Source organism: Anser brachyrhynchus, assembly GCF_964034855.1.
Source record: "Anser brachyrhynchus genome assembly, chromosome: W".
Taxonomy (NCBI): domain Eukaryota; kingdom Metazoa; phylum Chordata; class Aves; order Anseriformes; family Anatidae; genus Anser; species Anser brachyrhynchus.
In genome coordinates this window covers 22,968,309-23,893,636 of record NC_137704.1, presented here as the reverse complement: position 1 = coordinate 23,893,636, position 925,328 = coordinate 22,968,309, and the positions used below count along the sequence as shown (strand labels likewise).

The 925,328-nt window shown below is 46.9% G+C and overlaps 8 protein-coding genes, 11 long non-coding RNA genes and 3 pseudogenes across 80 annotated transcripts; 9 read left to right on the top strand and 13 right to left on the bottom strand.

The window, feature by feature from the left end:
* Positions 1 to 9,424: 9,424 nt before the first annotated feature.
* Positions 9,425 to 264,398, bottom strand: LOC308184756 (uncharacterized protein). The gene is made up of 2 exons (XM_080572231.1): positions 261,884 to 264,398; positions 9,425 to 10,080 (listed from the first exon to the last, which is right to left on the bottom strand). The coding sequence occupies exon 1, from the start codon at positions 264,197 to 264,199 to the stop codon at positions 262,775 to 262,777; it is 1,425 nt and encodes a 474-aa protein (XP_080428357.1). The 5' UTR covers positions 264,200 to 264,398; the 3' UTR covers positions 9,425 to 10,080; positions 261,884 to 262,774.
* Positions 17,484 to 28,388, bottom strand: LOC308184992 (interleukin-11 receptor subunit alpha-like; annotated as a pseudogene). Its single transcript, XR_013956142.1, has 12 exons — positions 28,316 to 28,388; positions 24,859 to 24,919; positions 24,511 to 24,677; positions 24,261 to 24,372; positions 22,745 to 22,777; positions 22,236 to 22,399; positions 21,972 to 22,135; positions 21,733 to 21,874; positions 18,930 to 19,025; positions 18,699 to 18,798; positions 18,415 to 18,497; positions 17,484 to 18,332 (listed from the first exon to the last, which is right to left on the bottom strand). The product of XR_013956142.1 is annotated as an interleukin-11 receptor subunit alpha-like (transcript).
* On the top strand, positions 39,355 to 51,478 carry LOC308184881. Of its 2 annotated transcripts, XR_013942991.1 has the most exons (3): positions 39,355 to 47,869; positions 49,853 to 50,174; positions 50,259 to 51,478. It is a non-coding gene; the product is annotated as an uncharacterized lncRNA (long non-coding RNA). The 2 variants fall into 2 exon arrangements; XR_013942992.1 differs by lacking the exon at positions 39,355 to 47,869 and having other exon boundaries at positions 47,945 to 50,174.
* Positions 95,851 to 122,471, bottom strand: LOC308184839 (ciliary neurotrophic factor receptor subunit alpha-like; annotated as a pseudogene). Its single transcript, XR_013956141.1, has 5 exons — positions 122,362 to 122,471; positions 121,391 to 121,557; positions 116,132 to 116,295; positions 97,055 to 97,235; positions 95,851 to 95,986 (listed from the first exon to the last, which is right to left on the bottom strand). The product of XR_013956141.1 is annotated as a ciliary neurotrophic factor receptor subunit alpha-like (transcript).
* Positions 264,399 to 268,261: 3,863 nt separating the features above from the next.
* On the top strand, positions 268,262 to 272,813 carry LOC308184914. Its single transcript, XR_013943033.1, has 2 exons — positions 268,262 to 269,083; positions 269,129 to 272,813. It is a non-coding gene; the product is annotated as an uncharacterized lncRNA (long non-coding RNA).
* Positions 270,161 to 276,014, bottom strand: LOC308184919. Its single transcript, XR_013943038.1, has 2 exons — positions 274,960 to 276,014; positions 270,161 to 271,537 (listed from the first exon to the last, which is right to left on the bottom strand). It is a non-coding gene; the product is annotated as an uncharacterized lncRNA (long non-coding RNA).
* A 765-nt stretch (positions 276,015 to 276,779) lies between these two features.
* LOC308184890 lies at positions 276,780 to 295,277 on the bottom strand. The gene is made up of 3 exons (XR_013943008.1): positions 293,899 to 295,277; positions 277,273 to 278,238; positions 276,780 to 277,180 (listed from the first exon to the last, which is right to left on the bottom strand). It is a non-coding gene; the product is annotated as an uncharacterized lncRNA (long non-coding RNA).
* A 4,473-nt stretch (positions 295,278 to 299,750) lies between these two features.
* Positions 299,751 to 454,260, top strand: LOC308184758 (protein FAM219A-like). 5 transcript variants are annotated; one of them, XM_080572243.1, is made up of 6 exons: positions 299,784 to 300,606; positions 394,825 to 394,924; positions 438,105 to 438,207; positions 442,619 to 442,699; positions 443,063 to 443,117; positions 444,149 to 454,260. In XM_080572243.1, the coding sequence occupies exons 1-6, from the start codon at positions 300,580 to 300,582 to the stop codon at positions 444,302 to 444,304; spliced, it is 522 nt and encodes a 173-aa protein (XP_080428369.1). In that variant the 5' UTR covers positions 299,784 to 300,579; the 3' UTR covers positions 444,305 to 454,260. The 5 variants fall into 5 exon arrangements, with proteins under 5 accessions (XP_080428365.1, XP_080428369.1, XP_080428368.1 ...); XM_080572242.1 differs by having other exon boundaries at positions 299,786 to 300,606; positions 444,146 to 454,260; XM_080572241.1 differs by having other exon boundaries at positions 299,804 to 300,639.
* LOC308184908 lies at positions 300,648 to 322,640 on the top strand. Its single transcript, XR_013943027.1, has 2 exons — positions 300,648 to 307,373; positions 321,805 to 322,640. It is a non-coding gene; the product is annotated as an uncharacterized lncRNA (long non-coding RNA).
* On the bottom strand, positions 363,704 to 386,308 carry LOC308184843. Of its 2 annotated transcripts, none has more exons than XR_013942942.1 (3): positions 373,673 to 386,308; positions 368,021 to 369,200; positions 363,704 to 364,624 (listed from the first exon to the last, which is right to left on the bottom strand). It is a non-coding gene; the product is annotated as an uncharacterized lncRNA (long non-coding RNA). The 2 variants fall into 2 exon arrangements; XR_013942943.1 differs by lacking the exon at positions 373,673 to 386,308 and having other exon boundaries at positions 363,705 to 364,624; positions 368,021 to 368,721; positions 368,954 to 371,761.
* LOC308184840 lies at positions 423,614 to 468,106 on the bottom strand. Of its 4 annotated transcripts, none has more exons than XR_013942936.1 (2): positions 467,412 to 468,106; positions 423,614 to 429,640 (listed from the first exon to the last, which is right to left on the bottom strand). It is a non-coding gene; the product is annotated as an uncharacterized lncRNA (long non-coding RNA). The 4 variants fall into 4 exon arrangements; XR_013942937.1 differs by having other exon boundaries at positions 423,614 to 429,637; XR_013942938.1 differs by lacking the exon at positions 467,412 to 468,106 and adding an exon at positions 433,056 to 434,649.
* A 3,279-nt stretch (positions 468,107 to 471,385) lies between these two features.
* LOC308184922 lies at positions 471,386 to 483,357 on the top strand. Its single transcript, XR_013943041.1, has 2 exons — positions 471,386 to 475,048; positions 480,160 to 483,357. It is a non-coding gene; the product is annotated as an uncharacterized lncRNA (long non-coding RNA).
* Positions 482,477 to 601,442, bottom strand: LOC308184831 (bis(5'-nucleosyl)-tetraphosphatase [asymmetrical]-like). 5 transcript variants are annotated; one of them, XM_080572411.1, is made up of 4 exons: positions 601,315 to 601,442; positions 506,847 to 507,304; positions 495,619 to 495,762; positions 482,477 to 484,297 (listed from the first exon to the last, which is right to left on the bottom strand). In XM_080572411.1, exons 3-4 carry the CDS (start codon positions 495,749 to 495,751, stop codon positions 483,987 to 483,989), a joined length of 444 nt encoding a protein of 147 aa, XP_080428537.1. In that variant the 5' UTR covers positions 495,752 to 495,762; positions 506,847 to 507,304; positions 601,315 to 601,442; the 3' UTR covers positions 482,477 to 483,986. The 5 variants fall into 5 exon arrangements, with proteins under 5 accessions (XP_080428537.1, XP_080428538.1, XP_080428539.1 ...); XM_080572412.1 differs by lacking the exons at positions 506,847 to 507,304; positions 601,315 to 601,442 and adding an exon at positions 496,220 to 496,517; XM_080572413.1 differs by lacking the exons at positions 506,847 to 507,304; positions 601,315 to 601,442 and adding an exon at positions 496,230 to 496,257.
* Positions 509,137 to 589,436, top strand: LOC308184754 (vasculin-like). Of its 25 annotated transcripts, XM_080572198.1 has the most exons (18): positions 509,478 to 509,504; positions 510,335 to 510,639; positions 511,299 to 511,365; positions 512,091 to 512,158; positions 522,082 to 522,315; positions 522,487 to 526,801; positions 530,114 to 530,186; positions 535,070 to 535,195; positions 541,399 to 541,522; positions 542,001 to 542,224; positions 543,426 to 543,492; positions 552,270 to 552,329; positions 562,027 to 562,211; positions 563,792 to 563,932; positions 564,418 to 564,576; positions 574,989 to 575,170; positions 585,832 to 585,934; positions 587,796 to 588,274. In XM_080572198.1, the coding sequence occupies exons 8-18, from the start codon at positions 535,133 to 535,135 to the stop codon at positions 587,952 to 587,954; spliced, it is 1,467 nt and encodes a 488-aa protein (XP_080428324.1). In that variant the 5' UTR covers positions 509,478 to 509,504; positions 510,335 to 510,639; positions 511,299 to 511,365; positions 512,091 to 512,158; positions 522,082 to 522,315; positions 522,487 to 526,801; positions 530,114 to 530,186; positions 535,070 to 535,132; the 3' UTR covers positions 587,955 to 588,274. The 25 variants fall into 25 exon arrangements, with proteins under 25 accessions (XP_080428331.1, XP_080428333.1, XP_080428335.1 ...); XM_080572209.1 differs by lacking the exons at positions 522,082 to 522,315; positions 522,487 to 526,801; positions 530,114 to 530,186 and having other exon boundaries at positions 509,362 to 509,497; XM_080572208.1 differs by lacking the exons at positions 522,082 to 522,315; positions 522,487 to 526,801; positions 530,114 to 530,186; positions 542,001 to 542,224 and having other exon boundaries at positions 509,362 to 509,497; positions 587,796 to 589,436.
* On the bottom strand, positions 522,082 to 525,785 carry LOC308184741 (cyclin-G-associated kinase-like; annotated as a pseudogene). The gene has a single exon. The product of its transcript is annotated as a cyclin-G-associated kinase-like (transcript).
* A 19,040-nt stretch (positions 601,443 to 620,482) lies between the features above and the next one.
* LOC308184885 lies at positions 620,483 to 630,589 on the top strand. Its single transcript, XR_013943000.1, has 2 exons — positions 620,483 to 624,199; positions 627,902 to 630,589. It is a non-coding gene; the product is annotated as an uncharacterized lncRNA (long non-coding RNA).
* Positions 630,590 to 638,786: 8,197 nt separating this feature from the next.
* LOC308184771 (ubiquitin-associated protein 1-like) lies at positions 638,787 to 712,772 on the bottom strand. Of its 4 annotated transcripts, XM_080572303.1 has the most exons (5): positions 712,660 to 712,772; positions 646,100 to 646,140; positions 643,340 to 643,464; positions 640,529 to 641,458; positions 638,787 to 639,155 (listed from the first exon to the last, which is right to left on the bottom strand). In XM_080572303.1, exons 2-5 carry the CDS (start codon positions 646,131 to 646,133, stop codon positions 639,093 to 639,095), a joined length of 1,152 nt encoding a protein of 383 aa, XP_080428429.1. In that variant the 5' UTR covers positions 646,134 to 646,140; positions 712,660 to 712,772; the 3' UTR covers positions 638,787 to 639,092. The 4 variants fall into 4 exon arrangements, with proteins under 4 accessions (XP_080428429.1, XP_080428426.1, XP_080428428.1 ...); XM_080572300.1 differs by having other exon boundaries at positions 638,787 to 641,458; XM_080572302.1 differs by lacking the exon at positions 712,660 to 712,772 and adding an exon at positions 693,609 to 693,630 and having other exon boundaries at positions 638,787 to 641,458.
* On the bottom strand, positions 667,319 to 760,070 carry LOC308184746 (ubiquitin-associated protein 1-like). 15 transcript variants are annotated; one of them, XR_013942896.1, is made up of 10 exons: positions 759,925 to 760,063; positions 718,231 to 718,271; positions 715,471 to 715,595; positions 712,660 to 713,589; positions 695,749 to 695,784; positions 695,079 to 695,276; positions 693,541 to 693,710; positions 682,823 to 683,568; positions 678,109 to 678,177; positions 675,067 to 675,438 (listed from the first exon to the last, which is right to left on the bottom strand). XR_013942896.1 is itself a non-coding variant. In XM_080572177.1 (9 exons), exons 2-8 carry the CDS (start codon positions 718,262 to 718,264, stop codon positions 678,151 to 678,153), a joined length of 1,452 nt encoding a protein of 483 aa, XP_080428303.1. In that variant the 5' UTR covers positions 718,265 to 718,271; positions 759,925 to 760,063; the 3' UTR covers positions 675,067 to 675,438; positions 678,109 to 678,150. The 15 variants fall into 15 exon arrangements, 7 of the variants coding, with proteins under 7 accessions (XP_080428301.1, XP_080428303.1, XP_080428305.1 ...); XR_013942897.1 differs by having other exon boundaries at positions 678,109 to 678,174; XR_013942900.1 differs by having other exon boundaries at positions 693,609 to 693,710.
* On the top strand, positions 740,095 to 742,339 carry LOC308184867. The gene is made up of 2 exons (XR_013942973.1): positions 740,095 to 742,061; positions 742,117 to 742,339. It is a non-coding gene; the product is annotated as an uncharacterized lncRNA (long non-coding RNA).
* Positions 760,071 to 779,913: 19,843 nt separating the features above from the next.
* LOC308184980 (uncharacterized protein) lies at positions 779,914 to 791,027 on the bottom strand (the record flags this gene model as incomplete). Its single annotated transcript, XM_080572524.1, has 2 exons — positions 789,976 to 791,027; positions 779,914 to 782,625 (listed from the first exon to the last, which is right to left on the bottom strand). The coding sequence occupies exon 2, from the start codon at positions 781,924 to 781,926 to the stop codon at positions 779,914 to 779,916; it is 2,013 nt and encodes a 670-aa protein (XP_080428650.1). The 5' UTR covers positions 781,927 to 782,625; positions 789,976 to 791,027.
* Positions 791,028 to 811,693: 20,666 nt separating this feature from the next.
* LOC308184864 lies at positions 811,694 to 818,022 on the bottom strand. The gene is made up of 3 exons (XR_013942969.1): positions 817,912 to 818,022; positions 817,133 to 817,287; positions 811,694 to 816,608 (listed from the first exon to the last, which is right to left on the bottom strand). It is a non-coding gene; the product is annotated as an uncharacterized lncRNA (long non-coding RNA).
* Positions 817,494 to 918,641, top strand: LOC308184786 (ubiquitin-associated protein 2-like; the record flags this gene model as incomplete). Of its 5 annotated transcripts, none has more annotated exons than XM_080572341.1 (8): positions 817,494 to 817,667; positions 852,601 to 852,740; positions 859,108 to 859,185; positions 860,792 to 860,902; positions 878,420 to 878,573; positions 880,313 to 880,390; positions 917,347 to 917,401; positions 918,503 to 918,641. In XM_080572341.1, the coding sequence occupies exons 2-8, from the start codon at positions 852,642 to 852,644 to the stop codon at positions 918,639 to 918,641; spliced, it is 714 nt and encodes a 237-aa protein (XP_080428467.1). In that variant the 5' UTR covers positions 817,494 to 817,667; positions 852,601 to 852,641. The 5 variants fall into 5 exon arrangements, with proteins under 5 accessions (XP_080428467.1, XP_080428469.1, XP_080428468.1 ...); XM_080572342.1 differs by lacking the exon at positions 817,494 to 817,667 and adding an exon at positions 817,718 to 817,838; XM_080572339.1 differs by lacking the exon at positions 817,494 to 817,667 and adding an exon at positions 848,129 to 848,165.
* Between the last annotated feature and the right edge of the window lie 6,687 nt (positions 918,642 to 925,328).

The following is a 925,328-nucleotide window of genomic DNA, read 5'->3' as shown; positions in this document are numbered from 1 at the left end:
TTCCTGTTTCCATGACAACTCTCTCGGACCCATCATGATCCCTCTGCCCCAGAGGGCTCACACCCGTGATTTTGAGATCTCAGCCTCGGGTTGAGACGGAACTATTAGCATTCCTACATCCTCTTTCCCTGCTCATTCAACTTCAAACAGCTCTGTCAAATACTGCATGCCACACCTTTAACACCTTCAACAACCCTTTTAACACTTCCTTTATCTTTCTCCAGCCTGTACTTTTCTAATGCCAACACCAAAGGCTCAGTCAGGGGCCAACTTAATTCCATACCTTTTCCTTCTAAAATGCTGAAACAACATATCAGTATACAACATTTCTTCCTATTTTCCTTCTCTCCTCAAAAGCAACATTAATTGCAAGACACTGTTATAGTCGATTGATCCATAAAGTGGCCATTTAGTTTATATAGTGGCCACCATTGATTGCAATACTTAGTGGAAGTCCTCTTGCTTTCTGTGCCCCCATGTCTAACAATACCCTTCCAATGTGCCAATATGCACCCAAGGAAGCTTTCTTTTGGACGTCTTTGTTTTGGATATTACCCATTTCCTTGATTTCCCATTCCCTTTTATTTATTTATTACTATTCCTTATTAGTTACAGTCCCTTGTTTCGATTTCCATGCAACCCTTTTTATTGCAGGTTTTTACTACCTTTTCCTAAATCTTCTTCCCAAACGTCCCAATTCTCTGGGATTAAACTCTTCTTTCCACATACAAACTTTACTATTTCAGATTATTAATGAGCCCCGTTCCAATCATAAATCCACAGGGCTTTGGGAAAACACCTGAAGCACTCAGCCCTCCGTCTTCCAGACAAACAATACCACCTTTTTCACAAAATTTACATTTCAGCAGGACCGAATTTCAAGCCGAATGCTAATTTTTCTCATGCACTTTGTTAGTAAGCCCACACAAAACAAGGAATCACTGCTATGCATCCATCAATATGGGGATTTAAAAAAGTATTCAGGCCTAAATAAATTCGCTCTCCCCCATCTTATCAAATTCCCAGGACTCAAGCCCGAACCACCAAAGAAGTGACTCTCCGTTCTACCCCTTTGATAATCAGTCAGCCCCCCCCCCCCCCCCCCCGATACTTGGGAAACTGACCAAACACCACCGCGAATATACCCAAACTTCTAAACTGTTACTTAGATAATGCTCCCACCTTCCTCCTTGTCACACTCAAAACATTTAAGTACAAAAAATAGGATTGCAAGATGCACTGCCGGGTCCGTATATTGGGCACCACCAATCAACACTTGGATAAAACAGCACTTCCTTTCGGTCTGTCATGCGCTTCGTTTGTCTCTGGCCATTCCCCTCGCGGAGAATATGGAACTGCAGAACGGAACTCCACACTCGCTTTGCAGCGATGCTGCGTCTCACTCACACAGCACAATCACGCAATCACACAGAGAGGCCCCTTGCAATTCTTGCTCATACCACAAGAATATATCACTTAAAACAATAACCAAACTTGTTTGTATCATCTCTGGACGTGTTCCTGGTGGAGTAATTCATTTCACAACAATACTTTGTCTCAAACACATACACTTACACAAATGCTTTCATCATGAGATACCCAGACATCTACAAATAAGACATACAATTATTAACACTCCAATTAATATCCCTCCAGCATCTGCAAATATTACCCAGGTAACCTCATCACAATTGTGAGAGGCCCGCTTACCCTTCTCCTGCGTCTTATACAGTCATTAGCAGGTCCGTCCTGGCTCCCAAAACTGGGATGCAGCGGTAACCTCGGATTTGCTCGATCTGCTACCAAGATTGCTAGTGGCTGTTCCATCGGTCAGCAAATCCCCCTTGACCACTCTATCGGTCAGCCTGTAGGGCACCCTCCTCCCTTACGGGGACTATGCTGCATGCCAGACGTCTCTGCTCGATTTACCAGCTGCCCCAACCACGCATACGACTTACAGGCCCTTCCTGTACTGTTACACATACCGTTTGTCCATGGTCCAGCAGGTCTTTGTCTGCCCCCTCAGTGAGCAACCAAGGAGTGGAGTTCCTCCAGGGAATTGTGCCCAGTGCGCGCTAGGACATCTGTGGCGCGGCCACTCCTGTGGGCAGGCAGAGAGCCTCCTGGCTGGCTCGCCAGAATGATTCGTGGGAGAACTCTATAACTCAAAGAAAATGAGTTATAAGTAGGTATGTGGTTTTTTTCGGCGCCGGGCGCATGGGTGATATAGCTCCCAAAGGCACGCGCACCTTAACGCGGCAACTTGCTTTGGTTATATACAGTAAAAAGTTACATATGCATGAAGTTTCCCAATATGCCTTTACATATTCATAACCTATCCCCGCTTTGTATTAAAATACACGCTGGACAAGCCACAGGGGTTGAAACAACCACCTGGCCCGTCACAGGAGCTGAGATGACCGCTGGGCCCATCACAGGAGCTGGAACAACCACAGGGCCCATCACAGGAGCTGGAGAGGCCGCAGGAGCTGGAGAGGCCACAGGAGCTGGAGAAGCCGCGGGGTCCATCGTAGGGGTTGGAGTGGCTGCAGGGGTTCGAGTGGCCGTTGGGCCTGTCACAGGACTTGGAGTGGTCGCAGGGTCTGTCACTAGGTTGATAGTAGCATCAATTGCAGCTTGATAGGCATAGGCCAGACCCCAGCACGCTGCAGTGATTTGTGTCACTTTGGAACTGCCAGAGTCATGACACCACTTTTTCAAGCATTCTACCTGTTTTTTAGGATTTTTCTGTTGTTCAGGGGTGAATTTCCAAAACACTGGAGGTGCCCACTGCTCTAGAAACCTGCCCATATCCTCCCACACTCCCTGCCACTCACAACTATCCCGCCTCAGGCCAGATATCTGGATGACACTCTTAAGTATTTGTTCAAACTTAGACAAAACCTGAAGCGCATTCGGGAGACATAACAATAATAACATGCTGGTCTGAACATCCCAAGGATATTCAACATCTTGAAGAACTATTGTAACTAGGCCAGAGGAGAAGAGGAGGGTGCAGGAGAAAGGGAGAGTGAACAGGTAGGAAAAAATATCTCCCCCTGTCCCCTCCCTAATGAAAAAAGGCAATAGGTGTAATTGCTAATAGTTTCTGAGATATGGTTTCCAAAGTATAGAGTCGGTGACAGTGCTGAGTACAAATACCAGGTTAGAGTCCTGACCAGATATTTCATCATTTCATAAGCCATTGTTACACCGCACAGTACCATAACAATCTTAAACCAGGGCCCGGAAAGGATAAACAGTGCAATAGGGAGCACATACAGTAAGTAGTGTGCTATAAAACTCAATTTGGAAAACAGGCACAGCAGACTTGAGATTAAAGCAATCAACATTGTGACTAGCAACTACTAAGCAGGTCCAATACTTATACCAATTTTAGTTTAACACACTCTGGTCAGATCTGTCATTATCTCAACCCTTCTTTGCCCCACGTTGGGCACCAGAAAAGACTGTTGTGGTTTAACCCGGCCGGAAGCTAAACACCACACAGCCGTTCGCTCACCCTCCCCCCTCCCTCTCTGGGATGGGGGAGAGAATTAGAAAGAAATGAAAGCCTGTGGGTTGAGATAAAGACTGTTTATTATGACAGGAAAAAAAGGAAAATAGTAATAATAATGATAATGGTACTACTAATAATAATGTGTACAAACAAGCGATGCACAATGCAATTGCTCACCACCCGCTGACCGATGCCCAGCCTATCCACGAGCAGCCGGCCCCCCACCCCGGCCAGCCACCCCTATATATTGTTTAGCATGACGTCAGATGGTATGGAATACCCCTTTGGCCAGTTTGGGTCAGCTGTCCTGGGTCTGTCCCCTCCCAGCTCCTGTTACACCCCTAGCCTGCCCGCTGGCAGGACAGAGCGAGAAGCTGAAAAGTCCTTGGCTTGGTGTAAGCACTGCTCTGCAACAATTAAAACATCACGGTGTTATCAACATTCTTCTCATCCTAATCCCAAACACAGCACCCTACCAGCTACTAGGAGGAAAATTATCTCTATCCTAGCCGAAACCAGGACAGCAGTGTGGGTTGCTCATGCCTTGGGAAAAGGCAAACCCACTCGTGGGATTGTCTTCACCCAAGGACCAGGGTACACCTTGTGGGTCATGCAAAAGGATGGGGATATGAGGTGTGCGCCTCAAGGAGATTTAACCTTGGGAGAAAAGTAATCTGAAATCTAAGTTATGTGTTGTAGGAAGACATTTCAGAACCAACGACAGTTCAACTTCGCAAGGAACTGGGCAAGTGCAGCAGTGACATGAGCTAAAGTGGTGCTGGCATCCAGAAAACCAACTCCGCCTGCCCTGAGTGACCACTTTGGCAGATGATGCTGAAACCATCAACAGTTCTTATGAATATTTTGGGGGGAGGCCTATGGAATGAAAAGAAGGACAGACCTATAAATATTTTAATGGACAGGGAACAATGGTGATGAGAACATCTATATACTAAAGTATGTGGGACCTGAGTGTGACACAAATGTCACATAGAATAAGGGGTGGAAGTTGTGCTGGGTCTGTGTGGGATGGAGTTAACTTTCCCTGCAGCAGCCCACACAGTGCTGTGCTCTGCACTCGTAGCTGGAACAGCACTGGTATCACTCCAGTGTTGTGTCTATTGCTGCACAATACTGGCACCACATCAGGACTCCCTCCAAGCCCCCAAGAGCCAGCAGGCTGGGGGTGGGCAAGTGATGGGGAGGGGACATCGCCAGGGCAGCTGACCTAAACCGACCAAAGGGATATTCCATGCTGTGTGGTGTCACACTCAGCAATAAAAGGTGGGAAAGGGGAAGGAGAGGGGGGGCTCTCGCTGTGGAAGCATCTGTCCTCCCGAACAACCGCTACGCATTTTGAGGCCCTGCTTCCCAGGATGTGGCCGAACATCGCTCGTTGATGGGAAGTAGACAGTAACTGCTTTTCTCTCTCTGTGCTTCCATGCGGCCTTTGCTTTATTTAATTTTTTCTTTCCTTTTTTTTCCCCTTCTCCCTTTTCCCTTTAATTAAATCATCCTTATCTGAAACCTTGAGCTTTTTGTGTCGTATTTTCTTCCTGTTCCTCTTTGAGGAGGGTGAGTGAGAGAGCGGTCATGGTGGAACTCGGTTGCCCACCTGAGTAAAACCACCACAGGTGCCCACTTGGGAGAGCTGTAGAGGAGAGCAGTGTTCAGAGGTTTGGATGCCCTGGCCTCCAAGTACTGGCTGAAGGAATGTGGGTTTACAGGAACAGATGAGATGGCCTCCAAATGTACAGGAGGCTGCTGCTTCAGGGAGAAAGTGAAGAAACTGTTCTCTGGATTCACTTCTGATAGGACAAGAAGTCACAGGAGACCTTGGGGTCAGATGTTGAGGGGAAATTCCACTTATCAAGAAGTGTCAGCTGAGGAAATGCTGCCTCTCCACTGCTGCAGATTTTATGGTTAGACCATGGACTGTTGGAAAGCTTTGAGTTGCACTGGCCCTGGCTTGGCACAGGAGGGACTGGATGACCTGTGGCAGTCCTTCCAAATCTTTTGTTTTCCATTAGTCTGGTCTATCAGTGCCCCAGTAGGTGAAGTGGGTTTTCTTTGCTGTATGCTGTTTTTCTGAGGGCTGCATGAAGTTGTGGGAACTGTGATTTGGTGTTCGTGCAAGATCTGAAGCATCTGAAGCAAGGGAAATTTAACCAAAATGGGCCCCAATGTGTTTGTGCTCAATGCTGTTACAGAATGAGGAAGGTCTCAAGCAGAAAACATCTGGAATCGGACCAAGAGCCACACACGCTCCTAAACAAAGGAGATACATGGACTTGGAAGAGAAAACAGACGTAAATGGAGATGGAGGGGGCCAACAGCAGGTTGGGTTTCTCTGGATCTCATTTGTCTTCCTTGTGCTTCAGCTGTCTCAAGTGAGTGCTGTGAGGCTGCGGTGTGCCAGGACATGCCGGGCCATCCATCACGGGCTGTGCTGGCTGCTGGAGCAAGCCTGTGCCGCGCAGAAGCTCCCAGCTGTCCAGAGGGGCTCTGCCTCATTTTATTAATCAGTTCAGAGGCTGCAGCCTTTCCCATACTACATGCAGGCAAATGCAAGCACAGAACAACTTCTTCCAGCAGGGCATTGATCCCTACAAATGTGACCCCACCGGGCTTTTCTACAAGAGCTCTGGCTGGGTTTCAGGAGGGTCATTGCTCTCCTGCTACTAGAACCTCTTCATCTCGGCCTGGGAAGGATTTCTCCTGCTCTGGATCTTGTCCCTTGTAAGGTATGGCTGGTGGCACTCACACAAGGTTTCTGGGTTTCAGCCTGCTCATTCTGCTTTCTGGGCCAGTGCTTGAATGGTCTCAGTCTGCTCAGTATTGCTTGTTCTCTTCCAACAGAGCTGCTCTCCAGTGCCAGACTGAGTGGGAAGATGAAGTAATTCTTCATCTTCACCAGTCTTGGCAATTCTGCAATGCTTTGATATGGCTCTGCTACAAAGGGCTTTCTCTGAAAGTCAGGAGTGTGAGGGTGGGTACCAGAGCTGGTCTGAAGAGTCTGCAGCTCTGTGTCCCTAATACACAGGTCATCAGGGACAGCACAGAGTCCAACACAAAAATTCCCAAGTGAGCATTTTTCTCAGCTGCCTGCAAAGGAGGAAGCCATGGAGGCTGGAGCTGTGGGGCTTCCCATGGGGCAAAAGGTTCTGCATCTTCCTTCCCAGCCTTCCTAAGGGATACTTGTGTCCAAGGATTTCCAGGCAGAAGGTGACAGGGCCAGCAAAATGTCATCAGAGAGAGCAAAGCTGAAAGGCAGAGTGCCAAGAGTGCAAAGGGCGCAGAGGACAAGGGAGCTGGGGAAGTCTCCAAAGACAATCCAATGTACCAGGCTGGTAGTCCTACTTGGGCACAGCAGCAAAGAGTGGAAAGTCCCTGGCTGGCTCTTTTGTGTCTGATAAGGCAGACTGGCCCCATGCCCTGCTGAGGAGAGACATGCTTGCGGATCCCTTCCTTACAGGAAAAGGAGGGGAGAGGACTCAGGGCATCAGAGTGATGGAAAACAAAGGCAGCCAGGTCCTTCCTTCAGGCAGCCCCGAGCCCAGCTGCTGCGTGAGTGGGGAGCTGCTGGGAGGGCTGGGCAGCAGGTCCAGGGCTGCTCCTCACCTGCAGGCTGAAAGTATAACATTGGAGCCTGCTGGGCACCTGAGCTGCCCTCCTCTGTCCTTACAATGCCACAGTCCCCTTAGAAATGCTCTGGACCCCTGGAAACCATGAAGGTCTTTTAAAGCCTCCTTCACTGCTGTTAGAAACCTTCTCCCTGTGTGCTGCTACAGTGCTCCCGGGGCCAACCCAGCAGCTCCAGAGTGCCTGTTGTCCCCAGGTCTGACATGAGCTATGTCCATCCTTGCAGTGACCACGTGGCAAGTTTAAAGCAAGTGGAAGTGCCTTGTCTGGGCAGAAAGCACACAGCTGAGGACGGGGAGCTGCTGCATTTAGGTGCAGATGGATGCATTGCAAGAAGATAAGGCTCGGATGAGGGGTACCAGCAACAGAGGCTCTTCCCTGCCTTTCATTCCTGGGAGGCTGTCACCTACCAAGCCTTTGTCACGTCCTGAGGAAGTGGTTGCAGATGGGGACATACACACTGTCCAGGAGAGAGCGTGCCATGCTGATCCTTTGACCTTGTGTCCTGCGGGGCAAGAACTCTCCTGGCTCCTTGCCCTGCCCTAACAATGCTTAACTCAAGGTCCCTGCCTCTCTGAAAAATCCTGGCCAGCAGAAAAATCTGGCCACCCACTGGGAAGGAACAGGAAGGCACTGACCCTTCTCTTGCCTTTGTTTGTGCAGAGTCCAAGGCCAGCTGGCACTCAGCACTGTCCCTGGCCACGTGTGTGCCAGCACATCCCAGAGACATGGGGGGACATGCAGCAGAGGAGGACAAGCTGGGGAGGGCTTTGTGTGAGGGTTTTTGGGGTGCGTGGGGGTGGACACAGCAAGCCTCAGAGATGTGCACAGAGCAATGGGCTGCTCTGGGAGACGCCTGCCCTCTACCTAAGTCTCTTGGTCACATAAAGCTTGTCTTTGCAGGAGACTATCTCAAGCACTCTGTGAAGTGCTGGAATGGGTTCACAAGCCTTACTCCCTGCAGCTCCAGAGCCCTTCTTTTCCCTTTTCATACGCAGAGCAAGACAAAAACACCTCCCAAACCTCCATCAGCACAAGAAGAGCACAGGAGACCTCTGTATGTGCACTGGTGCTCACAGTAAAAGAGCTTGCACTGCACACAAAGAGCATGAGGGAAAGCATAAATCAACATCTGGTGGGGCTCTGCTGCTCCTTTCTAACCTCCCAAGCTGGTACAATCCTGACAGCCCCAAGCCTTGCTCTGCACAGATCCCTTGCTCTGCATGGATTCCTTCCCCTGCCGCTCGATGCCTCACCCCACACAGTGCTGCAGCACTGTGGTAGCAAGGACCAGGACAGCGGGTGGCATCATGCCAGTGCTCCAGCCACATTCCTCAGTGCCATTCCCTGGGTTTGTCTTTGATGACACCCTGAAAACACACCTCACCCTGCAAGCGTCCATGCGGACTGTGCAAGGCCTGTTGTGCCCCTGCGAGGACAGGAAAGCCACCAGGTTTGCAGCTGCATGGGACAAGGCTGTCCAGCCCAGCCCGCCACCTGTGCATGCACTGAATACTGCCCAAGGATGTTTTTCAGTGAGCTCCAAGCCACACACAGCAAACTTCTCATACCAGTGCTGTTTACCTCCGTGGCAAAATAAGCTGCTGATTGTGCAGCAGTAGATTAAAGGGCTCTTAATATCTTTACTGGGTACAAGATACACAAACTCAGCCTAGTAACTGTTCTCAAGAGGGAAAAAATGTGAAAGCAAAACTAAATGATCGAGAGCGAACTCAGCACTTTATCAGCCTTTTTACAATGTGATCAGGCTTGCAGATTACAGAGACTTGCATGCATTAGTGCAAATATTAACAGTGGTACAATATCCTTAAAGGGACACTTGCAGCCCTCCCTCCTCCCACCCCATATTGCCCCCTCTCTTCTTGCATTGCACCATCCAGACTGTAGCTCTGTGCCTGCATTTTGCAAGAAGATGGCTTCCTCCTCTCTTTTGGAGGACCCTGAAATGTCACCAAGGCTTTTGCTGTCCTATGGGGAATGTCACCGGAGCTGGAGCTGGCAGCGTGAAGGTCGGGGTGAGGCGAACCTCACCCACTGCGGAGGCTGATGATAATTTATCCTTTGACGCTGATGGATTAGAAGCACTTTATCACTCTGCATCCTGCCTCCAGCATCAGGGGCAGTGGGTGCTGGTCTTGATGCTCTTGGGGGAGCAGAGGAGTACAGGGGAGGTGAGTGTGGTGGTTTTACACGGGTGGGCAACCGAGCTCCACCACAACCGCTCTCTCACTCCCCCTCCTCAAAGAGGAACGGGGAGAAAATACGATGCAAAGGGCTTGAGGGTTGAGATAAGGACAGGGAGATCACTCAACAATTATTCTGATGGGCAAAACAGACTCAGAGTAGGGAGACAGTAAGATTTATTGCCTATTACTAACAAGCTAGAGAAGTGAGAAACAAAGGAGAGAAACCAAAAACACCTTCCCCCCATCCGCCCTCTTCCATCTCCTCCCCCCGAGCAGCGCAGGGGAACGGGGGAATGGGGGTTATGGTCAGTCTATAGCGCTTCTTCTCCGCTGCTCCTTCTCGGTCACTCTCGTCCCCTGCTCCAATGTGGGGTCCCTCCCATGGGATGCAGTCCTTGCCGAACTGATCCGGCGTGGGCTTCCCACAGGCAGCAGCTCTTCAAGAACTGCTCCAGATATGGGTCTGTACCACAGGGTCCATCCCTCAGGAGCACACTGCTGCAACCTGGCTCCCCCACGGGCAGCAGCTCCTGCCAGGTCACCTGCTCCTGCGTTGGCTCCTCTCCACGGGCTACAGGTCTGGCCCAGAATCTGTTCTGGCAGGGGTCTTCCACAGGCCGCAGCCTCCATCGGTGCAGGTCCACCTGCTCCACCGTGGTCTCCTCCACGGGCTGCAGCGTGGAACCCTGCTCCACCGTGGTACTCCATGGGCTGCAGGGGCACAGCCTGCTGTGGGAATAAAAATGTTGTTTTTGCAGAGTTACATTGTTTAGAGGGAAGGAATGTGGTATTGAGATATGCTTGCAGTGATAAGAAAGCTTACCAGGCGACCTTGTAAAATGCAGACAACCAGACTCCTTAGAACAATTAGGTGAAAATCACAGTGTCAAGTCAAGTCAAATCAGATAAGTGAGGAAACATTACCACTTCAAACAGTAAAAAAGTCAAAAGAAATTTGAAATTTAACAGGCCGGCAACTGAAGGCCATGTATTGTCTGTGAAGCATCGGATAGGTTGTGAACCTGGATTACCCACTCAGTGGGGAAACAGGGGAGGGTCCCAGTCGTCGAGAAAGAAAGTATATAAACCGTACTATGTGACTAGTAGGTGTGCTCCTGCTTGTGGGACACCCGCCATTGCAATCGCGAATAAATTACTACTTCACTGAGATCCTTGCCTGAGCCTATGGTATTGGCTACGGAGTGTTTCTCACACTGCTTCACCATGGTCCTCACCACAGGCCGCAGGGGACTTCTGCTCTGGCGCCTGGAGCACCTCTCCCCCTCCTTCTTCACTGACTTTGGCACCTGCAAGGCTGTTTCTCATTCCTCTCACTCTCCCAGCTGCTGTGTAGCAGTGGTTTTTTTTTTTTTTCTTTTTTTTTTTTTTTTCCCTGTCTTAAATGTGCTCTCACAGAGGCATAAACAACAAACATTGCTTATTGGCTCGGCTCTGGTCAGCAGCAGGGCCCTTACCTAACATGGGGCAGCTTCTAGATTCTTCTCACAGAAGCCACCCCTACGGCCCCCTGCTACCAAAACCTTGCCACGTAAACCCACTACAGTGAGTGATACTGAAAGCCCAGATCCTAAAGACACTGAAGCCAAATTTTTGGCTGGGCAGCATCCCCTCTGTGTACTGCTTTGAGTTTCTGTTGCCTCCCTTCACCACAATACCCATCCTCCCTGTGTGTAGCTGTCTTTTTGGCTTTTTCCTTACTTGCTGGCTTTCAGCTGGGTTTTGAGGAAGAGTACAGGGGTTATTGCACTGGGGAATCACAGCCGCAGTTGTGGTGGGCTGTGCTGGAGCCTCTGCTGGGAACTTTTGCTTCCCTTCACAGACGTTACCCTGGTGAAGGCAGCAGATCCTTTCAGGCTTTTTTGTTTGTTTGTTTGTTTTGTTTTATTTATTTATTTTCTTCAAATTTCCTGTCTTCAGGAGGAAATGAAAGCACTGCCCTTCTGGCACTGGTAGCTTTTCCTTTGGTCTCCAGACCTCGGTCAGCTCTTAGGTCTCTTATAGGCTTCCAGGCAGCCCCACAGAGGAGGAAGCACTGCAGGGGTGAAGCAGGTCTGGAGGTCACCCATCAAGTCTTTACCACAGCTTAAGAACTTCTGCATTTGTAGGATCATAATGAAAAAGTGCAGACAAAAAGGGTATCTGCTGCAGAGCTTCATCCTGGAGCAGCAGACACAAATCCCACACTCCCCACTTAGCTGAAGTCGTTTGGTGCAGCCCTGCTGGTGTTTCTGAAGCTGCTTCGTGCTGGAGGATGCTGGACCAGATGTCCCGAGAGGTCCCTTCCAACCTAAACCATTCCCTGATTGTACGTTCTTGCCTGGCAGCAGCAGGTGAGGGACGCGGATGGTGTCACTCCTGTTCCTTAGCCCCTGGCCTGCTGGTTGGCTTGGGGCCACTCAGCACCACAGCCAAATCAGGATCCAGCCTCCAGGGACCCAAGATGTGGGGAAGAGCAAGGACAGCGCCTGCTGCCCATGGCAGCCCGTCACCTCTCACAGGTGCCATGCAGAGGCAGGAAGCATTCTCTTGATGAAAACCACCGAGGAAGAAAATCCCAGAACCTTTAGCCTACAGACAGAGCCGCTCCAGGACCTGGGCTGGAAGCTGAGCTCAGGAAAACATCATGGCAATGGGGTGACATTCTGAGGCAAGGGGAATTGCTGGTCTCTCGATGTCCTCAGCTCAGAGGTAGAGTCAATAGCCAGGGGTGATGGGGACGGGTTAGCAGAGCAGGGTAATAGTTAGCCTGGAGATATGGGGGAGGGGGAGTTGTCTCTGATGCTGTGGCTGTGCAGGCACACAGGCTGCACAGCCAAATATTTCCCCCCTGGGTCAAACCCTCCTGGATCTGTAAATCTCACCATCCAGAGCAATGCAGCCACATCTGTGTCAAATTGCTGTTCTGCAGCCTTCGGGGCCAGTGACACACAGGGCAAAGGGATGGGGAAGCCTCTGGCCATGGGGACGCACCAGAGCCCAACGCCATCCATTTTGTCTTCGCCTCTGCCCCGATCCCAAAGCCCCAGGCACGTCCCTGGCTGTCAGCACATGCCAACACAAGCACTGTCCGGGAGCCCAGCCATGCTGCAGCGAGCCAGAAGGGCTTCTCGCCTGCCCTGCTTGTGGTCCAGTGGTCGTGGCAGCAGGTCAGTGGGTTTGGCCGAGGCGTGCCGCCCTGAGCCGCATGCTGCTCACCAGCTCCCGACAGCTCCCTCGGTTTCTGTTCCCCAGCCACCCTTCTTTCATTTTCTATGCGTTCTTTTTTAAAAACTATAAATAGCCCCAAGAGGGATTTTCCATCCTCAAGGAGGAAGAGGCAATTATTCCTTCCCAAAGGAAGTGTCCAGGAAGCCTGAAGGACCCTTCTCACCCAAGAACAAACCATGCCCAACAACAGCCCCGGACAGGAAACATCGGAGGCAGCAAACGGAGCTGATGCTGCCAGGAGCAAGGCTTCCGAGCACTTTGCTTTTAGTTCATTAACATTCCTAGCAGCTCCTTGCACAGCCCCGCTCCTCCACTCTGGCTGTTTGCGGACCCTTGCACACGTGTCCGAGTGTGGCGGGGCTCTGGAGGTCTGGGTTTGCCCCGAGAGCAAAGTGGCAGGCTGCTGACAGGCTGCAGAGGTGCCAGAGCCAGTAGAAAACTCAGAAAACTTCTGCACAAGATTAGTATAGAGACCATGAAGTACTCTAGGGCTGAATTCAAACAAGCACACACAAGCCTGGAAAGACATCTGAGCTGGCAGAAGATCTTAGCCGAGCACACACATCCACCTGCACAGCCTCCATCCCTTCCTCCTTTATTTACACCCAGCACAAGGGCTTGCACATGGAGCTGGGGGCTTGCCCTCCTGCTAGCAGGCACGAGGACACATCTGGCTCACAAACCACAGTGCTGTTATAAATGACTGAGTCCCAAATAGGATTACAATCAAAGTTTACAATTTATTAAATGAATAGAGGCAAGCAAACAGCGCTGGGTGCGCCGGGAGTCTCTGCTCCACCAGGACGCACACCTGTTACGTAAGGCGGCTGGTTTTTATGCTCCTAGGCTAATACATATTCATTACTACTTCTAGAAGAGGCAGGGTTATTATAATTGGTTTCCCGAATCCAAAGTCCTCCCAGGTGCGCCTGCTTATCAGTCTCTGTTAGTCTCTCGGGGGCCGCTCGGACAGGGAGGCTCATATTCTTCCTCCTTATCTGGTGGTCTCTTGGCCGGCTGTCAGAAGTTACTGCACGTCTGTGCAGAGTCAGCAGTTTTTCTCTGAAGAAATCCCTCTGTTCTCTTATTACCTAAACCCAGGACTCAATGTTAACCCTTCAAGTCCCTTAGTGGCACGAATTGCTGGACCATTCCTTACAGTGTGGTTAATCCCTAGCAAAGCTTCTGGGTTTAGCTTTGTGGCCGCCCACAGTTCAAGGTGTTATGTGGGGTTATCCAGATGCCTCTCTTGCATTTATGGGGTGAGGGATGGATCTCCTAGGACTGGGGCAAAACCAGACGTGTGGGAAAGAAGGGCAATTCAAAAAATGGCAAAAAATCAAGATGTCCCTGGCATGGAGGACCACCGTAGGTTGCTTGCTGGGCAGGTTTGGCCAAGCTCCCACCCCCCAGCCCCGCAGCAGGCAGCCCCAGGTCCCCAGCCCCCAGGCTTTGCTCTGAGGAAGGATTTTCTTTTCTTAGTCTCCTCTGCCGGAGGAAGGCATGTAACTCCTCGGAAGGCTGTTTTAAAGGCAGTGTTTGCCATCTAGTGGGAAAATAGGGTCTGGGCATCCTTCTTGACTGATCTGAGCCTGGGGAAGGATGGGGCTTGGGGCCTTGGCCCCTGCAGAAGCTCTGGGGAGAAGGAAATGAGGAGAGGTGCTGCTGCCTCAGCTTCCTGCACAGCTTTGCCCAGGCAGCTCACCTGGCCCTTTGCAGCCAGCCATAGATGCACAAGTGCAGACCAACAGCCCAAGCCCTTGGGGTTGCTCCTGGCTGTGCTGGTGCCCTGTATATGTGGGGAGCTAAAGAAAGTGCTCTGGAGTAGGAAGAAAGCACCATGACCTGGTGACTTCCATCCCAGCATCATCCTGGAGCACAAGATGCAGCTGGCAGGAGGTGAGCAGGTTGGGATGCTCCCTGGCCCTCCCCAGAGGATGCTCCCAAAGTGTTTCCTACTCTCCTTCAGTCTCCGTAGCTCTAGAGGCAGCTGGAGGAGAGGTGTGAACTCTTGCTTGGACACTGGGCCTGCTTTCAGTGAAAAAAAAAAAAAAGCTGGCAGGGAAACTCAGTGCTTGGTGAGCTCATCCAAAGTGCTGCTGCTGGGCTGAGGAGGGAACAGCCATTTGCAGAGACCATCACAAGCAGCACTGCTTCGGTACAGCTAAGCTGCTGGTTTAGCCTCCCAGCACCTCTGTGTCCCTGTGTTTGGCGTTTCTAGGCCATGAAAGACAAAAAGTGTCCTGGAGGCAGAGAGGGTGGCAACCACAGCAAACAGGGAAAGAAACAACCCTTTTGTGCAGGGAGAAGCCTATAATAGGGCAGCAAGAAAAGGTGTCTCAGGCCTCTCCTCTCCCCACATTTGGGTGCCAGCACATCTGGCCTGCCAGGTGATGCCCAGCTTTCTCTTTCAGGAAAGAGAGCTGATGCTGGGCACAGAGTTTGCAGCTAGAAAGGGAGGCAGATGAAGAAAAGGTAGCATGGGTGAACTCTGGGGTCTCTAGTGTGCTAGGGGCTTAGACCCTCTAGCAAGACCCCAGGCAGAGATATCCCACTCGCAGATGAGTTGAAATCTAGAGCCAAGGTAAATACCCAGCACTGGGTTTTTAAAGCATTTGTGTCTGGATTCACTGTGCCCCTGGGGCAGGATCCCTGCCCTGCTCCCCCTGCCCGGACAGTGTGAGACCAGGAGGGTGGAGATGCCCCTCTCTGCCCAGTGCAGGGGCTGAGTTTCTATTGACTCAGGCTCTGTCTCCTCATGCCAGCTGTGTTACCACTTCCTTGGGGACTGGGTGTGTGGGTCACACGCAGGACCTGTCCCCAAACACCATCCTCGCTCTGCCAACGGGCCTCCCATTGCCAGCTTTACGCACTTGGCCTCCCAGCCATCCTCACAAATCAGTCCCTGCACAATGAGCATCTTTGACACTCAGGATAGTATTTGGGTGTCCAAACAGTTCATCTGTCTATTCATTCATCTATCCATCTGTCCCTCCCTCCCTCTGCCCAGTCCTTGTATTCCCCTATACATCTGCGTGGTTCCTTCCCCCAAGCCATGCATCCTTCCCTCCCCACTGATTCAGTCTGTGTATGTGTTCCTTCCTTTCTCCCTTGCCCCAGGACATATACATGATTCATTCCCTCGTATTCCCTAGGAACTACCAGGGTTGCTTCTTTCTCTTTCCTGGAGGAAACAAGAAGAGAGCAGCAGGAGAGTGACGTGAGGGCTCTTTTGCAGACAACCTGCCTCCTCCTGTGCAAAGCACAGCCTGCCCTGGAAGTGATGGGGGAGAGGAGTCGGGGCTCGAGGGCCAGCCCAGACATTTGGCAGGACCTGCACCACCCAAGAGACCTGGACACCGCTGCACAGCCCGTGACCCATCACGGTGACTGCAGCAAGGCAGGACTGGCAGCACCACTGCCTGCCCTGGGTGTATCCCAGCAGGGCTCCTGAAGGGATGAAAGACATGGACTCCTGATGGCTCTTGAACAGGAGACCTTTATTGCCCTTTTTCACTACTACATATACTTTCCCTGTAGCCCCATGCACTGTCCACGCGCCTGAACCTGTCATACAATTGGTTAGAGACCCTCAGACATGCGCCTCAAGCCAGACAGCAATTGGCCACTGCCCAAAGCTCATCTTTAACACTGTAGCTAAGTTAATTTATCTCGACCTTGCTCAAGTTTTTGTTTCTACTGCTTATTTCCTCATTATCTCTAAATTCAGGGACGTGAAACAACGCAAAGCCACCTGTGAATTCCTTTCCCATAGGCTCCGGCCTCCTACAAGCTCAGCTGCAAGCCAGAGCCACCAAAGAGCCCGAGCCCTGAAGGAAGTGCCCTGGCCCGGTGGTGGGACAGGGAGGTGCCAGCACTGGGACTGCTCTCATGGTCACTTCCTGTTTTTCTCCTCTGCAGCTTGGAGGCAAAGTTGACTTTGGCATCTGGAGGCCTCTCCTTTATCCCAGATTGCTGTTCACCCCAGCCTCATGTCTCACTGCTCCCGTGTCCGGTGCTAGCTCAAGCTCTCTGGGCACGCAGCCCCCAGCAGTATACCTATGCACTGTACCTTCAGACCCCCAAACATTGCTCTCGCTGCTTCTCTGGGCTTCCAGGCTGCACTTGTGTCACAGTTATGGGCTGCTGGGGGACATGGGCATGGCTCTTGGCACCAGCTCAGATGCACAAGGTTCCTGTGGTCCCTGCCAGCTCCCCTGCTGCCCTGGCCATCAGCAATTCCCTTTTATTTGGAGCAAGACTGGACTCTCTGAGGAGCTTTTAAGCAGGGGAGGATGTGGGGGCCAGAGCTGTTGGCTCCCACTCTCCCATTTTCCGGCCATTGCACTCCTGAGGCACAAGCAGGCATCCATCTTTAAACCAGCACCAGGTGCTGGCCACACGCTCAGCTCACTTTGCAAACGCTGGAGCCACAGCTGTAGGATGGGTGTTGTACATGTTCAACAGCATCCTATGGACAACCGCAGCCCTGATTCCCTTCACAGCACTGTTCAAGTGGGATCTGGTGGTGGCAAGAACTGTTTTCAAGGCAGGAAGGGCTTTCCATGGTGTGCAGGGGACCAAGGGGAGATGAGGGTGGCTGTGGCACATCAGGAAGAGGGGCACAGCTGGGTTGGGTGCTGCAGGCTTGGCTCCCATCCCAGTATGGCACCATCCCAGCAGCATGTCAGAGATGGAGGGCTGGTGGGAGGTGGGCATGTGCCTGGTGGTGCCACCAGCCTTTGCAAAGGGCACAGAGCTGCCCCCCTCCCTGGCAGAGACCAGCTTTCATCCCCATTTCCAAGATGCTGGGGTAGGATCCGACCAGAGCCACCTCCCAGCCCTGCCTCACATGGGGACCACATTGGGATGGATCCTGCCTCAGGCAGCCCTGGGTAACACAGAGCCTCCAGACCCACCTCATGCTGCTGCTGCTTGCATTTCCCCATCTGGATCTGGTTGGGCACAGAGCTGCTGGCACCAAGCACCAGGGCTGGTGCCAACACATTGAAGCGATTACAGGGGCTGGGTCAAGGTGTGAGGAGGGACCTGAGCAGCACACGTCAAGCAGGGAGCTTTGCAGAAGGTTGTGTCCCTACTGCAGGACAGGCGAGATGCCCCAGCCATCAGCCTGCATCCTCTGCTGGCATTCAGCAAGGGCTGAGCAGGGCGAGGGTCTCTGGCAGCCCCCTGGCATCCTGGGGAGAGGCTGCTGGGGACCAGCCCTGCACCTCCTGCAAGGACAGTCCCCGTGCTGGCATTGCTCCCCTCCTGCCCGGCACCCGGTGCGACGGGGCCTTGCCTGGGCAGTGCCAATGCTACCCCATTTATTGGGATCACCGGGGGGGGGGTGTCCCTTCTGCCTTCAGACGGCTAGTGGAGGGGGCTCAGCGATGCCCAGCACCCTTGGGAGCCTGTGCGCATGGTCCCCCTCGAGTTAGCACGGCACAGCGGTGTGGGGCTGGCTCGGTGCCCCATCCCCATGTGTTCAGCATGGCTCGTCACCCTGAGTCTGAGGTGTCTCCAGACGGCTCCTGGCAGGCACGGGCAGCCCAAAGCACCTGGAAGCACAGCCTCTGTCCTTAGGGTCCATCCCGCACCTCGAGGGTGCTGGGGGCAATGTCCTAGGCTGTGCAGTGTGGGGCCCTTGGGGCCAACAGTGGTGTCATGGCCCATACGTGGTGAGCGGGTGCACGGAGTGAGGTCGGCTGGGGCTCATGGCAGGATTTGGGTCCCTGCAGAGAAAGAGAGAAGGGGGTCAGTGGCACTGCCCTGCCTGAGCAGGCCCCTTCCCTGTGCCCCCGCCCTGACACTCACTCAGCAGAGTCTTCAAGTGGGTGGCAGCAACCAAGAAGTTGTGGGGTTTGGTCTCGTCTTTGCTGTGTTTCCTCACTCGGAGCCTGGGGACAAAGCAATGGCAGCTGAGGACCCCAGGCAGCCCTCCCTGGGCGCAGGGACTGCTCTGCACCCCTATCCAGCTGTGTCCAGCTGTGCTGGGACCCCAGCACAGGGCTGGGGGACACGGGGTGCCCATGCTGGGGGATCGGGGACAGATCAGAGTGGGATGGGGACAGCATTCATGAAGCCAGAACCCCACCTACCAGATGAGGATGGTGATGATGAGAACAGCAGCCAGGACGAAGAAGGCGAAGATCCCAAGGAAGACCAGGATGGCCATCTTCTCCAGGGGATCGCTGCGGTCTGGGACAGGAAACTGTCACGGCCAAGGAATGCCACAGACCGCGTCACTCGTCGAGGACCTTGCGGCCAGGCTTTGGGACCTGCTCCCACCCCAGTCCCCAGCCTCGTGTGCAACCCCCAGCTCTACTCACTGATAGGCTCAGGGTTGGGAGCCTGCGAGGGCTCCTCAGCCAGGCTCTCCAGGCTGGTGTCTGTAGTGGTTCCTTCACTTGCCGTGGTGGCAGGGTCTGGGAGGGCAGCAGGGTTGGGAATCAATCACCCAAAATCATGGGTAGCATTGCAGGGTGGAGTAAAGAAGGGTGCCTTTGGGGTGTTGCTGTGCTGTGGGGGCTTGGGAGCCCAAGGGTGCTCCTGGCAGCTCTGCTATGCCCTGAGGGCCATGGGGGACAATTCCCAAACCACACCCTACCATGGGACAGCAGGAGGTGGGAGCTGCTTTGCCCCCTTGCAGCTCTACCTCCCACTATGGGGCCAGTTTCTGGGTGGTGCATGGTACCAGCTGTCCTGGGGCAACTTGAAGAGACCCCAGGAGCTGGGGCTTGCCCTGGTGACACCCGAGGGAGGGGGATGACATGGGGAAAGGGCTGCAGAGGGGCAGCCCGGGGTGCTGGAGGGGCTGTGGGAAGGATGGTGCAAGCTGGGAGGACCTCTGCCCTACACCTCACAGTATCACACACAGTATCACAGATTTCTAGGTTGGAAGAGACCTCAAGATCATCGAGTCCAACCTCCGACCTAACACTAAGTGCTCCACTAAACCATATCGCTAAGCTCTACATCTAAACGTCTTTTAAAGACCTCCAGGGATGGTGACTCCACCACCTCCCTGGGCAGCCCATTCCAATGCTTAATAACCCTTTCGGTAAAGAAGTACTTCCTAACATCCAACCTAAAACTCCCCTGTCGCAACTTTCGCCCATTCCCCCTCGTCCTGTCACCAGGCACGTAGGAGAACAGACCAACCCCCACCTCTCTACAGCCTCCTTTAAGGTAACTGTAGAGAGCGATAAGGTCGCCCCTGAGCCTCCTCTTCTCCAGGCTGAACAAGCCCAGCTCCCTCAGCCGCTCCTCGTAAGCCTTGTTCTCCAGACCCCTCACCAGCTTCGTTGCCCTTCTCTGGACTCTCTCGAGCATGTCCATGTCCTTCCTGTAGCGAGGGGCCCAAAACTGAACACAGTACTCGAGGTGCGGCCTCACCAGAGCCGAGTACAGGGGCACAATCACTTCCCTAGACCTGCTGGCCACGCTGCTTCTTATACAGGCCAGGATGCTGTTGGCCTTCTTGGCCACCTGGGCACACTGCTGGCTCATATTCAGCCGACTATCAACCAATACTCCCAGGTCCCTCTCGGCCAGGCAGCTTTCCAGCCACTCATCTCCCAGCCTGTAGCTCTGCTTGGGGTTGTTGCGCCCCAGGTGCAGGACCCGGCACTTGGCCTTGTTGAACTTCATACAGTTGACCTCAGCCCATCGCTCCAGCCTATCCAGATCCTCCTGCAGAGCCTTCCTGCCCTCGAGCAGATCGACACACGCACTTAGCTTGGTGTCATCTGCAAACTTACTGAGGGTGCACTGGACGCCCTCATCCAGATCATCGATAAAGATATTAAAGAGGACCGGCCCCAGTACCGAGCCCTGGGGGACACCACTAGTGACCGGCCTCCAACCAGATTTGACTCCATTCACCACAACTCTCTGGGCCCGGCTATCCAGCCAGTTTCTAACCCAGCGAAGCGTACGCCAGTCCAAGCCCCGAGCAGCCAGTTTCTTGAGGAGAATGTTGTGGGGAACGGTGTCAAAAGCCTTACTGAGGTCAAGGTAAACCACATCCACAGCCTTTCCCTCATCCACCAAGCGCGTCACTTGGTCATAGAAGGAGATCAGGTTCGTCAAGCAGGACCTGCCTTTCATAAACCCATGCTGACTGGGCCTGATCGCCTGCTTGCCCTGCAAGTGCCGCGTGATGACATTCAAGACAATCTGCTCTATGAGCTTTCCTGGCACTGAGGTCAAACTGACAGGCCTATAGTTCCCCGGGTCTGCCCTGCGGCCCTTCTTATAGATGGGCGTCACATTGGCTAGCCGCCAGTCAACTGGGACCTCCCCCGATAGCCAGGACTGCCGATAAATGATGGAAAGCGGCTCGGCCAGCTCCTCCGCCAGTTCGCTCAGTATCCTCGGGTGCATCCCATCCGGCCCCATCGACTTGCGCACATCCAAGCTCCGTAGCAGGTCGCCAACCATTTCCTCATGGATAGCGAAGGCCACGTCCTGTTCCCCATCCCCTTCCACCAGCTCAAGGCACTGGGTATCCAGAGAACAACCGGTGTTGCCGCTAAAGACTGAGGCAAAGGCGGCATTAAGCACCTCAGCCTTTTCCTCATCCTTAGTAACTAGGTTTCCTCTCGCATCCAGTAAAGGATGGAGATTCTCCTTAGTCCTCCGTTTCGCGTTGATATATTTGTAAAAGGATTTTTTGTTGTCTTTAACGGCAGTAGCCAGGTTGAGCTCCAGATGAGCTTTGGCCTTTCTAATTTTCTCCCTGCACAGCTTCACTACATCCTTGTAGTCCTCCTCAGTGGCCCGCCCTTTTTTCCAAAGATTATAAACCCTCTTTTTTCTGCTAAGCACAAGCCGCAACTCTCTGTTGAGCCAGGCCGGTCTTCTTCCACGCCGGCTCGTCTTTGGGCACGTGGGGACGGACCGCTCCTGTGCCATCACGATTTCCTTCTTGAGGAGCGCCCAGCCTTCCTGGACTCCTCTGCCCTTCAGAACCGCCTCCCAAGGGACTCGGCCAACCAGCGTCCTGAGCAGCTCAAAGTCAGCCCTCCGGAAGTCCAATACAGCAGTTTTACTGGTCCCCTTCCTGGCCTCGCCAAGAATAGAGAACTCTACCATTTCGTGGTCACTCTGCCCAAGACAGTTTCCGACCACCTCTGACCAGTGTGGCCTGTGCCTCCGTGCTCCACTCGCTCCAGTTCTCCACGTCCAGGAAATCCTTTGCGCTCACTTGCACCACGTGCTCCAGCCCCGTGAAGGCATCCGTGATCACCTCAGACGGGTTCACCGTCTCCACCTGCTCAGTGGGAGACGTCGGGCACGTGGGCACCCCAACCCAGGGCCACCATCCCACCTTAGTACCACTCACTGTGCCCACGCGGCTGACCGCTTACCACAGACCAGGAGCAGTGGATGACGGGGCGGTACTGGAGCCGAAACCAGAGCTGGAAGTGGGGCTCCTTGGGCCAGGACGCTGGGTACTTCCAGCTTACCTAGAGCCGCCGCAGGGCTAGGGGGACAGGCTCCACCACCAAGCCCTCTGGAGGATCTGGCTTAACTGGGTGGTAGGGGACAGGGACACCATGTCAGGCCATGTCCCCACACCCTGTGCTGCACCATGGATGGACGAACAGACGGACAGAGGGATGGGCACTCACTGATGGCCCGCATGGTGATGTCCAGGAGGCGGAAGCTGGAGCCCAGCGGGTTCACCTCAGTGATGTTCAGCCGGTAGGAGCTCCAGAACTCCGACCAGTGAACAGTGCAGGTACCAGCGCGGGCCGGATCCTGCAGGCACGGCCCCACATGCCCACTCTTGTTCCTGCCGGATGGGGAGGTGGGGTGGTGACATGTCCCCCCCGCCCTGGTTGTACACAGTTTCCTGGTGCTGCTAAGGGGGTGACACACGGGGAGAACACTGCACCAGGAGCCCGATGGAGGAGGCAACCCCTGTTACAGCTCTGGCAGGGTCCGGGCATCTCCTGTCACCCCCAGATCCCCAACATGGCCGAAGGGACCCCCCCATCCCAGCTCCATGGCTTGAAGAGCCTGTTCCTCCATGTGGTCCCCAGCTCTCGCCTCAGGGACCCCAGTGAGGACAGGGGCAGAGCCTTTTGGATGGGGACTGGTTCCCAGGGCACGGGACCGGGGTAGGAGTGAACCCTACCTCCGCTTCTCTTCTCCTGTCAGTGATTTCTTCCTGCCAAGGAAAGACAGAAAAGCTGAGGACTGGGGGACAGGGGGCAGCATGAAGCCAACCCCACCATGACCCAGAACTGGGACATGGGTCTCTGCACAGGCCCTGGGGGGCTGCTCTGCCGCACTCCACTCCCACCTTGCAGCCCATGGGCACCACAGCACAGGGGCTGGAGCTAACGCTGTGAGAAACAAAGCTGTGTTTTTGCAATAGAACTTGTTTTTGCAGTGGAAAATTCCACTAACCTTGCATATTCAAAAGTGATTGTGCAGCATAGCAGTGGGGAGTATGTTAAGCAGATAAGGGGAAGGTCCCACTGTCCCAAAATAAGGAGGATAGCTAAGAAAAACAGGATGAACAGTATAAAATCAGTAAAAACAAAAATCACGGGCCCTCTAGTCACGAGAGAAGAAGGAAAAAAAATGGAAAAGGAGAAATTAATGGTTGGTCAAATCAAACTGTACATATATGGTATAGAAGTGCATTGAGTAGGTTGTGAACCTGTAGTACTCAGCCAATGAGGAAACAGGGGAGAAATCAGGTGTCGGGTAATAGGGAATATAAGGTTATGATAAACTTTTACTGTGTGTTCCTGCTTGCAGGATGCCTGCCATTGCAATCACGAATAAAATAGCTTCACAGAAGGTCCTGTCTGAAGAAACTTATTGAGATTTTTCTCACAACACTGTGCCCAGCCTTGCCAGCGAGGAGTAGGGGGCTGGGGGTCCCAGGCTAACCGGGATGCGCAGGAGGGTCCCCAGAGCTGGAGGATACCTCCTGCCCGCTGCTCTTCAGTGCGCAGTGGCAGCGAGCATGCAGGCATGCTAATAAAAGTGGCCCTGGAGGGACGTGGTGTTATTTTCCACTCCCCAGCAGCTGGCTTGCTCTTGCCCTGCGCTCAAGCTCCAAGACCTGCTGCTTTCTGCTGCCAGCTCCGCATGGCTCTAGTTCTGACCACCCTCTCCCCACCGTGCATATGCACTCAGGGGTGCCTGGGGGGGGGAATCAAGGAGAGCCCTGCTCCCCTCCTGCGCCTGCATGGCTGGCAGCAGGGACCTGCTGCAGGTTTTATAGGATATGGCTGACTTCAAAGCAGCCCCGCAATTTGGCCTGCCGTGATAATTAGAAGCAACGGCAGCGCTGTTTCACCAACTCCTTTCATCCTGAAGCAAGCTGAAGCGCTTGGCAGCTTGCAGATGACCCACTTCTCTTGTCCACCCCCTCCGGCACCGGCAGGGCGGGAGGGAGCCTGTGCCGGACCCTAACACTGCTCGGGAACCCCTCTTTGAACAACCGAGTGCTCAGTACCATGCGCACCCTGAAGCACGTCCTGCTCCAGGAAACAGCCTGGCCCTTGGCCACAATGCTCTGGGGCAGGCAGCAAACCCAGGGTGCAGGTTAGGAGGTTGGGGTGCAGGCAGGATTTGGGGGTTATGCTTGGGAGGGATCCCAGGGCTCACCCTCAAAGCCCATGCCCTGCTCTCACCTATAGGTGGTGATCTATCTGGTGGGGAGGAAGGTCTCCAGGCTGGAGGTCCAGGAGCAGAAGTTCTCATAGTCGGACGCTCTGCAGGACACAAAAGGGACCCCCGGAAGGTCTGGAGCCTGCGGGGAGGCAATGAGCAGCGAGGGGTCCCCTGTCCTGCAGCACAGCCAGCACGCGGGGACCTGCATGCATCCCCTCTTGGCACCCCCTTGCCACTGCTGACCACCCAGCCCACGGAGACACTACTCATGCCCCAGCCGCAGGGACACGGCGTGCAGGAGGCTGCTGTCCTTGCTGTGGCAGCTGTAGGTCCCCGTGGTGGCCAGGCTGGCATGTGGCAGCACCAGGGCTCCCTGACGGATGGCCAAGCCCTCTGGCAGTGCCATGGCCCCCTCTTGTCTCCATTACACCAGCGAGCTGGGGAGGAGAGAGATGGGGTGTTAGGGGATGGGAACAGCGGGGACACCCCACAAAATTTGGGGGAGAGCTGATGGGGAGACAGGCACAGCTGGGGATGGAGACATTGACTCTGCTCCCAAACTGTTTTTTTGGAGCCCACCCATTAAACCATCCCATGGTCTGAACACAAAACACATACCCGGCATGGGCACCGGTGCACAACAGGGTCACATTCGTCCCCACCTGGCTGTACTGCACACCTGGAGGGACACACAGAGGGGTGTCAGCCCCACATGCCACCCTTGGGGTCCTGCTGCACGTGGGGAACTGGGAAGGACTGGTTCCAACTGGGGCTGGGGAATGGGCAGCTGCAGGGGAGCTGATGCCACTCTCCCTGTGCTCAGCAAAGCTGCAGGTGTCCATGGTCCACACACCAAACCATGAGGAATCGGGGTTGCAAGAAATGAGAGAAATGGGGTGATGTCACCACCCTCTTGAGCTCAGAGGGTGGTGATCGGCGGCGCAGAGTCTGGCTGGAGACCCGTGACACGGGGCCTGGAGCATCTTCCCTATGAAGAAAGGCTGCGAGACCTGGGTCTGTTCAGCCTGGAGAAGAGAAGACTGAGAGGGGATCTCATCAATGCGTATAAATACCTGAGGTGTGGGAGACAGAGGGATTTGGCCAACCTCTTCTCAGTGGTTTGTGGGGACAGGACAAGGGGCAATGGCCATAAGACGGAGCACAGGAAGTTCCGTACCAACATGTGAAAGAACTTCTTCACGGTGAGGGTGACGGAGCACTGGAACAGGCTGCCCAGGGAGGTTGTGGAGTCTCCTTCTCTGGAGATATTCAAGGCCCATCTGGATGCCTACCTGGGCAACCTGTTCTAGGGAACTTGCTTTGGCAGTGAGGTTGGACCCAATGATCTCTTGAGGTCCCTTCCAACCCCTACAATTCACTGATTCTGTGAATCTGTATGTGCTAAAAACCCAGAGAGGTGGGGAGCTTGGCTCTGGCTTCCCCTGTGCAAGGGGGGAAAGGAACATGTTGCTCCTCTATCACACCATGATGCTCCTGCATCACACCACAGTGCTCCAGATACCTTGTGGGAGCTGCTCTCCGCCCTCCTGCACACACCAGCCAGCCTCATATGCAAGTCCCACACATTAATTTCATGAGACTGTCATAAGCTTTTCCTACTAAACCACACGGAGAAATGTTCCAAAGAAACATCAGTGAAAAGAGTGAAAAGAGCCAAAACTATGCTGGTAACTGATACTAACTGGGAATACTAGGCCTGAAAGTAAAATATTTCAGTGATGGAAAAAAAGACTTAAAATACACTTTAAAAGCAGACACCAAAAATAACTCCAAGCACCACATTGGCCAAAATTAAGGGATGGTGCTCGGGGGGATCAGGGAGAGGGGAGAGTGTGCTAGTGTGGACTGGACATAGTTTGAAAATAAAATAATTTCTTCTCCTGTCTGTCCTGCTTTATGCAGCACGTGCTGTGCAAATGCTGCAGAGGTGAAGGCAGAGCTGCCTTGCTGCAGTCCCAGCCCAGCCCCAACTTTTTGCCCCCCGGACCCTCTCATTTTTTCCCTACAGCCCAGGAGGGAGGGGGTGCTCCCAGTGACCTGCCCGACCACTGCCAAAGCCCAGCCACAGCCAAACATCACAGGACAGGACATGGGGCAATCCCTTCTGTGCCCGCCCGATGGCCACAAACAAAAGCCCACAGGAGGGGTGGCAGCCACAGCATCATCCCACCGGGCAGGAACCACAGACCCGGGGACTTTGTGCTCCACCAGTGCTGCGGTGTGGCTGGCGGCCAGCCACTTGGGGCCAGGCAGCCGCTCAACGCAGGAAGGATGCCCTGGCTTTCTGCGACCTAACTTCCTCACAGAGGGTAAAATAACTGTGCAAATGAATGCCCACACACGTGTATGGTTGGGATGTCTTCCTTAGCTGCGCTGCTATCTCCCAAACCCCACACAGGTGGAGTCTGGCCCCTCTATGTCTGCACCAGTGGTGACGCACCCAGGGACAGGGAGTCCTGGCACAGTGGCCCAGAGCCAAGCCGGGGCAGAGGGAACAATTGGAGCCTTTCTTCCTCCCCGCGTGTTGGTCCCAGGCCGAGAAGGCTGCTCCCTGACTGGATGGGGTGACCTCCCTGACCATGGCTGGGTCAGTGGGGACAGCCCAGGGTGGGTCAGCCCTGGGATGGTGGTAATGTTGGGCACCCCTGCCCTGGTGCAGGATGGTCTCATTGCACCCAGGCACCAGCTGAAAATGCAAGGTGCTGTCTTCCACCCCGCACCACCTGGCCGTCCCTCTGTCCTGCTGGGCATCAGTCCTAGTATGGGATGGTGGGTACATGGCCAGCAGCTGCTGCTTTCCCCCCAGGGCTCCACAGCACCAGTTCCCACAGCCACGTTGGGAAAGGGCAAGGGCTGGGGTGGCACGGCTGCGAGCAGCATGCTTCATGACTTTTTAGCCCATCTGAAGATTTTCTGATTGAGGCTTTTGGGGAGCTGTGGGACAAGTCCTGCTGCGAGCCCCATCCTGCAGAAACCAACTGCAGCATCATTTTAAACCTAAATGCTACAAATCAAAATGTCCTGCCCCACCCCCCCAAATCACAGCTATGTGCACCAACACTGATGCACATGTGGGATGTGACAGTCCCCTCGGCATGGCCGTGCTGTGCCATGCCCTGCAGTGGCCTGGCAGAGCTCGGCACAGATTCCTGTGGGAGGCCAACTTTCCATTGCACTCGCTGCTTTGAAAGACAGTGGTTTTGGTGGATTTTTTTTTTTTTTGCTTTGCTTCATTTGAAGTCACTCTTCAAAGAGGAAGAGACACACACAGAGCCAGGGGTGGGGCAGGGGGGGACACATGCAGACGATGCCGCATTGGCGGGGGGGAACAGGGCTGGGGGCGCACACGGGTTGCTCCCCACTGAGTGCACAAACCTGCGGTGCCTCCTAACCCCTCCGCAGGGTGGTCTGGGGCAGCATCACTGAAATGGAGACATGGCGGGGGGAAACACCATGAGCACTTGGCAGCTCTGCCCACCATGTGCTGGGTGCTTCTGGAGTCACCCACCTGCAAAATGCCACCCTGCAGTGGGCAAGGTGTGACACTGGCCAGCTCCAGCACCCTGGCCATGCCATCGTGCTGCACTCCTGTTGCTCGAGCATCCCTGGCCCCGCTGCCCAGCCCCAGCTCTCTGCCAGTGCCTGCTATGGGAAACTGCTCCCGTGGCCAAGGGCGGTGGTGTTTTGAAGCAGCAGGAACGTCTCTCTTCAGCTTGTTTTCGTTCGGGGTCGGGCAGGGACCGCCCTGCTAAACCCCCCTCCTCCTGGCCGCCCTGCAGAAGTTCTGTCCCGCTCTGAGGAGCCACAGCGTGGCCTGAACCCGTGCCCACGCTGCTGCCCTGCCCAGAAAGCCGGTGGCGTCCCAGCCCCACAGCATGGCCAGGGCAGGCGGGGGGGGAGTGGTGACCCCCAGCCCTGCACACCCTGACACTGTCTCCTCTACAGATGTGAGCGAAAGGCTCGAGGTTTTTGTACCCAACAGCACAGCTCGATGTGGAGGGGGCACAAACCTGCTGCACCCGCATGACCCCCGCTGCCTCTTGTGTTGCCTTACCAAGCTGGAAGGGGCCATATCCTGCACTCCACGCTTCAGCTCCAGGGCTTGCCGTTTGGGAAGCAGCTGCCATGCCCTCATTTTCAATGCTTTTTATTTGCATTCGTCCTTTGCATGCTTTTCACCAAATCTGAGGACAAGGGGAGGCAGAGGCGAGGAGGAACCCGGAGCTCCTGGGGAGTGTGCCTCTGGCACCCACCAAGCCACAGCATGCCTTGTAAAAGCCAAACAATGTATGCCAATGAGGAGCGAGGGAGGCATGACCCCCCCCCCCCCCCCCATTTTTGGAGCCACCAGGGCCATACGCAGCCCCCAGGACTGCTGGCAGTGCCCACAGCACCTCCTCACCCACAGCTCTCTGAGGCCAAGGGGTAACCACTGCTCATTGCCCCCAGCCTGTGCAGTGCCTTGGGGACCCCAAAAAGGGCTGCTTCCCTTTGCACCTCTTCGTGCATACATGCAGCACAGTACCCACTGCGGGAATAACCCCAAACAAACCAGCAAAACCAGATGCAGACTCTCCCTGGGAGGCTGGTGCAGTCCAGTAACCCCCTCTTCAGACCCAATTACGGGGTTAGAGCCAGCACAACCCAGATGTGGGTTATGCAGCCCAAATGTGGGGCTAAACTCAGCACAGCCCAAACACAGGGTTAAACCCATCACAGCCCAGGGAAGGGTTCTGCTCCACACCTGCCCCAAACGCCCATCCCCATCCAACACATCTCCATCACCCCACACCTGGCTGTGCCCCGCTGACCACAGCCCCACCACTATCCAAACCCAAGCCCCTCGCACCCAGGGGCCACCCCTCGCACCTTGCGCCTCTGTGGGGCCAGCGGCTGCTAACGGGACCTGGTGCTGGGGGACCGGGGGACCACCCCGTGCCTCAGCATCGAGGCAGCTTCATTGCAGGTTGGCTTCAGGAAACTCCCACCCCAGCACCTTGATTTCCGCCTGGCCCCTTGCCCACTCCCTCCCCTGCCCCAGCCTGCAGAAGGAGAAGTCTCTGGTTCCCGGCTGTAACCTGAAGCATCGGCAGGGGCCAAACAGCAAGGGCTCTGTTAGCAGCCAGCAGCCCCCAAGCCCTGTCAGCTGGCAGCCTTTTATTCGGAGGGGGGGCGGTGCTAGAGGAGCCCCCAGCACCAGGCTCCCTGCCTTGCCCTAAGTCGCACGCTGGAAAAATTCCTAAAAATAATCTTTTGGCCCTAAAGACAGCTGGCTGGCGGAGGGCAAGGGATGGAGGGGGGTCCCATGGGAGGTGGCCAGGGGGCTCCATTCCTGTTGTGCTCAGCACCATGCCTGGCAAAGCCCGTGCCAAACCCAAGGACAGGGGTGGGACCTGCTGGACTTTTGCTTGCAGGGACCTTGGTGAGCCTGGGATAAGAGCAGGGCAGGAAAGGCTTCTCCTGTCCCAGGAGAGTTTCAGATTTGGGGTGTTTTCTTGATTCTGAATTAAGTCGGGTGCTGGAGCCTGCATACACGCTTGGTTTTGCCAAATCTGCTGTTCTTTTGGATGCTGAAGTGTTTCACCATGCGGTCCAGCCCTCGTGCTGCCTGGCTTTCCTGGGCTGCCATCGAGGGAGGCGGGGCAGTGCAGGGAAGCCACCATGGACCCAGAGGCAAGTGGTGCCTGGCCCTAATTAAAAATTCCCAGAGAGCGTGCTGCAGGGGCAGAAGCTGGAGTTGCGATTAAAAGCATGTGCATCCACATATGAACATCTACATGCACATATATGTGAGCGTCCCATGCAAGCCCAATGCCTTGGTGCTGGGAAGCTAGTCTGGCTGCTCCTGATGAATTTGAGCCTGGAGCCAGGGGTGAGAGGGGCCCCGCAGCGAGTCCCTGCCCCGTGCAGCAAGCAGCATGGCCCCATCCCGCCCCGTGCTTGGGGGCTTGCTGGTGTCTGGGAGCAATCGGGCACAGCTCCATTTCCAAGGCACGAAGGCGCTTGGGTCAGCCAAAATAATGCAGGGTGGCAGGCCCAAAATAAACATTTTGCCGTGTTGTGGTTTAACCCGGCTGGCAGCTAAACACCACACAGCCGTTCGCTCACCCTCCCCCCTCCCTCTCTGGGATGGGGGAGAGAAACGGGAAAGTGAAGCCGGTGAGTTGAGATAAAGACAGTTTATTAAGACAGGAATATAATAAAAACAATAATAATAATAATAGTGATAATGATAATAGTATTAATAATAATAATGTGTAAGAAAACAAGTGATGCACAATGCAATTGCTCACCACCCGCTGACCGATGCCCAGCCTATCCCCGAGCAGCCGGCCCCCCACCCCGGCCAGCCACCCCTATATATTGTTTAGCATGACGTCAGATGGTATGGAATACCCCTTTGGCCAGTTTGGGTCAGCTGTCCTGGGTCTGTCCCCTCCCAGCTCCTGCTGCACCCCCAGCCTGCTCGCTGGCAGGACAGAGCGAGAAGCCGAAAAGTCCTTGGCCTGGTGTAAACACTGCTCTGCAACAATTAAAACATCAGCATGTTGTCAGCGCTCTTCTCATCCTAATCCAAAACATAGCACCCTACCAGCTACTATGAGGGAAAATTAACTCTGTCCTAACTGGAACCAGGACAGATATCCACCCCTTATTCCATACCATTTATGTCATGCTCAGGTTACACTCTTTCCAATACATTCTAATTAATCACCATTTTCATCTATGATATATAGCAATCATGGTAGTGATGACATACATTATTATATAATAATTAACATACTACAATTCAACTCATGGGCTATTCTCACCCAGTATCAAATCCCCTTGAGGTACACACCGGACTTCCCCATTCTTTTGCATTACCCACCAAGTGCATCCAGGTCCCTGAGCAAAAGCAATCCCACGAATGGGTTTGCCTTTTCCTGAGGCAGGAGTAGCCCAGACTGTTTTACCCAGCATGTTTCTTACGTGCACTACAGGAACTTTATCCCCTTCTACAGTGCGTAACAGGTTTGATTGGGCAGGTCCAGCTCGGTTGGCAGATCCCCTGGTATTGACTAACCAGGTGGCCTTTGCCAAATGTGTATCCCAATTTTTGAATGTCCCAGCACCCATTGCTTTCAGTGTAGTCTTTAACAGTCCATTGTATCGTTCAACTTTTCCAGAGGCTGGTGCATGATAGGGGATGTGATACACCCACTCAATACCATGTTCTTTGGCCCAAGTGTCTATAAGGTTGTTTCGGAAATGAGTCCCGTTGTCTGACTCAATTCTCTCTGGGGTGCCATGTCGCCATAGGACTTGCTTTTCAAGGCCCAGGATAGTGTTCCGGGCGGTGGCATGGGGCACAGGATATGTTTCCAGCCATCCGGTGGTTGCTTCCACCATTGTAAGTACGTGGCGCTTGCCGTTGCGGGTTTGAGGGAGTGTGATGTAATCAATCTGCCAGGCCTCTCCATATTTATATTTCAGCCATCGTCCTCCATACCAAAGAGGTTTTGACCGTTTGGCTTGCTTGATTTCAGCACATGTTTCACAGTCATGAATAACCTGTGCTATAGTGTCCATGGTCAGGTCCACCCCTCGATCACGAGCCCATCTGTAGGTTGCATCTCTACCTTGATGGCCTGAGGTGTCATGGGCCCATCGGGCTATAAATAATTCACCTTTATGTTGCCAGTCCAGGTCCACCTGAGCCACTTCAATCTTAGCAGCCTGATCCACCTGCTGGTTGTTTTGATGTTCTTCAGTAGCCCGATTCTTGGGCACATGAGCATCTACATGGCGTACCTTTACAACCAGGTTCTCTACCCGGGCAGCAATATCTTGCCACAATGCCGCAGCCCAGATGGGCTTGCCCCTACGCTGCCAGTTGTTCTGCTTCCATTGCTGTAACCACCCCCACAGGGCATTTGCTACCATCCATGAATCAGTATAGAGATAGAGAACTGGCCACTTTTCTCGTTCAGCAATGTCTAAAGCCAGCTGAATGGCTTTTACTTCTGCAAACTGACTCGATTCACCTTCTCCCTCAGCAGCTTCTGCAACTCGTCGTGTAGGACTCCATACAGCAGCTTTCCATCTCCGATGCTTTCCCACAATACGACAGGACCCGTCAGTGAACAAGGCATATTTCTTCTCATTTTCCGGTAGCTTGTTGTACAGTGGGGCTTCTTCAGCACGAACCACCTCCTCCTCTGATGATATCCCAAAGTATTTGCCTTCTGGCCAGTCCATAATCACCTCCAAGATTCCTGGGCGACTGGGGTTTCCTATTCGAGCCCGCTGAGTAACCAGTGCAACCCACTTGCTCCATGTAGTATCAGTTGCATGATGTGTAGAGGGGACCCTTCCTTTGAACATCCAGCCTAGTACCGGCAGTCGGGGTGCCAGGAGGAGCTGCGCTTCAGTAGCGACCACTTCCGAAGCAGATCGAACTCCTTCATATGCTGCCAATATCTCCTTTTCAGTTGGAGTATAGCGGGCTTCAGATCCTCTGTATCCCCGACTCCAAAACCCCAGGGGTCGACCTCGAGTTTCCCCAGGTTCTTTCTGCCAGAGGCTCCAGGTGGGACCATTCTCCCCGGCTGCGGTGTAGAGCACATTCTTTACATCTGGTCCTGTTCGGACTGGCCCGAGGGCTACTGCATGAACTATTTCCTGCTTAATTTGTTCAAAGGCTTGTCGTTGCTCAGGGCCCCATTCAAAAGCATTCTTCTTACGGGTTACTTGGTAGAGCGGGTTTACAATCAGACTGTAATTTGGAATATGCATTCTCCAAAACCCCACGACACCTAGGAAAGTTTGTGTTTCTTTTTTGCTAGTTGGTGGAGACATAGCTGTTATTTTGTTGATCACATCCATTGGGATTTGACGACGTCCATCTTGCCATTTTATTCCTAAAAACTGGATCTCTCGTGCAGGTCCTTTAACTTTATTCTGTTTTATGGCAAAACCGGCCTTCAGAAGGATTTGGACTATTTTCTTCCCTTTCTCGAAAACTTCTTCTGCAGTGTCACCCCACACAATGATGTCATCGATGTACTGCAGGTGTTCAGGAGCTTCCCCCTGCTCCAGCGCAGACTGGACCAGTCCATGGCAAATGGTAGGGCTGTGTTTCCACCCCTGGGGCAGCCGATTCCAAGTATATTGGACTCCCCTCCAAATGAAAGCAAACTGTGGCCTGCACTGTGCTGCTAGAGGGATGGAGAAAAATGCATTAGCGATATCAATTGTGGCATACCACTTGGCTGCCTTTGATTCCAGTTCATACTGGAGTTCTAGCATGTCCGGCACTGCAGCACTCAGTGGTGGCGTGACTTCGTTCAGGCCACGATAGTCCACTGTTAGTCTCCACTCACCATTAGACTTTCGCACTGGCCATATGGGACTATTAAAAGGTGAATGAGTCTTGCTGATCACTCCTTGGCTCTCCAGTTGACGAATTAGCTTATGGATGGGACTCAGGGAGTCTCGGTTGGTGCGATATTGCCGCCGGTGCACAGTTGTGGTAGCGATCGGCACTTGCTGTTCTTCAACCCTCAGCAACCCCACAACAGAAGGGTCCTCTGAGAGACCAGGCAAGGTAGACAACTGTTTAATGTCCTCTGTCTCCAAGGCAGCTATGCCAAAAGCCCAGCGGAACCCTTTTGGGTCCTTGAAATATCCTCTTCTAAGATAGTCTATGCCAAGGATGCACGGAGCATCTGGGCCAGTCACAATACGGTGCTTTTGCCACTCATTACCGGTTAGACTCGCTTCAGCCTCCAATACAGTTAACTGCTGGGATCCCCCCGTCACACCATAAATACAGATGGGCTCTGGCCCTTTATAGCTTGATGGCATTAGAGTACATTGTGCACCGGTGTCTACCAAAGCCTTATACTTCTGTGCGTCTGACGTGCCAGGCCATCGAATCCACACAGTCCAATAAACTCGATTGTCCCTTTCCTCCCCCTGGCTGGAGGCAGGGCCCCTCTAGTCCTGGTCAGAATCTTCATTTGTGTGTTTAAAGGACTGCCTGCTGGAAGTTGGAGCAGCAAACTTTTCAGAGAACTCCTTTTTCCCAATTGTTTTCCTTTGCAATTCACGTACCCGTGCCTCTAGGGTCGCAGTAGATTTTCCATCCCATTTTCTCATGTCCTCTCCATGGTCACGTAGGTAAAACCACAGGGTGGCGCGGGGTGTGTGCCCACCATATTGTCTTCCTTGCATAGATGAACGTTTACCCCTAATAGCTGAGACACTGGTTTGTACAGGTGGGGAGGAAAATAATCTCTCTTCAAGTTGGTGGATCTTTTCAGAAAGTTTCTCCAAAGCATTCTCTTTTAGCTGGTGGACACTGGTTCGTTCAGGTGAAGGGGAAGATAATCTTTCTTCAAGTTGGTGGATCTTTTCAGAGAGTTTCTCCAAAGCATTCTCTTTTAGCTGGTGGACACTGGTTCGTTCAGGTGGAGGGGAAGATAAATTCTCTTTAAGTTGGTGGACCTCTTCAGAGAGTTTCTCCACAGCTGAGACACAGGCCTTTAGGGAAGAGGAGAGATTTCCTTCGTACTGCCGGAGTATTTTAGTTACTTCATTCACTGTGGGATTCTCCTCCGCTTTCCAGGCTAGTATTGCCAATGAGCTGGCATATGATGATGGTGCACTCCGTACAAACTTCCGCCACATGGGTAGTGTACACCGGACTGCATCTGGATCTGCGGATGTTTGTGCGTCGTCTAGGTCCTTATAAATTACTTCCCGTACGGCCAATTCCCTCAGGTACTGAATTCCCTTCTCCATGGTGGTCCATTTGCTTGGTAGACATACAAGTTCTTCCTTGAAGGGATACCTTTCCTTCACAGCTGACAGGAGACGCCTCCAGAGGCTGCGAGATCGTGCTCCATCTCCAATTGCTTTGTCAATGCATGCGTCCCTAGCAAGGGATCCCAGCCGCCTGGCTTCCTTGCCCTCTAATTCCACATAATTGGCTCCCGTGTCCCAGCACCGGAGCAGCCAGGTGACAAGCTGCTCGCCTATACAGCGACCAAAATCTTTTCGCACATCTCGTAGCTCACGCTGGTATAGAGTCCGGGTAGTTACTGTTGATTTTTCGACACCCTCATCCTCATTTTCAGTCTCCTGCACCTTTGATGGCTGGTGTAGAGTCCGGGTAGTTACTGTTGATTTTTCGACATCCTCATCCTCATCTTCAGTCTCCTGCACCTTTGATGGCCCAGCCTCGTCTTCACTATGCCCAGACTTAGCAGAAGACTGTCTGCGTTCTAAACGACCTGAGCCTCTATACCATTTCTTCACCTTGTCTACAGGGGCAACTTGCACTGCTACAGCTCGTTTCTCTAACCCAGACACAGGGTCTGCCACAGGGGTTGGAATACCCTCTGCGGGGTCAACTTGCACTGCTACAGCTCGTTTCTCTGACCCAGACACAGGGTCTGCCACAGGGGTTGGAATACCCTCTGTGGGGTCAACTTGCACTGCTACAGCTCGTTTCTCTGACCCAGCCACAGGAGTGGGAGCAGCTGCAGGAGCTGGAGTGGCTGCAGGAGCTGGAGCTGGAGCAGCTGCAGGGGCTGGAGCAGCTGCAGGAGCTGGAGCTGGAGCGGCTGCAGGGGCTTGAGCGGCTGCAGGAGCTGGAGCTGGAGTGGCTGCAGGAGCTGGAGCGGCTGCAGGAGCTGGGACTGGAGCGGCTGCAGGAGCTGCAGCTGGAGCGGCTGCAGGAGCTGGAGCGGCTGCAGGAGCTGGGACTGGAGCGGCTGCAGGAGCTGCAGCTGGAGTGGCTGCAGGAGCCGGAACGGCTGCAGGAGCTGGAACGGCTGCAGGAGCTGGAGCGGTTGAAGGAGCTGGAACTGGAGTGGCTGCAGGAGCGGGAGCTGAAGTGGCTGCAGGAGCTGGAGCGGCTGCAGGAGCTGGAGCTAGGTTGCTAGTAGCATCAACTGCAGCTCGATAGGCACAAGCCAGACCCCAGCACGCTACAGTGATTTGTGTCTCTTTGGAACTGCCAGAGTCATGACACCTTTTTTTCAAGCATTCTGCCAGCTTTTTAGGATTTTGCAGTTGTTCAGGGGTGAATGTCCAAAACACTGGAGGTGACCACTGCTCTAGAAACCTGCCCATATCCTCCCACACTCCCTGCCACTCGCAACTATCCCGCCTCAAGACAGATCTCCGGATGAGATTCCTAAGTAGTTGTTTAACCCTCAACAAAACCTGAAGTGCATTCAGGAGACATAACAACAAGAGCAGGCTGGTCTGAGTATCCCAAGGATATTCAACATCTCGGAGAACCACCGTAACTAGCTCGGGGGATAAGAGGGTGGTGGTGAAGGAGAAAGGGAGAGTGAACAGGTAGGGAAACATGTCTTCCCCTGTCCCCTTCACAGATTGGCTCCCTAACGAAAACAGGCAATAGGTGTAATTGCTAATAGTTTCCGAGATATGGGTTCCAAAGTATAGAGTCGACGTCAGTGCTGAGTACAAATACCAGGTTAGAGTCGTGACCAGATATTTCATCATTTCATAAGCCATTGTTACACCGCACAGTACCATAACAATCTTAAACCAGGGCCCGGAAAGGATAAACAGTGCAACAGGGAGCACATACAGAAAGTAACGCACCATAAAACTCAATTTGGAATACAGGTACAGCAGACTGGAGATTAAGGCAATCAACATCGTGACTAGCAACTATTAAGCAGGTCCAATACTTATACCAATTTTAGTTTAACACACTCTGGTCAAATTTGTCGACATCTCAACCCTTCGGGCCCCACGTTGGGCGCCAAAAGGACTGTTGTGGTTTAACCCGGCCGGCATCTAAACACCACACAGCCGTTCGCTCACCCTCCCCCCTCCCTCTCTGGGATGGGGGAGAGAAACGGGAAAGTGAAGCCGGTGAGTTGAGATAAAGACAGTTTATTAAGACAGGAAAATAATAATAACAATAATAATAATAATAGTGATAATGGTAATAGTATTAACAATAATAATGTGTAAGAAAACAAGTGATGCACAATGCAATTGCTCACCACCCGCTGACCGATGCCCAGCCTATTCCCGAGCAGCCGGCCCCCCCACCCCGGCCAGCCACCCCTATATATTGTTTAGCATGACGTCAGATGGTATGGAATACCCCTTTGGCCAGTTTGGGTCAGCTGTCCTGGGTCTGTCCCCTCCCAGCTCCTGCTGCACCCCCAGCCTGCTCGCTGGCAGGACAGAGCGAGAAGCCGAAAAGTCCTTGGCCTGGTGTAAACACTGCTCTGCAACAATTAAAACATCAGCATGTTATCAGCGCTCTTCTCATCCTAATCCAAAACATAGCACCCTACCAGCTACTATGAGGGAAAATTAACTCTGTCCTAACTGGAACCAGGACATGCCGTTACTGCCTGCTTTCAGGAGCTGGTAACGTTTCATTTCAATGGCACAAATACTCCCACAGCTAGTGATTTGCTGTTATTCTTCTGCAAAACAAAATCCCTTTTGGGCTGGAGGAGGATTTCAGGTGTCATTAGGAGCCACCCAAGCAGCCAAATAAAGCCACCACCAAAGGACCATGAACTCTGTGTGCTGTGGCACCTGCATGGGGGGGGCCAGCAGCTGCAGACCCTCGTGCCCACAAGCTGTACCCCTTTGCTCATGCTGCCACTGCAAAGCTTCCCTGCAGCCACACCGATTCATTGTCACCTCCACCTGGCGAAGGCAGCCACAGCACAGGGCTTACACCAGGAGGTGTAAGAAGAGGAGGCCACCACCATGTTCGGGGGACGGGGGCAGTGAGTTGAGAAGGCTGGAAAAACACCAGCTGGATCATTTTGTGCCGGGGGGGAAAAAAAAAGAAAGAAAGAAAGAAAGAAAGAAAGTGCTCCTGAAAGATTAAGTGTGAGCATATCCGAGCAGGGGGGAAAGCAGGGCAAAGTTGTGAGCGTGCTGACACATCTCCTTCCACAATGCTGGAGGGATGCCCCAGCCCTGCTCGGGGACAGCTCTGTTTACAAGCTCCCATTGTCTCCATTTTTTCCTTTTCTCCCCCCCTACCCCACCCCTCCAATGTTATAGTTCAGAGTAAACAAAAGCAATCAGCCTCTCTCCAAACATTTCAACCGTCCCAAACTTTCTCCGGAGGGGGGCTGCCCATGGAATTTTCCTCATCCAAAAGAATTTTAAAATGTTCCCGTTTCAGCCTGCTTTGAATCAAGGCCAGGATGGCTCTGAAATCCTTCGCGAAATACTCGAGCTGCCCTTTGCGCAGTCCTGGCTCTGGACGTGGGACCGAGGTCCCTTCAGTACCTTCAAAACCCCCATTTGGAGGGGGAACGCCGGCATGTCCCAGCCTGTGCAAACTCCTCCAGCCCAGCCCATCACCTGCAGGGAGCCAGCAAGCTCCTGGTGGGGACAGATACAGCTTTTTATAGTTTAATGATGGAGCACCTCAATTCCCCCAGCAGTTTGCAGCTTGCTCTGTGCCTGTTTGGGCAGAGTGAGCAGGAGGGGATGCCATGCTGTGACCAGGGCCAGCGTGCTTCCCCATGGATGGAGCGGGGACACAGCCTCATCCCCTGAACATCCCTGAGAGATGGCACCTGGAGAGGACAAGGAAAGCTTCTCCAGGATGAGCCGTGGCGGGTGCCACCCAGTGCAGTCAGGGTGGGCACCCCAGGTGCTCAGCACCGAGTTTTAAGCCCAAGAAGAAGAGGTGGGAGCTCAGGGTGGGCAAGTGGAGACCCCCACAAGCTGCCCTCGGCTCTGGCTAGCACAGACGTGCTGTGGGACCTGGCTGTGCTGCTCAGCCCCTCAGCAATGGGGGCACCGGGGTGGCCCCTGCAACAACTGCAGCGAGGAAAGCTGAGCTGAAAAGCCCACCCAAGAAAGGCAACGAAGTAGGGAATCGGAGCACTAAACAAACACCCAACCTTCAGCCGGGTTGGGATTTGGCTGTCAGTGCAAGCCATTGTAGTGGCCTGGCATGTTAATGTCCCCTGCTCATTTTCCTGAACGGTCCCTGGATGGGTGTCACTGGGTAGATGGCCCCACAGCCTGACACACACCAGGGCACATTGGGGAGCCCCTACACCCTCACCCCACTGCCATAACTCCCCCCAGTGGGACACACAGGGGGCTGGGGGGGGGGGCTGTAACCCTTCAAAGCACCCACATGGTTGCCCTGGGAGGGCCGGTATCTGCTCTGTCCTTCCCCCCCCCCATGGGCACAGACCCCAGGCAGGGAGGTATCTCGGCTCCAGGTGGGGTGGGGGTCATGCTGAGAAAGGGGGGGGGTCCCCTGCTGCCGCCTGCTGCCCCGCCGGCTCTGCACCATCTCCTGGGCAGCCTCGCCAGTGCAATGCCATGCTGCCTTCTCCTCCTGCACGGGGGTCCCCCTTCCATGGTCCCCCTTCAACCCTGCCCAGCAGCCCCCTCCCTTATAAAGGGGCCAGGCAGCGGCTATGTGGGAGCAGAGCCTCTGGCACAGCAGTTGGGGCTGCAAGGCAAGACTCCCTCAGGTGTGTTTGCCTTGGCCAGGGCTCAAGCCCGTCCAATTAGAGCTACAGAAAACATATATTAAAAAGGAGGGGGGAAAAAATAATACTCTCTCCCACGCTGGGGCCCTGGGCTTGGCTGGAGTTTCTCGGTCAGCCAAGCACAGGTGATGTAGGCTCTGCTGGCAGCCGCCCGGAGAGGGAGGGATGTTTGTGGATATTAAAATGCAGTCGTAAAGAAGAATAAAAGGGCAGCCTTGTTTCGGAACAAGTCTACAAGGCTTTCCCCTCTCCCAGCATGCTTGGCACCTGTCTGGCTCTGCAGCGCTGCTCGCGAGTGGCTCCAGGGCAGCCAGCGCGCGGTCACAGCCCCAGCATGTCCTGGGGAGGGCAGGGACAGCAGCCTGCCCTGAGCATCCACCTGGGCCACCCCCATGCCCACCATCAGCTGCCCCACAGACCGGTGGCACCTTGGCACAAGCCCATTTGCTGATGCTCAAGGAGCGCAGCCAGCCCAGCACCTTTGGGCAGACAGATTTCGAAGCACCCCTGCAGCCTCCTGTGTGGGGTTAAAACTGCAGCTTGCCCTTGTCGTTAAACCACCCCTGCACATCCCATCCCAGTGCTCACTGCCTGCCCTTTCTCCTGCCCAAAAGTCCTGCTCTGCCCATGGGAAACCTCTTGGTATCAGGTCTCCAGGGGTGAAGGAGAGGACAGTCAGAGTTTCTGCTTGCACTGCCTGGCATTGGGCCTGGCTCCAGCATTTACCAGCAGGCAGGTCGGGAAGGAGGAGAGATATGGATGGGGGGTGGCAAGGTTTTACTTCCCCCACTCGACTCCCTTGGTGCAGATCTGGGAGAGCAGCTGCAGCCGTCAGAGTATGGCAAGGGGCAGCTTCGACCCCACATCCATCCCCAATGGTGGATGCAGCTTCCCTGCAGTATCTCCTCCTCTATGTGCTGGCCTCCTTGCTACTGTGCCCCGCTGCAAAAAGCAGCAGCCAGGCAGTGCGGGAGCAGCCCCAGCCAGGAAGGTGCCCCCATCCCATCCCCTCCCTATCTGCTCGCCCAGTGCACACCTGGCTTCTTGGCGCAGCAGCTGCCCTCTGCCCCCTCCCTGAGCAGCTCCCAGCCACGTGGCAGAAAGGAGGGGGATGATGGGCTGCAAGCCCAGTAGCCTCCCCCATCCCTCCCTCCTTCCCTCCGCCTTTTCCCTGGCATCTCCCCAGAACCACAGGCTCACCAGGCCTCCTGTCCCCTCACCGTGCTGCGAGGACCCCGTGCACACCCCGTCCCCTTGCCATGGTGCAGCCCCAATAACTAACACCCTGGGTGCTGTCGGGACAAGCAGGGCCCGTCCTTTGGCCGTGCTCCCTCCCCGCAGCAGTGAAATCACATCTGGAGAAAGCACGCGCAGTGCCGGTGGGTCCCCCCCGCCTCCCTTCCGCTGCTCCCAGTGAGGCCGCTCGCTCCCTGCCCACTGGCTGGCTGCCCCAGCTCTGCAAAACCCTGCTCCCTGTGGGACCCCGCTGGCCCCACACTCAACCCGGCATTGCAGATGGACAGAGGGACGCTCCAGACGTGTGGCCTGCGAGGGAGCTGGTGGCAGCCCCGGCGGCCTCCTCTGTAGGTGCGTGGGAGGGCGGCGGGGCCAGCAGGCTTCCTGAGCTCATAAAAGTGCTCCCAGGGAGCGAGCAGCAACCTCTGGCCTCCCTCTAATCTTCCTAACAGCAGCACAGCCCCTCCAGAGCCGGGGGGGTGGTGGTGATGAGGGACAAGCCACTGCCACTAGCCACCAGACCCCAGCTGGCACGTGGCACGCGGGTGATTAATTCAGCTCTTTAAACGCCTCTGCAGCACGGGACCGTGGCTCCGGGATAGGGCTTAATTATATTCCTCTGCTGCCCGTGCACTCTTCTTGCTGTAACACTGCAGGGACCACGGGAATAGTATCCCTGCCACTGGCGTGGCTGGCACTGAGTGAGCCTTGGTGCCGGGGACCTGGTCGGGAGCGCGCTGAGGCTGCAGCTCAGGGCTATAAAAAGCACTGCTGTAGTATGCAGCATGCTGTTTCGGGAGGGGAGGGAAAAAATAAAAATAAAATCAGGTGCCAGATGAGTCAGGGAGGGACAGCACACACTTCTGGGTCAGGTTTGGCCCCGGCGCAGCGTGCATTCTTCCCTTCCTCACTGCTTCCCAGCCAGGAGCCCGGAGATGTCCTAGCACAGCCGGGGAGTGCAGAGCTGAGATTTGGCAAGGCCCCGAGGGTGGAGGACGGCAGCGAGGCTGGGACAGCAGAGGAAGTCCGGGGGACGATTGGCACCTCCTGCCAGTGCCACAGCCTCCCCTCGCCTGGCCCAAAGATGCGGGATCTGGGCACCCAGCCTCCTGGCAGCTCTCCCCTGGCAGCTGGCTTTGGGCAGCGCTCAATGTTTGTCCAGAGGATTAACCGTGCCCTGCTTTACAGCCAGAGGTTCCCATCCCCATGTGATGGCAGGGCTGGTGCAGCCATGGCAAGAGCGGGTACCTTGCTGTGACCCCAGCACCTGTGGGCACCCCAAGGGGGACCTCACCTGGAGACAGCAAAAGCCAGGGGAAAAGACATCCAAAGGGAGCTCCCCGCCCTGGGACGTGAGATGTTTGCACAAGCCTGAGTGGGGGAAGGTCAGGTTAATTTTAAACCTGAATAAACAAGGGGAGAAGGCAATGCCAGAGCTCACCCTTCCCTGTGGCTCCCTGCATCCCTGCCAGCGGGGATGCATCCAAGCACAGCTGCATCCAGCCCGGGGCTCAGCCCCGGGACTCTGCCCGGCCCCAGGGACCGTGGGGACAACCCCATGGCGTCCCAAATACTCCCCTGCCGCGGGGCCTCCCTGACTTCGAGGAGCTCCCAGCTGAGTCAGTGCTGGCAACGGGATGGGTGACAGCGCAGCAGCTCCCACTCTCCATCCCCAAACCCCTCCAGCCACAGCACCAGGTGCCCAACCTGGCTCCCGCGGGGAAGCCCCCATGCTGTGCCACCCCATCCTTCTGGGGACAGCTGTCCCCCCCCCAAGTGCCCCAGCTCTGCCTCTTGGGAAATAACCAAGAGAGGAAAAAAAAATAAAATACTGTTTGTGGGTCAAGAGGAGAATGGAAAAAAAAAAGTTTACATTTTTTGTGCCAAAAGGAAAATGAAAACCAAAACATTTTGTTCTAAATAATAGGCCTTGTTTAGTTTTCAGTGGTTTTACTTTTTAAAAATGGTTCAAATTAAATTGAGCTAAATTTGACTTCCAAACATTACCTTGGGGTGGGGTATCAAACCAAATCAAAATCAAAACGTCTCATTTGGAAAATGTCAGAACGAAACACCACAGCTTTTCCAGCCCAGCAAGAGCCAAAGCCAGGCGCTGAACCCAGCCTCAATTCACAACTTGTGCTGGCTTCCCAAAAACTGTCTTTACTGTCTTTAGTTGTTTTTTTTTATTCCAGCAAATGAAGCAGCTGCCCACCATAACCCCCTGCCGGCTGTGCCAGTGGGCAGCTACCAGTGCCGGCACTGCCGGTGTGTGACTCCCAGCGGGGACGACCCCGCGCCCTGCTGATGCACTGACGAAGCCTGCTGCAGCTTTGCACCCGAGTCTGACCCAAGCTGCTCTTTAAAACTTCTGTTTAAATGTCTTTTCTATTAGGTCAGCATTCTTCCTTCGTGCAGAGAAGCCAACATAGGCTCCTCAGTGCCGGCTGCTGGAGCTCTGTCAGCGAGCAGCCTGCCCACACTATTAAATTACCAAGAAAAATTGATCGTTTCTCCAAGCATTGGGTGTGTTAATGTCTCTTGCAGTGGCAAGGCCCGCTACAGGCGAGCTGTTAATTGGAAATTCATAGAGCTGGCTGCAAAAGTTTCCTTCGGCTCCACTCCACCCTGCCCTTGTTGAGGCGAGGGATGGTGGGGAGGCGTTTGCTGCCCTCCCTGAAACACCGGGGAAAATAAGTGAGGAAAAACCCTCAGGGACCTTTCCGGGTACTGGAGGAAGCAAATGCACAGCTGGCGCGGTCCGGCTCCAGACCTGCTCACTGCTAACCCCAGGTTCAGCGTGTGCCACCCCACTGTTGGGGACACTGCCCCACCACCTCTTTTAGCTACATCCCAAGGAACAAAATTAGATGTTATCTGCCCCACAGACCTTGCTTACATCCTTCGCCCATCCCAGGCGAAGCGTGAACACTGCTAGTTATTTAAAAAGCTCCAGCCCAGCTCAACCTCCATCTCAGCATTCTCCTCCCGGGCTGCTTAGAGGCCAAACCTCTGCACCTCGCTGGCTGAGCGGAGTCCTTGGAGGCATTTTCAGAGCAAAGAGCCCCGCGGTCGGAGTTGCAGGGATCCCAGTGCTTATCTGCAGCCTCTGGGGAGGGAGCAAGGCGGGGTTTGCAGCAGCCCAAGAGCTTTGTCAACAGGATGCTCCAGGAGCCTGTCCCCTCCAGAGTTCATGCCCGGCTCCGTTGCGAGGGGCCGCATCCTGCTCCCTGCATGCACCCGACGCTGCGGGGAGCAACGCAGCAGCCAGGGAGCCCCACGCAGCCACGCTGCTTTTGGGTGCTGCAGGCACAAGGACAACGAGCACAGCTCCATATGGAGATGGGGAAGAGAGCAGGGCACAGAGTTTGGGATGGCTGAGGAAAAAGGGACGCTTCCCCGGTGCCGTCACGCTCCATCCATAACGCTGTAAAACTCAAAGCCAGGATGGGGCTGAGCAGCCTCAGTGGAGCTGCAAAACAGCCTCCTGGAAGCCTCTCAGGAGCAAAAAGTCAAAAGCAGACGAAGGGCAGCCAAATTCCCAAAGTTGCATGTTGGCCCTTGCGAGCCGAGGATGGAGCAACAGCTGGTCCAGCCCACTAGCTCCTCCTAAAACTTAGCGTCAGGTAAAACTCATGGAAAGTGAAGGAAAGACTCCCGTGGACTTCCCCAGGGATTCAGGGCCAGTCCCAGCTCTGCACGAAAGTCTGGGGAGATGCCAGCTAGCCTGGGCACCATGCGTGACAGTGGCTTTCGCAAAGCGAAGCAGGGACACCGCAGCTGAGCCAGCCCCGGGGGACCTTAGCGGGGCTGTTTCAGCACAGCTGTCGGGATCTGCAGCCCCTCTGTTGCAACCCTGGCACAGCACTGGGCGATGCTCTGGCACAGCTGCCTGCCGCCACCCTGTGCAGCAGGGGGTCTCACTCAATGTCACTGAGGCCCTTTTGTGTTTTTTTTTTTTGTTTGTTTTTTTCAGCTACTTTTGCAGGAAGGCACGGTCTGAATCACGCCTTTCATGACATTACTGAATTCAGGAGGCATTGATGCCTGCACCGACTTTCATCAAAGAGGGGCTGGCGAGATCCCAGCTCCAGCTATCGGTCTGGCCAGGATGAAGCACTTGGGGTTTCGGTCCCAAAGGATAAGGCTGGTGAAAGCACAGGAAGGCAAAGGAAACAGCTGAACCGGCATCACCATGCCAGCCTGCTGGGCACAGGGACTTGCTCTGCACGGAGCCACCACCTCTCACATGCTCTGTGAGCAAATCCAAACCCACATGCCAAAATCAGGCGCTCACCCTTAGGGCTGCCCACAGAATGCTACGTGGCATCCCCTACATGGGATGAGACCCAGGGGCAATCCCTTTCTCTTGGTCCCCAGGAAGACCCCCATGGTGGCTGCAGAGCTGATGCCACCCGGACATGCTCCCAAAAATGGTGCCAAGCCAGCACTGGGCCCCTCTGTGCCCTGGCGTGGCAGAAAGCTCTGCTGGCTCATGGGTTCTGTCACTTGGTGTGGCTCCAGCATCATTGTTTTAACCAAGCTCACTATCCCTTGTTTTCACTTTAGGAGCTTGGGTAAAATAGAAAATGCCCAAATGACCTTCTTTCCACCATCAGGATTTCATTAGATGAAGGAGCCCTAAACTTTTCCACCCCTCCCTATAAGGAAATCTCTGCAGGGCCGTAACCATTTCTATTATGCTGTTTCTATTTCTGCCCTCTCCGTATTGAGAGGAGGGGACCAGAGCCCAGAAGTTGCTGGGGAGCCCTGGAGTGATTTCCAAAACCCCACTAAATGCTTTCAGCATCAGCCCTTCTCCCCACGGCCAAGCATTTTGTTCGCATTCTTGCACAGCGCAGCAAACGTTTCCACCAAGTTGTCCACAGCGAGGTCTTCATGGTCTTCCTGAGTAGCTACAGACCAATGAAAACCCGAGGACTTGCACGATTTTTCTAATCCTTGCTTACAGCAGGTGTTTTCTCACACTGCTCGATAAATGAGCTTACCTGCAGTTCCCCCAGCTGTCGCCACCCGCATGGTTCAGCCCCATGTCCGACTGCACCAGCTCTCACCCAAGGTCCATCCAGCCTGGCTGCCATCTCCAAAAGCATCTTCAGAAAAAGTATGTGAGCAGATGTGGCCTTCCCCCAGCCAGACCCTCCATCAAACCCTTCTGAAATCCCTTGTAAGCTTTTTCAGCAATGACTGATCCCTTCTGGCCCGAGTCCAGGCTCCGCTGGTCAGATGTGACTAAAGCACAAATCCTGCTAAGACAGAGGTGAATCAAGTCCTACAGTGCAGTTCGCCTTCTCGCTCCTCTTCTCCCAGACCCCAAACACCAGATGCAGCTGAGAGGAGGAGACATTTGCTTTTTTTTCCCCCCACGTCTGAGACTTGTGCCCTGGAGAGGAGGTAGGATCGCACCCCTTGACCCTGCTCACTCGTCCATCCTTCCTCCTGCCAGTTCCTGTGAGCAGTACAGCCCGCAGCAGAGCCTGACGCACGCTTTACAGGCTGTGGGTGCTGGGACAGCACAGCAGAGTCCAAAGCTCACCCTGTTCCATGGCCGTGCCAGGGCTGCCCAAGTGACAGGGTGACAGAGAATTGGGAAGCAGCCAGGCTCGAGAGAGAATTCCTATTAACACTCTGAGATGACAAACCTGCTTCTAACTTCTAGAGGAATTTTTCTTTTTTTTCCATGGAGACGGTCCATGGGAATATGACCGTTACAGAAGACAAGCAAGCCATGACTATAAGACATCACCTCCCTTTCCCACCTTCACAGCCTGGAAGGGAGGATGCACAGGAGAACAACATCACCAGGAGGTGTGGAGATTTGCTGCAAAGAACTTGGGCCACGGGGTCACTAAATCCCCGTCCGGAAAGACTTGGTGATTTTCACACGTGAGATGCTTTCGTAACCACAGGAACACTTAGAAAAACCAAAAACTCTCTAAACATCCCAACAAGTCACCCCAGATATCCCAGGGCTAATTCCTGATGCTGGGTTTGCATCAGCATCCCGAATGCTAGCGAGGCCCCATTGCACTGCCCAGGGGGAAGAGCTCCCAGCTGAGCCAAGCTCTGTCCTCGGCTGTGGCTTCGGCATGGGCAGAGCCACCCTATTCCATGAATGAACAAGAAGAGAGGAAACAAAAGGGGAGAAGTGCCCAAATTTTGCTAAGGATGCTGTGCGGGAGGAAAGCAGAGCCATGAGCTGGCTGGCACCTGCCCCTCCTCCAGGAAGCATCTTGCAAGGGGTTTTCCTTCACAGCAAAATCTGCAAGGAAAGAGCAGCCTTGTGTGCCCGCATGAAAGCGCTGTACATGCACAGGCACATTGCCAGACTGGGTTCGATGCATGCTCTGCCCAAACCCCCAGCACACATCTCCAGCGAGATGTTTACAGCCTGCCAGTCACCCTCCCAAATCCTGAGGCTCTGCCGTGATGCCAGATGAAAAAAATAAGCACCTTGCATTACCAGCCTCACCAAGGGACTGTGGCTGTCCCCCGGCCGAGGACGGATGGAGTGAGCTGGAGATGGAGAGAGAGGAAGATCAAGGCAGCTCAGAGCTGATCCGACACAAGGAGACAAGAATCTCTTGGCTTGCTCAACCTAACAAAATAATGAAGATGCAGGGATACAGCGGGGTAAACACTGGAGAGGGAGTAGACGTCTTGAACTAAAAGCACAATGTTGGCACAAAGCCACATAGGAATCCAGGAATATACTTGGGCAGGAAATCAGAAGGAGGTTTAGCCCTGCATGAACAGGAAGAGCCTGGAGGCGCCTTTGAACACAACCGGAGCAGAAAGAAAGGGCTTGAACCGAGAGCTTGTGACAGGTGAGGATGCCACACTCCGTCCCCGGCTGTCCGTGTTTCCCCTCTGATGCTTAGGATGGTCCAGGTGAGGTGGGGGAGAGGACGAGAGGGCAGGGCTGGGTGGCACTTGGGTACCTGCAGACGGGGGGGACGCAGCAGCTTCTGATAAACCCGGCAGCCACAAAAGGGAACTGGCACTGCTTCCAAGCTGAAGATGGCAGGGAGACTCGCAGTGCTGTGAGTCATTCATTCATCCTTCATAAACAGGGCCTGCACCTGGCCAAGCATCCTTTTCCCCCTGCTGCCGTGACAGCCAGCCTGGAGACTTCTCCAGGACAGGGAAAAAATGGCTTATCAGATATGATGAAGTTTTTCCTTCCCCGTGAGGCTCCCAAAAGACTGAAGCAGCTCACAGAGCAGGAGGCAGGGTGAACCCTGAGCTGCTCTTCCCTACGGAGCAGAGGGCACATGAGTGCTATGGGGTGGGGGACACGGTAGCCACATCCCACCCCATTCCCATCCCGAGGAGGAGCCCTGCTGACCCGGCTTCCACCAGCAGGTAGCCAGTGGGGCTCGTGTGCCCCACACCAGGCTGGGATGTCACGGGCTCCGTGCAGCCCCGAGCGTAACAACCACACCATGACCTGCCCTCGCATAAATGCTGGCAGAGCGCAAACACCCCACCTCCTCCGGCAAACACCGCCGCCAGACGTGGCCGCAGCCATGCAGGAGCAGGCACCTCCTGACCTCCTGGCACCCCCTCGGCCACCGACACCGCAGGTTTCTCGCCGTGGAGATCGGATTAAAGAAAAGGCTGAGGAGCAGTGACTAAGACAGCGGCCAAGGGCAAGGAGGGACAAGGCAGGCAGAGTCCTTGTGGTGCCTGTGCATGGGAAAGCAGGAAAGCGCCTCTTTCCGTGTCTCTCCTAATTGAGAACAGCTTTTCCCTCCCCCGACCTCCCAGGAGAAGACAGGGCCCTGCCAGGCGGCTTGCCTGGTATTGTTCAAGCCTTCCTCCAGAAAACTCTCCCCAGAGCCAAGGAGAGTGTGTGTGTGGGGGGGAATCTGCAGATGATGGGGAAGGGGCTCCCCGACCTCTTTCCACCCCTTGAGCATCTCAAGGCAGCAGCAAGGCTGCTGAGGCATGCTGAGCCAGGAAAGGCAGCAGCACCGGGTACCCCCATAGGCAGGCTGGAGGGGGTCCGGAGGGGTGTGCTACTTTTCACCGTGCCTCTGGGGCAAGTGGCAAACCACCGGGATAAACTGGCACCGGGAGCCTGCCCACAACCGGGCGCCCCTCACCACGGCATCGGGGCGTTGGCGAGGAGTCGTGTTATAAGGGGAGGGGAAAAAAGTCGGGATGTGTGGGGAGGGGGTGTGCCAAGGAGGGTGTCTTACCTTCCTGTGCTCCTCCGTGGCTATGTGTCCATGGTGCTCGGCTGACGTGCGGAAAGCAAACTCCACAGTCAGTAAGAATGTAAAGTAGGTATGTTTATTCAGCGCTGGGCGGCACGGGGGGGTAGTCCCACCAAAGTCGTGCGCACCCCAACACGGCACTTGCCTTGGTTATATGTGGTGAAGAGTTACATATGCATGAAGTTTCTCGAGACGCCTATACATATGCATGACCTATCCCCGCTTTGTATTAAAATTAGTTCCAGGGAGTCATTTTCATTGCTTCCTCCTATCCACGCTTGCGCAGTGTTTTCTGGTAGTGGTCGCTGGGGGTCGTGGGGATGAAGATTAGTGAGTCTTCCTCGTCACTGATGGTTGACCTCTCATCTCAGTGCAGACTCATAAGCTTCTCAGCTTCTGCTTAAACTGCAGATGCGGTTTCAGTTGGTTCTTGAAATGTATTTCCTGTTTCTATCAGGAACTGTTTTTCGTGCACAATAGGTAGCGGAAGATATAGTACATATCCCTTAGCCTGTCTTATTTACTAAAATTCCTTTGGCTTCCTTTCACACGTTCATTAGCCTATCTTATCTACTGAAATTCTTTCAGCCTCCTCTCACGGTGGACCGGGACCGGGACGAGTGGTACCGGCGGCGGGGAGCCCGCTGCGGGCTACTCGGGGCGGCAGCGGGTGGTCCGGTCCAGCCGCCACCGCCACACAATTGGAGCAGGGCGCTTCCAATCCTCCTCCGCCTCTCTGAGACTCTTCCTGTGCCTGCGATCCGCACCTGGCTCCCGCATCGGCTCCGGCAGCTCCGCACCCCCCCGGGCACCTCGGGGCCCCCCCGGGCACCTCGGGGGGCAGTGCCCTCCGGCATCCCGGCGGGGGTCGGGGCTGAAGAAAAGGGTTTTTACGTCTTCGCGGCTTTCAGTAAGTGCATTCCCCTTTTCCACGAAGCCTTACGTGTTTTTCCTTTGGATTTATTTTTATTTTTATCTTTTGATTTCATCGGAGTGAGAGTTTTCGGGAGGAAGGAACACGTTGAAACTCTGCAACGGGAAAGCAGCTAGTGAAGACCCACTGGGGACTTCCCCTCCCCTGGCTCCTGGGGCCAAGCGTGGTCTGGGGTCCCCGGGTAAGGACATCGGGGCCGCAGGTTTCCCTCTGCCTGGGCATGGTGCCCGTGCTGAGAGCTACCTGCTCATGCTCTGCACCCCACAATAGCAAGCCCGAGTCATCTCACCTCCTGCCTAACCCTGCAGTAACAAGCTGGTGTTTTCCATCGCCCCAGCCCTCCCGTGCAACCCTGCAGTAACACAGCGCCCCAGAGCTGGTGCACGCTGCCATCGCCGCAGCAGCGCTGGCACAGGCGGCGTTCCCGGGGAAGTGGTGTAACCAGCAGGGAAACCCCTCCCTGTCTGGAGTCTCCTCTGCCTCCTGCCCTGGTGTGTTAAGGAATTTGATGAGCAGGATATAGGATGTTAAGGAATTCGATGAGCGGGATCTGATGGGCAAACCGACCTGTCCCTTGGGGTGGCAGGGCTGGGGGATGACGGATCCCTACTCCTCAGTAGTGCCTGTGCTGCCATACGGGTTGGAGAAGTGGGGGCTTTGCTGCTGTTTGCAATCACAGTGAAGCCAGGGATAAAAGAGCGGGGGCTTGCTTAATCGTATTAATGATTTCTGAATAAAACAATCATAATTATTAAAGCCAGGAATGAAAGAATGGGGGCTTGCTTAATCGCGTTAAAATAGATATTGCTGAGTCTCTTTGCTTACTACTGTGCAAATTAACCGAAACAAGGAGTCTCGGGGCCCCTCACAGAAGATGTTTCCTGACAAAAATGGGGAACTTGTCTCAAAAACCAGCTGAGACGGACCTTGTGGTTTGGACAAGAGCCAAGGAGCAGCTGAGTCTGTACAAAGGCAGGGGGTCAACTAGTGGTGATGAAGAGGAGTTATCGGACTTCATCCCCACGACTCCCCGATGACCACCACCAGAAGGCACTGCGCAAGCGCAGACAGGAGGAGTTTATGGAAATGACTTCTTGGAGCTAATTTTAATACAAAGCAGGGATAAGTTATGAATATGTATAGGTATATTGGGAAACTTCATGAATATGTAACTTTTTACTGCATATAACCAAAGCAAGTTGCCGCATTAAGGTGCACATGCCTTTGGGAGCTATCCCGCATGCGCCTGGCGCCGAAATAAACCACATACCTACTGTATAACTCATTTGCTTTGAGTTGTAGAGTTCTTCCACAAATCAACAGTGGTTCCCCCTGTCCAAAATGGGGACGGCTGCTGTGCTCCTGGGGCTTTGGGAGAGGTTGGGCGAGATACGCAGCCGCACTGCGTGTACACACTAGTCTGTGGTTGAAGCTTGGTGCCCACATTGCGCTAGGAATGGCCTAGCTCGGCACATCTGCTCGTGGCCTGGGCTGCTGCTTCGCCAGCCACATGTGGCTGGATCCGTCCTGCCTGTGCTACAGGAACTGGGGCCCTGCCAGGGTTGGGGAGGTCCCTCCCTGAGTTGGCCCCATGGCCTCTCAGGTGCTTTGCAGGAACGCCTGGCCCCACCAGCCCACTCATGTCTGCCCTGAGCCAGCGGCTTATGTGGTTTTGGGGAGCCTGTGGATGTAGGGGGGCTGCTTCTGGGCAGGGAGAAGTCCCCTCCATACAGTTCCTTGCTTCCCCTTCCCACTCCCAAACTGCTTCACTCCCCGATACCCTGCAATCTGCACGGTGGACGGATGCCGAGCATCCTGCTGGATCAGACCCTTAGGAAAGGCCAGAGCTGAGTGGGTGGCAGCGAGCATTTGGCTGTGGGTCTCCCACCCCAGGAACAGAGTTTGGGCTTTCTCCCACACTTCATGGTGCTCGCCTGGCGCCGGGAGCCGGGCTGCTCAGCACCGGCAGGCGGCCATGTGCTGCTTTCCCTGCCGCCGCAGGACTGGAGAGCTGAGCTGCGCTGCAGATGCAGGGAATCTCCCAGCTCCGCTGGGCTTGAGGCTGGGAAGGCAAGAGGAGAGGTTGATTTGGAGAGGTCTTGGGTGCCGATAGACACCCCACAAGGGCACTGGGATGAGGGACATAGGGCCACGGGGTTTGCTGGGGCTAAGCAGAGCCAGCCGGGGCGAGCAGAGCCTGAAGTGTTGAGCGAGGAAGGGGCGGTTTTGGCAGGAGTGGTTTGTGATCTGCCAGTACAGCGGGGTGCTGGGCAGGGCTGGGGATGCGAGTTCAGGCACCTTGGGGCCCCTGGGCAGGGTTCCTGGCACACAGCGAGTTGGGCACAGTCTGCAGCTCTGACTAGGCAGATTCTTCCCTGCTACATCCTCACGCTCAGGAGAAGACTTCAACTTCCATGAGCTCCTGCATCCTTCTCTGGCTCACTAAAAGGGCATCTAACAGGCTGCCTGTTTTCAACAGCTGCTCCCCCACTCGGCACCCCAGGAGGGCTGAAGGTGGGTCTGCAGGCTTTCTCTTCCCTCTTCCTCTCCTCTGAGCGGACACCAGGCCAGAGAGGAGCTGCCAGCTCTTGTCCAGGCAGGTCAAGGCTTGGCCACATGAGCAGATGGCTGGGGCTTACATTTGTTGTAGTTTAACCCAGCTGGCAGCTCAGCACCACACAGCTGTTTGCTCACCCTCCCCCCTCCCTCTCTGGGATGGGGGAGAGAAACAGGAAAATGAAGCCTGTGGGTTGAGATAGAGACAGTTTATTAGGACAGAAATAATAATAATAATAGTACTACTAATAATAATGTTTACAAACAAGTGATGCACAATGCAATTGCTCACCACCTGCTGACCGACGCCCAGACTATCCCCGAGCATCCAGTCCCCCCACCCCGGCTAGCCACCCCTATATATTGTTTAGCATGACGTCAGATGGTATGGAATACCCCTTTGGCCAGTTTGGGTCAGCTGTCCTGGGTCTGTCCCCTCCCAGCTCCTGCTGCACCCCCAGCCTGCCCCCTGGCAGGACAGAATGAGAAGCTGAAAAGTCCTTGGCTTGGTGTAAGCACTGCTCTGCAACAATTAAAACATCATGGTGTTTTCAACATTATTCTCATCCTAAATCCCAAACACAGCACCATGCCAGCTACTTGGAGGAAAATTAACTCTATCCTAGCTGAAACCAGGACAGATATCCACCCCTTATTCCATACCATTTATGTCATGCTCAGGTTACACCCTTTCCAATACATTCCAATTAATCACCATTTTCATCTATGGTATATAGAATGTCCACTGAGTTTGCATAGTCCATGACTGACTTCAGGCTCCATCTGTCACAGCAGTCTTTCAGGGCAGAAGCGATGGTGTGTGATGTTGGATCGTCACACGTTGAAGCCCATGTTGTTCCATCACATGTCCATTTCTATCAAAATTCATTCATTATTATCTGCGTGGCTGTTACTGTGATACCATTAATAGGACACTGACATATAGCAATCATGGTAGTGATGACATACAGTATTATATAATAATTAACATAATACAATTCAACTCATGGGCTATTCTCACTCAGTATTAAATCCCCCTGAGGTACACACCGGACCTCCCCATTCTTTTGCATTACCCACCAAGTGCATCCAGGTCCCTGAGCAAAAGCAATCCCACGAATGGGTTTGCCTTTTCCTGAGGCAGGAGTAGCCCAGACTGTTTTACCCAGCATGTTTCTTACGTGCACTACAGGAACTTTATCCCCTTCTACAGTGCGTAACAGGTTTGATTGGGCAGGTCCAGCTTGGTTGGCAGATCCCCTAGTACTGACTAACCAGGTGGCCTTTGCCAAATGCGTATCCCAATTTTTGAATGTCCCAGCACCCACTGCTTTCAGTGTAGTCTTTAACAGTCCATTGTATCGTTCAACTTTCCTGGAGGCTGGTGCATGATAGGGGATGTGATACACCCACTCAATACCATGTTCCTTGGCCCAAGTGTCTATACGGTTGTTATACCCCCAGCTACTGGGAGGAAAATTAACTCTGAAACCAGGACAACATTACACTAATCACAAATCCATGCAGCACCTGCTGAACTCCTGGGCTGCATGTGGCTCTGCCTCCCGGCCCACAGCTTCAGACCAACTCAAAGGAAGATGCATGATGCTGGTGTGCAGGTGCTGCGTCTCGATGATGTGCCAAGGAACGGGGACGCTGGTCCTCAGCCGCGCCGGATGTGTTTGCAATAGCTGGGTCACTGCCTGGAGGGAGCAGATGGACAGATGCAGATGAGAGCAGCTGGAGGCTGCAGTGTCCTCCCATGGTTTCTGGATGGAGCACACTGCAACCCTTGCCGCCAAGCCCAGCCCCGGTGGCCGTCCCTAATGTCCCAGAGGCGGTGGTGGCTGTCCCAGAGGTGTGGGTGCCCGCTGTGCTGGGCAAGTCAAGGCTCAGAAGCTCTGCTCACGCTCATAGGGCACGTGGCTGGACTCTGGCCGACGTGCACAAGGCATGTTGCTGCTCAAAGTGCAGGCTTGCTGTTTGTTTACCCTGGCTGGCCTGAGGTGTACAGGAAACCGGAGAGCTCTGCTCCCTGGCTGTCGCTTTATTTATCATGGTCACAGCTTGGGCTGCTTGCACTGTTGAAAGGAGGTAGCAAAAACCCCAAGTGCTGCAGCACGAGTCCCTCCCCGCCAGCCCAGTGTTGCTCCATTCATCTTGCTGTCCTGTGGCTGAGAGCAGTCCTGCAAGCTGGAGCAGGACAGCAGGATGCTCCATGCCACGCGATGCTTGTCCTGTCTGTAAGCAGCATGGCTTGTTCCAGATGTGGCCAGCCACACCATGCTGGGAGAAATTGCTGACATGATGCCTGATGCCATACTGCAGACCTTACCTGCGCTGGCACATGGGTGTCTCAGCCTGACTGAATAGTCCCCAGCTCTTCACTCATTATGCAAAATTGCAATGAGCATTGCCCTTGGTCTACAGAGCTGTACCTTTGCTCTGGAGCTTTCTCTTCATCCGTCCCCATCATCCCAGGGCAGGAGGCACAAGGGACACAGCCCAGCTGTGATGTGGAGAGCCCAGTACTCACCTAGTCTTCGGGCTCACAGGACCCCAGCAACTCACTGCCCAAGGCCAGCAGCTCCACACAGCCACTGCCAGCCCTGTTGTCATGGCAGGTCTGTGTCCTGGAGTGGACACCAAGGTTGCTTTAAGGATGGGGATAGATTTAAACCTGGCTCTTTCCTCTGGCAGCCCGAGCAGGTCCCACTGCCGTGAGCGGCAGCATGCCAAAGACTGCATGCTGCAAGCCAGGGGCGAGCTCACAGCTGAGGAGGGGAGGCAGAGAGAGGAGACATTATGCTCCCCGCTATTTATAGGGGCTGCCATTTGCCAGGGCTTGACTGGCAGCAGCAAAAGCTGGGCTGGCGCCGAGGGAGTCAGAAACAGCAGCCAGAAACCTGGGGACATGAGAGCAAACCTGCCAGCCCTCGGAGGGCTCCTTATCCCAGCTCGCAAGCGGAGCCACATGGCTCACCAAGATGCCTGGCTATTAAAGGGAGAAAATGCCAGTGAGACGATAAACAGGGGGAAGCGAGCCAGCACCCAAAATCCATGGGGAGTTGGCAGCTCTTCCCTTGCACAGCCACCAGCCCCTTTCCCTCTGCTCTTCCTTCATCTCCCCGTGTTTCGCTGAAGGCTGTGCATATGCCCCTGTGCCGGGGGGCAGAGGAGAGGTGTTGGGAAGGGGATGCTTGGCATCCCCCCAAGTCCTTTGCACCTCTGTGAGTGTTGTGAGCAGCCTGGTGACACATTCAGGCCCCAATGGTGTTTAGGCACTTGGTCTGAAATCATCGACGGGTTGGTTTGGGCTGCTGAGAGTTAAATCTGTGGAGAGCACAAAGAGCCACTTGGAAAGAGAGTTTTTAGAGCTCCATACTAGTTTTGGCCTCTCTAGTATCTGTGTTTTCCACCAAAAGAAGTCCAGGGAGGGATTCACTGAAGGACCATGACAACATTTGATTCTGACTTTCTGAAGACATGACATTTATAGCGTGAGATAGCAAGCAACAACCAAAGAGAAGTGGAACACGAGAAATTATTTCCAAAGGAAAACTTGAATGTTTCCTTCCAGAAAGGCTGGCTGTAATGCCTGGATGCTGCTGGACTCCACCTCGCCTCCCTCCTTTTGCTCAGGGTGGATTTCTCTGGCTCTGGGCAACATCTCCCCTGTGCTGGACCTAAGTAGCTGGATGCTGCCCAGAGCTGCCCCAAGACACCCTGGCCCAAGGAAGAGACTTGGCTGCTTCCCAAAGCCACCAGCGATTACAAGTTGTCTTTTGGTCTTTCAGACACAGGGGTATATCACTCATGTACCTGCTCCTCAGTTGTTCAGCAGAATAACTCCATCTTCCCAGCAAATCTCAGCAGAACTAAAAGGATGCTGCTGTTCCCGAACTGCCTTCTCTGGCTGGGGATGCTTCTGCCCTGCCTCCCACACCAGCCCCACCAATGTCCTGGCCCTGCTCTGGCTGTCTGGCTCTCCTGGAGAGACCCCCTTAATCCTCCCAGGTTGGTGTAAAATCAGATTAGGGCCATCCCTGGGATCTGCTGCTGGCTGCAGATAAGGGGTTCCTTCCCATGCCTGTACTCCCAGAGGCTGCTCCTGGTCATAGCTGGGAGAGAGAGAGTAGAACTAGGATAGGATAGGATAGGACAGGACAGGATAAGATAGGATAGGATAGTTCAGTTGTCAGGGACCTACCAAGATGGTTGAGTGCAAGTGCCTGAGCACTTGAGGACTGAGCAGACATTGAAGCCTGGAGATGAAGGCATTATCCAAATGCCTCTGTGCTGGGTCTGTCTGGAATGGAGTTAACTTTCCCTGAAGCAGCCCACACAGTGCTGTGCTCTGTACTCATAGCTGGAACAGCACTGGTATCACTCCAGTGTTGTGTCTATTGCTGCATAGTACTGGCACAGCATCAGGACCCCCTCCAAGCCCCCAAGAGCCAGCAGGCTGGGGGTGGGCAAGTGATGGGGAGGGGACATCACCAGGGCAGCTGACCTAAACCGACCAAAGGGATATTCCATAACACCTGATGTCACACTCAGCAATAAAAAGGGGGGCTCTTGTGGGGGAGGGGGCTGTCCTCCTGAACAACCGTTATGCCTTTTGAGGCCCTGCTTCCCAGGACATGGCTGAACATCGCTCGTTGATGGGAAGTAGAGAATAACCTTTTTTCCTTTCCGTGGGAAAGGAAAGCGGCCGTGGTGGAACTCAGCTGCCCACCCGAGTAAAACCACCACAGCCTCTTGCCCAGTGAGACGCACGGGGCAACAGCCAGCTCTCTGTGGAGCCCCTTGCAGTGGTTGAGCACCCTCACAGGAAGGACATTTTTCCTGATGTCCCATGTGAATGTCCCCTGGCGCAGCTCTGTGGCCTTCCTGCACGTCCTCTTGTGCGTTAGCCTATGCCTGATAATTGCTTTGTTCTTTAACTGCTTTCAATATCCCTGAGGATAATCTTCTCTATAACTTTTTCAGGGACTGAGGATAAACTAAAAGGTCTGTAAATGCTGTGATTTTTTAGGGGGCTCGCCACTACCTATTGCACCAGGGCATTGCTCATCCAGCCCTGAACTTCTCTTGACATCTTACTTGCTTTTGCAAAGACAGGACTGAAAAGGAATGAGATAAAGCAGACAAAATGAAGAGAGGGAGAAGACCAGGAGGGTTCCCCTGTGCAGGAAGCACTGTTTTATTGGCTAGCTCCAAGTGCCATAAGGGGCTTTTCATAGAAGCAAAGAATGGTTCAGGTTGGAAATGGTCTTAAAGCTCACCCAGTCTCCCCCCCACCCCCCAACCCCGCCATGGGCAGGACACCTCCCTCAAGCCCAGGTTGCCCAAAGCCCCATCCAGACTGGCCTTGAGCACTGCCAGGGATGAGGCATCCACAGCTTCTCTGGGCAGCCTGGGCCAGTGCCTCACCACCCTCAGAATAAAGAATTTCTTCCTTTTATCTAATCTAAACCTAACCACTTTTAGTTTAAAGCCATAACTCCTTTACCTATCACTATACTCCCTGACAAAGAGTCCCTTCCCAACTTTCTTTGGGAAAAACAAAACAAAACAAAACCAAAACAAAACAAAAAACACTTGTTGAGGCGATGGGCTCCGGGGCAGACGCGTTCTGCTGCGGAGCGGGGGATCGAGACAGGCAGGGCTTTTTTTTCGGCATCGAGGCCAGTCGAAGCAGCCGAGGGAGCAACCAGGACCCGGCAGCCCTCGCGAGGGAGGCTGATGAGGCGTAGGCGGAGCCAGCAGCGCCCCTCTACCCTGATGTTCAAAAGCAGCCCCTAGGGAGCGTGGCGACCAGGGCGCGTAAGGACAGGGCACGACAGTTTGCACGGCAGTTCGAGCAGGGAGGGCCCCTCGCCACTCTTCTGCAGCAGTCTTTCCCTTCAGTACTTGTAACCTGCCTGCGAGGAACCTGGCCATGGTATCAACCAGGCAGAAAACCATGGCCTCCGCATCTCTTGCGGCCTCTCCAGCCGCAGTCACCGACGTGGCTACTCAGACAGAGGGCTCGGGGAAACACGCAGCCATGCAGGTCTTGGGCTGCAGGGTGTGCCCGAGTCTACTGTTGGTGTCCGACAGCAGCAGCGAGGGGTATGCCTGTGGGAGGTGTGCCCAGATTGAAGAGCTGCTCAGCCAGGTAGCGGAGCTTCGGGAGGAGGTGAGCAGGCTCAGGAGCATCAGGGAGTCAGAGAGGGAAACTGACTGGTGGAGGTGTACTCTACCCTCTCTGAGACAGACTCACGAGCCTGCCACAGCACAAATGTCTCCTGCTACGCAGAAGACAAAAGTTCCCTCATCCCGCCAGGCAGTAGGAGGAGACCTAGGCCAAGGGGGGGAATGGAGGCAGGTTCCTGTTCGGGGTGGTAGGCAAGTCCTGTCCCTGCCCACCTCACCTTCCCATCTACCCTTATATAACAGGTATGAGGGTCTAGAACACGACAGTCAGAACAACGAAGTAGACGAAAGCCCGTCCCAGTTGGAGAGGGTGCCTAAGGCAAGGCAACCTACCCCCGCATTGCTACATCAACTGTCAAAAAAGAAAGAAGGGTTATTGTCATGGGGGACTCCCTTTTGAAAGGGACAGAGGGCCCAATATGCCGACCGGACCCTACCCACAGGGAAGTCTGTTGCCTCCCTGGGGGGCTCGGGTGAGAGACTTCGCTAAGAAAGTCAAGCACCTGGTACAGCCCACTGACTACTACCCGCTACTGGTCTTTCAGGCTGGTAATGACGAGGTAGCAACGAGAAGTCCGAGAGCGATCAAAAGGGACTTTAGGGCTTTGGGGCGACTACTTAAAGGATCAGGGGCACAGGTTGTGTTTGCCTCTGTCATTCCGATAGGGGGGATTGATGCTGACAAGCAGACTCATCACATTAACACGTGGCTTCGGGACTGGTGCAACCAGCAGAATTTTGGGTTTTTCGATCACGGGAAGGTCTACGCGACACCGGGCCTGCTGGCACCAGATGGGATGCGCCTCTCTCAGAGAGGGGTGAGGATTTTTGCTCAGGAGTTGGCAGGGCTGATAGATAGGGCTTTAAACTAGAGTCGAAGGGGGAAGGGGATAAAACCAGGCACGCCGGTGATGAGCTAAGGGATGGTGCGCTAGAATCAGAGGGGCTGTGTTCTAGTGAGGCCCTTTGGTTGGCTACACAAGGTGCTGCGTGTAGGGAGGTGCATTTGAAGTGCTTCTACACAAATGCACGCAGTATGAGGAATAAAATGGATGAGCTAGAAGTCTTGGCCCAGTCCCACAGCTACGACATCATCGGCATAAGCGAAACCTGGTGGGATGAGTCCTGTGGCTGGCGTGTTGCAATAGATGGTTACAGGCTCTTCAGGAGGGACAGGCAGGGTAGGCGAGGTGGCGGGGTGGCAGTATATGTGAAGCATGGGCTGGACTGTGTGGAACTTCAAGTTGGCGATGGCAAAGTTGAGAGCCTCTGGGTAAGGATTAAGGGACGAACAAATAAAGGGAATGTCGTTGTGGGATTCTATTACAGACCACCCGGCCAGGACGACAATGCCGATGAATTATTCTTTGCAGAACTAAGAGATGCCTCGAGATCAACTCCCCTTGTCCTTATGGGGGACTTCAACTTGCCAGATGTCAACTGGGATTACCGCACAGCCAACACGAGCAAGTCCAGGAGGTTCATAAAGCACCTAGATGATAACTTCCTGGTGCAGGTGCTAAGGGAGCCAACTAGGAGAGGTGCCCTCCTAGATCTGTTGCTGGAGAACAGAGAGGGTCTTGTGGGAGATGTGGCAATTGGCGGCCGTCTCGGTCATAGTGACCATGAAGTGGTTGAGTTTAGAATTTATGGTGACAGAAGGAAAACTGCCACCAAAACTTCAGGCCTGGATATGGGGAAAGCAGACTTCAGGCTGCTCAGGGAACTAGTCAGCAAGGTCCCCTGGGAAACTGGTTTTGAAGGCATTGGCATCCATCACTGCTGGTCAGTCTTTAAGCACTGCCTCCTAAAAGCACAAGATCAGGCGATTCCAAAATATCGGAAGTCAGGCAAGCGGGGCAGAAGGCCGGCCTGGCTGACCAGGGATCTTCTACTGGAGCTTAAGTGAAAAAAGAAAGTGTACGGCTACTGGAAGGAGGGTCAGGCGACGAGGAAGGAATACAGGGATGCTGTTCGTGTTTGTAGGGAGAAAATTTGCAGGGCCAAAGCCCAACTAGAGTTGAAGCTGGCCATGTCTGTGGGAGACAATAAAAAAGGTTTTTTTAGATATGTGAACAGAAAAAGGAGAACCAAAGAAAACATAGGTCCGCTACTAGATGGGGAGGGTCTCCTCACAGACAGTGACATAGGCAAAGCAGAGACGTTTAATGCCTTCTTCGCCTCTGTCTTCAACGCTGATGATGGGCTTCGGGACCCAGGGTGCCCTGAGCTGGAGGACCATGACAGTGGGAATGACAAACTCCCAACCGACCCTGAATGTGTGCAGGATTTGCTGCTCCACCTAGATCCATACAAGTCCATGGGTCTGGATGGGATTCATCCCAGGGTGCTTAAAGAGCTGGCTGATGTCATCGCGGAACCTCTCTCAATTATTTTTCAACGATCTTGGGAATCTGGAGAGGTCCCATTGGACTGGAAGCTGGCAAATGTTGTGCCAATTTTCAAGAAGGGTAAGAAAAAAGACCCTAGCAATTACAGGCCTGTCAGTCTCACATCAGTGCCTGGTAAAATTATGGAGAGGATGATCCTTGAAGTTATTGAAGCGCACCTGGGGGACAATGCAGTCATTGGTCCCAGCCAACATGGGTTCACGAGGGGTAGGTCCTGCCTAACAAATCTGATTTCCTTTTATGATAAGATCACCCATCTAGTCAATCAAGGGAAACCAGCTGATGTGATCTTTTTGGACTTCAGTAAAGCTTTTGACACGGTTTCCCATAGGATCCTACTGGACAAAATGTCCAGCATACAGCTAAACAAAAACATCATAGGATGGGTGAGCAATTGGCTGACAGGCAGGGCTCAAAGGGTTGTGGTAAATGGGGCCACATCAGGCTGGTGGACGGTCACTAGTGGGGTCCCCCAAGGCTCCATTTTAGGGCCAGTCCTCTTCAATGTTTTTATAAACGATTTGGATGTAGGACTAGAAGGTGTTTTGAGCAAATTTACCGACAACACCAAACTTGGAGGAGTTGTGGACTCGGATGAGGGTGGAAAGGCCTTGCAGAGAGATCTGGACAGATTGGAGAGCTGGGCGATCACCAACCGCATGAAGTTTAACAAAAGCAAGTGCCGGGTCCTGCACCTGGGACGGGGCAACCCTGGCTATACGTACAGACTGGGCGATGAGATGCTGGGGAGCAGCCCCGCAGAGAGGGATCTGGGGGTTGTGGTTGACAGCAAGTTGAATATGAGCCAGCAGTGTGCCCTGGCAGCCAGGAGGGCCAACCGTATCCTGGGGTGCATCAAGCACGGCATTGCTAGTTGGTCGAGGGAAGTGATTGTCCCGCTCTACTGTGCGCTGGTGCGGCCTCACCTCGAGTACTGTGTGCAGTTCTGGGCACCACAGTACAAAAAGGACATTAAACTGTTGGAGAGTGTCCAGAGGAGGGTGATGAAGATGGTGAAGGGCCTAGAGGGGAAGACATATGAGGAGCGGCTTAGGTCACTGGGCCTGTTCAGCCTGGAGAAGAGGAGGCTGAGGGGGGAACCTCATCGCAGTCGACAACTTCCTCGCGAGGGGGAATGGAGGGGCAGGTGACCTATTCTCCGTAATCACCAGTGACAGGACCCACGGGAACGGTGTTAAGCTGAGGCAGGGGAAGTTTAGGCTAGACATCAGGAAGAGGTTCTTCACCAAGAGGGTGGTCGCACACTGGAACAGGCTCCCCAGTGAAGTAGTCACTGCACCAAGCCTGTCTGAATTTAAGAAGAGATTGAACTGTGCACTTAGTCACATGGTCTAAACTTTTGGGCAGACCTGTGCGGTGCCAGGAGTTGGACTTGATGATCCTTATGGGTCCCTTCCAACTCGGGATATTCTATGATTCTATGAAAACAAAACAAACAAACAAACAAAAAAACCACTTATTTTGGTGCAGCCCAGGACACAGCTGGCTTTCTGGACTACAAGCACGTGTTGCTGGCTCATATTGAGCTTCTCATCAGCCAACCCCCCTAGGTCCTTCTCACCCCTTGCACAGCCTCTCTGCATGCCGTGCTGATGTGAACCCTTCATCCTGATGGACCCCTTGCTCCACTAGGCAGCGGCATTGCTGGAGGAGGGGGCTTGACCCGGGGATGGGCAGGTAGCAGCCCCCAAATTGGACCCGAGGGGGGGTACTCAGAGAGGCTTTGAGGACCCCAGAGAGGGGACCAGGGGCATCACCCCGGGATGCCCAAGCAACCAGCGGCTTTTTTGCTCGGGCTGCAGCTGCCCTCTGCCGGCAGCTGCCGGGGGCTGAGCTCGGCCCCGCCATTTCCTGAGCCCTTTGCCCCCTCCGCAGGGGCAGCAGGGCCCAGAAGCTCCGGGGATGGCTGCTTGTGGTTTTGTCTCTGAGCAAACAATACTCTGAAAAGCCAAGGTGGCAAAATATACTAGAAAAACAAAAAACAAACAAACAAACAAACAAACAAAAAAACACCAGTAATTATGCTTGAAGCAGAGAAAATACAAAAAAAAAAAAAAGAGAAATAATGACGGTTTATTCCCACCTGCACATGTGGTCCATGCAGGCAGGTCTGCTTTCCTGGTGAAACACCTGTCTGTGATACAGCAAACTCCAGGATGCTGGGGGAGCCCCTCTCTCAGCCCCTGCCTGCTGCTCCCTGCCTCTGCAAGTAGCCATGGGGCGAGCAAGGATGGCAGGATGGCAGCTCCTCAGCACAGCACAGCTCTCTGCACCCTATGGGACCCATGCCCCAAAGCTGTGTCCCTGAAGGTGCAGAAAACCCCCTTTGAGCAGCTGAAGCTGCTGGTTCCTCACCCCAGTGCTATTAGCAAGTGGATGCAGAGCCAGAGGACCAAGAGAAAGTGCCACTCAGCGCCCTACAAGGCCTCTTTGAGCTCCCTTTGAGCCTCTGCCATGCGAGGATCCTGGGACCATGACAGAGACTGATGTCTTCAGCGCTGGCAGGCTGACACCTGTCCTTCCTGCCACCCCATGATGAGCCTGCCAGCGTCTCCCAAGGGTTGTGGCTGAGGCCAGGAGTGGGGCTGGATGCTGCCCCAAGCTGGTGTAAGGAATAGTCCAGCAATTCGTGCCACTAAGGGGTGTGAAGGGTTAACATTGAGGCCTGGGTTTAGGCGAGAAGAGAACAAAGGGATTTCTTCAGAGAAAAACTGCTGACTTTGCACGGACGTGCAGTAACTTCTGACAGCCGGCCAAGAGACCACTAGATAAGGAGGAAGAATATGAGCCTCCCTGTCCGAGCGGCCCCCGAGAAACTAACAGAGACTGATAAGCAGGCGCACCTGGGAGGACTTTGGATTCGGGAAACCAATTATAATAACCCTGCCTCTTCTAGAAGTAGTAATGAATATGTATTAGCCTAGGAGCATAAAAACCAGCCGCCTTACGTAACAGGTGTGCGTCCTGGTGGAGCAGAGACTCCCGGCGCACCCAGCGCTGTTTGCTTGCCTCTATTCATTTAATAAATTGTAAACTTTGATTGTAATCCTATTTGGGACCCAGTCATTTATAACAATTGGGGGCTCGTCCGGGATGGTCTTGGTTCCTGAATTCTGACTTGATCTAGGAGGGGCGCCCCCACCATTTGGTGGCTCCTGTTCGAGTCAGGTCGGGGCTAATGCCATCTTGAACCTGAATAAGGGCAAGCAAAGATTTAGATTTTTTTATGAGCTCCCTTTGCCGGCTGCAGCACTATATTTTGCCCGTAATTCTGCGCGCGAAGATCCGAACGAAGACGACGGAGTCGTAAGTATTTAAGGCGTATACCGTTCGGTTGGGTGAGTTTCGGTTGCCTGTGTGTGTGAGAGTGTGACTGAGACGGAACGTAGTTCCGAAGCGATTGTGGAGGTCTTCTAACCGCGGTTCCAATCTCCCGCGAGGGACTTGGCCGGTGAAGGACCGAAGCGATTCCTATAGGATTCGTGGGTGGGTGATAGGTCCTAAACCCCCTGCAAGACACTCTCACTAAGGCAACCAAGGGCTGTAGGAATTGCCACAGTAAAATTCCTAGATGGGTCAGACAAAATTGAAGACCCGGGACCAGAGAAAAGGGAGCAAATTACCAGACATACCACCAGAAAGTCCATTAGGGATAATGATTAGAAATTGGAACGATAGGGGCCCCAGAAAAGGAAAAAAGTAAATTAAAAATGGTTCAGTATTGTATGACAGAATGGCCAAAGGAGCCTTTAAGACCACATGTCTTTTGGCCCGTTTTCGGATCCTTTGAAGACTGGGTTTGCCAGGCCTTAAATATACATGTTAATTCAAAGGAACCTTTTAGCCAGGAGGAAAGTGATTATGCAGGATTATGGATCAGGATCTCACGTCCTTTTCCAGCCTCAATATTTACACTAAAAGCAGACGAGAAGTTTGACGAAGAAGAGAACAAAAAAATAAAAAATAAAAAAAAAGGAAAAAGAAAAAGATGATGAATGGGAGTCATTGGATAACCTACCACCTCTATATCCTAACAATCCACCCCCGGTGGTGCATCTTGTAATCCTGTTTTGTTCTTAAGTGTTTTGACTGTGTCAAGGAGGAAGGTGGGAGCATTATCTAAGTAACAGTTTAGAAGTTTGGGTATATTCGCGGTGGTGTTCGGTCAGTTTCCCAAGTATCGGGGGAGAGGGGCTGACTGATTATCAAAGTGGTAGAACGGAGAGTCACTTCTTTGGTGGTTCGGGCCTGAGCCCTGGGAATTTGGTAAGAAGCGGGAGAGCGAATTTATTTAGGCCTCAATACCTTTTAAACCCCCATCTTGACGGATACACAGGAGTGATTCCTTGTTTTGTGTAGGCTTACTAACAAAGTGCATGAGAAAAATTAGCATTCGGCTTGAAATTCGGTCTTGTTGAAATGTAAATTTTGTGGAAAAGGTGTTATTGTTTGTCTAGAAGACAGAAGGCTGAGTGCTTCAGGTGTTTTTCCGAAGTCCTGCGGATTTATGATTGGAATGGGGCTCATTAATAATCTGAAATAGTAAAGTTTGTATGTGGAAAGAAGAGTTTAATCCCAGAGAATTGGGACATTTGGGAAGAAGATTAGGAAAAGATAGTAAAAACCTGCAATAAAAAGGTTTGTGTGGAAATTGAAACAAGGGACAGTAACTAATATAAATAAATAAAAGGGAATGGGAAATCAAGGAAAAGGGGAAAATCCAAAAAAAAAAAAAAAGACGTCCTAAAAAAAAAAAAAAAAAAAAAGCCTCCTTGGGTGCATATTGGCACATTGGAAGGATATTGTTAGAAATGGGGGCACAGAAAGCAAGAGGACTTTCACTAAGTATTGCAATCAATGGTGGCCACTATATAAACTAAATGGCCACTTTATGGATCAATCGACTATAACAGTGTCTTGCAATTAATGTTTTTGAGGAGAGAAGGAAAATAGGATGAAATGTTGTATAGTGATATGTTGTTTCAGCATGTTGGAGGGAAAAGGTTTGGAATTAAGTTGGCCCCTGACTGAGCCTTTGGTGTTGGCATTAGAAAAGTACGGGCTGGAGAAAGATAAAGGAAGTGTTAAAAGGATTGTTGAAGGTGTTAAAGGTTGTGTGGCATGTAGTATTTAACAGAGCTGTTTGATGCTGAATGAGCAGGGAAAGAGGATGTAGGAATGCTAATAGTTCCGCCTCAACCCGAGGCTGAGATCTCTAAATGACGGGTGTGAGCCCTCTGGGGCAGGGGGACCGTGATGGGTCCGAGAGAGTTGTCGTGGAAACAGAAAAGCAGCTAACTCTTGAAACAACCTGAGTTCCTGTGTGAGCTCAGATTGCCAATGGGACCGCTCAGGGAACTTTCAACGATTGCATTCCCCTGACCGACCCCCTCACTGAGACCCTAATCACCCCGGAAATTATGTAAATACCAAAATCTGGTTAAATTGGCTATTGGGAATTGAGAATCTGTTCCAACAAGGTCCAAAAGAAACCCCTATGGAATTTATGGAATTTTTGAATTTCTGGACCAACTTTGAAATGCAATGAAAAAAAAAAAAATGGACCTGGCTTAAAAAAAAAAAAAAAAAAAAAAAGAGAGAGAGAGAGAGGCAACTGGCTAGCCTCTTTCCAGGGCAATCAGCCCCTGATATCAGAAAGAAATTGTCTTAGGCTGCAGGACAAACTTACAACAGTCAGGAATGATGGGGACCTGGGGCATCTACCCTAGCAGGTCCACTAGTTGAAATAAAGCTAGGAAACGAAGACAGAGGCTTGAATTTTTTGTTGGTTATGGGAGCTTCTTTCTCTGTGTTAATTAGGCTGTAAATGTAATAGGAGCAACATATTCAATGTTAAATAGTTTAAAAGGACGATTAGGAACTAAGACAACTACAATAATTGGAGCCACAGGGAAAGAGGAGGAATGGTCATTCTTACAACCCCTTGATTTGGCTATCCGGAAACTGGTCGGGAATATGCTATGTGGGGTACATAAGACCCTTGTTCTTTTTATTGTCACAAACACAAGGAAATCATTTAGGAATAAGATTATATGATGACCTGAACAGAGTAAAACGATCTTCCTTATCTGGGGATAGTGCCCAAAAATGGGGAAAGGATGAATGGCCTCCTGAAAGAATCATACAGCATTATGGGCCAGCTACCTGGAACCCGAATGAGTTGGTATCAGGAGCCCGAGAACCTATTTATAATTTGAACCGAATAATTAGGTCGCAAGCTATCCTCGAAGTTGTAACCAATCAAACAGCGACAACCTTGGATCTTCTGGCTGATCAATCCACTCAGATGAGGAATGCTATCTTTCAACGTAGAATGGTCTTAGACTATTTACTAGCAGAAGAAGGGGGAGTGTGTGGAAAACTGAACGATTCTAATTGTTGTTTACAAATTGATGATAATGGAAAAGTGGTTAAGCAGATAACAAAAGAAATTAAAAAGCTAGCCCACGTCCCAGTACAAACTTGGAAGGGTATGGATGGGGATTTCTTTTCATGGTTGCCCGGTGGACCATGGGTTAAAAGAATGCTATTTTTATTTTTATGTGGTGTAATGACATTATTGTTTATACCTTGTATGATACCTTGCTTTACGTTGTTGATACGGCGAGTAATAAATAGCACCCAATTTGTGATGACTTTGGGAGAGAAAAGGTGATGTGTCGATAATGATGCTTAAGAAATGGACACCCCGAGAACTGACTGATGAAATCCAACTGCTACTAACAAAAGTTGAAGAAGTTGATTGTAATCCTATTTGGGACCCAGTCATTTATAACACTGGCATCACAGAGGATGCCTGCCAGACAGAGATTTCCCAAGAGGGGACAGGCTGTATTCCATCACCATTCATACTCCTTCTGGGTTTTGAATTTTGCAGGCACAGCCAAAGGGTGTGCCACTGGGCAACAGCTTTTTGATCTGGAAAAGGGCAAAAGTGTCCAGTTGGAGCAGTGTTTTTGAGCAGCCCAGAGCAATGCTCCAGGCAGATCCTGGCACCTAGGGGAGGAGTAGTGTGATCCAGGGGTGTCTGTCCATCACAAAAAGATGGACCTTGAGCTGAGAGGCAGCAGAGGAAAAGAGGATATGGTAATTAATGGCAAGCACCCCTTGAGCAGGGTCACGTATGGATGGAGACCAGCTCACCTGTATATAAAGGGAGGGAGTGACAGCCACCCCCTGCACCAGGAAGAGATGTCGTGGTTGAAGCACAGCTAGGGAGATTTAGGTGAGACATCAAGAAAAGCTGATATCTACACCCAAACTGATCACCTGGAGCGAGGTGTGGGTTTGTAGGACAAGCTCAGGATGTTTTAGTGCCCTGCTGTTGGAGGTGGGATTTTCTAAGGGCCATGAGCAAGTTGTGGTTCAGAGACAGCCATAATATTTTCTGCTTAGGATCACTGGGAAAGCACAGACTGGGGGCACCCCACCCGTTGGGTCTGGAGCACCTGTATCAACAGGAGACCAAACCGTGCACTGAGATCAGTTTTCCTGAGCACAACTGTTTGTTTTTTTAACCCATCCATGAGAAAAAACACCTGTGGAGGAGCAGGTGCCATTCTCAGGGGCACAAGCAGCACGGCAAGTGTGTGCAGGGGGAGGAGGGAAGATGGGGACGTCTGTGAGCAGAAACAAGGGATTTGTGCATGGTGACATAAAACCATTATCTCCAGTAAGCCCCTGGGATTTGCTGTCTGATTGAGTTATAGCTGGTTGCTGGAAACTGATCTGAGGCTCTTTATTGGGGTCAGGGTGAGAGGTTGGTGTGGGAGAAGAGGAAATATCCTCCCTTAAGGTATGTCTCTGTCCTTGTCTGTGGGACTGTGCGAGCTGCTCCCATGCAGGGTCCCAGGCAGTGTCCCCAAGGTGGGGGTCCCCACGGGACACATCACCAGTGGAATAGCACATGTCAGTAAATCCGTGGGTGTTTGAGGATGTCCTGCAGCCTTTGCAATAGACCTCCAGCACGGACCAGATGTATGAAGGTATATCATCCATGAGGAGTTTCCTTCTGCTGATGAAGCTGGCAAAAACGCTGCTGGGGAGATGTATTTCAAGACAGGACCTTCTTATGTCTGTGCAGGTGCTGCCAGCTGAGCTGGGAGCTGCAGACCCCATCCCCACGGCCACCCCAGGATCGTGCAGCCCAGAAGCACCCAGCCTGCAGCACAGCACAGGCGTGCGGTGGCAGCACAGACCACTGCCCGTGCTGCAGCCAGAGCTGGAGCAGAGCAGGGCTTGCACATCGCATCCAGGGCTGGCTCCTGCAAACAGCTGCATGTCAGGCAAAGGCAGTCCAGAGGGAGTGACCTCCTGAGAAGGATGAAAAGGATGGACTGGGGCATGGAGCAGGCAGAGGATCAGATGAGGTGAAATTCTGCAGCCAGAGCTGCTGCCTTATCCCTGTCTCAGTGCCCCAGCAGGCAACACTCCTGGCAGGCACCCTGCCTTCGGGATGCTCACACTGCAGCGGTCCTGCTGCCTCCCCCCAGCCTGCAGAGCCTCGCTGCCACAGCCCTTTGGGGGTCCCTGTCTGGTATCTCCATGCCACCACCTCGCTGGGGCAGGGAGTGGGGTCAGCCCAGCCCGCTGCCTGCACAGAGCCCCACAGGGGCTAGAGGCTCTCTGGTGGGATGGGAGACTGGTGCTGCTCCTGGAAGGGCTGGGGATTGAGGCTGGGCCTGGGAGAGGTGGCAGCACAGGGCATATTTGGGCTGTGAGCTGCCAAAGGGACCAGTAGGCTTTTGGGAGCAGCTGGCACTCAGTGGGGTGAGGAGACGGGGTGGTTCAGGCAGGACTCTGCTGCTAATCTTGCTAGCATTCCTCATTATGGACATTTGTTAGAGACAGAAAGGCACGGGGGGGGGGGGGGGGGGGGAGGGGGTGTGTTCCAACATTTCCCCAGGCACATGATGCCCAGCCCAGCGCAACCAGCTTCCAACGGACTGTTATGGGACAGACTCTGCTTTCTGCACCTGCATTTGCCAAAGGGCACCAAAAAAGTGCAAAGATGGTAAATTCAGGCATCAGTCAAATTTGTCCTTGACCAAATAACTTGGAAACATTTGAGAAAGACCCATCCTCTCCCCCTGTTACAGCACACAGTGACACCAGGAAGATGTCACACCCCAAGGATTCCCCTACACCAAGAAGAGAGAAGGTTGCTCCATCCTTGGAGCACAGGGAGAGCATCTACCCGTGAGCTGCAGACAACCTTGGTACCTGTTATAAAGTTATATTAAATATCAGCACCTCCTGGATTTCATCTTCCTTCCTTTATGGTTCCTACAAACATCCACTCTCTTCAGAAAAGCTGCTCTTGGGAATGCAAAGTGCTGGGGGATGCCGGGCTGTGTGGATTTAAGCACCGTGGCAAACCCAGCATCACCCTGTTGCAACGCAGTGCACAGATGGCGAATCACTGGCCTCCCCGCTGGGATGTGCCGCAGCAATCACACAGCGGCTCCCACCCCAGCTGTTGGACCGAAGGCAAGCACCTCTGCTCGCTCACGGCTGTGGCAGCTTCAGAAAGCATCAGGGGACCAAGAAAGGCAGGTCTGATGCCGCAGACAAGCCTCGGGTGGGTGAGCTGGGGGCACAGCTGTAGGACCATGTTTCGGGATCTGGAGGGGGTTGCTGGTGGTTCCCATGTCCTGATCCTGCTATTGCCCTCACCCCTAAGCCCCAGCCCTGTCCATGCTAAAAGCTTCAGGGCAATGTGCATGCAGGCTTCCCTGCAGGACTGAGCAGCCAGTCATCCCAATAATCCCAGCAAAGCTGGTGTAGTGGTGTGAGCCATCCCCCTCCAGCTCAGGCATCTCACCGCCTGGCACAGCCCATAGCGCGGGTCATCCCCAAGTCCTGCCATGCACCAGGGCATGGACATGGGGCAGGCAGGTCCTGCTGAGCTGGGACTCTCCTAAGTCTGTCCCCAACATCTCTGCAGCTGGGGAAGCCGCGGACTCCCCTGGTGTCTCCTTCCAGGTGATTTGCAGATTGTGATGATAGCAAGGACAATTTATTCTCAGCCATCTGATGCTTTCTCACCCGAGCATACTCCCACACCAAGGGAGTGCTCAGCAAAACACACTTTTGGAGGAGAGTCCCCCAAGACTGCAAGAGTCCATGGGCTTCATCTCTGCAACTTATAAAAATTTTACTACAAATCTTCTGGCCCAACTGAGCCAAGAGTTTGCTCCATAAATTACAACCAAGCCAGGGCTTAGGAGTACTAAAACAGACGTACTTCACAGCTAAAAATAAGGCATGGCACAGGCTTGAAGATTTGTTCTGCCTAGAAGTTTTATTACACCCAAACTGTATGAGATAATGTGCAACAAAGAAATGCTTAGTGGATCCATCTGCTTTTGGACACATTTGCCTGTGCAATCGCTTTGGAACGAGGCAATGAAACCACAAAAGAAAGTGGAGTTAGACGGTGTCACGGAGTGCAGTGAAACTTTCTCCAGACAAAGGAAAAGGCGACCCCGTCCCCTCGCAGCACTGTGCTTACCCTAATCCTGCAGCCCTGGAGAAACTGCATCCCCTGTGCTCCTGGGGCCTGGAAATGCCTCTTGTTTGCCCTGACTTTGCAGCTGGAGAGCATCCAGGGAGCCTGGATGGGGACCCTGCAGGGACCCTTTGGGTGAGTGAGGCCATATCCTGTCCCTTCCAGGAGTTTGGGCATGTGGAGCTGTTTGGAAAGGAGTGAACCCTGCCAGCACTGATTCTGGGTGTTGTTCCTGAAGGTGGCTGGGGTCCTAATGGCCCCGAGGAGGCTGCACACCTTGCTGTGCTGGTGGTGATCAGCATGGACCTAGCTCTGGTTGCGTGCCCAGCATGGAAGTGAGTCCAGCCCTGCGTGCTGGCAGCAGGTCCCTTCCCTGGATAGGGACGGGTGCAGGAGCTGTCATCTGCTCCCTCAGTCTGTCCATGAGGGCAGTCGAGATCCAACCAGGCAACCAAAATTGTTCTCTGTATATTTGGGTCAAATGCTGGAACAAGGGTGTCACAGCAGCACTCCTCATTCACTTCATTTCCATTCTACAGACACTTGTGTATGTGTGTGTGGATGCTCCTTGCAGTGCCTCAGCTCAGCCACGTCTGAGGTTTTCTCCATACAACCCCTGTTTTTCCCCACACTCCAGCTACACAGAGACAACACTACCCTGTGCATTTTGTCCACTGCTCCCTTCTGCTGAAGCAATGGGAATGATCATTCCCAGACCATGATTTCTATGTGCTCCCTATGTGCTCTCCTGATGCTTGGCTGAGCGTGCTTCCAGGTGCACCTCCAGCACCATGCTGGTAACCCCCAAATGGGGTCCTGGCTGGGAATGGGATGCCTCAGATCACCTCCTCCCTGCTCTGGTGCTGACATGGGCTGGCAGAGGTGATGATAGTTTGGGGCTGTGTATCTTAGGGACAAAGCATGGGCCAACACACACTGGAAACTTCACTTACTGGGAGGATTTTGAGCACTAGCAGGGAGCAATGTCTCCTGTTCTCTCCAGGGTAACATCTCTCTGGAGTCCCACCACCCTGAACTGCTGGGCATGGCAATATTGCACACACAGGCCAGCATTTAGGATGGGGGATCTGCAGAAAGAGCTGGCTGGCGGGATGCACAAGAAGGAGAAAAGCACCATTTGACCTTTGGGACATGGCAGCATTCTGCTGCTCTCCAGACCTTTGCAGGGAACTGATGCGCCTTGGGGACACCAAGCTGTGGGGTGAGATTTGCTCTAATAAACACTATGTCCCTGCTCTGCTCCTGGCACTCCCCAGCAGTGGCCCAGCAGGCTCACACTGCTGATACTGGGAGCAAAGCAGAGGGACCACACGCAGCACCATTGCAGCACGAGATGCAGGGTCACACTGCGGTGGCACTCATCACAGCTACGTGTGCTGGGATATGGCATGTGTCCCTGCTCCAGTGCCAGGATTTGCTCGGGTGTTTGCAGAGTGAAGCCTTTTCCTGTGCAGCCTGGTGTGTGAGGTTTGTGTAGAGCACGGTGAGCACTTCTGGGGGCTGCTGGCTGCTCTGACAGCAGGAGCCAGGGGATAAATCCCCCTTCACAGAGGGGCAGTGGGTGGAGAGATTCTGGAGCCAGGAAAGCAGGACATGAAGCCTTGGAGGCAAAGCGTGGAGGAGGAGGTTTTTGATGCCTCGAGACCTTCAGCACTGCAAGCCAAGGAAGTGCAAAAGGAGCTGGGAGCAGCCAGGCTGGCTTAGCCAGCAGGACCAGCCGTATAACAGGAGCAGAGCAGGGTGCGTTCCTCATGCACAGGCAGAGGACACCCAGCCAGGAGCAGGACAGAGTAGCACAGTGCAGCCACCGTGCAGCACAGTAAGTCTGGTGGGACAGTGTGAGCATTGGCATCACGTGCAAGGTGTGGGTTGGCACAAGCCTGGCCTCCCTCAGAGATGGAGCCACGCTGGCTGGCTGTATATTAGAGAGCTGCATTTCTGTCAGCGAGTCCTCGGGTGACATAGAGAGCTCTGGGAGTGAAGTGCCTGTCATTTATCAGCCTCCCTGGAGTCCTTGTGGCAGGAGCAGACTCCACGGCACGTGCTTTGGGCCACAGAGGTGCTGCTTCCGGGGCTTTGCAGAGCAGTGCTGGCTGGCAGCGAGGGTGGCCATGACTGAAAGAGCCTTTATGGTCCACAAGGGCAGCAGTTTTGGTGTGCAGGTCCCAAGCCAGCAGTGGGGCATGGGGAGGAATGTGACCTTGCAGCTAGATGCTGGCTGGATGCTTTTCTAACCCAGCACCGCAGGGCTGCATGCTGCACTGTGAGGGTCATCCCAGGCTGGTTAATCTTTGTGCTGTGGACAGGATCACAGCACTGAGGAGTCTGAAATGTGTCCTGCAGCAGTTGGAGTTATCCCTGTCAGGATGAGTTTTTTCTGGGGTTTGACCCAGCAGCTGCAGGGGAGCAGAGAACTGGGAAAAGCAGCACCAGGTCGGTCAGCATCAGCACTGTGAGCACAGCCAGGAGATGCACAGCCTAACAAAGCCAGGAATCACAGCTACCCTGTGACCCTGCAGCTGTCACCCTGTCCCCTGTCTGGGGCAGAAATAGCTCAGCCTTCCCCTTTCTCCCAAGCCACCGCAGCACCAGCTCCACAGCAGCACCCACTGCAGCTCAGCACCAGCTGGAGAATTTGCTGGGGACCTGCAGCCTCAGGTGTGCTCAGGTGGTCATTAGGGCCACCAGAAGAGAGCCAGCCCTGGGAACATACAGACAAAGTTGCATTTTCGCAATAGAAGGTGTTTTTGCAGTGGAAAATTCCACTAACCTTGCATATTCAAAAGTGATTGTGCAGCATAGCAGTGGGGAGTATGTTAAGCAGATAAGGGGAAGGTCCCACTGTCCCAAAATAAGGAGGATAGCTAAGAAAAACAGGATGAGCAGTACGAAATCAGTAAAAACAAGAAGGGAAAAAAAAGGAAAAGGAGAAATTAATGGTTGGTCAAATCAAATTGTACATATATGGTATAGAAGTGCGTTGAGTAGGTTGTGAACCTGTAGTACTCAGCCAATGAGGAAACAGGGGAGAAATCAGGTGTCGGGTAATAGGGAATATAAGGTTATGATAAACTTTTACTGTGTGCTCCTGCTTGCAGGACGCCTGCCATTGCAATGGCAAATAAAATAGCTTCACAGAAGGTCCTGTCTGAAGAAAATTATTGAGATTTTTCTCACAGCGCTGAGACCAAGCTGTGGTGCGTGGTGAAGCCATCTGTTTCCATCCTGCAGCTGCTGTCCTTCCCATTGCAATTTACTCTGACTCCTATAATTTATTCATCCCAGGATGCAGCTTGTACATCTGCAGTATCATTATTCGAGACGTCATTAGCTTGAAAATTTTATAAACCTCTGTGCAGGGGATAAGTTGAAAAGTTAAAGAGGGTTATTGTGGCAGGAAAAAAGGGGTATTTGCTCAGTGTTCATCTCACACCAGAGAGCTGGGCTCTGGGGGGCTGTGGAGGGAGATCAGCAGGTTGGTGTGAATGAGTAAACTGTTGCCAGCTCCCAGCCAGCTCAGCCAGCTGCAAATCCCTCCCTTCAGGGTCCACGTGCTGGCCAAGGGGCCTACAGGCATTTCCACATCTTTCTCCTCTCTTGCCTCCTCAGCTGCGCTGTTTCCTCAGGCTAATGACAAGAGGGGCTGAAAATCCAGATGTGTGCGTCTGAACTTGTTGCCCCTGTTTCTACCAGTGTCCGTGATGGGGCAGCCCCAACATCGCTGCACACCCGGGTCAGTCTGTCTGCTGACTTGCTGCCTGGTGAGGGTTAGCATGATCCTGGATCATCTGCCTGCTGCCTGTTGGCTCGGATGCTGCAGGGCTGGATAATCCACCTTCCACCTCCCCTCTCTGTGCACCTAATCAGTCCCTCTCACACCTTGTCTCTCTGTCTCCTGCGGGTCACCATCCTGCAGTGCGGGTACATCACGCACTGGTTAACTCCGTTATCGAAGCCCTGAGCTTTGCCATCAGTCAGTAGCAGTCCAAGCTCAAGCTTCAGCCATCATTTCCCAGTCTGCACAGCCCTCTCCACCCTACTGGCATCTTGTGTCTCTAGAGCCACCTTTGCCTAGGTTGCTCCAGGACCAGCCTGGAAGGATACAGCTGGAGGGAATTCACAAACCCCAAGCAACAGGAGGGGAATGAAGCATGGGGAGATCTGCAAGACATGTCAGCCCAGCTAGGACTGAGCAGTTCCCAGCCTGTCCAGCTCTTCCAACATGGCCAGATTGTCTTGACTCTTTTCCTTCCTTCAGGGACACCTACACATTAAGGTTACTGTTCCCCATCCCTCTTTCTTCACCATGATTTTCTGTGTATTGTTTATTGTGGGAGATGGAAGTGAGAAGCCTGAAATGCTCCTTGGCAGGAGGACAGTCTCATTCTGCTGCCTGGCACAGGTAGGCCTTGCCTGCTGGGGTGACTTTGCTCCAAGGTAGTTCCCCTGTGCTTTTTGGGGTGACAAGTCATGGGCTGTGAGAATCACCTCTCCCACATTCATAGACCCAATTCTGGCGATACCAGAATGGGCCAGGCTTCCCATCCCATCTGACTTCGGTGCATTGCTCACACCAGAGACTGTCCCCATACTCCTCCCCACAAATTCCTGGCTCCTTGGGAGCAGAATGGCCTCCTAGCAAGGCCTGGTTATCTTCTGCAAACCACAGTGTCCCTGGGGACTTCATGACCCTCAGCAAGCCTTGAAGATCCTGGATTGACCCATGCGTCATGGTGAGCTGGGACAGAAAAGACATCCCTAGACTGCTGCTGTTGCTGCTCGTCACTGGATTGTGGTGACCTGCACTGCAGTGAGGTGTGTTTGGTGGGTGTTGGCTGCTTGTCCAGATGCCATGCACAGAGGGACACTTTGGAGACAGGTCACCACCTGCCAGGATGGGATGGAGCCAGACAACTGAGAAGAGGTGGCTGGAGGAGCTACACTGAGACTTTGACCATGATGATTACTTCTGGAGTGCAGAGACCAAGCAAGACTGAGCTCGATAGCCAATGCTGGCAGCCAAAACGAGCTCCTCCTTGCTCTGCTGCTGCATTGGCTTTCTTCTCCCCATGCTGCACCACTTCCAGCCGCTGATATGCAAGGAAAGTCTTTTTCTAATTGTTCCTGACTTCAGACTGCTGCCAGGTAAACAGCATGGAAATTACTGGAGACAAGTAAATAATTTGTAAATAATCATTTATTTATTACTTTCCCCTCCTTTCCCTGTGCAAGCAGATTGCAAGATGCCTCAGAAGTGTTCGCAATTTGGAGTTAGTTCTCTTGTGAGGCATTTCCCACTCCCTATAAATAACTGATATAAATGAACAGATCAGAGTGAATATTAAAGGCCTGAAAATCTAGAGACTTGCGCTGCTGAGCTGATTAAGTACCGCTCCAGCTCCTCAAATAGATGAGCTATCCAACGAAACAGCATGAGGAGGTTTCATGGTGCTGTAATTAAAGTGTACGCACATTTGTTAGTCAATGGCTTGCCCGTGGGCTAGGGTAGGTAGTGTGCAGAAGAGGATTGGTGCACCCTGAGGAAGAATGCTGTCTTGCTGCTGAGGGTCCATGAATGTCATCTGGACATTAATAAAAACATTTGCTTTTGGGGCTGGTTCATGCTATACTGTGTTCCTGCAGAGCTCTTCATGGGAAGCAAACACGACTCAGCCAGCTGGACTGGGCTGACACCGGAGGATCACAGAGGAGCTTTCTGGATAGCCTTGCACATCTGTAAATTACCTGAGCAGTGGTATGCACGGAGGTTTTGCGCCCCAAACCCGCTGACAGCATGAGGATATGCTGACTTCAAAGAGTCCAAGGCCGGGCTCACACTTGTCTTCAGCCAGGCGCTCTGTTCTGGGCATTTATCCACCTTCAAGCTCAGCCACCTGGTTTGTGTTATTTTTAAAAAAAGAAAGGCTCTCCACCCCCTACTTGGCTCCTGAGGCAAGGATTCAAGTCAGCACTACATGAAACAGGGGAGATTGGAGGCAGGCTGACATCTCTGATGCTCTTGCAAAGCCCCCTGCCAGCCCTGTGCTCGATGCTCTCCAGCCTGGCCAGACCCGCTGCCCAAGGTGATGTTGGCAGGATCATGGCTGCATCTGATCCTGGGTGTTTTTCCCAGTGTAGATCTTAATCATCTCTTGGTGTTTGAAGGATGGGCAGGGGCTCCCGCACTCAGGGACATGACCTGAGGCAGGCGGCAGAGGTTCTTTCGTGTCCCCTGGGTGATGCGAAGGCTTTGGGATGGCAGCAGGGAAGAGGGACTGGATGATCTTTCTGGATCCTGTTTGTTTCTTTCATCCCTGGGCTAGGAGGTCTTGGTGGGACTTCAACCAGTGCCACACATCTATGGTCCAGGCACCCACATGATTATGGTACCCAGGGGATGCCAGTAGTCACCCGCTGTCCCCCCAAAGGGCATGAGCCCTCTCTGGGCATCCTGCAACACATCTACAAGTATGGTGCAGGCCTTTTGGCTCCCCTGGGCATCTCCTCAGCAGCCTGTGTGTGGGCAACCCTGCCGAGAGCACCCACAGAGCATTGCAGCAGGCCCTGGAGCAGGTCCCTGCTCTGGAGCAGACATCCCTGGAGACATCTTTTGGTACCAGATGGCTCCAGTCCAGCCTGGAAAAGCAGGATCACCTCCACTGGCCATGATGGATTCCCATGGAAGTGCTGTGTCTTACCCATCTCTCACCTGTCCCAGTGTCCCCCTCCCCGCTCTCGCTGCCTTTGCTGAGCCCAGCTCCACTCTCCAGATTGAGGGGACCATTCCCACCATAGGGATGGGCCCAAAGCTGCGCACAGCTCCCCCTTGCCAGATCCCCCACACATCTGCAGTCCCTTCCCCTCTCCATCAGCCCCATGCATCTGCACTCCAAGGTGGAGTGGGATTTATCCTGCCCCAGGTGCTCGGTGCGAGGGGTCAGCCCTCATAAACCTCGCTGGCACCTCAGCCCAAGCCAGCTGCCTCGCTCATGCCCATGGGGACAGCGTCTGTGTCCCAGGCACATCAGGATGGTGCCTGGGACCATCCTTTGGACCAGCACCCATCCTGGTGGGTCCAGGGCATGTCGTGGTGGCAGTGGACAGGCTGAGCACTCCCCTCCCTGCTTCAAGCCCTCCAGGTAACCCCAGCCTGTGGGAGGCAGTGTGAAGTCATTCTGGTCCTCCAGCAAGCCCCTCCAGCTGCCTGGAGACAGCGCAGATTGTGGGATGTGTTATAAATTACTCTTTTAGCCAGAAAGAATTAGTTTATTGAGTAAGCGATCAGCAAGCAAAACAGCGCTGGGCGGCTGGGGAGTCCATGCTCCTCCAAACGGCGCGCACCCCCCCCCCCTTTCGCAGTCCCCTTTTATCACCGAGGTCTTCCGGGGTTACGTAGCCCCCTTCCTAGTACTGCAGCTGCGTCGGCTGTTGCGAGGGGGTCGTCTCCGGTCCCTCTGGTGGTCGCACGGATGAAGGCAGCAGTCTTCCTCTGCTTGGTATGTGGTGTTTTCCCCTCCTTAATTGGTCATGTCGGTTTGTCTTAAGATAGGGCAGTGGGTTATTGGTTTTGCAATTATATTGTTTACACAAAGTTCTCTCAATCTTCTGTCCGAGACAGCAACAGGCAGGGTGCCTCAAGGTTCTCGCCGCCGCCTGGGTGACTCCCTTTGTTCCTTAATATAGCCATGGGAAATAATGAACAAACATGCTTTATACATCACAATCCCTCCTTTTTCTTTTAGTTAGTTATTTTGTTCATTATTTATTATTTATTCATTTAGTTAGTTATTTTGTTCATTAATTCCTGGTATGCCTGACTACTGAGCATTAAAGTTTCAGCATCCTCATCCATGGTTATGGGTTCATATTTAGCACGGATATGCGCTGCCTCTAAAATCAAATGCGCTGCCTCTAAACGGCTTTTTACAATCGCGATTACTCGGTTAAAAATACATGGTCCAAAGGTTAGCCCTAACACTAATAACAACAAAGGTTCTGCAAAAGGTTGACAGCAAAGTTGTAAGCCAAGGTGAATAATTAAACCAAGATTCGTACCAATTCTGCCTAGCTTCATTCTCTCGCTTTCTCTTTTCCAATCCTTCTCTGAGCTTCATCATTGTATCCCTCACTACTCCAGTGTGGTCTGCATATACACAGCATTCTTCTTTCAAGGTGGCACATAATCCACCCTGCTGCAAAAATCTTAAATCTAGTCCCCTACGATTTTGCAAAACAACTTCCGATAGTGACTTTAGCGATTTTTCCAGGGCAGTAATAGACTGTTCAACTCGAGTTAAGTCTTCATCTACAGCCACACGTAGGGAGGTGAACTCCTGGCTTTGTCTGACCAGAGAGGCAACTCTCTCAGTGCCCACCCCCGTACCTCCCAGAATTATCAATGTAGCCAATGTTACAGCCGTGATTGGTTCTCTTTTTGTTAGATCATACTCTGCTACCGTGTGCCGTGTATATACGTACTCTTCAGAATGGTATAGAATTCTTGGTACAATTATTACCTGTATACAGAAATCTTGAGACACATTAAAGAGTTTGAGTGATAAACAAGGGGTAACACCCGTCGATGAGCAGACCCATCTAGCGTTATTTGTGGGTATTAACCATTTTTCTTTACCTCCTGGTGTAACCTTCTTTGTAATACTGCATAGATGGAGCTTCTCACTAGGGACCGTACCTACACACCTGCCATTCCCAGTTACTTCCGTCAATGTTATTCCTACATCCCTTCCCCAATTGCATTGTGGAGGGTTGGGGTTACTTGAATGGGTGGCCTCTCCCAGATCCCCAATAGCGTCGTAATATGGAGGCCTTATATCAAGACATAACCAGCAAGATCTAGGTACGTTTGGATTTGTTTGATTCAATAAGTAATAACTAGCATTCATGATTCTCCACATGTTATTCTCAGTCATCCCTTCACTTTTCACTTCATATTTTTGACCCACTGATTTATTAATAACCTTTAGTGGTTTTGGGCTATTAGAAGTTTGTATTCCAAAAGCTTGTGTAGGTTGAATTCTTAAAACACTCCCTGACAGTTCTTGGTTTGGTCCCACCCGTTGGGGGTTCTTAGCCTCTTCTTTCTTCATATATATTATACCTCCCCTATCAGCTCCAGATTCATAAAACCTGATTCCCCAACATTGTCCTAGGGTCCATCTTTGATCATCCAGTTGCGTTACATTGATGTATGTGAATTTGCAATTCATGTGATCTGACCTGTAGTGCCGTAGACTTCCACCATAGAGGGTGGTTAGTCCGCCCTTATTCTTCCAGTTACATCCTGGTGGCCCGTGCCCCGCCTTCAAATATTTATCTGCTCCAGCCCCGGGATTACAGTCTGTGGCAATAGTCTCACAATTCCAATAAGCACAATAGTATTCATTTGGATAATTACAATACGGCCTTCCCGGGTTAGAACTTGGGCACATATCACAGTATCACAGATTTCTAGGTTGGAAGAGACCTCAAGATCATCGAGTCCAACCTCCGACCTAACACTAAGTACTCCACTAAACCATATCGCTAAGCTCTACATCTAAAAGTCTTTTAAAGACCTCCAGGGATGGTGACTCCACCACCTCCCTGGGCAGCCCGTTCCAATGCTTAATAACCCTTTCGGTAAAGAAGTACTTCCTAACATCCAACCTAAAACTCCCCTGGTGCAGCTTTAGCCCATTCCCCCTCGTCCTGTCACCAGGCACGTGGGAGAACAGACCAACCCCCACCTCTCTACAGCCTCCTTTAAGGTAACTGTAGAGAGCGATAAGGTCGCCCCTGAGCCTCCTCTTCTCCAGGCTGAACAAGCCCAGCTCCCTCAGCCGCTCCTCGTAAGACTTGTTCTCCAGACCCCTCACCAGCTTGGTCGCCCTTCTCTGGACTCGCTCGAGCACGTCCATGTCCTTCCTGTAGCGAGGGGCCCAAAACTGAACACAGTACTCAAGGTGCGGCCTCACCAGAGCCGAGTACAGGGGCACAATCACTTCCCTAGACCTGCTGGCCACACTGCTTCTTATACAAGACAGGATGCTGTTGGCCTTCTTGGCCACCTGGGCACACTGCTGGCTCATATTCAGCCGACTATCAACCAGTACTCCCAGGTCCTTCTCTGCCAGGCAGCTTTCCAGCCACTCATCTCCCAGCCTGTAGCTCTGCTTGGGGTTGTTGCGCCCCAGGTGCAGGACCCGGCACTTGGCCTTGTTGAACTTCATACAGTTGACCTCAGCCCATCGGTCCAGCCTATCCAGATCCTCCTGCAGAGCCTTCCTGCCCTCGAGCAGATCGACACACGCACTTAGCTTGGTGTCATCTCCAAACTTACTGAGGGTGCACTGGACGCCCTCATCCAGACCATCGATAAAGATATTAAAGAGGACCGGCCCCAGTACCGAGCCCTGGGGGACACCACTAGTGACCAGCCTCCAACCAGATTTGACTCCATTCACCACAACTCTCTGGGCCCGGCTATCCAGCCAGTTTCTAACCCAGCGAAGCGTACGCCAGTCCAAGCCCCGAGCAGCCAGTTTCTTGAGGAGAATGTTGTGGGGAACGGTGTCAAAAGCCTTACTGAGGTCAAGGTAGACCACATCCACAGCCTTTCCCTCATCCACCAAGCGCGTCACTTTGTCATAGAAGATCAGGTTCGTCAAGCAGGACCTGCCTTTCATAAACCCATGCTGACTGGGCCTGACCGCCTGCTTGCCCTGCAAGTGCCGCGTGATGACCCTCAAGATAATCTGCTCCATGAGCTTCCCTGGCACTGAGGTCAAACTGACAGGCCTATAGTTCCCCGGGTCTGCCCTGCGGCCCTTCTTATAGATGGGCGTCACATTGGCTAGCCGCCAGTCAACTGGGACCTCCCCCGATAGCCAGGACTGCCGATAAATGATGGAAAGCGGCTCGGCCAGCTCCTCCGCCAGTTCGCTCAGTACCCTCGGGTGCATCCCATCCGGCCCCATCGACTTGCGCACATCCAAGCTCCGTAGCAGGTCGCCAACCATTTCCTCATGGCTAGCGAAGGTCACGTCCTGCTCCCCATCCCCTTCCACCAGCTCAGGGCACTGGGTATCCAGAGAACAACCGGTATTGCCGCTAAAGACTGAGGCAAAGGCGGCATTAAGCACCTCAGCCTTTTCCTCATCGTTAGTAACTAAGTTTCCCCTCGCATCCAGTAAAGGATGGAGATTCTCCTTAGTCCTCCGTTTCGCGTTGATATATTTGTAAAAAGGATTTTTTGTTGTCTTTAACGGCAGTAGCCAGGTTGAGCTCCAGATGAGCTTTGGCCTTTCTAATTTTCTCCCTGCACAGCCTCGCTACATCCTTGTAGTCCTCCTCAGTGGCCCGCCCTTTTTTCCAAAGATTATAAACCCTCTTTTTTCTGCTAAGCACAAGCCACAACTCTCTGTTGAGCCAGGCCGGTCTTCTTCCACGCCGGCTCGTCTTTGGACACGTGGGGACGGACCGCTCCTGAGCCATCACGATTTCCTTCTTGAGGAGCGCCCAGCCTTCCTGGACTCCTCTGCCCTTCAGAACCGCCTCCCAAGGGACTCGGCCAACCAGCGTCCTGAGCAGCTCAAAGTCAGCCCTCCGGAAGTCCAAGACAACAGTTTTACTGGTCCCCTTCCTGGCCTCGCCAAGAATAGAGAACTCTACCATTTCGTGGTCACTCTGCCCAAGACAGCTTCCGACCACCACATCTCCCACCAGTCCTTCTCTGTTTGTGAAGAGAAGGTCTAGCGGGGTACCACCCCTGGTAGGTTCACTGACCAGCTGCGTCAGGAAGCTATCTCCCACGCTCTCCAGAAACCTCCTAGACTGCTTTCTCTGTGCCGTGTTGTGTTTCCAGGATATGTCCGGGAAGTTGAAGTCCCCCATGAGGACAAGCGCCGACGATTTTGCAACTTCTGTCAGTTGCCTATAAAACTCCTCATCCGTCTCCTCATCCTGGTTTGGCGGTCTATAACAGACCCCAACCAGGATGCTAGCCTTGCCGGCCTTCCCGTGGATCCTAACCCACAGGGATTCAACCTTATCATTCCCAGCCTAGAGTTCCACAACATCAAAAGATTCTCTAATGTAGAGAGCCACGCCACCACCCCCTCTGTGCTGCCTGTCCCTCCCGAAGAGCCGATAGCCAGGCATTGCAGCACTCCAGTCGTGGGAGCGGTCCCACCACGTCTCCGTGATGGCAACCAAGTCATAGCCTGCCTGCTGCACGATGGCTTCCAGCTCCTCCTGTTTGTTACCCATGCTGCGTGCATTAGTGTAGATGCACTTCAGCTGGGCCATCACCTTCTTCCCCGGCCTAGCCATTGTTTCCCCCTGGCACAGCTCCAACAAGCCTTGTTTGAGCCCCGTCCCCCTTCTTACCTAGTTTAAAGCGCTCTCTATGAGCCCCGCCAGCTCCTGGCCTAGGATCCGTTTTCCCCTTGGAGATAGGGACCCGTCTGGGGCCATCAGGCCGGGTGCCGAGTAAAGCTCCCCATGGTGAAAAAACCCAAAATTTCTGTGCTGGCACCAGCCTCTGAGCCACCTATTAACCACGTGAGCTTTCCGTGTCCTCTCCGTGCCTCTCCCTTCCCCCGTAGGGATAGACGAAAACACCACCTGCACTCCCACTCCCTCCACCAATCGTCCCAGCCCCCTATAGTCCTGTTTGATAGCCTTGAGGCTTCTCTTTTCAGCATCATCACTGCCAGCCTGGACTATCAAAAGCGGGTAATAGTCAGAGGGGCGAACCAGGTTTGGAAGCTTCCTGGTAATGTCTCTGACCCTGGCCCCAGGGAGGCAGCAGACTTCCCTATGTGTGGGGTCAGGCCGACAAATAGGGCCCTCCGTTCCCCTGAGGAGGGAGTCGCCCACAACAATCACCCTTCTTTCTTTCTTGGTGGAGGCAGTCCTGAGGCGTGGAGTCAACTTCCTCACCTCAGGCATCCTCCTGGGTAGGCTTCCTACCTCATCCTCACCCACCAGTCTCTCAAGCTCCAGGGCCTCAAACCTATTGTTCAAGGGCACCTGGGAAGGCGGCGCCGGAAGGGGAGGGCATCTCCTGTGAGGTCGAGCAGGGACCTGTCTCCATTCCTCCTCAACTCGCAGGTCCCCTCCCTCTGCCCGATGGTGACAAGGCAGGGGGTCCATCCCCCTTTGGGGCGTCTCACCCTGGTCCCTCTCCCTCCGGTCCTGCAGGGAGTTGCTCCACCAGTCTATCTCCCGCTCGCACTCCCTGATATCCCTCAACCTCTGCACCTCCTCCTTGAGTTCCGCCACCATGCGGACCAGGTCGTCCACCTGCTCGCACCTCACGCAAGCAGTCTCTCTGCCTCCCACCGATGGCAGCAAGAGGCTCAGACACTCCCCACATCCGGAGACCTGAACTGCCGCATGTTTGGACGGGCAGTCTGTCTGGGTGTGTACTGACTTCCTAGAGAAAGCACCGTGCCTGGTGGAGACCATTGCAGCCCAGCTGATGGGAGAGTGCCGTTAGAGGAGTTGTCCCTATGGGCGTGTGTGAGCGCTCCGCCCTTCCTGCCCGCCCTGCCCGCGCTAACTGCCTCGCTAACTGCCGCGTCACTCCCCCCGCGTCACTCCCTGTTTGCCGGCCCTGGTCGCTCGCGCTCCCTAAGGGCTGCCTTTGAACGGCCGGGGGGAGGAGCTGTCGCTGACGCTGCTGGCTCCGCCTACGCCTCGTCAGCCTCCCTCACGAGGGCTGCCGGTGCCTGGCGGCTCCCTCACGTAGGCTCGATGCCCGAAAAATAGCCCTGCCTGTCCCGATCCCGCGCTCCGCTGCAGCACGCGTCTGCCCCGGAGCTGGTCGCCTCGGCAAGTGGCTCTGAAATGGCGGTGGTGCCCGATTTAAAAGGCCCGCCGCTGATGCTGTCGCTGACGCTGCTGGCTCCGCCTACGCCTCATCAGCCTCCCTCACGAGGGCTGCCGGTGCCTGGCGGCTCCCTCACGTAGGCTCGATGCCCGAAAAATAGCCCTGCCTGTCCCGATCCCGCGCTCTGCTGCAGCACGCGTCTGCCCCGGAGCCGGTCGCCTCGGCAAGTCATATAGAAGCTTAGTTGATTAGAACACGTTTGCTATATTTCAACCCCAGGTTACAAGGTCACACAGTAAGACCTTAAAGCTCGGGCCCCCAGCAGTAGTTATCTGCTGCACAACATGGTGATCTTCCCATCTAATTAGACTCCATATAACAGGTTTATGAGGGTGCGCAGACCCAGGAACAATGAAAACAATCACACCTATTACTATGTATCGCAAAAAGTGGCTAGGGCTCATTTTCCGGAGTTCTTTACCTGGCCACGCAGTTCCCCACTGTTTCACTCTCTGCCTAGCTTGTCAGTTCGGTTGCGGCGAACTACAAGGTGCAGGTTCTTCTCGGCAGCAGTAGTGTTCTTCAGGGGAGTTTCTCGGGTAGCCGCGACCTCTCGACCTGTCACCGATCACATAGGGTCCCCCTCCTCCCCCTTTTTACGATACATAGACAGTGACAGTATATATTATACTTATCGAGTTCATTTCAACGTGAGCTTTAAGTCATCAGGGCCTGCGACCGCTTCCCATTCGCTTGTCTGGATTGGTCCTCTCATGCGACTGGCATGTGTCCACCCCTTCTCAGCCATCCGGATAGCTGTCTCTGTGATAAGTAAAACAACATAGGGGCCTTCCCACTGTGGTGTTAAAGATGTTTCCTTCCATGTCTTAATTAGAACCCTATCTCCAGGTTGTATCCTATGGATTGCTATATCTAACGGGGGACGCTGTGCCACCAAGCCTTTTGCTTGTAACTCCCTCCGTCGGTTTATAAGCTGTATTAAATAAGGTGTTAATTGGATATCCTGTACCTGGGGGTGATCAGATGGCATCTCTAAATCATAAGGCATACCATACAGCATTTCAAAAGGTGAAATTCCAACATCGGCTCGGGGCTGTGTTCGGATATTCAATAGTGCAAGCGGTAAACATTTCACCCAGGAGGTCTTTGTCTCCATCATAAGCTTTGTTGGTCGTTTTTTAATTTCACCATTCATTTGTTCCACCTTTCCAGAGCTTTGAGGGTGCCACGGAGTATGATATTCCCAATTTGTCCCCAAAGCTTTCATAGTCTCTCGGGACACTTTCGACACAAAGTGCGGACCTTGGTCAGAATCAATTGTTTCTATAATCCCGTATCTCGGGATAATGTTTTCTAATAGTACTTTCACCACGGCATGGGCCGTTGTCCTCGTCGTTGGGAAAGCTTCGACAAAATGCGTGAGATGATCTACAATCACTAATAAGTATTTGTACCTTCCTACTTTTGGAAGCTCTGTGAAATCCAGCTGGATTTTAGCAAAAGGCCGGTGCGCCAGTTCCCGACCTCCTAACACTCTTTTTCTCATTTGTCGGGTGTTCACTCTCCTACAGACAAGGCAATCATTCACAACTCGTTTTGCTACATTGTATATTCCAATACACGTATACCTCGTAGCAAATTGATCCACTAGTGCTTGAGCTCCCCAATGAGTGTTTTCATGAAACCTCCATAGCAGTCTTAAAGCTGCAGACTTAGGGAGCATTTCCCGTCCATTGGGCAATACCCATTTACCCTCATCTGTCTCTTTTATACCCATTTGAGCCATTTTATCCTTTTCTGGCTGCGTAAAGCAGAGCAATGTATATATGGGCCCGTGTAAGTAGCAATGCGAATTTTTCCCTTCCTCCTCTTCCCGGAACGAGCAACTACATTGTATGGCATCAAAGCCGAAATCCTTCCAACAGGCATAACATGGAAATTCCTTTAAGTCTTTTCCACAGTCTGGGCATTCTTTCCTCGTTCTTATAATTCTTATACTCATTAATGCTGCCCTCTTTGCCTCCTGATCCGCCAGGTTATTACCCCTAACCTGAGGGGTGAGGCCCTTTTGATGCCTTTTTATATGCACTACAGCAATTTCTTTAGGTTCCCTAATAGCTTGTAAAACCTGGGCAATCAATTCCTGATGTATTATACCCTTTCCTTGTGAATTGATGAGCCCCCTTTCTTCCCATATTTTACCAAATGTATGTATTACCCCATAAGCATATTTTGAATCTGTATATATTGTACCACTTTTATTCTTCAACAGTTTTAGGGCCCGCAATATGGCATATAGCTCGCAAGCTTGGGCCGACCAGCTAGGGCTCAGAGGTCCAGATTCTACTATCGCAAATGTTTTCCCATTTACCAGCGCATATCCTGATTTTCGTTTTCCTTCAACTATTCTTGAGGAACCATCCACGTATATTTGTTCACCGACGGGTAATTCCACCTCCTCTAGATCAGGTCTCAACTTTGTTTGCTCTTCTATGTTTCGGAGGCAATTATGTCCTAAGGACTCATTTGGTTCCCCATAAAGAAATTGAGCAGGGTTCTGTAGGGAGGTTGTTTCTAATGTTAATTTTGGAGAGGAAATCAAAATTCCTTCGTATTTTAATAATCTGGCATCGGTAATCCATTTCTCTGCCTTTTGTTGCAATACCCCGCGTATATTGTGTGGAGATATTACTTTGATTTCCCCCCCAAAAGTGATCTTTTGTGCTTCTTCCACTAACAAGGCAGCAGCTACCACTACCTGCAAGCAATTTGGCCAACCCCGGCTAACCGGATCCAATAATTTAGACAAATAGGCCACAGGTTTTTTACTCCCTGCCCATTCTTGGGCCAGCACTCCGTATGCCGTGCCTTCTGCGCTGTTCACAAACAGAAAAAAAACGGCCTCCTCGGATCTGGCAAGCTTAACACTGGGGGGCGTGCTAGTTTCTCTTTTAACTTGTTCAGCCGTTCCTCATCTTCCCTAGTCCATTTCAGCAACCCGTCCCTAGTGAGTTTTTCATAGAGAAATTTTACCTTTCCACTATAATCCTCTATCCATTGTCTGCAATAGCCTATTAATCCCAGCAATTGCCGTAACTGCCTTTTAGTTCGCGGGGACGTTAAAGCCAATATTCCACTGATTCTGTCTGGATCTAACTTCTTAGTTCCCTTACTTAACTGGTGCCCCAGGTATTTTACCTCTTGCTCCACAAATTGTAATTTTGATTTTGTAACTTTTAATCCCTGTAGGCTGAGAAAATTTAACAGCCGTATACTTGCTTGTCTAACAGCAGTTTCATCCTTTCCTGCTAGTAATAAATCATCTACGTATTGTACTAAGGTTACTCCTGGTACCCTGTCATAACCCTGCAGAATTCGTTCTAATGCTTGTCCAAATAAATTGGGGGATTCGGTGAACCCCTGGGGAAGCACTGTCCACCGCAATTGTTGTTTTCGGTGGGTATCCGGATCTTCCCATTCGAAAGCGAAATAATCCCTGCTCTTTTCTTCCAGGGGACATGCCCAGAATGCATCCTTCAAATCTATCACGCTATACCATCAATCTTCCGGGTGTAAATGACTTAGCAGGGTATGGGGGTTAGCTACCACTGGAAATCTAGTTACTGTTCTTTTATTAATTTCCCTTAAATCGCGAACCAACCGATATTTACCATCTTTTTTCTTTACTGGCAAAATTGGAGTGTTAAAGGGGGACATACAGGGTTCTAATAACCCTTGTTGTAGCAATCGTTCGATCTCAGGCTTTAACCCTCGTCTGCCTTCCTCAGACAGGGGGTATTGTTTAATTCGTATTGGCACACTTGCGTTGGTTATAGTCACCTTAAAAGGTGCAATATCCAATTTTCCCACACTGTCAGGAGTATACCAAACTTCTGGATTTATATCTTGCTCATCCTCTACTCTCAGAGGACACAATTTAACTTTCAATTCCTTATCTACTACTTCCAGACTTATACCTAATTCTATTATTAAGTCCCTACCCAATAAATTATAATGTGCCTCAGGTACCAAAAGTAAAGACCCTAATCCCCAGTTTTGAATTAGATTCAATCAGCACTTCTTTTATAACGGGGACCCCAAACGGTTCCCCTTTGGCCCCAATCACCTGTACCTTCTCCGTTGATATTTTGCACCCCCGAGGCAGAACTTGGACTGTAGATCTCTCAGCGCCTGTATCTATGAGAAACTCCACCACCTCTCACTGGGGACCTAATTTTAATTTTATCAATGGCTCAGTCTTATTCCGGGTCCCCAGCAAATAGAGCCCCTGACACCCCTAATCTTCCTTAAACATCCTCTCATCTTTCATCCTCCATCAGCATTCCCTTTTCATGTGACCCTTTTTATTACAATAAAAACAAGTCACATCCCTCGGCCTGCGGTCAACTGGTCTGTCGTCTCCCACCGGCCTCCAATAACCCACTCCAGACCCCTTTTTACACTCAATTCTCCTCTGTCCTTCCCTGACTGCCGCCACCATCATTTGCACCTGTTTTTTCTCCTTCTCATTCTCTCTCCTGACAAACACTTTCTGTGCTTCTCTTAACAACTCGTCCAAACCCTGATCCTGCCAATCTTCTATCTTCTCTAATTTCTTCCTAATATCCAGCCAGGATTTTGCTACGAATTGAGTTTTCACAGGGCCTCTCCCACAGGAGTCCCCGGGTCCACCCCTGAATATAGCTGCAGGCTCTTACGCAGCCTCTCTAGCCATTCCGTCGGGGTTTCATCCTTTTTTTGTTGTTCACTAAAGGCCTTATTGATGTTGTGACCTCTCGGGACTGATTCCCTAATTCTTTGTATAATACTGGTTCTTAAATCTTGCATATGACCACGATGTACAGGGTCCTGATTATTCCAATTAGGTCTCTGCAGTGGCCATTTAACATCTGCAGCTGGACCTTGCTGATGCTGCTGATCCCAGATTTGCATCCCCGCTCTCCTAATCATTCCCCTCTCTTCTGAGGTAAATAAAATCCCCAATATAGATTGCACCTCCTCCCAAGTATACACGTTGGGTCCTAGGAATTGATCCACTCGTCCTGCTACTCCGAGGGGGTCTTCCAACAAACTTCCCATCTCTTTCTTAAAATCGCGGACATCCCCAGAATTAATGGGGACCGCCACATACCCCATTTCAGGTTGCGGACCTCCCATAGATATTTCTCGCAACGGATAAAGCCCCCCCACACTCTCAGATTTCTGAGATTCCTGCCCTCGCCTTCTAGTTCGGCTTCTAGTTACTGGTCCCTGGATAACTGGATCGACATCACTGTCCGACTCCCCTGAGGACTGTGAGTTAGAGGGCCCTGAAGGGGCTGTGGGCAGGATATAGGGAGGGGGTGATGTCGGGACCTCCAATTCCCGGTTCTTTTTCTTACGCTTCTCCTCCCCTCCTTTTTCTTTTAAAGGATACAAATTAACTCGATTCCCCGAGCCAATCCAGAAGCTCGCATATTCGCTCTCTTCTAAACAAAAAGGTTCCTTTGCATTCACATAAACATTTAAGGCTTGGCACACACAGTCGTCAAACGATCCAAATACGGGCCAATAAAGACGGTCGCCTTGAATTTGCTGACCTCCCCAAACCTCAACACAGTAATGAACCATTTTTACTTTATCCTTTCCCCGCCTAGAAGGGGAATCACTCCAATTCTTAATCATTAACCCCAGGGGGCTATCTGGGGGAATAGGGGGCAACCTAGCACTAGGCATTACCCCTCCCATGGGACCAGAAGGCTTACTCTTCTTCTGTCCCATCTTCCGGAGCGCCTTCACACACACACACAGCCGCTTCCCCCTTGTCGTGGTCCAGTCCCTCGCGGGATGTGGGAACCACACTACTGAGGGGTCCGCACTCGCTTCGCCCGCAATTGGACGTCTCACACAGACGCACTCTGGGATCACCAACCCCAACCGAACGGATCACCGGCCTATACTCACCCACCCCGCGGGTCTTCGTTCGGCCTTCGTGCACAAAGATTACCTAGGGGTTTTGCCGGCTTTATTTGCTTGCTGCCCAAAATTTAGGGTTCGTCGGTAGAGGGCCTGAACAGGAATAGTCCCGGCGAAGGCCGCCGAAATCGGCGGGGCGCCCCCTTCGATAGGCTTCCCGATCGACGTACCTCTATCCGAGTCACAGCACCAAATTTGTTATAAATTACTCTTTTAGCCAGAAAGAATTAGTTTATTGAGTAAGTGATCAGCAAGCAAAACAGCGCTGGGCGGCCGGGGAGTCCATGCTCCTCCAAATGGTGCGCACCCCCCCCCCCTTTCGCAGTCCCCTTTTATCACCGAGGTCTTCCGGGGTTACGTAGCCCCCTTCCTGGTACTGCAGCTGCGTCGGCTGTTGCGAGGGGGTCGTCTCCGGTCCCTCTGGTGGTCGCACGGATGAAGGCAGCAGTCTTCCTCTGCTTGGTATGTGGTGTTTTCCCCTCCTTAACTGGTCATGTCGGTTTGTCTTAAGATAGGGCAGTGGGTTATTGGTTTTGCAATTATATTGTTTACACAAAGTTCTCTCAATCTTCTGTCCGAGACAGCAACAGGCAGGGTGCCTCAAGGTTCTCGCCGCCGCCTGGGTGACTCCCTTTGTTCCTTAATATAGCCATGGGAAATAATGAACAAACATGCTTTATACATCACAGGATGTGTCTGGTGACTGATGGGGCCTGAAATCCATATTTATGTGAGATGATATCGAGAGCTTTAATTTTTTTATGAGTGAAGGGTTGGGGGGGAGGATTCCCAGGGCAGCTCGGAGGGGAAGTGGGGTTGGGGGCGGTGTGTGTGTGTGTGTGAGATGTTTTGTCCCACTGACCCCCAGATGCAGGAGTTCTCCACAGATAAAAACAACATCTCGTCACATCCGAGCAGCGGGAGCAGGTGGGGAGGAGGTGGGACAACGGCTGCCAGCAGCCAGCCTGGAGCAGGGATTCGGAGCTGGGCTTGGAGCTGGCCCTCCGGACCAAATCTTCTGCTCAGCCCCTCCTGCACACTGCTAAGGTCCAGGCAATGGCCCTTGGTCTGTGCCTGTGGGGTTGCTCCAGGCTCAGCCTCTTCCCCAGCAAATGAGTCATGGAAAGCACTACTGAGCTGGTCACATCCTCCCCCTGAAGGACAGCCCACTCACCAGAGTGACAGGCATGACTTTTCCAGTGTTCAGAGCCTGATGAGATGCTGTGGACACTATCAAATCCTGCCAGTCTTCCTGAAGAAGCTGCCCTACTGCTCTGCAGCCCCACAGGCATCACTGTGCATGCTGGTGGTTTCCACATGGGTACCCATCTGTACATTGCTCAGTCCTGGTTTAATCCCTGCGAACTGTTGTTCCTAGCCCTACATAACATCTTACCGTTGTGAGAAACTAAGTTGTGGTTTTGCAGTAGAGAATTACTTTTCTGCATTCCAAGGTAGTTGTGTAGTCCTAATAAGGAGAAATGCTAAGTAGATAAGTGGGCAGTAGAAGGCCTCACTGTTCCAAAATAAGGTAGAAGCTTGAGAAAAACAGGATGAACAGTGTGGGAACAATAAAACAAAGATCCCAGGTTCTCAAAACATAAGAAAGGAGAAATTAAAGGGTTGAAAAGAAGAAAAATTGTACATATATGGTATAGAGGAGCGTCGAGTAGCTTGTGAACCTGTAGTACTCAGCCAATGAGGAAACAGGGGGGGTGATCAGGCCTCGGGTAATAGGGAATAAAAGGTTATGATTAGTTTACTAAAATGAGCTCCTGATTGACAGAATTCCCGCCATTGCAATCGCGAATAAAATAGCTTCACAGAAGAGCCTGTCTGAAGAAAATTATTCGAGATCTTTCTCACACCATGCCACTGAGGAGCAGGTCAGATCCACCACTGCTTTTTTCTGCCCAGAAAATGGCTTTGTCCAACATTAAATACCAGAAAGACAGAAACTAAGACAAGATGGAGTCTAGATGCCAGTTCCTGGGTGCCCTGTGCTGGGTGGGATCCTGCTGGGAAATGACCTGGAGCTGCCGTTTGGCCAAGAAATCTTGGAATAAGAGGGCAACTAACTACCTGTTGCACTCCTAGGGCTGGTGGCTGAGTTTGTCCCCAGGGCCACGTTGTCATCAGGTGACTTTTCCAAAGGAAGAAGATGCCCATGGGGAGCTAAGAGCCATGTGCCATCAGCATCCCATGGTCTAGGCTGTGAGGTGGCCACCGACATCACACGGTGCCATTCCCAATGGCAGGATGGGGACTTCCAGGAGGTACCCAGCTCAGCCAGCAGGAAGATCCCAAGGATGGTGGGGATGGAGCAACCTCTCCCCAGACTGGCCGGAGTGCCTGCACACAACGACTCCCACACGGAAAGAAGGAGGGGGGGCAAGGCCTCTTTGTAACAGAATCTCGTCTGCATGGGCTCCTTTGTTGTTATTACATTTATTTATTGATCCCCCTTGGGAAAACCTTAGCGGTGCTGGACTTGCTGGGGCTTTATTAATGGGGGTGGGGGGTGAGGGAAGGGGAGGGGGCCAAGCAGAGCACTCGGACCATCTGTTCCCACCAAAGGAATGGAGCAACAATAGCCATGTTTATAAAACTCCTCTGCAACAAATTGTGTTTGTGAAAGGAAAGATTCCACATCAAAGGCTCCTTCCACTCCCTCTGCTCAGGGGCCCCTCCATCATGGCCTCTTCTAACATCCTGCATGGATTGCCCCCTCTTGGTCCCCCCAGCCACGGGGCAAGATGACCCCAAAGGGAGTGTGCATCAGTCCGCTCGTGTATGATGGCCTGGGGGATTTTCCAAGGGGGATTCACTCAGAAGCGATAAATCTCTACCAAAAGGTATTGGGTAAAGTCTACCAGGTGCCAGTGCTGGGAACGCCAGTGTGCTAACCATGAGTGAACAGGAGACTTATTCCTGGTCTGGTTTCATTCGGTCTGCTCAAACAGCTTTGGTTTTGCTCAAATTTCAGATGTGAAAAGAAAGGAAGAAAAACAAAAAACAAGGAAGGGAATGGAGCTTGGTCACGTCAAAACCAGCTTATGGGATCCTTCTTCATGAAAGAACTTCTGGCGGTGTGGTCCTGGCGGTGTGGTGGCGTGGCGGTGGCACGTCTTTGGTGTGGCAGGTTAGCTGTATGAGCGATGGAGGGGCTGACCCCCAGGGTCCGGGGCTGAGGCACGGTGCCCAGGCTTGCTGTGCCTTGCTGGGAGAGGGGACAGGGCGGGTGGTAGGAGGACAAGTGCGTGTCCTCTCTCTGGGCTTGGCGAGGTTTTCAGGGCAGGTCCCCGGGGGCGGAGGCGGCTCTGTCCTCCTCCACAGCGATGGCGAGAAGCGTGATACGTCCTCAACGTGCGTAAAATTGAAGAGATAAGAGACTCAAACCGGGAGGGGGGCGGAGGGAGGGTGGTGGGGGTGGTGGCAGTGGTGGTGGGAGGTTGTCTCCTCTGGGCTGTGATGGACAGGGATCTGTGATGGGGAGGAGAGGGGTCACCGGTCTCACTCTGGGCTCGGCTGTGTGAAGCCACCGACGTGGCTCTGGGAACACGCCAAGCTGGCTCTGACCTTTTCCCAAGAGGAAATTCACCCCTCCCTAGAACCTGTGCATCCAAAGCCCCCATGTCCTCCTCCCAGGGCCAGACCCCACCTTTCCACCCCTGGCTGTGTGCCACCGTCTCTCCCATTGCCACCACTAATGTCATGCATGGGGGGACACAGCCAGAGGGGAGCAAAAAACCCTGTGCCCATGGGAGTTGCAGTGGGATGGCTCCTCCATGGGTAAGTGACAGGCTGTGGCACCTGGTGTGTGGCACACGCTCGCCCACAGGGCAATGGTGGCACATCCTTTATGCCCCATCGCTGCTGAGCGCGAGGCATCTAAACCCAACCCCTTTGCAGGCTTTGCGGAAAATGTTTGAAAAGCCATTTTGAGATATTCCCGCCAGAACGCCTGATTTGGAAAAGCAGTCAAATTCCCAACCATGTCAGAGCCCCTGGGCCCTCCATGACCCCCCCCCCCCCAGCACCCAACCCCATCTCTCATGCTCCCAATTTGGGGCATACTCACTAAATAAAGAGGACACCATAAGCAGCCAAGACCAGTCCAGCTGTCCAACACACTGCCACGGCCTCACTGCCCACCAGTCACAGATTTTAGTGGTGGGGGGTGGCACGAAATAGGAGGTGCTGGCGCTGGTCGTCTCTGTGGGGAGGGAGAACAGGTGGAGAGGGGAGCCGGGGCACCCCAAGATGCATCCCACGGGGACAGGGCACCTTCCTGTCCCCAAATTACCCCTCGCTTGCTGAACTGGGTGGCTGGGACGATGAGACGGGATAGTGTGGTCCATGGGACTTTCACTGCTCTCACACAGGACACAGAAGGTCCCAGTGTGTGCCATGCCCATGCTGGTCCTCCCCTGGCCCCGCACAGGACCTGCAGCCACCCCTGCCAGCATTGTCCCCAGCCCTGTCTCAATGCCATCCAGCAGGGTCTGGACATGGCACACCCCTGGGTCCCCAGTCCTGTGTGTCCTCTTCCGAGCTGCCTTGTGCCCTGCAGCCACCTGCTGTCAATCCAATCCAAACCTTGCTGGGACCCAGCCCCATACTTGGACCAGGGACCCCCACCCTGTGCTCTTGGTGCCATCAGAGGTAGCATTTGCATTTTGCCCACACTCCCCCTCCCCGTGTGCACATCTGGCCAGCTGTGCCTGCACTCCTGGCTGGAAAAGCACCCTGTGTGTGCTCACACACACACACACATGTCCCTGGCACCGAGCGGCTCCCGGCACTTCCCTGCCTGCCCCCAGTGCTTCCCAGCCAGCCTGCAGCTGGTGCCAGCTGGGGGAACCGGCGCAGGGCCTGCTCCCATCCTTTTGGGAAGCTGAGCGCTGATAACATGCATTTGGACACGGTCCCAGCCCTTTCCTAGAAACAGAGGGTTGTTCGTGGCTTTTATTTCTAATTGGCATCGCTCTGAGCCATTGTGCGGGGTCGGAGGTGTGGAGGGGAGGTAGGACTGGAGAAGGAGGGGGGCAGCACTCCAGCGAATAATAATAAATCCCAAGCTTCCCCATTGCGCTTGGAGCATCCCAGTGAGTAGGATGCCAGAGGCAGACAAGCTGAGTCAGCACTTCGTGGGCCACTGTCTGACCTGCTGCTGGGGCCACAGTGGGGGTGAAGGTATGGGCTGAAGGGCTGTGGCACCCCCAGGGCTGGGGGACCCCAAGATGCCCAGGTGCAGGGTGTTTGTGTCAGAGGGGGGTCTTACCTGTGACCTGGGCCTCCGTGGTGAGGTGCTTGGGCTCTTCCATCCAAGGGGTGGCATGGACAGCCACGCTCCAGTCACTCCATGTGCCGATGTCATTGTCTTTGGTGGTCGCCTGGATGATGTACTCCTTGCCCGCATAGGCGTCCGTGATGGTGTGAGACGTCCCATCCAACAGTTCGACCTGTGGGCAGTAGGGTGCGGGGTCAGCTCAGTGCGGGGGGAGCAGCCCAGAGGGGTGGGGGGCAGCCAGAGGAGCCCCCCAGCACTGGGAGGTGTAAGGCAATCAGGGGGTTTAGCCCAGCTAGAGGGTGATAAAGAGATCTCATGGCACTTATGTGAGTGAGACTATCAGGCTCTTCCAGCAAAAAGGCAAAACAAGGGTGTTAAGGGCTGGGCTTGAAGCTGGCTGTGCACAAAAGGCAACAGGTGGGGAGTCAGCCCTTTCACCCGCATGCCCCTTGACATCCTCTGAACCAGCCTGGAGGCTTTTCTGGGGTGGTTTTGGCCAGAGGCATGAGCACTGAGCCCAGCACAGGGGTGCAGGGGGAGATGCTCCAGCTGCAGCTAAGCCAAGAGTGCAGCGAGGCTCCGTCCTGCTCCCAGATTTGCAGAGCCAGAGTGGAGCTACGTCCTCTAGAGGTCACCAGAAACTAGTAAATGTGTGGGCAGGCTCTGCTCAGACATGTTGGAACTCTGGGAACCACGCACCCGTGGCAGTGGGACCCACACAGAATTGACAGCAGAGGAAAGCTCAGCACCCACAAGACCTGCTGGGGACGGAGACGGGCTGCTCGGGGCTTCTGGGGTCACTGAAGGGACCACTGTAGGATCACATTGCAGAGGTTGTGCTGTGTACCGCTGTGAACCCTTAAGTGAACACTTTAATACCCTACTGGCTTAGTTTCCCATCCACCCTGCCTGTGTGTGGGGTACGGGGGCATCCAACCCCTGTGTGGCTGTGGGCGCCCCTCTGAGCAGCCTCTTCCTTCCCCCGTGCCTGGCTTATGCAAACTGTCTTCTCTGCCGACACGTGCTGATAATAAACATGTCTGGGGGGATGAGGGGTCTGATGCAGCCCATCTTCTGGGGGGAGGGAGGGCATGGTGCTTGGCCTCCCAACCTGCTGATGGCTTCAAGCCCAAGCATGGTGTCGAGGTCCCAGTGGCTTTGTCCAGCTCCAGGGACAGGGACATGAAGCAGGGCAGGTGCCACAGCATCTTTCGTGCCCAGTGAGCCCCAGCACCCAGCCAGGGCTTGCAGTTGGAGTGCAGTTGGAGGAGCAGATGGGGTGGTTCAGGGCAAGAGTGCCCAGGAGACAGCAGCAAGGTGGGTGATGCTGCCAGGAGCAGACTGCGGCGCAGCATCCCACTGCCCCAGGGATCACCGACAGCTGAGTTTTATTAAGAGCTTGGTTCAACAACATGAGCAAGATGGAGCTGAAAATTTCTGCCTGGTCTTTGATCGCATCCCATACACTAAAGAGAAACAAGCCAGGAGGGCTGCACTGCTGGGGTACCCGGGGCACAGCACAGCCAACCTCCCCATGGGACAAGGATGCCCTGGCACAGTGACTGTGCACACACAGGGAGGTGTGTGACATGGCAGCACCCCGCCAGGGAGGTGTGTGACACACCAACACTGCCTGGCTAGCAACTGGCATGCTCAGTGCCATCACCCTGCTCCTCGCAGGGGTACCACAAAGGCAGGAACCCCCTTTGAGAAATAAGCAGTCCTTTTCCCATCTCGCCTACACAGCATGCTCAACACCCCAGCGCAGATTTAATCCTTCTGGTATACAAACCTCACCCCCCAGCTTTTACAGCCACTTTGGAGATCCCCACCAGGGAGGGGGACACTTTTGCATTTCTCTCTGTGGGTGAAAGCCTTTCTGCCCTCATTCCCTCCTCGAGTGCCACATCCAGCCTGCTGCACACCAGGCTCTGCGCTCCCGGCTGCTCGCACAGCCCAGCCTGGCCAGCTCAGAGCCCCACATCTGCAGCACATCTGCCGGCACGGAGCAAAAGGCCTCCCACTGACCGCAGGGTGCAAAGCTGCTACCAAACCCACAGGGGAGCAGGAAGAAAGGTGTGCATCTGTCCCACTGATGCATTTTTGGGGTTGTATGGGGGGGACGCTGAGCTCTGCCTCTCCTTGCACCCAGGGCTTGGTGCTGGTGCAGTGCAAAGAGGTGGTGCTGGCAGTTATTTGGCGTCCCAGGCAAAGAGCTTGCAGGTTTTAGGGTCCTTCTGCAGGCTTCAGCGCTGGAAGCAGCCACAGCGTTTCGCATTATTCAGCCAGGCTCTGGGGGTTGAGCCACCATGGGTGCCTTTAACACTCCAATCATGATCCTGAGGCCTAAAACAGCCCTAAAACTGCTCCAGCACAGCTGTTGCTACTCCTAGGCTAGGCTCAGAGGTCAGAGCATGCCATGGTGCCTGCTCCCTGTCCCCCCCGTGCCCTGTCCCCCGTCACCCCGCCGCTTGATGTCAGGAAGAGCGGTTGGAGCCATGCCATGGCAGTGCCGGGTGTCACCGCTCATTTGGGATGATGGCGAGATGAAAGGGGCCATGGCTGCAGGCTGCTGAGGGCCACCCCAGTGTGACACTGATCCCAGGGATGGGCGGGAGGCAGCCCACAACGACCCAAGGGGCAGGGTGTGGCCGCAGCCACCTGCACAGGGAAATGCCTGCATGGAGGGTGCTTTGCATGGGGCAGGGGCAGGCAAGCCCCCAGACCCCGATATGGCTCCATGCTGGGTTTTCCCGTGTTTCCAGCATGCTGAAGAGGCAGAGAGCCAGCTCTGGGATCACATGTGCTGCCTCTCATCTCAGAAACAGGGTCAGGCTTGTAGCAGTCCTGTTTAGTGGCTCATGGGTCCCTGGCACTGTCTATTCCCAGCATTGGATGCTCGCTTCCCGGAGTGGGCAGAGCCATCCTGTCCCGTAGGAAAAGGGTTTTAGCCCATTTTACTTACAGGATAAGTGAAAAGGGAAATTCTAGGAGGTCTGGGCATAAGGGAGGATGGGGAAAAGAAAAGGAGGATGCCAGTCCCTCCTGCAAGATGTGGCTGAGCATGCCTCCAAGCTGCACTGGGTGTTGGCCGAGCCCCATATTAACCCCACCCAGCTCCAGCCCTCCTCTGCCCCAAACCCAAGCTGGATCAGGGTGCTCAGCAGGGTCAGGCTCTGGGCACTCACCACTGTGCCCAGCAGACCAGAGGGGACAACCTCTGCAGCTGCTTCTCATGGGGACACACCTTCATGACCCAGGCACCCAGAGATGTAGAGCAGCACAGGAACCAACCTGTGGGTTGTGAATCACCTCCCCTGTCCTTCAGGTTAAATCCATGTGTCACGCATGTCCTGGAGCATGGCCAGGTCATCATGCTAGTGGGGACAGCAGGAGCCTGAAGCTGCACGGTTCAAGCCTGGCTGGGGAAAGCAAGAACCAGGCAGGAGCAGATCATCCCACCGGGCTAGGAAGCAGGGAATGAGCAGGGGGCTTGGGAGGACGTACTGGGGTTATCCAGCTGCCTTGTGGGTTCTCTGGGGCTTTTGTCACCCTCTGAGCTGTCTTGCCTGCTCTCCGACCAGGGTCAGAGCAACCCTGCTGAGGTCCTGCTGGCTGCTGCTCCATTTTCTCCAGCCCGAAGAGCCTCCCAGCTCCCTTCCACTTGGGAGCAATTCCTGCCACCCCCAGGGTGCAGCCAGTCTGTAGCTGAGTGCTTGCAGTTGAACATTGGAGGCATGATGGGGTCAAGGCTGTGCCTTGCCTGTGAGGATGTTCCCTAGGACTCAGGCTGGAGCATCTTGCTCGTGGAATTAGGATGCTGCCCTAAGCTCTTTAGACAGCAGATAAAAAGGGCAGGCATAGACTATGGCATCCATCTCTCCCCATATATAGGATGTCCTGAGCTGTAGCTCAGGGTTTGCAAGTGGCATTTCTGAGCTGGGCAGATGGGGGATGCATCCAAGAGGGGGCAGCTTTGCTGTGGTGGCTGAGAAGTCCCTGGGTGGTTGAGCACAGAAATGCAGCAGCAGCAGATGGGAAAGCACACGGGGAGCAGGTCCAACTGGACACAGACAGGGAGAGGTGGGGGGGGGAACAGACTGAGGAGGTTGTGGAGGGATGGACGGACACACAGCATCAAAGGGAGAGGGAGAAATTCCTTAATCCGCATCCCTGCCACACAGAGACAAAAGTTGGAGGAAGGCCGTGCATGGTAATTTTTTTTGGACAGGGGGTCTGCATTTTGCAGCCTGCCTTTGTGCACCTGCGAAACGTCACTCCGGCTGGCTGTGAAGCGCTGCCCAGATTAATGAGGGATCAGTAGCCAGTGCAATGCAGAGCTATTAGCATTTGGAAAAAAAAAAAAAAAGAGAGAGAGAGAGAGAGAGAAAGAAATGAAAAAAAAAAAAAAAGCCCTTGAACACAGTAATTAAGCCGACAGCTTGCTTAGGACAGCATGGGCTGGTGTCCCATCCTGTCCCATGGCCACAGACCCCATGAGCCCATTTGGGAAGATAAAGGCCGGTGCCAAGGACTGGCCAGTGCCACCCACAGCCTGGGCAGCGTGGGTGCTGCAGGACAAGCCCGTGGCCACCATCACATGGATGGGATGGGCCAGGCAGCCAGGGCAGGTGGAGGGGAGGATTCCCTGCACTCCTGGCCAAGCTGGTCTTCCAATCCACATGTGGTGGGGAGGCAGGGGGCTTGGGGACCTCCACAGCATCCCGGAGGACATCCATGTGTGCCATGTCCCAGTCCCCCAGTCCCAGTTGTGCTCATCGGTGACAAAGATGTAGGAGAGATGCTGCAGGTCCCCATCCCTGGGACAGCAGCTCCTGGGCTCCCTCAGCCCAGATGGCCTTTGAAAGGAGGCAGGGAGGGAGAACCTCAACCCTCCCTGCCCTGGCAGCTGTGCTGGGGGCTGGGGTGTGTTGGAAAGCAGTGGAGGGGGTGATGGGGGGGGGGATCTGATGCCTCTCTCTGCATCCCACATGAAAATGTGTTTGCAGCTCTGCTTTCCATTCCTTAACACCTCCGGCTCCCCAGTGCTGTTCCCAGCACAGGAAGGGGGCAACCCACTGCAGGAAGGGTGGCCCTGCCACCCCCCTGGGTGACGAGGATGCTGGCAGCCCTTGGTCCCACAGTGGGATTCAGCACTGACCTGTGAGGCTGGGACTGAGCAAACCCAAAAACAGACTTTGAGCTCCTGCTGGATGATCCCCCAGGTGCCCTCCCAGCAGCATCACCTGCCCCAAGGCTAAGGGGATGTGAAAACTGTCCCCAGAATGGATATACAGCCTAAATATTTCCCTTCCTCCTTGGAAAAAGAAATCCATTGCTCCACATCAAAGGACAATCCCCTTTGCTGCCATCTTCACCCCCGTCCTTTCAGATATGGAGAGGCAGTCTCTGTGCACACCTGCGAGGCTGGCAACCTGAGGTTGTCCCCTTCTGTCATCTGCTGATGCACCACTAATATTCCCAGATTTAGCTGGGATGGGTGGGCTTCAAGTCAGAGGGAAAATCAGAGTTTTGGAGAGGAGAAAATGTGGATACAGTGAGCACCAAACCCTCCGTGTATGCTAGTGCAGAGACCACACACCTACCCCAGGTGTTATATTGATCCTGGGCAAGCCTGGCTTCCCCAGAATAAAAGAAGCCCACTGTCTCTTGTAGGGCTGAAGCTCATCTGCTCACCCAGCCTCCTCCACCACCTGCAAGCAGGGGAATGCAGAAGGAGAAGCCACGATTGACCAGCCAGAGCACAGCTTGGGTCTGCCAAGCATCGTGCCTCCTCGGGGGTCTCCCCAGGTTATCCTGGATAATGGGGGAGCCAGGACCAGGAGGATGAGGCCAGGTGCTGCCATCAAGCTGCGATGAGCTTTGTGGGATTCACTCACGTTATATGGGTAGCTGCTGGTTTAGGTGCCTTCATTCTCTGCAGCCCCGGGGGGACTGGCTCCTGGTGGGCTTTGTCCTGCCCCAAACCAGGGTTAACCCCCTGTTGTGGTTTAACCTGGCTGGCAGCTAAACACCACACAGCCGTTCGCTCACACTCCCCCCTCCCTCTCTGGGATGGGGGAGAGAAACGGGAAAGTGAAGCCTGTGAGTTGAGATAAAGACAGTTTATTAAGACAGGAATATAATAATAACAATAATAATAATAGTGATAATGATAATAGTATTAATAATAATAATGTGTAAGAAAACAAGTGATGCACAATGCAATTGCTCACCACCCGCTGACTGATGCCCAGCCTATCCCCGAGAAGCCGGCCCCCCACCCCGGCCAGCCACCCCTATATATTGTCTAGCATGACGTCAGATGGTATGGAATACCCCTTTGGCCAGTTTGGGTCAGCTGTCCTGGGTCTGTCCCCTCCCAGCTCCTGCTGCACCCCTAGCCTGCTCGCTGGCAAGACAGAGCGAGAAACTGAAAAGTCCTTGGCTTGGTGTAAACACTGCTCTGCAACAATTAAAACATCAGCATGTTATCAGCGCTCTTCTCATCCTAATCCAAAACATAGCACCCTACCAGCTACTAGGAGGAAAATTAAACCTGTCCTAACTGGAACCAGGACACCCCCAGAGCTGCTACGGTGCTTTTGCCACTCATTACCGGTTAGACTCACTTCAGCCTCCAATACAGTTAACTGCTGGGATCCCCCCGTCACACCATAAATACAGATGGGCTCTGGCCCTTTATAGCTTGATGGCATTAGAGTACATTGTGCACCGGTGTCTACCAAAGCCTTATACTTCTGCGCGTCTGACGTGCCAGGCCATCGAATCCACACAGTCCAATAAACTCGATTGTCCCTTTCCTCCCCCTGGCTGGAGGCAGGGCCCCTCTAGTCCTGGTCAGAATCTTTGTTTCTGTGTTTAAAGGACTGCCTGCTGGAAGTTGGAGCAGCAAACGTTTCAGAGAACCCCTTTTTCCCAATTGTTTTCTTTTGCAATTCACGTACCCGTGCCTCTAGGGTCGCAGTAGATTTTCCATCCCATTTTCTCATGTCCTCTCCATGGTCACGTAGGTAAAACCACAGGGTGGCGTGGTGTGTGTACCCACCATATTGTCTTCCTTGCATAGATGAACGTTTACCCCTAATAGCTGAGACACTGGTTTGTACAGGTGGGGAGGAAAATAATCTTTCTTCAAGTTGGTGGATCTTTTCAGAAAGTTTCTCCAAAGTATTCTCTTTTAGTTGGTGGACACTGGTTCGTTCAGGTGGAGGGGAAGATAAATTCTCTTTAAGTTGGTGGACCTCTTCAGAAAGTTTCTCCAAAGTATTCTCTTTTAGCTGGTGGAACTCTTCAGAGAGTTTCTCCACAGCCGAGACACAGGCCTGCAGGGAAGAGGAGAGGTTTCCTTCGTACTGCCGGAGTGTTTTAGCCACTTCATCCACTGTGGGTTCCTCATCCTCTTTCCAGGCCATTATTGCCAATGAGCTGGAATATGATGATGGTGCACTCCGTACAAACTTCCGCCACGTGGGTCGTGTACAATGGACTTCATCTGGATCTGCGGATATTTGTGCATCGTCTAGGTCCCTATAAATCACCTCCCGTACGGCTAATTCCCTCAGGTACTGAATTCCCTTCTCCATAGTGGTCCACTTGCCTGGTAGACATACAAGTTCTTCCTTGAAGGGATACCTTTCCTTCACAGCTGACAGGAGACGCCTCCAGAGGCTGCGAGATCGTGCTCCATCTCCAATTGCTTTGTCAGTACATGCATCCCTAGCAAGGGATCCCAGCCGCCTGGCTTCCTTGCCCTCTAATTCCACACAATTGGCTCCGGTGTCCCAGCACCGGAGCAGCCAAGTGACAAGCTGCTCACCGATACAGCGACCAAAATCTTTTCGCACATCTCGTAGCTCACGCTGGTATAGGGTTCGGGTAGTTACTGTTGATTTTTCGACATCCTCATCCTCATCTTCATCCTCCTGCACCTTTGATGGCCCAGCCTCGTCTTCTCTATACCTAGACCTAGCAGAAGACTGTCTGCGTTCTAAACGACCTGAGTCTCTATACCATTTTTTCACCTTGTCTACAGGGGCAACTTGCACTGCTACAGCTCGTTTCTCTGACCCAGACACAGGAGTGGGAGCAGCTGCAGGAGCTGCAGCTGCCGCAGGGGCTGGAGTGGCTGCAGGAGCTGGAGCGGCTGCAGGAGCTGGAGCTGGAGCGGCTGCAGGAACTGGAGCGGCTGCAGGAGCTGGAACGGCTGCAGGAACTGGAGCGGCTGCAGGAGCTGGAACGGCTGCAGGAGCTGGAGCTGGAGTGGCTGCAGGAGCTGGAGCGGCTGCAGGAGCTGGGGCGGCTGCAGGAGCTGGAACTGGAGCAGCTGCGGGAGCTGGAGCTGGAGCGGCTGCAGGAGCTGGAGCTAGGTTGCTAGTAGCATCAATTGCAGCTCGATAGGCACAAGCCCGACCCCAGCACGCTACAGTGATTTGTGTCACTTTGGAACTGCCAGAGTCATGACACCTTTTTTTCAAGCATTCTGCCAGCTTTTTAGGATTTTGCAGTTGGTCAGGGGTGAATGTCCAAAACACTGGAGGTGACCACTGCTCTAGAAACCTGCCCATATCCTCCCACACTCCCTGCCACTCGCAACTATCCCGCCTCAAGACAGATCTCCGGATGAGATTCCTAAGTAGTTGTTTAACCCTCAACAAAACCTGAAGCGCATTCAGGAGACATAACAACAAGAGCAGGCTGGTCTGAGTATCCCAAGGATATTCAACATCTCGGAGAACCACCGTAACTAGCTCGGGGGATAAGAGGGTGGTGGTGAAGGAGAAAGGGAGAGTGAACAGGTAGGGAAACATGTCTTCCCCTGTCCCCTTCACAGATTGGCTCCCTGACGAAAACAGGCAATAGGTGTAATTGCTAATAGTTTCCGAGATATGGTTTCCAAAGTATAGAGTCGACGTCAGTGCTGAGTACAAATACCAGGTTAGAGTCGTGACCAGATATTTCATCATTTCATAAGCCATTGTTACACTGCACAGTACCATAACAATCTTAAACCAGGGCCCGGAAAGGATAAACAGTGCAACAGGGAGCACATACAGAAAGTAACGCACCATAAAACTCAATTTGGAATACAGGTACAGCAGACCGGAGATTAAGGCAATCAACATCGTGACTAGCAACTCTTAAGCAGGTCCAATACTTATACCAATTTTAGTTTAACACACTCAGGTCAAGTCTGTAGATATCTCAACCCTTCGAGCCCCACGTTGGGCGCCAAAAGGACTGTTGTGGTTTAACCCGGCCGGCAGCTAAACACCACACAGCCGTTCGCTCACCCTCCCCCCTCCCTCTCTGGGATGGGGGAGAGAAACGGGAAAGTGAAGCCTGTGAGTTGAGATAAAGACAGTTTATTAAGACAGGAATATAATAATAACAATAATAATAATAATAGTGATAATGATAATAGTATTAATAATAATAATGTGTAAGAAAACAAGTGATGCACAATGCAATTGCTCACCACCCGCTGACTGATGCCCAGCCTATCCCCGAGCAGCCGGCCCCCCCACCCCGGCCAGCCACCCCTATATATTGTCTAGCATGACGTCAGATGGTATGGAATACCCCTTTGGCCAGTTTGGGTCAGCTGTCCTGGGTCTGTCCCCTCCCAGCTCCTGCTGCACCCCTAGCCTGCTCGCTGGCAGGACAGAGCGAGAAGCTGAAAAGTCCTTGGCCTGGTGTAAACACTGCTCTGCAACAATTAAAACATCAGCATGTTATCAGCGCTCTTCTCATCCTAATCCAAAACATAGCACCCTACCAGCTACTAGGAGGAAAATTAACTCTGTCCTAACTGGAACCAGTACACCCCCAGAGCTGGGTCACAGCAAACAGCCACTGGTACCTGTGAAACAATGTAGCCAGTGGCAAAAAGAGGTTTTGCTTTTCCCCTTTCACAGCCATGTCTGGAGATCAAATAAGTGTGACATTAATTACTCATAAAAGAACCTCTAAATGCCTTCTTTTTCTGCAGCACTGCGGGAATCAGTTTGGCTAACTCCAGACAAAACTTTCTCCTCGGTCTCTGGAATAACTGTAAGGCTGGGAAAAGTGAAGGACCCTCCTTCCCCTCTGCTTCCCCTCTGCCAGCCGGGTAGCTGAAGAGCCCAGCGGGGTCTGAGCCATTGTCCCTGCTGTCACCCCACCGAAAAGGCTGCTGCACCACTGCTTTGTGCCGCTCAGTCCCAGCCATCAGCCTGGGAGGACAAGATATTGCAGGGCTCCTCCGCGGCCTGGCTTGTCTCACACCAGATGAGGCTGAATGGCTCCCTTCTGGCTTAAAATAAAGAGCATCTTTGAAAGCACAGCTGTAATCTCGTTAATAACGGGACTCTTTCTCCAGTTGTGCCTTCCCCTCCTGCCAAGTGACAACTGTCTGAGCTCGCTTTGCTTGCTGCCGCAGGAGGATGGGGTCTGGGATGCTTGGGGCACTTGGCACCACTCTCCAGGCAGTGCAAGATGCATTTACCATGCAAAAGCCTCCTCCTGCTGCTGGGGCTGATGCAGTGGACTGGGGGAATACAGCAGACATGTCTCCTACCCTCATCCTCCTCTGGAGCCTCCTCTAGCCCTACCTATCCCATACTGAGCTGCAAGTGACACGATTTCAGCCTCAACATTTCACTCCTTCCTATTAATCCCCCCTCCTTTTTTTTTTTTTTTTTCCTTTTCCTTTTTTAATCACTGACTTTTCAGCTGGGAGGGGAAGGGAGAGAAGTGCTACAGTAAAAGCTACCAGGTGTGAAGCTGTAACAGCGCTGGGTCAGGGTGACCCCCCCTGCCAAGGTTGCCTGGAGAGGAATGGAAGTGCAGGCAAAGCTGCACGGTGGATGCAAATGGGCGCAAAGAAGTGTGCCCAATGCAAAGTGACATTGTTGCCACCCTGGTGGGGACGTGGCTGCAGGTCACACTGATTGCCTTCCCTCCTCTTGCTTGACATGGAATGCATTAGGACATACTTGTGGGTTATGATGCAGGTATGTGTTAGGACATACTTATGGGTTATGTCAGCCTGTGATTCACACATTTGACCAAATATGTTGCTTTGCCTGGGGAGATGTCCCTAAACCTGCCATAGCTGTCACCCTGCAGCAGTCCCTGCACAGACCCCTGCTCGTGGTCCCAGCTCCTGATATCCCAGCATGGTGTGAGGGCCTATGTTTGCTCTTCTATATTTCCAGCCTTTGCAATTGCTCACGTATGTGGCTCTAATGCTTCCAAAACAGAAGAGGAAGGAGAGAACCCAACCGCATTATTAGCTTTCAATATCTCATGACCTTTTACTGCAAATCTCAAGATCTGAGGTGCAGCCCACCTCACGGTTCATTAACATTTCATGTTATCAGCACGACCAATGGGTTCAATTAGACTTCACGAGGGCATCTGCAAATTGCTGGCAACTCACCAGAGGAAATCCTCCCTTGGCCTGGCCGCCGGCTCAAGAAGTACCTCTGAGCACCACCAGGTTCCCAGCCCGTGCACTGAGCCCATCAGTGCTCAGCGCATGCCGTCTCTGTAAGAAACGGGAATGAGGAGGTCCTGACCCAGCTCCCAGTGGGAGCAATCTGGTGCACGAGACATCCTGGGCTCCCCAAAGTCCCCTGGAACATCCCTGGACATGCAGCCACCTGCGGGGACGTGCGCACGGCCGGGGAGCTGCCTGCCCTCCTGCAGCCATGCTTGCGGGGAGCCAGCCTGTGAGTGCGGAGATGGCTGCTGTAGTGAGTTAACCGAAGGAGCCTGTAAAACCAGAAATAGGCTATTAGCAACCCATTAGGAAAGGGTATCCAGTTCCAGCCTAGGGAATCCATTAGAGGAACATCTGAGAGCATTAGGAGAGCTTGCCTGGGGCCAGGATGGGGCTATAAAACAAAAGAAACCACGCTAATCTGGCTTGAATTACAAATTTAAAAGCAGGAGAAAAATAAAGGATACCCTAAACATTTAACGTTTTATATTTAGGAGACAGAACGTGAGATTCTGCCACAAGGAGAGAATAAAAAAAAAAATCAGCTGTTTAGGCTACAAATATCCCATCTCTCTTCTGGCAGGAAAGAAACTGCCAGCCCCTCTTCCAGAAAGGGAAGAGTGTGTTGTCGAAATTGCTCAGCTTTCTGGGCAAGCTCTGTGCCAGTGGTGCAGAGGGGAGTCAGCATCCACCTGATGTGACACCAAGTCTGGTTATGCCACATTTGTGTCCTGAACAGCCAAGAAATGCTGGTGGCTGTAATGGGTAAGATGTATTTGTTCATTGTATAAAGAAATAAAAAAAAGAAAAGGGATAAGATGGTTATAAAACAGATAGTATTTTACACGAGGTTGGGACAGAGCTTCCTGATCATAATAGAACCTTGATATATGATGACAAAGTTGGGGAGGGGGGGGATTTGCTAACTATCTGTAAGGAATTTGGGAATCTGCGAGGGAGATAAGGTTGCACAATGTTGCCTCAATGAAGGGGAGGCTTATTAGGCAGATAACAAGAAGGGGGGGTGTTGGGTAAACATCCTTGAACAGGCACAAAGACTCTGTGAAATACCCCATCGCAAGACATCCTGTCTGCTACTTCACTCCCCCCCACCCAAACATTAGCACAACACGTGAGCACCAAAGAGAGGAAGCAGCCCCCCCCCCCCCCCTTTGGACTGCATAGCCGTAGCTGGTTCAACAAGCCCGGACAAGCTGGAACTCGGATACTATAAAACAGCACCCCCAGAGAAGGAAAATTGTGCGCCGCTGCGGAGTCGGAACTCCCCGGCCGCCCAGCGCTGCTTTGCTTCTGCTTGCTTACTTAATTAATTAATAAATTCTGTGATTAATAACATTTATTAACAGACCGACTTCGTATGCGAGTCTGTTCATAACAGTGGCCAGGTTTGGCGGAGCTGCTGCGAGGTAGCACAATGGTTCTGGTGTGAGGATTATCCCACACAAATGGACGCTCATCATCTCTCTGTGCTAATAAATCCCAGAGCGCACGCTAATAACTCCCAGAACAAACTCCAACACGAGAGCTGCTAAGCGATCTGAGCGGAAATGCGCTGCTGAGTCAGGGAAAGGGAGGGCCAACAGGACGCTGAGGTTCAAATGCATCTTTGCAAGCACTCTGCCATGCCAGAGAGGGGACAAGGGTCCCTACCACGTCCCTTGCTCTGCACATCCTGGGTTGGACGCCCAAGCATCACCGGGCTGCCCCTGGGGGGGTCTGTGGGTGTGTGCTGATGGCTAGCTTGCCCAGCAGCGCTCTCAATAAGATCCACCGCTCCCACCACGGATGGCTTCATCTTCTGGTGCCAAGGCCTGTGTCCTGGTTTCAGTTAGAACAGAGTTAATTTTTCTCCTAGTAGCTGGTAGGGTGCTATGTTTTGGATTAGGATGAGAAGAGCGCTGATAACATGCTGATGTTTTAATTGTGGCAGAGCAGTGTTTACACCAAGCCAAGGACTTTTCAGCTTCTCGCTCTGCTGGGGATCCCAGCAGTTAACTGTATTGGAGGCTGAAGTGAGTCTAACCGGTAATGAGTGGCAAAAGCACCGTATTGTGACCGGCCCGGATGCTCCGTGCATCCTTGGCATAGATCTTAGAAGAGGATATTTCAAGGACCCAAAAGGGTTCCGCTGGGCTTTTGGCATAGCTGCCTTAGAGACAGAGGACATTAAACAGTTGTCTACCTTGCCCGGTCTCTCAGAGGACCCTTCTGTTGTGGGGTTGCTGAGGGTTGAAGAACAGCAAGTGCCGATCGCTACCACAACTGTGCACCGGCGGCAATATCACACCAACCGAGACTCCCTGATTCCCATCCATAAGCTAATTCGTCAACTGGAGAGCCAAGGAGTGATCAGCAAGACTCATTCACCTTTTAATAGTCCCATATGGCCAGTGCGAAAGTCTAATGGTGAGTGGAGACTAACAGTGGACTATCGTGGCCTGTACGAAGTCACGCCACCGCTGAGTGCTGCAGTGCCGGACATGCTAGAACTCCAGTATGAACTGGAATCAAAGGCAGCCAAGTGGTATGCCACAATTGATATCGCTAATGCATTTTTCTCCATCCCTCTAGCAGCACAGTGCAGGCCACAGTTTGCTTTCACTTGGAGGGGTATATTTCAATATACTTGGAATCGGCTGCCCCAGGGGTGGAAACACAGCCCTACCATTTGCCATGGACTGATCCAGTCTGCGCTGGAGCAGGGGGAAGCTCCTGAACACCTGCAGTACATCGATGACATCATTGTGTGGGGTGACACAGCAGAGGAAGTTTTTGAGAAAGGGAAGAAAATAGTCCAAATCCTTCTGAAGGCCGGTTTTCCCATAAAACAAAGTCAAAGGACCTGCACGAGAGATCCAGTTTTTAGGAATAAAATGGCAAGATGGACGTCGTCAAATCCCAATGGATGTGATCAACAAAATAACAGCTATGTCTCCACCAACTAGCAAAAAAGAAACACAAACTTTCCTAGGTGTCGTGGGGTTTTGGAGAATGCATATTCCAAATTACAGTCTGATTGTAAACCCGCTCTACCAAGCAACCCGTAAGAAGAATGCTTTTGAATGGGGCCCTGAGCAACGACAAGCCTTTGAACAAATTAAGCAGGAAATAGTTCATGCAGTAGCCCTCGGGCCAGTCCGAACAGGACCAGATGTAAAGAATGTGCTCTACACTGCAGCCGGGGAGAACGGCCCCACCTGGAGCCTCTGGCAGAAAGAACCTGGGGAAACTCGAGGTCGACCCCTGGGGTTTTGGAGTCGGGGATACAGAGGATCTGAAGCCCGCTATACTCCAACCGAAAAGGAGATATTGGCAGCATATAAAGGAGTTCAATCTGCTTTCGGAAGTGGTCGGTACTGAAGCGCAGCTCCTCCTGGCACCCCGACTGCCGGTACTAGGCTGGATGTTCAAAGGAAGGGTCCCCTCTACACATCATGCAACTGATGCTACATGGAGTAAGTGGGTTGCACTGATTACTCAGCGGGCTCGAATAGGAAACCCCAGTCGCCCAGGAATCTTGGAAGTGATTATGGACTGGCCTGAAGGCAAATATTTTGGGATATCATCAGAGGAGGAGGTGGTCCGTGCTGAAGAAGCCCCACTGTACAACAAGCTACCGGAAAATGAGAAGAAATATGCCTTGTTCACTGACGGGTCCTGTCGTATTGTGGGAAAGCATCGGAGATGGAAAGCTGCTGTATGGAGTCCTACACGACGAGTTGCAGAAGCTGCTGAGGGAGAAGGTGAATCGAGTCAGTTTGCAGAAGTGAAAGCCATTCAGCTGGCTTTAGATATTGCTGAACGAGAAAAGTGGCCAGTTCTCTATCTCTATACTGATTCATGGATGGTAGCAAATGCCCTGTGGGGGTGGTTACAGCAATGGAAGCAGAACAACTGGCAGCGCAGGGGCAAGCCCATCTGGGCTGCGGCATTGTGGCAAGATATTGCTGCCCGGGTAGAGAACCTGGTTGTAAAGGTACGCCATGTAGATGCTCATGTGCCCAAGAATCGGGCTACTGAAGAACATCAAAACAACCAGCAGGTGGATCAGGCTGCTAAGATTGAAGTGGCTCAGGTGGACCTGGACTGGCAACATAAAGGTGAATTATTTATAGCCCGATGGGCCCATGACACCTCAGGCCATCAAGGTAGAGATGCAACATACAGATGGGCTCGTGATCGAGGGGTGGACCTGACCATGGACACTATAGCACAGGTTATTCATGATTGTGAAACGTGCTGCAATCAAGCAAGCCAACCGGTCAAGGCCTCTTTGGTATGGAGGACGATGGCTGAAATATAAAGATGGAGAGGCCTGGCAGATTGATTACATCACACTCCCTCAAACCCGCAACGGCAAGCACCACGTACTTACAATGGTGGAAGCAACCACCGGAAGGCTGGAAACATATCCTGTGCCCCATGCCACCGCCCGGAACACTATCCTGGGCCTTGAAAAGCAAGTCCTATGGCGACATGGCACCCCAGAGAGAATTGAGTCAGACAACGGGACTCATTTCCGAAACAACCTTATAGACACTTGGGCCAAAGAACATGGTATTGAGTGGGTGTATCACATCCCCTATCATGCACCAGCCTCTGGAAAAGTTGAACGATACAATGGACTGTTAAAGACTACGCTGAAAGCAGTGGGTGCTGGGACATTCAAAAATTGGGATATGCATTTGGCAAAGGCCACCTGGTTAGTCAATACCAGGGGATCTGCCAACCGAGCTGGACCTGCCCAATCAAACCTGTTACGCACTGTAGAAGGGGATAAAGTTCCTGTAGCGCACGTAAGAAACATGCTGGGTAAAACAGCCTGGGCTACTCCTGCCTCAGGAAAAGGCAAACCCATTCGTGGGATTGCTTTTGCTCAGGGACCTGGATGCACTTGGTGGGTAATGCAAAAGAATGGGGAGGTCCGGTGTGTACCTCAAGGGGATTTAATACTGGGTGAGAATAGCCCATGAGTTGACTTGTATTATGTTAATTATTATATAATACTGTATGTCATCACTACCATGGTTGCTATATACCATAGATGAAAATGGTGATTAATTAGAATGTATTGGACAGAGTGTAACCTGAGCATGACATAAATGGTATGGAATAAGGGGTGGATATCTGTCCTGGTTTCAGTTAGGACAGAGTTAATTTTTCCTCCTAGTAGCTGGTAGGGTGCTATGTTTTGGATTAGGATGAGAAGAGTGCTGATAACATGCTGATGTTTTAATTGCTGCAGAGCAGTGTTTACACCAAGCCAAGGACTTTTCGGCTTCTCGGTCTGTCTTGCCAGCAAGCAGGCTGGGGGTGCAGCAGGAGCTAGGAGGGGACAGACCCAGGACAGCTGACCCAAACTGGCCAAAGGGGTATTCCATACCATCTGACGTCATGCTAAACAATATATAGGGGTGGCTGGCCGGGGTGGGGGGCCGGCTGCTCGGGGATAGGCTGGGCATCGGTCAGCGGGTGGTGAGCAATTGCATTGTGCATCACTTGTTTCATACACATTATTATTATTAATACTATTATTATTATTATTATTATTGTTATTATTATTTTCCTGTCTTAATAAACTGCCTTTATCTCAACTCACAGGCTTCACTTTCTCGTTTCTCTCCCCCATCCCAGAGAGGGAGGGGGGATGGTGAGCCAACGGCTGTGTGGTGTTTAGCTGCCAGCCGGGTTAAACCACAACAGCCTGGCATTATTAAAATCCTAAAAGGAAGAGCCTGGGAGAAAGCAGACGCTGATTGCATCAGGCCCTACAGTATTCGACAGCTCAACATCCATCTGATCCTATTAGTGCTCATTCGGTCCTCTCTGCCGAGGTGCTGTGCATAAATCAGTCCCTGCACAGATAATGGGAGATGGAGGGGAGGAAGGAGAGTTGCTGCTTCTGCCAAGAAACACCACGTGTGAGCATGGATGCCTGTGGCTCTGGCCAGTCCCTGGTGCTCCTTGTAGCTGTTCTCCCACAGGGATGTGGGACATCCCCATGTGGCACCCAGCCTGCCAGGAGAATTAAAACTGTGCCGTGCAAACATGGGTCCTGCTGCATCCTATCTCAAGGCACCCGTCCCTCCAAGGAGAGACCCACCACCATCTCAGGACACGCTGGGTGGCTGAGCCAGGCTTGATCCCACCAAGCCATGCCCTTCCCTCTCCTGGGCTGGATTTTGGGGAACAGAGGTACCCTCAAGGTGCCAGTGAGCAATAGGTTTAGAAAAGCGGAGCTCAGCACGGCTTGACTGTGCTCACAGCATGCCAGCGCCATGGGGGTCACTTCTGGGGGCAAATCCCTGCATTTGCAGAGTGCCTATGTGGGCTAAGCAGGGCTGTGGCTGCTCGCATCAAGGGGGCCCAGGGCTCTGGCTGCTGCAGCGCTGCCATCCACGGTGTGGATTTCCCCCCAGTGGAAATACTATCCCAAGCAAGTGAATATCCAAACTCCCCCATCGCTGCCTTACCCCAGCGGAGTGCTTGGCGGCTGCTCTCTCCCTCTCCATGAGAAGAGAAAGGCAAGGAGAGACAAGTGGGAGAAACCTCTCCCAGCCCCTGTCTGGTTTTGAAAGCTGTCAGCAAAACGCTTCAATCTGAAACAAGACCCGTGTCACTGCCTTATCAAAGAAAAACAACAGAAAGAGAAAAAGCCGCTGGGATGACAGTGTCTTACAGAGACACAAGCATGGCACAAAGCCTCTCATCCCCTTTTCAAGCTATTTTTCTCCCTAAGAAGAGCTGCCTGGCAGAAAATCCCACTTGGCTCCACAGCACAGGTGAGCTCCCCAGGGACCAGGTGTTGACTCCTATTTGTCTTTTTGGGGGGGCAAAATGGCTCATCAAGCAAAACACCACTACGCTTGCCTAATTGGCTTTCCTCTGGCCCAACTCAGCAAAGAGAAAGAGGGGATGTCGGATGAGACATGCCAGTGCGGCAGCACCTCTCATCCAGCGGCAGATTGCTTTCCTTCACAAGTGGAGCATGCAAGCAGCGCACAGGGAAAAAAAAAAAAAAAGCCTGTTCGTTATCTTCCTGCAGCTAACAAATGAAATCCGTCCTCTGGGCTGCCAAGGATTTCACTGACTTTTTTTTTTTTTTTAAAGAAACAAGAAATAAAAGTAAGAGGGATGATAATATCACAGCAACCGCTCCGTTACCAACTGTGCTCTGAGTTACAGTGAGCGGTATTTTATCTTCAGTTCAAAATCTAAATGTGGCAGAGGCACATTTAAATGCAGTGACATTTATACTTTGAATGCCTTTTACATCTCATTGGCAAGTTTTATATAGAACATATGTATGGAAAATAAATACAGGCCACGGATTAAAATAAGGAGAGGGGAGAGCCTGCAGAGCACATTTGTAGTCAGAATGTGACTTGAAAGAAAGAGGAAGAGAGAAGGGAGGAGGGAAAAAGGGAATAAAAGGGGTTGTGTTGCTTGAGCAGTAAATAGACGTGTTTCAGTCCCTGACCACTCATTGCCAGCACATCCCCACGTTGCCACCGCGCTGCCTCCTGTTCATCATCACTTACGTGCTGCCACTGGTCCAGGATGAGGGGCCGATACCACAGGAAGAACTTGAGTGAGAAGGACTCGGGGTCGGGCCAGGATGAGGGGTTTTGCCATGCCACCTCCAGCCGCTGGGGGTTATTGGGCACGAGCTAGGCCACCACGCTTTCTGGAGGGTCTGGCTTTACTGGAAGAGAAGAGTCCGGCTGTTAAAGCCCAGGTGAAACAGAAAAACACCTTTTTGTGTCCACAGGTCAGGTCAGAGCCATGTCTGGGGCTGCCTCCCCACGTGTCTTCCCCCGTCCGTGGGACTCCTGCCCAGGCTTGTGTGAGGCACAGCAGTGCCAGCCCCTCCAGGAGCACAAAGCTGGAGCCGCTCCTGCCACATCCCTCCAGCACGGTGGAGATGTGGGAGCTGGAACACAGGGCCCCGCATCACCTCTTGCACCTCGTCCAGTGCTTGACCTTGAAGGAGTCCTTCATCCTCCGCAGCATCCCAGGTCCCTGCTCCACACACAGGGACAAGCACTCCACTTTCCCCCGGCTTTTGTCTGCCCAGTCCATTTAGAGAGCAAATTGCGAGGCAGGGGCTGTCTGGCTGTACGTCAGCGAGCATAATAGAGCCCTGTCTTCAGTGTGGGCCTGCAGGCAGTAATGCAATATAAGCAATAATAGTAATAATAATAATGGATGATGGGCATTAGGCTGAGCATTGGTTAAGCGGCCACAAAAGTAGATGTAACATTATCCCACAGAGCTGACGGAGCATCTCCAAACATTCCTGAGAAGGAGACACGGGATTTGGCCAGGACACAGCTCACAGCTTGTCCTGCTTCACTTTCAGGATGAGAAAGGGCCCAGTGGTTATCTCTGGTTTTTGCTGTCAGGTCAAGCTTTTCCTAAAGGCTCTGCAGGCTCACACAGGACCACAAGTGTTTATTGAAGGAGGTGCTACCTGAGCCTGACCCCTCACCCACCACGCACCCGTCCTTCCACCCAGCACTGAAATGGATCCCCTGCGGCCGTTAAATATCCCCTGGCATTTTCTCCGAGAAGAACGATATTAAACTCCATGTCTTAGCCAAATGTCAGTCTAGGTAATTTAATTCTGCCTCCCTAAGTAGTATGAATTGAACTGACCTTCTGCCTAGGCAACTGTATACCTGTGTTCAGGGACTGAATTCCTCACAGAGATGGGCACATTCGTCCTCACGCAGCCCCTCTGCAATGCTCTGTCTTAATCGCCCCAGAGTGACAGCGGGGATGATCGAGCAACTTTCCCAAGGTGACACAAGGGACAGGGATAGCATATGTGGCAAGGCACCCATGCCTGCATGGCCACCTTCCTCCTGTCCCGAGCACTGTCCCCTTTTTCTAAACAGACGCGTCCCAGCAGGCTGGCATGGGGTAAGGCAGGAAACTCCATTATTAACCCTTTGGCTCATTTACAAAGACTCCCAGCTCCTCTGGGGTGCAATTCCCCCTCGCTGGGGTTAGCACCCAGCAAGCCCTTGTGCCCTCCCTTGCTCAGCTCTCAGGGCAGCTGCAGCCTTGCCTGCTCTCACCATCTCACCAGCCCAGAATGATCAATGCTACCAGTATGCTACATTTTTAATGATGTGCATCTTCTCTTGCTAATTTGCCCCAGGCTCCCATTAGAAGGCAGGTGCTGTTACGGAGGCGGGATGCTGGCCTTGTGGTGATTGTCCCTGCTTTGCTGTGGGATGCTCATGCCAGCTGTGTGGAAGGGGGGGGGATACATCCTTGAGGGCCATTAATGTTCCCATACTGCCCCAGCCACGCTGCCTGACACCTTCTTCTGCCTCCAAGCCTGCTCCTCTCCTGCTCCTCCAGCCCCTCTCCCACCTCCTCCTGTCTTAGGACCGGAGCCCTGATGCCTGCAGGGCTTTGCACAGCCTTGCCCTCCCCACACTCACCTTTATTAATATTGATACCTTTGCAGAAAACATAATTATGAAAAAAATTTCCAGCAGTGAGCCAGGGAAGAAGGCAGCCCGGATGTCCTAGAGATGAAAGATGGGGGCCAGAGGGCTGGAAACCCTCTTCCAGCCATCACTGGAAATGGAAACACAGAGCAGCCCCTCGCAGCTGGCTGCTAATAACAGGCACCACGCGACCACCAGCAAGGCATCGGCTCGGAATATCAGAAGAAAGCACCAGTCATTTTCCACTCAATTAGAGTCATCTTCCAAGCAGCTGGGAAAGGGATTTTCTGCTGGGGACTCGGGGGGGGGGGGGGGGGGGGGGGAGAGAAGCAAAACCAAAGGAGGTCACTTCTTCCCAAGGCTCTTTTTGTGACTGGTCAGTGGGTGGTCCCAGCAGGGAGCGGCCATGGCTCTGCGCTCACCCTGGCTCCAAGCTGGGCACAAGAGCAGGATTTGTGCCTGGCCTCGAATGCCTGTGTCCTTTGGCATCAGTGAGCCAGTGCAACGGTTTTGTCCTGAGACATTTTTTTTTTCTGCTCCTCCATGTAGCAGAGCAAAGCCCAGCATAACTTTAAAGATGAGAGCTCAGCCTGGGTGATGCCGGTGGCATCTGCTGGGTGCCACCAGCTGTGCTGGGACACATGCTCACCCCTGCAGTGCCGCATTTGCAGCTATAGAGAGGAGATCCCAACGAGGTGCAGACATGCTTGTGCAAGGAGAGCAGGCAGGCTGAGGCTCTCCTCCCACCCAAAGTCACCCAAGCAGAATTGCCTGGCAAAATGTACTAATGCAGAGCACTTGTTTTTAATTGGAAACAACACCAGGAAGGCACAAGGAGAAGCTCGGTGATGGGTATGTGGCTGTTGCTTTGTGGTGGCTGAGTTCATCCTGAAACGACTCTGCTAAGCCTGTCAGCTGCCTGCTTAAATGCTCAGTCACCATTGCCTCTGTGCTTCTTATGTACAGCAGCCATAAAATAACCCAAGGAGGAGAATTTCATAGCTGTGCAGAATGTGGAGATTTTAAGGCATTAAGACAGTGAAGCTCTGCGCTGTCCCGTCACCCCTTCCCTAAGTGCCTTTGAGCATCTGCCATGGGGTGCTGGGGGTCTCACCCCCCTGCAACCGCTGGGACACATCTGGCTCCCCTGCATCCCTCCGGGCTCTCTGGGAAGAGGCAGTGATATCGCGCCCATGCTAGCAGCCGGCCTCGCTCACTGCTCCTCTGACCAGGCTGGGTTCAAGCTCCTGGGCTGAATCCGGCTTGTGCCGGTGCTAGGACAGGTGGGCTCGCAGCCGGGCGTGCTTCCCAGGGGGGACTGCCCTTGTGTGCTGGAGTGGAGATGGGCAGATTCCTCCTCCTGAGGTGGTGCTGGCTGTTTTGTTCAGGAGTGGCACCAGATGTTCGCAAAGCCAGGCAGGACATGGGTGGGATGCAGATGTTACAGGAGGATGCCCTGAACTCCTGCAGGAGGGAATGCAAGGAACTTGGAAAATGCAGCTTAATTGCTGCCCTGGGCCTGCAGGCTGGAGGTTACCTTTGTTTAAGGAGTTTATCTTCCACGAAGACAACAATTTCCATTTAAGGACACCCAAATGGCTGGAACTCCACTGCTTCCCTGCTAAGCTCCTTGTCTTGTTATAAATATTCGCAGTGCATCAAAGAATCAACTTTGGTCATGGACCACAGCTGTGGGGACACAAAAGGACAGTCCCTGCTCCAAAATAATTTCCCCACTCTGTTCAGAGCTGGCACCTTGATTTTTGTTTGATGTTTTCCAGGATTTGGGGTAGAAAGGAAAAATCTGTGACATTGGCGGAGTTCCTCTTACTGCACTCTAGCACTTCCAGCTGCTCAGGACTGGCACATGCAGTACATCCAAGGCATTGACTGCAGCAGGCTGCACTTCAGGGATTCATTTCTTTGTTTCTTTGGTCCAGTAGTTGCCACGTGTAACCAGCAAATTGTTTTTCAACTTCTTCCTGAACTCCTCTCTCCCATTTTTCCTATTCTTTGAGAATGGACAATCTTGTCACCGTACTGGCTGTGATCTGCCTTTGGATGGTGGCAAAATCCCTGTGCCCAGCTCCCTGCTTTGCTGCTTTTCTCAATGAATTGCTTGCTTCACGACCATCGCTCCACGACCATTCGCACTGAATTGCTTGCTCAGCAGCCACGAGAGACCTGGACCACAGGGGATAGGACCAGGCTGAACACCAGGCCACCAATGGGACCATGTGCATCCTGCCCTGCTCCCCCAGCATGCTTAGGTGCCAGCAATCCCACATGCTGGGGATCCTACACAAAGCATCCTCCAGTACCCTTTGGCAGGAGCCAGGTCCATCCGGCTCCGAAAGAGACCCACCTCTGGCCAGAGCTGAGCCATGAAAGATGCCTCTGGGAGAGCAGATTTAAGAAAAGGAAAAAACGTGCATGACAGCAGCTGGGAGAGAGGAGTGAGAGCCAGCCCTGCAGTCCCCCAGGTCAGTGCAGCAGGAGGGCAGGATGTGCTCCAGGCATGCAGCAGCAGTTCCCCTGCGGCCTGTGGAGAGGTCCCTGGTGGAGCAGGCTGTCCCCCTGCAGCCCATGGGTCCCCCATGGAGCAGATCTCCACGCTGCAGCCCATGGAGGAGCCCCCGGTGGAGCAGGTGGATGTGGCCTGGAGAAGGCTGTGGCCCATGGAAAGCCCCCGCAGGAGCAGGCCCCGGGCCGGAGCTGCAGCCCGTGGAGAGGAGCCCACACAGCAGCTCAGTTCGGGAAGGACTGCATCCCATGGGAGGGACCCCACGTGGAGCAGGGGCAGAGAGTGACCGTGAAGGAGCGGTGGAGATGAAGCGTCAGGGACTGACCACAACCCCCATTCCCTGTTCCCCTGCACCACTTGGGGAGAGGACATAGAAGAGGGCGGATATGGGGGGAAGGCTTTTTTAGTTTGTTTTTAGTTTCTCACTGCTCTAGCTTGTTAGCAATAGGCAATAAATTACATTAATCTCCCTATGCTGAGTCTGTTTTGCCCATCACGATAATTGTTGAGCGATCTCCCTGTCCTTATCTCAACCCTTGAGCCCTTTTCATCTTATTTTTTCCCCCTCCTCCTTTGAGGGGAAGTGAGAGAGTGGTTGTGACAGAGTTTGGCTGCTCAACAGGGTGAAACCACCACGGGGGGGGGCACCAGGAGGATGCCAGCATGGCTCCATCTCACGCACAGGCAGGCAGAGGCTTCACCTGGAAAGTCTGGCCCTTCCCTGGCCCATCTCTCCGGCAGGAGATGCTGTGCACAGAGCAAGCCAACCCCAACACTGGCTCGGAGAGGCCAAGTTCTGCCGCGGAAGTTACCTATGGCAAACTTGTCAAAGGTGAGAGTGGTGGAGTTTTTGCCCAGAGCATTCGTGACTGTCAGAGTCACCTTGTACTTCACCGTCAAGAAGAGCTGGAGGTATCTGATGTGACACCTGTTTTTGGGAAAGATGTCCTTCTCGCAGACCATCTCTCTCGTGCCGTGTCTAGAAAGCAGGGATGAGAAGAGCTGTTACCTACAGACCAATGCTTGGGATGGGGATGCACAAACACAGCTGGAGAGGAGGAGGCAGGAGCAGCAGAGCAGTGTCCCCGCTCTGTCCGAGGTCCCCATGTGCCATCTGCCCCACAGCCAAAGGGCTGCCTTCCTCCTGGAAGATATGTTATCCTGGCTGAAAGTCTGCAGAGACCAGGATGAATGTCCTCATGCTGGCCCCAAGCAGTGCCTGCTGCTGCTCTTCCCCCACCCCACTGCAAGGATGAGACCCCGCAGGGGCTGGTTCTGCCTCTCCTGTGGGAGGATCAGGCTCTCCTTTCTGCTGGAGAAACAAGCCCCAAAAGCTAAGGCATGGCATTATAAGGGTTGTTCCAGGTTGGGGGATGATGCCATGCCATGGCCAAAACTGGCTGAGGGGCACCGCTGCTGCCTGGCCACTGCTGGCACACTGCAGAAGGGAGCGTGGCTGTGCCAAACTTGCCAAAAAACACCAGGCACAACTTACAGCATGAACAAGTGGTGGAGATAAGATGGACTTTGGGGCACAGAAAGGGGATATGGGAGCTGGTGGCTTTGGCAACCTCCTCTGGGTGAATAGGAATTTCTTGAGGCAAAGCCCCAGTGCCAAGCAGTGAATTTGGATGTCCCTGCAACATCCTTCCCCAGGACCATTTTTTGGACACCGATCCCATATGTTCAGCACAGGTGAGACCCATGGCACCATTTGGGACCTGCTCCAGACTGCGGGGGACAAGTGCTTCCCCTGCTGCACCCTTCCCTCCCGGGCACTTACATGACGGAGATGTTGAAGGAGTTGGGGATGTAGGTGGGGCTGGGCAGGTGCCAGCTGCAGTAGAAACCCTTCGGGTAGTTGTTGGACCGGCACATCAGCACTGGCTCTTTTGGTGGAGCTGCAGAGGAAAGAGAAAGAAGAATTATTCATCAAGGTGGGCTTATCACCAGATCCTAAATAAGGGGATGTCCCTTCTCTCCCAGCTGGAGGGGGGACGTGCTTTTCAAGGAGAGCCCTGGCTGTGTTCATCAGCTTGAAGCATGTCCCATGTGTGCTGCTGAGGTCCACCATGAGACTTTGCCTTGGATTGTGCAGAGCTGCTCACCTCCTCCCCCAGCAGGTCACCTGCTCTGATAAGGGGTGGCAGAGGAGGTTGGCAGGTACAGGGAGAAATTATCTTCAAGACTGATACAGAGACATTTCTGATGGGGAGGAGGTGCTGCTCTCTTGACCCCATTAAGCTGCAGTGCTCATGGCTCTCTCTGCCAGGTCCCTGGGGAGCAATAAACTTCTTGTTGAGGGATGATTCTCACAAAGATCTGAGGTCCATAAAAGGATGGAGAAGGACCACATATGGCAAGACGCAGTGGAACAGTCTGAAGCCAGCGGGAAAAATCTGTCTCTGCAGGAGGACTGGCTGTGTTAAAGCTCAGCAGCAGCAGAGTATCCCATGCCCATCACAGGGATGGAGGCTGGGTCCTGCATCCCAGGAGTGACGGAGGCAGCCAGAAACGGGACGAGCATGCAGCAGGGAGCAGATACCTCTGGCCTCGTCAGATGGTCCTAGACGTTAGAGGCAGAAGGTTTTAAACCCAACCAAGTGCTCACGCTGCACTCGGCTTTCCCAGACATACAAACACGCTGTGATCTTCACAGGAGCATAGCCAGAGCTGCAGGAAGTCTCTGAAATGCTGAGGGCTGGTGCCCGCAGGAGGAAACCTTTTAGCTGATAAATTTGGCCCTTGCAGGTTGGTAAAATCATCTGAACTGACACCAGTTGACTCCTCTCAGTACCTGGACCCTTGTGCTGCTGAGAGCAGAGGTGGGCTCTCGCTGTGGCACCTTGGCACAGCACCACGCCAGAAAGTACCCAGGGCTGTATGAGAAACTAAATTGTGTTTTTGCAGTAGAGAATTACTTTTCTGTATTCCAAGGTAGTTGTGTAGTCATAATAAGGAGAAATGCCTAGTAGATAAGTGGACAGTAGAAGGCCTCACTGTTCCAAAATAAGGTGGAAGACTGAGAAAAACAGGATGAGCGGTGTGAGAACAGTAAAACAAAGATCCCAGGTTCTCAAAACATAAGAAAGGGAAAAAAAAAGGGAAAAAGGAGAAATTAAAGAGTTGAAAAAAAAAAGAAAAATCGTACATATATGGTATAGAGGAGCGTCGAGTAGCTTGTGAACCTGTAGTACTCAGCCAATGAGGAAACAGGGGAGGTGATCAGGCCTCGGGTAATAGGGAATAAAAGGTTATGATTAGTTTACTAAAATGAGCTCCTGATTGACAGGATGCCCGCCATTGCAATCGCGAGTAAAATAGCTTCACAGAAGAGCCTGTCTGAAGAAAATTATTTGAGATTTTTCTCACAATTTGGGGGCTTGTCCGGGGTCTTGTCGCCTGCCGAAGATTTCTTGCCACCACAGACAGGAAGGTGCACCCCACTGATTTCAGCGGTCCCGTCGGGGGTGGCGGGTTGTCTCGGTACGGCCGGCAAAGGACCGAGACTGTTAATCTGAAGACAGGCTCTGCGAAGCTCTGGGGAGAAGGGAGGCCAGCACTGAAACACACAGACACAGCCCAGACATAGTTCAGCCCGGATCGGGAACAGGCACGGGGATTACTGCTGATAACCTGGACCGGGAAGCTGTGCACAGACCGAGGTAAGGGAAACTTTCCCATATCTTGCCTCGGATTGGGTTCGGGGAGACTCTTGTGTGGAGTGTGAATGAGACGCACTTTCAGTGCGAAGCGAGTGTGGAGTCCCAATCCACGAGGTTCTGTAGTTCCGCGAGGGGACGAACGAGGTCCCCTTGGCTGGAGAGGGACGAAGAGAAAGAGAGACGAGCGAAAGAGAGTCTCGGGGGTTTGGGCCCTTAGGTGTACGGTACCCCGAGCACGGTGAAGTGAGGTGCTCGGCAGTACACCCCACCTCTGTCCTAATCCTAGGTGAAGGCGTGTGGTACCCTGTGGGTGGTAAAGTCCACAGCAGCATGTCCGGAAGAGATGGGGATTAAGGGTTCCAAGAGTCAGCAGGGTGGGGGTGGAGACCCCGGGATTGTGCCTAAAGATAGCCCTTTGGAGAGAATGATAAGGATTTGGAAAAACAACGCAAAAACTAGGGAAAAAGATTAAAAAATATATAATTAAAAAATGGTTTGATATTGTGTAATTGTCTGGCCTAAAAAGCCAATAAAAGGAACTTCAGTATTTTGGCCAAAATACGGGTCTGATGAAAATTCAGGCTTGAAATTTATATGTAAACAATAAGGTTCCGTTTTCGGAGGAGGAATCAAGTTATGCTCCCTATAATCCTAATATTGCACCGGAGGCAGTGGCAGGTGCTCCAGGAGGGGGACAGGGACTGCAATTGATGCTGTCCCTGGAGAAGTCACGCCGGGGAGCGCGGAGTGGCAGGAGCGGAGGTGGGGGAAAGGTCCCGATGGGACCTTGGGGCCGTGCAGGGCCGACGCGGGGCCGGTGCCACTTCCCCCTTACCAACAGAGAGGTTAGGAGTTTTAAGAAGGAAATGAAGTCTTTAATTGAGGGCCTAGCAGAGCAGTCAAATCCGTTTCTAAGGCCTAATTTGTATTCCTGGGGGGGAAACGTCAATCTTGAGTATGTTATTCCCTGGAGAAGAATGTTTAGGAGGGGAATGATTTGCCAGGCAGCTATGCAAGAATGGGAAAGAACTAACACCCCTCCCCGGACCGAGAGTAATTCCGATGGAGCAGAAATATCTGCTTATCTAACTGCTATAATAACAACCCACAACATAGAAATCATATGAGAGACTCGGGGCCAGAATGAGAAAATGCTCGGGGATGAATCCTGAGGACCCGGTAGCCCAAGGGCTCTTGAAAGTTCATTTTGTGATTAAAGCCAGGCCCGATATGCAGAAAAAGCTCCAGAAGGTGGGAGGATGGAGTGAACAGTGTGGGTAGTATGAAGGTGTATGCCAGGAGGGGAGATGAGAAGGAAAAGCAGAGAGCAAAACAAATGGTATTCACAGTGTACTGGGTAGTGAGGCAGAGGAGGAGATAGAGGGCCCAGGATGGAAAGGAGAGGAAGAGAGACAAAGGAATGGCAGGCAAGGAAAGCTACCTGTGTTGCAGCCTAAATCCTAGCAGGGACAGGCTTTGAGAAGATGTTTTAAGTGTGGCCAGGCCGGCCACTTCAAATAGGAGTATCTGGAGTGGAAGAAGGAGGAGAGATTGTTGTTATAAATTCAGAATAGGGGAGTCGGGGCTTCTCAGAAAGCTAGTTCCCTGATAAATGAAAAAGTGTACCTCAAGGGATCCTCAAGTGTACCTCAATGGGGATCACACTGCAATTATCGTTGCAGGTAAAACAGACTTAGCATAGCAATATTAATAAAATTTATTACCTATCGCTGACGGGCTGGAGTAGTGAGAAACAAAGAAACAAGCTGGGGACACCTTCCCCCATCCACTCTCTTCCACCTCTTCCCTGCCCTGAGTGGCGTGGGGGGGGCTGGGAGTGGGGGCTGCTGTCAGTCTGTGGTGCTTCATTTCCCTGGCTCCTTCACGGTCACTCTCCCCTCTATTCTGGTGTGGGGTCCCTCTCGTGGGGTGCTGACCTTCCTGGTCTGTTCCTGAATGGGCTGCAGCGTGGAGATCTGCTCCTCTGCGGTACACCATGGGCTGCGGGGGGGTCTGCCTTCCCCACCAGGGGCCTCTCTGTGGGCCGCGGGGGGACTTCGGCTCCGGCACCTGGAGCACCTCTGCACTGCATTCCCCCTCCTCTGCACTGACCTTGGTGTCTGCAGGGAGGTTTCTCACTCCTCACTCTCCCAGCTGCTGTTGTGCAGCAGTTTTTTTTCCCTTTTCTTGGATGTGCTCTCATAGAGATTTAAACTGCATTGCTCATGGCTTGGCTCTGGGCAGCGGTGGGCCCCTTTGGAGCTGGCTGAAACTGGCCCTTATTTAACTAACATGGGGCAGCTGCTGGATTCTTCTCACAGGGGCTACCACTGCAGCCCCCCTGCTACCAGAACCTTGCCATGTGAACCCAATACACTGAGGCAGCTAGGTCATTACTGGTCTGTAAAGTATCAAGGCTTAAATTAACTAATGAAACCCTAAATGTGATGGGGGTAGAAGGCGCTGGGATAACAGTGCCACCTTTGGGGGGGATACCAAGCTAAGACTAGGGGATAGAATGATCTCTGGGCAATTATTGTATGCACCCGAGGCAGGGACTAACTTGTTGTGAAAGGATTTGATGATGAAATTGGGCATTCAAATAGTAAATTGTTAGGCTGGAATAACGATGTTATTAATGGGGTGCTCTCAGACCCTGAGAGCAAAGATATATTTGCCTTTGAGTGGAAAGACTCTGAAATGGGGCGGAAGCAGCAATACAGATGGACAATTTTACCTCAGGGGTTCACAGGGCCACCAATTTATTTGGGCAAGTTCTAGAACAAATTTTGGAGCAATTCCAACCTCCAAAGGAGGTGTTACTGTTACAATATGTGGAGGATCTTTTATTGTCAGGACAGGAGAAAACAGTTGTGAAGGAAGCCACTAACAAGCTATTCTACTTTCTGGGAAAACAGGGCTTGAAAATAATTTGGGAAAATAAATTACAATATGTAGAAAGAGAAGTCGAGTATTTAGGGCATCTAGTGTCTGAGGGGGAATGAAGAATAAATCCAGAGAGGATTCAGGGAATTGTTGAGCTACCCCTACCCAAAACTAAAAAGAACTAAAAAGTTTTAAGAGAGAGAGTCTTTTAAGGAATGAGGAGTCACGAAGTCCGAAGGAAAACAGATACTCCCTGATGGGAGAGAAATGCTGAATAAAGTACTAATGAGGCAAATATTAACTGTTTTACATCAAGAGGGTCATTGGGGAATTCAAGCAACGTGTGACGCTGTGCTATGGAAATATGTATGTGTAGGAATAGATATACTCTGGCTGAACAAGTACGCAGGAGTCGTGTAGTATGTCAAAAGGTAAATAGGAAAATTATCCGCGGTCAGCCCAAAGGGGGGCGAGAACCAGGAATTCAACGCTTCCAAAATGCACGGGTAGATTTTACAGAACTCCTTAGAGTAGGTAGATTTAAATACTTATTAGTCTTGGTCGATCATTTGTCAGGGTGGGTGGAAGCTTTCCCTTCAGTATCTGCTACTGCGAACATAGTAACTAAAGTAATTCTAGAACAAATAACTCCCAGGTATGGAATTGTTGAAAATATTGACTCTGATCAAGGAAATCACTTTATGTCAGAAATATTGCAAGGGCTAATGTGGACTCGAGGAATTAAGTGGAAATTTCACACTCCTTGGCATCCTTCCTCCTCTGGAAGGGTGGAGAGGATCAGACAGTAAGGAAGCAATTGACTAAGTTCTGGAAACTCAGCTTCCCCAAACGAAGTGCTTACCTTTGGCACTTCTCCGAATTCAAACTGCACCAAGAAAAGATGTGGGAGTTTCACCATATGAAATATTATTTGGATTACTGTACATGGACAAAGGGAATGGATTACCTCAATTTGAGACAAAAGACGCTTTTCTTAAGAACCATATACTCGGGCTGTCGTCCTCTTTGTCATCTCTCAGGAGCCGTGGACTCTTAGCTCAAACCCCATCCTTGGAAGCCCTGATCCATCCATTCCGAGCAGGAGACTGGGATCTGATGCGAACATGGAGAGAACTGAAACTGCAACCTGAGTGGGACGGACTGTTCCAAGTGCTCCCGACTACTGAGACGACAGGAAGAACGGCTGAGAAAGGGTGGACTCATACCTGGGTAAAAGCATCAGTTAACCCTGATACCTGAGAGACTGCATTAACAAAGACTTTTAAAGTTAAAACTGTTAAAACTATCTATTTTAAACCTTTAACTTCTCCTTAGAAGAATTCTTAATGAATTAATGAGTAAAAGGGATTGAATTACACAGAACTGGAGTGTTTCCAGGGAACACTCTCTGGAAGTGGGAGAAAGGAGGGTATTTAATCCCCACCAGAAGAATCCTTATCAGTTTGTGATTTTTATTGCTTTTCTTCATTATTATTTCTTAATTATTGTAGGGGTGTATATACACATAGAAATGGTGTATTTTAAGTTTCTCTTAGTAATACCTATTCTCAATGGATTAGTGATAGGATGGAGGGAAAAATCAGCATTTCCAATTAATCCAGAACATCTCTGGAGTTCTATCTCGAAATAATTGTTGGATTTGCACCCAGATGCCTAGAAAGACTGAAAAGGCCTTGTCCCTGATTGCTATTTCCTGCAGCATCTGTGTCTGGATTCTCTAGATTTCTAAAAAGGACAGATCATACTCAGTCCCGGGAAGGAATAGATTTTGAAGTTGAGCTCCCTACACATAGTCCTGGCTACAATATACTGTGTTATCAAAGGTGCCTTTTAAACAACATTGATAGAAAGCTCAGGGGGCAAGGGTACTGACCCTGGGTGTGGAAATATCCATGAAGTAGGGAATAATCCATACTGTACTGAATATGGTAGCTACGGGAATGCTAATATAAATAATGCACACCAGATACAACATGAGAATCCTGTAACCAGTTGGCCTGTCCTGAATGGCAAGGGGTGGTACTGGCTATGTGGCAATAAAGCCAGGAAGGTGTTGCCCCTAGGATGGAAGGGAGCTTGCACCCTAGAGGCAGTAATTCCAAATGTAACTATTATTGAAGACCCACAAAGCCGAAGCCCCTTGAGACCACACGCAGCATTAAGCGGACACCAGATAATCCTCTAGTAAAATTCTCTAGCATTTCACAGTTTTGCAAGGTGGTTTTTACCTTGGTTAAGGGTGAGTGAATTAGAAAAAGCTATTGTAAATATCTCAAAATACAAAAATATTGTAAATATATTGAAGATCTAGAAAATAATTTAGATAAGTTTGCAAAAATAGTACTCTAGAATCGAATAGTATTAGATTTATTAATAACCTCATAAGGAGGAGCATGCACTGTAATTAATACTACTTGCTGTATATGTGTAAATCACATGGGATGAATTTGACTGATCTCAAAAATATTTGGAAAAAAAATAAAAAACACAACAAGATCCTACATAGAGTAGCTCAAGATGACACTTCCTGGGGATTTAGAAACATTTGGGAGAAACTAATTTCCTAATTACCTGAATAGAATTGGCTCAAACAACTATTCGTTGGTATCGTAAAAATAATGGCATTGTATATCTATCATCCCCCGTGACATCCGAAGAAGAATATTGCACCTTAATGTTGGAAAAACTCAAGAGTGCGGTATGTGAAGAGGTGCAAAAACAACAATAGGAGTAAGAAAAGAAGAGGGGGGAATTGTGAGAAACTAAGTTGATGTTTTGCAGTAGAGAACTAATTTTCTGTATTCCAAGGTAGTTGTGTAGTCATAAGGAGAAATGCTAAGTAGATAAGTGGACAGTAGAAGGCCTCACTGTTCCAAAATAAGGTAGAAGCTTGAGAAAAACAGGATGAGCGGTGTGAGAACAGTAAAACAAAGATCACAAGTTCTCAAAACATAAGAAAGGAGAAATTAAAGGGTTGAAAAAAAGAAAAATTGTACATATATGGTATAGAGGAGCGTCGAGTAGCTTGTGAACCTGTAGTACTCAGCCAATGAGGAAACAGGGGAGGTGATCAGGCCTCGGGTAATAGGGAATAAAAGGTTATGATTTGTTTACTAAAATGCGCTCCTGATTGACAGGACGCCCGCCATTGCAATCGCGAATAAAATAGCTTCACAGAAGATCCTGTCTGAAGAAAATTATTTGAGATTTTTCTCACAACAGCATGGAATTGCCTTTCAAGATCCCAATCGGGGCCTCTAAATTGGGGCCAAACTCAGGTTTTGGAGGAATTCAGCATGTCCAAAGTAGGTCTGCAACTGAAGAACCTGGCTCAGGGCACGAGCCCTGCAGGCAGTGGGCATATCTGTGAGCTGGACTGCCCCCAAAACAGGGGATAGCCCTGACCACAGCACAGGGAGACTCACGTAGGGTACAAACAGCAGCACAGAGCAGGGATGAGCCTTGGGGCACAGGACTTGCAGCAGCAGTCCTGAGATCCCCCCAGGTCACCCAGGACTCAGGGTCCCACAGTCAGGACACATCACCAAGGTGACACCTACTGGATAGGGGCTGGCAGGGCTGTCCCCCAGCCTGTCCCTGCAACTCACACCCTTGTTTTGGCCATTGCTGTAGCAACAAGCTGTGTTAGGAGGATACAATGCAAAAGCACTGATTGTTTAACCAGGTCCCTCCTGCAAAACCCTGAAGGAAGGCCAGCACCCCTTGCACATCCCTAGCTGCTTCTTTGAGGAGAAAAATGAGAAAAAAAAGCATTTTTCCAAAAAAATCTCTCCCTACCCTCCCCATCACCAGCATAAATCAGGGCCATATGGATCAGGGATCTACGAGTTATTTGCACCACCAGGAGGACCCCCCAGTTTTCCAGCCTTGAAACATTCCATACAACAGGTAGAGTGCAGGCTTTGTACTTCCACTTGCTCAGAGCAGAGCAGATCTTGCCGGGGAGCGGAGTTGCGAGCTGTGCCTCCGCACACATGCTATATATAATGCACCCACTCGCAGCTTGTGCAGCTTGGCGCATGGAAGGTGGATTTTCATGGCATCAGCAACAAACAGATCCCCCACACCTGGCCGCAAGCGTTCCCGACAATGATCTGGCCCAGTCTCATGGCACAAAGGTACTAGAGTTTCTTCAGTACAATAATTTTCTTTTCTTTTTTTTTTTTAAGCTACGGATAAAGTAATGCCTTTTTTCTCCCCCAAAGCACATTCTGAGAGCAGCTTAAAACCTTTTTTGCTAAGTTTTTCCAAAAAAAAAATCATCCGGAGGCAGAGACATGCAAAATTTCAGTCCAAATGGTTAAAGGCTGGCGTAGTTTCAAGCAACTGAAGACAGAGGCTTATAATCAGAAGTGTCAGACAACCTTAGTTATATTATTTCCTGAAGGAAATAGTTTTCCCTGCCGAAGTCCAGAAGTTATTAAAAAAGGTTGACCTCACTGGAGCCAATCAAGATGGAGACAAGAAGCCTGTGATGGATTTTTAAGGCAGGCAAGTTCACGCATCTGTTTTTGGAGGCTGGGGGAGTCTAGGTTCTTAGGACAGGTGTTCCCAAACAAGTCCGTCCCTGTGAGATGCCCATGGCCAGAATCCAGGATGCAGGCTCCAGGCAGGGCCACATGGGTGCCCCCCCTGCATCTGAGGGTGCTCACCTGTGCCTGATTGATAGCTTTGCCAAGACAAGCAAAGAAAAACAGCCGATCGCTTTGTAGGTGTCAGGATCACGCAGGCTTTTTGTCCATCTCTTCCCCCATGCCCATAAATAAAAGTGACAGCAACTTTATTTAGGACTTCTTGCCCTCTCCTCTTAACTGGAAGAAGAGAAGAGTGAAACAGCTGAAAGGTGGCGGGGGGGGGGGGAGGGATGCTGGAGGTACAGCTGGGGCTGGGTTTTTCTGTGGCAGCCCTTGTGCTCCTGAGACCTGCAGCTCCTCATCCCCCTCAGCATGCCCTTCTCTGCCCCTCCAGGTGCAGAAACCCCATCCCCAAACCTGCTGCCCCCATCACCTTCCAAGAACTGGCAGGGAGGCTCAAACATCTGGAGGCAGTCAGAGGCGGAATAACTGCTTTCCTGCCGAAACTGGGATGCACCCTCCAAATAATTCAGAGGAGAAAGTCACCTATTTCCCCCAACACACAATGTTCAGATGCATAGCATTGGCCCCAAAAAACAGCTCAGCCCCACATAGCTCCCTATGATGGCCGAGTGGTGGATGCAGCATCTCCACCAGCATGCACCTGGTGCTGGCTGCTTTAGCTATGGCCTACAAAGGCTCTTGCAACTCATGAAAAAGCTCCTTCTTTTAAAACCACAGAAAGTCTCAATAAGAGAAGGGAAGGCTGAGCTGGCCCCAGGCAGTGCCCCAGCCCAGGGGAGCACAGCCAGGGCTGGCTTTGGCAGGCCCCCCAGTTCCCTGCAGCATCTCCCAGCAGCACAGCACCTCGTGTATCACAGTGGTACTGCAACGGGCTGAAAGCACAAGCTTTTTTCAACCTGTATCCTGCTTGCACTGCTGCTGAACTGGAGCTGAGCCCCACGCAGGAATCCAGTCCCCAACAGGGGCTGCAGAGCTGATGCCGTCTGCATCACGGGGCCAATTCCCAGGTTCTCAGGAGCTGGGCTGCAGCTGTGCCATGCACCTAAACCCATACACAGGCACACACAGGGCTCATAGGAAGAGCCCTGCCCACCTGGAGAGGCTTGGGGTGGAGGCTGTGTGCAGCTCCCTGGAGAGAGAGGCTGCGAGTGACCTCACGGGTTTCTTCCACCGCTGCCGTGAGTCACAGAGCAATGACAGGCCATTTGTCAGCACCAGTGGCATCATTGCCAATCGCATTTCTGAGCTAACATCTGACCTTGCTCGCATCCCCGAGACCCACGTTACCACACAGCTCATGCAGCCTCCTGACAGCTCCCAGGGGATGCAAAGCAAGGCCACTGAGGCCATAGGGGGCCAGGCTGTGACAGCCTGATCCGGACTCAGGATGCACAAAGATGAAGCCTTCAGCTGTGGGATGAGTACAGGAGGTTGCAGGCTTGTCCCACTGTGCTACATTTCTCCCATCCGGCACCCAAGCAGAATCTCCCATCCTAAGCATGGAACTCAGTTATAAAGAAGGAAGATGTGTTGCCAGAAGGGGTAGCCCAGGCTTTGTCTTAATCTCAAGAAAGGAAAAAAAGACCCTTTTTCCTACAGCATCCTGTGTTTCACCTCCATCTGTTGAAAAACCTGAGCTGTTGGGTGCAATCTGTTGTATGAAGTGCTGCACCCAGACCTCCTTCACAGTCAGCCACGACCCAGGCTGAATTTAAACCCAGATCTGCTCAACAAGATGAGACAAAATCCAAACACAGTTCTACCCTGCGTTTCTGAGAAGAGCTAGTATCTGTATCCTGCAGAATAGATGAGCCATGCCCTGGGGGACAGCCCCAAGCCAGAAGATGCTGCCGTGCTGCCACACAACTGCCACTCAGACACCACAGGCAGCCTGGAAAGGATGCTGGGTTTGCATGGGGAAATGCACACGGGCAGCCTGCCACTTGAAAGATGGCCATGGGAGAGACAGGACACCCGAGCCAGTCTCATGCTCTTATTTCTCATAAGAGCAATGAATTAAAATGACGTGGGACTAGGAAAAGACATACTTGGTTAAGATGAAGAAATCATTGTCATTAAACATCATTAGAATAACATACCCAGAAAGCTTCATAAAAGGAGATATCATATGACTGAATGCTCTCCAGACCCTCATTTTACACAGACCCAAAACACCAACCAAGAGTCTCGTGTAAAATCCAACTCTCACAACTTTCTGAAGGCTTTTTGTGGATTTTGTTTGGCTGTGGTTTTTTGTTTGTTTGTTTGTTTGTTTGTTGCTGTTGTTTTTTTAATCCTGAGGAGCTTTTTGGGTTTGCAATTGAAACTACAATTCCTTTAGTTCCTGGGAAAAAAAATAAAAATCATTTAACTGAAGCAAATGGCATTTTTGCTTGTCAAAAATATTTGACACAGCTCTGACAGACTCGACCACTGTCAGTCCCATGCTACGACACGCTCTCCCCTACAGACCATGCTGCCTAGGTGCTGCCCGCTCCATCCCAGTGCTGATGACAGGAGGTTGAGCAAACAGGGAGCAGCCCCACCAGTTCCCTCCTGCAAGTCAAACCCCACCAGCCCATATTATTCTGCTCATCAAGCAAACAGCCAGCTGTGGTAGCAGGGAATGGTGATCCCCTCCCTCTCCTTCCACCACCTGTATCTGATAACAGCATCGACCGGGATGCTCCATTTCCTCAGCCACCCCGGTACCTGAGTGCATCAGCATCCGTCCACCTCCTGCATCAGCCGTGCCAGCATCGTGGCCACACATGCCATGACAAAATGCAGAATGGTGTCAAAACCACTTTCAGAATCCTTCTATCCTATTCAAGCCAGCGAGGCTTATCTGCATGGATTTATACTGTTTGCCCCAATATTTAGCTACTGAGCTGACTAACCTGTGTGTAAGAAAAAACGCTGGTGGCTCAGAGGCTGAGTAATCTACATCATTCATCATTTAGACTAGCTATTGTCTTAATCCTCTTTAAACTACTGTATAATACATAAAAGGAATGGATGTCCTATCTGCTTGGGATATGTACAAAAAAACAGCCCAGGCTGAAGCTCAGAAACTTGGGCAGAAGCTAATGTGACAGATCTTACTCCACCACAGAAGAGAAAGGAAGCACCTCCTGAGAGCTGGCTTGCCTTCTCCTTGCTTTCTCCACCCCAGTGGCCTTTAATTATTTCACAGCCAGCCTTCTACAGCAACACACCACATCCCTGCCCTCTCCCTTCATCACAGCCTCTTTATGCCCTGGGGACCCCAAGCCTGCCTGCCTGATGTGGATTTGCTAAAGCCACAGCTCCTGCGAGCCGGGATGCCCCCTGCAGGCATCAGGGTTCTGCTTTTTGGAAAAGTGGCTCAGTGCAGCCAGCACCACACTTTGCATACTCAGGTCAAGGATAAAACTGTTCCGCTCTCCGGGATCACTGACCCCCCTGACCCAGCTGGTCCCCAAAGCATCCCTCCTCCTAGGCAAGCTGTGCCAAAACACTGTGCGCTGTCCAACCACTTCTGGAGCAGATTCAGGTGAAAGTTAGAAACCCTCCAGCATTTTTCCCCCAAATTTAAAAGCATTTCATACAATGTACTGGGTCGTGCTGGGATGTTAACTTTCCCTGCAGCAGCCCATACAGTGCTGTGCTCTGCACTCATAGCTAAAACAGCAATGGTATCACGCCAGTGTTGTGTCTGCTGCTGAGCAGTGCTGGCACAGCATCAGGCCTCTCTCTAACCCCCCTAGGGGTGAGCAAAGATGTGAGAAAAACATCACCAGGGCAGCTGACCTAAACCAACCAAAGGGATATTCCATACCATATGATGTCACACTCAGCAATAAAAGGTGGAAAAAGGAGGAAGAGGGGAGGGGTGGGCTCTCGCTGTGAAAATGTCTGTCTCCAGAACACCGGCTACGTGCGTTGAGGCCCTGCTTCAAGGACGTGGTCAAGCATCGCTCATTTGTGGGAAGTAGAGAGTAATTTCTTTCCTCTGCACTTCCACATAGCCTTTACTTGTTTTGTTTAGTTTTCCCTTTCCCCCTCCGTTTCCCCTTTCCTTTTTTCCCCTTCATTAAATTGTAAATTTAATTTTAGTTAAATTGTTTAGTTAAATTGTTTAATTAATAATAATCTTTCCTTAATCATAGAATCATAGAATATCCTGAGTTGGAAGGGACCTTTAAGGATCATCAAGTCCAACTCTTGATACCGCACAGGTCTACCCAAAAGTTCAGACCATGTGACTAAGTGCACAGTCCAATCTCTTCTTAAATTCAGACAGGCTCGGTGCAGTGACCACTTCCCTGGGGAGCCTGTTCCAGTGTGCAACCACCCTCTCTGTGAAGAACCCCCTCCTGATGTCAAGCCTAAATTTCCCCTGCCTCAGCTTAACCCCGTTCCCGCGGGTCCTGTCACTGGTGTTAATGGAGAAAAGGTCTCCTGCCTCTCCACACCCCCTTACGAGGAAGTTGTAGACTGTGATGAGGTCTCCCCTCAGCCTCCTCTTCTCCAGGCTGAACAGGCCCAGTGACCTCAGCCGTTCCTCGTACGTCTTCCCCTCCAGGCCTTTCACCATCTTCGTAGCCCTCTTCTGTACACTCTCCAACAGTTTCATGTCCTTTTTATACTGTGGTGCCCAGAACTGCACACAGTACTCGAGGTGAGGCCGCACCAGCGCAGAGTAGAGCGGACAATCACCTCCCTTGACCTACTAGCGATGCCGTGCTTGATGCACCCCAGGACACGGTTGGCCCTCCTGGCCGCCAGGGCACACTGCTGGCTCACATTCAACTTGCTGTCTACCACGACCCCGAGATCCCTCTCTTCTAGACTGCTCTCCAGTGTCTCATCGCCCAGTCTGTACGTGCAGCCAGGGTTTCCCCGTCCCAGGTGCAGGACCCGGCACTTGCTCTTATGTATTATGCTCTAAATAATATATAATATAATATATACATATAATATATATATATAATATATATATATAATATAATATAATATAATATAATATAATATAATATAATATAATATAATATATATATTATGCTCTTAATAATTATTTCTTTTTTTTCCCTTTAATTAAATCATCTCAACCCGTGAGTTGTTCTTTCCTATACTTCTTCCCCTCCTCATCTAAGGAGGGGGAGAGAGAGAGTGGTTGTGGTGTTCAGCTACCTAGCACGGTAAAACCACCACAGTGCTCCCATATCTTCCATGACTTCATTAATTTTTCTCAGATCGTGTAACAGTCTCCATTTTCCATTCCTTTTCTTGATTGATTCATGGGCTTGTCGAACCCCATGGCCACACTCCCACATCTCCCTCTTCTTTAGTAACATAAAAAAGCACGATTAACACAAATTAAGAAAGCACGATTAACACTAATGAAAACACAGAGAAAAACTACCAGGCATACCAATTCTATCTTTAACAAACTTTGTAACCACATCCCTGGGAGAGGCAGTCACTGAGTGCTGCCCAGCTGCGGGGGGGCTTTGGCTGCCCCTCCAACTCCTGGAGTCCTTGTTTGTGGGTCCTGCATATGCCAGCGGGACCCTCCCATACGGTGTTTTTGGTTTGAGCTGGAGTCCAAACTGCGGAGGAGAGTGCTGTGATCATGTGAAGGCAGATGATGAGACGGCCAGACGGACCCATCGTGCTGACACCCATCTAGGACCGGCTCCTGTTAAAACACAAGCACAACCTCGGCCCCAATTTATTAGAGTGTAGTGCCCTTGCCAATGATTGGTGCTTTAATCTTTTACCATGACTTGTGCTCTTTCTTCAACTGAGTTTCTCCCAGATCTGTCTCCCAGATCTGTCTGTCTCCCAGATATGTCTGTCGCCTTTTCTCCTGCATGGACAGATGCAAGGACCTTCCTCTGTCCATCGGTTTAAAAAATTAAGAACATAGCATGCTTTAGCTATCTTTTCCTGGGGGTCACACCCCTATTCCCCCTTTTTTTTTTTGTTTTAGAAGCATAGCTTTTAGGGTATCGTAGGCCTGTTCAATAATTACTTGACCCGTGGGGAGAACCCGTCAGATGTTGAATACCCCACTGTTGAAAAGAAAAAAAAAAGGGGGTTGCATGAGTCCCATATCCCCGCCCATTATCTGTTTTAATCATTTTTGGAACTCCTAATTTCGCAAAAGCTGACAGCAGATGTTGACACACATCCTTTGCCTTTTCTCCTGCAAGAACAGATGCAAAAATTCAATCCGAAAAGGTATCAGTTGAAACATAAACATAGCAAAGTTTTCCGAATTCTGGCAAGTGTTTAACAAACAATCCTTTAAGTCTATTACCGTTAATGTCCATGACTGGGGGAGCATAGATGGAGTTGGTAATCCCGGCTGAAGTGCTCCCATATCTTCCATGACTTCATTACTTTTTCTCAGATCGTGTAACAGTCTCCATTTTCCATTCTTTTTCTTGAGTACAAACACCGGAGACTTCCAGGGCTAGCCGCGGGAACAATATGTCTCACTTTAAATTGTTAAGCAACTCGGCCTTCGGGCCCTACGTATCCCATTCCTCCCGGATCGAAGGGAAGCAGATCTGGCTCCTTTTCAGGGCCCGTAGGGCCTGGATCAAAAGGAACGTTCAGGTCACCAGGGGGCATAACAGCAAAGGCCTGCGTTGGCTGTAGCAGCGGAGGGGCCGATGGCGTAGCAGGTGGATCAGTAAACGAGCCCGCAGCTCCCTCACTGTCTGGCAAAGCACACGTTTCTGACTGTGGTCCCACATGGCTCTTTAAGGCCTCAGAGATTGCTCGCCAGGTGCCGAGCAATCCCGCCACAACCTTGTCATTTTTAGTAGCAGAGTCCCACACCTTGACCTCAATTTGGTCCCATGTTTCAGGATCATAAACTGTCTGATTCGAAATAAAGGGAATAAGCTGTAAGGTTACCAGGACATTTTTTTGTTTCTAAGAACATATGATTCCCCAAAGCGTGCAACTGCTTACCTTCGGCCAGTGAGGGGCAGTTGTGTGCGCGGGTCTGCATCTCTCAGCTTGAGCTTCCAGCTCCGGTGCGCCTATTTCCAGTGACTTTCAATACGAGACTCTTTCCAGCTCCGGTGCGCCTATTTCCAGCGACTTTCAATTCGAGCCTCTTTCCAGCTCCGGTGCGCCTATTTCCAGCGACTTTCAGTACGAGCTTCTTTCCAGCTTGGGTGCGCTTCCTTTCAGCGACATTCAATACGAGCTTCTCTGAGCGGTTTGCTGAGTTCGGCCGAACCTATCTTCACGAGGCAATCAATGTCCCTGTTCCTGTCCTGGTCCCTGTTCTGCTAGCCTGTCCCTATTCATTCCTTTTTTGGTTTTGTCCCTGTTCTGTTAGCCTGTCCCTGTTCCTGTTCTTCATGTCCCTGTTCGGGCACCATTTGTTGCGTAACGACCACACGGACACCAGGGTTCTTTTAGGATCAGTAACTGCTACTTCTTTATTGATGACATAACTTCATTATCTTTTACTGAGGGCCTAACTTCATCTCTCGTAATGAGGACATAACTTCATTATTCTTGCTGCCTCTCCATATTGAGGACAGGCTTCCTTCTTCTACTATTCGCCCCACAGCAGTACTTTTCCACTAACTATTCATTGGTCAACAACTTTGCCTGGCAACAGCAAACACCCAGCAACTTCCATGCCTTAATGGCTGGAGAACAGGCAACCCGAGACAGCAAGGCGTCTCCTGAATCACCCTTCTTTGTTCCCTCTAAACTCTTTACATTCCTGATGGTCTCATCGATAAGAGTCCATCTGATGTTATCACCAACCATGGGGCTTGTCGACCCCCATGGCCACACTCCCACATCTCCCCCTTCTTTAGTAACATAAAAAAGCACGATTAACACAAATTAAGAAAGCACGATTAACACTAATGAAAACACAGAGAAAAACTACCAGGCATACCAATTCTATCTTTAACAAACTTTGTAACCACATCCCTGGGAGAGGCAGTCACTGAGTGCTGCCCAGCTGCGGGGGGGCTTTGGCTGCCCCTCCAACTCCTGGAGTCCTTGTTTGTGGGTCCTGCATATGCCAGCGGGACCCTCCCATACGGTGTTTTTGGTTTGAGCTGGAGTCCAAACTGCGGAGGAGAGTGCTGTGATCATGTGAAGGCAGATGATGAGACGGCCGGACGGACCCATCGTGCTGACACCCATCTAGGACCGGCTCCTGTTAAAACACAAGCACAACCTCAGCCCCAATTTATTAGAGTGTAGTGCCCTTGCCAATGATTGGTGCTTTAATCTTTTACCATGACTTGTGCTCTTTCTTCAACTGAGTTTCTCCCAGATCTGTCTCCCAGATCTGTCTGTCTCCCAGATATGTCTGTCGCCTTTTCTCCTGCATGGACAGATGCAAGGACCTTCCTCTGTCCATCGGTTTAAAAAATTAAGAACATAGCATGCTTTAGCTATCTTTTCCTGGGGGTCACACCCCTATTCCCCCTTTTTTTTTTTTGTTTTAGAAGCATAGCTTTTAGGGTATCGTAGGCCTGTTCAATAATTACTTGACCCGTGGGGAGAACCCGTCAGATGTTGAATACCCCACTGTTGAAAAGAAAAAAAAAAGGGGGTTGCATGAGTCCCATATCCTGGCCCATTATCTGTTTTAATCATTTTTGGAACTCCTAATTTCGCAAAAGCTGACAGCAGATGTTGACACACATCCTTTGCCTTTTCTCCTGCAAGAACAGATGCAAAAATTCAATCCGAAAAGGTATCAGTTGAAACATAAACATAGCAAAGTTTTCCGAATTCTGGCAAGTGTTTAACAAACAATCTTTAAGTCTATTACCGTTAAAGTCCATGACTGGGGGAGCATAGATGGAGTTGGTAATCCCGGCTGAAGTGCTCCCATATCTTCCATGACTTCATTACTTTTTCTCAGATCGTGTAACAGTCTCCATTTTCCATTCTTTTTCTTGAGTACAAACACCGGAGACTTCCAGGGCTAGCCGCGGGAACAATATGTCTCGCTTAAAATTGTTAAGCAACTCGGCCTTCGGGCCCTACGTATCCCATTCCTCCCGGATCGAAGGGAAGCAGATCCGGCTCCTTTTCAGGGCCCATAGGGCCTGGATCAAAAGGAACGTTCAGGTCACCAGGGGGCATAACAGCAAAGGCCTGCGTTGGCTGTAGCAGCGGAGGGGCCGATGGCGTAGCAGGTGGATCAGTAAACGAGCCCGCAGCTCCCTCACTGTCTGGCAAAGCACACGTTTCTGACTGTGGTCCCACATGGCTCTTTAAGGCCTCAGAGATTGCTCACCAGGTGCCGAGCAATCCCGCCACAACCTTGTCATTTTTAGTAGCAGAGTCCCACACCTTGACCTCAATTTGGTCCCATGTTTCAGGATCATAAGCTGTCTGATTCGAAATAAAGGGAATAAGCTGTAAGGTTACCAGGACATTTTTTTGTTTCTAAGAACATATGATTCCCCAAAGCGTGCAACTGCTTACCTTCGGCCAGTGAGGGGCAGTTGTGTGCGCGGGTCTGCATCTCTCAGCTTGAGCTTCCAGCTCCGGCGCGCCTATTTCTAGCAACTTTCAATACGAGACTCTTTCCAGCTCCGGTGCGCCTATTTCCAGCGACTTTCAATACGAGCCTCTTTCCAGCTCCGGTGCGCCTATTTCCAGCGACTTTCAATACGAGCCTCTTTCCAGCTCCGGTGCGCCTATTTCCAGCGACTTTCAGTACGAGCTTCTTTCCAGCTTGGGTGCGCTTCCTTTCAGCGACATTCAATACGAGCTTCTCTGAGCGGTTTGCTGAGTTCGGCCGAACCTATCTTCACGAGGCAATCAATGTCCCTGTTCCTGTCCTGGTCCCTGTTCTGCTAGCCTGTCCCTATTCATTCCTTTTTTGGTTTTGTCCCTGTTCTGTTAGCCTGTCCCTGTTCCTGTTCTTCATGTCCCTGTTCGGGCACCATTTGTTGCGTAACGACCACACGGACACCAGGGTTCTTTTAGGATCAGTAACTGCTACTTCTTTATTGATGCCATAACTTCATTATCTTTTACTGAGGGCCTAACTTCATCTCTCATATCGAGGACATAACTTCATTATTCTTGCTGCCTCTCCATATTGAGGACAGGCTTCCTTCTTCTACTATTCGCCCCACAGCAGTACTTTTCCACTAACTATTCATTGGTCAACAACTTTGCCTGGCAACAGCAAACACCCAGCAACTTCCATGCCTTAATGGCTGGAGAAGAGGCAACCCGAGACAGCAAGGCGTCTCCTGAATCACCCTTCTTTGTTCCCTCTACACTCTTTACATTCCTGATGGTCTCATCGATAAGAGTCCAGCTGATGTTATCACCAACCATGGGGCTTGTCGACCCCCATGGCCACACTCCCACATCTCCCCCTTCTTTAGTAACATAAAAAAGCACGATTAACACAAATTAAGAAAGCACGATTAACACTAATGAAAACACAGAGAAAAACTACCAGGCATACCAATTCTATCTTTAACAAACTTTGTAACCACATCCCTGGGAGAGGCAGGCACTGAGTGCTGCCCAGCCGCGGGGGGGGGGAGGTTTGGCTGCCCCTCCAACTCCTGGAGTCCTTGTTTGTGGGTCCTGCATATGCCAGCGGGACCCTCCCATACGGTGTTTTTGGTTTGAGCTGGAGTCCAAACTGCGGAGGAGAGTGCTGTGATCATGTGAAGGCAGATGATGAGACGGCCGGACGGACCCATCGTGCTGACACCCATCTAGGACCGGCTCCTGTTAAAACACAAGCACAACCTCAGCCCCAATTTATTAGAGTGTAGTGCCCTTCCAATGATTGGTGCTTTAATCTTTTACCATGACTTGTGCTCTTTCTTCAACTGAGTTTCTCCCAGATCTGTCTCCCAGATCTGTCTGTCTCCCAGATATGTCTGTCGCCTTTTCTCCTGCATGGACAGATGCAAGGACCTTCCTCTGTCCATCGGTTTAAAAAATTAAGAACATAGCATGCTTTAGCTATCTTTTCCTGGGGGTCACACCCCTATTCCCCCTTTTTTTTTTTTTTGTTTTAGAAGCATAGCTTTTAGGGTATCGTAGGCCTGTTCAATAATTACTTGACCCGTGGGGAGAACCCGTCAGATGTTGAATACCCCACTGTTGAAAAGAAAAAAAAAAGTGGGTTGCATGAGTCCCATATCCCCGCCCATTATCTGTTTTAATCATTTTTGGAACTCCTAATTTCGCAAAAGCTGACAGCAGATGTTGACACACATCCTTTGCCTTTTCTCCTGCAAGAACAGATGCAAAAATTCAATCAGAAAAGGTATCAGTTGAAACATAAACATAGCAAAGTTTTCCGAATTCTGGCAAGTGTTTAACAAACAATCCTTTAAGTCTATTACTATTAATGTCCATGACTGGGGGAGCATAGTTGGAGTTGGTAATCCCGGCTGAAGTGCTCCCATATTTTCCACGACTTCATTACTTTTTCTCTGATCGTGTAACAGTCTCCATTTTCCATTCTTTTTCTTGAGTACAAACACCGGAGACTTCCAGGGCTAGCCGCGGGAACAATATGTCTCGCTTTAAATTGTTAAGCAACTCGGCCTTCGGGCCCTACGTATCCCATTCCTCCCGGATCGAAGGGAAGCAGATCCGGCTCCTTTTCAGGGCCCATAGGGCCTGGATCAAAAGGAACGTTCAGGTCACCAGGGGGCATAACAGCAAAGGCCTGCGTTGGCTGTAGCAGCGGAGGGGCCGATGGCGTAGCAGGTGGATCAGTAAACGAGCCCGCAGCTCCCTCACTGTCTGGCAAAGCACACGTTTCTGACTGTGGTCCCACATGGCTCTTTAAGGCCTCAGAGATTGCTCGCCAGGTGCCGAGCAATCCCGCCACAACCTTGTCATTTTCAGTAGCAGAGTCCCACACCTTGACCTCAATTTGGTCCCATGTTTCAGGATCATAAGCTGTCTGATTCGAAAGAAAGGGAATAAGCTGTAAGGTTACCAGGACATTTTTTTGTTTCTAAGAACATATGATTCCCCAAAGCGTGCAACTGCTTACCTTCAGCCAGTGAGGGGCAGTTGTGTGCGCGGGTCTGCATCTCTCAGCTTGAGCTTCCAGCTCCGGCGCGCCTATTTCTAGCAACTTTCAATACGAGACTCTTTCCAGCTCCGGTGCGCCTATTTCCAGCGACTTTCAATACGAGCCTCTTTCCAGCTCTGGTGCGCCTATTTCCAGCGACTTTCAATTCGAGCCTCTTTCCAGCTCCGGTGCGCCTATTTCCAGTGACTTTCAGTACGAGCTTCTTTCCAGCTTGGGTGCGCTTCCTTTCAGCGACATTCAATACGAGCTTCTCTGAGCGGTTTGCTGAGTTCGGCCGAACCTATCTTCACGAGGCAATCAATGTCCCTGTTCCTGTCCTGGTCCCTGTTCTGCTAGCCTGTCCCTATTCATTCCTTTTTTGGTTTTGTCCCTGTTCTGTTAGCCTGTCCCTGTTCCTGTTCTTCATGTCCCTGTTCGGGCACCATTTGTTGCGTAACGACCACACGGACACCAGGGTTCTTTTAGGATCAGTAACTGCTACTTCTTTATTGATGACATAACTTCATTATCTTTTACTGAGGGCCTAACTTCATCTCTCATAATGAGGACATAACTTCATTATTCTTGCTGCCTCTCCATATTGAGGACAGGCTTCCTTCTTCTACTATTCGCCCCACAGCAGTACTTTTCCACTAACTATTCATTGGTCAACAACTTTGCCTGGCAACAGCAAACACCCAGCAACTTCCATGCCTTAATGGCTGGAGAACAGGCAACCCGAGACAGCAAGGCGTCTCCTGAATCACCCTTCTTTGTTCCCTCTACACTCTTTACATTCCTGATGGTCTCATCGATAAGAGTCCATCTGATGTTATCACCAACCATGGGGCTTGTCGACCCCCATGGCCACACTCCCACATCTCCCCCTTCTTTAGTAACATAAAAAAGCACGATTAACACAAATTAAGAAAGCACGATTAACACTAATGAAAACACAGAGAAAAACTACCAGGCATACCAATTCTATCTTTAACAAACTTTGTAACCACATCCCTGGGAGAGGCAGTCACTGAGTGCTGCCCAGCTGCGGGGGGGCTTTGGCTGCCCCTCCAACTCCTGGAGTCCTTGTTTGTGGGTCCTGCATATGCCAGCGGGACCCTCCCATACGGTGTTTTTGGTTTGAGCTGGAGTCCAAACTGCGGAGGAGAGTGCTGTGATCATGTGAAGGCAGATGATGAGACGGCCGGACGGACCCATCGTGCTGACACCCATCTAGGACCGGCTCCTGTTAAAACACAAGCACAACCTCAGCCCCAATTTATTAGAGTGTAGTGCCCTTGCCAATGATTGGTGCTTTAATCTTTTACCATGACTTGTGCTCTTTCTTCAACTGAGTTTCTCCCAGATCTGTCTCCCAGATCTGTCTGTCTCCCAGATATGTCTGTCGCCTTTTCTCCTGCATGGACAGATGCAAGGACCTTCCTCTGTCCATCGGTTTAAAAAATTAAGAACATAGCATGCTTTAGCTATCTTTTCCTGGGGGTCACACCCCTATTCCCCCTTTTTTTTTTTTTTTTTAGAAGCATAGCTTTTAGGGTATCGTAGGCCTGTTCAATAATTACTTGACCCGTGGGGAGAACCCGTCAGATGTTGAATACCCCACTGTTGAAAAGAAAAAAAAAAGTGGGTTGCATGAGTCCCATATCCCCGCCCATTATCTGTTTTAATCATTTTTGGAACTCCTAATTTCGCAAAAGCTGACAGCAGATGTTGACACACATCCTTTGCCTTTTCTCCTGCAAGAACAGATGCAAAAATACAATCCGAAAAGGTATCAGTTGAAACATAAACATAGCAAAGTTTTCCGAATTCTGGCAAGTGTTCAACAAACAATCCTTTAAGTCTATTACCGTTAATGTCCATGACTGGGGGAGCATAGTTGGAGTTGGTAATCCCGGCTGAAGTGCTCCCATATCTTCCATGACTTCATTACTTTTTCTCAGATCGTGTAACAGTCTCCATTTTCCATTCTTTTTCTTGAGTACAAACACCGGAGACTTCCAGGGCTAGCCGCGGGAACAATATGTCTCACTTTAAATTGTTAAGCAACTCGGACTTCGGGCCCTACGTATCCCATTCCTCCCGGATCGAAGGGAAGCAGATCCGGCTCCTTTTCAGGGCCCATAGGGCCTGGATCAAAAGGAACGTTCAGGTCACCAGGGGGCATAACAGCAAAGGCCTGCGTTGGCTGTAGCAGCGGAGGGGCCGATGGCGTAGCAGGTGGATCAGTAAACGAGCCCGCAGCTCCCTCACTGTCTGGCAAAGCACACGTTTCTGACTGTGGTCCCACATGGCTCTTTAAGGCCTCAGAGATTGCTCGCCAGGTGCCGAGCAATCCCGCCACAACCTTGTCATTTTTAGTAGCAGAGTCCCACACCTTGACCTCAATTTGGTCCCATGTTTCAGGATCATAAACTGTCTGATTCGAAATAAAGGGAATAAGCTGTAAGGTTACCAGGACATTTTTTTGTTTCTAAGAACATATGATTCCCCAAAGCGTGCAACTGCTTACCTTCGGCCAGTGAGGGGCAGTTGTGTGCGTGGGTCTGCATCTCTCAGCTTGAGCTTCCAGCTCCGGCACGCCTATTTCCAGTGACTTTCAATACGAGACTCTTTCCAGCTCCGGTGCGCCTATTTCCAGCGACTTTCAATACGAGCCTCTTTCCAGCTCCGGTGCGCCTATTTCCAGCGACTTTCAATTCGAGCCTCTTTCCAGCTCCGGTGCGCCTATTTCCAGCGACTTTCAGTACGAGCTTCTTTCCAGCTTGGGTGCGCTTCCTTTCAGCGACATTCAATACGAGCTTCTCTGAGCGGTTTGCTGAGTTCGGCCGAACCTATCTTCACGAGGCAATCAATGTCCCTGTTCCTGTCCTGGTCCCTGTTCTGCTAGCCTGTCCCTATTCATTCCTTTTTTGGTTTTGTCCCTGTTCTGTTAGCCTGTCCCTGTTCCTGTTCTTCATGTCCCTGTTCGGGCACCATTTGTTGCGTAACGACCACACGGACACCAGGGTTCTTTTAGGATCAGTAACTGCTACTTCTTTATTGATGCCATAACTTCATTATCTTTTACTGAGGGCCTAACTTCATCTCTCATAATGAGGACATAACTTCATTATTCTTGCTGCCTCTCCATATTGAGGACAGGCTTCCTTCTTCTACTATTCGCCCCACAGCAGTACTTTTCCACTAACTATTCATTGGTCAACAACTTTGCCTGGCAACAGCAAACACCCAGCAACTTCCATGCCTTAATGGCTGGAGAACAGGCAACCCGAGACAGCAAGGCGTCTCCTGAATCACCCTTCTTTGTTCCCTCTACACTCTTTACATTCCTGATGGTCTCAACGATAAGAGTCCATCTGATGTTATCACCAACCATGGGGCTTGTCGACCCCCATGGCCACACTCCCACATCTCCCCCTTCTTTAGTAACATAAAAAAGCACGATTAACACAAATTAAGAAAGCACGATTAACACAAATGAAAACACAGAGAAAAACTACCAGGCATACCAATTCTATCTTTAACAAACTTTGTAACCACATCCCTGGGAGAGGCAGTCACTGAGTGCTGCCCAGCTGCGGAAGGGGCTTTGGCTGCCCCTCCAACTCCTGGAGTCCTTGTTTGTGGGTCCTGCATATGCCAGCGGGACCCTCCCATACGGTGTTTTTGGTTTGAGCTGGAGTCCAAACTGCGGAGGAGAGTGCTGTGATCATGTGAAGGCAGATGATGAGACGGCCGGACGGACCCATCGTGCTGACACCCATCTAGGACCGGCTCCTGTTAAAACACAAGCACAACCTCGGCCCCAATTTATTAGAGTGTAGTGCCCTTGCCAATGATTGGTGCTTTAATCTTTTACCATGACTTGTGCTCTTTCTTCAACTGAGTTTCTCCCAGATCTGTCTCCCAGATCTGTCTGTCTCCCAGATATGTCTGTCGCCTTTTCTCCTGCATGGACAGATGCAAGGACCTTCCTCTGTCCATCGGTTTAAAAAATTAAGAACATAGCATGCTTTAGCTATCTTTTCCTGGGGGTCACACCCCTATTCCCCCTTTTTTTTTTTTTTTTTAGAAGCATAGCTTTTAGGGTATCGTAGGCCTGTTCAATAATTACTTGACCCGTGGGGAGAACCCGTCAGATGTTGAATACCCCACTGTTGAAAAGAAAAAAAAAAGTGGGTTGCATGAGTCCCATATCCCCGCCCATTATCTGTTTTAATCATTTTTGGAACTCCTAATTTCGCAAAAGCTGAAAGCAGATGTTGACACACATCCTTTGCCTTTTCTCCTGCAAGAACAGATGCAAAAATACAATCCGAAAAGGTATCAGTTGAAACATAAACATAGCAAAGTTTTCCGAATTCTGGCAAGTGTTCAACAAACAATCCTTTAAGTCTATTACCGTTAATGTCCATGACTGGGGGAGCATAGTTGGTGTTGGTAATCCCGGCTGAAGTGCTCCCATATCTTCCATGACTTCATTACTTTTTCTCAGATCGTGTAACAGTCTCCATTTTCCATTCTTTTTCTTGAGTACAAACACCGGAGACTTCCAGGGCTAGCCGCGGGAACAATATGTCTCACTTTAAATTGTTAAGCAACTCGGCCTTCGGGCCCTACGTATCCCATTCCTCCCGGATCGAAGGGAAGCAGATCCGGCTCCTTTTCAGGGCCCATAGGGCCTGGATCAAAAGGAACGTTCAGGTCACCAGGGGGCATAACAGCAAAGGCCTGCGTTGGCTGTAGCAGCGGAGGGGCCGATGGCGTAGCAGGTGGATCAGTAAACAAGCCCGCAGCTCCCTCACTGTCTGGCAAAGCACACGTTTCTGACTGTGGTCCCACATGGCTCTTTAAGGCCTCAGAGATTGCTCGCCACGTGCCGAGCAATCCCGCCACAACCTTGTCATTTTTAGTAGCAGAGTCCCACACCTTGACCTCAATTTGGTCCCATGTTTCAGGATCATAAACTGTCTGATTCGAAATAAAGGGAATAAGCTGTAAGGTTACCAGGACATTTTTTTGTTTCTAAGAACATATGATTCCCCAAAGCGTGCAACTGCTTACCTTCGGCCAGTGAGGGGCAGTTGTGTGCGTGGGTCTGCATCTCTCAGCTTGAGCTTCCAGCTCCGGCACGCCTATTTCTAGCAACTTTCAATACGAGACTCTTTCCAGCTCCGGTGCGCCTATTTCCAGCGACTTTCAATACGAGCCTCTTTCCAGCTCCGGTGCGCCTATTTCCAGCGACTTTCAATTCGAGCCTCTTTCCAGCTCCGGTGCGCCTATTTCCAGCGACTTTCAGTACGAGCTTCTTTCCAGCTTGGGTGCGCTTCCTTTCAGCGACATTCAATACGAGCTTCTCTGAGCGGTTTGCTGAGTTCGGCCGAACCTATCTTCACGAGGCAATCAATGTCCCTGTTCCTGTCCTGGTCCCTGTTCTGCTAGCCTCTCCTTATTCATTCCTTTTTTGGTTTTGTCCCTGTTCTGTTAGCCTGTCCCTGTTCCTGTTCTTCATGTCCCTGTTCGGGCACCATTTGTTGCGTAACGACCACACGGACACCAGGGTTCTTTTAGGATCAGTAACTGCTGCTTCTTTATTGATGACATAACTTCATTATCTTTTACTGAGGGCCTAACTTCACCTCTCATATTGAGGACATAACTTCATTATTCTTGCTGCCTCTCCATATTGAGGACAGGCTTCCTTCTTCTACTATTCGCCCCACAGCAGTACTTTTCCACTAACTATTCATTGGTCAACAACTTTGCCTGGCAACAGCAAACACCCAGCAACTTCCATGCCTTAATGGCTGGAGAAGAGGCAACCCGAGACAGCAAGGCGTCTCCTGAATCACCCTTCTTTGTTCCCTCTACACTCTTTACATTCCTGATGGTCTCATTGATAAGAGTCCATCTGATATTATCACCAACCATGGGGCTTGTCGACCCCCATGGCCACACTCCCACATCTCCCCCTTCTTTAGTAACATAAAAAAGCACGATTAACACAAATTAAGAAAGCACGATTAACACTAATGAAAACACAGAGAAAAACTACCAGGCATACCAATTCTATCTTTAACAAACTTTGTAACCACATCCCTGGGAGAGGCAGTCACTGAGTGCTGCCCAGCTGCGGGGGGGCTTTGGCGGTCCCTCCAACTCCTGGAGTCCTTGTTTGTGGGTCCTGCATATGCCAGCGGGACCCTCCCATACGGTGTTTTTGGTTTGAGCTGGAGTCCAAACTGCGGAGGAGAGTGCTGTGATCATGTGAAGGCAGATGATGAGACGGCCGGACGGACCCATCGTGCTGACACCCATCTAGGACCGGCTTCTGTTAAAACACAAGCACAACCTCAGCCCCAATTTATTAGAGTGTAGTGCCCTTGCCAATGATTGGTGCTTTAATCTTTTACCATGACTTGTGCTCTTTCTTCAACTGAGTTTCTCCCAGATCTGTCTCCCAGATCTGTCTGTCTCCCAGATATGTCTGTCGCCTTTTCTCCTGCATGGACAGATGCAAGGACCTTCCTCTGTCCATCGGTTTAAAAAATTAAGAACATAGCATGCTTTAGCTATCTTTTCCTGGGGGTCACACCCCTATTCCCCCTTTTTTTTTTTTTTGTTTTAGAAGCATAGCTTTTAGGGTATCGTAGGCCTGTTCAATAATTACTTGACCCGTGGGGAGAACCCGTCAGATGTTGAATACCCCACTGTTGAAAAGAAAAAAAAAAGTGGGTTGCATGAGTCCCATATCCTGGCCCATTATCTGTTTTAATCATTTTTGGAACTCCTAATTTCGCAAAAGCTGACAGCAGATGTTGACACACATCCTTTGCCTTTTCTCCTGCAAGAACAGATGCAAAAATTCAATCCGAAAAGGTATCAGTTGAAACATAAACATAGCAAAGTTTTCCGAATTCTGGCAAGTGTTCAACAAACAATCCTTTAAGTCTATTACCGTTAAAGTCCATGACTGGGGGAGCATAGTTGGAGTTGGTAATCCCGGCTGAAGTGCTCCCATGACTTCATTACTTTTTCTCAGATCGTGTAACAGTCTCCATTTTCCATTCTTTTTCTTGTCCTGGTTCCAGTTAGGACAGAATTAAGTAGCTCATAGTGGCTGGTAGGGTGCTATGTTTTGGATTAGGATGAGAAGAGCGCTGATAACATGCTGATGTTTTAATTGTTGCAGAGCAGTGTTTACACCAGGCCAAGGACTTTTCGGCTTCTCGCTCTGTCCTGCCAGCGAGCAGGCTGGGGGTGCAGCAGGAGCTGGGAGGGGACAGACCCAGGACAGCTGACCCAAACTGGCCAAAGGGGTATTCCATACCATCTGACGTCATGCTAAACAATATATAGGGGTGGCTGGCTGGGGTGGGGGGGCCGGCTGCTCGGGAATAGGCTGGGCATCGGTCAGTGGGTGGTGAGCAATTGCATTGTGCATCACTTGTTTTCTTACACATTATTATTATTAATACTATTATCATTATCACTATTATTATTATTATTGTTATTATTATATTCCTTATATTCCTTATATTATTATATTCCTGTCTTAATAAACTGTCTTTATCTCAACTCACCGGCTTCACTTTCCCGTTTGTCTCCCCCATCCCAGAGAGGGAGGGGGGAGGGTGAGCGAACGGCTGTGTGGTGTTTAGCTGCCAGCCGGGTTAAACCACAACAGTCCTTTTGGCGCCCAACGTGGGGCCCGAAGGGTTGAGATGTCGACAAATCTGACCAGAGTATGTTAAACTAAAATTGGTATAAGTATTGGACCTGCTTAATAGTTGCTAGTCACGATGTTGATTGCCTTAATCTCCAGTCTGCTGTACCTGTATTCCAAATTGAGTTTTATGGTGCGTTACTTTCTGTATGTGCTCCCTGTTGCACTGTTTATCCTTTCCGGGCCCTCGTTTAAGATTGTTATGGTACTGTGCGGTGTAACAATGGCTTATGAAATGATGAAATATCTGGTCACGACTTTAACCTGGTATTTGTACTCAGCACTGACGTCGACTCTATACTTTGGAACCCATATCTCGGAAACTATTAGCAATTGCACCTATTGCCTGTTTTCGTTAGGGAGCCAATCTGTGAAGGGGACAGGGGAAGACATGTTTCCCTACCTGTTCACTCTCCCTTTCTCTTTCACCACCACCCTCTTATCCCCCGAGCTAGTTACGGTGGTTCTCCGAGATGTTGAATATCCTTGGGATACTCAGACCAGCCTGCTCTTGTTATGTCTCCTGAATGCGCTTCAGGTTTTGTTGAGGGTTAAACAACTACTTAGGAATCTCATCCGGAGATCTGTCTTGAGGCGGGATAGTTGCGAGTGGCAGGGAGTGTGGGAGGATATGGGCAGGTTTCTAGAGCAGTGGTCACCTCCAGTGTTTTGGACATTCACCCCTGAACAACTGCAAAATCCTAAAAAGCTGGCAGAATGCTTGAAAAAAAGGTGTCATGACTCTGGCAGTTCCAAAGAGACACAAATCACTGTAGCGTGCTGGGGTCTGGCTTGTGCCTATCGAGCTGCAATTGATGCTACTAGCAACCTAGCTCCAGCTCCTGCAGCCGCTCCTGCTCCTGCAGCCAGTCCAGTTCCAGCTCCTGCAGCCGCTCCAGCTCCAGCTCCTGCAGCCACTCCAGCTCCTGCAGCCGTTCCAGCTCCAGCTCCTGCAGCCGCTCCAGCTGCAGCTCCTGCAGCCGCTCCAGCTCCAGCTCCTGCAGCTACTCCAGCTCCTGCAGCCGTTCCAGTTCCAGCTCCTGCAGCCGCTCCAGCTCCTGCAGCCACTCCAGCTCCAGCTCCTGCAGCCGCTCCAGCTCCTGCAGCCGCTCCAGCTCCAGCTCCTGCAGCCGCTCCAGCTCCTGCAGCCGTTCCAGCTGCAGCTCCTGCAGCCGCTCCAGCTCCTGCAGCCGTTCCAGCTGCAGCTCCTGCAGCCGCTCCAGTTCCAGCTCCCGCAGCCGCTCCAGCCCCTGCAGCCGCTCCAGCTCCTGCAGCTGCTCCCACTCCTGTGGCTGGGTCAGAGAAACGAGCTGTAGCAGTGCAAGTTGACCCCGCAGAGGGTATTCCAACCCCTGTGGCAGACCCTGTGTCCGGATTAGAGAAACGAGCTGTAGCAGTGCAAGTTGCCCCTGTAGACAAGGTGAAGAAATGGTATAGAGGCTCAGGTTGTTTACAACGCAAACAGTCTTCTGCTAAGTCTGGGCATAGTGAAGACGAGGCTGGGCCATCAAAGGTGCAGGAGACTGAAGATGAGGATGAGGATGTCGAAAAATCAACAGTAACTACCCGGACTCTACACCAGCCATCAAAGGTGCAGGAGACTGAAAATGAGGATGAGGGTGTCGAAAAATCAACAGTAACTACCCGGACTCTATACCAGCGTGAGCTACGAGATGTGCAAAAAGATTTTGGTCGCTGTATAGGCGAGCAGCTTGTCACCTGGCTGCTCCGGTGCTGGGACGCTGGAGCCAATTATGTGGAATTAGAGGGCAAGGAAGCCAGGCGGCTGGGATCCCTTGCTAGGGACGCATGCATTGACAAAGCAATTGGAGATGGAGCACGATCTCGCAGTCTCTGGAGGCGTCTCCTGTCAGCTGTGCAGGAAAGGTATCCCTTCAAGGAAGAACTTGTATGTCTACCAGGCAAATGGACCACCATGGAGAAGGGAATTCAGTACCTGAGGGAATTGGCCGTACGGGAAGTAATTTATAAGGACCTAGACGACGCACAAACATCCGCAGATCCAGATGCAGTCCAGTGTACACCACCTATGTGGCGGAAGTTTGTACGGAGTGCACCATCATCATATGCCAGCTCATTGGCAATACTAACCTGGAAAGCGGAGGAGAATCCCCCAGTGAATGAAGTGGCTAAATTACTCCGGCAGTACGAAGGAAATCTCTCCTCTTCCCTACAGGCCTGTGTCTCGGCTGTGGAGAAACTCTCTGAAGAGGTCCACCAACTTAAAGAGAATTTATCTTCCCCTCCACCTGAACGAACCAGTGTCCACCAGCTAAAAGAGAATGCTTTGGAGAAACTTTCTGAAAAGATCCACCGACTTGAAGAAAGATTATCTTCCCCTCCACCTGAACGAACCCGTGTCCACCAGCTAAAAGAGAATGCTTTGGAGAAACTTTCTGAAAAGATCCACCAACTTGAAGAGAGATTATTTTCCTCCCCACCTGTACAAACCAGTGTCTCAGCTATTAGGGGTAAACGTTCATCTATGCAAGGAAGACAATATGGTGGGCACACACACCGCGCCACCCTGTGGTTTTACCTACGTGACCATGGAGAGGACATGAGAAAATGGGATGGAAAATCTACTGCGACCCTAGAGGCACGGGTACGTGAATTGCAAAGGAAAACAATCGGGAAAAAGGAATTCTCTGAAAAGTTTGCTGCTCCAACTTCCAGCAAGCAGTCCTTTAGACACAGAAACGAAGATTCTGACCAGGACTAGAGGGGCCCTGCCTCCAGCCAGGGGGAGGAAAGGGACAATCGAGTTTATTGGACTGTGTGGATTCGATGGCCTGGCACGTCAGACGCACAGAAGTATAAGGCTTTGGTAGACACCGGTGCACAATGTACTCTAATGCCATCAAGCTATAAAGGGCCAGAGCCCATCTGTATTTATGGTGTGACGGGGGGATCCCAGCAGTTAACTGTATTGGAGGCTGAAGTGAGTCTAACCGGTAATGAGTGGCAAAAGCACCGTATTGTGACTGGCCCAGATGCTCCGTGCATCCTTGGCATAGACTATCTTAGAAGAGGATATTTCAAGGACCCAAAAGGGTTCCGCTGGGCTTTTGGCATAGCTGCTTTGGAGACAGAGGACATTAAACAGTTGTCTACCTTGCCTGGTCTCTCAGAGGACCCTTCTGTTGTGGGGTTGCTGAGGGTTGAAGAACAGCAAGTGCCGATCGCTACCACAACTGTGCATCGGCGGCAATATCGCACCAACCGAGACTCCCTGAGTCCCATCCATAAGCTAATTCGTCAACTGGAGAGCCAAGGAGTGATCAGCAAGACTCATTCACCTTTTAATAGTCCCATATGGCCAGTGCGAAAGTCTAATGGTGAGTGGAGACTAACAGTGGACTATCGTGGCCTGAACGAAGTCACGCCACCGCTGAGTGCTGCAGTGCCGGACATGCTAGAACTCCAGTATGAACTGGAATCAAAGGCAGCCAAGTGGTATGCCACAATTGATATCGCTAATGCATTTTTCTCCATCCCTCTAGCAGCACAGTGCAGGCCACAGTTTGCTTTCACTTGGAGGGGAGTCCAATATACTTGGAATCGGCTGCCCCAGGGGTGGAAACACAGCCCTACCATTTGCCATGGACTGATCCAGTCTGCGCTGGAGCAGGGGGAAACTCCTGAACACCTGCAGTACATCGATGACATCATTGTGTGGGGTGACACTGCAGAAGAAGTTTTCGAGAAAGGGAAGAAAATAGTCCAAATCCTTCTGAAGGCCGGTTTTGCCATAAAACAGAATAAAGTTAAAGGACCTGCACGAGAGATCCAGTTTTTAGGAATAAAATGGCAAGATGGACGTCGTCAAATCCCAATGGATGTGATCAACAAAATAACAGCTATGTCTCCACCAACTAGCAAAAAAGAAACACAAACTTTCCTAGGTGTCGTGGGGTTTTGGAGAATGCATATTCCAAATTACAGTCTGATTGTAAACCCGCTCTACCAAGTAACCCATAAGAAGAATGCTTTTGAATGGGGCCCTGAGCAACGACAAGCCTTTGAACAAATTAAGCAGGAAATAGTTCATGCAGTAGCCCTCGGGCCAGTCCGAACAGGACCAGATGTAAAGAATGTGCTCTACACCGCAGCCGGGGAGAATGGTCCCACCTGGAGCCTCTGGCAGAAAGAACCTGGGGAAACTCGAGGTCGACCCCTGGGGTTTTGGAGTCGGGGATACAGAGGATCTGAAGCCCGCTATACTCCAACTGAAAAGGAGATATTGGCAGCATATGAAGGAGTTCGATCTGCTTCGGAAGTGGTCGGTACTGAAGCGCAGCTCCTCCTGGCACCCCGACTGCTGGTACTAGGCTGGATGTTCAAAGGAAGGGTCCCCTCTACACATCATGCAACTCATGCTACATGGAGCAAGTGGGTTGCACTGATTACTCAGCGAGCTCGAATAGGAAACCCCAGTCGCCCAGGAATCTTGGAGGTGATTATGGACTGGCCAGAAGGCAAATACTTTGGGATATCATCAGAGGAGGAGGTGGTTCGTGCTGAAGAAGCCCCACTGTACAACAAGCTACCGGAAAATGAGAAGAAATATGCCTTGTTCACTGACGGGTCCTGTCGTATTGTGGGAAAGCATTGGAGGTGGAAAGCTGCTGTATGGAGTCCTACACGACGAGTTGCAGAAGCTGCTGAGGGAGAAGGTGAATCGAGTCAGTTTGCAGAAGTGAAAGCCATTCAGCTGGCTTTAGATATTGCTGAACGAGAAAAGTGGCCAGTTCTCTATCTCTATACTGATTCATGGATGGTAGCAAATGCCCTGTGGGGGTGGTTACAGCAATGGAAGCAGAACAACTGGCAGCACAGGGGCAAGCCCATCTGGGCTGCGGCATTGTGGCAAGATATTGCTGCCCGGGTAGAGAACCTGGTTGTAAAGGTACGCCATGTAGATGCTCATGTGCCCAAGAATCGGGCTACTGAAGAACATCAAAACAACCAGCAGGTGGATCAGGCTGCTAAGATTGAAGTGGCTCAGGTGGACCTGGACTGGCAACATAAAGGTGAATTATTTATAGCCCGATGGGCCCATGACACCTCAGGCCATCAAGGTAGAGATGCAACCTACAGATGGGCTTGTGATCGAGGGGTGGACCTGACCATGGACACTATAGCACAGGTTATTCATGACTGTGAAACATGTGCTGAAATCAAGCAAGCCAAACGGTCAAAGCCTCTTTGGTATGGAGGACGATGGCTGAAATATAAATATGGAGAGGCCTGGCAGATTGATTACATCACACTCCCTCAAACCCGCAACGGCAAGCGCCACGTACTTACAATGGTGGAAGCAACCACCGGATGGCTGTAAACATATCCTGTGCCCCATGCCACCGCCCGGAACACTATCCTGGGCCTTGAAAAGCAAGTCTTATGGCGACATGGCACCCCAGAGAGAATTGAGTCAGACAACGGGACTCATTTCCGAAACAACCTTATAGACACTTGGGCCAAAGAACATGGTATTGAGTGGGTGTATCACATCCCCTATCATGCACCAGCCTCTGGAAAAGTTGAACGATACAATGGACTGTTGAAGACTACACTGAAAGCAATGGGTGCTGGGACATTCAAAAATTGGGATACACATTTGGCAAAGGCCACCTGGTTAGTCAATACCAGGGGATCTGCCAACCGAGCTGGACCTGCCCAATCAAACCTGTTACGCACTGTAGAAGGGGATAAAGTTCCTGTAGTGCACGTAAGAAACATGCTGGGTAAAACAGTCTGGGCTACTCCTGCCTCAGGAAAAGGCAAACCCATTCGTGGAATTGCTTTTGCTCAGGGACCTGGGTGCACTTGGTGGGTAATGCAAAAGAATGGGGAGGTCCGGTGTGTACCTCAAGGGGATTTAATACTGGGTGAGAATAGCCCATGAGTTGAATTGTAGTATGTTAATTATTATATAATAATGTATATCATCACTACCATGATTGTTATATATCATAGATGAAAATGGTGATTAATTAGAATGTATTGGACAGAGTGTAACCTGAGCATGACATAAATGGTATGGAATAAGGGGTGGATATCTGTCCTGGTTCCAGTTAGGACAGAGTTAAGTAGCTCATAGTAGCTGGTAGGGTGCTATGTTTTGGATTAGGATGAGAAGAGCGCTGACAACATGCTGATGTTTTAATTGTTGCAGAGCAGTGTTTACACCAGGCCAAGGACTTTTCGGCTTCTCGCTCTGTCCTGCCAGCGAGCAGGCTGGGGGTGCAGCAGGAGCTGGGAGGGGACAGACCCAGGACAGCTGACCCAAACTGGCCAAAGGGGTATTCCATACCATCTGACGTCATGCTAAACAATATATAGGGGTGGCTGGCTGGGGTGGGGGGGCCGGCTGCTCGGGAATAGGCTGGGCATCGGTCAGCGGGTGGTGAGCAATTGCATTGTGCATCACTTGTTTTCTTACACATTATTATTATTAATACTATTATCATTATCACTATTATTATTATTATTGTTATTATTATATTCCTTATATTCCTTATATTATTATATTCCTGTCTTAATAAACTGTCTTTATCTCAACTCACCGGCTTCACTTTCCCGTTTCTCTCCCCCATCCCAGAGAGGGAGGGGGGAGGGTGAGCGAACGGCTGTGTGGTGTTTAGCTGCCAGCCGGGTTAAACCACAACAAGTACAAACACCGGAGACTTCCAGGGCTAGCCGCGGGAACAATATGTCTCAATATGTCGGCAACAGCAAACACCCAGCAACTTCCATGCCTTAATGGCTGGAGAACAGGCAACCCGAGACAGCAAGGCGTCTCCTGAATCACCCTTCTTTGTTCCCTCTACACTCTTTACATTCCTGATGGTCTCATCGATAAGAGTCCATCTGATGTTATCACCAACCATGGGGCTTGTCGACCCCCATGGCCACACTCCCACATCTCCCCCTTCTTTAGTAACATAAAAAAGCACGATTAACACAAATTAAGAAAGCACGATTAACACAAATGAAAACACAGAGAAAAACTACCAGGCATACCAATTCTATCTTTAACAAACTTTGTAACCACATCCCTGGGAGAGGCAGGCACTGAGTGCTGCCCAGCTGCGGGGGGGCTTTGGATGCCCCTCCAACTCCTGGAGTCCTTGTCTGTGGGTCCTGCATATGCCAGCGGGACCCTCCCATACGGTGTTTTTGGTTTGAGCTGGAGTCCAAACTGCGGAGGAGAGTGCTGTGATCATGTGAAGGCAGATGATGAGACGGCCGGACGGACCCATCGTGCTGACACCCATCTAGGACCGGCTCCTGTTAAAACACAAGCACAACCTCGGCCCCAATTTATTAGAGTGTAGTGCCCTTCCAATGATTGGTGCTTTAATCTTTTACCGTGACTTGTGCTCTTTCTTCAACTGAGTTTCTCCCAGATCTGTCTCCCAGATCTGTCTGTCTCCCAGATATGTCTGTCACCTTTTCTCCTGCATGGACAGATGCAAGGACCTTCCTCTGTCCATCGGTTTAAAAAATTAAGAACATAGCATGCTTTAGCTATCTTTTCCTGGGGGTCACACCCCTATTCCCCCTTTTTTTTTTTTGTTTTAGAAGCATAGCTTTTAGGGTATCGTAGGCCTGTTCAATAATTACTTGACCCGTGGGGAGAACCCGTCAGATGTTGAATACCCCACTGTTGAAAAGAAAAAAAAAAGGGGGTTGCATGAGTCCCATATCCCCGCCCATTATCTGTTTTAATCATTTTTGGAACTCCTAATTTCGCAAAAGCTGACAGCAGATGTTGACACACATCCTTTGCCTTTTCTCCTGCAAGAACAGATGCAAAAATACAATCCGAAAAGGTATCAGTTGAAACATAAATTAGCAAAGTTTTCCGAATTCTGGCAAGTGTTTAACAAACAATCCTTTAAGTCTATTACCGTTAAAGTCCATGACTGGGGGAGCATAGTTGGAGTTGGTAATCCCGGCTGAAGTGCTCCCATATCTTCCATGACTTCATTACTTTTTCTCAGATCGTGTAACAGTCTCCATTTTCCATTCTTTTTCTTGAGTACAAACACCGGAGACTTCCAGGGCTAGCCGCGGGAACAATATGTCTCGCTTTAAATTGTTAAGCAACTCGGCCTTCGGGCCCTACGTATCCCATTCCTCCCGGATCGAAGGGAAGCAGATCCGGCTCCTTTTCAGGGCCCATAGGGCCTGGATCAAAAGGAACGTTCAGGTCACCAGGGGGCATAACAGCAAAGGCCTGCGTTGGCTGTAGCAGCGGAGGGGCCGATGGCGTAGCAGGTGGATCAGTAAACGAGCCCGCAGCTCCCTCACTGTCTGGCAAAGCACACGTTTCTGACTGTGGTCCCACATGGCTCTTTAAGGCCTCAGAGATTGCTCGCCAGGTGCCGAGCAATCCCGCCACAACCTTGTCATTTTTAGTAGCACAGTCCCACACCTTGACCTCAATTTGATCCCATGTTTCAGGATCATAAACTGTCTGATTCGAAATAAAGGGAATAAGCTGTAAGGTTACCAGGACATTTTTTTGTTTCTAAGAACATATGATTCCCCAAAGCGTGCAACTGCTTACCTTCGGCCAGTGAGGGGCAGTTGTGTGCGCGGGTCTGCATCTCTCAGCTTGAGCTTCCAGCTCCGGCGCGCCTATTTCTAGCAACTTTCAATACGAGACTCTTTCCAGCTCCGGTGCGCCTATTTCCAGCGACTTTCAATACGAGCCTCTTTCCAGCTCCGGTGCGCCTATTTCCAGCGACTTTCAATATGAGCCTCTTTCCAGCTCCGGTGCGCCTATTTCCAGCGACTTTCAGTACGAGCTTCTTTCCAGATTGGGTGTGCTTCCTTTCAGCGACATTCAATACGAGCTTCTCTGAGCGGTTTGCTGAGTTCGGCCGAACCTATCTTCACGAGGCAATCAATGTCCCTGTTCCTGTCCTGGTCCCTGTTCTGCTAGCCTGTCCCTATTCATTCCTTTTTTGGTTTTGTCCCTGTTCTGTTAGCCTGTCCCTGTTCCTGTTCTTCACGTCCCTGTTCGGGTACCATTTGTTGCGTAACGACCACACGGACACCAGGGTTCTTTTAGGATCAGTAACTGCTACTTCTTTATTGATGACATAACTTCATTATCTTTTCCTGAGGGCCTAACTTCATCTCTCATATTGAGGCCATAACTTCATTATTCTTGCTGCCTCTCCATATTGAGGACAGGCTTCCTTCTTCTACTATTCGCCCCACAGCAGTACTTTTCCACTAACTATTCATTGGTCAACAACTTTGCCTGGCAACAGCAAACACCCAGCAACTTCCATGCCTTAATGGCTGGAGAAGAGGCAACCCGAGACAGCAAGGCGTCTCCTGAATCACCCTTCTTTGTTCCCTCTAAACTCTTTACATTCCTGATGGTCTCATCGATAAGAGTCCATCTGATGTTATCACCAACCATGGGGCTTGTTGACCCCCATGGCCACACTCCCACATCTCCCCCTTCTTTAGTAACATAAAAAAGCACGATTAACACAAATTAAGAAAGCACGATTAACACAAATGAAAACACAGAGAAAAACTACCAGGCATACCAATTCTATCTTTAACAAACTTTGTAACCACATCCCTGGGAGAGGCAGGCACTGAGTGCTGCCCAGCTGCGGGGGGAGGTTTGGCTGCCCCTCCAAATCCTGGAGTCCTTGTCTGTGGGTCCTGCATATGCCAGCGGGACCCTCCCATACGGTGTTTTTGGTTTGAGCTGGAGTCCAAACTGCGGAGGAGAGTGCTGTGATCATGTGAAGGCAGATGATGAGACGGCCGGACGGACCCATCGTGCTGACACCCATCTAGGACCGGCTCCTGTTAAAACACAAGCACAACCTCAGCCCCAATTTATTAGAGTGTAGTGCCCTTCCAATGATTGGTGCTTTAATCTTTTACCATGACTTGTGCTCTTTCTTCAACTGAGTTTCTCCCAGATCTGTCTCCCAGATCTGTCTGTCTCCCAGATATGTCTGTCGCCTTTTCTCCTGCATGGACAGATGCAAGGACCTTCCTCTGTCCATCGGTTTAAAAAATTAAGAACATAGCATGCTTTAGCTATCTTTTCCTGGGGGTCACACCCGTATTCCCCCTTTTTTTTTTTTTGTTTTAGAAGCATAGCTTTTAGGGTATCGTAGGCCTGTTCAATAATTACTTGACCCGTGGGGAGAACCCGTCAGATGTTGAATACCCCACTGTTGAAAAGAAAAAAAAAAGTGGGTTGCATGAGTCCCATATCCCCGCCCATTATCTGTTTTAATCATTTTTGGAACTCCTAATTTCGCAAAAGCTGACAGCAGATGTTGACACACATCCTTTGCCTTTTCTCCTGCAAGAACAGATGCAAAAATTCAATCCGAAAAGGTATCAGTTGAAACATAAACATAGCAAAGTTTTCCGAATTCTGGCAAGTGTTTAACAAACAATCCTTTAAGTCTATTACCGTTAAAGTCCATGACTGGGGGAGCATAGTTGGAGTTGGTAATCCCGGCTGAAGTGCTCCCATATCTTCCATGACTTCATTACTTTTTCTCAGATCGTGTAACAGTCTCCATTTTCCATTCTTTTTCTTGAGTACAAACACCGGAGACTTCCAGGGCTAGCCGCGGGAACAATATGTCTCGCTTTAAATTGTTAAGCAACTCGGCCTTCGGGCCCTACGTATCCCATTCCTCCCGGATCGAAGGGAAGCAGATCCGGCTCCTTTTCAGGGCCCATAGGGCCTGGATCAAAAGGAACGTTCAGGTCACCAGGGGGCATAACAGCAAAGGCCTGCGTTGGCTGTAGCAGCGGAGGGGCCGATGGCGTAGCAGGTGGATCAGTAAACGAGCCCGCAGCTCCCTCACTGTCTGGCAAAGCACACGTTTCTGACTGTGGTCCCACATGGCTCTTTAAGGCCTCAGAGATTGCTCGCCAGGTGCCGAGCAATCCCGCCACAACCTTGTCATTTTTAGTAGCACAGTCCCACACCTTGACCTCAATTTGATCCCATGTTTCAGGATCATAAACTGTCTGATTCGAAATAAAGGGAATAAGCTGTAAGGTTACCAGGACATTTTTTTGTTTCTAAGAACATATGATTCCCCAAAGCGTGCAACTGCTTACCTTCGGCCAGTGAGGGGCAGTTGTGTGCGCGGGTCTGCATCTCTCAGCTTGAGCTTCCAGCTCCGGCGCGCCTATTTCTAGCAACTTTCAATACGAGACTCTTTCCAGCTCCGGTGCGCCTATTTCCAGCGACTTTCAATACGAGCCTCTTTCCAGCTCCGGTGCGCCTATTTCCAGCGACTTTCAATATGAGCCTCTTTCCAGCTCCGGTGCGCCTATTTCCAGCGACTTTCAGTACGAGCTTCTTTCCAGATTGGGTGTGCTTCCTTTCAGCGACATTCAATACGAGCTTCTCTGAGCGGTTTGCTGAGTTCGGCCGAACCTATCTTCACGAGGCAATCAATGTCCCTGTTCCTGTCCTGGTCCCTGTTCTGCTAGCCTGTCCCTATTCATTCCTTTTTTGGTTTTGTCCCTGTTCTGTTAGCCTGTCCCTGTTCCTGTTCTTCACGTCCCTGTTCGGGTACCATTTGTTGCGTAACGACCACACGGACACCAGGGTTCTTTTAGGATCAGTAACTGCTACTTCTTTATTGATGACATAACTTCATTATCTTTTCCTGAGGGCCTAACTTCATCTCTCATATTGAGGCCATAACTTCATTATTCTTGCTGCCTCTCCATATTGAGGACAGGCTTCCTTCTTCTACTATTCGCCCCACAGCAGTACTTTTCCACTAACTATTCATTGGTCAACAACTTTGCCTGGCAACAGCAAACACCCAGCAACTTCCATGCCTTAATGGCTGGAGAAGAGGCAACCCGAGACAGCAAGGCGTCTCCTGAATCACCCTTCTTTGTTCCCTCTAAACTCTTTACATTCCTGATGGTCTCATCGATAAGAGTCCATCTGATGTTATCACCAACCATGGGGCTTGTTGACCCCCATGGCCACACTCCCACATCTCCCCCTTCTTTAGTAACATAAAAAAGCACGATTAACACAAATTAAGAAAGCACGATTAACACAAATGAAAACACAGAGAAAAACTACCAGGCATACCAATTCTATCTTTAACAAACTTTGTAACCACATCCCTGGGAGAGGCAGGCACTGAGTGCTGCCCAGCTGCGGGGGGAGGTTTGGCTGCCCCTCCAAATCCTGGAGTCCTTGTCTGTGGGTCCTGCATATGCCAGCGGGACCCTCCCATACGGTGTTTTTGGTTTGAGCTGGAGTCCAAACTGCGGAGGAGAGTGCTGTGATCATGTGAAGGCAGATGATGAGACGGCCGGACGGACCCATCGTGCTGACACCCATCTAGGACCGGCTCCTGTTAAAACACAAGCACAACCTCAGCCCCAATTTATTAGAGTGTAGTGCCCTTCCAATGATTGGTGCTTTAATCTTTTACCATGACTTGTGCTCTTTCTTCAACTGAGTTTCTCCCAGATCTGTCTCCCAGATCTGTCTGTCTCCCAGATATGTCTGTCGCCTTTTCTCCTGCATGGACAGATGCAAGGACCTTCCTCTGTCCATCGGTTTAAAAAATTAAGAACATAGCATGCTTTAGCTATCTTTTCCTGGGGGTCACACCCGTATTCCCCCTTTTTTTTTTTTTGTTTTAGAAGCATAGCTTTTAGGGTATCGTAGGCCTGTTCAATAATTACTTGACCCGTGGGGAGAACCCGTCAGATGTTGAATACCCCACTGTTGAAAAGAAAAAAAAAAGTGGGTTGCATGAGTCCCATATCCCCGCCCATTATCTGTTTTAATCATTTTTGGAACTCCTAATTTCGCAAAAGCTGACAGCAGATGTTGACACACATCCTTTGCCTTTTCTCCTGCAAGAACAGATGCAAAAATTCAATCCGAAAAGGTATCAGTTGAAACATAAACATAGCAAAGTTTTCCGAATTCTGGCAAGTGTTCAACAAACAATCCTTTAAGTCTATTACCGTTAATGTCCATGACTGGGGGAGCATAGTTGGAGTTGGTAATCCCGGCTGAAGTGCTCCCATATCTTCCATGACTTCATTACTTTTTCTCAGATCGAGTAACAGTCTCCATTTTCCATTCTTTTTCTTGAGTACAAACACCGGAGACTTCCAGGGCTAGCCGCGGGAACAATATGTCTCGCTTTAAATTGTTAAGCAACTCGGCCTTCGGGCCCTACGTGTCCCATTCCTCCCGGATCGAAGGGCAGCAGATCCGGCTCCTTTTCAGGGCCCATAGGGCCTGGATCAAAAGGAACGTTCAGGTCACCAGGGGGCATAACAGCAAAGGCCTGCGTTGGCTGTAGCAGCGGAGGGGCCGATGGCGTAGCAGGTGGATCAGTAAATGAGCCCGCAGCTCCCTCACTGTCTGGCAAAGCACACGTTTCTGACTGTGGTCCCACATGGCTCTTTAAGGCCTCAGAGATTGCTCGCCAGGTGCCGAGCAATCCCGCCACAACCTTGTCATTTTTAGTAGCAGAGTCCCACACCTTGACCTCAATTTGGTCCCATGTTTCAGGATCATAAGCTGTCTGATTCGAAATAAAGGGAATAAGCTGTAAGGTTACCAGGACATTTTTTTGTTTCTAAGAACATATGATTCCCCAAAGCGTGCAACTGCTTACCTTCGGCCAGTGAGGGGCAGTTGTGTGTGCGGGTCTGCATCTCTCAGCTTGAGCTTCCAGCTCCGGCGCGCCTATTTCTAGCAACTTTCAATACGAGACTCTTTCCAGCTCCGGTGCGCCTATTTCCAGCGACTTTCAATACGAGCCTCTTTCCAGCTCCGGTGCGCCTATTTCCAGCGACTTTCAATTCGAGCCTCTTTCCAGCTCCGGTGCGCCTATTTCCAGCGACTTTCAGTACGAGCTTCTTTCCAGCTTGGGTGCGCTTCCTTTCAGCGACATTCAATACGAGCTTCTCTGAGCGGTTTGCTGAGTTCGGCCGAACCTATCTTCACGAGGCAATCAATGTCCCTGTTCCTGTCCTGGTCCCTGTTCTGCTAGCCTCTCCTTATTCATTCCTTTTTTGGTTTTGTCCCTGTTCTGTTAGCCTGTCCCTGTTCCTGTTCTTCATGTCCCTGTTCGGGCACCATTTGTTGCGTAACGACCACACGGACACCAGGGTTCTTTTAGGATCAGTAACTGCTGCTTCTTTATTGATGACATAACTTCATTATCTTTTACTGAGGGCCTAACTTCACCTCTCATATTGAGGACATAACTTCATTATTCTTGCTGCCTCTCCATATTGAGGACAGGCTTCCTTCTTCTACTATTCGCCCCACAGCAGTACTTTTCCACTAACTATTCATTGGTCAACAACTTTGCCTGGCAACAGCAAACACCCAGCAACTTCCATGCCTTAATGGCTGGAGAAGAGGCAACCCGAGACAGCAAGGCGTCTCCTGAATCACCCTTCTTTGTTCCCTCTACACTCTTTACATTCCTGATGGTCTCATCGATAAGAGTCCAGCTGATGTTATCACCAACCATGGGGCTTGTCGACCCCCATGGCCACACTCCCACATCTCCCCCTTCTTTAGTAACATAAAAAAGCACGATTAACACAAATTAAGAAAGCACGATTAACACAAATGAAAACACAGAGAAAAACTACCAGGCATACCAATTCTATCTTTAACAAACTTTGTAACCACATCCCTGGGAGAGGCAGGCACTGAGTGCTGCCCAGCCGCGGGGGGGGGGGAGGTTTGGCTGCCCCTCCAACTCCTGGAGTCCTTGTTTGTGGGTCCTGCATATGCCAGCGGGACCCTCCCATACGGTGTTTTTGGTTTGAGCTGGAGTCCAAACTGCGGAGGAGAGTGCTGTGATCATGTGAAGGCAGATGATGAGATGGCTGGACGGACCCATCGTGCTGACACCCATCTAGGACCGGCTCCTGTTAAAACACAAGCACAACCTCGGCCCCAATTTATTAGAGTGTAGTGCCCTTCCAATGATTGGTGCTTTAATCTTTTACCATGACTTGTGCTCTTTCTTCAACTGAGTTTCTCCCAGATCTGTCTCCCAGATCTGTCTGTCTCCCAGATATGTCTGTCGCCTTTTCTCCTGCATGGACAGATGCAAGGACCTTCCTCTGTCCATCGGTTTAAAAAATTAAGAACATAGCATGCTTTAGCTATCTTTTCCTGGGGGTCACACCCCTATTCCCCCTTTTTTTTTTTTGTTTTAGAAGCATAGCTTTTAGGGTATCGTAGGCCTGTTCAATAATTACTTGACCCGTGGGGAGAACCCGTCAGATGTTGAATACCCCACTGTTGAAAAGAAAAAAAAAGTGGGTTGCATGAGTCCCATATCCTGGCCCATTATCTGTTTTAATCATTTTTGGAACTCCTAATTTCGCAAAAGCTGACAGCAGATGTTGACACACATCCTTTGCCTTTTCTCCTGCAAGAACAGATGCAAAAATTCAATCCGAAAAGGTATCAGTTGAAACATAAACATAGCAAAGTTTTCCGAATTCTGGCAAGTGTTTAACAAACAATCCTTTAAGTCTATTACCGTTAATGTCCATGACTGGGGGAGCATAGTTGGAGTTGGTAATCCCGGCTGAAGTGCTCCCATATCTTCCACGACTTCATTACTTTTTCTCAGATCGTGTAACAGTCTCCATTTTCCATTCTTTTTCTTGAGTACAAACACCGGAGACTTCCAGGGCTAGCCGCGGGAACAATATGTCTCGCTTTAAATTGTTAAGCAACTCGGCCTTCGGGCCCTACGTATCCCATTCCTTCTCGGATCGAAGGAGAGCAGATCCGGCTCCTTTTCAGGGCCCATAGGGCCTGGATCAAAAGGAACGTTCAGGTCACCAGGGGGCATAACAGCAAAGGCCTGCGTTGGCTGTAGCAGCGGAGGGGCCGATGGCGTAGCAGGTGGATCAGTAAACGAGCCCGCAGCTCCCTCACTGTCTGGCAAAGCACACGTTTCTGACTGTGGTCCCACATGGCTCTTTAAGGCCTCAGAGATTGCTCACCAGGTGCCGAGCAATCCCGCCACAACCTTGTCATTTTTAGTAGCAGAGTCCCACACCTTGACCTCAATTTGGTCCCATGTTTCAGGATCATAAGCTGTCCGATTCGAAATAAAGGGAATAAGCTGTAAGGTTACCAGGACATTTTTTTGTTTCTAAGAACATATGATTCCCCAAAGCGTGCAACTGCTTACCTTCGGCCAGTGAGGGGCAGTTGTGTGCGCGGGTCTGCATCTCTCAGCTTGAGCTTCCAGCTCCGGCGCGCCTATTTCTAGCAACTTTCAATACGAGACTCTTTCCAGCTCCGGTGCGCCTATTTCCAGCGACTTTCAATACGAGCCTCTTTCCAGCTCTGGTGCGCCTATTTCCAGCGACTTTCAATTCGAGCCTCTTTCCAGCTCCGGTGCGCCTATTTCCAGCGACTTTCAGTACGAGCTTCTTTCCAGCTTGGGTGCGCTTCCTTTCAGCGACATTCAATACGAGCTTCTCTGAGCGGTTTGCTGAGTTCGGCCGAACCTATCTTCACGAGGCAATCAATGTCCCTGTTCCTGTCCTGGTCCCTGTTCTGCTAGCCTGTCCCTATTCATTCCTTTTTTAGTTTTGTCCCTGTTCTGTTAGCCTGTCCCTGTTCCTGTTCTTCATGTCCCTGTTCGGGCACCATTTGTTGCGTAACGACCTCACGGACACCAGGGTTCTTTTAGGATCAGTAACTGCTACTTCTTTATTGATGACATAACTTCATTATCTTTTACTGAGGGCCTAACTTCATCTCTCATATTGAGGACATAACTTCATTATTCTTGCTGCCTCTCCATATTGAGGACAGGCTTCCTGCTTCTACTATTCGCCCCACAGCAGTACTTTTCCACTAACTATTCATTGGTCAACAACTTTGCCTGGCAACAGCAAACACCCAGCAACTTCCATGCCTTAATGGCTGGAGAAGAGGCAACCCGAGACAGCAAGGCGTCTCCTGAATCACCCTTCTTTGTTCCCTCTAAACTCTTTACATTCCTGATGGTCTCATCGATAAGAGTCCATCTGGTGTTATCACCAACCATGGGGCTTGTTGACCCCCATGGCCACACTCCCACATCTCCCCCTTCTTTAGTAACATAAAAAAGCACGATTAACACAAATTAAGAAAGCACGATTAACACAAATGAAAACACAGAGAAAAACTACCAGGCATACCAATTCTATCTTTAAAAAACTTTGTAACCACATCCCTGGGAGAGGCAGGCACTGAGTGCTGCCCAGCCGCGGGGGGGGGGAGGTTTGGCTGCCCCTCCAACTCCTGGAGTCCTTGTTTGTGGGTCCTGCATATGCCAGCGGGACCCTCCCATACGGTGTTTTTGGTTTGAGCTGGAGTCCAAACTGCAGAGGAGAGTGCTGTGATCATGTGAAGGCAGATGATGAGACGGCCGGACGGACCCATCGTGCTGACACCCATCTAGGACCGGCTCCTGTTAAAACACAAGCACAACCTCGGCCCCAATTTATTAGAGTGTAGTGCCCTTCCAATGATTGGTGCTTTAATCTTTTACCATGACTTGTGCTCTTTCTTCAACTGAGTTTCTCCCAGATCTGTCTCCCAGATCTGTCTGTCTCCCAGATATGTCTGTCGCCTTTTCTCCTGCATGGACAGATGCAAGGACCTTCCTCTGTCCATCGGTTTAAAAATTAAGAACATAGCATGCTTTAGCTATCTTTTCCTGGGGGTCACACCCCTATTCCCCCTTTTTTTTTTTTGTTTTAGAAGCATAGCTTTTAGGGTATCGTAGGCCTGTTCAATAATTACTTGACCCGTGGGGAGAACCCGTCAGATGTTGAATACCCCACTGTTGAAAAGAAAAAAAAAGTGGGTTGCATGAGTCCCATATCCCCGCCCATTATCTGTTTTAATCATTTTTGGAACTCCTAATTTCGCAAAAGCTGACAGCAGATGTTGACACACATCCTTTGCCTTTTCTCCTGCAAGAACAGATGCAAAAATACAATCCGAAAAGGTATCAGTTGAAACATAAACATAGCAAAGTTTTCCGAATTCTGGCAAGTGTTTAACAAACAATCCTTTAAGTCTATTACCGTTAATGTCCATGACTGGGGGAGCATAGTTGGAGTTGGTAATCCCGGCTGAAGTGCTCCCATATCTTCCACGACTTCATTACTTTTTCTCAGATCGTGTAACAGTCTCCATTTTCCATTCTTTTTCTTGAGTACAAACACCGGAGACTTCCAGGGCTAGCCGCGGGAACAATATGTCTCGCTTTAAATTGTTAAGCAACTCGGCCTTCGGGCCCTACGTATCCCATTCCTTCTCGGATCGAAGGAGAGCAGATCCGGCTCCTTTTCAGGGCCCATAGGGCCTGGATCAAAAGGAACGTTCAGGTCACCAGGGGGCATAACAGCAAAGGCCTGCGTTGGCTGTAGCAGCGGAGGGGCCGATGGCGTAGCAGGTGGATCAGTAAACGAGCCCGCAGCTCCCTCACTGTCTGGCAAAGCACACGTTTCTGACTGTGGTCCCACATGGCTCTTTAAGGCCTCAGAGATTGCTCACCAGGTGCCGAGCAATCCCGCCACAACCTTGTCATTTTTAGTAGCAGAGTCCCACACCTTGACCTCAATTTGGTCCCATGTTTCAGGATCATAAGCTGTCCGATTCGAAATAAAGGGAATAAGCTGTAAGGTTACCAGGACATTTTTTTGTTTCTAAGAACATATGATTCCCCAAAGCGTGCAACTGCTTACCTTCGGCCAGTGAGGGGCAGTTGTGTGCGCGGGTCTGCATCTCTCAGCTTGAGCTTCCAGCTCCGGCGCGCCTATTTCTAGCAACTTTCAATACGAGACTCTTTCCAGCTCCGGTGCGCCTATTTCCAGCGACTTTCAATACGAGCCTCTTTCCAGCTCTGGTGCGCCTATTTCCAGCGACTTTCAATTCGAGCCTCTTTCCAGCTCCGGTGCGCCTATTTCCAGCGACTTTCAGTACGAGCTTCTTTCCAGCTTGGGTGCGCTTCCTTTCAGCGACATTCAATACGAGCTTCTCTGAGCGGTTTGCTGAGTTCGGCCGAACCTATCTTCACGAGGCAATCAATGTCCCTGTTCCTGTCCTGGTCCCTGTTCTGCTAGCCTGTCCCTATTCATTCCTTTTTTAGTTTTGTCCCTGTTCTGTTAGCCTGTCCCTGTTCCTGTTCTTCATGTCCCTGTTCGGGCACCATTTGTTGCGTAACGACCTCACGGACACCAGGGTTCTTTTAGGATCAGTAACTGCTACTTCTTTATTGATGACATAACTTCATTATCTTTTACTGAGGGCCTAACTTCATCTCTCATATTGAGGACATAACTTCATTATTCTTGCTGCCTCTCCATATTGAGGACAGGCTTCCTGCTTCTACTATTCGCCCCACAGCAGTACTTTTCCACTAACTATTCATTGGTCAACAACTTTGCCTGGCAACAGCAAACACCCAGCAACTTCCATGCCTTAATGGCTGGAGAAGAGGCAACCCGAGACAGCAAGGCGTCTCCTGAATCACCCTTCTTTGTTCCCTCTAAACTCTTTACATTCCTGATGGTCTCATCGATAAGAGTCCATCTGGTGTTATCACCAACCATGGGGCTTGTCGACCCCCATGGCCACACTCCCACATCTCCCCCTTCTTTAGTAACATAAAAAAGCACGATTAACACAAATTAAGAAAGCACGATTAACACAAATGAAAACACAGAGAAAAACTACCAGGCATACCAATTCTATCTTTAAAAAACTTTGTAACCACATCCCTGGGAGAGGCAGGCACTGAGTGCTGCCCAGCCGCGGGGGGGGGGAGGTTTGGCTGCCCCTCCAACTCCTGGAGTCCTTGTTTGTGGGTCCTGCATATGCCAGCGGGACCCTCCCATACGGTGTTTTTGGTTTGAGCTGGAGTCCAAACTGCAGAGGAGAGTGCTGTGATCATGTGAAGGCAGATGATGAGACGGCCGGACGGACCCATCGTGCTGACACCCATCTAGGACCGGCTCCTGTTAAAACACAAGCACAACCTCGGCCCCAATTTATTAGAGTGTAGTGCCCTTCCAATGATTGGTGCTTTAATCTTTTACCATGACTTGTGCTCTTTCTTCAACTGAGTTTCTCCCAGATCTGTCTCCCAGATCTGTCTGTCTCCCAGATATGTCTGTCGCCTTTTCTCCTGCATGGACAGATGCAAGGACCTTCCTCTGTCCATCGGTTTAAAAATTAAGAACATAGCATGCTTTAGCTATCTTTTCCTGGGGGTCACACCCCTATTCCCCCTTTTTTTTTTTTGTTTTAGAAGCATAGCTTTTAGGGTATCGTAGGCCTGTTCAATAATTACTTGACCCGTGGGGAGAACCCGTCAGATGTTGAATACCCCACTGTTGAAAAGAAAAAAAAAGTGGGTTGCATGAGTCCCATATCCCCGCCCATTATCTGTTTTAATCATTTTTGGAACTCCTAATTTCGCAAAAGCTGACAGCAGATGTTGACACACATCCTTTGCCTTTTCTCCTGCAAGAACAGATGCAAAAATACAATCCGAAAAGGTATCAGTTGAAACATAAACATAGCAAAGTTTTCCGAATTCTGGCAAGTGTTTAACAAACAATCCTTTAAGTCTATTACCGTTAATGTCCATGACTGGGGGAGCATAGATGGAGTTGGTAATCCCGGCTGAAGTGCTCCCATATCTTCCATGACTTCATTACTTTTTCTCAGATCGTGTAACAGTCTCCATTTTCCATTCTTTTTCTTGAGTACAAACACCGGAGACTTCCAGGGCTAGCCGCGGGAACAATATGTCTCGCTTTAAATTGTTAAGCAACTCGGCCTTCGGGCCCTACGTATCCCATTCCTCCCGGATCGAAGGGAAGCAGATCCGGCTCCTTTTCAGGGCCCATAGGGCCTGGATCAAAAGGAACGTTCAGGTCACCAGGGGGCATAACAGCAAAGGCCTGCATTGGCTGTAGCAGCGGAGGGGCCGATGGCGTAGCAGGTGGATCAGTAAACGAGCCCGCAGCTCCCTCACTGTCTGGCAAAGCACACGTTTCTGACTGTGGTCCCACATGGCTCTTTAAGGCCTCAGAGATTGCTCACCAGGTGCCGAGCAATCCCGCCACAACCTTGTCATTTTTAGTAGCAGAGTCCCACACCTTGACCTCAATTTGGTCCCATGTTTCAGGATCATAAGCTGTCCAATTCGAAATAAAGGGAATAAGCTGTAAGGTTACCAGGACATTTTTTTGTTTCTAAGAACATATGATTCCCCAAAGCGTGCAACTGCTTACCTTCGGCCAGTGAGGGGCAGTTGTGTGCGCGGGTCTGCATCTCTCAGCTTGAGCTTCCAGCTCCGGCGCGCCTATTTCTAGCAACTTTCAATACGAGACTCTTTCCAGCTCCGGTGCGCCTATTTCCAGCGACTTTCAATACGAGCCTCTTTCCAGCTCTGGTGCGCCTATTTCCAGCGACTTTCAATTCGAGCCTCTTTCCAGCTCCGGTGCGCCTATTTCCAGCGACTTTCAGTACGAGCTTCTTTCCAGCTTGGGTGCGCTTCCTTTCAGCGACATTCAATACGAGCTTCTCTGAGCGGTTTGCTGAGTTCGGCCGAACCTATCTTCACGAGGCAATCAATGTCCCTGTTCCTGTCCTGGTCCCTGTTCTGCTAGCCTGTCCCTATTCATTCCTTTTTTAGTTTTGTCCCTGTTCTGTTAGCCTGTCCCTGTTCCTGTTCTTCATGTCCCTGTTCGGGCACCATTTGTTGCGTAACGACCTCACGGACACCAGGGTTCTTTTAGGATCAGTAACTGCTACTTCTTTATTGATGACATAACTTCATTATCTTTTACTGAGGGCCTAACTTCATCTCTCATATTGAGGACATAACTTCATTATTCTTGCTGCCTCTCCATATTGAGGACAGGCTTCCTGCTTCTACTATTCGCCCCACAGCAGTACTTTTCCACTAACTATTCATTGGTCAACAACTTTGCCTGGCAACAGCAAACACCCAGCAACTTCCATGCCTTAATGGCTGGAGAAGAGGCAACCCGAGACAGCAAGGCGTCTCCTGAATCACCCTTCTTTGTTCCCTCTAAACTCTTTACATTCCTGATGGTCTCATCGATAAGAGTCCATCTGGTGTTATCACCAACCATGGGGCTTGTTGACCCCCATGGCCACACTCCCACATCTCCCCCTTCTTTAGTAACATAAAAAAGCACGATTAACACAAATTAAGAAAGCACGATTAACACAAATGAAAACACAGAGAAAAACTACCAGGCATACCAATTCTATCTTTAAAAAACTTTGTAACCACATCCCTGGGAGAGGCAGGCACTGAGTGCTGCCCAGCCGCGGGGGGGGGGAGGTTTGGCTGCCCCTCCAACTCCTGGAGTCCTTGTTTGTGGGTCCTGCATATGCCAGCGGGACCCTCCCATACGGTGTTTTTGGTTTGAGCTGGAGTCCAAACTGCAGAGGAGAGTGCTGTGATCATGTGAAGGCAGATGATGAGACGGCCGGACGGACCCATCGTGCTGACACCCATCTAGGACCGGCTCCTGTTAAAACACAAGCACAACCTCGGCCCCAATTTATTAGAGTGTAGTGCCCTTGCCAATGATTGGTGCTTTAATCTTTTACCATGACTTGTGCTCTTTCTTCAACTGAGTTTCTCCCAGATCTGTCTCCCAGATCTGTCTGTCTCCCAGATATGTCTGTCGCCTTTTCTCCTGCATGGACAGATGCAAGGACCTTCCTCTGTCCATCGGTTTAAAAATTAAGAACATAGCATGCTTTAGCTATCTTTTCCTGGGGGTCACACCCCTATTCCCCCTTTTTTTTTTTTTGTTTTAGAAGCATAGCTTTTAGGGTATCGTAGGCCTGTTCAATAATTACTTGACCCGTGGGGAGAACCCGTCAGATGTTGAATACCCCACTGTTGAAAAGAAAAAAAAAGTGGGTTGCATGAGTCCCATATCCCCGCCCATTATCTGTTTTAATCATTTTTGGAACTCCTAATTTCGCAAAAGCTGACAGCAGATGTTGACACACATCCTTTGCCTTTTCTCCTGCAAGAACAGATGCAAAAATACAATCCGAAAAGGTATCAGTTGAAACATAAACATAGCAAAGTTTTCCGAATTCTGGCAAGTGTTTAACAAACAATCCTTTAAGTCTATTACCGTTAATGTCCATGACTGGGGGAGCATAGTTGGAGTTGGTAATCCCGGCTGAAGTGCTCCCATATCTTCCACGACTTCATTACTTTTTCTCAGATCGTGTAACAGTCTCCATTTTCCATTCTTTTTCTTGAGTACAAACACCGGAGACTTCCAGGGCTAGCCGCGGGAACAATATGTCTCGCTTTAAATTGTTAAGCAACTCGGCCTTCGGGCCCTACGTATCCCATTCCTCCCGGATCGAAGGGCAGCAGATCCAGCTCCTTTTCAGGGCCCATAGGGCCTGGATCAAAAGGAACGTTCAGGTCACCAGGGGGCATAACAGCAAAGGCCTGCGTTGGCTGTAGCAGCGGAGGGGCCGATGGCGTAGCAGGTGGATCAGTAAACGAGCCCGCAGCTCCCTCACTGTCTGGCAAAGCACACGTTTCTGACTGTGGTCCCACATGGCTCTTTAAGGCCTCAGAGATTGCTCACCAGGTGCCGAGCAATCCCGCCACAACCTTGTCATTTTTAGTAGCAGAGTCCCACACCTTGACCTCAATTTGGTCCCATGTTTCAGGATCATAAGCTGTCCGATTCGAAATAAAGGGAATAAGCTGTAAGGTTACCAGGACATTTTTTTGTTTCTAAGAACATATGATTCCCCAAAGCGTGCAACTGCTTACCTTCGGCCAGTGAGGGGCAGTTGTGTGCGCGGGTCTGCATCTCTCAGCTTGAGCTTCCAGCTCCGGCGCGCCTATTTCTAGCAACTTTCAATACGAGACTCTTTCCAGCTCCGGTGCGCCTATTTCCAGCGACTTTCAATACGAGCCTCTTTCCAGCTCTGGTGCGCCTATTTCCAGCGACTTTCAATTCGAGCCTCTTTCCAGCTCCGGTGCGCCTATTTCCAGCGACTTTCAGTACGAGCTTCTTTATAGCTTGGGTGCGCTTCCTTTCAGCGACATTCAATACGAGCTTCTCTGAGCGGTTTGCTGAGTTCGGCCGAACCTATCTTCACGAGGCAATCAATGTCCCTGTTCCTGTCCTGGTCCCTGTTCTGCTAGCCTGTCCCTATTCATTCCTTTTTTAGTTTTGTCCCTGTTCTGTTAGCCTGTCCCTGTTCCTGTTCTTCATGTCCCTGTTCGGGCACCATTTGTTGCGTAACGACCTCACGGACACCAGGGTTCTTTTAGGATCAGTAACTGCTACTTCTTTATTGATGACATAACTTCATTATCTTTTACTGAGGGCCTAACTTCATCTCTCATATTGAGGACATAACTTCATTATTCTTGCTGCCTCTCCATATTGAGGACAGGCTTCCTGCTTCTACTATTCGCCCCACAGCAGTACTTTTCCACTAACTATTCATTGGTCAACAACTTTGCCTGGCAACAGCAAACACCCAGCAACTTCCATGCCTTAATGGCTGGAGAAGAGGCAACCCGAGACAGCAAGGCGTCTCCTGAATCACCCTTCTTTGTTCCCTCTACACTCTTTACATTCCTGATGGTCTCAACGATAAGAGTCCATCTGATGTTATCACCAACCATGGGGCTTGTCGACCCCCATGGCCACACTCCCACATCTCCCCCTTCTTTAGTAACATAAAAAAGCACGATTAACACAAATTAAGAAAGCACGATTAACACTAATGAAAACACAGAGAAAAACTACCAGGCATGCCAATTCTATCTTTAAAAAACTTTGTAACCACATCCCTGGGAGAGGCAGGCACTGAGTGCTGCCCAGCCGCGGGGGGGGGGAGGTTTGGCTGCCCCTCCAACTCCTGGAGTCCTTGTTTGTGGGTCCTGCATATGCCAGCGGGACCCTCCCATACGGTGTTTTTGGTTTGAGCTGGAGTCCAAACTGCAGAGGAGAGTGCTGTCATCATGTGAAGGCAGATGATGAGACGGCCGGACGGACCCATCGTGCTGACACCCATCTAGGACCGGCTCCTGTTAAAACACAAGCACAACCTCGGCCCCAATTTATTAGAGTGTAGTGCCCTTCCAATGATTGGTGCTTTAATCTTTTACCATGACTTCTGCTCTATCTTCAACTGAGTTTCTCCCAGATCTGTCTCCCAGATCTGTCTGTCTCCCAGATATGTCTGTCGCCTTTTCTCCTGCATGGACAGATGCAAGGACCTTCCTCTGTCCATCGGTTTAAAAAATTAAGAACATAGCATGCTTTAGCTATCTTTTCCTGGGGGTCGCACCCCTATTCCCCCTTTTTTTTTTTTTTGTTTTAGAAGCATAGCTTTTAGGGTATCGTAGGCCTGTTCAATAATTACTTGACCCGTGGGGAGAACCCGTCAGATGTTGAATACCCCACTGTTGAAAAGAAAAAAAAAAGTGGGTTGCATGAGTCCCATATCCTGGCCCATTATCTGTTTTAATCATTTTTGGAACTCCTAATTTCGCAAAAGCTGACAGCAGATGTTGACACACATCCTTTGCCTTTTCTCCTGCAAGAACAGATGCAAAAATACAATCCGAAAAGGTATCAGTTGAAACATAAACATAGCAAAGTTTTCCGAATTCTGGCAAGTGTTTAACAAACAATCCTTTAAGTCTATTACCGTTAATGTCCATGACTGGGGGAGCATAGTTGGAGTTGGTAATCCCGGCTGAAGTGCTCCCATATCTTCCATGACTTCATTACTTTTTCTCAGATCGTGTAACAGTCTCCATTTTCCATTCTTTTTCTTGTCCTGGTTCCAGTTAGGACAGAATTAAGTAGCTCATAGTAGCTGGTAGGGTGCTATGTTTTGGATTAGGATGAGAAGAGCGCTGATAACATGCTGATGTTTTAATTGTTGCAGAGCAGTGTTTACACCAGGCCAAGGACTTTTCGGCTTCTCGCTCTGTCCTGCCAGCGAGCAGGCTGGGGGTGCAGCAGGAGCTGGGAGGGGACAGACCCAGGACAGCTGACCCAAACTGGCCAAAGGGGTATTCCATACCATCTGACGTCATGCTAAACAATATATAGGGGTGGCTGGCTGGGGTGGGGGGGCCGGCTGCTCGGGAATAGGCTGGGCATCGGTCAGCGGGTGGTGAGCAATTGCATTGTGCATCACTTGTTTTCTTACACATTATTATTATTAATACTATTATCATTATCACTATTATTATTATTATTGTTATTATTATATTCCTTATATTCCTTATATTATTATATTCCTGTCTTAATAAACTGTCTTTATCTCAACTCACCGGCTTCACTTTCCCGTTTCTCTCCCCCATCCCAGAGAGGGAGGGGGGAGGGTGAGCGAACTGCTGTGTGGTGTTTAGCTGCCAGCCGGGTTAAACCACAACAGTCCTTTTGACGCCCAACATGGGGCCCGAAGGGTTGAGATGTCGACAGATTTGACCAGAGTATGTTAAACTAAAATTGGTATAAGTATTGGACCTGCTTAATAGTTGCTAGTCACGATGTTGATTGCCTTAATCTCCAGTCTGCTGTACCTGTATTCCAAATTGAGTTTTATGGTGCGTTACTTTCTGTATGTGCTCCCTGTTGCACTGTTTATCCTTTCCGGGCCCTCGTTTAAGATTGTTATGGTACTGTGCGGTGTAACAATGGCTTATGAAATGATGAAATATCTGGTCACGACTTTAACCTGGTATTTGTACTCAGCACTGACGTCGACTCTATACTTTGGAACCCATATCTCGGAAACTATTAGCAATTGCACCTATTGCCTGTTTTCGTTAGGGAGCCAATCTGTGAAGGGGACAGGGGAAGACATGTTTCCCTACCTGTTCACTCTCCCTTTCTCCTTCACCACCACCCTCTTATCCCCCGAGCTAGTTACGGTGGTTCTCCGAGATGTTGAATATCCTTGGGATACTCAGACCAGCCTGCTCTTGTTGTTATGTCTCCTGAATGCGCTTCAGGTTTTGTTGAGGGTTAAACAACTACTTAGGAATCTCATCCGGAGATCTGTCTTGAGGCGGGATAGTTGCGAGTGGCAGGGAGTGTGGGAGGATATGGGCAGGTTTCTAGAGCAGTGGTCACCTCCAGTGTTTTGGACATTCACCCCTGAACAACTGCAAAATCCTAAAAAGCTGGCAGAATGCTTGAAAAAAAGGTGTCATGACTCTGGCAGTTCCAAAGAGACACAAATCACTGTAGCGTGCTGGGGTCTGGCTTGTGCCTATCGAGCTGCAATTGATGCTACTAGCAACCTAGCTCCAGCTCCTGCAGCCGCTCCTGCTCCTGCAGCCAGTCCAGTTCCAGCTCCTGCAGCCGCTCCAGCTCCAGCTCCTGCAGCCACTCCAGCTCCTGCAGCCGTTCCAGCTCCAGCTCCTGCAGCCGCTCCAGCTGCAGCTCCTGCAGCCGCTCCAGCTCCAGCTCCTGCAGCCACTCCAGCTCCTGCAGCCGTTCCAGTTCCAGCTCCTGCAGCCGCTCCAGCTCCTGCAGCCGTTCCAGCTCCAGCTCCTGCAGCCGCTCCAGCTGCAGCTCCTGCAGCCGCTCCAGCTCCAGCTCCTGCAGCCACTCCAGCTCCTGCAGCCGTTCCAGCTCCAGCTCCTGCAGCCGCTCCAGCTGCAGCTCCTGCAGCCGCTCCAGCTCCAGCTCCTGCAGCCACTCCAGCTCCTGCAGCCGTTCCATCTTCAGCTCCTGCAGCCGCTCCAGCTGCAGCTCCTGCAGCCGCTCCAGCTCCAGCTCCTGCAGCCACTCCAGCTCCTGCAGCCGTTCCAGTTCCAGCTCCTGCAGCCGCTCCAGCTCCTGCAGCCACTCCAGCTCCAGCTCCTGCAGCCGCTCCAGCTCCTGCAGCCGCTCCAGCTCCAGCTCCTGCAGCCGCTCCAGCTCCTGCAGCCGTTCCAGCTCCAGCTCCTGCAGCCGCTCCAGCTCCTGCAGCCGTTCCAGCTGCAGCTCCTGCAGCCGCTCCAGTTCCAGCTCCCGCAGCCGCTCCAGCCCCTGCAGCCGCTCCAGCTCCTGCAGCTGCTCCCACTCCTGTGGCTGGGTCAGAGAAACGAGCTGTAGCAGTGCAAGTTGACCCCGCAGAGGGTATTCCAACCCCTGTGGCAGACCCTGTGTCCGGATTAGAGAAACGAGCTGTAGCAGTGCAAGTTGCCCCTGTAGACAAGGTGAAGAAATGGTATAGAGGCTCAGGTCGTTTACAACGCAAACAGTCTTCTGCTAAGTCTGGGCATAGTGAAGACGAGGCTGGGCCATCAAAGGTGCAGGAGACTGAAGATGAGGATGAGGGTGTCGAAAAATCAACAGTAACTACCCGGACTCTATACCAGCGTGAGCTACGAGATGTGCGAAAAGATTTTGGTCGCTGTATAGGCGAGCAGCTTGTCACCTGGCTGCTCCGGTGCTGGGACGCTGGAGCCAATTATGTGGAATTAGAGGGCAAGGAAGCCAGGCGGCTGGGATCCCTTGCTAGGGACGCATGCATTGACAAAGCAATTGGAGATGGAGCACGATCTCGCAGTCTCTGGAGGTGTCTCCTGTCAGCTGTGCAGGAAAGGTATCCCTTCAAGGAAGAACTTGTATGTCTACCAGGCAAATGGACCACCATGGAGAAGGGAATTCAGTACCTGAGGGAATTGGCCGTACGGGAAGTAATTTATAAGGACCTAGATGACGCACAAACATCCGCAGATCCAGATGCAGTCCAGTGTACACCACCTATGTGGCGGAAGTTTGTACGGAGTGCACCATCATCATATGCCAGCTCATTGGCAATACTAACCTGGAAAGCGGAGGAGAATCCCCCAGTGAATGAAGTGGCTAAATTACTCCGGCAGTACGAAGGAAATCTCTCCTCTTCCCTACAGGCCTGTGTCTCGGCTGTGGAGAAACTCTCTGAAGAGGTCCACCAACTTAAAGAGAATTTATCTTCCCCTCCACCTGAACGAACCAGTGTCCACCAGCTAAAAGAGAATGCTTTGGAGAAACTTTCTGAAAAGATCCACCAACTTGAAGAGAGATTATTTTCCCCTCCACCTGAACGAACCCGTGTCCACCAGCTAAAAGAGAATGCTTTGGAGAAACTTTCTGAAAAGATCCACCAACTTGAAGAGAGATTATTTTCCTCCCCACCTGTACAAACCAGTGTCTCAGCTATTAGGGGTAAACGTTCATCTATGCAAGGAAGACAATATGGTGGGCACACACACCGCGCCACCCTGTGGTTTTACCTACGTGACCATGGAGAGGACATGAGAAAATGGGATGGAAAATCTACTGCGACCCTAGAGGCACGGGTACGTGAATTGCAAAGGAAAACAATCGGGAAAAAGGAATTCTCTGAAAAGTTTGCTGCTCCAACTTCCAGCAAGCAGTCCTTTAGACACAGAAACGAAGATTCTGACCAGGACTAGAGGGGCCCTGCCTCCAGCCAGGGGGAGGAAAGGGACAATCGAGTTTATTGGACTGTGTGGATTCGATGGCCTGGCACGTCAGACGCACAGAAGTATAAGGCTTTGGTAGACACCGGTGCACAATGTACTCTAATGCCATCAAGCTATAAAGGGCCAGAGCCCATCTGTATTTATGGTGTGACGGGGGGATCCCAGCAGTTAACTGTATTGGAGGCTGAAGTGAGTCTAACCGGTAATGAGTGGCAAAAGCACCGTATTGTGACTGGCCCAGATGCTCCGTGCATCCTTGGCATAGACTATCTTAGAAGAGGATATTTCAAGGACCCAAAAGGGTTCCGCTGGGCTTTTGGCATAGCTGCTTTGGAGACAGAGGACATTAAACAGTTGTCTACCTTGCCTGGTCTCTCAGAGGACCCTTCTGTTGTGGGGTTGCTGAGGGTTGAAGAACAGCAAGTGCCGATCTCTACCACAACTGTGCATCGGCGGCAATATCGCACCAACCGAGACTCCCTGAGTCCCATCCATAAGCTAATTCGTCAACTGGAGAGCCAAGGAGTGATCAGCAAGACTCATTCACCTTTTAATAGTCCCATATGGCCAGTGCGAAAGTCTAATGGTGAGTGGAGACTAACAGTGGACTATCGTGGCCTGAACGAAGTCACGCCACCGCTGAGTGCTGCAGTGCCGGACATGCTAGAACTCCAGTATGAACTGGAATCAAAGGCAGCCAAGTGGTATGCCACAATTGATATCGCTAATGCATTTTTCTCCATCCCTCTAGCAGCACAGTGCAGGCCACAGTTTGCTTTCACTTGGAGGGGAGTCCAATATACTTGGAATCGGCTGCCCCAGGGGTGGAAACACAGCCCTACCATTTGCCATGGACTGATCCAGTCTGCGCTGGAGCAGGGGGAAACTCCTGAACACCTGCAGTACATCGATGACATCATTGTGTGGGGTGACACTGCAGAAGAAGTTTTCGAGAAAGGGAAGAAAATAGTCCAAATCCTTCTGAAGGCCGGTTTTGCCATAAAACAGAATAAAGTTAAAGGACCTGCACGAGAGATCCAGTTTTTAGGAATAAAATGGCAAGATGGACATCGTCAAATCCCAATGGATGTGATCAACAAAATAACAGCTATGTCTCCACCAACTAGCAAAAAAGAAACACAAACTTTCCTAGGTGTCGTGGGGTTTTGGAGAATGCATATTCCAAATTACAGTCTGATTGTAAACCCGCTCTACCAAGTAACCCGTAAGAAGAATGCTTTTGAATGGGGCCCTGAGCAACGACAAGCCTTTGAACAAATTAAGCAGGAAATAGTTCATGCAGTAGCCCTCGGGCCAGACCGAACAGGACCAGATGTAAAGAATGTGCTCTACACCGCAGCCGGGGAGAATGGTCCCACCTGGAGCCTCTGGCAGAAAGAACCTGGGGAAACTCGAGGTCGACCCCTGGGGTTTTGGAGTCGGGGATACAGAGGATCTGAAGCCCGCTATACTCCAACTGAAAAGGAGATATTGGCAGCATATGAAGGAGTTCGATCTGCTTCGGAAGTGGTCGGTACTGAAGCGCAGCTCCTCCTGGCACCCCGACTGCTGGTACTAGGCTGGATGTTCAAAGGAAGGGTCCCCTCTACACATCATGCAACTCATGCTACATGGAGCAAGTGGGTTGCACTGATTACTCAGCGAGCTCGAATAGGAAACCCCAGTCGCCCAGGAATCTTGGAGGTGATTATGGACTGGCCAGAAGGCAAATACTTTGGGATATCATCAGAGGAGGAGGTGGTTCGTGCTGAAGAAGCCCCACTGTACAACAAGCTACCGGAAAATGAGAAGAAATATGCCTTGTTCACTGACGGGTCCTGTCGTATTGTGGGAAAGCATTGGAGGTGGAAAGCTGCTGTATGGAGTCCTACACGACGAGTTGCAGAAGCTGCTGAGGGAGAAGGTGAATCGAGTCAGTTTGCAGAAGTGAAAGCCATTCAGCTGGCTTTAGATATTGCTGAACGAGAAAAGTGGCCAGTTCTCTATCTCTATACTGATTCATGGATGGTAGCAAATGCCCTGTGGGGGTGGTTACAGCAATGGAAGCAGAACAACTGGCAGCACAGGGGCAAGCCCATCTGGGCTGCGGCATTGTGGCAAGATATTGCTGCCCGGGTAGAGAACCTGGTTGTAAAGGTACGCCATGTAGATGCTCATGTGCCCAAGAATCGGGCTACTGAAGAACATCAAAACAACCAGCAGGTGGATCAGGCTGCTAAGATTGAAGTGGCTCAGGTGGACCTGGACTGGCAACATAAAGGTGAATTATTTATAGCCCGATGGGCCCATGACACCTCAGGCCATCAAGGTAGAGATGCAACCTACAGATGGGCTTGTGATCGAGGGGTGGACCTGACCATGGACACTATAGCACAGGTTATTCATGACTGTGAAACATGTGCTGAAATCAAGCAAGCCAAACGGTCAAAGCCTCTTTGGTATGGAGGACGATGGCTGAAATATAAATATGGAGAGGCCTGGCAGATTGCTTACATCACACTCCCTCAAACCCGCAACGGCAAGCGCCACGTACTTACAATGGTGGAAGCAACCACCGGATGGCTGTAAACATATCCTGTGCCCCATGCCACCGCCCGGAACACTATCCTGGGCCTTGAAAAGCAAGTCTTATGGCGACATGGCACCCCAGAGAGAATTGAGTCAGACAACGGGACTCATTTCCGAAACAACCTTATAGACACTTGGGCCAAAGAACATGGTATTGAGTGGGTGTATCACATCCCCTATCATGCACCAGCCTCTGGAAAAGTTGAACGATACAATGGACTGTTGAAGACTACACTGAAAGCAATGGGTGCTGGGACATTCAAAAATTGGGATACACATTTGGCAAAGGCCACCTGGTTAGTCAATACCAGGGGATCTGCCAACCGAGCTGGACCTGCCCAATCAAACCTGTTACGCACTGTAGAAGGGGATAAAGTTCCTGTAGTGCACGTAAGAAACATGCTGGGTAAAACAGTCTGGGCTACTCCTGCCTCAGGAAAAGGCAAACCCATTCGTGGAATTGCTTTTGCTCAGGGACCTGGGTGCACTTGGTGGGTAATGCAAAAGAATGGGGAGGTCCGGTGTGTACCTCAAGGGGATTTAATACTGGGTGAGAATAGCCCATGAGTTGAATTGTAGTATGTTAATTATTATATAATAATGTATATCATCACTACCATGATTGTTATATATCATAGATGAAAATGGTGATTAATTAGAATGTATTGGACAGAGTGTAACCTGAGCATGACATAAATGGTATGGAATAAGGGGTGGATATCTGTCCTGGTTCCAGTTAGGACAGAGTTAAGTAGCTCATAGTAGCTGGTAGGGTGCTATGTTTTGGATTAGGATGAGAAGAGCGCTGACAACATGCTGATGTTTTAATTGTTGCAGAGCAGTGTTTACACCAGGCCAAGGACTTTTCGGCTTCTCGCTCTGTCCTGCCAGCGAGCAGGCTGGGGGTGCAGCAGGAGCTGGGAGGGGACAGACCCAGGACAGCTGACCCAAACTGGCCAAAGGGGTATTCCATACCATCTGACGTCATGCTAAACAATATATAGGGGTGGCTGGCTGGGGTGGGGGGGCCGGCTGCTCGGGAATAGGCTGGGCATCGGTCAGCGGGTGGTGAGCAATTGCATTGTGCATCACTTGTTTTCTTACACATTATTATTATTAATACTATTATCATTATCACTATTATTATTATTATTGTTATTATTATATTCCTTATATTCCTTATATTATTATATTCCTGTCTTAATAAACTGTCTTTATCTCAACTCACCGGCTTCACTTTCCCGTTTCTCTCCCCCATCCCAGAGAGGGAGGGGGGAGGGTGAGCGAACGGCTGTGTGGTGTTTAGCTGCCAGCCGGGTTAAACCACAACAAGTACAAACACCGGAGACTTCCAGGGCTAGCCGCGGGAACAATATGTCTCGCTTTAAATTGTTAAGCAACTCGGCCTTCGGGCCCTACGTATCCCATTCCTCCCGGATCGAAGGGAAGCAGATCCGGCTCCTTTTCAGGGCCCATAGGGCCTGGATCAAAAGGAACGTTCAGGTCACCAGGGGGCATAACAGCAAAGGCCTGCGTTGGCTGTAGCAGCGGAGGGGCCGATGGCGTAGCAGGTGGATCAGTAAACGAGCCCGCAGCTCCCTCACTGTCTGGCAAAGCACACGTTTCTGACTGTGGTCCCACATGGCTCTTTAAGGCCTCAGAGATTGCTCACCAGGTGCCGAGCAATCCCGCCACAACCTTGTCATTTTTAGTAGCAGAGTCCCACACCTTGACCTCAATTTGGTCCCATGTTTCAGGATCATAAACTGTCTGATTCGAAATAAAGGGAATAAGCTGTAAGGTTACCAGGACATTTTTTTGTTTCTAAAAACATATGATTCCCCAAAGCGTGCAACTGCTTACCTTCGGCCAGTGAGGGACAGTTGTGTGCGTGGGTCTGCATCTCTCAGCTTGAGCTTCCAGCTCCGGCACGCCTATTTCTAGCAACTTTCAATACGAGACTCTTTCCAGCTCCGGTGCGCCTATTTCCAGCGACTTTCAATACGAGCCTCTTTCCAGCTCCGGTGCGCCTATTTCCAGCGACTTTCAATTCGAGCCTCTTTCCAGCTCCGGTGCGCCTATTTCCAGCGACTTTCAATACGAGCTTCTTTCCAGCTTGGGTGCACTTCCTTTCAGCAACATTCAATACGAGCTTCTCTGAGCGGTTTGCTGAGTTCGGCCGAACCTATCTTCACGAGGCAATCAATGTCCCTGTTCCTGTCCTGGTCCCTGTTCTGCTAGCCTGTCCCTATTCATTCCTTTTTTGGTTTTGTCCCTGTTCTGTTAGCCTGTCCCTGTTCCTGTTCTTCATGTCCCTGTTCGGGCACCTTTTTTTGCGTAACGACCACACGGACACCAGGGTTCTTTTAGGATCAGTAACTGCTACTTCTTTATTGATGCCATAACTTCATTATCTTTTACTGAGGGCCTAACTTCATCTCTCATATTGAGGACATAACTTCATTATTCTTGCTGCCTCTCCATATTGAGGACAGGCTTCCTTCTTCTACTATTCGCCCCACAGCAGTACTTTTTCCACTAACTATTCATTGGTCAACAACTTTGCCTGGCAACAGCAAACACCCAGCAACTTCCATGCCTTAATGGCTGGAGAACAGGCAACCCGAGACAGCAAGGCGTCTCCTGAATCACCCTTCTTTGTTCCCTCTACACTCTTTACATTCCTGATGGTCTCATCGATAAGAGTCCAGCTGATGTTATCACCAACCATGGGGCTTGTCGACCCCCATGGCCACACTCCCACATCTCCCCCTTCTTTAGTAACATAAAAAAGCACGATTAACACAAATTAAGAAAGCACGATTAACACTAATGAAAACACAGAGAAAAACTACCAGGCATACCAATTCTATCTTTAACAAACTTTGTAACCACATCCCTGGGAGAGGCAGTCACTGAGTGCTGCCCAGCTGCGGGGGGGGCTTTGGCTGCCCCTCCAACTCCTGGAGTCCTTGTTTGTGGGTCCTGCATATGCCAGCGGGACCCTCCCATACGGTGTTTTTGGTTTGAGCTGGAGTCCAAACTGCGGAGGAGAGTGCTGTGATCATGTGAAGGCAGATGATGAGACGGCCGGACGGACCCATCGTGCTGACACCCATCTAGGACCGGCTCCTGTTAAAACACAAGCACAACCTCAGCCCCAATTTATTAGAGTGTAGTGCCCTTGCCAATGATTGGTGCTTTAATCTTTTACCATGACTTGTGCTCTTTCTTCAACTGAGTTTCTCCCAGATCTGTCTCCCAGATCTGTCTGTCTCCCAGATATGTCTGTCGCCTTTTCTCCTGCATGGACAGATGCAAGGACCTTCCTCTGTCCATCGGTTTAAAAAATTAAGAACATAGCATGCTTTAGCTATCTTTTCCTGGGGGTCACACCCCTATTCCCCCTTTTTTTTTTTTGTTTTAGAAGCATAGCTTTTAGGGTATCGTAGGCCTGTTCAATAATTACTTGACCCGTGGGGAGAACCCGTCAGATGTTGAATACCCCACTGTTGAAAAGAAAAAAAAAGTGGGTTGCATGAGTCCCATATCCTGGCCCATTATCTGTTTTAATCATTTTTGGAACTCCTAATTTCGCAAAAGCTGACAGCAGATGTTGACACACATCCTTTGCCTTTTCTCCTGCAAGAACAGATGCAAAAATTCAATCCGAAAAGGTATCAGTTGAAACATAAACATAGCAAAGTTTTCCGAATTCTGGCAAGTGTTTAACAAACAATCCTTTAAGTCTATTACCGTTAATGTCCATGACTGGGGGAGCATAGTTGGAGTTGGTAATCCCGGCTGAAGTGCTCCCATATCTTCCACGACTTCATTACTTTTTCTCAGATCGTGTAACAGTCTCCATTTTCCATTCTTTTTCTTGAGTACAAACACCGGAGACTTCCAGGGCTAGCCGCGGGAACAATATGTCTCGCTTTAAATTGTTAAGCAACTCGGCCTTCGGGCCCTACGTATCCCATTCCTTCTCGGATCGAAGGAGAGCAGATCCGGCTCCTTTTCAGGGCCCATAGGGCCTGGATCAAAAGGAACGTTCAGGTCACCAGGGGGCATAACAGCAAAGGCCTGCGTTGGCTGTAGCAGCGGAGGGGCCGATGGCGTAGCAGGTGGATCAGTAAACGAGCCCGCAGCTCCCTCACTGTCTGGCAAAGCACACGTTTCTGACTGTGGTCCCACATGGCTCTTTAAGGCCTCAGAGATTGCTCACCAGGTGCCGAGCAATCCCGCCACAACCTTGTCATTTTTAGTAGCAGAGTCCCACACCTTGACCTCAATTTGGTCCCATGTTTCAGGATCATAAGCTGTCCGATTCGAAATAAAGGGAATAAGCTGTAAGGTTACCAGGACATTTTTTTGTTTCTAAGAACATATGATTCCCCAAAGCGTGCAACTGCTTACCTTCGGCCAGTGAGGGGCAGTTGTGTGCGCGGGTCTGCATCTCTCAGCTTGAGCTTCCAGCTCCGGCGCGCCTATTTCTAGCAACTTTCAATACGAGACTCTTTCCAGCTCCGGTGCGCCTATTTCCAGCGACTTTCAATACGAGCCTCTTTCCAGCTCTGGTGCGCCTATTTCCAGCGACTTTCAATTCGAGCCTCTTTCCAGCTCCGGTGCGCCTATTTCCAGCGACTTTCAGTACGAGCTTCTTTCCAGCTTGGGTGCGCTTCCTTTCAGCGACATTCAATACGAGCTTCTCTGAGCGGTTTGCTGAGTTCGGCCGAACCTATCTTCACGAGGCAATCAATGTCCCTGTTCCTGTCCTGGTCCCTGTTCTGCTAGCCTGTCCCTATTCATTCCTTTTTTAGTTTTGTCCCTGTTCTGTTAGCCTGTCCCTGTTCCTGTTCTTCATGTCCCTGTTCGGGCACCATTTGTTGCGTAACGACCTCACGGACACCAGGGTTCTTTTAGGATCAGTAACTGCTACTTCTTTATTGATGACATAACTTCATTATCTTTTACTGAGGGCCTAACTTCATCTCTCATATTGAGGACATAACTTCATTATTCTTGCTGCCTCTCCATATTGAGGACAGGCTTCCTGCTTCTACTATTCGCCCCACAGCAGTACTTTTCCACTAACTATTCATTGGTCAACAACTTTGCCTGGCAACAGCAAACACCCAGCAACTTCCATGCCTTAATGGCTGGAGAAGAGGCAACCCGAGACAGCAAGGCGTCTCCTGAATCACCCTTCTTTGTTCCCTCTAAACTCTTTACATTCCTGATGGTCTCATCGATAAGAGTCCATCTGGTGTTATCACCAACCATGGGGCTTGTTGACCCCCATGGCCACACTCCCACATCTCCCCCTTCTTTAGTAACATAAAAAAGCACGATTAACACAAATTAAGAAAGCACGATTAACACAAATGAAAACACAGAGAAAAACTACCAGGCATACCAATTCTATCTTTAAAAAACTTTGTAACCACATCCCTGGGAGAGGCAGGCACTGAGTGCTGCCCAGCCGCGGGGGGGGGGAGGTTTGGCTGCCCCTCCAACTCCTGGAGTCCTTGTTTGTGGGTCCTGCATATGCCAGCGGGACCCTCCCATACGGTGTTTTTGGTTTGAGCTGGAGTCCAAACTGCAGAGGAGAGTGCTGTGATCATGTGAAGGCAGATGATGAGACGGCCGGACGGACCCATCGTGCTGACACCCATCTAGGACCGGCTCCTGTTAAAACACAAGCACAACCTCGGCCCCAATTTATTAGAGTGTAGTGCCCTTCCAATGATTGGTGCTTTAATCTTTTACCATGACTTGTGCTCTTTCTTCAACTGAGTTTCTCCCAGATCTGTCTCCCAGATCTGTCTGTCTCCCAGATATGTCTGTCGCCTTTTCTCCTGCATGGACAGATGCAAGGACCTTCCTCTGTCCATCGGTTTAAAAATTAAGAACATAGCATGCTTTAGCTATCTTTTCCTGGGGGTCACACCCCTATTCCCCCTTTTTTTTTTTTGTTTTAGAAGCATAGCTTTTAGGGTATCGTAGGCCTGTTCAATAATTACTTGACCCGTGGGGAGAACCCGTCAGATGTTGAATACCCCACTGTTGAAAAGAAAAAAAAAGTGGGTTGCATGAGTCCCATATCCCCGCCCATTATCTGTTTTAATCATTTTTGGAACTCCTAATTTCGCAAAAGCTGACAGCAGATGTTGACACACATCCTTTGCCTTTTCTCCTGCAAGAACAGATGCAAAAATACAATCCGAAAAGGTATCAGTTGAAACATAAACATAGCAAAGTTTTCCGAATTCTGGCAAGTGTTTAACAAACAATCCTTTAAGTCTATTACCGTTAATGTCCATGACTGGGGGAGCATAGTTGGAGTTGGTAATCCCGGCTGAAGTGCTCCCATATCTTCCACGACTTCATTACTTTTTCTCAGATCGTGTAACAGTCTCCATTTTCCATTCTTTTTCTTGAGTACAAACACCGGAGACTTCCAGGGCTAGCCGCGGGAACAATATGTCTCGCTTTAAATTGTTAAGCAACTCGGCCTTCGGGCCCTACGTATCCCATTCCTTCTCGGATCGAAGGAGAGCAGATCCGGCTCCTTTTCAGGGCCCATAGGGCCTGGATCAAAAGGAACGTTCAGGTCACCAGGGGGCATAACAGCAAAGGCCTGCGTTGGCTGTAGCAGCGGAGGGGCCGATGGCGTAGCAGGTGGATCAGTAAACGAGCCCGCAGCTCCCTCACTGTCTGGCAAAGCACACGTTTCTGACTGTGGTCCCACATGGCTCTTTAAGGCCTCAGAGATTGCTCACCAGGTGCCGAGCAATCCCGCCACAACCTTGTCATTTTTAGTAGCAGAGTCCCACACCTTGACCTCAATTTGGTCCCATGTTTCAGGATCATAAGCTGTCCGATTCGAAATAAAGGGAATAAGCTGTAAGGTTACCAGGACATTTTTTTGTTTCTAAGAACATATGATTCCCCAAAGCGTGCAACTGCTTACCTTCGGCCAGTGAGGGGCAGTTGTGTGCGCGGGTCTGCATCTCTCAGCTTGAGCTTCCAGCTCCGGCGCGCCTATTTCTAGCAACTTTCAATACGAGACTCTTTCCAGCTCCGGTGCGCCTATTTCCAGCGACTTTCAATACGAGCCTCTTTCCAGCTCTGGTGCGCCTATTTCCAGCGACTTTCAATTCGAGCCTCTTTCCAGCTCCGGTGCGCCTATTTCCAGCGACTTTCAGTACGAGCTTCTTTCCAGCTTGGGTGCGCTTCCTTTCAGCGACATTCAATACGAGCTTCTCTGAGCGGTTTGCTGAGTTCGGCCGAACCTATCTTCACGAGGCAATCAATGTCCCTGTTCCTGTCCTGGTCCCTGTTCTGCTAGCCTGTCCCTATTCATTCCTTTTTTAGTTTTGTCCCTGTTCTGTTAGCCTGTCCCTGTTCCTGTTCTTCATGTCCCTGTTCGGGCACCATTTGTTGCGTAACGACCTCACGGACACCAGGGTTCTTTTAGGATCAGTAACTGCTACTTCTTTATTGATGACATAACTTCATTATCTTTTACTGAGGGCCTAACTTCATCTCTCATATTGAGGACATAACTTCATTATTCTTGCTGCCTCTCCATATTGAGGACAGGCTTCCTGCTTCTACTATTCGCCCCACAGCAGTACTTTTCCACTAACTATTCATTGGTCAACAACTTTGCCTGGCAACAGCAAACACCCAGCAACTTCCATGCCTTAATGGCTGGAGAAGAGGCAACCCGAGACAGCAAGGCGTCTCCTGAATCACCCTTCTTTGTTCCCTCTAAACTCTTTACATTCCTGATGGTCTCATCGATAAGAGTCCATCTGGTGTTATCACCAACCATGGGGCTTGTTGACCCCCATGGCCACACTCCCACATCTCCCCCTTCTTTAGTAACATAAAAAAGCACGATTAACACAAATTAAGAAAGCACGATTAACACAAATGAAAACACAGAGAAAAACTACCAGGCATACCAATTCTATCTTTAAAAAACTTTGTAACCACATCCCTGGGAGAGGCAGGCACTGAGTGCTGCCCAGCCGCGGGGGGGGGGAGGTTTGGCTGCCCCTCCAACTCCTGGAGTCCTTGTTTGTGGGTCCTGCATATGCCAGCGGGACCCTCCCATACGGTGTTTTTGGTTTGAGCTGGAGTCCAAACTGCAGAGGAGAGTGCTGTGATCATGTGAAGGCAGATGATGAGACGGCCGGACGGACCCATCGTGCTGACACCCATCTAGGACCGGCTCCTGTTAAAACACAAGCACAACCTCGGCCCCAATTTATTAGAGTGTAGTGCCCTTCCAATGATTGGTGCTTTAATCTTTTACCATGACTTGTGCTCTTTCTTCAACTGAGTTTCTCCCAGATCTGTCTCCCAGATCTGTCTGTCTCCCAGATATGTCTGTCGCCTTTTCTCCTGCATGGACAGATGCAAGGACCTTCCTCTGTCCATCGGTTTAAAAATTAAGAACATAGCATGCTTTAGCTATCTTTTCCTGGGGGTCACACCCCTATTCCCCCTTTTTTTTTTTTGTTTTAGAAGCATAGCTTTTAGGGTATCGTAGGCCTGTTCAATAATTACTTGACCCGTGGGGAGAACCCGTCAGATGTTGAATACCCCACTGTTGAAAAGAAAAAAAAAGTGGGTTGCATGAGTCCCATATCCCCGCCCATTATCTGTTTTAATCATTTTTGGAACTCCTAATTTCGCAAAAGCTGACAGCAGATGTTGACACACATCCTTTGCCTTTTCTCCTGCAAGAACAGATGCAAAAATACAATCCGAAAAGGTATCAGTTGAAACATAAACATAGCAAAGTTTTCCGAATTCTGGCAAGTGTTTAACAAACAATCCTTTAAGTCTATTACCGTTAATGTCCATGACTGGGGGAGCATAGATGGAGTTGGTAATCCCGGCTGAAGTGCTCCCATATCTTCCATGACTTCATTACTTTTTCTCAGATCGTGTAACAGTCTCCATTTTCCATTCTTTTTCTTGAGTACAAACACCGGAGACTTCCAGGGCTAGCCGCGGGAACAATATGTCTCGCTTTAAATTGTTAAGCAACTCGGCCTTCGGGCCCTACGTATCCCATTCCTCCCGGATCGAAGGGAAGCAGATCCGGCTCCTTTTCAGGGCCCATAGGGCCTGGATCAAAAGGAACGTTCAGGTCACCAGGGGGCATAACAGCAAAGGCCTGCATTGGCTGTAGCAGCGGAGGGGCCGATGGCGTAGCAGGTGGATCAGTAAACGAGCCCGCAGCTCCCTCACTGTCTGGCAAAGCACACGTTTCTGACTGTGGTCCCACATGGCTCTTTAAGGCCTCAGAGATTGCTCACCAGGTGCCGAGCAATCCCGCCACAACCTTGTCATTTTTAGTAGCAGAGTCCCACACCTTGACCTCAATTTGGTCCCATGTTTCAGGATCATAAGCTGTCCGATTCGAAATAAAGGGAATAAGCTGTAAGGTTACCAGGACATTTTTTTGTTTCTAAGAACATATGATTCCCCAAAGCGTGCAACTGCTTACCTTCGGCCAGTGAGGGGCAGTTGTGTGCGCGGGTCTGCATCTCTCAGCTTGAGCTTCCAGCTCCGGCGCGCCTATTTCTAGCAACTTTCAATACGAGACTCTTTCCAGCTCCGGTGCGCCTATTTCCAGCGACTTTCAATACGAGCCTCTTTCCAGCTCTGGTGCGCCTATTTCCAGCGACTTTCAATTCGAGCCTCTTTCCAGCTCCGGTGCGCCTATTTCCAGCGACTTTCAGTACGAGCTTCTTTCCAGCTTGGGTGCGCTTCCTTTCAGCGACATTCAATACGAGCTTCTCTGAGCGGTTTGCTGAGTTCGGCCGAACCTATCTTCACGAGGCAATCAATGTCCCTGTTCCTGTCCTGGTCCCTGTTCTGCTAGCCTGTCCCTATTCATTCCTTTTTTAGTTTTGTCCCTGTTCTGTTAGCCTGTCCCTGTTCCTGTTCTTCATGTCCCTGTTCGGGCACCATTTGTTGCGTAACGACCTCACGGACACCAGGGTTCTTTTAGGATCAGTAACTGCTACTTCTTTATTGATGACATAACTTCATTATCTTTTACTGAGGGCCTAACTTCATCTCTCATATTGAGGACATAACTTCATTATTCTTGCTGCCTCTCCATATTGAGGACAGGCTTCCTGCTTCTACTATTCGCCCCACAGCAGTACTTTTCCACTAACTATTCATTGGTCAACAACTTTGCCTGGCAACAGCAAACACCCAGCAACTTCCATGCCTTAATGGCTGGAGAAGAGGCAACCCGAGACAGCAAGGCGTCTCCTGAATCACCCTTCTTTGTTCCCTCTAAACTCTTTACATTCCTGATGGTCTCATCGATAAGAGTCCATCTGGTGTTATCACCAACCATGGGGCTTGTTGACCCCCATGGCCACACTCCCACATCTCCCCCTTCTTTAGTAACATAAAAAAGCACGATTAACACAAATTAAGAAAGCACGATTAACACAAATGAAAACACAGAGAAAAACTACCAGGCATACCAATTCTATCTTTAAAAAACTTTGTAACCACATCCCTGGGAGAGGCAGGCACTGAGTGCTGCCCAGCCGCGGGGGGGGGGAGGTTTGGCTGCCCCTCCAACTCCTGGAGTCCTTGTTTGTGGGTCCTGCATATGCCAGCGGGACCCTCCCATACGGTGTTTTTGGTTTGAGCTGGAGTCCAAACTGCAGAGGAGAGTGCTGTGATCATGTGAAGGCAGATGATGAGACGGCCGGACGGACCCATCGTGCTGACACCCATCTAGGACCGGCTCCTGTTAAAACACAAGCACAACCTCGGCCCCAATTTATTAGAGTGTAGTGCCCTTGCCAATGATTGGTGCTTTAATCTTTTACCATGACTTGTGCTCTTTCTTCAACTGAGTTTCTCCCAGATCTGTCTCCCAGATCTGTCTGTCTCCCAGATATGTCTGTCGCCTTTTCTCCTGCATGGACAGATGCAAGGACCTTCCTCTGTCCATCGGTTTAAAAATTAAGAACATAGCATGCTTTAGCTATCTTTTCCTGGGGGTCACACCCCTATTCCCCCTTTTTTTTTTTTTGTTTTAGAAGCATAGCTTTTAGGGTATCGTAGGCCTGTTCAATAATTACTTGACCCGTGGGGAGAACCCGTCAGATGTTGAATACCCCACTGTTGAAAAGAAAAAAAAAGTGGGTTGCATGAGTCCCATATCCCCGCCCATTATCTGTTTTAATCATTTTTGGAACTCCTAATTTCGCAAAAGCTGACAGCAGATGTTGACACACATCCTTTGCCTTTTCTCCTGCAAGAACAGATGCAAAAATACAATCCGAAAAGGTATCAGTTGAAACATAAACATAGCAAAGTTTTCCGAATTCTGGCAAGTGTTTAACAAACAATCCTTTAAGTCTATTACCGTTAATGTCCATGACTGGGGGAGCATAGTTGGAGTTGGTAATCCCGGCTGAAGTGCTCCCATATCTTCCACGACTTCATTACTTTTTCTCAGATCGTGTAACAGTCTCCATTTTCCATTCTTTTTCTTGAGTACAAACACCGGAGACTTCCAGGGCTAGCCGCGGGAACAATATGTCTCGCTTTAAATTGTTAAGCAACTCGGCCTTCGGGCCCTACGTATCCCATTCCTCCCGGATCGAAGGGCAGCAGATCCAGCTCCTTTTCAGGGCCCATAGGGCCTGGATCAAAAGGAACGTTCAGGTCACCAGGGGGCATAACAGCAAAGGCCTGCGTTGGCTGTAGCAGCGGAGGGGCCGATGGCGTAGCAGGTGGATCAGTAAACGAGCCCGCAGCTCCCTCACTGTCTGGCAAAGCACACGTTTCTGACTGTGGTCCCACATGGCTCTTTAAGGCCTCAGAGATTGCTCACCAGGTGCCGAGCAATCCCGCCACAACCTTGTCATTTTTAGTAGCAGAGTCCCACACCTTGACCTCAATTTGGTCCCATGTTTCAGGATCATAAGCTGTCCGATTCGAAATAAAGGGAATAAGCTGTAAGGTTACCAGGACATTTTTTTGTTTCTAAGAACATATGATTCCCCAAAGCGTGCAACTGCTTACCTTCGGCCAGTGAGGGGCAGTTGTGTGCGCGGGTCTGCATCTCTCAGCTTGAGCTTCCAGCTCCGGCGCGCCTATTTCTAGCAACTTTCAATACGAGACTCTTTCCAGCTCCGGTGCGCCTATTTCCAGCGACTTTCAATACGAGCCTCTTTCCAGCTCTGGTGCGCCTATTTCCAGCGACTTTCAATTCGAGCCTCTTTCCAGCTCCGGTGCGCCTATTTCCAGCGACTTTCAGTACGAGCTTCTTTATAGCTTGGGTGCGCTTCCTTTCAGCGACATTCAATACGAGCTTCTCTGAGCGGTTTGCTGAGTTCGGCCGAACCTATCTTCACGAGGCAATCAATGTCCCTGTTCCTGTCCTGGTCCCTGTTCTGCTAGCCTGTCCCTATTCATTCCTTTTTTAGTTTTGTCCCTGTTCTGTTAGCCTGTCCCTGTTCCTGTTCTTCATGTCCCTGTTCGGGCACCATTTGTTGCGTAACGACCTCACGGACACCAGGGTTCTTTTAGGATCAGTAACTGCTACTTCTTTATTGATGACATAACTTCATTATCTTTTACTGAGGGCCTAACTTCATCTCTCATATTGAGGACATAACTTCATTATTCTTGCTGCCTCTCCATATTGAGGACAGGCTTCCTGCTTCTACTATTCGCCCCACAGCAGTACTTTTCCACTAACTATTCATTGGTCAACAACTTTGCCTGGCAACAGCAAACACCCAGCAACTTCCATGCCTTAATGGCTGGAGAAGAGGCAACCCGAGACAGCAAGGCGTCTCCTGAATCACCCTTCTTTGTTCCCTCTACACTCTTTACATTCCTGATGGTCTCAACGATAAGAGTCCATCTGATGTTATCACCAACCATGGGGCTTGTCGACCCCCATGGCCACACTCCCACATCTCCCCCTTCTTTAGTAACATAAAAAAGCACGATTAACACAAATTAAGAAAGCACGATTAACACTAATGAAAACACAGAGAAAAACTACCAGGCATGCCAATTCTATCTTTAAAAAACTTTGTAACCACATCCCTGGGAGAGGCAGGCACTGAGTGCTGCCCAGCCGCGGGGGGGGGGAGGTTTGGCTGCCCCTCCAACTCCTGGAGTCCTTGTTTGTGGGTCCTGCATATGCCAGCGGGACCCTCCCATACGGTGTTTTTGGTTTGAGCTGGAGTCCAAACTGCAGAGGAGAGTGCTGTCATCATGTGAAGGCAGATGATGAGACGGCCGGACGGACCCATCGTGCTGACACCCATCTAGGACCGGCTCCTGTTAAAACACAAGCACAACCTCGGCCCCAATTTATTAGAGTGTAGTGCCCTTCCAATGATTGGTGCTTTAATCTTTTACCATGACTTCTGCTCTATCTTCAACTGAGTTTCTCCCAGATCTGTCTCCCAGATCTGTCTGTCTCCCAGATATGTCTGTCGCCTTTTCTCCTGCATGGACAGATGCAAGGACCTTCCTCTGTCCATCGGTTTAAAAAATTAAGAACATAGCATGCTTTAGCTATCTTTTCCTGGGGGTCGCACCCCTATTCCCCCTTTTTTTTTTTTTTGTTTTAGAAGCATAGCTTTTAGGGTATCGTAGGCCTGTTCAATAATTACTTGACCCGTGGGGAGAACCCGTCAGATGTTGAATACCCCACTGTTGAAAAGAAAAAAAAAAGTGGGTTGCATGAGTCCCATATCCTGGCCCATTATCTGTTTTAATCATTTTTGGAACTCCTAATTTCGCAAAAGCTGACAGCAGATGTTGACACACATCCTTTGCCTTTTCTCCTGCAAGAACAGATGCAAAAATACAATCCGAAAAGGTATCAGTTGAAACATAAACATAGCAAAGTTTTCCGAATTCTGGCAAGTGTTTAACAAACAATCCTTTAAGTCTATTACCGTTAATGTCCATGACTGGGGGAGCATAGTTGGAGTTGGTAATCCCGGCTGAAGTGCTCCCATATCTTCCATGACTTCATTACTTTTTCTCAGATCGTGTAACAGTCTCCATTTTCCATTCTTTTTCTTGTCCTGGTTCCAGTTAGGACAGAATTAAGTAGCTCATAGTAGCTGGTAGGGTGCTATGTTTTGGATTAGGATGAGAAGAGCGCTGATAACATGCTGATGTTTTAATTGTTGCAGAGCAGTGTTTACACCAGGCCAAGGACTTTTCGGCTTCTCGCTCTGTCCTGCCAGCGAGCAGGCTGGGGGTGCAGCAGGAGCTGGGAGGGGACAGACCCAGGACAGCTGACCCAAACTGGCCAAAGGGGTATTCCATACCATCTGACGTCATGCTAAACAATATATAGGGGTGGCTGGCTGGGGTGGGGGGGCCGGCTGCTCGGGAATAGGCTGGGCATCGGTCAGCGGGTGGTGAGCAATTGCATTGTGCATCACTTGTTTTCTTACACATTATTATTATTAATACTATTATCATTATCACTATTATTATTATTATTGTTATTATTATATTCCTTATATTCCTTATATTATTATATTCCTGTCTTAATAAACTGTCTTTATCTCAACTCACCGGCTTCACTTTCCCGTTTCTCTCCCCCATCCCAGAGAGGGAGGGGGGAGGGTGAGCGAACTGCTGTGTGGTGTTTAGCTGCCAGCCGGGTTAAACCACAACAGTCCTTTTGACGCCCAACATGGGGCCCGAAGGGTTGAGATGTCGACAGATTTGACCAGAGTATGTTAAACTAAAATTGGTATAAGTATTGGACCTGCTTAATAGTTGCTAGTCACGATGTTGATTGCCTTAATCTCCAGTCTGCTGTACCTGTATTCCAAATTGAGTTTTATGGTGCGTTACTTTCTGTATGTGCTCCCTGTTGCACTGTTTATCCTTTCCGGGCCCTCGTTTAAGATTGTTATGGTACTGTGCGGTGTAACAATGGCTTATGAAATGATGAAATATCTGGTCACGACTTTAACCTGGTATTTGTACTCAGCACTGACGTCGACTCTATACTTTGGAACCCATATCTCGGAAACTATTAGCAATTGCACCTATTGCCTGTTTTCGTTAGGGAGCCAATCTGTGAAGGGGACAGGGGAAGACATGTTTCCCTACCTGTTCACTCTCCCTTTCTCCTTCACCACCACCCTCTTATCCCCCGAGCTAGTTACGGTGGTTCTCCGAGATGTTGAATATCCTTGGGATACTCAGACCAGCCTGCTCTTGTTGTTATGTCTCCTGAATGCGCTTCAGGTTTTGTTGAGGGTTAAACAACTACTTAGGAATCTCATCCGGAGATCTGTCTTGAGGCGGGATAGTTGCGAGTGGCAGGGAGTGTGGGAGGATATGGGCAGGTTTCTAGAGCAGTGGTCACCTCCAGTGTTTTGGACATTCACCCCTGAACAACTGCAAAATCCTAAAAAGCTGGCAGAATGCTTGAAAAAAAGGTGTCATGACTCTGGCAGTTCCAAAGAGACACAAATCACTGTAGCGTGCTGGGGTCTGGCTTGTGCCTATCGAGCTGCAATTGATGCTACTAGCAACCTAGCTCCAGCTCCTGCAGCCGCTCCTGCTCCTGCAGCCAGTCCAGTTCCAGCTCCTGCAGCCGCTCCAGCTCCAGCTCCTGCAGCCACTCCAGCTCCTGCAGCCGTTCCAGCTCCAGCTCCTGCAGCCGCTCCAGCTGCAGCTCCTGCAGCCGCTCCAGCTCCAGCTCCTGCAGCCACTCCAGCTCCTGCAGCCGTTCCAGTTCCAGCTCCTGCAGCCGCTCCAGCTCCTGCAGCCGTTCCAGCTCCAGCTCCTGCAGCCGCTCCAGCTGCAGCTCCTGCAGCCGCTCCAGCTCCAGCTCCTGCAGCCACTCCAGCTCCTGCAGCCGTTCCAGCTCCAGCTCCTGCAGCCGCTCCAGCTGCAGCTCCTGCAGCCGCTCCAGCTCCAGCTCCTGCAGCCACTCCAGCTCCTGCAGCCGTTCCATCTTCAGCTCCTGCAGCCGCTCCAGCTGCAGCTCCTGCAGCCGCTCCAGCTCCAGCTCCTGCAGCCACTCCAGCTCCTGCAGCCGTTCCAGTTCCAGCTCCTGCAGCCGCTCCAGCTCCTGCAGCCACTCCAGCTCCAGCTCCTGCAGCCGCTCCAGCTCCTGCAGCCGCTCCAGCTCCAGCTCCTGCAGCCGCTCCAGCTCCTGCAGCCGTTCCAGCTCCAGCTCCTGCAGCCGCTCCAGCTCCTGCAGCCGTTCCAGCTGCAGCTCCTGCAGCCGCTCCAGTTCCAGCTCCCGCAGCCGCTCCAGCCCCTGCAGCCGCTCCAGCTCCTGCAGCTGCTCCCACTCCTGTGGCTGGGTCAGAGAAACGAGCTGTAGCAGTGCAAGTTGACCCCGCAGAGGGTATTCCAACCCCTGTGGCAGACCCTGTGTCCGGATTAGAGAAACGAGCTGTAGCAGTGCAAGTTGCCCCTGTAGACAAGGTGAAGAAATGGTATAGAGGCTCAGGTCGTTTACAACGCAAACAGTCTTCTGCTAAGTCTGGGCATAGTGAAGACGAGGCTGGGCCATCAAAGGTGCAGGAGACTGAAGATGAGGATGAGGGTGTCGAAAAATCAACAGTAACTACCCGGACTCTATACCAGCGTGAGCTACGAGATGTGCGAAAAGATTTTGGTCGCTGTATAGGCGAGCAGCTTGTCACCTGGCTGCTCCGGTGCTGGGACGCTGGAGCCAATTATGTGGAATTAGAGGGCAAGGAAGCCAGGCGGCTGGGATCCCTTGCTAGGGACGCATGCATTGACAAAGCAATTGGAGATGGAGCACGATCTCGCAGTCTCTGGAGGTGTCTCCTGTCAGCTGTGCAGGAAAGGTATCCCTTCAAGGAAGAACTTGTATGTCTACCAGGCAAATGGACCACCATGGAGAAGGGAATTCAGTACCTGAGGGAATTGGCCGTACGGGAAGTAATTTATAAGGACCTAGATGACGCACAAACATCCGCAGATCCAGATGCAGTCCAGTGTACACCACCTATGTGGCGGAAGTTTGTACGGAGTGCACCATCATCATATGCCAGCTCATTGGCAATACTAACCTGGAAAGCGGAGGAGAATCCCCCAGTGAATGAAGTGGCTAAATTACTCCGGCAGTACGAAGGAAATCTCTCCTCTTCCCTACAGGCCTGTGTCTCGGCTGTGGAGAAACTCTCTGAAGAGGTCCACCAACTTAAAGAGAATTTATCTTCCCCTCCACCTGAACGAACCAGTGTCCACCAGCTAAAAGAGAATGCTTTGGAGAAACTTTCTGAAAAGATCCACCAACTTGAAGAGAGATTATTTTCCCCTCCACCTGAACGAACCCGTGTCCACCAGCTAAAAGAGAATGCTTTGGAGAAACTTTCTGAAAAGATCCACCAACTTGAAGAGAGATTATTTTCCTCCCCACCTGTACAAACCAGTGTCTCAGCTATTAGGGGTAAACGTTCATCTATGCAAGGAAGACAATATGGTGGGCACACACACCGCGCCACCCTGTGGTTTTACCTACGTGACCATGGAGAGGACATGAGAAAATGGGATGGAAAATCTACTGCGACCCTAGAGGCACGGGTACGTGAATTGCAAAGGAAAACAATCGGGAAAAAGGAATTCTCTGAAAAGTTTGCTGCTCCAACTTCCAGCAAGCAGTCCTTTAGACACAGAAACGAAGATTCTGACCAGGACTAGAGGGGCCCTGCCTCCAGCCAGGGGGAGGAAAGGGACAATCGAGTTTATTGGACTGTGTGGATTCGATGGCCTGGCACGTCAGACGCACAGAAGTATAAGGCTTTGGTAGACACCGGTGCACAATGTACTCTAATGCCATCAAGCTATAAAGGGCCAGAGCCCATCTGTATTTATGGTGTGACGGGGGGATCCCAGCAGTTAACTGTATTGGAGGCTGAAGTGAGTCTAACCGGTAATGAGTGGCAAAAGCACCGTATTGTGACTGGCCCAGATGCTCCGTGCATCCTTGGCATAGACTATCTTAGAAGAGGATATTTCAAGGACCCAAAAGGGTTCCGCTGGGCTTTTGGCATAGCTGCTTTGGAGACAGAGGACATTAAACAGTTGTCTACCTTGCCTGGTCTCTCAGAGGACCCTTCTGTTGTGGGGTTGCTGAGGGTTGAAGAACAGCAAGTGCCGATCTCTACCACAACTGTGCATCGGCGGCAATATCGCACCAACCGAGACTCCCTGAGTCCCATCCATAAGCTAATTCGTCAACTGGAGAGCCAAGGAGTGATCAGCAAGACTCATTCACCTTTTAATAGTCCCATATGGCCAGTGCGAAAGTCTAATGGTGAGTGGAGACTAACAGTGGACTATCGTGGCCTGAACGAAGTCACGCCACCGCTGAGTGCTGCAGTGCCGGACATGCTAGAACTCCAGTATGAACTGGAATCAAAGGCAGCCAAGTGGTATGCCACAATTGATATCGCTAATGCATTTTTCTCCATCCCTCTAGCAGCACAGTGCAGGCCACAGTTTGCTTTCACTTGGAGGGGAGTCCAATATACTTGGAATCGGCTGCCCCAGGGGTGGAAACACAGCCCTACCATTTGCCATGGACTGATCCAGTCTGCGCTGGAGCAGGGGGAAACTCCTGAACACCTGCAGTACATCGATGACATCATTGTGTGGGGTGACACTGCAGAAGAAGTTTTCGAGAAAGGGAAGAAAATAGTCCAAATCCTTCTGAAGGCCGGTTTTGCCATAAAACAGAATAAAGTTAAAGGACCTGCACGAGAGATCCAGTTTTTAGGAATAAAATGGCAAGATGGACATCGTCAAATCCCAATGGATGTGATCAACAAAATAACAGCTATGTCTCCACCAACTAGCAAAAAAGAAACACAAACTTTCCTAGGTGTCGTGGGGTTTTGGAGAATGCATATTCCAAATTACAGTCTGATTGTAAACCCGCTCTACCAAGTAACCCGTAAGAAGAATGCTTTTGAATGGGGCCCTGAGCAACGACAAGCCTTTGAACAAATTAAGCAGGAAATAGTTCATGCAGTAGCCCTCGGGCCAGACCGAACAGGACCAGATGTAAAGAATGTGCTCTACACCGCAGCCGGGGAGAATGGTCCCACCTGGAGCCTCTGGCAGAAAGAACCTGGGGAAACTCGAGGTCGACCCCTGGGGTTTTGGAGTCGGGGATACAGAGGATCTGAAGCCCGCTATACTCCAACTGAAAAGGAGATATTGGCAGCATATGAAGGAGTTCGATCTGCTTCGGAAGTGGTCGGTACTGAAGCGCAGCTCCTCCTGGCACCCCGACTGCTGGTACTAGGCTGGATGTTCAAAGGAAGGGTCCCCTCTACACATCATGCAACTCATGCTACATGGAGCAAGTGGGTTGCACTGATTACTCAGCGAGCTCGAATAGGAAACCCCAGTCGCCCAGGAATCTTGGAGGTGATTATGGACTGGCCAGAAGGCAAATACTTTGGGATATCATCAGAGGAGGAGGTGGTTCGTGCTGAAGAAGCCCCACTGTACAACAAGCTACCGGAAAATGAGAAGAAATATGCCTTGTTCACTGACGGGTCCTGTCGTATTGTGGGAAAGCATTGGAGGTGGAAAGCTGCTGTATGGAGTCCTACACGACGAGTTGCAGAAGCTGCTGAGGGAGAAGGTGAATCGAGTCAGTTTGCAGAAGTGAAAGCCATTCAGCTGGCTTTAGATATTGCTGAACGAGAAAAGTGGCCAGTTCTCTATCTCTATACTGATTCATGGATGGTAGCAAATGCCCTGTGGGGGTGGTTACAGCAATGGAAGCAGAACAACTGGCAGCACAGGGGCAAGCCCATCTGGGCTGCGGCATTGTGGCAAGATATTGCTGCCCGGGTAGAGAACCTGGTTGTAAAGGTACGCCATGTAGATGCTCATGTGCCCAAGAATCGGGCTACTGAAGAACATCAAAACAACCAGCAGGTGGATCAGGCTGCTAAGATTGAAGTGGCTCAGGTGGACCTGGACTGGCAACATAAAGGTGAATTATTTATAGCCCGATGGGCCCATGACACCTCAGGCCATCAAGGTAGAGATGCAACCTACAGATGGGCTTGTGATCGAGGGGTGGACCTGACCATGGACACTATAGCACAGGTTATTCATGACTGTGAAACATGTGCTGAAATCAAGCAAGCCAAACGGTCAAAGCCTCTTTGGTATGGAGGACGATGGCTGAAATATAAATATGGAGAGGCCTGGCAGATTGATTACATCACACTCCCTCAAACCCGCAACGGCAAGCGCCACGTACTTACAATGGTGGAAGCAACCACTGGATGGCTGTAAACATATCCTGTGCCCCATGCCACCGCCCGGAACACTATCCTGGGCCTTGAAAAGCAAGTCTTATGGCGACATGGCACCCCAGAGAGAATTGAGTCAGACAACGGGACTCATTTCCGAAACAACCTTATAGACACTTGGGCCAAAGAACATGGTATTGAGTGGGTGTATCACATCCCCTATCATGCACCAGCCTCTGGAAAAGTTGAACGATACAATGGACTGTTGAAGACTACACTGAAAGCAATGGGTGCTGGGACATTCAAAAATTGGGATACACATTTGGCAAAGGCCACCTGGTTAGTCAATACCAGGGGATCTGCCAACCGAGCTGGACCTGCCCAATCAAACCTGTTACGCACTGTAGAAGGGGATAAAGTTCCTGTAGTGCACGTAAGAAACATGCTGGGTAAAACAGTCTGGGCTACTCCTGCCTCAGGAAAAGGCAAACCCATTCGTGGAATTGCTTTTGCTCAGGGACCTGGGTGCACTTGGTGGGTAATGCAAAAGAATGGGGAGGTCCGGTGTGTACCTCAAGGGGATTTAATACTGGGTGAGAATAGCCCATGAGTTGAATTGTAGTATGTTAATTATTATATAATAATGTATATCATCACTACCATGATTGTTATATATCATAGATGAAAATGGTGATTAATTAGAATGTATTGGACAGAGTGTAACCTGAGCATGACATAAATGGTATGGAATAAGGGGTGGATATCTGTCCTGGTTCCAGTTAGGACAGAGTTAAGTAGCTCATAGTAGCTGGTAGGGTGCTATGTTTTGGATTAGGATGAGAAGAGCGCTGACAACATGCTGATGTTTTAATTGTTGCAGAGCAGTGTTTACACCAGGCCAAGGACTTTTCGGCTTCTCGCTCTGTCCTGCCAGCGAGCAGGCTGGGGGTGCAGCAGGAGCTGGGAGGGGACAGACCCAGGACAGCTGACCCAAACTGGCCAAAGGGGTATTCCATACCATCTGACGTCATGCTAAACAATATATAGGGGTGGCTGGCTGGGGTGGGGGGGCCGGCTGCTCGGGAATAGGCTGGGCATCGGTCAGCGGGTGGTGAGCAATTGCATTGTGCATCACTTGTTTTCTTACACATTATTATTATTAATACTATTATCATTATCACTATTATTATTATTATTGTTATTATTATATTCCTTATATTCCTTATATTATTATATTCCTGTCTTAATAAACTGTCTTTATCTCAACTCACCGGCTTCACTTTCCCGTTTCTCTCCCCCATCCCAGAGAGGGAGGGGGGAGGGTGAGCGAACGGCTGTGTGGTGTTTAGCTGCCAGCCGGGTTAAACCACAACAAGTACAAACACCGGAGACTTCCAGGGCTAGCCGCGGGAACAATATGTCTCGCTTTAAATTGTTAAGCAACTCGGCCTTCGGGCCCTACGTATCCCATTCCTCCCGGATCGAAGGGAAGCAGATCCGGCTCCTTTTCAGGGCCCATAGGGCCTGGATCAAAAGGAACGTTCAGGTCACCAGGGGGCATAACAGCAAAGGCCTGCGTTGGCTGTAGCAGCGGAGGGGCCGATGGCGTAGCAGGTGGATCAGTAAACGAGCCCGCAGCTCCCTCACTGTCTGGCAAAGCACACGTTTCTGACTGTGGTCCCACATGGCTCTTTAAGGCCTCAGAGATTGCTCACCAGGTGCCGAGCAATCCCGCCACAACCTTGTCATTTTTAGTAGCAGAGTCCCACACCTTGACCTCAATTTGGTCCCATGTTTCAGGATCATAAACTGTCTGATTCGAAATAAAGGGAATAAGCTGTAAGGTTACCAGGACATTTTTTTGTTTCTAAAAACATATGATTCCCCAAAGCGTGCAACTGCTTACCTTCGGCCAGTGAGGGGCAGTTGTGTGCGTGGGTCTGCATCTCTCAGCTTGAGCTTCCAGCTCCGGCACGCCTATTTCTAGCAACTTTCAATACGAGACTCTTTCCAGCTCCGGTGCGCCTATTTCCAGCGACTTTCAATACGAGCCTCTTTCCAGCTCCGGTGCGCCTATTTCCAGCGACTTTCAATTCGAGCCTCTTTCCAGCTCCGGTGCGCCTATTTCCAGCGACTTTCAATACGAGCTTCTTTCCAGCTTGGGTGCACTTCCTTTCAGCAACATTCAATACGAGCTTCTCTGAGCGGTTTGCTGAGTTCGGCCGAACCTATCTTCACGAGGCAATCAATGTCCCTGTTCCTGTCCTGGTCCCTGTTCTGCTAGCCTGTCCCTATTCATTCCTTTTTTGGTTTTGTCCCTGTTCTGTTAGCCTGTCCCTGTTCCTGTTCTTCATGTCCCTGTTCGGGCACCTTTTTTTGCGTAACGACCACACGGACACCAGGGTTCTTTTAGGATCAGTAACTGCTACTTCTTTATTGATGCCATAACTTCATTATCTTTTACTGAGGGCCTAACTTCATCTCTCATATTGAGGCCATAACTTCATTATTCTTGCTGCCTCTCCATATTGAGGACAGGCTTCCTTCTTCTACTATTCGCCCCACAGCAGTACTTTTTCCACTAACTATTCATTGGTCAACAACTTTGCCTGGCAACAGCAAACACCCAGCAACTTCCATGCCTTAATGGCTGGAGAACAGGCAACCCGAGACAGCAAGGCGTCTCCTGAATCACCCTTCTTTGTTCCCTCTACACTCTTTACATTCCTGATGGTCTCATCGATAAGAGTCCAGCTGATGTTATCACCAACCATGGGGCTTGTCGACCCCCATGGCCACACTCCCACATCTCCCCCTTCTTTAGTAACATAAAAAAGCACGATTAACACAAATTAAGAAAGCACGATTAACACTAATGAAAACACAGAGAAAAACTACCAGGCATACCAATTCTATCTTTAACAAACTTTGTAACCACATCCCTGGGAGAGGCAGTCACTGAGTGCTGCCCAGCTGCGGGGGGGGCTTTGGCTGCCCCTCCAACTCCTGGAGTCCTTGTTTGTGGGTCCTGCATATGCCAGCGGGACCCTCCCATACGGTGTTTTTGGTTTGAGCTGGAGTCCAAACTGCGGAGGAGAGTGCTGTGACCATGTGAAGGCAGATGATGAGACGGCCGGACGGACCCATCGTGCTGACACCCATCTAGGACCGGCTCCTGTTAAAACACAAGCACAACCTCAGCCCCAATTTATTAGAGTGTAGTGCCCTTGCCAATGATTGGTGCTTTAATCTTTTACCATGACTTGTGCTCTTTCTTCAACTGAGTTTCTCCCAGATCTGTCTCCCAGATCTGTCTGTCTCCCAGATATGTCTGTCGCCTTTTCTCCTGCATGGACAGATGCAAGGACCTTCCTCTGTCCATCGGTTTAAAAAATTAAGAACATAGCATGCTTTAGCTATCTTTTCCTGGGGGTCACACCCCTATTCCCCCTTTTTTTTTTTTGTTTTAGAAGCATAGCTTTTAGGGTATCGTAGGCCTGTTCAATAATTACTTGACCCGTGGGGAGAACCCGTCAGATGTTGAATACCCCACTGTTGAAAAGAAAAAAAAAAGTGGGTTGCATGAGTCCCATATCCTGGCCCATTATCTGTTTTAATCATTTTTGGAACTCCTAATTTCGCAAAAGCTGACAGCAGATGTTGACACACATCCTTTGCCTTTTCTCCTGCAAGAACAGATGCAAAAATTCAATCAGAAAAGGTATCAGTTGAAACATAAACATAGCAAAGTTTTCCGAATTCTGGCAAGTGTTTAACAAACAATCTTTAAGTCTATTACCGTTAAAGTCCATGACTGGGGGAGCATAGATGGAGTTGGTAATCCCGGCTGAAGTGCTCCCATATCTTCCATGACTTCATTACTTTTTCTCAGATCGTGTAACAGTCTCCATTTTCCATTCTTTTTCTTGAGTACAAACACCGGAGACTTCCAGGGCTAGCCGCGGGAACAATATGTCTCGCTTTAAATTGTTAAGCAACTCGGCCTTCGGGCCCTACGTATCCCATTCCTCCCGGATCGAAGGGAAGCAGATCCGGCTCCTTTTCAGGGCCCATAGGGCCTGGATCAAAAGGAACGTTCAGGTCACCAGGGGGCATAACAGCAAAGGCCTGCGTTGGCTGTAGCAGCGGAGGGGCCGATGGCGTAGCAGGTGGATCAGTAAACGAGCCCGCAGCTCCCTCACTGTCTGGCAAAGCACACGTTTCTGACTGTGGTCCCACATGGCTCTTTAAGGCCTCAGAGATTGCTCACCAGGTGCCGAGCAATCCCGCCACAACCTTGTCATTTTTAGTAGCAGAGTCCCACACCTTGACCTCAATTTGGTCCCATGTTTCAGGATCATAAACTGTCTGATTCGAAATAAAGGGAATAAGCTGTAAGGTTACCAGGACATTTTTTTGTTTCTAAAAACATATGATTCCCCAAAGCGTGCAACTGCTTACCTTCGGCCAGTGAGGGGCAGTTGTGTGCGTGGGTCTGCATCTCTCAGCTTGAGCTTCCAGCTCCGGCACGCCTATTTCTAGCAACTTTCAATACGAGACTCTTTCCAGCTCCGGTGCGCCTATTTCCAGCGACTTTCAATACGAGCCTCTTTCCAGCTCCGGTGCGCCTATTTCCAGCGACTTTCAATTCGAGCCTCTTTCCAGCTCCGGTGCGCCTATTTCCAGCGACTTTCAATACGAGCTTCTTTCCAGCTTGGGTGCACTTCCTTTCAGCAACATTCAATACAAGCTTCTCTGAGCGGTTTGCTGAGTTCGGCCGAACCTATCTTCACGAGGCAATCAATGTCCCTGTTCCTGTCCTGGTCCCTGTTCTGCTAGCCTGTCCCTATTCATTCCTTTTTTGGTTTTGTCCCTGTTCTGTTAGCCTGTCCCTGTTCCTGTTCTTCATGTCCCTGTTCGGGCACCTTTTTTTGCGTAACGACCACACGGACACCAGGGTTCTTTTAGGATCAGTAACTGCTACTTCTTTATTGATGCCATAACTTCATTATCTTTTACTGAGGGCCTAACTTCATCTCTCATATTGAGGACATAACTTCATTATTCTTGCTGCCTCTCCATATTGAGGACAGGCTTCCTTCTTCTACTATTCGCCCCACAGCAGTACTTTTTCCACTAACTATTCATTGGTCAACAACTTTGCCTGGCAACAGCAAACACCCAGCAACTTCCATGCCTTAATGGCTGGAGAACAGGCAACCCGAGACAGCAAGGCGTCTCCTGAATCACCCTTCTTTGTTCCCTCTACACTCTTTACATTCCTGATGGTCTCATCGATAAGAGTCCATCTGATGTTATCACCAACCATGGGGCTTGTCGACCCCCATGGCCACACTCCCACATCTCCCCCTTCTTTAGTAACATAAAAAAGCACGATTAACACAAATTAAGAAAGCACGATTAACACAAATGAAAACACAGAGAAAAACTACCAGGCATACCAATTCTATCTTTAACAAACTTTGTAACCACATCCCTGGGAGAGGCAGTCACTGAGTGCTGCCCAGCTGCGGGGGGGGCTTTGGCTGCCCCTCCAACTCCTGGAGTCCTTGTTTGTGGGTCCTGCATATGCCAGCGGGACCCTCCCATACGGTGTTTTTGGTTTGAGCTGGAGTCCAAACTGCGGAGGAGAGTGCTGTGATCATGTGAAGGCAGATGATGAGACGGCCGGACGGACCCATCGTGCTGACACCCATCTAGGACCGGCTCCTGTTAAAACACAAGCACAACCTCAGCCCCAATTTATTAGAGTGTAGTGCCCTTGCCAATGATTGGTGCTTTAATCTTTTACCATGACTTGTGCTCTTTCTTCAACTGAGTTTCTCCCAGATCTGTCTCCCAGATCTGTCTGTCTCCCAGATATGTCTGTCGCCTTTTCTCCTGCATGGACAGATGCAAGGACCTTCCTCTGTCCATCGGTTTAAAAAATTAAGAACATAGCATGCTTTAGCTATCTTTTCCTGGGGGTCACACCCCTATTCCCCCTTTTTTTTTTTTGTTTTAGAAGCATAGCTTTTAGGGTATCGTAGGCCTGTTCAATAATTACTTGACCCGTGGGGAGAACCCGTCAGATGTTGAATACCCCACTGTTGAAAAGAAAAAAAAAAGTGGGTTGCATGAGTCCCATATCCTGGCCCATTATCTGTTTTAATCATTTTTGGAACTCCTAATTTCGCAAAAGCTGACAGCAGATGTTGACACACATCCTTTGCCTTTTCTCCTGCAAGAACAGATGCAAAAATTCAATCAGAAAAGGTATCAGTTGAAACATAAACATAGCAAAGTTTTCCGAATTCTGGCAAGTGTTTAACAAACAATCTTTAAGTCTATTACCGTTAAAGTCCATGACTGGGGGAGCATAGATGGAGTTGGTAATCCCGGCTGAAGTGCTCCCATATCTTCCATGACTTCATTACTTTTTCTCAGATCGTGTAACAGTCTCCATTTTCCATTCTTTTTCTTGAGTACAAACACCGGAGACTTCCAGGGCTAGCCGCGGGAACAATATGTCTCGCTTTAAATTGTTAAGCAACTCGGCCTTCGGGCCCTACGTATCCCATTCCTCCCGGATCGAAGGGAAGCAGATCCGGCTCCTTTTCAGGGCCCATAGGGCCTGGATCAAAAGGAACGTTCAGGTCACCAGGGGGCATAACAGCAAAGGCCTGCGTTGGCTGTAGCAGCGGAGGGGCCGATGGCGTAGCAGGTGGATCAGTAAACGAGCCCGCAGCTCCCTCACTGTCTGGCAAAGCACACGTTTCTGACTGTGGTCCCACATGGCTCTTTAAGGCCTCAGAGATTGCTCGCCAGGTGCCGAGCAATCCCGCCACAACCTTGTCATTTTTAGTAGCAGAGTCCCACACCTTGACCTCAATTTGGTCCCATGTTTCAGGATCATAAGCTGTCTGATTCGAAATAAAGGGAATAAGCTGTAAGGTTACCAGGACATTTTTTTGTTTCTAAGAACATATGATTCCCCAAAGCGTGCAACTGCTTACCTTCGGCCAGTGAGGGGCAGTTGTGTGCGCGGGTCTGCATCTCTCAGCTTGAGCTTCCAGCTCCGGCGCGCCTATTTCTAGCAACTTTCAATACGAGACTCTTTCCAGCTCCGGTGCGCCTATTTCCAGCGACTTTCAATACGAGCCTCTTTCCAGCTCCGGTGCGCCTATTTCCAGCGACTTTCAATATGAGCCTCTTTCCAGCTCCGGTGCGCCTATTTCCAGCGACTTTCAGTACGAGCTTCTTTCCAGCTTGGGTGCGCTTCCTTTCAGCGACATTCAATACGAGCTTCTCTGAGCGGTTTGCTGAGTTCGGCCGAACCTATCTTCACGAGGCAATCAATGTCCCTGTTCCTGTCCTGGTCCCTGTTCTGCTAGCCTGTCCCTATTCATTCCTTTTTTGGTTTTGTCCCTGTTCTGTTAGCCTGTCCCTGTTCCTGTTCTTCACGTCCCTGTTCGGGTACCATTTGTTGCGTAACGACCACACGGACACCAGGGTTCTTTTAGGATCAGTAACTGCTACTTCTTTATTGATGACATAACTTCATTATCTTTTACTGAGGGCCTAACTTCATCTCTCATATTGAGGCCATAACTTCATTATTCTTGCTGCCTCTCCATATTGAGGACAGGCTTCCTTCTTCTACTATTCGCCCCACAGCAGTACTTTTCCACTAACTATTCATTGGTCAACAACTTTGCCTGGCAACAGCAAACACCCAGCAACTTCCATGCCTTAATGGCTGGAGAACAGGCAACCCGAGACAGCAAGGCGTCTCCTGAATCACCCTTCTTTGTTCCCTCTACACTCTTTACATTCCTGATGGTCTCATCGATAAGAGTCCATCTGATGTTATCACCAACCATGGGGCTTGTCGACCCCCATGGCCACACTCCCACATCTCCCCCTTCTTTAGTAACATAAAAAAGCACGATTAACACAAATTAAGAAAGCACGATTAACACAAATGAAAACACAGAGAAAAACTACCAGGCATACCAATTCTATCTTTAACAAACTTTGTAACCACATCCCTGGGAGAGGCAGGCACTGAGTGCTGCCCAGCTGCGGGGGGGCTTTGGATGCCCCTCCAACTCCTGGAGTCCTTGTCTGTGGGTCCTGCATATGCCAGCGGGACCCTCCCATACGGTGTTTTTGGTTTGAGCTGGAGTCCAAACTGCGGAGGAGAGTGCTGTGATCATGTGAAGGCAGATGATGAGACGGCCGGACGGACCCATCGTGCTGACACCCATCTAGGACCGGCTCCTGTTAAAACACAAGCACAACCTCGGCCCCAATTTATTAGAGTGTAGTGCCCTTCCAATGATTGGTGCTTTAATCTTTTACCATGACTTGTGCTCTTTCTTCAACTGAGTTTCTCCCAGATCTGTCTCCCAGATCTGTCTGTCTTCCAGATATGTCTGTCACCTTTTCTCCTGCATGGACAGATGCAAGGACCTTCCTCTGTCCATCGGTTTAAAAAATTAAGAACATAGCATGCTTTAGCTATCTTTTCCTGGGGGTCACACCCCTATTCCCCCTTTTTTTTTTTTGTTTTAGAAGCATAGCTTTTAGGGTATCGTAGGCCTGTTCAATAATTACTTGACCCGTGGGGAGAACCCGTCAGATGTTGAATACCCCACTGTTGAAAAGAAAAAAAAAAGTGGGTTGCATGAGTCCCATATCCCCGCCCATTATCTGTTTTAATCATTTTTGGAACTCCTAATTTCGCAAAAGCTGACAGCAGATGTTGACACACATCCTTTGCCTTTTCTCCTGCAAGAACAGATGCAAAAATACAATCCGAAAAGGTATCAGTTGAAACATAAATTAGCAAAGTTTTCCGAATTCTGGCAAGTGTTTAACAAACAATCCTTTAAGTCTATTACCGTTAAAGTCCATGACTGGGGGAGCATAGTTGGAGTTGGTAATCCCGGCTGAAGTGCTCCCATATCTTCCATGACTTCATTACTTTTTCTCAGATCGTGTAACAGTCTCCATTTTCCATTCTTTTTCTTGAGTACAAACACCGGAGACTTCCAGGGCTAGCCGCGGGAACAATATGTCTCGCTTTAAATTGTTAAGCAACTCGGCCTTCGGGCCCTACGTATCCCATTCCTCCCGGATCGAAGGGAAGCAGATCCGGCTCCTTTTCAGGGCCCATAGGGCCTGGATCAAAAGGAACGTTCAGGTCACCAGGGGGCATAACAGCAAAGGCCTGCGTTGGCTGTAGCAGCGGAGGGGCCGATGGCGTAGCAGGTGGATCAGTAAACGAGCCCGCAGCTCCCTCACTGTCTGGCAAAGCACACGTTTCTGACTGTGGTCCCACATGGCTCTTTAAGGCCTCAGAGATTGCTCGCCAGGTGCCGAGCAATCCCGCCACAACCTTGTCATTTTTAGTAGCACAGTCCCACACCTTGACCTCAATTTGATCCCATGTTTCAGGATCATAAACTGTCTGATTCGAAATAAAGGGAATAAGCTGTAAGGTTACCAGGACATTTTTTTGTTTCTAAGAACATATGATTCCCCAAAGCGTGCAACTGCTTACCTTCGGCCAGTGAGGGGCAGTTGTGTGCGCGGGTCTGCATCTCTCAGCTTGAGCTTCCAGCTCCGGCGCGCCTATTTCTAGCAACTTTCAATACGAGACTCTTTCCAGCTCCGGTGCGCCTATTTCCAGCGACTTTCAATACGAGCCTCTTTCCAGCTCCGGTGCGCCTATTTCCAGCGACTTTCAATATGAGCCTCTTTCCAGCTCCGGTGCGCCTATTTCCAGCGACTTTCAGTACGAGCTTCTTTCCAGCTTGGGTGTGCTTCCTTTCAGCGACATTCAATACGAGCTTCTCTGAGCGGTTTGCTGAGTTCGGCCGAACCTATCTTCACGAGGCAATCAATGTCCCTGTTCCTGTCCTGGTCCCTGTTCTGCTAGCCTGTCCCTATTCATTCCTTTTTTGGTTTTGTCCCTGTTCTGTTAGCCTGTCCCTGTTCCTGTTCTTCACGTCCCTGTTCGGGTACCATTTGTTGCGTAACGACCACACGGACACCAGGGTTCTTTTAGGATCAGTAACTGCTACTTCTTTATTGATGACATAACTTCATTATCTTTTCCTGAGGGCCTAACTTCATCTCTCATATTGAGGCCATAACTTCATTATTCTTGCTGCCTCTCCATATTGAGGACAGGCTTCCTTCTTCTACTATTCGCCCCACAGCAGTACTTTTCCACTAACTATTCATTGGTCAACAACTTTGCCTGGCAACAGCAAACACCCAGCAACTTCCATGCCTTAATGGCTGGAGAAGAGGCAACCCGAGACAGCAAGGCGTCTCCTGAATCACCCTTCTTTGTTCCCTCTAAACTCTTTACATTCCTGATGGTCTCATCGATAAGAGTCCATCTGATGTTATCACCAACCATGGGGCTTGTTGACCCCCATGGCCACACTCCCACATCTCCCCCTTCTTTAGTAACATAAAAAAGCACGATTAACACAAATTAAGAAAGCACGATTAACACAAATGAAAACACAGAGAAAAACTACCAGGCATACCAATTCTATCTTTAACAAACTTTGTAACCACATCCCTGGGAGAGGCAGGCACTGAGTGCTGCCCAGCTGCGGGGGGAGGTTTGGCTGCCCCTCCAAATCCTGGAGTCCTTGTCTGTGGGTCCTGCATATGCCAGCGGGACCCTCCCATACGGTGTTTTTGGTTTGAGCTGGAGTCCAAACTGCGGAGGAGAGTGCTGTGATCATGTGAAGGCAGATGATGAGATGGCTGGACGGACCCATCGTGCTGACACCCATCTAGGACCGGCTCCTGTTAAAACACAAGCACAACCTCGGCCCCAATTTATTAGAGTGTAGTGCCCTTCCAATGATTGGTGCTTTAATCTTTTACCATGACTTGTGCTCTTTCTTCAACTGAGTTTCTCCCAGATCTGTCTCCCAGATCTGTCTGTCTCCCAGATATGTCTGTCGCCTTTTCTCCTGCATGGACAGATGCAAGGACCTTCCTCTGTCCATTGGTTTAAAAAATTAAGAACATAGCATGCTTTAGCTATCTTTTCCTGGGGGTCACACCCCTATTCCCCCTTTTTTTTTTTTGTTTTAGAAGCATAGCTTTTAGGGTATCGTAGGCCTGTTCAATAATTACTTGACCCGTGGGGAGAACCCGTCAGATGTTGAATACCCCACTGTTGAAAAGAAAAAAAAAGTGGGTTGCATGAGTCCCATATCCTGGCCCATTATCTGTTTTAATCATTTTTGGAACTCCTAATTTCGCAAAAGCTGACAGCAGATGTTGACACACATCCTTTGCCTTTTCTCCTGCAAGAACAGATGCAAAAATTCAATCCGAAAAGGTATCAGTTGAAACATAAACATAGCAAAGTTTTCCGAATTCTGGCAAGTGTTTAACAAACAATCCTTTAAGTCTATTACCGTTAATGTCCATGACTGGGGGAGCATAGTTGGAGTTGGTAATCCCGGCTGAAGTGCTCCCATATCTTCCACGACTTCATTACTTTTTCTCAGATCGTGTAACAGTCTCCATTTTCCATTCTTTTTCTTGAGTACAAACACCGGAGACTTCCAGGGCTAGCCGCGGGAACAATATGTCTCGCTTTAAATTGTTAAGCAACTCGGCCTTCGGGCCCTACGTATCCCATTCCTTCTCGGATCGAAGGAGAGCAGATCCGGCTCCTTTTCAGGGCCCATAGGGCCTGGATCAAAAGGAACGTTCAGGTCACCAGGGGGCATAACAGCAAAGGCCTGCGTTGGCTGTAGCAGCGGAGGGGCCGATGGCGTAGCAGGTGGATCAGTAAACGAGCCCGCAGCTCCCTCACTGTCTGGCAAAGCACACGTTTCTGACTGTGGTCCCACATGGCTCTTTAAGGCCTCAGAGATTGCTCACCAGGTGCCGAGCAATCCCGCCACAACCTTGTCATTTTTAGTAGCAGAGTCCCACACCTTGACCTCAATTTGGTCCCATGTTTCAGGATCATAAGCTGTCCGATTCGAAATAAAGGGAATAAGCTGTAAGGTTACCAGGACATTTTTTTGTTTCTAAGAACATATGATTCCCCAAAGCGTGCAACTGCTTACCTTCGGCCAGTGAGGGGCAGTTGTGTGTGCGGGTCTGCATCTCTCAGCTTGAGCTTCCAGCTCCGGCGCGCCTATTTCTAGCAACTTTCAATACGAGACTCTTTCCAGCTCCGGTGCGCCTATTTCCAGCGACTTTCAATACGAGCCTCTTTCCAGCTCTGGTGCGCCTATTTCCAGCGACTTTCAATTCGAGCCTCTTTCCAGCTCCGGTGCGCCTATTTCCAGCGACTTTCAGTACGAGCTTCTTTATAGCTTGGGTGCGCTTCCTTTCAGCGACATTCAATACGAGCTTCTCTGAGCGGTTTGCTGAGTTCGGCCGAACCTATCTTCACGAGGCAATCAATGTCCCTGTTCCTGTCCTGGTCCCTGTTCTGCTAGCCTGTCCCTATTCATTCCTTTTTTAGTTTTGTCCCTGTTCTGTTAGCCTGTCCCTGTTCCTGTTCTTCATGTCCCTGTTCGGGCACCATTTGTTGCGTAACGACCTCACGGACACCAGGGTTCTTTTAGGATCAGTAACTGCTACTTCTTTATTGATGACATAACTTCATTATCTTTTACTGAGGGCCTAACTTCATCTCTCATATTGAGGACATAACTTCATTATTCTTGCTGCCTCTCCATATTGAGGACAGGCTTCCTTCTTCTACTATTCGCCCCACAGCAGTACTTTTCCACTAACTATTCATTGGTCAACAACTTTGCCTGGCAACAGCAAACACCCAGCAACTTCCATGCCTTAATGGCTGGAGAAGAGGCAACCCGAGACAGCAAGGCGTCTCCTGAATCACCCTTCTTTGTTCCCTCTAAACTCTTTACATTCCTGATGGTCTCATCGATAAGAGTCCATCTGGTGTTATCACCAACCATGGGGCTTGTTGACCCCCATGGCCACACTCCCACATCTCCCCCTTCTTTAGTAACATAAAAAAGCACGATTAACACAAATTAAGAAAGCACGATTAACACAAATGAAAACACAGAGAAAAACTACCAGGCATACCAATTCTATCTTTAAAAAACTTTGTAACCACATCCCTGGGAGAGGCAGGCACTGAGTGCTGCCCAGCCGCGGGGGGGGGGAGGTTTGGCTGCCCCTCCAACTCCTGGAGTCCTTGTTTGTGGGTCCTGCATATGCCAGCGGGACCCTCCCATACGGTGTTTTTGGTTTGAGCTGGAGTCCAAACTGCAGAGGAGAGTGCTGTGATCATGTGAAGGCAGATGATGAGACGGCCGGACGGACCCATCGTGCTGACACCCATCTAGGACCGGCTCCTGTTAAAACACAAGCACAACCTCGGCCCCAATTTATTAGAGTGTAGTGCCCTTCCAATGATTGGTGCTTTAATCTTTTACCATGACTTCTGCTCTTTCTTCAACTGAGTTTCTCCCAGATCTGTCTCCCAGATCTGTCTGTCTCCCAGATATGTCTGTCGCCTTTTCTCCTGCATGGACAGATGCAAGGACCTTCCTCTGTCCATCGGTTTAAAAATTAAGAACATAGCATGCTTTAGCTATCTTTTCCTGGGGGTCACACCCCTATTCCCCCTTTTTTTTTTTTGTTTTAGAAGCATAGCTTTTAGGGTATCGTAGGCCTGTTCAATAATTACTTGACCCGTGGGGAGAACCCGTCAGATGTTGAATACCCCACTGTTGAAAAGAAAAAAAAAGTGGGTTGCATGAGTCCCATATCCCCGCCCATTATCTGTTTTAATCATTTTTGGAACTCCTAATTTCGCAAAAGCTGACAGCAGATGTTGACACACATCCTTTGCCTTTTCTCCTGCAAGAACAGATGCAAAAATACAATCCGAAAAGGTATCAGTTGAAACATAAACATAGCAAAGTTTTCCAAATTCTGGCAAGTGTTTAACAAACAATCCTTTAAGTCTATTACCGTTAATGTCCATGACTGGGGGAGCATAGTTGGAGTTGGTAATCCCGGCTGAAGTGCTCCCATATCTTCCACGACTTCATTACTTTTTCTCAGATCGTGTAACAGTCTCCATTTTCCATTCTTTTTCTTGAGTACAAACACCGGAGACTTCCAGGGCTAGCCGCGGGAACAATATGTCTCGCTTTAAATTGTTAAGCAACTCGGCCTTCGGGCCCTACGTATCCCATTCCTTCTCGGACCGAAGGAGAGCAGATCCGGCTCCTTTTCAGGGCCCATAGGGCCTGGATCAAAAGGAACGTTCAGGTCACCAGGGGGCATAACAGCAAAGGCCTGCGTTGGCTGTAGCAGCGGAGGGGCCGATGGCGTAGCAGGTGGATCAGTAAACGAGCCCGCAGCTCCCTCACTGTCTGGCAAAGCACACGTTTCTGACTGTGGTCCCACATGGCTCTTTAAGGCCTCAGAGATTGCTCACCAGGTGCCGAGCAATCCCGCCACAACCTTGTCATTTTTAGTAGCAGAGTCCCACACCTTGACCTCAATTTGGTCCCATGTTTCAGGATCATAAGCTGTCCGATTCGAAATAAAGGGAATAAGCTGTAAGGTTACCAGGACATTTTTTTGTTTCTAAGAACATATGATTCCCCAAAGCGTGCAACTGCTTACCTTCGGCCAGTGAGGGGCAGTTGTGTGCGCGGGTCTGCATCTCTCAGCTTGAGCTTCCAGCTCCGGCGCGCCTATTTCTAGCAACTTTCAATACGAGACTCTTTCCAGCTCCGGTGCGCCTATTTCCAGCGACTTTCAATACGAGCCTCTTTCCAGCTCTGGTGCGCCTATTTCCAGCGACTTTCAATTCGAGCCTCTTTCCAGCTCCGGTGCGCCTATTTCCAGCGACTTTCAGTACGAGCTTCTTTCCAGCTTGGGTGCGCTTCCTTTCAGCGACATTCAATACGAGCTTCTCTGAGCGGTTTGCTGAGTTCGGCCGAACCTATCTTCACGAGGCAATCAATGTCCCTGTTCCTGTCCTGGTCCCTGTTCTGCTAGCCTGTCCCTATTCATTCCTTTTTTAGTTTTGTCCCTGTTCTGTTAGCCTGTCCCTGTTCCTGTTCTTCATGTCCCTGTTCGGGCACCATTTGTTGCGTAACGACCTCACGGACACCAGGGTTCTTTTAGGATCAGTAACTGCTACTTCTTTATTGATGACATAACTTCATTATCTTTTACTGAGGGCCTAACTTCATCTCTCATATTGAGGACATAACTTCATTATTCTTGCTGCCTCTCCATATTGAGGACAGGCTTCCTGCTTCTACTATTCGCCCCACAGCAGTACTTTTCCACTAACTATTCATTGGTCAACAACTTTGCCTGGCAACAGCAAACACCCAGCAACTTCCATGCCTTAATGGCTGGAGAAGAGGCAACCCGAGACAGCAAGGCGTCTCCTGAATCACCCTTCTTTGTTCCCTCTAAACTCTTTACATTCCTGATGGTCTCATCGATAAGAGTCCATCTGGTGTTATCACCAACCATGGGGCTTGTTGACCCCCATGGCCACACTCCCACATCTCCCCCTTCTTTAGTAACATAAAAAAGCACGATTAACACAAATTAAGAAAGCACGATTAACACAAATGAAAACACAGAGAAAAACTACCAGGCATACCAATTCTATCTTTAAAAAACTTTGTAACCACATCCCTGGGAGAGGCAGGCACTGAGTGCTGCCCAGCCGCGGGGGGGGGGAGGTTTGGCTGCCCCTCCAACTCCTGGAGTCCTTGTTTGTGGGTCCTGCATATGCCAGCGGGACCCTCCCATACGGTGTTTTTGGTTTGAGCTGGAGTCCAAACCGCGGAGGAGAGTGCTGTGATCATGTGAAGGCAGATGATGAGACGGCCGGACGGACCCATCGTGCTGACACCCATCTAGGACCGGCTCCTGTTAAAACACAAGCACAACCTCGGCCCCAATTTATTAGAGTGTAGTGCCCTTCCAATGATTGGTGCTTTAATCTTTTACCATGACTTGTGCTCTTTCTTCAACTGAGTTTCTCCCAGATCTGTCTCCCAGATCTGTCTGTCTCCCAGATATGTCTGTCGCCTTTTCTCCTGCATGGACAGATGCAAGGACCTTCCTCTGTCCATCGGTTTAAAAATTAAGAACATAGCATGCTTTAGCTATCTTTTCCTGGGGGTCACACCCCTATTCCCCCTTTTTTTTTTTTGTTTTAGAAGCATAGCTTTTAGGGTATCGTAGGCCTGTTCAATAATTACTTGACCCGTGGGGAGAACCCGTCAGATGTTGAATACCCCACTGTTGAAAAGAAAAAAAAAGTGGGTTGCATGAGTCCCATATCCCCGCCCATTATCTGTTTTAATCATTTTTGGAACTCCTAATTTCGCAAAAGCTGACAGCAGATGTTGACACACATCCTTTGCCTTTTCTCCTGCAAGAACAGATGCAAAAATACAATCCGAAAAGGTATCAGTTGAAACATAAACATAGCAAAGTTTTCCGAATTCTGGCAAGTGTTTAACAAACAATCCTTTAAGTCTATTACCGTTAATGTCCATGACTGGGGGAGCATAGATGGAGTTGGTAATCCCGGCTGAAGTGCTCCCATATCTTCCATGACTTCATTACTTTTTCTCAGATCGTGTAACAGTCTCCATTTTCCATTCTTTTTCTTGAGTACAAACACCGGAGACTTCCAGGGCTAGCCGCGGGAACAATATGTCTCGCTTTAAATTGTTAAGCAACTCGGCCTTCGGGCCCTACGTATCCCATTCCTCCCGGATCGAAGGGAAGCAGATCCGGCTCCTTTTCAGGGCCCATAGGGCCTGGATCAAAAGGAACGTTCAGGTCACCAGGGGGCATAACAGCAAAGGCCTGCATTGGCTGTAGCAGCGGAGGGGCCGATGGCGTAGCAGGTGGATCAGTAAACGAGCCCGCAGCTCCCTCACTGTCTGGCAAAGCACACGTTTCTGACTGTGGTCCCACATGGCTCTTTAAGGCCTCAGAGATTGCTCACCAGGTGCCGAGCAATCCCGCCACAACCTTGTCATTTTTAGTAGCAGAGTCCCACACCTTGACCTCAATTTGGTCCCATGTTTCAGGATCATAAGCTGTCCGATTCGAAATAAAGGGAATAAGCTGTAAGGTTACCAGGACATTTTTTTGTTTCTAAGAACATATGATTCCCCAAAGCGTGCAACTGCTTACCTTCGGCCAGTGAGGGGCAGTTGTGTGCGCGGGTCTGCATCTCTCAGCTTGAGCTTCCAGCTCCGGCGCGCCTATTTCTAGCAACTTTCAATACGAGACTCTTTCCAGCTCCGGTGCGCCTATTTCCAGCGACTTTCAATACGAGCCTCTTTCCAGCTCTGGTGCGCCTATTTCCAGCGACTTTCAATTCGAGCCTCTTTCCAGCTCCGGTGCGCCTATTTCCAGCGACTTTCAGTACGAGCTTCTTTCCAGCTTGGGTGCGCTTCCTTTCAGCGACATTCAATACGAGCTTCTCTGAGCGGTTTGCTGAGTTCGGCCGAACCTATCTTCACGAGGCAATCAATGTCCCTGTTCCTGTCCTGGTCCCTGTTCTGCTAGCCTGTCCCTATTCATTCCTTTTTTAGTTTTGTCCCTGTTCTGTTAGCCTGTCCCTGTTCCTGTTCTTCATGTCCCTGTTCGGGCACCATTTGTTGCGTAACGACCTCACGGACACCAGGGTTCTTTTAGGATCAGTAACTGCTACTTCTTTATTGATGACATAACTTCATTATCTTTTACTGAGGGCCTAACTTCATCTCTCATATTGAGGACATAACTTCATTATTCTTGCTGCCTCTCCATATTGAGGACAGGCTTCCTGCTTCTACTATTCGCCCCACAGCAGTACTTTTCCACTAACTATTCATTGGTCAACAACTTTGCCTGGCAACAGCAAACACCCAGCAACTTCCATGCCTTAATGGCTGGAGAAGAGGCAACCCGAGACAGCAAGGCGTCTCCTGAATCACCCTTCTTTGTTCCCTCTAAACTCTTTACATTCCTGATGGTCTCATCGATAAGAGTCCATCTGGTGTTATCACCAACCATGGGGCTTGTTGACCCCCATGGCCACACTCCCACATCTCCCCCTTCTTTAGTAACATAAAAAAGCACGATTAACACAAATTAAGAAAGCACGATTAACACAAATGAAAACACAGAGAAAAACTACCAGGCATACCAATTCTATCTTTAAAAAACTTTGTAACCACATCCCTGGGAGAGGCAGGCACTGAGTGCTGCCCAGCCGCGGGGGGGGGGAGGTTTGGCTGCCCCTCCAACTCCTGGAGTCCTTGTTTGTGGGTCCTGCATATGCCAGCGGGACCCTCCCATACGGTGTTTTTGGTTTGAGCTGGAGTCCAAACTGCAGAGGAGAGTGCTGTGATCATGTGAAGGCAGATGATGAGACGGCCGGACGGACCCATCGTGCTGACACCCATCTAGGACCGGCTCCTGTTAAAACACAAGCACAACCTCGGCCCCAATTTATTAGAGTGTAGTGCCCTTCCAATGATTGGTGCTTTAATCTTTTACCATGACTTGTGCTCTTTCTTCAACTGAGTTTCTCCCAGATCTGTCTCCCAGATCTGTCTGTCTCCCAGATATGTCTGTCGCCTTTTCTCCTGCATGGACAGATGCAAGGACCTTCCTCTGTCCATCGGTTTAAAAATTAAGAACATAGCATGCTTTAGCTATCTTTTCCTGGGGGTCACACCCCTATTCCCCCTTTTTTTTTTTTTTTTTTAGAAGCATAGCTTTTAGGGTATCGTAGGCCTGTTCAATAATTACTTGACCCGTGGGGAGAACCCGTCAGATGTTGAATACCCCACTGTTGAAAAGAAAAAAAAAGTGGGTTGCATGAGTCCCATATCCCCGCCCATTATCTGTTTTAATCATTTTTGGAACTCCTAATTTCGCAAAAGCTGACAGCAGATGTTGACACACATCCTTTGCCTTTTCTCCTGCAAGAACAGATGCAAAAATACAATCCGAAAAGGTATCAGTTGAAACATAAACATAGCAAAGTTTTCCGAATTCTGGCAAGTGTTTAACAAACAATCCTTTAAGTCTATTACCGTTAATGTCCATGACTGGGGGAGCATAGTTGGAGTTGGTAATCCCGGCTGAAGTGCTCCCATATCTTCCATGACTTCATTACTTTTTCTCAGATCGTGTAACAGTCTCCATTTTCCATTCTTTTTCTTGAGTACAAACACCGGAGACTTCCAGGGCTAGCCGCGGGAACAATATGTCTCGCTTTAAATTGTTAAGCAACTCGGCCTTCGGGCCCTACGTATCCCATTCCTCCCGGATCGAAGGGCAGCAGATCCAGCTCCTTTTCAGGGCCCATAGGGCCTGGATCAAAAGGAACGTTCAGGTCACCAGGGGGCATAACAGCAAAGGCCTGCGTTGGCTGTAGCAGCGGAGGGGCCGATGGCGTAGCAGGTGGATCAGTAAACGAGCCCGCAGCTCCCTCACTGTCTGGCAAAGCACACGTTTCTGACTGTGGTCCCACATGGCTCTTTAAGGCCTCAGAGATTGCTCACCAGGTGCCGAGCAATCCCGCCACAACCTTGTCATTTTTAGTAGCAGAGTCCCACACCTTGACCTCAATTTGGTCCCATGTTTCAGGATCATAAGCTGTCCGATTCGAAATAAAGGGAATAAGCTGTAAGGTTACCAGGACATTTTTTTGTTTCTAAGAACATATGATTCCCCAAAGCGTGCAACTGCTTACCTTCGGCCAGTGAGGGGCAGTTGTGTGCGCGGGTCTGCATCTCTCAGCTTGAGCTTCCAGCTCCGGCGCGCCTATTTCTAGCAACTTTCAATACGAGACTCTTTCCAGCTCCGGTGCGCCTATTTCCAGCGACTTTCAATACGAGCCTCTTTCCAGCTCTGGTGCGCCTATTTCCAGCGACTTTCAATTCGAGCCTCTTTCCAGCTCCGGTGCGCCTATTTCCAGCGACTTTCAGTACGAGCTTCTTTCCAGCTTGGGTGCGCTTCCTTTCAGCGACATTCAATACGAGCTTCTCTGAGCGGTTTGCTGAGTTCGGCCGAACCTATCTTCACGAGGCAATCAATGTCCCTGTTCCTGTCCTGGTCCCTGTTCTGCTAGCCTGTCCCTATTCATTCCTTTTTTAGTTTTGTCCCTGTTCTGTTAGCCTGTCCCTGTTCCTGTTCTTCATGTCCCTGTTCGGGCACCATTTGTTGCGTAACGACCTCACGGACACCAGGGTTCTTTTAGGATCAGTAACTGCTACTTCTTTATTGATGACATAACTTCATTATCTTTTACTGAGGGCCTAACTTCATCTCTCATATTGAGGACATAACTTCATTATTCTTGCTGCCTCTCCATATTGAGGACAGGCTTCCTGCTTCTACTATTCGCCCCACAGCAGTACTTTTCCACTAACTATTCATTGGTCAACAACTTTGCCTGGCAACAGCAAACACCCAGCAACTTCCATGCCTTAATGGCTGGAGAAGAGGCAACCCGAGACAGCAAGGCGTCTCCTGAATCACCCTTCTTTGTTCCCTCTAAACTCTTTACATTCCTGATGGTCTCATCGATAAGAGTCCATCTGGTGTTATCACCAACCATGGGGCTTGTTGACCCCCATGGCCACACTCCCACATCTCCCCCTTCTTTAGTAACATAAAAAAGCACGATTAACACAAATTAAGAAAGCACGATTAACACAAATGAAAACACAGAGAAAAACTACCAGGCATACCAATTCTATCTTTAAAAAACTTTGTAACCACATCCCTGGGAGAGGCAGGCACTGAGTGCTGCCCAGCCGCGGGGGGGGGGAGGTTTGGCTGCCCCTCCAACTCCTGGAGTCCTTGTTTGTGGGTCCTGCATATGCCAGCGGGACCCTCCCATACGGTGTTTTTGGTTTGAGCTGGAGTCCAAACTGCAGAGGAGAGTGCTGTGATCATGTGAAGGCAGATGATGAGACGGCCGGACGGACCCATCGTGCTGACACCCATCTAGGACCGGCTCCTGTTAAAACACAAGCACAACCTCGGCCCCAATTTATTAGAGTGTAGTGCCCTTCCAATGATTGGTGCTTTAATCTTTTACCATGACTTGTGCTCTTTCTTCAACTGAGTTTCTCCCAGATCTGTCTCCCAGATCTGTCTGTCTCCCAGATATGTCTGTCGCCTTTTCTCCTGCATGGACAGATGCAAGGACCTTCCTCTGTCCATCGGTTTAAAAATTAAGAACATAGCATGCTTTAGCTATCTTTTCCTGGGGGTCACACCCCTATTCCCCCTTTTTTTTTTTTTTTTTTAGAAGCATAGCTTTTAGGGTATCGTAGGCCTGTTCAATAATTACTTGACCCGTGGGGAGAACCCGTCAGATGTTGAATACCCCACTGTTGAAAAGAAAAAAAAAGTGGGTTGCATGAGTCCCATATCCCCGCCCATTATCTGTTTTAATCATTTTTGGAACTCCTAATTTCGCAAAAGCTGACAGCAGATGTTGACACACATCCTTTGCCTTTTCTCCTGCAAGAACAGATGCAAAAATACAATCCGAAAAGGTATCAGTTGAAACATAAACATAGCAAAGTTTTCCGAATTCTGGCAAGTGTTTAACAAACAATCCTTTAAGTCTATTACCGTTAATGTCCATGACTGGGGGAGCATAGTTGGAGTTGGTAATCCCGGCTGAAGTGCTCCCATATCTTCCATGACTTCATTACTTTTTCTCAGATCGTGTAACAGTCTCCATTTTCCATTCTTTTTCTTGAGTACAAACACCGGAGACTTCCAGGGCTAGCCGCGGGAACAATATGTCTCGCTTTAAATTGTTAAGCAACTCGGCCTTCGGGCCCTACGTATCCCATTCCTCCCGGATCGAAGGGCAGCAGATCCAGCTCCTTTTCAGGGCCCATAGGGCCTGGATCAAAAGGAACGTTCAGGTCACCAGGGGGCATAACAGCAAAGGCCTGCGTTGGCTGTAGCAGCGGAGGGGCCGATGGCGTAGCAGGTGGATCAGTAAACGAGCCCGCAGCTCCCTCACTGTCTGGCAAAGCACACGTTTCTGACTGTGGTCCCACATGGCTCTTTAAGGCCTCAGAGATTGCTCACCAGGTGCCGAGCAATCCCGCCACAACCTTGTCATTTTTAGTAGCAGAGTCCCACACCTTGACCTCAATTTGGTCCCATGTTTCAGGATCATAAGCTGTCCGATTCGAAATAAAGGGAATAAGCTGTAAGGTTACCAGGACATTTTTTTGTTTCTAAGAACATATGATTCCCCAAAGCGTGCAACTGCTTACCTTCGGCCAGTGAGGGGCAGTTGTGTGCGCGGGTCTGCATCTCTCAGCTTGAGCTTCCAGCTCCGGCGCGCCTATTTCTAGCAACTTTCAATACGAGACTCTTTCCAGCTCCGGTGCGCCTATTTCCAGCGACTTTCAATACGAGCCTCTTTCCAGCTCTGGTGCGCCTATTTCCAGCGACTTTCAATTCGAGCCTCTTTCCAGCTCCGGTGCGCCTATTTCCAGCGACTTTCAGTACGAGCTTCTTTATAGCTTGGGTGCGCTTCCTTTCAGCGACATTCAATACGAGCTTCTCTGAGCGGTTTGCTGAGTTCGGCCGAACCTATCTTCACGAGGCAATCAATGTCCCTGTTCCTGTCCTGGTCCCTGTTCTGCTAGCCTGTCCCTATTCATTCCTTTTTTAGTTTTGTCCCTGTTCTGTTAGCCTGTCCCTGTTCCTGTTCTTCATGTCCCTGTTCGGGCACCATTTGTTGCGTAACGACCTCACGGACACCAGGGTTCTTTTAGGATCAGTAACTGCTACTTCTTTATTGATGACATAACTTCATTATCTTTTACTGAGGGCCTAACTTCATCTCTCATATTGAGGACATAACTTCATTATTCTTGCTGCCTCTCCATATTGAGGACAGGCTTCCTGCTTCTACTATTCGCCCCACAGCAGTACTTTTCCACTAACTATTCATTGGTCAACAACTTTGCCTGGCAACAGCAAACACCCAGCAACTTCCATGCCTTAATGGCTGGAGAACAGGCAACCCGAGACAGCAAGGCGTCTCCTGAATCACCCTTCTTTGTTCCCTCTACACTCTTTACATTCCTGATGGTCTCAACGATAAGAGTCCATCTGATGTTATCACCAACCATGGGGCTTGTCGACCCCCATGGCCACACTCCCACATCTCCCCCTTCTTTAGTAACATAAAAAAGCACGATTAACACAAATTAAGAAAGCACGATTAACACTAATGAAAACACAGAGAAAAACTACCAGGCATGCCAATTCTATCTTTAAAAAACTTTGTAACCACATCCCTGGGAGAGGCAGGCACTGAGTGCTGCCCAGCCGCGGGGGGGGGGAGGTTTGGCTGCCCCTCCAACTCCTGGAGTCCTTGTTTGTGGGTCCTGCATATGCCAGCGGGACCCTCCCATACGGTGTTTTTGGTTTGAGCTGGAGTCCAAACTGCAGAGGAGAGTGCTGTCATCATGTGAAGGCAGATGATGAGACGGCCGGACGGACCCATCGTGCTGACACCCATCTAGGACCGGCTCCTGTTAAAACACAAGCACAACCTCGGCCCCAATTTATTAGAGTGTAGTGCCCTTCCAATGATTGGTGCTTTAATCTTTTACCATGACTTCTGCTCTATCTTCAACTGAGTTTCTCCCAGATCTGTCTCCCAGATCTGTCTGTCTCCCAGATATGTCTGTCGCCTTTTCTCCTGCATGGACAGATGCAAGGACCTTCCTCTGTCCATCGGTTTAAAAAATTAAGAACATAGCATGCTTTAGCTATCTTTTCCTGGGGGTCGCACCCCTATTCCCCCTTTTTTTTTTTTTTGTTTTAGAAGCATAGCTTTTAGGGTATCGTAGGCCTGTTCAATAATTACTTGACCCGTGGGGAGAACCCGTCAGATGTTGAATACCCCACTGTTGAAAAGAAAAAAAAAAGTGGGTTGCATGAGTCCCATATCCTGGCCCATTATCTGTTTTAATCATTTTTGGAACTCCTAATTTCGCAAAAGCTGACAGCAGATGTTGACACACATCCTTTGCCTTTTCTCCTGCAAGAACAGATGCAAAAATACAATCCGAAAAGGTATCAGTTGAAACATAAACTTAGCAAAGTTTTCCGAATTCTGGCAAGTGTTCAACAAACAATCCTTTAAGTCTATTACCGTTAATGTCCATGACTGGGGGAGCATAGTTGGAGTTGGTAATCCCGGCTGAAGTGCTCCCATATCTTCCATGACTTCATTACTTTTTCTCAGATCGTGTAACAGTCTCCATTTTCCATTCTTTTTCTTGAGTACAAACACCGGAGACTTCCAGGGCTAGCCGCGGGAACAATATGTCTCGCTTTAAATTGTTAAGCAACTCGGCCTTCGGGCCCTACGTATCCCATTCCTCCCGGATCGAAGGGAAGCAGATCCGGCTCCCTTTCAGGGCCCATAGGGCCTGGATCAAAAGGAACGTTCAGGTCACCAGGGGGCATAACAGCAAAGGCCTGCGTTGGCTGTAGCAGCGGAGGGGCCGATGGCGTAGCAGGTGGATCAGTAAACGAGCCCGCAGCTCCCTCACTGTCTGGCAAAGCACACGTTTCTGACTGTGGTCCCACATGGCTCTTTAAGGCCTCAGAGATTGATCGCCAGGTGCCGAGCAATCCCGCCACAACCTTGTCATTTTTAGTAGCAGAGTCCCACACCTTGACCTCAATTTGGTCCCATGTTTCAGGATCATAAGCTGTCTGATTCGAAATAAAGGGAATAAGCTGTAAGGTTACCAGGACATTTTTTTGTTTCTAAGAACATATGATTCCCCAAAGCGTGCAACTGCTTACCTTCGGCCAGTGAGGGGCAGTTGTGTGCGCGGGTCTGCATCTCTCAGCTTGAGCTTCCAGCTCCGGCGCGCCTATTTCTAGCAACTTTCAATACGAGACTCTTTCCAGCTCCGGTGCGCCTATTTCCAGCGACTTTCAATACGAGCCTCTTTCCAGCTCCGGTGCGCCTATTTCCAGCGACTTTCAATATGAGCCTCTTTCCAGCTCCGGTGCACCTATTTCCAGCGACTTTCAGTACGAGCTTCTTTCCAGCTTGGGTGCGCTTCCTTTCAGCGACATTCAATACGAGCTTCTCTGAGCGGTTTGCTGAGTTCGGCCGAACCTATCTTCACGAGGCAATCAATGTCCCTGTTCCTGTCCTGGTCCCTGTTCTGCTAGCCTGTCCCTATTCATTCCTTTTTTTGGTTTTGTCCCTGTTCTGTTAGCCTGTCCCTGTTCCTGTTCTTCATGTCCCTGTTCGGGCACCATTTGTTGCGTAACGACCACACGGACACCAGGGTTCTTTTAGGATCAGTAACTGCTACTTCTTTATTGATGACATAACTTCATTATCTTTTACTGAGGGCCTAACTTCATCTCTCATATTGAGGACATAACTTCATTATTCTTGCTGCCTCTCCATATTGAGGACAGGCTTCCTTCTTCTACTATTCGCCCCACAGCAGTACTTTTCCACTAACTATTCATTGGTCAACAACTTTGCCTGGCAACAGCAAACACCCAGCAACTTCCATGCCTTAATGGCTGGAGAACAGGCAACCCGAGACAGCAAGGCGTCTCCTGAATCACCCTTCTTTGTTCCCTCTACACTCTTTACATTCCTGATGGTCTCATCGATAAGAGTCCAGCTGATGTTATCACCAACCATGGGGCTTGTCGACCCCCATGGCCACACTCCCACATCTCCCCCTTCTTTACTAACATAAAAAAGCACGATTAACACAAATTAAGAAAGCACGATTAACACTAATGAAAACACAGAGAAAAACTACCAGGCATACCAATTCTATCTTTAAAAAACTTTGTAACCACATCCCTGGGAGAGGCAGGCACTGAGTGCTGCCCAGCCGCGGGGGGGGGGAGGTTTGGCTGCCCCTCCAACTCCTGGAGTCCTTGTTTGTGGGTCCTGCATATGCCAGCGGGACCCTCCCATACGGTGTTTTTGGTTTGAGCTGGAGTCCAAACTGCGGAGGAGAGTGCTGTGATCATGTGAAGGCAGATGATGAGACGGCCGGACGGACCCATCGTGCTGACACCCATCTAGGACCGGCTCCTGTTAAAACACAAGCACAACCTCGGCCCCAATTTATTAGAGTGTAGTGCCCTTCCAATGATTGGTGCTTTAATCTTTTACCATGACTTGTGCTCTTTCTTCAACTGAGTTTCTCCCAGATCTGTCTCCCAGATCTGTCTGTCTCCCAGATATGTCTGTCGCCTTTTCTCCTGCATGGACAGATGCAAGGACCTTCCTCTGTCCATCGGTTTAAAAAATTAAGAACATAGCATGCTTTAGCTATCTTTTCCTGGGGGTCACACCCCTATTCCCCCTTTTTTTTTTTTGTTTTAGAAGCATAGCTTTTAGGGTATCGTAGGCCTGTTCAATAATTACTTGACCCGTGGGGAGAACCCGTCAGATGTTGAATACCCCACTGTTGAAAAGAAAAAAAAAGTGGGTTGCATGAGTCCCATATCCTGGCCCATTATCTGTTTTAATCATTTTTGGAACTCCTAATTTCGCAAAAGCTGACAGCAGATGTTGACACACATCCTTTGCCTTTTCTCCTGCAAGAACAGATGCAAAAATTCAATCAGAAAAGGTATCAGTTGAAACATAAACATAGCAAAGTTTTCCGAATTCTGGCAAGTGTTTAACAAACAATCCTTTAAGTCTATTACCGTTAATGTCCATGACTGGGGGAGCATAGTTGGAGTTGGTAATCCCGGCTGAAGTGCTCCCATATCTTCCATGACTTCATTACTTTTTCTCAGATCGTGTAACAGTCTCCATTTTCCATTCTTTTTCTTGTCCTGGTTCCAGTTAGGACAGAATTAAGTAGCTCATAGTAGCTGGTAGGGTGCTATGTTTTGGATTAGGATGAGAAGAGCGCTGATAACATGCTGATGTTTTAATTGTTGCAGAGCAGTGTTTACACCAGGCCAAGGACTTTTCGGCTTCTCGCTCTGTCCTGCCAGCGAGCAGGCTGGGGGTGCAGCAGGAGCTGGGAGGGGACAGACCCAGGACAGCTGACCCAAACTGGCCAAAGGGGTATTCCATACCATCTGACGTCATGCTAAAAAATATATAGGGGTGGCTGGCTGGGGTGGGGGGGCCGGCTGCTCGGGAATAGGCTGGGCATCGGTCAGCGGGTGGTGAGCAATTGCATTGTGCATCACTTGTTTTCTTACACATTATTATTATTAATACTATTATCATTATCACTATTATTATTATTATTGTTATTATTATATTCCTTATATTCCTTATATTATTATATTCCTGTCTTAATAAACTGTCTTTATCTCAACTCACCGGCTTCACTTTCCCGTTTCTCTCCCCCATCCCAGAGAGGGAGGGGGGAGGGTGAGCGAACTGCTGTGTGGTGTTTAGCTGCCAGCCGGGTTAAACCACAACAGTCCTTTTGACGCCCAACATGGGGCCCGAAGGGTTGAGATGTCGACAGATTTGACCAGAGTATGTTAAACTAAAATTGGTATAAGTATTGGACCTGCTTAATAGTTGCTAGTCACGATGTTGATTGCCTTAATCTCCAGTCTGCTGTACCTGTATTCCAAATTGAGTTTTATGGTGCGTTACTTTCTGTATGTGCTCCCTGTTGCACTGTTTATCCTTTCCGGGCCCTCGTTTAAGATTGTTATGGTACTGTGCGGTGTAACAATGGCTTATGAAATGATGAAATATCTGGTCACGACTTTAACCTGGTATTTGTACTCAGCACTGACGTCGACTCTATACTTTGGAACCCATATCTCGGAAACTATTAGCAATTGCACCTATTGCCTGTTTTCGTTAGGGAGCCAATCTGTGAAGGGGACAGGGGAAGACATGTTTCCCTACCTGTTCACTCTCCCTTTCTCCTTCACCACCACCCTCTTATCCCCCGAGCTAGTTACGGTGGTTCTCCGAGATGTTGAATATCCTTGGGATACTCAGACCAGCCTGCTCTTGTTGTTATGTCTCCTGAATGCGCTTCAGGTTTTGTTGAGGGTTAAACAACTACTTAGGAATCTCATCCGGAGATCTGTCTTGAGGCGGGATAGTTGCGAGTGGCAGGGAGTGTGGGAGGATATGGGCAGGTTTCTAGAGCAGTGGTCACCTCCAGTGTTTTGGACATTCACCCCTGAACAACTGCAAAATCCTAAAAAGCTGGCAGAATGCTTGAAAAAAAGGTGTCATGACTCTGGCAGTTCCAAAGAGACACAAATCACTGTAGCGTGCTGGGGTCTGGCTTGTGCCTATCGAGCTGCAATTGATGCTACTAGCAACCTAGCTCCAGCTCCTGCAGCCGCTCCTGCTCCTGCAGCCAGTCCAGTTCCAGCTCCTGCAGCCGCTCCAGCTCCAGCTCCTGCAGCCACTCCAGCTCCTGCAGCCGTTCCAGCTCCAGCTCCTGCAGCCGCTCCAGCTGCAGCTCCTGCAGCCGCTCCAGCTCCAGCTCCTGCAGCCACTCCAGCTCCTGCAGCCGTTCCAGTTCCAGCTCCTGCAGCCGCTCCAGCTCCTGCAGCCGTTCCAGCTCCAGCTCCTGCAGCCGCTCCAGCTGCAGCTCCTGCAGCCGCTCCAGCTCCAGCTCCTGCAGCCACTCCAGCTCCTGCAGCCGTTCCAGCTCCAGCTCCTGCAGCCGCTCCAGCTGCAGCTCCTGCAGCCGCTCCAGCTCCAGCTCCTGCAGCCACTCCAGCTCCTGCAGCCGTTCCATCTTCAGCTCCTGCAGCCGCTCCAGCTGCAGCTCCTGCAGCCGCTCCAGCTCCAGCTCCTGCAGCCACTCCAGCTCCTGCAGCCGTTCCAGTTCCAGCTCCTGCAGCCGCTCCAGCTCCTGCAGCCACTCCAGCTCCAGCTCCTGCAGCCGCTCCAGCTCCTGCAGCCGCTCCAGCTCCAGCTCCTGCAGCCGCTCCAGCTCCTGCAGCCGTTCCAGCTCCAGCTCCTGCAGCCGCTCCAGCTCCTGCAGCCGTTCCAGCTGCAGCTCCTGCAGCCGCTCCAGTTCCAGCTCCCGCAGCCGCTCCAGCCCCTGCAGCCGCTCCAGCTCCTGCAGCTGCTCCCACTCCTGTGGCTGGGTCAGAGAAACGAGCTGTAGCAGTGCAAGTTGACCCCGCAGAGGGTATTCCAACCCCTGTGGCAGACCCTGTGTCCGGATTAGAGAAACGAGCTGTAGCAGTGCAAGTTGCCCCTGTAGACAAGGTGAAGAAATGGTATAGAGGCTCAGGTCGTTTACAACGCAAACAGTCTTCTGCTAAGTCTGGGCATAGTGAAGACGAGGCTGGGCCATCAAAGGTGCAGGAGACTGAAGATGAGGATGAGGGTGTCGAAAAATCAACAGTAACTACCCGGACTCTATACCAGCGTGAGCTACGAGATGTGCGAAAAGATTTTGGTCGCTGTATAGGCGAGCAGCTTGTCACCTGGCTGCTCCGGTGCTGGGACGCTGGAGCCAATTATGTGGAATTAGAGGGCAAGGAAGCCAGGCGGCTGGGATCCCTTGCTAGGGACGCATGCATTGACAAAGCAATTGGAGATGGAGCACGATCTCGCAGTCTCTGGAGGTGTCTCCTGTCAGCTGTGCAGGAAAGGTATCCCTTCAAGGAAGAACTTGTATGTCTACCAGGCAAATGGACCACCATGGAGAAGGGAATTCAGTACCTGAGGGAATTGGCCGTACGGGAAGTAATTTATAAGGACCTAGATGACGCACAAACATCCGCAGATCCAGATGCAGTCCAGTGTACACCACCTATGTGGCGGAAGTTTGTACGGAGTGCACCATCATCATATGCCAGCTCATTGGCAATACTAACCTGGAAAGCGGAGGAGAATCCCCCAGTGAATGAAGTGGCTAAATTACTCCGGCAGTACGAAGGAAATCTCTCCTCTTCCCTACAGGCCTGTGTCTCGGCTGTGGAGAAACTCTCTGAAGAGGTCCACCAACTTAAAGAGAATTTATCTTCCCCTCCACCTGAACGAACCAGTGTCCACCAGCTAAAAGAGAATGCTTTGGAGAAACTTTCTGAAAAGATCCACCAACTTGAAGAGAGATTATTTTCCCCTCCACCTGAACGAACCCGTGTCCACCAGCTAAAAGAGAATGCTTTGGAGAAACTTTCTGAAAAGATCCACCAACTTGAAGAGAGATTATTTTCCTCCCCACCTGTACAAACCAGTGTCTCAGCTATTAGGGGTAAACGTTCATCTATGCAAGGAAGACAATATGGTGGGCACACACACCGCGCCACCCTGTGGTTTTACCTACGTGACCATGGAGAGGACATGAGAAAATGGGATGGAAAATCTACTGCGACCCTAGAGGCACGGGTACGTGAATTGCAAAGGAAAACAATCGGGAAAAAGGAATTCTCTGAAAAGTTTGCTGCTCCAACTTCCAGCAAGCAGTCCTTTAGACACAGAAACGAAGATTCTGACCAGGACTAGAGGGGCCCTGCCTCCAGCCAGGGGGAGGAAAGGGACAATCGAGTTTATTGGACTGTGTGGATTCGATGGCCTGGCACGTCAGACGCACAGAAGTATAAGGCTTTGGTAGACACCGGTGCACAATGTACTCTAATGCCATCAAGCTATAAAGGGCCAGAGCCCATCTGTATTTATGGTGTGACGGGGGGATCCCAGCAGTTAACTGTATTGGAGGCTGAAGTGAGTCTAACCGGTAATGAGTGGCAAAAGCACCGTATTGTGACTGGCCCAGATGCTCCGTGCATCCTTGGCATAGACTATCTTAGAAGAGGATATTTCAAGGACCCAAAAGGGTTCCGCTGGGCTTTTGGCATAGCTGCTTTGGAGACAGAGGACATTAAACAGTTGTCTACCTTGCCTGGTCTCTCAGAGGACCCTTCTGTTGTGGGGTTGCTGAGGGTTGAAGAACAGCAAGTGCCGATCTCTACCACAACTGTGCATCGGCGGCAATATCGCACCAACCGAGACTCCCTGAGTCCCATCCATAAGCTAATTCGTCAACTGGAGAGCCAAGGAGTGATCAGCAAGACTCATTCACCTTTTAATAGTCCCATATGGCCAGTGCGAAAGTCTAATGGTGAGTGGAGACTAACAGTGGACTATCGTGGCCTGAACGAAGTCACGCCACCGCTGAGTGCTGCAGTGCCGGACATGCTAGAACTCCAGTATGAACTGGAATCAAAGGCAGCCAAGTGGTATGCCACAATTGATATCGCTAATGCATTTTTCTCCATCCCTCTAGCAGCACAGTGCAGGCCACAGTTTGCTTTCACTTGGAGGGGAGTCCAATATACTTGGAATCGGCTGCCCCAGGGGTGGAAACACAGCCCTACCATTTGCCATGGACTGATCCAGTCTGCGCTGGAGCAGGGGGAAACTCCTGAACACCTGCAGTACATCGATGACATCATTGTGTGGGGTGACACTGCAGAAGAAGTTTTCGAGAAAGGGAAGAAAATAGTCCAAATCCTTCTGAAGGCCGGTTTTGCCATAAAACAGAATAAAGTTAAAGGACCTGCACGAGAGATCCAGTTTTTAGGAATAAAATGGCAAGATGGACATCGTCAAATCCCAATGGATGTGATCAACAAAATAACAGCTATGTCTCCACCAACTAGCAAAAAAGAAACACAAACTTTCCTAGGTGTCGTGGGGTTTTGGAGAATGCATATTCCAAATTACAGTCTGATTGTAAACCCGCTCTACCAAGTAACCCGTAAGAAGAATGCTTTTGAATGGGGCCCTGAGCAACGACAAGCCTTTGAACAAATTAAGCAGGAAATAGTTCATGCAGTAGCCCTCGGGCCAGACCGAACAGGACCAGATGTAAAGAATGTGCTCTACACCGCAGCCGGGGAGAATGGTCCCACCTGGAGCCTCTGGCAGAAAGAACCTGGGGAAACTCGAGGTCGACCCCTGGGGTTTTGGAGTCGGGGATACAGAGGATCTGAAGCCCGCTATACTCCAACTGAAAAGGAGATATTGGCAGCATATGAAGGAGTTCGATCTGCTTCGGAAGTGGTCGGTACTGAAGCGCAGCTCCTCCTGGCACCCCGACTGCTGGTACTAGGCTGGATGTTCAAAGGAAGGGTCCCCTCTACACATCATGCAACTCATGCTACATGGAGCAAGTGGGTTGCACTGATTACTCAGCGAGCTCGAATAGGAAACCCCAGTCGCCCAGGAATCTTGGAGGTGATTATGGACTGGCCAGAAGGCAAATACTTTGGGATATCATCAGAGGAGGAGGTGGTTCGTGCTGAAGAAGCCCCACTGTACAACAAGCTACCGGAAAATGAGAAGAAATATGCCTTGTTCACTGACGTGTCCTGTCGTATTGTGGGAAAGCATTGGAGGTGGAAAGCTGCTGTATGGAGTCCTACACGACGAGTTGCAGAAGCTGCTGAGGGAGAAGGTGAATGGAGTCAGTTTGCAGAAGTGAAAGCCATTCAGCTGGCTTTAGATATTGCTGAACGAGAAAAGTGGCCAGTTCTCTATCTCTATACTGATTCATGGATGGTAGCAAATGCCCTGTGGGGGTGGTTACAGCAGTGGAAGCAGAACAACTGGCAGCACAGGGGCAAGCCCATCTGGGCTGCGGCATTGTGGCAAGATATTGCTGCCCGGGTAGAGAACCTGGTTGTAAAGGTACGCCATGTAGATGCTCATGTGCCCAAGAATCGGGCTACTGAAGAACATCAAAACAACCAGCAGGTGGATCAGGCTGCTAAGATTGAAGTGGCTCAGGTGGACCTGGACTGGCAACATAAAGGTGAATTATTTATAGCCCGATGGGCCCATGACACCTCAGGCCATCAAGGTAGAGATGCAACCTACAGATGGGCTTGTGATCGAGGGGTGGACCTGACCATGGACACTATAGCACAGGTTATTCATGACTGTGAAACGTGCTGAAATCAAGCAAGCCAAACGGTCAAAACCTCTTTGGTATGGAGGACGATGGCTGAAATATAAATATGGAGAGGCCTGGCAGATTGATTACATCACACTCCCTCAAACCCGCAACGGCAAGCGCCACGTACTTACAATGGTGGAAGCAACCACCGGAAGGCTGTAAACATATCCTGTGCCCCATGCCACCGCCCGGAACACTATCCTGGGCCTTGAAAAGCAAGTCTTATGGCGACATGGCACCCCAGAGAGAATTGAGTCAGACAACGGGACTCATTTCCGAAACAACCTTATAGACACTTGGGCCAAAGAACATGGTATTGAGTGGGTGTATCACATCCCCTATCATGCACCAGCCTCTGGAAAAGTTGAACGATACAATGGACTGTTGAAGACTACACTGAAAGCAATGGGTGCTGGGACATTCAAAAATTGGGATACACATTTGGCAAAGGCCACCTGGTTAGTCAATACCAGGGGATCTGCCAACCGAGCTGGACCTGCCCAATCAAACCTGTTACGCACTGTAGAAGGGGATAAAGTTCCTGTAGTGCACGTAAGAAACATGCTGGGTAAAACAGTCTGGGCTACTCCTGCCTCAGGAAAAGGCAAACCCATTCGTGGAATTGCTTTTGCTCAGGGACCCGGGTGCACTTGGTGGGTAATGCAAAAGAATGGGGAGGTCCGGTGTGTACCTCAAGGGGATTTAATACTGGGTGAGAATAGCCCATGAGTTGAATTGTAGTATGTTAATTATTATATAATAATGTATATCATCACTACCATGATTGTTATATATCATAGATGAAAATGGTGATTAATTAGAATGTATTGGACAGAGTGTAACCTGAGCATGACATAAATGGTATGGAATAAGGGGTGGATATCTGTCCTGGTTCCAGTTAGGACAGAGTTAAGTAGCTCATAGTAGCTGGTAGGGTGCTATGTTTTGGATTAGGATGAGAAGAGCGCTGATAACATGCTGATGTTTTAATTGTTGCAGAGCAGTGTTTACACCAGGCCAAGGACTTTTCGGCTTCTCGCTCTGTCCTGCCAGCGAGCAGGCTGGGGGTGCAGCAGGAGCTGGGAGGGGACAGACCCAGGACAGCTGACCCAAACTGGCCAAAGGGGTATTCCATACCATCTGACGTCATGCTAAACAATATATAGGGGTGGCTGGCTGGGGTGGGGGGGCCGGCTGCTCGGGAATAGGCTGGGCATCGGCCAGTGGGTGGTGAGCAATTGCATTGTGCATCACTTGTTTTCTTACACATTATTATTATTAATACTATTATCATTACCATTATTATTATTATTATTATTATTATATTCCTTATATTCCTTATATTATTATATTCCTGTCTTAATAAACTGTCTTTATCTCAACTCTCAACATCCCTGGGAGAGGCAGGCACTGAGTGCTGCCCAGCCGCGGGGGGGGGGAGGTTTGGCTGCCCCTCCAACTCCTGGAGTCCTTGTTTGTGGGTCCTGCATATGCCAGCGGGACCCTCCCATACGGTGTTTTTGGTTTGAGCTGGAGTCCAAACTGCGGAGGAGAGTGCTGTGATCATGTGAAGGCAGATGATGAGACGGCCGGACGGACCCATCGTGCTGACACCCATCTAGGACCGGCTCCTGTTAAAACACAAGCACAACCTCGGCCCCAATTTATTAGAGTGTAGTGCCCTTCCAATGATTGGTGCTTTAATCTTTTACCATGACTTGTGCTCTTTCTTCAACTGAGTTTCTCCCAGATCTGTCTCCCAGATCTGTCTGTCTCCCAGATATGTCTGTCGCCTTTTCTCCTGCATGGACAGATGCAAGGACCTTCCTCTGTCCATCGGTTTAAAAAATTAAGAACATAGCATGCTTTAGCTATCTTTTCCTGGGGGTCGCACCCCTATTCCCCTTTTTTTTTTTTTTTTGTTTTAGAAGCATAGCTTTTAGGGTATCGTAGGCCTGTTCAATAATTACTTGACCCGTGGGGAGAACCCGTCAGATGTTGAATACCCCACTGTTGAAAAGAAAAAAAAAAGTGGGTTGCATGAGTCCCATATCCTGGCCCATTATCTGTTTTAATCCTTTTTGGAACTCCTAATTTCGCAAAAGCTGACAGCAGATGTTGACACACATCCTTTGCCTTTTCTCCTGCAAGAACAGATGCAAAAATTCAATCCGAAAAGGTATCAGTTGAAACATAAACATAGCAAAGTTTTCCGAATTCTGGCAAGTGTTCAACAAACAATCCTTTAAGTCTATTACCGTTAATGTCCATGACTGGGGGAGCATAGTTGGAGTTGGTAATCCCGGCTGAAGTGCTCCCATATCTTCCATGACTTCATTACTTTTTCTCAGATCGTGTAACAGTCTCCATTTTCCATTCTTTTTCTTGAGTACAAACACCGGAGACTTCCAGGGCTAGCCGCGGGAACAATATGTCTCGCTTTAAATTGTTAAGCAACTCGGCCTTCGGGCCCTACGTATCCCATTCCTCCCGGATCGAAGGGAAGCAGATCCGGCTCCTTTTCAGGGCCCATAGGGCCTGGATCAAAAGGAACGTTCAGGTCACCAGGGGGCATAACAGCAAAGGCCTGCGTTGGCTGTAGCAGCGGAGGGGCCGATGGCGTAGCAGGTGGATCAGTAAACGAGCCCGCAGCTCCCTCACTGTCTGGCAAAGCACACGTTTCTGACTGTGGTCCCACATGGCTCTTTAAGGCCTCAGAGATTGCTCGCCAGGTGCCGAGCAATCCCGCCACAACCTTGTCATTTTTAGTAGCAGAGTCCCACACCTTGACCTCAGTTTGGTCCCATGTTTCAGGATCATAAGCTGTCTGATTCGAAATAAAGGGAATAAGCTGTAAGGTTACCAGGACATTTTTTTGTTTCTAAGAACATATGATTCCCCAAAGCGTGCAACTGCTTACCTTCGGCCAGTGAGGGGCAGTTGTGTGTGCGGGTCTGCATCTCTCAGCTTGAGCTTCCAGCTCCGGCGCGCCTATTTCTAGCAACTTTCAATACGAGACTCTTTCCAGCTCCGGTGCGCCTATTTCCAGCGACTTTCAATACGAGCCTCTTTCCAGCTCCGGTGCGCCTATTTCCAGCGACTTTCAGTACGAGCTTCTTTCCAGCTTGGGTGTGCTTCCTTTCAGCGACATTCAATACGAGCTTCTCTGAGCGGTTTGCTGAGTTCGGCCGAACCTATCTTCACGAGGCAATCAATGTCCCTGTTCCTGTCCTGGTCCCTGTTCTGCTAGCCTGTCCCTATTCATTCCTTTTTTGGTTTTGTCCCTGTTCTGTTAGCCTGTCCCTGTTCCTGTTCTTCACGTCCCTGTTCGGGTACCATTTGTTGCGTAACGACCACACGGACACCAGGGTTCTTTTAGGATCAGTAACTGCTACTTCTTTATTGATGACATAACTTCATTATCTTTTACTGAGGGCCTAACTTCATCTCTCATATTGAGGCCATAACTTCATTATTCTTGCTGCCTCTCCATATTGAGGACAGGCTTCCTTCTTCTACTATTCGCCCCACAGCAGTACTTTTCCACTAACTATTCATTGGTCAACAACTTTGCCTGGCAACAGCAAACACCCAGCAACTTCCATGCCTTAATGGCTGGAGAAGAGGCAACCCGAGACAGCAAGGCGTCTCCTGAATCACCCACCCTTCTTTGTTCCCTCTACACTCTTTACATTCCTGATGGTCTCATCGATAAGAGTCCAGCTGATGTTATCACCAACCATGGGGCTTGTCGACCCCCATGGCCACACTCCCACATCTCCCCCTTCTTTAGTAACATATAAAAGCACGATTAACACAAATTAAGAAAGCACGATTAACACAAATGAAAACACAGAGAAAAACTACCAGGCATACCAATTCTATCTTTAACAAACTTTGTAACCACATCCCTGGGAGAGGCAGGCACTGAGTGCTGCCCAGCCGCGGGGGGGCTTTGGCTGCCCCTCCAACTCCTGGAGTCCTTGTTTGTGGGTGCTGCATATGACAGCGGGACCCTCCCATACGGTGTTTTTGGTTTGAGCTGGAGTCCAAACCGCGGAGGAGAGTGCTGCGATCATGTGAAGGCAGATGATGAGACGGCCGGACGGACCCATCGTGCTGACACCCATCTAGGACCGGCTCCTGTTAAAACACAAGCACAACCTCGGCCCCAATTTATTAGAGTGTAGTGCCCTTGCCAATGATTGGTGCTTTAATCTTTTACCATGACTTGTGCCCTTTCTTCAACTGAGTTTCTCCCAGATCTGTCTCCCAGATCTGTCTGTCTCCCAGATATGTCTGTCGCCTTTTCTCCTGCATGGACAGATGCAAGGACCTTCCTCTGTCCATCGGTTTAAAAAATTAAGAACATAGCATGCTTTAGCTATCTTTTCCTGGGGGTCACACCCCTATTCCCCCTTTTTTTTTTTTTGTTATAGAAGCATAGCTTTTAGGGTATCATAGGCCTGTTCAATAATTACTTGACCCGTGGGGAGAACCCGTCAGATACTGAATACCCCACCGTTGAAAAGAAAAAAAAAGTGGGTTGCATGAGTCCCATATCCCCGCCCATTATCTGTTTTAATCATTTTTGGAACTCCTAATTTCGCAAAAGCTGACAGCAGATGTTGACACACATCCTTTGCCTTTTCTCCTGCAAGAACAGATGCAAAAATACAATCCGAAAAGGTATCAGTTGAAACATAAACATAGCAAAGTTTTCCGAATTCTGGCAAGTGTTTAACAAACAATCCTTTAAGTCTATTACTATTAATGTCCATGACTGGGGGAGCATAGTTGGAGTTGGTAATCCCGGCTGAAGTGCTCCCATATCTTCCATGACTTCATTGCTTTTTCTCAGATCGTGTAACAGTCTCCATTTTCCATTCTTTTTCTTGAGTACAAACACCGGAGACTTCCAGGGCTAGCCGTGGGAACAATATGTCTCGCTTTAAATTGTTAAGCAACTCGGCCTTCGGGCCCTACGTATCCTATTCCTCCCGGATCGAAGGGAAGCAGATCCGGCTCCTTTTCGGGGCCCATAGGGCCTGGATCAAAAGGAACGTTCAGGTCACCAGGGAGCATAACAGCAAAGGCCTGCGTTGGCTGTAGCAGCGGAGGGGCCGATGGCGTAGCAGGTGGATCCGTAAACGAGCCCGCAGCTCCCTCACTGTCTGGCAAAGCACACGTTTCTGACTGTGGTCCCACATGGCTCTTTAAGGCCTCAGAGATTGCTCGCCAGGTGCCGAGCAATCCCGCCACAACCTTGTCATTTTTAGTAGCAGAGTCCCACACCTTGACCTCAATTTGGTCCCATGTTTCAGGATCATAAACTGTCTGATTCGAAATAAAGGGAATAAGCTGTAAGGTTACCAGGACATTTTTTTGTTTCTAAGAACATATGATTCCCCAAAGCGTGCAACTGCTTACCTTCGGCCAGTGAGGGGCAGTTGTGTGCGCGGGTCTGCATCTCTCAGCTTGAGCTTCCAGCTCCGGCGCGCCTATTTCTAGCAACTTTCAATACGAGACTCTTTCCAGCTCCGGTGCGCCTATTTCCAGCGACTTTCAATACGAGCCTCTTTCCAGCTCTGGTGCGCCTATTTCCAGCGACTTTCAATTCGAGCCTCTTTCCAGCTCCGGTGCGCCTATTTCCAGCGACTTTCAGTACGAGCTTCTTTATAGCTTGGGTGCGCTTCCTTTCAGCGACATTCAATACGAGCTTCTCTGAGCGGTTTGCTGAGTTCGGCCGAACCTATCTTCACGAGGCAATCAATGTCCCTGTTCCTGTCCTGGTCCCTGTTCTGCTAGCCTGTCCCTATTCATTCCTTTTTTAGTTTTGTCCCTGTTCTGTTAGCCTGTCCCTGTTCCTGTTCTTCATGTCCCTGTTCGGGCACCATTTGTTGCGTAACGACCTCACGGACACCAGGGTTCTTTTAGGATCAGTAACTGCTGCTTCTTTATTGATGACTGTTGTGGTTTAACCCGGCTGGCAGCTAAACACCACACAGCCGTTCGCTCACCCTCCCCCCTCCCTCTCTGGGATGGGGGAGAGAAACGGGAAAGTGAAGCCTGTGAGTTGAGATAAAGACAGTTTATTAAGACAGGAAAATAATAATAACAATAATAATAATAATAGTGATAATGGTAATAGTATTAACAATAATAATGTGTAAGAAAACAAGTGATGCACAATGCAATTGCTCACCACCCGCTGACCGATGCCCAGCCTATTCCCGAGCAGCCGGCCCCCCACCCCGGCCAGCCACCCCTATATATTGTTTAGCATGACGTCAGATGGTATGGAATACCCCTTTGGCCAGTTTGGGTCAGCTGTCCTGGGTCTGTCCCCTCCCAGCTCCTGCTGCACCCCCAGCCTGCTCGCTGGCAGGACAGAGCAAGAAGCCGAAAAGTCCTTGGCCTGGTGTAAACACTGCTCTGCAACAATTAAAACATCAGCATGTTATCAGCGCTCTTCTCATCCTAATTCAAAACATAGCACCCTACCAGCTACTATGAGCTACTTAACTCTGTCCTAACTGGAACCAGGACAGATATCCACCCCTTATTCCATACCATTTATGTCATGCTCAGGTTACACTCTGTCCAATACATTCTAATTAATCACCATTTTCATCTATGATATATAGCAATCATGGTAGTGATGACATACATTATTATATAATAATTAACATACTACAATTCAACTCATGGGCTATTCTCACCCAGTATCAAATCCCCTTGAGGTACACACCGGACCTCCCCATTCTTTTGCATTACCCACCAAGTGCATCCAGGTCCCTGAGCAAAAGCAATTCCACGAATGGGTTTGCCTTTTCCTGAGGCAGGAGTAGCCCAGACTGTTTTACCCAGCATGTTTCTTACGTGCACTACAGGAACTTTATCCCCTTCTACAGTGCGTAACAGGTTTGATTGGGCAGGTCCAGCTCGGTTGGCAGATCCCCTGGTATTGACTAACCAGGTGGCCTTTGCCAAATGTGTATCCCAATTTTTGAATGTCCCAGCACCCATTGCTTTCAGTGTAGTCTTCAACAGTCCATTGTATCGTTCAACTTTTCCAGAGGCTGGTGCATGATAGGGGATGTGATACACCCACTCAATACCATGTTCTTTGGCCCAAGTGTCTATAAGGTTGTTTCGGAAATGAGTCCCGTTGTCTGACTCAATTCTCTCTGGGGTGCCATGTCGCCATAAGACTTGCTTTTCAAGGCCCAGGATAGTGTTCCGGGCGGTGGCATGGGGCACAGGATATGTTTACAGCCATCCGGTGGTTGCTTCCACCATTGTAAGTACGTGGCGCTTGCCGTTGCGGGTTTGAGGGAGTGTGATGTAATCAATCTGCCAGGCCTCTCCATATTTATATTTCAGCCATCGTCCTCCATACCAAAGAGGTTTTGACCGTTTGGCTTGCTTGATTGCAGCACATGTTTCACAGTCATGAATAACCTGTGCTATAGTGTCCATGGTCAGGTCCACCCCTCGATCACAAGCCCATCTGTAGGTTGCATCTCTACCTTGATGGCCTGAGGTGTCATGGGCCCATCGGGCTATAAATAATTCACCTTTATGTTGCCAGTCCAGGTCCACCTGGGCCACTTCAATCTTAGCAGCCTGATCCACCTGCTGGTTGTTTTGGTGTTCTTCAGTAGCCCGATTCTTGGGCACATGAGCATCTACATGGCGTACCTTTACAACCAGGTTCTCTACCCGGGCAGCAATATCTTACCACAATGCCGCAGCCCAGATGGGCTTGCCCCTGCGCTGCCAGTTGTTCTGCTTCCATTGCTGTAACCACCCCCACAGGGCATTTGCTACCATCCATGAATCAGTATAGAGATAGAGAACTGGCCACTTTTCTCGTTCAGCAATATCTAAAGCCAGCTGAATGGCTTTTACTTCTGCAAACTGACTCGATTCACCTTCTCCCTCAGCAGCTTCTGCAACTCGTCGTGTAGGACTCCATACAGCAGCTTTCCATCTCCGATGCTTTCCCACAATACGACAGGACCCGTCAGTGAACAAGGCATATTTCTTCTCATTTTCTGGTAGCTTGTTGTACAGGGGGGCTTCTTCAGCACGAACCACCTCCTCCTCTGGTGATATCCCAAAGTATTTGCCTTCTGGCCAGTCCATAATCACCTCCAAGATTCCTGGGCGACTGGGGTTTCCTATTCGAGCCCGCTGAGTAATCAGTGCAACCCACTTGCTCCATGTAGCATCAGTTGCATGATGCGTAGAGGGGACCCTTCCTTTGAACATCCAGCCTAGTACCGGCAGTCGGGGTGCCAGGAGGAGCTGCGCTTCAGTACCGACCACTTCCGAAGCAGATCGAACTCCTTCATATGCTGCCAATATCTCCTTTTCAGTTGGAGTATAGCGGGCTTCAGATCCTCTGTATCCCCGACTCCAAAACCCCAGGGGTCGACCTCGAGTTTCCCCAGGTTCTTTCTGCCAGAGGCTCCAGGTGGGACCATTCTCTCCGGCTGCGGTGTAGAGCACATTCTTTACATCTGGTCCTGTTCGGACTGGCCCGAGGGCTACTGCATGAACTATTTCCTGCTTAATTTGTTCAAAGGCTTGTCGTTGCTCAGGGCCCCATTCAAAAGCATTCTTCTTACGGGTTACTTGGTAGAGCGGGTTTACAATCAGACTGTAATTTGGAATATGCATTCTCCAAAACCCCACGACACCTAGGAAAGTTTGTGTTTCTTTTTTGCTAGTTGGTGGAGACATAGCTGTTATTTTGTTGATCACATCCATTGGGATTTGACGGCGTCCATCTTGCCATTTTATTCCTAAAAACTGGATCTCTCGTGCAGGTCCTTTAACTTTATTCTGTTTTATGGCAAAACCGGCCTTCAGAAGGATTTGGACTATTTTCTTCCCTTTCTCGAAAACTTCTTCTGCAGTGTCACCCCACACAATGATGTCATCGATGTACTGCAGGTGTTCAGGAGCTTCCCCCTGCTCCAGCGCAGACTGGATCAGTCCATGGCAAATGGTAGGGCTGTGTTTCCACCCCTGGGGCAGCCGATTCCAAGTATATTGGACTCCCCTCCAAGTGAAAGCAAACTGTGGCCTGCACTGTGCTGCTAGAGGGATGGAGAAAAATGCATTAGCGATATCAATTGTGGCATACCACTTGGCTGCCTTTGATTCCAGTTCATACTGGAGTTCTAGCATGTCCGGCACTGCAGCACTCAGTGGTGGCGTGACTTCGTTCAGGCCACGATAGTCCACTGTTAGTCTCCACTCACCATTAGACTTTCGCACTGGCCATATGGGACTATTAAAAGGTGAATGAGTCTTGCTGATCACTCCTTGGCTCTCCAGTTGACGAATTAGCTTATGGATGGGACTCAGGGAGTCTCGGTTGGTGCGATATTGCCGCCGGTGCACAGTTGTGGTAGCGATCGGCACTTGCTGTTCTTCAACCCTCAGCAACCCCACAACAGAAGGGTCCTCTGAGAGACCAGGCAAGGTAGACAACTGTTTAATGTCCTCTGTCTCCAAAGCAGCTATGCCAAAAGCCCAGCGGAACCCTTTTGGGTCCTTGAAATATCCTCTTCTAAGATAGTCTATGCCAAGGATGCACGGAGCATCTGGGCCAGTCACAATACGGTGCTTTTGCCACTCATTACCGGTTAGACTCACTTCAGCCTCCAATACAGTTAACTGCTGGGATCCCCCCGTCACACCATAAATACAGATGGGCTCTGGCCCTTTATAGCTTGATGGCATTAGAGTACATTGTGCACCGGTGTCTACCAAAGCCTTATACTTCTGTGCGTCTGACGTGCCAGGCCATCGAATCCACACAGTCCAATAAACTCGATTGTCCCTTTCCTCCCCCTGGCTGGAGGCAGGGCCCCTCTAGTCCTGGTCAGAATCTTCATTTCTGTGTTTAAAGGACTGCCTGCTGGAAGTTGGAGCAGCAAACCTTTCAGAGAACTCCTTTTTCCCAATTGTTTTCCTTTGCAATTCACGTACCCGTGCCTCTAGGGTCGCAGTAGATTTTCCATCCCATTTTCTCATGTCCTCTCCATGGTCACGTAGGTAAAACCACAGGGTGGCGCAGTGTGTGTGCCCACCATATTGTCTTCCTTGCATAGATGAACGTTTACCCCTAATAGCTGAGACACTGGTTTGTACAGGTGGGGAGGAAAATAAACTCTCTTTAAGTTGGTGGATCTCTTCAGAAAGTTTCTCCAAGGTATTCTCTTTTAGCTGGTGGACACTAGTTCGTTCAGGTGAAGGGGAAGATAATCTTTCTTCAAGTTGGTGGATCTTTTCAGAAAGTTTCTCCAAAGCATTCTCTTTTAGCTGGTGGACACTGGTTCGTTCAGGTGAAGGGGAAGATAATCTTTCTTCAAGTTGGTGGATCTTTTCAGAAAGTTTCTCTAAAGCATTCTCTTTTAGCTGGTGGACACTGGTTCGTTCAGGTGGAGGGGAAGATAAATTCTCTTTAAGTTGGTGGACCTCTTCAGAGAGTTTCTCCACAGCTGAGACACAGGCCTTTAGGGAAGAGGAGAGATTTCCTTCGTACTGCCGGAGTATTTTAGTCACTTCATTCACTGTGGGATTCTCCTCCGTTTTCCAGGCTAGCATTGCCAATGAGCTGGCATATGATGATGGGGCACTCTGTACAAACTTCCGCCACATGGGTAGTGTACACCGGACTGCATCTGGATCTGCGGATGTTTGTGCGTCGTCTAGGTCCTTATAAATTACTTCCCGTACGGCCAATTCCCTCAGGTACTGAATTCCCTTCTCCATGGTGGTCCATTTGCTTGGTAAACATACAAGTTCTTCCTTGAAGAGATACCTTTCCTTCACAGCTGACAGGAGACGCCTCCAGAGGCTGCGAGATTGTGCTCCATCTCCAATTGCTTTGTCAATGCATGCGTCCCTAGCAAGGGATCCCAGCCGCCTGGCTTCCTTGCCCTCCAATTCCACATAATTGGCTCCCGTGTCCCAGCACCGGAGCAGCCAGGTGACAAGCTGCTCGCCTATACAGCGACCAAAATCTTTTCGCACATCTCGTAGCTCACGCTGGTATAGAGTCCGGGTAATTACTGTTGATTTTTCGACATCCTCATCCTCATCTTCAGTCTTCTGCACCTTTGATGGCTGGTGTAGAGTCCGGGTAGTTACTGTTGATTTTCCGACATCCTCATCCTCATCTTCAGTCTCCTGCACCTTTGATGGCTGGTATGGAGTCCGGGTAGTTACTGTTGATTTTTCGCCATCCTCATCCTCATCTTCAGTCTCCTGCACCTTTGATGGCCCAGCCTCGTCTTCACTACGCCCAGACTTAGCAGAAGACTGTCTGCGTTTTAAACGACCTGAGCCTCTATACCATTTTTTCACCTTGTCTACAGGGGCAACTTGCACTGCTACAGCTCGTTTCTCTGACCCAGCCACAGGGTCTGCCACAGGGGTTGGAATACCCTCTGCGGGGTCAACTTGCACTGCTACAGCTCGTTTCTCTGACCCAGACACAGGGTCTGCCACAGGGGTTGGAGTACCCTCTGCGGGGTCAACTTGCACTGCTACAGCTCGTTTCTCTGACCCAGCCACAGGAGTGGGAGCAGCTGCACGAGCTGGGGCAGCTGCAGGAGCTGGAGCGGCTGCAGGGGCTGGAGCTGGAGCGGCTGCAGGGGCTGGAGCTGGAGCGGCTGCAGGAGCCGGAACGGCTGCAGGAGCTGGAGCGGCTGCAGGAGCTGGAACTGGAACGGCTGCAGGAGCTGGAGCGGCTGCAGGGGCTGGAGCTGGAGTGGCTGCAGGAGCTGGAGCGGCTGCAGGAGCTGGAGCTGGAGTAGCTGCAGGAGCTGGAACTGGAGCGGCTGCAGGAGCTGGAGCGGCTGCAGGAGCTGGAACTGGAACGGCTGCAGGAGCTGGAGCTGGAGTAGCTGCAGGAGCTGGAACTGGAGTGGCTGCAGGAGCTGGAGCGGCTGCAGGAGCTGGAGCTGGAGCGGCTGCAGGAGCTGGAGCTGGAGCGGCTGCAGGAGCTGGAGCTGGAGCGGCTGCAGGAGCTGCAGCTGGAGTGGCTGCAGGAGCTGCAGCTGGAACGGCTACAGGAGCTGGAGCTAGGTTGCTAGTAGCATCAATTGCAGCTCGATAGGCACAAGCCAGACCCCAGCACGCTACAGTGATTTGTGTCACTTTGGAACTGCCAGAGTCATGACACCTTTTTTTCAAGCATTCTGCCAGCTTTTTAGGATTTTGCAGTTGTTCAGGGGTGAATGTCCAAAACACTGGAGGTGACCACTGCTCTAGAAACCTGCCCATATCCTCCCACACTCCCTGCCACTCGCAACTATCCCGCCTCAAGACAGATCTCCGGATGAGATTCCTAAGTAGTTGTTTAACCCTCCACAAAATCTGAAGCGCATTCAGGAGACATAACAACAAGAGCAGGCTGGTCTGAGTATCCCAAGGATATTCAACATCTCGGAGAACCACCGTAACTAACTCGGGGGATAAGAGGGTGGTGGTGAAGGAGAAAGGGAGAGTGAACAGGTAGGGAAACATGTCTTCCCCTGTCCCCTTCACAGATTGGCTCCCTAACGAAAACAGGCAATAGGTGTAATTGCTAATAGTTTCCGAGATATGGGTTCCAAAGTATAGAGTCGATGTCAGTGCTGAGTACAAATACCAGGTTAAAGTCATGACCAGATATTTCATCATTTCATAAGCCATTGCTACACCGCACAGTACCATAACAATCTTAAACCAGGGCCCGGAAAGGATAAACAGTGCAACAGGGAGCACATACAGAAAGTAGCGCACCATAAAACTCAATTTGGAATACAGGTACAGCAGACTGGAGATTAAGGCAATCAACATCGTGACTAGCAACTATTAAGCAGGTCCAATACTTATACCAATTTTAGTTTAACACACTCTGGTCAGATTTGTCGATATCTCAACCCTTCGGGCCCCACGTTGGGCGCCAAAAAGACTGTTGTGGTTTAACCCGGCTGGCAGCTAAACACCACACAGCCGTTCGCTCACCCTCCCCCCTCCCTCTCTGGGATGGGGGAGAGAAACGGGAAAGTGAAGCCTGTGAGTTGAGATAAAGACAGTTTATTAAGACAGGAAAATAATAATAACAATAATAATAATAATAGTGATAATGGTAATAGTATTAACAATAATAATGTGTAAGAAAACAAGTGATGCACAATGCAATTGCTCACCACCCGCTGACCGATGCCCAGCCTATTCCCGAGCAGCCGGCCCCCCACCCCGGCCAGCCACCCCTATATATTGTTTAGCATGACGTCAGATGGTATGGAATACCCCTTTGGCCAGTTTGGGTCAGCTGTCCTGGGTCTGTCCCCTCCCAGCTCCTGCTGCACCCCCAGCCTGCTCGCTGGCAGGACAGAGCAAGAAGCCGAAAAGTCCTTGGCCTGGTGTAAACACTGCTCTGCAACAATTAAAACATCAGCATGTTATCAGCGCTCTTCTCATCCTAATTCAAAACATAGCACCCTACCAGCTACTATGAGCTACTTAACTCTGTCCTAACTGGAACCAGGACAATGACATAACTTCATTATCTTTTACTGAGGGCCTAACTTCATCTCTCATATTGAGGACAGAACTTCATTATTCTTGTTGCCTCCCCATATTGAGGACAGGCTTCCTTCTTCTATTATTCGCCCCACAGCAGTACTTTTCCACTAACTATTCATTGGTCAACAACTTTGCCTGGCAACAGCAAACACCCAGCAACTTCCATGCCTTAATGGCTGGAGAACAGGCAACCCGAGACAGCAAGGCGTCTCCTGAATCACCCTTCTTTGTTCCCTCTAAACTCTTTACATTCCTGATGGTCTCATCGATAAGAGTCCATCTGGTGTTATCACCAACCATGGGGCTTGTCGACCCCCATGGCCACACTCCCACATCTCCCCCTTCTTTAGTAACATAAAAAAGCACGATTAACACAAATTAAGAAAGCACGATTAACACTAATGAAAACACAGAGAAAAACTACCAGGCATACCAATTCTATCTTTAACAAACTTTGTAACCACATCCCTGGGAGAGGCAGGCACTGAGTGCTGCCCAGCCGGGGGTGGGGGTGGCTTTGGCTGCCCCTCCAACTCCTGGAGTCCTTGTTTGTGGGTCCTGCATATGACAGCGGGACCCTCCCATACGGTGTTTTTGGTTTGAGCTGGAGTCCAAACTGCGGAGGAGAGTGCTGTGATCATGTGAAGGCAGATGATGAGACGGCCGGACGGACCCATTGTGCTGACACCCATCTAGGACCGGCTCCTGTTAAAACACAAGCACAACCTCGGCCCCAATTTATTAGAGTGTAGTGCCCTTGCCAATGATTGGTGCTTTAATCTTTTACCATGACTTGTGCCCTTTCTTCAACTGAGTTTCTCCCAGATCTGTCTCCCAGATCTGTCTGTCTCCCAGATATGTCTGTCGCCTTTTCTCCTGCATGGACAGATGCAAGGACCTTCCTCTGTCCATCGGTTTAAAAAATTAAGAACATAGCATGCTTTAGCTATCTTTTCCTGGGGGTCACACCCCTATTCCCCCTTTTTTTTTTTTTGTTATAGAAGCATAGCTTTTAGGGTATCATAGGCCTGTTCAATAATTACTTGACCCGTGGGGAGAACCCGTCAGATACTGAATACCCCACCGCTGAAAAAAAAAAAAAGTGGGTTGCATGAGTCCCATATCCTGGCCCATCATCTGTTTTAATCATTTTTGGAACTCCTAATTTCGCAAAAGCTGACAGCAGATGTTGACACACATCCTTTGCCTTTTCTCCTGCAAGAACAGATGCAAAAATACAATCCGAAAAGGTATCAGCTGAAACATAAACATAGCAAAGTTTTCCGAATTCTGGCAAGTGTTTAACAAACAATCCTTTAAGTCTATTACTATTAATGTCCATGACTGGGGGAGCATAGTTGGAGTTGGTAATCCCGGCTGAAGTGCTCCCATATCTTCCATGACTTCATTACTTTTTCTCAGATCGTGTAACAGTCTCCATTTTCCATTCTTTTTCTTGAGTACAAACACCAGAGACTTCCAGGGCTAGCCGTGGGAGCAATATGTCTCGCTTTAAATTGTTAAGCAACTCGGCCTTCGGGCCCTACGTATCCTATTCCTCCCGGATCGAAGGAGAGCAGATCCGGCTCCTTTTCGGGGCCCATAGGGCCTGGATCAAAAGGAACGTTCAGGTCACCAGGGAGCATAACAGCAAAGGCCTGCGTTGGCTGTAGCAGCGGAGGGGCCGATGGCGTAGCAGGTGGATCCGTAAACGAGCCCGCAGCTCCCTCACTGTCTGGCAAAGCACACGTTTCTGACTGTGGTCCCACATGGCTCTTTAAGGCCTCAGAGATTGCTCGCCAGGTGCCGAGCAATCCCGCCACAACCTTGTCATTTTTAGTAGCAGAGTCCCACACCTTGACCTCAATTTGGTCCCATGTTTCAGGATCATAAGCTGTCTGATTCGAAATAAAGGGAATAAGCTGTAAGGTTACCAGGACATTTTTTCTTTCTAAGGACATATGATTCCCCAAAGCGTGCAACTGCTTACCTTCGGACAGTGAGGGGCAGTTGTGTGCGCGGGTCTGCTTCTCTCAGCTTGAGCTTCCAGCTCACGTGTGCTTATTTCCAGCGACTTTCAATAGGAGCTTCTTTCCAGCTCCGGTGCGCCTATTTCCAGCGACTTTCAGTATGAGCCTCTTTCCAGCTCCGGTGCGCCTATTTCCAGCGACTTTCAGTACGAGCTTCCTTCCAGCTTGGGTGCCTTCCTTTCAGCGACTTTCAATACGAGCTTCTCTGAGCGGTTTGCTGAGTTCGGCCGAACCTATCTTCACGAGGCAATCAATGTCCCTGTTCCTGTCCTGGTCCCTCATCTGCTAGCCTGTCCCTATTCATTCCTTTTTTGGTTTTGTCCCTGTTCTGTTAGCCTGTCCCTGTTCCTGTTCTTCATGTCCCTGTTCGGGCACCATTTGTTGCGTAACGACCACACGGACACCAGGGTTCTTTTAGGATCAGTAACTGCTGCTTCTTTATTGATGACATAACTTCATTATCTTTTACTGAGGGCCTAACTTCATCTCTCATATTGAGGACAGAACTTCATTATTCTTGTTGCCTCCCCATATTGAGGACAGGCTTCCTTCTTCTACTATTCGCCCCACAGCAGTACTTTTCCACTAACTATTCATTGGTCAACAACTTTGCCTGGCAACAGCAAACACCCAGCAACTTCCATGCCTTAATGGCTGGAGAAGAGGCAACCCGAGACAGCAAGGCGTCTCCTGAATCACCCTTCTTTGTTCCCTCTAAACTCTTTACATTCCTGATGGTCTCATCGATAAGAGTCCATCTGATGTTATCACCAACCATGGGGCTTGTTGACCCCCATGGCCACACTCCCACATCTCCCCCTTCTTTACTAACATAAAAAAGCACGATTAACACAAATTAAGAAAGCACGATTAACACTAATGAAAACACAGAGAAAAACTACCAGGCATACCAATTCTATCTTTAACAAACTTTGTAACCACATCCCTGGGAGAGGCAGGCACTGAGTGCTGCCCAGCCGCGGGGGGGCTTTGGCTGCCCCTCCAACTCCTGGAGTCCTTGTTTGTGGGTGCTGCATATGACAGCGGGACCCTCCCATACGGTGTTTTTGGTTTGAGCTGGAGTCCAAACCGCGGAGGAGAGTGCTGCGATCATGTGAAGGCAGATGATGAGACGGCCGGACGGACCCATCGTGCTGACACCCATCTAGGACCGGCTCCTGTTAAAACACAAGCACAACCTCGGCCCCAATTTATTAGAGTGTAGTGCCCTTGCCAATGATTGCTGCTTTAATCTTTTACCATGACTTGTGCCCTTTCTTCAACTGAGTTTCTCCCAGATCTGTCTCCCAGATCTGTCTGTCTCCCAGATATGTCTGTCGCCTTTTCTCCTGCATGGACAGATGCAAGGACCTTCCTCTGTCCATCGGTTTAAAAAATTAAGAACATAGCATGCTTTAGCTATCTTTTCCTGGGGGTCACACCCCTATTCCCCCTTTTTTTTTTTGTTTTAGAAACATAGCTTTTAGGGTATCGTAGGCCTGTTCAATAATTACTTGACCCGTGGGGAGAACCCGTCAGATGTTGAATACCCCACTGTTGAAAAGAAAAAAAAAAGTGGGTTGCATGAGTCCCATATCCCGGCCCATTATCTGTTTTAATCATTTTTGGAACTCCTAATTTCGCAAAAGCTGACAGCAGATGTTGACACACATCCTTTGCCTTTTCTCCTGCAAGAACAGATGCAAAAATACAATCCGAAAAGGTATCAGTTGAAACATAAACATAGCAAAGTTTTCCGAATTCTGGCAAGTGTTTAACAAACAATCCTTTAAGTCTATTACCGTTAATGTCCATGACTGGGGGAGCATAGTTGGAGTTGGTAATCCCGGCTGAAGTGCTCCCATATCTTCCATGACTTCATTACTTTTTCTCAGATCGTGTAACAGTCTCCATTTTCCATTCTTTTTCTTGAGTACAAACACCGGAAACTTCCAAGGGCTAGCCGTGGGAACAATATGTCTCGCTTTAAATTGTTAAGCAACTCGGCCTTCGGGCCCTACGTATCCTATTCCTCCCGGATCGAAGGGAAGCAGATCCGGCTCCTTTTCAGGGCCCATAGGGCCTGGATCAAAAGGAACGTTCAGGTCACCAGGGGGCATAACAGCAAAGGCCTGCGTTGGCTGTAGCAGCGGAGGGGCCGATGGCGTAGCAGGTGGATCAGTAAACGAGCCCGCAGCTCCCTCACTGTCTGGCAAAGCACACGTTTCTGACTGTGGTCCCACATGGCTCTTTAAGGCCTCAGAGATTGCTCGCCAGGTGCCGAGCAATCCCGCCACAACCTTGTCATTTTTAGTAGCAGAGTCCCACACCTTGACCTCAATTTGGTCCCATGTTTCAGGATCATAAACTGTCTGATTCGAAATAAAGGGAATAAGCTGTAAGGTTACCAGGACATTTTTTCTTTCTAAGGACATATGATTCCCCAAAGCGTGCAACTGCTTACCTTCGGACAGTGAGGGGCAGTTGTGTGCGCGGGTCTGCTTCTCTCAGCTTGAGCTTCCAGCTCACGTGTGCTTATTTCCAGCGACTTTCAATATGAGCCTCTTTCCAGCTCCGGTGCGCCTATTTCCAGCGACTTTCAATACGAGCTTCTTTCCAGTTGCGGTGCGCCTACTTCCAACGACTTTCAGTACGAGCTTCTTTCCCTCTTGGGTGCGCTTCCTTTCAGCGACTTTCAGTACGAGCTTCTTTCCAGCTTGGGTGCTCTTCCTTTCAGCGACTTTCAATACGAGCTTCTCTGAGCGGTTTGCTGAGTTCGGCCGAACCGATCTTCACGAGGCAATCAGTTTCCCTGTTCTGCTAGCCTGTCCCTATTCATTCCTTTTTTGGTTTTGTCCCTGTTCTGTTAGCCTGTCCCTGTTCCTGTTCTTCATGTCCCTGTTCGGGCACCATTTGTTGCGTAACGACCACACGGACACCAGGGTTCTTTTAGGATCGGTAACTGCTACTTCTTTATTGATGACATAACTTCATTATCTTTTACTGAGGGCCTAACTTCATCTCTCATATTGAGGACAGAACTTCATTATTCTTGTTGCCTCCCCATATTGAGGACAGGCTTCCTTCTTCTACTATTCGCCCCATAGCAGTACTTTTCCACTAACTATTCATTGGTCAACAACTTTGCCTGGCAACAGCAAACACCCAGCAACTTCCATGCCTTAATGGCTGGAGAACAGGCAACCCGAGACAGCAAGGCGTCTCCTGAATCACCCTTCTTTGTTCCCTCTACACTCTTTACATTCCTGATGGTCTCATCGATAAGAGTCCAGCTGATGTTATCACCAACCATGGGGCTTGTCCACCCCCATGGCCACACTCCCACATCTCCCCCTTCTTTACTAACATAAAAAAGCACGATTAACACAAATTAAGAAAGCACGATTAACACAAATTAAAACACAGAGAAAAACTACCAGGCATACCAATTCTATCTTTAACAAACTTTGTAACCACATCCCTGGGAGAGGCAGGCACTGAGTGCTGTCCAGCCGCGGGGGGGCTTTGGCTGCCCCTCCAACTCCTGGAGTCCTTGTTTGTGGGTCCTGCATATGCCAGCGGGACCCTCCCATACGGTGTTTTTGGTTTGAGCTGGAGTCCAAACCGCGGAGGAGAGTGCTGCGATCATGTGAAGGCAGATGATGAGACGGCCGGACGGACCCATCGTGCTGACACCCATCTAGGACCGGCTCCTGTTAAAACACAAGCACAACCTCGGCCCCAATTTATTAGAGTGTAGTGCCCTTGTCAATGATTGGTGCTTTAATCTTTTACCATGACTTGTGCCCTTTCTTCAACTGAGTTTCTCCCAGATCTGTCTGTCTCCCAGATATGTCTGTCGCCTTTTCTCCTGCATGTACAGATGCAAGACCTTCCTCTGTCCATCGGTTTAAAAAATTAAGAACATAGCATGCTTTAGCTATCTTTTCCTGGGGGTCACACCCCTATTCCCCCTTTTTTTTGTTTTAGAAACATAGCTTTTAGGGTATTGTAGGCCTGTTCAATAATGTCTTGACCCGTGGGGAGAACCCGTCAGATGTTGAATACCCCACTGTTGAAAAGAAAAAAAAATTGGGTTGCATGAGTCCCATATCCCGGCCCATTATCTGTTTTAATCATTTTTGGAACTCCTAATTTCGCAAAAGCTGACAGCAGATGTTGACACACATCCTTTGCCTTTTCTCCTGCAAGAACAGATGCAAAAATACAATCCGAAAAGGTATCAGCTGAAACATAAACATAGCAAAGTTTTCCGAATTCTGGCAAGTGTTTAACAAACAATCCTTTAAGTCTATTACTATTAATGTCCATGACTGGGGGAGCATAGTTGGAGTTGGTAATCCCGGCTGAAGTGCTCCCATATCTTCCATGACTTCATTACTTTTTCTCAGATCGTGTAACAGTCTCCATTTTCCATTCTTTTTCTTGAGTACAAACACCGGAAACTTCCAAGGGCTAGCCGTGGGAACAATATGTCTCACTTTAAATTGTTAAGCAACTCGGCCTTCGGGCCCTACGTATCCTATTCCTCCCGGATCGAAGGAGAGCAGATCCGGCTCCTTTTCAGGGCCCATAGGGCCTGGATCAAAAGGAACGTTCAGGTCACCAGGGGGCATAACAGCAAAGGCCTGCGTTGGCTGTAGCAGCGGAGGGGCCGATGGCGTAGCAGGTGGATCAGTAAACGAGCCCGCAGCTCCCTCACTGTCTGGCAAAGCACACGGAATACCCCTTTGGCCCGTTTGGTTCAGTTGTCCTGGGTCTGTCCCCTCCCAGCTCCTGCTGCACCCCTAGCCTGCTCGCTGGCAGGACAGAGCGAGAAGCCAAAAAGTCCTTGGCCTGGTGTAAACACTGCTCTGCAACAATTAAAACATCAGCATGTTATCAGCGCTCTTCTCATCCTAATCCAAAACATAGCACCCTACCAGCTACTATGAGGAAAAATTAACTCTGTCCTAACTGGAACCAGGACAACTACCTACACTGTTCACTCCATCCTCCCACCTTCTGGAGCTTTTTCTGTGTATCTGGCCAGGCTTTAATCACAAAATGAACTTTCAAGAGCCCTTGGGCTTCCGGGTCCTCAGGATTCATCCCCGAGTACTTTCTCATTCTGACCCCGAGTCTCTCATATGATTTCTATGTTGTGGGTTGTTATTATCCCAGTTGGATAAGCGTATATTTCTGGTCTATCGGAATTACTCTCGGTCGGGGGGGATGTTAGTTCTTTCCCATTCTTGCATAGCTGCCTGCCGAATCATTCCCCTCCTTAATATTCTTCTCCAGTGAATAAAGTACTCAAGATTGACATTTCCCCCCCAGGAATACAAATTAAGCCTTAGAAACGGATTTGACTGTTCTGCTAGGCCCTCAATTAAAGACTTCATTTTCTTCTTAAATCTCCTAACCTCTCTGCTGGTAAGGGGGGAGTGGCACTGGCTCTGCAGCACCGCACGACCCCGAGGCCCCACCGGGACCCCGTTCCCCCTCCGCTCCTGCTGCTCCACGCTCTCTGGCGCCACTTCTCCAGGGACAGCGTCAATTGCAGCCCCTGCCTCCCCTCCTGGAACAGCTGCCGCTGCCTCTGGTACAATATTAGGATTATAGGGAGCATAACTTGATTCCTCCTCCGAAAAAGGAGTCTTATTGTTTACATATAAATTCAAAGCCTGAATTTTCATCAGACCCGTATTTTGGCCAAAATACTGTAGTTCCTTTTATTGGTTTTTTAGGCCAGACAATTACACGATCTCTAACCTTTTTTCTTTTTTTTTTTAATCTTTTCCCCTAGTTTTTGGGTTGTTTGTCCAAATCCTTATCATTCTCCCCAAAGGACTATCTTTAGGAACAATCCCGGGATCTCCAACCCCACCCTGCTGACTTGCTCTTGGAACCCTTAATCCCCAGCTCTTCCTGATGTGCTGCTGTGGACTTTACCACCCAGTGGGTACCACACGCCTTCACCTAGAATTAGGACAGAGGTGGGGTGTACTGCCGAGCACCTCACTTCACCGTGCTCGGGGTACCGTACACCTAAGGGCCCAAACCCCCGAGACTCTCTTTCGCTCATTTATCTTTTGCTTCGTCCATCTCCAGCCGAGGGGACTTCGTTCGTCCCCTCAAGGGACTTCAGAACCTCGCAGATCAGGACTCCACACTCGCTTTGCACTAAAAGTGCGCCTCATTCACACTCCACACATGAAGGGATGCAAGACACGGACTCCTCATGACTCTTGAACAGGAGACCTTTATTGCCATTTTTCACCACTACATGTACTTTCCCCATAGCCCCACACGCTGTCCACGCGCCTGAATCTGTCTTACAATTGGTTAGAGACCCTCAGACACGCGCCTTGAGCCAGCCAGCAATTGGCCACTGCCCAAAGCTCATCTTTAACACTGCAGACAATTTACTCTATCTCGACATTGCTCAAGTTTTTGGTTCTACTGCTGTTTTCCTCATTATCTCTAACTCAGGGACATGTTAAACAGCACAAAGCTCCCTGCGAATTCCTTTCCCACAATTTTCCCTTTTTTATTTTCAATCAACCAAACGCTTTCTATGGATTTTTCGATCAATCACCGCAGACACTGCAATAAGCAAGGTACAATAAGCAACAGGGTGAAAATCACAAGCAGAATTACGATTGTAAAGTAGCGTGCCTACTAGAATCTACAAGCCACTAAGCCACTAAGCGCTAGGGATGTTGCTTCGCAGGGATACTGCTTCTCACTCGCACAGCACAATCACACAATCACGCAAGGAGGCCTCTTGCACTTCTCATTCATACCACACGAAAATATCACTTAAAATAATTTGTCCGCGGCTTCAGGAGGTCCTTGTGTACTCCCGCGGTGAGAGACTGAGAGTGGAGACCCCTCCTAGGAAAATGTTCGGGGTGCACCTAGGGGCGTCTGTTCCACAGTCGATCCCACAGCCGAGCAGAGTGGCTCCTGGCGCAAAGAAGGATGCTATTATAATTTGTATAATGACAGCAAAGAGATGCATTGCAAAAAGGAGCAAGTGTGGTGTTGACCATTTGTTTCATGATTTGTTTTTTTGCCTGAGCAATTAAACCTTACACATGCTGTTGCTGTTTCACATCCCAGGATATCTAATTCCTGTGGCTCTAGGGGCACTTGCGGTAAGTAGACAGTCCAGTCTTTGTTATCTGCTGGGTTCCCCACCAGACATGTTGTAAACGGGTCGTTAGCACTAGCCAGGGGCAGGCAGGTGCCCTTGTCCTTCTTGGACCTTCTTGTCCTGTCATGTTGGCAAGGGTGACCCAGATGTTGCGGCGTGGTTGGATGGTGACCCAGGGCTGGCAATAACCAATGACAGCAGCGACTGTGAGGAGGAGGCCAACCATGGCGTTACCCCCCTTGCTGGTACCCATCTTGGTCCATGACCTGTGGAGACACAAGCATACCCTCGACCCCAAGTTATTAGAGGCTGGGGTCCCTCCCAAAGACCTGTATTTAAATTTTTTACTATTACTAAGGCCTGCTCTGACTGTGGCACCCGTGACAGCGCGGAATTCATATTTTTGTAATGTTTTACTATGGGCGGTACCTCTTTGTGAGGAAAGGGTAATGACAGGTGATTCATTACATAAAGTGCCTTTCCCAACCTGTTCTGTAGTGCTTCCTGGGTGTCTCCCCCTTTTTGTTTATTTGGCAGTGTTTTCAAGGTGCAATGTGTGCGCTCAACAATGGCTTGACCCGTGGGGCAATGAGGAATGCCTGTGATGTGTCGGATACCCTAAGTTTGAAAAAAGGTTTGAAGGGAGTGACTACCATAGGCGGGGCCATTGTTGGTTTTTATTTCTTTTGGGATGCCTAGCGCCACGAAAGCAACACGGAAGTGAGCCTGGACATGGCGACTAGTTTCACCCACCGCAACTGTCACCCAAATAGCATGAGAGAAAGTATCTACCGATACGTGAACATTTTTCAAGTGACCAAATTCCAGAATATGTATTACATCAGTCCGCCATAACTGTAAGGACCGTAGACCTCTATGGTTTACCATTAAAGACGGGGTCGAAACATGTTGTTGACAGTCAGGACATGTTTGGACAATCAATTTGGCGTCAGTGATCGATATAGTGAATTGTTTCGCCAAGACTTTGGCGGATTGATGGAAAAAGGCATGGGATAACCCTGCTTGCTCCAGCACCTTAGGCACCGGGGCAGTCAGGGTCATATTAGTTAGCTGGTCAGCGTATGTGTTACCCTCTGCAAAAATACCAGGTAACATGGTGTGGCTCTGCATGTGAATAATACAATACAGGTGCACTCTCTGCTCTACCAAAAATAACAGCTCTTTAAATTTTAGAAACAAGTTTTCCTTTGGGATATGTCTCAAACGTGCCCTCTCAATGCGCTGAGCAACACCTACAGCATATTGCAAGTCCGATACAATATTCAAAGGTACAGTTTTTTTTTTTCTTGTTTCCTTTTTTTTCTCTCTTTTTTTTTTCTGGCTGCAATGTCCTCGATCACTGCATTGATTCATCGCAAATCATGCAGTAATCTCCATTTCCCACTCTTCTTCTTGATAACAAACACTGGTGAATTCCATAGGCTGTTTGTCAGAACAATGTCCTTGTTGGAGTTGTTCTTGAACCAAGTCCTGCAGACTACTGCTCGGAAAAGAATCAATTGAGCAATTCTAGTTCCCTTTGGTATTGACAATGGTGGAGACGGTATCCAAGCCATAGTTTGGATTTGTCCATTATAATCGGCATCAATTATCCCCGGCAAAACAAACAATCCGGTCAAAGTTGTACTTGATCGTCCTAGCAGCAATACACTACAGTCATTCCCAATTGGTCCTTTGATGTTCAATGGAATTTTATGAACGTGAGTACACCACAACGTGGCGTCTGTTACTGTGGGGCCATCCACTCCGGCACTCCCTCTGGTTCTTGCTGAAAGGGTGTCCACGGTGGTAACTGTGGCAGCAGGGCTGCAGCATGGAACCCTGCTCCACCGTGGTACTCCATGGGCTGCAGGGGGACAGCCTGCTTCACCATGGTCCTCACCACAGGCCGCAGGGGACTTCTGCTCTGGCGCCTGGAGCACCTCTCCCCCTCCTCCTTCACTGACCTTGGCGCCTGCAAGGCTGTTCCTCACTCCTCTCACTCTCCCAGCTGCTGTGTGGCACAGCGTTTTTTTTCCTTTTTTTTTTTTCTTTTCTCTTTCTTACTTCTGCTCTCACAGAGGCTCAAACAACATCGCTTATTGGCTCGGCTCTGGTCAGCAGTGGGGCCCTTACCTAACATGGGGCAGCTTCTAGATTCTTTTCACAGAAGCCACCCCTATGGCCCCCTGCTACCAATACCTTGCCACATAAACCCACTACATTCCAATATACTCTTAATTTACAATTATCACAATCTTCACAAACTTCACTTACATCAAAAAAAAAGAATTCCCCACACCAGAATAAACATAACATCATCACAACACCGATGAGGTGGACAGTTTACACACACACCACCCCTCGTCCCTTCACCACACTAATATGAAACATATTCCTCACAATTGCTGCTTTCTTAAATTCTTCACAACTAATACATTCATAAAAAAAAATCCAGTCCATGTTTTGCCTGTTACTTCTCTCAGCTATCATCCCTATCTCAAATTCCTTGAGCCCCATGTTGGGTGAGTAAAAACCATAAGAAGTTATCACGGATTTGGGGTAGGAGGTTTAAAGAAACCAATCTTCCAGCAGTATCAGACAATAAATGGCACAGAAACTATATAATGCTGATTCGTACCGGAGCAAACAATTTGTGAATAGCATATGCCAACACAAACGTGCCTGTACCAGCAGCCCTTTTAGATTGCAGCGATGATTCACTGAAACCAAGTTTGAGGAGAACTGCAGTCATATCCACACCACTTGACACAGCCAGGTAGAAGATTCCTAGAGATACTAATGAAATTCCAACATGGAATGAAACCCCTACAGCACCACATTCTTTGAAAACTTTTTCAGCTGCTGGGATTTATTGAATTTGTGTTCACTGCTGAGATCTGTGGCTGCCTTTTCAGGGGATCCACCCACATCCTTGGCCGAGCTGCCGGCGGCGGCCCGCAGCGCCAGCAGAGGGGTCGGCGGGCTGAGGGGGGGGGCAGCAGCGGCGGCGACGGCGGTCGGCGACGAGCGGGGGGGCGGTGGCGGCGCTTGCGGCCGTGCGGGCTGTCGCGGAGCGGGGGCGGTGCGCGGCTCTGCCCGGCCTCGCAGGACGGACAGAGCGGGGGCCCGCGGGGCGGCGGGCCTGGGCGCAGCAGCAGGCGGAACACGGCAGCGCCCGGTGCGTGCGGGCGGGCGCCCAAACCGGAGAAACGCAGCAGCCGGCGGCGGGGCGGGCGGGCGGGTGCCCGGAGCTGACAGCGGGGCGGGCGGCGGCGCTGGCGGCAATCGTACGGCACCAGCAAGTGACCAGTCATAACACTTTCTAACAGTGACTGAGTAAATGGTGCGTGTAATCCATATGTAGTCACAGTCTTTCTCAACTCTTTAATTAGGTCCCAGTGGAAGGCATTATATTCATTTTGACCGTTGGGTCGCACCTGCACCGGGAAAGCCATTCCTACCGGGTCCCCGTCTTTTAGAGCTTCCCGGCGCACCAGCTCCCATCGTTCCCGCGGGTCGAAAGCTCGGGCCCCCAGGGAGGCATTATCGGGGGCAGGCAAGGCGGGAGTCGAGGGGGTCAGCGGGGAGGGGCTCTGCGGCGGCGGTCCACGGCCCTCTTCCTTGTCATCCCCCGGGTCTATCAAACTGCACTGCTCTGGTGACCTTGCAGGCTCTGATCTCAGTTTGGCTGCTGTTATTGCCTGGGCAGTGGCGTTCTGTACTTTCTTTTCTGCCTGCCATGCTCTTAAAGTCTCTGTCACCAGCCGCCACGTAGTCATCACCTCAGCAGCATTAGTATCCCCACGGGACGCTGCTTCCCAGATTTTTTTCCCTGCTTGGTCCCAAGTTTTTACATCAAATACTGTGGAAGCCATTGAGGGGAACCCTTGTTTTCGCAAAAATTTCAATAATAGCTTTATCTTAAACGGATCATTTTTTACTCCCCTGTCTATTAGGAGTTGTGTTAGTAGTTTCACTATAGCCTCTTCCTCTGCCGAAAGGCTAGCTCCCATGATTAATGCCCAGCCGCTCACCTGTCCTCCAGGTGCTGTCCCCGGGGTTGAAGCTGCAGCCCAGCTGCGAGCTTGACTCTTTCGGCTGGGTTCCCTTCGGACGCTCGTGCAATGCTGCTCCTCCCCTATCACATCGGGGTCACCATTTGAAGGGATGCAAGACACGGACTCCTCATGACTCTTGAACAGGAGACCTTTATTGCCATTTTTCACCACTACATATACTTTCCCCGTAGCCCCACGTGCTGTCCATGTGCCCGAATCCATCTTACAATTGGTTAGAGACCCTCAGACACGCGCCTTGAGACAGCCAGCAATTGGCCACTGCGCAAAGCTCATCTTTAACACTGCAGCCAATTTACTCTATCTCGACATTGCTCAAGTTTTTGGTTCTACTGCTGTTTTCCTCATTATCTCTAACTCAGGGACGTGTGAAACAGCACAAAGCTCCCTGCAAATTCCTTTCCCACACACACAAGAGTCTCCCCGAACCCAACCCGAGGCAAGATACGGTAAAGTTTCTCTTACCTCGGTCTGTGTACAGCTTCCCGGTCCGGGTTATCAGCAGTAATCCCTGTGCCTGTACCCTGTCTGGGCTGTGTCTGTGGTGTGTCAGTGCTGGCCTCCCTTCTTCCCAGAGCTTCGCAGAGCCTGTCTTCAGATTAACAGTCTCGGTCCTTTGTCGGCCATACCAAGATGACCCACCACCCCCGACGGGACCGCTGAAATCAGTGTGGTGCACCTTCCTGTCTGTGGTGGCAAGAACTCTTCAGTAGGCGACAAGCTCCCGGACGAGCCCCCAAATTGTGAGAAAAATCTCAAATAATTTTCTTCAGACAGGATCTTCTGTGAAGCTATTTTATTCGCGATTGCAATGGTGGGCATCCTGCCAATTAGGAGCACATTAAATATATAACCTTTTATTCCCTATTACCCGACACCTGGTCACCTCCCCTGTTTCCTCATTGGCTGAATACTACAGGTTCACAAGCTACTTGACGCCCCTCTATACCATATATGTACAATTTTTTTCAACCCTTTAATTTCTCCTTTTTCCCTTCTTTTTTCTCCTTTCTTATGTTTTGAGAACTTGTGATCTTTGTTTTACTGTTCTCACACTGCTCATCCTGAGTTTCTCAAGCTTCCACCTTATTTTGCAACAGTGAGGCCTTCTACTGTCCACTTATCTACTTAGCATTTCTCCTTGTTATGACTACACAACTACTTTTGAATACAGAAAATTAGTTCTCTACTGCAAAAACACAGCTTAGTTTCTCACAACAAGAATATATCTGTGTATTCCCTCAGCATTCAGTTAATTACATCATAACATTTCATTTTAAAACTTATCTATGATATGGAATGAGCAGAGCATATACTAGATGGATTAAAAACTGGTTCACTGTTGAGGCCTAAAGTAGAGCTGTAAGCAGAAATAAATAGAGATGTTTTCTAGTGCAGATTTACAGGCATCATTTCTTGGTCCTGCACTGCTAATGTTTTTATTTTAATGTGAATACTTTTATAAACCATTTGCTGGGAGAGCCTGAAGATGACACAACAGTGGGTGACACAGAAATGATGAAAAAGGCAGCTATTCTTACAGTATGCTCTTAGTTACAGTATCCTATTAGTTAAATGGGCACCACTGCATGTGCCCTTTCCATACACCCATGGTACATTTGGGAATGAAAGTTACACCAAGGATGGGAAGCTACAATTTGGAAAGCAAAAACTCCAAGACCCATGCCAGTTGTTTTGGATAACCATTACCATGAGCTGTGACTACACAGTGGCTAGGTCTAAAACTGAGAGGACCACCCAAGGAGACAAAGCTGTGTATCTATGAAACATGCATAACAGATAAACTGGGTGAGTATGTCTGGTTATGGTGCTTGCACTCAAGAATAATGTGGATGTTTTCATGAAAGGTTAGAGAAAGTCCACTAATATTATGTGCCTTATAGAAAACAAGTCTTGAGTAGAGCATGACGAGTTGTCTAAAAAGAGAAAAATGAGAGAATGCTTCATCAATGCATATGGGCATTTACCCATGGAGAAGGGAGTTGCTGTAAAGGCTTTTTGAGCTTGCAGACAATACATTAATGAGTTTCAATGGTTAAAAATTTAAGTTAAATAAATTTAACCTTGAAATGAGACACCATTTACCAGGAGGCAGACCAAATCAAAGTTGGAACAGTATGAGAGGGAAGGGGGATGTTAAGGACTCACCATCAGATGGAATTTTGACGTGAAAATTGAGCATCATTCTAAAACTCATGCTTTGACCCAGCTTTTAAGATAAATCCTCCAGCCAGCATGTGAAGGTAGGATGGGATCCAGCCCCGCTGCCCATTACTTTTTTTTCCTTGACTCCAAGAAGAATGTCACACCTTGCTCAGAACAGCTGTAGGCTTGCCTTAGGAGAGTTATGATCAGAGCTTAGGCTTCAGTTCTCTGATTGGTCTTCTGTCAGGATCAGGAAAGAACGTCTTCCTGCTATCTAACCTGACTCCTGAACTTCTATTTTCTGCAAGTTAGTCTTAGTCAACAAACAGTCCATAACTGAAGAGAAAGTGCTTGTCAGGGCATGGCACAACTCTGCAGTGGTACCATGAGTACTTCCTGATGCCTGGTGAAAGCATCTTGTTTATATGCTCAGGATCCTATACTCTGTCAGAGAATATCTGCCCTACCTCTTCCAAGACTTGAAGGTTTCAACGTCTAAGGTTTTCAACAGCATCTTGAGGTAAGAATCACACTCTGAAACCACGAGGGTATAGGGTGCCTAAAGAACTTCCTTCCCTTGGAAGAACTTGGAAACAGGCCACTTTGGCCTCCACTACTCCTGATTTGTGTCTCTCGAATTAATGTTTAGAAGATGCTAGAAAACAAAGTATTTGGCCTAGCAGAAGCCTTTGGGACTTGGAGCAGGCTCTGCATGAACCTAATTGTTGTGTAATATGAAGCTGATTTTAATTTTCATGAAATCTTTGAAGTGAACAGTGCATTGGGAATCCTCTACTAATTATTTTTTCCACTGTTTGCTTTCTAGAGGGAACCCAGGCTTCTTGCACAAAATGAGAGAAAGAAAACGGAATACTTCCAAAGATACTCTCTTAGTCCCTGCAGGATGACTTTTACCCACCAGAAGCAAGCAAGTTTTGTTACCAGTCATTTTCTTTATTCTAAGCTCATATTTTCAAGTCCTGATTCTGCAAATCACCAGTTATGGTGTGTAGTAATGGATTCTCCATTCAGTTGTCTGTGTAAGATCAGACCCTTGCAGAGAAGCTGTCTGCAAGGCAAAAGAAGCATGTTCCTTGACCATGCCAATCTTACTTTACATTCATCCTGCTAACTTGTCTTCACTACCTTTCCTGAAGAGAAAGTTTCTCAGTGTTACTGTGGAGCTAACTCCTTGAAGAACTTCACTTCTTCCTTAAGTGCTAAGTGCTCGTGGAGCACTGAGGAAGAATAGATTCAATTGACTTGGAAGAGTGGAAGATCTGCTGCGAGATGAAACCTCCAGGTGTGCAAGCAATGCCTACAAAGCACAGGAGTGAAACTGCAGTCCCTTACTGTTAAAGCCACCTGGATCATTTTCTTCTCTCCCTGTTCTCTCTGAAGCACTCTGAGCATGTCCCATTGGGGAATATGCTTATCGCAATGTCTATCCATCAGTGTCAGTCAGTAGCAGGCAGTAAATGAAAGACTATCCATGTTCTGAGTGCGAGTCTGTACTCTTCACTCATCCTTGTGACTGAAAAGTTACATCTGTGGAGTGCAAAGAAATATCAGGAGAAACTACATTGGCCCAGCAGATATTGCTTTTCTCTAGTCACCTCATGTACTGACAGACGGAGCTGCACATAAAAAGCCATCTCTGAATGTTGTCAGAGGCACTCTTGCTTGTGAAACATGAATTGAGGTGATTACTAAGGCCTGGGCTTGTGGTGCTCCCATGAGCAAGGCAAAACACAAGCCCAACACCCATCACAGCCCTCTGAACCCCGTACCGCAGGCTGTCAATCTAGCCAGAAATCCAGCGATCTCATTTATGCAAAAACAAAAGCAGAAAGACAGCTTCTCCCGATGGGAATAAAAATTACTTCTAGTCAGGCAGCAAAGATTCTGAATTGCAAATTATCATGACAATATTTCTTTGTTCAGAGGGGACTGTCTCATGCCAAAGAAATGCCATTAGCATCAGAAACTGTGACTTCATGACCCACACGGACAACAGGGTTCTTTAAGGATCAGTAACTGCTAGTACTTTATTGATGACGTATCTTCAACTCCTCCTCATTGAGGGCATAACTTTGTTATAAATGACTGAGTCCCAAATAGGACTGCAATCAAAGTTTACAATTTATTAAACGAATAGAGGCAAGCAAACAGCTCTGGGTGCGCCGGGAGTCTCTGCTCCACCAGGACGCACACCCGTTACATAAGACGGCTGATTTTTATGCTCCTAGGCTAATACATATTCATTACTACTTCTAGAAGAGGCAGGGTTATTATAATTGGTTTCCCGAATCCAAAGTCCTCCCAGGGGCGCCTGCTTATCAGTCTCTGTTAGTCTCTCGGGGGCCGCTCGGACGGGGATGCTCATATTCTTCCTCCTTATCTGGTGGTCTCTTGGCCGGGTGTCAGAAGTTACTGCACGTCCGTGCAGAGTCAGCTGTTTTTCTCTAAAAAATCCCTTTGTTCTCTTCTCACCTAACCCCAGGCCTCAATGTTAACCCTTCAAATCCCTTAGTGGCACGAATTGCTGGACCATTCCTTACAATTCCTCACCTTCTTTTTAATATCATCAATTCGTGTCTCTTCTTCAACCTTTGTCAGTAACAATTGGATTTCATCAGTCAGTTCTCGGGGTGTCCATTTCTTAAGCATCATTATCGACACATCAACTTTTCTCTCCCAAAGTCATCACAAATTGGGTGCTATTTATTATTCGCCGTACCAACAACGTAAAGCAAGGTATCATACAAGGTATAAACAATAATGTCATTACACCACATAAAAATAAAAATAGCATCCTTTTAACCCATGGTCCACCGGGCAACCACGAAAAGAAATCCCAATCCATACCCTTCCAAGTTTGTACTGGGACGTGGGCTAACTTCCTAATTTCCTTTGTTATCTGTTTAACCACTTTTCCATTATCATCAATTTGTAAACAACAATTAGAATCGTTCAGTTTTCCACACACTCCCCCTTCTTCTGCTAGTAAATAGTCTAAGACCATTCTATGTTGAAAGATAGCATTCCTCATCTGAGTGGATTGATCAGCCAGAAGATCCAAGGTCGTCGCTGTTTGATTGGTTACAACTTCGAGGATAGCTTGCAACCTAATTATTGGGTTCAAATTATAAATAGGTGCTCGGGCTCCTGATACCAACTCATTCGGGTTCCAGGTAGCTGGCCCATAATGCTGTATGATTCTTTCAGGAGGCCATTCATCCTTTCCCCTTTTTTGGGCACTACCCCCGGCTAAGGAAGTATCAATAGATCGTTTCACTCTGTTCAGGTCATCATATAATCTTATTCCTAAATGATTTCCTTGTGTTTGTGACAATAAAAAGAACAAGGGTCTTATGTACCCCACATAGCATATTCCCGACCAGTTTCCAGGTAGCCTCTTGTAAGCATGTTTGCCACACACCAAATAATGTCCCTTTAGGGCCCACGTCCCATTTGGAAAAGGACCATCCCATCCCTCTTTACCCTTTGGGGCGTGATAATACAGAGTGTCCTTGTTACCGAGTGGTCCTGTTACAATGTCTGCCCCGTTTGTACTCGTATATGCACACTTCCAAGCTCCCACGTTGGGTTTCCGCTTACAGTCACAATTCAGTTCTCTTTGGCGGCCTGTCATATTATAAGCTGACCAGAAATGTTTAAAGAACACTCGCCTCCCATTCTCATCCTGCGATCTCCAGCAATAGACCCGCACCACATGCTGTTCCTTAGTGGTGTTATCACGCTGACAGCTCAAGATTTGACCATCGAATTGTCCCCCCTCTTGTGCTCTTGCCACAGTTTCACATCCGGATCCAAAAAAAATCCCTATATGAGCATTTCAGCCAAGTCCCATTTCTCAGCTGAACATGTGTGGCGTTCCATTTCCCACTACGTGCTGTACAGTTTATAGGACTACATCCAGGATCGGTACAATCATATCCGGGGGACAGAGTCCAATTGCAAACGCTTTTTCCCACCGCCACTGTTCCTGTTCTGTTCAAGCAGTATACACCCCGAGCTGACGAGTGCAACTGCCATGGACCTCCTTCCTCTTTCCAAAATTGCGTCCCATTATGAACTTCGCTCAAATTCCTGACCCACCACTTGGGTTCAACCGGGCCTGCTACCCAGGGCCAACTTTCAGTTCCCCCCTGGTCCTCCACAAATCCAGCAGTTACTAAGGTTAAAGGCCTTGGCCACTTCCTCCCCCAAAGTGAAAAAGTTATTCCTCCATTCCTGCCCATGGCCCAATTGCCCCTGTAAAAACAATACCAGGAAGTATAGCATTTCTTATCCTTTTTCGCCGTCCAATCTTGAGAGTGTGGGAAGCTCCTTCAATCATGGGGTTGGGCCCGCTTTCAGAGCTTGTGTTACCATTCAGCCCTTCGGGGTGATCCAGCTCCTGGAAAAACTAATCACAATTTTATTATGGGTTCAAAAGGTTCTCATGTTATTTTTCTCAGGACAACCTGATCTTAGCGCGGGAGAAGTCCGGTCGAGGCCCTCTCACTCGGCGGTCAATACCCATAGGGGTTGCCTCCCTCAGTAGACCATACACACTGCAGTGGAGGGTCCTACCCCGGTCTTGCCTCCTCCCTTTCCTCCCTGCAGCCTTGTCCTCTTTATCCAGTGCCCTTAATTCATGCAGAACCTCATTGCTGGGATATCAGTTCCTCTTTAGTCTCAGTTTCAGTTCCCCAGGAGTGGACTCAACCCTCCAGGCTTCGGTAGTTATTGGTCCTTTTATTCTGGATGCGTGGGTCCAACCCGTTTCTGCTGTTCTCACAGCTGTTTCAGTAGTAAGTAAAACAAGGTACGGTCCCTCCCATCGGGGGTTCAATGATTCCTCTCTCCAGGTTTTTATTAAGACCTTGTCTCCTGGTTGTATCTTATGAATAGCAAATCCTAAAGGTGGTGTCTGAGTCATCATCCCAATTTCTCTTAGCTCCTGTAATCTCCTTCCAATGGTAATTATGTATTTCTGGATACTATGATCCTCAACTACATTGTTCCCTAGGGGCATCCCTTGAGAATAAGGCATACCATATAACATTTCATATGGTGATAATCCAGTCTCACTGTGTGGTTTAGTTCTTATGTTTAAAAGTGCCAATGGTAAGCATTTCGTCCAGGGCAGCTGTGTCTCCATCATTAACTTAGCCAATTGTTGTTTTATTGTTTGATTCATCCTTTCTACTTTCCCTGAGCTTTGTGGGTGCCACGGAGTGTGGTATTCCCACTGAATACCTTTCAAGGGGTACATCCTTCGAATATTCGCGGCTGGCGTATGTTCGATTATTTCCACACAATTGTGTTCCAATGGCCCTTCTTCTGGAACAGTTCCTAGAAATACTGCTGGATATAACAGGCTAGTCGTTTTCAAGGTTATGTCATCTTGTTCAGTTAGTATTGCCTGATATTTCATCATCCGGCTGGGTGATAACCAGTGCCCCCCCCACTTTGTTCCAAAACGGTTGTTACCATATGTGGTCCAAAAACTTCAATATGTTTTCCCATTCGAAGGCAAATAATTTTCTACTATCTTTATCAAGAGGTATGCAAAAGAAGGCATCCTTTAAATCTATCACGGTAAACCATTTATATTTCCCTTTCACAGATGTTAACAATGTGTAAGGATTAGCTACTACCGGGTGAATGTCCTTTGTTATTTCATTTATTCCTCTAAGATCTTGTACTAATCTATACTCGCCATTCGGCTTCTTTACTGGAAAAATTGGAGTATTGTATTCCGATTTACATTCTTCCAGAATCTGATATTTGAGAAATTTGTCAATAATTTTCACTATCCCCTGCCTAGCTTCTATCTTAAGTGGATATTTTTTGATTCAAACAGGTTTGGCTCCTTTCTTTAATTCCACCTTTACCGGTTGTGCCAGTTTCGACTTCCCTGGTACATCTGTTTCCCATACTGCTGGTATAACTGCATTTTCTACTTCTCTTGGAATATTAACAAAGGGTTTATCTTTGTCCTACTTTGAGTAGAATTTGTCCTACTTTGGACTCAGGTACCTTCATTATTAATTCTCCATCCTCAAAGGTTATTGTTGCATCTAATTTGGCTAATAGATCCCGTCCCAAGAGTGGCATCGGGCATTCTGGTACATACTAAAATTCATGGGTTAGTTCCTTACCCCCAAAACACAAATCAAGGGGTCGTAAGAATGGCCGTTCCTCCTCCTTCCCTGTGGCTCCAATTATTGTAGTTGTCTTAGTTCCTAATCGTCCTTTTAAACTATTTAACACTGAATATGTTGCTCCTATTACATTTACTGACTAACACAGAGAAAGAAGCTCCCATAACCAACAAAAAATTCAAGCCTCTGTCTTCGTTTCCTAGCTTTATTTCAACTAGTGGACCTGCTAGGGTAGATGCCCCAGGTCCCCATCATTCCTGACTGTTGTAAGTTTGTCCTGCAGCCTAAGACAATTTCTTTCTGATATCAGGGGCCGATTGCCCTGGAAAGAGGCTAGCCAGTTGCCTCTGTTTGTTTGTTTGTTTGTTTGTTTGTTTTTAAGCCAGGTCCATTTTTTTTTCTCATTGCATTTCAAAGTTGGTCCAAAAATTCAAAAATTCCATAGGGGTTTCTTTTGGACCTTGTTGGAACAGATTCTCATTTCCCATTTTAACCAGATTTTGGTATTTACATAATTTCCGGGGTGATTAGGGTCTCAGTGAGGGGGTCGGTCAGGGGAATGCAATCGTTGACAGTTCCCTGAGCGGTCCCATTGGCAATCTGAGCTCACACAGGAACTCAGGTTGTTTCAAGAGTTAGCTGCTTTTCTGTTTCCAGGACAACTCTCTCGGACCCATCACGGTCCCCCTGCCCCAGAGGGCTCACACCCGCGATTTAGAGATCTCAGCCTCGGGTTGAGGCGGAACTATTAGCATTCCTACATCCTCTTTCCCTGCTCATTCAACTTCAAACAGCTCTGTTAAATACTACATACCACACAACCTTTAACACCTTCAACAACCCTTTTAACACTTCCTTTATCTTTCTCCAGCCTGTACTTTTCTAATGCCAACACCAAAGGCTCAGTCAGGGGCCAACTTAATTCCAAACTTTTTCCCTCCAAGATGCTGAAACAACATATCACTATACAACATTTCTTCCTATTTTCCTTCTCTCCTCAAAAACAACATTAATTGCAAGACACTGTTATAGTCGATTGATCCATAAAGTGGCCATTTAGTTTATATAGTGGCCACCATTGATTGCAATACTTAGTGAAAGTCCTCTTGCTTTCTGTGCCCCCATTTCTAACAATATCCTTCCAATGTGCCAATATGCACCCAAAGTATGCACCCAAGGAGGCTTTTTTTTTTTTTTTTTTAGGACTTCTTTGTTTTGGATTTTACTCATTTCCTTGATTTCCCATTCCCTTTTATTTATTTATATTAGTTACTGTCCCTTGTTTCAATTTCCACGCAAACCTTTTTATTGCAGGTTTTTACTATCTTTTCCTAATCTTCTTCCCAAATGTCCCAATTCTCTGGGATTAAACTCTTCTTTCCACATACAAACTTCACTATTTCAGATTATTAATGAGCCCCGTTCCAATCATAAATCCACAGGACTTCGGAAAAACACCAGAAGCACTCAGCCTTCTGTCTTCTAGACAAACAATATCACCTTTTCCCCAAATTTACATTTCAACAAGACCGAATTTCAAGCCGAATGCCTATTTTTCTCATGCACTTTGTTAGTAAGCCCACACAAAACAAGGAATCACTCCTGTGTATCTGTCAAGATGGGGGTTTAAAAGGTATTGAGGCCTAAATAAATTCGCTCTCCCCCTTCTTACCAAATTCCCAGGGCTCAGGCCCGAACCACCAAAGAAGTGACTCTCCGTTCTACCGCTTTGATAATCAGCCACCCCCTCCCCCTCCCCCGATACTTGGGAAACTGACCAAACACCACCGCGAATATACCCAAACTTCTAAACTGTTACTTAGATAAGGCTCCCACCTTCCTCCTTGACACAGTCAAAACATTTAAGAACAAAATAGGATTGCAAGATGCACCACCGGGGGTGGATTGTTAGGATATAGAGGTGGTAGGTTATCCAATGACTCCCATTCATCATCTTTTTCTTTTTCCTTTTTTTTTTTTCTTCTTCTTCAAACTTCTTGTCTGCTTTTAGTGTAAATATTGAGGCTGGAAAAGGACGTGAAGTCCTGATCCATAATCCTGCATAATCACTTTCCTCCTAGCTAAAAAGGTTCCTTTGAATTAACATGTATATTTAAGGCCTGGCAAACCCAGTCTTTGAAGGATCCGAAAACGGGCCAAAAGACATGTGGTCTTAAAGGATCCTTCGGCCATTCTATTATACAATACTGGACCATTTTTAATTTACTTTTTTCCTTTTCTGGGGCCCCTATCGTTCCAATTTCTAATCATTATCCCTAATGGACTTTCTGGTGGTATGTCTGGTAATTTGCTCCCTTTTCTCTGGTCCCGGGTCTTCAATTTTGTCTGACCCATCTAGGAATTTTACTGTGGCAATTCCTACAGCCCTTGGTTGCCTTAGTGAGAGTGTCTTGCAGGGGGTTTAGGACCTATCACCCACCCACGAATCCTATAGGAATCGCTTCGGTCCTTCACCGGCCAAGTCCCTCGCGGGAGATTGGAACCGCGGTTAGAAGACCTCCACAATCGCTTCGGAACTACGTTCCGTCTCAGTCACACTCTCACACACACACAGGCAACCGAATCCCACCCAACCGAACGGTATACGCCTTAAATACTTACGACTCCGTCGTCTTCGTTCGGATCTTTGCGCGCAGAATTACGGGCAAAATATAGTGCTGCAGCTGGCAAAGGGAGCTCATAAAAAAATCTAAATCTTTGCTTGCCCTTATTCAGGTTCAAGATGGTGTTAGTCCCGACCCGACTCGAACAGGAGCCACCAAATGGTGGGGGCACCCCTCCTAGATCAAGTCAGAATTCAGGAACCAAGACCATCCCGGACGAGCCCCCAATTGTTATAAATGACTGAGTCCCAAATAGGATTACAATCAAAGTTTACAATTTATTAAATGAATAGAGGCAAGCAAACAGCGCTGGGTGCGCCGGGAGTCTCTGCTCCACCGGGACGCACACCCGTTACATAAGACGGCTGAATTTATGCTCCTAGGCTAAAACATATTCATTACTACTTCTAGAAGAGTCAGGGTTATTACAATTGGTTTCCCGAATCCAAAGTCCTCCCAGGGGCGCCTGCTTATCAGTCTCTGTTAGTCTCTCGGGGGCCGCTCGGACGGGGAGGATCATATTCTTCCTCATTATCTGGTTGTCTCTTAGCCGGGTGTCAGAAGTTACTGCAGGTCCGTGCAGAGTCAGCAGTTTTTCTCTGAAGAAATCCCTTTGTTCTCTTCTCACCTAACCCCAGGCCTCAATGTTAACCCTTCAAATCCCTTAGTGGCACGAATTGCTGGACCATTCCTTACATTTATTAACATAAAAAAGCGCGATTAACACAAATTAAGAAAGCACAGTTAACACAAACTAAAACACAGGGAAAAACTACCAGGCATACCAATTCTATCTTCAACAAACTTTGTAACCACATCCCTGGGAGAGGTAGGCACTGAGTGCTGCCCAGCCACCGGGGGGCTCTGGCTGCCTCTCCAACTCCTGGAGTCCTTGCTTGTGGGTCCTGCATATGCCAGAGGGACCCTCCCATACGGTGTTTTTGGTTTGAGCTGGAGTCCAAACCACGGAGGAGAGTGCTGCGATCATGTTAAGGCAGATGATGAGACGGCTGGACGGACCCATCTAGGGTCGGCTCCTGTTGAAACACAAGCACAACCTCGGCCCCAATTTATTAGAGTGTAGTGCCCTTGCCAATGATTGGTGCTTTAATGTTTTACCATGACTTGTGCCCTTTCTTCAACTGAGTTTCTCCCAGATCTGTCTCCCAGATCTGTCTGTCTCCCAGATATGTCTGTCGCCTTTTCTCCTGCATGGACAGATGCAAGGACCTTCCTCTGTCCATCGGTTTAAAAAATTAAGAACATAGCATGCTTTAGCTATCTTTTCCTGGGGGTCACACCCCTATTCCCCCTTTTTTGTTTTAGCTTTTAGGGTATCGTAGGCCTGTTCAATAATTGCTTAACCCGTGGGAAGAATGAGGTATACCTGTCAGATGTTGAACACCCCACTGTTGAAAAAAAAGTGGGTTGCATGGGCCACATATCCTATCCCTTTATCTGTTTTAATCATTTTTGGAACTCCTAATTTCACAAAAGCTGACAGCAGATGTTGACACACATCCTTTGCCTTTTCTCCTGCATGGACAGATGCAAAAATACAATCCGAAAAGGTATCAGCTGAAACATAAACATAGCAAAGTTTTCCGAATTCTGGCAAGTGTTTAACAAACAATCCTTTAAGTCTATTACTATCAATGTCTATGACTGGGGGAGCATAGTTGGAGATGGCAATCCTGGTTGAAGTGCTCCCATATCTTCCATGACTTCATTAATTTTTCTCAGATCGTGTAACAGTCTCCATTTTCCATTCCTTTTCTTGATTACAAACACCGGAGACTTCCAGGGCTAGCCGTGGGAACAATATGTCTCGCTTTAAATTGTTAAGCAACTCGGCCTTCGGGCCCTACGTATCCTATTCCTCCCGGATCGAAGGGAAGCAGATCCGGCTCCTTTTCGGGGCCCATAGGGCCTGGATCAAAAGGAACGTTCAGGTCACCAGGGGGCATAACAGCAAAGGCCTGCGTTGGCTGTAGCAGCGGAGGGGCCGATGGCGTAGCAGGTGGATCGGTAAACGAGCCCGCAGCTCCCTCACTGTCTGGCAAAGCACACGTTTCTGACTGTGGTCCCACATGGCTCTTTAAGGCCTCAGAGATTGCTCGCCAGGTGCCGAGCAATCCCGCCACAACCTTGTCGTTTTTAGTAGCAGATTCCCACACCTTGACCTCAATTTGGTCCCATGTTTCAGGATCATAAACTGTCTGATTCGTAATAAAGGGAATAAGCTGTAAGGTTACCAGGACATTTTTTGTTTCTAAGGACATATGATTTCCCATAGCGCGCAACTGCTTACCTTCGGCCAGCGAGGGGCAGTTGTGTGCGCTGGGCCGCTTCTTTCAGCTCCAGCTTCTTTCCAGCTCCGGTGCGCCAATTTCCAGCGACTTTCAGTACGAGCTTCTTTGAGCGGTTTGCTGAGTTTAGCCGAATCTATCTTCATGAGGCGATCAATGTCCCTGTTCCTGTCCTGGTACCTGTCCTTCAAGTTGTCCCTGTCCTTCAGGTTGTCCCTGTCTGGGCGCCATTTGTGGCATAATGACCACACGGACACCAGGGTTCTTTCAGGATCAGTAACTGCTGCTACTTTATTGATGACATAACTTCATTATCCATGTTGCCTCTCATCATGAGGACAGCCTCCCTTTTTCTACTATTCGCCCCACAGCAGTACTTTTCCATTAACTGTTCATTGGTCAACAACTTTGCCCGGCAACTGCAAACACCCAGCAACTTCCATGCCTTAATGGCTGGAGAACAGGCAACCCGAGACAGCAAGGCGTCTCCTGAATCACCCTTCTTTGTTCCCTCTAAACTCTTTACATTCCTGATGGTCTCATCGTTAAGAGTCCGATGTTATCACCAACCATGGGGCTTGTCGACCCCCATGGCCACATTCCCACATAAAGTGGGAAAACAAACAAACAAAACAACAACAAAACAAAACAACCAACCAAACAAAAAACAACCCAATGGTAAACTGAGCGGGGAGATGTAAGGCACACAGCAAAACAGCACAAAAATGGTGAGAAAACATCAACTTGTTAGAATTCTTTTCCATTTCCTGAATGTGAGAGCAGTAATACTGGATAGAAATTGCAATGGATTAACACAGGAAACTCTGAACCAGAGATGTCCATAGCTGCTCATAATTATCACATATCTAATTCCAGACACTACAGCAGGGGAGGTGCCTTTTCACAGCATGCAGGCTTGATGTGCCCTAGTGGAGAGCTTATCTTCTGAGACATTCCTAGATGTCCCCCTACAAGAGAACAAGGAGTTTACATTTAGAGAAGCATCTCACCATTAGCTTCTGGCAAAACGTCTGGTCTTTCAGGGATCAGAAGACTGGGAACAGGGAAATGCCAACCATAACCCATCAGGTAAAATAAGAAGAATTAAGTGGTGCTTCTAGAGGCAAGTCCTTGACCAAAGGGAGAGTCAGCACTATCGTAAACCAGAAGCCCTGGCTAATACTGCCTATGCCTATTTATTTGTGGATGCTCACATCACAGAACATAGGTGTAATCCCTATCTTGAGTTAAATCTCAATTTAGAGCTATGAAATCAGGTGAGTCTTTTCTACGAGAAGCAATCTGTGCAGTATAATATAATTTAATCTCAATGCACCACTTTAATATTTTATATCCCTCAGTGATATTTTTGCATTTGTTACTTACAAGAGCTGTACCCCACTGCAAATAGGTCCTTGTACTTTGGATTCCTGTATTGAGAAATTTCATATAAGATTTCATTTATTATTAACCATATTCTTCCACAGAAATGCACAGTGTTTCGCACATTAACATCAGAGCCCATTCCCACAGGATTGCACACAGTCTAAAGGCTTGAACCTTTGAATATATGCAGTAGTAAAGTTCACGTGAAGCCAGGGATAGAAGAATGGGGGCTTGCTTAATCGCTTTAAAATAGATATTGCTAAGTCTCTTTGCTTACTACTGTGCAAATTAACTGAAAAAAGGAGTCTCGGGGCCCCTCACAGAAGATGTTTCCTGACAAAAATGGAGAACCTGTCTCAAAAACCAGCTGAGACTGACCTTGTGGTTTGGACAAGAGCCGAGGAGCAGCTGAGTCTGTACAAAGGCAGGGGGTCAACTAGTGGTGATGAAGAGGAGTTATCGGACTTCATCCCCACGACCCCCGGACGACCACCACCAGAAGGCATTGCGCAGGCACAGATGGGAGGAGTTTATGGAAATGACTTATTGGAGCTAATTTTAATACAAAGCGGGGATAGGTTATGCATATGTATAGGCGTATTGGGAAACTTCATGCATATTGTGGGAATAGAAATGTTGTTTTTGCAGTGTTACATTGTATAGAAGGAAGGAATGTGGTATTGAGATATGCTTACAGTGATAAGAAAGCTCAGCAGGTGACCTCCTAAAATGCAGACAACCAGACTCCTTAGAGCAATCAGGTGAAAATCACTATGTTTAGTCAAGCCAGATAAGGGGAGAAAACATTACCATCTCAAAAACAGGCCGGCAACTGAAGGCCAGGCATTGTCTGTGAAGCATCAGATAGATTGTGAACCTGGATTACCCACTCCAGTGGGGAAACAGGGGAGGGTCCTGTCATCAAAAAGTATATAAACTGTGTTTTTGGAACTAGTAGGTGCGCTCTCCTGCTTGTGGGGCGCCCGCCATTGCAATCGCGAATAAATTACTACTTCACTGAGATCCTCGCCTGAGCCTGAGTTATTGGCTACGGAGTGTTTCTCACAATATGTAACTTTTTACTGCATATAACCAAAGCAAGTTGCCGCGTTAAGGTGCGCGTGCCTTTGGGAGCTATATCACCCATGCGCCCGGCGCCGAAAAAAACCACATACCTACTTTATAACTTATTTGCTTTTAGTTATAGAGCTCTTCCACGAATCATTTTGGCGAGCCAGCCAGGAGGCTCTCTGCCTGCCCACAGGAGTGGCCGCACCGCGGACGTCCTAGCGTACACCGGGCACAATTCCCTGGAGGAAATCCGCTCCTCGGCCGCTCACTGAGGGGGCAGACAATGACTTGCTGGACCGTGGACAAACAGTATGTGTAACAGTACAGGAAGGGCCTATAAGTCGTATGTGTGGTTGGGGCAGCTGGTAAATTGCGCAGAGATGTCTGGCATGCAGCATAGTCCCCGTAAGGGAGGAGGGTACCCTACAGGCTGACTGATTGAGTGGTCAAGGGGGATTTGCTGACCGATGGAACAGCCACTAGCGATCTTGGTAGCAGATCGAGCAAATCCGAGGTTACCGCTGCATCCCAGTTTTGGGAGCCAGGACGGACCTGCTAATGACTGTATAAGAAGCAGGAGAAGGGTAAGCGGGCCTCTCACAATTGTGACAAGGTTACCTGGGTAATATTTGCAATTGATGGAGGGATATTAATTGGAGTGTTAACAATTGTATGTCTTATTTGTAGATGTCTGGGTATCTCATGTTGAAAGCATTTGTGTAAGTGTATGTTTTTGATACAAAGTATTGTTGTGAAGTGAGTTACTCCACGAGGAACACGGCCAGAGATGATACAAACAAGTTTGATTATTGTTTTAAGTGATATATTCTTGTGGTATGAACGAGAAGTGCAAGGGGCCTCTTTGTGTGATTGCGTGATTGTGCTGTGTGAGTGAGACGAAGCATCACTGCTGTGGGAATAAAAATGTTATTTTTGCAGAGTTACATTGTTTAAAGGTAAGGAATGGGGTATTAAGATATGCTTGCAGTGATAAGAAAACTTAGCAGGCGACCTTGTAAAATGCAGACAACCAGACTCCTTAGAACAATTAGGTGAAAATCACGGTGTTAAGTCAGATAAGTGAAGAAACATTGCCACTTGTAACTGTAAAAAAGTCTAAAGAAATTTGAAATTTAACAGGCCGGCAACTGAAGGCCAGGCATTGTCTGTGAAGCATCAGATAGATTGTGAACCTGGATTACCCAGTCAATGGGGAAACAGGGGAGGGTCCTGTCATCAAAAAGTATATAAACTGTGTTTTGGAACCAGTAGGTGCGCTCCTGCTTGTGGGACGCCCGCCATTGCAATCGCGAATAAATTACTACTTCACTGAGATCCTCGCCTGAGCCTAAGTTATTGGCTACGGAGCGTTTCTCACAATTTGGGGGCTCGTCCGGGAGCCAGTCACCTACCGGGGAGCCCCACCGCCGCAGCAGCAGGAAGGCATGCCCCGCTGATTTCAGGGTCCTGTGCATCGGCGGTGGCAGTTCTGCGGAGAGCTGACAGAGGGCCCGAGACTGATTAAAGAGGCAGGATCCATGAAGTACCATGAAGTACTGGGGAAGGGAAGAAGGTAGGCACTCTGGGTTTAAGAATTGATCCGGTAACTCTGTGCACAGACCAAGGTAAGAAATATGAAGTATTGCCTTGGGGGTCGGGTGAGACTCTGTGTGATGTGTGATTGAGACGTACTTTTGTACGAAGCGAGTGTGGAGTCCTGATCCGCGGTTCCGTAGCTCCGCGAGGGGCGTGGCCGGAGACGGACGAAGCGTGAGATAAGGGAGAGAAAGGAAGAGTCTCGGGAAATTTGGTGTATGGTAAGCCCTTGCACAGGGAAGTGCTTGGCAATACACCAGGGAAATTTGGTGTGCGGTAGTCCTTGCACGGGGAAGTGCTTGGCAGTACACCAGGGAAATTTGGTTTGCGGTAGTCCTTGCACAGGGAAGTGCTTGGCAGTACACCAGGGAAATTTGGTGTACAGTAATCCTTGCATGGGGAAGTGCTCGGAAGTACACCAGGGAATCTGGTAAACTCATAGGTGTGCGGTACCCCTTGCACGGGGAAGTGCTTGGCAGTACAGCCCCATTTTCCAGAATCGGAACGTTAGTGTGTGGTACCCTGCAGGAGGGAAATTTCTGTAGCAGCACACTGACAAGGGCTAGGAAAAATGGGAAATATGGGTTCCAGGGGACAGGGAGATATCCCTGGGGGAGTGCCTACCGACAGTTCTTCCTGAAGAATGATAAGAAATTGGAAAAATAATCCCAAAATTAGAGGAAGTGATAAAAGAAGAAAATGGTTAAATATTGTGTATCGGTCTGTACAAAAGAACCAATTAAGGAAACAGCAGTATTTTGGCCAAAATATGGGTCTGATGAAAATTCAAGCTTTAAATTTATATGTAAACAATAAGATTCCTTTTTTGGAGAAGGAGCCAAGTTATGCTCTCTATAATCCTAATATTGCACCAGAGGCAGCAGCAGCCGCTCCAGGAAAGGAGACAGGGACTGCAATTAACACTGTCCCTAGAGAAGGAGCGTACTCTAGGCTCTGGTAAGAATTAGAACAAGGTAGAAGAGATATTGAGAGTTTTGCCTTCCCTGATACTAGCACTACTAACACTAACTGTGTGTCGTCTTAGGTGAACTCCTCCCCTCCTTACCAGCAGAGAGGTTAGGAGTTTTAAGGAGATGAAGTCTTTAATTGAGGACCCCATCGGGCTAGCTGAACTATTAGACCAGTTCCTAGGGCCTAACTTATACTCTCGGGGGGGGGAAATTATGTCTGTACTAAGTATGTTGTTTATAGGGGAAGAAAGGGGAATGATCAGGAGGAGAGCTGCTATACAAGAATGGGAAAGAGCTCATCCTCCAGGACCAGGGGTAATACAAGCAGAGCAGAAATACCCACTTGCCGATCCTGGCTGGAATAATAATAATAATGCGCAACACAGAAATCATATGAGAGACTTGGGGTCAGAATGAGAAAGTACTTGGGGATGACTCCTCAGGACCCGGTATCCCAAGGGCTCTTGAAAGTTCATTTTGTGATTAAAGCCTGGCCAGATACACAGAAAAAGCTCCAGAAGGTGGGAGGATGTAGTGACCAGTCACTGGGGGGCCCTCCTGTGGGAGGCCCTGAAGGTGTGTGTCAGGAGGGGAGATGAGAAGGAAAAGCAGAGAGTGAAACTAATGGTATTGACAGTGTAGCAGGTAGTGAGGCAGAGGGTTGGAGAAAGAGGAAGAAAATCTTCAGGGGGAGTCAGGGCCAGGATGGAAAGGAGAGGAAGAGAGATGAAGGAATGGCAGGCAAGGAAAGCTACCTGTGTTGCAGCCTGAATCCTAGCAGGGACAGGCTTTGATGGGATGTTTTGAGTGTGGCCAGGTTGGCCACTTCAGGTAGGAATATCCAGAGTGGAAGAAGGAGGAGAGAAGGAAAACGGGATGAAATGTTATATACTGATATGTTGTTTCAGCATCCTGGAGGGAAAAAGGTATGGAATTAAGTTGGCCCCTGACTGAGCCTTTGGTGAAAGTACAGGCTGGAGAAAGATAAAGGAAGTGTTAAAAGGGTTGTTGAAGGTGTTAAAGGTGTGGTATGTAGTGTTTGACAGAGCTATATGAAATTGAATGAGCAGGGAAAGAGGATGTAGGCATTATCTAAGTAACAGTCTAGAAGTTTTGGTATATTTGCTGTGGTGTTTGGTCAGTTTCCCAAGGATGGGTGGGGGACACGAGGACGATGACGACGACACAATACAGCCTCCACCAAGGGCCTCTCTATGGGCCGCGGGGGGGGGGGGGGCTTCGTCTCCAGCACCTGGAGCGCCTCCTCCCCCTCCTTCCGCACTGACCTTGGTGTCTGCAAGTGAGAGAGAGAGTTAGGAGAATATAATAATTTACTAACTTTTAGAGAATTTACTAACTTTTTAGAAAAGGGGGGACTGAGAGAGGGAGTTAGGGGAATCTTATCAAGTAGAGATAGAGTGCTGACGGCATGGAACTAGGATCCTACTTAGTGTCTTTACTAACTATGGTGCTTGTGCAAATTAATTAAAGCAAGAAGCCTTGGGCCCCTTTACCAAGGTCAGTCTCTTAATAAGAGTGTGAGCCTATCTTTAGAAACTGGTCCTGTGGATGGACAAGACCCAAGAAGCAACTGAGTCTGCGCAGAGACAAGAGGTCAACTAGCGGTGATGAGGAAGAGTCGTCAATCTTCATCCCCACGACCCCCGACGACCACCACCAGAATACACTGCGCAAGTGCAGATAGGAGGAGTTTATGGAAATGACTCCTCGGAACTAATTTTAATATGAAGCGGGGACAGGTTATGAATATGTATAGGTGTATTGTGAAACTTCATGCATATGTAACTCTTTGCTGCATATAACCATGGCAAGTTGCCGCATCAGGCGCGCATGACTTTGGCGGGACTACCCCCCGTGCTGCCCAGCGCTGAATAAACATACCTACTTTACAATCTTACTGATTGTGGAGTCCGTTTTCTGCAAGTCACAAGGAGGTTTCTCACTCCTCACTCTCCCAGCTGCTGTTGAGCAGCAGTTTGTTTGTTTGTTTTCGTTTTCTTGGATGTGCTCTCACAGAGGCACAAACTGTGTTGCTAATGGCTTGGCTCTGGGCAGTGGTGGGCCCCTTTGGGGCCGGCTGAAACTGGCCCTTATCTAACATGGGGCAGCTGCTGGATTCTTCTCACAGGGGTTACCACTGCAGCCCCCCCCCCCCCCCCCCCCCCAAACCTTGCCATCAAACCCAATACACTGGGGCAGCTAGGTCATTACTGGCCTGTAAAGTATCAGGGATTAAATTAACTAATGAAACCCTAAAAGTGATGGGGGTAGAAGGGGCTGGGATAACAGTGCCACCTTTGGGGGATACCAAGCTGAGACTAGGGGATAAAATGATCTCTGGGCAATTATTGTATGTACCCAAGGCAGGGACTAACTTGTTGGGAAGGGATTTGATGATGAAATTGGGCATTCAAATAGTAAATTGTTAGACTGGAATAACAGTGTTATTTTCAGGCCCTGAGAGCAAAGATATATTCACCTCTGACTGGAAAGACCCTGAAATGGGGGCAGAAGCAGCAATACAGATGGACAGTTTTACCTCAGGGGTTTACAGGGCCACCAATTTATTTGGGCAAGTTCTAGAACAGATTTTGGAGCAATTCCAACCTCCCGAGGAGGTGTTACTGTTACAATATGTGGGTGATCTTTTATTGTCAGGACAGGAGAAAACAGTTGTGAAGGAAGCCACTAACAAGCTATTCAACTTTCTGGGAAAAGTCTCTCGGGGGGGGGGAAATTATGTCTGTACTAAGTATGTTGTTTATAGGGGAAGAAAGGGGAATGATCAGGAGGAGAGCTGCTATACAAGAATGGGAAAGAGCTCATCCTCCAGGACCAGGGGTAATACAAGCAGAGCAGAAATACCCACTTGCCGATCCTGGCTGGAATAATAATAATAATGCGCAACACAGAAATCATATGAGAGACTTGGGGTCAGAATGAGAAAGTACTTGGGGATGACTCCTCAGGACCCGGTATCCCAAGGGCTCTTGAAAGTTCATTTTGTGATTAAAGCCTGGCCAGATACACAGAAAAAGCTCCAGAAGGTGGGAGGATGTAGTGAACAGTCACTGGGGGGCCCTCCTGCGGGAGGCCCTGAAGGTGTGTGTCAGGAGGGGAGATGAGAAGGAAAAGCAGAGAGTGAAACTAATGGTATTGACAGTGTAGCAGGTAGTGAGGCAGAGGGTTGGAGAAAGAGGAAGAAAATCTTCAGGGGGAGTCAGGGCCAGGATGGAAAGGAGAGGAAGAGAGATGAAGAAATGGCAGGCAAGGAAAGCTACCCGTGTTGCGGCCTGAATCCTAGCAGGGACAGGCTTTGATGGGATGTTTTAAGTGTGGGCAGGCTGGCCACTTCAGGTGGGAATATCCAGAGTGGAAGAAGGAGGAGAGAAGGAAAATGGGATGAAATATGTTATACTGATATGTTGTTTCAGCATCCTGGAGGGAGAAAGGTATGGAATTAAGTTGGCCAATGACTGAGCCTTTGGTGATAGGACAGGCTGGAGAAAGATAAGAAGAAGTGTTAAAAAGGGTTATTGAAGGTGTTAAAGGTGTGGTATGTAATGTTTGACAGCTGTTTTTTGAATGAGTTGGGAAAGTTGAATAAGCAGGGAAAGAGGATGTAGGCATTATCTAAGTAACAGTCTAGAAGTTTTGGTATATTTGCTGTGGTGTTTGGTCAGTTTCCCAAGTATCGAGAAGGGGGGGGGGGGGGGGGGGCAGGGGGGGCAGCCTGCTCCACCAGGGGCCTCTCCACAGGCCGCAGGGGACTTCGGATCCGGCGCCTGGAGCGCCTCCACCCCCTCCTTCTGAGCTGACTTTGGTGTCTGCGGGGAGGTTTCTCACTCCTCGCTCTCCCAGCTGCTGTTGAGCAGCAGGTTTTTGTTTGTTCGTTTTCGTGGATGTGCTCTCACAGAGGCACGGACTGTGTCCCTCATGGCTTGGCTCTGGGCAGCGGTGGACCCCTTTGGAGCTGGATGAAATTGTCCCTTATCTGCCACGGGGAGGTTTTTGGATTCTCCTCGTGGGGGCTGCCACTGCAGCCCCCCCCGAACCTTGCCATCAAACACAATACACAGGGGCAGCTAGGTCATTACTGGCCTGTAAAGTATCAGGGATTAAATTAACTAATGAAGCCCTAAAAAGTGATGGGGGTAGAAGGGGCTGGGATAACAGTGCCACCTTTGAGGGATACCAAGCTGAGACTAGGGGATAAAATGATCTCTGGGCAATTATTGTATGTACCCAAGGCAGGGACTAACTTGTTGGGAAGGGATTTGATGATGAAATTGGGCATTCAAATAGTAAATTGTTAGACTGGAATAACAGTGTTATTAATGGAGGGCTCTCAGGCCCTGAGAGCAAAGATATATTCCCCTCTGACTGGAAAGACCTTGAAATAGGGGCGGAAGCAACAATACATATGGACAGTTTTACCTCAGGGGTTTACAGGGCCACCGATTTATTTGGGCAAAGTTCTAGAACAGATTTTGGAGCAATTACAACATCCTGAGGAGGAATTACTGTTAGAAAATATGGATGATCGTTTATTGTCAGGACAGGAGAAAACAGTTGTGAAGGAAGCTACTAACAAGCTATTCAACTTTCTGGGAAAGCAGGGCTTGGGAGTATTGAAAAATAAATTTCAATACGTAGAAAGAGAAGTCAGGTATTTAAGGCATCTAATGTCTGAGGGAAAACGGAGAATAAATCCAGAGAGGATTCAGGGAATTGTTGAAAACTAAGAAAGAACTAAAAAGTTTTAAGAGAAAGATTTTTTTAAGGAATCAGGAGCCACGAAGTCTGAGGGAAAATGGATACTCCCTGATGGGAGAGAAATGTTGAATAAAGCACCAATGAGGCAAATATTAATCGTTTTACATCAAGAGAGTCATTGGGAGGTGCAAGCAATGTGTGATGTTGTGCTAAGACAGTATGTCTGTGTAGGAATATACACTTCAGTGAAGCAAATATGCAGAGGATGTACCATATGTCAAAAGGCAAATAAAAAGGTCATTCGTAACTCACTTAGAGGGGGACGGGAGCCAGGGATTCGGCCTTTCTGAAGTATACAGGTAGACTTTACTGAGTTACCTAAAGCAGGGAGATTTAAGTACTTGTTTGTCCTAGTTGACCACGTGACTGGATGGGTGTAAGCTTTCCCCTCCGTATCTGCCACTGCGAACACGGTGGCTAAGGTATCACTGGAGCAAACAGTCCCTAGATATGGGATAGCTGAAAACATTGATTCAGATCAAGGAAGTCATTTCCCTTCACAAGTACTGCAAGGGTTAATGCAGGCCTTAGAGATTGAGTGGGATTTTCACACCCTCAGCACCCCTCCTCTTCTGGGAAGGTGGAGCAAAATGGTAAAATGTTTACCCTTAGCACTCTTCCAGGTTCAAACAGCACCAAGAAAGGATATAGGAATTTCACCATATGAGATGCTGTTTGGATTACCCTATCTGGGCAGGAGGGGTGAGATACTGCAATTCGAAACAAGAGAGTTTTCTTAAGAACTGTATTCTGGGGTTGTCCTCTTCTTTGTCATCTCTCAGGACCCGTGGGTTGCTGGCTCAAACCCCACCTTTGGAATTCCCCATTCACCACCATCAACCAGGAAATTGGGTCCTGATTTGGACCTGGAAAGAATCAAGGCTGCAGCCTGAATGGGAAGTGTTATAAGCGAGACCACGCAATTTTCTGGTCTATCGAAGATAATTTATTAATTAAGTAAGCAGGTACAAGCAAAACAGCACTGGGCGGCTGGAAGTTGTGCTCGTGTTCAAGGGTAGTAAAGCAGCAAACAGTATTTCACAGTCTTTGTTTTACCAAGGATGTTTATCCAGCACCCCCTCCCCACTATCTGCTTGCTTAGTCTTCCCCTTAACAAGGTCATAAATTGCAAAACCTTATCTTCTCAGCAGATTCTCTGAATTCCTTTTAAAGACAATGAACAAACACCCACTAATTTATCACAATCCCTCCTTTTTCTTTTTCTAACATATTTTGTTCATTGATGAATTTTTGAAGCACTTGTTTGCTCAATATTAAAGTTTCTGCGTCATCCTCCTCCTGTTCAAGAGATTCATATTTCGCACGCACAAGCATAAGGTGAGCTGCCTCTAATCGTTTTTTTCACAATTGTGATTATTTGATTGAATATACATGGTCCAAATGTTAGTGTAAATATGAGCAGCAACAAAGGTCCTGCTATAGCTGATAGCAGTGTAGTGAGCCAAGGTGAGTAATTAAACCAGGATTCATACCAATTCTGGTGGGCTTCATTTTCCCTTTTTCGTTTTTCTAGCCCTTCTCTCAATTTAGTCATTGTGTCCCTTACTACTCCAGTATGATCAGCATATACACAACACTCCTCTCTTAGGGCTGCACACAGTCCTCCTTGTTGTAGAAAAATCAGATCTAATCCCCTACGATTTTGTAGTACTACTTCAGATAAGGATCGCACAGATTTCTCGAAAGCTGATATAGATTGCTCGATATGGGCCAAATCCTCATCTACAGCAATGCGTAGAGAGGTAAATTCTTGGCTTTGTTTTACCAGAGAGGTAATTCCAGTTCCGGCTCCTGCAGCCCCCAGAATCATCAGAGTGGCTAAAGTAACAGCCGTAATAGGCTCTCTCTTCCTTAAGTGGTTTTTTGCCATAGCATGTTGGATGTACATATACTCCTCAGAATGGTAAAGAATCCTAGGTATAATTACTACCTGTACACAGAAATCATGAGACGAGTTGAACAATTTCAAAGATAAGCATGGAGTTACCCCCAGAGACGAACATACCCATCTGGTGTTATCTGCTGGTATTAACCATTTTTCTTTGTCTAATTGTGTAACATTTTCTGTAATATTGCATAGATGGAACTTCTCACCAGGGACCGTGCCTACGCACCTGCCATTCCCAGTTACTTCCGTTAACGTTATTCCTACATCCCTTCCCCAATGGCATTGTGGGGGATCGGTTTCGTTTGAACGGGTGGTTTCTCCCAGATCCCCAATGGCGTCGTAATATGAGGGCCTTATATCAAGACATAACCAGCAAGGTCTAGGCACGTCTGGATTTGTTTGATTCAACAACTGATAACTAGCATTCATGATTCTCCATATGTTATTCCCGGTCACCCCTTCATTTCTAATCCCGTACTCCGGGTTTACTGATTTATTAGCAACCTCCAGTGGTTTAGGGCTATTAGGAGTGTCCTGGTTCCAGTTAGGACAGAGTTAATTTTCCTCCTAGTAGCTGGTAGGGTGCTATGTTTTGGATTAGGTTGAGAAGAGCGCTGATAACATGCTGATGTTTTAATTGTTGCAGAGCAGTGTTTACACCAGGCCAAGGGCTTTTCAGCTTCTCGCTCTGTCCTGCCAGCGAGCAGGCTGGGGGTGCAGCAGGAGCTGGGAGGGGACAGACCCAGGACAGCTGACCCAAACTGGCCAAAGGGGTATTCCATACCATCTGACGTCATGCTAAACAATATATAGGGGTGGCTGGCCGGGGTGGGGGGCCGGCTGCTCGGGGATAGGCTGGGCATCGGTCAGCGGGTGGTGAGCAATTGCATTGTGCATCACTTGTTTCATACACATTATTATTAATACTATTATCATTATCATTATCACTATTATTATTATTATTGTTATTATTATATTCCTGTCTTAATAAACTGTCTTTATCTCAACTCACCGGCTTCACTTTCCCGTTTCTCTCCCCCATCCCAGAGAGGGAGGGGGGAGGGTGAGCGAACGGCTGTGTGGTGTTTAGCTGCCAGCCGGGTTAAACCACAACAAGGAGTTAGCATTCTAAAAGCTTGTGTAGGCTGAATCCTCAAAACACTCCCCGACAGTTTCTGATTTGGTCCCATCCGTTGGGGACTCTTTGTCTCTTCCTTCTTTATATAGATGATGCCTCCCCTATCAGTCCCCCAGCAGTAGTTATCTGCTGAACAACATGGTGATCTTCCCATCTAATCAGGCTCCATTTAAAAGGTTTGTGAGGGTGCACAGACCCAGGAACAGTGAAAACAATCGTACCCATTACTATGTATCGCAAAAAAAAAAAATAAAAAAATGGCTAGGGCCCATTTTCCAGAGTTCTTTACCTGGCCACGTAATTCCCCACCGTTTCACTCTCTGCCTCGCTTGTCGGTTCGGTTGCAGCGAACTACAAGGTGCAGGTTCTTCTCGGCAGCAGCAGTGTTCTTCAGGGGAGTTTCTCAGGTAACCGCGACCTTTTTCTGATCAAACAGGGTCCCCTCTCCTCCTCTTTTTTTTTTTTTTTTTTTTACGATACATAGACAGTTAGACCATACTTCTCGAGTTCGTTTCAACGTGAGCTTTAAGTCATCAGGGCCTGCGACCGCTTCCCATTTGCTTTTCTGGATCGGTCCTTTCACGCGACTGGCATGCGTTCACCCCTTCTCAGCCGTCCGGATAGCCGTCTCTGTGATAAGTAAAACAACATAGGGGCCTCCCCACCGCGGTGTTAAAGACGTTTCTTTCCATGTCTTAATTAGAACCCTATCTCCAGGTTGTATCCTATGGATTGCTATATCTAGCCACCAAGCCTTTCGCTTGCAACTCCCTCCGTCGGTTCATAAGCTGTATTAAATAAGGTTTTAATTGGATATCCTGTACCTGGGGGTGATCAGATGGCATCTCTAAATCATAAGGCATACCATACAGCCTTTCAAAAGGTGAGATTCCGACATCGGCTCGGGGCTGTGTCCGGATATTCAATAGTGCAAGCGGTAAACATTTCACCCAGGAGGTTTTTGTCTCTATCATAAGCTTTGTTAGTTGCTTTTTAATTTCACCATTCATTCGTTCTACCTTTCCCGAACTCTGAGGATGCCAGGGAGTGTGATATTCCCATTTAATTCCCAGAGCCTTCATCGTGTCTCGGGATACCTTTGACACAAAGTGTGGGCCTTGATCAGAGTCAGTTGCTTCTATTACCCCGTATCTGGGTATGATGCTTTCTAATAATATCTTTACCACGGTTTGAGCTGTGGCCCTTGCCGTAGGGAATGCTTCAACAAAGTTTGTGAGGTGGTCTACAACAACTAACCAGTTAGTTGAGAAGATAAGAAGATAAGGTTGCTGAGAAGATAAGGTTGGAAGTTCAGTAAAATCTAATTGAATCTTTGCAAAAGGTCGATATGTCAATTCTCGTCCTCCCGGGACCCTTTTTCTCATATGTTGAGCATTTACCCTCCGACAAGTTATACAATTATTTATGATCCTCTTTGCTATATTATAAATCCCTATACACATATAATTTGTGGCAAATTGATCCACCAATGCCTGGGTTCTCCAGTGCATCTGTTCATGAAATCTCCGTAGCACCCTCATAGCTACTGATTTTGGTAACACTTCCCGTCCATCAGGCAGTACCCATTTCCCTTTATCATTTTTTTTTTTTCGAACCCCCATTTGTGTCATCTTGTCTTCTTCTGTAATAGTGAAACAGAGTAAGGGGAGGGGAATGGGTCCATTCGACCACAGGGAGTTAGCCGGCCCGCACTTGTAGCAGTTTTTATAAGGCAGGCTTTCTTCCTCAGAACAACTGCATTCAATCCCATCAACTCCCCATTCACTCCAGCAATCATAACATCGAAATTCCTTTAAGTCTTTCCCACAGTATTAAGTATTATATTAAGCATTATTATATATTATTTATATATTATTATATTATTAATTATTATATTAATTATTATATATTAAGCATTAAGTATAAGTATTAAGTATTTCCCACAGTCTGGGCAATCTTCCCTCGTTCTTATAATTCTTATACTCATTAATGCTGCCCTTTTTGCCTCCTGATCTGCTAGATTATTACCCCTAACCTGAGGGGTGAGGCCTTTTTGATGCCCTTTTATATGTACTACGGCAATTTCTTTGGGCTCTCTGATAGCTTGTAAAACCTGGGTAATCAATTCCTGATGTATTAAACCCTTTCCTTGTGAATTGATGAGCCCCCTTTCTTCCCATATTTTACCAAATGTATGTACTACCCCATAAGCATATTTTGAATCTGTATATATTGTACCGCTTTTATTTTTCAACAATTTTAGGGCCCGCAATATGGCATATAGCTCGCAAGCTTGGGCGGACCAGCTAGGGCTCAAAGGTCCAGATTCCACTATCTCAAATGTTTTCCCGTTTACTAACGCGTATCCTGATTTTTGCTTTCCCTCGACTACTCTCGAGGAACCATCCACATATATCTGTTCACCGATGGGTAATTCCACCTCCTCTAGATCAGGTCTCAATTTCGTTTGCTCTTCTATATTTCGGAGGCAATCATGTCCTAAGGACTCATTTGGTTCCCCATAAAGAAATTGAGCAGGGTTCTGTAGGGAGGTTGTTTCTAATGTTAATTTTGGAGAGGAAATCAAAATTCCTTCATATTTTAATAATGTGGCGTCAGTGATCCATTTCTCTGCCTTCTGTTGCAGTACCCCGCATATATTGTGTAGAGATATTACCTTGATTTCCCCCCCAAAAGTGATCTTTTGTGCTTCTTCCACTAACAAGGCAGCAGCTACCACTACCTGCAAACAGTTTGGCCAACCCCGGCTAACCGGATCCAATAATTTAGACAAATAGGCCACAGGTTTTTTACTCCCTGCCCATTCTTGGGCCAGCACTCCATATGCCGTGCCTTCTGCGCTGTTCACAAAAAAAAAAAAAAAAAAACAGCCTCCTTAAATCTGGTAAGCTTAACACTGGGGGGCGTACTAGTTCCTCCTTTAACTTGTTCAGTCGTTCCTCATCTTCTTTTGTCCATTTGAGTAATCCATCCTTATTCAGCTTGTTATATAAAAATTTAACCTTTCCACTGTAATCTTCTACCCATTGTCTACAGTATCCGGTCAACCCTAACAGTTGCCGTACCTGCCTTTTAGTTCGCGGGGACGCTAAAACCAATATTCCACTGATTCTGCCCGGGTCTAACAATTTAGTCCCCTTACTTAACTGGTGACCCAGGTACTTTATCTCTTGCTCCACAATTTGTAATTTTGCCCCTCCTTTTTCTTTTAAAGGGTACAGAGGGTACAGATTAACTCGATTCTCTGAGCCAATCCAAAGGCTCACATATTTGCTCTCCTCTAAACAAAAAGGTTCCTTTGCATTTACATAAACATTTAAGGCTTGACAAACCCAGTCTTCAAACGACCTAGATATGGGCCAATAATTTGCCTACCTTCCCAAACTTCAACACAATAATGAATCATTTTTACTTTATCCTTTCCCCGCCTAAAAGGGGAATCACTCCAATTCTTAATCATTAACCCCAGTGGACTATCTGGGGGAATAGGGGGCAACCTAGCACTAGGCATTACCCCACCCATGGGACCAGAAGGCTTACTCTTCTTCTGTCCCATCTTCCGGAGTGCCTTCACACACACACAGAGCCGCTTCCCCCTGGTCGTGGCCCAGTCCCTCGCGGGATGTGGGAACCGCACTACTGAGGGGTCCGCACTCACTTCGTCCGCAATTGGACGTCTCACACAGACGCACTCCGGGATCACCAACCCCAACCGAACGGATCACCGGCCTATACTTACCCACCCCGTGGGTCTTCGTTCGGTCTTCGTGCACAAAGATTGCTTGGGGTTACCGGTTTTATTTGCTTCTGCCTAATTTTAGGGTTCGTCGGTGAAGGGCTCGAGTGAGGCTTTCCGTTCCAGGGGCCGCCGAAATCGGCGGGGCGCCTCCCCCGAAAGGGTCCTCAGTCAATTTGCCTTTATCCGAGTCACGGCACCAAATTTGTTATAAGCGAGACCACGCAGTTTTCTGGTCTATCGAAGATAATTTATTAATTAAGTAAGCAGGTACAAGCAAAACAGCGCTGGGCGGCTGGGGAGTCTCCGCTCCATCACAGCACGCAACTTTCCCATTTCAGTGTCGCCGTTTTATAGCATCCAAGTTCGGCTTGTCAGCATCCAAGTTTCGGCTTGTCAGGACTTGTTGAATCTTCTGAAGCTGAGCAGTTCGTTTTGTTTCTTTCAATGATCATGCCTTGTGCTCGTGTTCAAGGGTAGTAAAGCAGCAAACAGTATTTCACAGAGTCTTTGTTTACCAAGGACGTTTATCCAGCACCCCCTCCCCACTATCTATTTGCTTAGTCTTCCCCTTAACAAGGTCGTAAATTGCAAAACCTTATCTTCTCAGCAGATTCTCTGAATTCCTTTTAAAGACAATGAACAAACACCCGCTAATTTATCACAGGAAGGATCATTCCAGATACTCCTCACCACTGAAACAGCCGTAAGAACTGCAGAAAAGGGGTGGACTCACTTCACACGGGTAAAAGCATCCTCCAGCCCTGATACTTGGGAGACAGTTTCAACAGATGCCCCTCTGAAAGTTAGCATCAGAAGAAAAGATACATGAATATGACAGATGAGACTGGTGATTGGGCAAATGGACTGTCCTATACTGAATTAGTGTGTCCTAATGACGGAATATTGGTCTTTTTAATAATCTGCTTACTTGCTTTTGGTATGATCCTGTATAAACCAAGGTGCACGGAGTTCTGGTAATAATTCTGTAAGCAAACCTGTTATTCTGAAATGCTAAAAAGGACTGAGTATCCAACAGAAGGACCAGTCCAAATAACTGAATGTCCAAATTGTGGGACGCAGTGTTGGGTCAATTTGGAAGTAGGGGGTGAATTAAATTGTCCAAAATACAGGCTTTTGGAGGGAAATTGGAAAATTGATTCTGTAAATAAGAGGAGTCAAATCTCTGTGGAGGTGGGTAGTTTTTGGCTGGAAAAAGATATTGAGGACTTGGGATACTAACCGCTGAAACAGCCATAAGAACTGCGGAAAAAGATTGGACTCACTATACTCAAGTGAAAGCACCCATTGACCCTGGTACCTGGGATGTTCTTTCTACAGAAGACTTGTTGAAAGTTACAATCAAAAATAAAAATCTCATAATAGACTCTGAGCTGGATAAAAGCTTACAATTGTAAACTAACCTTTTATTTTCACAGGTAACTAATGAGTGTGACTTGCGATTGAGAGAAAGGACTGGCCTATAGCGAATTGAAGTGCTCCCAAGGGGTTTTTGTTCTAGTAGTAGTGTACATCTTATTCTTTGTATTGATAATAATTTGGAAGCCTAAGGTTTAAAAATAATGACAGGGAAAAATCGACTATTAATTTTGTTTCTAGTGATTGTAGGCCTCAGAGAAGGCCTTGGTCAATTGGCAACTTGGAGAATGCATGACCAGATAATAGCAAAGGCGGGATACCCCGTCAAAATATGGGTGACTGTGACAGAGGGTTATGTACCACAATCCATCATGTTTGATGCTTGTGAGGTGTTAGCTTGTGGAGATTTAAATGCCCAATGACAACTGAGCAGAGAGAACAAATATCTCTGTCCTGAACCTAAGACTAGCAGGATGTTTGAAGGACCCCCTTGCCCATCATGGACTGATGTATGGTGGATGACCAATCATAAAGGGTGGTCGCATATGCCCACCTCAACTGTTGACTTCATAAGGTTAAAGAAACAAATTAACATATTTAAAGGAACTGTTCAGCCCAATTTTCGGCATCTACAATGTAATCCAATAACTATAACAATTAGTCAGGCTGATTACATTACTAACCATACTTCAGGTCTCGGAGAAGTTGTAACTGGGAGAGAGACCCAACAGCCAGATTGAGAATAGCTGTATGGGAACCATCCTCTATTGCCACCAAAGAGAGGGAGAAACTCGAGGAGAAAACAGGAGGCCCTCTTCGAAATGCGGCAGTTGTCACAGTTAAAGAAATAAAAGATCTTAGTCAAACATTTGAGATTGAGACAGGGTATGGGGATGTGAATGCCTGGATAGAATGGGTCAAATATACTGTCCAGAGTCTCAACCATAGAAATTGCTATGCCTGTGCCTCCGGACGACCGATTGCCCAGATAGTGCCCTGCCCATTGGGGTGGACCAAGGATTCCCAGGGGATGCGATGTATGATTGCACTCTACCAAGAAAAGACTGCCTGGGGAAATGAGGCCTGTAAGTCTCTCTCTTTGCTATTCCCTTCCTTGCGTAGTAGCAATATCTGCATTCTCTACAGCTATAGGTAACCATACAGCTTGCCTCTCACGGCAGGGTGTGAGTGCTACCCGGCATCTGGGAGAATTTGTCTTGTGCACGAGGACCTTGAATGCTACCGAGGACTTGATGGGAAACTGCTCAAGACTTGAGATCCCCAGGGCAGATCTCTGGTGGTACTGTGGAGGGAAGATCTTACGGTCCACCCTACCATCTAACTGGGGAGGCACTTGTGCACTTGTTCAATTAGCTATACCCTTCACCCTGGCATTTGAAAGAGAAACATCACAAATACCCAGAAGAAGTAAAAGAAGCTTAGGAGTATCATTTGATGATAGAGTATACATAGATTCTATTGGGGTGCCTAGAGGAGTTCCCGATGAACAGAAAGCCAGGAATCAAACTGCTGCAGGGTTTGAGTCACTGTTCTGGTGGGTAACAATCAAGAATGTGGATTGGATTAATTATATTTATTATAATCAGCAGAGATTCATAAATTATACAAGGGATGCGATAAGAGGAATCGCTGAACAACTACATGCCACCAGCAAAATGGCTTGGGAAAACAGAATAGTATATTATTCCATATGCTTATTCCATACCATTTATGTCATGCTCAGGTTACACTCTTTTCAATACATTCTAATTAATCACCATTTTCATCTATGGTATATAGCAATCATGGCAGTGATGACATACAGTATTAGATAATAATTAACATAATACAATTCAACTCATGGGCTATTCTCACCCAGTATTAAATCCCCTTGAGGTACACACCGGACCTCCCCATTCTATTGCATTACCCACCAAGTGCATCCAGGTCCCTGAGCAAAAGCAATCCCACGAATGGGTTTGCCTTTTCCTGAGGCAGGAGTAGCCATTGTCTGACTCAATTCTTTCTGGGGTGCCATGTCGCCATAGGACTTGCTTTTCTAGGCCCAGGATAGTGTTCCGGGCGGTGGCATGGGGCACAGGATATGTTTCCAGCCATCCGGTGGTTGCTTCCACCATTGTAAGTACGTGGCGCTTGCCGTTGCGGGTTTGAGGGAGTGTCATGTAAGCAATCTGCCAGGCCTCTCCATATTTATATTTCAGCCATCGTCCTCCATACCAAAGAGGTTTTGACAGTTTGGCTTGCTTGATTGCAGCACATGTTTCACAGTCATGAATAACCTGTGCTATAGTGTCCATGGTCAGGTCCACCCCTCGATCACGAGCCCATCTGTATGTTGCATCTCTACCTTGATGGCCTGAGGTGTCATGGGCCCATCGGGCTATAAATAATTCACTTTTATGTTGCCAGTCCAGGTCCACCTGAGCCACTTCAATCTTAGCAGCCTAATCCACCTGCTGGTTGTTTTGATGTTCTTCAGTAGCCCGATTCTTGGGCACATGAGCATCTACATGGGATACCTTTACAACCAGGTTCTCTACCCGGGCAGCAATATCTTGCCACAATGCAGCAGCCCAGATGGGTTTGCCCCTGCGCTCCCAGTTGTTCTGCTTCCATTGCTGTAACCACCCCCACAGGGCATTTGCTACCATCCATGAATCAGTATAGAGATAGCGAACTGGCCACTTTTCTCGTTCAGCAATATCTAAAGCCAGCTGAATGGCTTTCACTTCTGCAAACTGACTCGATTCACCTTCTCCCTCAGCAGCTTCTGCAACTCGTAGTGTAGGACTCCATACAGCAGCCTTCCACCTCCGATGCTTTCCCACAACACGACAGGCCCCATCAGTGAACAGGGCATATTGCTTCTCATTTTCTGGTAGCTTGTTGTACAGTGGGGCTTCTTCAGCACGGGCCACCTCCTCCTCCGGTGACATCCCAAAGTATTTGCCTTCTGGTCAGTCCATAACTTCCAAGGTTCCTGGGTGACTGGGGTTTTCTATCTGAGCCCGCTGAGTAATCAGTGCAACCCACTTGCTCCATGTAGCATCAGTTGCATGATGTGTAGAGGGGACCCTTCCTTTGAACATCCAGCCTAGTACCGGCAGTCGGGGTGCCAGGAGGAGCTGCGCTTCAGTACCGACCACTTCCGAAGCAGATCGAACTCCTTCATATGCTGCCAATATCTCCTTTTCGGTTGGGGTGTAGTGGGCCTCAGATCCTCTGTATCCCCAACTCCAAAACCCTAGGGGTCGACCTCGAGTTTCCCCAGGTTCTTTCTGCCAGAGGCTCCAGGTGGGGCATTCTCCCCGGCTTCGGTGTAGAGCGCATCCTCTGTCTCTAAGGCAGCTATGCCAAAAGCCCAGCAGAACCCTTTTGGGTCTTTGAGATATCTTCTCCTGAGTTAGTTTATGCCAAGGATGCACGGAGCATCCGGGCCAGTCACAATACGGTGCTTTTGCCACTCATTTCCGGTTAGACTCACTTCAGCCTCCAATACAGTTAACTGCTGGGATCCCCCCGTCACCCCATAAATACAGATGGGCTCTGGCCCTTTATAGCTTGATGGCATTACAGTACACTGTGCACCGGTGTCTACTAAAGCCTTATACTTCTGTGCGTCTGACGTGCCAGGCCATCGAATCCACACAGTCCAATAAACTCGATTGCCCCTTTCCTCCTCCTGGCTGGAGGCAGGGCCCCTCTAGTCCTGGTCAGAATCTTCGTTTCTGTGTTTAAAGGACTGCCTGCTGGAAGTTGGAGCAGCAAACTTTTCAGAGAATCCCTTTTTCCCTATTGTTTTTCCTTGCAACTCACATACCCGTGCCTCTAGGGTTGCAGTAGATTTTCCATCCCATTTTCTCATGTCCTCTCCATGGTCACGTAGGTAAAACCACAGGGTGGCACGGGGTGTGTGCCCACCATATTGTCTTCCTTGCATAGATGAACGTTTACCCCTAATAGCTGAGACACTGGTTTGTACAGGTGGGGAGGAAAATAATCTCTCTTCAAGTTGGTGGAACTCTTCAGAAAGTTTCTCCACAGCTGAGAGACAGGCCTGTAGGGAAGAGGAGAGACTTTCTTCATACTGCCAGAGTTGTTTAGTCAATTCATCTGCTGTGGGTTCCTCATCCTCTTTCCAGGCCATTACTGCCAATGAGCTGGCATATGATGATGGTGCACTCCGTACAAACTTCTGCCCCATGGGTCATGTACACTTGACTTCATCTGGATCTGTGGATATTTGTGCGTCGTCTAGGTCCTCATAAGTCATCTCCCGTATGGCTAATTCCCTCAGGTACTGGATTCCCTTCTCCATAGTGGTCTACTTGCCTGGTAGACATACAAGTTCTTCCTTGAAGGGATACCTTTCCTGCACAGCTGACAGGAGACGCCTCCAGAGGCTGCGAGATCGTGCAGTGTTGGGTCAATTTGGAAGTAGGGGGTGAATTAAATTGTCCAAAATACAGGCTTTTGGAGGGAAATTGGAAAATTGATTCTGTAAATAAGAGGAGTCAAATCTCTGTGGAGGTGGGAATTTTTTTGCTGGAAAAATAATATTTTTTGGTATATTTGTTTTATATTAGTTTTGGTATATTTGCTGTGGTGTTTGGTCAGTTTCCCAATGGGGGACGGGGGGGACATGACGACACAGCCTCCACCAAGGGCCTCTCTATGGGCCGCGGGGGGGGCTTCGTCTCCAGCAGGAGCGCCTCCTCCCCCTCCTTCCGCACTGACCTTGGTGTCTGCAGGGAGGTTTCTCACTCATCACTCTCCCAGCTGCTGTTGTGCAGCAGTTTGTTTGTTTGTTTGTTTTCGTTTTCTGTGACGCTGTGAGGTGACAGTGACAGAGACACAGCGGGGGCGCTGCTGATTGGGGACACAGGGGAATGGGGACACGGGGCGTCAGGGATGCGGGGGTGACGTCACCGCGTCGCCGCCCTGCCCCGTACCTGCCGCTGCTTGTCACCCGCTTTAGCCGGCATGGCGGCCCACCGCCCCGGCCTCCCCTCCACCAGAAGTTGACTCCAGTAGCCGTAGCAATGCGCCGATAGCGCTGCTACCGAACTCTCTCTCCCTTCCGAGCTATTCCGCGCTCTGGCTCCGCCCACTGCACTCCCGTTCTCATGAATATGCAAATGAAAGGGGAGGTGGTGGCGTCTTTGGGCCCGGAAGCGACGCGGCTGAGTCACGGCGGCGGCGATGAGGTTGCGGCGGGTGGTGGTGGGTGCGTGAGCGAGGATCCGAGAGCTTGTCCTCCTGTCCTCCCTTCCTGCCGTCACCATGATGGAGGAGATAGACCGGTTCCAGGTGCCCGCCGTGCGCGCAGAAATGCAGCCGCTGGTGAGCGGCGGGCGGGGTCGTGGCGGAGCGGGAGGGCCCGCTTGGCTGGTGCCTTGCCTGGGGGAACGGGATTAGGATTAGGGAGGGGAAAGCGGGGGTGGAGGCTCTCCTCGGGGCTGTTACATAGCGGCAGTCTCCTGCTGTGTCATGGCGGAGGGTGTGGGGGGCGGTGGCCACCAGAAAATGTGGCCCCCCGCATCCCGGTTGAGGCTCGCCTAGATCTAGTGGGTGGGAAGGAAGGAGGCATGGCTATCCCCAGGGGCTGCCGGTTGGCTGCCTGGTAGCCAACGGCTTCCTACGTGTGTGTGGCCACCTTACTCTGGGGCTAAGGGTTTGCTCCTGGTGCTGTGCCCCAGCAGCATGCAAGCATTGGGGCGCGTCTGGCCCTGCATCCTGCCCGGTAAAGGTCCTGTGTCTTTCTCTCCTCCTTCCTTGCCTTCCTTCCTTGTTCCCCATTTTCCTCCCCTTCTTTTCTGCCTCCTTATGGTCCCCTCCAAAGCTCATGACCTGTTGGCATCATGGTCAAGGCAGGTGGCTTCAACGCACCACCTCCTCTTGGCACCTGGAGGAAGCAGGTTCCATCCCAGCACCTGGTTGTGTGGGGTGAGCTTCTTGGGGAGGTGTGATGGACTTGACTGAAATGCCTGTACAGATCTCCTGGCAGTGGGAGTGAGACTGTTAGTGGCAGGTTCATGTTAGCCCTGAAGGTGCTTCCGAGGCTCCTGGTGTATTGAGCTGTTGGCTGTCTAGAGTTGGTGTGTGCACCTTGGTTTCTTGTGGCAACTAATGTTTATCAGCTAAATAAAAATTGAGAACGCAGTAACTGGCTTGCGAACAGAAAGGCTTTCCTATGCTGGTCTCCAAACTGATTACCTCCCAGTGATGAATTACGGGAATAGTTTCAGGCTGATCTTTTTTTATGGTTTGTTTTTTTTAGTCTGTAACCTTTGTGATGGGAAGAAAACTGTCCCTACAAGCTGTTGGGGACTTGTTGCATGCATTTTTGTTGAGCATGGTGAGGCTGGCCCTGTTATACCCACTGGTGAAGGCAGCAGGGGTAGTATTGAGATGAGTGAGTTTAGAAGAGTCATTGGCAGACCAAAAAAACAGAACTCTTAAATACTTCCCAAAGCGGTTGGGATTTCTTATGCCCAATAAAATCCCATAATAGTAGAGGGATGGAAATGGTATTTACGTGCACATTTTTGGAGGCATAGAGTGGGCAGAACCTGAAGAGGTGACTTGGTCCAGCCCTGCTGTCTCAGGGTAGGATGTTATATCATGCAGTAATGGTAGTAAGCTTAAGAAGGTTTCCTTCCCCTCCTCAGCTGCCAAAATTATGAAAGTTTCACAGAGGAATTTCACATTTAAAAAGCAAAATATTCTGAACACAGCTAAAGGAGTTTTTTTTTCCCCCTATGCTTCAGGGTTTCTGTTGATTTTTTTTTTTTTTTTAACTAATAGAGTTCATAGTAAAAATGTGTGCATGCAAGGGACTGATGCAGTGAGTGGATGGTGGGGGATTCTTCCACGTGCTTGGGAATGCTGGCGTCAGTCTCAGGAATGGGGCAGAACGAGTCTGGTACAGCATTTCCTGTGGCACCACCTGCTTGTAGGTCCTGGTCAGCACCTGGCATGCAGGCACTGGTGCTTGCAAGGCTCCTTGCAGTTCAGAAGTTGGCTGGGGTTTGTAGCAGTCTGCTTGGCTGGCGCAATTCTGCCCCATGCTGCTGTGTTGTTCTACAGCAGCTACTGCTTGTCCTGTTCTTCTTCCTCCCCTCCCTTCTTACCCCATTCCATGTTTTTAAGTACAAAATAACTGGTGCATCTCAGGACTGTGTTTTTTTTTTTCCCTCAGTGGAAAGGCTTCAAATTCCACATGGTCCCAGAGACAGTGGTCTGTGCAATGTTGAAGGCTGAAGGAGCCTGGCAGTGTTTTCCCCATCCAAAGGGCTGAGGTAGAATCTTGTTTTCCAGGTGTGACCTGAGAGCCAGAACTCCTCAAATTTAAGAGACAGGTACAGCTGGTAAATGCTTAAGGAAAGCCATTCTCAGAATGTAGTCTGAAGCCTTTCTGATCCTATAAGTATCCAAACCTGCCACCAATACTGGCATTATTGTTCAGTTGTCTGTCAGGGGTGACAAATGGTGAAAATATTTTAGGTTGTTCTTGTTGTTCTTCATTTCTGTAGCTTCTAACTCTTGTGTTGGGGGGAAAAAATGTCTATACAAGCTGATGGGGACTTGTTCCATGCCCTACTTGTATGTATTTTTGCCAAGCAGAAGCACAAGTCTCCCTCTTGGGAGATGTCAAAAGCCTCCTGGGCAGCTGTCTTGGGGTGGCACTGCTTGAGCTGGGGCTTGGAGCAGGTGACCTCCAGAGGTTCCTGCCAACCTCAGCCTTTGTGGTGGTTCTGCACAAATGTCTGGTGCCCACAGAGTGTGCATCATGATACTAATAGTATTGTAATCACTGAGCAGGGGCAGAGTACTTGGCCCAACTATGACTTTTTGTCCAAATCCTTAAAGTTCAAATGTGTCTGGAGGGGGAACCTTGTCTCATGTCTGGCTAAGGGTTATGTTGGTGTCTTAGTACAAGGCTAAGGGCTGCCCCTAACTGGAGCTGTGTGGAGCATCGCTTGCTCTGACAAAGCCTGCTGGGATCTCTGGTTGCTGCAAGTTGCTCCCAGCTAATAATAGGGTTGGTCAGGGGTTGTGTCGCAGAGCAGATAAGTGTTTGTTGGGCTGGCCAGCTCTGTTGTGATTTCCCTACCCTTCTCATCAATTGCAATGATGTGGAGCTAGGAGGGTGGCCAGTCATTTCCTCCTCTATTCAGCCTGTTTGGATAAGCAACACTGAGTCAGACAAGCTGTCTTGATTCTGCTTGACCTCTGCAAACATGGATTATGAGAACTGCTGTGTACTAATGCTGACCCAAGAGAAGGTTCAGTGCAGGACTTAATGAGAGGGATTTGCTGCAGAGAAATGGATGGGATGGCCTACAGACCCTGGATCAACACTGACAAGTCAAGGCCCAGTGTTTCACATCTCTGCAAGATGTATTATTCTGCACGTCTTGATATTGTGGCACAATTCAGTACACATTCCTTCTGGAACACACATGTGACATCTTTCTATAATATTGGAATGGTTTTGATTCTGATTTCCTGTCTTGGATGCTGGTGGCTCTTGACTTCCATCCCCAAAATACCTGCCCTTTCAAATTAATTAATATACTAATTTACCTGGGGTCTTGTTTACTCCTAACGCTTATTATCATGTCTTCCCTATCAATGCGATGCAAACTCAACTGTGGAAACTCTGTTCTGCTTAATTTCTCTTTGATCTCTGCCTGGTCACAAGCCTTCTGTGCTCACAAAAAGGGATCTTTTCAGCAGCTGCTGGGCAGCAGGTTAGTTTCAGAGAAAGCAAAGTTCTAATGTTGCTGGGACGTATGATGTGATGAGGCCTGAAACACGCTATTTCTGGGATGCTTATGCTCTGTGGGTAGCTGTCTTTGCTGATGTGGTTGGGATTTGATGTGTTAACTTGTAACTAGAGAAATACTGCAAGCCTTTTGTTGCATTATTGTGACGATTGATGTGGGTTTTTCTCTGCTTTTTTCTTTTTTGCCTGGAAGGGTTCATAACACATCATTCTTGTTGCAGAGATAGGTATTAAACAGAGGGAGAAGTAGAGGGACGTTTGCCCAGTGAGGATGCCCAAGGGGAAGAGCATTAGTCTGGAATAGGAATGGGGCAGCCTGTAGTTATATGTGGACCTATTCTAACAAAAGTTCAGCACAGGAACCTTACTACATGCTCTTCCCATGACTTACAAGTTTGTGTTGGCTAAACTCCTGCAAAATCCTTCCTATTTTTGTTAGAATGGAATATACCGAGCACAGTGTGGTGGGGTTGTATCTTGAATTTTGGCGGTATGTGGAAGCCCTCCTGAGCACGGCTGGTGTATGGTGACAAACTGACAGGTGACAGTATTGGATCGCACATCATTCCTATATGCTAATGCAGGCAGTTGCTGTTCTTAGCACGAAAATGCAAGTAGAATAGAAGTGCATTTGCCCATATGGCATCGGTACCACTTTTCCTGAGGAAAAAGCACCTGCCAAAATGCAGCAGCTTCAGAGGAGCTTTTCCATAAACTGCGGAGACTTTGTCTTGATTTCTGTAGGTGGCAGCTGGAACACAATATTTTAATTTCCCAGTTCTCCACCTGCTTGAAAAATGGAACTCTCTTTGCAGAGAAATTGGGCTAATGGTTCTTATATCTACTTCTGAAGCATTGTGGGCAGGTTGGCTCCTTGCAGAGGTTTGCCATGCTGTGGAGCCTTGGGTTGGCAGCTCGAGTTGTGACTGCTAAAGCTGTTTGAAGGATTTCAATTAGCCACATCCTGCAGTGATGCTGATGGCTCTTTAGCTGAGATGCTGAATCCGTACTGATACTGGAGGTGTAAAATTTCCAGAAAACTCAAAGATACAGAAGTTGCATTTCCATACACCTGTTCTTGAAAATTAGTCTTTTTTTTCCTGTTTTTATTTTCTATCTACTGGGTACTTAGTTTTTCAAAAGCAAACTATAATTTTTAGTCAGCAGACAGTATGTGTGTTCAGCATGCTTATAAAATCTGTGTTCTTAGTTTTTGGAAATATTGACTATCTCCTGTTAGGGAAGTTGTGCCGTGCTTTAAGATCTTTTTTTTGTCTGGTGCATCTCTAAAATAAGGAAAAACCTGACATTAGAAAAGCAAGAGTTACTACCAAGCAAAAAGAAAGGTTATACCTATAGGGCTTAGAAATGGTATGTTAATGTAACGTTAGGTCTCAAGTGCAGCTAGATGAGAAACTCATCTTTCTATAAGGAAAAAGCTTCTAAAATGAAAATATCATCCCTATGTATATTCATGGTAATGTAGCCCAGGGGTTACTGAGCTATATGTTTTGTAAATGCCTACAGTACATGAGACTTGTAATGAGTCAGTACTACGAGTTCGGAAATATTTCTATTTCAGATGGCACTTCCTTTAGTTATACAATCTGACTTGATGTGCTGCAGTGTCATTTATAGCCAGAGTCGTAAGAATGATCTACCTGAATACTTTGGTTATGTAATGGTTGTTGTCCCCCATTCTGTATCAGGCCTTTGGTGCAGAGGTACAGGAGCAATCTCCATTTTTCCCCCAGGCCACGGAAGAGCTTGAACAGTTATTCTAGCACAGGCTGTGCTGAGGGATGCAGCTGCTTCTGCCAAAGGGTGCAGGAGCCCTGGCTCTGCAGGCTGCTGCTTCTTTTCTACTACTTTGCACAAACTATTAAACGTATTTCTTCTGTCAGTCGTGTTGGGAGATAGATTCATGAGCGAAGAAAGGTGTTTAAACAGCGGCACTGCGAACTTGATGAAGAATTCTACCTCCATCCACAGTCTCCACTAGGGATTCTTCCATACCTCTGTGGGAACAGAAATGTTGTTTTTGCACAGAGTTACATTGTTTAGAGGGAAGGAATGTGGTATTGAGATATGCTTGCAGTGATAACAAAGCTTACCAGACAACCTTGTAAAATGCAGGCAACTGGACTCCTTAGTGCAGTTAGGTGAAAATAACGGTGTCTGAGTCAAGTCAGATAAGGGAAGAAACATTACCACCTCAAAGAGTATAAAAGTCAAAAGAAATTTGTAAAATAACAGGCTGGCAACTGAAAGCCATGTATTATCTGTGAAGCATTGGATAGGTTATGAACCTGGACTACCCAGTCAATGGGGAAACAGGGGAGGGTCCCAGTCACAGAATGATCTAGGTTGGAAGAGACCTCCAAGATCACCTAGTCCAACCTCTGACCTAACACTAACGAGTCCTCCACTAAACCATATCACTAAGCTCTATATCTAAACGTCTCTTAAAGACCTCCAGGGATGGTGACTCAACCACTTCCCTGGGCAGCCCATTCCAATGCCTAACAACCCTTTCAGTAAAGAAGTTCTTCCTAACATCCAACCTAAACCTCCCCTGGCGCAACTTTAGCCCATTCCCCCTCGTCCTGTCACCAGGCACGTGGGAGAATAGACCAACCCCCACCTCTCTACAGCCTCCTTTAAGGTACCTATAGAGAGCGATGAGGTCTCCCCTGAGCCTCCTCTTCTCCAGGCTGAACAAGCCCAGCTCCCTCAGCCGCTCCTCGTAAGCCTTGTTCTCCAGACCCCTCACCAGCTACGTTGCCCTTCTCTGGACTCTCTCGAGCACCTCCATGTCCTTCTTGTAGTGAGGGGCCCAAAACTGAACACAGTACTCGAGGTGCGGCCTCACCAGAGCTGTGTACAGGGGGACAATCGCTTCTTTGAGAAATGAAGTATATAAACTATACTATGTGACTAGTAGGCGTGTTTCTGCTTGTGGGACACCTGCCATTGCAATCGCGACTAAAAATGCTACTTCACTGAGATCCTTGCCTGAGCTTATGTTATTGGCTACAGCGTGTTTCTCACAATTTGGGGGCTCGTCCCGGATCCAGTCACCTACCGGGGAGACCTGCTGCAGCAGCAGGAAGGCATGCCCTGCTGATTTCAGGGGTTCTGTGCATCTACGGTGGTGGTTTTGTGGAGAGCTGACAGAGGGCCCGAGACTGATTAAAGAGGCAGGATCTGTGAAGTAGTGGGGAACGGAAGAAGGTAGGCACTTCTGGTTTGAGAACTGATCTGGTAACTCTGTGCACAGACCAAGGTAAGAAATATTAAGTATTGCCTTGGGGGTCGGGTGAGACTCTGTGTGATGTGTGATTGAGACGTACTTTTGTACGAAGCGAGTGTGGAGTCCTGATCCTGTTGTCGTTTAACCCGGCTGCCAGCTAAGCACGACACAGCCATTTGCTCACCCTCCCCCCACCCTCTCTGGGATGGGGGAGAGAAACGGGAAAGTGAAGCCTGTGGCTTGAGATAGAGACAGTTTATTAAGACAGAAAAAAAAAAATGATGATGACAGTACTACTACTACTGTGTACGAAACAAGTGATGCACAATGCAATTGCTCACCACCCGCTGACCGATGCCCAGCCTATCCCCGAGCAGCCGGCCCACCACCCCGGCCAGCCACCCCTATATATTGTTTAGCATGACGTCAGATGGTATGGAATACCCCTTTGGCCAGTTTGGGTCAGCTGTCCTGGGTCTGTCCCCTCCCAGCTCCTGCTGCACCCCCAGCCTGCTCGCTGGCAGGACAGAGCGAGAAGCCGAAAAGTCCTTGGCCTGGTGTAAACACTGCTCTGCAACAATTAAAACATCAGCATGTTGTCAGCGCTCTTCTCATCCTAATCCAAAACATAGCACCCTACCAGCTACTATGAGCTACTTAACTCTGTCCTAACTGGAACCAGGACAGATATCCACCCCTTATTCCATACCATTTATGTCATGCTCAGGTTACACTCTGTCCAATACATTCTAATTAATCACCATTTTCATCTATGATATATAGCAATCATGGTAGTGATGATATACATTATTATATAATAATTAACATACTACAATTCAACTCATGGGCTATTCTCACCCAGTATTAAATCCCCTTGAGGTACACACCGGACCTCCCCATTCTTTTGCATCACCCACCGAGTGCATCCAGGTCCCTGAGCAAAAGCAATCCCACGAATGGGTTTGCCTTTTCCTGAGGCAGGAGTAGCCCAGACTGTTTTACCCAGCATGTTTCTTACGTGCACTACAGGAACTTTATCCCCTTCTACAGTGCGTAACAGGTTTGATTGGGCAGGTCCAGCTCGGTTGGCAGATCCCCTGGTATTGACTAACCAGGTGGCCTTTGCCAAATGTGTATCCCAATTTTTGAATGTCCCAGCACCCATTGCTTTCAGTGTAGTCTTCAACAGTCCATTGTATCGTTCAACTTTTCCAGAGGCTGGTGCATGATAGGGGATGTGATACACCCACTCAATACCATGTTCTTTGGCCCAAGTGTCTATAAGGTTGTTTCGGAAATGAGTCCCGTTGTCTGACTCAATTCTCTCTGGGGTGCCATGTCGCTATAGGACTTGCTTTTCAAGGCCCAGGATAGTGTTCCGGGCGGTGACATGGGGCACAGGATATGTTTCCAGCCATCCGGTGGTTGCTTCCACCATTGTAAGTACGTGGCGCTTGCCGTTGCGGGTTTGAGGGAGTGTGATGTAAGCAATCTGCCAGGCCGCTCCATATATTTATATTTCAGCCATCGTCCTCCATACCAAAGAGGCTTTGACCGTTTGGCTTGCTTGATTGCAGCACATGTTTCACAGTCATGAATAACCTGTGCTATAGTGTCCATGGTCAGGTCCACCCCTCGATCACAAGCCCATCTGTATGTTGCATCTCTACCTTGATGGCCTGAGGTGTCATGGGCCCATCGGGCTATAAATAATTCACCTTTATGTTGCCAGTCCAGGTCCACCTGGGCCACTTCAATCTTAGCAGCCTGATCCACCTGCTGGTTGTTTTGATGTTCTTCAGTAGCCCGATTCTTGGGCACATGAGAGCATCTACATGGCGTACCTTTACAACCAGGTTCTCTACCTGGGCAGCCATATCTTGCCACAATGCAGCAGCCCAGATGGGTTTGCCCCTGTGCTCCCAGTTGTTCTGCTTCCATTGCTGTAACCACCCCCACAGGGCATTTGCTACCATCCATGAATCAGTATAGAGATAGAGAACTGGCCACTTTTCTCGTTCAGCAATATCTAAAGCCAGCTGGATGGCTTTCACTTCTGCAAACTGACTCGATTCACCTTCTCCCTCAGCAGCTTCTGCAACTCGTCGTGTAGGACTCCATACAGCAGCCTTCCATCTCCGATGCTTTCCCACAATACGACAGGACCCATCAGTGAACAAGGCATATTTCTTCTCATTTTCTGGTAGCTTGTTGTACAGTGGGGCTTCTTCAGCACGGACCACCTCCTCCTCTGATGATATCCCAAAGTATTTGCCTTCTGGTCAGTCCATAATAACTTCCTGGGCGATTGGGGTTTCCTATCCGAGCCCGCTGAGTCATCAGTGCAACCCACTTGCTCCATGTAGCATCAGTTGCATGATGTGTAGAGGGGACCCTTCCTTTGAACATGCAGCCTAGTACCGGCAGTCGGGGTGCCAGGAGGAGCTGTGCTTTAGTATGGACCACTTCCAAAGCAGATCGAACTCCTTCATATGCTGCCAATATCTCCTTTTCGGTTGGAGTGTAGTGGGCCTCAGATCCTCTGTATCCCTGACTCCAAAACCCTAGGGGTCGACCTAGCGTTTCCCCAGGCCATATGGGACTATTAAAAGGTGAATGAGTCTTGCTGATCACTCCTTGGCTCTCCAGTTGACGAATTAGCTTATGGATGGGAATCAGGGACTCTCGGTTGGTGCGATATTGCTGCTGGTGCACAGTTGTGGTGGCGATTGGCACCTGCTGTTCTTCGACCCTCAGCAACCCCACAACAGAAGAGTCCTCCGGGACACCGGGCAAGGCAGACAACTGTTTAATGTCCTCTGTCTCTAAGGCAGTGGATTCATCTTGAATCCACTTCATCTGCCACCTTTATCTCTGACAGCTAACCAGATTTTGGCATATTTTCATCCAAGAATTGGGGAGATTCCATTCAAAGAAGAAAAAGACACTGGGTAGTTGGAGTTTGAACTGGAGGCTGAAGTCACTGGGATAAAGAGATAAAGAGTGAAAGAAAGCAAGAGACTCATGTCAGAGGAGAGGGCAAATACAAGACAGGCAGAAGAAGGGCAGGCAACTGCCGCATGTAGGGAAAGAAAAAAAAAAAGGGTTGATCACAAAGCACTCAAAGAACCCACAGCCATGGAAGCGAAGGAGGGACTGGAAGTGACACATGGTAAAAGAGAAGAACCTGATACCACTCGGGTAACTGTCTCAGCTTTGAGCACAATCTCAGGAAGAAAATTTTCAAAGGGAAAGCAGTCAGCAGTGAAAAACCTACGAGGCAGAACAGAACAAAGAAATACAAGGGAAGTAGAGGAATGAAAAGTATGGGGATAGGTGAAAAGAGCATAATGCTATAGGAGAACTTGCAGTGAAAAGGACAAGGGTGGAAAGCCATGGAAACGATGCTCAGAAGAAAAAGCAGTCTCACAGGCAAGTAGCAAGCTTGTTTCCTGCTTTTTTACGAACACTGGCAGAGAGGAAGAACGTGTCTGAGACACAAGTGCAGGGCTTTGCTCGTTTGCTTTCAAAAGAGATTTTCTTGACAAGAATTGGGATCTAGACCTTGACTCACCAATTAATTTTACAGTAGCCATCAGGCCCCAGTAAATACCAGTCATCGGGCCCTGATGGAGCAGTGAGTCGTGCAAAGGCGCAGCCATCCACTCCTGTGACTCTCCAAGCCCCAGTGATGTGGGCTGTACTTTAAATCAGTAAAAATGAGACAAAAGCCTCTGGAGTCCAGAGCCAGCTAGTGATTCACACAATTCCTCCACTGCAAGAATATTCCAGTCGATGAAAATGCACAAAACAGCAGTTAGATTTAACAAGCACAGGCAAATATAGGAAAGGCAGTACAGGACAAGGTAAAGTTATTTTCTTTTAAGTAATTGTAATGGAAGTTATGGGAAAACCCAAAAATCCAAAGAGTTTAAACAGTTTGTGATGTTTCAAGAACTTCAGTGTGCCGTAAAGGCATTCTTTTTATTTTAATTAAGTTTTTCTAATAACATGTGAATCAAAGCCTATCCATTTCAGAGTTTTTGAGATAATGGGTTACTGAAAGTGATTGAATATGTGTTATGGTTTAACCCGGCTGGTAGCTAAGCACCACACAGCTGTTTAATGTCCTCTGTCTCCAAGGCAGCTATGCCAAAAGCCCAGCGGAACCCTTTTGGGTCCTTGAAATATCCTCTTCTAAGATAGTCTATGCCAAGGATGCACGGAGCATCTGGGCCAGTCACAATACGGTGCTTTTGCCACTCATTACTGGTTAGACTCACTTCAGCCTCCAATTCAGTTAACTGCTGGGATCCCCCTGTCACACCATAAATACAGATGGGCTCTGGCCCTTTATAGCTTGATGGCATTAGAGTACATTGTGCACCGGTGTCTACTAAAGCCTTATACTTCTGTGCGTCTGACGTGCCAGGCCATCGAATTCACACAGTCCAATAAACTCGATTGTCCCTTTCCTCCCCCTGGCTGGAGGCAGGGCCCCTTTAGTCCTGGTCAGAATCTTCATTTCTGTGTCTAAAGGACTGCCTGCTGGAAGTTGGAGCAGCAAACTTTTCAGAGAATCCCTTTTTCCCTATTGTTTTTCCTTGCAACTCACATACCCGTGCCTCTAGGGTTGCAGTAGATTTTCCATCCCATTTTCTCATGTCCTGTCCATGGTCACGTAGGTAAAACCACAGGGTGGCACGGGGTGTGTGCCCACCATATTGTCTTCCTTGCATAGATGAACGTTTACCCCTAATAGCTGAGACACTGGTTTGTACAGGTGGGGAGGAAAATAATCTCTCTTCAAGTTGGTGGAACTCTTCAGAAAGTTTCTCCACAGCTGAGAGACAGGCCTGTAGGGAAGAGGAGAGACTTTCTTCATACTGCCAGAGTTGTTTAGTCAATTCATCCGCTGTGGGTTCCTCATCCTCTTTCCAGGCCATTACTGCCAATGAGCTGGCATATGATGATGGTGCACTCCGTACAAACTTCCGCCACATGGGTCGTGTACACTGGACTTCATCTGGACCTGTGGATATTTGTTCGTTGTCTAGGTCCCTATAAATCACCTCCCGTATGGCTAATTCCCTCAGGTACTGGATTCCCTTCTCCATAGTGGTCCACTTGCCTGGTAGACATACAAGTTCTTCCTTGAAGGGATACCTTTCCTTCACAGCTGACAGGAGACACCTCCAGAGGCTGCGAGATCGTGCTCCATCTCCAATTGCTTTGTCAATGCCTGCGTCTCTAGCAAGGGATCCCAGCCGCCTGGCTTCCCTGCCCTCTAATTCCACATAATTGGCTCCGGTGTCCCAGCACCGGAGCAGCCAGGTGACAAGCTGTTCACCTATGCATCGACCAAAATCTTTTTGTACAACTCGTAGCTGACGCTGGTATAGGGTTCGGGTAGTTACTGTTGTTTTTGCGGCATCTTCATCCTCCTGTACCTCTGATGGCCCGGCCTCGTCTTCTCTAGACCTAGCAGAAGACTGTGTTCTAAACGGCCAGAATCTCTATACCATTTTTTCACCTTGTCTACAGGGGCAACTTGCACTGCTACAATTCATTTCTCTGACCCAACCACAGGGCCCGCCACGGGGGTTGGAACAAACGCTGGGCCCGTCACAGGTGCCTGAACGGACGCAGTGTCCATCGTAGGGTTTGGAGTGGCCGCGGGGGTTGGAGTGGTTGTTGGGCCTGTCACAGGACTTGGAGTGGCCACAGGGTCTGTCACTAGGGTTATAGTGGCATCGATTGCAGCTCAATAGGCATAGGCTAGACCCCAGCACGTTGCAGTGATTTGTCTCTTTGTAACTGCCAGAGGGATGACATCCTTTTTCAAGCATTCTACCAGATTTTTAGGATTTTGCAGTTGTTCAGGGGTGAATTTCCAGAACACTGGAGGTGCCCACTGCTCTAGATGCCTGCCTATATCCTCCCACGATCCCTGCCACACATAACTATCCTGCCTTAGGACAGGTCTCTGGATGAGATTCCTAAGTAGTTGTTTAACCTTAAACAAAACCTGAAGCGCATTCAGGAGACATAACAATAACAACATGCTGGTCTGAGTATCCCAAGGATATTCAACATCTTGGAGAGCTATCGTAACTAGCTCGGAGGAGAAGAGGGTGGTGAAGGAGAAAGGGAGAGTAAAGAAGTAGGAAAAAATATCTCCCCCTGTCCCCTCCACAGATTGGCTCCCTGAAGAAGAAAGGTAATAGGTGTAATTGTTATTAGTTTCCAAAGTATAGAGTCGACGTCAGTGCTGAGTACAAATACCAGGTCTCATTCTTAAATATTTTGAGTGTGACAAGGAGGAAGGTGGGAGCATTATCTAAGTAACAGTTTAGAAGTTTGGGTATATTCGCGGTGGTGTTTGGTCAGTTTCCCAAGTATCGGGGGAGAGGGGCTGACATTATCAAAGTGGTAGAACGGAGAGTCACTTCTTTGGTGGTTCGGGCCTGAGCCCTGGGAATTTGGTAAGAAGGGGGAGAGCGAATTTATTTAGGCCTCAATACCTTTTAAACCCCCATCTTGACAGATACACAGGAGTGATTCCTTGTTTTGTGTGGGCTTACTAACAAAGTGCATGAGAAAAATAGGCATTCGGCTTGAAATTCGGTCTTGTTGAAATGTAAATTTTGTGGAAAAGGTGATATTGTTTGTCTAGAAGACAGAAGGCTGAGTGCTTCTGGTGTTTTTCCGAAGCCCTGCGGATTTATGATTGGAACGGGGCTCATTAATAATCTGAAATAGTAAAGTTTGTATGTGGAAAGAAGAGTTTAATCCCAAGGAACTGGGATTTTTGGGAAGAAGATTAGGAAAAGATAGTAAAAACCTGCAATAAAAAGGTTTGCGTGGAAATTGAAACAAGGGACAGTAACGAATAAGGAATAGTAATAAATAAATAAATAAAAGGGAATGGGAAATCAAGGAAATGGGTAATATCCAAAACAAAGATGTTTTAAAGAAAGCTTCCTTGGGTGCATATTGGCACATTGGAAGGGTATTGTTAGTTTGGCTGGGGTCCCTTCAGATGCTTCTCTCAGCGTTGCTCTCTTCCCGATCACATCGGGGTCACCCTTTGAAGGGATGAAAGACACGGACTCCTGATGGCTCTTGAACAGGAGACCTTTATTACCCCTTTTTCTCCACTGCATATACTTTTCCCGTAACCCTATGCGCTGTCCACGCACCTGAATCTGTCATGCAATTGGTTAGAGACCCTCAGACACACGCCTCAAGCCAGCCAGCAATTGGCCACTGCGCAAAGCTCATCTTTAACACTGCAGCCAAGTTAATTTATCTCAACCTTGCTCAAGTTTTTTTTCTACCGCTTATTTCCTCATTATCTCTAATTCAGGGACGTGTGAAGCAGCGCAAAGCCACCTGCGAATTCCTTTCCCACAAGTAGGTGCGCTCCTGCTTGCGGGACGTCCACTATTGCAATCATGAATAAAAATTCTACTTCACTGAGATTCTTGCCTGAGCCTATGTTATTGGCCACAGTGTTTCTCACATTGTCCCCTCTATAGATTGGCTCCCTGAAGAAAAAAGGTAATAGGTGTAATTGTTAATAGTTTCTGAGATATGGTTTCCAAAGTATGGAGTTGATGGCAGTGCTGAGTACAAATACCAGGTTAGAGTCGTGACCAGCACTTTTATCATTTCATAAGCCAGTGTTACACCGTACAGTAAAATAATAATCTTAAACCAGCCCCTGGAAGGGATAAACAGCACGACAGGGAACACATACAGTAAGTAATGTGCCATATAACTCAATTTGGAAAACAGGCACAGCAGATCTGAGATCAAAGCAATCAACATTGTGACTAGCAACTATTAAGCAGGTCTAATACTTATACCAGTTTTGTTTTAACACACTTTTGTCAGACCTGTCGTTATCTCAACCCTTCGAGCCTCAGGTTGGGTGCCAAAAGGACTGTTGTGGTTTAACCCGGCCGGCAGCTAAGCACCACACAGCTGTTCGCTCACCCTTCCCCCTCCCTCTCTGGGATGGGGGGAGAGAATCAGAAAGACATGAAGACCTGTGAGTTGAGATAAAGACAGTTTAATAGGAAAGGGAAGGAAAATAATAATAATAATAACTGAGTTGCAGAAATCAGACTCTATAACCTCGGAATGGTTATAAAGCAGGTATGTTTATACAGCGCTGCGCACATGCCGGGTGCGAGGGGATTGCTCCACCTAACTTGTGTACCAAGGGTTACTGGCAGTGTGTTTATATCAGTGGAACAAATACATACTCATTTCATTTCCCTTAAGGCTCTTGCATATTCATCAGGTCTCCGAAGAATCATTAGCGTAGGTTCTGTCTCTATTTGTATGTGTACTGGAGTCCTTGGGTGGTCGTCTGGCATACTCTGGTGGTCTTTTTGATGAAGGCCAGAAGTCTTCCTTGCTGCTAATCTTCTGGCCTTTCCTGTCTTTGACAGACTTCAGCAGTCAAGCCAGTTCTTGCTGGTTCCATTATCTATGCATACAGTCCATTACTCCCTTATTAATGGGGTCGTTAACATACATTTGTGCTACCTAAGACCTATGGAATCAACATCCTTTATCTTGTTCTCTGTCTCATAATGATAATAGTACTACTACTAATAACGTGTACATAACAAGTGATGCACAATGCAATTGCTCACCACCCGCTGACCGATGCCCAGCCTATCCCCGAGCAGCCGGCCCCCCCACCCCGGCCAGCCACCCCTATATATTGTTTAGCATGACGTCAGATGGTATGGAATACCCCTTTGGCCAGTTTGGGTCAGCTGTCCTGGGTCTGTCCCCTCCCAGCTCTTGCTGCACCCCTAGCCTGCCCTCTGGCAGGACAGAGCGAGAAGCTGAAAAGTCCTTGGCTTAGTTAGTGTAAGCACTGCTCTGCAACAATTAAACCATCAGGGTGTTATCAACATTCTTCTCATCCTAAATCCCAAACACAGCACCATGCCAGCTACTAGGAGGAAAATTAACTCTATCCTAGCTGAAACCAGGAAAAAATGTGTATGTGGAAATTCTAAAAATAAAAGAAACTGGGATTCAGAGCAAGCATTTAATCCCATGTTTAGTTTATATCATTGTTATTAATGGGTTTTACAATTTTAGCATAAACATCTTTATTATCTAGGACTGAATGTGGTCTTTGGTTCTCAATTTCTGTCCTTTGCAAACTTTATAAAGCCTTGGTAACTTGACTATTGCAAGTACTTTTTAGTGGAAGCATTACGTATGTCACAGAGATCCTCTCTCATGCTCTTTTCTACTCACAAGCCCAGAAGCCCACATGTGCAGAAACAACCAAATGGCTCCAAAGACACCAGGCCTGTGCAGAACTATTTCTGTACTTCTGCGTTTGAGGCTCTAGCCCTCAGTTGGAGGAGCAGGGAGGTCTGATTGGGCTCTGCTGTGTTTAGCTGATGGCTCAGGCTTTGGGAGCTGTATAGATCTGCACAGAGACCGTACAGACATGGTATGGGTAAACCCCAGTCCATATGAATCACCCTTGGATAACCAGAAGTTTCCTGACCATAAACCAGTCCAGATGGGGAAAGATGAGCAAGGGTTTCTGTTCTCTTGTTGTTGCACACACCCTGGAAGAGCTCCCACTGTCAGGACTCCCTCACAGATCACTGGGGCTTGCCCCAGGATCTCAACCACCACTTCACAGCTCTGAGCCCTCACGCCTGTCCTTCTTTCTTACCTTCAGCTTTCCCTGGTCAGTTACGGTATTCTGGTATGCATTCTGGATGTTGTTGCTTTGGGGTGCTTCTGGACCAACTATGCTAACCCCCGTCTCCCCCCAACAAAGATCAAATAGTTTTACTTCCTCCTTCCTTCCTGCCCTGGTAGGGAAGCCCCCTTTGCTAAGTGCTGGCATGCTGTAAGGATGCCTGAGAGCTGGATTCTCAGGGGCTATGAGGGCACTTCTTCACTGTGAGGGTGACAGAGCACTGGAGCAGGTTGCCCAGAGAGGTTGTGGAATTTCCTTTTCTGGAGATACTCAAAACCTGCCTGGATGCCATCCTGTGCGTTCTTCTCATCCTAATCCAAAACATAGTACCCTACCAGCTACTAGGAGGAATATTAACTCTATCCTAGCTGAAACCAGGACAGATCCGTAGTTCTGTAGCTCCGCGAGGGGCGTGGCCGGAGATGGATAAGATAAGAGAGTGTGAGATAAGAGAGAGAAAGGAAGAGTCTCGGGAAATTTGGTGTACGGTACCCCTTGCATGGTGAGGTGCTTGGCAGTACAGCCCCATTTTCCAGAATCGGAACGTTAGTGTGTGGTACCCTGCAGGAGGGAAATTTCTGTAGCAGCACACTGACAAGGGCTAGGAAAAATGGGAAATATGGGTTCCAGGGGACAGGGAGATATCCCTGGGGGAGTGCCTACCGACAGTTCTTCCTGAAGAATGATAAGAAATTGGAAAAATAATCCCAAAATTAGAGGAAGTGATAAAAGAAGAAAATGGTTAAATATTGTGTATCGGTCTGTACAAAAGAACCAATTAAGGAAACAGCAGTATTTTGGCCAAAATATGGGTCTGATGAAAATTCAAGCTTTAAATTTATATGTAAACAATAAGATTCCTTTTTTGGAGAAGGAGCCAAGTTATGCTCTCTATAATCCTAATATTGCACCAGAGGCAGCAGCAGCCGCTCCAGGAAAGGAGACAGGGACTGCAATTAACACTGTCCCTAGAGAAGGAGCGTACTCTAGGCTCTGGTAAGAATTAGAACAAGGTAGAAGAGATATTGAGAGTTTTGCCTTCCCTGATACTAGCACTACTAACACTAACTGTGTGTCGTCTTAGGTGAACTCCTCCCCTCCTTACCAGCAGAGAGGTTAGGAGTTTTAAGGAGATGAAGTCTTTAATTGAGGACCCCATCGGGCTAGCTGAACTATTAGACCAGTTCCTAGGGCCTAACTTATACTCTCGGGGGGGGGAAATTATGTCTGTACTAAGTATGTTGTTTATAGGGGAAGAAAGGGGAATGATCAGGAGGAGAGCTGCTATACAAGAATGGGAAAGAGCTCATCCTCCAGGACCAGGGGTAATACAAGCAGAGCAGAAATACCCACTTGCCGATCCTGGCTGGAATAATAATAATAATGCGCAACACAGAAATCATATGAGAGACTTGGGGTCAGAATGAGAAAGTACTTGGGGATGACTCCTCAGGACCCGGTATCCCAAGGGCTCTTGAAAGTTCATTTTGTGATTAAAGCCTGGCCAGATACACAGAAAAAGCTCCAGAAGGTGGGAGGATGTAGTGACCAGTCACTGGGGGGCCCTCCTGTGGGAGGCCCTGAAGGTGTGTGTCAGGAGGGGAGATGAGAAGGAAAAGCAGAGAGTGAAACTAATGGTATTGACAGTGTAGCAGGTAGTGAGGCAGAGGGTTGGAGAAAGAGGAAGAAAATCTTCAGGGGGAGTCAGGGCCAGGATGGAAAGGAGAGGAAGAGAGATGAAGGAATGGCAGGCAAGGAAAGCTACCTGTGTTGCAGCCTGAATCCTAGCAGGGACAGGCTTTGATGGGATGTTTTGAGTGTGGCCAGGTTGGCCACTTCAGGTAGGAATATCCAGAGTGGAAGAAGGAGGAGAGAAGGAAAACGGGATGAAATGTTATATACTGATATGTTGTTTCAGCATCCTGGAGGGAAAAAGGTATGGAATTCAGTTGGCCCCTGACTGAGCCTTTGGTGAAAGTACAGGCTGGAGAAAGATAAAGGAAGTGTTAAAAGGGTTGTTGAAGGTGTTAAAGGTGTGGTATGTAGTGTTTGACAGAGCTATATGAAATTGAATGAGCAGGGAAAGAGGATGTAGGCATTATCTAAGTAACAGTCTAGAAGTTTTGGTATATTTGCTGTGGTGTTTGGTCAGTTTCCCAAGGATGGGTGGGGGACACGAGGACGATGACGACGACACAATACAGCCTCCACCAAGGGCCTCTCTATGGGCCGCGGGGGGGGGGGGGGGCTTCGTCTCCAGCACCTGGAGCGCCTCCTCCCCCTCCTTCCGCACTGACCTTGGTGTCTGCAAGTGAGAGAGAGAGTTAGGAGAATATAATAATTTACTAACTTTTAGAGAATTTACTAACTTTTTAGAAAAGGGGGGACTGAGAGAGGGAGTTAGGGGAATCTTATCAAGTAGAGATAGAGTGCTGACGGCATGGAACTAGGATCCTACTTAGTGTCTTTACTAACTATGGTGCTTGTGCAAATTAATTAAAGCAAGAAGCCTTGGGCCCCTTTACCAAGGTCAGTCTCTTAATAAGAGTGTGAGCCTATCTTTAGAAACTGGTCCTGTGGATGGACAAGACCCAAGAAGCAACTGAGTCTGCGCAGAGACAAGAGGTCAACTAGCGGTGATGAGGAAGAGTCGTCAATCTTCATCCCCACGACCCCCGACGACCACCACCAGAATACACTGCGCAAGTGCAGATAGGAGGAGTTTATGGAAATGACTCCTCGGAACTAATTTTAATATGAAGCGGGGACAGGTTATGAATATGTATAGGTGTATTGTGAAACTTCATGCATATGTAACTCTTTGCTGCATATAACCATGGCAAGTTGCCGCATCAGGCGCGCATGACTTTGGCGGGACTACCCCCCGTGCTGCCCAGCGCTGAATAAACATACCTACTTTACAATCTTACTGATTGTGGAGTCCGTTTTCTGCAAGTCACAAGGAGGTTTCTCACTCCTCACTCTCCCAGCTGCTGTTGAGCAGCAGTTTGTTTGTTTGTTTTCGTTTTCTTGGATGTGCTCTCACAGAGGCACAAACTGTGTTGCTAATGGCTTGGCTCTGGGCAGTGGTGGGCCCCTTTGGGGCCGGCTGAAACTGGCCCTTATCTAACATGGGGCAGCTGCTGGATTCTTCTCACAGGGGTTACCACTGCAGCCCCCCCCCCCCCCCCCCCCCAAACCTTGCCATCAAACCCAATACACTGGGGCAGCTAGGTCATTACTGGCCTGTAAAGTATCAGGGATTAAATTAACTAATGAAACCCTAAAAGTGATGGGGGTAGAAGGGGCTGGGATAACAGTGCCACCTTTGGGGGATACCAAGCTGAGACTAGGGGATAAAATGATCTCTGGGCAATTATTGTATGTACCCAAGGCAGGGACTAACTTGTTGGGAAGGGATTTGATGATGAAATTGGGCATTCAAATAGTAAATTGTTAGACTGGAATAACAGTGTTATTTTCAGGCCCTGAGAGCAAAGATATATTCACCTCTGACTGGAAAGACCCTGAAATGGGGGCAGAAGCAGCAATACAGATGGACAGTTTTACCTCAGGGGTTTACAGGGCCACCAATTTATTTGGGCAAGTTCTAGAACAGATTTTGGAGCAATTCCAACCTCCCGAGGAGGTGTTACTGTTACAATATGTGGGTGATCTTTTATTGTCAGGACAGGAGAAAACAGTTGTGAAGGAAGCCACTAACAAGCTATTCAACTTTCTGGGAAAGCAGGGCTTGGGAGTATTGAAAACTAAATTACAATACGTAGAAAGAGAAGTCAGGTATTTAAGGCATCTAATGTCTGAGGGAAAACGGAGAATAAATCCAGAGAGGATTCAGGGAACTGTTGGGCTACCCCTAACCAAAATTAAGAAAGAAAGAAAAAGTTTTAAGAGAAAGATTTTGTTTTTTTTTTAAGGAATCAGGAGCTACGAAGTCTGAAGGAGTGGATACTCCCTGATGGGAGAGAAATGTTGAATAAAGCACCAATGAGGCAAATATTAACTGTTTTATATCAAGAGAGTCATTGGGAGGTGCAAGCAATGTGTGATGTTGTGCTAAGACAGTATGTCTGTGTAGGAATATACACTTCAGTGAAGCAAATATGCAGAGGATGTACCATATGTCAAAAGGCAAATAAAAAGGTCATTCGTAACTCACTTAGAGGGGGACGGGAGCCAGGGATTCGGCCTTTCTGAAGTATACAGGTAGACTTTACTGAGTTACCTAAAGCAGGGAGACTTAAGTACTTGTTCGTCCTAATTGACCACATGACTGGATGGGTGTAAGCTTTCCCCTCGGTATCTGCCACTGCAAACACGGTGGCTAAGGTATCACTGGAGCAAACAGTCCCTAGATATGGGATAGCTGAAAACATTGATTCAGATCAAGGAAGTCATTTCCCTTCACAAGTACTGCAAGGGTTAATGCAGGCCTTAGAGATTGAGTGGGATTTTCACACCCTCAGCACCCCTCCTCTTCTGGGAAGGTGGAGCAAAATGGTAAAATGCTTACCCTTAGCACTCTTCCAGGTTCAAACAGCACCAAGAAAGGATATAGGAATTTCACCATATGAGATGCTGTTTGGATTACCCTATCTGGGCAGGAGGGGTGAGATACTGCAATTCGAAACAAGAGAGTTTTCTTAAGAACTGTATTCTGGGGTTGTCCTCTTCTTTGTCATCTCTCAGGACCCGTGGGTTGCTGGCTCAAACCCCACCTTTGGAATTCCCCATTCACCACCATCAACCAGGAAATTGGGTCCTGATTTGGACCTGGAAAGAATCAAGGCTGCAGCCTGAATGGGAAGGATCATTCCAGATACTCCTCACCACTGAAACAGCCGTAAGAACTGCAGAAAAGGGGTGGACTCACTTCACACGGGTAAAAGCATCCTCCAGCCCTGATACTTGGGAGACAGTTTCAACAGATGCCCCTCTGAAAGTTAGCATCAGAAGAAAAGATACATGAATATGACAGATGAGACTGGTGATTGGGCAAATGGACTGTCCTATACTGAATTAGTGTGTCCTAATGACGGAATATTGGTCTTTTTAATAATCTGCTTACTTGCTTTTGGTATGATCCTGTATAAACCAAGGTGCACGGAGTTCTGGTAATAATTCTGTAAGCAAACCTGTTATTCTGAAATGCTAAAAAGGACTGAGTATCCAACAGAAGGACCAGTCCAAATAACTGAATGTCCAAATTGTGGGACGCAGTGTTGGGTCAATTTGGAAGTAGGGGGTGAATTAAATTGTCCAAAATACAGGCTTTTGGAGGGAAATTGGAAAATTGATTCTGTAAATAAGAGGAGTCAAATCTCTGTGGAGGTGGGTAGTTTTTGGCTGGAAAAAGATATTGAGGACTTGGGATACTAACCGCTGAAACAGCCATAAGAACTGCGGAAAAAGATTGGACTCACTATACTCAAGTGAAAGCACCCATTGACCCTGGTACCTGGGATGTTCTTTCTACAGAAGACTTGTTGAAAGTTACAATCAAAAATAAAAATCTCATAATAGACTCTGAGCTGGATAAAAGCTTACAATTGTAAACTAACCTTTTATTTTCACAGGTAACTAATGAGTGTGACTTGCGATTGAGAGAAAGGACTGGCCTATAGCGAATTGAAGTGCTCCCAAGGGGTTTTTGTTCTAGTAGTAGTGTACATCTTATTCTTTGTATTGATAATAATTTGGAAGCCTAAGGTTTAAAAATAATGACAGGGAAAAATCGACTATTAATTTTGTTTCTAGTGATTGTAGGCCTCAGAGAAGGCCTTGGTCAATTGGCAACTTGGAGAATGCATGACCAGATAATAGCAAAGGCGGGATACCCCGTCAAAATATGGGTGACTGTGACAGAGGGTTATGTACCACAATCCATCATGTTTGATGCTTGTGAGGTGTTAGCTTGTGGAGATTTAAATGCCCAATGACAACTGAGCAGAGAGAACAAATATCTCTGTCCTGAACCTAAGACTAGCAGGATGTTTGAAGGACCCCCTTGCCCATCATGGACTGATGTATGGTGGATGACCAATCATAAAGGGTGGTCGCATATGCCCACCTCAACTGTTGACTTCATAAGGTTAAAGAAACAAATTAACATATTTAAAGGAACTGTTCAGCCCAATTTTCGGCATCTACAATGTAATCCAATAACTATAACAATTAGTCAGGCTGATTACATTACTAACCATACTTCAGGTCTCGGAGAAGTTGTAACTGGGAGAGAGACCCAACAGCCAGATTGAGAATAGCTGTATGGGAACCATCCTCTATTGCCACCAAAGAGAGGGAGAAACTCGAGGAGAAAACAGGAGGCCCTCTTCGAAATGCGGCAGTTGTCACAGTTAAAGAAATAAAAGATCTTAGTCAAACATTTGAGATTGAGACAGGGTATGGGGATGTGAATGCCTGGATAGAATGGGTCAAATATACTGTCCAGAGTCTCAACCATAGAAATTGCTATGCCTGTGCCTCCGGACGACCGATTGCCCAGATAGTGCCCTGCCCATTGGGGTGGACCAAGGATTCCCAGGGGATGCGATGTATGATTGCACTCTACCAAGAAAAGACTGCCTGGGGAAATGAGGCCTGTAAGTCTCTCTCTTTGCTATTCCCTTCCTTGCGTAGTAGCAATATCTGCATTCTCTACAGCTATAGGTAACCATACAGCTTGCCTCTCACGGCAGGGTGTGAGTGCTACCCGGCATCTGGGAGAATTTGTCTTGTGCACGAGGACCTTGAATGCTACCGAGGACTTGATGGGAAACTGCTCAAGACTTGAGATCCCCAGGGCAGATCTCTGGTGGTACTGTGGAGGGAAGATCTTACGGTCCACCCTACCATCTAACTGGGGAGGCACTTGTGCACTTGTTCAATTAGCTATACCCTTCACCCTGGCATTTGAAAGAGAAACATCACAAATACCCAGAAGAAGTAAAAGAAGCTTAGGAGTATCATTTGATGATAGAGTATACATAGATTCTATTGGGGTGCCTAGAGGAGTTCCCGATGAACAGAAAGCCAGGAATCAAACTGCTGCAGGGTTTGAGTCACTGTTCTGGTGGGTAACAATCAAGAATGTGGATTGGATTAATTATATTTATTATAATCAGCAGAGATTCATAAATTATACAAGGGATGCGATAAGAGGAATCGCTGAACAACTACATGCCACCAGCAAAATGGCTTGGGAAAACAGAATAGTATATTATTCCATATGCTTATTCCATACCATTTATGTCATGCTCAGGTTACACTCTTTTCAATACATTCTAATTAATCACCATTTTCATCTATGGTATATAGCAATCATGGCAGTGATGACATACAGTATTAGATAATAATTAACATAATACAATTCAACTCATGGGCTATTCTCACCCAGTATTAAATCCCCTTGAGGTACACACCGGACCTCCCCATTCTATTGCATTACCCACCAAGTGCATCCAGGTCCCTGAGCAAAAGCAATCCCACGAATGGGTTTGCCTTTTCCTGAGGCAGGAGTAGCCATTGTCTGACTCAATTCTTTCTGGGGTGCCATGTCGCCATAGGACTTGCTTTTCTAGGCCCAGGATAGTGTTCCGGGCGGTGGCATGGGGCACAGGATATGTTTCCAGCCATCCGGTGGTTGCTTCCACCATTGTAAGTACGTGGCGCTTGCCGTTGCGGGTTTGAGGGAGTGTCATGTAAGCAATCTGCCAGGCCTCTCCATATTTATATTTCAGCCATCGTCCTCCATACCAAAGAGGTTTTGACAGTTTGGCTTGCTTGATTGCAGCACATGTTTCACAGTCATGAATAACCTGTGCTATAGTGTCCATGGTCAGGTCCACCCCTCGATCACGAGCCCATCTGTATGTTGCATCTCTACCTTGATGGCCTGAGGTGTCATGGGCCCATCGGGCTATAAATAATTCACTTTTATGTTGCCAGTCCAGGTCCACCTGAGCCACTTCAATCTTAGCAGCCTAATCCACCTGCTGGTTGTTTTGATGTTCTTCAGTAGCCCGATTCTTGGGCACATGAGCATCTACATGGGATACCTTTACAACCAGGTTCTCTACCCGGGCAGCAATATCTTGCCACAATGCAGCAGCCCAGATGGGTTTGCCCCTGTGCTCCCAGTTGTTCTGCTTCCATTGCTGTAACCACCCCCACAGGGCATTTGCTACCATCCATGAATCAGTATAGAGATAGCGAACTGGCCACTTTTCTCGTTCAGCAATATCTAAAGCCAGCTGAATGGCTTTCACTTCTGCAAACTGACTCGATTCACCTTCTCCCTCAGCAGCTTCTGCAACTCGTAGTGTAGGACTCCATACAGCAGCCTTCCACCTCCGATGCTTTCCCACAACACGACAGGCCCCATCAGTGAACAGGGCATATTGCTTCTCATTTTCTGGTAGCTTGTTGTACAGTGGGGCTTCTTCAGCACGGGCCACCTCCTCCTCCGGTGACATCCCAAAGTATTTGCCTTCTGGTCAGTCCATAACTTCCAAGGTTCCTGGGTGACTGGGGTTTTCTATCTGAGCCCGCTGAGTAATCAGTGCAACCCACTTGCTCCATGTAGCATCAGTTGCATGATGTGTAGAGGGGACCCTTCCTTTGAACATCCAGCCTAGTACCGGCAGTCGGGGTGCCAGGAGGAGCTGCGCTTCAGTACCGACCACTTCCGAAGCAGATCGAACTCCTTCATATGCTGCCAATATCTCCTTTTCGGTTGGGGTGTAGTGGGCCTCAGATCCTCTGTATCCCCAACTCCAAAACCCTAGGGGTCGACCTCGAGTTTCCCCAGGTTCTTTCTGCCAGAGGCTCCAGGTGGGGCATTCTCCCCGGCTTCGGTGTAGAGCGCATCCTCTGTCTCTAAGGCAGCTATGCCAAAAGCCCAGCAGAACCCTTTTGGGTCTTTGAGATATCTTCTCCTGAGTTAGTTTATGCCAAGGATGCACGGAGCATCCGGGCCAGTCACAATACGGTGCTTTTGCCACTCATTTCCGGTTAGACTCACTTCAGCCTCCAATACAGTTAACTGCTGGGATCCCCCCGTCACCCCATAAATACAGATGGGCTCTGGCCCTTTATAGCTTGATGGCATTACAGTACACTGTGCACCGGTGTCTACTAAAGCCTTATACTTCTGTGCGTCTGACGTGCCAGGCCATCGAATCCACACAGTCCAATAAACTCGATTGCCCCTTTCCTCCTCCTGGCTGGAGGCAGGGCCCCTCTAGTCCTGGTCAGAATCTTCGTTTCTGTGTTTAAAGGACTGCCTGCTGGAAGTTGGAGCAGCAAACTTTTCAGAGAATCCCTTTTTCCCTATTGTTTTTCCTTGCAACTCACATACCCGTGCCTCTAGGGTTGCAGTAGATTTTCCATCCCATTTTCTCATGTCCTCTCCATGGTCACGTAGGTAAAACCACAGGGTGGCACGGGGTGTGTGCCCACCATATTGTCTTCCTTGCATAGATGAACGTTTACCCCTAATAGCTGAGACACTGGTTTGTACAGGTGGGGAGGAAAATAATCTCTCTTCAAGTTGGTGGAACTCTTCAGAAAGTTTCTCCACAGCTGAGAGACAGGCCTGTAGGGAAGAGGAGAGACTTTCTTCATACTGCCAGAGTTGTTTAGTCAATTCATCTGCTGTGGGTTCCTCATCCTCTTTCCAGGCCATTACTGCCAATGAGCTGGCATATGATGATGGTGCACTCCGTACAAACTTCTGCCCCATGGGTCATGTACACTTGACTTCATCTGGATCTGTGGATATTTGTGCGTCGTCTAGGTCCTCATAAGTCATCTCCCGTATGGCTAATTCCCTCAGGTACTGGATTCCCTTCTCCATAGTGGTCTACTTGCCTGGTAGACATACAAGTTCTTCCTTGAAGGGATACCTTTCCTGCACAGCTGACAGGAGACGCCTCCAGAGGCTGCGAGATCGTGCTCCATCTCCAATTGCTTTGTCAATGCCTGCGTCTCTAGCAAGGGATCTCAGCCGCCTGGCTTCCTTGCCCTCTAATTCCACATAATTGGCTCCGGTGTCCCAGCACCGGAGCAGCCAGGTGACAAGCTGCTCACCTATATAGCGACCAAAATCTTTTCGCACATCTCGTAGCTCACGCTGGTATAGGGTTCGGGTAGTTACTGTTGATTTTTCGACATCCTCATCCTCATCTTCATCCTCCTGCACCTCTGATGGCCCAGCCTCGTCTTCTCTATACCCAGGCCTAGCAGAAGACTCTCTGCGTTCTAAACGACCTGAGCCTCTATACCATTTTTTCACCTACAGGGGCAACTTGCACTGCTACAGCTCGTTTCTCTAACCCAGCCACAGGGCCTGCCACAGGGGTTGGAATACACGCTGGGCCCATCACAGGGGTTGGAGCGGCTGCAGTAGCTGGAGTGGCAGGACAGAGCGAGAAGCTGAAAAGTCCTTGGCTTGGCGTAAGCACTGCTCTGCAACAATTAAAACATCAGCATGTTATCAGCGCTCTTCTCATCCTAATCCAAAACATAGCACCCTACCAGCTACTAGGAGGAAAATTAACTCTGTCCTTACTGAAACCAGGCTGTGACTTGTCTCATATTTTTGTTCGTATGCAGCCCCAGGTGAGAACAAACCATAGTTTCTGTCTCGGTGTCAAAGATTAGACATCGTCTTTGTTTTTAGCTAATCTTTTAGCCATCTTTGTTTTTATCCATGTTTTTAGCCAAGCTAGTTCTAGGATCACAGCTCTTAGATCATGCAGGTCTAATTCTGTTAGAGATGAGGAGATAAGGGGATTCAAATCCGCCCCAAAACCTCTAAATGTTGCCAGTGGCCTGTTTGAGTGCAAGGACCTTCACCTGTGGTGGTTGACACAGTAGTAGAGAAGTATACTACCTGAATACTCACAGTGGCTTGTTCTCAGTGGTAGTAGCCCATTTGTGGGGTTTAACTTTTAATCTGAAACTTGTCTTGTGGTCAGTAGCTTCAAGCAGGTTGGGGTGTGATAAAGGACGACTTTTAAATTTTTTTCTGAAATCTGCAGAACCAGAACATCCAAGGAGCTGTCTGAACAGATCGACCTTCTGAGAAACGAGAGAGGGAGGAAAAGCTGTGTTGCATTGGGAGCATGCTGTTAATTGAAAAGAAAAACCAATTAGGAATGTTCCTGACCAGAGACTGCATTTAAATCTGTTGTCTGGCAGGATCTTGTGGCTGATGCTTCTAAAAACAATACGCTCTTCTGTGTAAAAGCATGATTTTCTTCTCATCCACATGCACATAGTGCAAATAGAAAATACGTTGTCTCCGATGGCTAGAGCAGTCCCTCTAGCTGAGCACCATGCAGACACAGGGCTCCCGCAGGCCCTTTTCTGTCAGTTGGGGCATGGAAAGGGGTCTCAGCTGGTGATCACACTGATGGAGCAAAACAAGTGATGGTTCACCCTTACCAGCATGGCCTGTACCATTTTCAGAAGGGGTCTCAGGTATGGCAAAATGTACAGTGAGTGTTCCTGTGGCACGGCTTCCCTCTGCTTCCCCTTGTTGTTGTTGGGGGACTGCTTTGTTCCACTGGCAAAATGGATTTTGGGAAGTACAGCCTGGGTCATCAAAATGCTGTTGCATCTTTAGACATAGCACTGAGCCCTAATGGTTGCAAATGTGGATTTAGTTTGAAAGCACAAAGGAAGGCACAATGCCTGAACCTTGGTTCTCATAGCAGCTGCTTTTGGGACACGTGGAATAAGAGAGAGCCAAATACAACATCCCTTGAGACAAGCTGTGGGAGAGAGGCAGAATAGGTGGACTCTGATCTAGAACAAGTTTTGAGATCTTATGATTTAAGCTGTTTAATAAAAGGTGGAATAATAGTGGAAGTGAAGAGGTTTTCAGTTAGTTGTGTAAGTGATGAATGTGTAACGAATGTTTCACAGGATCTACCTGATATGGAAGCAGGAGGAAACTTTTTCTAAGTTTAGGATTCCTAAACTCTAGGCAATCTTGCAGCAGAATTATGATGCAGTCCAGGGAAAGGTTTAACTATTTCTCTTTCTCCCTGCCAACCACTTTCAGGTCTGTGGGTCTGTCTAGATCTCTGTAAAGTTTCTTTATCTAAGAAAAAAAAATCGAATAGCAGTCCTGAGAATAGCTGTAGGAACAGCATGTTCACAGGCTTTAAAGATGGAGGTCACCTAGCCTGTTGGAGCATGTAAAAGCTGTACTTCGCATTGGGTTGTTGGCATCTGATAATCCTAGGGGAAACTTCTAGCTAGTGTGACTCAATTTCTGTATATCTGCATATGTCAAAAGTTGGGTTTAGATTCCAGTTTTGGTCACTATGCTGGGATTGAGGAGAATGGGTATGGTAAAGGAGTTATAGGAAGTCCAATGTTTCTTGTAAATGCGTTATATGATACTTGCACTGAGATTTAACTGGCACGAATTGCTACTTTGGGATGTTAATGCAGGGCCTGAATGTATAGTCTGGAATTCTTCAAAGCACTAGTGATTCTTCTGCTGCTGCAATGGAGTAAAAAGACATACTACTCCTTTTCAGCTATTCCAGCAGAGCCAAACCCTTCAGTGGATATGCTTTAGCCAGCATATCACAAAAGCACTTCCCCATGAAAAGAATATCTTGTAGCTCTTGCAAAAATTGGGGCAAAGTGATTGTGAAAATAACTGAGATGATCCATGCTGTGCATGTAAGAATTATTATAAAGAGATTATCTGGTTAGGGGAAAATGCTTCATTTGGATTATGTAGCTACGTATAATTTATAAGCCATGCTTCTTCAGAAAAAGTTTCCTCATGCTGCAGTGGGAAATGTCAGATGTGAGCTTTTATTAACACTAAGGTTCTGTATTTGCAGCATTAAATTCTTTAAGATTAATCTCTGAATTGGGGGAAAAAATTCTTTAGGTAGAGAGCAACCCAGCAAAAAAAAGGTTGTCTCCCCAGGTTCACTGGTGTTACACTTCAGGAATCTGCAGGTGCTTTTGTTTTAATTTGTAGAGGTGTGAAGCTTGCTGCTTGGTTTGCGGCTATAGGCGGTCTCAGTTTGAGAAATGTGGAATATATATATGACAAACTCTTTTCAGTGACTAGGATTCTGGTCATTGATCAGTCTGGGCCTGAGATAGAGGATGTATGTGCTAGTGTTGCCAAGGTACCGGCTCTGTTTTCAACTCTGCTCTATAATTTAGTAATCCACAGTGTAGACTCTAATACTGCCAGTGTTTTCCCTTGCTTGTCCATATGATTAACCCTTGAAGCAATATTTAGTACAAAAGTGCCTGTGTAGAGGTGCTGTTCAGAAGAGGTAGTGGTCAATGCCCTAGTAAAAGCCTAGCTGGAGAGGCACAAGGTGCTCATACTGGCATGAGAGATGTGTGTTTGCTGGCTTACTTTCTTTGCCTGTTCTACGGTTCTGTGATTCTGTTTCATGAGCAAAAAGTTTGCTTTTTTTTCTTGATAAGCTATGGCAGCTTGGCAATGGCTGTGATGCTAAGTGACCATTGATAATTTTGCTAAAATGAGTAGCGAAATTCAGTATTAAGCCTTCAGACTTCCCAACTTCCAAGTCCACACCTGGTTAAGAGTTTATTTTTCTTGACTGCACTAAGTCCTGATAGCTCTGGCAAATGTTCTTATTTGGTTTGAGGGTCAAACACTTCATTTTCGTTTCTGACTTGTTTTTTTTTTCTGTGGAAGACTAGTCAGAATTATAGGACACGTGAGTTTTTTTAATAGATACATAGGGACCCAAAAACAAGTCCTGATGCATTTCCTTGTTGTCTACTTCTTTCCAGACCAGTTGTTTTGGTGTTGTGTTTTGTTTTTTGGTGTTTTTTTTTTGTTTTGTTTTGTTTTTGTTTTTTTTGTTTTGCTTTTGAGAGAGAGATTTTCAAATGGCCACTGAAGTCTGGCTTGCTTTATTAATGAATAACTGGGAGAAAGCTAAATGTTTTTTACCACAGGTATTTCCCATTGGTATGGAGGCTGGTAGAAATTGCGGAAGAACCTGCTGGGAGACTTTACATAAATTCAAAACTCATTAACATCACAGGGAATTATTAGCAGTTAGTTGCAATGGTGATAAGGTTTTCATGCTGACGCACAGATCTGGGAGGCATGGCTGAGGCAGGCCTATTAAATACCACTCCAAATTTGACCTTCTGAAGTGTATTAGACCCTTGCTGGGATTTTTATTCTCTTGTTATCATGAACTTCTTTTGGTTTAGCAGCATTGAAGAACCTGCTTTTAATGGTCTGAAACACTTCTTCAGGCTGTGATCTTAATTGATAAACATGACATCCTTTATTTTTGCATAATAAAAAGGATGAATTGACTTCAGACTTGAAAAATTAAAGATACTTTTCCTTGGTTATTACTGTGGCACGGGACTTAATTCTGTTGATTGCCAACACATTGTTTGTTTGTGTTTTTTTTTTTTTCTGGGACATATATAGGATGGCCTGAGCACAGTGAGATAGAGGCAAGGAAGTGCTGTGGGTGAAGGTGGGGAGCTGGAAGGAGGTATAAGGGAGAGTGGGTTGGAAGGGGGAGCTGAATGGAAGGAGGACACAGGTGCAGCCCTCCTGGAAGACCACCACAGCAGCAGTAAGCATTGAGAGTAATTGTGAGGCAAGGCAGAGGGCTTAATGTGTTTGAATGTGGAGTATGCCAAGTACATGTACTTAGTGATATGGTTTAGTGGAGGACTTGTTAGTGTTAGGTCAGAGGTTGGACTGGGTGATCTTGGAGGTCTCTTCCAACCTAGATGATTCTGTGATTCTGTGATACAAGTGTCAAAGTCCTAAGTCCTGTTTTCAGCCTTTAAAAAGAGGCTTTAAGTGATGCACCATCAGGGTTGTACTTGATGTGCCTTTTTCTTTAGGAACACTCTGGTGAAAATAAATCAATTACTCTACCTGTCATTTCAGCCCTACTATCTTAAAAGAGCAAATTAGTATTACCATGCATAGTTGCCTTCAGTAATGGCAATTGGAGACTTCTTGAAAATGGATGGTCTTGTAGCTTTGAGATCTGAGTGGGGAGTGCTGGTTAAACATAACTCACTGTACCTTCAGCTATGAAAATGGAGCAAAGGAAATGGCAGCTTAGGTCTGTTCTTCGGGAGCTCCATAGAAATGATAGGTCAAAACTGGGCTTTTTGTTTTGTTTTAACCTTGGCAAGCAGCCAAGCACCATACAGCTGCTCACTCACTGTCCCAAGATGGAATGGGGAGAGAACGGGAAAGGTAAAAGTGCGAGAACTCATGGGGTGAGATAAAGACAGTTTAGTAGGTAAAGCGAAAGCTATGCATGCAAGCAAGGTAAAACAAGGAATTCATTCAGTATTTGCCAGCAGCAGGCAGGTGTTCAGCCACTTCCAGGAAAGCAGAGTTCACCATGCATAATGGTTTCTTGGGAAGACAAACAATGTCACTGCAAATATCCCCCCTTTTCTCCTCCTTTACCCCAGCTGTTATTGCTGAGTGTGACGCCATATGGAGTGGAACATCCCTTTGGCCAGTTGGGGTCAGCTGTCCTGGTTCTGTCCCCTCCCAGCTCCTTGTGCACCCCCGGCCTCTTCACAGCGTGAGGAGCTGAAAAGTCCTTGGCTCCATGGAAGCGCTGCTCTGCAACCACTGAAACAAGGATGTGATGTCAGCATTGTTCTCATCCTATATCCAGAACACAGCATCATATGAGCCTCCACAAAGAAAATCAACTCCATCCCAGCCAACACCAGGACAATTTGGAAACTGAGTGCTGCAGTTCTCAGGTTGCTATGACTGTGTAAATGCAGTTAAAATTCATCTGTACCAGTATTAGTCTTATTGTTTTACCTTATTGTAGCTTTGGTTTCAGAGATAATTGCACGTCATTAGTAGGCAGGATCCATATGTGAATAAAACATGGTGTAGTTGGATGCTGGAAACTGTAACACCTCCAGGGGCTCTAATCAAATTTGGTGAACTCTGTGGGAAAGATACCATAAATAAGCAAGGTAACACAAAGTAAATTGTAAATTAAAAAAAAACAACAACACATAGTAAATTGGCTAGGTGTATTAGTGTGCATGCTTTTCACCTTAAAGAAACCCAGGTGGTAAACTAAGTGCAGTGACTGGTCTTCAGGCACTAGGTCCTTGACATGTGGTTAAGCTGTGTTTAGGTGGCCATGTAACTTAGCAGCCTTGCACCTGATGTGGTGTTGCTGCATGCTTCTGTCACTTGTTCCATAGCAAGTTGTGTGGTCGGTGTTGAATGTTACAGCCAGAGATGAAAATTATGTGGCCCTACGTGCTGGGAAACTCGGGACTTTTACCCACTCCAGTGTCAGGCTGTGCCTCATGCTGCATGTTGAGCAGCTCTTCTGCTAAAGCTTTTGAAAACAAATCCAGGATGCTGGGTTGAAAGTTGCTGGTAAAGCAACTAGCAGGGATTCTTCCTGATCTCTAGAAGAGCTCCTTTTTGTAGTCTGCAGTCTGCATCTCTTTCTCACAGCTCAGAGAAGGCTTTCTACAGATTTAGCTATGCTTGTGGTACCGGGTCAGGACTTTCGTTACTGGAGCTCAACCATGGGGTAGCTGAATGCCCCGTGCCCCTTGAATGCAAAGGCCAGGTAGTAGCAGGAGGAAAAGCTGGCATTTGGAGTGTGTTCTTCAAAAGCTTTTCCACAGCTTTTACAGAATGCACTGATGGTTTGATGTGACAACATCCTATTTTTAAAGCAAACACCTCCCTTCTGGAATCCTAATGTTGTCTAGAAAATGAGCGAGAGAAACAGCAGCTTTCAGGATTTGGTGTATGGATTGGAGAAATTAAGCTGCATTACAAGGTCCGGTGAACAGGAGTATGGACTGTCTCATATCAGCCTTGTTGCAGGCTTGCCATCTGCCTAATTATCCAGGCGGGCCAGGGTGGAAGGTAGATGTGGCTCCTTTGCTACCTGCAGGCTTCTGACAAGTTCAGGTAAGCTGGAATACTTCAGCATTTGCAAGGCACAGCCTTCCTGTAAACTGTTCTGCTGCTTTGGTGTAGCAGGTGTGCTCTTAGCTGTATACACACACACAAGGTTTTGGGCCACCCCAAAAGCACATGTGCAGTACTTGGGGTGTAGGCAGTGTGTCTGATCTGTTGCCAACAGCTCAGAGTGTCATACCTGCTAAGGCCATCTGTTACAACCCCTTTTGCCAGCTGCAAACAGAAATGCAGGCAATCTTTTTTTTCCACCCAATCTGGCCATGTCCTGAGGAAAGGTTTTGCTCTGGCTAAGGTTAAAAAAAAAAAAAAAAAAGTACCCAAGCTTTATCCACCATGGGTTGCTGGAAGGGAGGAGTTGAAAAACAAAATCTTTCTCATCTCCTGTGAACTTGTCTCTAGTAAAGAATCATTGAAAATGGGATAAACCTGGACAAGTGGTGGTGGAAGGTTCTAGTTCTGTCCCAAATTGGGTAAGAGCTGCAGAAACCTCTGATGAGCAGTCGTATTTTCTGGTAAGTGGTCAAAAGTCTCTTCAAAGCTTCCAGGGAGGAGACTCAAGGTGGTCTTAGGGTGACATGTCCCCATATTGTACAACTTGTCATCTTGATGTATTGAGAAAGTATTGGAGAAGCCCTGCTGTAGCCCTCTCCAGTGGCACACTGGGCTTTTCTGGTCTCTTGTTTCTCTCAAAAAAACATTGCATAAGAAATTAAGTAGTGATTTCCGTTTTCCAGGGCAAGAGTGGAAGACAGTAGAAAACCTTAAAGCCTTTTTCCCCAAAAGAACTGATCATTCTTTGTAAAATTTAAATTTCCTGTATGCAGTGTTGGATTAAGAGTATGACAATTTTGTGGTGCTGTATCTCTATCCTCATCTAAATAACCATGCCTGTTAGAAAAATAGCTTCTGAACCAGATAGCTGTCCATAAATGTCAGTTCTGTGTCAATACAAAACCTTTGATTGGATGTGCTCTTGGTTAATATTGATTAAAATTGCAGTCACAATTAAGCAGAGTCTGGTGATGGTGCCATTGTGTTGCTATAGGCAACCAACACATTGTAAGCTTACTGAATATTAGATTACATTTTAATGTTTCCATGGTCTTTCTGGTAGAAACAAGGTTTCTTCCCATAGATGAAGAGAGCTCTGACAGCCATGTGAGTACACAGAAATAATGCTAACAAGATCAGGGATTTCTATTTCTGTTCTCAATTGATTATTTTTTAATGCCTTTCCACAGTGGAACAGGTTTTCTGTTTGTCTCTTTCCTTTGCTTCCTGAGTGGTCAAGGGCAAACGTATTAGAGCTGTGCACTGTTCAGCCTGTGTCTTAACTCAAAATTCACTTTTTAAACTTATGTTTCAGCAGTGCCTCAGATTCTGGCTGGTCTCTCCCCATGGAGGTGCTGGCCACCTTCCCGAGAAACCAGCACTGCAGCTGAGGACAAAACAAGACTAAATGAAGAGATCGCTTGTGTCGACTTTCATTTGGAGATCAGCAACTCGTGGCTCTTTCTGAAGCAGGGGGATTTCTCCAGCGAAAACAACCCAGAGGAAAATGAATCTTATCCTTGCAATGATATCTAAATAAACAGTGTAGGGAACCTGATGGGTCCTAATCTCCAGACACTTCTTTCACAGACAATCTCTAATGTGTTCTTGCAGCACTGATTTTTGTCTTTATACCCTCTGGCTGTTCTCACTGATGTGAGATGGTAGTCAACAGCCACCATAGGCTAGATGCAGACTTTTGGGACAGCAGTGTGACATCCATATTCCTTGTTCTCCCTGAACAGCCACCATTCCTCTTGTTCTTATAGACAGGATGTTACAAGCTGGCTTAAGATGGGATGTACAATTTTGAAACCATTTCACTTTTATATAGACCAGAAATATATTATGTACCTGTACCAGAAATCATAATATTTCTCTAACAGTTTTTCCTATCACCTTAATGATATGGCCGTGTCTTTTGGCCAATTGAAATGGGATGCAACCATCTCTTTCCATATGAGCAGCACATTTTTTTTTCTAATGGTTTTCTTAAATCTTTCATGAAAGAAAACCTACTCGTGTCCAGTATGGGATTGGTTATTATTTAGGCAGTCCTTGGCTTCATGGTGATGATGGCTGTTAGAACCACATGAGAAAATGAATGGGTCTGTGGTGCTGTTTTCCACTCCCAGGAATATCTGAGAGTGTGTTCATGCTGTGACCATATCAATTACTCCAGCAGAGTGTGGAGATTTCTGAATTAAAGTCAAACTAAGCACCTCTATCCAGGCACCCCAGTATGGAGCCCAGCAGGACTAAAAGATCTGTCCCAGAAGCAGGTAAATTAGCCTTCAGTGAACTTCATGCTTTTCTGATTGCACAGTGAAAATACACCTCAGGTAACTTGGTTAAACCTAAGCAGAGTTGTCTTTCTGCTGCATGGCAGTAACTTAGATAGTAGCAAGTAGCTCAGTGCTCTGAATATTTTTTTTTTTTTAGCTACATGAAAGAGATTTGCCTCCAAGGTATACAAGAGTGCATGCTGGTCATGCACAGATTGTACTGCCTCATGGTTATAAGTCCTTTTCTTACTAACATATTCAAGCTACTTCCAGTGAGGTTACTTGCTAAAAGTCTGGAGGGAGGTTTTTTTTGATGTTCACTTAGTCGAATTGAGTTTTATGGGTTCTAAGGGATGTGTTTTGTAGGTAACTGCAGAGAGGCAGTGTGGAAAGCCAGGCACATATGGTTTTGCTTTTTAAAAAAGAAAAAAAAAAGGGGGGGGGGTTTAACTTGACTTATCTTAACAGTCATTTGGTGAACTGCAGTTACATTTTCAAGCAATGTCTGAGCCCTACAGAATATTGTGTAGAATTTCATGGCTTTTCTGTTTGTGGAAGGCAATGATTACTGGGGGCGCTCTCTGGAACTCTTGCCATCCATTTTCAATGCTGCTGTTGCTCCCTTCTAAAATAAATTGTCAGGATGATGTTCTAGGAGGATAACTTCTGCATCCTGCTGCTGCTGGAAAAGTGTCTGAGAACAGGGCAAGCTGTGTGGATTTGGCCTGTGGTATCTGTCCTGTTCTTGAAAGCTTCTTACTCAGTAGATCTATTTTTACATAGCTTTGATTTCTGCAGGGACTCCTATACTGTCTTAGTGTATTAGACGCTGCAGGCAATAGGAAACCAGTGGAAGACCTCTAAAATGCCCTATGAAAGCCATTAGGTAAGGGTTTTAAACAATCTGTATGCCTTGTCTGTCCCTGTAAAATAAGTAAATGAATGTGTGGGCAAGCAAAGACTTATGTGAAGAAGTCTCCAGATGCTTTTGGAAGGCTGTATTTAACGGAGCAACTACAAAGGAGATTTTAATAGGTATTCGTTTCAGGACAATTGTATCAAATATAGTAAGTGTGTGAATTAAAATAGAAGGTTTTGCTATACCACTGCTGGGTCAGTGTGCTGTGTTGGGGAGGAAAAAAATGACATAAAAAGTCAGAGCTGATTGATCCATAGCATTGCTGTAACTTGGTTCTGGCTTTGAGCTGCCATGCAGGGTTTTGTTTCTGGAGGGCAAGTAACCCAAGAGGACCGAATGTGCAATGTTATTTCCTGGCCAATCTCTAAGGTGCTCAGGGCTCTGAGCAGGCTCCCTGAGGCAGCCCTTTTATTCACAAACATCCATACAGTTGTGCTCTGCAGAGATTTGAGGCTTTCCTGCACAGGGAGCTGTTTTGGCTGTGACTTCTCCTTGATTAAGATGTCTGTTATTTGCATGGCAAAATCAAAGATACCACTAAATGTACCTTCCTTAAACAGTCTTCCTTGCTACCAGCCCTTTCACTGCTCTCCCACCCCATGTTACTTCAGACTGCTGTGGGGTCAGATATGACTTTTAATGCTGGGCCACAGCCAAGCATGTCTGTGTGCAATTGCAGGTTTCTGTCCTTGGTGTGAGAGCCACCAAGTTTCGTGTGTACCTGCAAAGAGGCTGCAGATGAAGCAGCTGAGGAAAGATGTCTTGCAAACTCCCAGCAGAGGTTTGTAGGGGGCTCTGTGTGACAAGGCGTAGCTCTTGCCTAAGGGGTGACAGTGGGCACAGGCACACAGGTCATGGGACCACCTGAGACATGACAGACAGGCTGGTGCATCCGTGATAAGTTTTAGCACTGCAGAGGAAAAGAACCCCTCGAGAGCCACCCACCCATCGACTCCATACACAGAAGAGGGAGCAACAGGCTTTTGAGGTGTCAAGTGGGGTGGTATTTCTGCCAAAAAGCATCAATGAAGCTGCAATTAAGCAGCAATAGGACTGATGAAGAAATGCCAGAGGCCAGTGACCTTTAACAAGGCTTCTGATGGAAGGAACAGCTCTTGAAAGTCAAATCTTTTCCCAAGTTAGATTTTCTGAAACTTTGGCAGACGTAAACCTGCCACCAAAACTTGGCAGGGATGGTGGGAGCTTTTCCAGGGAATATTAAATGTAATATTTGAGTCTGTGCATTGAGGGTGCGCTATTTTGCTGTGTCTGACTGCAGTGCTTCTCTCAGCACCAACCTCTTTTCTAAACATCAGCATAAATTCATCTCCCTCTTCAGAATTTGCGGGGGCAGAGGTCTCTGCTTTCTGCTAGACCCTTCTTCTTTTCTTGCTCCTGCAAAGTAGTCTGTGCAGCCAAGGCCAGCCCCTTCACAGTGCAGGTATAGGAGTCAACACGTCAGAGAACAAAAGCACTTGCAGCATAATAAGACCTTGTTTCAAGTTACAGCAATTTTAAAAGGCACTTTGAGGAATTCTTGTCAGTAAGTTCATGGGGAGATAAGTCACTCAGGTAATCACTCACAGTATGAATGACTCTGGGTTTGGGACACCTGCTTATTTAGCAGTGTGCTTTTCCACACCTGCCTGTCAGCAAAACAGAATTCAGAAGTGGAGAGGGTTGTTTTCCCTACAAATACTCAAGGTTGCACGTTGTTTTAATGTTTATGGCTAAGCAGTACTGCTTTCTTCTGCTGGAAGAGTAGCATTTTACTTAGGTACTTATCCTTGTCCTGTACCAGTCACTAGTCTGAACAAGGTGCATTTCTACACCCTGGAGACATGTGTCAAGGCTTCAGAGATGTTTGGTTAGCTGTGAACCTGTTCTCTGCTCCTCTTGAACTTTCTTCTTCCAAGCTGTGCTATAGTTCAAGTGTGAAAGAGACAGAGAAACCATCTTATATCCAAGTTTAAAGAAAATTTCTTGGAATATTACTGCAGAAATGGGGAATCACAGACTCACAGAATCACAGAATCTTCTAGGTTGGAAGAGACCTCCAAGATCACCCAGTCCAACCTCTGACCTAACACTAACAAGTCCTCCACTAAACCATATCACTAAGGGCTACATCTAAACGTCTCTTAAAGACCTCCAGGGATGGTGACTCAACCACTTCCCTGGGCAGCCCATTGCAATGCCTAACAAGCCTTTCGGTAAAGAAGTTCTTCCTAACATCCAACCTAAACCTCCCCTGGCACAACTTTAGCCCATTCCCCCTCGTCCTGTCACCAGGCACGTGGGAGAACAGACCAACCCCCACCTCGCTACAGCCTCCTTTAAGGTACCTATAGAGAGCGATAAGGTCGCCCCTGAGCCTCCTCTTCTCCAGGCTGAACAATCCCAGCTCCCTCAGCCGCTCCTCGTAAGCCTTGTTCTCCAGACCCCTCACCAGCTTCGTTGCCCTTCTCTGGACTCTCTCGAGCACCTCCATGTCCTTCTTGTAGTGAGGGGCCCAAAACTGAACACAGTACTCGAGGTGCGGGCCTCACCAGAGCTGTGTACAGGGGGACAATCACTTCTCTAGCCCTGCTGGCCACACTGCTTCTTATGCAAGCCAGGATGCTGTTGGCCTTCTTGGCCACCTGAGCACACTGCTGGCTCATATTCAGCCGACTATCAACCAGTACTCCCAGGTCCTTCTCTGCCAGGCAGCTTTCCAGCCACTCATCTCCCAGCCTGTGGCGCTGCTTGGGGTTGTTGTGCCCCAGGTGTAGGACCCGTGTCCTGGTTTCAGTTAGGATAGAGTTAATTGTCCTCCTAGTAGCTGGTAGGCGCTTCAGGTTTTGTTTAAGGTTAAACAACTACTTAAGTATCTCATCCAGAGATCTGTCCTGAGGCGGGATAGTTGTGAGTGGCAGGGAGTGTGGGAGGATATGGGCAGGTTTCTAGAGCAGCGTGCACCTCCAGTGTTTTGGACATTCACCCCTGAACAACTGCAAAATCCTAAAAAGCTGGCAGAATGCTTGAAAAAAGGATGTCATGACTCTGGCAGTTCCAAAGAGACACAAATCACTGTAGCGTGCTGGGGCCTGGACTGTGCCTATCAAGCTGCAATTGATGCTACTATCAACCTTGTGACAGACCCTACGGCCGCTTCAAGTCCTGTGACAGGCCCAATGTCCACTCTAACCCCTAAGATGGACCCTGCAGCCTCTGCATCTCCCGCAGCCGCTCCAGCTATTGCAGCCGCTCCAGCTCCTGCAGCTGCTCCAGCCCCTGTGATGGGCCCAGCGTTTATTCCAACCCCTGTGGCAGGCCCTGTGGCTGGGTTAGAGAAACGAGCTGTAGCAGTGCAAGTTGACCCCGCAGAGGGTATTCCAACCTCTGTGGCAGACCCTGTGTCTGGGTCAGAGAAACGAGCTGTAGCAGTGCAAGTTGCCCCTGTAGACAAGGTGAAAAAATGGTATAGAGATTCTGGTCGTTTAGAACGCAGACAGTCTTCTGCTAGGTCTGGGTATAGAGAAGACGAGGCTGGGCCATCAGAGGAGAAGGAGGATGAAGATCAGGATGTCGAAAAAGCAACACTAATTACCCAAAACCTATACCAGCGTGAGCTACGAGATGTGCGAAAAGATTTTGGTCGCTGCTGTGGTGGTTTTACTCGGGTGGGCAGCCAAGCTCCACCACAACCGCTCTCTCACTCCCCCTCCTCAAAGAGGAACGGGGAGAAAATATGATGAAAAGGGCTCAAGGGTTGAGATAAGGATGAAGATATCGTGCAGTAATTATCGTGACGGGCAAAACAGACTCAGCATAGGGAGATAGTAAGATTTATTGCTTATTACTAACAAGCTAGAGAAGTGAGAAACAAAGGAAAGAAACCAAAAACGCCTTCCCCCCATCCGCCCTCTTCTACCTCCTCCCCCCGAGCAGCGCAGGGGAACGGGGGTTATGGTCAGTCTGTAGCGCTTCTTCGCCACTGCTCCTTCTGGGTCACTCTCGTCCCCTGTGTTGTGGGGTCCCTCCCACGAGATGCAGTCCTTGCTGAACTGATCCTGCGTAGGCTTCCCACAGGCAGCAGCTCTTCAAGAACTGCTCCAGATATGGGTCTGTACCACTGGGTCCATCCCTCAGGAGCAAACTGCTCCAACCTGGGTCCCCCACGGGCAGCAGCTCCTGCCAGGTCACCTGCTCCTGCGTGGGCTCCTCTCCACAGGCTACAGGTTCGGCCTGGAATCTGCTCCAGCAGGGGTCTTCCACAGTCTCCGTCGGTGCAGGTCCACCTGCTCCACCGTGGTCTCCTCCACGGGCTGCAGCGTGGAACCCTGCTCCACCGTGGTACTCCATGGGCTGCAGGGGGACAACCTGCTTCACCATGGTCCCCACCACATGCTGCAGGGGACATCTGCTCCGGCGCCTGGAGCACCTCTCCCCCTCCTCCTTCACTGACCTTGGCGCAAGCAAGGCTGTTCCCCACTCCTCTCACTCTCCCAGCTGCTGTGTGGCGCAGCGTTTTTTTTTTTTTTTCCCTGTCTTAAATATGCTCTCACAGAGGCGCAAAACAACATCGCTTATTGGCCTGGCTCTGGTCAGCAGTGGGGGAGCTTAACTAACCTAACATGGGGCAGCTTCTAGATCCTTCTCACAGAAGCCACCCCTATGGCCCCCTGCTACCAAAACCTTGCCAAGTAAACCCACTAGAGCTGCATAGGTGAGCAGCTTGTCACCTGGCTGTTCCAGTGCTGAGACACTGGAGCCAACTGTGTGGAATTAGAGGGCAGGGAAGCCAGGTGGCTGGGATCCCTTGCTAGAGATGCAGGCATTGACAAAGCAATTGGAGATGGAGTGTGACCTTACAGCCTCTGGAGGCGTCTCCTGTCAGCTGTGAAGGAAAGGTATCCCTTCAAGGAAGAACTTGTATGTCTACCAGGCAAGTGGACCACTATGGAGAAGGAAATCCAGTACCTGAGGGAATTAGCCATACGGGAGATGATTTATGAGGACCTAGACGACGCACAAATATCCACAGATCCAGACAAAGTCCAGTGTACGCGACCCATGTGGCGGACGTTTGTACGGAGTGCACCATCATCATATGCCAGCTCATTGGCAGTAATGGCCTGGAAAGAGGATGAGGAACCCACAGTGGATGAATTGGCTAAACAACTCTGGCAGTACGAAGAAAGTCTCTCCTCTTCCCTACAGGCCTGTCTCTCAGCTGTGGAGAAACTCTCTGAAAGCATCCATCAACTAAAAGAGAATACTTTGGAGAAACTTTCTGAAAAGGTCCACCAACTTGAAGAGAGTTTATTTTCCTCCCCACATGTACAAACCAGTGTCTCAGCTATCATTGGTAAGCGTTCATCCTTGCAAGGAAGACAATATGGTGGGTACACACCCTGCGCCACCCTGTGGTTTTACCTACCTGACCATGGAGAGGACATGGGAAAATGGGATGGAAAATCTACCTCGAACCTAGAGGCAAGAGTACATGAGTTGCAAAAGAAAACAAGTGGGAAAAAGGGGTTCTCTGAAAAGTTTGCTGCTCCAAATTCCAGCAGGCAGTCCTTTAGACACAGAAACGAAGATTCTGACCAGGACTAAAGGGGCCCTGCCTCCAGCCAGGAGGAGGAAAGGGACAATCGAGTTTATTGGACTGTGTGGATTCGATGGCCTGGCACGTCAGATGCACAGAAGTATAAGGCTTTAGTAGACACCGGTGCGCAGTGTATAGTAATGCCATCAAGCTATAAAGGGCCAGAGCCCATCTGTATTTATGGGGTGATGGGAGGATCCCAGCAGTTAACTGTATTGGAGGCTGAAGTGAGTCTAACCGGGACCCCCTGATTCCCATCCATAAGCTAATTCGTCAACTGGAGAGCCAAGGAGTGATCAGCAAGACTCATTCACCTTTTAATAGTCCCATATGGCCAGTGAGAAAGTCTAATGGTGAGTGGAGACTAACAGTGGACTATCGTGGCCTGAACGAAGTCACGCCACCACTGAGTGCTGCAGTGCCGGACATGCTAGAACTCCAGTATGAACTGGAATCAAAGGCAGCCACGTTGTACGCCACAATTGGTATCGCTAATGCATTTTTCTCCATCCCTCTAGCAGCACAGTGCAGGCCACAGTTTGCTTTCACTTGGAGGGGTGTCCAATACACCTGGAATCGGCTGCCCCAGGGGTGGAAACACAGCCCTACCATTTGCCATGGACTGATCCAGTCTGCGCTGGAGCAGGGGGAAGCTCCTGAACACCTGCAGTACATCGATGACATCATTGTGTGGGGTGACACTGCAGAGGAAGTTTTCGAGAAAGGGAAGAAAATAGTCCAAATCCTTCTGAAGGCCGGTTTTGCCATAAAACAGAATAAAGTTAAAGGACCTGCACGAGAGATCCAGCTTTTAGGAATAAAATGGCAAGATGGACGTCGTCAAATCCCAATGGATGTGATCAACAAAATAACAGCTATGTCTCCACCAACTAGCAAAAAAGAAACACAAACTTTCCTAGGTGTCGTGGGGTTTTGGAGAATGCATATTCCAAATTACAGTCTGATTGTAAACCCGCTCTACCAAGTAACCCGTAAGAAGAATGCTTTTGAATGGGGCCCTGAGCAACGACAAGCCTTTGAACAAATTAAGCAGGAAATAGTTCATGCAGTAGCCCTCGGGCCAGTCCGAACAGGACCAGATGTAAAGAATGTGCTCTACACCGCAGCCGGGGAGAATGGTCCCACCTGGAGCCTCTGGCAGAAAGAACCTGGGGAAACTCGAGGTCGACCCCTGGGGTTTTGGAGTCGGGGATACAGAGGATCTGAGGCCCGCTATACTCCAACTGAAAAGGAGATATTGGCAGCATATGAAGGAGTTCGATCTGCTTCGGAAGTGGTCGGTACTGAAGCGCAGCTCCTCCTGGCACCCCGACTGCCGGTACTAGGCTGGATGTTCAAAGGAAGGGTCCCCTCTACACATCATGCAACTGATGCTACATGGAGCAAGTGGGTTGCACTGATTACTCAGCGGGCTCGGATAGGAAACCCCAGTCACCCAGGAATCTTGGAGGTGATTGTGGACTGGCCAGAAGGCAAATACTTTGGGTCACCGGAGGAGGAGGTGTTCCGTACTGAAGAAGCCCCACTGTACAACAAGCTACCAGAAAATGAGAAGCAATATGCCCTGTTCACTGACGGGTCCTGTCGTATTGTGGGAAAGCATCGGAGATGGAAAGCTGCTGTATGGAGTCCTACACGACGAGTTGCAGAAGCTGCTGAGGGAGAAGGTGAATCGAGTCAGTTTGCAGAAGTGAAAGCCATTCAGCCGGCTTTAGACATTGCTGAACGAGAAAAGTGGCCAGTTCTCTATCTCTATACTGATTCATGGATGGTAGCAAATGCCCTGTGGGGGTGGTTACAGCAATGGAAGCAGAACAACTGGGAGCGCAGGGGCAAACCCATCTGGGCTGCGGCATTGTGGCAAGATATTGCTGTCCGGGTAGAGAACCTGGTTGTAAAGGTATCCCATGTAAATAATAATTTTGGAGTGGTGCCACCACGTTTCAGTGATGGCTACCAAGTCATAGCTAGCTTGCTGCATGATGGCTTCCAGCTCCTCCTGTTTGTTGCCCATGCTGCATGCATTAGTGTAGATGCACTTCAGCTGGGCCATTGCCTGCTCCCCCGGCCCTGACTTTGTTCTCCCTGGCACACCTCTAATGAGCCTTGTTCCCTCCCTGTCCCCCTTCCCACCTAGTTTAAAGAATGTAGTGGTTACTATGTGCGTTTTGTTTTTTTTTTAAAAAGCTTTAGTTGCTTTCCTGGCAGCCACTGACTACAGGAGCTGTAGAGTTCATAGCAGCTGCAAAGCATCCATGGCAAGGGAGCAGGTGGCAGGAGATTAAATGTTTTGGGACTTTACAATGCATAATAGAAAGATAAGGAGAGAGAGAGAGAGAGAGAGAGAGAGAGAGAGAGAGAGATGCTTGGGAGATGCTTGGGAGATGCAGTGGAAAGGAAATTACTGAGATGGGCAGAAACACTGCTTTACTGGAGAAGCCTGGATTGTGATGTTATTGTTTGTTGTTGCAGTCTCAGCGTAGTGATGTCTGTCAGGTGGTAAGAGAGAATCATTTGGAACTTGCCAGGCATTTTGCTGACTAAAGTAACTCGTTTTGATTTTAAAATATGCAATCATCTGTTTTAAAGATTTGGGACAACTGTTTATTTCAGAAAGAACCTGTGTGAAAGAAACTTGCTGCTGTGCAAATAAAACATTCAGAAGAATATGTGATATCAACACTTCATGGTTGAACTAGTGAAATGGAGAAGTCGCTGGCTGAAAACTTGGTGTCCAGGTTTGACATACAAAGCCCCAGCTTCTTCAGTAATCATCTCTTCTGGGCCATGAGAGAGATTTTCAGGTTATTAAACTGAACTAGTTGAATAATAATTTCACAACTGAGAAATCAGTTGGGAGTTAGAAAAAGGGAAGAAAGTGTGTTTCTCCTTCAGTTGTGAAAGAGGTCTTTGGCAGAGACCTGTTCTGAAATCTTGTTGGTCAGAAATTGTATCAATTTTGCAACACATTGACAGAAAATCTGCATTTATAATCTCAGATGTACTGTTTTTAAGATCGTCACTGCTTGTTAAAAGTTGTTAAAAGTTTGTGCACTTGAGCTCTAATTTCTATTCGAGTGTAATTTCAGGAGAAGAGTAGAAATTTGGCAGGGGAGAGGAGGGGCCGGAATCAGATTAATTTGTCGTGACACCAGAGGGTGGGTAAGCATAAAGATGGGTGTATGTATGCAGATTGTTATGGGGAGCAAAACCAGTAACTATGGTGTAAGACTAGATCTAGTTGTGAATTGAAAGTTAACCCAAAAAAGAGGCCAGTCACCAGAGTAAAAACTAACGCATAAAATCAAAGTTAGTCAGTGACTTAAATTTATGTTCAATACTTTTTTTTTTTAAGTCACTGGTGTTGGTAAGGATATAAATCACAAAGATATCAAATCATTGTGCATCTTTACCTCACGCTTTAGGGCAATGAAAGCAATCAGGGTTGCAAAAGATGTACTGGCAGGAGCACAGAGGGTTTTTCCCTTGCCGCTTCTGTGCACGAAGTCATTCTAACGTGGTGAAGCCCTGTGCTTTCACGCACTTGTGGTCAGTACAGCACAGCCCTGTCTCCACTCTCACGTTCTGTAAAACTGTACAGAGCCTTGTGTTTCAATATGCTCTGTTGGCTTAGTTTCTGTTGGTCTGGTTAATAAATGTTTATTTGTGCTACTTGATGCTTTGTAAAGCTTATGGCTAGAGATTCAGCTGTTCTAATAAAGTTGTCTTTTCTCTTGCTGTAGAAGAATGTCTGCTCACGAAATCACTGCAAAAAGGAAAATAAACTTTCTTCCTTGAAATAGCTGCCTATGGGCTAACAATCTTTGTATAACACAGTCAGTCTTCATTCAGTCCCAGTCTCAGGCTGTAACGTTTGTCAGTCCTGGCTTACTGCAGTTCTTGGAGGATAGGCTGGGATTTCGGGGGGGGGCGGTCTGAGGCCTGAAAGTCCCTCCGTTAGCATTGCCATAGACATAATACAGTGTGCTATGTGGGGGGAAAGGGCTGTAATGTAGATTGTCCTCTTTCTCTTTTCCCTGACCCTGGGTTAGCTCACCTGTCTTGGTGTGACGATGGTCTTTTAAGAGCAGCTCATTCAAGATGAAGATGGTCACTTCTTGGTCACTTCTTCACTTCTTGAAGATGGTCACAAGACTTTTCTACTTCATGCAGCATCACTCATAATGGAAACAGTGAAGGTCATGTTATGCAGCCTGTGTGTGACACTAGTGATCCTCTGTGTTTGTGGAGTATGGCTGTGAGTCTTTAAAATCATTCAACCCGTTAATTAGAGGTGAGGAAAAGGATCCTGCCACAGGGTTGCATTGTGCGCTGCTCACCAAGAAAATATTCCTAGAGAACTGAAGTGAAGTGGGAGGTTTAGGTTGGATATTAGGAAGAATTTCTTTACTGAAAGGGTTGTTAGGCATTGGAATGGGCTGCCCAGGGAAGTGGTTGAGTCACCATCCCTGGAGGTCTTTAAGAGACGTTTAGATGTAGAGCTTAGTGATATGGTTTAGTGGAGGACTTGTTAGTGTTAGGTCAGAGGTTGGACTAGGTGATCTTGGAGGTCTCTTCCAACCTAGATGATTCTGTGATTCTGTGTTTGATCTGGGCCATTGAGATTTGTTAACTTTGAATTCAGGGGTGATATTTTTAGAATTGGTTTCCAAATGTGGAGCTATGCTTTAATTTCTCTTCAGGACCAGAATGCTATGGTGGCTGACCCTTATAAATGCCTGAGTGGGTTTGGAAGAAGCACATCTGTGTCTAATGAATCTAATTGGAAATGAGAAACTTGCATTTCTATATCATGGAGTGTGAAGAAAAGGATTTTAACATAGGTTGTGTCTCGATGTAAGCATTATTATATATGTGTGGGACAGAGAAGAAAGCCAACTCTGGAAAACCTCTCCCTAATTTTTCCTGTTTTTGAGGTATGTGCACAAAACGTAGCGTGCTCACTACATTTCAGTCTTTAGTGTTCAGCTTTAGAGGTAAATGCTGAAATGCACAATGGTTAAGGCCCAGCACACTGTTGGCTTACCCCTTTTCTTAGCTGTGGTAAGTGCTGCTTTCAAGCACCTCTGTGGCCCACAGGAGAATGTCAGTGTATTTTCAGCAGCTCACAGAAACACGGAGGTGTGTTGTAAGGTAGTTCTTGAAGTGTAGATCCTGCGTCCATAACAGTTTGGTTTCAGGAGGACAGGTGGCTTATGCTATGGTGATGTCTGTCCATTTCCCCAGAAATAAGTTTTTGTTAGCCAATACAAGCCAGTTTTAAAGCTTTTTTTTTTCCAAAGATAACTAGCATCCCATGTTTCAGGCTCTGTGAAAACCAGCAGTAGAAGAGAGATCCAAGAGTTCCCTGGTGTGGGAAGGACAGACAGGATTCATCTCAGGGTCTGTGTGGCAGCTGCAAAGAAACATCTTTGAGGAACCAAGATTCCTTAGTGCTGCTGGTCAGAGAATAGCTTCTTTTTTTTTTTTTTAATGAAATCAGAAGGGTTCATTTTTACAGAATTTACAGAAAAATCTGACTACAGCTCAGTGCAAGCTAACAACCTGCAGAATAATAACTGTTAATGTACAAGGCGTGTTAATGAAGGATGAACTTTGACCACAGGGTAACACAGCGTTTGGGGTCAGGACTATATGAGATGATTTAGAAAGATTCCTCTGAACGTTGCGTGTTTTGTTTGTTTTTAACTTTCATCATGTTTTGAGGCTGTAAACTTATTCCTTCCACTCTGTGCTTTGGCTTCTCTATTCCTGGTCCTGGTTTTCTGATGCATCTCCTATTGTCCCCAGTAGCCCAATGTTCCTCTGTATATTGGCTGTAGGTTGTGTTTTTTTTTTTTTGTTTTTGTTTCTTTTACTTTAAATGATAGATTGCGATTTCTTTCAGGCAGAAAATGAAAAAAATATCTAAGCAACAGATTAAATTCCTCTGTGAAAGCCTCAGTTACAATAATGCTGGCTTTTTCCTCTCTCACACAATTTTAGATTGAATGGAAGCTGTTTGGGAGAAGAACTATATTGGAGAAACCTGCACTGGTGTCTCAGACCCTTTAAATGAATTAGCTGTCCATCACATGATGACTGTCTTTGGGTAACAGTACAGCAACTCAAGTCCCACTGTGCTCCATTTTCATTAGCAGAGTTCCACCTTTCGCTTATACACACTCATTTCAAAATATGAGTCAAAATAAAAATTCATTCTGATTTGCAGCTCTGATTTTCTAGGGCAAAGCATAGTGATTCTAAAATTCTAAAATTCTAGCGATTCGTCGCTCTGTTGCAGCTGCCTCTCCCTTCGGTGCTTGTAACCTGCTTGCGTAGAACCTGACCATGGTATCAACCAGGCAGAAAACCGTGGCCTCCGCATCTCGTGCGGCATCTCCAGCCACGGTCACCAGGGTGGCTACTCAGACGGAGGGATCCGGGAAAAACGCAGCCGTCCAGGTCCTGGGCTGCAGAGTGTGCCCCAGCCTTCTGTCGGTCTCCGACAGCAGTGGTGGGTATGCCTGTGGGAGGTGTGCCCAGGTTGAAGAACTGCTCAGCCAGGTAGCGGTGCTCCGGGAGGAGGTGAACAGGCTCAGGAGCATCAGGGAATCGGAGATGGAAATTGACTGGTGGAGGTGCACTCTACCCTCTCTGAGGCAGGCTCACGAACCTGCCACAGCACAGGCGTCTCCTGTTATGCAGAAGACGGAGGTTCCCTCCTCCTGCCAGGCAGCGGGAGGAGACCTAGATCAAGGGGGGGAATGGAGGCAGGTGCCTATTCGGGGTGGTAGGCGAGCCCTCTCTCTGCCCACCTCACCTTCTCATCTACCCTTAAATAATCGATATGAAGGACTAGAACAAGACAATCTGAATGACAAAGTAGATAAAAACCCGTCCCAGTTGGAGGGGGCGCCTAAGACAAGGCGACCTACACATCGCATTGCCACATCATCCTTCAAAAAAGAAAGAAGGGCTATTGTTATGGGGGGCTCCCTTCTGAAAGGGACAGAGGGACCGATATGCCGACCGGACCCAACCCGCAGAGAAGTCTGTTGCCTCCCTGGGGCTCGGGTGAGAGACTTCGCCAAGAAAGTCCAGCGCCTGGTACGGCCCACTGACTACTACCCGCTACTGGTCTTTCAGGCTGGTAGCGATGAAGTAGCAACGAGAAGTCCGAAGGCGATCAAAAGAGACTTTAGGGATTTGGGGCGACTACTTAGAGGATCAGGGGCGCAGGTTGTGTTTGCCTCTGTCCTTCCGATAGGGGGGATCGAAGCTGAAAGGCGTGCTGTTCACATAAACTCGTGGCTTCGAGACTGGTGTGACCGGCAGAACTTTGGGTTCTTTGATCACGGGAAGGTCTATGCTACACAGGGCCTGATGGCACCGGATGGGATGTGCCTCTCTCGGAGAGGGGTAAGGATCTTTGGTCAGGAGTTGGCAGGGCTGATAGATAGGGCTTTAAACTAGAGTCGAAGGGGGAAGGGGCTAAAACCAGGCACGCCGGTGAAAACCTAAGGGAAGGTACGCTAGAATCAGAGGGGCTGGGTGCCACTGAGGTCCTTCGGGCAGATCCACAAGGTGCTGAGTGTAAGGAGACACACCTGAAGTGCTTCTACACGAACGCACGCAGTATGAGGAATAAAATGGATGAGCTAGAAGTCCTGGCCCAGTCCCGCAACTACGACATCATCGGCATAAGCGAAACCTGGTGGGATGAGTCCTGTGACTGGGGTGTTGCGATAGATGGTTACAGGCTCTTCAGGAGGGACAGGCAGGGTAGGCGAGGTGGTGGGGTGGCGATGTATGTGAAGCAGGGGCTGGACTGTGTGGAACTTCAGGTCGGCGATGGCAAAGTTGAGAGCCTCTGGGTAAGGATCAAGGGACGAACGAATAAAGGGGATGTCGTTGTGGGAGTCTATTACAGACCTCCTGGCCAGGACGATAGCGCAGATAAATTATTCTTTACAGAACTAAGAGAGGCCTCGAGATTAACTCCCCTTGTCCTTATGGGGGACTTCAACTTGCCAGACGTTAACTGGGAGTGCCACACGGCTGACACGAGCAAGTCCAGGAGGTTCATGAAGCACCTAGATGATAACTTCTTGGTGCAGGTGCTAACGGAGCCAACTAGGAAAGGTGCCCTCCTAGACCTGTTGCTAGAAAACAGAGAGGGTCTGGTGGGAGATGTGGTGATTGGTGGCCGCCTTGGTCATAGCGACCATGAAGTGGTTGAGTTCAAAATTTACGGTGACAGAAGGAAAAGTGCCACCAAAACCTCATCCCTAGATATGGGGAAAGCGGACTTCAGGCTGCTCAGGGAACTAGTCAGCAAGGTCCCCTGGGAAACTGCTCTTGAAGGCCTCGATGTCCACCAGTGCTGGTCATTCTTTAAACGATGCCTCCTAGAAGCACAAGATCAAGCAATTCCTAAATATCGCAAGTCAGGCAGGCGGGGCAGGAGGCCGGCATGGCTGACCAGGAACATTCTAATGGAGATTAGGCGGAAACAGAGAGTGTTTCGCTACTGGAAGGAGGGCCAGGTGTCATGGAAAGAATACAGGGATGCTGTTCGTGTTTGTAGGCAGAAAATTCGTGTGGCCAAAGCACACCTAGAGTTGAAGCTGGCTGTGTCTGTGAGAGAAAATAAAAAGGGCTTTTTCAGATATGTGAATGGAAAAAGGAGAACTAAAGAATACATAGGGCCGCTCCTTGATAGGGAAGGTCTCCTCACAGACAATGACATAGGCAAAGCAGAGACGCTTAACGCCTTCTTTGCCTCTGTCTTCAATGCCGATGATGGGCTTCGGGACCCAGGGTGCCCTGAGCTGGAGGACCGGGACGGTGGGGATGACAAACTCCCAACCGACCCTGAACGTGTGCGGGATTTGCTTCTCCACCTGGATCCCTACAAGTCCATGGGTCCGGATGGGATTCATCCCCGGGTGCTGAAAGAGCTGGCGGACGTCATCGCGGAACCTCTCTCAATTATTTTTCAACGATCCTGGGAATTTGGAGAGGTCCCGGTAGACTGGAAGCTGGCAAATGTTGTGCCGATTTACAAGAAGGGTCAGAAAGAAGACCCTAGCAATTACAGGCCTGTCAGTCTCACGTCAGTGCCTGGTAAAATCATGGAGAAGATGGTTCTCGAACTTATTGAGGCTCACCTGGGGGACAAAGCAGTCATTGGTCCCAGCCAGCATGGGTTTGTGAAGGGTAGGTCCTGCCTAACTAACCTGATTTCCTTTTATGATAAGATCACCCATATGATGGACCAAGGGAAACCAGCTGATGTGATTTTTTTGGACTTCAGCAAGGCTTTTGACACGGTTTCCCATAGGATCCTACTGGACAAAATGTCCACCATACAGCTAAATAAAAACATCATACAATGGGTGAGCAATTGGCTAACGGGCAGGGCCCAAAGGGTTATGGTAAATGGAGCTGCGTCAGGCTGGCGGGCGGTCACCAGTGGGGTCCCTCAAGGCTCCATTTTAGGGCCGGTACTTTTCAATATTTTTATAAACGATCTGGATGTAGGAATAGAAGGTATTTTGAGCAAGTTTGCTGATGACACCAAACTTGGAGGAGTTGTGGACTCGAATGAGGGTGGAAAGGCCTTGCAGAGGGATCTGGATAGGTTGGAGAGCTGGGCGATCACCAACCGCATGAAGTTCAATAAGAGCAAGTGCCGGGTCCTGCACCTGGGACGGGGAAACCCTGGCTGCACATACAGACTGGGCGATGAGACGCTGGGGAGCAGCCTAGAAGAGAGGGATCTGGGGGTCGTGGTAGACAGCAAGTTGAATATGAGCCAGCAGTGTGCCCTGGCGGCCAGGAGGGCCAACCGTGTCCTGGGGTGCATCAAGCACGGCATCGCTAGTAGGTCAAGGGAGGTGATTGTCCCGCTCTACTCTGCGCTGGTGCGGCCTCACCTCGAGTACTGTGTGCAGTTCTGGGTACCACAGTATAAAAAGGACATGAAACTGTTGGAGAGTGTACAGAGGAGGGCTACGAAGATGGTGAAAGGCCTGGAGGGGAAGACGTACGAGGAACGGCTGAGGTCACTGGGCCTGTTCAGCCTGGAGAAGAGGAGGCTGAGGGGAGACCTCATCACAGTCTACAACTTCCTCGTAAGGGGGTGTCGAGAGGCAGGAGACCTTTTCTCCATTAACACCAGTGACAGGACCCGCGGGAACGGGGTTAAGCTGAGGCAGGGGAAATTTAGGCTTGACATCAGGAGGGGGTTCTTCACAGAGAGGGTGGTTGCACACTGGAACAGGCTCCCCAGGGAAGTGGTCACTGCACCGAGCCTGTCTGAATTTAAGAAGAGATTGGACTGTGCACTTAGTCACATGGTCTGAACTTTTGGGTAGACCTGTGCGGTATCAAGAGTTGGACTTGATGATCCTTAAGGGTCCCTTCCAACTCAGGATATTCTATGATTCTATGATAAAATGCCCTTGCACAAAGTCTTCTGCCACGGACTCTGCTAGTGCCAGTGCCTGTGCCCCACAGAGGAGCCGTGCCCGTGCAGCCGGCTGTGAGCGCAGCCCCTCACCTGGCGCCGTGCAAGCCATCTGCTGCTGCGTGCAGTGCTGGTAATGCTCTCAGCGTATTTCACACCTTGGGAACTTTGCACAAACACATCCTCCTGTGGTGGACGAGGAGGAGGTTGGCTTGAGAGCAGGGGTGGGTCAGGTGTAGGTGGTCAGCAGAGATGGTAATGCCGTAGACTAAAAGCAGTCACTGCACTGCACGCGGTGCTGATGGATTGAGCTCTGGCACTGTGAGATTGGCTTGCTCAGCCCCTTCTGCAATGAAGGCAGTTTGCTGCACTGTGTCCCTGTGCAGACAAACTGTTCTCTGCTCTATCTGCCACCAGCCTGCAGCTTTAGGGATGGTTCTGCTAATCACTAATTGCTTTTTTTATTCAAAAGGGGAAGGAAGGGTTTTGGTGGATGTGGCTTTTTACCCATTATCTGAGATTTCAGAGCTGCTTGTGTAATGCTGCAGTGCAGGGGAGACTCATGTTGTTCTGTTCAGATGGAGCTACAAAATGTCCATTGCTGTGATCTTTGAATCCTCATCCTCCTGGGGTCCCTCTTGCTGACTGTGTGCAGCCAGAGCAGGGCAGCATCCTCTGAGCTGCCTGAGGAAGACTGGGAAGGGAGAGAAGTGGGGATGCCATGCTAGAGTCCCACAGAGCAGGTTCATTCTCCCAGAAACCTGTTTCCCCTTGAAGACTGCGCACCTGTCTGACCTTCAAGAAAGGAAGCAAGCTTGCAGAAACTCAGATACTTGTTTTCCATGAGGCAGAGTGCTGGAACAAGTGGAGTAGTGTAGTAGTTTTAGAGCCCGTACAGGGCTCAGAAAAGCATCCTTAGCCCATGATATCCCAGAGCTGGGACAGAATATTGGAGGAGAGGCCATGCATTGTCTGCCATAGTTGCTGCTGGAATTAAAAGGTGTCAGGATTCTTGAGAAAGTGGTCTTGCTCCTTAGTGCATTGGAGTACCTGAGGAAAAGAAGGTATCTGAGTTGGATCTTTCAGTTGGTTTCGTTGCTGAAAAGGAGGAGCATTAACTCTTTGAAGCCATGTTATTGGGGTCACGAACAAGAAAGATTTTTGGTTGACTGTTCCCCTGTCCTTTTTTCAGTAGCTGATAGCTGCTAATCAGATTGGGCAGCAGTGCATCGCTTCACATGCAGAAACAAAGCCTTCAGACAGACAGCACAGTTAGCCATAAAACTTAACAAAACTAGCTGTTATGCTCTGTTGATTTTGGAACAGAGTGCTCAGGGCTTACCTGCTCTCGCATGGGAGGTTAGCTTTTCCAGCAGGTATGGTCATCTGTCTGTTAGGATCTGAATCCTGGGCTGCTGTATCTTTCTGTATCAGCCTATATAAATGACTGCTAATAAAACCTACAAGTTAAAGCAGGGCATCTAGGTGAAAAGCTCTGCCATCTTTCATCGGTACCTTACAACACTGAGTCACTAGGGTCAATCTTATGAAAGGAATTGGCAAATTGTCAAGTCTTTTTTTTTTAAAAATCTAATTGCCCTTGCTTTTTGATAGTCAGTTGGAGCCACTGGCCCTTAAATGAGTCAAAGCCTTCAAATCATTGTCTTGGACAGTAAACACCTTGACATGGTTTCCAAAATACAGTGATAGACCACAGGTTTAAAAGCTCTTTTAATTATTTAAAAAACAAACAAAAAAACAACCTGAGATGAATTCACCTTCAGCAAGCTATATGCTTCCTTCTGAAGCTTGATATATGTGAGCTGAAACAAATGCAAAAGGAAAAGGAGCCAAATGTAAAAGAGGTAAAGTCTGAAGAGGTCAAATCTGCTGTGGTGTTCTGTTCTGGTGACTCTGTTGCAGTGTTTCAGGCTATTTTCTGTTTGGCAAACTGCATATACTGGTCCTAAAAATGTTAATAACCCTTTTGTAAATGAGTTTTAATGTCTTAATTAAGAATTTCTAGCTATGGTTATGACCTGCAGGGAAATGTATAATTGGCTGTTTTCCCTAGCTGGTTAAACGTCGTCTTCCTAGAAAAGAAGAATATATGCTTATGGGATCTGAAAGCCTCAGACCCAGCGTAAACCAGGATCCCTGTGCTTAACACTGCAGCAGAAATTTTTGCACGTGGCCACTGCAAGGCAGCTCTCCACTTCAGTGCAACAGGGCAAGTCCTTGCTCACCTCCATCTCTGAGGTACAAACAGTGTGAGGCAACAGAAGCATCCTCTGCTCTGACAGGATGGGCACAGGTTGCCCAGAGAGGTTGTGGAGTCCCCTTGAAGATGTACAAAAGCTGCTTGGACATGCTCCAGGGCACCGGCTCTGAGCAGGGCGTTGGATAAGATGACCTCTAAAGGTTGCTGACAACATCACTCTATGATTCTTTTTATCCAGAAAAAGTAAAAGGGAAGGGATGCACGCTCACAGCCCCAGTAAGGCATGCAGAGAATCAGCAGCTAGCAGAGGTGCAGCAGCCCAGAGAGAAGCAATAGGGCATTTGCAATCAGCAGGCTGTATGAAGAGGGATGGCCAAGGCATGAAAGATGGTGCTTGATGTTCCCAGATGATGCAAGGGTGACTAGAGATTGTGTGTGGAACAGTGGAATGGGCTGTGTGTTGCCAAATGGGAACGGCTGCGTGCAGCCTTGACAAGATTTACAGCATCCTTGCTCGCTGCTGAAAATGTCATTGAGGTACTGGATGCTCTGCTAAATTCTACTTGTCTGTTTGCTGTTAAATACCTGTAAAATTTTGCCTGGTTAGATAGTCTGGAGAAACTCATTCAGTGCTTGTTATAGTGACGCTCGTTTCCCTTCTGCAGAAGTGAAGCCACCTCTCACAGAATGGCTGAGGTGGGCAGGACCTCTGGGTCCCTCTGGTCCAACCCCTGCCCAAGCAGGGACACCCAGAGCAGAGTGCCCAGGACCAGTCCAGGTGGATTTCGAAGATCCCAAGGAGGGAGACCCCACAGCCTCTCTGTGCCACCTGTGCCAGTGCTCTGTTGCCTGTACAGCACAGCAGTGCTTCCTGGTGGTCAGGGGGAACCTCCCGTGCTCCAGTTTGTGCCCATGACCTCTTGTCCTGGCACTGGGCGCCACTGGGAAGAGCCTGGATCCGTCCTCTTTGCACCCTCCCTTCAGGCATTTCTAGACATTGGTGAGATCCCCCCCTGAGCCGCCTCTTGTCCCCCCTGAACAGCCCCAGCTCTCTCAGCCTCTCCTCACAGGAGAGATGCTCCAGCACCTTGATCGTCGTGGTGGCCCTCTGTTGGACTGTTCACAGCTCTCAAGACAGCGGTAATCCTTCTGCATGTGGGGCACGCAGGGAGGAAAGGTGCTATATGAGTAGGATCATGGGTATCTCGTTCCCTTAGTTGGGACAGGGCTTTCCTGCTCAAGTGGAGAACACTTCAACACCTAGCACAGGCATGCTTCTGCAGCACTGAAGACCGGAAGAATATTTCTTTAAGACTAATTCCTTGCACCAGTTATATTCTGAAGACAGTGATTTGTCCCTGTGCTGCATCTTCCTTTCTAAATGCTTAGTCGTGGCTGAAAACCAAGGCTTGAATTTATACTTCAACAGGTTACATCTAAATCCAGAAACCCAGTCACGTCTGTGTAAAGCCATTATTGCGTTTAATGAGAAGTGCATGTCTGCAACAAATGGAACCCTGTTTGTCTTCATCTAATCATCCATAAAATTCACCACTGTTAAAATCATCTCAGCAAATTTGGGGTGAATCCCTGGCTGAAAGTAACTGTCTTGTAGCAGTGGCCATCTGGAAACACCTGTGGCAACATAGCTGTGAAGGGTGAAGAAATCCTCTTTCTCCACTCCCCTATAAAACTCTGAAGTACGGTGTTTCATTCGAGAGGGCAGCCCCACGGCACTGTTGCAAACCACTGTGCTGATTCAGATGTGTTGAGGTGAGCAGCATGAAGAACAAGCGGGTAGAAAATGGCTGAGGACTGCATGCAACAAAGCCTTTAAAGCAAGCTTTATTGGAAGAGTGAGCAATATTCTGCTTATTAGCATAGACTGGAATTTCCTGCTAGCTGTGAATAATGCAAAGGTCACTCACCAGCTGCAAGCAAACAGCGTGTGGTTGATTCTACAATTAGTCTGTCTCTAGCATTGCCACTTCTTTTCTCTGCATTTCTTCTTCTCTACCTTAGGCCGGGGAATCCTATTCAAGATAGCACAGGATTGTAAGAAAATTCGCTTCCCACACCCTGCCCTCCCCATAAGCTTCTGTAAACAGTTGCAGTTGAGATAGCTAGGTGTCTGTTGCCTACCATATGGCCAGGGTATTATAGATCTAAAACTCTTTCCATAGGCTCAGTGACACGATTTTAACTCTCAAATGGCTTAGTTATCCTTTCTTCCCAGTCAGCTGGAGTCTGCTAGTGCAACGTTATCTGCAACCATTTTACATTGATTTATTTTTAAGTTTTTTCTTTTATCTCTGGGTCTCAGAGAGAAGCTCAGGGAGACCCTGAACAACAGCCTTAGAAAAGCTTCAGGTTCTCTTTGCTGATGAACCAGGAGCCTGTTGGTGGGTGACGCAGCACCATGGCCGGCTCAGAGGTGGGAAAATTGTCAGAGCATGCCTTGGATGGGAAGGAGGACAGCAGCACCACAGGCATAAAACTGCCCCCGTGTTAGCTGATGTGCAAGGCAGATGCTCCCTCCCAAAGAATGCAGCTCCAGAGAGCACCTACCTCCTTCTATAGAGGATCTTGCAGAAAGATTTTAACCTAATGGCTGTATAAAATAAACTACTTCAGAGCAGACACACCTGTCTTGGGACACGTGGCTGATTGCCTGTTGGCAGAGGTCATTTGTATGGCAGAGAGAAGGAGATGCTCAGGACTGTGGCCAACTGAAAATGCAGGAAGAACTTGAGTGAGCGAGCAAACTGGGCTGTGCTACCATAATAAACCGAATCCTTTCTTTGCAGAATATCACTGGGGAGATGCTACTTAGTATGATACACGTCCTAGATCCTGGAGGGCTAGGCAGTTGTTCTGAGTATATGAGTATTGTGTATCTGAGCCTCAGCTGAGATCTAGGCACCTCCAGTCTGTGGGTGGATCAGTCTGCTCTGCACATGCCAGCAGGGCCTGCTGTGGGCAGGGATGTCTTAAAGCAGATAGAAAACCAGCAAGGCATAAGGATGTTGTGTGATAAAAACACCTAGTCATGTTGTAACAAAATTCTTCACTGTGAGGGCAGTGAGGCCCTGGCCCAGGCTGCCCAGAGAAGCTGTGTATGCCCCATCCCTGGCAGTGCTCAAGGCCAGGCTGGATGGGGCTTTGGGCAACCTGGGCTGGTGGGAGGTGTCCCTGCCTATGGCAGGGGGCAGGAATTAGATGGTCTTTAAGGTCCCTTCCAACCCAACCCATTCTGTGATTTAAGAGTATTTTATAAGAGAGAGAGAGCCTTATTTTCTGGAAGTCTGTGTAGTTGGGATAATGTGATCTGGAGTGCATCCTAGGAGTGCTGTGGGTGTTTAAACCTCAGTAGAGAAAGCTCACAACACCATGCTGTGCAAAAGCCCTGGCTTTTTGCACAGCCTTCCCTTTTTGTCCTGCTTGTCCGTTGTATAGAGCCATTCACCTTCTCATATAATAAAAGAAGAGAACGTCATCTTAGATGTTACATTCTCTTCTCTTATCTCTCATAATTTTGTTTTGACAATGCTAAGTGTGCTTAGCAAGGCAGTTGATGCTGCAGAAACACTCTGTAAAATACTCTGCAGAAACACTGGTGTAATCTCAAGTAATGCCATTAAAAGAAAAGAGTTTTCTTCAGGTTTCTTCATGGTGGACTGTGAGCAGACTGTGGTCTGCAAAGTCGTGTTGTCTCAAGCGTGGAAATCTCTGCACTGATAAAAGCTACAAAACAGAGAAATCAGGCATCAGCGATGCACCACCTCTACAGAACATCCAAAAAGTATCAGCAAAAGAGAAGGAAAGCCCCCCAAGCCATGTCCTTATGCTCACTGAACTTTTGTGCAGCCTGACCAGCATGACCTGCGTGTTGCTGTCATCCAGAGCTGTGCTCCCAGCGCTCTGTGCTGGCCATGTGCCCAGGTGGACGTCGGTTGTCAGCACAGCTTGTAGTGATGCAGCGAGAGCATTCCACAGCCACGCAGAGCTTCTTGGAAGAGATGGTATCCAATCTTAAGTCTATGTTCATCTATTTTTTTCAGGAGATGCCTGAACTTTTCATGACTCCTTATGAAATGTTTGTAAAACTTCTTAAGGAGGAGTTGTCTGTATCACCCATATCAGTAATGATGCTTGCAGCAGCATCCAATCTGTGCTAGCAGGGGAAGAAGAAAAGTGTATTTAGAAGTATTGATGTGTAGTGCTAGCATGAATATTCCGGAAAGGCAATCGTAGCCTTGTAAATTTTAAAGTAAAAATAACTTGAATTGATACAATGCAGAAAATGCAGTAGGCTGAAATGCTTCCTAGTCAGCATTGATCTGTAATACCCAGTTTGGGGGCATCTATAAAGCTAAAGATTTGAAGATCTATAAAGCTAAAGCAAATTTATCTTTTCATTAAACCACCTATTTATGTGTCTTCCACTAATCCTGGAACAACTGAGTCTTGGCTTTTTAATTCAAGATCGTATTCTCTGTGTCTTCCCTAGCATGATTTTCATAATCCTTCTCAAGGAGGCAAATGGTGGAGTCAGAGAATTGATGAGATGGTAGAAAACCTCTCACACTTGAACTCCCAGTTCTAGTCCAGCAAAGGCAATGTGAGAACAATCTCAATAATTCTCTTCAGACAGGACCTTCTGTGAAGCTATTTTATTCGCAATTGCAATGGCGGGCGTCCTGCAAGCAGGAGCGCACAGTAAAAGTTTATCATAACCTTATATTCCCTATTACCTGACACCTGATTTCTCTCCTGTTTCCTCATTGGCTGAGTACTACAGGTTCACAACCTACTCAACGCACTTCTATACCATATATGTACAATTTGATTTGACCAACCGTTAATTTCTCCTTTTCCTTTTTTTTCCTTCTCTCATGACTAGAGGGCCTGTGATTTATGTTTTTACTGATTTTATACTGCTCATCCTGTTTTTCTTAGCCATCCTCCTTAAAAACCACATTGCAAAACTGTGAAATGTGGTCTCAAGGGGGCTTTGGCTTTGTAGGTCTTCAATAATAGTTACATTTGGAATTACTGCCTCTAGGGTGCAAGCTCCCTTCCAACCTAGGGGCAACACCTTCCTGGCTTTATTGCCATATAGCCAGTACCACCCCTTGCCATTTGGGACAGGCCATCCGGTTACAGGATTCTCATGTTGTATCTGGTGTGCATTATGTATATTAGCATTCCTGTAGCTACCATATTCGGTACAGTATGGATTATTCACTACTTCATGGATAATATTAACACACCCAGGGTCAGTACTATTGCCCCCTTACTTTCTAGCAATGTTGTTTAAAAGGCACTTTTGATGACACAGTATATTGTAGCCAGGATTATGTGTAGGGAGCTCAACTTCAAAATCTAGTCCTTCCCAGGACTGAGTATGATCTGTCATTTTTAGAAATCTAGAGAATAAAGACACAGTTGCTGCTGGAAGTAGCAATCAGGGACAAGGCCTTTTCAATCCTTCTAGGTATTTGGGTGCAAATCCAACATTTATTTTGAGACAGAACTCGATAGATGTTCTGGATTCATTGGAAATGCTGATTTTTCCCTCCATCCTATCACTAATCCATTGAGAATAGGTATTACTAAGATAAACTTAAAATACATCATTTCTCTCTATATATATACACCCCTATGTTATAAATGACTGAGTCCCAAATAGGATTACAGTCAAAGTTTACAATTTATTAAATGAATAGAGGCAAGCAAACAGCGCTGGGTGCGCCGGGAGTCTCTGCTCCACCAGGACGCACACCTGTTACGTAAGGCGGCTGGTTTTTATGCTCCTAGGCTAATACATATTCATTACTACTTCTAGAAGAGGCAGGGTTATTACAATTGGTTTCCCGAATCCGAAGTCCTCCCAGGTGCGCCTGCTTATCAGTCTCTGTTAGTCTCTCGGGGGCCGCTCGGACAGGGAGGCTCATATTCTTCCTCCTTATCTAGTGGTCTCTTGGCCGGCTGTCAGAAGTTACTGCACGTCCGTGCAAAGTCAGCAGTTTTTCTCTGAAGAAATCCCTTTGTTCTCTTCTCACCTAAACCCAGGCCTCAATGTTAACCCTTCAAATCCCTTAGTGGCACGAATTGCTGGACCATTCCTTACAATTCCTCACCTTCTTTTTAATATCATCAATTCGTGTCTCTTCTTCAACCTTTGTTAGTAACAATTGGATTTCATCAGTCAGTTCTCGGGGTGTCCATTTCTTAAGCATCATTATCGACACATTACCTTTTCTCTCCCAAAGTCATCACAAATTGGGTGCTATTTATTATTCGCCGTACCAACAACGTAAAGCAAGGTATCATACAAGGTATAAACAATAATGTCATTACACCACATAAAAATAAAAATAGCATCCTTTTAACCCATGGTCCACCGGGCAACCACGAAAAGAAATCCCAATCCATACCCTTCCAAGTTTGTACTGGGACGTGGGCTAACTTCCTAATTTCCTTTGTTATCTGTTTAACCACTTTTCCATTATCATCAATTTGTAAACAACAATTAGAATCGTTCAGTTTTCCACACACTCCCCCTTCTTCTGCTAGTAAATAGTCTAAGACCGTTCTATGTTGAAAGATAGCATTCCTCATCTGAGTGGATTGATCAGCCAGAAGATCCAAGGCTGTCGCTGTTTGATTGGTTACAACTTCGAGGATAGCTTGCAACCTAATTATTGGGTTCAAATTATAAATAGGTTCTCGGGCTCCTGATACCAACTCATTCGGGTTCCAGGTAGCTGGCCCATAATGCTGTATGATTCTTTCAGGAGGCCATTCATCCTTTCTCCTCTTTTGGGCACTACCCCCGGCTAAGGAAGTATCAATAGATCGTTTCATTCTGTTCAGGTCATCATATAATCTTATTCCTAAATGATTTCCTTGTGTTTGTGACAATAAAAAGAACAAGGGTCTTATGTACCCCACATAGCATATTCCCGACCAGTTTCCGGGTAGCCTCTTGTAAGCATGTTTGCCACACACCCAATAATGTCCCTTTAGGGCCCACGTCCCGTTTGGAAAAGGACCATCCCATCCCTCTTTACCCTTTGGGGCGTGATAATACAGAGTGTCCTTGTTACCGAGTGGTCCTGTTACAATGTCTGCCCCGTTTGTACTCGTATATGCGCACTTCCAAGCTCCCACGTTGGGTTTCCGCTTACAGTCACAATTCAGTTCTCCTTGGTGGCCTGTCATATTATAAGCTGACCAGAAATGTTTAAAGAACACTCGCCTCCCATTCTCATCCTGCGATCTCCAGCAATAGACCCGCACCACATGCTGTTCCTTAGTGGTGTTATCACGCTGACAGCTCAAGATTTGACCATCGAATTGTCCCCCCTCTTGGGCTCTTGCCACAGTTTCACATCCGGATCCAAAAAATTCTCAATATGAGCATTTCAGCCAAGTCCCATTTCTCAGCTGAACATGTGTGGCGTTCCATTTCCCACTACGTGCTGTACAGTTTATAGGACTACATCCAGGATCGGTACAATCATATCCAGGGGACAGAGTCCAATTGCAAACGCTTTTTCCCACCGCCACTGTTCCTGTTCTGTTCAAGCAGTATACACCCCGAGCTGACGAGTGCAACTGCCATGGACCTCCTTCCTCTTTCCAAAATTGCGTCCCATTATGAACTTCGCTCAAATTCCTGACCCACCACTTGGGTTCGACCGGGCCTGCTACCCAGGGCCAACTTTCAGTTCCCCCCTGGTCCTCCACAAATCCAGCAGTTACTAAGGTTAAAGGCCTTGGCCACTTCCTCCCCCAAAGTGAAAAAGTTATTCCTCCATTCTTGCCCATGGCCCAATTGCCCCTGTAAAAACAATGCCAGGAAGTATATAGCATTTCTTATCCTTTTGTGCTGTCCAATCTTGAGAGTGTGGGAAGCTCCTTCAATCATGGGGTTGGGCCCGCTTTCAGAGCTTGTGTTACCATTCAGCCCTTCGGGGTGATCCAGCTCCTGGAAAAACTAATCACAATTTTATTATGGGTTCAAAAGGTTCTCATGTTATTTTTCTCAGGACAACCTGATCTTAGCGCGGGAGAAGTCCGGTCGAGGCCCTCTCATTCGGCGGTCAATACCCATAGGGGTTGCCTCCCTCAGTAGACCATACACACTGCAGTGGAGGGTCCTACCCCGGTCTTGCCTCCTCCCTTTCCTCCCTTCAGCCTTGTCCTCTTTATCCAGTGCCCTTAATTCATGCAGAACCTCATTGCTGGGATATCAGTTCCTCTTTAGTCTCAGTTTCAGTTCCCCAGGAGTGGACTCAACCTTCCAGGCTTCGGCAGTTATTGGTCCTTTTATTCTGGATGCGTGGGTCCAACCCGTTTCTGCTGTTCTCACAGCTGTTTCAGTAGTAAGTAAAACAAGGTACAGTCCCTCCCATCGGGGGTTCAATGATTCCTCTCTCCAGGTTTTTATTAAGACCTTGTCTCCTGGTTGTATCTTATGAATAGCAAATCCTAAAGGTGGTGTCTGAGTCATCATCCCAATTTCTCTTAGCTCCTGTAATCTCCTTCCAATGGTAATTATGTATTTCTGGATACTATGATCCTCAACTACATTGTTCCCTAGGGGCATCCCTTGAGAATAAGGCATACCATATAACATTTCATATGGTGATAATCCAGTCTCACTGTGTGGTTTAGTTCTTATGTTTAAAAGTGCCAATGGTAAGCATTTCGTCCAGGGCAGCTGTGTCTCCATCATTAACTTAGCCAATTGTTGTTTTATTGTTTGATTCATCCTTTCTACTTTCCCTGAGCTTTGTGGGTGCCACGGAGTGTGGTATTCCCACTGAATACCTTTCAAGGGGTACATCCTTCGAATATTCACGGCTGGCGTATGTTCGATTATTTCCACACAATTGTGTTCCAATGGTCCTTCTTCTGGAACAGTTCCTAGAAATACTGCTGGATATAACAGGTTAGTCGTTTTCAAGGTTATGTCATCTTGTTCAGTTAGTATTGCCTGATATTTCATCATCCGGCTGGGTGATAACCAGTGGCCCCCCTTTTGTTCTAAAATGGTTGTTACCATATGTGGTCCAAAAACTTCAATATGTTTTCCCATTCGAAGGCAAATAATTTTCTACTATCTTTATCAAGAGGTATGCAAAAGAAGGCATCCTTTAAATCTATCACGGTAAACCATTTATATTTCCCTTTCACAGATGTTAACAATGTGTAAGGATTAGCTACTACTGGGTGAATGTCCTTTGTTATTTCATTTATTCCTCTAAGATCTTGTACAAATCTATACTCGCCATTTGGCTTCTTTACTGGAAAAATTGGAGTATTGTATTCCGATTTACATTCTTCCAGAATCTGATATTTGAGAAATTTGTCAATAATTTTCACTATCCCCTGCCTAGCTTCTATCTTAAGTGGATATTTTTTGATTCAAACAGGTTTGGCTCCTTTCTTTAATTCCACCTTTACCGGTTGTGCCAGTTTCGACTTCCCTGGTACATCTGTTTCCCATACTGCTGGTATAACTGCATTTTCTACTTCTCTTGGAATATTAACAAAGGGTTTATCTTTGATCATTGGGATTTGGCCTACTTTGGACTCAGGTACCTTCATTATTAATTCTCCATCCTCAAAGGTTATTGTTGCATCTAAGTTGGCTAATAGATCCCGTCCCAAGAGTGGCATCGGGCATTCTGGTACATACTAAAATTCATGGGTTAGTTCCTTACCCCCAAAACGCAAATCAAGGGGTCGTAAGAATGGCCGTTCCTCCTCCTTCCCTGTGGCTCCAATTATTGTAGTTGTCTTAGTTCCTAATCGTCCTTTTAAACTATTTAACACTGAATATGTTGCTCCTATTACATTTACTGACTAACACAGAGAAAGAAGCTCCCATAACCAACAAAAAATTCAAGCCTCTGTCTTCGTTTCCTAGCTTTATTTCAACTAGTGGACCTGCTAGGGTAGATGCCCCAGGTCCCCGTCATTCCTGACTGTTGTAAGTTTGTCCTGCAGCCTAAGACAATTTCTTTCTGATATCAGGGGCCGATTGCCCTGGAAAGAGGCTAGCCAGTTGCCTCTGTTTGTTTGTTTGTTTGTTTGTTTGTTTTTAAGCCAGGTCCATTTTTTTTTCTCATTGCATTTCAAAGTTGGTCCAAAAATTCAAAAATTCCATAGGGGTTTCTTTTGGACCTTGTTGGAACAGATTCTCATTTCCCAATAGCCAATTTAACCAGATTTTGGTATTTACATAATTTCCGGGGTGATTAGGGTCTCAGTGAGGGGGTCGGTCAGGGGAATGCAATCGTTGACAGTTCCCTGAGCGGTCCCATTGGCAATCTGAGCTCACACAGGAACTCAGGTTGTTTCAAGAGTTAGCTGCTTTTCTGTTTCCAGGACAACTCTCTCGGACCCATCACGGTCCCCCTGCCCCAGAGGGCTCACACCGCGATTTAGAGATCTCAGCCTCGGGTTGAGGCGGAACTATTAACATTCCTACATCCTCTTTCCCTGCTCATTCAGCATCAAACAGCTCTGTTAAATACTACATGCCACACAACCTTTAACACCTTCAACAACCCTTTTAACACTTCCTTTATCTTTCTCCAGCCCGTACTTTTCTAATGCCAACACCAAAGGCTCAGTCAGGGGCCAACTTAATTCCAAACCTTTTCCCTGCAACATGCTGAAACAACATATCACTATACAACATTTCATCCTATTTTCCTTCTCTCCTCAAAAACAACATTAATTGCAAGACACTGTTATAGTCGATTGATCCATAAAGTGGCCATTTAGTTTATATAGTGGCCACCATTGATTGCAATACTTAGTGAAAGTCCTCTTGCTTTCTGTGCCCCCATTTCTAACAATATCCTTCCAATGTGCCAATATGCACCCAAGGAGGCTTTTTTTTTTTTTTTAGGACGTCTTTGTTTTGGATTTTACTCATTTCCTTGATTTCCCATTCCCTTTTATTTATTTATATTAGTTACTGTCCCTTGTTTCAATTTCCACACAAACCTTTTTATTGCAGGTTTTTACTATCTTTTCCTAATCTTCTTCCCAAATGTCCCAATTCTCTGGGATTAAACTCTTCTTTCCACATACAAACTTTACTATTTCAGATTATTAATGAGCCCCGTTCCAATCATAAATCCACAGGACTTCGGAAAAACACCTGAAGCACTCAGCCTTCTGTCTTCTAGACAAACAATAACACCTTTTTCACAAAATTTACATTTCAACAAGACCGAATTTCAAGCCGAATGCCTATTTTTCTCATGCACTTTGTTAGTAAGCCCACACGAAACAAGGAATCACTCCTGTGTATCCATCAATATGGGGGGTTTAAAAGGTATTGAGGCCTAAATAAATTCGCTCTCCCCCTTCTTACCAAATTCCCAGGGCTCAGGCCCGAACCACCAAAGAAGTGACTCTCCGTTCTACCACTTTGATAATGTCAGCCCCTCTCCCCCGATACTTGGGAAACTGACCAAACACCACCGCGAATATACCCAAACTTCTAAACTGTTACTTAGATAATGCTCCCACCTTCCTCCTTGACACAGTCAAAACATTTAAGAACAAAATAGGATTGCAAGATGCACCACCGGGGGTGGATTGTTAGGATATAGAGGTGGTAGGTTATCCAATGACTCCCATTCATCATCTTTTTCTTTTTCCTTTTTTTTTTTTCTTCTTCTTCAAACTTCTTGTCTGCTTTTAGTGTAAATATTGAGGCTGGAAAAGGACGTGAAGTCCTGATCCATAATCCTGCATAATCACTTTCCTCCTGGCTAAAAGGTTCCTTTGAATTAACATGTATATTTAAGGCCTGGCAAACCCAGTCTTCGAAGGATCCGAAAACGGGCCAAAAGACATGTGGTCTTAAAGGCTCCTTTGGCCATTCTATTATACAATACTGGACCATTTTTAATTTACTTTTTTCCTTTTCTGGGGCCCCTATCGTTCCAATTTCTAATCATTATCCCTAATGGACTTTCTGGTGGTATGTCTGGTAATTTGCTCCCTTTTCTCTGGTCCCGGGTCTTCAATTTTGTCTGACCCATCTAGGAATTTTACTGTGGCAATTCCTACAGCCCTTGGTTGCCTTAGTGAGAGTGTCTTGCAGGGGGTTTAGGACCTATCACCCACCCACGAATCCTATAGGAATCGCTTCGGTCCTTCACCGGCCAAGTCCCTCGCGGGAGATTGGAACCGCGGTTAGAAGACCTCCACAATCGCTTCGGAACTACGTTCCGTCTCAGTCACACTCTCACACACACAGGCAACCGAATCCCACCCAACCGAACGGTATACGCCTTAAATACTTACGACTCCGTCGTCTTCGTTCGGATCTTCGCGCGCAGAATTACGGGCAAAATATAGTGCTGCAGCCGGCAAAGGGAGCTCATAAAAAAATCTAAATCTTTGCTTGCCCTTATTCAGGTTCAAGATGGTGTTAGCCCCGACCCGACTCGAACAGGAGCCACCAAATGGTGGGGGCACCCCTCCTAGATCAAGTCAGAATTCAGGAACCAAGACCATCCCGGACGAGCCCCCAATTGTTATAAATGACTGAGTCCCAAATAGGATTACAATCAAAGTTTACAATTTATTAAATGAATAGAGGCAAGCAAACAGCGCTGGGTGCGCCGGGAGTCTCTGCTCCACCAGGACGCACACCCGTTACGTAAGACGGCTGGTTTTTATGCTCCTAGGCTAATACATATTTATTACTACTTCTAGAAGAGGCAGGGTTATTATAATTGGTTTCCCGAATCCAAAGTCCTCCCAGGTGCGCCTGCTTATCAGTCTCTGTTAGTTTCTCGGGGGCCGCTCGGACAGGGAGGCTCATATTCTTCCTCCTTATCTAGTGGTCTCTTGGCCGGCTGTCAGAAGTTACTGCAGGTCCGTGCAAAGTCAGCAGTTTTTCTCTGAAGAAATCCCTTTGTTCTCTTCTCACCTAACCCCAGGCCTCAATGTTAACCCTTCAAATCCCTTAGTGGCACGAATTGCTGGACCATTCCTTACACCTATAATAATTAAGAAATAATAATAAAGAAAAACAATAAAAATCACAAACTAATAAGGATTCTTCTGGTGGGGATTAAATATCCCCCCTCTTCTTTTTCTCCCACTTTCAGGGAGTGTTCCCTGGAAACACCCCAATTCTGTGTAATTCAATCCCTTTTACTCATTAATTCATTAAGAATTCTTCTGAGGAGAAGTTAAAGGTTTACAATAGATAATTTCAACAGTTTTAACCTTAAAAGTCTTTGTTAATGCAGTCTCTCAGGTATCAGGGTTAACTGATGCTTTTACCCAGGAATGAGTCCACCCTTTCTCAGCTCTTCTTACTGTCATCTCAGTCGTCAGGAGCACTTGGAACAGTCCGTCCCACTCAGGTTGCAGTTTCAGTTCTCTCCATGTTCGCATCAGATCCCAGTCTCCTGCTCAGAATGGATGGATCGGGGCTTCCAAGGATGGGGTTTGAGCTAACAGTCCACGGGTCCTGAGAGATGACAAAGAGGATGACAGCCTCAGTATATAGTTCTTAAGAAAAGCATATTTTGTCTCATTTTGAGGTAATTCATTCCCTTTGTCCATGTACAGCAATCCTAATAATATTTTATATGGTGAAACTCCCACATCTTTTCTTGGTGCAGTTTGAATTCGGAGAAGTGCCAAAGGTAAGCACTTTGGGGAAGCTGAGTTTCCAGAACTTAGTCAATTGCTGCTTACTGTCTGATCCTCTCCACCCTTCCAGAAGAGGAAGGATGCCAAGGAGTGTGAAATTTCCACTTAATTCCTAGAGTCCACATTAGCCCTTGCAATATTTCTGACATAAAGTGATTTCCTTGATCAGAGTCAATATTTTCAACAATTCCATACCTGGGAGTTATTTGTTCTAGAATTACTTTAGTTACTATGTTCGCAGTAGCAGGTACTGAAGGGAAAGCTTCCACCCACCCTGACAAATGATCGACCAAGACTAACAAGTATTTAAATCTACCTACTCTAAGGAGTTCTGTAAAATCTACCTGTACATTTTGGAAGCATTGAATTCCTGGTTCTCACCCCTCTTTGGGCTGACTGCGGATACTTTTCCTATTTACCTTTTGACATACTACACAACTCCTGCATACTTGTTCAGCCAGAGTACATATGTATTCCTACACATACATATTTCCATAGCACAGCATCACACGTTGCTTGAATTCCCCAATGACCCTCTTGATGTAAAACAGTTAATATTTGCCTCATTAGCACTTTATTCAGCATTTCTCTCCCATCAGGGAGTATCTGTTTTCCTTTGGATTTCATGACTCCTCATTCCTTAGGAACCTCTTTCTCTTAAAACTCTTTACTCCTTTTTAGTTTTGGGTAGGGGTAGCTCAACAGTTCCCTGAATCCTCTCTGGATTTATTCTTTGTTCTCCCTCAGACACTAGATGCCCTAAATACCTGACTTCTCTTTCTACATATTGTAATTTATTTTCCAATCCTTTCGAGCCCTGCTTTCCCAGAAAGTCGAATAGCTTGTTAGTGGCTTCCTTCACAACTGTTTTCTCCTGTCCTGACAATAAAGGATCATCCACATATTGTAACAGTAACACCTCCTTTGGAGGTTGGAATTGCTCCAAAATTTCTTCTAGAACTTGCCCAAATAAATCGGTGGCCCTGTAAACCCCTGAGGTAAAACTGTCCATCTGTATTGCTGTTTCCACCCCATTTCAGGGTCTTTCCACTCAAAGGCAAATATATCTTTACTCTCAGGGTCTGAGAGCCCTCCATTAATAACACTGTTATTCCAGTCTAACAATTTACTATTTTAATGCTCAATGTCATTATCAAATCCTTTCCCAACAAGTTAGTCCCTGCCTCGGGTGCATACAATAATTGCCCAGTGATCAATCTGTCCCTAGTCTCTACTTGGTATCTGTTGTGGTTTAACACGGCCGGCAGCTAAACACCACACAGCCGTTCGCTCACCCTCCCCCCTCCCTGTCTGGGATGGGGGAGAGAAACGGGAAAGTGAAGCCTGTGAGTTGAGATAAAGACAGTTTATTAAGACAGGAATATAATAATAATAATAATAATGATAATAGTACTACTACTACTGATGTGTACGAAACAAGTGATGCACAATGCAATTGCTCACCACCCGCTGACCGATGCCCAGCCTATCCCCGAGCAGCCGGCCCCCCACCCCGGCCAGCCACCCCTATATATTGTTTAGCATGACGTCAGATGGTATGGAATACCCCTTTGGCCAGTTTGGGTCAGCTGTCCTGGGTCTGTCCCCTCCCAGCTCCTGCTGCACCCCCAGCCTGCTCGCTGGCAGGACAGAGCGAGAAGCCGAAAAGTCCTTGGCCTGGTGTAAACACTGCTCTGCAACAATTAAAACATCAGCATGTTATCAGCGCTCTTCTCATCCTAATCCAAAACATAGCACCTTACCAGCTACTATGAGGAAAATTAACTCTGTCCTAACTGAAAACAGGACAGTGTCCTCAAAAAGTGGCACTGTTATCCCAGCCCCTTCTACCCCCATCACATTTAGGGTTTCATTAGTTAATTTAAGCCCTGATACTTTACAGACCAGTAATGACCTAGCTGTCCCAGTGTATGTGGTTCACATGGCAAGGTTCTGGTAGTGTGTGTGGGGGGGAGGGCTGCGGTGGTAGCCCCTGTGAGAAGATTCCAGCAGCTGCCCCATGTTAGATAAGGGCCAGTTTCAGCTGGCCCCAAAGGGGCCCACCACGGCCCAGAGCCAAGCCATGAGCAATGCAGTTTGTGCCTCTGTGAGAGCACACCCAAGAAAAGGAAAAAAACTGCTGCACAACAGCAGCTGGGAGAGTGAGGAGTGAGAAACCTCCCTGCAGACACCAAGGTCAGTGCAGAGGAGGGGGAGGAGGTGTTCCAGGTGCTGGAGCCTAAGCCCCCTCGCGGCCCACAGAGAGGCCCCTGGTGGAGCAGGCTGCCCCCCCCACAGCCCATGGTGTACCACAGCAGAGCACATCTCCACGCTGCAGCCCGTGGAGAGGAGCCCATGCAGGAGCAGGTGATCGGGGGGGGGGGGTGGGGGGGGGGGGGGGGGGTGGACCCCAGGGGGTTCCAAGCCGGACCAACCTTCTCCTGACGAATAGACCCTGTGGCACAGACCCACACCTGGAGCAGCTCCCAAAGAGCCCGGTTTTCGCTGTCCGTGGAGAAACCCACACAGGACCAGCCCAGGAAGGTCAGCACCCCACAAGAGGGACCCCACACCAGAGCAGGGGGGAGAGTGACCGTGAAGGAGCGGTGGAAATGAAGCACCACGGACTGACGGCAGCCCCCACTGCCAGCCCCCCCGCGCCACTCAGGGCAGGGAAGAGGTGGAAGAGGGTGGATAGGGGAAGGTGCCCCCAGCTTGTTTCTTTGTTTCTCACCGCTCCAGCCTGTCAGCAAGAGGTAATAAATTTTATTAATCTTCCTATGCTGTCTGTTTTACCCGCAATTATAATTTTAGAGTGATCCCCATTGAGGTACACTTGAGGAGCCCTTGAGGTACACTTTTTCATTTATCAGGGAACTAGCTTTCTGAGAAGCCCTGACTCCCCTATTCTGAATTTATAACAGCAATCTCTCCTCCTTCTTTCACTCCGGGTATTCCTATTTGAAGTGGCCGGCTTGGCCACATCTTCTCAAACCTGTCCTTGCTAGGATTTAGGCTGCAACACAGGTAGCTTTCCTTGTCTGCCATTCCTTCGTCTCTCTTCCCCTCCTTTCCAGCCTGGGCCTGACTCCTCCCGAAAGTCCCTCTGTCTCCAACCCTCTGCCTCACTACCCAGTACACTGTGAATACCATTTGTTTCGCTCTCTACTTTTCCTTCTCATCTCCCCTCCTGGCATACACCTTCATACTACCTACATTGTTCACTCCATCCTCCCACCTTCTGGAGCTTTTTCTGTGTATCTGGCCAGGCTTTAACCACAAAATGAACTTTAAAGAGCCCTTGGGCTACCGGGTCCTGAGGAGTCATCCCCGAGTACTTTCTCATTCTGGCCCCGAGTCTCTCATATGATTTCTGTGTTGTGGGTTGTTATTATTGCAGTTAGATAAGCGGATATTTCTGCTCCATCGGAATTACTCTCGGTCCGGGGGGGGTGTTAGTTCTTTCTCATTCTTGCATAGTTCCTGGCAAATCATTCCCCCCCTAAACATTCTTCTCCAGTGAACAACATACTCAAGATTGACATCCCCCCCCCCCCCCCGAATACAAATTAGGCCTTATAAATGGATTTGACTGTACTGCTAGGCCCTCAATTAAAAACTTCCATTTCCTTCTTAAAACTCCTAACCTCTCTGCTGGTAAGGGGGGAGTTCACATAACATATTTGTCCTTGTCCCACTGGAATCTCCCTAAGAGGATACACAGTTAGTGTCAGTACTGTTAGTATCAGGAAAGGCGAAACTCTCAATATCTCTTCTACATTGTTCTAATTCTTGCCGGAGCCTAGAGTGTGTTCCTTCTCCAGGGACAGTGTCAATTGCAGTCCCTGTCTCCCCTCCTGGAGCAGCTGCTGCTGCCTCTGGTGCAATATTAGGATTATAGGGAGCATAACTTGATTCTTCCTCTGAAAAAGGAGTCTTATTGCTTACATATAAATTTAAAGATTGAATTATCATCAGACCCATATTTTGGCCAAAATACTGAAGTTCCTTTTATTGGCTTTTTAGGCCAGACAATTACACAATATCTAACCATTTTTTTTTAATCTTTTCCCCTAGTTTTTGGGTTGTTTGTCCAAATCCTTATCATTCTCCCCAAAGGACTATCTTTAGGAACAATCCCAGGGTCTCCACCCCCACCCTGCTGACTCTTGGAACCCTTAATCCCCAGCTCTTCCTGATGTGCTGCTGTGGACTTTACCACCCACAGGGTACCACGCCTTCACCTAGGATTAGGACAGAGGTGGGGTGTACTGCCGAGCACCTTACCTCACCGTGCTCGGGGTACCGTACACCTAAGGGCCCAAACCCCCGAGACTCTCTTTCACTCGTCTCTCTTTTGCTTCGTCCTTCTCTGGCCACGCCCCTCGCGGGACTACGGAACCTTGCGGATCGGGACTCTACACTCGCTTCGCACTAAAAGTGCGTCTTATGCACACTCCACACAAAAGTCTCCCTGAACCCACCCCAAGGCAAGATACGGTAAAGTTTCCCTTACCTCGGTCCGTGCACGGCTTCCTGGTCTGGGTTATCAGCAGTTATCCCTGTGCCTGTGCTGTGTCAGTGCTGGCCTCCCTTCTCCCCAGACCTTCGCAGAGCCTGTCTTCAGATTAACAGTCTCGTTCCCTTGCCGGCCATCCCGAGACAACCTACCACGACAGGGCCGCTGAAATCAGCGGGGTGCACCTTCCTGTCTGTGGTGGCAAGAACTCTTCGGTAGGCGACAAGATCCCGGACAAGTCCCCAAACTGTGAGAAAAATCTCAAATAATTTTCTTCAGACAGGACCTTCTGTGAAGCTATTTTATTCACGATTGCAATGGTGGGCGTCCTGCCAATTAGGAGCACATTATAGTAAACATATCATTGCCTGCGATTTTTGTTTTTACTGATTTTTTACTGCTTCTCCTGTTTTCCTTAGCTATCCTCCTTATTTTGGGACAGTGGGACCTTCCCCTTATCTGCTTAACATACTCCCCACTGCTATGCCGCACAACCACTTTTGAATATGCAAGGTTAGTGGAATTTTCCACTGCAAAAACACCTTCTATTGCAAAAACACAACTTTGTTTCTCACAGCAATAACCAAGAATAATTACAATGCAGTTGTTATTTTGACAGAAAACTACAGATTTTCATCAAAACCAAGTTCTGCTAAACCATTAGCTGCAAAGGAAAGCGGTTGTTTGCCCTCCTTCAGGATGGTGAACTTTCTATTCCTTACTAGCAATAGATCTGTTTTCACATGTTAGCATTTGACTTGGAGGGACTGAATGGCTCTTAAGGATGGCGTGCTTTGCTCCCGAGCACTACAGGCTGCTATCAGTCACTTCTAGGAGAGATGGGATTGCTGCCAGCAGGGTCTGTACAATTAGGATTAACTGGGGCCATGGAGTGGTGAGAGGAGCATCTCTAGCTGCTCCAGCGGGTAGTAGCTGCCAGCCTAAGGTGGGATGGTGGCTAACAATGCACAGCATTTGTGAGTGCCCCTGAAGTCTACTGATAAATCTATTCACACCTCATATATGAGAAATAGGTACTGGTTTCCATTGTCACCTTGTGTTAAAAGGGCTACTGGGGAATAGCATGCAGACAACTCTTCTGTCCTCACTCCTGCAGCAAAACTCCTTGCTTATGAGCACCCAGGTACCCTGCTGTCCTAGGTTTATTCAGACACTTCCTGCATAACTTCTCTCCTCCCTGTTTCTTATTGTATTGTGAATCACTCTGTGGTCTGTCATGGTTTATTTTTACAGCACAGTGAAAGGTATAATAGGGAACTCATAAACATGCTGGGGGGAAGCCACCTGAAATAGCAAATGTTTCTAATTATGAAGTTAAAGCTTCCTTTCTAAGCTATTGGTTTCTTTATTACACCTTGAACAGCCTGAAAATGTACTTGGCTACAATTAGACTTCCAGATGCAATAGGTGAATTGTAAATGAAACCCATCCAGTGGAAATTTACACTATTAGCCTGGAGCAGTAGCCCTACTCTTTATGGTTTATGGTCCTGCACAGCCTACCCATCCAGTAATGTTCTGTGAGCCCATAAAGTTGAGGACAGTCTCTTAAAAGCAAAACAGTTTAGTTTAAAAATAAAAAATGTCATTATCACCTTCTTTTCTGTTTCATTATTTTTTTAACTTTTTCAGGCTTTTCCACATCAGTCTGGTTTAAATAGAAAATAACTTATCTCTGCCTTACCAAGATACATTAGGCAATGTTCCTGAAAGGGCTACATCTAATTAGTTTCAGTCATGGTTTTGGTACCTGCAGGGTGAAAAAATAATAATAATTTAATTATATATATGTAGATTTCTGTACAGGATTGGATAATAGTAATTGTAATTGAGTCTTTGTGTTCCACCGTTGTGCTTGGATCTTAATCCCTTTCCTTACGCAGAGTTGCACACTGATGGTCCAGGTTTGCTCCATTAACAAACTGCTTTACTGACTGCTAATTTAAGGCTGTGGGGCACATCTTCAGCCATCACCAATTTGTTGCAGTGTTCATGGAGGAACAAGAGTGGTAGTGCCACAGCTGGAACAGGAAGAAATGACCTACTCTTTGCAGCAGAGCTAAAGCTACACAAGAATGGGCAGGGATCAGGGCCACGTGCATCTCTGTTCAAGAGAGCAAGGTACAGTTCAGAGCTGTCTAAAGCTGCCATGTCCTGGCTCCTGAAAAGAAGTCATCAAGCTCACTGAGATTGACATCTGGACCCAGTGGTCTGAATGCAGCCTCTTCTTTATCTGCTTGCTGCACTGGGAGCCAAGGGCATTTCAGATGCCTTTGGAGATGGTTTAAATAAGGTCTACAGTAATCATGTTGGCTGGCTTGAGCACGGGACATTAAAACTGACATCTTGTCCTCCTACGGTTTAGGATTTGATTAGGTGCCAGTTTGCATGAAGCTTGCCATGGTTGTTAGAATAAAAAGAAACAGGAGAGGAGCTTTTACTTGACTAAAAAGAAGAGCTCTATATAAGCAGCTGTTTTGCTGGGGAAGAGGTGGGAGACTCTTCTTCTGCTTCATTTCTCTTCCATCTCTGTTTGCAGGTAAGATATTATTCAGTCTTTCATTATGAGTGGATCCATAGTTTGTTTGGAAAGTATACTTAACAGACAGGGATCGATACCATAATAGAGTTCTCAAATAATCTGTTACAGGATAAAATATGTTAAATGAAATTGCTTGGGTTATAAGATGTAGAATACTTCTGGTGTTTTTTGAGTTAAAGCAATGTGCTTTCTTGTTTTCTTCTGGGAAAGAAGAGGAGTTTGCCAGTGGCATTTACCTTGGTTGTCTTTTTTTTTAATGCAACAAAAAGAAATAGTTTTTTTGACCATCTACTGAAATGAAATACTTGTTATTCCGTTAGCTTTGTACTTTTTTAATTTATGGAGAATGGCTGTGGAATTGTTACACCAACAATGTAAGTGAATGTCTTAACAGATGGTTCTCGTGCTGGCTTGGACAAAAGCAGCCTCTTCCATCCTGATGTGGCATGTTTGTTGTTCTTAAATCCAGTTATCTTGACAGCGCTTGAGTAAGTCTTTGTTGCTTCCTATGCAGTGTAAGGATAGTGTTGCTGCAGTACTTTTGCATTGAAGTGTTGCCCCACCCTTTATTTTTCTTCTAAAATAAAGGAACAAAAGTATTGACTTTCTCCTTAAATCTCAGCTCTGGTGTGACATGTTCAGCTGGAGAAATCAGAATGGAAATGTAAAGTTCCTCCAGCTGGAAATGTTTTTTACAAGGGAGGTACTGTGTGGTACCACTGTGTGGTCAAAGATACGTCAGAACTTGAAACTGTCTTCCCTCCATTGCATCCAGTGAGGAAAGTTTATTAAAAAAAAAAGTGCCTTGGAGCATGTAATTGTTTGCATATGACATGCCAAGCTTGTTCAGGTAACATTTAATCTCCTGTTTCTGAAGCAGGGATGAGTCTTCACATTACAGAGAAGTGTGGACTCTTACTCACCCCCCAGACTTTAGCTGTAGGAGTCTTATGCTTAGAGAGACTACTTTTTTTCAGCTGCGATGTTTTTGTGACAGTTGTCATGACTGTGACATGAGATACACCAACACCCTCCCTTTGCTGTGACAGCAGAACCTGTGAATCAGCACAGCCCAGCTGTGGTGGCTTCGAGGAGCAGCAGCCTGGCTCTGAGGGCCAGCTGATGTGGTAGTGGCTGCAGCACAGAGCTCTGGGCTGCGTGCATGTGCAAGGAGCGGTGTGATCCCAGCCTTGCCACTTCCCTCTGGGGCGTGCAGCAGCTGCTCAGGCTCTGGACTTGTGAGTAGCATGGGCTGAAGGAGATGATCAGATGTGAAGGCAGCCCATGCTGCCAGAAAACCCATTCCTGCCATCTTTCAAGGAAAAAGCAGCGTGCCAGCCTGGGCTGCCAGCTGAGCTGCGCCATCGTAAGTGGTGGAAGAAACACAAAACATACTGCGAGCAAATGTCACAGATCTGTGGGTGAATAACTTGTCAGCCTAGCAGCTGAAGGACGAATGCATTGCATTCGTAGTGAGAGGCTCACCTGAATAGTTGAAATCTTGTTTCAGGTCATTGTTCTGTTCTCTCTTGTGTTCACCTGCCCAGTTAGTTTGTGCTCTCTGTGCAGATGTGATTGGAAAGTGACTTTACCAATCATCTCCAGATAAAAATCTCAAGGAGTCACATTGACTGAAGCAGCAGGAGGTCCTCTTTCTGGTGTGACCCAGTGAGAAACCCTATGAGCTGATTGTCGGTGGGCTGTATTCTTGCCCCACAAAAAAACACCTTCACTGTGATAATCGCCTCCTGTAAATTGTATGGATGGTACAAGACCCAGGCTACTTCTGGAGGCCTTTATGAAATGATGTTCTTCAGGAGAAGCCATATAGTGCAGCTGTTGCTGGGGGTGGAAGGGTATAGAGACAGTGAGGAGTTAAACTGTAATGTGGGCAGAGAGCATTTTCAGCATCCGTGTTGTCATGTGGCCACACTTTTGTGAGATACGTCTTGGCTCTGTAGAAACCACAGTACTAGCTACCAGTCTACTGGGTGTACTTTTTAATTCTGAATTTAAAACATATTATGTTAATACAATGGGATACCCACTGGTGTGATGGAAATAGAGAACAATTACTGAAATTTTTATGCAGGATTAGCAGGAATGTCTTAGTTCAAGGTTCTGGGTGTAGTTGTAAATGAAAATGTGTTTGGCATGGTGTCCTATATAATTAAGATGCCACACATTGTCTCTTTTTGCATGGGTGCATGTGTCACTGTCAGCACCTCAGGATTATCATGGGCATAATGGCAGCAGGCAAGTACCTCCATAATTTTCTTGATGTAAAAGCTGGATCCGAGAACTAGTAGCTCAAACTGGAGTTTAGCCATACACATGTTTTTAGAGACTTAAAAAGCAGTCACAAATTCCCCAAATCCTGCCCCATTATAGTGGGGAAGTAGTTATATTTGAAAAGCCCTTGGAGCAGTTGGAGTAAATGGCCCTAAACTGTACTGTTTGTGCAATTTAATATCCATTTCTGCTCAAAGCAATTCTATGGGGATTTTACATACTGTAAAAGCAGAATAATTTAATTTTGCTGTGTTAAAGTCTGTTAGCTCTCCTGCAAACAGGAAATAGTTCACAGCTTCTTGATAACTCCAAAATGACTGAGGTGGGAAATTCAAGTGAATTATGTTTCCCTGTGTAAGCACAGGTGTATACTCAGTGTTGACTGCATTGCTCTGCTTCAAATATTTGCAAATACTGCAGAAGTAGAAGCATAAGAAATAGGGACAAGGTAGATGGGCACGGATTACGCTATGATTAAACATAATGCAATCTTAATGTCATTCTTAGTATGCAAAATGCACAGCCTAGTGGCTGTGCAAACTGGTTGGCACACAGATCGCAACTAAATTGTTGATCCTCCTGGCACAGATGACCCACACGTGTTGTTCTGGGTGTTTTTTAGACATGACCCTATTTCTGTCTCTGTGACCCTGTTCTGTTGGGCTCAGGCCACCTCATTGTGCTGTCTTCTGGTCACCCCACATCACACCCCTCAATTAAAAGCCAAGGTTCTGCAGGCACTTTACACAAGTTTTTGTCATGATGCTGAATTTCCAGATATGATAGTGATCCTGTAACTTAAATGGAAAACATTGTTGTGGAGGCAAAATAGTGACGAGATGGATTTTTACTTCAATAGTTGTAAAGACAGAGAAGAGTTGAAATGGAAGTGTAGTCAGTTTCAATTGAAGGCCTCCAAGTTTTGTCAGGCTAGAGCACAGGTTACAGGTAGGTTAGAGAGCTGGCTGTTACACAGGAACCAAGGTGTCTCACCCAGTGTCGTGGTTTAACCCGGCCGGCAGCTAAACACCACACAGCCGTTCGCTCACCCTCCCCCTCCCTCTCTGGGATGGGGGAGAGAAACGGGAAAGTGAAGCCTGTGAGTTGAGATAAAGACAGTTTATTAAGACAGGAATATAATAACAACAACAATAACAACAATAATAATAATGATAATAGTACTACTACTAATAATGTGTATGAAACAAGTGATGCACAATGCAATTGCTCACCACCCGCTGACCGATGCCCAGCCTATCCCCGAGCAGCCGGCCCCCCACCCCGGCCAGCCACCCCTATATATTGTTTAGCATGACGTCAGATGGTATGGAATACCCCTTTGGCCAGTTTGGGTCAGCTGTCCTGGGTCTGTCCCCTCCCAGCTCCTGCTGCACCCCCAGCCTGCTCGCTGGCAGGACAGAGCAAGAAGCCGAAAAGTCCTTGGCCTGGTGTAAGCACTGCTCTGCAACAATTAAAACATCAGCATGTTATCAGCGCTCTTCTCATCCTAATCCAAAACATAGCACCCTACCAGCTACTAGGAGGAAAAATTAACTCTGTCCTAACTGAAACCAGGACACCCAGGAATGATTATCTCCATGTGAAACCCCCTTCAAAACTAATGGGCTCCCAGCTATGGACAACGAGCTACTTAAGGGTGAGAATAAAAGGTCTGGGAATAAGGAGAGGGAGATGGTGAGAGCAACAGAGGGTGTGCGAAAGAGCTGTAAAGAGCCAGGGATCCTAAAATCATGTCCTGAGATAGCTGCACTTAGCTTACAGGCTAATCATTATGATTTGTGTCATCGGTACATTATGTGATTATACATCATAGTGGGCCGGGACTCTGCTGCCTCTTCTGAAGGTCATTACGACGCACTTAGGTATCTTGTGTTTGTACAGTGTGCATGCCGGTTTAGATAGGTCTGTGTGCGGTAACATGTGCTGGAGGTATGCCCAGGGGGGAGGCTGCATGTAGATGAGCTTTTTAAAACGTGAGTTTCATCTAAAGCATCCGAAGCTCGCTCTCAGCTATGGTGCTGGGGGCAGGGACCTAATGAGACTGCTTTAATACGGCGCTAACATGCATATTAGGTAACAGTTGGAAATACAGTCTATCTTTCAAGGTTTAAGCAGCACTTTCTGAAAGTGCCTCAATTAACAGCTAATGACAAGCTTTCTTCAGTGCTTCTCTCATTGTCTTGTATAGCCAGATAATGAGAATGATCATCCAGAGAGACTCCAATTTATTTACCACTTTTTATTTTATTGGGAGGCTTCTGGATATTTTAGCCAGTAACATTCCTGATTTGTGCCTCCATAAGTGCCTGAGTTCAGCTTAAATCAATCATTACTCTTAAGATGTGCATTTCAGATAGCTTTTTCCAGCAGCACAGGCATTGCAAACCTTAAGTTAATTCATGAAGCTGATTCTACCCTGCAAAAGATGGAACTAGTATGTAGGGAAAACAGTACCTCTTTCCCTTGTCTGTCATCTTAATGGAATTTAAGATATCTACAAAGGGCTGTTTCAGCTAAATATCTCATGTCCACCAGTATTTGAAAAGAAAATAATGAGCTGAAAGTGTTTCTGCGCCCACCCACATTGTTAATTGAAAGCCATGAAGACAAAGAGGTAGAACCAGGCTCAAGGGACCTTTCTTACATAAAGTTTTTGTGAACCATCTCTCCTGTATCAGGATGTATTTTCTAAGTCATCCTCATGAAGCTAAAAAGACTTTGGTGTTAATAGGAGGTCTTCTTAATGCTTCCCCATGCATTAATTCTATAGGCAACTTACAAATCAAATTGAAACCCTTCCAAAAGATCCCATTCTTGTTTTGTTGACTTGTTTCTAGTCTCCACTTCTCCATACAAAGCAAAAGAAGCAGACGCAAGTGTGGACTTAGCCTCAATATCTACAACTGAGAAAGTACCTTAGGGGAAGATACTAAGGCAAATTGTGCATTTTTTATTATCTTTTTAAGCTCATGTGTTGCTCTTAATTGTGAGCTCCTTATATAAATGAGACTCACAGGGAGCAGAAATTGTCAGATGTGACAGATTGGTAGAGAGGCGACTCTTTACATTGATCAGGGATGTGTGACATAATTGACACGTTGGGGAGCGCTGTCTGAATTACAGTAGTTTGGATGATAATGAGAAAGGAGTAAGTTCCTGAGAAAATTAAATGAGCAAAGAGCATGAAGCCGTTTGCAAGGCAATTCTGGAAAAAACATTTTGCTGGAAAAAGAAGATTACAAGAAAAAGAAACAAGCATGTATACTGAACCCAACCTTTAAAATGTCTGGGGAACAATGCGGCTTGCAAGACTTTTGATTTGTTTATGTAATTTTCTGCTTAATATCAAGTTCTCGCAGGAAGGAACCACTTTTCAGGACTGTAACGTAGTCCTGGAACTGCAGCTTCTGACCATTTTCCTTCCCCTGCAGTGTAGTTGGAAGTGTAATATTGGTACTCACTGCTTTCTGGTGTGTGCTATCAAGTGGATTCGGTAGAAATGCATTTATGAAAATGCTCTTGTCTCAGAGGCAAAACCGGGGGGAGGACACAGCTCTCCTGCTCTTGTGTTGAACAGCTTCACCTCTCTGGATCTCAGCTTGCCCAGGTATAAAATGGGGATAATGATTCAGACACCTCTCACAAAAACGCTTTGAAAGATGAAAAGGAGGATAGCTGAGACATGGGAAAGAACTCAGCATCACTGCTGGGAACTCGAATTAAGCTATCTAGGTTTCGTGGCAACAAAAACAAAAAGGCAAACAAAAGTTCAGGGAGCAGAGAGTAGACAAGATACTGTGAAGCCGTTCTAGATCAGTAGTACGGTGCCTGGGACATTGCATGTGTTTCTGATCACCCACCTTGAGAAAGACGTTGTAGAACCATAAAGAGATGGTAACAAGAAAGAGACAGTGAAAATAGTGGAATTGTTTCTTCTTCGGGAAATAAATAAAAGGATGCATACTAAGAGGAGGGAAATAGTCAAGGAGGTAGAAAAAAGAGACAAGGTTTTTGTGGGTACCCAGACTGCTACTCCAAAACAGAACTTAGAACAACACAGATCCCAAAGCTGAGTTATAGTGGGGTGAGGGGGAGAGGCTGGGATGTGAACCCATTCCTATGGCTTATGGACCCACTGGCACAGGCTTCACTTGACAGAAAGGGATAGTCAATGTCTAAGGAGAATGCCCAGAGCTACTTACAAACTGCCACGTTAAGCCTCCTCCCTGATACGGACCTTATGCACTATGAATAGTTTAGAAACAAGACCATTTCTCTGTTCAGATGGACAGGATTCGCTCTGTTCACAAGCAAGGCTTTCTGGATTTTGCTGTAGTCTCATTGTGCCTACCTGGCTGTCTAGGTGTTCACAGCAGGTCAAAATACCCCTAAGTCAGTCATTTTGTGGGCTGTTCTGTGGTGTTTGGCCGGACATGGTGCTTGAGCACTTCACGAAGTCTTTGTTTATCTTTGCAGCGCTCCTGCCTGGTGAGGGGGTGGTTTAAAAAGCCCGCAAGATCCCCCAGCCCTTTCAAAATCCCATCCCTCTCTCTTATGATTTTGTGACTAGATGGATAAGGGCTTGAAACAGACAGTAATTCAGGCCAGAACATCATTTGGGGTTTTTGGTGCAGCACACCTCTTGCCTGATGATTATTTTATCATCCTGATTCATAGCTTTTCTCCTATTCACAGCACATCTGCCGCTCACTTTGGTAGCAGTTGCAAGCAGCACTCAGCAAATTGCACTACAGGGCTATGAGCCAGGAACCCAGGAAAGGAGAGAGACCTTATTAGTGATCCTTTGTGGGAAATCTGGTTTAAGAGGCTTGGCACACTTCACGTAAGAGCTCAAGAGTAAAGGTCCCAGTTCCCTAGGACAGCCCTGGGTTGTATAACCACGAGATCATCTTTCCTCCTGTGCACTGTTTCCCTGCTCCCTACGTGACTTGCAGCTTCTGCAAGAAATCATGTACTTGGGCTTCTCTTCCCTGGTTGCTTAACCCTGGTTCATCTCCAGCATAGGTCTGTCCTGTCCCCTGAATTACCAAGGAAAAGAGGTTACGTGAGTATGTCATTAAAGACTGTTTTATAGCACATAGGTTGCAAGGACTCAAATTAGGCTGCAGCCGCTGTATTTTGGAGCTTGGATAACCAGCCCTGCTGGTTTGGGGTTTTTTTCTTGTAATGTCAGTTCCCTGCAGTTTTAACAGAGGAAAATGGGCTATAAAGGAAGTCCAGCATGACCTGGCACAGCAGCATCAGCATGGATCAAGGCTGTCTGAGTGCTCAGCTCTGTGCCACTAGCCCTAGCTAAGCTCAGGCCACAGGGACAGCAAGGTTACTAAATCCTGCTGATTTCTCGTCAGTGCAGGAGGGCTTTTAGAGCTTAATACAGCTGGGGAAGTAACAGCAATGGTACACTCACCATCCCCGTCCTGTCTCTTCATTGTCTTCTTGGACCTGTCCAGGAACATCCTTCAGCCCCTCCTAGCTAGCCACCCCATCCACTTCCCCCATCCCTATCCATCTTGAGTCCTACCAGCAGACTCTGCCTCCCCTCCTTCCTCAGCCCCCTGCCCTCATCACCCTGAGGCTGCGATTGCTGAGGGGCTATCACTTAGCAGGGAGGGCTGAAGGTGACAAAATAGATTCCCAGCACCCCAACAAAAAAATTGTATTTGTGTTTATTAAATTATATATTGATTTTTTTAAAAAAAAACAAATGAGGTTGAGAAGTACCTGGAGTGCAAAATTTTGGCCCAGAGAATAGGCATTTGGCAAATGAAAAAAAAAAAAACAGCAAACAGTGAACTGTCAAAATGGAAAGATTTGGGCAGTCACGCTAAGCAAGCAAAGCCCTGCGTGTCTCTCAGCAGCCTGCCTTCCAGCAAGCCTCTGGGAGCCCCTGTGCAGGGCTTTGGGGCTGCTCCATGTCTCCGTGGCAGAAGGAGCAGCAGCCCAGAGGGAGCCAAGCAGCAGGGACCGGTGAGCGTGTGTCTGAGCTCATCCCAGGAGCACTGATGGCAGCAGCCACCCTTTCATCTCCCTTCCCAGCTCAAGGGCTTCCCCCCGGCGCTGGGGGAAGGGGGTCTGGTTTGGCTTTTTGTGCGTGCGAGGAGCTTCCTTGACCTCCTGGTCCCACCTCGCGCGGTGTTTCCTCTGCAATCTGCTGCATCGCCTCGGAGGGGGCCAGGGACAGATGGCTTGATTTAGGCTGATAAAGGGGCTGCCTTCAAAGGAGAAGCGAGGCGGAAGCTGTCTGGCCTGATATCTCTTTCTGGCGCTGTCAACGGGAGGCCGAGGAGACAAGCTGGGGCCGGATGGAGACCAGCTCCATTGCAGGGAACGTGGAGAGAAACAAATCTCCCCTTAAAAACGCTCTCCTCACGCTGTTAAATGGTGTCTGCTTGCCTTTATTTCAAACAGCTCCTGCCAAGCTGGGTTTACCTCAGTATTTGAGGCATGCTCTGGTCCTCGCTGAGGCTGCTGCGCTGTGTGAAAGATAACAGCGCTAAATATCTTCCCTTGCTCTCAAGGGACAGCCGGGGATGTGGCTGGCATTTTGCGTGCCACCAGCGCGAAGCTGAACGTGGTTAAACCCTAACCATGCTTGTCACTTCCCATCCACAGCCTCTGACAGCGCTGCGGCTGTCGAGCAACTCGCTGAGGCCTACCCCTGCTGCGGTGTCGGGCTGGCGTGCTGTCCCGGCCCTCTGCAGCCAGCAAACTGCAGTCCTGCAATAACCAGGGAAACGCAAGCCAGCCCAGTGCCACTGGCTTCAGTAGTGGAGGAGATGAGAGTTTCCCCTTCTTGGAATAAAAATAGGTTTTTCTTCAGAGATCTTAATTTTGTACTTTTTTTTTTTTTCAGGAATGGGAGGGAAAGAAGTGTCTCTGCCCTTTGGAGGCAGAATAATTTATGAGCTGTGTTCATAAAAGTCAGCAATTTCCCTTTAAGTCGGCTCCTGTGCCTTCGTCTCGGCTTCCCAGATTAGTCACATAACGAGATATTTCTAATACAAACGTGTCAGGGGAGAGCCGAGCCAAACAGCGCTTTATCAGAGGAGAACCCGTATCCTCCGGCTGCTAATTAGTCACAGAGACACAGGTGTGGAGGTGAGGTGGACTCTTATTTTAGAAGCCTGTCCTGGTTCCAGTTAGGACAGAGTTAATTTTCCCTCCTAGTAGCTGGTAGGGTGCTATGTTTTGGATTAGGATGAGAAGAGCGCTGATAACATGCTGATGTTTTAATTGTTGCAGAGCAGTGTTTACACCAGGCCAAGGACTTTTCGGCTTCTCGCTCTGTCCTGCCAGCGAGCAGGCTGGGGGTGCAGCAGGAGCTGGGAGGGGACAGACCCAGGACAGCTGACCCAAACTGGCCAAAGGGGTATTCCATACCATCTGACGTCATGCTAAACAATATATAGGGGTGGCTGGCCGGGGTGGGGGGCCGGCTGCTCGGGGATAGGCTGGGCGTCGGTCAGCGGGTGGTGAGCAATTGCATTGTGCATCACTTGTTTTCTTACACATTATTATTGTTAATACTATTATCATTATCACTATTATTATTATTATTGTTCAGGCTCAGGTCGTTTAGAACGCAGACAGTCTTCTGCTAAGTCTGGGCATAGTGAAGACGAGGCTGGGCCATCAAAGGTGCAGGAGACTGAAGATGAGGATGAGGATGTCGAAAAATCAACAGTAACTACCCGGACTCTATACCAGCGTGAGCTACGAGATGTGCGAAAAGATTTTGGTCGCTGTATAGGCGAGCAGCTTGTCACCTGGCTGCTCCGGTGCTGGGACACGGGAGCCAATTATGTGGAATTAGAGGGCAAGGAAGCCAGGCGGCTGGGATCCCTTGCTAGGGACGCATGCATTGACAAAGCAATTGGAGATGGAGCACGATCTCGCAGCCTCTGGAGGCGTCTCCTGTCAGCTGTGCAGGAAAGGTATCCCTTCAAGGAAGAACTTGTATGTCTACCAGGCAAATGGACCACCATGGAGAAGGGAATTCAGTACCTGAGGGAATTGGCCGTACGGGAAGTAATTTATAAGGACCTAGACGACGCACAAACATCCGCAGATCCAGATGCAGTCCGGTGTACACTACCCATGTGGCGGAAGTTTGTACAGAGTGCACCATCATCATATGCCAGCTCATTGGCAATACTAGCCTGGAAAGCGGAGGAGAATCCCACAGTGAATGAAGTGACTGAAATACTCCGGCAGTACGAAGGAAATCTCTCCTCTTCCCTACAGGCCTGTGTCTCAGCTGTGGAGAAACTCTCTGAAGAGGTCCACCAACTTAAAGAGAATTTATCTTCCCCTCCACCTGAACGAACCAGTGTCCACCAGCTAAAAGAGAATGCTTTGGAGAAACTTTCTGAAAAGATCCACCAACTTGAAGAGAGATTATTTTCCTCCCCACCTGTACAAACCACTGTCTCAGCTATTAGGGGTAAACGTTCATCTATGCAAGGAAGACAATATGGTGGGCACACACACCGCGCCACCCTGTGGTTTTACCTACGTGACCATGGACAGGACATGAGAAAATGGGATGGAAAATCTACTGCGACCCTAGAGGCACGGGTACGTGAATTGCAAAGGAAAACAAGTGGGAAAAAGGGATTCTCTGAAAAGTTTGCTGCTCCAACTTCCAGCAGGCAGTCCTTTAGACACAGAAACGAAGATTCTGACCAGGACTAGAGGGGCCCTGCCTCCAGCCAGGGGGAGGAAAGGGACAATCGAGTTTATTGGACTGTGTGGATTCGATGGCCTGGCACGTCAGACGCACAGAAGTATAAGGCTTTGGTAGACACCGGTGCACAGTGTACTGTAATGCCATCAAGCTATAAAGGGCCAGAGCCCATCTGTATTTATGGTGTGACGGGGGGATCCCAGCAGTTAACTGTATTGGAGGCTGAAGTGAGTCTAACCGGTAATGAGTGGCAAAAGCACCGTGTTGTGACTGGCCCAGATGCTCCGTGCATCCTTGGCATAGACTATCTTAGAAGAGGATATTTCAAGGACCCAAAAGGGTTCCCCTGGGCTTTTGGCATAGCTGCCTTGGAGACAGAGGACATTAAACAGTTGTCTACCTTGCCTGGTCTCTCAGAGGACCCTTCTGTTGTAGGGTTGCTGAGGGTTGAAGAACAGCAAGTGCCGATCGCTACCACAACTGTGCACCGGCGGCAATATCGCACCAACCGAGACTCCCTGAGTCCCATCCATAAGCTAATTCGTCAACTGGAGAGCCAAGGAGTGATCAGCAAGACTCATTCACCTTTTAATAGCCCCATATGGCCAGTGCGAAAGTCTAATGGTGAGTGGAGACTAACAGTGGACTATCGTGGCCTGAACGAAGTCACGCCACCGCTGAGTGCTGCAGTGCCGGACATGCTAGAACTCCAGTATGAACTGGAATCAAAGGCAGCCAAGTGGTATGCCACAATTGATATCACTAATGCATTTTCCTCCATCCCTCTAGCAGCACAGTGCAGGCCACAGTTTGCTTTCACTTGGAGGGGAGTCCAATATACTTGGAATCGGCTGCCCCAGGGGTGGAAACATAGCCCTACCATTTGCCATGGACTGATCCAGTCTGCGCTGGAGCAGGGGGAAGCTCCTGAACACCTGCAGTACATCGATGACATCATTGTGTGGGGTGACACAGCAGAGGAAGTTTTCGAGAAAGGGAAGAAAATAGTCCAAATCCTTCTGAAGGCTGGTTTTGCCATAAAACAGAATAAAGTTAAAGGACCTGCAGGAGAGATCCAGTTTTTAGGAATAAAATGGCAAGATGGACGTCGTCAAATCCCAATGGATGTGATCAACAAAATAACAGCTATGTCTCCACCAACTAGCAAAAAAGAAACACAAACTTTCCTAGGTGTCGTGGGGTTTTGGAGAATGCATATTCCAAATTACAGTCTGATTGTAAACCCGCTCTACCAAGTAACCCCTAAGAAGAATGCTTTTGAATGGGGCCCTGAGCAACGACAAGCCTTTGAACAAATTAAGCAGGAAATAGTTCATGCAGTAGCCCTCGGGCCAGTCCGAACAGGACCAGATGTAAAGAATGTGCTCTACACCGCAGCCGGGGAGAATGGTCCCACGTGGAGCCTCTGGCAGAAAGAACCTGGGGAAACTCGAGGTCGACCCCTGGGGTTTTGGAGTCGGGGATACAGAGGATCTGAGGCCCGCTATACTCCAACTGAAAAGGAGATATTGGCAGCATATGAAGGAGTTCGATCTGCTTCGGAAGTGGTCGGTACTGAAGCGCAGCTCCTCCTGGCACCCCGACTGCCGGTACTAGGCTGGATGTTCAAAGGAAGGGTCCCCTCTACACATCATGCAACTGATGCCACATGGAGCAAGTGGGTTGCACTGATGACTCAGCGGGCTCGAATAGGAAACCCCAGTCGTCCAGGAATCTTGGAGGTGATTATGGACTGGCCAGAAGGCAAATACTTTGGGATATCATCAGAGGAGGAGGTGGTCCGTGCTGAAGAAGCCCCACTGTACAACAAGCTACCGGAAAATGAGAAGAAATATGCCTTGTTCACTGACAGGTCCTGTCGTATTGTGGGAAAGCATCGGAGATGGAAAGCTGCTGTATGGAGTCCTACACGACGAGTTGCAGAAGCTGCTGAGGGAGAAGGTGAATCGAGTCAGTTTGCAGAAGTGAAAGCCATTCAGCCGGCTTTAGACATTGCTGAACGAGAAAAGTGGCCAGTTCTCTATCTCTATACTGATTCATGGATGGTAGCAAATGCCCTGTGGGGGTGGTTACAGCAATGGAAGCAGAACAACTGGCAGTGCAGGGGCAAACCCATCTGGGCTGCTGCATTGTGGCAAGATATTGCTGCCCAGGTAGAGAACCTGGTTGTAAAGGTACGCCATGTAGATGCTCATGTGCCCAAGAATCGGGCTACTGAAGAACATCAAAACAACCAGCAGGTGGATCAGGCTGCTAAGATTGAAGTGGCTCAGGTGGACCTGGACTGGCAACATAAAGGTGAATTATTTATAGCCCGATGGGCCCATGACACCTCAGGCCATCAAGGTAGAGATGCAACATACAGATGGGCTCGTGATCGAGGGGTGGACCTGACCATGGACACTATAGCACAGGTTATTCATGACTGTGAAACATGTGCTGCAATCAAGCAAGCCAAACGGTCAAAGCCTCTTTGGTATGGAGGACGATGGCTGAAATATAAAGATGGAGAGGCCTGGCAGATTGATTACATCACACTCCCTCAAACCCGCAACGGCAAGCGCCACGTACTTACAATGGTGGAAGCAACCACCGGATGGCTGGAAACATATCCTGTGCCCCATGCCACCGCCCGGAACACTATCCTGGGCCTAGAAAAGCAAGTCCTATGGCGACATGGCACCCCAGAAAGAATTGAGTCAGACAATGGGACTCATTTCCGAAACAACCTGATAGACACTTGGGCCAAAGAACATGGCATTGAGTGGGTGTATCACATCCCCTGTCATGCACCAGCCTCCGGGAAAGTTGAACGATACAATGGACTGTTAAAGACTACACTGAAAGCAATGGGTGCTGGGACATTCAAAAATTGGGATACACATTTGGCAAAGGCCACCTGGTTAGTCAATACTAGGGGATCTGCCAACCGAGCTGGACCTGCCCAATCAAACCTGTTACGCACTGTAGAAGGGGATAAAGTTCCTGTAGTGCACGTAAGAAACATGCTGGGTAAAACAGTCTGGGCTACTCCTGCCTCAGGAAAAGGCAAACCCATTCGTGGAATTGCTTTTGCTCAGGGACCTGGATGCACTTGGTGGGTAATGCAAAAGAATGGGGAGGTCCGGTGTGTACCTCAAGGGGATTTGATACTGGGTGAGAATAGCCCATGAGTTGAATTGTAGTATGTTAATTATTATATAATACTGTATGTCATCACTACCATGATTGCTATATATCATAGATGAAAATGGTGATTAATTAGAATGTATTGGAAAGAGTGTAACCTGAGCATGACATAAATGGTATGGAATAAGGAGTGGATATCTGTCCTGGTTCCAGTTAGGACAGAGTTAATTTTCCTCATAGTAGCTGGTAAGGTGCTATGTTTTGGATTAGGATGAGAAGAGCGCTGATAACATGCTGATGTTTTAATTGTTGCAGAGCAGTGCTTACACCAGGCCAAGGACTTTTCGGCTTCTCGCTCTGTCCTGCCAGCGAGCAGGCTGAGGGTGCAGCAGGAGCTGGGAGGGGACAGACCCAGGACAGCTGACCCAAACTGGCCAAAGGGGTATTCCATACCATCTGACGTCATGCTAAACAATATATAGGGGTGGCTGGCCGGGGTGGGGGGCAGGCTGCTCGGGGATAGGCTGGGCATCGGTCAGCGGGTGGTGAGCAATTGCATTGTGCATCACTTGTTTTCTTACACATTATTATTATTAATACTATTATCATTATCACTATTATTATTATTATTGTTATTATTATATTCCTGTCTTAATAAACTGTCTTTATCTCAACTCACCGGCTTCACTTTCCCGTTTCTCTCCCCCATCCCAGAGAGGGAGGGGGGAGGGTGAGCGAACGGCTGTGTGGTGTTTAGCTGCCAGCCGGGTTAAACCACAACAGTTGAGTAAATATTTCTCTGGGTAGATTTGCTACAGAGAGAGAAATGTGTGCATTCATGATGCACAGAGGCAAGGCTGCAGCCCTAGCTGAACCACAGGAATGCTGTTGTGCTTGTGCTTGTCTGGAGCCCTGTGCGTTGCTGCAGAACCATGGTTATGCCAGTGCCACGGACAAGACACACTAGTGCTGGGGGTGCTGTCCCTGGCCCAGCTCGGTGTCCTTCTGGTTCAGTTTTGCAATTCAGAGGGAGCAGGCCTGGCCCGTGCACCGCAGCGGTGGTTGCTCAGGCTCAGCTGTTGCTGCATAGGCCCTTTGTGCCCGTCATGAGTGCTGTGCGGCAGGAGTGTGTGCCCAAGTGTGTCTGATGTAGCAGTGAGGTGTGCTGAGGCAGAAGGGCAACATTTTAGGCCTTAGAAATGATTTCCTGGCATAGACTAGTCAGATGAAAGGTCTCACCTACCCCTTCATTGTGTCCCCATGAGCACGAGAACAGGGTGAGTCCCCAGTGTTACCTCCCTGGTTCACTCTCTCCAGAGATCTGTGCCTCTAGGGCTGCCTAAGCTCACAGCAGAACTTTAGTATTTGATAATCTTCATGGATATCCCTTCCATGCATTTTTCTCGCCCTTTTCTCAGCCCCTTTTAGCATCCTCAGTAGCCTGTCACCTGTTGTATGGAGAAGTACTGAGTTTGTTTCCAGCTGCTGCATGTTAACTGCCATTTGATAGCCCTTTCTTGTAGAAAATAAAGGCTGGCTGATCCCTATTCACCTTCTCATCCCACTCTGGATCATTTAAACTTCTCCCAGATCCCCCATCCATTGTCTCTTCCTGGCTGAAGAGTCCTGGTCTGTGTTGTTCTGGTCATCTCATGGAACCTGTCATCCAGGATCTCTTCCTTGAGTGACAGAAGCTAGCTGCAGCTCACCATTTTCATTTGTGAAGTTGGGATTTTTTTTTTCTTCTGTCTGCCACTTTTATCTTCATTTAATTTCAACTGTTGTATTTTTACCATTCAGCTGCCGTACTTTGTCATTCAGTGTGGTTATTAAAAATCTGGTATTTTTTGTCACAAAAGTAGGATTTCTAACCTAAAATCCACGTGATTTATTATTCATGCCTAATCATGTTCTCCTGGATACTGGCTTGGTTGTCTGCAACTTACTGTAACCTTTCTCACCGTATTATTAAACTGCTGCTGCGCTACTCTGGCAGTGGCTACGTTTTAGAGGAAGGTTCAGCATTATCTATTTTGTGTCATTGAATGCAGAGTCTTGTAAGCACTATCCATTTTAAGTGCTGTCAAAGAACGTCTACTGGACAGTGCAAGGGAGCAGAATTTTGATAAAATAATCCTGCATGTGTTATTTGACCAGTTCCTATTAAGACACAGCCTAATTCAAGAAACATATTTTATCTCTTAAACACAGTGTATTAAAAAGAGCTAAAGAATTAAAAAGAGCAAAGAGAAGGCAGGCACTGGGGGTGGAAGGGATGGTGGTTCACAGACTCGCCAAGTGCTGAGGTGGGCAGGACCTCTGGATGCCATCTGGTCCAACCCCTGCCCAAGCAGGGACACCCAGAGCAGGGTGCCCAGGACCAGTCCAGGTGGATTTTGAAGATCCCAAAGAGGGAGACCCCACAGCCTCTCTGTGCCACCTGTGCCAGTGCTCTGTTGCCTGTACAGCACAGCAGTGCTTCCTGGTGGTCAGGGGGAACCTCCCGTGCTCCAGTTTGTGCCCATGACCTCTTGTCCTGGCACTGGGCGCCACTGGGAAGAGCCTGGATCCGTCCTCTTTGCACCCTCCCTTCAGGCATTTCTAGACATTGGTGAGATCCCCCCCTGAGCCGCCTCTTGTCCCCCCTGAACAGCCCCAGCTCTCTCAGCCTCTCCTCACAGGAGAGGTGCTCCAGCACCTTGATCGTCGTGGTGGCCCTCTGTTGGACTCTCTCCAGTGTGTCCATGTCTCTCTTGTACTGAGGGGCCTGGAACTGGACCCAGCACTGCAGGTGCAGCCTCCCCAGTGCTAAGTAGAGGGGAAGGAGCATATCTGTTGACCTGCTGGCAATGCTTTGCCTAATGCAGCCAAGAATGCTGTTACCCTTCTACTCTTCATTGCTGACTCACCTTCAACTTGGTGTCCTTGGTGTCCTGTCAACTTGACTCCTCGGTCCTTTTCTGCAGAGCTTACTGACTGAAGGAGAACTCACTGAGCTCACAGACATTTCTTTCTGAGACAGAAGAGCAACAGTCCCTTGCTTTGAAACTCACTAACTGGCTTGCATTGCATACAGGTGTCAGTGCCAAATCATGGGTTGCATTTTTACTAGAAAATCTGTAAAAATCTCCAGAAACTGAGAGATGGACAATATTAATTAGCTAGTTTGGAGTGGTATTTATCGATATTTAGTTTCTCACGATTTGTTCTATTTCTACAAAGTGATGGTTTCTTCAGATATTGGACTTAATGCTGGATGTTTGTTTTCCCTGTGCAGCTGTACCTATTATAAATCAGAATTCATATACCCATATTTGCATATATACATATGCATGTTCAATTTAGTTTCTAGCTGGGAAGAAGTGAACACATTGGAAAATCAGTGGTGCTAAATAGAGATAAGTCCAACAGGTTTGAAATTTGACGTGAAAGGATTTTAAATACTTTCATCAGTGCTGGAGCCAAGTGAATTGGTAACTTGTCTCTGTATGAATGCTCTGATGCACTGTAACACTGAGTACAGCGCTACCTGGATTAGGTTGTCTGCGAGTGGACATGATGGAGCAGATTTAAGTTTTGGGAGCTTTTGTTTTAGGGGGATTCCAGTGAAAGTTGCTGTGCTGACAGATACTGAAATTAAATCTTCCCATTTAGCCGCAAAATAGGTCCAGTATGGGAAATACAGGCTTCTTCAGTCTTCTCCAAGATGGACCGGAGATTGAATTCACCTTTTCATTTGGTCTTAATTCCTTTTGAGCTAGACTTACACAGCTGGTCACGAGCTTTTTAGTTTTAATCATGAGGTTCACTGATCCACTTAGAACTCAGTTGAAACTGTAGTGTGTTTCATACGACACACCAAAGAGTCATCATATGAAAATGGCTTGGGACTATTGCCAGCCCAGGCTGAATTTGATCTGGTGACCCACCCTCCATATTATATTCCCGATATCATCTATCATGTGTCTGATGTTGAAATCTGGCATTTCCAGAGATACTTTAAACATACTAAACATGCTTCTAGAGTTCTGTGATTTTCCCCTAGGTTTCAGCCATTTGAAACACCAGCATAGTCTCTGCTCCCTCTGAACGCAGGTGGGGATGGACTCACCTAATAGTCAGTTAGAGAAGTGACTGCATAACTTTTAGCTAAACCGTTCTGTTCTGTTTCATTTTCTATCTCCACAGGATCCAACAGCTGCATCTATTTCGGACAGAGATTGTGATACGAGAGAGGGAGAGACTGTAGCCATGAACTATAAGCCGCCCCCACTCCAAGTGAAATTAGGTGAGTCTTTGCTGATGAAGAATGAGAAGGCTGAATCTAGGGTCTGTAATATGTTGAGGTGCTAGTGGGATCATAAGCAGATCTCCATTTGTATGACTGAATGTGCCAGCTCAGCTCAGAAATCTCACAGAGCAGTTTATCAGTGTGATTCCACTGCTCAGGGAACTGACCTACAAACATTGAAGGACACTTTGTCTTGGGCTGTGGTAGAGGTCTTTTTCAAAAGGAAGGCATAGCTTTTTAAACTCACAGAATTTCATCAAGCTAAGATTAAGGCTTGGCCAGAAAAAGAATGAAGATAATATAGAGGGACTGTAAAAAGAAGAGGACAGGATGACTGCAAACAAAAGGGAGAGGAACAGAGACTTGGACCATTACCAGGAAAAGACATAGCTGTGTTGTGAGGTGGAGGGACTGTAGGTTTGTAATAGTTCACAAAGAAATGCTCATGCTATTTCTGAGCAGTATTTCTGAAGTTCTGGAAGCAGCAGCATATATTAGCACAATACACTGCTTCCTCACAAAGATGATGCTTACAAGAGGACAGCAATCCACACATTGCCATCCTGCTTCCAAAACCTGAGCTGCTGTTGTGCCATACAGACTCAAGACCCTGACAAAGGACATGTCAAAGGAATAGTGTGCTTTTTGCTTAGAGCATGGGTAAAAAATGGTCTGGAAAATTTCCAGATAGGAGCAGAAAGCAGTCCATAGTTGTCCTTCGCATCAGAATAAATGACATTGATGGGATACTGCTAGAGCTGATTGAGGTTGACTGTGCTATGTCAGGGAAGGCTCTGAAAAAAAGTGGATGCCCAGATGTTCAGTGGCATAGCTCCGGACCCTACCAAATAAATGACAGGGAAGGTCAGCAGACAGATAAAGTCTGAACAAGATTTGGGAAAGTGTGAGCATTGTTATGTGGTTATGAAGAGATCTTGTCAATAGGTAGGTTTAACCCAAGGACCTGCAGTACTACTGCAAACAGTGGTGTTGGCTTCATTGGTAAGAGAAGCTTTAAAGAAACACTCAGAAAAGGCTGGAAGCACTTGTGCAGTCTCAAGGCTCTGATGGAGTATATGAGAGATTGAATAATAGACAAATCTGGTCATTGCAGTGCATAAAGGAATTTTGTAGACTAGGTCCATGGACAGCAAAGTGAAAGAAAGTAGTTGAATAGTGATCTTGAAGAAAGAGTGACTAGGGAGGAAAAGACAAAGTTGTATGTGCAAATGCAGCAAGGTTATGCAGCAAAGTGGAAGACCTTGAACTATTGATAGAGGATATGAGCAAGTGCATTGGGACAGTAGATCTGCCCTGCAATAGCAATCATAAGTACTCTAAAACCGGCAGCTGCTTTTCAGGAAAAGGCAGAAAGCAGTGTTAATGACAGCTCAACTCACAGTTTGGTAAAAGATAATCACTGCCAGCATGCCATATGCCATCAGGTTCCTTTTTCACTACCTAAAGAGTTCTGTAATGTTATTAGAGAGGTAATTACTACTGCAGTAGTTTTGGATAATTTAACATCAGGAATTAGGTTGGAGAGCAATTGATACTATTATTGGGAGGTCCGAGACATTCTTGTATTTCTAGACAATAAAGATATCCTCCAGAGATTCACTAATGTGACAGAAAATGGTGCTATTCTATACTTGGCTTTGGTAACACATGAGGACATCATAGAAGATCTGATCATCAAAAATAGATTTGGATTCAGAGATAATAAGTTCAATTCATGCAAATTAAATGTAAAGGTAATTTAAAATAGATCTATAACAAATTTCAGTTTTATGAAGTGAGTGCATAAGCAGGGACAGTGAATTGAGAACCCCGGGAACTACATTAGGTAGTGGTGAAGGAGAAACTGTCAGAAGAAAGGAGATTGTTAATGGACTTCTCCAACAGTCATTTCTTTTAGAAGTTCATTAATGACAAAGGGACAAAAAGCAGGAGGGAGTTGGCTAAGAAAGGAGGGAGACATCAGTACAACAAAGACTCAGAAATACCACAGAGAAAAGGCATAAAAACTGAAATAATAGAAATGAGAAAAATATGACAGGAGCAACTCAATCTGCTGTAAATTGGAGTTTACCAACTGGAAGTGACTAAGGAAGAGGAAGCCTGATATGATTGCAAGATAAGCAATTGTTAAAATGGACTAATACATAAAAATATGCCATAGTCATACCTTTGCAGTTTCCCAGCTTTTTTCCAAACATACAGATAGAGCAGAATGATTAGTTCTTCTGCCAAAACTTCTGCTTTATCATGTAGGGAAAATTTTATTCCATTTGGCCACTGCTGAATGATATTATCCACCATTAAAGTGGGAAAGGTAGATATTAGAAGAGTCGGTATCACTTTTTCCAGTAGATAAAGGTGTATCATTGCTATTGTGAAAGGCCAGGGTAAGATGTTTGCAATGCAGTGTAGCAATCTCATCTCTTCAGTTCCACCAATAAGAATTTAGTGTGGGCTAGGCGTAGATGAGAACTACATAAGACATGGGATTTGAAAGCCTGTCATATAACAGAAAACTAAAAGAGGTTAGCATATTGAACCTGGTAAAACCAGGATGGAGAAAGGATTTGCTTGCCATATATAAATCTTTCAGGAAGTAAATATCAGGAACAAAAAAAGAAATATTTGACGTAATAAATGGTGTCAACATTGGAAAAGTTAAGCATAAATTGTGAGGGGTATATTACATCTGGAAATTAAAGCATGCTTAACCATGAAAGCAGGGACAGGCTCAACTGGCGTCTTCTGGGAATAACAGAAAACATCCAAAACTTGTATTATGTTAGAGCTCCACAGAGTTATAGAAGAACGCAGCCTCCAGGACCTGCTAGTGCTCCTGCCTAGTGAATGCTCGGTGCTGACCACACTGTGCTTATGAAGATCATAGTTAGTGAAATCTACCTGCTTAGGAGGAATTGTCCAACAACGCTGACAAGCATGTTCCTGCCCAGGCTCCAGAGAAAAGTCTGCTCAAAAACCTCCTCTCCCTGTGGATACAGTGTGCCTCTTTAATTAGGTGAACGCATATCTAGCGGTATTTGGATTGACTCTCTACTCTTAGCCATACTCTGATGAGTGCTAGGTTACCTGGGCCAAAACGAGACTGATGGTATTGTCTGCAGCCAGTGTAACATGCTTTTAATCCACATCAGTCAGCTCCTGCTGCTGTCGTTCTTAAAATCTGCCCGACCTTTGCAATTTTCAAGCAGCGTAATGTCTCACATCTCCCAGCTCTGGCTCCTTTTCTTCCAACTCAATCTTTAGTCTCTTCTGCATTAAACTCATCGGGATTTGGACTGCTTTTTAATCCCTTTAAGCCTAGACAAAGTTAAGGTAGTACATAAATGTTTAATAGCTTACCTGGCAGAGCCATTGTTGGGGATGGTAGTGACTAGGGTTTTAATCCTATTGCAAGTTTTCTGTATGGATAGTGGCATTTTTCACTGTTAAATCAGAATCAGTTGTTCAAATATCAAATGCTCTGACGGAAGGTTGATAAATGTCATTTTATACTCTGTGAAGATTCATATATAAATCTGTCATATGTGCTTGTGTCCTGGTTCCAGTTAGGACAGAGTTAAGTAGCTCATAGTAGCTGGTAGGGTGCTATGTTTTGGATTAGGATGAGAAGAGCGCTGATAACATGCTGATGTTTTAATTGTTGCAGAGCAGTGATTACACCAGGCCAAGGACTTTTCGGCTTCTCGCTCTGTCCTGCCAGCAAGCAGGCTGGGGGTGCAGCAGGAGCTGGGAGGGGACAGACCCAGGACAGCTGACCCAAACTGGCCAAAGGGGTATTCCATACCATCTGACGTCATGCTAAACAATATATAGGGGTGGCTGGCCGGGGTGGGGGGCCGGCTGCTCGGGGATAGGCTGGGCATCGGTCAGTGGGTGGTGAGCAATTGCATTGTGCATCACTTGTTTTCTTACACATTATTATTATTAATACTATTATCATTATCACTATTATTATTATTATTGTTATTATTATATTCCTTATATTCCTTATATTATTATATTCCTGTCTTAATAAACTGTCTTTATCTCAACTCACCGGCTTCACTTTCCCGTTTCTCTCCCCCATCCCAGAGAGGGAGGGGGGAGGGTGAGCGAACGGCTGTGTGGTGTTTAGCTGCCAGCCGGGTTAAACCACAACAGCTTGCTGGAAGCTTGGTTTAAATGAGCTCAATTAAATAGCAACCCAGCATGCATACAAGTTTTGCTTCCAGAGCCCACAGTGATTGAAGGCGACAGAAAGTGTGCTGTGCTGCATGCTCCGAACTCAGATTTATCCTGCTGCTTGAATGTCCTTTCTATGGTTGTTTCTCTGCCCCATAAGTAAATACATGGCATTACCACATGTTTGTTTGGGGGTCAGTTAGATACAAGAAAATCTTCACAGGTGGCTTTTATTTCTAGTAAGTTCCTAAAGATTACACCTGGTTTGTAAGCAGAATAGTAAAGTATTTAGCTTGTTGCTGGTACCACATCTAAAAAGAGACAAACTTCACATCAAGGGAAAGTAACTTCTCCTGCCTCATGTAATTCATCATCTTAAGACTTACAGATATTCTATCCATATTAATTATGTACTCCTTACTTTCCTAACACTCCCACTTTGTCTTTCTCTTGAAGTTTCAGGACTCAGCCATGCTTCTTTCTTGCCTGCAAATCACTTGATAAGGAGGCTCCCGACAGCACTGGGGGGGTTGGGTGTCCATTAGTGCTGGGAGATGTCTCCAGCACATCCTTATTAGGAGGCATATCCAGATGGAACACATACCACAAGCCTTTGGAAAACAGAAGAGAGTCGTGATAAGGAGAGGAAGGAACAGAATAATCCCTAAATGTAAACCTCAGGGGCTCCATATCCACTGGAAGGTAACAGATCCCCATGGGATCCCCACAAGATGACATATTATTTTAATGAAGTTTATGCCATCTGTTTTTCTATTTTGCATTTTTAATTTCACTTCTTTGCGCTGAAATCCCCATCCAGACAGCCTGTCTGTCTTACCTAGCAGTCAGTGATGTGACAGTTTGCGTTAAAACAAAATAGGCAGTGTGGCAATAGGTTGCAGCACAGGCTACAGTGGTGATGAGGGACTGTGGCAGTGGCATCTTTATCAACACATCCATCACGCCAGGAGCTTGGCAGTAAATCCCCCACATCCCTGTCTGCAAGATGAACATACGAGAGAGAGACAGACAGACAGAGCGACTCATAGCAGCATCCCTCTGAGACCTGCTTCCTTTTCTTACTCAGTGTCCGTGACTAGCATGCAGGCTGGCTTCAATGTAGGCTTTCATGCAATCTCAACTGTTGTAGAGGGAAGGAAAACTGCAGTGTCCAAGGCATGACACCTGGCCAGTACACTTAATGTGCTGGAGGGAGATACTCCACCCCAGAAAGGGCTCGCTGACTGTAACTGGCTTCAGGCAAGCAAAGTAACAAGGGCTGATGATGGGTATGAAAAATCAAGCTGCCATTAGGGAGTTTTGATTGTTTTGTGGAAAATTAGAGAGGCTCTCCTTGGACATGGTTCTTGAAAAAGGATAAATCTTCTCCATTTATGAAAATACATGCTTTATGGGCTATATTCAGAAGAGGCTCAAATGTTGCAGCCAATACCTTTCTTCCCAGCCTTTTGACCTCCTAATTATTCTCTGTGGGCTCGCTCTTCTAGACACCCATCAGGGATGCAGTGCACCTGATGTCAGCACTTCCTTGCTGTCTTTAGTTTAGCTAGGTTCTGGAGCAGTTTCTTAACTGCTTCTTTATAAAGTTGCCAGTCAGCTAATGGGGAAAGGTGGGTATTTTTGGAGGGCTCTGGTGGGATCTTGTCTGCTTAGATGTAAGCACCTTCTCTCCTTAAACTAGGTAGAGAAATATGGCACTGCTTTTGGAAGATTGCTCAGTGGGGTGCCTAACTGTATGTGATCAGCAAATGTCTAATCTAGCACACTGGATCCCACCTTAGGACTGAGTGAGCTACATGCAGATGAAGTCCCAAAAGGAAGCCTATTTCATATTGATGCTGGCTTGAAAATATTTGTGGTTTTTATTTTAGATTTTGTTTGCAAAGCTTCTTGTAAAAAGTGACCTGAATTGCAAATGTAGCAGATAATTTTCCCACTTTCCTATCTACAGTTTTGTTCCTCTCCCAGCTCAGATCTCATGCTGGTATTTATCTAAGTACCAAAAAAGCCACAGTGGCTGGTACTAGTCAGCCCCATAAGGAGAAGCACATGTCACAAATTTGCCTTTAATGTAAGTTGCTGTTGCTCAATTATATAATCTGCCAGCCTAACCAAAAACTTCCCTTGCTTCAAGAGGCAGGAAGCTGTCCTACAGCTAACAGAGCAGAGCTATTTCATGAATTAATAGGGTACTAACACTTTGCTGGGGCCAGCTGCATTGTAGGATGTTGCTTTTTTTCTCCAGGAGACATTGCACAGATCATTCTTAGAGCAGGTCAGCCACAGTCCTGTTACTGTCAGGGAGGAAATTATGCTTTCCTGGAGCCTGGACCTATCGCTAGGGTGAGCATAAAAGCATCTTGAATCATCCTAGCCTGGCCTTTTGGCTTTCTGTATGACAAGAAGGAGATGAGAGCAACTGAGCAGCCATAGGGGGGCCTGAGTCAAGCAGGGTGAGGTGAAGGAAGGAGAAAAAGCTGTGCTCTGACACATAACCATAATGCTCTCCCTCCAAGGAGAGATGAGATCTCAGATTAGACCACCGAGGCTTTCTGTCTGCTTCTGTTTCTCTCTGTATCAGTCCCACCTCTCTATGATGTTGTTTATTTAAAAAAAAAAAGTGCTGATGTTAAAAAAAAAAAGCATATTTAAAGGATACATCAAATGTCCTGAAAGATACAAGAATTTGAGTAAAATTTTCACTTTTTTGCTCTATTATACATACCATACAGAATATGCTATGTACCATATCTCCTTTTAAGCTCAAAGCACTCTGCAGATATCCAATTAAGTTTTATATCACCCTGTTGTATGGTATAACCTTATAATACCTGTCAAATCCAGCAATAAGTATACAAAACATATTTGGATAATGAGGAAGAGATAGCAGGAAATAAAATATTTTTTCATCTATGCTGGAATAGAATAGAATAGTTCTGTTGGAAGGGAGCTTCAAAGATCTTCTTGTCCAACTGCCTGACTACTTCAGGGCTAACCAAAAGTTAAAGCCTTTTAATGAGGGCATTATCCAAATACCTTTTGAGGCAAATGCCACACTAGGGGTTGACCAGGATTATCCTTGAATTTTGCAAGAGGCTGTTGCAGGTCTTGCTTAAGCTGAGGGGCTTGCTGAGAGGATTGCTAAAAGGGAGCCCAGTGGTACCCAGCACTGGAGTGTGACATACGGAGACGTAACCAGGCTGTGAAGGAATGGGCCCAATCCCTACCTGTTGCTCATCGCTCCATCACTGGACTTCTCCATGTCTAAGATTTTACCTGATGGCAGGAGAGGATTTCATATCTCTGGCTTTCTCAGCCTCTAGCTGGGGACAGGGATTCTGCACAGAGACACCAATCACGTGTGTCCACTTCCAAGCACCAAATTATTTCTCCTGTGCTATTGTATTAATTCCTGCTTGTTAACAACATTCTCTGAAACCTCAGTCACTTAACTTGAATGATGTTCACTTACAGCAAGCAACTCTGGTAAGGGTGAAACGGCAACAGAAATCCTGTCCCAAGGAAATTCAGCATGTTGTTCCCTGGTGTGCTTGAGTTGGAAAAAACTAAGTGTTGTGGTTTAACCCGGCTGGCAGCTAAACACCACACAGCCGTTCGCTCACCCTCCCCCCTCCCTCTCTGGGATGGGGGAGAGAAACGGGAAAGTGAAGCCGGTGAGTTGAGATAAAGACAGTTTATTAAGACAGGAATATAATAATAACAATAATAATAATAATAGTGATAATGATAATAGTATTAATAATAATAATGTGTAAGAAAACAAGTGATGCACAATGCAATTGCTCACCACCCGCTGACCGATGCCCAGCCTATCCCCGAGCAGCCGGCCCCCCACCCCGGCCAGCCACCCCTATATATTGTTTAGCATGACGTCAGATGGTATGGAATACCCCTTTGGCCAGTTTGGGTCAGCTGTCCTGGGTCTGTCCCCTCCCAGCTCCTGCTGCACCCCCAGCCTGCTCGCTGGCAGGACAGAGCGAGAAGCCGAAAAGTCCTTGGCCTGGTGTAAACACTGCTCTGCAACAATTAAAACATCAGCATGTTATCAGCGCTCTTCTCATCCTAATCCAAAACATAGCACCCTACCAGCTACTATGAGGGAAAATTAACTCTGTCCTAACTGGAACCAGGACACTAAGGATCTAATTTATGGCTGGGCCCCATCTTAGTGGAGACTGGAGTGAACAAAGGAATCATCCACTTGGGGACAGAGGCTAACAGCACAAGCTTTGGTGTTGCCTCCTGCCTTCCAGCCTGCTGCTGTGCATTCGTGGCAGATATTAAATTGCCATACTGTCAGGGATGAGTAGTACTGGGAATATCAGTCAATGAGCTGAGAACTACAAAGCCCTCAGGGTTCAACATAACAAAATTCGTGTATTTCTGGTTGAAACTTTACAGATGGTCTCTAGCCCAGTAAAGGACAGGCTGCCTTTAACTCTCCATGTTGCTTCTGAAACTGATCTTTCAATGTGTAGTTATTTAACTCGTGTGTAGCTATTGAACCACTCTCATAAGGTTGTGTATGGGTTCAGAACTTGTTCTAAAGCAGATCCACTGAAGAGACACAAAATGAACAGTGGAGTAACCTGTCCCAGTGCTGTTCAAAAGGATGCCTCACTCAGAGACCCCCTTCCAGTGCTGCTTTTGCCAGAGGTCAAGATGAAAAAGTGGCTCTGGGAGATGCCATCCCAAAGGGAGCAGGTATCAAGCTTCTTGTGCAGTCTGAATGGATTGGTACCTGTCTGCATCCTTGGCTTCTTTTCTGCATCATCTCTTCCCAGTCTGCTTCACAGCTTGTGACTTCTAAGTGTTTCAATACAGAAAGTAGAATAATAAGGGAAGGTTGTAGTAGACTGGACAAATCAATGCCATTAGTGTATCCTTTTGTCAGTACCTCAAGTACTGTACTATTCCCAGTTCTTCTGTAACAAGGCGATTAATGTTAATTAGGTACAGCAGCTGTTGTTCCTGGGAAGAAGCTCTGTAAGTAAATTAGGGAAACATTTTATTAAAAAGCTGTATCTCTTTAGCTAGGTCCCCAGGTTCCAGCTCTATTGACAAAACTGCAGATTTCCGTATCCATAACTGTTTGCTTGGTGACCTCAAATGACATCGTTACCTTAAGTGCACAAAGCCATTTATTTTCCTCCCTTGGGAGCACCCATTTCCTTGAACACAGTCTGTATGTTGGGGGGGGGGGGGGGGGTGAGGGGGGATGAGTAATGTGGAAGCCAGAGTGCAGTGGCAATATAGCACTGCTATTGATTTTCTTCATGAAGACAGAAGTGCAGCCTACCACTCGGAGGTCTCCTGGGGCTGGGAGGAATTTATTTAAACATTATTTCATATGTTATTACTCTTACCATTTGTAAGAGAAATTGTGTACACAGATTTATTGCAGCATCCTTCCTGTAGGATATCTCCAGGCTGTTTGGAAGGGAATGAGAGTGAACAGCTGCATCACGTTAAGGGCAGCAGGGCTGTCTGCAGACAGAGTGGCAAAGACGAGGGCAGAAAAACAGATGTGACAGGCATGTTATTGAAGATTAGCTAGAGGAGAAATAGAGGATCAGAAAGGAAGAGGTGTGTGAGATGCTGTAGCTGACACAGGCACCAGTAAACAGTAAAGCCATTAAGAGAAACTGGAATCGAGCAACCCAGTGGGGTTCAGCAGAGATCTCTGGGCAGGAGGATGTGTGTAGGTAGATGAGACAGAGGGAAGGGAAGTACCAGTCAGCAAAGCCAGGAGCAAAGCAAAGTGTGGACAAATAAATACGAGCACGATGTGGCATGATTTACATTTACACTAAATGATCCTAGTCTTTCTGTCACTGCTGTTCAATTTGTTATGCCAGCCCACCAGGGTCTTACTGCCCCTCCCAGCCCTCCTCCATCATACGTGCACCTCTCCTGTGACAAGTCACTGCGTACCCACCTGCCTCACCAGCCGATAGACACACGTGCACTCACATCTTGTATCACACACAACAGTCTTGACTAACATGGCTTCAGATAAAAGGTCGTGTAGGAAGAGGCTATGAGCTAGCTGTATTATTCTGATGGGCAGTATTTGACCATCCTCTAGCCTCGGAGTTTTTATAGTATAAACATATGTGGTAGTCCAGGAAAGTGAGCTAATCCTGGAGATCTGCTTCTACACAAGTTATTTCACTTTGTAATCAGAATGTGCCAAAGCATCTGAATGGAGGTTTTGTGCTTGAAGCAGAAGACCAGAGCTGCAAATTACAGGTTCTCTTTTTTGCACTGCCCTGACCTGCCATAATCTGTCACAAATGTAAGAAGTAGCTCAGATCATGTCCTGCTTATTTCACTAGCAGTAGGTTGTGAGGTAAACAAATTAAGCAAATTACTGAGAATCTCTGATAGAAGGAGGGAAAAACACAGTAATTGAAGTAGTGATTAGAATAAAAACTACCCTGGCAGAACCTAACCACAGCAGTGAACACCCCAGCAGTGATAAGCCCATGGTCTGTTCAGAGGTCTCACTACATGCTGCATATTGCTGTCATCGCTGCTTTCTGCGAAGCAAATAGAGACCCCATTTAAAAGTGTGTTCACCCCCAAAGATGATGTGCACTTTGTTCCTGACATTAAAAAGACTAACATCAGCTGTGCTAACAAAGCTGCCCGCTCAGGTGCTGACACCTTCGACAGAGCCAACACAGGAAAGGGATGATAGGACTAAGTTTTCTGGCTTCACAGAGCCCCGTGTCCTCAAATGTAGGTTCCACCTGCTCCTCTGGCCCTCTGCAAAGAAACACTTCCCCCGGTCTGACTATTTTTATAATTCCTTCTAACATCTCTGCAGGTAGATGAGTTTCTGTGTAGCAGGCAAGGGAAGCAAGTAGAGCCCAGTGTAATTAATGTAAACTGGCTCCAGAACAGACCACGACATCCACAGACAAGGTTGGATGATACTTTTTTTTTTTTAATTCTGTGTTTGATTTATTAATGATGAGCCTTAAACTGTACCTGACAGTTAATTGAATTTGTTCTGACTATTCAGTGGTGTGGGCTCTCCCTTTGTCTTCTCTGTGCTGCACACTCAGCTCTTAACTGGGAAAGGTTACTGCCTGCTTATTGAATGTTGGGGCTAAAGTGCTCTGTCCAGGGCTCTATTATGGAGAAATAACACATACTTTCTCAAAGGGAAGGGGCTTGTGCTGGTATAGGAATTCACTGCAATTCATGTTCTTTAACTGCTATCCTTATTCATGGAGGATGCTCACAGCACCCTGAAAACTTCTTGTCATTTCTCTGAAATCTTAAAGGATCCTTCAGAGACTCAGGAGAGTTTCCAATCTCAATGTGCTACAGTGGGAAAGCAGAATGGATGAGGATGTCATCAATATTTGTGTCCTGGCAATAGCAGGGTCCTTGTTAGGTGAGGGTACCCTAGTGGTCTTGGAAATGAACCTGAGCTGAACATTAACGGAGGAACATTCAAGGAGCCCTTCTGCCCTGAACCTGGGGACAGTCTGTCTTGTCTCCATTTACAGCAGCCAGCGTTGCACCAAGCTGTGCACAGCAGAGCCCCAGTGTGCCAGGCACAGTACAGCAGTGCAGCTAAGCACCACCCGTGTGCCCAGGCTCTTATGGTGTCAGTGAGAAAGATGTACCAAATGATGGACAAGAGGTAGGATTGGAGCAACAGCAGCAAACTAAACATGTTTTTTTTTTGCTCAGTTAGCAACTGTTGGACTTCATCGTGTCCATCAGTTTCAGCTCAGAGGGCTGGGGAGAAGAGCTTCCCCAAAGTGGGGGAATCAGCATGTTTCTTTCACAGTGCTTCATGGAGGGAAGAGGGCTGGTTGGAGCAGGTCACGGGGCATGTTGCTCCATGGGCCTATGGTGGGTACACACAAAGGAGGCTGTTGCCTAGGTTAGCAGACCAATGGAAGTGATTCTACAGCATCTCCAGCTGTTCTCAGGATCCAAGCTTGAGGTCAGAGATCCCTCCCACCTTTTACACCAACACCTTTATGGAGAACTTTTAGAAATAGAAATGAGGCTGCAGTGCAGACAGTGGGGGCAGTTGTGCAACGAGGCTTCTGGATCTTGCAAGCCCTGGCTGGGACTGAGAGGGAGCTTCGCCTGTACCCTGACAGCCGCTTCACCCCTGCAAGTAACGAGGCAGGTGGCCTCTTCAGGAAGGACCACAGCCTGTACCAGTTGCAGTCTTTCTGCTCTGCTGCATGCAGAAACCCCTCTGGCACCTCTCCTCCTTTTCTCTCAAACCTCAAGCTTTTGGCACAGCTCTTTTTTTGTTCCGCTTGGCAGCTATTCTCTATAAAGCAGGTCTCGCTGAAGGAAAATAAAGCTGTTTTTATAGATGCCACATACTTACCAAGATAAGATTTTATTTAAAAAGTTGTAAAGTCACAGCAGTAATTGGACAGTCTGATCCCATTTCGCCAGTTGTTAAACACAGCTATCATTTAAAGAGCTTTAATTACTGACTGAATCATGGCTGAAAAGCTTGTGCTGAGGGTAGGCATTTATTGCATCATTCATGGAAATGAGACATCACAGTCGGGTACTGTGCAAAACAGTCATAGTCCCCTTTGTGAAACCTCTTCCAGAAGGAGAAACAGAATTTGTTCATCAGTTTTTAAAACATGAGTATTCCCCAAACCATTTTTCTAAATTAACCTGTAGAAAAAGCATGTCCCACAGACAACGTTTGTGTTCCTTTCTCCAGGTCTGAATAAGAGGGGAGAGGAAGGACAGCAAACACATTCTTGCCAGGTAGATCCAGCTTGCTGGATTCATTTGCTCAGAGTCATCTCCAACTTCTCCTTTATAATCCCTGTGATCTGCTCCTCCCTGCCTCCAGCCTTGGCCAGTACTAGTGGTGGACTCCTGTTCTCTCCCCTCTGCTTTGCAAACTGCTCCTCTCCCAGGCTTCGTCCTGCTTTCTCTCTCAGTGAAACATTTCATCCTCACGTTTCATGACTGCACAGCTCAGCCACTGCCTCTCCCCAGCTCCTGCCTTCCGCTCCGTGTCCCTTTTGCCTGTGGACTCTGCCCAAATCTTTTTCTTTCATCTGTGTCCTCTGCTCTGGTACTTAACTCTGTGCCCTTTTCTTCCCTCAGTTCTTACCCTGAGAAGAGCTTGAATTGATTCAGCCTAAGCCTCTGTGGACGGGGAACTGTTTCAATTCCATCTTTAAAGTAACACTTTTTTATAGCACAATAAAATTAATCTTCTACAGGGTGTTAAGGCAATTCTATTGTAAACCCAAAGTCATCATGTTAAGTTTACTGTAACTGATTTTTTCTACCTTTTGCTCTAAATGCAAGACAATTCCTTCTTTTTCCAAACAACCTACACACATACCCACTTTTTTGCTCCCTGCTATGAAATGGTACAATCAAGTCAGCAGCTGTTGATGTCTTTTGGAGGAACAATGCACTCTCCCATCTAGCTCAGCAGGCTGAAGTTCAGGAGCTTAAAAGTGCTTTCTGCCATGAGTAAACCGTGAGCTGGCTATGAGAAGAGGGTTTGATCGCACCAGTTGTTTCAGAGCTGCGGGCTGCTGGCAGTTCCTTCACTGCAATGGAGCTCCCAGGAAACATCGTGCCAGAAAACAGCCCCTCTCGGTCTGCCTCCACTACCGGGCCCAAAATAAGAGCAGGTTTTCAAAAAAAGAAAGATTTGCTTTGATTTATTTAAAATACTAGTTGTAAGACTAGCAATTTTGGAGAAGAGGTGAAGATTACAATTGAGACAATTGTACTTTGTATAAGTGATCTGACAAGCAGTATTTGACATTAAATGACACAGTGTTAAAAATAGATCCTGAGCAAGGCTAGCATATTTAATATTTAAAGTGATGCTGTCAGGCATGGGTAGTTTGAGTCCAGAACAGAGGCCGCTCTTTAAAATTAAGATTTTTCAGGCTTTGTTTAAATTTTTTAAAGAAGAAACAGGTATCTTGGGCTTAAAGTCTTCAATAAACCCTAGCACTTTATTTTTGTACATTCACTGAAAGAATATGTACTTGCTCATTCCAAAAGTATTCCCAAATCTGGGTCTAATTTGCAAGGTGTTTCTGGCTAGAAAAAATTGAGAGGCTTGTTGTGGTTTAACCCGGCTGGCAGCTAAACACCACACAGCCGTTCGCTCACCCTCCCCCCTCCCTCTCTGGGATGGGGGAGAGAAACGGGAAAGTGAAGCTGGTGAGTTGAGATAAAGACAGTTTATTAAGACAGGAATATAATAATAACAATAATAATAATAATAGTGATAATGATAATAGTATTAATAATAATAATGTGTAAGAAAACAAGTGATGCACAATGCAATTGCTCACCACCCGCTGACCGATGCCCAGCCTATCCCCGAGCAGCCGGCCCCCCCACCCCAGCCAGCCACCCCTATATATTGTTTAGCATGACGTCAGATGGTATGGAATACCCCTTTGGCCAGTTTGGGTCAGCTGTCCTGGGTCTGTCCCCTCCCAGCTCCTGCTGCACCCCCAGCCTGCTCGCTGGCAGGACAGAGCGAGAAGCCGAAAAGTCCTTGGCCTGGTGTAAACACTGCTCTGCAACAATTAAAACATCAGCATGTTATCAGCGCTTTTCTCACCCTAATCCAAAACATAGCACCTTACCAGCTACTAGGAGGGAAAATTAACTCTGTCCTAACTGGAACCAGGACAGATATCCACCCCTTATTCCATACCATTTATGTCATGCTCAGGTTACACTCTTTCCAATACATTCTAATTAATCACCATTTTCATCTATGATATATAGCAATCATGGTAGTGATGACATACAGTATTATATAATAATTAACATACTACAATTCAACTCATGGGCTATTCTCACCCAGTATCAAATCCCCTTGAGGTACACACCGGACCTCCCCATTCTTTTGCATTACCCACCAAGTGCATCCAGGTCCCTGAGCAAAAGCAATTCCACGAATGGGTTTGCCTTTTCCTGAGGCAGGAGTAGCCCAGACTGTTTTACCCAGCATGTTTCTTACGTGCACTACAGGAACTTTATCCCCTTCTACAGTGCGTAACAGGTTTGATTGGGCAGGTCCAGCTCGGTTGGCAGATCCCCTGGTATTGACTAACCAGGTGGCCTTTGCCAAATGTGTATTCCAATTTTTGAATGTCCCAGCACCCATTGCTTTCAGTGTAGTCTTCAACAGTCCATTGTATCCTTCAACTTTTCCAGAGGCTGGTGCATGATAGGGGATGTGATACACCCACTCAATACCTTGTTCTTTGGCCCAAGTGTCTATAAGGTTGTTTCGGAAATGAGTCCCGTTGTCTGACTCAATTCTCTCTGGGGTGCCGTGTCGCCATAGGACTTGCTTTTCAAGGCCCAGGATAGTGTTCCGGGCGGTGGCATGGGGCACAGGATATGTTTCCAGCCATCCGGTGGTTGCTTCCACCATTGTAAGTACGTGGCGCTTGCCGTTGCGGGTTTGAGGGAGTGTGATGTAATCAATCTGCCAGGCCTCTCCATCTTTATATTTCAGCCATCGTCCTCCATACCAAAGAGGCTTTGACCGTTTGGCTTGCTTGATTGCAGCACATGTTTCACAGTCATGAATAACCTGTGCTATAGTGTCCATGGTCAGGTCCACCCCTCGATCACGAGCCCATCTGTATGTTGCATCTCTACCTTGATGGCCTGAGGTGTCATGGGCCCATCGGGCTATAAATAATTCACCTTTATGTTGCCAGTCCAGGTCCACCTGAGCCACTTCAATCTTAGCAGCCTGATCCACCTGCTGGTTGTTTTGATGTTCTTCAGTAGCCCGATTCTTGGGCACATGAGCATCTACATGGCGTACCTTTACAACCAGGTTCTCTACCTGGGCAGCAATATCTTGCCACAATGCAGCAGCCCAGATGGGCTTGCCCCTGCGCTGCCAGTTGTTCTTCTTCCATTGCTGTAACCACCCCCACAGGGCATTTGCTACCATCCATGAATCAGTATAGAGATAGAGAACTGGCCACTTTTCTCGTTCAGCAATATCTAAAGCCAGCTGAATGGCTTTCACTTCTGCAAACTGACTCGATTCACCTTCTCCCTCAGCAGCTTCTGCAACTCGTCGTGTAGGACTCCATACAGCAGCTTTCCATCTCCGATGCTTTCCCACAATACGACAGGACCCGTCAGCGAACAAGGCATATTTCTTCTCATTTTCCGGTAGCTTGTTGTACAGTGGGGCTTCTTCAGCACGGACCACCTCCTCCTCTGATGATATCCCAAAGTATTTGCCTTCTGGCCAGTCCATAATCACCTCCAAGATTCCTGGGCGACTGGGGTTTCCTATTCGAGCCCGCTGAGTCATCAGTGCAACCCACTTGCTCCATGTAGCATCAGTTGCATGATGTGTAGAGGGGACCCTTCCTTTGAACATCCAGCCTAGTACCGGCAGTCGGGGTGCCAGGAGGAGCTGCGCTTCAGTACCGACCACTTCCGAAGCAGATCGAACTCCTTCATATGCTGCCAATATCTCCTTTTCAGTTGGAGTATAGCGGGCCTCAGATCCTCTGTATCCCCGACTCCAAAACCCCAGGGGTCGACCTCGAGTTTCCCCAGGTTCTTTCTGCCAGAGGCTCCAGGTGGGACCATTCTCCCCGGCTGCGGTGTAGAGCACATTCTTTACATCTGGTCCTGTTCGGACTGGCCCGAGGGCTACTGCATGAACTATTTCCTGCTTAATTTGTTCAAAGGCTTGTCGTTGCTCAGGGCCCCATTCAAAAGCATTCTTCTTACGGGTTACTTGGTAGAGCGGGTTTACAATCAGACTGTAATTTGGAATATGCATTCTCCAAAACCCCACGACACCTAGGAAAGTTTGTGTTTCTTTTTTGCTAGTTGGTGGAGACATAGCTGTTATTTTGTTGATCGCATCCATTGGGATTTGACGACGTCCATCTTGCCATTTTATTCCTAAAAACTGGATCTCTCCTGCAGGTCCTTTAACTTTATTCTGTTTTATGGCAAAACCGGCCTTCAGAAGGATTTGGACTATTTTCTTCCCTTTCTCAAAAACTTCTTCTGCAGTGTCACCCCACACAATGATGTCATCGATGTACTGCAGGTGTTCAGGAGCTTCCCCCTGCTCCAGCGCAGACTGGATCAGTCCATGGCAAATGGTAGGGCTGTGTTTCCACCCCTGGGGCAGCCGATTCCAGGTGCATTGGACACCCCTCCAAGTGAAAGCAAACTGTGGCCTGCACTGTGCTGCTAGAGGGATGGAGAAAAATGCATTAGCGATATCAATTGTGGCGTACCACTTGGCTGCCTTTGATTCCAGTTCATACTGGAGTTCTAGCATGTCCGGCACTGCAGCACTCAGTGGTGGCGTGACTTCGTTCAGGCCACGATAGTCCACTGTTAGTCTCCACTCACCATTAGACTTTCGCACTGGCCGTATAGGACTATTAAAAGGTGAATGAGTCTTGCTGATCACTCCTTGGCTCTCCAGTTGACGAATTAGCTTATGGATGGGACTCAGGGAGTCTCGGTTGGTGCGATATTGCCGCCGGTGCACAGTTGTGGTAGCGATCGGCACTTGCTGTTCTTCAACCCTCAGCAACCCCACAACAGAAAGGTCCTCTGAGAGACCAGGCAAGGTAGACAACTGTTTAATGTCCTCTGTCTCCAAGGCAGCTATGCCAGAAGCCCAGCGGAACCCTTTTGGGTCCTTGAAATATCCTCTTCTAAGTCTATGCCAAGGATGCACGGAGCATCTGGGCCAGTCACAATACGGTGCTTTTGCCACTCATTACCGGTTAGACTCGCTTCAGCCTCCAATACAGTTAACTGCTGGGATCCCCCCGTCACCCCATAAATACAGATGGGCTCTGGCCCTTTATAGCTTGATGGCATTAGAGTACATTGTGCACCGGTGTCTACCAAAGCCTTATACTTCTGTGCGTCTGACGTGCCAGGCCATCGAATCCACACAGTCCAATAAACTCGATTGTCCCTTTCCTCCCCCTGGCTGGAGGCAGGGCCCCTCTAGTCCTGGTCAGAATCTTCGTTTCTGTGTTTAAAGGACTGCCTGCTGGAAGTTGGAGCAGCAAACTTTTCAGAGAATCCCTTTTTCCCACTTGTTTTCCTTTGCAATTCACGTACCCGTGCCTCTAGGGTCGCAGTAGATTTTCCATCCCATTTTCTCATGTCCTGTCCATGGTCACGTAGGTAAAACCACAGGGTGGCGCGGTGTGTGTGCCCACCATATTGTCTTCCTTGCATAGATGAACGTTTACCCCTAATAGCTGAGACACTGGTTTGTACAGGTGGGGAGGAAAATAATCTCTCTTCAAGTTGGTGGATCTTTTCAGAAAGTTTCTCCAAAGCATTCTCTTTTAGCTGGTGGACACTGGTTCGTTCAGGTGGAGGGGAAGATAAATTCTCTTTAAGTTGGTGGACCTCTTCAGAGAGTTTCTCCACAGCTGAGACACAGGCCTGTAGGGAAGAGGAGAGATTTCCTTCGTACTGCCGGAGTATTTTAGTCACTTCATTCACTGTGGGATTCTCCTCCGCTTTCCAGGCTAGTATTGCCAATGAGCTGGCATATGATGATGGTGCACTCTGTACAAACTTCCGCCACATGGGTGGTGTACACCGGACTGCATCTGGATCTGCGGATGTTTGTGCGTCGTCTAGGTCCTTATAAATTACTTCCCGTACGGCCAATTCCCTCAGGTAGTGGATTCCCTTCTCCATGGTGGTCCATTTGCCTGGTAGACATACAAGTTCTTCCTTGAAGGGATACCTTTCCTGCACAGCTGACAGGAGACGCCTCCAGAGGCTGCGAGATCGTGCTCCATCTCCAATTGCTTTGTCAATGCATGCGTCCCTAGCAAGGGATCCCAGCCGCCTGGCTTCCTTGCCCTCTAATTCCACATAATTGGCTCCGGTGTCCCAGCACCAGAGCAGCCAGGTGACAAGCTGCTCGCCTATACAGCGACCAAAATCTTTTCGCACATCTCGTAGCTCACGCTGGTATAGAGTCCGGGTAGTTACTGTTGATTTTTCGACATCCCCATCCTCATCTTCAGTCTCCTGCACCTTTGATGGCCCAGCCTCGTCTTCGCTATGCCCAGACTTAGCAGAAGACTGTCTGCGTTCTAAACGTCCTGAGCCTCTATACCATTTTTTCACCTTGTCTACAGGGGCAACTTGCACTGCTACAGCTCGTTTCTCTGACCCAGCCACAGGGTCTGCCACAGGGGTTGGAATACCCTCTGCGGGGTCAACTTGCACTGCTACAGCTCGTTTCTCTGACCCAGACAAAGGAGTGGGAGCAGCTGCAGGAGCTGGAGCTGGAGCGGCTGCAGGAGCTGGAACTGGAGCAGCTGCAGGAGCAGGAGCGGCTGCAGGGTCTGTCGCTAGGTTGCTAGTAGCATCAATTGCAGCTCGATAGGCACAAGCCAGACCCCAGCACGCTACAGTGATTTGTGTCTCTTTGGAACTGCCAGAGTCATGACACCTTTTTTTCAAGCATTCTGCCAGCTTTTTAGGATTTTGCAGTTGTTCAGGGGTGAATGTCCAAAACACTGGAGGTGACCACTGCTCTAGAAACCTGCCCATATCCTCCCACACTCCCTGCCACTCGCAACTATCCCGCCTCAAGACAGATCTCCGGATGAGATTCCTAAGTAGTTGTTTAACCCTCAACAAAACCTGAAGCGCATTCAGGAGACATAACAACAAGAGCAGGCTGGTCTGAGTATCCCAAGGATATTCAACATCTCGGAGAACCACCGTAACTAGCTCGGGGGATAAGAGGGTGGTGAAGGAGAAAGGGAGAGTGAACAGGTAGGGAAACATGTCTTCCCCTGTCCCCTTCACAGATTGGCTCCCTAACGAAAACAGGCAATAGGTGTAATTGCTAATAGTTTCCGAGATATGGTTTCCAAAGTATAGAGTCGACGTCAGTGCTGAGTACAAATACCAGGTTAAAGTCGTGACCAGATATTTCATCATTTCATAAGCCATTGTTACACCGCACAGTACCATAACAATCTTAAACCAGGGCCCGGAAAGGATGAACAGTGCAACAGGGAGCACATACAGAAAGTAACGCACCATAAAACTCAATTTGGAATACAGGTACAGGAGACTGGAGATTAAGGCAATCCACATCGTGACTAGCAACTATTAAGCAGGTCCAATACTTATACCAATTTTAGTTTAACACACTCTGGTCAAATTTGTCGATATCTCAACCCTTCGAGCCCCACGTTGGGCGCCAAAAGGGCTGTTGTGGTTTAACCCGGCTGGCAGCTAAACACCACACAGCCGTTCGCTCACCCTCCCCCCTCCCTCTCTGGGATGGGGGAGAGAAACGGGAAAGTGAAGCCTGTGAGTTGAGATAAAGACAGTTTATTAAGACAGTAAAATAATAATAACAATAATAATAATAATAGTGATAATGATAATAGTATTAATAATAATAATGTGTAAGAAAACAAGTGATGCACAATGCAATTGCTCACCACCCGCTGACCGATGCCCAGCCTATCCCCGAGCAGCCGGCCCCCCACCCCGGCCAGCCACCCCTATATATTGTTTAGCATGACGTCAGATGGTATGGAATACCCCTTTGGCCAGTTTGGGTCAGCTGTCCTGGGTCTGTCCCCTCCCAGCTCCTGCTGCACCCTCAGCCTGCCCGCTGGCAGGACAGAGCGAGAAGCCGAAAAGTCCTTGGCCTGGTGTAAGCACTGCTCTGCAACAATTAAAACATCAGCATGTTATCAGCGCTCTTCTCACCCTAATCCAAAACATAGCACCCTACCAGCTACTAGGAGGAAAATTAACTCTGTCCTAACTGGAACCAGGACAAGGCTCAAGACACAAAACATCTTTGCCTTGTTTAGCTAATAGAGACTTTCAGTCAGAACATGGAAGAATCAAGTTCTTTCTCTGCCTGAATGCTTTAACTACCAGGCTGAAATGTGGCTTTACTCAGCTTCTGATCTTTGGGGCAGGATGATGTAAAGCAATTGCAAAATGTAAAAACAAAACCGTGACGTAGATATTTCAGTGCAGGCAGATGCTATGTTCTTAATGCCTCACATAACTGACTCACTTCTGCCTGTGTGCAGAAGAGCTAAGGTACAGGATAGTCCTTGGATTTGGCTTTATAAAGTGTTTTGCTACCCTTCATTGAAAGGGGATGATCAGCCACACAAGGAGGTGATCTCCTGTCCTTTGCTGACAGTGTTCTTCTTTGTGTCTGCAATAAAACTGTCATAGCAATGCAGGAGTTTCCACCTTCCTAGAAAATGGTGTTATGGACACATTATGTACCTCTGTACCCTCTGCCTCAGGGTAGGGCAGAGAAAGAGGAAAGGGCAGGAATAAAGGGGGAAAAACTGTCTGCGTTTACCTGGTTATGACCATCAAATGGAGGATGACAGGATAATCTGGGGAGTTGTAAGAGGAGTGGAAAGACATTGTAAGAAACTTCCTTTGTGGCAGTGAGGAGCGATACCAACATGGCCAAGTTGGCAATCAATTGCCTGCAGCATCTGATGGGTACTTCGTTCCCAGCCTGTTTCTTTTCACACCTTAATCGCAATTAAGGAAAACCTTTTTCACCACAAGAAGAGTCAAGCACAGAAAATCTTTTCCCAGAGAGGACGTGTCACCTCCATCCTTAGAGGTTTTCAAAACCTGACTGAATAAAGCTCTGAGCAACCCAGTCTGATCCAGTTGGTGATCCTGTTTTGAGCAAGGCACTGGGCTAGAAACCTCCTGAGGTGCCTTCCAACCTTCCTATGATCCCATTCCTGGTTTGACCTCCAGTTATTTTTTTCAGATGTCATATCCTTTCTAAGTCCTATCTAGTTATTCTCTTGGGATCCCAACACAAACCCAGCAGGATTTGCAGAGGTTGACTTAGGTAACTTGAGTGCACTGGCACAGAGCAGTCCTCATTCATAAACATGAGGTCCACTGGTAAACAAGAGAAACCCAATTGCTGCTTCATTTTCACTCTGTTACAAATGTTTTTCTTTCTATTTTTTTATTGCTCTATTCTTTCTCTTTAATTCAGCAAACCTCCCCAATTGTACAATGATTACATTTAAGAATATATTAAAATTATTTTTCTCCTTTGCTTTTACCTCTGACTGACTCCAGTGCACAGACAGGGTAATTTGCTCTTTTACAGATGTCTCCTGACTGGCATTTTATCCATGTTTCTCAATGTCGAGTGATCTTTTAATACCAGCAAGCAGCCTAATTTCTTGCACTCACTGTGTCCTAGCAGAACAAGGGCATTCACAAAGGGTAGCAATGGAATATTACGAAGCAGAAACAAATTCAAGATGGTTGTGCAAGTTTTCATGAGGTGCAGCACAGATGACAAACAAGCACCTGCTAATGCAGCTGTACAACAGCTCCACTTCTTAGACCAGTTTGGGCTCTTCTTAGCATTGCTGATGTCTCCAGCAGCCATTGGGAAAGGCAGTTCAGTCTCAACTTGGCAGAAGGATTTTTTTCCACTGTAATTTGGGTTATTAAGGGGACTTTGCAAGAAAAGATCATGACCCAGAGCCCCATCACATGTAGATCCCTACATGTTGCTTGCCACAAATGATTAAGAGAAAGAAAAGAAAAAAAATAAGTGGATGAATCCTCCCATTCTGTGTTCTTTCCCATTTATATCCCATGTATTTTTTTTCTGCAGAATGGGGGGAGCATTTTTTAAGCAGAAGAAGTTAAAATTCATCCTGAAGAATGAGGTCTGTTATTTTGATGACTTAAAAAACACTGTTTTGATCTTCTTAGAGGAATTTAGGGCAGGAGTGGAGGCAGTGGGCAGGTGTTCAACATTGTTAGAGGTGCAGAGATTCTCTTGGGAAAAAATGAATGCTGGTCTGGAGCAAACTGTGATGTATTGCTTATAGCTTATTGCTTATTGTATTTGCTTATTGTATTGCTTATTGTATATGTATTGCTTATTGCTTATAGCACAGAAGAAAGAAATTCTCTTTCATGATCTCGGAGTCTGGAACAAAGAGATGCTTATGAAAAGCTGATTGTGATATCTAACAAGGTTACAGAATAATGCTAAAAGTTTTCTAACACAGGATACAACAACAACAAAAGCAACTTGCCAGACCTCATAGACTATTATCCAGAGGCAGAATCACAGAATTGTGAAAAACTAAGCAAAGAATATTGAAGACCTAAAATTGAAGACTCTTGAGTATGTTTCTTGTGGTCCTTCACCTCAACAAATTATTTACTTTTGCTTCCTGAGTACTGTACTCATCATGTAGTTAGCATTCAAGTTGGCCTTTAGCAGTGGTTAACAGCTGCTGAAAGTCTGAGTACTCTGGGCTGTGACCTGTGGAGGAGATGGCAGTGTGTTAGGTGGAAGAAAAGGATAAGTATTGATATCAGGACTTGTACATGGCCACCATTGTAAAACCTTTTATTTGGGGCAGTCCTTGAAAACCTCTAGGGCTTGCTAAACACGTATCCCTCTGCCTATTCAGCAGTGCTGAAGTCCCCCCAGGCTGGTGGCCTTGGACCTCAGAGCTTCCAGAGGCGGGGAGTGCCCCATGGTAGCAATCTGCTCAGGCGCTGACTTGTGCCTTCTTCCTTTGGCCCCACAATGTTGTGAGACATTTTTAGGTACCAAAGTCTGCTCTGAGCCAGAAAGTTAGGGGGATCATTTTAGCTGGCTGATCCTAGTTGTAATTGTTGACTTCACTTGGAGGCTGTCAGATGTAACTGGTAAACGCAAGCTCTCTCAGGATGATGCCTTGCCAGGTCCCCAGCACCTTGCACTGTCATCACTAGACATCTGTTGACTGTCCTGAGATCTATGCAGACGACCAGATTATGGAGCCAGCAGTGAATCCTAAGTAGGATTTTCCACAAGGTGAACTAAAGTAAGCAGGGTGCATTTAACTCTTGAAGTAAAGTAAGAAAACTATACAGCCACTGAGGCCATTCCAGAGCACCAAATGGGATAGATTTTAACCTCCAAGTTTTCCTGTCTGTGTTTCTGAAATTTGTACTCTCAAAGAGCAAAATGTCATTATTGGCTTCCAAACAATAAATCTGAAGCTGCTGCCCTACCACAGAGAACCAGCCCAGAGCAGCAGCACCCACTCTGCCACAAAGCACCCGCACCAGCACAGAAAGAATAGAGGTACTTTGCTGGGTTCCTATTTATTCCAGTTCACTGGCTTTAAGCATCAAATTAATTTAATTTACAGAAGAAAAGCCTTTCTGCCCCCTGTTTTTGATTCCATCCTCTCCAGAGGGACGTGGAAGAGTGAGGGCTCTCTGTGCCTTTCCCAGCCGAGGTTGCTGCAGAGGTGATGCTGTCAGAGCTGCTCGGACAGCTTCATCAGCGTGCTCAGGAGAGGAGATGCTGCTTGCTCTCCCTTACATGTTACTGGCCCCTGTAGAGCTGGTAGGAGGAAACCTTGTTCCTGTCATTGGCCTGAGCCAATGTGACTTAAGGTGCCTGGGGAACAGACACAGAGGATGCAAAAATGCCAGTTTGAGTTGTTTTTCTGGCTCTCCTCAGTTTTTGTCCTTACGTGCTCCAAGTCAGGGCACGTCTCCCCGCGCAGCTGGCTTTGCTGGGTTATGTGTTGGTGATCGGAAAATGCACACACTGCTCAGGGAGAGAACCTCTTGAAGACAGATTGGCACATCCCAGTGCCCCCAAATTTTTGCTTAAGTGCTATCCCTGGAAAGGACAAGGCTGTCAATCCAAGGGCTTCCTCCACATCTCTGCTGGTGCTGACCAGAGAGAAGTTGAAGGCTTTTTATTCCCCGAAGCATGGTGTTGCCCTTCCGATCACCTCACAAGTGCAGCTGTTAGCAGCCACAAAGGCTCGTTGAAAGCAGAAAGTGTTTTCTGCCACCCTTTCCCTCTACTCACAGCTTTTCCCCATCCTCCCTGAGCACTGCGCATGCCAGAATCAGTGGGGCAGAGAGACTATCAGGAAATCTGAACATTACAGCTATTTCTGTTTGGGTCTTGGCAAAAGCCAGGCTCTTTCCAGCATTTTGTGTGTGAGAAAGAGATTCTAGGCTTGAGAGTTATTGAACAGGTTGTGGGTGTGGGTGGGTATGTACACCATGGCTGCTTCATCCTCCCTGCACTCGCTTGAACTTTTTGCCTTGGGGTAACTGGTTCGTTTCCCTGCTCCAGTTTGTGCATTCAGAGAGTTTCACACTGAAGTTGTCTCCAGGACAGCCAGTCCCATCTCCCATCACCCCTACTTTCTGTCCCCGGGGTAATTTGACATGCAGTGTGACTTTGAGCTGCTGAATCTTCCATAGAGGGAAATAATGAGACATAAAAGACAATTGCTATTTACCCTGCACACAGTTGGTTTGCAATGGAAATCTGTGTTCTTGATTCAAAACAGATTATGAACAGGCAGATTAGTTTCTTTAAAAAATGCATACCAAAAAGAAAAACAAAACAGCCTTGTGTTTTTGCAAAGGCTTTCTGAAATACCACCATGCCTTACGACAACTCCTCACATCTTCTGCTCTAGATTGCAGTCTGTAGCTTTGTTCCTTGCACATCCCGCTGCCGAATCCCCTTCCTTCCCCTTCACCCCTTCCTGTCCACCCGGCAGCACCGTCTGGCTGAAGGTCATTTTTATAAAGTCCTTTGAAAGGACTGGAATTAACAGTGACTGGTGGAGTTCAGTGTTTTTGTCAGGAAAAAAAAGCTGACCCTCCTCGCTCCACTTTTTCATCATTAGCTTCAACCAACTTTTGCTGTGTTTAAGAATCTGCGGGTAGAAGTTAAAGCCTGTTGTAAATCTTAATTATTGAAAGATAATTCAAACTGAAGTTGGAACCAAGAGGAGCTGTACATCACTGAAACACCTACCATTTTAGCTGCCTGTACTGTTTACACACATTCTGTTTTCTGTCTTAATTTCCTCAGGCATGGAACTACATCTTATATACACACTCTCTAGTCCCATAGTGCTACTGCACTAAAATCTCGCTTGCTGAGACCCTCAGGCTGTTTCTCTCCTTTCTTCTACTGTTACAACTCTTCTGTTCCTTTTATCCCAGCTCCAACTCGGGTCAGGCAGCCAAACCTGTAACTATACAGCAATCAACCTCATGCTTATATGCAGTAGGAGATTTTAGCTCACAAGAATGTATTTGCCAAGTGAAGCTGAATATACACACACCATGGCCCAGCACAAACCTGACCCACGCATGCAATGAGCACAGAAATTACAATAATTCCCATATTGCTTTTGCTTGCCTCCTCTCCTTTGTTTAGAAATGCTGTAGAAAATCCTTAGCTAACAGTCTTTTGATAAGCAAATCCGAGCTGGTATTTTTCCTCCCCTGGGTGAATACAGCTGCCCATCATGGAGGGAGGTAGAAGTGTCAGCCTGCCACCATTTCTGCCTCACTGGGTCACTGAAGAGAGCGGGTCAGTGGCAGGGGCTCTGCAGCTGCAGCCTGGGGAAAGATCTCATTTAGTGCTGCGGTGGTGAGAGCAGGCAGCTGGGGGGCAGAGGCAGAAACCTCCCTTGCCGCCTGCTAGGGGGAGGCGGATGCGCTTGCCAGTCAATGGGATCACATCAGGTCTTTCGGTGTGGCAAGACAGAAGTCTGACTCTTTGCAAGAGGATTGGGAACACGCGGAGCTCTGAAACACAAGGTCTGACACTCAGAGTCTAGTTTGTACCTGCCTCCCCTTCACCTGGACTCCTTTTTACAGCCCCCAGAAAGCAGTGTGAAACCTCACTCAGGCCAGCAGTGCTTTAGCACCTGACCTCTGTGGCTGTGAATGACAACTGCACTGGGGTGGCCAGCAGAGTGACATCGGGATGGCACTGCTATACCGCAGCTTTGGATGGGCTTGACACATCAGGGTTTTATATTAAGAACTGTCCTCATCTCTACCTGTACGTTGCTGTTATCTCCAGCGTGAGCCCCTTTGAACTCTGCCTGCAGAGAACTTCAGGACCATAACAAATGTGATGTGGGCACTAAGATTGACTCTGTTTCTCTGGCAGATTGTTGCTGTGCCTTTAGCATAAGTGATGCTTTAAATGAAGACAGCTATTACCAATAAGAATTAAATTGCATTTAATAGACTACTTTTTTATTTTTTTTTATCTAATCTACTGTGCAACAGACTCAGGACAAGCAAATGACTTTGTCTTAAACCTGTATTCATCTGAGTAGAAATGATGTTGGAGGGAGCATTTGCAGAAGTCTTTCCGGATGAAATAACTTCATTTTCTTTGTACCTTTAAAATATGTAAAGGGAGAGAGTAACTCAGATTTATGGATTATATTTTTTAGAGTTCACTTTATAAGCTGAAACTTTTTAGCTGGGCTTGTCAGGTTGCGAGCACTTCCCCACATATCTAACTTTGTTCTTTTGGCTGGTAGGAAAACTATTCTTTGAGAAATAGTTGAAAATACCAAAAAAAAATCTTTCTGAAGGTAAATGTGCAAGAAGAAAAAAATACATTTAAATAAGACTGATGCTGTTCATACATTCCAGTTTTGACAGTGATGGATGAAATCTTTATATTCGGTATTTTGCAGCCATTAGGAATAAAAGTCTCAATTTTTAATAAGTGAAAAAGCACTAGCTGAATCACAACAAAATGCCCTTGTGAGCTGGGAGCTGCGACAACAGATGCATTTGAAATCAGCCCAGATAGATGTTCAAAGCTTAAGAGAGATCAGTTGCTGCCTGCTGCTACGTAGTCACAACCTGTCTAAATAAGATGGCTGCAGAGACAGAGCAGGGAGAGGACGGGGAGCCAGGAGTCCCCATTTTCTGCTTCCCTGCTGCCACAGATGCTTTGCATAGCTTGAAGGTAAAGCAGTTAAATAGTTTCTCCCATCAGTAAAATATAGCTTACTGCTTCACAAAGGTGATTCATGATTATACCGTGCCATGAAGAGGTAAAATGGGCTGTGTTCAAAACAGTAAATTATTTCCCTAATGTTTACAGCTATAAGGTTTCCTTTGCTAGATAGCTAGTTGCACTGGATACCCAGCTCTCCTTCATGTCAGAGCCCAATAATGGATATAAACAGAGAAGTCATTCTTTCCTATAATCACGCGAAGGTCAGATAAATGAGCTTTGGGGCTGGGACAACGCGTCTAGTGTACAGGGGCATTCTGTTGGAACATAAAGCCAATTTTGGAGACGATTGTGGTGTGAGTGGATTCAGTTGGGACTGGAGCAGCCATTTACCTGTCCTCCTCTGTGCTAAGGAAAAGCATGGCACTTAGTTTAGTGTGTGTTTTCTGAAGGGAAATGCAAATAGTAACATCAGCCTGGCCACACAGAAACCTCTCTAACTTGTGGAGCCAGCGCTTCAGAAGAGCATTCCCCAGGAATCAATGTGAGAAAAATCTCAATAATTTTCTTCAGACAGGACCTTCTGTGAAGCTATTTTATTCGCGATTGCAATGGCAGGCATCCTGCAAGCAGGAGCACACAGTAAAAGTTTATCATAACCTTATATTCCCTATTACCCGACACCTGATTTCTCCCCTGTTTCCTCATTGGCTGAGTACTACAGGTTCACAACCTAGTCGACATGCTTCTATACCATATATGTACAATTTGATTTGACCAACCGTTAATTTCTCCTTTTCCTTTTTTTTCCTTCTTCTCTCGTGACTAGAGGGCCTGCGATTTTTGTTTTTACTGATTTCATACTGTTCATCCTGTTTTTCTTAGCTATCCTTATTGTTTTGGGACAGTGGGACCTTCCCCTTATCTGCTTAACATATTCCCACTGCTATGCCACGCAATCACTTCTGAATATGCAAGTTTAGTGGAATTTTCCACTGCAAAAACACCTTCTATTGCAAAAACACAACTTTGTTTCTCACATTAGCCCTGCATTGCTGCGCAGGCAGTGCACTGACTGCTTGTTGTAGGAGCTCCTGTGTTAGAAGTTAAGAGCTGCATCCTTGGAAAAGAGACACAAACATTGTGTCTGTACTGTACTGCATACCACTCCTGTCTCTGGTCAGGCCTTCAGGGGAGCTTAAAACCACTGCCCAGCAGGGTTTGTGCCAGCTCTCAGTCGTACCAAAGGGACAGAGCAGCAGCCAGAGCAGCAAAACAGAAGAAAATGCAGCTACATGGGTGCTTAAAACCTGGTCCAGGAGGGACCTTGGAGGACAGATTTGTATGCCCACTCTTGTTGAGAGTTCTCACAATTAGACATAGCTTGCTAATCTCCACAAGTTTGTCTGGGTCAGCAAAAATGAGGTGCTTTGGGTAAAAATATTGTCATGCACAACTTTCCCAAGTTGGGAGCTGGATGACTTAGCTATCTGACCCCTACTTATGTGAAGAGTCTTTTCTTTGTGTCGTATTTTCTCCCCTTTTCCCTTTGAGAGGGGGAGTGAGAGAGTGGCTGTGGTGGAACTCGGCTGCCCACCTGAGTAAAACCACCACTCACACACATGCGCTCCAAATCTCCCCAGGGAGCACAGCCCTTGTTGGCACTGGCATAGCCACAGCACACAGCATTCATTTACCTCCCTTTCCATACAGCACTCCTCAGCGTGCAGGCAAAGCCCCTACTGAAGTGTGCCCTGAAATCTCTCCAAGGAGAGACACGCTCCCAGCTGCCAAACGCTCTCTGTCAGAGGTGAAAGTTCGGTATGGTTTCAGTGTTAAGTAGATGCATGCCGATGTCCCGGGGCTGAATGATGCTCTGAGCTGGGTTCAGGACTTGGTCTCCAAGTGAAAGTTGAAGTCAGCATTTTGTTCGTTCTCCCTCCATTTGTTCATGACTCTTGATCATTCAGCGGGGTGTGAACAGACAGATTAATTTTATTTACTGTGTAATTTAAATTCTTGGCTTGCTTGAGAAGGAGGAATTCATCAGGGAATTGCTGTAGTCCTCAGCCTCTGAAATGGTCTTGACTGACAGTGGGGGACAGAGAAACAAATACATCCCAAAATCTCATTTCGTAGATCTTGAAGATGGAAAAATACAGCTCTGTCACACTGGATTAATTTCTCTTTGTCTTCCGACTGCATCAAATCCCATGGAACCACACTGCACAGTCCCCATGGCAGGAAGCTCCGTCTCCTCCCACCTAGGCAGGTTCACAAGCAGCTGAGGTAGTGAGGTTCAGCTAGCAGCTCTCGGCCAAAAGACAGGAGCAGGCAGTGCCTGCCTGCTTCCAACCCATAGTGCTAAGGAAGCAAATCAGCCTCATCTGCCACCAAACAGCATTTGTGCTGATCAGGCTGCCTCAGATGAGAAGGATACCCACAGTCAAGCACTGTGGCAGTGAGAGACAACAGCATCCTAAACCACTCTCAACCCAAACTGTTTGAACATAGCCAGAGTCAGCATCTTGAGATAAATGGGAAGCGTGGATTTGGGGATTCAGACCCTCCAAACAGATCTTCAGCATAGCATGAGCTGATGCTCACCAAATTCCTGGGTTGTCTGCTTTGCCTGATACTGCAAAAGGAGCAGTTCTGCAGGAGACCAAAATGTACGCTATTTTTTAACGTTTCTGGTTAGGATAGAGTGTAGACAAAACCAATGCCACACATAGCAATGTGTACCAAAAAGCTGCTCAGAATTCCATTTAAAAACAAAAAATGGGAAATTGTAATTAAAACTGGTTATGATTTTGTTAAATACTGAATCCAGAGGTATGATTGTAATGATTTATTCAGCTCTGATGTTTTACGTAGACACATTCATGTAAGTTCATTCTGCTTCACATGCTCCATTACTATCTTCCCTTGTCACAAAGGAACCAGACACATCCAGCCGGTTGAACAGGTAACAATTCTACATTGCACCTCCTGCTATTCAGAGGTGTATATGGGTATTGAAAGGATCCTGGACCCCTCCCCACGTACACACACAGGCACAGACATGTGTGTGTCACTCCACACTTTCCTCTTCCAACACAATGTCCAGGATTGGCTTAGGAGGAAGTGCTGCAGCCACAATCCCCAGCGCATCAGGCTGAACGCATAGCTGCCTGTGCTCTCTGAGCTCGCCACTGAAACAAAAGTTTGCTCCACTCAAGTGTGGAGCCAGGTAGATTACCCAACACAACAGCCCTACTAATGATCAGGCATGACCTTCAGACTCCTAATTGAGCATACTTTTTAATGTTAAAGGCACATACCAGCTGCTTCATACCCTCCCAGCCTCCTATGTTCTGTCGTGCACAGGAAGCATCTCTCTGGAAAATTAGTGAAAAGCCAGCAGGAACTCAGATTTGGTTGAAGCTGTCTCACCCCCATCTCTACTAGCCTTGCTGGAATTGCTTGCCTGTTGGCTCTGCAAGCCATCACATCTGTACTTACAGTATGCTCACTCACCCATAACCAACCGCTTCATGGGAAGAGGATGACAAACCACATGGGAGTGAATATTTCACTAGGTACAATGATAAAAAGTATAACAGCCAAGTGAAATGAAAGCTGAACAGCTCATTTCAAATACTTGCAAATGCCACATTCAGAGCACTGTTGGAGCTCTGCTATTATACTGCCCTTTTACTGCCAGCAGTTAGAAATTTCTCTGAAATAGCTGGAGAACAGCCTTGTTTTATTCTGGTTTCCCAATCTCCAAGTCTCTGTCATTCACCTTGTATCTCTGCCATATTAGCTTTTTACTGATCATCAAACAGCAAACTCAGCAGGCACAAAATAACTGGTGTCTGGGAATCACAGTCTTCCGCTCCTTCATTTATTCCTGTGTGTCCCATTTTCTCTGTATTTGGCACCAGTGCCTGTTAACAACCATTCCTCATTTTCCTGGTGCCTGAAAGTTGCCCATGTTATAAATGACTGAGTCCCAAATAGGACTGCAATCAAAGTTTACAATTTATTAAATGAATAGAGGCAAGCAAACAGCGCTGGGTGCGCCGGGAGTCTCTGCTCCACCAGGACGCACACCTGTTACGTAAGGCAGCTGGTTTTTATGCTCCTAGGCTAATACATATTCATTACTACTTCTAGAAGAGGCAGGGTTATTATAATTGGTTTCCCAAATCCGAAGTCCTCCCAGGGGCGCCTGCTTATCAGTCTCTGTTAGTCTCTCGGGGGCCGCTCGGACAGGGAGGCTCATATTCTTCCTCCTTATCTAGTGGTCTCTTGGCCGGCTGTCAGAAGTTACTGCACGTCTGTGCAAAGTCAGCAGTTTTTCTCTGAAGAAATCCCTTTGTTCTCTTCTCGCCTAAACCCAGGCCTCAATGTTAACCCTTCACACCCCTTAGTGGCACGAATTGCTGGACTATTCCTTACAATTCCTCCCTTTTTTTTTTTAATATCATCAATTCGTGTCTCTTCTTCAACCTTTGTTAGTAGCAGTTGGATTTCATCAGTCAGTTCTCGGGGTGTCCATTTCTTAAGCATCATTATCGACACATCACCTTTTCTCTCCCAAAGTCATCACAAATTGGGTGCTATTTATTATCCGCCGTATCAACAACGTAAAGCAAGGTATCATAAAAGGTATAAACAATAATGTCATTACACCACATAAAAATAAAAATAGCATCCTTTTAACCCTTGGTCTACCGGGCAACCATGAAAAGAAATCCCAATCCATACCCTTCCAAGTTTGTACTGGGACGTGGGCTAGCTTTTTAATTTCTTTTATCTGCTTAACCACTTTTCCTTTATCATCAATTTGTAAACAACAATTAGAATCGTTCAGTTTTCCACACACTCCCCCTTCTTCTGCTAGTAAATAGTCTAAGACCGTTCTATGTTGAAAGATAGCATTCCTCATCTGAGTGGATTGATCAGCCAGAAGATCCAAGGCCGTCGCTGTTTGATTGGTTACAACTTCGAGGATAGCTTGCAACCTAATTATTGGGTTCAAATTATAAATAGGTTCCCGGGCTCCTGATACCAACTCATTCGGGTTCCAGGTAGCTGGCCCATAATGCTGTATGATTCTTTCAGGAGGCCATTCATCCTTTCCCCATTTTTGGGCGCTATCTCCAGCTAAGGAAGTATCAATAGATCGTTTTACTCTGTTCAGGTCATCATATAATCTTATTCCTAAATGATTTCCTTGTGTTTGTGACAATAAAAAGAACAAGGGTCTTATGTACCCCACATAGCATATTCCCGACCAGTTTCCGGGTAGCCTCTTGTAAGCATGTTTGCCACACACCAAATAATGTCCCTTTAGGGCCCACGTCCCGTTTGGAAAATGACCATCCCATCCCTCTTTACCCTTTGGGGCGTGATAATACAGAGTGTCCTTGTTACCGAGTGGTCCTGTTACAATGTCTGCCCCGTTTGTACTCGTATATGCACGCTTCCAAGCTCCCACGTTGGGTTTCCACTTACAGTCACAATTCAGTTCTCTTTGGCGACCTGTCATATTATAAGCCTTTTTCGCCGTCCAATCTTGAGAGTGTGGGAAGCGCCTTCAATCATGGGGTTGGGCCCGCTTTCAGAGCTTGTGTTACCATTCAGCCCTTCAGGGTGATCCAGCTCCTGGAAAAACTAATCACAATTTTATTATGGGTTTAAAAGGTTCTCATGTTATTTTTCTCAGGACAAACTGATCTTGGTGAGGGAGAAGTCCGGTCGAGGCACTCTCACTCGGCGGTCAATACCCATAGGGGTTGCCTCCCTCGGTAGACCATACACGCCGCAGTGGAGGGTCCTACCCCGGTCTTGCCTTCTCCCTTTCCTCCCTTCAGACTTGTCCTCTTTATCCAGTGCCCTTAATTCATGCAGAACCTCATTGCTGGGATATCAGTTCCTCTTTAGTCTCAGTTTCAGTTCCCCAGGAGTGGACTCAACCCTCCAGGCTTCGGTAGTTATTGGTCCTTTTATTCTGGATGCGTGGGTCCAACCCCTTTCTGCTGTTCTCACAGCTGTTTCAGTAGTAAGTAAAACAAGGTACAGTCCCTCCCATCGGGGGTTCAATGATTCCTCTCTCCAGGTTTTTATTAAGACCTTGTCTCCTGGTTGTATCTTATGAATAGCAAATCCTAAAGGTGGTGTCTGAGTCATCATCCCAATTTCTCTTAGCTCCTGTAATCTCCTTCCAATGGTAATTATGTATTTCTGGATACTATGATCCTCAACTACATTGTTCCCTAGGGGCATCCCTTGAGAATAAGGCATACCATATAACATTTCATATGGTGATAATCCAGTCTCACTGTGTGGTTTAGTTCTTATGTTTAAAAGTGCCAATGGTAAGCATTTCGTCCAGGGCAGCTGTGTCTCCATCATTAACTTAGCCAATTGTTGTTTTATTGTTTGATTCATCCTTTCTACTTTCCCTGAGCTTTGTGGGTGCCACGGAGTGTGGTATTCCCACTGAATACCTTTCAAGGGGTACATCCTTCGAATATTCACGGCTGGCGTATGTTCGATTATTTCCACACAATTGTGTTCCAATGGTCCTTCTTCTGGAACAGTTCCTAGAAATACTGCTGGATATAACAGGTTAGTCGTTTTCAAGGTTATGTCATCTTGTTCAGTTAGTATTGCCTGATATTTCATCATCCGGCTGGGTGATAAACAGTGCCCCCCCCCCCCTTTTGTTCTAAAATGGTTGTTACCATATGTGGTCCAAAAACTTCAATATGTTTTCCCATTTGAAGGCAAATAATTTTCTACTATCTTTATCAAGAGGTATGCAAAAGAAGGCATCCTTTAAATCTATCACGGTAAACCATTTATATTTCCCTTTCACAGATGTTAACAATGTGTAAGGATTAGCTACTACTGGGTGAATATCCTTTGTTATTTCATTTATTGCTCTAAGATCTTGTACAAATCTATACTCGCCATTCGGCTTCTTTACTGGAAAAATTGGAGTATTGTATTCCGATTTACATTCTTCCAGAATCTGATATTTGAGAAATTTGTCAATAATTTTCACTATTCCCGTGCCTAGCTTCTATCTTAAGTGGATATTGTTTGATTCGAACAGGTTTGGCTCCTTCCTTTAATTCCACCTTTACCGGTTGTGCCAGTTTCAACTTCCCTGGTACATCTGTTTCCCATACTGCTGGTATAACTGCATTTTCTACTTCTCTTGGAATATTAACAAAGGGTTTATCTTTGATCATTGGGATTTGGCCTACTTTGGACTCAGGTACCTTCATTATTAATTCTCCATCCTCAAAGGTTATTGTTGCATCTAATTTGGCTAATAGATCCCGTCCCAAGAGTGGCATCGGGCATTCTGGTACATACTAAAATTCATGGGTTAGTTCCTTACCCCCAAAACGCAAATCAAGGGGTCGTAAGAATGGCCGTTCCTCCTCCTTCCCTGTGGCTCCAATTATTGTAGTTGTCTTAGTTCCTAATCGTCCTTTTAAACTATTTAACACTGAATATGTTGCTCCTATTACATTTACAGCCTAATTAACACAGAGAAAGAAGCTCCCATAACCAACAAAAAATTCAAGCCTCTGTCTTCGTTTCCTAGCTTTATTTCAACTAGTGGACCTGCTAGGGTAGATGCCCCAGGTCCCCATCATTCCTGACTGTTGTAAGTTTGTCCTGCAGCCTAAGACAATTTCTTTCTGATATCAGGGGCCGATTGCCCTGGAAAGAGGCTAGCCAGTTGCCTCTGTTTGTTTGTTTGTTTGTTTGTTTGTTTTTAAGCCAGGTCCATTTTTTTTTCTCATTGCATTTCAAAGTTGGTCCAAAAATTCAAAAATTCCATAGGGGTTTCTTTTGGACCTTGTTGGAACAGATTCTCATTTCCCATTTTAACCAGATTTTGGTATTTACATAATTTCCGGGGTGATTAGGGTCTCAGTGAGGGGGTCGGTCAGGGGAATGCAATCGTTGACAGTTCCCTGAGCGGTCCCATTGGCAATCTGAGCTCACACAGGAACTCAGGTTGTTTCAAGAGTTAGCTGCTTTTCTGTTTCCACGACAACTCTCTCGGACCCATCACGGTCCCCCTGCCCCAGAGGGCTCACACCGCGATTTAGAGATCTCAGCCTCGGGTTGAGGCGGAACTATTAACATTCCTACATCCTCCTTCCCTGCTCATTCAGCATCAAACAGCTCTGTTAAATACTACATGCCACACAACCTTTAACACCTTCAACAACCCTTTTAACACTTCCTTTATCTTTCTCCAGCCTGTACTTTTCTAATGCCAACACCAAAGGCTCAGTCAGGGGCCAACTTAATTCCAAACCTTTTCCCTGCAACATGCTGAAACAACATATCACTATACAACATTTCATCCTATTTTCCTTCTCTCCTCAAAAACAGTAATTGCAAGACACTGTTATAGTCGATTGATCCATAAAGTGGCCATTTAGTTTATATAGTGGCCACCATTGATTGCAATACTTAGTGGAAGTCCTCTTGCTTTCTGTGCCCCCATTTCTAACAATATCCTTCCAATGTGCCAATATGCACCCAAGGAGGCTTTTTTTTTTTTTTTTAGGACGTCTTTGTTTTGGATTTTACTCATTTCCTTGATTTCCCATTCCCTTTTATTTATTTATATTACTTACTGTCCCTTGTTTCAATTTCCACGCAAACCTTTTTATTGCAGGTTTTTACTATCTTTTCCTAATCTTCTTCCCAAATGTCCCAATTCTCTGGGATTAAACTCTTCTTTCCACATACAAACTTCACTATTTCAGATTATTAATGAGCCCCATTCCAATCATAAATCCGCAGGACTTCGGAAAAACACCTGAAGCACTCAGCCTTCTGTCTTCTAGACAAACAATACCACCTTTTTCACAAAATTTACATTTCAACAAGACCGAATTTCAAGCCGAATGCTAATTTTTCTCATGCACTTTGTTAGTAAGCCTACACAAAACAAGGAATCACTCCTGTGTATCCGTCAAGATGGGGGTTTAAAAGGTATTGAGGCCTAAATAAATTCGCTCTCCCCCTTTTTACCAAATTCCCAGGGCTCAGGCCTGAACCACCAAAGAAGTGACTCTCCGTTCTACCACTTTGATAATGTCAGCCCCTCTCCCCCGATACTTGGGAAACTGACCAAACACCACCGCGAATATACCCAAACTTCTAAACTGTTACTTAGATAATGCTCCCACCTTCCTCCTTGACACAGTCAAAACATTTAAGAACAAAACAGGATTACAAGATGCACCACCGGGGGTGGATTGTTAGGATATAGAGGTGGTGGGTTATCCAATGACTCCCATTCATCATCTTTTTCTTTTTCCTTTTTTTTTTATTTTTTATTTTTTTGTTCTCTTCTTTGTCAAACTTCTCGTCTGCTTTTAGTGTAAATATTGAGGCTGGAAAAGGACGTGAAGTCCTGATCCATAATCCTGCATAATCACTTTCCTCCTGGCTAAAAAGGTTCCTTTGAATTAACATGTATATTTAAGGCCTGGCAAACCCAGTCTTCGAAGGATCCGAAAACGGGCCAAAAGACATGTGGTCTTAAAGGCTCCTTTGGCCATTCTGTCATACAATACTGAACCATTTTTAATTTACTTTTTCCCTTTTCTGGGGCCCCTATCGTTCCAATTTCTAATCATTATCCCTAATGGACTTTCTGGTGGTATGTCTGGTAATTTGCTCCCTTTTCTCTGGTCCCGGGTTTTCAATTTTGTCTGACCCATCTAGGAATTTTACTGTGGCAATTCCTACAGCCCTTGGTTGCCTTAGTGAGAGTGTCTTGCAGGGGGTTTAGGACCTATCACCCACCCACGAATCCTATAGGAATCGCTTCGGTCCTTCACCGGCCAAGTCCCTCGCGGGAGATTGGAACCGCGGTTAGAAGACCTCCACAATCGCTTCGGAACTACGTTCCGTCTCAGTCACACTCTCACACACACAGGCAACCGAATCCCACCCAACCGAACGGTATACGCCTTAAATACTTACGACTCCGTCGTCTTCGTTCGGATCTTCGCGCGCAGAATTATGGGCAAAATATAGTGCTGCAGCCGGCAAAGGGAGCTCATAAAAAAATCTAAATCTTTGCTTGCCCTTATTCAGGTTCAGGATGGTGTTAGCCCCGACCTGACTCGAACAGGAGCCACCAAATGGTGGGGGCGCCCCTCCTAGATCAAGTCAGAATTCAGGAACCAAGACCATCCCGGACGAGCCCCCAATTGTTATAAATGACTGAGTCCCAAATAGGACTGCAATCAAAGTTTACAATTTATTAAACGAATAGAGGCAAGCAAACAGCGCTGGGTACGCCGGGAGTCTCTGTTCCACCAGGACGCACACCTGTTACATAAGACGGCTAATTTTTATACTCCTAGGCTAATACATATTCATTATTACTTCTAGAAGAGGCAGGGTTATTATAATTGGTTTCCCAAATCCGAAGTCCTCCCAGGTGCGCCTGCTTATCAGTCTCTGTTAGTTTCTCGGGGGCCGCTCAGACAGGGAGGCTCATATTCTTCCTCCTTATCTAGTGGTCTCTTGGCCGGCTGTCAGAAGTTACTGCATGTCCGTGCAAAGTCAGCAGTTTTTCTCTGAAGAAATCCCTTTGTTCTCTTCTCGCCTAAACCCAGGCCTCAATGTTAACCCTTCACACCCCTTAGTGGCACGAATTGCTGGACTATTCCTTACACCCAGAATTAGGTGGTTTTGTAGGGTCGGCATCGATTTTCCATCAGGCTGTGTTGCCTTCCTGGAAGTTTGTTTGCACATACTGGAATACCGTGGGCAGCACAGGCAGTCCCAGACATGGAGAGACTTTGCATAGCCAGTGCCAGAAGTTGCCAAGGGCAGAAGACAAACTAAGCCTATCCTCTGTGGTTGGACCATGCCCCTCATGTCTCAAGCTGTGGCCTTGAGGCTTTTAGGGAGACAAACAGGAACATAGCTGCCATTTAAGTCCAATGGGGAATATTTGACTACCATACCAGAGAGCCTGGGATACTGAGAAGGAAAGACCACTTTTGTTTTTCATGCAGTCCTAACCTTGAGAATTGCCCAAGGACTTGGTTCCCAGTTTTCACACAAGGGTTAGCACAGTTGGGTCACTGGAGGGTGGTGGTGTTGGGATTCATGCTCATTTGGGTCTAACATCAGCCAGTATGGGGCAGCCTGTAAAGAAAAATGCTGTTTACTTTTCAAGACTAGGTTGTTGTTCCTTCTTTCACCTTCTCTTTACCATGCTGCTGTGGCGTAATGACCACACGGACACCAGGGTTCTTTCAGGATCAGTAACTGCTACTAGTTTATTGATGACATAACTTCAAATCTCTCTTATTGAGGGCATAATTTCATCTCTCTCTTATTGAGGGCATAACTTCATCACCCTATATTGAGGACAGGCTCCCTTCTTATACCATTCGCCCCACAGCAGTACTTTTCCACTAACTATTCATTGGTCAACAACTTTGCCCGGCAACAGCAAACTCCCAGCAACTTCCATGCCTTAATGGCTGGAGAACAGGCAACCCGAGACAGCAAGGCGTCTCCTGAATCACCCTTCTTTGTTCCCTCTAAACTCTTTACATTCCTGATGGTCTCATCCATAAGAGTCCATCTGATGTTATCACCAACCATGGGGCTTGTCGACCCCCATGGCCACACTCCCACATGCTGCTATATGCATTTGATTGCAGCTTCTACGAGGACTTATTTGTGAATTTATAGTTTTTTTGTAAACATGTTGGACCCTGACAGTAACATCATCTGAACTGCCTAAGTCAATCACATTTCTAAAAGGAGCTTAGATACTTACCATGTGGAGCTCTGGCCTTAAAACAAACATCTGGGAGCTAAAACTAAATGAGCTGGAAAAGAGCTCGCTGCCTATAAATGGAGTTCACCAACTTCACCTGCTAGGCCAGGAGGAAACACCAAGCAGAAAATGGGCACTGAAAGCCCACCATTCTCATGGACCTGATGGTTGGTGTGCAAGGCTGCTCAGAATTACTTCAGGAGACTGGCACCCAAACAGCTCCTTTGGTTGATGGTGGAAGTAGCAGCAGTTCATAATACTTGTAAGACTTGGTTAGCTCATTTCCTTGCCTCCAAGCCTGAAGTGACTCATACACATCTCTACCATCTTCCAGGAGCTTGTCCTGTCACCCCAGAGCTGGATAGAGCTCCTGTTCTCCCTCCTATTTTTTGCTTTTTGGCCACCACGGACTCAGTATTCATAGCATCCAAAAGGGAGCTGACCTGTTGATTCATGATTAAGAAATTTGTCTGGGGACACAAGCATGGATGTGACAATGACACTGTATTCCTGCAGTGCTATTGCTTTGGGAATATTCGCTCCAAGCCACTAAGTAAGTGAAAGAAGGGGTTAAATAGGAGAAGTCTTATCATTCAACCTCACACATTGAATTATCACTCAGTAAGAGCAGAGAAATAGTCATGGGGAGACCTACTGAAGGAAGAAGACGTAGCTAAAGCTCATATTCATCAACTGAATGAGTAATCTGAATTGGAAAACAGCATTAGTGCTTGTAGTGAGTAATCAATAGGAATCAGAGAGCAGCAGTACATTTAAAAGGCTCAGGCAAGCCTGAAGTGTCTTGACAGAAAATGAAATCTGTAACCTTGTTTCTGAGTCAGGTGCTTTTTGTGAATTATACAGCATCTTGAAGTATTGGCAACTTGTATAACTTGTATATTGTAACAGCACTGCATATTTGTGGTCAGCCACTAGAGCTCCTGGTGTAGATGTGTGGAGGCTGTTTTGTATTTAGGGTTGTAAACCTTTGCCTCCATAAAATCCCACTTTATCCCTCTATGTTTGAATAGCACCATTCACATGGCCTGCAAAATACCAGCTTTTTTTTTTTTTTTTCTGGAGACAAAGATAACCACTGCATTTGCAAGTTCCAGTCATGAGAAATTACTGTGATTTAAGGTTTTGACTTCGATACTGTATCAGTCTCTTTGTTGCTCATGCCAAAGAGAGTTATAGGTCTGGTCCTTCCCCTGCCAACTTCAATGAGCTTTTATTTACCTCTGCTGTCAGCAGGAGCAGCGCTGGGCATGGTTTGTATGAGTATATACTCTTCTCTGCAGGTTCCTCAGCCACAGTATCTAGGTATCTCTGCCGCTTGTTCATCCGTCAGAAAAGGCGGCCATGGACACATTTCCTTGCTCTTACCCCTGTGTTAAGGACAGAGTTGGCCTATCTCACCCTTGCACACCTGGGTAGGCACGCAGCTTTCCCACAACAAGCAACAGGTGCTTTTCTCTCCAAGGGGAATAAAATCTGCAAGAGAAAAATATATCAGCACATTTCACACACCCCAGGGGAAGCAGAAACAAAATGAATTCATTATTCAGGTTCCCCAGCCAGCAGTCTGGTAAACCCCTATTATTCAGGCATGACACAAAAGTAGTTTCCAGCATTTTCTCACACTCTGGAGAATGTTTTTAACTAGGCCTTTTCCTGCCTTGCTGGTCTCTCACTTTGCTTTTCCCTACCAGACTTGCCTGACATTACAGGATGAGTTTGGGGCAGTTAGCTCAGCTTTTGTGGCCAATTGCTAACTGATTGCTTTGAATCAGAAAACTAAATATCAGTTTATATGATAGCCCATCATAGATGGGCTCCTATCCCTCCTATCCTGGAGGCAGGGATGATTTAATACAGCACAAATGCTGCATTCCTGCAGAAGGCTTAGCTTTTGGACCTGAACTCTGGTTATGATCCTGTGGTGAGAAGTTATTAAGAAGAGAAATAGCCTCTCCTAAACGAGAAGCTAATTTTAATCCCCTCTTGCAATGAATACACAAAGAAAGCCCCACGTACTGTCAGAGGTTTAAGGTACATTTCAGCAGCAAATAGAACATGCTTTGAAAACTAAGCAAACAATAGCCTGTTTAAAAATACAGCTGCACAATGTGCAGCTTTTTTACTTTACTTAAATAAAGAAATAAAGCTCGCAAGATTCAATGTGGGATAAAAGAGGAAGACACGCTGGGGACATCACAGGCTGTCAGGAGGAGAAGGGGTATAATAATGATAATAGTATTACTAATAATAATGTGTATGAAACAAGTGATGCACAATGCAATTGCTCACCACCTGCTGACCGATGCCCAGCCTATCCCCGAGCAGCCGGCCCCCCCACCCCGGCCAGCCACCCCTATATATTGTTTAGCATGACGTCAGATGGTATGGAATATCCCTTTGGCCAGTTTGGGTCAGCTGTCCTGGGTCTGTCCCCTCCCAGCTCCTGCTGCACCCCCAGCCTGCTCGCTGGCAGGACAGAGCGAGAAGCTGAAAAGTCCTTGGCCTGGTGTAAGCACTGCTCTGCAACAATTAAAACATCAGCATGTTATCAGCGCTCTTCTCATCCTAATCCAAAACATAGCACCCTACCAGCTACTAGGAGGGAAAATTAACTCTGTCCTAACTGAAACCAGGACAGGGAGGCAGCAACGTTTTCTGCTGTAGGGTGTGTTAGTCCATTGAGTTGCCAGCCAGGGAAGTGGTAATAACTCAGGCATGGTGTCAAGCTAGGCTGGACTAACACTAAATGACGGTGCTGCATTGACGGAGGCTCTTTTCTGTCCCAGCTGGGCCCCTCAGTGTCAGCCTGAATAGGAGAAAATGTAAAAGGATAAATTCCCTTGCCCAGCATACAGTGCAGTCTCAGAGCCCATAGCTGCACAGAGGAAGGGGTTCTGCCCTTCTTCAGCCTTAGCGGGACAGTCCCGGCCTGCATCCAGAAGCTCTATGGCTGTCGTGGTGTGGCCTGGTCAGCAGGCTGCTGCGAGGCAGGGCATATGAGCTTTAGCCCCTAGGGACCTCGGAGGCAACGGGACACAGCTCCTCCGGCCTTTGCTGTGTCTGCTTGGGAGATGGAGTGCTCATGTCCTGTGCTATTAATTCTGCAATCCCTTTTGCTGCAATCAAATCTGGGTTTCTGTAGCTGTATGGTGACCTGCCAGGCTGGTGCCCTAATTTTGCTTTTCCCCTTTGTATCCCATATGCAGAGAAACAGAGGGAGCTGGCTCGGAAGGGCTCTCTGAAGAACGGCAACATGGGCAGCCCAGTTAATCAGCAGCCCAAGAAGAACAATGTGATGGCACGGACAAGGTAAAGGACTGGAAAACTCAGCTGTGCTCTAAGCTGCAATCCCTAATGGCCTTAAGATGACAAGAACAACATTCATTGCTATTCCCCTACAAATACACAGCAAGAGCAGTGATGGCCCTTCCCAAACACCGTGCTGTGTTGCATCCTGTCCCATGGGGGAACGTGGGGACAGCTGGGCCCAGGATGAGTGACAATACAGCCTGCAGGAGGCAGAGGGAGCCCGGCCTGGAGAACGGCTTTTACCTGGGAAGGTAGTGATAGGACAAGGGGGAACAGTTTTAAACTAAATGAAGAGAATTTAGATGAGATGTTAGGAGGAAATTCTTTACTGTAAGGATGGCAAGGCACTGACACAGGCTGCCCAGAGAAGCTGTGGATGCCCCATCTCTGGCAGTGCTCAAGGCCAGGCTGGATGGGGCTTTGGGCAGCCTGGGCTGGTGGGAGGTGTCCCGCCCATGGCAGGGGGGTGGGACTGGGTGATCTTTAAGGTCCCTTCCAACCCAAACCTTCCTGTGATTCGATCATTCTGTGAAAATCAGAGGTTTGATATGTTTGTCTCGAATGCTCTGGGCATCCTCATGTAACGTTGTAATCCTACCAGTGGGAGAGCGTACAGTGCTGCTTCATGTAACAGCAAACTGTTTTAGAGCTTAGTTCTGACTTGGCTGCTTTTATCCCAATAGTTCCCCTGCTTCTTTTTGAAAATGCCCTCTTCCCCATACTGATTAACTTAATGAAGGCTTGTGTATAATTCATCTCTGCGTGCTTTGCTATACACCTCCTCCACACTGCAAACAGCATGGTCATACTTTGCTGGGGCTGCTTTGGCTCATCTCTGTATGACAGTATCAGACAGTGCTACAAACCTCTGTAAACAAAGAAGTTCTTACCTGAATACTTTCTTTCAGAGTATTTCTGGTGTGTTTTTGTTTTGTTTTGTTTTGTTTTTTTCCATGCAGGCATCAGTACAATTGTGTATTGTTTGCCTACATTCAGGGGCAGGAACCCACTGAGTCAACAGGATTGCACTCTTTGCATGCTATGACAAAGGTGGCAATTTTTATTGGAGGATCTTATTTAAAATGACAGCAGAGTCTGCATTAAAGCTGTGTTTTTGTTGATGAATGAGAAACTTGCATGGATTACCATATATTAAGTAGCATAGGAGCTGTAGGTGAGAGCCTCTCTCTGTGCAATACATCCAACAGATGAGGTTCTTTGTTTCAAATTAGTTCCCAAAACCCACAACAGCAGTCATAAATCATGCCAGGACTTTGTCAAGTTTTATTTGTAAGCACCTGCAATGTTGGTAAAATATGCTACACTGCTCCAAATTTGGTTGTTGAGACCACGTAAAGGTGCCAGGCCCTTACTGGCAGTAAGAAATTCTGCAAATGCCCAGCTGGGTTTTCCGTACCCACTGCTCCTCTTTGTATCCCAAATGCAAGCTGGGAAGACTTGGATTCTTTTGGCATTAGGCTGCACAATAGCTTCCCAAGAGGAATAGTAGCAGATTTGCTGCTTTAGAGATTTAGAAACACTGAAATTAGTGGGGGAAGATAGTAAGGGAGAGAGGATAAGTGCTGATGCCCTCCTGTAAAATTAGTTACTTCTGCCTGGAGGGGCTGCTGTTTCAGAGGTGCCAGTGGAAGGAAGAGTGATTTGGTTTGGGAAGGGTAGAGCACTGACGACCATTGACAAAAGCTTTAGAACAGCCAGCTCAGTTTTATGCCATCCATGGACATCTGAGCAGTGTTCAGGGATGTGGAGAACCCTGCACAGATAAGCTAAGCCTGCTGGCAATAGATTCACATCTCTTAGTTACTTTTCACACAGCTTTTAGAAGCTTCCTTTGGGATCTGAAAAACACAGGTTTGCAGCAACTGCTTTAGTAGCAGATGTAGCCAAGCTCTGTTGCTCCTGTATGGAGAGCTGGGAGATGCCTGGCACAGGCTCTTGCTGGCCCATGATTCCTCATCCCCCAGCTCCCTTGGCTTTCTAGGAACCAAGCAGCACTCTGGACACAGCCCTCACGATACCTCAGAATGGTTTGCTCTGTCCTGCCATAGACAGGGCAACCCCAGGAAGGCAGAAATGTCACAACCTTGTTCACAAGGCTGCAGTACAATGAGAGACTCCAGTGGGATACACTGCAAAACATCCAGGTTCTAGTTGCTCTTTATGTCTGAACTGTTGGCTTCTTCCAGGCTCTATAGGAGAAGAAGCTAAAGCCATTTCCCCTTTTTTGCTCTTCTCCTCATCAAATATGTTTTCCTTCTTTCATTCAAAGTGTATTGCTTCTCTTTGTCCCTGCCCCACTTCCTCCTCCTTCCCCGAGGCCATTGTTCTTCAGTATTACTTATATGAATTTCTGAAATCCGGCCTCTGATACCAGGTTCCCTTCACCATTGAGTCTTCTTCTGAGGCAGGGGCACAGCCAGCCTTAGAGGTGAAAGAATCTGGATCCATAACATGCTCAGCAAATAAGAGCAAATAAAATGTGAACAAGGTTGGTGTGATGCTGCCAATCCCCACTGCAAGCACAGACAGAGCCCACAACACCATCTGCACTACTTCTACACAGCCAGATATTGTAGTCCACTCTAAAGATAAACTAAACGCAGATGTTGTTGTAAAGTATTCCATGTTAAGCAACCAAAACCACCAAGACTAAAAGCTCATACCTGCAGATGAAAGCAGGTACAACTTAAACCCAGCTTTGTTCCAAGGACACTGGGAAGCAAGAAAAAAAAGGCAATCAGGATGTGAGAAAAAGGCTTAAATCAAGGACAAAAACATTATCACAGTTTTAGTCTGTGGCAGAGAAGTTGAAGTTCCATTGCTAAGAAAAAAAACATTTCTCAACAAAAAGATGTAGTGATTTGTTTTAATCAAGTAAATAGCACCACAAAGGACTGTTCTCCTTGATCCCCTGATAGTGCTTTGTTCATTCACAATGTAGTAACAATTGTCAGTGAGTGTATGTGGAGCAGTGACTTGAAAAATGGAGAGCAGGCATGGAAGTGAGTGCTTCTGGTATCTGGATAGGCAAGCTGCCAGATCACAGCTTCTGTTTTAGTTCCAGACATCTTTGCTTTTTGACTTCCTTCCTACATGCTTTGTAGGGAGCAGAAGGAACCTCTGGAGGATATGGGAAGGGGTTTTGCATTTTGCAAGTGGATCCCATTTTCTGCAGTACCCTGATGCAGCAGCCTGGAAATTCTGCATCAATTAATTTATTTAGCCTTGCATTTCAATGAATGCAGTAAGAAAATGCAACTAGTTATGAGCCTATACATCTGCTTCGTTAGAACATTTAATATATTTTGCTTTCCCTGAGCCTTGCCCATCTTCAATGCCTTTACATTACTAAAATCATAATGACTTTCTGAATTTTTTTGAGCAGAAGAGCATTGCAGCTGGTTAAAGAGCAGTTAGAGCATGGATGAGATGGATTATCATTTTTAGATTTTCCCAAACTCTTAGTGAAGCCCTGCTGCATCATTGTATTGTTAAAGACCAATCATTTATTTGGGAGAGAATCTGATTTAACCCATTGAATAAGGAGATTTCCATGATAATCTTGCAGTTCCCACCTGCTGAACATAGTACCTTGCTCCATTTGCTCAGTCTGGTTGATCTTATTTTAAATATGAACCCAAGTCTTTGTGCAGTTTTGTGGATGAAATAACTGTTGTGAGCTGGATACCACTGAATAATGTATTTTCCTTATCCTAGAGGCTCTGAAGTCTATATTCCATTCCACAGACTCCCTCAGGCAATTAAAGGTGCAAAGTCATCATCAGCCATTGTAACACTTCTGATGAACTGAAAGTCTTTATAGAATAATGGGATTTTAAAAGTGCTAGTCAGACAGGGCTCTTATGCTGCACCCACTAGTTCTCACTTCTCATATTACTAAATTTAGGGGTGAGATTTCACAAGTTCTGTGTTATGGGGACTGGGTAGGGACTCAGGCAGAAAGACCAAATCCCTGATTTCCAATCCTATAATACCTTCCTTTAGCTAGAATACCTTCTCCTGCTTACTTATTGCAAGTGCCATGTACTCATTGCTAGGAAAAAAAACAACACAGAAGTCTGATAAGGCAAGCACTGCGAACTGAACAGTTTCATCAGAATGAAGCCCAGAGTGTCCCAATCATTTTGTCTTCCAGGGAGGAGTGTGTTCCCAAGGCATGTCCAGCATCCGTCCTTGTAAATCTGCTCTGAGCTACCCAGAGACATAGCCTGCCTCCTCTGAATTGCACCTATTTAAATGTCTTCACCAATAAGGGAGGACTTGCAAAGAAGTGAAATGGGGAAAGCTTAACTATCATGTGACTTTGATACGACTATGTGTGGTACTGAGCTTTACTGTGTGGTTAATGGAGAACATTTAATTATTTCAGGCTCGTCATTCCCAATAAGGGCTATTCGTCATTAGATCAGAGTCCAGATGAAAAGCCACTGGTAGCCCTGGATACGGACAGGTATGCAAAGTGATAATAAGATGATATATGTTAAGGTGCAAGCAAGTTTTCATGACAAAGCACAGCACTGGAGCTAACTCCTGCTGAAACCATTCTTGCAGACCACTTGCAGCCTTCCTTGCTGTGCCCTTTGGCATATGCCGTAATTGGTCTGTGCATGTAAACAAGCAGGAAGAGACAAGAGTAAAGAGCACTTTCATGGAAATGTCTGAGGTTCACAGATGAAAGTTGCTCTCCAGGCTCCCTTGATGTAAATTCTCTGTGCCTAAAGGGCAGCTTCACAGCACAAGAAGGATAGGACTAAGCAGGGAATTCAGGTCTCTTTAACTGTTTCCTTCTTTGCTGTCTTGTCCTTCCCTGCAGTGATGATGACTTCGACATGTCCAGATATTCCTCCTCGGGATACTCATCAGCTGAGGTGAGTTACACTCTCTCTTCCCAGCCATGAATGCTGATACTAGAGCATCCAGAAACGCCTTAGAGTGGCCTTTTGTAGCCAGAAACGGCTACACAAGGAATTTACCAGTGGTGTAAACTCTGTGAGTCTGTAAGGGGCCGTGGCAGAAACTGTGTCATGTTTCTTTCTTCCCCAGTGATCTAGTTGGCTCCGTCCCCACACCGCCACAGCACAGAGTTTTTCCCGTCAGCTTCACTGAAGCTTTTCCCAGTTCTGCTCAGTCCTGCAGTGCCCATGTGGTGCAAAAGCATCAACTTGTCTGTCGTGGCAGCTCAGCAACCGTCCACTTGCCAAGGACACAAATAAAGGAGCTGAGGGTGTGCTGTCATTTCCAGTTCTAGTGGGGGTCAGGGTCACCTGGAGGGTGTTTACTTGGAGCAAGCAGAAATTCCAAAGAGGACTTACAGATATGAACTCTTGCCCTCTCAAAGAGAAATGGCAGGAAGTTCATGTTTGCTAATCCCTTGCATTGTTTCTGAATGTATTCCCAAGCTCTCCAGTGAATTAGTTGCTCAGCCTCTGGGTGCTGCTTCTGTAGGATCTGATTTACAATCAGGGTGCTGAGCAGCCATTCTGCACGCAAGCTGCTGGAAACTGTTCCCCCTTGTGTCTCTTCCTGGGGCAAAATCCCTCTGAAGTGTGGAGAAACAGCCAAGAGCAGGGACCAGGTCAAATGATCTGGGCCATCTGTGGGCCCTGACTTGAAGGGTTTTTCACCCAGAGGTGAAAGTGCTAGGCAGCACTTGAATCTGAGATTACAAAGAACCAAGTGGCTTTACCACCACCTTTCAAATGCTGTAGTGCCCCAGACTGAGTGGAGGGACTACACAGCTCCCAGTTGGTTTATTATCATTATTTCCCATTTTAAATATCATATATATTTCCCATATCGTATGTGGGAGATATATTCCAGAATAAGGGACCTCCTTCCTCTTCCAACCTGTCAGAAGCAAGAAGTCTCAAGTGTTTGACTGTCTCTTTGTCTGTAGCAGATCAACCAAGACTTGAACATCCAGCTGCTAAAGGACGGGTACCGGTTAGATGAGATCCCAGATGACGAGGACCTCGACCTAATCCCCCCTAAATCGGTCAACCCTACCTGCATGTGTTGCCAAGCCACCTCCTCCACCGCCTGTCACATCCAGTAGTGAGGCCGGCAGGCTGTGATCAGTGCTTTCCACTATAACTGTAAAACTTAACTGCCATTGCTTCCTCCTATGGTAGGATGTGCACCTCTTTGTGTTCATGGAGCCAGGAGAAACCAAAAAATTCATTTTATGATTGGTTGATAAGTTATTTTAAACTCTGGTTAAACAAAAGAGTTAAACTAAGTGCCAGGCAGTGCCTGGCAGAACTGACTGGTCCAGGGAGCGGATGCAGAAGGGCCCAGAGATACTTCTGGGTTTGTGTAGGCACCAGAGATGTTTTGTAAGGTGTCAGTTCCAGAATGGGAAGGATCAGATGGGGCTGCAGTTAATCCTACCCTCTAAAAACAATCCATTTGCAAGATCAGGGGTGAGTCTGAGGTGTCAGGGGGGTTTACCTGAGGTCAGCTCATAATTAGTTCACTAAGCCTCATTTGCCTGTGTAACCAAAATTACACCATGACCAGGGCACAAGAATGGCAACAGAGCAGGGCATCCTTTCTTATGGCAAGTCTAGCCAGGATCAACATGACACAATTCATTCACTTGCAAAGAGAGCAAGATGGTGGCATTTCTCTGTGAGTCAGTAGTAGCTGGAGCTGTTGTGTCACATACCCAATGCAATCTACCCTTAGCACCACATTAAATTATCACCAAACACATCAGATTTGATTTGCAATCCATCCATACTCTCAGTAGATTCAGTCCTTGCCTGAGAATACCATAATCATGAGTTCAGTTCAGTTGAATACACTGACTTCAGCTTCTACTTAAGTCCTGTGAGAGCCATCTGCTTCCAAAAATCTTAAACTTTGTTCAACTAAGAAAAAATGAGTCCTGCATAAGACAGGACTCGAGCTGTACAGTCTGAAGGTCAGTGCTGAAAAAGCTAGTTGAAGAAAGCATATTTTTTGGAGCTCAGCTGTTGGTACTCTTGACAGTGTATCTCTTGGTGCCTATGGGAGACATTAGTTAACGTGGTGGTGTCAGACTTTAGGGGAGTTTTCAGCAACAGAGGGATTATGAGCAGATTCAGCTGAAAAAAAAAGCCATGAGAGGGAACTACTGTTTATTGCATCTCTGCCCCCTTGTGAACTGCTCTGTTAGAGCAGTCCCACATCAGGAACAATTATGTTTATTTGATGCTGGAATAGTCAGGAAACCTGGCATTACATTAGATTTCTGGGCTGAATTGCCAGTTCACCAACAGATTGTTTTAAATGCAAAATCATTTCTGGATTTAGAAAATATGTCCTCTCCTTGTTCAGTCTTACACTGCTGGCTTCAGAAGACATGGGATTCAGGTGATGGATAGGCTGGCATCTTTCTCTGAGGTGAAATCTTTTGACACAGCCACAACTGTGTCTTTTCCTGCTCAGCCAGGAAGAAAGACTGCCTGCCTTATGTCAGCACTCTCTTTAGAGCCTGGTGGAGGGAAAAAGCGAAGGCAATTCTAAGTTTCCCATCAGAATTCCCCTGAGCCACAAGAAAGAGCCTGATCTCCACCCTGAATTACAGATCCCTTGTATGAAATTTGCACATCATGAGCTGACTCTTTAAGAAGTTCTCTTAGTGATGAAGAGGACACTTGTTTAACATCACACGTTTTCACTCTGTGCAGTGCAAGGCATGATGTCATCCGCAGCATGAGCAAAAGAGCAGGCATACAGGGCTCCTGGGCTTTATTATTCAGCAGCTAGCTGCAGGCAACCGTGAAAGCTGTGTTTGCCCCCTCCTCGAAACAGGGACTGTTGCCCTATCTGCCAGGGAACAGAAAGAGGATGGAGCAGACTTGTTTACTGAGCATCTCTGCCTCCTTGTGCAGAAGTGCTGGTTAACTTGCCAACTCCTCTAGGGAGAGAGTGTTCCTCTATTGAATTCCTCTCACTTTCTCATCATGTGGCAGTGCTGAGGGGGAATATTTCAAAAATGTTTCTAAAGAAGCACAAAGCTTCAGGTCCCTAATTCCTTGCTTCTTCTTTCGTGTGCCAGCCTTCCTCTCCAGTGCTAGCTCAGGTGTGAGATTAGCAAGTTGTCTGCAGTGGGGAGAAGAGCTCTAACAGCACTGTGTAGGAAGAGAGGTTAAAAGGGAGGAAAAGCTCAGGAGTCTTTTTTTCAGATGGGGAATGTAGTCAAAACAGAAAATAGAAACCACATGGTCAAACTAAATCCTATAGGACATGGCCAAGTCTCTTTAAACATTCACACTTCTAAAGCAGGAGTTTGCAGTTCAGCGTTGGTATCATGCAACATCTCCATTGCACTTCTCCTCCTGGGTCAGTGTCTGTGCCTTTCAGGCAGGCTGCACACACTCAGCCTTTCCCACAGCCTTTGCTCAGGAGCTTGGGGTATTTTGGTGAGCCTGCTCAAGCAATGAGGTGTCTGTTTCCGTTGGTTAACCTTGGCAGACTGCATATCGCACAGTTCTCCATCAAACCACCTTTGTCTTAGGACAAAGATGGAAGTAGATGTCTGAGATTGTGTCTCCCACAGCTGTAACTTCCCCTCTGAAGGACAGACCTTCCCTGTAACCACTGCCCCATGGCACCACTGCTAAGTCCTTTTATTGCCCTGATTTCTGTTTTTTGCCTGCCATGTGCTCTGAGGCATTCCCCAACCCCACAACCCTGCAACTGCCCTACACCCTTTGCATTGTGTGATGTGCACCTGCTTCCACCATAACCACTTAAGGTCACAGAATCACAGAATCACAGAATTGTAGGGGTTGGAAGGGACCTCAAGAGATCATCAGGTCCAACCCCCCTGCCAAAGCAGGTTCCCTAGAGCAGGTTGCCCAGGTAGGCGTCCAGACGGGCCTTGAATATCTCCAGAGAAGGAGACTCCACAACCTCCCTGGGCAGCCTGTTCCAGTGCTCCGTCACCCTCACCGTGAAGAAGTTCTTTCTCATGTTGGTGCGGAACTTCCTGTGCTCCATCTTGTGGCCATTGCCCCTTGTCCTGTCCCCACAAACCACTGAAAAGAGGTTGGCCAAATCCCTCTGTCTCCCACACCTCAGGTATTTATACACACTGATGAGATCCCCTCTCAGTCTTCTTTTCTCCAGGCTGAACAGACCCAGGTGTCTCAGCCTTTCTTCATAGGGAAGATGCTCCAGGCCCCGTATCATCTTTGTGGCCCTCCGCTGGACTCTTTCCAGGAGATCCCTGTCTTTTTTGTACCGGGGAGCCCAGAACTGGACACAGTACTCCAGGTGAGGCCTGACCAGGGCAGAGTAGAGGGGGAGGATCACCTTCCTTGACCTGCTGGCCGAGCTCCTTTTAATGCACGCCAGGATCCCATTGGCCCTCTTGGCCACCAGGGCACACTGCTGGCTCATGGCCAACCTGTCGTCCACCAGGACCCCCAGGTCCTTCTCCTCAGAGCTCCTCTCCAGCAGGTCGTCCCCCAGCCTGTACTGGTACATCCGGTTGTTCCTTCCCAGGTGCAGGACTCTACACTTGCTCTTATTAAACCTCATTTGGTTTCTTCCTGCCCATCTCTCCAGCCGGTCCAGGTCTCGCTGAATGGCAGCACAGCCTTCTGGCGTGTCGGCCACTCCTCCCAGTTTTGTATCATCGGTCCCTGGGAGGGAACTACTCATTTGCACATGTGAGGGAGGAAGATGAATTTAAATGTGAACTAGGCCAGTGCTTCCTCCAAATAGACAGAAGCACAAGCCAAGTGTTTTTCCCTGCTCACAGAAGGAGCTGGTTGCACAAATAGTTGATTTGGCATGACAGTACAGGACCATAAAATGGCAATTTTTTGGCTTCTCCTCTCTATGCTTTGTGTTCATATATTTTATTAGGGGAATAAAGTAGAAAGGGTGGGGAAAAGTAGTTACCTGTGTAGGGTCATTATCAGGAAGGCTGAATGGATTAAGGCAATGCACGTGTGGCTATCATAGAAAACTGACCACTAACCCTTCTGAACTGCAGCCCCTTAATCAGGTTATGACCATGGGGCATGTTTGTTGGCTCTTTACAGAATCCGATGGACAGCCCAGCAGTGTGTGTTAACAGCAAATTGGCTTGCCTCTCCCTGTCTGGTCTTGTGTTCAGACCTTTGTGTTTTGGCCAGAAGGTTTTCCTTGTGCCCTCACTGGAGGTTGTGGGGGCTTCCCAGGAAGGAGTATAGATACATGGTTGTTCTGTCACTGTTCTCCTTACATCAGCAGTATATCTGCTGCCATGGCCCAGAGAAGACAAAAGCAAACAGCACAGCCCCTGACTCTTTGTTGCAGCATTAGAAAGCCCTAAAATCTGCAGGGCTGCTGGGTACTCTCCAAACTGCAGGTTACTTGCAAGAAAGCGAAGCATTCCTTGTTCCAGTCTTTGCACCAAACCATACGGTCTTTTCAGGCCCTATTTTCAGTCTGAAGTGTACAGAATACCAGGGGGAGGAGTGCTGTGGAGTATAAAAAGCTGCATTACTGTCCATCTAAATTACCACGCAAATAGGATAGCTTCCTTATAGTGATGCTGGTGCCACTAACAAAGGAATTTGCATTTGAAAATTCCTAAATTTGAAAATTCCATCCTAAAGCCAGATTGGCTTTTTTGGCTAGGATTTTAAGTAATTTTAGTCACCAAATTACCTGAGGTTAGGCAAATCACTTCCTCTTATCAGATGTTAGTTTAGCCCTTTCATGTCAACTTTGGACTACAAGGTCTCAGCACTCAATTCTTGTCTCTCCAGTCAGTCTGCAAACCCCCCTATTTCCAGATGTCCGTGTGAGGGGAAGTATCCTCCCAGTGTCGAGGAAGGGCTCTAGATAGCGTGGTCTAGTCTGCTTTTCCTGTGGTTGTATAAATAACCTTTGGTTGAAGGAAGGCTGATGTCCAGGTGACCATCCCAGAGGCTCATTTGATGTCCTATCAGGCATATCTTAAAGCCAACCTTTGGAAGAGCCGCTGGATCATATCTGATGTTGCTGCACGTCTATCCCCAACGCGTATATTTGGCTGTCAAGCCTACTCTGCTCTTCTGGCCATCCTGCTTGTAGATGCCTTGCAATTGCAAAAGCAGGCAGCCAAGCCTGCTTCACAGAGGGGCTTGAGGATGCTGTGCTCACCCACGGACAGGACAGACTCAACTGCTTCTGGTTTGGCTCTCCGTCTCCTTTCCCAAAAGGAGACAGCTGCTCTGCTCAGCTGTGTGCTGGCTGACACATTGATCTGAGATCCTGAGCAGAAACCTTCCCTCTCCATGCAGAGTCTGTCCTCAGGCTGGCCTGCAAGCTGTACAACGGCGTGCAGGAAGCTTGAAAAGTGCAGCACCCTGTATGTGACTCAACAGAAACATGAAGATGCTTTTGAAGGAAGGAAAGACCCAGCTGGGCACCAGATGGAACGAGAGAAGAAAAAGAAGCAATAACTGGAAAGGTTGCCAAGTGCTGCCTTGGCCTAGGGCAAATCCCAGTTGTCCAAACTAATCTATCTCAGTACAGTGCTGATACCAAGCTAAGCTTGTTTTCAGATGCGTACACCAGAAACACCGTGTCCCTGAGCTAACACTGCAGCCAAATAGTACTGCAGAGAGTCTGCTGGACCATCAGCACAGAAATGAGATCTGGGGTCCCTCGCTGCTTTTGGCACGTGTGTTTGCTCCAACCCCAGGCAGGTCACATCCCCTCTTGACATCCATTCCCTTCTGCAGCGCAGAGGAGAAACCTGCCTTCCCCGGATGCTACCACCACCCCCGCATGGATGTTGCCAAGTGTGTGGCAGGCACCACTGATAGGACAGATCTGTAAACAGGGTGCAAAAAGTATGCTATAAAAGTTTTACACATATTTTCAAAGTTCTGCAGAGAACAGCAACACAACTCTACTCTCCTTCTGTTTACCAGCTTCTGATGTTGCTTGCATGTACCAGAAGGCTGCAAGGTGAGCTTAGTAGAGAAATTAAACAGCTTTGGGGGCAGATGTTTGGCAATGGGATGTTTCTCAGTTATTTGGCTGTTGGCTCATTCACAGCTGGCTACTTAATATGCACGCTGACACAGGGAACATGTAAGAAGAATTGGTGGTTCAACAGCACCATCCCCTGCTAGCAGACTTAAGGAATTTAGGAGTGCAAGTGGATTTCCAACTCAGACAGTGAATTTTAATTGGGTGGAAGAGATCACTGAAGGGTTTTTTTGAGATATTCCCAGGGAAGTTTCATGCTTTTATATTTAGCATTTATGTAATGATCTGAGGCACTTGTGTCTGGGCTCTTCCTTTATTTTTCCATTCTTCCTTGACATACTCACACAGTATGGCCACTCTTACCTAGAACAGAACAGGCTTTGTCACCTGGCTGCTCAGCAAGCACAGGCTGCATGTGCCACCCTGAACATACCCTGGCTTTGGCCTCTGGCACCCTTCAGAGCTGTCTCTTCACAACTCACTTCTCTTTCTAGTTCTCATGTCTCAGAAACATCTGCAGAGATGGGCAGAGTGCTACAGGGGAAGCTGGACTAGGCTGAGCCTGAGGGGCAGGCACGGGAAGGTCTGCATTTTAAAGTGCTTTTCACCTCAAGGAGGACAAGGCATCCTTGTCACTTCTTGTCAAGGCCTTCTTGTGCGAGAGGCTGCTCCAGACCTTGAACTGCACCTCACCAGACGAACGTGCCTGTTACAGAGCCACACAAACCCTGAAGCAGAAGGGCCAGAGACAGAGGAAGAGATTGGGACCTGGGATTACATAGAGAGGATAATGACAGACTAACCAGGTGCAGGTTTCTCACAGGGGCTCGCATCCCAGTTTTCACTCCCTGTGTTGTGCAACTGAGCTGTTGCATTGCTTCCCAAAAATTACAGCTACATACCCTCCTTCAGCCCCCTTGACATCGGTGGCAATCCCAGGATCACAGCAGCCTGGCTGAGCTTGCTTGGAAGGTAAGGGCCAGGGGCTAATGGAGGTTACATAGAGCAGAGCACCGTGGCCCATGCAAGCATTCAGGAAGCCACGGCATGGAGAAGGACATCGCTGACTTTCCCTGGCGCCTGCAGCGAACAGGTCTTCCCATTGCTTTCCAGACCCAGTTGCCAGCAGAAAGTGGTGGTGGGTCTGAGGCTTTCTTTTTCTGTAAAAAGCTGCTTCAGCGAAAGATGGGTTTGCTCCTAGGAGGAGCTCTCCTGGCTGATTGTGCCTGGTCTGTGAGGCAGCCATTTCCATAGTAACAAGTGGCGATAGAGGCGGTGGGATTACATCAGGGAGTGAAGGTACAAAAGAAGCCTCATTTAAATGTGACTGTCTCAGGCATGGCACTGGAAACCAGCACAGTAGGCACCAGGAAAAGAAAAGGCCACCAAAAGGCCATGCTGAGATAAGTCCCGTTACATGCCGAGATGTTTGCCCTCCCAGAGCAACATTTCTCCCCGATCTGTCTATTCAGCTGCCCCAGGTCAGGTCTCCAGAAAGCACTGCTCTGCCCGGGCTGCCTTCTCATTTCTGCACTGGTCCCAAGAAATCTGCATCTTCATTTGTTACTCATCTTCCTCAAGGCCGCATGATCTGGGAAAGGAAAAGTTTATCAGGAGATGTGATATAGACCAATGGGGAGCTGGAAAATTTGGACAAGCTCTCTTCACAGCAGCCTTTCTGGTTTTTGTCACTTCTGCCTCCTTCCTCAGCTCAGATTTCTCTGCTCTGTTTCTTTGTGTGGGGAAGCTGGCTGGGATAGCAGGTATGTTCAGCTTGTTGCTGCCTCTGTCCGGTGACAAACCCAAGGCAAACATCAGACCAGCAGGAGACCCAAGAGGCATGATGGTGGGTGAGCCAGCGAGCTGGATGGGATTTCTCTTCACCCACCCGAGTGGCCAGGGGAAGGCTGTGGAGCTGAGGGTCACCTGAGCGAGTTTAAAACCTTGGTGTGAGCCACCAAGCCCAGGTGGGTGCCGTCACCCTTCCAGCATCAGCACTGTGGGCACACTGGGACCAGAGATCCCAGTCCAAGACCTGCCTGAGCCTGAGACCCATGGGGAGGCACAGGTGGAAGTCTGTCAGTGGTCCCCTTCTCAGCTGTGAAACACGTGGGTAGGGCTGTAGTTCTGCAGGGAGAACAACTCTTGCAGAGGATGAAGTCTTTGCAGGGGAGAAAATTCAGGAAGATATTCCCCCCCTCCCTCCCTTTTTGCACTTTTTAACTCCTTCCACAGGAGTTATTGGACCCTTAGTAAAGAAGGAAACAAAGTACCATTAAATACTTTCTAAAGGGTTCTGAAAGCAGGTGCTGCTTGCATGCAGAGCTGGTCTGTGTCTACCGTGTGATTTCCAGACCTCATGGCACATCCTGTAGCTGAGTCACCTAGAGCGCCGTGCAGGAACTAGGGTGGGAGAACCAACGCTGACCATCACGTCAACAGCTACAGCTTCTCAAACTAGAGAAGGGTCAGATAAGGGAAGGGGGGAAAGCAGCAGCAATGATAGAAGTATAACTAGTTGTCACAGGTAAACTTCGGTATCTGTGTCCAGTGGTTAGTTCTAGAATCTCAAGCCTTGTTATATTGCACATGTCCTCCTTTTACTCCTCTTTTCTCAAAGCAGCCATCATCTTTTTTTTTTTTCCCTTGAACTAGTGATGAGCAACAGAGGCAGTTGCACCAGAATGACTCTCAGCCCAGTTCTGCATCCCCCTCTCCCACCCAAACCCAAGGCAGTCCGGATAGCTGTTGGCCATCACAATTCTTAATTTTTAGTAACTCCACTTGGATTTCTTTCCTTGTGTACCATGGCTTCCTCCACAAGCACCCCAGCAGGGCAGCACAGGAGGCTCTGACCATGTCCCAGGAAGCTTCTTTGCCCCTGGCAGCACCTTGCAGACACGCATCTTACCGGGAACGTACTGGGTCGATGCTGGTGAGATCCGGCACTGCCAATCTTGCGTACGTGGCAGCTGATGGGAATCTGGCAGGAAGTGGCTACTGTTCCTTTTTGATTTTGATTTTGAGGGAGAGGGGGATTTTTTTGGCATTAAGATTTTTGTCCACCTTCCAGTGGCCAAGTTCTGGGCTGCATTAATAATTGGGGTTGATTGGCTGTCCGGGCAGGTATGGAGCTTCACACCAGCTTTGATAGCAAACGTCACAGCTGCATCCAGAGCCTGGCTACAGGCTGGGTTTCTCCTGTGCTGGCAATGAGCAGGCTGCGCTTCCAGCAGGCTCCAGATAACCTGGCAGGTGGGGGGACAGCCCTCTTCTGAGTCCAGATCAAGTCCGAATTTCCATTTCATGTCCTCAGCTTGAAAGAAACCCAAGCAAATGCTACCAAGGTCTCCTTCCACCGCACGGTGCCTGGCGCCCAGGGGAGGGGGTGGCGGGAGGCATTTGTGGGTCACTGCAGATGGGATCCTTCTGGGATATAGTCAATGGAAATGCCTTTCAGGAGAGACCTCCCAACCTTTGTGTTAATCTCAGAGCACGAGATGAATTTCTGGCTGTCCTTGCATATAGTGAAACATAGCTGAAACAGCCAAATGCAAAGTAGAATTAAATGTAGGGTTTGACCTGAATAACCTTTTAATTAGGAAGATAAACTTGTTGTAGTTTGACCTTAGTCCATGTTAGGAACCTGCTAATCATTTGACATGCAGAGTGTATTAATGCTGCACTTAACTTGGCCATTGGTTTTATTATCTGGTTTTGGGAGTTTTTTACTCCTGAAGCATCAATCTGCATCTTGTATGGCTTCTTTTTCTTTCTTCCTGTTCAGAACATGTAGCACACTGTTGTACTTCTGTTCCCGTCCACGTAGAGTATTGCCTTAAACAGATCAGTTGTGTTGTGGTTTGTTTTGGGTTTTCTTTTTTCTACCATCAGTTTTATGCATTAATTTATTTTAAAAGTATGTTTGTTTGAAAAAACATGAAGCGTATAATATTTTTTTTTAACATTTCCATTGCAGTATTTATCATTGTTACTGTTTGTGTGTAGTGTAACAATTAATGATATTAAAAAGCATATATATGAAAACCAGCCTGCCAGCCTTTGTCACTGGAGCGAGATGGACAGCGGGGTGGGAGGACACGGACAGCACCACCTCCTCTGCAGCCCCAGCCCTCGCTGAGCCTGAAACCACAGGTGGACAAGTGGATGGGGAACAGGAGGTTTTGTACTGATACACCCTTGCTTGGCCTCCTGCTCAAGGAAAACAGGAGCTCTCCTGGGAACAGAGGGGTGCTCTGTAGTGGGGTGGCCCCTGGGAGCCCTCTCCAAGGATGAGGGGATTTAGGAAGCCAGCCCTGGCCTTCCCCATGAGGAAGCACCTCAGAAGACTGCTCCTCTCCCAGTAACACCTTGGCTGATGGGTTGTATCTGCAGAGGCAGTCCCACTGCTTTCCAGCCCCTGGTTCCCTCCTGCCCCCATCGCTTTGCCGTGTGCTTTCCTTCAACCTGTAAGCCAATGATTTAGGGCTGCCAGTGACAAATGGAGAGGAGCTGGGCAGTGAGCCCAGGACCCGGGAGGGAGGTGCAGCAGTGCCATCAATGCCTCAATACCGTCAACTCCTGCTTTCCTGCCAGTAACTAATGCAAACCCATGGGCAAGAGGCTCGCAACTTGAATTTATCCCATTAAAGAGCAAGCCACAGTCCCCTCTTGCCTCGCCATGTCCCCCCCGCACGGGACAGGCAGGTTTTACCCAGCTCCCAGGAGGGATGAAAAACAGTGGCATCTTGGGGAGCCTCAGGATGGAGGTGCCCAGGGCAGGGGGTGGGGGTTCTGCTTGGCATCCTTTGGGCAACAAGCACACATGGTTCATGTAAATCCCTTCCCGGGTGTAACCTGGCTGACGGTGCTGGGTGAGGATTGCTCCCTCCACCAGCCCTGCAGAGCCCACCGCAGCACTCGGGATAGCAAACGAGCCACTCACAGTCACCTAAATCCAGCTTTTTAATGAAAAAGGGGAAAGAGGTCCCCCCAAGCAGGCAGTAATTCCCCTGGATACCCTAAAATGACCGAACAGTGCCACAGTCCAAGTGTGGAGCCCCCTGCTGTGCCGCATGGTGGTGGCTGCAGCGGTGTGGTACTGCTCCGGGATTTCTAAGGAAATATGGGAGAGGGGGGCTGGAAAAGCAGCAATTACTGTGATGCCTGGGAGCCACAGTCCCAAACCTTTCACAATATGTTGACTAGGACCAGCTGAAATTGTTTCCTACCCTTGCTAATCTAATTGCCTGCAAGAGGGGAGGAAACCTGGGGCCAGGGGGATGCCCATGGCAGGAGGCATGGAGGGAAGATGGGGGAGGGATGCAGGGACGGGTTGCTGTACCCTAATCCAGGACATGCTGTCCCTGGGAGCGCAGCCATGGCACAGAAAGTGCCCAAATCCCCCCTGCTGCCACACTATGATGTCACTGATGACATAAGCACCACCAGAATCTGGTGGCACCGGGGCCCCATTCCATTTCCACGCAGGGCCACGTGGGCTGGGAGACCCCAGTCCCATGCAGTGTCACTGAGTCCGCCCAAGACCCACCAGGACTCAGCGCTCCTGTGGCCACAGCACCATGTTCCTCTTCGCCCAAAAACACAAGACCCCCGTCAGCACCTACACCGACTCCTACTGGCTGCCATGCACCTTGAAGAAGTTGATCCATGGGAAGGCCCTGCTGCAGCTATGGAAAAAAAAACAAATTTGTGACCCAGGTAAATACCTCGGGGTTTCTCCCCCAGCCCAGCAGGGGGAGGTGGATGGGGGTGCCTCGCTTTCTGTAACAGAGGCTGTTCATATTTCCTGGTCAACAAAGTGTGTGACACCCCACGGCCCATGCTCGCTGGCTTTTTGTCCCCTGGGCTTGATGTGTGACTGTGGGGCTGCACCCCGTGGTGGCTTGGGCTCGTAGGGCAGACAAGCACAAGCTTTCACACGTCAGCCCTGTCCATCAGTAGGTTTCAGAGTTCCCACTGAGGAAGGGGAAACTGAGGCACTGGCAGGGCACCACTCAGGGCCATGAGGTGACACGATGGTGATGGGGGACAGATTGGGAAGCTCTGGGAGCTGCCCCAGCACACAGCCCCAAGGCTCCAGCTGGGAGCCCTCCGTGCCAGCGGGACCCCATGGAGGCCAGGAGGAGCCCTGAGCATGGCAAAAGCTCTCCCAGCCCTGCTCCTGGAGGAGGACGGATCCCTGAGCCATGGCCTTGCCACAGCAGGGTCCATGTGTGCCATGGCCATGCAGCTCTCACCACACAGCCCAACAAGCAGGCAGACTCTGATGCAAACCACACCACAAAGCGACTCATCTCTTGCAGCCTCATTAGCATGTGCATTGTAATTAGAGAGCCAGCAGAGGGCATGGAGAAAGATGTCACTGCTGTGCAGGGACAGAACAGGCTCATACATACTGGGAGACCCCGGCCCTCTTGGTCTTTGCCAGCTGTGGGGGACCGGCTTTCTCTCATAACTCCCTTCCCTACTACTGCTGGCCCCATATGCGGTGGTCCTGGTGCACCCACCCAAACCTCTGCTTTACTGCAAGCCCTGATGTGAGAAACTAAGCTGTGTTTTTGCAGTAGAGAACTAATTTTCTGTGTTCCAAGGTAGTTGTGTAGTCATAACAAGGAGAAATGCTAAGTAGATAAGTGGACAGTAGAAGGCCTCACTGTTGCAAAATAAGGTAGAAGCTTGAGAAAAACAGGATGAGCAGTGTGAGAACAGGAAAACAAAGATCACAGGTTCTCAAAACATAAGAAAGGAGAAAAAAAAGGGAAAAGGGGGAAATTAAAGGGTTGAAGAAAAAAAATGTACATATATAGTATAGAGGGGCGTCGAGTAGCTTGTGAACCTGTAGTACTCAGCCAATGAGGAAACAGGGGAGGTGATCAGGTGTCGGGTAATAGGGAATAAAAGGTTATGATATGTTTACTATAATGCGCTCCTAATTGGCAGGACGCCCGCCATGGTAATCGCGAATAAAATAGCTTCACAGAAGATCCTGTCTGAAGAAAATTATTGAGATTTTTTTTTTTTTTTTTTCTCACAATCTGGGGGCTTGTCCGGGATCTTGTCGCCTGCTGAAGATTTCTTGCTACCACAGAGAGGAAGGTGCACCCCGCTGATTTCAGCGGTCCCATCGGGGGTGGTGGGTCGTCTCGGTATGGCCGGCAAAGGACCAAGACTGTTAATCTGAAGACAGGCTCTGCGAAGCTCTGGGGAGAAGGGAGGCCAGCACTGACACACCACAGACACAGCCCAGACACAGTCCAGACAAGGTACAGGCACAGGGATTACTGCTGATAACCCAGACCAGGAAGCCGTGCACGGACGGAGGTAAGGGAAACTTTCCCATATCTTGCCTTGGGGTGGGTTTGGGGAGACTCTTGTGTGGAGTGTGCATAAGACGCACTTTCAGTGCGAAGCGAGTGTGGAGTCCCGATCCGCAAGGTTCTGTAGTCCCACGAAGGGACGAACGAAGTCCCCTTGGTCAGAGACGGACGAAGCGAAAGATAAACGAGCGAAAGAGAGTCTCGGGGGTTTGGGCCCTTAGGTGTACGGTACCCCGAGCACGGTGAAGTGAGGTGCTTGGCAGTACACCCCACCTCTGTCCTAATCCTAGGTGAAGGCGTGGTACTCTGTGGGTGGTAAAGTCCACAGCATCACGTCAGGAAGAGCTGGGGATTAAGGGTTCCAAGAGTCAGCAGGGTGGGGGTGGAGACCCTGGGATTGTGCCTAAAGATAGTCCTTTGGGGAGAATGATAAGGATTTGGACAAACAACCCAAAACCTAGGGAAAAAGATTTAAAAAAAAAATTAAATGGTTAGATGTTGTGTAATTGTCTGGCCTAAAAAGCCAATAAAAGGAACTTCAGTATTTTGGCCAAAATATGGGTCTGATGATAATTCAATCTTTAAATTTATATGTAAGCAATAAGACTCCTTTTTCAGAGGAAGAATCAAGTTATGCTCCCTATAATCCTAATATTGCACCAGAGGCAAAGGCAGCTGCTCCAAGAGGGGAGATGAGAAGGAAAAGTAGAGAGTGAAACAAACTCGGGGTCAGAATTAGAAAGTACTCGGGGATTAATCCTGAGGACCCGGTAGCCCAAGGGCTCTTTAAAGTTCATTTTGTGATTAAAGCCTGGCCAGATACACAGAAAAAGCTCCAGAAGGTGGGGGGATGGAGTGAACAGTGTGGGTAGTATGAAGGTGTATGCCAGGAGGGGAGATGAGAAGGAAAAGTAGAGAGCGAAACAAATGGTATTCACAGCGTACTGGGTAGTGAGGCAGAGGGTTGGAGACAGAGGGACTTTCGGGAGGAGTCAGGCCCAGGATGGAAAGGAGAGGAAGAGAGATGAAGGAATGGCAGGCAAGGAAAGCTACCTGTGTTGCAGCCTAAATCCTAGCAGGGACAGGCTTTGACAAGATGTTTTAAGTGTGGCCAGGCCAACCACTTCAAATAGGAGTACCCGGAGTGAAAGAAAGAGGAGAGATTGCTGTTATAAATTCAGAATAGGGGAGTCAGGGTTTCTCAGATAGCTAGTTCCCTGATAAATGAAACAGTGTACCTCAAGGGCTCCTCAAGTGTACCTCAATGGGGATCACTCTACAATTATCATTGCAGGCAAAACAGACTTGGCATAGGAAGATTAATAAAATTTATTACCTATTGCTAATGGGCTGGAGCGGTGAGAAACAGAGGAACAAGCTGGGGGCACCTTCCCCCATCCACTCTCTTCCACCTCTTCCCTGCCCTGAGTGGCGCGGGGGGGGGGGGGGGGACGGCAGGAGTGGGGCTGCAGTCGGCCCATGGTGCTTCGTTTCCACCGCTCCTTCACGGTCGCTCTCCCCCCTGCTCTGGTGTGGGGTCCCTCTCGTGGGGTGCTGACCTTCCTGGGCTGGTCCTGTGTGGGTTTCTCCATAGGCAGAGAAAAACAGGCTCTTTGGGAGCTGCTCCAGGTGTGGGTCTGTGCCACAGGGTCTATTCGTCAGAGGCGGGTTGGTCCGGCTGGGGACCCCCTGGGGTCCACCCCGCCCCAATCACCTGCTCCTGCATGGGCTCCTCTCCACAGGCTGCAGCGTGGAGATGTGCTCTGCTGTGGTACACCATGGGCTGCGGGAGAGGGTCATCCTTCCCCACCGGGGGCCTCTTTGTGGGCCGCGGGTGGCTTCAGCTCCGGCACCTGGAGCGCCTCCTCCCCCTCCTTTGCACTGACCTTGGTGTCTGCAGGGAGGTTTCTCACTCCTCACTCTCCCAGCTGCTGTTGTGCAGCAGTTTTTTTCCTTTTCTTGGATGTGCTCTCACAGAGGCACGAACTGCATTGCTCGGGGCTTGGCTCTGGGCCGTGGTGGGCCCCTTTGGGGCCGGCTGAAACTGGCCCTTATCTAACATGGGGCAGCTGCTGGATTCTTCTCACAGGGGCTACCACCGCAGCACTCTCTGCTACCAGAACCTTGCCATGTGAACCCAATACACTGGGGCAGCTAGGTCATTACTGGTCTGTAAAGTATCAGGGATTAAATTAACTAATGAAACCCTAAATGTGATGGGGGTAGAAGGGGCTGGGATAACAGTGCCACTTTGGGGACATCAAGCTGAGACTAGGGGATAAAATGATCTCTGGGCAATTATTGTATGCACCCAAGGCAGGGACTAACTTGTTGGAAAAGGATTTGATAATGAAATTGGGCATTCAAATAGTAAATTGTTAGGCTGGAATAACAGTGGTATTAATGGGGTGGTCTCAGACCCTGGGAGAAAAGATATATTCGCCTTTGAGTGGAAAGACCCTGAAATGGGGCGGAAGCAGCAATGCAGATGGACAATTTTACCTCAGGGGTTTACAGGGCCACCAATTTATTTGAGCAAGTTCTAGAACAAATTTTGGAGCAATTCCAACCTCCAAAGGAGGTGTTACTGTTACAGTATGTGGATGATCTTTTATTGTCAGGACAGGAGAAAACAGTTGTGAAGGAAGCCACTAACAAGCTATTCGACTTTCTGGGAAAACAGGGCTCGAAAGGATTGGAAAATAAATTACAATACATAGAAAGAGAAGTCAAGTATTTAGGGCATCTAGTGTCTGAGGGAGAATGAAGAATAAATCCAGAGAGGATTCAGGGAATTGTTGAGCTACCCCTACCCAAAACTAAAAAGGAGTAAAATGAGGGGAAGGAATTCCCAGGTAGTCTTGCGTTGTTTGACACATCCCTGAACTAGGGATAATGAGGAAGTAAGCGGTAGAAACAGGAACTTGAGCCAAGTCGAGATAAACAAATTAACCGCAGTGTTGAAGATAAGTTTTGCACAGTGGCCAGTTGCTGGCTAGCTTGAGGCGCATTCCTAAGGCTCTCTGACCAATTGTATGACAGATACGGGCGCGTGAACAGTTATGGGGCTATGGGAAAAGTATATAGTGTGGAAGAAAATTGCAGTAAAGGTCTCCTGTTCAATAGCCATTGGGAGTCTGTGTCGCTAATCCCTTCAAATGGTGACCCCGATGTGATCGGAAGAGAGCAATGCTGAGAGAAGCATCCAGAGGGACCCCAGCCGAACGACTCAAGCTGGTGGCGGGACCGCGGCTTTAATCCTGGGACATCACCTCAAGAAGCAGGTGAGCAGCTGGGGCATTAACTATGGGAGCTAATCTATCGGCCGAGGAGGAGGCGATAGTTAAGTTATTGATTCAACTCCTGATAAAAAGAGGAGTGAAATATGACCCATATAAAGTGAAACGATTGCTAAAGTTCTTATGAAAGAATGGGGCCCCAGCAACAGTTTCGGCGGTGTTTGATGTAAAAACTTGGGAAAACGCGGGGACAACTACATGGGATGCTGCCTCGCGGGGAGATACAACAGCTGCTGAGGTGATGACGACCTGGCACTTAGTAACTGAGACACTGAGATCATGGCAAGTGGAAAAAAGGGTACAGACAGCGGCCGCTCAGGCTACACAGACGGGTGAAATAAAAAGCAGTGACTGCGTACCACCAAAGAAAGCAAACCTGGATAGACTTGGGAACAGAGGCAGAGACAATATCCCAACCCATGGCGGCCACTCTGCGCTCGATGCCATTGCGGCCATCAGCATCGCCATCACCGCCGCCCACAAGGCCAGCGGCGCTGCCTGTGGGAGATCCCTTTGTTATAAATGACTGGGTCCCAAATAGGATTACAATCAAAGTTTACAATTTATTAAATGAATAGAGGCAAGCAAACAGCGCTGGGTGCGCCGGGAGTCTCTGCTCCACCAGGACGCACACCTGTTACGTAAGGCGGCTGGTTTTTATGCTCCTAGGCTAATACATATTCATTACTACTTCTAGAAGAGGCAGGGTTATTATAATTGGTTTCCCAAATCCGAAGTCCTCCCAGGTGCGCCTGCTTATCAGTCTCTGTTAGTTTCTCGGGGGCCGCTCGGACAGGGAGGCTCATATTCTTCCTCCTTATCTAGTGGTCTCTTGGCCGGCTGTCAGAAGTTACTGCATGTCCGTGCAAAGTCAGCAGTTTTTCTCTGAAGAAATCCCTTTGTTCTCTTCTCGCCTAAACCCAGGCCTCAATGTTAACCCTTCACACCCCTTAGTGGCACGAATTGCTGGACTATTCCTTACAATTCCTCCCTTTTTTTTTTTTTTTAATATCATCAATTCGTGTCTCTTCTTCAACTTTTGTTAGTAGCAGTTGGATTTCATCAGTCAGTTCTCGGGGTGTCCATTTCTTAAGCATCATTATCGACACATCACCTTTTCTCTCCCAAAGTCATCACAAACTGGGTGCTATTTATTATCCGCCGTATCAACAACGTAAAGCAAGGTATCATACAAGGTATAAACAATAATGTCATTACACCACATAAAAATAAAAATAGCATCCTTTTAACCCATGGTCCACCGGGCAACCATGAAAAGAAATCCCAATCCATACCCTTCCAAGTTTGTACTGGGACGTGGGCTAGCTTTTTAATTTCTTTTGTTATCTGCTTAACCACTTTTCCATTATCATCAATTTGTAAACAACAATTAGAATCGTTCAGTTTTCCACACACTCCCCCTTCTTCTGCTAGTAAATAGTCTAAGACCATTCTACGTTGAAAGATAGCATTCCTCATCTGAGTGGATTGATCAGCCAGAAGATCCAAGGTCGTCGCTGTTTAATTGGTTACAACTTCGAGGATAGCTTGCGACCTAATTATTCGGTTCAAATTATAAATAGGTTCTCGGGCTCCTGATACCAACTCATTCGGGTTCCAGGTAGCTGGCCCATAATGCTGTATGATTCTTTCAGGAGGCCATTCATCCTTTCCCCATTTTTGGGCACTATCCCCGGATAAGGAAGTATCAATAGATCGTTTTACTCTGTTCAGGTCATCATATAATCTTATTCCTAAATGATTTCCTTGTGTTTGTGACAATAAAAAGAACAAGGGTCTTATGTACCCCACATAGCATATTCCCGACCAGTTTCCGGGTAGCCTCTTGTAAGCATGTTTGCCACACACCCAATAATGTCCCTTTAGGGCCCACGTCCCGTTTGGAAAATGACCATCCCATCCATCTTTACCCTTTGGGGCGTGATAATACAGAGTGTCCTTGTTACCGAGTGGTCCTGTTACAATGTCTGCCCCGTTTGTACTCGTATATGCACGCTTCCAAGCTCCCACGTTGGGTTTCCACTTACAGTCACAATTCAGTTCTCTTTGGCGACCTGTCATATTATAAGCCTTTTTCACCGTCCAATCTTGAGAGTGTGGGAAGCGCCTTCAATCATGGGGTTGGGCCCGCTTTTCAGAGCTTGTGTTACCATTCAGCCCTTCAGGGTGATCCAGCTCCTGGAAAAACTAATCACAATTTTATTATGGGTTTAAAAGGTTCTCATGTTATTTTTCTCAGGACAAACTGATCTTGGTGAGGGAGAAGTCCGGTCGAGGCACTCTCACTCGGCGGTCAATACCCATAGGGGTTGCCTCCCTCGGTAGACCATACACGCCGCAGTGGAGGGTCCTACCCCGGTCTTGCCTTCTCCCTTTCCTCCCTTCAGACTTGTCCTCTTTATCCAGTGCCCTTAATTCATGCAGAACCTCATTGCTGGGATATCAGTTCCTCTTTAGTCTCAGTTTCAGTTCCCCAGGAGTGGACTCAACCCTCCAGGCTTCGGTAGTTATTGGTCCTTTTATTCTGGATGCGTGGGTCCAACCCCTTTCTGCTGTTCTCACAGCTGTTTCAGTAGTAAGTAAAACAAGGTACAGTCCCTCCCATCGGGGGTTCAATGATTCCTCTCTCCAGGTTTTTATTAAGACCTTGTCTCCTGGTTGTATCTTATGAATAGCAAATCCTAAAGGTGGTGTCTGAGTCATCATCCCAATTTCTCTTAGCTCCTGTAATCTCCTTCCAATGGTAATTATGTATTTCTGGATACTATGATCCTCAACTACATTGTTCCCTAGGGGCATCCCTTGAGAATAAGGCATACCATATAACATTTCATATGATGATAATCCAGTCTCACTGTGTGGTTTAGTTCTTATGTTTAAAAGTGCCAATGGTAAGCATTTCGTCCAGGGCAGCTGTGTCTCCATCATTAACTTAGCCAATTGTTGTTTTATTGTTTGATTCATCCTTTCTACTTTCCCTGAGCTTTGTGGGTGCCACGGAGTGTGGTATTCCCACTGAATACCTTTCAAGGGGTACATCCTTCAAATCTTTGTGGCTGGCGTATGTTCGATTATTTGCACACAACTGTGTTCCAACGGTCCTTCTTCTGGAACAGTTCCTAGAAATACTGCTGGATATAACAGGTTAGTCGTTTTCAAGGTTATGTCATCTTGTTCAGTTAGGATTGCCTGATATTTCACCATCCAGCTGGGTGATAACCAGTGCCCCCCCCCCCTTTGTTCCAAAACGGTTGTTACCATATGTGGTCCAAAAACTTCAATACGTTTTCCCATTTGAAGGCAAATAATTTTCTACTATCTTTATCAAGAGGTATGCAAAAGAAGGCATCCTTTAAATCTATCACGGTAAACCATTTATATTTCCCTTTCACAGATGTTAACAATGTGTAAGGATTAGCTACTACCGGGTGAATATCCTTTGTTATTTCATTTATTGCTCTAAGATCTTGTACAAATCTATACTCGCCATTCGGCTTCTTTACTGGAAAAATTGGAGTATTGTATTCCGATTTACATTCTTCCAGAATCTGATATTTGAGAAATTTGTCAATAATTTTCACCATTCCCGTGCCTAGCTTCTATCTTAAGCGGATATTGTTTGATTCAAACAGGTTTGGCTCCTTCCTTTAATTCCACCTTTACCAGTTGTGCCAGTTTCGACTTCCCTGGTACATCTGTTTCCCGTACTGTTGCTATAACTGCATTTTCTACTTCTCTTGGAATATTAACAAAGGGTTTATCTTTGATCATTAGGATTTGGCCTACTTTGGACTCAGGTACCTTCATTATTAATTCTCCATCCTCAAAGGTTATTGTTGCATCTAATTTGGCTAATAGATCCCGTCCCAAGAGTGGCATCGGGCATTCTGGTACATACTAAAATTTATGGGTTAGTTCCTTACCCCCAAAACGCAAATCAAGGGGTTGTAAGAATGACCATTCTTCCTCTTTCCCTGTGGCTCCAATTATTGTAGTTGTCTTAGTTCCTAATCGTCCTTTTAAACTATTTAACACTGAATATGTTGCTCCTATTACATTTACAGCCTAATTAACACAGAGAAAGAAGCTCCCATAACCAACAAAAAATTCAAGCCTCTGTCTTCGTTTCCTAGCTTTATTTCAACTAGTGGACCTGCTAGGGTAGATGCCCCAGGTCCCCATCATTCCTGACTGTTGTTTGTCCTGCAGCCTAAGACAATTTCTTTCTGATATCAGGGGCTGATTGCCCTGGAAAGAGGCTAGCCAGTTGCCTCTCTCTCTCTTTTTTTTTTTTTTTTTTTTTTTAAGCCAGGTCCATTTTTTTTTTTTCATTGCATTTCAAAGTTGGTCCAGAAATTCAAAAATTCCATAAATTCCATAGGGGTTTCTTTTGGACCTTGTTGGAACAGATTCTCAATTCCCAATAGCCAATTTAACCAGATTTTAGTATTTACATAATTTCCGGGGTGATTAGGGTCTCAGTGAGGGGGTCGGTCAGGGGAATGCAATCGTTGAAAGTTCCCTGAGCGGTCCCATTGGCAATCTGAGCTCACACAGGAACTCAGGTTGTTTCAAGAGTTAGCTGCTTTTCTGTTTCCACGACAACTCTCTCGGACCCATCACGGTCCCCCTGCCCCAGAGGGCTCACACCCGCGATTTAGAGATCTCAGCCTCGGGTTGAGGCGGAACTATTAGCATTCCTACATCCTCTTTCCCTGCTCATTCAGCATCAAACAGCTCTGTTAAATACTACATGCCACACAACCTTTAACACCTTCAACAACCCTTTTAACACTTCCTTTATCTTTCTCCAGCCCGTACTTTTCTAATGCCAACACCAAAGGCTCAGTCAGGGGCCAACTTAATTCCAAACCTTTTCCCTCCAACATGCTGAAACAACATATCACTATACAACATTTCATCCTATTTTCCTTCTCTCCTCAAAAACATTAATTGCAAGACACTGTTATAGTCGATTGATCCATAAAGTGGCCATTTAGTTTATATAGTGGCCACCATTGATTGCAATACTTAGTGAAAGTCCTCTTGCTTTCTGTGCCCCCATTTCTAACAATATCCTTCCAATGTGCCAATATGCACCCAAGGAGGCTTTTTTTTTTTTTTAGGACGTCTTTTTTTTGGATTTTCCCCTTTTCCTTGATTTCCCATTCCCTTTTATTTATTTATATTAGTTACTGTCCCTTGTTTCAATTTCCACACAAACCTTTTTATTGCAGGTTTTTACTATCTTTTCCTAATCTTCTTCCCAAATGTCCCAATTCTCTGGGATTAAACTCTTCTTTCCACATACAAACTTTACTATTTCAGATTATTAATGAGCCCCATTCCAATCATAAATCCGCAGGACTTCGGAAAAACACCTGAAGCACTCAGCCTTCTGTCTTCTAGACAAACAATAACACCTTTTCCACAAAATTTACATTTCAACAAGACCGAATTTCAAGCCAAATGCTAATTTTTCTCATGCACTTTGTTAGTAAGCCTACACAAAACAAGGAATCACTCCTGTGTATCCGTCAAGATGGGGGTTTAAAAGGTATTGAGGCCTAAATAAATTCGCTCTCCCCCTTCTTACCAAATTCCCAGGGCTCAGGCCCGAACCACCAAAGAAGTGACTCTCCGTTCTACCACTTTGATAATCAGTCAGCCCCGCTCCCCCGATACTTGGGAAACTGACCGAACACCACCGCGAATATACCCAAACTTCTAAACTGTTACTTAGATAATGCTCCCACCTTCCTCCTTGACACAGTCAAAACATTTAAGAACAAAACAGGATTACAAGATGCACCACCGGGGGTGGATTGTTAGGATATAGAGGTGGTAGGTTATCCAATGACTCCCATTCATCATCTTTTTCCTGTTTTTTTTTTTTTCTCTTCTTCTTCAAACTTCTCGTCTGCTTTTAGTGTAAATATTGAGGCTGGAAAAGGACGTGAAGTCCTGATCCATAATCCTGCATAATCACTTTCCTCCTGGCTAAAAGGTTCCTTTGAATTAACATGTATATTTAAGGCCTGGCAAACCCAGTCTTCAAAGGATCCGAAAACGGGCCAAAAGACATGTGGTCTGAAAGGCTCCTTTGGCCATTCTGTCATACAATACTGAACCATTTTTAATTTACTTTTTCCCTTTTCTGGGGCCCCTATCGTTCCAATTTCTAATCATTATCCCTAATGGACTTTCTGGTGGTATGTCTGGTAATTTGCTCCCTTTTCTCTGGTCCCGGGTCTTCAATTTTGTCTGACCCATCTAGGAATTTTACTGTGGCAATTCCTACAGCCCTTGGTTGCCTTAGTGAGAGTGTCTTGCAGGGGGTTTAGGACCTATCACCCACCCACGAATCCTATAGGAATCGCTTCGGTCCTTCACCGGCCAAGTCCCTCGCGGGAAATTGGAACCGCGGTTAGAAGACCTCCACAATCACATCGGAACTACGTTCCGTCTCAGTCACACTCTCACACACACAGGCAACCGAATCCCACCCAACCGAACGGTATACGCCTTAAATACTTACGACTCCGTCGTCTTCGTTCGGATCTTCGCGCGCAGAATTACGGGCAAAATATAGTGCTGCAGCTGGCAAAGGGAGCTCATAAAAAAATCTAAATCTTTGCTTGCCCTTATTCAGGTTCAAGATGGCATTAGCCCCGACCTGACTCGAACAGGAGCCACCAAATGGTGGGGGCGCCCCTCCTAGATCAAGTCAGAATTCAGGAACCAAGACCATCCCGGACGAGCCCCCAATTGTTATAAATGACTGGGTCCCAAATAGGATTACAATCAAAGTTTACAATTTATTAAATGAATAGAGGCAAGCAAACAGCGCTGGGTGCGCCGGGAGTCTCTGCTCCACCAGGACGCACACCTGTTACGTAAGGCGGCTGGTTTTTATGCTCCTAGGCTAATACATATTCATTACTACTTCTAGAAGAGGCAGGGTTATTATAATTGGTTTCCCGAATCCGAAGTCCTCCCAGGGGCGCCTGCTTATCAGTCTCTGTTAGTCTCTCGGGGGCCGCTCGGACAGGGAGGCTCATATTCTTCCTCCTTATCTAGTGGTCTCTTGGCCGGCTGTCAGAAGTTACTGCACGTCCGTGCAAAGTCAGCAGTTTTTCTCTGAAGAAATCCCTTTGTTCTCTTCTCGCCTAAACCCAGGCCTCAATGTTAACCCTTCACACCCCTTAGTGGCACGAATTGCTGGACTATTCCTTACACCTTTGACCCCTGAGATCGCTGGGAACAACTTCAGAGAGAAGCAATAAAGGACAGGGGGCGCACAGGGCTCGTTTTTCCAGTCCAAGTTCGGAATCGCGGGCCAAATGACTGGAACCCCTTCCAGTGGGACCTTATTAAAGAACTGTGGAAGACGGTGACCGCTTATGGGTTATCGGCCCTGTTTATGCAGTCCCTGCTGGAGAGTGTCATGACGGGACAACTTTTAACTCCCTTTGATCTACGACAAATGGCGGCAATGATATTAATTCTGACACAGAAATTATTATGGGAACAGAAATGGAGAGATTTGTGTGAATATGCAGCGCTCCAAAATTTAGAAGGGCAGCTGGGGGATCTGCTTTTAGGAGCCGGTATACCTCAACTGATGGGTACAGACCTGATAGTGGATCCATGCCTTCAGGCGTGTCTACATCCAAACATCCTCCGGCAAACTGCAACCCTAGCCCTTCAGGCAATGTTAAGAATTCCAGAGGCAAACTGCAACCCTAGCCCTTCAGGCAATGTTAAGAATTCCAGAGACCAATGTTAAGAATTCCAGAGACCGGTAAGCCTGGGCAGCTCTTTACAAAGGTCCAGCAAGGGGTGTCTGAACCATACATGCAGTTTATAGATCGACTTCGCGATGCACTAGATAAACAGATTGAAAATCGTGAAGCAAAAGAGGCCTTGCTGCAAAAGCTAGTGGTAGAAAACGCAAATACCGACTGTAAAAAAGTACTCCAGGCCTTGCCTGTGAATACAACAATAGTTCAGATGATAGAGGCGTGTAACCGAGTGGGTTCTATCGAACATCATACCGAATCGCTGGCGTCTGCCTTTGCAGCAGCACTAACCATCAGTCAGGACCCCAAGGGTCAGAAAAAATGCTGTCGGTTTGGAGACCCGAGCCACCTAGTCTCCGCATGCCCCTGGCGGGGGCGGGGGGGGTAACTCGCCGGCAGTTCCGCCCACTTTGTGTCCCAGATGTGGGAGGGGAAGCCACTGGGCGAGCCAATATCTCTCTAAATACAACGCGGAAGGGCAGCCTTTGCCGCCGCGGCAGGGAAACGGGAAGAGGAGCGCGGGGCGGGGCCGCGCGACGACACAAGCACCCCCGCCTCCTGGTCAAAGGAGGAACCTCCCACAAAGGAGGGCTCCAAACGTAATGCTGACGCAGGGTCCAGCGCCACCTGCAGCCCCGCCGACACTATCACCACCGTGGACGCCCTCTCCGCCAAAACAAGAGGGAGTGCCAGAGTGGATGTCTCCACACTAACAGACACCACCTTGTGGGGTGCTCACGTTCATAAAATTCCATTGAACGTCAAAGGACCAATTGGGAATGGCTGTAGTGTATTGCTGCTAGGACGATCAAGTACAACTTTGACCGAATTGTTTGTTTTGCTGGGGATAATTGATGCCGACTATAATGGACAATTCCAAGCTATGGCTTGGACACTGCCTCCACCAATGTCAATACCAAAGGGAACTAGAACAACTGATTCTTTTCCGAGTGGTAGTACCAAAGGCTGTGGATGCTATCAGGGGAGAGGCAGTATTCGGATCAACCAGATTCCCCGAGGTATTTTGGGCCACTGACATAGCCTAGCATCGGCCAACGGTTACTGTTACCCTTTGGAATAGCTCTGAGCACCCACACTCCAGTCAATGCAAGATGCTGGTGGACACTGGAGCGGACGTTACCGTCATTGCCATTAAAGACTGGCCCTCTGCTTGGCCCATGACAACTCCCACAGGCGGATTGGTTGGAGTGGGAGGAATGTCAAGCACCTTTCAGAGTGCCACGATGCTTACTATGCATGTAAGCATAAAAAACCCAAGAAGGTACTATGTGCATGGTACGCCCTTACATTACTAATATCCCCATCAGCCTGATGGGGCGAGATGTGATGGGGCAATGTAAATTCACCATCTCCTCCCCTGAAAATTTTCAGTACTGGCCATTGATGAGCGACCGACACTCCATCTCACTGGTATGGGTGGATCAATGGCTGCTTACAAGAGATAAGGTCGCGGCACTGCAGGAGTTGGTTCAAGAACAACAACAACAAGGACATATTGTTCCGACAAACACCCCATGGAATTCACCGGTGTTTGTCATCAAGAAGAAGAGCAGGAAATGGAGATTACTGCATGATTTGCGATGAATCAACGCAGCGATCGAGGACATGGGCTCCTTGCAGCCAGGATTACCCTCACCTACAATGATACCCCATAATTGAGACATCGTTGTTATGGACTTGAAAGATTGTTTTTTTCACAATTCCTTTGCATCCTGATGACACTCCTCGTTTTGCCTTCTCGGTGCCAAAGATCAATAGGGAGGAGCCTATGGACCGATATCATTGGACCGTACTACCACAGGGCATGAAAAACTCCCCAACTATGTGTCAAACCTATGTTGCAAAAGCTATCCAACCAATACGCCAATGCTTCCCGGAGATACATATATACCACTACATGGATGATATCCTACTAGCTGGACCATCCGGTGATAAGGTCCAAGAGGCACTGCCTGCCTTAAAACAAGCGTTACAGACAGCAGGGCTCCAAACTGCATCTGAAAAAGTGCAGACCCAAGCACCTTGGAAGTATCTGGGGTGGAAGATTTTACAGCAAACCATTTAAACACAGCAGATATCCATTAATGCAGATGTTAAGACACTGAACGACGTACAGAAATTACTAGGGAATATAAACTGGATTAGAGTACAGTGTGGGATAGACAATTCGATATTGGCACCTCTATTTGAATTATTAAAGGGAGACACTGATATTAATGCCCCAAGGCGATGCACTCAGGAGGCTCATAAAGCACTGCAGATGGTTAACGAAAGAATCTCAGCACAACAATGCCATCGCTGTAGTGAGAACCTCCCCCTTCAATTATATTGAAACAAGATTGAAACAAGGTATGGGGATGTGAATGCCTGGATAGAATGGGTCAAATATACTGTCCAGAGTCTCAACCGTAGCAATTCCTATGCTTGTGCCTCGGGACGACCGGTTGCCCAGATAGTGCCCTGCCCATTGGGGTGGACCAAGGACTCCCAGGGGATGCGATGTATGATTGCACTCTACCAAGAAAAGACTGCCTGGGGAAATGAGGCCTGTAAGTCTCTCTCTTTGCTATTCCCTTCCTTGCGTGATAGCAATATCAGGGTTCCCCCTGCATTCTCTACAGCTATAGGTAACCATACAGCTTGCCTCTCACGGCAGGGTGTGAGTGCTACCCGGCATGGTAGACTTTACTGAGTTACCTAAGAGAGAGTTACCTAACCTCAGGGAGGTAAGTTACCTTACCTCCCTGAGTTACCTAAGGGAGACTTAAGTACTTGTTTGTCCTAATTGACCACGTGACTGGATGGGTGTAAGCTTTCCCCTCGGTATCTGCCACTGCAAACACGGTGGCTAAGGTATCACTGGAGCAAACAGTCCCTAGATATGGGATAGCTGAAAACATTGATTCAGATCAAGGAAGTCATTTCACTTCACAAGTACTTCAAGGGTTAATGCAGGCCTTAGAGACTGAGTGGGATTTTTACACCCCCTGGCACCCCTCCTCTTCTGGGAAGGTAGAGTGAATGAACCAGACATTAAAGAAGCAATTAACTAAATGAGTGTTAGAAACCCAACTTCCTTGGGTAAAATGCTTACCTTTAGCACTCCTACAGGTTCAAACAGCACCAAGAAACGATATGGGAATTTCACCATAGGAGATGCTGTTCGGATTGCCCTATCTGGGCAGAAGGGATGAGATACCACAATTCGAAACAAGAGAGTTTTCTTAAGAACTGTATTCTGGGGTTGTCCTCTTCCTCGTCATCTCTCAGGACCCGTGGGTTGTTGGCTCAAACCCCCCCCACCATCAACCAGGAAATTGGGTCCTGATTCGGACCTGGAAAGAATTAACTCCGGCCTGAATGGGAAGGACCATTACTAACGCCTGAAACAGCTGTAAGAACTGTGGAAAAAGGCTGGACTCACTATACTCGAGTGAAGGCATCCGTCGACCCTAGTACCTGGGAAGCTGTTCCTACAGAAGACCTGTTGGAAGTTGAAATTGAATAGAAAAATCTCATAGTGGACTCTGAGCTGGATAAAAGCTTACAATTGTAAACTAACCTTTTATTTTCACAGGTAACTAATGAGTGTGACTTGCGATTGAGAGAAAGGACTGGCCTATAGCGAATTGAAGTGCTCCCAAGGGGTTTTTGTTCTAGTAGTAGTGTACATATATCTTATTCTTTGTATTGATAATTATTTGGAAACCTAAGGGTTAAAAATGACAGGGAAAAATCCACTATTAATTTTGTTTCTAGTGATTGTAGGCCTCAGAGAAGGCCTTGGTCAATTGGCAACTTGGAAAAGGCATGACCAGATAATAGCAAAGACGGGATACCCCGTCAAAATATGGGTGACTGTGACAGAGGCTTATGTACCACAGTCCGTCATGTTTGATGCTTGTGAGGTGTTAGCTTGTGGAGATTTAAATGCCCAATGACAACTGAGCAGAGAGAACAAATATCTCTGTCCTGAACCTAAGATTAGCAGGATGTTTGAAGGACCCTCTTGCCCAGCATGGACTGATGTATGGTGGATGACCAATCATAAAGGGTGGTCGCATATGCCCACCTCAACTGTTGACTTCATAAGGTTAAAGAAACAAATTAACATATTTAAAGGAACTGTTCAGCCCAATTTTCAGCATCTACAATGTAATCCAATAACTATAACAATTAGTCAGGCTGATTACATTACTAACCATACTTCAGGTCTCGGAGAAGTTGTAACTGGGAGAGAGACCCAACAGCCAGATTGAGAATAGCTGTATGGGAACCATCCTCTATTGCCACCAAAGAGAGGGAGAAACTCGAGGAGAAAACAGGAGGCCCTCTTCGAAATGCGGCAGTTGTCACAGTTAAAGAAATAAAAGATCTTAGTCAAACATTTGAGATTGAGACAGGGTATGGGGATGTGAATGCCTGGATAGAATGGGTCAAATATACCATCCAGAGTCTCAACCATACATAGCAATTGCTATGCTTGTGCCTCAGGATGACCGATTGCCCAGATAGTGCCCTGCCCATTGGGGTGGACCAAGGACTCCCAGGGGATGCGATGTATGATTGCACTCTACCAAGAAAAGACTGCCTGGGGAAATGAGGCCTGTAAGTCTCTCTCTTTGCTATTCCCTTCCTTGCGTGATAGCAATATCAGGGTTCCCCCTGCATTCTCTACAGCTATAGGTAACCATACAGCTTGCCTCTCACGGCAGGGTGTGAGTGCTACCCGGCATCTGGGAGAATTTGCCTTGTGCACGAGGACCTTGAATGCTACCGAGGACTTGATGGGAAACTGCTCAAGACTTGAGATCCCCAGGGCAGATCTCTGGTGGTACTGTGGAGGGAAGATCTTACGGTCCACCCTACCATCTAACTGGGGAGGCACTTGTGCACTTGTTCAATTAGCTATACCCTTCACCCTGGCATTTGAAAGAGAAACATCACAAATACCCAGAAGAAGTAAAAGAAGCTTAGGAGTATCATTTGATGATAGCGCGTACATAGATTCTATTGGGGTGCCTAGAGGAGTTCCCGATGAACAGGAAGCCAGGAATCAAATTGCTGCAGGGTTTGAGTCACTGTTCTGGTGGGTAACGATCAATAAGAACGTGGATTGGATTAATTATATCTATTATAATCAGCAGAGATTCATAAATTATACAAGGGATGCGATAAGAGGAATCGCTGAACAACTAGATGCCACCAGCAAAATGGCTTGGGAAAAGCCAGGGAAATGGCTTGGGAAAAGCCCAGGTGTGATGCTCGCAGAGAAAGGTGTGTGTGTGTGTGATACTGAACAACCACTGTTGCACTTTTATACCCAACAATACTGTCCTGGATGGCACAGTAACTAGAGCATTGCAAGGGCTTACCACCCCTGCCAGTGAATTGGCAGAAAACTTAGGGACAGACACTTCCATCACCGGACGGTTGGAATCTTGGTTTGGTAAATGGAAAGGGATGGTAGTGTCCATATTCACATCCTTGATCGTAGTAGCAGGAGTTTTGACAGCCATCGGTTGTTGCACTATCCCCTGTGTAAGAGGACTAGTGCAGTGGTTAATTGAAACTGCACTATTGAAACAAATGGCCATGGAGCCACCACCTTACTCAGATAAGGTTGTAATGGGTAAAGCCTTGTTTGTTCATTAAATATTCCTGATGGGAAGGTTTTCAACGATTAACTGCTTATACCCCCAATATCCTGTTGAAGGAAAAAAACAAGTATAGGAATTTCCTGTTAAGTTAACAATTGCAGTAGAAACCAGCTCCAAAAAAGGGCACAATGGCATTCCCCCCCGCGTGGGAACACACATATCAGCAGCAAAGTCACGACCCCAACGCAGAGGAAGACGACGATCTTCATCCTCACGACCACCAGAGGACTGACGAAGACCCCCTAGTAACAGGCCTTGCAGTGTAAGAAGACACCAGGATGTGCCACTAAAAACCCGGAACCACAAGACTATAAATCGAGACTCTGGTGGGCTTAGGGGTGCACGCCGTTGGCGGAGCAGGAGACTCCCCGGCCGCCCAGCGCTGTTTTACTTATCGCTGCTTGCTGAATTGCTCAAATAAATTAAAATTCGGTCTACCTTACCCACGATGTGTCGGGAATGATTTTTACCAAACTAATTTATAACAAATTGGTGCCGTGACTCGGATAGTGGTAGCTTGGCTGGATCCCTCCCAGGGGAGGCGCGCCCCGCTGATTCTGCGGTCCCTGTCTGGAGGTCCCCAAGCCAACGCACCCCTACCGACGAACCTAAAGTTCCAGCGATAAGTAAATAAACAACCGGTAACCCCTTAATCTTTGTGCACGAAGCTCCGAACGAAGACTCAGGAGTGAGTAAGTATAGGCCGGTTATCCGTTCGGTTGGGGTTGGGAATCCCAGAGTGTGCCTGTGTGAGACGTCCAATCAAGGACGAAGCAAGTGCGGACTCCCTGGTAGTGCGGTTCCCACCTCCCGCGAGGGACTGGGCCACGAACGGGAGGTGAAGACAGTGTGTGTGTGTGAAGGCACTCTGGAAGATGGGACAGAAGAAGAGCAAGTCTTCTGGTCCCATGGGTGGGTCAGAACCTAAGGTTAGGTTGCCCCCGATACCACCGGAAAGCCCGTTAGGGTTAATGATTAAACATTGGAATGATTACCCCTCTAGGTGGGGTAAGGACAAAGTTAAGATGATACATTATTGTATGGAAGTTTGGGGTGGGAAGCGAATTAGGAGAGACCTCCTATATTGGCCAGTGTTTGGATCCCTTGAGGATTGGATCTGTCAGGCCCTAAACATTTATGTGAATTCGAAGGAGCCTTTCAGCCTAGAGGAGAGTGAGTATGCACACTTATGGATAGGATCTGAGACCCGAGCCAATTTGTACCCATTAAAAGAAAAAGGGGGGAGGAAAAGGAATGAACGAAATGAGGAGGAAGTCCCACTTTCACCCCCCCCTTATTTATCTCCTTCTCCACCTCCAACTCCCCCTACGGCTCCGAATTACCATACTGATTCTGATTTGACCACGGACACCCCTCGGAGTACTAGACGGGTAACTCGGAGCCAAACTAGAAATCGAGAAGATGGGGGTAGACTATATCCCCTAAGAGAGATTGCAATGGGAGGGCCCCAACCCAGCATGGGATACATCTCCATCCCCTTAAATACAGGAGACGTCAGAGAATTCAAGAAGGAAATGGGAAATCTATTAGAAGATCCTCTTGGAGTCTCTGAGCGAGTAGACCAGTTCTTGGGGCCTAATGTTTACACCTGGGAAGAACTCCAGGCCATTTTAGGTATATTATTCACTGCAGAAGAGAGGAACATGATCCGGAGGGCTGGAATGCGAATATGGGACCAGCAACACCAGCAGGGTCCTGCGGGAGACCTTAAATGGCCCCTACAGAGGCCTAACTGGAATAACCAAAATGAACAAGATAGGAGTCATATGCAGGATTTAAGGACTATTATTGTACAAGGTATAAGGGAGTCAGTCCCTAGAGGACAAAATATAAATAAGGTCTTTAGTGAATATCAGAAGAAGGATGAAACTCCCACAGAATGGCTGGAGAGATTAAGGAAGAACCTCCAGCTTTATTCGGGACTGGACCCTGGTACACCGGTGGGACAGGCCCTGTTAAAAACGCAATTTGTGGCAAAATCATGGGGGGATATCAGGCGGAAATTAGAAAAATTAGAGGATTGGCAGGATAGAGGGATGGATGAACTGCTGAGAGAAGCTCAGAAGGTATATGCGCGCAGAGAAGAAGAGATTCATAAAAGGCAGGCCAGGATTCTAGTGGCAGCGGTCCGGGAAGGACAAAAAGGGCTCCCCCGTCGCCCGATGGGTGTTCCGCTACTACGAAAAAGACCCCCGAGGAGCCAGAGGGATCAGAGGGATCTAAGACAAATAGAATGCTTTTATTGCCAAAAGAAGGGACATGTGAAAAAGGACTGCAGAAAACGCTTACAAGACGAGCGAATGTTTAAAGAAGATTAGGGGAGTCAGGGGCTCCATCTGCTGGGGACTTCTGGTATAACGGAGCCCTTGATAAAATTGAAGTTAGGTCCCCAGCATCAAGAAGTGGAGTTCCTTGTGGACTCTTTGGCAGAAAGATCGACTGTCCAAATGGTACTCCGGGGATGTCAACCTTCCTCGGAGAAATTACAGGTGATAGGAGCAAAAGGAGAGCCCTTTAGGGTCTCAGTAATAAAAGGGGTGGAAATAGAGACCCCAGCCCAAAGTTGCACAGGATCCTTTTTATTAGTACCAGAAGCTGTTGGGAAGAGACTTAATGATTAAGCTAAAAATTAATTTGGAGGTGAAAAATAAAGGGATTGAAGTTAAATTATACGCCCTCACAGTAGAGGATGAGGCAAAAATAAATCCCGAGGTGTGGTATTCCCCCGAATCAGTAAGCCGCTTAAATATTAGTCCCTTTGAAGTCACTATCAGGAATCCCGAGACTCCTATCAGGGTAAAACAATACCCAATGTCTCAAGAAGGCAGGGAGGGGCTGCACCCAGTAATCAAGAGGTTACTACAACAGGGATTACTGGAGCCTTGCATGTCACCTCATAACACTCCTATATTACCTATCAGGAAACCGGATGGCTCTTATCGGCTAGTCCAAGATTTGAGAGAAGTCAATAAAAGAACAATAACCAGATTTCCTGTAGTAGCTAACCCACATACTTTGCTAAGCCAGCTGTCCCCAGCGCAGAGATGGTATAGTGTCATAGACCTAAAAGATGCGTTTTGGGCATGTCCTTTAAAAAGGGAATGCAGGGATTATTTTGCTTTCGAGTGGGAAGATCCTGCAACCCATCGGAAACAACAATTAAGATGGACTGTGCTTCCCCAAGGATTCACGGAATCACCAAATCTATTTGGTCAGGCATTAGAACAAGTATTAGAGAACTATGAACCGAATCCTGAAGTAACCTTAGTCCAATATGTGGATGATTTGTTGTTAGCAGGAGTCAGGAGGCAGTCAGGACAGAAAGTATCGAGCTACTAAACTTCTTGAGCTTAAAGGGACTAAAAGTATCAAAGTCAAAATTAAAATTTATGGAGGAAGAGGTGAAATATTTAGGACATTGGCTAAGTAAAGGCACTAAGAAACTAGACCCCGAACGAGTAAATGGGATTTTGTCACTACAAGCGCCAAAAAGCAAAAGACAAGTTAGGCAGCTGCTGGGATTGTTAGGATATTGTCGGCAATGGATTGAAAATTATAGTAGCAAAGTGAAGTTTTTGTATCAGAAACTGGTTGGGGAAGGATTAATGAAATGAAGCCAAAGCGATGAGCAAAGCCTGATAGACTTAAAAATGGATTTAGTGAACGCTCCCGTGTTAAATTTACCCGATGTGAAGAGACCCTTCTATCTATTTATTAACACAGAGGAGGGGACAGCGTTCGGGATCTTAACTCAAGACTGGGCGGGAAAAAAGAAACCCGTGGGATATCTTTCTAAACTTTTAGACCCCGTGAGTAGGGGATGGCCCACCTGTCTCCAGGCAGTGGTTGCGGCTGCGCTCTTGGTGGAAGAAGCACATAAAATCACCTTTGGGGGCGAATTAAGAGTATTGTCACCTCACAATATAAGGGGGATCCTGCAGCAAAAGGCTGACAAATGGATAACTGATGCACGGCTCCTGAAATATGAAGGCATCTTAATCTCCTCACCTAAATTAGAGCTTGAAACGACAGCTCTACAAAACCCGGCGCAATTCTTATATGGGGAACCAAAAGGAGACATATCCCACGACTGCTTGCGTAATATAGAAGAACAGACAAAAATTAGGCCAGACCTAGAGGAGGAGGAACTGGCCGAAGGGGAGAAGCTGTTTGTGGATGGTTCGTCAAGGGTGGTCGAGGGAAAAAGGAGGTCAGGATATGCAATTATCAATGGAGAAAACTTCTTTGTAATAGAGTCAGGACCTCTGAGTCCCAGTTGGTCGGCCCAAGCATGCAAACTATATGCAGTATTAAGGGCCCTACAAATGTTAAAAGGTAAAATTGGAACCATATATACTGATTCCAAGTATGCTTTTGGGGTAGTGAATACTTTTGGAAAAATTTGGGAAGAAAGGGGCCTAATAAACTCTCAAGGTAAGGGATTGATTCATCAGGAATTGATCACTGAAATTTTGCAGGCTTTGAGAGGGCCAATAGGAATAGCAGTAGTACATTTGAGAGGACACCAAAAGGGATTGAACCCACTAGTTAGGGGAAACAACCTAGCTGATCAGGAAGCCAAAAGGGCAGCGCTGATGATGATATATACCAAGGAGAATCGGAAAGATTGCCCATCCTGTGGGAAGGATTTAACCGAGTTCCCCTGTTATGATTGTTGGAAGGATTATGGAACAGAGGCAGTGCACTGTAGATGTAACAACCCCCGATATAGCTACTGCCATCTCCATGGGGAGCAACATTTCATCCTCAGCTTCACTGTGCAAGAGAAAGACAAATTAACTCAAATGGGTGTGAAGGAAATAACTGAAGGTAAATGGGAACTCCCTGATGGCCGAGAGGTTCTCCCGAAATCTTTGGCCCTGAGGGTTATGCAGAACTTCCATGAAAAAACTCACTGGGGAACTCAAGCGCTGGTGGACCAATTTGCTACGAAGTATATGTGTATTGGTATATACAATATCGCTAAGAGAATAGTTAATGAATGTATGATCTGCCAAAGAGTAAATAAGCAACAACTAAGAGAGAGGCCTTTAGGGGGAAGAGAATTAGCCCATAGACCATTTGCTAGAATTCAAATAGATTTCACAGAGCTGCCAAAGGTGGGACGATATAAATACTTACTGGTAATGGCTGACCACCTAACTCATTTTGTGGAAGCCTTTCCAGTAGCCTGAGCTACGGCTCAGACGGTGGTAAAGATACTGTTGGAGAACATAATCCCTCGATATGGATCGATCGAGGCAATAGACTCCGACAGGGGGCCGCATTTTGTCTCAAAATTAGCCAGAAACACTCTCTCCTCTCTGGGGACCAAATGGGAATATCACACCCCGTGGCATCCACAAAGTTCGGGAAAGGTAGAAAGGATGAATGGGAAAATAAAAAAACAATTAACCAAGTTGATGATAGAAACAAAAACCTCATGGGTAAAATGCCTTCCATTGGCTTTACTAAACCTAAGAACCCAGCCCCGAGCAGATGTAGGAATCTCCCCTTTTGAGATGTTATACGGGATGCCATATGATTTAGAGCTCCCCAACTGATCACCCTCAGCTGGAAGAGTCCCAAATACAATCATATGTAGTACCACTTATGATTAGGAGGAGGCAGCTGCGCGAAAAGGGATTAGTGGTACAACGCCCCCCTCTAGAGATGGCCATACACAGGATCAAACCAGGAGACCAGGTTCTGATAAAATCCTGGAAAGAGGCCTCTTTAACTCCTCGTTGGGAAGGACCCTACCTTGTTCTACTTACCACAGACACAGCTATCCGGACAGCCGAGAAAGGATGGACTCACGCCAGCCGAGTTAAAGGACCAATACCGGAGGAGCGGTGGAGAGTAACCAGCCGACCTGGTGATTTGAAGCTGACCCTGCGAAAAGGGACTGATGGGCAAATTCGCAATCATATGACTCATAACCCTCTCTAAGGAATAAACAGGTTCATTGTAAACGGGAACTGGGAAGTAGGGGAGGGGAAATTCCTTAATGTGCCAAACCCCATACATCAGTAGGGTAACGCGCCTAAGGAGGAGTGAGTAACTGGGACTGGGAGTGGCCGGAACAGGAAAGTCGGTACCTAGGCCCCTGAAGATTACCCTTGCTGCCGTGAAGAAAGTAAACGCCGCTGCTTGAGGCAACCAGGTAGGCGGGCGAGGCAGAGGGGTACAACGGTGGGGCGGATTATGTGGTACCCACCTCTATTTTGGATAATGGGATCTGGCCGAATGAACTGCCCTGGTACCCACCGTGACTCGAAACAACCTCCCCAGAATTATAAATGGACGTTGCCCTTCTGGTGTATGTTGGTGCTACCTCTCTTACTGAATATCCCCTGTCCAGCCGGAGCTGACGGGGGATATTTGCACCAGCCCTTTAGGTGGAGTTTAATTAGGTGGGAGGACCAAACTATCATTAAACAAGTAACTACGGCGGGTGCACCCAGTTTTTTCACATCCCTTTGTCCACTGGCACCCATAAGTCCGTGTCTGAACCAAATAGGTTTCTACTTCTGCCCTAGCTCGAACCCAGGAAGGGGATACTGCAATTATCCCAACTCCTACTATTGTGCTTATTGGGGTTGTGAAACAATTGCTTCAGATTGGAGTCCTGGAGCGGGGAGGGATAAGTTCCTAACTGTAGGATATGGACCCTATGGATGTAGGCCTCCGAGCCGAGACTGGAGCGGAGGGATCTGGATGCCCTATGGAGATTGTGAACAACTGTATGTTAATATAACGAATCCAACTGACCCAGCCTGGTTTACAGGGAAAACGTGGGGTGTGAGATATTGGGAACCTGGAGCCAATAGAGGAGGTTTAATATTTATAAAAAAGGAGGTTGTACCACCGGAACCTGAATCGATGGGACCCAACCCGGTATTGAACCCAAGTTTGGATAGAGAGGGTATCAAGAATAATACCAGGAATGTCACTGTTAATAATGACCCTATTGTCCAGAGTCTCGAGAATGACAATGGGAAAAATTCTCTGTGGAAATTAATGCAGGTAAGCTACCAGCTGTTAAACGCCACCAGCCCTAATCTGACTGAGCGGTGCTGGCTCTGTTACGGGGTAAGGCCGCCCTTTTATGAAGCTGTAGGGGTCAATGAGAAGGCCCGGCGGGTAAATGGATCCAATCCCTTGCAATGTACGTGGGGGAAAGAGGGTCAGGGCATAACGATGACCCAAGTAACTGGGAAGGGGAGATGCGTGGGACAAGTCCCGCCCGATAAAATGCACTTGTGTGCAAATCAAACTAATGTCGGAAGTATAAAAAAAACGGCGAAATGGTTATTACCTGCAGAGAATGCTAGGTGGGTATGCTCAAAGACGGGAGTTACCCCTTGTCTATCCCTGGACTTGTTCGATGAGTCTGTAGAATTCTGTGTTCAAGTAATAATCATCCCAAAGATACTCTACCACCCAGAGAGTTTCATGTATGACAATCAGATCAATCAAGAACACCATTTGACAAAACGGGAACCAATTTCCACACTGACAGTGGCTACCCTAATAATTTGGGGGGGTGCAGGGGTAGGCACAGGGGTTGCCTCGTTAATCAAACAAGGAAAAGAGATCACCTCTCTGAGAGCGGCTGTGGATGAAGATTTAGCCAGAATTGAAAAATCTATCAGTGCTTTAGAAAAATCTATAAGATCGTTATCTGAAGGGGTATTACAGAATCGCAGAGGACTAGATTTATTGTATTTACAACAAGGAGGGTTGTGTGCTGCACTCAAGGAGGAATGCTGTGTATATGCTGACCATACTGGAATTGTGAGAGATACCATGACCAAACTTAGAGAAGGATTGGAAAAGAGAAAAAGAGAGCAGGAGGCCCAACAAAGCTGGTACGAGTCCTGGTATAATCACTCGCTGTGGCTCACCACTCTGTTGTCAACAATAGCTGGCCCGCTGATTTTATTAACCCTAGGACTAACGTTTGGTCCTTGTATCCTTAACAAAGTCCTACCTATTGTTAAAGGGAGACTGGAGGCTGCTCACCTGATGCTTATGAGGACAAAGTATGAATCGATAAATGATAGACCCCTACTAGAGGAAACATTAATCCTGAGTCAATTAGAACTAAATAGATTTAATGAACAAAATGATACAGAGAAAAAGGGGGGGTTGTAATGGGTAAAGCCTTGTTTGTTCATTAAATATTGCTGATGGGAAGGTTTTCAACGATTAACTGCTTATACCCCCAATATCCTGTTGAAGGAAAAAAACAAGTATAGGAATTTCCTGTTAAGTTAACAATTGCAGTAGAAACCAGCTCCAAAAAAGGGCACAATGGCATTCCCCCCCGCGTGGGAACACACATATCAGCAGCAAAGTCACGACCCCAACGCAGAGGAAGACGACGATCTTCATCCTCACGACCACCAGAGGACTGACGAAGACCCCCTAGTAACAGGCCTTGCAGTGTAAGAAGACACCAGGATGTGCCACTAAAAACCCGGAACCACAAGACTATAAATCGAGACTCTGGTGGGCTTAGGGGTGCACGCCGTTGGCGGAGCAGGAGACTCCCCGGCCGCCCAGCGCTGTTTTATTTATCGCTGCTTGCTGAATTGCTCAAATAAATTAAAATTCGGTCTACCTTACCCACGATGTGTCAGGAATGATTTTTACCAAACTAATTTATAACAAGGTGATGATATTAGCGATGGAAAGCAAAGAAAGTGAAGAAGAGGAAGATATCTACCAAATTACAGCTTAGATAAAAGTTTTGCAAAAATCAACAATTTATAAAGAGGAAAAGGGGGGAATTGTGGGAATAAAAATGTTGTTTTTGCAGTTACATCGTTTAGAGGGAAGGAATGTAGTATTGAGATATGCTTGCAGTGATAAGAAAATTTAGCAGGCGACCTTGTAAAATGCAGACAACCAGACTCCTTAGAGCAATTAGGCAAAAATCACGGTGTTAAGTCAAGTCAGATAAGTGAAGAAACATTACCACTTCAAACAGTAAAAAAGTCAAAAGAAATTTGAAACTTAACATGCTGGCAACTGAAGGCCAGGCATTGTCTGTGAAGCATCAGATAGGTTGTGAACCTGGACTACCCAGTCAATGGGGAAACAGGGGAGGGTCCCGGTCATCGAGCAATAAAGTATATAAACCGTACTGTGTGACTAGTAGGCGCGCTCCTGCTTGTGGGACGCCCGCCATTGCAATCGCGAATAAATTACTACTTCACTGAGATCCTTGCCTGAGCCTATGTTATTGGCTACAGAGTGTTTCTCACACTTGGTCTGTGCACAGAGTTACCGGATCAGTTCTCAAACATGGAGTGCCTACCTTCTTCCCTTCCCCAGTACTTCATGGATCCTGCCTTTTTAATCAGTTTCAGGCCCTTTGTCAGCTCTCTGCAGAACCTCCACCATCGATGCACAGGACCACTGAAATCAGCGGGGCATGCCTTCCTGCTGCTGCGGCGGTGGGGCTCCCCGGTAGGTGACTGGATCCCGGGCGAGCCCCTAGATTGTGAGAAACAGTCCGTAGCCAATAACTTAGGCTCAGGCCAAAATTATAATCAGGACATGTTCTTCAAAAAGCCCCCTTATCCTTCACAGAAGTATTTATTCCTTGGAGCAGAGAAACTGATGCACATCTTTCAGCATTGCTTGCATGTCCTCATATTCTGCAAATTTGCAAGCATCTTCCAGCTTCAGCCAGCAGAGAGCTTGGTGCTCCTCTGAGAGCTTGATTTCTGTACAATTCTTCACCTCTGCCAGCCAGTAAACAACAGTTTTGGGTTTGCCACGGGCAGGGTAGTGCAGTTCTTTCTTGTACCCCTGCACAAGGGTGAGCTGACTGGCCTGAAGACCTGCCTCCTCCTGCGTTTCCCGGAAGGCTGACTGCAGGTCATCCTCTCTTGGATCCACGTGGCCTGTCAAGAACGTGAAAATGTAAGTCTCCAAGATGGAAACTCAGACTTTGTTTACACAGTTGACAACTAGGAAACATAGGGAGGACACCATAGCTGATACAGAACTGAAAATGGAGAACAGAGACTACTTGTTAAACACTCCTCTCTTGATTTCTCTTTTGTGCCATTTATGATTGTTTCCACTGCATTTTCTGAAACTGCCAGTGGACTGTTAGCATGAGAAATCTTCCCAGTCCTCCTCTCATCTTCTGGAGCGCTCTGCACCTGTAATGCTCCACCTTAGATCACACTTCAGGCTAAGGACTGAGCACCTTAGGAATACTTTTCCTTTAGCCAATAAGAGGGAGGACTGCTGATCTGCAAGAGACTTAGTTCTCTCTCAACCCTTCCCTCCCACAGAAGCTTAAGGCTCAGTTCTGCAAAACTCTTACTCATGCCAACAGCACAGAAACAATGGGACCAGACACCAACAAATGCTATTTCAAAGGTGGGTTTCAGAAAAAAAAGCTTTAAATCACTTGATTCACAGCTTAGGGCAATACTATAAGCACTACTAAAAGTTCCAACATCTTTTTATATCCAAAAAAAGAGTGAAAGTTGCCAAACAGAACCAAACTAGCTTCCTGCATCTCCTTCTGTTCCAGCGCATCCTAAACCACCATGAAGTCAGTCATGAAATCACTTCAACTGGAAAAGCAGAATGAATCACGAAGAGGATTAAAAAAAAAAGCATCTCCAAGCACACAGTTAAAAGGTGGCTCCACTCCAATGGTAGATCAGATGCTTATGAACCCTGAGCCACCTTAGAATCATATAGATGCAATTATCACATGAAAGATAACACCAATATTTTCTCCTACGCTGGGATATGCAGCAGTTATGGATATTTTTATTTCTCCCATATATTCCCCTCTGAAACACAGCACACCTAAATGCTAGCCCTGTCGACAGCTGGTCTTCTCAGACACCCTATTTGTTCTACATTGCTTAGAATGAGAGGTGCCATTACAAACAAAGGATAAATATAACGTATCCCCAGCTGTTTGTACTTTTGTTGAGAAACATCAGATTTGGTTTTCTCATGAAAGATCCAGACAAGACCATAAATAGAACAAGCCAAGCAAGATCTCAAAAAAGCAACTTAACAGGAGTTGGGAGGCTTCAAAAGGGGGGGGGGGGGTGTGAAGCTTAATTTTGCCTCTTGTGTCACTCTATTTTCTACTTAGGAGTCTGTAAATAGCCATGACTTCATAGAATGGCCTGGGTTGAAAAGGACCTTAAAGATCATCTAGTCTCAACCCCCCTGCTCTGGGCAGGGTTGCCAACCACTGAAGCAGGCTGCCCAGAGCCGCATCCAGCCTGGCCTTGTATGCCTCCAGGGATGGGGCATCCACAACCTCCCTGGGCAACTTGTTCCAGTGCCTCACCACCCTCTGAGTGAAAAACTTCCTCCTAATTTCTAACCTAAATCTCCCCTGTCTTAGTTTAAAACCATTCCCCTTGTCCTATCACTACCAACACATGTAAACAGGTGTTCCCCCTCCTGTTTATATGCTCCCTTCAAGTACTGGAAGGCCGCAATGAGGTGTCCCCAGAGCCTTCTCTTCTCCAAGCTAAACAAGCCCAGTTCCCTCAACCTTTCTGCATGGGAGAGGTGCTCCAGCCCTCTGATCATCTTAGGGGCCCTCCTCTGGACTGTTCCAAGAGCTCTACATCCTTCTTGTGCTGGGGGCCCCAGGCCTGCACGCAGCATTCCAGGTGGGGTCTCACAAGAGCAGAGTAGAGGGGGACAATCACCTCCCTCTCCCTGCTGGCCACCCCTTTTTTGATGCAGCCCAGGACACAGTTGGCCTTCCGGGCTGCAAGCGCGCACTGCCAGCTCATGTCCAGCTTCTCATCCATCAGGACCCCCAAGTCCTTCTCCGCAGGACTGCTCTCAAGTAATTCTTCGCCCAGTCTATATAAATACTTGGGATTGCCCCAGCCCAAGTGCAACACCTTGCACTTGGCCTTCTTGAACCTCATTAGGTTCACATGGGCACACCTCTCCAGCCTGTCCAGGTCCCTCTGGATGGCATCCCTTCCCTCTATTGTATCGACTGCACCGCTCAGCTTGGTGTCATCTGCAAACTTGCTGAGGGTGCACTCGATTCCGTCGCCTATGTCATTGATAAAGATGTTGAAGAGCACCGGTCCCAAGACCGACCCCTGAGGGACACCGCTTGTGACCGGCCTCCACCCAGACATAGAACCGTTGACCACAACCCTTTGGCTGCAACCAGCTAACCAATTCTTTATTCACCTAACAGTCCATCCTTCAAATCCATACCTCTCCAATTCAGAGAGAAGATTGTGGTGAGGGACCATATCAAAGGCTTTGCTCAAGTCCAGGTAGATGATATCCATCACCCTTCCTTTGTCCACCGATGCCATCACTCCATCATAGAAGGCCACCAGATTGGTTAGGCAAGATCTGCCTTTGGTGAAGCTGTGCTGGCTGTCTCGGATCACCTCTTTATCTCGTGCATGCCTTAACATGTCTTCCAGGAGGATCTGCTCCATGATTTTCCCAGACACAGAGGTGAGGCTCACTGGCCTGTAGTTCCCCGGGTCTTCCTTTCTCCCTTTCTTAAAAATGAGAGTAATGTTTCCCTTTTTCCAGTCACCGGGGACTTCACCCGACAGCCATGATTTTTCAAATATGATGGAGAGCGGCTCAGCAACCACATCAGCCATCTGATGGTATGGGATGTATACCATCTGATCCCACGGACTTGCACATATCCAATTTCCTTATGTGGTCCCGGACTTGTTCCACTGTCACAGTGGGACGGAATCTGCTCCTCTCACCCTCTCCTCGAGGTTCAGGGTCCTGACAGACATAGGAAACTTGACCACCAGTGAAGACTGAGACAAAGCACTTATTGAGTACCTCAGCTTTTTCCATGTCTGAGGAAGCCAGTTCTCCTGTCTCATTTATCAGAGGGGGAACACTCTCCTTGGCCTGTCTCCTCCTGCCTATTTATCTGTAGAACCCCTTCTTGTTATTCTTCACATCCCTTGCCAAGTTCAGCTCCATCTGTGCCTTGGCTTTCCTGATCCTGTCTCTACACATCCGGACGACACCCCTGTATTCCTCCCAGGCTACACAACCCTGCTTCCACTTCCTGTACATTTCCCTCTTTTCCCTCAGTTTAAGCTGCAGGTCCTTGCTCAGCCATGCCGGTCGCCCGTCTCCTCTGCTCGATTTCTTCTGCTGGGGGATGGAGAGCTCTTGCGCTCTCAGAAGGGTGTCCTGAAAGATCTGCCAGCTCTGTTCCATTCCTATGCCCTCAAGGACAGTTTCCCGGGGGATCCCAGCCAGTAATTCCTTGAGCAGCCGGAAGTTTGCTCTCCTCAAGTTCAGGGTCCTGACTCTGCTTTTTGCCAGACCCATATTCCTCAAGATCACAAACTCCACCAGGGCATGGTCGCTACAGCCCAGGCAGCCTCCAATCTTAACCTCTCTAATGCTCTCTTCCACGTTGGTGAGCACCTGGTCTAGTAAGGCTTCACGTCAGGTCGGTCCGTCTATTACCTGGACCAGGAAGTTATCCTCAACAGACTCCAGGAATCTCCTGGATTGCCTGGAACCTGCAGTGCCGCTACCCCCAGCAGATACCCAGGTGGTTGAAATCCCCCATCAGGACAAGAGCTTGTGAGTGTGACAGTTCTTGCAGCTGAAGCAAGAAGGCCTCGTCAACAGACTTCCCCTGATCAGGTGGCCTGTAGCAGACTCCAACCACTAGATGTCCTTTACTGGACCGATCCTTGATTTTCACCCACAGGCTCTCGACCTGGTCATGGCTGTTTCTCAGGCACAGCTCTTCACAATCTATCCACTTCCTAACACAGAGGGCAACTCCACCTCCCCTCCTTCCTCGCCTATCCCTTCTGAACAGTTTGTAGCCATCAACGGCCACACTCCAGTCATGGGAATCACCCCACCAGGTTTCCATGATGGCAACTACATCATAGTTTCCTACTAGTATGGTGGCTTCCAGCTCTTCCTGTTTGTTGCCCATACTGCATGCATTAGTGTAAATGCACCTCAGCTAGGCCACCTTTTGGGAGGGAGAAACCCTAATACCCTCCTGACCACACTCAGGTGTTTCCATAGTTACCAACCTCTCACCAACCCTTGTGTCCTTCCTGCAAAATGTTCTGTCATCCTCATCCTTCACCAAGACACAAGACTGCGAGGTCTTGCTAGCACATTCCTCACCCAGAAGAACTGGCATGTCACATTCAGGCTCCTTTCTAGTGTCCCCGGTTCCACCCACACCCCCCTTCATACCTAGTTTAAAGCTCTATCAATGAACCCTGCCAACTCCCATCCTAAAACCCTTTTCTGCTGGAGGAAAAAGCTATTCCTGTCTGTCGTCAGCAGGCCTGGTCTCATGTAAATCGACCCAAGGTCAAAAAAAACCAAAACCCTGCCAGTGAAACCAGTCTCGGAGCCAGTTATTAACCCGCTGGCTCATCATGTCCAGTACCTCATTATTTCCTATAACTGGAGGGATAGAGGAAAACACGACTTGTGCTCCCGAACCCTTGACCAGTCTCCCCAAGGCTCTGAAGTCCTTCTTCATAGTCCTTAGAGGAGTTCTTCCTATTTCATCATTGCCTACTTGAAACAACAAAAGAGGATAATAGTCCGAGGGCCGTACTAGCGAAGGAAGTTTCTTCCTTACATCTTTAACCCGGGCGGCAGCAGACCTCCCTGTGTAGCGGGTCTGGTCTGCATATCGGGCCTTCTGCTCCCTTCAGCGGTGAGTCACCAATGACAATGACCCGTCTTTTACTCTTTACTGAGGAGGTTTTAATGCAGTGGGTAGCCTGATTAGACTTTGGTGACACCTCCAAGTAGGAAGAACCATCACCCTCGCCATTGTCCAGTTGTCCTCGCAGAGCAGTGTACCTGTTCTGCAGGGGCAGCTAGGGAGGTAGGGGAATCACCAGACAGGAGCACCTGCTACGCTTGTAATGGTGAGCAGGGACCTTTTGCCATTGCCCCCTGTCCCCCATTCATCAGCATCGTTGCTAGGGGGAGGAGAGGAGAGGGGGTTCACTGTACCAGGAACTCTGCCTGCTGGTCCCCTCCTATTACCTGCTCACAAGGCGGTAGGGGGTGATGTGTTTCTTGTGGAGCCTCTGCTGCCTGCCTAAGCCTCAGGGCTGGTATTTAGGGTGTCTCACCCTGGTGCCTTTCCTTCTGGCCTGGCAGGGAGTTGCTCCACCAGTCTATCACACTCCCTGATAGCCCTTAACCTCTCCACCTCCTCCCTGAGCTCTGCCACCAGGCTGACCAGGTCATCCACCTGCTCACACCTCACACACATGGTGCCTCTGCCTCCCTCAGATGGCAGCAACAGGCCCAGGCACTCCCTGCACCCAGAGACCTGAACTGCCGCATTTTTGAGCGGGCAGTCAGTCTGGGTCGCCACAGACTTTCTAGAAAGAGCTTTCTGCCTAGTGGAGACCATGGCAGTTTAGCCATAGGTAGACAGCCGGTAGACGAGCTGTTCTCCTGAGTGGGGCGGGATGCTCTGTCCTGTCTGAGCGCGCCCTGCCCGCGAACTGCTGCGCCACGCCCTGACTGACGTGGCGCGCCCTGGTCACTCTCGCTCCCTAGGGCCTGCCTTTGTACGGCTGGGGAGGGGGCGCTGCTGGCTCCGCCTACGCCTCGTCCGCCTCCCTCGCGGGGGCTGCCAGGTCATGGCTGCTCCCTCGGCTGCCTCGAGTGGCCTCGATGCTGGAAAAAAAGACCTGCCCACCTCGATCCCCCGCTCCGCTGCAGAACACATCTGCCCCGGAGCCGATCGCCTCGGCGAGGCGATCTGTGATACTCATCACAGAGGTGAGTATTCTCTCAGGTCCCAGGTACCCAAAGCCACCATTTAGTACTAGAAGTGGGGTACGTGGGGAGCTCATGTTGCTGTGTCAACAGGTCTCACTCACTTCTTTGTGTATCAGAAGCTTAATCACCCTCTTACAATGTGACATCATCTCAAATGCAAAATACACTTCTATTTCCAAAAGGAACTATGAAGAAAACAGCATCTGATATCTCAGATATATGAGATCAAATATGTTGAAGCTTTAGGTAGAAATTATTTTCTCAGCACTGCAAGTCAAGCTATCTCCTTCTTTTTGAGGATAAACTTATTTTCATCTTGTACATATATAAAGCTGGGACTCTGAGCAACAGAATCCACCCAGCCTTGCACAGCTGGATTCCTTTCATAGCATCCACAGCAAATGCCCACAGAACATCCACCAACAGTCAGTAACCAGTACCTTTTATGACTATCATAATCCATAGTGTCCTGGTTTCAGCTAGGATAAAGTTAATTTTCCTCATAGTAGCTGGTAAGGTGCTATGTTTTGGATTAGGATGAGAAGAGCGCTGATAACATGCTGATGTTTTAATTGTTGCAGAGCAGTGTTTACACCAGGCCAAGGACTTTTCGGCTTCTCGCTCTGTCCTGCCAGCGAGCAGGCTGGGGGTGCAGCAGGAGCTGGGAGGGGACAGACCCAGGACAGCTGACCCAAACTGGCCAAAGGGGTATTCCATACCATCTGATGTCATGCTAAACAATATATAGGGGTGGCTGGCCGGGGTGGGGGGGCCGGCTGCTCAGGGATAGGCTGGGCATTGGTCAGCGGGTGGTGAGCAATTGCATTGTGCATCACTTGTTTCATACACATTATTATTAGTAGTACTATTATCATTATTAATAATATTTTCCTGTCCTAATAAACTGTCCCTATCTCAGCCCACAGGCTTCACTTTCCTGATTCTCTCCCCCATCCCAGAGAGGGAGGGGGGAGGGTGAGCAAACGGCTGTGTGGTGCTTAGCTCCTGGCCGGGATAAACAACAACACAGTTACCAAACGTGCAGTGAGCTGAGGTAGCAATAAAGCTGGAGACCAGGGTTCAGTTTCAACCCACAGGACACAAATGCTATCTCCTGCACACCAGCACAGGAAGAGGCAATCACCTCACCCCACCGACTGTTGCTAACCTCAAGTCTAAATTCAGTAAGTTTACACTTTGTGCAATACATTCTACCCACCAGGAACAAAAAGTACCACTGACAGCACATCACACCATGTTCCAGCTCCTCAAAGCCATTTGCACTAGTGCAGGAAGAAAACAAGCCCTGCATCCCCTGCCCATCAGACTTGTGCAAAATCACAGTTCTAGGAGCATGGATCAGGCTGATGAAGTTCATGTAGGGGGGACCCAAGCAATACAGCTAAATCCCATAAACGCTGGAACTGCTCAGGGAACTTGAAAAACATCAAAGTACAGCTGTAGGCATGTTGTGGTTTAACACACTATATCGTCTTCCTTGCACGGAAGGACGCTTACCCCTGATAGCTGAGACACTGGTTTGTACAGGTGGGGAGGAAAATAAACTCTCTTTAAGTTGGTGGACCTCTGCAGAAAGTTTCTCCACAGCCGAGACACAGGCCTGTAGGGAAGAGGAGAGACTTTCTTCATACTGCCAGAGTTGTTTAGCCAATGCATCCACTGTGGGTTCCTCATCCTCTTTCCAGGCCATTACTGCCAATGAGCTGGCATATGATGATGGTGCACTCTGTACAAACTTCCGCCACATGGGTCGTGTACACTGGACTTCATCTGGATCTGTGGATATTTGTTCGTTGTCTAAATCCCTATAAATCACCTCCCGTACGGCTAATTCCCTCAGGTACTGGATTCCCTTCTCCATAGTGGTCCACTTGCCTGGTAGACATACAAGTTCTTCCTTGAAGGGATACCTTTCCTTCACAGCTGACAGGAGACGCCTCCAGAGGCTGTGAGATCGTGCTCCATCTCCAATTGCTTTGTCAATGCATGCGTCTCTAGCAAGGGATCCCAGCCGCCTGGCTTCCCTGCCCTCTAATTCCACATAATTGGCTCCGGTGTCCCAGCACCAGAGCAGCCAGGTGACAAGCTGCTCACCTATACAGCGACCAAAATCTTTTCGCACATCTCGTAGCTGATGCTGGTATAGGGTTCGGGTAGTTACTGTTGTTTTTGTGACATCCTCATCTTCATCTTCCTGTTCCTCTGATGGCCCGGCCTCATCTTCTTCATGCTTAGTCTTAGCAGGAGTTTCTCTGCGTTCTAAATGATCTGACTCTCTAAATCATATTTTCACCTTGGCTACAGGGGCAACTTGCACTGCTACAGTTTGTTTCTCTGCCCCAGCCACAGGGCCTGCCACAGGGGTTGTAACGACCGCTGGGTCCGTCACATGTCTTGGAGTGGCCACAGGGGCTGGAGCGGACGCAGGGTCCATTGTAGAGGTTGGAGTGGCTGCAGGGTCTGTCACTAGGTTGATAGTAGCATCGATTGCAGCTTGATAGGCATAGGCCAGACCCCAGCATGCTGCAGTGATTTGTGTCTCTTTGGAATTGCCAGAGTGATGACACCCCTTTTTCAAGCAGGGTTTTTTTTTTTTTTTAAGGGGTGAATTTCCAAAGCACTGGAGGTTCACACTGCTCTAGATGCTGTGGTGGTTTTACTCGGGTGGGTGGCCGAGCTCCACCACAACCGCTCTCTCACTCCCCCCTCCTCAAAGAGGAAGGGGGAGAAAATACAACACAAAGAGCTCGAAGTTTGAGATGAGAATGATTTAATTAAAGGGAAAGGGAATGGGGAGGGAAAAAAAAAAAAAGGCCACGCGGAAGCACAGAGAGAAAAGGGGGAAAAAAAAAGTTATTCTCTACTTCCCATCAATGATCAATGCTCGGCCACGTCCGGGGAAGCAGGGCCTCAAAATGCGTAGCGTTGTTCGGGAGGACAGCCCCCTCGCCCACGAGAGCCCCCCTTTTTATTGCTGAGTGTGACATCAGGTGTTATGGAATATCCCTTTGGTTGGTTTAGGTCAGCTGCCCTGGCGATGTCCCCTCCCCATCACTTGCCCACCCCCAGCCTGCTGGCTCTTGGGGGCTTGGAGGGAGTCCTGATGCTGTGCCAGTACTATGCGGCAATAGACACAACACTGGAGTGATACCAGTGCTGTTCCAGCTACGAGTGCAGAGCACAGCACTGTGTGGGCTGCTGCAGGGAAAGGTGACTCCATCCCAGACAGACCCAGCACAGATGCCTGCCCATATCCTCCCACACTCCCTGCCACTCGCAACTATCCCGCCTCAGGACAGATCTCCGGATGAGATTCCTAAGTAGTTGTTTAACCTTAAACAAAATCTGAAACACATTCAGGAGACATAATAATAACAACATGCTGGTCTGAACATCCCAAGGATATTCAACATCTTGAAGAGCTATCGTAACTAGCTCGGAGGAGAAGAGGGGGGTGAAGGAAAAAGGGAGAGTAAAGAAGTAGGAAAAAATATCTCCCCCTGTCCCCTCCACAGATTGGCTCCCTGAAGAAAAAAAGTAATAGGTGTAATTGTTAATAGCTTCCGAGATATGGTTTCCAAAGTATGGAATTGACGACAGTGCAAATACCAGGTTAGTCTCATGGCCAGCAATTTTATCATATCATAAGCCAGTGTTATACTGCACAGTAAAATAATGATCTTAAACCAGCCCCCTGGAAAGGATAAACAGCACAACAGGGAACACAAACAGTAAGTAATGTGCTATATAACTCAATTTGGAAAACAGGCACAGTAGACATGAGATCAAAGCAAGATCAAAGCAATCAACATTGTGACTAGCAACTATTAAGCAGGTCTAATACTTATACCAATTTTGGTTTAACACACTCTGGTCAGATCTGTCGTTATCTCAACCCTTCGAGCCCCACGTTGGGCGCCAAAAGGACTGTTGTGGTTTAACCCGGCTGGCAGCTAAACACCACACAGCCGTTCGCTCACCCTCCCCCCTCCCTCTCTGGGATGGGGGAGAGAAACAGGAAAATGAAGCCTGTGGGTTGAGATAAAGACAGTTTATTAAGACAGCCGAATAATAATAATAATAATAATGATAATAGTACTACTAATAATAATGTGTACGAAACAAGTGATGCACAATGCAATTGCTCACCACCCGCTGACCGATGCCCAGCCTATCCCCGAGCAGCCGGCCCCCCACCCCGGCCAGCCACCCCTATATATTGTTTAGCATGACGTCAGATGGTATGGAATACCCCTTTGGCCAGTTTGGGTCAGCTGTCCTGGGTCTGTCCCCTCCCAGCTCCTGCTGCACCCCCAGCCTGCTCGCTGGCAGGACAGAGCGAGAAGCCGAAAAGTCCTTGGCTTAGTGTAAGCACTGCTCTGCAACAATTAAAACATCAGCATGTTATCAGCGCTCTTCTCATCCTAATCCAAAACATAGCACCCTACCAGCTACTAGGAGGAAAATTAACTTTATCCTAGCTGAAACCAGGACAAGCTATAAGTGGACTTGCCTCTTGTGTGCTCCTGGAGAGGTGATAATAACTTCTCATTCTGGCTCCTGCTACATTAAATGTAGGTCTGCACCACATACAAGTTATGTTATTGCACCACATAACCTGGGGCTACCTTTGAAGACCAATCAAATTGCAGAGAATGTATAATGTAAGCACCTTCATTTATTGCCCTCAGATCTGTACAAAGCTACTAGTAAAGGCTGCCATCAGATTGTGGTTTCTGATCTACAAAACCTTTAGCGATATGATCTGAGTGTGTGAGAGATATGCCTGAGTCATTTCACTTGCTATTGTGCTAGCTTGTCTTAAGTTACTGTGTTCCCAATGAACCTTTCCACATAGATCTCTCCTCTCACAACAGTCATGTCCCAGCTCATGGTTTTTGGCTTTCCAAAGGCTGCAAACTCTTCTCCACTAGACATTTAGTGAAGTGGATGGAGGAAGAGGTTTGCAAAGTTTTGTTATTTCCACTGATAGGAGAGGACAGCTGATTTTGTTCCTAGCTTTTTTTTTTTCCAATTTACAAACTCCTGTTTACAAACTGTTCATGTGCTATGCTTTAACACTATTTTGTAAAAGCAGAAATACAAATTAGCAGAAACAAATCTAAGGGGTAAGAAACAGCATTTAAGGAGATCTACAATGAACATGAAATATTTGCGTTGTGCTATTCCCAGTATCAGGGCTGGGACAGCGTACTACCGAATACTGGCTCTGCCACAGAGCTTCCCTTTCAGCTGCCCAAATAGCGTAATCAGCTGCTACTGTCAGCTGGTTAACTGCCCCCAGAGCTGACCTTAGCAGCATCCAGCCAGACTTCAGGCTATAATCTCCCCTGCTCCTGACACAAAAGGCACAGCAGCGGGTTATCAGAACAAACATCACCTTTGGGTGGCATCCAGTGGTGGGTCCCATAAGATGTCTGAAGGAGGAGGTATTTGATGCCGTCAGCAGCCGTGGAAGATGCCACTGGCTGCAGCCTCCTGTAGATGATCAAGCCACACGCTGTGACTGTCATGTCCCTGTTCCCTGTAGGGGATCAAGCAGAAATGACGTGGGGCTCAGACAGGTCGTGTTTACCCAGCACAGGCTAAAAATCCATCCCTTCACAGCTACCATACAATTAAACTGCGTCTTAATAAGAACCCGTGAGGTGTAAAAATAGAGCCCTTTCCTTTTCAAATTGGAAAGGAGGAACCTATATAAAAGCTCTTAAAAAAAAAAAAAAAGTTATTAAGAAGCACGAAATATGACCTGTGTGCTGTTTCTTTACAGCTGACATACTACACAACGCACTGAGGGAACAGAAAACAGTAAAGTAGAAGGAAAGACAACCACTTAACGTTCTGATTTTTCGCTGCAGAAACCCAAAGACTTTGTGCACAGATAATGCCGGGGCCCAGGGCGCCCCAGAACTACCCTGAACCCCTCCCAGGTTCCCCCCCGGATCCCGGAGCACGGCGCACAACCCACTCCCAGCCCTCACCTTCGCTTACCGGATCGGGAAGAGAGGAGGCGGGGCCAACGTGCGGCTGACAGCGCTCTCAACCAATCGCAACGCCTGCTCTCCCCTCTCTTTTTCCCTTAACCCCGCCTCCCTCTGTCTGATTGGTTTCTCTTTACTAAGCCGCGCGCGCCAGCGTTTGAAACGGGTGAGGCGTTGTTGCCATGGAGACGTGACCTAGGCACCGCTCCTAGAGCTTCCGCGCCCGCTGAGGGCCCGGGGCCTGGGCGGGGCCGGATGTGCCGGTGCCCGGCCCGGCCCGGCCCGGCCCGGCGCGGCGCGGCGCGGCGCTCCAGGGTACGTACGGCCTGCCAGGGCGCCCTCACCCCGGGCAGCACGGCCCCGGCGGGTTCCCGGCGGGTTTTTTCTCAGCTGAACGAGTGGGGAGGTGCGAAGGTTTCTGTTGGGGTGAAACTGGAAAGAAAATGGTAAAAGTTCATCTGGGATTGAGCTCTGCTGGGAGACTGCGCATCTGGGGCTAAATGCGTCCCCTCTGAGTCCTAAAGTGTAATCCCAGATGCACAGCAGCATGTTTCGCTCTAATTATAAAATAAATGTTAAAAGTGTGAGAAACACTCTGTAGCCAATAACATAGGCTCAGGCGAGGATCTCTGTGAGGTAATAATTCATTCGCGATTGCACTGGCGGGCATCCCACAAGCAGGAGCGCATCTACTAGTGTCCTGGTTCCAGTTAGGACAGAGTTAATATTTCCTCCTAGTAGCTGGTAGGGTGCTATGTTTTGGATTAGGATGAGAAGAGCGCTGATAACATGCTGATGTTTTAATTGTTGCAGAGCAGTGCTTACACCAGGCCAAGGACTTTTCGGCTTCTCGCTCTGTCCTGCCAGCGAGCAGGCTGGGGGTGCAGCAGGAGCTGGGAGGGGACAGACCCAGGACAGCTGACCCAAACTGGCCAAAGGGGTATTCCATACCATCTGACGTCATGCTAAACAATATATAGGGGTGGCTGGCCGGGGTGGGGGGCCGGCTGCTCAGGGATAGGCTGGGCATCGGTCAGCGGGTGGTGAGCAATTGCATTGTGCATCACTTGTTTTCTTACACATTATTATTGTTAATACTATTATCATTATCACTATTATTATTATTATTGTTATTATTATATTCCTGTCTTAATAAACTGTCTTTATCTCAGCCCACAGGCTTCACTTTCCCGTTTCTCTCCCCCATCCCAGAGAGGGAGGGGGGAGGGTGAGCGAACGGCTGTGTGGTGTTTAGCTGCCAGCCGGGTTAAACCACAAGAACTAGTTACACAGTACAGTTTATATACTTTCTTTCTCGACGACTGGGACCCTCCCCTGTTTCCCCACTGACTGGGTAATCCAGGTTCACAACCTATCTAATGCTTCACAGACAATACATGGCCTTCAGTTGCCGGCCTGTTAAATTTCAAATTTATTTTGACTTTACTGTTTGAAGTGGTAATGTTTCTTCACTTCTCTGACTTGACACCGTGATTTTCACCTAATTGTTCTAAGGAGTCTGGTTGTCTGCATTTTACAAGGTTGTCTGTTAAGCTGTCTTGTCACTGCAAGCATATCTCAATCCTTCCCTCTAAACAATGTAACTCTGCAAAAACAACATTTTTATTCCCACAATTCCCCCCTTTTCCTCTTTATAAATTGTTGATTTTTGCAAAACTTTTATCTAAGCTGTAATTTGGTAGATGTCTTCCTCTTCTTCACCTTATTTGCTTTCCATCTCCTCTAATATCATCACCTTATCTGAGTAAGGTGGTGGCTACATGGTCATTTGTTTCAATAGTGCAGTTTCAATTAACCACTGCACTAGTCCTCTTACACAGGGGATAGTGCAACAACCAATGGCTGTCAAAACTCCTGCTACTACAATCAAGGATGTAAATATGGACACTACCATCCCTTTCCATTTACCAAACCAAGATTCCAACCGTCCGGTGATGGAAGTGTCTGTCCCTAAGTTTTCTGCCAATTCACTGGCAAGGGTGGTAAGCCCTTGCAATGCTCTAGTTACTGTGCCATCCAGGACAGTATTGTTGGGTATAAAAGTGCAACAATGGTTGCCCAGTATCACACACACACACCTCCTTTCTCCGCAAGCATCATATCTAATGCTATTCTGTTTTCCCAAGCCATTTTGCTGGTGGCATCTAGTTGTTCAGCGATTCCTCTTATCGCATCCCTTGTATAATTTATGAATCTCTGCTGATTATAATAGATATAATTAATCCAATCCACGTTCTTATTGATCGTTACCCACCAGAACAGTGACTCAAACCCTGCAGCAATTTGATTCCTGGCTTCCTGTTCATCGGGAACTCCTCTAGGCACCCCAATAGAATCTATGTACGCGCTATCATCAAATGATACTCCTAAGCTTCTTTTACTTCTTCTGGGTATTTGTGATGTTTCTCTTTCAAATGCCAGGGTGAAGGGTATAGCTAATTGAACAAGTGCACAAGTGCCTCCCCAGTTAGATGGTAGGGTGGACCGTAAGATCTTCCCTCCACAGTACCACCAGAGATCTGCCCTGGGGATCTCAAGTCTTGAGCAGTTTCCCATCAAGTCCTCGGTAGCATTCAAGGTCCTCGTGCACAAGGCAAATTCTCCCAGATGCCGGGTAGCACTCACACCCTGCCGTGAGAGGCAAGCTGTATGGTTACCTATAGCTGTAGAGAATGCAGGGGGAACCCTGATATTGCTATCACGCAAGGAAGGGAATAGCAAAGAGAGAGACTTACAGGCCTCATTTCCCCAGGCAGTCTTTTCTTGGTAGAGTGCAATCATACATCGCATCCCCTGGGAGTCCTTGGTCCACCCCAATGGGCAGGGCACTATCTGGGCAATCGGTCATCCTGAGGCACAAGCATAGCAATTGCTATGTATGGTTGAGACTCTGGATGGTATATTTGACCCATTCTATCCAGGCATTCACATCCCCATACCCTGTCTCAATCTCAAATGTTTGACTAAGATCTTTTATTTCTTTAACTGTGACAACTGCCGCATTTCGAAGAGGGCCTCCTGTTTTCTCCTCGAGTTTCTCCCTCTCTTTGGTGGCAATAGAGGATGGTTCCCATACAGCTATTCTCAATCTGGCTGTTGGGTCTCTCTCCCAGTTACAACTTCTCCGAGACCTGAAGTATGGTTAGTAATGTAATCAGCCTGACTAATTGTTATAGTTATTGGATTACATTGTAGATGCTGAAAATTGGGCTGAACAGTTCCTTTAAATATGTTAATTTGTTTCTTTAACCTTATGAAGTCAACAGTTGAGGTGGGCATATGCGACCACCCTTTATGATTGGTCATCCACCATACATCAGTCCATGCTGGGCAAGAGGGTCCTTCAAACATCCTGCTAATCTTAGGTTCAGGACAGAGATATTTGTTCTCTCTGCTCAGTTGTCATTGGGCATTTAAATCTCCACAAGCTAACACCTCACAAGCATCAAACATGACGGACTGTGGTACATAAGCCTCTGTCACAGTCACCCATATTTTGACGGGGTATCCCGTCTTTGCTATTATCTGGTCATGCCTTTTCCAAGTTGCCAATTGACCAAGGCCTTCTCTGAGGCCTACAATCACTAGAAACAAAATTAATAGTGGATTTTTCCCTGTCATTTTTAACCCTTAGGTTTCCAAATAATTATCAATACAAAGAATAAGATATATGTACACTACTACTAGAACAAAAACCCCTTGGGAGCACTTCAATTCGCTATAGGCCAGTCCTTTCTCTCAATCGCAAGTCACACTCATTAGTTACCTGTGAAAATAAAAGGTTAGTTTACAATTGTAAGCTTTTATCCAGCTCAGAGTCCACTATGAGATTTTTCTATTCAATTTCAACTTCCAACAGGTCTTCTGTAGGAACAGCTTCCCAGGTACTAGGGTCGACGGATGCCTTCACTCGAGTATAGTGAGTCCAGCCTTTTTCCACAGTTCTTACAGCTGTTTCAGGCGTTAGTAATGGTCCTTCCCATTCAGGCCGGAGTTAATTCTTTCCAGGTCCGAATCAGGACCCAATTTCCTGGTTGATGGTGGGGGGGGTTTGAGCCAACAACCCACGGGTCCTGAGAGATGACGAGGAAGAGGACAACCCCAGAATACAGTTCTTAAGAAAACTCTCTTGTTTCGAATTGTGGTATCTCATCCCTTCTGCCCAGATAGGGCAATCCGAACAGCATCTCCTATGGTGAAATTCCCATATCGTTTCTTGGTGCTGTTTGAACCTGTAGGAGTGCTAAAGGTAAGCATTTTACCCAAGGAAGTTGGGTTTCTAACACTCATTTAGTTAATTGCTTCTTTAATGTCTGGTTCATTCACTCTACCTTCCCAGAAGAGGAGGGGTGCCAGGGGGTGTAAAAATCCCACTCAGTCTCTAAGGCCTGCATTAACCCTTGAAGTACTTGTGAAGTGAAATGACTTCCTTGATCTGAATCAATGTTTTCAGCTATCCCATATCTAGGGACTGTTTGCTCCAGTGATACCTTAGCCACCGTGTTTGCAGTGGCAGATACCGAGGGGAAAGCTTACACCCATCCAGTCACGTGGTCAATTAGGACAAACAAGTACTTAAGTCTCCCTTAGGTAACTCAGGGAGGTAAGGTAACTTACCTCCCTGAGGTTAGGTAACTCTCTCTTAGGTAACTCAGTAAAGTCTACCTGTATACTTTGTAAAGGTCGAATCCCTGGCTCCCGTCCCCCTCTAGGTGAGTTACAAATGACCTTTTTATTTGCCTTTTGACATATGGTACATCCTCTGCATATTTGCTTCACTAAAGTGTATATTCCTACACAGACATACTTTCTTAGCACAACATCACACATTGCTTGCACCTCCCAATGACTCTCTTGATGTAAAACATCATATTTGCCTCATTGGTGCTTTATTCAGCATTTCTCTCCCATCAGGGAGTATCCATTTTCCCTCAGACTTCGTGGCTCCTGATTCCTTAAAAAATCTTTCTCTTAAAACTTTTTAGTTCTTTCTTAGTTTTCAACACTTCCCTGAATCCTCTCTGGATTTATTCTCCGTTTTCCCTCAGACATTAGATGCCTTAAATACCTGACTTCTCTTTCTACGTATTGTAATTTATTTTTCAATACTCCCAAGCCCTGCTTTCCCAGAAAGTCAAATAGCTTGTTAGTGGCTTCCTTCACAACTGTTTTCTCCTGTCCTGACAATAAAAGATCATCTACATATTTGTAACAGTAACACCTCCTCTGGAGGTTGGAATTGCTCCAAAAATTCTTCTAGAACTTGCCCAAATAATTTGGTGGCCCTGTAAACCCCTGAGGTAAAACTGTCCATATGTATTGTTGCTTCCGCCCCTATTTCAAGGTCTTTCCAGTCAGAGGGGAATATATCTTTGCTCTCAGGGCCTGAGAGCCCTCCATTAATAACACTGTTATTCCAGCCTAACAATTTACTATTTGAATGCCCAATTTCATCATCAAATCCCTTCCCAACAAGTTAGTCCCTGCCTTGGGTACATACAATAATTGCCCAGAGATCATTTTATCCCCTAGTCTCAGCTTGGTATCCCCCCAAAAAGTGGCACTGTTATCCCAGCCCCTTCTACCCCCATCACATTTAGGGTTTCATTAGTTAATTTAATCCCTGATACTTTACAGACCAGTAATGACCTAGCTGCCCCAGTGTATCGGGTTCACATGGCAAGGTTCTGGTAGCAGAGAGTGCTGCGGTGGTAGCCCCTGTGAGAAGAATCCAGCAGCTGCCCCATGTTAGATAAGGGCCAGTTTCAGCCGGCTTAATCCTTCCCTCTAAACAATGTAACTCTGTGCAAAAACAACATTTTTATTCCCCCAAGAAGTTATGAAATAAATGTTAAAATCCTGCCAACAAGGGAGGCTTGAGCACAATTTTCCAATAGTCAGCACCCCAATATAGCTCCTGGCTGATTTTCTTAGCATGTAGCTGAATATAGGATGCTTCTCGTTTCCATGCAGCTGCTGCTAGGAGCAGTTGTCAGGATCAGCTGTAGGATGGAGCCACTCCTGCTGAGCTCACTAGCCTATGTTTAGTGTGAAAGAATGATAATGATAACTAGCATCTCAGTGTTCCGTTAGAATACAAACAATACATTCAGTGGTCGTTTTTAAGTCTGTTCAAAGATCATTGAAATTAATCGTAGTTATAGTAAGCAACTCAGGTATGTCAGGAGCAAAGAAAGTAGTGGTGCAGGGAGAAGACCTGCATCATGGTCCAACTTCAAAATAGCTGTCAGTTAACAATGAAAATGTTCCCTCCTTTCCAACTATTATCTTTTATTATACAGAAACTATAGGTGGTTTTCTATGGGTACTACTCAGTTTTCTTCCTTGTATTTTCAAAACAGACTGCTACAACACTTGTTTGGACAATGCCTTTGCAGCCTGGTGGAAGAATTGATGTGATAGACGAGCCTGGGACAATGTATTTGGCACTGGGACTTGCAATGCAATGTTAGTCAATTGATCGGCCCGGGCATTTCCTTCTGCAAAGAATCCCGGGAGTGTCGTATGACTTCTAATGTGGATCACGCAATAAGGGTGGGTACGGTGCTCTACAAGAAATAATAACTCTCTAAATTTTAAGAATAGTGCTTTGTTGTGGATGTGTTTGATCTGAGATCTTTCAATTCGTTGTGCTACTCCTACTGCATAATGTGAATCAGAGACAATATTTAGTGGGGCCTGGTCCCATTGCTTGAACGCCATTACTACCGCATGTAATTCTACTATCTGAGGGGAGCCCTGTATTGTTTCTATGACATGTTGCCAGTGGCCTCCTTGTTCCCACGTGACTACAGCTTTTCCCGTTCTCCCTGACCCGTCTGTGAATACTGTTTGTCCTTGGACTGGGTGCCATCGATATAGCGGCTTGTCCTCAACGTGTACATTATTATAAAAGGTAAGCATTTTATGAGACGGGAGATGTATATCAAGTTGACCATTGAAACCCGAAAGGGCTGATCGTAGCTCTAAGCTATTCTGGAGGCACCAATCAAGATAGTCTTTAACTATCGGAATGATAATGGATTTTGGCTCTTCTCCGGCCATTTCTATAATTCGTTCTCTTCCCTCCCTAATCAAATCTGAAAACATTTCAATGCGGGTGGCAAGTGTCTTTGTCGGTTGGTGGGGTAGAAACACCCATTCTAATAGCAGCAACGGGTCTGTTGCATTGGAGTCCCATTGCGCAATAATAACTAAAGGTTGTGGATTCAGGTTGCATATGTAGACCTGAATGGGTAAATTTTCTGCTCGCCGCTGGCATTGTTGGGCAGAGATCTTCTCCTCTATACGGTGTAGCGCCGCCCTGGCTTCATTAGTCAGCCGGCGGGGCGCATTAATATTAGTGTCCCCTTTTAACAACTCGAACAGGGCTGCTAGTGTATGGTTGTCAATTCCGCATTGTGTCCTTATCCAATTTATATTGCCTATAAGCTTCTGGACATCACTGAGCGTGCGAATTTCCCTTGTAATGGCTACGTTTTGGGGTTGAATACTGTGCTGCAGTATCTTCCAGCCTAAATATTTCCAAGGCGCCTCGATTTGAATTTTCTCCGGTGCGATTTGTAATCCCCATGTCTGGAACTCCTGCCGTAGAACAGGCAGTACTTCTTGCGTTAAGTTGTCTGTCGGACTGGAGAGCAATATGTCGTCCATATAATGATAGATGTATACGTGCGGGAATCATTTGCGTACGGGGCGTAGCGCTTCTGCTACGTATGTTTGGCAAATTGTTGGGGAATTTTTCATCCCTTGAGGCAGCACAGTCCAATGATACCTATCCATTGGTTCGGTCTTATTGATTTTTGGGACCGAGAACGCGAATCGAGGAGCATCAGCAGGGTGAAGTGGAATAGTAAAGAAGCAGTCCTTTAAATCGATAATCAAGATATTCCAATTGCGAGGGAGCATAGCAGGAGAAGGTAAACCGGGCTGGGGAGCTCCCATGTCCTCCACTGCATTGTTTATTTGACGTAAATCGTGAAGTAATCGCCATTTCCCGCTTTTCTTTTTAAAAAGAAACACGGGTGAATTCCAGGGACTGGTTGTGGGGGTAATGTGTCCCAATTGTAACTGTTCTTGGACAAGTTCTTGGAGAGCAGCGACCTTTTCCGCAGGAAGCGGCCATTGATTCACCCACACAGGATTATCAGTTCTCCAGGTGAGTCTCATGCGCAGTTGCTCGTCAATGGCCGCTATTGAAAATTTTCCGGAAAGCTCAGAGTGAACTCGCCCTGCCCCATCACATCCCTCCCCAGGAGACTGACAGGTATGAGGGCAGCATACGGCCGGACGTTATACAGCGAGCCTTCATGAGTCTTAATGCTAAGCATATACTGGCTCTGAAAGGTACCGGAGACACCACCGACTCCCACAAGGCCTTTTGTGGTGGAATCTAAAGGCCAACTTTTGGGCCAATCGTGAAGAGAAATTACTGTAACATCTGCCCCGGTATCCATTAATACGGTTATTTGTGCGCTGGAGGGGTCAGCCTGTGGGTGATGAAGTGTTAGGGTCAGCGTAGGCCTCTTGATGGTAATGGCCGAGGCCCAAAAAGCTGACGGGGGTCCCGTTGATCCAAACTCCGCGTCGTGTCGGTCACACGTCTCTGCTTGTGGAACTATGGCTTTAAATAGTATTAACTGTGCAATTGTAGTCCCCTTGGGAATGAGCATCGGTGGGGAGGGAGTCCATGCCATTGCTTGTATTATGCCTTCATAATCAACGTCAATGACTTCAGGCAGTATAAAAAGACCCGTTAGTGTGGTGCTAGACCGCCCTAGCAAGAGGGCGCTGCATCCCTTCCCTATTGGTCCCTGTACATTTAGAGGTATTCTGCGAACCCGAGTGTCCCAAAGGGTGCAGCTCGTTACTGTGGAGACATCCAATCCGGCGCTTCCTCGGGTTCTGGCTGTGAGGGAATCCACGGTGACGTAGTAGGCGGGATCGCTGGAGCAGTGGGCGGCTGTGGTCGCAGCCCGGTAGTCGTCATCGCCCAGGGCGGTGACTTCCGCGAGGACGGCCCGCCCACGAAGGAGGGCCGGGGCACTTGTGTCATCGCGCGGCCCCGCCCCGCGCTCTGCTTCCCGTTTCCCTGCCGCGGTTGTAAAGGTCGTCCCTCTGCATCATGCGTCGAACGGCACTGGCTAGCCCAGTGCCATCCCGTGCCGCACCGTGGGCAAACAGTGGGAGGGGCAGAGTTACCGCGTTCCCCCCCTGCTCCTCGCTGTGGGCATTCGGTGGCAAGATGCCCCGTGGCTCGACAGCGAAAACACCGTTTTCGCCCGGTTTTAAGTGCAGTAGCAAAGGCTCCGGCCAAAGCGGCAGTGTGATGTTCTACGGATCCGACTCGATTGCAAGCCTCTATCATTTGTACCAGTGTAGTATTAGCAGGCAGGGCTTGGAGTATTTTCTTACAGTCTGTGTTTGCATTTTCTACCGCCAGTTTTAGTATAAGGGCCTCTTTGGCCTCGCGGTTGTCAATTTGTTTGTCCAAAGCGTCTCGCAATCTATCAATGAATTGCATATAAGGCTCGGTAATTTGTTGCCTAATGCTGGTAAACGATGGCTCGGCTTTTCCAACTTCAGGCAACTTCAACATAGCCTGGAAGGCCAGAGACGCGGACTGCCGCAAGATGGCATCGTCGAGCCTAGCCTGCAATCTCGGATCAAATAACGGCTCAGTCCCCATCAACTGTGGGATCCCGGCTCCCAAGAGGGGGTCGCCGGGCTGCCGGTCCAGGTTACGCAGGGCGGCCAATTCGCACGCTTCTTTCCATTTTTGCCCCCACAGTAATTTTTGTGTTGGCGTTAAAATCATCGCGGCTATCTGACGGCAATCGTACGGCACCAACAAGTGACCAGTCATGACGTTTTCTAACAATGACTGAGTAAATGGTGCGTGTAATCCATATGTAGTCACAGTCTTTCTCAACTCTTTAATTAGGTCCCAGTGGAAGGCATTATATTCATTTTGACCGTTGGGTCGCACCTGCACCGGGAAAGCCATTCCTACCGGGTCCCCGTCCTTTAGCGCTTCCCGGCGCACCAGCTCCCATCGTTCCCGCGGGTCGAAAGCTCGGGCCCCCAGGGAGGCATTATCGGGGGCAGGCAAGGCGGGAGTCGAGGGGGTCAGCGGGGAGGGGCTCTGCGGCGGCGGTCCACGGCCCTCTTCCTTGTCATCCCCCAGGTCTATCAAATTGCACTGCTCTGGTGACCTTGCAGGCTCTGATCTCAGTTCGGCTGCTGTTATTGCCTGGGCAGCGGCGTTCTGTACTTCCTTTTCTGCCTGCCACGCTCTTAAAGTCTCTGTCACCAGCCGCCACGTAGTCATCACCTCAGCAGCATTAGTATCCCCACGGGACACTGCTTCCCAGATTTTTTTCCCTGCTTGGTCCCAAGTTTTTACATCAAATACTGTAGAAGCCATTGAGGGGAGCCCTTGTTTTCGCAAAAATTTCAATAATAGCTTTATCTTAAACGGATCATATTTTACTCCCCTTTCTATTAGGAGTTCCTTTAGTAGTTTCACTATAGCCTCTTCCTCTGCCGAAAGGCTAGCTCCCATGATTAATGCCCAGCCGCTCACCTGTCCTTCAGGTGATGTCCCGGGGTTGAAGCTGCAGTCCAGCTGCGAGCTTGATTCATTCGCCTGGGTTCCCTTTGGACGCTCGTGCAGCGCTGCTCCTCCCCTATCACGTCGGAGTCACCATTTAAAGACACGGACTCCTGATGGCTCTTCAACAGCAGGACATTTATTGCCCTTTTTCACCACTACATATACTTTCCCCGTAGCCCCATGCACTGTCCACACACCCGAATCTGTCTTACAATTGGTTAGAGACCCTCAGACACGCGCCTTGAGCCAGCCAGCAATTGGCCACTGCCCAAAGCTCATCTTTAACACTGTAGCCAATTTACTTTATCTCGACCTTGCTCAAGTTTTTGGTTCTACCGCTGTTTTCCTCATTATCGCTACCTCAGGGACGTGTGAAACAGTGCAAAGCCACCTGCGAATTCCTTTCCCACAAAACAGCACAAAGCTCCCTGCGAATTCCTTTCCCACAGGTTTTCTCATTTTTAATGCTGGAATTCTCATGTATCTTTCTACTTTCTTGTTAATTTTTGCTTTCTAGTGATTTTATTTTCAGAGAATATATATGTCTGCAAAACCCATTTAAAAAATCCTAAGATTTGTCAGGATGCCGAGATTTTTGTCTAAAAATCAATCCATCATTTCAGTTCCTACAATAATTTAAATTAAATAGAGGAAACTGCCAATAAAAGAAAATACAGAATCAAATGCAGGTTCTGAAAACACTTGCCAGTACAATTTCTAATGACATTTAAGCATATTATTGTATATTTTTTATGCAACCAATTGCAAAATAGTTTGACTTGCTGTTGTGGTTTAACCCGGTCGGCAGCTAAACACCACACAGCCGTTCGCTCACCCTCCCCCCTCCCTCTCTGGGATGGGGGAGAGAAACGGGAAAGTGAAGCCTGTGAGTTGAGATAAAGACAGTTTATTAAGACAGGAATATAATAATAACAATAATAATAATAATAGTGATAATGATAATAGTATTAATAATAATAATGTGTAAGAAAACAAGTGATGCACAATGCAATTGCTCACCACCCGCTGACCGATGCCCAGCCTATCCCCGAGCAGCCGGCCCCCCACCCCGGCCAGCCACCCCTATATATTGTTTAGCATGACATCAGATGGTATGGAATACCCCTTTGGCCAGTTTGGGTCAGCTGTCCTGGGTCTGTCCCCTCCCAGCTCCTGCTGCACCCCCAGCCTGCTCGCTGGCAGGACAGAGCGAGAAGCCGAAAAGTCCTTGGCCTGGTGTAAGCACTGCTCTGCAACAATTAAAACATCAGCATGTTATCAGCGCTCTTCTCATCCTAATCCAAAACATAGCACCCTACCAGCTACTAGGAGGAAAATTAACTCTATCCTAACTGAAACCAGGACACTTGCAATGGAAGTGAGTTTTCCAAATTGCACAGCGTAATTTCAGACATTTAGCTTCCAGGCCAAATGAAGGTGCATCGTACTTCTGACGCAGGGAAAACTCAATAACCAAAGTTATTAAGCAGGTATTCTTTATTATGGCGGTGGGCGTGTGGGGGATCGCTCCACCTAACACACACCAAGGGTTACTGGCGGTGTGCTTATATTAGTAGGACAAATACATATTCGTTTCATTTCCCGTAAGGCTCTTGCATATTCATCAGGTCTCTGAAGAATCATTAACGTATGTTCCCGCACCTATTCACATGCATACTGGAGTCCTTGGGTGGTCGTCGGGCGTACTCTGGTGGTCTTTTGATGAAGGCCAGAAGTCTTCCTTGCTGCTAAACTCCTGACCCTTCCTTTATTTGGCAGACTTCAGCAGTCAAGCCAGTTCTTGCTGGTTCCATTATCTATGCATAGAGTCTTTTACTCCCCTATCTTTGGGGTCGTTAACATACCATTGTGGTAGCTAAGACCTACGGAATCAACATCCTTTATCTTGTTCCCTGTCTCACTTCTTTAAAAAAGGCACGCATCAAATGATTGCAATATGTTAAACATATTTTCACTCATAAGTTCAAGCTATTTTTATAAATTTAATGAAAATGCTGTTTTTTTAGTTAGCTGGTTTGTTTAAACGGTGATACTGGGCTCTCACTAGTTTCAAATCCGGCGAGCAGGGTGACTTAACTCTGTTGCCTTTGCTAGCAGCGCTCAACCAGCAGCTGCGGGCAGCGGCCGGGCCGCGCGGTTCCCGACGCAGGGGCGGGAGGTGTTCTACCGGCCTCTTCCGCCCACATCCGCGGGAAGATCGTAATGCGCGCATCTTTCAGCGGCGTCTGGGATGGTTTGTATGATCGCGGCCTGAGCGTTCGTTTCAGTGACCGGTTCTGGCCACTCGGCGGCTCGTACCAGGGCACGGCCGCTGGGACCAGTAAGGCTGCGCCGCCGCACAACTCATTACGTCGGTGCCGGGAACTCCCGCGGGCGAGGCAGGATGCGCGTTAGGGACCGTCCCCGCCGTCCCGCGTTGAACGTTCGGAATTGTTCTCGTAACGTCACGGCAGAGAGCTCCTGCCGGCGAGGTAGGGTCGCACACCTCGTCGGCGGCCAGTAAGCCCCGTCTCAGGCTCCTGTGGAATCGCGCGGCAGCTCTCGCGAGGTTTGGGCGCGCTGAACGTTGTAGCTCGGAGTGGTGCCATTTTGGGAGTGAGGTGACTGGTGTGTGTATATATGTGTTTGCGTGTGGGGTGTTCTCGTGTCTGGGGGTTCTTCGTGGTTCTTGGGGGGTGGAGGGCCGCTGTTGCTGCGTACGGTGTGGCGGCAACAGCGGCGGCAGCAGTAGCAGCCGCCGCCAGGGAGCAGAGGTGGAGTATCTAGGGTGGGTGCTACTGTGAGGGGTGTGGGGCCGCCCCGCTTCTTCCCTTGCCGTAGGGTCCCGTGTGGCGGGAGGTCCGCCCTAGGGAAGGCGGGGGGAGCCCTCCTTGGGGAGGCAGGTCTGGCGGAGCCCTTCACGACTCCCGACGCTTATCAGCAGCAAAAGCTCTCGCGGAGAAGCTAGGGATTTCCCTGGGCTGTTCCCCCACGCTGCGGCCGGCCGGCTGCCTGCCTCGGTGCTGCTCCCTGCGGCTCGGGATTCCTCGGGCAGCCCCCGCCGCTTTTTCGGGTTTGCTTCGTGCTTTGTTTGCTGTCTCTAGTCTGGGTCAGCGCCTTCCTCCTGGGGTGTCCTGCGGACTGATTTTTTTCCCCAATAAAATGAGAAACGTCCTTTTCTTTTCGGTTGGTTTTTCGCTTCCTCGGAGACCGGAGGAGATGCCTGCTTCTTTTAGAAGGGTAGGAGAACGTTAGCAGTGAAGTGCTGCATTCTCCGGTAAATACGCCTGCTGCGCTCTCCGGGGTGTGAGTGCAGGTTTCACTAGCCTTCTGTATTGGGATTTTGTTGCCTGACTGCATGCGTGTTTACTTTTTAAGATTCAGATATATCTATTTGTCTGTAATGCCGATTAGGATTTCAAAAGTGAAAACTGATGGCTCTGGTTCTTTTCCCTTAGGTAATTTGGATTACAGAGAGAGCCCTGGATGTTTGGCTTGTTTTGCCTTAGCTGGTAGGGAGGAAGAATGGTGGAAATCGACCTGCTGTAGTTGCTTTTTTTTGAAAGTGGGGAGATATCAGACACTGATTGTGGATTACTTGTCCAAGTGTATCCTCCTGAAAAGGCTTCTGGAACAATCAGTAGGCATCTGGAAAGTGAATTGGAAGTTCGAAGTTGTGAGCTTTCTCTTTCTAGAAACACAGAGCAGTTCACCCTTGGACACTTCTGTTCGCATGTCATGGATACATGGCTGAATGTATCAGGTGTGGAATGCTTTGGCTGTCAAAATAATGCGCTTCTTGGCTTTTAGTTACTTTTTTCTTCCAAGCAACGTTCTGTCTGAGTCATAGGCATAACCAGTTTTGTGAACTGACTTCAGGTTAAGTGCAGCCTGAGTCACTGTGTAGATATTGCTGAAAAGTTTCATGGCAGATATTCCCCCCCCCTTTTTTTTTTTGATTTTCTGATATAGCCTTTTGTCATTTTTGCACTAAGACCTATTTTCTAAATGAAACAGTAATTTGTTCATAGCTACTTCTGTTGAAAAATGTTGTTGCCAATAAGTAATATAGTGATATCCAGATAGCTGTTGTTTACAAATGTCTCTGCTCTCTGAAATCAGGAAATGCTACTTAGTTCAGATGTGAAACTTGTTTTTTTGGCTTTACAGTTTACAGTATAAAAAGTGTGTTTATTTCATCTGGAGCTGATGCTTCTTACAGTGATATGTATATGGAATAGATGAGAGGAGAAGCTTTCAGAAAGAAACACAGTCTTCTTAAGTTAGAGACTTGGCAAACTTTGTAAATAGCCTTGCAGAATCTGTAAGCAAGAAGGATGGGTAGCTGATTCCTGTGATGTCAAATTTATGTCTAACAGCTACGAATGTAGTATCAACAATAACTTGTGATATTATCTCAAGGAAAACAAACTGGAAAAACATAAATTGCGTGGTGCTAACGACACCTTGTGTCGTCCTCTTGGATTAGGTAAGTATTGTAGTGTTCATAAACCAATTTACACTTGAATAAATATTTTGTTGGTAGAATGGTTAAATCAGTAACATTCTCTGCCTAGAGGATGCTGTTTTTTTTTTTTTGAGAACATTGAAATGAGCTTGCAGAATCTAGGTTTTATTTGTCAATTAATGGAATATCTGTAAGGATTTGAAGAATACATGCGCTACTACAGAGAGCTATTTGTATGTAGGAGTGTGATTCTTCTGGGAGATTTAAAAAATATATCTAGACTGAATCCATAGGTAACTTATCCCTTTGTGTTAATACTGTAATCTCAACAGTGAGCTGTTACGCTTCTTGAATAGGTCTGTTGGATGGCTTGTCTTTCCATTTTCATTAGGCATTTTTGTAGCGCGAAGGTACTGATAATGTAGCTTTTTAAAACTTATTTCCTTTCACTGTTCTTTGTCACGTATGGAAGCAAGTTTCTGTTCTTTCCATTGATACTGTAAGGTTGTGTTCAGAGTAATTTCCTGTCTGTAATGGGAATGAGTCTGGTTTGAAACTATATCATAACAAAAAAAAATGACCCTCTACGCCCTTCTTGTGAAGGATTTAAAACCAAAAAATATCGGCTAACCAACCAATTTTACGTGTTAGTTGTATTGGTGCCGTCTTCCCCTGTAGTTGATTTCTCAATGTAGATACAGTTAACAGTGGAAATTAATATATATTTGTAATATTTTTCTTTGCAGGCTTGATTTCAGCTGAATTGCTACCGCCTCAAGGAAAATTAAGGTGGACAGAACAACTTAATTCAAAAGTCAGTGGTAATTTTATGTAGTCCCCCCAATTTATTCATAAAGCTTTAAATAATTAAAAATAATTAAAGCATTATTGGGTAGACTATAAATTGAGTGTCTGTTAAAGGTGACACATTTATCGTAGTCACCATCTTTTCAAAAATATTTCAGAGATTGTGCGATACTAAACCATTAGTAATACTGAGCTAATAAAAAAAAAAAGATTTTCTAAGGGCATTGCAAAGATTTTTGAGTATGTGGCTTGTGTTAAAGCCTGGCAGAAGAGTAACTTTAAGCATGGGAAATTGTGCTGAAGGACTGCTACAGTGTGTTTTTTTTCCTGTAATGTTTTATTTTGACTACAAATAAGACTTGCATCTGAATAAATATCCTAAATTTTTTAGGATCACTGAAGTAGTTCTATTCTGTGTTACCTTGTCAGTATCTAAGTGTTGATCTAGCTTCAGTGTTTTGCTTTCTTTGAACGACTTTGCTGTTTTGTTACTTTAACTTCTATCTTTTCAAAACAGCAAAACTGAAATAGGAACTGTTTTAAGATGGATAGGAGTCTTTCTGTAATGTCTTGTGGCTTTTCTGCGTTGAGTTTCTTAGTGTGGCTGGGATTTGAGTGAATGAACTGAGCCACATGTAAAGGAACCAAACTGATAGAATTACCTTCATTACTTTAGCTGGAGTAGTCTGTTTTGCTTTAAACCTTTTGGTGAACGGAAAGAATTCAGGCATAAGTGGCCGTTAGATTTTGTTTATTATATGCCCACAAACATAGTAAAACGCATACTTGTTCTTAATAGAAAAAAAATTGTCTGTTTTTCAAGCTATTAACTTTCAATACAACGAGAAACTTTTACTTCTTGATGGGGGGTTCACGTTGAAACTGAGGAACTACATCCCCTTACTGCTTGGAATCACATCTTTCTCTGGACTCTTTCTCTTGTGGATGTTTTGAAGTTTGCCTTTTAGCCTTATTAAGTTATTTATTTAATCCTACCAGCAACCAGAAAGATGTATTCTTTTTTTCCTCTTTTTATACTGTTTGCACTTACAAAGTGCAACTGTTCTGATCTGTATGCATATGCATTTGATGTGGTGTGCTTTACAGCTGTGCCCTTGTACACTGAGCAAAATTCAGAGTTGGGTGAAGCCTATTCAGGGGAAAATGCTTAGCATGACGGTCTACTGTAATACCACCTTTAGGTTTTTATTTGTGTAGTGCTGACAGTGCGTTAAGTGGTTTGTAGACAAATATGAAAATAAGGTCCTTGCCCCAGAGAGCTTATACTTTAAGCCTTTATTTAAACGTACCTTTTGTATTGGAATAAACTAAGTGGAATTAAATCTGTAAAATGATGTAGGGAAACTGTGCAGATACTTAGCTTTCTTAGTGCTCCATGAGCTAATGTACTTGAAGTTCCTTTTTTTCCTCTCCCTTCTAGTGCGTTGCTTCTATTTTAAAATGTGTGGATAAAACAGTTTGACAATTATAATTTATCAGGGATGTCTGGGGAAGTTGCTCTTATTTCTTTTAGTACTAGGAATGCTTTTTACCTGCAAGGAGAACTATTCACAGATCTGATTGAAAATGAACTTGAGTGAGGCTTGGCACACTTCTTCTTTTTAATTTTGTTATTGTGTTTTTTGAGTAGTAGTGTTACGCAGTGACTGATGATAGCACGACATACAACTTTATCAACTCTTCCACAGGGTTTTTTTTTCTTTGTAAGTATGCTCTGAGAAACATCTGAAATACATAAAATCATTTTTCAGCTTTATATACTTGGGGTGTTTCAAAGCTGCCATCTCTTACAACAGTTTTTTCTTTAAATTCCTTGTGAAGACTGCAGAGTGCATACAAGTGTTACATAATGTATGCGGAATTGAAGTGATGTTTCACTAATGTTTCAGCTTTTGGACTTCGATCTCTTGCCTTGTAAGGTTCAGTGTTTATCCAGTTTTCCACTAAATGGTACTGCAAGCGTAGGATTTCAAGCAGAAAGAACCTGGTTGTAGCTTACCTTCAAATAAGAAGTTATTCAGTGCTACAAAATAGTGGTATTTTTTTTGCCTTTTTTGGGGGGGTGGGGTGGTTTAGGTCAAAGAGGACAAGCTTTTTTGGATAAAAGTAGTGATCAAGTTATTTTAAGCTTTCTCACAAGCCTGTTTGTTTCTAAAATGTCTAAAAGGTGTTTTGATTTGTGACGCTAATACTGAAGTCACAGGAGTGACCTAAACCCCATTGCTTATAAAGCATATCTATATACAGAGAGCAGACCATATGATAAAGAGCAATAGCTGGGAATTTTAGAACATCTGTCTCTCAGGAAGTCTACTGATGTTCTAGGTCCTTACAATGGTAGTAAGTATTCTTCAGTTGAGTCATCCTCATGTGAAGAACTGGAGCACTAAGTAGGAATGACGGTGGGTTTTTCTTGTATTTTTGTTTGTTTTATTAAGTCACTATAATGTTGGGTCTTAGGGCTGTATCTTTACCAGATTATTAATGTTGGCTCAAATGATTAAAAAATTGACTGATGCAGTTTGATGTCATGCAGTTCTCATACCTTGGCATGTCATAAGACTTCTGGAGGTGTTCAAATCTGATGGGGACTTGATCCAATTCCCAGTGCAGGAAGCTGTAGTTCTCATGCAATTATTTTTAAAGATGAGACAAGAAGGTAAACTTAAAAAAAAAAAAAAAAAAAATCCTTTTTTCTCCCTCATTTTCCAATGCTAGAGTTCTCAACAGAACAATTCTGTATTGGGCGGTGAACTAGTGAAACAAACTGGAGATTTTACTTGCTCTGCAGTAGCACAGTTGAGAAAGAAGAGACTTCAGCTAGGTTGTTCAGAACTTCTGAACGTATGTTGACCCTGTGTGAGAGAAGACCCTTTAAAGGTTCAATTATATTGTCAAAGACTTGCACCTCTAATAAAGGTAAACAAATTTTAGAGAACCCCAGAAGTTAAGGGAATTACTGTATCTAAACTGAACCTTGTTTGTAATTTTTTTGCCTGTAAACAGTCTTCTACATTGAAATAAGGGGTGGAATTGACACGCACGCTTTCCCTTTAAAGTGTTTTAAGGTTAATTATAAAGATTTAAGCTTACTCTGTTACAGCCGTGGCTGTGCATCTACATGGAGAGAAAACAAGGAAATTAATCTTTTCATAGAATTGTAGTCATTAAGGTTGGAAATGACCTCCAAGATCATCTGGTCCAACCACCCCCCCCACCACCACCATCAATATCACCTACTGAACCATGTCCCTAAGCACCACATCCAACCTTTCCTTAAACACCCCTAGGGACAGGGATTCCACCACATCACTGGGCAACCCGTTCCAATGACTAACCACTCTTTCTGAGAATATTTTTTTTCCATAACTTCTAACCTGAGAACTGTTTTGTTCTAATAGTTGACTGATCATAAATCACTGCAAAAGCACAAGTGTTTGCACTTTAAAAAATAGCAAAGCTTATGTTAGGACTTGAATATTCTTTTCTCTTATGAATGTACGGTTTTTAGATAGCAAAATAACTTGAAATTAGCTTGTTTCGCTTTGTTCAAACTAAATGACAGCGTAAGGAAGTTCTCTAAGCTGTCTCTTTAAAATGAGCATAAAATGGAGGTATATAAGGTTTAAACAGAAGTATTGTTTAAAGCTTACACTTAGAAACTTCAAATTAGCGCTACTCTTAACTTGGAGAAAACAGGGAAGGATGTGTTATCACAAGAAATTTTCTGTTTAAAAGAAGGTGGTTTTGCAGCAAAAGGAAAAACTTTTATTTAACTACTTAATTGAGGGAAAGATCCTGAATATCCCTCTCTATGAAGAAGAGGGACTAGTCTGATGGTTAGGACTTGAGCATATAGCATCTTTGAATTTGGAGCAAAATTTTGTAGTTGTTCTGCAGTTGATGCTGTATCAGGCAAGGTAAATTAATGAAGCTGGCCCAAGATGGGAGAACTGTAGGGTCAATTCATTCTGTAGCTTGGTTATTCCAGAGTTGCTCTGTTTTAGTGAGCATGTTGCCTGCTACTTCTCCAGAAAGCCCTTTGACCTTGGCAAATAGTTTTCTCTTTCTGTTGTAATGAAATGCAGTACAGTTGGTGCTCAATATCTCTGATAGTGTGAACATTGTTTTAATTTCCTCGTAGAAAATCATGTGTCTTCCTTTCCTTCTTGTAGATGGTCACTCTTTTCTAAGATGTCCTGCAGGCTTGCTTATTGGGCCCCTCTGAAACTCATATATGCTTGATGCGCCTTCCTGACTTAAGAAGGATTTGATGTACTTGCCATAGCTCATTACCAAGGAAGCAAAGCAGCAGCAACGATCTTGACACTGAATGATATATACCTATGTATTTTTTAAGTCATAATGACACTACAGTATATTTTAATGCTGATGGCTTATAACTTTTTTTTTTACCTATTTATACATATACTGGCCTTATGATGATAAGGTGAGGGTAGATTATCAAACAAGTTTGTAGCTGAAGGGTAGAGTTAAGGTTCCCACACATAGTTTGTGGTATGCTGTACTTAAGGTAATAATCTGTGAGGCAGTAGGTAAAAGATCATAAGGTATGTGCTGTGCATATTAACATGTGCATACATGTTAATTTTAGATTTTTCTGAAAACTGTGTGCATATATGTGTGTTTAACTTATTCTGTACGTGGTTTTCGCTATGCAAATCAATAGACTGAAGTTCTAAACTGCTCTTCAGGGAGCATCAAGAAATTTGAATTCGTCTTCCTTTAAAATCTAATAAAATCTAACTTTGGGAATTCATGGCTAGAAGCTTCCTTAAATTTAATATCTTTACTACTTCACTCATAAGCTTCAAGTATTCCTACTTGTTTGAGTTTATAATTGTGTTTTTTAATCTTCTAACAATCTCTGAAATACCTTGTGTCACAGAAATTGCTTCCTGTAAAATCATTTAGGCTATCCACCAAGCATGAGAAATATAGAAACTGAAAACGTAGAACTATTTTTTCTTTGTATCTAGCTTCTGGTCATGGCTTCAGCTGTCAGGTTTTTCTAATTTTTAGCATTTTAAAATTTAGTTTTTCTATAGTACTTTAGTTGGCTCTATTTAAATGGATTGTATTTAAGATGATAAATCCTTGAAATGGTCAAAAGCATACAATCTTTTAGTAAATGAAGTTTAGATTCTAGGTGTTGTGGTGACTTTGCTATTTTTCTGACCAGCTTTCTCCTTACTATAGTGGTGCCACTGGTCTTATGCCTCCCTGCTAGGACATCATGAAAAAGCAGAACTATTTTTATTTGTTCCAGTGGTTCAGGCAGTGTTATGGACTCAAATAGTTCTTGCCAACAGTAATGAAGCACGTCTTCAATATTGAAGACAGCTCTCTGGGCTAGGGAAATATTTCTTCTGTATACTGAAGAGACCTCCCTTCTGCTGGCCCTCTTCAACACCAGTGGGACTGTCTTTCCTCTGCCTGCTAAATACTGGTTAGACAAGTTAACATGCTGTTAAAATTGGGTGGGGACAGTCTCTGATCTCCTGTCCTTGTCACCTTGATGTTCTGCTGTGCTTTTTTTTTCCAACCTCAGTAGAAGGGGATCATGTTAGGGAACACTTTAAGATATCCGGGGGTCCATGGGGCCTGACCAGATACACCTCTGAGTGCTGAGGGAGTTGGCTGATGTCATTGCAAGGCCATTTAATCTTTTGAAAGATCGTGGTGATTGGGATAGGTTCTAGAAGAGAGCAAATGTTAATCCTCATCAGAAAGGGGATCCAGGGAGCTATAAGCCTGTTAGCCTCTCTTCCGCCTATAGGAAGGTGGTGGAACAACCGACCCTGGATGCAGTTTCCAATCGCCTCTTGGTCCTTTGTGTGTTTGGGAACAGTCAGCGTGGCTTTATGAAGGGGAATTCATGCTTAACCAAGCTAATAGCGACAGTGAAGCGACTGGATTGGTAGATGAAGGGAGAGCAGCGGATGTTGTTTATTTTCAGAAGACATCAAAAGCCTTACTATTACATCCTCAATAGAGAACCTGTCAAAGTATGTGTTAAACAACTGAACAATCCCAAAATAGGCTGAGTGGCCAGGCCCATCTGTGGTAGGGTAACTCGGTGTAAACTCAGGTGGGCAGATGAGTTCCACTTGAGTTGGTCGGTATACGTCAGCTGCCCTGTTGATGTCCCCTCCCCGTCGCTTGCCCACCCCCAGCCTGCTGGCTCTTGGGGAGGTTGGAGGGAGTCCTGATGCGGTGCCAGTATTATGCAGCAATAGACACAACACTGGTGTGATACCAGTGCTGTTCTAGCTACATGTGCAGAGCACAGCACTGTATGGGCTGCTGCGGGGAAAGTGAACTCCATCCCAGACAGACCCAGCACACCATCCCATCAGGGTTGTGATCAGCGGCATAAAGTCCATTTGGAGGAAGTCATTAGCGTTGTACCTCAGCATTCAGTACTGGAGCCAGTAATATTTAATGTCTTTGTTAATGACCTGGATGATGAGGCAGAGTTTACCCTCTGCAAATATACAGACGATGCAAAACTGGGAGGAGTAGCTGTTGCACTAGATGTTTGGACAGGTTGATGAATTGAAAGGAGAGGATCCTCATGAAGTTCAGCAAAGGGAAAATGCCAAGTGCTGCATCTGGGGAAGATTAGCCGCGTGCGCCAGTACGTGGTGGGGGCTGACGAGCTGGTAAGCAGCTTTGCAGAGAAGGATGTAAGGGTCCTGGTGGACAACAAGCTGATTATTGGCCAGCAATGCATCCTCGTGACAGAAGGCCAACAGCACGCTGGGGCTGCATTAGGAGGAGCGTTGTCAGCAGGTCAAGGGAGGTGATCCCCTTGACTCAGCGCTGGTGAGGCTGTGTGTGGAGCACTGTGTCCTGTTCTGGGGTCCCCGGTACAAGAATGATACAGACTTACTGGAAGGAGCCTAGAAAAAGGGCCACAGGGATGATGAAGGGACTGGAGCATGTTTCGTGTGGGAAGAGAGGCTGAGAGGATTAGGGGGATCTTATCCATGTGTATAGCACCTGATGGGAGAGAATGAGGAAAGGGGAGCCAGATCATTTTCAGCATTTCCATGACAGAACAAGAGGCAATGAGGACAAGTAAACCACATGAAATTGAATTTGAACACAAGAAAAAAACAGGGTGGTCAAACACTGGAATAGGTTGTACAGAGAGGTTGTGGAGACTCAGTCTGTGGATGTATTTAAAACCCAACTGGGTATGGTCCTGTTTTGGATGACCTGTGCAAACCTGAGTTGCAGGACAAAGCATTTTGATGTTATAAGGAGGTACACCTCATTCAGTCTTTCAGAACATTGTGAACCTGGGAAAACAAAAGGTAGCATTACATGTTTTAAAGCTTGGTTCCTATGAGTCACAAAACTTAGTGTTTATATTTTAATACATTGAAAATATGTTAATATGCATTTTGTCCTGTTAGAGCTACTTAAACTACTGGGGGGAAAAAAAGAAAGTAGTTTTGAAAACTGATGACAGTTAAATGTGAGTACATATTTTCCACTGTCTTGTCAGGATTATGTAGTATAATCAGACTTTTTTATTTGGCCTGTTTATAGAAAACAAAAGATAGAAGTCAAATTCAGAATGCTTTGATTACAACTGCTTCCTCTGCTCTTTACCCTTGCAATATTCCAGAAGATGTGGTGGTTTTACCATGCTAGGCAGCTGAACTCCACCGCAACCGCTCTCTCTCTCCCCCTCTCCTTAGAAGAGGAGGGGAAGAAGTAAAGGAAAGAACAACTCGCGGGTTGAGATAAGGATAATTTTAACTAAAGGGAAAAATAATAATTAAGGAAAGATCATTATTAATTAAACACTTTTTAACTAAAGGGGGGGAAAAAGGGAAAGGGGAGAAGGGGGGGGGGGGGGGAAAACACAACAAAACAAGTAAAAGCTGTGTGGAAGCGCAGAGGAAAGAAATCACTCTACTTCCCACAAATGAGCGATGCTTGGCCACGTCCTTGAAGCAGGGCCTCAGCGCACGTAGCCGGTGTTCGGGAGGACAGATGTTTTCACAACGAGAGCCCACCCCTCCCCTCTTCTTCCTTTTTCTGCCTTTTATTGCTGAGTGTGACATCATATGGTATGGAATATCCCTTTGGTTGGTTTAGGTCAGCTGCCCTGGTGATGTTTGTTTCTCACTTCTTTGCCCACCCCCTAGGAAGGTTAGAGAGAGTCCTGATGCTGTGCCAGCACTGCTCAGCAGCAAACACAGCACTGGTGTGATACCGGGGCTGTTCTAGCTACAAGTGCAGAGCACAGCACTGTATGGGCTGCTGCAGGGAAAGTTAACATCCCAGCCCGACCCAGTACGCGTTTTTACCTTGACTCTTCGCACCCTCCTTGCCTGTGGGCTCGTGTCCACTTACACAACCAGTACAGATTCCCTGAGAGGAAGTTTCCCAGGTGTCACTTTCCAAATCCTGAAGCATATTGTGAGCTTCCAGGCGTGCTGTTTGGCTGGTTTTGGTGTTGTATAAGTAGACAAACGGAGAGAAGAGGATTGCTGATGCTAGAAAGATCGGATGAATGGAAGTGAAGCTAGAAAAAAATTCTGGATAAAGGATCATCTTCATAGTAGAGTGGGAGTGTCCTGGTTTTGGCTAGGATAGAATTGACTTTCCTCCAAGTAGCTGGTATGGTGCTGTGTTTTGGATTTTGGATGAGAATAATGTTGATAACACACTGATGTCTTCTGCATTACAGAGCAGTGCTTGCATGAGTGACAAAAGCACGTTATTATGACTGGCCCTGATGCTCTGTGCATCCTTGGCATAGACTTGGCATAAATCTCAGGAGAGGGTACTTCAAAGACTCGAGAGGGTTCCGGTGGGCTTTTGGTATAGATGCCTTAGCGACAGAGGATGTTAAACAGTTGTCTGCCTTGCCCGTTGTTGCGTTAAGGGGTGTAGCCAATTACCTGTTATAGGTCTGGTCGGGTTCAGGGTACTGAACTATCACGGTCACAGATTGACAAATAATGTAGCACATCACTCCCTCTAGTCGTGTTCAGTGAGAACTATCATGGCTAGGAACAATGCAATTAAGTGCAATTTATTACAGCAACAGGAACACAGGCTCTTTGGATTGCTGGCAATAAATTCACTGTCTGCAAAAGCAAGCTAGCATGCATAAAATACGCAGGTACACAGCTTGGCTATTAATGCATTAAAAGGCACAAAGAAATCTCTATAGAGTCTAAGTTTCCTGGGGAGGCACTTGGTATAACCAAGTGTTGAAATCTTACCCAGAGGTGTCCCAATGGGGGGGCGGGGGGGGAAGAGAGGCTCAGCCTGCTGACTGATCCCAGAAGTCACGATGGTGTCTTCCCTAACATACCCTCTCTCCTAAGCCAATTTATATTATTTTCTGTCTTTTAGGTGGAGCTCGAGTGACTGTAGTCATGCTTATCTTGGTTACGATTGGTGCAAAGTTTTCTCACTTTTGTTTGAAAGTATAGTTTCAGAGAAATTCAGAGCGCATGCTCAGTGAGGGGTGGTCACACCTTACAGGCGGGTAGCTTTTGGGATGGAGGCGTGTTTTGATATTATAATGATAAGTTCACTACAGTACAGCATTTTGTCAAACACATGACAGCTCGTTGACTCAGGGTAGCAAATGTGCAGCTGATCGGTCTCTGTGTGCACAAGAACAAGCAAGTCCCTCTTGTCACAGAGCCTAGCTGCAGTGTCTCCACTCTGCTCTACGCTCCGTACTGTTCCGTAGAGTCAGCACACCAAGTTCCCCCAGTGTGATTAACATCTAAGGTTGGAGGCCTAGGGAACGTTTAGGTAGTGTAGCTACACTCCACCCTGAAAGCTTCTTCAATGCTGTACGCTTTCCTTAAAATGTGAATATTAGTTTCATTTTCCTTGTCACCTCAGGCAATTACTCCATACCTGGTCTCTCAGAGGACCCTTCTGTTGTGGGGTTGCTGAGGGTCGAAGAACAGCAAGTGCCAGTCGCTACCACAACAGTGCACCGATGGCAATATCGCACCAACCGAGACTCCCTGATTCCCATCCATAAGCTAATTCGTCAACTGGAGAGCCAAGGAGTGATCAGCAAGACTCATTCACCTTTTAATAGTCCCATATGGCCAGTGCGAAAGTCTAATGGTGAGTGGAGACTAACAGTGGACTATCGTGGCCTGAACGAAGTCACGCCACCACTGAGTGCTGCAGTGCCGGACATGCTAGAACTCCAGTACGAACTGGAGTCAGAGGCAGCCAAGTGGTATGCCACAGTTGATATTGCTAATGCATTTTTCTCCATCCCTTTGTCCGCAGAGTGCAGGCCACAGTTGGCTTTCACTTGGAGGGGAGTCCAATATACTTGGAATCGGCTGCCCCAGGGGTGGAAACACAGCCCTACCGTTTGCCATGGACTGATCCAGTCTGCGCTGGAGCAGGGGGAAGCTCCTGAACACCTGCAGTACATCGATGACATCATTGTGTGGGGTGTCACAGCAGAAGAAGTTTTTGAGAAAGGGAAGAAAATAGTCCAAATCCTTCTGAAGGCTGGTTTTGCCATAAGACAAAATAAAGTCAAAGGGCCTGCACGAGAGATCCAGTTTTTAGGAATAACATGGCGAGATGGACGTCGTCAAATCCCAATGGATGTGATCAACAAAATAACAGCTATGTCTCCACCAACTAGCAAAAAAGAAACACAAACTTTCCTAGGCGTCGTGGGGTTTTGGAGAATGCATATTCCAAATTACAGTCTGATTGTAAACCCACTCTACCAAATAACCCGTAAGAAGAACGATTTCAAATGGGGCCCCAGGCAACGACAAGCCTTGAACAAATTAAATGTGAGATAGTTCATGCAGTAGCCCTTGGGCCAGTCTGAGCAGGACCAGATGTAAAGAATGTGCTCTACACCACAGCCGGGGAGAATGGCCCCACCTGGAGCCTCTGGCAGAAAGAACCTGGGGAAACGCGAGGTCGACCCCTAGGGTTTTGGAGTTGGGGATACAGAGGATCTGAGGCCCGCTACACTCCCACCGAAAAAATAGGTATTGGCAGCATATGAAGGAGTTCGATCTGCTTCGGAAGTGGTCGGTACTGAAGCGCAGCTCCTCCAGTCACCCCGATAAAGGCACGCATGACACGGACTCCTCATGGCTCTTCAACAGCAGGACCTTTATTGCCATTTTTCACCACTACATATGCATTTTCCCCGTAGCCCCGCATGCTGTCCACGTGCCCAAATCTGTCTTACAATTGGTTAGAGACCCTCAGATACGCGCCTTGAGCCAGCCAGCAATTGGCTACTGCCCAAAGCTCATCTTTAACACTGTAGCCAATTTACTTTCTCGTCCTTGCTCAAATTTTTAGTTCTACCGCTGTTTTCCTCATTATCTCTAACTCAGGGATGTGTGAAACAGCACGAAGCCACCTGCAAATTCCTTTCCCACAAAAGAGCACAAAGCTCCCTGCGAATTCTTCTCCCACACCCCGACTGCTGGTACTAGGCTGGATGTTCAAAGGAAGGGTCCCCTCTACACATCATGCAACTGATGCTACATGGAGGAAGTGGGTTGCCCTGATTACTCAGCGGGCTCAAATAGGAAACCCCAGTCGCCCAGGGATCTTGGAGGTGATTATGGACTGGCCAGAAGGCAAATACTTTGGGATATCACCGGAGGAGGAGGTGGCCCGTGCTGAAGAAGCCCCGCTGTACAACAAGCTATGAGAAAATGAGAAGCAATATGCCCTGTTCACTGATGGGTCCTGTCGCATTGTGGGAAAGCATCGGAGATGGAAGGCTGCTGTATGGAGTCCTCAAAGTCATTTGCTGAAACTTTTGGCTTTTGACCAAAGCTTGGGGTTCTGACTCCTCTTTCTTCTCGTCCTCCAATAACGCTGAAGTTCCCTGTATAATTGCGTTTAGCTGTAGTGCTGGATTTAGTCTGGGACTGCCACGAAGTACTTTGTGGTTTTGTGGATTTCTGCCACTGATTTCCTGACTTCTGAGATGGAGCGGTCTTCTGACCAAACCCACTACCGGAGAATCCACTTGTGGAGGAACCTGGAAGACCAGATGCAAGACTGGCAAGGTCAGCAAAAGGGTCAACGTTCTGAGACTTAGACCGGCTGAAGGACGGACCTGAAGACACACTGGACTGACTTCCTGTGGTAAGAACTTGACCTTCAAAAGCAGACTTCATCTGTGCCGATGGTGCATAGACAGGTCCGGAAGAATCTACCCAGGAATCCCATCCACCTAAGAGATCTGGGTAGCTTGTAGAAGATGACATTTTAGGTGTCTCTAGTCCCAGGTTCCCTGAATTCAAGAAATCTGAACTAGAAGACCGAACCGAATTACTTGTAGGAATAAATGTATTAGGAGTAGATGTTGCATTTGGATTCAGCATGCCTCTAAAGAAGTCTGCACTAGGTAGGGACAGATTCTCAGAACTTGATGACATTGTGAACGGGTCGAAAGGATCAGCTGATGCTGAAGACATCTTAGTAGCAGCTGAACACTGAGACTGACTGCTGAGAAAGAAAGATGTTCCTTGTCCAAGAAGATCTCCAGTGGACTCTTCTGGGATCTGTGATGCACTACCCACAAACAGATTGTTCAACAAGTCTGCATTACTTGTTGAAGAGCTTGTTTCTGAGATAGGTTGTTCCTGTTCTAGTGGAATATCAGAGTTCAGTCCCAGTAAATCTACATTCTCTTCAGTGAGAGGTTTTTGTAACAATGCAGATGAAGCTTCAAAACTGGCTGCAAAAGGCAACTCTCCTTCCTGAGTACCAGAGTCTCTCTCACCAACAGTTACTGCCCCTTCTTCACCTGGAAATGCAGGGAATTCCTCATCTGAAGGATCACTCTCTTCTCTCTCATTAGATAGTTGAACATGATCATTTTTGGATGAATTATTGTCTATTCCACTTCCTGGATTTTTTCCTTCTTTCCAATCCAGAGAATGAAAGAAGTTATTTGCATCAGTACCACTGCTATGGGAGGATTCTGTCTCGGCTGGGGCACTTTCTGAAGACTGCTCCAGTTGGGATGCTTCCGCTTCGTATTGTGCAGTTGAACCTGGCTGTCTAGGCAGCTCTGGTTTCCCGAATTTTGACAAAATCTCTTGTTGTTCCTCTCAGGTAGAGAAAAGAATCTTGGGATTCAGTCCCTTCATATTCATGTTATCCCATGGTGGCTGCTCACAGCTAGGTCTGTCTCTGGGCTCCACCTCCACTTCCAGATTGACTTGAAATAAATCAGGATACTTCTCTTGAATGTCACAGGCATCAAGGTCATACTTAGCAAATTTCACTGTGGTGGCATTTCGGGGCACAAAACCTGTGTGGAACTGAATCTGAAACATCTTCATAGAAGCCATCTTGGCTTGTAGTCGGCCTCCAAGCGTTGACCGGGCGTGATAGATCACAATGAGGACATCACCTTGAACTGTTATACCTAGTGGAATTACTGCTTTACCATCTTCAATTTTGAACTCCTTCATTTTGTCATATTCCTGGGAGGTAGTGGTTACTCTTTCATCCCCAACATATACTTCACAAAAAGGCCTGCAGCCATTACGCTGCTTACTGAACAGAGGAACTGGAGTCATGATGTCCTACACGTCCTACACGATGAGTTGCAGAAGCTGCTGAGGGAGAAGGTGAATCGAGTCAGTTTGCAGAAGTGAAAGCCATCCAGCTGGCTTTAGATATTGCTGAACGAGAAAAGTGGCCAGTTCTCTATCTCTATACTGATTCATGGATGGTAGCAAATGCCCTGTGGGGGTGGTTACAGCAATGGAAGCAGAACAACTGGCAGTGCAGGGGCAAACCCATCTGGGCTGCGGCATTGTGGCAAGATATTGCTGCCCGGGTAGAGAACCTGGTTGTAAAGGTACGCCATGTAGATGCTCTCATGTGCCCAAGAATCAGGCTACTGAAGAACATCAGAACAACCAGCAGGAGGATCAGGCTGCTAAGATTGAAGTGGCTCAGGTGGACCTGGACTGGCAACATAAAGGTCAATTATTTATAGCTCGATGGGCCCATGACACCTCAGGCCATCAAGGCAGGGATGCAACATATAGATGGGCTTGGGATCGATGGGCGAACCTGACCATGCATGCTATTGCACAGGTTATTCATGACTGTGAAACGTGCTGCAATCAAGCAAGCCAAGCGGTTAAAGCATCTTTGGTATGGGGGAGGAATGGGGAGGTCCAATGTGTACCTCAAGGGGATCTGATGTTGGTTGAGAATAGCCCATGAGTTGAATTGTATTATGTTAATTATTACATAATGCTGTATGTCATCACTACCATGATTGCTACATGTCAGTGTCCCATTAATGGTATCACAGTAACAGCCACGCCGATAATGATGAATGAATTCTGATAGAATTGGACAAGCACAGCGGCGTGATGGAACCAGAACGAGCTTCAGCATGTGATGATCCAACATCCAACATCACACATCATCTCTTCTACCCTGCAAGACTGCTGGGACAGATGGAGCCCAAAGTCAGTCACAGACTCCACAAACTCAGTGGACGTTTTATATACATATATGAAGGTGGTGACTAATTGGAATGTATTGGGAAGTGTGGGACCTAAGCATGACATAAATGGTATGGAATAAGGGGTGGATATTGTCCTGGTTTTGGCTAGGGTAGAGTTAATTTTCCTCCTAGTAGCTGGTATGGTGCTGTGTTTGGTATTTAGGATGAGAATAATGCTGATAACACGCTGATGTTTTAACTGTTGCAGAGCAGTGCTTACACCAGGCCAAGGACTTCCCAGCTTCTCGCTCTGTCCTTCCAGTGGGCAGGCTGGGGGTGCAGCAGGAGCTGGGAGGGGACAGACCCAGGACAGCTGACCCAAACTGGCCAAAGGGGTATTCCATACCATCTGACGTCATGCTGAAGAATTAATATGGGGGGGCTGGCCAGGGTGGGGAGGGATGGATCTGCTGCTTGGGGACAGGCGGGTGGTGAGCAATTGCATTGTGCATCACTTGTTTTGTACACATTAGCAGTATAGTAGTACTGTTGTTATTATTTTCCTGTCCTAATAAACTGTTTTTATCTCATCCCATAAGCTTTCACTTCTTTTTTGTGATTCTCTCCCCTGCCCCATAAGGGGGTGGGGGGAGGGTGAGTGAACAGCTGTGTGGTGCTTAGCTGCTGGCTGGGTTAAAACACAACAGAGAGTGATTACTTAAATTATTTACTCAAAAATCATTTTATTCTGAACTTCAGTATCCTTTGTTTTCTTGAAATTTTTGAAGGCCAGGTTGGAGACATTTTATTAAGATTATTATTTTTTTCACTGTTAGCAGATGCAGTTCTGGACATTATATTATTTTCTAATACGTGGAGCAAGTCAGAGTACATCATAAGGAAGAGGCTCTTCACTGAGAGGGTGGTCGCACACTGGAACAGGCTCCCCAGGGAAGTAGTCACTGCGCCAAGCCTTTTGGAGTTTAAGAAGCGTTTGGACTGTGCACTCAGTCACATGGTCTAAAATTTGGGGTAGACCTGTGTGGTGCCAGGAGTTGGACTCGATGATCCTTATGGGTCCCTTCCAACTCGGGATATCCTATGATTCTATAGATGTTACTACCTCTGACTGTAAAAATCCCTGGCTACTCTGTAACAAGTCTTGTATGTGTCTGCACTGTAATCTATTTTTAAAGTGTTGTGTGGAGATATGAGCTCTGCTAACAGGTGCTTGCTAGGTTCTGCACTATGCTTACCCTATAATGGTCTTACACTTCCTGGTTAGAAGTTGCTGCAATATATTGCCAGTTTGCCTGCTTATTTAATGGTTGTGATTTAACCTGTCAGACAGTTAAATACTACACGCTTGTTTGCTTGCCACCACCCCCAAGTGGGATGGGGGAGAAAATTGAAAAGTGCAAGAACTCATGAGTTGATGAGATAAGGATAGCTTAATAATAATGGGGGGGGGGGGGGATAAACCAAGTGATGCACAATGCAATTGCCCAGGCAGCCCCCGAGCAACAGTCCCCTCAATTTTTATTGTTCTGTGTGACATCCTATGGTACGGACTATCTTTTTGGGTCAGCTGTCCTGGTTCTGTCCCCTCCCAGCTTCTTGTGTACCCTTAGCCTCCTTGCTGGCAGGACAGCATGAGAAGCTTGAAAAGTCCTTGATTTAGTGTAAGCACTGCTCTGCAACAGCTAAAGCAGTGTGTCACCTGCATTATTTTTCTCCTAAGTCCCACACACAGTACTGTACCAGCTACTAGGAGGAAAACTAACTCTATCCCAGCCAAAACCAGGGCATTATTGAAATCCTTCAGGAGTGAAGGAGGGTGAAATCTGTAACTGACAGTTCTGGTGGCAGGAGTCCTTTTTCCTCCTGGTGAATGTGGGGGGTGGTAAGATTTTTATATATTCAAGAAAATGCAGAAGTCTTATTAAAAAGCTACCTAGCATTTTCAGAACGGAGGAAAAAGAGGAAAATTTTTTGGGGGGAGGGGGGGGGCTGTAGTCTCATGGTCACCGCCTAAGCGAAAAACTGACACTTAATTACCATGTTATATTTGTGTGCATGTATTTGTGCAGTTAAACAGTTTCATGTATAACAATTCTTAATTTCTGGCATTTAAGCATAATAGGAATTGACAGGTTTGAATATTTGAAGTCTTAAAGTTGTTCCAGAATCCTGTTCTTCTGATCTTCAAAACTCCATTTCCAACTGGTATTTTTTTTTTTGTCCTTTTGTGGTGTTTTGGATTAAAACACCTCTTTTCTCAGTGGACTTTACTCCTTCAGATGTTTATGACCAATGTTTAAATATATCTTAGTTCCTCATTTTGTGAGGCAAAGCAAGCAGAGAAGTTTTCTTAGAGGCTTCTTTTGTCCATGATGACTGAAGTAGTTTGCTATTGCCCTTGGAAAAATTTTGAATTTATGATGTTATTCCAGATGTGGCCTTACTTGTATCTTGTTTTGTGATGATATAAAAAAGAAAATGTTCAGGGAAGAATGACTATGCTGTTTAAGATTTTTTTTTTTTTCATTTAATTTGGTAAGCTGAAGCTAAAGATAGTTGTTTTAGTTTCATCTTTTTGTTTTTTTTTGGTAATGTGGAGTTCTGGGAGTTGACTCTAGATGATGTTTTTTCTTAACCTTTTCACAGAAGTCTTGACTTCTGATTCACGCGGTTGCTTTCAGTTTCCCTTTTCTCAACGCGTTGCTACTCTTTCTACTACTCTTTCTAAAACAGAGGCAATATATTAAGCTTTCCTGAATACTGTTGTGCTAAGACAACTATGTTTTAAAAGTGTCTCCAGCTACTTTAAAACTGATGAAAAATACTTTGTCACAAAAGGACCCTATCAACTCCATCATAAAAAAGAAAAACAAACTGACCTTTTTGATTGTTTGATTATACGGTGTAGTGTTCTCGTTTCAGCTGTTAATGTGGCTCAAAGTGGGTGGCTTATCTTTACGAGATCAAATCTCTTCACTGTACATCGTTTGGAACTAGTTGTTCATTTTTACTTGGTATTCACTGCCTTATTGATGTTCAGACCTCACAAAACAATAGAATTAAATTTTCAGTAATTAAATACTGGAATAATTGTTGCATGTTACCTGAAACAAAATTCTTTACAGACTTCTTAGATGACCCTCAAGAAACAAAACTGAATTAATTCTTTCCTTGCTGCAGTCTATTCTGCTATCCACGTGCATAGCAAAACATACATTTTGTGAAGATTTTAATCTAAATCTATACCAATGGAAGGCTTTTTTTATGAAGTCGCTATGCAGAACTTGAATCAGACATCAGAAACTATTGCTACCGTGAGACTTAATCAGACTGCTAAAAATATTCAGGAAACTGAAATGCATTTGAATGTTAATGGTAAGAGGATAGCAATATTTCAGTGTCTTTTTCTTGCCTTTTTAGAATTTTACAGCTCTGTTTCAGTGATGGACAACCTAAGCCAAGTTAGCTTTCAGGATACTTTTACTAAAGGCAGGTATGTTTTGAGTTTGTGCTTCTAAGGAACGATGAGTTCACTGTGACAAATTTTGGGCTTAATTTTTTGTTACCAAGAGAGCTTCTGAAAGCAGTAGAATCACCGTATTCAGATCTATGGAGCTTACCTCAATACGTTTCTGATAGTCGTTTTTTAATGTTGGGTGTACAACAACTGTTTTATCATGGAATCATAGAATGGTTTAGGTTGGAAGGGACCTTAAAGATCATATAGTTTCACCCCCCCCCCCCCCCCCCCCCCCCCCCAGATGGGCAGGGACGCCTTCTACCACCTTCCACGAGACCAGGTTGCTCAAAGCCCCATCTAACCTGGCCTTGAACACTTCTAGGGATGGGGCATCCACAACTTCTCTGGGCAACCTGTTCCAGTGCCTCACCACCCTCTGAGTGAAGAATTTCTTCCTAATATCTAATCTAAATCTACCCTCTTAGTTTAAAGCCATTACTCCTTGTCCTATCGCTACGTTCCCTGACAAAGAGTCCCTCCCCAGCTTTCCTGTAGGCCCCCTTTAGGTACTGGAAGGCTGCAATGAGATCTTCCTGGAGCTTTCTCTTCTCCAGGCTGAACCACCCCAACTCTCTCAGCCTGTCTTTCTAGGAGAGGTGCTCTCTGGTCATCATTTATCAATGTTAATGAACAGTGGTTGATCTGATGTATGGTGTGTATATAAGAGAAGGCTTGCTAGGAGACGAGTTCTTCATGGTCTGTCATTATAACTAAATCACTCTTGTTAATGCTTGTATGGGTGCATACTACTTATTTTCATTCTATTCAAATACCTAAGGTGTGAATTTTTAGTTAAATGTGGGACAGTCCTGTATTTCTCAAAGGCGGAAATGTTCTTCTAAATGTTCTTCTAAATGTTCTTCTAAAATGAATTGCTTATCGGTGCTACTTATTTGCCTTAGGCTCATGAGTCTTTGCAAAGGTAACTGTTTGATGTCAAGCTGGAAGGATATATCAAGTGAACTAAATAGGTCTCTTCAGTATTTTTATTAACATCTGCAATAATGAAATAGAGCATACTTATTAAATATGTAGGTAGTACAAATCTGAATAGAGGTTGCAGTTGCTTTGGGGGATACAGAATGCAGAAATGTCTCTGACTGCTGGGGATAGATGAAGTAATGGACTTGAATAGCAGGGGAAAAAACAAAAATTGTCAGATCTTGTAGAAGAAATCTTTGAAACGATGTAAGAGCAATTCAGTGCTGGAACGTGTTGCAGAAGAAAGTGGTAGTCTAACTTGTTGGTGTAACTTAATTTGAACTCAACCAAAAATCAAACTGATGTTTGGCAACCAAACTGATTGTAAATGGTTTAGGCATAGCAAATCTTGCCTGAGGTGACAGTAGTCTTGCTGGCCTTCCGTTCTCACTTTGTGATCTGTTTTCAGTTTGCCAAAAATAACTTCCTGGGGATGAAGAGTACTCTAGTGTTGATACTTGTAATGAAGCAGAGCTCGTACTTGTAATGGAAACGTTTTCTGTATTAAAATACATTCTAAGGCAAGCTTGTTGGCAACATCGGAAAGGTAGCAACTAGGAATATTTATGGAGCCTGGTAAAACATGGGGTTGGTAACTTAAAGCTGGATAGGCTGTATATTCTAAAATGTGGTTTAAAGAAAAGCTAACCGATCAGGTGGATGATTAGTTGCGTGGCACTAGCCACGCTCAGGGTTTTGGGTTCTACAATCTCAGGTGCACTTTTGACCAGCCATGTTGGCACTGGATGGTGCGCACTTGACCAGGTGGTGCAAGAGCATTCTGCGTAGCAAGTTGGCAGGATTTATTATCAGAGCTTTGAACTAGATTTAGCGGAGGAAGGAATGTACCTCTGACAGAAAAGAACTAGGGACTGCTGAAACTTTAGGAAGCAACAGGGGAAATAGTTGTGAATTGTCACAAAGGAAGGAGGAATTGTCACAAATAGGAGGGCTCCTATAAAAAGGTGATGCGGTTGATAGCCCAGCTGAAGTGCCTCTACGCCAATGCGTGCAGCATGGGAAACAGGAGGAGTTGGAAACCATAGTGCAATTAGAGAACTATGGCCTAATTACCACAGAAATGTGGTGAGATGAATCACACAGCTGGAACACTGGAATTGAGGGCTGCAAGCTTTACAGAAGAGAGACAGGGAAGGAGGGGAGGGGGTGTGGCCCTCTGCTAAGAAATGGATAGATTGCAAAGAGCTGCTTCTGAGAAACAGTCACAGACAGGTTGAGAGCTTATGGGTAAAAGTTAAGGAGCAGACCAATAAAGGACACCTTGTGGTTGGGGTCTACTACAAGCTGCCTTGTCAAGGGGAGTCTGTTGATGAGGCCTTCCTACTTCAGCTACAAGAAGCATTGTGCTTGCAGGCTCTCATCCTGATGGGGGATTTCAAATGCCTGAATGTCTGCTGGGAAAGCCACACAGCAGGCTGTAAGCAATCCAGGAGACTCTTGGAGTGCATCACAGATAACTTCCTGGTCCAGGTATTAGACAAACCAACCAGAGGAGAAGCGTTACTGGACCTGGCGCTCACCAATGCGGAAGAGCTCATTAACGAGGTTGAGACTGGAGGCAGTCTGGGCTGCAGTGACCATGCCCTGGTTGAGTTTGTGATCTCGAGGAATATGGGCTTGGCAAAGAGCAAAGTCAGGACCCTGAACTTCCAAAGAGCAAATTTCAAGCTATTTAAAGACCTGGTGGATGAGATACCCTGGAACACTGTCCTTAGCTCTGTTCAGCTCCTTTGTCCCTGGCAACTCTTTAAGGATGTTTTCCTTAGAGTGCAAGAACTCTCCATCCCCCTGTGTAAGACAGAAAGCAAGCAGGGAGGGCAGGAAACTGGGATGGCTGTGCAAGGACCTGCTGGTCAAACTGAGGTGCAAGAAGGAAATGCACAGGCAGTGGAAGCAGGGGCATGTGGCATGGGAAGAGTACAGGGATGCTGCCTAGACGTGCAGGGATGGGATCAGGAAAGCTAAAATGAAAGAAAAAACAAGCAAACAAACAAAAAAACAGCTTTAGTATGACCTCATGGCAAAAAAAAGAAGCAGCAACTTGACTAAGTAGTGCAGTTTAATACTTACAAATTTGTTAAACTTCTTTTTAGTTGTTGAAATTTCTCTTGCTGGAAGTCTGCAGTAGCCCACTTCAGGCCAAAATGCAATGATAATTATCAGTTATCTAGTTCAGATTCCACAGTGCTTGTTAAAACTTATCAAATTACAGCAGTTTTAGATTGGAGTGACCCACATCTGTGTTCACTAACAGATCTGCACTCTGTTGTGCATAGACATGGAATACATGTTTATTTGCTTTTCCCTATAACATGCACTTGGATGTTAAGTGTGTTTTCACTACCTGAATTTCTAATAATGTGTACATCATACTTAAATATTTTTGAGTCTGTGGTGGTTTTACCGTGCTAGGCAGCTGAACACCACAACCGCTCTCTTCCTCCCCCTCCTTAGATGAGGAGGGGAAGAAGTAAAGGAAAGAACAACTCACGGGTTGAGATAAGGATGATTTAATTAAAGGAAAAACAAATAATTATTAAGGAAAGATTATTATTAATTAAACAATTTAACTAAATTAACAATTTAACTAAAGGGGAAAAAAAGGAAAGGGGAAGAGGGAGGGGGAAAGGGAAAACTAAACAAAACAAGTAAAGGCTATGTGGAAGTGCAGAGGAAAGAAATTACTCTCTACTTCCCACAAATGAGCGATGCTTGACCACGTCCTTGAAGCAGGGCCTCAACGCACGTAGCCGGTGTTCGGGAGGAGGACGGATGTTTTCACAACGAGAGCCCACCCCTCCCCTCTTCCTCCTTTTTCCACCTTTTATTGCTGAGTGTGACATCATATGGTATGGAATATCCCTTTGGTTGGTTTAGGTCAGCTGCCCTGGTGATGTTTCTTTTCTCACATCTTTGCCCACCCCTAGGGGGGTTAGAGAGAGTCCTGATGCTGTGCCAGCACTGCTCAGCAGGAAACACAGCACTGGTGTGATACCACTGCTGTTTTAGCTACGAGTGCAGAGCACAGCACTGTATGGGCTGCTGCAGGGAAAGTTAACATCCCAGCCCGACCCAGTACAGAGTCATTGATAATTTTGCTGTATCTAGCCGTAGAGCATGATTCAGATACCCTTATAATTCAGGTAGTGTTTCATCCATTTCTTTCCTTTCAGTGCTATAGTTCAGCTTTAAGCAATAGTTTATATTACCTTGCATTCTCTTGTTTGCTGAGAAATGTTTCTCTGCCTGTGGGGAGAACAAGGGGTAGAAAAAGTACTCTCGGGTTTTGCCTTAAGCCATTACCTTCTCTTGCCCATTTTCAAACTAGTGAATTTTACTGGATTTTGGCAGTATTTCTGGATATTCAGGCTCTGTTTCTATTCAATCTAGAGGAAAATACGGGGTTCTTGGCATCTAGTTTTCTCATGAAGAATCTTAATGTGGCCTCTGAGATTAACTTTCAGGGGCTAATTTGGGAAACCAGCTTCTTCTAAGAAGCTAGTGAAATAGCTTCTATAATCCATTCTAGACAGTATCAGAAAATATTTCAAGGAGATAATTTTGCCACAGCTTTCTGATCAGACCTCACGCAAGGTGCTTCATCCAGTTTGTAAGAGGAAATAAAGGAATGAATGTTAGTTCTAATTTTATGATCTTTGTGAAATATTTGATTAGTGTGACACTTTGGTAATAAAAGGACAAATGTGACGCTGTAATGAGATAAGGCTAGCTAGATTACAAATCATATCTGTTTGAGACAACAATACCAGACAACAGAAGGGAGGTAGTGATTATACCACAAGTATAATGTTCTTGAAATGAGTACTTTTTAGATGTTTATCTTGTTTTTCCAGTTACAGGGACTTGCCATGAGGTGCTGAAGCCTTGTCTCATTGATTCAGAGAGACTGGACCTAAATGGCGCAACATGACTTTGCTCCAGCCTGGCTTAATTTTCCTACTCCACCATCATCAACAAAGGTATGTTTTTGCTGTTCTGATCAGGCAGCTTCAATATTACAGAAGTCTAAATGTCATAACGTCAATCATAATAAAAATAATAATAAAACATAATAAATATGGGAAGGGTGATAACGGATGATATATATCAAGTCTTGCTGTCATGATTTAAATACTTGAACCTTGGTTCTCAAGCTCATATCTCTAGTAGGGGGTTTCTGCTTGAGCACCTGAGTTCAAGGAAAGAAGAATGTGGACACATTTCCAGAGCTGCTGTTAGATTAAAATTTCCTTCATCAGTAGCTTAAAATGAATTATTGTATTGCTGGAAAAACTGAGAGGCATGTGCTTGATGTTCTTGCTTCTGATTTTGCTTTGTCCTATATGTTTTAGAGAACGTTTTTTCTTATTCCATCATCAAAGTGATTAAAAAAAATGCTTTTGAAAATAGACCTTCTGAAATGTCTCATCAGTTACTGGGGGTAGTGTGTGGTGCTTTCAAATAGTTGTGCACCCTCACTGTTGGCTGTTCCATCTAGACTACAATTACTTCATTTATGAAATGGAAAAGTTAGCTTGAGAACAAGAAATAGCGGTCCCTAGAATACTTGGAAAACAAGGAAAGTCTTGAAAGTCTTGAATATGTTTCTTGTATAAATGTGTGTTTTGTTTTGTTTTGTTTTTTTATCCTGGCATATCCTTCTACTCTTTCCTAATTTGTGTGACTGCAGAAGCAGAGGCAGCACTGGATATTTCAGACTCCTATTATCTGTTTTATTTTTCTATTTGTAGACCTGCCTTCTTTCCTTCTTTGTTCTAATCTTTTTGAATGCAATATCTGTATCTACAGCTATGAGAGTGGTATTGCCTTGCTTTAATGTATTTAAGTTTCTTGCTGTCTTCATGTCCATGGAAAATATTTAGCCTTTATAAACTTTGGAAATGAGCTTGTGCTATTGTTCAATGCATAGTCAGCAGTCAGTATTAGTTGACTCCACTGCTTTACTTATGTATCTACACACACATGCATGCATGCACTTTTTTATTCAGGTCATTGAATGTTTTTATTGCTCTATTTATCTTCTATGCTGAACTAGCTAGCTTGTTTATTGTAGTCTATCAGCAACTGTCAGTTGCTATTACGGGAATGTTAGGCTCATCTGTTCCTGAGAGCTGTATATTTTTGATCTGCTTGATTTCTGAGAGATTCAACTCCTTGATCTGCCTTTTCCAATTTAATACACTTTCAATAGGAAAAGTAATTAGAGCTTAATTTAATATAGTGTCCCAATTATAAAACAATTTTTCTCCATGTGTTTCATGAATCTGCTGGAAGGGACTTACCTGCATACTTAAAATGCCAGTACAGCATGATAAAAGTAAGTTCCAGCATTGCCCAAGTACTATTCAAATATATCTGAGGTGTGAGGTTTTTTGTTGCCTCCTTCCTGAATTGTGCAAAGCTTCATTGCAAACATCTGTCTTCCATGAATCTTTACCTGAAGGAGTTTAGATAAACTTTCATTTCTTCCAAAAGCTTTGTAGTTGTATGCTTTCTCCGTTATAGTCCTTGTGCTTCGTTGTCTGTATTGCAGCTTATTTCCTTGCGTTACCTCTTCCTTTAGCGATGAGCATTTTGCAATACACAGCCCGTTTGGATATTAAGCGCTTAGTCTTTTTGGTCCTACCCATGTGTAGTAATTCCTAATTTACATCATAAGGCTTGTTCTGTCATTCCTTCACGAGAAAGATCTCAAATGTTGTGGCCCCCTGCGTGCCCCCCCCCCCCAACACTTCCTAGAATAGGTGTTTGTTTCTGCTTCCCATATCTGAACAAGGCAGCTGAAGAAAAGAGCAGATAAGAGGGATGGAGATGAAGAAAGAAGGGAAGGCATCTCATGTTTCATGCAGAATGGGGCTGGGATGAAGCTGTGGTATCAACAACATCTGGATTGGAAAAGGAGAAACTGAACTCTGACCTGTTTCCCTGAAGAGGCACTTTTATTAACTGTATCTTCAGGAGTTTGGTTCCCTCTCAGTGCTGCGTAGCTGAGGCTTTCCCTCATGTAGGTAAAGGTTAGTATTAGAAAAACCTGATACAAGGAATCTGGGAATGTGAATGAACTCTCATAATGTGACTGAAATGAATTACATCTTGATTAAAATCCAATTCACCTATTGCTCCTGGTTTCCTTTTAAGGTTAAGCTTTTGATATATAAGTGATAGGGAGGTGATATAAAGCTGGGTAGCCACTGCTGAGCAGCTTTAGTTCAGGTCTGGAACTATGTTGTGGTTTAACCCAGCAGGCAGTTAAGTACCACACACAGCTGTTTCCCCCCCAGTGGGATGGGGGAGAGAATCAGGAAGAAAAAGTAAAAGTTCATGGGTTGAGATACAGTTTAATAGGACAGGAAAGGAAGAGAGAACTGAAGTTCAACAAGGCCAAGTGCCGGGTCCTGCACCTGGGGCACAACAACCCCAATCAGTGCTACAGGCTGGGAGATGAGTGGCTGGAAAAGCTGCCTGGCAGAGAAGGACCTGGGAGTATTGGTGGATAGTCGGCTGAATATGAGCCAGCAGTGTGCTCAGGTGGCCAAGAAGGCCAACAGCATCCTGGCTTGCATAAGAAACAGTGTGGCCAGCAGGACTAGGGAAGTGATTGTGCCCCTGTACTCGGCTCTGGTGAGGCCGCACCTCGAGTACTGTGTTCAGTTTTGGGCCCCTCACTACAAGAAGGACATGGAGGCGCTCGAGCGAGTCCAGAGAAGGGCAATGAAGCTGGTGAGGGGTCTGGAGAACAAGTCTTATGAGGAGCGGCTGAGGGAGATGGGGTTGTTTAGCTTGGAGAAGAGGAGGCTCAGGGGCGACCTTATCGCACTCTATAGGTACCTTAAAGGAGGCTGTAGCGAGGTGGGGGTTGGTCTATTCTCCCACGTGCCCGGTGACAGGACGAGGGGAATGGGCTAAAGTTGCGCCAGGGGAGGTTTAGGTTGGATATTAGGAAAAACTTCTTTACTGAAAGGGCTGTTAGGCATTGGAACGGGCTACCCAGGGAAGTGGTTGAGTCGCCATCCCTGGAGGTCTTTAAAAGACGTTTAGATGTAGAGCTTAGTGCTATGGTTTAGTGGAGGACTTGTTAGTGTTAGGTCAGAGGTTGGACTAGGTGATCTTAGTGGTCTCTTCCAACCTAAATGATTCTGTGAAATATTGTTAATTGAATGTACAAAGCAAGTGATGCACAATGCAATTGCTCACCACCCGTTCAACCACCAGCCCATCCCTGAGCAGCGGTCACCCCACCCCAGCCAACTCCCCCGTATTAATTGTTCAGCATGATATCCTATGGTAAAGACCATCCTTCTGGGCAGTTTGGGTCAGCTGTCCTGGTTCTGTCCCCTCACAGCTCCTGCTGCACCCCCAGTCTCCTCGCTGGCAGGGCAGTATGAGAATCTGAAAAGTCCTTGGCTTAGTGTAAGCACTGCTCTGTAACAACTAAAACATCAGCATTATTTTTCTCCTAAATCCAAAACAGAGCCCCATACCAGCTACTAGGAGGAAAATTAACTCTATCCTAGCCAAAACCAGCACAAACTAATATTTGCTTCAATACAGTACTCTAGTTGAGCAGATGTGAATAGCTGAGCCATCTTTGGATATGGACAAAACTTTTTTGGGAAGGATTTTTATAAATTGTACATGGGCAATACAGACTGTTAAACTCAATAGTTTTTGCAAGGTTACTGTTAATTCATGTTAAGCGATAAGATTTCAGAAATCTCTTTTGCTTTGTTTCTTGGCTGGCTGAAACAAATCAGATAATTTCTCAACTTCTAGAAATTGCCAATAGATTTCCTGTGGATTATAAAGCTTACTGTTGTCTTTGCAACAAGAGGCTTGACTGATACCTCCATCATGTGGGGAAAATGCAAATGGGATGATCTTTGCATATCACTTAGCAAGTTTAGATGCTTTATATTGAGTACAACTCAAAACACTAGATGTGAAATGCTGACAGTTATACTTTGCGAAAGTGTGATTGTTCTTCAAGGTTATACCAAAAATGAAATTCTAAAGGCAGTATTATTCGGTTGTCGTGTGTAAATGAACAGGTGAAGCAATCTTCTAAAACTCAATTTATAATCAGCAAATCTGGACCTTTCTTAATTTTTTAGTGGCTTATTCAAAGCTTGTTTATAAGGAATTAATATTGAGGTTCCTTATCATAATTTAACTACTTAAATCTTAAGTTTCTTATGGTTTTCTCTTTTTTTTTTCCTCTCTCTAGGTTTGCAAGGAAATAATTCATTTCCCAGATCTCAGATTGAGAGGGAAATCCGTTTTCATGTGACTTATGTACAGTTTGGAAATGCATGCTTTGTATTTTGAACATATCTAGTGCTTTTGTGAGTTTGAATTTTAAGCACTGGATTTTTGAACAGCACTTGAGCATGACAGGTCTTTATCTCAACCCATGAGTTTTTACCTTCCCCCCTCCCCCCCCCCTCATGATTCTCTCCCCCATCCCACAGGTGGGATGTCTGCCGGGTTAAACCACAATACAGTGGTATTACAGTAAGTAGCCCAGATTAATGAAGAATGAATCTTGATGGAACCAGAGAAGTGCAGTGGTGATGTTACCAGAACTGGCTTTAGCATGCAACAATCCAAAACTACATAGCATCTCTACTGTCCAGAAGGACCATTATGATGGAGGGAGCCTAAAATCAATCCCACTGTGGGTCCGTGGGGCGTGTAAGCGAATGGCTGGCTTAAATTGCAACAGAAGGGTAGCCAGAACTCACAAAAGTTTTCTAAGGATTCTTTGGGGGTAGCAGCTCATTACTGAGGTCTAGATTAAGACAGAATGCAAATGTGTTTTTATTTTTTTTTAATTTTTATTTATTTATTTATTTATTTATTTATTTTATCCTAGTCTTGCTGCTATCAGAATAGAGTGTTTTGCCTTTTCTGTCTCAACTCAGAATGTGTAAGAATAGCAACTGGTATATTGTGGATCATGATTTGTTATGTGTTTACAAGTATTATGTGAATAAGCCATTACTGCTGTCTTTTAGGGGGTAGACTGAGGAGTGGGAGGGGGAGGGTTTTTCTCAGGAGTAAGCTTCAGGCAGCAAAATCAATACTTTTGTGTAGTGAAGCTAATACTCCCAAGAACTGCTAAACTTATTTTGCTCACGTAGTACATTTTTCACATAGCTACAAAAGCAAAAATGCCCAGCTATTATGGCACTGGGGAATGTTTGATTTCTTGCACATGTGCAATACAGTGGGCTCAGTGCACAGTAAGTCTGGTGCTGGAGGGAAGGGGAAACTTTTTGCTGTTGTTGGGAGATGTGTGGCACGTAGAACAGTAAGACAGCATTATTTTTGCAGAAAGAAAAGTTATTCTTGAATTTTTAAGGTGTAGTAGCGAAAGAAATGCTATAGTGTTAAAATAGTAAAGGCAGATAGACATAATAGGGAAGACAGCTTCTGTAAGATGTGATACTTTTTGATTTAATCCCCTTAGGTATGAGTTCTAGTGAGGATGTATTTTGATTTGAGTGCTATTCTCAGCATAAGGTTTTAACTTATGCAGTATTTCCTACTGGTATATTAAAGATTTACTTTAAAATGTCTATAATCCCTACTTATAAGCTGATAATTTGAAGTATATTTGTGAATCTATACTTTTGACTGTTTTGTTTGTATTTCATAACTAGTTGTGTTTGCCTTATTAAAATTTAATTACAAGGCTAATATAATAAACTGGGTCTTTTGGGTACTGCTGCATGTGATCAAAGCAACTCCTTGTTTTCTGTGCAATGCATGTGTGGTCTCTGACAACCCAAACTAAGATCCCAGATTTTGAAATATCCTGCCTTCCAAATTATGTTCTCGTGTCCTTTCTTACCTTTTTTTTTCCCCCTCTGCTGCAACACGTAACACTTGTCTTCATTCTGCTGCCAAACCAGAATAAACACTTGACTTTTTTACCCTGTGTCGCAAGCATGGTCCTCAACACTGTTTCGGTGTCCTGGAGTGGAAGATACAGCTTCCACTTCTGCTGGCATGAAAGGTGATGAACATGTGCATACCTGAGAGTTACTGTATTGTCTGCCAAAGTCCTTTTAAAAATGGTTTGAATATACCACGAGTAATGCATGTTACAGTTTTGTTATTAATCAGATATCTCGGGTCTACTACTTTTGCTCCTTTACAGTCATCACTGAACTTTGAGAGACATTCTGAAAACTTTTTGTGGGCAGAGAATCGTTATGAAGTAAATCGCAGAAGACGCAACTCCTCAGATGGGCTTGATTCTAACGTTGGACGACATTATAGAGGTATAATTTAGCTTTCATGGAATGTTTTTACATCATTGATATGTAGCACTCTGGCTAGGAAAAAAATATATGATGATAATAGTTGTCCTATGCTAAATGTTGTGTTCTGTAGTAACATTAGAGGTGATGGAAAGATGGATCATCTGGGAGAGAATGTGATGAGTAAGGGTTAGTCAGAGTAATGCGATTCCAGGTGTATTTCTATCTTAACTCGTTCTAATTCTTAATTTTCTAGCTAATGACATATAAATGAGTAGTCAGGAAAAGGGGTTGAGTAGTCTTAATGTTGGACTACAATCCTCTTTCTCTAGAACTGTTTTATGAGATTCTTCCCTACTGCTTATATGAATAAGTCCACTATGCTATCACATCCCAGAGTATGGGGCTGCTTGCTTGACTCCTCTAACAATTTTGCAAAAGTAGACTGTTCTTCCAAAACTGGTTGTTATTACATTTCTTTAAAACTTAAAAATCTAAGGGCATTTTGGAAGAAAAGAGAAGAATGGTTGGCGTTCACAAGGCAGAAATGGTACAGAAAATATAAACTATCGTGGGGGATACCATGGCGGAGGTTCCCGTGCTCATACCAGCACTTCCCACTGTGGAAAAAGCCAAGGCCTGCATGAAAACAATGTACCTGATAATGAAACTGGGAAAAAGGAAGACAAGGAAGTACCTAAACAGTTTGAGGCTGAGGATTTTGTAAGTTAATTGTAATTATAATAAACAAGATTCTATTGTTTCTGCAAGTTCCATTTTGTCCATTACAAGCTACTTCATGAGATTTCACCAGTTACAGGTTATCGTGTAAGGGATCGCCCTTCCCATAGGTAAGGGGGTGTTAGTCATTTGTCCGCTAACTTGTTTCTCTTTTCATCTCCATTTTTATCACTGTATATTTATTATTGTCAATTAAATGTTTAAGTGAAACTACAGTTGGGTTCCAAGTTGATTTTTTATAGTATTTTTGCCACAGTAAACTGCGGCACGTGTAATTGTGTAGAATTTAATACATACCTCACTGGAAATTTGAAGTACTAACAAAGTTATTCTGCCGCTGGTCCTTTGAGGTTTCATGTTTCAACCTACAATTTTAGGATATAAGAGGAAGGATAAACTTCCTCTTTGAAGAACCATACATCACTTTTTTTTTGGTTTGTTTTTGGCTTTCTTCAGATAGTTTATATAATGGTATTGACTGCTGCTTGAGATCACAGAATCACAGAATTGTAGGGGTTGGAAGGGACCTCGAGAGATCATTGGGTCCAACCCCCCTGCCAAAGCAGGTTCCCTAGAGCAGGTTGCCCAGGTAGGCGTCCAGACGTGTCTTGAATATCTCCAGAGAAGGAGACTCCACAACCTCCCTGGGCAGCCTGTTTCAGTGCTCCGTCACCCTCACTGTGAAGAAGTTCTTTCGCATGTTGGTGCGGAACTTCCTGTGATCCATTTTGTGGCCATTGCCCCTTCTCCTGTCCCCACAAACCACTGAAAAGAGGCTGCCCAAATCCCTTTGTCTCCTACACTTAACGTATTTATAAACATTGATAAAATCCCCTCTCAGTCTTCTGTTCTCAAGGCTGAGCAGACCCAGGTGTCTCAGCCTTTCCTCATAGGGGAGGTGCTCCAGGCCCCATATCATCTTTGTGGCCCTTTGCTGGACTCTTTCCAGGAGATCCCTGTCTTTTTTGTACCGGGGAGCCCAGAGATGTTTTATTGGAGAAGAGAAACAAGTGAGCACTGGTATATTTGGGTTTGCAGAGGGAAGTTTCTAGTCTGTCTCCATTTAAAAGTCTTGGACAGCAGAGGTTATACTTCTGATATTGTTGCGGTTCTTTATTTCATTGGTCTTAGAATTCAAGACTCTTTGAATTTTGTTTTAAATAATGATAAACTTTCCTTTCAGCCGTCTTTGAATCCTGAATATGAGAGGGAACCAAACCAGAATAAGTCTTTAGCTGCAGGTGTGTGGGGTGAGTATTGTTGATGTTCTTAAATATAAAAATATAGTACAGATTTGAAGTAGTTTTATTAGAAGCATAATTTATTTTAGAATATTACAAAGATACAGATGGAAATTGAGGAAATTTCCTCAGTATTATTACAACGTGAGTATCTCTTTGTAAGAGAGGTAATGCTTCTATTTGAATATCAGTCTGGTCTGTAGATACAACCACAGCTAGGGTTCTTGTCCCAGAACAAGTATGCATCTTTTTGTAAAGATGTCAAGAATTTATCTACCAAGAGGAAATGTCACAAAGGTGGGTCACCTAAACTAGTGATGTGATTGCTAGTTGAAGACTTCATGAAAGAATGCTTCTGACTGATTAGAATAGTTAAAGAGCTGGGAGAAAAACCTAGGAGGGCTGGAAAGAGCAGGTTAGGTTGCAAAGACTTAAGGTCTCTTCCTGGAAGCAAATTTCTTGAGCTGATCTGTGTGTTGATGAATTACTTGTAACAAAGCCAACCCTGAGAGTGGGCATTGAACTGAACTGTAGTCTGGGATAACTTTCTCATCTCCACCTGATTTGTACTGTAAAATGATAGCCATATTTTTCTTGAAAGTAGGCTTCTGATACTGAATTGTTCATTAAGAATGTGGCAATAAGGTTTCCCCTGAGCCTTCTCTTCTCCAGACTAAACAACCCCACTTCCCTCAGCTGCTCCTCATAAGACTTATGTTCCAGACCCTTCACTAGCTTCGTAGCCCTTGTCTAGATATGCTCCAGGGCCTCGATGTCCTTCTTGTAGTGAGGGGCCCAAAACTAATCATAGTACTCGAGGTATGGCCTCACCAGAGCAGCGTACAGGGGGCCGATCACTTCCCTGGTCCTGCTGGTTACACTGTTCCTGATACAAGCCAGGATGCCGTTTGGCCTTCTTGGCCACCTGAGCACACTGCCGGCTCATGTTCAGGTGAGCATCAGTCAGCACCCCCAGATCCTTTTCCTCTGCACAGCTTTTGAGTCACTCTGCCCTAAGCCTGTAGTGCTGCATGGGGTTGTTGTGCCCCAAGTGCAGGACCCGGCACTTAGCCATGTTGAACCTCATCCCACTGGCCTCTGCCCATCAACCCAACCTGTCTGGGTCCCTCTGCAGGGCCTTCCTACCCTCCGGCAGATCGACACTTCTCCCCAACTTGGTGCCCTCTGCAAACTTACTGAGGGTGCGCTCCACTCCTTCATCCAAATCACCAATAAAGATATAAAAAAGGATGGGCCCCTACACTGACACCTTGGGAAAACCACTGGTGACCGGTCGCCAGCTGGATTTCACTCCATTCACCACCACTCTCTGGGCCTGGCTGTCCAGCCAGTTTTTAACCCAGCGAAGAGTGCACCTGTCCAAGCCACGGGCTGCCAGGTTCTCCAGGAGACTACTGTGGGAGACCATGTCAAAGGCCTTGCTGAAGTCTAGGTAGACTACATCAACAGCCTTTCCCTCATCCACCAGGCGGGTCACCTTTTCATAGAAGGAGATGAGGTTGATCAGGCAGGACTTGCCTTTTATGAGCCCCTGCTGACCATACCATCTGACGTCATGCTAAGCAATGTATAGGGATGGCTACCTGGGGTGGGGGGGCCGGCTGCTCAGGCATAGGCTGGGCATCGGTCAGCGGGTGGTGAGCAATTGCATTGTGCATCACTTGTTTTGTACACACTATTAGTAGTAATACTATTATCACTATTATTGTTATTATTATATTCCTGTCTTAATAAACTGTCTTTATCTCAACTCACCGGCTTCACTTTCCCGTTTCTCTCCCCCATCCCAGAGAGGGAGGGGGGAGGGTGAGCGAACGGCTGTGTGGTGTTTAGCTGCCGGCCGGGTTAAACCACAACAGTCCTTTTGGCGCCCAACGTGGGGCTCGAAGGGTTGAGATATCGACAGATTTGACCAGAGTGTGTTAAACTAAAATTGGTATAAGTATTAGACCTGCTTAATAGTTGCTAGTCACGATGTGGATTGCCTTAATCTCCAGTCTGCTGTGCCTGTTTTCCAAATTGAGTTTTATAGCGCGTTACTTTCTGTATGTGCTCCCTGTCATGCTGTTTATCCTTTCCGGGCCCTGGTTTAAGATTGTTATGGTACTGTGCGGTGTAACAATGGCTTATGAAATGATGAGATTTCTGGTCACGACTCTATCCTGGTATTTGTACTCAGCACTGTCGTCGACTCTATACTTTGGAAACCATATCTCGGAAACTATTAGCAATTACACCTACTGCCTTTTTTCGTCAGGGAGCCAATCTGTGGAGGGGACAGGGGAAGATATTTTTCCCTACCTGTTCACTCTCCCTTTCTCCTTCACCATCACCCTCTTATCCCCCGAGCTAGTTACGGTGGTTCTCCGAGATGTTGAATATCCTTGGGATACTCAGACCAGCCTGCTCTTGTTGTTATGTCTCCTGAATGCGCTTCAGGTTTTGTTGAGGGTTAAACAACTACTTAGGAATCTCGTCCGGAGAGCTGTCTTGAGGCAGGATAGTTGCGAGTGGCAGGGAGTGTGGGAGGATATGGGCAGGTTTCTAGAGCAGTGGTCACCTCCAGTGTTTTGGACATTCACCCCTGAACAACTGCAAAATCCTAAAAAGCTGGCAGAATGCTTGAAAAAAAGGTGTCATGACTCTGGCAGTTCCAAAGTGACACAAATCACTGTAGCGTGCTGGGGTCTGGCTTGTGCCTATCGAGCTGCAATTGATGCTACTATCAACCAAGTGACAGACCCTGCAGCCGCTCCAGCTCCTGCAGCCGCTCCAGCTCCAGCTCCTGCAGCCGCTCCTGTGGCTGGGTCAGAGAAATGAGCTGTAGCAGTGCAAGTTGCCCCTGTAGACAAGGTGAAAAAATGGTGTAGAGATTCAGGTCGTTTAGAACGCAGACAGTCTTCTGCTAGGTCTAGGTATAGAGAAGACGAGGCTGGGCCATCAGAGGTGCAGGAGGATGAAGATGTCGAAAAATCAACAGTAACTACCCGGACTCTATACCAGCGTGAGCTACGAGATGTGCGAAAAGATTTTGGTCGCTGTATAGGTGAGCAGCTTGTCACCTGGCTGCTCCGGTGCTGGGACACGGGAGCCAATTATGTGGAATTAGAGGGCAAGGAAGCCAGGCGGCTGGGATCCCTTGCTAGGGACGCATGCATTGACAAAGCAATTGGAGATGGAGCACGATCTCGCAGCCTCTGGAGGCGTCTCCTGTCAGCTGTGCAGGAAAGGTATCCCTTCAAGGAAGAACTTGTATGTCTACCAGGCAAGTGGACCACCATGGAGAAGGGAATTCAGTACCTGAGGGAATTAGCCATACGGGAAGTAATTTATAAGGACCTAGACGACGCACAAATATCCACAGATCCAGATGAAGTCCAGTGTACACGACCCATGTGGCGGAAGTTTGTATGGAGTGCACCATCATCATATGCCAGCTCATTGGCAGTAATGGCCTGGAAAGAGGATGAGGAACCCACAGTGGATGAAGTGGCTAAATTACTCCGGCAGTACGAAGAAAGTCTCTCCTCTTCCCTACAGGCCTGCGTCTCGGCTGTGGAGAAACTTTCTGCAGAGGTCCACCAACTTAAAGAGAGTTTATTTTCCTCCCCACCTCTACAAACCAGTGTCTCAGCTATTAGGGGTAAACGTTCATCTATGCAAGGAAGACAATATGGTGGGTACACACCCTGCGCCACCCTGTGGTTTTACCTACGTGACCATGGACAGGACATGAGAAAATGGGATGGAAAATCTACTGCGACCCTAGAGGCACGGGTACGTGAATTGCAAAGGAAAACAATTGGGAAAAAGGAGTTCTCTGAAGTTTGCTGCTCCAACTTCCAGCAGGCAGTCCTTTAAACACAGAAATGAAGATTCTGACCAGGACTAGAGGGGCCCTGCCTCCAGCCAGGGGGAGGAAAGGGACAATCGAGTTTATTGGACTGTGTGGATTCGATGGCCTGGCACGTCAGACGCACAGAAGTATAAGGCTTTGGTAGACACCGGTGCACAATGTACTCTAATGCCATCAAGCTATAAAGGGCCAGAGCCCATCTGTATTTATGGTGTGACGGGGGGATCCCAGCAGTTAACTGTATTGGAGGCTGAAGCGAGTCTAACCGGTAATGAGTGGCAAAAGCACCGTATTGTGACTGGCCCAGATGCTCCGTGCATCCTTGGCATAGACTTAGAAGAGGATATTTCAAGGACCCAAAAGGGTTCCGCTGGGCTTTTGGCATAGCTGCCTTAGAGACAGAGGACATTAAACAGTTGTCTACCTTGCCTGGTCTCTCGGAGGACCCTTCCGTTGTGGGGTTGCTGAGGGTTGAAGAATAGCAGGTGCCAGTCTCTACCACAACTGTGCACCGGTGGCAATATCGCACCAACCGAGACTCCCTGATTCCCATCCATAAGCTAATTCGTCAACTGGAGAGCCAAGGAGTGATCAGCAAGACTCATTCACCTTTTAATAGTCCCATATGGCCAGTGCAAAAGTCTAATGGTGAGTGGAGACTAACAGTGGACTATCGTGGCCTGAACGAAGTCACGCCACCACTGAGTGCTGCAGTGCCGGACATGCTAGAACTCCAGTATGAACTGGAATCAAAGGCAGCCAAGTGGTATGCCACAATTGATATCGCTAATGCATTTTTCTCCATCCCTCTAGCAGCACAGTGCAGGCCACAGTTGGCTTTCACTTGGAGGGGAGTCCAATATACTTGGAATCGGCTGCCCCAGGGGTGGAAACACAGCCCTACCATTTGCCATGGACTGATCCAGTCTGCGCTGGAGCAGGGGGAAGCTCCTGAACACCTGCAGTACGTCGATGACATCATTGTGTGGGGTGACACTGCAGAGGAAGTTTTTGAGAAAGGGAAGAAAATAGTCCAAATCCTTCTGAAGGCTGGTTTTGCCATAAAACAAAATAAAGTCAAAGGACCTGCACGAGAGATCCAGTTTTTAGGAATAAAATGGCAAGATGGACGTCGTCAAATCCCAATGGATGTGATCAATAAAATAGCAGCTATGTCTCCACCACTAGCAAAAAGGAAACACAAACTTTCCTAGGTGTCGTGGGGTTTTGGAGAATGCACATTCCAAATTACAGTCTGATTGTAAACCCCCTGTGCCAAGTAACCCGTAAGAAGAATGCTTTTCAATGGGGCCTGAACAACGACAAGCCTTTGAAGAAATTAAGCAGGAAATAGTTCATGAAGTAGCCCTTGGGCCAGTCCGAACAGGACCAGATGTAAATAATGTGCTCTACACCGCAGCCGGGGAGAATGGTCCCACCTGGAGCCTCTGGCAGAAAGAACCTGGGGAAACTCGAGGTCGACCCCTGGGGTTTTGGAGTCGGGGATACAGAGGATCTGAGGCCCGCTATACTCCACCTGAAAAGGAGATATTGGCAGCATATGAAGGAGTTCGATCTGCTTTGGAAGTGGTCGGTACTGAAGCGCAGCTCCTCCTGGCACCCCGACTGCTGGTACTAGGCTGGATGTTCAAAGGAAGGGTCCCCTCTACACATCATGCAACTGATGCTACATGGAGCAAGTGGGTTGCACTGATTACTCAGCGGGCTCAAATAGGAAACCCTGTCACCCAGGGATCTTGGAAGTGATTATGGACCGGCCAGAAGGCAAATATTTTGGGATATCATCAGAGGAGGAGGTGGTCCGTGCTGAAGAAGCCCCACTGTACAACAAGCTACCGGAAAATGAGAAGAAATATGCCCTGTTCACTGATGGATCCTGTTGTATTGTGGGAAAGCATTGGAGGTGGAAAGCTGCTGTATGGAGTCCTACACGACGAGTTGCAGAAGCTGCTGAGGGAGAAGGTGAATCGAGTCAGTTTGCAGAAGTGAAAGCCATTCAGCTGGCTTTAGATATTGCTGAACGAGAAAAATGGCCAGTTCTCTATCTCTATACTGATTCATGGATGGTAGCAAATGCCCTGTGGGGGTGGTTACAGCAATGGAAGCAGAACAACTGGCAGCGCAGGGGCAAGCCCATCTGGGCTGCTGCACTGTGGCAAGATATTGCTGCCCGGGTTTAGAACCTGGTTGTAAAGGTACGCCATGTAGATGCTCTCATGTGCCCAAGAATCGGGCTACTGAAGAACATCAGGACAACCAGCAGGTGGATCAGGCTGCTAAGATTGAAGTGGCTCAGGTGGACCTGGACTGGCAACATAAAGGTGAATTATTTATAGCCCGATGGGCCCATGACACCTCAGGCCATCAAGGTAGAGATGCAACATACAGATGGGCTCGTGATCGAGGGGTGGACCTGACCATGGACACTATAGCACAGGTTATTCATGATTGTGAAACATGTGCTGCAGTCAAGCAAGCCAAGCGGTCAAAGCCTCTTTGGTATGGAGGACGATGGCTGAAATATAAATATGGAGAGGCCTGGCAGATTGATTACATCACACTCCCTCGAACCCGCAACAGCAAGCGCCACGTACTTACAATGGTGGAAGCAACCACCGGATGGCTGGAAACGTATCCTGTGCCCCATGCCACCGCCCGGAACACTATCCTGGGCCTTGAAAAGCAAGTCCTATGGCGACACGGCACCCCAGAGAGAATTGAGTCAGACAACGGGACTCATTTCCGAAACAACCTTATAGACACTTGGGCCAAAGAACATGGCATTGAGTGGGTGTATCACATCCCCTATCATGCACCAGCCTCTGGAAAAGTTGAACGATACAATGGACTGTTAAAGACTACACTGAAAGCAATGGGTGCTGGGACATTCGAAAATATGGATACGCATTTGGCAAAGGCCACCTGGTTACTCAATACTAGGGGATCTGCCAACCGAGCTGGACCTGCCCAATCAAACCTGTTACATACAGTAGAAGGGGATAAAGTTCCTGTAGTGCACGTAAGAAACATGCTGGGTAAAACAGTCTGGGCTACTCCTGCCTCAGGAAAAGGCAAACCCATTTGTGGGATTGCTTCTGCTCAGGGACCTGGATGCACTTGGTGGGTAATGCAAAAGAATGGGGAGGTCCGGTGTGTAACTCAAGGGGATTTAATACTGGGTGAGAATAGCCCATGAGTTGAATTGTAGTATGTTAATTATTATATAATACTGTATGTCATCACTACCATGATTGCTATATACCATAGATGAAAATGGTGATTAATTAGAATGTATTGGAAAGAGTGTAACCTGAGCATGACATAAATGGTATGGAATAAGGGGTGGATATCTCTCCTGGTTCCAGTTAGGACAGAGTTAATTTTCCTCCTAGTAGCTTGTAGGGTGCTATGGTTTGGATTAGGATGAGAAGAGTGCTGATAACATGCTGATGTTTTAATTGTTGCAGAGCAGTGCTTACACTAAGCCAAGGACTTTTCGGCTTCTCGCTCTGTCCTGCCAGCGAGCAGGCTAGGGGTGCAGCAGGAGCTGGGAGGGGACAGACCCAGGACAGCTGACCCAAACTGGCCAAAGGGGTATTCCATACCATCTGACGTCATGCTAAACAATATATAGGGGTGGCTGGCCGGGGTGGGGGGCCGGCTGCTCGGGGATAGGCTGGGCATCGGTCAGCGGGTGGTGAGCAATTGCATTGTGCATCACTTGTTTCTTACACATTATTATTATTAATACTATTATTATTATTGTTGTTGTTGTTGTTGTTCTTATTATTTTCCTGTCTTAATAAACTGTCTTTATCTCAACTCACCGGCTTCACTTTCCCGTTTCTCTCCCCCATCCCAGAGAGGGAGGGGGGAGGGTGAGCGAACGGCTGTGTGGTTTTTAGCTGCCAGCCGGGTTAAACCATAACACTGGCCCTGTTTCCCTGGTTGTCCCGCATATGTTGAATGATTGCATTCAAGATGACCTGCTCCATCACCTTTCCTGGCACCGAGATCAGGCTGACAGGCCTGTGGTTCCCTGGTTCCTCCTTATGACCTTTCGTATAGATAGGCGTCACATTACTAAGTCTCCAGTTGCAGATTCTCAGAATTGTAGGGGTTGGATGGGACCTCGAGAGATCATTGCAAAAAGCAGGTTCCCTAGAGCAGGTTGACCAGGTAGGCGTCCAGACGTGTCTTGAATATCTCCAGAGAAGGAGACTCCACAACCTCCCTGGGCAGCCTGTTTCAGTGCTCCGTCACCCTCACTGTGAAGAAGTTCTTTCGCGTGTTGGTGCGGAACTTCCTGTGATCCATTTTGTGGCCATTGCCCCTTCTCCTGTCCCCACAAACCACTGAAAAGAGGTTGGCCAAATCCCTCTGTCTCCCACACTTAAGGTATTTATAAACATTAATATGATCCCCCTCTCAGTCTTCTGTTCTCAAGGCTGAGCAGACCCAGGTGTCTCAGCCTTTCCTCATAGGGGAGGTGCTCCAGGCCCCGTATCATCTTTGTGGCCCTCCGCTGGACTCTTTCCAGGAGATCCCTGTCTTTTTTGTACCGGGGAGCCCAGAACTGGACACAGTACTCCAGGTGAGGCCTGACCAGGGCAGAGTAGAGGGGGAGGATCACCTTCCTTGACCTGCTGGCCGTGCTTCTTTTAATGCACGCCAGGATCCCATTGGCCTTCTTGGCCACCAGGGCACACTGCTGGCTCATGGCCAACCTGTCGTCCACCAGGACCCCCAGGTCCTTCTCCACAGAGCTCCTCTCCAGCAGGTCATCCCCCAGCCTGTCCTGATATATGCGGTTGTTCCTTCCCAGGTGCAGGACTCTACACTTGCTCTTGTTAAACCTCATTTGGTTTCTTCCTGCCCATCTCTCCAGCCTGTCCAGGTCTTGCTGAATGGCAGCACAGCCTTCTGGCGTGTCGTCCGCTCCTCCCAGGTTTGTATCATCAGTGTACTTGCTGAGGGTGGACACTGTTTCCTCATCAAGGTCGTCGATGAAGTTGTTGAACAAGACCGGACCCAGCACCGACCCCTGGGGAACACCGCTAGTCACAGGGACATCCAGGACCTCTCCAGATGACCATGACTGCTGATAGATGATGGAAAGCGGCCCAGCAGTCACATCTGCCAACCCCCTCAGCACCCTTGGGTGGATCCCATCTGGCCCCATGGACTTGTGACAGTCCACGTTGTGGTGGTTTTACCGTGCTAGGCAGCTGAACACCACAACCGCTCTCTCCCTCCCCCTCCTTAGATGAGGAGGGGAAGAAGTAAAGGAAAGAACAACTCACGGGTTGAGATAAGGATGATTTAATTAAAGGGAAGAAAAAAATAATTATTAAGGAAAGATTATTATTAATTAAACAATTTAACTAAACAATTAACAATTTAACTAAAGGGGAAAAAAAGGAAAGGGGAAGAGGGAGGGGGAAAGGGAAAACTAAACAAAACAAGTAAAGGCTATGTGGAAGTGCAGAGGAAAGAAATTACTCTCTACTTCCCACAAATGACCGATGCTTGACCACGTCCTTGAAGCAGGGCCTCAACGCACGTAGCCGGTGTTCGGGAGGAGGACGGATGTTTTCACAACGAGAGCCCACCCCTCCCCTCTTCCTCCTTTTTCCACCTTTTATTGCTGAGTGTGACATCATATGGTATGGAATATCCCTTTGGTTGGTTTAGGTCAGCTGCCCTGGTGATGTTTCTTTTCTCACATCTTTGCCCACCCCTAGGGGGGTTAGAGAGAGTCCTGATGCTGTGCCAGCACTGCTCAGCAGGAAACACAGCACTGGTGTGATACCATTGCTGTTTTAGCTACGAGTGCAGAGCACAGCACTGTATGGGCTGCTGCAGGGAAAGTTAACATCCCAGCCCGACCCAGTACAACCTCCACCCCTTATTCCATAACATTTGTGTCACTCTCAGGTCCCCCATACTTTAGCATGTAAGTATTCTCATCACCGTTGTCCCTTGTCCTTTAACAGATCGATGGGTAAGTATGTCTTTTCATCCTATAGGTCTTTCTTGGAAAATGTTCATAAGAACTGTTGACAACTTGGTCTTCATCTGCCAAAATGGTCACTCACAGCAGGCGGAGTTGGATGTCTGGACGCCAGCACCAGCTTAGCTCAAGTCCTTGTTGCACTTGCCCGGTTCCTTGCGAAGTTGACCTGTTGTTGATCCTGCAGCATCTTCCTACAACATATAACTTAGATTACAGATTAGTTTTCTCTCAAGGTTAAATCTCCTTGAGGCATGCACTTGATATCCCCATTCTTTTGCATGACCCACCAGGTATACCCCGGTCCTTGGGCGAAGACAATCCCACGAGTGGGTTTGCCTTTTCCTGAGGCAGGAGCATCCCACACCGCCTTCCCCATCCACTTTCCTACATGCACTACGGGGACTTTAGCTCCTTTCACCGTGTGTAGGGGTTTTGCTTCAGCAGGACCAGCACGGCTGTCAGACCCCCTGTTGTTATCTAGCCAAGTGGCTTCTGGTAGATTTATGTCCCATTGTTTCCATGTCCCAGCACCCAATGCTCGTAACATAGTCTTTAACAGTCCGTTGTACTTCTCAACCTTCCCAGAGGCTTGTGGGTGATAAGGGATGTGATACACCCACTCAATACCATGCCTCTTGGCCCAGGAGGTGACAAGATTGTTTCGGAAATGACTGCCATTGTCAGACTCAATTCTCTCTGGTGTACCATGACGCCACAGCACTTGCCTTTCCAGGCCCAAGATAGTGTTTCGGGCCGTGGCATGGTTTACGGGGTATGTTTCCAGCCACCCAGTAGTTGCTTCTACTGTGGTGAGTATGTACCGTTTGCCTTGGTGGGTTTGTGGGAGTGGTCCGATATAGTCAATATGCCAGGCCTCACCATATTGAAACCCTAGCCACCTCCCCCTATTCCAGGGAGATTTTACCTCCATGGCGCTCTTGATTGCAGCACAGGTCTCACACTCATCGGTAACCTGTGTGATGGCCTCAGTGGTCAGGTCCACCCCTCGATCACGAGCCCATCTGTATGTGGCATCCCTCCCCAGATGTCCTGATGTTTCATGGGCCCATCGAGCTACAAACAGCTCACCCTTACGTCCCCAGTCCAGATCCACATGAGCCACATCAATTTTTGAAGCTCGATCCACTTCTTCGTTGTTCTGATGTTCTTCAGTAGCGCGGCTCTTGGGCATGTGGGCATCTACATGACGTACTTTTACATCCAGGTTTTCTACCCAAGCAGCAATATCTTGCCACAGGGTAGCAGCCCAGATAGGTTTACCTCTGCGCTGCCAGTTGCTCTGTTTCCATTGCTGCAGCCACCCCCACAGAGCATTTGCCACCATCCATGAGTCAGTGTAGAGATACAGTACTGGCCATTTTTCTCTTTTGGCAATTTCTAGGGCCAGTTGTATGGCTTTTACTTCTGCATACTGACTCGACTCGCCTTCCCCTTCCATGGCCTCCACGACTTGTCGTGTGGGACTCCACACAGCAGCTTTCCATTTCCGATGGCTCCCTACCACACGGCAGGATCCGTCAGTGAACAACACAGACTGCTTTCTGTCTTCTGGCAACTCATTGTATGCTGGTGCCTCTTCAGCACGGGTTACCTCTTCTGTCGGCACTCCGAAATCTCTGCCTTCCGGCCAGTCCATGATCTCTTCCAGGATTCCTGGGCGGTTGGATTTCCCCATTCGAGCCCGCTGTGTAATTAACGCTATCCACTTCCTCCACGTAGCATCAGTTGCATGCTGTGTAGTGGGAATTTTCCCTTTGAACATCCAGTGTAACACAGGTAGCTGTGGTGCCAAGAGGAGCTGTGCTTCTGTACCCACAACTTCTGAAGCAGCTTGAACACCCTCATATGCCGTGAGTATCTCCTTTTCAGTTGGGGTGTAATTGGCTTCTGATCCTCGATAGCCCCGTCTCCAGAAACCCAGAGGTCGACCTCGAGTTTCTTCTGGGGTTTTCTGCCAGAGGCTCCAGGTGAGGCCATGCTCCCCGGCCGCAGTGTAAAATATGTTTTGCACAGCTGGTCCGGTACGGACAGGCCCAAGGGCTACTGCACGAGCTATTTCTTGTTTGATTTGTTCAAAGGCCTGTTGTTGCTCGGGGCCCCCACTTGAAATAGTTTCTCTTTCGAGTCACTCGATACAGAGGACTCACAAGCTGACTATAGCCTGGAACATGCATTCTCCAGAATCCCACAAGGCCTAGGAAAGCTTGCGTTTCTTCTTTGCTAGTTGGCGGAGACATTGCTGGTTTTTTATTGATCACATCCATCAGAATATGGCGACGTCCATCCTGCCATTTTACCCCCAAGAACTGGATTTCCTGTGCGGGTCCCTTGACCTTACTCTGTTTAATGGCAAAACCAGCTTTCAGGAGAATTTGGATTACTTTCTTCCCTTTCTCATAAACTTCTTCAGCTGTGTTGCCCCACACGAGGATGTCATCAATGTACTGCAGGTGTTCAGGAGCTCCCCCTTGTTCCAGTGCAGACTGGATCAGTCCATGGCAAATGGTAGGGCTGTGTTTCCACCCCTGGGGCAGCCGATTCCAAGTATATTGGACACCCCTCCAAGTGAACGCAAACTGTGGCCTGCATGCTGCTGCCAGAGGGATGGAGAAAAATGCATTAGCAATATCGATTGTGGCATACCACTTGGCTGCCTTTGACTCTAGTTCGTACTGGAATTCTAGCATGTCTGGCACTGCAGGGCTCAGTGGTGGTGTGACTTCGTTCAGGCCGCGATAGTCCACCGTTAGCCTCCACTCGCCATTAGACTTTTGCACTGGCCATATAGGACTATTAAAGGGTGAGTGAGTCTTGCTGATCACTCCTTGGCTCTCCAGCCGATGAACCAGCTCATGGATGGGAATCAGGGAGTCTCGGTTTGTGCGATATTGCCTTCGGTGCACCCTTGTGGTAGCGATTGGTACCTGCTGTTCTTCAACCTTCAGCAATCCTACAACGGAAGGGTCTTCTGAAAGGCCAGGCAGGGTAGACAGCTGCCTAATCTTCTCTGTGCTCAAAGCAGCTATGCCAAAAGCCCACCGGTACCCTTTTGGATCCTTGAAGTACCCTCTCTTGAGGTAGTCTATGCCAAGGATGCATGGAGCCTCGGGGCCAGTCACAATGGGATGCTTTTGCCACTCATTCCCAGTTAGACTCACTTCAGCTTCCAATACAGTTAATTGTTGGGATCCCCCTGTCACTCCAGAGATACAGATGGGTTCTGTCCCTTGGTGGCCTGATGGCATTAAGGTACATTGTGCGCCAGTGTCCACTAAAGCTTTGTATTCTTGTGGTTCCAATATGCCAGGCCATCGGATCCGCACAGTCCAATAAATTCGGTTATCCCTCTCCTCCACCTGGCCAGAGGCAGGGTGCCTGTAGTCCTGGTTGGAGTATCTGCCAATTAATTCTTGCAAATGAGAAGCAGAGGTCCCTTCATCAGGGTCAAGAATAACATCAGTTTTTCTACTGCCTCTGGGGAACTGCCAAACAGAAACTGGAGCAGCATTTTTTTTAGGAGCCCCTCTTCTTTCTGCTGTATTTCCTTTCAGTTCACGTACCCGAGCAGCTAGGGTTGAAGTAGGTTCATCATCCCATTTCCTCATATTTTCCCCGTGGTCACGCAGATAAAACCACAAGGTGCCACGTGGTGTGCGTCCTGGATACTCGAGCAGGAAAATACTGATTCTTAGTGGCTGAAATATCACTCCGTCTGGATGAGGAGGGATATGCTCGTTCTACGAGGTGGTCAGGTCTTTCGGACAGTTTCTCCACAGCTGAGACACAGGCCTGTAGCGGAGCAGAGAGGTTGTCTTCATATTTTTGAAGCATGCAGGATACAGTATACACTGTTGGTCCCATCCCCTCATCCCACTGAATTCCTGCCAGCGTACTGGCATGTGATGATGGTGCATTCCGCACCAATTTACGCCACATGGATGTTGTGCACTGGACTTCATCGGGATCTTGAGGTGTCTGGGCCTTGTCCAAATCACTATAAACCTTCTCCAGCACAACTAATTCCCGCAAATGCTGGAGACCTTTATCTATAGTGGCCCACTTGCCTACTTGATATACAATATCTTCCTTATGGGGATACCTTTCTTTCACAGCTGCCAGGAGTCGCCTCCAGAGGCTGAGAACCTGTGTCCCTCTCCCAATTCCTTTGTCATTGATCCTTTCTCTAGAGAGGGATCCCAGCTGTTTGGCTTCATTGCCTTCTAGCTGTTGGCTATTGGCCCCAGTGTCCCAGCACTGAAGCAGCCAGGTGAGGATGTGTTCACCTGGGTATCGACCATAATCCTTTCGTATTTCTCGCGACTCACTCAGGGATAGGGATCAAGTGGTTTCTGATTCCTTTATGATTTCCATTCTTCTTCCTGCTGTTTTTGTGATGGCTCTGCTTTAGAGGTGCCTGCCTTCTCCCTCCTTCTTAGGAGAGGCTTCTTCCCTTACTAAACGAGCTGACTTCCGTTTCCATTGTTTTGACTTGACTATGGGGGCGACTGATACCATAGTTGGTTGATCCTCCGGGTCAGCCACAGCATGTGTTATCTGGTCATCTGATTCAGAGACTTCCTCCCTCTCTTCAAGGTGCTGGATGATGTTAAACAGTGTTTGATAGGAGTAAGCCAGGACCCAGCAGGGTGCTGCAAGCTGTCGTTCTCCACCATTATCAGGGTCAGGGCATATGACTCTCAAACATTCTATCAGGTTTTTAGGATTTTGCACTTGTTCAGGGGTGAAGTTCAAAACTATTGGAGGAGACACCCGTGAGAGGTACCTGCCGATATCCTCCCACACACCTTGCCACCTGCCACAAGACTGTTTTGGGATAGATTCCCGGGTAAGCTTTCTAAACAGTCGACTAATCTTAGAGAGAAGAGGAAACCCATTATTCAGAATTAGAAATAGTAATATATGGGTTACACATGGATATTCAAAATACTCAGAAACTGTTGTAATTAGCCCACTGTGAAAGAAGGAGGAGGTACCATTCCTGATATTATTCATAAACTGACTTCCAGATGAGGAAAGAAAGGCAGTGTAATTCTGAACGTTCTCTAAAAGATAGTTTCCATGAGACCCAAATGATAACAGCGCAGAGCCTGAATGCCAGATTAACCTCAAGGCCAGTGCTTGGCAGCACAGCGAATTAAAAAAAAACGAACACAGATTGTAGCACATTCTCGGATCGGATATAGAGGAGAAAGGAGAACATGACACGGATTGCATGACACATGATCAAACACGCCAATATTAACAGGACACTGAACATGGTGACTAGCAAGTAAGTGTGTTAGTTGTAAGCATTTTAATCAATTCTACTGTTATCTCAACCCTTCGAGCCTCATGTTAGGCGCCAAAAAGGACTGTGGTGGTTTTACTGTGCTAGGCAGCTGAACACCACAACCGCTCTCTCCCTCCCCCTCCTTAGATGAGGAGGGGAAGAAGTAAAGGAAAGAACAACTCATGGGTTGAGATAAGGATGATTTAATTAAAGGAAAAACAAATAATTATTAAGGAAAGATTATTATTAATTAAACAATTTAACTAAATTAACAATTTAACTAAAGGGGAAAAAAGGAAAGGGGAAGAGGGAGGGGGAAAGGGAAAACTAAACAAAACAAGTAAAGGCTATGTGGAAGTGCAGAGGAAAGAAATTACTCTCTACTTCCCACAAATGAGCGATGCTTGACCACGTCCTTGAAGCAGGGCCTCAACGCACGTAGCCGGTGTTCGGGAGGAGGACGGATGTTTTCACAACGAGAGCCCACCCCTCCCCTCTTCCTCCTTTTTCCACCTTTTATTGCTGAGTGTGACATCATATGGTATGGAATATCCCTTTGGTTGGTTTAGGTCAGCTGCCCTGGTGATGTTTCTTTTCTCACATCTTTGCCCACCCCTAGGGGGGTTAGAGAGAGTCCTGATGCTGTGCCAGCACTGCTCAGCAGGAAACACAGCACTGGTGTGATACCATTGCTGTTTTAGCTACGAGTGCAGAGCACAGCACTGTATGGGCTGCTGCAGGGAAAGTTAACATCCCAGCCCGACCCAGTACACACGTGGAGCAGCAGGTCTCTATTTCCACCTGAACTGTGGGGGGTTTCTTCTGCTCCTGTCCCAGACTTCCAGGTCGGGAGGCTGAGTACTCGGAGGATAACTGGTCTGGCTAGTAAAGACAGATGTAAAGAAGGCATTAAGAACCTCAGCCTTTACGTTATCCTCAGTAGTCATGTTCCCCCTGTGTCCAGTAAAAGATGGAGATTCTCCTTGGTCCTCCTCTTGCCTTTAATATATTTGTAAAAACATTTTATGTTTTCCTTAACCAGGTGCCAGGTTGAGCTCATGCTGGGCTTTAGCTTTTCAGATCTTCTCTCTGCATATGCTGGCAACTTCCTTGTACTCTCCCCGAGCTGCCTGTCTCTTCTTTCACCGGACATAACCTCTCTTTTTCTCCCAGATACTCAGCAGAAGTTCCCTCTTCAGCCTTGCCGGTCTTCCCCACCGGCTCATCTTACAGCACACGGGAACAGCCTGCTCCTGCACCTTTAAGACTTCCTTCTTGAGGAGCGTCCAGTCTTCCTGGACCCCTCTGCCCTTCAGGACTGACTCCCAAGGGACCCTCCCTACCAGTGTCCTGAACAGTTCAGTCTGCCCTCTGGAAGTCCAAGGTAGCAGTTTTACTGCCTTGACCCCCCTCCTGACTTCACCAAGAATAGAGAACTCTACCATTTTGTGATCACTCTGCCTAAGAGAACTCCCGACCACCACATTTCCTACCAGTCCTTCTCTGTTCATGACCAGCAGGTCTAGCAGGGGACCCCCCAGTAGGCTCACTAACCAGCTGAGTCAGGAAGCTGTCTTCCATGCACTCCAGAAACCTCCTTGATGGTTTCCTCTGGGCTGTGTTGTATTTCCAGCATATGTCCAGGAAGTTAAAGTCCCCTGTGAGAGCGAGTGCTGGTGATTTCATGACTTCCACCAGCTGCTTGTAGAGCGCCTCAGAATTTACTCAGAATGAGGGCCAATTTAAATAACATGAAAGCTACTATTTAAACTGTTACTAGTACTGAGATCTGAATCTTGTTGCTCATTTTAAGCGGTACTTTAATTTGCTGACTCTTATTCTCATACTTCCCCAGCACATCTTGTGCTGTTAGGTATTTATTTAGAAGGGGGTGGCCTACGTCTAGTTTTACAAAATCGCTAAGAACTTTTGCAGTAGTCTAAAAAATTGGAATACTTTCCATTCTTGTGTATTTAGTAGCTTTAATGTGAAAGTCAAGAAATATTTAACTTTCAATAAAAGTGTAACAATAGCTAATTTTATTTCTATAGCAACTTGAGTGTTTTATCACGTTTGAAGCACTCTGGCTGCTGCATGATGTGGCTCAGGTTGATCTGATTCTTGATTCCAGGCTTTTTAGGTATTGCTTCACAAGCAAAGGAAAGAACAGTTCTGTTAGTTAAATAGGTTCTGTAAACTACAGTACAGTGGCTTGTTACAGCTTACAGTGTGATATCTTTATTATAGCTTGGCTCTTGCAAATCTCATTTTGTAGTTGAAAAACTGAAATTAAGGCTCTTTATTCCCTATCAAAGGAAATGCAATGTTCAAGAATGTTGCCATTCCCTTTAAATGCTTGTTTTTAAAAAAAGGATACTTTTAGATTACATTTTATCTTGTGTACCTGGGATGAGAGCATGCTTGTATTATGAAAATTCATTTCATAACTTTGTACTTATTTGTCATTTAACTTTATCACAAGTGTAACATTTACCTGCTAAACAAAACTAAAGCAATTTATGCTTTTAAGATAGTTTTCTTTTTTAAATGTAGGATATGGTGACTCTGACCATGAATTAGAAACACTTGCAGGGAGAGAAGATAATCTTGGAAAAGGTTGTTGATGCAAGATTGGAGTGCATGTGCAAAAACAGTTTTTCCCACTTTTTGGAAATTTTAAACTATTTTTAATAGCTGCTCTTGAAAACTGTCAAATGTCAGTTATTTAGTGAGTATGACAGCTGGCTGTATGTTTCTAATTAGTGCTGTCTTGAACCTGGAAAAGGTGTAGGGTTCAGATGTTCTGTTATAGACATCTTAGGCATGGAGATAGAAAATGGTCATTGCCATGATCTGGAATAGTATGCATCACTTCTGATAAGAAGTGATGTTTATAAAGGACTTTATGGAACATTGACTCTAAAGTGAGCTGTTAATTATTACGAGTAATAATTCTTTAGTAACCTTTAAAGGAAATATGAAAGCCGTAATATCTTTTGAAGATAACCATTAACAACTAATAGCATTTGGTGTTTAGGTTTGCAAACAAGAGCTGTATAGCTAGTTCTTTGACTAAAGAATATCTTTCTGAAAGTAAAATTCCTGCAGTGCCAAGTGAAATATTTTACAAACAATGGTTGTAGAAAGTGGACCAGAACCTTTTTTTATCCAGTTTTGAACAGTGTGTTATTTGTGAAACCTAACTCTGGACTAAGTTTTTGCTTTATGCCTGTTTGTTCTGGACCATATGGCTGTCCAGTAACCTATGAAGTAGAAACTTAAGACTATATACATATGCACACGTTTTTCTTTTTCCAGAGTATCCTTTGAATCCTAAATCTAGATCTCCAAGAATGCTGGTCATTAAAAAGGGCAGTACAAAAGAACTGCAAATATCTGGATTCCCTCTGGTAGGAAGTCTTCATTCACAGCCAGTAAAAAATGGAACTGGCACAAGTGTTTATAAAGGAGTAGTCCCTAAACCTGCCACTCCACCCGCAAAGGTGAGTTTTGGATACCGGTGGCATGAATAACAAGCCGGGGTGGGAGTGGGGGGAGCTCTAATTCTGAATGTGCTCATTTCACCCCTGAGAATTCTGTTCCTAGAGTATGCTTTCAAGTCTTGCATACCTCAAGTGCCACACGCCCCAAAGTTGACTGGAAACACTTTCTCATTTTTCTTTTTAAATTATACTATAACTGAAACTTCCTTTATTTCTTATTTACCTTTTTTTTGAGAAGTGCAAGAAGCATCCAAGTGAGAGTGAAAAGGATGTTTTTAATTTACGGAATAGTAATGCTTTTTCTGTATATGTTTTTAACAGAAAAAGAGATACCAAGTTGAGAGCTATAGTTGGCATAACAACACCTTCAGAATTTATTCCAATTATTGATATAGACGATGTTGCAACCTCTTAGTGCCATTTTGGTCCTTCTCCATATGCAACTTTCCATGTTCATCTTTTGATTTTTGTTTCAGGAATTTTTCATGTGCTCCTAAGAGCACCTGATAGAGCTGTTTATAACTCTAGAACTTAAAGTATTGAAAACATTATCATAGAATCCTAGAATACACTGAGTTGGAAGGGACCCACAAGGATCATAGAGTCCAACTCCTGGCTCCATACAGTACCACCCCAGAATGAAACCGTATGTCTGAGAGCATTGTCCAAATGCTTCTTGAACTTGGCAGGCTTGGTTCCCCTCTAGACCCTTCACCATCTTTGTAGCCCTCCTTTGGACATTCACTTATAGTTTTATGTCTGTCTTATATTGTGGTGCCCGAAACTGCACATAGTACTCGAGGTGAGGCTGCACCAGTGCAGAGTAGAGCGGGACAGTTACTTCTCTGGACTGGCTAGCAATGTTGTGCTTGAACTCCAGGGTACAGTTGGCCCTTCTGGCTGCCAGGGCACACTGTTGACTCATTCACTTGCCATTGACCAAACCCCCCACTTTTCTTTCTGTGGGGCTGCTCTCCAGCTTTTTATCCCCTAGTCTGTCCACATATCCAGGGCTGCCCTATCCCAGGTGCGGAATCTGACACTTGCTCTTTTTAAAATTCTATTGGTTGGTGATTGCCCAGCCATCTAATTTGTCAAGATCTCTCTGCAAGGCCTCTCTACCCTTGAGGGAGTCAACAGCTCCTCCCAATTTAGTGTTGTCTGCAAACTTGTATAGTATGCATTGGAGTCCTATGTCCATGTTATTTATGAAAACATTAAAGAGAACTGGCCCCAAAATGGAACTCTGGGGGAACCCCACCAGTGACTGGCTGCCAGCCTGATCTAATCCCATTTACTATATAACCCTTTTATAATTATTTTCAGCTGTTAAAGACTCATATTTTAGTTCTTAATACATGACATATGATGATCTTAATCGTTCTTAAATTTAGCTCTTTATATAAAAAGTGTAAGCTATTTATGAAAGGATTAATTGCTCATAAACAGTTGGTCCTACAGAAAACAGGTGTTTGGACTAAATTATGGTTGTTGTTATGATTTGCTTTTCCTTAATCAGTTTTCTAAAGATGCCTGAAAATAATTCTATTGTAGTTGATGATTCTTTAATTTTTGTTTAGACTACGCCGTGGAAAAGCCAAGCAAAAGAAAATAAAACTGGGATTCCATTTCCTCATGAATCTGCATATGGTATTGGCAATTTCAGTCCTTTCAAATCAAACACCAAGGCATTTCCTGTACCACAGAATTCAGTGAAAGAGGTAAAATAATGCTTGTAGTTCTAATCAAATATATCAATTTTTTGATTTGTTTGGTTAGATAAGTAGATCAATAAAACTTATGGAGAATTGTATTTAATGTTTGTTTTCTAGAAGTTAATGTGAGAGAGGGTAATGTGAAAGGTACCTCACTGCCTTTAAGTACTACTGCATAATTTGCTTTGTAGGCTTGATTTAGAGTAAAAAATGGTGCACTAGTATGTATAACTTGGTAGGTTTAAAATTTAAAAACTGCTAATATACTTCAGAAGGTCAACTGGTTTTTTAGCAGTGCTCCATAAACCTGCATCTCTATTTACATGCAAGAACCATATATACTGGAATATGGATATCTTTCCTCTGCTTTTGACTGCGGATATACATGCAACCCAAAACTACAGGTTCCTGAAAGGCCTTTTGTCTTTCATTTAGAAGAATTTCAACAAATGTGCTTCTAAGTCTTTTTTTTCCCTCACCCCCTACATTAGTGTCATCAGTCAAATTCTTCATCCCCTGTTGACAAAGTTGGTCAGCCTCATTTAACAAAGTTGACAAGAATGCGGACTGATAAGAAGAGTGAATTTTTGAAAGCATTGAAACAGAGAGTGGAAGAACACGAAGATGAAAATCATGCTGGGCAAGAGAAGGTAATGGTCTTCATATGTGTTGTAGATCCAGCAGTTGAATCTATGTTGGTTGAGCCTTTGTAAGAGCATATTTAAGAAGGGGAAAAAAACTGCTGTGCAACAGCTGCTGGGAGAGAGAGGAGTGAGGTTTCAGGCTGAATGTAACCTATGTTTTATTTGGCTATAACCAGACTGTTAAGACATGGTCTTGCATCTCTAAATGTAGGAAAGGAATTACCTTTTGAACTGTAAAAAGTTGCTCCAAGTACTACTTTCTCCAGTGCTTCTCAGTAGTTTCTTTTTCTTTCTGCAGAATGTGTTCATATACGTTAATAACTCAGGCAAATCTTGTATTCAGCAACAGTAAAAAGAATGAAGAAGCTTAGTACGCTAAACTAATCTTTCTGGAGGGCAGTGTTTTGCAACTTGTCTGTTATCCTTTATTGTGGTTTAACCTGGCCGGCAGCTAAGCACCACACAGCTGTTCGCTCACCCTCCCCCCTCCCTCTCTGGGATGGGGGAAGAGAATCAGGAAAATGAAGCCTGTGGGTTGAGATAGAGACAGTTTATTAGGGCAGAAAAGAAAAGAATAACGATAATAGTACTACTACTACTAATGTGTACAAAGCAAGTGATGCACAATGCAATTGCTCACCACCCGCTGACCAATGCCCAGCCTATCCCTGAGAAGCCGGCCCCCCCACCCCGGCTAGCCACCCCTGTATATTGTTTAGCATGACGTCAGATGGTATGGAATACCCCTTTGGCCAGTTTGGGTCAGCTGTCCTGGGTCTGTCCCCTCCCAGCTCCTGCTGCACCCCTAGCCTGCTCGCTGGCAGGACAGAGCGAGAAGCTGAAAAGTCCTTGGCTTGGTGTAAGCACTGCTCTGCAACAATTAAAACATCAGCATGTTATCAACACTCTTATCCTAATCCAAAACACAGCACCCTACCAGCTACTAGGATGAAAATTAACTCTGTCCTAGCTGAAACCAGGACAATATCCACCCCTTATTCCATACTATTTATGTCATGCTCAGGTTACACCCTTTCCAATACATTCCAATTAATCACCAATTTCTTCTATGTTATATAGAATGTCCACTGGGTTTGCATAGTCCGTGACTGACTAGGGCTCCATCTGTCTCAGCAGTCTTTCAGGGCAGAAGAGATGGTGTGTGATGTTGGATCACTGCATGTTGAAGCTTGTTCTCGTTCCATCACATCTCTGTGCTTGTCCATTTCAATCAAAATTCATTATTATCTGTGTGGCTGTTACTGTGATACCATTAATTGGACATTGACATATAGCAATCATGGTAGTGATGACATACAGTATTATATAATAATTAACATAATACAATTCAACTCATGGGCTATTCTCACCCAGTATTAAATCCCCTTGAGGTACACACCAGACCTCCCCATTCTTTTGCATTACCCACCAAGTGCATCCAGGTCCCTGAGCAAAAGCAATTCCACGAATGGGTTTGCCTTTTCCTGAGGCAGGAGTAGCCCAGACTGTTTTACCCAGCATGTTTCTTACGTGCACTACAGGAACTTTATCCCCTTCTACTGTATGTAACAGATTTGATTGGGCAGGTCCAGCTCGGTTGGCAGATCCCCTGGTATTGACTAACCAGGTGGCCTTTGCCAAATGTGTATCCCAATTTTCGAATGTCCCAGCACCCATTGCTTTCAGTGTAGTCTTTAACAGTCCATTGTATCGCTTGATTTTCCTGGAGGCTGGTGCATGATAGGGGATGTGATACACCCACTCAATACCATGTTCTTTGGCCCAAGTGTCTATAAGGTTGTTTCAGAAACGAGTCCCATTGTCTGACTCAATTCTTTCTGGGGTGCCATGTCACCATAGGACTTGCTTTTCAAGGCCCAGGATAGTGTTCCGGGCGGTGGCATGGGGCACAGGATATGTTTCCAGCCCTCCGGTGGTTGCTTCCACCATTGTAAGTACGTGGCGCTGGTTGTTGCGGGTTTGAGGGAGTGTGATGTAATCAGTCTGCCAGGCCTCTCCATATTTATATTTCAGCCATCGTCCTCTATACCAAAGAGGTTTTGACCGCTTGGCTTGCTTGACTGCAGCACATGTTTCACAATCATGAATAACCTGTGCTATAGTGTCCATGGTCAGGTCCACCCCTCGATCACGAGCCCATCTGTATGTTGCATCTCTACCTTGATGGCCTGAGGTGTCATGGGCCCATCGGGCTATAAATAATTCACCTTTATGTTGCCAGTCCAGGTCCACCTGAGCCACTTCAATCTTAGCAGCCTGATCCACCTGCTGGTTGTTTTGATGTTCTTCAGTAGCCCGATTCTTGGGCACATGAGAGCATCTACATGGCGTACCTTTACAACCAGGTTCTAAACCCGGGCAGCAATATCTTGCCACAGTGCAGCAGCCCAGATGGGCTTGCCCCTGCTCTGCCAGTTGTTCTGCTTCCATTGCTGTAACCACCCCCACAGGGCATTTGGCTTTCACTTCTGAACTTTTCTTTTGCACTTCTTTTTTTTTCTTCTTTTGCACTCTTCTTCTGCACTTTTCTTTCACTTCAATGGCTTTCACTTCTGCAAACTGACTCGATTCACCTTCTCCCTCAGCAGCTTCTGCAACTCGTCGTGTAGGACTCCATACAGCAGCTTTCCATCTCCGATGCTTTCCCGCAGTACGACAGGACCCATCAGTGAACAGGGCATATTTCTTCTCATTTTCTGGTAGCTTGTTGTACAGCGAGGCTTCTTCAGCACGGGCCACCTCCTCCTCTGGTGATATCCCAAAATATTTGCCTTCTGGCCAGTCCATAATCATTTCCAAGATCCCTGGGTGACTGGGGTTTCCTATTCGAGACCGCTGAGTAATCAGAGCTGAGTAATAAGAGTAAACTACTTACTCCGTGTAGTATCGGCTGAATGATGTGTGGAGGGGAGCCTTCCTTAGAACATCCAGCCTAGTACCGGCAGTCGGGGTGCCAGGAGGAGCTGTGCTTCAGTACCGACCACTTCCGAAGCAGATCAAACTCCTTCATATGCTGCCAATACCTATTTTTTCGGTGGGAGTGTAGCGGGCCTCAGATCCTCTGTATCCCCAACTCCAAAACCCTAGGGGTCGACCTCGCGTTTCCCCAGGCTCTTTCTGCCAGAGGCTCCAGGTGGGGCCATTCTCCCCGGCTGCGGTGTAGAGCACATTCTTTACATCTGGTCCTGCTCAGACTGGCCCAAGGGCTACTGCATGAACTATCTCACATTTAATTTGTTCAAGGCTTGTCATTGCTCAGGGCCCCATTCAAAAGCATTCTTCTTACGGGTTACTTGGTAGAGCGGGTTTACAATCAGACTGTAATTTGGAATATGCATTCTCCAAAACCCCACGACACCTAGGAAAGTTTGTGTTTCTTTTTTGCTAGTTGGTGGAGACATAGCTGTTATTTTGTTGATCACATCCATCTCGCCATGTTATTCCTAAAAACTGGATCTCTCGTGCAGGCCCTTTGACTTTATTTTGTCTTATGGCAAAACCAGCCTTCAGAAGGATTTGGACTATTTTCTTCCCTTTCTCGAAAACTTCTTCTGCAGTGTCACCCCACACAATGATGTCATCGATGTACTGCAGGTGTTCAGGAGCTTCCCCCTGCTCCAGCGCAGACTGGATCAGTCCATGGCAAACGGTATGGCTGTGTTTCCACCCCTGGGGCAGCCGATTCCAAGTATATTGGACTCCCCTCCAAGTGAAAGCCAACTGTGGCCTGCACTGTGCTGCTAGAGGGATGGAGAAAAATGCATTAGCGATATCAATTGTGGCGTACCACTTGGCTGCCTTTGATTCCAGTTCATACTGGAGTTCTAGCATGTCCGGCACTGCAGCACTCAGCGGTGGCGTGACTTCGTTCAGGCCACGATAGTCCACTGTTAGTCTCCACTCACCATTAGACTTCCGCACTGGCCATATGGGACTATTAAAAGGTGAATGAGTCTTGCTGATCACTCCTTGGCTCTCCAGTTGATTAATTAGCTTATGGATGGGAATCAGGGAGTCTCGGTTGGTGCGATATTGCCGTCGGTGCACAGCTGTGGTAGCGACTGGCACTTGCTGTTCTTCGACCCTCAGCAACCCCACAACAGAAGGGTCCTCTGAGAGACCAGGCAAGGTAGACAACTGTTTAATGTCCTCTGTCTCCAAGGCAGCTATGCCAAAAGCCCAGCAGAACCCTTTTGGGTCCTTGAAATATCCTCTTCTAAGTCTATGCCAAGGATGCACGGAGCATCTGGGCCAGTCACAATACGGTGCTTTTGCCACTCATTTCCGGTTAGACTCACTTCAGCCTCCAATACAGTTAACTGCTGGGATCCCCCCGTCACCCCATAAATACAGATGGGCTCTGGCCCTTTTATAGCCTGATGGCATTACAGTACATTGTGCACCGGTATCTACTAAAGCCTTATACTTCTGTGGGTCTGATGTGCCAGGCCATTGAATCCACACAGTCCAATAAACTCGATTGTCCCTTTCCTCCCCCTGGCTGGAGGCAGGGCCCCTCTAGTCCTGGTCAGAATCTTCATTTCTGTGTCTGGAGGACTGCCTGCTGGAAGTTGGAGCAGCAAGTTTGTCATAGAACCCCTTTTTCCTGATTGTTTTTCCCTGCAACTCATATACCCATGCCTCCAGGGTCAAGGTAGATTTTCCATGCCATTTTCTCATGTCCTCTCCATGGTCACATAGGTAAAACCACAGGGTGGCACAGGGTGTGTACCCACTATATCATCTTCCTTGCACAGAAGGATTCTTACGCCCGATAGCTGAGACACTGGTTTGTACAGGTGAGGAGGAAGATAAATTCTCTTTTAGTTAGTGGACCTCTTCAGAAAGTTTCTCGAGAATATTCTCTTTTAGTTGGTGGACCTTTTCATAAAGTTTCTCCACAGTGAACACGCAGGCCTGTAGGGAAGAGGAGAGACTTTCTTCGTACTGCCGGAGTTGTTTAGCCAATTCATCCACCATGGGTTCCTCATGGTCTTTCCAGGCCATTACTGCCAATGAGCTGGCATATGATGATGGTGCACTCCGTACAAACTTCCGCTACATGGGTCGTGTACACTTGACTTCATCTGGATCTGTGGATATTTGTTTGTTCTCTAGGTACTTATAAATCACCTCCTGTACGGCTAATTCCCTCAGATACTGGATTCCCTTCTCCATGGTGGTCCACTTGCCTGGTAGACATACAGGTTCTTCCTTGAAGGGATACCTTTCCTTCACAGCTGACAGGAGACGCCTCCAGAGGCTGAAGATGTGTGCTCCATCTCCAATTGCTTTGTCAATGCATGCGTCCCTAGCAAGGGATTCCAGCCACCTGGCTTCCCTGCCCTTTAATTCCAGATAATTGGCTCCGGTGTTCCAGCACCGGAACAGCCAGGTGACAAGGTGCTCACCTATACAATGACCAAAATCTTTTTGCATGTCTCGTAGCTCATGCTGGTATAGGGTTAGGGTTGGTTTCTGTTGTTTTTTCGACATCTTCATCTTCATCCTCCTGTTCCGCTGATGGCCCGGCCTCGTCTTCTCCATACCTAGTCTTAGCAGGAGTTTCTCTGCCTTCTAAAGGATCTGAGTCTCTAAACCATTTTTTCATCTTGGTTACAGGGGCAACTTGCACTGCTACAGTTTTGTTTCCCTGACCCAGCCACAGGGCCTGCCACAGGGTTGCAACGAAGGCAGGGCCCGCCACAGGGGTTGGAATAAACTCTGGGCCTGTCACAGGGATTGGAACGACCACTGGGCCCGTCACAGGAGCTAGAATGACCGCTGGGCCCATCACAGGGGTTAGAACAACCGCTGGGCCTGTCACAGGAGCTAGAATGACTGCTGGGCCCATAACAGGGGCTGGAGCGGCCACAGGGGCTGGAGCAGCCACAGAGGCTGGAGCGGCTGGAGTGGCTGCAGAGGTTGGAGTGGCCATTGGGCCTTTCACAGGACTTGGAGTGGCCACAGGGTCTGTCACTAGGGTTACAGTGGCATCGATTGCAGCTCAATAGGCATAGGCCAGACCCCAGCACGTTGCAGTGATTTGTGTCTCTTTGGAATTGCCAGAGTGATGATACCCCTTTTTCAAGCATTCTGCCAGTTTTTTAGGATTTTGCAGTTTTTCAGGGGTGAATTTCCAAAGCACTCGAAGTGCCCACTGCGCTAGATGCCTGTCCATATCCTCCCACACTCCCTGCCACTCATAACTATCCTGCCTCAGGACAGATCCCTGGATGGCATTCCTAAGTAGTTGTTAAACCTTAGACAAAATCTGAAGCGCATTAAGGAGACATAATAACAACATGCTGGTCTGAACATCCCAAGGATATTCAAAATCTTGAAGAGCTATCATAACTAGCCCCGAGGAGAAGAGGGGGGGTGAAGGAGAAAGGGAGAGTGAACAAGTAGGAAAAACATCACCCCCTGTCCTCTCCACAGGTTGGCTCCCTGAAGAAAAAAGGTAATAGGTGTAATTGTTAATAGTTTCCGAGATATGGTTTCCAAAGTATAGAGTTGACGACAGTGCTGAGTACAAATACCAGGTTAGTTTCATGACCAAATGATATGATTTTTTCAAATCATAAGCCAGTGTTACACCGTACAGTAAAATAATGATCTTAAACCAGGCCCCGGAAAAGATAAACCGCACGAAAGGGAATACATACAGTAAGTAACGTGCTATATATCTCAATTTGGAAAACAGGCACAGCAGACCTGAGATCAAAGCAATCAAAATTGTGACTAGCAACTATTAAGCAGATCTAATACTTATACCAATTTTGGCTTAACACACTCTGGTCAGATCTGTCGTTATCTCAACCGTTCGTGCCCCAGATTGGGTGCCAAAACAACTGTTATGATTTAACCCAGCCGGCAGCTAAACACCACACAGCCGTTCGCTCCCCCTCCCTCTCTGGGATGGGGGAGAGAATCAGGAAAATAAAGCCTGTGGGTTGAGATAAAGACAGTTTATTAGGACAGAAAATAAAATAATAATAATAATAACGATAATAGTATTACTACTAATAGTGTGTACAAAACAAGTGATGCACAGTGCAGTTGCTCACCACCTGCTGACCGATGCCCAGCCTATCCCTGAGAAGCTGGCCCCCCCACCCCAGCTACCCACCCCTATATATTGTTTAGCATGACGTCAGATGGTATGGAATACCCCTTTGGCCAGTTTGGGTCAGCTGTCCTGGGTCTGTCCCCTCCCAGCTCCTGCTGCACCCCCAGCCTGCTCGCTGGCAGGACAGAGCGAGAAGCCGAAAAGTCCTTGGCTTAGTGTAAGCACTGCTCTGCAACAATTAAAACATCAGCATGTTATCAGCGCTCTTCTCATCCTAAATCCCAAACACAGCACCCTATCAGCTACTAGGAGGAAAATTAACTCTATCCTAGCTGAAACTAGGGCATCCTTCAAAGCAATTAATGGAAAAACTTTGTTCTTTTTCTCAAATTGTTTCCCTTCTAATTGGAGGGCTTAGATACCCAGAAGTTCTCTATTCTTAGTTTTGTCATAGAAGCAATATTTTGATTTATGCCTATATAAAGAAACTGCTTTTACTTTGAAATTGAGAGCTTGAAGGTCTGTACTGTATTTATCTAGATTCTAGAATCTAGAATTCTTCTATGATGATACTGTATATAATATTATGTCAGATTTCTTTCATTCTGGATCAGTTCATGCAGTGCCTGGCTGACACGTTGAGAATATTTGTCTGTGCTACCTGCCACCAAAGAGCTATAAGCATAGTAAGCATAGTTACCTTATGTAGTATGTGTGAAGGTAAATAATGTGTTATTCAGGATGAGGTGATTACACATCTATGAGTGGTTTAATATATATATATATTTTTTATTTTTTTTTAAGTGATCTTGAAGGGTTACTCAGAGATGAAAATAACAACAACAAAAAACAACAGTGCCACTGTGCTTTGCTTGTAAGACTAACTTTTCTGACCCTGTTTCTATTTCAGGAAAAATAAAATTTGCTGTAATGGCACTGCACAACTTAACTGTATGCATGCGTTGGGTTTACGTGGCAAGGACTTGGTATTGGGGAGCTGCAGGGGTGGCCTCTGTGGGAAGAGTCCAGAAGCTGCCCCATATTAGAGAAGAGCCAGTTCCAGCCAGCTCCAAAAGGGACCCGCTGCTGGCCAGAGCCAAACTAATAAATGATGTTGGTTGTGCCTCTGTAAGAACATATTTAAGAAAGGGGAAAAAAAAAATCCTGCTGTGCAATGGCAGCTGGGAGAGCAAAGAGTGAGAAACAGCCCTGCAGACACCAAGGTCAGTGAAGAAGGAGAGGGAGGAGGTGCTCCAGGCACTGGAGCAGCAGTTCCCCTGCGGCCTGTGGAGAGGACCATGGTGAAGCAGGTTGTCCCCCTGCAGCCCATGGTGTATGATGGCAGATCAGATCTCCACGCTGCAGCCTGTGGAAGGAGCCCATTGTGGAGCAGGTGGACCTGACCTGAAGGAGGCTGCAGCCCATGGAGAGCCCCTCAGGAGCAGGCTCCAGGCCAGACCTGTAGCCCTTGGAGAGGAGCCCATGCAGGAGCGGGTGATCTGGTGGGAGCTTCCACCTGTGGAGGACCCACGTTGGAGCACTTTGCTCCTGAAGGGTGGATCCTGTGATACAGACCCATATTGGAGCAGTTCTTGAAGAGCTGCTGCCTGCGGGAAGCCCATATAGGATCAGTTTGGGAAGGACTGCATCCCATGGGAGGGACCCCATGTTGGGGCAGGGGAAGAGTGACCATGAAGGAGTGGCAGAGATGAAGCATTATGGACTGACCGCAACCTCCATTCCCCATGTTGCCGCTTGGGGGAAGGACACAGAAGAGGGTGGATAGGGTGGGGGGTGGGGGTGGTGGTTTTAGTTTGCTTTTAGTTTCTCTCTGTTCTGGCCTGCTAGTGATAGGGAAGAAATTATATTAATCTCCCTATGCTGAGTCTGTTTTGCCTGTGATGATAATTGTTGAGTGATCTCCCTGTCCTTATCTCAACCCTTGCACCCTTTTCATCATATTTTCTCCCCCTTTTCCTTTGAGGAGTGGAGCGAGAGAGCAGTTGCGGTAGAGTTCAGCCGCGTAGCAGAGTAAAACTTACACAGTGAGTGAGTTAGGAAACGTCTGCATCTTTTTATTTGGTATTGTATTGCTGAATACACCCTGAGGTGGGTGTTGGGTGCAGTGTTGTTTAAGAAATGCACAAAGATTTTGATTTAAGATTAAAAAGATCTTGGTTAACACTGTTTTGAGCTTCAGAATTCTGAAAATATTATGTGAACGTGATTGGAGTTTCTGTTCCTGAAATCGTCTTGAACTCTTAATATCTTCATGGTATTTATGTCAAATGCATTTGGTTGTCTCGCTCTACACAGCTGATTTTCAGATGCAGTGTATTTTGGAGGGGAAAAAAAAGTCATAATATCGTTGGACAGATGTATGTAACACATAGCTTGGAGTATTTGTTTTTAATTGCATGTATTTAGTTCCCTGCCATTGCTGTTTCACTAACTGGTGTCAGAAGATGTTCAGGTGTAACAAATCATGTAACTGTAATAGTTGTCCAGCTTCCAACATTAATTTAAATGATCATCAGTAGAAGATGCACTGTGTAACTGAGTGGTTAAGTAGATAACTTCGCATCAGTCTTTTATAATGTGATGATGTTGATAATTTTTAAGGCCTGCAGTGACAGACCTCACCTCTGAAATAATGATGCAAATTGTGATCAGCTTCTGAATCATGCTTGGAGGAAGGTTTTTTGCCCTAATACGCTAAAATTCTTTAATATTTTTATGAATTTTCTTTGATAATCTAAGATGCATTTTCCAGGTTAATAACTTAACAGCTGAACATATGTTTACTGGGATACCTCTTAAGAATTTCTTGCTAAGCATTCTAAAATTTCTGGAAGCAGATAACACTGAATGGAAGGGGAATGATAATGATGGTCTCAATCCTGGACTCAAAAATATTTCTTACAAGTGCAGAACTGGCTGGGTGATTGCCTCCTGCTATGGGTAATGCTGTTATATGCCAAGTCTGGGGCTTTTGTTGTCAAAAGAGTGCTAGCTAGATAATCATACTCTTCTTTGTTTTTACAGTTGCTAAGACTTCTGAGGCAGTTTGGCTACTTACTGAATAAAAATTACAAGTTGCCGAATGAGTAGAATAAGCATTTTAGATTTATGGGACTAAAGAACTTTTAATATTTGAGTGAACCTGAACAGTCTGCTTTCTAAATAAGCTTTCTTCCTAGTTCTTATATCATGGCTAGTAAGTTACAATTGCTGTTACAACAGCCTGGGAATTTTGCAGCATTTGTAGAGGTTTACTTGAGTGGAATTTACTTTTAAACTCTGTAATGTATAATTGCTTTAACAGGATGACTCCTTTGACTTGCATAACAGCAACAGTCCTCGTCATGACAGATATATAAATCAAAACTTCGAAAATGAAATTCCGCAAGAGAATGGCAATGCTTCAGTTACATCTCAACTAATCATTAGATCTTCAACTTTTCCTCAGGCAGATGTTCTTTCAAGCTCACTTGAGGCAGAGCATAGGTATGTATTTATTATATAAAATGTTTCTTCATGGTAAGTGAGTGTCTTCAGTTCTTACAAGCTTAGAAGTCAGAATCTGGAAGCTGAGAAGACAATACTTAATAAGAGTTTAAGTTTTAGACGTACTAATTTAACGTGGAATATACTTTGCTTCTATTAGGCTTGTGTACTGGCATCTTTAACTTGCTTTACTAAAAATTTGATATTTCCTTAACGAAATAAAGCAAACTACATAGAGACTTTCATCCCTCTGATTTTGGGCTGTATATCTAGGAGGAACAATGCGTGTAGTTGCTATCTGTATTAATAATACTTCAAATGTTGCATCTTATGTAAAACCCAGTGAACTTTTCCTTGTTAAAGAAATGGATTGTTTTTATAGCTATTTGACATGGTCAGTGATATCACAAGACAATGCAATAGAAAGGGAGAAAGTAACTTCAGAAAAGGATTGAAATATAATTCTAGTATCTCCTAGGTGTAACTGCAGTAGCAGGTGATAAAGATGAGAATGGTGCTGCTAGGAAATCATAACTCAGTCTGGAGGCGAGCTTGTCATGAGTCCTGTTAATTTCTTACTGTTAACTAAAGAAACAGTGTCTTTTTTCAGTGATAGATTCTATGTATACATTGGACTAGAGAAATTTTCCTTCTGTAGTACCCGCAGAGACTTTCATGACTTCTTCTCCATCATGATTATAGAAGGTGAAATGTACCCTGTTCTGTTTGTGATTTTTTCTTTTTTTGTGTGTGTGTGTGTGTGTGTGTGTGTGTGTGTGGATTTCTGCATGCATGAAGACGTTATGGTAGGCCTTTTTGTGGAAAAGTGGACTCGAAGTGACCAGCTTAACTCGCAGGATGCTTGTGCATGCCTAATAACTATTGGCACATTGTACAAAATAAATCTTGGACTTTCCTTCTGCTGGGGGAGTTTCCAGCATGCAGTGATTATATATTCATCCTGTAGGTGTTGAGTTTGCTAATCTGAAATCTTTAGTGTAGTTTACATTCTTAACTGTCCTAGAAGCCTAATGCTGCTTTAAAGAGACAACGTTGCTTAAGTTATTTAGCTATTGCCCTAAATTTTACTTAAATTAACAGCTATATAACTGTTCAATTATACATAATACTATTAAAATCCTAGCTTGCTTGCAGTAAAACTTTGACTCAAATTACTGTTGCTAAAAATATAACTATCACTGAAATGCTTTTGGCATTACATAGTAGCAAGTCTTTTTTGTATGTGTATAACCCAAATGAGCGTATTCTCATAAAAGAGAAGCTTTGGATGACTTGTGCATTATTTCCGCTGATTTCACTGCTCTGGCAATCGCATTGTTCAGTTAGGTCTGAGCAATACAGAGGGATATAACTTCCATTTCTCTTGTTGTCCTGTTAACTTTTTTAAGCAGACTAAGTAGTGCCGTCCCATCCCTCTACAATTTTGGGCTTTTAGTATGGTTTTAATAATGGTTAGTGCTGTCATTGGTTGCATGCAGGGTTGTCCAGTGCACATCTGTTGTATTGGGACCTAGGATTTTTTGTAGGGAGAGTTATGTTGAAGAGTGTTTCTTGCTGACATCTGGCTAAATGGAGAATCAGGTACACAACATCAACTTGAATTCATCTAATTAATTCTGTTTTAATATATTCACTGTTCTTCATCTGTGTCAGTACTCTGTGCCAGTTCTGGCCTATACTTTTAGAAACATCTTTAATTTTTGCGAGATAGTGGTGTGTTTTGCTTTTGCTTTTTAACCTCTGAAGATTTAAGGTCATCAGACCTTAAGGTTTGCCTGAAGAAGGTGCTAATCCTGTTGGCAAAAACTTTGCAGCAAGAGAATGTGCTATCTTTGTTAAATGCCAGTCTTCACCCTCAGATTAAACCCCTGTTTTCGGTGTCTTAATGCTTAAAACCACTTTCTTCATGCTCAGATATTGCTGTACCACTTTTGGTACTAGCTAAAATACTTTGATTATTTCATCTTTTGAGATATCTCAAGTTTAATCACCAGAGGAATGTCTCCATTTCTCTTCCTCCCTGCATCCCAAAACTCGCTCCTAGTTATAGTCTGTACATGCTGCGATATCAGCATCTGCTGTCAGGTGAGACTTGAAAAATTACAAAGAAGCCCGTCCTGGCTCTGACACTAGCATGTGCTAGAAAAATAGAAACTATATGAGGCCATTGCATCCTGAATTGTGCCTCTGTCACTGAAGAGCAATGCAGATTTTCTCAGGATTTGATGCAGAAGGTGTTGTGGGTTGAAGTGAGTGCTAGCTCCCATGGAGGAAACTCCAGCAGCATTCCTTCTGGTTGCTGCTATCCAGGAAAAAACTGCAGATTGCCTCAGTGTGAATATTTGCCTCTTTGCACTATTTTTGAGGAGGTACACTGTTGTTCCACCAAAGCAGTTATGCAAAGGAAATGCATTCTTTTCCACCTTATGTAGTCTTCTTCTAGTCTTCACTATGGCCAAGGTGGCCACCTATCGCCACTTCACTCACCAGACCCTCCCTGTTTACAAGCAACAGGTCTAGGAGGGCACCTTTCCTAGTTGGCTCTCTTTGTACCTGTACCAAAAAGTTATCATCAAGGTGCTTCAGGAATCTCCTGGACCCCTTTGTCTCAGCTATGTGATATTCCCAGTTGATATCTGGCAGGTTGAAGTCCCCCATAAGGACAAGGGCAGCTGATCTAGAGGTATCTCTCAGTTCCTTAAAGAATAGTTCATCAGTGTTGTCATCCTGTCCTATAGTAGTGTCCTATGGTCTATAGTAGACTCCCGCAACGACATCCCCTTTAATTGCTTGTCCCTTAATCCTTACCTAGAGGTTCTCAACCGTGTCATTGCTTACTGCAAGCTCTGTACAGTTCAGCCCCTCCATTACATACAGTGCCACCCCTCTGCCTCATCTGCCCTGCCTATCCCTTCTGAAGAGCCCATAACCGTCCATCGTAACAGACCAGTCACAGGTCTCTTCCCACCAGGTTTCGCTTATGCCAATAACGTCATAGCTCTGGGACTGGGCCAAGGCTTCTAGCTCCTCTTGCTTGTTCCTCATGCTGCATGCGTTTGTGTAGAAACATTTTAAATGTGCTTCATTGTACCCAATACTTTGGAGCAGGCAGAAGGATCTCGCTAGCATGCAGTCCTTCCAATTTTGGCATGCCATCCTATAGCTTATCACTGGTGGGCCTGGTTTTATCCCTTTTCCCCCTCAAATCTAGTTTAAAGCCCTATCAGTCAGCCCTGCAAACTCCTGGGCAAAAATCATTTTTCCCCCTCTGAGAAAGGTGCATCCTATCAGGTGCCAGCAGGCCTGGTGTTGTGTAGACCATCCCTTGATTGAGCAACCCTAAATTCTGCTGATGCTACCAGCCTCGGAGCCACATATTGATCAGCTGGGTCTGCCTATTCCTTTCAGTATTGTTCCCTGCTACTGGAAGGACAGAGGAAAATATTACACTTAACCAGTTGCCCCAAGGCCCTGAAGTCCCTTTTGATTGCCCTTGGACTTCTCTTTGCTACTTCATTCCTGCCAGCATATAAAACCAATAAAAGGTAACTATCAGATAGCCATACCAGGTAAGCGACTTTTCTAGCAATGTCTCTTACCTGGGCCTCAGGGAGGCAGTAGACTTCCCTATGGGTTGGGTCGATATATTGGGCCCTCTGTTCCCCACAGAAAGGAGGAGGAGTCACCTATGACAATAGCCCTTTTTTTTTTTCTTGATGGAGCCTGTTGTGATATAGGGGATAGGGGCTGACTTGCCCTAGGGATCACCTCGCACCTCGTTGGACCTTCATCCACATCGTTGTTTGTCTGTCAGTGTAGTGGGTTTACGTGGCAAGGTTTTGGTAGCAGGGGGCCATAGGGGTGGCTTTTGTGAGAAGGATCTAGAAGCTGCCCCGTGTTAGGTAAGGGCCCCACTGCTGACCAGAGCTGAGCCAATAAGTGATGTTGTTTTGCGCCTCTGTGAGAGCATATTTAAGACAGGGAAAAAAAACGCTGCGCCACACACAGCAGCTGGGAGAGTGAGAGGAGTGAGGTACAGCCTTGCAGGCGCCAAGGTCAGTGAAGAAGGAGGGGGAGAGGTGCTCCAGGCGCCAGAGCAGAAGTCCCCTGCGGCCTGTGGTGAGGACCATGGTGAAGCAGGCTGTCCCCCTGCAGCCCATGGAGTACCACGGTGGAGCAGGGTTCCACGCTGCAGCCTGTGGAGGAGACCACGGTGGAGCAGGTGAACCTGCATCGACGGAGGCTGCGGCCTGCGGAAGACCCCTGCCGGAGCAGATTCCGGGCCGGACCTGTAGCCCGTGGAGAGGAGACCACGCAGAAGCAGGTGACATGGCAGGAGCTGCTGCCCGTGGGGGATTCAGGTTGGAGCAGTTTGCTCCTGAGGGATGGACCCCGTGGTACGGACCCATATCTGGAGCAGTTCTTGAAAAGCTGCTGCCTGTGGGAAGTCCACGTCGGATCAGTTCAGCAAGGACTGCATCCCGTGGGAGGGACCCCACAGCACAGGGGACGAGAGTGACCGAGAAGGAGCGGCGGCGAAGAAGCGCTATAGACTGACCATAACCCCCGTTCCCCAGCGCTGCTCGGGGGGAGGAGGTGGAAGTGGGTGGATGGGGGGGAAGGTGCTTTTGGTTTCTTTCATTTGTTTCTCAGTTCTCTAGCTTGTAGGTAATAAATAATAGGTAATAATAGTAGGTAATAGGTAATAAATCTTACTGTCTCCCTATGCTGAGTCTGTTTTGCCCGTCACGATAATTACTGTGCGATCTCCTCGTCCTTATCTCAACCCTTGAGCCCTTTTCATCGTATTTTCTCCCCGTTCCTCTTTGAGGAGGGGGAGTGAGAGAGCGGTTGTGGTGGAGCTCAGCCACCCACCCGAGTAAAACCACCACAGTCGGTCATGTTCCAGAGCCTCATAGTTGCTGTATAAGAACACCCAAGGAGGTGAAGTAGGCAGGGAGCGGGGTTGCCTGCCACCCTGGGCAGAAACCTGCTTCCATTCCCTTCCTCCCCCCCCCCCCCCGTCTCTTAGTTCCCCTCCTTTTGCCTGGTGGTGAGAGGGTAGGGGGATCCTTTGTTTCTTGTGTTGTGGCTGGCCCGCATGCTTGTCTCAGGGATGGTAAAGTATGATTCCACCAGTTGATCTCCTTCTCTGACTCCCTGCTGCTCTTCAGCCTGCCCACCTCCTCCCGAAGCTCTGTCACCAGGCTGAGCAGTTCTACCTGGGCATACCTCCCCACATGTATACTCACTGCTGCCATCACTGACAGAAAACATGGGCGTGCTCTGCAGTCTGAGATGTGGATGGCTGCTTGTTGCCAGGGGAGCTCTGCTGGGGTAGCTGCATCAGTGCCTGTGGCTGGAGAGGCCAGAGGGGACGCAAAGGGTGTATGCTATGACTAGAGTTCCTTGCACACAGGTGTGGTAGTTTTGCCCTGCTATGCAGCTGAACTCCACCACAACTGTTCTCTGGCTCCCCCTCCTCAAAGGAAAAGGGGAGAAAACATGAAAAAAAAGGAGCAAGCGTTGAGACAAGGACAGGGAGATCACTCAACAATTATCATCACAGGCAAAACAGACTCAGCATAGGGAGATTAATATAATTTCTTCCCTATCACTAGCAGACCAGAACAGAGAGAAACTAAAAGCAAACTAAAACCACCACCCCCACCCCCCACCCTATCCACCCTCTTCTGTGTCCTTCCCCCAAGCGGCAACATGGGGAATGGAGGTTGCGGTCAGTCCATAATGCTTCATCTCTGCCACTCCTTCATGGTCACTCTTCCCCTGCCCCAACATGGGGTCCCTCCCATGGGATGCAGTCCTTCCCAAACTGATCCTATATGGGCTTCCCGCAGGCAGCAGCTCTTCAAGAACTGCTCCAATATGGGTCTGTATCACAGGATCCACCCTTCAGGAGCAAAGTGCTCCAACGTGGGTCCTCCACAGGTGGAAGCTCCCACCAGATCACCCGCTCCTGCATGGGCTCCTCTCCAAGGGCTACAGGTCTGGCCTGGAGCCTGCTCCTGAGGGGCTCTCCATGGGCTGCAGCCTCCTTCAGGTCAGGTCCACCTGCTCCACAATGGGCTCCTTCCACAGGCTGCAGCGTGGAGATCTGATCTGCCGTCATACACCATGGGCTGCAGGGGGACAACCTGCTTCACCATGGTCCTCTCCACAGGCCGCAGGGGAACTTCTGCTCCAGTGCCTGGAGCACCTCCTCCCTCTCCTTCTTCACTGACCTTGGTGTCTGCAGGGCTGTTTCTCTTTTTTTTTTTTTTTTTTTTTCCCCTTTCTTAAATATGTTCTTACAGAGGCACAGCCAACATCACTTATTGACTCAACTCTGGCCAGCAGTGGGTCCCTTTTGGAGCTGGCTGGAACTGGCTCTTCTCTAATATGGGGCATCTTCTGGACTCTTCTCACAGAGGCCACCCCTGCAGCCTCCCTGCTACCAAGCCCTTGCTACGTAAACCCAAGACAGCAGGTTACAATCACTGTTGGAAGTGGCAGTGACAGTGTGTCCTGGTTCCAGTTAGGACAGAGTTAATTTTCCTCCTAGTAGCTGGTAGGGTGCTATGTTTTGGATTAGGATGAGAAGAGCGCTGATAACATGCTGATGTTTTAATTGTTGCAGAGCAGTGCTTACACCAAGCCAAGGACTTTCCGGCTTCTCGCTCTGTCCTGCCAGCGGGCAGGCTAGGGGTGCAGCAGGAGCTGGGAGGGGACAGACCCAGGACAGCTGACCCAAACTGGCCAAAGGGGTATTCCATACCATCTGACGTCATGCTAAACAATGTATAGGGATGGCTAGCCGGGGTGGGGGGGCCGACTTCTCAGGGATAGGCTGGGCATCGGTCAGCGGGTGGTGAGCAATTGCATTGTGCATCACTTGTTTCGTTCACATTATTATTAGTAGTACCGTTATCATTATTATTATTGTTATTATTGTTATTATTATTTCCCTGTCTTCATAAACTGTCTTTATCTCAACTCACAGGCTTCACTTTCCCGTTTCTCTCCCCCATCCCAGAGAGGGAGGGGGGAGGGTGAGCGAATGGCTGTGTGGTGTTTAGCTGCCAGCCGGGTTAAACCACAACACAGTGCCCTTCTGCGCAAACTGCCCCACCACTCCCTAGCTGATGCACCACACCCTGTTTGCCTCCCTTCTTAACCCTGCTCCTGGGTGATGGTGCTCCATTGGTGATGCTTTTGTACATGTGGGGCTGGCTGCCACTGCTCCTGGCCCAGCCTAAGCCTCATCAGATGCTCTCACGAGGCCTTGCAGGAACTCCCCTGCACACCGTCATTCCTTGTTCCGCTGCAGAACTTGCCTGCACTGCAGCTGATCACCTTGGCGAGTGGTACTCCAGGTTGTACTCAAGTGTTTAGAATAGAATAGTTCAGTTGGAAGGGACCTTCCAAGATCATCTAGTCCAATTGCTTGACCACTTCAGGGCTTACCAAGAGTTAAAGCATATTAATGAGGGCATTATCCAAATGTCTCGAACGCTGGCAGGCTTGGGGCATCTACTGTCTTGCTAGGAAGCCTGTTCCAGTTTTTGACCACCCTCACAGTCAAGTAAATTTTCCTCATGTCCAGTCTGAACCTCCCCTGGCACAGTTTTGTGCACTTCCCGTATGTCCTGTCATTGTTTACTAGGGAGAAGAGACCAGCACCTCCCTCTCCACTTCCCCTTCTCAAGAAGTTGTAGAAAGCAACGGGGTCACCTCTTAGCCTTCTGTTCTCCAAACTAGACAACCCAAGTGTCCTCAGCCTCTCCTCATAGGACATGCCTTTGTCACAAAAGGAATTATTCACTTCACTTGTAAGAGAGAAGCAGCAATATATTTATTGATGAAAATAGTGATTTAGCAGAGATAAACTGGTTGAGACAGCAATTTAATAAAGCTCTAATGGTAAATGTGGCATTAACAAGATTCATGATGGCAAGGTCACTTGATTATTTACTGCATAGAGGACAGGGTTAGACAAAGTATCAGGGAGATCCTCACATTGACTTACGAGGTTCAGAATGGAGTCCCTTTTGCCATACAAACTCCGAGGAGTGGATCGTGTCCCAATCCTAGACTTATCAGTTTATATGCACAACCGTTCCTTTATATCACTTAGTTAAGATTACAAAGTTTCAGCGTGCTTAGCAAATTACTTGCAAAGTTTCAACAAGCTAGCTATTAGTCACTTACCGAGTATCTGTCCCAGGTAAGGAATCTCTTGACCTTGAGGAGTAACCTTGAGAGGCATCCCTGCTAAAGGGGAAGATCTTGGCATGCAGGTTGCTGCAGTACAGGAGAGCTTAGCAGGCTCTTGTCTGTCCCCTATTTATGGGGTAAGAAGATTGACTACTAGTCATATTTGCATACCAGCCATATTTGGTTGTTGCATGATCCATTAGTCCTTGGATTTATCGCCCCTGAATCTACCTTGAGCCTGGTTAGGCTATCATGACCAGGAGCATTCATCACAATCGCCACTGTTGGTTATCACCTGAGCAGGGTTACAGGTGAAGGGTCAGGTTTGGGGGGAGCAAGAGGAGTACACAGCCACAGGGACTCATTTCCAAAACAACCTCATAGACACCTAGGCCAAAGAGCGTGGCCATGAGTGGGTAAATCACATCCCCCTATCATGCATCAGCATCCACGAGGCCGTGTGATGGACTATTAAAGACTACACTGAAGGCAATGGGTGCTGGGACATTCAAAATTGGGATGCACGTTTGGCAAAGGCCACCTGGTTAGTCAACACTAGGGGATCTGCCAACCGAGCCGGACCTCCCCAATCAAACCTGTTACGTACTGTAGAAGGGGATAAAGTCCCTGTAGTGCACATAAAAATACCAGCCATATTTGGTTGGTGCATGGTCTGTTAGCCATTAGATCTATCTCCCCTGAATCTACCTTGAGCCTAGTTTAACTGTCATGACCAGATGCATTCAATATGGTTGTCACCGATGGCTATCGCCCAAGCAGAGTTACAGGTGAAGGGTCAGGTTAAGGGGGGCCAGGAGTACACTGCCACAGCTTTCCAGCCCTTTTACCAGCTTTGTAGCCCACTGCTGGATGCTTTCAAGTACCTTAACGTCTGTTTTATGTGGTGGAGCCCAGAACTATGTTCGCTATTCAAGGTGAGACCACACCAACACTAAATATAGTGGGAGAATCACCTCTTTTGACTGGCTGGCTATGCTGTGTTTAATGCATCCCAAAATGTGGTTTGCCCTCCTGGCTGTCAGGGCACACTGCTGACTCACGTTGAACCTATTGTCAACCACCACCCCGGATTCCTTTCTGCTGAGCTGCTCTCAAGCTACTCATTTTCCAGACTGTACCAGTGTCTGGCATTACTTCATCCCTGATGTATAACTTGGCATTTAGCTTTGTTGAACTTCATGCTGTTGCCGATCACCCAGTGCTCCAGTCTATCTAGATCCCTCTGCAAGGCCTCTCGTCTCTCCAGGGTGTCAGCAGCACTTCCCAGTTTAGTATCATCAGCAAACTTGCTGAGGATGCATTCCACTCCTGCATCCACATCATTGATAAAAACATTGAATAGGACTGGCCCAATTGTGCTCTGGGGAATGCCTCTGGTGACTGGCTACCAGCTAGATGTAACCCCATTCACTACAAGCCTTTGAGCTCTACCGTTCAGACAGTTCGTCACCCAGTGTAGCATGAACCTGTTTATCTCATAATTGGACAGTTTGTTCAGAAGGATGCCATGAGGCCAAGTATGAAAGGCCTTACAAAAATCCAGAATGATTACGTCCAATGCTTTCCCTTCACCCACCAAGCAGGTGACCTTATCATGGAAGGAGATCAAATTACTAAGGCAGGCCTTTCCCTTGATGAATCCATGAAGTCATTTACCTTGGATAACTTCTTAGATAAATATCTTGACAATGGAAGTTGGAGTTTAATGGTCTGTAAAGTCCACGGCATGGCAACACTAGATAAGCTTTCAAGAGAAACACTTCATCCACAGCTGAACTTGCATGTGGTCCAAATTATTTTCTCTTTTGCTTTTTTTATTGCTGCAGTTCTGGAGAGCAGCCATCCAATTGAAACAATAGGAAAAACTGAGGTTCTTATTAGCCTGGTTTCCATAAGAGTTTATTTGAAACATTGGGCAGCTTATGCTGAGAGCAGCTATATCTGGGAATGTTGTCAATTGATTAATAAATATCTTGAAGCGATATAACAGGAAACTTAGCTTTTGTTGGTACATTTACTGGACTGGCAGAGGGGGGCAGGGTCTGTTTTGTATGTGAAACCTGATGGCAGGAAATTTAATACTTGGTGTGTGCAAGTGATGGTGCAGATATTTGCTTGAAATTAAGAACGTGTCCTATAGATAAAGTATTACTACTTAGGTTTTGCAGCCCTTTAAATTAAATGTAGTAGCAAAAGCAGGGTCAGCTGTGAAAGACCTGAGAACTTCTCAACTTCTGTGCTTTATGTATCTTATGCTTTTAACCTACTTTTATATAAGAGTTTGTTTAAAAATCAAATTATGGACTAATCCATATATTACACATCTTTACCTATTCACGTAGGCAGAGCTTGAAATGTCTGAGTACGTGTAGAAATTCCTTAATATTGTCGTTTTTGTTTTAAAGGTTGTTAAAGGAGATGGGCTGGCAGGAAGAGAGTGAAAATGATGAAACATGTGCTCCACTAACAGAGGATGAGATGAGGGAATTCCAAGCCATTAGTGAACAGGTAATGTTAAGTTGATGTTCCATTATGAACTTGCAAGTGGCTACCCTAAATACCTACCTTTTAAGGAGGATCTCCAGTAATTTTGATAGTTAAGGATGATGCCATTTCAGTACCCTTTTTCTTTCCTCTCCTTGCCTTCCTTGTCCTTTCAGAAAAATAGCTGGTTAAAAAAGATATGGGAAGCAGTACTTATTTTAGATGAGGCCTATTCTCAACATATCAAAGAAAGAAGAGAGGATGGGTTCTAATTAGTTTCAGCAGTGCTGGTTACAGAATTGCACAGGCCTTCTAGCTCCTCAGCTCAGCCTGAGGAAAGGGAATTTTCTTTCAAGGTCTTTATGCAGCTTTCTTGGCTTTCTTCACTGGAAATCGAGGAACATATAATTCACTAGTAACAGAGTCTGAGCACGCAATCTACAATTGATTTTTTATTTTTATTTTTTGAAGTAGTAGACTGCTGTCTTGGGTTTATGTGGCAAGGTTTTGGTAGCAGGGGGGCTGCAGGGGTGGCCTCTGTGAGAAGAGTCCAGAAGCTGCCCCATGTTAGATAAGAGCCAGTTCCAGCCAGCTCCAAAAGGGACCTGCTGCTGGCCAGAGCCAAGCCAGTAAGTGATGTTGTTTGTGCCTCTGTAAGAGCATATTTAAGAAGAGGAAAATAACTGCTGTGCAACAGCAGCTGGGAGAGCGAGGAGGGAGAAACAGCCCTGCAGACACCAAGGTCAGTGAAGAAGGAGGGGGAGGAGCTGCTCCAGGAGCTGGAGCAGAAGTTCCCCTGCGGCCTGTGGAGAGGACCATGGTGGAGCAGGTTGTCCCCCATGGTGTACAACAGCGGAGCAGATTTCTACACTGCAGTCCGTGGAGGAGCCCATGGTTGAGCAGCAGGTGAAGCTGGTCTGAAGGAAGCTGCGGCCTGCTGGACCCCTGCTGGAGCAGACTCCGTGCCAGACCTGTCGCCTGTGGAGAGGAGCCCATGCAGGAGCAGGTGACCTGGCAGGAGCTGCTGCCCGTGGGGGACCCGTGTTGGAGCAGTTTGCTTCTGAAGGATGGACCCTGTGATACAGACCCATACTGGAGCAGTTCTTGAAGAGCTGCTGCCTGTGGAAGCCCACGCAGTATCAGTTTGGGAAGGACTTTATCCTGTGGGAGGGACCCCGTGCTGGAGCAGGGGAAGAGAGTGACCATGAATGAGTAGCAGAAACAAAGTGTTATGGACTGACCACAACCCCCATTCTCCATTCCCCAGCACTGCTTGGAGGGAGGATGTTGAAGAAGGTGGATGGGGGGAAGGTGTTTTTAGTTTGCTTTTAGTTTTTCTCTGTTCTGGCCTGCTAGTGATAGGGAAGAAATTATATTAATCTCCCTATGCTGAGTCTGTTTTGCCTGTGATGATAATTGTTGAGTGATCTCCCTGTCCTTATCTCAACCCTTGAGCCCTTTGCATTGTATCTTCTTCCCCTTTCCCTTTGAGGAAGGGGACTGAGAGAGCCGTTGTGGTGGAGTTCAGCTTCCCAGCTGAGTAAAACCACCACAACTGCAGAAAAATGGACTGCATCATGGGAGAGACCATGTGGGAGGAGTCACTGGGGCAAAATGTCTGAGGAAGTAGATGGGAAGAGAGCAAACTCTTGTTCACTTAGCTTAGTATGATTGGAAGCTCTTGGATGCAGGTGGCTGGTTCAGAAGTGAAGGCTCTCAGGTGAATTTTCATTTGTGTGTATATATAACACGTAGTGCTGTGGATCTAATGTAGCCCATAGATGAAGACAGAGAATGTTGAAATGCAACAGGTTGTTGTGTTTTTCTCTCTCTAAATAATTCTTGTGGTTTTTTGTTTTGTTTTGTTTTGTTTTTTCCATTTCAGTTGCAAAAAAATGGCCTTCGGAAAAACGGCATTTTGAAAAATGGCCTTATCTGTGATTTTAAATTTAGCCCCTGGAAAAATAGCACTTTCCAACCTGCTCTAGAGAATGATGATTCTGAGACAAGCAGCAGTGATACATCAGATGATGATGATGTGTGAAGATTTCTGTAACATCTGTAGATGCTCGCTTTTTTCTCATGAAAATATGGGGATGTATTGTTTAAAACAAATCTTAATTTATGTAGTAACATGCCTCATTAGAGGAAGATTGATGGGCCTTCTCTCTGAAGAAAGCAAGAAACATTGTGTTGGGTGTGTTGAACATTGCTATAATTTCTTTGTAAACAAATGTTTTAGAAGGAGGACTTGGGTTGACCCAGCATTGACTTTCTTCCTCACTGCAGCATTTCTGACTAGCAATGTGACAATGTAACAAATCAGACTTTCTCATTTAATAATAAAAACAAAAAGAATTGCAATATCATGCAAAGCTTCTGTCTTAGTGTCCAAGTATAGACTTGAAAAAAAAAGGGGCAAAAAAAAGGGCAATTTGACACAGTTTTGCTTGTCATTTCTTTCTTACAATGGAAATCCTCAAATCCACTTTGTATGCAAAAAGGGCAATGTAGAGTGCTGTCTAAAATGAGCGAAGTACGCTAAAACTCTTTTCCTTAATTGAGCTGTTCTACTTCTTCCACACATAATTGTTCTTTAGCTATTGTAGTGTAGTCATTGTTATTAATGGCAAAAAGACCTGATGTTACGGTTCCAAATTTCTAGAAGTAACCTTTAAATTGAAAGCTTTATGGGTTATTGCAAGACCCAATATGCCACAGTGAATACATTCTTGTGGGAAAATAAGTACTTTGAATTTACTATTCACCGGCAGAAAAATAATTAAACTGACTGGATTTGTCCACTACATGGAAAATAAACTGATTTACAGAGTACTGTCTCAGTGCATAGCATCAAGGGTATTGTTTTTAAATCTAGTAAGTTTCGTTTGCATTTATATTAAATGTACTCTGGCAGGAGTCATTGCATTTTGGACTGACATAAAGATATTTTTATCACCAGCTCTTGCTTTGTAGCAGCAGAAGTATGTCTATGCAATAAGCATCTCTTTTGATTATATATTTTCCACAAGGTTGTGCAAACTATGTAGCATTAATCCATGAGCACAACTGCTCTCAGTGATGTCACATACACTTATAGTACAGCTTATATAGACATTCCTCTTCAAGATATTTTTGAATTGCACTACTTTTTATAGTAAGTAATTCACAATTTTAAACTCTAAAGCAAAAATATTTATCAAGATGAGCTTTTGTCCACGTTTAACTTTTTTAGGAAAAACCTTTTTTAATAAGGTGACATCTAACAATTTTGGGCCAAAGATGTAGCGTGTTTTTCTTTTTTCCTTTTTATTAGTTTAAATAAGGGGGGTTATTCAATACATCAGGGTTTTTTTTCCATTTTTTTTCTTTGAACAAACATTCAAATGTTGGTGTAGTTTATTTTGGCACAATGCTTTCAAATATGCCGTTTTGTTGTCTAAATTTTAGAGGATAAAAATGTTTGTTTTTTTGAAGAGAAAACTGCTGTATCAGTAATGAAGTCTTTCCTACTTGTATGCCTTAAACATGTGTGGAATAATTGCCTGAGGTGACTTGGAAATTAAACTGATATTCACATTTTAAAGAAAAGGTTTTGAAAGGACTGAAGAAGCTTCCAGGGTGGAGTGCAGCTGCACTACATAGAAGTTCCCTAAGCCTCCAACCTTAGATGTTAATCACACTGGGGGAACTTGGTGTGCTAAGAGGAACGGTACGGAGTGTGGAGCGGAGTGGAGACACCGAAGCTAGGCTCTGTGATAAGATGGGAACTTGATTGTTCTTGTGCAGACCGAAACCGATAAACTTCACATTTGCTACCCTGAGCCAACGAGCTGTCATGTTTTTGACAAAATGCTGTACTGTAGTGAACTTTTCTCATTATAATATCATTATAATACCAAAACACACCTCCATCCCAAAAGCTACCCGTCTCCAAGGTGTGACCACCCCTCACTGAGCATGCGCTCTGAATTTCTCTGAAACTATACTTTCAAACAAAAGTGAGAAAACTTTGCACCAATCGTAACCAAGATATGTATGACTAGAGTCACTCAAGCTCCACCTAAAATATAGAAAATAATATAAATTGGCTTAAGAGAGAAAGGTTGTTAGGGAAGATACCATTGTGAAGGATACCTTCTGACTTCTGGGATCAGTTGACGGGCTGAGCCTCTCTTCCTCCCTCATTGGGACGCCTTTGGGTAAGACTTGAACACTTGGTTATATCAAGTGCCTCCCCGGGAAACTTAGAAATCTCTATAGAGTTGCTTTATACCTTTTAACGTGTTTATAGCCAGGCTGTGTTACTCATACTTTTGGTATTTGTATGTGCTTTGCAGACAGTGAATTTATCACCGGCAATCCAAAGAACCTGTGTACCTTTTGCTTTAATAAATTGCACTCGCCTTTAACACATCAGAGAAATTGATGTATTTGGCAGGATTGCCATGGATAAACTGCTGCAAAAATACAAATGTGCCCCTTGCCAGGTTGGGAAGGAGTGGGCTCAAAAATTTTAGAAAGATGGAGAGACAGGGGTAGAACGCATTAAGCAGTGTCAGGCTGTGCAAAAGACTGGAGTGAAAAAAGGCAAAGGTGTAATTTGTGCAGTATTAGGAGCCTGTTTGTCTTGCACTCAGCAAGAAGCTAAGGAAATTCCTGCTCCCAAACTAATTTCTGATGTGGAATATACAGCTTTAAAATTGGAAAATGTGGTGTTAAAGTCATCATTAGCCTTTGAAAGGGAGACAGGAAGAACATTAGGAATCAGAGTTGCTAAACTTTTGAATGAGAATAGTCATCTTAAACAATTGCTGGAAAGGGTTAATCATCTGTTAGATAAAATGCAACCTTCTGCTCCAGTTAAGCAGGTTCGTAGATTAATGCATAGTGCAGACCCTGAAAGTACCACGCCAGGAGAGCATAACTGCTCCTTAACTGCACGAGCTGCATACTGGGCAGGTGGTATAGATCCCCAGGAGAGAGTGGAACCACTAGAAATTAGAGCCACAGGCTATTCCAACCTGGCTGTAGCAGTACGGAAAGCAGCCTGCATACAGGTGATATATGAAAGAGATGAATTTAGGAAATCCCTGATGTTAGCCCTGTTATAAATGAAGATACAACTCAATCTGAATTTAGTAATATTTATAAAAGGCAAGTAAACAGCGCTGGGTGCACGGGGAGTCTACACTCTACCAACACGCACACACAACCGTCGAACTTTCTAAATATATAGAACATCGCTTTTACATATTCATAAGAAACCCGAGTACGCCTATACATATGTACAATCAGAAAAGGTATCAATTGAAACATAAACATGGCAAAGTTTTCCGAATTCTGGCAAGTGTTTAACAAACAATCCTTTAAGTCTATTACTATTAATGTCCATGACTGGGGGAGCATAGTTGGAGCTGGTAATCCTGGTTGAAGTGCTCCCATATCTTCCATGACTTCATTAATTTTTCTCAGATCATATAACAGTCTCCATTTTCCATTCCTTTTCTTGATTACAAACACCGGAGAATTCCAGGGCTAGTCGTGGGAACAATATGTCTCGCTTTAAGTTGTTAAGCAACTTGGCCTTCGGGCCTTATGTATCCTATTCCTCCCGGATCGAAGGGAAACAGATCCGGCTCCTTTTCAGGGCCTATAGGGCCTGGATCAAAAGGAACGTTCAGGTCACCGGGGGCGTAACAGCAAAGTCCTGCGATGGCAGTAGCGGCGGGGGGGGCCGATGGTGTAGCAGAAGGATCGGTGGATGAGCCCGCAGCTCCCTCACTGTCTGGCAAACCACACGTTTCTGATTGTGGTCCCACATGGCTCTTTAAGGCCTCAGATTGCTCGCCAGGTGCCGAGCAATCCCACCGCAACCTTGTCGTTTTTAGTAGCAGAGTCCCACACCTTGACCTCAATTTGGTCCCATGTTTCAGGATCATAAACTGTCTGATTCGAAATAAAGGGAATAAGCTGTAAGGTTACCAGGACAGTCTTTGTTTCTAAGGACATATGATTCCCCATAATGCGCAACTGCTTACCTTCGGCCAGCGAGGGGCAGTTGTGTGCGCGGGTCCGCTTCCTTCAGCTTGAGCTTCCTTCCAGCTCTGGTGCGCCTATTTCCAGCGACTTTCTATGCGAGCTTCCTCGAGCAGTTTGCTGAGTTTGGTCGAACCTATCTTCATTAGGCCATCAATGTCCCTGTTCCTGTCCTGGTCCCTGTTCTGTTAGCCTGTCCCTGTTTCTGTAGTTCATGTCCCTGTTTGTTTTCATCATCGAGGACAGGCTCCCTTTTTATACCATTCGCCCCACAGAAGTCCTTTTCCCCTAACTCTTCTTTGGTCGAACAACTTTGCCCGGCAACCAGCAAACCCCCAGCAGCTTCCATGCCTTAACGGCTGGAGAACAAGCAACCCAAGACGGCATGGCGTCTCCCGAATCACCCTTCTTTGTTCCCTCTAAACTCTACATTCCTGATGGCCTCATCGTTAAGAGTCTGATGTTATCACCAACCATGGGGCTTGTCGACCCCCATGACCACACTCCCACATCTCCCCCTTCTTTATTAACATCAACCATCTTCTTGACACGAATTATTACTCCATATATCACAGCCCCTATCGACCCAGCTCAATTAACCCCTCTCATCCGTGGACTCCCTGATTGTCTTAAGATGTTTGTAGCAAATACCCAGGATCGCATACAAGCTGTTCATAGGGAAGGTGATTGCGTTTGTAGACAAAATCTGCACTCCCCCATTCCCACCTGGAGTGAAATTGCACAAGACATAAATAAGTATGGACGCCGAATGGACTGGATTAGTTCATCCAGTATTAAGTCCCCAGATCACTCCTGGTGAGTTCGCCAAATCCACACTCAAAATCCCAAATACCCCAAATTCAAAGAGAGGTTCAAACCTAATAAGGAACAGGGTGAGTTGTGGCGTAAGGCCCTAGATTTGGGTGTACCCTGACCAATCTTGCTTGGCATCTCTACGGAGGTTCTCCGTACATTAGTCCAATCTCTGGGTAAGGAAAATATTCCAGCTGGGGAGAATTGCCTAACTGGAAAACCCCCAACCCATAAGGAAAGTACACCTGCACCAAGCCCAATTGACGAGGCAGAAGCTCAGCAAAAAACTCCTATTCCCAGGGAGGTCAGTGAGCCACCCTGCTCGGCGGGTATTAGCAATTCAATGGCTCTCTGTTGAATACTCTGACCCTACCATTGCCCTTCCCGTTGGACCCCGAAAAATATTGGTAAACTTTCTCATTGACACCAGGGCTCAAATGTCAATAATTACCCATGAGACAGCACAAACCCCGGGCATAAGACCTGGTCGACGCAGGGTTAAATTCACAGGAATCGACAGTGTGAAGAAAGAATGTCCCACCACAAAAATTTCACTCTGGCTGCCAGAGGTATGAAGATTAACCAGGGCAGAAGTATTAGTTGGTGCTGCATGTACTAATATTTTAGGATTTGACATACTGGGTGGATGAATGTGGAAACTCCCAGATGGGATGGTGTGGAGTTTCATGACACATCAAAGGGATTCAGGCACAGTGAGACTGAGTCTGTTACAAACATCCATACCCTTACCCCGCTCTCAAATCACTAATGTTCGGCAATATCTGTTGCCAGCAGCAGCACTTATGGGGATTGACGGGGTGGTAACAGAATTGGAAGAAAGAGGCATTATTAAAAGGACCCGTTCACCTTACAGTTCACTGGTGTGGCTGGTAAAGAAACCAACCGGGCAATGGCGTTTTACCATGGATTACAGACAGTTAAATGCTAATACCACGCCTTTGACTGCCGCAGTTCCAAACATGGCAGAAATAGTGACATTGATACAAGGTGCTGCCCATCCTTAGATGGCTGCCCCAAAATGAAAGTCTTCTGTGCATCTACCAATACAATCACCCCAAGCATTATACTAAACCAGGAGAATATCCTACAGGATTTCACACTGGACAACCTGTGCTGGTAAAAATGCCTCAGACTGGAACAGTAGCAATGGTACCAACTATCCCCAAAAACCTCTACGCATGGGAAGCCAAAGATTGTTCAGGAAAAGTACACCGGATTAGCACTCAGTGGATTTCACCCTCTTTTTAACCCTGCCAGTTGAATACAACCAAGCACATTTTCTTTCCTTTTGCGTTCACAGGAATCCTGAGTGGACTGCATGTAGACGGAGAATGAAAAATCAGCAGTTTGAAATGATAAAACTATGCTTTACCCTGACGTTAATGCAATCCCCTTTGGTTCATAGCCAAAAAGACCCAGAATGGCCAGGTCCCAAGCCCACGTTAAATACACTGGAATTAAGGGAACACGTGCCGTCAGGGAAAACTTAAACTTAGCTACTGTGGTTGTGCATGGAGCTGAGGTGTTTCACCATGACCATCTGGTTTCACCAGATGATTTATTGTTGTGGTTTAACCCAGCCGGCAGCTAAGCGCCACACAGCCATTCGCTCACCCTCCCACCTCCCTCTCTGGGATAGGGGAGAGAATTAGAAAGAAATGAAAGCCTGTGGGCTGAGATAAAGACAGTTTATTAGGACAGAAAAGACAGGAAAATAATAATAATGATAATAGTATTACTACTAATAGTGTGTACAAAACGAGTGATGCACAATGCAATTGCTCACCACCCGCTGACAAGCCTGTCCCCAAGCAGCAGATCCATCCCTTCCCCCCCACCCCGGCCAGCCCCCCCATATTAATTGTTCAGCATGACGTCAGATGGTATCTCATGGGCTAGGTTACTAGAAGGCAAGAGTGCTTGTGAGAGCTGAGCTACATTTAAACAGGACTTCTTCCAAGCTCAGGATCGGTGCATCCCTAAGAGTAGGAAATCGGGAAAGGGGGGCAGGAAACCTGCTTGGGTGAGCAAGGAGCTTATCGATAAGATCAAAAGGAAGAGGAAGGTCTATGGAATGTGGAAAAAGGGCCTGTCCTCTTGGGAGGAGTATAGAAGTGTTGTCAGGGCCTGCAGGGATGCAACGAGGAAGGCTAAAGCCCACCTAGAGATGAGGCTTGCAAAAGAGATAAAAGATAATAAGAAGGGTTTTTTTTAAGTATGTAAACAGTAAAAGGAAGACTAGGGATAATGTGGGTCCCTTACTGAACGAGGGGGGTGTCCTGGTAATGGGAGACGCCGAGAAGGCGGAGGTGCTGAATGCTTTCTTTGCTTCAGTCTTTGCTTCAAGGACTCCCCCCCGGGACTCCTTGACCCTGGCGGGAGGAGAAAGGGGCTGGGAAATGGAGGGCTCCCACCTGGTTGACGAGAGAGTGGTTCGGGAGCGTCTGAGTGGGCTCAACGCACACAAATCCATGGGTCCCGATGGGATGCATCCACGTGTGCTAAGGGAGTTGGCAGAGGTGATCGCCAAACCGCTATCATCTTTGAAAGGTCCTGGAGAACAGGAGAGGTGCCTGAAGACTGGAGGATAGCCAATGTCACTCCGGTCTTCAAGAAGGGCAAGAAGGAGGATCCGGGAAACTACAGGCCAGTCAGTCTCACCTCTGTCCCTGGAAAGGTGTTGGAACAGCTTGTTCTGGATGCCATCTCCAAGCAATTGGAAGAGAAGAATGTTATGGGGAGTAGTCAGCATGGATTCACCAAGGGTCGACCTCGTTGCCTTCTATGATGGCATCACCACCTGGGTAGACGGGGGGAGAGCAGTGGATGTCATCTACCTTGACTTTAGCAAGGCTTTCGATACTGTCTCCCATGACATCCTGATAGCAAAGCTGAGAAAGTATGGGATAGAGGAGTGGAGAGTAAGGTGGGTTCAGAACTGACTGACTGGCAGAGGGTGGTGATCGGCGGCGCAGAGTCCGGCTGGAGACCTGTGACTAGCAGTGTTCCCCAGGGGTCGGTGCTGGGTCCGGTCTTGTTCAACAACTTCATCGACGACCTTGATAAAGGAATAGTGTCTGCCCTCAGCAAGTACGCCGATGATACAAAGCTGGGAGGAGTGGCCGACACGCCAGAAGGCTGTGCTGCCATTCAGCAAGACCTGGACAGGCTGGAAAGATGGGCAGGAAGAAACCAAATGAGGTTTAACAAGAGCAAGTGTAGAGTCCTGCACCTGGGAAGGAACAACCGCATGTATCAGGACAGGCTGGGGGATGACCTGCTGGAGAGGAGCTCTGTGGAGAAGGACCTGGGGGTCCTGGTGGACGACAGGCTGGCCATGAGCCAGCAGTGTGCCCTGGTGGCCAAGAAGGTCAATGGGATCCTGGCGTGCATTAAAAGGAGCTCGGCCAGCAGGTCAAGGGAGGTGATCCTCCCCCTCTACTCTGCCCTGGTCAGGCCTCACCTGGAGTGCTGTGTCCAGTTCTGGGCTCCCCACTACAAAAATGACAGGGATCTCCTGGAAAGAGTCCAGCGGAGGGCCACAAAGATGATACGGGGCCTGGAGCACCTCCCCTATGAGGAAAGGCTGAGACACCTGGGTCTGTTCAGCCAGGAGAAAAGAAGACTGAGAGGGGATTTTATTAATGTTTACAAATACCTTAAGTGTGGGAGACAGAGGGATTTGGCCAACCTCTTTTCAGTGGTTTGTGGGGACAGGACAGGGGTAATGACCACAAGATAGAGCACAGAAAGTTCCGCACCAACATGAGAAAGAACTTCTTCACAGTGAGGGTGACGGAGCACTGGAACAGTCTGCCCAGGGAGGTTGTGGAGTCTTCTTCTCTGGAGATATTCAAGGCCCGTCTGGTTGCTTACTTGGGCAGCCTGCTCTAAGGAACCTGCTTTGGCAGGGGGGTTGGACCCAATGATCTTGAGGTCCCTTCCAACCCTTTCAATTCTGTGATGGGAAAATGAGAAAGGAATACCCCTTTGGCCAGTTTGGGTCAGCTGTCCTGGGTCTGTCCCCTCCCAGCTCCTGCTGCACCCCCAGCCTGCCCACTGGAAGGACAGAGCGAGAAGCTGGGAAGTCCTTGTCTTAGTGTAAGCGCTGCTCTGCAATTAAAACATCAGTGTGTTATCAACACTCTTCTCATCCTCAAACCCAAACACAGCACCCTACCATCTACTAGGAGGAAAATTAACTCTACCCTAGCCAAAACCAGGACAATATCCACCCCTTATTCCATACCATTTATGTCATGCTTAGGTCCCACACTTCCCAATACATTCCAATTAGTCACCACCTTCATATATGTATATAAAATGTCCACTGAGTTTGTGGAGTCTGTGACTGACTTTGGGCTCCATCTGTCCCAGCAGTCTTGCAGGGCAGAAGAGATGATGTGTGATGTTGGATCATCGCATGCTGAAGCTCGTTCTGGTTCCATCACGCCGCTGTGCTTGTCCAATTCTATCAAAATTCATTCATCATTATCGGCGTGGCTGTTACTGTGATACCATTAATGGGACACTGACATGTAGCAATCACGGTAGTGATGACATACAGCATTATGTAATAATTAACATAATACAATTCAACTCATGGGCTATTCTCAACCAACATCAGATCCCCTTGAGGTACACATCGGACCTTCCCATTCCTCCCCCATACCAAAGATGCTTTAACCGCTTGGCTTGCTTGATTGCAGCATGTTTCACAGTCATGAATAACCTGTGCAATAGTGTCCATGGTCAGGTTCGCCCATCGATCCCAAGCCCATCTATATGTTGCATCCCTGCCTTGATGGCCTGAGGTGTCATGGGCCCATCGAGCTATAAATAATTCACCTTTATGTTGCCAGTCCAGGTCCACCTGAGCCACTTCAATCTTAGCAGCCTGATCCACCTGCTGGTTGTTCTGATGTTCTTCAGTAGCCCGATTCTTGGGCACGTGAGCATCTACATGGCGTACCTTTACAACCAGGTTCTCTACCCGGGCAGCAATATCTTGCCACAATGCAGCAGCCCAGATGGGTTTGCCTTTGCACTGCCAGTTGCTCTGCTTCCATTGCTGCAACCACCCCCACAGGGCATTTGCTGCCATCCATGAATCTCATCAACTCATGAGTTCTTGCACTTTTCAATTTTCTCCCCCATCCCACTTGGGGGTGGTGGCAAGCAAACAAGCGTGTAGTATTTAACTGTCTGACAGGTTAAATCACAACCATTAAATAAGCAGGCAAACTGGCAATATATTGCAGCAACTTCTAACCAGGAAGTGTAAGACCATTATAGGGTAAGCATAGTGCAGAACCTAGCAAGCACCTGTTAGCAGAGCTCATATCTCCACACAACACTTTAAAAATAGATTACAGTGCAGACACATACAAGACTTGTTACAGAGTAGCCAGGGATTTTACAGTCAGAGGTAGTAACATCTATAGAATCATAGGATATCCCGAGTTGGAAGGGACCCATAAGGATCATCGAGTCCAACTCCTGGCACCACACAGGTCTACCCCAAATTTTAGACCATGTGACTAAGTGCACAGTCCAAACGCTTCTTAAACTCCAAAAGGCTTGGTGCAGTGACTACTTCCCAGGGGAGCCTGTTCCAGTGGGCGACCACCCTCTTGGTGAAGAACCTCTTCCTGATGTCTAGCCTAAACTTCCCCTAACTCAGCTTGACACCATTCCCGTGGGTCCTATCACTAGTGACTAAAGAGAATAGATCGGCGCTTTCCCCTCCACTCCCCCTTGTGAGAAAGCTGTAGACCACGATGAGGTCTCCCCTTAGCCTCCTCTTTTCCAGGCTGAACAGGCCAAGTGACCTCAGCCGCTCCTCATACGTCTTCCCCTCCAGGCCCTTCACCATCTTTGTATCCCTTCTCTGGAAACTCTCCAACAGTTTTATGTCCTTTTTGTACTGTGGTGCCCAGAACTGCACACAGTACTCGAGGTGAGGCCGCACCAGCGCAGAGTAGAGCGGGACAATCAGTTCCCTCAACCCACTAGCGATGCCGTGCTTGATGCACCCCAGGATACGATTAGCCCTCCTGGCCACCAAGGCACACTGCGGGCTCATATTCACCCTGCTATCAACCATAACCCCCATATCCCTCTCTGCGGGGCTGCTCTCCAGCGTCTCGTTGCCCACTCTGTACGTATAGCCAGGGTTGCTCTGTCCCAGGTGCAGGACCTGGCACTTGCTCTTGTTAAACTTCATGTGGTTGGTGATCGCCCAGCTCTCCAATCTGTCCAGATCTCTCTGCAAGGCCTTTCCACCCTTAACAGAGTCCACAACTACTCCAAGTTTAGTGTCATCAGCTTTGTAGCATCAGCATACTTGCTGAGGGTGGACACTATTCCCTCATCACGGTCGTCGATGAAGATGTTGAACAATCGATGAAGATGATGAACAAAATTTCCCACAATACGACAGGACCCATCAGTGAACAGGGCATATTGCTTCTCATTTTCTGGTAGCTTGTTGTACAGTGGGGCTTATTAAGCACGGGCCACCTCCTCCTCTGGTGATATCCCAAAGTATTTGCCTTCTGGCCAGTCCATAATCACTTCCAAGATCCCTGGGCGACTGGGGTTTCCAATTTGAGCCCGCTGAGTAATCAGGGAAACCCACTTGCTCCATGTAGCATCAGTTGCATGATGTGTAGAGGGGACCCTTCCTTAGAACATCCAGCCCAGTACCGGCAGTCAGGGTGCCAGGAGGAGCTGCACTTCAGTACCGACCACTTCCGAAGCAGATCGAACTCCTTCATATGCTGCCAATATCTCCTTTTCAGTTGGAGTGTAGCAGGCCTCAGATCCTCTGTATCCCCGACTCCAAAACCCTAGGTGTCGACCTCGCGTTTCCCCAGGCTCTTTCTGCCAGAGGCTCCAGGTGGGGCCATTCTCCCCGGCTGCGGTGTAGAGCACATTCTTTACATCTGGTCCTGTTATGGCAAAACCAGCCTTCAGAAGGATTTGGACTATTTTCTTCCCTTTCTCAAAAACTTCCTCTGCTGTGACACCCCACACAATGATGTCATCGATGTACTGCAGGTGTTCTGGAACTTCCCCCTGTTCCAACGCAGACTGGATCAGTCCATGGCAAATGGTAGGGCTGTGTTTCCACCCCTGGGGCAGTCAATTCCAGGTGTATTGGACACCCCTCCAAGTGAAAGCCAACTGTGGCCTGCACTCTGCTGCTAGAGGGATGGAGAAAAATGCATTAGCGATATCAATTGTGGCATACCACTTGGCTGCCTTTGATTCCAGTTCCTGATCACTCCTTGGCTCTCCAGTTGATGAATTAGCTTATGGATGGGACTCAGGGAGTCTCGGTTGGTGCGATATTGCCGCCGGTGCACAGTTGTGGTAGCGACTGGCACTTGCTGTTCTTCAACCCTCAGCAACCCCACAACAGAAGGGTCCTCTGAGAGACCAGGCAAGGTAGACAACTGTTTAATGTCCTCTGTCTCCAAGGCAGCTATGCCAAAAGCCCAGGGGAACCCTTTTGGGTCCTTGAAATATCCTCTTCTAAGATAGTCTATGCCAAGGATGCACGGAGCATCTGGGCCAGTCACAATACGGTGCTTTTGCCACTCATTACCGGTTAGAATCACTTCAGCCTCCAATACAGTTAACTGCTGGGATCCCCCCGTCACACCATAAATACAGATGGGCTCTGGCCCTTTATAGCTTGATGGCATTACAGTACATTGTGCACCGGTGTCTACTAAAGCCTTATACTTCTCCAGTTGACGAATTAGCTTATGGATGGGAATCAGGGAGTCTTGGTTGGTGCGATATTGCCACCGGTGCACAGTTGTGGTAGCGATTGGCACCTGCTGTTCTTCGACCCTCAGCAACCCCACAACAGAAGGGTCCTCCGAGAGGCTGGGCAAGGTAGACAACTGTTTAATGTCCTCTGTCTCTAAGGCAGCTCTGTTAAAAGCCCACCGGAACCCTTTTGGGCTCTTGAAATATCCTCTTCAGTATGCATGCTTCTTAACCTTGCCTGGAAAGCATCATTTTTGCAGCTCAGGTCAAGGTAAATAAAAGACCAAACTATTTAAAGGATGAGGTAGAAAAATGAGACTGCAACGCAATTAAGGTTGTGATGGGCACCTAAGAAAACCACCATTGCTGTTACAAATTGGAATTGGGGTTGACTAGTCAGAATTGACCTGAAGGTAAATAAGACCACAGCGCTCTCTGAGGTTTTTGAAGGGATGCACGACACGGACTCCTGATGGCTCTTGAACAGGAGGCGTTTATTGCCCTTTTTCACCACTACATATACTTTCCCCGTAGCCCCACGCGCTGTCCACGCGCCCGAATCTGTCTTATAATTGGTTAGAGACCCTCAGACACGTGCCTTGAGCCAGCCAGCAATTGGCCACTGCCCAAAACTCATCTTTAACACTGTAGTCAATTTACTTTATCTCGTCCTTGCTCAAGTTTTTGGTTCTACTGCTGTTTTCCTCATTATCGCTAACTCAGGGACGTGTGAAACAGCACAAAGCCACCTGTGAATTCCTTTCCCACAAAACAGCACAAAGCTCCCTGCAAATTCTTCTCCCACAATTCCCCCTTTTTTATTTTCAATCAACCAAACGTTTTCTATAGATTTTTCTATCAATCACTGCACACACTGCAATAAGCAAGGTACAATAAGCAACAGGGTCAAAATCTCATGCAGAACTACGATTGTAAAGTAGTGTGCCTACTAGAATCTACATCAGTCAACAAGCCACTAAGTGCTAGGAATGTTGCTTCGCAGCGATACTGCTTCTTACTTGCACAGCACAATCACACAATCACACAATCACGCAAAGAGGCCTCTTGCACTTCTCATTCACACCACAAGAAAACATCACTTAAAATAATTTGTGTGCGGCTTCAGGAGGTCCTTGTCTGCTCCCGTGGTGAGCGGCTGAGAGTGGAGACCCCCCCGAGGAAAAAATGCTCGGGGTGCACCTAGGGGCGTCCGTTCCACAGTCGATCCCACAGCCGAGCAGAGCGGCTCCTGGCGCAAGGAAGGATGCTATTATAGTTTGTATAATGACAGCAAAGAGATGCATTGCAATAAGGAGCAAGTGACCTTTTTTTTTTTTTTCCGAGCAATTACACCTTACACATGCTATTACTGTTACACATCTCAGGATATCTAATTCCTGTGGCTCTAGGGGCGCTTGCGATAAGTAGACAGTCCAGTCTTTGTCATCCGCCGGGTTCCCCACCAGACATGTCGTAGATGGGTCGTTTCATTGGCTCCACCAGATCCAGGAACCTCCTCCCATCTAACCTTTAGTGCACTGCTGTATTAATCAGCTCCAGATTATCACCGAATGGGTCACCCACAGTCTGGGCTGGACTGAGACCCAGGAGGCACCGAAGCTGCAGAGGCGGACGAGGATGATGGTCCCAACCATGGTCACACGCCACGAGCTGGCACCCATCGTGGTCCTTGCCCTGTGGAAACACAAGCGTACCCTCGCCCCCAGGTTATTAGGGGATATGGTCCTTCCCACCTCCCAGTATCCAGATTTCTCATCATAACCATCGCTTTTCCTGTTGGAATGGAGGTTAGTCCTGATTCCATTGATTTAAAATGCTTAATTATACGTGGTACATCTTCGTATTGAAAAGGTAGTGTCAAATGATTTATGACATATACCACTTTGTTCAATCTATTCTGCGGGGTCTCCTGTGTCTCCCCCTTTTTCTGTTTAGCCAATAAGTCCTTTAACGTGCGGTGAACACGTTCTACTATTGCTTGTCCTGTGGGTGAGTGTGGGATGCCTGTCTTGTGAGTGATGCCCCAGGTATGGAAAAAAAGTCGCGTAGAGCGGCTTGCATAAGCTGGGCCATTATCAGTTTTTATTTCTTTAGGGATTCCGAGGGCGGCGAAGGCCGCACGGAAATGCGCCTGTACATGACAGCTTGTTTTGCCCGTCATCGCAGAGGCCCAGAGCGCGTGCAAAAAAGAATCTATGGACATGTGAACGTATTTTAGCCTCCCGAACTGAGGAATGTGAGTAACGTCAGTTTGCCAAAGCTGAAGAGAAGAGAGGCCCCTAGGATTAACTGTAGTCGGTGGGCCTGGTCGTTGTTGACAATCCGGGCAGGTCTGTACTATGAGCTTAGCATCTCCTATGGGGATGGCAAACTGTTTGGACAATGCCTTTGCAGCCTGGTGGAAGAATTGATGTGATAAACGAGCCTGGGACAATGTATTTGGCACTGGGACTTGCAATGCAATGTTAGTCAATTGATCGGCCCGGGCATTTCCTTCTGCAAAGAATCCCGGGAGTGTCATATGACTTCTAATGTGGATCACGCAATAAGGGTGGGTACGGTGCTCTACAAGAAATAATAACTCTCTAAATTTTAAGAATAGTGCTTCGTTGTGGATGTGTTTGATCTGAGATCTTTCAATGTGTTGTGCTACTCCTACTGCATAATGTCAATCAGAGACAATATTTAGTGGAGCCTGGTCCCATTGCTTGAACGCCATTACTACCGCATGTAATTCTACTATCTGAGGGGAGCCCTGTATTGTTTCTATGACATGTTGCCAGTGGTCTCCTTGTTCCCACGTGACTACAGCTTTTCCCTTTCTCCCTGACCCGTCTGTGAATACTGTTTGTCCTTGGACTGGGTGCCATCGATATAGCGGCTTGTCCTCAACGTGTACATTATTATAAAAGGTAAGCATTTTATGAGACGGGAGATGTATATCAAGTTGACCATTGAAACCCGAAAGGGCTGATTGTAGCTCTAAGCTATTCTGGAGGCACCAATCAAGATAGTCTTTAACTATCGGAATGATAATGGATTTTGGCTCTTCTCCAGCCATTTCTATAATTCGTTCTCTTCCCTTCCTAATCAAATCTGAAAACATTTCAATGCGGGTGGCGAGTGTCTTTGTCGGTTGGTGGGGTAGAAACACCCATTCTAATAGAAGCAACGGGTCTGTTGCGTTGGAGTCCCATTGCGCAATAATAGCTAAAGGTTGTGGATTCTGGTTGCATATGTAGAGCTGAATGGGTAAATTTTCTGCTCGCCGCTGGCATTGTTGGGCAGAGATCTTCTCCTCTATACGGTGTAGCGCCGCCCTGGCTTCATTAGTCAGCCGGCGGGGCGCATTAATACTAGTGTCCCCTTTTAACAACTCGAACAGGGCTGCTAGTGTATGGTTGTCAATTCCGCATTGCGTCCTTATCCAATTTATATTGCCTATAAGCTTCTGGACATCACTGAGCGTGCGAATTTCCCTTGTAATGGCTACGTTTTGGGGTTGAATACTGTGCTGCAGTATCTTCCAGCCTAAATATTTCCAAGGCGCCTCGATTTGAATTTTCTCCGGTGCGATTTGTAATCCCCATGTCTGGAACTCCTGCCGTAGAACAGGCAGTACTTCTTGAGTTAAGTTGTCTGTCGGACTGGAGAGCAATATGTCGTCCATATAATGATAGATGTATACGTGCGGGAATCGTTTGCGTACGGGGCGTAGCGCTTCTGCTACGTATGTTTGGCAAATTGCTGGGGAATTTTTCATCCCTTGAGGCAGCACAGTCCAATGATACCTATCCATTGGTTCGGTCTTATTGATTTTTGGGACCGAGAACGCGAATCGAGGAGCATCAGCAGGGTGAAGTGGAATAGTAAAGAAGCAGTCCTTTAAATCGATAATCAAGATATTCCAATTGCGAGGGAGCATAGCAGGAGAAGGTAATCCGGGCTGGGGAGCTCCCATGTCCTCCACTGCATTGTTTATTTGACGTAAATCGTGAAGTAATCGCCATTTCCCGCTTTTCTTTTTAAAAAGAAACACGGGTGAATTCCAGGGACTGGTTGTGGGGGTAATGTGTCCCAATTGTAACTGTTCTTGGACAAGTTCTTGGAGAGCAGCGACCTTTTCCGCAGGAAGCGGCCATTGATTCACCCACACAGGATTATCAGTTCTCCAGGTGAGTCTCATGCGCAGTTGCTCGTCAATGGCCGCTATTGAAAATTTTCCGGAAAGCTCAGAGTGAACTCGCCCTGCCCCATCACATCCCTCCCCAGGAGACTGACAGGTATGAGGGCAGCATACGGCCGGACGTTATACAGCGAGCCTTCATGAGTCTTAATGCTAAGCATATACTGGCTCTGAAAGGTACCGGAGACACCACCGACTCCCACAAGGCCTTTTGTGGTGGAATCTAAAGGCCAACTTTTGGGCCAATCGTGAAGAGAAATTACTGTAACATCTGCCCCGGTATCCATTAATACGGTTATTTGTGCGCTGGAGGGGTCAGCCTGTGGGTGATGAAGTGTTAGGGTCAGCGTAGGCCTCTTGATGGTAATGGCCGAGGCCCAAAAAGCTGACGGGGGTCCCGTTGATCCAAACTCCGCGTCGTGTCGGTCACACGTCTCTGCTTGTGGAACTATGGCTTTAAATAGTATTAACTGTGCAATTGTAGTCCCCTTGGGAATGAGCATCGGTGGGGAGGGAGTCCATGCCATTGCTTGTATTATGCCTTCATAATCAACGTCAATGACTTCAGGCAGTATAAAAAGACCCGTTAGTGTGGTGCTAGACCGCCCTAGCAAGAGGGCGCTGCATCCCTTCCCTATTGGTCCCTGTACATTTAGAGGTATTCTGCGAACCCGAGTGTCCCAAAGGGTGCAGCTCGTTACTGTGGAGACATCCAATCCGGCGCTTCCTCGGGTTCTGGCTGTGAGGGAATCCACGGTGACGTAGTAGGCGGGATCGCTGGAGCAGTGGGCGGCTGTGGTCGCAGCCCGGTAGTCGTCATCGCCCAGGGCGGTGACTTCCGCGAGGACGGCCCGCCCACGAAGGAGGGCCGGGGCACTTGTGTCATCGCGCGGCCCCGCCCCGCGCTCTGCTTCCCGTTTCCCTGCCGCGGTTGTAAAGGTCGTCCCTCTGCATCATGCGTCGAACGGCACTGGCTAGCCCAGTGCCATCCCGTGCCGCACCGTGGGCAAACAGTGGGAGGGGCAGAGTTACCGCGTTCCCCCCCTGCTCCTCGCTGTGGGCATTCGGTGGCAAGATGCCCCGTGGCTCGACAGCGAAAACACCGTTTTCGCCCGGTTTTAAGTGCAGTAGCAAAGGCTCCGGCCAAAGCGGCAGTGTGATGTTCTACGGATCCGACTCGATTGCAAGCCTCTATCATTTGTACCAGTGTAGTATTAGCAGGCAGGGCTTGGAGTATTTTCTTACAGTCTGTGTTTGCATTTTCTACCGCCAGTTTTAGTATAAGGGCCTCTTTGGCCTCGCGGTTGTCAATTTGTTTGTCCAAAGCGTCTCGCAATCTATCAATGAATTGCATATAAGGCTCGGTAATTTGTTGCCTAATGCTGGTAAACGATGGCTCGGCTTTTCCAACTTCAGGCAACTTCAACATAGCCTGGAAGGCCAGAGACGCGGACTGCCGCAAGATGGCATCGTCGAGCCTAGCCTGCAATCTCGGATCAAATAACGGCTCAGTCCCCATCAACTGTGGGATCCCGGCTCCCAAGAGGGGGTCGCCGGGCTGCCGGTCCAGGTTACGCAGGGCGGCCAATTCGCACGCTTCTTTCCATTTTTGCCCCCACAGTAATTTTTGTGTTGGCGTTAAAATCATCGCGGCTATCTGACGGCAATCGTACGGCACCAACAAGTGACCAGTCATGACGTTTTCTAACAATGACTGAGTAAATGGTGCGTGTAATCCATATGTAGTCACAGTCTTTCTCAACTCTTTAATTAGGTCCCAGTGGAAGGCATTATATTCATTTTGACCGTTGGGTCGCACCTGCACCGGGAAAGCCATTCCTACCGGGTCCCCGTCCTTTAGCGCTTCCCGGCGCACCAGCTCCCATCGTTCCCGCGGGTCGAAAGCTCGGGCCCCCAGGGAGGCATTATCGGGGGCAGGCAAGGCGGGAGTCGAGGGGGTCAGCGGGGAGGGGCTCTGCGGCGGCGGTCCACGGCCCTCTTCCTTGTCATCCCCCAGGTCTATCAAATTGCACTGCTCTGGTGACCTTGCAGGCTCTGATCTCAGTTCGGCTGCTGTTATTGCCTGGGCAGCGGCGTTCTGTACTTTCTTTTCTGCCTGCCACGCTCTTAAAGTCTCTGTCACCAGCCGCCACGTAGTCATCACCTCAGCAGCATTAGTATCCCCACGGGACACTGCTTCCCAGATTTTTTTCCCTGCTTGGTCCCAAGTTTTTACATCAAATACTGTAGAAGCCATTGAGGGGAGCCCTTGTTTTCGCAAAATTTTCAATAATAGCTTTATCTTAAACGGATCATATTTTACTCCCCTTTCTATTAGGAGTTCCTTTAGTAGTTTCACTATAGCCTCTTCCTCTGCCGAAAGGCTAGCTCCCATGATTAATGCCCAGCCGCTCACCTGTCCTCCAGGTGCTGTCCCAGGGTTGAAGCTGCAGTCCAGCTGCGAGCTTGATCCGTTCTGCTGGGTTCCATTCAGATGCTCGTACAGCGCTGCTCCTTCCTGATCACGTCGGGGTCACCAATTGAAGGGATGAAAGACACGGACTCCTGATAGCTCTTCAACAGCAGGACCTTTATTGCCATTTTTCACCACTACATATACTTTCCCCGTAGCCCCACACGCTGTCCATGCGCCCGAATCTGTCTTACAATTGGTTAGAGACCCTCAGACACGCGCCTTGAGCCAGCCAGCAATTGGCCACTGCCCAAAACTCATCTTTAACACTGTAGCCAATTTACTTTATCTCGTCCTTGCTCGAGTTTTTGGTTCTACCGCTGTTTTCCTCGTTATCTGTAGCTCAGGGATGTGTGAAACAGCACGAAGCCACCTGCGAATTCCTTTCCCATAAAACAGCACAAAGCTCCCTGCGAATTCTTCTCCCACAGCATCCTACCAGCTACTAGGAGGAAAATTAACTCTGTCCTAAATGAAATTAGGACATATATCCACCCCTTATTCCATACCATTTATGTCATGTTCAGGTTACACTCTTTCCAATACATTCTAATTAATCACTATTTTCATCTATGCTATATAGTAATCACGGCAGTGATGACATACAGTATTAGACAATAATTAACATACTACAATTCAACTCATGGGCTATTCTCACCCAGTATTAAATCCCCTTGAGGTACACACCGGACCTCCCCATTCTTTTGCATTACCCACCAAGTGCATCCAGGTCCCTGAGCAAAAGCAATCCCACGAATGGGTTTGCCTCTTCCTGAGGCAGGAGTAGCCCAGACTCTCTTCCCCAGCATGTTTCTTACATGCACTACAGGAACTTTATCCCCTTCTACTGTATGTAACAGGTTTGATTGGGCAGGTCCAGCTCGGCTGGCAGATCCCCTAGTATTGACTAACCAGGTGGCCTTTGCCAAATGCGTATCCCAATGTTTGAATGTCCCAGCACCCATTGCTTTCAGTGTAGTCTTCAACAGTCCATTGTATCGCTCAACTTTCCCGGAGGCTGGTGCATGATAGGGGATGTGATACACCCACTCAATGCCATGTTCCTTGGCCCAAGTGTCTATAAGGTTGTTTCGGAAATGAGACCCGTTGTCTGACTCAATCCTTTCTGGGGTGCCATGTCATCATAGGACTTGCTTTTCAAGGCCCAGGATAGTGTTCCGGGCGGTGGCATGGGGCACAGGATATGTTTCCAGCCATCCGGTGGTTGCTTCCACCATTGTAAGTACATGGCGCTTGCCGTTGCGGATTTGAGGGAGTGTGATGTAATCAATCTGCCAGGCCTCTCCATATTTATATTTCAGCCATCGTCCTCCATACCAAAGAGGTTTTGACAGTTTGGCTTGCTTGATTGCAGCACATGTTTCACAATCATGAATAACCTGTGCTATAGTGTCCATGGTCAGGTCCACCCCTCGATCACGAGCCCATCTGTATGTTGCATCTCTACCTTGATGGCCTGAGGTGTCATGGGCCCATCGGGCTATAAATAATTCACCCTTCTGTTGCCAGTCCAGGTCCACCCGAGCCACTTCAATTTTAGCAGCCTGATCCACCTGCTGGTTGTTTTGATGTTCTTCAGTAGCCCGATTCTTGGGCACATGAGCATCTACATGGCGTACCTTTACAACCAGGTTCTCTACCCGGGCAGCAATATCTTGCCACAATGCCGCAGCCCAGATGGGCTTGCCCCTACGCTGCCAGTTGTTCTGCTTCCATTGCTGTAACCACCCCCACAGGGCATTTGCTACCATCCATGAATCAGTATAGAGATAGAGAACTGGCCACTTTTCTCGTTCAGCAATATCTAAAGCCAGCTGAATGGCTTTCACTTCTGCAAACTGACTCGATTCACCTTCTCCCTCAGCAGCTTCTGCAACTCGTCGTGTAGGACTCCATACAGCAGCTTTCCATCTCCGATGCTTTCCCACAATACGACAGGACCCATCAGTGAACAAGGCATATTTCTTCTCATTTTCCGGTAGCTTGTTGTACAGTGGGGCTTCTTCAGCACGGACCACCTCCTCCTCTGATGATATCCCAAAGTATTTGCCTTCTGGCCAGTCCATAATCACCTCCATGATTCCTGGGCGACTGGGGTTTCATATCTGAGCTCGCTGAGTAATCAGTGCAACCCACTTGCTCCATGTAGCATCAGTTGCATGATGTGTAGAGGGGACCCTTCCTTTGAACATCCAGCCCAGTAACGGCAGTTGGGGTGCAGGGGGAGGAGCTGCGCTTCAGTACCGACCACTTCCGAAGCAGATCGAACTCCTTCATATGCTGCCAATATCTCCTTTTCGGTTGGGGTGTAGGGGACCTCAGATCCTCTGTATCCCCGACTCCAAAACCCCAGGGGTCGACCTCGAGTTTCCCCAGGCTCTTTCTGCCAGAGGCTCCAGGTGGGGCCATTCTCCCCAGCTGCAGTGTAGAGCATGTTCTTTACATCTGGTCCTGTTCGGACTGGCCCAAGGGCTACTGCATGAACTGTTTCCTGCTTAATTTGTTCAAAGGCTTGTCGTTGCTCAGGGCCCCATTTCAAATCATTCTTCTTACGGGTTACTTGGTAGAGCGGGTTTACAATCAGACTGTAATTTGGAATGTGCATTCTCCAAAACCCCACGACACCTAGGAAAGTTTGTGTTTCTTTTTTGCTAGTTGGTGGAGACATAGCTGTTACTTTGTTGATGACATCCATTGGGATTTGACGACGTCCATCTTGCCATTTTCTTCCTAAAAACTGGATCTCTCGTGCAGGTCCTTTGACTTTATTTTGTTTTATGGCAAAACCGGCCTTCAGAAGGATTTGGACTATTTTCTTCCCTTTCTCGAAAAATTCCTCTGCAGTGTCACCCCACACAATGATGTCATCGATGTACTGCAGGTGTTCAGGAGCTTCCCCCTGCTCCAGCGCAGACTGGATCAGTCCATGGCAAATGGTAGGGCTGTGTTTCCACCCCTGGGGCAGCCGATTCCAAGTATATTGGACTCCCCTCCAAGTGAAAGCAAACTGTGGCCTGCACTGTGCTGCTAGAGGGATGGAGAAAAATGCATTAGCGATATCAATTGTGGCGTACCACTTGGCTGCCTTTGATTCCAGTTCATACTGGAGTTCTAGCATGTCCGGCACTGCAGCACTCAGCGGTGGCGTGACTTCGTTCAGGCCACGATAGTCCACTGTTAGTCTCCACTCACCATTAGACTTCCGCACTGGCCATATGGGACTATTAAAAGGTGAATGAGTCTTGCTGATCACTCCTTGGCTCTCCAGTTGACGAATTAGCTTATGGATGGGAATCAGGGAGTCTCGGTTGGTGCGATATTGCCGCCGGTGCACAGTTGTGGTAGCGATCGGCACTTGCTGTTCTTCAACCCTCAGCAACCCCACAACAGAAGGGTCCTCCGAGAGACCAGGCAAGGTAGACAACTGTTTAATGTCCTCTGTCTCCAAAGCAGCTATGCCAAAAGCCCAGCGGAACCCTTTTGGGTCCTTGAAATATCCTCTTCTAAGATAGTCTATGCCAAGGATGCACGGAGCATCCGGGCCAGTCACAATACGGTGCTTTTGCCACTCATTTCCGGTTAGACTCACTTCAGCCTCCAATACAGTTAACTGCTGGGATCCCCCAGTCACACCATAAATACAGATGGGCTCTGGCCCTTTATAGCTTGATGGCATTACAGTACACTGTGCACCGGTGTCTACTAAAGCCTTATATTTCTGTGCGTCTGATGTGCCAGGCCATCGAATCCACACAGTCTAATAAACTCGATTGTCCCTTTCCTCCCCCTGGCTGGAGGCAGGGCCCCTCTAGTCCTGGTCAGAATCTTCGTTTCTGTATTTAAAGGACTGCCTGCTTTAAGTTGGAGCAGCAAGCTTTTCAGAGAACCCCTTTTTCCCGATTGTTTTCTTTTGCAACTCACGTACCTGTGCCTCTAGGGTCACGGTAGATTTTCCATCCCATTTTCTCATGTCCTGTCCATGGTCACGTAGGTAAAACCACAGGGTGGCGCAGGGTGTGTACCCACCATATTGTCTTCCTTACACGGATGAATGCTTACCCCTAATAGCTGAGACACTGGTTTGTACAGGTGGGGAGGAAAATAAACTCTCTTTAAGTTGGTGGACGTCTTCAGAAAGTTTCTCCAAAGTATTCTCTTTTAGTTGGTGGACACTGGCTCGTTCAGGTGGGGGGGGAAATAAGTTCTCTTCAAGTTGGTGGAACTCTTCAGAAAGTTTCTCCACAGCCGAGACGCAGGCCTGTAGGGAAGAGGAGAGACTTTCTTCGTACTGCCAGAGTTGTTTAGCCACTTCATCCACTGTGGGTTCCTCATCCTCTTTCCAGGCCATTACTGCCAATGAGCTGGCATATGATGATGGTGCACTCTGTACAAACTTCCGCCACATGGGTGGTGTACACTGGACTTCATCTGGATCTGTGGATATTTGTCCCTCGTCTAGGTCCTTATAAATCACCTCCCGTATGGCTAATTCCCTCAGGTACTGGATTCCCTTCTCCATGGTGGTCCATTTGCCTGGTAGACATACAAGTTCTTCCTTGAAGGGATACCTTTCCTTCACAGCTGACAGGAGACGCCTCCAGAGGCTGTAGCCTGGTGCTCCATCTCCAATTGCTTTGTCAATGCATGCGTCCCTAGCAAGGGATCCCAGCCGCCTGGCTTCCTTGCCCTCTAATTCCACATAATTGGCTCCGGTGTCCCAGCACCAGAGCAGCCAGGTGACAAGCTGCTCACCTATGCAGCAACCAAAATCTTTTCGCACATCTCGTAGCTCACGCTGGTATAGGGTTCGGGTAGTTACTGTTGATTTTTCAACATCCTCATCCTCATCTTCATCCTCCTGCACTTCTGATGGCCCAGCCTCGTCTTCGCTATGCCCAGACTTAGCAGAAGACTGTCTGCGTTCTAAACGACCTGAGCCTCTATACCATTTTTTCACCTTGTCTACAGGGGCAACTTGCACTGCTACAGCTCGTTTCTCTGACCCAGACACAGGGTCTGCCACAGGGGTTGGAATACCCTCTGTGGGGTCAACTTGCACTGCTACAGCTCGTTTCTCTAACCCAGACACAGGGTCTGCCACAGGGGTTGGAATACCCTCTGCGGGGTCAACTTGCACTGCTACAGCTCGTTTCTCTGACCCAGACAAAGGAGTGGGAGCAGCTGCAGGAGCTGGAGCAGCTGCAGGAGCTGGAGTGGCTGCAGGAGCTGGAGCGGCTGCAGGGTCTGTCACTTGGTTGCTAGTAGCATCAATTGCAGCTCGATAGACACAGTCCAGGCCCCAGCACGCTACAGTGATTTGTGTCACTTTGGAACTGCCAGAGTCATGACACCTTTTTTTCAAGCATTCTGCCAGCTTTTTAGGATTTTGCAGTTGTTCAGGGGGTGAATGTCCAAAACACTGGAGGTGACCACTGCTCTAGAAACCTGCCCATATCCTCCCACACTCCCTGCCACTCGCAACTATCCCGCCTCAAGACAGATCTCTGAATGAGATTCCTAAGTAGTTGTTTAACCTTAAACAAAACCTGAAGCACATTCGGGAGACATAACAACAAGAGCAGGCTGGTCTGAACATCCCAAGGATATTCAACATCTTGGAGAACTATTGTAACAAGCTCGGGGGATAAGAGGGTGGTGAAGGAGAATAGGAGAGCGAACAAGTAGGAAAAAATATCTTCCCCTGTCCCTTCCACAGATTGGCTCCCTGACAAAAACAGGCAATAGGTGTAATTGCTAATAGTTTCCGAGATATGGTTTCCAAAGTATAGAGTCGACGTCAGTGCTGAGTACAAATACCAGGTTAAAGTCGTGACCAGAAATCTCATCATTTCATAAGCCATTGTTACACCGCACAGTACCATAACAATCTTAAACCAGGGCCCGGAAAGGATAAACAGTGCAACAGGGAGCACATACAGAAAGTAACGTGCTATAAAACTCAATTTGGAAAACAGGCACAGCAGACTGGAGATTAAGGCAATCAACATTGTGACTAGCAACTATTAAGCAAGTCTAATACTCATACCAATTTTAGTTTAACACACTCTGGTCAAATCTGTCATTATCTCACCCCTTCGGCCCTAACGTTGGGCGCCAAAAAGGACTGTTGTGGTTTAACCCGGCCAGCAGCTAAACACCACACAGCCGTTCGCTCACCCTCCCCCCTCCCTCTCTGGGATGGGGGAGAGAATCAGGAAAATGAAGCCTGTGGATTGAGATAGAGACAGTTTATTAGGACAAAAAAGAAAGGAAAATAATAATAATAATAATAATGATAATAGCACTACTAATAATAATGTGTACGAAACAAGCGATGCACAATGCAATTGCTCACCACCTGATGACCGATGCCCAGCCTATCCCCGAGCAGCCGGCCCCCCACCCCGGCCAGCCACCCCTATATATTGTTTAGCATGACGTCAGATGGTATGGAATACCCCTTTGGCCGGTTTGGGTCAGCTGTCCTGGGTCTGTCCCCTCCCAGCTCCTGCTGCACCCCCAGCCTGCTCGCTGGCAGGACAGAGCGAGAAGCTGAAAAGTCCTTGGCCTGGTGTAATCACTGCTCTGCAACAATTAAAACATCAGCATGTTATCAGCGCTCTTCTCATCCTAATCCAAAACATAGCACCCTACCAGCTACTAGGAGGAAAATTAACTCTGTCCTAACTGAAACTAGGACAGCGGTGCACTGAGATCTTTAATATATCAGAGATTAATGAGGATCCAGATATAGTGGCCTAAGGCCGCATTATTCTTAATATAGTCTATGTAGGGATTTTACAAGATTTATTTTATGCAGAGTGACTGACACTCGCTGAGTGAGTATCTGAAGGCCAGCCTTTTTCTCCACTTTAAAAAGTGCATTGAGAATGAAAACATCTGTCTAAGAGCTGATTAATAATTAAAAGCATTTTAAAATTGTGGATCGGATCCTAGAGCATAATTTTGTGGTACGTTGATTTACTTCACAGTACATAAAATGTCACCACTGGTTTCCACTTTTTATGCTTGACATTTCCCCCATCTTTATAGCCTTTAAAAACCTTAGAATATGGAAACAGTTCTTCTCTGATGACAAGGTGTGACCTTATTCTGTGCTTTGAGTTGGTCCCTCTATATAAAATTCTAGTGCTTCGTTACAGTAAGTACTCACTTATTACCAGCATCTGGCTGACTTTCGAGATTTTTCTAAAACTTCGTTGCAAAAGAAGTAAGAAGGCCTCAGGTTTGCCACACAGAGATGGTTGGCTGACTGGTCCCTCCCCCTGTCTGACCTTAGAACTGGGTGCTCGCAGAGAATTATGCCTCCAGACTCCCTTCTTTCTCAAAACAGTTGCTACTTCCAACTATTTTAAGAAGTGTTAGGCTTTTGTCTTAGTCCAGTTTTCAGGGAAGTGACTCAGAGCTTCAAGACTTGGCTTCGCTTTAATATTAAGCTACCACTTTGAAGAATGTTATGTTTTTCTGCACCAAAAAAGAGTGTTGTCTCAGGTGTACAAATGAAGTTAGATCCTGACAGTAGCTGGGAGAATGCTGGCTGTTACTCACTGTAGAAAAATAAGTGTTCTCTTTTTTTGCCAGAAGATGGCATTACCATTAACAATTTAGAATTCTTGGAAACATACCAATACTGCCCTTACTTCTTTACAAAGTCATTGTGAAAAATTATGTATCAGTTTTAGAAACACTGTCTTCAGACACAGTCTGCGATATTGGACGAATTAAGGTATTTGTTTTATGAGGAGACAGGCACCCCATTCTTTCAGATCACTGACGATTAGAAGGCCAGAAGGGTTTCATTGTGATCATCTGTTCTGACAACTGTAATTCCCCTGAATTCTTTCTTGTGTGAACCAGACTGCATTGTCCAAAAATAGTCTGCTCTTGAGTTTTAAAATGATCAGAAATGCTAGAGCCATGACCATGGCTTATTTTTTTTCCATGGTTAATTTGGTTGTTATTCCTTTATTAGTCAATGTTGAGTTTTCCTGGGTTGTGTAATAGCTGTTCTATGGATGGAGAGACACCAGAGTTATCTCCTGGAACCACTTAGATCCAGCAAGATTTATTATATCTGGGGAAGCAAAACAGTTTTATTACTTTCAGGACCATCAATAAGCTGTGCAGAGCTGCTTACATATCTCAGAATTAACCTTCTTGTATGTTCTGCAGTACTTGTATTACTTGGATTTTCCATGTTTTGAGAGTTTTAGTCCCTCGTTACCCCAGATAATGGAAATCTGGCTGCACAGTTATTTCTAGCTGTTTAAATATATTTTGTTTAATTTTTAGTTAGAACCTTGAGCTTAAAATTCGTAATTCTCTCTCCTTGTCTGTTACTCTTGTTTTGGGAAGTGTTTCCTTTTTTGTTTTCCTTTTCTTCCTCCTAAAAACTGTGCCCAACATTATCATTCAAATAGAGGTTAACACAGCAGTAGTTCTTGTGCTAGTTTTTGGCCACTCTGTTTGTATTTAACATAAGCATATGTAAAGATGTAAGTATAATCTAAGATACAAGAATGAGAATAGACAAATCTGCTGGATTGTTTTCATCTTTAACAGAGAGATTCGTGTCTCCGATTTGTATTCTAGCCTCTCTTTTCATCAAACAAAAGAGGTTTCCCATGGCAATGCATACAGTTAGACAGGACCTGTTCTGGTTTTATATTTGGAAATACCGATAGGCATTTTTCAAAAACATAACTCTCCCTGAAATGAAGTCTGAAGTTCCTGTGTAGTTTATCTGTTAGAGAACTTAGGGAAATTGTGAATGCTTACAAAAGCCTTTGTACATGTGTTGAAGTTAAACCCAAGAATCAGTGCAGACTCTGCTAGCCACTCTGTCAATTTTGATTCCCCCCTCCCAGGATCTAATAATCTCAGCAGTGGCTTGGCCTTACCTCAAGATTCAGAATCACATCACATGTGCATTAAATAAGTCTGCCTACACACCTCTGGCTTTGTCTTGAAGCTTGTTACTGCTGAATCACATAATTTCATTACGGCTAACTACTCTCCACATCTTAGACTTTAACTTCCAAGTCACTTTAGATGTCCTCTACTGTACCTTTTGGCCTCTCTAATATCCTACACAATCAGCACTTTAATAGAATCTTTTTTCCTTTGTTGTTGTTGTTGTAACTTAATGTGTTAACTAATTTTTATGCTATTGGATCGTTTGGGGATGATATTTAGTGACCGTATTTTCTTTTATAATGTTATTGTAGAAATGCTTGTAAATCCTTCCAAAGAACTTCCCTTGAATTACAGGGGAAATATATTTAGTCTTAAACAAATTGGTTTTGTTGACTATTACTGTAACTTTCAAACGTTAGAAAGATCTCTGTTTGCTAAGATTCTAGACTAAACAAAGCCATAAGAAGGCAGTGGGCAACAGATACTTGAGGGGCTATCCCTAAAATGGCTTTTCCCATTTTATGGAACAAATAAAAATATCTGCAGATATTAATCCATGTGGATAGAGACAGCTGCACAATGTATTGCTTGGGAGACATGAGTTAAGGAGCTGAGGGTTTTTTGGCATACCTTTCAGTGATGCATGTTGCTTTTTTGGGTTTCCCAAGAATGCACGTATGGCGTTCCAGTAGCATATATATAAATTTAGAGAAATTCTGTGTTTCAGATTTCACATAATGTTTCAGCTAATGTTCAAGAACACCTAGAAATGCTCACAAGATTCATGAAATACAAAAGAAAGTTACACAACAAAACTACAACTTTGCGGTAGTTCATCTGTAAAATGAATAATCCTCATTTTTCAACATGAGGTGATAACAAATGCAGTTTCTTCTCCTTTGGTTAGTTAACCAGGGGTAGCCGAACCACATTAGACCACGTGCTCTAATATTAAATTGGGTATCTAAAATTAGGCATTTTACATTCTGTAAGTTTGAGGACAGGGTTTCAGTAGCTGCGGCATTCATCGAGTAGACATCAGGCGTGTAGGAGCTCTGCAGCAGTAAGTAACACTGCAGTGTGCATTTCTTACCCATTATTGTCTATTGTGTATGATTTTAAAATAGTTTCATAGATAAAATATTTGCTTCATATTTAGTTTATCTTTATTATTGCTATATTCTATAGTGTTTGGCATTCCAGTGTATTGTAACTTGGAGTATAACAATCTTCTAACTGCAGGTGATGGCATCTGGGGAAACATGTAGTTTCTTCATTAGTATCTTGGTCCCTCAAGATGTTTCATATAACTCAAATATTTGTCTTGTTTGATTCCTTGTAGACTTTAGCTTGAAGATGGCATCATGCCTTTAGGAATGCCTTTGTGAGACAGAACTTGAAAAATATTATCCCCATTTTGCTGCCTTTGGCCTTCAGAAGACTGATGAGCTTGCCAAGGTTTCCATGAAAGATTATACCAAACTGGGGGTACACGACATGAATGACCGCAAACAACTTTCAGCTCATCAGAATAATCAAAATTATGCAAGAAGAGGAAACCTTAAGAGACTTGAGCAAGCAAGATTTCCAACCAAGTAGCCTTTTCATTCAACCTCAGGTGACCAGATCGGGTCCCTGTAGACAGCTGCGTTTTGAGTCCTTCTTTGAGGAAAATAATGGAACAGTTAAAGACTCTGAGCCAGAATCATATGGTCCATCTGATTTCAGTGCCAGTGAGGAGAACAGTCTTGTGGAGCTGTTGGGACACGCTCAGCCATATGATTCAGAGCTGATCAGATTAACCAGAAGAGATGTAAATACTCCTGGAACGTGCACAAAAAAGCGAACTGAAGTGTACAACAGTTTCTGATGATATTGCTCCTCTCTTGGGGGATTCTGAAACTCCCATCATCCAGACAGTAACTCATTTCAGGGTATAATTATGGAATACCTCATGCCTGTATCAGGTAATAATCAGTTACCTTTATTTTACTATATTTCAAGCTATTCAGAATGAATTCTTTCTTTTCTGAGGATGAGAATCTGTCTTCATGGCTTCCAAACAAGCAATACTACCACTACAAAAGCTGTACAGAGCAATACAAAATCTTATAGAGAGATATTAATAAGCGCTTGCAACTCTCCAAGTCTGGTAGAAGGAATCAGTTGAATTCACCAGCTGCTACTCACCAAGATTGTCTAAGAATAGTCTTATCTTTCAGGATATAAGGCTTTGTTTTCTTGGTGCTTTGGCCAGTCTTTCTCTCTTTTTCTTTACTTAAGACTATTTTGCAAAACATTATTTTTTCAAAATAATGTGTTGCTTCTTGGTAAGTTCGTCAAGTTTTTTCCAGTAAAAATGATGCATGCTGTGAACTATCATTGTTCATAAAGAAATTTCTGAACTGGAGTTTTAAAAAGAACCAAAGAGTATAACTGGGATGAGATACAGACATGGGGAGAGAGATGCCTTGCAGCTGCTCCATGAGCACAGGATTTGTAGCATTCATGCATTTTCCAGTGTTTGGTAACGGAGGGGCTACAGTTGTCTGAACCCCTGGTAAATCTAAAGCACAGAGTAACTTTTATTGGCTTGTACTAGGCAGAGTGCAGATAAGCACTGTGTAAACTGATTGCCTGAGTGAAAAACTGTCACCTAAAAAGGCTCAAATCAGCTATCACTACGTCCAAAATGATCCAAACTCAGTAGGTGTCTCCCAGGATTGGTTATTTAGACGTCTAGGGATATACCACTATGTCAGAGCACCATCAGGCTTCTGTTTGGAAGTTGGCTGGGATCCAGGCACTAGCTGTTTCTGCAGTGAGCCTCCTGAAGATCCTGGTTCAACAGGCAGAAGCACGTAGCTCCCTGCAGCCATACCACCAGAATCTAACTTATTGCCATGCCATTGTGGCATGGTTTGAAATGATAACTTTGTGCAGCAGTTTGTGCAGAGAGAGAGAGATGCTGTCACCACAGCGGAAAAGTACTGAGGTGGCACAATGGTTAGAGAGAATGCTTAACCTGTGAGATGAAAAATCTGGGTTTATAACTCCCCTTTGCTGGAAAGAAGTAATTCCTACCATTCCCACCTTCCAGAGGAGGGTGCTAACCTCCTAAATGTATTGGCATCTTAGTGAGTTCTCTGTCTCCTCTGGAAGCTGAGCCAAGGTGAACAAAGAAGGCAGGATTCATGGTGCTGGAAAGTAAAAAGTGATGAAATATAACCTCATGGTTCAGCTGGAGGAGTTCAAGATCTTGAATCCTGTGACAGAGCCATGTTCTCCATTGTTCTCACTTTCTTCCCTTCTCTTTTTTCCTAAGCACATTCTTCTCTGCCCAGTGTTATGGCTCATCTCATGGGCTTTCTGCATCCTGCTCCTGACACGCCTGAGTTCCTTCTCCTCTTCTGACCACAGACTGCATGTTCCGCATTCCAGGCCTGGGGCCACTCTGCTGACATTTGAGTTTCTGATTCCTGTTTTGCAAGTGCCCAACTCCTTCATTGAATCCATTCCCATGTCACCTTGTGATTTGCCCACTGTGAAGGCTAGTCTAGTCTCATCTATAAGAAACACTGGAAAACATTGGCATGATGTTTCATTACAGAAAGATTAAGAGCTCTTATAATATGTTTAAATATATTTTCCACTTGCCCACAGCAAATGACTCGATTTTGACAGTAGCAGACAGGACACAGTGGTTCTTCTGACCTATTGTTTAATCTGGTTTCTAATGATCTGTTTTGAGATTATTGTTTTTTCTAATAATAAAGAAGAAATTGTATTTTATAACAATGTTATTTAGAAAGGTTAATAGCAAATCTAAACTTGAGGTTCATCATATAAAATTAAAATGCATTCTGTTCCCATAAAAAATATAGTCAATTAAAGGGGCCTCATAGAAAGAATCTATGCCTCTCCTCTCATAAACAGAACCTCCAAGCCTTCACGGTTTCTTTTCTCCAAATCCTGCAATCAGTCTGTTCTCCTTCATGCTCTTAGGAAAATGAAAACAACACAGCTCTTTCTGGAAATCACCAAGTCCAGCCTCTGGTGACATGAGAATTAAACTTCAGAGCCTCTGATCCTTTGATGGACAACATCTGGTGCCCACTGATATCCATAAGCTCACACTAAATTATGAAGCATCTTATTTCAAGTATCATGGCCTTTCTTTTGAGGGGAAAGAATTTTCCATCTAAGTACAGGGACTGATCCCGGTCTGCATAGGAAAGCTATGCTAAAATTAATCTCTTTCCACCCAACTAGCACTGCGTTGCTGGCAGGACCTCTCACTTTCTCGTGACCTGTGAATACATCCTGCAGTCCCACCTTTTCCTCAGCTCCAAGCTAACTTGTGAAAGTGCTCAGCAGCTCTGTGATTGCCTCACTTCTGTGTGCTCACTGAGCAAGGGCCGTGGGAACTACTGCAAGTGCTCACATCTATTTGTGCTTTCAGAAGACATGAGGACTAACCAGCTGCCATGTGTTCTCCTCACCTTATGCATGGGAAAGCTATCCCCGTCTCCAGGAGAAGGGGCACTGAGGCTGAGTCTTGCTCCTGAATGCCTCATTTCTCTAAGCAAGGGAGGCTTCTTGAAATGTTACTGGGAGGCCTTGCTTCAGCTGTGACTTGCTGGTGGCCTGGAGCCGGGACACAGGAACCATCTTGAGGTCTCTAAACGCAGAGCCTGGTTACATCTCAGGAGCAAGAAGGACTAAATACCCCCCCTCAAAGATCAGGGCCCTGATGTAGGACTTTCTTCCTCAGGTACAATTGTCACTCCTTCCCTTACACTCCTGTTCCCCAGGGCTATGCTGTGTGATGTTCCTTGCATCAAATACACAACCAAGAGAGCTGTGTAACTGCGACCACTGTGCTGCTGCCACCAAACCTGGCTCCTGGGGGTAGCTGTAGAAGCAGGTGGTGAAATTTGCAGCTGGTCAGACAGCAGCGTTCCCTTACCCTTAGCATTTGTGGCTATTGAGCTACTACAGCCATTACTGAGGAAACACTGTGATGGCCGAATATGTTGTGGCAGCCCTAATTTTGGAGTGGAAACACTTGCAGAGTGTTGTTTTAGCCAAGCATGTTTCAAGGTCACTTGTGGCTTCAGCAAGTGGCCTTATTTTGTGGTTCATCTGTGGTACATGCAGCAGCAGAGATTTTGGAGGGTTCCAGCTGATCATTCTGTAGTTCTTGACTCAACTACCAGTTTGGTGTAACGGCACTGTCAGCTTCTTAAATCCCACTGCCTATAACTGCACTCTTCTGATGTGATAAATCAATTGTCAACCCAGACCACGAGCACTCTGCAGCTGAGCAGAGCTCAGACATGGCTTGTAGAAGGTGAGCTTTTGTCTTCTTACTCTTGACACCTGCGTGAAAACAATATGCTTATTAACACGCTAGATGAACCTGTGGTACAAAGTCCCTTGTACTCAGCCGCTCGTTACTTGTGACTTCAGTGATCTTTTTCAGAAGGTCTGGAGTGTTAGCCCCACACAAAGAACAAATGCTCCAGTAGCCTTCCTTCTGAAAGCACCAGAACATCTTATCCTGCCTTGATTTTCATTTACTTTTGGTCTAGTTAGTGTACTTAAGCTGTTTCTTCACTTCTGTTTGCAAACGCTTTTCTGGATAGCTTTTGAACATTTCTGTTCAGACCTGAGTCTGACTTCAAAGTGTTGTTTTTTTTTTTCTTTCCCCCTCATTTTCTTAGCAGCACAGAAGTGCCTCTAACATGTGAGAAGCTGCTGTGGATACTGTGGACAGGACTGCCTGCCGCTTGGTGAGATATTTAAGCACTTCTGAGCTGTTATTCTTAAGAACGTGGCTTATTGGTATTAAGGTAATACAAAGCTCATGTTGCCAAGTAATCATCTCTTATTTACTCAGAATTCTCTCCATCATTAGCTAAAATATGCACTAATCACAAACCATCAAACCAAAAGCTAGCCCCTTCCCACCCACGCTCTGCAGCACCAAGTGTGGTGAAACACTAGCTGGCTGTTTCCAAAACTGTTCTTGTGCATGTTTAAGCACAGCAGGTCTAAACTGGTGGAGGTGTTTGCAGGGATGTGTCAGCACTAGGAGAGGCTACATAGAGCTGAAGCTGGGCTCGCATGGTTTGGATACATTTCGACTTCAGTACCAGGATTTCATCTAGCTTGGTGACGAAATTCTGAAAATCCTGGGAAGGAAGGCAAAAGGAAAGTTTAGGGAACAACAGGAGCAGCAGGTTGGAGACGTTCAGCATGTTTTATATACTGCAGCAGTGCAAAAAAACGTTTTCCAAGCTACAGTACATTTAATCAGTGTTTCCTTCTTGAAGCTCTGACCCTTATAGACAGCAAAGCTCAATACCTCTAAATACTGAGGTTAACTTAGTCCTCTCCTTTTTTTTTCTTTTCTTTCTTCTTCTGTTGGTGAAATTACAGCTAATATACTGGTTTCAGAAAATAAAAATGTATAACGTTCCTGCTCTCACCTTTCTACACAGGTTAGCTTTTTAAGGGTTAGGTATAGAGACTGGTGATCTGATGTACAGTTTTACAATGTACTGAGCTGTGTTCCAGACACTTCTTGTGTTGCATTTAACAGTCATGAAGATGAATGGTGAGCTGGGCACCTCACTGATTAGGCATAATAGCCCATTTTGCAGAGAAACGAGAGGGAAGGGATTATTTCGCATCAGGTCATAGGGCTTGTCCAACTGCTGCCTGGCTACAGGTCTGCCAGGTTGCACATGAGAAACAGCAGCAGTGTGTAGCCCAGGCCAAGTGGAACCTCACCTTCCATCACGATGTGGGATGCTGTTGGATAAAATGTGACCTGAAACTCTGATTAAAACTGAAATGGATGCAGTTATTTTTAAGTAGATCTTGTATTAATAATTGTTCTCCAGCTGAGAGCAGAGCTTGCTGCATTTATTCCCAGGTCAGTATCTAAGAAGTTGGGAAGTGTCAGTATCCTTGGGGCTAGGGGCTGCAACTGCTACCACAGAAAAATGAATCATTCACAAGCTCATTTGGCAGAACTCCAGCTATCTTGCGCATTGTATCTTTGTCCTGCACAGACATCAGCACTAATGAAGACTAGCTCAGCTGCCCTAGCTTATGTTTCTTAAGCGCTTTAAACATTGTGCGGTTCAGTGTGTGGCTGGTCTTGGCAGGAATCTCTCCTGCAGCTACAGTTTCATGGCTGGAGAAGTTGCAACCATCTGAAAGTAGAAGTGTTAGTGTTGGGGAGAATCGAATGGATGTTTTATTAATGTCTCTTAGGTGATGGGTCATACAGTATAATTAAGCATTGCCAAATGTACTTACATTATCAATTAATTTATGTATACTGAGAAGTTTAGGGAGTATATTATCAAATAATCTATGTATACTGGGAAACTTAGGGAGTATACTGAACAGTCAAATGAATCTTTGAAGGGGAACCCTGGGAGGGAACAGATACAACCTGACCTTGGATAAGGGCCTGGAAGTGCTGAAATGAGTTGAAGCAGAACCAAGGAGCGGAGGGAGCATGCGTCGAGTGAGAAAGGTGAAAAGTTTAGCGGAGAGGAAGACTCCTTACTTCATCTGGACGACCACCTGGACGACCACCAGAGTGCGCCACGCATGTGCAAAGGGGAGGGGAGCTAATTAGAATGGAATGCGAGGCTGATGTTACCACCTGTAATGAATATGTATGCCTTACGTAATGTTGAATGTATAAATAATGGCTGGGAAGTAACGGGACTTGAAGCCAGATTTGGGCACCTGCCCCGGCTTCCAGCGCTGAATAAAGCACCTTCATATAATCACTTGGTGGTTATGTGGTTGCTACGCTAACATTTTGGCGACCCAGATGGGACGGCGTGGGCACTGCTGAGGCGGATCGTGTCTCGGTTTCGCTCCAGCCGGCACCGAGGGATTCTCGGGGAGCAGTCGACCGCGACCGACCTCCGCTGCTCACGACGTACCACTGGAGCGGTAAGCAAAGGTGCTTTCAACTTTGGGTATTCGGTACCGATTTGGTTGGGAAAGCCTGCCGGTCAGACGCGGCAAAAGCCACGCTCGGTTGGGCAGGGAGCTCCCGGGGTAAGCCTAGGCGCCGTCCGTTAGACAGAGCGAAAGCTCTGCAGGTTCGGCATTGGTGGTTTGGTATTGGTAATTGTATTGGTTTGTGCTGAAGGGTCAGCACCTGGTATTATTGGTATGTGGTAAGCACGCTGCTGCTCCGGCAGCTTCTGGGGGAGTGTGCTGCTGCTCCGGCAGCTTCTGGGAGAGTGTGCTGCTGCTCCGGCAGCTTTTGGGTTTGTATCATAAGCTCAAAATGAAAAAGATTAAAGGAATTCTGGGAAAAGATGTACCTATCCCGCGAACATCCCCACTGGGGTGTTTGCTAGCACATTGGAAAGAGGGAGGTTTTGGTCAAGAAATGCGGAAAGGAAAGCTGATTGATTATTGTAATATTTGGTGGCCACAGTATAAACTAGAGGACCAAGAAACTTGGCCTGAGAATGGAACATTGCAATATAATACAATCTTACAATTAATGCTATTTTGTAAGCGGGAAGGAAAATATGATGAACTGCCGTATGTGGAATTATTCTTTTATTTGCGCCGAAAGCCTGAATGGCAGCATGCTTGTGGAATAATGGTGCTTGAAGTTTCAACTGAGGAACGTTGTTGTGCATGTACTAGGGAGGGACGCTGTATACAGCATCAGGCAATAGAGAATAATAAGTATTATGGGGAAATGAATAATGGAAATATTGATTTGGAAGTTGCGCCGTCCCGCTGGAAGAGCCAGGACAGGGAGGGAAAAGAGAAAAGGAAGATAGCAGTAGTGATGGAGAATCCCCGACTTTAGTCTCCCCTGTGTCACATAGGACCCGGCAACAGCGAAGGGCAGGAGAAACTATAAATGAACAGAGAGGGAAAATAATCGCTCCCCTCAGGCAAGGAGTGGGGACAGAAGGACCGGTATATGTTAAGGTGCCTTTTTCAGCTGGGGACTTAATGATATGGAAACAAGCAGCCGGCACCTACAGGGAAAACCCAGATAAAGTAGCCAGGGTAATGAAAATGATAATTAAAACCCAAAATCCCAATTGGGATGATCTCCAGGTGATCCTGGATACTTTGATGGACTCGACAGAAAAAGACATGGTATTGCGGGCAGCCAGAGAGAGAGCCCGAGAAGATATACGAAATGGATTAGTGCTTGGAAATCTAGATCAAAACTTCCCCACTGAGGATCCCCAATGGGATTATAACACAGGGGATGGAATAAGGAGGCTGAAGAGATATCAAGATTAGGTACAAGTCGGGGTACAGAATGCCATGCCCCGGACCATAAATTGGTCAAAATTGTATAATGTCAGGCAAGAAAAAGCGGAATCACCTTCCGCCTTTTTAGAGAGATTGAAAGAAACTGCTAAGAAATATACAGATTTAGACGTAGAGACTGAGCAAGCTAAAGCTCAATTGGCACTCATTTTCCTGGGACAAGCCCAAGAGGATATTAGGAAGAAATTGCAAAAGTTAGAAGGTGCAGATTTGAGAAATTTGGATAGGCTGTTGGAAATAGCCTGGAAAGTGTATAATAACAGGGAAAAGGAAACGACAAAAAGGCAACAACAGAACTTATTAGCAGTAATTCAAGGGAGAGAACATGCAGGATTAAGGGGCAGGGGAAGAGGAAATATTAATGGTCGAGGTAGAGGAACAGGGAGAGGCTACCCGAGCTCAGGGGGAAACCGGCTGGGTCTTAACCAATGTGCCCATTGTAAGGGGGAGGGTCATTGGAAAAACGAGTGCCCTCTCCGTGGACAGCTGATCGTTGGTGGGGGAAATTCGTTCCGAAACCAAGAAGCAGCCAAGGCGATGGTTCTGGGGGAATATAGTAGCTGACTAGGAGATCCGGTAGCAGAAACTAAAGAGCCCTTAGTAAAAATTCAAATAGGAAATAAGGAAGTAAAATTTTTAATTGATACAGGGGCCACATATTCAGTACTCAATAGATTAAGTGGTAAGATAGGGGAAAGGAAAACTACTGTTGTAGGTGCCACCGGGAAGGAGGAAATACGGCCGTTCTTACAACCCCTTGATTTACGGTTTGGAGGTAAAGAAATTACGCATGAACTTTTATATGTACCAGAATGCCCTATTCCTCTTTTGGGACGGGATTTGTTAACTAAACTAAACGCTACCATAACGTTTGAAGATGGAGAATTGATTATGAGAATCCCGGAATCAAAACTGGGACAAATATTAATGATTAAAGAGAAGGCTGTTCCTCATATACCAAAAGAGGTAGAAAATGCAGTAATGCCTACGATTTGGGAAACGGACGTGCCCGGAAAATCAAAAGTAGCCCAGCCAGTAAAAATTGAACTTAAGGAAGGGGCCCGACCGGTACGGATTAAACAGTACCCGTTGAAGCTAGAAGCTAGGCTAGGAATAGTAAAGATTATAGATAAATTTCTTAGCTACCACATTCTGGAAGAATGCAAATCCGAATATAACACCCCAATTTTCCCAGTAAAGAAACCTAATGGGGAATACAGGCTAGTGCAGGACCTTAGGGCAATAAACGAAATAACAAAAGATATTCACCCAGTGGTGGCTAATCCTTATACATTGTTAACATCTGTAAAAGAGAAATATAAGTGGTTTACGGTAATTGATTTAAAAGATGCCTTCTTCTGCATACCCATTGACAAGGATAGTAGAAAACTCTTTGCTTTTGAATGGGAAAATCCACGGAACGGACGGAAGATGCAACTGACCTGGACAAGATTGCCTCAAGGATTCAAGAATAGCCCGACCCTCTTCGGCGGTCAACTAGCTAAAGAAATAGAAGATTGGATTAACCAAGGGCAGATTCAGGTACCAAAGGATCGATACCTGCTGTTACAATATGTGGACGATATATTAATAGCTACCGAAGGAGAGTCAGAATGTATTCAGGTAACTATTGATATTTTGGATCAATTGGGACTAAATGGGTACAAGGTTTCTAAACAAAAGGCACAAATCGCGTGCACAACAGTAATTTATTTGGGATGTGAAATTTCTCAAGGACAAAGAAAATTGGGAGTTAACCGAATACAAGCTGTTTGTGAAATCCCCGAGCCGCGAAATTTGCATGAACTACGGGCTTTCCTAGGTATGGCCGGGTGGTGCAGACTGTGGGTAATGGACTATGGACTCATAGCAAAGCCCCTCTATGAAACCCAAAAGGCCTGTACGTTTACCTGGGGAAAGCCACAACAAGAGGCCTTTAAGAAATTAAAAGAAGCCCTGATAAAGGCGCCTGCCTTGGGCTTGCCGGACTTATCAAAGGACTTCCAGCTGTTTGTGCATGAGAGACAACGATTGGCATTAGGAGTACTGACCCAGCGACTTGGGAGCTGGAAAAGACCTGTGGGGTATTTTTCTAAACAATTGGATGCGGTAAGCGCTGGATGGCCCTCGTGTTTAAGGGCCGTGGCAGCCACAGTCCTTTTAATACAGGAAGCCAGGAAGCTCACATTAGGGAAACGAATTGAGGTGTTCGTGCCACATATGGTGACTACGGTATTGGAGCAAAAGGGGGGCCATTGGCTATCGCCCAGCCGAATGATGAAATATCAAGCTATACTAACTGAGCAAGATGATGTAATCTTAAGAACTACTAACTTATTGAACCCAGCAGTGTTTCTAGGAACAACTACGGAGGAAGGAGACCTCAGTCATGATTGCGTGGAGATCATCGAACATACCTATGCCAGCAGAACAGACTTAAAGGATCAGCCTCTGGGGAGACCGGATTGGGAACTTTTCACGGATGGAAACAGCTTTGTGGAAAATGGGACTCGTTATGCAGGATACGCGGTAACTACATCAAAGGTAGTGATTGAGGCAAATTCCCTACCTCCGGGAACTTCAGCCCAACGAGCAGAAATAATTGCCCTGACACGAGCCCTGGAACTAAGCGAGGGTAAGAACGTGAATATTTGGACAGATTCAAAATATGCATTCGGGGTAGTTCATGTACATGGGGCATTATGGAAAGAAAGGGGAATGCTATCCTCACAAGGGACTAATATAAAATACCAGGAAGAAATATTGAAATTAATAACAGCTGTACAGAAACCCCAACAGGTGGCCATAATGCATTGTAAAGCCCATCAAGGAGGGGTGTCAGAGATTGCAGAAGGTAACAGACTGGCAGATTTGACGGCCCGGAAGGTTGCGCGTGAAGTATGGAAAGTACTGGCTCTAATTCCATCAAAGGTAGGCCTCTCTTGTTTTAAATTACCTAAAGACCCAAAGTATTCAGCAGAAGATGAGAGACTTGCAAATTTGATGAAGGCCCAGAAGAATCCTGACGGATGGTATGTGACTACGACAGGACAACTCATAGTGCCTCCTATAGTAATGCGAGAAATCTTACAAATAAAACATAATGAATGTCACTGGGGTGCAGGAGCAATGGTGACCTATTTGAAACGAGGTGTCATCTCGGTACACATGTTAACAATGGCAAAGTCAGTAATGTCAAAATGTGAGCTTTGCTTAAAGAATAATCCGGTAGCAAGGAAACATGCTGAGATGGGAAGAACTAGGGCTGGGATAGAGCCTGGAGATTACTGGCAAATAGACTTCGTGGAACTGCCTAAAGCAAGAGGTTATAAATACCTATTGGTAGGGGTTGATACTTTTTCAGGATGGCCGGAGGCCCTTCCCTGTCGCACCAACCAAGCAAAGGAAACGGTAAAATGGTTACTACAGGAAATAATCCCTAGATTTGGTGTACCATTGGGTATTTCTTCAGACAGGGGACCACATTTCATTGCCAATGTCGTTAAGGAGGTTAGTAGGTTACTGGGAATTACCTGGAACTTACATACCCCATGGAGGCCTCAATCTAGTGGTCAGGTAGAGAGGATGAACCAAACTTTAAAAGGACGATTAAGCAAAATTTGTCAGGAAGCTAAGATACAGTGGCCACAGGCCTTACCAATAGCTTTGCTAAGAATTAGAATAAAGCCAGGAAGTGGGATGTCAGTAAGTCCCTATGAAATCATGTATGGAAAACCTTATGAGTCTCCTGAACCGAACCCGAATATACATGTTACCGGTAAACAGGTTGGCAAAGGTAACCAAGAAGGGGTTCAAAGATTTAAACTTACAATTACAGGCCACAACCAAAATGACCCTGCAAAACAGAATGGCTCTGGACACGCTTTTGTTAAAAGAGCATGGGGTGTGTGGATATTTGAAAGGCAGAATTGATCATTGCTGTGTACATATTCCAAATGTAACTACAGATGTGGAAAATGACATATCCCAACTAGCTCATGTGGAACATGAGCTAGAGGAAGAAAAGCAAGAAGCTGAGCAAAATTGGTTGGGAGCAACCTTTGAGGGACTAGGCCTTCATCTGGAAGGATGGCTCAAGTCCCTCCTACAAAGCATTGTGCTGCTGCTAATTGTATTCGCTGCAATGGGAGTAATGTTCTCGTGTGTGAAGGGAGAAATAGTTAGGAGTAGTGCATGGAATCGCCGAATAATGAGAGTCCTTACTGGGAATCACCCAGAACACCCTATCCCACTTACTCCACCCCCATCCTATAGTACTAGCGTTAACAAGCAGGCATAGAGGAATCAATAAGATAGTAGACTAACGAAGATGCGTTAAGATTATACTTACTAATCTCTATATCAAGTTATACTTACTAACCTCTACTAACCTGATTCAACCTAATAGTAATGAAAATACTTGCTCTTGGTATGAGTGAAGTATTTTCAAAGGGGGGAAATGTTAGCGTTGGGGAGAATCGAATGGATGTTTTATTAATGTCTCTTAGCTGATGGGTCATACAGTATAATTAAGCATTGCCAAATGTACTTACATTATCAATTAATTTATGTATACTGGGAAGTTTAGGGAGTATATTATCAAATAATCTATGTATACTGGGAAACTTAGGGAGTATACTGAACAGTCAAATGAATCTTTGAAGGGGAACCCTGGGAGGGAACAGATACAACCTGACCTTGGATAAGGGCCTGGAAGTGCTGAAATGAGTTGAAGCAGAACCAAGGAGCGGAGGGAGCATGCGTCGAGTGAGAAAGGTGAAAAGTTTAGCGGAGAGGAAGACTCCTTACTTCATCTGGACGACCACCTGGACGACCACCAGAGAGCACCACGCATGTGCAAAGGGGAGGAGAGCTAATTAGAATGGAATGCGAGGCTGATGTTGCAACCTGTAATGAATATGTATGCCTTACGTAATGTTGAATGTATAAATAATGGCTGGGAAGTAACGGGACTTGAAGCCAGATTTGGGCACCTGCCCCGGCTTCCAGCGCTGAATAAAGCACCTTCATAGAATCACTTGGTGGTTATGTGGTTGCTACGCTAACAGAAGGAGAGAAACTGATATGGGAAGTCCAAGCTAATTGCATTGCTCAAAGCAAGGTCATGCTGTGAAATATACCCAGAAGTCTTAAGTTATTCACCCGCTGCTGGGAGGCCTGGCATGATTGCCAGAATTCTGCTGGCCAGAAAATGATTGCCTGCTACAAGGGGCAAATAATGGAAGGGTGTGACCAACAATTAGCAAGAAAAAATCTCAAATACAATAAATAATAATAATAATAATAATAATAATAATAATAATAATAATAATAATAAAGGTTGCTTTGTATAATTGCATTCTCTGCCAGAAAACTACTACAGCTTATGGCTCTTATGCGGCTTTATGAACTTGTGTGTTATCTGGCAATACAGCGTGTGCAGCTGTGTGAGGAAAAAAAAAAAATAATAATTTTCTTCAGACAGGATCTTCTGTGAAGCTATTTTATTCGCGATTACCATGGCGGGCGTCCTGCCAATTAGGAGCGCATTATAGTAAACATATCATAACCTTTTATTCCCTATTACCCGACACCTGATCACCTCCCCTGTTTCCTCATCGGCTGAGTACTACAGGTTCACAAGCTACTCGACGCCCCTCTATACTATATATGTACAATATTTTTGATCAACCCTTTAATTTCTCCTTTTTCCCTTTTTTTTCTCCTTTCTTATGTTTTGAGAACTTGTGACCTTTGTTTTACTGTTCTCACACTGCTCATCCTGTTTTTCTCAAGCTTCTACCTTATTTTGGAACAGTGAGGCCTTCTACTGTCCACTTATCTACTTAGCATTTCTCCTTGTTATGACTACACAACTACCTTTGAATACAGAAGGTTAGTTTTCTACTGCAAAAACACACTCTACTTCAAAAACATATTCTACTGCAAAACCACAACTTAGTTTCTCACAATTTCTTTTCTTACTCCTCTTACTCCGTACTCCTTACTCTTCTTTTCTTACTCCTATTGTTTTTTTGTACCTCTTCACATACTGCACTCTTGAGTTTTTCCAACATTAAGGTGCAATATTTTTCTGTGGATGTCACGGGGGATGATAGATATACAATGCCATTATTATTACAATACCAACAAATAGTTGTTTGAGCCAATTCTATTCAGATAACCACAAAGTTAGTTTCTCCCAAATGTTTCTAAATCCCCAGGAAGTGTCATCTCGAGCCACTCTATGTAGGATCTTGTTTTTTTGTTTGTTTTTTTTTTTCCCAAATATTTTTGAGATCAGTCAAATTTGTCCCATTTGATCTACATATATACAGCAACTAGCATTAATGACAGTGCACACTCCTCCTTGTGAGGTTATTAATAAATTTAATACCATTCAATTCCAGAGTACTATTTTTGCAAACTTATCGCCTTTTTCTTGCATCCAGACTTATTTTCTAGTTCTTCAATTATAGCTGAGATATTTACAATGGTGTTTTCTAATTCACTCACCCCTAACCAAGGTAAAAAACACCGTGCAAAACTATGAAATGCCAGAGGATTTTACTAGAGGATTATCTAGAGTCTGCTTAATTCTGCGTGTGGTCTCAAGGGGGCTTTGGCTTTGTGGGTCTTCAATAATAGTTACATTTGGAATTATTGCACCCAGGGTGCAAGCTCTCTTCCATCCTAGGGGCAACCCAAATAGCCAGTACCACCCCTTGCCATTTGGGACAGGCCATCCGGTTACAGGATTCTCATGTTGTACCTGGTGAGCATTATGTATATTAGCATTCCCGTGGCTACCATATTCGGTACAGTATGGATTATTCCCTACTTCATGGATAATATTAATACACCCAGGGTCAGTACTATTGTCCCCTGAGTTTCTATCAATGTTGTTTAAAAGGCACTTTTGATAACACAGTATATTGTAGCCAGGATTATGTGTAGGGAGCTCAACTTCAAAATCTAGTCCTTCCCGGGACTATGATCTGTCGTTTTTAGAAATCTAGAGAATCCAGACACAGTTGCTGCTGGAAATAGCAATCAGGGACAAGGCCTTTTCAGTCTTTCTAGGCATCTGGGTGCAAATCCAACAATTATTTCGAGATAGAACTCGATAGATGTTCTGGATTAATTGGAAATGCTGAATTTTTCCCTCCATCCTATCGCTAATCCATTGAGAATAGGTATTACTAAGATAAAATACATCATTTCTATGTATATATACACCCCTATAATAATAAAGAAATAATAATTAAGAAAAACAATAAAAATCACAAACTGATAAGGATTCCTCTGGTGGGGATTAAATACCCCGCCTTCTCCCACTTCCAGGGAGTGTTCCCTGGAAACACCCCAATTCTGTGTAATTCAATCCCTTTTACTCATTAATTCATTAAGAATTCTTCTGAGGAGAAGTTAAAGGTTTACAATAGATAGTTTTAACAGTTTTAACCTTAAAAGTCTTTGTTAATGCAGTCTCTCAGGTATCGGGGTTAGCTGATGCTTTTACCCAGGAATGAGTCCACCCTTTCTCAGCCGTTCTTACTGTCGTCTCGGTAGTCAGGAGCACTTGGAACAGTCCGTCCCACTCAGGTTGCAGTTTCAGTTCTCTCCATGTTCGCATCAGATCCCAGTCTCCTGCTCGGAATGGATGGATCGGGGCTTCCAAGGGTGGGGTTTGAGCTAACAGTCCACGGGTCCTGAGAGATGACAAAGAGGACGACAGCCCGAGTATATAGTTCTTAAGAAAAGCATCTTTTATCTCATTTTGAGGTAATTCATTCCCTTTGTCCATGTACAGCAATCCAAATAATATTTCATATGGTGAAACTCCCACATCTTTTCTTGGTGCAGTTTGAATTCGGAGAAGTGCCAAAGGTAAGCACTTTGTTTGGGGAAGCTGAGTTTCCAGAATTTAGTCAATTGCTTCTTTACTGTCTGATCCTCTCCACCCTTCCAGAAGAGGAAGGATGCCAAGGAGTGTGAAATTTCCACTTAATTCCTAGAGTCCACATTAGCCCTTGCAATATTTCTGACATAAAGTGATTTCCTTGATCAGAGTCAATATCTTCAACAATTCCATACCTGGGAGTTATTTGTTCTAGAATTACTTTACTTACTATGTTCGCAGTAGCAGGTACTGAAGGGAAAGCTTCCACCCACCCTGACAAATGATCGACCAAGACTAAGTATTTAAATCTACCTACCTCTGATTCTGACCAGGACTAGAGGGGCCCTACCTCCAGCCAGAGGGAGGAAAGGGAGAATCGAGTTTATTGGACTGTGTGGATTCGATGGCCTGGCACATCAGACGCACAGAAGTATAAGGCTTTGGTAGACACCGGTGCACAATGTACTGTAATGCCATCAAGCTATAAAGGGCCAGAGCCCATCTGTATTTATGGTGTGACGGGGGGATCCCAGCAGTTAACTGTATTGGAGGCTGAAGTGAGTCTAACCGGAAATGAGTGGCAAAAGCACCGTATTGTGACTGGCCCGGATGCTCCGTGCATCCTTGGCATAGACTATCTCAGGAGAGGATATTTCAAGGACCCAAAAGGGTTCCGCTGGGCTTTTGGCATAGCTGCTTTGGAGACAGAGGACATTAAACAGTTGTCTACCTTGCCCGGTCTCTCGGAGGACCCTTCTGTTGTGAGGTTGCTGAGGGTCGAAGAACAGCAGGTGCCAATCGCCACCACAACTGTGCACCGGCGGCAATATCGCACCAACCGAGACTCCCTGATCCCCATCCATAAGCTAATTCGTCAACTGGAGAGCCAAGGAGTGATCAGCAAGACTCATTCACCTTTTAATAGTCCCCTATGGCCAGTGCGAAAGTCTAATGGTGAGTGGAGACTAACAGTGGACTATCGTGGCCTGAACGAAGTCACGCCACCACTGAGTGCTGCAGTGCCGGACATGCTAGAACTCCAGTATGAACTGGAATCAAAGGCAGCCAAGTGGTACGCCACAATTGATATCGCTAATGCATTTTTCTCCATCCCTCTAGCAGCAGAGTGCAGGCCACAATTCACTTTTACTTGGAGGGGTGTCCAATACACCTGGAATTGACTGCCCCAGGGGTGGAAACACAGCCCTACCATTTGCCATGGACTGATCCAGTCTGCGCTGGAGCAGGGGGAAGCTCCTGAACACCTGCAGTACATCGATGACATCATTGTGTGGGGTGACACTGCAGAGGAAGTTTTCGAGAAAGGGAAGAAAATAGTCCAAATCCTTCTGAAGGCCGGTTTTGCCATAAAACAAAATAAAGTCAAAGGACCTGCACGAGAGATCCAGTTTTTAGGAGTAAAATGGCAAGATGGACGTCGTCAAATCCCAATGGATGTCATCAACAAAATAACAGCTATGTCTCCACCAACTAGCAAAAAAGAAACACAAACTTTCCTAGGTGTCGTGGGGTTTTGGAGAATGCACATTCCAAATTACAGTCTGATTGTAAACCCGCTCTACCAAGTAACCCCTAAGAAGAATGATTTCAAACGGGGCCCCGAGCAATGACAAGACTTTGAACGAATTAAACGGGAGATAGTTCATGCCCTTGGGCCAGTCCGAACAGGACCAGATGGAAGGAATGTGCTCTACACTGCAGCCGGGGAGAATGGCCCCACCTGGAGCCTCTGGCAGAAAGAACCTGGGGAAACTCGAGGTCGACCCCTGGGGTTTTGGAGTTGGGCATACAGAGGATCTGAGGCCCGCTATACTCCAACTGAAAAGGAGATATTGGCAGCATATGAAGGAGTTCGATCTGCTTCGGAAGTGGTCGGTACTGAAGCACAGCACCTCCTGGCACCCCGACTACCGGTACTGGGCTGGATGTTCAAAGGAAGCACACATCATGCAACTGATGCTACATGGGTTGCACTGATTACTCAGTGGGTTCGAATAGGGAACCCCAATCACCCAGGAATCTTGGAAGTTATGATGAAATGGCCTGAAGGCAAATACTTTTGGATATCATCAGAGGAGGAGGTGGCCCGTGCTGAAGAAGCCCCACTGTACAACAAGCTACCGGAAAATGAGAAGAAATATGCCCTGTTCACTGATGGGTCCTGTCGTATTGTGGGAAAGCATCGGAGATGGAAAGCTGCTGTATGGAGTCCTACACGACGAGTTGCAGAAGCTGCTGAGGGAGAAGGAGAATCGAGTCAGTTTGCAGAAGTGAAAGCCATCCACCTGGCTTTAGATATTGCTGAACGAGAAAAGTGGCCAGTTCTCTATCTCTATACTGATTCATGGATGGTAGCAAATGCCCTGTGGGGGTGGTTACAGCAATGGAAGCAGAACAACTGGGAGCACAGGGGCAAACCCATCTGGGCTGCGGCACTGTGGCAAGATATTGCTGCCCGGGTAGAGAACCTGGTTGTAAAGGTACGCCACGTAGATGCTCACGTGCCCAAGAATCGGGCTACTGAAGAACATCAAAAAAAAACAGCAGGTGCATCAGGCTGCTAAGATTGAAGTGGCTCAGGTGGACCTGGAATGGCAACATAAAGGTGAATTATTTATAGCCCGATGGGCCCATGACACCTCAGGCCATCAAGGTAGAGATGCAACATACAGATGGGCTCGTGATCGAGGGGTGGACCTGACCATGGACACTATAGCACAGGTTATTCATGATTGTGAAACATGTGCTGCAATCAAGCAAGCCAAACAGTCAAAGCCTCTTTGGTATGGAGGACGATGGCTGAAATATAAATATATGGAGCGGCCTGGCAGATTGCTTACATCACACTCCCTCAAACCCGCAACGGCAAGCGCCACGTACTTACAATGGTGGAAGCAACCACCGGATGGCTGGAAACATATCCTGTGCCCCATGCCACCGCCCGGAACACTATCCTGGGCCTTGAAAAGCAAGTCCTATGGCGACACGGCACCCCAGAGAGAATTGAGTCAGACAACGGGACTCATTTCCGAAACAACCTTATAGACACTTGGGCCAAAGAACATGGCATTGAGTGGGTGTATCACATCCCCTATCATGCACCAGCCTCCGGGAAAGTTGAACGATACAATGGACTGTTAAAGACTACACTGAAGGCAATGGGTGCTGGGACATTCAAAAATTGGGATACGCATTTGGCAAAGGCCACCTGGTTACTCAGTACTAGGGGATCTGCCAACCGAGCTGGACCTGCCCAATCAAACCTGTTACGCACTGTAGAAGGGGATAAAGTTCCTGTAGTGCACGTAAGAAACATGCTGGGTAAAACAGTCTGGGCTACTCCTGCCTCAGGAAAAGGCAAACCCATTCGTGGGATTGCTTTTGCTCAGGGACCTGGATGCACTTGGTGGGTGATGCAAAAGAATGGGAAGGTCCGGTGTGTACCTCAAGGGGATTTAATACTGGGTGAGAATAGCCCATGAGTTGTAGTATGTTAATTATTATATAATACTGTATGTCATCACCATTGTGATTGCTATATGCCAATGTCCCATTAATGGTATCACAGTAACAGCCACGCAGATAATGATGAATGAATTTTGATAGAATTGGACAAGCACAGTGGTGTGATGGAACGAGAACGGGCTTCAGCATGCAATGATCCAACACCACACACCACCTCTTCTGCCCTGAACGACTGCTGTGACAGATGGAGCCCAAAGTCAGTCATGGACTACACAAACTCTGTGGACATTGTATATACGTATCATTATTATTATTGTTTTCCTTTCTTTTCTGTCCTAATAAACTGTCTCTATCTCAACCCACAGGCTTCATTTTCCTGATTCTCTCCCCCATCCCGGAGAGGGAGGGGGGAGGGTGAGCAAACAGCTGTGTGGTGCTTAGCTGCTGGCCGGGTTAAACCACATTTCCCTTAGTAAACTTTTTGCTGGGTTGAAAAGGAGCTAAGTGCTCTTACTTCAAGAGGAACCTTAAAGTAGCCACCTCAAAGGGCTGTTTCACATCACTCATATCAAACTTCTCATATCCAACTTGGGCTGTTAATTGTTAATTAAACAGCTGGCAGAAGAAAAATAAGCAATTGGGAGCAGGCCCTTCTTTGAGAAGTTCCAGCCAGACAGCACAGAAATTACCCATTTTCAGTAGCACATCTAGTTCAGAGAGGCCTCCTCTGTCCTGCCTGTTCAGTTTCCAAAACAGCCTGGCAAGGAAACCCACCTGTGTCAGGGCTGTACACCTGCTCCATTTCTGCAGAACTGGTCTGCCAAGGGGCACAACCAACCAACAACTCTATTTTACTTTGCCCAAGGTCTGCACATTTAAAATGCAGGAAGACTTAAATAGAATCGAATAAATAGAATTAGAAGAAGCTGCAAGAAATCACATCGCCAAAACCCTCAGTATATGGCCTTTCTTAATATTTTTCAGCCAACATCAATTGCTTGAAAACTTGGCCACTTCTTTCAGAAAGTCCTTCTTTGGGCCCCAAGAAGGACTGGGGGAGGCGAGGGGGTTTGTTCTACATTGCCACTCAATTTCTCTTCCAGGAGACAAAGCACGAGAAATCACATGCAGTTTGATAGACTGGTTTACCTAAGAACCTGGTCCTGATGGTCGTAAGAGGGGTTTGAAAGCTCTTCAAATTACACCCTTCTCCAGACTCTTTTGGCAGAGCATAAAGCACTAGAATATGGGATACAGTGAAATAGGGGTCTGGAATAGCCCTAAAATCAGCTGGTTATCAAATACTCCAAATGAACGATGCTCTGTTATTAATGCAACAGCGAGAAGAACCCAAACTGTTTCTGACACCAGGGATTCAAGTCATGGTAAAGCAGCTCCTTGATCTACTTGAGCTTGATAACCTGTGCTCATGATCAAAGGACTTCCAGTGGAGGACAGAATCACCTAAAGGAACTGCAGGAGACAAAGCCAGAGCTGGCGGCCACTCAGAAGCTGTGCTCCCTTAAGACTCAAGCCTGCATTTCAGTGCCTTTCAAGAAGGCATGCAGTGCTTTCAGCCCATGCTTGCACACTGTTCCTACTTTTAGGGACTTTGTACACTATCTGGGAGCGTGTCCATTCTGAATGGTCCATCGGGAGTGTCCATCCTCCCATAACCAAATATTTCCACAAATAAGACATTCCATACAAATTCAGGTCTCTAAACAATTGTTTAATTTCAACTGGTTGTCTTCGCTAGTCATTTCTTCCTCTGCCAAAGTTGCAAAAAGTAAACCCGTGAGCTTCAAGAAATACCGCGAGGAAAAAGGGAACCACCCAGGCCAGAATCAGTGCAGCAGAGAAATCACAAGTTTATTTGCATCCAAAAAACCCTTAGATCCAATTTACTGGTAAAACATGCTCCAGTGGTAACTCCAAATCCAAAGTTATGATTTCTGAACTTGTGAGGGAAAAAACATGTATGTAAACAGCACTGTGCAACACACTGGGACAGAAGTATATTGAAGCTTTATAAAATCACCAGGCTTCTTCTCGTGCAATCTTGCAGTAGGAGGATTGTGTCCTCCTTCTGTCGGCCACATGGTTTACTCTGATTTCCTTCTCTATCCTTTTCATACTCCGAGGATTTTTGTTACGGTCCTTGCCTATACTTCAACTTCTTGCAACTCTGCTGTCCTTTTCCAGCCACTGGGACCTTATTGTGGAAATAGGAAACAAGCATATTCAGAAGCCTTGGAAATTCAATAGAAAGAACTAGTTCTGTCAACATACCTATTTCTTGGCTTGCTACTTACAAAACACACAGTTTCAAGTGATGATTTTTATTACGTCTCCTAGTAAGTCTATTTGTTAATTCCTTTTTTAGTTTTTAAAACCTTTTGTACCTTCCCTTACAGCATTGTCGAGAACACACCTCCCCTCTCGGTCTTCACTAGGATTTAATCTAGCACAGAGATTTAAGTACTTGCAGTGATAATTTGGTTATCTTAAGGCCCATCTACCTAGTGGTAAGTGATCTTTCATGTTAATCCCTAGAGACGTCATGCTCCAAGGCTTCACCTCTGAGCCTCATACAATGAGGCAATCTCCCCTCAAACCTGTGATTTGTAACAGCAAGCACTTGCTCAGCACACCGCTGCTCCTGCCAAAGCTTACAGCATTGAATTTGCTCTAGTGATCCATAAGCACCTATTCTGCTATGCTCTGAGGGATATGCTAGTTGCCAGAATACTGCATTTCTCAAATAATACTGCATTTACTTAAGCCTGAAGAGAGATGAAAGAACAGTGGGAAGAGAAGGACCATCACCAGTTTTAGAGCACATGGTGTCACAAAAACCTACAGTACACCAGCAAGAACGCAAAACCACCGCGCACAGGACAGAAGCAGCCTTCCAAATCTCACATTTTAGAGCTAATTAGAAGATTTGGCTATACAGTTTCCATTAGAATTCATAAGTATTGGTGTCCAGATCTTAGGTTCTTTGGAAAAAAGTGCCCAAGTTCACTCAAATCTGGACTCCCACTCACAAAGCCACAACAGATGGCATCAAGTTAGGTGTCCCCGAAGTACTCTCAGAACTTGCTATAAGTTAGAAGCAACAAAGCTTCAAACTCCTGTCTCAGAGCTGTACAGCAACCAAAATCTGTAAATCTGAGATGGTCTTCAAAACTGCTTTTGGTATCCAAAAAGCAATCCTCCCATCCTCACAGGTAAGAAACCATGGAAGAAATCTTACAGTTAGCTCAAAAGGCATGCAGCTATGTATAACTATGAACAACAAGAGCTGAGAAGCTGAAAAAAGTCACCAGAATTGGTTTCAGAGATGGGAGGGGAGCAGGGAGAAGCCTGTGAGCAGTAGCCTGAGGTTCACAACTGTCAGCATGAAGACCTGTTGGGCTGATGATTTTGCCACATAAAAGAATTACTGTACGTGACCTGTCCTATCTACACACCACACATTAAATGAAATTAAATACAAAGCCACGGGACATTTTAGAATCAACATTTGCCTCCACACCTCCACATCTCCCCCACAAACTCAGTTTTAATCCACCGCGTGTTTACCGTGGTCGCTGTGCTTTGAGACGATTCTTCTTCCGTACGAACTGTTGACACAGCCAGGGAAGGCAGCCTGGTTGAAGAGGATAACGTTGATGTCTCCATGCCACTGTCCTCGTTTAAAGCAGACAGACCAACCACATGGTGTCCGTTCAGTTTGCTAGCTTTAGTCTGAGCACAGGCCTGCAAAGAGCTGAGAAAAGTGCCGTTGTGGAGACAGGTAGTGCTGTGAAAAGTGCTCATGAGCTTTGGTGATTTTTGATCACTCTCATCGGAGTCGAGTTTAGGAAAGGATAGGGATTTGATATTGCTCACTGAAGTGATGGGGGACAGGGACACTTTGGAAGACAAGGACATCTTTTCACACTTTCCCAACTGTGGCAAAGTGATAAAGCCATTGGGTTTGTGAAGGGGCTTGAAGTCCAACGTGGCCCTTTCTATGAATGCCAGAACCTCCTGATCTTGCAACACAGACTCAGACCCTCCTTTGGGCAAACTGCTATCTAACAGCTGGGCAACAACCGGCCCAGTAGTACCGACATGGATTTCCAGAATGTTTTTTAACTCCTCCTTATCATCGATAGTTTTTAATTCCAGTTTGTCAAATGGGTCTTCTTCACTTTCAAAATCAGCTGGGTTGAAGTCTGCTTTGGGGCGAGGTGGACTAAGAACTTTCTGCTTCACAGCACTGCTGTCGGCTGGCGTGGGAGTAAGAATGTTATTGTGCTGCAGACCAGCGAGGATGGGGTTAATAGGAGGAGGCATGGCCTCAGGGCAAGGTCCCTCTGAGAACCCCATTCTGTTGCTGTCCTCTGGGGCTGCTTTTGAGTTTGCTATTGCTTCTTCTGCCTTGCGTTCAGCTTCTTTCTGGGCAGCTTGAATTTTTTTGATATCTTCAGCCCACTCGATTGTTTTCTTTTCCAGGGAGAAGTCATACTGACCAGTGGTAGAGAAGGAAAGAGGGAAAAAAATAAAGACAAGTTATAAGAATCACAGCTACTACTTTACAGCAGAAGTAACACAAGTAACACAGAGCAAGAACTACATGATTCATCACAGACAGACAATTTTTCCCCAGCATCTCTTATAACCTACAGAATGGCAAAACTAGGAGACACCAGCAGTAGTTCATTTTACCTCTTGCAGCAAAATCTGGCTATAGTCTGGATCAGAATCTCATATTTTGTGTCCATCCTACATTTAGTTTTGTTTAGAGCTACTGATGATCACAAGATCAGTTTCACAACTCTCTCCCCCTATTCCAACAAGAAAATAGATGCAGTCAGTGGAAGCCTGAAGTGTCAGTGACAGCGATGTCACACATGATGGACAGTCACACCCAGATCTGGCACCACTGAACAAGGCATTCAATACTACAGAAGAGTAATTTTTGCATCCAAAGAGCAATAAGGTATTTATCAGTTCCCCCTAAAAGATTCCTAAGGGACCTGACACTAGTTTTAGACCCACTGGTTGGAGAGGTATCAGCATTCTCATACCTGTGCTAAGGACTCATCAGCCAAAGGGGATGTGCTGGCTACTCTGACAACAACTTCCTGTAGTAGCAGATTTTGCCACTGTTCTTGGCATGACTGGATCCCACAAGCTTTTCTCATTTGACATCAGCTCCTTCAGGGTTGGGTTAGCACATAAGACATTTAGATAAGCTACTCACTACCAGCGCACAGGCCACTGTGGTAGCCTGATTGAGAGGACAAAATTCTGAACACACTAAATACATGTGAAGCTTTAATATCTTACAGAGACCAGATGCCCTTAGCGCCCTCCATATCATGACAAAACATTCAGAGAACACAGCCTACAAAGCTAAGTCCAGGGTGTAACCTACCTGTGACTCACAAGAATTACAGCCTGCTTGCCAGGATGATGTCACATAACCAAACGGGTAATAAGACATCCTAGCTCTGAAGAGCAACAAGTCAGGAAGGTTTGCTACGCCTCTGCTGGGCTTTTCTGGGACTCACACTGTGCTATCCATCCCATAGCAGGCTCCAGAGAGAACCTGGAGACCTATCTCAACTCTATACTAAGTAGTTTTCCCTTCCTTTAGCTCTAAGAGATGGGACATATAATTTATCAGCAAGGTGATTTTGAAACACAACTCACTGGCAGAAGTGCTGGGCACTATTCATTCCACACTTTGCCATCTGAGCAGAGCTATCATAGCTGTATACATACAAACACACGTTTAGACACATGAAATACTAAGTACATGGCTTTGGTCAATTTAGCCTCAATGCACTGTTACTACTTTGAATAGCTCCCACCAGAACTGTAAAAAAGCCAAGTAGTTCTGTGCAAGGCATAGCCTACATGATCACATCATTTTATTCGAGGCGTTGCAATCCAACCAGGCGTACTGTATTTGAACCCCAGCTTGGCTGGAAAACAGAGATAGCACAGAATATGGTCATACTTGTAGAACCCTGTTTGAGGGTATGCCATAGCATGGGTGTTTCAATTATTACCATCTTTCCTCTTAGTTTAGCAACTTAGTTTACAACTTAGTTTAGCAATGTCAGGGTAGCATTTAAACCCTTACCTGTTACACAAAAACACTGTGGGTTTTTTGGAGTAGATACACTAAAATAAATGCCATCAGACTTTTTATAGTGACAAGTAGTACAAACTTTTTGCATGGCTTACAATATTATCTTCCTCTACATTCTAGCAGACTATGAAATAACAGTATAGCACAGTGAAGATATATATATATAAAAAATATAGTTCACAGCATCGCACGTTGAAGACCTAGGGTCACAGAGGAAAGAGCAGAAGTGCACAAACCATCCTTACCTGGGCTTCTCTGACAAGCTGAGAAGAATCAGGCAGGCAGAAACCAATGGGTAATCCAACCTTCGAAGGGGTTTTAAATTTGTCTCCTATCTTAAATGGGACGTCATCGAGATAACTGAAAGGCCCTAAGATCACAAGAAGAAATTGTATCAAAAACCATACAAATTTGATGCATTCAGTTAAGTCTCATGTTTCTGTATTTGGCAGCTACTCTTTCTCTGCTACCCCAACCACACAATGTGACTCAATACAAAGGAAGTTGCGTGATAAGAAACACACTGAATATGCCTGGACTTCATTGCTTCAGTTTTGTTCTTTTTAAAAGAATATTCTAGTCCATAACTATATTTTACAACACTCCAATCGCTGAGCAGATTTTGAAGTTAATATTCCAGCATCTTAGCTTCCCTCATGACAACACTATGCCTACACAACCAGAAATTGAAGCTCTCCTGAATGTTGCGTTCTGTTATGCCTCTATAGAAGGAGCCATCAGTTTTTGTTATATTCAAAGCAAGTTTTAAAATGACCCAGCTGTAGAGCAGCTAAGAAAAAAAAAAGGTTTGACATACAAGTGGAAAGTAACATTTGGACAGAAGGGGTCACAAGGACAAAGTAGCCCCAAGTCCAGGAGATCTGCTTTAAACAAAACACGGTGAAATAGCTCAAGAACATTCAGTGTAGCAATTCTGACTTTCCAAACAAGGCAATCTAACTGGATCCAGTCTGATTTGTGATCACTCCAGTGGGAGGCCACAGACTTATTCCATGGTCCTCCATCTGTGCTTTACATCTGTCACTTACGTGTAGTATTTATAGTGTTTTAGGACAAAAACTTTTCAAGCACCCTGCAAACTCACTAGGCAGAATCACCAACAACTCAAGCTCCTCCAAGAAGCCAGACTAAAGTTTTTTTTTTCCATGAGCTGCTGTGAAGAAGTGCGAGAAAACCCATAACATAAATTGTAGTCAGTTTCTAGATTAACTGGTCTAACCTTCTGGAATTACATACAAGGTTTTTGACTGTATATTACTAGACAAACACTCCAAATTTTTGTTATCATTTGTAACTTTGCTCCGAATGCTACAGATCCAACAAGACATTAGTGGCAATGTAAGATGTTTGGTGACTAACCTCTTGCTCAGTGAGCTGTGACTTGCCATTTTTATGTGACCCATTTTCATACTTGGATGACAGTTTAAGTACTATTTGTGCTCCTTCACTGTTGACTCATCTACAACAAGGCAGCCACAAGCTCCAAGAGGACAAGCAGCTTTTGAGAACAGGAATATCCTGTTAATTTGGAATCAAATGTTTATGTGCTGTCATCAGTTGACCTCTTGTGCTATAAACTGCATTGGCTGGTCCCAGAGCCCTGTTGGGACACAGAGGGCATTTCCTCTAGCCCTGACACCCTCAGGCTGAACAACCTACATGGCACCCATACTACCAAAACAAAAGAGCGCTCCAGGCAGAATATAATAGTATTTTCACTGGTCCTTACTGAGAAGCAGTACACAGTACAGCACTCAAACTGCACCTCGCTGGCCACCAACACCACGACACCCAAACAGTATTTGAGCTGGCAGTGTGAGAACTTGGATACAACAGTGCGTGTTTATGCAGAAGTAGCAATTGTGGCAGCCTTTGTGCTTACACTTACATCACAGCCAGGTCAGAGACAGCCTTATCTCCTCCTAAAGGCTCAGAGTCAAGCTTGCCTGCTGCTACCATGCCCTGGTTAGTCCCACTGCTACAAGTCCAGCTCTAACTGGGATGATCCAAGCACACAAGCCAAGCACAATTACCTCTTTGCACCAATCTCACAGCCCAAATTGCTCAGTATGCAAATACTTGTCTTATTAGACCTATTGACACAGTAAGTGGGAGACACCTCCCCTTCCACAGCCTTCTTGTTTGCCTGAAATACACACTAGCCATAGAACACACTCTGTGGTATTTACAGAGCAACATCCCTTGTTTTGGGACAGTAAAAAACCTAAGTGCACCCAGACTAGATGAGCTGAACTGATGGCTGTCAGTTTAACCTCAGCACCTAGACTAAGGAATAAAAACTTTCTTGGTTCTTTCCAGTATGTTAATTTTCTAATACAATGCTATTCTATTTCTAATACAATGCTTCTCTTGAATACAATCCTGCTACAAAAACATCAAGCATGTGCTAAGAGACACCAACTGTTTTAGGACAGTTAATAGAAAAAAAAAGTGTTTCTGAAGCAAAACACTGATGCTCATAGCATTCAGCCCAATCACAACAGTACTAGTCTAGGAAAACTTGAAAACTGACCCAGAAAGTAAAGAATCCTTCACTTTTTTTTTTTTTTTAAATAGATGACCTTACTACCTGAATACTCAAATAGATAAAGACTCGATTTGTCTTCTAACAGTAAATTCAATACAAAAAGCAAAACCAACATATACAAAGTAACATCCAAGCCACTGTTTCGATGGTAACGTGGTGGTTTTACTCAGGTGGGCGGCTGAGCTCCACCTCAGCCACTCTCTCATAAGAGAGGGGCAGGGATGATGGGGGATAGTCATAGGCTGAACTTCAGTTTAACCAGAGAACAGGCACAGCGTTAGCAAGCAGATATGCAAGAAGGAAGCCAAGGCACTTTGTTCCTAACAAAAAAGCCAGTCAGGGGCTGAACAGATTAGTCTCGATGGCCAGGACATTACTCAGCAGCAACAGTAAGATTCATCCTACTGATAGGACAAGGATACCAAATTCCACTTACCATGAGAGTCAGACCCCAACTTCTTAGAAGCCATTTAGAACCTGAAAAACATTTTAAAATTGATTTAGCAACTAGCGTCTTGTTTCACCCTTCGTAGAATCTTACTTATTTCCTTGGTGTCGTGATGGACAGTAATTAATGTCTTTTCTCCATTTTCCTGAATGCCTTTTGATCAGGTCTTGGTGTTTAACTAATTGCCTCACTAACGTGAGGTTCATCCCAATAGGTGTAGGTAATAACTTGTGATACATTGTGTTGTTAGACTTGATCAACCGGTGGGATACCACTGGTGCCAAATATAAAAATCACACCTGACAATTCTAACAAAGTTACAAATGCAAAAGTTAGAATTATTTTTGCTAGGGAGAGTTATATTCTCCTTATCTACTTCTACAAAAGCACAAGCAGTTCTTACACACAGCCTTGACCAATATATATAAGCACAGTCTTTTGACTAGTATTTGGATGAATTTCAAAGTGGCAAACACCTTGCTCAGTGTCAAGACATACATCCTGAGCGTCAGTTGTGTTGCTTTCACAGATAAATCCTTGTTGTTCCCGGGTAACACATGATTCCAGATTTACAGACTGCCATTTCCCACTCCCCATCCGTGCCCATGTTCTATGCTCCAAAGGATAGAGCACTGTCTCCTCATGGTTTAATCCTTGTGCAGTGATGGGGTGGATAACATAAACTGTGGCATTACGTATAGTAAGCACAAAGGCAGTAGCCATGTTAACAATGGGATCATAGGTAAAATTTACCAGAGTCCACCAAGATTGAAACTTCCTCTCAAAATCATTGGCATTGTCCCAAACAGCCTTTTGGACTTCAACCGGGAAAACCTCTTCACTTCCTTCCCTAATGATCTTAATTGCGGTGAAGGTAGTAAGGAGCACCTGGTATGGTCCTTCCCACTGTGGTTTCAAAGTTTTCTCTGCAAGAGACTTGACATATACGTAATCTCCAGGCTGTATGTCATGTACCGGTCCATCCAGCTCTCAGTTCCAGCCACGTGTTTTTCTATTTCTCTAAGTTGCTTACTCAAAGCCACCATATAGGTAGTCAGCATCTCTTCCCTAACCTGGGTAGACATTCCCTTCTGGACCCCGTATGGTTTCCCATAAAGCATTTCAAAAGGACTTAATTTTTCTTTAGTTCGGGGCTTAGTCCAAATCCGCAGCAATGCTAGCGGGAGAGCTTGGGGCCAGGGCAAGTTAGCTTCTTGCCCTAACCTTACAATATATTGTTTGATCAAATGGTTCATTTTCTCCACTTGGCCACTCGATTGAGGGTGGTATGGAGTGTGGAGTTCCCAGTCTATGCCCAAATGCCGACTAATTAGCTGTACTATTTTTGAGATAAAGTGTGGCCCCCTGTCTGAGGACATGGTGGCTGGAACTCCGAAGCATGGTAGTATTTCCTGTAGCAGTACCTTGGTTACCTCTCGGGCTTTGGCAGTTCTAGTGGGTACTGCCTCTGGCCAACCTAAAAAAGTATCCGTTAATACTAACAAATATCAATACCCCCCTTTTCTTGGAAGTTCAGAAAAGTCAATCTGCCATTGTTGTCCAGGCCCATGGCCTTTCCCAATTTGGCCCAATTTCGGTTTGGGGGTATTTTTGGGGTTGGTCTGGAGGCAGAGGTCACATTGTCGGGTTACTTGTGTGACAGTAGCATACAAATTCCTAGCCGTAATTTTCCCAATCAGATCGTTATATAGGGAATTTATTCCCCAATGAGTTTTCCGGTGTTCTTCCCTTACTAGTGACCATAGCAAATTAGAGGGGATGACTAATTTCCCTTTCCCTTCTTCAGTAATAGCCCATCCCTCTTGGTTATACTCTCCCTTTTGACTTTCGATTAATTTTCTGTCCTTTTTGTTATATACTATCTTACCTTCAAGGGGGATCTGCCCGTCTAGGATTAGGGCTCCCTCAGTTGCTATCTCACCTTTTGCTGCTTCTTTTGCCTCTCTGTTCGCCAGATCATATCCTTCTTCCAATTCTGAGCTCACCTTCCGGTGTGCCTTAATACGCATGACTGCTACCTTTTCAGGTAGCTGGACCACTTCCAATAAGCATATTATCTCTTTCGCATGTTTGATATTTTTCCCTTGCGAATTTAACAGTCCTCTTTCTTTCCAGATGGCTTCGTGTGGGTGCACGACTCCAAATGCATACCTTGAGTCCGTATAGATGTTTATTTTCTTTCCTTTTGCTATTTCTAAGGCATGGGTCAGAGCAATTATCTCGGCCTTTTGTGCAGAGGTATCTGTTGGCAAAGTTTCAGATTCTATTACCTTTTTGCAAGTGGTAACTGCATACCCAGCATGTCGTTTTCCGCTGATGATGTAGCTGCTCCCATCAGTGAACCATGTTTCCACATCATCACCAGGAGTGTCCTTCAGATCTGGACGGCTGGAGTAGGTAGCTTCGATGGTCTCCAGGCAGTCGTGGTGTACTGGCTGCCCTTGGTTTAACCTTTGTGGGGAAAGCCAGTGACTGCCTTTCACTTCCAGCACTGCGGACACTGTGTGAGACACTAGCACAGTTATTTTCTGGCCCAAGGTGAACTTGCATGCTTCCTGGATATTTAGCACCACTGCTGCAACGACTCTGAGGCACCCCGGCCATCCCTTGGTGGCAGCATCCAGCTGCTTAGAAAAATAAGCAACTGGGCCTTGCTTATTAAGACCTGGGCCCTTTGATATGGGCCCAGGTCCTGTGCTAGTATTCCCAGGGCAATCCTCTGTTTCTCATGGGAGAAGAGGAAGAATGGTTTATTCACATCTGGAAGTCCCAGAGCTGGAGCTGACATGAGAGCCTTCTTTAGTTGGTCCAAGGCTCACGTGGCCTCCTTTGTCCATTGGAGGTCCCTGTTCCCATTTGTAATGAGTGCATACAGCGGTTTTACAAGCAATCCGTAATTATAGATCCACAATCTGCATCACCCCGTCATTCCCAAAATGGTTCGCAGTTCCTTTATCATCTCAGGTTTCGGGGTTTGACATACTGCTTCTTTGTGGTCCTGCCCCAAGGTCCACTGCCCGGCACTAACCTCATAACTCAGGTAAATCACCTTCTGCTTTACCACCTGAGCCTTCTTCGATACCCAGTATCCCTGGAGTCACAGAAAGTTTAAAAGGCTTACTGTCCAGGCCACACAGGCTTCTTCTGTCTGGGTGGCTATTAGGAGGTCATCTACGTACTGCAACAGCCTTCCTTCTCCTGGTGGGGCTTCCCAGGTCTCCAAGTCCTTCGCGAGTTGTTCTCCGAATAAGGTGGGTGAATTTTTAAAGCCCTGAGGCAACCTTGTCCATGTGAGCTGTGTTTTTCACCCGCTTTTAGGGCTTTCCCATTCAAATGCAAAAATTTTCTGGCTGGCTTCATGGAGAGGGAGGCAGAAGAAGGCATCCTTCAGGTGTAAAATGGTAAACCAAGTTAGCTCTGGTGTTAACCATGTTAGAAAAGTATATGGGTTTGCCACCACAGGGTAAAGGTCCTCAGTTATACGGGCAAAATAGGAGTGTTAAAGTCAGATTGACACTCCTAATAATGCTAATTGCAGACAATTTTCAATTTAAATTGAATTTAGCTGGATTCAATTTAAATTAAATTGAATCGCTGGATTCATATAAATTTTTCAATTTAGTACTCAGCCAATGAGAAAACAGGGGAGGTGATCAGGTGTCGGGTAATAGGGAATAAAAGGTTATGATATCACAGAATCACAGAATCACAGAATTGTAGGGGATGGAAGGGACCTCGAAAGATCATCGGGTCCAACCCCCCTGCTAAAGCAGGTTCCTTAGAGCAGGCTGCCCAGGTAGGCATCCAGATGGGCCTTGAATATCTCCAGAGAAGGAGACTCCACAACCTCCCTGGGCAGCCTGTTCCAGTGCTCCATCACCCTCACTGTGAAGAAGTTCTTTCTCATGTTGGTGCGGAACTTCCTGTGCTCCATCTTGTGGCCATTACCCCTTGTCCTGTCCCCACAAACCACTGAAAAGAGGTTGGCCAAATCCCTCTGTCTCCCACACCTCAGGTATTTATACACATTGATGAGATCCCCTCTCAGTCTTCTTTTCTCCAGGCTGAACAGACCCAGGCCTCTCAGCCTTTCCTCATAGGGAAGATGCTCCAGGCCCTGTATCATCTTTGTGGCCCTCCGCTGGACTCTTTCCAGGAGATCCCTGTCTTTTTTGTACCGGGGAGCCCAGAACTGGACACAGTACTCCAGGTGAGTCCTGACCAGGGCAGAGTAGAGGGGGAGGATCACCTCCCTTGACCTGCTGGCCATGCTCCTTTTAATGCACGCCAGGATCCCATTGGCCCTCTTGGCCACCAGGGCACAATGCTGGCTCATGGCCAACCTGTCGTCCACCAGGACCCCCAGGTCCTTCTCCTCAGAGCTCCTCTCCAGCAGGTCGTCCCCCAGCCTGTACTGATACGTCCGGTCGTTCCTTCCCAGGTGCAGGACTCTACGCTTGCTCTTATTAAACCTCATTTGGTTTCTTCCTGCCCATCTCTCCAGCCCGCCCAGGTCTCGCTGAATGGCAGCACAGCCTTCTGGCGTGTCAGCCACTCCTCCCAGCTTTGTGTCATCGGCGTACTTGCTGAGGGCAGACACTATTCCCTCATCAAGGTCGTCGATGAAGATGTTGAACAAGAGTGGACCCAGCACCGACCCCTGGGGAACGCCGCTAGTCACAGGTCTCCAGCCGGACTCTGTGCTGCTGATCACCACCCTCTGAGCTCGGCCAGTCAGCCAGTTCTCAACCCACCTTACTGTCCACTCCTCTATCCCACACTTTCTCAGCTTCGCTATCAGGATGTTGTGGGAGATAGTATCGAAAGCCTTGTTAAAGTCAAGGTAGATGACATCCACTGCTCTCCCCCCATCTACCCAGCTGGTGATGTCATCATAGAAGGCAACGAGGTTGGTCGAGCACGACTTCCCCTTGGTGAATCCATGCTGACTACTCCTCATAACATTCTTCTCTTCCAATTGCTTGGAGATGGCATCCGGAACAAGCTGTTCCAACACCTTTCCAGGGACAGAGGTGAGACTGACTGGCCTGTAGTTTCCCGGATCCTCCTTCTTGCCCTTCTTGAAGACCGGAGTGACATTGGCTATCCTCCAGTCTTCAGGCACCTCTCCTGTTCTCCAGGACCTTTCAAAGATGATAGCGGTTTGGCGATCACCTCTGCCAACTCCCTTAGCACACGTGGATGCATCCCATCGGGACCCATGGATTTGTGTGCGTTGAGCCCACTCAGACGCTCCCGAACCACTCTCTCGTCAAACAGGGGGGAGCCCTCCATTTCCCAGACCCTTTCTCCTCCTGCCAGGGTCGAGGAGTCCCGGGGGGGAGTCCTTGAAGCAAAGACTGAAGCAAAGAAAGCATTCAGTATCTCTGCATTCTCAGCAGCTCCCGTTACCAGAACACCCCCCTCATTCAGCAAGGGACCCACATTATCCCTAGTCTTCCTTTTACTGTTTACATACTTAAAAAAACCCTTCTTATTATCCTTTATCTCTTTTGCAAGCCTCATCTCTAGGTGGGCTTTAGCCTTCCTCATTGCGTCCCTGCAGGCCCTGACAACACTTCTATACTCCTCCCAAGAGGACAGGCCCTTTTCCCACATTTCATAGACCTTCCTCTTCCTTTTGATCTTGTCGATGAGCTCCTTGCTCATCCACGCAGGTTTCCTGCCCCCCTTCCCCGATTTCCTACTCTTAGGGATGCACCGATCCTGAGCTTGGAAGAAGTGCTGTTTAAATGTTGCCCAGCTCTCACAAGCACCCTTGCCTTCTAGTAATCTAGCCCATGAGATTTCCCCAAGCAGGTCCCGGAAGAGGTCGAAGTTGGCTCTCTGAAAGTCCAGGGTAGCAATCCTGCTTTTAGCCTTACTTCTTCCACCAAGTTCCATCTTGAACTCCACCATCTCATGGTCGCTGCATCCCAAGCTGCCCCCAACCTTCACATCCCTAACAAGCCCATCCCTGTTGGTAAGGACAAGGTCCAGAAGCACCCCCCGCCTCATCGGCTCCTCCACCACTTGCGTCAGAAAATTGTCTTCAACGCATTGTAGGAACCGTTTGGACTGTGCGTGCCTGGCCGAGTTGCTTACCCAACAGATGTCTGGATAATTGAAGTCCCCCATGAGAACCAACGCCCGTGATCATGAGGCTACTACCAGCTGCTTGTAGAAGGCCTCATCGACCTCCTCCTCCTGATCTGGTGACCTGTAGTACACCCCCACAACAGTGTCCCCCATACCAGCCCACCCCTTAATTCTCACCCACAAGCTCTCCACTTGTCCTTCACCCTCCCCCAGGTGGAGCTGGGTACACTCTGTGATATGTTTACTATAATGCGCTCCTAATTGGCGGGACGCCCGCCATTGCAATCGCAAATAAAATAGCTTCACAGAAGATCCTGTCTGAAGGAAATTGAGATTTTTCTCACAAATTTAAAATCACTATGAGTGTTAATCAGCACTCTGAACAAGACAGGCATCACAAGGGTGCCCATATGCTTTATTCCTCAAAACATATGTTACAACTGCAGCAAAGAAATGTTTATCAAAACTCCCGTAACCGTTACTGCACATAAGATGGAAGACTGGTTACAGAGTGGGTGGAAATGGATGTAACTCTGAAAGAGTCTGTTTCTGGAGTTATACACAATATGAATATCCAATTATGACTAGTTCATTGGGCTCTTCATATAAAAATTCACACAGAACAACGAAGATTCAATCCCAGAATTTGAAAGTTAGGGCACTTTTGGGGAAGCTAGGTTTCTGTTTGTTTGTTTGCTTGTTTGTTTTAAACTACTGTGCTAGTCCCCAGGATAGACTGGGTGAGCTGGCAGTTGGCCTCAACCCTGTGATTAACATTATTTTTTGGAAGAGTTATGCATTTCTCTCTCCTTTTTTTTTTTTTTCCCCAAGGGTTTAATAATAGTTACTGAATCATGAGGTTTTTTAATTTTCATTTTGTCCTCACCAGTGGAGTATCTACTACCGTTGCCTTTCTGCTCCTTTTACCTGAGTTAATTTGCTTTGCCGGAAAGGTGTATGCGCGTGCTCCTGATCCAAGGCCCAAATGCATTCCTTTAGCTATAAAAGAAAAGAAAAAAACAGAGGGGGGGAAATATTTCAGTGAAACACTGACAATAACACTTAAATGAATTGCATCAAATCTAACCTATGAATTTACTATTTCCCTCATGCACTTTAATTCCTACAGTGTCCCTCGCAAGCGGAGTCCGTTGCTGCCACAGCAATGAATGGCCAGCTTCAGCTAGTTCAGGCATTGGCAGCAGTTTAGCTGCATTCAGAGAGCAAAACTGCAGCACAGAGCATCCCTAGCCCAGCCTGCCGGTTCTGTGGGCTATAAAAACATGTCCAAAAGTCTGTGTAAATACACTAATGTTCAGCACACACAGAGCTCCATGCTACTGTGGACCTGCTGCTGCCTGCACCATAGCTACCTACTTTTTAGTCAGATCAGGTGTACAACAGACTATTCTGCAGCTTGCATGGCAGGTGTACGCTGGATTCATAAACCTGTAACATCCTAAGAACAGAGCTTTCTGAGCTTTATCTCTTATAAATTCCTTTCTTCTAAAAGAAATTCTCTCCCTTCTGAAAATGTAACAAAATACTGCTGTTTAGATAACAGCAGTGCAAATTTCTTATGCCACTGACAATATTTAATATTTTCATACCAGAGCTTTTTCATATGAGCTAAACAAAGGCATATTCCTCCCCATACTCATTCTAATCTGCAGTCTAGATATTCCACCCATGCACACTGTAAGTGTGGGTACGCTGGACTCTGTTAGAAGGCAGATGATCTCTTTCCTCCTCACACCGGTGCAAAGCCCCACACCCCACCAGCGGGGAGAGCACGAACCAGCACCAGTTAGCTGTAGGGGGAGCTGGGTTCAAGCCCAGTTTAAGGCCATGCTCAGAAGGCAGTACAGATGCAGCCTGTCTGTCTACATAAATGCTTCAACGTGGCCTTTGAGAGGCTAATAAATAAGAACTATACACAGAACTTTTAAAACCAGCAGAACATGTGCAGCTAGCTACACCTATGCCTTTCACAAAACACATCAGATGTTCTCCTTGCTAGCAACCATCAACAGAGGTAGCCAGTAGTCCTGAAGAAACATCTCTTGATTTATTACCAGCCTTGGATAAGATGTCATTTTCAAACAGAGGTTTACACTTTTTTCCCCACGTTTCCACTGGAATAAGCAGAATAGCATCACACTGCATATCAAGCCTGGATGCTCTCTAAAACCAGCAGAAGTGGACTGTATAGCCACGAGACAAGTCATTTATAAGATTTATCATGGGAAAAATAAGCAGATGACAGTATTGTCATGGTGATACTGATACTAGCATGAAGCAGACTTCCTACATTTAAAGGAACAACACCCACTTGAAATTACACCTATTTCTTTCTTTTACCACATTTTATTAAAAAATCACACCTCTAGCAAGATCGAACTATACTGCTTCTCATAATTGCAGTATCTGAGTATCCTACCTGAAATCACCACAAATATTTAAACTAGTAGCAAACTACAAACTTTATGTATTTTAAGGCTAGAAGAGAACAGTATGATCATGAAAGACAGAGCTAGGTTTTACAGGCTGCAGGCTTACCAACAATGCCTTTTATAGTTAATTCAATCACTACTTCTAGACTGCCTAGGTACTTACTCTGCAAAAATGCACACACTCAGATTTTAAAGTTCCTTTTAAAACAGTCTCACAAACCTACATTAAACCTCAGTCCTCAGGAATCACTTCTGTTCAAGTCCTGATTCCCCACGACTCTGTTATTCGTCGGCAAGTACTCAAGAAATCACGAAGTATGCAAACACATTCACTTTACAAGCTATCTCCCAGTATGAGTGCTAATATTCCACAGCAGGAAAGTCTTTGTGCAAGAAAAGCATTCTCCATTCTCAAAACAGAGGGAGCCACCTATTTACTGCATGCTAAGAGTGTCTACAAGGTATGGCTGTGTACAGCAACTTCTGCACTGCTGACTCATACTCACTGATTGCAAATCACCTTCATCTCACTTAGAGAAGCCCTCAGTCATCAGTGAGCTTTGTTCCTTTTAATTCGAAGGAGGTGCAAAGTCTTCTGCACAATTTCTACTTAGAGGTGCTTCTGTGGTATATTAAATAGCATTTTTCTGCTCCTTGTCCCTCTTAACATAACTGTGTACATTTATATGAGAAGATGGTTTGCGTTAAGAATGTATTTCTTCCTGTTCCTTTTTCTCCCACATGTGCATGCTAGTTCCTGGTCTCTTGAGTATTTAAGCCCTTTGCTCCTGATTTGACAGAGAAGCCTGAGTTCAAGTGGTGAAATACACAAAAGGAACAGATGTGCTTTTATGAAACATATATGTTAATCCCAAGCCAATATTCTCTGGAAGTAAAAGGGACAAACTTTCTACATAAAATATGAGACACTTGGCATGCTATAAGTAACATTTTCTATACTGTGTTTACCCAACTGGCTGTAAGAATCAATCAAAAAGACTTTATTTTCATCACAAAATCTTTCCCTTCTTAAATTGTCTTTCAGGCATGAGACACATTAAACTGAAAAAACTTAGTACTCCGGATATTTTTTGCCCTCCATTGAATCCATATACATATTATTCCATAGTTCATTTTTATCCAAAAATCAATTAATTACAAAACCTTCCTCAGGTGCTAAAGGACCTTGGTTTATTTCTGCTCTTTCCATTTTTGTTTGTCGATCTGAGTCTCTGGCATCAGCTGCCCTTTCACTGCCAGCCAAGTCAATGAATGATATCCTAGAAAAAAAAACAAAGTTGCATTTATCTTAGGGGCTTCTTTTTTTTCTATTTCCTTTTTTTTTTCCTTTTTTTTTCTTTTCCCTTTTTTAAACCACAGAGAAGCAACACTTGAAATCAGAAGAATGATTAGCAATAACTACCTTTGAACAAAGAGAAACACCTGATGGAAATATCTGAAGCATCAAAATAAGCGTAGCAGCAGAGCAGCATCAGAGCATTCTGGCACTAGCACAATCATAACAGAAAGTACAATTGCATGTGATGAACTGACTGTTGCACCATATCATCATCTTTGTCCACCTATTTCTGGAAGAGCTCTGACTTCTCTTATGGACATATTTTGAGATCCTTTCCCCACCCCTGTTCCACCTCATTTTCAGTACCAAAAGAGAAAAAAAAAAGCACACATGCCACACCTACGTAACCACATACACTTCTATTTCTAAACTGCCTGTTATGCCTTTTCCTCTCTTCACTATTTGTGGCTCTTCCATTTTGCCTTGTATTTAAAATAAGATCCTGGGAAGCTAGTCTGCATTGTAGTTGCTGTAGGGGTGTGCCAACACATTTTTTGACACTCAGCAGTAAGGTTGATACTTAGACCTCTATCCTCAGACCTATTTCTTGGGGATGTTTAGTCTGGAAAAAAGATGACTGAGACACAATTGCAGTCTTAATGGCTGCTACAAAAGGAAGTAAGCTGCTCTTTTTGTCCGGTGCAAATGGCATCAGAGTCACATTCTCAAATTATCAGAGGGTTAGATGAGGTACTAGTATTCCTCTGACCAAAGGTAAACATCTGTAATGGAATCGTCTCCACCTGGGCTAGTCACCCCAGGCTCCCTTTGTAGTCAATTACAGGAGAGAAATGCTTTTATGTCAGATGGATTTGCCTCTGTTTTTGGTGACTATGCAGAATGGGATGAACTGGATCCCAGAAATGACTTTCTTTACACTGACTTCAAAGGTGATGAGCTCACATGTGGATGTGTCCATTGCAGACATCTACCTTTGGGCAGATTAACACCCCAGACAGGAAAAGCTTTTTAACACTGAAGATGAAGGGATAGATTTGATTGACAAATTTCTTCACTGGAAATTTTTACAAGCAAGTTTGACAATCCTCTCACAGATGTGAGTCAAGCACGACCCCTTGGAGCAGAGAAAGGACTATGAAACTTCTTAAATTCCCTTTGAACTGTATCTTCCGATTTAACTCCCTGATGCCCACAAACTCAATACCTCCTCTTAGGCTGCCTCCCTGATGTCCCTGAGGTCAATCTCCTCATCAGTCCTGAACAGTCCCAGTTCTAGTCTTACCTTCCAAATGTCCTGTTGGTTGTATCTTTAATTTGGATTTGGATGATAGCATGAGATCGAGAGGAATCCGAGTTGACTCCAGTAGCTCCTGTGCTATGTTCTTTCCCCCCCTTCAAAATCACCTGCAAAATAAGGGGGACAAAATCCAATAAAAACACAGTCTCTCAGAGATTTTGCCCTCATAAAATGAAGTTATATCAGGAGCAATGCTTCATTACAGCCTTGAAATTCTGGTGCAAGACAGATGTTAAGTTAGACTGGATCCCTTCCAATGTTTCTGTCAGAACTTTGGATATGGATTTGTTTGCAGTGACACTATGGAGCTTAGAGAGTATAATGCAGACAAGAAGTTGCTGCATTGTACATTCACCCCGGTTTGCAAAATATCTGGACTATAAAATCAAAAACAAACGTATGGAAAAAAAGAAAAAGATTGCAGAGAGAATCTAAGAGATTTGTGGGATTGACAAGTTTTTTCACCCCATTTTCTCATATAACAGATTGTGGTGGTTTTACCGTGCTAGGCGGCTGAACTCCACCACAACCGCTCACTCACTCCCCCTCCTCAGAAGAGGAGGGGAAGAAGTAAAGGAAAGAAACAACTCATGGACTGAGATAAGGATAATTTAATTAAAGGGAAAAATAATTATTAAGGAAAGATTAGTATTAATTAAACAATTTAACTAAAGGGAAAAAAGGGAAAGGGGAAAGGGAGGGGGAAAGGGAAAAAACAAAACAAAACAAGTAAAGGCTGTGTGGAAGTGCAGAGGAAAAAAATTACTCTCTACTTCCAACAAATGAGCGATGCTTGACCACGGCCTTGAAGCAGGGCCTCAACACATGTAGCTGGTGCTCAACACATGTAGCCTGAGCACCAGCTTAGCTCACGTCACTGTTGCACTTGCCTGGTTCCTTGCAAAGTTGACCTGTCGTTGATCGTGCAGTGTCTTCCTACAACATATAACTTAGATTACAGATTAGTTTTCTCCCAAGGTTAAATCTCCTTGAGGCACTCACCTGATATCCTCATCCTTTTGCATGACCCACCAGGTGTACCCTGGTCCTTGGGCGAAGACAATCCCACGAATGGGTTTGCCTTTTCCCATGGCAGGAGCAACCCACACCGCCTTCCCCATCCACTTCCCTACATGCACTACAGGGACTTTAGATTCTCCCACAGTGTGTAGGGGTTTTGTTTCAGCAGGACCAGGACAGCTGTCAGACCCCCTGTTGTCAACTAGCCAAATGGCTTCTGGTAGATTTATGTCCCATTGTTTCCATGTCCCAGCACCCAATGCTCCTAACATAGTCTTTAACAGTCCATTGTACCTCTCAACCTTCCCAGAGGCTTGTGGGTGATAAGGGATGTGATACACCCACTCAATGTCATGTCTCTTGGCCCAGGAGGTGACAAGATTGTTTCCAATGACTCCCACTGTCAGACTCAATTCTCTCTGGCGTACCATGACGCCACAGCACTTGTCTTTCCAGGCCCAAGATAGTATTTTGGGCCATGGCATGGTTTATGGGGTATGTTTCCAGCCACCCAGTAGTTGCTTCTATCATAGTGAGTATGTACCGTTTGCCTTGGTGGGTTTGTGGGAGTGGTCCGATGTAGTCAATCTACCAGGCCTCACCATATTGAAACCCTAGACACCTCCCCCGGTTCCAGGGAGATTTTACCTTCACGGCTCTCTTGATTGCAGCACAGGTCTCACACTCATGGGTAACCTGTGTGATGGTCTCAATGGTCAGGTCCACCCCTCGATCATGAGCCCATCTGTATGTGGCATCCCTCCCTAGATGTCCTGATGTTTCATGGGCCCATCGAGCTACAAACAGCTCACCCTTACATCCCCAGTCCAGATCCACCTGAGCCACTTCAATTTTTGAAGCTTGATCCACTTCTTCGTTGTTCTGATGTTCTTCAATAGCACGACTCTTGGGCATGTGGGCAGCTACATGATGTACTTTTACATCCAGGTTTTCTACCCGAGCAGCAACATCTTGCCACAGGGTAGCAGCCCAGATAGGTTTACCTCTGCGCTGCCAGTTGCTCTGTTTCCATTGCTGCAGCCACCCCCACAGAGCATTTGCCACCATCCATGAGTCAGTGTAGAGATACAGTACTGGCCATTTTTCTCTTTCGGCAATTTCTAGGGCTAGTTGTATGGCTTTCACTTCTGCATACTGACTCGACTCGCCTTCCCCTTCCATGGCCTCCACAATTCGTCGTGTGGGACTCCACACAGCAGCTTTCCATTTCCGATGGCCCCCTACCACATGGCAGGATCCGTCAGAGAACAACACATACTGCTTTCTGTCTTCTGGCAACTCATTGTATGGTGGTGCCTCTTCAGCACGGGTTACCTCTTCTGTCGGTACTCTGAAATCTGCCCTCTGGCCAGTCCATGATCTCTTCCAGGATTCCTGGGCGGTTGGGTTTCCCCATTCGAGCCCGCTGTGTAATTAACGCTATCCACTTACTCCACGTAGCATCGGTTGCATGGTGTGTAGTGGGGATTTTCCCTTTGAACATCCAATGTAACACAGGTAGCCGTGGGGCCAAGAGGAGCTGTGCTTCTGTACCCACAACTTCTGAAGCAGCTCAAACGCCCTCATATGCCGTATCTCTTTTTCAGTTGGGGTGTAATTGTCTTCTGATCCTCGATAGTCCCGGCTCCAGAACCCCAGAGGTCGACCTTGAGTTTCTCCTGGGGTCTTCTGTCAGAGGCTCCAGGTGAGCCCATGCTCCCCAGCTTCAGTGTAAAGTACATTTTGCATAGCTGGTCCGGTATGGACAGGCCCAAGGGCTACTGCACGAGCTATTTCTTGTTTGATTTGTTCAAAGGTCTATTGTTGCTCGGGGCCCCACTCGAAATAGTTTCTCTTTCGAGTCATTAGATATAGAGGACTCACAAGCTGACTGTAGCCTGGAACATGCATTCTCCAGAATTCCACAAGGCCTAGGAAAGCTTGTGTTTCTTTTTTGCTAGTTGGCGGAGACATTGCCGTTATTTTGTTGATCACATCCATCGGAATATGGCGACGTCCATCCTGCCATTTTACCCCCAAGAACTGGATTTCCTGTGCGGGTCCCTTGACCTTACTCTGTTTAATGGCAAAACCAGCTTTCAGGAGAATTTGGATTACTTTCTTCCCTTTCTCAAAAACTTCTTCTGCTGTGTTGCCCCACACGAGGATGTCATCAATGCACTGCAGGTGTTCAGGAGCTTCCCCCTGTTCCAGCACAGACTGGATCAGTCCATGGCAAATAGTAGGGCTGTGTTTCCACCCCTGGGGCAGCCGATTCCAGGTGTGTTGGACACCCCTCCAAGTGAAAGCAAACTGCGGCCTGCACTCTGCTGCCAAAGGGATTGAGAAAAATGCATTAGCGATATCAATTGTGGCATACCACTTGGCCTCCTTTGATTCCAGTTCATACTGGAGTTCTAGCATGTCCGGCACTGCAGCACTCAGTGGTGGCGTGACTTCGTTCAGGCCGCAGTAGTCCACCGTTAGCCTCCACTCACCATTAGACTTTCGCACTGGCCATATGGGACTATTAAAGGGTGAGCGAGTCTTGCTGATCACTCCTTGACTCTCCAGCCGATGAACCAACTCACGGATGGGGATCAGGGAGTCTCGGTTGGTGAGATATTGCCGTCGGTGCACTGTTGTGGTAGCGATTGGTACCTGCTGTTCTTCAACCTTCAGCAATCCTACAACGGAAGAGTCTTCTGAAAGGCCCGGCAGGGTAGACAGCTGCCTAATCTTCTCTGTGCTCAAAGCAGCTATGCCAAAAGCCCACCGGTACCCTTTTGGATCCTTGAAGTGCCCTCTCTTGAGGTAGTCTATGCCAAGGATGCATGGAGCCTCGGGGCCAGTCACAATGGGATGCTTTTGCCACTCATTCCCAGTTAGACTCACTACAGCTTCCAATACAGTTAATTGTTGGGATCCCCCATCACTCCAGAGATACAGATGGGTTCTGTCCCTTGGTAGCCTGATAGCATTAAGGTACATTGTGCGCCAGTGTCCACTAGAGCTTTGTATTCCTGTGGTTCCAATGTGCCAGGCCATCGGATCCACACAGTCCAATAAATCCGGTTATCCCTCTCCTCTACCTGGCCAGAGGCAGGGCCCCTCTAGTCCTGGTTGGAGTGTCTGCCACTTAATTCTTGCAAATGAGAAGCAGAGGTCCCTTCATCAGGGTCAAGAATAACATCAGCCCTTCTACTGCCTCTGGGGAACTGCCCAACAGAAACCGGAGCAACATTTTTCTTCGGAGACCCTCTTCTTGCTGCTGTATTTCCTTGCAGTTCACGTACCCGAGCAGCTAGGGTTTGAAGGGATGCAAGACACGGACTTCTGATGGCTCTTGAACAGGAGACATTTATTTCAATTTTTCACCACTACATATACTTTCCCCGTAGCCCCATGCGCTGTCCACGTGCCCGAATCTGTCATACAATTGGTTAGAGACCCTCAGACGCGCCTCGAGCCAGCCAGCAATTGGCCACTGCCCAAAGCTCATCTTTAACACTGTACCCAAGTTAATTTATCTCGACCTTGCTCAAGTTTTTGGTTCTACCACTGTTTTCCTCATTATCTCTAACTCAGGGACGTGTGAAACAGCACAAAGCTCCCTGCGAATTCCTTTCCCACAAGGGTTGAAGTAGGTTCACCATCCCACTTCCTCATATCTTCCCTGTGGTCACGCAGATAAAACCACAAGGTGCTATGTGGTGTGAGTCTTGGATACTCTCTCTCTCGAGCAGGAAAATACTGATTCTTAGTGGCTGAAATATCACTCCGTCTGGATGAGGAGGGATATGCTCGTTCTACGAGGTGGTCAAGTCTTTCGGACAGTTTCTCCACAGCTGAGACACAGGCCCGTAGCAGAGCAGAGAGATTGTTTTCATATTTTTGAAGCTGGCAGGATATAGTATACACTGTTGGTCCCATCCCCTCATCCCAATTAAATACTGCCAGCGTACTGGCATGTGATGATGGTGCACTCCGCACCAATTTACGCCACATGGATGCTGTGCACTGGACTTCATCAGGATCTTGAGGTGTCTGGGCATTGTCCAAATCACTATAAACCATCTCCAGCATAGCTAATTCCCGCAGATGCTGGAGACCTTTATCCATAGTGGCCCACTTGCCTATTTGATATACAATATCTTCCTTGTGGGGATACCTTTCTTTCACAGCTGCCAGGAGTCACCTCCAGAGGCTGAGAACCTGTGTCTCTCTCCCAATTCCTTTGTCAGTTACCATTTTTCTAGAGAGGGATCCCAGCTGTTTGGCTTCATTGCCTTCTAATCGTTGGCTATTGGCCCCAGTGTCCCAGCATGGAAGCAGCCAGGTGAGGATGTGTTCACCTGGGTGTCGACCATAATCCTTTCGTATTTCTTGCAACTCACTCAGGGATAGGGATCAGGTGTTTTCTGATTCCTTTATGATTTCCATCTCTTCTTCCTGCTGTTTTTGTGATGGCTCTGCTTTAGAGCTGCCTGCCTTTTCCCCTTCTCCCTCCTTCTTAGGAGAGGCTTCTTCCCTTACTAATCCAGTTGACTTCCGTTTCCATTGTTTCGACTTGACTATGGGGGCGACTGATACCATAGTTGGTTGGTCCTCTGGGTCAGTCACAGCATGTGTTATCTGGTCATCAGATTCAGAGACCTCCTCCCTCCCTTGAGGGTGCTGGACGGCATTGAATAGTGTGTGATAGGCGTAAGCCAGGACCCAGCACAGTGCTGAAAGCTGTCGTTCTCTGGCATTGTCAGGGTCAGGGCATATGACTCAAGCATTCTATCAGGTTTTTAGGATTTTGCACTTGTTCAGGGGTGAAGTTCAAAACTTTTGGAGGAGACACCCGTGACAGGTACCTGCCTATATCCTCCCACACACCTTGCCACCTGCCACAAGACTGTTTCGGGACAGATTCCTGGGTAAGCTTTCTAAACAATCGATTAACTTTAGAGAGAAGAGGAAACCCATTATTCAGAATTAGAAATAGCAATATATGGGTTATACATGGATATTCAAAATACTCAGAAACTGTTGTAATTAGCCCACTGATTGGAGGGGGTACCATTCCTGATATTATTCATAAACTGACTTCCAGATGAAGAAAGGAAGGCAGTGTAATTCTGAATATTCTCTAAAAGATAGTTTCCATGAGACCCAAATGATAACAGTGCAGAGCCTGAATGCCAGATTAAATTCAAGGCCAGTGCTTGGCAGCACAGCGAATTTTAAAAAAAAAAACACGAACACAGATTGTAGCACACTCTCAGATCGGATATAGAGGAGAAAGGAGAATATGACACGGATTGCATGACACATGATCAAACAAGCCAATATTAACAGGACATTGAACATGGTGACTAGCAAGTAAGTGTGTTAGTTGTAAGCGTTTTAATCAATTCTATTGTTATCTCAACCCTTCGAGTTCCACATTGGGCGCCAAAAAGGACTGTGATGGTTTTACTGTGCTAGGCAGCTGAACTCCACCACAACCGCTCTCTCACTCCCCCCCTCCTTAGAAGAGGAGGGGAAGAAGTAAAGGAAAGAACAACTCACGGGTTGAGATAAGGATAATTTAACTAAAGGGAAAAATAATTATTAAGGAAAGATTATTATTAATTAAACAATTTAACTAAAGGGAAAAAAGGGAAAGGGGAAAAGGGAGGGGGAAAGGGAAAAAACAAAACAAAACAAGTAAAGGCTGTGTGGAAGTGCAGAGGAAAGAAATTACTCTCTACTTCCCACAAATGAGCGATGCTTGAGCACTTCCTTGAAGCAGGGCCTCAACACATGTAGCCAGTGTTCGGGAGGACAGACATTTTCGCCCACCCCTCCCCTCTTCCTCCTTTTTCCACCTTTTATTGCTGAGTGTGACATCATATGGTATGGAATATCCCTTTGGTTGGTTTAGGTCAGCTGCCCTGATGATGTTCCTTTCTCACTTTTTTGCCCACCCCCTAGGAGGGTTAGAGAGAGTCCTGATGCTGTGCCAGCACTGCTCAGCAGCAGACACAACACTGGTGTGATACCAGTGCTGTTCTAGCTACAAGTGCAGAGCACAGCACTGTATGGGCTGCTGCAGGGAAAGTTAACATCCCAGCCCGACCCAGTATACAGATGGGTACTGTTATCCAGAAAATTATACACAAAACACCAAAACCTTTCTCCATCTCAATAACTAAAAGAAATTATACCAGAGGAGTAAGGAACAAAGTTAAAAGATCAAAAGCAAAAGAGCAAAGGCTCCTTCAAGACATAACTCTGGATAATCCACTTCTGCAAACTTTTAAGGACTATTGCTAGAAATCTATCAGCAACTGCAGGATGACATTCATAAAACAGAGTCATTAATTTTGCTTCTGGTTTTAAGAACAAATTTAAATATTATCTACCAAAATCAATACGTTCTCATTTGACAAATGTGCATTATTCATGCCTTTCAGTGGCCAGTTCTCAACCAGTAACCTAACCAACTGCTGCAGCTCCCAAGCATTATGTTAGTGCTAAATGCAGCTAATTTCTGAACCAAGGCCAAAATCAATGAATGTTTAATAACTTGGGATGTATTCAAGACTCTTCCCATATATCTGTTGCAGACTATTCAGAAGCTCTGAGTCAAGCCAGTGACATTTCTGTGCTCAAAAGGGCCTGTGGACAATATAAAATTAGTTTTTTGCAGAGATACCTGTGAGAATAAAGTCATTTAATAGCTCTTCTCTGTGTGCGATGTGATAATACAGAGGAATGTGTTAATCAACCTCATAGCAGATTTACACTCTAATTTACAGAAACATCACCAGCATGTCCTGAAGCTTGGAGTTAATGAGGATAAAGAACAAAGTTAAAGGGAATATAAGCGAGAACGCCAATTTTAATGAGTCAATTACACTATCAGGTGCTTGTAATTTACAGTTCCTTTCTGAGAAAGGAGTTAAGCTATTCAAAGTTAAGCTAAACAGAAGACAGATTTAAACAGCTTTCTTGCTGCAGGACAGTGCAGAAAATTTCCCATCGCTCTTGCTGAGCTCAGCCAGGCAGGGAAGGAAAACCGAAGCTTTGATTGTGCTGAATGTCAGCTACTGTTTAAAGATCCTAATTTCACACGGCTGCTATTACCCATAATTTTCTAAGCATTGTCTAAATCCTCGTTCAGCTCAATATTTCTAAAGTATTTTCTGGTTTTTAGTTCTAATAATTTTCAAATTTATATCTTTTGTCCCACTCCCATGTATTTGTTATACAGAAATGTTCATAGAAGCCAAAGAAGTCACACTAGGAGAAATACACAGATCTACCTTCCCTTGCTGGAACGCTATTAAATTTCTGGAATAGTGACAGCAGTCTGTTTCTTGGCAAAGATCTTTCCATAAGGAGTGGCAGCAGAAGCAACAGCTGCAGATCAACAGCTTGTGTGTCTCTAATACAAGCCACACTGACCCACCACACTTACTTATTAAGGAACTATTAACAGTGCTCCTCCATGTTCTGCTTGAGGTTACTAACTTCAGAACCTTAAAAAGAAGCATCCACATGTATGACACAACAATGTTAATTGTCTTCTCTGCAAATGACTTATCTCACAAATCCATAAATCAGGCTGTAGAAGACAAAATAATGACAAATATTGAGGTTACCTCCAACAGTAGGTCTACAGAGTCCACCTGGACCTCCCGGAGTCCAACTATTTGAACAACATGTTTGCTATCTTCTCTTGCAAAAAGTCTGAAAATGAAACATCACAGAAACAAGATTTCTGAACTCTCAAATAGCAGCAATGAAAACACCCTTCACACACTATGTGAACAAGCAATCAAGACTACCGATTAGAGGAGAGGTACCACAGTCATTTATTTAATTTCAGACCTAAAGAGCTATTTCATTTTTAATATGTACCACTGAAACTTCACTGTTAAACAGACACTAGCACTGCATTTCTGCTAGTTCAGGAATATAAAAAAGCAGAGGAGTAAATTACCATGTCTACATTTTAGAGTTCCTGTCTCTCACTGAACTGCATCTCAGACCTTCTGTAGGAAGTTCAGACTGTATAAGTTATGCTCTGTTCAAGTTCTCGAGATTTTTGCACAGGAATTTGAAGCAGCTCCCATAGCCATAGAGTCAGAGTCCAGAGCAACTCTGCTGTGAATCACACAGAAGTGGTACAGTATACTGGAAGGATACAGGCACGAGGCTCGTGGAAGGAAGCTTAATCTCCTCTTTCAATGACATGTAGTATAAGTAGCTTACTCTGATTCTGTGGAGCTGCTTTAAAATCCTGTGTAAAAATCTTGAGAACTTGAACAGATGCTCACTCCCTGAGGCAGAAAGCCTCCCTCTTGAGCCTGCCAGTGTGCTCTGAAGATAGCGCTTTCAAGGATGCTAAAGGCCTTCAGCTGACAGGGAATGTTCCTTCAAGACCACTCTGAAAAGATTTCACTGCAAAAACCTTAACTGACTGTTGTTGTATTTAGAGATTTCAGCCCACAGTGCTTCTTTTATACTGAGCATGTAGTGAGTTATTCTGGTTTCCATTCCAGATGAAGCTCCTCTAAGGGAGTACACATCTATCCGAACAAGTCTAGGGCTGAGGTGCTACTGCTGAGGGTGGTGGCAGCATCACCTGCAAAGGTGCGCTCAGTAAAGGAGCTCAGTAAAGTCCTCAGTAAAGGACTCTGCAGTGTCAAGCACAAGTGGGACATCAACAGCATCTTCCGAGACGGCAGTGGCTGGAACTGCAGCCCCACTGGCACAGCAGGAGGGACAGGCCGAGGTTATGTTTGAACAGGGAGAGACAGGGACTCTACAATGGTTGGCATCAGAACTTCTGGTCACAAGAAGGCTCTTTCTCTGCCTACAGGATGTTCAGCTATTATATTACTGTAGTGTAAGCAAAACCATATGAGCTCATACCTTAGTCATAGGTCCTTATTCTTACTTATTTTTGCCCCAAAGCAATACAAACCAGGCGTCCTGTCAATGCAACAGTATTTAGTGCCAGATTCTGCCTTCCTGTAAGTATTTCCTAAGAACAACCCTAATTAAATACATAACAATTTATTATACATGGTAATATGCTAAAGGTAATTGCATGAAACAGTAACAAACTGATTCATAACCCTAGGTTTATGGCAATACATCTTTTTATTTCAATACCTCTTCCTTCCATTTAGCAGGTCATAAAGCTGTCCAGGATAGATTTCATAAAAGCTGATCAAAACAAGTAGATCCTTCCTTGACTGTAATGCTTCCAGGTGTCTGAAGATGTCCTTGGCAGCCAAGGCATAGAGTCCCGGGTTCCGGTGAGTACCTATCATAGTGGAAGTCTTGCCAGCACCAGTCTGCCCATATGCAAAGCAGTTTGCGTTGCCTCTGTAAAGATAACCTACATTTTTAGTGCCACATCTGATTTATTCATGTCTATTAAAACAAATTCTGCAAAGTCAATCTCTCTATATAGCTAGCTCTTATCAAGGAGGTTTGGTTTGCTTCCCCACCTGGTAAACTGCAAAAACACTCAACAGTGATTCCCAAGCATGTCCTATGGAGAGGTGGCATGTCACAGAGTGCTGGCTCTCTTCCTTTTTTTCCCAAAGCCAAAAATACATTTAAGGAAGCCAAGAATTCAATATTATTCTTCCAGCTGTTTAGATGCTGCAGAAATATTGTAGGATTATGAATGGGAATCCTACTGCTTATGAACCACAGAGAAAAAAGGCTGTGACATGTGGTGCAAATCAGCCACAAGTCAGGTTTCGTATCAACACACATTGTACTTGATGAAGATTAGATCTCATCAATGTGTATAAATACCTGAGGTGTGGGAGACAGAGGGATTTGGCCAACCTCTTTTCAGTGGTTTGTGGGGACAGGACAAGGGGTAATGGCCACAAGATGGAGCACAGGAAGTTCCGCACCAACATGAGAAAGAACTTCTTCACGGTGAGGGTGACAGAGCACTGGAACAGGCTACTGTCCTGGTTTCAGTTAGGACAGAGTTAATTTTCCTCCTAGTAGCTGGTAGGGTGCTATGTTTTGGATTAGGATGAGAAGAGCGCTGATAACATGCTGATGTTTTAATTGTTGCAGAGCAGTGCTTACACCATGCCAAGGACTTTTCGGCTTCTTGCTCTGTCCTGCCAGAGGGCAGGCTAGGGGTGCAGCAGGAGCTGGGAGGGGACAGACCCAGGACAGCTGACCCAAACTGGCCAAAGGGGTATTCCATACCATCTGACGTCATGCTAAACAATATATAGGGGTGGCTGGCCGGGGTGGGGGGCCGGCTGCTCGGGGATAGGCTGGGCATCGGTCAGTGGGTGGTGAGCAATTGCATTGTGCATCACTTGTTTCGTACACATTATTATTAGTAGTACTATTACCATTATTATTGTTATTGTTATTGTCATTGTTATTGTTATTGTTATTATTATTTTCCTGTCTTAATAAACTGTCTTTATCTCAACTCACCGGCTTCACTTTCCCGTTTCTCTCCCCCATCCCAGAGAGGGAGGGGGGAGGGCGAGCGAACGGCTGTGTGGTGCTTAGCTGCCAGCCGGGTTAAACCACAACAATAGGTACCTTAAAGGAGGCTGTAGGGAGGTGGGGGTTGGTCTATTCTCCCACGTGCCTGGTGACAGGACGAGGGGGAACGGGCTAAAGTTGTGCCAGGGGAGGTTTAGGTTGGATGTTAGGAAGAACTTCTTTACTGAAAGGGTTGTTAGGCATTGGAATGGGCTGCCCAGGGAGGTGGTTGAGTCGCCATCCCTGGAGGTCTTTAAAAGACGTTTAGATGTAGCCCTTAGTGATATGGTTTAGTGTAGGACTTGTTAGTGTTAGGACAGAGGTTGGACTCGATGATCTTGGAGGTCTCTTCCAACCTAGACGATTCTGTGATTCTGTGATTCTGTAAATCTTTGTTCAGCTCAATATTTCTGAAGTATTTTCTGGTTTTTAGTTCTAATAATTTTCTAATAATTTTTAGATCCTTCAGATCTAAAACGATAAACCAGGTTAGCTCTGGTGTTAAGCATGTTAACAAAGTATATGGGTTTGTCACCACAGGGTAAGATTAACAGCTCATAGATCCTGTACGACCCGATATGATCCATCAGGTTTTCGAACAGGTAAAATGAGAGTGTTGAAGTCAGACTGGCACTCTTTTAGCAACCCTAATTGTAAGAAATTTTCAGTTATCGGGCTAATTCCTTCTTCACTAATTTCCTTTTTAGTTTCAGTAGCTGTCATCATCAAACTCAACACTTCCACATATCTTTGATCATTTACCTCCAGAATAATCTCCCCATTTTTAAATGAGATGGTTGCTTGTAATTTTTCCAATAAATCTCTCCCTAGGAGTGACTCCGGAGAGCTGGGCATGTATAGGAACTTGTGAATGCCCCACAGTTTCCCATATTTATATTTCAATGGTTTCCAGAAATATGCTATTTCAGATTGGCCAGTTGCCCCCTTCACTACAATGTAATCATTCCCCACTGGTACTAATGCTTTATTTAAAACTGAATATGTTGCCCCCGTATCCACCATAAGCTCCACCTCTTTTCCCTCCTTCCCCAGCTTCATTTTTATAACCAGCGGATCTGCTGGGGTAGATTTCTCCGGTCTTCCTCAGTCGTCTTTTGCATGCATGACCACCACCTCCCTTCCCTGGTTCCCTTTTCCATTTCTTTTTTGTTCGTCTGGGCATTCGTTTTTCCAGTGCCCAAATTTCTTATATAGGGCACATTGATCCTTGCCTAGCTGGGGCTGTTCCTGTCTAGGCCTCCTTTTTCCTTCTTCCCTAATAATTGCTATCAGCCTCTTCTGCATGTTTAACTGAGGAAGATAAAAGTCCTCTCTCCTTCCAAACTGCCCCGTGTGCACGCACCACACCAAAGGCATATTTCAAATCTGTCCAAATGTTTGCCATCTCAAAAGCTCTTATGCCTGTGTGGATTTCTCCATGGGCAGTGAAAAACGGGCTCTTTGGGAGCTGTTCCAGGTGTGGGTCTGAGCTACAGGGTCTATTCGTCAGGAGCGGGTTCGTCCAGCTTGGGCCCCCCCGGCGCCCCCCCCCCGAATCAGCTGCTCCTGCATGGGCTCCTCTCCACAGGCTGCAGCATGGACATCTGCTTTGCCGTGGTACACCATGGACAGTGGGGGGGGGGGGGACAGCCTGCTCCACCAGGGGCCTCTCTGTGGGCGGGGGGGGGGGGCTTCGGCTCCGGCACCTGGAGCACCTCTGTACTGCACTCCCCCTCCTCTGCACTGACCTTGGTGTCTGCAGGGAGGTTTCTCACTCCTCACTCTCCCAGCTGCTGTTGTGCAGCAGGTTTTTTCCTTTTCTTGGGTGTGCTCTCACAGAGGCACAAACTGCATTGCTCATGGCTTGGCTCTGGGCAGCGGTGGGCCCCTTTGGGGCCGGCTGAAACTGGCCCTTATCTAACATGGGGCAGCTGCTGGAATCTTCTCACAGGGGCTGCCACCGCAGCACTCTCTGCTACCAGAACCTTGCCATGTGAACCCAATACACTGGGGCAGCTAGGTCATTACTGGCCTGTAAAGTATCAGGGCTTAAATTAACTAATGAAACCCTAAAAGTGATGGGGGTAAAGGGACTGGGATAACAGTGCCACTTTTGAGGGATACCAAGCTGAGACTAGGGGATAAAATGATCTCTGGGCAATTATTGTATGTACCCAAGGCAGGGACTAACTTGTTGGGAAGGGATTTGATGATGAAATTGGGCATTCAAATAGTAAATTGTTAGACTGGAATAACAGTGTTATTAATGGGGTGCTCTCAGACCCTGGGAGCAAAGATATATTTGCCTTTGAGTGGAAAGACCCTGAAATGGGGGTGGAAGCAGCAGTACAGATGGGCAGTTTTACCTCAGGGGTTTACAGGGCCACCAATTTATTTGGGCACGTTCTAGAAGAAATTTTGGAGCAATTCCAACCTCCAGAGGAGGTGTTACTGTTACAAAATGTGGATGATCTTTTATTGTCAGGACAGGAGAAAACAGTTGTGAAGGAAGCCACTAACAAGCTATTCAACTTTCTGGGAAAGCAGGGCTTGGGAGGACTGGAAAATAAATTAAAACTTGTAGAAAGAGAAGTCAAGTATTTAGGGCATCTAGTGTCTGAGGGGGGATGAAGAATAAATCCAGAGAGGATTCAGGGAACTGTTGAGCTACCCCTACCCAAAACTAAACAGAACTAAAAAGTCTTAAGAGAGAGAGGTTTTTAAGGAATGAGGAGTCACAAAGTCCAAAGGAAAACAGATCTTCCCTGAGGGAAGAGAAATGCTGAATAAAGTGCTAATGAGGCAAATATTAACTGTTTTACATCAAGAGGGTCATTGGGGAATTCAAGCAACGTGTGACACTGTGCTATGGAAATATGTATGTGTAGGAATACATATATACTCTGGCTGAACAAGTATGCAGGAGTTGTGTAGTATGTCAAAAGGTAAATAGGAAAATTATCTGCAGTCAGCCCAAAGAGGGTGCGAGAACCAGGAATTCAATGCTTCCAAAGTGTACAGGTGGATTTTACAGAACTCCTTAGAGTAGGTAGATTTAAATACTTGTTAGTCTTGGTCGATCATTTGTCAGGGTGGGTGGAAGCTTTCCCTTCAGTACCTGCTACTGCGAACATAGTAAGTAAAGTAATTCTAGAACAAATAACTCCCAGGTATGGAATTGTTGAAGATATTGACTCTGATCAAGGAAATCACTTTATGTCAGAAATATTGCAAGGGCTAATGTGGACTCTAGGAATTAAGTGGAAATTTCACACTCCTTGGCATCCTTCCTCTTCTGGAAGGGTGGAGAGGATCAGACAGTAAAGAAGCAATTGACTAAATTCTGGAAACTCAGCTTCCCCAAACAAAGTGCTTACCTTTGGCACTTCTCCGAATTCAAACTGCACCAAGAAAAGATGTGGGAGTTTCACCATATGAAATATTATTTGGATTGCTGTACATGGACAAAGGGAATGAATTACCTCAAAATGAGATAAAAGATGCTTTTCTTAAGAACTATATACTCGGGCTGTCGTCCTCTTTGTCATCTCTCAGGACCCGTGGACTGTTAGCTCAAACCCCACCCTTGGAAGCCCCGATCCATCCATTCCGAGCAGGAGACTGGGATCTGATGCGAACATGGAGAGAACTGAAACTGCAACCTGAGTGGGACGGACTGTTCCAAGTGCTCCTGACTACCGAGACGACAGTAAGAACGGCTGAGAAAGGGTGGACTCATACCTGGGTAAAAGCATCAGTTAACCCTGATACCTGAGAGACTGCATTAACAAAGACTTTTAAGGTTAAAACTGTTAAAACTATCTATTGTAAACCTTTAACTTCTCCTCAGAAGAATTCTTAATGAATTAATGAGTAAAAGGGATTGAATTACACAGAATTGGAGTGTTTCCAGGGAACACTCCCTGGAAGTGGGAGAAGGCGGGGTATTTAATCCCCACCAGAGGAATCCTTATCAGTTTGTGATTTTTATTGTTTTTCTTAATTATTATTTCTTTATTATTATAGGGGTGTATATATACATAGAAATGATGTATTTTATCTTAGTAATACCTATTCTCAATGGATTAGCGATAGGATGGAGGGAAAAATTCAGCATTTCCAATTAATCCAGAACATCTATCGAGTTCTATCTCGAAATAATTGTTGGATTTGCACCCAGATGCCTAGAAAGACTGAAAAGGCCTTGTCCCTGATTGCTATTTCCAGCAGCAACTGTGTCTGGATTCTCTAGATTTCTAAAAACGACAGATCATAGTCCCGGGAAGGACTAGATTTTGAAGTTGAGCTCCCTACACATAATCCTGGCTACAATATACTGTGTTATCAAAAGTGCCTTTTAAACAACATTGATAGAAACTCAGGGGACAATAGTACTGACCCTGGGTGTATTAATATTATCCATGAAGTAGGGAATAATCCATACTGTACCGAATATGGTAGCCACGGGAATGCTAATATACATAATGCTCACCAGGTACAACATGAGAATCCTGTAACCGGATGGCCTGTCCCAAATGGCAAGGGGTGGTACTGGCTATTTGGGTTGCCCCTAGGATGGAAGAGAGCTTGCACCCTGGGTGCAATAATTCCAAATGTAACTATTATTGAAGACCCACAAAGCCAAAGCCCCCTTGAGACCACACGCAGAATTAAGCAGACTCTAGATAATCCTCTAGTAAAATCCTCTGGCATTTCATAGTTTTGCACGGTGTTTTTTACCTTGGTTAGGGGTGAGTGAATTAGAAAACACCATTGTAAATATCTCAGCTATAATTGAAGAACTAGAAAATAAGTCTGGATGCAAGAAAAAGGCGATAAGTTTGCAAAAATAGTACTCTGGAATTGAATGGTATTAAATTTATTAATAACCTCACAAGGAGGAGTGTGCACTGTCATTAATGCTAGTTGCTGTATATATGTAGATCAAATGGGACAAATTTGACTGATCTCAAAAATATTTGGGAAAAAAAAAAAACAAACAAAAAAACAAGATCCTACATAGAGTGGCTCGAGATGACACTTCCTGGGGATTTAGAAACATTTGGGAGAAACTAACTTTGTGGTTATCTGAATAGAATTGGCTCAAACAACTATTTGTTGGTATTGTAATAATAATGGCATTGTATATCTATCATCCCCCGTGACATCCACAGAAAAATATTGCACCTTAATGTTGGAAAAACTCAAGAGTGCGGTATGTGAAGAGGTACAAAAAAACAATAGGAGTAAGAAAAGAAGAGTAAGGAGTACGGAGTAAGAGGAGTAAGAAAAGAAATTGTGAGAAACTAAGTTGTGGTTTTGCAGTAGAATATGTTTTTGAAGTAGAGTGTGTTTTTGCAGTAGAAAACTAACCTTCTGTATTCAAAGGTAGTTGTGTAGTCATAACAAGGAGAAATGCTAAGTAGATAAGTGGACAGTAGAAGGCCTCACTGTTCCAAAATAAGGTAGAAGCTTGAGAAAAACAGGATGAGCAGTGTGAGAACAGTAAAACAAAGGTCACAAGTTCTCAAAACATAAGAAAGGAGAAAAAAAAGGGAAAAAGGAGAAATTAAAGGGTTGATCAAAAATATTGTACATATATAGTATAGAGGGGCGTCGAGTAGCTTGTGAACCTGTAGTACTCAGCCGATGAGGAAACAGGGGAGGTGATCAGGTGTCGGGTAATAGGGAATAAAAGGTTATGATATGTTTACTATAATGCGCTCCTAATTGGCAGGACGCCCGCCATGGTAATCGCGAATAAAATAGCTTCACAGAAGATCCTGTCTGAAGAAAATTATTATTTTTTTTTTTTCCTCACACAGCTGCACACGCTGTATTGCCAGATAACACACAAGTTCATAAAGCCGCATAAGAGCCATAAGCTGTAGTAGTTTTCTGGCAGAGAATGCAATTATACAAAGCAACCTTTATTATTATTATTATTATTATTATTATTATTATTATTATTTATTGTATTTGAGATTTTTTCTTGCTAATTGTTGGTCACACCCTTCCATTATTTGCCCCTTGTAGCAGGCAATCATTTTCTGGCCAGCAGAATTCTGACAATCATGCCAGGCCTCCCAGCAGCGGGTGAATAACTTAAGACTTCTGGGTATATTTCACAGCATGACCTTGCTTTGAGCAATGCAATTAGCTTGGACTTCCCATATCAGTTTCTCTCCTTCTGTTAGCGTAGCAACCACATAACCACCAAGTGATTCTATGAAGGTGCTTTATTCAGCGCTGGAAGCCGGGGCAGGTGCCCAAATCTGGCTTCAAGTCCCGTTACTTCCCAGCCATTATTTATACATTCAACATTACGTAAGGCATACATATTCATTACAGGTTGCAACATCAGCCTCGCATTCCATTCTAATTAGCTCTCCTCCCCTTTGCACATGCGTGGTGCTCTCTGGTGGTCGTCCAGGTGGTCGTCCAGATGAAGTAAGGAGTCTTCCTCTCCGCTAAACTTTTCACCTTTCTCACTCGACGCATGCTCCCTCCGCTCCTTGGTTCTGCTTCAACTCATTTCAGCACTTCCAGGCCCTTATCCAAGGTCAGGTTGTATCTGTTCCCTCCCAGGGTTCCCCTTCAAAGATTCATTTGACTGTTCAGTATACTCCCTAAGTTTCCCAGTATACATAGATTATTTGATAATATACTCCCTAAACTTCCCAGTATACATAAATTAATTGATAATGTAAGTACATTTGGCAATGCTTAATTATACTGTATGACCCATCAGCTAAGAGACATTAATAAAACATCCATTCGATTCTCCCCAACGCTAACATTTCCCCCCTTTGAAAATACTTCACTCATACCAAGAGCAAGTATTTTCATTACTATTAGGTTGAATCAGGTTAGTAGAGGTTAGTAAGTATAACTTGATATAGAGATTAGTAAGTATAATCTTAACGCATCTTCGTTAGTCTACTATCTTATTGATTCCTCTATGCCTGCTTGTTAACGCTAGTACTATAGGATGGGGGTGGAGTAAGTGGGATAGGGTGTTCTGGGTGATTCCCAGTAAGGACTCTCATTATTCGGCGATCCCATGCACTACTCCTAACTATTTCTCCCTTCACACACGAGAACATTACTCCCATTGCAGCGAATACAATTAGCAGCAGCACAATGCTTTGTAGGAGGGACTTGAGCCATCCTTCCAGATGAAGGCCTAGTCCCTCAAAGGTTGCTCCCAACCAATTTTGCTCAGCTTCTTGCTTTTCTTCCTCTAGCTCATGTTCCACATGAGCTAGTTGGGATATGTCATTTTCCACATCTGTAGTTACATTTGGAATATGTACACAGCAATGATCAATTCTGCCTTTCAAATATCCACACACCCCATGCTCTTTTAACAAAAGCGTGTCCAGAGCCATTCTGTTTTGCAGGGTCATTTTGGTTGTGGCCTGTAATTGTAAGTTTAAATCTTTGAACCCCTTCTTGGTTACCTTTGCCAACCTGTTTACCGGTAACATGTATATTCGGGTTCGGTTCAGGAGACTCATAAGGTTTTCCATACATGATTTCATAGGGACTTACTGACATCCCACTTCCTGGCTTTATTCTAATTCTTAGCAAAGCTATTGGTAAGGCCTGTGGCCACTGTATCTTAGCTAATTGTTGGTCACACCCTTCCATTATTTGCCCCTTGTAGCAGGCAATCATTTTCTGGCCAGCAGAATTCTGACAATCATGCCAGGCCTCCCAGCAGCGGGTGAATAACTTAAGACTTCTGGGTATATTTCACAGCATGACCTTGCTTTGAGCAATGCAATTAGCTTGGACTTCCCATATCAGTTTCTCTCCTTCTACTTTCAGATGGTTGCAACTTCTCCAGCCATGAAACTGTAGCTGCAGGAGAGATTCCTGCCAAGACCAGCCACACACTGAACCGCACAATGTTTAAAGCGCTTAAGAAACATAAGCTAGGGCAGCTGAGCTAGTCTTCATTAGTGCTGATGTCTGTGCAGGACAAAGATACAATGCGCAAGATAGCTGGAGTTCTGCCAAATGAGCTTGTGAATGATTCATTTTTCTGTGGTAGCAGTTGCAGCCCCTAGCCCCAAGGATACTGACACTTCCCAACTTCTTAGATACTGACCTGGGAATAAATGCAGCAAGCTCTGCTCTCAGCTGGAGAACAATTATTAATACAAGATCTACTTAAAAATAACTGCATCCATTTCAGTTTTAATCAGAGTTTCAGGTCACATTTTATCCAACAGCATCCCACATCGTGATGGAAGGTGAGGTTCCACTTGGCCTGGGCTACACACTGCTGCTGTTTCTCATGTGCAACCTGGCAGACCTGTAGCCAGGCAGCAGTTGGACAAGCCCTATGACCTGATGCGAAATAATCCCTTCCCTCTCGTTTCTCTGTAAAATGGGCTATTATGCCTAATCAGTGAGGTGCCCAGCTCACCATTCATCTTCATGACTGTTAAATGCAACACAAGAAGTGTCTGGAACACAGCTCAGTACATTGTAAAACTGTACATCAGATCACCAGTCTCTATACCTAACCCTTAAAAAGCTAACCTGTGTAGAAAGGTGAGAGCAGGAACGTTATACATTTTTATTTTCTGAAACCAGTATATTAGCTGTAATTTCACCAACAGAAGAAGAAAGAAAAGAAAAAAAAAAGGAGAGGACTAAGTTAACCTCAGTATTTAGAGGTATTGAGCTTTGCTGTCTATAAGGGTCAGAGCTTCAAGAAGGAAACACTGATTAAATGTACTGTAGCTTGGAAAACGTTTTTTTGCACTGCTGCAGTATATAAAACATGCTGAACGTCTCCAACCTGCTGCTCCTGTTGTTCCCTAAACTTTCCTTTTGCCTTCCTTCCCAGGATTTTCAGAATTTCGTCACCAAGCTAGATGAAATCCTGGTACTGAAGTCGAAATGTATCCAAACCATGCGAGCCCAGCTTCAGCTCTATGTAGCCTCTCCTAGTGCTGACACATCCCTGCAAACACCTCCACCAGTTTAGACCTGCTGTGCTTAAACATGCACAAGAACAGTTTTGGAAACAGCCAGCTAGTGTTTCACCACACTTGGTGCTGCAGAGCGTGGGTGGGAAGGGGCTAGCTTTTGGTTTGATGGTTTGTGATTAGTGCATATTTTAGCTAATGATGGAGAGAATTCTGAGTAAATAAGAGATGATTACTTGGCAACATGAGCTTTGTATTACCTTAATACCAATAAGCCACGTTCTTAAGAATAACAGCTCAGAAGTGCTTAAATATCTCACCAAGCGGCAGGCAGTCCTGTCCACAGTATCCACAGCAGCTTCTCACATGTTAGAGGCACTTCTGTGCTGCTAAGAAAATGAGGGGGAAAGAAAAAAAAAAACAACACTTTGAAGTCAGACTCAGGTCTGAACAGAAATGTTCAAAAGCTATCCAGAAAAGCGTTTGCAAACAGAAGTGAAGAAACAGCTTAAGTACACTAACTAGACCAAAAGTAAATGAAAATCAAGGCAGGATAAGATGTTCTGGTGCTTTCAGAAGGAAGGCTACTGGAGCATTTGTTCTTTGTGTGGGGCTAACACTCCAGACCTTCTGAAAAAGATCACTGAAGTCACAAGTAACGAGCGGCTGAGTACAAGGGACTTTGTACCACAGGTTCATCTAGCGTGTTAATAAGCATATTGTTTTCACGCAGGTGTCAAGAGTAAGAAGACAAAAGCTCACCTTCTACAAGCCATGTCTGAGCTCTGCTCAGCTGCAGAGTGCTCGTGGTCTGGGTTGACAATTGATTTATCACATCAGAAGAGTGCAGTTATAGGCAGTGGGATTTAAGAAGCTGACAGTGCCGTTACACCAAACTGGTAGTTGAGTCAAGAACTACAGAATGATCAGCTGGAACCCTCCAAAATCTCTGCTGCTGCATGTACCACAGATGAACCACAAAATAAGGCCACTTGCTGAAGCCACAAGTGACCTTGAAACATGCTTGGCTAAAACAACACTCTGCAAGTGTTTCCACTCCAAAATTAGGGCTGCCACAACATATTCGGCCATCACAGTGTTTCCTCAGTAATGGCTGTAGTAGCTCAATAGCCACAAATGCTAAGGGTAAGGGAACGCTGCTGTCTGACCAGCTGCAAATTTCACCACCTGCTTCTACAGCTACCCCCAGGAGCCAGGTTTGGTGGCAGCAGCACAGTGGTCGCAGTTACACAGCTCTCTTGGTTGTGTATTTGATGCAAGGAACATCACACAGCATAGCCCTGGGGAACAGGAGTGTAAGGGAAGGAGTGACAATTGTACCTGAGGAAGAAAGTCCTACATCAGGGCCCTGATCTTTGAGGGGGGGTATTTAGTCCTTCTTGCTCCTGAGATGTAACCAGGCTCTGCGTTTAGAGACCTCAAGATGGTTCCTGTGTCCCGGCTCCAGGCCACCAGCAAGTCACAGCTGAAGCAAGGCCTCCCAGTAACATTTCAAGAAGCCTCCCTTGCTTAGAGAAATGAGGCATTCAGGAGCAAGACTCAGCCTCAGTGCCCCTTCTCCTGGAGACGGGGATAGCTTTCCCATGCATAAGGTGAGGAGAACACATGGCAGCTGGTTAGTCCTCATGTCTTCTGAAAGCACAAATAGATGTGAGCACTTGCAGTAGTTCCCACGGCCCTTGCTCAGTGAGCACACAGAAGTGAGGCAATCACAGAGCTGCTGAGCACTTTCACAAGTTAGCTTGGAGCTGAGGAAAAGGTGGGACTGCAGGATGTATTCACAGGTCACGAGAAAGTGAGAGGTCCTGCCAGCAACGCAGTGCTAGTTGGGTGGAAAGAGAGGGAAAACTTTCCCTGCATGTACATTTGACATTGACATTTGGGACAGGGGGAGTGATTCTACTTTAACCCAGTAGAGGACTTATTTAAAGAGGAGCTCAGCAAAAGTACGTTCAGTCTTTACCCGTCTCTTACCCAAGCCAGTCATCTCTAAAGCGGCACACACGGGAGAACTTTTCACACAACACCATGGTGCCATGTCCTAACCTCAGTGTTTTCAGAGGAGCTGTAACAAGACAGATGAGCAACCAAAAATTTCCATCAGCAGAGGAAATCTGAGTTAACCCAGCTACCAACCTGGAGCCACCTGTGCAGTTCCTGTCTTGTCTGCCCTGAAAAACATGAGCAAGCCTGACAAATCTGAGCCCCAGCACAAGTCCCCAGAAACTGCTTGGTCCCTCACAGAATGGCTAGGAACACTGAAAAACATCCATTTGAAACAACAACAAGAAGTCTTTTTAAAACTGGAGCCATCCAGGTAACCCATGAGGTTGTACCTTGTTTGATACAAGATTTTATTATCAATCTGTTCTCAGAATACTGCATTCCCTGCTGCATGTGAGGCTCTACTAAAATAAAAGCAGCTCTGGCTGTGAAAATTCACCTATCCTTAGCAGTAGCAGTGCTACTGACACCATTGAACTGCTGCATGCCCAGGAGATACCAAAACTGGGCTCGTAGCATGCAACAGAAACTACCAGCGCTGTTATTGAAAGCGGTACCATTTTTCTCTCCACTCTTAGGGTTATTACCTAGATGCTGCTTAAACTCCTGTGAAGGTGTGCTAACAGTGTTTCAAAGTGTCATCTCCTCCCAGCTGTTTGCACTGACACCTGAAACAAATGGTTTTCTTTTCAACGTGAAGAATGTATGTGAATTTTGTTTGTGTTGCTGTTACAGCAGTCTTTTCAGAAGATTTTTGAGGGACTGGCCTCGTACAATCAAATACAGAAGTAAAATGGATTCACTTTTGTATGCAAGTGCAACAAAGACTATTAATGTTCATGGCAGAAGCTTGATATTTTATTTGAATAGTTTACATTATTTAAAATAAAATTCAATTTACTACAGAACTCTGGCAAAATCTGTTCTAAAGTAAATGTGATCAAAATGACTAAAAAATGTTTGATTGTAAAAGATCAGCTAGGGTTGGGAATTCGCACGAGATGCCCATGGCCCCTGGCCTGTTGTTCCACATTTCAGCAGCTCGCCCTCCAGCTCTCAGGTGCACAGGGTCTGGCAGAGCCCAGCAGGCACCATCGGGCAGCACAGTTTGGGCTTTGCCTCTACACTTCTCATCCTGACACCCAGATCTCGGCATTCAGCAGCAGCTAGCACAGAGGCAGAACAGCCTCTGACAAAGCTAAGACACCTGAGTGCCATTCACTAGGTATGTAAATCAATCTGCTGATTTGGGAACCTAAGGGAAAGCAAAGGTCTCAAGACTGACCAGGAAAAGTCATCTTCTCACCACCTAGAAGCAGAGGAGAACCCCAGCCTCATCCCCCACCACTTCCAGACTGAGCTTTGTTCATGCCTTGACATGAAACAATAGTAGCAGAGTAACTAACAGCATGTGGTGTCTAAAACATCCAACACTCATCACATTTTGCTACCACACTTGGTTAATCCCCACTCCCTGTCACTACTGCACAGATTCATGTCTCTGCTCTCACTTCTAAAACAACCTCTGTAAGCAAAGTGGTTATTGTAGTGTGGTCCCAGTGACTGTGAAAAAAAAAATAATACACATTAACCAAAGAGATGATTTTATTCAGAGGTTTGGTCTAAGTAGTTTTGTTTCTTCGCTGGCAAGACTTCTTGCCTGTTCAGGACTGCCTAGTACCAGACAGGAACCTGTTTGGATATTAACTCTGAGAAACCAGAAACAAGCAACACAACCAAACGCTCACAGCAGTAACAGTAAAGCAGGTTTATTGTTGTTTTCCAGCTTTTCTGACTGATCAGAACTCCATTTCCTTGTTTCAAACTGTCGCATTTCTCACCTGGGAAGGAAAGCTGGGCACCTGATTAACCTGAACCCCCAGAGGCAGCCCAAACTAGACATTAATTGCTGACCATCAGCTGGTAAATGTCCTTCTTGGACAAGCTCTTCTCAGCCCCAGCACTGGAAGCTGGTGAAGCTCAGTGCTACAGGATACAACACAAGGAAGTCTGCCCTGGTCCTGCTCATCATTCATCTCCAGATCTCTTAGATACTTACAGCTACATCTCTCCTCAACATCATTTTGTTTTAACTAAAGGTATGTAATTAACATTGTTGTGCTCCTCACAGAATTCCCGGAGTTAACACCAGCCCCAGAGGAGATGTTCTGGCTGTACGAAGTTAATAGCATAATGGAGACTGATGTCATCTCCTTCAGGGTCCTGATGAACTACAAAACCTCCTACTGAAAATCTGAACCAAGGCAAGGAGCTGAGCTGTTTTCCCCTCCCAAAGTCCGATGCTCCCAGCTCCATGCTCTGATATGAGTTTGGATCCCTAGGCTTGTTTCTTTGTTTTGTTTTGTTTTGTTTTAATAAAAAACAAGAATAAGCCACAGAAAAAAAAAGCAGCACCTTCCACCACTGCAGCCACCTGCCTGGAGACCTCTGGTAGCTCTGCCCAACACAGACCATGTTCGTGCATGCCCACAGGAGCAGGCAGCACCTAGGCTTGCAGGATCTAGCAAGTTCTTCATGTGCTGAAGCCAAAGAGCATGAGAGATGGGAACCATGCCACTGGGAGCTACATTTGAGGGTTTTATTAGTTGTTCTTCTGCAGAATCAAAATATTTAGCAAATTACTTTAAAGATTCCTCAAGACTGATGATATTTTATGTATTTAGAACTTGAACAATGTACAACATAATACTCGGTACTATCAAAAACAACCCAAAACCTGATTTCTAGTACTAGATGTTATGTAATTCTACAGCAGTGTGGAAAATGGAACTAATGCAGTGAGTATATTTGTTTTAAAGAAAGTGCTTGAAAGAAACCTCCTGCATCACACTGAGTATTATTTAAAACAAAAGATGATCGATTTCCTAGCAGAACATTTTCTTAAATATCCTACAAGCCTGGGGGATTAAGAATACTGAGCCCCAGCTCTCTGTCTTTGGGTTCAAGAACCAACAGAAGTTGCAGGTCCAGGTCGAGTTCACAGCTTACCTGTTCCAAGCTCCACCGCTCAGCATTGGACACTCGTGTCTGGCAGAAGTGTTGGATGCATGGGTTAAAAAAAATCACAAGAGGAACAGCTTCTCTTTATGCATAGCGACAGTTTCTGATCCAGTGTTTTTACTAAGTTATAGGCTAACTTTCAACCAAAAAATTAAATTCCATTGCACTAAAGGTCAAATTTAACCAGTTAATTTGGACTGTGACACAGTCAAGTAATTCAGTACAAGCAGACACCATGAAAGCAGCTTCAAAGAACCAAAGTATCCTAGGTTTCAGAACCAACTTCATATTCCAACTCCACTGCAACAGTGGGGGGAACCACTCCGGTCTCTGCCTATGTACAATTCCAGTAGCGGCTGGGCAGTTTTAAACTCTCTGTGGCCAAGCTGGAGAAAAAGGAAACTTAGGAAAGGACACTTTAAAAATTTAATTTAAGAAAGTTGTCTCCCAGTGGAAAGAGAAATGCTGGAGTGATGCATGCAGGTAGGCTTGCTCAGTCACTCTCCCATGTGTGTGAAAAGCTGGACTCCTTCCTGCCGAGAGCAAGTCACATTGGATGTAAAGTTGGCATGGGAGATCCCAGGAATGTGTTTTCAGCTGGCTCCTGCACGGGCCATTAGATCTTCCAAAGCATTGTGTTGGTCACTGTTATGTAATAATAAGACCTCCTTAATGTCTTTTGGTTCAAAGCCCATTTCTTTAAATTGACTCATTAGTTGGAGAAGTTCTATGATCTGAAAGAGACAGACGATTATTTGCAAGAGAAAAGAAGATCAGGGCTCAGTCTTACTCAGAGCTGGGGTTTAGCACAGAGACGGTCTTCAGTGACCGGGCACCCCATGGGGACAATCCCACTCCCATGCACAGTCCATACACACTCAGTTTGAAGCAAATCCACTCCAACAAGAGTCAGCAGGGCTCTGCATGCAGCAGCCCTCTGGGCCCCACTTTCAGTTCCCAGCATTTGTAGTCCTGCATCTCCCAAACCCTCTTCAGTAAACACACCAAAGCCTAGTCTGGGGTAGTCTCTCTCAGTAGAAATTAATCAGCCTGGCCCAATTCAAACTCCCAGAAAGGTTGATTAATATCACTTTGCTCCCCCATCCAGCAGCTCTAGCTGCATATGAAGTTTTTTCAAGTTACTTTGACTTTGGGAACAGTACAACAGCCCTCACTATAAAATGACTCTTCAGATCTAGGGCAAAATGGGGCTATTATGAAAAATCCTACTGGACACTTGTACTGGGTCTGGCTGGGATGGAGTTAACTTTCCCTGCAGCAGCCCATACAGTGCTGTGCTCTGCACTTGTAGCTAGAACAGCACTGGTATCACACCAGTGTTGTGTCTATTGCTGCACAATATTGGCACCGCATCAGGACTTCCTCCAAGGCCCCCAGAGCCAGCAGGCTGGGGGTGGGCAAGAGGTGGGGAGGGGACATCACATAGCTGACCTAAACCAACCAAAGGGATAGTCTATAGCATGTGATGTCACACAGCAATAAAAGCTGGGAAAGGGGAAGGATAGTTTCTTCTCCCCCTCTTCTTCTGAGGAGGGCGAGTAAGAGTGCTGTTGTGGTGGAGTTCAGCTGCCCAGCGGGGTAAAGCCACCACAACACCATGTGCTATACTACTAACACCAAACAAATCCTTCCCAAGCTCTTAAAACAGTGACAACTAGTAAATCAACTCAAATTTTTACGAACCCTCTGCTACTTACAGTGCCTCCACTCCAGAGGGGAAAACCAGGTTAAAACAGACAACCAGGAGAGCAGTCATTTCCAATTTGGGGGTTAAGCCACTAGCAAATGTGTTTCCAAAACAATGTCACTTCCCTTATCTTCACACTGTTGTTCCTCTGTTTGGAAGCTCATCAGTAGCTATATGTGTATGTGGGGGGGGAGGGGGGGGGGGGTGGGAAGGAATTCCCAGGGAGCTTTGTGCTGTTTCGCACCTCCCTGAGTAGTTACAGATAATGAGGAAAACAGCGGTAGAACCAAAAACTCGAGCAAGGTGGAGATAAAGTAAATTGGCTACAGTGTTAAAGATGAGCTTTGGGCAGTGGCCAATTGCTGGCTGGCTCAAGGCGCGTGTCTGAGGGTCTCTAACCAATTGTAAGACAGATTCGGGCGCATGGACAGCGCGTGGGGCTACGGGGAAAGTATATGTAGTGGTGAAAAATGGCAATAAAGGTCCTGCTGTTGAAGAGCCATCAGGAGTCCGTGTCTTTCATCCCTTCGGGGGGGGGGGGGGGATTGCACCGCCAAAGAATTCCCATTATAACTCTGCACACAACAGGCTGGTGTGGGAATAAAAATGTTGTTTTTGCAGAGTTACATTGTTTAAAGGTAAGGAATGGGGTATTGAGATATGCTTGCAGTGATAAGAAAACTTAGCAGGCGACCTTGTAAAATGCAGACAACCAGACTCCTTAGAACAATTAGGTGAAAATCACAGTGTCAAGTCAAGTCAGATAAGTGAAGAAACATTACCACTTCAAACAGTAAAAAAAAGTCAAAAGAAATTTGAAATTTAACAGGCCGGCAACTGAAGGCCATGCATTGTCTGTGAAGCATCAGATAGGTTGTGAACCTGGATTACCCACTCCAGTGGGGAAACAGGGGAGGGTCCTGTCATCAAACAGTACATAAACTGTGTTTTGGAACCAGTAGGTGCGCTCCTGCTTGTGGGGCGCCCGCCATTGCAATCGCGAATAAATTACTACTTCACTGAGATCCTCGCCTGAGCCTAAGTTATTGGCTACGGAGTGTTTCTCACAATTTGGGGGCTCGTCCGGGAGCCAGTCACCTACCGGGGAGCCCCACCGCCGCAGCAGCAGGAAGGCATGCCCCGCTGATTTCAGGGTCCTGTGCATCGGCGGTGGCGGTTCTGCGGAGAGCTGACAGAGGGCCCGAGACTGATTAAAGAGGCAGGATCCGTGAAGCAGTGGGGAAGGGAAGAAGGTAGGCACTCCGGGTTTAAGAATTGATCCGGTAACTCTGTGCACAGACCAAGGTAAGAAATATGAAGTATTGCCTTGGGGGTCGGGTGAGACTCTGTGTGATGTGTGATTGAGACGTACTTTTGTACGGAGCGAGTGTGGAGTCCTGATCCGTGGTTCCGCAGCTCCGCGAGGGGCGCGGCCGGAGACGGACGAAGCGTGAGATAAGGGAGAGAAAGGAAGAGTCTCGGGAAATTTGGTGTATGGTAAGCCCTTGCACAGGGAAGTGCTTGGCACTACACCAGGGAAATTTGGTGTACAGTAATCCTTGCACGGGGAAGTGCTTGGCAGTACACCCCCATTTTCCAGAATCGGAACGTTAGTGTGTGGTACCCTGCAGGAGGGAAATTTCTGTAGCAGCACACTGACAAGGGCTAGGAAAAATGGGAAATATGGGTTCCAGGGGACAGGGAAATATCCCTGGGGGAGTACCTACCGACAGTTCTTCCTGAAGAATGATAAGAAATTGGAAAAATAATCTCAAAATTAGAGGAGATGATAAAAGAAAAAAAACGGTTAAATATTGTGTATCAGTCTGGACAAAAGAACCAATTAAGGAAACAGCAGTATTTTGGCCAAAATACGGGTCTGATGAAAATTCAGGCTTTAAATTTATGTGTAAACAATAAGATTCCTTTTTCGGAGAAGGAGCCAAGTTATGTTCCCTATAATCCTAATATTGCACCGGTGGCAGCAGCAGCTCCAGGAAGGGAGACAGGGACTGCAATTAACACTGTCCCTAGAGAAGAGCGTACTCTAGGCTCTGGTAAGAATTAGAACAAGGTAGAAGAGGTACTGAGAATTTTGCCTTCCCTGATACTAACAGTACTAACACTAACTGTGTCTCCTCTTAGGTGAACTCCCCCCTCTCCTTACCAGCAGAGAGGTTAGGAGTTTTAAGAAGGAGATGAAGTCTTTAATTGAGGACCCCATCGGGCTAGCTGAACAATTAGACCAGTTCCTAGGGCCTAACTTATACTCTCGGGGGGGGGAAATTATGTCTGTACTAAGTATGTTGTTTATAGGGGAAGAAAGGGGAATGATCAGGAGGAGAGCTGCTATACAAAAATGGGAAAGAGCTCATCCTCAAGGACCAGGGGTAATACAAGCAGAGCAGAAATACCCACTTGCTGATCCTGGCTGGAATAATAATAATAATGCACAACACAGAAATCATATGAGAGACTTGGGGGTCAGAAAGAGAAAGTACTCGTGGATGAATCCCGAGGACCCAGTATCCCAAGGGCTCTTGAAAGTTCATTTTGTGATTAAAGCTTGACAAGATACCCAGAAAAAGCTCCAGAAGGTGGGGGGATGTAGTGAACAGTCACTGGGGGGCCCTCCTGTGGGAGGCCCTGAAGGTGTGTGTCAGGAGGGGAGATGAGAAGGAAAAGCAGAGAGTGAAACTAATGGTATTGACAGTGTAGCAGGTAGTGAGGCAGAGGGTTGGAGAAAGAGGAAGAAAATCTTCAGGGGGAGTCAGGGCCAGGATGGAAAGGAGAGGAAGAGAGATGAAGGAATGGCAGGCAAGGAAAGCTCAGGGACAGGCTTTGAAGTCTGGCCAGGCTGGCCACTTCAAATAGGAATAGGAGGAGAGAAGGAAAATGGGAAAGTACAGGCTGGAGAAAGATAAGAAGAAGTGTTAAAAAGGGTTATTGAAGGTGTTAAAGGTGTGGTATGTAATGTTTGACAGAGCTGTTTTTTGAATGAGTTGGGAAAGTTGAATGAGCAGGGAAAGAGGATGTAGGCATTATCTAAGTAACAGTCTAGAAGTTTTGGTATATTTGCTGTGGTGTTTGGTCAGGTTCCCAAGTATCGAGAAGGGGGGGGGGCGGGGGGGGCAGCCTGCTCCACCAGGGGCCTCTCCACAGGCCGCAGGGGGCTTCGGCTCTGGCGCCTGGAGCGCCTCCACCCCCTCCTTCTGTGCTGACTTTGGTGTCTGCGGGGAGGTTTCTCACTCCTCGCTCTCCCAGCTGCTGTTGAGCAGCAGGTTTTTGTTTGTTTGTTTGTTTGTTTTCGTGGATGTGCTCTCACAGAGGCATGGACTGTGTTGCTCATGGCAGCAGTGGGCCCCTTTGGGGCTGGATGAAATCGTCTTTTATCTGCCATGGGGCAGTTTCTGGATTCTCCACGTGGGGGGCTGCCACTGCAGCCCCCCCAGAACCTTGTCATTGAACGCAATACACGGGGGCAGCTAGGTCATTACTGGCCTGTAAAGTATCAGGGATTAAATTAACTAATGAAACCCTAACAAGTGATGGGGGTAGAAGGGGCTGGGGTAACAGTGCCACCTTTGGGGGATACCAAGCTGAGACTAGGGGATAAAATGGGCAATTATTGTATGTACCCAAGGCAGGGACTAACTTGTTGGGAAGGGATTTGATGATGAAATTGGGCATTCAAATAGTAAATTGTTAGACTGGAATAACAGTGGTATTAATGGAGGGCTCTCAGGCCCTGAGAGCAAAGATATATTCACCTCTGACTGGAAAGACTCTGAAGTGGGGGCAGAAGCGGCAATACAGATGGACAATTTTACCTCAGGGGTTTACAGGGCCACCAATTTATTTGGACAAGTTCTAGAACAGATTTTGGAGCAATTCCAACCCCCCGAGGACGTGTTACTGTTACAAATATGTAGATGATCTTTTATTGTCAGGACAGGAGAAAACAGTTGTGAAGGAAGCCACTAACAAGCTATTCAACTTTCTGGGAAAGCAGGGCTTGGGAGTATTGAAAAATAAATTACAATACGTAGAAAGAGAAGTCAGGTATTTAAGGCATCTAATGTCTGAGGGAAAACCAAAAATAAATCCAGAGAGGATTCAGGGAATTGTTGAAAACTAAGAAAGAACTAAAAAGTTTTAAGAGAAAGATTTTTTTTAAGGAATCAGGAGCCACGAAGTTTGAAGGAAAACAGATACTCCCTGATGGGAGAGAAATGCTGAATAAAGCACCAATGAGGCAAATATGTTTTACATCAAGAGAGTCATTGGGAGGTGCAAGCAATGTGTGATGTTGTTCTAGAAAAAAGTATGTCTGTGTAGGAATATACACTTTAGTGAAGCAAATATGCAGAGGATGTACCATATGTCAAAAGGCAAATAAAAAGGTCATTTGTAACCCACCTAGAGGGGGATGGGAGCCAGGGATTCGACCTTTCCCAAGTATACAGGTAGACTTTACTGAGTTACCTAAAGGAGGGAGATTTAAGTACTTGTTTGTCCTAGTTGACCACGTGACTGGATGGGTGTAAGCTTTCCCCTCCGTATCTGCCACTGCGAACACGGTGGCTAAGGTATCACTGGAGCAAACAGTCCCTAGATATGGGATAGCTGAAAACATTGATTCAGATCAAGGAAGTCATTTCCCTTCACAAGTACTGCAAGGGTTAATGCAGGCCTTAGAGACTGAGTGGGATTTTTACACCCCCTGGCACCCCTCCTCTTCTGGGGAGGTGGAGTGAATGAACCAGACATTAAAGAAGCAATTAACTAAGTTAGTGTTAGAAACCCAACTTCCTTGGGTAAAATGCTTACCTTTAGCACTCCTACAGGTTCAGACAGCACCAAGAAAGGATATGGGAATTTCACCATATGAGATGCTGTTCGGATTGCCCTATCTGGGCAGAAGGGATGAGATACCACAATTCGAAACAAGAGAGTTTTCTTAAGAACTGTATTCTGGGGTTGTCCTCTTCTTTGTCATCTCTCAGGACCCGTGGGAAATTGGGTCCTGATTCAGACCTGGAAAGGATCAACTCCGGCCTGAATGGGAAGGACACTTCCAAGTACTACTACTGAAACAGCCATAGGAACTGCGGAAAAAGGTTGGACTCACTATACTCGAGTGAAGGCATCTGTCGACCCTAGTACCGGGAAAGTTGTTCCTACAGAAGACTTTTTGAAAATTAAAATCAAAAAGAAAAACGTCATAGTGGACTCTGAGCGGGATAACAGCTTACAACTGTAAACTAACCTTTTATTTTCACAGGTAGCTAATGCGTGTGACTTGTGATTGAGAGAAAGGACAGACCTATCGTGAATTGAAGTGCTCCCAAGGGGGGTTTGTTGTAGTAGTAGTGTACATCTTATTCTTTGTATTGTAAATTATTTGGAAACCTAAGGTTTAAAAATAATGACAGGGAAAAATCAATTATTAATTTTGTTCCTAGTGATTGTAGGCCTCAGAGAAAGCCTTGGTCAATTGGCAACTTGGAAAAGGCATGACCAGATAATAGTAAGACGGTTAAAAAATATGGGTGAATGTGACAGAGGGTTATGTACCACAATCTGTCATGTCTGACGCTTGTGAGGTGTTAGCTTGTAGAGATTTAAATGCCCAAGGACAATTGAGCAGAGAGAACAAATAACTGGGAGAGACCCAACAGCCAGATTGAGAATAGCTGTATGGAAACAATCCTCTATTGCCATCAGAGAAAGGGAGAAACTCAAGGAGAAAACAGGAGAGAAAACAGGAGGGCCTTTTCGAAATGCGGCAGTTCAAACATTTGAGATTGAAACAGGGTATGGGGATGTGAATGCCTGGATAGAATGGGTCAAATATACTGTCCAGAGTCTCAACCATAGCGATTGCTATGCTTGTGCCTCGGGAGGACCGATTGCCCAGATAGTGCCCTGCCCATTGGGGTGGACCAAGGACTCCCAGGGGATGCGATGTATGATTGCACTCTACCAAGAAAAGACTGCCTGGGGAAATGAGGCCTGTAAGTCTCTCTTTGCTGTTCCCTTCCTTGCGTGATAGCAATACCAGGGCTCCCCCTGCATTCTCTACAGCTATAGGTAACCATACAGCTTGCCTCTCACGGCAGGGTGTGAGTGCTACCCGGCATCTGGGAGAATTTGCCTTGTGCACGAGGACCTTGAATGCTACCGAGGACTTGATGGGAAACTGCTCAAGACTTGAGATCCCCAGGGAAGATCTCTGGTGGTACTGTGGAGGGAAGATCACAGTATCACAGTATCACAGATTTCTAGGTTGGAAGAGACCTCAAGATCATCGAGTCCAACCTTCGACCTAACACTAAGTACTCCACTAAACCATATCGCTAAGCTCTACATCTAAACGTCTTTTAAAGACCTCCAGGGATGGTGACTCCACCACCTCCCTGGGCAGCCCGTTCCAATGCTTAATAACCCTTTCGGTAAAGAAGTACTTCCTAACATCCAACCTAAAACTCCCCTGTCGCAACTTTCGCCCATTCCCCCTCGTCCTGTCAACAGGCACGTAGGAGAACAGACCAACCCCCACCTCTTTACAGCCTCCTTTAAGGTAACTGTAGAGAGCGATAAGGTCGCCCCTGAGCCTCCTCTTCTCCAGGCTGAACAAGCCCAGCTCCCTCAGCCGCTCCTCGTAAGACTTGTTCTCCAGACCCCTCACCAGCTTGGTCGCCCTTCTCTGGACTCGCTCGAGCACGTCCATGTCCTTCCTGTAGCGAGGGGCCCAAAACTGAACACAGTACTCGAGGTGCGGCCTCACCAGAGCCGAGTACAGGGGGACAATCACTTCCCTAGACCTGCTGGCCACACTGCTTCTTATACAGGCCAGGATGCTGTTGGCCTTCTTGGCCACCTGGGCACACTGCTGGCTCATATTCAGCCGACTATCAACCAATACTCCCAGGTCCTTCTCTGCCAGGCAGCTTTCCAACCACTCATCTCCCAGCCTGTAGCGCTGCTTGGGGTTGTTGCGCCCCAGGTGCAGGACCCGGCACTTGGCCTTGTTGAACTTCATACAGTTGACCTCAGCCCATCGCTCCAGCCTATCCAGATCTTCCTGCAGAGCCTTCCTGCCCTCGAGCAGATCGACACACGCACTTAGCTTGGTGTCATCTGCAAACTTACTGAGGGTGCACTGGACGCCCTCATCCAGATCATCGATAAAGATATTAAAGAGGGCCAACCCCAGTACCGAGCCTTACCGAGATCTTACGGTCCACCCTACCATCTAACTGGGGAGGCACTTGTGCACTTGTTCAATTAGCTATATCCTTCACCCTGGCATTTGAAAGAGAAACATCACAAATACCCAGAAGAAGTAAAAGAAGCTTAGGAGTATCATTTGATGATAGAGCGTACATAGATTCTATTGGGGTGCCTAGAGGAGTTCCCGATGAACAGGAAGCCAGGAATCAAATTGCTGCAGGGTTTGAGTCACTGTTCTGGTGGGTAACAATCAATAAGAACGTGGATTGGATTAATTATATTTATTATAATCAGCAGAGATTCATAAATTATACAAGGGATGCGATAAGAGGAATCGCTGAACAACTAGATGCCACCAGCAAAATGGCTTGGGAAAACAGAATAGCATTAGATATGATGCTTGCGGAGAAAGGAGGTGTGTGTGTGTGATACTGAGCAACCATTGTTGCACTTTTATACCCAACAATACTGCCCCGGATGGCACAGTAACTAGAGCATTGCAAGGGTTTCCCACCCTTGCCAGTGAATTGGCAGAAAAATTAGGCATCTTTACATCCTTGATCATAGTAGCAGGAGTTTTGACAGCCTTTTGTTGTTGTTGTATCCCCTGTGTAAAAGGACTAGTGCAGTGGTTAACTGAAACTGCACTATTGAAACAAATGACCATGGATCCACCACCTTACTCAGATAAGGTGATGATATTAGAGGAGATGGAAAGCAAAGAAGGTGAAGAAGAGAAAGATATCTACCAAATTACACCTTAGAGAAAAGTTTTGCAAAAATCAGCAATTTATAAAGAAGAAAAGGGGGGAACTGTGGGAATAAAAATCTTGTTTTTGCAGAGTTACATTGTTTAGAGGGAAGGAATGGGGTATTGAGATATGCTTGCAGTGATAAGAAAACTTAGCAGGCGACCTTGTAAAATGCAGACAACCAGACTCCTTAGAAAAATCAGGTGAAAATCACAGTGTCAAGTCAAATCAGATAAGTGAAGAAACATTACCACTTCAAACAGTAAAAAAAGTCAAAAGAAATTTGAAATTTAACAGGCCGGCAACTGAAGGCCAGGCATTGTCTGTGAAGCATCAGGTAGATTGTGAACCTGGATTACCCACTCAGTGGGGAAACAGGGGAGGGTCCTGTCATCAAAAATTATATAAACTGTGTTTTGGAACCAGTAGGTGCGCTCCTGCTTGTGGGGCACCCGCCATTGCAATCGCGAATAGATTACTACTTCACTGAGATCCTCGCCTGAGCCTAAGTTATTGGCTACGGAGTGTTTCTCACACTGGCATACACTAAAAAGCAGTTCTGCTGTCCTCTGTTCCTGCCTCTGTACCTTTGGTGCTGGCAAAGCATCCACACCATAAACCACAAAAGCTGTTTTTTCCAGCTTCTTTCAGACAGAGCCCTAACCCAATTTGGCAGGCAGATGTATTTGTACAGTGGAGAAAATTTACAGCCACGGCAAGCTGGAAGGATTTTGATGATAATTTGCTGCTTCTGAAGTTAATTCTCTCTGTACTGAGCACCTTGCTCAAAAGACAACACTGTGGTTTAGAACGTTGCCATCAAAATAAGCAGGGTCTTTAAAAAGAGCTTGTCCCCATAAAAATGCATGCGAGTAGGGGTAATAAACCAATAAACCAATGCAGAAGAAATCTAATGTTTTAACATATTCCCTTCATCACTACAAGAATGATCTTTGGCAGCCAGTTTTGACAACAAGGCAGCATTACCAAGGAGATAGAATTACACCAACCACTTCATTGTGCTGGAATTCCCCTTCATGGTGCATTCTCACTATTGCGGAGCACATGGCGCTCTCACCTTCTCCTCTGAACACTGATGCATTTCCAAAGCTGCTTCAACAAGAAGTGGATCAAAGCCCTTCTCACAAAGCTGTCCGTGTGCAAACAGGTAATCCAAAACCTGCAGGGAACAAAACAAAGAAGTTTGCAGAGCTGCATTCACAGCACAGAGTCGTGCACCTCAATACGTGCAGAGGAACTGAGCACAACTCTGTCCCAGGCTTCACCAGGAACCGAGACAAAGCTCTTCCTACTCTATCTTGAGATGCTCTTTGTGCAAGAGCTTGTTCAAAAAAACAGCAAACAAGTCCTTCTGTCTTTGTGCTCTCCCATCAGCTTCATCTTTCACTCCAGTCAAACAGCCTTCCTTCTCTAGCCTTCCATTCTGAATCACTCAGGAGGCAGAAATTTAAGATTAACAGTGCTTTTTATACTGTGAATTTTTAAGGTGGTACCGTAGGCCAGCAATCAAGCTACATCAGCTTTTAGTTTCCTCTCAGCCAGAAGACCTAACGCAATCTGAAAGCAGTCAGCTTCTTAAGATCACCTCAGCATACTGCTGAGCAAGCTGCAGATCCCAGATCACATGCCCAGAAACTACTGCCACATTTCTTATTCATTCTCAGCTTTGAGAGGTAGGGGTGAAAGTCTGACAGGTAGGAGAAAGGTAGTGCTAGGAATGAGATAGAAAGCAGCATGCAAATACTGCAGGATTTGAAACTGCCCTCCGAAGGGACATTCCTTCTGTTTGGCACTACAGCTCCTCACACAGATTAAAGTGCTCTTGATTTATAGGCAGGGGGCAAGCAGAGCAGCTCTACCAGCAGCCAAATCCTACACAGCACAGGAGCTACCGGAATGCTCCTCCTGCCGAGGCAACGCTCTGCGCAGTGCACAGGGAGCACGGGGCCAGCACAGAAAGCCTGGCCACGCTCCTCTGGCTTCAAAACGTTGCTTTGTTTGAAGCTGATCCAAGACCCAGAGCCACACTTCACCCTGCCACACTTTATGCTCCGTGACATGGTTTTAGCAAGTGTTTGAGGCAACACATGGCAGGAAGCACCACAGTCAGAGCACACAAAAAGTCAGTCACTGGTGCCTCGCGAGCCTTTCATGGCTGTAGTAAGCCTGCAGGGGCCCATCTCTCTGCAGGGAGAGGCATCATCAGAGTAACCCCTTGTGCTCAGAACAGGGAAGGTGCTTTGCTTTTTGGTCACGCAGCACTAAAGGCATGGATCCATACCAAGCTTCCCAAGGATTGTTCTGTGACTCCTAGGAAGACTGTGCTGACTGAAGCAGATTAACAGAAAGTTATGCAGATGTTCTTTGGTTTGGGAAGACTTTTCTGCCAGGTGAAAACTTCTGGGGCAGTTCTGCAATTCACTGTTAGAATAAAGTGCCCTCCCCCTCCATTTTGCAAAGCTAAGGCTGTTTCTCAGCAGAATCAGCACCCACTCAAAGGTTTCTCTCTTCCTGCAAAAGCTCTTACCTGGTCTATGTTCTGTCCCTTCTTCTTCATGGCTTTCAGGACGTTCTCAGGCGAGTACCCCATGTTGACGACGGTCTCTACACACTGCCTCTCGCTAGCGGAGAGGGCCTGCTGTATGTCAGGAGCAGGGCCACATGACCGCTTTGCGCAGCTGGTGTTGTTGGGCACTTGAGACGCTGGGAAGTTTTGGTGCATTACCTACAAGGGAAAACCCAGAGGCTTAGGTGATGGTCATCTTTTGCATCCATGTCCCCATTCCTGGCTACTGCAGGACTAGGACAACCCACAAAATTAGGTAACTGGAGACTTCCAAGGCTGTGCTGGGGAAGTTGCTCACTGGTAGGATGAAACCAAGCACTTTATGTAGTCTGACTCCTACCACACCCTTTTTACCCTCAAAAAGACATTTGATTACCCAGATTTCTTGTTACATACCCTCTCTTACTGGCAGGACTGAAACTTTCTCACACCCAACCTTTCCAACAGTAAAGGTCCTTATGATATGGGAAAGCCCTTTACCCTGGAAGAAGCAAGGGATTGCTTCCCTCACCCTGCAGTTCACTCATCACCTATGATTTTCTGTACTCAGAGGAATGTTACCTCTGGAAACACCCCAGCAGCATTTTACAAATACCACGCAATGCAAGCACACAGCAAGGTGGGAACTTACCATAGGCATTTCTGTTTCCTTGTTGTCTGGGTGTACCTGTTGGACAACACATGAACAAGGTGATGAACATTACACACAAGCAGAGTTTGCTACAGCTGGAGAAAAAGGTTTCAGGGAAGAGACTGGGGACTGTGTCTACTGTACTGGAGAGACCTGTGGCCTGATCAGTAATCCACATGAGATGCAGAGGTTATGCAGTTGTGTGTAGTTATAACATAATCATAAGGATTGTTTGTTCTGCTCTCAAAGCACTACATTTCGCATGCTGTATATGAGCAAAACGGCACAATGGCTAAACGCACGTGGTTTCCCACCAGCATCCAATACTGTCCCATCCCCAGCATAGGGCTAACAACACCTATCTCTGACAGTAAAAATTTGTCATGGTTTCAGCTAGGATACAGTTAATTTTCCTCCTAGTAGATGGTAGGGTGCTATGTTTTGGATTAGGATGAGAAGAGTGCTGATAACATGCTGATGTTTTAATTGTTGCAGAGCAGTGCTTACACCAGGCCAAGGACTTTTCGGCTTCTCGCTCTGTCCTGCCAGCGAGCAGGCTGGGGGTGCAGCAGGAGCTGGGAGGGGACAGACCCAGGACAGCTGACCCAAACTGGCCAAAGGGGTATTCCATACCATCTGACGTCATGCTAAACAATATATAGGGGTGGCTGGCTGGGGTGGGGGGCCGGCTGCTCAAGGATAGGCTGGGTATTGGTTAGCGGGTGGTGAGCAATTGCATTGTGCATCATTTGTTTGTACACATTATTAGTAGTAGTACTATTATCATTATTATTATTTTCCTTTCTTTTCTGTCCTAATAAACTGTCTTTATCTCAACCCACAGGCTTCATTTTCCTGATTCTCTCCCCCATCCCAGAGAGGGAGGGGGGAGGGTGAGCGAACTTAGCTGCCAGCCGGGTTAAACCACAACAGTCCTTTTGGCGCCCAATGTGGGGCACGAAAGGTTGAGATAACAACAGATCTGACTAGAGCATGTTAAAACAAGATTCTTATAAGCATTACATCAGTTTAACAGTTGCTAATCACAATGCCGATTTTTGTGATCTCAAGTCTGCTGTACCTGCTTTCCGAACTGAGTTATATAGCACATTATGTAGTGTATGTATTCCCTGTCGTGTTGCTTATCACTTCTGGGGGTTGGTATAGGGTTATTATTTTGCTGTGCTGTGTAACACTGGCTTACGATATGATAAAATTACCGGCCATGAGACTAATCTGGTATTTGTACTCAGCATTGCCATCAACTCCATGCTTTGGGAACCCTACCCTAGAAACTATTAATAATTACACCTTTCATGCTTTTTCTTCAGGGAGCCAATCATAGAATCATAGAATTGCCTGGGTTGAAAAGGACCTTAAAGATCATCTAGCTTCAACCCCCCTGCTCTGGGCAGGGTTGCCAACCACTGGAGCAGGCTGCCCAGAGCCGCATCCAGCCTGGCCTTGAATGCCTCCAGGGATGGGGCATCCACAACCTGTTCCAGTGCCTCACCACCCTCTGAGTGAAAAACTTCCTCCTAATATCTAACCTAAATCTCCCCTGTCTTAGTTTAAAACCATTCCCCTTGTCCTATCACTACCAACACACGTAAACAGGTGTTCCCCCTCCTGTTTATACTCTCCCTTCAAGTACTGGAAGGCCGCAATGAGGTCTCCCCGGAGCCTTCTCTTCTCCAAGCTAAACAAGCCCAGTTCCCTCAACCTTTCTGCATGGGAGAGGTGCTCCAGCCCTCTGATCATCTTAGGGGCCCTCCTCTGGACTGTTCCAAGAGCTCTACATCCTTCTTGTGCTGGGGGCCCCAGGCCTGCATGCAGTATTCCAGGTGGGGTCTCACAAGAGCAGAGTAGAGGGGGACAATCACCTCCCTCTCCCTGCTGGCCACCCCTTTTTTGATGCAGCCCAGGACACAGTTGGCCTTCCGGGCTGCAAGCGCGCACTGCCAGCTCATGTCCAGCTTCTCATCCATCAGGACCCCCAAGTCCTTCTCCGCAGGACTGCTCTCAAGTAATTCTTCGCCCAGTCTATATAAATACCTGGGATTGCCCCAGCCCAAGTGCAACACCTTGCACTTGGCCTTGCTGAACCTCATTAGGTTCACATGGGCACACTTCTCCAGCCTGTCCAGGTCCCTCTGGACGGCATCCCTTCCCTCTATTGTATCGACTGCACCGCTCAGCTTGGTGTCATCTGCAAACTTGCTGAGGGTGCACTTGATTCCATCTATGTCATTGATAAAAATGTTGAAGAGCACCGGTCCCAAGACCGACCCCTGAGGGACACCGCTTGTGACTGGCCTCCACCCAGACATAGAACCATTGACCACAACCCTTTGGCTGCGACCAGCCAACCAATTCTTTATTCACCTAACAGTCCATCCTTCAAATCCATACCTCTCCAATTCAGAGAGAAGATTGTGGTGAGGGACAGTATCAAAGGCTTTGCTCAAGTCCAGGTAGATGATATCCATCACCCTTCCTTTGTCCACCGATGCCATCACTCCATCATAGAAGGCCACCAGATTGGTTAGGCAAGATCTGCCTTTGGTGAAGCTGTGCTGGCTGTCTCGGATCACCTCTTTATCTCATGCATGCCTTAACATGTCTTCCAGGAGGATCTGCTCCATGATTTTCCCAGGCACAGAGGTGAGGCTCACTGGCCTGTAGTTCCCTGGGTCTTCCTTTCTCCCTTTCTTAAAAATGAGAGTAATGTTTCCCTTTTTCCAGTCACCGGGGACTTCACCCGACAGCCATGATTTTTCAAATATCACAGAATATCACAGAATCGTCTAGGTTGGAAGAGACCTCCAAGATCACCTAGTCCAACCTCTGACCTAACACTAACGAGTCCTCCACTAAACCATATCACTAAGGGCTACATCTAAACGTCTCTTAAAGACCTCCAGGGATGGCGACTCAACCACCTCCCTGGGCAGCCCATTCCAATGCCTAACAACCCTTTCGGTAAAGAAGTTCTTCCTAACATCCAACCTAAACCTCCCCTGGCGCAACTTTAGCCCATTCCCCCTCGTCCTGTCACCAGGCACGTGGGAGAATAGACCAACCCCCCACCTCTCTACAGCCTCCTTTAAGGTACCTATAGAGAGCGATGAGGTCTCCCCTGAGCCTCCTCTTCTCCAGGCTAAACAACCCCATCTCCCTCAGCCGCTCCTCGTAAGACTTGTTCTCCAGACCCCACACCAGCTTCGTTGCCCTTCTCTGGACTCTCTCGAGCACCTCCATGTCCTTCTTGTAGCGAGGGGCCCAAAATATGATGGAGAGCGGCTCAGCAACCACATCAGCCATCTCTCTCAGCACCCTGGGATGTATACCATCTGGCCCCATGGACTTATACACATCCAATTTCCTTATGTAGTCCCAGACTTGTTCCACTGTCACAGTGGGACGGAATCTGCTCCTCTCACCCTCTCCTCGAGGTTCAGGGTCCTGACAGACATAGGAAACTTGACCACCAGTGAAGACTGAGACAAAGCACTTATTGAGTACCTCAGCTTTTTCCATGTCTGAGGAAGCCAGTTCTCCTGTCTCGTTTATCAGAGGGGGAACACTCTCCTTGGCCTGTCTCCTCCTGCCTATTTATCTGTAGAACCCCTTCTTGTTATTCTTCACATCCCTTGCCAAGTTCAGCTCCATCTGTGCCTTGGCTTTCCTGATCCTGTCTCTACACATCCGGACGACACCCCTGTATTCCTCCCAGGCTACACAACCCTGCTTCCACTTCCTGTACATTTCCCTCTTTTCCCTCAGTTTAAGCTGCAGGTCCTTGCTCAGCCATGCCGGTCGCCCGTCTCCTCTGCTCGATTTCTTCTGCTGGGGGATGGAGAGCTCTTGCGCTCTCAGAAGGGTGTCCTGAAAGATCTGCCAGCTCTGTTCCGTTCCTATGCCCTCAAGGACAGTTTCCCGGGGGATCCCAGCCAGTAATTCCTTGAGCAGCCGGAAGTTTGCTCTCCTCAAGTTCAGGGTCCTGACTCTGCTTTTTTGCCAGACCCATATTCCTCAAGATCACAAACTCCACCAGGGCATGGTCGCTACAGCCCAGGCAGCCTCCAATCTTAACCTCTCTAATTCCACGTTGGTGAGCACCTGGTCTAGTAAGGCTTCACGTCAGGTCGGTCCGTCTATTACCTGGACCAGGAAGTTATCCTCAACAGACTCCAGGAATCTCCTGGATTGCCTGGAACCTGCAGTGCCGCTACCCCCAGCAGATACCCAGGTGGTTGAAATCCCCCATCAGGACAAGAGCTTGTGAGTGTGACAGTTCTTGCAGCTGAAGCAAGAAGGCCTCGTCAACAGACTTCCCCTGATCAGGTGGCCTGTAGCAGACTCCAACCACTAGATGTCCTTTACTGGACCGATCCTTGATTTTCACCCACAGGCTCTCGACCTGGTCATGGCTGTTTCTCAGGCACAGCTCTTCACAATCTATCCACTTCCTAACACAGAGGGCAACTCCACCTCCCCTCCTTCCTCGCCTATCCTTTCTGAACAGTTTGTAGCCATCAATGGCCGCACTCCAGTCATGGGAATCACCCCACCAGGTTTCCATGATGGCAACTACATCATAGTTTCCTACTAGTATGGTGGCTTCCAGCTCTTCCTGTTTGTTGCCCATACTGCATGCATTAGTGTAAATGCACCTCAGCTAGGCCACCTTTTGGGAGGGAGAAACCCTAATACCCTCCTGACCACACTCAGGTGTTTCCATAGTTACCAACCTCTCACCAACCCTTGTGTCCTTCCTGCAAATTGCTATGTCATCCTCATCCTTCACCAAGACACAAGACTGCGAGGTCTTGCTAGCACATTCCTCACCCAGAAGAACTGGCATGTCACATTCAGGCTCCTTTCTAGTGTCCCCGGTTCCACCCACACCCCCCTTCATACCTAGTTTAAAGCTCTATCAATGAACCCTGCCAACTCCCATCCTAAAACCCTTTTCTGCCGGAGGAAAAAGCTATTCCTGTCTGTCGTCAGCAGGCCTGGTCTCATGTAAATCGACCCAAGGTCAAAAAAAAACCAAAACCCTGCCAGTGAAACCAGTCTCGGAGCCAGTTATTAACCCGCTGGCTCATCATGTCCAGTACCTCATTATTTCCTATAACTGGAGGGATAGAGGAAAACACGACTTGTGCTCCCGAACCCTTGACCAGTCTCCCCAAGGCTCTGAAGTCCTTCTTCATAGTCCTTAGAGGAGTTCTTCCTATTTCATCATTGCCTACTTGAAACAACAAAAGAGGATAATAGTCCGAGGGCCGTACTAGCGAAGGAAGTTTCTTCCTTACAACTTTAACCCGGGCGGCAGCAGACCTCCCTGTGTAGCGGGTCTGGTCTGCATATCGGGCCTTCTGCTCCCTTCAGCAGTGAGTCACCAATGACAATGACCCGTCTTTTACTCTTTACTGAGGAGGTTTTAATGCAGTGGGTAGCCTGATTAGACTTTGGTGACACCTCCAAGTAGGAAGAACCATCACCCTCGCCATTGTCCAGTTGTCCTCGCAGAGCAGTGTACCTGTTCTGCAGGGGCAGCTAGGGAGGTAGGGGAATCACCAGACAGGAGCACCTGCTACGCTTGTAATGGTGAGCAGGGACCTTTTGCCATTGCCCCCTGTCCCCCATTCATCAGCATCGTTGCTAGGGGGAGGAGAGGAGAGGGGGTTCACTGTACCAGGAACTCTGCCTGCTGGTCCCCTCCTATTACCTGCTCACAAGGCGGTAGGGGGTGATGTGTTTCTTGTGGAGCCTCTGCTGCCTGCCTAAGCCTCAGGGCTGGTATTTAGGGTGTCTCACCCTGGTGCCTTTCCTTCTGGCCTGGCAGGGAGTTGCTCCACCAGTCTATCACACTCCCTGATAGCCCTTAACCTCTCCACCTCCTCCCTGAGCTCTGCCACCAGGCTGACCAGGTCATCCACCTGCTCACACCTCACACACATGGTGCCTCTGCCTCCCTCAGATGGCAGCAACAGGCCCAGGCACTCCCTGCACCCAGAGACCTGAACTGCCGCATTTTTGAGCGGGCAGTCAGTCTGGGTCGCCACAGACTTTCTAGAAAGAGCTTTCTGCCTAGTGGAGACCATGGCAGTTTAGCCATAGGTAGACAGCCGGTAGACGAGCTGTTCTCCTGAGTGGGGCGGGATGCTCTGTCCTGTCTGAGCGCGCCCTGCCCGCGAACTGCTGCGCCACGCCCTGACTGACGTGGCGCGCCCTGGTCACTCTCGCTCCCTAGGGCCTGCCTTTGTACGGCTGGGGAGGGGGCGCTGCTGGCTCCGCCTACGCCTCGTCCGCCTCCCTCGCGGGGGCTGCCAGGTCATGGCTGCTCCCTCGGCTGCCTCGAGTGGCCTCGATGCTGGAAAAAAAGACCTGCCCACCTCGATCCCCCGCTCCGCTGCAGAACACATCTGCCCCGGAGCCGATCGCCTCGGCGAGGCGATCTGTGATACTCATCACAGAGGTGAGTATTCTCTCAGGTCCCAGGTACCCAAAGCCACCATTTAGTACTAGAAGTGGGGTACGTGGGGAGCTCATGTTGCTGTGTCAACAGGTCTCACTCACTTCTTTGTGTATCAGAAGCTTAATCACCCTCTTACAATGTGACATCATCTCAAATGCAAAATACACTTCTATTTCCAAAAGGAACTATGAAGAAAACAGCATCTGATATCTCAGATATATGAGATCAAATATGTTGAAGCTTTAGGTAGAAATTATTTTCTCAGCACTGCAAGTCAAGCTATCTCCTTCTTTTTGAGGATAAACTTATTTTCATCTTGTACATATATAAAGCTGGGACTCTGAGCAACAGAATCCACCCAGCCTTGCACAGCTGGATTCCTTTCATAGCATCCACAGCAAATGCCCACAGAACATCCACCAACAGTCAGTAACCAGTACCTTTTATGACTATCATAATCCATAGTGTCCTGGTTTCAGCTAGGATAAAGTTAATTTTCCTCCTAGTAGCTGGTAGGGTGCTATGTTTTGGATTAGGATGAGAAGAGCGCTGATAACATGCTGATGTTTTAATTGTTGCAGAGCAGTGTTTACACCAGGCCAAGGACTTTTCGGCTTCTCGCTCTGTCCTGCCAGCGAGCAGGCTGGGGGTGCAGCAGGAGCTGGGAGGGGACAGACCCAGGACAGCTGACCCAAACTGGCCAAAGGGGTATTCCATACCATCTGACGTCATGCTAAACAATATATAGGGGTGGCTGGCCGGGGTGGGGGGGCCGGCTGCTCGGGGATAGGCTGGGCATCGGTCAGCGGGTGGTGAGCAATTGCATTGTGCATCGCTTGTTTCTTACACATTATTATTATTAATACTATTATCATTATCACTATTATTATTATTATTGTTATTATTATTTTCCTGTCTTAATAAACTGTCTTTATCTCAACTCACCGGCTTCACTTTCCCGTTTCTCTCCCCCATCCCAGAGAGGGAGGGGGGAGGGTGAGCGAACGGCTGTGTGGTGTTTAGCTGCCAGCCGGGTTAAACCACAACAGTCCTTTTGGCGCCCAACGTGGGGCTCGAAGGGTTGAGATAACGACAGATCTGACCAGAGTGTGTTAAACTAAAATTGGTATAAGTATTGGACCTGCTTAATAGTTGCTAGTCACAATGTTGATTGCTTTGATCTTGCTTTGATCTCATGTCTACTGTGTCTGTTTTCCAAATTGAGTTATATAGCACATTACTTACTGTTTGTGTTCCCTGTTGTGCTGTTTATCCTTTCCAGGGGGCTGGTTTAAGATCATTATTTTACTGTGCAGTATAACACTGGCTTATGATATGATAAAATTGCTGGCCATGAGACTAACCTGGTATTTGCACTGTCGTCAATTCCATACTTTGGAACCCATATCTCGGAAGCTATTAACAATTACACCTATTACTTTTTTTCTTCAGGGAGCCAATCTGTGGAGGGGACAGGGGGAGATATTTTTTTCCTACTTCTTTACTCTCCCTTTCTCCTTCACCCCCCTCTTCTCCTCCGAGCTAGTTACGATAGCTCTTCAAGATGTTGAATATCCTTGGGATGTTCAGACCAGCATGTTGTTATTATTATGTCTCCTGAATGTGTTTCAGATTTTATTTAAGGTTAAACAACTACTTAGGAATCTCATCCGGAGATCTGTCCTGAGGCGGGATAGTTGCGAGTGGCAGGGAGTGTGGGAGGATATGGGCAGGCATCTGTGCTGGGTCTGTCTGGGATGGAGTCACCTTTCCCTGCAGCAGCCCACACAGTGCTGTGCTCTGCACTCGTAGCTGGAACAGCACTGGTATCACTCCAGTGTTGTGTCTATTGCCGCATAGTACTGGCACAGCATCAGGACTCCCTCCAAGCCCCCAAGAGCCAGCAGGCTGGGGGTGGGCAAGTGATGGGGAGGGGACATCGCCAGGGCAGCTGACCTAAACCAACCAAAGGGATATTCCATAACACCTGATGTCACACTCAGCAATAAAAAGGGGGGCTCTCGTGGGCGAGGGGGCTGTCCTCCCGAACAACGCTACGCATTTTGAGGCCCTGCTTCCCCGGACGTGGCCGAGCATTGATCATTGATGGGAAGTAGAGAATAACTTTTTTTTTCCCCCTTTTCTCTCTGTGCTTCCGCGTGGCCTTTTTTTTTTTTTCCCTCCCCATTCCCTTTCCCTTTAATTAAATCATTCTCATCTCAAACCTCGAGCTCTTTGTGTTGTATTTTCTCCCCCTTCCTCTTTGAGGAGGGGGGAGTGAGAGAGCGGTTGTGGTGGAGCTCGGCCACCCACCCAAGTAAAACCACCACAGCATCTAGAGCAGTGTGAACGTCCAGTGCTTTGGAAATTCACCCCTTAAAAAAAAAAAAAAAACCCTGCTTGAAAAAGGGGTGTCATCACTCTGGCAATTCCAAAGAGACACAAATCACTGCAGCATGCTGGGGTCTGGCCTATGCCTATCAAGCTGCAATCGATGCTACTATCAACCTAGTGACAGACCCTGCAGCCACTCCAACCTCTACAATGGACCCTGCGTCCGCTCCAGCCCCTGTGGCCACTCCAAGACATGTGACGGACCCAGCGGTCGTTACAACCCCTGTGGCAGGCCCTGTGGCTGGGGCAGAGAAACAAACTGTAGCAGTGCAAGTTGCCCCTGTAGCCAAGGTGAAAATATGATTTAGAGAGTCAGATCGTTTAAAACACAGAGAAACTCCTGCTAAGACTAAGCATGAAGAAGATGAGGCCGGGCCATCAGAGGAACAGGAAGATGAAGATGAGGATGTCGCAAAAACAACAGTAACTACCCGGAATCTATACCAGCGTGAGCTACGAGATGTGCGAAAAGATTTTGGTCGCTGTATAGGTGAGCAGCTTGTCACCTGGCTGCTCCGGTGCTGGGACACCGGAGCCAATTATGTGGAATTAGAGGGCAGGGAAGCCAGGCGGCTGGGATCCCTTGCTAGAGACGCATGCATTGACAAAGCAATTGGAGATGGAGCACGATCTCGCAGCCTCTGGAGGCGTCTCCTGTCAGCTGTGCAGGAAAGGTATCCCTTCAAGGAAGAACTTGTATGTCTACCAGGCAAATGGACCACCATGGAGAAGGGAATTCAGTACCTGAGGGAATTGGCCGTACGGGAAGTCATTTATAAGGACCAAGACGACGCACAAACATCCACAGATCCAGATGCAGTCCGGTGTACACGACCCATGTGGCGGAAGTTTGTACAGAGTGCACCATCATCATATGCCAGCTCATTGGCAGTAATGGCCTAGAAAGAGGATGAGGAACCCACAATGGATGAAGTGGCTAAACAACTCCGGCAGTACGAAGAAAGTCTCTCCTCTTCCCTACAGGCCTGTGTCTCGGCTGTGGATAAACCTTTGGAAGAGGACCACCAACTTAAAGAGAATTTATCTTCCTCCCCACCTGAATGAACCAGTGTCTCAGCTATTAGGGGTAAACGTCCATCTGTGCAAGGAAGACGATATAATGGGTACACATCCCATGCCACCCTGTGGTTTTACCTACATGACCATGGAGAGGACATGAGAAAATGGGATGGAAAATCTACCTTGACCCTAGAGGCACAGGTACGTGAGTTGCAAGGAAAAACAGTCACAAAAGAGGGGGTTCTCTGAGAAACTTGCTGCTCCTATTTCCAGCCAGGGGGAGGAAAGGGAGAATCGAGTTTATTGGACTGTGTGGATTCGATGGCCTGGCACGTCAGACGCACAGAAGTATAAGGCTTTGGTAGACACCGGTGCACAATGTACTCTAATGCCATCAAGCTATAAAGGGCCAGAGCCCATCTGTATTTATGGTGTGACGGGGGGATCCCAGCAGTTAACTGTATTGGAGGCTGAAGTGAGTCTAACCGGTAATGAGTGGCAAAAGCACCGTATTGTGACTGGCCCAGATGCTCCGTGCATCCTTGGCATAGACTATCTTAGAAGAGGATATTTCAAGGACCCAAAAGGGTTCCGCTGGGCTTTTGGCATAGCTGCCTTAGAGACAGAGGACATTAAACAGTTGTCTACCTTGCCCGGTCTCTCGGAGGACCCTTCTGTTGTGAGGTTGCTGAGGGTCGAAGAACAGCAGGTGCCAATCGCCACCACAACTGTGCACCGGCGGCAATATCGCACCAACCGAGACTCCCTGATTCCCATCCATAAGCTAATTCGTCAACTGGAGAGCCAAGGAGTGATCAGCAAGACTCACTCACCTTTTAATAGTCCCCTATGGCCAGTGCGAAAGTCTAATGGTGAGTGGAGACTAACAGTGGACTATCGTGGCCTGAACGAAGTCACGCCACCACTGAGTGCTGCAGTGCCGGACATGCTAGAACTCCAGTATGAACTGGAATCAAAGGCAGCCAAGTGGTACGCCACAATTGATATCGCTAATGCATTTTTCTCCATCCCTCTAGCAGCAGAGTGCAGGCCACAATTCGCTTTTACTTGGAGGGGTGTCCAATACACCTGGAATTGACTGCCCCAGGGGTGGAAACACAGCCCTACCATTTGCCATGGACTGATCCAGTCTGTGCTGGAGCAGGGGGAAGCTCCTGAACACCTGCAGTACATCGATGACATCATTGTGTGGGGTGACACTGCAGAGGAAGTTTTCGAGAAAGGGAAGAAAATAGTCCAAATCCTTCTGAAGGCCGGTTTTGCCATAAAACAAAATAAAGTCAAAGGACCTGCACGAGAGATCCAGTTTTTAGGAGTAAAATGGCAAGATGGACGTCGTCAAATCCCAATGGATGTCATCAACAAAATAACAGCTATGTCTCCACCAACTAGCAAAAAAGAAACACAAACTTTCCTAGGTGTCGTGGGGTTTTGGAGAATGCACATTCCAAATTACAGTCTGATTGTAAACCCGCTCTACCAAGTAACCCCTAAGAAGAATGATTTCAAACGGGGCCCCGAGCAATGACAAGACTTTGAACGAATTAAACGGGAGATAGTTCATGCCCTTGGGCCAGTCCGAACAGGACCAGATGGAAGGAATGTGCTCTACACTGCAGCCGGGGAGAATGGCCCCACCTGGAGCCTCTGGCAGAAAGAACCTGGGGAAACTCGAGGTCGACCCCTGGGGTTTTGGAGTTGGGCATACAGAGGATCTGAGGCCCGCTATACTCCAACTGAAAAGGAGATATTGGCAGCATATGAAGGAGTTCGATCTGCTTCGGAAGTGGTCGGTACTGAAGCACAGCACCTCCTGGCACCCCGACTACCGGTACTGGGCTGGATGTTCAAAGGAAGGGTCCCCTCTACACATCATGCAACTGATGCTACATGGAGCAAGTGGGTTGCACTGATTACTCAGCGGGCTCGAATAGGAAACCCCAATCACCCAGGAATCTTGGAAGTTATGATGAAATGGCCTGAAGGCAGATACTTTTGGATATCACCAGAGGAGGAGGTGGCCCGTGCTGAAGAAGCCCCACTGTACAACAAGCTACCGGAAAATGAGAAGAAATATGCCTTGTTCACTGACGGGTCCTGTCGTATTGTGGGAAAGCATCGGAGATGGAAAGCTGCTGTATGGAGTCCTACACGACGAGTTGCAGAAGCTGCTGAGGGAGAAGGTGAATCGAGTCAGTTTGCAGAAGTGAAAGCCATTCAGCTGGCTTTAGATATTGCTGAACGAGAAAAGTGGCCAGTTCTCTATCTCTATACTGATTCATGGATGGTAGCAAATGCCCTGTGGGGGTGGTTACAGCAATGGAAGCAGAACAACTGGGAGCACAGGGGCAAACCCGTCTGGGCTGCTGCACTGTGGCAAGATATTGCTGCCCGGGTAGAGAACCTGGTTGTAAAGGTACGCCACGTAGATGCTCACGTGCCCAAGAATCGGGCTACTGAAGAACATCAAAAAAAAACAGCAGGTGCATCAGGCTGCTAAGATTGAAGTGGCTCAGGTGGACCTGGAATGGCAACATAAAGGTGAATTATTTATAGCCCGATGGGCCCATGACACCTCAGGCCATCAAGGTAGAGATGCAACCTACAGATGGGCTCGTGATCGAGGGGTGGACCTGACCATGGACACTATAGCACAGGTTATTCATGATTGTGAAACATGTGCTGCAATCAAGCAAGCCAAACAGTCAAAGCCTCTTTGGTATGGAGGACGATGGCTGAAATATAAATATATGGAGCGGCCTGGCAGATTGCTTACATCACACTCCCTCAAACCCGCAACGGCAAGCGCCACGTACTTACAATGGTGGAAGCAACCACCGGATGGCTGGAAACATATCCTGTGCCCCATGCCACCGCCCGGAACACTATCCTGGGCCTTGAAAAGCAAGTCCTATGGCGACACGGCACCCCAGAGAGAATTGAGTCAGACAACGGGACTCATTTCCGAAACAACCTTATAGACACTTGGGCCAAAGAACATGGCATTGAGTGGGTGTATCACATCCCCTATCATGCACCAGCCTCCGGGAAAGTTGAACGATACAATGGACTGTTAAAGACTACACTGAAGGCAATGGGTGCTGGGACATTCAAAAATTGGGATACGCATTTGGCAAAGGCCACCTGGTTACTCAGTACTAGGGGATCTGCCAACCGAGCTGGACCTGCCCAATCAAACCTGTTACGCACTGTAGAAGGGGATAAAGTTCCTGTAGTGCACGTAAGAAACATGCTGGGTAAAACAGTCTGGGCTACTCCTGCCTCAGGAAAAGGCAAACCCATTCGTGGAATTGCTTTTGCTCAGGGACCTGGATGCACTTGGTGGGTGATGCAAAAGAATGGGAAGGTCCGGTGTGTACCTCAAGGGGATTTAATACTGGGTGAGAATAGCCCATGAGTTGTAGTATGTTAATTATTATATAATACTGTATGTCATCACCATTGTGATTGCTATATGCCAATGTCCCATTAATGGTATCACAGTAACAGCCACGCAGATAATGATGAATGAATTTTGATAGAATTGGACAAGCACAGTGGTGTGATGGAACGAGAACGGGCTTCAGCATGCAATGATCCAACACCACACACCACCTCTTCTGCCCTGAACGACTGCTGTGACAGATGGAGCCCAAAGTCAGTCATGGACTACACAAACTCTGTGGACATTGTATATACGTATCATTATTATTATTGTTTTCCTTTCTTTTCTGTCCTAATAAACTGTCTCTATCTCAACCCACAGGCTTCATTTTCCTGATTCTCTCCCCCATCCCGGAGAGGGAGGGGGGAGGGTGAGCAAACAGCTGTGTGGTGCTTAGCTGCTGGCCGGGTTAAACCACATTTCCCTTAGTAAACTTTTTGCTGGGTTGAAAAGGAGCTAAGTGCTCTTACTTCAAGAGGAACCTTAAAGTAGCCACCTCAAAGGGCTGTTTCACATCACTCATATCAAACTTCTCATATCCAACTTGGGCTGTTAATTGTTAATTAAACAGCTGGCAGAAGAAAAATAAGCAATTGGGAGCAGGCCCTTCTTTGAGAAGTTCCAGCCAGACAGCACAGAAATTACCCATTTTCAGTAGCACATCTAGTTCAGAGAGGCCTCCTCTGTCCTGCCTGTTCAGTTTCCAAAACAGCCTGGCAAGGAAACCCACCTGTGTCAGGGCTGTACACCTGCTCCATTTCTGCAGAACTGGTCTGCCAAGGGGCACAACCAACCAACAACTCTATTTTACTTTGCCCAAGGTCTGCACATTTAAAATGCAGGAAGACTTAAATAGAATCGAATAAATAGAATTAGAAGAAGCTGCAAGAAATCACATCGCCAAAACCCTCAGTATATGGCCTTTCTTAATATTTTTCAGCCAACATCAATTGCTTGAAAACTTGGCCACTTCTTTCAGAAAGTCCTTCTTTGGGCCCCAAGAAGGACTGGGGGAGGCGAGGGGGTTTGTTCTACATTGCCACTCAATTTCTCTTCCAGGAGACAAAGCACGAGAAATCACATGCAGTTTGATAGACTGGTTTACCTAAGAACCTGGTCCTGATGGTCGTAAGAGGGGTTTGAAAGCTCTTCAAATTACACCCTTCTCCAGACTCTTTTGGCAGAGCATAAAGCACTAGAATATGGGATACAGTGAAATAGGGGTCTGGAATAGCCCTAAAATCAGCTGGTTATCAAATACTCCAAATGAACGATGCTCTGTTATTAATGCAACAGCGAGAAGAACCCAAACTGTTTCTGACACCAGGGATTCAAGTCATGGTAAAGCAGCTCCTTGATCTACTTGAGCTTGATAACCTGTGCTCATGATCAAAGGACTTCCAGTGGAGGACAGAATCACCTAAAGGAACTGCAGGAGACAAAGCCAGAGCTGGCGGCCACTCAGAAGCTGTGCTCCCTTAAGACTCAAGCCTGCATTTCAGTGCCTTTCAAGAAGGCATGCAGTGCTTTCAGCCCATGCTTGCACACTGTTCCTACTTTTAGGGACTTTGTACACTATCTGGGAGCGTGTCCATTCTGAATGGTCCATCGGGAGTGTCCATCCTCCCATAACCAAATATTTCCACAAATAAGACATTCCATACAAATTCAGGTCTCTAAACAATTGTTTAATTTCAACTGGTTGTCTTCGCTAGTCATTTCTTCCTCTGCCAAAGTTGCAAAAAGTAAACCCGTGAGCTTCAAGAAATACCGCGAGGAAAAAGGGAACCACCCAGGCCAGAATCAGTGCAGCAGAGAAATCACAAGTTTATTTGCATCCAAAAAACCCTTAGATCCAATTTACTGGTAAAACATGCTCCAGTGGTAACTCCAAATCCAAAGTTATGATTTCTGAACTTGTGAGGGAAAAAACATGTATGTAAACAGCACTGTGCAACACACTGGGACAGAAGTATATTGAAGCTTTATAAAATCACCAGGCTTCTTCTCGTGCAATCTTGCAGTAGGAGGATTGTGTCCTCCTTCTGTCGGCCACATGGTTTACTCTGATTTCCTTCTCTATCCTTTTCATACTCCGAGGATTTTTGTTACGGTCCTTGCCTATACTTCAACTTCTTGCAACTCTGCTGTCCTTTTCCAGCCACTGGGACCTTATTGTGGAAATAGGAAACAAGCATATTCAGAAGCCTTGGAAATTCAATAGAAAGAACTAGTTCTGTCAACATACCTATTTCTTGGCTTGCTACTTACAAAACACACAGTTTCAAGTGATGATTTTTATTACGTCTCCTAGTAAGTCTATTTGTTAATTCCTTTTTTAGTTTTTAAAACCTTTTGTACCTTCCCTTACAGCATTGTCGAGAACACACCTCCCCTCTCGGTCTTCACTAGGATTTAATCTAGCACAGAGATTTAAGTACTTGCAGTGATAATTTGGTTATCTTAAGGCCCATCTACCTAGTGGTAAGTGATCTTTCATGTTAATCCCTAGAGACGTCATGCTCCAAGGCTTCACCTCTGAGCCTCATACAATGAGGCAATCTCCCCTCAAACCTGTGATTTGTAACAGCAAGCACTTGCTCAGCACACCGCTGCTCCTGCCAAAGCTTACAGCATTGAATTTGCTCTAGTGATCCATAAGCACCTATTCTGCTATGCTCTGAGGGATATGCTAGTTGCCAGAATACTGCATTTCTCAAATAATACTGCATTTACTTAAGCCTGAAGAGAGATGAAAGAACAGTGGGAAGAGAAGGACCATCACCAGTTTTAGAGCACATGGTGTCACAAAAACCTACAGTACACCAGCAAGAACGCAAAACCACCGCGCACAGGACAGAAGCAGCCTTCCAAATCTCACATTTTAGAGCTAATTAGAAGATTTGGCTATACAGTTTCCATTAGAATTCATAAGTATTGGTGCCCAGATCTTAGGTTCTTTGGAAAAAAGTGCCCAAGTTCACTCAAATCTGGACTCCCACTCACAAAGCCACAACAGATGGCATCAAGTTAGGTGTCCCCGAAGTACTCTCAGAACTTGCTATAAGTTAGAAGCAACAAAGCTTCAAACTCCTGTCTCAGAGCTGTACAGCAACCAAAATCTGTAAATCTGAGATGGTCTTCAAAACTGCTTTTGGTATCCAAAAAGCAATCCTCCCATCCTCACAGGTAAGAAACCATGGAAGAAATCTTACAGTTAGCTCAAAAGGCATGCAGCTATGTATAACTATGAACAACAAGAGCTGAGAAGCTGAAAAAAGTCACCAGAATTGGTTTCAGAGATGGGAGGGGAGCAGGGAGAAGCCTGTGAGCAGTAGCCTGAGGTTCACAACTGTCAGCATGAAGACCTGTTGGGCTGATGATTTTGCCACATAAAAGAATTACTGTACGTGACCTGTCCTATCTACACACCACACATTAAATGAAATTAAATACAAAGCCACGGGACATTTTAGAATCAACATTTGCCTCCACACCTCCACATCTCCCCCACAAACTCAGTTTTAATCCACCGCGTGTTTACCGTGGTCGCTGTGCTTTGAGACGATTCTTCTTCCGTACGAACTGTTGACACAGCCAGGGAAGGCAGCCTGGTTGAAGAGGATAACGTTGATGTCTCCATGCCACTGTCCTCGTTTAAAGCAGACAGACCAACCACATGGTGTCCGTTCAGTTTGCTAGCTTTAGTCTGAGCACAGGCCTGCAAAGAGCTGAGAAAAGTGCCGTTGTGGAGACAGGTAGTGCTGTGAAAAGTGCTCATGAGCTTTGGTGATTTTTGATCACTCTCATCGGAGTCGAGTTTAGGAAAGGATAGGGATTTGATATTGCTCACTGAAGTGATGGGGGACAGGGACACTTTGGAAGACAAGGACATCTTTTCACACTTTCCCAACTGTGGCAAAGTGATAAAGCCATTGGGTTTGTGAAGGGGCTTGAAGTCCAACGTGGCCCTTTCTATGAATGCCAGAACCTCCTGATCTTGCAACACAGACTCAGACCCTCCTTTGGGCAAACTGCTATCTAACAGCTGGGCAACAACCGGCCCAGTAGTACCGACATGGATTTCCAGAATGTTTTTTAACTCCTCCTTATCATCGATAGTTTTTAATTCCAGTTTGTCAAATGGGTCTTCTTCACTTTCAAAATCAGCTGGGTTGAAGTCTGCTTTGGGGCGAGGTGGACTAAGAACTTTCTGCTTCACAGCACTGCTGTCGGCTGGCGTGGGAGTAAGAATGTTATTGTGCTGCAGACCAGCGAGGATGGGGTTAATAGGAGGAGGCATGGCCTCAGGGCAAGGTCCCTCTGAGAACCCCATTCTGTTGCTGTCCTCTGGGGCTGCTTTTGAGTTTGCTATTGCTTCTTCTGCCTTGCGTTCAGCTTCTTTCTGGGCAGCTTGAATTTTTTTGATATCTTCAGCCCACTCGATTGTTTTCTTTTCCAGGGAGAAGTCATACTGACCAGTGGTAGAGAAGGAAAGAGGGAAAAAAATAAAGACAAGTTATAAGAATCACAGCTACTACTTTACAGCAGAAGTAACACAAGTAACACAGAGCAAGAACTACATGATTCATCACAGACAGACAATTTTTCCCCAGCATCTCTTATAACCTACAGAATGGCAAAACTAGGAGACACCAGCAGTAGTTCATTTTACCTCTTGCAGCAAAATCTGGCTATAGTCTGGATCAGAATCTCATATTTTGTGTCCATCCTACATTTAGTTTTGTTTAGAGCTACTGATGATCACAAGATCAGTTTCACAACTCTCTCCCCCTCTTCCAACAAGAAAATAGATGCAGTCAGTGGAAGCCTGAAGTGTCAGTGACAGCGATGTCACACATGATGGACAGTCACACCCAGATCTGGCACCACTGAACAAGGCATTCAATACTACAGAAGAGTAATTTTTGCATCCAAAGAGCAATAAGGTATTTATCAGTTCCCCCTAAAAGATTCCTAAGGGACCTGACACTAGTTTTAGACCCACTGGTTGGAGAGGTATCAGCATTCTCATACCTGTGCTAAGGACTCATCAGCCAAAGGGGATGTGCTGGCTACTCTGACAACAACTTCCTGTAGTAGCAGATTTTGCCACTGTTCTTGGCATGACTGGATCCCACAAGCTTTTCTCATTTGACATCAGCTCCTTCAGGGTTGGGTTAGCACATAAGACATTTAGATAAGCTACTCACTACCAGCGCACAGGCCACTGTGGTAGCCTGATTGAGAGGACAAAATTCTGAACACACTAAATACATGTGAAGCTTTAATATCTTACAGAGACCAGATGCCCTTAGCGCCCTCCATATCATGACAAAACATTCAGAGAACACAGCCTACAAAGCTAAGTCCAGGGTGTAACCTACCTGTGACTCACAAGAATTACAGCCTGCTTGCCAGGATGATGTCACATAACCAAACGGGTAATAAGACATCCTAGCTCTGAAGAGCAACAAGTCAGGAAGGTTTGCTACGCCTCTGCTGGGCTTTTCTGGGACTCACACTGTGCTATCCATCCCATAGCAGGCTCCAGAGAGAACCTGGAGACCTATCTCAACTCTATACTAAGTAGTTTTCCCTTCCTTTAGCTCTAAGAGATGGGACATATAATTTATCAGCAAGGTGATTTTGAAACACAACTCACTGGCAGAAGTGCTGGGCACTATTCATTCCACACTTTGCCATCTGAGCAGAGCTATCATAGCTGTATACATACAAACACACGTTTAGACACATGAAATACTAAGTACATGGCTTTGGTCAATTTAGCCTCAATGCACTGTTACTACTTTGAATAGCTCCCACCAGAACTGTAAAAAAGCCAAGTAGTTCTGTGCAAGGCATAGCCTACATGATCACATCATTTTATTCGAGGCGTTGCAGTCCAACCAGGCGTACTGTATTTGAACCCCAGCTTGGCTGGAAAACAGAGATAGCACAGAATATGGTCATACTTGTAGAACCCTGTTTGAGGGTATGCCATAGCATGGGTGTTTCAATTATTACCATCTTTCCTCTTAGTTTAGCAACTTAGTTTACAACTTAGTTTAGCAATGTCAGGGTAGCATTTAAACCCTTACCTGTTACACAAAAACACTGTGGGTTTTTTGGAGTAGATACACTAAAATAAATGCCATCAGCCTTTTTATAGTGACAAGTAGTACAAACTTTTTGCATGGCTTACAATATTATCTTCCTCTACATTCTAGCAGACTATGAAATAACAGTATAGCACAGTGAAGATATATATATATAAAAAATATAGTTCACAGCATCGCACGTTGAAGACCTAGGGTCACAGAGGAAAGAGCAGAAGTGCACAAACCATCCTTACCTGGGCTTCTCTGACAAGCTGAGAAGAATCAGGCAGGCAGAAACCAATGGGTAATCCAACCTTCGAAGGGGTTTTAAATTTGTCTCCTATCTTAAATGGGACGTCATCGAGATAACTGAAAGGCCCTAAGATCACAAGAAGAAATTGTATCAAAAACCATACAAATTTGATGCATTCAGTTAAGTCTCATGTTTCTGTATTTGGCAGCTACTCTTTCTCTGCTACCCCAACCACACAATGTGACTCAATACAAAGGAAGTTGCGTGATAAGAAACACACTGAATATGCCTGGACTTCATTGCTTCAGTTTTGTTCTTTTTAAAAGAATATTCTAGTCCATAACTATATTTTACAACACTCCAATCGCTGAGCAGATTTTGAAGTTAATATTCCAGCATCTTAGCTTCCCTCATGACAACACTATGCCTACACAACCAGAAATTGAAGCTCTCCTGAATGTTGCGTTCTGTTATGCCTCTATAGAAGGAGCCATCAGTTTTTGTTATATTCAAAGCAAGTTTTAAAATGACCCAGCTGTAGAGCAGCTAAGAAAAAAAAAAGGTTTGACATACAAGTGGAAAGTAACATTTGGACAGAAGGGGTCACAAGGACAAAGTAGCCCCAAGTCCAGGAGATCTGCTTTAAACAAAACACGGTGAAATAGCTCAAGAACATTCAGTGTAGCAATTCTGACTTTCCAAACAAGGCAATCTAACTGGATCCAGTCTGATTTGTGATCACTCCAGTGGGAGGCCACAGACTTATTCCATGGTCCTCCATCTGTGCTTTACATCTGTCACTTACGTGTAGTATTTATAGTGTTTTAGGACAAAAACTTTTCAAGCACCCTGCAAACTCACTAGGCAGAATCACCAACAACTCAAGCTCCTCCAAGAAGCCAGACTAAAGTTTTTTTTTTCCATGAGCTGCTGTGAAGAAGTGCGAGAAAACCCATAACATAAATTGTAGTCAGTTTCTAGATTAACTGGTCTAACCTTCTGGAATTACATACAAGGTTTTTGACTGTATATTACTAGACAAACACTCCAAATTTTTGTTATCATTTGTAACTTTGCTCCGAATGCTACAGATCCAACAAGACATTAGTGGCAATGTAAGATGTTTGGTGACTAACCTCTTGCTCAGTGAGCTGTGACTTGCCATTTTTATGTGACCCATTTTCATACTTGGATGACAGTTTAAGTACTATTTGTGCTCCTTCACTGTTGACTCATCTACAACAAGGCAGCCACAAGCTCCAAGAGGACAAGCAGCTTTTGAGAACAGGAATATCCTGTTAATTTGGAATCAAATGTTTATGTGCTGTCATCAGTTGACCTCTTGTGCTATAAACTGCATTGGCTGGTCCCAGAGCCCTGTTGGGACACAGAGGGCATTTCCTCTAGCCCTGACACCCTCAGGCTGAACAACCTACATGGCACCCATACTACCAAAACAAAAGAGCGCTCCAGGCAGAATATAATAGTATTTTCACTGGTCCTTACTGAGAAGCAGTACACAGTACAGCACTCAAACTGCACCTCGCTGGCCACCAACACCACGACACCCAAACAGTATTTGAGCTGGCAGTGTGAGAACTTGGATACAACAGTGCGTGTTTATGCAGAAGTAGCAATTGTGGCAGCCTTTGTGCTTACACTTACATCACAGCCAGGTCAGAGACAGCCTTATCTCCTCCTAAAGGCTCAGAGTCAAGCTTGCCTGCTGCTACCATGCCCTGGTTAGTCCCACTGCTACAAGTCCAGCTCTAACTGGGATGATCCAAGCACACAAGCCAAGCACAATTACCTCTTTGCACCAATCTCACAGCCCAAATTGCTCAGTATGCAAATACTTGTCTTATTAGACCTATTGACACAGTAAGTGGGAGACACCTCCCCTTCCACAGCCTTCTTGTTTGCCTGAAATACACACTAGCCATAGAACACACTCTGTGGTATTTACAGAGCAACATCCCTTGTTTTGGGACAGTAAAAAACCTAAGTGCACCCAGACTAGATGAGCTGAACTGATGGCTGTCAGTTTAACCTCAGCACCTAGACTAAGGAATAAAAACTTTCTTGGTTCTTTCCAGTATGTTAATTTTCTAATACAATGCTATTCTATTTCTAATACAATGCTTCTCTTGAATACAATCCTGCTACAAAAACATCAAGCATGTGCTAAGAGACACCAACTGTTTTAGGACAGTTAATAGAAAAAAAAAGTGTTTCTGAAGCAAAACACTGATGCTCATAGCATTCAGCCCAATCACAACAGTACTAGTCTAGGAAAACTTGAAAACTGACCCAGAAAGTAAAGAATCCTTCACTTTTTTTTTTTTTTTAAATAGATGACCTTACTACCTGAATACTCAAATAGATAAAGACTCGATTTGTCTTCTAACAGTAAATTCAATACAAAAAGCAAAACCAACATATACAAAGTAACATCCAAGCCACTGTTTCGATGGTAACGTGGTGGTTTTACTCAGGTGGGCGGCTGAGCTCCACCTCAGCCACTCTCTCATAAGAGAGGGGCAGGGATGATGGGGGATAGTCATAGGCTGAACTTCAGTTTAACCAGAGAACAGGCACAGCGTTAGCAAGCAGATATGCAAGAAGGAAGCCAAGGCACTTTGTTCCTAACAAAAAAGCCAGTCAGGGGCTGAACAGATTAGTCTCGATGGCCAGGACATTACTCAGCAGCAACAGTAAGATTCATCCTACTGATAGGACAAGGATACCAAATTCCACTTACCATGAGAGTCAGACCCCAACTTCTTAGAAGCCATTTAGAACCTGAAAAACATTTTAAAATTGATTTAGCAACTTAATACATATAGCATTGCATAAGCCTACAGTCTTATCTCTGCAGTATGGGACACGCTGCTGACACTTGCTATGTTAGACAGCAAAATGTATTTTATAGCGCCAAGAATTGACCAAGTGAATAAATAACTTTGCTCAGAGTCTGACAATCCAAATAGCCAAGAAGCAACCAGGTTGATTAGGAAAGCCATGCTGTAGATCACAGCACTCCAAGACTGCTCCTTCCCAGCCCCACTGAGCACATCCTGCCTCCTCTGGCATTAATAGCCCTTCCCACTGGAAATACCACACTGATCCTCTTCAGTTTAATCCCTGTTGCTCTAAAAAGGGATACTATGATATTGGGTATGCACAGCCAGCATGGCACTTGTCTAGATGTGCTGGGTAGTACACTGATAACAATACACAATGCCGGTACACAGTAACTGGTAGGAAGACCTCAAGTTTTCGGATATGCACAAGGAAACAATGCTAACCAGAGTCTTCATCCAGCAACCACAGAATTTAATCAACAGCTTCTTTGTGTGTGTGTGTGTGTTTTTTTGTTTGTTTGTTTGTTTAATTTGAGAAGTCAATGCAAATCCTACATGGCTAAGATGTTAAATGCATGATTATTCAGGCAGCTCTTAACACAGAGGGCCTTCTCAGGGCTATCCTGAGAAGAGAGCTGTTTTGAAACTAGAGCGAGCTGGAGAATATTTGTTGATTGATCAGCTAAAACCCCACTACAGGATGCTTGTGGCGCACTCAATAACCTAGTCTAGCAGCTAAAGCAGGTACAAGAGCATCACAAGATCTTCCTTAGAACACCACAGCCTATTTCCCTGAATAACTCCATCTGTAAGCCCCCCTTTGACGTTATGCATAACAAAGACTCAGAGTTGCCCTTTGTTTCTGGAGCCCTCCAGCTGATTGCCTGTTGGGCAGGGCAGTCTATCTTCACACTCATGAAATTATCTGCTACACACCCACCAGCAGCAGTCAGTGCTCAAAGCACAATTTGGAGCCAATCTAACTTTCAAACCCATCACTCCCCAAATGAGGTCTTATTCTTCAGCCTCGGTGTTTCCACTGTGAATTCCAGAGGCAAATGTTACCTTCAAGGAAGGGTGTCCAGAGCCTAGGACTACATAGACAGCTTCGCTGTCCTTCCTGGCAGCAGCTGACATGGTGGGGATCAGGAAGAGAGTTTCAAGTACTTTTGGAAACTACCTTTTGCTGGGCAAAGGTCGTTTTCACCATTACATCAGAATCAATAGCTCAATCAACACCAATGGCTAATGGGAATTAACACAGCCAAAGCTGCAAGATTTACCCAGATGCAGCCCAACTTCCTGAGGCAAAGCAAGCAGGCACTAGGCTGTGGGGAAGTGAGTCATGCTGGGCAACTTTGGACACACCTGTGAGAAACGCTCTGTAGCCAATAACATAGGCTCAGGCGAGGATCTCAGTGAAGTAGCATTTTTATTCGCAATTGCAATGGCGGGTGTCCTACAAGCGCGCCTACTAGTCACACAGTACGGTTTATATACTTTATTGCTTGATGACCGGGACCCTCCCCTGTTTCCCCATTGACTGGGTAATCCAGGTTCACAACCTATCCGATGCTTCACAGATAATACATGGCTTTCAGTTGCCAGCCTGTTATTTTTCAAATTTCTTTTGACTTTTTTACTGTTTGAGGTGGTAATGTTTCTTCCCTTATCTGACTCAACACTGTGATTTTCGCCTAATTGCTCTAAGGAGTCTGGTTGTCTGCATTTTACAAGGTCATATGTTAAGCTTTCTTATCACTGCAAGCATATCAATACCACATTCCTTCCCTCTAAACAATGTAACTCTGTGCAAAAACATTTTTGTTGCCACACACCTTACACAGAAGAGCTGCACATCACTCTGCTTGGTGTTTGTCAGGTTCCTCGCTGCATGTCTCACCCTCTCTCTCTCTCGGCATTGGACGTATGCCCCAAAGCGCTCCTCTCGGCCACTGAGCTGGCTTTGGCACCAGCCAACAGCTGCTTCTCAGAAGGAAACAATATATGGAGCCTTCAAAGAGGGAAGGAGACGGAACAGTGTTGAATTTGCCTCTCAGAGGGCATTCAGGAAGGCTGAGGGCAAAGCCACAAGACCAGACAGTACAGTTGTACGTGAACTACTGGAGTTGAAAGGGCTTTACTGGTCACAGCACCACAGAGGAGGAGATCACACTGCAGAGCATGAAGCCAGCTGCACCTTTTGGGCCCGGATCACAGGGTCAGACAAGCTGCTGCTTTGCTAGATCTCTGTGGGAGTAGCAATTAAGATGTCAACTTGATCTGCTGTTATTGAGACAGCCAGGCCACCTGTGAAGTCACACAGTTTTCACATACTGCAAGCATGTGCTGCGGCCACTTGTCCACGATGAACTGGGGCAGGGTCTCTGTGCACTTCCTTGCATTTCTCTCAACTCTGCTTTATTCTAGCTACTACCTCAGACTGAAAGCCAAGTGCTCCTCTCCTTAAGGATTTTAAAACTTGTGATGCACAGAAAAGTAGCTTCCTCACTCAGTTATCTGAGGGCAATACAGTTTATATTGCCTACCTCATTTATGAGAAGTAACTTACTCCAGACTGTACCAGTATAAGTGTGGGATTAAAATTTTGTTATTGCAGAGTTACATTGTTTAAAGGTAAGGAATGGGGTATTGAGATATGCTTGCAGTGATAAGAAAACTTAGCAGGGGACCTTGTAAAATGCAGACAACCAGACTCCTTAGAACAATTAGGTGAAAGTCACGGTGTCAAGTCAGAGAAGTGAAGAAACATTACCACTTCAAATAGTAAAAAAGTCAAAAGAAATTTGAAATTTAACAGGCCGGCAACTGAAGGCCATGCATTGTCTGTGAAGCATCAGGTAGATTGTGAACCTGGATTACCCAGTCAGTGGGGAAACAGGGGAGGGTCCTGTCATCAAACAGTACATAAACTGTGTTTTGGAACTAGTGGGTGCGCGCTCCTGCTTGTGGGACGCCTGCCATTGCAATCGCGAATAAATTACTACTTCACTGAGATCCTCGCCTGAGCCTAAGTTATTGGCTACGGAGTGTTTCTCACAATTTGGGGGCTCGTCCGGGATCCAGTCACCTACCGGGGAGCCCCACCGCCGCAGCAGCAGGAAGGCATGCCCCGCTGATTTCAGCGGTCCTGTGCATCGGCGGTGGCGGTTCTGCGGAGAGCTGACAGAGGGCCCGAGACTGATTAAAGAGGCAGGATCCGTGAAGTAGTGGGGAAGGGAAGAAGGTAGGCACTCCGGGTTTAAGAATTGATCCGGTAACTCTGTGCACAGACCAAGGTAAGAAATATGAAGTATTGCCTTGGGGGTCGGGTGAGACTCTGTGTGATGTGTGATTGAGACGTACCTTTGTACGAAGCGAGTGTGGAGTCCTGATCCGTGGTTCCGTAGCTCCGCGAGGGGCGCGGCCGTGTGATAAATTAGCGGGTGTTTGTTCATTGTCTTTAAAAGGAATTCAGAGGATCTGCTGAGAAGATAAGGTTTTGCAATTTACGACCTTGTTAAGGGGGAAGACTAAGCAAGTAGATAGTGGGGAGGGGGTGTTGGATAAACATCCTTGGTAAAACAAAGACTCTGTGAAATACTGTTTGCCGCTTCACCACCCTCCCCCTTGAACACGAGCACAACGCATGATCATCGAAAGAAAAACAACGACCCCCAACAACGAACTGCGCAGCTTCAGAAGGTCCAACAAGTCCTGACAAGCCGAAACTTGGATGCTATAAAACGGCGACACTGAAAAGGGAAAGTTGCGTGCTGTGGTGGAGCGGAGACTCCCCAGCCGCCCGGCGCTGTTTTGCTTGTACCTGCTTACTTAATTAATAAATTATCTTCGACCAGAAAATTGCGTGGTCTCGCTTATAGCTTATAACAAATTTGGTGCCGTGACTCGGATGAAGGTGGATTGACTGGGAATCCCTCTAGGGGAGGCGCCCCGCCGATTTCGGCGGCCCCTGGAACGGAAAGCCTCACTCGAGCCCTTCACCGACGAACCCTAAAATTAGGCAGAAGCAAATAAAACCGGTAACCCCAAGCAATCTTTGTGCATGAAGACCGTACGAAGACCCACGGGGTGGGTAAGCATAGGCCGGTGATCCTTTCGGTTGGGGTTTGTGATCCCGGAGTGCGTCTGCGTGAGACGTCCAGTTGCGGACGAAGTGAGTGCGGACCCCTCAGTAGTGCGGTTCCCACATCCTGCGAGGGACTGGGCCACGACCAGGGGGAAGCGGCTCTGTGTGTGTGTGAAGGCACTCCGGAAGATGGGACAGAAGAAGAGTAAGCCTTCTGGTCCCATGGGTGGGGTAATGCCTAGTGCTAGGTTGCCCCCTATTCCCCCAGATAGTCCGCTGGGGTTAATGATTAAGAATTGGAGTGATTCCCCTTTTGGGCGGGGAAAGGATAAAGTAAAAATGATTCATTATTGTGTTGAAGTTTGGGGAGGTAGGCAAATTATTGGCCCATATTTGGGTCGTTTGAAGACTGGGTTTGCCAAGCCTTAAACATTCATGTAAATGCAAAGGAACCTTTTTGTTTAGAGGAGAGCGAATATGTGAGCCTTTGGATTGGCTCAGAGAATCGAGTTAATCTGTACCCTCTGTACCCTTTAAAAGAAAAAGGAGGGGCAAAATTACAAATTGTGGAGCAAAAGATAAAGTACCTGGGTCACCAGTTAAGTAAGGGGACTAAGAAGTTAGACCCAGGCAGAATCAGTGGAATACTGGTTTTAGCGTCCCCGCGAACTAAAAGGCAGGTACGGCAACTGTTAGGGTTGACCGGATACTGTAGACAATGGATAGAAGATTACAGTGGAAAGGTTAAATTTTTATATAACAAGCTGAATAAGGATGGATTACTCAAATGGACAAAAGAAGATGAGGAACGACTGAACAAGTTAAAGGAGGAACTAGTACCCCCCCCAGTGTTAAGGAGGCCGTTTTGGTTTTTTTTTGTGAACAGCGCAGCAGGCACGGCATACGGAGTGCTGGCCCAAGAATGGGCAGGGAGTAAAAAACCTGTGGCCTATTTGTCTAAATTATTGGATCCGGTTAGCCGGGGTTGGCCAAACTGTTTGCAGGTAGTGGTAGCTGCTGCCTTGTTAGTGGAAGAAGCACAGAAGATCACTTTTGGGGGGGGAAATCAAAGTAATATCTCTACACAATATATGCGGGGTACTGCAACAGAAGGCAGAGAAATGGATCACTGACGCCACATTATTAAAATATGAAGGAATTTTGATTTCCTCTCCAAAATTAACATTAGAAACAACCTCCCTACAGAACCCTGCTCAATTTCTTTATGGGGAACCAAATGAGTCCTTAGGACATGATTGCCTCCGAAATATAGAAGAGCAAACGAAATTGAGACCTGATCTAGAGGAGGTGGAATTACCCATCGGTGAACAGATATATGCGGATGGTTCCTCGAGAGTAGTCGAGGGAAAGCGAAAATCAGGATACGCGTTAGTAAACGGGAAAACATTTGGGATAGTGGAATCTGGACCTTTGAGCCCTAGCTGGTCTGCCCAAGCTTGCGAGCTATATGCCATATTGCGGGCCCTAAAATTGTTGAAAAATAAAAGCGGTACAATATATACAGATTCAAAATATGCTTATGGGGTAGTACATACATTTGGTAAAATATGGGAAGAAAGGGGGCTCATCAATTCACAAGGAAAGGGTTTAATACATCAGGAATTGATTACCCAGGTTTTACAAGCTATCAGAGAGCCCAAAGAAATTGCCGTAGTACATATAAAAGGGCATCAAAAAGGCCTCACCCCTCAGGTTAGGGGTAATAATCTAGCAGATCAGGAGGCAAAAAGGGCAGCATTAATAAGTATAAGAATTATAAGAACAAGGGAAGATTGCCCAGACTGTGGGAAATACTTAATACTTATACTTAATACTTAATATATAATAATTAATATAATAATTAATAATATAATATATAAATAATATATAATAATGCTTAATTTAATACTTAATACTTAATACTGTGGGAAAGACTTAAAGGAATTTCCATGTTATGATTGCTGGAGTGAATGGGGAGTTGATGGGATTGAATGCAATTGTTCTGAGGAAGAAAGCCCGCCTTATAAAAACTGCTACAAGTGCGGGCCGGCTAACTCCCTGTGGTCGAATGGACCCATTCCCCTCCCCTTACTCTGTTTCACTATTACAGAAGAAGACAAGATGACACAAATGGGGGTTCGAAAAAAAAAAAAAAAACGATAAAGGGAAATGGGTACTGCCCAATGGACGGGAAGTGTTACCAAAATCAGTAGCTATGAGGGTGCTACGGAGATTTCATGAACAGATGCACTGGGGAACCCAGGCATTGGTGGATCAATTTGCCACAAATTATATGTGTATAGGGATTTATAATATAGCAAAGAGGATCATAAATAATTGTATAACTTGTCGGAGGGTAAATGCTCAACATATGAGAAAAAGGGTCCCGGGAGGAGGACGAGAATTGGCACATCGACCTTTTGCAAAGATTCAATTAGATTTTACTGAACTTCCAACCTTATCTTCTCAGCAACCTTATCTTCTTATCTTCTCAACTAACTGGTTAGTTATTGTAGACCACCTCACAAACTTTGTTGAAGCATTCCCTACGGCAAGGGCCACAGCTCAAACCGTGGTAAAGATATTATTAGAAAGCATCATACCCAGATACGGGATAATAGAAGCAACTGACTCTGATCAAGGCCCACACTTTGTGTCAAAGGTATCCCGAGACACGATGAAGGCTCTGGGAATTAAATGGGAATATCACACTCCCTGGCATCCTCAGAGTTCGGGAAAGGTAGAACGAATGAATGGTGAAATTAAAAGCAACTAACAAAGCTTATGATAGAGACTAAATCCTCCTGGGTGAAATGTTTACCGCTTGCACTATTGAATATCCGGACATAGCCCCGAGCCGATGTCGGAATCTCACCTTTTGAAAGGCTGTATGGTATGCCTTATGATTTAGAGATGCCATCTGATCACCCCCAGGTACAGGATATCCAATTAAAACCTTATTTAATACAGCTTATGAACCAACGGAGGGAGTTGCAAGCGAAAGGCTTGGTGGCTAGATATAGCAATTCATAGGATACAACCTGGAGATAGGGTTCTAATTAAGACATGGAAAGAAACGTCTTTAACACCGCGGTGGGGAGGCCCCTATGTTGTTTTACTTATCACAGAGACGGCTATCCGGACGGCTGAGAAGGGGTGAACGCATGCCAGTCCCGTGAAAGGACCGATCCAGAAAAGCGAATGGGAAGCGGTCGCAGGCCCTGATGACTTAAAGCTCACGTTGAAACGAACTCGATAAGTATGGTCTAACTGTCTATGTATCGTAAAAAAAGGAGGAGAGGGGACCCTGTTTGATCAGAAAAAGGTCGCGGTTACCTGAGAAACTCCCCTGAAGAACACTGCTGCTGCCGAGAAGAACCTGCACCTTGTAGTTCGCTGCAACCGAACTGACAAGCGAGGCAGAGAGTGAAACGGTGGGGAATTACGTGGCCAGGTAAAGAACTCTGGAAAATGGGCCCTAGCCATTTTTTTATTTTTTTTTTTGCGATACATAGTAATGGGTACGATTGTTTACACTGTTCCTGGGTCTGTGCACCCTCACAAACCTTTTAAATGGAGCCTGATTAGATGGGAAGATCACCAAGTTGTTCAGCAGATAACTACTGCTGGGGGACTGATAGGGGAGGCATCATCTATATAAAGAAGGAAGAGACAAAGAGTCCCCAACGGATGGGACCAAATCAGAAACTGTCGGGGAGTGTTTTGAGGATTCAGCCTACACAAGCTTTTAGAATGCTAACTCCTTGTTGTGGTTTAACCCGGCTGGCAGCTAAACACCACACAGCCGTTCGCTCACCCTCCCCCCTCCCTCTCTGGGATGGGGGAGAGAAACGGGAAAGTGAAGCTGGTGAGTTGAGATAAAGACAGTTTATTAAGACAGGAAAATAATAATAACAATAATAATAATAATAGTGATAATGATAATGATAATAGTATTAATAATAATGTGTATGAAACAAGTGATGCACAATGCAATTGCTCACCACCCGCTGACCGATGCCCAGCCTATCCCCGAGCAGCCGGCCCCCCACCCCGGCCAGCCACCCCTATATATTGTTTAGCATGACGTCAGATGGTATGGAATACCCCTTTGGCCAGTTTGGGTCAGCTGTCCTGGGTCTGTCCCCTCCCAGCTCCTGCTGCACCCCCAGCCTGCTCGCTGGCAGGACAGAGCGAGAAGCCGAAAAGTCCTTGGCCTGGTGTAAGCACTGCTCTGCAACAATTAAAACATCAGCATGTTATCAGCGCTCTTCTCATCCTAATCCAAAACATAGCACCCTACCAGCTACTAGGAGGAAAATTAACTCTGTCCTAACTGGAACCAGGACACTCCTAATAGCCCTAAACCACTGGAGGTTGCTAATAAATCAGTAAACCCGGAGTACGGGATTAGAAATGAAGGGGTGACCGGGAATAACATATGGAGAATCATGAATGCTAGTTATCAGTTGTTGAATCAAACAAATCCAGACGTGCCTAGACCTTGCTGGTTATGTCTTGATATAAGGCCCCCATATTACGACGCCATTGGGGATCTGGGAGAGACCACCCGTTCAAACAAAACCGATCCCCCACAATGCAATTGGGGAAGGGATGTAGGAATAACGTTAACGGAAGTAACTGGGAATGGCAGGTGCGTAGGCACGGTCCCTGGTGAGAAGTTCCATCTATGCAATATTACAGAAAATGTTACACAATTAGACAAAGAAAAATGGTTAATACCAGCAGATAACACCAGATGGGTATGTTCGTCTCTGGGGGTAACTCCATGCTTATCTTTGAAATTGTTCAACTCGTCTCATGATTTCTGTGTACAGGTAGTAATTATACCTAGGATTCTTTACCATTCTGAGGAGTATATGTACATCCAACATGCTATGGCAAAAAACCACTTAAGGAAGAGAGAGCCTATTACGGCTGTTACTTTAGCCACTCTGATGATTCTGGGGGCTGCAGGAGCCGGAACTGGAATTACCTCTCTGGTAAAACAAAGCCAAGAATTTACCTCTCTACGCATTGCTGTAGATGAGGATTTGGCCCATATCGAGCAATCTATATCAGCTTTCGAGAAATCTGTGCGATCCTTATCTGAAGTAGTACTACAAAATCATAGGGGATTAGATCTGATTTTTCTACAACAAGGAGGATTGTGTGCAGCCCTACGAGAGGAGTGTTGTGTATATGCTGATCATACTGGAGTAGTAAGGGACACAATGACTAAATTGAGAGAAGGGTTAGAAAAACGAAAAAGGGAGAATGAAGCCCACCAAAACTGGTACGAATCCTGGTTTAATTACTCGCCTTGGCTAACTACCTTGCTATCAACCATAGCAGGACCTTTACTGTTATTTATATTAGCATTGACTTTTGGACCATGTATATTCAATCGAGTAATCGCGATTGTAAAAAACCGATTAGAGGCAGCTCACCTTATGCTTGTGCGTGCGAAATATGAATCTCTTGAACAGGAGGAGGATGACGCAGAAACTTTAATATTCAGCAAACAAGTGCTTCAAAAATTCATCAATGAACAAAATATGTTAGAAAAAGAAAAAGGAGGGATTGTGATAAATTAGTGGGTGTTTGTTCATTGTCTTTAAAAGGAATTCAGAGAATCTGCTGAGAAGATAAGGTTTTGCAATTTACGACCTTGTTAAGGGGGAAGACTAAGCAAATAGATAGTGGGGTGGGGGTGTTGGATAAACATCCTTGGTAAAACAAAGACTCTGTGAAATACTGTTTGCCGCTTCACTACCCTCCCCCTTGAACACGAGCACAACGCATGATCATTGAAAGAAAAACAACGACCCCCAACAACGAACTGCACAGCTTCAGAAGGTTCAACAAGTCCTGACAAGCCGAAACTTGGATGCTATAAAACGGCGACACTGAAAAGGGAAAGTTGCGTGCTGTGGTGGAGCGGAGACTCCCCAGCCGCCCAGCGCTGTTTTGCTTGTGCCTGCTTACTTAATTAATAAATTATCTTCGACCAGAAAATTGCGTGGTCTCGCTTATAACAGCCGGAGACAGACGAAGTGTGAGATAAGGGAGAGAAAGGAAGAGTCTCGGGAAATTTGGTGTATGGTAAGCCCTTGCACAGGGAAGTGCTTGGCAGTACACCAGGGAAATTTGGTGTGCGGTAGTCCTTGCACGGGGAAGTGCTTGGTATATTTGCTGTGCTGTTTGGTCAGGTTCCCAAGTATCGAGAAGGGGGGGGGCAGGGGGGGCAGCCTGCTCCACCAGGGGCCTCTCCACAGGCCGCAGGGGGCTTCGGCTCCGGCGCCTGGAGCGCCTCCACCCCCTCCTTCTGTGCTGACTTTGGTGTCTGCGGGGAGGTTTCTCACTCCTCGCTCTCCCAGCTGCTGTTGAGCAGCAGGTTTTTGTTTGTTTGTTTTTGTTTTAAAGGATGTGCTCTCACAGAGGCACGGACTGTGTTGCTCATGGCTTGGCTCTGGGCAGCGGTGGGCCCCTCTGGGGCCGGACGAAATTGTCCCTTATCTGCCATGGGGCGGTTTCTGGATTCTCCTCGTGGGGGCTGCCACTGCAGCCCCCCCCGAACCTTGCCATCAAACCCAATACACTGGGGCAGCTAGGTCATTACTGGCCTGTAAAGTATCAGGGATTAAATTAACTAATGAAACCCTAAATGTGATGGGGGTAGAAGGGGCTGGGATAACAGTGCCACCTTTGGGGGATACCAAGCTGAGACTAGGGGATAAAATGATCTCTGGGCAATTATTGTATGTACCCAAGGCAGGGACTAACTTGTTGGGAAGGGATTTGATGATGAAATTGGGCATTCAAATAGTAAATTGTTAGACTGGAATAACAGTGGTATTAATGGAGGGCTCTCAGGCCCTGAGAGCAAAGATATATTTGCCTTTGAGTGGAAAGACCCTGAAATGGGGGTGGAAGCAACAATACAGATGGACAGTTTTACCTCAGGGGTTTACAGGGCCACCGATTTATTTGGGCAAGTTCTAGAACAGATTTTGGAGCAATTCCAACCCCCCGAGGACGTGTTACTGTTACAAATATGTAGATGATCTTTTATTGTCAGGACAGGAGAAAACAGTTGTGAAGGAAGCCACTAACAAGCCATTCAACTTTCTGGGAAAGCAGGGCTTGGGAGTGTTGAAAAATAAATTACAATACGTAGAAAGAGAAGTCAGGTATTTAAGGCATCTAATGTCTGAGGGAAAACGGAGAATAAATCCAGAGAGGATTCAGGGAATTGTTGAAAACTAAGAAAGAACTAAAAAGTTTTAAGAGAAAGATTTTTTTTTAAGGAATCAGGAGCCACGAAGTTTGAAGGAAAACAGATACTCCCTGATGGGAGAGAAATGCTGAATAAAGCACCAATGAGGCAAATATGTTTTACATCAAGAGAGTCATTGGGAGGTGCAAGCAATGTGTGATGTTGTTCTAGAAAAAAGTATGTCTGTGTAGGAATATACACTTTAGTGAAGCAAATATGCAGAGGATGTACCATATGTCAAAAGGCAAATAAAAAGGTCATTTGTAACTAACCTAGAGGGGGACGGGAGCCAGGGATTCGACCTTTCCCAAGTATACAGGTAGACTTTACTGAGTTACCTAAAGGAGGGAGATTTAAGTACTTGTTTGTCCTAGTTGACCACGTGACTGGATGGGTGTAAGCTTTCCCCTCCGTATCTGCCACTGCGAACACGGTGGCTAAGGTATCACTGGAGCAAACAGTCCCTAGATATGGGATAGCTGAAAACATTGATTCAGATCAAGGAAGTCATTTCCCTTCACAAGTACTGCAAGGGTTAATGCAGGCCTTAGAGATTGAGTGGGATTTTTACACCCCCTGGCACCCCTCCTCTTCTGGGGAGGTGGAGTGAATGAACCAGACATTAAAGAAGCAATTAACTAAATGAGTGTTAGAAACCCAACTTCCTTGGGTAAAATGCTTACCTTTAGCACTCCTGCAGGTTCAAACAGCACCAAGAAACAATATAGGAATTTCACCATATGAGATGCTGTTCGGATTACCCTATCTGGGCAGAAGGGATGAGATACCACAATTCGAAACAAGAGAGTTTTCTTAAGAACTGTATTCTGGGGTTGTCCTCTTTGTCATCTCTCAGGACCCGTGGGAAATTGGGTCCTGATTCAGACCTGGAAAGGATCAACTGCAGCCTGAATGGGAAGGACACTTCCAAGTACTACTAACCACTGAAACAGCCATAGGAACTGCGGAAAAAGGTTGGACTCACTATACTCGAGTGAAGGCATCCGTCGACCCTAGTACCTGGGAAGCTGTTCCTACAGAAGACTTGTTGGAAGCTGAAATTGAAGAGAAAAAAATCTCATAGTTGACTCTGAGCGGGATAAGAGCTTGCAATTGTAAACTAACCTTTTATTTTCACAGGTAACTAATGAGTGTGACTTGTGATTGAGAGAAAGGACAGACCTATAGTGAATTGAAGTGCTCCCAAGGGGGGTTTGTTGTAGTAGTAGTGTACATCTTATTCTTTGTATTGATAATTATTTGGAAACCTGAGGTTTAAAAATAACGACAGGGAAAAATCGACTATTAATTTTGTTTCTAGTGTTTGTAGGCCTCAGAGAAAGCCTTGGTCAATCGGCAACTTGGAAAAGGCATGACCAGATAATAGTAAGACGGGATACCCCGTAAAAATATGGGTGAATGTGACAGAGGGTTATGTACCACAATCTGTCATGGTTGATGCTTGTGAGGTGTTATTGGCTACGGAGTGTTTCTCACATAAGGAATAACGAAAGGAAAATCCAAAGGGATCATTTTTAAAGTGATAATTGATATCCCCTCTTCAGCAGGCTGCTGCAAGGACATACTAAGTTTCCCACACACTGATCTTAGCTAACTGAACACCAGGTTAGCGCGATGTTATCAGTTCACTCCAGGGACATGAACAGCAGCATGTACAAGTCCCCCAGAACCAAAGATGTGTATCTCTAGCATCCAGGGAGTTTCACAGTCATATCAGGCTGGGGCCACATAAAGCCTTGGATGTGCCCTGGATGCAAAAATACCCACATAAGCACTAAGTATTTTTCTTTTGTTGCCAACCCTGTAGTAAGATCCAAGAGGAGGCCAAGGACCTGGCATTAGTTTTGAAATGCAGGAGGAAAAACAATTCCTCTGCCACATGCAACACCTTATTTTTAAGCTACAGCAATCTATCATGAAACTGCGCTATTCACAGAGATAGTCACACTTTAGATTCAAGTAGCATTCCAGTTTAAATCTTAAAAATCTTAAAAATCTTTTAAATCTCACTAGCTCTTCCTAATGCACCGTGAGCAAACACTTAGCAAGAGACCATTCCCTGAGCCTGCAACATCAGCAAACAGCGTTGTGGAGCGCTGAACGCAGGAATGCTGGCACAGGCTGCCAGCCACATTTCGTCACCTCCTTTCTAAAGGGGGCTTAATTAAACCAGTGTCTTCTGAGTAATGAGATTTGATAAGCTATTCAGGCTTGGTCAAAGCTGTTACAGTAGACAGTAAGGGCTTGCTCACCTTTAGGGCTGATCTTTTGGAGATTTGAAGGGTTTGCTCCCAAAGCCATCCTCCAAACCAGCTAAGGACTTTTGCCTGCAGCCCTTGGATTTCCAGACACCAGAACAAGATGCTAAAGGGCATTTGTGGTTTGACGCTTCACTGTGCATTTTAAACTGACAGAAAGCCTACTCTACTGTAGGTAGAGTTTTTCAGCACCCTTCCTGGGCTAGTGAAACAAGTTGGTTCCATATTTCTAGGTCTTCTTACAGCCACCTCCAAGCTTTCTTCTATAATCATAGACCTCCTTAGCCCCATCCCCTAATTCTTGGTTCTGGCTAACCCTTTGGAAAGGGGATCAGGGCTACAGGTGCCTGAAAGTTCTAAGTAATTTTAACATCAACAGCCTAGTATGAACATACAGAGAGGACAGGAAAAGCCCACCTTTTACTTAATTACCCTGAGACAACAGTCTTAAAGCCATGCAGCCAGAGAGAGGCAGTGTAGTAGAGCCCAGAGACTGAGGGACAGAAGGGGAAATAAGAGAGAAAAAGATGCAGAAGCAAAGAAGTGCCAACACAAAACTGATGACAAAAGCAACCAGCACAAAGAGATGGTGCCGAGCTGAACAGACTTGAAGGGACAGCACTGAGATGCTTTGAAGAACAAGATGAAAGAAAAGGCACAGTTGGCCCTGGAACATTTGGAGGTGATGATACCAAGAGGCTCCATGCATCACGTCAGTCCCAGACCTGGTATTAAGAGCCAATAAACACAAGCTCAGCCTCTGAAGTTACGTGCACCTGAACCATCTTCACAACTGCTCTGAGGTATTGATATTACCCAAGTTAGGCCAATCCACCCGCTACCATTTGCCATATCTGACCACAATCAGGACACGGTCAGTTTTTGAAGAAGAAAAACTACAAAAAGACAAAACAAAAAATCAAAAAGATCACTTTTATTCTGCATAGATCACATTGATGAGCTCAGCAGTGATTTTACACTGAGAAAGCAAAAAGTAGTTTGATTCAAGTGACTGGCATATCGATGTTACGTAAGACACCGGTTTTAGACAACATTTTAAAAGTTGTACTGGACCTACTAATTTCAGCATAAGGGAAAGGCTAGGACCAACGTCAGAACTCTCTATACAGCTGTCCACAGCACATACAGATGGAGGCAGTGCCTGTTGCCAGGACAAAACAAGATCTGGGTATCAGAGTAAAACCTGACCCCAGAAGTTCAGCACAGCACACAACAGGTCCAGTTTTCAAGCATTACAATCTCCAAAGAGATGACATCACCCCCAAATCCACAGCACATGCTTTTGCTTTGCCCCCTAACAACTCTGCAACCAACGATCCCAGCAAGCTGCAGAGAGGTGCTCCCCTTTTATGAAGTACAAGGGCATCAAGCTGGTAGTGACAGCTCTTTGGATAGTCACTGTAAAACTGGATTTGACATATTGCAACCACATCCTCTACAGTTAAATAAAAAAAAAAGCATCACTTTCACTAGTCTTAATGGAACGAAAATGTGAATTACTCGGGTCCTGCACCTGGGACGGGGCAACCCTGGCTATACATACAGACTGGGCGACGAGACGCTGGAGAGCAGCCCCGCAGAGAGGGATCTGGGGGTTGTGGTTGACAGCAAGCTGAATATGAGCCAGCAGTGTGCCCTGGCAGCCAGGAGGACCAACCGTATCCTGGGGTACATCAAGCACGGCATCGCTAGTCAGTCGAGGGAAGTGACTGTCCCGCTCTACTGTGCGCTGGTGCGGCCTCACCTCGAGTACTGTGTGCAGTTCTGGGCACCACAGTACAAAAAGGATGTAAAACTGTTGGAGAGTGACCAGAGGAGGGCGACGAAGATGGTGAAGGGCCTAGAGGGGAAGACGTATGAGGAGCGGTTGAGGTCACTGGGCCTGTTCAGCCTGGAGAAGAGGAGGCTGAGGGGAGACCTCATCGCAGTCTACAGCTTCCTCGCGAGGGGGAGTGGAGAGGCAGGTGACCTATTCTCCGTTATCACCAGTGACAGGACCTGCGGGAACGGGGTTAAGCTGAGGCAGGGGAAGTTTAGGCTGGACATCAGGAAGAGGTTCTTCACCGAGAGGGGGGTCGCACACTGGAACAGGCTCCCCAGGGAAGTAGTCACTGCACCAAGCCTGTCTGAATTTAAGAAGCGATGGGACTGTGCACTTAGTCACATGGTCTAAACTTTTGGGTAGACCTGTGCGGTGCCAGGAGTTGGACTCGATGATCCTTATGGGTCCCTTCCAACTCGGGATATTCTATGATTACTCCAAGTGCTACTTGAAGACAGGAGATCAGGTACATTATGGTTCTTGTTCTATTTTAAGATCATGAGCACAAACCAGACCCTCCTTGAAGCAAATGCAAACTCCATCCTGGTGTTTGATTTTCAATGGCCACTAGTTAAAACAAAGCTAATGACTCATCTTCATCTTGTTGGATACAAGTGGCCATCCTGCAGCTAACGAAAGGCAGAGCAGGGATTGCAACGACTGCAGTAGGAGGTGTAGGGAGGCAGGGATGAGACAGCTATGCTGTGTACACACCCCACATTTCAACAACCAAGCACTCTGAAGAGAGACCTACGTTTTGAAAGACAGCCCATAACATCAAATTAATTTCGTTTGCTATTTTCAGTGCAGTGATTGAGGGGCAGAGGGACAGGAACCAATAGGGTAGTGCTTTCAAAAAACATTTCCCATTAATGGGAAGGACAGGGAGAAAAGAGCCCCCAAGGAGCAGGGCTATCTGCACATTGCATCACTGAATTACCAGACAAGGCTCTTTAGCGATGGCAGTAACATCCATTAAGGGGCTCCACATACAGCTGTGGAACGATATCTTCCTAGCAGGGACAGACATTAGGAGAAATTGATTCTTCAAGCTGTGCACTTGTTTAATGTGACAGAGCGTGCAATTAGACCTTCTGCTTCAGCATGCAATCAATGGGAAGTTAAAGTGGAAGACAATTGTGTGATTTCCACACACTGCAGCTCCCATTTGTTGCCCCATATGGATTCGTTGCATTAATGTCAGACAGCTGTAGTTACATGGCTCTCCTCATGGAGTGCCCCACTTGGCTCGTTAAACACACCCCACTCAATAGAAGTGCATACTGTTTGAACCGGTTACGGATTTAATGCTCTTACCTGATAACAGACAGTCCTACTCCTCTGTTAACATCCTGATCTTTCTTGGCCATAAAGCAACCTGCCCTAAATTTCACCTAGAAATAAGGGAAAACCCTGCAACGGCTGAGGAGATGCAGTACACTGATGCACTAGTTTTTACTATCACTGAATTGCTTATCAGTCACACAAGTTTCCAGCCAATTTGAGGCTTATAAACCCCACAAGTCTCTAAAATTGCAGGTTTCATGAGCAAGAGCATAAGAAAACTGAAAATCCCTTGTGTACAAGCCCTGTGGTGGAAGCAGATCAGCACAAGCTTTTCCTTTGGCCAGAGTGTCTTGCCAAAGAAGCGTATGGGAAATGCACCAATTCTAAGTTCATATTTAACTACACAAACAAGGAGGTGACCTTTTTAAAATGGACTCTTTCCCAAAGAGTCTGCCACAAGAGAAAGCCATCTGCAAACAACAGGCGGGCCTGACTACCAACCCGGGCAGTAAGGGGACAGTTCAGGTTCTATCTAGGCCGAGAGCAGATGTGAATTTCTGAGCACAGCTCCTACTTCTGACTTGAAGATCAGCTAAACAGTAAAGCATAGAAAAAAAGGGGTTATTTTTGTTATTGTTGGTTCTTTAGAAGGTCAGCTTCACTAACCTGGAGAGGCTGCAATATCACCAGGAAAAAGGCAGTAAACTAGAAATAGCAGGGCCATCTTCCGCTCCTCAAGACACAACAGAACCAAGGCTAACATTTGCAGGTATGTGCCTGCAGCCCAGAAAGCCAACCATGTCCCGGACTGCACCAGAAGCAGCGTGGCCAGCAGGGGAGGGAAGGGATTGCCCCCCTCTGCTCTGCTCTCGTGAGACCCCACCTGGAGTCACCCAGCTCTGGAGCCCCAGCACAATGAAACAGAGCTGTTGGAGCAAATACAAAGGAGGCCATGAGGATGCTCAGAGGGCTGAAGCACCTCTGCTATGGAGACAGGCTGAGGGAGAGCTGGAGGTGTTCAGCCTGGAGAAGAGAGGGCTCCAGGGAGACCTTATAGCAGCCTGCCAGTACCTAAAGGGGGCTACAGGACAGCTGGGGAGGGACTCTGTCAGGGGGTGGAGTGATAGGACACAGGGGAACGTCTTTAAACTAAAAGAGGGGAGATTTAGATTAGATATTAGGAAGACGTTCTTCACTCAGAGGGTGGTGAGGCCCTGGCCCAGGCTGCCCAGAGAAGCTGTGGATGCCCCATCCCTGGCAGTGCTCAAGGCCAGGCTGGATGGGGCTTTGGGCAGCCTGGGCTGGTGGGAGGTGTCCCTGCCCATGGCAGGGGGGTAGGACTGGGTGAGCTTTAGGGTCCCTTCCAACCCAAACCATCCTGGGATTCTATGATGTATCTCAAGTTTTGGACAGCAACTACCTACCACTTTTGAGAGCCTGAAAGCTAATTAATTTAGAAATTTCAGGTTAGTTAGCACAAGACTTGATACCACTTACGAACAAACAAAATCCTTAACAGTAATCTCAGTACTAGCTAGAGCAAAGTACAGGTATTAACTTTTGTAGCTAACTCACTTCAGAAGAAAGCAAATATTTTGATATAATCAGTCCAAGTTGAGAAGAGTAACTAGAAAGCAAGCTACCAGCTTCAACAAAATGCCTCACTTTTTCTGTTCCTTTGGTAAAGATGCATGGAAAAAAAATCTGGAGCATCCTGCGTGTTTAAAATGTACGTCTGGAACCCAGAGCAACTTAAGCTAATTAAAATACTGCTGTCCTTGTAGCAATGAGATTTCAATATGCAACAAGCCAACTATGAAGTACTTGAGTATTATTAATACTGCAGACTCTTCCCAGTTATGAAGAGAGCTAGACAAACATTGCCAACATGCTGCCACCACCACAGAGCAAAGCAGCTTTTATCATTAAACAGAAGTCCATTTTTAATCAAAAAAGTGCAGTTTCAAGCTTTCTTCTTATGCTCTTTGATCAAGAGAGGTATAAAGTAGTTGGTCTTATATCAACTAAAAAGAGTTCAACACTGTGGACAATACCAGGACCTACTCTCAACACTGACACAAGAATTCTGCCCAATTATTTCACTGCAGAAGTAATTTGTGTTCTTTTGATCAACATAAACTAGGACTTAATACATTTTTACCACTACAGCAATTAAATGACTACTTAAAAATCTATTCCAAAGCAAGCTATATAACTGTTACCTTTTCCTTGTTAAACCATTTTCCTTCTGAGCTTTAATTTATTGCTAGTTATGGTCCTGGTTAATTTGGTGAAACATGAATTCTTATGGAATTACTTAAAGCAGATAAAAAAATCCAGCAAGAAATCAAGTTGGACAAAAGCTTTAAAACCAAAACCTGCAATCTGCTAGCAGGTCAAACAGCAGTTGCCATTTCATATATTCAAACAGAACCAAGATACACATGTATTGTGCTATACAAGAATAATGGGAACACTGTTAGGCTACTAGAGAGTTATCAATTTTAATCCTTACGCTCGAGTCACATGCACTACCCACCTGCACCACACACTTCGCTTTCTGTCAGTACCATACTGAGTTTTGTTGGGAAGATGCTGTCTGTTAAATGAACCATCCCCACCTACGAATGACTCTGCCTGCCCCCTTGCTAAAACCTTGAATTTGGTGTGGGAGTTGCTGCTTCAAATCCTGATTGCACCCTCAGCCTGAGCAGTTTCAACACACGTCAGGCCACCAGAAGCCTTCTCCCACTCCCTATAGGATCTCTCCCATGATATGTGTAACACTGATGAACGTTCCCATCCACCTGACACCCCTCACTTCTCTCAGCTAGAAGTGTCACATCCTGAGGACACAAATTCCCTGTAATTTAGAAGCCACCATTCAAAGATGCCACCAAGTTCTGTGCTGTCTGTTTTTGAACAAACACCTGTACTCACCACTGGGACACAAGTTTCTCTTTCACCAAACATGCAATTGAAAATGCACAAGTGCAGAAGTTCAGTAATAGGAAACTTTCAGAAGCACCTAAGATCTTGTCACGGGGTACCTGGAAGAGCATGCTTACCAAAACACTCTTCTGCAAGTGACTGCACAGAACTGACATCATCCCAAACCTGCCTGATTTTCAAAACACACCTTATTAGACACCAGCAAGCTAAGCTTACGAGAGAAATGTGAACTCCATCTTCAGTGCTACAGATGTGACATTCTTTACACAGTGACTTGACTTTTTTGGGTTTTCGTCACTTCTTCTACCAAATCAGCATGTCACTGGCACAGCTTCAGCTCTCAGCTCATTTTCTCGTTAGCCCATAGGTACCTGTCTTCATATCCATATTCATATCCTTCATGTCCAAATAGGGCTGAATGACAGTTTAAAAAAATGGTCCAGAAGGGAAATATCATCAGTAGTCAACACTGAATTAAGTTCTGCTCCAAAGAGTCATCTTTTAAAGAAGTTCCACTAGTTTCAACAAAAAATGGAATAGGTGCATAACTGAGCATACCAAACAGGAAATAATTTTGAAGTGAGCACTTACACCTTAATTGTTTCTTGAAAAGACTTGTTAACTTCAGGGAAGACTGAAATTTATAGCAAACATTCAGTCTTGCTCTTTAAAAACCCACAGGGACAGAAGTATTGTCACCTGATATCAAGAATAAACACTCTTGACATATGAAAACAGCAACAGACACCAGAACAGGCTCAGCAAAGTGGTGGTGCCCACACTTCTGGAACTGAATTAACTGGGAACAGACCACAGGAAGTTGTCTTTCGCGAGCTTGTCTAGCATAGAGAAGTAGAAATCTAGCTTTACGCAGCCAAACTGAGCTTGCCCTCAGCGATAGCAGTTGATTTATCACAAAAATAGAATATGACAAGTCAAAGGGCTGCTTGCTGTGTATTAGAAAACTTCGTTGGCCTAAGCTCCCTGAAGGCATCGTGCTCCAGTCCTGAAACAGAAACTTCTTCCTTGCAGTCTCCTGATTTGGAGTTCCCAAACAGCAAAGGCCGCTCTATTTAGGGCTGCTTAAATGGCAATAAGGCTTAGCCTGTAGTCCAACAATGGACTACAGAGCTCAGGAAAGGAAGCCACGAGCAAGAGGCAAAGAGTGAGTACATCTGTTAAACAAGGTTCCCTCTATGTGTGCGACTGCCACAGCTGAGCTTGCTCACAGCTAAGACATAAACACATGCAAACAGCCCTCAGCCTCTGAGAAAAAGCAGAGCAACTACCTAAACCCCAGACATTTTTCAGTGATGCTCCAGTCACTAAACTCACCTTCACAAGTTGCTTCAGAAAGCCTTTCCATACCACAGGTGTAATCCCTCCCCCTCTGCTGCACAGAAGTCAGCTACATTAAGGAAAAAATACCCAGCACATCCTTAAGCATCATAAAATAACCTGTATCCACATGACACTCATCTAATATGGAAACAACTGGACTTAAGGCAAGATTTACATTCCCTCGCTTAAAAAACAACAACCTGGAAAGGTCTGCTTTCTCTCTAAGACAATAATTCAATTTGCCCTCTCAGCACTGCAGACTGACACTAGGAACAGATGAGTTTAACACTTACTGTAGGCTGGAAGCCCGCACCTCACTGTGAACACACATTCACCCTTCAGTCATAAATACACAGAACAAAATCCATAAACTCATGAGAAACTGGGAGTGACAGATGTGCAACTACAAGCCTCCCAATGATAAGAGCACATGAAGACGGAACAAGAATTTCATACTCAGGTGGAATGAGAAATGGAGAGGAACCCATAATCCCAGAAACACGCTGCTTTCAGGCGAAGCCTAAAGGGCTCTGAGGCATTCACACCACCACAAACTGAATACACTTTTTAAAAAATTTCTCATTCACAACTTTCACCCTGAGCAGAAAGCCATTTTGCCAAAACTCCCTTAAACCATCAGCACCACCTAGTTCATGCATGACACTTCAAAACAGTTTTCAAGGCACTTACCAAGGAGCAAAATTCATCCTAGTTTTGCGGGTGTAAGGAACAGGGGACAAAGATGAAACTGTATGCCCACAGTCACCCAGCTCAGCCAACAACAAAGCCAGAGCAGAACTTGTATTTCCTGATTCCCAAACCCACAGCTATTCCGAGAATATCACTGTGTTATCTCTGTTTGGTCCAATACCTCTGATCCACAATTTTCTGTATCAAATTTCTCCTATTCAGTTTTCCACTTTACTACAAAAGCCTTAAGGATATTCTTCTGGATTGTTATCATGAAACAGGATTTAGCCCAAACTTTGTTGAAGTTACTATTTCCAACACATTTAAGTTTGCAGTTTGGTTACACATGATCTCCAGTATTCCTCAGTGGTATAAACTTTTTTCCAGCCTATTAGACATTTCTTCAGAAGCACTGCTAATGAGCACAAACCCTGAAACACTTAAAGCAAGGAATAACTAAACAGAAACAGCTCATTTGACATGCCAAAGGAGTCTTCAGACATGCATTAGCTTTGTTTCCTCAGGACATTTTGACAGATTTGAATCAGCTCCAGCAATCTAGCTTCACTTCTACATAACTAGATTGGAGTAGGTTGCTGGATGAGATTGCCACAGGACCATCCAACAAAAGTGCCCACAGCTTTTCTTCTCCAAACAGACTAACAGATCAGCAACAATACGGGACTGCTAACAACACCTGATCTATCACATTGGACCATCATTACCACTACAAAGCAGCAAGATTTTCTTTAAAAAAAAAAAAAAAAAAAGTGGAAAGACTTCGAGTAGACCATTCCTCTACTGAGATGTTAATTTCCTCCCATCATCTGAGAATCTTCCCCAGCCTCTGTTCTAACCCTTGTCTGATTCAACACAGCTTTAAAAGATAAATCTAGTGTTGCCTAATGAAAGAACAGAATCATCATGCTCACATTCCTGCGGTAACATCAAATTACAGGAGAAATGTGCCTTGAAGAAGGCCTGTAATAAAACAGATAGACAAGCTCTCTCCCAACTTGCAGGAAAAGAGAAAAGACCTTTACATTACTAGGTGCAGTCACTTTATACGGAGTACTGTGGGAATAGAAATGTTGTTTTTGCAGTGTTACATTGTATAGAAGGAAGGAATGTGGTATTGAGATATGCTTACAGTGATAAGAAAGCTCAGCAGGTGACCTCCTAAAATGCAGACAACCAGACTCCTTAGAGCAATCAGGTGAAAATCACTATGTTAAGTCAAGCCAGATAAGGGGAGAAAACATTACCATCTCAAAAACAGGCCGGCAACTGAAGGCCAGGCATTGTCTGTGAAGCATCAGATAGATTGTGAACCTGGATTACCCACTCCAGTGGGGAAACAGGGGAGGGTCCTGTCATCAAACAGTATATAAACTGTGTTTTGGAACTAGTGGGTGCGCTCCTGCTTGTGGGGCGCCCGCCATTGCAATCGCGAATAAATTACTACTTCACTGAGATCCTCGCCTGAGCCTGAGTTATTGGCTACGGAGTGTTTCTCACAATTTGGGGGCTCGTCCGGGAGCCAGTCACCTACCGGGGAGCCCCACCGCCGCAGCAGCAGGAAGGCATGCCCCGCTGATTTCAGGGTCCTGTGCATCGGCGGTGGCGGTTCTGCGGAGAGCTGACAGAGGGCCCGAGACTGATTAAAGAGGCAGGATCCATGAAGTAGTGGGGAAGGGAAGAAGGTAGGCACTCCGGGTTTAAGAATTGATCCGGTAACTCTGTGCACAGATCAAGGTAAGAAATATGAAGTATTGCTTTGGGGGTCGGGTGAGACTCTGTGTGATGTGTGATTGAGACGTACCTTTGTACGAAGCGAGTGTGGAGTCCTGATCCGTGGTTCCGTAGCTCCGCGAGGGGCGCGGCCGGAGACGGACGAAGCGTGAGATAAGGGAGAGAAAGGAAGAGTCTCGGGAAATTTGGTGTATGGTAAGCCCTTGCACAGGGAAGTGCTTGGCACTACACCAGGGAAATTTGGTGTATGGTAAGCCCTTGCACGGGGAGGTGCTTGGGAGTACACCAGGGAAATTTGGTGTACAGTAATCCTTGCACGGGGAAGTGCTTGGCAGTACACCCCCATTTTCCAGAATAGGAAAAATGGGAAATATGAGTTCCAGGGGACAGGGAGATATCCCTGGGGGAGTGCCTACCGACAGTTCTTCCTGAAGAATGATAAGAAATTGGAAAAATAATCTCAAAATTGGAGGAGATGGTAAAAAAAAATAAATATGGCTAAATATTGTGTATTAGTCTGGACAAAAGAACCAATTAAGGAAACAGCAGTATTTTGGCCAAAATACGGGCCTGATGAAAATTCAGGCTTGAAATTTATGTGTAAACAATAAGATTCCTTTTTTTTTGGAGGAGGAGCCAAGTTATGCTCCCTATAATCCTAATATTGCACCGGTGGCAGCAGCAGCCGCTCCAGGAAAGGAGACAGGGACTGCAATTAACACTGTCCCTAGAGAAGGAGCGTACTCTAGGCTCTGGCAAGAATTAGAACAAGGTAGAAGAGGTACTGAGAATTTTGCCTTCCCTGATACTAACAGTACTAACACTAACTGTGTGTCCTCTTAAGTGAACTTCCCCCCCTCCTTACCAGAAGAGAGGTTAGGAGTTTCCTAGGACCTAGCTTATACTCTTGGGGGGGGGAATTATGTATATAAATATGTTGTTTACAGGGAAAGAAATGGGAATGATCAGGAGGAGAGCTGCTATACAAAAATGGGAAAGAACTCATCCTCCAGTGTTAGCGTAGCAACCACATAACCACCAAGTGATTCTATGAAGGTGCTTTATTCAGCGCTGGAAGCCGGGGCAGGTGCCCAAATCTGGCTTCAAGTCCCGTTACTTCCCAGCCGTTATTTATACATTCAACATTACGTAAGGCATACATATTCATTACAGGTTGCAACATCAGCCTCGCATTCCATTCTAATTAGCTCTCCTCCCATTTGCACATGCGTGGTGCTCTCTGGTGGTCGTCCAGGTGGTCGTCCAGATGAAGTAAGGAGTCTTCCTCTCCGCTAAACTTTTCACCTTTCTCACTCGACACATGCTCCCTCCGCTCCTTGGTTCTGCTTCAACTCATTTCAGCACTTCCAGGCCCTTATCCAAGGTCAGGTTGTATCTGTTCCCTCCCAGGGTTCCCCTTCAAAGATTCATTTGACTGTTCAGTATACTCCCTAAGTTTCCCAGTATACATAGATTATTTGATAATATACTCCCTAAACTTCCCAGTATACATAAATTAATTGATAATGTAAGTACATTTGGCAATGCTTAATTATACTGTATGACCCATCAGCTAAGAGACATTAATAAAACATCCATTCGATTCTCCCCAACGCTAACATTTCCCCCCTTTGAAAATACTTCACTCATACCGAGAGCAAGTATTTTCATTACTATTAGGTTGAATCAGGTTAGTAGAGGTTAGTAAGTATAACTTGATATAGAGATTAGTAAGTATAATTTTAATGCATCTTCGTTAGTCTACTATCTTATTGATTCCTCCATGCCTGCTTGTTAACGCTAGTACTATAGCATGGGGGTGGAGTAAGTGGGATAGGGTGTTCTGGGTGATTCCCAGTAAGGACTCTCATTATTCGGCGATCCCATGCACTACTCCTAACTATTTCTCCCTTCACACACGAGAACATTACTCCCATTGCAGCGAATACAATTAGCAGCAGCACAATGCTTTGTAGGAGGGACTTGAGCCATCCTTCCAGATGAAGGCCTAGTCCCTCAAAGGTTGCTCCCAACCAATTTTGCTCAGCTTCTTGCTTTTCTTCCTCTAGCTCATGTTCCACATGAGCTAGTTGGGATATGTCATTTTCCACATCTGTAGTTACATTTGGAATATGTACACAGCAACGATCAATTCTATCTTTCAAATATCCACACACCCCATGCTCTTTTAACAAAAGCATGTCCAGAGCCATTCTGTTTTGCAGGGTCTTTTTGGTTGTAGCCTGTAATTGTAAGTTTAAATCTTTGAACCCCTTCTTGGTTACCTTTGCCAACCTGTTTACCGGTAACATGTATATTCGGGTTCGGTTCAGGAGACTCATAAGGTTTTCCATACATGATTTCATAGGGACTTACTGACATCCCACTTCCTGGCTTTATTCTAATTCTTAGCAAAGCTATTGGTAAGGCCTGTGGCCACTGTATCTTAGCTTCCTGACAAATTTTGCTTAATCGTCCTTTTAAAGTTTGGTTCATCCTCTCTACCTGACCACTAGATTGAGGCCTCCATGGGGTATGTAAGTTCCAGGTAATTCCCAGTAACCTACTAACCTCCTTAACGACATTGGCAATGAAATGTGGTCCCCTGTCTGAAGAAATACCCAATGGTACACCAAATCTAGGGATTATTTCCCGTAGTAACCATTTTACCGTTTCCTTTGCTTGGTTGGTGCGACAGGGAAGGGCCTCCGGCCATCCTGAAAAAGTATCAACCCCTACCAATAGGTATTTATAACCTCTTGCTTTAGGCAGTTCCACAAAGTCTATTTGCCAGTAATCTCCAGGCTCTATCCCAGCCCTAGTTCTTCCCATCTCAGCATGTTTCCTTGCTACCGGATTATTCTTTAAGCAAAGCTCACATTTTGACATTACTGACTTTGCCATTGTTAACATGTGTACCGAGATGACACCTCGTTTCAAATAGGTCACCATTGCTCCTGCACCCCAGTGACATTCATTATGTTTTATTTGTAAGATTTCTCGCATTACTATAGGAGGCACTATGAGTTGTCCTGTCGTAGTCACATACCATCCGTCAGGATTCTTCTGGGCCTTCATCAAATTTGCAAGTCTCTCATCTTCTGCCGAATACTTTGGGTCTTTAGGTAATTTAAAACAAGAGAGGCCTACCTTTGATGGAATTAGAGCCAGTACTTTCCATACTTCACGCGCAACCTTCCGGGCCGTCAAATCTGCCAGTCTGTTACCTTCTGCAATCTCTGACACCCCTCCTTGATGGGCTTTACAATGCATTATGGCCACCTGTTGGGGTTTCTGTACAGCTGTTATTAATTTCAATATTTCTTCCTGGTATTTTATATTAGTCCCTTGTGAGGATAGCATTCCCCTTTCTTTCCATAATGCCCCATGTACATGAACTACCCCGAATGCATATTTTGAATCTGTCCAAATATTCACGTTCTTACCCTCGCTTAGTTCCAGGGCTCGTGTCAGGGCAATTATTTCTGCTCGTTGGGCTGAAGTTCCCGGAGGTAGGGAATTTGCCTCAATCACTACCTTTGATGTAGTTACCGCGTATCCTGCATAACGAGTCCCATTTTCCACAAAGCTGCTTCCATCCGTGAAAAGTTCCCAATCCGGTCTCCCCAGAGGCTGATCCTTTAAGTCTGTTCTGCTGGCATAGGTATGTTCGATGATCTCCACGCAATCATGACTGAGGTCTCCTTCCTCCGTAGTTGTTCCTAGAAACACTGCTGGGTTCAATAAGTTAGTAGTTCTTAAGATTACATCATCTTGCTCAGTTAGTATAGCTTGATATTTCATCATTCGGCTGGGCGATAGCCAATGGCCCCCCTTTTGCTCCAATACCGTAGTCACCATATGTGGCACGAACACCTCAATTCGTTTCCCTAATGTGAGCTTCCTGGCTTCCTGTGTTAAAAGGACTGTGGCTGCCACGGCCCTTAAACACGAGGGCCATCCAGCGCTTACCGCATCCAATTGTTTAGAAAAATACCCCACAGGTCTTTTCCAGCTCCCAAGTCGCTGGGTCAGTACTCCTAATGCCAATCGTTGTCTCTCATGCACAAACAGCTGAAAGTCCTTTGATAAGTCCGGCAAGCCCAAGGCAGGCGCCTTTATCAGGGCTTCCTTTAATTTCTTAAAGGCCTCTTGTTGTGGCTTTCCCCAGGTAAATGTACAGGCCTTTTGGGTTTCATAGAGGGGCTTTGCTATGAGTCCATAGTCCATTACCCACAGTCTGCACCACCCGGCCATACCTAGGAAAGCCCGTAGTTCATGCAAATTTCGCGGCTCGGGGATTTCACAAACAGCTTGTATTCGGTTAACTCCCAATTTTCTTTGTCCTTGAGAAATTTCACATCCCAAATAAATTACTGTTGTGCACACGATTTGTGCCTTTTGTTTAGAAACCTTGTACCCATTTAGTCCCAATTGATTCAAAATATCAATAGTTACCTGAATACATTCTGACTCTCCTTCGGTAGCTATTAATATATCGTCCACATATTGTTACAGCAGGTATCGATCCTTTGGTACCTGAATCTGCCCTTGGTTAATCCAATCTTCTATTTCTTTAGCTAGTTGACTGCCGAAGAGGGTCGGGCTATTCTTGAATCCTTGAGGCAATCTTGTCCAGGTCAGTTGCATCTTTCGTCCGTTCCGTGGATTTTCCCATTCAAAAGCAAAGAGTTTTCTACTATCCTTGTCAATGGGTATGCAGAAGAAGGCATCTTTTAAATCAATTACCGTAAACCACTTATATTTCTCTTTTACAGATGTTAACAATGTATAAGGATTAGCCACCACTGGGTGAATATCTTTTGTTATTTTGTTTATTGCCCTAAGGTCCTGCACTAGCCTGTATTCCCCGTTAGGTTTCTTTACTGGGAAAATTGGGGTATTATATTCGGATTTGCATTCCTCCAGAATGTGGTAGCTAAGAAATTTATCTATAATCTTTACTATTCCTAGCCTAGCTTCTAGCTTCAACGGGTACTGTTTAATCCGTACCGGTCGGGCCCCTTCCTTAAGTTCAATTTTTACTGGCTGGGCTACTTTTGATTTTCCGGGCACGTCCGTTTCCCAAATCGTAGGCATTACTGCATTTTCTACCTCTTTTGGTATATGAGGAACAGCCTTCTCTTTAATCATTAATATTTGTCCCAGTTTTGATTCCGGGATTCTCATAATCAATTCTCCATCTTCAAACGTTATGGTAGCGTTTAGTTTAGTTAACAAATCCCGTCCCAAAAGAGGAATAGGGCATTCTGGTACATATAAAAGTTCATGCGTAATTTCTTTACCTCCAAACCGTAAATCAAGGGGTTGTAAGAACGGCCGTATTTCCTCCTTCCCGGTGGCACCTACAACAGTAGTTTTCCTTTCCCCTATCTTACCACTTAATCTATTGAGTACTGAATATGTGGCCCCTGTATCAATTAAAAATTTTACTTCCTTATTTCCTATTTGAATTTTTACTAAGGGCTCTTTAGTTTCTGCTACCGGATCTCCTAGTCAGCTACTATATTCCCCCAGAACCATCGCCTTGGCTGCTTCTTGGTTTCGGAACGAATTTCCCCCACCAACGATCAGCTGTCCACGGAGAGGGCACTCGTTTTTCCAATGACCCTCCCCCTTACAATGGGCACATTGGTTAAGACCCAGCCGGTTTCCCCCTGAGCTCGGGTAGCCTCTCCCTGTTCCTCTACCTCGACCATTAATATTTCCTCTTCCCCTGCCCCTTAATCCTGCATGTTCTCTCCCTTGAATTACTGCTAATAAGTTCTGTTGTTGCCTTTTTGTCGTTTCCTTTTCCCTGTTATTATACACTTTCCAGGCTATTTCCAACAGCCTATCCAAATTTCTCAAATCTGCACCTTCCAACTTTTGCAATTTCTTCCTAATATCCTCTTGGGCTTGTCCCAGGAAAATGAGTGCCAATTGAGCTTTAGCTTGCTCAGTCTCTACGTCTAAATCTGTATATTTCTTAGCAGTTTCTTTCAATCTCTCTAAAAAGGCGGAAGGTGATTCCGCTTTTTCTTGCCTGACATTATACAATTTTGACCAATTTATGGTCCGGGGCATGGCATTCTGTACCCCGACTCGTACCCAATCTTGATATCTCTTCAGCCTCCTTATTCCATCCCCTGTGTTATAATCCCATTGGGGATCCTCAGTGGGGAAGTTTTGATCTAGATTTCCAAGCACTAATCCATTTCGTATATCCTCTCGGGCTCTCTCTCTGGCTGCCCGCAATACCATGTCTTTTTCTGTCGAGTCCATCAAAGTATCCAGGATCACCTGGAGATCATCCCAATTGGGATTTTGGGTTTTAATTATCATTTTCATTACCCTGGCTACTTTATCTGGGTTTTCCCTGTAGGTGCCGGCTGCTTGTTTCCATATCATTAAGTCCCCAGCTGAAAAGGCACCTTAACATATACCGGTCCTTCTGTCCCCACTCCTTGCCTGAGGGGAGCGATTATTTTCCCTCCCTGTTCATTTATAGTTTCTCCTGCCCTTCGCTGTTGCCGGGTCCTATGTGACACAGGGGAGACTAAAGTCGGGGATTCTCCATCACTACTGCTATCTTCCTTTTCTCTTTTCCCTCCCTGTCCTGGCTCTTCCGGCGGAGCCGACGGCGCAACTTCCAAATCAATATTTCCATTATTCATTTCCCCATAATACTTATTATTCTCTATTACCTGATGCTGTATACAGCGTCCCTCCCTAGTACATGCACAACAACGTTCCTCAGTTGAAACTTCAAGCACCATTATTCCACAAGCATGCTGCCATTCAGGCTTTCGGCGCAAATAAAAGAATAATTCCACATACGGCAGTTCATATTTTCCTTCCCGCTTACAAAATAGCATTAATTGTAAGATTGTATTATATTGCAATGTTCCATTCTCAGGCCAAGTTTCTTGGTCCTCTAGTTTATACTGTGGCCACCAAATATTACAATAATCAATCAGCTTTCCTTTCCGCATTTCTTGACCAAAACCTCCCTCTTTCCAATGTGCTAGCAAACACCCCAGTGGGGATGTTCGCGGGATAGGTACATCTTTTCCCAGAATTCCTTTAATCTTTTTCATTTTGAGCTTATGATACAAACCCAAAAGCTGCCGGAGCAGCAGCACACTCTCCCAGAAGCTGCCGGAGCAGCAGCACACTCCCCCAGAAGCTGCCGGAGCAGCAGCGTGCTTACCACATACCAATAATACCAGGTGCTGACCCTTCAGCACAAACCAATACAATTACCAATACCAAACCACCAATGCCGAACCTGCAGAGCTTTCGCTCTGTCTAACGGACGGCGCCTAGGCTTACCCCGGGAGCTCCCTGCCCAACCGAGCGTGGCTTTTGCCGCGTCTGACCGGCAGGCTTTCCCAACCAAATCGGTACCGAATACCCAAAGTTGAAAGCACCTTTGCTTACCGCTCCAGTGGTACGTCGTGAGCAGCGGAGGTCGGTCGCGGTCGACTGCTCCCCGAGAATCCCTCGGTGCCGGCTAGAGCGAAACCGAGACACGATCCGCCTCAGCAGTGCCCATGCCGTCCCATCTGGGTCGCCAAAATGTTAGCGTAGCAACCACATAACCACCAAGTGATTATATGAAGGTGCTTTATTCAGCGCTGGAAGCCGGGGCAGGTGCCCAAATCTGGCTTCAAGTCCCGTTACTTCCCAGCCATTACTTATACATTCAACATTACGTAAGGCATACATATTCATTACAGGTGGTAACATCAGCCTCGCATTTCATTCTAATTAGCTCCCCTCCCCTTTGCACATGCGTGGTGCTCTCTGGTGGTCGTCCAGATGAAGTAAGGAGTCTTCCTCTCCGCTAAACTTTTCACCTTTCTCACTCGACGCATGCTCCCTCCGCTCCTTGGTTCTGCTTCAACTCATTTCAGCACTTCCAGGCCCTTATCCAAGGTCAGGTTGTATCTGTTCCCTCCCAGGGTTCCCCTTCAAAGATTCATTTGACTGTTCAGTATACTCCCTAAGTTTCCCAGTATACATAGATTATTTGATAATATACTCCCTAAACTTCCCAGTATACATAAATTAATTGATAATGTAAGTACATTCGGCAATGCTTAATTATACTGTATGACCCATCAGCTAAGAGACATTAATAAAACATCCATTCGATTCTCCCCAACACTAACACCAGGACCAGGGGTAATACCGGCAGGGCAGAAATACCCACTTGCCGATCCTGGCTGGAAGAATAATAGTGTGCGACACAGAAATCATATGAGAGACTTGGGGTCAGAATGAGAAAGTACTTGGGGATGAATCCTGAGGACCCGGTATCCCAAGGGCTCTTGAAAGTTCATTTTGTGATTGAAGCCTGGCAAGATGCACAGAAAATGCTCCAGAAGGTGGGGGGATGTAGTGAACAGTCACTGGGGGGCCCTCCTGTGCGAGGCCCTGAACGTGTGTGTCAAGAGGGGAGATGAGAAAGAAAAGCAGAGAGTGAAACTGATGGTATTGACAGTGTAGCAGGTAGTCAGGCAGAGGGTTGGAGAAAGAGGAAGAAAATCTTCAGGGGGAGTCAGGGCCAGGATGGAAAAGAGAGGAAGAGAGATGAAGGAATGGCAGGCAAGGAAAGCTACCTGTGTTGCGGCCTGAATCTTAGCAGGGACAGGCTTTGATGGGATGTTTTAAGTGTGGGCAGGCTGGCCACTTCAGCCTGGGAGTGAAGCTTAAAAAAGGTTATTGAAGGTGTTAAAGGTGTGGTATGTAATGTTTGACAGAGCTGTTTTTTGAATGAGTTGGGAAAGTTGAATGAGCAGGGAAAGAGGATGTAGGCATTATCTAAGTAACAGTCTAGAAGTTTTGGTATATTTGCTGTGCTGTTTGGTCAGTTTCCCAAGTATCGGGAAGGGGGGGGGGCGGGGGGGCAGCCTGCTCCACCAGGGGCCTCTCCACAGGCCGCAGGGGGCTTCGGCTCTGGCGCCTGGAGCGCCTCCACCCCCTCCTTCTGTGCTGACTTTGGTGTCTGCGGGGAGGTTTCTCACTCCTCGCTCTCCCAGCTGCTGTTGAGCAGCAGGTTTTTGTTTGTTTGTTTTCGTGGATGTGCTCTCACAGAGGCACGGACTGTGTTGCTCATGGCTTGGCTCTGGGCAGCGGTGGGCCCCTCTGGGGCCGGATGAAATTGTCCCTTATCTGCCATGGGGCGGTTTCTGGATTCTCCTCGTGGGGGGCTGCCACTGCAGCCCCCCTCCCCCCCAAACCTTGCCATCAAACCCAATACACTGGGGCAGCTAGGTCATTACTGGCCTGTAAAGTATCAGGGATTAAATTAACTAATGAAACCCTAAATGTGATGGGGGTAGAAGGGGCTGGGATAACAGTGCCACCTTTGGGGGGTACCAAGCTGAGACTAGGGGATAAAATGATCTCTGGGCAATTATTGTATGTACCCGAGGCAGGGACTAACTTGTTGGGAAGGGATTTGATGATGAAATTGGGCATTCAAATAGTAAATTGTTAGACTGGAATAACAGTGGTATTAATGGAGTGCTCTCAGACCCTGAGAGCAAAGATATATTCACCTCTGACTGGAAAGACTCTGAAGTGGGGGCGGAAGCAAAAATACAGATGGACAGTTTTACCTCAGGGGTTTACAGGGCCACCGATTAATTTGGGCAAGTTCTAGAACAGATTTTGGAGCAATTCCAACCTCCCGAGGAGGAATTCCTGTTACAAAATGTGGATGATCGTTTATTGTCAGCACAGGAGAAAACAGTTGTGAAGGAAGCCACTAACAAGCCATTCAACTTTCTGGGAAAGCAGGGCTTGGGAGTGTTGAAAAATAAATTACAATACGTAGAAAGAGAAGTCAGGTATTTAAGGCATCTAATGTCTGAGGGAAAACGGAGAATAAATCCAGAGAGGATTCAGGGAATTGTTGAAAACTAAGAAAGAACTAAAAAGTTTTAAGAGAAAGATTTTTTTTAAGGAATCAGGAGCCACGAAGTTTGAAGGAAAACAGATACTCCCTGATGGGAGAGAAATGCTGAATAAAGCACCAATGAGGCAAATATGTTTTACATCAAGAGAGTCATTGGGAGGTGCAAGCAATGTGTGATGTTGTTCTAGAAAAAAGTATGTCTGTGTAGGAATATACACTTTAGTGAAGCAAATATGCAGAGGATGTACCATATGTCAAAAGGCAAATAAAAAGGTCATTTGTAACTAACCTAGAGGGGGACGGGAGCCAGGGATTCGACCTTTCCCAAGTATACAGGTAGACTTTACTGAGTTACCTAAAGGAGGGAGATTTAAGTACTTGTTTGTCCTAGTTGACCACGTGACTGGATGGGTGTAAGCTTTCCCCTCCGTATCTGCCACTGCGAACACGGTGGCTAAGGTATCACTGGAGCAAACAGTCCCTAGATATGGGATAGCTGAAAACATTGATTCAGATCAAGGAAGTCATTTCCCTTCACAAGTACTGCAAGGGTTAATGCAGGCCTTAGAGATTGAGTGGGATTTTTACACCCCCTGGCACCCCTCCTCTTCTGGGGAGGTGGAGTGAATGAACCAGACATTAAAGAAGCAATTAACTAAATGAGTGTTAGAAACCCAACTTCCTTGGGTAAAATGCTTACTTTTAGCACTCCTGCAGGTTCAAACAGCACCAAGAAACGATATAGGAATTTCACCGTATGAGATGCTGTTCGGATTGCCCTATCTGGGCAGAAGGGATGAGATACCACAATTCGAAACAAGAGAGTTTTCTTAAGAACTATATTCTGGGGTTGTCCTCTTCTTTGTCATCTCTCAGGACCCAGGGGCTGTTGTCTGAAACCCCACCTTTGGAATTCCCCATTCACCACCATCACCCAGGAAATTGGGTCCTGATTCGGACCTGGAAAGGATCAACTCCGGCCTGAATGGGAAGGACCATTCCAAGTACTACTAACCACTGAAACAGCCATAGGAACTGCGGAAAAAGGTTGGACTCACTATACTCGAGTGAAAGCACCCGTCGACCCTAGTACCGGGGAAGTTGTTCCTACAGAAGACTTGTTGAAAATTAAAATCAAAAAGAAAAACCTCATAATGGACTCTAAGCAGGATAAAAGCTTACAATTGTAAACTAACCTTTTATTTTCACAGGTAACTAATGAGTGTGACTTGTGATTGAGAATAAGGACTGGCCTATAGTGAACTGAAGTGCTCCCAAGGGGTTTTTGTTCTAGTAGTAGTGTATATCTTATTCTTTGTATCGATAAATATTTGGAAACCTAAGTGTTAAAAATAATGACAGGGAAAAATCAATTATTAGTTTTGTTTTTAGTGATTGTAGGCCTCAGAGAAAGCCTTGGTCAATTGGCAACTTGGAAAAGGCATGACCAGATAATAGTAAGACGGTTAAAAAATATGGGTGACTGTGACAGAGGGTTATGTACCACAATCCGTCATGTTTGATGCTTGTGAGGTGTTAGCTTGTCGAGACTTAAATGCCCAACGACAATTGAGCAGAGAGAACAAATAACTGGGAGAGACCCAACAGCCAGATTGAGAATAGCTGTATGGAAACTGCTGCTTCCCTAAACTGCCTGTATACCAATGCGCAATGCATGGGAAATAAACAGGATGAACTTCAGATCTGTGTTCGGTCGCAGGGCCACGATCTGGTTGCGATCAGAGAGACGTGGTGGGACAGCTCGCATGACTGGAATGCTGTCATGGAGGGCTATGTCCTTTTTAGGAAAGACAGGCTGGGGAAGCGAGGGGGTGGGGTTGCCCTTTATGTGAGGGAGCAACTAGAGTGTACCCAGCTCCACCTGGGGGAGGGTGAAGGACAAGTGGAGAGCTTGTGGGTGAGAATTAAGGGGTGGGCTGGTATGGGGGACACTGTTGTGGGGGTGTACTACAGGTCACCAGATCAGGAGGAGGAGGTCGATGAGGCCTTCTACAAGCAGCTGGAAGTAGCCTCATGATCACGGGTGCTGGTTCTCATGGGGGACTTCAATTATCCAGACATCTGTTGGGTAAGCAACTCAGCCAGGCACGCGCAGTCCAAATTGTCTTCAACGCATTGTAGGAACCATTTTCTGACGCAAGTGGTGGAGGAGCCGACAAGGCAGGGGGTGCTTCTGGACCTTGTCCTTACCAACAGGGATGGGCTTGTTAGGGATGTGAAGGTTGGGGGCAGCTTGGGATGCAGCAACCATGAGATGGTGGAGTTCAAGATGGAACTTGGTGGAAGAAGTAAGGCTAGTAGCAGGATTGCTACCCTGGACTTTCGGAGAGCCAACTTCGACCTCTTCCGAGACCTGCCTGGGAGTATCTCATGGGCTAGGTTGCTAGAAGGCAGGGGTGCTTGTGAGAGCTGGGCTACATTTAAACAGCACTTCTTCCAAGCTCAGGATCGGTGCATCCCTAAGAGTAGGAAATCGGGGAAGGGGGGCAGGAAACCTGCGTGGATGAGCAAGGAGCTCATCGACAAGATCAAAAGGAAGAGGAAGGTCTATGAAATGTGGAAAAAGGGCCTGTCCTCTTGGGAGGAGTACAGAAGTGTTGTCAGGGCCTGCAGGGACGCAATGAGGAAGGCTAAAGCCCACCTAGAGATGAGGCTTGCAAAAGAGATAAAGGATAATAAGAAGGGTTTTTTTAAGTATGTAAACAGTAAAAGGAAGACTAGGGATAATGTGGGTCCCCTGCTGAACGAGGGGGGTGTCCTGGTAACAGGGGACACTGAGAAGGCTAGATACTGAATGCTTTCTTTGCTTCAGTCTTTGCTTCAAGGACTGCCTCCCAGGACTCCTCGACCCTGGCAGGAGGAGAAAGGGTCTGGGAAATGGAGGGCTCCCCCCTGTTTGACGAGAGAGTGGTTCGGGAGCGTCTGAGTGGGCTCAACGCACACAAATCCATGGGTCCCGATGGGATGCATCCACGTGTGCTAAGTTGTTGTTGTTGTTCTGCTAAGAGTTGGCAGAGGTGATTGCTGAACTGCTCTCTATCATCTTTGAAAGGTCCTGGAGAACAGGAGAGGTGCCTGAAGACTGGAGGATAGCCAATGTCACTCCGGTCTTCAAGAAGGGCAAGAAGGAGGATCCGGGAAACTACAGGCCAGTCAGTCTCACCTCTGTCCCTGGAAAGGTGTTGGAACAGCTTGTTCCGGATGCCATCTCCAAGCAATTGGAAGAGAAGAATGTTATGAGGAGTAGTCAGCATGTATTCACCAAGGGGAAGTCGTGCTTGACCAACCTCGTTGTCTTCTCTGATGGCATCACCAGCTGGGTAGATGGGGGGAGAGCACTGGGTGTCATCTACCTTGACTTTAGCAAGGCTTTCGATACTGTCTCCCATGACATCCTGCTAGCAAAGCTGAGAAAGTGTGGGATAGAGGAGTGGACAGTAAGGTGGGTTGAGAACTGGCTGACTGGCCGAGCTCAGAGGGTGGTGAATGGTGGTGCAGAGTCCAGCTGGAGACCTGTGACTAGCGGCGTTCCCCAGGGGTCGGTGCTGGGTCCGCTCTTGTTCAACATCTTCATCGACGACCTTGATGAGGGAATAGTGTCTGCCCTCAGCAAGTACGCCGATGACACAAAGCTGGGAGGAGTGGCTGACACGCCAGAAGGCTGTGCTGCCATTCAGCGAGACCTGGGCGGGCTGGAGAGATGGGCAGGAAGAAACCAAATGAAGTTTAATAAGAGCAAGCGTAGAGTCCTGCACCTGGGAAGGAACCAACCTCTTGGTTGGCCAGCCTCTTTTCAGTGGTTTGTGGGGACAGGACAAGGGGCAATGGCCACAAGATGGAGCACAGGAAGTTCCGCACCAACATGAGAAAGAACTTCTTCACAGTGAGGGTGATGGAGCACTGGAACAGGCTGCCCAGGGAGGTTGTGGAGTCTCCTTCTCTGGAGATATTCAAGGCCCATGTGGATGCCTACCTGGGCAGCCTGCTCTAAGGAACCTGCTTTAGCAGGGGGGTTGGACCCAATGATCTCTCAAGGTCCCTTCCAACCCCTACAATTCTGTGATTCTGTGTGAAACGATCCTCTACTGCCATGAAAAAAAAGGAGAGAACCCCGCAGGAGAGAACCCCGCAGGAGAGAACCCCGCAGGAGAGAACCCCGCAGGAGAGAACCCCGCAGGAGAGAACCCCGCAGGAGAGAACCCCGCAGGAGAGAACCCCGCAGGCCCTCTTTGAAATGTGGCAGTTCAAACATTTGAGATTGAAACAGGGTATGGGGATGTGAATGCCTGGATAGAATGGGTCAAATATACTGTCCAGAGTCTCAACCATAGCAATTGCTATGCTTGTGCCTCGGGATGACCGATTGCCCAGATAGTGCCCTGCCCATTGGGGTGGACCAAGGACTCCCAGGGAATGCGATGTATGATTGCATTGTACCAAGAAAAGACTGCCTGGGGAAATGAGGCCTGTAAGTCTCTCTCTTTGCTGTTCCCTTCCTTGCGTGATAGCAATATCAGGGTTCCCCCTGCATTCTCCACAGCTATAGGTAACCATACAGCTTGCCTCTCACGGCAGGGTGTGAGTGCTACCCAGCATCTGGGAGAATTTGCCTTGTGCACGAGGACCTTGAATGCTACCGAGGACTTGATGGGAAACTGCTCAAGACTTGAGATCCCCAGGGCAGATCTCTGGTGGTACTGTGCAGGGAAGATCTTACGGTCCACCCTACCATCTAACTGGGGAGGCACTTGTGCACTTGTTCAATTAGCTATACCCTTCACCCTGGCATTTGAAAGAGAAACATCACAAATACCCAGAAGAAGTAAAAGAAGCTTAGGAGTATCATTTGATGATAGAGCATACATAGATTCTATTGGGGTGCCTAGAGGAGTTCCCGATGAACAGGAAGCCAGGAATCAAATTGCTGCAGGGTTTGAGTCACTGTTCTGGTGGGTAACAGTCAATAAGAATGTGGATTGGGTTAATTATATTTATTATAATCAGCAGAGATTCATAAATTATACAAGGGATGCGATAAGAGGAATCGCTGAACAACTAGATGCCACCAGCAAAATGGCTTGGGAAAACAGAATAGCATTAGATATGATGCTTGCGGAGAAAGGAGGTGTGTGTGTGTGATACTGAGCAACCACTGTTGCACTTTTATACCCAACAATACTGCCCCGGATGGCACAGTAACTAGAGCATTGCAAGGGCTTAGCACCCTTGCCAGGGAATTGGCAGAAAAATTAGGCATATTTACATCCTTGATCATAGTAGCAGGAGTTTTGACAGCCATCAGTTGTTGCACTACCCCCTGTGTAAGAGTACTAGTACAGTGGTTAATTCAAACTGCACTATTGAAACAAATGACCATGGAGCCACCACCTTACTCAGATAAGAGGATGACATTAGAGGAGATGGAAAGCAAAGAAAGTGAAGAAGAGGAAGGTATCTACCAAATTACACCTTAGAGAAAAGTTTTACAAAAATCAGCAATTTATAAAGAAGAAAAAGGGGGGAATTGTGGGAATAAAAATGTTTTTGCACAGAGTTACATTGTTTAAAGGTAAGGAAGGTGGTATTGAGATATGCTTGCAGTGATAAGAAAGCTTAGCAGAGGACCTTGTAAAATGCAGACAACCAGACTCCTTAGAGCAATTAGGCGGAAATCACTGTGTAAGAAACATTACCACCTTACAGAGTAAAAAAGTCAAAAGAAATTTGAAAAATAACAGGACAGCCACTGAAAGCCATGTACTGTCTATGAAGCAGGGGATAGATTGTGAACCTGGATTACCCACTCAGTGGGGAAACAGGGGAGGGTCCCGGTCATTGAGGAAAATATGAAGTATATAAACTGTGCTATGTAACTTGTAGGTGCGCTCCTGCTTGTGGGACGCCCACCATTGCAATCGCGAATAAAAATGCTACTTCACTGAGATCCTCACCTGAGCCTAAGTTATTGGCTACGGAGTGTTTCTCACACACATGCAATGTGCACATTCAGGTATGGAAAGGATGGTGTTAGCACATTACATGAGTAGATGTGGCACAGCCACTGCGTCACCCAAAGGTACATTTCTGGAGTTAGTACCCAGCTCCAAAAGCAGCTTAGACCACACAGCTACTTGTGACACCATCAGCTTCTTCACCTTTCTCTTCATTTACCTTATATCTCATCATATACTTGTGGGTTCTTTAAGCTACAGCTAAGACTTTTCCAATTGAAGATCATCATTTTGAAAAGATTATGGAACAAAGAGTATTGCTTTTGTGTCCACACTTGAATTTGTTAGCTTTCCCTTGGCTTATAAAGAGATACTGAGCAGTGTTACATAAAAGCAACAAGCTTTTTACCCTCTCTATTTGCATTTGCTTTACAAAAATGTACATTGATAAGCTCAGGCATTCATCAGTCTAGAAATACATTATGGGCATTTATGGGCTTTTTACCAGCTATCCAAAGAACTCCAGGCAAATTACAGCAATTATGCATTCAACTCCTTTCTACAAAAAAGAAGGTACAGACAAGAAGGAAGCCTCTAACTGCAGATACTGAGAGCTGCCCTCTGTCAAGACACCGACTAGCATCTAGCAGCTGCTCTTTTACAGACTATTCACTGGTGTAAAGTAATTGCATTTTGCATCCCACCATCTCTTAGCACTTCTGAGACAGTCATTTTTGCTAGCTTTGCTGTGGCACGAGACTGTTAGTTGTAGGAGTCCTGAAATGCATCTCCCCTCACTCCAAAGTCTGATAGTTACTCATATTAAAATGAGTATTTAAAACTTGATAAATTTTCTTCCCCAAACATTTTCTTAATATTAATCCTCAGGATATTATCTAGAGGATGACACTTCAAATATTTAAGTGCTTAGTTGCAAAAGTAATTGCAGGTATAGAGCCCTGACAGCCCATGACCACTGACAGAATTACAGCTTAATAACTAATCTTGTTTATGAAATCGGTGAGTTCCTAATAAACCATATAATAAATACAGAAATCTGCTCCCCAAAATATTTGACTCATTACTCCTCCCAAAGTGCACTGTTAGTTTGAATTACTTTTCCATCCATTTTTGTTCATAAAACTCCAACCTGACTTGAGGTACATCAACTTATTCCCTCTCTTCCCAATAAAGGACCTTAAGGTACTTTCTGAAAGTCACATTCTAAAAAATATACGCTATTATGAACACAGTAAGAAAAATGAAAGTCGCTTTTTTTTTTTTAAGAGAAGTCAAACAGACTGGCAGCAAACTGCTTGTGGTGACCTAATAATTATGAGATTAAGAACACATGCTTTTCTAGGACTGTGTTACAGCATAAAGCTTTTCTATACTTTTTCCACCACAAAGTTTTATTCCAGATAACTAAGTGATTTTATTCATATAAATACCTTCCCCTACTACAAGTACCTCCTATATTTTTATTTCAAAGTATTATAGATTACTGTGCAAGGACACCACATGACAGTATTAGTCACTAGGGTAGAACCCAGGATAGCTTTGCTGCATTAGATAAGGAAATACATATCCTTTAACAACTACTTCACAGATCATTTACAAACAAAGAAAATAATTTTATTTTAGAGTCCAGAGCTGATGAAGCAAATCAAATCGAACATACAAGTACATCTCGATGTCTAGATTAAGCACAGCACTTACACGTGACACAGCACAACTTGCAACACGCAGACTCTTAGAAATCCAACCTCCAAAGCTCAGGGAATAAATCTCACTAGTCATGACTTCATCTGCTGCTACCCTAGAGATGTCAAACCATGGAAGCACAAAGGCAAACATTAGGAAAGGGCTTAAGTCAACTCTTTCACGTGACCTAGTAGATAGCCATGACGAACGTTGACCTCCAGCAACGTAGACCAGACTAACTGGGAGCTCACAACTCTCACAACTAGCAAAATCATTTATTCTGTTACTAGTTTCCATAATTGGAAACTAGGCATTCCACTGCCTCGCCCCAGGCCGGACACCACCGCCGCCCCACTCCCCTCCACCGCAGCTTCCCGAGAGTCCCCCCCCAGGCGAGCAACCGGCACCCCCCCGGGCCCATAACGGCGACGGATACCCCCCAACCCTCCCCCTTCCCTCAACCTTAACCGTTACCTTGCGGCCCCCAGACCGCGACCGCTGGCCCCTAGACTCCCCGCGCGCCGCCGGCCCCACCACCAGGTGCCGCCATCTTGCCTGCCTGACCACCTCCTCCTCGCCGCCCCGGTGAGGCGCTGACGTCACGCTGCCAGGTCAGCTGGCCCCACGGCCGCCCAATCGGGAAGGGGAATGCTCGCCGGTGACGTCACCAGGCGGGGTAGTAGGAGGGATGGCGGCGGTGAAATAGCGGTGGGGGGGGCTGTCCTGTCCTGTCCTGTCCTGTCCTGTCCTGTCCTGTCCTGTCATTAGGTTTTCTCGCTAGAGGCACGCACGCTAAAAGCACACATAAGAAAAAGTATAGCCACCTCGGTTTTAATAAAGGAATGAGTAAACGTAAATATCCCCATCTGCCCTTTGGTTGCCCTGAAATGAGGAAGTTTGGTGACACAACAGGGCACCTGCAAGCACCTTGTCCCTGAGGCCCCGTAGTCAGAGCCTCAAACATGCTCAGGGACCACCAGTGGTGAGAGAGGGAGTTAGGGGAATCTTATCAAGTAGAGATAGAGTGCTGACGGCATGAAACTAGGATGCTACTTAGTGTCTTTGCTAACTATGGTGCATTGTGCAAATTAATTAAAGCAAGAAGCCTTGGACCCATTACCAAGGTCAGTTTCCTAATAAGTGTGAGCCTATCTTAAAAAACTGGAAGGAACTGGTCTTGCGGATGGACAAGAGCCAAGGAGCAACTGAGTCTGTGCAAAGACAAGAAGTCAACTAGCGGTGACGAGGAAGAGTCATCAACCTTCATCCCCATGACCCCCGGCAACCACCACCAGGAGACACTGCGCAAGCGCAGATGGGAGGAGCTTATGGAAATGACTCCTTGGAACTAATTTTAATATGAAGCGGGGACAGGTTATGAGTATGTATAGGCGTATTGTGAAACTTCATGCATATGTAACTCTTTGCTGCATATAACCATGGCAAGTTGCCGCGTCAGGTGCACACGACTTTGGGGGGACTACCCCCCGTGCTGCCCAGCGCTGAATAAACATACCTACTTTACAATCTTACTGATTGTGGAGTCTGTTTTCCCCAAGTTAGTTGGATCAGCTAAGCCGCCTGCCAAGTAAAAGGGTCTCACTAAGTGGATCGTGGGCCAGAGTTGCAAAGCTCAGCTGATGGCAGATGTGAGCCCCCTCAGGCTCGCAATGGCACGTTTGATGCTTGTGCGCCGTTCCAGTGCCTCACCACCCTCTGAAATTCTTCACAGAGAGAGAAGGTTTGGTGAGGCACTGCAACAGGTTGCCCGGAGAGGTTGTGGATGCCCCATCCCTGGAGGTGTTCAAGGCCAGGTTGGATGAGTCCTTGGGCAACCTGATCTAGTGGGTGGCATCCCTGCCCACGGTAGGGAGGTTGGAACTAGATGATCTTTAAGGTCCCTTCCAACCCAAACCATCCTGTGATTCTATGACTTTCCCACAGGAGAGACTTCAGTATAAATTGTGCTTGTTACAGTCACCAGTAATGCTCTCACAGGCTGACTCCAAAGGGATGCATGTGGATCTGAAACCAAACCCATCTATCCTGCTGCTTCAAGCTACCAGAGTACCCTTCCCACATCCCTCCAGCACTGTGGGGTCAACCTGCTCCTCTCACTCGCCCTCAGGACTGGGATATAAAGGCTACTTTATGTGTCACACCAGCAGCACAGGCATGAGCTGCCAGAAGGATTCCTGTCCCTGCCCTCTAGGTATTGCTCAGCAAGTCACAGTTGCTCAAAAATAAAGAAAACAGTTATCCCGTGCCTCTCCTGTGCTTAAATTAACACATTTGTATTATAGCGTATCCATTCCTGTTTTGTAGCATATCCATTCCACACAAAATAAAAATGTCTCTTTAGGATTTTTGTTAGATTTATCAGAACTTCAAAGATGTACTAAATCTGTACCAGAAAGCAGATTGTTCTTTCCACTTCTTGGAACAGATACACTAACAAGGTCCTCCAGCTTAGTCTTGTATTAGAAGCAAAAGCCGAAAGTGAAGAAAAACACACACAAACAAAAAGACAGAATCACAGAATCACAGAATCGTCTAGGTTGGAAGAGACCTCCAAGATCATCTAGTCCAACCTCTGACCTAACACTAACAAGTCCTCCACTAAACCATATCACTAAGAGCTACATCTAAACGTCTTTTAAAGACCTCCAGGGATGGTGACTCAACCACCTCCCTGGGCAGCCCATTCCAATGCCTAACAACCCTTTCAGTAAAGAAGTTCTTCCTAACATCCAACCTAAACCTCCCCTGCTGCAACTTTAGCCCATTCCCCCTCATCCTGTCACCAGGCACGTGGGAGAACAGACCAACCCCCACCTCGCTACAGCCTCCTTTAAGGTACCTATAGAGAGCGATGAGGTCTCCCCTGAGCCTCCTCTTCTCGAGGCTAAACAACCCCAGCTCCCTCAGCCGCTCCTCATAAGCCTTGTTCTCCAGACCCCTGACCAGCTTCATTGCCCTTCTCTGGACTCTCTCGAGCACCTCCATGTCCTTCCTGTAGCGAGGGGCCCAAAACTGAACACAGTACTCGAGGTGCGGCCTCACCAGAGCCGAGTACAGGGGGACAATCACCTCCCTAGACCTGCTGGCCACACTGCTTCTGATACAAGCCAGGATGCTGTTGGCCTTCTTGGCCACCTGGGCACACTGCTGGCTCATATTCAGCTGCCTATCAACCAGTACTCCCAGGTCCTTCTCTGCCAGGCAGCTTTCCAACCACTCATCTCCCAGCCTGTAGCGCTGCTTGGGGTTGTTCTACCCCAGGTGCAGGACCCGGCACTTGGCCTTGTTGAACTTCATACAGTTGGCCTCAGCCCATCGCTCCAGCCTATCCAGATCCTCCTGCAGAGCCTTCCTACCCTCGAGCAGATCGACACACGCACCTAACTTGGTGTCGTCTGCAAACTTACTGAGGGTGCACTCGATCCCCTCATCCAGGTCATCGATAAAGATATTAAAGAGGACCGGCCCCAGCACTGAGCTCTGGGGGACTCCACCAGTGACCGGCCTCCAACTGGATTTGACTCCATTCACCACAACTCTTTGGGCCCGGCTACCCAGCCAGTTTTTAACCCAACGAAGCGTACGCCAGTCCAAGCCCCGAGCAGCCAGTTTCTTGAGGAGAATGCTGTGGGAAACGGTGTCAAAAGCCTTACTTAAGTCAAGGTAGACCACATCCACAGCCTTTCCCTCATCCACCAAGCGCGTCACTTGGTCATAGAAGGAGATCAGGTTTGTCAAGCAGGACCTGCCTTTCATAAACCCATGCTGACTGGGGCCTGATCGCCTGGTTGCCCTGCAAGTGCCGCGTGATGACACTCAAGATAATCTGCTCCATGAGCTTCCCTGGCACTGAGGTCAAGCTAACAGGCCTGTAGTTCCCTGGGTCTACCCTCCGGCCCTTCTTGTAGATGGGCGTCACGTTTGCTAGCCGCCAGTCGACTGGGACCTCCCCTGATAGCCAGGACTGCTGAAAAATGATGGAAAGCGGCTTGGCCAGCTCCTCCGCCAGTTCTCTCAGTACCCTCGGGTGGATCGCATTGGGTTCCATCGACTTGCGTACATCCAAGTGTTGTAGCAGGTCACCAACCATTTCCTCACGGATAGTGAGGGCCACATCCTGCTCCCCATCCCCTTCCACCAGCTCAGGGTACCAGGTATCCGGAGAACAACCGGTATTGCCGCTAAAGACTGAGGCAAAGAAAGCATTGAGCACCTCAGCCTTTTCCTCATCAAGACACTGGGTTGTTGGATAAAGAGCAATAGCTATCTTTATTTATAGGATCCCAAAGGACAAATATATATGAGATTGTAAATATCTGACCATCTTCCCTTTTGATGCATATGTAATTTGTCTTTGAGCTCTAGTCTTGAACAGATGCATGGAGATGCCACTGAAGTTAGACAACTTACGACACAAATCCGTGTTTTACTTCTCATCTCTGTGACTGTCACATCTCAGTGTGTTAAGGCATTTGAAGTCTACAGCAAGAAAGCATGTTTTGGTATTGTGAGAAACACTCTGTGGCCAATAACATAGGCTCTGAGGTAAACCCCTGAGGTAAAATTGTCCATCTGTACTGCTGCTTCTGCCCCATTTCAGGGTCTTTCCACTCAAAGGCAAATATATCTTTGCTCTCAGGGCCTGAGAGCACCCCATTAATAACACTGTTATTCCAGCCTAACAATTTACTATTCGAATGCCCAATTTCATCATCAAATCCCTTCCCAAAAAGTTAGCCCCTGCCTCGGGTACATACAATAATTGCCCAGAGATCATTTTATCCCCTAGTCTCAGCTTGGTATCCCCCAAAGGTGGCACTGTTATCCCAGCCCCTTCTACCCCCATCACATTTAGGGTTTCATTAGTTAATTTAATCCCTGATACTTTACAGGCCAGTAATGACCTAGCTGCCCCAGTGTATTGCGTTCACATGGCAAGGTTCTGGTAGTGAGGGGCTGCTGTGGCAGCTCCTATGAGAAGAATCCAGCAGCTGCCCCATGTTAGATAAGGGCCAGTTTCAGCCGGCCCCAAAGGGGCCCACCACGGCCCAGAGCCAAGCCCCGAGCAATGCAGTTTGTGCCTCTGTGAGAGCACACCCAAGAAAAGGAAAAAACCTGCTGCACAACAGCAGCTGGGAGAGTGAGGAGTGAGAAACCTCCCTGCAGACATCCCAGAGTACTTTCTCATTCTGACCCCAAGTCTCTCATATGATTTCTTTGTTGCACATTATTATTATTCCAGCCAGGATTGGCAAGTAGGTATTTCATGGATCCTGCCTTTTTAATCAGTCTCGGGCCCTCTGTCAGCTCACCGCAGAGCCGCCACCGCCGATGCACAGGACCCTGAAATCAGCGGGGCATGCCTTCCTGCTGCTGCGGCGGTGGGGCTCCCCGGTAGGTGACTGGCTCCCGGACGAGCCCCCAAATTGTGAGAAACACTCCGTAGCCAATAACTTCTGTTGGGGTGCCTAGGGGAGTTCCCGATGAACATAAAGCCAGGAATCAAGTTGCTGCAGGGTTTGAGTCACTGTTCTGGTGGGTAACAATCAATAAGAATGTGGATTGGATTAATTATATTTATTATAATTGTGAGAAACACTCTGTAGCCAATAACTCAGGCTCAGGCGAGGATCTCAGTGAAGTAGTAATTTATTCGCGATTGCAATGGCGGGCGTCCCACAAGCAGGAGCGCGCCTACTAGTTCCAAAACACAGTTTATATACTTTTTTTCTCGAGGACCTGGACCCTCCTCTGTTTCCCCATTGACTGGGTTGTCCAGGTTCACAACCTATCCGATGCTTCACAGATAATACATCCCTTTCAGTTGCCAGCCTGTTATTTTTCAAGTTTCTTTTGACTTTTTTTTACTCTGTGAGGTGGTAATGTTTCTTCCCTTATCTGACTTGACTTGATACCATGAATTTCACCTAATTTGCACTAAGGAATCTGGTTGTTGTCTGCATTTTACAAGGTTGTCTGTTAAGCTTTCTTATCACTGCAAGCATATCTCAATACCACATTCCTTACCTTTAAACAATATAACTCTAACCAATGTAACACCTCTAGAAAAAAAAAAAAAACTCTTTCTTATGTGGTCACATGCATCTAGTAAATGCTTTTCTGTTGAATATCAATTTAGTACTTGTCTTTCTCCCCCTTCTATCCCCTACATTGGACATTCCTAAGAAGCAGCATGTCTAGTACTTCCTGTGCTTATGTTACCAATGCTGGTGCAAAAACATTTTTGTTCCCACAATTCCCCCCTTCTTTTCTTTATAAATTGTTGATTTTTGCAAAACTTGTCTCTAAGGTGTAATTTGGTAGATACCTTCCTCTTCTTCACTTTGTTTGCTTTCCATCTCCTCTAATGTCATCCTCTTATCTGAGTAAGGTGGTGGCTCCATGGTCATTTGTTTCAATAGTGCAGTTTCAATTAATCGCTGTACTAGTCCTCTTACACAGGGGATAATGCAACAACCAATGGCTGTCAGAACCCCTGCTACTACGATCAGGGATATAAATATGGATATTACCATCCATTTCCATTTAACAAACTGTAAGAAAGAGTGTTTTCGCGTTTTTGCAAAGAGATGTTACTTTGTTTAGAGTTATATTGTTTAGAGGGAAAGAATGTGGTATTGAAATACGCGTGCAGTGATAAAAAAGCTTACCAGAAAAACTTGTAAAATGCAGACAACCAGACTCCTCAGAGCAATTAGGCGAAAATCACGGTGTCAAGTCATATAAGGGAGTAAAAAAAGTCAAAAGAAACTTGAAAAATAACAGGCTGGCAACTGAAAGCCATGTATTATCTGTGAAGCGTGGGATAGGATGTGACATATGTTTGAGTGACTGTGTGACGTGTGATATATGCCCTGTGATTGAGTGACATGTGACGCATGACAGAGAGGTACTTTTGTAGAAAGCAAGTGTGGAGTCCTGATCTGCGGTTCCATAGCTCTGTGAGGGGCGCAGCCGGAGATGGATAAAGCATGAGATAAGAGAGAGAAAGGAAGAGTCTCGGGAAATTTGGTGTATAGTAGATGCATTAGCTTTGTTTCCTCAGGACGTTTTGACAGATTTGAATCAGCTCCAGCAATCTAGCTTCACTTCTACATAACTAGATTGGAGTAGGTTGCTGGATGAGATTGCCACAGGACCATCCAACAAAAGTGCCCACAGCTTTTCTTCTCCAAACAGACTAACAGATCAGCAACAATACGGGACTGCTAACAACACCTGATCTATCACATTGGACCATCATTACCACTACAAAGCAGCAAGATTTTCTTTAAAAAAAAAAAAAAAAAAAAGTGGAAAGACTTCGAGTAGACCATTCCTCTACTGAGATGTTAATTTCCTCCCATCATCTGAGAATCTTCCCCAGCCTCTTTTCTAACCCTTGTCTGATTCAACACAGCTTTAAAAGATAAATCTAGTGTTGCCTAATGAAAGAACAGAAGCATCATGCTCACATTCCATGCTCACTGCCCCGCTCCGCGCCGCCCGGTGAGTACCGGCCTGGTCCCGGACCCCCCGACCCGAGGGACACCCCCTTTTTTTAGTGATAATGATAATAGTATTAACAATAATAATGTGTAAGAAACAAGTGATGCACAATGCAATTGCTCACCACCCGCTGACCGATGCCCAGCCTATCCCCTAGCAGCCGGCCCCCCCACCCCGGCCAGCCACCCCTATATATTGTTTAGCATGACGTCAGATGGTATGGAATACCCCTTTGGCCAGTTTGGGTCAGCTGTCCTGGGTCTGTCCCCTCCCAGCTCCTGCTGCACCCCCAGCCTGCTCGCTGGCAGGACAGAGCGAGAAGCCGAAAAGTCCTTGGCCTGGTGTAAACACTGCTCTGCAACAATTAAAACATCAGCATGTTATCAGCGCCCTTCTCATCCTAATCCAAAACATAGCACCCTACCAGCTACTAGGAGGGAAAATTAACTCTGTCCTAACTGGAACCAGGACACTGCGGTAACATCGAATTACAGGAGAAATGTGCCTTGAAGAAGGCCTGTAATAAAACAGATAGACAAGCTCTCTCCCAACTTGCAGGAAAAGAAAGAAGACCTTTACATTACTAGGTGCAGTCACTTTATACGGAGTACAGCCAAGTCCCTGCACTAAATACTCCCTCTTTCAAGCATTTGTTTCCTTGAAGGAGTAGGCAGAAAGAGAATTTCTTCCTCAGTCCAATACCATAAGACACAAAGAATACCTGTGAGAAACACTCTGTAGCCAATAACTTAGGCTCAGGCGAGGATCTCAGTGAAGTAGTAATTTATTCGTGATTGCAATGGCGGGCGTCCCACAAGCAGGAGCGCACCAATAACGTATAACCGCACTTAGCACTGAAATACATGATCACGGATTCACCAATAACGTATAACCGCCCTTACTCTAGTCGCGTTCAATGAGAACTATCACAGCCAGGAACAACGCAGTTAAGTGCAATTTATTACAGCAACAGGGACACAGGTTCTTTGGATTGCCGGCGATAGTTACTGTCTGCAAAAGCAAGCTAGCATGCATGAAATACACAGGTGTGCAGCCTGGAACTTAATGCATCAAAAGGCACAAAGACTCTATAGAGATTTCTAAGTTTCCACGGAGACACACAGTATAACCAAGTGTTCAAATCTCACCCAAAGGTGTCCCAATGGGGGGGGGGGAAGAGGGGCTCAGCCCGTCGACTGATCCCAGGGGTCAGGAGGTCTTCGGGATGGTGTATTCCCTCGTGATGGTATCTCCCCTGAGGCTGGTATCTTCCCTAACGATAGTATCTTCCCCCACATCCCCTCTCTCTTAGGCCAATTTATATTATTTTCTATCTTTTAGGTGGAGCTTGAGTGACTCTAGTCAAGCATATCTTAGTTAAGATTGGTGAAAAGTTTTCCCGTCTCTGGTTAAAGGAATAGGCTCCGAGAAATTCAGAGCATGTGCTCAGTGAGGGGTGGTCGCACCTCGTAGGTGGGTAGCTTTTGGGATGGAGGGGTGTTTTGGTATTATAAGGATATTATAAGGAGCAAAAGTACACTAGAGTACAGCATTTGTCAAAACATGACAGGTTGTTGGCTCAGGGTAGCAAAAAGTGTGGCTTATCGGTCTCGGTGTGCACAAGAACAATTGAGTCCCCACGTGATCACAGAGCCTAGCCATGGTGTCTCCACTCCACTCTACGCTCCGTACTGTTCCTTAGAGCCAGCACACCAGGTTCCCCCACTGTGATAGCATCTAAGGTTGGAAGCCTAGGGAACGCTCAGATAATGCAGCTACACCCTACCCTGAAAGCCTCTTCAATGCTGTACATTTTCTTTAAAATGTGAATGTTAGTTTTATTTTCCTAGTTACTTTAGGCAATTGCATCACATAGGGTGAAGGGTATAGCTAATTGAACAAGTGCACAAGTGCCTCCCCAGTTAGATGGTAGGGTGGACCGTAAGATCGTCCCTGCGCAGTACCACCAGAGATCTGCCCTGGGGATCTCAAGTCTTGAGCAGTTTCCCATCAAGTCCCTGGTAGCATTCAAGGTCCTCGTGCACAAGGCAAATTCTCCCAGATGCCGGGTAGCACTCACACCCTGCCGTGAGAGGCAAGCTGTATGGTTACCTATAGCTGTGGAGAATGCAGGGGGAACCCTGATATTGCTATCACGCAAGGAAGGGAACAGCAAAGAGAGAGACTTACAGGCCTCATTTCCCCAGGCAGTCTTTTCTTGGTACAATGCAATCATACATCGCATCCCCTGGGAGTCCTTGGTCCACCCCAATGGGCAGGGCACTATCTGGGCAATCGGTCATCCCGAGGCACAAGCATAGCAATTGCTATGGTTGAGACTCTGGACAGTATATTTGACCCATTCTATCCAGGCATTCACATCCCCATGCCCTGTTTCAATCTCAAATGTTTGAACTGCCGCATTTCAAAGACGGCCTCCTGTTTTCTCTCCTGTTTTCTCCTTGAGTTTCTCCCTTTCTCTGATGGCAATAGAGGATCGTTTCCATACAGCTATTCTCAATCTGGCTGTTGGGTCTCTACCAGTTATTTGTTCTCTCTGCTCAATTGTCCTTGGGCATTTAAATCTCCACAAGCTAACACCTCACAAGCATCAAACATGACGGATTGTGGTACATAACCCTCTGTCACAGTCACCCATATTTTTATGGGGTATCCCGTCTTACTATTATCTGGTCATGCCTTCTCCAAGTTGCCAATTGACCAAGGCCTTCTCTGAGGCCTACAATCACTAGAAACAAAATTAATAGCTGATTTTTCCCTGTCATTATTTTTAAACCTCAGGTTTCCAAATAATTATCAATACAAAGAATAAGATATATGTACACTACTACTAGAACAAAAACCTCTTGGGAGCACTTTGATTTGCTATAGGCCGGTCCTTTCTCTCACTCGCAAGTCACACTCATTAGTTACCTGTGAAAATAAAGTTTAGTTTACAATTGTAAGCTTTTATCCTGCTCAGAGTCTATTATGAGGTTTTTCTTTTTGATTTTAATTTTCAACAAGTCTTCTGTAGGAACAACTTCCCAGGTACTAGAGTACGCTCTTCTCTAGGGACAGTGTTAATTGCAGTCCCTGTCTCCCTTCCTGGAGCTGCTGCTGCTGCCACCGCTCCAATATTGTGAGAAATGCTCTGTAGCCAATAACATAGTCTCAGGCAAGGATCTCAGTGAAGTAGCAATTTTATTTGCGATTCCAATGGCGGGTGTCCCACAAGCAGGAGCGCACCTGCTTGAAGGCACGCACGACACGGACTCCTGATGGCTCTTCAACAGCAGGACCTTTATTGCCATTTTTCACCACTACATATACTTTCCCCGTAGCCCCACACGCTGTCCATGCGCCCGAATCTGTCTTACAATTGGTTAGAGACCCTCAGACACGCGCCTTGAGCCAGCCAGCAATTGGCCACTGCCCAAAGCTCATCTTTAACACTGTAGCCAATTTACTTTATCTTGTCCTTGCTCAAGATTTTGGTTCTACCACTGTTTTCCTCATTATCTCTAACTCAGGAACGTGTGAAACAGCAGGAAGCCACCTGCGAATTCCTTTCCCACAAAACAGCACAAAGCTCCCTGTGAATTCTTCTCCCACACCTACTAGTTCCATAACACAGTTTATATACTTTTTTTCTCGACGACCGGGACCCTCCCCTGTTTCCCCATTGACTGGGTAGTCCAGGTTCACAATCTATCCCCTGCTTCATAGACAGTACATGGCTTTCAGTTGCTGGCCTGTTATAAGTCAAATTTCTTTTGACTATTTTACTTTGTAAGGTGGTAATGTTTCTTACACAGTGATTTCCGCCTAATTGCTCTAAGGAGTCTGGTTGTCTGCATTTTACAAGGTCCTCTGCTAAGCTTTCTTATCACTGCAAGCATATCTCAATACCCCATTCCTTACCTTTAAAAAATGTAACTGCAAAAACAACATTTTTATTCCCACAATTCCCCCCTTTTCCTTCTTTATAAATTGCTGATTTTTGTAAAACTTTTCTCTAAGGTGTAATTTGGTAGATACCTTCCTCTTCTTCACTTTCTTTGCTTTCCATCTCCTCTAATGTCATCCTCTTATCTGAGTAAGGTGGTGGCTCCATGGTCATTTGTTTCAATTAACCACTGCACTAGTCCTCTTACACAGGAGATAACGCAACAACTGATGGCTGTCAAAACTCCTGCTACTATGATCAAGGATGTAAATATGCCTAATTTTTCTGCCAATTCCCTGGGAAGGGTGGTAAGCCCTTGCAATGCTCTAGTTACTGTGCCATCCGGGGCAGTATTGGGTATATTGGGTATATATATGTTGGGTATAAAAGTGCAACAACGGTTGCCCAGCATCACACACACACCTCCTTTCTCTGCAAGCATCATATCTAATGCTATTCTGTTTTCCCAAGCCATTTTGCTGGTGGCATCTAGTTGTTCAGCGATTCCTCTTATTGCATCCCTTGTATAATTTATGAATCTCTGCTGATTATGTGGGAATAAAAATGTTTTTGCAGAGTTACATTGTTTAAAGGTAAGGAACGGGGTATTGAGATATGCTTGCAGTGATAAGAAAACTTAGCAGGCGACCTTGTAAAATGCAGACAACCAGACTCCTTAGAACAATTAGGTGAAAATCACGGTGTTAAGTCAGAGAAGTGAAGAAACATTACCACTTCAAACAGTAAAAAAGTCAAAAGAAATTTGAAATTTAACAGGCCGGCAACTGAAGGCCATGCATTGTCTGTGAAGCATCAGGTAGATTGTGAACCTGGATTACCCAGTCAATGGGGAAACAGGGGAGGGTCCTGTCATCAAAAAGTATATAAACTGTGTTTTGGAACCAGTAGGTGTGCTCCTGCTTGTGGGACGCCCGCCATTGCAATCGCGAATAAATTACTACTTCACTGAGATCCTCGCCTGAGCCTAAGTTACTGACTACGGAGTGTTTCTCACAATTTGGGGGCTCGTCTGGGATCCAGTCACCTACCGGGGAGCCCCACCGCCGCAGCAGCAGGAAGGCATGCCCCGCTGATTTCAGCGGTCCTGTGCATCGACGGTGGCGGTTCTGCGGAGAGCTGACAGAGGGCCCGAGACTGATTAAAGAGGCAGGATCCGTGAAGGAGTGGGGAAGGGAAGAAGGTAGGCACTCCGGGTTTAAGAATTGATCCGGTAACTCTGTGCACAGACCAAGGTAAGAAATATGAAGTATTGCCTTGGGGGTCGGGTGAGACTCTGTGTGACGTGTGATTGAGAGGTACTTTTGTACGAAGCGAGTGTGGAGTCCTGATCCGCGGTTCCGTAGCTCCGCGAGGGGCGCGGCCGGAGACGGACGAAGCGTGAGATAAGGGAGAGAAACGAAGAGTCTCGGGAAATTTGGTGTATGGTAAGCCCTTGCACGGGGAGGTGCTTGGGAGTACACCAGGGAAATTTGGTGTACAGTAATCCTTGCACGGGGAAGTGCTTGGCAGTACACCCCCATTTTCCAGAATCGGAACGTTAGTGTGTGGTACCCTGCAGGAGGGAAATTTCTGTAGCAGCACACTGACAAGGGCTAGGAAAAATGGGAAATATGGGTTCCAGGGGACAGGGAGATATCCCTGGGGGAGTGCCTACTGAAAGTCCTTCCTGAAGAATGATAAGAAATTGGAAAAATAATCTCAAAATTAGAGGAGATGATAAAAGAAAAAGGTTAAATATTGTGTATTAGTCTGGACAAAAGAACCAATTAAGGAAACAGCAGTATTTTGGCCAAAATACGGGCCTGATGAAAATTCAGGCTTAAAATTTATGTGTAAACAATAAGATTCCTTTTTTTCGGAGAAGGAGCCAAATTATGCTCCCTATAATCCTAATATTGCACCGGTGGCAGCAGCAGTCGCTCCAGGAAAGGAGACAGGGACTGCAATTAACACTGTCCCTAGAGAAGGAGCATACTCTAGGCTCTGGCAAGAATTAGAACAAGGTAGAAGAGGTACTGAGAATTTTGCCTTCCCTGATACTAACAGTACTAACACTAACTGTGTCTCCTCTTAGGTGAACTTCCCCCCCTCCTTACCAGCAGAGAGGTTAGGAGTTTTAAGAAGGAGATGAAGTCTTTAATTGAGGACCCCAACAGGCTAGCTGATCTATTAGACCAGTTCCTAGGACTTACCTTATACTCTTGGTATACTCTTGGGGGGGGGAATTATGTATATAAATCTGTTGTTTACAGGGGAAGAAATGGGAATGATCAGGAGGAGAGCTGCTATACAAAAATGGGAAAGAGCTCATCCTCCAGGACCAGGGCAGAAATACCCACTTGCTGATCCTGGCTGGAATAATAATAGTCTGCAACACAGAAATCATATGAGAAACTTGGGGTCAGAATGAGAAAGTACTTGGGGATGAATCCGGAGGACCCGGTATCCCAAGGGCTCTTGAAAGTTCATTTTGTGATTGGAGCCTGGCCAGATACCCAGAAAAAGCTCCAGAAGGTGGGGGGATGTAGTGAACAGTCACTGGGGGGGGGGGGCCCTCCTGCAGGAGGCCCTGAAGGTGTGTGTCAGAAGGCGAGATGAGAAGGAAAAGCAGAGAGTGAAACTAATGGTATTGACAGTGTAGCAGGTAGTGAGGCAGAGGGTTGGAGAAAGAGGAAGAAAATCTTCAGGGGGAGTCAGGGCCAGGATGGAAAAGAGAGGAAGAGAGATGAAGGAATGGCAGGCAAGGAAAGCTCAGGGACAGGCTTTGAAGTCTGGCCAGGCTGGCCACTTCAAATAGGAATAGGAGGAGAGAAGGAAAATGGGAAAGTACAGGCTGGAGAAAGATAAGAAGAAGTGTTAAAAAGGGTTATTGAAGGTGTTAAAGGTGTGGTATGTAATGTTTGACAGAGCTGTTTTTTGAATGAGTTGGGAAAGTTGAATGAGCAGGGAAAGAGGATGTAGGCACTATCTAAGTAACAGTCTAGAAGTTTTGGTATATTTGCTGTGGTGTTTGGTCAGGTTCCCAAGCATCGGGATGGGGGGGGATGGGGGGAGAGCCTGCACCACCAGGGGCCTCTCCACAGGCCGCAGGGGGCTTGGGCTCTGGTGCCTGGAGCGCCTCCACCCCCTCCTTCTGTGCTGACTTTGGTGTCTGTTATAAATGACTGAGTCCCAAATAGGACTGCAATCAAAGTTTACAATTTATTAAACAAATAGAGGCAAGCAAACAGCGCTGGGTGTGCCGGGACTCTCTGCTCCACCAGGACGCACACCTGTTACGTAAGGCGGCTGGTTTTTATACTCCAAGGCTAATACATATTCATTACTACTTCTAGAAGAGGCAGGGTTATTATAATTGGTTTCCCAAATCCGAAGTCCTCCCAGGTGCGCCTGCTTATCAGTCTCTGTTAGTCTCTCGGGGGCCGCTCGGACAGGGAGGCTCATATTCTTCCTCCTTATCTAGTGGTCTCTTGGCCGGCTGTCAGAAGTTACTGCACGTCCGTGCAAAGTCAGCAGTTTTTCTCTGAAGAAATCCCTTTGTTCTCTTCTCGCCTAAACCCAGGCCTCAATGTTAACCCTTCACACCCCTTAGTGGCACGAATTGCTGGACCATTCCTTTCAGTGTCTGCGGGGAGGTTTCTCGCTCCTCGCTCTCCCAGCTGCTGTTGAGCAGCAGGTTTTTTGTTTGTTTGTTTTCATTTTCGTGGATGTGCTCTCACAGAGGCACGGACTGTGTTGCTCATGGCTTGGCTCTGGGCAGCGGTGGGCCCCTTTGGGGCTGGATGAAATTGTCCCTTATCTGCCATGGGGCGGTTTCTGGATTCTCCTCGTGGGGGCTGCCACTGCAGCCCCCTCCGGAACCTTGCCATCAAACCCAATACACTGGGGCAGCTAGGTCATTACTGGCCTATAAAGTATCAGGGATTAAATTAACTAATGAAACCCTAAATGTGATGGGGGTAGAAGGGGCTGGGATAACAGTGCCACCTTTGGGGGGTACCAAGCTGAGACTAGGGGATGAAATGATCTCTGGGCAATTATTGTATGTACCCGAGGCAGGGACTAACTTGTTGGGAAGGGATTTGATCATGAAATTGGGCATTCAAATAGTAAATTGTTAGACTGGAATAACAGTGGTATTAATGGGGTGCTCTCAGGCCCTGAGAGCAAAGATATATTCACCTCTGACTGGAAAGACTCTGAAGTGGGGGCGGAAGCAACAATACAGATGGACAGTTTTACCTCAGGGGTTTACAGGGCCACCGATTTATTTGGGCAAAGTTCTAGAACAGATTTTGGAGCAATTCCAACCTCCTGAGGAGGAATTCCTGTTACAAAATGTGGATGATCGTTTATTGTCAGGACAGGAGAAAACAGTTGTGAAGGAAGCCACTAACAAGCTATTCAACTTTCTGGGAAAGCAGGGCTTGGGAGTATTGAAAAATAAATTACAATACGTAGAAAGAGAAGTCAGGTATTTAAGGCATCTAATGTCTGAGGGAAAACGGAGAATAAATCCAGAGAGGATTCAGGGAATTGTTGAAAACTAAGAAAGAACTAAAAAGTTTTAAGAGAAAGATTTTTTAAGGAATCCCCAGGGCAGATCTCTGGTGGTACTGTGGAGGGAAGATCTTACGGTCCACCCTACCATCTAACTGGGGAGGCACTTGTGCACTTGTTCAATTAGCTATACCCTTCACCCTGGCATTTGAAAGAGAAACATCACAAATACCCAGAAGAAGTAAAAGAAGCTTAGGAGTATCATTTGATGATAGAGCGTACATAGATTCTATTGGGGTGCCTAGAGGAGTTCCCGATGAACAGGAAGCCAGGAATCAAATTGCTGCAGGGTTTGTGTCACTGTTCTGGTGGGTAACAATCAATAAGAACGTGGATTGGATTACTTATATTTATTATAATCAGCAGAGATTCATAAATTATACAAGGGATGCGATAAGAGGAATCGCTGAACAACTAGATGCCGCCAGCAAAATGGCTTGGGAAAACAGAATAGCATTAGATATGATTCTTGCGGAGAAAGGTGGTGTGTGTGTGTGATACTGAGCAACCATTGTTGCACTTTTATACCCAACAATACTGCCCCGGATGGCACAGTAACTAGAGCATTGCAAGGGTTTACCACCCTTGCCAGTGAATTGGCAGAAAAATTAGGCATATTTACATCCTTGATCGTAGTAGCAGGAGTTTTGATAGCCATTGGTTGTTGCATTATCTCCTGTGTAAGAGGACTAGTGCAGTGGTTAATTGAAACTGCACTATTGAAACAAATGACCACGAAACTACCACCTTACTCATATAAGGTGATGATATTAGAGGAGATGGAAAGCAAAGAAGGTGAAGAAGAAGAAGAAATCTACCAAATTACACCTTAGAGAAACGTTTTGCAATAATCAGCAATTTATAAAAAAAGAAAAGGGGGGAATTGTGGGAATAAAAATGTTGGTTTTGCACAGAGTTACATTGTTTAAAGGTAAGGAATGGGGTATTGAGATATGCTTGCAGTGATGAGAAAACTTAGCAGGCGACCTTGTAAAATGCAGACAACCAGACTCCTTAGAACAATTAGGTGAAAATCACGGTGTTAAGTCAAGTCAGAGAAGTGAAGATACATTACCACTTCAAACAGTAAAAAAAGTCAAAAGAAATTTGACATTTAACAGGCCGGCAACTGAAGGCCAGGCATTGTCTGTGAAGCATCAGGTAGATTGTGAACCTGGATTACCCACTCAGTGGGGAAACAGGGGAGGGTCCTGTCATCAAAAAGTATATAAACTGTGTTTTGGAACCAGTCAGCACGCTCCTGCTTGTGGGGCGCCCGCCATTGCAATCGCGAATAAATTACTACTTCACTGAGATCCTCGCCTGAGCCTAATTTACTGACTACGGAGTGTTTCTCACAACAGTACCACCAGAGATCTGCCCTGGGGATCTCAAGTCTTGAGCAGTTTCCCATCAAGTCCTCGGTAGCATTCAAGGTCCTCGTGCACAAGGCAAATTCTCCCAGATGCTGGGTAGCACTCACACCCTGCCGTGAGAGGCAAGCTGTATGGTTACCTATAGCTGTGGAGAATGCAGGGGGAACCCTGATATTGCTATCACGCAAGGAAGGGAACAGCAAAGAGAGAGACTTACAGGCCTCATTTCCCCAGGCAGTCTTTTCTTGGTACAATGCAATCATACATCGCATTCCCTGGGAGTCCTTGGTCCACCCCAATGGGCAGGGCACTATCTGGGCAATTGGTTGTCCCAATGTTATAAATTAGTTCTGGTAGAAATCATTCCCGACACATCGTGGGTAAGGTAGGTTGAATTTCATTTTATTTGAGCAATTCAGCAAGCAGCGATAAGTAAAACTGTGCTGGGCGGCCGGGGAGTCTCCTGCTCCGCCAACGGCGCGCACCTAAGCCCGCCAGAGTCTTGATTTATAGCCTAGTAGTTCCGGGTTTAGTTGCACCTCCTGGTGTCTTCTTACGACTGCGAGGCCTGTTGCTAGGGGGTCTTCGTCAGTCCTCTGGTGGTCGTGGGGATGAAGATCGTCGTCTTCCTCTGCGTTGGGGTCGTGACTTTGCTGCTGATATGTGTGTTCTCATGCGAGGGGGAATGCCATTTTGCCCTTTTTTGGAGCTGGTTTCTACTGCAATTGTTAACTTAACAGGAAATTCCTATACTTGTTTTTTTCCTTCAACAGGATATTGGGGGTATAAGCAGTTAACCGTTGAAAACCTCCCATCAGCAATATTTAATGAACAAACAAGGCTTTACCCATTACAACCCCCCCTTTTTCTCTGTATCATTTTGTTCATTAAATCTATTTAGTTCTAATTGACTCAGGATTAATGTTTCCTCTAGTAGGGGTCTATCATTTATCGATTCATACTTTGTCCTCATAAGCATCAGGTGAGCAGCCTCCAATCTACCTTTAACAATAGCTATGACTTTGTTAAGGATACAAGGACCAAACGTTAGTCCTAGGGTTAATAAAATCAGCGAGCCAGCTATTGTTGACAACAGAGCGGTGAGCCACGGCGAGTGATTATACCAGGACTTGTAACAGCTTTGTTGGGCCTCCCGCTCTCTTTTTCTCCTTTCCAATTCTTCTCTAAGTTTGGTCATGGTATCTCTCACAATTCCAGTATGATCAGCATATACACAGCATTCCTCCCTGAGAGCGGCACACAACCCTCCTTGTTGTAAATACAATAAATCTAGTCCTCTGCGATTCTGTAATACCCCTTCAGACAATGATCTTATAGATTTTTCTAAAGCACTGACAGATTTTTCAATTCTGGCTAAATCTTCATCCACAGCCGCTCTCAGAGAGGTGATCTCTTTTCCTTGTTTGATTAACGAGGCAACCCCTGTGCCTACCCCTGCACCCCCCCAAATTATTAGGGTAGCCACTGTCAGTGTGGAAATTGGTTCCCGTTTTGTCAAATGGTGTTCTTGATTGATCTGATTGTCATACATGAAACTCTCTGGGTGGTAGAGTATCTTTGGGATGATTATTACTTGAACACAGAATTCTACAGACTCATCGAACAAGTCCAGAGATAGACAAGGGGTGAAGGGGTGACTCCCATCTTTGAGCATACCCGCCTAGCATTCTCTGCTGGTAATAACCATTTTGCTGTTTTTTTTTTTTTTTTTTTTTTTTTAACTTCCGACGTTAGTTTGATTTGCACACAAGTGCATTTTATCGGGCGGGACTTGTCCCATGCATCTCCCCTTCCCAGTCACTTGGGTCATCGTTATGCCCTGACCCTCTTTCCCCCACGTACATTGCGAGGGATTGGCTCCATTTACCCGCCGGGCCTTCTCATTGACCCCTACAGCTTCATAAAAGGGCGGCCTTACCCCATAACAGAGCCAGCACCGCTCAGTCAGGTGAGGGTTGGTAACATTTAACAGCTGGTAGCTTACTTGCATCAATTTCCACAGGTGTTGTGGTTTAACCCGGCTGGCAGCTAAGCACCACACAGCCGTTCGCTCACCCTCCCCCCTCCCTCTCTGGGATGGGGGAGAGAAACGGGAAAGTGAAGCCTGTGAGTTGAGATAAAGACAGTTTATTAAGACAGGAATATAATAATAACAATAATAATAATAATAGTGATAATGATAATAGTATTAATAATAATAATGTGTAAGAAAACAAGCGATGCACAATGCAATTGCTCACCACCCGCTGACCGATGCCCAGCCTATCCTCGAGCAGCCGGCCCCCCACCCCGGCCAGCCACCCCTATATATTGTTTAGCATGACGTCAGATGGTATGGAATACCCCTTTGGCCAGTTTGGGTCAGCTATCCTGGGTCTGTCCCCTCCCAGCTCCTGCTGCACCCCCAGCCTGCTCGCTGGCAGGACAGAGCGAGAAGCCGAAAAGCCCTTGGCCTGGTGTAAGCACTGCTCTGCAACAATTAAAACATCAGCATGTTATCAGCGCTCTTCTCATCCTAATCCAAAACATAGCACCCTACCAGCTACTATGAGCTACTTAACTCTGTCCTAACTGGAACCAGGACAGATATCCACCCCTTATTCCATACCATTTATGTCATGCTCAGGTTACACTCTGTCCAATACATTCTAATTAATCACCATTTTCATCTATGATATATAGCAATCATGGTAGTGATGACATACATTATTATATAATAACTAACATACTACAATTCAACTCATGGGCTATTCTCACCCAGTATCAAATCCCCTTGAGGTACACACCGGACCTCCCCATTCTTTTGCATTACCCACCAAGTGCATCCAGGTCCCTGAGCAAAAGCAATTCCACGAATGGGTTTGCCTTTTCCTGAGGCAGGAGTAGCCCAGACTGTTTTACCCAGCATGTTTCTTACGTGCACTACAGGAACTTTATCCCCTTCTACAGTGCGTAACAGGTTTGATTGGGCAGGTCCAGCTCGGTTGGCAGATCCCCTGGTATTGACTAACCAGGTGGCCTTTGCCAAATGTGTATCCCAATTTCCTTTTCCATGGTGGTCCATTTGCTTGGTAAACATACAAGTTCTTCCTTGAAGAGATACCTTTCCTTCACAGCTGACAGGAGACGCCTCCAGAGGCTGCGAGATTGTGCTCCATCTCCAATTGCTTTGTCAATGCATGCGTCCCTAGCAAGGGATCCCAGCCGCCTGGCTTCCTTGCCCTCCAATTCCACATAATTGGCTCCCGTGTCCCAGCACCGGAGCAGCCAGGTGACAAGCTGCTTGCCTATACAGCGACCAAAATCTTTTCGCACATCTCGTAGCTCACGCTGGTATAGAGTCCGGGTAATTACTGTTGATTTTTCGACATCCTCATCCTCATCTTCAGTCTCCTGCACCTTTGATGGCCGGTGTAGAGTCCGGGTAGTTACTGTTGATTTTCCGACATCCTCATCCTCATCTTCAGTCTCCTGCACCTTTGATGGCTGGTATGGAGTCCGGGTAGTTACTGTTGATTTTTCGCCATCCTCATCCTCATCTTCAGTCTCCTGCACCTTTGATGGCCCAGCCTCGTCTTCACTACGCCCAGACTTAGCAGAAGACTGTCTGCGTTTTAAACGACCTGAGCCTCTATACCATTTTTTCACCTTGTCTACAGGGGCAACTTGCACTGCTACAGCTCGTTTCTCTGACCCAGACACAGGGTCTGCCACAGGGGTTGGAATACCCTCTGCGGGGTCAACTTGCACTGCTACAGCTCGTTTCTCTAACCCAGCCACAGGGTCTGCCACAGGGGTTGGAATACCCTCTGCGGGGTCAACTTGCACTGCTACAGCTCGTTTCTCTGACCCAGACACAGGGTCTGCCACAGGGCTTGGAATACCCTCTGCGGGGTCAACTTGCACTGCTACAGCTCGTTTCTCTGACCCAGCCACAGGAGTGGGAGCAGCTGCAGGAGCTGGAGCGGCTGCAGGGGCTGGAGCGGCTGCAGGAGCCGGAACGGCTGCAGGAGCTGGAGCTGGAGTAGCTGCAGGAGCTGGAACTGGAGCGGCTGCAGGAGCTGGAGCGGCTGCAGGAGCTGGAGCTGGAACGGCTGCAGGAGCTGGAGCGGCTGCAGGAGCCGGAACGGCTGCAGGAGCTGGAGCTGGAGTAGCTGCAGGAGCTGGAACTGGAGCGGCTGCAGGAGCTGGAGCGGCTGCAGGAGCTGGAGCTGGAGCGGCTGCAGGAGCTGGAGCTGGAGCGGCTGCAGCGTCTGTCACTAGGTTGCTAGTAGCATCAATTGCAGCTCGATAGGCACAAGCCAGACCCCAGCACGCTACAGTGATTTGTGTCACTTTGGAACTGCCAGAGTCATGACACCTTTTTTTCAAGCATTCTGCCAGCTTTTTAGGATTTTGCAGTTGTTCAGGGGTGAATGTCCAAAACACTGGAGGTGACCACTGCTCTAGAAACCTGCCCATATCCTCCCACACTCCCTGCCACTCGCAACTATCCCGCCTCAAGACAGATCTCCGGATGAGATTCCTAAGTAGTTGTTTAACCCTCCACAAAATCTGAAGCGCATTCAGGAGACATAACAACAAGAGCAGGCTGGTCTGAGTATCCCAAGGATATTCAACATCTCGGAGAACCACCGTAACTAACTCGGGGGATAAGAGGGTGGTGGTGAAGGAGAAAGGGAGAGTGAACAGGTAGGGAAACATGTCTTCCCCTGTCCCCTTCACAGATTGGCTCCCTAACGAAAACAGGCAATAGGTGCAATTGCTAATAGTTTCCGAGATATGGGTTCCAAAGTATAGAGTCGACGTCAGTGCTGAGTACAAATACCAGGTTAAAGTTGTGACCAGATATTTCATCATTTCATAAGCCATTGTTACACCGCACAGTACCATAACAATCTTAAACCAGGGCCCGGAAAGGATAAACAGTGCAACAGGGAGCACATACAGAAAGTAACGCACCATAAAACTCAATTTGGAAAACAGGCACAGCAGACTGGAGATTAAGGCAATCAACATCGTGACTAGCAACTATTAAGCAGGTCCAATACTTATACCAATTTTAGTTTAACACACTCTGGTCAGATTTGTCGATATCTCAACCCTTCGGGCCCCACGCTGGGCGCCAAAAGGACTGTTGTGGTTTAACCCGGCCGGCAGCTAAACACCACACAGCCGTTCGCTCACCCTCCCCCCTCCCTCTCTGGGATGGGGGAGAGAAACGGGAAAGTGAAGCCTGTGAGTTGAGATAAAGACAGTTTATTAAGACAGGAAAATAATAATAACAATAATAATAATAATAGTGATAATGGTAATAGTATTAACAATAATAATGTGTAAGAAAACAAGTGATGCACAATGCAATTGCTCACCACCCGCTGACCGATGCCCAGCCTATCCCCGAGCAGCCGGCCCCCCACCCCGGCCAGCCACCCCTATATATTGTTTAGCATGACGTCAGATGGTATGGAATACCCCTTTGGCCGGTTTGGGTCAGCTGTCCTGGGTCTGTCCCCTCCCAGCTCCTGCTGCACCCCCAGCCTGCTCGCTGGCAGGACAGAGCAAGAAGCCGAAAAGTCCTTGGCCTGGTGTAAGCACTGCTCTGCAACAATTAAAACATCAGCATGTTATCAGCGCTCTTCTCATCCTAATCCAAAACATAGCACCCTACCAGCTACTATGAGCTACTTAACTCTGTCCTAACTGGAACCAGGACACCTTTTAATAGCCACTGAAGATAGGAGCAGCTGTATGCAATGGACAATAAGCCTTCTTAACTTCCTAGGTTTAAATGGATATCAGGTCTCTCAACAAAAGGCTCAATTGATTCAATCGCGTGTGACTTATTTAGGTTTTGAGATTTCAGGAGGACAAAGAGAGCTGGGAACAGAACACAAAGAGGCTATCTGCCGTACCCCTGAGCCTCAGTCTATCAAGGAATTACGAACTTTCCTAGGGATGACAGGTTGGTGCTGCCTGTGGATTAATAATTATGGACTGATTGTAAGACCCCTATATGATCTTATTAAAAATAACCAATCAAGACTGATTTGGACGGGGGAGGCACGGGCTGCCTTTAAGAAGCTTAAATTGGAGCTAATGCGAGCACCAGCTTTGGGTCTACCGGACTTGTCTAAACCCTTTTGGTTGTACTCCTATGAGAGACAAGGGATGGCTCTGGGAGTGCTGGCACAAAAGTTGGGCCCCTACAGGAGAGCTGTGGCCTACTTTTCTAAACAACTGGATGAAGTAAGTAAAGGTTGGCCGGGTTGCCTTCGAGCAGTGGCCGCTATTATACAGGAGGCTCGGAAGTTCACTATGGGACAGAAGATAACCGTGCTGGTATCACACACTGTCTCGGCAGACTTGAAGCAGAAAGGGGCACACTGGTTATCCCCTCAAAGATTTTTAAAATAACAAGCGATACTGGTGGAGCAAGATGACGTAAAAATTGTGGTTGCTAACATTGTGAACCCAGCTTCTTTCCTTAGCAACGCTCCTGACGAGCCAGTGGTCCACGATTGTATCGAAACTATTGTGGGAATAGAAATGTTGTTTTTGCAGTGTTACATTGTATAGAAGGAAGGAATGTGGTATTGAGATATGCTTAAAGTGATAAGAAAGCTCAGCAGGTGACCTCCTAAAATGCAGACAACCAGACTCCTTAGAGCAATCAGGGATTTTTACACCCTCAGCACCCCTCCTCTTCTGGGAATGTAAAGCGAATGAACCAGACATTAAAGAAGCAATTAACTAAGTTAGTGTTAGAAACCCAACTTCCTTGGGTAAAATGCTTACCTTTAGCATTCCTACAGGTTCAAACAGCACCAAGAAAGGATATGGGAATTTCACCATATGAGATGCTGTTCGGATTGCCCTATCTGGGCAGAAGGGATGAGATACCACAATTCGAAACAAGAGAGTTTTCTTAAGAACTGTATTCTGGGGTTGTCCCCTTCTTTGTCATCTCTCAGGACCCGTGGGAAATTGGGTCCTGATTCAGACCTGGAAAGGATCAACTCCGGCCTGAATGGGAAGGACACTTCCAAGTACTACTAACCACTGGAACAGCCATAGGAACTGCGGAAAAAGGTTGGACTCACTATACTCGAGTGAAGGCATCCGTCGACCCTAGTACCTGGGAAGCTGTTCCTACAGAAGACTTGTTGGAAGCTGAAATTGAAGAGAAAAATCTCATAGTGGACTCTGAGCGGGATAAGAGCTTGCAATTGTAAACTAACCTTTTATTTTCACAGGTAACTAATGAGCGTGACTTGTGATTGAGAGAAAGGACAGACCTATAGTGAATTGAAGTGTTCCCAAGGGGGGTTTGTTATAGTAGTAGTGTATGTCTTATTCTTTGTATTGATAATTATTTGGAAACCTGAGGTTTAAAAATAATGACAGGGAAAAATCAATTATTAATTTTGTTCCTAGTGATTGTAGGCCTCAGAGAAAGCCTTGGTCAATTGGCAACTTGGAAAAGGCATGACCAGATAATAGTAAGACGGGATACCCCGTAGAAATATGGGTGAATGTGACAGAGGCTTATGTACCACAATCCGTCATGTTTGATGCTTGTGAGGTGTTAGCTTGTGGAGATTTAAATGCCCAACGACAACCGAGCAGAGAGAACAAATAACTGGGAGAGGCCCAACAGCCAGATTGAGAATAGCTGTATGGAAACGATCCTCTATTGCCATCAGAGAAAGGGAGAAACTCAAGGAGAAAACAGGAGAGAAAACAGGAGGCCCTCTTTGAAATGCGGCAGTTCAAACATTTGAGATTGAAACAGGGCATGGGGATGTGAATGCCTGGATAGAATGGGTCAAATATACTGTCCAGAGTCTCAACCATAGCGATTGCTATGCTTGTGCCTCGGGATGACCGATTGCCCAGATAGTGCCCTGCCCATTGGGGTGGACCAAGAACTCCCAGGGAATGCGATATATGATTGCATTGTACCAAGAAAAGACTGCCTGGGGAAATGAGGCCTGTAAGTCTCTCTCTTTGCTATTCCCTTCCTTGCGTGATAGCAATGTCAGGGCTCCCCCTGTATTCTCCACAGCTATAGGTAACCATACAGCTTGCCTCTCACGGCAGGGTGTGAGTGCTACCCAGCATCTGGGAGAATTTGCCTTGTGCACGAGGACCTTGAATGCTACCGAGGACTTGATGGGAAACTGCTCAAGACTTGAGATCCCCAGGGCAGATCTCTGGTGGTACTGTGGAGGGAAGATCTTATGGTCCACCCTACCATCTAACTGGGGAGGCACTTGTGCACTTGTTCAATTAGCTATACCCTTCACCCTGGCATTTGAAAGAGAAACATCACAAATACCCAGAAGAAGTAAAAGAAGCTTAGGAGTATCATTTGATGATAGAGCGTACATAGATTCTATTGGGGTGCCTAGAGGAGTTCCCGATGAACAGGAAGCCAGGAATCAAATTGCTGCAGGGTTTGAGTCACTGCTCTGATGGGTAATGATCAATAAAAATGTGGATTGGATTAATTATATCTATTATAATCAGCAGAGATTCATAAACTATACAAGAGATGCGATAAGAGGAATCGCTGAACAACTAGATGCCGCCAGCAAAATGGCTTGGGAAAACAGAATAGCATTAGATATGATTCTTGCGGAGAAAGGTGGTGTGTGCGTGATGCTGGGCAACCATTGTTGTACTTTTATCCCTAACAATACTGCCCCGGATGGCACAGTAACTAGAGCATTGCAAGGGCTTACCACCCTTGCCAATGAATTGGCAGAAAACTCAGGAGCAGACACTTCCATCACAGGATGGTTGGAATCTTGATTTGGTAAATGGAAAGGGATGGTAGTGTCCATATTTACATCCTTGATTGTAGTAGCAGGAGTTTTGACAGCTGTTGGTTTTTGCATTATCCCCTGTGTAAGGGGACTTGTCCAGCGGTTAATTGAAACTGCACTTTTGAAACAAATGACCATGGATCCACCACCCTACTCAGATAAGATGATATTAGAGCAAATGGAAAGCAAAGAAAGTGAAGAAGAGGAAGACATCTACCAAATTACATCTTAGAGAAAAATTTTGCAAACATCAACAAATTATAAAAAGAGAAAAGGGGGGAATTGTGGGAATAGAAATGTTGTTTTTGCAGTGTTACATTGTTTAGAAGGAAGGAATGTGGTATTGAGATATGCTTACAGTGATAAGAAAGCTCAGCAGGTGACCTCCTAAAATGCAGACAACCAGACTCCTTAGAGCAATCAGGTGAAAATCACTATGTTAAGTCAAGCCAGATAAGGGGAGAAAACATTACCATCTCAAAAACAGGCCGGCAACTGAAGGCCAGGCATTGTCTGTGAAGCATCAGATAGATTGTGAACCTGGATTACCCACTCCAGTGGGGAAACAGGGGAGGGTCCTGTCATCAAAAAGTATATAAACTGTGTTTTGGAACTAGTGGGTGCGCTCTCCTGCTTGTGGGGCGCCCGCCATTGCAATCGCGAATAAATTACTACTTCACTGAGATCCTCGCCTGAGCCTGAGTTATTGGCTACGGAGTGTTTCTCACAATATGGAAACTGTGTATTCTAGCTGACCAGATCTCAAGGAGGAACCCTTGGAAGACGCAGACGAATCATGGTATACTGATGGAAGCAGCTTTGTGAAACAGGGACAACGTAAAGCAGGGTATGCGGTGACAACCACTCAACAGGTAATTGAATCGAAACCATTACCCCCAGGACATCTGCTCAAAAGGCAGAAATAGTTGCTCTCACACGAACACTGGAATTAGCAGCAGGAAAGAGAGTGAGTATTTGGACAGATTCCGAGTATGCATTTGATGTTCTGCATGCACATAGAATCACAGAATCACAGAATCGTCTAGGTTGGAAGAGACCTCCAAGATCATCTAGTCCAACCTCTGCCCTAACGCTAACAAGTCCTACACTAAACCATATCACTAAGGGCTACATCTAAATGTCTTTTAAAGACCTCCAGGGATGGTGACTCAACCACCTCCCTGGGCAGTCCATTCCAATGCATAACAACCCTTTCAGTAAAGAAGTTCTTCCTAACATCCAACCTAAACCTCCCCTGGCGCAACTTTAGCCCATTCCCCCTCGTCCTGTCACCAGGCACGTGGGAGAATAGACCAACCCCCACCTCTCTACAGCCTCCTTTAAGGTACCTATAGAGAGCGATGAGGTCTCCCCTGAGCCTCCTCTTCTCTAAACAACCCCATCTCCCTCAGCCGCTCCTCGTAAGCCTTGTTCTCCAGACCCCTCACCAGCTTCGTTGCCCTTCTCTGGACTCTCTCGAGCACCTCCATGTCCTTCTTGTAGCGAGGGGCCCAAAACTGAACACAGTACTCAAGGCGCGGCCTCACCAGATAGCCCTCACCAGATAGCCCTCACATGGGGCTATCTGGAAGGAGCGAGGATTATTGACGGCCCAAGGAAAACAAATAAAATATGTTGAGGAGATTTTGAAGTTATTAGAAGCGGTAAAGCAACCAGAGAAGGTGGCTGTTATACATTGCCGGGGACACCAAAGAGGAACCGCTGACTTCGAGGTAGGGAACCGATTGGCTGACCAAGAAGCAAAAGGGTGGCCGGATTGGCTGAGGCAGAAGCGCTCACTTTAATACCAGACGGTAAAATACAATTTTTAGGTGAAGGACAGGAACCTAGGTACACATAGGAAGATCAAAAGTTAATTGGGGACCTGGGAGGAAAAGCAAGGAGTGACGGATGGGTATACCTGAAAGATAATAGGGTTGTACTACCCTCTAATTTAATATGGCCTACGGTCATGGCGGAACATAATAAGACTCATTGGGGAGCAGACACCTTGTATAAAAATCCGAGTCGAGTCTTAGTGGGAAGAAATCTGTATACTACGGTAAAACGAGTAACCCAACAATGCAGTAGTTGTTTGCATCATAACCCTAACACAGAAAATAGGGTAAGGTTCGGAATAATTGGTAAAGGAAACTATCCCGGACAACAATGGCAGATCGATTTTTCAGAACTGCCTAGAAAAGGGAGGTATCAATACTTGTTGGTTTTGACAGATACTTTCTCCGGGTGGCCGGAGGCTTTTCCCTGTCGAACCAACAAGGCAAGAGAAGTGGTCAAGGTTTTACTGAATGAGATAATACCGCGTTTCGGAATTCTGGCAGCAATGTCCTCGGATAGAGGCTCTAATTTTTTTGCACAAATAGTTCAACAAGTAAGTAAGGTCTTAGGGGTAGACTGGCAACTCCATACCCCTTACAGACCACAGGCAAGCGGACAAGTGGAGAAGATGAATCACCTAATCAAACAACAAATGGCCAAAATAGGACAAGAGACTAATTATCATGGCCTCAGTCTCTCCCTTTAGCTTTACTTAGAATTAGAGTAAAACCACGGACAAAGGAGAATCTAAGCCCTTTTGAAATATTATATGGAAGACCCTATCAGTTTTTGTTCAGCGGGAAGGATCTGACGGAATTGGGGTCAGGATACTTGTATAATTATTTAATAGGACTCCAAAAAACAGTTGAATCAAATATCTAAAGTTGTCTCAGGAACCAGGGCTAGAGGACTGGACTAACCAATCCACCCCTTTAGTAGTGGGAAATGGAACACCACACATGTTCAGCTGAGAAATGGGACTTGGCTGAAATGTTCATATTGAGAATTTTTTGGATCCGGATGTGAAACTGTGGCAAGAGCACAAGAGGGGGGACAATTCGATGGTCAAATCTTGAGCTGTCAGCGTGATAACACCACTAAGGAATAGCATGTGGTGCGGGTCTATGGTTGGAAATGGCAGAATGAGAATGGGAGGCGAGTGTTCTTTAAACATTTCTGGTCAGCTTATAATATGACAGGCCGCCAAAGAGAACTGAATTGTGACTGTAAGTGGAATCCCAACGTGGGAGCTTGGAAGCGCGCATATACGAGTACAAACGGGGCAGACATTGTAACAGGACCACTCGGTAACAAGGACACTCTGTATTATCACGCCCCAAAGGGTAAAGAGGGATGGGATGGTCCTTTTCCAAACGGGACGTGGGCCCTAAAGGGACATTATTGGGTGTGTGGCAAACATGCTTACAAGAGGCTACCCGGAAACTGGTCGGGAATATGCTATGGGGGGTACATAAGACCCTTGTTCTTTTTATTGTCACAAACACAAGGAAATCATTTAGGAATAAGATTATATGATGACCTGAACAGAGTGAAACGATCTATTGATACTTCCTTAGCCGGGGGTAGTGCCCAAAAGAGGAGAAAGGATGAATGGCCTCCTGAAAGAATCATACAGCATTATGGGCCAGCTACCTGGAACCCGAATGAGTTGGTATCAGGAGCCCGAGAACCTATTTATAATTTGAACCCAATAATTAGGTCGCAAGCTATCCTCGAAGTTGTAACCAATCAAACAGCGACGACCTTGGATCTTCTGGCTGATCAATCCACTCAGATGAGGAATGCTATCTTTCAACGTAGAATGGTCTTAGACTATTTACTAGCAGAAGAAGGGGGAGTGTGTGGAAAACTGAACGATTCTAATTGTTGTTTACAAATTGATGATAATGGAAAAGTGGTTAAGCAGATAACAAAAGAAATTAGAAAGCTAGCCCACGTCCCAGTACAAACTTGGAAGGGTATGGATTGGGATTTCTTTTCATGGTTGCCCAGTGGACCATGGGTTAAAAGGATGCTATTTTTATTTTTATGTGGTGTAATGACATTATTGTTTATACCTTGTATGATACCTTGCTTTACATTGTTGGTATTGCGAATAATAAATAGCACCCAATTTGTGATGACTTTGGGAGAGAAAAGGTGATGTGTCGATAATGATGCTTAAGAAATGGACACCCCGAGAACTGACTGATGAAATCCAACTGCTACTAACAAAGGTTGAAGAAGAGACACGAATTGATGATATTAAAAAGAAGGGGAGGAATTGTAAGGAATGGTCCAGCAATTCGTGCCACTAAGGGGTTTGAAGGGTTAACATTGAGGCCTGGGTTTAGGCGAGAAGAGAACAAAGGGATTTCTTCAGAGAAAAACTGCTGACTTTGCACGGACGTGCAGTAACTTCTGACACCCGGCCAAGAGACCACTAGATAAGGAGGAAGAATATGAGCCTCCCCGTCCGAGCGGCCCCCGAGAGACTAACAGAGACTGATAAGCAGGCGCACCTGGGAGGACTTCGGATTCGGGAAACCAATTATAATAACCCTTCCTCTTCTAGAAGTAGTAATGAATATGTATTAGCCTAGGAGCATAAAAATCAGCCGCCTTACGTAACAGGTGTGCGTCCTGGTGGAGCAGAGAGTCCCGGCGCACCCCGTGCTGTTTGCTTGCCTCTATTTGTTTAATAAATTGTAAACTTTGATTGCAGTCCTATCTGGGACTCAGTCATTTATAACAACTACCATGATTGCTATATACCATAGATGAAAATAGTGATTAATTAGAATGTATTGAAAAGATTGTAACCTGAGCGTGACATAAATGGTATGGAATAAGGGGTGGATATCTGTCCTGGTTTCAGCTAGGATAGAGTTAATTTTCCTCCTAGTAGCTGGTAGGGTGCTATGTTTTGGATTAGGATGAGAAGAGCGCTGATAACATGCTGATGTTTTAATTGTTGCAGAGCAGTGCTTACACCAGGCCAAGGACTTTTCGGCTTCTCGCTCTGTCCTGCCAGCGAGCAGGCTGGGGGTGCAGCAGGAGCTGGGAGGGGACAGACCCAGGACAGCTGACCCAAACTGGCCAAAGGGGTATTCCATACCATCTGACGTCATGCTAAACAATATATAGGGGTGGCTGGCCGGGGTGGGGGGCCGGCTGCTCGGGGATAGGCTGGGCATCGGTCAGCGGGTGGTGAGCAACTGCATTGTGCATCGCTTGTTTTGTACGCATTAGTAGTAGTAGTACTATTATTATTTTTTTTTTTTTTTCCTGTCTTAATAAACTGTCTTTATCTCAACTCACCGGCTTCACTTCCCCGTTTCTCTCCCCCATCCCAGAGAGGGAGGGTGAGCAAACTGCTGTGTGGTGCTTAGCTGCCAACCGGGTTAAACCACAACAAAATACAAGATGAACTACTGTGGTGGGTGCGCATGATTGTGGTGGGACTACCCGCCCCCCCCCCCCCCCCCCCCCCCCCGCTGCCCAGAGCTGAATAAACATACCTACTTTACAGCCTTACAGGTTGTGGAGTCTGTTTTCCACAAGTCAAGATAGGATACTGCTGTTGTTTAACTATTTCCACGCCCTTCTTGAACAGTTATCTTCAAGGGAGTTATATTAAGCCCTCCTCGATTTCCTTCCCTTACCCATACCATGGGATTTATTTCTTTTTCATTCTTTTCTGCTAATAATTTCATTGAGACTGTTATTCCTTTTTCACAGGTTTTCAACTGTATTCCTAATTTGACTATTAAATCTCTCCCTAATAAATTGGGCCCCGCTTCAGGTACATATAACAATTGCCCAGTGACAGTTTTAGTTCCCCAGTTTAATTCAGTAGTCTCAAAAAGTGACACTACCAGACCAAATCCTTCTACCCCTGTTATTCTTAAAGTATTACTAGTCAAATTGAGTCCTGATATTTTATAAGCTAAAGATGATCTGGATGCTCCTGTATCTACTAAAAATACAACCTCTTCTTTAGGTCCCACCTCTAAATTTATCAAGGGCTCTTGGTGAGACCACTGTTCAAAGAACCCCTGACCCCCTTATTCAGAGTTTATGATAGTAAACAATCTTTCTTCCCTTTTCAATTCAGGGCATTCTCATTTAAAATGACCTATTTGCCTGCATTTAAAACATCCTTTCTGTACCTGTCCCTACCGTGGCTGAGGAGGAAGTGGCCACTTTGATTTCACATTCCTGTTTCCTTTTTCTTCTTGATTCCATCCCAATCCTTGTCTTTCTTGAAACTTCTTTTCCTGTGGGTTCCCCATTCTCTGCCCCACCACTTGATTCACTGTGGAGATCATCATTTTTGCCTTTTGTTTCTGCTTTTCATCTTCCCTTCTAACATACACTTTCTGCGCTTCCCTCAAAAGGTTTTCTAATGGCTGTTCATTCCACCCTTTCAGTTTCTGAAGTTTCCTTTGTATGTCCAGTCACGCTTTCATCACAAAATTAATCTTTAAAAGCCCCTGCGCTACAGGGTCATCAGGATTCATTCCTGAATACTTTTGCATCCTGTCTCTAAGCCTTTCCAAGAAATCACTTGGAGTTTCATCTTTACTCTTGTTGTGGTTTAACCCGGCTGGCAGCTAAACACCACACAGCCGTTCGCTCGCCCTCCCCCCTCCCTCTCTGGGATGGGGGAGAGAAACGGGAAAGTGAAGCCGGTGAGTTGAGATAAAGACAGTTTATTAAGACAGGAATATAATAACAATAAAAATAATAATAGTGATAATGATAATAGTATTAATAATAATAATGTGTAAGAAAACAAGCGATGCACAATGCAATTGCTCACCACACGCTGACCGATGCCCAGCCTATCCCCGAGCAGCCGGCCCCCCACCCCAGCCAGCCACCCCTATATATTGTTTAGCATGACGTCAGATGGTATGGAATACCCCTTTGGCCAGTTTGGGTCAGCTGTCCTGGGTCTGTCCCCTCCCAGCTCCTGCTGCACCCCCAGCCTGCTCGCTGGCAGGACAGAGCGAGAAGCCGAAAAGTCCTTGGCCTGGTGTAAACACTGCTCTGCAACAATTAAAACATCAGCATGTTATCAGCGCTCTTCTCATCCTAATCCAAAACATAGCACCCTACCAGCTACTAGGAGGAAAAATTAACTCTGTCCTAACTGGAACCAGGACAGATATCCACCCCTTATTCCATACCATTTATGTCATGCTCAGGTTACACTCTTTCCAATACATTCTAATTAATCACCATTTTCATCTATGATATATAGCAATCATGGCAGTGATGACATACAGTATTATATAATAACTAACATACTACAATTCAACTCATGGGCTATTCTCACCCAGTATCAAATCCCCTTGAGGTACACACCGGACCTCCCCATTCTTTTGCATTACCCACCAAGTGCATCCAGGTCCCTGAGCAAAAGCAATTCCACGAATGGGTTTGCCTTTTCCTGAGGCAGGAGTAGCCCAGACTGTCTTACCCAGCATGTTTCTTACTTCTGACACCCGGCCAAGAGACCACTAGATAAGGAGGAAGAATATGAGCCTCCCCGTCCGAGCGGCCCCCGAGAGACTAACAGAGACTGATAAGCAGGCGCACCTGGGAGGACTTCGGATTCGGGAAACCAATTATAATAACCCTGCCTCTTCTAGAAGTAGTAATGAATATGTATTAGCCTTGGAGTATAAAAACCAGCCGCCTTACGTAACAGGTGTGCGTCCTGGTGGAGCAGAGAGTCCCGGCACACCCAGCGCTGTTTGCTTGCCTCTATTCATTTAATAAATTGTAAAATTTGATTGTAATCCTATTTGGGACTCAATCATTTAGAACAGCCTATCTTATCTACTGAAATCGTTTTGTCTTCCTTTCACATACTCATTAGCCTATCTTATCTACTGAAATTCTTTCAGCCTCTTCTCAGTGCTACTCGAGGCCATTCCCTCTTGTCCTATCGCCAGTTATCTGTGAGAAGAGGCTGACCCCCAGCTCCCCACACCTTCCTTTCAGGTCACTGTAGAGAGCCATAAGGTCTGCCCCTAGCCTCTTCTTCTCCAGACTAAACAACCCCAGTTCCCTCAGCCTCTCCTCATAGGACTTGTGCTCCAGGCCCTTCACCGCCTTCATAGCCCTTCTCTGGACATGCTCCAGGCCCTTGAGGTCTTTCCTGTAGTGAGGGGCCCAAAACTAAACACAGTACTGTCCTGGTTTCAGCTAGGATAGTTAATTTTCCTCCTAGTAGCTGGTACGGTGCTGTGTTTGGGATTTAGGATGAGAAGAATGTTGATAACACCCTGTTGTTTTAATTGTTGCAGAGCAGTGTTTACACCAGGCCAAGGACTTTTCGGCTTCTCGCTCTGTCCTGCCAGCGAGCAGGCTAGGGGTGCAGCAGGAGCTGGGAGGGGACAGACCCAGGACAGCTGACCCAAACTGGCCAAAGGGGTATTCCATACCATCTGACGTCATGCTAAACAATATATAGGGGTGGCTGGCCGGGGTGGGGGGGCCGGCTGCTCGGGAATAGGCTGGGCATCGGTCAGCGGGTGGTGAGCAATTGCATTGTGCATCACTTGTTTGTACACATTGTTAGTAGTAGTACTATTATCATTATCATTATTATTTTCCTTTCTTTTCTGTCCTAATAAACTGTCTTTATCTCAACCCACAGGCTTTCATTTCTTTCTGATTCTCTCCCCCATCCCAGAGAGGGAGGGGGGAGGGTGAGCGAACGGCTGTGTGGTGCTTAGCTGCCGGCTGGGTTAAACCACAACAAGAACTTGAGGTGCAGCCTCACCAGAGCAGAGTACAGGGGGACGATCACCTCCCTGGTCCTGCTGGTTACACTATTCCTGATACAAGCCAACACAAGCTCGGGGTTTTCCAGAGCCCTGCTGGTCCTTCTCCAGTTATTTCACTCCCAGAGGTTTCACCACAGACCCATTGGGAATACCAAGTTGTCCTCATGACCAGAGAATTAAAGGCTCTGTTACAGTCACTCTCCATGCCTGCTGAGAGCAATGCCCAAACAGTCTAGAAATGGGAAACAGTTCTGCACCAATATTATTTGCAGTTAAATGCAGTTTAAACTATATTACATTATATTGCACCTGTATTATTTGGAGTTAACAATGGGGTGAAATCTAGCTGGCGACCGCTCACCAGTGGTGTTCCCCAGGGATCGGTGTTGGGGCCTATCCTCTTTAATATCTTTATTGATGATTTGGACGAGGTAATTGCATGAACCCTCAGTAAGTTTGCAGATGACACCAAGTTGGGGGGAAGTGTCAATCTGCTGGAGGGTAGGAAGGCCCTGCAGAGGGACCTGGACAGGATGGATTGATGGGCAGAGGCCAATGGGATGAGGTTCAACATGGCTAAGTGCCGGGTCCTGCACTTTGGTAACAACAACCCTGTCATCCCCCTGTACTCTGGTTCCCAGCTTGATGCGGTGATCATCCTCCTGTACTCTGCTCTGGTGAGGCCACACCTCGAGTACTGTGTTCAGTTTTGGGTCCCTCATGACAGGAAAGACATCGTGGCCCTGGAACGCGTCCAGAGAAGGGCTATGAAGCTGGTGAAGGGTCTGGAGCACAAGTCCTATGAGGAGTGGCTGAGGGAACTGGGGTTGTTTAGTCTGGAGAAGAGGAGGCTCGAGGGAAACCTTTTGGCTCTCTTACAAATACCTGAAAGGAAGGTGTGGGGAGCTGGGGGTCAGCCTCTTCTCACAGATAACTGGCGATAGGACAAGAGGGAATGGCCTCGAGTAGCACCAGGGGAGGTTTAGGTTGGAAATTAGGAGACATTTCTTCTCAGAAAGAATGGTTAGGCTTTGGACCGGGTTGCCCAGGGATGTGGTGGCATCACCGTCCCTGGGGGTGTTTAAGGAAAGGTTGGACGTGGTGCTTAGGGACAGGGTTTAGTGGGGGATATTGGGGGTAGGGGGATGGTTGGAGCAGATGATGTTGGAGGGCTTTTCCAACCTTAATGATTCTGTGGTTCTATGATTTTTTAAGCATTAGGCTATTTTGCTGGGCTGAACACAGGGAGGCACCTCATTAACCTGGAGGAATCCCAGAAGGTGCCATGCCAAGGGATAGCTGCAATACAGGAGGAAAAGGGAGAACAAGAGAATGCTAGAGACTAATGGAGAGCAGCAAGGGGGTGACAGAGCAGAGCATGTGAGAGCACTTGGTGCAGCTTCTGGCAGAGCACCCAAGTAAGAAATGGCAACCCCAACTGCATGGAGACAGCACAGGTGAGAAGGAAGGTAGGTGGTTTGCCTCCCAAGATGGGGAATTTCAGGTTCTGAGCCAGGAAAAGAGAGAACTTGGTTCCTTTCAAATTCATCCTGCTGTGCATTTTCCCCACTGGGTTCTGTACTGCACCTCTGCTTGCCTGAAACGTAGCAGATGTACCCTTCTGGCGTTCCTTCATCCTGAGGCCTGGCATATTAAGTCAGGGCTTATTCTGGGTGGAAATTGGTCCCTGTTTGGCTCTCTGCTGAGCAGGTGGGGTTGGTAAAGGTGACTGGGGCACACCAGGTAGCAGAATGTTTGTTCAGTCCGTGGCACCTCAATGTGTATGTCCCATGATTTTGACCTTTTCCGTTTTCTTATTTCCTTTGCTGCTGTTTGCTCATCCTCTGTCCCTTGACCTCCCTTGGCTCTCCACTTAAGTAGAGAGGGCATCAAATCTCATTTTACCATAAGCAATATCTGAAAATTAATCCGTGTTGTTTGTGCTTCTGCCCTTTCAGCTTAGAGTACACAGATTTAGGTGACCAGCATCCTGGACTGACCTTGTTGTTTATTACATAGATGGCAGGAGCTACACCAGTTCCTACAGGTTGGAAGCAGCAAGACTTCCTTATTGCCATCTTTTCCCAATAAGATACAGGGGCCTTTAGAGTTGAACTGAAATTCAGTACAGAGTGCACAGGTAGTGTTGATTTTCTGGAGGCAGCTGTTGATATTTTGTTTTATTACTACTGGGGGGAGGGAATTAATTATAGCTCTAAACAAAGTTTCACAAGCTTTGTGACAAACATGTGGCTCCATAATCTGTGCAGATTTAATCAGTATTATTAGCATTCTTTCATCATGACTTGGCAATCCTTTGCTAGTCAATATGGATGTTTGATGTGCAGCATGCAACAACAAAGGCTGAGAGCTCTTGGGATGCTCTAGTCAGATGGTGTGGTGCCAGCTGGAGGATGTCTTCGAATATCACACAGAATCCAGCCTAGGAACATTTGGAATAAGAGAAAATTAAACAAGTATACCGGGACAAAAAGCATTGTAGACTTCTCTCCACTGTGCATGGAGTAAATACAAATGAGAAGATGAAGTATTTCACTGCCAAAGCTTCCAGAGGAGAGGAATGAAGGAATTCCTTTATTGTATTCCTTTGGGAGGCTGCAGTCGGAGACCCTTGCTCTGAATGTTTAGCACATCAGGGTTGGAGAGGAGACCCTGCATTAAACACAGCAAAGGTTTGACCAGGCCTGACAGGCAAACCTTACCTACTTTGCTATTTAACTCACTCCCCTCTGCCTATGTCAGCACTTTGTCTGCCATTTTAAGGATTTGCGACCTTTTCAGTTTTCCAGCTACTAAAGAATAATCTTGTGAAGGTGCAAATCCCTCCAGACTGTATGTTTAAGCTTACTTCAGGCTTGCTTTTCTTAGTCACCTATGGCAGATTTCTTAAAATAGGCAGTCCTGAAAAAAGTCCTCTTTTTACCATGGGCTGAAAAACACCATTCTGATGCTTTGGCATTCTACTTGCCAAAGGGGGAGAAGGGAAAAAAAATCTTTATGTTAAGAATATCACCCTGTTACTGATTCAGAAGTCCGTTCTACTTCTGCATTAAAGACACTAAGTGAAAACCATCTATTCTTCAGAGGCTCGGTCTGCAGTAGACCATCCCCCCTCATGCTAACGCTCACTTCTACTGTCTACACTACCTACCCGTCTCTTGGACTGATCAGACAATTAGTCCAGCTGAGCTGGAGTTCAGAGAAGTTTTTCACAACTTAGTCTGAAGTTTGTATTTCCTTTGTGCCTGTTCTTTTTTCCCAGTTATATCACCTGATCTAATAAAAATACTGCTCTTCTCTGCAGACTGTTCTTACAGCCTTAACCTGTGACACCTGCATCAACAGCACTATCTTTCTCCAAAATGCTCTCCGGTAGCCTCAGAGAGCCAGTGCAATCCAGTTTTACTTAGATTCTGTAAGGAAGAGGCGCCACGTGAAGAAACAAAATTCAGGTCTGAGTTGAGTTTTCAGGGAATTAGGAATTCTCTCTGGTTATAGTAGAACAATTGAAAGTCTTGAATGCAAAGTGGAGTTGTGTCAAGATGTGTTACCCTTGGGTGTACCAGGGATTGCTGGTACATGTAGACTTGGCGTGAAACTCCAAAGATGCTGTCTAGAAATGGGATGTGATGTATATGACTGTGTTAATGTGCATGCAGAAGCAAGGCTTCAGCAGCGTTTGTACTGGAAAGGGTAGCCATTTGAGTTGTGGAAGCAAACCCTTCTAGCATAGATGCCATTCATTGATTCACAGCATTAAAGGCAGAAAGGGTAATGATATCATTGTCTGGCTTTCATATAGCCCAGGCCATTAAAATTCCTAACATCCGTGGGCTGTATTACTCTGTCATATCTCAGCATCATCCTGGGAATTCGTGCTGGACTGCCCGATCCCCCTTCCAGAGTTGGTGCGTGCCTAATCAGACCCTCTTCTGTAGGTGCCGCCTGCAGCCCTTGGTCCAGGTTTACTTTGTCATTTGGCAGCATGAAAAAGATGATGCACTTTCATGTGACGAGATTCTGGAATTGCTCAGTACAACTGCCTTATCCCCCTTGTTATTTTCCTTTCCTCCAATTTTTTTCACAAAACATCTGCAGTGACTTTGTACTTGCTGAGGAGACTTCAGCACGTCCAAGCCTGATACTGATCCTGCAGAACTCCTCTGTAAATGCCCGTTTTGGGGAAAGATATTGGCAGTTGTTATTCCGTGCAGTGCATGCTCTGCTAATGGTGAGTGCCAAGTTTGTTCTGTCAAACTCCCCAATTTAATTCTGTGACATGCTCACTGTTAACTTTATCAGCTAAACGATCTCTGAGAATTAAATAGGCTTTTTTTAACAAGACTTATGTTCCACACAACCCTGTTGCCTGGCATTAATTTTATGTCTAGCCTTGAATTCTCTATGAAGTAAGTCCCTTATCAGTTTTTCATTATTTTGCCTGTGACATCAAGGAAAGTACTCTGCAGGTATCTGGTCACCCTCTGTGCCCTGCTCGAACAGTGGCATGCTTCCAGCCTCTTAAAATTTCCCAAGATTAAAATTATCACCGTGAAGCTAGACATTTCCCTGGCCAGCTCTTAAAGAGCTCTTGGGTGTAGACACTGTAGGGCTGATGATAGAACACCATTTCTGACAGGCAGATGTTCCTGCCCACCAGTCCTGTGCCTGTAATTGGCACTCACCAGTCACACTAGTGGGTCTGTGGAGAGAAGAAACCCCTGGAACAGTAAAGTTTTTGACGGAAAAAAACAAAAAAATCAGGCACTGATTACGGTGTCTGCAAGTCTTTCTGCTGAGACTTCAGCATCCCTGGAACGTGCCCCATGCTCTGTTTATGTCTTTGGCACAAACAGTCCAGGCAACTGTCAAGTTGACCTTTTGACCACAGCTCTACACTTAAGTCTTGTGGCGTCTCTCTTACCTCTGCCAGCTCGTGGTGCACCTTAATGAAGAGGGAAAGTTACTGCCATGCAGGGCAAAACTTTCTAGCAGCTGATCAGCAGCTCCCACGTGCCATGTTGGCTCCATGTTTCCTTGAGCTTTGTGGGGGGCTGAAGCCTTCCTGACACTTGTTCTTCCAGATGAGGGGTGGGGACTGAGGAAGGTGGGTGGCAAAGCATGGAGCTACTTGTTCTTTAATACGCTGTGAACTTGCTGATTGTCAGCCTCTGACAGAATGGGATGCCCGTGCCCCAAGAACACGTCAAGCATTCTGGCATTTCTCCATTTATGAATCCATTTACTGGTTCTTGAAAGAATATTGCACTGGGAAAGGCTATCCTACTTCTCCAAGCAGAAGCAGACAGGATGAGTACAGATATAGTTATGAAAAAAAATAAAATCAGTTTGAAACTATTCCCAAAGTGCCATTCTGCTCTTGCTTCCTTGCTCTGTGACAGCGGTGCCACCAGCTGGCAGGAGCTGACATGCAGAGCCACAAGGATCAGAAACAAAATACACCCAACCAGGAAAGTGACAGCCAGGCAAAACTGCAGCAGCTGGGCTGGGAGCAGGAGGCAGGCAGCAGACAGTGTTGAAAGGGAGGGGTAACGTGTACTGCTGCAGGGTTTGTAGTATGCTGTAAAAGCACGATCGATAGCAGCACAGCCCCGGTGCGGTCTCCAGGCCAAGGAATGCAGTGGATCTCATCTTGGATCCACAGCCAGAAACGGCGATGGCCACACGCACACGTGGCGAGCGTGGCTTGTGAGAAAGCACAGAGGGAACCTGGAAACTGCTCAGGCTGAGGATGAAGATCATAGCCACAAAACAGTGGCAGTGAAAGCCCATTCAACGCAGAGATCACCTGCCCTGCAGCAGTGTCGGAACAAAAATGTTGTTTTTGCACCAGAATTGGTAACATAAGCATAGGAAGTACCAGACATGCTGCTTCTTGGGAATTCCCAATGTGTGTGTGTGTGGGGGGGGGGGTAAACGGACGGGAAGGGGGAGAAAGACAAATACTAAATTGATATTCAACAGAAAAGCATTTACTGGATGTATGTGACCATGTAAGCAAGAGTTGTTTTTTTTTCTAGAGATGTTACATTGTTTAGAGTTACATTGTTTAGAGGGAAGGAATGTGGTATTGAGATATGCTTGCACTGATAAGAAAGCTTAACAGACAACCTTGTAAAATGCAGACAACCAGACTCCTTAGAGCAAATTAGGTGAAATTCACGGTGTCAAGTCAAGTCAGATAAGTGAAGAAACATTACCACTTCAAACAGTAAAAAAGTCAAAAGAAATCTGAAAAGTAACAGGTCGGCAACTGAAGGCCATGCATTGTCTGTGAAGCATCGGATAGGTTGTGGACCTGGATTACCCACTCAGTGGGGAAACAGGGGAGGGTCCCAGTTGTCGAGAAAGAAAGTATATAAACTGTACTGTGTGACTAGTAGGTGCGCTCCTGCTTGTGGGACGCCTGCCATTGTAATCGCGAATAAATTACTACTTCACTGAGATCCTCACCTGAGCCTAAGTTATTGGCTACAGAGTGTTTCTCACACCTGTTTCCCCATTTTATAAGGTCACCTCCTAAGTTTTCAATCACTGCAAGCATATCTCAATACCACAATCCTTCCCTCTAAACAATGTAACTCTGCAAAAACAACATTTCTATTCCCACAGTTCCCCCCTTTTCTTCTTTATAAATTGCTGATTTTTGCAAAACTTTTCTCTAAGGTGTAATTTGGTACTGTCCTGGTTCCAGTTAGGACAGAGTTAATTTTCCCTCCTAGTAGCTGGTAGGGTGCTATGTTTTGGATTAGGATGAGAAGAGCGCTGATAACATGCTGATGTTTTAATTGTTGCAGAGCAGTGCTTACACCAGGCCAAGGACTTTTCGGCTTCTCGCTCTGTCCTGCCAGCGAGCAGGCTGGGGGTGCAGCAGGAGCTGGGAGGGGACAGACCCAGGACAGCTGACCCAAACTGGCCAAAGGGGTATTCCATACCATCTGACGTCATGCTAAACAATATATAGGGGTGGCTGGCCGGGGTGGGGGGGCCGGCTGCTCGGGGATAGGCTGGGCATCGGTCAGCGGGTGGTGAGCAATTGCATTGTGCATCACTTGTTTTCTTACACATTATTATTGTTAATACTATTATCATTATCACTATTATTATTATTATTGTTATTATTATATTCCTGTCTTAATAAACTGTCTTTATCTCAGCCCACAGGCTTCACTTTCCCGTTTCTCTCCCCCATCCCAGAGAGGGAGGGGGGAGGGTGAGCGAACGGCTGTGTGGTGTTTAGCTGCCGGCCGGGTTAAACCACAACAGTCCTTTTGGCGCCCAACGTGGGGCTCGAAGGGCTGAGATATCGACAGATTTGACCAGAGTGTGTTAAACTAAAATTGGTATAAGTATTGGACCTGCTTAATAGTTGCTAGTCACAATGTGGATTGCCTTAATCTCCAGTCTGCTGTGCCTGTTTTCCAAATTGAGTTTTATGGTGCGTTACTTTCTGTATGTGCTCCCTGTCGCGCTGTTTATCCTTTCCGGGCCCTGATTTAAGATTGTTATGGTACTGTGCGGTGTAACAATGGCTTATGAAATGATGAAATATCTGGTCACGACTTTAACCTGGTATTTGTACTCAGCACTGTCATCGACTCTATACTTTGGAACCCATATCTCGGAAACTATTAGCAATTACACCTATTGCCTGTTTTCGTTAGGGAGCCAATCTGTGAAGGGGACAGGGGAAGACATGTTTCCCTACCTGTTCACTCTCCCTTTCTCCTTCACCACCACCCTCTTATCCCCCGAGCTAGTTACGGTGGTTCTCCGAGATGTTGAATATCCTTGGGATACTCAGACCAGCCTGCTCTTGTTGTTATGTCTCCTGAATGCGCTTCAGATTTTGTGGAGGGTTAAACAACTACTTAGGAATCTCATCCGGAGATCTGTCTTGAGGCGGGATAGTTGCGAGTGGCAGGGAGTGTGGGAGGATATGGGCAGGTTTCTAGAGCAGTGGGCACCTCCAGTGTTTTGGACATTCACCCCTGAACAACTGCAAAATCCTAAAAAGCTGGCAGAATGCTTGAAAAAAAGGTGTCATGACTCTGGCAGTTCCAAAGTGACACAAATCACTGTAGCGTGCTGGGCTCTGGCCTATGCCTATCGAGCTGCAATTGATGCTACTAGCAACCTAGCTCCAGCTCCTGCAGCCGCTCCAGCTCCAGCTCCCGCAGCCACTCCAGCTCCTGCAGCAGCTCCAGCTCCTGCAGCTGCTCCCACTCCTGTGGCTGGGTCAGAGAAACGAGCTGTAGCAGTGCAAGTTGACCCCGCAGAGGGTATTCCAAGCCCTGTGGCAGACCCTGTGTCTGGGTCAGAGAAACGAGCTGTAGCAGTGCAAGTTGACCCCGCAGAGGGTATTCCAACCCCTGTGGCAGACCCTGTGGCTGGGTTAGAGAAACGAGCTGTAGCAGTGCAAGTTGACCCCGCAGAGGGTATTCCAACCCCTGTGGCAGACCCGGTGTCTGGGTTAGAGAAACGAGCTGTAGCAGTGCAAGTTGCCCCTGTAGACAAGGTGAAAAAATGGTATAGAGGCTCAGGTCGTTTAGAACGCAGACAGTCTTCTGCTAAGTCTGGGCATAGTGAAGACGAGGCTGGGCCATCAAAGGTGCAGGAGACTGAAGATGAGGATGAGGATGTCGAAAAATCAACAGTAACTACCCGGAATCTATACCAGCGTGAGCTACGAGATGTGCGAAAAGATTTTGGTCGCTATATAGGTGAGCAGCTTGTCACCTGGCTGCTCCGGTGCTGGGACACGGGAGCCAATTATGTGGAATTAGAGGGCAAGGAAGCCAGGCGGCTGGGATCCCTTGCTAGGGACGCACGCATTGACAAAGCAATTGGAGATGGAGCACGATCTCGCAGCCTCTGGAGGCGTCTCCTGTCAGCTGTGCAGGAAAGGTATCCCTTCAAGGAAGAACTTGTATGTCTACCAGGCAAATGGACCACCATGGAGAAGGGAATCCACTACCTGAGGGAATTGGCCGTACGGGAAGTAATTTATAAGGACCTAGACGACGCACAAACATCCACAGATCCAGATGCAGTCCGGTGTACACCACCCATGTGGCGGAAGTTTGTACGGAGTGCACCATCATCATATGCCAGATCATTGGCAATACTAGCCTGGAAAGAGGAGGAGAATCCCCCAGTGAATGAAGTGACTGAAATACTCCGGCAGTACGAAGGAAATCTCTCCTCTTCCCTACAGGCGTGTGTCTCGGCTGTGGAGAAACTCTCTGAAGAGTTCCACCAACTTAAAGAGAATTTATCTTCCCCTCCACCTGAACGAACCAGTGTCCACCAGCTAAAAGAGAATGCTTTGGAGAAACTTTCTGAAAAGATCCACCAACTAGCAAAAAAGAAACACAAACTTTCCTAGGTGTCGTGGGGTTTTGGAGAACGCACATTCCAAATTACAGTCTGATTGTAAACCCGCTCTACCAAGTAACCCGGAAGAAGAATGCTTTTGAATGGGGCCCTGAGCAACGACAAGCCTTTGAACAAATTAAGCAGGAAATAGTTCATGCAGTAGCCCTCGGGCCAGTCCGAACAGGACCAGATGTAAAGAATGTGCTCTACACCGCAGCCGGGGAGAATGGTCCCACCTGGAGCCTCTGGCAGAAAGAACCTGGGGAAACTCGAGGTCGACCCCTGGGGTTTTGGAGTCGGGGATACAGAGGATCTGAGGCCCGCTATACTCCAACTGAAAAGGAGATATTGGCAGCATATGAAGGAGTTCGATCTGCTTCGGAAGTGGTCGGTACTGAAGCGCAGTTCCTCCTGGCACCCCGACTGCCGGTACTAGGCTGGATGTTCAAAGGAAGGGTCCCCTCTACACATCATGCAACTGATGCTACATGGAGCAAGTGGGTTGCACTGATTACTCAGCGGGCTCGAATAGGAAACCCCAGTCGTCCAGGAATCTTGGAGGTGATTATGGACTGGCCAGAAGGCAAATACTTTGGGATATCATCAGAGGAGGAGGTGGTCCGTGCTGAAGAAGCCCCACTGTACAACAAGCTACCGGAAAATGAGAAGAAATATGCCTTGTTCACTGATGGGTCCTGTCGTATTGTGGGAAAGCATCGGAGATGGAAAGCTGCTGTATGGAGTCCTACACGACGAGTTGCAGAAGCTGCTGAGGGAGAAGGTGAATCGAGTCAGTTTGCAGAAGTGAAAGCCATTCAGCTGGCTTTAGATATTGCTGAACGAGAAAAGTGGCCAGTTCTCTATCTCTATACTGATTCATGGATGGTAGCAAATGCCCTGTGGGGGTGGTTACAGCAATGGAAGCAGAACAACTGGCAGCGCAGGGGCAAGCCCATCTGGGCTGCGGCATTGTGGCAAGATATTGCTGCCCGGGTAGAGAACCTGGTTGTAAAGGTACGCCATGTAGATGCTCATGTGCCCAAGAATCGGGCTACTGAAGAACATCAAAACAACCAGCAGGTGGATCAGGCTGCTAAGATTGAAGTGGCTCAGGTGGACCTGGACTGGCAACATAAAGGTGAATTATTTATAGCCCGATGGGCCCATGACACCTCAGGCCATCAAGGTAGAGATGCAACATACAGATGGGCTCGTGATCGAGGGGTGGACCTGACCATGGACACTATAGCACAGGTTATTCATGATTGTGAAACATGTGCTGCAATCAAGCAAGCCAAACGGTCAAAACCTCTTTGGTATGGAGGACGATGGCTGAAATATAAATATGGAGAGGCCTGGCAGATTGCTTACATCACACTCCCTCAAACCCGCAACGGCAAGCGCCACGTACTTACAATGGTGGAAGCAACCACCGGATGGCTGGAAACATATCCTGTGCCCCATGCCACCGCCCGGAACACTATCCTGGGCCTTGAAAAGCAAGTCCTATGGCGACATGGCACCCCAGAGAGAATTGAGTCAGACAACGGGACTCATTTCCGAAACAACCTTATAGACACTTGGGCCAAAGAACATGGCATTGAGTGGGTGTATCACATCCCCTATCATGCACCAGCCTCCGGGAAAGTTGAGCGATACAATGGACTGTTAAAGACTACACTGAAAGCAATGGGTGCTGGGACATTCAAACATTGGGATACACATTTGGCAAAGGCCACCTGGTTAGTCAATACTAGGGGATCTGCCAACCGAGCTGGACCTGCCCAATCAAACCTGTTACACACTGTAGAAGGGGATAAAGTTCCTGTAGTGCACGTAAGAAACATGCTGGGTATTCCCAACTTGGTATTCCCAATGGGTCTGTGGTGAAACCTCTGGGAGTGAAATAACTGGAGAAGGACCAGCAGGGCTCTGGAAAACCCCGAGCTTGTGTTGGCTTGTATCAGGAATAGTGTAACCAGCAGGACCAGGGAGGTGATCGTCCCCCTGTACTCTGCTCTGGTGAGGCTGCACCTCAAGTTCTTGTTGTGGTTTAACCCAGCCGGCAGCTAAGCACCACACAGCCGTTCGCTCACCCTCCCCCCTCCCTCTCTGGGATGGGGGAGAGAATCAGAAAGAAATGAAAGCCTGTGGGTTGAGATAAAGACAGTTTATTAGGACAGAAAAGAAAGGAAAATAATAATGATAATGATAATAGTACTACTACTAACAATGTGTACAAACAAGTGATGCACAATGCAATTGCTCACCACCCGCTGACCGATGCCCAGCCTATTCCCGAGCAGCCGGCCCCCCCACCCCGGCCAGCCACCCCTATATATTGTTTAGCATGACGTCAGATGGTATGGAATACCCCTTTGGCCAGTTTGGGTCAGCTGTCCTGGGTCTGTCCCCTCCCAGCTCCTGCTGCACCCCTAGCCTGCTCGCTGGCAGGACAGAGCGAGAAGCCGAAAAGTCCTTGGCCTGGTGTAAGCACTGCTCTGCAACAATTAAAACAACAGGGTGTTATCAACATTCTTCTCATCCTAAATCCCAAACACAGCACCGTACCAGCTACTAGGAGGAAAATTAACTATCCTAGCTGAAACCAGGACAGTACTGTGTTTAGTTTTGGGCCCCTCACTACAGGAAAGACCTCAAGGGCCTGGAGCATGTCCAGAGAAGGGCTATGAAGGCGGTGAAGGGCCTGGAGCACAAGTCCTATGAGGAGAGGCTGAGGGAACTGGGGTTGTTTAGTCTGGAGAAGAAGAGGCTAGGGGCAGACCTTATGGCTCTCTACAGTGACCTGAAAGGAAGGTGTGGGGAGCTGGGGGTCAGCCTCTTCTCACAGATAACTGGCGATAGGACAAGAGGGAATGGCCTCGAGTAGCACTGAGAAGAGGCTGAAAGAATTTCAGTAGATAAGATAGGCTAATGAGTATGTGAAAGGAAGACAAAACGATTTCAGTAGATAAGATAGGCTGTTCTAAATGATTGAGTCCCAAATAGGATTACAATCAAAGTTTACAATTTATTAAATGAATAGAGGCAAGCAAACAGCGCTGGGTGCGCCGGGACTCTCTGCTCCACCAGGACGCACACCTGTTACGTAAGGCGGCTGGTTTTTATCCTCCAAGGCTAATACATATTCATTACTACTTCTAGAAGAGGCAGGGTTATTATAATTGGTTTCCCGAATCCGAAGTCCTCCCAGGTGCGCCTGCTTATCAGTCTCTGTTAGTCTCTCGGGGGCCGCTCGGACGGGGAGGCTCATATTCTTCCTCCTTATCTAGTGGTCTCTTGGCCGGGTGTCAGAAGTAAGAAACATGCTGGGTAAGACAGTCTGGGCTACTCCTGCCTCAGGAAAAGGCAAACCCATTCGTGGAATTGCTTTTGCTCAGGGACCTGGATGCACTTGGTGGGTAATGCAAAAGAATGGGGAGGTCCGGTGTGTACCTCAAGGGGATTTGATACTGGGTGAGAATAGCCCATGAGTTGAATTGTAGTATGTTAGTTATTATATAATACTGTATGTCATCACTGCCATGATTGCTATATATCATAGATGAAAATGGTGATTAATTACAAGGTATTGGAAAGAGTGTAACCTGAGCATGACATAAATGGTATGGAATAAGGGGTGGATATCTGTCCTGGTTCCAGTTAGGACAGAGTTAATTTTTCCTCCTAGTAGCTGGTAGGGTGCTATGTTTTGGATTAGGATGAGAAGAGCGCTGATAACATGCTGATGTTTTAATTGTTGCAGAGCAGTGTTTACACCAGGCCAAGGACTTTTCGGCTTCTTGCTCTGTCCTGCCAGCGAGCAGGCTGGGGGTGCAGCAGGAGCTGGGAGGGGACAGACCCAGGACAGCTGACCCAAACTGTCCAAAGGGGTATTCCATACCATCTGGCGTCATGCTAAACAATATATAGGGGTGGCTGGCCGGGGTGGGGGGCCGGCTGCTCGGGGATAGGCTGGGCATCGGTCAGCGGGTGGTGAGCAATTGCATTGTGCATCACTTGTTTTCTTACACATTATTATTATTAATACTATTATCATTATCACTATTATTATTTTTATTGTTATTATATTCCTGTCTTAATAAACTGTCTTTATCTCAACTCACCGGCTTCACTTTCCCGTTTCTCTCCCCCATCCCAGAGAGGGAGGGGGGAGGGTGAGCGAACGGCTGTGTGGTGTTTAGCTGCCAGCCGGGTTAAACCACAACAAGAGTAAAGATGAAACTCCAAGTGATTTCTTGGAAAGGCTTAGAGACAGGATGCAAAAGTATTCAGGAATGAATCCTGATGACCCTGTAGCGCAGGGGCTTTTAAAGATTAATTTTGTGATGAAAGCGTGACTGGACATACAAAGGAAACTTCAGAAACTGAAAGGGTGGAATGAACAGCCATTAGAAAACCTTTTGAGGGAAGCGCAGAAAGTGTATGTTAGAAGGGAAGATGAAAAGCAGAAACAAAAGGCAAAAATGATGATCTCCACAGTGAATCAAGTGGTGGGGCAGAGAATGGGGAACCCACAGGAAAAGAAGTTTCAAGAAAGACAAGGATTGGGATGGAATCAAGAAGAAAAAGGAAACAGGAATGTGAAATCAAAGTGGCCACTTCCTCCTCAGCCACGGTAGGGACAGGTACAGAAAGGATGTTTTAAATGCAGGCAAATAGGTCATTTTAAATGAGAATGCCCTGAATTGAAAAGGGAAGAAAGATTGTTTACTATCATAAACTCTGAATAAGGGGGTCAGGGGTTCTTTGAACAGTGGTCTCACCAAGAGCCCTTGATAAATTTAGAGGTGGGACCTAAAGAAGAGGTTGTATTTTTAGTAGATACAGGAGCATCCAGATCATCTTTAGCTTATAAAATATCAGGACTCAATTTGACTAGTAATACTTTAAGAATAACAGGGGTAGAAGGATTTGGTCTGGTAGTGTCACTTTTTGAGACTACTGAATTAAACTGGGGAACTAAAACTGTCACTGGGCAATTGTTATATGTACCTGAAGCGGGGCCCAATTTATTAGGGAGAGATTTAATAGTCAAATTAGGAATACAGTTGAAAACCTGTGAAAAAGGAATAACAGTCTCAATGAAATTATTAGCAGAAAAGAATGAAAAAGAAATAAATCCCATGGTATGGGTAAGGGAAGGAAATCGAGGAGGGCTTAATATAACTCCCTTGAAGATAACTGTTCAAGAAGGGCGTGGAAATAGTTAAACAACAGCAGTATCCTATCTTGACTTGTGGAAAACAGACTCCACAACCTGTAAGGCTGTAAAGTAGGTATGTTTATTCAGCTCTGGGCAGCGGGGGGGGGGGGGGGGGGGGGGGGCGGGTAGTCCCACCACAATCATGCGCACCCACCACAGTAGTTCATCTTGTATTTTGTTGTGGTTTAACCCGGTTGGCAGCTAAGCACCACACAGCAGTTTGCTCACCCTCCCTCTCTGGGATGGGGGAGAGAAACGGGGAAGTGAAGCCGGTGAGTTGAGATAAAGACAGTTTATTAAGACAGGAAAAAAAAAAAATAATAATAATAGTACTACTACTACTAATGCGTACAAAACAAGCGATGCACAATGCAGTTGCTCACCACCCGCTGACCGATGCCCAGCCTATTCCCGAGCAGCCGGCCCCCCCACCCCGGCCAGCCACCCCTATATATTGTTTAGCATGACGTCAGATGGTATGGAATACCCCTTTGGCCCGTTTGGGTCAGCTGTCCTGGGTCTGTCCCCTCCCAGCTCCTGCTGCACCCCCAGCCTGCTCGCTGGCAGGACAGAGCAAGAAGCCGAAAAGTCCTTGGCCTGGTGTAAACACTGCTCTGCAACAATTAAAACATCAGCATGTTATCAGCGCTCTTCTCATCCTAATCCAAAACATAGCACCCTACCAGCTACTAGGAGGAAAATTAACTCTATCCTAGCTGAAACCAGGACAGATATCCACCCCTTATTCCATACCATTTATGTCACGCTCAGGTTACAATCTTTTCAATACATTCTAATTAATCACTATTTTCATCTATGGTATATAGCAATCATGGTAGTTGTTATAAATGACTGAGTCCCAGATAGGACTGCAATCAAAGTTTACAATTTATTAAACAAATAGAGGCAAGCAAACAGCACGGGGTGCGCCGGGACTCTCTGCTCCACCAGGACGCACACCCGTTACATAAGACGGCTGATTTTTATGCTCCTAGGCTAATACATATTCATTATTACTTCTAGAAGAGGCAGGGTTATTATAATTGGTTTCCCGAATCCGAAGTCCTCCCAGGTGCACCTGCTTATCAGTCTCTGTTAGTCTCTCGGGGGCCGCTCAGACAGGGAGGCTCATATTCTTCCTCCTTATCTAGTGGTCTCTTGGCCGGGTGTCAGAAGTTACTGCACGTCCGTGCAAAGTCAGCAGTTTTTCTCTGAAGAAATCCCTTTGTTCTCTTCTCGCCTAAACCCAGGCCTCAATGTTAACCCTTCAAACCCCTTAGTGGCACGAATTGCTGGACCATTCCTTACAATTCCTCCCCTTCTTTTTAATATCATCAATTCGTGTCTCTTCTTCAACCTTTGTTAGTAGCAGTTGGATTTCATCAGTCAGTTCTCGGGGTGTCCATTTCTTAAGCATCATTATCGACACATCACCTTTTCTCTCCCAAAGTCATCACAAATTGGGTGCTATTTATTATTCGCAATACCAACAATGTAAAGCAAGGTATCATACAAGGTATAAACAATAATGTCATTACACCACATAAAAATAAAAATAGCATCCTTTTAACCCATGGTCCACTGGGCAACCATGAAAAGAAATCCCAATCCATACCCTTCCAGGTTTGTACTGGGACGTGGGCTAGCTTTTTAATTTCTTTTGTTATCTGCTTAACCACTTTTCCATTATCATCAATTTGTAAACAACAATTAGAATCGTTCAGTTTTCCACACACTCCCCCTTCTTCTGCTAGTAAATAGTCTAAGACCATTCTACGTTGAAAGATAGCATTCCTCATCTGAGTGGATTGATCAGCCAGAAGATCCAAGGTCGTCGCTGTTTGATTGGTTACAACTTCGAGGATAGCTTGCGACCTAATTATTGGGTTCAAATTATAAATAGGTTCTCGGGCTCCTGATACCAACTCATTCGGGTTCCAGGTAGCTGGCCCATAATGCTGTATGATTCTTTCAGGAGGCCATTCATCCTTTCTCCTCTTTTGGGCACTACCCCCGGCTAAGGAAGTATCAATAGATCGTTTCACTCTGTTCAGGTCATCATATAATCTTATTCCTAAATGATTTCCTTGTGTTTGTGACAATAAAAAGAACAAGGGTCTTATGTACCCCCCATAGCATATTCCCGACCAGTTTCCGGGTAGCCTCTTGTAAGCATGTTTGCCACACACCCAATAATGTCCCTTTAGGGCCCACGTCCCGTTTGGAAAAGGACCATCCCATCCCTCTTTACCCTTTGGGGCGTGATAATACAGAGTGTCCTTGTTACCGAGTGGTCCTGTTACAATGTCTGCCCCGTTTGTACTCGTATATGCGCGCTTCCAAGCTCCCACGTTGGGATTCCACTTACAGTCACAATTCAGTTCTCTTTGGCGACCTGTCATATTATAAGCCTTTTTCGCCGTCCAATCTTGAGAGTGTGGGAAGCGCCTTCAATCATGGGGTTGGGCCCGCTTTCAGAGCTTGTGTTACCATTCAGCCCTTCGGGGTGATCCAGCTCCTGGAAAAACTAATCACAGTTTTATTATGGGTTTAAAAGGTTCTCATGTTATTTTTCTCAGGACAACCTGATCTTGGTGTGGGAGAAGTCCGGTCAAGGCACTCTCACTCGGCGGTCAATACCCATAGGGGTTGCCTCCCTCGGTAGACCATATACACCGCAGTGGAGGGTCCTACCCTGGTCTTGCCTTCTCCCTTTCCTCCCTTCAGCCTTGTCCTCTTTATCCAGTGCCCTTAATTCATGCAGAACCTCATTGCTGGGATATCAGTTCCTCTTTAGTCTCAGTTTCAGTTCCCCAGGAGTGGACTCAACCCTCCAGGCTTTGGTAGTTATTGGTCCTTTTATTCTGGATGCGTGGGTCCAACCCCTTTCTGCTGTTCTCACAGCTGTTTCAGTAGTAAGTAAAACAAGGTACGGTCCCTCCCATTGGGGGTTCAATGATTCCTCTCTCCAGGTTTTTATTAAGACCTTGTCTCCTGGTTGTATTTTATGAATAGCAAATCCTAAAGGTGGTGTCTGAGTCATCATCCCAATTTCTCTTAGCTCCTGTAATCTCCTTCCAATGGTAATTATATATTTCTGGATACTATGATCCTCAACTACATTGTTCCCTAGGGGCATCCCTTGAGAATAAGGCATACCATATAACATTTCATATGATGATAATCCAGTCTCACTGTGTGGTTTAGTTCTTATGTTTAAAAGTGCCAATGGTAAGCATTTCGTCCAGGGCAGCTGTGTCTCCATCATTAACTTAGCCAATTGTTGTTTTATTGTTTGATTCATCCTTTCTACTTTCCCTGAGCTTTGTGGGTGCCACGGAGTGTGGTATTCCCACTGAATACCTTTCAAGGGGTACATCCTTCAAATCTTTGTGGCTGGCGTATGTTCGATTATTTCCACACAATTGTGTTCCAACGGTCCTTCTTCTGGAACAGTTCCTAGAAATACTGCTGGATATAACAGGTTAGTCGTTTTCAAGGTTATGTCATCTTGTTCAGTTAGTATTGCCTGATATTTCATCATCCGGCTGGGTGATAACCAGTGGCCCCCCCCCCCTTTGTTCCAAAACGGTTGTTACCATATGTGGTCCAAAAACTTCAATACGTTTTCCCATTTGAAGGCAAATAATTTTCTACTATCTTTATCAAGAGGTATGCAAAAGAAGGCATCCTTTAAATCTATCACGGTAAACCATTTATATTTCCCTTTCACAGATGTTAACAATGTGTAAGGATTAGCTACTACCGGGTGAATGTCCTTTGTTATTTCATTTATTGCTCTAAGATCTTGTACAAATCTATACTCGCCATTCGGCTTCTTTACTGGAAAAATTGGAGTATTGTATTCCGATTTACATTCTTCCAGAATCTGATATTTGAGAAATTTGTCAATAATTTTCACCATTCCTGTGCCTAGCTTCTATCTTAAGCGGATATTGTTTGATTCAAACAGGTTTGGCTCCTTCCTTTAATTCCACCTTTACCAGTTGTGCCAGTTTCGACTTCCCTGGTACATCTGTTTCCCGTACTGTTGCTATAACTGCATTTTCTACTTCTCTTGGAATATTAACAAAGGGTTTATCTTTGATCATTAGGATTTGGCCTACTTTGGGCTCAGGTACCTTCATTATTAATTCTCCATCCTCAAAGGTTATTGTTGCATCTAATTTGGCTAATAGATCCCGTCCCAAGAGTGGCATCGGGCATTCTGGTACATACTAAAATTCATGGGTTAGTTCCTTACCCCCAAAACGCAAATCAAGGGGTTGTAAGAATGACCATTCCTCCTCTTTCCCTGTGGCTCCAATTATTGTAGTTGTCTTAGTTCCTAATCGTCCTTTTAAACTATTTAACACTGAATATGTTGCTCCTATTACATTTACTGACTAACACAGAGAAAGAAGCTCCCATAACCAACAAAAAATTCAAGCCTCTGTCTTCGTTTCCTAGCTTTATTTCAACTAGTGGACCTGCTAGGGTAGATGCCCCAGGTCCCCGTCATTCCTGACTGTTGTAAGTTTGTCCTGCAGCCTAAGACAATTTCTTTCTGATATCAGGGGCTGATTGCCCTGGAAAGAGGCTAGCCAGTTGCCTCTCTCTCTCTTTTTTTTTCTTTTTTTTTTTTTTAAGCCAGGTCCATTTTTTTGTTTTTTCATTGCATTTCAAAGTTGGTCCAGAAATTCAAAAATTCCATAAATTCCATAGGGGTTTCTTTTGGACCTTGTTGGAACAGATTCTCAATTCCCAATAGCCAATTTAACCAGATTTTAGTATTTACATAATTTCCGGGGTGATTAGGGTCTCAGTGAGGGGGTCGGTCAGGGGAATGCAATCGTTGACAGTTCCCTGAGCGGTCCCATTGGCAATCTGAGCTCACACAGGAACTCAGGTTGTTTCAAGAGTTAGCTGCTTTTCTGTTTCCACGACAACTCTCTCGGACCCATCACGGTCCCCCTGCCCCAGAGGGCTCACACCCGCGATTTAGAGATCTCAGCCTCGGGTTGAGGCGGAACTATTAACATTCCTACATCCTCTTTCCCTGCTCATTCAGCATCAAACAGCTCTGTTAAATACTACATGCCACACAACCTTTAACACCTTCAACAACCCTTTTAACACTTCCTTTATCTTTCTCCAGCCCGTACTTTTCTAATGCCAACACCAAAGGCTCAGTCAGGGGCCAACTTAATTCCAAACCTTTTCCCTCCAACATGCTGAAACAACATATCACTATACAACATTTCATCCTATTTTCCTTCTCTCCTCAAAAACAGTAATTGCAAGACACTGTTATAGTCGATTGATCCATAAAGTGGCCATTTAGTTTATATAGTGGCCACCATTGATTGCAATACTTAGTGGAAGTCCTCTTGCTTTCTGTGCCCCCATTTCTAACAATATCCTTCCAATGTGCCAATATGCACCCAAGGAGGCTTTTTTTTTTTTAGGACGTCTTTTTTTTTTTGGATTTTCCCCTTTTCCTTGATTTCCCATTCCCTTTTATTTATTTATATTACTTACTGTCCCTTGTTTCAATTTCCACGCAAACCTTTTTATTGCAGGTTTTTACTATCTTTTCCTAATCTTCTTCCCAAATGTCCCAATTCTCTGGGATTAAACTCTTCTTTCCACATACAAACTTTACTATTTCAGATTATTAATGAGCCCCATTCCAATCATAAATCCGCAGGACTTCGGAAAAACACCTGAAGCACTCAGCCTTCTGTCTTCTAGACAAACAATAACACCTTTTCCACAAAATTCACATTTCAACAAGACCGAATTTCAAGCCAAATGCTAATTTTTCTCATGCACTTTGTTAGTAAGCCTACACAAAACAAGGAATCACTCCTGTGTATCCGTCAAGATGGGGGTTTAAAAGGTATTGAGGCCTAAATAAATTCGCTCTCCCCCTTCTTACCGAATTCCCAGGGCTCAGGCCCGAACCACCAAAGAAGTGACTCTCCGTTCTACCACTTTGATAATGTCAGCCCCTCTCCCCCGATACTTGGGAAACTGACCAAACACCACCGCGAATATACCCAAACTTCTAAACTGTTACTTAGATAATGCTCCCACCTTCCTCCTTGACACAGTCAAAACATTTAAGAACAAAACAGGATTACAAGATGCACCACCGGGGGTGGATTGTTAGGATATAGAGGTGGTAGGTTATCCAATGGCTCCCATTCATCATCTTTTTTTTCCTTTTTTTTTTTTTCTTCTTCAAACTTCTCGTCTGCTTTTAGTGTAAATATTGAGGCTGGAAAAGGACGTGAGATCCTGATCCATAATCCTGCATAATCACTTTCCTCCTGGCTAAAAGGTTCCTTTGAATTAACATGTATATTTAAGGCCTGGCAAACCCAGTCTTCGAAGGATCCGAAAACGGGCCAAAAGACATGTGGTCTTAAAGGCTCCTTTGGCCATTCTATTATACAATACTGGACCATTTTTAATTTACTTTTTTCCTTTTCTGGGGCCCCTATCGTTCCAATTTCTAATCATTATCCCTAATGGACTTTCTGGTGGTATGTCTGGTAATTTGCTCCCTTTTCTCTGGTCCCGGGTCTTCCATTTTGTCTGACCCATCTAGGAATTTTACTGTGGCAATTCCTACAGCCCTTGGTTGCCTTAGTGAGAGTGTCTTGCAGGGGGTTTAGGACCTATCACCCACCCACGAATCCTATAGGAATCGCTTCGGTCCTTCACCGGCCAAGTCCCTCGCGGGAGATTGGAACCGCGGTTAGAAGACCTCCACAATCGCTTCGGAACTACGTTCCGTCTCAGTCACACTCTCACACACACAGGCAACCGAATCCCACCCAACCGAACGGTATACGCCTTAAATACTTACGACTCCGTCGTCTTCGTTCGGATCTTCGCGCGCAGAATTACGGGCAAAATATAGTGCTGCAGCCGGCAAAGGGAGCTCATAAAAAAATCTAAATCTTTGCTTGCCCTTATTCAGGTTCAGGATGGTGTTAGCCCCGACCTGACTCGAACAGGAGCCACCAAATGGTGGGGGCGCCCCTCCTAGATCAAGTCAGAATTCAGGAACCAAGACCATCCCGGACGAGCCCCCAATTGTTATAAATGACTGAGTCCCAAATAGGATTACAATCAAAGTTTACAATTTATTAAATGAATAGAGGCAAGCAAACAGCGCTGGGTGCACCGGGACTCTCTGCTCCACCAGGACGCACACCTGTTACGTAAGGCAGCTGGTTTTTATACTCCTAGGCTAATACATATTCATTACTACTTCTAGAAGAGGCAGGGTTATTACAATTGGTTTCCCGAATCCGAAGTCCTCCCAGGTGCGCCTGCTTATCAGTCTCTGTTAGTCTCTCGGGGGCCGCTCGGACAGGGAGGCTCATATTCTTCCTCCTTATCTAGTGGTCTCTTGGCCGGCTGTCAGAAGTTACTGCACGTCCGTGCAGAGTCAGCAGTTTTTCTCTGAAGAAATCCCTTTGTTCTCTTCTCGCCTAAACCCAGGCCTCAATGTTAACCCTTCACACCCCTTAGTGGCACGAATTGCTGGACCATTCCTTACATAGGCTAATGGGCATGTGAAAGGAAGCCAAAAGAATTTTAGTAAATAAGACAGGTAAGGGACATGTACTATATCTTCTGCTAGCTATTGTGCAAAGAAACTGAGGCAGGAAATTCTGGGATTCCTCACGAAAAACAGTTCCTGATAGGAAACAGGAAACACATTTCAAGAACCAACTGAAACCGAATCTGCAGTTTAAGCAGAAGCTGAGAAGCTTATGAGTCTGCGCTGAGATGAGAGGTCAACCAGTGGTGACGAGGAAGACTCACTAATCTTCATCCCCACGACCCCCGGTGACCACTACCAGAAAACACTGCGCAAGCGTGGATAGGAGGAATCTATGAAAATGACTCCCTGGAACTAATTTTAATACAAAGCGGGGATAGGTCATGCATATGTATAGGTGTCTCGAGAAACTTCATGCATATGTAACTCTTCACCACATATAACCAAGGCAAGTTGCCGCGTTGGGGTGCGCACGACTTTGGCGGGACTACCCCCCGTGCCGCCCAGCGCTGAATAAACATACCTACTTTACAGTCTTACTGATTGTGGAGTTTGCTTTCTGCACATCAGCACCAGGGGAGGTTCAGGTTGGAAATGAGGAGACATTTCTTCTCAGAACGAGTGGTCAGGCTTTGGACTGGGTTGCCCAGGGATGTGGTGGCATCACCGTCCCTGGGGCTGTTTAAGGAAAGGTTGGACGTGGTGCTTAGGGACAGGGTTTAGTGGGTGACAATGGTGGCAGGGAACGGTTTGGAGCAGGGCTCCCGGAGGTGTGTAACTACACTGACCGTACGGGCGGTAACGTTCTTTGGGATCGGCGCGCACCCAACCCCCTCCCCCGCCCCTCCAGACCGGGAAGAGGCGGGGCCAACCCCCTCCCCACCGCCCCATCCCTCCATGTGGGCGTGGTCCCCCCTCCTTTTCCGCCGCGCGGGGAGGCAGTGTCCCTGTCACGCGAGGGGGAAGGGGCTGACTTCCCTCACCCCCTGCTCACGTGGGGGGGGGGGGAGGGGGAGGAAGATTAGGTGGAACGGCCGGCGGTTGGGTGCGCGCTGTTGGTGCGTGAGGGCCGCGGCGCACGGGGGGGGGGAGGTGCTGGGTGGGCGCGTGCGGCGTCAGGTGGCGGGGAGCGTGTGTGGGGGGAAGCGGCCCGGCGCGCGCGTGGAGGCGAGCAGGGGTCGGTCACGTGACGGCGGTGGGTGCTGCTGCTTTGTGAGCACATTGGGCAGGTACCGGCGGAGGGCGGGGGGGAGCGCGCGCCAAACATCCCCCCCTCCCCCCCCCCCCTTCCTCCTTTCCCACCTCTCCTTCCTCTTCCGTAACCGCTGGGCGGTTCGGCAGTGCTCGGGCCCGGCCGGGGCGAAGCGGGGGCGGCGCCGCGCCGCTGCCTGCTCCCTCTCCATTTTGTGCCTCATGGCCCCCGCAGGGCATCGGGGACTTCTCCGCCCCTGTCCTGGAGGCCTGTGTTTGGCCTCGCCTCCGTGTCGCCTTCCTTGCTCCTCCTGCTGGGTGCCCCCTTGGTGCTTAGGGGGACGGTGGTGGCATGGCGAGGTGCCCCCAATCACCGGGGGGTTACTTGGGAAAGGAGCCCTGCTCGCTGGGGGTCTCCTCCGGCTCCTCATCCAGCCCCTATGTGAGGAGGGGGGGGACGGCAAGGCAGGGCTTTGCCGTCAGTCTTGCTTATGTTATAATAAAAAAAATTACAGCAGGAAAGTGAGCCCTTCTAGAAGAAGCTGGGTTCAGATTAGGCCTGCTGAGTCTGATGGTGAGGAGTTCAACTCCACAATCTGCAATAAATACTAAAAAATAAGTGCTGTTATGCCTGCAGTGCTGTTTTAATGCACCTGGGGCTTGCTCAAGGGGAGCCAGGTGTGAGGTCGATCTCTTACAGGTGTGTGTGGAGGCACAGGGCTCTTGGTGGTGTTGGGAGGAGTGCACACAGCCCCGTGAAACAGAAACTGAGGGCTTTGTGCTGGGCTCTGCCTGGGAAAGCTCGTGAGGCCAGCCCACTTCTCCAGCAGCACTCAGGCCCCAGTCATCTCAATTTGAGTAAGTGATGAATGCTCAGAATAAAGCAGCAGATCAAGGTGATCCTCTTTGGGGTGGGTGGCGAAATGGAGGGGCCATCCTGGTGTGAGAGCAGTTCGTTCCCCCCCCCCCCCCCCCCCTCAAGGAGAGAAATTGGAGCTGGATGCGAGGGAGGGGAGGGGGAGGATGTGCAGGCCTGGAAGAACTGCACTTTCCAATGAAATGGAGCCCTGCGCGGCAAAGGGCAGCAACTCAGCTTTTTCTTTTTTTTTGTATTTACTAAGCCCTTTCAGCAATTCTCTGTTGTATCGTGTTCTCCAGAGGAATCTGGGTTTAGATTTCTACCTGACTGACTCAGTATTTATACCTCAGCCTGATCTCTCTGTGGTGGTTTGACCGAACTTGTTTAAAGAATTTATTTTTAATCTTACCTTAGGTAACTTTGAAGCAAGCTAAGCTAAGTCAGTTTGCAGCATTGATGATGTTTTGGGACTCCTGGAGTGTTACACAGAGAAACTGAATTAACTGGTGTAAACTGGTTTTGATATGTAGTTTGGAAAATGGGCGAGCTTTTGGTAACTTCAAGGAGGGAGGGAAGAGTGGGAATGGGGCAAGCTCTGTTTTCCTTTGTTCTAGTTGCACTTCTATCAGCATATTGATTACAAAATTGTTTATAGTAATAAAATCAAATGCAGGGAAATTCAGACACTTAGGTTCACTTGCATTGTTTTGGCCAGGCTTCGGAAAAGCTCCTGGTGCCATGAATTACAAAAGGATTTGACTGTTCCAGATTGGAGTTAGATTTGCTGCTACAACATAGGGGAAGCTAAGAAAAATCCCATCAATAAAGTCTTGCTAGTTACTAGAATCTACTATTTCTTGGGTCTATTTTTTAATTTTTTTTAGCTGTCTTTTTGCAATTGTGGAAGTAATTTTTGATGTTTTCTATTTCTTCCATGGACTTATGTGATGATTTCTTCATTAAAGACCATTTTTGCTCTGTTCTATTTTTGTTGCTGGTGTCCCCCTGGTGATAGTGATCATAGCAGAATAATATGCTGTTTAATAGTGCTTCAGAAATGTATGTATCATAGAATATTAATATTCTGATAATTAGCATTACTAGTAATGTTTACTTATAATTTTGGTGCTGTTTAATACACCAGTACTTGGAATAGGTTCTTTGTCAGAGTAAGAAAATAAATATGTACCTTTTATTAATCTTTCTATCTTTGCCTCTTGTTTGATAAAAGCACAGGAGCAGGACTCTGAAAAAGTGTCCTGCTTTCAGACTTGCAGCAGCCTTGTATGACCTTGGTAAAAGAGAAGCCCAGTGACTTGTCCCCTTCATTAGATGATAGATTGAAAGAAACTTGGTGTTATATTTGTATGCTTCAAAACTATTGAATAGAAGGTGCTAGAGGAAATACAAGTAATACCTACTTCAGTGTTGTCCTTCCGCTGGAGCTCTTATTTTATTTCTCTGATGCAGGCTGCTCACTGGTAGCCCATTGTGTCCTCTTTGCTTTTCAGGGACCTAGTTTGGGCTTGTACTGTTTTTTCATACAGCTTCCCTAAACAGCTTATGCTCTTTAAAGTGCGAGTTGGGATGAAAGGCTGTGAAGAAGCTCCTCTGCAATTACTTAAGGTTCACATTTTCCAAAAAAACTTGTACAAAAGGTTTCTCTGCTTTGCTCTAACATGAAAGGCCATGCTCTTTAATTTTGGCCAACCAACTGTCAGAACTCCCAGTCCACCTGGGGGCTCTTGCAATCTATTTTACAAGTGTTACCTTCAGCACTTTTTTCCCCCCCATGACTTCTCGATACTGTGAGGAGTGAACAGTGGCTGAAGACAGGCAGACTAAAGCTGATACACTCTGATGCCTGAGATCTCATGGCTTGCTCAGCTTGCTTTTACTGCATCTTAACTCTTGCTGAGCATGTTGTTTTGTTGGTGTTCTCTCCAGATTGTAGAGCTGGCAAGATATAGGTTATGTGACCAACTTTGCACAGCTCCTTTGGGCGGAGTTGTTTGTAACTCTCATAACTCTCAATTCCCTTGCAATAATTCTCTTTTGTCCAGTTGTCTTTGTGGAAGCTGCTTTAGAGACCACATTGAGATTCCTTTTGAGAAAACTATTTAATGACAAGTATTTTGAGAGTGGTGGATAAAATAATGTAGAACAGAGCATATGGTTTTTAAATCTTTTTTGTTTCCTCTTTCTGTTTGGTTTTAAATGTTAACTGAATCACAGCTGTTTTATGGTAAACATGGGACTGATATTTTGTATTATCACACAGTGCGTGTTGCCCTGTTCTTGGAGGCAACCACTGATTTCTTTTTTTGAAAATCTGTATTTTCATCCTTAATTTTAAAAAGTGCTTATTGTCTTAGATGCTGTTTTAGCAATGTGAATGTGTGAGGCATCCCAGTGCTAAACCCTGCTCTGCTATTGGGCTATATGTACAGCGCTGCACTTGAGAAATTGTGCTTTGCGCTTTTGAGGGGCAGTACCTCAAGGGACAGATGTCTTCTGCTGTTGGATTTTAATTCCAGCTTTCAGTTCCACGTTCTTCAGAGCACTGACTTGTGATCCATTTTAAGATGAATATGAATGACCTGGCTTACCGTTGTTAACCTCGGGTGCCTGAATGTGATGAGGAGAAGTGCTGTGCTTCCTGACCTTGTGTTTTGCTTCATTTTGATAGCCACTGAATGAATTTGAGTGTTTTGAATGTGGGTGAGGTGCCAAGGGGTAGCTGTCTGAAATTCAATGTTAAAATTGATATCCAGTGCTATGAGCTTGGTGGAGGCAAGTTAACGAACATGCAGAAGTTGTTTCAAGTGTTTGAGAAAAGCTTCTGGCTCCTGATATGTGTCCTCAACCTGTTGGGTTTCTTTGCTGCTTCTTGATGTTCAGATAACAGCCATATCCAGGAACTTCTGTTTGCATCTTAAAAAAAGATGTTATCTTTCTTGAATAGGTCTCTGTTATAACTGCAAATATGAAATTGCTCACAACCGTATGTGTACTCCAGTCTTCATTGACTACTGTTTCATCTCTTGATGTAGCAGTGTGTGTTGCTGGATTAAAGTCCTGATGACTCTCGCGCTGCCTGGTTTAATTGCAGAAATGATTAGGCTTTCACTTTTCTTTGTGACTGTCTGAGCAGAGTTGCTGGAGCTTAAGAGTTGTCCCAAATGAAGCTGCTTGTGGGGTGTTTCTGATACAGCTTTCCAGTTTTAAGACTTCCTTCCCTTTTTTTCTTCACCCAGTCACAGACTGAGGTTGGCAGCGAGTGTCTGGAGATGACCTGGTCCAACCCCCTGCTGAAGCAGGTCACCTGCAGCAGGTTGGTAGGACCACGTCCAGGTGGTTTTTGAAGGTCTCCAAGCAGGGAGGCTCCACAACCTCTTGGGGCCACCTGTTCCAGTGCTCCAGCACCTGTGCAGTGAAAACCCATTTCATTTTGTGCAGACAGAGCCTCCTGTGTTCCAGCTTGTGCCCATTCCCTCTTGTTCTGGCACTGGGTGCTGAAAAGAGCCTGGCTCTGTCCTCTTTGCACCATCCCTTCAGGTTTGTGAATGCAGTGAAGAGATTCCCCTTGAGCTTTGCCTTCTCCGGGTTCAACTGCTTGACAAATCCATAGTCCTTTGGGCAAACCCAAGGCCATCTGTTCCTGCACACCTTTGAGAAGGCAGTGGATTACGGATGGAGTTTAGGAGGGGTGGTGGTAACATTTATCTGTGACTCCTTGCAGGTGGAAAGTTGAGTGGGCGCTGGAGATGTGTGTAGGAAAATGCTGTGAAAATGCAATAAGGTGTGTATTCTAAATCAGGGTGATTTCTTTGTTCCCTAAATAAGGGGTAATTGGGTGTCTTGGTGCTAGCTGAACTGAGGGCTGTAATTCAACAGTTCTGTGAGGGAAATAGGTCAAACATTTGATCATCTGGGAGTGATAACATTGCCCAAGTCCCACGTATGTTCTGTCTAGGAATTGCATGCATTGTAAATGAGGGTTTAGTGTGCACTTACCTTTTGTTAAAGGTTAGGGTGAGTTCTTTGTGTACTTCTGTATACCGAGCAGTCCGTTTTATGAAGCTCTGTGTCAACATGGTTTTTGAAATTACTTTTTAATGAGCATAAAGCTGAAACTTTCCAGAATTAGACAAGTCCTGGTAAAATAAGAGTGAACTGGATCCACCTATTCTTCCAGTTCTTGCAAATCCAGCCATCTTCCCCCAAACCCCAAGACCCCCCCCCAGCTGTAGACAAAGGTTAAAACAAAGTTAGATGGCTAAAAGTATTTTATAGTTGGGGATCTTGAATTTGAGAAAAGCTGGGACAGCCCTTTTTGTGCAGTCCTCTGAAATGAAACCTCGGTGAAATTTAGTTTCTGCTAGGAAACTTACTTCAAATACTTTATGACTTATCTCCCTTGCTGATTCTGTTGATTACTGGGGAGTGCTTTGAATGCTTGAGTCATGGGAGTGAGGGAAGAGAAAATTTAACTTGTATATTTTGTCTCAGTAAACAAATTCATTAAAATAAGTTGTCAATAGAAGGCATCCTAAGTTTCTGTAGTTGTGAAATGACCTGCTTATTGGAAAATATGATCAAACATAGGGCAAGGAACCCCAGAACTCTCCCTTTTCAGGTGATTTTAATATCTAAGCAAAATTTGAGCGTAAAAACACACCGAGTGATGCATCTTACCTTGCAGGCCAGAACAAGCAGGTTTTGAACAGTCAGGCTGTGGTAGCGAAAAGCTTTTCCCCCTAGCAGAGGCTAAGTGGCTGTTTGGGATGGGAACCGGCTGCAGGAGAGAACAAATGGGAGAGCGTGGCAGCTGGAGCCGTCATCGTTTCCCTCATCAGGACCCGAGGGAGAGGTGGGTGGTGGGGAACTGGTTTTACTATTATAGGTCCCTTTATCAACAGATCCCAACTGCAAGCTGACATGCGGCTCTTCCGCCCCTTCCAGTTGCTGCACTGTATAAGAGAAGTTGGGATCTGTTGCTGGCATGCTCTTCCAATGGTGTGTTCCTTCTGACTAAACAGGTCTTAAGGCAGCATGTTGAGGGGGAGAGGCAACAAGTGGCCTGTGGAGTGTGGGTGAACAGGAGGAGGATGTGGCTTAGGGTGGATACGTGACAGGTTTGGGATGGGGGAAGAGTTTGGTTTGATTGCTGATAGGATGGGTTTCTACTTTAATTTGCTTTGAAAACAAAATTCCTGCTTTGAGTTGCCCTGAAAGTTAGTAATGAAATAATATGGGAATAGGGAGCCCTGCTGGCACACCCGGGGAGGAGGAAAGGGAACCTTTTCTCTGCACCCCTTCTTACATTGGCCCAGCGAAATACTTGGTCCTGCAACTGTCTCTCTGAATCAGACTCAGCAAGGTTGGAAAAGGCCTCCAGGATCATTTGCTCCAACCACCCCTGTACCCCCAATATCCCCCATTAAACCCCATCCCTAAGCACCACGTCCAACCTTTCCTTGAACACCCCCAGGGATGGTGATGCCACCACCTCCCTGGGCAACCCGGTCCAATGCCTGACTGCTCTTCCTGAGAAGAAATGTCTCCTCATTTCCAACCTGAACCTCCCCTGGTGCTACTTGAGGCCATTCCATCTAGTCCTATCCCTAGTTAGCTGTGGGAAGAGGCTGATCCCCAGCTCCCCACACCTTCCTTTCAGGTAATTGTAAGAGAGCAATGAACTGGTGTTGCTCAGTGTGTAGCTGTGTAGCAGCTGGGCTGCAGTAATGCCAGCTGGAAAGTTAAGGGCTTGGTTTGCACCTTATTTTTCCTGGTATTCCTGTAAGTGCATTTTTGTTCTGCTTTTATGTCTGCATAGTGCAGCATTAAGTTGCCTCTTTCCTAGAAGTTTGTATGTGAACAGACATACTGTGAAATACATCTTTATATATGTATTTAAGATAATCTTTGTTCTCTTTCGAGGGAGAAATGCTGAAGGGGAAAGGATAAGCTCTCTCTCCTGGCATTCTCATGGTGGGGGAAGCCAGCTCTGTTTAGAGACTGACTCACTTAGTCCCTCTGTTTACTAAGCTGAGACCTTAACCACGTCTTATGTTTCCTGAAGAATCTTGACTTCAGACTTTGGAATTTTTCTGCCAGGCAAAGTGACCTTACATAAGCAGAGCTCAAACTGCAAAGCTTTGCCAAAACACGCATCTAAATGCTATCTGCTTTATTCTAGTTGAAGCCTAAAAACATCCAGCTGAAGGCAATGCATGGAAGACCAAAAATAGAGCTTTACACTAAGCTGTTTTTTCCAAAGGTGTGTTGGGATATATTTATACCAGTATGGGATTTGATGACTAGAGAAGAGGGGAGCTCTGCTGTCTTGAAATCTCAAAGACCAGTTGGGAAGAAGTGGCACACTTAGCTCTTCCAGGGCCTATTTTAAATTGAATTTCCAAGTAGTTCAGCTTCTGGGATGTATCAGATTCTGTGAAAATATTGACCTGCTGTATTTAGCATCTACTCCTTTGTTTCAGATGTTGTATTATTTTTAAAATGACCCAAATTTCAAAAAAAAAAAAAGTGAAAGGAAGCCATTGATTTATTTTTTCTAAGGCTGTATAAAATGAAGAGTTTATTATGCTTAGGACTGGTGTAAAAAATTTCCATGATGCCAGGAATATTTTTCAACTATATTTAAATCCAAAACATTTTGGCTCCAAGAACCTGAAAGGTAACTAAAACACTATCATACTTTGTTGTAACTCAAACCAAAGGTAATAAAAAATAGAACAATTATTAAATTGTGCCTTAAAAATGCCTATTTTTGTGATGACAAAGTGGTTTCTAGTAATGAGGATTAGACTTTTTTTTTTGAATTTAGGCTTTCAAATCTTATGCAGAAATTGGACGTTTGACTGAAGATTTGGGAAGTTTGGCCAAAAAAATACTTGTTTACAGTGAAGGAACTTTAGATTGACATCAGTATACTTTAGCTTTTAAACAACAACTTGTATTTCACTATGTTGAAATCTCCACTGACAAGTGAGTCCCAGATAAACACTGGATTATTTTTAGTTGCCTATAAAGTAAAATTACAACCTGTTGTGGATCCATAAGTGTGTAAGGTTGATTTTTTTGACTCCCCAGGCTTAATCCTAGTTTTTCTTCTGACCCAATTCAGTTGCATTCTTTGGGCTCCGTTTTACTCCTTTTTTTTTTAATTTGATGGGGATTGTGACAATTCAGCTGAACAAAGGTTTTTGTTCTCAAAGGTTCTTGCATGTTTGAATATACACTAATGCCTAACTCATGTGGAAGGCCTTATTCTTGAAGCTTCACGTTCTGGGAGTTTTCTGGCTTTTATTCATCACGTGTAGAATATTGAACAACTTAAAATGATTCAAGGGAAGTTCCCTTATGTCTCTGGCTTTGGGAACCAGATAATCTATTTAAACATGCTTTTTTTTCCTGGGAAAAAAATCTGGAAAGGGTGTAATGTTTTTCTTGGATGTGTTCATAACTCCTCAAATGGCTTGCATGAATAAGTGGAAGTAAAATTTGTTTCCCCTTAAAATTGCTGTTCTCGGATGCTGTATTGAGTGATGTTTAAATGCAGTGTGTTGAGAGCGGCTTCATCGCATTCTGCTGTTCTTGTATTTGATCCTGGGGAGAAATTTCCTGTGATGTAGCTGTGATCTCACAGGAACTTCCATGACAACAAATCTCAAAAACTCAAGGTTCTTTTTGGGCACATCAAAACTCTGTGCATGCTAATACCTTCTGCCCTGGAGTTTTAGAGCACAGCAGAAGGGTTGGCAAGCATTGTTGTCCAGGTTTTAGACAAGGGAAAACAGAGGGACCAAAATGGCAGTACCTGCATGTCTGAGGCCCCCGTCCTTGTGAACACCCCCAAACCTCTGTAGATGCCCAAGTGGTGATGGTGAGCAGCTTTTTAGTGGTTCACTTGCTGCTGATAGCAACTTTGGGTGAATGTTGCCCTCTTAGACGAGTGGGCTTTTCAGGGTTCTTGCTGTTATCAGAGGAGGAATGTGAAGTGGTGAGTTGCTTTTTTTTTTTTTGCTTTTGATTGTGACTTATGTTCACCTTGTACCCATGTGTCAGCTTGTCCTCACTAGTTCTTGTTATAAATGACTGAGTCCCAAATAGGATTACAATCAAAGTTTACAATTTATTAAATGAATAGAGGCAAGCAAACAGCGCTGGGTGCGCCGGGAGTCTCTGCTCCACCAGGGCGCACACCTGTTACGTAAGGCGGCTGGTTTTTATGCTCCTAGGCTAATACATATTCATTACTACTTCTAGAAGAGGCAGGGTTATTATAATTGGTTTCCCGAATCCGAAGTCCTCCCAGGTGCGCCTGCTTATCAGTCTCTGTTAGTCTCTCGGGGGCCGCTCAGACAGGGAGGCTCATATTCTTCCTCCTTATCTAGTGGTCTCTTGGCCGGCTGTCAGAAGTTACTGCACGTCCGTGCAAAGTCAGCAGTTTTTCTCTGAAGAAATCCCTTTGTTCTCTTCTCGCCTAAACCCAGGCCTCAATGTTAACCCTTCAAACCCCTTAGTGGCACGAATTGCTGGACCATTCCTTACAATTCCTCACCTTCTTTTTAATATCATCAATTCGTGTCTCTTCTTCAACCTTTGTTAGTAGCAGTTGGATTTCATCAGTCAGTTCTCGGGGTGTCCATTTCTTAAGCATCATTATCGACACATCACCTTTTCTCTCCCAAAGTCATCACAAATTGGGTGCTATTTATTATCCGCCGTATCAACAACGTAAAGCAAGGTATCATACAAGGTATAAACAATAATGTCATTACACCACATAAAAATAAAAATAGCATCCTTTTAACCCATGGTCCACCGGGCAACCATGAAAAGAAATCCCAATCCATACCCTTCCAAGTTTGTACTGGGACGTGGGCTAGCTTTTTAATTTCTTTTGTTATCTGCTTAACCACTTTTCCATTATCATCAATTTGTAAACAACAATTAGAATCGTTCAGTTTTCCACACACTCCCCCTTCTTCTGCTAGTAAATAGTCTAAGACCATTCTACGTTGAAAGATAGCATTCCTCATCTGAGTGGATTGATCAGCCAGAAGATCCAAGGTCGTCGCTGTTCGATTGGTTACAACTTCGAGGATAGCTTGCGACCTAATTATTCGGTTCAAATTATAAATAGGTTCTCGGGCTCCTGATACCAACTCATTCGGGTTCCAGGTAGCTGGCCCATAATGCTGTATGATTCTTTCAGGAGGCCATTCATCCTTTCTCCTCTTTTGGGCACTACCCCCGGCTAAGGAAGTATCAATAGATCGTTTCACTCTGTTCAGGTCATCATATAATCTTATTCCTAAATGATCTCCTTGTGTTTGTGACAATAAAAAGAACAAGGGTCTTATGTACCCCACATAGCATATTCCCGACCAGTTTCCGGGTAGCCTCTTGTAAGCATGTTTGCCACACACCCAATAATGTCCCTTTAGGGCCCACGTCCCGTTTGGAAAATGACCATCCCATCCCTCTTTACCCTTTGGGGCGTGATAATACAGAGTGTCCTTGTTACCGAGTGGTCCTGTTACAATGTCTGCCCCGTTTGTACTCGTATATGCACGCTTCCAAGCTCCCACGTTGGGATTCCACTTACAGTCACAATTCAGTTCTCTTTGGCGACCTGTCATATTATAAGCCTTTTTCGCCGTCCAATCTTGAGAGTGTGGGAAGCGCCTTCAATCATGGGGTTGGGCCCGCTTTCAGAGCTTGTGTTACCATTCAGCCCTTCGGGGTGATCCAGCTCCTGGAAAAACTAATCACAATTTTATTATGGGTTTAAAAGGTTCTCATGTTATTTTTCTCAGGACAAACTGATCTTGGTGTGGGAGAAGTCCGGTCGAGGCACTCTCACTCAGCGGTCAATACCCATAGGGGTTGCCTCCCTCGGTAGACCATACACGCCGCAGTGGAGGGTCCTACCCCGGTCTTGCCTTCTCCCTTTCCTCCCTTCAGCCTTGTCCTCTTTATCCAGTGCCCTTAATTCATGCAGAACCTCATTGCTGGGATATCAGTTCCTCTTTAGTCTCAGTTTCAGTTCCCCAGGAGTGGACTCAACCCTCCAGGCTTTGGTAGTTATTGGTCCTTTTATTCTGGATGCGTGGGTCCAACCCCTTTCTGCTGTTCTCACAGCTGTTTCAGTAGTAAGTAAAACAAGGTACAGTCCCTCCCATCGGGGGTTCAATGATTCCTCTCTCCAGGTTTTTATTAAGACCTTGTCTCCTGGTTGTATTTTATGAATAGCAAATCCTAAAGGTGGTGTCTGAGTCATCATCCCAATTTCTCTTATCTCCTGTAATCTCCTTCCAATGGTAATTATATATTTCTGGATACTATGATCCTCAACTACATTGTTCCCTAGGGGCATCCCTTGAGAATAAGGCATACCATATAACATTTCATATGATGATAATCCAGTCTCACTGTGTGGTTTAGTTCTTATGTTTAAAAGTGCCAATGGTAAGCATTTCGTCCAGGGCAGCTGTGTCTCCATCATTAACTTAGCCAATTGTTGTTTTATTGTTTGATTCATCCTTTCTACTTTCCCTGAGCTTTGTGGGTGCCACGGAGTGTGGTATTCCCACTGAATACCTTTCAAGGGGTACATCCTTCAAATCTTTGCGGCTGGCGTATGTTCGATTATTTCCACACAATTGTGTTCCAACGGTCCTTCTTCTGGAACGGTTCCTAGAAATACTGCTGGATATAACAGGCTAGTCGTTTTCAAGGTTATGTCATCTTGTTCAGTTAGGATTGCCTGATATTTCATCATCCGGCTGGGTGATAACCAGTGCCCCCCCCCTTTGTTCCAAAACGGTTGTTACCATATGTGGTCCAAAAACTTCAATACGTTTTCCCATTTGAAGGCAAATAATTTTCTACTATCTTTATCAAGAGGTATGCAAAAGAAGGCATCCTTTAAATCTATCACGGTAAACCATTTATATTTCCCTTTCACAGATGTTAACAATGTGTAAGGATTAGCTACTACCGGGTGAATATCCTTTGTTATTTCATGTATTGCTCTAAGATCTTGTACAAATCTATACTCGCCATTGGGCTTCTCTACTGGAAAAATTGGAGTATTGTATTCCGATTTACATTCTTCCAGAATCTGATATTTGAGAAATTTGTCAATAATTTTCACCATTCCCGTGCCTAGCTTCTATCTTAAGCGGATATTGTTTGATTCAAACAGGTTTGGCTCCTTCCTTTAATTCCACCTTTACCGGTTGTGCCAGTTTCGACTTCCCTGGTACATCTGTTTCCCGTACTGTTGCTATAACTGCATTTTCTACTTCTCTTGGAATATTAACAAAGGGTTTATCTTTGATCATTAGGATTTGGCCTACTTTGGACTCAGGTACCTTCATTATTAATTCTCCATCCTCAAAGGTTATTGTTGCATCTAATTTGGCTAATAGATCCCGTCCCAAGAGTGGCATCGGGCATTCTGGTACATACTAAAATTCATGGGTTAGTTCCTTACCCCCAAAACGCAAATCAAGGGGTTGTAAGAATGACCATTCCTCCTCTTTCCCTGTGGCTCCAATTATTGTAGTTGTCTTAGTTCCTAATCGTCCTTTTAAACTATTTAACACTGAATATGTTGCTCCTATTACATTTACAGCCTAATTAACACAGAGAAAGAAGCTCCCATAACCAACAAAAAATTCAAGCCTCTGTCTTCGTTTCCTAGCTTTATTTCAACTAGTGGACCTGCTAGGGTAGATGCCCCAGGTCCCCGTCATTCCTGACTGTTGTAAGTTTGTCCTGCAGCCTAAGACAATTTCTTTCTGATATCAGGGGCTGATTGCCCTGGAAAGAGGCTAGCCAGTTGCCTCTCTCTCTCTTTTTTTTTCTTTTTTTTTTTTTAAGCCAGGTCCATTTTTTTGTTTTTTCATTGCATTTCAAAGTTGGTCCAGAAATTCAAAAATTCAAAAATTCCATAGGGGTTTCTTTTGGACCTTGTTGGAACAGATTCTCAATTCCCAATAGCCAATTTAACCAGATTTTAGTATTTACATAATTTCCGGGGTGATTAGGGTCTCAGTGAGGGGGTCGGTCAGGGGAATGCAATCGTTGACAGTTCCCTGAGCGGTCCCATTGGCAATCTGAGCTCACACAGGAACTCAGGTTGTTTCAAGAGTTAGCTGCTTTTCTGTTTCCAGGACAACTCTCTCGGACCCATCACGGTCCCCCTGCCCCAGAGGGCTCACACCGCGATTTAGAGATCTCAGCCTCGGGTTGAGGCGGAACTATTAACATTCCTACATCCTCTTTCCCTGCTCATTCAGCATCAAACAGCTCTGTTAAATACTACATGCCACACAACCTTTAACACCTCCAACACCCCTTTTAACACTTCCTTTATCTTTCTCCAGCCTGTACTTTTCTAATGCCAACACCAAAGGCTCAGTCAGGGGCCAACTTAATTCCAAACCTTTTCCCTGCAACATGCTGAAACAACATATCACTATACAACATTTCATCCTATTTTCCTTCTCTCCTCAAAAACAGTAATTGCAAGACACTGTTATAGTCGATTGATCCATAAAGTGGCCATTTAGTTTATATAGTGGCCACCATTGATTGCAATACTTAGTGGAAGTCCTCTTGCTTTCTGTGCCCCCATTTCTAACAATATCCTTCCAATGTGCCAATATGCACCCAAGGAGGCTTTTTTTTTTTTTTTTAGGACGTCTTTGTTTTGGATTTTACTCATTTCCTTGATTTCCCATTCCCTTTTATTTATTTATATTACTTACTGTCCCTTGTTTCAATTTCCACGCAAACCTTTTTATTGCAGGTTTTTACTATCTTTTCCTAATCTTCTTCCCAAATGTCCCAATTCTCTGGGATTAAACTCTTCTTTCCACATACAAACTTTACTATTTCAGATTATTAATGAGCCCCATTCCAATCATAAATCCGCAGGACTTCGGAAAAACACCTGAAGCACTCAGCCTTCTGTCTTCTAGACAAACAATAACACCTTTTCCACAAAATTTACATTTCAATAAGACCGAATTTCAAGCCAAATGCTAATTTTTCTCATGCACTTTGTTAGTAAGCCTACACAAAACAAGGAATCACTCCTGTGTATCCGTCAAGATGGGGGTTTAAAAGGTATTGAGGCCTAAATAAATTCGCTCTCCCCCTTCTTACCAAACTCCCAGGGCTCAGGCCCGAACCACCAAAGAAGTGACTCTCCGTTCTACCACTTTGATAATGTCAGCCCCTCTCCCCCGATACTTGGGAAACTGACCAAACACCACCGCGAATATACCCAAACTTCTAAACTGTTACTTAGATAATGCTCCCACCTTCCTCCTTGACACAGTCAAAACATTTAAGAACAAAACAGGATTACAAGATGCACCACCGGGGGTGGATTGTTAGGATATAGAGGTGGTAGGTTATCCAATGGCTCCCATTCATCATCTTTTTCTTTTTCCTTTTTTTTTATTTTTTATTTTTTTGTTCTCTTCTTCGTCAAACTTCTCGTCTGCTTTTAGTGTAAATATTGAGGCTGGAAAAGGACATGAGATCCTGATCCATAATCCTGCATAATCACTTTCCTCCTGGCTAAAAGGTTCCTTTGAATTAACATGTATATTTAAGGCCTGGCAAACCCAGTCTTCGAAGGATCCGAAAACGGGCCAAAAGACATGTGGTCTTAAAGGCTCCTTTGGCCATTCTGTCATACAATACTGAACCATTTTTAATTTACTTTTTCCCTTTTCTGGGGCCCCTATCGTTCCAATTTCTAATCATTATCCCTAATGGACTTTCTGGTGGTATGTCTGGTAATTTGCTCCCTTTTCTCTGGTCCCGGGTCTTCCATTTTGTCTGACCCATCTAGGAATTTTACTGTGGCAATTCCTACAGCCCTTGGTTGCCTTAGTGAGAGTGTCTTGCAGGGGGTTTAGGACCTATCACCCACCCACGAATCCTATAGGAATCGCTTCGGTCCTTCACCGGCCAAGTCCCTCGCGGGAGATTGGAACCGCGGTTAGAAGACCTCCACAATCGCTTCGGAACTACGTTCCGTCTCAGTCACACTCTCACACACACAGGCAACCGAATCCCACCCAACCGAACGGTATACGCCTTAAATACTTACGACTCCGTCGTCTTCGTTCGGATCTTCGCGCGCAGAATTACGGGCAAAATATAGTGCTGCAGCCGGCAAAGGGAGCTCATAAAAAAATCTAAATCTTTGCTTGCCCTTATTCAGGTTCAAGATGGTGTTAGCCCCGACCTGACTCGAACAGGAGCCACCAAGTGGTGGGGGCGCCCCTCCTAGATCAAGTCAGAATTCAGGAACCAAGACCATCCCGGACGAGCCCCCAATTGTTATAAATGACTGAGTCCCAAATAGGATTACAATCAAAGTTTACAATTTATTAAATGAATAGAGGCAAGCAAACAGCGCTGGGTGCGCCGGGAGTCTCTGCTCCACCAGGACGCACACCCGTTACGTAAGACGGCTGGTTTTTATGCTCCTAGGCTAATACATATTCATTACTACTTCTAGAAGAGGCAGGGTTATTACAATTGGTTTCCCGAATCCGAAGTCCTCCCAGGTGCGCCTGCTTATCAGTCTCTGTTAGTCTCTCGGGGGCCGCTCGGACAGGGAGGCTCATATTCTTCCTCCTTATCTAGTGGTCTCTTGGCCGGCTGTCAGAAGTTACTGCACGTCCGTGCAAAGTCAGCAGTTTTTCTCTGAAGAAATCCCTTTGTTCTCTTATCACCTAAACCCAGGCCTCAATGTTAACCCTTCACACCCCTTAGTGGCACGAATTGCTGGACTATTCCTTACATTCTCAAAAAGCCATGTTTTGTGCAGCATGCTCATTGAACATGAAAACGACCCTCGTGTTAAATTGGGACCATCTTTAAAATGTTCTGTATTGTAAACTTGCCTACTGTTGCTTTCTTAATTTATTTAGTGTCATCATAGCTTTTACAGCAAGTAACAGTCCTCTGTGCTAGGTTTTCTACATAACATTCTGTAAATGGCTGAAAATTATTATTGTGATTAAACAACTGTTACTTAAGCTTGTAATGCAACTTTCAAAATTTGTAATGTTTTATCTTGCTCATCCCTTGCTTGCCATTCACATCTGTACAGCTTTTTGTTAGGGCAAAATTGGTGTTTACAACACATCTGCTGAAATGGTTTTAAAGGCTGTCACTGCCAAAACATTTGTTCAGTAATGTTTTTATAAGTACAGTATAATTGCTAAAGCTGATAGTTGTAATATTTTTAATGCTGCTGTTAGAGTTGTATGCTGCAATTAACAGTGTGTGTATTCCAGATGCAATCTCAGGGCTCACGTGTGCTAAGGGCAAGGTGCTGCAATTAATAAAAATAAGCGAGCTGGTTCAGAAACCGAGATGTGAAGAGCCCACTTCTGTCAAAAGTGACTTGATCCTGCAGCACAGTGCTTGGTCTCTTAGATGGCTGGTGAAATAGACAAGTGGCTAATGCCTTCTGAGGATGTTCCAGAAAACACACTTTGGGCGTTTTAATGTGTTGTACAGTGAGAAGTTGGCATACCTCTGCCGAACCAGGGGCTGTTTAGTACAGCGCAGTGATAAATGACCCTGCGAAATACAAAAAGACACATTTGAAATAGAAAGTAAGCTTTATGAAAACAAGTGAATAAATTAATGCAAAAACAGATTTCTTAATGATCCATTGATAGGAAGGATGTTCTGGAAGGAAGAAAAAACATGTCTTGCAAAAAACATAAGAGATTCTGTGCAGATTCTTCACTTGTATTATAAACTGGTGTGACTCGGGGAGGTTTGGTGAGGGGAGTGAGAGCCTCCTGCTGCATGCAGAAAGTGGCAGCCAAGCCAGGTAAAATAAATAAAAAAATAGTGGGAGACTGGAACAGTGAGTGTGGGGCTGAAAGACAGCTAAAAGACTCCCAAAGGTGTTGTTTTTTTTCCAGTTGGATCAAACAGCCATGAGTTTTCATCAAGTTTTTATGCACAGTAAAAGCTTAAGATGGTTAGGGAAGGAAACTTTCAATGCTGCCTTAAAACTATTGTTTCTTCCTTCTGGAATTTTTTATTCCGGATGGTAAAACTTTTTATTGTGTTATTGTTTGAGTGATGTATGGTATATGTCAGTCAAAAAAAGCTTTTATTTTGGTGGATTCTTCTCTTGCTTGAGATGAACCCTGTGAAATATGATCTTGGGGAAGTTACAGGAAGATATTCAGGAATATCCTGCTATATTTAAAGGATTTTTTTGTCAGTGAGACTTCTGGTTTATATTGTTTTTGTCAATGCGAGTGTTCCACGAGTATCAGTCCTGCTGTTTTTTCCCTGAGGATCTAGTTCAAAAAGTAGGGCTTGGTAGAGACATAGGAATGGTATCTGAGCTATTCAGTGTTGCCACCAAAACTCTGAAAGTAGGCTCTAAATGTGTTATTGGGAGGTTTTAACGCCTTTTCAGAGGAGCAGCCTTACGGATTACTTTGTGCATTTGCTTTTATTTAACTTGTGGCTTGTAGTTTAACCATTGCTTTTTGTCTCAAGCGCTGTAATGTGATCTGATGATGGTGCTGCAAGTCAGAATTGCCCCCTCCCCTTCCAGCTTGCTTCATGGTGGCACTCCCTACTTTGTTCCTCAGTGTCTGTCATAGCGTGAAACAACTCGGTGCCCTTCTTTGAGGCAGTTGAGCACGTTTCCACCAGTTTGAGGACGTCATAAGTGTCTCAGCTTGTACTTGGCTGTTTTTAGCCCTGCTGCTTGTATCTGTTTCTATTCAGAGAATTCCTTTGGAAGCCGTTCCGGGAGAAGCACGGTGCAGTGATGTGGGAGGGAGCTGGGGGGGAAGGCAGCGAGGTTGTGATTTACCATGCCCTGCACCCAGCACCGCTTGTGCGCCACTGTGGTGATGGGACCCTGCTCAGAACAAATGCTGGGGTCTGCAGAGTGGCCTGGCTTCCAGCTCGTGTTAGCTGCTGATTTCTGCTTCTTGGAGCACCTGGCTTTCAGCCTGAATCTTATGGGGCTGTTTGAATGTGTAAAATGGGGTTAATCTGGGGGGGTTGTTTAGTTATGGGTGGTTATACCAGAGCAAATTCCTGCAATACGCCTTTTTTAGTTCAGTAGCCAAAGCTGACAGTCCTGAATGCTTGTCCTTTCCACCCCTGTGGCAGTTCAGCATCTTCTTTAGTTCTGGTACCAGTTTAAACTATGATTAACTTTTCTAGTAAGTTGTTCTTTTGTTGTTGTGATTTAATAGCTGACACTTTTTCCTGTTGCATAGATCAGTCATCTTGTGGGTATAGCTAACCTGGTGGTAATGGTAGTTATTGATAGGTAGGAGATCCACCAAAAGCTTGGTTTTAACTCCTGTGCCTTCCAGTTGGTGGGACTGACAGATGCAAGCCTGACATGTCCTTGATGCATGCTTATGTCTAGTTGTGGTTTAACCCGGCTGGCAGCTAAACACCACACAGCCGTTCGCTCACCCTCCCCCCTCCCTCTCTGGGATGGGGGAGAGAAACGGGAAAGTGAAGCCTGTGAGTTGAGATAAAGACAGTTTATTAAGACAGGAATATAATAATAACAATAATAATAATAATAGTGATAATGATAATAGTATTAATAATAATAATGTGTAAGAAAACAAGTGATGCACAATGCAATTGCTCACCACCCGCTGACCGATGCCCAGCCTATCCCCGAGCAGCCGGCCCCCCACCCCGGCCAGCCACCCCTATATATTGTTTAGCATGACGTCAGATGGTATGGAATACCCCTTTGGCCAGTTTGGGTCAGCTGTCCTGGGTCTGTCCCCTCCCAGCTCCTGCTGCACCCCCAGCCTGCTCGCTGGCAGGACAGAGCGAGAAGCCGAAAAGTCCTTGGCCTGGTGTAAACACTGCTCTGCAACAATTAAAACATCAGCATGTTATCAGCGCTCTTCTCATCCTAATCCAAAACATAGCACCCTACCAGCTACTAGGAGGAAAAATTAACTCTGTCCTAACTGGAACCAGGACAGATATCCACCCCTTATTTCATACCATTTATGTCATGCTCAGGTTACACTCTTTCCAATACCTTGTAATTAATCACCATTTTCATCTATGGTATATAGCAATCATGGTAGTGATGACATACAGTATTATATAATAATTAACATACTACAATTCAACTCATGGGCTATTCTCACCCAGTATCAAATCCCCTTGAGGTACACACCGGACCTCCCCATTCTTTTGCATTACCCACCAAGTGCATCCAGGTCCCTGAGCAAAAGCAATTCCACGAATGGGTTTGCCTTTTCCTGAGGCAGGAGTAGCCCAGGCTGTTTTACCCAGCATGTTTCTTACGTGCACTACAGGAACTTTATCCCCTTCTACAGTGCGTAACAGGTTTGATTGGGCAGGTCCAGCTCGGTTGGCAGATCCCCTGGTATTGACTAACCAGGTGGCCTTTGCCAAATGTGTATCCCAATTTTTGAATGTCCCAGCACCCATTGCTTTCAGTGTAGTCTTTAACAGTCCATTGTATCGTTCAACTTTTCCAGAGGCTGGTGCATGATAGGGGATGTGATACACCCACTCAATACCATGTTCTTTGGCCCAAGTGTCTATAAGGTTGTTTCGGAAATGAGTCCCGTTGTCTGACTCAATTCTCTCTGGGGTGCCATGTCGCCATAGGACTTGCTTTTCAAGGCCCAGGATAGTGTTCCGGGCGGTGGCATGGGGCACAGGATATGTTTCCAGCCATCCGGTGGTTGCTTCCACCATTGTAAGTACGTGGCGCTTGCCGTTGCGGGTTTGAGGGAGTGTGATGTAATCAATCTGCCAGGCCGCTCCATATTTATATTTCAGCCATCGTCCTCCATACCAAAGAGGTTTTGACCGTTTGGCTTGCTTGATTGCAGCACATGTTTCACAATCATGAATAACCTGTGCTATAGTGTCCATGGTCAGGTCCACCCCTCGATCACGAGCCCATCTGTATGTTGCATCTCTACCTTGATGGCCTGAGGTGTCATGGGCCCATCGGGCTATAAATAATTCACCTTTATGTTGCCAGTCCAGGTCCACCTGAGCCACTTCAATCTTAGCAGCCTGATCCACCTGCTGGTTGTTTTGATGTTCTTCAGTAGCCCGATTCTTGGGCACATGAGCATCTACATGGCGTACCTTTACAACCAGGTTCTCTACCCGGGCAGCAATATCTTGCCACAATGCCGCAGCCCAGATGGGCTTGCCCCTGCGCTGCCAGTTGTTCTGCTTCCATTGCTGTAACCACCCCCACAGGGCATTTGCTACCATCCATGAATCAGTATAGAGATAGAGAACTGGCCACTTTTCTCGTTCAGCAATATCTAAAGCCAGCTGAATGGCTTTCACTTCTGCAAACTGACTCGATTCACCTTCTCCCTCAGCAGCTTCTGCAACTCGTCGTGTAGGACTCCATACAGCAGCCTTCCACCTCCGATGCTTTCCCACAATACGACAGGACCCATCAGTGAACAAGGCATATTTCTTCTCATTTTCCGGTAGCTTGTTGTACAGTGGGGCTTCTTCAGCACGGACCACCTCCTCCTCTGATGATATCCCAAAGTATTTGCCTTCTGGCCAGTCCATAATCACCTCCAAGATTCCTGGGCGACTGGGGTTTCCTATTCGAGCCCGCTGAGTAATCAGTGCAACCCACTTGCTCCATGTAGCATCAGTTGCATGATGTGTAGAGGGGACCCTTCCTTTGAACATCCAGCCTAGTACCGGCAGTCGGGGTGCCAGGAGGAGCTGCGCTTCAGTACCGACCACTTCCGAAGCAGATCGAACTCCTTCATATGCTGCCAATATCTCCTTTTCAGTTGGAGTATAGCGGGCCTCAGATCCTCTGTATCCCCGACTCCAAAACCCCAGGGGTCGACCTCGAGTTTCCCCAGGCTCTTTCTGCCAGAGGCTCCAGGTGGGACCATTCTCCTCGGCTGCGGTGTAGAGCACATTCTTTACATCTGGTCCTGTTCGGACTGGCCCAAGGGCTACTGCATGAACTATTTCCTGCTTAATTTGTTCAAAGGCTTGTCGTTGCTCAGGGCCCCATTCAAAAGCATTCTTCTTACGGGTTACCGCTAATAGCTGAGACACTGGTTTGTACAGGTGGGGAGGAAAATAATCTCTCTTCAAGTTGGTGGATCTTTTCAGAAAGTTTCTCCAAAGCATTCTCTTTTAGCTGGTGGACACTGGTTCGTTCAGGTGGAGGGGAAGATAAATTCTCTTTAAGTTGGTGGACCTCTTCAGAGAGTTTCTCCACAGCCGAGACACAGGCCTGTAGGGAAGAGGAGAGATTTCCTTCGTACTGCCGGAGTATTTTAGTCACTTCATTCACTGTGGGATTCTCCTCCTCTTTCCAGGCTAGTATTGCCAATGAGCTGGCATATGATGATGGTGCACTCCGTACAAACTTCCGCCACATGGGTCGTGTACACCGGACTTCATCTGGATCTGCGGATGTTTGTGCGTCGTCTAGGTCCTTATAAATTACTTCCCGTACGGCCAATTCCCTCAGGTACTGAATTCCCTTCTCCATGGTGGTCCATTTGCCTGGTAGACATACAAGTTCTTCCTTGAAGGGATACCTTTCCTGCACAGCTGACAGGAGACGCCTCCAGAGGCTGCGAGATCGTGCTCCATCTCCAATTGCTTTGTCAATGCATGCGTCCCTAGCAAGGGATCCCAGCCGCCTGGCTTCCTTGCCCTCTAATTCCACATAATTGGCTCCCGTGTCCCAGCACCGGAGCAGCCAGGTGACAAGCTGCTCACCTATACAGCGACCAAAATCTTTTCGCACATCTCGTAGCTCACGCTGGTATAGAGTCCGGGTAGTTACTGTTGATTTTTCGACATCCCCATCCTCATCTTCAGTCTCCTGCACCTTTGATGGCCCAGCCTCATCTTCACTATGCCCAGACTTAGCAGAAGACTGTCTGCGTTCTAAACGACCTGAGCCTCTATACCATTTTTTCACCTTGTCTACAGGGGCAACTTGCACTGCTACAGCTCGTTTCTCTAACCCAGACACCGGGTCTGCCACAGGGGTTGGAATACCCTCTGCGGGGTCAACTTGCACTGCTACAGCTCGTTTCTCTGACCCAGCCACAGGGTCTGCCACAGGGGTTGGAATACCCTCTGCGGGGTCAACTTGCACTGCTACAGCTCGTTTCTCTGACCCAGCCACAGGAGTGGGAGCAGCTGCAGGAGCTGGAGCTGGAGCGGCTGCAGGGTCTGTCGCTAGGTTGCTAGTAGCATCAATTGCAGCTCGATAGGCACAAGCCAGACCCCAGCACGCTACAGTGATTTGTGTCACTTTGGAACTGCCAGAGTCATGACACCTTTTTTTCAAGCATTCTGCCAGCTTTTTAGGATTTTGCAGTTGTTCAGGGGTGAATGTCCAAAACACTGGAGGTGACCACTGCTCTAGAAACCTGCCCATATCCTCCCACACTCCCTGCCACTCGCAACTATCCCGCCTCAAGACAGATCTCCGGATGAGATTCCTAAGTAGTTGTTTAACCCTCAACAAAACCTGAAGCGCATTCAGGAGACATAACAACAAGAGCAGGCTGGTCTGAGTATCCCAAGGATATTCAACATCTTGGAGAACCACCGTAACTAGCTCGGGGGATAAGAGGGTGGTGGTGAAGGAGAAAGGGAGAGTGAACAGGTAGGGAAACATGTCTTCCCCTGTCCCCTTCACAGATTGGCTCCCTAACGAAAACAGGCAATAGGTGCAATTGCTAATAGTTTCCGAGATATGGGTTCCAAAGTATAGAGTCGACGTCAGTGCTGAGTACAAATACCAGGTTAAAGTTGTGACCAGATATTTCATCATTTCATAAGCCATTGTTACACCGCACAGTACCATAACAATCTTAAACCAGGGCCCGGAAAGGATAAACAGCATGACAGGGAGCACATACAGAAAGTAACGCACCATAAAACTCAATTTGGAATACAGGTACAGGAGACTGGAGATTAAGGCAATCAACATCGTGACTAGCAACTATTAAGCAGGTCCAATACTTATACCAATTTTAGTTTAACACACTCTGGTCAAATGTGTCGATATCTCAACCCTTCGAGCCCCACGTTGGGCGCCAAAAGGACTGTTGTGGTTTAACCCGGCCGGCAGCTAAACACCACACAGCCGTTCGCTCACCCTCCCCCCTCCCTCTCTGGGATGGGGGAGAGAAACGGGAAAGTGAAGCCGGTGAGTTGAGATAAAGACAGTTTATTAAGACAGGAATATAATAATAACAATAATAATAATAATAGTGATAATGATAATAGTATTAACAATAATAATGTGTAAGAAAACAAGTGATGCACAATGCAATTGCTCACCACCCGCTGACCGATGCCCAGCCTATCCCCGAGCAGCCGGCCCCCCACCCCGGCCAGCCACCCCTATATATTGTTTAGCATGACGTCAGATGGTATGGAATACCCCTTTGGCCAGTTTGGGTCAGCTGTCCTGGGTCTGTCCCCTCCCAGCTCCTGCTGCACCCCCAGCCTGCTCGCTGGCAGGACAGAGCGAGAAGCCGAAAAGTCCTTGGCCTGGTGTAATCACTGCTCTGCAACAATTAAAACGTCAGCATGTTATCAGCGCTCTTCTTATCCTAATCCAAAACATAGCACCCTACCAGCTACTAGGAGGGAAAATTAGCTCTGTCCTAACCGGAACCAGTACACTAGTGTTGTATGTACTTATGTAAACCACAGTTAAACTGTTCTGAAAGCATCCTGACATTGTTACTAGAGGTGTGGGGAACAGTGATTTTGAGACAAGTCTGTTGCAGTTAATAGAGGAACACACACCATGGTGCAGTTTTAGTGGTCGACACCAGTCTTATCTGAAGTGCTTTGGCTGCTTAGATATCTTTTTCCTTGCGGTATTGATAGGTTAACCAGAGCATGACCTGAGATCATATGTCCTTTCCATGTAGTCTTTGAAGAGAACATCCGTAACTTGTTTGGTTCATACTCCACAGATATCTCCTCACCTCTGTGTGTGTCCTGAGTTCATCCAGGTTTCTAGCTGACCCCTGAACTCATCTCAGAGAAAGCTGTAGAAATTATTAGTCTGCAGTAAGCCACCTTTGGTGGAAGGAGCCATGTGAAGACCTTCCAAGGTAGCTGGCCCTGTTTTGCCAGACGCATGTCTGTCTGGCTTGCCACCTTCTCCCTGTGCAGGGCCCGCAGTGAGTTAATGAGCTGGTGGAGGAAGCGAGCCTTTCCAAAGTAGGGCTGTTGGTAGAGGAGGGATGGATGTTACATGTTTGGCCTGTGAAGGGGAAATATTAAGATGACCAGCAAAAGCACTGAAAACTCTGTACAGAATCATTAAAGATTGCTGGTTAAATTACTTTAGGATAGTTTGAGTTGCTAGATTTACTGCTTGACACTGAGTGCGGAAAGATACTTGTATGATTAGGGGAAAGGACTCACTTCTAGATGGACGCATGCTGTGGTAGGCAAACTGTCCTGATGTTGGTTGATGATACCTTCCTTTCCTGTTTGATAAAAGCACCTCTAGAGCTTTATAAGGTCCTTCTTCACAATGAGTGAATGCTAATAGGTATCCAGGAGGCTGGGCATGAAGGATTGCTCCTCAGGAAAGGTGATACATGTCTCTGTTTTCCCATGGATGATTCAAAGACTGTATATGGTATAAGATTATGATATATATATATATATATATATAAGGCTTTAAACTAGGTAAGAAGGGGGACGGAGATGAAGTGAGGATCAAAGACAAACCAGCATGGAAGAAGACCGGCCTGGCTGAACAGAGAGTTGTGGCTCGAGCTTAGGTGAAAAAGGAGGGTTTATAATCTTTGGAAAAGAGGGTGGGCTACTCAAGAGGACTATAAGGATGTTGCGAGGCTGTGCAGGGACAAAATTAGAAAGGCCAGAGCTCATCTGGAGCTCAGTCTGGCTACTGCTGTTAAAGATAACAATGTTTTTACAAATACATCAACACAAAAAGGAGGACTAAGGAGAATCTCCATCCTTTACTGGATGCGGGGGGAAACTTAGTTACAAGGGATGAGGAAAAGGCTGAGGTGCTTAATGCCTTGTTAGCCTCAGTCTTTAGCGGCAAGACCAGTTGTTCTCTGGATACCCAGTACCCTGAGCTGGTGGAAGGGGATGAGGAGCAGAATTTGGCCCTCACTATCCACGAGGAAATGGTTGGCAACCTGCTACAGCACTTGGATGTACGCAAGTCGATGGAACCCAATGCGATCCACCCGAGGGTACTGAGAGAACTGGCGGAGGAGCTGGCCAAGCCGCTTTCCATCATTTATCGGCAGTCCTGGCTATCAGGGGAGGTCCCAGTCGACTGGCGGCTAGCAAACGTGATGCCCATCTACAAGAAGGGCCGGAGGGTAGACCCGGGGAACTATAGGCCTGTTAGTTTGACGTCAGTGCCAGGGAAGCTCATGGAGCAGATTATCTTGAGTGTCATCACGCGGCACTTACAGGGCAACCAGGCGATCAGGCCCAGTCAGCATGGGTTTATGAAGGGCAGGTCCTGCTTGACGAACCTGATCTCCTTCTATGACCAAGTGACGCGCTTAGTGGATGAGGGGAAGGCTGTGGATGTGGTCTACCTTGACTTAAGTAAGGCTTTTGACACCGTTCCCCACAGCATTCTCCTCAAGAAACTGGCTGCTCGGGGCTTGGACTGGCGTACGCTTTGTTGGGTTAGAAACTGCCTGGGTAGCCGGGCCCAAAGAGTTGTGGTGAATGGAGTCAAATCCAGTTGGAGGCCGGTCACTAGTGGAGTCCCCCAGGGCTCAGTGCTGGGGCCAGTCCTCTTTAATATCTTTATCGATGACCTGGATGAGGGGATCGAGGCCACCCTCAGTAAGTTTGCAGACGACACCAAGTTAGGTGCGTGTGTCGATCTGCTCGAGGGTAGGAAGGCTCTGCAGGAGGATCTGGATAGGCTGGACCGATGGGCTGAGGCCAACTGTATGAAGTTCAACAAGGCCAAGTGCCGGGTCCTGCACCTGGGGCACAACAACCCCAAGCAGAGCTACAGGCTGGGAGATGAGTGGCTGGAAAGTTGCCTGGCAGAGAAGGACCTGGGAGTATTGGTGGATAGTCGGCTGAATATGAGCCAGCAGTGTGCTCAGGTGGCCAAGAAGGCCAACAGCATCCTGGCTTGTGTAAGAAGCAGTGTGGCCAGCAGGACTAGGGAAGTGATTGTCCCCCTGTACTCGGCTCTGGTGAGGCCGCACCTCGAGTACTGTGTTCACTTTTGGGCCCCTCGCTACAGGAAGGACATGGAGGTGCTCGAGAGAGTCCAGAGAAGGGCGACCAAGCTGGTGAGGGGTCTGGAGAACAAGGCTTATGAGGAGCGGCTGAGGGAGCTGGGATTGTTCAGCCTGGAGAAGAGGAGGCTCAGGGGCGACCTCATCGCTCTCTACAGGTACCTTAAAGGAGGCTGTAGCGAGGTGGGGGTTGGTCTGTTCTCCCACGTGCCTGGTGACAGGACGAGAGGGAATGGGCTAAAGTTGTGCCAGGGGAGGTTTAGGTTGGATGTTAGGAAGAACTTCTTTACTGAAAGGGTTGTTAGGCATTGGAATGGGCTGCCCAGGGAAGTGGTTGAGTCACCATCCCTGGAGGCCTTTAAGAGGCATTTTGATGTAGCCCTTAGTGCTATGGTTTAGTGGAGGACTCGTTAGTGTTAGGTCAGAGGTTGGACTAGGTGATCTTGGAGGTCTCTTCCAACCTAGATCATTCTGTGACTGTGTGAGATATTCAGGGTTGCTCTGCTCACAAAGTCCCTTCCTGTGATTTTTTTTATTTAAGTAGTCTACAAGGCATTGTAATGATTTTGTGTGTGGAGGGCCAGATCAGGTTTGAGTGTTGCTATTCAGGATCCCGTGAAGACAAAATCTGAAATGTTGCTTTTTACATACATGGTAAGGGTGTGTGGCTGCTGAGATGCACGTTCCCTCTTTTCCCGTGACCTTGTTCCCTATCCTTCCTGTCTGAGGCTATGCAACTGCTCAATCTTAGTTTTCCATTTGGTAAGCTTATTCAACTGCCCCACTATTTTGTTTTTAGAGGGTTTAGTTTTCTCTTGGGTCAGCTCACTTTGCAGCTGCACAATCATTAGTCTGATGGAAGGGAAGTAGCAATATTATGTGGTTAACGAGGAGGGAAGCAGGAGTGCCATTTCTGGAGAGGGTTTGCAGTCGTGTGGTGTTAGATGCAAGGTGAAACTTGAGTTCTAATGGAACAACTGTTTTGGGTTTTCCCTTTGCTACACGTGGAACTAATATACAACCAATTGGGTGAAATTGTGTAGTAAAACTGACTTTGGTCATGAGTTTTTTTCCCAAACTCTGCTTAGCCGTCCTCAGCTTGTGTGTGACTTCAGCAAGGCTATGTGAGTTCCCTCTGCAGAGGTGTACTGGGTCTGGCTGGGATGTTAACTTTCCCTGCAGCAGCCCATACAGTGCTGTGCTCTGCACTTGTAGCTAGAACAGCCCCGGTATCACACCAGTGTTGTGTCTGCTGCTGAGCAGTGCTGGCACAGCATCAGGACTCTCTCTAACCCTCCTAGGGGGTGGGCAAAGATGTGAGAAAAGAAACATCACCAGGGCAGCTGACCTAAACCAACCAAAGGGATATTCCATACCATATGATGTCACACTCAGCAATAAAAGGTGGAAAAAGGAGGAAGAGGGGAGGGGTGGGCTCTCGTTGTGAAAATGTCTGATTTTCAACCCTGACAAACCTGTCAGTTCATTTTTTCCTCAGTTGCAATAAAGCTTTTATTTTGTCAAGTACTAGTTAATTTTTACAGGCTTCCCAGTAATGCAGTGTATAATTCAGTCTCTGAGTGTTTATTGCAGGGGGTGAGTAGGCTTTAATTCTGTTCTGTGAGCAGCTTCTTTGTGTGAAGTTGAAGATACGGTTCTCTTTTACTGGCCATTACTCAGGAAACTTAGAGAAAACATCAGGGGGGTTTACTTTTTTTTATTTCTTCCCTGTTGCATTTTTTTCTTTTGTGGGGGACAAACCCAGAGAAACAGGCATAAAGAGATTTTAAATACTGTTGGTTCTTCACTGCCAAATGTAGTAGCGATGGAATGAACAGTGAGTATGCTGTGTATTGACTTAGTCATTATTTTTTGCTATTTTCATAGGCTAAAAGTAGGAGAGCAGAGGATGAATGTGTGGTGTGGTCAGTGAAGGGAATAGATTTTTCTTCTAGTTTGTAGAGAGGGTTAACATAAGAGCTGTTCATATGGTAAAGGTCAAGAAATTATGTTCTTCCATCAAAGATAACAGGAAATTTAATTTTTTTCTTCAGGTCCTAAAATACTAGGGAAGGACCTACTTTAAAATACTTCTCAGCAGAAAATCATATTTCAGAAGTGAGCTTGCTGCTATCCCATTTTGTGGTCTTGTCTTTGCTATGGTCTAGTAAGATTGTCTGGTGCAGATAGACCTCAGAGTGGTACTTAGATGGGAAATAACATGCGATTAAGTCTTTCTGGGTCGTTTCTTAAAGCTTCATTACAGCCAATGGTAAGTGCTGATAACTAATGCATCTTGCAAATCCTTACAAGCATGGGATAAATATAGTTATCCCATATAAATAATTAGGGCAGGGAACAATACTTGATTCTTTCTGTTTGTGGAAACCCAGCCAGTTGCTGTCTTAAATGGCATTCTTCTAGCAGAATGGCAACAGAAGATGAAAGCAGTGACTTTGGAGGTAATCAATACCTGAAACATGGGGTCAAGTCATCTGAATCTTGTAGGGCACTCTGTGCCTCTTGGCTCTTCAGGGTCACTAGTGAGTGTTGTCCTCTGACAGCAATGAGGCTGGGTAGGTTCTGATACCTGTTTTTTTAGCAGTCTGAAGATTACCTTGGTTGCATGAAAGATAAAGTCCTGAACAGAAGTCGATCATGTTTTTTTCTGATTTTTTTTTTAGTATGATTGTCTTGTTTTTCTTTAATTCATGAGAATTTGGGGTAATGTCGATTTCTTCTTCAAAAGTTTCTGTATGAATAAGGGCGCTTGTTGCTTCTGAAGTTTGAATATTTATAAAGGAATGATGAAGACAAGTCCACTTGATGTTTGTTGGATGCAGCTGGCAGATTTTTATTAAAGCTAGGATAATCACCAGCACATACTAAAATGTAAAACAGCATCTGTTAGGCAGAGACGCTAGGATAATAGCAAAGATGAATATTATGAGATTAGCTTTTTAATAATATATTAATGGTATTACTTAACTCCATGACTGAAACCTGCTCTGCTGGTGAAAAACATATCCTGTTCAGTGCCCCTACCACATGAGTCTTTTTGGAGCAGTCCCAGGTATGTGAGTAGCCTTTGCACATCTCCAGTCTTTGGAGGACTGAGCACTTATCTCTTCCAAAAAAAGTGCTGTCTGTTCTTTTATTTGTAGCACCTATTCCTATATTTCTGTCTTCCTTTCCATAACACTTAGGAACACTAAGCCTTGAAATGAGTTTTCTGTTTTGATCTGGTGATGAGCGATTGACTTCTGTAGATCGGGGTGTGCTCTTAGCTAATTATAAATTTACTGAGTCTGATGCAGGATGCAGAATAGTAATTTCAAACAACTCTGTGGTTTTTAAGAAAGGTGGGTATTGGTATGCAACTGCCTGTTCTCCAAGCTTTGTGAACAGATGAGGGTAGATGACAACTGGAGTTGTATCTGTTAGGCTTTTGGTGGTACTTGGGCTGACAGCTGGCCACTCCCAACAGTCCTCATCTTGTGGTAAAACGTAAAAGAGTACAACTTCTGTTTCCTGTGGTCTGCCAGTGATGGTCTACTCCTGGCCATCAATATTCTTCTGATTTACCACAGGAGGAGGTAAAATGAGACACGAATCCTCTCAGGATCCACGAGCTCAGGTTTGGTGTTGTTGGCTTGGGGCAGTACAGACCCTGAGTAATCAGCACTCTTCCTGAGGAACATCTGACTCTAGCAAACTCCTTTCCCCTTTCAAGCCATACTGAAAGTAGTGAAGTTCTTCAGACAATAGCACTTGAGGGAAATGCACTGAATCAACGCTTAGCAGCCAGTTTTATCCCCACGCTTTTTCCTCATGCTCATGTCACACTACTGCTGTGGCAATAAAATCTGGCCTCATTGTACATGTATGGTAGTCATGCCATCATAAAGCAGTGTCCTGCAGCCTTTTTCCAGCCCTGTCGTTGCACAAAATTCCTGACTGAGTAGCTTTGTGATTAGAGCATAAAAAAGCAATCATGCTTCTAAGGTGTTCACGCAGATTTCTGCAGTGTTCTTTATCACAGATCTGTGTCCAGAATCAAGAAAATAACTTTCTCAAGACTGCCTTAGGAAAAGAATTGAAACTGCAAATGTTTTGTTCAGCTGATGGAAGTGAGTATTTAATTTCAGAAGGGTTCTCGAAAGTTGGGTGGTATTGCAGTGCTGGGCCTGTCCCTGGATGCTCAGCAACAGACTTACTGTGCCTTGCGGGGCCTGCCGCACTGTCAGAGGGATTGGTATTCTGTGCATCTCGAGTTTTTTTTCTGACTTTTCTGGAGTCTAGGTTTCTTGCCCAGGGAAACTTGAACAAAAGTTTAAAGAAAGCATTATGATAGCTTCATAAACCTGCTTTTTGCACTGATAATGTGGTTATTCATTGATTCTTTGCCTTCTTCCTTTCTTTCAAAAACCCAAAGCCAAAATGCAACTTGTTGAATGCCACTTGTGTGGAGATGTGTGGGGCTAGGATTTGGTTGTCCTAGAAAAGTTGGGTGTTGAGTTACCAACATTTAGCTTCCCCTTTTGGGTGCTAGAATAGCTGTTGTCATTCCATCACCAGTCTGATGGTGACTTACTATGCAATAATATATCTGCTGTTGTATCTGTATAGGCTTGCTGTACAGACAACATTTGGGATGATTTTTCTTTGAAAAGACTTTCTTCTAATTTCTAAGTCTACTTATTGGCTTTAGGTGGAAGTGCTTAGTTTTAAATTCTGTAGTGCTTGAGAAGTTAAACGTAGCTGTGAACAATTCTGTTACTTTTTTCTGTAAACTTATTTGATTTTCTTTATGTAAAGACAGTCTTCCTCTGGAGGCACTAGATTGTAAGCCTTTTTCCATTGATATAAACAAGCATTTTTTTTTAACTGTCAAGAAAGCAAGTGTGGTTACTTTCTTTACGTGACAGTTTTGGGAAGTCAGGTCTTCAAGGCTTTCTGCTCCTTTCGTGCTTGGGGGGGTCTGTTTTGTTTATTTTGAAGAAATAGAGGCACGTTACAGCTATTTGGGCTGCTTACTAGAGTTGCGATGTGTTTACAAGGTCAAGCATTAACTGCTGATGAGGGGCTTCTGAACGGAGCCAGACCTTGACATGGAAGCAGAAACACCTGCTGCTCTGAACATTTTCCTGATCTTTATTAAGCAGATGTTTGAGATTTGTCTTTGTCTCAAATCTTCTTTCCTCGTTTGATCAGCAGTTAAAATGAAGTTCCTCTGTTTGTAATACCCTACTCATTGCTATGACAACTGCTGTGCGAGCAAGGCAATGTTTGTGTTGAGCCCTATCTCGTTAACTAATAATACCCCACTCAGTGCTTGAAACTCCAGTTGCTGGTGGCATGATGTTGCCCTGCTGCTGGTGGGATCGGCTGCCAAGGGGGCGTCTTGAAGCTTTGCTTCTCCTGCCCTCTTTGTATCGAGCTGTTGGTTCTGCTTTTAAGGGTGGTTTGCATCTGAAATGGATGCTTTCTGTCTGAAATGGGTTATAGCATGTCCTTGTTGGCTTGATGGGATCTTCAGACCTGGTGCTGCTGCCATGGGCTGCAAGGTTAGGATCTGCTTTAAAGATCCCATTATATTCTTAGACTGTCTGTTCCTCTTGGCAGGCTGACCTTGCTGCACACCTTCAGGAGTGTTTCAAACATTTCTGTGCCTTTGTTTTTCCTTCAAGTATTCTTTCCTCTGGAAAAACAAACATGGCTCAAACAGCCATGGCACAGTGTGTGAAGGGAGGAGGAAAAAAGTTCTGTTCTGGATCCACATCGTTTCTGGCTATCAAAGTGTGTGCTGCACATAAACATGTGCTTCACAAACAAATAAAAACCTCGGTTTTTTTAGTGTGCATGTGCCTCAGTCATGTCCAGAACGTGGATCTCAATATTTTGAGGAGCTCTGTCTAGTGAGAGCAGAGAAATTAGCGTTTGAAATATGTTAGAAGTTCTAGGTACCACAATCTATGCAAACATGACTTTAATTCAGAAATGATGAACAAATTTAGATCCAGTGGAGTTACAACTTCTCAGCAAAACATAGTGTGATCATAATCTTATTTGGAAATGCTAGCTTGGCTTTCAGAGAGGTTAGTGCTTGCTGTCGTATCCTCTTCAGGAGGGTTGTCTCATTCTCATTCTTACTAGACTCAAACTGTAATGAGCAGACTGATTTTAAAAACAAAACTGACCATCAAAACTGAAGGTCATTTTTAGTGTATATAAAATTAAGTCATCCTGAAGGCATTGGAAGTCCAGTCAGCATCACTTACCAAGCAGACAAAGTGATTGTTGACTCAGAGGACAGTCTGTAAGGTCGGTGCCAGGGAAGCTCATGGAGCAGATTATCTTGAGTGCCATCACGCGGCACTTGCAGGGCAAGCAGGCGATCAGGCCCAGTCAGCATGGGTTTATGAAGGGCAGGTCCTGCTTGACGAACCTGATCTCCTTCTATGACAAAGTGACGTGCTTAGTGGATGAGGGAAAGGCTGTGGATGTGGTGTACCTTAAAGGAGGCTGTAGCAAGATGGGGGTTGGTCTATTCTCCCACGTGCCTGGTGACAGGACGAGGGGGAATGGGCTAAAGTTGCACCAGGGGAGGTTTAGGTTGGATGTTAGGAAGAACTTCTTTACTGAAAGGGTTGTTAGGCATTGGAATGGGCTGCCCAGGGAGGTGGTTGAGTCGCCATCCCTGGAGGTCTTTAAGAGACGTTTAGATGTAGCTCTTAGTGATACGGTTTAGTGGAGGACTTGTTAGTGTTAGGTCAGAGGTTGGACTAGGTGGTCTTGGAGGTCTCTTCCAACCTAGACGATTCTGTGAACACGTTTAAAATCACTGGACAGCTGTGAGCAGAGATCCTGAGATAAATGAACTTGTTCAGAGCGTGTCCACAGCTACTTAATATTTTGCTTTCTGTCAAACACTTTGTCAGGAGTTTGAGTTACCACTCTTCGACCGTGTCTGGCTGTCAAAATGTGGTGCTCCCAAGGCCTGTTTGTTCAGGCATTTTGCAGACACCCAAGTTAGACCACCCGAAGGGACTGTGAAACAGCTTGGCTTTGGTGAAGGTATTCATGAAGCTGGAGAAACACTGTGTTCCTGTTCAGATCATACTACAGTTGGTTCCTGGTAAAGGCAGGCCTTTTCTTAAATATGTAAGAGGTCATGGAAATAACTTTTTCCTCAGGTTCTGTTGAATGGTTTAACTATCACATTAAAAAAAGACACACAGAATTGTGTTCAATTTTGGCCAACAAAAATATATTTCTGAACTGAAGATCATAACAGGGTTAATTGTCTTTTTGATATCTAGGTGAGGTTCCTGAGCACTGGGGATCAGTGTTTGAACAGTGGCAGCTTGTTGCAACTTAAGTTTTGGATACATACCACTTCTGAAGGCTAGTGACCAGTTTGGTACTGAACACATCCTTGTCTGTGTAATCACAGTGGTTTGCTCAGTTTTCATTTGAGCATTATCGTGCCCTGAGCTCGGCAATACCAAACTTGTGCCAGAGCAATTTGCCCTGCCAGGTTGTGTGCTGGGGCTGCAGTAAAAAGACTTTGCAGCTTTGTGTGTCTTCTGCCTGGGTGGCACCACTTGCAGGTTGTCTTTGGTTCCATAAATTTGCAGTTGTACTTCCCAGTGTCACGGGGACAGAAACTTGGCAGTTGACCATAACTGTTCTGAGATCTATTTTCAGTTATCAGAGCTGCTAAAAGCCATATATTCATCAGGTAGTTTTATGTTAGGTGCCATACAAACATTGGAAAAAAAGCAATTTCTTACTCCCCCAAGTGTTTTTAGTGACGGAGGATAAATTGAAATGAAAGCTGACTGCCTCAGACAAGACAGCACTGGTGTGTGTGTAGGGAGGCTGGGTTTTTCTTTTATGAACACCTGCAACAAAAGTATGTTTAAAGCAGAGTAATGGGTAGTTTGGTAAATGGTTTCTGTTAGTATGAGGGAGAACAGAAAACACAAACCCTGTCTACAGAGCCTGGATTTAAAGGCAAGGATTGGCATTTCTCTTACAAATGAGGGATGAGGAGTTGAGTGGGTGTTGGCAGTGACCTCCTTATATGTGTAGGAAAGATTTAATGATGGGGAAGAGACGAACAGTCTGGTTTGTGAATATGATGTTTGCATTAGTGTTCTGAGTGGGTACGAGTGTGGTGAAATTCCAGGCATCAAAACAGGACAGGAGAGATCATAGAAATTGAAGGAGTCCTACAGCCAGAGCTGGAATCCCAGCAGAGTAGCAGATAAAGTCTACGTTAAAGACCCAGAAAAATCTGGGAGATGTAGTCTGCAAGTACAGATCTAGACAGACCACTGTCAGCTGATAAGAATGTTTTTTTTATCCACTCTATTCCCTCTTCTTACTCTAAAGACTGTGTGATAAATCTAATAATAGAATTTTTAAGCTGCTTTCTCAGGAATCTTGCCTTTACCAGAGTTTCTGGTAAAGGCAAATAAAGCTGAAGCTACTGCATTTATATGTTATCTGGGTATTCAATCAGAGCCATGCCTTAACTCATGCTTTTTTTTCTTTCAGATTTTCTATTTTGTACATACGTTGTTTTGTATATACTGTATATGATGACTTCGGTGGGCAGTGAACGTACCCGGGGCACTCGGGACAAAATGCAAATTTCAACCACACAGCCAATACAACAACAGAAACAAGTAGTACAGGTATGTGCCACTGTATAATCATCTTTGAATTCAAAGTAAGCATGTAATGATATGCATTTCTTCCACAAGTCAGTAAAAACTAAGAAAAGATGGAAAAATTAAAGACTTACTTTGGAAGAGTATCTTTGAAATCTCACTTCAATTGTTTAGTAATCTACCACAGCCTTAATTTGCTTGTGTATTTGTCTCTCTAAACGAGCATTGTTTTTCAGTGATATTTCCCATCAGTGAGGAATTCTATGCCTATGGTTGTGTCAGGATTTTTGTTCTGCGACCTTGGTGTCCTCAGATTTTCTTCCTCTGTGTGCTAGTCTCATGATGCTAGAAGATCTCAGGTTGATACAGGTGTTTGGGTGGGTTGGAAAAGCTTTATTAGATATGTGCTGTGTTCTACAGCATGATTCAGTGTATCTGTAAGTCACAGAATTGCCTGCAGTGTCTCCACAGAAAGCGAAGTGAAGATCATCAGTGGATTAAAAAGTATTTTTGAGTATCTGAGATTAGCTCATTGTCTTGATTTTTCAGCAGCAGAGTAGTTAAGTTGTGTGCTTATCTGGGTTACAGAGAGTGCAAAATGTTTCTGCTTCAGGCAACTCATTCTCTTGTCAAGTACTTCTCCAAAACTGGACTCAGTCCAAGAATTGCCTCAGTTCTCTGCTGGCAGAGAATGCATCAGTCTAGAGGTGCTCCCCTGGGAAATGGTCTTTCATCGTTTTCAAGGCTGATCTTCAATGTGGAGAGGCTTCCTTCCTGTTTTATACAGTATTATGTGAGCTCAAGCCCTCATCTCTATGCATTGCAGTGTTTTGCTTACTGGTGATTCATACTAATGTGTGGATTTAGAAAGTGACTTTCAGTAGGTGAAGTTGAATTCGGTTTTGTTTTTAATAATAAGTAAGGTTGCAGGAGGGTAGTGAGCAGGGTGACCTCTTAACCAAACTAAAGCACAAAAAAGAAATGCATAGGCAGGGACATGCATCCTGGGAAGATTACAGGGGTACCATCCAGGAGTGTAGGGACCAGATTAGGAAAACCAATGCACAGCTAGAGCTAAACTTGGCCAGGGATGTGAAGAAAAACAAGAAGGGGTTTCTACAGATACATAAAGGAAGATACAGGAGACTGTACCACCCCTGATGAGATAGGTCCTGGCTATGACTCACATGGAGAAGGTTGGGGTACTCAACTTTTAGCTGCAATCTTCACTGGTAGTTGCCCTTTCCACAACTCCCAAGCCACACAATCTCAAGGCAGGGACTGGGAGAATGAAGTTCCCCCACCGTAGCAGGAGACCAAGCTCAAGGCTATCTGAGGAACCTGAAGGTGAACAAGTCCGTGGGACCCAACGAGCAATAGTACAAGTTGGAACACTGGAAATTCCATATGTTAAATGAACAGTTTACTGTGAAGGTGGTCAAATAGTGGAAAGAGGATTAGAGAGGTGGTGGGATCTCTGCCTGGCCCCAGGCTGTTTCTCTGATGGGACCTGCCCTCAGTATTACTGGAGAACCTTTCCAACCTGTGATTCAGTGGTTTTAAACAGTTGGTCTTAGCCCTTTGTTCATTTTGTTCATCTATTATTTCTACTTCATGCATAATGAATACTAATTTGGTCAATTCAATGGAGAAGATGGCTAATATACAGCAATTATGTTTTACAGCACCATACTTCCTTTTCTTTAGAGATCAGATGTGCCTTCCTGCTTAGTTAAGCTTTAGAGATCAACAGAAATATGTAGTACTGTTTAATCACCACTGATTTCTGAAGCTAGACGAATGTTGCTTTCCCAAGTGGAGATTTCATTGTCATATCACAGTGATCATAATTTCAGTTATTTAAGGATCACAGAATGATCTAGGTTGGAAGAGACCTCCAAGATCACCTAGTCCAACCTCTGACCTAACACCAACAAGCCCTCCACTAAACCATATCACTAAGGGCTACATCTAAATGTCTTTTAAAGACCTCCAGGGATGGTGACTCAACCACCTCCCTGGGCAGCCCATTCCAATGCCTAACAACCCTTTCAGTAAAGAAGTTCTTCCTAACATCCAACCTAAACCTCCCCTGGTGCAACTTTAGCCCATTCCCCCTCGTCCTGTCACCAGGCACGTGGGAGAATAGACCAACCCCCACCTCGCTACAGCCTCCTTTAAGGTACCTATAGAGAGCGATGAGGTCTCCCCTGAGCCTCCTCTTCTCCAGGCTGAACAACCCCAGCTCCCTCAGCCGCTCCTCATAAGCCTTGTTCTCCAGACCCCTCACCAGCTTGGTCGCCCTTCTCTGGACTCTCTCGAGCGCCTCCATGTCCTTCTTGTAGTGAGGGGCCCAAAACTGAACACAGTACTCGAGGTGCGGCCTCACCAGAGCCTAGTACAGGGGGACAATCACTTCCCTAGACCTGCTGGCCACACTGCTTCTTATCCAAGCCAGGATGCTGTTGGCCTTCTTGGCCACCTGAGCACACTGCTGGCTCATATTCAGCCGACTATCAACCAATACTCCCAGGTCCTTCTCTGCCAGGCAGCTTTCCAGCCACTCATCTCCCAGCCTGTGGCACTGCTTGGGGTTGTTACGCCCCAGGTGCAGGACCCGGCACTTGGCCTTGTTGAACTTCATACAGTTGACCTCAGCCCATCGGTCCAGCCTATCCAGATCCTCCTGCAGAGCCTTCCTGCCCTCGAGCAGATCGACACACGCACTTAGCTTGGTGTCATCTGCAAACTTACTGAGGGTGCACTCGATCCCCTCATCCAGATCATCGATAAAGATATTAAAGAGGACCGGCCCCAGCACTGAGCCCTGGGGGACTCCACCAGTGACCGGCCTCCAACTGGATTTGACTCCATTCACCACAACTCTTTGGGCCCGGCTACCCAGCCAGTTTTTAACCCAACAAAGCGTACACCAGTCCAAGCCATGAGCAGCCAGTTTCTTGAGGAGAATGCTGTGGGAAATGGTGTCAAAAGCCTTACTTAAGTCAAGGTAGACCACATCCACAGCCCTTCCCTCATCCACTAAGCGTGTCACTTGGTCATAGAAGGAGATCAGGTTCGTCAAGCAGGACCTGCCTTTCATAAACCCATGCTGACTGGGCCTGATCGCCTGGTTGCCCTGTAAGTGCCGCGTGATGACACTCAAGATAATCTGCTCCATGAGCTTCCCTGGCACTGAAGTCAAACTAACAGGCCTATAGTTCCTCGGGTCTACCCTCCGGCCCTTCTTGTAGATGGGCGTCACGTTTGCTAGCCGCCAGTCGACTGGGACCTCCCCTGATAGCCAGGACTGCTGAAAAATGATGGAAAGCAGCTTGGCCAATTCCTCCGCCAGTTCTCTCAGTTCCCTTGGGTAAGAAATTACACTGCAGATATTTTCTATTGTGTCTGAATAATAAATACACCATTTTATTGTCAGATCTGGGCCTATTACTGTCACTTAGTTTTTTGTTTTGCACATTTCTCTTTTCTGGGAGTTCCAAGTTGTTAATTGAGAATAACCTTCCCTAACACTGCAGAGATCATGTGTCTTGTAAGGTTGAGTAATGTTTTATACTATTTTATAGGTTAATAAAGTATTATGATGATAGTGCCTTAAAAAACAAAGAACAACCAGTTCCTGGGGTGCGACAACTTCTTGTGACAATGGTTTGGTGTTGGTGTAATAAAAACAGCTTTGGTTTTGCTTTGGGTCTTCAGTTTTGTATGAGTGTAGTCCACTGGCATCGATATTAGCAAATTTCCAAGCTCTCTGCTTACGCAGGAAAGTTGAAGATACTGTCAGACATCTCATTGTTATAAAATTGATGCATTTCTGTCTAATGTGGACTTCAAAAAAGTCATTAATAAATCTTAATGGCTTCCTGTTTCTGGTCAACTATGCGGTCATGTCTGTACAGAAATTATATTGTCTGAATTTTTCTGGATATCTGTAAAAGAAATGTCTTGAGTTCAAAAATTACTGTGGGCCTGAGGAGATTTTGCAAAAGGATGCAGTAAGGCATGAGTCCTGAATGTGGTGGACGTTTCCTCTTTGTTATCTGAGCTTGTAGTGGACACCAAGCAAGGGTTTCTTTGCGCAGGGCTGGGAGGCTGCTGTGGTGGTGTAGTACTCTGGGTAGCACAGGGCTTGGAGCTGGGAACTCCAGGGTAATCTCTCATCTGTGTTACCAGCTGACATAGGAAGCTGTCAGCATGGTACTTGGGGAAATGTGAAATAGCAAGGTGTGCTTAACTATGTTACAAATGCTGATTGTCTTGGAACATTGCCTCTCTGTGTGACAAATGTTACTTCCCTCAAGGAACTGGGGGACAGCTGCAGTAACTTCTCAGCAAATAAACAGCTGATGGTGTATGGTGGAATAATTTTTAGACTCTTCTCAGCATTTGCACTTGGCGACCTTCTCCAGAGCTTGTATTTGTGGTCAACTCCAACAGCAAAGCAGGGTGGGGCTGAATCAAACTCCTGAGGCTCAGAGCATGTCATTATTTTCTGAAGTGATACTCTGGAAGGTGAGGTTCAGTCAGCTGCCTGGGATGACTCCTTTTACTCAAGAATTTCAGTGGATGAAGTGGTCCCTTTCTTAATGAAGAAATATTTTGCAGCACATGAACACGCATTTTGGGTCTTAGCTCTTCAATATCAGCCTTCTCCAGCAAGAGACAGACATCTTTTCTATTTGAGCAGAAATCAAATTACGTTCAGGATCATGTAACATACAGTTATCTCTGGCATTTTCATAGGAATCCAGTTCAAGTGGACTAAAAATGCCATGCTATGAAGAGTAGCTGTATCTGCTGAGACATTAGTGGGTATTGAGTTGCTTTCTGTGTGGGGCAACCATAATATATTAGGACTTACGTTTTACTGCATCCATCCTTTTTAGTCTGACAACTTCTGGAGAAGCTGCAAGTGTAGCTTTGTGGTCCAGAAATGTTACAGAGGCACCAAATTGTGGTGGTTTTACTTGGGTGGGCAACCGTGTTCCAGCAACTGTGTTCCACCATGGCTGCTCTCTCACCTCCCTTTTCTCAAAGGGGAGGGGGGAGAAAATATGATGAAAAGGGCTAGAGCAGTGAGGAACAAAGGAAAGAAACCAAAAACTCCTTCCCCCCATCTGCACTCTTCCACCTCCTTCCCCTGGGCATGGGGAATGGGAGTTGTGGTCAGTCTACAGTACTTTGTCTTCCCTGCTCCTTCTTGGTCACTCTCATCCCCTGTGCTGTGGGATTCCTCCCACGAGATGCAGTCCTTTCTGAACTGATCCGGCGTGGGCTTCCCACAGGCAGCAGCTCTTCAAGAACTGCTCCAGATATGGGTCCGTACCACGGGGTCCATCCCTCAGGAGCAAACTGCTCCAACCTGGATCCCCCACGGGCAGCAGCTCCTGCCAGGTCACCTGCTCCTGCGTGGGCTCCTCTCCACGGGCTGCAGCGTGGAACCCTGCTCCACCGTGGTACTCCATGGGCTGCAGGGGGACAGCCTGCTTCACCATGGTCCTCACCACAGGCCGCAGGGGACTTCTGCTCCAGCACCTGGAGCACTTCTCCCCCTCCTTCTTCACTGACTTTGGCACCTGCAAGGCTGTTCCTCACTCCTCTCTCTCTCCCAGCTGCTGTGTAGCAGGTTTTTTTTTTAATTTTCCCATTCTTAAATATGCTCTCATAGAGGCGCAAACACCATCGCTTATTGGCTCAGCTCTGGTCAGCAGTGGGGCCCTTACCAAACATGGGGCAGCTTCTAGATCCTTTTCACAGAAGCCACCCCTATGGCCCCCTGCTACCAAAACCTTGCCACATAAACCCACTACACAAATATAAATAGCAAGATCCTTTACTAATTTTCAGAGATGAGTATTAGTGCAGCTGTTCACAGGCAGAGTCCTGAGGTGCAATCCTGTCGTCTTTTAGGTGCTCATAAATCTATGGTCACGTTCTTGGGAGAGTTACGGAAGGTGATGTGAGTGGGCATCATTGCAGATGGGGTTAATTTAGAAAAATACTGTTACTGTTTTTTATGATAAAACTAACTTTGGAGTGATAGTTGCTAAATAAAAGTAGGAGTAAAATATCAAAACATAGGCTTCCATAGTAAATTTAATTTTATTGTATAGTTATCTATGTAATGGCCCGTAACTGTGGTTTAAGCATCAAAGCCAAGTGTTGAAATTGTTTCTGTTCCAGTAAACTTCTTTTTAATGTAAAATGAATATAGAAGAGCAAGTGTTAATCCCTTCCCTGTAGCACCTCTGTGCTTGTTGTGTCGTTTCTCTTTGAGAAACGGTGGAGAAGATAGTGACACCAGGAGATACTTGTAAAAAGAATATTGTTACTTTCTGTGAACTTTATTGGATGTTTGCATTTTTTTCAGGCAACAGCAGAACAGATTCGCCTCGCTCAGATGATCTACGATAAGAACGATGCAGATTTTGAAGATAAAGTGAAACAAGTATGTTTCTTATGGCACAAACTTCTTATGCCCCGCACTAAGGTGTCTCTAGGCTGGCTTACATTTTGGAGTTAGAGTGGCTGTTTCTGATTTGGATGAAATATTTTTTGGAATTACATAAGTTTGACTAGGAAAAGGTGCTTTTATTACACTGTTAAAATTCTGTTTATAAGACATTGTGTGGTAATATAGCTCTGGCTGTGTAGTCATACTGGTGCATTATCCTTTGTAGATGAGCCGTTCAGCCAAAATTCATCTGTGCTGATGTCTCTTGCAGACTCTATCTCTAGTATGGTCCTAATGATCTTTAGAATAAAGAGTGAATTCAGCTTGCCTGCATGTCCATGCACAGGGGAAAAATTTGTCACCTGTGTAAACTGAGTTTGCTAAAACAGCCGTTTTTCAGGAAAAGTAAAAATCTAATCAAAGCTTAAAGGTGAATTGAAGCGGTGTGTGTTGTGTAGTTGTTTTTTTTTTAATCTGACCTCCCGAATCCGTATATGAAAATGGTAGAATTACACTGTGAAAACAAAATCTCACACCGTTTCCTCTACCATGCTGAGCTTTGGATATATATATATATATATATATATTTTTTCAGGCTTCCATTATGCTGTTAGAGCTGAGATTGTTAATTCAAGCAGTACTGAGGATTCAGCTACGTGGTCTGCTCAGGGTATTGGTGTTTTTATCTTACTGAGTGTGTCACAACTCATGTAGAATGTAGGAACGTACTCAGAGAGAAGAGTTATTGTGAACGCGTTGATGCAGCAGAGGGGCAGATTTCTCAATTTCCTTCCCTTTGTAAAACCTCTCAGTCACTGTTAACTGCTTTTTGTTCTTGTTTATAAACTTGTTTTGTTGCCGTACTGGAAGTGAAGTCCTGTATGTCCTGAAGTAAAGGGACCTTGATCAATAGTGCCTCTAGCTCTGCTGATTGGAAGAATGATAAGAGTTAAATTCTGCTTAGGAAATGTACAATATTTCACATGTGCATATATATTTCTAGCTTGTTTTTTTTTCCTGTGTGGAGGTACTTTATACCCCATGACAGGTTGTTAATATCCATTCCTCACTCTTCAGGTTGTGTACTGCAGGCCCATAAAGCATAGCTCAGTACTAGCTCTCCTTAAGCAGTCATCACATAGCCTGTTTGTGTGGTCTTATGCTACAACGGATTGAAGGAGCCGAGCTGACTGGAGAAGTTAACCTTTTTCTCAGTCTGGATGTTTTTCCAGGTGGATTTGTTTTCCACCACAGTTTATGGCTGTACTCACACAGTGAGATAAAGGGGGGAGATAATGGAGCTGTCCTGATTTCTGGTGTCTTTACCCTCATACACAGGTATCTATGGGGTGACAGCATTTGCTTGCAAGCATCAAGGAAAAAAGTGCAAGAGGGTGCTTTCTTGATTACTATTTAAACTTGTGTTTCATCCTGCCTCTTACCTGAACCCTAAGCAGATCTGTGAAATGTAGATACCTTTATTTAGGATTTTAGATTGCTCTGACACAGTAGCTGCATACTTGCTTAGAATCTGTGGTGGTATTAACTCTTACTTTATGATGATACTTTGGATATTTTAATGTGTGACTTTTACTGCCAGCTTATGGAAGTGACGGGGAAAAACCAGGATGAGTGCATAGTGGCATTACATGACTGTAATGGGGATGTGAACAGAGCTATCAACATATTGCTGGAAGGAAGTTCAGACACGGTAAGGTTTTACCTCTCTATTAAACCGCTCTTATTTCTTGTTGTAGCTATTTACTTTGAGAAAATGATTGGGAAAGTCATATTCAAGAAATTGATTTTCCATGTCTCCACTGAAATTCCTCTGGAGGAAATGGGGACCAGGGCAGCTTCTCTATCTTGTGCGTAAAGGCTGAAACTTGAAAATGTTGTGGGTGTTCTGCTGGTCTCCTGTAGAGTTCTCCATCTTTTATATATGTGCTACTACTTTCTCTGCAGCAGAGCTCAGTGGGGCACTGTCCTGTGTTCTGCTGACCTGTTTGTAGTTACTCTGTAGTGCCACAATCATGAGACCTGAGGTGATACTGTGCTTGTCACAAAGGGAAATCTTTGTAAACCTAAAAAGGGAGGCAGATACTTGAAGTCACATAACTGTTGTAGGTATGCAAGTATTGAGGTTGGAGGAGTGTTCCATATCTGAAAGATGCATTGAAAGCTAATAGTGGCAGAAGAGAATACAGAAAGTAGTTGCTTTTTTCACTGTTGCTCGTTAGCCTTACTTTACGGAGAAACTGAAAGAGAAAACTGAACTGTGTATATAGGAACAATGTTAGAGTTGCATAGCATGTTTTTTATCCCAAGAGTTTTCAGGAAATCGTGGTTGAAGTTTTTGCTGGAGGGACTTCTAACAGCTTATCTGAGACAGTCAACTAGATTCTCTCTCATAAATTGAGAAAGAAACATGGACTTGCTTACTTTACTGTCAAATGTTCAGTAGTACTTCCTGTGATTTATCAGGATGTGTTCTGTTGCTTAGTGTTAATGAGGAAACGAACCCCCTACGCCCTAAATCTAGGCCACATATCATTCTAACCAAGGGAACTTTATTTTTATTCCATTTTTATTTGTAAGAGTTGAGATCATCTAAAGCATAAAAGTGTGTAATGCTGAGTGTGTGGGTAAGTTGGTAGGAGAAGAGAGCATCTCACCTTGATTAAATGTATCTTGGTAATGTGCTATTCATTTTTGTGTTGTCTTGTACTTGTATTTGTCATTTTCTAGTTCAAAATAGTTTTCTGGTTGAAGAAGAATGTCAAAAGCTTTCTTACCTTAGCAGACTGTTATAAGTGATCATGACATGGAAGAAACTTTCTGAATTCATCTGTCAATGAGGCAACACATCCATGTTCTGTTATGTTGGCAAGTCCCTCTGAACCCATTGTTCTCACTATAGAAAATGCAACTCAAATACAGAGAACATGAAGGGCTGAACAAGGGAGGAGGAAAATATTAATTAGAAGGGTCTACATCAGTGTGTGAAGGCACATATTGCTTATGGAAGTGTGGACCTCCAACTTGAAGGGTTTGTTGTGAGGCCATTTTCCTTCAAAAGAGCTTTACCATGTATTTGGTATAAAGTTGGAAGCAGAGGTGATACTTGTTCTGAATGCAGATTCCTGAATCTGTTTCTAGCTTCACTTGGCTTTGATGCACTACGTATTTTTTTATTTTTATTTTTTTACATCATTTGGAAGAATATGTATCTATCCAATTTGGGGAATTAGAAGTGCAGGGAGTGATAGCTATGGAGTCTATTTATAATTTCTTTAGTACTCTGCCAGATTTTTTTTTTTAAGGCTGTGATCCTTAAGGCTTTGTACTCTCTCTATGAAGATTTTTCAGTTGCAACTGTTGTGACAGTCTGGCTTTGGAGGAGAGTAGAGAAGGGCATGCTTCTTTGCCGAAGACTTCTGTTTGTTTAGCTTGCTACAGGAGTAAGAGCCATTTTATGCCCAACCATATTGTCCTGGTTCCAGTTAGGACAGAGTTAATTTTCCCTCCTAGTAGCTGGTAGGGTGCTATGTTTTGGATTAGGATGAGAAGAGCGCTGATAACATGCTGATGTTTTAATTGTTGCAGAGCAGTGTTTACACCAGGCCAAGGACTTTTCGGCTTCTCGCTCTGTCCTGCCAGCGAGCAGGCTGGGGGTGCAGCAGGAGCTGGGAGGGGACAGACCCAGGACAGCTGACCCAAACTGGCCAAAGGGGTATTCCATACCATCTGACGTCATGCTAAACAATATATAGGGGTGGCTGGCCGGGGTGGGGGGGGGCGGCTGCTCGGGGATAGGCTGGGCATCGGTCAGCGGGTGGTGAGCAATTGCGTTGTGCATCACTTGTTTTCTTACACATTATTATTGTTAATACTATTATCATTATCACTATTATTATTATTATTGTTATTATTATTTTCCTGTCTTAATAAACTGTCTTTATCTCAGCCCACAGGCTTCACTTTCCCGTTTCTCTCCCCCATCCCAGAGAGGGAGGGGGGAGGGTGAGCGAACGGCTGTGTGGTGTTTAGCTGCCAGCCGGGTTAAACCACAACAGTCCTTTTGGCGCCCAACGTGGGGCTCGAAGGGTTGAGATATCGACAGATTTGACCAGAGTGTGTTAAACTAAAATTGGTATAAGTATTGGACCTGCTTAATAGTTGCTAGTCACGATGTGGATTGCCTTAATCTCCAGTCTCCTGTACCTGTATTCCAAATTGAGTTTTATGGTGCGTTACTTTCTGTATGTGCTCCCTGTTGCACTGTTCATCCTTTCCGGGCCCTGGTTTAAGATTGTTATGGTACTGTGCGGTGTAGCAATGGCTTATGAAATGATGAAATATCTGGTCATGACTTTAACCTGGTATTTGTACTCAGCACTGACGTCGACTCTATACTTTGGAACCCATATCTCGGAAACTATTAGCAATTGCACCTATTGCCTGTTTTCGTCAGGGAGCCAATCTGTGAAGGGGACAGGGGAAGACATGTTTCCCTACCTGTTCACTCTCCCTTTCTCCTTCACCACCACCCTCTTATCCCCCGAGCTAGTTACGGTGGTTCTCCGAGATGTTGAATATCCTTGGGATACTCAGACCAGCCTGCTCTTGTTGTTATGTCTCCTGAATGCGCTTCAGGTTTTGTTGAGGGTTAAACAACTACTTAGGAATCTCATCCGGAGATCTGTCTTGAGGCGGGATAGTTGCGAGTGGCAGGGAGTGTGGGAGGATATGGGCAGGTTTCTAGAGCAGTGGTCACCTCCAGTGTTTTGGACATTCACCACCGAACAACTGCAAAATCCTAAAAAGCTGGCAGAATGCTTGAAAAAAAGGTGTCATGACTCTGGCAGTTCCAAAGAGACACAAATCACTGTAGCGTGCTGGGGTCTGGCTTGTGCCTATCGAGCTGCAATTGATGCTACTAGCAACCTAGCGACAGACCCTGCAGCCGCTCCAGCTCCAGCTCCTGCAGCCGCTCCAGCTCCTGTGGCTGGGTCAGAGAAACGAGCTGTAGCAGTGCAAGTTGACCCCGCAGAGGGTATTCCAACCCCTGTGGCAGACCCTGTGGCTGGGTCAGAGAAACGAGCTGTAGCAGTGCAAGTTGCCCCTGTAGACAAGGTGAAAAAATGGTATAGAGGCTCAGGTCGTTTAAAACGCAGACAGTCTTCTGCTAAGTCTGGGCGTAGTGAAGACGAGGCTGGGCCATCAAAGGTGCAGGAGACTGAAGATGAGGATGGGGATGTCGAAAAATCAACAGTAACTACCCGGACTCTATACCAGCGTGAGCTACGAGATGTGCGAAAAGATTTTGGTCGCTGTATAGGTGAGCAGCTTGTCACCTGGCTGCTCCGGTGCTGGGACACGGGAGCCAATTATGTGGAATTAGAGGGCAGGGAAGCCAGGCGGCTGGGATCCCTTGCTAGGGACGCATGCATTGACAAAGCAATTGGAGATGGAGCACGATCTCGCAGCCTCTGGAGGCGTCTCCTGTCAGCTGTGCAGGAAAGGTATCCCTTCAAGGAAGAACTTGTATGTCTACCAGGCAAATGGACCACCATGGAGAAGGGAATCCAGTACCTGAGGGAATTAGCCATACGGGAAGTAATTTATAAGGACCTAGACGACGCACAAACATCCGCAGATCCAGATGAAGTCCGGTGTACACGACCCATGTGGCGGAAGTTTGTACGGAGTGCACCATCATCATATGCCAGCTCATTGGCAATACTAGCCTGGAAAGCGGAGGAGAATCCCACAGTGAATGAAGTGACTAAAATACTCCGGCAGTACGAAGGAAATCTCTCCTCTTCCCTACAGGCCTGTGTCTCGGCTGTGGAGAAACTTTCTGAAAAGATCCACCAACTTGAAGAAAGATTATCTTCCCCTCCACCTGAACGAACCAGTGTCCACCAGCTAAAAGAGAATGCTTTGGAGAAACTTTCTGAAAAGATCCACCAACTTGAAGAGAGATTATTTTCCTCCCCAACTGTACAAACCAGTGTCTCAGCTATTAGGGGTAAACGTTCATCTATGCAAGGAAGACAATATGGTGGGCACACACACCGCGCCACCCTGTGGTTTTACCTACGTGACCATGGAGAGGACATGAGAAAATGGGATGAAAAATCTACTGCGACCCTAGAGGCACGGGTACGTGAGTTGCAAAAGAAAACAATCGGGAAAAAGGGGTTCTCTGAAAAGTTTGCTGCTCCAACTTCCAGCAGGCAGTCCTTTAGACACAGAAACGAAGATTCTGACCAGGACTAGAGGGGCCCTGCCTCCAGCCAGGGGGAGGAAAGGGACAATCGAGTTTATTGGACTGTGTGGATTCGATGGCCTGGCACGTCAGACGCACAGAAGTATAAGACTTTGGTAGACACCGGTGCACAATGTACTCTAATGCCATCAAGCTATAAAGGGCCAGAGCCCATCTGTATTTATGGTGTGACGGGGGGATCCCAGCAGTTAACTGTATTGGAGGCTGAAGTGAGTCTAACCGGTAATGAGTGGCAAAAGCACCGTATTGTGACTGGCCCGGATGCTCCGTGCATCCTTGGCATAGACTATCTTAGAAGAGGATATTTCAAGGACCCAAAAGGGTTCCGCTGGGCTTTTGGCATAGCTGCCTTGGAGACAGAGGACATTAAACAGTTGTCTACCTTGCCTGGTCTCTCAGAGGACCCTTCTGTTGTGGGGTTGCTGAGGGTTGAAGAACAGCAAGTGCCGATCGCTACCACAACTGTGCACCGGCGGCAATATCGCACCAACCGAGACTCCCTGAGTCCCATCCATAAGGTAATTCGTCAACTGGAGAGCCAAGGAGTGATCAGCAAGACTCATTCACCTTTTAATAGTCCCCTATGGCCAGTGCGAAAGTCTAATGGTGAGTGGAGACTAACAGTGGACTATCGTGGCCTGAACGAAGTCACGCCACCACTGAGTGCTGCAGTGCCGGACATGCTAGAACTCCAGTATGAACTGGAATCAAAAGCAGCCAAGTGGTATGCCACAATTGATATCGCTAATGCATTTTTCTCCATCCCTCTAGCAGCACGGTGCAGGCCACAGTTTGCTTTCACTTGGAGGGGAGTCCAATATAGTTGGAATCGGCTGCCCCAGGGGTGGAAACACAGCCCTACCATTTGCCATGGACTGATCCAGTCTGCGCTGGAGCAGGGGGAAGCTCCTGAACACCTGCAGTACATCGATGACATCATTGTGTGGGGTGACACTGCAGAAGAAGTTTTTGAGAAAGGGAAGAAAATAGTCCAAATCCTTCTGAAGGCTGGTTTTGCCATAAAACAGAATAAAGTTAAAGGACCTGCACGAGAGATCCAGTTTTTAGGAATTAAATGGCAAGATGGACGTCGTCAAATCCCAATGGATGTGATCAACAAAATAACAGCTATGTCTCCACCAACTAGCAAAAAAGAAACACAAACTTTCCTAGGTGTCGTGGGGTTTTGGAGAATGCATATTCCAAATTACAGTCTGATTGTAAACCCGCTCTACCAAGTAACCCGTAAGAAGAATGCTTTTGAATGGGGCCCTGCGCAACGACAAGCCTTTGAACAAATTAAGCAGGAAATAGTTCATGCAGTAGCCCTCGGGCCAGTCCGAACAGGACCAGATGTAAAGAATGTGCTCTACACCGCAGCCGGAGAGAATGGTCCCACGTGGAGCCTCTGGCAGAAAGAACCTGGGGAAACTCGAGGTCGACCCCTGGGGTTTTGGAGTCGGGGATACAGAGGATCTGAGGCCCGCTATACTCCAACTGAAAAGGAGACATTGGCAGCATATGAAGGAGTTCGATCTGCTTCGGAAGTGGTCGGTACTGAAGCGCAGTTCCTCCTGGCACCCCGACTGCCGGTACTAGGCTGGATGTTCAAAGGAAGGGTCCCCTCTACACATCATGCAACTGATGCTACATGGAGCAAGTGGGTTGCACTGATTACTCAGCGGGCTCGAATAGGAAACCCCAGTCGTCCAGGAATCTTGGAGGTGATTATGGACTGGCCAGAAGGCAAATACTTTGGGATATCATCAGAGGAGGAGGTGGTTCGTGCTGAAGAAGCCCCCCTGTACAACAAGCTACCGGAAAATGAGAAGAAATATGCCTTGTTCACTGACGGGTCCTGTCGTATTGTGGGAAAGCATCGGAGATGGAAAGCTGCTGTATGGAGTCCTACACGACGAGTTGCAGAAGCTGCTGAGGGAGAAGGTGAATCGAGTCAGTTTGCAGAAGTGAAAGCCATTCAGCTGGCTTTAGATATTGCTGAACGAGAAAAGTGGCCAGTTCTCTATCTCTATACTGATTCATGGATGGTAGCAAATGCCCTGTGGGGGTGGTTACAGCAATGGAAGCAGAACAACTGGCAGCGCAGGGGCAAGCCCATCTGGGCTGCGGCATTGTGGCAAGATATTGCTGCCCGGGTAGAGAACCTGGTTGTAAAGGTACGCCATGTAGATGCTCACGTGCCCAAGAATCGGGCTACTGAAGAACATCAAAACAACCAGCAGGTGGATCAGGCTGCTAAGATTGAAGTGGCTCAGGTGGACCTGGACTGGCAACATAAAGGTGAATTATTTATAGCCCGATGGGCCCATGACACCTCAGGCCATCAAGGTAGAGATGCAACATACAGATGGGCTCGTGATCGAGGGGTGGACCTGACCATGGACACTATAGCACAGGTTATTCATGACTGTGAAACATGTGCTGCAATCAAGCAAGCCAAACGGTCAAAACCTCTTTGGTATGGAGGACGATGGCTAAAATATAAATATGGAGAGGCCTGGCAGATTGCTTACATCACACTCCCTCAAACCCGCAACGGCAAGCGCCACGTACTTACAATGGTGGAAGCAACCACCGCATGGCTGGAAACATATCCTGTGCCCCATGCCACCGCCCGGAACACTATCCTGGGCCTAGAAAAGCAAGTCCTATGGCGACATGGCACCCCAGAGAGAATTGAGTCAGACAACGGGACTCATTTCCGAAACAACCTTATAGACACTTGGGCCAAGGAACATGGTATTGAGTGGGTGTATCACATCCCCTATCATGCACCAGCCTCTGGAAAAGTTGAACGATACAATGGACTGTTAAAGACTACACTGAAGGCAATGGGTGCTGGGACATTCAAAAATTGGGATACACATTTGGCAAAGGCCACCTGGTTAGTCAATACCAGGGGATCTGCCAACCGAGCTGGACCTGCCCAATCAAACCTGTTACGCACTGTAGAAGGGGATAAAGTTCCTGTAGTGCACGTAAGAAACATGCTGGGTAAAACAGTCTGGGCTACTCCTGCCTCAGGAAAAGGCAAACCCATTCGTGGGATTGCTTTTGCTCAGGGACCTGGATGCACTTGGTGGGTAATGCAAAAGAATGGGGAGGTCCGGTGTGTACCTCAAGGGGATTTGATACTGGGTGAGAATAGCCCATGAGTTGAATTGTAGTATGTTAATTATTATATAATACTGTATGTCATCACTACCATGATTGCTATATATCATAGATGAAAATGGTGATTAATTACAAGGTATTGGAAAGAGTGTAACCTGAGCATGACATAAATGGTATGAAATAAGGGGTGGATATCTGTCCTGGTTCCAGTTAGGACAGAGTTAATTTTCCCTCCTAGTAGCTGGTAGGGTGCTATGTTTTGGATTAGGATGAGAAGAGCGCTGATAACATGCTGATGTTTTAATTGTTGCAGAGCAGTGCTTACACCAGGCCAAGGACTTTTCGGCTTCTCGCTCTGTCCTGCCAGCGAGCAGGCTGGGGGTGCAGCAGGAGCTGGGAGGGGACAGACCCAGGACAGCTGACCCAAACTGGCCAAAGGGGTATTCCATACCATCTGACGTCATGCTAAACAATATATAGGGGTGGCTGGCCGGGGTGGGGGGCCGGCTGCTAGGGGATAGGCTGGGCATCGGTCAGCGGGTGGTGAGCAATTGCGTTGTGCATCACTTGTTTTCTTACACATTATTATTATTAATACTATTATCATTATCACTATTATTATTATTATTGTTATTATTATATTCCTGTCTTAATAAACTGTCTTTATCTCAACTCACAGGCTTCACTTTCCCGTTTCTCTCCCCCATCCCAGAGAGGGAGGGGGGAGGGTGAACGAACGGCTGTGTGGTGTTTAGCTGCCAGCCGGGTTAAACCACAACACATATTTTAGTTTCTAAAACTTTGGAAGGTAGATTAAAGGGGGAACACTTCAGATTCCTTTCCTCCCTGCACTCCAAGATCAGGGCAGCAAGAAGGTACATATTTTCAAGGGTCAAGTCCGCAACTGTAATTTCGCATCCTCAGCTGTAATTGTATTTTAAAAAGGCAGGCAGCTTTGGTCTATGATGCATACCCATGCCCAGAGATAGTGCTATACCCAGCTTCTCAGTGTTCTTCCAAAGTATATTGATTTTTTCCATGTATGAATAGTAATAAACAACTTCACAAATCCTGAAATCCTTGTGGTTGTCTGAAAATCTTACTTACGATAAAGCATGGGTCTGATGCTTTCATAGTTCTTTTTACTGATACTTAGGTTGTATAAAGCTTTACTACAGTCTTTTATTGAAGATTTGCAGAATCATCCGTTTTTGGAGATTTCTTAAAACAATTGAAGATCGCTTGGCACCATACCCATTAGCAATGTAGTGTATTCTGAACCATCTAGATTTGGTTCTTAAGTTGTCAGTGCAGTTATTTATTTTCCTTTAAAGTATCTCTGAAACTCTTGGAGGGTCTTAGTGTGCAATGCAGTTACACAGGCTGTGGCATGTGAAGCCATGTGATAGTTACTGGAGGAGACCAAGTTTTCAGTTAAACAAGTAACATAGCATTGCTCAAACAAGTAGTTTTGTACTTCTAATCAGCACCATCTGTGCTTTATCTAAGTTGTCTTATGGCAGTGTAGTCTTTAATACCAGATATGAAATTGAAAAGTGACTTCAGCTTTTTTCTAACGTATACCACTACAAAAAATGAGTAACCATTCTTTTAGTACTTAATCTCTCAAACAAGACACTAAAACACTGAGTTTATACTTGCAAACTGCTTTGCTACCTGCTTGTTCGGTAATGTTAGGTTTTTTAATTCTAGGCAGATGGGATTAGCTGGTCACTGGCTACCTTGAGAGGGTTTCTGAGCTGCTGTTGTGTGAATTGAGAAGAGATCACAGGACCCAAATTACTGATAGTCAACCTTTTTTTCATATAGTTGCCTGTTGTGAAGCCATGGGCTTTATCTAGTGCTCCACAGTTGACAGCACCTTATCTGCATATGCAATTTTCCTGCTTGAATACCTTATCCAGACTATAAGCTCCTAGAGGTGGAGATACTAAAAGCATCTCCCATCTTAATGGTTTACAAATAGTACCTTTCTTCTTTGCTTTGCAACTATGGCTCAATAGACTAACCATGTAATTGCATAATGAGTTGCTGTGCTATACTTAGCAAGTGTTTTAGTCATTTTGTTTTCAACTCCTACAGATATTCATATGGAGCTCATATTATCCCTGAATTTATTTCGGGGTTGGATTTTTATATTAAAGCTGAGATCTGTTTGTACCTTGTACAGTGTTCGTACACAAACTAATAAGGATTCTTCTGGTGGGGATTAAATACCCCCCTTTCTCCCACTTCCAGGGAGTGTTCCCTGGAAACACTCCAGTTCTGTGTAATTCAATCCCTTTTACTCATTAATTCATTAAGAATTCCTCTAAGGAGAAGTTAAAGGTTTACAATAGATAATTTCAACAGTTTTAACCTTAAAAGTCTTTGTTAATGCAGTCTCTCAGGTATCGGGGTTAGCTGATGCTTTTACCCAGGAATGAGTCCACCCTTTCTCAGCCGTTCTTACTGTCATCTCAGTAGTCAGGAGCACCTGGAAGAATCCGTCCCACTGAGGTTGCAGCTTTGATTCTCTCCATGTTCGCATCAAAACACAATCTCCTGCTCGGAATAGATAGATCAGGGCTTCCAAGGGTGGGGTTTGAGCTAATGATCCACAGGTCCTGAGAGAGGACAAAGAGGACGACAGCCTCAGTATATAGTTCTTAAGAAATGCGTCTTTTGTCTCAAACTGAGATAATCCATTCCCTTTGTCCATGTACAGCAATCCAAATAATATTTCATATGGTGAAACTCCCACATCTTTTCTTGGTGCAGTTTGAATTCGGAGAAGTGCCAAAGGTAAGCACTTCGTTTGGGGAAGCTGAGTGTCCAGAACTTAGTCAATTGCTGCTTACTGTCTGATCCTCTCCACCCTTCCAGAAGAGGAAGGATGCCAAGGAGTGTGAAATTTCCACTTAATTCCTAGAGTCCACATTAGCCCTTGCAATATTTCTGACAAAGTGATTTCCTTGATCAGAGTCAATATTTTCAACAATTCCATACCTGGGAGTTATTTGTTCTAGAATTACTTTACTTACTATGTTCGCAGTAGCAGGTACTGAAGGGAAAGCTTCCACCCACCCTGACAAATGATCGACCAAGACTAATAAGTATTTACATCTACCTACTCTGAGGAGTTCTGTAAAATCCACCTGTACACTTTGGAAGCGTTGAATTCCTGGTTCTCACCCCCCTTTGGGCTGACTGCAGATAATTTTCCTATTTACCTTTTGACATACTACACAACTCCTGCATACTTGTTCAGCCAGAGTATATATGTATTCCTACACATACATATTTCCATAGCACAGTGTCACACGTTGCTTGAATTCCCCAATGACCCTCTTGATGTAAAACAGTTAATATTTGCCTCATTAGCACTTTATTCAGCATTTCTCTTCCCTCAGGGAAGATCTGTTTTCCTTTGGACTTTGTGACTCCTCATTCCTTAAAAACCTCTCTCTCTTAAAACTTTTACTTCTTTTTAGTTTTGGGTAGGGGTAGCTCAACAATTCCCTGAATCCCCTCTGGATTTATTCTTCATCCCCCCTCAGACACTAGATGCCCTAAATACTTGACTTCTCTTTCTACAAGTTTTAATTTATTTTCCAGTCCTTTCAAGCCCTGCTTTCCCAGAAAGTCGAATAGCTTGTTAGTGGCTTCCTTCACAACTGTTTTCTCCTGTGCTGACAATAAACGATCATCCACATTTTGTAACAGTAACACCTCCTCTGGAGGTTGGAATTGCTCCAAAATCTGTTCTAGAACTTGCCCAAATAAATTGGTGGCCCTGTAAACCCCTGAGGTAAAACTGTCCATCTGTATTGTTGCTTCCGCCCCCACTTCAGAGTCTTTCCAGTCAGAGGTGAATATATCTTTGCTCTCAGGGTCTGAGAATGCCTCGTTAATAATACTGTTATTCCAGTCTAACAATTTACTATTTGAATGCCCAATTTCATCATCAAATCCCTTCCCAACAAGTTAGTCCCTGCCTTGGGTACATACAATAATTGCCCAGAGATCATTTTATCCCCTAGTCTCAGCTTGGTATCCCCCCAAAAAGTGGCACTGTTATCCCAGCCCCTTCTACCCCCCATCACATTTAGGGTTTCATTAGTGAATTTAAGCCCTGATACTTTACAGGCCAGTAATGACCTAGCTGCCCCAGTGTATTGGGTTCACATGGCAAGGTTCTGGTAGCAGAGAGTGCTGCGGTGGCAGCCCCTGTGAGAAGAATCCAGCAGCTGCTCCATGTTAGATAAGGGCCAGTTTCAGCCGGCCCCAAAGGGGCCCACCGCTGCCCAGAGCCAAGCCCCGAGCAATGCAGTTTGTGCCTCTGTGAGAGCACACCCAAGAAAAGGAAAAAAACTGCTGCACAACAGCAGCTGGGAGAGTGAGGAGTGAGAAACCTCCCTGCAGACACCAAGGTCAGTGCAGAGGAGGGGGAGTGCAGTGCAGAGGTGCTCCAGGTGCCGGAGCCGAAGCCCCCCCGTGGCCCACAGAGAGGCCCCTGGTGGGGAAGGCAGACCCCCACAGCCTACGGTGTACCACAGCAGAGCACATCTCCACGCTGCAGCCCATTCAGGAACAGCCCAGGAAGGTCGGCACCCCACACCAAAACAGGGGGGAGAGTGACCGTGAAGGAGCAGTGGAAACGAAGCACCACAGACTGACAGCAGCCCCCACTCCCGCCCCCCCCCCCCCCCCCCCCCCCCCACCACCCAGAGCAGGGAAGAGGTGGAAGAGAGTGGATGGGGGAAGGTGCCCCCAGCTTGTTTCTCTGTTTCTCACTGCTCCAGCCCGTCAGCAATAGGTAATAAATTTCATTAATCTTCCTATGCTAAGTCTGTTTTGCTTGTAACGATAATTGTAGTGTGATTCCCCACTGAGGTACACTTGAGGAGCCCTTGAGGTACACTGTTTCATTTATCAGGGAACTAGCTTTCTGAGAAGCCCTGACTCCCCTATTCTGAATTTATAACAGCCATCTCTCCTCCTTCTTCCGCTCCGGATATTCCTATTTGAAGTGGCCGGCCTGGCCACACTTAAAACATCTTCTCAAAGCCTGTCCCTGCTAGGATTTAGGCTGCAACACAGGTAGTTTTGCTTGCCCGCCGTTCCCCTCCTAAAGATTCTTCTCCAGTGAATAACATTCTCAAGATTGACATTCCCCATCCCCCTGGAATACACATTAGGCCTTAGAAACAGATTTGACTGTTCTGCTAGTTCTATAGGGTCCTCAATTAAAGACTTTGTTTCTTAAAAAAAAAAAAAACAACAAAAAACCTTAAGTTTAAGCTAAAGCTCCTAACCTCTCTGCTGGTAAGGAGTGGGGGGAGTTCACCTAAGAGGATACACAGTGTTAGTACTATTAGTATCAGGGAAGGCAAAACTCAGTCTCTCTTCTACATTGTTCTAATTTTTACCAGAGCCTAGAGTGTGTTCCTTCTCCAGGGACAGCTTCAATTGCAGTCCCTGTCTCTCCTCCTGGAGCAGCTGCTGCTGCTTCCGGTGCAATATTAGGATTATAGGGAGCATAACTTGATTCCTCCTCTGAAAAAGGAGTCTTATTGTTTACATATTTACAATTCAAAGCCTTGAATTTTCATCAGACCCATATTTTGGCCAAAATACTGAAGTTCTTTTTATTGGCTTTTTAGGCCAGGCAATTACACAATATCCATTTTTTTTAAATCTTTTTCCCTAGTTTTTGGGTTGTTTGTCCAAATCCTTATCATTCTCCCCAAAGGACTATCTTTAGGCACAGTCCCAGGGTCTCCACCCCCACCCTGCTGACTCTTGGAACCCTTAATCCCCATCCCTTCCTGACGTGATGCTGTGGACTTGACCACCCACAGGGTACCACACGCCTTCACCTAGGATTAGGACAGAGGTGGGGTGTACTGCCGAGCACCTCACTTCACCGTGCTCGGGGTACCGTACACCTAAGGGCCCAAACCCCCGAGACTCTCTTTCGCTCGTCTCTCTTTTGCTTCATCCGTCTCCGGCCACACCCCTTGTGGGACTACAGAACCGCAGATTGGAACTCCACACTTGCTTCGCACTATAAGTGCATCTCATTCACAATCTACACAAGTCTCCCCGAACTCAACCCAAGGCGATATATGGTAAATTTTCCTTTACCTCGGTCCATGCACGGCTTCCCGGTCCAGGTTATCAGCAGTAATCCGTGTGTCTGTGGTGGCCTCCCTTCTCCCCAGTGCTTCGCAGAGCCTGTCTTCAGATTAACAGTCTCAGTCCTTTGCTGGCCGTACCCACCACCCCCAATGGGACTGCTGAAATCAGAGGGTGCACCTTCCTGTCTGTGGTGGCAAGAACTCTTCGGTAGGCGACAAGATCCCGGACAAGCCCCCAAATTGTGAGAAAAATCTCAGATAATTTTCTTCAGACAGGATCTTCTGTGAAGTTATTTTATTTGCGATTGCAAGGGCGGGCGTCCTGCAAGCAGGAGCACACAGTAAAAGTTTATCATATCCTTTTATTCCATGTTACCTGACACCTGATTTCTCTCCTGTTTCCTCATTGGCTGAGTACTACAGGTTCACAACCTACTCGACGCTCCTCTATACTATATATGTACAATTTGATTTGACCAACCGTTAATTTCCCCTTTTCCTTTTTTTTCCTTCTCTCATGACTAGAGGGCCTGTGAATTTTGTTTTTACTGATTTCATACTGCTCATCCTTTTTTTCTTAGCTATCCTTATTGTTTTAGGACAGTGGGACCTTCCCCTTACCTGCTTAACATACTCCCCCCTGCTATGCTGCACAATCACTTTTGAATATGCAAGGTTAGTGGAATTTTCCACTGCAAAAACACCTTCTATTGCAAAAACACAACTTCGTTTCCCACAGTCCTTTGTCTTGTTTGACATAATGTTTCTTGAATTTTGCTCTATGCGATGAGCTGTTAGTGGATATTTTGTCTTATGGCCCCAGTTTTCTCACGTTCTTAGTCTGCCATTCTGTCTTTTGGTGCTTGAGCTCTAGTATGTCTGGGTAATTTTTTTCCTTAGACCATGTACTACTTCTCATCAGTCGCTTGTTCAATGATGGTTGGAAGATTATTTTTTTTCATTTCCTTGTGAGAAAAGATAGCTCTGTGTCGCATCAAGGGGTGTAGCTGATTAACCGTTGTGGGTCCGGTCAGATTCAGGATACTGAACTATTACAATCAAAATCACAGATTCACCAACAACGTATAACCGCACTTAGCACTGAACTACCATGGTCACGGATTCACCAATAACGTATAACCGCCCTTACTCTAGTCGCGTTCAATGAGAACTATCACGGCTAGGAACAACGCAGTTAAGTGCAATTTATTACAGCAACAGGTACACAGGTTCTTTGGATTGCCGGCGATAATTTACTGTCTGCAAAAGCAAGCTAGCATGCATGAAATACACAGGTGTGCAGCCTGGAAATTAACGCGTTAAAAGGCATAAAGACTCTATAGAGACTTCTAAGTTTCCGCGGAGACAAACAGTATAACAGTGAGCAATGGTTGTCATCTACCTTGACTTTAGCAAGGCTTTTGATACTGTCTCCCATGACATCCTGCTAGCAAAGCTGAGAAAGTGTGGGATAGAGGAGTGGAGAGTAAGGTGGGTTGAGAACTGGCTGACTGGCCGAGCTCAGAGGGTGGTGATCGGCGGTGCAGAGTCCGGCTGGAAACCTGTGACTAGCGGTGTTCCCCAGGGGTCGGTGCTGGGTCCGCTCTTGTTCAACATCTTCATCGATGACCTTGATGAGGGAATAGTGTCTGCCCTCAGCAAGTACGCCGATGACACAAAGCTGGGAGGAGTGGCTGACACGCCAGAAGGCTGTGCTGCCATTCAGCGAGACCTGGGCGGGCTGGAGAGATGGGCAGGAAGAAACCAAATGAGGTTTAACAAGAGCAAGTGTAGAGTCCTGCACCTGGGAAGGAACGACCGGACGTATCAGTACAGGCTGGGGGACGACCTGCTGGAGAGGAGCTCTGAGGAGAAGGACCTGGGGGTCCTGGTGGACGACAGGTTGGCCATGAGCCAGCATTGTGCCCTGGTGGCCAAGAGGGCCAGTGGGATCCTGGCGTGCATTAAAAGGAGCATGGCCAGCAGGTCAAGGGAGGTGATCCTCCCCCTCTACTCTGCCCTGGTCAGGCCTCACCTGGAGTACTGTGTCCAGTTCTGGGCTCCCCGGTACAAAAAAGACAGGGATCTCCTGGAAAGAGTCCAGCGGAGGGCCAGAAAGATGATACAGGGCCTGGAGCATCTTCCCTATGAGGAAAGGCTGAGACACCTGGGTCTGTTCAGCCTGGAGAAGAGAAGACTGAGAGGGGATCTCATCAATGTGTATAAATACCTGAGGTGTGGGAGACAGAGGGATTTGGCCAACCTCTTTTCAGTGGTTTGTGGGGACAGGACAAGGGGCAATGGCCACAAGATGGAGCACAGGAAGTTCCGCACCAACATGAGAAAGAACTTCTTCACGGTGAGGGTGACGGAGCGCTGGGACAGGCTGCCCAGGGAGGTTGTGGAGTCTCCTTCTCTGGAGATATTCAAGGCCCGTCTGGACGCCTACCTGGGCAGCCTGCTCTAAGGAACCTGCTTTGGCAGGGGGGTTGGACCCCATGATCTTTCGAGGTCCCTTCCAACCCCTACAATTCTGTGATTCTGTGATAACCAAGTGTTCAAATCTCACCCAAAGGTGTCCCAAGGGGGGGGGGGGGGGAAGAGGGGCTCAGCCCGTTGACTGATCCCAGGATTCAGGAGGTCCTCGGGATGGTGTATTCCCTCGTGATGGTATCTTCCCCTAACATCCCCTCTCTCTTAAGCCAATTTATATTATTTTCTGTCTTTTAGATGGAGCTTGAGTGACTCTAGTCAAGCATATCTTAGTTATGATTGGTGAAAAGTTTTCCCATCTCTGGTTAAAGGTATAGGCTCCGAGAAATTCAGAGCATGTGCTCAGTGAGGGGTGGTCGCACCTTGGAGGCAGGTAGCTTTTGGGATGGAGGTGTGTTTTAGTATTATGAGGATATTATAATGAGCAAAAATTCACTGGAGTACAGCATTTGTCAAAACATAACAGGTCATTGGCTCAGGGTAGCAAAAAGTGTGGCTTATCGGTCTCGGTGTGCACAAGAACAATTGAGTCCCCACCTGGTCACAGAGCCTAGCCATGGTGTCTCCACTCCACTCTACGCTCCGTACTGTTCCTTAGAGTCAGCACACCAGGTTCCCCCAGTGCGATAGCATCTAAGGTTGGAAGCCTAGGGAACGCTCAGGTAATGCAGCTATGCCCTATGCTGAAAGCCTCTTCAGTGCTGTACATTTTCTTTAAAATGTGAATGTTAGTTTTATTTTCCTAGTTGCTTTAGGCAGTTATACCACACTCTGTGCATGGTCCCTTGTTAGATTTATGGAGGTAGTTAAAAGGGAAAATGTTGCTCTGTTTTTTTCTGTGTTGCGGTCTTATTTAGGCTTCTTTGGACTGGTTAAAATCTATATATGAAATTGATATAATTAACATATAGCTGGAAATATTTGGTGTTCTCACACTTCATAAGAAAGTTCAGCTTCTATAACTTGTTTCTTTCCTATCTTTTCCCAAAAAATACAGCCTGGTTTTCCACTTCTGTCAGTGTAGTTTCTGGTAGGTATTTACTGATGTGATATTATACAAATACCTGTTTTTTCCCATGACCTGGAGGGGTGAGAGGCAGTAGTGTACAGAGAAGCCTCTTTCTTTTTGACTTTTATATCTAATTCTATTCTATCCAAATAGACTTCTTGGGAGACTGTAGGGGGAAAGAAGAAAAACCTTGGAAAAGAAAGTTCAGAAAACAAAGAAAACAGAGAAAAACGAGGGGACAGAGAAGTGAGTCGTGGACGGGGAAGTTCCAACAGAAGGGGAAGAGGAGGCAACCGTTGCCGAGAGTGTACGTACAGGGGTTCATTTTTAAAAGCTTCAGGCACTTTTCTTGCAGGTGAAACTGGTTGAGAGCAAATGCTTAATGGAATAAAAATGTCAGAGGTATAGTTCCGTGCCTAAGTGGTTATAACTTGTTTACATGACAGGTATGCTTGATTTCTCTACATGACTTAGTTTTGGGATGGTCTGTGCTTGTATTTTTCAGAGAACTAAATTTAAGTTTCTGTCCTTTTTTTTGATTAATTGATCTCGTGCTTACTGTTCTTTTATTTCAGTTTTATAATTGAGTCTTTGTAAGACTGAGAGCAGGTATTTCACTGCACAGCTGATATACTTTGTTTCTTTTAATGAAAAAAAATATCTAGCTTTGACTCCATCTCCTTTTATGAGTGGGAGAACCTGAAGATGTTCTCATCTTCTCATAAGGGGAATGAAAAGACTGGGATCATTATTAATCTCTAGCATGTATTACTGACATAAGCCAGCCACAGGTGAGTTACTACAACGGAGAAAGTGCTTTGTGAACTAAAACATTTATAAAAAAAAAAAAAAAAAGCTACAATTTATACAGGTGCAATAGGACCTTGTGCAAAAGAGGACTAATATTTTCCAAAGTAGGTAGTATCACAGTATCATCCAGGTTGGAAGAGACCTCCAGGATCACCTAGTCCAACCTCTGACCTAACATTAACAAGTCCTCAAACACATTAAATTGCCATTGGATTCACATAGCTTTTTTCTTCTAAGTTTTATTAGCAATGTCTAAGCTACATGTATTGCCTATAAGAGCCATCAACAGCACTGATAAATGAGCAGAGAATGGAGAGAGATGAAAAAAAACACAATCCTTTTCCCTTAGAAGCAGGAAAAATATTTACAACATTCGCCAACTTTTCTAATTAATTATTGGAATTTATTAAAATATTGTGCCATTGAAAGCATTGAGAAGCTCTGTGGAATAGAGTAACATCAAAAATGAAAGTGAGAGGCAAGATTTTTGCCAGAACCAGATGCTGCTTGTTTCTTTCCTAAACTGATACTAAAGATTTTCAGATGGTTACCAGATCTTGTGTTTTCTTCCCACCTTTTTATGCATGTGTTAATGGTTTTGTTGCTGCTATTAGGACAAACTGTGCAATACAAAATACTCAGCAGTGTTTTAAGTGGAAGTCATCTTTTTTCTTCAGGGAGCCAGCCATCTTTCAGAATATCTACTCAGCAGTTTCCCACAAAATAGAAGTTGTAGTGCTTTTCAAACACCTAGCCTTCTGTCACCATCATCCTGTGATTTATATACAGAGGAGAGTTAAATTCTCCTTTTTGTGTAGGGATGTGACACTGGCAGACAGGAGATTTGGTGTTCTTGGTTATCCCTTATTCTTCCACTGTTGCCAACTAACACATTCACAAGAAAGTGAAGTATGAGGCAGTTCGTTTCTTCCCTATTCAGAGAAGTGAGACTATAATTAATTTAATAGTGTAGGCTGCAAAGCGCTGCACTTCTTCAAAAAATAAGTGTCTGATATGTTTCCCTCTTAATAGACATTTTCCTTTCTAACTGTCAAATTCCAAGTAAGCAACTTGCTTGTGGCTAGGCCTGCGAAGAAGAGGGGTGACTGAGATATCTTGACCGTACCACTCTGAAAATCTTATCTTTCCTTTTCAAAGGATTCAATTTAAGCAGATGGCTATATTGTCTTATGTATGAGTCTCTAAATTTTCTGTTAAGCTGTCTTCTCTCCACAGGTAGAGATGAAGAGAATGGAGTGGACAACAGTCAAGGAGACAGGCCTTCAGACCGTGGAAAACGTGGCCGTGGGAGAGGTGAGATGGTGGCATTGTTGTGGGACTGGCCCTGATTTCATTTCCTGAAATGGAATCCCCCCCCCCATGTGTTTACTTAAAAACTTAAGCATTTGGTTATCCTTTGATTCCATAAGCACTTCAGCCACTTTTAATTTAGGTACTTGCCATCCCCCATAGCCCTTCTCATCGTTTGGTCTTAGAGTGACTTAAAGGTGATTTATATCAATTATTTTTGCAATTTTTTGTGTGGTAGGCTGGTGTGCTCTGGCTATCGAGAGCTGTTTTCCCAGATCAACTTCCAGGCCACCATTATTCGGAGTGCACTGGGCTCCTCAAGATGTACATTGGTAGCAGGAGAGCACAAGATTCCATCTGTGGAGCTCTTGGGAGGGATTTGTTGTGTGCTTGCCCCATTTCTTTGGGGTGGATCCTGTTGTTAGGTTTGTCTTCTGCTTTCAGTACCCAGTCAGAGAGCATTAGCCAACTTAGAGGCTTTTTGGTGAGAGAAGTTTTGGCATGAAGTTGTTGATGAGGAGAGCTGTGGAAAGAGCACTGTGGAGTCACAGGTAGAATTGTGCATCCTGTAAAAGAGATGGGGAAGATGTTGACAATGGACTTGATGCGGAATCAAGGGATGCATAGTTTGTTTGGATTTTCATGGGTTTGAGTGGAAAGAAGCTTGTTTTTCTTGAAGCAAGAGGAAGGGAAATGGGTAACCTGGGATTGTATTGGGAGATGGGTATTAAACTGATGAAGTGCACAGCAGGGCTACCATAGTAAGTAATGTCCAAGTTGTGGAAAAACATTCCTACCTTCAAAAAAGGACTCTTCTCTTTGGAATATCCAGTAACGAGGCATTCAATGACTGGCACATCCAACTTCATTGTCTCCAAATCTGTATCTTGAAGGAGTGGAAAGATGCAAAGACATGTATCTTCCAGAGGGTTGTGACTTGGTTGTGCATGTAATCAGCAGGCATGAAATGGCTTGTTCAGAGAGTGCTTTGCAGGGGAGGGTGTGGTATATAGTATTATAGGTGGAACTTAAGGCTTTAAGTGTTTGCTTTATAAAATAATTCTTTATACAAGTTGTGAATACAAAGGTAGGATTTTTTTTAAGTTGTTGGGTGAAACTTAAAGGTTAATTTCAAGTTCAATTTTTTGATTTGTTTTACGAGCAATTCATTGTGTTCATTGTCAACTCTGTCGCTCTCCAGATGAATGTTGTATGTCTCAAGCCAAGGCACTTAATCATCAGTATCAAACTGACATACCTGACTGAAGAAACAGGAACAACTTAAACCAATTTCTGTTCGCCGGGTTAGTGTATACAGTGTATCTGTATCTCTACCCAGTACTTTAGACTCTACATTCATGTGAACAAAGTGTCTTGATGAAGTCTCCTCAACTGTCTGTGATAAATCCTTTGAATGGCTTCAGGATCATTATATTACAAGTGTGTGTGTTATATGGCAGGAAATACCTAATTTAATTTAATAATGCAAGCCCTTGAAATCTGCAGGGAATTACATAAAGCTGTGTAATTCACGTCTTTTCAGGGATGCATAACCTTCTGGTTATTAGTAGATATAAAAAAAAGCTTCTTGCCATTTTATTCAGTAGTCTTTATTTGCTGTTAAACAAAATAATAGTCACATTTGGGGATAAAGTACTTCAGCTAAAAGTATATAGATTGGTAATCACAACAGAGTCCTTTTTTTGGAAATGTTTCATGAAGTGTGTGTGTAGGAATCTAGGCAACATATACAAAATTAGGCGTCACCTAATATCCAAACAATGCACTCTAGCTATTTTAAGGTACCTTCTCAGGCTGGAATTACCTTATTGGCTGCTTTCTAGGGGGAGATTTGCTGGGCCATCATATTACTGCTTCGTTGCAGAAAAAAACAGTTTTAAGAAATGACATGCACTGAAACCAGCAGAAATGGGGTGGATTCTGTGGTGATAGTGCACTATTTATTGGGGGAAGAAAAAAGCAAAGCTTGATTATGAGAATTTCAGTTTTAGTGTTGTAGGCATTAGTTTCCTTATGCGGTAGAACTTCTGTTAATTACTGTGACATTCCCTGCAACTATGAAGGGTAGTAGGTAGATGAAGGCACGCACGACACGGACTCCTGATGGCTCTTCAACAGCAGGACCTTTATTGCCATTTTTCACCACTACATATACTTTCCCCGTAGCCCCACACGCTGTCCACACACCCGAATCTGTCTTACAATTGGTTAGAGACCCTCAGACACGCGCCTTGAGCCAGCCAGCAATTGGCCACTGCCCAAAGCTCATCTTTAACACTGTAGCCAATTTACTTTATCTCGTCCTTGCTCGAGTTTTTGGTTCTACCGCTGTTTTCCTCATTATCGCTACCTCAGGGACGTGTGAAACAGCACGAAGCCACCTGCGAATTCCTTTCCCGCAAAACAGCACAAAGCTCCCTGCAAATTCTTCTCCCACAATTCCCCCTTTTTTATTTTCAATCAACCAAACGCTTTCTATAGATTTTTCTATCAATCACCGCAGACACTGCAATAAGCAAGGTACAATAAGCAACAGGGTGAAAATCACATGCAGAATTACGATTGTAAAGTAGCGTGCCTACTAGAATCTACATCAGTCAACAAGCCACTAAGCGCTAGGGATGTTGCTTCGCAGGGATACTGCTTCTCACTCGCACAGCACAATCACACTATCACACAATCATGCACAGAGGCCTCTTGTACTTCTCATTCATACCACAAGAAAACATCACTTAAAATAACTTGTCCGCGGCTTCAGGAGGTCCTTGTCTGCTCCCGTGGTGAGCGGCTGAGAGTGGAGACCCCTCCGAGGAAAAAATGCTCGGGGTGCACCTAGGGGCGTCCGTTCCACAGTCGATCCCACAGCCGAGCAGAGCGGCTCCTGGCGCAAGGAAGGATGCTATTATAGTTTGTATAATGACAGCAAAGAGATGCATTGCAATAAGGAGCAAGCGTGGCGTTGACCTTTTTTTTTTTTTTTTTTTTCCAAGCAATTACACCTTACACATGCTATTACTGTTACACATCCCAGGATATCTAATTCCTGTGGCTCTAGGGGCGCTTGACATAAGTAGACAGTCCAGTCTTTGTTATTCGCCAGGTTCCCCAGTAGACATGTCGTAGATGGGTCGTTTCATTGGCTCCACCAGATCCAGGAACCTCCTCCCATCTAACCTTCAGTGCACTGCTGTATTAATCAGCTCCAGATTATCACCGAATGGGTCACCCACAGTCTGGGCTGGACTGAGACCCAGGAGGCACCGAAGCTGCAGAGGTGGACGAGGATGATGGTCCCAACCATGGTCACACGCCACGAGCTGGCACCCATCGTGGTCCTTGCCCTGTGGAAACACAAGCGTACCCTCGCCCCCAGGTTATTAAGGGATATGGTCCTTCCCACCTCCCAGTATCCAGATTTCTCATCATAACCATCGCTTTTCCTGTTGGAACGGACGTTAGTCCTGATTCCATTGATTTAAAATGCTTAATTATACGTGGTACGTCTTCGTATTGAAAAGGTAGTGTCAAATGATTTATGACATATACCACTTTGTTCAATCTATTCTGCGGGGTCTCCTGTGTCTCCCCCTTTTTCTGTTTAGCCAATAAGTCCTTTAACGTGCGGTGAACACGTTCTACTATTGCTTGTCCTGTGGGTGAGTGTGGGATGCCTGTCTTGTGAGTGATGCCCCAGGTATGGAAAAAAAGTCGCGTAGAGCGGCTTGCATAAGCTGGGCCATTATCAGTTTTTATTTCTTTAGGGATTCCGAGGGCGGCGAAGGCCGCACGGAAATGCGCCTGTGCGTGACGGCTTATTTCGCCCATCATCGCAGAGGCCCAGAGCGCGTGCGAAAAAGAATCTATGGACACGTGAACGTATTTTAGCCTCCCAAAGTCGGGAACGTGAGTAACGTCAGTTTGCCAAAGCTGAAGAGAAGAGAGGCCCCTAGGATTAACTGTAGTCGGTGGGCCTGGTCGTTGTTGACAATCTGGGCAGGTCTGTACTATGAGCTTAGCATCTCCTATGGGGATGGCAAACTGTTTGGACAATGCCTTTGCAGCCTGGTGGAAGAATTGATGTGATAGACGAGCCTGGGACAATGTATTTGGCACTGGGACTTGCAATGCAATGTTAGTCAATTGATCGGCCCGGGCATTTCCTTCTGCAAAGAATCCCGGGAGTGTCATATGACTTCTAATGTGGATCACGCAATAAGGGTGGGTACGGTGCTCTACAAGAAATAATAACTCTCTAAATTTTAAGAATAGTGCTTCGTTGTGGATGTGTTTGATCTGAGATCTTTCAATGTGTTGTGCTACTCCTACTGCATAATGTCAATCAGAGACAATATTTAGTGGGGCCTGGTCCCATTGCTTGAACGCCATTACTACCGCATGTAATTCTACTATCTGAGGGGAGCCCTGTATTGTTTCTATGACATGTTGCCAGTGGTCTCCTTGTTCCCACGTGACTACAGCTTTTCCCGTTCTCCCTGACCCGTCTGTGAATACTGTTTGTCCTTGGACTGGGTGCCATCGATATAGCGGCTTGTCCTCAACGTGTACATTATTATAAAAGGTAAGCATTTTATGAGACGGGAGATGTATATCAAGTTGACCATTGAAACCCGAAAGGGCTGATTGTAGCTCTAAGCTATTCTGGAGGCACCAATCAAGATAGTCTTTAACTATCGGAATGATAATGGATTTTGGCTCTTCTCCAGCCATTTCTATAATTCGTTCTCTTCCCTTCCTAATCAAATCTGAAAACATTTCAATGCGGGTGGCGAGTGTCTTTGTCGGTTGGTGGGGTAGAAACACCCATTCTAATAGAAGCAACGGGTCTGTTGCGTTGGAGTCCCATTGCGCAATAATAGCTAAAGGTTGTGGATTCTGGTTGCATATGTAGAGCTGAATGGGTAAATTTTCTGCTCGCCGCTGGCATTGTTGGGCAGAGATCTTCTCCTCTATACGGTGTAGCGCCGCCCTGGCTTCATTAGTCAGCCGGCGGGGCGCATTAATACTAGTGTCCCCTTTTAACAACTCGAACAGGGCTGCTAGTGTATGGTTGTCAATTCCGCATTGCGTCCTTATCCAATTTATATTGCCTATAAGCTTCTGGACATCACTGAGCGTGCGAATTTCCCTTGTAATGGCTACGTTTTGGGGTTGAATACTGTGCTGCAGTATCTGCCAGCCTAAATATTTCCAAGGCGCCTCGATTTGAATTTTCTCCGGTGCGATTTGTAATCCCCATGTCTGGAACTCCTGCCGTAGAACAGGCAGTACTTCTTGAGTTAAGTTGTCTGTCGGACTGGAGAGCAATATGTCGTCCATATAATGATAGATGTATACGTGCGGGAATCGTTTGCGTACGGGGCGTAGCGCTTCTGCTACGTATGTTTGGCAAATTGCTGGGGAATTTTTCATCCCTTGAGGCAGCACAGTCCAATGATACCTATCCATTGGTTCGGTCTTATTGATTTTTGGGACCGAGAACGCGAATCGAGGAGCATCAGCAGGGTGAAGTGGAATAGTAAAGAAGCAGTCCTTTAAATCGATAATCAAGATATTCCAATTGCGAGGGAGCATAGCAGGAGAAGGTAATCCGGGCTGGGGAGCTCCCATGTCCTCCACTGCATTGTTTATTTGACGTAAATCGTGAAGTAATCGCCATTTCCCGCTTTTCTTTTTAAAAAGAAACACGGGTGAATTCCAGGGACTGGTTGTGGGGGTAATGTGTCCCAATTGTAACTGTTCTTGGACAAGTTCTTGGAGAGCAGCGACCTTTTCCGCAGGAAGCGGCCATTGATTCACCCACACAGGATTATCAGTTCTCCAGGTGAGTCTCATGCGCAGTTGCTCGTCAATGGCCGCTATTGAAAATTTTCCGGAAAGCTCAGAGTGAACTCGCCCTGCCCCATCACATCCCTCCCCAGGAGACTGACAGGTATGAGGGCAGCATACGGCCGGACGTTATACAGCGAGCCTTCATGAGTCTTAATGCTAAGCATATACTGGCTCTGAAAGGTACCGGAGACACCACCGACTCCCACAAGGCCTTTTGTGGTGGAATCTAAAGGCCAACTTTTGGGCCAATCGTGAAGAGAAATTACTGTAACATCTGCCCCGGTATCCATTAATACGGTTATTTGTGCGCTGGAGGGGTCAGCCTGTGGGTGATGAAGTGTTAGGGTCAGCGTAGGCCTCTTGATGGTAATGGCCGAGGCCCAAAAAGCTGACGGGGGTCCCGTTGATCCAAACTCCGCGTCGTGTCGGTCACACGTCTCTGCTTGTGGAACTATGGCTTTAAATAGTATTAACTGTGCAATTGTAGTCCCCTTGGGAATGAGCATCGGTGGGGAGGGAGTCCATGCCATTGCTTGTATTATGCCTTCATAATCAACGTCAATGACTTCAGGCAGTATAAAAAGACCCGTTAGTGTGGTGCTAGACCGCCCTAGCAAGAGGGCGCTGCATCCCTTCCCTATTGGTCCCTGTACATTTAGAGGTATTCTGCGAACCCGAGTGTCCCAAAGGGTGCAGCTCGTTACTGTGGAGACATCCAATCCGGCGCTTCCTCGGGTTCTGGCTGTGAGGGAATCCACGGTGACGTAGTAGGCGGGATCGCTGGAGCAGTGGGCGGCTGTGGTCGCAGCCCGGTAGTCGTCATCGCCCAGGGCGGTGACTTCCGCGAGGACGGCCCGCCCACGAAGGAGGGCCGGGGCACTTGTGTCATCGCGCGGCCCCGCCCCGCGCTCTGCTTCCCGTTTCCCTGCCGCGGTTGTAAAGGTCGTCCCTCTGCATCATGCGTCGAACGGCACTGGCTAGCCCAGTGCCATCCCGTGCCGCACCGTGGGCAAACAGTGGGAGGGGCAGAGTTACCGCGTTCCCCCCCTGCTCCTCGCTGTGGGCATTCGGTGGCAAGATGCCCCGTGGCTCGACAGCGAAAACACCGTTTTCGCCCGGTTTTAAGTGCAGTAGCAAAGGCTCCGGCCAAAGCGGCAGTGTGATGTTCTACGGATCCGACTCGATTGCAAGCCTCTATCATTTGTACCAGTGTAGTATTAGCAGGCAGGGCTTGGAGTATTTTCTTACAGTCTGTGTTTGCATTTTCTACCGCCAGTTTTAGTATAAGGGCCTCTTTGGCCTCGCGGTTGTCAATTTGTTTGTCCAAAGCGTCTCGCAATCTATCAATGAATTGCATATAAGGCTCGGTAATTTGTTGCCTAATGCTGGTAAACGATGGCTCGGCTTTTCCAACTTCAGGCAACTTCAACATAGCCTGGAAGGCCAGAGACGCGGACTGCCGCAAGATGGCATCGTCGAGCCTAGCCTGCAATCTCGGATCAAATAACGGCTCAGTCCCCATCAACTGTGGGATCCCGGCTCCCAAGAGGGGGTCGCCGGGCTGCCGGTCCAGGTTACGCAGGGCGGCCAATTCGCACGCTTCTTTCCATTTTTGCCCCCACAGTAATTTTTGTGTTGGCGTTAAAATCATCGCGGCTATCTGACGGCAATCGTACGGCACCAACAAGTGACCAGTCATGACGTTTTCTAACAATGACTGAGTAAATGGTGCGTGTAATCCATATGTAGTCACAGTCTTTCTCAACTCTTTAATTAGGTCCCAGTGGAAGGCATTATATTCATTTTGACCGTTGGGTCGCACCTGCACCGGGAAAGCCATTCCTACCGGGTCCCCGTCCTTTAGCGCTTCCCGGCGCACCAGCTCCCATCGTTCCCGCGGGTCGAAAGCTCGGGCCCCCAGGGAGGCATTATCGGGGGCAGGCAAGGCGGGAGTCGAGGGGGTCAGCGGGGAGGGGCTCTGCGGCGGCGGTCCACGGCCCTCTTCCTTGTCATCCCCCAGGTCTATCAAATTGCACTGCTCTGGTGACCTTGCAGGCTCTGATCTCAGTTTGGCTGCTGTTATTGCCTGGGCAGCGGCGTTCTGTACTTCCTTTTCTGCCTGCCACGCTCTTAAAGTCTCTGTCACCAGCCGCCACGTAGTCATCACCTCAGCAGCATTAGTATCCCCACGGGACACTGCTTCCCAGATTTTTTTCCCTGCTTGGTCCCAAGTTTTTACATCAAATACTGTAGAAGCCATTGAGGGGAGCCCTTGTTTTCGCAAAAATTTCAATAATAGCTTTATCTTAAACGGATCATATTTTACTCCCCTTTCTATTAGGAGTTCCTTTAGTAGTTTCACTATAGCCTCTTCCTCTGCCGAAAGGCTAGCTCCCATGATTAATGCCCAGCCGCTCACCTGTCCTCCAGGTGCTGTCCCAGGGTTGAAGCTGCAGTCCAGCTGCGAGCTTGATCCGTTCTGCTGGGTTCCATTCAGATGCTCGTACAGCGCTGCTCCTTCCTGATCACGTCGGGGTCACCAACTGAAGGGATGAAAGACACGGACTCCTGATAGCTCTTCAACAGCAGGACCTTTATTGCCATTTTTCACCACTACATATACTTTCCCCGTAGCCCCACGCGCTGTCCACACACCCGAATCTGTCTTACAATTGGTTAGAGACCCTCAGACACGTGCCTTGAGCCAGCCAGCAATTGGCCACTGCCCAAAACTCATCTTTAACACTGTAGCCAATTTACTTTATCTCGTCCTTGCTCGAGTTTTTGGTTCTACCGCTGTTTTCCTCGTTATCTGTAGCTCAGGGATGTGTGAAACAGCAGAAAGCCACCTGCGAATTCCTTTCCCGCAAAACAGCACAAAGCTCCCTGTGAATTCTTCTCCCACAGATAATATCCTAACTACCTCCCGAGCCTTGGCTGTCCTGGTGGGGAATGCCTCTAGCCAACCTGAAAAGGTATCAGTTAATACTAATAAATATCGATACCCCCCTTTTCTTGGAAGTTCTGTAAAATCAATCTGCCATTGTTGCCCAGGCCCGTTGCCCAGGCCCATTGCCCTTCCCAGTTTGGCCCATTTCCAGTTTGGGGGTGCTCTTGGGATTAGTCTGGAGACAAAGATCGCACTGCCGAGTCACTTGTCTCACAGTGGTGTATAAATTTCTAGCTACAATGTCTCTAATCAGGTGTTTATATAGGGCCTCTGCCCCCCAATGCCTCTTCCTATGTTCTTCCTTTATCAGGAGCCCTGTTAAATAGGAGGGAATAATCAGTTTCCCTTGTGGGGTGTGAGCCCACCCTTCTTTATTATGTGTTCCTTCCAAATCTGCGATAAGCTTTTGATCTTCCTTAGCGTATTCTGGCTTATCTTCCAGAGAGATTCGCCCATCAGGGACCAAAGCCCCTTCTGTTCTTACCTTTGCCTTGGCTACCTGTTTTGCCTCTCTGTCTGCCAGCTCATTTCCTCTTTCCAACTCTGAGTTCACTTTCTGGTGTGCCTTAATGTGCATAATCGCCACTTTCTCAGGGAGCTGGACTGCCTCCAGTAGTTTCAAGATCTCCTCTGCATGCTTGATATTTTTTCCTTGTAAGTTCAATAATCCTCTTTTTCCAGATTGCTCCATGTGCATGTATGACCCCAGAAGCATATCTCGAATCGGTATAGATATTCACAACTTTGCCTCGGGCCAATTCCAAGGCGCGGGTCAGTGCAATTATTTCTGCCTTTTGTGCTGAGGTGTTTATGGGCAAAGGTCCCGACTCTATCACTTCCTAACTGGTGGTGATGGCATATCCAGCACGCCTTTTACTGCTTAGGACATAGCTGCTTCCATCAGTGAACCAGTTTTCCGTATTCTCCATAGGGCTGTCTCTCAGGTCCAAACAACTCGAATATGTTGCCTCGATGGTTTCCAGACAGTTATGATGCACTGGTTCTCCTAGGTTTCCACTGAGGAAAGAGGCTGGATTGACAGTGTTAGTGACTACTATTTCCACATCATCCTGTTCTACCATTATAACCTGATATCTCAAGAACCTCTGTGGGGAAAGCCAGTATCCACCTTTTGCTTCCAATACTGCAGATACTGTATGGGACACCAACACAGTCATTTTCTGGCCCAGGGTGAATTTTTGAGCTTCCTGGATGTTTAGCACTACAGCCACAACCGCTTGCAAACATCCAGGCCAACCTTTTGCAGTTGCATCCAGCTGCTTGGAAAAGTAGGCAACTGCTCGTCGATACGGGCCGAGATCTTGTGCCAGTATTCCTAGGGCAATCCCCTTCTTCTCATGGGAAAAAAGGAAAAACGGCTTACTCACATCTGGGAGTCCTAGGCCTGGGGCCAACATCAAGGCCTTTTTTAGCATCTCAAAGGCTTGTGTGGTTTCCTTATCCCATTTGAGGTGTTTCTGTTCGGTGTTTGTTAGTGCATATAGAGGTTTAACAAGCAACCCATAGTTATAGATCCATAGTCAGCACCACCCAGTCATTCCCAGGAACGTTCATAACTCCTTTACTGTTTGTGGTCTCAGAGTTTGGCATATTGCTTCTTTCTGGGCCTGTCCTAAAGTCCTTTGTCCCGCACTGATTTCATAGCCCAGATAAATCACTTCACGCTGCATTACTTGAGCCTTCTTTTTGGATACCCGGTATCCCTGGAACCTCCAAAGTTCAACAGACTCACCGTCCAAGTCATGCAAGCGTCCTTTGTCTTGGTGGCAATCAGGATATCGTCCACATATTGTAACAGCTTCCCTTCCCCAGGCGGGGCTTCCCAGGATTCGAGATCCTTTGCGAGTTGATTACCAAATATGGTAGGGCTGTTTTTGAACCCCTGTGGTAATACCGTCCAAGTGAGCTGGATTTTACGCCCACTTTTAGGATTTTCCCATTCAAATGCAAATATGTTCTGTCTGGCTTTATGGAGAGGGAGGCAAAAGAAGGCATCCTTCAGGTCTAAAACAGTAAACCAGGTTAGATCAGGTGTCAATACAGTCAGCAAGGTGTATGGATTTGCCACTACCGGGTAAAGGTCTTCAGTTATTTTATTTATAGCCCGAAGGTCCTGGACCACCCGGTATGACCCATCAGATTTACGGACAGGTAATATGGGAGTGTTAAAATTGGACTCGCATTCCCTTAGTAACCCCAGTTGTAAAATTTTTTCTATTAACGGTCGAATTCCTTCCCTATCTTCCTTCCTCAAGGGATACTGTTTGATTCTTACCGGCTGTCATCCTTCCTTAAGTTTGACCTCAACAGGTGGAGCATTTTTTGCTTTCCCTGATACATTGGTGGCCCATACCCCGGGATATACCTGGTTCGTAATTTCTTTGCTGATTTTTCCTTCCGTAGGAACACTTGCTAAGAATAAACTCATTATTTGGATATACTGCTGATCATTTACCTCCAGAGTAATCTCTCCTTTTTCAAATTTAATTGTTGCACCCAATTGTTCCAATAAATCTCTCCCCAATAGTGCTTTCGGGGAGTTGGGCATGTACAGAAATCTGTGGATGCCCCATTGTTTTCCCAATTTATATCTCAAAGGTTCACAAAAATATGCCTTCTCACTTTGGCCAGTTGCCCCTTATACCATGATATAATCATTTCCCAGGGGCATCAAGGTTTGGTTTAAGACTGAATACATTGCCCCTGTGTCAACCAAAAATTCTACCTCCTCTTGCTTCTTCCCTAGCTTCATTATAACCAGTGGATCCGCTAGGGTGGATTCCCCAGGTCCCCGTCAGTCTTCCTTCACATGAGCCACTGTTCTTCCTTTCTGGTTGTTTCGTCCCTTCTCCTTGCCTTTCCGTTTTTCTGGGCATTCATTTTTCCAGTGGCCAAATCTTTTGCATATTGCACACTGGTCCCTGCCTAATTGAAACAGTCCTTGTCTAGGTTTCCTCTCTTCATCCTCTCTAACAACCGCCACCACCCTTCTCTGTCCTCGTCTATAATCCTCTTCTCTATTACTGAACACTCCCCATGCCTCATCTAGCAGTACTTCCAGGTTTCTGCTTTCTGTGGGACGCAGCCTCTGAAGCTTGCGCCTAATATCACTTCTAGACTGTCCCAAAACCAAAGAGACTAACTGTTGTATTCCTGCCTCTGACCCAGGATCCAGCGGTGTGTTACGGTGCATCACATCCCTCAGTCGATCTAAGAATTCGGATGGTGACTCGGAGGGACCTTGTTTGATTGCGTATAGTGCTGACCAATTTATGGTTTTGGGAATGGCTCTCTCCATTCCTTTTGAAATCCACCCCTGATATGCCTGTAACCTGTCCATATCTGCGGATCTATCTGCATTCCATTTTGGATCCTGAAGGGGAAAATATTCCTTAACGTCCCCTCCAGTAGTTGCATAATGATTCTCAGCCAAATCTCCTGCAGTTTTTAAAATTAGTTGCTTCTCCGTCTCAGTCATGTAGTCTAATAATAACTGCACATCACTCCAATCAGGATTATGCTGTTTTATAATAAACTGAAAATGTTTGGCTACACTTACCGAATCATTTCTGTAATCCTTAGCAACCCTTCTCCATGCTTCTAAATCGGTGGTGGAAAATGGTACCTTAATTAGCATTGTCCCGCCATCTGACCCTACCGCCTCCCGGAGAGGTGCTTGTAAGACTGTTAGAGCCGACTTTCCTGGTACAGGAGGATACAGGGCTATCTGGGGGAGTGGAGGTTCCATCCGAGTCCGCATCCTGTTCCTGCGATTGAGGGGGAGGCTTAAGCAAATCAGCCAGATCTTGTTCTGATGCCTGGCGGGCTTTATTTATTTTAGTATATCTTTGTCCAATGCTGCATGCCGAGCAGCACTGCTTCAAATTACCTTTAAGTTCTTTATTATTTTCTCGCTCAAGGGCGAGTACCATAGGGTCCTGTGGTGGCACCATTCCACAGTCCCTTTGCCACTCCGGATGATTTTGGAGGGTGAAAAACATATCTGCATACGACACTTCATCCCATTTTCCTTCTCTCCTCAAAAACAACATTAATTTCAGGATAGTGTTATAGTCGATTGATCCATAGAGTGGCCATTTAGCTCCATCCTCAAGCTTATATAGTGGCCACCATTGATTGCAATACTTAATGAGAGTTCTCTTACTTTCTGTGCTCCCAGTTCCGACAATATCCTTCCAGTGTGCCAATATGCACCCAATAGGGCTTTTCTTTAAAACACTTTTGTTCTGAGCATTACCCATTTCCTTGATTTCCTAAATAAATTCACTCTCCCCCCTTTTTACCAAATTCCCAGGACTTGAGCCCAAACCACCAAAGAAGTGACTCTCTCCGTTCTACCACTTCGATGATCAGTCAGGCCCCCCCTCCAATGACCAAACACCAGTATACCAATATACACCAATATACCAAAACTTCTAAACTGTTACTTAGATAACGCTCCTGCCTTCCTCTTTGTCACACTAAAAACGTTTAAGAACGAAATAGGATTACAAGATACACCACCGGGCCCATATATTGGGCACCACCACTCAACACTTGGATAAAACAGCACTTCCTTTCGGTCTGTCATGCGCTTCGTTCGTCTCCGGCCGTTCCCCTTGCGGAGAATACGGAACTGCGGATCGGAATTCCGCACTTGCTTCACAGCGATGCTGCGTCTCACTCACACAGCACAATCATGCAATCACACAGAGAGGCCCCTTATACTTCTGATTCATACTACAAGGATATATCACTTAGAACAATAACCAAACTTGTTTGTATCGTCTCTGGTCGAGTTCCTCGAGGAGTCACTCACTTCACAATACTTTGTCTCAAACACATAGGCTTACAGAAATGTTTTCAACATGAGATACCCAGACATTTACAAATAAGACATGCAATATTACCACTCCAGTTAATATCCCTCCAGCAGCTGCAAAATATTACCCAGGTAACCTTGTCACAACTGAGAGAGGCCCGCTTACCCTTCTCCTGCTTCTTATACAGTCATTAGCAGGTCCATCCTGGCTCCCAATACTGGGATGCAGCGGTAACCTCGGATTTGCTCGATCTGCTCCCAAGATCGCTAGCAGCCACTCTATCGGTCAGCAAATCCCCCTAACCGCTCTGTAGGTCAGCCTGTAGGGTACCCTCCTCCCTTACGGGGACTATGCCGTATGCCAGATGTCTCTGCACGGTTTACCGGCGGCCCCAGCCAAGCACAGGTATCCCCTACTACTAACTAGCTCCCTTTGTTAAACATACCGTTTGTCCGCAGCTTCAGGAGGTCCTTGTCTGCTCCCTGGTGAGTAGCTGGGAGTGGAGGCTCCTCCAATGAAAATACCCGGGGCGCGCCTAGGGGCATCTGCTCTGCAGTCGATCCCGCAGCCGAGCAGAGTGTCTCCTGCCTGGCTCGCGGAAAACAGACTCCACAACCTGTAAGGCTGTAAAGTAGGTATGTTTATTCAGCTTTGAGCAGTACGGGGGGGGGGGGTAGTCCCACTACAATCGTGCGCACCCACCACAGTAGTTCATCTTGTATTTATACAGAAGGGGTTACACAGGTAAGGGATCGCCTATACGTATTCATAACCTCTCCCCAAAAGGGTGGTCTTTATTACAATGAGTTCCAGGAAATCATTTCCATTGTCTCAGTCCTGTCCTGATTAGTTCACAATACCTATAGAAATCCCTTATCTTCCAGAGCCCTCCTGTCTCAGTCCTGATTAGTTTACAGTACCTATAGAAATCCCTTTAGCATCCATTTCTTACTTCAATCTCTTTTGAAGGAAAAATGGGCCTGAAACCTGTAGTGCAAACTTTAATTAGGGATGGTCTTTTGGAGCCTTGTATGTCACCATATAACACTCCGATTTTACCAGTGCGAAAGCCAGATGGTTCCTACCGATTAGTACAAGACCTGAGAAAAGTTAATGAGATAACACGAAAGCGCCACCCTATGGTTCCTAACCCTTATACCCTGATGAGTAAAATCCCTTATGGGCACGAATGGTTCAGTGTTATAGATTTAAAGGATGCCTTTTGGGCATGCCCACTGGATCCTGAAAGTCGGGATATTTTTGCATTTGAGTGGGAAGACCCAGAAACAGGCCGTAAACAGCAATATAGATGGACGGTTTTGCCTCAGGGATTCACTGAATCCCCTAATTTGTTTGGGCAAGAATTGGAAAAGATTTTAGAAACATTTCAGATTCCAGAAGGGGTGACGTTGTTACAGTATGTAGATGATTTATTGATATCTGGGGTAGAAAAATCAAAGGTAAAAGAAGCCACAGAACTCCTGATTTTTTTTTAGGAGAACACGGGCTAAGGGTATCTGAAGATAAATTACACTACGTGGAAAAAGAGGTTAGGTATTAGGGACATTTAGTCTCTGAGGGCAGACGGAGAATAAACCCTGAAAGGATTCAGGGAATTGTGCAACTTCCTCTCCCTAAAACAAAGAAGGAGTTGAGAAAATTTTTGGGTTTAATTGGATATTGCAGACTATGGATAGAGGCATATGCGCAGAAAACAAAGAAATTATATCTCAAATTATTGGAGGAAGAACCCAATATATTGAACTGGATTAAAGAAGAAAAAGAAATAGTGGAAAAATTAAAACAAGATCTTATTACGGCAGCAGTCTTAGCTCTTCCTACCCCTAAAAAAATCATTTTATCTTTTTATAACTGTAAGTGAGGGTGCTGCTTTGACGGTCTTAACCCAAGAATGGGGAGATAAGAGGAAACCTGTAGAGTATTTGTCTAAATTATTAGACCCTTTGTCCAGGGGATGGCCAGAATGCATTCAGGCAGTAGCAGCAACTGCCTTATTAGTAGAAGAGAGCAGGAAATTGACCTTTGGAGGACAACTGATTGTTGTTACCCCTCACCAAGTGAAGACTATTCTCACTCAGAAAGCAGGAAGGTGGCTGACAGACTCCAGAATACTAAAATATGAAGCTATACTAATTGAAAAGGATGATTTAACTATAACTACAGAACCTGTTTTGAATCCTGCCTCCTTCTTGTCAAAGGGAATTGAAGATCCAATAAATATGGAACATAACTGCTTAGATCTAGTAAATTACCAGAGAAAGATAAGATTAGATTTACAAGAGCTGCCCTTAGAGGAAGGGGAAATATTGTTTATAGATGGATCTTCTAAGCTGGTACAAGGGAGGAGATGTAATGGTTATGCCATCATTGAAGGAACAGATGGGAATGTTGAAGAAATGGGAAAACTGCCTAGTAATTGGTCAGCTCAAACTTGTGAATTATATGCATTAAATCAAGCATTAAAGTTGTTACAAGGGAAACAGGGAACTATATATACTGACTCACGATATGCATATGGGGTGGTACACACATTTGGAAAAATTTGGGAAGAAAGGGGCTTAGTGAACAGCAAGGGAAAGGAATTGGTCCATGAAGAATTAATTAGACAGATTTTGGAAAATCTGTTATCCCAGAGGAGATTGCTGTGGTGCATGTGAAAGGACATCAAAAAGGAAACTCACTAGTTGAATGGGGAAACAGAATTGCAGATGAAAAGGCTAAAGAATCAGCTTTGCAATTAGAAGTAGAAGCAAAGTTACTTCTTGTACCTGAAATAAAACCTCCACCTGAAAAGCAAATATTCAGTGAAAATATGAACGCTGTCCACGTGCCCGAATCCATCTTACAATTGGTTAGAGACCCTCAGACGCGCCTCGAGCCAGCCAGCAATTGGCTACTGCCCAAAACTCATCTTTAACACTGTAGCCAATTTACTTTATCTTGTCCTTGCTCAAGATTTTGGTTCTACCACTGTTTTCCTCATTATCTGTAACTCAGGGACGTGTGAAACAGCAGGAAGCCACCTGCGAATTCCTTTCCCGCAAAACAGCACAAAGCTCCCTGTGAATTCTTCTCCCGCAGGTAGACAGTGTACAAACAATGCTGGTTGCTGGCACTCAGGAGAGCAGGGATTTGAAGAAGATCCATGTTCTGGTTTAACCTGGCTGGCAGCTAAGCACCACACAGCCGTTCGCTCACCCTCCCCCCTCCCTCTCTGGGATGGGGGAGAGAATCAGGAAAATGAAGCCTGTGGGTTGAGATAGAGACAGTTTATTAGGACAGAAAAGAAAGGAAAATAATAATAACAATGATAATAGTACTACTATTACTACTGTGTACAAACAAGTGATGCACAATGCAATTGCTCACCACCCGCTGACCGATGCCCAGCCTATCCCCTAGCAGCCGCCCCCCCACCCCAGCCAGCCCCCCCATATAATTGTTTAGCATGACGTCAGATGGTATGGAATACCCCTTTGGCCAGTTTGGGTCAGCTGTCCTGGGTCTGTCCCCTCCCAGCTCCTGCTGCACCCCCAGCCTGCTCGCTGGCAGGACAGAGCGAGAAGCTGAAAAGTCCTTGGCCTGGTGTAATCACTGCTCTGCAACAATTAAAACATCAGCATGTTATCAGCGCTCTTCTCATCCTAATCCAAAACATAGCACCCTACCAGCTACTAGGAGGAAAATTAACTCTGTCCTAACTGGAACCAGGACATATATCCACCCTTTATTCCATACCATTTATGTCATGCTTAGGTTCCACACTTCCCAATACATTCCAATTAATCACCACCTTCATATATGTATATGAAATGTCCATTAAATTTGTTTAGTTTGTGACTGACTTCGGGCTCCATCTGTCACAGCAGTCATTCAGGGCAGAAGCGATGGTGTGTGGTGTTGGATCGTCACACGTTGAAACCCGTTCTCATTCCATCACACCACTGTGCTTGTCCATTTCTATCAAAATTCATTCATTATTATCTGCGTGGCTGTTACTGTGATACCATTAATGGGACACTGACATATAGCAATCACAATGGTGATGACATACAGTATTAGATAATAATTAACATAATACAATTCAACTCATGGGCTGTTCTCACCCAGTATCAAATCCCCTTGAGGTACACACCTTGAGGTCCCCATTCTTTTGCATCACCCACCAAGTGCATCCAGGTCCCTGAGCAAAAGCAATCCCACGAATGGGTTTGCCTTTTCCTGAGGCAGGAGTAGCCCAGACTGTTTTACCCAGCATGTTTCTTACGTGCACTACAGGAACTTTATCCCCTTCTACAGTGCGTAACAGGTTTGATTGGGCAGGTCCAGCTCGGTTGGCAGATCCCCTAGTACTGAGTAACCAGGTGGCCTTTGCCAAATGTGTATCCCAATGTTTGAATGTCCCAGCACCCATTGCTTTCAGTGTAGTCTTCAACAGTCCATTGTATCGCTCAACTTTCCCGGAGGCTGGTGCATGATAGGGGATGTGATACACCCACTCAATACCATGTTCCTTGGCCCAAGTGTCTATAAGGTTGTTTCGGAAATGAGTCCCGTTGTCTGACTCAATTCTCTCTGGGGTGCCGTGTCGCCATAGGACTTGCTTTTCAAGGCCCAGGATAGTGTTCCGGGCGGTGGCATGGGGCACAGGATATGTTTCCAGCCATCCGGTGGTTGCTTCCACCATTGTAAGTACGTGGCGCTTGCCGTTGCGGGTTTGAGGGAGTGTGATGTAAGCAATCTGCCAGGCCGCTCCATATTTATATTTCAGCCATCGTCCTCCATACCAAAGAGGTTTTGACCGTTTGGCTTGCTTGATTGCAGCACATGTTTCACAATCATGAATAACCTGTGCTATAGTGTCCATGGTCAGGTCCACCCCTCGATCACGAGCCCATCTGTATGTTGCATCTCTACCTTGATGGCCTGAGGTGTCATGGGCCCATCGGGCTATAAATAATTCACCTTTATGTTGCCAGTCCAGGTCCACCTGAGCCACTTCAATCTTAGCAGCCTGATCCACCTGCTGGTTGTTTTGATGTTCTTCAGTAGCCCGATTCTTGGGCACATGAGCATCTACATGGCGTACCTTTACAACCAGGTTCTCTACCCGGGCAGCAATATCTTGCCACAATGCCGCAGCCCAGATGGGCTTGCCCCTGCGCTGCCAGTTGTTCTGCTTCCATTGCTGTAACCACCCCCACAGGGCATTTGCTACCATCCATGAATCAGTATAGAGATAGAGAACTGGCCACTTTTCTCGTTCAGCAATATCTAAAGCCAGCTGGAAGGCTTTCACTTCTGCAAACTGACTCGATTCACCTTCTCCCTCAGCAGCTTCTGCAACTCGTCGTGTAGGACTCCATACAGCAGCTTTCCATCTCCGATGCTTTCCCACAATACGACAGGACCCGTCAGTGAACAAGGCATATTTCTTCTCATTTTCCGGTAGCTTGTTGTACAGTGGGGCTTCTTCAGCACGGACCACCTCCTCCTCTGATGATATCCCAAAATATTTGCCTTCTGGCCAGTCCACAATCACTTCCAGATTCCTGGGCGAACTGAGTAATCAGTGCAACCCACTTGCTCCATGTAGCATCAGTTGCATGATGTGTAGAGGGGACCCTTCCTTTGAACATCCAGCCTAGTACCGGCAGTCGGGGTGCCAGGAGGAACTGCGCTTCAGTACCGACCACTTCCGAAGCAGATCGAACTCCTTCATATGCTGCCAATATCTCCTTTTCGGTTGGAGTATAGCGGGCCTCAGATCCTCTGTATCCCCGACTCCAAAACCCCAGGGGTCGACCTCGAGTTTCCCCAGGTTCTTTCTGCCAGAGGCTCCAGGTGGGACCATTCTCTCCGGCTGCGGTGTAGAGCACATTCTTTACATCTGGTCCTGTTCGGACTGGCCCGAGGGCTACTGCATGAACTATTTCCTGCTTAATTTGTTCAAAGGCTTGTCGTTGCGCAGGGCCCCATTCAAAAGCATTCTTCTTACGGGTTACTTGGTAGAGCGGGTTTACAATCAGACTGTAATTTGGAATATGCATTCTCCAAAACCCCACGACACCTAGGAAAGTTTGTGTTTCTTTTTTGCTAGTTGGTGGAGACATAGCTGTTATTTTGTTGATCACATCCATTGGGATTTGACGACGTCCATCTTGCCATTTTATTCCTAAAAACTGGATCTCTCATGCAGGTCCTTTAACTTTATTTTGTTTTATGGCAAAACCGGCCTTCAGAAGGATTTGGACTATTTTCTTCCCTTTCTCGAAAACTTCTTCTGCAGTGTCACCCCACACAATGATGTCATCGATGTACTGCAGGTGTTCAGGAGCTTCCCCCTGCTCCAGCGCAGACTGGATCAGTCCATGGCAAATGGTAGGGCTGTGTTTCCACCCCTGGGGCAGCCGATTCCAAGTATATTGGACTCCCCTCCAAGTGAAAGCAAACTGTGGCCTGCACTGTGCTGCTAGAGGGATGGAGAAAAATGCATTAGCGATATCAATTGTGGCATACCACTTGGCTGCCTTTGATTCCAGTTCATACTGGAGTTCTAGCATGTCCGGCACTGCAGCACTCAGTGGTGGCGTGACTTCGTTCAGGCCACGATAGTCCACTGTTAGTCTCCACTCACCATTAGACTTTCGCACTGGCCATATGGGACTATTAAAAGGTGAATGAGTCTTGCTGATCACTCCTTGGCTCTCCAGTTGACGAATTAGCTTATGGATGGGAATCAGGGAGTCTCGGTTGGTGTGATATTGCTGCCGGTGCACAGTTGTGGTAGCGATCGGCACTTGCTGTTCTTCAACCCTCAGCAACCCCACAACAGAAGGGTCCTCTGAGAGACCAGGCAAGGTAGACAACTGTTTAATGTCCTCTGTCTCCAAAGCAGCTATGCCAAAAGCCCAGCGGAACCCTTTTGGGTCCTTGAAATATCCTCTTCTAAGATAGTCTATGCCAAGGATGCACGGAGCATCTGGGCCAGTCACAATACGGTGCTTTTGCCACTCATTACCGGTTAGACTCACTTCAGCCTCCAATACAGTTAACTGCTGGGATCCCCCCGTCACCCCATAAATACAGATGGGCTCTGGCCCTTTATAGCTTGATGGCATTACAGTACACTGTGCACCGGTGTCTACCAAAGCCTTATACTTCTGTGCGTCTGACGTGCCAGGCCATCGAATCCACACAGTCCAATAAACTCGATTGTCCCTTTCCTCCCCCTGGCTGGAGGCAGGGCCCCTCTAGTCCTGGTCAGAATCTTCATTTCTGTATTTAAAGGACTGCCTGCTTTAAGTTGGAGCAGCAAGCTTTTCAGAGAACCCCTTTTTCCCGATTGTTTTCTTTTGCAACTCACGTACCTGTGCCTCTAGGGTCGCAGTAGATTTTCCATCCCATTTTCGCATGTCCTGTCCATGGTCACGTAGGTAAAACCACAGGGTGGCGCGGCGTGTGTACCCCTTATATCGTCTTCCTTGCACAGAAGGACGCTTACCCCTGATAGCTGAGACACTGGTTTATACAGGTGGGGAGGAAAATAATCTCTCTTCAAGTTGGTGGACCTTTTCAGAAAGTTTCTCCACAGCCGAGATGCAGGCCTGTAGGGAAGAGGAGAGACTTTCTTCGTACTGCCGGAGTGTTTTAGCCACTTCATCCACTGTGGGTTCCTCATTGTCTTTCCAGGCCATTACTGCCAATGAGCTGGCATATGATGATGGTGCACTCCGTACAAACTTCCGCCACATGGGTCGTGTACACTGGACTTCATCTGGATCTGTGGATATTTGTTCGTTGTCCAGGTCCTCATAAATCACCTCCCGTACTGCTAATTCCCTCAGGTACTGGATTCCCTTCTCCATAGTGGTCCACTTGCCTGGTAGACATACAAGTTCTTCCTTGAAGGGATACCTTTCCTGCACGGCTGACAGGAGACGCCTCCAGAGGCTGCGAGATCGTGCTCCATCTCCAATTGCTTTGTCAATGCCTGCGTCCCTAGCAAGGGATCCCAGCCGCCTGGCTTCCCTGCCCTCTAATTCCACATAATTGGCTCCCGTGTCCCAGCACCGGAGCAGCGAGGTGACAAGCTGCTCACCTATATAGCGACCAAAATCTTTTCGCACATCTCGTAGCTCACGCTGGGATAGGCCTCGGGAAGTTTTTGATGCTTTTATGGTATCTTCTTCTTCATCTTCCCATTCATGTAGTGGCCCAGCCACTTCGGAGTAGCCCATCTTGTCGTCTTCCTCCCCAGTCTAAATGGGAGTTCCTCTGTGTTCTAAATGACCTGACTTTCTCATCCATTGTTTCATGTTGGCTACAGGGGCAACCTGCACTGCTACAGTCCCTTTCCCTGACCCAGCCACAGGGCCTGTCACAGGGGCTGGAGCAGCTGTGGCATCTGTCGTAGGTGTTAGAGTGGCCGCAGGGGTTGGAGTGGCTTTTGGGCCTGTCACAGGACTTGGAGTGGCCGCAAGGTCTGTCACTAAGGTTATAGTTGCATCGATTGCAGCTCAATAGGCATAAGCCAGGCTCTAGCACATTGCAGTGATTTGCATCTCTCTCGTATTACCAGGGTCATGACACCCTTTTTTCAAGCATTCTATCAGTATTTTAGGATTTTTGCAGTTCATTTTGCATTTCATCATTTCATAAGCCATGGTTACACCGCACAGTACCATAACAATCTTAAACCAGGGCCCGGAAAGGATAAACAGCGCGACAGGGAGCACATACAGAAAGTAACGCACTATAAAATTCAATTTGGAAAACAGTGTGAGAAACACTCCGTAGCCAATAACTTAGGCTCAGGCGAGGATCTCAGTGAAGTAGTAATTTATTCGCGATTGCAATGGCGGGCGCCCCACAAGCAGGAGAGCGCACCCACTAGTTCCAAAGCACAGTTTATATACTTTTTGATGACAGGACCCTCCCCTGTTTCCCCATTGACTGGGTAATCCAGGTTCACAATCTATCTGATGCTTCACAGACAATGCCTGGCCTTCAGTTGCTGGCCTGTTAAATTTCAAGCTTCTTTTGACTTTTTTACTGTTTGAAGTGGTAATGTTTCTTCACTTATCTGATTTGACTTGACACCGTGATTTTCACCTAATTGCTCTAAGGAGTCCGGCTGTCTGTATTTTACAAGGTTTTCTGTTAAGCTTTCTTATCACTGTAAGCATATCTCAATACCACATTCCTTCCTTCTATACAATGTAACACTGCAAAAACGACATTTCCATTCCCACAATTCCCCCTTTTTCTCTTTTTATAATTTGTTGATTTTTGCAAAATTTTGCTCTAAGGTGTAATTTGGTAGATGTCTTCCTCTTCTTCACTTTCTTTGCTTTCCATTTCCTCTAATATCATCATCTTATCTGAGTAGGGTGGTGGATCCATGGTCATTTGTTTCGAAAGTGCAGTTTCAATTAACCGTTGGACAAGTCCCCTTACACAGGGGATAATGCAACAACCAATGGCTGTCAAAACTCCTGCTACTACAATCAAGGATGTAAATATGGACACTACCATTCCTTTCCATTTACCAAACCAAGATTCCAACCATCCTGTGATGGAAGTGTCTGCTCCTGAGTTTTCTGCCAATTCATTGGCAAGGGTGGTAAGCCCTTGCAATGCTCTAGTTACTGTGCCATCCGGGGCAGTATTGTTAGGGATAAAAGTACAACAATGGTTGCCCAGCATCACGCACACACCACCTTTCTCCGCAAGAATCATATCTAATGCTATTCTGTTTTCCCAAGCCATTTTGCTGGTGGCATCTAGTTGTTCAGCGATTCCTCTTATCGCATCTCTTGTATAGTTTATGAATCTCTGCTGATTATAATAGATATAATTAATCCAATCCACATTTTTATTAATTGTTACCCACCAGAACAGTGACTCAAACCCTGCAACAATTTGATTCCTGGCTTTATGTTCATCAGGAACTCCTCTAGGCACCCCTATAGAATCTATGTATACTCTATCATCAAATGATATTCCTAAGCCTCTTTTACTTCTTCTGGGTATTTGTGATGTTTCGCTTTCAAATGCCAGGGTGAAGGGTATAGCTAATTGAACAAGTGCACAAGTGCCTCCCCAGTTAGATGGTAGGGTGGACCGTAAGATCTTCCCTCCACAGTACCACCAGAGATCTGCCCTGGGGATCTCAAGTCTTGAGCAGTTTCCCATCAAGTCCTCGGTAGCATTCAAGGTCCTCGTGCACAAGGCAAATTCTCCCAGATGCCGGGTAGCACTCACACCCTGCCGTGAGAGGCAAGCTGTATGGTTACCTATAGCTGTGGAGAATACAGGGGGAACCCTGATATTGCTATCACGCGAGGAAGGGAATAGCAAAGAGAGAGACTTACAGGCCTCATTTCCCCAGGCAGTCTTTTCTTGGTACAATGCAATCATACATCGCATTCCCTGGGAATCCTTGGTCCACCCCAATGGGCAGGGCACTATCTGGGCAATCAGTCATCCCGAGGCACAAGCATAGCAATTGCTATGGTTGAGACTCTGGACAGTATATTTGACCCATTCTATCCAGGCATTCACATCCCCATGCCCTGTTTCAATCTCAAATGTTTGAACTGCCACATTTCAAAGAGGGCCTCCTGTTTTCTCTCCTGTTTTCTCCTTGAGTTTCTCCCTTTCTCTGATGGCAATAGAGGATCGTTTCCATACAGCTATTCTCAATCTGGCTGTTGGGTCTCTACCAGTTATTTGTTCCCTCTGCTCAATTGTCGTTGGGCATTTAAATCTCCACAAGCTAACACCTCACAAGCATCAAACATGGCAGATTGTGGTACATAACCCTCTGTCACATTCACCCATATTTTTATGGGGTATCCCATCTTACTATTATCTGGTCATGCCTTTTCCAAGTTGCCAATTGACCAAGGCTTTCTCTGAGGCCTATAATCACTAAAAACAAAATTAATAATTGATTTTTCCCTGTCATTATTTTTAAACCTTAGGTTTCCAAATAATTATCAATACAAAGAATAAGATATACACTACTACCATAACAAACCCCCCTTGGGAACACTTCAATTCACTATAGGCCAGTCCTTTCTCTCAATCACAAGTCACACTCATTAGTTACCTGTGAAAATAAAAGGTTAGTTTACAATCGCAAGCTCTTATCCCGCTCAGAGTCCACTATGAGATTTTTCTCTTCGAGTTCAGCTTCCAACAAGTCTTCTGTAGGAACAGCTTCCCAGGTACTAGGGTCGACGGATGCCTTCACTCGAGTATAGTGAGTCCAACCTTTTTCCGCAGTTCCTATGGCTGTTTCAGTGGTTAGTAGTACTTGGAAGTGTCCTTCCCATTCAGGCCGGAGTTGATCCTTTCCAGGTCTGAATCAGGACCCAATTTCCCACGGGTCCTGAGAGATGACAAAGAAGAGGACAACCCCAGAACACAGTTCTTAAGAAAACTCTCTTGTTTCGAATTGTGGTATCTCATCCCTTCTGCCCAGATAGGGTAATCCGAACAGCATCTCATACGGTGAAATTCCTATATCGTTTCTTGGTGCTGTTTGAACCTGCAGGAGTGCTAAAAGTAAGCATTTTACCCAAGGAAGTTGGGTTTTTAACACTAATTTAGTTAATTGCTTCTTTAATGTCTGGTTCATTCGCTTTGCCTTCGCAGAAGAGGAGGGGTGCCAGGGGGTGTGAAAATCCCACTCAGTCTCTAAGGCCTGCATTAACCCTTGCAGTACTTGTGAAGTGAAATTATTTCCTTGATCTGAATCAATGTTTTCAGCTATCCCATATCTAGGGACTGTTTGCTCCAGTGATACCTTAGCCACCGTGTTTGCAGTGGCAGATACCGAGGGGAAAGCTTACACCCATCCAGTCACGTGGTCAATTAGGACAAACAAGTACTTAAATCTCCCTCCTTTAGGTAACTCAGTAAAGTCTACCTGTATACTTTGTAAAGGTCGAATCCCTGGCTCCCGTCCCCCTCTAGGTTAGTTACAAATGACCTTTTTATTTGCCTTTTGACATATGGTACATCCTCTGCATATTTGCTTCACTAAAGTGTATATTCCTACACAGACATACTTTCTTAGCACAACATCACACATTGCTTGCATCTCCCAATTTCTCTCTTGATGTAAAACATCATATTTGCCTCATTGGTGCTTTATTCAGCATTTCTCTCCCATCAGGGAGTATCCATTTTCCCTCAGGATTCGTGGCTCCTGATTCCTTAAAGAAATCTCTCTTAAAAACTTTTTAGTTCTTTCTTAGTTTTCAACAATTCCCTGAATCCTCTCTGGATTTATTTTTGGTTTTCCCTCAGACATTAGATGCCTTAAATACCTGACTTCTCTTTCTACGTATTGTAATTTATTTTTCAACACTCCCAAGCCCTGCTTTCCAGAAAGTTGAATAGCTTGTTAGTGGCTTCTTTCACAACTGTTTTCTCCTGTCCTGACAATAAACGATCATACACATTTTGTAACAGAAATTCCTCCTTGGGAGGTTGGAATTGCTCCAAAATCTGTTCTAGAACTTTGCCCAAATTAATCAGAGGCCCTGTAAACCCCTGAGGTAAAACTGTCCATCTGTATTGTTGCTTCCGCCCCCACTTCAGAGTCTTTCCAGTCAGAGGTGAAGATATCTTTGCTCTCAGGGCCTGAGAGCACTCCATTAATACCACTGTTATTCCAGTCTAACAATTTACTATTTGAATGCCCAATTTCATCATCAAATCCCTTCCCAACAAGTTAGTCCCTGCCTTGGGTACATACAATAATTGCCCAGAGATCATTTTATCCCCTAGTCTCAGCTTGGTATCCCCCAAAGGTGGCACTGTTATCCCAGCCCCTTCTACCCCCATCACTTGTTAGGGTTTCATTAGTTAATTTAATCCCTGATACTTTACAGGCCAGTAATGACCTAGCTGCCCCTGTGTATTGTGTTTGATGGCAAGGTTCGGGAGGGGGCTGCAGTGGCAGCCCCCACGAGGAGAATCCAGAAACCGCCCCGTGGCAGATAAGGGACAATTTCATCCGGCCCCAGAGGGGCCCACCGCTGCCCAGAGCCAAGCCATGAGCAACACAGTCCCTGCCTCTGTGAGAGCACATCCACAAAAACAAACAAACAAACAAACAAAAACCTGCTGCTCAACAGCAGCTGGGAGAGCGAGGAGTGAGAAACCTCCCCGCAGACACCAAAGTCAGCTCAGAAGGAGGGGGTGGAGGCGCTCCAGGCGCCGGAGCCGAAGCCCCCTGCGGCCTGTGGAGAAGCCCCTGGTGGAGCAGGCTGCCCCCCCTGCCCCCCCCCCCCCCCTTCTCGATACTTGGGAACCTGACCAAACACCACAGCAAATATACCAAAACTTCTAGACTGTTACTTAGATAGTGCCTACATCCTCTTTCCCTGCTCATTCAACTTTCCCAACTCATTCAAAAAAACAGCTCTGTCAAACATTACATACCACACCTTTAACACCTTCAATAACTCTTCTTAACACTTCTTCCTATCTTTCTCCAGCCTGTACTTTCACCAAAGTCTCAGTCATTAGCCAACTTAATTCCATACCTTTCTCCCTCATCCCATTTTCCTTCTCTCCTCCTTCTTCCACTCCGGATATTCCTACCTGAAGTGGCCAGCCTGCCCACACTTAAAACATCCCATCAAAGCCTGTCCCTGCTAAGATTCAGGCCACAACACGGGTAGCTTTCCTTGCCTGCCATTCCTTCATCTCTCTTCCCCTCTTTTCCATCCTGGCCCTGACTCCCCCTGAAGATTTTCTTCCTCTTTCTCCAACCCTCTGCCTCACTACCTGCTACACTGTCAATACCATTAGTTTCACTCTCTGCTTTTCCTTCTCATCTCCCCTCCTGACACACACGTTCAGGGCCTCCCGCAGGAGGGCCCCCCAGTGACTGTTCACTACATCCCCCCACCTTCTGGAGCATTTTCTGTGCATCTTGCCAGGCTTCAATCACAAAATGAACTTTCAAGAGCCCTTGGGATACCGGGTCCTCAGGATTCATCCCCAAGTACTTTCTCATTCTGACCCCAAGTCTCTCATATGATTTCTGTGTCGCACACTATTATTCTTCCAGCCAGGATCGGCAAGTGGGTATTTCTGCCCTGCCGGTATTACCCCTGGTCCTGGAGGATGAGCTCTTTCCCATTTTTGTATTGCAGCTCTCCTCCTGATCATTCCCATTTCTTTCCCTGTAAACAACATATTTATATACATAATTCCCCCTCCCCAAGAGTATAAGTTAGGTCCTAGGAAACTCCTAACCTCTCTGCCGGTAAGGAGGGGGGGAAGTTCACTTAAGAGGATACACAGATAGTGTTAGTGCTGTTAGTATCAGGGAAGGCAAAATTCTCAGTACCTCTTCTACCTTGTTCTAATTCTTTTACCAGTTTGGGGTACCTCCTGTTCCCAGAGCTAATGTTATCTATAGTTCCTGTCTTTTCTTTCGGAGAAACTGCTACAGCAGCCGCTGCTGCTGCAGCAACTTGGGGGTTATAAGGAGGAGGTAAGTTATCCAGAAGGTCCCATTTATCACTTGTCTCTTCCTTTTTCTTTCCCTCTTTATTCTGATTTTTGCTCAAAACCAAATTTATTCCTTGTATCCAACAAGCTGCATACTCCGATTCTTCTTCCGAAAATGGAAATTTGTTATTAACATAAAAATTTAAGGCCTGACATACCCAATCTTTGTCAGACCCCTATTTTGGCCAAAATACTGCAGCTCCTTTAATTGGTTCTTTCGTCCAGACTGATACACAATATTTAACCATTTCCTTCCTATTTTTTTTCCTTAGTTTTGGGGTTATTCTTCCAATTTCTCAACATCCTTCCTAAAGGACAGTCGGGAGGCACTCCCCCAGGGATATCTCCCTGTCCCCTGGAACTCATATTTCCCATTTTTCCTATCCTGGAAAATGGGGGTGTACTGCCAAGCACTTCCCCGTGCAAGGGCTACCGCACACCTATGAGTTTACCAGATTCCCTGGTGTACTTCCGAGCACTACCCCGTGCAAGGATTACCGCACACCAAATTTCCCTGGTGTACTCCGAGCACTACCCCGTGCAAGGATTACCGCACACCAAATTTCCCTGGTGTACTCCGAGCACTACCCCGTGCAAGGATTACCGCACACCAAATTTCCCTGGTGTACTGCCAAGCACTACCCCGTGCAAGGATTACCGCACACCAAATTTCCCTGGTGTACTGCCAAGCACTACCCCGTGCAAGGCTTACCACACACCAAAATTCCCTGGTGTACTCCGAGCACTACCCCGTGCAAGGATTACCGCACACCAAATTTCCCTGGTGTACTGCCAAGCACTACCCCGTGCAAGGCTTACCGCACACCAAAATTCCCTGGTGTACTCCGAGCACTACCCCGTGCAAGGATTACCGCACACCAAATTTCCCGAGACTCTTCCTTTCTCTCCCTTATCTCACGCTTCGTCCGTCTCCGGCCGCGCCCCTCGCGGAGCTACGGAACCACGGATCAGGACTCCACACTCGCTTCGTACAAAAGTACGTCTCAATCACACATCACACATCACACAGAGTCTCACCCGACCCCCGAGGCAATACTTAATATTTCTTACCTTGGTCTGTGCACAGAGTTACCGGATCAATTCTTAAAACCCGGAGTGCCTACCTTCTTCCTTTTCCCCACTACTTCACAGATCCTGCCTCTTTAATCAGTCTCGGGCCCTCTGTCAGCTCTCCGCAGAACCGCCACCGCCGATGCACAGGACCCTGAAATCAGCGGGGCATGCCTTCCTGCTGCTGCGGCGGTGGGGCTCCCCGGTAGGTGACTGGATCCCGGACGAGCCCCCAAATTGTGAGAAACACTCCGTAGCCAATAACTCAGGCTCAGGCGAGGATCTCAGTGAAGTAGTAATTTATTCGCGATTGCAATGGCGGGCGCCCCACAAGCAGGAGAGCGCACCCACTAGTTCCAAAGCACAGTTTATGTACTGTTTGATGACAGGACCCTCCCCTGTTTCCCCACTGGAGTGGGTAATCCAGGTTCACAATCTATCTGATGCTTCACAGACAATGCCTGGCCTTCAGTTGCTGGCCTGTTAAATTTCAAGCTTCTTTTGACTTTTTTACTGTTTGAAGTGGTAATGTTTCTTCACTTCTCTGATTTGACTTGACACCGTGATTTTCACCTAATTGCTCTAAGGAGTCCGGCTGTCTGTATTTTACAAGGTTTTCTGTTAAGCTTTCTTATCACTGTAAGCATATTTCAATACCACATTCCTTCCTTCTATACAATGTAACACTGCAAAAACGACATTTCCATTCCCACAACAGGCACAGCAGACTGGAGATTAAGGCAATCAACATCGTGACTAGCAACTATTAAGCAGGTCCAATACTTATACCAATTTTGGTTTAACACACTCTGGTCAGATCTGTCGTTATCTCAGCCCTTCAAGCCCCACTGTGGGCATCAAAACGAGGTTTTACCTGTTGAGGTTTAACCCGGCCGGCAGCTAAACACCACACAGCCGTTCGCTCACCCTCCCCACTCCCTCTCTGGGATGGGTAGGGTGTCAGAAAGAAATGTAAACCTGTAGATTGAGATAGAGACAGTGTATTAGGACAGAAAAGAAAGGAAAGTAATAATAATGATAACAGTACTACTAATAATAATGTGTATGAAACAAGTGATGCACAATGCAATTGCTCACCACCCGCTGACCGATGCCCAGCCTATCCCCGAGCAGCCGGCCCCCCACCCCGGCCAGCCACCCCTATACATTGTTTAGCATGACGTCAGATGGTATGGAATACCCCTTTGGCCAGTTTGGGTCAGCTGTCCTGGGTCTGTCCCCTCCCAGCTCCTGCTGCACCCCCAGCCTGCTCGCTGGCAGGACAGAGCGAGAAGCTGAAAAGTCCCTGGCTTGGTGTAAGCACTGCTCTGCAGCAATTAAACATCAGGGTGTTATCAACATTCTTCTCATCCTAAATGCCAAACACAGCACCATGCCAGCTACTAGGAGGAAAATTAACTCTATCCTAGCTGAAACCAGGACAGTACGCATTACTGAGTGATTAAGAGAAAGCAAAAGTGTGCCATGGGATGCAATTCGGGACACATCCCCGCTGGAATTGCTTTGCTTCTCAGCTGTTAATCTGTGCTTGCCAAAGTGTGTGTAAACTTTCATTTGGAAAGGAATCAAGGAACTTAGGTTTTTAACGTGGCCTTCCCATCTATCTTTCCACAACTGAATTTCTTGAATGAGCTTGATTTTGCTGTTAAAAACATACTATAATGGTGATTGATAATTGTATCAAAGTGGTTATATTTGGTGGTTATGTCTTCAAGATTCTTTATTCTTGAAACATTCCCTTTATTTGTGTTTCAGACAGCTGCAGTGCTATATATAAATTAAAGAACTGTATAGGCACAATAGTTCTTGATGTTTCTGTTTGGTACTATTCCCACATTTTCAGTTTTAAGCGCAGGTCTGGTTCTCCCCCTCTCTTCTACCCCACGTTAAAAAGGGAGCGGTAGAACAAGAAAAAAGGCTTTGAAAGGTACTGGGAAGATTGCCTTTATGGGATGTAAGGAACAAGCAGAGTATCACAGAATCACAGAATTGTAGGGGTTGGAAGGGACCTCGAGAGATCATAGGGTCCAACCCCCCTGCCAAAGCAGGTTCCCTAAAGCAGGTTGCCCAGGTAGGAATCCAGATGGGCCTTGAATATCTCCAGAGTAGGACTTCGCAGACTGCAAAACAGAGGGTTGTGGTAGACATCTGTAAAGTTTCTAGCGAGAAAGTTCTGTGGGGAAATGAGTTCATCACTCATGCAAATATGAGAGTGAGGGGATATTAAATCAGTAAGTTATAGGTTCAGAATGAACGTAAGGAAGTGGTTTTCATATATGAAGTTAACCTGAGAAACTCACACAGTATCACAGTATCACAGATTTCTAGGTTGGAAGAGACCTCAAGATCATCGAGTCCAACCTCCGACCTAACACTAAGTACTCCACTAAACCATATCGCTAAGCTCTACATCTAAACATCTTTTAAAGGCCTCCAGGGATGGTGACTCCACCACCTCCCTGGGCAGCCCATTCCAATGCTTAATAACCCTTTCGGTAAAGAAGTACTTCCTAACATCCAACCTAAACCTCCCCTGGCGCAACTTTCGCCCATTCCCCCTCGTCCTGTCACCAGGCACGTGGGAGAATAGACCAACCCCCACCTCTTTACAGCCTCCTTTAAGGTAACTGTAGAGAGCGATAAGGTCGCCCCTGAGCCTCCTCTTCTCCAGGCTGAACAAGCCCAGCTCCCTCAGCCGCTCCTCGTAAGACTTGTTCTCCAGACCCCTCACCAGCTTGGTCGCCCTTCTCTGGACTCGCTCGAGCACCTCCATGTCCTTCTTGTAGTGAGGGGCCCAAAACTGAACACAGTACTCGAGGTGCGGCCTCACCAGAGCTGAGTACAGGGGCACAATCACCTCCCTAGACCTGCTGGCCACACTGCTTCTTACACAAGCCAGGATGCTGTTGGCCTTCTTGGCCACCTGAGCACACTGCTGGCTCATATTCAGCCGACTATCAACCAATACTCCCAGGTCCTTCTCGGCCAGGCAGTTTTCTAACCACTCATCTCCCAGCCTGTAGCGCTGCTTGGGGTTGTTGTGCCCCAGGTGCAGGACCCGGCACTTGGCCTTGTTGAACTTCATACAGTTGACCTAACTCTTTACTTAAGGTCTTGTGGATCCTGAAAATTTATATGTGGGGTTTTTTTGACAAATGTATTCAAAAAAAAATCACAGGAAAAAAAAAAACAACAAACATAACAACAAACTAACCAACCAAATTGGAAAACAATGCTGAATGAATGAGGCTGGTGAATTATTTAAATTGTTTGGCTCAGGAAGTGTCTGAGCTACAAATGGCTGAAGATCAGGATTGTGTCCAGAGGAATGGTGTTGTGGTTTCAGCTCTTATACACTTCCACAGACACTGACCTTAGCCGATGACAAGATTGTAGGTAGATCTACTTCTCGGCTTCATTCAGCACAGAAATTATTAGATTCATGTGTAGCAATTCAACTCGTTTGTAAAGTGAAAGTGGATTTGTCACTTGTACTTCTGTTCCTGCATTCCCTTCCTTTTCATTCTTCCAGAGCAATGTGCACATGGCAAAAATGTGGAGACCAACAACAAATTCAATCTAGCGAAACAGAAATAAAAGTGAAAGGGGAAAACATGAGGTTTTAATTTTGGATTTATAGTACCTGACAAGGAACCTTTCAAACGTTTCCTGGCTATGTAAGAAAATAGAGCAGTGTGCCTTTTTTGTAAATATCAGACTAGTCCAAATTGTGTTTGTGATAGCCTATTTTTTATCTTAAAAAGTTAAGAAAAAAAAGATATCTGGAAGAAAATGAGCTTCTGTAACCAGAATTGCATATCTAAACATTTTCTTGTTTTAAAAGCTTAGCACAGTTGGCAAAGAACATATTTTGAATTTGCTTTGCCAGAACTAGTAAGGATGTTGTTTTTTTTAAAACGGGAATGCAGAGCAGACCTTCTGGAGGTCACAGTTTGAAGTCTGTTTAGTTTTGCTGTAGTTAGCATTATGTGATTTTTTTTTTTGAGATTAACCAGAACTTAGCTTTAACATAAATTACTTTTATTTTCAATGCAAATTTGGAGTAGAAAGTTTTCTGCACTTCCTTTTAAAGATGGTTATTAGAGTACATGCAGTGTATAAAACTGACGTGATGCTTCTAGCTTTATGATCACAGACTCACAGAACTGTAGGGGTTGGAAGGGACCTCAAGAGATCATCGGGTCCATCCCCCTGCCAAAGCAGGTTCCTTAGAGCAGGTTGCCCAGGTAGGCATCCACATGGGCCTTGAATATCTCCAGAGAAGGAGACTCCACAACCTCCCTGGGCAGCCTGTTCCAGCGCTCCGTCACCCTCACCGTGAAGAAGTTCTTTCGCATGTTGGTGCGGAACTTCCTGTGCTCCATTTTGATCACAGGAAAATTGATGACTAGTAAGAAAAATGATTTGAATTAGTATATAGAACCTCAGTGTTTATTTTGGTAGTATGAAATACCCAGAATATAAGCTTTCTATGCTTAGCTTTGTTATCTATTCATAAGGCTTAGGCCTTTGTTATCTCAGCTTCCACTGGAGATTGGCTGGCCCTGCATTTCCTGAACATGGGCTTGGGCTGTCCAACTACTCTGTAGTCTGAGATAAACACAGCTCTTGAGTGTTACCTGCTCTTCCAGTCTGTTTCGTTTCCCTTTCAGTTATTCTTAGGCCTCTTTCTTAACCTTGATGATATTTTTGTCTAATTTAAACCAGTCAGTGTGAAAATCTTAGTTTTGAAATAGTGTGCCTTCCTGTGGAAGGATTTCAGTCTGTAAACTTAATCTGTTTTCTATAAAATAGGCTATTACGTTAATGGGATAGTCCCATTTAGGTTGTGGGACTACACATTCATCTTGTGCTCCCTGTCAGTGTACATTTGTTTTGGGGAAGAAACTGAGGGAGCTGAACCATTCTTCCTATGTAGGGGAAGTATCAGAGTTAAGACTCGTGTGATTATGGGAGTTTTGAACTCCCAGTGTGTTTTACTGGAAACAGAAAATCTCCCCACCTGCTGAATATGACTGCTTTCTTTTTTGGAATGAATGCTGGAGAAGTTAACTGTAAAGTGATCAAGTGATACCAATGTGAACCTAGTTGACTGAGATGTGCTGGAGAGCATAAAAGGAAGCAACGCATGATTGAACAGTGTTAAAATGTTAAAGAAAACAAAATCTCTTAAATATTTCATCACTTAAAATTATGGCATTGGATAGGGTAGTAGCAGGAATGTTAATTGGAATCGACTTGAAACATAGTTCCCCACTCTTGGTTTCCTGGAACAGAAATGAGTAAGCATTTGATAAAATGTTAATGAATTTGTTTTGACAAAAAGCATTGACATGGTTTTGTGAAGTTAAGGGAACCTACTGAATTTCAAGTTCAGGATTAACTTCCAAAGTGATCTGATACAGACAAATCTTTGCTGGCTAATAGTCTTCTAAGACTTGTAACTTTGTAAACAGTGTGATTTCTTTTACAGTCAAAATACTTTAAAGTTGTTAGAGATTCTTCTTGTTGCTTTTAGCTGGTAGTTTATTGTGCAGATGCTGGTACAGCATCTTATGTAAGCCTCACTTGCTACAACCATCTTCTGCTTAATATGCTAAGGTCGTTCTTTGGGATTTTTGAACTTGAGAGGCTGGGAAGGCTTTACCTCCTTTCATGCTAGCTATTCTAGCTGATGTTTCTGTATCTGATGTCTGCCTTAGTCAAACATATTGCTGCTTGTCTGTTTCTGTGGTCTGCAGCTCCTCATCTGTTTCATAGCTGAGCTTTTCCAAAAAAATGTTGGTCTCTGTTGTGTGCTCCATTAATAAATGCTGCACTGGCTTCTGTCTTCGTGGGCCTGAGTGCTGTGACCCCTTTATGCCATGGACCAGCTCCCCAGGTTGGGGATTTCAGCTGGGTGAAGGAGAGGTATGAGGCTGCAACAGGAGGTTCAGAGCCTGAGTTAGGATCAGTTGGTACATTGGGGTTTGGGGGAATTACATTTATGGCTAAATACACAGCCCCATGTTGTGCCCTCAGTGAAGAGGGCTGGCAATTGCTGGATGGCAGCTGGTGTTACCTCTTTGCTAACCTCTCTCCTTTCTCCAGCCAATGGTGAAAAGAGAGCAAATAGAGGAAAATGTAGAGATAGCAGGCCTGGCCTATTGTCAGGCTTCAGCTCTGTGTTCCTGTTCCACAAAAATACCATGTGTGCCTGGATGGAAATCCTTCTGCAGATTTTCAAATCTTCCCTGTAGCTAGCAGTATCATGTATAGAGTATGGGTAAACTCTGACAAAACGTGGATAAAGCTATCCTGGTATCTCGATGCTTCTGAGAAGTCCTTAAAAATGTAGGTAGGAAACGTTTTAAATAACCAGAAATCTTTCAAAACTTGCACAGTGAACTAGGGCAAGGGGGAGAACGGGTGGTGAGCAGAGGGGAAGGAAAGTCATTAGAAAAGGAACTTCCTGAACTGGTTTTACCATGTCCTGGAGCTATTGCTCTAACTCATTTTAAATGGCCCCCTGAAAATAAAGGGTAATTTTGATCCAAATTCAAACTGCCTATCCTAGGTAGTTCTGATGTTTGGACAACCAGTGCATTGGGGATTTAAGATTATAATATTTGTATTCTAGTAAACTTGTAGTTGCTTGCTGACTTGTAATTACTGCATAATTTTGTCATTAAAATAGACATCGCTTTGTTCTCAGCCTGCAGCTCTTGACCTGCTCCTGTCCTTTTAATATGAAATCATAGTTCTCAAAGAAAACCAAACACACAACTGGAAAGGCCTCAGATATTGATATCCTAAAAAGGCATAAAAATAAAATCATTGTAGAAAATGATACATATAAGAAATGAGTTTCTAGAGGCTTATGTAGAGCTTTACTGTATGGATGGTAAAGTAATAAAATCTAAATGCCTTGTTGGTACTAAGCTGTATGCAGAAATAAAGCCATTCACTGGAGCAAGAAGCTTGTGAACTGAGGCTGGAATCAAAATTTGAGACAAATTTTTTGTTGTTTAAATAGAAACAAATTTTTGTGGGTGATAATGGGAGTTGTTTGAGTAATCTGAATTGAGTAATTTTCATGTCAGTGACTACAAGTAAGGGGCAAATGCAAGGAATGTGTGGTTGCAGGTAGGAGAAAGTGCAGGAAGGTAGAGGTTGACAAGGGAGTCCAACGGAAAGAAGGAAATAAATGGTGTACTTAAATTTTCTTGTCACCAACAAGGAGTGACAGAGAATTCCTGGAGAGACCAGACCATGCATGAGGGCTGGGCTATTAGAGCTGCTTAGGCAAAAGTGAGCAATTAGAGACAAATTTTTTGAACAATGGCTACTGACTTGGCAATGGCAGCCTCATTTGGGATGAGGCTTTAGGTAAGTCCTTTTGTTAGAATTTTGAGCTACTTCTCTAGTTACAGAAAAGCCAGCAAAGAATGGAAGTCCTACGGAAACATGCAGTGAACTGTGACTTGCATATGGAAGGGAAATGTTCTCCTGTGAGAAAATTTTGGAAGGAAATATATTTTACTGTGGTAGTTTTCTTCAATCATAGTATTTTCTAATGTGACAGACTAGTGACTGGCTCCTTCTCTGCTGTTGCTGTTAAATGGTGTTTTCTCTCCTAGGGTTTGGACGTGGCAGAGGGAGAGGAGCGGGGAGGTTTTCAGCCCAAGGCATGGGGTAAGAAACATGCAGAGCACAGATTTCGGGGAGGATCAAACTCAGTGGCAAGATTATTTGCCACTGTATGTATTAATATTGCTGTATGTATGAAAAAATCACTACAGATGCAAAAATTCGTAGATCCGTTAGATGATAACTGGATTATTTTTGTCTTAAACCAGCGTTTGACTGGACACATCTATAGAACCCTAATCTAAGTTCACTTGACGTTAATATGTCAAACTTGGAAGAACCCATTTGTACCTATCAGTAACAACCACATAGTGCCTAGGAGGCTCAAAGTGCTGTGTGGTGCTTATTGTCCTAGGTAAATTGGAAAAGGTATTTGTTTCAGTGGAATGTGCGAGTCCTAAATAAAAATAGGAAGACAAGTAATTATAAGCTCTCTCCTGTTTTTGAGGTTTCATGCTTTCACTGTTTAGACACGCATGTACCCGAAAACAATCAAAGGAAGTTACTCAGTAGTTCTAAAGATTGTTCTTAGTTTTGACAGAATAACTTGATTCAGAGAATCAAACCTCCATTAGTTTCAATGTTTGCTCTAAATGACATTTCATGTAACATTGGTGATGTCATAGTGAACAGAAGGCTAATTCTACTTCTCCAATAATCCTTCTTGTTTGCAGTCCACATGATGAACTGAAAGGAGGTTTTTCTGTAATCTTTCACCTGTCTGCATCTGTGTTTTTTGGCCTTGGTGTGTCAGGAGTGCGTTCTGAAATAATCTTACTGATGTTCTCACTGCTGTCCTGCACAAGTCTGGTGCTCTGAAATTATACGATACTGGTTTCTTATCAGTCAGCCACCAAGAAATTATCAGCTGAGAAAGGCTTAAAGCTGAGCATATAAACTAATGCTTTAGAGGATGGAGAGGAATAGGTATGCTGTTAACTGCATTTTCAGGAATTCTTATTTTGGTTCAGTTTCTCTACAGTTTCCATGCTTTTTTCCTTCCTTCTTTTCTCTTTTCTCCTTTTTTTTTTTTTTAATCCGTGTCTGCTCATAGAGGAAAAAAAAATCTTTGGAAACCAAAACTTTTGTTTCGTTCAATGAATGACCCATGTGTTCTCTTCCATTTCTTAACTTTTAAAACTCTAGGACATTTAACCCTGCAGACTATACAGAGTCTTCTGCCACTGATGGCTTTGGGACAAAATCAGAGATTTGGGAGACTGGTCAGAATGATGCAGATGATGGAACTGGTAAGATGCTTCCAGAAGTGGAAGGATTGGAATGAAGACCTGTAGCAAATGGCAGTTAAAATAACCGTTCTATTAGTATTCAGTTACCTTCTGAAAATGTGAATACATCTCACATGGCACAGGTAGTAGTTCATTTTTATAGCTTAACTACTGCTGAATTGCAGAGCGCATGCTGTAGCCCAAGTGACTCTCCGGTTAAATTGAGGGGAAGGCAATTTGCAATTTTTTTGTTTTAGTACTAACAATCCCTTGAAAGTCAAAGGGTTATTGGAAGAGTTATTGGAAGAACCTTGTATGTAGAGAATTGTTTAGATATCTTAAGTGCTGCTTAAGATTTCACCTAATTGTAGTTAAGATTGCAAGTACCACTGAAAATGATTGGTTCACAGGCATTGAGTAGTAGGATCTGAATACGTAAGTAGAAAAAGAAAAAGGAAAATCTGTTGATAAATATAAATCCACTTTGTGACACTGCGATGACTGTGGAAGCTCTACTTATACAACACATGAACTTGAGCATGTGAGTTTCTGGGATGGAGGAGAGTTCCAAGATCTGGCGCCTTTGAAGAGAATTATTAACTAAAACCTGAGTAGGCACTTGAATGGAAGCCAGAAGAGCAGTCTGCCTCTCTGAAGACAGAGGCAGCTGTATGTTTCTACATGGAGTTTCAAGTATGAAGCGTGCACTCCTGGCTAAAGGCAAGAGACAAGACGGTCTGGAAAGGAACCACTTCACAGTCATTTCATGGTGATTCAGAAATGAAGAATGTGACGTGCTTGTCTGTGACTTGGAAAAACAAGATTGTTGCTTCTCGTAGTCTGTGGCAGGAGATGAAGACCAAGGGAAGCCTGTGCCATGATGGAGAAATTCATGTATGTTATATTTCACGCCTGGAAACCACTGACTGATAGGAGAGACTTCTTGTTTTTAAAACCCCAGTAAAGAGTGACTCTTATGATCTTTTCATTGCTGAAGCTAGCTGAGATGATTTTTTTCACAACCTCCATGTCAAGTGTGGAAGGAAAAGACTGATACTGGAGGCCAGTGTGTGCTTCGTAGAGCACTGCAGTGAGCCTCTTGAGGTGCAGCTTTTTAAACTTCATAAAAGCCATTTTTCACTTAACCGGAGAAGGCAGTAACAGGCTCAGAGTTTAGGTGGTCTTACTAGGCAGCTGTCTTGTCACTTGAGAGCTACTACTGCCTAGCAATCCAGTGTGGGAGAGTGGCACTGAGGACACTAATGGTCATTGGAAGGGGAGCTCTTTTTGCCAAATACGGCATCTTTCCAGGGAATTGCATTTTAAGTGATGTGGTGGTGTAGCATGCCTTTTACTTTCACTCATGTTAGTTTTTCAAATAAGTTTATCAGGTAAGGAGTTAGAAGGGCAGCTAATGACTTGAAAATACCCTTAAGAATACTGATGCTGATGTTTGCTGTATGGTAGCAGAGGACAAGATATGTTGTCACAAGTATAACAGAAGCAATAAGGTTGACTGACTGAAGATATTCAAGAAAGGCATGAGGAGGCTGGAACAGAGGTAGAAAATTCCCTGGTTATTTATTAATGATCACAGTTAGGAGGCTGTGGTTTATAAACAACTTTGGCTTGTGCTCTGCTTCCCAAGTGAGCCTGAATGGTGGTGACCCTCCCTGCGAGCTGTGTAGCCTTTGTATGCCACCTCCTTGCAACCTGTTCCTCTTGTGGGCATCTCCTCAGTCTTCAGAAATGGAAGAATTCTGCCCAGGAGTAAGGGTGGGTGTGGCTGAACAGATCCCTAGGAGAGAGTGAATGTGTCTACATGAGGGGTTTGCTGCAAAGGAAATCAGTGGAAATTGAAAGCATACCAGCCTGTGTGTGTGTGCAACTTGTTTTTTGATGCCATGTCCATTTTTGCTGTTAGGCCCTATGCATGTCAGTGAGAACTGCATTGGATTTCAGTGAAGCAACTTAAGGCATGTATGGGATGTTGGGGAGTGTGAGGAGAGGTTTGCTTGGCCTAGTTGGCTCTTAGGTGTATGAGTGTGGGGTTTCCTGCGATATAGGGGTGTTTGTCAATGTAGGGAATTTCCTGTGTAATAATTCGGTGAGTGGAAACTTAAAGTAGATGACCATGAATGTTCTTTATGGATGCTAAGTAACTTTCTGCTGCTAATTTTCCTTTACTTTCAGTGAGTGCAAAGGCACCATAACTGACAAAACAAAGTCAAAATGCCTGTGTATATGTATCAGTATAGGGAGAAAATTTTATTTTGCGGTGTTTCTTCTTTAGACAAGTGCTAGTCTCATATCTTTTCATCCACAATGAAAGAAACAAAATTAACGCATTCTTGTTATGTGGAGGATTAGTGTCTTTTGTTTGCAATTTCATTAAAAAGGAGATAGTGGGCAACTACCTGGAGAAGCTAAGCCAGTTTTGCATATTAAAATGTTTTCTGAAGACAGAACTCCACAGAGAACTTAAATTTGGAGGATGAGTATTTACAAAGTATTTCCTCTTTAAGCCAGTGCTGGGAAAGGATTAACTTAAAATTTTTCAGTTAAAAACAAACACATTATTTCTTTCCAAAATGTTGTTGCTTCCATGTGTGTAATTGTATTCCAAATAATTCAGCATCCTAGTTCTTATAGAAGTAATGTTCTACAGAAAGGTAAAGGGAAGGGACAGGTGGAAGGAAACAATGACCAAGTCTTATCCGAAAGGGATTATACTTGAACAATTCAATTGATGCTTTCTTAGAGGCATGCTGAGTTTTCATTCTCTTACTTTTTTTTTGTGTAATGCCCAAGGCAATGGGAGATCCAGAACAACAAATTGCACCAGTTCTTAAGAAAATAAATGAGGATGGAGGTGCTCACCTTTCAAAGTAGACTATAAAAATGGATATTGTATTCTGGTAATTTACTGTTACCTTGACTTTGATAGTGTTTCATAAATTTCACAGAAAAACTTTATTCATATCATCTTGGTTATGAGCAGCCTGCAATGACTCTGAAACTGAAGAATGACAACCAAGAAAGAAAAAAAATAACTTACAGTGTATCCGTCAAGGGGGAAGAAGGGAATTGGGTAGCTTGGAAGTTGCAAGGAAGCTGTTTTGTTTTTTTTCAGGACTGCTGTAGGATTCAGAAGGAACACTTAAAGAAATCATTCAGATCTTTCGAAGATGTAACCAAGAAGAAAAGGATTAATATATTATACTTATTAATACAGAAGTTTGAGATAGACCAAAATAAAATAATTTGGGGGAAAATACATATGGCTGAATAAAAAAAGGGGAGGGGGAAGTGACAGGAAGTGAGAAATTGTAGGAAAATAGTTGAAGCTGTACCATAACCATATGTTATACTTTTTATTGGCTTGATGACTTTCTGAAACTGAACTTTTTGCAGAAGAAAACATGAAACAGTCAGAGATGGGAGTGTATGTTGAAGCTGATAGACAAGGATCCTTGAAAACACAAAGCATAATTTCAGTGGAAAACAGAACTGTTAAACAGTAATACTTCGCAAGGCATGGGGTAAAGGTTGGGAAGAGGATTTATGGAGCTACAATAATACCAAGGTGGATTATGGACAAAAAGGAAATTGTTAGACTTGTGGCAAGATCAGACTTAGAAGCCTGTCAATACCAGGAAGCTGTTAGCAATGGGGATTTAATTCAGAGAAGAGCAATAAAACACCTGATGTTGGAAGGATTGATTTTTGGAAGGCAGTGTGTTAATAAGTGACAATGATGAACTTAGCCTGGGTCAGCTAATTAAAGGGTAAAGGGTTGCATTCAGTGTTTGAAAGGAGTGAATGCACAGAAGTGTAGTCATGAGTAGAAGCAACAGATAAATGTTTACATGGAGTGTTAGGAAAATGTTCCAGTGTTATTCCAAACAGCTCCAGTCTCCAGAAGCTGTGGTGAGAAACGCAAGGGGCTCAGGTGTGCTTTGCCAAGGCTTTTCTTTCTTTGTTTTACCAGATTTTGAGCTCCGTTGGGGAGCTCTGGCACCAGCGCACGGTGTGTCTGCTGCAGAGATCACAGAACCATAGAATTGAAGGGGTTGGAAGGGACCTCAAGAGATCATCGGGTCCAACCCCCCTGCCAAAGCAGGTTCCTTAGAGCAGGTTGCCCAGGTAGGCGTCCAGACGGGCCTTGAATATCTCCAGAGAGGGAGACTCCACAACCTCCCTGGGCAGCCTGTCCCAGCGCTCCGTCACCCTCACCGTGAAGAAGTTCTTTCTCATGTTGGTGCGGAACTTCCTGTGCTCCATCTTGTGGCCATTGCCCCTTGTCCTGTCCCCACAAACCACTGAAAAGAGGTTGGCCAAATCCCTCTGTCTCCCACACCTCAGGTATTTATACACATTGATGAGATCCCCTCTCAGTCTTCTTTTCTCCAGGCTGAACAGACCCAGGTCTCTCAGCCTTTCCTCATAGGGAAGATGCTCCAGGCCCCGTATCATCTTTGTGGCCCTCCGCTGGACTCTTTCCAGGAGATCCCTGTCTTTTTTGTACCGGGGAGCCCAGAACTGGACACAGTACTCCAGGTGAGGCCTGACCAGGGCAGAGTAGAGGGGGAGGATCACCTCCCTTGACCTGCTGGCCATGCTCCTTTTAATGCACGCCAGGATCCCATTGGCCCTCTTGGCCACCAGGGCACAATGCTGGCTCATGGCCAACCTGTCGTCCACCAGGACCCCCAGGTCCTTCTCCTCAGAGCTCCTCTCCAGCAGGTCGTCCCCCAGCCTGTACTGATACGTCCGGTTGTTCCTTCCCAGGTGCAGGACTCTACGCTTGCTCTTATTAAACCTCATTTGGTTTCTTCCTGCCCATCTCTCCAGCCCGCCCAGGTCTCGCTGAATGGCAGCACAGCCTTCTGGCGTGTCAGCCACTCCTCCCAGCTTTGTGTCATCGGCGTACTTGCTGAGGGCAGACACTATTCCCTCATCAAGGTCGTCGATGAAGATGTTGAACAAGAGTGGACCCAGCACCGACCCCTGGGGAACGCCGCTAGTCACAGGTCTCCAGCTGGACTCTGCACCACCATTCACCACCCTCTGAGCTCGGCCAGTCAGCCAGTTCTCAACCCACCTTACTGTCCACTCCTCTATCCCACACTTTCTCAGCTTTGCTAGCAGGATGTTGTGGGAGACAGTATCGAAAGCCTTGCTAAAGTCAAGGTAGATGACACCCAGTGCTCTCCCCCCATCTACCCAGCTGGTGATGCCATCAGAGAAGACAACGAGGTTGGTCGAGCACGACTTCCCCTTGGTGAATCCATGCTGACTACTCCTCATAACATTCTTCTATTCCAATTGCTTGGAGATGGCATCCAGAACAAGCTGTTCCAACACCTTTCCAGGGACAGAGGTGAGACTGACTGGCCTGTAGTTTCCTGGATCATCCATCTTGCCCTTCTTGAAGACCGGAGTGACATTGGCTATCCTCCAGTCTTCAGGCACCTCTCCTGTTCTCCGGGACCTTTCAAAGATGATAGAGAGCAGTTCAGCAATCACCTCTGCCAACTCCCTTACCACACGTGGATGCATCCCATCGGGACCCATGGATTTGTGTGCGTTGAGCCCACTCAGACGCTCCCGAACCACTCTCTCGTCAAACAGGGGGGAGCCCTCCATTTCCCAGACCCTTTCTCCTCCCGCCAGGGTTGAGGAGTCCCGGGGGGGAGTCCTTGAAGCAAAGACTGAAGCAAAGAAGCATTCAGTATCTCCGTCTTCTCGGCATCTCCTGTTACCAGGACACCCCCCTCGTTCAGCAGGGGACCCACATTATCCCTAGTCTTCCTTTTACTGTTTACATACTTAAAAAAACCCTTCTTATTATCCTTTATCTCTTTTGCAAGCCTCATCTCTAGGTGGGCTTTAGCGTTCCTCATTGCGTCCCTGCAGGCCCTGACAACACTTCTATACTCCTCCCAAGAGGACAGGCCCTTTTTCCACATTTCATAGACCTTCCTCTTCCTTTCGATCTTGTCGATGAGCTCCTTGCTCATCCACGCAGGTTTCCTGCCCCCCTTCCCCGATTTCCTACTCTTAGGGATGCACCGATCCTGAGCTTGGAAGAAGTGCTGTTTAAATGTTGCCCAGCTCTCACAAGCACCCCTGCCTTCTAGCAACCTAGCCCAGGAGATACCCCCAGGCAGGTCTCGGAAGAGGTCGAAGTTGGCTCTCCCGAAAGTCCAGGGTAGCAATCCTGCTACTAGCCTTACTTCTTCCACCAAGTTCCATCTTGAACTCCACCATCTCATGGTTGCTGCATCCCAAGCTGCCCCCAACCCTAACAAGCCCATCCCTGTTGGTAAGAAATGGGCCTTGCTCTGGGCGATGTGAGATAAATCTAGGCAGGGCAAATATGGGATGAATTTCTTTAAAGAAGAAATATCAGAGGAAGAGATTGTGTGCTGGTCAGAAGAGGGGAAAGGAAAACTCTCTGAAAAGTCCTGTTCATGACGCTTTGCCTCCTTTCCAGAATTTCTGTGGAAATGGGTGGGTTAGGCTATAAATTCGAGGGTATTGTAATTTTGGTGTGCTTTCATATGATCTGTAGTTATTTTTCAAGGTGCTTGATATTTCACAATAAGAAAGATTCCCCTAGTTAGGGGCTGTGGTAAAAACAAGAGCAAGATGTTTCAGGCAATGTTATATTGCTCCACGGAGCCAACCCAGAGTGGATGTTACCTTGCTCAGGACTTGCCAAATAATTTTGGATTCCA

What these genes read in the sequence shown, in the direction of transcription:
- LOC308184756 (XM_080572231.1), bottom strand. Translation starts at nt 264,199, where the DNA reads ATGGATTCGGGCACATGGACAGCACGTGGGGCTACGGGGAAAGTATAT.
- LOC308184758 (XM_080572239.1), top strand. Translation starts at nt 300,423, where the DNA reads ATGAATATGCAAATGAAAGGGGAGGTGGTGGCGTCTTTGGGCCCGGAA. An exon ending in GCGCAGAAATGCAGCCGCTG is followed by an intron (nt 300,640 to 386,364) that starts GTGAGCGGCGGG and finishes ATTATTGTTCAG; the next exon opens with GCTCAGGTCGTTTAGAACGC.
- LOC308184831 (XM_080572410.1), bottom strand. Translation starts at nt 496,015, where the DNA reads ATGTCAGCTGTAAAGAAACAGCACACAG. An exon ending in TGTAAAGAAACAGCACACAG is followed by an intron (nt 495,763 to 495,987) that starts GTCATATTTCGT and finishes GATCCCCTACAG; the next exon opens with GGAACAGGGACATGACAGTC. An exon ending in CCACTGGATGCCACCCAAAG is followed by an intron (nt 484,298 to 495,618) that starts GTGATGTTTGTT and finishes CGTTCTTGACAG; the next exon opens with GCCACGTGGATCCAAGAGAG.
- LOC308184754 (XM_080572205.1), top strand. Translation starts at nt 535,133, where the DNA reads ATGGCGCAACATGACTTTGCTCCAGCCTGGCTTAATTTTCCTACTCCA. An exon ending in CGTTGGACGACATTATAGAG is followed by an intron (nt 541,523 to 542,000) that starts GTATAATTTAGC and finishes TAAAAATCTAAG; the next exon opens with GGCATTTTGGAAGAAAAGAG. An exon ending in CTGCCACTCCACCCGCAAAG is followed by an intron (nt 562,212 to 563,791) that starts GTGAGTTTTGGA and finishes ATTTTTGTTTAG; the next exon opens with ACTACGCCGTGGAAAAGCCA.
- LOC308184771 (XM_080572300.1), bottom strand. Translation starts at nt 646,133, where the DNA reads ATGGCTTCTAAGAAGTTGGGGTCTGACTCTCATG. An exon ending in GTTGGGGTCTGACTCTCATG is followed by an intron (nt 643,465 to 646,099) that starts GTAAGTGGAATT and finishes TTGTGATCTTAG; the next exon opens with GGCCTTTCAGTTATCTCGAT. An exon ending in AGCTTGTCAGAGAAGCCCAG is followed by an intron (nt 641,459 to 643,339) that starts GTAAGGATGGTT and finishes ACCACTGGTCAG; the next exon opens with TATGACTTCTCCCTGGAAAA.
- LOC308184746 (XM_080572175.1), bottom strand. Translation starts at nt 718,264, where the DNA reads ATGGCTTCTAAGAAGTTGGGGTCTGACTCTCATG. An exon ending in AGCTTGTCAGAGAAGCCCAG is followed by an intron (nt 713,590 to 715,470) that starts GTAAGGATGGTT and finishes ACCACTGGTCAG; the next exon opens with TATGACTTCTCCCTGGAAAA. An exon ending in CTCAAAGCACAGCGACCACG is followed by an intron (nt 695,785 to 712,659) that starts GTAAACACGCGG and finishes GTTGTCCAACAG; the next exon opens with GTACACCCAGACAACAAGGA.